Raw genomic sequence first — 881,575 nt, forward strand, 5'->3', positions numbered from 1 at the left:
ACTTTTGGGCATAAAACGATTCTTGAAATCCTGAAAATTGTTCATACAAAACTGACTCTTCATAATATACAATATATTATATTTCTACTGTTTGCCAGAATTTTTACTTAAATACTACACTCTTTGGGGGCCAAGCCAGACCACTATCAGTTTGGTTTCTGCGTACATATTTATTTTTCCTAATATCTTTATCTATCCCTTTTTAATTATAACTTTTTTGCTAAATATTTTTTTTTTATTTAAATCACCTGTGAAGACCAAATCTTTTGTTAGGATAGACAGATTTCCACATAGTAATTATTATGGGAATAAATGATGTTATGACATCAGGGGGCGGAATTTGTTTATGTGCTGCCAGGGAACTTTGTTCAGAATTTTCTACTGTACTTTATTTTCATTATGGAAGAAATCCTATACATGTGCAGATTATATTGTATTACCAGCAGGCTAGAGCGAAAACATTATTGCTCATTCACCTCCTTGACAACTTTACATCAGTGACATATCTGGCCAGGCCTACAAATCATGTGACTGTTCTCCAAGAGACGGAAGAAGAAGAAAAGCAACAAAGAGGAGTAAACTGAAGCTACATATTGTAGTGAGAAGTACTGGGCCTGGAAGTAACAAATCAGGAAGAATCATGAGCTTTATGCCAAGTCTCTCCCCTGGCACCTGGATACTGCTGGCTATCCTGTTACTGTTGTTTATACTGTGAGTAAAAATACACCTGATTGTCTATTGTACATTTACTTATACTATAGGTTTTTTTTAAATTCAATTCAATATAATATAGAAAAATTGAGCGTACTCAGTGGTTGATTCTTTTTAATGGTTAACTGAAAAGCTGATGACAAATAAGTTTTTCTGACTACTTGTGTTTTTTCATCAGGGAAGAGCACTATAATAGTCTGGGAAAACTTGGTATTTGTCATCCCTTTTTTAGGTAGCCATTAAAAGGTTTCAATCACTGGAGGACTCTCATTTTTTTCTATTTTCTGGCTAACAAAGTACAAATATATTTTTTACTGTAATTAAATTGTTTAATACAGAGACTCCCAAATGTGTTTAGTTCAATAGTTACAAGATAAAATGTGGCATGTAAAAAAAGAAAAGTCTATAATGAAGCTCTATGAATCAGTGTGAATATGGGCTACATTCACACATCCATGTGACATATCCTAGTCCTGTTCGTTTTTTTCTCGGACAGCGCACCGACCCATAGAGATTCATTGTTTAATAAACACATCAGTTTTAAAAGGAGATCCTTGTCTGCTGTCCATGAGACTCAGAGCATGTCCTATTCTGATCCATTTGGTGGATCAGACTCAACCATTAAAATCTATGGGTAGCCATATAAAAAAACTGAAGCAACTATGATGAGACCTGAGAAAAAAAATGGTCTGTTTCTCTTGGATGTCTGAATGCAGCCTTATTGTACTTACACAGATGATGTTTTGATGCAGTTTTTGAAGGTAAAGTCAGGAAGAGCCAGTATATAGAAGATATTTTGCTTTATCCTACTCATAATTGTCATAAAAAAGATAAAATGGATTGGCACTACTACTATAGCAGACTATTGGCATACAGGAGTTTAGTGATGATATACCTTCAGATGTTTAAATGCTGTTTAAATTCTGAGTCAGCCCTATATTATTCACCACTTTTGCTCAACAGGTTAAAGTCAATTCCAAAATAAAAATAATCAGAAAAAACTATGGCACGCACCCATGTAGCTTAAAATGGTCCTAATTGTATAACCAGATAGAGGATACAGAGCCAGGATGAAGCCTTCGCAGCGTTAAACCACCATCGCTTTGTATTTTTGTGTCCGGCTATACAATAAAGGACCAATTTAAGCCACAGGGTGAGTGCTAACGTTTTTTTCTGATTTTCGTATTCTACTCATAATTATGGCTTCAAAGTTATAATAAAATGCATGCAAAAGTTAGAATTGAAGGAACCCATAAAGATATGAGAAAACAATATACTGAAGTGGGCTTACTGGCATTATCTACCAATTACCGTAATTTAGTTTATCTGCCTATTAGGACTGCAATCTGAAGAAACTAAGATGTCTTCTGCTTGTTTTCCCCAGAGAGAAGTAGAGTGAGATGCCTAGTCTATGCTTTAAGAGCTCACTCATATAACTTGGACAAGAGCCATTTGATTTGTTATCAGATATCACTAAGACCAACTCGGCATGAAAAAAAAAGTCGCAGCATGCTGTGAATGGCTCCGCAAATCGGTTTACGCACACCCATTCAAGTCTATGGGTGCGCGTAAAACATCGTACTGCGCTCGGATGTTATCCAAGTGCAGTCCAATTTCCACAGACACAGACAATGTGTCACGACTCTTCTTGGATATCCTGGGCTCTTTCCTTGTCCCTAGCACTAGGGTCGCCCTAGCTATCCCTGCTCTCCGGATTACTTCTAAGAGTGAAGATGCCAGGATCACGTACCTTGCTGAGCTCCTGAATCCGCCCTTAATCTGTTTCCTCCCCTACCCAGGGAAGTGGGAAGTAGTAGTGTATGTGAGTACACAAACTAGAATAACAAGGGAATACGTGCAGAGACAAAAGAAAATGCCAATCACACAAATATGCACTCACTAACAACGGAACATCGGGGAGTGAAGAAAGGAAAAAACAAATAGGAGAGGATGAGGATTTGCACACAACCGAATAACCAAACAACAGTCTTTAGATAAACACTTCAATGAGATGTCTACATTTGGCATTACAGACATCTTCTTAGAGGCTGTCTCTAGGACCCAGGGGCTACCTCCCTCTGGCTAATTAACACCCTGCCTGGGTGTATAAATACCTGCTATATTTCAGAGGGAGGTGCCGGCGATATTTATTACTACCTGTGAAAGCTTTAGCAAGAGCACAACTTCGTCCTCTCTGGAGCTTGAGGACGTATGCGCATTTATCTGGAGTTCATCTAAAGCTAAGCAATTTCCCCCTGTTTGTCCACTCCTGTTGTTTATAGTGTTTAGTGGAGATTGACTAGTGCTCACTTCCTCCCTTCCCTAGCCTTAGCCATATGCCAGGGAAAGACAGGACGAGGCACGTGTGCGGCGATTGGTGAAGAGCCAATACAGGGACGTTAGGGGAGACAGGGTAACACTAGATCAACCTAGGAGGTCTCCACTTCCCCCCTTTCCCTAAAGTCTGGGCTCCCTTTCCCTCTTCCCTTTGTGTTGCACTAAGTCTTTCCCACACCTTGCGTGACATTATCGCCGGCCGAGCACATTTTGAAAAGGGAAAAAAAATAAAAAATGACATTTTGGTTTTTTATCCCTCTGTGTGTTTTTGTGCGTGGATTTTTTTTTTCCTTTCTTCCTTGGTATGGGGACTGTTGCAGAGCTTGCAGAGCATTTCCGCTGTCTGTCCCTGTAGGTGAATGACCTCCAGTGTGAGGTTCAGCAGCAACATCAGTGTCTACTGGTCGCTAATGTGGGGATCTCTGCAAGTAGGCCTACCCAGCCTGAACACAAGGTTGCCCTCCCGGAAAGGTTTTCAGGAGGTAGGGACAAGTTTTTTGTTTTCAAGGAGGCCTGAAAACTGTATTTTAAACATCATCCTTACTCCTCCGGAAATGAGGAGCAACGGGTTGGTATTGTGATCTCTCTACTGCAGGGAGATCCTCAGTCGTGGGCATTTTCTTTACCGCAGGACTCGGTTTGTCTCCAGTCTGTGGAGCAGTTTTTCGGTGCTCTGGCCCTATTCTATGATGACCCTTACTGAGTCGCCTTGGCTGAATCTAGGCTACGTCGCCTTCAGCAGGGAAATCGGTCAGTGGAGACGTACAGTTCGTAATTCCGTAGATGGGCAACGGATTCCAAATGGAATGACTCAGCCCTTAGAAGTCAATTTTGTGAGAGGCTTACTGAAAGGTTGAAAGATGCCTTGGCAGTATATGAAACTCCCTCAGTCCTTGGAGGCTGCCATGTCGTTGGCCATACGTCTTGATAGACGCCTTCGGGATAGACGGGTGAGACCACCTTCTCCGGGGCCTTCTTGTCGGGGTTGTGTACCTCTGCCGAGGGAGCGGTCTGGGGTTGAGCCAGTACTGGGGGAGGTGGAGGAACCCATGCACTTAGGGGGTGTCTCTACATCATACATCTCCCTGGAGATTCGCAGGAAAAAAGGCGTGGTTTTTTTGTGGGAAAAAGGGACATTTTGTTGGGACCTGTCCTGCAATTCCTAAACAAAATGATAATTGTGGCAAGTCTGGAGAAGGGACATATCAGACCCTCATTTTCACCCGTGGTGGCAGGGTTCTTTTTTGTGATGAAAAAAGATGGTGGTCTACGTCCCTGTTTAGATTTCCGGGAATTAAATCAAATTACCATCCATGAGCCATACCCTCTTCCTCTGATTTCTGATTTGTTCAGCCAGGTTGTAGGAGCTGAGGTATTCTCCAAGTTGGATTCAGGCTGTGTGCCCACGTAGCGTTTTTCAAGCGTTTATGCTGCGGAATTTCCGCAGCGGAAACGCTTGTGAAACGCTAGGTAATCCGCACCCCATGGTCCCCAAGGGGATTCCGCATGTTCTATGCACATGCTGCGGATTTTTCCGCAGCGTTTATGCTGCGTACAAAAATCCGCAGCATGTCATTTAATTTTGCGGAAGCGCAGCGGAACTCCCGCCATTGACTTGCATTGAGACGCACAGAAACCGCGACTGTACATTTTTACAAGCGGCTTCTATGCGTCTCTATGTGCGGATGGTACCCAGTTCTGGAGGAGAGGAGACTCTCATCCAGACCTGGGTACCATTGTACCTGTAAAAAAAGAATAAAATAACAAATAAAGTTTATACTCACCTTTCCGAAGGCTTCTCTCTGAATGCCAGCATCGCTTGAGGACCTGCGGTGACGTCACAGTCATGTGACCGCAGGCCCTTCACCGCTCTGTCTCGCGATTTGCCGGCAGCCGGGAACCAGCCAGGAAGCAGCGCTGCAGCCACGTCGGGGCCTCGGGGGTGAGTATAGCTTTATTTGTTTTAATTTTTACGGTTCACACTGTATAAATCCATGCTGTTTGCATGGATTTATACAGTGTGACCTAGTTGTCAAGCACTTTCCAAGTGATGCTATCGCCTGGAAAGCGCTTGTCAATCTGCATGAGGAAACGCATGTGAATCCGCATGTGGATCCGCATGTATTCTGCAGGAAAAAACGCATGCACAATCTGCATGCGTTTTTTCTGCCAGGGAGATGCAGAAATGCTGCAGAAATTTTCTGCTTCATTTCTGCATCGTGGGCACATAGACTTAAGGGGAGCCTACAATCTGGTTAGAATCAGAGAAGGGGACGAATGGAAAACAGCATTCAATACCCCGGAAGGACATATCAAGAGACTGGTTATGCCTTTTGGTTTGACCAATGCACCTGAGGTATTCCAGCATTTCATAAATGATATTTTCCATCATTTGGTGGGGAGGTTTGTGGTGGTCTATCAGGACGATATTTTGGTCTACTCACCTGATTTTGAGACTCATCAGGGGCATGTTAAGCAGGTGCTCCAGATATTAAGGGATAACAAACTTTATGCCAAACTGGAAAAATGTGTTTTCGCTGTTCAGGAGCTCCAGTTTTTGGGGTACTTTTTGTCATCTTCGGTGTTTCGGATAGATCCGGAGAAGATCCTTGCAGTCATTGATTGGGAACGTCCCGAGAAGCTGAAGGCTCTACAACGGTTTCTGGGCTTTACTAATTTTTACCAAAAATTCATCCAAAATTACTCTGTTATTGTAAAACCCCTTACTGACATGACTAAGAAGGAGTCTGATTTTTCCAAATGGTCGGATGCTTCCCTCCAGGCTTTTTCTTCCTTAAAGAATCATTTTGCCACTGCACCTATACTCAGTCAACCCAATGTTTCCCCACCCTTTATTGTGGAGGTTGATGCGTTGGATATCGGGGTTGGGGCTGTGTTGTCTCAGGGTCCGTCCCCTGGTAAATGGCGTCCATGCGCCTTCTTTCCTAAAAAATTGTCATCGGCTGAGAGAAATTATAACGTGGGTAATAGGGAACTTTTGGTGATCAAAATAGCGTTCGAGGAATGGCAACATTGGTTGGAGGGGGCTGTCCATCCTATTACTGTTATTACTGACCTTAAGAACCTGTCATATCTTCAGTCAGCTAAACGACTCAACCCTAGGCAAGCCAGATAGTCCCTGTTTTTTACTAGGTTCAATTTTGTTGTCGTTTTTCGTCCAGGGGTCAAAAATGTCAAGGCTGATGCTTTGTCCCGGAGCTTCCCTGGTGGTGGTGACCATGAGAACCCTTCCCCGAAATATCAGAAAGGGGTAGTCATTTCGGCACTGTATCCTGAACTGTAGTGTGAGGTGTTGGAGGCTCAGGAGGATGCCCCTGCCTCCTGCCGTTCAGGAAGGTTATTTGTACAATCTAATCTGTGCCGCAAAGTAATTAAGGAGCATCATAACTCTGTGCTTGCTGGGCATCCAGGTGGTAAGGCAACCGCAGACCTCCTCTCTCGTCGTTTTTGGTGGCCGGGGTTGCATCAGGATGTGATTGAACACATAGCTGCTTGTAGTATTTGCGCGCATTCTAAGGTTTCGCATACCCGTCCATCTGGTACTCTTCTTTCGCTACCTATCCCTTGTAGGCCATGGACACACTTGTCCATGGATTTTATTACTGACCTACCGACAGACAAAACGGTGGTTTTGGTGGTAGTAGAGAGGTTCAGTAAAATGGTTTACTTCGTCACATTACCTGCACTTCCAAATGTCAAGACACTTGCTCAGATGTTCATAAATGAGATTGTGAAGCTTCACGGGGTTCCCTCCGATGTGGTGTCAGATGGGGGGACCCAATTTGTTTCCAAGTTCTGGAAGGCATTCTGTTCTCGACTGGGGGTGCAGCTGTCCTTTTCCTCTGCCTTCCACCCTCAGTCGAATGGACAGACCGAGCGTGTCAGAGTTTGGAGAACTACCTCAGGTGTTTCGTCTCCGAAAATCAGGAGGATTGGGCATCCTTCTTACCGCTAGCAGAATTTGCCATTAATAATCATCATCAAGAATCCACTGGCAGGTCACCGTTCTTCGGTGCATACGGTTAGCACCCACAGTTTGGTACCTTTAGTGGGGGAGGAGCTTCAGGAGTTCCTGAGGAGGAACAGTTTGCATCGTCACTCTCCTCGTTATGGCAGGGTGTTCTGAGTAATTTAAAGATCATGGAAGACAGGTATAAACGTATGGCTGACAGAAAACACTTGCCAGGTCTGGACCTGAATGTGAATGACTTTGTGTGGTTGTCTACCAGGAATATAAGATTGAAAGTTCCTTCTTGGAAGATGGGACCTAGGTTTATTGGTCCCTATAAAATAACCGCCATCATTAACCCAGCATCGTTTCGTCTTGAACTTCCCCAGCCCCTTAAGGTTTACAACTTGTTCCACAGGTCCTTACTCAAAAAGTATGTGGAACCTCTTGAGCCCTCACCTCTGCCACCGCCCCCAGTAATGGTTGATGGTAATCCTTTCAGATTTCGAGGATTGTACATTCTCATCTCCAACGTCATTCTCTACAATACTTGGTGCACTGGAAAGGCTATGGTCCAGAGGAGAGGATGTGGGTTTCAGCGTCATAGGTGAACGCTCCCAGGTTGGTTCACTCATTCCACACCTCTTATCCTGAGAAACCCGGTCCTGAGTGTCCGGAGGCCACTCGTACAGGAGGGGGTACTGTCACGGGTGTGTCAGAGATGACAGTCGCCTTGCAGTTGGTTGCAGGAGATCTCTACGTTTGGCATTACAGATATCTTCTTAGAGGCTGTCTCTAGGACCCAGGGGCTACCTCCCTCTGGCTAATTAACACCTTGCCTGGGTGTATAAATACCTGCTGTGTTTCAGAGGGAGGTGCTGGCGATATTCATGACTACCTGTGAAAGCTTTAGCAAGAGCAGTACTTCGTCCTCTCTGGAGCTTGAGGACGTGTGCGCATTTGTCTGGAGTTCGTCAATTTAAGCAATTTCCCCCTGTTTGTCCACCCCTGTCGTCTATAGTGTTTAGTGGAGATCAACTAGTGCTCATTTCCTCCCTTCCCTAGCCTTAGCCATACGCCAGGGAAAGACAGGGCGAGACACGCGTGTGGCGATTGGTGAAGAGCCAATACAGGAGACAGGGTGACGCTAGATCAACCTAGAAGGTCTCCACTTCCCTTTCTGGGCTCCCTTTCCCTCTTCCCTTTGTGTTGCACTAAGTCTTTCCCACACCTTGCGTGACAACGCCTCCTCATACAACCAACTCCTCCAGCTCCAGAGCCAGACAGCTTGAAACTAACACTGGCATCCCTGATAGCCAGAGGTGAGTATATATAGGAGAGGGGAGTGACCAACAATGAACAGCTGAGACCATCATCGCTGGAAAGCTCTAGAAGCTCTCAACTGAACGGTTTAACCCCTGCACCGTTAGAAGAAGCCTGCACAGTTTAATATGATGGTGAGGTACTCCTAATCAGTCCAGGAGTACAGGAAATCAGACGCTGCTGTCTTCTGGCCCCTCTCTGTCACGGTAAACCATCTTCTATGCACCCGTGATACCGTGTTCTATGCACCCAAGTTCTTCTTCTATGCACCCGTGATATGATTCTCTCATGCAAGAGAATACTGATACTGATACTCGTCTCCAACTTTGATCAAAGTTTGAGCCGAATTTCATTGCCATAATCGATCCAATTCTCCTGGAAGAGTGAATCATCGCTTATGTGACCATAGCTTTATAGTGGAATTAGCATAGATAACTACTAACTAAAACACTGTTTGACTGACAGTTTTCCTGTGTGTATATCATAATCAAAGGATTTGATTGTGCATGTGTAAACAAAGCTTGACATAGTTATGAGGGAATCACATTCACCACCAGTTTGCCTTTGTATAACCTTCACTAACACCTTGCCAACATGCCATACAGTTCTCTGACTATGATGCAGGCTCAGGAGCTAAGCCTGCATCTTTCTCAGCAGATGATGGCTGTGATATTCAGCCATCATCTGCCTCCAATAACCGCTCGTAGACTGGAGTTCTACCCATGGCCATTAACCTGTTAAATGCTGCTGTCAATCTCAGACAGCAGCATCACCCCAGTGACATGATGGCAGGATGCTGATGAGTTGCCATGATGACTGGGGGTCTGCGGGAGACCCCCGTGTCTGTCATGACGGTTCTCCTGTGAACGCTAGTTTCTGGCAGGTGGACATAGAAGGCCATGATTTTTGTTATTGTAGATAAGCCAGGTAGGCTAGGGTTTAAATCCTAGCACTCTAGGGCCTGAATAAGTGAACCTGGTAGCTATGACTAGACTTAGGTCATATGTTCACTGTTGTCAGTTAGCTGAGGGAAGCTGTGCAGAGTGGGTTGTGTTGGAGCTGGAGGGAGACAAGCCATAATCTCTCTGAAAAGAGACTGCACTAGACCTTGTGCACCAAATTGTAAGTTTCACTAGTTGCTATGAACAATAGCTGTTTTGTGTGATCAAGCTGTGGCTGGCTCAGCCATGTCTGAATAGCCACGGTCTATATTGTTTAGTTGGTGCCTTGACAAGTCTAGGGATTTTGTGTTTATGGTTTTGTTTTCGGTTCTGAACAACCAGTGGAAATAAGCGCTATTCCCTGTGGCTTCGTATTCCTAGTGGCTACCCGAGAGAGTGAACCTCTACAATACATAAAGCAATACTATGGTATTGCAATGTATAGCACAAGCGGGTTCAAGTCTCCTAAGAAGAATACATGAATTGTGAAAAAAAATGTTTTAAAAAATCTGAAAAAAAAAAAATATATATATATATTCGATCCAAGGTTTTCTTAGCGCCCAGGTGTCCGCCAACTTCATGTTGGTGGGCAAGGTCTATCTCCGGCTTGCGATAAACCTGCGGCACCACCAATTGTTCTATGGGTTCACCCCATACTAGGTCGACTCGGTGCAGCAAGTCTTGGCTAACTTCAAAGTGAGGAAAGATTATATCTGCCCTAGGTTATTGGGGTTCCCCATCAACAATTACAATATTTTCCCTGGCCCGGGACAAAAGTAGGGTCTCGCAGTTGCGCCTTAGCAAAATTGTCACCAGAGACACTTAAGTCTGACAATTCGGGTCCTGGTAGCAAGTCCTCTATTTCCCCGGCCATCACTTCTCACCCTTCTCCACCGAAGTGGAGGTCACCAGTACAGCCAGCACTTCTTCCTCGGGGCCACAAGATTCTTGCACTACTTCTGAACAATGTGACGTGGTAGCCCATTCCAGGTTCACGAGGCTCCCTGAGTCTTTTAGGGCCACAGCCGGGATGCCCTCTAATTCAACTTGACATAAATGTTTATCACTGGGGGCTTCCATGGTGCCAGTCAGAGAGACCCTTTTAGCATGCAGGGACTTTTGGTGCCCAAAGTTTGTGTCCATGGGTTCAGCAAGGTGGGGGCAGTCGGCCCTTACATGGCCGGGCTTCTGGCAATTCCAGCAGACTATTAGGACCCGATCCCCTCTGGATACATCCTAAGCGGCCCTACTTCTGCCCAATGGGTCTCGGGTGGGGACTTACGGGACCTTCCCACCAGCCTCCCTGAGACCCTCACCTGAGTTCCTCGGTAGCCCCATACCGCTCTATAAGGTCCACCATCTGGAACGCATTAATAGGGGACGGCAGTCCAACCAAGTGCTGGAGGGCGTGGGGTAAGCCCCTCCAGAATATATCAGCCACTAAGCGGTCCACCATGGCAGTGGGAGACACTGCAACCACTTTTGTATCAGGTGCAGTAAATCATAACACTGGGATCTCGCTGATTTGGATTTATTAAACTCCCACTGATACACTCGCTGGGGCCGAATCAACACATTTACGCCAAGTCGTGCCAGGATCTCACCTTTGATGATTGCATAGTCCACCGCTTGCTCAACCGGTAAGACTTAATATGCCTTCTGGGATCCTGATGTCAGAAACAGAGCAAAGACTTCCGTTCATTGATCTCAGGGTAGACCCTCCCTGTTGGCCTCTCTCTCAAACATGTTCAGGTAGGTCTCGATTTCATCTGGTGATTCCATCTTGGGAACTGCCGCACAGACCGCTTTCCGGGCATCGTGGACCACCTGCGAGCTCCTGCTGTCTGTAGCACCATTATGTGCTGTACCAGCAGCTGGTTGGTTTCCTGTTGTTGTTGGTTAAATATTTGGTGCTGCAGGGTGGCTTCCATGAGCGCTTTCACCACCGCATCCATCTCTGCAGAAATCTCCTTCTGGGTTTGTAACAATCCTTTTACCCAGGACATACACTGGCAGCCAGCTAAAAGCAAAAAAATGTGCAGTTTCAGCACCGGCCTCACTATGTGTGCCTGCTTCAAGCCACCAATTGTGCGGATTCGCTCTGGTTGGCAATGGCAAGGACACAGTAAAAAGGCACATCCAGGAGGTTGAGTCCAAGCTCAGTGTTTTATTCACACTGACAGCAGAAAAAAACACAGTCTTAAATCAGATGGGAAAACAAAGTAGAAGCCTAGCTTGTTAAACAATGTAGATTGGGGCCCGGACGTACCGGTCCGTTCAGGTCTGATGTTGCCACAAAACATCTCTCAGCTTTCTCCCAACCAAAAACACACACCCACTGAGGAGTTATGGCTGTCTATTTATGCTGTCCTAAGTGCTTCAGCTGAGCAATCTGGGCATTGCCCAAAAAACCCAGAATAATAGGTAAGGTCCAGGCCAGGGCTTGACCTCCTTCCCTGCTGTTTACCAGTATGAGAGCCACTTCCTAGAAGGAATATATGTCCCATCCAGTACCACACCCCTCATTGCGTCACAAGTACAAGTGACAAATAGCGATATTCATCCCTGACGTCCTATATTTTAAATGTCAGACCCAAAGATAGTGTTTGAAACGAATACAACTTAACTATAATGGCAGCCTTTTGGTTTCAATTAAGGTGTCCAGCATTTGGTGGATACTTTAATGGAAATGAAACAGAGCTCATTATATATAAAGGGATACATATGATGTTTTTTGCGTCCGCCATGCGACAAATGCAGCTTACACAAAACTGATGGTGGTTCATGTTCTAATGGTGGTTCTGGTGATGTATTCCAGTTCTGGTGACATAACCATGTAGTGCTGGTTGTTCTTGTTCTGTATTCATGTACTTCTAATGACTCTGCTGATGTATTCATGTAGTGATGATGATTTTGGTGATTATCCATCATCAGTACATGAATACAAAGCCAAAATCATCATCAGTACATAAATATAACACTAGAGTCATCAATAACACATGAATGTTGCACCAGAACGATCATCAGTGAATAAATATGTCACCAGAACCACCATCAGCACATAAATATGGCACCAGAACCTCCATAAGTGTATGAGTGAATCACTGGAAGGACTATCGGTACATAAATATGTCACCAAAACCACCATCAGTACATTAATGCATCACGAGATCCACCTTCAGTATATGAATACATAACCAGACCCACCATCAGTACATAAATATACCACCAGAACTACCATAAATACATGAACACATTACAGAACCACCATACGTGCATGAATATGTCACAAAAGCCATCATCAGTTCATGAATGCATCACAAGAACCACCATCAGTACATGAATACGTCACCAGAACTGCCATCAGTACATGAATACATCACCAGAACAACCATCAGTACAAAAATTAATCACCAGAACCACCAACAGTACATGAGTACATCACCAGTACCACCTTCAGTAGATGAATACATCACCATAAGTACTTGAATACAAGAACTAAGCTTAGTACAGCTTAGTACAGCAATCAGTTTTCATGTCAAGTCAGCCCCATTTACAATTGTATCACATGAACCAATAATAGTATGTCCTTAACAATAATAAGGACATGCTTGGAGTTGTTGTTACAAGCCATCATCAGACTGTGGACCATACAGGAACCACATTATTGATGAGATGTAGTCAGTATCACAAATAAACATTTACATCCAGGTACCTTATAGGTACCATCTTATAGGTACCATATCTCTTTCTTTCATTTCCTTCTTGTCTTGATGCAATGATGACTTTTCACAGCCACAACTATTCTCTGCAGACTTCTCTCTTCTCTGGTCTTCTGCATCATATCCCAGCACAGGCCCCTTAAAAATAAGTGTCATTAAAATGCCATCTGCATAAAAATATCTGTCCATATTATGGCCTAAATAAGCCAACTATGGTATTTGGCCTCCACATTGTCTGCCTTAATGAACTATAACCACCACACTGACTGCCTTAATGAGCTATAATCACTACACTCTCTGCCATTATGAGCTATGACCGCTATACTATCTGCCCTTATGAACCACGGCTTACACCATGGCTGTCCCCTCTTTAGTTTTCCCTTACATTCTTGATATCTCCTTCTCCACACTGTCCCCCCACCATGCTAACCTCTCTCCATATTTTGTTCTCATTTCACACTGCCTTTTCTCCATATCCGTTTTGTACCCTTTCTTCACACTATGTCCTCATACGGCCCACCATGCTGCTCTCTCCAAATTGTACCCCCTCCTCACACTGTCCCCCTACACAGTATGATGGTCACCACAGCAACCCATACAGTATGATATCTACAACAGCCCTCCATTATATACATTGTGTTCTGAATTATTAGGCCAGTTGTATTTTAGAGGATTATTTTTATTATTGATAAACAACTATGTTCTCAATCAACCCAAAAGACTCATAAATATCCAAGCTTAATATTTTTGGAAGTTGGAGTGGTTTTTTTTAGATTTGGCTATCTTAGGAGGATATCTGTTTGTGCAGGTAACTATCACTGTCCCGAATTATTAGGCAACTTAATAAAAAACAAATATAATCCCATCTCACTTGATTATTTTCACCAGGTAAACTAATATCAGTGCACAAAATTTAGAAATAAACATTTCTGACATGCAAAAACAAAAACCAAATTAAATTAGTGATCAATATAGCCACCTTTCTTTATGATGACACTCAACAGCCTTCCATCCATAGATTCTGTCAGTTGCTTGATCTGTTTTCGATCAACATTGCGTGCAGCTGCCACCACAGCCTCCCAAACAATGTTCCGAGAGGTGTACTGTTTTCCCTCCCTGTAGATCTCACATTTTATGATGGACCATAGGTTCTCTATGGGGTTCAGATCAGGTGATCAAGGGGTCCATGTCATTATTTTTTCTTCTTTTAGACCTTTACTGGCCAGCCACGTTGTGGAGTAGTTGGATGCATGTGATGGCGCATTGTCCTGCATGAAAATCATGTTTTTCTTGAACGATACTGACTTCTTCCTGTATCACTGCTTGAAGAAGTTGTCTTCCAGAAACTGGCAGTAGGTCTGGGAGTTGAGCTTCACTTCATCCTCAACCCGAAAAGGTCCCACAAGTTCATCTTTGATGATACCAGCTCATACCAGTACCCCACCTCCACCTTGCTGGCTTCTGAGTTGGAGTGGAGCTCTCTGCCCTTTACTGATCCAGCCTCTGGCCCATCACGAGTCACTCTCATTTCATCAGTCCATAAAACCTTTGAGAAATCAGTCTTAAGATATTTCTTGAACCATTCTTGAAGTTTTATCTTATGTTTCTTGTTCAAAGGTGTTTGTTTTTCAGCCTTCCTTACCTTGGCCATGTTCCTGAGTATTGCACACCTTGTGCTTTTTGATACTCCAGTAACGTTGGAGCTCTGAAATATGGCAAAACTGGTGGCGAATGGCATCTTGGCTGCTTCACGCTTGATTTTCCTCAATTCATGGGCAGTTATTTTGTGCCTTTTTTTGGCCAACACGCTTCTTGCGACCTTGTTGGCTATTTTCCATGAAACGCTTGATTGTTCGGTGATCACGCTTCAAAAGTTTGGAAATTTCAAGACTGCTGCATCCCTCTGCAAGACATCTCACAATTTTGGACTTTTCAGAGCCCGTCAAAACTCTCTTCTGACCCATTTTGCCAAAGGAAAGGAAATTGCCTAATAATTAAGCACACCTTATATAGGGTGTTGATGTCATTAGTCAACACCCCTCCTCATTACAGAGATGCACATCACCAGATTTAGTTAATTGGTAGTTGGCTCTCAAGCCTATGCAGCTTGGAGTAGGACAACATGTATAAAAAGTATCATGTGATCAAAATACTCAGTTGCCTAATAATTCTGAACACAGTGTAGTATGGTCACCACTAACCCCCATGTGATGTCTCCTACAGTTAATCATTTGTAGTCCCCCACAGCCCCTCATTTGTTGTCCCCCACAGCCTCTTATTTGGTGTCCTTCCCCCAGAGCCCTCATATGGTGTCCTCTTCAGGGCCTCAAGTGATGTCCCCAGGGGTGGATTAAGAGTAGCAAGGGCCTCGGGCAGTTTAGAAGGCGCGCCCCCCCCCCCCCCACACACACACCTGATGTATCACGTGACATGTCACATGATCCCCTGTGATAGATCATGTGATAGTTCACGTGAAATTAATTTGGCACAATATTAATTATAATAATTTTTTTTAGGCTGTGTGCCCACTACGCGTTTTTTAAGCGTTTCCGCAGCGGCAATTCCGCTGCAGAAACGCTTAAAAAACGCTTGGTAGAAGGTCTGCCATGTTTCCCAATGATAATCCGCATGTGCTGTGCACATGCTGCGGAAATTTCCGCTGCGGATTATCATTGCGGAAAAATCCGCAGCACTAACAATTATTTTGCAGAAGCGCGGCGCTTTCGCCGCCATTGACTTGCATTGGAACACATGGAATCCGCATCACTGCATCTGTACATGCAGAATCCATGCGTTTCAATGTGCGGATGGTACCCGGGTTTGGAGAAGAGGAGACTCTCCTCTGGACCCTGGTACCATAGAACCTGTAAAAAAAGAATAAAATAAAAAATAAATATTATACTTACCTTCTGATGGCCCACGGTGTCTTTATCCGATGTGTCCTGGCTTGCCGGCAGCTCGCGATGGTCTGAAAAGGACCTGCCGTGACTTCATTTGGTCATGTGACGGGTCATGCGACCGCTGACGTCAGCAGGCCATCAGAAGGTAAGTATAGATTTATTTTTTACCATTCTTTTACGGTCACACTATATAAATACATGCCGGTTGCATGGATTTATATGGTGTGACCAAGTTGTCAAGCACTTTCCAAGTGATGCTAAAATCGCTTGGAAAGCACTTGTCAACCCGCATGCGGAAATGCATGTGAAGAACGCTTCACATCCGCATGTCCCTGGCAGGAAAAACGCATGTACAATCCGCATGTACAATCCGCATGTACAATCCGCATGCGTTTTTTCTGCCAGGGAGATGCAGAAACGCTCAAAAAAATCCGAAGCATTTCTGCATCGTGGGCACATAGCGTTACATTAATTGTATGACTCAATATTAAGCACACGTAGCCATTTATACACGGCAGGAGGGCGCTCGTAGCCATCTATACACGGCAGGAGGCCGCACGGAGCCTTCTATACACAGCGGGAGGCCGCCCGGCGCCATCTATGCACAGCAGGAGGCCGCACGTAGCCATCTATACACAGCGGGAGGTCGCACGTAGCCATCTATACACAGCGGGAGGCCGCACGTAGCCATCTATTCACAGCGGGAGGCCGCACGGCGCCATCTATACACAGCAGGAGGCCGCACGTAGCCATCTATACACAGCAGGAGGCCGCACGTAGCCATCTATACACAGCGGGAGGCCGCACGGAGCCATCTATACACAGCGGGAGGCCGCATGGAGCCATCTATCCACAGCGGGAGGCCGCACGGTGCCATCTATACAAAGCAGGGAGCCGCACGGTGCTATCTACACACAGCGGGAGGCCGCACGGCGCCCCCCCAGAGACAGCAGGAGGCCGCACGGCGCCATCTATACTCAGCAGGAGGCCGCACGCAGTCACGCACACACACAAACATATACAGACATATACATACACGCATAAACACATTTGAAACACAAAAATACATATAAACAGACATCACACAATGATATCTGCCTGCACACACATACATACATACACATACCCACACACAAACACAGACACACACACACTCACCATCCCCCGGCTCGGCTCCAGTCCTCCTGGCTCCTGCTCCTCTCCGGTGGTAAGTAGCAGTGCAGGCCGGGCGCCGCTGGCCCGGCCGAAGAAGAAGCAGCGGCCGTGCACCGCTGATGGGGGAGCGGTCCGGGGGCCCCCCCGCCACTGTCTGCCGGTATGTGCCGCGGGGCCGCATATATAATGAGGGCAATCCGGCCATAGACACCCCGGAGCCCCGGGCTCCCTGGAGACCCGAGACCCCGGGCGGTAGCCCGGATTGCCCTCATTATAATCCGCCTATGGATGTCCCCCACAGCTAATTATTTACTGTTTTCTTGTCCCCCACAGCCCCTCATTTGATTTTCTCCATAGCCCCCATTTAGTGGCCAAATACTATAAGAATAAAAAAAGAAAAGCTTATACTCACCTTTTCCAGGCTCCCTGTACACCGCGGCCACCGTCTCCTCTTCTGTCTTGAATAGCAGTGTGTGCTGGACAGTGCACAGTAGCCTGCCAGAAGTAGCCTGCGTAGCTATTAGCGCTCCTCTGCTCCTGTCCCAGGCTCAACTCACATCAACTGTATACATACAATTTAGTTCATGTAGTTCAGGCAGTGAGTGACGGCCAGGGGCGCAGGCGATAAGTGATGTCAGTGACTCTCTGACACTTGTCACCTTTGTACCTGCGTCTCGGCCAACAGTGTGCTGAATGACTGTGGAAAGGTGATGAGCTCCCCCCCTAAAGTAGGCAAGAGATAGTGCCCTAGGCGGGTGCCTACCCTACCTACCCCTCATTTGGCCATGGGAGCACGCTATGCTTCTAGGAGAGGATGTAAATAATAAGGAAAATGTTTACAGCTTACCTTCCAATAATTGAATATCTGAAAGAGTAAGTAGATAGTTGGTTAAATAAATGTGCCCACCTGCAATGCCCAATATTTCACATAGTACCGATATGATACCCATAAGAATCAATTTTCTCCACCCCTCATCATTTCCAGCATTGGATCCCTTTTGGATCAACTGTTTGAATGGTTGGAAACTCCTCTCCAACCACTGGTAGTCAGAGCACCCGCATATATTAACAAAACGAAGAAAGTTCTAAAATTAACGCATGAAATGATGTGGAATCCAGTCCACAAATGGTTACATTAATGAGTTATACACTTCAATACCACATCACAAAGGACTGCATGCTTTGAACCAATAATTGCACAAATATACTAATTATTCAGAAGAACTGCAAGGGGTTATTTTGATAGTTGCTTAGTTTTTGTTATGCCATAATTACTTTCTGTTTAATGGATCTTATTACTTTCAGTTACAATGCTGCCCCATGGGTGCCTGCCTCTCACATTCTCTCTCCAACATTTTTGTTGACTGGTGGGAAGAAAAATTCATTTGTACTGATCAAAATACTTTTGTGTCTGACATCCTCTGGCATGGAACCTACATGGATGATTGTCTCCAGATTTGCAAGGGCAATGTGACGCCCACACTGGAATTTGTCAACTACATCAACAACAACATAAATTTGTATTTTTCTTTTCAGTTGGAAGAAACTACTATTCCATTTTTAGATATCCTCATCAGAAATACAGCCAATTCTAAAGCAAAATAATGTACATGCAGAAAAACAATAGAGTAACCATCCCAATCATATGATAAACCCCTCCCTGACAAGACGATTTTCCATTTTTTCACTTTCATTTTTTTCTCCCCTTCTTCTAAGAGTCATAACTTTTATATTTTTCATCAACATAACCATAAGAAGGCTTGCTTTTTGCAGCATGAGTTGTACTTTTGAAGGATATCTTTTAGCATGTGATGTACTAGAAAGTGGTAAAATTGTTCTATCACATACACTACATACAGCAATACCATATATAACAAAAATCACGGTCTACTGTGAACCCCAGCCATGGGCTGGCTTTTGTAGAAGTGAGATGGTTACTCTTAGTTCGCACCTGTACACACCAGTTTTCTGATTTGGAAGTGCCAGTCAGTTTTTTGTTATTTGTATATTGGCTCTCTGACCGAGCCCTCCACCCTCCAGCCTGTGGCGGCTTTAATTGCAGCAGGACCCTACTTACCCATCAATGCAGGCTTCAGCCTGGGAAGGATTCACATTAGACAGGTTCCCAGCAAACAGGAGATTGTCTTGTCGTTGGCTGCTGGGCATGCATGAATTGGCCAAATTATGTGATAAGCATCTCCATTTTTTCTTCTTATCTAGAGCAGTAATGCTATTCAAATTTCATATACTTCATGTTTACATGCTTTAGCACTACAAGAGTGTATCTTTATTTGGTTGTTATGTATAGAGAGGCTACTCTTAGTTTGCACCTGTACACACCAGTTTTTTGATTTGGAAGTGCCAGTCAGTCTTTTGTTATTTGTATATTGGCTCTCTGACCAAGCACTGGATCCTACAGCCTGTAGCGGTTTTAGCCTAGGAGAGGATTCACATTAGATAGGTTCCCAGTAAACCGGAGATCGCCTTGTCGTTGGCTGCTGGGCATGCATGAATTGGCCAAATTATGTGCTAAGCATCTACATTTTTTCTTATTAACTAGGGCAGTAATGCTATTCAAATTTAATGTATACATGTGTAACATACCTGGCGGCGTCCTTGCATAGTGGTCCATCTCCCACAGTGCAAAAGCACGCACTTAATTTCCAGTCCAGACTGCCACTCTGGCTTCTTTCCATACTGTCTGCTTTGCTCTGCTCTGGCTGCTTAGGGCGACGCCCGCTGAACTTCCTGTTTCTTGTAGCTGCTGCAGACACACCCCTAATGCGTCCTCAGTCTATTGCTGTCTGTCACCTGGTATTTAAACCAGCTCCTCCTTGGAATCCATGCCTGAGCATCTTGTTCTGTCAGTTGGCTTCTTGTCACTGATGTGCCAAGTCCTGTCTATGTTTCCTGCCTTGCGGTATCAGTTCCCATGCCTGAACTGTGTCCTGTCTGTGCACTCTAGCCAGCTGTCTGTCTGCCTTCCTGGAGGCTGTATTTCCAGGCCTGTCTTAACACGCTCCTAGCCTGTTCGTCCCTCCCTCTGGGGGCCGCATACCCAGACTCTCTCCTGTATTTGTTGCAGTACCGTTCCTGTCTGAACTGTCTCCTAACCTGCTTCCTGTTTCTCTCTATGTCCGTACCTTCCCTTTCTCCTGCATTGTCTGAACCAGCACTTGGCTTTACCTTGGCTCGTTCCCGTATTTAGTTGCAGTAACAGTTCCTGTCTGAACTGTCTCCTAACCTGTTTCCTGTTTTTCTCTATGTCTGTACCTTCCCTTTTTCTGCAGAGTCTGAACCTGCTCCTAACTCCTACTCGTTGTCGCTGTACTTCCGTTTGTGAGTTTAGAGTCCACTCGCTACTTCATTGCAAGTATCTTGTGTGTATCTGGTTCTGCCTTTCCCTTCCTGTCTGTTCCGTGTGAACAGAGCCCTGCCCCCTCTGCTCTGCCTTGCTCACCGCTCCGGCGGTTCTTGCCTGCTCTGCCTTGCTCACCGCTCCGGCGGTTCTTGCCTGCTCTGCCTTGCTCACCGCTCCGGCGGTTCTTGCCTGCTCTGCCTTGCTCACCGCTCCGGCAGTTCTTGCCTGCTCTGCCTTGCTCACCGCTCCGGCGGTTCTAGCCTGCTCTGCCTTGCTCACCGCTCCTGCGGTTTCCGCTCTGCTCTGCCTTGCTCACCGCTCCTGCGGTTTCCGCTCTGCTCTGCCTTGCTCACCGCTCCTGCGGTTTCCGCTCTGCTCTGCCTTGCTCACCGCTCCTGCGGTTTCCGCTCTGCTCTGCCTTGCTCACCGCTCCTGCAGTTTCCGCTCTGCTCTGCCTTGCTCACGGCTCCTGCGGTTTCCGCTCTGCTCTGCCTTGCTCACCGCTCCTGCGGTTTCCGCTCTGCTCTGACCCTTTGCTCACCGCTCCTGCGGTTTCTGCTCTGCTCTGACCCTTTGCTCACCGCTCCTGCGGTTTCCGCTCTGCTCTGACCCTTTGCTCACCGCTCCGGCAGTCTCGCTCTGCCCTGACCCTTTGCTCACTGCTCCGGCAGTCTCGCTCTGCTCTGACCCTTTGCTCACTGCTCCGGCAGTCTCGCTCTGCTCTGACCCTTTGCTTACTGCTCCGGCAGTCTCGCTCTGCTGACCCTTTGCTCACTGCTCCGGCAGTCTCGCTCTGCTCTGACCATTTGCTCACTGCTCCGGCAGTCTCGCTCTGCTCTGACCCTTTGCTCACTGCTCCGGGCGGCCTTGTCTTGCTCTGCTCTTGCTCGCCACTCCGGGCGGCCTCTCTCTGCTGTGTTTGTCCACTGCATCTGCGGTTCTGTTCCTGAGTCCCAGTCTGTACTGGGTCCTATCCACTCTGTGCTCCAACCTGTCGTACCTGCCAGTACCTCCCTGCCTGCATACCAGTCGTGCTTGCCAGCATCCACCCGTCTGCATACTAGCCGTGTCTGCCTATACCCACCAGTCTGTGTGCCAGCCTAATCTGCCTGTTCCTGTATTACCCGGTGTGGGTCAACAGCCGTGTCCGGGGTCTGACCTGGAGTAGCACCTGGTCCCTCTGCTCGGTTCCTCCTTGGTGCACTGGCGTCGTATGCCGTCATGCGACCTTGGTCGGATCGGGTGGATATTTAGTTACGCCCCTCCAGGCATTCACTCTCCGGTACGGTCCAGTGGAATCACTACATATACACGCACACGCCAGTCAGTCCGGGTGCGTGCATTACAACATGCTTTAGCAATATAGAGTGCAACTTTATTTGCTTGTTTTGTAGAAGTACTATCATGACAGGCACGGCGTCTTCAGCAGACGCTTGACTGTCATTTCAACCTGTCGGCACCCCACATCATGGGAGTGTAGATGGGTGGTTAGAACAACGCTCACCCCATGGGTCTCGCATTGTAAATGCCGCTGTCACAAATTGACAGCGGCATTTAACTGGTTAACAGGTGCTCCACTTGCAGCTGTTAGAGGCAGATGATGGCTCAATAACACAGCCATTCTCTGCCCACAAAGATGTGAGCTTAGTTCCTGAGCAAGGAGATCCAGTGTGCCAATACGTCATAAGTCGGTAAGGGGTTAAGAACCTACTTGTTGGGTAATACATAAGAGTACGGTGTAATTGCATTGACTTAGATGTATATTTTCACGAATGTCAAAGGATAGATAAATGGCTGTCAAATAAGGGTTATAAAATATAATCTAACCAGAGCAAAAGAAAGAACTGATGTTAATCCTTTCACCTCCACAGCCTGTTTTCACCTTCCTGGGCAGGCCAATTTTTTTCAATTCTGTCCAGTATCACTTTGTGAGATTATAACTCTGAAGCAATGCAACTCATCCCAGTGATTCTTATGCTGCGTGCGCACTATGCGTTTTTTAAGCGTTTCTGCAACGGCAATTCCACCACAGAAATGCTTAAAAAACGCTTGGTAGAAGGTCTGCAATGGTCCTCAATGATTATCATTGCGGAAAAATCCGCAGCACGTCCTCATGGATTCTGTGCAGATAGCTGCCTCTACAGGCTGGGGAACAGGAGGTCTTTGGGAGGACAGAACCTGGCATGACGATTTACCTCTACGCCTTGCACATCTGGACTGCCTCTTGAGGTTAGGAAGAGAAGTATTCTGTGGAGCATTGTCATACTGTGTGGATTCTGTGTGGGCAGCAGTCTCTTCAGGCTGGAGAGCTGGTGGGCTATCTACACGCATCACCCATCGGGACTGCTCCAGGATATTGGGAAGGGAAGCTTTAGCAGAAGCCTCAGGGTTAGGGTCATCGAAGACCATTAGAAAGGCCACCAGGAAGGCCTGCAGGTCATAGACGATAGGATCCCATGCTTCCCATAGGGGGGTGATCCAATTCAAGGCATCACCCGCTAAGTAGGACATCAGAAATGCTACTTTAACCCGATCAGTGGGAAAATAGTGAGCATAGAATTTGAAATGCAGCATGCATTGCTCCACAAACGCACGGCTTTGTTTTGGATCCCCATAGTACCGTGGTGGATCCGCAGGAACGAGTGCTGATAGCTCCATTTGGGCTGGTGCGTAAATCGCCTGGACCTCAGTTTGAGAAAAATTTTTTCCTTGGTGCACGTATTCGCCAGACAAGGATTCAAATGTCTCCGAGAGCGAAGGGCCGTGGGGCTCAACGGGGACCTTGGCCTGAGCAAACTGTTACGCACAGGCCGGGACTGACTGGTGTGAGCGTGGTTAGTGATCTGGACCATGAACCGAGGAGTGCCTGGAGGGGCGTGACTAAGTATCAACTCGGTCCAACCAAGGTCACACGGCGGCTCTGTAGACTCCGTGAACCAGGGAGGAACCGAGCAGAGGGACCAGGTGCCACTCCTGTTCAGACCCCGGTCACAACTTTTGACCCACACCGGGGAATGCAGGAACAGGCAGGTTAGGCTGGCATACAGACACATGGGTACTGGCAGGCAAGGCTGGTATGCAAACAGGTGGGTACTGGCAGGCACGGCTGGTATGCAGACATGTGGATACTGGCAGGCATGGCTGGTATGCACACAGGTGGGTACTGGCAGGTAGGAACGCAGGCAGGATAGGGACCAGTACAGACTGGGATACAGGAACAGAGCCGCAGGTGCGGTGGGCAAGCAGAGCAGAGCAAAACCGCAGGTGTGGTGGACAAGCAGAGCAGAGCAAAACCCGCAGGTGCGGTAGACAAGCAGAGCAGAGCAAAACCCGCAGGTGCGGTAGACAAGCAGAGCAGAGCAAAACCCGCAGGTGCGGTAGACAACAAAACAGAGCAAAACCCGCAGGTGCGGTAGACAAGCAGAGCAGAGCAAAACCCGCAGGTACGGTAGACAAGCAAAGCAGAGCAAAACCCGCAGGTGCGGTAGACAAGCAAAGCAGCACAAAACCGCAGGTGCGGTAGACAAGCAGAGCAGGGCAAAACCCGCAGGTGCGGTAGACAAGCAGAGCAGCACAAAACCGCAGGTGCGGTAGACAAGCAGAGCAGAGAAAAACCAGCAGGTGCGGTAGACAAGCAGAGCAGAGCAAAACCCGCAGGTGCGGTAGACAAGCAGAGCAGAGCAAAACCCGCAGGTGCGGTAGACAAGCAGAGCAGAGCAAAACCCGCAGGTGCGGTAGACAACAAAACAGAGCAAAACCCGCAGGTGCGGTAGACAAGCAGAGCAGAGCAAAACCCGCAGGTACGGTAGACAAGCAAAGCAGAGCAAAACCCGCAGGTGCGGTAGACAAGCAGAGCAGAGCAAAACCCGCAGGTGCGGTAGACAAGCAAAGCAGAGCAAAACCCGCTGGTGCGGTAGACAAGCAAAGCAGAGCAAAACGGCAGGTGCAGTAGACAAGCAGAGCAGGGCAAAACCCGCAGGTGCGGTAGACAAGCAGAGCAGCACAAAACCGCAGGTGCGGTAGACAAGCAGAGCAGAGAAAAACCAGCAGGTGCGGTAGACAAGCAGAGCAGAGCAAAACCCGCAGGTGCGGTAGACAAGCAGAGCAGAGCAAAACCCGCAGGTGCGGTAGACAAGCAGAGCAGAGCAAAACCCGCAGGTGCGGTAGACAACAAAACAGAGCAAAACCCGCAGGTGCGGTAGACAAGCAGAGCAGAGCAAAACCCGCAGGTACGGTAGACAAGCAAAGCAGAGCAAAACCCGCAGGTGCGGTAGACAAGCAAAGCAGAGCAAAACCAGCAGGTACGGTAGACAAGCAGAGCAGAGCAAAACCTGCAGGTGCAGTAGACAAGCAGAGCAGAGAAAAACCCGCAGGTGCGGAAGACAAGCAGAACAGAGAAAAACCCGCAGGTGCGGTAGACAAGCAGAGCAGAGCAAAACCCGCAGGTGCGGTAGACAAGCAGAGCAGAGCAAAACCCGCAGGTGCGGTAGACAAGCAGAGCAGAGCAAAACCCACAGGTGCGGTAGACAAGCAGAGCAAAACCCGCAGGTGCGGTAGACAAGCAGGGCAGAACAAAACCCGCAGGTGCGGTAGACAAGCAGAGCAGAGCAAAACCCGCAGGTTTGGTAGACAAGCAGAGCAGAGGAAAACCCGCACGTGCGGTAGACAAGAAGAGCAGAGCAAAACCCGCAGGTGCGGTAGACAAGCAGAGCAGAGCAAAACCTGCAGGTGCGGTAGACAAGCAGAGCAGAGCAAAACCCGCAGGTGCGGTAGACAAGCAAAGCAGAGCAAAACCCGCTGGTGCGGTAGACAAGCAAAGCAGAGCAAAACGGCAGGTGCGGTAGACAAGCAGAGCAGGGCAAAACCCGCAGGTGCGGTAGACAAGCAGAGCAGAGCAAAACCCGCAGGTGCGGTAGACAAGCAGAGCAGAGAAAAACCAGCAGGTGCGGTAGACAAGCAGAGCAGAGCAAAACCCGCAGGTGCGGTAGACAAGCAGAGCAGAGCAAAACCCGCAGGTGCGGTAGACAAGCAGAGTAGAGCAAAACCCGCAGGTGAGGTAGACAAGCAGAGCAGAGCAAAACCCGCAGGTTCGGTAGACAAGCAGAGCAGAGGAAAACCCGCAGGTGCGGTAGACAAGAAGAGCAGAGCAAAACCCGCAGGTGCGGTAGACAAGCAAAGCAGAGCAAAACCGCAGGTGCGGTAGACAAGCAGAGCAGGGCAAAACCTGCAGGTGCGGTAGACAAGCAAAGCAGAGCAAAACCCGCAGGTGCGGTAGACTAGCAAAGCAGAGCAAAACCGCAGGTGCGGTAGACAAGCAGAGCAGGGCAAAACCCGCAGGTGCGGTAGACAAGCAGAGCAGCGCAAAACCGCAGATGCGGTAGACAAGCAGAGCAGATACACACAAGATACTTACAATGAAGTAGCGAGTGGACACTAAACTCACAAACAGAAGTACAGAGACAACTAGTTGGAGTTAGGTGCAGGTACAGACACTGCAGGAAAAGGGAAGATACGAACATAGAAACAAACAAGTAACGGGCTAGGACACTGTTCAGACAGGAACTGAACCAGGAACAAGATACAGGGACAAGCCTGGGTACTCAGCCCCCAGGGTGGCCGAAGCAGACTAGAAGTCACAGATACAGGTAACGGGCCTGGGTACTCAGCCCCCAGGGTGCCAGGAATAGACTAGAAGTCACAGATACAGGTAACGGGCCTGGGTACTCAGCCCCCAGGGTGGCAGGAATAGACTAGAAGTCACAGATACTGGTAACAGGCCTGGGTACTCAGCCCCCAGCGTGGCAGAAACAGACAAAATACAGGACAGGACCTGGCAACTCAGTTGCACAGAACACACTGAAAGAAAGTGTTGCTCAGGCACCTCCCACTGGGTGGAGAGGGTTTAAGTATCCAGTGACTCACAGCAATAGGCTGGGGACACATTAGGAGTGCGCACACAGTAACTATAAGAATCAGGCAGTAACCGCGCCGCCGCCCTAAGCAATCAGACAAGAGACATGCACACAGCAGGTACTGAAGCAAAGTGTGCAGCCTGGACTGGTAGGTAAGATGGCGGTTGTAACGGGTCTGGGAGGCGGAACCTCTGGGCTACTATACAAGGGAGCGGTCCTTGTAAGGGAGCGGGTGGCGACCAGGCAGGCAGTCACAGCAGGTGACCGGGACAGTCTCTGGGTGTACGGGCAGGAGGTCACGGCAAGTGATCAGGGCAGACTCTGGAAGAACGGGCTGGAGGTCACGGCAAGTGACCGGGGCAGTCTCTGGAAGAACGGGCTGGAGGTCACGGCAAGTGACCGGGGCAGTCTCTAGGTAAAGGGTAGGTACGACCTGTGATGGCTGAACCTCCAGGTAGGCTAGCAAGGCAGATGGAGGATGTGTGCTCCCAGGTGAGCAAGCGAGAGTCTCTGGAATAGCAGGTGGTCACAGCACGTGACGGCGGAGCCTCCAGGTAGGCAAGCAGGCAGGTAGCGGAGAAGCGCTCCCAGGTGAGCGGGCAAGAGTCTGGAATAGCTGGTGGTCACAGCACGTGACAGCGGAGCCTCCGGGCTGGCAAGCAGGCAGGTAGCGGAGAAGCGCTCCCAGGTGAGCGGGCAAGAGTCTGGAATAGCTGGTGGTCACAGCACGTGACAGCGGAGCCTCCGGGCAGGCAAGCAGGCAGGTAGCGGAGAAGCGCTCCCAGGTGAGCGGGCAAGCTGGTCCATAGACAGACTGACCGGAGTTGTAAGGCAGACCGTCGGACCTCAGGCAAGCAGGCAGGTAGCTGATGTGCGCTCCCAGGTGAGCGGGCAAGTTGGTCCTTAGACAGACTGACCGGAGTTGTAAGGCAGACCGTCGGACCTCAGGCAGGCAGGCAGGTAACAGGAAATCAGGCAGGATTAGGACAGCAAGCTGGCAGGAATCTGGCAGGTAACTGGCAGGTAACTGGCAAGGGACCTGAGGGCTGAAGCAGAGTAGAACGGTGCAACAACATTGCTCGGGCACCTCCATTTTGGAGGAGGTGCCTTATATATGGTAAAGTCCTCCGGCCATTGGCCGGGGACTCCTTAGGACGGCGCGCGCGGCCCCTTTAAGAGGGAGGGAGGGCGCGCGCGCGCGCCCTAAGCACAGTGGCCGGGAAGGAGCGCGCGCTGCCAGCAGAGCGGGAGAGGGACGCCGGGCACGGAGCAGAGCGGTGAGGGGAACAGCGTCCCTGCCTAGCAGAGGGCAGGGACGCCGGCACTACAGTACCCCCCCCTTTAGGCCCCCCCTTTTTTAGGCCAGATAGAAATTTAGCTAGGATGAGAGGGGCATGGATGTTCTCCCGGGGCTCCCACGTTCTCTCCTCAGGACCAAACCCCTTCCAATCTACCAGAAAAAAGGTCTTTCCTCTTACCCTTTTGGTGGCAAGAATGTTCTCTACCTCAAACTCGTCCTCAGCAGAAACCGGAGCAGGAGGCGTACCTGTAGACTTGGAAAAAGAGTTAAGCACCACAGGTTTGAGGAGAGATACATGGAAGGAGTTAGGGATCCGTAAGTTGGCCGGGAGTTTCAATTTATAGGCCACCGGGTTGATCTGACTGATGACCTCCAGAGGACCGATGAACCGAGGTCCTAACTTGTAAGAAGGTATCTTGAGTCGAACATATTTAGATGAGAGCCAGACTTTATCTCCTGGACGAAATTGTGGAGGATCCAGGCGTTTTTTGTCAGCGTGTCTTTTCATACGCTCGGATGACAGAAGGAGTGCGGACCGGGTACTCTCCCATATGGAGGAAAATTTGCTAACGAGAGATTCCGCAGCCGGGTTGTCCACAGAGGTGGAGACAGGAAAAGGAATCCGAGGATGCTGACCAAAGACTACAAAAAACGGGGATTTGGAGGAGGATTCGCTCTCGTGATTATTATAAGAGAACTCGGCCCATGGTAGGAGATCCACCCAGTCAGAATGGTGGGCATTAACGAAGTGCCGGAGGTAACTGGTCAGGTTCTGATTGATCCGCTCCACTTGACCATTGGACTGTGGGTGGTAAGCGGAAGAGAAGTCCAGGGTGACGTCTAGTAGTTTACAAGTGGCTCTCCAGAAACGTGAGGTGAACTGTACCCCACGATCCGACACGATGTGGAGGGGCAGGCCATGAAGACGGAAGATGTGGCGGATAAAGTCTTTAGCCAGCTCGGGTGCAGACGGAAGGCCTGGCAGGGGAATAAAGTGAGCCATCTTGGAAAAGCGGTCAGCGACCACCCAAATGACCGTACAACCGGCAGAGACGGGGAGATCAGTTATAAAGTCCATTGCTATATGCTGCCAGGGGGCAGCAGGTACAAGAAGCGGAAGGAGGCGTCCGGCTGGCAGATGTCTCGGGACTTTGTTGCGGGCGCAGGACACACAGGCAGAAACAAAGTCTATTATGTCCTTGTGCAGGGTAGGCCACCAATAGTGCCGGGCAATAAGCTGGAGGGTCTTTTTCTGACCGGCGTGGCCAGCTAGTTTAGACGAATGGCCCCAGTGTATTTTCTCCCGATCAGGTACTGAAACAAACGTCTTACCGGGAGGGAGACGATTTAGACTCACGGGAGCCACCTGCATTACTCTGGCGGGATCGATGATATGTTTAGGTTCTTCCTCGAGATCGGACACCAGAAAGGATCGGGACAAGGCGTCTGCTTTGACGTTTTTGTCAGCCGGGCGAAAATGAAGAACAAAATCAAAGCGAGCAAAAAACAAGGACCACCGGGCTTGGCGCCGGTTAAGTCTCTGGGCATGCTGGAGGTAAGCCAAGTTCTTGTGGTCAGTGTAAATTATTACCGGATGAAGAGCCCCCTCGAGTAGGTAACGCCACTCCTCCAACGCCAGCTTGATGGCCAATAACTCTCGGTCTCCTATGGAATAGTTGCGCTCAGAAGAGGAGAAGAGTTTGGAGAAGAAGCCACAAGTTACCATTCTCCCGGAAGATGATTTTTGAGTAAGTACCGCTCCGGCTCCAGAGGAGGAGGCGTCAACTTCCAGGAAGAACTGCTTGTTGCCGTCCGGGCGATGCAGCACCGGGGCGGAAGAGAAGGCCTGTTTTAGGGAAAGAAAGGCCTCCTCTGCTTCGGGCGGCCACTCTTTGGGATTAGTACCCTTACGGGTGAGCGCGGAAATTGGGGCAGTCCGGGAAGAGAAGTGCGGGATGAAGAGGCGGTAATAGTTGGCGAAGCCCAGGAACCGTTGAATAGCCTTCAACCCCTCTGGTCGGGGCCATTTCTCGATGGCAGACAGTTTCTCAGGATCCATTTGTAGGCCGGTCTGAGAGATAATGTAGCCCAGAAACGGAAGCGAGGTCTGCTCAAAGAGGCACTTCTCATATTTAGCGTAGAGATGGTTCTGCCTGAGCCTGAGCAGGACCTGACGAACATCCCTCCGGTGAGTCTGGAGATCCGGAGAGAAGACCAAGATGTCGTCCAGGTACACCACTACGCAGGAGTAGAGAAGGTCCCGGAAGATGTCATTGACCAACTCTTGAAAGACGGCAGGAGCGTTACAGAGGCCAAAGGGCATTACCAGATATTCATAGTGGCCGTCCCGGGTGTTGAATGCCGTCTTCCATTCATCCCCCTGACGGATACGAACCAGGTTGTACGCCCCACGGAGGTCCAGTTTGGTGAAGATTCTAGCCCCCCTCAGACGATCAAATAACTCCGGAATGAGCGGAAGGGGGTACTTATTCTTCACCGTGATCTGGTTAAGGCCTCTATAGTCTATACAGGGACGGAGAGAGCCGTCCTTCTTTTTGACGAAAAAGAAGCCTGCTCCCGCCGGGGAGGTAGATTTCCGGATGAATCCCCTGGCCAGATTCTCCTCAATATATTCGGACATCGACCGGGTCTCAGCAGCGGATAATGGATAAATACGCCCACGGGGAGGAGAAGTACCAGGTAACAGGTCGATAGGGCAGTCGTATGGTCTATGAGGGGGTAGTGTCTCTGCCTCCTTTTTATTAAAGACATCAGCATAAGACCAATAAGGAATCGGAAGTCCAGGTAGATTAGCTGGGGTAGGAGAAGGACGGACGGGATGAACGGGAACCAGACAGGTCTTATGGCAGCCCTGTCCCCAGCGAAGGACTTCTCCGGTCTGCCAGTCAAGAACGGGTGCATGTTTCTGGAGCCAAGGTAGGCCTAGCAAGAGGGCGTGAGAGAGTCCAGGCAGAACATGGAAGGAGATACTTTCAGAATGCAGCATTCCCACCTGCAGAGTAATGGATTCGGTGATGAGTTGGATGGGGCGTGGTAAGAGCCCCCCATCCACGGCAGCAACAGACAAGGGTACAGCCAGAGGTTTGGTGGGGATGCGGTATTTCTCTACCAGGGACTGTGAAATAAGATTCCCGGCTGCTCCAGAGTCCAGTTGGGCTAGTTCGAAATAACGGTTCTCCCCGTAGACGATTGAAACTGACAACAGCAGGGATGGAGAGGATTTATTCTTGTCTAGGTGGACCTCTCTGAGCGAACCTAGACACAGGCGTTTCCCGACCTTTCCGGGCAGGCACGGATCCGGTGCTCCTTACTGCCACAGTAGAAGCAGGTCCCCTCGGCACGGCGTAAGTCCTGACGGGTCTTGACCATCTTGGTCTGGTCGACCTGCATAGGCTCAGGAGGGTGTACCTGGTTAGAGACAGAAGGAGTGACGGGTTTCTGAAAAGTAGGAGCTAGACGTGGTAACCTCCTCTCACGGGTGACCTCTCTGGCACGCTCCTGGAACCGTAGGTCAATCCGGGTGGCAAGAGTTATTAAGTCATCGAGAGTGGTAGGAATGTCCCGACCGGCAAGTTCATCTTTAATACGGCCGGACAGACCCTCCCAGAAGACGGAAACCAGAGCGTCGTTATCCCAGGCCAGCTCCGAGGCAAGGGTACGGAACCGTATGGCATATTGGCCCACGGTGAGACTTTCCTGACGGAGGCGTAGCAACGATGATGCGGATGAGGTCTTCCGTCCGGGGTCGTCGAAGACTTTCCGGAAAGCCGTGAGAAAAGCAGGCAAGTTGGACACCAGGGGGTCTCCTCTCTCCCATAGAGGATTTAGCCAGGCCAGGGCCTCCCCGGTGAGATGGGACATGATGAATGCAATTTTGGCTCGGTCGGAGTTAAACTGGTGGGACAATAGTTCAAAGTGCAGGGTGCACTGATTTATGAAGCCCCGAGCCTGGGCTGAGTCGCCTCCGAAGCGAGGAGGTGCAGAAAGCCGAGGTCCGGGGTAGGATATCATGGTGTTAGTGGACAGCGGAGCTGCCGGATTGCGAGACATGGCACTGGCGGAGGTTGTTGGTGGAGCAGTCAGAGTGTCCAGGCGAGTATTGACATTCCGCAGGTGACCCAGGATGGACTCCTGTTGGGACCTCTGACGGGACAGTTCATGACACAGGTCCGAGAGCGAGGGAGCTTGGGTGCCACCGGGTTCCATGGCCCGAGCAAACTGTAACGGGTCTGGGAGGCGGAACCTCTGGGCTACTATACAAAGGAGCGGTCCTTGTAAGGGAGCGGGTGGCGACCAGGCAGGCAGTCACAGCAGGTGACCGGGACAGTCTCTGGGTGTACGGGCAGGAGGTCACGGCAAGTGATCAGGGCAGACTCTGGAAGAACGGGCTGGAGGTCACGGCAAGTGACCGGGGCAGTCTCTGGAAGAACGGGCTGGAGGTCACGGCAAGTGACCGGGGCAGTCTCTAGGTAAAGGGTAGGTACGACCTGTGATGGCTGAACCTCCAGGTAGGCTAGCAAGGCAGATGGAGGATGTGTGCTCCCAGGTGAGCAAGCGAGAGTCTCTGGAATAGCAGGTGGTCACAGCACGTGACGGCGGAGCCTCCAGGTAGGCAAGCAGGCAGGTAGCGGAGAAGCGCTCCCAGGTGAGCGGGCAAGAGTCTGGAATAGCTGGTGGTCACAGCACGTGACAGCGGAGCCTCCGGGCTGGCAAGCAGGCAGGTAGCGGAGAAGCGCTCCCAGGTGAGCGGGCAAGAGTCTGGAATAGCTGGTGGTCACAGCACGTGACAGCGGAGCCTCCGGGCAGGCAAGCAGGCAGGTAGCGGAGAAGCGCTCCCAGGTGAGCGGGCAAGCTGGTCCATAGACAGACTGACCGGAGTTGTAAGGCAGACCGTCGGACCTCAGGCAAGCAGGCAGGTAGCTGATGTGCGCTCCCAGGTGAGCGGGCAAGTTGGTCCTTAGACAGACTGACCGGAGTTGTAAGGCAGACCGTCGGACCTCAGGCAGGCAGGCAGGTAACAGGAAATCAGGCAGGATTAGGACAGCAAGCTGGCAGGAATCTGGCAGGTAACTGGCAGGTAACTGGCAAGGGACCTGAGGGCTGAAGCAGAGTAGAACGGTGCAACAACATTGCTCGGGCACCTCCATTTTGGAGGAGGTGCCTTATATATGGTAAAGTCCTCCGGCCATTGGCCGGGGACTCCTTAGGACGGCGCGCGCGGCCCCTTTAAGAGGGAGGGAGGGCGCGCGCGCCCTAAGCACAATCGCCGGGAAGGAGCGCGCGCTGCCAGCAGAGCGGAAGAGGGACGCCGGGCACGGAGCAGAGCGGTGAGGGGAACAGCGTCCCTGCCTAGCAGAGGGCAGGGACGCCGGCACTACAGCGGTCTTGCATGGTGGGAGGTGGTAAGCCATGCCAGCACGCCGCCAGGGATGTTACATATTGCTTTTTAGCATTTGGGTTTTAATCTCATGAAATAAAGGATGCAGATTTTTTTTTACTTTTGAAGATAAGTTCTGGAACTTCCTTTTCTTCTAGAGTGCACAACTGTCTAACAGACATCCAAAAAGTCATGCTACATTATTTTTCTATCTGAGTTATACAGAAAAAAAATCTGAATACCCCAAATAGAAATCAAAGGCATACAAAGGTACTGTAGGCCCTGATCATTGTATGAGTGCAGCCTTGTACATAACACCTATTGAAAATTAGTAGACTATTGTAGGAGTCGTAAACAGGAAACAGAAATGACAGTAAACGGAGTGTTTTTTATCATATAATGAAAATGTGTTTTTAAATTCCAATGTTCCCTTTTCTTCTCAGTTATGGAATATTTCCTTATGGTGTACTCAAGAAGTTAGGAGTTCCTGGACCCAATCCATTGCCATTTATTGGAACATTTCTGGAATACAGAAAAGTATGCACATTATATCAAAACTCCACTGTGTGAACCTGGTATAAATATAAAGTGATTAGTAGGAATTATTTTTTTTCCCAATCTGTTCATATTTCTATATTTCTATCAAGCCATGCAAAAGCTTATGCAATGTTTAGAAATTGCAATAGACCACATTGGCAAGCAAAGACTCACATGACCTTGGGCTTGGCTGGGCAGGTTTCTCCATAATTCTTTGCAGCTATCACATCACATGGACTATCTTTGTCTGTATAAAAGCAGAAGCAGGGAATGCAGAAACTGCCATTTTGTGGTGGATCTGGATAGTGAGAAGACGTAAAATCTCAGAGTTTAGTCATAGAAATGGGGAGAAACAGTCTAAAATGAAAAAAAAAATGTAGATAGCGTGTTTTAGGAGAACTAGCATTAATTGCTTAAAGTGGTCAAAGTGCTGCTGTTGCTGCATTTCAATTACCCTTTTTTTAATTTTCCCTGCAGAAGCAAGCCACCTATATTGCTAAAAGATTAAAAATAAAACTGACTCTGTGTCTACCTCATATCTCCTTCCCGATAGACTGCCACACATCTCTTGTCTGTCTGTCTATTGTGTTCTATATCTGCACTGTACAGCTGCTGGGAATACTACCCTTGAAAGGAGTTATCAGTACTTTTGAGTTTTATGGGACTAAGAACTTAACGGCAGGTAGTTGATAACTACCTGCTTGTTCTGCCCTGCGACGATCCCTCCAGGCTCAGGTGGCAATTCTCTTGCTTCCTTTGACCCCACATTAATAGAGCAGGTCTTTCTCTTTCGGTATGCTCTGTCAACGGGGCGTTACTGGCAACATTATGCTGATTGACAGCTGGCTTCTAATAGTTAGGCAGCGGGAAGCTGGTTGTCAGTTAGCAGGATATCGGCAGTGATGACCTGTTGACAGAGCAGCAAAGAAGAAAAGGAAGTGCTCTGTCTATGTGACGTCACAGGAACAATAGAATTCTGGCAGAAGCGGTCTGTGACCGATTTGAACTAGAGGAGATTGTCACAGGGCAGAAAAGTCAACCGCCTGCCAGTAAGTTTTTAGCCACATTTAAAAAAAAAAAAATCCAGATAACCCTTTTATATCTTAAACTCCTTTCAAAAAAGGGATCATTTTTGAATGGCTTTTTAAAATACCATGATGATTCCTGCTGATCAAGCTTGCTGTATTTTTTTATCTATAATCTTATCTTTAAAAACGTTGTTGAGGCTTTGGACAAAAATCTGAAGTAATCCTATATGACTGCAGACTGCCAAATCATGACAGTGTGCGCTGTGCACACTTTCATGATTCCTACATTATGTGATTTGCATACTTGCAGTTATGTGCCGAGTAAACACGTTTGGTTTCTTTTAATAGAAGACAGTTGAGGGAAGCCAGATGATACTAGTCGGCACCTGACTGCAGGTGTGCCCCCTCACAACAACTATACTGGGGAATCATGAGAGCGTGCGCACTGCACTCTATGAGGATTTTGTATAATGACTGCAGACTTTTGTCCTAAACCTGGAGAAAACTTTTAATGTACACAAAATAAAAGACACTAAGTAAAATGCCTTTTACAGAGTATTGTTGCCAAGATTGCTTTAACGTTGGTAACTCGCATGCTCTCTCAACGCCGTCCTACTCACTGCGGTCACTGCTCTGCTTCCCCTCATGTCAGGCCATCTCTTTGAGTTTGCCTCTTGCAGTACTCACCAGCACTGCTGAAGTTTTCTGCCCTCACCATCTGACTATAGGGAGACGTGGCCAGTCTCTACAGAAATTTAACCCTGCTGTGTCTGACGTGCCCCCTGGGCCGTGGGGTACTCGGTAGCCGGGCCAGTCGATACTGGGGGATGTCACGGTGGCAGTGACCCGGTCCGTGACCCAGGGCGGTCAATTAAAGGAAAAGGTAAAAGGGGAATAAAGTTTTTAGAGATAATGTTCGTGACGCCATCTGTGGTATGCGGCTATATAGGGCCGCCGCTGCGGTGCAGATCCTCTGGAGCTGATGGTGACACAGCAGAGTTGGTTCAGCTCTCCACAGGCAGAGGTTAGCTCCAGGGCAGTAGATGGTGATTTTATGAGGTAGATGTTGTTGGTGCGGTGTTATGCAGGTGATGGCGCAGATAATGAGTCAAAGACACAGTGGGGTGCAGTCTTCAGGTTTTACTCACAGTTCAAAGCAATTCCAAGTCACCGCTGCAGCCGGGAATGACCGCCCACGTCTTCTTGTGTCCTCCAGGGTGGGGATCCAGCAATCTCTCAGGTACCTCAGGAGCACTTAAACGGGACCCCGTTCTATGTACCTTTCCCGGTCGTCTCACTGCGCTGGCTCTCACCCTCCTGCCCTGCGCCTCACAATTAGTGTCCCAAGCCAGTGGCCTCGGGTCTTGTCCGGCGACTTGAAATCCCCTGGACCCTATGTGGCCACCTTTTCAGCGATATAATTGTGGGGTTTGGCTGCAACACCTTGAAGATGCTGCAGCCTCTGGTAGGCTAGCTGAGCCTGGTTGTTCTCCACTAGTGTTGGGGCCGGTCCCCTTCTGCGGCCTGATCCCTCCACGTCCGTGTGAATTCGGGTGCACGGGTGGCTTCCTGCACTCACCGTGCCCCTGGGATCCCCTCTGTCTCTGGAGCCTTTCCCTCTTCTCCCTTCCTCTCTCACTCTCCTCCTGGGCCTCTCTGACTAGGCCCGACTCCTCTCTCTCCACTCAACTCCTGCTCCAAGCACTGGAGCCAGGAGCCTGGACCCTTCTACACTGCTCTCCTGAGCAGGACTCGACACTTCTTGATGGTTCCCCTCCTTCTTATACTCTTTCTGTCTGTGCTCCCCTGATCTACTTCCTCCACCCACCTCCTCTACCTAGTTCCACCCTCCAGCTAGGGACCAGAGACTGTGCTCTCCCTTAGGAGCAATCTCACCCTTCCCTACTGAAGTGGAGTGTATTGGATGTGGGCGTGTGGGTCCCGGGTAGTACTCCGTCCTTACCTGAGAGTGAGGTACCACACTTCTGGGTGAGATGCAGTACCTCTGTGGCAACTGCACCCGCAGGGGCACCACATCCACCCCCCCCCCCCCCCCGTTAAACACAGCACGTCCGCGGGCTGGAACAGAGTAAAAACACAGGTATTTTAGACATACAATAATCTTTAGAATGCATTCACAGAGAAGAACAATCATAACTTTTTCTTTCCTTTATGGGAGGCACTTTTTCTTAAACGTTTCAGGTTACTATATAAAACTTCTTTAAATAGCATTTTTCTTCACACATATAAAACATTTTTTTAATTTTTTTTTTTAGCATTTTAGAAGGCTACATAACCGAGTGTCCATCTCACTGTTGAAGGTGCAAAGTGGGGGGACCCGTCCACAAAAAACCCGCAACGTAGGCCCTGGGCGTGGCTGCAGGGCATAACTGATCCAGCTGAGAGTGGGGTACCACACCTCTGGGCGAGATGCAGTACCTCTGTGGCAACTGGACCCAAAGAGACGCCACATGTCCTGCAAAGATTAGCTTCCCTGGCCTATCCGCTGCCAGCAGGGGTTATATTAGGCAGCTCCTCCCTCCACTCCTTGCCTCAGCTTTGGTTCAAATCAGTAGTCTGTTATAGCTTCCATAGAAGGTGTGTTCCTGTTTTGTATCCTGTTACTGACCCAGCTTGTCCACCCGTTCAATCTCTCTCCGCTCGTCACCTCAGTTTTGTATGCTGAACCTGGCTACCCCAACCTTGGACTATTTGACTGTGCCCTCTGAACTGCATATACCTGCCTTGACCTGTATGTCAGCTGCTGCAGGTCCGGGCATTGCCCTGGAGTGACACCTGGTGGCTATCCAGTAGCCCAAGCCTATTCTCACCATCAGAAGCTCTAGTGAAGGCCAGGTAGGCACTTAGTCACACCCCTCCATGGTAAGCCCAGCAAGTGGCACAGTGGGTCTACACCCTCCACTGTCACAATTGCATGTGTATTTTTACATTTTTTCAATATAAAACAGTGCTAGAATTATTTGCTAGAAGCATTTCATTTAAAATAAAGCACATTAATAAGCCACTATTTTGTAAATGAAGCCGAACAGAAAATTGTGATACATTCTTTTTTTAGGGCGTGGTCCAATTTGATATGGAATGCTTCAAGAAATATGGAAAATTGTGGGGGTAAGTTTAAATGCAAAATATTTTTGTTTGCTATTCATGGTTCTCTATAATCTATGAGTTGCATTCATCCATAATATAATACCTTTAGCAGTCTATAAGGGCTTACTGTGCCTCCAAATACTTGCTGCGTTAGAGGCATTACTTCAAGGGGAAAATATCTTCATAATATAGTACTGTAGAAAAGCACTCTAAACTGAGCTGTAGGGACTCCATACTGACAGCTCCACCCTGGGCTTGAGTTCTAACTGTTCCTTCAGTTACAGTAAAGATTTGATATGTTTTTGCATATGATATTTTAAACTAACATAAAAATTACTTCCAAAACAAAAAGTATTTACTCTTGCACACTGCTGTAAAATTGGCTTACACATGCCATGTGTATAAACATTTAATATTTCATATTTTAGTATTACTTTTATACTTCCTATTAAAAACTGCAGAAAATCTATCTCTATATTTGTCTAACACAATTATTTTAGATCTTAAAGCCAAAAGTAAAATAAGACAATAACAACCTTAATAAATTCAGATTTAAAAAATAATGTCATTTTCTGGCCCCATAATATACATTACTATAATGTATATCTGTTTATTAGTTCTAACCTGTTTTGATGTTTTGCAGACTGTACGATGGTAGGCAACCAGTGATTGCAGTTCTAGATCCAGCTATTATTAAAACAGTTTTGGTGAAAGAGTGCTACACTAACTTCACTAACAGACGGGTAAGTATACAGCAGAGACATTTAAAATAAAAAAATGGCACTGATTTCATGCATTTTTCATGCCTTTTTTACAAGCGTTTTTGTTGTCTTTTTTTAAATTATTTTTCATTTTAAATATGCACGTTTCCTTGCTATTTTTCATGTTTTCTATAGAAGCTTATAGGAACATGTCATAAATCCTTAGCCAGCACATGCTGGTGATGGAGAGAGGGGCAAGTATCAGTCTACCTTTTGTATCTGTCAGATTTCTAGTTCTCTACGAGCCAAGGTGTGCCTACTGTGAGACTCGGTAACTATCAAGCTAGTTGCCTCCCTGCTAGTAAAATAGCTGAACTGACATCTGTGTATGCCTGCACCCCTTCTGCCATCTCTGAGAGAGGGATCACTCTACCACTATATATTATATTTAAAGGGTACATCATCATGATCTACAAACTAAGTAACAACCTTCCTGACATAATTATTGTTAATATGTCATAATTTACTAATGGTATTTTAATTGTAGCAGTAGCTATAGTATGTTGGGAAATTAGCACTAATAGATACCAATAACTATAGCAATATTTTTTAGATTTATGCACAAAAAAAGCTTAGTGTGCCTTTAAACTGTATCAGTTATTCTTTTGCTTTATCATTATTAGGCCATCAATAAATGCAGATTTTTTTCAGATTTGTGGCAAATTCCCTTACAGTACAATACATGTATTAAAGGTTTTTTAAAAAAACATTCAGCGGAGACATTTCACACAGAAATAGAAGAGTGCTTCAAGTTTTCAAATTCATAGTATGCTCATTATGTTGCTGAAAAGCAGCAGATTTTGATACATAGAATGAAATCCGCAACAAATCTGCAATACAAAGAATTAGCATGAATTGGCATGGATCAGACAAGTACTAATTTGGGGGTGGAGTAGTGGCCTTCACTCTGTAGGAAAAAAAATCCCATCTGTTGTCTGTAATTTAACATTAAGCCATTAATTTGATTGTTTAAGAAATATTAAAGTTTTATATGTCTCCCCTCCATTTTTTAGATTTATGCCTGGTTTTGGCTTTCCAAATAATGCACCAAATATTCACTATGAACAAGGCTAAAAATTGTACTCTGATTATTTATTATAGAATTTGGGACCCAAAGGCCCCATGGACTCTGCAATAACAATTGCTGCAGATGAACAATGGAAGAGGATTCGCACAGTTCTCTCACCTACTTTCACCAGTGGGAAACTCAAAGAGGTAACCAGCAATTTTTCTGAATGGCCTACTTTTTCATTTCCAAATTAAAGGGAAGCTTTCAGCCGATTCATACTGCCCATACCACAAGCTACATGAATCAGAGCACAACTGCACAATTACAGCCAGGGAGTTTTTTCTCTAAAACGCTATGAGAGACCTGTTAATCATCTGGAGCAGCGCTGGGTGAAGCTCTTTGAACTTCAACGTTTCAGAGAAAAATATATCTTGTTGAAATCTTGCAGCCTGGCTTTGATTTATGAACATGTGGCTTGGGCAGCATGAATCAGCTGACAGCTTCCCTTTCAATGGTTATTCCCATCTTCATAGATTAAGTCAGATAGTGCTTGCACAAACAAGTACTTTTTCCATTTACTGTAAATTTTGCAGCAATTATTAAGCTATTAAATAGATGTTGTCCCCTTTGCTAATTGGCTTAGATACTTTTTTAAAAAACAAACTGTACTTTAATTACCCTCCCCGGGACCAGCACTGTGTCTTTACCGCTGCCCGGTCACTGTTGTATGGCTGCAGCTTAAGAACATTCACTCATGATAATCTTTCAGTGTAAATGCAGGGCAAGGCTTAAAGAGCATATACTAAACCTCAAGCACTCCATTATTCTACTCTTTACTAGCTTTATTATTATGCTTTTATAAAAGCTTCATGAAATGTCATTGGAAAATATGCTGCATAAAAAATCTTATATTCAGATGTTTCAGATCATGAACCACTATTCAAATACACTTGTACGAAATATCCAGGGTTATGTGGACAAGGATGAGTCATGTGCCATAAAAGAGTGAGTCTGTTTTTAAACGTTTTTAAAAATTATTTATTTTTTACTTACACTTAAAGGGGTATTCAGCTGAATAAGAGCTGTAGTTCTTAGCAACAGCCTCTAAACAGCGTTCTACTATGTACAGTACAGTACTGTTTACATACAGCCACCACCAATAGTGATAACAGCTGGTCTTTGGATGCCCACCAGTCTGATATTGATGACCTACTGATGACTTTTGGATAGACTACCAATATTAAAATGGTGAACAATCCCTTAAATGCATTAAATATAAAGTGCTAATAGTTTATTTTTATCAATTAACAAAATGCAAAGTGAATGAACAAAAGAAAAATCTAACTCAAATCAATATTTGGTGTGATATTTCTTCAAAACAGCATTAAATCATCTATTCTTCTACATACTTGCACATGGTTCTTGCAGGAACTTGGCAGAGAAGTTGTTCTAAATATCGTGGAAAACTAACCACAGGTCTTCATTGGATGCAGGCTTATCCACATCCTTCTGTCTCTTTATAAAAATTTCTCTTAGAAAAAGATAGTAGCATGATCAATATAATAGTATATGACTAAGAAATTATTATAAATTATCATTAGATGCTACCCAATGTCAGGACTATAATGGACAGATCGTCATAGACAAGGATATGAACCAAGAGAGAAAGAACGATCAAAAGTCCAAGATATGTTTCAAAAGATTTATAATAATTTTATTAACAAAATTCAATTGCAGGTTGAGAAAACGGAAAAGTGCATATGTGCAGTTCAATTGTGCATGGAGCGCACGGACAAGGAGCTAATACAAAAACCTATATATATCGACAGGTATCTTCACAGTGGTACGCTGTACTGTGAGTTTATTAATACCCCTTCCATTATAGCCGGTGGAATTGGTATCAGACATCATCCAGGCATGAGTGACTAGAGTCGAGAAGTAACAAAAGTTCTACATAATGGCAAACGTTGTAAATAGCACAATACCTTAAAATGATCACAAATGTGGAAGGGGGCTCCAAACTTCCAGTGCGTCCTTCTGTCTCTTCATGTAATCATCCCAGATTGACTCAATGGTGTTGAAATTATGGCGCTGTGGGGGCCACATCATCACCTCCAGGACCCCTTGTTCTGCTTCAGAATAAATTTAAAGCCAGACACCTTCCTGAGGATAGTGTATGTATCTTCCTGCATTTCTCAGCTGTAAAGATACCATTATTTCTTGACCAAATTCTCAACTCCATTTGCTGAAATGCAGCCCCAGACTTGAAATCAACCTCCACCATGCTTCAATGTTGCTTGCAGACAATCATTATCGTACCACTCTCTAGCCATTTGGTATACAAACTGTCTTCTGTAACAGTCAATTCCTGGAAGTGATATTTTCCCCACAGAACCTTGATCTCAAAATCGTCGAGTCTGTCTGGGATTACATGAAGAGACTGAAGGATTTACACAACCTTACATCCACAGAAGATCTGTGGTTAGTTCTCCAAGATGTTAGTAAAAACCTTTCTGCCAAGTTCTTTCATATACTGTGTGTTGTGTAAGTGTACCTAGAATTATTGATACTGTTTTGAAAGCAAAGTGTGGTCAGACTAAATATTTACTGGATTTAAATTCAATTTTTGTTAATGTATATACATGTTGTTAATTGATAGATTTATTTTTAATTTATTTTTATTTATTTATTTTACTCACTTATATAGCGCCATTAATTCCACAGTGCTTTACAGACATTATCATCATCACTGTCCCCATTGGGGCTTACAATCTATATCTCCTATCAGAAAACTGGAGAACCCGGAGGAAACCCATGCAATCATGAGCAGAAACCCATGCAAACTCCTTGCGGCTGTTGTCCTTGGTGGGATTGAACGCAGGACCCCAGCACTGCAAAGCAACAGTGATAACCACTGACCACTGTGCTGCCCTAGACAAAAATAAACTATTAGCACTGTCTATGTGTGTGAGTGTATATATATATACAGTACAGACCAAAAGTTTGGACACACCTCATTTAAAGATTTTTCTGTATTTTCATAACTATGAAAATTGTACATTCACACTGAAGGCATCAAAACTATGAATTAACACATGTGGAATTATATACTTAACAAAAAAGTGTGAAACAGCTGAAAATATGTCTTATATTCTAGGTTCTTCAAAGTAGCCACCTTTTGCTTCGATGACTGCTTTGCACACTCTTGGCATTCTCTTGATGAGCTTCAAGAGGTAGTCACCGGAAATGGTTTTCACTTCACAGGTGTGCCCTATCAGGTTTAATAAGTGGGATTTCTTGCCTTATAAATGGGGTTGGGACCATCAGTTGTGTTGTGCAGAAGTCTGGTGGATACACAGCTGATATTCCTACTGAATAGACTGTTAGAATTTGTATTATGGCAAGAAAAAAGCAGCTAAGTAAAGAAAAAGGAGTGGCCATCATTACTTTAAGAAATGAAGGTCAGTGAGTCCGAAAAATTGGGAAATCTTTGAAAGTGTCCCCAAGTGCAGATGCAAAAACCATCAAGCGCTACAAAGAAACTGGCTCACATGAGGACCGCCCCAGGAAAGGAAGACCAAGAGTCAACTCTGCTTCTGAGGATAAGTTTATCCGAGTCACCAGCCTCAGAAATCGCAGGTTAACAGCAGCTCAGATTAGAGATCAGGTCAATGCCACACAGAGTTCTAGCAGCAGACACATCTCGTCAACAACTTTAAGAGGAGACTTTGTGCAGCAGGCATTCATGGTAAAATAGCTGGTCTGGGGTACAGGCGGGCCAGTCCATAGCTTCAATGCCTTCATCTTGCAGGAACTGCTGACCCACTCCAGCCACATGAGGTCTGGCATTGTCCTGCATTAGGAGGAACCCAGGGCCAACCGCACCAGCATATGGTCTCACAAGGGGTCTGAGGATCTCATCTCGGGACCTAAAGGCAGTCAGGCTACCTCTGGCGAGCACATGGAGGGTTGTGCGGCCCTCCAAAGAAATGCCACCCCACACCATTACGGACCCACTGCCAAACCGGTCATGCTGAAGGATGTTGCAGGCAGCAGATCGCTCTCCACGGCATCTCCAGACTCTGTCATGTCTGTAACATGTGCTCAGTGTGAACCTGCTTTCATCTGTGAAGAGCACAGGGCACCAGTGGCGACATTGCCAACACTGGTGTGTTGTGGCAAATGCCCAGCGTCCTGCATGATGTTGGGCTGTGAGCACAACCCCCATCTGTGGACGTTGGGCCCTCATACCACCCTCATGGAGTTGGTTTCTAACCATTTGTGCAGACACATGCACATTTGTGGCCTGCTGGAGGTCATTTTGCAGGGCTCTGGCAGTGCTCCTCCTGTTCCTCCTTGCACAAAGGCGGAGGTAGCGGTCCTGCTGCTGGGGTTTGCCCTCCTACGGCCCCTTCTACGTCTCCTGGTGTACTGGCCTGTCTCCTAGTAGCGCCTCCAGCCCCTGGACACTACGCTGACAGACACAGCAAACCTTCTTGCCACAGCTCGCATTGATGTGCCATCCTGGATGAGCTGCACTACCTGAGCAACTTCTGTGGGTTGTAGAGTCTGTCTCATGCTACCACGAGTGTGAAAGCACAACCAACATTCAAAAGTGACCAAAACATCAGCCAGAAAGCATTGGTACTGAGATGTGGTCTGTGGTCCCCACCTGCAGAACCACTCCTTTATTGAGTGGGTCTTGATAATTGCCAATAATTTCCATCTATTGTCTATTCCATTTGCACAACAGCATGTGAAATTGAATGTCAATCAGTGTTGCTTCCTAAGTGGACAGTTTGATTTCACAGAAGTTTGATTTACTTGGAGTTATATTCTGTTGTTTAAGTGTTCCCTTTATTTTTTTGAGCAGTGTATATATATATATATATATATATATATATATATATATATATATATATATATATATACAGTTGAAACCAGAAGTTTACATACACTATATAAAAATACACATATGCATGTTTTTCTCAATATCTGACATGAAATCAGAATAGACTTTTCCCATTTTAGGTCCATTAGGATTACCATCATTTTTAATTTGCCAAATGGCAGAATAATGAGGGGGAGAGAATGTTTTAAGGCATTTTTATTACTTACTGCAAAGTCAAAAGTTTACATACATTTCATTAGTATTTTGTACCATTGCCCTTAAACTGAATGACTTGGGTCAAACATTTGGGATATCCTTCCACAAGCTTCTCACAATAGTTGGTCGGAAATTGGGCCCATTCCTCCTGACAAAACTGGTGTAACTGATCCAGGTTTGTAGGTCGCCTTGCTCGCACCTGCCTTTTCAGCTTTGCCCATAAATTTTCAATAGGATTGAGATCAGGGCTTTGTGATGGACACTCCTAAACATTGACTTTGTTATCCTTAAGCCACTTTGTTACCATTTTGGCAGTATGCTTCGGGTCATTGTCCATTTGGAAGACCCATTTCCGCCCAGGCTTTAACTTCCTGTCCGATGTCTTGAGATGTTGCTTCAGTATTGCCACATAATCTTCTTTTCTCATGATGCTATCTATTTAGTGAAGTGCACCAGTCCCTCCTGCTGCAAAACAACCCCACAACATGATGCTGCCACCCCCGTGTTTCACAGTTGGGATGGTGTCCTTAGGCTTCCAAGCTTCTCCCTTTTTTCTCCAAACATAACGATGGTCATTATGCCCAAAAAGTTAAATTTTAGTTTCATCAGACCACAGGACATGTCTCCAAAAATGAAGGTATTTGTTCCTGTGTGCATTTGCAAACATTAATCTGGCTTTTTTATGTTTCTTTTGGAGCTATGGCTTATTCCTGGCAGAGTGGACTTTCAGCCCATGTTGATACAGTACTCGTTTCACTGTGGTTATTGACACAATCTTACCAGCTTCCACCATCATCTTCACAAGGTCTTTTGCTTTTGTCCTTGGGTTGATATACACATGTCGGACCAAAGCACGTTCATCTCTGGGACACAGAACCCGTCTCCTTCCTGAGTAGTATGATGGCTGGACATTCCCATCTTATTTGCACTTGCGTATAATTGTTTGCACAGATGACCGAGGCACCTTCAGGTATCTTGAAATTGTACCCAAGGATTAGCCAGACTTGTGCAAGTCCACAATTCGCTTCCTGATTTCTTGGCTGATTTCTTTAGACTTTCCCATGATGCTACACAAAGAAGCAGTGTGTTTCAGGTTTGCATTAAAATACATCCACAGGTGTGTCTCTTATTAACTCAGATATTGACAAACAGAAACTTCCAAAGGCATGACATCATCATATGGGCAGTCGAGAATTGTTTAAAGGCATAATAATCTTAGTGTATGTAAACTTTTGACTTTGCAGTAAGTAATAAAAATGCCTTAAAGTAATGATGGCCACTCCTTTTTCTTTACTTAGAATTTGTATTATTCCAAGAAAAATGCAGCTAACAGTCTATTCAGTAGGACTATCAGCTGTGTATCCACCAGACTTCTGCACAACACAACTGATGGTCCCAACCCCATTTATAAGGCAAGAAATGCCACTTATTAAACCTGACAGGGCACACCTGTGAAGTGAAAACCATTTCCAGTGGCTACCTCTTGAAGCTCATCAAGAGAATGCCAAGAGTGTGCAAAGCAGTCATCAAAGCAAAGGTGGCTACTTTGAAGAACCTAGAATATAAGACATATTTTCAGTTGTTTCACACTTTTTTGTTAAGTATATAATTCCACATGTGTTAATTCATAGTTTTTATGCCTTACACACACACATATATATATATCTATATATATATATATATATATATCTATATATATATATACAGTACAGACCAAAAGTTTGGACACACCTTCTCATTTAAAGATTTTTCTGTATTTTCATGACTTGAAAATTGTACATTCACACTGAAGGCATCAAAACTATGAATTAACACATGTGGAATTATATACTTAATAGTGTTGAGCGAGCACTAAAATGCTCGGGTGCTCGAAGCTCGGGCTGAGCTCACTGTGATAGTCGGGTGCTTGACCCGAGCAACGAGCCCAATGTTAGTCTATGGGAGACCCGAGCATTTTTGCGGCGGCACCCCCGTCAGTCTGTAGAAAGCCTAAAAAGTGCCCAAAACGATAGTGACAGTGCTCAAAAGACATGGGGACAGCATGGGCATTGCCCCAGGAAGCATTTCTGACCCCCAGGTCACTGCTGTCAACAACGTGGTCAGAGGTATTAAGCCACTTTTACGGGCTCACAAGAAAACATTCAAAAACGAAACTGAAAGTGCTTTCCTGTGAAATATGTTAACGAACTTCCCTTCCAGGGTAAAGACTTGTGTATAAGGTAAAATAAATAACTAAACACAAAAATACTCCTCCACACCTTGGACTATGTTCACAAGTAGCATTTTTTATGCGTTTTTGCACTTTTGTATTGCTTTCAACCGTGACAAATGCATTCACCGGGAAATGTCATTTTAACATTTTACAATCTTATCTTGCCATGTGCTGTGTGACACATGCATACAGTGCTGAAAAGACATTGGAACAGCATGGGGAAGACCTCTGGAAGCATCTCTGACACCCAGGTCACTGCCTAAAAGTGTGCCCATCAGAAGTGATCCTTGCCGCATCAGAAGATGCAGACTTGAAACTATCCCCGTGCAAGTCCTTCTCCCAGAGCAATGTTCAATTGTACCTCCCCCATTCCTTGCAATGCAAGCGCAAGTATGCAGCCTACCACCCACCCACCCCCAGGCTGCAATACCGTACTGCTAGCTTGCTTGCACTTGAAATTGGGCCTTTTAGGCATGTGGAGGCAGACGCCGGCCACCATGTCATGGCTGAGTCGGCGGCCTGGTATCCATACTCAGTCCCCAGCCACTCGGCGGCCGGGTGTCCGCGCTCGGTCCCCAGCCGCCTGGGGGCGGCCAGGTGTCCATAAACGGTCCCCAGCCACCCCTATTTCTCCGCTGAACTTCCCCCACACTTTTCTTAGCCTGGCCTGCTTTAGGGCAGCATTGGACGAGCCCACCAGAGAACCAGACTCCTCCGGTGGGCCCTGGCTTCTCCATCAGGGGAGTTGAGAGTGCCAAGGTGAAGAGCATGATGATGATGATAGAAGTTAGCATCTGCTTTGTTTTCTTGGAATGCAAGCGTAAGTGTGCAACCTGCCACCCACCCACCCCTAGGCTGCAATACCATACTGCTAGCTTGCAGTTGAAATGGGGCCTTTTAGTTTGGAGTAGGCCGAAGCTGGCCACTACCTCATGGCTGCTTCGGCAGCGAGGTATCCATACTCAGTCCCCAGCCGCCTGACGGCTGGGTGTCCACGCTCGGTCCCCAGCCGCCAGGGGGCGGCCGGGTGTCCATACTCGGTCCCCAGACGCCCCGCGGCCGGGTGTCCACACACGATCCCCAGCCGCCTGGGGGCGGCCGAGTGTCCATAAATGGTCCCCAGCCGCCCCTATTTCTCCGCTGAACTTCCCCCACACTTTTCTTAGCTTGGCCTGCTTTAGGGCAGCATTGGACGAGCCCACCTGAGAACCAGACTCCTCCGGTGGGCCCTGGCTTCTCCATCATGGGAGTTGAGAGTGCCAAGGTGAGGAGCATGATGATGATGATAGATGTTAGCATCTGCTTTGTTTTCTTGGAATGCAAGCGTAAGTGTGCAACCTGCCACCCACCCACCCCCAGGCTGCAATACCATACTGCTAGCTTGCACTTGAAATTGGGCCTTTTAGTTTGAAGGAGGCCGAAGCTGGCCACTACCTCATGGCTGCTTCGGTAGCGAGGTATCCATACTCAGTCCCCAGCCGCCCGGCGGCCGGGTGTCCACACTCGGTCCCCAGCCGCCAGGGGGCGGCCGGGTGTCCATACTCGGTCCCCAGCCGCCCCGCGGCGGGGTGTCCACACACGGTACCCAGCCGCCCCCATTTCTCCGCTGAACTTCCCCCACACTTTTCTTAGCCTGGCCTGCTTTAGGGCAGCATTGGATAAGCCCACCAGAGAACCAGACTCCTCCGGTGGGCCCTGGCTTCTCCATCAGGGGAGTTGAGAGTGCCAAGGTGAGGAGCATGATGATGATGATAGAAGTTAGCGTCTGCTTTGTTTTCTTGGTGGTCAGCATTATGGCACATATCCTACATCCTCCGAGGATTGCTGGATGTTTTCCTGCTACTATCCCAGTTCTATGACTCCCGTTTAAACAAAGCTTCAGGTGTTGAATGATGGATGAGGTGGTGGCAAAGGAGAAAGAGCAGGAGGAACAGGGACCATTCACATCAATATCAGGCCAGTCAACCACACATGTCTTGTAGGATATATTTCTGTACCAAAAGGAGCGGTTCGGCTACACAGTTATAGGGCATACAGTGAGTCCAATGCCTACCAAAAATTTCGAGGCACTCCAATGCCCCTTGGAAGTGACTTGGAGGTCAGAGGGCCTTAACTAAACCGTTTTTTCCATTTACAGCAACTGGGTCTCCTGTGCACTGTTGGCCTAAGCAGTGAATGGAAGGCTTTCCAAAAATTATGAGGAACTGCAATGCCCCTTGAAACAGACGTGGATTACAGCATACTAAAAACCTTCTATCCTTTATTGGGGAGTGGGTCTCCCTTAGTGTTCGCCTATGCATTGAAAAGCAAAAGCTGACTAAAATTAGGAGGAAATGCAATGCCCGTTGGAAGAATGGTGGAGGTCGCAGTGGAATAAAAAGACAATATCAATGCCCCTTGGAAGAGACGTGGAGGTCGCAGTGGAATAAAAAGACAATATCAATGCCCCTGGGAAAAGTGGTGGAGGTCGCAGTAGCTTAACAAGACGTTTTTAATGCCCCTTGGAAGAGACTTGGAGGTTGCAGTAGCTTAACAAGATGGTTTTAATGCCCCTTGGAAGAGACGTGGAGGTCGCAGTGGAATAAAAAGACAATATCAATGCCCCTGGGAAAAGTGGTGGAGGTCGCAGTAGCTTAACAAGACAGTATTAATGCCCCTTGGAAGAGACGTGGAGGTTGCAGTAGCTTAACAAGATGGTTTTAATGCCCCTTGGAAGAAACGTGGAGGTTGCAGTAGCTTAACAAGACGGTTTTAATGCCCCTTGGAAGAGACGTGGAAGTTGCAGTAGCTTAACAAGACGGTTTTAATGCCCCTTGTAAGAGACGTGGAGGTTGCAGTAGCTTAACAAGACGGTTTTTAGCCCCTTGGAAGAGACGTGGAGGTTGCAGTAGCTTAATAAGACGGTTTTAATGCCCCTTGGAAGAGACGTGGAAGTTGCAGTAGCTTAACAAGACGGTTTTAATGCCCCTTGTAAGAGACGTGGAGGTTGCAGTAGCTTAACAAGACGGTTTTTAGCCCCTTGGAAGAGACGTGGAGGTTGCAGTAGCTTAACAAGATGGTTTAAATGCCCCTTGGAAGAGCCATGCAGTACAGCATCTTAAAAACATTATTCCCATTATTGGGGAGTGGGTCTCCCATAGTCTTTGCCTATGCCTGTCAAGCAAAAGCTGCCAAAAATTAGGACGGAGGAACTTGCAATGCTGGCAAACAAGAGCCATGCAGTACAGCATCTTAAAAACATTATTCCCATTATTGGGGAGTGGGTCTCCCATAGTCTTTGCCTATGCCTTCCAAGCAAAAGCTGCCAAAAATTAGGACGGAGGAACTTGCAATGCTGGCAACACGGACCAAGGTAACCCTGGTGGTATAGTGGTGGTGGAGGCTGAGGATAAGGAGAAGAGCAAAATACAGCCGAAATGAGGAATCGTATACCCATGTGTGGGTGTGAAGCGGTGCATGGGAATACACCTCCCGAAATAATACAGTGGATTTGACTTTATGTTGCTCTTCTGTCATTTGGTGGTGATGAGAAGTCTGGCCCAATCCAGCCCTTGTTCATTTTGATAAGGGTCAGCTTGTCAGCATTGTCAGTTGACAGGCGAGTGCGCTTATCTGTTATAATTCCCCCAGCGGCACTAAAAACACGCTCCGATATCACGCTAGCGGCAGGGCAGGCCAGGACCTCCAAGGCGTACAGAGCGAGTTCATTCCAAGTGTCCAGCTTGGATACCCAAAAATTAAAAGGCACAGAGGAATCACGGAGGACGCTGGTACAGTCGGCAAGGTACTCCCTCACCATCTTTTGAAACTTTCCACTCCTTGTGAGAGTACCCCGCGCCTCAGGGCCTGTAAGCTGGGCGGGTCTCAGAAAACTGTCCCAGAACGTTGACAGTGTTCCCCTGCCTCTGCTGGTTTGGAGTTGTGTCTCTCTCGCTTGTACGCCTTGGTTGGGCAATGAACTGTGACCTCTGCCACTAGCGTGTTCAGATGGGAATTTTTTTAACAGTTCTACAGCAAGGGCCTTCTGGTACTGCCCCATTTTTGTAGACCTCTCCTCCTCAGGAATAAGAGAGTGAAAGTTCTCCTTGTAGCGGGGGTCTAAAAGTGTCACCAACCAGTAATGACTGTCACCCAACATTTTGACAACGCGAGGGTCACGGTTAAGGCAGCGTAACATAAAGTCAGACATGCCTGCCAGACTGGTAATGGGCAAGACTTCCGTGTCCTCACCAAGATGACGACTGACCATGCTCTCCTCCTCCTCCTCCTCCCCCCTATCCTCAGGCCACCCACGCTGAACCAACGGTATGACAGTTGTACAGGTACTACCGTCTACAGCTCTTGATACCAGCTCCTGTTCTTCCTCCTCCTCCTCCTCTCCCTCATTGTCCCCCAATGCACGTTGGGATGAGATGAGGCTGGGATGTGTGTAATCGCCCGCTACAGCTTCTTGATCCATCTCATCATACTCTGGCTGCAATGCCTCCTCTTTAATTCTCTGCAGAGAGCGTTGCAAAAGACAGACAAGTGGGATGCTGATGCTAATGATGGCGTCATCGCCACTCACCATCTTGGTGGACTCCTCAAAGTTTGTCAGGATAATACATATGTCAGACATCCAGGTCCACTCCTGAGGTCTTATGTGTGGAGTCTGACCTGAATATTGATGGCCTTGTTGCAGCTGGTTCTCCACAATTACTCTCTTCTGCTCACAAATCCTTTGCAACATGTGGAGGGTAGAGTTCCAACGTGTGGGGACATCACACACCAGTCGGTGTGCCGGAAGTTGCAAATGCTGCTGCAACACAGCAAGGGCGGCAGAAGCTGTAGCCGACTTGCGAAATTGAGCTGACAGGCGGCGTACTTTGACGAGCAGATCTGGCAACTCGGGGAACGATTTAAGAAACCGCTGAACCACGAGGTTAAGCACATGAGCCAGGCATGGTACGTGTGTGATCTCGCCTCGCCTCAGAGCTGCCACCAGGTTACGGCCATAGTCACACACGACCATGCCTGGATGTAGGTTCAGCGGTCTCAGCCACAGATCTGCCTGCTCTTTCACAGCTGTCAACAACTCACAAGCAGTGTGAGGTTTATCACCTAAGCTTATGAGTTTCAGCACGGCCTGTTGCCGCTTGGCTGAGGCAGTACTGAAGTGCTTCCAGCTTGTAACTGATGTGGTGATATCTGAGATGGAGGCTGAACATGAGGAGGAGGATGATGCGCAGGAGCTGTACACTGTGGGGGCAACTCTGACTGACATAGGGCCCGCAATCCTCGGTGAGGGGAGGATGTGTTCCGTCCCAAGGTCCGACTGGGTCCCGGCTTCCACTATGTTTACCCAGTGTGCCGTCAGGGAGATGTACCGTCCCTGGCCACAAGCACTTGTCCACGTGTCTGTTGTCAGGTGGACTCTCCCAGTAACTGCGTTGTTGAGGGCATGGCAGATGTTTTGGGACACGTGCTTGTGTAGTGCGGGGATGGCACACCGAGCAAAATAGTGTCAGCTGGGGACCGAGTACCGAGGGACGGCCACCGCCATAAGGTTGCGGAGGGATTCCGTCTCCACCAGCCTAAAAGGCAGCATTTCCAACGCTATCAGTCGTGAAATGTGCGAATTTAGGACTGTGGCCTGTGGGGCGTTGGCTGCGAATTTGCGCTTTCGTTCAAAGCTCTGGGATATGGACAATTGAACGCTGCGGTGGGACGTGGACGTGGACGTTGATGCTGTTTCTTGAGAAACTGCCATAACAAGTGAAGACTGAGAGGAGGGGGCATCTTTGCATGCAGTATGGACAGGGGATTGCCTTGCACGCACAACAGGGGGTTCTATCACACGCACTACAGCGGAAGAAGCAGTGGTGACACCCGCTGACACTGGTCGTGGACCCCGGGGTTCGCCCCACAAAGTCGGGTGCTTTGCTGCCATGTGCCTGATCATGCTGGTGGTGGTCAGGCTGGTAGTTTTGTCACCCCTGCTGATGCTGGCATGGCAGGTGGTACAAATGGCCTTTTTGGGGTTATCAGCAGAGTCTTTAAAAAAATTCCAGACTCTGGAAGACCTACCGGTTGTACTAGCAACGTCCCTCGTGTTGGTGTTACGGGGAACTGTTGCCCGCCTTCTGTTGCCCACCACACTGCTTCTTCCTGCCTGTTGGGGTACTCTGCCTCCCTCCCCCTGTGTGCTGCTGGCCTTGCTCTGCGTGTCCTCCTGCCACGTTGGGTCAGTTACTAGATCATCCACCACCTCCTCCTCTTCCACTTGGGCACCACGATCCTCCTCCTCACTTCGTGGCAATTGTGTCTCGTCATCGTCCACCTCTTGTGACAAATTGCCAGCGTCGACTTCCTGTGGCCGTGGCTGTTGAAATATTTGGGCATCGCTACATGGGATCTCTTCTTCCACCACTTCAAGCGGAGCAGGCGAGGTGCACAAATATGGAAATGGACCAGTGAACAGCTCTTCAGAGTGTCCAAGTGTGGGATCAGTTGCTGTCTGACGACACTCGGCATGGTGGGAGGAAGGAGCATCAGGGTGAGGAGGAGTATGCGGTCGAGACTCACGGCTACTAAAACTTGACCGTGTGGAAGACAGACCGGAGGTGGTGGTGCCCAGGTAACTGGAAGTATTATCTGCTATCCAATTAATAACCTGTTCACACTGATCAGTTCGCAATACTGGTGTTGTAGTGTGCTTCCCTAGTAATTCGGTCAAGAAGTCGGAGCGAGGAGATGTGGCTGTTGGTTGTGGCACATTTTCACATTGGCCACGGCCCCGTCATCTACACGCACCATCACCAGAACGTCCAGTTCCACGTCCCTTGCCACACGCCTTGCCCTTTGTAAATGAATTAAAATAGCTTACACTCGCACTATCAATGGAAAAAGGGTAAGAAAAAAGAGATTAGAACCGTGGAAGAGGAAAACCACAGTTCTATTTGTCTGGCCTACACCAGAATCTTTTAAACAGATATATTTGTGACTGAACAGACAGGGAGACACTATTACTGTTTTTTTTTACGGCAAAAAATGCAAAAAGCAGGATAATACAGAGATTTGACCCATGGAACTGCAAAACCACAGTTATAGTTATGTGGCGTACACCAGACTCTTTTAAACAGATATATTGGTGTCTGACCAGTCAGGGAGACACTATTACAGTTTTTTTTTTACGGCAAAAAATGCCAAAAGCAGGATAATACAGAGATTTGACCCGTGGAACTGCAAAACCACAGTTATAGTTATGTGGCGTACACCAGACTCTTTAAACAGATATATTGGTGTCTGACAAGTCAGGGAGACACTATTATAGTTTTTTTTTATGGCAAAAAATGCCAAAAGCAGGATAATACAGAGATTTGACCGGTGGAATTGCAAAACCACAGTTATAGTTTTGTGGCGTATACCAGACTCTTTTAAACAGATATATTGGTGTCTGACCTGTCAGGGAGACACTATTACAGTTTTTTTATGGCAAAAAATGCCAAAAACAGAATAATACAGAGATTTGACCCGTGGAACTGCAAAACCACAGTTCTATTTTTCTGGCCTACACCAGACTCTTTTAAACAGATACAGTGCCTACAAGTAGTATTCAACCCCCTGCAGATTTAGCTGGTTGACACATGCGGAATTAACTTGGCATTGTGACTTTTGTACTGTAGATCAGCATGGAAGTGGGAAATGCACTGCAGCAAATTTTTTTTTTTTTTAAAACGTAAAAAGTTAATTCAGAGTGTCATTTATTATTCAACCCCTCAAACCACAAGAATTCTGTTTGGTCCCCCAAAAGTATTAAGAAGTAGTTCAGGCACCAAGAATAATGAGCTTCACATGTGTGGATTAAAGATCTCTTTTGCCAGCCTTTTCTGACTATTTAAGACCCTCCCCAAACTTGTGAACAGCACTCAGACATGGTCAACATGGGAAAGACAAAGGAGCATTCCAAGGCCATCAGAGACAAGATCGTGGAGGGTCACAAGGCTGGCAAGGGGTACAAAACCCTTTCCAAGGAGTTGGGCCTATCTGTCTCCACTGTTGGGAGCATCATCCGTAAGTGGAAGGCTTATGGAACTACTGTTAGCCTTCCACGGCCAGGACAGCCTTTGAAAGTGTCCTCCCGTGCCGAGGCCAGGCTTGTCCGAAGAGTCAAGGCTAACCCAAGGACAACAAGGAAGGAGCTCCGGGAAGATCTCATGGCAGTGGGGACATTGGTTTCAGTCAATACCATAAGTAACGTACTCCACCGCAATGGTCTCCTTTCCAGACGAGCCCGTAAGGTACCTTTACTTTCAAAGCGTCATGTCAAGGCTCGTCTACAGTTTGCTCATGATCACTTGGAGGACTCTGAGATAGACTGGTTCAAGGTTCTATGGTCTGATGAGACCAAGATCGAGATCTTTGGTGCCAACCACACACGTGACGTTTGGAGACTGGATGGCACTGCATACGACCCCAAGAATACCATCCCTACAGTAAAGCATGGTGGTGGCAGCATCATGCTGTGGGGCTGTTTCTCTGCCAAGGGGCCTGGCCATCTGGTCCGCATCCATGGGAAGATGGATAGCACGGCCTACCTGGAGATTTTGGCCAAGAACCTCCGCTCCTCCATCAAGGATCTTAAGATGGGTCGTAATTTCATCTTCCAACAAGACAATGACCCAAAGCACACAGCCAAGAAAACCAAGGCCTGGTTCAATAGGGAAAAAGTCAAGGTGTTGGAGTGGCCTAGTCAGTCTCCTGACCTTAACCCAATTGAAAACTTGTGGAAGGAGCTCAAGAATAAAGTCCACATGAGACACCCAAAGAACCTAGATAACTTGGAGAAGGTCTGCATGGAGGAGTGGGCCAAGATAACTCCACAGACCTGTGCCGGCCTGATCAGGTCTTATAAAAGACGATTATTAGCTGTAATTGCAAACAAGGGTTATTCCACAAAATATTAAACATAGGGGTTGTATAATAATTGACCCACACTTTTATGTTTAAAATTTAATAAAATTCAACTGAGCAACATAACTTTTTGCTTTGTAAGATTTATGCTTCTGTTCATAAAACCTACTCTCGTTTGCAGTTTGAAGACTCTAACTTATTTGCATCTTATCAAACCAGCTAAATCTGCAGGGGGTTGAATACTACTTGTAGGCACTGTATATTGGTGTCTGAACAGTCACAGACACACTCAATTTTTTTTTGGGGGGGGGGGGGGGGAATGCCAAAAGGTTAATAAGACGCGTATTTGGACAGTCTGACTGAGGGAAAAAAAAATACAGGATTTAGATGAAAAAAAAAAAAATTTTTCCTGGCCCCTGAGACCGGGGTGATAAGTCTAGCAATTTGACCAACAGGAGCACACAGGACTGTAATGCAGCGTTTGCTGGTATAACCACTTTGTCTCCTATACAGCCTGCCTGCCTGATATCTGGGATGGATATTAGTCCTGAGAAGGACTGTTTGTTTGATTTGGCAGCCTTTAGAAACCCTACACTACCTATTTCGCACTATATATCTCTCCCTAACTCAGCAGCACTGACCCTACACTGGCTGATCCGGAGCGACTGTGTCCAAGATGGCGGCGCCCAGTTTTAAATACTCGAGGTGACGCTGTGCGGCCAGCCAATCACTGTAATGCCCACAAACAACATGGCTGCGGCATTACAGTGACTGGCTGGCAATCCCTGCATGTTCATTGGCTCTGTAAAGAGTGCCAAACGTGCAGGGCGGAGACCCGAGCTCCCACACGAGTAACCCGGAAATGCTCGGTGCTCGCCGAACATCCCGAGTAGCATGATGCTCGGGCAAGTAACGAGCAGTGTCGAGCATGCTTGCTCAACACTAATACTTAACACAAAAGTGTGAAACAACTGAAAATATGTCTTATATTCTAGGTTCTTCAAAGTGGCCACCTTTTGCTTTGATGACTGCTTTGCACACTCTTGGCATTCTCTTGATGAACTTCAAGAGGTAGTCACCGGAAATGGTCTTCCAACAATCTTGATGGAGTTCCCAGAGATGCTTAGCACTTGTTGGCCCTTTTGCCTTCACTCTGCGGTCCAGCTCACCCCAAACCATCTCGATTGGGTTTAGGTCTGGTGACTGTGGAGGCCAGGTCATCTGGCGTAGCACCCCATCACTCTCCTCCTTGGTCAAATAGCCCTTACACAGCCTGGAGGTGTGTTTGGGGTCATTGTCCTGTTGAAAAATAAATGATGGTCCAACTAAACGAAACCGGATGGAATTGCATGCCGCTGCAAGATGGTGTGGTAGCCATGCTGGTTCAGTATGCCTTCAATTTTGAATAAATCCCCAACAGTGTCACCAGCAAAGCACCCCCACACCATCACACCTCCTCCTCCATGCTTCACGGTGGGAACCAGGCATGTAGAGTCCATCCGTTCACCTTTTCTGCAAGACACAAAGACACGGTGGTTGGAACCAAAGATCTCAAATTTGGACTCATCAGACCAAAGCACAGATTTCCACTGGTCTAATGTCCATTCCTTGTGTTATTTAGCCCAAACAAGTCTCTTGTGCCTGTCCTTATCAGTGGTTTCCTAGCAGCTGTTTTACCATGAAGGCCTGCTGCACAAAGTCTCCTCTTAACAGTTGTTGAAGAGATGTGTCTGCTGCTAGAACTCTGTGTGGCATTGACCTGGTCTCTAATCTGAGCTGCTGTTAACCTGCGATTTCTGAGGCTGGTGACTCAGATAAACTTATCCTCAGAAGCAGAGGTGACTCTTGGTCTTCCTTTCCTGGGGCAGTCCTCATGTGAGGCAGTTTCTTTCTAGCGCTTGATGGTTTTTGCAACTGCACTTGGGGACACTTTCAAAGTTTGCCCAATTTTTCGGACTGACTGACCTTCATTTCTTAAAGTAATGATGGCCACCTATTCAGTAGGACTATGCATTCCAGGATTGGGGGTGAGGGGTGCCATGCATACCAGGATTGAGGGTGAGGGGTGCCATGCGTACCAGGATTAGTGGTGAGAGGTGCCATGCATACCAGGATTGGGGGTGACGCGTGCCATGCATACCAGGATTGGAGGTGAGGGGTGCCATGCATACCAGGATAGGGATGAGGCATGCCATGCATACCAGGATTGAGGGTGAGGGGTGCCATGCGTACCAGGATTGAGGGTGAAGGGTGCCATACGTACCAGGATTAAGGGTGAGGGGTGCCATGCATACCAGGATAGGGATGAGGGATGAGGGGTGCCAAGCATACCAGGATTGGGGGATGAGGGGTACCATGCATACCAGGATAGGGATGAGGGTTACCATGCATACCAAGATAGGGATGAGGGGTACCATGCATACCAGGATGAGGGATGAGGGAGCCATGCATACCAGGATGAGGGATGAGGGAGTCATGCATACCAGGATGAGGGGCGCCATGCATGCCAGGATTGGGGATGAGGGGTGCCATGCATACCAGGATTGGAGGTGAGGGGTGCCATGCATACCAGGATTGGAGGTGAGGGGTGCCATGCATACCAGGATAGGGATGAGGCGTGCCATGCATACCAGGATTGGGGGTGAGGGGTGCCATGCATTCCAGGATTGGGGGTGAGGGGTGCCATGCATACCAGGATTGAGGGTGAGGGGTGCCATGCGTACCAGGATTAGTGGTGAGAGGTGCCATGCATACCAGGATTGGGGGTGACGCGTGCCATGCATACCAGGATTGGAGGTGAGGGGTGCCATGCATACCAGGATAGGGATGAGGCGTGCCATGCATACCAGGATTGAGGGTGAGGGGTGCCATGCGTACCAGGATTGAGGGTGAAGGGTGCCATGTGTACCAGGATTAAGGGTGAGGGGTGCCATGCGTACCAGGATTGAGGGTGAGGGGTGCCATGTGTACCAAGATTGGGGGTGAGGGGTGCCATGCATACCAGGATAGGGATGAGGGCAGCACATAACAGGATGGGGGAAAAGGATTGGGGAGCACAAATACCAGGATGGGGGCTGCACAAATACCAGAATGGGAGACCATATACCAATAAAAATGCTCTCCACCCGGGCGTAGAACGGGCTCAATAGCTAGTATATATATATATATATATATATATATATATATATATATATATATATATATATATAAATAGCAACACAGTCCTAATGTTGTGGGTGCAATACTTCCGCAAGCATTCAGCCAAGAAGCCTCCAAATGTAGAAAAAATAGACTGGAAGCAACACTCTAATGGAAGTCAGTGAAGAAGTGGACTTATTCACACAGATACAGTACATGCTACATTTCAGCTCCTCATCTCAAGCTTTTCTCAAGCAAGCATGAAGAGCTGAAACATTGTAGGTACAAGTGCTTCTCACTAAATTAGAATATCATCAAAAAGTTAATTTATTTCAGGTCTTCAATACAAAAAGTGAAACTCATATATTATATAGAGTCATTACAAACAGTGTGATCTATTTCAAGTGTTTATTTCTGTTAATGTTGATGATTATGGCTTACAGCCAATGAAAACACAAATGTCATTATCTCAGTAAATTAGAATACTTTATAATAACAGCTTGAAAAATGTTTTTAAAATCCGAAATGTTGGCCTACTGAAATGTATGTTCAGTAAATGCATTCGATACTTGGTCGGGGCTCCTTTTGCATCAATTACGGCATCAATGCGGCATGGCATGGAGGCGATTAGCCTGTGGCACTGCTGAGGTGTTATGGAAGCCGAGGTTGCTTTGATAGCAGCCTTCAGCTCGTCTGCATTGTTGGGTCTGGTGTCTCTCATCGTCCTCTTTGTAGCATCGGCGTCTCTGCCCCTGTCAGGCAGAGACGCCGTTCCCCTCACCGCCGCGGTCCTGGTCTGGCGTCTTCCTTCCTACCTGCTGCTGCGGGTGCACGCAGCTTCCCGGGCACTGTGCTTAGGGCACGCGCGCTCCCTCCCTCTTAAAGGGGACTTCCCCTATATAAGGCACCTCTTCCAAAATGGAGGTGCCTGTGCAAGGTTTTTGCTCTGTGTGCTAACTGTTGCTTCAGCCCTCAGATCCCGCTGCCAGTCGGTCCTGCCGCCAGTCTGACTTCCAGTCCAGTCCGCCAGTTTGACTACCAGTCCAGCCCACCAGTATGTCTATGGGCTTGCCAGCCTGCCTACCCGGAGCCTTTACCTGTTACCTGTCTCCGCCAGCCTGACTACAATCCAGCCCGACAGTCTGCCTACGGTCCAACCTGTCAGTCTGTCTATGGGCTTTGCAGCCTGCCTATCCGGAGCACTTACCCATAACCAGTCGTGCCTGCCATCCTGCCTACCTGGAGGCTCCTGCCAGTTACCTGTCGTGCCTGCCAGCTTGCCTCCCTGGAGGCTCCTGCCTGTTACCTGTTGTGCCCGGTTGCCTACCCGGACTACCTAGACCACCCGTCTGCCTTCCTGCCGTGCTTACCCGCTGTACCGGTCAGCTCCTGTCATCTGACTCGTGGGAGTCACCTGCTCTCATACAAGGTCTGTCCCAGAGTAGCACCTGGTTCACCTGCCCGGTCCCTCCCTGGTTCACGGAGTCGACTAAGCCGCTGTGCGACCTTGGTCAGACCATGTAGGCACCTAGTGATGCCCCTCTGGCCCCTCCATGCACCGAAGCACAGAGGTTCCACCACCCGGACCCGTAACAGTTTGCACAGGCCCGTAACACTCTTGACAATACCCCACAGATTCTCTATGGGGTTAAGGTCAGGTGAGTTTGCTGGTCAATCAAGCACTGTGATACTGTTGTTTTTAAACCAGGTATTGGTATGTGGCGCCCCTGAGGGTTCAGTCGCCACAGAGGTACTGCACCTGACCCAGAGGTGTGGTGTCTCCTTTTCTCAGGTAAGGAGGGAGTTCTGCCCGGGACCCCAACACCCGCATTCAACACTACACTACTCCAGGCCGGCTGGAAGGGCATTATGCACTTCTTCTGCTGCCCTGTCCCTGGCTATAGTGGGGGGAACCAAAGAGTGGGGGAACCGGTAGTGGGTGCGGGTGGAGGATGCAGCACAGGGGAGCACTTTTATAGGAGGTATATATAAAGGGAAGCCATCTTAGGGTAGCAGGAAGACTTGAGGACAGTCAGTCAGTGAGAAGTGAGGAGAGGAGGGGAGCAGAGTCTCTTTAGGAGCTCTGCTCCAGAAGTGGGGCCTAGTAAGAGAGGCCCAGGAGGGGAGCAGAGGAGAAAGGCTCCGGTAACATAAGGGATCCCAGGGGGTGCGGTGAGTGCAGGACGGCACCCGTATGCCCGAATCTGCCGAGTGTCAGAGGGATCAGGCCGCAAGAAGGGAACCGGTCCCTGGACCAGCCGTGTTACTCCAGGTCTCGGCTGGAAAAACCGGAGGCTTCTGCACTTCCATGGTGCAGTTGCCACAGCCTCATCCTAGTCGCCGTGAAGGGCATCAAATAGGTCCGGCAGCTTCAGGTTGCCCAGAGGGACTTCAGAGCACCCGATCGGGACTTCGTGTGGGGAAGCGCAGGGCAGGAGGGAGAAGACCCAGCGCGGGAAGTCGGTCTAGAAAGGAATATACAAAAGCGGGGTCCCGTCAAGCGCTCCTGATATACTTGAGAAAGTGCTGAGCCCCCTGTCTGGTAGATGCAGTGCGACGCGGGAGGCTGACACCCGTACAGTGTACCTGAGGAACTTAAACAGAAGTGTGAGTAAACTCGGATGACTGCACTCCACTGCCTCTGTCAGTTATTTCAGCTGCGCCATCTCTCTCTTGCACTACAAGCCCCAGCATCACCACCAGTCATCCTACACTGCCCTGGGGCCCGCTCCACCTGTGGGGAGCTGTTCCAACCCAGCTGCCCTATCAACCGCCCCAGAGGTCTGAACCAGCGCTGGTACCTATTACCAGAAACCACAGGTGGCGTCACGAACACTTCCTAAGAACTACAAATCCCATATAAATATTTCCCCCCTTTTTGTTGACCGCCCTGGGCCACAGACCGGGCCGCCGCCACTGTGACAGATCCCTCCCCCGGCATCTATCGGCCCGGCACCAAGTACCCCACGGCCCTGGGGGCGCGTCATCTCTGGCGTCACGAACAGGATATGTGATCAGCCCGTTATCAGCGGGTATTGTGCGCCTAAAGAACTGTTTTTCCACATTGAATGTGGCGCCCGCCCCAGAAGAACTGGCGCCATTATGTGCATGATCAAAGACAACAATATGGAACCTCCCATCGTGGGCTGGGTCCCAGAATGGCGCCAAAAGCACAACCCGCCCCTTGCAACTGTGACCGTCCGCATAGATGTGTCTGTCAAGGCGGGGAGGACGTCCCTGGGAGTGACCGACAGCAGGCTGCCATGGAACCGCCCCCGAAAAGGGAGGGAAGGAGGAGAGAAGAAATGGAGACAGGGTGTGGTCTTTACCAGTCTAGACAGACCGCACCCGGCAGCCAGAATGGAAGGAGATCAGGACCAAACCTCCGCCTCTGGCCTGCAAGAGCTGGCGACCCCCCTCACCCTGGAGGGAACAAACGTCAAGCTATTCCCGGAGGATGCTGAATCCTCCAGAACGAAATCCAGGAGCTGAGCCAGCAGGTGGAATGGGCCCAGCGAGCAGCGGTCGCCAGGTGGAAGAAGGAGCTGCTGGCGAAGATAGCAGCCCGGCGACAGCCAGAGTCATGTACCATCAGCGGCACCCCAGCCCAGGCGGAGCCAGATGAGCACCAGGAGGCTGTGTGCAGCACAGGAGCAGGTAGGACAAGTTCCCCTGTCCCGGGCGCTGAAAGCGCCGACCTGCTCCTGGGCCTCCTGCAGGGCCCGCCGTCCCCGGCCGCGTACGCCTTAGGGCAACTCCTGAGCCAGGCACCTCCCACTCCGGGCGCCGACTCCGTGGACCGGCTGCTCGGCTCCCTCCCGGAACCTCTGATCCCGGGCGCCAACCCCGCGGGCATGCTGCTCAACACGCTCCCGGAACCGCCAGCCGCTACACCCGCGTGAGTGTAGGGCACACCACCTATGACTGGTCCGCTAAAGTGAAGGACCAGCAACGACCCCCACTGACACTGACACCAGCGCCCCCGGTTGCCTGCCCAGGAGGAGAAGAGTTTAGGTGGGACAACCAGGGGGAGGACCTGATGGGGTTCCCACCGGAGACCCAAGCTCAAGCGCTGGCGAGAGAGGAGTTCTGCAGACGGGAGCTCCTACAACTGGAAAAGGAGCGGCGCACCCGGCGGGCGCGCTGCGAGCGGTTGGAGGCCCGGAACAAGGCCGCAAAAGCCCAAGTCCAGCAAGCGGAATCTGTCCTCCCTAGTCCCCGTGGGAGGGACTGGTCGTCAAATTTGACTTGGGGGCTGGGTGGGGCTTCATCTGCGATCCCCACTTCAGCAGAGACATATTCGTTAACCGGCGGGATGTTGAGCCCCATCTAGAACAGGGCCACCCCGACCGGAATTTGTACGCCGGTGACCGTGTCACCTATACTAGGCACCACGGGGAACGCGGGTGGTATGCCCTCCAGGTATACCGCGTGGTCGAGGAGGAAGAGGACATGCCCCTGCAGTTCATGGCTGATGACCCGGCTGGGTCAGCCAGCAAAAATCAGGAATACCCCCGGCGGGAATACCATCACTAAGCAAAAGTGAGTGGACAAACTGTAAAATAGTTACCCGTAAGGGCACAAACAAAAAATTAGTTTTTGTGTGAACTGGAGATTATGTGTGCATTTGGTTACCCCTGAGGGTATACAGACTTGTAGGCTGAGGACTGTGAGCAGCCAAAAATTTTCCCCTGTAAATAGTTGCACTTTTTAAAGTGCCCCCTATTGGTTTTATATTTGCAACCAAGCAACCTCAGAACAAAAACCCGTTTGGCGTGGCCGAAGACGTGGTCCAGCACCTGGATCACCTAAGCCCTGCAGCAACGCCCAGGGCCTACGTTGAGGGTTTTCGCACGGGTCCCTCATGCTGCTCGGTTTGCACCTTTACCCGTGAGATGGACACCCTGTTTGGGATCTCACTACAATTTGCTTGAAAAATATTGAAAATGTTTTACATGAGAAAATATGTATATGCAAGTGAAAAGTTTTATATTGTTTTTGATAATGTTAACCTGTAACGTTTAAGAAATGTGCCTCCCATAAAGGGAAGAAAAAGTTTTATAATCTTCTAAGTGATGCATCTAAAAATTTTGTATGTCTAAAATACCGTGTTTTGCTCAGTTCCAGCCTGCGGACGTGCTCTGTTTTACTAGGGGGGTGTGTGGCGCCCCTGAGGGTTCAGTCGCCACAGAGGTACTGCACCTCACCCAGAGGTGTGGCGTCTCCTTTTCTCAGGTAAGGAGGGAGTGCTGCCAGGGACCCCAACACCCGCATTCAACACTACACTACTCCAGGCCGGCTGGAAGGGCATTATGTACTTCTTCTGCTGCCCTGTCCCTGGCTGGAGGGGGGGGGCAAAGAGAGGGGGAACCGGTAGTGGGTGCGGGTGGAGGACGCAGCACAGGGGAGCACTTTTATAGGAGGTATATATGAAGGGAAGCCATCTTAGGGTAGCAGGAAGAGTTGAGGACAGTCAGTCAGTGAGAAGTGAGGAGAGGAGGGGAGCAGAGTCTCTTTAGGAGCTCAGCTCCAGAAGTGGGGCCTAGTAAGAGAGGCCCAGGAGGAGAGCAGAGGAGAAAGGCTCCGGTAACATAAGGGATCCCAGGGGGTATTGTGAGTGCAGGACGGCACCCGTATGCCCGAATCTGCCGAGTGTCAGAGGGATCAGGCCGCAAGAAGGGAATCGGTCCCTGGACCAGCCGTGTTACTCCAGGTCTCGGATGGAAAAACCGGAGGCTTCTGCACTTCCATGGTGCAGTTGCCACAGCCTCATCCTAGTCGCCGTGAAGGGCATCAAGTAGGTCCGAGAGCTTCAGGTTGCCCAGAGGGACTTCAGAGCACCCGATCGGGACTTTGTGTGGGGAAGCGCAGGGCAGGAGGGAGAAGACCCAGCGCGGGAAGTCGGTCTAGAAAGGAATATACAAAAATGGGGTCCCGTCAAGCGCTCCTGATATACTTGAAAAAGTGCTGAACCCCCTGTCTGGTAGATGCAGTGCGACGCCGGAGGCTGACACCCGTACAGTGTACCTGAGGAACTTAAACAGAAGTGTGAGTAAACTCGGATGACTGCACTCCACTGCCTCCGTCAGTTATTTCAGCTGCGCCATCTCTCTTTTGCACTACAAGCCCCAGCATCACCACCAGTCATCCTACACTGCCCTGGGGCCCGCTCCACCTGTGGGGAGCCGTTCCAACCCAGCTGCCCTATCAACCGCCCCAGAGGTCTGAAGCAGCGCTGGTACCTATTACCAGAAACCACAGGTGACGTCACGAACACTTCCTAAGAACTACAAATCCCATATAAATATTTCTCCCCTTTTTGTTGACCGCCCTGGGCCACAGACCGGGCCGCCGCCACTGTGACAGATCCCTCCCCCGGCATCTATCGGCCCGGCACCGAGTACCCCATGGCCCTGGGGGCGCGTCAGATACTTTTGGCAGTGTGGACAAGTGCCAAGTCCTGCTGGAGAATGAAATTTCCATCTCCAAAAAGCTTGCAGGTGTTTTTTGCTAATTATTCTAATTTACTGAGATAATGACTTTTGTGTTTTCATTGGCTGTAAGCCATAATCATCAACATTAACAGAAATAAGCACTTGAAATAGATCACTCTGTTTGTAATGAATCTATATAATATATGAGTTTAACTTTTTAGATTGAAGAACTGAAATAAATTAACTTTTTGATGATATTCTAATTTAGTGAGAAGCACTTGTATCTGTGTGAATAAAGTCTACTCTCTTCACTGATTTACATTGGTGTGCTGCTTCCAATCATATATATATATATATGTATATATACTGTATATAGATATGAGCAGCACGGTGGCTCAGTGGTTAGCCTTGCAGCGCTGGGGTCTTGGGTTCAAATCCCACCAAGGACAACATCTGCAAGGAGTTTGTATGTTCTCCCCGTGTTTACTTGGGTTTCCTCGGGTTCTCTGGTTTCCTCCCTCACTCCAAAGACATAATTATAGGGAGTCAAGATTGTAAGCCCCAAAGGGGACAGTGCCGATAATGTCTGTAAAGCGATGTGGAATTAATGGTGCTATATAAATGAGTAAAATGAATAAAAATAAATATATATATATATATATATATATATATGTGCTGTACACATGTACTTATTATTTTGAAGTTTTACATTTCTGTATGTACTTTTAAATCAACTGCTTAGCATGAATATTGCTGACACTGCAATTAATGTAATAAAGATGTTATTGTACAAGGCAGACAGTCAAAGGGGTATTCAAATTTTAGGAATTTATGGCTTATCCACTGGATACCCATGCATATCCTTTATTTCTGTATACTTTCTTGGAATTGTTGTTGGTGTGTTGGGGGATCACTGCACACAGACACCAGCAGTGTAAACCATTGAAAGCATACACCAGTCAACCACGCAAATACTGCATATAAATGGATAGATAATTCAGGAATGAGCATTCCTAGGAGCCATCTAAATAGATGGGCAAACGCCTGATGGGTGAGCAAAACTCTTGTTTGTTGGGTGGTTTAACCTATAACTATCTGCAACATGTCATCCTGTGTAAACATATGTGCAGCTGATAAAATGAGATCTACACGCACAGAGTGAAAATATTAATGCATAGAATTGTGGCTGGCCTTTATAGACAGGTTAATAAGTGTCTGCCAATTACCAAGTATGTAGTCAGTCAGAAGTCATTTAATGGCAACGATCAACATGTATAAACCCAGCTATTGCTACTGGACAAAGAGTGCAACATGGAAGGCTGAATAAACATTTTTTTTCAGTAATTTGCACATTATTTCACCATTTTGTGCATAATGTAATTGATTGCTATGTGTTCTGTGTTAGTGTGTTAGGTGCCTACAGTATGGATGTTGTCACCAGTAGTTCATTCAGTGTGAACATTGACTCGCTGAACAACCCTAATGACCCTTTTGTTACCAAAACAAAAAAACTGCTGAAACTTGGATTATTCAGTCCGATTCTCATACTTGTGGGTAAGCTTTTTTTCTGAGCTTTTCATTTTAAAGCCACACTTTCTGGAACAAAGTGCAAGACAATATATAATATGTTTCTAGCAGGGGTTCCATTTTCTGTTTAGATAATGGAACAGAAAAACAAAATTATTTTTTATAGTGTGCGGACTGTATGATGTAATTGTGTTTAGCAAAATTATTTAATAGTAATGTTTATACAGCGCTAACACATTGTGTAAACTACACAAATACTGACAGAATTTGCCCCTTTAAATAATATTAATAGTTTTCACGTCACCTACAGACAACTGCATTCTATTAAAAGGAACTAGTTACCAAATAAACGGCATTTACCTGCAGGTATAGAAGTAAATACTATTTTAGGCCTCATTTACACGTCCGTGAAAAAATGGTACTATCATCAATCATTATTTGGCATCAGTGTGTGGCCCGTGTGTCCAGTTTTACCATCAGTGTGTCGTCAGTGTTCTTCATGGATGAAAAAAGTGGACATGTCTCTGTGAGCTTTGTACGGACACACGGCTCTTGTAAAAACACAGACATGTAAATATTACCATGGATTAAAATGGGTACTGTATGTGTTGTACCTGTGAAAAATATGTGCCATGTGAATGAGGAAAACCAGAGAGACAAAACTTCAAATCAAGATCCACAAAAATATATAAGATTGATAAACTTTTATTACTTCATAATCATAGACAGGAAAAATGGGGAAATTCACAGTTACAGGGAACAAATGGAAAATAAAAATGACAAAAGAACAAACAGGGGCACGAGCAAGGAACATAGCAGTGCAAAATCCACATTGGATAATAGCATCCAGGCTGCCAGTAAGTAGTCTGGAATTGATCCAAGGATGATACATAAAGTGCAAATGCTTAATGAACAAATAAAGACTACAAGGTATCTATATTCAGAGTTCCGGTCATTAGACTATATAAGTTTATAAATGGTAGTCAATACAGCCAAGCATATCAAATGATGGACCCCATAAGGTGCATAGGCAGGAATCGTCCTAATGGGCAAAAGGGAGAAACAGCCTGGGGAGTCACAGTAAAAATCACATGGTTACTTACACCGAGAGCAGATAACGTTCCTTGCTGGCGCTCACCCTAACGCGCGTTTCGGCTCAACTGCCTTCGTCACCATTTTACTTTTTGATTTAAATGATTTTATGCAATATTTGAAATTTACCTCCTTGCTATTATATCACATTGAGAACTTGTTATCTTACATTCAGTGCTATTTCCATTCCTCCGTCCTATTCTTGATGGGCTAAATGTGAACTTCTTTCCGAAAGACATCCTGAATTTCTATATGAATGCTGTTACTAGTTTTAAGGAGAAGCGAATGAAAGGAGATCACTCGGTAAGTATTCTTTAATTTTAACTGCGTGGTGAATTATTATTTATATATCGAATAGCTGACATATGGTATTTTCTAGGTTAGGGTTAGGGTTATTTTTTTTACTTGAAAAATTAAAAACATACATTAACAACCTTATAAAAATACTGCCCACTTTATCTACACACCAAACAACCTCATCCTTTTGAGTGGAAAGGAAAAAAACCTCATCAATCATTTTAAAATGTAACTTATTCTCTTTTTTCTCTAATGAAAGATAGAGACAATACCAAAACTATGTAGCTTGGTGTTATTAATCCATTTTTGCCACATTTTCCATAACTGAGAAAAATTCCCTTTTATCTTAGTTGTTTGACAGTCTAACCATACCTGTTTTGAGACCAAAGCTTCCCAATTGTTCTCTGTAGGAGACTTTTTTGAGATCTAATATTTCGCAATTCATTTTTCTTGCTGCAAATAAAAATTTCAAAAATCAATAGAAATTAGGAAGGTTGGAAATTGCTATCAAAGATCTTATTGAGATGTAGAAAAACCTTGTGCCAATATAAATGAAATTTGGGACATCTCTACTAGTAGGACTCGCTCACACTAGAGTATAAATCGGACGAGTGCAATCCGATAAAAACTCAGATTGCACTCGGACCAATGTTATACAATGAGGCAGTGCAGATCTGCCTATTTTTTCTGTGTTATATTTGGCATGAGAAAAAAAACAGCAGCATGCTGTGATTTCATTCTGGAATCTGACAGTGCGAGAAAAAAATCGCAAGCCATCCGATTTTTATGGATGCATTACAGTTCTGTAGCATAGGAAACTGTAAATGGTCCAGTAAAAGATTAATTGCTGCTGAGTAAAAAAACGAATTGTATACGGATGACAAGTGAAAAAAAATTGTCCCATTCTTTTGGATGAGATTATGGCCGATTATAATAATTATTTATATGCAAGAGTGAGCGAACCCTTAGCATTAGGATATAAACTTTTAGGACATATGGCACCTACCAATATTATCCCTATACCCTTTGGTGTAGACTTAGTGACTGATGTAAATCATTTTCCCATTTGACCTGTGAAATGTTCCTTATTTATACCCCATAACAGTATTCTGTATACAGTTGTGAATCTTTGGCCCATATTCATCAAGACTGGCAATTTTCTCACTGGTCTGGATCAGGGGGTATGGTGTAGATAGATGCTCCTGATCCTTTATGAGGCACATTGACAGGAGTAAGATTTCTGACATAAGGAAAACCACAACTCATCATGAATTAGATGAGCTGCGGTGTCATGCCCCGTCCCACAGCTGCTCTGTCCATTTTGCCAACGGTGTGCAACACTGGGATGAACAAAAGTAAAAAAAAATTTTACTCCAATTTGGCAAAAATTTTGCAACTTATCAAAGATTTTAATGCCTGATTTCTAGCGTAAAAGTTTTGATGAAATGGCGTCTGCGTGTCCAGTTTTCCTTATGAATTCTATGACCCCATTTCATCAAGACTGGCATGTTTCATGCCGGTCTTGATGAGGGGACAGGGCAGAGTGCAAGGCGCCTGATAAATTGAGAGGCACACACCGCTTAATAAATCACTGCTCACTTGGTTTTTATACCTTGAGAAAGGTGTCGGTCCGACGCAGAAGTGCGTTGGTATTAATAAAAACCATTGTGGAATCCCAAGGCTCTTCATTCCCGCAGCGCAGCCCACCTAAACGTGCCAGCTTCCATTTTTGCCATAGGTACATAGATGACGCATATGTACAGCATACAGCGGGAATTACATCCTATATGTACTTTATTTTACATAAAGAGCTTTAAGGTATCTTTGAAACAGAAACATGCTTGAAATTCCTTAGTCATCCTTGTTTTCCTCTTGTAACTAACAGAGTCGTGTGGATTTCCTGCAGCTTATGTTGGATTCTAGAGTAGAGGATGCCAGAGGCTTAAATAAGGAGCAAAAAGGTATATCAAATTTCACGGCTTAGGCCAGTTTCACACAAACATTTTTCCCAGTCTTTATTCAGACAGCAATGCCCAGCCTGACCACGGGTCTCTGGACCCAAGCTTACAACATCATATGTATCAACGAAGCTGTAAGTTTAAGTCGGTAAACCCAATGCTAGACCGAGCATCGCAGCCCATATAAGAACCGTGAAATACGCTCATGTGAACCAGGCCTTAGATGAGCAGAGATTGAAAGCAGGGATAATATAAAAGCAACTATTAACATTTATAAATGATGTGCATAGACCGAGAGGAACGTTTGTTATGGTGATGGGACACCAGCAATGATTGATATTGTACTTTACAGTGAGAGGCCAATATCTGATCTGGTCCATGTAGTTTACAGTGAGAGGCCAATATCTGATCTGGTCCATGGACTTCACAGCAAGAGGCTAATATCTGACGTGGTCCATGTACCTTACAGGGAAAGGTCAATATCTAACCTGGTCCATATACTTTACAGCTAGAGGCCAATATCTGACCTGGTGCATGTACTTTACAGCAAAACGCCAATATCTGACCTGATCCATGTATTTTACAGTGAGAGGTCAATATCTGATCTGGTCCATGTAGTTTACAACACGATGCCAATATCTTACCTGGTCCATGTACTTTACAGTAAGAGGCCAATATCTGACCTGGTCCATGTACTTTACATCGAGAGACCAATATCTGACATGGTCCATGTAGTTTACAGCGAGAGGCCAATATCTGACCTGGTCCATGCTTCAGGCCATCTATTATTTACAGCATTGCTCATCTACACACGTCTAACAACTTTCCGTTCATCTCTAGGATGTAATAGCCATATACCGACACACAAATTGTGCCTAGGCTCACACCAGTGGTTTGTGTAGGAACCTCAGGGTAGTAGTTGTGGCGAGGAGCTGATGTGTTCCCATACCCTGGTCCCCTGACAAAGAGAAATGTCCCAATTCTCCTGTGTTGTGCGTGTGGTGCAGAACACTCACGTGTCGATTGCAGATCTCTGCTGTCTTCGGTCCTTCCACCCCAGGAACCGCCGCACACACATTTAGGGACTTCCATTCCATTTTATAAAAACGAACTTTACTGGAACACTTGAAATCAACTTCATACAGCATGTAGCATTGATCACATACTTTTCCAGGGTTACCGTCTGATACACCGCACGTATTGATGTTCACTGTCCGTTTGTCCTGAGCTGTCCCTTCCATAGCGGACCTTCTTGGCCTATGAGACCCTCGCAGTTTTAAGAATCCCGTACTGTCTATTTCCCGTCCGACTTCCCCTTCAGTGAAGGCTTTTGGACACACACTTCTCTGTGGATCCTGTGGACCGTAGGTCCCGAACGTTAGGAAATGTCTGGTTCAGAATATCTGAATACGGGTCCTTTGCTGCTGGACAGATCATGTCAACGGTGCCCCCCTGGACCACCAACTGTTCTCTCCTCACATCTCTCTCACTCCCTTTAGAACTGCCTACAACCAGGAAAAGTCTCAGTCCTTCACTGAACCTGCTCTTCCCACCCTGAGCAACTCCTAATCCCCTTAACTCTTTCCTAACTTACAACTACATCTGCTTTGAGCTATAGTGCCCCCCTTAGCCTTACTCTTCTACTATTCTAATACCCTACCTGCACTAACCTGTACTGACCCTATAACTGACACATCAGACAATTGATCATAACACATGTTCACATTTCAAACAGGATATAGCGTTATGTGCACACACAAAGACAAGGTGCATGACCAGGTCCTGGTCACCCTCTTATATGCCTCCCTCCTAAAACATGGTCGTCCCGACCATGAGAGCACCTGTAAAGACACCAATGCACATTTTAAAATTTCAACCACACTTTTATATAAAATACACAATATTTTAACACGTTTTCATCAACTTCGACCTCGGTCCCACTCGGTTGGGACCCTGGAATATAAAGTTCAAGTTCCTTTGGATATGGGTCGGTCTGACCCCGGTCCCCTTGCTCCTGGGACCCCCCCCCCAAAAAAAATGTCCATCACAGGCCCGCTGGCCAACAAATCCTGCTCCGACAGTCCTGGAGCAGTGACCCGGCACGATCCTCGGGTCGTCCTGACAGTTTCTCCCCCTCCCTCCTTTTACTGAGTATGGTCCCTTTAAGGACCATGTACTCAATAGCTCCTATACTAGGGCACAGTCCATGGAGCAGTTGCACACAGTCCTTCAATTAACCCTATTAGGGTTCAGTCCCGTAATCCAGCAGGGGAATGCGCAAACGTGCGCAACAGAACTTGGAGGGGGGGTGGACACACAAAAATAAAGTTATCTTCTGGCCGTCCAGCCAGCACCATCTCTTCCTGGTGCTATCAGGGCTGCTTGCCCTCTAAGAGACACAGAACAGTCTCTATTAGTGACCACATCCTTGGCCACCTCCGGTCATCACCGGTCTGAACAGGGGCTCCTGCCCCTAGGAACGCAGAACAGTTCCTTTTGCTTTTACCGTGCAACGAGCACAACCAGATACTTCTACAGTAGCTGCTCACTCTGGGATTCCCCTGGGACCGCCGTAATGGGCCACTCCCTGGCCTTGGATATAGATGATGGTGGTCCCAGAGGATGAATCACTGGAGACTGATCCTCTGCTGTTGTTCCGGCTCCTTGTTTCCGATGCTGACAGGCTCGGTGACTCTGACCCCACGCTCCCTTCAGAACCGGCCGTCGCTCCCAATGACTCCAGTGCAGGAGATCCTACTCTGGGGTTTATGCTTTCACTCTGGCCCACAGCCAACTGTACTGCGGCCACCACAGTCGGCCGCACAGGCTGGTTCATCGCCTGCTCCACCATCTCGGGCAGGACAGTGAAGGCCACCGCGTACGGGCCTCGGGGCCCATATTCCTTGATGAACTTGACTTGGCTACCCACTAGCAAGGGACCGTGAGTGTCGATAGATCCATTATTCTCATAGACCTTCTCGCTGGTCCCTGCTTCTTGTAAGAAACCATAGCCGCGGGACAAGTCGAAGTGCTGCACTAGGCCGCAAGTCATCCGGCCGGAGATTGCTCCCCCCCCCCCCCGGCCTCCGCAGCTCTTCACGTATGAGGCGCTCCCGCCTCTTCATTTCAGCGATCACCCCGGCGATCGACCGGGCCTCTTCTTCCCCGGGAGTTCTAACCACATCTTGGTAAGCAGGGGGTTGGGGGCTGGAGACATGGCCCGCGTTGAGACTCACCACCGCCACGGACACCGGAAGTGGCTCACCGTCATCTGCTGGCTCCACCGCTGCCGTTGTTCCTCTAGCCGCCTCATCCTGTACCGCTACTTGTTTTTTTTGTCCTGAGCTTGTGATCACGAGCCCCTTTAGGGCCTGCGCCAGAGAGACGGTATCCCCGAGCGGATCGTGAAAGGGATACCAGCCTGGTACAAATGGTAAGCCGCTCTCTATGGGGTAATCATGGAGATCAAAGACTCCCCAGGGGCCGCCGGGGCGCTCCACCTTCCCCTGGCGCTCCCTGCGCCGGCTCCACTCCATTCTCCCGAAGCCACCACGATGAGACATGTTCCCAGGCTGTCGCTGTTTCACCGTCTCTTCTCGCAATGGCGCCGTACTACTCAGCACAAGGGGTCCTCCTCCTTGGCTCCGCCCGTTCATGGGTGGAACCCCCATCAACAATTCTTCCCACTCCATTTCTGGGATCTTCAATGGTAGGCGGAATTTCTTCTTTCTTCGCCGCGCCCATCGTGGGCGGATACCACTCAGGGGGCCGCAGTCTGAGTCTGGCCCGGCGTCCATGCCATACCGCTCTCCCCGCCGTTTTGTGCTCAGGACGCCCACGATGGGCAGAACCATCGCCAGTCTCCGCGCCATCTTCCGCCATCTTGACTCGTGCGCTCCCCAACTCTCTCCGTTTCATTTTTCCATCCTCAGGCGCCTCATCTGCGCTGCGGGTCCTCTCCACCTCGCTCTCTTCATGCGAGGTACTCGCATCCTGCCGACTACGCCAATTTTGTAGGAACCTCAGGGTAGTAGTTGTGGCGAGGAGCTGATGTGTTCCCATACCCTGGTCCCCTGACAAAGAGAAATGTCCCAATTCTCCTGTGTTGTGCGTGTGGTGCAGAACACTCACGTGTCGATTGCAGATCTCTCTTGTTTTCGGTCCTTCCACCTCAGGAACCGCCGCACACACATTTAGGGACTTCCATTCCATTTTATAAAAAAGAACTTTACTGAAACACTTGAAATCAACTTCAGACAGCATGTAGCATTGATCACATACTTTTCCAGGGTTACCGTCTGATACACCGCACGTATTGATGTTCACTGTCCGTTTGTCCTGAGCTGTCCCTTCCATAGCGGACCTTCTTGGCCTATGAGACCCTCGCAGTTTTAAGAATCCCGTACTGTCTATTTCCCGTCCGACTTCCCCTTCAGTGAAGGCTTTTGGACACACACTTTTCTGTGGACCGTAGGTCCCGAACGTTAGGAAATGTCTGGTTCAGAATATCTGAATACGGGTCCTTTGCTGCTGGACAGATCGTGTCAACGGTGCCCCCCTCTCTCTCACACCCTCTAGAACTGCCTACAACCAGGAAAAGTCTCAGTCCTTCACTGAACCTGCTCCTCCCATCCTGAGCAACTCCTAATCCCCTTAACTTTTTCCTAACTTACAACTACATCTGCTTTGAGCTATAGTGGCCCCCTTAGCCTTACTCTTCTACTATTCTAATACCCTATCTGCACTAACCTGTACTGACCCTATAACTGACACATCAGACAATTGATCATAACACATGTTCACATTTCAAACAGGATATAGCGTTATGTGCACACACAAAGACAAGGTGCATGACCAGGTCCTGGTCACCCTCTTACATTTGCACGGCCACTGCTATCCCATGTTCGAATTTACTAAGACCGCATTGTTCCATGTTCGAATTTACTAAGACCACATTGTTCATTACTATAATGTTAACCACGCTGGGAGTAACTGAATGCTACTTATAATAAACTGAACACTCTGCGGATGTGACATGTTTGTCATTTAATGACATTTAAACAGTCAAATGCATATTAAAAACGCCAGTGTGCTTTTCTTCACAGCTCTAACGGATTCAGAGATTCTGGCGCAGTCTGTTATTTTTATATTGGCTGGATTTGAGACCACAAGTATGACATTAACTTACCTGTTTTATAATCTCGCCACTCACCCTGATGTTCAGAAGAAACTACAGGAGGAGGTGAACTCATATCTTCCTGATAAGGTGAAAATACTAGTTCTATCCATGTTTTTTCACAGATAGAACTCTTAGCCATCATAGCATATGTGTCCTGTTCACAGGTCAGTATTTATTTCATGGACCAAGTCGTCCACAAACTAATGGAAGACTATGAGCCCATGAAAAAAAAATCGGACAGCAATCGGATGCCATCTGTGTACAATTTTCATATTTATTTATTAGGAGAATCTGGAGAAAAGTTCTTCTAAGCAAAAAAATAACTGAGGAACCTCTAAATACTTGTGGAAATCAGTCAGTTTTTTTGCATTCAAGAAAAATCACATATCTTTTCTGAATCCAGTTAGAACTTTGCATCTTCTGAAAAGTGAATATATTTTAAAGAAGCCCTCCCATGAAGTTTTTTTTTTTTATTACTAAATCTGTGTATGTTTGAGTGTATTAATATACCCACCTACTGCGTGGTGTCCAGCGTCGTTCTTCTCTTCTCAGTGATGTCACCGCTCTGCAGACTCTCTGGGTCACACTGCGCTCTGCGTGACTTGGAAGTGGCTTTTACAATATAATTCTATGGAACATCAGAACGAGGCTCCATAGACTTACATTGTAAAAGAGACTTCCGGCTTACACATAGAGCATATGTTACATGCACGCCTCTAGGTTCAGATAGGGCGAGATGGGTTTCCTGAATTCTTTGGAATCCTGGGGGAACCGTTACTCAGGGTGACCATAGGCTGCAGCTTCTCTCAGGCACCCTATAGATTCAATTGCTGACCAGACACATCTGACAAGAGTCTTTTTCAACAGTTTAACAGTGGAATTTAATCTGAAGCACGGCCAGTGCAATTCAGGGATATTACAGCAACAGTCTTCATTACAGTACAGTCTGAGTTTCTTGAGCAACTGGCTCCAGTAACAATACAGTAGTTTCTTCACAAGGCACAGAATTACAGTCTCTTCAGTAGCATAATTCAACATAAATTTGATCTCTTAGCAGCACACTTCTATGCATACACAACCACAGGCTTTTCCCTCACAAGGACACAATAGTACACAGAATTCTTTATCCTGCATGGAGATGGAGGGGGGGGAGGGTTTGATAAGGGAGATGATCCCTGTGACACAATTCCTTCTAGTCCTTATCTTCCTGCCCGATAATACTCTGCACTGTTAGTTCAGGGAGTTTATCTGACCTGTGTTTAGTTTCTCTCCTGATCTGAATCCTGTTCAGTTGCCTTCTGTCAGATCCAGATAACACACCACCTTTCTCTTTGGCTTCAGCCAGACTACAATAACAAGTTCCCCACAATCCCCCTGGGGCTCAGCTAAAACACTCCCTGTCTCCTGTGACTGTGTTAACCCCTCTAGTTGCTGGATGCTTCTGAAGCACAACACTTCCTGTCTCCTGTGCTTGTGTTATTTGTAACAGTTGCTGGATACTTCTGAAGCACAACACTCCCTGTCTCCTGTGCTTGTGTTATTTGTAACAGTTGCTGGATGCTTTTTAAGCAACAGCACTACTTCTGCTTGTCACACATAGTGTGAGCCGGATAGTCTGTAGTGCGGTGATGTCACTGAGAAGAGGAACAGAACGGCACTTGATCCCGAAGAAGGCAGAGGTAGGTGAGTATATTAAAGGGGTTATCCAGATTTATCACAAAACTTTGCAGTCATATAGAGTGACTGCAGACTTTCATGATAAACCTGGACATCCCCCATAACACACACACTATGCAGATGCACAGATTTAGTAAAGAACAAAACTAAATGGAAGAGCTTCTTTAATACAAATCAACATTAATGAGAATAACTACAATGTGCTGCCTGATAACTCATCAACTTGTTTTGCTTTCAGATACAGTAATTATATTAAGACTGTTGCTTCGGATTAGATTTATAATAATAATAATAATAATAATTTTTATTTATATAGCGCCAACATAATCCGCAGCACTTTACAAATAAGCGGGGACATATACAGACAATAAGTTCAATACAAGTTAAGACATTTTAAACAGTTACATTAGGAGTGAGGTCCCTGCTCGCAAGCTTACATTCTACAAGGAAATGGGGGGACACAATAGGTGAAAAGTGCTTGTTATTTCAGGTCTGGCAATTATAATAAATAGGGATTTTCACATAAAGCTGCATGATCCGGTCATCAGCCAGTCTGTTTAAGTGCAATACTCAAGTACTGAGTGCAGTTATCTTGTGCATGCAGGGTGTAGAGACAGATGAAGAGTAGGGAACAGATTCTGAATAATATTTAGAAGGAGGGAACAGGGGAAAGTTTATTTACTGAGTAGCTAAAGGTGGTAGGCTTGTTTAAAGAGATGGGTTTTTAAAGCGCGCTTGAAGACGTGGGGGCTAGGCATCAGGCGGATCGCCTGGGGTAGTGCATTCCAGAGAACTGGCGCAGCACGAGAGAAGTCTTGGAGACGGAGGTGCGAGGTTCGGATTATGGGGGATGTTAGTCTTAGGTCATTTGTAGAACGGAGGGCGATAGACAGAGATGAGAGGAGATATAAGGCGGTGCAGATCTGTGGAGAGCTTTGTGGGCGAGAGCGATGAGATTATATTGGACCCTGTAGAGGATGGGCAACCAGTGTAATGACTGGCACAAGATGGAGGCATCAGTGAAGCAGCTGGACAGAAAAACGACCCTTGCTGCCGCATTCAGGACGGATTGGAGAGGAGAAAGTTTGGTAAGAGGGAGACCGATCAGAAGAGAGTTGCAATAGTCCAGACGAGAGTGAATAAGAGCGACAGTAAGAGTTTTAGCAGTTTCAAAGGTAAGAAAAGGTCGGATTCTGGAGATGTTTTTAAGATGCAGGTGACAAGAGCAAGTGAGTGATCGGATATGGGGAGTGAAGGAAAGGTTAGTGTCGAATATGACCCCAAGGCAGCGGGCGTGCTGCTTGGGAGTTATGGTTGAACCATCCAAGGTAATTTCGATGTTAGGTAGAGTTGGGTTAGTAGAGGGGAGAAACACAAGTTCAGTTTAAGAGAGATTCAGTTTAAGATAGAGGGAGGACATGATGTTAGAGACAGCGGACAGACAATCCTTGGTATTTTGTATTAGGGTAGGGGTGATGTCAGGGGAAGAAATGTATAGTTGGGTGTCGTCAGCATAGAGATGATACTGGAACCAAAATCTGCTGATTGTTTGTCCAATAGGGGCAGTGTATAGAGAGAAGAGGAGGGGGCCTAGGACTGAGCCCTGTGGGACCCCGATAGTAAGGGGACGAGGAGAGGAAGAGGAGCCGGCAAAAGATACTGTGAAGGAGCGGTCAGAGAGGTAGGAGGAGAACCAGGAGAGAACGGTGTCCTTGAGGCCTATAGAGCGGAGCATAGTGAGGAGGAGCTGGTGATCCACAGTGTCAAATGCTGCAGAGAGATCCAGGAGAATCAGGAGGGAGCAGTGACCTTTGGATTTAGCTGTTAGTAGATCATTAGAGACTTTAGTGAGGGCAGTTTCAGTGGAGTGTAAGGAGCGGAAACCAAATTGTAGAGGGTCGAGGAGAGAGTTATCTGAGAGATAGCGGATTAGACGGGAGTGGACCAAGCGTTCCAGGAGATTAGAGATGAAAGGAAGATTAGAGACAGGTCTGTAGTTAGCAGGGCAGTTCTGGTCCAGGGATGGCTTTTTAAGTAAAGGGGTTATGATGGCATGTTTAAGTGAGAAGGGAAAGATACCTGAAGAAAGCGAGAGATTAAATATTTTAATTTAATAGGATATTCCAGATTTGAAATATAGCGTTATAAAGAAAATGCACAAGATAAGCTCAAACTTTACAGTGTATTGTAATATTAGGGATATTATGGCTTGTGTTATCTTCATAACATACACCTAATTAATCTGTCCTCAGGCTAGCTCTACATATGACATATTGATGCAGATGGAATACCTTGATATGGTGATTCAGGAGACTCTTCGTATGTATCCTCCAGCAGGAAGACTAGAAAGGGTTTCAAAGCAAACCGTTGAGATTAATGGTGTCACTATCCCAAAAGGTGCAGTCTGTATGATTCCAGCATATGTGCTGCACTATGTACCTGAATTCTGGCCTGAACCTGAAGAATTTCATCCTGAGAGGTAATGTACGCCACCTACCCATACTTTGAAATACCTTGTTGTCTTTAAACTATTTACACATAGTCTATATTCAATCATGGTGCCATAAAGTGATGTACGGCAATGTGCTTTAGGCAGGTGTGGAAAAAATCCTGCAAAGTAAGAATGCTTTAAAGAATAGAAAAGTTAATAGTTTATTTTTATTTATTTTTATCAATTAACAAAATGCAAGAGCAAAAGAGAAATCTAAATCAAATCAATACTTGGTGTGGCGACCCTTTGCCTTCAAAACAGTATCAAAGCATCAATTTTTCTAGGTACACTTGCACACAGTTTTTGTCACGCACCGTGCAGGAAAGATAAAGTGCAACACGAAGGGATGAGGAGAAGGGAGCCCAGACACTAAGGAAAGAGGGGGTGGAGACCTCCTAGGCCAGTGGTGACGAACTTATGGCACGCGTGCCACAGGGGGCACGCAGAGCCGTCCCTGTGGGCACGCGCGCCATTGGCTCAGCACCAGCGCCCGGGTTAGGGTAGTAGCACAGTTCCGCAGTGCAGCGTACACCCTGCACGAGTGCACGATTTCCCCACCAGCCAGACGCACATGGAGCCGGAGCCAGCACCACCTCCACACAGGCGGGCGGCCAGGTGCTCCTGAGTGCACTGCAGGCAGTGGAACATAACCTCCAAGGAGGATGGGGCTGGTGGCCACTGCAGACAGGAAGAGCAGCAGGTGCCCGGGGAGATACATCCTGCAGCGCACACGGAAGCCACTGCCTGTCAGTAACCTGACCTGCTCTGCACTGGGGATCGCACTACTGCCCCTCTCCCTGCCTGGCACTGGGTTCTGCCTGTTAACCCTCTGCTCTTCTTTATCTCTATTTCCTCTCGACACTGTCTACTTTGCTTTTCTGCTATCTCTGCTCTTTCTTGATTCTGCAATTTACCACTGTCTCTCCTCTGCCAGCTGCCTGCACTTTACTGCTCTTTATATCTGCAGTCTGGTGCCCTGCTCCTGTCTGTGGCTGCACTTAGTTGCCACCTTCTCTTTGTCGCCCCCACCTTCTCTAATGCCCCCGCCTGCTCTCTGTCGCCCCCACCTTCTCTAATGACCCCGCCTGCTCTGTGTCGCCTCCCCTGCTGTCTGCCGCCCCCACCTTCTATAATGCCCCGCCTGCTCTGTGTTGCCTCCCCTGCTCTGTGTCGCCTCCCCTGCTCTCTGTCGCCCCCGCCTGCTCTGTGTCGTCCCTGATGTGCCTGGTCTCTGTTGCTCCTGCCTGCTCTCTGATGTGCATGCTCTGTTGCCCCTGCCTGCTCTCTGATATGCCTGTTCTCTGTTGCACCTGCCTGCTCTTTGTTGCCCCTGCCTGCTCTCTGTTGCCCCTGTCTGCTCTCTGATATGTCTGATTTCTGTTGCCCCTGCCTGTACTCTAGTATGCCTGCTCGCTGTTTCCCCTGCCTGCTCTCTGATGTGCATGCTCTGTTGCCCCTGCCTGCTCTCTGATATGCCTGTTCTCTTTTGCCCCTGCCTGCTCTTTCTTGCCCCTGCCTGCTCTCTGTTGCCCCTGCCTGCTCTCTGTTGCCCCTGTCTGCTCTCTGATATGTCTGCTCTCTGTTGCCCCTGCCTGTACTCTAATATGCCTGCTCTCTGTTTCCCCTGCCTGGTCTCTGTTGCCCCTGCCTGCTCTCTGATATGCCTGCTCTCTGTTGCCCCTGCCCACTCTCTGATATACCTGTTCTCTGTTGGCCCTGCCTGCTCTCTGATATGCCTGTTCTCTGTTGCCCTTGCCTGCTCTCTGATATGTCTGCTCTTTGTTGCCCCTGCTTGCTCTCTGATATGCCTGCTCTCTATAGAAAATAATTTTGGTGAGTCCCAAAAATAATTAAAATCCTCAATTTATTACAAAATAATTTAAAAGATCATACAGGTTGGGGATACATCTCAACGCGTTTCTGGCAAAAAGCCCTTAGTCACTGAGATACAGATTCCTTATGATACATGGTATAAAAACAAATGGTAACCAACCGTTGATCAATAAACACATATGTTAACAATCAATCACATTAGAGAATAATTAGCATAATCACAAGGCTAAATCACAAGGAAAACCAGGAGAGAAAAAAAACCTGCATTCAAATCCCTAAAATTTAATATAGGTAAAGATTATCATTCCTATGGTTCATACCGTTGGGGTATTTTGTATCAAGTTTAATGATCCAAAATAATTCTCTTAGGAGGAGTTTTTCCTCCAATCCCCTCCTCTAATAGGAATATCCACTTTTTCTAGCCCATACAATGAAAATTGTTTAATTCCCCTTTATGTCTCTCTACAAAATGCTTGCATGCTCCTGAATAGGATGCGTTTTTATTTTTGATGTTGGTAACATGTTCTGCCATCCTTTTCTTTAATTTACGTATTGTGCAGCCAATGTATTTTATTTTACATTCTTTGCAAAATATGCAATACACAACATAATTTGTATTGCAATTAATAAATCTTTTAACCACTTCGCGCCAGAGCCTGTTTTTGCCTTCGTGACCAGGCCAATTTTTTCAATTCTGACCACTGCCAGTTTATGAAGTAATTACCCTGGAACGCTTCAACGTATTCCCCTGATTCTGAGACTGTTCTTTCGTGACATATTGTACTTCATGATAGTGGTAAAATTTCTTCGATATCACTTGCGTTTATTTGTGAAAAAATCGGAAATTTGGCGAAAATTTTGAAAATTTTGCAATTTTCAAACTTTGAATTTTCATGCCCTTAAATCAGAGCGATATGTCACACAAAATAGTTAATAAATAACATTTCCCACATGTCTACTTTACATCAGCACAATTTTGGAACCCAAATTTTTTTTTGTTAGGGAGCTATAAGGGTTAAAAGTTGACCAGCGATTTCTCATTTTTCCAACAAAATTTACAAAAACATTTTTTTAGGGACCACATCATATTTGAAGTCACTTTGAGGGGTCTTTATGACAGAAAATACCCAAAAGTGACACCATTCTAAAAACTGCACCCCTCAAGGTGCTCAAAACCACATTCAAGAACTTTATTAACCCTTCAGGTGCTTCACAGGAATTTTTGGAATGTGGAAGAAAAAAAACATTTAACTTTTTTCACAAAAATGTTACTTTAGACCCAATTTTTTTATTTTCACAGGGGTAACATGAAAAAATGGACCCCAAATTTTTTTGTGCAATTTCTCTTGAGCGTGCTGATACCCCATATGTGAGGGATAACCACTGTTTGGGCGCACGGCAGGGTTCGGAAGGGAAGGAGCGCCATTAGACTTTTTGAATGTAAAATTTGTCTGAATAATTAGCGGACGCCATGTTGCGTTTGGAGAGCTCCTGATGTGCCTAAACAGTGGAAACCCCCCACAAGTGACACCATTTTGGAAACTAGACCCCTTAGGGAACTTATCTAGATGTGTGGTGAGCACCTTGAACCCCAAGGTGCTTCACAGAAGTTTATAATATTGAGCTGTAAAAATAAAATTTTCACATTTTTCCCACAAAACCGTTTTTCATCCCTTAATTTTGCATTATCATAAGGGTAATAGGATAAATTGCACCATGAAAATTTGTTATGCAATTTCTCCTGAACACGCTGATACCCCATATGTGAAGGCAAATTACTGTTTGGGCACATGGCAGGGTTTGAAAGGGAAGGAGCGCCATTTGACTTTTTGAATGTAAAATTTGTTTGAATAATTAGCGGACGCCATGTCACATTTGGGGAGCCCCTAATGTGCCTAAACAGTGGAAACCCCCCACAAGTGCCACCATTTTGGAAACTATACCCCTTAGGGAACTTATCTAGATGTGTGGTGAGCACCTTGCACCCCCAGCTGCTTCACAGAAGTTTATAATATTGAGCCGTAAAAATAAAATTTTCACATTTTTCCCATAAAAAAATGTTTTTCATTCCCTAATTTTGCATTATCATAAGGGTAACAGGATAAATTGCACCATGAAATTTGTTGTACAATTTCTCCTGAGTACGCCGATACCCCATATGTGGGGGAAAACCACTGCTTTGGTGTACGGCAGGGTTCGGAAGAGAAAGAAGCGCTATGTTGGCTAGGATAGGCAGCAGACACCATGTCACATTTGAAGAGTCGCTGACATGCCAAAACAGCAGAAACCCCCACAAGTGACCCCATTTTGTAAACTACACCTCTCAAGGAATTCATCTAGGGAAGTAGTGAGCATTTTTAAATTTTTAAATTTATACCATTGGGCAGTGAAAAAAGCATAATTATATTTTTACCACAAAAAAATGTTTTACCCTCAGATTTTACATTTTCACACAGGGCAATGGGTAAAAATGGTGCCGAAATGTGTCACACAATTTCTTCTAAAAGTGTCAATACCCCATATGTGGCTGTATCGTACCACTTAGCCATACGGTGAGATTTGAGGGGGAAGGAGCGATATTTGACAATTGGAGAACAAATTATTGTAGAATAGGCATTTGGATTTGGGAGCACAAAATTTTCTGAATTTCTTTTGGGGGGCAAGGACCATTTTGCTTTTCCAGAGCCTTTCTGCTACCAGTAACTTGGAAGTCCCTTATATTTTTAACAGATGATGGACCTGAGTGGGGACTAGCTTTTTTTGAGGACTGAGTTGAAGCTTTTATTGGGAACATTTTACGTAACATTTATCCGGCGCTCTAGGCTGAGCACTTACATCGGGGTTTCCATCTAATTTTCCAAGTGATGTAATTCAGATGAAACCCCTGCAGGATCCATTCACTGTAATGAGGCAGCAGAGTTACTCTGGACTCCGTCTGGCCTCTGTTTAGTGGTGTCCTTTTTTTCAGAAGTGCACAAAACTGTGGCCAACCGCACTTTTATGCACGCCTAAAACAAATGACACCGTGGGATCCCAGGCTAGACGGCATCCACAGTGGCCTATATCTGCCTCATTACAGGGAATCTTCCATCATGGGTTCTGACTGAATCACGTATTTCAGAGATTTACACGGAAACTCTGGTGTAAGTGCTCAGCGCAGAGCACAGGATAAATGTGAGCAGAGCCTTACTGGGATCCTTGGGAGACATAATAAACAAATCAGTAGCAGGTGAATAATATTTGTTTTATTTATTTTTTATGCCGTTCCTAGTGTGATATAACTGATTAGATTACTTTATTCTTCGGGTCGGTGCGATTACAGAGATACCAGATTTATATCGGGTTTTTATGACTGACAGCTGTCACACACTAAAATACGCTTTTTTTGCAAAATCTAGTTTTTGCATCACCATATTTTGAGAGCTATAATTTTTCCATATTTCGGCCGATAGAGTCATGTGACAGCTTGTTTTTTGCGGGACGAGTTGAAATTTTTATTGGAACCATTTTTGGGCACGTGACATTTTTTGATCGCTTTCTATTCCGTTTTTTGGGAGGTAAAGTTAACAAAAACAAACACTTCAGGAATTGTTTTTTGAGTTTTTTTTTATGCCGTTCTGCGTGTGGTAAAAGTGATCAGGCAGCGTTATTCTTCGGGTCAGTACGTTTACAGCGATACTACACTTACTGTATTTTTTTTATGTTTTGGCGCTTTTACACAATAAAACAATTTTATAGAAAAAAAAATATTTTTTTTGCATTGCTTTATTCTGAGCGCTATAACTTTTTTATTTTTTGGCTGATGGAGCTGTATGGCGGCTTTTTTTTGCGGAACAAGATGACGTTTTCAGTGGTACCATTTTTATTTCTATTCTGCTTTTTGATCGCATTTTTTTCCACTTTTTGTTTGGCGATATGATGAAAAAGCATATTTTTTTGCTCCGTTTTTTATTTATTTTTATTACGGTGTGCACAGAAGGAGTTAATTAGTGTGACAGTTTTATAGCTCGGGTTGTTTCGGACGCGGCGATACCAAATATTTGTACTTTTTTTGGTTTTGTAATAATTTACGGATTTATTGGTTTAATATTTTATTTATTTATTTTTATTTATTTTGTGATTTTTTTTTTTAATAGTTTAAAAACTTTTTTTTTACTTTTTTTTACATTTTTACTTAGTCCCTGTATGGGACATTAATTTTTATTTTTCTGATCACTGATCTCATGTAATGTAATACACATATATTACATTATATGAGATCTTCACTGACTGTTTCAGTCAGAGTCTCCTGTCTGACTTCAGCTACATACAGGCTGAAGTCAGACAGGAAGGACACCATATATGGCAGAGCTGGAGGCGGTCATGTGACCTCCAGCTGCCATAGCAACCCCAGGTCCTCAAACGAAACGGAGGTCTTCGGAGGTAAGTAAGACGACCCCCTCTCTTCCTGCTGTCTCCTATATGCCGCGATCACTATAGATCACAGCATATAGAAGACAGCAAAGGGTTAACATCACTGGGACCTGATCTAATCAGGTCCCGATGATGTACCCTGTCAGAGCTAACGCTCTGCACCGGAATCGCAGTGCTTGCAGGACCCTGGGGGTCCTGAGCACTGCGAGACCACCCACCGCTTTTAAACGTCGGCACTGCACAGAGCCCGGCAAGCGCCGACGTTTATCTACAGTGGGCGGTCGGGAACCGGTTAATATCTTTGGCTGCATCAAATTTTTGAGTTTGCAATGTATACTGGCACATCGTACATTTGGAACATGCACATTTACAAAAACCTTTACAACTTAGCCAGGTTTTTTTATCACTTTTTTGTGGCATGTATAGACTTGGGGAAAGAGTAGCACCTATTGATCTCCCTTTTCTCGGCACACATACTAATCCATTTTTCAGGATTTTATTTAAGTCCCGATCTTGGAATAATACAGGGACATATCAGTTTATAATAATTTTTATTTCCTGAAATTGGCAACTATATGGGGTACTGAAGATGTTTTTTTTTGTCCATATTATTCAATTTTATTGTTATTGGTTTCTTGTTGTTATTAATACCATCATCTCTGTTTTTTAACCTCTTTACCCCCAAGGGTGGTTTGCACATTAATGACCAGGCCAATTTTTACAAGTCAGACCACTGTCACTTTATGAGGTAATTACTCTGGAACGCTTCAACGGATCCCCCTGATTCTGAGACTGTTTCTTCGTGACATATTGTACTTCATGATTGTGGTAAAATTTCTTCAATATCACTTGCGTTTATTTGTGAAAAAAATGGAAACTTGGCGAAAATTTAGCAATTTTCAAAATTTGAATTTTTATGCCCTTAAATCAGAGAGATATGTCACACAAAATAGTTAATAAATAACGTTTCCCACATGTCTACTTTACATCAGCACAATTTTGGAACAAAATTTTTTTTTATTAGTGAGCTATAAGGGTTAAAAGTTGACCAGCGATTTCTCATTTTTCCAACAAAATTTACAAAACCATTTTTTTAGGGACCACATCATATTTGAAGTCACTTTGACGGGTCTTTATGACAGAAAATACCCAAAAGTGACACCATTCTAAAAACTGCACCCCTCAAGGTGCTCAAAACCACATTCAAGAACTTTATTAACCCTTCAGGTGCTTCACAGGAATTTTTGGAATGTGGAGGAAAAAATGAACATTTAACTTTTTTCACAAAAATGTTACTTTAGACCCAATTTTTTTTATTTTCGCAGGGGTAACAGGAAAAAATGGACCCCAAAATTTGTTTTGCAATTTCCCCTGGGCACGGAGATACCCCATATGTGGGGAAAAAACACTGTTTGGGCACACGGCAGGGTTCGGAAGGGAAGGAGCGCCGTTTGACTTTTTGAATGTAAAATTTGCTTGAATAATTAGCGGACGCCATGTTGCGTTTGGAGAGCCCCTGATGTGCCTAAACAGTGGAAACCCCCCACAAGTGACACCATTTTGGAAACTAGACCCCTCAGGGAACTTATCTAGATGTGTGGTGAGCACCTTGAACCCCAAGGTGCTTCACAGAAGTTTATAACATTGAGCCGTAAAAATAAAATTTTCACATTTTTCCCACAAAAATGTTTTTCAGCCCCCAATTTTGCATTTTCATAAGGGTAACTGGAGAAATTGCACCATGCAGTTTGTTGTGCAATTTCTCCTGAGTAAGCAGATACCCCATATGTGGGGGAAAACCACTGTTTGGGCGCACGGCAGGGTTCGGAAGGGAAGGAGCGCCATTTGACTTTTTGAATGTAAAATTTGCTTGAATAATTAGCGGATGCCATGTTGCATCTGGGGAGCCCCTGATGTGCCTAAACAGTGGAAACCCCCCAGAAGTGACACCATTTTGGAAACTAGACCCTGTTACGCTCGCGTCTGGACTGACTGGCGTGAGCGTGATTAGTGATCCCACTGTACCATGAATCGAGGAGTGCCTGGAGGGGCGTAACTAAGTATCAACCCGATCCGACCAAGGTCACATGGCGGCTCAGTCGACTCCGTGAACCAGGGAGGAACCGAGCAGAGGGACCAGGTGCTACTCCAGGTCAGACCCCGGTCACAGCTGTTGACCCACACCGGGGAATGCAGGAACAGGCAGGTTAGCTGGTATGCAGACAGGTGGACACTGGCAGGCACGGCTGGTATGAAGGCAGGTGGGTACTAGCAGGCACGGCTGGTATGAAGGCAGGCGGGTGCTGACAGGCATGGCTGAAATGCAGACAGGCAGATACTGGCAGGTATGAACGCAGGCTGGATAGGGACCAGTACAGACTGGGATACAGGAACAGAGCCGCAGGTGCGGTGGACTAACAGCAAAACCGCAGGTGCGGTGAACAAGCAGAGTGGAGCAAAACCGCAGGTGCGGTGAACAAGCAGAGCGGAGAAAAACCGCAGGTGCGGTGAACAAGCAGAGCGGAGCAAAACCGCAGGTGCGGTGAACAAGCAGAGCGGAGCAAAACCGCAGGTGTGGTGAACAAGCAGAGCGGAGCGGAACCGCAGGTGCTGTGAACAAGCAGAGCGGAGCAAAACCGCAGGTGCGGTGAACAAGCGGAGCAGTGCGGAACCGCCGGAGCGGTGAACAAGCAGAGCGGAACCGCAGGGGCGGTAAACAAGCAGAGCAGAGCGGAACCGCAGGTGCGGTAAACAAGCGGAGCAGAGCGGAACCGCCGGAGCGGTAAACAAGCGGAGCAGAGCGGAACCGCAGGTGCGGTAAACAAGCAGAGCGGAACCGCAGGTGCGGTAAACAAGCAGAGCAGAGCGGAACCGCAGGTGCGGTAAACAAGCAGAGCAGAGCGGAACCGCAGGTGCGGTAAACAAGCAGAGCAGAGCGGAACCGCCGGAGCGGTGAACAAGCAGAGCAGAGCGGAACCGCAGGTGCGGTAAATAAGCGGAGCAGAGCGGAACCGCCGGAGCGGTGAACAAGCAGAGCAGAGCGGAACCGCAGGTGCGGTAAATAAGCGGAGCAGAGCGGAACCGCCGGAGCGGTGAGCAAGCAGAGCAGAACAGAGCAGAAGGTGAAGGCAGACAGGACAGGGCTCTGTTCACATGGAACAGACTGGAAGATACAGGAAGATAGCTAGAACACAGGAGGTAAATACGGAGGCAGGGAAACAGAACGAGCAGAACCAGATAAACACAAGGTAAGCGGAGCAGAGCGGAACCGCCGGAGCGGTGAACAAGCAGAGCAGAGCGGAACCGCAGGTGCGGTAGACAAGCAGAGCAGCGCAAAACCGCAGATGCGGTAGACAAGCAGAGCCGATACACACAAGATACTTACAATGAAGTAGCGAGTGGACACAAAACTCACAAACAGAAGTACAGAGACAACGAGTTGGAGTTAGGTGCAGGTTCAGACACTGCAGGAAAAGGGAAGGTACAAACATGGAAACAAACAAGAAACGGGCTAGGACACTGTTCAGACAGGAACTGAAACAGAAACAAGATACAGAAACGAGCCTGGGAACTCAGCCCCCAGGGTGGCGGAAAGAGACAGGTAACAGGCCTGGGTATACAGCCCCCAGGGTGGCAGAACAGACAGATAACAGGCCTAGGTATACAGCCCCCAGGGTGGCAGAACAGACTAGATACAGGACAGGACCTGGCAATTCAGTTGCTAAGGACAAACTGAGAGAAAGTGTTGCTCAGGCACCTCCTACTGGGAGGAGGGGGTTTAAGTATCCAGTGACTCACAGCAATAGGCTGGGGACGCATTAGGACTGTGCACACAGTAGCTATAAGAAACAAGCAGAAAGCCGCGCCGATTCCCTAAGCAATCAGACAAGAGACATGGACCGAGCAGGTACTGGAGCAAAGAGTGCAGCATGGACTGACAGGTAAGATTGCGGTCTTGCATGGTGGGAGGTGGTGCACCATGCAAGCACGCTGCCAGGGATATTACAGACCCCTCAGGGAACTTATCTAGATGTGTGGTGAGCACCTTGAACCCCCAGGTGCTTCACAGAAGTTTATAACATTGAGCCGTAAAAATTTAATTTTCACATTTTTCCCACAAAAATGTTTTTCAGCCCCCAGTTTTGCATTTTCATAAGGGTAACAGGAGAAATTGCACCATGCAATTTGTTGTGCAATTTCTTCTGAGTAAGCAGATAGCCCATATGTGGGGGAAAACCACTGCTTGGGCATACGGCAGGGTTCGGAAGGGAAGGAGCACCATTTGACTTTTTGAATGTAAAATTTGCTTGAATAATTAGCGGATGTGCCCCTGATGTGCCTAAACAGTGGAAACCCCCCAGAAGTGACACCATTTTGGAAACTAGACCCCTCAAGGAACTTATCTAGATGTGTGGTGAGCACCCTGAACCCCCAAGTCCTTTACAGAAGTTTATAACATGGAGCCGTGAAAATAAAAAAATCAAACTTTTTCCACAAAAATTATATTTTAGCCCCAATTTTTTTATTTTCACAAGGGTAAGAGGAGAAAATGGAACCCAAAAACTGTTGTGCAATTTCTCCTGAGTACGCCAATACCCCATATGTGGGGAAAATACAGTGTTTGGGCGCACGGCAGAGTTCAGAAGGGAAGGAGCACTGTGTGACTTTTTGAACGCAAAATCGTCTGGAATCGAGAGCGGACGCCATGTCGCGTTTGGAGAGCCCCTGATGTGCCTAAATAGTAGAAACCCCCCACAAGTGACCTCATTTTGGAAACTACACCCCTCAAGGATTTTATCAAGGGGTATAGTGAACATTTTGAACCCAGAGGTACGACACAGAATTTGATAACATTAGGTCATCATATTGAATAAGCTGTCATTAGTCTTGAGCGCAAGTGCTCGCTACTTGAGTTTGCATCGGGTACTCAGGTATTCACCATGTATCAAGGGTGCTCGAGTGACATACTCGAGTCCCCGCCCGCATGTTTCACGGTTATTAGACACCCAAAAAAAAAGATGCGGGGATCGCTCGTGAATGGCAGGCAATCCCCGCGAGGTTTTTTTGGCTGCGAAGCATATGGCTCCGCCCCATATGCTTCGCAGCCAAAAGAACTCGAGCATGTCACTTGAGCACCCGCGATACTCAGTGCATACCCGAGCACCCGATGTAAACTCAAGTAGCGAGCACTTGCGCTCAACACTAGTTGCCATATCGTCATCTTATTTTTTGTTTTTTACTTTTGAAAAAAATACCAACCCCAACCCTAATACAACCCCAACCCTAACCCTAGCCCAACCCTAACCCCAACCCTAGCCCAACCCTAACCCTAGCCCAACCCCAACCCTAACCCTAGCCCAACCCCAGGCCCAACCCCAGGTCCAACCCTAGCCCAACCCTAGCCCAACCCTAACCCCAACCCTAACCCCAACCCTAACCCCAACCCTAACCCTAGCCCAACCCTGACCCTAGCCTAACCCTAGCCCCAACTCTAACCCCAACCCTAACCCTAGCACAAGCCTAACCCTAGCACAACCCTAACCCCAACCCCAACCCTAGCACAACCCTAACCCCAACCCCAACCCTAACCCTAGCACAACCCTAACCCTAGAGTTTATTTTTTACGCCGTTCCTCGTGCGGTATAACTGATTAGACGACTTTATTCTTCGGGTCGGTGCGATTACAGCGATACCAGAATCATATCGGGTTTTTATGATTGACAGCTGTCACACATTAAAAGACGCATTTTTTTGTAAAATCTAGTTTTTGCATCGCCATATTTTGAGAGCTATAATTTTTCCATATTTTGGCCGACAGAGTGATGTGATGGCTTGTTTTTTGCAGGATGAGTTGACGTTTTTATTGGCGCCATTTTCAGGCACGTGACATTTTTTGATCGCTTTCTATTCCGATTTTTGGGAGGCGGAATAAACAAAAAACAAAAATTCAGGAATTGTTTTTTTTAAATTTTTTTATTCTGCTCCGTATGTGGTAAAATTGATAAGGTAGTTTTATTCTTCGGGTCAGTACGTTTACAGTGGTACCATATTTATATAGTTTTTCTATGTTTTGGCGCTTTTACATAATAAAAGCAATTTTGTAGAAAAAATTATTTTTTTGCATCGCTTTATTCTGAGAGCTATAACTTTTTAATTTTTTGGCTGATGGAGCTGTATGGCAGCTTGTTTTTTGTGGGACGTTTTCAGCGGTACCATTTTTATTTATATTCGTCTTTTTGATCGTGTGTTATTCCATTTTTTGTTTGGCGGTATGACGATAAAGCATTGTTTTTTGCTTCGTTTTTTATTTTTATTTTTTACCGTGTTCACTGAAGGGGTTAACTAGTGGGACAATTTTATAGGTCAGGTCTTTCCGGACGCGGCAATGCCAAATATGTGTACTTTTATTGTTTTTTTTTGTTTTTTTTTTCATAATAATATTTATTGATGGGTACATTATACTTTTATTTTTGGTGAATTATTTTTTTTATTTATTTTTTTATATTTTTACATTTTTTATTTTTTTATTTTCACTTTCTGACATTTTTTTTTACTTTTATACTTTGTCCCACTTTTTTTTACTCTGATTGCCTGCATAGCACAGGAATGGAGTACCATCACTGTACTATGCAGGCTGTCAGCGCTGCACAGGGAGAAGATAGTTTGGTCATGCACTGCGCATGACCAAAAAATCTTCCTGCTGTCTGGTGACCCGGATGTTGTCATGACGACATCTGGTCGTCATGGCAACATCCGGGAAGCCGCGGCAGACAGCGCTGGAGGCCGGAAGAGGAGGTGAGTATTGCGATCACCTCCCCTTAGCCACCACAATGCTGCGATCAACTTCTATCGCAGCATTGCGGGGGTTAATGTGACAGGAGCGGTGCGGGACCGCTCCCTGCACATGGCACCGGGTGTCAGTTGTGACAATCAGCTGACACCCGGCGGCAATCGCGCCCGCACAGCCTGTGTGCGCGCGCGATCACAATGACGTACTAATACGGGTCAGGCTCTTAAAGCCCAGGGCACAGACGCGTATTAATACGTCATGGGCTTTAAAGGGGTTAAATGAGTATTTCTTACAAGAACTTTTTTTAATGCTGAATCAATATGTTTTTTCTTATACCCCCTTTCTATTAATCTAGATGTTGCTACCTTTGCTTGTTCATTGAATAGTGTGATATCAGATCTATTTCTATAAATTCTATTTAATTCACCATATGGGATTGAATTCACAGTATGGGCGGGGTGGCAGCTGTCTGCTCTAAGTGTAGTGTTCCCACTAAGAGGTTTTCTATAGTTGTGATATCTAACCTTTTGTTGTTTTACATCCCCCATGAGATACAAATCCAAAAAGGTGATTTTATCCTGCGGTTCAGTATAAGTAAATTTTAAATTTACATCATTAGCATTGATATCGGATAAAAAATATGGGATTTTTTCCACTTCTCCTATCCATATTAGTAAAACATTGTCCAAATATCTAACATATAGTTCAATGTCATTTTTAAAAGGATTTTTGTCTGTGAAAATAGTGCTTTCTTCCCACCATGACACAAAAAGTACGGCTAAAGATGAGGAGAAACATGAGCCCATTGGGCAACCTTTAATTTGGAAATAATATTCTTCATTGAACGTAAAAATTATTTCCTTCGTTTCGTCCGTATAGCCGCTATATTTCTGTAAATGGTGGAGCACAGCAGTTAATGCTAGATTATGTGTAATAGATTTTTCAGACCATTTTACATTTTTCATATAATCAATCACTGATGACGTATCTTTTAAGTAACCCGGTGTTCTGGAAATTAATGGCTGTAGATAAAAATCTACCCATCGACTTAAATTTTCATTCAAAGAAGAAATACTCGATATAATGGGGCATAAAGGTGTAGGAAATTCTGGTTTGTGGGTTTTAGGGAGCCCATGAAAAATTGGTGTTATCGGATTATCAGGTATAATATTATAACTAATTTTTTCAGTAAACACCCCCATTTTTTCTCCGTCTTCAACCAATTTACTCAAGATTTTTCTGCATGATTCTGTAGGATTAAATTGTATCCTTTTATACGTCTCATTATCATCCAGGATATCATAAACACATTTTTCATAGAGTTTCTTATCCATAAGAACCATGCAGCCTGCTTTGTCGGATTTCTTAATCACCAGGTCATTTCTATTGGATAAGCTGGTGATTGCTTTTTTCTCATCTATAGCTAGATTATTTTTTTATTTTTTTTATTTGATACACTCTGTTTAATTTTGCTCTCTGTTGCCTCTGCCTGCTCTTTGATATGCCTGTTTTCTGTTGCCCTTGCCTACTCTCTGATTATGCCTACTTACTCTGCTGCCCCATTTGCGCTCTGATATGCCTGTTCTCTGTTGCCCTTGCCTACTCTCTGATTATACCTGCTTACTCTGCTGCCCCATTTGCTCTCTGATATGCCTGTTCTCTGTTGCCCTTGCCTACTCTCTGATTATGCCTGCTTACTCTGCTGCCCCATTTGCTCTCTGATATGCCAGTTCTCTGTTGCCTTGGCCTACTCTCTGATTATTCCTGATTACTCTGCTGCCCCTGTCTGCTCTGATATGCCTGCTCTCTGTTGCCCCTGCCTGCTCTCTGATATGCCTGTTCTCTGTTGCCCTTGCCTTCTCTCTGATTATGCCTGCTTACTCTGCTGCCCCGTCTGCTCTCTGATATGCCTGTTCTCTGTTGCCCTTGCCTTCTCTCTGATTATGCCTGCTTACTGTGCTGCCCCGTCTGCTCTCTGATATGCCTGCTCTCTGTTGCCCTTGCCTACTCTCTGATTATACCTGCTTACTCTGCTGCCCCCCGCTCTCTGTATGAGTTGTTTGCTCTAAACTAAAACATCAGTATTCAGGTTAAATTGCCGTGTTGGCACTTTGCAATAAATAAGTGGGTTTTAGGTTGCAGTTTGGGTACTCGGTCTCTAAAAGGTTCGCCATCACTGTCCTAGGCTGATCTGATATCACCCTGTCTTCCCTACCGCCCCTATATTGGTTTCTCACCAATCGCCGATCAGAAACCTAAAACCCTGTATCTCCCTATAGCTAGGCCCTGGCTAGGGAAGGGGAGGATGAGCGCTAGTCAGTCTCCACTAACAACTAAAGACAGCAAGGGGAGACAGACACGAGGGAAGTAACTTAGCTTTAGCCGACTTCAGAGAGATTACACACACGGCCTCTTAGTACCAAAGAGGAAGTAAGCAGACTGCAACAGCTCCAAGCTTTCACAAGGGGTCAAGTGAATATCATCGGCACCTCCCTATAGCAAACAGGAAGTATTTAAACACCCAGGCCTGGGTGTCAATTAGCCAGAGGGAGGTAGCCACTGGGTCCTAGTGTGAGACAGATCTAAGAAGGTGTCTGAAATGCCAAACGAAGATATCTCCTGCAACCAACTTCAGGGAGACTGTCTGTCACTTCTGACACACCCGTGACAGTTTTTGAAGGAACTCGGCAGAGGTTGTTCCAGACATCTTGGAGAACTAACCACAGATCTTCTATGGATGTGGGCTTGTGCAAATCCTTCTTTCCCTTCATTTAATCCCAGATGGACTTGATGAAGTTAAGATCACTGCTCTGTGGAGACCATATCATCACTTCCAGGACTCTTTGCTGAAAATAGTTCTTAATGACATTGGCACTATGTTTAGGGTTGCTGACCAGCTGGATAAGGAATTTGGAGCTAATCAGATACCGCCTTAGTAGTACTGCATATTGGATAAGTACCCGTCTGTATTTCTGTGTAGAAACATGAACCAAAAACAAATGAAAAACAGATCCATTATGCTGATGAAAAACGGACTGTTTTTTCACGTATAAGAACAAAATGGATATCTGAATGAGACCGAAAGTATAAGCAGCAAAAAACAGTGGCTTGAAAAAAAGGGGGAGGTCCCACAAAATTTTGCCTCAGGTGTGTTTCCTTCATCGTTGGTCAGCGTCTCTGCCCTCCTGTTCATTTCATGTAAAAAAACATGTGTGCGCATGTACAACCTACACCGAGGATCTGACTGCATCTCAGAAGCTTGCTGAAGCTCATTTCGCAGCCTGGATATATTGTTCACTGTGGTTAGCATATTGGTATGAAATTATTAAGCATTTGTAAATACACTTGATGAAATATTTTTGATAAATTATGAAGAAAACTACTTGTGCCATTTTTCTATATGGACTATAGGAAGTTGGCGTGAACAACTGCTATGCGGCCACTATAAGGTGTGGTACATTTATACCATAAAGCCAGTTTTTTTATATTTTGGATTGATGTGGAATCCTGGTCTTATTTCTAGGAACCATGCAAAGTATTCCATGAGCAAGTCTGGCAGCGTTCCAGATGTAGGAATTTTATAAATTTACTATTGATTATCCAGTAAGCTTATACAGGTTTTAATAAAAAGATTGGTTGTGGTTCTGACTGGAATCCCGGGCTTGGTCCAGTAAAAGTCCTCTCGATTTTTCAACAATTACACAGTAAATCGAGAAGTGATATTTATAATTTTTACATTGTTTTTTCCAGATTCAGTAAAGAAAATAGAGAAAACCATACACCATACACCTTTCTACCCTTTGGAGATGGACCAAGGAACTGCATAGGGATGAGATTTGCTATGCTAAGTATGAAAGTAGCCATCACATCCATCCTCCAGCACTTCACCTGTCGACCATGTAAAGACACATTGGTGAGCTGACTATTCCATACAAAGCCAACATTTTCTTTTATTGTTTTTTTTTTATCATTGATTTTAACAAGTATCTCTATGGCTAAGTTCACAAGAGCAAATGAGAAATTGCCTGTTTGTCACCTAGAAAAAACGGACTATTTTTCATCTACATTGCCACTCATATGCCATCCAGACGTCCGTTTTTGACATTTGTATGGTATCCATTTTTATACATCAATATTTAAAAAAACGGTTTCCTATGTTAATATCTCAAACGGATCCGTTAATATAGATGCCATACTGATAATTTACATATGGAATACTTTTTTTGTGGATCTACTAAGATGTATTTGTGACCCTCATCCAAAAAAACAGATAAGACCAGCACATGCTAAAAAAAATTTCTACATAGACCATTGATCAGTGTGGGAACACATTCATATGAAAGAACACATTGACTATCATTGCTCCATGTTCTGCCTGTGGGACATCCATTTTCCCCATAGACAGAAGTCTGACTGAAAATATGTTATTGTGAGCGTACCATAAGTAGGACTTTCTTGGATGCATTTGAAATTCATAGAGGATAGTCTACAGCTTAAAACCCCCCAAACTGAGCCAGCACCGAGTAGCTCCTCTCCTGGTGGCCTCAACCATGCAAGTAGACTTCTTGTTGGCAATACATCCAGTAAATAAATATTTTAATTAATTACAATATATTTGTTTCTATATCAGTCAGTACAGTTACAGATAGAATACCAATAGTATATCATCAGAGTTGTGTTGTGCTGATATCTCACTGTACATTTTTCTGTTTAACAGGTCCCGATGAAGTTCAGCACTCAAGGTTTCATGCAGCCGAAGAAACCAATTGTTCTAAAATTTGTGTCCCGGACTAGGGCTGACGATTGAGAAACAGATACATATAATCCCACATAGCTCATGTAGTCCAGAGTACATTTAGATATTTTTTGTGATTTGACAATGAAATTAAGTTTAAATAAAAAGTCAGTAAAGCGAATTTTGTTTAAAAAACAGATTGAAGACCACATATTGTGTACTCTGCATTGTACATCCGATTATGCATTAGTGTTCCAGCACTATCATGTATAAAATAGTACTGAAAGAGAGTACACTATTTAGATGGTGTATTATCTTACACATACACACGTGGTCAAAATTGTTGGTACCCCTCGTTTAATGAAAGAAAAACGCACAGTGGTCACAGAAATAACTTGAATCTGACAAAACTAATAATAAATTAAAAATCTATGAAAATGAACAAATGAAAGTCAGACATTGCTTTTCAACCCTGCTTCCAGCAAATTTTTTCAAAAATTAAATTTATGAAATAGGCCTGGACTGAAATGATGGTACTCTTAAAGGGAACCTGTCACGTCCTAGTAGCTATGTAAACTGCCCCCTTTGGCTTGTTAGTGATGCAATGTGCATCACTAACAAGCTGTTTTTATGAAAATCGGTGGTTGTATAATGATGTTATATCGTTTTATATACTTTATCCTACCTGCTCGTATTCGGTCATAGGGGAGTGATTCTCACATGCAGTCATGGGCGGTCGCCGCGTTCAGTCAGTGCTGGCGCCGTGCATGACATTTGAATACTGCTCCCTGAAAGCGCTATGTTTGAGGGGAAGCATGCGCATTTGCACGCGTCGGGCCGCTGGTCCGGCGCATGCACACTGAGGCTGTGTGATTACCAGCCTCAGTGCGCACACGCTGTGACCTGTGGCTGGCGGGTGCGCAGTCTTGTATATTGCGGTCACCACTGTAGTTTCACTGAGCATGCGGTGACAGCAAGGTACATAGCTACTAGCACGTGACAGGTTCCCTTTAACTTAATATTTTGTTGAACAACCTTTTGAGGCAATCATTGAAATCAAACGATTCCTGTAACTATCAATGAGACTTCTGCATCTCTCGACAGATATTTTGGCCCACTCCTCATGAGCAAACTGCTCCAGTTGTCTCGTGTTTGAAGGTTGCCTTTTTTCAGCTCTTTCCAAAGACACTCAATAGGATTTATGTCAGGGCTCATAGAAGGCCACTTCAGAATAGTCCAATGTTTTCCTCTTAGCCATTCTTGGGTGTTTTTAGCTGTGTGTTTTGGGTCATTATCCTGTTGCAAGACCCATGACCTGCGACTCAGACCAAGCTTTCTGACACTGGGCAGCACATTTCTCTCTAAAATCCCTTGATAGTCTTGAGATTTCATTGTACCCTGCACAGATTCAAGACACCATGTGCCAGATGCAGCAAAGCAGCCCCAGAACATAACAGAGCCTCCTCCATGTTTCACAGTAGGGACAGTGTTCTTTTCTTGATATGCTTCATTTTTCCATCTGTGAACATAGAGCTGATGTGCCTTGCCAAAAACTTCCATTTTTGTCTCATCTGTCCATAGGACATTCTCCCAGAAGCTTTGTGGCTTGTCAACATGTAGTTTTCCAAATTCCAGTCTGGCTTTTTTATGATTTTTTTTCAACAATGGTGTTCTCCTTGGTCGTCTCGCATGAAGTCCACTTTGGATCAAACAACGACAGATGGTGCGATCTGACACTGATGTTCCTTGAGTTTGAAGTTCACCTTTAATCTCTTTCGAAGTTATCCTGGGATCTTTTGTTAGTATTCGTATTATCCGTCTCTTTGATTTGTCATCAATTTTCTTCCTTTGCTTCCTCTGGCCTATGTTGAGTGTGGTACACACCATGCCATCAAACAGCACAGTGAGTATCTGTAGCCCTATATACAGGCCCACTGACTGATTACAAGATTGTAGACACCTGTGATGCTAATTAGTGGACACAACTTGATTTAACATGTCCCTTTTGTCACATTATTTTCAGGGGTACCATCATTTTTGTCTAGGCCTATTTCATGAGTTTAATTTTTTGTTTATTTTCTGTGGAAGCAGGGTTGAAAAGCAATGTCTGACTTTCATTTGTTCATTTTCATAGATTTTTAATTTATTATTACTTTTATCAGATTCAAGTTATTTCTGTAAGTCTTGTGGGTTTTTCTTTCATTAAACGAGGGGTACCAACAATTTTGACCATGTGTGTAATTGGGAGATATTTCCATTTTATATACAAATAGTGAATAGCTTTATTCAGTCATCAGTAACTACATGATACTGAGGTAGAGGTTTGCTTTTTAATTTCTCAAAACATATGGCTAACATCAGCCAGCCACAAAGGACACAATGATCATGTACTTTAAAGCTGCAATCCATCAACAAAATATTTTTTTTTTTCTGAAATAACACAGCGTGGAATCTTAATAAAAATAATATAAAGACTCTTGTGTATGCCTGGGTTACTTGTTTTAATTCAAATATACTGTTGTATGCCATTTTGATTCCTTCTTCTCCTCTTATAATGGCACCCATAATGCCGACTAAGTTTACAATGATGCCTCTGGATTTACGGAGGAGGTGGAGTCGCATCACATTGCTCTTGCCTATCTCTAATGGTAGCAAGTGATATTTCACTGCAGATCCTCTCTCATCCCAGGTGTGCTTGATGGGAGACAACGCAGTGTCGTACTGGGGTGTCTGGGGCCCACAGGAGGAATTGATCCTCAGGGCCCACCCTACAGCTATATGCAAATACCTGATAGCCTATATGCCCGTTATAGTGGAGCGTCTGCTGAAAATCACAGGCGGCTCCAGCACATCTACTGTGCACGTGCTATAACTGGGATGTACAATTACGGTAGTTTGCAGTAAAGGGGTTCTTTGGTTAAAACAAGTTATCACCGATCCAAGGGCTCCACAGAATAGGTGATAACTTACTGATCTTTTGGGTCCGAACATTGGAAACCACACTGATCGGAAGAATGGGGATGTTTTATCCCTGACAGGATACTTATCCCCATTTTAAAATGCAGCGGCAGGTGGGACGTCTGACCGCAGCTCCATTCACTCTCATTGGGGCTTCCAGAAAAAAAACAAGAGCAGCCACTGAGAGAATGAATGGATAAGTGGCCAAGTCGCACATGAACTCCAGTCTAATGGGGATAAAAGCTCCACATTCTACCAATCAGTGTGGGTCCCAGCAGTCAGACCCCCACTAATCAATAATGTATCACTTATCCTGTGGAGAGGTGATTACTTGTTTTCCCCGGAGAACCCCTGTAAGTGCATCTTGTTCCAAGTATTTAATCACTAATGGAAATAAAGAATTTTCTTCTAATTAATATCAGAGAGAACAAATGACCGCCATACACAACACAATCCACTATACCAACACCAATAGCACCACATACAAGGGAGAAATACTGCCACACCATGACTGGACTACATATTACCACCGCATAGTGACCGAATAATACTACATACAAGGAAGAAATACCACCACACCATGACCAGACCACATATTAACACCACATAGTGACCGAATAATACCACATACAAGGGAGAAATACCACCACACCATGACCAGACCAAATATTACCACTACATATTGCCCGAATAATACTACATACAAGGGATGAATACCACCACACCTTGACCAGACCAGATATTACCAAGCCATAGTGACCGAATAATACTACATACAAGGGAGAAATACCACCATGCCATGACCAGACCACATATTAACAGCATATAGCGTCCAAATAATTCCCCATCATTTCTCTCCCCCACCTCCATAATTGCTCTCCCCATCCCCATCATTCCTCCCCCCCACCTTCTCCAACATTGTCATATATCCCCCACCTTTTCCATCATTGTCATATCTCCTGCATCATTGCCATATCTCCCCCCACCACCTCCATCATCATTGCCATATTTCCCCCCACCACCTTCATCATTGCCATATTTCCCCCCACCTGCTCCGTCATCATTGCCATATCTCCTCCCACCTGCTCCATCACCATTGCCATATCTCCCCTCACCTGCTCCGTCATCATTGCCATATCTCCCCCACCTGCTCCGTCATCATTGCCATATCTCCCCCCACCTGCTCCGTCATCATTACCATATCTCCCCCCACCTGCTCCGTCATCATTGCCATATCTCCCCCCACCTGCTCCATCATCATTGCCATATCTCCCCCCACCTGCTCCATCATCATTGCCATATCTCCCCCACCTGCTTCGTCATCATTCTCATATCTTTCCCCACCTACTTCATCATCATTGCCATATCTACCCCCACCTCCTCCATCACCATGCCATACATATCTCCCCCCAACTCCTCCATCATCATGCCATGCATATCTCCCCCTACCTCCTCCATCACCATGCCATATATCCCCCACCATGTCATATCTCCCCCCACCTCCCCCATTGCCATGCCATATCTTCCCCCACCGTGTCATATCTCCTCCCACCTCCCCCAATGCCACGCCATATCTTCCCCCACCATGTCATATCTCCCCCCACCTGCTCAATCACCATTGCTCTCTCTCAAAAAAAAAAAATACTGACCTCTCAGCGCGCTCCCCTGCAGCACCGTCCTCTGCTTCCTGCCCGGCATCTTTCTCCCTGACGTCATCAAGCAGCGCGAGCCTGCGTCAGGGAAGAAGCGCTGGGCAGGAAGCAGAGGATGGATCCCTCCAGATCTGCTGTCATTTTCCTCCTGTCGGCAGCAGAGCTGGAGGGATCGCTTCCTGCCCACCGCACAGGATGAGGGCAATCTGGCCATGGGCCCCCCGAAGCCGCACTGCATGGGCCCACCTGACCATCCGGGCCCTTGCAGTGCGGAGCACCGGCGGCCATGATAACCAGGGGCCCCCGTGCATTCTGCTCGGGGGCCTGCTGAGGACCCGGGCCCACTGGAGAATTCTCTGGTGTCCCGGTGCCCCAGTCCGACCCTGGAGACAAGTCTGGAGATGCTGTAGAGTGTAGGCCATGGTAGCACATTTAGGCCACTTAATCTGCTCACAGTAGCATGAGCAACATGTGGCCTGGCATTGTCGTGTTGCAACATGTGGCCTGGGACACTTTGGAAAAATGGCTGTACAATTAGTTCCACAATTAATACATTCTGTACTGTAAGTGGAATTAGATGTCACATACCAAGCCAAAGGCATCAAACAGTGTCATGCAAACCATCAGAAGGCATTTGCATGACATTGGGCTTACCTGGAAGCACCTGCCTGTTACCTGCCATGCCCACTTGCCTGCTTACCTGGAAGCACCAGCCTGTGCCCGCTTGCCTGCTCACCTGGAAGCACCTGCCTGTTACCTATTGTGCCCGCCAGCTTGCCCACCCGGAACACCCATCTGGCTATCAGCCGAATCAGCCTGCCTGTCTACCCGGACCACCCGTCAGCCTGCCTGCCGTGCTCATCCACTGTACCGGTCAGTTCCTGCCTTCTGACCTGTGGGAGTCACCTGCTCTCATACAAGGTCGGTCCCAGAGTGGCACCTGGTCCCTCTGCTCGGTCCCTTCCTGGTTCACGGAGTTGACTGAGCCACCGTGCGACCTTGGTCAGGCCGAGTAGATACTTAGTCACGCCCCTCTGGTCCCTCCTTGCACCGCAGCACAGAGGTTCCACCACCCGGATCCGTAACACTTGCTTTCAAAGGCTATCATGGTGCAGAGCAAGACGGCAAAAGAGGCTGGAATGGAGGCCTATCTTCATCATTGATGAGTGCCACTTTTGTCTTTGACACAATAATTGACGGAGATTGGACTGGAGACCCCAACGGCAAGGCTAAAAGAGGTCTTCAGGAGGAAGCCTCACATCCATCCTACTCACAGGATTATGATGTTTGCTGGAATACTGTACAGTAGCCAGAACCCTTTAGTCACCACTCCAGGTACAGTCACAGATTGGTATTACATATATTTGGCTGTAAAAGCGCTGTGGCATTGATAGCGCTATTTAAGTGAGTAAAATCTAAAATAAATAAAAATTTGGTCGTGGAACAAGTGGTACGGCCATTGCTCAATAGTGTCTTAGGAGCTGTTTTTCAATATGACAACAGGCCACATGTTGCATGTGCTACTTTGAGCAGCCTGCAATGCCTAAATGTGCTACCATGGCCTGTAGCATCTCTAGACTTGTCTCTTATTTAGAATATCTGGGACGTCATTGGTCAGCAATTGCAAAGGGAGCTTCTAGCAGTGGATCTTGATGATTTGCGTTCCGAAGTGCCTTCAGTCAACTAGTATATTCCTAAGACAGCCATTAATAACCTCATTCATAGCATGCCAAGGCATGTAAGTGCATGTATTTCTGCGTGTGGTGCTAATACTCGATATTGAATAAATCAAGCTGTTTTGAAAATTTTGTGTCCATTTTTTCATCATTTGTATATTATTAACATGTCTATTGATCCTGTGATTTCCATAATTCCATGACTTTTACTTGGCAATACAATTTTAAAGGAGAGGAGTGTACATATACAGTATATAAACATATATACTGTATATACATATATATAAATACTGTATATATGCAGTGGATATAAAATGCCTACATACCCCTGTTAAAATACTAGGCTTTTGTCATCTATAAAAATCATACCAAGAAGAATAATTTTAGAACATTCTCCACCTTTATTGTCACCTATAATCTGCACAAATCCATTAAGAAAAAAAAATGTCTTTGGTCAACACCTGCAAAACTCTATCCTATTTGGGGGTTGTCATGCTGCTGACTCTCCAATTCACCTGATGTCACTTTCATTTGCACCAAAGCAGCTGAAATTGATTCCCAAACACTTATATGCTTCCTAACTGGGCGGATTGATGTCACTGAAGTTGGGGTTATACTGTGATGATTAACCACTTCGCACCAGAGCCTGTTTTTGCCTTCGTGACCGGGCCAATTTTTTCAATTCTGACCACTGTCACTTTATGAAGTAATTACTCTGGAACGCTTCAACGGATCCCCCTGATTCTGAGATTGTTTTTTCGTGACATATTGTACTTCATGATAGTGGTAAAATTTCTTCGATATCACTTGCGTTTATTTGTGAAAAAATTTGAAATTTGGCAAAAAATTTTAAAATTTTGCAATTTTCAAACTTTGAATTTTCATGCCCTTAAATCAGAGAGATATGTCACACAAAATAGTTAATAAATAACATTTCCCACATGTCTACTTTACATCAGCACAATTTTGGAACAAAATTTTTTTTGTTAGGGAGCTATAAGGGTTAAAAGTTGAGCAGTGATTTCTCATTTTTCCAACAAAATTTACAAAAATATTTTTTTAGGGACCACATCATATTTAAAGTCACTTTGAGGGGTCTTTATGACAGAAAATACCCCAAAGTGACACCATTCTAAAAACTGCACCCCTCAATGTGCTCAAAACCACATTCAAGAACTTTATTAACCCTTCAGGTGCTTCACAGGAATTTTTGGAATGTGGAAGAAAAAAATTAACATTTAACTTTTTTCACAAAAATGTTACTTTAGACCCAATTTTTTTTAATTTCACAGGGGTAACAGGAAAAAATGGACCCCAAAATTTTTTGTGCAATTTCTCTTCAGCGCGCTGATACCCCATATGTGAGGGTAAACCACTGTTTGGGCGCACTGCAGGGTTCGGAAGGGAAGGAGCGCCATTAGACTTTTTGACTGTAAAATTTGTTTGAATAATTAGCAGATGCCATGTCGCATTTGGGGAGCCCCTAATGTGCCTAAACAGTGGAAACCCCCCACAAGTGCCACCATTTTGGAAACTAGACCCTTTAGGGAACTTATCTAGATGTGTGGTGAGCACCTTGCACTCCCAGCTGCTTCACAGAAGTTTATAATATTGAGCCATAAAAATAAAATTTTCACATTTTTCCCACAAAAAATGTTTTTCATTCCCTAATTTTGCATTATCATAAGGGTAACAGGATAAATTGCACCATGAAATTTGTTGTGCAATTTCTCCTGAGTACGCCGATACCCCATATGTGGGGGAAAACCACTGCTTTGGTGTACGGCAGGGTTCGGAAGAGAAAGGAGCGCTATGTTGTCGCTGACATGCCGAAACAGCAGAAACCCCCACAAGTGACCCCATTTTGTAAACTACACCTCTCAAGGAATTCATCTTGGGAAGTAGTGAGTATTTTTTAATTTTTTAATTTATACCATTGGGCAGTGAAAAAAGCATAATTATATTTTTACCACAAAAAAATGTTTTACCCTCAGATTTTACATTTTCACACAGGGCAATGGGTAAAAATGGTGCCGAAATGTGTCACACAATTTCTTCTAAAAGTGGCAATACCCCATATGTGGCTGTATCGTACCGCTCAGCCATACGGCGAGATCTGGGGGAGACAGAGCACTATTTGACAATTGGAGAACAAATTATTGTAGAATAGGCACTTGGATTTGGGAGCACAACATTTTCTGAATTTCTTTTGGGGGCAAGGGCCATTTCGCTTTTCCAGAGCCTTTCTGCTACCAGTAACTTGGAAGTCACTTATATTTTTAACAGATGACGGACCTGAGTGGGGACTAGCTTTTTTTGAGGACTGAGTTGAAGCTTTTATTGGGAACATTTTACGTAACATTTATCCGGCTCTCTAGGCTGAGCACTTACATCGGGGTTTCCATCTAAATTTCCAAGTGATGTAATTCAGATGAAACCCCTGTGGGATCCATTCACTGTAATGAGGCAGCAGAGTTACTCTGGACTCCATCTGGCCTCTGTTTAGCGGTGTCTTTTTTTTCAGAAGTGCACAAAACTGTGGCCAACCGCACTTTTATGCACGCCTAAAAAAACTTGCACCGTGGGATCACAGGCCAGACGGCATCCACAGTGGCCTATATCTGCCTCATTACAGGGAATCTTCCGTCATGGGTTCCGTCTGAATCACGTATTCCACAGATTTACACGGAAACTCTGGTGTAAGTGCTCAGCAGGATAAGTGTGAGCAGAGCCTTACTGCGATCTTTGGGAGACATAATAAACAAATCAGTAGCAGGTGAAGAATTGGTTTTATTTATTTTTTACGCCATTACCCGTGCGGTATAAGTGATGAGATTACTTTATTCTTCGTGTCGGTGCGATTACAGAGATACCAGATTTATATCGGGTTTTTATGACTGACAGCTGTCACACACTAAGAGACGCTTTTTTTTGCAAAATCTAGTTTTTGCATCGCCATATTTTGAGAGCTATAATTTTTCCATATTTCGGCCAACAGAGTCATGTGACAGCTTGTTTTTTGCAGGACGAGTTGACATTTTTATTGGTACCATTTTTGGGTACGTGACATTTTTTGATTGCTTTCTATTCCGTTTTTTGGGAGGTAAAATTAACAAAAACCAACAATTCAGGAATTGTTTTTTGAGGTTTTTTTTATGCCGTTCTGCGTGTGGTAAAAGTGATCAGGCAGCGTTATTCTTCGGGTCAGTACGTTTACAGCGATACTACACTTACTGTATATTTTTTTTATGTTTTGGCGCTTTTACACAATAAAACAATTTTATAGAAAAAATATTTTTTTTGCATTGCTTTATTCTGAGCGCTATAACTTTTTTATTTTTTGGCTGATGGAGCTGTATGGCAGCTTTTTTTTTGCAGAACAAGATGACGTTTTCAGCGGTACCATTTTTATTTCCATTTTGCTTTTTGATCGCATTTTTTTCCACTTTTTGTTTGGCGATATGATGAAAAAGCATATTTTTTTGCTCCGTTTTTTATTTATTTTTATTACGGTGTGCACAGGAGTTAATTAGTGTGACAGTTTTATAGATCAGGTTGTTTCGGACGCGGCGATACCAAATATGTGTACTTTTTTTGGTTTTGCATAAATATACGGATTTATTGGTTTAATATTTTATTTATTTATTTTTATTTATTTTGTGATTTTTTTTTTAACAGTTTAAAAACATTTTTTTTTACTTTTTTTTTTACATTTTTACTTAGTCCCTGTATGGGACATTAATTTTTATTTTTCTTGTCACTGATCTCATGTAATGTAATAGACATGTATTACATTACATGAGATCTTTGCTGACTGTTTCACAGTCAGTGTGTCCTGCCAGGCTTCAGCTGCAGGCTGAGCCAGGCAGGACACCATATATGGCAGATCTGGAGGCGGTCATGTGACCTCCAGCTGCCATAGCAACGCCAGGTCCTGGAAGGTATAAGGGGGCCATCGGAGAGGTAAGTGGACGACCCCCTCTCCTCCTGCTGTCTTCTATATGCCGTGATCACTATAGATCGCGGCATATAGAAGACAGCAAAGGGTTAACATCACTGGGACCTGATCCAATCAGGTCCCGATGATGTTCCCTGTCAGAGCTAACGCTCGACACCGGAATCGCAGCGCTTGCAGGACCCTGGGGGTCCTGAGCGCTGCGAGACCACCCACCGTTTTTAAACGTCGGCGCCGCACAGAGCTCAGCAAGCGCCGACGTTTATCTACAGTGGGCCGTCGCGAAGCGGTTAAAGAGTAACTGTCGTTTTAATTTTTATTACATTAATCAATAGTACACATGAAAATAAACAACTTTGTAATGTTAAAACCCTCCGGTTTGTTTTTTCCATCTTGTGTTTTGCGGTCACATGACCATCTGCCTTTATATTCCAGCTCCGCCTTTATGGCTGTGCTGGACTTCAGTGTTTGACTGTTTCTCTAGCCTGGTGCTTCGGTGCCTTTCTCTTTCTAGTTCGCTTGGTCCTCTGGGACCTCTAGTACATTTTTGTCAGTTTGTCTTTTTGTGTTCTGCAACAACTTCTCTGTTTAGGAGGTGTCCCATTTTTGTCCCAGTCCTTAGTTCTTTTAGAGACCCCTCCCTTAATTCTATAGGTCTTCGTTCAGACTAGCCGAGGATGAAGGCGGGTCTGTTCACTAGGAACAGGCAGCCCGCTATACCGTAGGGATTCAGCTTAGTCTTACTGTAGGGACAGCTTTCCCCTATCTTTCCTTAGTACATGTTGCAGATCATAGCAGTAAGTCGAGCCCAAAAAAACTAAAAGGAAAGAAATTCAGGGATCAGTATGGTTTCCGTCCAGGATTTAGCTCAGCGCCTGCAGGGATTGTCTTTGGAGGTGGCCAAGCTTCAGCAACACGTGAGTAGCTGTTGTGGAGTGCATTTTGTTGAACCCAAGGTAGGACTGCCTGATGTTTTTTATGGTAAACATCAAGATTTTTTTTCCTTTAAAAATGCTTGTTTGTTATATTTTCGTTTGAGACCAAGGTCCTCTGGGAATGAATCACAGCGCATTGATTTCATTATGTCACTTTTGCGCAATGAACCACAGGGGTGGGCCTTTTCTCTCTTTTTTCTGCTATGGGGCTATTATATGACGATCCTGATCGAATCTCATCTGCTGAAGCAGAACTCAGGCATTTGAATCAGGGGTCAGATGATGATGAAAATTATTGCACACACTTCAGGAGATGGGCTTCAGAAGTTAAATGGAATGATCCTGCGCTGAGATGTTTATTTCTTGCTGGTCTAAGTGAAAGGGTTAAGGATTTGCTAATTGCATTCCCTGCACCTGAGACTCTGCAGGATGCCATGCAGTTAGCTGTTCGTGTAGACAGGAGTCTTAGGTGCAGGCTTAATGAGGTAAAGACTCCTGTAATGTCAGTTCCTAGTCCCCAGAAAATCTGCTCTGACGGCGGAGAACCGAAGGAGGTTGGGGCGATGTCACTCCGCTCTCAGGAAAGAGACCGGAGGTTTACCGAGGGATTGTGTCTTTATTGTGGTAAAGTTGACCATTTGATTAAGTATTGTGAGCGTCGTCTAAGTAAAGAGAAAAAAAGGTCAGTTACGCCCGTATAGCTTGTTTACGCTCTGCAGGAGTATTTCTTTCTGGGAGTACTACTTTGCAGGGAGATTTGATTAAATTTCAGGTATTTGTGGATTGTGGTTCAACACTTTATCAATCACATTAAGGGTTTTTGGAAAACCTTAAATTGAAATCCAAACCTTTGTCATCACCTATTTCTGTGATTGCAATTGATAACACTCCTTTGAAATGTATTACTCACAAGACTGCTGCATTTCCCCTCACTATCAATGGAGTTCACCAAGAAATTTTGGACTTGGTTGTTTTAGATAATTTACCCTCTCCAGTTGTTCTAGCATTGTCTTGGTTAAAACTGCACAATCCTTTATTGGACTGGTCTACTAATGTGATTAAGTCTTGGAGTCCGAAGTGCTATGATAAATGTTGTAATGGTCGCATTGCGGCTGTGGAAAAAGGGGAATTACCGGTACCTATTCAAGATTTTTGGATGTTTTTTTCGGAGGAGGAGTCGCAAGTTTTACCTCCTCATAGGGATTATGATTGCGCCATTGTGTTTGTTCCGGGAGCTACTCTTGTTTAATCTGACTATCCCTGAAAGAAAGGCCTTGGAGGAGTACATACAGACTAGCCTGGCTGCTGGTCACATTAGACCTTCTAAGTCGCCTGTGGCAGTTGGATTTTTCTTTGTTAAAAAAAAAGGACGGCGGTTTACATCCATGTCTGGATTTTCGTGAAATTAATAAGATTACCGTACGCAATTCCTACCCATTGCCGTTGATTCCTGACTTGTTTAACCAGTTAGTGGGGGCCAAGTGGTTCTCCCATATTGATCTCCGGCGGGCATACAATTTGTTATGAGTGAAGAAGGGTGATGAATGGAAAACTGCTTTTAACACTCCGGTAGGTCATTTTGAGAATATGGTGATGCCTTTTAGTCTTACCAATGCACCTGCATTTTTTCAGAACCTTATTAATGACATCCTGAGACCTTTGATTGGTAAGAATGTGGTTGTGTATTTGGATGACATTTTGATTTATTCACCAGATCTAGAGTCCCATTGGCAGAGTGTATGTGAAGTTTTGCAGTTATTGAGTGATAATTTACTCTTTGCTAAGCTGGAGAAATGTGAGTTCGCTGTGCAGAAAATTTGTTTTTTGGGCTACATTGTCTCCAGCGAGGGCTTTGAGATGGACCATATGAAGGTTCAGGCTGTGCAGGAATGGCCTAGGCCTAATGGTTTGAAATCTATACAGAGATTTTGGGGTTTTGCCAATTATTACAGGAAATTCATTAAGAATTTTTCTGTAATTGTTAAACCTCTAACCGATCTCACCAGGAAAGGTGCGAATACAGCCCAGTGGACTAGTGAGGCCATTGAAGCGTTTGAGTATCTCAAAGAGAGGTTCAGTTCTGCCCCTATCCTTATGCAGCCTGATGAGACCAAGCCTTTTTTGGTTGAGGTTGATGCTTCATCGGTGGGGGTCGGAGCAGTTTTGTCTCAGGAGAACAAGGGTGGAGTACATCCTTGTGCCTTCTTTTCGAAAAAAAATTCGGAAACCGAGCTGAATTATGATGTTGGAAATCGGGAGTTGCTGGCTATTAAACTTGCGTTTCAACATTGGCGTCATTTTTTGGAAGGCGGTAGATTTCCTATTCAGGTTTTCACAGATCATAAGAATTTGATCTAGCTGGATGCTGCCAAGCACTTGAATGCCCGTCAAGCTAGGTGGGCACTTCTTTTTTCTCGGTTTCATTTTTCTGTTACCTATATCCCTGGTACTAGGAATGTTAAAGCCGATGCTTTATCTCGCAGCTTCTCTCCTACTGTCGGTGCCGAGGAGGAGGAGAGCATTTTACAGAAAGGAGTTGTGGTAGCGGCATTGGACTCCGTTTTGGAGAATGGGATTCTGAAAGCTCAAGATGATGCTCCATCTAACACTCCCCATGGGAGGTTGTTCGTGCCTAGAGCCTTTAGGAGAGATTTGTTTGTGGAGTGTCATGAGTCACGGGTGGCAGGTCATCCAGGATTTTCGGAGACTAATAGACTTATCAGTCGCAGTTTTTGGTGGCCTGCATGGCAGAAGGAAGTCATCAAGTGGGTGTGACTCGCCCCCTGGACCGCAGGGTACCCGGAACCGGGCTTTTTGTAGGATGCTGGGGGCTGTAGTCTCTGTGTGGCGGTGACCCGGTCCCGTGGCTCAGGGTGGTCAGGCGAATGGAGGTATTTTGTGGGGTTTTTGTGGTTTAATGTCCGACTACGCCACCCGTGGAATGCGGTCAGTGTGGACCGCCGCTGCAAGGCAGACCGCTGGGGCTGATGGTGTATGCAGCTTAGGTAGTGTGACTCCCCACGGGAAGAGTACAGCCCCAGGGCAGTGTCGTGGATGGTGGGGGTGATAGTGCAGATAGTCCCAATACCAATAGTGCCGGAGGAGCAAGAAGTCACAGACAACGTGTTGCAATCCAATGTCTTTTACTCACAGTTTGTATTCTCCAGGTCACTCTCGCGAAGCAGTGACCACCCAAGCCGTGCTGCGTCCACCAGGCAGGGGACTCGGTCAACTCCCAGGTCTTTCTGGAGTATGTCTCAAAGCTCCTTTCCGTCCTTTCTCTGGCTCGTGCCCCACCAGTGACCAAGCTTATGTCCAGCTCCCGCGGGCCTTCTCTTGGGAGGGCTACGTGCCCACGTCCCTGACCCTATATGGTATGCCTTCCTAGCAAGGTGTAGCGAGGGGTCGCACCAAGGGCTGGTCACGACCTCCGGTTCTTGGCTGAAGATGATTAGCTTCCACCAATTTGGGATCCGTTACCCTGTTCTGCCAACCCGTCACCCGCAGTCTCCTGGGTCCTTAGGGTTCTCTCTTCCTTCTTGTTCCTGAGCCTTTCTGTTTCACTTGTTACTTCTGTTCTGGTCTTGTTCCCTTTCCTTTCCACTGTTCCTTCTCCTCTCTCTCTCTCTCTGGCCCCGGCCTCTTCTCAGGCCCGCCTCTGAGCAGAGCTCCTACAGAGCCTCTGCTCCCTGTCTTCTGCACTTCTCCTCACAGACTGAACGAACTGAACTGAACACTGTTCTAAGATGGTGCCCACCTTTTATACCTCCCTCTGACCATGAGCCCAGGTGACTAGCAACCAATGGGCTCCTACCTATGCTCAGGAACCAACCCCTATCTGCCCCTACAGTACTGGGTATTCCACCCCCCTCCCCACTCCAGCCAGGGACATAGTCGGTCGTGCCTGCACTTCTTTCTAGTGGGAGCACCGTTGAGCTGTCCCTCGGAAATGGTGTGTGTGTGCTGTATGCAGCTTACTGAGCCTTGATCCATACTCCATCCTTACCCGGGAGTGGGATATCACACCTCTGGCTGAGGTGCAATACCTCTGTAGCGACCAAGTCCTCGGGGCGCTACATTCCTCCCCTGGTAAAGCACAGCACTTCCTCGGGCTGGAACAGAGCAAAAACAATTCACAGGGTATGCAAAAACTTTTTCAATAACTGCTTACATCAGGAAACAGACACACTTGTACAATTCCCTTCATAGGAAACACTCTGATGAAACACTTTTGGTTATTACTTCCGGAACTCTTTTACCATAAAACACATTATAAAACTTTTGCAAGTAAAACATTCTTCAAAAACACATTCTTGACTTCTGGCCGCTGTGCAACTGGCAACCAGGTATTCACTGTTCTCAAAGGTGCTTGAGGTAGAGGTGCAGTTTCATTATAAAACCAGTAGGGGGCGCCTCAAAAAACGCAACTATATACAGGGACAGCCGCTCTCAGTCCTCGGCCAGGTAGGGAAGAGGATGGCTGCTCTCAGTCCTCAGCCAGGTAAGGAAGGGGGTAACTTGGAAACGGGTAACAGTCTTTTAGCTGTCCCAACGGGGACCACACTTACTTACGGGAACAGTTCAAAAGAAAAACAGTCCTTGTACCCTAACAGGTAACTATGTACAGTTCTTTACTCACGCTGCTTTCTTTTAATAGCTACGTCCTCCTTGCGCTCCCTCCTGAGGGTAGTCTTCAGACCCGTCCGGGTCCTCTTGGCTTTCCTCGTACTGGTGGTACTGCAGCTCCTCCTCCGTGAGCCGGTGAACGTGGAGGGCGTACGGTCCCTTGGCACCCTTGTGCCGGGTGAAGGTGACCACATCACCCGGGTAGAGATCGCGTCCGCAGTGTCCCTCCGGCAGGTGGCTCTCGACGTCCCTGCGGGTGACAAAGACGTCGCCGGGGGTTCTCTGGTCTCTGATGAAGCCCCAGCCATGCTCCAGTTGGAACTTTATTACGGTCCTGGTGACTCGGGGACCGCGGGCGGCTCGGGCGTCTTGTCGGGCCCTGCGCTTCTGCTGCGCGCTCCGGGCCTGCAGCTGTTCCTCTTGGATCCGCCTCTCCCGCCGTTCCCTTTCAAATACCTCCAGCTGTTGACGGCAGCTCTGCTCACGCCGGGCTGCGTCCGCCCGGGTCTCCTGGGTGAACCCCATGAGATTCTCACCGATGGGATCCCATGCAAATTGAGCGTCCTCCAGCGGGGGCGGAGCGATTTTGGCGGGCTCCGGAGCCGGGATCAGAGGCTCACGCAGGGGTTGCTCTCTCCGGAGATGGGGGTTGACGTACTCCGGTGGCCACACGAAGGGCAGCCCGTCCGGGCCGGTATGTTGCGCAAAGAGGTCTGCGCCCAGGGGTGGCATCACGGGCCTCGGTCGGGGAGCAGCGCCCGGGGGCACTCGGCCTTGCGACCAGGCTGGGGAATTTCCGGTCGGGCCTGGGGGTGGCACTGTTGAGGAAGAGGGCGCTGGAGGGGCAGCGGCGCCCGGGTTCACCAGGCCTTGCGACCAGGCCGGTGGTACTTCCTATTTTGCCGCGCCCGGGGTCGAGGGGCGTGGCGCGGAACGGGGCGTGACCGCGGCTCCTGCCGCTTGAGGCCTAGTTGGGAGCAGTGGCGGCGCGGTAACGGGTGCGGTGAGTAGGGCTTCGGGCTCTGCGACGGGAGGCTGGGGCAGGCTTGCAGCTGCTGGGCTCGGGGTGGTGACGTCCCCATTACCTGCCTCAGTCCTCGCGGCTCCCTCCGCGGCGTCGTCTCCGGCCTTCGTCCCTCCTGCACCATCCTCGGAGGCAGGCGTGCTCCAGGTTGCGGGTGGCGCCTCCTGCTGGCGGGTTCCAGCCTGCCGGGCCATCTCTCTTCTCCACTCAGCCAGCGCATTCTGCTGCGCCCGGAGCATCCTCCGGTCCAAGTCCTCCAGCGCAGCCTGCACACGCTCCGGGTCCCTGGGGAGCTGCGCCAGGATCTCCACCAGGCTGTATCGCAGTGCGGCCTGCAGCAGGCTCCGGACCAAGGTGTTGGTACTGCTGGGCGCTTCCTCCATTTCCGGGTGCGGTCTGTCTAGACTGATCCAGACCGCGCCCTGCCCCACGGTTTTCTTCACTTCCTGCCCCCATTGGGGGTGGTCCTGGGGCAACTCGGTGACAGTCAGTTTCAGGGGCAGCCCTCCCACGCTGATGGACATTTCCACAGCCGCATTCATGGCTGGTCGGGGCGGGCTCCTTCTTTGGCGCCATTCTGGGACCTGGCCCACGATGGGAGGTGGCCTCCTGTTGTCTTTTGGCGCGCACATTATGGCACCCGTTCTGCCGGGGCGGGCGCCATTTTCAATACAGTCAATCCTCGATAATACAGTCTTTTTCTTCTCAGGCACGCAATACCCGCTGGTGACGGGTTGGTTACAATCCTGCTGACTACGCCAAAGTTGACTCGCCCCCTGGGACGCGGGGCACCCGGAACCGGGCTTTTTGTAGGATGCTGGGGGTTGTAGTCTCCGTGTGGCGGTAACCCGGTCCCGTGGCTCAGGGTAGTCAGGCGAATGGCGGTATTTTGTGGGGTTTTTGTGGTTTAATGTCCGACTACGCCACCCGTGGAATGCGGTCAGTGCGGACCGCCGCTGCAAGGCAGACCGCTGGGGCTGATGGTGTATGCAGCTTAGGTAGTGTGACTCCCCACGGGAAGAGTACAGCCCCAGGGCAGTGTCGTAGATGGTGGGGGTGATAGTGCAGATAGTCCCAATACCAATAGTGCCGGAGGAGCAAGAAGTCACAGACAACGTGTTGCAATCCAATGTCTTTTACTCACAGTTTGTATTCTCCAGGTCACTCTCACGAAGCAGTGACCACCCAAGCCGTGCTGCGTCCACCAGGCAAGGGATTCGGTCAACTCCCAGGTCTTTCTGGAGTATGTCTCAAAGCTCCTTTCCGTCCTTTCTCTGGCTCGTGCCCCACCAGTGACCAAGCTTATGTCCAGCTCCCGCGGGCCTTCTCTTGGGAGGGCTACGTGCCCACGTCCCTGACCCTATATGGTATGCCTTCCTAGCAAGGTGTAGCGAGGGGTTGCACCAAGGGTTGGTCACGACCTCCGGTTCTTGGCTGAAGATGATTAGCTTCCACCAATTTGGGATCCGGTACCCTGTTCTGCCAACCCGTCACCCGCAGACTCCTGGGTCCTTAGGGTTCTCTCTTCCTTCTTGTTCCTGAGCATTTCTGTTTCACTTGTTACTTCTGTTCTGGTCTTGTTCCCTTTCCTTTCCACTGTTCCTTCTCCTCTCTCTCTCTCTCTCTCTCTCTGCCCCCGGCCTCTTCTCAGGCCCGCCTCTGAGCAGAGCTCCTACAGAGCCTCTGCTCCCTGTCTTCTCCACTTCTCCTCACAGACTGAATGAACTGAACTGAACACTGTTCTAAGATGGTGCCCACCTTTTATACCTCCCTCTGACCATGAGCCCAGGTGACTAGCAACCAATGGGCTCCTACCTATGCTCAGGAACCAACCCCTATCTGCCCCTACAGCACTGGGTATTCCACCCCCCTCCCCACTCCAGCCAGGGACATAGTCGGTCGTGCCTGCACTTCTTTCTAGTGGGAGCACGTTGAGCTGTCCCTCGGAAATGGGGCATGTGTGCTGTATGCAGCCTACTGAGCCTTGATCCATACTCCATCCTTACCCGGGAGTGGGATATCACACCTCTGGCTGTGGTGCAATACCTCTGTAGCGACCAAGTCCTCGGGGCGCTACAGGTGCGTCAGTGTACTGTGTGTGCTAGGTCAAAGGCTTCACATACTCCTGCTGGGGGTTGCTTTGCCCTCTGGAGGTTCCTAGTGCGCCTTGGACGCATCTCACAATGGATTTTATTACTGATCTTCCTGTGTCCGAGGGCTTTACTGTGGTTGTGGACCGTTTTAGTAAGATGTGTCATTTGGTTCCATTCATTAAGTTGCCCTGCGCCAAGACACTCGCTAAGGCATTTGTTAAGGAGATTGTCAAGCTCCATGGCGTTCCCACGGATATTGCTTCTGATAGAGGACCTCAGTTTGTGGCTCGCTTTTGGCGTGCTTTTTGTGACAGGTTGGGAGTCCATTTGTCGTTTTCGTCTGGTTTTCATCCTGAGTCTAATGGACAGACTGAAAGAAAGAACCAGGATGTTGAACAGTTTTTGCGTTGTTTTGTGGCGGACAATCAAGAGGCGTGGTCTTAGTTTCTGCCTCTCGCAGAATTTGCTCTTAACAATCATACATCCTCCTCTGCTGGGTGTTCTCCTTTTTTTTGTTGTACTGGGAGACATCCGTCTTTTGGTTCGTTCTCCAAATTGGGGTCGGCGGTGCCGGAGGAGGAGAATTTTTCTGGTGATTTGGAGAGAGTTTGGACTAATGTACGTTGCAACCTTCAAGAGGCTAACAAGAAGTCCAAGAAGTATTTTGACAGGAAACGTAAGGAGGTTTTGTTTACTGTGGGTGACATGGTTTGGTTGTCCTCAAAGAACCTGCGGTTGAGGATTCCCTATAAAAAACTGGGTCCTAAGTTTGTGGATCCATTTAAAGTGCTTCAGATTGTTAACCCGTCTGCTGTTAGGTTGGATGTCCCTACTTCCTGGAAGATTAATCCTGTGTTTCATGTTTCCTTGTTGAAAAAGTACTAGCATTAATTCATCACACTCTCTTAGTTGTGATAAAGTGTAATTTATTGATACAGCATAAATCAGATTAATCAGACCAGTGATGGGTGGCGACAATATATTGGGACGTTTCAGCCTAAATTGGCCTTATTCAATCCAGTCGCTACTGCAAAGAGAGGATAATTGTATGAGTACAACGTGAAAATGATAAACAATTAATCGTGAAATTACATAGGAAAATAACACATTAAACAATAAGTAAGCAAATCATACAAAATCATAGAAAAAAAATCCAAGTTTGTTAGGTGGACGTATAGAGCACCAGGAACTGGAAAAGGGGAGGAGAAAGGGGAGAAACAAACTTGTACAAGATGAAGGTAAGAAAATATAAAGTAGTCATGGTACAGAGTACATAGAGATACACCAGAAAACCTTACTTGCTGCTGGCTGATGTAGGGGTCGAGGATTTAGGCTATTCTTAAGACCAGGAGTGAGATCTCTGTAGGGAGAGACTGAAAGAATATAGGTGTTATGGTATGAAGTAAAGGGTGGGATCGCGTGTCAGCACAGGGGTATACTGAGTGGAGGTACCAAAGCATGGCTTGGATAGATGGTAACTAGTAGAGGGGGGCAAATGATCAGAGGGCACTGTGCAGTCTGAGTGGACGCCAAATCGGAAGGGGCGGGGCCAATGCTTCAGCTTCGTGGGTTGTCATGGAGACCAACCAGACAATGTGTACTGCGGTGCCTGTGCAGTGTGTGTAATAGCGCTATCAGATGGGCACTTACGCAGGATGCTTGCAGGGGTGGTTGGGCCATAGAGAAAAGAGTGGGATGGCGTGTAGTTATGGTTTAGGTATGATTAAAGGGGTGGTTATAGATAGAGGAGGGGCATAGAGTCAGTAGACACAGTAGAGTGGCACGTTAGTAAGGAGAGGGTTAGTGTTAGAAAAGGGTTAATGTTAGTAAAGGGACGGGGTAATCTCGCCTACTTACCCCGGGTGAGGACACGGATTAGTGTGTCTGAAAAGGAGAGATTCATATGATTAAACATTAATAGGTCCAATCTATTTCCCTATTCAGACCTTTAGGAGCGAGTGTCTGTAAGGTATAAATCCAGTAAGCCTCACGATCCTTGAGTAACCAGATACAATTACCCCCCCTCCTTGGTCTAGGGACCTGTTCAATGACGTGATATCGTAATTGCGCTACGGTATGTTTATGCTTAGAGTAATGGTCTGGTATGAGGAGCCAGTTTTTTCCGCAGCGAATCGTGGACTTGTGGCTAGCGATGCGAGCTCTTATATGTTGCGTGGTTTCTCCTACATAAAGCAAGCCGCATGGGCATTTGATTACATATACGACAAAGTTTGAATCGCATGTGAAAAACCCTTTAATAGGGTATCTTTTACCCGTCCTGTGGTGCGTGACAGTATCAGACTTCGTGATATTTGAACAAGCTGCACAGCTCAGGCAGGGGAAAGTACCATGCCTTCTTGCGCTGAGAAGGCGTTGTGAGGCGGTGGTCTGGGAACTGCCTATGTCAGCCTTGATGATCTTGTCCCTGATGTTGGGGGCTCTTCTAGTGCACATGAGGGCTGGGTTGGAGAAAGCCGGTATATCTGGGTAGGCTCTGGAGAGTAAGGGCCAATGTTTCTTAATGGAGGAATGTATTTTTGACATAAGTGGATGGTAGGTGTGTACGAATGGGATGCGTTCCGTGTTGTGTGAGGGAAGTCGCTGTTGCCTAGGTTGTAGTGCTCTTGATCATTCCTCCTCGAGAAGTTTGGTAGGGTAATGTCTGTCTTGAAATTTTTGTGACATGGTCTGTAGGCGTTCGGGGAGGAGGTCCGGGTTGCTAACGATACGTGTGACACGATGGAACTGGGAGCGGGGCAGGCTGTTCTTGGTAGCCCTAGGATGGCTGCTAGAATAGTGCAAAAGACTGTTACAGTCTGTGGGTTTTGTGTATAGATCTGTTGTTAAGTGACCATCCAAGTCTTTCAGGACAATGGTGTCCAGGAAGGAGATCTGAGTCAGGTCATAGTTTAGTGTGAACTGGAGTTCAGGCCAGATGGAGTTGAGTGTATTAAAAAAGGTAATCAATGAGTCTATGGGTCCCTGTCAAATGCAGAAGATGTCGTCTATATAGCAGTGGTATATACTGCAATGTTGTTTAAATAATTCATTAGGGTAGATGTAATCCTCCTCAAATTTATTCATATATGCATTTGCATAGGCCGGCGCAACATTTGATCCCATCACGGTACCACGCTTCTGTACAAAGAAATCGTCCCCAAACATAAAGTAGTTTCATGTAGTACTAAGGAGAGTAGCTACAAACAAAATTGGATTGAAGTTGGCGAGAGGTAGGACTGGGAGAGTAAATGTGCGGTTGCTTCTAGGCCTCTGGTGTGTGAAATCTAGGTGTACAGACTGTTCACATCCATTGTAACCAGTATAGTCAGGGGAAGTGTCCGGAACGTTCCTAATGATGTCCAGGAACTGGTTAGTGTCAAGTAAAAAGGCTTTGGTTTTCTGGACCAATGGCGTGAGAATTTTTTCAAGGTATCTAGCTAGGGGCGAGAGGATGGAATCGGTGGAAGCCACAATGGGACGGCCCGGTGGGTTAGTAGTTGATCTATGGATTTTAGGTAATGTGTAGAAAACTGGAATTACAGGATGTGGATTGGTCAAAAATGTGACCGTTTTTGAGTCAATAATATTAAGGGAGTGGTATCTCCTGAGTACATCCTGAATCTTCGAATGGATGGTATTGGTGGGATCGTGTGAGATTCTAGTGTACGTATCTACATCAGATAATTGGCGATTGATTTCATTAGTGTAGTGTGCCAGATCCATGATGACCGTGGCCCCTCCCTTGTCAGCTGGCTTAATCACAATTTGTTTGTTGGATTGGAGGATCCTTAGAGCTTGTTTTTCATCTTTAGTGAGGTTTTGATGTGTGCGATAGAACCCTAGTCGTTGTTCATGTAGCAGGCCCTTAATATCTTTGTCAATGAGGGATATTGTGGTTTTGGCTGCATGATTAGTGTGTGGTGGTGAGAATGAACTAACATTACGCAATCCTAGAGAAGTGATGGAGAGTTCCGGTACAGAATTACCCTCGGTTGGGGGAACTCTGTGCACGGATGTCTCGACAGAAATTCCAAAGTGAGTCTTAAGGCGTATCAAACGGTAAAACCATTGGAGGTCCTTCTCCAGCTGGAAAGCGTCCCAGTTGGGTGTGGGACTGAAGGAAAGGCCTTTCTGCAGAACCTGTAGTTCGGTTGGAGTAAGGGTGTAGCTTGAAATGTTCCTCAACAGGTTGGTCATCTTACCTGGGACCGGGTGGTCATTTGTTGTCCGTCGAGATCTTCTGGTGGGTTTACGCGTTGGTGACCTCCTCGTCTGCCTTTCCATAAAAAACTTTGTCCTTTTGGACCAGTTGAAGAATTGCTTCCGGAGCTGAAGGAGCCTTGATTGCGTTGTAGATGCTGTCGATGAGAGTAGTTGGTTGAGGAGGTGTGCCATCGATATACCCGATCGTTGGCGTAGTCGTCATTATCACGTTGAAATTTCTGCCTCTTGCGCTCCGGTAGTGTCTTTTGATGCTCCAAAATAATCCTGTCTGTTTTGGCTTTGAGGTTGTTGAAATCGACTGAGGATAGGTTTGCTGCCAGTTGTGTTTCTATTGCTGCAATGCTTCTTTCTGTGTCCTTAATAGCTCTCTGTAAATACTCAACAGTTAAGATAATTATGTCGAGTGAGCACTTATTCAGGATTTTCTTGAATGTTTGGCAATACTCGGTATTATCGGAAAAGAGAGTGGGGCTCCGTAGATGACTCCGTAGACCCCTGGGGATTTTTCCTTGTCTGTGATATTCTGCGAGAGTGGTGAGGTGTAGGTCATAAGAGACTAGTTTACGTCTCTCTTTCTCATAGTCTCTTGTACGGATCTCTTCAGAAGAAAGTCTGAGGAAATCATTAGATGTAGTAACTAGTGATAGTATACTATTACTGGTTGCATTATCATACTCAAAGGTATTAGAGGACATTTGGTAGACTGGTACAAACGCCTAAGCATTCATTAGATAAGTAGATAAATTGGCGTGCACTCTGTCATTATGCGAGGTGCAGATGCAATGGACTGGTGAGCCCAAGACAATGTACTAGCGTTAATTCATCGCACTCTCTTAGTTGTGATAAAGTGTAATTTATTGATACAGCATAAATCAGATTAATCAGACCAGTGATGGGTGGCGACAATATATTGGGACGTTTCGGCCTAAATTGGCCTTATTCAATCCAGTCGCTACTGCAAAGAGAGGATAATTGTATGAGTACAATGTGAAAATGATAAACAATTAATTGTGAAATTACATAGGAAAATAACACATTAAACAATAAGTAAGCAAATCATACAAAATCATAGAAAAAAATCCAAGTTTGTTAGGTGGACGTATAGAGCACCAGGAACTGGAAAAGGGGAGGAGAAAGGGGAGAAACAAACTCGTACAAGTTGAAGGTAAGAAAATATAAAGTAATCATGGTACAGAGTACATAGAGATACACCAGAAAACCTTACTTGCTGCTGGCTGATGTAGGGGTCGAGGATTTAGGCTATTCTTAAGACCAGGAGTGAGATCTCTGTAGGGATAGACTGAAAGAGTATAGGTGTTATGGTATAATAGTAGCTGGATCTGCTGCTGTAGGTTAGGTAATGGAAGGAGGGTACCTCTTAGTGATACAGGTAATGCTGGTTTCAGTAGTTCTAGAGAGGAAGGGGATGGTGGCATTAGGTGTCACTCAAATTGCACTGTGCAGATGAAGTATAGTAAATCCTTCAAAAAGGTGTACTTACTAGTAGAAGTCAGTGACTGGCCGATGGCAGGGCTGAGCTGGTAATGGTGAGTAGCGGCGCGGGCTGCGCCTTGCTTATGGGAGGCCGTGCTCAGGGACTGTGAGGGGCGCCCTTCTTAAAGCCTGCAGTGTGATTGAACCGGAAGGGGCGGGGCCAGGACTTCAGCTTAGTAAAAAAAATAAATAAATAATAGATGGGCTCTTATGCAGGATGCTAGCAGGGAAGGCCGGACCATGAAGTAAAGGGTGGGATGGCGTGTCAGCACAGGGGTATACTGAGTAGAGGTACCAAAGTATGACTTGGAGAGATGGTAACTAGTAGAGGGGGGCAAATGGTCAGAGGGCACTGTGCAGTCTGAGTGGACGCCAAATCGTAAGGGGTGCGGCCAATGCTCCAGCTTCATGGGTTGTCATGGAGACCAACCAGACAATGTGTACTGCGATGCCTATGCAGTGTGTGTAATAGCGCTATCAGATGGGCGCTTATGCAGGATGCTTGCAGGGGTGGTCGGGCCATAGAGAAAAGAGTGGGATGGCGTGTAGTTACAGGGGTATAATGGATGGAGGTACCAAAGATTTTTAGATATGATTAAAGGGGTGGTTATAGATAGAGGAGGGGCATATGGTCAGTAGAAAACTTTTCCAGTTCCTGGTGCTCTATACGTCCACCTAACAAACTTGGAATTTTTTTCTAGGATTTTGTATGATTTGCTTAATTATTGTTTAATGTGTTATTTTCCTATGTAATTTCATGATTAATTGTTTATCATTTTCATGTTGTACTCATACAATTATCCTCTCTTTGCAGTAGCGACTGGATTGAATAAGGCCAATTTAGGCCTAAAGGTCCCAATATATTGTCGCCACCCATCACTGGTCTGATTAATCTGATTTATGCTGTATCAATAAATTACACTATATCACAACTAAGAGAGTGCGATGAATTAACGCTAGTACATTGTCTTGGGCTCACCAGTCCATGGCATCTGCACCTCGCCTAATGACATTGTGCACGCTAATTTATCTACTTATCCTTGTTGAAAAAGGCTGACGTATCTGATAGGGACGCCACTGTCACAGTTCCTCCTGTGGTGGAAGATGGCGAATATGTAATTTCTCGTATCTTGAATTCTAGATGGCATAGAGGGAGATTACAGTATCTTGTCTTCTGGAAGGGTTTCGCTCCCGAAGACAACTCCTGGGTAAGGACAGATGATGTCTCTGCTCCTAGGCTTGTTAAAGCTTTCCACAGGAGGTTTCCGGATAGGCCTGGGCCTGGAGGATCCGGAGAATCCTCATAAAAGAAGGGGTACTGTTAGAACCCTCCAGTTTGTTTTTTCCATCTTGTGTTTTGCAGTCACGTGACCATCTGCCTTTATATTACAGCTCCGCCCTTATGGCTGTGCTGGACTTCAGTGTTTGACTGTTTCTCTAGCCTGGTGCTCCGGTGCCTTTCTCTTTCTTGTTCGCTTGGTCCTCTGGGACCTCTAGTACATTTTTGTCAGTTTGTCTTTTTGTGTTCTGCAACAACTTCTCTGTTTAGGAGGTGTCCCATTTTTGTTGCAGTCCTTAGTTCTTTTAGGGATCCCTCCCTTAATTCTATAGTCTTCGTTCAGACTAGCCGAGGACGAAGGCGGGTCTGTTCACTAGGAACAGGCAGCCCGCTACATTGTAGGGATTCAACTTAGTCTTACTGTAGGGACTGCTTTCCCCTATCTTTCCTTAGTACATGTTGCAGATCATAACATGTAATATATCTTCTGCCAAAATTGATCAGTCATTATCAAAAATCTAAATTCTGAGGTAAAATCTGTATTCAGTGAAGACAGACTTTCCCATTACTGAGATAGGAGATGGCAGTTGCGATGGATACAATTCTATGTAAATGAGAGGGAGAGGAGCTAGAGACAGAGCTCCACCCTCCACTCCTATCTACATAGACTTGTATCCATAGCAACTGCCATCTCCTATCTCAGTAATGGGAAAGTCTGTCTTCACTGAATACAGATTTTACCTCAGAATTGTAAATTTTGATAATGATTGATCAATTTTGGCAGAGAAAGCAGATTTCTCTGATGAGATATATTACAAAGATGCTTATTTTCATGTTTTCTATTGATTTATGAAATAAAAATTAAAACGACAGTTACTCTTTAAGTGTTCACTTAATTTTCTGAACAATAGGATAGATGATAGATAGATAGATACATAGATAGATAGAAACAAAAAAAAGACAAAGCAGAACAAGTCCAAGAAAATTATGGGTGCAAGAATCCAGGTTTCAAACCTCAAACCAGTATTAATTCATACTGAAAAAAGGAGACAGCAATCCATAGTAGCTATAAGTGCATTTTAAACTCGTATGGAATACTGTCTCTTTTTTTGTATATAATTATAAATGTGATTAGAGGGTCCCACAAAATGATGGTTGTCTCAAGTCTACAAAAAATGTTTGTATTAAAGAACATTTCTGTAATTCCCTGAACATTCCCAGAATATTCACGGAGAGTTCATCCCTTGCTCGTTCTCACTGATCATGTATGACTTGTTTGAATTACTGTAATGATCAACATGGACTATAATGTGTTTGGCTGCATCGGCTTAAGGCCACGTTCACACATTCAGCATTTTGTCAGTATTTAATCTCAGTATATGTAAGCCAAAATCAGGAGAGGGTGAAAAATACAGAAGTGGTGACGTGTTTCTATCATACTTTTCCTCTGATTGTTCCACTCCTGGTTTTGGCTTACAAATACTGAGGTAAAAAACTGAACGTGTGAACGTGGCCTAACAAGTGTTTCCAAGCTGACCGCTCAATGGTTGTTCAACCATTAACCTCCATTACTTACAGTGGATACGGAAAGTATTCAGACCCCTTTAAATTTTTCACTCTTTGTTTCATTGCAGCCATTTGGTAAGTTCTAAAAAGTTCATTTTTTTCTCATTAAAGTACACTCTGCACCCCATCTTGACTGAAAAAAAACGGAAATGTAGAAATTTTTGAAAATTTATTAAAAAAGAAAAACTGAAATATCACATGGTCATAAGTATTCAGAACCTTTGCTCAGTTTTGAGTAGAAGCACCCTTTGAGCTAGTACAGCCATGAGTCTTCTTGGGAATGACGCAACAAGTTTTTCACACCTGGATTTGGGGATCCTCTGCCATTCTTCCTTGCAGATCCTCTCCAGTTCCGTCAGGTTGGATTGTGAACGTTGGTGGACAGCCATTTTCAGGTCTCTCCAGAGATGCTCAATTGGGTTTAGGTCAGGGCTCTGGCTGGGCCAGTCAAGAATGGTCACAGAGTTGTTCTGAAGCCACTTCTTTGTTATTTTAGCTGTGTGCTTAGGGTCATTGTCTTGTTGGAAGGTGAACCTTCGGCCAAGTCTGAGGTCCAGAGCACTCTGGAAGAGGTTTTCATCCAGGACATCTCTGTACTTGGCCGCATTCATGTTTCCTTCAATTGTAATCAGTCATCCTGTCCCAGCAGCTGAAAAACACCCCCATAGCATGATGCTGCCACCACCATGTTTCACTGTTGGGATTGTATTGGGCAGGTGATGAGCAGTGCCTGGTTTTCTCCACACATACCGCTTAGAATTATCACCAAAAAGTTCTATATTCGTCTCATCAGACCAGAGAATCTTATTTCTCATAGTCTGGGAGTCCTTCATGTGTTTTTGAGCAAACTCTATGCAGGCTTTCATATGTGTTGCACTGAGAAGAGAGGCTTCCGTCAGGCCACTCTACTATAAAGGCCCGACTGGTGGAGAGCTGCAGTGATAGTTGACTTTGTGGAACGTTCTCCCATTTCTCTACTGCATCTCTGGAGCTCAGCCACAGTAATCTTGGGATTCTTCTCTCTCATCAAGGCTCTTCCCCCACAATTGCTCAATTTGGCTGGACGGCCAGGTCTAGGAAGACTTCTGGTGGCCCCAAACTTCTTCCATTTAAGGATTATGGAGGCCACTGTGCTCTTAGGAACCTTGAGTAATGCAGAAATTCTTTTGTAACCTTGTCCAGATCTGTGCCTTGCCACAATTCTGTCTCTGAGCTCCTTGGGCAGATCCTTTGAGCTGATGATTCTCATTTGGTCTGACATGCACTGTGAGCTGTGATGTCTTATATAGACAGGTGTGTGCCTTTCCAAATCAAGTCTTATCAGTCTAATTAAACGCAGCTGGACTCCAATGAAGGAGTAGAAGCATCTCAAGGAGGATCACAAGGAAATGGACAGAATGTGACTTAAATATGAGTGTCTGAGGAAAGGGTCTGAATACTTATGACCATGTGATATTTCAGTTTTTCTTTTTTAATAAATTTGCAAAAATTTCTACATTTCTGTTTTTTTTCAGTCAAGATGGGGTGCAGAGTGTACTCTAATGAGAAAAAAAATGAACTTTTTAGAACTTACCAAATGGCTGCACTCAAACAAAGAGTGAAAAATTTAAAGGGGTCTGAATACTTTCTGTACCCACTGTATAGAACATGTGTATTACTACTGTTACTATGCAGTGACTACAAAGGACTGATGTAATGCCACTGGACTTTGAACATTACTTTTTTAAACTTTGATAAACCCGTGTTTATTTATGTCACTGAGCAGCGATAAACATAAGGTTTTCTGATTGCACAGGGCAACAAATTACAGTGCAAATTCATTGTCCTCTGAAGCACTTCTGAAGGCTTCTATGTTATTTATGACTTGTAAAAGAATTGTAAAGTCATAGAGGAAATCTGAGGTCTAAGGGGTAACGTTTCTCCTTATGGAGAGTGACACACCAGCTCTGGCACGTCAAGGTAAGGAGACTTATTCGCCATGCAATGCTCCTCTAGGAAATTTAATATGCAAATTGCCTCTTCAGAGAAAAAGAGGACTTGTACTCTATAGCGCCACCTATTGGAAGCAGCAATACTACAAGTCACAATCAACCCTTTAACGAGTCGTGCAATATGACTTAGGATAAAAGCCAAATCAGAATCTCAATTTGCAGACACGGTGTTTCGGGCTGTTGGCCCTCATCAGTGCAAAGTATGAGAACTGATTTGGCTAGGTGAGAGGCTCTGGACTGAGGTCTAAGGGGTAACGTTTCTCCTTATGGAGAGTGACACACCAGCTCTGGCACGTCAAGGTAAGGAGGCTTATTCGCCATGCAATGCTCCTCTGGGAAATTTAATATGCAAATTGCCTCTTCAGAGAAAAAGAGGACTTGTACTCTATAGCGCCACCTATTGGAAGCAGCAATCCTATACGTCACAATCAACCCTTTAACGAGTCATGCAATATGACTTATGTGTCAATCATCAGTCCAAAATCAGACAGCTAGACCCTTATTTTCCCTGACATCATCTGTTTTGGAAGAGTTGAGACCCCCATAAACATTTGAATGTTGACGGAAATGGTCATTATCTGTAGGTTTGGCTGACAGCCTAATGTTTATGGTGGCATTTAGGCCACGAATGGCAAACATTGGGGCGGATTAATCAATCCTGTGTAATAGTTACACAATGTAAACTTAGGATATGTTCACACCAGATGACTGTATTAAATATTTACCAATTGTTTAAAAGCTTATATACACAGGCAGACCGCGCTAAGGCTAAGTGCCCACGATGCAGAAATGCTGCATATTTTTTCCGCTTCTCCCTGGCAGGAAAAATGCATGGGACAAGTGGAAGTGAAGCGTTTTTGCATGCATTTCTGCATGCGGGTTATCAAGCACTTTTCCAAGCGATTTTAGCATCACTTGAAAAAGTGCTTGACAACTTGGTCACACTATATAAATCCATGCATCCGGCATGGATTTATATAGTGTGACCAAGTAATAGTTAAAAAAAAGAATAAGAATGTTAAAAAATAAAAAATAAAGATTATACTTACCTTCCGATGTCCCCCGGTATTTTCTTCGCTCCATCTGGTCTGTTGTATGGGTCGCGGTGGTGTGAAAGGACCTGCCATGACGTCATTGAGTCATGTGACAGGTCACGTGACCGCCAATGTCAGCGGTCGCATGACCTGTCACATGACTAAATTACGTCACTGCAGGTCCTTTTAGACCATCACGAGCCGTACAACAGACTGAACGTAGCAGAGAAAACAACCGGGGGCCATCGGAAGGTAAGTATAATCTTTATTTTTTATTTTAAATTCTTTTTTTAACAGGTTCTATGGTACCTGAGTCTGGAGGAGAGTCTCCTCTTCTCCAAACCCGGGTACCATCCGCACATAGAATTGCATAATATCCGTGTGTGCAAATGTGCTGACACGGATATTATACGTTTCAATGCAAGTCAATGGCGGCAATTACGCTGCGTGTCTGCAAAATTAATGGACATGCTGCATATTTTTCCGCAATGATAATCCGCAGCGGGAATTTCCGCAGCATGTGCACAGCACATGTAGATTATCATTAGGGACCATGGGGCACGTATTACCAAGTGTTTTTTAAGCGTTTTCGCTGCGGAAATTCCGCTTGAAAAACGCATAGTGGGCACGCAGCCTAAATGACATGCACTGGACAATCTGTAACAGATCCCTTAAGCCCCCGTCTCACATAGCGATATCGCTAGCGATATCGCTGCTGAGTCACGGTTTTGGTGACTCACCAGCGACCTCACCAGCGATGTCGCTGTGTGTGACACTTTGCAACGATCAGGCCCCTGCTGTGAGGTCGCTGATCGTTGCAAAGTGTCCTGGACCATTTTTTGGTCGTTGGCCTCCCGCTGGCCAGCACACATCGCTGTGTGTGACCAGCGGGACCAACGATCTGGCTGGTAACTATGGTAAACATCGGGTTACTAGGGGCACGCGCGCACTTAGTAACCCGCTGTTTACCATGGATACCACTCTGCTACGGTGCGCGGAGGCTCCCGCACACCGTAGCAGAGTGGTATCCATGGTAAACAGCGGGTTACTAGGGGCACACGCGCACTTAGTAACCCGATGTTTACCATAGTTACCAGCCTGCTCCTGCTTGCAGCAGGCTGGTAACGGGAGCAGGACATCGTGGAACGATTCTTTCCACGATATCGCTGCTCCCCTGATCGCTGGTGAGCCTGCCTGTTTGACAGCTCACCAGCGATGTATTAGCGATGCAGCAACGATCCCTGACAGGTCGTATCGTTGTCGGGATCGCTGCTGCATCGCTTAGTGTGACGGGGCCCTTAGACTGCCGTTGTTCTTGACAGCACAAGTCCTGGTTACACAGGATTATTCGCTAATAGAACAATGATTTTTAAGCCTGCTTAAAAATGTTTTCACCAGACAAGCATTTTGCTTGTTCATGAGTTGATTGTCAACCCGGTTACATTGCAAGATTATTGTGTAAAGAGAGTTTCTAGGAATGCCCATTCATGATAATTGTTCATTGTCCCTTTAGACTAGACAATCTTATTATACAGCAGATTTATCACAATTGATCTAAGGCCTCATTCAGACATTCATACATCACGGTCTGAAACTGCGATTTAAGAATTTAGGCCACGGCCCCACTATCAGTATTTGGTCAGTATATTTTCTGAGGAGTGGGAGCCAAAACCAGGTGAGGAACAATCAGAGAAAAGGTATAATAGAAACAAGTCACCAATTCTGCATTTATCACCCACTCCTGGTTTTAGCTCCCACTCCTGAGAAAAAATACTAACCAAATACCGGTAGTGGGGCCATGGCCTTACTGTGGGTCTCCTATCCCCAACTTAACAGTCTCATATATGAGACTCCTGGCTGTTGAGTACACACCAGGAGTCCAGCGGTCTGCCCGAAAAATCATGGTCCGTGCTGGAACCCTGATATGCAGATTTCTTAATTCAGTCTTAATCCACCACCACAGCATTTTTTTCCCGCGCTGGAGTGGTGCTTTAAATGTAAGTCCCCTGCCCCCGATCATATACTCACCCTTCGGCATCTTCACCGTTTTTCAGTGCCACTCTAGTCCCACGGCACCATCTTGTGAGCTCAGCTTCTGACTAGCCAGAACTCAGAAGGTACATCACAAGCTCTCACTACAAGTCTATGAGAGCCAGAATGAGGCCAGAACGAGGCCAGAATAAGGCTCTCATAGACTTGTATTGAAAAGTGACCTCAGCACAGCTCCATGAAACACTGGAGCTGCAGGAAGGTCACTTTTCTCTGGAGACCGACTGGAGCGACGCTGGAAAAGGATGAAGGCGGCAGCAGGTGAGTATCAGACAGGGTGCATGGAAATTACATTTAAAGCACCTTTCCAGTGGTACAAAAGCTGGAGTGGTGCTTTAAGATATGCTCAAATTAACTTATTTTCGGCCTGTGTACTGCCAGGTGTGAGCTTATGTGCTGTAAAAAAAAAAAAAAATCGCTGCGTGCTGTAGTCTGGTCCGATTTAAAGGCAGACTAGTGCATATAGATAGCACTAGTGGACAGGCACAGGGAGCTGCATACAGACCCAGTCAATTTCTAAATTTGCGGACATGATAGGCCCAAGTTTTACAATGGCCATAGCTACTTTAGTTATCTATTATTTTTCAAAATATGGCTTTGATAATTTCTTCGCACAGATTGTGGCTCGTGATTGTTTTTCAGAGCAAAATGTGGCCTTCAATGTAAAAAAGGTTGGGGACCACTGCGTTACAGTCAGAGGTGGATTAAGAGTAGCCAGGGCCCCGGGCAATTTAGAAGGTGTGGGCCCCCCCCACAGGTACCCAATGTATCATGCGACATGTCACATGATCCCCTTTGATAAATCATGTGATAGGTCACGTGAAATAACACACAGGGGCTCTTGTGACATCTGTAGATGGAAAAAGACAAAGCTAGTGGCGCGCATAGCGCATCAGGCAAATTTTACTCTTATGTACAGCACTAAGCATAACATAGCGCTATATAAAATAGAGCAGGGATGGGAGATTAATTTTCCCGAGGGGGCACAGAGAGATCGTGACTGTTGTGGAAACAATAGGCTGAAATTAATTCTGCTCAATACTAATATTAACATATTAATTATAATTATTTTTTTACACTAATTTTATGACTTAATATTGAGCACAATTAAGTATGCTGACATCCCCTTATATACAGTATGAGCCATCAACATAGCCCTCCACATACAGTATGAGCCCCCACATAATCCCCCTATATACAGTATGAGTCCCCATATAGCTCCCTATATACAGCATAAGCCCCAGATAGCTCCCTACACTGTGTTTCAAATTATTATGCAAAAATATTTTCTAAGATTTTCCCAAATTACCTATATGAATTGCAGTCATTGTAATTTTCCAGTCAAATAACTATTAGAGAACAATTGAAAGGTTTTTGTACAAACTGCCTATGATAACAGTATATTTTTAAAAAAATAAAAAACTCAAACTGCACTCAAAATGCATGTTCCCAATTATTATGCCCAGCAGAGTTTTCAACCTTTTCATTTGAATAAAGAACAAAAAAATGGTCATTTTTGAAATTATAAGCATTAGCAGGTTATTACAAACTGAAATCAAACAGTTTTCAACTCAAAACTTTATTCTAGGTGATGTTACATTTGCACATAGGACCCCTTGTTCGAAAGGAGCTTCTGAACTCTCTCGTCCATTGAATTTGTCAGGTTTTGGATGGTTTCTGCTTCAATTGTTTTGCATGAGGACAGAATACCCTCCCAGAGCTGTTGCTTAGATGTGAACTGCCTCCCGCCATCATAGACACTCCTTTTGATGATGCTCCAGAGGTTCTCAATGGGGTTGAGGTCAGGGGAGCATGGGGGCCACACCATAAGTTTTTCCCATTTTATGCCCATAGAAGCCAGAGATGCAGATGTGTTAGATGTGCAGCATGAGACGGTGCATTATCATGCATGAAAATGATCTTGCTGCGGAATGCACGGTTCTTCTTCTTGAACCATGGGAGGAAGTGCTGTTTGAGAAACTCAACATACATTATGGAGTTCATCTTTACCCCTTCAGGGATCCTAAAGGGGCCGACAATCTCTCTCCCCATGATTCCAGCCCAAAACATTACTCCACCTCCTCCTTGTTGGCGCCATAGCCGTGTTTGCATGGGGTGTCCATCAACCAGCCATCCTCCACTCCATCCATCTGGACCATCGAGTGTTGCACGGCACTCATCGGTGAACAAAACAGTTTTGAAGTCAGTCTTCATGTATTGTTTGGCCCACTGGAGCCGTTTCTGCTTGTGTGCAGTGGATAGAGGAGGTCTTCAGGATGGCTTACGCACAGCTGCAAACCTCTGAAGGACCCTGCATCTTGTTGTTCGGGGGACGTTGGAGGCACCAGCAGCTTCAAAAACTTGTCTGCTGCTATGACAAGGCTTTTTTGCCGCTGCTCTTTTAACCTGACGTAATTGCCTGTAGGAAAGAGTCCTTAATTTGCCCTTATCAGCACGCACACGTGTGTACTGTGAATCAGCTACATACTTCTTGATTATGCGATGATCAGGATGAAGTGTCTTGGCAATGTTGATTGTAGTCATGCCTTGACCTAAACACTCCACAATTTGTTGCTTCTCAGCAGCCGACACATCCTTTTTCTTTCCCATTTTGGCAGAAAATGTAGGCTGCTGAATAATGTGGGACAGCCTTCTTAAGTAGTCTTGCCTTTCATTGGACACACCTGCCAAACTAATTAGCACAGGTGTCTGCAATTGCTTACAGTGATATAAAGAGCCCTGACACACATCACCATCAATGAGTTTAACTGACAAACAAAAAAATTCTTACCTTATCACTCCTAAACACTTTTTGCATAAGAATTTGGAACACAGTGTATATAAAGTATGAGCCCCCACATAACTCCCTATATACATTATAAGACCCCATATAGCTCCCTATATACAGTATCAGCCCCCATATAGCTCCCTAGATCCAATGAGGCCGCACGTAGCTCCCTAGATCCAGTATGAGGCCGAACGTAGTTCCCTAAATACAGTATGAGCCCCCGTATAGCTCCCTAGATCCAGCATGAGGCTGCATGTAGCTCCCTAAATCCAGTATGAGGCCGCATGTAGCTCCCTGACCCAGCATGAGGCAACAAGCAGCTCCCTAGATCCAACATGAGGCCGCACGTAGCTCCCTATATCCAGCATGAGGCCCCGCACATAGCTCCCTATATTCAGCATGAGGCCGCACGTAGCTCCCTATATCCAGAATGAGGCTGAACGTAACTCTCTATATTCAGTATGAGGCCGCACGTATCTCCCTATATCCAGTATAAGGCCCCAGGTAGCCTCCCTAGATACAGTAGGAGGCCGCTCATAGCTCCCTATATACAGTACACATGTAATGCCCCAAAGTTGTATGTGTAAGTACACATGTAATGCCCCAAAGTTGTATGTGTATGTATATTTAAGATGTAGCAGAGCCAGCAGCTACCGCATTATTTTTGCACAATGTTCATATTTCCTTTGCAGATAATGTACAGAATGGTTCATATATGCATAAAGTGATGTACTTATTGTGTTCTGCTATCAGATTACTAAGAGCTAATGAATTAGCCTGCTTTCCATATATGGCAATAAGGTCACATAGTTATACCACTTGACCAAGGTCTTGAGCTTAAAGGGGTTGCCCAATACTTTTTTTAAGTTGTCCAATGTATTCAGCATGTGGGCATAAGTATCTCTGTAAATACCTTGTGTTGCAGATAATGCCTGTGAGCGGCGCTATCACTGGCCGCTCACAGGCATCACGTACCCCGCTGACGTCACGACAAGTCCAGGCTGCAGCCGAGGGTCCCTCTTCCACGTTCGCCCTCTCCCCGTTCATTGGGAAAGCGCGCGGTGGATGCTGGGTGTGACACGAGTCATGCCTCACTTGTCGTGACGTCAGCGTGGTGTCACGTGATGCCTGTGAGCGCGGGGTCACGTGATGCCTGTAAGCGCCGCTCACAGGCATTATCAGCAACACAAGGTATTTACAAATATACTTATGCCCACATGCTGAATACATTGGGCAATTTAAAAAAAGTACCGGACAACTTCTTTAACTCAGAGTGCTCAGGGAGAAGGAGAGAGGAGGAGACATTGTGTGGTGTCTGGTCTTGCCTGTGATAATCTGAAGAACAGGTATGGAAGCCCAGATATCTGGTGTATGAGAGACCCCAGTAGCAGCTGCAATTAGTTGTGTGATAAGGACTATACAGATAAGCAGAAGCTAGGACTCAGGAATCACCGCACAATTTACGTATCTGCATTATCATACTGGAAAGCAGCAGTGCTTGCTGCATTGCAATAGAATCTCTGCTGAATCATGTCTGGATTTACCTGTATTTGTTTGCAAGAAGTAAAGTTTATCAATAGCCTATGGGCCTCTCTTTTTTTTGGACTACCGGGTGCACAACATAACATCACACCAGGAAACAGAAGTTAATACAGTGCACCCTGGCGTCACAAACTACATTTTCTTTTACTTTTATTCCTGCCTTAGTGAAGTGGTAATACTAGCACACCACCTGTGTGTGATCTATGGCAGAGTAGTGCATCACTGGCATTACACGAATTTTGGCGTCCACGAACAGAATCCTACTAAATAAAAGGTGCACAAGAAACCCCAGCCATTGTGACTGTAGAGTTTAATGAACTGTACATGTGCTAATGGCCACCGTGAGGACAAGCACAGCACCAGAGTGAAGTTCAGCCTTCTTCATCATACTTCACCCAACTGCAGCACAGCACACCCAATAAGAGGAAGTTCAGCCTCATACACAGGATTACAGAGTAGCAACACTGATCCCTGCAGTAATATAGAATCAGATCATATGCATAGCTGGAATTAAAGGCACAGCATCCCTGGAAGAGGGTAAGCAAACTGTACCGGCAGCTGACTATAATAGACTGTACAAAATGTCTGTGGATAAAGAGTGTGATCTGTCCAGCAATAGTGGAGCTTCCAGCATGGCCCACACAATGCCTCTAACTATGCCTTATTATTTTGGAGCACCATGGCTCCCAAGCTATAAAGGGGATGCCCATGAATTAAGAGACTTCAGAGAAAAGATGCAAGCTATGTTTAGACTTTATCCAGTGTCCACAGAACAGAAGGTGGAAATATTAATTGTGCAACTGAGTGGAGCAGCTCTAAGGGAGGTAAAATCCTGGCCCCATACTGAGAAAAGAACTGTGGAACTAACCTTTGAGAGACTGAGTGCCACTTTGATACCAGAACTGTCCCAGAATTAAAAATGCGGTTCTTTGGCAGAAAACAGCAGCTTGATGAGTCACTCAGAGACTTTGCTCTTAGCTTGCAAGAACCACTGCATGCTATAAGTCAGGTGGACCCTCATGAAGTGATGAATGCAGATCACGCCCTAAGAAACCAGTTTGTACAGGGGGCAAGTACAGAGTCTGTCAAAACTCCGCTGAGAATACTGTCCCTGCAGAACCAAGACAGCTCTTTCTTAAACTTCAAGGAGATGGCCATTAGAGTCCTGGGACTAGAAGCAGATTCCAGCCAAGTTCCCGCTTGCAGTAGCCCATGTAACCAGCCTAAGAACCAAATAAGTGCTTTCCCTAAAACTGAAATAGCGCCACTAACTGGCCTCAAAGAAACTGTTACCAATTGTGGTCAAGTTCAAACCCATAATGCTGCAGGTTACAGCATTTATTCAGAGACTCATGGACTCATAATATTTTACTGTTTGCATTTTATGTATGTCTCTCCTTATAGGTTGTTCCAGATGCATGAGGACATGCATATTTTTAAAGGGGGGGGATATGTAATGCCCCAAAGTTGTATGTGTATGTACCTTTAAGATGTAGCAGAGCCAGTAGCTACCGCATTATGTTTTCACAATGTTCATATTCCCTTTGCAGATAATGCACAGAATGGTTTATACGTACAGTACAGACCAAAAGTTTGGACACACCTTCTCATTTAAAGATTTCTCTGTATTTTCATGACTATGAAAATTGTACATTCACACTGAAGGCATCAAAACTATGAATTAACACATGGGGAATTATATACTTAACAAAAAAGTGTGAAACAACTGAAAATATGTCTTATATTCTAGGTTCTTCAAAGTAGCCACCTTTTGCTTTGATGACTGCTTTGCACACTCTTGGCATTCTCTTGATGAGCATCAAGAGGTAGTCACCGGAAATGGTTTTCACTTCACAGGTGTGCCCTGTCAGGTTTAATAAGTCCGAAAAAGATTTCCTCCAGGCTATTTGAGCTCCCGAATAACTTGTAAGTACAAGCTATAGTATTATCTTATATGGATCTTTATTATTTCTCCAAAAACATACATACAATGCGTTTCGACAAATAAAATGTCTTCCTCAGGTATTTTGCTATAAGTGCTACTTAGTTCTGACCAGCTTTTATAAGAAGTGTTACTATAATGGTCAGCAGTACCAATGTCTGTGCAAGAAGGGGGAATAAACACGATTTTGAAATATTTCCCCCAAACCTCCACAAATTCGCTAAAAAGAAAAGGAGGCCCAGGGGGTCCAGAGGAGGGAGAAAAAAGAAAAAAAGTGCAGACTGTAGAAAAGGAAAAGAAGCTATAGCAGAAGAAAATAATAACAAGAAAAATACAATCCAGATTTTTAATCTTTCTGAACACTGTTTGACTAAATCGGAATTAACTATTCTTTCTGAAGGTCTAGGTTTTTGTCGAACACAAGAAGCAAAAGCATTTGACCTTTTTATAGATTTAAATAAGTATATCCGTATGCTTACAATAGCACGTCATTTTTCTATACAGGAATGTTCAGAAAATGATAAAGCTGAACATATAATGGAAAAACCTGGTGAAAATTTGGATAGTTTTTTACATAAAGAAGTATGCCCACAGTCCAAATTCAACCCGGTTCACCACCGGGGCAGTAATTTGGAGACATTTTTCTCGTTGGTAAATGAAGAATTTCGCAATATTAATGAAAAAACTGCTGGTATAAAAAATAAAAATGTGAATGAAAAATCCAAAAAGAAAAATTATAATAACACAAAAACACATGGTTATAAGCAAAACATCCCTAGGGAAGAAAGGAGGGCTATGAAAAATCTAAAGGAAAATACTAAGATAGTAATAAGGGAAGCAGACAAGGGAGGGGGGATTGTACTTCAAGATAGGGAGATATACCTGATAGAAGCTCATAGAATACTTGCTGATGAAAAATATTATAAAAAAATTGAGCAAGGATCCCTCTAAAAAGTTTTTGGAGGAATACCATGATTTAATTAATGAAGCATTTGGAAAAAATATTATAAACAAAAAAGAAAGAAGATTTCTGATAAATAAGAATCCTAATACAGCTATATTTTATCACCTTCCAAAGGTACACAAATGTCTAAATAACCCACCGGGCCGGCATCGGTTCCCTTACAAGTCAGCTGTCCCATTACATTGACTTGTTTCTGCAGGATATAGTTAAAACCTTACCCTCATATCTAATGGATTCAAATCAGTTACTAAGTGAATGTAAAAACATCATATGGGAGGATGACTTTCTTTTCATCACTATGGATGTAAACGCCTTGTATTCGAATATCCAACACGATCTGGGAATAAAAGCGGTGGAGCACTATCTGAATGGCATTTTAGATATGCCAGACCCTCAGAGGGAATTCCTTCTGAAAGGTCTTAAGTTTATATTGGAACATAATGTATTCATTTTCCAAGACCAACGCTATATACAGCAACTCGGTACAGCGATGGGGACGCGGGTAGCCCCAAGTTTCGCAAATTTGTTTATGGGGCTATTCGAGTCCTCATCGCCAATAAACCAACAACGTTATACTGATAATATAGTGCTATACTGTCGTTTTATTGATGATTTAATGATTATATGGAGGGGGAGTGAGGATAAAGCGGAGCAGTTTATCAGCGAGATGAATAGAAACCAATGGGGGATTACATTCACCGCTAAAACTATTAAGGAAAAAATTGACTTTTTAGACCTGGAATTATCACACAAAGCCAAACGGATCGTCAGTAAAACCTTTTTTAAAAAAACGGATACAAATGGTTTTTTACATTATTACAGTGCGCACTATAAAAAATGGAAATCTAATATTCCCTTCAGTCAGTTTCACAGAATCAGAAAAAATAACACGATTACAGATGACTATATTAAACAGTCCAAAATTCTAATCAACAGGTTTGATGATAAAAAATATCCAAAAAAATTGACCATGAGTGCTTATGCAGCAAATTTACAGAAAACTCAGGACGAATGTTTGATAAAATTTAAGGATAAAAATGGTAAAAACTGTGAGGAAGTAAATTAAAGAAACAATAGATGGCAGTATAATTTTATAACAGCCTTTAATCGGAATAATAATGACATCAGAAAGATATTGAATAAATATTGGTATCTACTCAAAAGGGATACATATCTGAAAAAAATCCTACCACATAGACCGAATATCACCTTTCGCAGGGGACAAACCATGAGAGGCATTATTGATCCCAGTAATTTAAAATCAGCACCACAGGGAGGTCAGAAAATCATCCAAATAAATGGGAACATAGATAGAAAGAACATTTATAAAAAAATCGGTGTAACATGATGTCATTCGAAAAAATGCTACTGTTGTGAAATTATTGACCACAATGCGGACACAATCCTTTGCAACAATACGGGTGAAAGTTTCCCAATTACACAAGCTGTCTTGTGACAGCCAGTTTGTGGTGTAGGTCATTACATGTGCCTGTGGCGTTCAGTACGTGGGACGTACCATGCAGACTTTAAGAACACGTATGAATGGACACAGGCATAATGCGAAAAACGGCTTTATATAACACAGCCTATCTAGACATTTGTGCTTGAAACGCAATAAAAAGTTCAACATAAAAGTCACACCAGTGGAACAAATCCCTGAGAATTGTCCAATCCGCACTGAGAGATTAAATCGTAAAGAATCCTTTTGGATATTTAAAATGGGCACTTTACACCCAGATGAGCTGAATGATATTATTGAGGGGATATAGGAGGAATTAATATACCTCTGGATACTGTTATTAATGGTTTTACATATGTTATAATTTTTATTAGTCTTCCTATATATGTATGTATTATATATATTTTTTATAAATGTTTTTAACAGTGTTTTTAAAAAAGCTTTGTAACATACAACAATCATGTAAGCAGTTATATATCACATTTTATTTTTTCTGTATGTATTTATATTTATTTATATAGGGATTTTTTCCTTTTTATCAACTACTGACTTGTAGTGCCTTTTTAGAATGGGTGTGTCAAAATTAACCATATGTGGTCCACACCCTGACCATTATAGTAACACTATACCAGGGGAGGAGTCCTGAGGAGTCCTGAGGAGATAATTTGCATATTCCCACTGCATTTTGGGGTAAGTGAAGAGTCTCCGTGAGCTCAAAGAACACTGGATTTTGGCTGTTGGAGCTGAAAAGAGGACATCGGTAAACCGCACGTCTACCGGCGCGCGCATTTTGAAGCTTTTTTTTTAAGCTTTTTTCACTGTTTTCAGAACATTAACAATAAGAACATGGAAGAGTCCAGGAGCCATTTGGTGAGCTGCATATCCTGCTACATGTTCACAGACTTGCCAGTGGAAAAGCCAAACTTCACATGCCAGAAATGCAAGCTTGTGTCCCTGTTGGAGGAAAAGTTGCGAAATCTAGAAGAGAGGTTAACTACCTTGAAAATCATTAAGGAAGGTGAAGAGTTCTTAGACAGAGCAGAATTATCTCTTCATGATTCAGAAAGAGAAGAAATTCGAACTGCACCTGACGAAACAGAGGAATGGAAGCATGTGACCCACAGAAGCAGGAGGATCGAGAGGCAGTCAGCACCCATACTGCTCAGGAACCAGTACCAGGCTCTCACGCAGGAGAACCATGAAGAAATACAGCAAAATAAGACTTTGCCAGCAATGAATAACCTTGTAAGCCCTCAGAATCCTCCTGGATGGAGAAAGAAGAATGTTGTGAAGAAAAAACGGAGAGTGGTGGTTATGGGGGATTCCCTGTTAAGAGGAACAGAGGCCGCTATCTGCAGACCAGACATAACCTCAAGAGAAATGTGCTGTCTTCCAGGAGCAAAAATTAAAGATGTGTCTGACAGGATATCTAGACTCTTCAGACCTACAGATCACTACCCATTCCTGCTAATACATGTGGGGACAAATGACACCGCAAGAAAGGACCTGGAAACCATCTGCAGTGACTTTGAAGACTTAGGCAAGAAAGTGAAAGAATTGGGAGCGCAGGTGGTCTTCTCATCCATCCTCCCAGTGGATGGCCATGGAACAATGAGGTGGAATAAGATTCTACAGGTGAACAACTGGCTACGTCGATGGTGCCGTCAACAAGGATTTGGATTTCTGGATCACGGAATGAATTACCTATACGATGGACTACTTGCTAGAGATGGGGTGCACCTTACGAAGACTGGAAAACATGTATTTGGAAGTCGCCTTGCTACACTCATCAGAAGAGCTTTAAACTAGAACAATGTGGGAAGGGAAGCAAAAGGCCAGAAAAAGCCATACAGCTGACAAATACTATTGAGATCTCTGCTACTGGAAGTGGAAAAGAAGAACAAAGACAAAACAATTTAAATAATAAAAATATGGGAGGAAGAGAAACCAATCACAAACTAAAATGTTTTTATACAAATGCACAAAGCATGGGCAACAAACAAGGAGAATTGGAACTACTAATGCAGGAAAAGGAATATGATGTCATTGGAATCACTGAAACTTGGTGGGACGATACACATGATTGGAATAAAAGGCTAAAAGGATACAACTTATTTGCAAGAAACAGACTTGATAAACGAGGAGGAGGTGTTGCATTGTATGTTAGAAAAGCGTATATCTGCACAGAGATTGAAGCTTCAGAGACTGGGAGTTCTGTGGAAACTGTTTGGGTAAGAATACAAGGAGAGAACAACGGAAAGGACACCATTGTAGGCATTTACTACAGGCCACCTGGGCAAGCTGAAGATATGGATGAACTCTTTATGTATCAAATGACCAAGTTCTCCAAAAAATATGACGTAGTGGTCATGGGAGATTTCAACTATCCAGACATTTGTCGGGAATCTCTCTCAAGTAAAACTAACAGGTCAAGCAAATTCTTATCCTCTCTTGCTGACAACTTTATCTTCCAAAAGGTAGGGGAGAAAACAAGGGGATCTGCTACTTTGGATCTAATCCTTATAAACAGGGAGGAAATGGTTGAGGAGGTAAAGGTGGCTGGGACCCTAGGAGACAGCGATCATGCTATTATAGAATTTTGGATAACTAGAGGAGGAAGACATGTGAAGACTCAAACTTCAAGGTTAGATTTTAGAAAGGCAGATTTTAAGAGACTCAGAAAGAGAATAGGAGGGATCCAATGGCTGGATGTCCTTAAGGACAAAAATGTCCAGGAAGGATGGGAAATTTTTAAAAATGAGATTCTCAAAGCACAATCGTTAACAATCCCGAAAAGTAGGAAGAATGGGAAGCATTTAAGGAAACCAGGATGGATGAACACAGAACTTAAACACATGCTAAAAAGAAAGAAAGAAATGTTTATTAAATGGAAAGAAGGAGGCATATCTAAAGAAGATTATAATGCAGTCTGCAGATCCTGCAGGGCACGTATCAGGTTAGCTAAAGCTGACAATGAATTAAGGCTTGCAAGAGATGTCAAAAGCAATAAAAAAGGATTTTGGGGGTATGTCAAAAGTAAAAGAAAAGTCAAAGATGCTATAGGATTTTTACAGGATGAAAATGGAGAAATGGTAAGAGAGGATGTTGAGAAGGCCGAACTTTTTAATTCCTATTTTGCATCTGTTTTCTCTCAGAAAGAAAATGTAACATCAACTGATCTTCACTGTCCTTTTAAAGGAATAGAGGAATCCAAGTTATCTGTAAACCGAAAGATTGTGAGGGAATATTTAGCTAACATAAATGAGTTCAAGTCTCCAGGTCCAGATGAATTACACCCCAGAGTACTGAAGGAGATCGTAGAAGAAATTTTAGAACCACTCTCCATAATCTTTGAAAATTCTTGGAGAACAGGAGAAGTCCCAGAAGACTGGAGAAGAGCAAATGTTGTTCCTATCTTCAAAAAGGGGAAGAAGGTGGACCCAGGGAACTATAGGCCGGTGAGTCTGACTTCTATACCAGGAAAGATCTTTGAACAAATTATTAAACAACATGTATGTAAGTACATGGATAAGAATGAAGTGATTAACCAGAGTCAGCATGGGTTTGTAACTAACAAGTCATGTCAGACTAACTTAATTTCCTTCTATGACAGAATCACTGACTGGGTGGATCAGGGAAATGCTGTAGATATAGTATATCTTGACTTCAGCAAAGCATTTGACAAAGTATCTCACACCATCCTTATTGAAAAAATGACCAAGTATGCAATGGACCAGGCAACTGTTAGGTGGATTCATAACTGGCTTAGTGATCGGACTCAAAGGGTGGTTGTAAATGGCTTCACATCCAGCTGGATGAATGTCTCAAGTGGGGTACCACAGGGCTCTGTCCTGGGACCTGTATTGTTCAACATCTTTATCAATGATTTAGATGAAGGAATTGAGGGTAAGCTGATTAAATTTGCTGATGACACAAAGCTAGGAGGGATAGCTAATACTAGAGAAGAGAGAGAGAGGATTCAAAAAGACCTAAATAAACTGGAGCAGTGGGCAGCAACCAACAGAATGGTTTTTAACAGGGAAAAATGCAAAGTACTACATCTGGGCAATAAAAATGAAAAAAGCATATACAGAATGGGAGGAATAGAGCTAAGCAACAGTACATGTGAAAAAGACTTAGGTATACTAATAGATCATAGACTGAACATGAGTCAACAGGGTGATGCAGCAGCAAAAAAGGCAAATACAATTCTGGGATGTATTAACAGAAGCATACAGTCTAGATCACGTGAAGTCATTATCGGTCTTTACTCCTCTTTGGTCAGACCTCATCTGGAATACTGTGTACAGTTTTGGGCACCACATTTTAAAAAAGACATAGACAAACTGGAGCAAGTTCAGAGAAGAGCGACCAGAATGGTGACTGGTCTGCAAACCATGTCCTATGAGGAACGGTTGCAGGATTTGGGAATGTTTAGCTTGCAAAAAAGAAGACTGAGAGGAGACTTAATAGCTGTCTACAAATATGTCAAGGGCTGTCACATTGTAGAAGGATCATCTTTATTCTCATTTGCACAAGGAAAGACTAGAAGCAATGGGATGAAACTAAATGGGAGGAGACACAGATTAGATATTAGAAAAAACTTTTTGACAGTTAGGGTGATTAATGAGTGGAACAGGCTGCCACGAGAGGTGGTGAGTTCCCCTTCAATGGACGTCTTCAAACAGAGGCTGGACAGACATCTGTCTGAGATGATCTAGTGAATCCTGCTTTGAGCAGGGGGTTGGACCAGATGACCCAGGAGGTCCCTTCCAACTCTACCATTCTATGATTCTTATAGAAGCTGGTCAGGACTAAGTAGCACTTATAACAAAATACCTGAGGAAGACATTTTATTTGTCGAAACGCATTGTATGTATATGTTTTTGGAGAAATAATAAAGATCCATATAGGATAATACTATAGCTGGTACTTACAAGTTATTCGGGAGCGCAAATAGCCTGGAGGAAATCTTTTTCGGATATTTTTCCTATCATAACTCTGCCCGAGTTAAACAATAGCCACCAGGGATCTGCAGCATACCGCTTAAAAAGGAAGATCACTACTGGATGTTCTGTGGTTCAAAAGGGACCTATAAGCAAGTGACCAAGGCCTAATAAAGGTGAGTGCAACTAACACCTACATTTAGATTGGTGCGCTCTCTGCTTTCTTTTCCCTCTCTCCTGCTGGACATCAGGTTTAATAAGTGGGATTTCTTGCCTTATAAATGGGGTTAGGTCCATCAGTTGGGTTGTGCAGAAGTCAGGTGGATACACAGCTGATAGTCCTACTGAATAGACTGTTAGAATTTGTATTAGGGCTAGAAAAAAGCAGCTAAGTAGAGAAAAACGAGTGGCCATCATTACTTTAAGAAATGAAGGTCAGTCAGTCCGAAAAATTTGGCAAACTTTGAAAGTGTCCCCAAGTGCAGTTGCAAAAATAATCAAGCGCTACAAAGAAACTGGCTCACATGAGGATCGCCCCAGGAAAGGAAGACCAAGAGTCACCTCTGCTTCTGAGGATAAGTTTATCCGAGTCACCAGCCTCAGAAATCGTAGGTTAACAGCAGCTCAGATTAGAGACCAGGTCAATGCCACACAGAGTTCTAGCAGCAGACACATCTCTTCAACAACTGTTAAGAGGAGACTTTGTGCAGCAGGCCTTAATGGTAAAATAGCTGCTATGAAACCACTGCTAAGGACAGGCAACAAGCAGAAGAGACTTGTTTGGGCTAAATAACACAAGGAATGGACATTAGACCAGTAGAAATCCGTGCTTTGGTCTGATGAGTCCAAATTTGAGATCTTTGGTTCCAACCACCGTGTCTTTGTGTGACGCAGAAAAAGTGAACAACGGATGGACTCTACATGCCTGGTTCCCACCGTGAAGCATGGAGGAGGAGGTGTGATGGTGTGGGGGGTGCTTTGCGGGTGACACTGTTGGGGATTTATTCAAAATTGAAGGCATACTGAACCAGCATGGCTACCACAGCATCTTGCAGCGGCATGCTATTCCATCCGGTTTGCGTTTAGTTGGACCATCATTTCTTTTTCAACAGCACAATGACCCCAAACACACCTCCAGGCTGTGTTATGGCTATTTGACCAAGAATGAGAGTAATGGGGTGCTATGGCAGATGACCTGGCCTCCACAGTCACCAGACCTGAACCCAATCAAGATGGTTTGGGGTGAGCTGGACCGCAGAGTGAAGGCAAAAGGGCTAACAAGTGCTAAGCATCTCTGGGAACTCCTTCAAGATTGTTGGAAGACCATTTCCAGTGACTACCTCTTTAAGCTCATCAAGAGAATGCCAAGAGTGTGCAAAGCTGTCATCAAAGCAAAAGGTGGCTACTTTGAAGAACCTAGAATATAAGACATATTTTCAGTTGTTTCACACTTTTTTGTTAAGTATATAATTCCACATGTGTTAATTCATAGTTTTGATGCCTTCAGTGTGAATGTACAATTTTCATAGTCATGAAAATACAGAAAAATCTTTAAATGAGAAGGCGTGTCCAAACTTTTGGTCTGTACTGTACATTTACGCCAAATATTACTTGGCTTACTTTGCAACCACTTTTTAAACCATTTAACTGGAGTACCCCTTTAGTAAATTTGGTGTAATTTACAAACTCACTTGTCCACATACCCGATTGTGTAGACATTTTATATGTGTCGAGTGATGCGCAAAAAATAAAATGCCTTTAATAAATGCGAAACAAAACATGTGCATCAGATCTGGCTCAGTTTGAGACAGACGTTATTCTAACATAGTGCGTGACAAATCTATTCTCCAGGGGAATAAAGAATCCCAGGGAACCCCTTTCATTATTTTCTAGTTTATTTTCATTCTGGAAAAAAATAACATCTGTGCAGAGTATATTGTATTCTGTTCTCTGCAGCCTATAGTGAATATATTACTCATTCCCCTCCTCTGCAATCCCATATCAGTGACATATCTGGCCAGTCCTTCAAATCATGTGACTGTTCTCCAAGAGACGGAAGAAGAAGAAAAGCAACAAAGAGGAGTAAACTGAAGCTACATATTGTAGTGAGAAGTACTGGGCCTGGAAGTAACAAATCAGGAAGAATCATGAGCTTTATGCCAAGTCTCTCCCCTGGCACCTGGATACTGCTGGCTATCCTGTTACTGTTGTTTATACTGTGAGTAAAAAATACACCTGATTGTCTATTGTACATTTACCTTTACTATTACTGCAAAATGTTTAATACAATTTTCTGCTATAATCTATCCATTAACTTATCTTCCCTGTTCTTTGATATTTAGACCTGACGATATAAGATATCTTTCTATAGATCTATCAAATATCTATACGGACTGGCTGCAGTCTGACAGTCTGAAAAAGTAAAGATCCAACAGAATGGATATAACCAAAGCGATCACTTTGTTTCTCCTGAAGATACAGAGGCAAATGTCTAAGTTCTGCTCTGTAGAAACCGTGGAATCGGGATAGATAACTATCAGCTAAACTACTATTTCACTGTCCCTTATGCCCAGGGGCGTACATAGAAGTCATGGGGCCCCATAGCAGAATCTCTAATTGCCCCCCCCCCCTACAAAAAAATAAATATTTGTCAGTGTCACAGAAGAGCAGATCTCATAACTTTCCAGCCTTTACATAGTAATTTACCTCCTTCTGAAGTCGTAGATTCCTCCTTCATTGCCTCCATAAAGTATGATGCCAACAAAAGTGCCCCCCAAACAGTATAATACCCCTATGGTGCATTCCTCCACATGCACAGTATAATGACCCTATTGTACCCCACTTCAACTCCCACGGCAAAGTATGGTGACCCTAGCACAGTATAATACCCCAACTGTGAACCCCACAGAGCCCTCCATACACTCTCATGGCCCCACACAGCCCTCCAAACAGTATAATGGCCCCCACACAGCCCTCCAAACAGTATAATGACCCCACACAAACATTCACACTGTATAATTGCTTTCATACAGTATAATGGCCCCCCACATAGCCCTCAAAATATTATAATGGCCCCACATAGCCTTCCATATAGTATAATGCACCACCAATAATCTTCCATATAGTATAATGCTCCCCCCATAATCCTCCATATAGTATAATGCTCCCCCCATAAACCTCCATATAGTATAATGCGCCCCCCATAAACCTCCATATAGTATAATGCGCCCCCCATAATCCTCCATATAGTATAATGAACTTCCCATGGTCCTCCGTAGAATATAATGCACTCCCCATAGTCCTCAATACAGCATATTACACACCCCATAGGGTAAAATGCAGCCCCCATATAGTATAATGCACGCCATAGTCCTGCAATATTATGGGCACCACGTAGTCACTGATTTTAAAATACCGTATATTTTAAATAAGCCGACCCGAATATAAGCCGAGGCCCCTAATTTTACCACATAAAAATGGGAAAACCTATTGACTTGAGTATAAGCCTAGGGTGGGAAATGCACAGGTACTAGTAAATTTCCCCATCCTGGTATGTGTGGCCCCCTCAATCTCACAATTCCTGGTATGTGTGGCCCCCACAATCCCTGGTATGTGTGGCCCCCACAATCCCCCAATCCTGGTATGTGTGGCCTCCTCAATCCCCCATTCCTGGTATGTGTGGCCTCCTCAATCCCCCATTCCTGGTATGTGTGGCCTCCTCAATCCCCCATTCCTGGTATGTGTGGCCTCCTCAATCCCCCATTCCTGGTATGTGTGGCCTCCTCAATCCCCCATTCCTGGTATGTGTGGCCTCCTCAATACCCCATTCCTGGTATGTGTGGCCTCCTCAATACCCCATTCCTGGTATGTGTGGCCTCCTCAATCCCCCATTCCTGGTATGTGTGGCCTCCTCAATCCCCCATTCCTGGTATGTGTGGCCTCCTCAATCCCCCATTCCTGGTATGTGTGGCCTCCTCAATCCTCTAATCCCTGGTATGTGTGGCGTCCTCAATCCCCCATTCCTGGTATGTGTGGCCTCCTCAACCCCCCAATCACTGCACACATAAAACAATAAACACTTATACTCACCTTCCTTCCTCACCTCTCCTCCAGCGCTGCGTCCTGTCTGCTGCAGCTCATGTCGGCATCTGAGCAGCGCGCGCTCTCAGAAGCCGAGGTGAGCGGCTGCCTACACATTCACTCCTCTGCACTGAAAGCAGGAGCCGCGGCTCAACGCTCCTCCGTGCCCGCTACTAAAGAGAATGAATATTCCGTCTTCTCCACGCCCATGGGAGTGGAGAAGAGGGAATATTCATGTCCCTTTAGCAGCGGGGACACCTGGTGGTTGCAGCAGCCGGCTACTGCATGTGCTCCGCTCCTCCACTGCGCAACCCGCTCCTCTGCCGCCGCAACTTCCTACTCACCTATCCTCCTCGTTCCCACGCTGCTTGGGGCGCTCACGGGCCCCCTCCGGCCACGGGCCCCATAGCAGTGGCGTGGTCTGCCGCCATTGGCGGTACGCCACTGCTTATGCCATATTTATATCCAGTGTCGGACTGGGGTGTCTGGAGCCCACAGGAGGAATTGATCCTAGGGGCCCACCCTACAGCTATATACAAATACCCATTAGCCGTTATCCCTGTTATAGTGAAGCATCGACTGTAAAACACAGGCGGCTCCTGCACATCTACTGTGCACACACTATAACTGGGATGTACGATTATGGTAGTTTGCATTAAACAGGTTCTTTGGTTAAAACACACCTATCCATGGGTTCCACAGGATAGGTGATAACTTAATGATTGTTTGGGTCCGACCATTGGAAATAGCATGGATCGGAAGAATTGGGAAGTTTAATCCCTAACAAGACACCTTTATCCCCATTTTAAGATGCAGCGACAAGTGGGATGTCTGTCTGACCGCAGCGCCATTCATTCTCTTTGTGGCTTCCAGAAAAAAACAAGCGCATCACTCACAGCCACTGAGAGAATGAATGGATCAGTGGTCAAATCAAACATGTCGCTCCATACTAATGGGGATAAAAGCTCCACATTCTGCCAATCGGTGCGGGTCCCAGCAGTCAGACCCCCACTAATCAATGAGTTATCACTTATCCCGTGGAGAGGTGATTACTTGTTTTCACCAGAGAACCCCTGTAAGTGCATCTTCTTCCAAATATTTAATCTCTTATGAAAATAAAGAATCTTCTCCTAATTAATATCAGAGAGAACAATTGATCGCCATACACAACACAATCCACTATACCAAGACCAATAGTACCACATACATGGGAGAAATACTGCCACACTGTGACCAAACCGCATATTACCAGCATAAAGCGACCAAGTAATTCCACTTACAAGGGAGAACTACTGCCACACCGTGATAAGACCACATATTACCTCCACATAGTGATCGAATAATACCACATACTGTACAAGGGAGAAATACCACCACACCGTGACCAGACCAGATGTTACCAGCATATAGCGACCAAATAATTCCACATACAAGGGAGAAATGCCGCCACACCATGACCAGACCAGATGTTACCAGCATATAGCGACCAAATAATTCCACATACAAGGGAGAAATACCGCCAAACCATGACTGGACTACATATTACCACCACATAGTGACAGAATAATACCACATACTGTACAATAGAGAAATACCGCCACACTGTGACCAGACCACATATTACCAACATATAGCGACCAAAAAATTCCACATACAGTGCTGCTCACCATTATTGTCACCTCTTCATTTTTTTCATAGACCTTACAATATCTTCAGAAATAAATGGAAATGTAGCAAAGTTATGGATTTTTGAATTAGTGGTTCAAAGTAATACAACAATAAAAAATAGTTTTTCAACCTTCATGTTGCAATTTCATGTCTGCCTCCTGTAGGTGACTGAACACTCCCAAAAATGATCCACAACAGAGCTCACGTTTGCTCTGTCTGCATCATTACAGTCTATAGCTCCGGCGGCGCATACGTCTGGATCCCATTCTGCAGGGGCTTCCGACGTATACCCCGATGGAACAAGCGAACGTGTCCCTAGACACAATGTGAAAGCACCCTAAGGGTGCCTACCCACGATCAGTGTTACTAGCGTTCTGGAAGCAGCGCATTTTTGCTGCATCCAAAACTGCATTTTACTGTACAAGCAAAGATGATGAGATTAATAGAAATCTGATGCCCAAGGGGCTTCTTTTTTACGCTGTGTAAACTCATCTACAGTGCGTTTTTCCAAGACGCAGCATGTCAATTACTCTTTGCGGGTACGCTGAAGTCTTCTGTGCGGATTCCTGACGTCACCGCTCATCAGTCACCGAGTCTCGTGTGAGCCGGAAAAGGCTGCTGTTCAAAGCCTCTGGAGCCTCGTTCTGAGTGTTCATAGCCTTTGACCTAGGTAATCGAGGAACATTGTGGAACTGGTGAACTACATCGGAGCTGGGAACTAGCTTTCTTTATAAATTGGTGGAAGACTGACTTTCTCTTGTTTTTATTTCTTTATTTCTGTCTTTTTATGTCTTTAAGGTTTCCATTTGTGGACTATGTCAGATTTCCTGGACTACGTCGGACCTGTATGTTTTGTTTTTTTTATAAATTGATGAACCAGGTGAAGTGTGGGGGAGTAGTTTTTTTTTTTTTCAAATAAACTATTTTTGTGTGTATTTTTTCATCTTTATACTTACTGGATTAATAATGGGGGTGCCTGATAGACGCATCTCCACTATTCACCCCTGGGCTTGATGCCAGATGACAATTCACATCTGACATCAACCCTAAAAACCATTACCCAGGTTGACACCGCACCAGGGCAATTGGGAAGAGACAAGACGAAGAGTCAGAATTGGCACATCTAATGTGATGCGCCACTTCTGGGGTGGCTGCTGGCTGGTAATTTTAGACTGGGAAGGGACCAGTAATCAAGGACCTTCCATGCCTGATAATATAAGCCCGCAGCTGTCTGCTTTACTTTGGCTAGTCATCAAAAATAGGGAGCACCTCAGGTCGTTTTTTTTTATTAGGTTAAACAAGTATAAAAAGCTGTAGAATAAAGTCCACATTAAAGGCACTAAAAGGCGCAAGTTTATTGTATGTAGGGGGCTTGGGAAATTATATATCTACATGATATGTATCTATCCTATCTAATATATTTCTATTATCTATCTAGCTATATCTTTATTTTTGTTTTTGTGTCTGTATATGTGTTTGGCTAGAGTCACACTAGCGTATAAAAAATCGGTCCGATGTTTATTCAAAAAAGTAAGACGAGTGTCATGTGAGTACAATGAGATTTTTATCAACTAGTATCCGTATGACATCCGTATGACATGCATATGCAATTCGTATGCAATGCATTTTTAACATCAGCTTTTATATACTATTTTTCTATATGTAATTTAAAGCTAGTTTACAAACTAATAAAGCAATCTTATATACAGATATAGGTAGACAGAATAAATAGGATAGATGTCCTGTAGATATTTAATGTCACAAGCCCCCTACATATAATGAATTAGCATCCTTTCTTGCCTTTCATGTGGCACAAAGGGTGTTTAGCCTTATTTAAAATATTAAAAAATTCATTTTAAAAAATTGTGTGGGATCCTCCCTTTGTTTAATAACGAGCTAAGGGAAAGCAGACAGCTGCTGGTCTTATTAGTCTGGGAAGAGGCCGATAAACATGGAACTTCCCAGCCTATTAATAGAAGCTCACAGCTGTCTGCTTAGCCTTTACTGGTTATTAAAAATGTGGGACCCTAAAAAAAATTATGTTGGATCCCGCCTATTTTTAATAAGCAGCAAAGGCTAAGCAGACAGCTGCAGGCTGATATTAATAGGCTGGGAAGGTCCATGGATATTATTGGCCCCTTCACAACCTAAGCCCTCAGTCGCCCTTGAAATGGCGCATCCATTAGATGCGCCAATTCTGGCACTTATCCTCGGCTTCTTCCCGATTGCTATAGTGCATTGGGATTAGATGTGTGTTTGTTTCTTTTGAAAATGGGTTTTGTAATGGGGGTGTTTGATAGATGCCTTTCCATTACTAACCCCTGGGCTTGATGTTAGCGGACATTACCCAGCTTGCATCAACCCCAAAACCATTACCCCGATTGCCAATGCACCAGGCCAATTGGGAAGAGCCGAGGCTGAGCACCAGAATTGGTGCATCTAATGGATGCGCCATTTCTGGGGTGGCGGAGGACAGGTTTTATTAGGCTGGGAAGGGGACAATATCCATGGACCTTCCTAGCCTATTAATATCAGTCCGCATGTGACGCTGAGTCACTTCTCACGGAAGAGCCGCAAGTCAGGATAGTCAAGGAGTCCAAGGTCAAAAGCCAGGAGGGTAACATCATAAACAGAGGGAAGAGACAAAGGTATAGTCAGGTAACGGTCCGAGGTCAAATACCAGCAGCAGCTGTCTGCTTATCCTTTGCTGGTCATTAATAATTTTTTTTCAGGTCTCCCTTTTTAATAACCAGTAAAGGCTAAGCAGACAGCTATGAGCTGATATTAATAGGCTGGGAAGCTCCATGGTTATTGGCCCCTTCCCAGACTAATAAGACCAGCTCACAGCTGTCTGCGTTCCAGTAGCTGGTTATTAAAAATAAGGGGGACCCCATGCCATTTTTTTCATTTATTTATTACATAAATATTTGTACAGTAAACTATACAAACACTCCACTAATTATATATCTCACTGACATATTTCTGTCTATCTATGCTATCTATATATCTATACTATCTATTCTATTCTATTCTAGCGGTTCAGGCTCTGAATTTACTGTACTTGGCTGATGAAATGTCAGGTTTCCTTTGAGATGTATGCTTAAAAATTGGATAGCACATGCATGGTCCGTGTGCTGTGTGATTTTTTTCTTTCATCCATTGACTTGCATTGGCGAGTGTGATCCAATTCTCTCAGACAATCGCAGCATGCTGCGATTTTTTTTCCTCAGTCTGATCCGAGCTGAGAAAAAATTTGTAGATGAGCACTGACTCATTTACTAACATTGGTCAGAGTGCAATGCGATATTTTCTCGCATTGCACTCGTCCGATTTAAATGCCAGTATGAGGGAGCCTTAAGTGTTGAACTCTTTGGGCAACTTCCTGTGTCCTTTGCTGCCTGTGTTTCAATGCATTTATGATTAGTTATAATCATAATGTTAAATTATTTATTTTTTATTAAAGTTGTTTTTAAAATGTGTTTCCATTTTTGTTAATAAGAACCTTTTGAATAATGTTTGCAGGAGGGAGGGCATTGGATGGAGGGGCACCGAAATCCTCATCTGCTTAGGGCCCTAAAATACCTTGTCCCGGCCATGGTGTGCACAGTGGATATAGAGTCGCTGCAGCTATGCACTACAGGGTCTTAGACTTCCTAGATGCTATGCTGGACTGTGATGCTCTTTAGTTGTAGAGGAGATTTACCATCTAATATGACATCAAATGAGGGATGTCATTTTTTTTGTTTAGAAAAACCTACAAATGCCTCCATATGAAATTAGAGGCATGTAGAGTTGCAGTAGGGCTCCATAGGAGTACTACCACTCATAGGAGCTGTAATACACTCTTAAGCATGAGACAAAGTAAATAAGAAAAACAAAAAATAAATATGTTAATGAAATGTCAACCAATTTTCTTGCATTGAATACAAATGTATCTATACATTCCAATGTTCTGTTTTTCTCTTCAGTTATGGAATATATCCTTATGGCATATTCAAGAAATTGGGAATTCCTGGACCAAGTCCACTACCATTTATTGGAACATTTTTGAGTTACAGAAAAGTAAGGAGATTATATTATTGTGGAATATAGAAAATGCTGTTTAAGGGTATGTGCACACTTTAAGAATTTGGTGCAGGAATTTCTGCACCATTTCTGCACCTCTTGGCAGGAAAAACTGTAAAATAGGTGGATTTTTGCTGCATTTTTGCTAAATTTTTCATGCGTTTTTACATGTGTTTTTGGTCCCCACTGAATTGGGGGATGAAGAAATGGATGCAGAAATGGTGCAGAAAATCTGCAACATTAAAAACTCAACAAAAGCTAATTTTGGGAATGTAGCCTGTAATCTGCACCAAAAATGCTGCAAGAATTCAGTTCTTTGGAAAAAAAAACACAAAAAAACGTGACAAATCTGCAACGTGTGCACAGGCCCTTGAGCTGTTTGCGCGCGTTGCGGTTTTGACACTTTTTTCCTGCACAGATTTGTCACAAAATCTGAAGAGCTTATTGATGCCAGCAAAATGAATTAGATCCTGAAGGCTCATGCACACGTTGCTTATTTATTCCTTGCGGACTTGCAGCAGATTTAAACCTGCAGCATGTCAATTCTTTCAGCGTTTTTGCTGCAGATTTAACCCATACTAATGCGTGGGAAAAGTCTGCAACAAAAATGTCTCAAAAACAAGGCAAAACACATCTATTTTATGCAGCGTTTTTCCTGCCAAATCCTTTCTGCAAACACTTTACGTGTGCCCATACCCTTAGGTCTTGATAACATGATGTTTTTGTGTGTTTTTTTTATCTAATGTAACAGGCAAGTGATTTATTTTTTAGGGTGTAGCCCAATTTGATATGGAATGCTTCAAGAAATATGGAAAATTGTGGGGGTAAGTTTAAATGCACAAAGTAAATATTTTCTTTTGATAATTTTTGGCTGTCTATATAAGGGTTCAAGGCTCAAACACATAGTAAGGGCTCATTCAGACGTCCATTTTTTTCTTTCAAGTTCGATCCATGTTTTAAACCAATAAAAAACTCGTCCCTAATATAGTCTATGGAGCTGTTCACACTTTTTGTGTATTTTTTGCAGATCGAGTGGTTCTGCACAAAAGCACAGAGACTAAAGGCTCACATACACAGACTAATGTCAGCTGAACCTGCAGATATCGACAGACTCGGCCGACGGTCTAACAAGTATAGGGGCGCCAGTTGTCTGATTTTGGATTGCCGATTGTATTTTTCTCCCTGAGATAAGCCGCTGGTCGGTGTGTCATTTGGCGGCTTTCTCATAGAGAATTCAAGAGCGCCCAGCTGAACGAATGCTACTGTGTATGAGAGTCAGCGGAGATGGCTGTTGGCCGAATGATCGACCAAAGCATTGTTCGGCCAACAGACATCTAATGTGTATAGACAGCCTTACGTGTTGTGGTAAAGCGACTTGCTTGGCTCTCCTGCGGCAGACACAAGACACACGGTTTGGGTTAACTTCCTGCTGGTTTATTCAGTGGCATAAACTCCAGCAGTGTCCCATAAAAATAAACAGACCCTCTCGGGGGTTAACTGGAGAAACGAAAAGATAAGGTATAAGTATTCAATATTAAGCAAGGCTCTGCCCGCTACAGGTAGCACAGTGAAGTCTTTAGCAACACCAGTCCTCCGGTGTTGCTCTCTGCCCAAACACAGCCTGGAGACTTCACTCTCCAGACCACACACTCCAGAGAAACAAAGCTGACTGAGCATTTAACCCTGCTCAGCCACGACCTGAGAGGAGGTAGGGGAATGACTTCCCTCCCATCTCTATGTCATTCCCATAAAACCACACCCTTTAAAAGAGTTAACCCCCAGCATATAATATGCTGGCAGAAAGTTATTGGCTTTAGTTCACACAGGCTAGCAACCTGCGTGACACATACCTCCCCTCATATATTATACCAGTGACTCTGTCACAGTGTCTTAGATGAAACACGCTAATGCAATTTCACGGGTCCATAAAAAAAGTCGCACAGCACTTGGATGCCATTTGTGTGCAGTCTATTTTTCATGGACGGTTTGCTATGAGAAGCTTGAGACATCTCCATCAGTTCATTTTTTCATCTGAGGAAAACTGATGACTCTCTGATGGTAAAAACTGTAACACGGACCAAACTCAGATGAAACTCTTGATTAGTAACCCTGATGAAACACGGACCGTTTTTTTTTTCGTACGATAAAAAATCACTGACGTCTGAATGAGACCTATTATTGAGGTTTTATTCAACCTTTTAGTTGTATTGAGCCATAATTTAATACCATTAGCAGTCTATTAGAGCCTACTTTACTGTTTTAATGGCAAGTCATGGAGGTATTGCTATTAGAGTATGTGCACACACCGTCTTTTAGATACTGGCGTACAAACTGAAAGTGTAAGACGCTTCAGAAAAATGCCGGTGATTATCCTGAAGAGTCTTTTTTGCGGTCTTTTCTGATGCTTTTTGCTATAGCAGAGCCGCTGTCTTTTTCTTTTTAACTGTACTTATAAATAGTGAGCAGCTTTAAAGTTAAGGCCACCAGAAGGATGATCAGTTCACTTCTCTTAGCCGCAGCTTTGGAAGCTTAAATATGTTAAGAGAAGCTCAAAAAGACTGAACACATGCACAGCAGATCTTTCTGCATATGTTCATTTTTTTTTTCGTTACTTTAGAGCTTTTTCAGGTGGGTTCCTGAGTGTACCTGTGTGAACATAACGTGCACATACCTGTAGGGAAAATATCTCCATAAGGCCTCATTCAGATGTCCATTTTTCAGGTATACCCATTATAGTCTATGATGCACTTGTTGCTGTCTAGTTTTTTTTTTTGCAGACCAAGTGTCCACAAAAAAAATACATAGAAATGTCCATTTTTGATTCATGAATCATAGATCAAATCACCCATTTAAGGCCACGGCCCCACTTTCAGTATTCGGTCAGTATTTTTTCTCAGGAGTGGGAGCCAAAACCAGGTGAGGAACAATCAGAGGAAAAGGTATAATAGAAACAAGTCACCAATTCTGCATTTATCACCCACTACTGGTTTTGGCTTCCACTCCTGAGAAAAAATACTGACAAAATACTGATAGTGTGGCCATGGCCTAAGTCTGTGGTTCTATGAAAATCACATGGATGTCATTATAAAGGATAGGAGAAGCTTTGCAATTTATTTATCTTTTTTGGCATACGAGAAAATGACTGATGGTAAAAAAATGACACGCTGACCTAACACTCCTGAAAAATTGATCCAAGAGTCTGTGGAAAATCTGTTCATTTCTTTCATGTATGAGAAAAAATGGACATCTTAATGAGACCTAATCCAGTGCCATAGAGAGGCACCATGTAGAAGGACAGCCTCAATTCACTAAGATTGGCATTTAGTTTAATAAGGGAAGAGCAGAAATAAGATGCACCATATTCAATAAGTGGCGTACACCACTTAATGAATTTGGCTTCTTCTCACTGGAATAACATTTCTGGCATAAGAGACACCGCTACTTTTCGTGAATTTGACAGGCAGGTGTAGCAATGCCCCATCCACCCCGGCCCCTCCCCAGCTCCACCTATTTTGGCAAAGCTACCAAAATACGTTGTGAAAACGCCAAATGTAAAGTTTTTGTGACTTTTCAAAGTGTTTTACACCAGTTTTCTGGTGTAACTGCTTTGCTGAATCGGGGCTGTAGTGTCTATGGCTCTGTAGTACCAAACTGTAAGGACTGCACATGTCTCTGTACAGGCTCTCTACTCTTGGCTTTGCCCTGTGCATGAGGCCTAAGAATAAATAGACAATGGATAAAGGGTGCAATGTGTCCAAAACCTAAGACACTATGGCGAATGTATGAAACATACACATGGAAAAAGTATGCACTAATGCATATTATAATCAGAATATAATACAATGACGCGCCCCTGGGCCTGCTGTGTCGCGTAGCGTCTCGCGCACGGGGACTTACCCGGAACCGGATCAGATGAGGGTTGTAGTCTCCGAGTGGCGGGGACCCGGTCTGTGCCCAGGGGGTCAGACTCAGTGTGTGGCAGTCTTGATAGATGTTATTTGAGTGTCGACTACGCCACCCGTTGATTTGCAGCTATGGAGCTGCCGCTGCAGGGCAGACCGCTGAGGCCGGTGTAGAATTGTGCAGCGTGATAGTATAACCCCCAATGGGAGGGGTATGGCCTCAGGGCAGCCGACGTGGAAGATGGGGGTAGCAGGAACCACTCAGAGACGGTGCGGTGTAATTCAGGGTCTTTACTGGTAACAACGATAGACCCTCCCGGAGTACTTGCTAGCGAACGGGGCCTGGTCAGATGGGATCTCCCCTGGCCAGGCGGAGTTGTAGGCCTCCCAAACTGACTGTACTCTTCTGGCTACCTTGCTAGAAGCGGATATAAGTAGCCCACGTCCCTGAGTGTACCGTGTGGTGCTCACCCGTATGGCCGGTGACTCGGGGCCTTCTATTGGCTTCCGCTCCACGATGGCGGTGCTGGTCCCACACGTGTGACCGTGCCTTCGGGTTTCTGGGCCTGAGGACCTGAAATCCCCTGCCGGTCGGCTTCTGCTGCTGGGTAAGAGTTAGTCCCCACAGCCTCGGACGCCGGGTCCGGTAAGAAAGCTTCTCAGTCAGGGCGAGCTCTGCAGCTGCCAGCCCCTGACTCGTAGTAGTATTGCTCCCACTGAGCTCCAGCTGTTTCTTCCTATGACTGTCTCTTGTCTCTACTCTCCTTGACTCCTGTAACGGGTCCGGGAGGCGGAACCTCTGAGCTACTATACAAGGGGGCGGCCCTTGTAAGGGAGCGGGTGGCAGTCTCTGGGTGAACGGACAGGGAGTTACGGCAAGTGATCAGGGCAGTCTCTGGGTAAGGGGTAGGTACGACCTGTGATGGCAGAGCCTCCGGGTAGGCTAGCAGGCAGATGGAAGATGTGTGCTCCCAGGTGAGCAAGCGAGAGTCTCTGGAATAGCAGGTGGTCACGGCACGTGACGGCGGAACCTCCGGGCTGGCAGGCAGGTAGGTAACGGAGAAGCGCTCCCAGGTGAGCGGGCAAGAGTCTCTGGAATAGCTGGTGGTCACCGCACGTGACAACGGGACCTCCGGGCTGGCAAGCAGGCAGGTAACGGAGATGCGCTCCCAGGTGAGCGGGCAAGAGTCTCTGAGATAGCTGGTGGTCACAGCACGTGACAACGGAGCCTCCGGGCTGGCAAGCAGGCAGATAACGGAGAAGCGCTCCCAGGTGAGCGGGCAAGCTGGTCCATAGACAGACTGACCGGAGTAGTAAGGCAGACCGTCGGACCTCAGGCAAGCAGGCAGGTAGCTGATATGCGCTCCCAGGTGAGCGGGCAGGCTGGTCCTTTAGACAGACTGACAGGAGTAGTAAGGCAGACCGTCGGACCTCAGACTGGCAGACAGGTAACAAGTATTCAGGCAGGAATCAGGCAGGTAACTGGCAGGTAACTAGCAGGAAACTGGCAGGAAACTGGCAGGTAACTGGCAACGGGACCTGAGGGCTGAAGCACAGGTGAGACACAGGTGCAAACAACATTGCTCGGGCACCTCCATTTTGGAGGAGGTGCCTTATATATGATGAAGTCCTCCGGCCATTGGCCGGGGACTCCTTAGGACGGCGCGCGCGGCCCCTTTAAGAGGAGGGGAGCGCGCGCGCGCGCGCCCTAAGCACAGGGGCCGGGAAGGAGCGCGCGCTGAGAGCAGAGCGGGAGGAGGACGCCGGGAAGGAGCGCGCGCTGACAGCAGAGCGGGGAGAGGACGCCGGGCACGGAGCAGAGCGGTGAGGGGAGCAGCGTCCCTGCCTAGCAGAGGGCAGGGACGCCAGCGCTACAGTACCCCCCCCTTTAGGCCCCCCCTTTTTTAGGCCAGACAGAAATTTAGCTAGGATGAGAGGGGCATGGATGTTCTCCTGGGGCTCCCACGTTCTCTCCTCAGGACCAAACCCCTTCCAATCTACCAGAAAAAAGGTCTTTCCTCTTACCCTTTTGGTGGCAAGAATGTTCTCTACCTCAAACTCGTCCTCAGCAGAAACCGGAGCAGGAGGCGTACCTGTAGACTTGGAAAAAGAGTTAAGCACCACAGGTTTGAGGAGAGACACATGGAAGGAGTTAGGGATCCGTAAGTTGGCCGGGAGTTTCAATTTATAGGCCACCGGGTTGATCTGACTGATGACCTCCAGTGGGCCGATGAACCGAGGCCCTAACTTATAGGAAGGGATCTTGAGCCGGACATATTTGGACGAGAGCCAGACTTTATCCCCAGGGCGGAATTGAGGAGGGTCCAGACGTTTTTTGTCAGCGTGTCTTTTCATACGCTCGGATGACAGAAGGAGTGCGGACCGGGTACTCTCCCATATGGAGGAAAATTTGTTAACAAGAGATTCCGCAGCCGGATTGTCCGCCGAGGTGGAGACGGGAAACGGGATCCGAGGATGCTGACCGTAGACTACAGAAAACGGGGATTTGGAGGAAGACTCGCTCTCGTGATTGTTGTACGAGAATTCGGCCCATGGCAGGAGATCCACCCAGTCAGAATGGTGGGCATTAACGAAGTGCCGAAGGTAACTGGTCAGGTTCTGATTGATCCGCTCCACTTGACCATTAGACTGTGGGTGGTAAGCGGAGGAGAAGTCCAGGGTGACGTCCAGCAATTTACAAGTGGCTCTCCAGAAACGGGAAGTGAACTGTACCCCACGATCCGACACGATGTGACGGGGCAGGCCATGAAGACGGAAGATGTGGCGGATAAAGTCTTTAGCCAGCTCGGGTGCAGACGGAAGACCTGGCAGTGGAATGAAGTGAGCCATCTTGGAGAAGCGGTCAGCGACCACCCAAATGACCGTACAACCGGCAGAGACGGGTAGATCAGTAATGAAGTCCATCGCTATATGCTGCCAGGGGGCAGCAGGTACTGGCAGAGGTAGGAGGCGGCCGGCCGGCAGGTGTCTCGGAACTTTGTTGCGGGCGCAGGACACACAGGCAGAAACAAAGTCTATTACATCCTTGTGCAGGTTAGGCCACCAGTAGTGCCGGGTAATAAGCTGGAGGGTCTTTTTCTGACTGGCGTGGCCAGCTAGTTTAGACGAATGACCCCAGTGTAGGATCTTCTCCCGATCAGGTACTGGTACGAACGTCTTACCAGGAGGAAGACGATTTAGACTCACGGGAGCCACCTGCATTACTCTGGCGGGATCGATGATATGTCTCGGATCCTCCTCGAGATCAGACACCAGAAAGGACCGAGACAAGGCGTCCGCCTTGACGTTTTTGTCAGCCGGGCGAAAATGAAGGACAAAATCAAAACGAGCAAAAAACAAGGACCACCGGGCTTGGCGCGGGTTAAGTCTCTGGGCATGCTGGAGGTAAGCCAAGTTCTTGTGGTCAGTGTAAATTATTACCGGGTGAAGAGCCCCCTCGAGCAGGTAACGCCACTCCTCCAATGCCAGTTTGATGGCCAATAACTCTCGGTCTCCTATGGAATAGTTGCGCTCAGAGGAGGAGAAGAGTTTAGAGAAGAAGCCACAAGTTACCATCCTCCCGGAAGATGATTTTTGAGTAAGTACCGCTCCGGCTCCAGAGGAGGAGGCGTCAACTTCCAGGAAGAACTGCTTGTTGCCATCTGGGCGATGCAGCACCGGGGCGGAAGAGAAGGCCTGTTTAAGGGAAAGAAAGGCCTCCTCTGCTTCGGGTGGCCACTCTTTGGGATTAGTACCTTTACGGGTGAGCGCAGAAATTGGGGCCGTCCGGGAAGAGAAGTGTGGTATGAAGAGGCGGTAGTAGTTGGCGAAGCCCAGGAATCGCTGAATGGCCTTCAACCCCTCCGGTCGGGGCCATTTCTCGATGGCAGACAGTTTCTCAGGATCCATTTGTAGGCCGGTCTGAGAGATAATGTAGCCCAGAAACGGAAGCGAGGTCTGCTCAAAGAGGCACTTCTCAAATTTAGCGTAGAGATGGTTCTGCCTTAGCCTGAGCAGGACCTGACGAACGTCCCTCCGGTGAGTCTGGAGATCCGGAGAGAAGACCAAGATGTCGTCCAGGTACACCACTACGCAGGAGTAGAGAAGGTCCCGGAAGATGTCATTGACCAACTCTTGAAAGACGGCAGGAGCGTTACAGAGACCAAAGGGCATTACCAGGTATTCATAGTGGCCGTCCCGGGTGTTGAATGCCGTCTTCCATTCATCCCCCTGACGAATACGAACCAGGTTGTACGCCCCACGAAGGTCCAGTTTGGTGAAGATCCTAGCCCCCCTCAGGCGATCAAATAATTCTGGAATGAGCGGAAGGGGGTACTTATTCTTCACCGTGATCAGGTTTAGGCCTCTATAGTCTATACAGGGACGGAGAGAGCCGTCCTTCTTTTTGACGAAAAAGAAGCCTGCTCCCGCCGGGGAGGTAGATTTCCGGATGAATCCTCTGGCCAGATTCTCCTCAATATATTCGGACATTGACCGGGTCTCAGCAGCGGATAAAGGATAGATACGCCCACGGGGAGGAGTAGTACCGGGTAGCAGATCGATGGGACAGTCGTATGGTCTATGTGGTGGTAATGTCTCTGCCTCCTTTTTATTAAAGACATCTGCATAAGACCAATAAGGAATCGGAAGTCCAGGTAGATTAGCTGGGGTAGGAGAGGGACGGACGGGATGGACGGGAACCAGGCAGGTTTTATGACAGTCTTGTCCCCAGCGAAGGACCTCTCCGGTTTGCCAGTCTAGCACGGGTGCATGTCTCTGGAGCCAGGGCAGACCTAGCAAGAGGGCGTGAGAAAGTCCAGGCAGAACATGAAAGGAGATACTTTCAGAATGCAGCATTCCCACCTGCAGGGTAATGGATTCGGTGATGAGTTGAATGGGGCGAGGTAAGAGCCCCCATCCACGGCAGCGACAGACAAGGGTACAGCCAGAGGTTTGATGGGGATGCGGTATTTCTCAACCAGGGACTGTGAAATAAGGTTCCCGGCTGCTCCAGAGTCAAGTTGGGCTAGTTCGAAATAACGGTTCTCCCCGTAGATGATCGAAACTGACAACAGCAGGGATGGAGAGGATTTATTCTTGTCTAGGTGGACCTCTCTGAGCGAACCTAGACACAGGCGTTTCCCGACCTCTCCGGGCAGGCACGGATCCGGTGCTCCTTACTGCCACAGTAGAAGCAGCTCCCCTCGGCACGGCGTGAGTCCTGACGGGTTTTGACCATCTTGGTCTGGTCGACCTGCATAGGCTCAGGAGAGTGTACCTGGGGAGAGATGGAGGGAATGACGGGTTTCTGGAAAGTAGGAGCTAAACGTGGAATCCTTCTCTCACGGGTGACCTCTTTGGCACGCTCCTGGAACCGTAGGTCAATCCGGGTGGCAAGGGTTATTAGATCATCGAGAGAGGTAGGAATGTCCCGACCAGCAAGTTCATCTTTAATACGACCGGACAGACCCTCCCAGAAGACGGATACCAGAGCGTCGTTATCCCAGGCCAGCTCCGAGGCAAGGGTGCGGAACCGTATGGCATATTGGCCCACGGTGAGACCCTCCTGACGGAGGCGTAGCAGAGAGGATGCGGATGAGGTCTTCCGTCCGGGTTCGTCGAAGACTTTCCGGAAAGCCGAGAGAAAAGCAGGCAAGTTGGACACCAGGGGGTCTCCTCTCTCCCATAGAGGATTTAGCCAGGCCAGGGCCTCCCCGGTGAGATGGGACATGATAAAGGCAATTTTGGCCCGGTCGGAATTAAACTGATGGGACAAAAGTTCAAAGTGCAGGGTGCACTGATTTATGAAGCCCCGAGCCTGGACGGAGTCGCCTCCGAAGCGAGGAGGTGCAGACAGCCGGGGACCGGGAAAGGTTACCATGGTATTAGTGGGTAGCGGAGCTGCCGGGTTGCGAGTCATGGTACTGGCAGTGGCTGCAGGTGGTGCAGTCAGAGTGTCCAGGCGAGTATTGACATTCCGCAGGTGACCCAGGATGGACTCCTGTTGGGACCTTTGACGGGACAGTTCATGACACAGGTCCGTGAGCGAGGGAGCTTGGGTGCCACCGGGTTCCATGGCCCGAGCAAACTGTAACGGGTCCGGGAGGCGGAACCTCTGAGCTACTATACAAGGGGGCGGCCCTTGTAAGGGAGCGGGTGGCAGTCTCTGGGTGAACGGACAGGGAGTTACGGCAAGTGATCAGGGCAGTCTCTGGGTAAGGGGTAGGTACGACCTGTGATGGCAGAGCCTCCGGGTAGGCTAGCAGGCAGATGGAAGATGTGTGCTCCCAGGTGAGCAAGCGAGAGTCTCTGGAATAGCAGGTGGTCACGGCACGTGACGGCGGAACCTCCGGGCTGGCAGGCAGGTAGGTAACGGAGAAGCGCTCCCAGGTGAGCGGGCAAGAGTCTCTGGAATAGCTGGTGGTCACCGCACGTGACTACGGGACCTCCGGGCTGGCAAGCAGGCAGGTAACGGAGATGCGCTCCCAGGTGAGCGGGCAAGAGTCTCTGAGATAGCTGGTGGTCACAGCACGTGACAACGGAGCCTCCGGGCTGGCAAGCAGGCAGATAACGGAGAAGCGCTCCCAGGTGAGCGGGCAAGCTGGTCCATAGACAGACTGACCGGAGTAGTAAGGCAGACCGTCGGACCTCAGGCAAGCAGGCAGGTAGCTGATATGCGCTCCCAGGTGAGCGGGCAGGCTGGTCCTTTAGACAGACTGACAGGAGTAGTAAGGCAGACCGTCGGACCTCAGACTGGCAGACAAGTAACAAGTATTCAGGCAGGAATCAGGCAGGTAACTGGCAGGTAACTAGCAGGAAACTGGCAGGTAACTGGCAACGGGACCTGAGGGCTGAAGCACAGGTGAGACACAGGTGCAAACAACATTGCTCGGGCACCTCCATTTTGGAGGAGGTGCCTTATATATGATGAAGTCCTCCGGCCATTGGCCGGGGACTCCTTAGGACGGCGCGCGCGGCCCCTTTAAGAGGAGGGGAGCGCGCGCGCGCGCGCCCTAAGCACAGGGGCCGGGAAGGAGCGCGCGCTGAGAGCAGAGCGGGAGGAGGACGCCGGGAAGGAGCGCGCGCTGACAGCAGAGCGGGGAGAGGACGCCGGGCACGGAGCAGAGCGGTGAGGGGAGCAGCGTCCCTGCCTAGCAGAGGGCAGGGACGCCAGCGCTACAACTCCTAACCCTGCTTCAGCCCCGGGTTTATATAGGGGAAGTTCTTCCCCTCCCAAGACTGGGCAGGAGGTGTGGCATGCACAGGATCCCTGACCAAAGGACCTCCCACCTGCTCTCAGACATAACATCTCTATCACTGTGGCAACCAGACCCCTGGGGTGTCACATTCCCCCCTAGTGAAATTTAGTACTCCGGGACTAAACATATTTTTGTAACATAACAAAGTATAAACAATAACATTACAATAAGGAAACGCATAAAGCTGGTCACGGCATGTCCGTAACCGGGTGCAGTCTTTGAAGAAAGCAAGGTGTCCATTTCACCAAAACAGGGAGACGTAACCAGGTAGGGGTCTGTCCTACCCCGAGTCCTTAACAGTCTTTTAGTCCATCCTGGGTTACGCTCCACTAACTGTACAAAGGATTCCCGGTAAATCCACCAAGGACTCCTATAAATAACTGGAAACACATAATATTTACAAGATATGGCCGCTCTCAGTCCTCGGCCAGTGGGGATAAGGATTGGCTGCTCACAGTCCTCAGCCTGGTTAAGGATAGGGGACACACGGGAACAGTTCACTCTTTTGTCCCAACGGGGAACATATTTTAAGCAGCAACAGTTTTTTTGGTACCCCTACGGGCAACTATATACAGTCTCTTCTCTACCGTACTCAACGACGGCGTCCTCCTGCTCCTTCTTGTGTGTAGGCTTCAGACCCGTCCGGGTCCTCTTGGCTTTCCTCGTATTGGTAGTACTGCAGCTCCTCCTTGGTTAACGTGGAGGGCGTACAGTCCTTTTGCACCTGGGGAGTTCAGGCCTTGCGACCAGGCGTGGAGAGGGTCGCCGTTGATGACGCCCGGGGTCAGAGGGTGCAACTTTGGGCCTGGGCGCGGGCTGGTGGTGGTAGTGCCCAGGGCTGGAGGGCTTGGCCGCAGGGCTTGTTGCGGGGGCTGGAGCAGGTCGGTGTCTGCAGCGCCCGGAATCGGCGGCTCCACCAGGGGGCCCGGGAGCAGGCTGACGCTGGCAGCGTCCGGGACAGGGAGACTCCTCTTACCTGCTCCCGCGACCGCTCCTGCGTCACGCGTCTTCTCCCGGCGCTGGTCGGGGCCGGCGACGACTGGGGCACTGCCGATGCTGGGCAGCTTAGTCTGCTGCCGGTCCGCCATCTTGCTGTCCGTTCCTGGTGTCCTCCTCCCCCCTAGTGGACCGTGGCCTACCTTCCGGAGATCCTCTTCCGTAGGCCGCGGCTCCGCAGTCAATCGTCGGGGTAGAGGACCTGGCGTCGCGCTCCTGTGACGTCGGCGTCTGCTGGGCTCCTTCCAGGACCTTACGCAACGTCCGGACGTGAGGCGGGGCTTCAGTTCTCGCGCGCTTTCGGAGTCCACGCCCCTCTTCTTCCCGCGCGGCGTCTCCAAGATGGCGCCGGATGGCGGGAAAACTCCTCGGATGGCGGGAAGAAGGCAGAAGATGGCGCCGGATGGCGGGAAAACTCCTCGGATGGCGGGAAGAAGGCAGAAGATGGCGCCGGATGGCGGGAAAACTCCACGGATGGCGGGAATCTTCACAGATGGCGGGAATCTTCACCACTGGTAAGTTTGAAAAGTCTCTTTTTCAGGCACGCAGTACTCGGTGGTTGCGGGCACGAGATCCTGCCGACTACGCCAAAGTTGACGCGCCCCTGGGCCTGCTGTGTCGCGTAGCGTCTCGCGCACGGGGGCTTACCCGGAACCGGATCAGATGAGGGTTGTAGTCTCCGAGTGGCGGGGACCCGGTCCGTGCCCAGGGGGTCAGACTCAGTGTGTGGCAGTCTTGATAGATGTTATTTGAGTGTCGACTACGCCACCCGTTGATTTGCAGCTATGGAGCTGCCGCTGCAGGGCAGACCGCTGAGGCCGGTGTAGAATTGTGCAGCGTGATAGTATAACCCCCAACGGGAGGGGTATGGCCTCAGGGCAGCCGACGTGGAAGATGGGGGTAGCAGGAACCACTCAGAGATGGTGCGGTGTAATTCAGGGTCTTTACTGGTAACAACGATAGACCCTCCCGGAGTACTTGCTAGCGAACGGTGCCTGGTCAGTCCTTGAGCAGATGGGATCTCCCCTGGCCAGGCGGAGTTGTAGGCCTCCCAAACTGACTGTACTCTTCTGGCTACCTTGCTAGAAGCGGATATAAGTAGCCCACGTCCCTGAGTGTACCGTGTGGTGCTCACCCGTATGGCCGGTGACTCGGGGCCTTCTATTGGCTTCCGCTCCACGATGGCGGTGCTGGTCCCACACGTGTGACCGTGCCTTCGGGTTTCTGGGCCTGAGGACCTGAAATCCCCTGCCGGTCGGCTTCTGCTGCTGGGTAAGAGTTAGTCCCCACAGCCTCGGACGCTGGGTCCGGTAAGAAAGCTTCTCAGTCAGGGCGAGCTCTGCAGCTGCCAGCCCCTGACTCGTAGTAGTATTGCTCCCACTGAGCTCCAGCTGTTTCTTCCTATGACTGTCTCTTGTCTCTACTCTCCTTGACTCCTAACCCTGCTTCAGCCCCGGGTTTATATAGGGGAAGTTCTTCCCCTCCCAAGACTGGGCAGGAGGTGTGGCATGCACAGGATCCCTGACCAAAGGACCTCCCACCTGCTCTCAGACATAACATCTCTATCACTGTGGCAACCAGACCCCTGGGGTGTCACAACAATCTCTATGAATCCATTAGAAAAACACATAATTAAATACATATAGGTAGTTAATACAAGTGCTGAATATAGTGCCAGTGATTACAGGTTATATCCCATGATAATTATTATATCAGCAAGATGAAATTAAATAAAATACAAAAGCATCTTAAAACCCATCCAAACCATTGACAGCTGTGAACTAATGCTGCATAAGAGGAGAAGAAAATGAATAGTATGCCATGTTACATAGCGGCCCCCACATATCTCTGCTGATTGCAGCTTCTCCTCATCATGTCAATACAGAAATGATCATGGGATATCTGTTTTGACATAACTTGCTGCCACTTGCAATTAATTCAGTTCCTGCATATTTTTTTGCTGAATGCATTTTTCTTATTTTATGTATTTATCTATATGAACTTCGAGGCTATGTGCCCACGATGCAGAAATGCTGCGGATTTTTCCTGAGCGTTTCTGCATCTCCCCTGGCAGAAAAAAACGCATGCGGATTGTACATGCGGATTGTACATGCGGCTTGTACATGCGTTTTCCTGCCAGGGACATGCGGATGTGAAGCGTTCTTCACATGCATTTCCGCATGCGGGTTGTCAAGCGCTTTCCAAGCGATTTTAGCATCACTTGGAAAGTGCTTGTCAACTTCACACTATATAAATCCATGCAAACGCGGCGCTTCCGCAAAATTAATGGTTGTGCTGCGTTTTTTTCCGCAATAATAATCCACAGCGGAAATTTCCACAGCATGTGCACAGCACATGCGGATTATCATTGGGGAACATGACAGGCCTTCTACCATGCGTTTTTTAAGCGTTTCTGCAGCGCTTTTGCCGCTGCGGAAACGCTTGAAAAACGCATCGTGGGCACACAGCCTTATACTTATTATATTTTTGCAGGCATGCATTTCTATTGTTTTGTATAGTTACTTTAAATATAGAAGTTGTTTCGAGATCTTAAATGGATACAATAGCAAAGTACTTGTGAAAACAAGCAACCTTTTAAAATTGATTCTTATTAAAAAATAAAAAATTTTAAGTTCCTAAAAACAGAGGGATTTTTAATTTTATAGTATACAGCTCGTTGCCTGGATTACCGGCCACCCTACTGTCTCAGAGTTGATAGTTACCTAGGTAAGGAACTTGTGCTAGCAGCCCCTTTGCTCTTCTCCCATGCTGCAGAAGCAAAGCTGCCCCGGCTAGCAGCCTGGTAGAGTGCTCAGTGGGCTCACACAGCAGGTAACATCAAGTCTACTGATATCTGTCAGGATACATACGTGATCAGCAGGTATCGTGCCAAAGTACACAATATCTGCAGCCCTAGCATATTGAGAAATAAGCAGGCAGGTGATATCAACTGTACTGACATCTGCCAGAAACTAATGTGATCACCAATAGTGATGAGCGAGCACTAAAATGCTCGGGTGTTCGATGCTCGGGTCAAGCACATTGGAATACTCGGGTGCTCGACCTGAGCAACGAGCCCAATGTAAGTCTATGGGAAACTTGAGCATTTTTCAGGCGGCTCCCCCCAGGCGGTCTGCTGAGGGCCTAAAAATTGCCCAAATCGATGGGAACAGTGCTCAAATGACATGGGAACAGCATGGGGAAGACCCCTGAAAGCATTTCTGACTCCCAGATCACTGCTGTCAACAACGTTGTCAGAGGTATTACACCACTTTTACGGACTCACAATAAAACATACAAAAACGAAACCAAAATGGATTTTCCTGGGAAATATGTTAAGGAACATCCTTTCCAGGGTAATGACTTGTATATAAAGCAAAATAAATATACAAAAATAAAAATGTTCCTCCACACCGTGGGCTATGTTCACACGTAGCGTTTTTTCATGCGTTTTTGCACTTTTGCATTGCTTTCAACCTTGACAAATGAATTCACCAGGAAATGTAATTTTAACATTTTACAACCTTATCTGGCCATGTGTTGTGTGAGATATCATCAGACACATCGTGTTTCATTTATGAAGGAGGGACTCTGAAAGTCTCAAAGCCTATTTTTATAGGGCCATCAGGCAGCCTTTACTATTCTTAAAGGGCCAGCAGTCGGCCTTCACTATTCTTAGAGAGCCATCAGCTGGCTATGTTTTAATGTTCCCATTACTAAAGAGTGGGTCTCCTATACTGTTATTGCATATGCAGTGAGTGGCAGGTATGCCCAAAATTTGGACGCACCCCAATACCACTTTGAAAATTTGGATGCACCCGAATACCCCTTTGAAGAGACTTAGAGGAGGGCCTCCTGAAAACAATGTTCCCATTATTAGGAAGTAGGTCTCCCATTGTGTTTGCCTATGTAGTGAATGCAAGGGTTGCCAAAAATTTGGAGGCACTCCAATGTCCCTTGGAAGAGTCTTAGAGGGCCTCATAAAAAATGTTCCCATTAGAAAGCAGCGTGTCTCCTATACTTGTAATGCCCATGCACTAAGTGTATGGGCTGACAAACATTTAACCCTGGGGGGTATACATGAACATACTATGTAAAAAAAAAATTTTATGGGCATCATAAACATCCTTTAAAAAAATTATGTGGGTGTTACATCACGGACCACGGTCACCCTGGTGATATGATGGTGGAGGATGAGGATGAGGAGAAGGAGGAGGACAAGAGCAAATAGCCAAAATCAGGAAGCGTATACCCATGTGTGGGTGTGAAGAGGTGCATGGGAATACACCTCTCAAAAAAAGACACTGGATTTGAGTTTATGTTACACTGCTATCATTCGGTGGTGTTGAGAAGTCTGGCCCAATGTAGCCCTTGTTCATTTTTATAAGAGTCAGCCTGTCAGAATTTTCAGTTGACAGGCGGATGCGCTTATCAGTTATAATTCCATCAGTGGCACCAAAAACCCGCTCTGATAAAACGCTGGTGGCAGGGCAGGCCAGGACCTCCAAGGCATAGAGAGCCAGTTCATTCCACGTATCCAGCTTGAATACCCAATAATTATAAGGCACTGAGGAATCCCGGAGGACGTTGGTACGGTCGGCAAGGTACTCCCTCAGCATCTTCCCAAACTTTACACTCCTTGTGAGAGTACCCCGCGCCTCAGGGCTTGTGCGATGGGAGGGGCTGAGAAAATTCTCCCAGAACTTTGACTGTTCCCCTACCTCTGCTAGATTGAAGTTGTGTCTCTCTCGTCTGTACTCCTTGGTTGTCCAACGAACTGTGACCTCTGCCACCAGCGTTTTCAGATGGGAATTTTTTTAATAGATCCGCAACAAGGGCCTTCTGGTACTGCCCCATTTGTGTAGACCTGTCCGCCTCAGGAATAAGAGATATAAAGTTCTCCTTGTAGCGAGGGTCAAGAAGTGTCACCAACCAGTAATGACTGTCACCCAAAATTTTGAGAAAGCGAGGGTCATGGGAAAGGCAGCGTAACATAAACTCAGCCATGCGTGCCAGAATGCTAACAGGCAAGACTTCCGTGTCCTCACCAAGAGAATGACTGACCATGCTCTCCTCCTCCTCTCTGTCCTCTGGCCATCCACGCTGAACAGACGGTATGACAGTTGTGCCGTAGTACCGTCTATAGCGCATGAAACTAGCTCCTGTTCTTCCTCCTCCTCCTCTTCCTCATTGTCACCCAATCCATGTTGGGATGAGATGAGGCAGGGCTGTGTGTAATCACCCTGTATGGCTCCTTGCTCTATCTCATCGTGCTCCGCCTGCAATGATTGATTGTGAGCAGAGAGCATTTCAGAAGACAGAGAAGCGGGATGGTGATGCTAATTATGGCGTCATCGCCGCTCACCATCTTGGTGGAGTCCTCAAAGTTTTGGAGGATGGTACATATGTCTGACATCCATGTCCACTCCTGAGGTCTTATGTGTGGAGTCTGAACTGAATACCGACAGCCTTGTTGATGCTGGTACTCAACAACTGCCCTCTTCTGCTCACAAATCCTTCCCAACATTTGTAGTTTAGAGTTCCAACGTGTGGGGACATCACACACCAGTCTGTGAGCCGAAAGCTGCAAACGCTGCTGAAACATGTCAAGGGCGGCGGAAGCTGTAGGTGACTTTCTAAAATGGGCACACAGGCGGCGTACTTTAACAAGCAGATCCGCCAGATCTGGGTAGGATTTGAGAAACCGCTGAAGCACGAGGTTAAGCACATGGGCCAGGCATGGTACGTGTGTAAGCTCGCCTCGCCTCAGAGCCGCCAGCAGGTTCCAGCCATTGTCACACACGACCATGCCTGGCTGTAGGTTCAGCGATGTGAGCCACAGATCTGCCTGCTCTTTCAGAGCTATCCACAACTCTTCAGTATTGTGCGGTTTGTCACCTAAGCATATTAGCTTCAGCACAGCCTGTTGCCACTTGGCCGAGGCAGTGCTGCAGTGCTTCCAGCTTGTGACTGATCACAAGCTTGTGGTCATTTCGTAGATGGAGGCTGAAGAGAAGGAGGAGGCTGAGGAGGATGATGTGCAGGAGCTGTAAACTGTGGGGGCAACCCTGATTGACCTAGGGCCCGCAATCCTTGGTGTCGGGAGGACATGTTCCGTCCCAAGGTCCGACTGGGTCCCGGCTTCCACTATGTTAACCCAGTGTGCTGTCAGCGAGATGTACCGTCCCTGCCCACAAGCACTTGTTCACGTGTCCTTGGTTAGGTGGACTTTCCCGGTAACTGCGTTGTTGAGGGCACGCCTAATGTTTTGGGACACGTGCTTGTGTAATGCGGGGACAGCACACCGGGAGAAATAGTGGAGGCTGGGGACGGAGTACCGAGGAACGGACACCGCCATCAGGTTGCGGAATGCTTCCATCTCCACAAGCCTAAAAGGCAACATTTCTAGCGCAAGCAGGCGTGAAATCTGATAATTTAGTAGTGTGGCCTGTGGGGTGTTGGCTGTGTATTTGCGCTTGCGTTCCAAGGACTGGGGTATGGACAACTGAACGCTGCGCTGGGACAAGGATGTGGACGTGCTTCTTGATGCTGCTACTTGAGAGTGTGCAACGACAGGGGCAGGAGGCATCATCGCATGCACCATGTACAGGGAATTGACCTGCATGCACAACAGTGGAAGAAGCAATGTTGCCACCCGCAGACACTGTTCCTGGACCCTAGGGTTCGGCCCACAAAGTAGGGTGCTTTGCTGCCATGTGCCTGATCATGCTGGTGGTGGTCATGCTGCTAGTTTTGCCACCCCTGCTGATGTTGGCCTGGCTGGTGGTGCAAATGGCCTTTTTGGGGTTATCGTCTTTAAAAAACAACCAGATTCGTGAAGACCTAACAGTTGTACTGGCAACTTCCTTCGTGTTGGTGTTATGGGGAATGGTTGCCTGCCTTCTTTCTGCGGCCACCACACTGCTTCTTCCTGCCTTTTGGGGTGCTCTGCCTCCCTCCCCCTGTGTGCTGCTGTCCTCGCTCTGCATGTCCTCCTGCCAGGTTGAGTCAGTTACTATATCATCCACCACCTCATCTTCCACTTCCACACCCTGGTCCTCCTCCTGACTTTCTGGCAATTGTGTCTCATCATCGTCCACCTCTTGTGACACTTTCCCACCGTCGCCTTCGTGTGACCGGGGCTGCTCAAATATTTGGGCATCGCTACATGCGATCTCCTCTTGCCCCGCTTCAAGTGGACCGGGCGAGAGCCCCAAATCTATAAATGGAAAAGTGAACAGCTCTTCAGAGTGTCCAAATGTGGGATCAGTTGTCTCCGGGCACTCGGCATGGTGGGAGGAAGGAGGATTAGGGTGAGGAATATGCAGTTCAGACTCACAGCTTCTGAGACTTGACCGTGTGGAAGACAGGGTGGTGGTGGTGTTGGCAAAGTGACTGGATGCATTATCCGCTATCCAACCAACAACCTTCTGCTCTGGGTTCAATAATGGTGTGCTGCGGTCCCCTAGTAATTGGGACAGGAAGGTCGGGCGAGAAGATGTGGGTGTTTGTTGTGGCACAATTTCAGCTTGCCCACAGCCTCGGCCTCTGCATGCACCATCACCATCACATCCAGTTCCCCGTCCCTTGCCACGTGCCTTGCCCATTTTAAATGGAGGACAATATCTTCCACGCTCACTACAAATGGCTGAATTTGGAGCGAAGTTATATGTAATCCGTGTGATGGAGAAACCACAGTTTTAAATACCTGGCCTGTAGGTAACTATTTTGAACAGCAAACCGGTGTCAAAAACTTTGCTGACACACTGAAAAAAATTTTGAATGGAGGCCAAAAATGGCAGTATTTTCAGCGCAATTATATGTGATCCATATGACAGACAAACCACAGTTTTAAATAGCTGGATTTTTAGCGCTGTAATATGGAAAGGACCTGGCTGTATTCTGCAGTGCCAACAAGCAAATGGCACATAAAAACTGTGTTCTCTGGATTGCTTTTTAAGCAAATAATGAGGATTAAGATCCAAAAAAAATTATTCCTGGCTCCTTAGACCTGGGCCTTTGTCTAGAAATATCTAACAGCAGCAGAAGGCAGAACTGGAATGGAGCCTCTTGTGCTATATGCACTGCAGTCTGCTATATACACTGCCTGCCTACCTATATACACTGCCTGCCTACCTATATACACTGCCTGCCTGATATCTTTGCAGATGGATTAGTCCTCAGAAGGACTGTTTGTTGAGATGGATATGTGTAATGTACTTGTTTTCTCCTTACACTACCTAATACACAACCAAATCTCTCCCTAGCTCAGCAGCACCTCTCCCTACACTGCCTGATTGCGGAGTAGACTGACGAGCACAGCGGCGCCAGGTCTGATATAGACCTGATGACACTGTGCGGCCAGCCAATCACTGTAATGCCACAACCAACATGGCTGCGGCATTACAGTGAGTGGCAGGCAATCACTGCATGTTGATTGGCCCTCTAAAGAGCACCAAACATGCAGGGAGGGGACCCGAGCATCCGCCCGAGCATCTCGCAAGTACTCGTCGAGCTACGAGCATCTCGAGTACTGAGATGCTTGGGCGAGTACCGAGTACTTGCGAGTACGCTCGCTCATCGCTAATCACCAAGTTCTTTGTTATTGTCCCATTCTAATGAATGGAACAAGTGCATAACACCTGCAGATAAAGAGAAATGAAACCACCTGCTCCTATTAACACGTGTTGAGACAAGATAGTTTAATCCAGGTCTTCATGACCTTCCATAGAGTAAAAGGTACATACACAATTGTGACCACTAGATGACATCCATGGTCAGTGGTTATGACCACCTAGGAGGATATGAACTGGTCATCCTGATGTGTTGGAACACTCCCAGTCATGAAAGTCTCCCCTGAGAAATCTAGATGATAGGAAACGCGTAGGGAGCATCGCACCTCTATCTCCTTCTGCTTGATACCAGTTTGTGGGATTGTGAGTATATACCATACTGGTACAGAATTAGCCATAGCGTGTAACAGGACTCGGTAAGACTGTTCTAATTTATGTATCCAGTTATAGTCCTATGCACTTCTTGAGGCACTCACTCTTTTCTGTTTTGAATGACAGACTTCTTAGCATTTAGCCATATATGCCTTTACTTCACTACTTGAAAAATTTCTCTTAATCCGTAAAATGTGTGAGTGTTTTTTCCCAATAGGTCCTTTTTTTATAGTAGTGATACCTGGATATATTCTGGTCTAGTTTCTGTTTCAAGGGTATGGTGGAATATCTAATCATTTTTACCTACCTTGCTCCTATTTTTACTACGGTTATTCATCAAGCAGTTCACTGGATCTGTATTTGATCCAATATGGATATATGAGTATATTGTAGTATTGGGGTAATATATACCTAGTTACTCTCTGTGTGGAATTTCACTATTGTGTATATACCTTTTACTATATGGAAGGTCATGAGGACCTGGATTAAACTATTTTATCTCCACACGTGTTAATAGGAGCAGGTGGTTTCATTTCTCTTTTATACTTACCTTCGTGTATTTTAATGCATAGAAATAAAAGTTATATTTTATAGTACCACTTTTTTTGCTTTGCCTTAGAATGAACAAATCAACAGCAGATCAAGAATTGGTTTTATTTATTTTTTATACCGTTCCTCTTGCGGTATAAGTGATAAGGTGGCTTTATTTTTCATTTCGGTGTGATTACAGTGATATCTGAATTATATTGTTTTTTGAGAGCTATAATTTTTTTATATCTCTGCTTATGACGCGCCCCTGGGCCTGTGTCGCGCTGCGTTGCGCACGCGGGAGCTTACCCGGAGCCGGATCTCTTGAGGGTTGTAGTCTCGTGGCGGTGATCCGGTCCGTGCCCAGGGAGTCAGACTAAGTGGCGCTGTATCAGCGGTAGATGATGGACGACTACGCCACCCGTTGAATGCAGCTATGGAGCTGCCGCTGCAGGGCAGACCGCTGAGGCCGGTGGAAGGATGGTGCAGCGTGGATGGTATAACCCCCAACGGGAGGGGTATGGCCTCAGGGCAGCCGACGTGGATGATGGGGGTAGCAGGAACCACTCAGAGACGATGCGGTGTAGTTCAGGGTCTTTACTGGTGACAAAGATAGACCCTCCTGGAGTACTGGCTAGCGGTTGGGGCCTGGTCAGTCCTTGAGCAGATGGGATCTCCCCTGGCCAGGCGGAGTTGTAGGCCTCCCAAACTAACGATACTCTTCTGGCTACCTTGCTAGAAGCGAGTATAAGTAGCCCACGTCCCTGAGTGTACCGTGTGGTGCTCACCCGTATGGCCGGTGACTCGGGGCCTTCTAGTAGCTTCCGCTCCACGACGGCGGTGCTGGTCCCATGCGTGTGACCGTGCCTTCGGGTTTCTTGGCCAGAGGACCTGAAATCCCCTGCCTGACGGATTCTGCTGCTGGGTAGGCGTTAGTCCCCACAGCCTCGGACTCCGGGTCCGGTAAGAAATCTTCTCAGTCAGGGCGAGCTCTGCAGCTGCCAGCCCCTGACTCTTTGTAACACTGCTCCCACAGAGCTCCTGTTGTTTCTTCCTATGCTGCTTCTCTTCTCTACTTCTGGCATGGCCCAGGAGCTGGGCCCAGCCGGAGCCACAGCTCCCTGTCAGCCCTCCTGGCTGAACTCTCCCTCTCAACTCTCTAACCCTGCCTCAGCCCCAGGTTTATACAGGGGAAGTTCTTCCCCTCCCAGGACTGGGCAGGAGGTGTGGCATGCATAGGATTCCTGACCAAGAGACCTCCCACCTGCTCTCAGACATAACATTGCTGTTACTGTGGAAACCAGACCCCTGGGGTGCCACATTCCCCCCTAGTGAAATTTAGTACTCCGGGACTAAACATATTTTTAAACATAACAAGGTATAAACAATAATAGTACAATAAGAAAAACATATAAAGATGGTCACGGCGTGTCCGCAACCGGGTGCAGTTTTTGAAGAAAAGCAAGGTGTCCATTTCACCAAAACAGGGAGACGTAACCAGGTAGGGGTCTGTCCTGCCCCGAGTCCTTAACAGTCTTTAGTCTGTCCTGGGTTACGCTCCAACTATGTACAAAGGATTCCCGGCAAATCCACCAAAGACTCCCATAAATTACTAGAAACACATAATTATTTACAGGATATGGCCGCTCTCAGTCCTCGGCCAGTGGGGATAAGGAATGGCTGCTCACAGTCCTCAGCCTGGTTTAAGATAGGGGCACATGGGGAACAATTCACTAATCCCAACGGGGACCATATTTTAATTAGCAGCAGTCCTTGTACCCTTACGGGTAACTATTTACAGCTCTTTATTCACGCTACTTCCCTTCAGTAGCTATGTCCTCTTTGTGCTCCCTCCTGAGGGTAGTCCTCAGACCCGTCCGGGTCCTCTTGGCTTTCCTCGTATTGGTAGTACTGCAGCTCCTCCTCGGTTAGCTGGGTTAGTATCTCTGCGACAGTCCTCCTCCCAGGTGGCCAGGACTTTACCTCCCTTTGGGCTGCTCCGGTTAATTGGGCCACCAGGATGCTCACTTTTTGCTCCTCTGTGAGGGGGTACACCTGGAAGAGGCTATCCAGCTTTTCTCTAAAGTCATGCAGGGTATGTGACTCCCCTGAGTACTGGGGTAGCCAGGCTGCCCCCGGGATATAGGGCATGGTGAAAGGCATGACCGCAACAGCGGTGGCGCTGGCGGGGGTTGAAGCGGTGAAGCTCTCCTCCGTATCTGACATCCTTCTCACCCCTAGTGGACCGTGGCCTACCTTGCGATGATCCTCTTCCGTAGGCCGCGGCTCCGCAGTGGATCGTCAGGGTTGAGGACCTTCCGTCGCGCTCCTGTGACGTTGGCGTCTGCTGGGCTCCTTCCAGGACCTTACGCAACGTCCGGACGTGAGGCGGGGCTTCAGTTCTCGCGCGCTTTCGGAGTCCACGCCCCTCTTCTTCCCGCGCGGCGTCCTCAAGATGGCGTCCAATGGCGGGAAAACTCCACGTATGGCGGGAAGAAGGCCGAAGATGGCGCCGGATGGCGGGAAAACTCCACCGATGGCGGGAAGGAAGCGGAAGATGGCGCCGGATGGCGGGAATCTTCACCACAGGTAAGTTTGAACAGTCTTTTTCAGGCACGCAGTACCCGGTGGTTGCGGGCACGAAATCCTGCCGACTACGCCAAAAGTTGACGCGCCCCTGGGCCTGTGTCGCGCTGCGTTGCGCACGCGGGAGCTTACCCGGAGCCGGATCTCTTGAGGGTTGTAGTCTCGTGGCGGTGATCCGGTCCGTGCCCAGGGAGTCAGACTAAGTGGCGCTGTATCAGCGGTAGATGATGGACGACTACGCCACCCGTTGAATGCAGCTATGGAGCTGCCGCTGCAGGGCAGACCGCTGAGGCCGGTGGAAGGATGGTGCAGCGTGGATGGTATAACCCCCAACGGGAGGGGTATGGCCTCAGGGCAGCCGACGTGGATGATGGGGGTAGCAGGAACCACTCAGAGACGATGCGGTGTAGTTCAGGGTCTTTACTGGTGACAAAGATAGACCCTCCCGGAGTACTGGCTAGCGGTTGGGGCCTGGTCAGTCCTTGAGCAGATGGGATCTCCCCTGGCCAGGCGGAGTTGTAGGCCTCCCAAACTAACGATACTCTTCTGGCTACCTTGCTAGAAGCGAGTATAAGTAGCCCACGTCCCTGAGTGTACCGTGTGGTGCTCACCCGTATGGCCGGTGACTCGGGGCCTTCTAGTAGCTTCCGCTCCACGACGGCGGTGCTGGTCCCATGCGTGTGACCGTGCCTTCGGGTTTCTTGGCCAGAGGACCTGAAATCCCCTGCCTGACGGATTCTGCTGCTGGGTAGGAGTTAGTCCCCACAGCCTCGGACTCCGGGTCCGGTAAGAAATCTTCTCAGTCAGGGCGAGCTCTGCAGCTGCCAGCCCCTGACTCTTTGTAACACTGCTCCCACAGAGCTCCTGTTGTTTCTTCCTATGCTGCTTCTCTTCTCTACTTCTGGCATGGCCCAGGAGCTGGGCCCAGCCGGAGCCACAGCTCCCTGTCAGCCCTCCTGGCTGAACTCTCCCTCTCAACTCTCTAACCCTGCCTCAGCCCCAGGTTTATACAGGGGAAGTTCTTCCCCTCCCAGGACTGGGCAGGAGGTGTGGCATGCATAGGATTCCTGACCAAGAGACCTCCCACCTGCTCTCAGACATAACATTGCTGTTACTGTGGAAACCAGACCCCTGTGGTGCCACACTTACATAGTCATGTGAGGGCTTGTTTTTTGCAGGACAAGTTGATGTTTTTATTGGTACCATTTTCGGGCACATGACATTTTTTGATCGCTTTCTATTCTGATTTTTGGGAGGCAGAATTAACAAACTCCAGCAATTCAGGAATTTTTTTTTGTATGCCTTTCACCATGTCATAAAAGTGATAAAACAACTTTATTCTTCGGCTCAGTACGATTACAGCGATCCCACATTTATGTCTTGTTTTTATGTTTTGCTGCTTTTACACAATAAAAACTATTTTTCAGAAAACAGTGTTGTTTTTGCATCGCTAGATTAGTCCATAGCACATAAGTGGGAGGCATGTTAGCTTCTGCTCTCAGTAGGAACTTACAGGCCACCAGATCTGGGTGACCGTGTGGCCATCTTTTGGCCCGGGGTCACCATGGAGACCATCAGCACAATGTGATCGCAATTTTTTTGTGCCTATCAGAGCAGAGAGGGAGCTCCCTTTATAAGCTGGTCAATGTCGCTGTCACTATTGACAGCGGCATGAGAGAGGTTGAACACCCGCGATCAGCGCTAGCACCGATCGTGGATTTTTCTACAGGGTGTCCGCTATGATATATAGCTGACGCCTGCTGATGATAGCGTGGGCTCTGCCAGCAAGCCGACGAGATCATTGTGCCGTACACGTACGGCTGTTTGCGGGAATGCTCCTCCCGCGGCACCGTTCATGTACGGTGAATGTGGTCAAGAGGTTTAACCCCTTAAGCCCCGCGGGTGGTTTGCACGTTAATGACCGGGCCAATTTTTACAATTCTGACCACTGTCACTTTATGAGGTAATTACTCTGGAACGCTTCAACGGATCCCCCTGATTCTGAGATAGTTTTTTCGTGACATATTGTACTTCATGATTGTGGAAAAATTTCTTCGATATCACTTGCGTTTATTTGTGAAAAAAACGGAAATTTGGCGAAAATTTTGAAAATTTTGCAATTTTCAAAATTTGAATTTTTAAGCCCTGAAATCAGAGCGATATGTCACACAAAAGAGTTAATAAATAACATTTCCCACATGTCTACTTTACATCACCACAATTTTGGAACCAAAATTTTTTTTTGTTAGGGAGCTATAAGGGTTAAAAGTTGACCAGCGATTTCTCATTTTTCCAACAAAATTTACAAAACCATTTTTTTAGGGTCCACATCACATTTGAAGTCACTTTGAGAGGTCTTTATGACAGAAAATACCCAAAAGTGACACCATTCTAAAAACTGCACCCCTCAAGGTGCTCAAAACCACATTCAAGAACTTTATTAACCCTTCAGGTGCTTCACAGGAATTTTTTGAATGTGGAAGAAAAAAATGAACATTTAACTTTTTTCACAAAAATGTTACTTTAGACCCAATTTTTTTTATTTTCACAGGGGTAACAAGAAAAAATGGACCCCAAAATTTGTTGTGCAATTTCCCCTGGGCACGCAGATACCCAATATTTGGGGAAAAAATACTGTTTGGGCGCACGGCAGGGCTCGGAAGGGAAGGAGCGCCATTTGACTTTTTGATTGTAAAATTTGCTTGAATAATTAGCGGACGCCATGTTGTGTTTGGAGAGCCCATGTGTGCCCAAACTTTGGAGCTCCCCCACAAGTGACCCCATTTTGGAAACTAGACCCCCCAAGGCACCTTTCTAGATGCATAGTGAGCACTTGGAACCCCCAGGTGCTTCACAAATTGATTCGTAACAATGAAAAAGTGAAAAAAAAAACACTTTTTCATTTTTATGAATCAATTTGTGAAGCACCTGAGGGTTCCAAGTGCTCACAATGCATCTAGATAGGTGCCTTGGGGGGTCTAGTTTCCAAAATGGGGTCACTTGTGGGGGAGCTCCAATGTTTGGGCACACAGCGGCTCTCCAAACGCAACATGGTGTCGCTAACAATTTGAGCCGATTTTCCGTTAAATTTGTTAGAGGACACCATGTTGCATTTAGAGAGTCCCTGTGTGCCCAAACATTGGAGCTCCCCCACAAGTGACCCCATTTTGGAAACTAGACCCCCCAAGGCACCTATCTAGATGCATAGTGAGCACTTGGAACCCCCAGGTGCTTCACAAATTGATTCGTAACAATGAAAAAGTGAAAAAAAAAACACTTTTTCATTTGTATGAATCAATTTGTGAAGCACCTGAGGGTTCCAAGTGCTCACTATGCATCTAGATAGGTGCCTTGGGTGGTCTAGTTTCCAAAATGGGGTCACTTGTGGGGGAGCTCTAATATTTGGGCACACAGCGGCTCTCTAAATGCAACATGGTGTCCGCTAACAAATTTAACGCAAAATTGGCTCAAATTGTTAGCGACACCATGTTGCGTTTGGAGAGCTGCTGTGTGCCCAAACATTGGAGCTCCCCCACAAGTGACCCCATTTTGGAAACTAGACCCCCCAAGGCACCTATCTAGATGCATAGTGAGCACTTGGAACCCCCAGGTGCTTCACAAATTGATTCGTAACAATGAAAAAGTGAAAAAAAAAACACTTTTTCATTTTTATGAATCAATTTGTGAAGCACCTGGGGGTTCCAACTGCTCACTATGCATCTAGATAGGTGCCTTGGGGGGTCTAGTTTCCAAAATGGGGTCACTTGTGGGAGAGCTCCAATGTTTGGGCACACAGGGTCTCTCTAAATGCAACATGGTATCCGCTAACAAATTGAATGGAAAATCGGCTCAAATTGTTAGCGGACACCACATTGCGTTTGGAGAGCCCCTCTGTGCCCAAACTTTGGAGCTCCCCCACAAGTGACCCCATTTTGGAAACTAGACCCCCCAAGGCACCTATCTAGATTCATAGTGAGCACTTGGAACCCCAGGTGCTTCACAAATTGATTCATAAAAATGAAAAAGTGGTTTTTTTTTTTCACTTTTTCATTTTTACGAATCAATTTGTGAAGCACCTAGGGGTTCCAAGTGCTCACTATGCATCTAGATAGGTGCCTTGGGGGGTCTAGTTTCCAAAATGGGGTCACTTGTGGGGGAGCTCCAATGTTTGGGCACACAGGGACTCTCTAAATGCAACATGGTATCCGCTAACAAATTGAATGGAAAATCGGCTCAAATTGTTAGCGGACGCCACATTGCGTTTGGAGAGCCCCTCTGTGCCCAAACTTTGGAGCTCCCCCACAAGTGACCCCATTTTGGAAACTAGACCCCCCAAGGCACCTTTCTAGATGCATAGTGAGCACTTGGAACCCCCAGGTGCTTCACAAATTGATTCGTAATAATGAAAAAGTGAAAAAAAAAACACTTTTTCATTTTTACGAATTAATTTGTGAAGCACCTAGGGGTTCCAAGTGCTCACTATGCATCTAGATAGGTGCCTTGGGGGGTCTAGTTTCCAAAATAGGGTCACTTGTGGAGGAGCTCCAATGTTTGGGCACATAGGGACTCTCCAAATGCAACATGGTATCCGCTAACAATTTGAGCCGACAATTTGTTAGCGGATATCATGTTGCATTTGGAGAGTCCCTGTGTGCCCAAACATTGGAGCTCCCCCACAAGTGACCCCATTTTGGAAACTAGACCCCCCAAGGCACCTATCTAGATTCATAGTGAGCACTTGGAACCCCAGGTGCTTCACAAATTGATTCATAAAAATGAAAAAGTGTTTTTTTTTTCACTTTTTCATTTTTACGAATCAATTTGTGAAGCACCTGGGGGTTCCAAGTGCTCACTATACATCTAGATAGGTGCCTTGGGGGGTCTAGTTTCCAAAATGGGGTCACTTGTGGGGGAGCTCCAATGTTTGGGCACACAGGGGCTCTCCAAACGCAACATGGCGTCCGCTAACAATTTGAGCCGATTTTCCATACAATTTGTTAGCGGACACCATGTCGCGTTTGGAGAGCCCGTGATGTGCCTAAACAGTGGAGCTCCCCCACAAGTGTCCCCATTTTGGAAACTATACCCCTCAAAGATTTTATTAAGGTGTATAGTGAACATTTTGAACCCAGAGGTACGGCACATTATTTGTTTACATTAGGTCATCATATTGAATAAGTTGTCATTATTCTTGAGCGCAAGTGCTCGCTACTTGAGTTTGCATCGGGTACTCAGGTATGCACCATGTACAGCGTGTGCTCGAGTGACATGCTCGAGTCCCTGCTCCGCATGTTTCACGGTTATTATACACCCAAAAAAAAACATGCGGGGATCGCTCGTGCATGGCAGGCAATCCCCGTAAAGTTTTTTGGCCGCGAAGCATATGGGGCAGAGACTCGAGCATGTCACTCAAATACCCACGATACTAAATGCATACCAGAGCACCCGATGCAAACTCAAGTAGCGAGCACTTGCTCTCAACACTAGTCGCCATATCGTCATCTTTTTTTCTTACTTTTGAAAAAAATCCCAACCCCAGCCCTAACCCTAGCACAACCCTAGCCCCAGCACAACCCTAGCCCCAGCACAACCCTAGCCCCAGCACAACCCTAGCCCCAAACCCAGCCCTAACCCTAGCCCAATCCTAACTCAAGAGTTTATTTTTGACGCCGTTCCTTGTGCGGTATAAGTGATTAGACGACTTTATTCTTCGGGTCGGTGTGATTACAGCAATGCCAGAATCATATGGGGTTTTTATGACTGACAGCTGTCACACACTAAAAGACGCATTTTTTGTAAAATCTAGTTTTTGCATCGCCATATTTTGAGAGCTATAATTTTTCCAGATTTTGGCAGACAGTCATGTGATGGCTCGTTTTTTGCGGGATGACTTGACGTTGTTATTGGTGCCATTTTCAGGCACGTGACATTTTTTGATCGCTTTCTATTCCGATTTTTGGGAGGCAGAATAAACAAAAACCAACAATTCAGGAATTGTTTTTTTTTTTTTTTTTTTTTTATTCTGTTCCGCGTGTGGTAAAATTGATGAGGCAGCTTTACTCTTCGGGTCAGTACGTTTACAGCGGTACCACATTTGTATCATTTTTCTATGTTTTGGCGCTTATACACAATAAAAGCTATTTTATAGAAAAAAATATTTTTTAGTATCGCTTTATTCTGAGAGCTATAACTTTTTTATTTTTCGGCTGATGGAGCTATATGGCGGCTTGTTTTTTGCGGGACGAGATGACGTTTTCAGCGGTATCATTTTTATTTATATGCGTCTTTTTGATCGCGTGTTATTCCACTTTTTGTTTGGCGGTATGGTGATAAAGCATTGTTTTTTGCTTGGTTTTTTTTTTTTTTTTTTTACCGTGTTCACTGAAGGGGTTAACTAGTGGGACAGTTTTATAGGTCAGGTTGTTCCGGACGCGGCGATACCAAATATGTGTACTTTTATTGTTTTTTTTTATTTTTTTTATAATAATATTTATTGATGGGTACATTATATTTTTATTTTTGGTGTATTATTTTTTTTATTTTTTTATAATATTTTTGCACATTTTTTTTTTTTTTTCCACTTTCACACAGTTTATACACTTTATTACTTTGTCCCACTCTGGGACTTTCACTTTTTTTTTTCTGATCGCCTGCATGGCACAGGAATGGAGCACCATCCCTATGCCATGAAGGCTGTCAGAAGTGCACAGTGTGAAGATTGCTTGGAGATGCACTGCGCATGTCCAAGCAATCTTCCTGCTCTTTGGTGACCCGGATGTTGTCATGACGACATCGGGTCGTCATGGCAACACCCGGGAAGCCTTTGCAGACTGCGCTGGAAGCCGGAAGAGGAGGTGAGTATCGCCGATCACCTCCCCTTGCCCCCGCAATGCCGCGATCGACTTCGATCGCAGCATCGCGGGGGTTAATGTGCTGGGAGCGGTGCGTGACCGCTCCCTGCACATAGTACCGGGTGTCAGCTGTGACAATCAGCTGACACCCGGCGGCGATCGCGCCCGCACAGCCTGTGTGCGCGCGCGATCGCGATGACGTACTAATACGGGTCTGGCTCTTAAGTCCCAGGGCACAGACGCGTATTAGTACGTCAGATGTTATTAAGGGGTTAAAGCGTAACCGTCATTTTAATTTTTACTTCATAAATCAATAGTGCACATTAAAATAAGAAGCTTTGTAATATATCTTATCAAAAAAATTTGCTTCTTTCTCTGCCAAAATTGGTCCGTCATTATCAAAATTCTCAATTCTGAGGTAAAATCTGTATTCAGTGAAGACAGATTTTCCCATGACTGAGATAGGAGATGGCAGCTGCTACTGATACAAGTCTATGTAGATAGGAGGGGGAGAGTGGAGCTCTGTCTTTAGCTCCTCCCTCCTCCAGTCTACATAGAATCTCATCAGTAGCAACTTTCTCCTCTCTCAGTAATGAGAAAGTCTGTCTTCACTGAATACAGATTTTACCTCAAAATTGAGAATTTTGATAATGAATTATCAAAAAATCGTGTCCAGCAACATTTTCCAATCTGCTGAAGCATCAGAGGGAGCTAATATCTTTTTGTGTGGCCATGCGGCTTCCCCATATTACCCTGCACCCATGACATTTTACAATGGTAATCATCATACCTTGTACAGTGGTGGTCAGTACCTTGGCCATCATAGATCAACGGCTCACAGAAGAGCGCAATTTGTATGGCAGAGGAGTTTTCCATCTCCAGAGTCACTGGGTAAATCTCTCTCTCCTGTAGTGTGTAAGCGCTTATGGTCAGCTGGTTCATCTCCCACTTTTACAGTGCAAGATGTTATGGTCAGCAGGGTCCTCTCTCTCCTGTAGAGTGTAATCTCTTTTGGTCAGTAGGGTCCTCTCACTCTTCTCTAGAGTGTAAGCTCTTATAGTCAGCTGGGTTCTCTCTCTCTCCTATAGAGTGTAAGCTCTTATGATCAGCAGGGTTCTTTCTTTCTCTCTTCTGCAGAGTGTAAGCATTTACGGTCATTGGAGTCCTCTCTCTCTTTCCCCTTAAAAGCGTAAGATCTTATGATCAGTAGGGTTCTCTCTCTCTCCCTCTCGCGCTCTCCTGTAAAGTGTAAGCTTTTAAGGTAAGTAGGATCCTCTCTTTCTCCTATAGAGTGTAAGCTCTCATGGTCAGCGGTATTCTCTACCCCCCTCCCCACCCCCCACACACACACACTTGTATTTTCCGAGCAATTACAAGCTTTCCAGTATTGAGATTTTCACAATTTTTTATGCAGTCAAATCAAATTTTGGGGCAAAATTTGGCAAATTCAAATTTCAAAAGATCCGCTCATCTCTACTTGTTTGTATATTGATTGAATTATTTCAGACAGGGTGCAACAGATTACATAATTAAAGGTATAGATGATATTATTTTTCAGAGAATAACAAGACCATACAAACAGTTTGGGTGTTGTGTTACACATGCACATAGACATCCCTTTAAGTGACTGTGTGAATATGTAATTAAAGGAACTGTAGTCTATTCTTGTTTGTTTGTTTTATCCTATTTGTTTTGCAGACTGTATGATGGCAGACAAGCAGTGATTGCAATTCTAGATCCAGTTATTATTAAAAACATTTTGGTGAAAGAGTGCTACACTAACTTCACTAACAGACGGGTAAGATTTCAGCAGAGTTCATGATGAAAATTACTACTTCTGCTATATGATACTTTACCATTGCAAAAATGCCTTGAAAACTCCCAAAACAGAGGGAAAAATCTGGTGCTGATCAAGGAAAAGGTGTATTGTACATATGTATATGAAAGTATATGAAAATAATGACGATAAGAAAACAATGCAAAGGGTAGCCACCAGATGGCAGAATACTACCAAGGCTCTGGCGCCGAAATGCGCACAGGGGATGCTGGCATCACTCTGTATGCTCTTGTAACTATTATATACTTTGCGGTACTGTGTTTTCATGATTTTCTGTTTCTGTTTTCTGGTGATGATTGTTCATTTCATACCCCAGCTGGGAGATTATTTGCCACATAGGCTCTTTACTCAATGAATTATCCTATACTATTTAGCCATTATATATATATATATAGGTGCATCTCACTAAATTACAATATCATCAAAAAGTTAATTTATTTCAGTTCTTCAATACAAAAAGTGAAACTCATATATTATATAGAGTCATTACAAACAGAGTGATCTATTTCAAGTGTTTATTTCTGTTAATGTTGATGATTACGGTTTACAGCCAATGAAAACACAAAAGTCATTAGCTCAGTAAATTAGAATACTTAACAAAAAACACCTGCAAAGGCTTCCTAAGCTTTTAAAAAAAAGTCCCTTAGTCTGTTTCAAAATGCTCCACAATCATGGGGAAGACTGCTGACTTGACAGATGTCCAGAAGGCAGTCATTGACACACTCCACAAGGGCATGGAAGTGATCAGCCTGTGGCACTGCTGAGGTGTTATGGAAGACCAGGTTGCTTTGATAGCTGCCTTCAGCTCGTCTGCATTGTTTGGTGTGGTGTCTCTCATCTTCCTCTTGACAATACCCCATAGATTCTCTATGGAGTTAAGGTCAGATGAGTTTGCTGGCCAATCAAGCACAGTGATACTGTTGTTTGTAAACCAGGTATTGGCACTTTTGGCAGTGTGGACAGGTGCCAAGTCCTGCTGGAGAATGAAATTTCCACCTCCATAAAGCTTGTCGGCAGAGGGAAGCATGAAGTGCTCTAACATTTCCTGGTGGACGACTGCTCTAACTTTGGTCTTGATAAAACACAGTGGACCTACACCAGCAGATGACATGGCTCCCCAAGCCATCACTGATTGTGGAGACTTCACACTAGACCTCAAGCAGCCTGGATTGTGTGCCTTTCCACTCTTCTTCCAGACTCTGGGACCTTGATTTCCAAATGAAAATTGGAACTCTGGGACCTTGTGGAGTGTGTCAATGACTGTCGTTTGGACATCTGTCAAGTCAGCAGTCTTCCCCATGATGATTGTGGAGCCTACTGAAACAGACTAAGGGACCTTTTTAAAAGCTTAGGAAGCCTTTGCCGGTGTTTTTTGTTAATTATTTTAATTTACTGAGATAATGACTTTTGTGTTTTCATTGGCTGTAAGCCATAATCATCAACATTAACAGAAATAAACACTGGATTATTATTAATTATTTCTAATAAAATTTGATAATATTGATCCATATTCTTCTGTGGTTGTCCTCACTTCTTTCTTATAAGATTATTGCTAGTATGGTGTGAAGCCACGTTCTACAGTCCTGAATTTTGAATATAATATTTATCATTATGATATATCACTATGCACCAACATACTCATTCAAGTAGATTATGTTCTAATCATCCGAGTGCAGTCCAATATACGCCAACTCACAGAATGAAGAAGGTGGAGAAATGAAGTTCTCTATCTTCTCCGCACCTGTGATCCAATTCTATCATGCGAGAGAATCGGATCACAATAAACACTGTGACACTTGGCTCACACTCGCATGACTCGGGTCATTTGCATATAACATGCGATTCTCTCACATGAGAATCATCGGATGCTACTCGCCATTGTGAGCGAGTCCTTAGATATATAGAAATTTGGTGCAATATAATGCACAAAATTAAAAATAAACAGTGAAGAGATAAGGATGCATTAATAATAGAATGTGTCACCACATCGGCCTCCACCTCAAACCCCGATGCACGTTTTGACCCTACTTAATTTAGGGGCCGATGTCATGAAACATTCTATTATTACTTTTGGGTATGTTTGATTATAATTTATCTTATTCTTTAACTCTTCACTATTTGTTTTCATTTTGTGCATTACATTGCACCAAATCTCTACATATCTAACTTGCAGAATTGCATTGTAATTAACTTTCTGCATATTGTAGCAAAGCCAGGTAATAGAGGGATGAACCCAGCTTTGCAGGGTTGGATTAAATGCTCCTGCAGAGTTTTACTAAGAACCAGGAAATGGATGTAACAGAGTGGAGTATGTGAAGGCTGGTGAGTGACCAGCCAAGATGTGAGCTGTAATTGGGAGAGAGACAAGTGAGGCTTTCTCTCTGAATGGAGTGACTAGGGAGCCAGCTGAGGAGCTGAACAGTCTTTGGTCCTAGAATGAAAAAGGGCAGTTTAATGGTGGACAGTCTTACCGAGTGTGGGAACTGGAGAGATCTCCTACTGACCTGTGTGTGGGTGGACATATACCTGCCGGAGTATTGGACATATACCTGCCGGAGTATTGACTTGTCAAATGTACTGTACTTTCCTGCTGTATTTAGCTTTGTGCAGGAGCACGGCTGTTCTGTGTTAAAGTCCTTCCAGGGTTTATGGAGCTAATAAACCTTGCCTTGTTGGACTAAAGACTTTGCCTGTGTAAACGCTGCCTAATGCCTACCCCAGAGCTGAATCCCTACAATATAAATACAGTATGTGCCTATACATACGTGTTATCATCACTCCTTAGTAGTATTCTGCCATCTGGTAGCTACACTTCGTATTGTTTTTAGTGTTGAGCAAGCACTGAAATGCTCGGGTGCTCGAAGCTCGGGCCGAGCTCGCCATGATACTCGGTGCTCAACCCGAGCAACGAGCCCAATGTTAGTCTATGGGAGACTCGAGCATTTTTGCGGTGGCACCCCCGGCAGTCTTTCAAAAGCCTAACAAGTGCCCAAAACGATAGTGATAGTGCTCAAATGACATGGGGACAGCATGGGGATCGCCCCAGGAAGCATTTCTGACCCCCAGGTCACTGCTGTCAACAACGTGGTCAGAGGTATTAAGCCACTTTTACGGGCTCACAATAAAACGTTCAAAAACGAAAGTGAATCTTTTTTCCTGTGAAATATGTTAAGGAACATCCTTTCCAGGGAAAAGACTTGTGTATAAGTTAAAATAAATGACCAAAAACAAAAATACTCCTCCACACCTTCGGCTATGTTCACAAGTAGCATTTTTTATGCGTTTTTGCACTTTTGTATTGCTTTCAACTATGACAAATGCATTCACCGGGAAATGTCATTTTAACATTTTACAACCTTATCTGGCCATGTGCTGTGTGACACATGCATAAAGTGCTGAAAAGACATGGGAACAGCATGGGGAAGACCCCTGGAAGCATCTCTGACTCCCAGGTCACTGTCTAAAAGTGTGCCCATCATAAGTGATCCTTGCCGCATCAGAAGATGCAGACTTGCAACTATCCCCATGCAAGTTCTAGTCCCAAGGCAGTGTTCAATTGTACCTCCCCCATTCCTTGCAATGCAAGCACAAGTATGCAACCTGTCACCCACCCACCCCCAGGCTGCAATACCATATGCTTGCTTGCTTGAACTTGAAATTGGGCCTTTTAGGCATGTGGAGGCGGAATCTGGCCACCACGTCATGGCTGTGTTGGCGGCCTGGAATCCATACTCAGTCCCCAGCTGCCCGGCAGCCGGGTGTCCATACTCGGTCCCCAGCCGCCCCGCGGCCGGGTGTCCACACACGGTCCCCAGCCGCCTGGGGGCAGCCGGGTGTCCATAAACGGTCCCCAGCCGCCCCTATTTCTCCTTGGAACATCCCCCCACACACTTTTCTTAGCCCGGCCTGCTTTAGGCAGCATTGGACGAGCCCACCAGAGAACCAGACTCCTCCGGTGGGCCCTGACTTCTCCATCGGTGGAGTTGAGAGTGCCAAGGTGAGGAGCATGATGATGATGACAGAAGTTAGCATGTGCTATGTTTTCTTTTAATGCAAGTGTAAGTGTGCAGCCTGCCACCCACCCACCCCCAGACTGCAATTCCATACTGCTAGCTTGCACTTGAAATGGGGCCTTTTAGTTTGGAGGAGGCCGAAGCTGGCCACTACCTCATGGCTGCTTCGGCAGCGAGGTATCCATACTCAGTCCCCAGCCGCCCCTATTTGTCCTGGTGTGCCTTATACATAAGATTAAGCGCGTATACCAAAACATTACCTGTGCCCTCCCCAGTGCATTTAGTGGGAAGGAGAGCCTATTCCGCTGTAGTGTGTGCATGCCAAACCCCTGTTCATGGTACATGCGAAGATGCCTCCCACCTTGCACCTGTTGTTGCAGACTTGCAACTATCCCCATTCAAGTCCTTGTCCCAGGGCAGTGTTCAATTGTACCTCTCCCATTCCTTGCAATGCAAGCGCAAGTATGCAGCCTGCCACCCACCCACCCCCAGGCTGCAATACCATACTGCTTGCTTGCTTGCACTTTAAATTGGGCCTTTTAGGCATGTGGAGGCGGAATCTGGCCACCACGCCATGGCTGTGTCGGCGGCCTGGTATCCATACTCAGTCCCCAGCCGCCTGGTGGCCAGGTGTCCCCGCTTGCTCCCCAGCCTCCAGGGGGTGGCCGGGTGTCCATACTCGGTCCCCAACCACCCCTATTTATCCCAGTAACCTTTCCCACACTTTTCTTAGCCTAGCCTGCTTTAGGGCAGCATTGGCCGAGCCCACCGGACTATCAGACTGCTCCGGTGGGCCCTGGCTTCTCCATCAGGGGAGTTGAGAGTGCCAAGGTGAGGAGCATGATGAGGATGATAGAAGTTAGCATCTGCTTTGTTTTGTTGTAATACAAGTGCATGTATGTAGAAGCGGCTAGGCCTGAGGTGGTCAGCGTTTTGGTGCATATCCTACCTCCTGCGAGGATTGCTGGATGTTTTCCTGCTACTATCCAAGTTCTATGACTCCCGTTAAAACAAAGCTTCAGGTGGTAAATGATGGATGAGGTAGTGGCAAAGGAGAAAGAGCAGGAGGAACAGGGACCATTCACATCAATAACAGGCCAGTCAACCAGATATGTCTTGTAGGATATGTTTCTGTAACAAAAGGAGCGGTTCAGCTACACAGTTATAGGGCATACAGTGAGTGCAATGCCTACCAAAAATTTTGAGGCACTCCAATGCCCCTTGGAAATGACATGGAGGTCAGAGGGCGTTAACTAAACCTTTTTTTCCATTTATAGCAACTGGGTCTCCTGTGCACTGTTGGCCTAAGCAGTGAATGGAAGGCTTTCCAAAAATTATGAGGAACTGCAATGCCCCTTACAAGAGCCATGTGTGGCACCCCAGGGGTCTGGTCACCACAGTAATAGAGATATTACGTCGGAGAGCAAGTGGGAGGTTTCCTGGTCAGGATCCCTTAAACATGCAACATCCTCCTGCCCCAGTCCTGGGAGGGGAGAATTCTGCTCTTATAAACTGGATCTGGGGTGGGGTTGAGTGACTCAGAGAGCAGAGAACAGTCAGGGTCAGAGTGAGAGCAAGGGAAAGTAACAGCAAGGAGCTCTGTAGGAGCTAGGAGCTAAAGACCAGGGGCTGGAAGCTGAGCAGAGCTCGCCCTGGCAGAAGACAATAGGAACCGGACACAGGAGTCCGAGGCTGTGAGGACTTATATATCCAGCAGCAGAAACCAGCCAGCAGGGGATTTCAGGTCCTCTGGCCATAGAAGCCCGGAGGCTCAGTCTCAAGCAAGGGACCAGCACCGCCGTCGTGGAGCGGAGGCTAACAGAAGGCCCCAAGTCACCAGCCATACGGGTGAGCACTAAACGGTACACTCAGGGACGTGGGCTACTTCTACCCGCTTACAGCAAGGTAGCCAGGAAGAGTGCAGACAGACGGGGAGGCCTACAACTCCACCTGGCCAGGGGAACTCCTGCTTGCTCACAGACTGACCAGGCGTCTTATGCTAGCTAGTACTCCCGGGAGGGTCTACCTTATAATCATCAGTAAAGACCCTGAACTGCACTGCAAAGACTCTGAGTCGTTCCTGCTGCGCTCGTGCACCATCACCCCCATCATCCACACTCACTGCCCTGAGGCTATACTTGTTAGAACCTTGCTCTTAGTTTTTTTCTATTGCTGGTCACATGACCTTGTTGGCCTATTTAGTCCTGCTCCGCCCTTCTGGCTTTGCTGGACTTCATTGTATTACTACTCTTTAGCTAGCCTGTGCTCAGTATCTAACTCTGTTAGTTTGCTTGGTCTTCGGACCTCTGTGTTCTATATATTTTGTTTGTTCGTCTGTTTGCTACTATTTCTGTTAGGAGGTGTCCATTTTGCTCCCAGTCCCTAGTGCTTGTAGGGATTCCTTCCCCACATCTATAGGTCTCCGTACAGACTAGCTGAGGACTTTAGCAGGTCTGATCGCAGGATCAGGTTCCCTGTTACATCGTAGGGATCAAGCTGAGTTCTATCGTAGGGACAGATCTCCTCTCTTTCCTTAGCTCTGGTAGCAGAACATAACAATAAGTCCAGCCTGCAAATTCTCTAAGGAAAGATTTTTCTGTTCCATCATGGTGTCGGTTCTGGATTTGGCTAAACGCCTGCAGGAACTCTCTCTGGAGGTGGCCGAGCTCCATCAGCACGTGAGTAACTGTCCTGGAGCACATTTCTTGGAGCCTAAGGTACGTTTGCCTGATTTATTTTTTGGTGAACACCAAGAATTTTTTTCATTTAAAAATGCTTGCTTATTGTATTTTCGTTTGAGACCCAGGTCCTCTGGGGATGAATCCCAGCGCATAGGGTTCATAATGTCACTTTTGCGCAAAGAGCCTCAGGAGTGGGCCTTTTCTTTGCAACCTAGTGATACATGCTTTAGATCAGTGGATAGTTTTTTTTCTGCTTTGGGGCTATTATATGATGATCCTGACCGTGTCTCATCTGCTGAGACTGAGTTGAGACGTTTGAGGCAGGGATCAGGTAATGTGGAAAAATATTGTACTCATTTCCGTCGGTGGTCTACTCAAATAGGGTGGAACGATTCTGCTCTGAAGAGTCTGTTTCTTGCTGGGCTTAGTGAAAGGGTTAAAGACCTGCTAATTGCTTATCCCACACCTGAAGATTTGCAACAGGCTATGCAATTAGCTATACGGGTGGATAGGAGACTGCGTGCAAGGGTTAATGAGAGCAAATCCTCTGCTATGTCAGTTTCTGGTCATGAGAATGTGTGTACTGACAGTGGAGAGCCGATGGAGATTGGAGCGATGGCACCTCGCTCTCAAGAAAAGGACCGCAGATTTTCTGAAGGTTTGTGTTTCTATTGCGGAAATTCTGGTCATTTCATTAAAAGCTGTGTGCTTCGTATGAAGAAAGAAAAAAAAATGGTCAGTCATGCCCGTATTGCCTGTTTAAATTCCAAGGGTGTATTTTTAGCTGCTTCCACTATTGCTCAGGATAAATTAATGGAATTTCGGGTGTTTGTCGATTGTGGGTCTACTCTGAATGTAATTGATGGGGGATTCTTGGAAAAACTCAATTTAAAACCCGAACCTTTGTCATCCCCCATTGCTGTGGTTTCTGTGGATGGCTCCCCTTTGAAGAATGTTACTCTCAAGGTCTGTGAATTTCCTCTCACTATTAATGGTGTTCACCATGAGAAATTGGATTTGGTAGTTTTGAATAACTTGCCTTCTCCTGTGGTGTTGGGATTGCCCTGGTTAAAATTGCACAATCCTGTACTGGATTGGTCTACCAATGAAATTAAATCCTGGAGCCATAAATGTTATGACAAGTGTTGTAACGGGCGTATTGCAGCTGTGGATAGGGGGGAATTTCCTGTTCCTATTCAGGATTTTTGGAGAGTTTTTTCTGAGAAGGAATCGCAGGTTTTGCCTCCCCATAGAGACTATGATTGTACTATTGAATTTGTCCCTGGAGCGACTCTTCCTAAAAGTCGTTTATTTAACCTTACTATTCCTGAGAGAAAGGCTTTGGAGGAATACATACAGACAAGTTTGGCCGCCGGTCACATTAGGCCCTCTAAGTCTCCTGTGGCGGTTGGATTTTTTTTTTGTAAAAAAAAAGGACGGCGGTTTACGTCCTTGTCTGGATTTTCGTGAGATTAACAAAATTACTGTACACAATCCTTACCCACTGCCATTGATTCCCGATCTGTTTAACCAGTTAGTGGGGGCCAAGTGGTTCTCTAAAATTGACCTTCGGGGGGCATACAATCTGTTGCGCATGAAGGAGGGTGACGAATGGAAGACTGCTTTTAACACTCCTGTGGGTCATTTTGAGAATTTGGTTATGCCTTTTGGTCTTACTAATGCTCCTGCATTTTTTCAGAATCTTATTAATGACATCCTTAGACCTTTGATCGGCAAAAATGTGGTTGTGTATTTGGATGACATTTTGATTTATTCGCCGGATCTGGAATCTCATTGGCGGAGCGTACGTGAAGTATTACAGTTATTAATTGACAATTCGCTTTTTGCTAAGCTGGAAAAATGTGAGTTCGCTGTACAGAGAATTCGTTTTTTGGGCTACACTATCTCCAGCGAAGGTTTTGAGATGGACCCGGTGAAAGTTCAAGCTGTGCAGGAATGGCCTAGGCCTATTGGTTTGAAATCGATACAGAGGTTTTTGGGTTTCGCCAATTATTATAGAAAATTCATTAAAAATTTTTCTATTATTGTCAAACCTCTGACCGATCTCACCAGGAAAGGTGCTGATGCGGTTCAGTGGACTGCTGAGGCCATTGAAGCTTTTGTGTATCTCAAGGAGAGGTTCACCTCTGCTCCCATCCTTATGCAGCCTGATGTGACTAAGCCGTTTTTGGTTGAGGTTGATGCTTCCTCTGTGGGGGTTGGCGCAGTATTGTCTCAGGATAACGGGGATGGAGTACATCCCTGTGCCTTTTTTTCAAAAAATTTTTCGGAGACTGAACTGAATTACGATATTGGTAATCGGGAATTATTGGCTATTAAACTCGCATTTGAACACTGGCGCCACCTCTTGGAAGGTGCTGAATTTCCCGTTCAGGTTTTTACGGATCATAAAAATCTGATATATCTTGATGCTGCCAAGCGCCTGAATGCCCGTCAGGCTAGGTGGGCACTGTTTTTCTCGCGGTTTAATTTTTCCGTTACTTACATCCCAGGTACTAAGAATGTTAAGGCGGATGCCTTGTCTCGCAGTTTTTCTCCCATAGTCGGTGCTGAGAAAGAGGAGAACATTTTACAAGAAGGTGTTGTGATAGCTGCTTTGGACTCCGTTTTGGAAGATGAGATTCTTAAAGCACAGGAGAATGCCCCATCTAACACTCCCCATGGGAGGTTGTTTGTGCCTGGGACCTTTAGGAGAGATTTGTTTGTTGAGTGTCACGAATCTCGGTTGGCAGGTCATCCCGGAATCTCTGAGACCAAGAGACTGGTGGGTCGCAGTTTTTGGTGGCCTGGATGGCAGAAGGAAGTCATTAAGTGGGTGCGTCAATGTACTATATGTGCTAGATCTAAGTCCTCACATACTCCTGCTGCGGGGTTACTTTGCCCTCTGGAGGTTCCCAGTGCTCCTTGGACACATTTGGCTATGGACTTTATAACTGACCTTCCCCCCTCTGAGGGTTTTACTGTCATCTGGGTGGTCGTGGACCGTTTTAGCAAGATGTGTCACTTGGTTCCCTTCGTCAAACTGCCCTGCGCTAAGACTCTCGCTAAGGCCTTTGTCAAGGAAATTGTCAGACTTCATGGCGTTCCTACTGACATTGTTTCTGATAGGGGACCTCAGTTCGTGGCTCGTTTTTGGCGTGCCTTTTGTGACAGGTTGGGAGTTCATTTGTCGTTCTCATCCGGATATCATCCTGAATCTAATGGCCAGACAGAAAGGAAAAACCAGGATGTTGAGCAGTTCTTGCGTTGTTTTGTGGCAGACAATCAAGAGGGGTGGTCTGAGTTTCTGCCACTTGCTGAATTTGCTCTGAACAATCATACATCTTCTTCTGCTGGTTGTTCGCCTTTTTTTTGTTGTTCTGGGAGACATCTGTCGTTTGGGTCGTTCTCCAAGTTGGTATCTGCCGTGCCTGAGGAGAAGAATTTTTCCGGCGATTTGGAGAGAGTTTGGACGGATGTGCGTGGTAATCTTCAGGAGGCTAACAGAAAATCTAAAGACTACTTTGATAGGAAACAACAGGAGGTTTTGTTCGCTGTTGGTGACATGGTTTGGTTGTCCTCTAGGAATCTGCGGTTGAGGATTCCTTCTAAGAAATTGGGTCCCAAGTTTGTAGGGCCCTTTAAGGTGCTTCAGGTTGTCAACCAATCTGCTGTTAGGTTGGAGGTTCCTACCTCCTGGAGAATTAATCCGGTGTTTCATGTCTCTCTGTTGAAAAAAGCTGTTATGTCGGATTGTGACGCCTCTGCCTCTGTTCCTCTGGTGGTGGAGGACGGGGAATATGAAATTTCTCGCATCCTTAATTCTAGACGGTATAGAGGTAGTTTGCAGTATCTCGTGGCCTGGAAAGGTTTCGGACCCGAGGATAACTCATGGGTGAGGTTGGATGATGTTTCCGCGTCCAGACTTATCAGAGCATTTCACAGGAGATTTCCTGATAAGCCTGGTCCTAGGGGATCCGGAGGATCCTCTTAGAAGGGGGGGTACTGTTAGAACCTTGCTCTTAGGTTTTTTCTATTGCTGGTCACATGACCTTGTTGGCCTATTTAGTCCTGCTCCGCCCTTCTGGCTTTGCTGGACTTCATTGTATTACTACTCTTTAGCTAGCCTGTGCTCAGTATCTAACTCTGTTAGTTTGCTTGGTCTTCGGACCTCTGTGTTCTATATATTTTGTTTGTTCGTCTGTCTGCTACTATTTCTGTTAGGAGGTGTCCATTTTGCTCCCAGTCCCTAGTGCTTGTAGGGATTCCTTCCCCACATCTATAGGTCTCCGTACAGACTAGCTGAGGACTTTAGCAGGTCTGATCGCAGGATCAGGCTCCCTGTTACATCGTAGGGATCAAGCTGAGTTCTATCGTAGGGACAGATCTCCTCTCTTTCCTTAGCTCTGGTAGCAGAACATAACAATACTCCTCCCATGGGGAGTTATCCCATTCTCTGCTGCACACACAACACCAGCCTCAGCGGTCTGCCTCGCAGCGCAGCGGTGGTACTCCCTGACCGCAATCCACGGGTGGCGCAGTCGGACAATTAACCTCAAAACCTTAGTATTTGCTTATGCTTTCCAAGCAAAAGCAAATAAAAATTAGGAAGGAGCAACTTGCAATGCCCCTTACAAGAGCCATGCAGTACAGCATATTACAAACATAAGTCCCATTATTGGGGAGTGGGTGTCCCATAGTATTTGCTTATGCCTTGAAAGCAAAAGCTGCCAAAAATTAGGACGGAGCAACTTGCAATGCCCCTTACAAGAGCCATGCAGTACAGCATATTACAAACATGAGTCCCATTATTGGGGAGTGGGTGTCCCACAGTAGTTGCTTATGCTTTCCAAGCAAAAGCTGCCAAAAATTAGGACGGTGCAACTTGCAATACCCCTTACAAGAGCCATGCAGTACAGCATATTACAAACATAAGTCCCATTATTGGGGAGTGGGTCTCCCATAGTATTTGCTTATGCTTTCCAAGCAAAAGGTGCCAAAAATTAGGACGGAGCAACTTGCAATGCCCCTTACAAGAGCCATGCAGTACAGCATATTACAAACATAAGTCCCATTATTGGGGAGTGGATGTCCCATGGTATTTGCTTATGCTTTCCAAGCAAAAGCTGCCAAAAATTAGGACGGAGCAACTTGCAATGCCCCTTACAAGAGCCATGCAGTACAGCATATTACAAACATAAGTCCCATTATTGGGGAGTGGGTGTCCCATAGTATTTGCTTATGCTTTCTAAGCAAAAGCTGCCAAAAATTAGGACGGAGCAACTTGCAATGCCCCTTTCAAGAGCCATGCAGTACAGCATATTACAAACATAAGTCCCATTATTGGGGAGTGGGTGTCCCATAGTATTTGCTTATGCTTTCCAAGCAAAAGCTGCCAAAAATTAGGACGGAGCAACTTGCAATGCCCCTTTCAAGAGCCATGCAGTACAGCATATTACAAACATAAGTCCCATTATTGGGGAGTGGGTGTCCCATAGTATTTGCTTATGCTTTCCAAGCAAAAGCTGCCAAAAATTAGGACGGAGCAACTTGCAATGCCCCTTACAAGAGCCATGCAGTACAGCATATTACAAACATAAGTCCCATTATTGGGGAGTGGGTGTCCCATAGTATTTGCTTATGCCTTGCAAGCAAAAGCTGCCAAAAATAAGGACGGAGGAACTTGCAATGCTGGTACCCTGGTGGTATAGGGGTGGTGGAGGCTGAGGATAAGGAGAAGAAGATAAAACAGCCGAAACGAGGAAGTGTATACCCATGTGTGGGTGTGAAGCGGTGCATGTGAATACACCTCCCGAAATAACACAGTGGATTTGACTTTATGTTACTCTGCTGTCATTTGGTGGTGATGAGACGTCTGGCCCAATCCAGCCCTTGTTCATTTTGATAAGGGTCAGCTTGTCAGCATTGTCAGTTGACAGGCGAGTGCGCTTATCAGTTATAATTCCTCCAGTGGCACTAAAAACACGCTCCGATAACACGCTAGCGGCAGGGCAGGCCTGGACCTCCAAGGCGTACAGAGCGAGTTCATTCCAAGTGTCCAACTTGGATACCCAATAATTAAAAGGCACAGAGGAATCATGGAGGACGCTGGTACGGTTGGCAAGGTACTCCCTCACCATCTTTTGAAACTTTCCACTCCTTGTGAGAGTACCCCACGCCTCAGGGCCTGTAAGCTGGGCGGGTGTCAGAAAACTGTCCCAGAACGTTGACAGTGTTCCCCTGCCTCTGCTGGATTGGAGTTGCATCTCTCTCGCCTGTACGCCTTGGTTGGGCAACGAACTGTGACCTCTGCCGCTAGCGTGTTCAGATGGGAATTTTTTTAAGAGTTCTGCAGCAAGGGCCTTCTGGTACTGCCCCATTTTTGTAGACCTCTCCACCTCAGGAATAAGAGAGTGAAAGTTCTCCTTGTAGCGGGGGTCTACAAGTGTCACCAACCAGTAATGACTGTCACCCAACATTTTGACAACGCGAGGGTCACGGTTAAGGCAGCGTAACATAAAGTCAGCCATGCGTGCCAGACTGGTAACGGGCAAGATTTCCGTGTCCTCACCAAGATGACGACTGACCATGCTCTCCTCCTCCTCTTCCTCCTCCCCCCTGTCCTCAGGCCACCCACGCTAAACCGACGGTATGACACTTGTACAGGTACTACCGTCTACAACGCATGATAGCAGCTCCTGTTCTTCCTCCTCCTCCTCCTCTCCCTCATTGTCCCCCAATGCACGTTGGGATGAGATGAGGCTGGGCTGTGTGTAATCGCCCGCTACGGCTTCTTGATCCATCTCATCATACTCTGGCTGCAATGCCTCCTCTTTAATTCTCTGCAGAGAGCGTTGCAAAAGACAGACAAGTGGGATGCTGACATTAATGATGGCGTCATCGCCACTCACCATCGTGGTGGCCTCCTCAAAGTTTGTCAGGATGGTACATATGTCAGACATCCAGGTCCACTCCTGAGGTCTTATGTGTGGAGTCTGACCTGAATATCGACGGCCTTGTTGCAGCTGGTACTCCACAACTGCTCTCTTCTGCTCACAAATCCTTTTCAACATGTGGAGGGTAGAGTTCCAACGTGTGGGGACATCACACACCAGTCGGTGTGCCGGAAGCTGCAAACGCTGCTGCAATACAGCAAGGGCGGCGGAAGCTGTAGCCGACTTGCGAAAATGAGCTGACAGGCGGCGTACTCTCACGAGCAGATCTGGCAACTCGGGGTACGATTTAAGAAACCGCTGAACCACGAGGTTAAGCACATGAGCCAGGCATGGTACGTGTGTGATCTCACCTCGCCTCAGAGCCGCCACCAGGTTATGGCCATTGTCACACACGACCATGCCGGGATGTAGGTTCAGCGGTCTCAGCCACAGATCTGCCTGCTCTTTCACAGCTGTCCACAACTCACAAGCAGTGTGAGGTTTATCACCTAAGCTTATGAGTTTCAGCACAGCCTGTTGCCGCTTGGCGGAGGCAGTACTGCAATGCTTCCAGCTTGTAACTGATGTGGTGATATCTGAGATGGAGGCTGAACATGAGGAGGAGGAGGAGGAGGATGCACAGGAGCTGTACACTGTGGGGGCAACTCTGACTGACATAGGGCCCGCAATCCTCGGTGTGGGGAGGATGTGTTCCGTCCCAAGGTCCGACTGGGTCCCGGCTTCCACTATGTTTACCCAGTGTGCCGTCAGAGAGATGTACCGTCCCTGGCCACAAGCACTTGTCCACGTGTCCGTTGTCTGGTGGACTCTCCCAGTAACTGCGTTGTTGAGGGCACGGCAGATGCTTTGGGACACGTGCTTGTGTAGTGCGGGGATGGCACACCGGGCTAAATAGAGTCGGCTGGGGACCGAGCACCGAGGGACGGCCACCGCCATAAGATTGCGGAAGGATTCCGTCTCCACCAGCCTAAAAGGCAGCATTTCCAACGCAAGCAGTCGTGAAATGTGCGAATTTAGGACTGTGGCCTGTGGGGCATTAGCTGTGAATTTGCGCTTTCATTCAATGGTCTGGGATATGGACAATTGAACTCTGCGGTGGGACGTGGACGTGGACGTTGATGCTGTTTCTTGAGAAACTGCCATAACAAGTGAAGACTGAGAGGTGGGGGCATCTTTACATGCAGTATGGACAGGGGATTGCCTTGCACACACAACAGGGGGTTCTATTGCACGCACAACAGTGGAAGAAGCAGTGGTGACACCCGCTGACACTGGTCGTGGACCCTGGGTTTCGCCCCACAAAGTCGGGTGCTTTGCTGCCATGTGCCTGATCATGCTGGTGGTGGTCAGGCTGGTAGTTTTGTCACCCCTGCTGATGCTGGCATGGCAGGTGGAACATATGGCCTTTTTGGGGTTATCAGCAGAGTCTTTAAAAAAATTCTAGACTCTGGAAGATCTACCGCTTGTACTGGCAACGTCCCTCGTGTTGGTGTTACGGGGAACGGTTGCCTGCCTTCTGTCTGCGGCCACCACACTGCTTCTTCCTGCCTGTTGGGGTACTCTGCCTCCCTCCCCCTGTGTGCTGCTGGCCTCACTCTGCATGTCCTCCTTCCACGTTGGGTCAGTTACTAGATCATCCACCACCTCCTCCTCTTCCACTTGCGCACCACGATCCTCCTTTTCACTTCCTGGCAATTGTGTCTCGTCATCGTCCACCTCTTGTGACAGTTTGCCAAAGTCGACTTCCTGTGGCCGTGGCTGTTCAAATATTTGGGCATCACAACATGGGATCTCCTCTTCCACCACTTCAAGCGTATCAGGCGAGGGGCCCAAATATGGAAATGGACCAGTGAACAGCTCTTAGGAGTGTCCAAGTGTGGGATCACTTGCTTTCTGACGACACTCGGCATGGTGGGAGGAAGGAGCATCAGGGTGAGGAGGAGTATGCGGTCGAGACTCACGGCTACTAGAAGTTGACCGTGTGGAAGACAGACCGGAGGTGGTGGTGCCCAGGTAACTGGAAGTATTATCTGCTATCCAATTAATAACCTGTTCACACTGATCAGTTCTCAATACTGGTGTTGTTCTGTGCTTCCCTAGTAATTCGGTCAAGAAGTGGGAGCGAGAAGATGTGGCTGTTGGTTGTGGCACATTTTCACCTTGGCCACGGCCCCGTCCTCTGCACGAACCATCACCAGAACGTCCACTTCCACGTCCCTTGCCACGCGCCTTGCCCATTTTAAATTAAGTAAAATAGCTTACACTTGCACTATCAATGGAAAAAGGGTAATAAAGAGTAGATTAGAACCGTGGAATAGGAAAACCACAGTTATTGTTTACTGGGATATACCACACTTTTTTAAATATAGATATTTGCGGCTGAACAGTGAGCGACACACTCAAACTGCTTTTTTTTTAGATACCAAAGGCCCAAAACTGGATAGTACAGCGATTTGACCTGTGGAACTGCGAAACCACACTGGGATGTCGGGCCTACACAAGACTATTTTCAACAGATATATTTTTGTGTCACAACAGTCAGGAGACACTACTGTTTTTCTTTACGGAAAAAACTACCAAAAGCTGAATAATAGAGATTTTTTACCGTGGGATGGCAAAACCACAGTTATTGTTTACTGGGGTATACCACACTTTTTTAAATAGAGATATTTGCGACTGAATAGTGAGCGACACACTCAAACTGCTTTTTTTTTAGATACCAAAGGCCCAAAACTGGATAGTACAGCGATTTGACCCGTGGAACTGTGAAACCACACTGGGATGTCGTGCCTACACAAGACCTTTTTCAACAGATATATTTTTGTGTCACAACAGTCAGGAGACACTACTGTTTTTCTTTACGGAAAAAACTACCAAAAGCTGAATAATAGAGATTTTTTACCGTGGGATGGCAAAACCACAGTTATTGTTTACTGGGGTATACCACACTTTTTTAAATAGAGATATTTGTGGCTGAACAGTGAGCGACACACTCAAACTGCTTTTTTTTTAGATACCAAAGGCCCAAAACTGGATAGTACAGCGATTTGACCCGTGGAACTGCGAAACCACACTGGGATGTCGGGCCTACACAAGACTATTTTCAACAGATATATTTTTGTGTCACAACAGTCAGGAGACACTACTGTTGTTCTTTACGGAAAAAACTACCAAAAGCTGAATAATAGAGATTTTTTACCGTGGGATGGCAAAACCACAGTTTGTTTACTGGGGTATACCACACTTTTTTAAATAGAGATATTTGCGGCTGAACAGTGAGCGACACACTAAAAATGTTTTTTTTTTTAGATACAAAGGCCCAAAATGGATAATACAGAGGTTTGAACCGTGGAAGTGCAAAACAACACTTCTGTTTCTCTAGCCTACACCAGACTATTTTCAACAGTTATATTTGTGTCTGAAAAATCAGAGACACGCTTTTTTTTTGGGGGGGGGACACACCAAAAGGTTAATAAGACGGGTCTTTGTACAGTGTGAAGGAGGAAAAAAAATGAGGATTTAGATGAAAAAAAAAAGATTTTTCCTGGCCCCCGACACCTGGTGCTAAGTCCAGCAATTTCAGCAACAGGAGCACACGGGACTGTAATGCAGCGTTTGCTGGTATAACCACTGTGTCTCCTATACAGCCTGCCTGCCTGGTATCTGGGATGGATATTAGTCCTGAAAAGGACTGTTTGTTTGTTCTGGCAGCCTTTACAGACCCTACACTAAATATTTCGCAGTTTATATCTCTCCCTAAATCAGCAGCGCTGTCCCTACACTGTCTAATCCGGAGCGACTGTGTCCAAGATGGCGGCGCCCGGTTTTAAATACTCAAGGTGACGCTGTGCGGCCAGCCAATCACTGTAATGCCCACAACCAACATGGCTGCAGCATTACAGTGACTGGCTGGCAATCCCTGCATGTTCATTGGCTTTGTAAAGAGCGCCAAACATGCAGGGCGGAGACCCGAGCTCCCGCCCGAGTAACCCGGAAATGCTCGGTGCTCGCCGAACATCCTGAGTAGCGTGATGCTCGGGCGAGTACCGAGCAGTGTCGAACATGTTCGCTCAACACTAATTGTTTTCTAATCTTCATTATTTTGTGTCTCTCATTGGCCTCCCCTTGTTTTCATTGTTTTTACTATATAATTTTATTTTTATTGTGTAGATGTGTATCTTAATTAAAAATATATGGTATATATACAGTACAGACCAAAAGTTTGGACACACCTTCTCATTTAAAGATTTTTCTGCATTTTCATGACTATGAAAATTGTACATTCACACTGAAGGCATCAAAACTATGAATTAACACATGTGGAATTATATACTTAACAAAAAAGTGTGAAACAACTGAAAATATGTCTTATATTCTAGGTTCTTCAAAGTAGTCACCTTTTGCTTTGATGACTGCTTTGCATACTCTTGGCATTCTCTTGATGAGCTTCAAGAGGTAGTCACCGGAAATGGTTTACACTTCACAGGTGTGCCCTGTCAGGTTTAACAAGTGGGATTTCTTGCCTTATAAATAGGGTTGGGACCATCAGTTGTGTTGTGCATAAGTCTGGTGGAAACACAGCTGATAATCCTACTGAATAGACTGTTAGCTGCTTTTTTCTTGCCATAATACAAATTCTAAGTAAAGAAAAACGAGTGGTCATCATTACTTTAAGAAATGAAGGTCAGCCAGTGCGAAAAATTGGGAAAACTTTGAAAGTGTCCCCAAGTGAAGTTGCAAAAACAATCAAGCGCTTCAAAGAATCTGGCTCACATGAGGACCGCCCCAGGAAAGGAAGACCAAGAGTCACCTCTGCTTCTGAGGCTAAGTTTATCTGAGTCACCAGCCTCAGAAATCACAGGTTAACAGCAGCTCAGATTAGAGACCAGGTCAATGCCACACAGAGTTCTAGCAGCAGACACATCTCTTTAACAACTGTTAAGAAACTTTGTGCAGCAGGCCTTCATGGTAAAATAGCTTCTAGGAAACCACTGCTAAGGACAGGCAACAAGCAGAAGAGACTTGTTTGGGCTAAAGAACACAAGGAATGGACATTAGACAAGTGGAAATCTGCTTTGGTCTGATGAGTCCAAATTTGAGATCTTTGGTTCCAACCACAGTGTCTTTGGGCGACGCAGAAAAGGTGAACGGATGGACTCTACATGCCTGGTTCCCACCGTGAAGCATGGAAGAGGAAGTGTGATGGTGTGGGGGTGCTTTACTGGTGACACTGTTGGGGATTTATTCAAAATTGAAGGCATACTGAACCAGCATGGGTACCACAGCATCTTGCAGCGGCATGCTATTCCATCCGGTTTGCGTTTAGTTGGACCATCATTTATTTTTCAACAGGACAATGACCCCAAACACACCTCCAGGCTGTGTAAGGGCTATTTGACCAAGAAGGAGAGTGATGGGGTGCTATGCCAGATGACCTGGCCTCCACATTCACCAGACCTGAACCCAATCGAGATGGTTTGGGGTGAGCTGGACCGCAGAGTGAAGGCAAAAGGGCCAACAAGTGCTAAGCATCTCTGGGAACTCCTTCAAGATTGTTGGAAGACCATTTCCGATGACTATCTCTTGAAGCTCATCAAGAGAATGCCAAGTGTGCGCTAAGCAGTCATCAAAGCAAAAGGTGGCTACCTTGAAGAACCTAGAATATAAGACATATTTTCAGTTGTTTCACACTTTTTTGTTAAGTATATAATTCCACATGTGTTAATTCATAGTTTTGATGCCTTCAGTGTGAATGTACAATTTTTATAGTCATGAAAATACCGAAAAATCTTTAAATGAGAAGGTGTATCCAAACTTTTGGTCTGTACTGTACATTTATCTGATTTCTGATTCAAGTTGGAGTAACAGTTACATGATATTTTAGGCTTTTTCTGTGTGCTCTTATCTATATTAGAATTACTTTTTGGATTATAGGCTTCCTTGAAGTCTGCTAGGGGTCACAACAAGATTCACCTGCATTATAATAATAATAATAATAATTTTTATTTATATAGCGCCAACATATTCCGCAGCACTTTACAATTAAGCGGGGACATGTACAAACAATAAATTCAATACAAGGTGAGACAGTTTAACAGTTACATCAGGAGTGAGGTCCCTGCTCGCAAGCTTACAATCTACATGGAAATGGGGGGACACAATAGGTGGAAAGTGCTTGTTATTTCAGGTCTGGCAATTATAATAAGTCGGGATTATCATATAAAGCTGTATGATCCGGTCATCAGCCTGTATGTTAAAGTGCAATACTCAATTACCGAGTGCAGTTATCGAGTGCATGGAGGGTGTAGAAACAGATGAACAGTAGAGTGCAGATTCTGAATAGTATTTAGGAGGGAACAGGGGAAAGTTAGTTTACTGAGTAGTTGAGGTGGTAGGCTTGTTTAAAGAGATGGGTTTTTAAAGCGCGCTTGAAGACATCGGGGCTAGGCATCAATCGGATCGTCTGGGGTAGAGCATTCCAGAGAACTGGTGCAGCACGAGAGAAGTCTTGGAGACGGAGGTGTGAGGTTCGGATTATGGGGGATGTTAGCCTTAGGTCATTTGTGGAACGGAGGGCACGTGTAGGACGATAGACTGAGATGAGAGAGGAGATATAAGGTGGTGCAGAACTGTAGAGAGCTTTGTGGGTGAGAGCAATGAGTTTATATTGGACCCTGTAGTGAATGGGTAACCAGTGTAATGACTGGCACAAGGTGGAGGCATCGGTGAAGCGGCTGGACATAAATACGACCCTGGCTGCCGCATTCAGGACAGATTGGAGAGGGGAAATTTTGGTAAGAGGGAGACCGATCAGAAGAGAGTTGCAGTAGTCCAGACGAGAGTGAATAAGAGCGACAGTAAGAGTTTTAGCAGTTTCCAAAGTGAGAAAAGGTCGGATTCTGGAGATGTTTTTAAGATGCAGGTGACAAGAGCGAGTGAGTGAACGGATATAGGGAGTAAAGGAAAGGTTAGTGTCGAATATGACCCCAAGGCAGCGGGCGTGCTGCTTGGGAGTTATGGTTGACCCCTCCAAGGTAATTTCGATATTAGGTAGAGTAAGGTTACTAGAGGGGGGAAACACAAGAAGTTCAGTTTTGGAGAGATTCAATTTGAGATAGAGGGAGGACATGATGCTAGACACAGCAGATAAACAATCCTTGGTGTTTTGTATTAGGGTAGGGGTGATGTCAGGGGAAGAAGTGTATAGTTGGGTGTCGTCAGCATAGAGATGATACTGGAACCCAAATCTGCTGATTGTTTGTCCAATAGGGGCAGTGTATAGAGAGAAGAGGAGGGGGCCTAGGACTGAGCCCTGAGGAACCCCGATAGTAAGGGAATGAGGAGGGGAAGAGGAGCCGGCAAAAGATACAGTGAAGGAGCGGTCAGAGAGGTAGGAGGAGAACCAGGAGAGAACGGTTTCCTTGAGGCCTATAGAGCGGAGCATAGTGAGGAGGAGCTGGTGATCCACAGTGTCAAATGCTTCAGAGAGATCCAGGAGAATCAGCAGGGAGCAGTGACCTTTGGATTTGGCTGTTAGTAGATCGTTAGAGACTTTAGTGAGGGCAGTTTCAGTGGAGTGTAAGGAGCGGAAACCAGATTGTAGAGGGTCGAGGAGAGAGTTATCTGAGAGATAGCGGATTAGACGGGAGTGGACCAAGCGTTCCAGGAGTTTAGAGATGAAGGGAAGGTTAGAGACAGGTCTATAGTTAGCAGTGCAGTTCTGGTCCAGGGATGGCTTTTTAAGTAAAGGGGTTATGATGGCGTGTTTAAATGAGGAGGGAAAGATACCTGACGAAAGAGAGAGGTTAAATATTTTAGTCAGGTGAGTGGTGACCACCGGTGAGAGGGACTGCAGGAGATGTGAAGGAATGGGGTCACTGTTGCAGGTTGTAGGCCGAGAAGAAGCGAGGAGCTGGGTAACCTCTTCTTCTGTGACAGGCTCAAAGATGGCTAGTGAGCTTGAAGTGCAGTAGGGAAGGGGATCCAGGCACTGAGGAGATTGGGCTGAGATGTCCTGATGGATGTGGTTGATTTTTTCCAAGAAATAAGTGGCCAGATCCTCACTGCTGAGGTTGGTGGTGGGGGCCTGTGCTTTAGGTTTCAGGAGGGAGTTTAAGGTTTCGAAAAGTCGCATTATGATGTGATGTAACAGAAGCATAGAGCAATTTTTGGCCGCATGACTTGTGTTGGAGCAAAAATCACTGTGTAGCCCTAGTCTTAGGCCACGGCCCCACTATCAGTATTTGGTCAGTATTCGTTCAGTATTTTTTCTTAGGAATGGGAGTCAAAGCCAGGTGAGGAACAATCAGAGAAAAGGTATAATAGAAACAAGTCACCAATTCTTTATTTATCACCCATTCCTGGTTTTGGCTCCCACTCCTGAGAAAAAATACTGACAAAATACTGATAATGGGGCCGTGGCCTTAGACTGTGGAAGAGTTAAAAAAAAAAAACATTTATCGACCTTGCTTTCTAATTAATATGCCACATATACACAATGTGTGAAAAATACCTTACATGCTCCTGTGTTTTTATTCTAGAATTTTGGTCTCAATGGTCCCTTGAAATCTGCAATAACAGTTGCTGAGGATGAGCAATGGAAGAGGATTCGCACAGTTCTGTCACCCACATTTACCAGTGGGAGACTCAAAGAGGTAGTCACAAATTTATGTAGCACAATTTTCTTTTTCATTTACACATTATCCCTTTCTAAACTAGATGATTTTTTGTTTTTGTAGTTTTATTTGTTCCAGCCTTCTCTCCAAGAGTCATAACTTTTTTATTTTCCGTTGATATAACTGTATAAGAACTTAATTTTTGCAGGATAAGTTATTGTTTTCATTTCCACCATTCATTTTAAAATATCATGTATTGAAAAACAGGAACAAATTCAATTGGGAGTGAAATTGTGAAAAAACTACAATTCCAACATTATTTTTCCAGGTTATGTTTTCACAGCGTTTATTGGGCAATAAAATTATCTGACAATATGATTGTGGAAATTGGTTTATGGCGATACCAAACTTGTATAAATTTTTAAATATTTTATTGGTGGAAAAAATGTTTGTATATCTCACCATTTTTGAGACCCATAACTTTTTTTCCCATCAATGGGAGCTTGCTTTTTGCAAGTGAGTGATTTAAACTGGGTGGTGATTTAAACTTTTATATTTTTATTGTTGTTAATATTTTTTTAAAATTTTAGCATTTTATTTTTTTTATTTTTTAGTTTCCCTAAGAAACTTGAGCTTACGATTGTTTGATCACTTTAGGATATAATGCAGTTCCACAGTACTGCAGTACATAGTGTAAATTGTGGTCTCCCTTGAGCTCAGCGACTAGCTGAGCTTAAGGAAAGTAACAAGATGGCAGCGAAGTGGACCTTCAGCAGGCCCCCAGCTGCCATATCAACCCATTAGTGTCCCGCAATCATGTTGTGGGGGGCAATAGGAGCTGGTGAGTGCAATATTTAAATGCCACAGTAAGTGTTTTTACAGCTGCATTTAACTAAACAGCAGTGATCAAAGCTACCTACGATCACTGCTGTTAGAGGCAATTGCTGGCTGTCTATTACAGCTGTCATCTGGAGGGTATCAAGTCAGCTCAATCTGAACCTGCTCCATACATGTACACCATGGTTAAGGTCTAATGCAGACGTCATTTTTACAGTTCCATTCAATTTGTATATTCTGTTGTATAAAATCATAATATCACAATTATAGACTTCTATGGGACCATGTTACGCTCAAAAACCTCCAATTTGTTACAGATACATACAGTTTTATTCTGTTGAATTCCAGCTCTAATGTTTTCATAAGGGATTTGAGTAAGGTGAATAGGTTGTAGATCCAAACTGACATCTCTTATTTTTAGATGTTTCAGATCATGAACCACTATTCAAATACACTTGTGCGGAATATCCAGGTTTATGTGGACAAGGATGAGTCATGTGCCATGAAAGAGTGAGTCTGTTTTTGGAATATGTATGTTGGAGCCGAAATTTATGTAGGAATAATGCATATTATTGTATATATTCCATCAACTACTATTTACTGCTCTTTAATAGTGTATGAGTTTCTGTCTCCAACAATAGCATTATACTGCCAGTAAAGCACTGTTAAAAAAAAAAGCAAAAACAGTAAGTTCCTGTTCAGTGTGTGTGTAGCTGGAGCACATTTTCACTTTCACTTTGCAAGCTGACAGACAAGATGTTAAGATCCTAAGCTGTAAAGCCCCCGTCTCACATAGCGAGATCGCTAGCGAAATCGTTGCTGAGTCAAGGTTTTGGTAACGCAACAGCGACCTCACCAGCGATGTCGCTATGTGTGACACTTTGCAGCGATCAGGCCCCTGCTGTGAGGTCGCTGATCGCTGCAGAATGTCCTGGACCATTTTTTGGTCTTTGCCCTCCCGCTGGTCAGCAGACATCGCTGCGTGTGACCAGCGGGACCAGCGATCAGGCTGGTAACCATGCTTAACAGCAGGTTACTAGGGGCACACGCGCACTTAGTAACCCGCTGTTTATCATGGTTACCACTCTGCTACGGTGAGCGGTAACCTCCCGCTCACCGTAGCAGGCTCATAACCATGATAAACAGCGGGTTACTAGGAGCGCATGTGCCCCTAGTAACCTGCTGTTTATCATGGTTACCAGCCTGCTCCTGCTTCAGCAGGCTGGTAACCAGGAGCAGGACATCGTGGAAAGATTCTTTCCACGATGTCGCTGCTCCCCTGATCGCTGGTGAGCCTGCCTGTTTGACAGCTCACCAGCGACCACATAGCGGCGCAGCAACGATCCCTGACAGGTCGTATCGTTGTCGGGATCGTTGCAGCGTCGCTAAGTGTGACGGGGCCTTAAGAAATACCCGTTGTAAGCTGTGTTATCTTTGTTCTTGAATAAACATATATTCACGGTTGAACAGCTGGACAGTACGGACATTAATCCGCTGCCAAAACTTTATTTCTGTAAAAACCAATGTAAATATTTTGTAAAAATGACAAAAGTATTCTCGGTGTGATACCTTTATTGGCTAATAAGAAAAAAATATATATGCAAGCTTTCAAAGCACAGAGGCTACGTCTTCAGGCAATATTACAAATGAATTCATAAGACAAAAGGCACAACATTTAAGAGATGTTACAGCAAGACATTTGTTCATGAGGTGTAAGGGGTGATGCCTCCTAATGATAAGTCAAAGGGATCAAATGTAGGGTTTTTAAGTTGCAAATGGCAAGTCTCTGGGAATGTTTAATTATCTGCAGACCGTCTTGTGGAGGTGTGAATTGAATCCATGTAGTGAGTCATAAATCCAGGTGTTAGATTGAGTCCTGTTGTCAAGGAATTGAACATTCTTATCAAATTTAATTCCCAAATTTGATCTCTTTGACTTATCATTATAGTTCATAAGGGGGACGGTTATAATCAATAGGTTTGGACAGTCTGGCAGTTATAGCTTATAGAGGGAGAAAGTATGATGGACATACATAGCTCTTAAGAGAGGACAGTATGATGGTTATAGTTCATAAGGGCAGACAGTATAGCAGTTATAGTTCTTAAGAGGGGATGGTATTGAGGCAATATTTTATAAGAGACGACAGAACACTCGGTTATGTTCCTCACCCTTTTAGGTTCTGTGGTTCTGTGTTCACTTTCACATTGTCTAAATGTTTTATCAATGACTGTCCATTAACTCTTGTGTGTGACGTCATAGGAAGGGAAAATCTTTCTCCATTAGTGTAGGTGCACACACAGCAGATTTGGATGCAAATCCAATAGGAATCCACTGCAGATTTTACAACTAATTTCACCTCTGGGTTTCTGCTAATATCGCGTAAATGGTAAGCGTAAAATATTAGTATAAGATTTTTCAACATTTAGGAGAAAGATGAATAAAAAACCTCAACATTTTTTTCATTGCTTGGGGAGGAATATTAAGATTACATAATTCAGAATATCAATGTTAGCACTTAAACAGATGCGTGTTTATTGAGTCCGTGTTCTATTTGTCTGCAAGACAGACCACACACAGACAGCGTGTGAGCTAGTTGTAGCCTATGTGATGGACATTTTTTTTATGTGGACCAAAAAATTGCAGTGTGCACTATTCTGGTCTGTTTTGTTGGCCAGAATAATCTATGCAATAAGCGATAGTATGCAATACTGTAGTGTATGCATGTATGGACGAGCACACAAAACTGCACACGGAACTAGTGTGTATTTTGTGGATGTGACAGGACCATTTTTTATACAAATGCCTGCACCAGAATTTATTATACTGACAGTTAAAGTCTCACCTGTCAAGAGAATGGGTAGCCGCAAACACCCAATAATCAATTCCTAACTGCCAAATTCTTCATAAACTTTAGTGCAAGAGTCGCTTCTATGGAGAATGCATTGGGAATTATCCACAAGTTCAATGTTGTCTATGAGTACGCTTTATTTCCCCAATAAAAAAAAACATTTGCTATCAATGAGATGTCAAGTCATGCTTATCCTTGGAAAGGAAGGCTTTATCTCTCTGTGTCTGCACAATTCTACAAAATGGAGTGGCTGTGTCAAGAGATCACTACATACAGACATCAGCATGATAAAATTTCAACCATTCTTCTGTATTAAGTACACCTTTGAATATATACTGTCCTAACTGTATTGCCACCCATAGCCACCTACCCATCTGCATAAATAAACGGGGTGAAAAAAACGTAACTAGTGCTGAATTAGTATTTTTTGGTCATCTACACATTTCTTTCTCTTTTCTGATACTATTGTGTAATTCTTGGTATTTGTTTATATAATAATGTAATTGATTGCTATGTGTTCTGTGTTAGTGTGTTAGGTGCATACAGTATGGATGTTGTCGCTAGCAGCTCATTCAGCGTGAACATCGACTCGCTGAACAAACCTAACGACCCTTTTGTAACCCAGACCAAGAAACTGCTGAAATTTGGATTATTTAGTCCACTTCTCATATTTGTAGGTAAGGCTTTCTCCTGAGCTCTTCATTTTTAGCTACACTTTTGGAACAAATTGCAAGACAGTAAATATTTATTTCTATTTGACTTATACTCCATAATCCATAAGTATAGTATGCATGTTCAGCCATTTTTCTCTGTTTCAAAGGTCACATGGATGCAAAAACCTTGTGGTACAGGAGTCGCAGTATTGCTGTTTTACTAATTAGTTGGGATACAATTGGTGCAGCCTTCACCAATCATTCCATAGCCTATAGATATGCCATATATATATCTATAGTGGGAGTCCCCCTTTAAATAAACACTTCCCCCTCCCAAGGCAGGAGTATTTTGGTTTTTATTGGTCAGATGCTTTTTAGCAATTCCTAAATCTGGAATCGGGGTCTCTGCTACCAAGGCTGCCACCAGGAATTTCAGGGCCCCATACTGGCAAAATTTTCGGGCCCCCTTGAGACTCTGCCCAGGCTTCACCCCAGTTCCGCCTCCATCCCTCGAACCTTCTACAGTCCAACCACCCACTGTTGGAAAAACTCTACTTCTGCACCACGTCCTCACCAATCACACATTACCAGTTCCTAGTGAACACCAGATCACACACATAGCCATCAGGTTTTGTTTTGGCCAAAAGATTTTTAAAGCCGCCACCATGATAAGGTAGACTCTTCTGGCCGGGCCCTACTCTACTCTAACCTATTAAACATTTCTTAAAATATCCAATACTCTTTTTATGTATATTTTTCTTTAAGGGAATGTGTCATATACATTTTTTAAAATGACCAATAATACCACATACAAGGATCAAATACCACCACACCATGACCAAACCACATATTACCACCACAAAGTGACTGAATAATACCACATACAAGGGACAAAAACCGCCACACTGTGACCAGACCACATATTACGACCACATAGTGACCGAATACTACAATACTGATCATTAATAAAAAAAAACAACACAATTCTAATATTTTTTTTTTAAGTCGAATGTTTTTTATTAATTTTTATAAAGATTTTCACAAAGGTAAAAATAAAAAAACAACAACAACAACCAGACCAAATATTGGAGAAACACAGTTCTCCACCCCTCAACCTTAAGAAGCATTAAACATGAGTTATTTCTTCATCTTGGCTCTGCAAAACCAGCATAATTAGATGAACAAATATTTGAACATAGAAACAATAGTCAATCCAATTACATATAACTTGTGGAAGTACTAATAACTTTTTTATTAATTTTCAAAGAAGTTTAATTTGAGGCATCATATAAACGTAACTCAAAGCAAGCCGAGGCGAAATCTCCTCAGTTCCCTAGATGTCAACCAGATCCATCAATCCATAGACCCCATATCTTGTCAAATTTAGAGATAGCATCTCTTTTTAGGTATATGCTTTTTTCCAAATTTACTAGCCAGTTAACTTTATCAATAAATTCTGATATCATAGGCTCCTGATCTGCTATCCATTTTTGGGCTATCAATTTTCTTGCCATATATAACATACGTGCCCTCGCAATTTTGCCATACTCATCAATAGTCAGATCCTCAACATATCCCAGTATAGATATTAATGGTGAAAGCTCTACGTCAATTGAATAAACCCTGTTAATCATTGCTACAACACTCTTCCAAAAGGACACCAAGTTAGGACAGTTCCACATCATATGAAGCATATCTGCTATGTTGGTTTTGCATCTAGAACAGTGGGTACTTGAACGAAATCCTAAGTTAAATAAGAATTGATGAGTCCTGTATACCTGGTGTATCACATGTATATGTGACAGTCAATGGGATTCACTTAAAGACAGCTGTGGAACTCTTTCCAGTGTATCTGACCAGTGATTTTCCTCTATGGGTCCCATTACACTCTCCCATTTTTCTTTTGATCGCATTGGCTGGTTTGTCAATGTAATGTCTAAGAGAATGTTATAAAGTAATGAGATCAGTCCACGAGAACTGTGTAGATTATCTATTCTCTGTATTATAGAGTTTCGGGATACCCCTCCTTCCAGAACAATGCCTTCCACCCGATATGCGTGCCTAAATTGTAAATATTTATAGAATTCAGACTGAGGTAACGCATACTTGTTTTGCAGCTGTGAGAATTCCTTAATCACATCACCTATCCGCACTTGATTAAGTCTGTCTAAACCTTTGGTGCTCTAGGAGCCAAATCCCACCAGTTGGTATAGATTTGGAAGCCATGGAGTGTTCCATAATGAAGTAAACTGCGAAACACCTTCTATTCCTTGTAATTTTTTCACCGTCCCCCAAAGTTTGTGAAATAACAACTTAGTCAGTATTTTGCCTCCAAGTGTCCCAAACGTATGCACCTCCAATACCTCATAGAGTTTATCTGATAAGAAATAATGCTGTAGCATGTCCCCACCTCGCCATCTCCTCGAAAGTAGCCAGTAAGTGAAGAAGTAGAATATTTCCAAATTTCTTATATATTTCTGTGGGAAGCCCATCTAGTCCTAGCGATTTGTTATTAGCCATAGAGGTTAATTCACAGACTTATCCAATTGGAGTAATACTAAAATACAACTTTCAATGGTGATAGATTAAAACTTCATCAAACACTATTATAACATTAAAAATCAGTGACTAAAATTTTTATCACTGTAGAGTAGAGTCACTATGGGGTGTTGTTAATAACAGTCAGATTGCCATACATATTTTGGCACATCAGAATATTTTATCCGATAGATTCTAACTGTAGAATCAACACTACTGTCTATCAGTCAGGCAAAAATTAGTCAGGCAAAAAAATCTTGTTATTCCTCAGTATTAATTGTATCTAAATACTCAGTAATTTATTGTCCTGATCACTGTTTGAGTGTGGTATAGTGACCACTAGATGGTTATATAGTGCCCATAGTATACACCACAGATCCCCATATGATCAAGACAAATATTAGATACTCCTATATCAGATGGCTGTGCTAGGGCTTATCCCTTCAGTTGCTAATATGCACAGGTGTCTAATCTAGTTGCTATTTAGTGGATTCTAACACCCTGGATGTTTAAACTTATCACTAGTAAAGCCCTATATAACCATCTAGTGGTCACTATACCACACTCAAACAGTGATCAGGACAATAAATTACTGAGTATTTAGAGACCATTAATACTGAGTAATAACAAGATTTTTTGCCTGACTAATTAAGGGGTCAGTGTCAGAACTGATAGACAGTAGTGTTGATTCTACAGTTAGAATCTATTGGATAAAATATTCTGAAGTGCCAAAATATTCATGGAAATCTGACAGTTATTAACAACACCCCATAGTGATTCTAATCTACAGTGATAAGAATTTTAGTTACTGATTTTTAATGTTATAATAGTGTTTGATGAAGTTTTAATCTATAGCCATTAAAAGTTGTATTATAGTATTACTCCAATTGGATACGTTTGTGAATTAATATTATTTTCTATCTTGTAGATATATTTATAATTTCTACACGGTGAAGATAGCCATAGAGGCTACTGCCATTTGTAACTCCTCCAGCTGTAGTGGTCTATTTAATAATTCTTGATCTTTACCGCTGAATGTCGGTAGTTTGATTTCCCTCAAGTAGGATAAGATCTGTTCACTGCAGTTTGGATGTATATAAATCTTTATAAAATTCTAGCAGAGTGTTTGAGATCTGGTCAGTCTGGTTTACTAACACTCCTTCTCTGTCCTTCAAAGCACCAATAAAAAAACTCCCCATCTGGGCTCTTGCTATCACAGCCAATAAGTATCCCGCCTTCTCCCCCTCCTCAAAGAAGTATGTCTGGGCAAACATGCTTTTTCCTTGATATGTGTGGTGTACGCTTCTTGTCCCTTTCCCCACTCCATCCGGTCCTCTTTTACACCGGTTAATACAAATTTCTCTTCTGTAGATCTAACTCTATCCCGTAAAAACTCCCCGAACTGTTTTGTCTTAGTTTTGGATCTGTTAATGGCCTGTATTAAGACTCCTCGTAAGCACGCTTTCATGGCATCCCATAATGTGTTTTGCGACACTGGTTTGTCGTTTTCCTTAAAATAATGTTCTAAGGTAGATGTGATCAGTGTAATCTATCATTTGAGGCCAGAAGGGATTCATGGCCCACATAGTCAGAGAATCCAGCGGCCTGGGAAAAAAACAAAGAGTAGTCAGCAAGGGTGAATGATCTGATAGCGCTCTGGGCAAATATTCCACTGTTCTTACCAAGGGGGAAATATGTTCTGTGCCCAATACCATATCAATACGCGATAATGTTTTATGTGTCTTAGAATAGCAAGAAAATTGTCCAGTGTTAGGATATTTGAGACTCCATATATCCACTAATGATAGTTCTGATAGTATTTCTCCAAACTTAGTTATGGGGGCAGTTTTTGTAGCAGTGTCTGATTTATATCTATCCCAATATGGATGAACAACATTATTGAAATCTCCCATGCAAAGGACTGGAACTTCCGGTATCTTATTCATTAGTGAAGCAATATTTTTCAAAGTAATGTTGTTATATGGAGGAGGAACATAGACTGCCACAAGTAGAATTTCTTTTGTGAATATTTTACAGTGGATGCCCACAAATCTGCCCTCTCCATCTATCTTGGAATCAATTAATTCAAAAGGGGTAGTCCTATGTACTAGGATGCTAAAACCCTAGAATATGTGGAGAAGGTAGAGTGGAAGCTGTGGCCTATCCACGAATATTTCATGCCCACAACACAATTTTTCCCTAAGTGCATTTCCTGCAGACACACCACTGCAGGCAGTCGATCCCGGATATCCTCCATGACCGCCGCTCTCTTTAAGGAGTCCCGCAGACCTCTGACATTCCATGAAAGGAATTTTACTTTATCAGCCATTATATCTAGTTATATAGGGATTGAAAAATACAGGTGACTTGTAAGGCATCTCGCCTTTCTCCTCCATTTTATAACCCTTTATACAGTATTTCCACTTATTCGGCTTGACCGCTAGTATTTGCAGAACCAGACAACAAGTTATAGAAACAAAAACCCCACAAACACATTCAAACAAGTAAACATTAATCCATCCATTCAATCTGGATGAAGAAAGGCACCAGTCCATCCTGTAGCCGTATACAAGGCAAGCGAACAATCAACCTAAAACGAAAAGGGTTAAACACTTCCTGGAGGCCTGCAATATTCGGATATAGCTCAGGATAGTTGTGTCCACTGGGTCGTGGGCTAGGCAGTAAAGGATATGACCCCAGCAGTCAATCTGGAAACTCCGATGGTATATATCTTTAATTATCCAGGTTCAAAGTTACTGGTTTTGATGGATCCTCTGCTCATTCAGATCAATCCAACAGAGTCACAATGCTAATATCACCATAAGTGCCATTATACACAGGAGCTCTGTACAGGGTCTACAGTGTATAATGTAAATGTACAGGTAATATAGTGATCACCAGTGACATTATACACAGAAGCTCTGTATATAGTGTCAGTGTACAGGTAATACAGTGATCACCAGTGACATTATACACAGGAGCTCTGTACATAGTATATAGTGTATAATGTCAGTGTACAGATAACACACTGACTCACCGGTGACGTCTCTAGGTGAATTCCTTCATCTTCGCTTTTCTCCTTCATCCAACACAGACCGCCATCACTTCTTACAGCCAGGAGTCTTCTCTGCATAAAATAACACACAGTTATCTAGAGCACATTCCCCAACTTCTACCTTACACAGCTGAATACAGACGTGCACCCACCATTAATATATAATTAGTCATTATGCAACCCACCATTCCAAATATAAATTGTAATCCTCTACTGCACCCCCACTAACTGTAAATAGCCACTTTCCCACCTAATAAATATATAAATTAATTAGAACCTTTACTCTTTCCCCCAATTTATTACCAGTCACACTCCTGCATCCTCAACGCCCCCTACTCTGTACCTCCTTCTCCCCTGATTCATTATATTTACATGCACCCTCTGCCCCAATTCATTATGTCATGTCCATGCTCTCCCCACCCCACCCTCTATTTATCATCATTTACTCTCCCCCACCCCTCTATTCGCCATTTGCTCTCCCCACCCCCACTCCCAATTCATCATGTGCTCTCCCCACTCCCATCTCCCAATTCACCATTTGCTCTCCCCACCCTCCACTCCCACTCCTCCATGCGCTCACCCCACCCTCCACTCCCAAATCCCCATGCGCTCATCCTACCCCACTCCCAATTCCCCATGCTCTCATCCCCCCACTACCAGTTCCCCATTTGCAGCTCACCCTCACTCCCAATTCCCCATGTGCAGCTCATCCTTCCCCCACTCCCAATTCCCCATGTGCAGCTCATCCCCCCCACTCCCAATTACTCATGTGCAGCTCATTCCCCCCCACTCCCAATTCCCCATGTGCAGCTCACCCCCCCACTCCCAATTCCCCATGTGCAGCTTGTCCCCCCAACTCCCAATTCCCCATGTGAAGCTCATCCCCCCCCACTCCCAATTTCCGATGTGCAGCTCACCCCCCCCACTCCCAATTCCCCATGTGCAGCTCATCCCCCACTCCCAATTCCCCATGTGCAGCTCATCCCCCACTCCCAATTCCCCATGTGCAGCTCCCATTTGATTCTATTTAAAAAAATAAAGTTATCATACTTACCCCTCATACGATCCCTGCAGGCAGAATCCCTGCTGCGACGAGGAGAGGTATGCGAGTTGGATTGTCCTGAGTTCTGGTCAGGTAACAGCGCGTACGCGCCGTCACATGACTAGAGGTCAGGAGAACTATGAGGGAGCTGCTGTGCAGCTCCGGTAAGGAACCCAGCGCCAAGGAGGCTCACGCCTCGGCACTCGGTTCTTTGTTACAGCATGAGGCCCCATGAGCAGAAGCACAAGAGGGGGGCCCGACTGGGCCCGGGCCCTCCCCCTCTGCACTGCTGTTCACGGGGCCCCATGCAGCAGTAAAGGCAGTAATGCCTTGATGGCGGCCCTGTCTGCTACTACACTATGCTGCTATCAGATAAGGTGGCAAAAAACTGATAACAGATTCCTCATCTACTGTTTAATCTGTACGAGTCAATTAAAAACTAAACTGAAATATTTTTGGGTGGAAAAAGAAAAATAAAAAAACTAAATTCTGTAGTTGCATAAATATGCAAACCCTTAGGCCATATTCACACGTTCACTATTAGGTCAGTATTTTACATCTCTATTTGTAAGCCAAAATCAGAAGTGGAGCAATCAAAGAAAAAGTATAATAGTAACACGTGCACCATTTCTGCATTTTTTGCCCACTCCTGGTTTTAGCTTACAAATACTGATGTAAATTACTGACAAAACACGAACGTGTGAACATGGCCTTAAACTAATACATTGTTGAAGTACTCTTTGAATTTATGACAGCAATAGACTTTCTGGGTAGCAGTCAGCATGGCACATCTAGAGTTGGAAATCTTTGCCCACTCTTCCTTGCAGTAGCGCTCCAAATCTGTAATTTTGTAAGGGCATCTCCTGTGTACTGCGCCCTCTTCAGGTCATCTTACAGATTTTCAATTGAATTCAGGTCTAGGCCACTTCAAACCTTCCATCTTCTTTTGGCAAAGCCATTCTTTTGTTGATTTGGAGGTATACTTAGGGTTGTTGACGTGCTGAATGGTAAAATTACTCTTAATATTCAGCTTTTTATCAGAGACCTGAAGGTTTTGTTGCAAAATTGACTGATATTTGGAACTGTTCATAATTCCCTCCACATTGACTAAAGTCCCAGTGCCAACTGCCAAAAAACAGCACCAGAGCATAATGCTGCCTCCACTGTGGATATGGTGTTTGTGACACTAGTCGTGAGATGGGAAAGTCAAGGAGTCTGAAGTCGAAAGCCAGTAGGGTTCATCATAAACAGAGGAGTGAGACAAAGACATAGTCAGGTCACGGTCCCGGGTCTGAATTCCAAGAAGGTAGTGGATGAAGACAAAGGGAATAGGCAAACGGATGGTCAAAGGCAAATCCAAGGTCGGGCAACAAAGATCAAAATACTAGAATTTAAAGCACAGGGCAGATGCACACACCACTTGAGCAGAGTTACAACTGGCAGATATTAGAGGCAGAAAGACAGCTAAATAGCCCGGGAATCAGTCCGAACAGGGAACACCTGTATAAAACCTAGAGCACCCCGGCCCTAATTGGGTGACTGGACTGTCACTCAACACACTGACAGTTCAGCCTGCCCAATCCTCAGATTGGACTACTGAGCTGTTTATCACAATATTGACAGCTCATCAAGCCCCTGTCCCAGATTGGATGGCTGAGCTGCCACTCACCACACTGAGTGGAGGAATCGTGACAGCGTTCTTTTGGTAAAGCACAGTGTTGACTTTGCACCAAACATACCTTTGGAAAATTGGCCAAAAAGTTCAACTTTGGTCTCATCAGACCATAACACATTTCCCACATGAAATGATTAAAAGAAAAGAGATGCGCTGCAAACCACTCATAAAATACCTGTCTTAGAGAAAATGGTAGTCCAAATGAAGCACTCCAGATATACGTGTGCAGCTTCCAGGGGTCCTTTGAAGAAGTCACAACTGCAACTAGAGGTGATGGACAAGTGCCGAAGTCTGTAGAACAAGCCGTGAGTATTGTAGAAAATGGGCTCAGACGGCGTGTTAACGCCGGAGATAGAGGGCTGCAGAGACTCTCAGAGACTCGGGCTTTCAGGTACATGCAGCCGTTGCATTAGGTGGATACAGGGATGAAGATCATGGGTGAGAAGAACTGCAGGCGGCCTGATAGGTGTGCCGGCCGGTCACACTTGCAGGACCGCTGATAATCAAGGATGTGAGCGCTTAGTATCTGTGTGACGTCACAACAGCTGGGGGATTCCACTGAGGGAAAAACAGTCCAGCGCTTATCCAATGCGTTTCCGAGGTCACGGCCTCCTTCGTCAGGAATTTGCAGACACAGGGGGCTCCCTTGTATATATAGGTGGATAATCATCCCATAAATTAGCAAAAAAGAAAGCTCCAAAAGGAAAAAAAAAATTTTTTATTTTTTTATTTTTTACTTTTTTAATTAAAAGAAAAAAGCCCGATCTCACTGTTGAGGCCATGTGGTTTCAGTGAGTTTATCCTAAATATCCATCTGTTTTCTGCTTTGGACATTAGTTTGACATAATCACCACCTCTATAATGTGTTTTAATTTGTTCAATTCTCCAGAATTTAGTGCCTATTAATTTACCTTTATGGGCCATTTTGTAATGTAACAAAAGCAGATGACCTGTATATTGTTTTATAATATTGTTTTCATGTTCTTTTAATCTCACCTTTAATTGTCTTTTTGTTCTCCCTATATAGTGCTTATTACAAGGACATTGTATACAATAAATTATTCCTCTTGATTGACAAGATATGTGTGTGTAAATACTGATTGTTTCTTCATCATTAGAAAAAGATAGTACTGATTCTTTCGCCTAAGTTGCTTTGCACATAGTACACACTTTGCAAGGAAAAAATCCTTTTGTCCATTTTTCTTTTATTACCCCATTTTCTTTATACACCACTGTAGGGGCCATCTTACTTGCCGGATTTTTTGTCCTCCTATATACAAAACTGGGTGTAGGAGGAACGTACTCTCCAATAATTTTGTCCTCCATTAATAACGGGCAATACTTTTGGACAATTCTTTTTAATTTACCACATTCGTGATTATACTGCGTGATTATTGGGATTTTAAAAACATCATTATTGCTCTTTTTTTAAATCACTTATTTTTTGTTTAGTAAGCAGCTGATTTCTAGGAATTGTCCCTACCTGTTCTCTTAGATTCTCGAGGTCTGTATGATTACAGCCTTTTTGGGTGAATTGGTCTATCATCTTTTCAGATTCATTCTGGTAATCTTCATAATTAGTACAGTTCCTCCTTGTCCGCATAAATTGGCCGTTAGGAATATTTCTGAGCTACGCAGGTAAATGGCAACTCGTTATGTCAATATAACTGTTACTATCAGTAGGCTTTCTATAACTTTTTGTAATTAACTGCCCATTTTCTATAAAAACTGTGATATCTAGAAAATTAACTGACGATGTACTGGTGGCTGACGTAAAATTCAAATTAAAATCATTTTTATTAATTTCCATTAAAAAAGTATCCAGTGCAGGACCACCACCACGCCATATAAAAAATACATCATCAATAAAACGTTTCCATAGGACTAGACCCGCGCCGGGCCCCTGGTGGGGAGGGAGGTGAAACCCCTCCCACCTCCCAAAGAAGAGTTTAGCGAAACATTTCCCACATGCTTTTGGCAGACTTGATGTAGGTTTTGGCAAAATATAGCCGGGCTTGGATGTTTTTCTTTGTAAGGCTATGTGCCCACGATGCAGAAATGCTGCATATTTTTTCCGCTTCTCCCTGGCAGGTAAAACGCATGCGGATTTTACATGCGTTTTTTCTGCCAGGTAGAAGCGTTTGTCAAGCGTTTTTGCATGCATTTCTGCATGTGGGTTATCAAGCGCTTTTCCAAGTGATTTTAGCATCACTTGGAAAAGTGCTTGACAACTTGGTCACACTATATAAATCCATGCAACCGGCATGGATTTATATAGTGTGACCAAGTTAATAGTTAAAGAAAAGAATAAAAATGGTAAAAAATAAAAAATAAAGATTATACTTACCTTCCAATGGCCCCCGGTCTTTTCTCCACTGCGTCCGGTCTCTTGTACGGCTCGCGGTGGTCTAAACGGACCTTACATGACGTCATTTAGTCATGTGACAGGTCACGCGACCGCCTACGTCAGCGGTCGCGGGACCTGTCACATGACTAAATGACGTCATGGAAGGTCCTTTTAGACCATCGCGTGCTGTACAAAAGACCGGACGCATCGCTGAGGAGACCGGGGGCAATCGGAAGGTAAGTATAATCTTTATTTTTTATTTTAAATTCTTTTTTTTACAGGTACTATGGTACCTGGGTCTGGAGGAGAGTCTCCTCTTCTCCAAACCCGGGTACCATCCGAGCATTGAATCACTTAATATCCGCATGTGCACATGTAGTCATGCGGATATTAAGCGATTCAATACAAGTCAATGGCGGCAATTACGCTGCGTGTCCGCAAAATTAATGGACAGCACATGCGGATTATCATTGGGGACCATGGGGCACGTATTACCAAGGGTTTTTTAAGCGTTTTCGCTGCGGAAATTCCGCAGCCAAAAACGCTTGAAAAACGCATAGTGGGCACGCAGCCTAAGAAAAGTTTTCTGCCTTGCCACCTTTCAATAATGAGATCCTTTTGCTGTGTTGTAAGCTGATTATAGGACATGGCTTTTGCTGTAAAATGCAATCAAGCAAATGTCAGGAAAACTTTACTGGATCAGCTAAACTTTATATGGGGTTAATCAGAATCATTTTAAATGATGGCAGCTGTGTATTGACTACTATTTAACATGAGCTCAAATGTGACTGGCTAATTCTGAACACAACCACTGTCACACACAGTGTGGGAAAGACTAAGTGCAACAAGAAAAGATGAGGGGAAGGAAAGAGGGAGTAGAGACCCCTAGGCTAATCTAATAACATCCTGCCTACCCTACTGTCCCTATATTGGTTCCACACCAATCGCCGAGCAGGAAACCTAAGCTCTGTATAGCCCTAGAGCTAGGCCCTTGATAGCGAGGGGGGTGAGCACTGGTCAAGCCCCACTAAACTAAAGACAACAAGGGAGACAAACAAATGGGGAAAACTTAGCTTGAGAAGACACCAAACCTCCTCCAAGGGCACCATAAAGGAAGCAAGCCAACTGCTATAGCTCCAAGCCTTCACAAGGGAAAATGTGAATATCACCGACGACTCCCTGCAGCAGACTGAGAGTTTATAAACACCCAGACCAGGATGTGTCAATCAGAGCAGGAGGGAGGTTGCCACTAGGTCCAAAAGTGAAAAGGATTTAAGAAGACGTCTGCAATGCCAAACGCAGTGAACTTCTGCAGCCAGATGCAGAGCTACTGTCTGTCACATCTGACACATCCGTGACAACCACTTCCCCAATTATAAGAGGGTGTTCACACTTATACAACCATATTATTTTAGTTTTGTTATTTTTATTCCCTCCTCCTCTCAAGATGATTTCAGTTAATTTCTCAATGGATTTATACAGATTGTGGGTGACATTACAGGTGGAAATTATTCTTATTGGAATGATTTTTTTACATTAAAAAAGCTGGAATTTTAACAGCGTAATGTAGATTTTATACATCCACTATATAAGTTTTAAATTGAAAAATGCTTGTGAAAACAAGCTACTTTGCAATTTACTGCTTATTAAAAAGGGATTTTTAATTGTATAGCGTAGTGCTCGTTGGTTATTTCACTGTCATCGTTAGGAACCATGTGTACATATGCATACATATGTATATGTATACACATGTGTATATATATATATACACATGGTTCCTAGCGATGACATACAGTGAGGAAGTGGGGAGAGAACCTTAGTGTTGCGCATGCCGGAGGTCACTGGAGCGGAAGCCACAGTGACTCGCCAGCGCCTGCGCACAAGATTCCTGCAATACAATGCCCATAGATGGGAGGAAGAAGTGGGATTTGGCCGCTGAAACTGCACGTCACAGGGCACTGTGACATGCAGGGGAGGGGAAAGCCATTATAATTAACACAGGAGGCGGGGATTCCTAACGGGCCCGGGGTGCTGAATGGATCATAACCATAAAGATAAAACATAAAATGTAACAAAACAAGGCCACTAATATGAGTCATATAAGTAGGAATAGATTTACATTTCTATCACCTGTATGCCCTGTAACCCGGCAGTGTTCACAACTCACAGGTAAACAAAGTCCTCCGGTTCGCAGCCAGGTTAACACAAGCCCGCCGAGCTTTCCTGCTATGCTCCTAGCAGGTTCCAACACAGAACAACACTAATCCTTAATGCAGGGTTTTTAAAGGACCTGTGGCAAGAGCCACTGGAAAACCCGGGTTGGAGGGAGGAGGCTGCCCCACTGCCTTCCTGTAGCCTCCTCCAAGAAATGAAGGCCCTGCCGGATTTAACTTAATCTGCCTTAGCCAGATTGCCTGACCAGGTCAATGCTCATCTTCATTCCTGCATGGCAGCCGCAGCTGTGTCTGTGACTGCAATACACTCCAATGGGTTTAATAGGTCTCTGTACACATTCTGGGGGATATTTAGCGTCCCTCGTATACGATCCCGTCACTGCCACACAAAAATTTCCCCCCTTCCTCTGTTCAAACTTGTGGGGTTGAACATTTGTCACCATACAGGGTGCCCGGGACAGGGCATCCGCGTTTGCCTGTGACTTCCCAGGGCGATGTTCTACAGAGAAACTGAAATTTTGCAGTGACAGAAACCACCTGGTGACTCGAGCATTCCTCTCCTTGGCGTTCCTCACCAAGGGTGAGTGGTCCGTCACCAAGCGGAACTGAAGCCCGAGTAAATAATAACGTAGCGATTCCAAGGCTCACTTAATAGCCAAATACTCCTTCTTTACCACACTATAGTTTTTCTCTGCTGGGATAAGTTTTCTACTCAAGTAGGTGACCGGGTGCTCTTCACCATTCACTTCTTGTGACAATACCGCCCCTAGACCTACCTCCGAGGCATCTGTCTGTACAAGGAAGGTTTCCTTTAAGATGGGGCTGATGAGGACCGGCTGTCCACACAGGGCCAATTTCATGGACTGAAACGCTTCTTCTGCCTCAGGGTTCCACCGAACCATTACCAATTTTTTCCCTTTCAAGAGATCGGTCAGAGCCGCTGTTCTCCCAGCAAAATTAGGTATCAACTGGCGGGAATACCCAAGGATGCCAAGGAACGCCCTCACCTGCTTTGTACTTGACGGTTTAGGCCAGATTTTTATGGCCTCAACTTTATTGATTTGGGGCTTGATAATTCCTCGGCCAATCACATACCGCAAATAACGGGCTTCCTCTAGCCCTATCGCACATTTTTTGGGGTTTGCCGTTAACCCCGCGGCTCTGAGGGAATCCAGCACCTCTTGTAACTGGGATAGGTGCGTATGCCAGTCGGTGCTAAAGATGATGATATCATCTAGATACGCGGACGCGTACTTCTGATGGGGCTTGAGCACTATGTCCATCAGCCTCTGGAATGTCATCGGGGCCCCATGTAACCCAAAAGGTAAGACCACATAGTGGTATAGACCCTCCGGAGTTATGGAGGCGGTATTTTCCTTCGCCGATTTTGCGAAAGGTACCTGCCAGCATAGGCGGATTATAATGAGGGCAATCTGGGCTACCGCCCGGGGCCTCGGGCCTCCAGGGGGCCCGGGGCTCCGGGGTGTCTATGGCCAGATTGCCCTCATTCTATTTGCGGCACCGCGGCACATACTGGCAGACAGTGGCGGGGGGGCCCCCAGATCGCTCCCCCAGCAGCGGCGCACGGCCGCTGCTTCTTCTCCGGCCGGGCCAGCACTGCAGCTGTTAACTTCCCTGTGCTGGCCCGGTCGCGTCACTGCTAGGAGACACGGCCCTGTGCGCGGCCGTGTCTCCTAGCTGTGACGTCACGCAGTGCGCGCCCGGCCTGCAGTGCTGCACCGGAGAGGAGCAGGAGGACTGGAGCCGAGAGTGAGAGTGTGTGTGAGAGTGTGTATGTGTGAGAGTGAGTGTGTGTATGTGTGATTGAGTGAGTGTGTGTGTGTGCAGGCAGATATCATTGTGTGATGTCTGTTTATATGTATTTTTGTGTTTCAAATGTGTTTATGTGTGTATGTACAGTACAGACCAAAAGTTTGGACACGACTTCTCATTTAAAGATTTTTCTGTATTTTCATGACTATGAAAATTGTACATTCACACTGAAGGCATTAAAACTATGAATTAACACATGTGGAATTATATACTTAACAAAAACGTGTGAAACAACTGAAAATATGTCTTATTTTCTAGGTTCTCCAAAGTAGCCACCTTTTGCTTTGATGACTGCTCTGCACACTCTTGGCATTCTCTTTATGAGCTTCAAGAGGTAGTCACCGGAAATGGTCTTCCAACAATCTTGAAGGAGTTCCCAGAGATGCTTAGCACTTGTTGGACCTTTTGCCTTCACTCTGCGGTCCAGCTCACCCCAAACCATCTCGATTGGGTTCAGGTCTGGTGACTGTGGAGGCCAGTTCAGCTGGCGTAGCACCCCATCACTCTCCTTCTTGGTCAAATGGCCCTTACACAGCCTGGAGGTGTGTTTGGGGTCATTGTCCTGTTGAAAAATAAATGATGGTCCAAACCGGATGGAATAGCATGCCCCTGCAAGATGCTGTGGTAGCCATGCTGGTTCAGTATGCCTTCAATTTTGAATAAATCCCCATCAGTGTCACCAGCAAAGCACCCACAAACCATCACACCTCCTCTTCCATGCTTCACGGTGGGAACCAGGCATGTAGAGTCCATCCATTCACCTTTTCTGCGTCGCACAAAAACACGGTGGTTGGAACCAAAGATCTCAAATTTGGGCTCATCAGACCAAAGCACAGATTTCCACTGGTCTAATGTCCATTCCTTGTGTTCTTTAGCCCAAACTTGTCTCTTCTGCTTGTTGACTGTCCTTAGCAGTGGTTTCCTAGCAGCTATTTTACCATGAAGGCCTGCTGCATAAAGTCTCCTCTTAACAGTTGTTGTAGAGATGTGTCTGCTGCTAGAACTCTGTGTGGCATTGTCCTGGTCTCTAATCTGAGCTGCAGTTAACCTGTGATTTCTGAGGCTGGTGACTCGGATAAACTTATCATCAGAAGCAGAGGTGACTCTTGGTCTTCCTTTCTTCATGTGAGCCAGTTTCTTTGTAGCACTTGATTGTTTTTGCAAATGCACTTGGGGACACTTTCAAAGTTTTCCCAATTTTTCGGACTAACAGACCTTCATTTCTTAAAGTAATGATGGCCACTCGTTTTTCTTTACTTAGCTGCTTTTTTCTTGCCATAATACAAATTCTAACAGTCTATTCAGTAGGACTATCAGCTGTGTATCCACCTGACTTCTGCACAACACAACTGATGGTCCCAAACCCATTTATAAGGCAAGAAATCCCACTTATTAAACCTGACAGGGCATACCTGTGAAGTGAAAACCATTTCCGGTGACTATCTCTTGAAGCTCATCAAGAGAATGCCAAGACATATTTTCAGTTGTTTCACACTTTTTTCTTAAGTATATAATTCCACATGTGTTAATTCATAGTTTTGATGCCTTCATTGTGAATGTAGAATTTTCATAGTCATGAAAATACAAAAAAATCTTTAAATGAGAAGGTGTGTCCAAACCTTTGGTCTGTACTGTATATGTCTGTATATGTTTGTGTGTGAGTGACTGCGTGTGGCCTCCCGCTGTCTCTGCAGGGGGCGCCGTGTGGCCTCCCGCTGTGTATAGATGACGCCGTGCGGCCTCCTGCTGTGTATAGATGGCTTCGTGCGGCCTCCCACTGTGTATAGATGGCGCCGTGTGGCCTCCCGCTGTGTATAGATGGTGCCGTGCGGCCTCCTGCTGTGTACAGATGGCTACGTGCGGCCTCCCACTGTGTATATGGCTACGTGCGGCCTCCTGCTGTATATAGATGGCTATGTGCGGCCTCCTGCTGTGTATAGATGGCTACGTGTGGCCTCCTACTGTGTATAGATGGCTACGTGCGGCCTCCTGCTGTGTATAGAAGGCTACGTGCGGCCTCCTGCTGTGTATAGATGGCTACGTGCGGCCTCCTGCTGTGTATAGATGGCTACGAGCGGCCTCCTGCTGTGTGTAGATGGCTACGTGCGGCCTACCGCTGTGTATAGATGGCCATGTGCGGCCCCCTGCTGTGTATTGATGGCTACGTGTGTGAATGTAGAATTTTCATAGTCATGAAAATGCAAAAAAATCTTTAAATGAGAAGGTGTGTCCAAACTTTTGGTCTGTACTGTATATGTCTGTATATGTTTGTGTGTGCGTGACTGCGTGCGGCCTCCCACTGTCTCTGGGGGGGGGCGCCGTGCGGCCTCCTGCTGTGTATAGATGGCGCCGTGCGGCCTCCTGCTGTGTATAGATGGCTACGTGCGGCCTCCTGCTGTGTATAGATGGCTACGTGCGGCCTCCTGCTGTGTATAGATGGCTACGTGCGGCCTCCTGCTGTGTATAGATGGCTACGAGCGGCCTCCTGCTGTGTGTAGATGGCTACGTGCGGCCTACCGCTGTGTATAGATGGCCACGTGCGGCCCCCTGCTGTGTATTGATGGCTACGTGTGTGAATGTAGAATTTTCATAGTCATGAAAATGCAAAAAAATCTTTAAATGAGAAGGTGTGTCCAAACTTTTGGTCTGTACTGTATATGTATGTATATGTTTGTGTGTGCGTGACTGCGTGCGGCCTCCCACTGTCTCTGGGGGGGGGCGCCGTGCGGCCTCCTGCTGTGTATAGATGGCGCCGTGCGGCCTCCTGCTGTGTATAGATGGCTGCGTGCGGCCTCCCGCTGTGTATAGATGGCGCCGTGTGGCCTCCCGCTGTGTATAGATGGCGCCGTGCGGCCTCCTGCTGTGTATAGATGGCTACGTGCGGCCTCCCGCTGTGTACATGGCTACGTGCAGCTTCCCGCTGTGTATAGATGGCGCTGTGCGGCCTCCTGCTGTGTATAGATGGCTACGTGCGGACTCCCGCTGTGTATATGGCTACGTGCGGCCTCCTGCTCTATATACATGGCTACGTGCGGCCTCCTACTGTGTATAGATGGCTACGTGCGGCCTCCTGCTGTGTATAGATGGCTACGTGCGGCCTCCTGCTGTGTATAGATGGCTACGTGCGGCCTCCTGCTGTGTATAGATGGCTACGTGCGGCCTCCTGCTGTGTATAGATGGCGCCATGCGGCCTCCCGCTGTGTATAGATGGCGCCGTGCGGCCTCCCGCCGTGTATAGATGGCTACGTGTGCTAAATATTGAGTCATACAATTAATGTAAGGCTATGTGCCCACGATGCAGAAATGCTCCGCATTTTTTTTGAGCGTTTCTGCATCTCCCTGTCAGAAAAAACGCATGCGGATTGTAAATGCGTTTTTCCTGCCAGGGACAAGCAGATGTGAAGCGTTCTTCACATGCATTTCTGCATGCGGGTTATAAAGCGCTTGTCCAAGCGATTTTAGCATCACTTGGAAAGTGCTTGACAACTTGGTCACACTATATAAATCCATGCAACCAGCATGGATTTATATAGTGTGACCGTAAAAGAATGGTAAAAAATAAATATATAATTATCTTCTGATGGCCTGCCAACGTCAGCAGTCGCGTGACCCGTCACATGACTAAATGACTTCACGGCAGGTCCTTTTCAGACCATCGTGAGCTGCCGGCAAGCCAGGACGCATCGGATAAAGACACCGCGGGCTATCAGAAGGTAAGTATGATATTTATTTTTTATTTTATTCTTTTTTTTACAGCTACTACATTTTGTTCCAAATTATTATGCAAATAATATTTTCTCTGATTTTCCCAAATTACCTATATGAATTGCAGTCATTGTAATTTTCCAGTCAAATAACTATTAGAGTACAATTGAAAGGTTTTTGTACAAACTGCCTATGATAACAGTATATTTTTTAAAAAATAAAACACTCAAACTGCACTCAAAATGCATGTTCCAAATTATTATGCACAGCAGACTTTTCAACCTTTTCATTTTAATAAAGAACAAAAAAATGGTTATTACAAACTGAAATCAAACAGTTTTCAACTCAAAACTTTATTCTAGGTGATGTTACATTTGCACATAGGACCCCTTGTTCGAAAGGAGCTTCTGAACTCTCTCGTCCATTGAATTTGTCAGGTTTTGGATGGTTTCTGCTTCAATTGTTTTGCATGAGGACAGAATACCCTCCCAGAGCTGTTGCTTAGATGTGAACTGCCTCCCGCCATCATAGACACTCCTTTTGATGATGCTCCAGAGGTTCACAATGGGGTTGAGGTCAGGGGAGCATGGGGGCACACCATAAGTTTGTCCCCTTTTATGCCCATAGCAGCCAGAGATGCAGATGTGTTATGTGCAGCATGAGACGGTGCATTATCATGCATGAAAATGATCTTGCTGCGGAATGCACAGTTCTTCTTCTTGAACCATGGCAGGAAGTGCTGTTTGAGAAACTCAACATACATTATGGAGTTCATCTTTACCCCTTCAGGGATCCTAAAGGGGCCGACAATCTCTCTCCCCATGATTCCAGCCCAAAACATTACTCCACCTCCTCCTTGTTGGCGCCGTAGCCGTGTTTGCATGGGGTGTCCATCAACCAGACATCCTCCACGCCATCCATCTGGACCATCGAGCATTGCACGGCACTCATCGGTGAACAAAACAGTTTTGAAGTCAGTCTTCATGTATTATTTGGCCCACTGGAGCCGTTTCTGCTTGTGTGCAGTGGATAGAGGAGGTCGACAGGATGGCTTACGCACAGCTGCAAACCTCTGAAGGACCCTGCATCTTGTTGTTCAGGGGACGTTGGAGGCACCAGCAGCTTCAAAAACTTGTCTGCTCCTATGACAAGGCTTTTTTGCCGCTGCTCTTTTAACCTGACGTAATTGCCTGTAGGTAAGAGTCCTCAATTTTCCCTTATCAGCACGCACACGTGTGTACTGTGAATCAGCTACATACTTCTTGATTGTGCGATGATCACGATGAAGTGTCTTGGCAATGTTGATTGTAGTCATGCCTTGACCTAAACACTCCACAATTTGTTGCTTCTCAGCAGCCGACACATCCTTTTTATTTCCCATTTTGGCAGAAAATGTAGGCTGCTTAATAATGTGGGACAGCCTTCTTATGTAGTCTTGCCTTTCATTGGACACACCTGCCAAACTAATTAGCACAGGTGTCTGCAATTGCTTACAGTGATATAAAGAGCCCTGACACACATCACCATCAATGAGTTTAACTGACAAACAAAAAAATTCTTACCTTATCACTCCTAAACACTTTTTGCATAATAATTTGGAACACAGTGTATGGTACCTGGGTCTGGAGGAGAGTCTCCTCTTCTCCAAACCCGGGTACCATCCGCACATTGAAACGCATGGATTCTGCATGTACAGATCCAGTGATGCGGATTACATGCGTTCCAATGCAAGTCAATGGCTGCAAAAACGCCGAGCTTCCGCAACATAATTGGTAATGCTGTGGATTTTTCCGCAATGATAATCCGCAGTGGAAATTTCCGCAGCATGTGCACAGCACATGCAGATTATCATTGGGGAACATGGCAGACCTTCTACCAAGCGATTTTTAAGCGTTTCTGCAGCATAATTGCTTAAAAAACGCATAGTGGGCACACAGCCTAAAAAAAATTATTATAATTAATATTGTGCCAAATTAATTTCACGTGAACTATCACATGATCTATCACAGGGGATCATGTGACATGTGATACATCAGATGTGTGTGTGTGTGTGGGGGGGGGCCCGCGCCTTCTAAACTGTCCGGTGCCCTTGCTAATCCACCCCTGCCTGCCAGTGACCCTTGGTGAGATCCAGCGTGGTAAAGTACTGGGCCAGCCCCAGTCTTTCAATCAGCTCATCCACCCTGGGCATTGGATAAAGGTCAAATTTCGACACTTCATTTAATTTCCGGAAATCGTTGCAGAAGCGTAACGATCCGTCTGGTTTCGGGATCAGTACAATGGGGCTAGCCCACTCACTCAGTGATTCCTCGATGACGCCTAACTGGAGCATTTGTTTTACCTCAGCCATGATGGCTTGCCTCCGGGCTTCGGGTACCCGGTATGGTCTTATTCGTACCCTTATCCCAGGTTCGGTGACAATGTCATGTTGGAGAACCATAGTCCTACCTGGTATCTCTGAGAACACGTCGGTATTCTGCTGCACAAGCGAGCGAGCCTCCCGTCGCTGCTGTTTACTGAGAGCATCACTTATCCTGACCTCTCCCCCGGACGCATCCCTGGCTGAAGGTAGAGAACTCTCTGACGGCATGCCCAAAGTGACGTCTGTAACTAAACACTCTCGATCTTTCCAAGGTTTTAGCAGGTTTACATGATAAAGCTGCTCCGGTTTCCTCCTTCCGGGCTGATACACATGGTAATTTACCTCCCCCACCTTTTCTCGAGCCTCATATGGCCCTTGCCACTTGGCCATGAGCTTACTCTTGGCTGTGGGTACCAGTACTAACACCCGATCGCCCTTGTTAAAAGACCTGACCATGGCTCTTTTATTATATGTACTCTTCTGTGCTGCCTAGGCATCTAACAGATGTTCTTTCATGATGGGCATGACCGCCGCAATCCAGTCCTGCATACTAGCCACGTGTTCAATTATACTCCTATAATTGAACACGTGGCCAGTATGCAGGACCGGATTGCGGCGGTCATGCCCATCGTGAAAGAACATCTGTTAGATGCCCAGGCAGCACAGAAACGTCGGCTCTTGTTCTCACGTCTCTTTGGCTACGTCCAACAGACCCCTAGGGTGTCTGCCGTAAAATTACTCAAAGGGCGAGAACCCTGTGGAAGCCTGGGGTACCTCACGGACTGCGAACATCAAATAGGGTAGCAACATGTCCCAATCCCTTAGAAACCAACTTTTTTAACATGGACTTGAGGGTTTTATTGTATTTTATTTATTTTTATTTTTTGTTCTACCCGTCAGTTTGAGGGTGGTACACCGAGGTGCGCAATTGTTTTATTTTTAGCAGTTTGCACAGTTCGGTCGTCACATTGGACATAAAAGGGGTCTCTTGATCTGTCAGGATCTCCTTAGGTAGCCCAAGGCAACAGAACATGGCAAACAGCTTCCGTGCAATCAGTTTCGCCGAGGTGTGGCGTAGCGGTACAGCCTCCGGGTACCGGGTGGCATAGTCGACGACCACAAGTATATGTTGGTGGCCACGGGTGGATTTTACAATGGGCCCTACCAAGTCCATTGCAAGCCATTCAAAAGATCCCTTTATCACTGGCAGAGGTACCAATGGACTACGGAAAGTTGTCAGTTGACATTCGGTGCAGGATTCGCAGTACTTTACTTTTGGACCTGCGTGTAAATCCCAGGCCAAAAGAAACGCTGCAAGATATGTTCTTGCATCTTTTTAACTCCTAAGTGTCCACCCAGCAGGTGTTTGTGTGCCTTCTCCAGTACCGCCCGTCAGTACGACTGAGGTACCACTAACTGTTCCATGACCTCGTCCCTGATTTTGTCTACCCTATAGAGCAACTCACCGTTGACTACCATGCGTGGAAATACAGTATCTGCACCAGGCTGTTGAGCTACGTCATTTACCTCTAACACCTTTTCCCACGCCCGAGTCAGGGTGGGATCCTGTAGCTGAGCTGTCCCAAACGTGTCCCGGGACACTTCCAGCTCGGGGATCGATTTAGGCCTCCTCGACCTCTCCTGCCAGCTCCTCTAGGGGAGACCTATTGGGGTCACACTCTGTCCCAAGGTTGGACACCCCTACAGCAGGTACCCCTGATTCGGGTTCGTCGGGTACAGCGCCTGTAACAAATTTCCCATAGGGAAGAGTTTTTACCACCCCCACCACATGTTTTATGTCGCCACATGGCGTGGACAAAGCTACCTCCGCGGTTGGGTACTGTCGGAGGTCCCCATGGATACACACAACCCAGACTGTCCGTCCACTGGGGTTGTCTCCTGCCACCAGCGACCCATGTACCAAAGTCACTAGGCTCCCCGAGTCTAGGAGGGCCTCCGTGGGGTACCCATTAACCAGTATCTGGCACAGTTGGGGTTCACTGTCTGAGGGGTCGGCACTCCCAGTGCAGACGGTCTGGGCGTACATTGAGACCAGGCGGTTATACCCGCAGTCCATGGGCTCCGTAGTCAGGGGGCAGTTAACAACCACATGTCCCGGCCCCTGACACCGCCAGCACCTAATGGTGGGGGTACTGTTAGTTCTTATGACCGTTTGGGAGGGAACCGGTCTCCTTCCACTCTCACTCCGGGGTACCCCTTAAGCCCGGGTATGGTGCTGACTGTCCTTAGCCGAGGGACACGACCCGTCTCCCGGTTCCTGGGTTAGCAGGGATCGGCGTGAGAACCACGAGGGGGCAGAGTCCCGGATAAAGTCCTGAGTGGCAGAGTAGAGCTCGATCAGGCTGACCACCTGATCGAGAGTGCCGGAGTCCCCTTGCCCCACCCAGGGTTGGATAGCGGCCGGCAGAGTCCTCACCAACCGGTCGACCACCACCCTCTCCACCATCTGGGCTGGAGTCAAAGACTCAGGCTGGAGCCACCTCTTGACCAGCTGCAAAAGGTCATAAGCCTGAGACTGGATGGGTTGGGTCTCCACAAAGGCCCATGAAAATATGCGCTGAGCCCTCACGTATGTATTGACAACCAGCCGGGCAAGGATCTCACCTTTGAGCCTCTGGTAGTCCTGGGCGTCCTCCCGACTGAGGTTGAAGTAGGCCTTCTGGGCATCCCCGACAAAAAACGGAGCCATCACTTCTGCCCACTGGCCGGCTGGTAGGTTATTCCGCTCTACCGTGCGTTCATAGATGGTCAGGAAGGCTTCCACGTCGTCCTTCGGTCCCATCTTCCTCAACGCTGAGCGAACCTTGTCCCTGGCCTCTCGACGTTCCGGGATCAGCATTGTGGCTGTTTCCCACAGGGCATCAAACTGTTCATTTGTTTTTTGCTGCTGCTGGTACAGTAGCTGCTGCTGATTATGCTGCTGTTCCCGCTCCTACTGATGCCACTGGAGACTCTGGTGCTGCTCTTGCTGTTGCCGCTGGAGACTCTGGTGCTGCTCCTTCTGTTGCCACTGAGACTGCAGCTGCTACTGCTGGGTGAGTACCAACTGCTTTAACAGCTCCTCCATTTTGTCCATGGGGTGGGGTTGAAAGGTGGCAGGCCGGATTGTGGTCATGTAGCTGCCGGTGGGGTATGCCTCAGTCACAATGCCCGCATTCTCTACCAAGCTGTAAGGTGGCGGTGTTCACACCGTGCAGTAACTGAGGCAGTGACCCAAGCAAGTCCAACATAAGCAGCTTTTATTCAGAAAAACTCACTGGTAAACAGAAAGTCCTCCGGTTTGCAGCCGGGTTAACACAAGTCCATAACAACGGTTGCCGGGGGCAACGGCCGCGCCGGACCGCTCACAGCCTGTCAGATGCAGAGCCTTCCCAGGCGTGGGTTCAGCTACTCACAAGCCCGCCGAGCTTTCCTGCTATGCTCCTAGCAGGTTCCAACACAGAACAACACTAATCCTTAATGCTGGGTTTTTAAAGGACCCGTGGCAAGAGCCACTGGAAAACCCGGGTTGGAGGGAGGAGGCCGCCCCACTGCCTTCCTGTAGCCTCCTCCAAGAAATGAAGGCCCTGCCGGGTTTTACTTAATCTGCCTTAGCCAGATAGCCTGACCAGGTCAATGCTCACCTTCATTCCTGCATTGCAGCCGCAGGTGTGTCTGTGACTGCAGTGCACTCCAGTGGGTTTAATAGGTCTCTGTACACATTCTGGGGGATATATTCTGTCCCTCGTATACGATCCCCGTAACTGACTCACAGCCCATATTAGTAGGTCACATAAATCCCAGGGGGTGACAGATTCCCTTTAATTAGCCTGTTAGGGTTATGGTTTGTTCATTATCATTGTTAAGAAAGGCCAGGTGATGCAAATTTCCCATCTTTATAAAAACCCAGCCTCCTCTAACTTTGTGCCAAAAAACAACAGCCATGGGATCTTCTAAGCAGTTGTTTTGTGAGTGTATTTGTATGATTGTAGTTTTCTTTTATCCTTATCTGTTAACCCCCTGTCTGTCTGGTTAGTGTTTTCCAATACACTTAAGCCTCACACCTCCCTGGATGGGGAAGAGAACAGATAAGGGTTAAGATAGGAGCATAGCAAGGTACAAGACCCTGGCATCGCCACCATCCGGGGTAATCCTGGGGGACAGGGATAGCCTATGGTGCCCTTAGTTTGAGAGATTGGGTAGGTGATCATACAGGTAGGGAATACATCTCAATGCGTTTCTGACAAAAAGCCCTTATTCACTGAGATGGTATAAGTGAATAAGGGCGTTTTGCCAGAAACGCGTTAAGATGTATTCCCAACCTGTATGATCTTTTAAATTATTTCGCAATAAATTGAGGATTGTAATTATTTTTGGGACTCTCCAAAATTATTTTCTTAGGTGGGGATCATAATCTCTCTTCTCCAGGATGACCCTCAAGCCTGGGCATTTTCTCTCCCATCTGATTCCCAGTCGCTTCAGACGGTCAAGGAATTTTTTCAGGCTCTGGGCCTCATCTATGACTTCACCAATCGTGTCTCTGTGGCTGAGTTTGACTTATGTCGGATTCAGCAGGGATACCGGCCAGCAGAGGAGTATTTCTCCGAGTTCCGTAGGTAGTCTACAGATACTAGGTGGAATGACCCCCGGGTGTCAGGGGTCAATGTAAGCTAGGGCTGAGTCTACCATGGAACCCATGCAGTTGAGGGGATGACTCGTCTTACCAGTCCTCCTGCAGTTCGGTGCAAAGAGGGAGTGTGTTTTTTCTGTGGTAAGAAGGGTCATTTTGTTGGTACCTGTCCATCAATACGTAACCACAACTAAGGAGCCCGGGTTGCGACAAAATTAGAAACCTGGGTGTACATATTTCCTCTGTGGTTAGGTCACAATTCTTTTTACCAAGATCCATTTTAGCGTAAGTAAGGTGGTTATTTCAGCCTTTTTGGTCAGTGGGGGGGGGTTAATCTGATTGATGCCCCAGTTCGTCCAGAATCAGGGTCTCAATCCTCATAAATTGTCTAGACCTATACCTATAATCGCTATTGATTCTGCACCCTTGAGCCTAGGGTATTTTAATCAGGTCGCTCGAGTGATATGTCTGCAGGTAGGGGCCATGCACTCTGAATCAATTGATCATTATATGCTAGAGGGCTTGCCCTTCCCTGTGGTTCTTGGACTACCCAGGCTGACGTTGCACAATCCCATGGTGAACTGGCAGACTTGGGAGGTAGTAAGGTGGAGTAAGTACTGTCAAAGACACTGCTTGGGCACCCATTTATACAGGGTTGATACCCCGTCTCTGACGGAATACCTGTCTGATTTTGAGGATGTGTTCTCGGAACAGGGGTGTCAAGAACTTCCTCATCATCATCCATATGATTGCACCGTTAATTTAATTTCTGGGGCCAAATTTCATAAGAGCAGGTTGTATAATGTGTCAGGTCTGATATGGCAGGCCATGAAGGACTATAACACAGAAAGATGGGGGGTTGGGCCCCTGTTTAGATTTCCGTAAACTAAATTGGTTCACGGTTCAGGATCCATATCTTCTCCCTCTCATTGCGGACCTCTTTAATTAGATCATCAGTTCTAAGTGGTTTTCCAAACTGGACCTCATCTGTATAAAGGTGGGGGATGAGTGGAAGACTACTTTTAATACATCTGAAGGACTCCACTAAAACCTTGTTATGCCATTTGGGCTGACTAATGCCCCTGCCATTTTTCAGCACTTTGTAAATGACATTTTTTGCCATCTGGGGTTGATTTGTGGTAGTCTATCTAGATCACATATTGATTTATTCGCCGCCAGACCTTGAATAACATCAGGTACATGTTAGGCTGGTCTTACAAATACTCAGGGACAAGAAATTATATGTCAAAACAGAGAAATTTATGTTTTTGATTCAGGAGATCCCTTTTCTGGGCTATTTCTTATTGTCCACCAGATTTCGTATGGGTCTGGTGAAGGTCTGTGCGATATTGGATTTTTTTGAAGACTTAAAAGCTTTACAAAGGTTTTTAGGGTTTGCCAATTATTACCATAAGAACTTTTCGGTAGTGGCCAAACCACTGACGGATATGATCAGGGAAGGGACAGACTTTTCTAAATGGTCCACTGCAGCCATTGAGGCATTTGCTACTTTAAAGAGATGGTTTGCTTCTGCGCCGATTCTTATACAGCCTGACATCACTCAGACATTCGTTGTAGAAGTGGACACATCGTAGATGGGGGTTGGGTCTGTATTGTTGTAGAGTTCATCTCCAAGTAAATGGCATCCGTGTGCATACGTGGCAAGTACCCATTCTTCAGGGCATATGGTTTTCATCCTCAATTCTGCTCCTTCAATAAGAATAGTTCTTCAGGAGTACCTGAGGAGGAATGGTTTTCTTATTCTATTACATCAGTGTGGCAAGGTGTTCTTCATAATTTGAGGAGGATGGGGTCCAAATATAAGAGTATGGCTGATCGGAAATGATTGGTGGGTCCGGACCTGTGTGTTGGTGATTTGGTGTGGTTGCCCTTGAAGTAAATTAAGTTGAAGGTTCCTTCTTGGAGACTGGGACCCAGGTTCATGGGCCCCTATAAGATAGTTGCTGTAATGCACACGCCCGGGCTGAGCGGCGTGTGCGTGTGATTCCACTGGACCGTGCCGGAGAGTGAATGCCTGGAGGGGCGTAACTAGGTATTCACCCAATCCGACCAGGGTCGCACGACGGCATACGACGCCAGTGCACCAAGGAGGAACCGAGCAGAGGGACCAGGTGCTACTCCAGGACAGACCCCGGACACGGCTGTTGACCCACACAGGGGAATACAGGAACAGACTGGTTAGGCTGGCACACAGACTGGTGGGAATAGGCAGGCACGACTGGTATGCAGGCAGGCGGGTATGCAGGCAGGGGGGTACAGGCAAGCACGGCTAGAGTGCAGACAGGAAGGCACTAGCAGGTAGGAACACAGGTGGGATAGGACCCAGTACACACTGGGACTCTGGAACAGAACCACAGATGTGGCGGACAAACACAGCAGAGTGAGGCCGCCCGGAGAGGTGAGCGAGAGCAGGGCAGGACGAGACCGCCCGGAGCGGTGAGCAAGAGCAGGGCAGGACGAGGCCGCCCGGAGCGGTGAGCAAGAGCAGGGCAGGACGAGGCCGCCCGGAGCGGTGAGCAAGAGCAGGGCAGGACGAGACCGCCCGGAGCGGTGAGCAAGAGCAGAGCAGGACGAGACCGCCTGGAGCGGTGAGCAAGAGCAGAGCAGGACGAGACCGCCTGGAGCGGTGAGCAAGAGCAGAGCAGGACGAGACCGCCTGGAGCGGTGAGCAAGAGCAAAGCAGGACGAGACCGCCTGGAGCGGTGAGCAAGAGCAGAGCAGGACGAGACCGCCTGGAGCGGTGAGCAAGAGCAGAGCAGGACGAGACCGCCTGGAGCGGTGAGCAAGAGCAGAGCAGGACGAGACCGCCTGGAGCGGTGAGCAAGAGCAGAGCAGGACGAGACCGCCTGGAGCGGTGAGCAAGAGCAGAGCAGGACGAGACCGCCTGGAGCGGTGAGCAAGAGCAGAGCAGGACGAGACCGCCTGGAGCGGTGAGCAAGAGCAGAGCAGGACGAGACCGCCTGGAGCGGTGAGCAAGAGCTGAGCAGGACGAGACCGCCTGGAGCGGTGAGCAAGGGCAGAGCAGGATGAGACTGCCTGGAGCGGTGAGCAAGGGCAGAGCAGGACGAGACCGCCTGGAGCGGTGAGCAAGGGCAGAGCAGGACGAGGCCGCCTGGAGCGGTGAGCAAGGGCAGAGCAGGACGAGGCCACCTGAGCGGTGAGCAAGGCAGAGCAGGGGGGACAGGGCTCTGTTCACACGGAACAGACAGGAAGGGAAAGGCAGAGCCAGATACCCACAGGGTGCTTGCAGTGAAGTAGCGAGTGGACCACAAACTCACAAATGGGAGTACAGAGACAACAAGCAGGAGTTAGGTACGAGTTCAGACTCTGCAGAAAAAGGAAAGGAACGGACATAGAGAAAAAACAGGTAAAAGATAGGAGAGAGTTCAGACTGGAACTGAGTGTACGGAGGAGACCGACACTGCAGCGGAATACAGGAGCGGGTCTGGGAATACGGCCCCCAGAGAGGCGGGACGAACAGGCAAGGAGCGTGTTCAGACAGGATAGACAAGATACAGGAGCGGGTCTAGGTAATCGGCCCCTAGAAGGCGGGAGGAACAGGCTAGGAGCGTGTTCAGACAGGCCTGGAAATACAGCCTCCAGGATAGGCAGACAAGAGAACACAGAACGGGACCTGGCACCTTCAGAGTGAAAGCACACACTGAATGAAACACAATGCTCAGGCATGGGTTAATTGGAGCAGCTGGTTTAAATACCAGGTGACAGACAGCAATAGGCTGAGGACGCACAAGGGGTGTGCCTGCAGCAGGTACAAAAAGCAGGAAGTGATCGGGCGCCGCCCTTAAGCAGCAGCACACAGAAGCAAACAGACAGCATGGAGGGAAGCCAGAGAGACATTCTGGATTGGAGATCAAGTGCGCGCTCTTGCACAGTGGGAGATGGACCACTATGCAAGGATGCCGCCAAGTATGTTACAGTTGCCATCGTTAATCCAGTAGCTTTTTGTCTTGCTTTACCACCCACTTTCAAGATTCATAATGTGTTTCACCGATCACTTCTCAAAAAATATATTGCTTTCTCTGAACCATCTCCACCATCACCTTCCCCTGTCATTGTTGATGGGAATCTGGAATTTCAGATAGCGAAAATTATCGATTCTCGCTTTGTACACTGGGCTCTTGCATATTTGGTACATTGGAAGGGTTATTTATGGTCCTGAGGAGAGAATGTGTTTACCAGAGTCTGATTTTCATGCAATCAGGTTGGTCCGGTCTTTTCACGCTTCACATTCAGATAAACCAGGTTCTGAGGTTTCGGAGGTCCCTCTTAGGAAGGGGGTACTGTGACGGTGATACATCGTCAGAGAGGTGCCAGAAGATCGTGGCGTCTAGTTACACAAACTCCTGCACTGATTAGAACTGCTTCACCATCCTATTAAACAGTGCAGGTTTTCCTTGCTCTGTCATTGCAAGGGTTAATCGGTTCAGTTGATCTCCTGGAGCTCTCCATCCTGAATTCTCTTAGCTGTTCTTTCTTTGTTGGCCACTCCCCTCTGGTATATATGCCTGCCACTGGCACTTGGAAGTTGCCAGTGATAGGGGGTTCTGCTCCCTGGTTTGTAGTTGAAGGAGAAGTTTAGTGTTTGGAGTAGGTGGTTGGAGAGTTTTTCAGGAAATTGTTGAGTGGAGTTGGTTTGCATGTTTATCCTCATCCTCTCCCATTTGGCTTGTGATTCCTATTCCTCCCCTGTTTCCCACTCTGTTGTTTTGTGAGTGTATTTGTATGAGTGTAGTTTTCTTTTATCCCTTTCTATTAATCCCCTGTCTGTCTGGTTAGTGTTTTCCAATACACTTAAGCCTCACACCTCCCTGGGTGGAGGAGGGAACAGATATGGGTTAAGATAGGAGCATACCAAGGTAGGAGACCCGTGCATTGCCTCTATCCGGGGTAATCCGGGGAACATGGATAGCTTAGGATGCCCCTAGTTCGAGGGATCTGGTAGGTGCTCACAGTCCCTTGTCGCTATGTGACATAACATTTGTGCATTTCATTTTATTTTCAGTTCTTTTCCCATTCCTCCGTCCTATTCTTGAGGGACTAAAAATGAACTTCTTTCCAAAAGACTTCTTGAATTTTTATATGAATGCTGTTACTAGTTTTAAAGAGAAGCGGATGAAAGGAGATCACTCAGTAAGTACCCTCCAAATCTTATTGTGTATTGGAGATTATTGTTGCTCACACATATGCCGCTTTTTTCTTGCTGTCAAAACATATGATAGATTCATAACTTTTCAAAATAACTATATATAATTGGTACTTACTCTATTATCTGGAACAGAGATAAAGAATGTACACAGAGAAAAATGTTCTCTATTATAAACGTATAAATGGGGTCCTCTCTTAATGGTATTGCTTCAAACCCTCTTATCCATAAACACCAAGGGCAAGAGATTATGGTACTTGTTATCTCCTTATCATGATCCTTAGGGCAGGGACATACTGCCATATTTCTTGTCTGAGGATCGCATGGTAAATCTCGTACTGGTCGACACCTCTTCTGACCTGACCTTGACAGCTGCATAGAAATCCATCATGCTGTCATGCTCAGGTCAGAAGTGCTTGCCAGTCCATTCAGTGCTATGCGATCATCGCAGGAGTTATACGGCCGTGTGTCCCTGCCCATGGGTTGAGTCTTCTGCTTTATTTCATAACATAACAATGAAGGGAAGAATTGTTGCCTCTGTGAGAAAAAAATCAGTTTGCCATTGGTGGGACATGTGAAAAAGAGGATGTTCAGTGCGGACACATTGCTGATTTACTGTTCTGTGCTCCAAAATCAAGAAATATTGTATCTTCTGTTTCTAAGTATTATCTTTGGTAATTGATTTTTCCCCAAAGCAAAGAGGTTTAAAAATAACAAAGGGTAACTTATCTGAATAGAATACTGAATAAAGAAATCTTTAAAATAAGGAAATTAGATAACAATTCTGAAATTATATGTATTCTTAGGGCCGTGTGGATTTCCTGCAGCTTATGTTGGATTCTAGAGTGGAAGATGCAAATGGGTTAAATAAGGAGCAAAAAGGTATATGAAATTTAATAGTTTTCAGTCTCTTAAATGTCTACAGTAGGAGAATTTATTCCATATGTGATCAGAAATAGAAAGCTGGACTAATCAAAATGCAAGGAATTAAAATGTATAAATGATGTTGTGAAGAATATTCAAGATAATCCCCTGTCAATCACTATGCACTGCCAGGTGGGTTATACAGAGCTGTACATATGCAAATCTGAAACCACTGCAGCTCAGTCAGAGGGGAGGGGGCTGAGAAACACAGTAAGTGACAAAAGCCCCTACCAGCAGCAGCTGTGAAGCTGCTGCAGGCCGTTCCTTCCCCAATGCCATGTGCTCCTGTGTGTGAACTACTATGATTCAACAGCGAGTTATGGGAAGACGATACGTCCGAGTGATACACAAAATACATTTTTGGAAACCTAAAATAATGGAGAATCTCACCATTCCTTTCTTCACCGCCCAGCAAGCAAGGATAGGGAGATATGCGGCACAGCCTTTCAGAAGCCCCTAGGGCCACTGTTTTTGGTCTCCACTCGTAGCAGGGGCCCGGCTGGATCCGATGACACCAGAACCAGCTCGTCCAGTAAGGAGGTATTGCCCATGTTAGTTTTGGGAGTCTGTTAGCTGGGAGAAAACAGGGGTGGAGACTTAGGTCCAGCCCAGGGGCCGTAATGGGAGTGACCCAGAGAGGTTAAAAGATCCTGCCGCCCCAGGTCCATTGTCTTTTTCCTGGGGGGTCGTGACATCAAGTCGTATGGGGAAAGTCCTGCTACAACAAAGAAGGCCCACAAACCTCCCATGAGGCAGTCCTTCCCCCGAAAGCCAGATCATCCATCTAACCGATAATTGACTCGTAATAACTGCTTTATACCTTTTGTACCCATGCTATTGTGCTTGCAACTCTGACCATTGTGTATGTATAACCCTTATGAATATAGTGTAATGTCTAGTGCGCCCTTATGGCGATTTAATATATAATTTAACCTTGGGCTGTTCTTTTATCCCGATCCACGAACCTCACGTTTATTGTTCGGTCCAACGAACATGATACCGGGGCTGGTTTCTAGCCCAATATAAGTCCGGTATATCAAATAGAAACTGGTTGCAGCTTTACCAGGCTGACAGGGTTCTGTTTCACTGGGGTCAGTGAGAGGGGCCTCTCAGCCTGTCAGGGTTGTGGGCGAGTGTGGTGCCACGTGAGTGACTGGGTGGGCCACCTCTTCTCACTCCCTGGTGCCTTCTGTACCTGTGTGGACAGGGGGTGTCTGTGCATAACTGTACCAATCTGACCTTACGCATCCTCGAGTGGTTGCGGAACATCACAAAGGTGCAGAGGGCAGGTCCGTACCACTTGCTTCGTGTGACGTAATTGTGACGTCAGGCGGGAGGCGGGGTGTGGATACATCACAAGTGGTGGCAACAGCAAGATTCTGCGGGGTCTCCCTGCTGCTGTTTCTTCACAGATGTCTATACACAGTGGCCAGTTTATTATTATAAGAACCTGTGTAATAATGTGATAGGACATGTTTTCGCCTGTATTCATTGGTTATAAATGTGCTGATACACATCAGACTAAGCTGATGAAAATAGATGGATTCACCCATAGAAAGTGTTAATTGATCAATGACAGACCGCCATAATCGGAAACAAAATCAGCCATACTTGATGTGTTCAACTGATAGCTGGACCAAAGATCTTTCATACAGGAACTTTCTTTTTAGAAAGGACCTACCCACAAAAATCTTTTGTCCTTTGTCATATGACATAGATGACAAGTTTGAATTACTATAATGATCAATATAGACATGCTGCATTGATAGTTGTGAAAAAGACAATTGTTCTTTCAATGGCGGTTTAAGCATAAACCTACTTCTATGTAATCTGTATGGCCACCTTAACGTCTGGCATTGCACTGTACATTGAGATGCTGTGATCTGTCTTGATGCAGATTATTTGATGCACTGTTTACCTATAGATGCTTAAAGGAGTTGTCTGGTCTATGGCTACAAGTCTGCAGCCACTGTGTGACTGCAGTATTGTGAATACTCTCAGAGCGCGCTCTATGCGCTGTGAGGATTAATCGGTGTCGGTAGCAGCGGGCACGTGACTGCAAGTATGCGATTTGCATACATGCGGTCACGTGCCGACTAGACGTGCGCGGCCTTGCGCAATACAAGTGTATTGAGTGAGGCCCAACATGCCTTGTCAAAATGTGGCTGGAAGCATGCAAATCACATGCTTGCGGTCACTCGACCTCCCGCTACCAGCGCCAGCATCGGAGAATCCTCACAGTGCACACAATGTGAGGATTCACAAGTCTGCAGACAAATACAGTGACTGCAGACTAGTAGCGTAAGGTCAGACAACCCCTTTAACAACTGTTCACTCCACTCTGCCATTGAGTAGCCATTTACCACCACAGGCAAACTAAAGTGGCTTTGTAATTGCTCACATTTGCTGTGACATGTTATTTTCTCTCTTTTCTGTCGGACACATGCTGAGAAACCTGATGTGCTTTCTTTTACAGCTCTGACAGATATGGAGATTATGGCGCAGTCTCTTATTTTCTTATTGGCTGGATTCGAGACCACAAGTTTGACACTAACTTATGTATTTCATAACCTGGCAACTCACCCTGATGTTCAAAAGAAACTACAAGAGGAGGTGGACTCATATCTTCCCGATAAGGTGGTAATACAATAGTGTGAACACTTTATCTATTAAACTTTTATCATCTGGGTGAATTCTCACTGTGTTTCCAGCCTTTGTTTCTTGTAGATGCTAAGAAAAGCTCCTGAACTATATGTTAGGCCACGGCCCCCACTATCAGTATTGGGTCAGTATTCGGTCAGTATTTTTTCTCAGGAGTGGAAGCCAAAACCAAGTGAGGAACAATCAGAGAAAAGGTATAATAGAAACAAGTCACCAATTCTGCATTTGTCACCCACTCCTGGTTTTGGCTCCCACTCCTGAGAAAAAATACTGACCGAATACTGATAGTGGGGCCATGGCCTCACATGGAGGCTGTGACAGATCCCTAATAGTGATGAGCGAGCATGTTCTGTTAACCCTTTCGGCGAACATGCTCGGGTGATCACCGAGTATTTGCGGCGTGCTCAAATGTTATGTTTGAGTCACTGTGTGTGCATGATTTGCGACTGTTTGACAGCTTTAATACATGTGAGGAATGCCTAACAAATAGGCATTCCTCACAAGTATTAAGGCTGTCAAACAGTTGCAAATCATGCACACGGAGTGACTCAAACATAACATTCGAGCATGCTCACTCATCACTAATGCCTAACAGTGGCAAACGTTACTCAAAATCTTGTTTCATGAAAATCTATTGAAAAGCTCAAAAATCCAAAAAATGAAGCAGGACTTGTAATAAGATGATTGAAAATAGTAAGGATCCTTTATTCACCATAACAACTAAATTTCAACTATTTCTAATTAAAGGCTCCATAGAGATCTAAAACTCAGGATCCTTACACTTTATGTCACCTAATTGCATATGCTGACTCAGGCTTTGGATTTTTGTCAAAGGAAGATAGTTTATTGAGCCAATACCCTTGGATGAGTTTGGCACCCAATGAAGCTGTGCTGTTATTTGTTTGGAATAAATGAAAAGCTCAAATACCCGTAAATGACTGCCTGTGACACGTCATACAGTGGCAACTATCACCCATACATTTCCCTGTTAAAAAAATGTTTTCTTTTACCATATACAGTATGTTCTTTTTTTTGGACTCCGCGGCATGAAAAAGCATTCCCTCCTACACTATTTCATACTTTTTCTCTTTTGCGTTATAACAGCCAATCAGGAGCCAAAATGATACTCTTTTCTCATATCACAAGTCCAAAAGTTTACCTGTACTGGGTTATCTTGGAAAAAGTAATTTATTATTTATCTTGTCTATCCTCAGGCTAGCCCTACATATGACATACTGAAGCAGATGGAATACCTAGATATGGTGATTCAGGAGACTCTTCGTATGTATCCTCCAGCAGGAAGACTAGAGAGGGTTTCGAAGCAAAATGTTGAGATTAATGGTGTCACTATCCCAAAAGGTGTAATCTGCATGATTCCAACGTATGTGTTGCACAATGACCCCGAATTGTGGCCTGAACCCGAAGAATTCCGTCCTGAGAGGTAACTGAAAGGGGTTGTTCAGTATAGAGAACTTCTTTTCATTTAGTCTGCTAGCAACCTCTGAGGATGACCCTATGTTCAGGAGCTTCAATTCTTGACCAGAGTTGATAGGATTTACAAAGAGGGAAATGCTTTAAGCATGTACTTTAATGTTCCAATAGGCACTCATGTACAAGACTGAGGCAAAAAGTGTGTTCTTTAGTCCTTCGTCCGGCCGGTATGCATCTACATATCAATTATTTACCTATAGAGCAAAGTGCAGAAGACTGGGCTTTCCTTTACTGAAGGTGTCTGAAAATGTATTTTGTGCAGTATTAATTTTTATTGCACTGCACCCCTATGATGGACGGATGCTAAGGCAGTCATCCAGACTGTAGCCACTGTCTGTAGAATACACCCGACAGTGTCCTCTAACACAATGTAAACTTTGAAGCTAAACATGGTCTATCTGTAAATTACTCTCCAATTATTAAGACATGATGGGGTGTTCTGCTATGTCTGCTCAGGTAACATATATATTTTTTAGATTGAGCAGTAATAGTATGATCAGTTTACAATTACATATTGTTTTTTTTTTAATCTATGGTCGTAGAAATATAGGACATCCAAACCCTCAAGGGGGTAAACAAAATAAATTATCAGAGCTAATACAATAACAAGCTAAAAACTAAGATACATGTCAATAGCAAAAACATTTTATGAAAACCTATTAGTGTTCATCAACACACTTATTAATGGTGTTCCCATTCAAGTGCATTGGGCTCTACTTGTTGGATTTCAAACACTGTGGCATGCTCCATCACATGATATACATACAGGAGCATGGGCGTACCCACCGTGGGGCGGGGGGGGGCAGCTGCCCCCCCTAGAAGCAGGCACGCAAGCCACACACCAGGGCCGGAGTCAGCACCCGGCGCACCCGGGCAAATGCAGGGGCCCTGAGCAGGCGGGGGGGCCCCTCACCGTCAGCGACCGCTCCCCCCCGATTGCTCAGGGCCCCGGCACAATACTTACCTCTCCTCGTGCCTCCGCAGAAGCTCCTGCATCCTCCGCGGCTGCTGCACTGTGACGTCTCAGGTCAGAGGACGCGGTGACGACTTTACACCGCGCTCTCTCCTGAGCATTCACAGGCAGCGCAGAGCGGGATGAGGCCGGCGACGCTGGAGTCCGGAGCAGCAGCAGCAGGTGAGATGTGAGGTGAGTATTTCATTTTTTTTCTTATTATATGGAGGCCTGTGGCAATATAAGGGAGGGGGGTGAGGTGGGGGTGTGTGACATCCTGCATGGGGCATTATAAGGGGGGGTGTGTGTGACATCCTGCATGGGGCATTATAAGGGGGGGGGTGTGACATCCTGCATGGGGCATTATAAGGGGGGGTGACATCCTGCATGGGGCATTATAAGGGGGGGGTGACATCCTGCATGGGGCATTATAAGGGGGGTGTGTGACATCCTGCATGGGGCATTATAAGGGGGGGTGTGACATCCTGCATGGGGCATTATAAGGGGGGGGTGTGTGTGACATCCTGCATGGGGCATTATAAGGGGGGGGTGTGTGTGACATCCTGCATGGGGCATTATAAGGGGGGGGGTGACATCCTGCATGGGGCATTATAAGGGGGGGGGTGACATCCTGCATGGGGCATTATAAGGGGGGTGACATCCTGCATAGGGAATTATAAGGGGAGTGTGTGACATTCTGCATGGGGCAATAAAAGGGGGGGGTGACATCCTGCATGGGGCATTATAAGGGGGGTGTGTGACATCCTGCATGGGGCATTATAAGGGGAGGGGGGGTGACATCCTGCATGGGGCATTATAAGGGGGGGTGACATCCTGCATGGGGCATTATAAGGGGGGTGACATCCTGCATGGGGCATTATAAGGGGGGGTGACATCCTGCATGGGGCATTAAAAGGGGGGGTGTGACATCCTGCATGGGGCATTATAAGGGAGGGGGGTGACATCCTGCATGGGGAATTATAAGGGAGGGGGGGTGACATCCTGCATGGGGCATTATAAGGAAGGGGGGGTGTCATCCTGCATGGGGCATTATAAGGTGGGATGACATCCTACATGGGGCATTATATGGGGGGGAACAGCCTGCATGGGGCATTATGTGGGGGGAACAGCCTGCGTGGGGCATTATGTGGGGGGGGGGCAGCCTGCATGAGGCATTATGTGTGGGGAACAGCCTGCATGGAGTGTTATATTGGGGCCAGTATTCTGTATGGAGCGGTATATGGGGACCAGTATTCTGTATGGAGCGTTATATGGGGGCCAGTATCCTGCATGGAGCGTTATATGGGGGCCAGTATCCTGCCTGGAGCGTTATATGGGGGCCAGTATTCTGTATGGAGCGATAGATGGGGGCCAGTATACTGTATGGAGCATTATATGGGGGCCAGTATTCTGTATGGAGCGTTATATGGGGCCAGTATTCTGTATGGAGCGTTATATGGGGGCCAGTATCCTGTATGGAGCGTTATATGGGGACCAGTATCCTGTATGGGGCATTTTATGGCGGCCAGTATTCTGTGTGGAGCGATTCGCCGGTTTCTGAGCTATTGTGGAATTTACAATAGATATCACTCATGTAATGTAAGAAGTGAAAACTTTGCATTGTACTATATATATATTTCTCTTCGGTATCTGTGACCATGGCTTGCCACCCCCTAGTTTTGATCCTGGGTACGCCCATGTACAGGAGAGAACCTATAGAAGCACTGAGAGAATAGCTGGAAACACAGAAAGGCTGTGCTCTTTGGGCTTGTAATCTGTATGGCGTCCATGTAAGACAGGCGGTGTATGCATGGGATCAAGCACAGCGCTGGATGCTACACTTTCCGTTTTGTCAGTTATTGTCTATTTATCATGTTGATTGCTTTTTACTCTTTAAACAGAATATTACTTTGTGATGTTACAAATTGGTTAGTTTGGTTACAATAATTCCTGTTAACCCCTTTACCCCCTAAGGCTTTTTGCACGTTAATGACCGGGCCAATTTTTACAATTCTGACCACTGTCACTTTATGAAGTAATTACTCTGGAACGCTTCTTTAACAGATACCACTGATTCTGAGACTGTTTTTTTTTACATATTTTACTTCATGATAGTGGAACTGGTGTTACTTTGTGAAAAAGTCAGAAATTTGGCAAAAAATTTTAAATTTTGCAATTTTCAAACTTTGAATTTTCATGCCCTTAAATCAGAGAGATATGTCACACAAAATAGTTAATAAATAACATTTCCCATATGTCTACGTTACATCAGCACAATTTTGGAACCAAAATTCTTTTTGTTAGGAAGTTATAAGGGTTAAAAGTTGACCAGCGATTTCTCATTTTTCCAACAAAATTTACAAAACCATTTTTTAGGGACCACATCACATTTGAAGTGACTTTGAGGGGCCTTTATGACAGAAAATACCCAAAAGTGGCACCATTCTAAAAACTGCACCTCTCAATGTGCTCAAAACCCAGGGCCAGCTCCAGGTTTTTGTGGACCACAGGCGAAAGAGTCTCAGTGGGCCCCTTTAATGCATACCATGATTCATGATGCACAGATACAGAGGAGAAATATAGATATACAACACAGGGCCCAGCCTGCCCCCTCATTCTTCACATATGCAGACATGCACACGGTACGAAGACATGCACGCACACACAGTACGTAGACATGCACACCCACACACAGTACGCACACATGCACACACACACAGTACGCAGACATGCACACACACACAGTACGCAGACAAGCACACACAGTACACACACATGCACGGTACGCAGACATGCAAGCACACATGCACACAGTACGCAGACATACACGCACATGCAGACATGCGTGCGCGCGCACACATGGTACGCAGATATGCACACATACAGTACAGACCAAAAGTTTGGACACACCTTCTCATTTAAAGATTTTTCTGTATTTTCATGACTATGAAAATTGTACATTCACACTGAAGGCATTAGAACTATGAATTAACACATGTGGAATTATATACTTAACAAAAAAGTGTGAAACAACTGAAAATATGTCTTATATTCTAGGTTCTTCAAAGTAGCCACCTTTTGCTTTGATGACTGCTTTGCACACTCTTGCATTCTCTTGATGAGCTTCAAGAGGTAGTCATTGGAAATGGTCTTCCAACAATCTTGAAGGAGTTCCCAGAGATGCTTAGCACTTGTTGGCCCTTTTGCCTTCACTCTGCGTTCCAGCTCACGCCAAACCATCTCGATTGGGTTCAGGTCTGGTGACTGTGGAGGCCAGGTCATCTGGCGTAGCACCCCATCACTCTCGTTCTTGGTCAAATAGCCCTTACACAGCCTGGAGGTGTGTTTGTGGTCATTGTCCTGTTGAAAAATAAATGATGGTCCAACTAAATGCAAACCGGATGGAATAGCATGCCGCTGCAAGATGCTGTGGTAGCCATGCTGGTTCAGTATGCCTTCAATTTTGAATAAATCCCCAACAGTGTCACCAGCAAAGCACCCCCACACCATCACACCTCCTCCTCCATGCTTCACGGTGGGAACCAGGCATATAGAGTCCATCCGTTCACCTTTTCTGCGTCGCACAAACACACGGTGGTTGGAACCAAGGATCTCAAATTTGGACTCATCAGACCAAAGCACAGATTTCCACTGGTCTAATGTCCATTCCTTGTGTTCTTTAGCCCAAACAAGTCTCTTCTGCTTGTTGCCTGTCCTTAGCAATGGTTTCCTAGCAGATATTTTACCATGAAGGCCTGCTGCACAAAGTCTCCTCTTAACAGTTGTTGTAGAGATGTGTCTGCTGCTAGAACTCTGTGTGGCATTGACCTGGTCTCTAATCTGAGCTGCTGTTAACCTGCGATTTCTGAAGCTGGTGACTCGGATAAACTTATCCTCAGAAGCAGAGGTGACTCTTGGTCTTCCTTTCCTGGGGATTCCTCATGTGAGCCAGTTTCTTTGTAGCGCTTGATGGTTTTTACAACTGCACTTGGGGACACTTTCAAAGTTTTCCCAATTTTTCGCACTGACTGACCTTCATTTCTTAAAGTAATGATGGCCACTCATTTTTCTTTACTTAGCTGCTTTTTTCTTGCCATAATACAAATTCTAACAGTCTATTCCGTAGAACTATCAGCTGTGTATCCACCAGACTTCTGCACAACACAGCTGATGGTCCCAACCCCATTTATAAGGCAAGAAATCCCACTTATTAAACCTGACAGGGCACACCTGTGAAGTGAAAACCATTTCCGGTGACTACTAGTGTTGAGCGAACATGCTCGACACTGCTCGGTACTCGCCCGAGCATCACGCTACTTGGGATGTTCGGCGAGCACCGACCATTTCCGGGTTACTCGGGCGGGAGCTCGGGTCTCCGCCCTGCATTATTTGGCGCTCTTTACAGAGCCAATGAACATGCAGGGATTGCCAGCCAGTCACTGTAATGCTGCAGCCATGTTGGTTGTGGGCATTACAGTGATTGGCTGGCCGCACAGCGTCACCTCGAGTATTTAAAACCGGGCGCCGCCATCTTGGACACAGTCGCTCCGGATTAGACAGTGTAGGGACAGCGCTGCTGATTTAGGGAGAGATATAAACTGCGAAATAGTTAGTGTAGGGTCTGTAAAGGCTGCCAGAACAAACAAACAGTCCTTTTCAGGACTAATATCCATCCCAGATACCAGGCAGGCAGGCTGTATAGGAGACACAGTGGTTATACCAGCAAACGCTGCATTACAGTCCTGTGTGCTCCTGTTGCTGAAATTGCTGGACTTAGCACCAGGTGTCGGGGGCCAGGAAAAATCCTTTTTTTTTCATCTAAATCCTCCTTTTTTTTCCCTCCTTCACACTGTAAAAATACCCGTCTTATTAACCTTTTGGTGTGCCCCCCCCCCCAAAAAAAAGCGTGTCTATGATTTTTCAGACACAAATATAACTGTTGAAAATAGTCTGGTGTAGGCTAGAGGAACAGAAGTGTTGTTTTGCACTTCCACTGTTCAAACCTCTGTCTTATCCATTTTGGGCCATTTGTATCTAAAAAAAAAACAGTTTGAGTGTGTCGCTCACTATTCAGCCGCAAATATCTCTATTTAAAAAAGTGTGGTATACCCCAGTAAACAATAACTGTGGTTTTGCCATCCCACGGTAAAAAATCTCTATTATTCAGCTTTTGGTAGTTTTTTCCGTAAAGAAATACAGTAGTGTCTCCTGACTGTTGTGACACAAAAATATATCTGTTGAAAATAGTCTTGTGTAGGCCCGACATCCCAGTGTGGTTTCGCAGTTCCACGGGTCAAATCGCTGTACTATCCAGTTTTGGGCCTTTGGTATCTAAAAAAAAAAGCAGTTTGAGTGTGTCGCTCACTGTTCAGCCGCAAATATCTCTATTTAAAAAAGTGTGGTATACCCCAGTAAACAATAACTGTGGTTTTGCCATCCCACGGTAAAAAATCTCTATTATTCAGCTTTTGGTAGTTTTTTCCGTAAAGAAAAACAGTAGTGTCTCCTGACTGTTGTGACACAAAAATATATCTGTTGAAAATAGTCTTGTGTAGGCCCGACATCCCAGTGTGGTTTCGCAGTTCCACGGGTCAAATTGCTGTACTATCCAGTTTTGGGCCTTTGGTATCTAAAAGAAAAGCAGTTTGAGTGTGTCGCTCACTGTTCAGCCGAAAATATCTCTATTTAAAAAAGTGTGGTATACCCCAGTAAACAATAACTGTGGTTTTGCCATCCCACGGTAAAAAATCTCTATTATTCAGCTTTTGGTAGTTTTTTCCGTAAAGAAATACAGTAGTGTCTCCTGACTGTTGTGACACAAAAATATATCTGTTGAAAATAGTCTTGTGTAGGCCCGACATCCCAGTGTGGTTTCGCAGTTCCACGGGTCAAATTGCTGTACTATCCAGTTTTGGGCCTTTGGTATCTAAAAAAAAAGCAGTTTGAGTGTGTCGTTCACTGTTCAGCCGCAAATATCTCTATTTAAAAAAGTGTGGTATACCCCAGTAAACAATAACTGTGGTTTTGCCATCCCACGGTAAAAAATCTCTATTATTCAGCTTTTGGTAGTTTTTTCCGTAAAGAAAAACAGTAGTGTCTCCTGACTGTTGTGACACAAAAATGTATCTGTTGAAAATAGTCTTGTGTAGGCCCGACATCCCAGTGTGGTTTCGCAGTTCCACGGGTCAAATCGCTGTACTATCCAGTTTTGGGCCTTTGGTATCTAAAAAAAAAGCAGTTTGAGTGTGTCGCTCACTGTTCAGCCGCAAATATCTCTATTTAAAAAAGTGTGGTATACCCCAGTAAACAATAACTGTGGTTTTGCCATCCCACGGTAAAAAATCTCTATTATTCAGCTTTTGGTAGTTTTTTCCGTAAAGAAAAACAGTAGTGTCTCCTGACTGTTGTGACACAAAAATATATCTGTTGAAAATAGTCTTGTGTAGGCCCGACATCCCAGTGTGGTTTCGCAGTTCCACGGGTCAAATCGCTGTACTATCCAGTTTTGGGCCTTTGGTATCTAAAAAAAAAGCAGTGTGAGTGTGTCGCTCACTGTTCAGCCGCAAATATCTCTATTTAAAAAAGTGTGGCATACCCCAGTAAACAATAACTGTGGTTTTCCTCTTCCACGGTTCTAATCTACTCTTTATTACCCTTTTTCCATTGATAGTGCAAGTGTAAGCTATTTTACTTCATTTACAATGGGCAAGGCGCGTGGCAAGGGACGTGGAAGTGGACGTTCTGGTGATGGTTCGTGCAGAGGACGGGGCTGTGGCCAAGGTGAAAATGTGCCACAACCAACAGACACATCTTCTCGTTCCCACTTCTTGACCGAATTACTAGGGAAGCACAGAACAACACCAGTATTGAGAACTGATCAGTGTGAACAGGTTATTAATTGGATAGCAGATAATACTTCCAGTTACCTGGGCACCACCACCTCCGGTCTGTCTTCCACATGGTCAACTCTTAGTAGCCGTGAGTCTCGACCACATACTCCTCCTCACCCTGATGCTCCTTCCTCCCACCATGCCGAGTGTCGTCAGACAGCAAGTGATCCCACACTTGGACACTCTGAAGAGCTGTTCACTGGTCCATTTCCATATTTGGGCCCCTCGCCTGATACGCTTGAAGTGGTGGAAGAGGAGATCCCATGTTGCGATGCCCAAATATTTGAACAGCCACGGCCACAGGAAGTCGACGTTGGCAATCTGTCACAAGAGGTGGACGATGACGAGACACAATTGCCAGGAAGTGAGGAGGAGGATCGTGGTGCGCAAGTGGAAGAGGAGGAGGTGGTGGATGATCTAGTAACTGACCCAACGTGGAAGGAGGACATGCAGAGTGAGGCCAGCAGCACACAGAGGGAGGGAGGCTGAGTACCCCAACAGGCAGGAAGAAGCAGTGTGGTGGCCGCAGACAGAAGGTAGGCAACCGTTCCCCGTAACACCAACACGAGGGACGTTGCCAGTACAAGCGGTAGGTCTTCCAGAGTCTGGAATTTTTTTAAAGACTCTGCTGATAACCCCAAAAAGGCCATATGTTCCACCTGCCATGCCAGCATCAGCAGGGGTGACAAAACTACCAGCCTGACCACCACCAGCATGATCAGGCACATGGCAGCAAAGCACCCGACTTTGTGGGGCGAAACCCAGGGTCCACGACCAGTGTCAGCGGGTGTCACCACTGCTTCTTCCACTGTTGTGCGTGCAATAGAACCCCCTGTTGTGTGTGCAGGGCAATCCCCTGTCCATACTGCATGTAAAGATGCCCCCTCCTCTCAGTCTTCACTTGTTATGGCAGTTTCTCAAGAAATAGCATCAACGTCCACGTCCACGTCCCACCGCAGCGTTCAATTGTCCATATCCCAGACCTTTGAACGAAAGCGGAAATTCGCAGCTAACGCCCCACAGGCCACAGTCCTAAATTCACACATTTCACGACTGCTTGCGTTGGAAATGCTGCCTTTTAGGCTGGTGGAGCGGAATCCTTCCGCAATCTTATGGCGGTGGCCGTCCCTCGGTACTCGGTCCCCAGCCGACACTATTTTGCCCGGTGTGCCACCCCCGCACTACACAAGCACGTGTCCCAAAGCATCTGCCGTGCCCTCAACAACGCAGTTACTGGGAGAGTCCACCTGACAACAGACACGTGGACAAGTGCTTGTGGCCAGGGACGGTACATCTCTCTGACGGCACACTGGGTAAACATAGTGGAAGCCGGGACCCAGTCGGACCTTGGGACGGAACACATCCTCCCCACACCGAGGATTGCGGGCCCTATGTCAGTCAGAGTTGCCCCCACAGTGTACAGCTCCTGCGCATCCTCCTCCTCCTCCTCCTCCTCATGTTCAGCCTCCATCTCAGATATCACCACATCAGTTACAAACTGGAAGCATTGCAGTACTGCCTCCGCCAAGCGGCAACAGGCTGTGCTGAAACTCATAAGCTTAGGTGATAAACCTCACACTGCTTGTGAGTTGTGGACAGCTGTGAAAGAGCAGGCAGATCTGTGGCTGAGACCGCTAAACCTACATCCCGGCATGGTCGTGTGTGACAATGGCCGTAACCTGGTGGTGGCTCTGAGGCGAGGTGAGATCACACACGTACCATGCCTGGCTCATTTGCTTAACCTCGTGGTTCAGCGGTTTCTTAAATCGTACCCTGAGTTGCCAGATCTGCTCGTGAAAGTACGCCGCCTGTCAGCTCATTTTCGCAAGTCGGCTACAGCTTCCGCCGCCCTTGCTGTGTTGCAGCAGCGTTTGCAGCTTCCGGCACACCGACTGGTGTGTGATGTCCCCACACGTTGGAACTCTACCCTCCACATGTTGCAATGAATTTGTGAGCTGAAGAGAGCAGTTGTCGAGTACCAGCTGCAACAAGGCCGTCGATATTCAGGTCAGACTCCACACATAAGACCTCAGGAGTGGACCTGGATGTCTGACATATGTACCATCCTGACAAACTTTGAGGAGGCCACCAAGAGGGTGAGTGGCGATGACGCCATCATTAGTGTCAGCATCCCACTTGTCTGTCTTTTGCAACGCTCTCTGCAGAGAATTAAAGAGGAGGCATTGCAGCCAGAGTATGATGAGATGGATCAAGAAGCCGTAGCGGGCGATTACACACAGCCCAGCCTCATCTCATCCCAACGTGCATTGGGGGACAATGAGGGAGAGGAGGAGGAGGAGGAGGAGGAAGAACAGGAGCTGGTATCATGCGTTTTAGACGGTAGTACCTGTACAAGTGTCATACCGTCGGTTCAGCGTGGGTGGCCTGAGGACAGGGGGGAGGAGAAAGAGGAGGAGGAGGAGGAGGAGAGCATGGTCAGTCGTCATCTTGGTGAGGACACGGAAATCTTGCCCGTTACCAGTCTGGCACGCATGGCTGACTTTATGTTACGCTGCCTTAACCGTGACCCTCGCGTTGTCAAAATGTTGGGTGACAGTCATTACTGGTTGGTGACACTTGTAGACCCCCGCTACAAGGAGAACTTTCACTCTCTTATTCCTGAGGTGGAGAGGTCTACAAAAATGGGGCAGTACCAGAAGGCCCTTGCTGCAGAACTCTTAAAAAAATTCCCATCTGAACACGCTAGCGGCAGAGGTCACAGTTCGTTGCCCAACCAAGGCATACAGGCGAGAGAGATGCAACTCCAATCCAGCAGAGGCAGGGGAACACTGTCAACGTTCTGGGACAGTTTTCTGACACCCGCCCAGCTTACAGGCCCTGAGGCGCGGGGTACTCTCACAAGGAGTGGAAAGTTTCAAAAGATGGTGAGGGAGTACCTTGCCGACCGTACCAGCGTCCTCCGTGATTCCTCTGTGCCTTTTAATTATTGGGTATCCAAGCTGGACACTTGGAATGAACTCGCTCTGTACTCCTTGGAGGTCCTGGCCTGCCATGCCGCTAGCTTGTTATCGGAGCGTGTTTTTAGTGCCGCTGGGAGAATTATAACTGATAAGCGCACTCGCCTGTCAACTGACAATGCTGACAAGCTGACCCTTATCAAAATGAACAAGGGCTGGATTGGGCCAGACTTCTCATCACCACCAAATGACAGCAGAGTAACCTAAAGTCAAATCCAATGTGTTATTTCGGGAGGTGTATGCACATGCACCGCTTCACACCCACACATGGGTATATGCTTCCTCGTTTCGGCTGTTTTATCTTCTTCTCCTTATCCTCAGCCTCCACCACCACTATACCACCAGGGTGCCAGTGTAACGGGTCTGGGAGGCGGAACCTCTGAGCTACTATACAAGGGGGCGGTCCTTGTAAGGGAGCGGGTGGCGACCAGGAAAGACGGGCTGGAAGTCACAGCAGGAGAACGGGACAGTCTCTGAGTGAACGGGCTGGAGGTCACGGCAAGTGACCGAGGCAGTCTCTGGATGAACGGGCTGGTGGTCACGGCAGGTGAACGGGACAGTCTCTGAGTGAACGGGCTGGAGGTCACGGCAAGTGACCGAGGCAGTCTCTGGATGAACGGGCTGGTGGTCACGGCAAGTGACCGGGGCAGTCTCTAGGTAAAGGGTTGGTATGACCTGTGGCGGCTGAAGATAGACGTGAGCTCCCAGGTGAGCAGGCGAGAGTCTCTGGATGAACGGGTGGTCACAGCATGTGACGGCGGAGCCTCCAGGAAGACCAACAGACAGGCGGCAGATGAGCGCTCCCAGGTGAGCGGACAGAAGTCTCTGGACAGGCGGGTGGTCACAGCACGTGACGGCGGAGCCTCCAGGTAGGCTAGCAGACAGGTAGCAGATGAGCGCTCCCAGGTGAGCGGGCAGGAGTCACTGGACAGGCAGGTGGTCACAGCACGTGACGGCGGAGCCTCCAGGTTGGCTAGCAGGCAGGTAGCAGATGTGCGCTCCCAGGTGAGCGGGCAAGCTGGTCCATAGACAGACTGACAGGAGTTTGGAAGGCAGACCGTCGGACCTCAGGCAAGCAGGCAGGTAGCTGATGTGCGCTCCCAGGTGAGCGGGCAGGCTGGTCCTTAGACAGACTGACAGGAATGGTAAGGCAGACCGTCGGACCTCAGACTAGCAGGCAGGTAACAAGTAATCAAGCAGGAATATGGCAGGTATCTGGCAACGGGACCTGAGGGCTGAAGCACAGGTGAGACACTGGTGCAAACAACATTGCTCGGGCACCTCCATTTTGGAGGAGGTGCCTTATATATGGTGAAGTCCTCCAGACATTGGCCGGGGACTCCTTAGGATGGCGCGCGCGGCCCCTTTAAGAGGGAGGGAGAGCGCGCGCCCTAAGCACAGTGGCCGGGAAGGAGCGCGCGCTGCCAGCAGAGCGGGAGAGGGACGCCGGGCACGGAGCAGAGCGGTGAGGGGAACAGCGTCCCTGCCTAGCAGAGGGCAGGGACGCCGGGGCTACAGTCCCCCCCCCTTTAGGCCCCCCCTTTATTAGGCCAGACAGAAATTTAGCTAAGATGAGAGGGGCATGGATGTTCTCCCGGGGCTCCCACGTTCTCTCCTCAGGACCAAACCCCTTCCAATCTACTAGAAAAAAGGTCTTTCCTCTTACCCTTTTGGTGGCAAGAATGTTCTCTACCTCAAACTCGTCCTCAGCAGAAACCGGAGCAGGAGGCGTACCTGTAGACTTGGAAAAAGAGTTAAGTACCACAGGTTTGAGGAGAGATACATGGAAAGAGTTAGGGATCCGTAAGTTGGCCGGGAGTTTCAATTTATAGGCCACCGGGTTGATCTGGCTGATGACCTCCAGAGGGCCGATGAACCGAGGCCCTAACTTGTAAGAAGGTATCTTGAGTCGGACATATTTAGATGAGAGCCAGACTTTATCTCCAGGACGAAATTGTGGAGGATCCAGGCGTTTTTTGTCAGCGTGTCTTTTCATCCGTTCGGACGACTGAAGGAGTGCGGATCGGGTACTCTCCCAAATGGAGGAAAATTTGCTAACGAGAGATTCCGCAGCCGGGTTGTCCACAGAGGTGGAGACAGGAAAAGGAATCCGAGGATGTTGACCGAAGACTACAAAAAACGGGGATTTGGAGGAGGATTCGCTCTGGTGGTTATTATAAGAGAACTCGGCCCATGGTAGGAGATCCACCCAGTCAGAATGATGGGCATTAACGAAGTGCCGGAGGTAACTGGTCAGGTTCTGATTGATCCGCTCCACTTGACCATTGGACTGTGGGTGGTAAGCGGAAGAGAAGTCCAGGGTGACGTCTAGCAGTTTACAGGTGGCTCTCCAGAAACGTGAGGTGAACTGTACCCCACGATCCGACACGATGTGGAGGGGCAGGCCATGAAGACGGAAGATGTGACGGATAAAGTCTTTAGCCAGGTCGGGTGCAGACGGGAGGCCTGGCAGAGGAATAAAGTGAGCCATCTTGGAAAAGCGGTCAGCGACCACCCAAATGACCGTACAACCGGCAGAGACTGGGAGATCAGTTATGAAGTCCATAGCAATATGCTGCCAGGGGGCAGCAGGCACAGGAAGCGGAAGGAGGCGACCGGCTGGCAGGTGTCTCGGGACGTTGTTGCGGGCGCAGGACACACAGGCAGAAACGAAGTCTATTACGTCCTTGTGCAGGGTAGGCCACCAGTAGTGCCGGGCAATAAGCTGGAGGGTCTTTTTCTGACCGGCGTGGCCAGCTAGTTTAGACGAATGGCCCCAGTGTAGGATCTTCTCCCGATCAGGTACTGAAACAAACGTCTTACCGGGAGGGAGACGATTTAGACTCACGGGAGCCACCTGCATTACTCTGGCGGGATCGATGATATGTTTAGGTTCATCCTCGAGATCGGACACTAGAAAGGATCGGGACAAGGCGTCTGCTTTGACGTTTTTGTCAGCTGGGCGAAAATGAAGAACAAAATCAAAGCGAGCAAAAAACAAGGACCACCGGGCTTGGCGCGGGTTAAGTCTCTGGGCATGCTGGAGGTAAGCCAAGTTCTTGTGGTCAGTGTAAATTATTACCGGGTGAAGAGCCCCCTCGAGCAGGTAACGCCACTCCTCCAATGCCAGTTTGATGGCCAATAACTCTCGGTCTCCTATGGAATAATTGCGCTCTGAGGAGGAGAAGAGTTTTGAGAAGAAGCCACAAGTTACCATCCTCCCGGAAGATGATCTTTGAGTAAGTACCGCTCCGGCTCCAGAGGAGGAGGCGTCAACTTCCAGGAAGAACTGCTTGTTGCCATCTGGGCGATGCAGCACCGGGGCGGAAGAGAAGGCCTGTTTTAGGGAAAGAAAGGCCTCCTCTGCTTCGGGTGGCCACTCTTTGGGATTAGTACCTTTACGGGTGAGCGCGGAAATTGGGGCCGTCCGGGAAGAGAAGTGTGGTATGAAGAGGCGGTAGTAGTTGGCGAAGCCCAGGAATCGCTGAATAGCCTTCAACCCCTCCGGTCGGGGCCATTTCTCGATGGCAGGCAGTTTCTCAGGATCCATTTGTAGGCCGGTCTGAGAGATAATGTAGCCCAGAAACGGAAGCGAGGTCTGCTCAAAGAGGCACTTCTCAAATTTAGCGTAGAGATGGTTCTGCCTGAGCCTAAGCAGGACCTGACGAACGTCCCTCCGGTGAGTCTGGAGATCCGGAGAGAAGACCAAGATGTCGTCCAGGTACACCACTACGCAGGAGTAGAGAAGGTCCCGGAAGATGTCATTGACCAACTCTTGAAAGATGGCAGGAGCGTTACAGAGGCCAAAGGGCATTACCAGATATTCATAGTGGCCGTCCCGGGTGTTGAATGCCGTCTTCCATTCATCCCCCTGACGGATACGAACCAGGTTGTACGCCCCACGGAGGTCCAGTTTGGTGAAGATTCTAGCCCCCCTCAGACGACCAAATAGCTCCGGAATGAGCGGAAGGGGGTACTTATTCTTCACCGTGATCTGGTTAAGGCCTCTATAGTCTATACAGGGACGGAGGGAGCCGTCCTTCTTTTTGACGAAAAAGAAGCCTGCTCCCGCCGGGGAGGTAGATTTCCGGATGAATCCCCTGGCCAGATTCTCCTCAATATATTCGGACATCGAGCGGGTCTCAGCAGCGGATAATGGATAAATACGCCCACGGGGAGGAGAAGTACCAGGTAACAGGTCGATAGGGCAGTCGTATGGTCTATGAGGGGGTAGTGTCTCTGCTTCCTTTTTATTAAAGACATCAGCATAAGACCAATACGGGATCAGAAGTCCAGGTAGATTAGCTGGGGTAGGAGAAGGACGGACGGGATGAACGGGAACCAGACAGGTCTTATGGCAGCCCTGTCCCCAGCGAAGGACCTCTCCGGTCTGCCAGTCAAGAACGGGTGCATGTCTCTGGAGCCAAGGTAGACCTAGCAAAAGGGCGTGAGAGAGTCCAGGCAGAACATGGAAGGAGATACTTTCAGAATGCAGCATTCCCACCTGCAGAGTAATGGATTCGGTGATGAGTTGGATGGGGCGTGGTAAGAGCCCCCCATCCACGGCAGCAACGGACAAGGGTACAGCCAGAGGTTTGGTGGGGATGCGGTATTTCTCTACCAGGGACTGTGAAATAAGATTCCCGGCTGCTCCAGAGTCAAGTTGGGCTAGTTCGAAATAACGGTTCTCCCCGTAGACGATTGAAACTGACAACAGCAGGGATGGAGAGGATTTATTCTTGTCTAGGTGGACCTCTCTGAGCGAACCTAGACACAGGCGTTTCCCGACCTCTCCGGGCAGGCACGGATCCGGTGCTCCTTACTGCCGCAGTAGAAGCAGGTCCCCTCGGCACGGCGTAAGTCCTGACGGGTCTTGACCATCTTGGTCTGGTCGACCTGCATAGGCTCAGGAGAGTGTACCTGGTAAGAGACAGAAGGAGTGACGGGTTTCTGAAAAGTAGGAGCTAGACGTGGTAATCTCCTCTCACGGGTGACCTCTCTGGCACGCTCCTGGAACCGTAGGTCAATCCGGGTGGCAAGAGTTATTAAGTCATTGAGAGTGGTAGGAATGTCCCGGCCGGCAAGCTCATCTTTAATACGGCCGGACAGACCCTCCCAGAAGACGGATACCAGAGCGTCGTTATCCCAGGCCAGCTCCGAGGCAAGGGTACGGAACCGTATGGCATATTGGCCCACGGTGAGACTTTCCTGACGGAGGCGTAGCAGAGATGATGCGGATGAGGTCTTCCGTCCGGGTTCGTCGAAGACTTTCCGGAAAGCCGTGAGAAAAGCAGGCAAGTTGGATACCAGGGGGTCTCCTCTCTCCCATAGAGGATTTAGCCAGGCCAGGGCCTCCCCGGTGAGATGGGACATGATGAATGCAATTTTGGCCCGGTCGGAGTTAAACTGGTGAGATAATAGTTCAAAGTGCAGGGTGCACTGATTTATGAAGCCCCGAGCCTGGGCGGAGTCGCCTCCGAAGCGAGGAGGTGCAGAAAGCCGGGGTCCGGGGTAAGATACCATGGTATTGGTGGGCAGCGGGGCTGCCGGGTTGCGAGTCATGGCACTGGCGGAGGTTGCTGGTGGAGCAGTCAGAGTGTCCAGGCGAGTATTGACATTCCGCAGGTGACCCAGGATGGACTCCTGTTGGGACCTTTGACGGGACAGTTCATGACACAAGTCCGAGAGCGAGGGAGCTTGGGTGCCACCGGGTTCCATGGCCCGAGCAAACTGTAACGGGTCTGGGAGGCGGAACCTCTGAGCTACTATACAAGGGGGCGGTCCTTGTAAGGGAGCGGGTGGCGACCAGGAAAGACGGGCTGGAAGTCACAGCAGGAGAACGGGACAGTCTCTGAGTGAACGGGCTGGAGGTCACGGCAAGTGACCGAGGCAGTCTCTGGATGAACGGGCTGGTGGTCACGGCAGGTGAACGGGACAGTCTCTGAGTGAACGGGCTGGAGGTCACGGCAAGTGACCGAGGCAGTCTCTGGATGAACGGGCTGGTGGTCACGGCAAGTGACCGGGGCAGTCTCTAGGTAAAGGGTTGGTACGACCTGTGGCGGCTGAAGATAGACGTGAGCTCCCAGGTGAGCAGGCGAGAGTCTCTGGATGAACGGGTGGTCACAGCATGTGACGGCGGAGCCTCCAGGAAGACCAACAGACAGGCGGCAGATGAGCGCTCCCAGGTGAGCGGACAGAAGTCTCTGGACAGGCGGGTGGTCACAGCACGTGACGGCGGAGCCTCCAGGTAGGCTAGCAGACAGGTAGCAGATGAGCGCTCCCAGGTGAGCGGGCAGGAGTCACTGGACAGGCAGGTGGTCACAGCACGTGACGGCGGAGCCTCCAGGTTGGCTAGCAGGCAGGTAGCAGATGTGCGCTCCCAGGTGAGCGGGCAAGCTGGTCCATAGACAGACTGACAGGAGTTTGGAAGGCAGACCGTCGGACCTCAGGCAAGCAGGCAGGTAGCTGATGTGCGCTCCCAGGTGAGCGGGCAGGCTGGTCCTTAGACAGACTGACAGGAATGGTAAGGCAGACCGTCGGACCTCAGACTAGCAGGCAGGTAACAAGTAATCAGGCAGGAATCTGGCAGGTAACTGGCAGGTATCTGGCAACGGGACCTGAGGGCTGAAGCACAGGTGAGACACTGGTGCAAACAACATTGCTCGGGCACCTCCATTTTGGAGGAGGTGCCTTATATATGGTGAAGTCCTCCGGCCATTGGCCGGGGACTCCTTAGGACGACGCGCGCGGCCCCTTTAAGAGGGAGGGAGAGCGCGCGCGCCCTAAGCACAGTGGCCAGGAAGGAGCGCGCGCTGCCAGCAGAGCGGGAGAGGGACGCCGGGCACGGGCTGGTGGTCACGGCAAGTGACCGGGGCAGTCTCTAGGTAAAGGGTTGGTACGACCTGTGGCGGCTGAAGATAGACGTGAGCTCCCAGGTGAGCAGGCGAGAGTCTCTGGATGAACGGGTGGTCACAGCATGTGACGGCGGAGCCTCCAGGAAGACCAACAGACAGGCGGCAGATGAGCGCTCCCAGGTGAGCGGACAGAAGTCTCTGGACAGGCGGGTGGTCACAGCACGTGACGGCGGAGCCTCCAGGTAGGCTAGCAGACAGGTAGCAGATGAGCGCTCCCAGGTGAGCGGGCAGGAGTCACTGGACAGGCAGGTGGTCACAGCACGTGACGGCGGAGCCTCCAGGTTGGCTAGCAGGCAGGTAGCAGATGTGCGCTCCCAGGTGAGCGGGCAAGCTGGTCCATAGACAGACTGACAGGAGTTTGGAAGGCAGACCGTCGGACCTCAGGCAAGCAGGCAGGTAGCTGATGTGCGCTCCCAGGTGAGCGGGCAGGCTGGTCCTTAGACAGACTGACAGGAATGGTAAGGCAGACCGTCGGACCTCAGACTAGCAGGCAGGTAACAAGTAATCAGGCAGGAATCTGGCAGGTAACTGGCAGGTATCTGGCAACGGGACCTGAGGGCTGAAGCACAGGTGAGACACTGGTGCAAACAACATTGCTCGGGCACCTCCATTTTGGAGGAGGTGCCTTATATATGGTGAAGTCCTCCGGCCATTGGCCGGGGACTCCTTAGGACGGCGCGCGCGGCCCCTTTAAGAGGGAGGGAGAGCGTGCGCGCGCGCCCTAAGCACAGTGGCCAGGAAGGAGCGCGCGCTGCCAGCAGAGCGGGAGAGGGACGCCGGGCACGGAGCAGAGCGGTGAGGGGAACAGCGTCCCTGCCTAGCAGAGGGCAGGGACGCCGGCGCTACAGCCAGCATTGCAAGTTCCTCCGTCCTTATTTTTGGCAGCTTTTGCTTGCAAGGCATAAGCAAATACTATGGGACACCCACTCCCCAATAATGGGACTTATGTTTGTAATATGCTGTACTGCATGGCTCTTGTAAGGGGCATTGCAAGTTGCTCCGTCCTAATTTTTGACAGCTTTTGCTTGGAAAGCATAAGCAAATTCCATGGGACACCCACTCCCCAATAATGGGACTTATGTTTGTAATATGCTGTACTGCATGGCTCTTGTAAGGGGCATTGCAAGTTGCTCCGTCCTAATTTTTGGCAGCTTTTGCTTGGAAAGCATAAGCAAATACTATGGGAGACCCACTCCCCAATAATGGGACTTATGTTTGTAATATGCTGTACTGCATGGCTCTTGTAAGGGGCATTGCAAGTTGCTCCGTCCTAATTTTTGGCAACTTTTGCTTGGAAAGCATAAGCAAATACTATGGGAGACCCACTCACCAATAATGGGACTTATGTTTGTAATATGCTGTACTGTATGGCTCTTGTAAGGGGCATTGCAAGTTGCTCCGTCCTAATTTTTGGCAGCTTTTGCTTGCAAGGCATAAGCAAAGACTATGGGACACCCACTCCCCCATAATGGAACTTATGTTTGTAATATGCTGTACTGCATGGCTCTTGTAAGGGGCATTGCAAGTTGCTCCGTCCTAATTTTTGGCAGCTTTTGCTTGGAAAGCATAAGCAAATACTATGGGAGACCCACTCCCCAATAATGGGACTTATGTTTGTAATATGCTGTACTGCATGGCTCTTGTAAGGGGCATTGCAAGTTGCTCCGTCCTAATTTTTGGCAGCTTTTGCTTGCAAGGCATAAGCAAATACTATGGGAGACCCACTCCCCAATAATGGGACTTCTGTTTATAATAAGCTGTACTGCGTGGCTCTTGTAAGGGGCATTGCAAGTTGCTCCGTCCTAATTTTTGGCAGCTTTTGCTTGGAAAGCATAAGCAAATACTATGGGACACCCACTCCCCAATAATGGGACTTATGTTTGTAATATGCTGTACTGCATGGCTCTTGTAAGGGGCATTGCAAGTTGCTCCGTCCTAATTTTTGGCAGCTTTTGCTTGCAAGGCATAAGCAAATACTATGGGACACCCACTCCCCAATAATGGGACTTATGTTTGTAATATGCTGTACTGCATGTGACGCGCCCCCTGGGCCGTGTGTACACGTGTGTGGGATACCCGGTGCCAGGTCTCTGGGGTCTGAAGTCTCCGTGGCGGTGACCCTGTCCCGTGGCTCAGGCTGGTCAAACCAGTGGCAATCTTTCTTAGGTTTTGAGGTTAATTGTCCGACTGCGCCACCCGTGGATTGCGGTCAGGGAGTACCACCGCTGCGAGGCAGACCGCTGAGGCTGGTGTTGTGTGCGCAGCAGAGAATGGGATAACTCCCCACGGGAGGAGTATAGCCTCAGGGCAGTGAGTGTGGATGATGGGGGTGATGGTGCACGAGTGCAGCAGGAACGACTCAGAGTCTTTGCAGTGCAGTTCAGGGTCTTTACTGATGATTATAAGGTAGACCCTCCCGGGAGTACTGGCTAGCATAAGAGGCCTGGTCAGTCTGTGAGCAAGCAGGAGTTCCCCTGGCCAGGTGGAGTTGTAGGCCTCCCCGTCTGTCTGCACTCTTCCTTGCTACCTTGCTGTAAGCGGGTAGATGTAGCCCACATCCCTGAGTGTACCGTGTAGTGCTCACCCGTATGGCTGGTGACTTGGGGCCTTCTGTTAGCCTCCGCTCCACGACGGCGGTGCTGGTCCCTTGCTTGTGACTGAGCCTCCAGGCTTCTATGGCCAGAGGACCTGAAATCCCCTGCTGGCTGGTTTCTGCTGCTGGATATATAAGTCCTCACAGCCTTGGACTCCTGTGTCCGGTTCCTATTGTCTTCTGCCAGGGCGAGCTCTGCTCAGCTTCCAGCCCCTGGTCTTTAGCTCCTAGCTCCTACAGAGCTCCTTGCTGTTACTTTCCCTTGCTCTGACTCTGACTCTGACTGTTCTCTGACTCACTCAACCCCGCCCCAGATCCAGTTTATAAGGGCAGAATTCTCCCCTCCCAGGACTGGGGAAGGAGGATGTTGCATGTTTAAGGGATCCTGACCAGGAAACCTCCCACTTGCTCTCCGACGTAATATCTCTATTGCTGTGGTGACCAGACCCCTGGGGTGCCACACATGGCTCTTGTAAGGGGCATTGCAGTTCCTCCTAATTTTTGGAAAGCCTTCCATTCACTGCTTAGGCTAACAGTGCACAGGAGACCCAGTTGCTATAAATGGAAAAAAAAGGTTTAGTTAACGCCCTCTGACCTCCATGTCATTTCCAAGGGGCATTGGAGTGCCTCGAAATTTTTGGTGGGCATTGCACTCACTGTATGCCCTATAACTGTGTAGCCGAACTGCTCCTTTTGTTACAGAAACATATCCTACAAGACATATCTGGTTGACTGGCCTGATATTGATGTGAATGGTCCCTGTTCCTCCTGCTCTTTCTCCTTTGCCACTACCTCATCCATCATTTATCACCTGAAGCTTTGTTTTAACGGGAGTCATAGAACTTGGATAGTAGCAGGAAAACATCCAGCAATCCTCGGAGGAGGTAGGATATGCGCCAAAACGCTGACCACCTCAGGCCTAGCCGCTACTACATACATGCGCTTGCATTACAACAAAACAAAGCAGATGCTAACTTCTATCATCCTCATCATGCTCCTCACCTTGGCACTCTCAACTCCCCTGATGGAGAAGCCAGGGCCCACCGGAGGAGTCTGACAGTCCGGTGGGCTCGGCCAATGCTGCCCTAAAGCAGGCCAGGCTAAGAAAAGTGTGGGAAAGGTTACCGGGACAAATAGGGGTGGCTGGGGACCGAGTATGGCCACCCGGCCAACCCCTGTAGGCTGGGGAGCAAGCGGGGACATCCGGCCACCAGGCGGCAGGGGACTGAGTATGGATACCAGGCCGCCAACACAGCCATGGCGTGGTGGCCAGATTCCGCTTCCACATGCCTAAAAGGCCCAATTTAAAGTGCAAGCAAGCAAGCAGTATGGTATTGCAGCCTGGGGGGTGGGTGGGTGGCAGGCTGCATACTTGCACTTGCATTGCAAGGAATGGGAGAGGTACAATTGAACACTGCCCTGGGACAAGGACTTGAATGGGGATAGTTGCAAGTCTGCAACGACAGGTGCAAGGTGGGAGGCATCTTCGCATGTACCATGAACAGGGGTTTGGCATGCACACACTACAGCGGAATAGGCTCTCCTTCCCACTAAATGCACTGGGGAGGGCACAGGTAATGTTTTGGTATACGCGCTTAATCTTATGTATAAGGCACACCAGGACAAATAGGGGCGGCTGGGGACTGAGTATGGATACCTCGCTGCCGAAGCAGCCATGAGGTAGTGGCCAGCTTCGGCCTCCTCCAAACTAAAAGGCCCCATTTCAAGTGCAAGCTAGCAGTATGGAATTGCAGTCTGGGGGTGGGTGGGTGGCAGGCTGCACACTTACACTTGCATTAAAAGAAAACATAGCACATGCTAACTTCTGTCATCGTCATCATGCTCCTCACCTTGGCACTCTCAACTCCACCGATGGAGAAGTCAGGGCCCACCGGAGGAGTCTGGTTCTCTGGTGGGCTCGTCCAATGCTGCCTAAAGCAGGCTGGGCTAAGAAAAGTGTGTGGGGGGATGTTCCAAGGAGAAATAGGGGCGGCTGGGGACCGTTTATGGACACCCGGCTGCCCCCAGGCGGCTGGGGGCCGTGTGTGGAAACCCGGCCGCGGGGCGGCTGGGGACCGAGTATGGACACCCGGCCGCCGGGCAGCTGGGGACTGAGTATGGATTCCAGGCCGCCAACACAGCCATGACTTGGTGGCCAGATTCCGCCTCCACATGCCTAAAAGGCCCAATTTCAAGTTCAAGCAAGCAGTATGGTATTGCAGCCTGGGGGTGGGTGGATGGCAGGCTGCATACTTGCGCTTGCATTGCAAGGAATGGGGGAGGTACAATTGAACACTGCCCTGGGACTAGAACTTGCACGGGGATAGTTGCAAGTCTGCATCTTCTGATGCGGCAAGGATCACTTATGATGGGCACACTTTTAGACAGTGACCTGGGAGTCAGAGATGCTTCCAGGGGTCTTCCCCATGCTGTTCCCATGTCTTTTCAGCACTTTATGCATGTGTCACACAGCACATGGCCAGATAAGGTTGTAAAATGTTAAAATGACATTTCCCGGAGAATGCATTTGTCATAGTTGAAAGCAATACAAAAGTGCAAAAACGCATAAAAAATGCTACTTGTGAACATAGCCGAAGGTGTGGAGGAGTATTTTTTGTTTTTGGTAATTTATTTTAACTTATACACAAGTCTTTTCCCTGGAAAGGATGTTCCTTAACATATTTCACAGGAAAAAAGTTTCACTTTCATTTTTGAACGTTTTATTGTGAGCCCGTAAAAGTGGCTTAATACCTCTGACGACGTTGTCGACAGCAGTGACCTGGGGGTCAGAAATGCTTCCTGGGGCGATCCCCATGCTGTCCCCCTGTCATTTGAGCACTGTCACTATCCTTTTGGGCACTTGTTAGGCTTTTAAAAGACTGCCGGGGGTGCCACCGCAAAAATGCTCGAGTCTCCCATAGACTAACATTGGGCTCGTTGCTCGGGTCGAGCACCCGAGTATCACGGCGAGCTCGGCCAAAGCTTCGAGCACCCGAGCATTTTAGTGCTCGCTCAACACTAGTGACTACCTCTTGAAGCTCATCAAGAGAATGCCAAGAGTGTGCAAAGCAGTCATCAAAGCAAAAGGTGGCTACTTTGAAGAACCTAGAATATAAGACATATTTTCAGTTGTTTCACACTTTTTTGTTAAGTATATAATTCCACATGTGTTAATTCATAGTTTTGATGCCTTCAGTGTGAATGTACAATTTTCATAGTTATGAAAATACAGAAAAATGTTTAAATGAGAAGGTGTGTCCAAACTTTTGGTCTGTACTGTACATATTTGAACATAAATTCTTAAAAACACATATAAAACAGACAAATATAAACAGGACAGACCAAAAGTTTGGACACACCTTCTCATTTAAACATTTTTCTGTATTTTCAAACTTTTGGTCTGTACTGTATACACAGTCATGCACGCACACACAGTATGCAGACATGCATGCGCACACACAGTACACAGACATGCACGCGCACACACAGTACGCAGACATGCACACAAACACAGTATGCAGACATGCACACACACCCACGGTGCACACACAGAGTACGCAGACATACACGCGCACACACAGTATGCAGACATGCACACACACATGCACGGTACGCAGACATGCAAGCACACATGCACACAGTACGCAGACATGCACGCACATGCAGACATGCACGCACACACACATGGTACACAGATATGCACACATACATTACGCAGACATGCACATACACAAACATATACACAGATACTTGCACATACAGACATACATACATATTTGAACATAAATTCTTAAAAACACATATAAAACAGACAAATATATATACACAGTCATGCATGCACACACACACAGGCACATTATAAATATATTTAATATGGGGATTGAGGAAGCTGGCAACAAGTCTCACCTTACCTGCCCCCGGCCTGTGTGCAGGGCCACCGGAGTGTCTCTGGCCTTCAGAGCCATGGCCCTGGACCATCAGGGGGGCCCACTCGCAGTTGGAGCCTGGGCGCCGCTCCCCCAGGATCTCTGCAGGACCTCTCTCCGGCGCTGCTGCTTGATTGCTGGCACTTCCCCAGACACGGCTGCGTGCAGTGTGCTGTGCGGCTGTGTCTGGTAGTAATGACGGCCACGTCAATCAAGCAGCAGCGGTCCAGGGCCCCGGCACTTGCCCGGGTACACCGGGTGCTGATGCCGACCCTGTCAAAACCACATTCAAAAAGTTTATTATTAACCCTTCAGGTGCTTCACAGGAATTTTTGTAATGTGGAAGAAAACAATGAACTTTTTTTCACAAAAATTTTAGTTTAGACTCAATTTTTTTTTGCAGGGATAACAGGAAAAAATGGACCCCAAAATTTGTTGTGCAATTTCTCCTGAGCACGCCGATACCCCATATGTGGGGGAAAAACACTGTTTGGGTGCACAGTATGGTTCAGAAGGGAAGGAGTGCCATTTGACTTTTTGAATGGAAAATTTGCTTGAATAATTAGCGGACGCTATGTTGCGTTTGAGAAACCCCTGATGTGCCTGAGCAGTGAAAACCCACCACAAGTGACACCATTTTGGAAACTAAATCCCTCAGGGAACTTATCTAGATGTGTGGTGAGCACCTTGAACCCCCAAGTGCTTCACAGAAGTTTATAACATGGATCCGTGAAAATAAAAAAATCTAATTTTTCCCGCAAAAATGTTTTTTAGCCACAAATTTTTTATTTTCAAAGGGGTAACTGGAGAAAATGGACCCCAAAATTTGTTGTGCAATTTCTCCTGAGCACGCAGATATCCCATATGTGGGGGACAACTATTGTTTGGGAGCACGGCAGGGCTCAGAAAGGAAGGTGTGACATTTTGGAACACTGACTTTGATGGAATGGTCTGCGGGTGTCAAATCGCATTTGGAAAGCCCCTGATGTGCCTAAACAGTGGAAACCCCCCACATGTGAACCAGGTTTTTTTTAAACTAGACCCCTCAAGGAATTTATTTAGATGTGTGGTGAGCACCTTGAACCCACAGGTGCTTCACAGAATTTTACAACATGGATCTGTAAAAATGAAACAAATATACTTTTCCAATAAAATGTTGTTTTAGCCCCCAATATTTTCATTTTCACAAGGATAGCGTACGCTGATACCCCATATGTGGTCAAAAACTACTTTTGAAGCACAGTGCAAAGCTCAGAAGGGAAGAGGCGCCATATTGTAGATCATATTTTGCTAGGCTGGTTTGAAGGTGTCATGTCACATTGGCAGAGCCCCTAAGGTGCTAAAACAGCAGAATCCCCCATAAGAGACCCCATTTTACAAACTAAACCTCTCAATGAATTCATCTAGGGGTGTTGTGAGCATGTTGACACCACATGTGCCTCACAGAACTTTTCAGAATTGGGTGGTGAAGAAAGAATAATTACATTTTTACCACCAAAGTTTTATTTTAGCCCCAGATTTTACATTTTCACACTGGGAAATGGGTAAAAATGGCACCGAAATGTGACACAAAATTTGATGAATGTAGAAATACCCCATAAGTGGCTGTACAGTACTGTTTAGCCACACGGTGAGACTCGGGAGGGACGGAGTGCTATTTGCCTCCAGGAGCACAGATTTTCTTAGAATAGTATGCAGACTCAATATACAGAGACCCTAAGTGCTAGAAGAGCAGAATATCCCACAAGTGACCCCATTTTGGAAATGATACCTTTTTGGGAATTTATCTAAAGGTGTGGTGAGGATTTTAACTACATGGGTGTTTTCCAGAAACAAGCAGCAGTGGATGTTGCTGATCGAAAATTGCAAACTGCCATTGTAGTGACCAGTACGTTATACCCAGCTTGTGCTTCTGGAGACATGCAACCGTAAATTAGGCGGGCTCTCATCACTACAGAAATGCCAAACATGTGGATGCTAACTGGTTTAGGCACAGTATGGGGCTCAAAAGGGAGGTGGGCATTTGTATTTGGGAGCACAGAATTTGCTGAATTTCTTCTTGTGGATTGAGTCGAAGCTTTTATTGTGATCCAAAATGTTATGCAAAATATTCCCATTTATCCTGTACACTACGCTGAGTACTGATATTGGGGTTTCCATTTATACTGATATTGGGGTTTCCATTTAAATCTCCGAGTGACATAATTCAGATGAAACCCCGAGGGATCCACTCACTATAATGAGGCAGCAGAGTTAATCTGGACTCCATCTGGTCTCTGTTTAGCAGTGTCCTTTTTTCAGAGGTTCACAAGACTGTGGCCGACGACACTTTTATGCATGCCAAATAAAAAGACGGACAACGTGGGATCACAGGCCAGACGGCGTCCACTGTGCCTCCATCTGCCTCCTTATAGGGAATCTTCCGCTGGGGGTTCTGTCTGAATCACGTATTTCAGAGATTTACACGGAAATCCCGGTGTAAGCGCTCAGCGCAGACCGCAGGATAAATGTGAGCCGAGCCATACTACGATCTTTGGGAGGCAGAATGAACAAATCAGCAGCAGGTGAAGAATTGGTTTTATTTATTTTTTACGCCGTTCCTCGTGCGGTATGAATACACGACTTTATTCTTTGGGTTGGTGCGATAACAGTTATACCAGATTTATATCGGGTTTTTTAATGTTTGGCTGCTGTCACACACTAAAAAACGTTTGTTTTTTTTGCAAAAACTAGTTTTTGCATCACAATATTTTGAGAGCTATCATTTTTCCATATTTTGGCTGACAGAGTCATGTAAGGGCTTGTTTTTTGCGGGACTAGTTGACGTTTTTATTGGTACCATTTTCGGGCACGTGATTTTTTTGATCGCTTTCTATTCCGATTTTTGGGAGGCAGAATAAACAAAAACCGACAAGTAAGGAATTGTTTTTGTTTTTAATGCCGTTCTGCTTGTTGTAAAATTGATAAGGCAGCTTTATTCTTTGGGTCAATACTTTTACAGTGATACCACATTTATATTTTTTTATCTTTTGCCAGTTTTACACAATAAAAACTATTTTATAGAAAAAAAAAATTTTTTTGCATCGCTTTATTCTCAGAGCTGTAACTTTTTTATTTTTCAGCTGCTGGAACTGTATCATAGCTTGTTTTTTGCGGGACAAGATAACCTTTTCAGCGGTACCATTTTTATTTACATTCGTCTTTTTGATCGCATTTTATTACACTTTTTGTTCGGCAGTATGATGGTCAAGCACCATTTTTTGCTTTGTTTTTTATTTTTTTACCGTGTTCACTAAAGGGGTTAACTAGTGGGACAATTTTATAGTTTAGGTCGTTCCAGACGCAGTGATACCACATATGTGTACTTTTAAATTTAATGCATCTTGTTAATGAAAGTTACTTTTATTTTGCTACTCAAATAATATTCCAAGACTAGGCTCTGACATCACTTATTCCTTCTACATTCATTGTTTCTCCAGATTCAGTAAAGAAAATAGAGAAAACCAAACCCCATACACCTACCTGCCCTTTGGTGATGGACCAAGAAACTGCATAGGGATGAGATTTGCTCTGTTGAGTATGAAGGTAGCCATCACAGCCATCCTCCAGCATTTCACCTGTCGACCATGTAAAGACACATTGGTGAGTTGACTACTCAGTAGAAGGTCAACAATTTTCTTCTATTGATTTTCTTTTATTGACTTAAACAAGTATGAAGCGGATATACCTAGGGTGCATCTTTGTACTATGTGGTACAATGGCTTGCGAAAGTACTCACCCCCTTGGCATTTTTCATGATTTGCTACATCACAACCTAGAATGAATTTCACAGTTTTTTTTTTTTTTTTTGAGGGTTTGCATCTGTTCATGTAGAGAACATGCCTACAACTGTGAATATTTGGTTTCTTTTTTATTGTGAAGCAATCAACAAATAGGATAAAATAACTGAAAACTTCAGTGTGCATAACTATTTACCCCCTACATTCAGTAGAATCTCTTTTGTGGCAATTACAGCTGCAAGTCACTTTGGTTAAGTCTGTGTGAGTTTTCCACATCTTGCCACTGGGATTTTTACCCATTCCTCAATGCAAAACTGCTCCAGCTCCTTCAAGTTAGATGGTTTCCTCTGGTGAACAGCAATCTTCAAGTCTGACCACAGATTCTCGATTGGATTAACGTCTGGGCTTTGACTAGGCCACTAAAAAACATTTACACATTTCCCCTTAAACCACTCAGGTGTTGCTTTAGCAGCATGCTTTGAGTCATTGCCTTGGAAGGTGAACCTCCATCCTAGTCTCAAATCACTGACAGACTGAAATAGAATTTCCTCAAGAATATCCCTGTATTTCGCACCATTCATCTCCCCCTTGACTTGGACCATTTTTCCCTATCCCTGCTGCCAAAATAATATCCTCACATCACGATGCTGCCACCACATTGTTTCACTGTTGGAATGGTGATCTTGGGGTGATGAACTGTGTTGGTTTGGGTCCAGACATAGCGTTTACCTTGGTGTCAAGAAGATCAATTTTGGTCTCATCTGACCACAGCACCTTCCTACATACATTTGAGTCCCCCACATGTCTTTTGGCAAACTCAAAATTAGCCTAACATTTTTTGTGTGTAAGTTAAGGATTTTTTTCTGCCCACTCTTCCATAAACACCACCTCTATGGAGTGCTTGGCATATTAGGTGGCATGGTGGCTCAGTGGTTAGCACTGCAGCTTTGCAGCACTGGGGTCCTGGGTTCAAACCCCACCAAGGACAACATCTGCAAGGAGTTTGTATGTTCTTCCCTTGTTTGCGTGGGTTTCCTCCCACACTCCAAAGACATACTGAAATCTAGATTATGAGCCCCAGAAAAAGTGATGATAATGTCTGTAAAGTGCTGTGGAATTAATGGTGCTATATAAATGAGTAAAATAAATAAATAAATTGTAGCTGTATGGACAGATATTCCAGTCTCTGCTTGGGAACTTTGCAGCTTCTTTGGTCTTTGTGCAGTCTCTCTGATTAATGCCCTCGTTGCCCGGGTTGAGAGTTTTGGGCAGGTTGTTGTGGCACCATGTTCTTTCCATTTGGAGATAATGGATTTGATGTTGCTCTGGCAGATCATCAGAGACTGGGATATTTTTTTATAACCCAACCCTAACTTGTATTTCTCAACAACATTGTCCCTGACTTGTTGGAGATCTCCTTCGTCTTCATGGTGTTGTTTGGTTAGTGGTGCCTATTGCTTAATGGTGTTGCAACATCTGTGGCCTTTCAGAAAAGGTGTGCATATACTGACAGACCACGTGACACTTAGATTGCACACACGTGGACTTCCTTTCACTAAGCACGTGACTTATGAAGGTAATGGCTTTCACTAGAATTTTTTAGGGGCTTTATAGCAAAAGGGGTGAATACATATGTAAATGCCAATTTTTTGTTATTTTATCCCATAAATTTAATTTATGCCTAGATTTTTCTCACTTCACCAACTTAGACTATTTAGTACTGATGCATCACACACAAATCGGATTACAAAAATATTTAAACACAGGTTTTAATATAACAAAATAGGTAAAAAGTCAAGGGGGTGAATACCTTCGCAAGCCACTGTATATTGATATTTTGGAAATGGGGGTCTATACATTGCGTATTGATGCAGTATTTGTAGAGGCTTGTGTGGAAAATATGGAGGAGAAAGTACGATTGGGGAAAAAAGACTTTAGTTTGTAAAATTGGTTAACACTAAAATAGGTCATCATCTAAAGCTAGTCTTGCTAATAAAGGTATTGTGTCAATAAGACAACCTCTGTTCATATGCCTTGTTATGGCATCTGGACTTCATACAATAAAGTCGCCCACTCGGGCCCGCCTATAAGAGCAGAGCAACTTCCTTGATGTTGGACTCAAACTGTCATTGGATTACATCTATTCATCTGAATGGCTGGCAAGTAGTAATAATTTTCCATAGCTGGTTGTATATGCATGCCAGGAATAACCGTATTTTGAAAAGCGGTTTCCTTGGTTAGGCAAGCCCTTTATGCAAGATAATTATACATGTTATCCATGGGCAGTTTTTTGTGTGCTGATGGATATCACTCGACTTGAGGCTATTAAAGGGAACTGTCTCTTCAGCAGCTCAGCGCTATGAAGTCTCTCCATACTTCCTGGTTGATTGGGGGCGGGTGCTCCTCAATGAGTGACAGCTCTGGTGAGCAGCTCATTCAGCTACTACACATTAATGGTCTATCAGTGCTTCTTCTGGGTCACTATATTTATGCTGAATTTCCACATGCTGATGTGAAGCCGTTAGTCGAACTCTGATTGATTTTATACAAGTCATTTACCATCATGTTTACATAGACCAATGATAGAGACAGAGTAATCGCTAACAAGATAGTATGTTATAGGCAGCACATCCTCCAATAATAATGATATTTTTGCCAGCAAAAACAATCTAATCACCATATGAACAAGTGTTTCCTCGTTGATTAGGTGATCACTGGCACATTTACACAAGCCGATAATGAGGTGCGCTTGCCTAAATACATATTTACTCTGATTCTTCCTTCACTCCTGCACTGGCATTTGATTTTGGCAGCTGTCTTGTTGAAGTGAGTCACACTTGGCACACGACATACATGGATAATATAATTATTGAACAGCTATACTTATCTTGGTAGAACAGTAAAGAAACCCTGTACCAGCTATTACAATCACCTTTCATATCTCCCTCTATATCCCCCTTGCTGCATTGTTACCAACCTTCCATCAGCTTGAATATGAAAGTTTTTTTACTTGAAATAACTTCAGGTTGCTAGCTTTTCATGTATGGAGTACAGACAGTCCCAATAAGCATAATTTGACACAATGATGATGCTTAGAAATGCTGCAGTATGTTTTTATTTTGGCATAGTACTACTGTGGACACAGACAGAAGAGGGCCCATGTTCAAGAACAATATTTGTTCTCTTTGCAGCCCAATAGCTCATCATAATGCACAATTCCACCTGCTTTGACGGTAGAAGCAGGCCCCCTATGTCTTGGGCATTGGTGCGGCTGTACAGATTGCATCAATGGTATGTTTGCCCCTGATATCATACTGCAAAATACTCCCTCAATTATGGGCGATTGAGTGCAAACAAAATTTGTTGTTTTGCATACCCATAAAAGTTATTTTCTTAAACTCAGTCAAGACCATATTACAAAAATGAGTACACCTTAATAGAAGTGCAAGGAGCAAAACTAAAGTTTAGACGACAAAATTTTAGTTAACAAGATTTCAACCACAGGTAAGTCTCATTATTCACTGGTGTCCAGCAGACAGTTGACTATAAAAGTATGTTACTTAAAGAAAACTACTTCTCATTTCATGCTGTCAGCAATGGCACCACATGGAAGAGAAATGTCACAAAACCTGAGAAAGAAAATTATTTATTTGTACAAGAAAGGTGAAGGCTACAAAAAAATCAGCAAAGCTTTACTTTTCAGTCAGAATACTGTAGCAAAAGTGATACAAAAATGTAACACAGATAGCCATTTCATAGAGATTTCTAGGCCATGAATTTCACACCTAAACAGGAGTGTCTTCTGATGAGAAGGGTTAAAGAAAATCAACGTGCAAGTTTACTGCAGTTAGCTAAAGTTGAAAGCCAAACTGGGATGAATCCTTTCCATGACACAATATGGAATACACTTCAGAGGAATGGCATGCATGGGTGTCGTCCATGAAGGAAGTCTCTCCTAAAGCCGAGGCACCTACAAATTGTCCATGCTGCAAAATCTGAAAACTGTATGACTTTATCACTCCAGAGTGATAAATGAGACCAAGATACATTTTTCTGGTACTGATGGCTTCAAGATTTGTATGGCGTCACAAAAGTGAGGAGTACAAAGAAAAATGTATGGTGCCTACAGTGAAACATGGTAGTGGCAGTGCCTTATGTGGGACTGCATGAATGCTCCTGGTGTCAGAGAGCTACATGTCATTGATGGTATGAATTCACAGATGTACTGTTCTTTATTGAAAGAGAAGATTCTGCCATCACTCCATGCCCTTTGAAAGACGTGCACTTATCCAACATGAAAATGATCCAAATCACACATATAAGGACACTGTTCCATTTCTGAAGGAGAACAGGGTGAAAGTGATTCAGTGGAAAAGTATGTCTCCTGGTCTGAACCCAATTGAACACCTGTAGGGAATTCCGATGAGACAAGTTAAGCATCACTCTCCATCCAGCATCCAGACTCTAAAAGAGGTTGTTCGTAAAAAATGGAAATAAATAGATGTTGTAATATGTCGCCAAATTGTTCATTCCATGCCTTGAAGACTTGGTGCTGTCCTTAAAAATCATGGAGATCATTCAAAATACTAGATGTAGTTTTTGATATGTGTATTCATTTTTCCATCAACTAATTTGAGTAAAATTGAAGATTTTGTAATCAAAGTTACATTATTAACCTTACTTTCATTTTATGGGTTTAAAAAATGGTCATTGAAACTCAGTTTTATCAGTTTTGGAATTTGTTCTTGTGTTCAGTGAGAAATTGATGAAAAATCTTATGTTACAACTAGAATACCCAATATAGTCATTTATCAGAGCTGTTTTGTGCTGATATCTCACAGTATATTATTGCATTTAACAGGTCCCAATGGAGTTCAGCACTCAAAGTTTCATGCAGCCGAAGAAACCAATTATCCTAAAATTTGTGTCCAGAACTGAGAACTCCAGAAGTGAGAACTGAGAAGTGAGCGACAGATACATATAATCCCTCACAGTTCATGTAGTCTAGTCTATGTTTGAGGGGTTTTAATATGACTTGACAATCTAATCAAGTTAAAATAGAGTACAAGATTCCTTTTTGTTATGTACAAAATTGATTAAAGAGCACATATACCTCTAAATTTTATATCTGATCGTGCAGTAATTATTCCTATTGCCAACTGTGTCTCAATACTATGCCTTAGCAGAGGGGTTGGGAATCTTTTTTCTGCCAGGGACTATATTTGGTCAAACATTTAATTAACTCACCACTTATGTGATGGCGGTAACTGCTTCTCTTTGGTGTGACATGTGATGTTAAGTGGTATTTACGATACTACTCACAGTTGGCTTTCCATATTTGCATCGGTCTGGAGCGCAGTCGACTCTTTGTGATGAATTTTGAAAAGAACTTGCAACAGTAAGTTCTGAATACAGATCCATGTTACACTGCATGTCTCCTCACAGTGGGAAATTCATCACTGCTCATGTTACATTTATAGAATTCAAGCAGTGGGAGGTCTGCTTTATATAAATCACATAGGATACACTAAAACTGCTATATATACATCACAAAGGAGAAACCGAGACTACTGTATACATCATATGAGAGACAGAGACTGCTCTACATGCATCACAAAGGAGACACTGAGACTGCTGTACATACATCACATAGGAGACACTGAGACTGCTGTATATACATCACATAGGAGACACCGAGACAGCAGTATGTACATCACATAGGAGACCCTGGGGTTGAAGCATATACAGTGGGTACGGAAAGTATTCAGACCCCTTTAAATTTTTCACTCTTTGTTTCGATGTAGCCATTTGGTAAATTATAAAAAGTTCATTTTTTTTTCTCATTAAAGTGCACTCTGCACCCCATCTTGTTATTTTAGCTGTGTGCTTAGGGTCATTGTCTTGTTGGAAGGTGAACCTTCGGCCAAGTCTGTGGTCCAGAGCACTCTGGAAGAGGTTTTCATCCAGGATATCTCTGTACTTGGCCGCATTCATGTTTCCTTCAATTGCAACCAGTCGTCCTGTCCCTGCAGCTGAAAAACACCCCCATAGCATGATGCTGCCATCACCTTGTTTCTCTGTTGGGATTGTATTGGGCAGGTGATGAGCAGTGCCTGGTTTTCTCCACACATACCGCTTAGAATTATCAACAAAAAGTTCTATCTTCGTCTCATCAGACCAGAGAATCTTATTTCTCATAGTCTGGGAGTCCTTCATGTGTTTTTGAGCAAACTCTATGCTTGCTTTCATATGTCTTGCACTGAGGAGAGGCTTCCGTTGGGCCACTCTACCATAAGGGCCCAACTGGTGGAGGGCTGCAGTGATAGTTGACTTTGTGGAACTTTCTCCCATCTCCCTACTGCATCTCTGGAGCTCAGCGAGTGATCTTGGGGTTCTTCTTTACCTCTCTCACCAAGGCTCTTCTCCCAAGATTGCTCAGTTTGGCTGGATGGCCAGGTATAGGAAGACTTCTGGTGGTCCCAAACTTCTTCCATTTAAGTATTATGGAGGCCACTGTGCTCTTAGGAACCTTGAGTAATGCAGAAATTCTTCTGTAACATTTTCCAGATCTGTGCCTTGCCACATTTCTGTGTCTGCGCTCCTTGGGCAGTTCCTTTGAGCTCATGATTCTCATTTGGTCTGACATGCACTATGAGCTGTGAGGTCTTATATAGACAGGTGTGTGCCTTTCCAAATCAAATCCTATCAGTTTAATTAAACACAGGTAGACTCCAATGAAGGAGTAGAACCATCTCAAGGAGGATCACAAGGAAATGGACAGCATGTGACTTAAATATGAGTGTCTGAGCAAAGGGTCTGAATACTTATGACCATGTGATATTTCAGTTTTTCTTTTTTAATAAATTTGCAAAAATTTCTACATTTCTGTTTTTTTCAGTCAAGATGTGGTGCAAAGTGTACTTTAATGAGAAAAAAATGAACTTTTTAGAATTTACCAAATGGCTGCAATGAAACAAAGAGTAAAAAATTTAAAGGGGTCTGAATACTTTCCATACCCACTGTACATCACATAGGAGATGCTGGGGCGGGAGCATATACATCACAGGAGATGCTGGAGAATATACATAGGAGACGCTGGAGCAGGTGCATATAAATCACAGAAGACACTGGGGCATATACATCACAGGAGATGCTAATGCATATACATCATATAAGACACTGGGGCTGAGGCATATACATCACAGGAAAAACTGGAGCATGTACATCACAGGAGACACTGGGGCTGATGCATATAAATCACAGAAGACGCTGGGGCATATACATCACAGGAGATTCTAAGGCTGGGGCATATGCATCACAGGAGATGCTGGGGCATATACATCACAGAAGATGCTGGGGCATATGCATCACATGAGATGCTGGAGCACATACATCACAGGTGCTGCTAGGGCATATGCATCAAAGGAGACACTGGGCTGGGACATATGCATCACAGAAGATGCTGGGGCATATGCATCACAGAAGATGCTGGGGCAGGAGCATATACATCACAGGAGATACTGGGGCATATACATCACAGGAGGGGCTAGGGCATATACATCACAGGAGGGGCTGAGGCATATACAGTGGTGACCAAAAGTATTGGCACCCCTGCAATTCTGTCAGATAATACTCAGTTTCTTCCTGAAAATGATTGCAATCACAAATTCTTTGGTATTATTATCTTCATTTAATTTGTCTTCAATGAAAAAACACAAAAAGAATTGTCCTAAAGTCAAATTGGATATAATTCCACACCAAACCTAAAAAAGGGGGTGGACAAAGGTATTGGCACTGTTTGAAAAATCATGTGATGCTTCCCTAATTTGTGTAATTAACAGCACCTGTAACTTACCTGTGGCACCTAACAGGTGTTGGCAATAACTAAATCACACTTGCAGCCAGTTAACATGGATTAAAGTTGACTCAACCTCTGTCCTGTGTCCTTGTGTGTACCACATTGAGCATGGAGAAAAGAAAGAAGACCAAAGAACTGTCTGAGGACTTGAGAAACCAAATTGTGAGGAAGCATGAGCAATCTCAAGGCTACAAGTCCATCTCCAAAGACCTGAATGTTCCTGTGTCTTCCGTGCGCAGTGTCATCAAGAAGTTTAAAGCCCATGGCACTGTGGCTAACATCCCTAGATGTGGACGGAAAAGAAAAATTGACGAGAGATTTAAACGCAAGATTGTGCGGATGGTGGATAAAGAACCTCGACTAACATCCAAACAAGTTCAAGCTGCCCTGCAGTCCGAGGGTACAACAGTGTCAACCCGTACTATCTGTCGGCGTCTGAATGAAAAGGGACTGTGTGGTAGGATACCCAGGAAGACCCCACTTCTTACCCCGAGACATAAAAAAGCCAGGCTGGAGTTTGCCAAAACTTACCTGAGAAAGCCTAAAATGTTTTGGAAGAATGTTCTCTGGTCAGATGAGACAAAAGTAGAGCTTTTTGGGAAAAAGCATCAACATAGAGTGTACAGGAAAAAAAAAAGAGGCATTCAAAGAAAAGAACACGGTCCCTACAGTCAAACATGGCGGAGGTTCCCTGATGTTTTGGGGCTGCTTTGCTGCCTCTGGCACTGGACTGCTTGACCGTGTGCATGGCATTATGAAGTTTGAAGACTACCAACAAATTTTGCAGCATAATGTAGGGCACAGTGTGAGAAAGCTGGGTCTCCCTCAGAGGTCATGGGTCTTCCAGCAGGACAATGACCCAAAACACACTTCCAAAAGCACTATAAAATGGTTTGAGAGAAAGCACTGGAGACTTCTAAGGTGGCCAGCAATGAGTCCAGACCTGAATCCCACAGAACACCTCAAAATGGCAGTTTGGAGAAGGCACCCTTCAAATATCAGGGACCTGGAGCAGTTTGCCAAAGAAGAATGGTCTACAATTCCAGCAGAGCATTGTAAGAAACTCATTGATGGTTACCGGAAGCGGTTGTTCGCAGTTATTTTGGCTAAAGGTTGTGCAACCAAGTATTAGGCTGAGGGTGCCAATACTTTTGTCTGGCCCATTTTTGGAGTTTTGTGTGAAATGATCAATGATTTGATTTTTGCTTCATTCTCTTTTGTGTTTTTTCCTTGCAAGCAAATTAAATGAAGATAATAATACCAAAGAATTTGTGATTGCAATCATTTTCAGGAAGAAACTGAGTATTATCTGACAGAATTGCAGGGGTGCCAATACTTTTGGCCACCACTGTACAGCACAGTAGATGCTAGGGAATATACTTCACAGGAGATGCTGGGGCATATACTTCACAGGAGACGCTACAGCATGTACATGAAAGGACATGCTGGGCCATGTACAGTACAGACCAAAAGTTTGGACACACCTCATTTAAAGATTTTTCTGTATTTTCATGACTATAAAATTGTACATTCACACTGAAGGCATCAAAACTATGAATTAACACATGTGGAATTATATACTTAACAAAAAAAGTGTGAAACAACTGAAAATATGTCTAATATTCTAGGTTCTTCAAAGTAGCCACCTTTTGCTTTGATGACTGCTTTGCACACTCTTGGCATTCTCTTGATGAGCTTCAAGAGGTAGTCACCGGAAATGGTCTTCCAACAATCTTGAAGGAGTTCCCAGAGATGCTTAGCACTTGTTGGCCCTTTTGCCTTCACTCTGTCCAGCTCACCCCAAACCATCGCGATTGGGTTCAGGTCTGGTGACTGTGGAGGCCAGGTCATCTGGCGTAGCACCCCATCACTCTCCTTCTTGGTCAAATAGCCCTTACACAGCCTGGAGGTGTGTTTGGGGTCATTGTCCTGTTGAAAAATAAATGATGGTCCAGCTAAACGCAAACCGGATGGAATAGCATGCCGCTGCAAGATGCTGTGGTAGCCATGCTGGTTCAGTATGCCTTCACATTTGAATAAATCCCAAACAGTGTCACCAACAAAGCTCACTCACAGCATCACACCTCCTCCTCCATGCTTCACGGTGGGAACCAGGCATGTACAGTCCATCCGTTCACCTTTTCTGCGTCACACAAAGACACGGTGGTTGGAACCAAAGATCTCAAATTTGGACTCATCAGACCAAAGCCCAGATTTCCACTGGTCTGATGTCCATTCCTTGTGTTCTTTAGCCCAAACAAGTCTCTTCTGCTTGTTGCCTGTCCTTAGCAGTGGTTTCCTAGCAGCTATTTTACCATGAAGGCCTGCTGCACAAAGTCTCCTCTTAACAGTTGTTGTAGAGATGTGTCTGCTGCTAGAACTCTGTGTGGCATTGACCTGGTCTCTAATCTGAGCTGCTGTTAATCTGTGATTTCTGAGGCTGGTGACTCGGATCAACTTATCCTTAGAAGCAGAGGTGACTCTTGGTCTTCCTTTCCTGGGGCGGTCCTCATGTGAGCCAGTTTCTTTGTAGAGTTTGATGGTTTTTGCAACTGCACTTGGGGACACTTTCAAAGTTTGCCCAATTTTTCGCCCTGACTGACCTTCATTTCTTAAAGTAATGATGGCCACTCGTTTTTCTTTACTTAGCTGCTTTTTTTTTTCCATAATACAAATTCTAACAGTCTATTCAGTAGGACTATCAGCTGTGTATCCACCTGACTTATGCACAACACAACTGATGGTCCCAACCCCATTTATAAGGTAAGAAATCCCCCTTATTAAACCTGACAGGGAACACCTGTGAAGTGAAAACCATTTCCGGTGACTACCTCTTGAAGCTCATCAAGAGAATGCCAAGAGTGTGCAAAGCAGTCATCAAAGCAAAAGGTGGCTACTTTGAAGAACCTAGAATATAAGACATATTTTCAGTTGTTTCACACTTTTTTGTTAAGTATATAATTCCACATGTGTTAATTCATAGTTTTGATGCCTTCAGTGTGAATGTACAATTTTCAAAGTCATGAAAATACAGAAAAATCTTTAAATGAGGTGTGTCCAAACTTTTGGTCTGTACTGTACATCACACCTCATAAATGTCTCCTGTATATACATCCCACATCATACAGTACAGACCAAAAGCAGGCCTTGATGGTAAAATAGCTGCTAGGAAACCACTGCTAAGGACAGGCAACAAGCAGAAGAGACTTGTTTGGCCTAAAGAACACAAGGAATGGACATTAGACCAGTGGAAATCTGTGCTTTGGTCTGATGAGTCCAAATTTGAGATCTTTGGTTCCAACCAACGAGCCTTTGTGCGATGCAGAAAAGGTGAACGGATGGACTGTACATGCCTGGTTCCCACCGTAAAGCATGAAGGAGGAGGTGTGATGGTGTCGGGGTGCTTTGCCGGTGACACTGTTGGGGATTTATTCAAAATTGAAGGCATACTGAACCAGCATGGCTAGCACAGCATCTTGCAGCGGCATGCTATTCCATCTGGTTTGCGTTCAGTTGGACCATCATTTAATTTTCAACAGGACAATGACCCCAAACACACCTCAAGGCTGTGTAAGGGCTATTTGACTAAGAATGAGAGTGATGGGGTGCTATGCCAGATGACCTGGCCTCCACAGTCACCAGACCTGAACCCAATCGAGATGGTTTGGGGTGAGCTGGACCGCAGAGTGAAGGCAAAAGGGCCAACAAGTGCTAAGCATCTGTGGGAACTGCATCAAGATTGCTGGAAGACCATTTCTGGTGACTACCTCTTGAAGCTCATCAAGAGAATGCCAAGATATAAGACATATTTTCAGTTGTTTCACACTTTTTTGTTAAGTGTATAATTCCACATGTGTTAATTCGTAGTTTTGATGCCTTCAGTGTGAATGTACAATTTTCATAGTCATGAAAATACAGAAAAATCTTTTAATGAGAATGTGTGTCCTAACTTTTGGTCTGTACTGTACATGTCTCCTGTATATACATCCCACATCATACATATTGTTACGGATCCGGGTGGTGGAACCTCTGTGCTGCAGTGCAAGGAGGGGCCAGAGGGGCGTGACTAAGTATCAACTCGGTCCAACCAAGGTCGCACGGCTGCTCAGTCGACTCCGTGAACCAGGAAGGAACCGAGCAGAGGGACCAGGTGCCACTGTGGGACTGACCTTGTATGAGAGCAGGTGACTCCCACGGGTCAGAAGGCAGGAACTGACCGGTACAGCGGATGAGCTTGCTGACGGGTGGTCCGGGTAGACAAGCAGGATGATTAGGCAGATAGTCAGGCGAGTGTTCCGGGTAGGCAGGCCGGCGGCACAACAGGAAGCTGGCTGGTGCTTCCAGGTAAGCGGGCAGGCAGGCACGGCAGGTAACAGGCAGGTGCTTCCAGGTAAGCGGGCTGGCAGGTAACAGGCAGGTGCTTCCAGGTAAGTAGGCGGGCAGAGCCCATAGACAGACTGGCGGACTGGACTGTAGACAGACTGTCGGGCAGGAGAGAAGTCAGGCTAGCGGACTGAGCAGATCAGACTGGCGAACAGGACTGACTTGCAGAGAACCTGGGGGCTGAAGCAAAGTAAGAATCACAAAGCAACAACCTTGCACGGGCACCTCCATATTGGAGGAGGTGCCTCTTATAGGGAAAGCCCTCTGGTGATTGGCCGGGGACTTTTTAGAATGGCGCGCGGCCTCTTTAGGAGGGAGGGAGCGCGCGCGCCCTAAGCACAGAGCCAGGGAAGCTGTGTGCACCAGCAGCAGCTGCAGGGAAGCCAGAAGACGCCGGAGCAGGACAGCGGCAGTAAGGGGGACGGCATCCCTGCCTGGCAGGGGGCAGAGACGCCGATACTACAGTACCCCCTCTTTATGCCCCCTCTTTTTCAGGCAAGAATTTTTTTAAGAAGAAGAGGGGCATGGATGTTCTCCCTGGGTTCCCAAGACCTCTCCTCCGGACCAAACCCCTTCCAATCCACCAGAAAAAAGGTTTTTCCTCTTACACTTTTGGTGGCCAAAGTGTTCTCTACCTCATAGACGTCTTCAGCGGAAACTGGAGCTGGAGTGGTACCTGGATCGTCAGAAAAAGAATTAAGAACAACTGGTTTGAGGAGAGATACATGGAAGGAGTTGGGAATTCGTAAGGTGGCCAGGAGTTTTATCTTGTAAGCCACGGGATTGATTTGCTTGAGAACCTCAAAAGGACCGATGAACCGCGGACCCAACTTATACGATGGAATTTTGAGCCGAACATGTTTGGAGGAGAGCCAGAACTTGTCTCCCGGACGAAAAAGAGGTGGATCCAGACGTCTCTTATCGGCATGTCTCTTCATCCGCTCAGAGGACTGAAGAAGTGCGGATCTAGTGTTTTCCCAAATAGTAGAAAATTCGCTGACCAGAGACTCCGCTGCAGGATTGTCCACTGAAGCGGAGACGGGAAACGGGATCCGGGGGTGTTGACCGTAGACCACAAAGAACGGGGATTTGGAAGAAGACTCACTCTCATGGTTGTTATAGGAGAACTCGGTCCAAAGTAGGAGCTCAACCCAATCATTATGGTGAGCATTGACGAAATGCCGGAGAAAGCTGGTAAGGACCTGATTGATACATTCCACTTGACCATTGGACTGAGGATGCTAAGCAGAGGAGAAATCCAGGGTGACATCCAACAGCTTACACGCAGCTGTCCAGAGGCGTGAAGTGAACTGGACCCCGCGATCAGACACAATGTGGAGGGGTAGGCCGTGGAGACGAAAGATGTGAAGGATGAAGTCCTTAGCCAGCACAGATGCAAACGAGAGACCAGGCAGAGGGATGAAGTGGGCCATTTTAGAAAAGCGGTCAGCAACCAAACAAATGACGGTATAACCAGCAGAAACAGGGAGATCCGTAATAAAGTCCATAGCAATGTGTTGCTATGGGGTGGAAGGTACGGGTAGAGGCAGGAGACGGATGCCTAGGAACTTTGTTACGGGCACAGGAGGAACAAGCCGAGATGAAATCCGCAACATCCTAGGGTAGCGAAGGCCACCAGTAATGCCGGGCGATGAGCAGGAAGGTCTTCCTCTGGCCAGAATGGCCGGCTAGTTTGAATGAATGACCTCAGCGAAGAACCTTCTTATGATCCGGAACCACTACAAAAGTCTTACCGGGTGGAAGACGAGACAGGTCAAACGGGGCCACGGTCATTACTCTGGAGGAGTCAATGATATGCAGATGCTCCTCCTCTTGGTCGGAGGACAGGAATGAGCGGGACAGAGCGTCGGCTTTAACGTTCTTGTCAGCAGGGCGGTAATGTAGAGAAAAGCAGAATCGGGTAAAGAACAGAGACCACCGGGCCTGACGTGGATTGAGTCTCTGACGTTTTGTTGATAGGCCAGGTTTTTGTGATCTGTGTAGATGATCACCGGGTGCAGAGCCCCTTCCAGCAGGTAGCGCCACTCCTCCAGCGCCAATTTGATGGCAAGCAGCTCACGATCTCCTATGGAGTAGTTGCGCTCAGACGAGGAGAAGAGCTTGGAGAAAAAGCCGCAGGTTACCATTCTCCCGGACGGGGATTTCTGTGTGAGCACCACTCCGGCTCCGGAGGAGGAAGCATCAACCTTCAGGAAGAACTGCTTGTTGCAATCCGGGCGGTGCAGCACAGGGGCGGAGGAGAAAGCTTGTTTTAGGGAGACGAAGGCCTCCTCCGCTTCGGAAGTCCATTCCTTGGGATTTGCTCCCTTACGGGTGAGCGCGGAGACTGGAGCGGTCCGGGAGGAGAAATGAGGAATTTAGAGGTGGTAATAATTTGCGAAGCCCAGGAATCGCTGAATCACCTTCAACCCCTCCGGTCGGGGCCATTTTGCGACGGCAGAAACCTTCTCGGGATCCATCCGAAGACCAGTCTCGGAGATAATATATCCAAGTAACGGAAGGGAAGTCTGCTCGAAGAGACATTTTTCAAATTTAGCGTAGAGACGATTTTGCCGGAGCCTAAGCAGAACCTGATGAACATTTCTCCGGTGTGAGGGCAGATTCGGAGAGAAGACCAGGATATCGTCCAGGTACACCACTACGCAAGAATACAAGAGGTCATGGAAAATGTCATTAACTAGCTCCTGGAAGATGGTTGGGGCATTATAGAGACCAAAGGGCATCACGCGGTATTCAGTGACCGTCCCGGGTGTTGAATGCCGTCTTCCACTCGTCTCCCTGGCAGATCTGGACCAAATTGTACGCCCCACGTAGATCGAGCTTGGTGAAGACCCTCGCGCCTTTTAAACAGCTCCGAGATGAGAGGCAGGGGGTACTTATTTTTGATGGTAATTTGGTTAAGCCCCCTATAATCGATACATGGCCGTAGCGAGCCGTCTTTCTTTTTAACAAAGAAGAATCCTGCTCCAGCCGGGGAAGTAGATGTCTGAATGAATCCCCTAGCAAGATTCTCCTCGATGTACTCAGACATGGCCCGGGTTTCAGCCAGCGACAAGGGGTAGATATGCCCGCGGGGAGGTGAAGCGCCAGGTATCAGGTCGATGGGGCAATCATACGGCCTATGAGGTGGCAGCGTCTCGGCTTCCTTCTTGTCGAAGACGTTCGCATAGGACCAGTAGGGTGCCGGCAGACCGGGTAGATTAGCCGGAGTAGGCGGAGGTCGAGCCGGGCGAACCGGAACCAGGCAGGTCTCATAGCAATCCTGCACCCAACGGAGCACCTCACCGGATCGCCAATTCAGAATGGGTTCATGTTTCTGTAGCCAGGGTAGACCTAGCAAAAGGGAGTGAGAGAGTCCGGATAGCACATGGAAGGAGATCCTCTCCGAGTGCAGCATTCCCACCTGAAGGGTTACAGGCTCTGTGACGAGCAAGATGGTCACCGGAAGGAGTCTTCCATCCACGGAAGTGACTGCCAATGGTTCAGCCAGACGTTTGGTGGGAATCTGATACTTCTCCACAAGGGACTGAGAAATGAGATTCCCAGCGGCTCTGGAATCTCGGTGGGCGGTTTCAAAGAAGCGGGTCTCTCCACAGGAAATAGAAACGGATAGAGTCAAGGACAGAGAGGATTTACTCTTGTCTAGGATGACCTCTCCGAGCGGTCCTAGACACTGGAGTTTCCCGGCTTCACCAGACAGGAACGGATCAGATGCTCCCTACTACCACAGTAGAAACAGCTCCCCTCGGCTGGGCGTGTTTCTTGGCGAGACTTGACCATCTTGGTCTGGTCGATCTGCATGGGTTCGGGCGAGCGTGCCCGGGGAGTTGCTGGTTGGGAGGCAGGTTTCTGGAAAACAGGAGCGAGACGAGGAAATCTTCTCTCCCGGGTAGTCTCCTTAACTCGTTCCAAGAAACGGATGTCAATCCGGGTAGTGACACCAGGTCATCCAGGGTGGTAGGAATGCCCCGGCCAGCTAGCTCGTCTTTGATCCGTCCGGAAAGACCCTCCCAGAAGGTGGACACCAGGGTTTCATTGTTCCAGGTAAGCTCAGATGCGAGGGTACGGAACTGTATGGCACGCTGGCCCACGGTGAGACTCCCTTGGCGGAGACGGAGCAATGAGGAGGCAGTAGAAGTCCTCCGTCCGGGCTCATCGAAGACCTTCCGAAAGGCAGTGAGGAAAGCCGGAAGATCGGACGCCAGGGGATCCTCTCTCTCCCATAAAGGGTTTAGCCATGCCAATGCTTCCCCGGTGAGGTGAGACATGATGAATGCCACCTTGGCCCGGTCGGAGGGAAACTGATGTGCCAGGAGTTCAAAGTGCAGCGTGCACTGGTTCAGAAAACCCCGACATAAGACGGGGTCACCCCCAAAACGAGGAGGTGCAGAGAGCTGGGGTCCAGAGCTGGATGCCATGGCACCAGTAGGCTGAGGCGCCGCGGGAGCGGGTGCTGCTCGGCTCGAGGCGGACACAAGTGGGACGGACAGCGTGTCCAGCTGGGAGTTGACAGACCGCAGGTAGGTCAGGATGGTTTCCTGTTGGGATCTCTGACGAGAAACCTCCTGGTACAGGTCAGCAAGCGAAGGAGCCTGGGGGCCACCAGGTTCCATGGCCCATGCAAACTGTTACGGATCCGGGTGGTGGAACCTCTGTGCTGCGGTGGAAGGAGGGGCCAGAGGGGCGTGGCTAAGTATCAACTCGGTCCAACCAAGGTGGCACAGAGGCTCAGTCGACTCCGTGAAACAGGGAGGAACCGAGCAGAGGGACCAGGTGCCACTCTGGGACCAACCTTGTATGAGAGCAGGTGACTCCCACGGGTCAGAAGGCAGGAACTGACCAGTACAGCGGATGAGCTTCGGCTGGCAGGCTGAAGAGTGGTCCGGGTAGACAAGCAGGCTGATTAGGCAGATAGTCAGGTGAGTGTTCCGGGTAGGCAAGCTGGCGGCACAACAGGTAGCTGGCTGGTGCTTCCAGGTAAGTGGGCAGGTAACATGCAGGTGCTTCCAGGTAAGCAGGCTGGCAGACACGGCAGGTAACAGGCAGGTGCTTCCAGGTAAGCAGGCGGGCAGAGCCCATAGACAGACTGGCGGACTGGACTGTAGACAGCCTGTCGGGCAGAAGAGAAGTCAGGCTAATGGACTGAGCAGAAGATCAGACTGGCGAACAGGACTGATTTGCAGAGGAACTGGGGGCTGAAGCAAAGTAAGACTCACAAAGCAACAACCTTGCACGGGCACCTCCATATTGGAGGAGGTGCATCTTATAGGGAAAGCCCTCCGGTGATTGGCCAGGGACTTTTTAGGACTGCGCGCGTGGCCCCTTTAAGAAGGAGGGAGCGCGCGCGCTCTAAGCACAGAGCCAGGGAAGCTGCGTGATCCAGCAGCAGCTGCAGGGAGGCCGGAAGATGCCGGAGCAGGACCGCGGCGGTAAGGGGAACGGCGTCCCTGCCTGGCAGGGGGCAGAGACGCCGATATTACACATATCTCCTGTATATACATCACACATCTCCTGTACATACATCCCACATCGTATATGTCTGCTGTATATACATCCGACATCATACATGTCTCCTGTATATACATCCCACATCATACATGTCTCCTGTATATACATCCCACATCTCCTGTATATACATCACACATCGTACATGTCTCCTGTATATACATCCCACATCGTACATATCTCCTTTATATACATCCCCGATCATACCTGTCTCCTGTATATACATCCCACATCATAGATGTCTCCTGTATATACATCTCACATCATAGATGTCTCCTGTATATACATCCCACATCTCCTGCATATACATCACACATCATACATGTCTCCTGTATATACATCCCACTTCGTACATATCTACTGTATATACATCCCCCATCATACTAGTCTCCTGTATATACATCATACATGTCTCCTGTATATACATCCCCCATCATACCTGTCTCCTGTATATACATCCCACATCATAGATGTCTCCTGTATATACATCCCACATCATAGATGTCTCCTGTATATACATCCCACATCTCCTGCATATACATCACACATCATACATGTCTCCTGTATATACATCCCACATTGTACATATCTACTGTATATACATCCCCCATCATACTAGTCTCCTGTATATACATCATACATGTCTCCTATATATACATCCCACATCATACCGGTCTCCTGCATATACATTACAACTCTCCAGTATATACATCACAATTCTCCTGTATATACATCCCACATCATTACCTGTCTCCTGTATATACATCATACATGTCTCCTGTATATACATCCCATATCATACATGTCTCCTGTATATACATCCCACATCATACCGGTCTCCTGTATATACATCACAACTCTCCTGTATATACAGTATAGACCAAAAGTTTGGACACACCTTCTCATTTAAAGATTTTTCTGTATTTTCATTACTATGAAAATTGTACATTCACACTGAAGGCATCAAAACTATGAATTAACACATGGGGAATTATATACTTAACAAAAAAGTGTGAAACAACTGAAAATATGTCTTATATTCTAGGTTCTTCAAAGTAGCCACCTTTTGCTTTGATGACTGCTTGGCACACTCTTGGCATTCTCTTGATGAGCTTCAAGAGGTAGTCACTGGAAATGGTTTTCACTTCACAGGTGTGCCCTGTCAGGTTTAATAAGTGGGATTTCTTGCCTTATAAATGGGGTTGGGACCATCAGTTGTGTTGTGCATAAGTCAGGTGGATACACAGCTGATAGTCCTACTAAATAGACTGTTAAAATTTGTATTATGGCAAAAAAAAGCAGCTAAGTAAAGAAAAACGAGTGGCCATCATTACTTTAAGAAATGGAGGTCAGTCAGTCCGAAAAATTGAGCAAACTTTGAATGTGTCCTCAAGTGCAGTAGCAAAAACCATCAAGCGCTACAAAGAAACTGGCTCACATGAGGACTGCCCCAGGAAAGGAAGACCAAGAGTCACCTCTGCTTCTGAGGATAAGTTTATCCGAGTTACCAGCCTCAGAAATCGCAGGTTAACAGCAGCTCAGATTAGAGACCAGGTCAATGCCACACAGAGTTCTAGCAGCAGACACATCTCTACAACAACTGTTAAGAGGAGACTTTGTGCAGCAGGCCTTCATGGTAAAATAGCTGCTAGGAAACCACTGCTAAGGACAGGAAACAAGCAGAAGAGACTTGTTTGGGCTAAAGAACACAAGGAATGGTCATTAGACCAGTGGAAATCTGTGCTTTGGTCTGATGAGTCCAAATTTGAGATCTTTGGTTCCAACCATCGTGTCTTTGTGCTAAAAGGTGAACGAATGGACTCTACATGCCTGGTTCCCACCAAGAAGCATGGAGGAGGAGGTGTGATGGTGCTTTGCGGGTGACACTGTTGGGGATTTTTTCAAAATTGAAGGCATACTGAACCAGCATGGCTACCACAGCATCTTGCAGCGGCATGCTATTCTATCCGGTTTGCGTTTAGTTGGACCATCATTTATTTTTCAACAGGACAATGACCCCAAACACACCTCCAGGCTGTGTAAGGGCTATTTGACCAAGAAGGAGAGTGATGGGGTGCTACGCCAGTTGACCTGGCCTCCACAGTCACTAGACCTGACCCAGTCGAGTTGGTTTGGGGTTTGCTGGACCGCAGAGTAAAGGCAAAAGGGCCAACAAGTGCTAAGCATCTCTGGGAACTCCTTCAAGATTGTTGGAAGACCATTTCCGGTGACTACCTCTTGAAGTTTATCAAGAGAATGCCAAGAGTGTGCAAAGAAGTCATCAAAGCAAAAGGTGGCTACTTTGAAGAACCTAGAATATAAGACATATTTTCAGTTGTTTCACACTTTTTTGTTAAGTAGATAATTCCACATGTGTTAATTCATAGTTTTGATGCCTTCAGTGTGAATGTACAATTTTCATAGTCATGAAAATACAGAAAAATCGGTAAATGAGAAGGTGTGTCCAAACTTTTGGTCTGTACTGTACATCACACATGTCTCCTGTATACACATCACACATGTCTCCTGTATATACATCACCCATGTCTCCTGTATATACATCACCCATGTCTCCTGTATATACATCACACGTCTCCTGTATATACATCCCACATCATACATGTCTCCTGTACATACATCACACATCATACATGTCTCCTCTATATACATCACACATGTCTCCTCTATATACATCACACATGTCTCCTGTACATACATCACGTCTCCTGTATATACATCACACGTCTCCTGTATATACATCACACTTGTCTCCTGTATATACATCACACATGTCTCCTGTATATACATCACACATCATACATGTCTCCTCTATATACATCACACATCATACATGTCTCCTGTACTTACATCACACATCATACATGTCTCCTGTATATACATCACACATGTCTCCTGTATATACATCATACATGTCTCCTGTACATACATCACACATGTCTCCTGTATATACATCTCACATCATACATGTCTCCTGTATATACATCACACATCATACATGTCTCCTCTATATACATCATACATGTCTCCTGTACATACATCACACATCATACATGTCTCCTCTATATACATCACACATCATACATGTCTCCTCTATATACATCACACATGTCTCCTGTATATACATCACACATCATACATGTCTCCTGTATATACATCACACATGTCTCCTGTACATACATCACACATCATACATGTCTCCTGTATATACATCACACATGTCTCCTTTACATACATCACACATCATACATGTCTCCTCTATATACATCACACACCATGCAACAGCCTTATAAGAACTCCATTTTCCTGCTAACACTTCCTGCCTGTCATCACGTGACTGATCATATGGTGATGACGTCACGGCAGGTCCTGCACGCTCACTGGTCGTCCTGTGTTAGGTGGGGTTGCACTTGGGGTGGCAGCTGTGGAGCGGGCTGGTCTGCATTGTACATACAGCTCTGAGCTGTGCGCACATGTAGTTGTGTACTGTGTGTAGTGACGTAGTGTCCGAGAGGTATACTAATATATACTGCACTGTACATAGTGTCCTCTGCCGGCACCCAGTATAGCACAATGCTGAACGTCCCCTCTCCTTCATTCCCGGTCCCCAATTCCCAGCAAAGAGTGTCCGCAGGAGGGAGGAGCAAGGTATGACTGGGGGGCGGGCATTCCTCCTGTACACTGTCAGTGGGTACTTCTCCCTGTGTTCTCATTACGTCTCCTGTATGCTCCTATGTCTGCCCTGTATACCACCTATGCTGCTATGTCTGCCCTGTGTACCGCTATATGGTCTGCCCTTTATACTGCCTGTGCTGCTATGTCTGCCCTGTATACCAGCTGTGCTCCTATGTCTGCCCTGTATACCACCTATGCTGCTATGTCTGCCCTGTGTACCGCTATATGGTCTGCCCTTTATACTGCCTGTGCTGCTATGTCTGCCCTGTATACCACCTATGCTGCTATGTCTGCCCCTGTATACCAGCTGTGCTGCTATGTCTGCCCCTGTATACCAGCTGTGCTGCTATGTCTGCCCCTGTATACCAGCTGTGCTGCTATGTCTGCCCCTGTATACCAGCTGTGCTGCTATGTCTGCCCCTGTATACCAGCTGTGCTGCTATGTCTGCCCTGTATACCAGCTGTGCTGCTATGTCTGCCCTGTATACCACCTATGCTGCTATGTCTGCCCCTGTATACCAGCTGTGCTGCTATGTCTGCCCTGTATACCAGCTGTGCTGCTATGTCTGCCCTGTATACCAGCTGTGCTGCTATGTCTGCCCCTGTATACCAGCTGTGCTGCTATGTCTGCCCCTGTATACCAGCTGTGCTGCTATGTCTGCCCTGTATACCAGCTGTGCTGCTATGTCTGCCCTGTATACCACCTATGCTGCTATGTCTGCCCCTGTATACCAGCTGTGCTGCTATGTCTGCCCTGTATACCAGCTGTGCTGCTATGTCTGCTCCTGTATACCAGCTGTGCTGCTATGTCTGCTCCTGTATACCAGCTGTACTGCTATGTCTGCCCCTGTATACCAGCTGTGCTGCTATGTCTGCCCCTGTATACCAGCTGTGCTGCTATGTCTGCCCCTGTATACCAGCTGTGCTGCTATGTCTGCCCCTGTATACCAGCTGTGCTGCTATGTCTGCCCCTGTATACCAGCTGTGCTGCTATGTCTGCCCCTGTATACCAGCTGTGCTGCTATGTCTGCCCCTGTATACCAGCTGTGCTGCTATGTCTGCCCCTGTATACCAGCTGTGCTGCTATGTCTGCCCCTGTATACCAGCTGTGCTGCTATGTCTGCCCCTGTATACCAGCTGTGCTGCTATGTCTGCCCCTGTGTACCAGCTGTGCTGCTATGTCTGCCCCTGTGTACCAGCTGTGCTGCTATGTCTGCCCCTGTGTACCAGCTGTGCTGCTATGTCTGCCCCTGTGTACCAGCTGTGCTGCTATGTCTGCCCCTGTGTACCAGCTGTGCTGCTATGTCTGCCCCTGTGTACCAGCTGTGCTGCTATGTCTGCCCCTGTGTACCAGCTGTGCTGCTATGTCTGCCCCTGTGTACCAGCTGTGCTGCTATGTCTGCCCCTGTGTACCAGCTGTGCTGCTATGTCTGCCCCTGTGTACCAGCTGTGCTGCTATGTCTGCCCCTGTGTACCAGCTGTGCTGCTATGTCTGCCCCTGTGTACCAGCTGTGCTGCTATGTCTGCCCCTGTGTACCAGCTGTGCTGCTATGTCTGCCCCTGTGTACCAGCTGTGCTGCTATGTCTGCCCCTGTGTACCAGCTGTGCTGCTATGTCTGCCCCTGTGTACCAGCTGTGCTGCTATGTCTGCCCCTGTGTACCGCCTGTGCTGCTATGTCTGCCCCTGTGTACCGCCTGTGCTGCTATGTCTGCCCCTGTGTACCGCCTGTGCTGCTATGTCTGCCCCTGTGTACCGCCTGTGCTGCTATGTCTGCCCCTGTGTACCAGCTGTGCCGCTATGTCTGCCCCTGTGTACCAGCTGTGCCGCTATGTCTGCCCCTGTGTACCAGCTGTGCCGCTATGTCTGCCCCTGTGCACCGCCTGTGCCGCTACCTGGCCTGCCCTGTGCACCGCCTGTGCCGCTACCTGGCCTGCCCTGTGCACCGCCTGTGCCGCTACCTGGCCTGCCCTGTGCACCGCCTGTGCCGCTACCTGGCCTGCCCTGTGCACCGCCTGTGCCGCTACCTGGCCTGCCCTGTGCACCGCCTGTGCCGCTACCTGGCCTGCCCTGTGCACCGCCTGTGCCGCTACCTGGCCTGCCCTGTGCACCGCCTGTGCCGCTACCTGGCCTGCCCTGTGCACCGCCTGTGCCGCTACCTGGCCTGCCCTGTGCACCGCCTGTGCCGCTACCTGGCCTGCCCTGTGCACCGCCTGTGCCGCTACCTGGGCTGCCGGTGTGCTCTGTCTATGTCGCGCTATGTTCTTCCCTACGTGTTCTCCCCGTACTGCTATATGCTCTGCGCTGTGTTTTTACATTACTGCCGTTTTGTTCTCTTAAACCCCTTAACGGGAACTTGACCATGGCCATCATGTATTAGACATTGGCTGTATTATCTCAGCGAGGTATGTTTGACTCTGAAATGCTGCAAGGTTTCAGAGAAAAACTGTTCAATAGCTGCCGGGGACCGAGCTGCACGGGAGACTATTTGGAAAGGCAGGTCCCCAGCGACTTTTTATATGGGAAGAGAACTGTCACTCCTGGACAGCAGGTGGGGAGAAGTCTATTACACTATGTTTTTCTCTGAAACACTGCAGCGTTTCGGAGTGACTCGTACCTGTCTAGAATCATGCAGCCAGTGCATTGGGTGGCAGGTATCCGCTGTGAGGCTCCCTTTATCAACCAGACAATTTTTCCCTGTTGCTTCCCTGCATTTCAGTAGCGGTAACTTGTATTTCCTTTTTCACTGATGTTGTAAGACACTTTGTTTTATGCAGGACAAATTGTATTATTTTTAGTGCTGTTTTGGTTACAGATACATTACCGCATAATATATGCAATGCATATATATTTAGTATATTTACCTTCTTTTGTGGGTGGGCAGGGAGTGGGGTAATATTTTTTTACTGGTTATGTTTTACAACAAATTACACATTGCATATGAATTCTCCAGGTTATTGTGGCCATGTGGATGTGTAATATGTCCATTTTTGTATGTAATAAAATCAGATTTTTTTTGCCTTTTTTTTTTTTTTTAGATTATTTAAACATTATTTAATAAGACGGGAATCTGTCATTAGGATCAACTCTCCTAAGCCATCTGTAGGGGCATGTAGGTCAAAGAAAGCTGTATAAAATGATACCTTGATATCTTCAATCCAATATTTTATTTAAGAAAAATCCACATTTTTTTTATATGTAAATGACCTGTTCAGGACTACGGGGCCTTCTGCGTCATCCACATAGCAGGGCGAAATCTTGCGCAATCAGAGCGGGAGATGGGATAGACTCTTCAGCAAGGATGCCTTATTGGTCTGGACCGGCAGGATTTGCATAGAGCGAGGCAGAATGTCAAAAGGTTTTGGGGGCTATACAGGGGGAGTCAGGGCGTTATATATCCCTTTATGGAATGCAGCACGTGCGCTGATTAAGGTTCTAGTCTTAGTTCAGACATGAAAAAACTGGTGACAGGTTCCCTGTATGAAGTCATAAATGATCTCTGGAAAACATAGTTTTCTTTTATTGTTCATTTTTTCCATTACAACTGAGGCATCGATGAGGGAAATGCAGTGACATAGATCACTGACAGAGCTGATCTGGACTTATTAGCGCTTCTATGCCAGGCAGACATCCAGCGACACAGGATCACCATCTGCATTGTCAATGATTGCTCTCATTGAGTGCTATGTAGCTGGCAAAAGAAAAGGCAGAAGCGGTAAAAAATACTTCTGTCTCCTCAGCATTCTCGGCTGTGTTTGACAGCTGTAGACCTGAGCTGCCCCTGCTAGATTGCAGGAGATTTAGGCTTTATTTAGTCCTCTGTTTTTCATGTACAGTTGTGGGGGCAAAGTTAACAATTTAAAGGGAACCTTTTACTAGGTTTGTCCCGTATGAGATACGGCCACCACCTTTCATCCCACATATACAGCATTCTATAATGCTGTGGTGTATATATGCCCCCAATCCAGCCTGCAACAAAAGAAAAACACCTTTTATTATACTCGCCTGCGGGAAGGTCGAGTCTGATGGGTGTCGCTGTCCTTGGTCCAGCGCCTCCCTTCTTTCGATGCCGTCCTCCTTTTTACTTCGTGTGGATGACACGTCCCTACTAGGGTCAGAGTGAGATCTATTTGCAAAACAGGTTACACTTGGACAGCATATGCACCAATGTATGTGAATGGGTTTTACATGCAGACTGAGTGTCTGCCTGAAAAAAATGCAGCATGCATGAGGTTCATCCATTTTTAATATGAGACTCTGCCTTTGAATTCATATTTTTAAAAATATTAATTCTATACTTAGGAAACTGAATCAGGCCTTTTATTCTTTATATGCTAGTTTGCTAGCCTCGTCACAGTTTTTTAGCCAATAAATCTCATTCATTGCCACTGCCATATTTCTGGAATGACACAGTTTGCAATTGTAGAGCAGTGTTTGGAGCTAAATAAGTCCAAAACATAATGGGAGTCTGTCACCCCCATAATGCAAATTAAGCTACTTACACTATTTAGGGGACTAAGCCCCTAAAAAGTCATAACTGCAGCGTAGATTTCAGTATTAGGCTATGTTCACACGTTGCGTTTTTTTGCTGCGTGTTTTTTTTTTTTTTTAATGCAAATGTTAAGCTGCGTTTTTCAGTCCCAGCAAAAGCTATGAGATTTCAGAAATGTCATGCACACACATTGTTTTTTTCGATTTGGAAAACTGCTGCATTTTTGCAAACTGCATGTCACTTCTTGCAGCATTTTTTCACCCCTAGAAAGCAATAAGTACTGTATATACTCGAGTATAAGCCAAGGCACCTAATTTTACCACAAAAAACTGGGAAAACTTATTGACTCGAGTATAAGCCTAGGGTGAGAAATGCAGCAGCTACTGGTAAGTATTGCCCCCTCATCCCAATCCTGGTATGCATGGTCCTGTCTTCCCCAATCCTGGCGTGCGTGGCACCGCTCCTCCCCAATCCTGGCGTGCGTGGCGCCGCTCCTCCCCAATCCTGGCGTGCGTGGCGCCGCTCCTCCCCAATCCTGGCGTGCGTGGCGCCGCTCCTCCCCAATCCTGGCGTGCGTGGCCCACCATCACTGCACACATTTAAAAAAATAAACACTTCTACTCACCTTCCCTCTACTCCAGCGCTGATACTGTTCTGCCAGCAACTGATCTCAGCATCTGAGCAGCGCATGATGTCACTGCCATGTGCCCTCAGACGCCGAGGTGAGCTGCGGGGATATTCACTCCTCTCCACACCAGGACTTTGGGAGTGGAGAGGAGTGAATATCCCTGTTCTTTAATAGCGTGCGCACAGTGTCGGCAGCGCCGCAGCGGGAGGGCTCAGCGATCTGACTCGCCCCCTGGGCTGTGGGGCACTCTGATCCGGGCAATAGGGAAACGATGGAGTAGTAGTGGCAACCCGGTTCCGTGGCTTAGGGTGGTCAGACCAATGGTAGTCTGCTATGCACTGTTGATAATGTCCGACTACGCCACCCGTGGATTTAGGTCAGTGCCGCTGCCAGGCAGACCGCTAGGGCTGATGATGTATGCAGCTAGGGTAGTGTGACTCCCCACGGGAAGAGTGCGGCCCCAGGACAGTGTAATGGAAGATGGGGGTGATGGTGTAGGGCGTCCCAGTACCGTTAGTGCTGGAGGAGCAAGGAGCACACAGACAACAGGTTGCAGTCCAGGGTCTTTACTAGAACAGGTGAACTGACCCACAAACAGTCCCGGCTAGGAGGGGACCTGGATGTCTGAGAGCAAATGGGAAGTTGGCCCTGGTCAGGGTGAGGGTATAGGCCTACCGTGCTCTCTGCACTCCTTCTGGCTATTTCCTCCTTATAGGGTAACAGCCCACGTTCCCGAGCTCACCGTGTCCTCTCGCCCTTATGGTTTGCAACATGGGTCCCTTTCTACTCTCGGCCTGGTACGGCTTTGCTGGTCCCTTCTGCTGTGGCTAAGCCTCTGGGATTCTTAGGCCAAGGAACATACAGTCCCCTGCGGACTGGTTATCTGCTGCAGGACGTGGAATTCTCACAGCCTCAGACACCAAAGTCTGGTAAATTTGGTTCTTTGTCTGCCAGGACAGGCCTACTTCACCTCTTGTCCCTGGCTTGTGGCTCTCCTACTGCCACACGTCCTCTTAGGCTGCAACACAACTGTTTCTCTCTGCTCTGGGACACCTCTCAGTCCTGAGACAGGTCGTCCAGTTCTCCCTAACCCTGCCCCCAGTTCCAGCTTTTATAGGGGCAGCCTGCTCCCCCTACTGGCCTGAGACAGGAGGTATTGCATGCTAATGTTCCCCTGACTAGAGAACCTCCCCCTTGCTCTCAGACACAGCTTTATTATATTTGTGGCATCCAGGCCAGGGTGACACAGATCCTCCGTGCCCGCTACTAAAGAGAATGCATATTCACCCTTCTCTACGCCATGGGCGTGGAGAACAGTGAATAATCATTCCCTTTAGTAGCGGGCACAGAGGATTACTGAACCACAGCGGGAGCTGCAGCTGCTGCTGACACTGTGCGCATGCTATTAAAGAAATGAATATTTACTCCTCTCCACTCCCATGGGCGTGGAGAAAGGTGAATATTCATTTTCCTTTAGCAGGGTACACGTGGTAGCTGCAGCAGCCAGCGTGTATCCCGCTCCTCCACCGCAACCCCCAAAATTATCCACCACCAGAATGTATATACCCGAGTATAAGCCGAGGTGGGGCTGTTTCAGCCTAAAAAATGTGCTGAAAAAGTCGGCTTATACTCGAGAATATACAGTAAGTGGAAAATGCAGATGTCAGGTTTTGGTGCCAAAACCATAAGGAAGTTGCATCATCTTTTTTTTTGGGGGGGGGGGCACTAAACTTTATCAGCATGCACAAGAGACAATAAAAACGCAGCAAAAACTGAGCAAAACCTGCTTTTTTAAAGCTGCTTCTTTACTGCCAAGAGAGCAGGTTTTGCAGGAAAAAAACGCAGCAAAAACACAAAGTGTAAACATAGCCTTATAGTGGCTGATAAGGGTTTTATTTCATCTGCAAATGAGAGTGCTTGGGTGAACCTTTGGCATGGCCAAGGGCTGAGTGCATTGTTGCAAACCCTCAATTTGCATTCTGAGCACTTTATCTTCTCATGATTGACAATGCTTGTTTGCCCAGAGCTACCTGAACTCAATCCGCAGCCCTGCTTATGCACACTGACACTGCAGGGCACCTAGCGGGACACGCACACTGTGGATGTGGGAGCAGTCTCATCCCTGACTCCTGTCTGCGGCTGCCTTGTTGAGCGGCTACAGAGAGAAGGAGAGGCTGGAGAAGATCTGCGGTGCTTGGATACTCCAGTGTTAAGTGAACACGCACAGGGCCTCGGATTGCGTTCTGGCAGCACTGGCTTTGGGGATAAGGGAGAAGTGCCAGGAATGCAAATTAAAGGGGTATAACGGTGCACAGAGTCGCCAGGGCTACACCAAAGCACCTTAGTTTGCTTAATAGATAAAATTATTTTTCTAAGCCACTGAAATCTACGTTGCAGGTATAATTTTATAGGGATTATTTTAACTGTATTAGTAATTCAATTTGCATTTTAGGGGTGACATACTCCTTTTAAACTTTTTCTCTTTTGCAATTTATAAAAAAAAAGTATAAAAGTTTGCATGTGTAAATCCTATGTAGCGCAGGAAATTTCTAAAATAATTATGTATCTTCAACATTGTAAATAAATAAACACAAAAACCTATAGGTATGTAGAATGGGGATAATGAAACTAAATTAATGATCATAGTTCCCTTAAATTTCCTGTAATTTACATGTCATTGGACAGTGAAATTGATACATTAATCTGACAAATGGCAAAAATTATTTTTTTAAACCTTCTAGAATCATGTAAATGAGTATTCTTATTGTAGTAAGTGATGGTGTGTTACTAGGATATGCCATCACTTGATGGTATCTGAGGTTCTGACCTCTGGGACCTTCAGGCTATGTGTCCACGTAGCGAATTTCAAGCGGATATGCTGCCCAATTTCCGCAGCGTAAACACTTGTTAAATGCTATGTTATCCGCCCCCATGGTCCCCAAGGGGATTCCGCAGGTTCAATGCCCATGCTGCGGATTTGTTTTTGCTGCGGGGAAAAATCCGCAGCATGTTCATTAATTTTGCGTTTCCGCAAGCAGAATTGTCTTTGCAGTGCAATAAAAACCGCAAGGCAATTCCGCATGTGGAAATCGCGCGATAAACGCGTGCGGAATTCCGCATGTGTTTATCCGGGAGAGGACATGCGGAAATGAAGCAGAAATTTTCTGATTCATTTCTGCATGTCCTTTCCCGGATAAACGCATGTGGAATTCCGCACGCGTTTATCGTGCGTTTTTCGTGCTTTTTCCACATGCGGAATTGCCTTGTGGTTTTATTGCACTGCAAAGGCAATTCCTCTTGCGGAAACGCAAAATTAATGAACATGCTGCGGATTCTTCCCCGCAGCAAAAACGCTGCGGAAAAATCTGCAGCATGGGCATTGAACCTGTGGAATCCCCTTGGGGACCATGGGGGGCGGATTACATAGCATTTAACAAGCGTTTACGCTGCGGAAATTCCGCAACATATCCGCTTGAAATTTGCTACGTGGGCACATACCCTTAAAATGGTTTAAAAAAAAAGCTGCAGATTTTTGCTCTAAAGTCTAGAAGAGGCAAAAATACTAAAAACAAATCGAGCATTTATGCCCCCTCCCTGGGTTCAGCGCTGCCTCTCACCACTGCTCCAGTCTTTGTTAATCAGCTGCAGTGGTGTCGTCACATTGAGGCCATGTTCACACGTTTTCAAGATGAACATATGTCGTGAGTTTCCAAAACATGGTAAAAACATGGAGATTTTACTGAGTTTTTGGAAGAAAAAAAACGCTTCGGGAACGCATCATGTGAACATGAACTAACAGTCCTAGAGCCAATCACTTCACTCAATGGCTGTGCCGTCTACATCGGCAGGGCTGCTGTGCTCAGTCATTGGCTTTTTTTGAGAGGGGTAGGGTTCAATAAGCTTTGAAAGGGGAAAACCCATTTTACCAATGATGTGTGCACAGTCATCCCAGGAGAAAAGCATGCTGTGCAGTATCGGAGATGTACTTCTGGGGTATTTCCCAAAGTCATCGCAAACACTGTGAATAGACCACAAGGTTGTATTCCCATGTGACTGCTATGTTGCTGGATTTGCTGACGGCAAATTTGCTATGTTTTATAGTAGCAGCAAAGTGGGTGAGATTGTACCAAATCTTATCCAGTGCGTAAAACTCTTGTGTGAAAACTGACCTGTTCTGTGGATCATCCTCAGCATGTTAATTTATGGAATGCATAAGGGTTCATGTACTCAGACATGGCAGACGATCGGTACATTTTACTGATCGGCGGTTGATAGAATGAACAGGCGGACCAAAATAAATGATCCTCCCTGAGCTATCAATACTAGATCACTCCGTGCCCATAGGCTGCCATGGTTGTCGGCAGTGCGAGACCTGATTACACAGGACAATGCACAGCCAAGAATGATGATCTCTCAGCTGCATAAAAGATCATTTTACCTGATGAATCAGCGTTTTGCTCGTTCAACAGGTTATAATTATTGGCAGCCTGTTTACTGCCAATAAGAATGCATGAAACGTGCATTCTTAACAACGCTTGTTCACAATTGTCTTGCAGTGTAAATGCTCCTTTAGACGAAACCTGCAGCAAGTCGACATGACAATATGCCACACATCCGCATGTAATGCATGCAAATTTGTTTTGCAGGAGAAAACCTACCCTTACATTTTTGAATTTATATAATTTTTTTTTTTTTATAAGAAGGTACATGGAGTTTTCAACATTACCATAAATAACCTGGTATTTCTTATTTGGCAGCTGGGTAAGCGTTCTTCATTCTAGCTGTAATATTTGGTGCTCCTTGCTCTTTGCTCTTTCTTAATTTGTCCTTTGTGTTGCCTCAGATCTTGTAACGTCCTCTTTCTGTATTGTAATGTGTGGTGATTGCTCAACAGCCGGATTTACTGTATTACTGTTTTCACACATTTTTGCTGGTAGTTTGGTTTGTTTATAAGCGAGAACACATAGAATAACTTAGGAAAACTGCCCTACATGGATGTGAAATGCATGTAAACAAGTGGTACGTCTTCTGTTTTTCCTCTGTGGAGTGCAGTTTAGGTACCTTGATGTGGAGCTCCACATTGTCATCATCAACATACATTTATTCAGAGGAATAACTTCCAGTGACTCTGTCACTAGAAAAACCATGCGCACCTAAGGTCACCAGTGTATTCATCAACCCCAAACGTATACAGCCAATTTTCTGTCCACACAGTTGTATGTTTTTTTGTGAGATGAGTTGTAGTTTTGAAAGACCTCATTGACTTTACCTTACAGTGGAAAAATGGTAAGAAATTCAAAGGGAGGTGAAATGAGGAAAAGGAACTCCGTTGCACCATTGTTTTTTGGGTTTCGGTAAAAATTTTCTGCCAACATGATTCTCCACATCACTAAGGCTATGTGCACACGTTCAGGATTTGATTGCAGAAATTTCTGCAGCATTTCTGCATCTCTTGGCAGGAAAAACGGTGTTGAAAAAAACGTACGTTTTGCCGCGATTTTGATGCATTTTTTAATGCGTTTTTGTACATCAATGAATACTTTTTGGAGCTAAGTAAAGTTATTTGAATAAAGAAACGTGGGACATTGCTTTAACCTTTGGATTACAGTCAGACCTGGGGTGAGTATATTGGTTAATTTAAATGTTTAATGAATGTGTCTGTTGTATTTCAAATAGTGTTTACTGTGTGTGTGTGTGTGTGTTTATTTAACTCTTTAATTAGGTTTGGTAATGAAAGGGTCTGATTGACACCTTTCCATCACCACACAAAAGGGCTAGGTGTCAGCTAATCCCATATACCCAATCTCATAAGCATTCCCATTCATGTCATTTCCGGGGCAGTTGAGAGCTGCTATTTTTAGCCTAGTATATGGCCATTAAGGCAAACATGTTCCCTGGCTATTAATAACAGCTCACAGCTGTTTCGTTAGCCTCTACGTCCCCATGATCAGCAAACAGCAGAGCTTTGGACGCAGCATATTTTTGCTGCGTCTAAAACGTTGTGTTCTAATGCAGCACTTTTGTTGTCAGTACACGCGGATCCACCGCATATAATGACACTTCAGTTGGTCAAAATCTGCAGCGGAGACTAGGGTGTCCGCTACAGAAATCGACATGCTGCGGGTGAGTTTGGGTACGTGGTCATGATCAGGAGCCCGCTGCAGGTTTAAAGTTGTGTGTTTATGCAGAGTCAAATCCGCAGCGGCCAGATGTTACAGCATAGTGGATGGTATTTCTAGAAATCCCATGTCCACTATGTGTGCATCTGAGGCTGTGGATCACCCACGGACACTGACAAACAGCTCGTCTTTCAGGACCGCAGAATGTCAAATTCTCTTGCGGAGTCGCTAGTGTCCGCAACAGAAATTTGACCAGCAAAAATATGCTGCGTCCAAAACGCTGCTACGTCCAAATCGTGGGCATATAGCCTAAAATTTAAAAAAAAAATTGTATGGGCTCCCTTGTCATTTTCATAACCAGGTGAGGGAAAGCTGACTGCTGGGAGCTGATATTAGTAGCCCGAGAAGGGGCCATTAGCCAAAAATGTTCCCTGGCTATTAATAACAGCCCACAGCTGTTTGTTTAGCCTTTACTGGCTAGAATACAGGGGGATCCCAGAAAAAAATTGCCATGGGGTCCCCCTATAAAATCTAACCAGAAAAGGCTAAACAGACAGCTGCGGGCTGATATTAATAACCAGGGAAGGGGCCATGGATCCTGGCCCCCTGAGTGGCTAATAATATCACCCCTCAGCAGTCCCAGAAATGGCGCATGCGTAAGATGAGCCAAATCTGGCGCTTAGCCTCCACTCTTCCCACTGCCGTGCAGCGGTGGCAAGTGGTGTAATGGGGTTGGGGTTCATGTCAGCCTTGTATTGGCGGCTGACATGAAGCCCAGGTTGGTAATGGAGAGGCGTCTATAAGACGCCCCCATTACTAACCCCGTAGTAAAGGTATACGACACTTTTTCAATAAAGACACGGCCAGAATAAAGTATTTTATTGAAATAAAATGACACATCGGTTTAAATGATTTTTTTTATTATTCTGCCATTCCCCGAAGCCCTCGATCTGTAAAAAAAACAAAACAAACAACCATATCCCTCATCTGTCCGTTGTCATGACATAATCCAGATTGTCCCTCGGTGATCCGGGTCACTTCTACAGTAGGGACATTAGCAATCACTGATGTGACTGCTGTAGAAGACAGCACTGTAATTACTCCTGTTGCTCTGTTGCATGCTGAGATCACATGAGGGCATCAGCTGAAGGCCAGCTGATCTGCCCCGGTGACCTCATACTGCATCAGTGCTATGTGGGAACATTTGTGAGAAGTACTGCCAGGAGCGAGCGGGTGATCACGACATCGGGAGGACACTGGGGTACGCCGGACAGGTGAGAATTGGTGTCTTATTTTAATAGAGCGTTTTACTTCTGTTATCAGCGTATTTGACCCATTGACTAATCAAATGCGCAGCAAACAACCGCAGAAAATCCGCAAATATACACTGCTCAAAAAAATAAAGGGAACACTTAATCAACAGAATATAACTCCAAGTAAATGAAACTTCTGTGAAATCAAACTGTCCACTTAGGAAGCAACACTGATTGACAATCAATTTCACATGCTGTTGTGCAAATGCAATAGATGGAAATTATTGGCAATTATCAAGACACCCTCAATAAAGGAGTGGTTCTGCAGGTGGGGACCACAGACCACATCTGAGTACCAATGCTTTCTGGCTGATGATTTGGTCACTTTTGAATGTTGGTTGTGCTTTCACACTCGTGGTAGCATGAGACGGACCCTACAACCTACAGAAGTTGCTCAGGTAGTGCAGCTTATCCAGGATGGCACATCAATGCGAGCTGTGGCAAGAAGGTTTGCTGTGTCTGTCAGCGTAGTGTCCAGAGGCTGGAGGCACTACCAGGAGACAGGCCAGTAGACCAGGAGACGTGGAGGGGGGCCGTAGGAGGGCAATAACCCAGAAGCAGGACCGCTACCTCCGCCTTTGTGCAAGGAGGAACAGGAGCACTGCCAGAGCCCTGCAAAATGACCTCCAGCAGGCCACAAATGTGCATGTGTCTGCACAAACGGTTAGAAACCGACTCCATGAGGGTGGTATGAGGGCCCGACGTCCTCAGATGGGGGTTGTGCTCACAGCCCAACACCATGCAGGACGCTTGGCATTTGCCACAGAACACCAGGATTGGCAAAGTCGCCACTGGCGCCCAGTGCTCTTCACAGATGAAAGCAGGTTTACACTGAGCACATGTGACAGAGTCTGGAGATGCCGTGGAGAGCGATCTGCTGCTTGCAACATCCTTCAGCATGACCGGTTTGGCAGTGGGTCAGTAATGGTGTGGGGTGACATTTTTTTGGGGGGCCGCACAGCCCTCCATGTGTTCGCCAGAGGTAGCCTGACTGCCATAAGGTACCAAGATGAGATCCTCAGACCCCTTGTGAGACCATATGCTGGTGCGGTTGGCCCTGGGTTCCTCCTAATGCAGGACAATGCCAGACCTCATGTGGCTGGAGTGTGTCAGCAGTTCCTGCAAGATGAAGGCATTGAAGCTATGGACTGGCCCGCCCATTCCCCAATCCTGAATCCGATTGAGCACATCTGGGACATTATGTCTCGCTCCATCCACCAACGTCACGTTGCACCAACGACTGTCCAGGAGTTGGCGGATGCTTTAGTACAGGTCTGGGAGGAGATCCCACAGGAGACCATCTGCAACCTCATCAAGAGCATGCGCAGGCGTTGTAGGGAGGTCATACAGGCACGTGGAGGCCACACACAATACTGAGCCTCATTTTGACTTGTTTTAAGGATATTACATCAAAGTTGGATCAGCCTGTAGTGTGTTTTTCCACTTTAATTTTGGGGGTGACTCCAAATCTAGGCCTCCATTGGTTAATAAATTTGATTTCCATTGATTTTTGTGTGATTTTGTTGTCAGCACATTCAACTTTGTACAGAACAAAGTTTTCAATGAGAATATTTCATTCATTCAGATCTAGGATGTGTTATTTGAGTGTTCCCTTTATTTTTTTGAGCAGTGTATGTATGTGTGTATACATACATACATGCATGCATGCATACATACATACATACATACATACATACATTAGCTATTGAACCCGTTGTACCCCCGGGTGGCGAGCATTTTTATTGGTATATGGTCCCCCTTCCTGTTATGTGCTGTTCCCATCCTGCGCCCCCATCCTGGTATTTGTGGCCCCCCATTCTGGTATTTGTGCTACCCAATAGTGTTCCCCTATCCTATCCTGGTATGAATGGCACCACTCATCCCTATCCTGGTATGCATGGTACCCCTCATCCCCAATTCTGGTATGTATGGTACCCTCATCCCTATCCTGGTATGCATGGCACCCCTCATCCCTATCCTGGTATGCATGGCACCCTTCAACCTAATCCTATTATGCATGGCACCCCTCATCCCCAATCCTGGTATGTATGGCACCCCTCATCCCTATCCTGGTATGCATGGCACCCCTCATCCATATCCTAGTATGCATGGTACCCCCTCATCCGTATCCTGGTATGTATGGTACCCCCTCATCCGTATCCTGGTATGTATGGTACCCCTCATCCGTATCCTGGTATGTATGGTACCCCCTCATCCCTATCCTGGTATGTATGGTACCCCCTCATCCCTATTCTGATATGTATGGCACCCCCTCATCCCTATCCTGGTAGGCATGGTACCCCTCATACCTATCACGCTGCACACACGCACAAAAAAAATAAACACTTATACTCGCCATTCTTCCCTGTGCTCCAGCCCTGCGTCCCGGTCTGCCGGAGGCTGAGGGAGGAGTGTGGCGCCGGAGTACACGCGTGCCCATACCGCACTGTCCGGCGCCATTTTGCTGAAGACACACTGCAAATGGCTTCGGACAGAGGGACGCATCTATGATTATATTATATACTAGCTATTGAACCCTTTCTACGCCCGGGTAGCATTTTTATTGGTATATGGTCTCCCATGCTGGTATGTGCTGCCCCCCTCCTGGTATTTGTGCTGCCCCCATCCTGTCTCCACCATCCTATCCTGGTATGCATGGTACCCCTCACCCCCAATCCTGGTATGCATGGCACCCCTCATCCCCTAATCCTGGTATGCGTGGCACCCCTCACCCCCAATCCCGGTATGCATGATGCCCCGCATTCCTATCCTGGTATGCATGGTACCCCTCACCCCCCCTCCTGGTATGCATGGTCCCCTCACCTCCCCAATCCTGGTATGCATGGTCCCCCTGACCCTCCAATCCTGGTATGCATGGTACCCCTCATCCTGGTATGCATGGTCCCCTCACCCCCCCCCAATCCTGGTATGCGTGGTACCCCTCACCCCCCCAACCCTGTTATGCATGGTCCCCTCACCCCCCAACCCTGTTATGCATGGTCCCCTCACCCCCCAACCCTGTTATGCATGGTCCCCTCACCCCCCAACCCTGGTATGCATGGTCCCCTCACCCCCCAATCCCGGTATGCATGGCACCCCTCATCCTTATCCTGGTATGCATGGTACCTCTCATCCTGGTATGCATGGTGCCCCGCATTCCTATCCTGGTATGCATGGCACCCCTCACCCCCCAATCCTGGTATGCATGGTCCCCCTCACCCCCCAATCCTGGTATGCATGGTACCCCTCATCCTGGTATGCATGGTACCCCTCACCCCCCAATCCTGGTATGCGTGGTACCCCCCAATCCTGGTATGTGTGGTACCCCTCGCCCCCCAATCCTGGTATGCGTGGTCCCCCTCGCCCCCCAATCCTGGTATGCCTGGTCTCCTCACCCCCCAATCCTGGTATGCATGGTCCCCTCACCCTCCAATCCTGGTATGTGTGGCCCCCTGATCACTTTCACGCTGTACACACATACAAAAAAATAAACACTTAGACTGTGTGCCCACAATGAGTTTTTTAAGCGTTTATGCAGCGGCATAAACGCTGCAGAAACGCTTAAAAACCGCATGTTAGAAGGCCTGCCATGGTCCCCAATGATAATCCGCATGTGCTGTGCACATGCTGCGGAAATTTCCGCTGCGGATTATCATTGCGGAAAAGAACGCAGCACTACCAATTATTTTGCGGAAGCGCTGCATTTTCGCCGCCATTGACTTGTATTGGAACGCATGGATCACGCATCACTGCATATGTAGATGCGCATTCTATGCGTTTCCATGCGTGATTGGTTAGTAGGTGTTTTAAATTTCGCGTCACATGGTTTCACCCCAAGCTCAGTGATCAAGGGCAGCAATGCCAAAACCGTGTCTGAACCTTCTTGTACATACCGCCCTGTACTTTTAATTTAATTATAAAACATGAAATAAAGGATTGAAGATTTTATCCATTTTTGCTGCTTTATTTTTTACTTTGTCCCTATCCATAAAATGGAACATAACCAATCCTGAATCTGAAACCACATACTATAGCTTCCAGTAATAGCAATAGTTCTTTCTTGAATTGCTTTTTATAATGAAATAGGTTTCCTATGCGCATGGTAAGCAAATTTTCTATTGTTTGCTGTTTTAATGCTGTTGATGGCAGCAGATTTTGCATCATCAGGTTTAGTCTTGATATTGATTTAAATCAAATCTAAAACTACTCTTTCCCAGATCCCATTGAAACCTGGAAGGAGTCTTATGGACTGGATCAAACTTAAGAGTAGCGGCAAAGATTTAACAGGCTTAAAGGGGCGCCTAATAGAAGTGACGGAAGAGGAACTTGCAAAACACAATAAGAAGACAGACTGCTGGACATGTATTAGGGGTAAGTTACTGTCATTTTGAGCTACAGTATTTGGATGGGGATTACTGTCTAGAAAAAGTGAACGGTGAGGTGTGTATACCTCGGTTTGGGTGGGTCTTCGTATCTTTAGAACATACTCTTTTGTATTGGGCACCAGTTCAGTACCCTAAGAAAGTTAGGCTAATCCATTTATGTTTTTTAAATGGCACTCAAATGGGCAGAAACAAAGTTGAATGAGTGTTAAGGAGGTTTTCTCAATTGTTTTCTTCAGAAGCGCACATCTTCTCTGCCTCCCAGCTTTCTGCTCCTCTTGAAGATTGACCTCAGGCAGGAGCAAGGTCTGACCCTGAACAGAACTGCGCTCTCTCTCAGACTGATGGCAGACCCAGCTTTGCTTCTGCAACATGGGAGAAGCACAAGGGGACTGAGACTGGTCAGATCGAGCAAACTGCTCAGCTTCAGAGTAGGCTGTAAAGCCTAGAGCCTGCTCTTGCTGCACACTCCTTGCCTAGGCTCCTGGCCAGGCTGGCACTGCAGGGTGATCTGTAACCTAGGCAACAAATTCTACACTATAAAATTAAAAATTGTTCTATTCTTTAGAACACAAAGAATTTAGTAAGGGTTAAATTGCAAAGTTGCTTGTTTTTACTAGCACTTTGTAATTTTACCTTATTTATGAGCTTGAGACAACCCCTTAATGGTCTGCATTGTCTTGCATTGAACCTACAAAGACTGCTTAAAATGCTAAGGTGCTTATATCTACATGCTGAAATTCTTTTGTCCTGAGATGTCATTAAACAGCAAAAATAATACCAATAATATAGGCATGATATTGCTGCTCAAACTTGTCACACAAAGAAATTACGCAACCAAAATCCTTTTTTTTTTAAAGGCAAATAAAACTTTTTTAATAACAACATAGATACACAAGTAATTACCCAATGACATGCAACAAACAATAATAAATGGCTAAAATGGAATCTGGCCTCCCACTGACTGTTCCACTCCCACAGAGTTATTGTGTAAGACAATGAATGATCAGTGCCTGTACTTTACCCCACATGGTTATAGTGAACCACACAGTAAAAGTGCTCCCATTTACCCCACAAAGAAATAATGCCACGTCTTATACCCAACACAGTGATAGAAAAAGGTGGCCCCCGAACAGTAATAGCCCCAGGTCTGGATTGGCCATCTGCCCCACCGGGCATATTCCCACTGCGCAGCAGCACTCACCTACATTGTGGGCCGCTGGCCCTTGTTCTATGGCCGCTGACCTTTTAATTTTTCTTCATAGCAACAGTGTGCGAGCGTGCACACACACAGTGTTCAGTACACTGCAGTGGCGTACACCCTGCCAGACTAAGTGCCAGGCAGCGTTAGGAGGACGTACTTGGGTAGCAGAGTTACCACCCTCTGCGCTCCAGCTCTGTTACTTGAAGCCTCTCCTACAGGTAGGGCTGCATGCAGCACTGTTCCATCTCCAAGATATGGGTGAGTTGACAAGATGGAGCCAAGTAATGTATAGACAGCGGCCTCAGCGTATCCTATGTGATATATAGACAGCGGCCTCGGCGTATCCTATGTGATATATAGACAGCGGCCTCGGCGTATCCTATGTGATATATAGACGGCGGCCTCGGCGTATCCTATGTGATATATAGACGGCGGCCTCGGCGTATCCTATGTGATATATAGACAGCGGCCTCGGGATACGCCAGGGCCGCTGTCTATATATCACATGGGATACGCCAGGGCCGCTGTCTATATATCACATAGGATACGCCAGGGCCGCTGTCTATATATCACATGGGATACTCCAGGGCCGCTGTCTATATATCACATGGGATACGCCTGGGCCGCTGTCTATATATCACATAGCGGCCTCGGGGTATCCTATGTGATGTAAACAGCAGAATTAATTATATAGTGTGGACCTGGGTATATAGCATATAGTAAAGAGCTGTGTCTATATGCAGTGTAGCTATGTGTAATATGGTGCTGTATGTATAGCATATAGTGTGAACTCTACACTCTATACAAAGGCACATCTCTACACTATATTGTATATACACAGCCACATCTCTACACTATATAGTATACACACAGCTCCATACTGTGTTCTATAACACAGTATATAGTGTGGAGCTCTGTATATGGTGTGGATTCCCAACTACAAATTATATACACAGGCACAGCGCAACACTAAATAACTATATACACAGCTCCACAGTACATACTACAATATAGTCCACATATTGGTGTAGTCCACACATAGTATATATTGTGGAGCTGTGTATGCTGGATGTAATTCTCCGTATGTATTCCTATTATGTGTGTGCTTTTCAAGCCATATAGCCGTATGAGGGCATGTTTTTTTGCGAGACGAGTTGTACTTTCGAAAAACATCATTCATTCTGCCCGATAGTGTACTGTAAAACTGGAACAAAATTCCAAGTGCGATGAAATTGCAAAAAAAAAAATGCAATTCCAGAATATTTTTTTATTTAACACATTCACTGTATGGTAAAACTGACCTGGCAATATGATTCTCCAGGTCAGTACAAGTACGTAGATGTCAAACATGTAGTTTTTTTTTTTAAATGGTGAAAAAAAATTCTGAAATTTCTCAAACAAAATGTCACTTTGGTCGCTATTTTCCGAGACCCATAACGTCCTTATTTTTCAGGATCTGGGGCCGTGAGAGGGCTTATTTTTTTGCACCCTTATGTGGTAGGACGACTCGCTCGGCCACTTCCGGAAGTAGACTCAGGAACCCGAGTTTTCTTTGCAGGCTTTATTAACAGCATAAAGCTCTGCACCCCAGCAAAATAAATACAGCCTTACTTGGCTAAACCACAAAACAAAAGATAAACTGTAGCAGAGTCCATATATGTGTGTGCGGATCGCACACACAGGTTATGTCCAGCCTTCAGCTCCCTCCTGAGCTATGGCTGTCCAGTCTGGAGACCTTGCTTCTCCAAACCCAACACAGAGAAAAAAAAACAGGGCTGAACATTTAAACGATCCTCAGCCACACCCTGAGGTGGAGGTATGGGGAATGATGTCTCTCCCATCACTGTCATTCCCCTAAAACCACGCCCTTTAAGCGAGTTAACCCACCAGCATATAACATGCTGCCAGAAAGTTCATTGGTTTCAGTTCACACAGGCTAGCAACCTGTTTGACACATACCTCCCCTCCTATATCATACCAGTGACTCTGTCACACTTGGCTGATGTTTTTACTGATATAATTTTGGGGTAGATACGATGTTTTGAATTTATTGCATTTTGTTATGGCGACCAAAAAAATGTAATTCTGCCGTTTTTATTTTTTTTTTCGTTGCGCCATTAAATGATCGGATTAATTTATTTTATATTTTGATAGATCGGACATGTCTGAATGCGGCGATACCAAATCTGTGTATTTTTAAAAAAAAAAATTTTAATTAGGCAAAAGGGGGATGATTTGCTTTTTTTTTTTTATATTATTGAAAACTGTTTACTGTATTTAATAGCCCCCTTAGCAGACTTGTAGCTGTGATTGTGCAGTAATCACGTTCTCCTTTCACAGGAGAATCGTGATGATGACCGTCAAGGGGGACTTCAGCAGAACTCCGGCTGTCATGACAACCCATCGGTGCCCTGCAATCACACGCCTGGCTCGCTGATGGGTGGGATCAATGACTTGCTTCCTGTCTGCGTGGGTTAAATGCCGCTGTTAGTGACTGACAGCGGCATTTAACTGGTTAGCAGCCGCGGGTGGATCACCATGTCTGTTAGTCACTTAATGGATGAATAAATCAGCCATCAAGTATGGGTGGAGGGGGGGGGTGAGCCTTAGAGATGAGCGAGCATGCTCGTTACTTGAGATTCACGATCATGCTTGAGTGTTTTCTGAGTATCTTCAGCGGTGCTCGGTGTTATGTTTTCGCCACTTAGTGCTCATGATTTGCGACTGTTTGACACCTTTAATCCAATTACGACGAGGTCAGTAATAGTACGTAGCTGCGCCCTGGGCCTTATGGACCAGCTACGTACTAGCACTCGTGCTTTGATCGCGCCCGCACACAAGCGGTGCGGGGCGATCGCCGCTGGGTGTCAGCTGATTGTCACAGCTTACACCCGGTGCTATGTGCCAGAAGCGGTCAAGCACCACTGCTGGCACATTAATCCCTGAAATGCTGTGATCGAAGTCAATCGCAGCATTCCGGGAGGTAAGCGCCGATACTTACCTCCTCTCCGGTGTCCCGCACAGTCTGTGCCGGGTTCCGGATGTTGTCATGGTGACCCGATGTCGTCATGACGACATCTGGGTCACCAGGAGGCAAGAAGTTACTTTGGCCATGCGCAGTGCGCGACCAAAGTAACTTCTGCATGCAGCGCTGACTGGCTGTATATAGCATAGAGATGCTGCTGCTGCATCTCTATGCTATAGAAGCGATCAGGCTGCAAAAAGGGAAAGTCCCATAGTGGGACATGGTGCACAAGTAAAAAAAAAAGTATCAGAAAGTGAAAAAAAAAAAAAAAAATCCCTCAAAAATAAAAATATACTGTATTTATACCCATAAATAAAACTTATTATGAAAAAAAAAATAAACCAATAAAAGTACACATATTTAGCATCCCTGCACCTGGAACGACCTGACCTATAAAACTGTCCCACTAGTTAACCCCTTTAGTGAACACTGTAAAAAAATAAAAAACGATGCTGTATCATCATACCGCCAAACAAAAAATGGAATATAACGCGACCAAAAAGACGAATGTAAATAAAAATGGTACCGCTGAAAACATCATCTTGTCCCTCAAAAAACAAGCCGCCATACAGCTCCATCAGCCGAAAAATGAAAGTTATAGCTCTCAGAATAAAGCGATATAAAAAAATTATTGCATGGTAAGTAAGAAACCCAAATCAATTAAATGTAATGAGTGAGAAATCTCTCACATGGAAGGGTGAGATGATGGCTGCCTAAGAGGGAAGCATCTATCTGCTCTCCTGATCTCCCTGACCCTCCATCCTGAGATAATCCTGCCAACCTGACTGTAATATCTCACTGGAACTGAGGAATCAGTAGAGCTTCACTTCAGGAATGCCCTGCAGCAGTTTTGGAGTGGTACTTACTCACAGATCAGTGTTTTTGTGCTGAGGTCTACCCTGCTCCTGACCCTGGCTGCTGAGCTGTGAGGATTCTGTTCAGTCAATTGTGGAGCAGCTGCTCCTGCCACCTGGTGAGTGAGTCGTGGAGAAGAGTGGTGAGGGTGAAGTCCAGGGTGCTTTGGTGAATTGACATCAGGTATCCTCAGGAAAAGCTGAGTGAAGTGACTCCATTAATGCCTCTCCTGTGGAGCCCAGTGTAAAGAAGGACCCGGTGCTTCTCCTAATCCATATTAAACAGTGGTCCAACAGTACAGGGACCACTTCCTTCTTCAGAAGTGTTCTTGACCTGCGTGCAGCTGCAGATAGTACAGGTTTGAACAGGGGAAAAGGACTCCCTGTCTGTCCTGAGTTTATTGACGTTCTCAGAAGCCATTTTCTCTGTGCTGGATTTTCTGGATTCTTGTGCAACTCTACCACTTGCTAGTGTTTAAAGGGGTACTCAGAGGAGATAAAAATATTTCATACTGTCCCTGCACTCATACACTAAAAACATGCCCAGTGCAGTTCTATGATCTTTTTAACCCTTGTAATTCCATGTGACAGGAGCTTCTCCTCTTCAGCTTCCATCTCCGAAATGACCACATCACTCACAAGCTGGAAGCACTGCAGCACTGTCTCGGCCAAGCGGCAACAGGCTGTGATGAAGCTAATATGCTTAGGTGACAAACCGCACAATGCTGAAGAGTTGTGGACAGCTCTGAAAAAGCAGGCAGATCTGTGGCTCACACTGCTGAACCTACAGCCAGGCATGGTCGTGTGTGACAATGGCCGGAACCTGATGGCGGCTCTGAGGCGAGGCGAGCTCACACACGTACCATGCCTGGCCCATGTGCTTAACCTCGTGGTTCAGCGGTTTCTCAAATCCATCAATGCCGGATCTGCTTGTTAAAGTATGCCGTCTGTGTGCCCTTGCCGTGTTTCAGCAGCGTTTGCAGCTTCCGGCTCACAGACTGGTGTGTGATGTCCCCACGCGTTGGAACTCTACACTGCAGATGTTGGGAAGGATTTCTGAGCAGAAGAGGGCAGTTGTTGAGTACCAGCATCAACAAGGCCGTCGGTATTCAGTTCATACTCCACACATAAGACCTCAGGAGTGGACATGGATGTCAGACATATGTACCATCCACCAAAACTTTGAGGACTCCACCAAGATGGTGAGCGGCGATGACGGCATAATGAGCATCACCATCCCGCTTCTCTGTCTTCTGAAATGCTCTCTGCTCACAATCAAAGAGGATTCATTGCAGGCGGTGCACGATGAGATGGAGCAAGGAACCATACAGGGTGATTACACACAGCCTAGCCTCATCTCATCCCAACGTGGATTGGGTGACAATGAGGAAGAGGAGGAGGAGGAAGAACAGGAGCTAGTTTCATGCACTATAGACTGTACTACCTGCACGACTGTCATACTGTCTGTTCAGCGTGGATGGCCTGAGGACAGAGAGGAGGAGGGGAGCATGGTCAGTTTTCCTCTTGGTGAGGACACGGAAATCTTGCCTGTTAAACTCAGCCATACTTGCCAGACTGTTATGTTACGCTGCCTTTCCCATGACCCTCGCGTTCTCAAAATTTTGGGTGACAGTCATTACTGGTTGGTGACACTTCTAGACCCACGCTACAAGGAGAACTTTCTATCTCTTATTCCTGAGGCAAACAGGTCTACAAAAATGGGGCAGTACCAGAAGGCCCTTGGTGCGGAACTATTAAAAAAAAGTTCCTACCTGAAAATGCTAGCGGCAGAGGTCACAGTTCGTTCGACAACAAAGGAGTACAGGCGAGAGAGACACCACCCCAATCCAGCAGAGGCCGGGGAACATTGTCAAAGTTCTGGGAAAATTTTCTCAGACGCTCCGATTGCTCTAACAAGTAGTGCAAAGTGTAACATACCTGGTGGCGTTCTTGCATAGTGCTCCTTCCCCCACTATGCAAGATCGCAAACTTGATCACCAGTCCAGTCTGCTAGCCTGGCTTCCTTCCATGCTGTCTGCTTGCCTCTGTTCTGGCTGCTTAAGGGCGGCGCCCGATCTCCTCCTGCTTCTTGTAGCTGCTGTGGGCACACCCCTAATGCGTCCTCAGCCTATTGCTGTCCGTCACTGGATATTTAAACCAGCTTCACCTGGAAGCTGGTGCCTGAGCATCGTGTTCATTCAGTGTGCTCTTTCACTCTGAATGTGCCAGGTCCTATTCTGTGTTTTCTTGCCTGCCTGTCTGCCTTCCTGGAGGCTGTATTTCCAGGCCTGTCTGAACATGCTCCTAGCCTGTTCGTCCCGCCCTCTGGGGGCCGCATACCCAGACTCGCTCCTGTATCTCGCTGCAGTAACAGTTCGTGTCTGAACTGTCTCCTTACCTGCTTCCTGTTTTTCTCTGTCCGTACCTTCCCTTTCTCCTGCATTGTCTGAACCAGCACTTGGCTTTACCTTGGCTCGTTCCTGTATTTGTTGCAGTAACAGTTCCTGTCTGAACTGTCACCTAACCTGTTTCCTGTTTTTCTCTATGTCCGTACCTTCCCTTTTTCTGCAGAGTCTGAACCTGCTCCTAACTCCTACTCGTTGTCGCTGTACTTCCATTTGTGAGTTTAGAGTCCACTCGCTACTTCATTGCAAGTATCTTGTGTGTATCTGGTTCTGCCGTTCCCTTCCAGTCTGTTCCGTGTGAACAGAGCCCTGTCCCCTCTGCTCTGCCTTGCTCGCCGCTCCGGCGGTTTCCGCTCTGCTCTGCCTTGTTCACCGCTCCTGCGGTTTCCGCTCTGCTCTGCCTTGTTCACCGCTCCTGCGGTTTCCGCTCTGCTCTGCCTTGTTCACCGCTCCTGCGGTTTCCGCTCTGCTCTGCCTTTGCTCACCGCTCCGGCGGTCTCGCCCCGCTTTGCTTTTGCTCACTGTCTCGGCGGTCTCGCCCCGCTTTGCTCTTGCTCACCGCTCCAGGCGGTCTCGTCCCGCTCTGCTCTTGCTCACCGCTCCAGGCGGTCTCGTCCCGCTCTGCTCTTGCTCACCGCTCCAGGCGGTCTCGTCCCGCTCTGCTCTTGCTCACCGCTCCAGGCGGTCTCGTCCCGCTCTGCTCTTGCTCACCGCTCCAGGCGGCCTCGCTCTGCTCTGTTTGTCTACCGCATCCCCGGTTCTGTTCCTGAGTCCCAATCTGTATTGGACCTTATCCCGTCTGTGCTCCAACCTGCTTGTGCCTCCCTGTCTGCACTCTAGCCGTGCTTGCCTGCATACCCGCCTGCCTGCATATCAGTCGTGCCTGCCTGTGCCCCCAGTCGGTGTGCCAGCCGAGCCTGCCTGTTCCTGTATTTCCCGGTGTGGGTCAACATCCGTGTCCGGGGTCTGACCTGGAGTAGCACCTGGTCCCTCTGCTCGGTTCCTCCCTGGTGCACTTGCGTCGTATGCCATCGTGCGACCTTGGTCGGATCGGGCAGATACTTAGTTACGCCCCTCCAGGCACTCTCCGGTTCATGGTCCAGTGGGATCACTAAACACGCACACGCCAGTCAGTCCGGGCGTGTGCATAACAGTATGCTCAGGCCATGGTTCCCGTTGAGCCCCACGGCCCTTCGCTCTCTGAGACATTTTGAATCCGTGTCCAGCGAATACGTGCATTAACCCCTTCCTGACCTGTGTCACAGCGTCTGTGACATGGAAATCAGTTCGTTCCCGACCCGTGTCACAGCGTCTGTGACATGGAGGGATCGCGCCCCTGCAGCGCGTACGAGCGGCGTCACTCAGGTGTCACAGTTGCTACTGCAACTAGACAACCTGTAGTTGACCCCACAGGGGGTGGATTAACCCCCCCGTGCCTAAAACCCCTCCGATTGGCAGTTTCACTTTCACTTTAGTGAAACTGCCAATCGGAATGAATGAATGAAATATTTCACCAATGGAAATTGGTGAAATATTTACTTTCTGGGCATGGCTTGATGCATATAGCATCAGCCATTGGCTGGGGGGGAGTGTCACTTCTGTGTCCCCCCCCCCCCCCACACCCAGATCTGATTGGGTGGCTAGCGTCACATGGACACTAGCTCCAATCAGATGTCAAGCGGTGTATTTACTATGGCTGACCAAACTTTCCAGATCCATCCCTTCCGTGGAGCCCGAGGAGTTTGGTCATGCCGATCCGCTGCTGCCACAGATCATCTGCCCCGCCGCCGCCAATCGTCTGCCACCTCCATCGCCGCCACCAATCCTCTGCACCCGCCGCTGCCACCGCTGCTGATCTGCCGCTGGTAGTATCCCCCCCCCCTTATCAGATTTCCAGCCCCCCCTTCCACCCCAGTCCCAATTTCTCACCTGTACCCCGACCTCCGCTTCCTCCATCTTCCACGTCTTCATCCACCGGCTGCTGCTCTCCTTCTGACAGCCGTTGGACTGTGATCACAGGCAGCAGCAGGCTCAGTGTAAATCTCCTGCGCCTGTGATCACACAACCATCCCCCAGTCCCAGTGATCACACTACCATCCCCCAGTCCTAGTGATCTCACCCCACCAGTGATCACCCCACCTGCTGCTGCCAGCTACTGCCTGCCGGCTCCTACCCCCCTTGCTGCTGCCGGCTTCTGCCCCCCTTTCTGCCCCCTTCTGCCCCAGTGATCACCCCCCCCCCCCTGCTGCTGCTGGCTCTTCCATCTCCTCAGCCCCCTCCTGCGCCCCGTGCGCCTGAGCGCTCCCCCTCCTGCGCCCCGTACGCCTGAGCGCGCCCCCTCCTGCGCCCCGTACTCCTGACCGCCCCCACACGTGATTTACACCAAGCACTCACACATGCACACGTACACTCACACTATAATAAAGTTTAGATTTTTTTTTTTACACACAGCACACAAAATGTCCCGCCCGTCCCGCTCTAGGGCGTACTCAGCTGAGGAGGCATATTCCTTTATTGCCTCCGAAGCTGATAGTGAGGGAGAGGACCCCATGTTCCTCTATTCCTCCCATTCTTCCTCCTCCAGTGACACCGAGCCCGCACCAAGACGACGTCAGAGGTCAAGGCATCATCCGGAGGCCGTGGAAGAAGACCCACAGCCATCTGTAAGTAACCCTCAACCTGGTGCTAGTCACGCCCAACCTAGCACCAGTGCCCCCGTGTGGACCCCCGTCCCTGAAAATTACGCTCCACGGATTCTTGATTTCCTTCCCCAATCAGGAATCCAGTTTGAGACAGCAAACCTCAGGGAAATAGACTTTTTCAAAGTCTATTTCTCTGAGGCCATTGTCAGTCTCATGGTGGAGCAGACTAACATTTACGCCCAACAATTTTTGTCTGCAAACCCAAATTCAATGTTTTCTACTTGGAGTCCCGTTGACTCAGTAGAAATGTTGAAATATTGGGGACTGGTACTTCACATGGGGATTATGAAGAAACCAGAAATCCATCAATACTGGAGTACCGATATTTTATATCAAACTCCAGTGTTCGGAATGGTGATGACCCGCAAAAGATTTGAGGTCATTCACAAATTTTTACATTTCAGGGATAACGCGGACAGCCTTCCCCGCGATGACCCGAATTTTGACAGACTGTTCAAAATTCGTCCGGTCATAGAACACTTCAGCAACAAGTTTGCTGAAGTGTACGTTCCCCAAAGGGAAATTTCTGTGGATGAATCCCTCATCCACTTCAAAGGGAGGCTTCAATTCCGACAATACCTGCCCAGTAAGAGGGCCAGGTATGGAATAAAGCTCTATAAGCTGTGCGAGAGTTCCTCAGGGTACACTCACAGCTTTAGAGTTTTACGAAGGAAAGGATTTGAGGATTCAGCCCCCAGAATGTCCACCTGCTCTGAAGGTAAGTGGGAAAATAGTGTGGGATTTGATCCCCCCACTGCTTGATAAAGGTTACCATCTATACGTTGATAACTTTTATACAAGCATTCCCCTATTTCAGTCCCTCTCTGCCAGAGCTACCGCCGCTTGCGGTACTGTGCGCAGAACCCAGAGGGGTCTCCCTTTGACGCTAATTGAGCAGCTTCTCCCAAAGGGTGAAAGCCGAGCTCAATGTAGCGGCAACATGGTTGTGGTGAAGTACAAAGACAAAAGGGACGTCTTTTTCTTGACCACAATCCATGGTCCCGGCACCACGGCCACCAACGTTAGAGGTACCCCAGCACCGGTCCGCAAACCGGACTGTGCCCCGGGGTACAACAAGCACATGGGGGGAGTTGATCTTTCTGATCAAGTCCTCCAGCCCTACAGTGCGATGAGGAAGGCGAAAGTCTGGTATAAAAAACTGGCCATGCACATCGTTGAAATGGCACTGTATAACGCATTCGTGCTGTCACGATGTGCAGACCAGACCAGCAACACCTTCCTCAACTTCCAGGAGGCGGTGATAAAGGCCCTGATTTTTAGAAGTGAAGAAGAAGCGGGCCCCAGCACCCCTGGAACTCGAGTCTCCCGTATGGTACCAGGGCAACATTTTCCTGGTGAAGTCACGGTAAGAAAAAGGTGCCGGGTCTGCCATAAAAGGGGGATTAACAAGGTCACCCGTTTCCAATGTGAAACGTGTCCTAATAAACCGGGACTGTTTGAATGAATGCTTCAAAATTCATCACATGTCCCCGGACTAAACACATCCTGACCTTCCCTACAGAACTCACCCACACTAGCATGACATACAAAACATCACACACACACACACAACAACCTCACGTACACTACAACACACACACCAACCTATGTCAGGTTGGTGTGTGTGTTGTAGTGTATGTGAGGTTGTTTGTGTGTGGTGTATACACCACACCGCACACCAAACTCACATACACTACATCTAGATAAGTTCCCTGGGGGTCTAGTTTCCAAAATGGGGTCACTTGTGGGGGAGTTCCAATGTTTAGGCACACAGGGGCTCTCCAAACGCAACATGGTTCCCATTTGTTAGCGGACACCATGTCGTGTTTGGAGAGCCCCTGTGTGCCTATACATTGGAGCTCCCCCACAAATGACCCCATTTTGGAAACTAGACCCCCCAAGGCACCTATCTAGATGCATAGTGAGCACTTGAAACCCCCAGGTGCTTCACAAATTAATCCGTAAAAATGAAAGTATTTTTTTTTCCACTTTTTCATTTTTACAAATCAATTTGTGAAGAACTTGGGGGTTCCAAGTGCTCACTATGCATCTAGATAGGTGCCTTGGGGGGTCTAGTTTCCAAAATGGTGTCACTTATGGGGGAGCTCCAATGTTTAGGCACACAGGAGCTCTCCAAACGCAACATGGTGTCCGCTAACAATTTGAGCCAAACCCCCCAGGGAACTTATCTAGATGCATAGTCAGCACTTTAATCCCCTAGGTGCTTCACAAATTGATCTGTGAAAACGAAAAAGTACTTTTTTTTTGACAAAAATTTTCCTTTAGCCTAAATTTTTTCATTTTCACATGGGTAACAGGATAAAATGCATCCTAAAATTTGTTGGGCAATTTCTCCTGAGTACACCGATACCTCATATGTGGTCATAAACCACTGTTTGGGCGCATGGCAGGGCTCAGAAGGGAAGGAGCGCAATTTGACTTTTGGAGCTAATTTTCCAATCAAAAAGTGAAATGGCGCTCCTTCCCTTCTGAGCCCTGTCGTGCGCCCACATTTTAGGATGCATTTTACCCTGTTACTCATGTGAAAATTAAAAAATTTAGGCTAGAAAAAAATTTTTGTTAGAAAAATTAAAATGTTCATTTTTTTTCTTCCATGTTGCTTTAGTTCCTGTGATGCACCTGAAGGGTTAATAATCTTCATGAATGTAGTTTTGAGTAGCTTGAGGGGTGCAGTTTTTGGAATGGTGTCACTTTTGGGTGTTTTCTGTCATGTACACCCCTCAAAGGGACTTCAAATGTGATGTGGTCACTAAAAAAAATGGTTTTGCAAATTTTGCTGGAAAAAAGAAAATTTGCTGATGAACTTTGAACCCTTCTAACTTCCTACCTAAATTTTTTTTTTTTCCAAAATTGTGCTGATGTAAAGTAGACATGTGGGAAATGTTATTTATTAACTATTTTGTGTCACATCACTCTCTAGTTTAGCAGAATAAATTCATAATTTGAAAATTGCGAAATTTTCAAAATTTTTCCCATATTTTTGATTTTTTCACAAATAAACGTAAATATTATCGACCTAAATTTAATACTAACATGAAGCCCAATATGTCCCGAAAAAAAGTGTTCCAGAGTTTTTACTTTGTAAAGGGGCACTGGTCAGAATTGACAAAAATGCCAAGATCTTTAGGGTTAAAATAGGCTGGGTCCTGAAGGGGTTAAAAATAAATAAATAAAAAACATTTTTTTCTCTAGCTATGGCCCAGGCGGATTACGCACCAGTCCGAATGGAGCTTTCTGCACCCGTTCCTGCGGATCCGCCACGGTATTATGGGGATCCTAAACAAAGCCGTGCTTTTGTGGAGCAATGCATGCTGCATTTCAAGTTCTACCCTCTCTATTTTCCTACCGAGTGGTCTAAAGTGGCATTTATGTTATCCTACCTAGCGGGTGATGCCTTGAAATGGGTCACCCCCCTATGGGAAGCATGGGATCCTATCGTCCTTGAACTGCAGGCCTTCCTGGTGGCCTTTCTAATGGTCTTCGACGACCCTAATCCTGGGGACTCTGCTGAAGCTGCCCTTCCCAGTGTCCCGGAGCAGCCCCGATGGGTGATGTGTGTGGGTAGCGCACCAGTTCTCCTGCCCGAAGAGACTGCTGCCCACCCAGAAACCAGACTGAAGATGGTCCCTAAGCAGGGGCTCTCCATCTTTAATGAATCTGGCGATACGTCCATCGAGGCGGAGGATACTCCCAAGTCTCTGCACCCCTCTAACCTGGCGGAGGATCTCCAGTTGCCTCCTGAATCCTCCGGGGTGCTACCTGTTAACGAATGGAGAGAGACTTTTCTACACCCTATACCGGATACCTCGCCCACTTCATCCAGTGAGCTTGACAAAGTGTACTCCGAAACAGTGGTTACCTCCGAGTCTCTGCACCCCTCCAACCAGGCGGAGGACCTCCTGTTGTCTCCTGTATTCCCCGGGGTGCTACCTGGTAACAATTGCAGTGAGACTTTCCTACATCCTGTACCTGATACCTCGCCCACTTCATCCTGTGAGCTGGACCAAGTGTTCCCCGAAGCAGTGGTTACCCCCGAGTCTCTGCACCCCTCTAACCAGGCGGAGGACCTCCAGTTGTCTCCTGAAGCCACTGGGGTGCTACCTGCTAACAAATGGACAGAGACTTTCTTACACCCTGTACCTGGTACTGCGCCTACTTCATCTAGTAAGCTTGGCAAAATGTACTTCGAAGCAGTAATGACCCCCGAGTCTCCACACCCCTCTAACCAGGCGGTGGACCTCCAGTTGTCTCCAGAATCCACCGGGATGTTATCTGATAATAAATGGACAGAGACTTTCCTGTGTGCTGTTCCCGGTGCTTCACCCATTTCTTCTGTTGCTAAGGATGGCTTGATGGGAGGAAGCATCCTAGCTACTAAGATAATGAGACCAGGTTTGTTTCCTCTGGTGGACAGAAGAGGTAGTCTTCTTGAAGAGAAGGATTGGCCTCCAAATTCTCTGCAGAACACCCTTGCAGGCTTGAAGAAGAGGGGGCGTAAAGGGGGGGGTACTGTAACATACCTGGTGGCGTTCTTGCATAGTGCTCCTTCCCCCACTATGCAAGATCGCAAACTTGATCACCAGTCCAGTCTGCTAGCCTGGCTTCCTTCCATGCTGTCTGCGTGCCTCTGTTCTGGCTGCTTAAGGGCGGCGCCCGATCTCTTCCTGCTTCTTGTAGCTGCTGTGGGCACACCCCTAATGCGTCCTCAGCCTATTGCTGTCCGTCACTGGATATTTAAACAAGCTTCACCTGGAAGCTGGTGCCTGAGCATCGTGTTCATTCAGTGTGCTCTTTCACTCTGAATGTGCCAGGTCCTATTCTGTGTTTTCTTGCCTGCCTGTCTGCCTTCCTGGAGGCTGTATTTCCAGGCCTGTCTGAACACGCTCCTAGCCTGTTCGTCCCGCCCTCTGGGGGCCGCATACCCAGACTCGCTCCTTTATCTCGCTGCAGTAACAGTTCATGTCTGAACTGTCTCCTTACCTGCTTCCTGTTTTTCTCTGTCCATACCTTCTTTTTCTCCTGCATTGTCTGAACCAGCACTTGGCTTTACCTTGGCTCGTTCCTGTATTTGTTGCAGTAACAGTTCCTGTCTGAACTGTCTCCTAACCTGTTTCCTGTTTTTCTCTATGTCCGTACCTTCCCTTTTTCTGCAGAGTCTGAACCTGCTCCTAACTCCTACTCGTTGTCGCTGTACTTCCGTTTGTGAGTTTAGAGTCCACTCGCTACTTCATTGCAAGTATCTTGTGTGTATCTGGTTCTGCCTTTCCCTTCCAGTCTGTTCCGTGTGAACAGAGCCCTGTCCCCTCTGCTCTGCCTTGCTTGCCGCTCCGGCGGTTTCTGCCCGCTCTGCCTTGTTCACCGCTTCGGCGGTTTCTGCCCGCTCTGCCTTGTTCACCGCTTCGGCGGTTTCTGCCCTCTCTGCCTTGTTCGCCGCTCTGGCGGTTCTTGCCTGCTCTGCCTTGCTTACCTCTCCGGCGGTTCTTTCCTGCTCTGCCTTGCTCACCGCTCCGTCGGTTCTTGCCTGCTCTGCCTTGCTCACCGCTCCAGCGGTTCTTGCCTGCTCTGCTTTGCTCGCCGCTCCCGCGGTTTTTGCCTGCTCTGCCTTGCTCCCCGCTCCTGCGGTTTCCGCTCTGCTCTGCCTTGCTCCCCGCTCCTGCGGTTTCCGCTCTGCTCTGCCTTGCTCCCCGCTCCTGCGGTTTCCGCTCTACTCTGCCTTGCTTACCGCTCCTGCGTTTTCCGCTCTGCTCTGCCTTGCTCACCGCTCCTGCGGTTTCCGCTCTGCTCTGCCTTGCTCACCGCTCCTGCGGTTTCCGCTCTGCTCTGCCTTGCTCACCGCTCCTGCGGTTTCCGCTCTGCTCTGCCTTGCTCACCGCTCCTGCGGTTTCCGCTCTGCTCTGCCTTGCTCACCGCTCCTGCGGTTTCCGCTCTGCTCTGCCTTGCTCACCGCTCCTGCGGTTTCCGCTCTGCTCTGCCTTGCTCACCGCTCCTGCGGTTTCCGCTCTGCTCTGCCTTGCTCACCGCTCCTGCGGTTTCCGCTCTGCTCTGCCTTGCTCACCGCTCCTGCGGTTTCCGCTCTGCTCTGCCTTGCTCACCGCTCCTGCGGTTTCCGCTCTGCTCTGCCTTGCTCACCGCTCCTGCGGTTTCCGCTCTGCCTTGCTCACCGCTCCTGCGGTTTCCGCTCTGCTCTGCCTTGCTCACCGCTCCTGCGGTTTCCGCTCTGCCTTGCTCACCGCTCCTGCGGTTTCCGCTCTACTCTGCCTTGCTCACCGCTCCTGCGGTTTCCGCTCTGCTCTGCCTTGCTCACCGCTCCTGCGGTTTCCGCTCTGCTCTGCCTTGCTCACCGCTCCTGCGGTTTCCGCTGTGCTCTGCCTTGCTCACCGCTCCTGCGGTTTCCGCTCTGCTCTGCCTTGCTCACCGCTCCTGCGGTTTCCGCCCTGCTCTGCCTTGCTCACCGCTCCTGCGGTTTCCGCTCTGCTCTGCCTTGCTCACGGCTCCTGCGGTTTCCGCTCTGCTCTGCCTTGCTCACGGCTCCTGCGGTTTCCGCTCTGCTCTGCCTTGCTCACGGCTCCTGCGGTTTTCGCTCTGCTCTGCCTTGCTCACGGCTCCTGCGGTTTCCGCTCTGCTCTGCCTTGCTCACGGCTCCTGTGGTTTCCGCTCTGCTCTGCCTTGCTCACGGCTCCTGCGGTTTCCGCTCTGCTCTGCCTTGCTCACGGCTCCTGCGGTTTCCGCTCTGCTCTGCCTTGCTCACGGCTCCTGCGGTTTCCGCTCTGCTCTGCCTTGCTCACGGCTCCTGCGGTTTCCGCTCTGCTCTGCCTTGCTCACGGCTCCTGCGGTTTCCGCTCTGCTCTGCCTTGCTCACGGCTCCTGCGGTTTCCGCTCTGCTCTGCCTTGCTCACGGCTCCTGCGGTTTCCGCTCTGCTCTGCCTTGCTCACGGCTCCTGCGGTTTCCGCTCTGCTCTGCCTTGCTCACGGCTCCTGCGGTTTCCGCTCTGCTCTGCCTTGCTCACCGCTCCTGCGGTTTCCGCTCTGCTCTGCCTTGCTCACCGCTCCTGCGGTTTCCGCTCTGCTCTGCCTTGCTCACCGCTCCTGCGGTTTCCGCTCTGCTCTGCCTTGCTCACCGCTCCTGCGGTTTCCGCTCTGCCTTGCTCACCGCTCCTGCGGTTTCCGCTCTGCCTTGCTCACCGCTCCTGCGGTTTCCGCTCTGCTCTGCCTTGCTCACCGCTCCTGCGGTTTCCGCTCTGCTCTGCTTTGCTCACCGCTCTGGCGGTCTCGCCCCGCTTTGCTCTTGCTCACCGCTCTGGCGGTCTCGCCCCGCTTTGCTCTTGCTCACCGCTCTGGCGGTCTCGCCCCGCTTTGCTCTTGCTCACCGCTCCAGGCTGTCTCGCCCCGCTTTGCTCTTGCTCTCACCGCTCCAGGCTGTCTCGCCCCGCTTTGCTCTTGCTCACCGCTCCAGGCTGTCTCGCCCCGCTTTGCTCTTGCTCACCGCTCCAGGCGGCCTCGCTCTGCTCTGTTTGTCTACCGCATCCGCGGTTCTGTTCCTGAGTCCCGATCTGTATTGGACCTTATCCCGTCTGTGCTCCAACCTGCTTGTGCCTCCCTGTCTGCACTCTAGCCGTGCCTGCCTGCATACCCGCCTGCCTGCATACCAATTGTGCCTGCCTGTGCCCCCAGTCGGTGTGCCAGCCGAGCCTGCCTGTTCCTGTATTTCCCGGTGTGGGTCAACAGCCGTGTCCGGGGTCTGACCTGGAGTAGCACCTGGTCCCTCTGCTCGGTTCCTCCCTGGTGCACTGGCGTCGTATGCCGTAGTGCGACCTTGGTCGGATCGAGCAGATACTTAGTTACGCCCCTCCAGACGCTCTCCGGTTCATGGTCCAGTGGGATCACTAAATACGCACACGCCAGTCAGTCCGGGCGTGTGCATAACACAAAGTTTGGGAAGATGCTGAGGGAGTACCTTGCCGACCGTACCAACGTCCTCCGTGATTCCTCTGTGCCTTATAATTATTGGGTATCCAAGCTGGATACGTGGAATGAACTGGCTCTCTACGCCTTGGAGGTCCTGGCCTGTCCTGCCGCTAGCGTTTTATCAGAGCGGGTTTTTAGTGCCGCTGGTGGAATTATAACTGATAAGCGCATCTGCCAGTCAACTGAAAATTCTGACAGGCTGACTCTTATAAAAATGAACAAGGGCTGATTGGGCCAGACTTCTCAACACCACCGAATGATAGCAGCGTAACATAAACTCAAATCCAGTGTCTTTTTTTGGGAAGTGTATTCCCATGCACCTTTTCACACCCAGACATGGGTATACGCTTCCTGATTTTGTCTATTTGCTCTTGTCGTCCTCCTTCTCCTCATTCTCATCCTCCACCGCCATATTACCAGGGTGACCGTGGTACGTGATGCAACACCCACATAATTTTTTTAAAGAGTGTTTATGATGCCCGTAAAATTTTTTTTTTTTATAGTATGTTCATGTATACGCCCAGCGGTAAATGTTTGTCAGCCCATACACTTAGTGTATGGTTTGCTCTGGAGTATCAGGGAATAATTCACCACTTCCAATTCCCCTGCCTACCATTCTGCCTGTGCTCTGCACCTTGTATTTTTACAAAAGTAATGACTGAGGTTGTGGCTTTTTTAAGAAAGAAAGGGATAATTCTTGTCCCTTATGTGGACAATCTTCTAATGGTGGTGAACTCAGTGACTCATCTCAATCAGCATCTCACCGAGACTATCCTCACTTTAAAGGATCTAGGTTGGTTCATCAGTTGGAAGAAGTCCAATTTAGAACCAAACACGTGGAAAGTATTTTTAGGGGCCTGCCTCGACTCCCATGTCAGGACTCCCATCTCGTGGCTCTGCTGCAGGAGTGAGGTCACTTGGGTTCATTAGGTGAAGATCAGCTGATCAGCCCCGGTGACCTTAGCATCAGTGGTACATGGGAACATTCTTGAGAATATTCCCACACAGCACCGGTGCTGTAAAGTGAAGTCCCGGAGCTCTCAGCTCACGTGACCTCAGGTCCTCACTGTTATCAGCGGTAGCGGCGGTTGGATGATGGGAGTAGTAGTGTTCCCCAGTTGACCCGGGTACCACCCTATGTGCGTTTATGCAGCGTTTCCCGCCAGTTGACTTTAATTGAACTGCAGCAAATCCGCAGGTATAAATATTAGAAACGCTACATAGAAAGGACATGCTGCGTTTTTAAGCGCAATGCCAATCCTGAGCAGAAATTTCCGCATCGTGTGCACAGCACATCAGGATTGCCATTGCATTAGCTGGCAGACCGATTGCCAAGATAAAAAAAAGCAGCGAAAACGCATCAAAAACGCTCCGTGTGCACTTAACCTTACTGTGTTTATTACTAATTTATTATATGTAAAAGCAAGATTTCCTTTCATTCCAGTCTTTCCTTTGTCAAAAAAAAATAAAAAAAAATCTTCCTTTATAAATTGATTACCAAACTTTTAATGTTTTTTTTCTCTAATGTGTTACTCTTATGTACAGCTACAAAGCATTATTAATAAGATAAATGTTCCTTATCATGCAAACCATATTATACAGTCAGTACATCTGAAAACTTAAAGACAGGTTATCTAGCATTATAATTCCTTTTCCTGCCATTTCTCAAAAGCAAAGTTGGGACTTACATGCCAAAAAAGTGCAGTTCTATATTTCTCAAGGGTATGTGTAATCACCAAACTCTTTCCCTATTGTAGTCCAGAACAGTATGAGGCCCTTTTAATTTGACAAACGCTAATGAGAGGTGGACATCCTAATGTATTTGTCACAATCATTAACTTTATACCCTTACTTCCTAACATTACTTCTAATAACAAACACATTAGCAGCTGCAGCTTTCACAGCTCTGCTGTATTGCAACCCTGGCTGCCTGTGAGATGGATGCTGAAGCAATTAGAGGAACCTGTAGATGTGTCAGTTAGGGTTTGCTCACATCTACGAGTGCAATGTGAGAAAAAAATCGCACTGCACTCTCACCAATGTTATTAAATCAGGCAGTTCATCTGCGAGTTTTTTTTTCCCACCTGGAATTGGGGTGAGGAAAAAAATCGCAACATGTTGCGTATGGGCGTGTAAAACATCCGAGACTCACCAATGCAAGTCAATGGGTACGAGACAAAAATTGCACAGCGCCATGCGTGTGCTGTCCGATTCATAGGAAACCCGATATTTCATCAGCCGAGTACAGTAAATTCACAGCGTGAACCGTCATCATAGATAGGTAGAAAGAGGTCAGTGAGATATATAATTAGTGCAGTGCGTGTAGTTTACTGTCCATATATTTAGCTAATAAATACAAAATTAAATGAAAAAAATATTATTTTTAATACCCAGCTTAGGGAAAGCAGACATCTGAGGGCTGGTGTCATTATACTGGGAAGGGGCCAATATCCATGGATCTTCCCAGCCTATTAATAACAGCTCACAGCTGTCTGCGTAGCCGTTACTTGTCTTTAAAAAGGGGTCCCCTGCCCCCCAAAAAATTGTGGGGTCTCTCCATTTTTAATAACCAGCAAATCCTAAACAGACAGCTGCTGGCTAATATTAATATGCTGGAAAGGGGCCATGGATATTGGCCCCCTCCCAGATTAATAACACCAGCCCTCAGCCGCCCCAGAAATGGTGCATCCATTAGATGCACCAATTCTGGTACTTAGCTTCAGCTCTTCCCGATTGCCCTGTTGCGTTGGCAATTGGGTTTACTGGTTTTGGGGTTGATGTCAGCTGTGTAATGTCCGCTGACCTCAAGCCCAGGGGTTAGTAATGAAGAGGCGTCTATAAGACACCCCCATTACTAACCTCGTAGTCAAAAGCATTAAACACACACAGAGAAAAGTCCTTTAATTGTAAAAAGCACTCCCTTAACCTTCTTTTACCCATGTATTACCTTTCACAAGGAAATTTTTTTTACGCTGTGAGCTGTGACGTCAGTAAGGTTACCGCAGTTCATCGGCTATGAACTGCGATAAGCTTACGGACATCAGTGCTTGTCGCAGCAGACAAATTCGCATGCTACTGTCATTGTGTTCCGGTGGCCACGCTGAGCAGTCACATAACTGATGTCACCGCTCAGCACTGCATCCAGATGTAGCAAAGTCGGGATTGTCGTGGGATGTGGCATGGATTTACGACAGACCCCTTTTGGATTATTTAATTTTTTTAAAGGTAATAAATGGGTAAAAGAGTCGGGGAGTGCTTTTTATAATTTAAGAACTTTTCTCTGTATGTGTTTATTGCTATTAACTAAAGAGTTAGTAATGGGTGTGTCTTGTAGATGCCTCTCCATTACTAACCCCTGGGCTTAATGTCCGAGGACATTACACAGCTGACATCAACCCCAAAATCATTACATTGATTGCCAACGCACCAGGGGAATCGGGAGGAGTCGAGGGTAAGCGCCAGAATTGGCTGATTTGGCCGAGGGCTGGTGTTATTAGTCTGGGAAGGGGACTATATACATGGCCCCTTTCCTGCCTATTAATATCAGCCCGCAGCTGTCTGCTTAGCCTTTGCTGGTTATTAAAAATAGGAGGGACCCCACATCATATTTTTTTGTTGTGGTCCCCCCTTTTTAATAACCAGTAAAGGCTACGCAGACAGCTGTGAGCTGTTATTATTAGGCTGGGAAGCTTCATGGATATTGACCCCTACCCAGAATAATAGCACCAGCCCCCAACTGTCTGCTTTCCCTCAGCTGGGTATTAAAAATAAGGGGGACCCCACATAATTTTTTTTCTTTTATTTCTTTATTAGCTAAATACATGTACACATGCACTGCACTAATTATATATCTCACTAACATATTTCTTACTAGCTATCTATCTGTCTGTCTATCTATAGCTGTATATAATATTGTTTAATTAGTTTGAAAACTAGATTGAAATGACAGAATTACTGTATGTAAAAGCTGATGTTAAAAATGCATTGCATACGGATGTCATACGGATGCTAGGTGTGGAAATAAATGCATGACACTCCCCTGACACTCTCCAACTTTTTTTGCTGAGAATCTCAGCTACTTTATATACGGAAATGTGAGTGAACCCTTAAAATCACACACAGCTCTCCAGTGATGTCAGGTGAGCAGAGAGCGGCCATTATACATCCCACTGGTAACTCCCTCTTTATATAAAATAGGCTCTGGAGGCAGAGTCTCATGCAGATCAGTGTCTGAGATGAGGAAAGTCTGCAGGTAAAAAAAAAAGCTTTTGTATTTTTAGTGATTTTTGTTGAAACACACTAACATGAATGTAATCAGCATGTCTTTATCAATAAAGTTCTATCAAAGTATGTATAAGTAACAGGAGGTTTACAAATAATCGACCTGTCAGTCACAGTGCCACAGGGTACTTATAGCCCCTGCGCACAGTATAGGGAGCAGTGCTGTGATTGACTGTAATCGCTCTGCACACCACACCAATGACTGAAACCTGTTGACTCCCAGGAGGAAATAAGTTAAATTTTCTCCCCATAGCCACACTTGCAGTAAGGCGGCCAGGTAAATAGCTTTTTCCATGGTGACAGATTCCCTTTGAAACATGACGTGTCAAATAGAGACAAAAACAGCAGCAGAAAAAACACGCTAAAAACATGTGTATAAAAAGACACAATCTAAAACTTAATAAAAAGACACAAGTAACCTAATATTAGCTAATGGATGCAGAAATAGTGCAGAAACTCTGCAACATCAAAATGCAATAAATACTCATCGTGGGAACTAGGACTATGGGCTCATTCTAGACTATAAATCGGTCGTGTGCTATCGGATTTTCCAATGGCACACTGACACTTGTTTGTCGATACTGATTTGTCTTATGGCCCGTTTCTCATAGGCAGTTTATTTATTTTACTCACTTATATAGCGTCATTAATTCCACAGCACTTTATAGACCTCATCATTGTCCCCAATTGGGACATTGGAGCTCACAATCTAGATTACCTATCAGTATGTCTTTGCAGTTTGGTAGGAAACCCACGTAAACACAGGGAGAACATACAAACTCCTTGCAGATCTTGTCCTTTGTGGTATTTGAACCCTGGACTCCAGAGCTGCAAAGCTGCAGTGCTAACCACTGAGCCACCGTGCTTCTTGATTTGGTCATGGCAAATTTCAGCTGAAGCAGTCATCGAGATGGAGTCAAATATGACTAATGGTGCACTAACCTGCTTGCTGAACCCACATCATTATAGATTTTGTTCTTTATGCAAACTGATTCAGAGTTTCTTGTTAAGCCTACATTCACACACACAGTGTTTTTTTTTCCTCTGCTTGAAAAAATGTATTCCATGCATATTTTGCAGCCAATCTTTTAGACACGCATTGTTGAATCTTTTTTTTTTCTCCCTGTTCTAGCACGTCATTCCTAGAGTGTGCTGCGCTATGGGAGGGGACCCTCTATAAGTGTACTAATGCATAAAACATGACACCAAAAAAAAATGTATTCTATTTTTGCATTTTTCCACTTTAAAACACCATTCCAGCTGTTTTTTTTAAATTTTATGTCAATGCTGTAGAAATGCTAAATAAGGTCCCTGTGCCTAATATTATACTCACCACCTGCCGTCTTCAGCTCTTCCCGATGCCGCTTTAGTCCTGCACTGCCATCTTGAGACTGCAACCAACTTCTGACTGGCCGGAAGTCAGAGGTGTAACGGTCACAAGCTCTCAAGTCAAGGCAAAGACTAGGAGAGCCAGAACGAATCTCTTATAGACTTGCATTGAAAAGTGACCTCCTTCTTGCTCCAGTAAACACTGGATCAATCCAGCAGGTCGCAAGCTGCTAGAGACCGACCAGAGCGGCTCGGTTAACAGCAGAAGACTGCAAATGGTAACTATAAGACTAAATGTAGGGGCCTTACATTAGTAGTGCTACTCCAGCACTGCAATTAAAAAAAAACGCTTCACTGGCGCAAAATTCAGTTTTTGCCTATATCAGTGATTAACCCCTTCCCAACATGCGCCGTACATATACGGCTCTGCAGGAGCTGCATTCCCACAAAGCACCATATATGTACGCCGTTGCTATCACATGCGGGTGTCAGCTCTATGTGAGGGCTAACACCCCGCAGCCACGTCCACGATCTGTGCTAGCACTGATCACGGGCGTTTAACTCCTGTGATGCCACTGTCAATAGTGACGGCGACATTGCAGGGCATCTCAGAGGGAGTGGGCTCCTTCTCTGCTTCCATCAGTACAACGCGATGGTCTCTATGCTGACCATCAGCGGGGTCCTTCAGGGTTCTGCAGGAAGGTGGCCTGTCCGCGCCTACTCAGAGCAGGAGCTGAGATGCTTCCTGCCTGCCTGTCAGACTCTGATCCGATGCTTTGTAGTGCAAATGCATTGCAGAGTGTCAGATCAGTCAATGGAAAGTTGATGTACCATCCTGGACAATATAAAACAGTAAAATAAAGTTAATAAAAATTATAAAAATATTTAAAAAATTTAAATCCTAAAATAAAGAAAATAATAAAAATACTGATCCAATAAATACATTTATCTGTGTAAACAAAAAAAAAGTACACCCATTTGGTATTGCTGCGTCCAGTACGACCCGACCTATAAAACTGTCCCACTAGTTAACCCCTCCAGTGAACACGGTAAAAAAAATAAATGAAAAACAAGGCAAAAAAACTATGCTTTATCATCATATTGCTGAACAAAAAGTGCAATAGAACGCGATCAAAAAGGCGAATGTAAATAAAAATGGTACTTCTGGAAACGTCATCTTGTCCTGCAAAAAACAAGCCACCATACAGCTCCATCAGAGGAAAAATAAAAAAGTTACAGCTCTCAGAATTGATGCAAAAATAATAATTTTTTTCTAAAATAGTTTTTGTGTAAAAGCGCCAAAACATAAGAAAATATATAAATGTGGTATTGCTGTAATCTGAAGAATAAAGCTGCTTTATGAATTTTACCACATGCGGGACGGCATAAAAAAAATCCCCAAAAATTCCTGAATTGCTGGTTTTTGTTCATTCTGCCTCCCAAAAAAACAGAATAGAAAGTGATCAAAAGATGTAATTTGTCCGAAAATGGTACAAATAAAAACGTCAACTCGTCCCACAAAAAATAAGCTGTCACATGACTGTCGGCAGAAATATGGAAAAATTATAGCTATCAAAATATGGCGATGCAAAACTTGTTTTTACAATAAAAAGCGTCTTTTAGTGTGTGACAGCTGCCAAACATAAAAACTCTATATGAATCAGGTATCACTGTAATCGCACCGGCCCGAAGAATAAAGTCGCCTAATCACTTATACCGCATTAGGAACGGTGTAAAAATAAATACAACAAAATCTTCACCTTCTGTTGATTTGTTCATTCTGCCTCCCAAAGATCGCACTAAGGCTCAGCTCAGATTTATCCTGCGCTCTGCCCTGAGAGCTTATACCGGGGTTTCCGTGTAAATCTCTGAAATACGTGATTCAGACAGAAGCCCCGGCGGAAGATTCCCTATAATGAGGCAGATGGAGGCACTGTGGACGCTGTCTGGCCTATGATCCGGTGGTGTTGCTCTTTTTATTAGGTGTACATAAAAGTCCTGTCGGGCACAGTGTTGTGCACTTCTGAACAGAGGCCAGACGGAGTAACTGCCTCATTATAATGTCTGGATCTGTCTGGGGTTTCATCTGAATTACGTCCCTCGGAGATTTCGATGGAAACCCCGATATAAGTGCTTAGCATAGAACGCAGGATAAATGTTATGTAAAATGTTCTCAATAAAAGCTTCAACTCCATTCACAAAAAAGCAAGTCCCCACTCAGGCCCGTCATCTGTTAACGGAAATATAGGGGGCTTCCACATTACTAGTAGCACAAAATAGCTCCTCGCCCGCCAAAAGAAATCCAGCAAATTCTTTTCTTCCAAATCCAAATGTCCCCCTCCCTTCTGAGCTCCACAGTGTGCCTAAACCGCAGTTAGCATTTACATGTTTCGCCTGATTTACAGGTGCATGTCTTCAGAAGCACGAGCTGGGCATAACGTACTAATCACTACAACGTACTGGTCACTACAACGTTTTGATCTCTACAATGGCAGTTTGCAATCTTCACTTGGCAAAATCCGCTGCTGCTTATTTCTGGAAAACACCCATGGAGTCAAAATCGCCACTACACCTGTAGATAAATTCACAAAGGGGTATAATTTACAAAATGGGGTCACTTGAGGGGGATTCTGCTCTTCTAGCACGTAGGGGCTCTGTATATGGAGTTCGCAAACTATTCAAAGAAAATCTGCGCTCCAGGAGGCAAAAAGCGCTCCATCCCTCCCAGTACTGCACAGCCACATCTGGAGAATTTCTAAATTCAGCAGAAATTGTGGGGCAAATTTTGGTGCCATGTTTTACCCATTTCCCAGTGTGAAAATGTAAAATCTGGGGCTAAAACAAAATTTTGGTGGTAAAAATGTACGGTAATTATTTTTTCTTCACTGCCCAATGGTATAAAATGCTGTGAATTGCAGGAAAAATTAGATTTTTTTTATTTTTGGTTTTTCACAGCTCACGTTATAAACTTCTGTGAAGCACCTGGGGGCTTAAGGTGCTCACCACACATCTAGATAAGTTCCCTGAGGGGTCTTATTTCCAAAATGGTGTCACTCATGGGGAGGTTTCCACTGTTTAGGCACATCAGAGGCTCTTCAAATGCGACATGACCTCCACAAATTATTCCAGCAAATTTTACATTCAAAAATTAAAATGGCGCTCTTTCCCTTCTAAGCCCTGCCGTGAGCCTAAACAATAGTTTTCCCCCACATATGGGGTATCTGTGTACTCAGGAGAAATTGCAAAACAAATGTTGGGGTTCTTTTTACCCTTGTGAAAGTAAAAAAAAAATTGGGCCTAAAGTAAAATTTTGGTGAAAAAAAGTCAAATGTTTATTTTTTCTTTCTACATTTCATTAATTCCTGTGAAGCACCTGAATGGTTAATAAACTTCTTGAATGTGGTTTTGAGCACCTTGAGGGGTGCAGTTTTTAAAATGGTGTCACTTTTGGGTATTTTCTGTCATAAAGGCCCCTCACTTCAAATGTGACGTGGTCCCCCAAAAAATGGTTTTATAAATTTGGTTGTAAAAATACGAAATCGCTGGTCAACTTTTAACCCTTATAACTTCCTAACAAAAAAATATTTTGTTTCCAAAATTGTGCTGATGTAAAGTAGGCATGTGGGAAATGTTATTTATTAACTATTTTGTGTGACATAACTCTCTGATTTAAGGGCATAAATATTAAAAAATTAAAAATTGTAACATTTTCTAAATTTTTGCCAAATTTCCGATTTTCATACAAATAAACATAAGTCCTGTCAAATAAATGTTACCACTATCCTAAAATACAATATGTCACAAATAAAACAATCTCAGAATGACCGGGATCTGCGTTCCAGAGTTATTGCTTCATAAAGTGATAGTGGTCAGAATTCAAAAAATTGGCCTGGCCAGGAAGGTGAAAACAGGCTTCGGAATGAAAGGGTTAAGTAAGTTAATGTTCTTTGTTACAAACTGATCACATAAGATGTTTCAAATCGAGCATGGCTCCAGTAAATAGACTACTCCTACTTTTAACAAAACACTGATTCCTCAAGTACTGTAGTTCTAAAAGGGTATTCCAGATTACCAAAATTCTGATGCAATATAATAGGTGGTAATGGCAGCAGGAGAGGTTGTATGGAGTTGCCAGTCACACCCTGTCATGCCTTTCAAAGCCCATGGCACTCACAAAGATAGTGGAGAACTTTGCTTGGCAATCATCATAGTCATTCCTACAGACAATGAATGGGTTGGCAAGGGCACATTTGCTCCATTCATCTTTTCCTGGCCACAGTTGATGGAGTTCTCAGCAGTGACCTTCACTCCAAACTTAAAATGATCACCTATGCTGGGGATAGATGATATTTGTAGACTGGAATAGCCCTTTACTATTATTATCAAGATTTTTCTGCAACTAAAGGAAGCAATTGTATAACAGCATTTTATGTCACAAATCTTATAAAATGTTCTGTAAAGTAGATTATTTTACCTTTTTAACAAAAGAACAAAGAAACCTCTTTGTTCCAGTCACTTTTTCATAAGCAATGTCTATATAGTGCTAATTTTTTAATAGTGTATGGGCAATTTATAAATGTGAAATGTTACAGTCTCAATAATTTAAAATATTGCTCCTACGTTCTCGTATAGATCCTGTTTAAATTTAGTCATTAAGTAGTGAACTTTGATGGAAATATGAATGCCTTTTAAACCGTGTATGCTATATTTTTTAGGATTGGTATATAATATCACTCCTTACATGGAATACCATCCTGGCGGAGAAGAGGAACTCATGAAGGCAGCTGGAATAGATGGCACTCAGCTTTTCGATCAGGTATAGGAGCAAAATTTTAGCTACTTAGATTAATATCATATTGTTGATAAATTAGTTGAAAAAATATCTCTTGTCTGCAGATAAGTTGCTGTAAAACTTGCATTTATTTTAAAGGTTAGAATTGCAAGGCAATTTAAATTTTGTGCTACTGTGCCATTTGTACTGTCAAAAATAGCAGAAATACTGAGACCGAACAGCTGATTGATATTGTAAACTACTTAATGGAAATCTGTCAGCGCAGAATGACTGACAAGCCAAACACAGGCACTCCATTCACCCTTCAGTGCACCTTCTCACCTGCTTGTTTTTCATCTCTGCCTCCATAAGGCCAGAGATATTTGTCAGAGAAGAGTTGATTGGAGATAGAAGGGAAACAAGTAGTGGGGAAGCTGCACTGAAATGTTTGATAATGCCATGGTGCCGTGAGCGACTGTACTTGGTTTGAACAGTAATTCTGTGCTGGCAGACCTTCCTTTAACCCCTTAACAACCGCCAATACGCATTAAAACTGCTGTCAAGAGACTTCTTCCCCAGCGCCTTTTAAAAACAACGGTGAGATATACGTAAATAGCACCCCCTAGTGGGCAAAAATTCCAAACATGACCGCTTTATATGTTTTGCAATCGATCAGAACTGATTAACTCCTTTAAATGTCGCTGTCAATCGCGACAGCAACATCTAAGTCGTTAAAAAGTGTTAATACATCCCCTTTAATACTAACGGCCCCTGCAATCATAATGTCGGGTGCCAATAGTTGCCATAGCACCATGAGGTCATCTAGTGACCTCAAGGTACCAGTGGCCTCTTAGACCCAGCTATAAAGAAGGTCTAATAGGCTGAGTCAGTGAAAAACTGACAGGTCTCAGGCACCTCCAGTACACGAATACTGTAATGCATGAAACCAACGATTAAAAGAAAAAATATTTTCCCACAATGGAACTAAGTGAAAAAGTAAAAAAAGTTAAACAAAATATGTAAAAACACAAGAAAAACACTCCAAAAAAAAAAGTGCACACAAATCACGAAAACCTGTTTCGCCACTAAAAACGCAGCCTTTGTGTTAAAACTAAAATAAACAAAAAAAGTACACATAATTGCAATCGCCGTCCTCGGTACAACCCGAACTATAAAACTGTTACATTACATATGGCGAACACCATAAAAAAAATATAAACATGCCAAAAATGTAGCTTTTTCATCATCCTGTCACACAAAAATGTCATAAAAAGCGATCAAAAAGTCAATGTAAAAAAAAAATTGTATAAATGAAACCGCTAAATCATCCCTAAAAAACAAGCCCTAATATGGTTAAAAAAATAAAAAAGTTACAGCTCTCAGAATATAGCGATGAAAAAACAAATTAATTTTTGTAAAATTAGCAAAACATAAAAAAGTTATAAATCTGGAATCACTGTAATCGTACCGACCCGACGAACAAATCGTAGTTATCACTTTTATTGCATGGTGAACTGCACAAAAAAAATATATAAAAGCAATAACTGAATTGCTGATGTTTGTTCATTCTACGTCTGAAAAATCTGAATAAAAAGCTATAAAAAAAGTGGATATGGCTCCCACCCCCTCAAATAAAATCCAGTGAAATCTGTGTTCCCAAATCCTAATGCCCCCCCCTTCTTTCTGAGCCCCACTGTGCCGCAGTGAGCAGCCACATGTTTGGTATTATTGTAGTGGTGATAGCCCAATTAACAATTTACTGGGTGCGTGTCTCCAGAAGCACAAGCTGGGCACAACGTATGGTCACTAAACTGACATATTTACAATTCCATTCCAGAAAAAAGCATTACTTTATCCTTTCAAAATAGTCATTGTGGCCGTAGAGGAATTCATTGAGAGGTGCAATTTCTATAATGGGGTTACTTTTAGGGGTTTTCTGCTGCTCTGGCACCTTAGGGGCTCCACAAATGTCACCCGCAAACTTCGAAATCTACTCCAAAAGCCGAATAGCGCTCCTTCCGTCTCAGCCTTGACGTGTAGTTTCTGACGACATATAGGGCATCTCCTTGTTTGGGAGAAATTGCACAATAAATTGTGGGGTGTAGTGTCACCGATTAACCGTTGTGTAACTATCAAATTTGCAGCTAATAGAAAAATCATATTTTTACCACTAAAATGTTAATTCCATTTCCCAATGTTATAAAATTCTGTGAGACATCTGTGGGTTCAAAATACTCACTAGACCCCTTGATGAATTCCTTAAGTCGTGAGCTTTCCATTATGTAACATAGTTTTTAAGGTTGAAGGAAGACTATGTTACTAAGTCCATCTAGTTCAACCCATAGCCTAACATGTTGATCCAGAGGAAGGCAAAAAAAAACCATGTGGCAAACTCTAAGCTCCACATTGGGGGAAAAAAATTCCTTCCTGACTCCATACGACAATCAGACTAGTTCCCTGGATCAACGCCCTATCAAGGAATGTAGTATATATAACCTGTAATATTATACTTTTCAAGAAAGGCATCCAGGCCCTTCTTACATTTTTGTAGTGAATCACTCATTACAACATCATGCGGCAGAGAGTTCCATAGTATCACTGCTCTTACAATAAAGAATCCGCGTCTGTGATTATGATTAAACCTTCTTTCCTCCAGATGTCGAAGGTGCCCCCTTGTCCCCATCTCAGGCCTCAGATTAAAAAGATCAGTAGAAAGGTCTGTGTAATGTCCCCTCATATACTTGTACATAGTAATAAGATCGCCTTTAAGCCTTCGTTTTTCCAAAGTAATTAACCCCAAGTGTAATAACTAGGGTTGAGCGAGTATGTTCTGTCCGAATATGCTCGGGCCGAGCTCCGAGTATTTACATCTGCTCGGTGATGAGGTTAAATCGCTCCCGTATGCATGATTTGCAACTGTTTGACAGCTTTATTACATGTGAGGAATGTCTATTTCTTACACATTCCTCACATGTAATATAACTGTCAAACAGTTGCAAATCATGCGATTTAACCATATCACCGAGCAGCTGTAAATACTCGGAGCTCGGCCCGAGCATACTCGGTGAAAGGGTTAATAGAACATACTCGCTCAACACTAGTAATAACCTGTCTTGGTATTGCAGACCCCCCAGTCTTCTAATAACCTTGGTCGCTCTTCTCTGCACCCGCTCTAGTTCAGCTATGTCTTTCTTATACACCGGAGACCAGAATTGTATACAGTATTCTAAGTGTGGTCACACTAGTGACTTGTATAGATGTAAAATTATGTTCTCCTCATGAGCATCTATGCCTCTTTTAATGCATCCTATTATTTTATTTGCCTTTGCAGCAGCTGCCTGACACTGGCCACTAAACGTGAGCTTGTCGTCCACCAATACACCCAGATCTTTTTCAGTTAGAGTTTTGCCCAGTGTTTTACAATTAAGCATATAATTATACATTTTATTTCCTCTGCCCAAGTGCATTACCTTACATTTATCCCCATTAAAGCTCATTTGCCATTTATCAGCCCAAGCTTCCAGTTTACATAGATCTTCCTGTAATATAAAACTGTCCTCCTCTGTATTGATTAGAGTTTAGTGTCATCTGCAAATATTGAAATACTACTCTGTATGCCCCCTACAAGGTCATTAATAAATATTTTAAAAAGAAGTGGGCCCAATACTGACCCCTGTGGTACCCCACTGTTAACTGTGACTCAGTCTGAGTGTTCTCCATTAATAACCACCCTTTGTTTCCTATCACTGAGCCAGTTCTTAACCCACATACATATATTTTGCCCTATCCCCATTGTTCTCATTTTATGTATCAACCTTTTGTGTGGAACCGTATCAAAAGCTTTTGAAAAGTCCATATACACAACATCCACTGCATTTCCTTGGTCCAGTCCTGAACTTGCATCCTCATAAAATCTGATCAGATTAGTTTGACAGGAATGGTCCCTCGTAAACCCATGTTGATATTGGGTCATGAGGTTATTCTTCTTCAGATACTCTAGTATAGCATCTCTTAGGAAACCCTCCAGGATTTTACCCACAGTAGAGGTTAAGCTTACTGGCCTATAATTTCCAAGTTCGTTTTTTGTCCCCTTTTTGAATATTGGCACCACATTTGCTATACGCCAGTCCTGTGGTACATACCCTGTTATTATGTAATCTTTGAAGATTAAAAATAATGGTCTATCTATGATGTTACTTAATTCCTGCAGTATGGGTTCACTTGTGGGGGTTTCTGCTCATCTGGCACCTCAGGGGCTCGGCTAATGGAGACCACAATCTATTCAAATGGAATCTGCTTTCTAAAAGGCATGTAGTGCTCCTTCCCATCCGATCCCTGCCTTGTGCTCAAATAGTAGTGTGCAACCACATATGGGGTATTGCCACATTCGATAAAAATTACATAACAAATTGACCTGCCCATTTTCTCCTATTACCTATGTGTGAGTTAAAACTTTGAGACTAAACTAAAATTTTAAAAAGTTTTGATTTTTTACCCTCCAATGTTCTAAAATTCTGTGATGTAGTTTGTGGTGCTCACCACACCAATAGATGAATTCTATATGGGGTTTAGTTTGCTAAATGGAGTCACTTGCAGGTGTTTCTGCTTTTTTGGCACATCAGGAGCTCTGCAAATGCAACAGTGTCCAAATTTGCGTTTCAAAAATTAAATAGTGCCGTTTGCTTTCTGAGTTTTGCTATATGCCGAAACATTAATTTTTGACCACATATGGGGAATCACTGTGTTCAGGAGAAATTGCATGACAAATTATGGGGTTCATTTTCTCCTATTACCCCTGTAAATTATAAATCTGGTGCTAAAACAATATTTTAGTGGAAAACGTATATTTTTTCTTTTCTGATCTAAATGTCGAAAGGTTTCGTGAATCACCTGTAGGTTAAAAAAATGCTTAAGTACTCACCTAGATGAATTTCTTGAGGGGTCTAGTTTCCACAATGGGGTCAATTGTGTGGGGTTTCTGTTTTTTTGGCATGTCAGGGGCTCGGCAAATGCAACATGACATTCACAATCTATTTCAGACAAATTTACGCTCCAAAATTCAAATAGTGCTCTTTCCATTCCGATCCCTGACATGTGCCCAAACAGCAGTTTTTTACCACATATGCGGTCTTTTTTCTCCTGTCATCCATTGTGAAAATTACAAATTTGGTGCTAAAACGTTTTAGCAGAAAAAACATATTATTTTCTTTTTCACATGCACATTTTAAAAAGTTCTGTGAAGCACTTATGGGTTAAAAATGCTCAACACACACCTAGATTAATTCCTTGATGTGTCTAGTTTCCAAAATGCAGTCACTTGTCAGGGGTTTCTCCTGTTTTGGTACCTCAGGGACTTTGAAAATGAGACATGGTGTCTTTAATCTATTACAGTCAAATTTACACTTTAAATACCAAATTTTGCTTGTTAGTTTCCAAGCTCTGACTGTCATGTCCCATGATTTGGGAATCATACATATAGTATTGTATTATCATTGTGTTGTCATATTGTTCTGTTTTGTTGGTTTGCTCTCTTTAGAAGTTTGTCCTTCTTCTCTCCCTGTGTAGCTCTGATGTCAGTAACCTCTCCCTTCTTCCTCATTCTTTTTCGCATTCACTGTCTATCAGCCATCTTAAAAGCTCATGTGTTTGCAGCCCTGTTTCTGAAAAGTTTTTACCTATTGTATGTGTGCATAATTACAAGAATTCAGCTGGAAAATAAACCTTCTTCTGGAATCTTCATACATGCCTTCTGCAGTCAAGTTCAAGCTACCTGAGGAGATCACTCTGTGTGAGTCACGGTTGATAGAGGCAGCATAGAAATAGGGTCTCAAGCCCCCTCCACTTGCAGCTTGGTTATAGAGTCACAATACTGACATTTATCCAAACAGATCTTTTTGATTACATGTGGGGTACTGCCGTGCTTAGAAGAAAGTGGGTAACACTGTGTGGCCCACTTTATCGTGTTACCTCTTGCAAAATTATGAAGACCTAATGTTATCAAATTCGGTGTAGTTCGTGTGGATTCAAAATGCTCAGTATAGCCCCTGATAAAATCCTTGAGGGGTGTAGTTTCCAAAATGGGGTCAGTTGGGGGGGGGGGGTGCTTCTGCTGCTTAGGCACCTTAGGGGCCCTGCAAATGCGAAATGGTACACGTAATCTATTTCAACCAAATATGTCTGTTTTCTCGTGCTAGTCTTTGTAAAACTGAAATATTTAATGCAACATTTTAGAGGGAAAATTTAAATATATCCTTTTTTTTTTCATTCTACTTTGCATTAATTACTGTGTAGCACCTGAAGGGTTAGCAAATTTCCTAACAGCAGTTTTGCAGTATTTGAGAGGTGCAGTTTTTAAAATGGTATTACTTTTGGGGAGTTTCCATTATATAGGCCCCTCAAAGTCAATTTAAATTTGAATAGGTCCCTAAAGAAACAGATTTTGTCAATTTCTTGAAAAAATTAGAAATTGCTGCTAAACTTACGAGGCTGCGTGCCCACGATCAGTATTACTAGCTTTCTGGAAGCAGTGTGTTTACGCTGCATCCAGTACGCTGCATTGTACAATACAAGCACAGTGGATGAGATTAATAGAAATCCCATGCCCACTGTGCTTATTTTTACTCTGTGCAAAGTGATCTGCAGTGCATGTTTCCAAGCCAAAGTATGTCAATTTATCTTGCAAAGTCTTCTGTGCGGAATTTCCTCATAAACTTGCATTAGATACGGAAAATCCGCAATTCAAGAAATGCACATGCGTTGTAAATGCGTTTATGTAGCGTAAACGCACTCAAAAAATGCATCTAAGCAAATATATGTACAGGCAGAAGAGCAAACAAGAAGTTGCCCAAAGCAAAGAGTTCAGTAAAGTAATATCCCACCCCCCTTATATATACACTTGCATCCTTTAGTGCATTTCTTGTGGTACTAAAGGGTGTTTCCAGGACGTCCCCCTTACAGCACCATGGGGAATGTCCTTCTTATCCTTACAGGGACAGGAAACACAGAGAGGTTAAAAGCCCTCCCCTCCCTCCACCCCTCAGTGTTTTTCCTGTCTCTGTGAGGATAGGAACAGAGAGGTGTGGTGGGCAGAAGAGCATACCTGTATGCGGGCTCAGGGGATCGGGCGGCTCAATCTTCTCCTTGTTCCTGTGAAGCAGCCTGCAGCTGACACCTCCCGGACGGGGGTTACTCAGCTCGGTCAGTGCAGCGCTGCTCCTGACCCAGGAGCCTCTTCCCTCCGGCGAGGGCTCTCTGCTCCCGCGCCTGCCTCTGCATCTGGTTCCGGCCATGTGTGCGCGCACTTCCGATGACGTCACGGGAGTGCGCGCGAGGCAGGGCGCGAAATTTGAAACCTTAAAGCTGCAGTCGGCGTGCATTCCACGATGGAACGCAAAAGGCAGGGAAGGCATCAGACAGGTAAGTATAAAAACGCTTGCCTGTGTCTGGCTTCCCTGCTGTGCTGGACACTGCATGATGGAGGATTTGGGAAAGCCAGAGACCCCATCTGAACCACCAATGGTACATGTGAGTGGGGGTAGGACAACCTGAGGGGGAGCGGGTAACCCACCAGAATTAGTCAAATGGTTTGCCTCCTAAATACCACAGTGCTGTCCCCCTATTTTAGGATAAAAGCTCCTCTAACCCACCAACGACAGTAAAGAAGGATAAAAAGTCGGGGGGAAAAATGAAGAGATGCCCCATATGTAATTGCTGGTTGCCTGAAGCATGGCTTAAACAGTTATGCGAAGGCTGCACTGCTAAAATTGTGAAGGATGAACAACCAACCATCCTTTCGGATATGAGGTCCATCATCAGAGATGAGGTTCGGGCCTCCATTTCGGGTCTAGTTTCCCCCCAGATGTCTCAGCCGGGACCCCGGGCAAAAAGACCGAGGTGGGAGATGGAGCTTTCCTCAGAGAAAGAGTTACAGCCCTTTACTTCTGAGGAGGATGAAGATATAGCTTCAGATCCACCTGAGGAGGGAAAGAGATATCTCTTCTCAGCGGCAGACACAGACGAACTGCTAAAAGCGGTCAGAGACACTATGCCGGTGGAAGACACCCAGACATCGCATACAGTGCTGGATGAGATGTTCGGGGGTTTAAGATCCCAGAGACACAGGGTCTTCCCTGTAAATAACCACATCCATTCCATGATCCTGGAAGAATGGGAGGATGCAGAAAAAAGACTGGTAAGTCCATGAGACTTTAGATTACGCCTACCCTTTGAGCCAGAGGACATTAAGCCCTGCGAAGAGATTCCCAGGATCGACGTTCCCATTGCAAAGGTGGTCAAGAAAACCTCAATCCCCTTTGAGGACTCGTCCAGCCTGAAGGATCCAATGGACAGGAAGGCTGATGGCCTTCTGAAAAGGGCCTGGGAGACGTCGGCGGCTATGATAAAGACTAATATTGCTGCCACCTCTGTAGCTAGATCATTGTGTTTGTGGGTAGAAGATCTGGAGGAGCAGTTAACATCAAAATCTCCTAGGGAAGCTATTCTTAGGTCCCTTCCCCTCCTTAAAATGTCTACAGGTTTCATGGCCGACGCTTCGGCGGAGTCAGTTAGATTTGCGGCCAGAAACAACACTTTAATGCAACTAGACGGGCTATCTGGTTGAAAACCTGGTCTGGGGATAACCAGTCAAAAAATAAATTATGCTCCATTCCTTTTTCGGGGGATAGGGTGTTTGGGCCAGTATTAGACGACGTCTTGGAAAAAGCGTCTGATAAAAACAAAGGGTTTCCCGAGGATAAACCTCATAGGTATCAGCCCTTTCAGAAATCCCGCCCCTCGCGTAAGCCAGAGTATAATGGTATAGGAAAGTCCGGCAGATGGAGTTACCCCAAAGGGAACAAGAGCAGAGGGCCCCCCTTTAGTTCAGCATCCGGCTCGAGAAAGCAATGACGCCATACGTGTAGGGGGACGTCTAATGTCGTTCTTCAGAGGCTGGCAAAAAATATCAAAGAATCCTTGGATTCTAAAAACCGTATCTTCAGGATACAGAATCGAATTTGCCCAGTTACCCCCGGAGAGATTTATTCTCACCAATCCCCAGCCAGTGGCTGGTACTTCACCCATGTGGTTGGAGGTACAGAAACTCTTAAAAATAGGGGCCATAAGTCCGGTCCCCCGGGTAGAGAGGTTCCAGGGACACTACTCAAGACTCTTTTCCATCAGGAAACCCTCAGGGGAAATGCGAATAATTATAAACCTAAAACCGTTAAAGCACTGGGTAAAATGCAAACTGTTCAAGATGGCGTCAGTTCGGTCTACCATTCCCCCGATAGACAGAGGGGCCATGATGTGTACCTTGGATCTCCAAAAAGCATACTACCATGTCCTCATCCATCCCATTGAGAAATATTTGAGATTTGCAATAAAAGTGGGAAATCAGATCCACCATTTTCAGTTCAGATGTCTCCCCTTTGATCTGGCCTCAGCTTCACGGGTGTTTACAAAGCTGATAACAGAAGTAGTAGCCCATTTAAGATGTTTGGAAATCATCATAGTTCCTTACCTCGACGATTTCCTTCTGGTGGGGGGGTCTCTTCGGGAGCATCTAGACCATGTAAGGGTATCCATTTCCACCCTCCCAAGAATTGGGTTGGTTGATAAATTGGGACAAATCAGACCTAGATCGCGGGGAAAGGAAAAACTTTCTGGGAGTCACTCTGGATTCTTTCCTAAGAACCTCAGTTCTACCCGTAGAAAAGCTGAGGTCACTGAGAAGGGAGATTGTTCAGTTTCCAAGGAATCATTGCTCCATCAGAAGTGCAATGAGGATCCTGGGACTGATGACGGCCTGCATTCCATGTGTCAGATGGAGCCAGTTTCATGCCCGACATCTACCAAAAGCTGTTCTGTCAGCCTAGGACAGGCGTCAGATATCCTTGGACAAAGTAATGCCCCTCTCCAGAGCGGTAAGAAGGTCCTTAGTATGGTGGACGGTTCCAGAAAATCTCCAGGTGGGAGTAGCTTGTATCCCCTCCCCAGCCATAGTAATTACCTCCGACGCCAGTCAGTCAGGGTGGGGTGCCCACGTAGAGAGAAAGTTCTTTCAGGGAACCTAGTCCCCAGAAATTCGGGTAAGGTCCTCAAATTATCGGGAATTACGAGCCGTGTGGGAGGTTCTCCGCCACAACCGACCATTGTTTCTGAACAGATATATAAAAGTCTTGTCAGACTACACAACAGCGGTGTCTTTTCTGCGGCATCAGGGAGGCGCAAGACACCTTTTACTGCAGAGCCTTTCTACAAAGATGTTTCTTTGGATAGAAAATACTGCCTTATCTATAACAGCTGTCCACTTAACAGGGGCTCAGAATCAGATAGCAGACTTCCTGAGCAGATGGAGGATATGTCCCACAGAGAGGGAAATGAATATGCAGGTTTTCCTAAATCTTACCCGTCATTGGGGTACTCCAGAAATGGACCTCTTTGCAAGCAGAGAAAATGCCAAGGTCAGGAGATTCTACTCCCTAAATCTGCTAGACAATCCGGAAGGAATAGACGCCCTATCCCATCAATGTAACTAGGGCCTGTTGTATGCATTTCCTCCGTTAGCTCTGATATCGAGGGTACTAAGGAAAGTGCAGGAAGATCAAGCGAGGAGGAGCTGGTTTCCTCTATTGACCAAGATGGCACTGGAAGACCCTGTGCAGCTTCCTTTTAGAAAGAACCTTCTTCATCAGTGTCCTGTGTTCTACTAAGAAGTAGACAGATTGCATCTTACGGCATGGATGCTGAGAGGCAGATCTTGAAGTCCAGAGGACTTTCTAATCAGGTGATAACAACCCTAGAGGCAAGTCGAAAACTGGTGACCTCGGCCATATATAGTAAGATTTGGAAAAAATTCTGCTCAGAATGTGGAAACTCAGCTATCGATGTTTCTAACCCAAATATCCCTAGGATTTTGGATTTTTTACAGGTCGGGTTTAACAAGGGTTTAAAACAGAGTACTCTAAGAGTCCAGGTCTCTGCCCTGAGCGTATTCTTTGATACGCAATTGGCAGCGAATCCTTGGATAGCTAGGTTTTCCCAGGCAGTTCAGAGATTGAGACCATGGGTTAAAAGATCTGTTCCTCCTTGGGACCTCAATCTTGTACTTAATGCTCTTTGTAAACATTCATATGAGCCGTCCAAAGACTTGACCATAGGCAGACTCACCTTTGACAGCTTTCCTGGTAGCAATTACAACTGCTAAAAGGGTGGGGGAGATACAGGCCTTATCCACAAAGGACCCGTACTTGCATATTTATGAAGATAGAATAGTTCTTAGATTCGATCCATTCTTTCTACCCAAGGTCGCTTCTACCCATAATTTAAATCAGGAAGTGGTACTTCCATCCTTTTGTCAAAATCCTAAAACTCAAAAGGAAGTCTTCTTCCATTCCCTGGACGTTAGGCAAGCAGTCATCACTTATTTAAAGGCCACTGAGGGTTGGAGAAAGGATTACAACCTGTTTGTCCAGTTTGGGGGTAGAAATAGAGGTTAAAAAGCGTCAAAAAAGACAGTTGCCAGGTGGATTAAGTCTACAATAGGTCTAGCCCGTTCGGCAGAAGGAAAGACCCCTCCTGTTGAGTTGAGGGCTCATTCGACTCGATCAATGGCCACTTCTTGGGCAGAGAGTGGGGGGGCCTCGGTGGAGCAGATATGTACGGCCGCAACTTGGTCTAACCTAAGTACATTTTCTAGACATTACAAGCTAGATGTTGTAGCCAGTCAGAGAATGGCTTTTGGTAGGAAAGTTCTCCATGCGGTGGTCCCACCTTAAAATCAATACTTTGGTATTCTCCATGTTGCTGTCAGGGGGACATCCTGGAAAACAGTAATTAGTCTTACCAGTAATTGTATTTCCAGGAGTCCATCCTGACAGCACAGGTAGTTCCCTCCCTTTCATGTTTTATACAGTGTGAAGTAACATTGTTATATAAAATTATAATAAAATGTTTTTGTTTGTTGCAACCATCCTGGTGTGGTACTTAGAAATAACACTGGGGGGTGGAGGGAGGGGAGGGCTTTTAACCTCTCTGTGTTTCCTGTTCCTGTAAGGATAAGAAGGACGTCTTCCATGGTGCTGTCAGGATGGACTCCTGGAAATACAATTACCGGTAAGACTATTTACCGTTTTTTTAGCCTTGTTTAACCTAATAAATAATTTCAAAAATGACGTGGGGTCCCCCCTATTTTTGATAACCAGCCAAGGTAAATCAGACAGCTGAGAGCTGGTAATATAAGGCTGGGAAGGTCCCTGGTTATTGGGCTTTTCCCAGCCTAAAAATACCAGTCCGCAGCCACTCCCGAAGTGGCGCATCACATTAGATTTGCATAGCCTCTTCTCAATCGCCCTGGTGCGGTGGCAATCAGGGTAATTGTTTATGGGGTTGATGTCAGCTGGTATCAAGCCCTGGTGTTAATAATGGAGAGGTGTCTCTCAGACACACCCCTATTACTAACCTATTAAGTATAAAGATAGTTCAACCTGCAAGACATAAAAAGAGAAATACGGAAAGAAAAATAAGAGACAGTCACTCTTCTTGTCACCTCGTAACCAATTTATTAGAAAAGTTCCCAACTCCGATGGGAGCTAGTCCTGCTGTTCCCACGGCATTCGTGGATCAAAGCCTACTAAACCCCAGAACGAGGCTTCTTAGGCTTTGAGCAGTAGCCACTCCTGGCTCACACGAGACCCGATTACACTAATCGAGGAACGCTGTGGGAAACGATGGACTACGTCAGAGCTGGAACTAACTTTACCTTCTAATAAATTGGTGAACGAGGGACTGTCTCATGTTTTTCTTTCTTTCTCTCTTTTAATGTCTTGCAGGATGCCATTTGTGAACTACTTTGGACCTGCATAACTTTTGTGAAGAATGGCAGCAGAGAGATCACGCAGAATCCCACCGCTGCCACCACATGTGAAGAATGGCACCAGAGAGATCACGCAAAGTCCCACTGCTGCCACCACATGTGAAGGATCCCCACCACGCTTCCTGCCTGACGTCGCTATTACGTCAGATGGATAACATGATACGGATCCATAATTTGCACCAACGTGGCGATCCACACCCCCTAGGGGACACGTAAAGTCAGATTGGTAAAGTTCTGCAAAGACATCCCCTGTCCTCACGGGTTCAGAAAGGTACCAGGAATGTGAAGAGGTGGCCCACTCAGTCATTGATGTGGCACTACACTCGCTCACACCCCTGATAGACTGAGAGGCCCTTCGCACTGACCCCAGTGAAACAGAACCTTATCAGCCCGGTAGAGCTGCTACCAGTTCCTATTAGACATAAGCCCCGGTCCGTAAAGGGAATTAGATCGGGCCAGAAACCAGCCCCGGTAGCATGTGAGTTGAACCGAACAACGGATTTGTGGATCGAGATAAAAGAACAGCCCAAGGTTAAATAATATATTTAATCTTCTTAAGGGAATACTAGACTATACACTATATACATAAGGGTTATACATACATAATGGTCAGAGATGAAAACACAATAGTAGTGGTACGAAAGTATGCTGATATTAACCCCTTTACAACATAGGGCATATTAGTACATATCTGTGCCCTGGGCCTTATGGACCAGATACGTATTAATACACCCTATCTTTAATGCGGCACCGCGACCGAAGTCGCGGTGATAGCATTAAAATTCCGGTGCCATCTTACCTTAGGGTAGATGGCGCCGGCATCTCGGGGGTGTCGCCGCCCCTTCACACCCACGATCACTGTGATTGGCTGTTCAATTCTGAACATCCAATCACAGCATTTCTCACTGTTTCCGGCAATCAGATTGCCGGAAACAGTGATGTGCAGCCTAGGATCGGTGCTCCTAAAAGCACCGATCCTAGGCTGTTGCCTAGTAACCCCAGCCCTCTCCCCAAACTGCTAGGATCGGTGCGATCACCGATCAAATCGATCACACCGATCACAGCGGTAACAGGGCGGTCACGGGGCGGTGACCGGCTTGTGACCTGCCTGTCACCTCCCCATGACCCCTGTGATGTCATAGAAGCCTCAGCCAGCTCTGATTGGAGCGATCGATGATGACATCGATCGCTCCAATCAGAGTACCTGAACACAGGTGACAGGGCGGTCACAGGGCGGTGACCGGCTTGTGACCTGCCTGTCACCTCCCTGTGACCCCCTGTGGTGCGTGCCCAGGCCCAAGCCATCTCTGATTGGTGCGATCGATGTCATCATCGATCGCACCAATCAGAGTACCTGACCGGGAGGTGACTGGCCTGTGACCTGCCTGTCACCCCCCTGTGACTGCCCTGCAGATCCTCACACTTGGTGAGGATTTCTACAGAGCGGTCACGTCTGATCTGCGCTGTGCTGGGCCTTGTAGTGCCACAGAATCTTCTGTTACACTACAAGACCTTTCTCCTACCTGCTCCAGTCGCTGCTGCTGCTCCGGCATCCTGCTGCAGTCTCCAGGGTCCTGGATCTCCTGCTCCGGCGTCCTGCTGCTGTCTCCAGGTTGCTGGGTCTCAAGCTTCGGCGTCCTGCTGCTGTCTCCAGGGTCCTGGGTCTCCTGCTCTTTATCCTGCTGCTGCGGATCCTGCTCCAGAGCCTCTTCCAGAACCTGCTGCTGATCCTGCTGAAAGAAGAACAGAGAAGACTTTGGTAAGTCCATCTCTGTTCTCCCCTCATCCACCCCCCCCCCCCAGTTTTTTTTTCTTTCGTGCGTTCTGCCGCGGCCGAGCGCTGAGCGGTGTCTACGTCACTGATCAACGTCCATGCTCGCTGCTTTTCAGGACTTTTTCTTGTCCCTGTCAATTCTCTCCCCCCCCCCCACCTTTGCACCACATCCGCACACACACCCAGCAGCTGCCGAGAGTTGATTGGTGACATAGTTCGCCGATCCGCACTCGTGCTCGCTGTTTGCACCACCTACGGTAGTTCCTTTTTTTTCTCTTTTTTTTTCAGAAAAAAAAAGTTCACACCATGCACACTGACACACACACACACACACACACACACACACACACACATACACTCTAAATAAAGTACTGACACACACACACCACATACACGAGAAAAAAAAAAATGTCCGGCTCATCCCAAACTCGCTATTCACTGAGACTGACAGCGAGGGCGAGGATCCCACATTTCTTTACTTTTCCGACGCCTCATCGTCCTCCTCTTCCTCCTCAGGTGCTGCTGGACCGCCCCGCAGTCGTCGCAGGAGAGAAGATGTTCCAGCGCCCCCCACTACTGACCCCATATGGACCTCGCCCCCCTTAAAATTTAGAGCCACTGATTCCTGATTTCGTGGCGGAATCAGGAATAAAGTTTGACACCACCGGCCTCACAGAAATAGCCTTTTTCAAAGTCTTTTTCTCTGAGGATTTTATAAACCTCATGGTGGGCCAAACTAATTTGTATTCTCATCAATTTTTGGAACAAAACCCCTCTTCATCATTTTCTAACTGGTCTCCTGTAGACGCAGAAGAAATGATGAAGTTTTGGGGCCTGGTCCTTCATATGGGGATCCTGAAAAAAAACAGAGGTAGGCAATACTGGAGTGTTGATGTTTTGTATAACACTCCAGTGTTCCGAATGGTCATGACCCGGACACGTTTTGAGGCCATCCGCAAGTTCTTGCATTACCAAGATAATACAAGGTATCCTGCACGCGATGACCCGAACTTTGATCGTCTTTTCAAAGTTCGGCCGGTCATCGAGCACTTCAACAACAAGTTTGCGGAAGTGTACGTGCCCCAAAAGGACATCTGCGTGGATGAGTCTTTAATTTCTTTTAAGGGGCGGCTTGGATCCCGGCAGTACCTGCCCAGTAAAAGGTCCAGGTACGGGATCAAGCTGTATATACTTTGTGAGAGTACCTCAGGGTACACTCACAAGTTTAGAGTTTATGAAGGGAAGGACTCCCGGATTGAACCCCCTGAATGCTCCCCTGTTCTGGGAGTGAGTGGGAAAATTGTGTGGGACTTGGTGCACCCACTGCTGGATAAAGGTTATCACCTGTACGTGTGTTTTTTTTTCCACTTTTTCATTTTTACGATTCAATTTGTGAAGCACCTGGGGGTTCCAAGTGCTCACTATGCATCTAGATAGGTGCCTTGGGGTGTCTAGTTTCCAAAATGGGGTCACTTGTGGGGGAGCTCCAATGTTTAGGCACACAGGGGCTCTCCAAACGCAACATGGTGTCCTCTAACAATTTGAGCCGATTTTCCATTCAATTTGTTAGCTGACACCATGTCGCGTTTGGAGAGCCCCTGTATGCCTAAACATTGGAGCTCCCACACAAGTGACCCCATTTTGGAAACTAGACCCGTCAAGGCACCTATCTAGATGCATAGTGAGCACTTGGAACCCCCAAGTGCTTCGCAAATTGATTCGTAAAAATGAAAAAGTGGAAAAAAAAAAACTTTTTCATTTTTACGGATTAATTTGTGAAGCACTTGGGGGTTCAAAATGCTCACCACCCATCTAGATAAGTTCCCTGGGAGGTCTAGTTTCCAAAATTTTTGGGTCCATTTTTTCTTGTTACCCCTGCGAAAATAAAAAAAATTGGGTCTAAAGTAACATTTTTGTGAAAAAAGTTAAATGTTCATTTTTTTCTTCCACATTCCAAAAATTCCTGTGAAGCACCTGAAGGGTTAATAAAGTTCTTGAATGTGGTTTTGAGCACCTTGTGGGGTGCAGTTTTTAGAATGGTGTCGCTTTTGGGTTTTCTGTCATAAAGACCTCTCAAAGTGACTTCAAATGTGATGTGGTCCCTAAAAAAAATGGTTTTGTAAATTTTGTTGGAAAAATGAGAAATCGCTGGTCAACTTTTAACCCTTATAGCTCCCTAACAAAAAAATGTTGGTTCCAAAATTGTGCTGATGTAAAGTAAACATGTGGGAAATGTTATTTATTAACTATTTTGTGTGACATATCTCTCTGATTTAAGGGCATAAAAATTCAAATTTAGAAAATTGCAAAATTTTCAAAATTTTCGCCAAATTTCCGTATTTTTCACAAACGCAAGTGATATCAAAGAAATTTTACCACAATCATGAAGTACAATATGTCACGAAAAAACAGTCTCAGAATCAGGGGGATCCGTTGAAGCGTTCCTGAGTAATTACCTCATAAAGTGACAGTGGTCAGAATTGTAAAAATTGGCCTGGTCATTAACGTGCAAACCACCCTCGGGAGTAAAGGGGTTAAGGCTATGTGCCCACGATGCAGAAATGCTCCGGATTTTTTCCTGAGCATTTCTGCATCTCCCTGGCAGAAAAAATGCATGCGGATTGTAAATGCGTTTTTCCTGCCAGGGACAAGCGGATGTGAAGCGTTCTTCACATGCATTTCTGCATGCGGGTTGTCAAGCGCTTTGCAAGCGATTTTAGCATCACTTGCAAAGTGCTTGACAACTTGGTCACACTATGTAAATCCATGCAAACGGCATGTATTTATATAGTGTGACCGTAAAGAATGTTAAAAAATCAAAAAATAAATCTATACTTACCTTCCAATGGCCCCCGGAGTCTTGATTCGATGCGTCTCGGCTTGCCGGCAGCTCGCGGTACACTGAAGGACCTGCCGACATCAGCGGTCTCGTGACCCGTCACATGACTAAATGACGTCAGCGCAGGTCCTTCATTTCACCGCGATCTGCCGGCAAGCGAAGACAAGTACACTGCGGGCCATCAGAAGGTAAGTATAATATGTATTTTTTATTTTATTCTTTTTTTTACAGGTTCTATGGTACCCGGGTCCGGAGGAGAGTCTCCTCTCCTCCAGATCCGGGTACCATCCGCACATTGAAACGCTTGGATTCCGCATGTACAGATCCAGTGATGCGGAATCCAAGCGTTCCAATGCAAGTCATTGTCGGCGAAAACGCAGCGCTTCCGTAAAATAATTGGTAATGCTGCGTTTTTTTCTGCAATGATAACCCGCAGCGGAAATTTCGGCAGCATGTGCACAGCACATGCGGATTATCATTAGGGAACATGGCAGGCCAAGCGCTTCTACTAAGTGTTTTTTAAGCTTTTCTGCAGCGAAATTGCCGCTGCAGAAACGCTTAAAAAATGCATCGTGGGCACACAGCGTAAGAGTAAGTTACCAGTCAGATAAAAGGACTGACTTGAGGAGAATGGCTGCCACATGGGAGGCTTGTGGTTCCCTCTGTTGCGTGACTCCTCCCCCACGATGTGTCGTTGCGACCTCCCCGAGAAAAAGCAATAGGCTAAGAGCTGCAGGAGCTTTTTAACCCCTCTGGTTCACCCCCCCCCCCCCTTCTGCACACTGGGCTGTACCCAAATCTACACCCCTGGCTTCTAGCAGCTAGAAACTCCAGAAACTAAGATGGGTCATGTCAGGGTTCCACAGAGATGACATCGGGGAGATGACACATTATCTCACCTCTGCCGTCACTCTGTCAATTATTCACAGGATTGAGCAGGGATTCGCGAGCTCATGATCCAGACTACTCACTACTTACACTTTCTGCTCACTTGCCGGTAGCTATGGCGCACTCCTCTGGATTCCAATGTGTGGAATATGTGTACACGCCCCGTACGGTTACTGCCAGCTTCACGATAGCCAATTTCTTATTATTCTCTGCCACTACCGGTAGCGTATATGGCTTCGGGGGAGGGAACTATTACAGAGCAAAAGAAACAGAGCTATTACATTTTATATTTAATCCAAAAGGGAAGCAGTGTTTAGGAAAAATATACAAAGACTTTACAAATGGACATTTACAGTACAGAATAGACAGTTACATAAAATAAATAGGATTACAGAAGAAACTTACTATAGAGTTCGCAGAGACCAATCAGTATAGCTGGCTCCCCGATTTGATTTGACCATTATTGAACGCGATCCGTTGCTTATAGTATCTATACCTCCCTGGCAATGAATGCTCATCTATCCTCTGTGGACTGTTTTATGCCTAGGGGGAGATCTGCCCACACACCCCCTGTGCTGACCTCACGGGGCTGGACTCTAGCCTTCACCTTTTATTTAAGATACAGTGGGTACGGAAAGTATTCAGTCCTCTTTAAATTTTTCACTCTGTTTCATTGCAGCCATTTGGTAAATTCTAAAAACTTCAATTTTTTTTTTCATTAAAGTACACTCTGCACCTCATCTTGACTGAAAAAAAAACAAACAGAAATTTAGAAATTTTTGCAGATTTATTAAAAAAGAAAAACTGAAATATCACATGGTCATAAGTATTCAGACCCTTTGCTCAGTATTGGGTAGAAGCACCCCTTTGAGCTAGTACAGCAATGAATCTTCTTGGGAATGATGCAACAAGTTTTTCACACCTGGATTTGGGGATCCTCTTCCATTCTTCCTTGCAGATCCTCTCCAGTTCCATCTCGTTGGATGGTGAACTTTGGTGGACAGCCATTTTCAGGTCTCTCCAGAGATGCTCAATTGGGTTTAGGTCAGGGCTGTGGCTGGGCCAGTCAAGAATGGTCACAGAGTTGTTCTGAAGCCACTCATTTGTTATTTTAGCTGTGTGCTTAGGGTCATTGTTTTGTTGGAAGGTGAACCTTCGGCCAAGTCTGAGGTCCAGAGCACTCTGGAAGAGGTTTTCATCCAGGATATCTCTGTACTTGGCCGCATTCATGTTTCCTTCAATTGGAACCAGTCGTCCTGTCCCTGCAGCTGAAAAATGCCCCCATAGCATGATGCTGCCACCACCATGTTTCACTGTTGGGATTGTATGGGGCAGGTGATGAGCAGTTCCTGGTTTTCTCCACACATACCACTTAGAATTATCACCAAAACGTTCTATCTTCGTCTCATCAGACCAGAGAATCTTATTTCTCATAGTCTGGGAGTTCTTCATGTGTTTTTGAGCAAACTCTATGCAGGCTTTCATATGTCTTGCACTGAGAAGAGGCTACTGTCGGGCCACTCTGCCATAAAGGCCTGACTGGTGGAGGGCTGTAGTGATAGTTGACTTTGTGGAACTTTCTCCCATCTCCCTACTGCATCTCTTGAGCTCAGCCACAGTGATCTTGGGGTTCTTCTTTACCTCTCTCACCAAGGCTCTTCTCCCACAATTGCTCAGTTTGGCTCGACGGCCAGGTCTGGGAAGACTTCTGGGGTCCCAAACTTCTTCCATTTAAGGATTATGGAGGCCACTGTGCTCTTAGGAACCTTGAATAATGCATAAATTCTTTTGTAACCTTGGCCAGATCTGTGCCTTGCCACAATTCTGTCTTTGAGCTCCTTGGGCAGTTCCTTTGAGCTCATGATTCTCATTTGGTCTGACATGCACTATGAGCTGTGAGGTCTTATATAGACAGATGTGTGCCTTTCCAAATCAAGTCCTATCCTTTTAATTAAACACAGCTGGACTCCAATGAAGGAGTAGAACCATCTCAAGGAGGATCACAAGGAAATGGACAGAATGTGACTTAAATATGAGTGTCTGAGCAAAGGGTCTGAATACTTATGACCATGTGATAATTCAGTTTTTCTTTTTTAATAAGTTTGCAAAAAATTCTACATTTCTGTTTTTTTTTTCAGTCAAGATGGGGTGCAGAGTGTACTTTAATGAGAAAAAAAAGAACTTTGTTTCATTGCAGCCATTTGGTAAATTCTAAAAAGAGTGAAAAATTTAAAGGGGTCTGAATACTTTCCGTACCCACTGTATCTGGTTTTTGTGATAACTTACCGCCGGTTGATCCCAGAAGCCCAGAAGTGATACCATATTTTCTATTATGATTTTACCTTCATTTAGAGACCACACATGGCGTAGCTGCGATCCGTTATTCTGGTGCTCTTGCGCTACAGCTCCCCAGGGAGGGGCTTACGGCTACGAAAAAATATGCATCTTGTCTCTTGGCTGACCCTGCCACTAAAAATATGGGTCCCATTATTATCAGAATTATAGAACTTGAGCTGTTCCATATTTCGTATCGGTGCTGGGCGTCCTGGACCTTCTATTAAATTCCCTTTGTCGTCCTGGGAAGCAAGCTTCAACAGCTAAACTTCAAAGCCGGTGTCTAATCATCCACTGTCGCTGCCAGGAAGAAAGACCCTCGCTTTTTAATTAGGTTATCGCTTTACAAGTCACTTCTGCTGTAGGTGATAATTTGCAGAGAGCCAGATGCTGGGCTGTCATCTCTCCTCTTGTGACAAATGGTGGATAAGGGAGGGGTGAAGAGGGGTTTGGGAGAAATGGTTCATATTTTCTTAATATCTCCCTGACAGGTCATAACTCCTTAATGGACGGTCCTAGGGAGCCGATTCTGGTGTCATCGGATCCAGACGGGCCCCTGCAATGCGTGGAGACTAAACACCGTGGCTCTATGGATTTCTGAATGGCTGTGCTGTGTATCTCTTTATCCTAATGTGCTAGACTGGGTCTAGACCCAGGCGGACATTCACCATGTCCTCAGGATTTCAAAAATCTATTCGATATATGGCTAAGACATATAGTATTTTCATAACTCGATATGGAATTCCTATCTATCTAAGTATAGGAAACCCACATGGCTTGGAGCACATGGCAACAGGCCCTTTTCCTGAGAGAGCTGACTAGAGGTGGGATATTTGTCACTCACACTTTCTTGATCCCCTCCCTCTTGCAGCTGATAGGTGTCCTGTTACAACTGCACACTGAAGGGGGCTTTATAATCCTCTGCCAAGTGGGATAAATTGATTGACATGGAATTATATCTCCAATATTCTTCACAACTTATGGTACTTGTTGAAACCATGACCCCAGTCTGTTCCACGTTGGTCTTCCGGTCTTTGGATGTTTGACTTGGTGTTTTTTCCACCATTTGCATCAACCTTCGATGACATCTCTTGTCAATTTTCCTCTTTCCCCCACGTCCAGGGAGGTTCTTGATGGTTCCATGCTTGGCAAACTTCTTAATAACATTGCGCACTGTTGAAACTGGGATACCAAGGTCTTTGGAGATGGCCTTATACCATTTGGAAGTCTTGTCTTTGCTAATAATAGCAGTTGTGATGTCCTCAGACAGATTCTTTGTCTTCACCTTTGTGACAAAGTAACAAGGCCTATCATGTGCCTTTTTAAAACACTGAAATCATCATTCATTGGCTAATTCATGTCACATGGACCCCGACAATTAAGGTGAGTCAAAATGTGTTTCCATACTAAATGTAAATGGTGCCATTACCAGTGTCACAGCAAGCTTTAGGTTTTTCTATTTTTCTCTCACATTGTTTTTGGTTTTAAATTATTGTTTATCATTTGCTCTTTTGTATTTAACACGAGTGCTCTATACAAAAAAACTGTTTCACTTGATTCATTTTTTTCAGGAGATATTCCACATTATGTACTTAAACTTCATGGGTGCCAATAGCGATTAGCAGGACTATAATATGTTGACTGCATTGTATTAACCCCTTTACAACATAGGGCGTATTAGTACGCCTTGTGCCATCACCCCCGGTTCAGTGAGGGCTCTGGCGCTGAGCCCGCACTGAACCGAGCACATGTCAGCTGATTCTTACTGCTGACATGTGCCCGCAACAGCCGCGGGTGGAATTGCGATCCACCCGTGACTGTTAACATGTTAAATGCCGCTGTCAATCTCAGACAGCGGCATTTAACTCGCGCTTCCGGTAAGCGCGTCCTAAGCCTCGCCCATCGGCGACCCGGTCACATGATCGCGGGTCGCCGATGGGTGGTCATGACAACCCTGGGTCTGCAGCAGACACCAGTGGTTGTCATGAGCTGGTCGCTATGAGCGCCACCTAGTGGTCGGCGCTCATAGTGCAGGACCATTTCTGCTGCATGCAGGGCATCTGCTCGTCCCCTGTATACAGCAGAGCCAATCAAATGAGTGCTGCTTCTAGTCTCCTATGGAGACTATAGAAGCAAGCAAAAAGTGAAAAAAAAATGTTTCAAAAAATATTTAAAAAAATAAAATATAAAAGTTTAAATCACCCCCCTTTCGCCCCATTCAAAATAAAATAGTAAAAAAAAAACCCCACATACACATATTTGGTATCACCGCATTCAGAATCGCCCAATCTATCAATGTAAAAAAAGAATTATTCGGATCGGTAAACGGCGTAACGAGAAAAAATTTCTAAATGCCAGAATTACGTTTTTTGGTCGCTGCAAAATTGCAATAAAATGCAATAACGGGCGATCAAAACATCGGATCTACCCCAAAATGGCATCAATAAAAACTTCAGCTCGGTGCGCAAAAAATAAGCCCTCACCCAGCCCCAGATCCCGAAAAGTGGAGACTCTACGGGTCTCGGAAAATGGTACCATTTTTTTTTATTTTTTTACCAAACATTGGAATTTTTTTTCACCACTTAAATAAAAAAGAACCTGTACATGTTTGGTGTCTACGAGCTCGTAATGACCTGGAGAATAATGGTGACAGGTCAGTTTTAGCATTCAGTGAACGTGGTAAAAAAAAAAACATCTGTGGCATTGCACTTTTTTTGCAATTTCACGGCGCTTGGAATTTTTTTTTCCTGTTTTCCCGTACACGATATGGTAAAACTAGTAATGGCATTGAAAAGTACAACTCGTCCCGCAAAAAATAAGCTCACATGGCCATATTGACCAAAACATAAAAACGCTATGGCTCTGGGAACAAGGGGAGCAAAAAACGAAAACGCAAAAACGGAAATGCTCCGGTCCTTAAGGGGTTAATAGCATAAAAAATTTGTTGGGAGTGCTTCTTTAGCATACTCATTGCTGTTCTCTCTGATGTCCAGTGCTATTCTTCTTCTCTTGTCAGTGACGTCACCCTTCTGCAGACTCTCCGGGTCACACTGTGCTCTGCGTGTCCCTCCCGGAATTAACTTTTACAGTGTAAGCCTATGGAGAAAGCAACAGAATGAGGCCCCATAGACTTTCATTGTAAAAGATTTCTGGCTCACACATAGAGCTTAGAGTGAGCTGGTTAGTCGCAATTGAGGTGACATCACTGTGAAAAGAAGCAGAAAGTCTTTGGACACTGGAGAAAGCGGCCATAGGTGAGTATATTAGCACACTCACACAATATTACATGCACATATACACACATTTAACTCTATTTTCCGTTTTTGCCCTTTTGTTTTTTGCTTCCCTTTTTTACAGAGCCATAACTTTTTTTTATTTTTTGTTAATATGGCCATTTGAGGGCTTGTTTTTTGTGGGATGAGTTTTTGAACGACACCATTGATTTTACCATATAGTGTAGTGGAAAATGGGGAAAAAATTCAGAGTGCGGTGAAATTGCAAAAAAAAATTGCAATTCCACAATTTTTTATTTTTTTTTACCTTGTTCACTAAATGCTAAAGCTAACCTGCCATTATGACTGTCCAGGTCATTACGAGTTCACATAAATCAAACATGTATAGGTTATTTTTTTATTTAAGTGGTAAAAAAAAAAAACGGTGTACTTTTTGATTTTTTTTTTTTTTGAATGGGGCAAAAAGGGGATTTGAAATTTATTTTTTAATTTTTTTTAAAAACTTTTTTTTTCTTCTTCTACTTTTTACATGCTTCAATAGTCTCCAGGGGCCACTAGAAGCTGCGATCATCTGATCGCCTGTGCTACACATAGCAGGGCTTCAACCCTGCTATGTGAAGTAAAAATGCTCATCTTCTTTGAACGCCTACTGCTGGGCAGCGCTCCTAGCAGATCGCCTATGACAACGACAGGGGTCTCCTGCAGACCCCGGGTTGTCATGCTAACCCATCAGAAAAGTAAACATATATACCCTCTAAAACAATGCTTTTATTTTATATTATTTAAAACACACCTATACTCATGTATATAAAAAACAGAATAATTCTATAATTGCCAGAGATTTATTAATGGCACATCTCCCTGAGGAGGATTATTGCTCTGAGATATAGCAAAGACTTAAATAGCCCTAATACGCCTCTAATATGATCCTGCCTAACGCGGAGGTTGGCACCCTAATAACGTTTTTTGGCGCCCGCGCTCACCGGCGGCTGTCCCTATTTGTCCCTGTTTATTTTTTATAATTATTTGTATACTAGGGATATCTATGTATTAGACTAGGCAGTCACCTTTCTTTAGGATGTTTAGTTCACCCTGTAGGGTGTAACAGGGGTGTAAAAATGTCACTTTTTTATCGTACTGACTCACAAAAAAAGTGAATAAAAAGCAATCAAAAAGCCATATGTAAAACAACCAAAAAATTGTAGATATGAAAATACCAAACCGTCCGACAAAAATCAAGCCCTGATATGGCTCATTCTGCAAAATAATAAAGTTACAGCTCTCTGAATATGACGATGCAAAAACAAATTCATTTTTGTAAAATATTGTTTTTAGTCTGTAAAAGCATCAAAGCATAAAAAAAAACTATGTAAATCTGGTAACCCTGTAATCGTACTGACCCGACGAACAAATTGGTCTTATCACTATTACCGCGTGTTAAACTGCACATAAAATAAAAAAAATACCAAGAATTTTGTAATAGAGGACACAACTCCTAGTGTGATCTAGGGATCAACCTGTTGCATACCAATAGACAATAAATACCAAAAAAATAAAAATAAAAGAAGTTTGCGAAAGTAGAGATCACCAACCAATCATAAATCTTTATTGAGAGCATAGACAAACCAAAAAACAAACAATTAAAATCATTTAAAAAGCACCATTAGGCTATAATAACCAGGATCAAGCCAAAATAGACAAGATCTCCACTGTTCCTAAGTGCATATATGATAACACCTTAATGTAAAACACCCATTACAATGTAGCATTACACATAAAAAAAGACATAAACTGGCTGTTTGCCACTGCAGTCAGAACACATACACATAGTTATGATTGCGACTAGTGATGAGCGAGCACTAAAATGCTCGGGTCGAGCAAATTGGAATTCTCAGATGCTCGACCCGAGCAACAAGCTCAATGCAAGTCTATGGGAAACTGCGGCATCCCCCCGGAGGTTTGCAGGGGGCCTAAAAGTTGCCCTGATCGATGGGAACAGTGCTCAAAAGACATGGGAACAGCATGGGGAAGACCCCTGGAAGCATCTCTGACTCCTAGGTCACAGCTGTGAACAATGTTGACAGAGTATTATGCCATTTTTACAGTCTCACAATAAAACATACAAAAACTAAACCAAAATGAATTTTCCTGGGAAAAATGTTAAGGAACATCCTTTCCAAGCTAATGACTTGTATATAAGGCAAAATAAATAACCAAAAACAAAAATGCTCCTCCACACCTTGGGCTATGTTCACACATAGTGTTTTTGATGCGTTTTTGCACTTTTGCATTGCTTTCAAAGATGAAAAATACATTTACCAGTAAATGTCATTTTAACATTTTACTACCTTATCTGCCCATGTCGTGTGTGAGGCATGATCAGACACATCCTGTTTCATTTATGAAGGAGGGACTCCTTCAACAGGCGGCCCTAACTATTGTTAAAGGGCCAGCAGCCGGCCCTCACTATTGTTAGAGGGCCATCAGCTGGCTAAGCTTTGTTGTTCCCATTATTAAGGAGCGGGTCTCCTATACTGTTATAGCATATGCAGTGACTTAAGGGGCTGCCAAAAATTAAGACGCACTCCAATACCCCTTTGAAAAGACGTAGAGGAGGGCTTCCGAAAACAAAATGTTCCCATTATATAGGATTGGGTCTCCTATACTGTTATTGCGTATGCAGTGAATGGCAGGGCTGCCAAAAATTTAGACGCACTCCAATACCCCTTTGAAGAGATATAGAGGAGGGCCTCCGTAACAAAATGTTCCCATTATAAAGGAGTGGTTCTGCTATACACTTATTGCATATGCTGTGACTGCAACGGCTGCCTAAATTTAGGAAAAACCCCACTACCCCTTTGTAGAGACATAGAGGAGGGCCTCAGTAAAAAAAAATGTTCTCATTATAAAGGAGCGGGTCTCCTATACTGGTATTGCATATTCAGTGAATGCAAGGGCTGCCTAAAATTTGGACACATCCCAATACCCCTTTGAAGAGACGTCGAGGAGATCCTCATTCAAAAAATTGTTACCATTGTTAAGGAGTGGCTCTCCTATACTGGTAATACCCATACACTAAGTGCATGGGCTGAAAAACATTTACCCCTGGGGGGGGTATACATGAACATACTGTTTATCAAACAGAATGTTAGAGGTAGGCCTCTAAAAAAAAAATTCTTACGGGCATCATAAACACCCTTAAAAAAATGATGTGGGTTTTGCATCACAGTCACACTGGTGATATGGTTGTGGAGGATGACAAGGAGGAGGACAACAGAAAATAGACAAAATCAGGAAGCATATACCCATGTCTGGGTGTGAAGAGGTGCATTGGAATAGACCTCCCAAAAAAAGCCACTGTATTTATTTGAGTTCTGCTGCTATCGACCGGTGGTGTTGAGAAGTCTGGCCCACTCAAGCCCTTGTTCATTTTTATAAGAGTCAGCCTGTCAGCATTTTCAGTTGACAGGAGGATGTGCATATCAGTTATAATGCCCCCCCGACCGAAGTAAAAAACCTGCTCTGACAAAACGCTAGCTGAAGGGCAGGCCTGGACCTCCAAAGCATAGAGAGCCAGTTCATGCCACGTGTCCAGCTTGGATACCCAATAATTATAAGGCACTGAGGAATCACGGAGGACATTGGTACGGTCGGCAAGGTACTCCTTTAACATCTTTGAAAATTATCCCTCCTTGTCAGAGTACCCGGCGCATCAGGGCCTGTGCGATGGGAGGGTCTGAGAAAACTGTCCCAGACCTTTAACAGTGTTCCCCTGCCTCTGCTGGATCCTATTTGTGTCTCTCACCTGTACTCCTTGGTTGTCCAACAAACTGTGAGCTCTGTCGCCAGCATTTTCAGATGGGAATTTTTTTAATAATTCCGAAGCAAGAGCCTTCTAGTGCTGCAACATTTTAGTAAACCTCTCCGCCGCGGGAACGGGAGATAGAAATTTCTCCTTGTAGCATGGGTCTAGAAGTGTTACCAACCAGTAATGACTGTCACCCAAAATTTGGACAACGCGAGGGTCACGGGAAAGGCAGCGTAACATAAACTCAGCCATGTGTTCCAGACTGCTAACAGGCAAGATGTCCATGTCCTCACCAAGAGGACGACTGACCATGTTCTCATCCTCCTCCTTGTTCGCCCTCTCCTCAGGCCATCCACGCTGAACAGACGGTATGACGGTTGTGTCGGTAGTACCGTATATAGCGCAGGAAACTAGCTTCTGTTCTTATTTCCCCTCCTCCTCTTCCTCAATGTCACCCAATCTGCGTTGGGATGAGATGAGGCTGGACTGTGTGGAATCACCCTGTATGGTTCCTTGCTCCATCTCATCATGCTCTGCCTGCAATACCTTCTCTTTAATCGTGAGCAGTGAGCGTTTCAGTACACAGAGAAGCGAGATGGTGGCGCTAATTTAGGCCGTCATCGCTGCTCACCATCTTGGTGGAGTCCTCAAAGTTTTGGAGGATGGCACAGATGTCTGACATCCATGCCCACTCCTGAGCTCTTATGAGACCTGAATACCGACGGGCGTTTTGAAGTTGGTACTCAACAACTGCCCTGTGCTGCTCACAAATCCTTCCCAACATCTGCAAGGTTGAATTCCAACGCGTGGGGACATTGCACACTCTGCTGAAGCACGGCAAGGGCGGCGGAAGCTGTAGCTGACTTTCTAAAATGGTCTTACAGGCGGCGTACTTTGACAAGCAGATCAGGCATATCCGAGTAGATTTTGAGAAACCTTTGAACCACTAAGTTGAGCACATGGGCCAGGCATGGTACGTGTGTGAGCTCACCTTGCTTCAGAGCTGCCACCAGGTTCCGGCCATTGTCACACACGACCATGCCTGTCTGTAGGTTCAGCGGTGACAGCCACAGATCTGCCTGTTCTTTTAGAGCTGTCAACAACTCTACAGCGGTGTGCGGTTTGTCACCTAAGAATATTAGCTTCAGCACAGCCTGTTGCCGCTTGGCCGAGGCAGTGCTGCAGTGCTCCCAGCTTCCGACTCATGTGGTCATTTCGGAGATGGAGGCTGAAGAGGAGGAGGTGGTGCAGGAACTTTAGATTATGGGGGCAACCCTGATTGACCCAGGGCCCGTAATCCTCGGCGTCGGGAGGACGTGTTCCGACTGGGTCCCGGCTTCCACTATATTAACTCAGTGTGCCATCAGCAAGATTTACCGTCCCTGCCCACAAGCACTTGTCTATGTGTCCGTGGTTAGGTGGAACTTCCTAGTAACTGCGTTGTTGAGTGCATGGCTAATGTCCTGGGATACGCGTGTGTTTAATGTGGGAACGGCACACCGGGAGAAATGGTGGCTTCTGGGGACCAAGTACCAAGGGATGGCCGCGGGCATGAGGTTGCTGAAAGATTCCGTCTCCATGAGCCTAAAAGGCAACATTTCAAGTGCAAGCATTCTTAAAATGTGGAAGTTTAGTAGTGTGGCCTGTGGGTGGTTGGCTGCGTATTTGCACTTGCGTTCAAATGACTGGGGTAGGTACAACTGAACGCTGCGCTAGGACAAGGACGTTGACAATGATGGTGGAGGTTGCAAGTGTGCAACGACAGGTGCAGGGTGGGAGGCATGTTCGCCTGCGCCATGGACTGGGGGATTGGTGTGCACGCACAACAGCAGAACAGGCTGTGGTAGCACTCACAGACACTGTTTCTTGACCCTGGCGTTCGACCCACCTAGTCGGGTACTTTGCTGTCGTGTGCCTGAGCATGCTGATGGTGGTCAGGCTGGTAGTTTTTCTGTCCCTGCTGATGCTGGCTTGGCAGATGTTGCAAGTGGCCTTTTTGGGGTTATCTGGACAGTGTTTGAAAAAGAGCCAGACTCTGGAAGACCTAACAGTTGGAGTGGCAACTTCCGTAGTGTTGATGTTCCGTGTAACAGTTGCCCGCCTTGTGTCTGTGGCCACCCCACTGCTTGTTCCCGCCTGTTGTGGTGCTACACCTCCCTACTCGCTATGCATGTCATCTTGCCAGGTTGGGCCACTGACTTCATCGTCCACCACCTCGTCTTCCACTTCCGCACCCTGATCCTCCTCCTGACTTTCTGGCAATTGTGTCTCATCATCGTCATCCTCCTCTTATGACAGTAATTGCACTTTCCCACTGTTGCCCTTCCTGTGACCGGGGCTACTCAAATATTTGGGCAATGCTACATGCGATCTCCTTTTGCCCCGCTTGAAGCTGGCTAGGCAAGAGGCCCGAATCTATAAATGGAAAAGTGAACAGCTCTTCGGAGTGTCCAAGTGTGGGATCAGTTGTCTCCGGGTGCTCGGCATGGTGGGAGGAAGGGAGGATCAGGGTGAGGCATATGTGGTCCAGACTCACAGCTACTGAGACTTCACTGTGTGGAAGACAGGGTGGTGGTGGTTGTGGCAAAGTGACTGGAAGCATTATCTGCTATCCAACCAAAAACCTTTTGATACTGCTCTAGGGCAACATGATATGTGTGCTTGTTGTGGCACAATTTCTGGGGTACAGTGTGATGAGCATAGGATTTCCAGATCTGATATAGACCCCATCGATGACGCTATGCGGCCAGCCAATCTCTGTAATGCCACAACCAAGATAGCTACAGCATTACAATGAGTGGCAGGCAGACCCTGCATGTTAATTGGCTCTCTAAAGAACGCCAAACATGCGGGGAGGGGACCCGAGCTCCCACCCGAGCATCCCGGAAATACTCGAGGAGCATCTCGAGCAGTGAGATGCTCGGGCGAGTACCGAGTAGTGACAAGCACGCTCGCTCATCACTATCACTATCATCACTGTATATCCCTATCACATATAAAGCGCCATGGAATAAATGGCGCTATAATAATAAATAAATAATTTAAGACAGAATTAGAAAATACTAACATGTGTGATAGCAGATAATTGACCACTGTTGGCATAAAGGAATCACCTGTATGTGGTCTGACAAAGTCACTGACAGAGTGATGTACAGGAGATATGTTTCATTGAGGCTATTGGCTTCAGTGATGTGAAACTGGGAAGTCTTCTCCATAATGTTATGTGCTGAGAGGGTTAAACTGACATTTTGAGCTTTTTTTTCTGTGAATGACCATAGTGCAGGTGGGAAGTCATTCACCATATCTCCACTCTAGGGTGTTGTCTGGGCTATAAATAGCCAGCCTTTTATCTCAGGTGTTGTTCAGTATCTGGAGGCCAGCTCCAGAGAGAGGAGCTTGTGTTATTTTGTGCTTATCTGAACTGTGTGTTTTGCTAACCCTGAGTGGCCGGACCCCGGCAGGTACAAGGACTATGCTGGACATTTTCTTTTGTTTTGCTATTATGCCAGAAGGGCCGTGTTTATTTTGATGAACTCTATATTGCTTTATGCCGTTTAAAGGAGCTGTTCACTACTTTCACATTGATACCCTATCCTATCACTTTTTCACACAGGGCCCTGTAGGTTTGGATTTATTTTTCCCTTAATAATAAAGACCTTCATTTAAAAACTGCATTTCGTGTTTACTTGTGTTATCTTTATCTACTATTTAAATTTGTCTTGTGATCTAAAACATTTAAATGTGACAAACATGCAAAAGAATAAGAAATCAGGAAGGGGGCGAACACTTTTTTCACACCAGTGTATTTCAGCCAAATTTGTGTTCCAAAATTCAAATGGTGCTCCTTCCCTTCCAAGCCCTTCCGCTTGTCCAAAGAGAGGTTTTTTGGCCACATGTTAGGGTTCCATTTTGTTGTGCTATCCCTTGTAAAAGTAAAAAAATTGGAGCGAAAGCAACATTTTAGAGGTAAAATGTAATTTTTTTTTTATTTCATTCCACTTTGCATTCATTTCTGTGTAGCACCTGAAGGGTTAAAAAAAATTCCTGACAGCAGTTTTGAAGTACATGAGGGATGCGGTTTTTAAAATGTTATCACTTTTAGGGAATTTCCAATATACAAAGTGTGCAGAATTATTAGGCAAGTTGTATTTTACAAGATTATTTTTATTATTGATCAACAACTATGTTCTCAATCAACCCAAGACTCATAAATATTCAAGCTTAATATTTTTGGAAGTTGGAGTGTTTTTTTTTTTAGATTTGGCTATCTTAGGAGGATATCTGTTTGTGCAGGTAACTATTACTGTGCCGAATTATTAGGCAACTTAATAAAAACCAAATATAATCCCATCTCACTTGTTTATTTTCACCAGGTAAACCAATATCAGTGCACAAAATTTAGAAATAAACATTTCTGACATGCAAAACCAAAAACCCAAAAAATGAGTGATGAATATAGCCACCTTTCTTTATGATGACACTCAACAGCCTTCCATCCATAGATTCTGTCAGTTGCTTGATCTGTTTTCGATCAACATTGCGTGCACCAGCCACCACAGCCTCCTAGACACTGTTCCGAGAGGTGTACTGTTTTCCCTCCCTGTAGATCTCACATTTTATGATGGACCACAGGTTCTCTATGGGGTTCAGATCAGGTGAACAAGGGGGCCATGCCATTATTTTTTCTTCTTTTAGACCTTTACTGGCCAGCCACGCTGTGGAGTAGTTGGATGCATGTGATGGAGCATTGTCCTGCATGAAAATCATGTTTTTCTTGAACGATACCAACTTCTTCCTGTACCACTGCTTGAAGAAGTTGTCTTCCAGAAACTGGCAGTAGGTCTGGGAGTTGAGCTTCACTCCATCCTCAACCCAAAAAGGTCCCACAAGTTCATCTTTGATGATACCAGCCCATACCAGTACCCCACTTCCACCTTACTGGCGTCTGAGTCGGAGTGGAGCTCTCTGCCCTTAACTGATCCAGCGTCTGGCCAATCCATCTGGCCCATCAAGAGTCACTCTCATTTCATCAGTCCATAAAACCTTTGAAAAATCAGTCTTAAGATATTTCTTGGCCCATTCTTGACGTTTTATCTTATATTTCTTGTTCAAAGGTGGTCGTTTTTCAGCCTTCCTTACTTTGGCCATGTCCCTGAGTATTGCACATCTTGTGGTTTTTGATACTCCAGTAACGTTGCAGCTCTGAAATGTGGCAAAACTGGTGGCGAATGGCATCTTGGCAGCTTCACGCATGATTTTCCTCAATTCATGGGCAGTTATTTTGCGCCTTTTTTGGCCAACACGCTTCTTGCGACCCTGTTGGCTATTTGCCATGAAACGCTTGATTGTTCGGTGATCACGCTTCAAAAGTTTGGAAATTTCAAGACTGCTGCATCCCTCTGCAAGACATCTCACAATTTTGGACTTTTCAGAGCCCGTCAAATCTCTCTTCTGACCCATTTTGCCAAAGGAAAGAAAGTTGCCTAATAATTAAGCACACCTTATATAGGGTGTTGATGTCATTAGACAACACCCCTCCTCATTACAGAGATGCACATCACCAGATTTACTTAATTGGTAGTTGGCTCTCAAGCCTATGCAGCTTGGAGTAGGACAACATGTATAAAAAGTATCATGTGATCAAAATACTCATTTGCCTAATAATTCGGCACACAGTGTATAGGCCGCTTAAAGTCCATTTAAATCTGAATAGGTCACTAAAGAAACCTTTTTTGAGAATTTCTTGAAACTATTAGAAATTGCTGCTGAACTTTTAACCCTTTTAACTTCCTAACAAAATAAAATGATGTTTGAAAAATGGTGCAGATGTAAAGTAAACGTATGGGAAATGTTATTTCTTAAGGCTAAGTGCCCACGATGCAGAAATGCTGCAGATTTTTTCCGCATCTCCCTGGCAGGAAAAACGCATGCGGATATTACATGTGTTTTTCCTGCCAGGTAGAAGCGTTTGTCAAGCGTTTTTGCATGCATTTCTGCAGGCGAGTTATCAAGCGCTTTTCCAAGCAATTTTAGCATCACTTGGAAAAGTGCTTGACAACTTGGTCACACTATATAAAGCCATGCAACCGGCATGGATTTATAAAGTGTGACCAAGTTAATAGTTAAAAAAAAGAATAAAAATGTTTAAAAAAAACAAAAAAAACCCATCATTATACTTACCTTCTGATGGCCCTCGGTCTTTTCTCCGCTGCGTCCGGTCTCTTGTACGGCTCGCGGTGGTCTGAAAGGACCTTTCATGACGTCATTTAGTCATGTGACAGGTCACGCGACTGCCGACGTCAGCGGTCACGTGACCTGTCACATGACTAAATGACGTCATGGAAGGTCCTTTTAGACCATTGCGAGCCGTGCAAGAGACCGGACGCAGCGGAGAAAAGACCGGGGGCCATCAGAAGGTAAGTATAATCTTTATTTTTTATTTTAAATTCTTTTTTTTAACAGGTTCTATGGTACCAGAGTCTGGATGAGAGTCTCCTCTTCTCCAGACCCGGGTACCATCCGCACATTGAATCGCTTAATATCCGCACGTGCACATGCCTAATTGTTTTGTACAGCATGACTAACTGGTTTAAGGATATAAAGATTGAAAGTTTGAAAATTGCAAAATTTTCAAAATTTTCTCAAATTCCAAATATTTCACAAATAAACGCAAAAAATATGGACCTAAATTTACCACTAACATAAAGTACAATGTGTCCTGAAAAAAACTGTTTCAGAATCACTGGGATCTGTTGAATTCTTCCAGAGTTATCTAATATATAAAGCTGTGTGTGTATGTATGTATGTATGTATGTGTGTATGTCCGGGATTGGCATCTGCACCGTCGCAGCTACAGCTACAAAATTTTGCACAGTCACACGTCTGGACCCCGAGAGCGTCATAGGCTATGTTGTGAGGCAAAATTTTAACCCCACGCATTCCAATTCACCAAACAATTTTGCCCCTATCTACATAATGGGGAAAAAGTGAAAGGAAAAGTGTTGGAAGCAAATTGACAGCTGCCACATGTGAACAAGGGAGAATTAAAGAATGAGAGCGATGACGCCAAAGAGTATATACCGTACAGTTGCTAAGGTGGGGCCCCGACATGGGATACTCATACTCACCACACACAGGGATCTGAACACACACACACAAAATGCGCCACACACTACCACATGCTTGAACACATATACCACCCTCAGCACACACAAAACTCATCTCACAAAGATTTATCAGGCTGCCAATAGCAACCAATCACAGCTCAGCTTCTATTTTGCTACAGTTAATTAATCTGAGCTGTGATTGGTTAATATAGGCAACAAAGGACATTCTCAGTATAACAAAGCTTGTGTAAGGTAATAAGATGTCAGTTAGGGTGTGTTGGTGGAAAGGCTGATGTCAGTCACATTACTTCTATGTGAGAGGATATAGAAACTGCCAGTTACAGACTATTTTTACCACAATAATGCCTCATAAGAAAAGGAATTTCATGGCACGAATGTCAGCTGATGCGAAAAGAAAAGCTGCATTACGGGCCAATGAGAAATGAGAAGACCGAGAAACAAGGCTGACACACATGAGAACAGCAGCTGCTTCCTCAAGAGCCAATGAACTTTCTGAGCAGAGAGAAGCGAGGCTTGCAGACAAGAAAAAAAAGAGCTGCTTCCTCAAGGGCCAATGAACTTTCTGAGGAGAGGGAAGCGAGGCTTGCAGACATGAAAACAAGAGCTGCTTCCTCAAGAGCCAATGAACTTTCTGAGGACAGGGAAGCGAGGCTTGCAGACAAGAGAACAAGAGCTGCTTCCTCAAGAGCCAATGAACTTTCTGAGGAGAGGGAAGCGAGGCTTGCAGACATGAAAATAAGAGCTGCTTCCTCAAGGACCAATGAACTTTCTGAGGAGAGGGAAGCGAGGCTTGCAGACATGAAAACAGGAGCTGCTTCCTCAAGGGCCAATGAACTTTCTGAGGAGAGGGAAGCGAGGCTTGCAGACAAGAGAACAAGAACTTCTTCCTCAAGAGCCAATGAACTTTCTATTTGTTTTGTAGTTTTTGTGTGGAGAATACATTTTTGTTAACACATTCTATTTTGCTAACAGCAGTTATTAACCCGGGTGAAGCCGGCTAGTACAGCTAGTTACCATATAAATTGACACTGATCAGTTTTCAAAAATTTGGTCTGGTCACTAAGTAGTTCACGGAGAAAGAAACTCGTCAGGAGGGATGAAAGTGGAGGGCAGAACCACACAGGGTAGTAAGGAATATATCCTGTCGATTTCTACATATTTGTACCCCTTGACGTTGGACTCCCCTTCAGGCATAAACGGGTGAAATCTATACATGTCTTTCTTCTTCTTTGAATGTTGGGGTATTATGCACTTTAGCACCTTGTAATTTTTAATTGTTCTAATGGTGAGAGGTAATGGATGTATGTTTTATGTTGCTTAATATTTAGTGGACCCAGATAATTTGAGGTCTTTAAGACTATATACTGTGTCATACTCTGATGGTATTGGAGTTGGTGGGGGGTTAGCAGTTGTTAGCCCACCCACCTTTGTATTGGTTTTGGAAAATTTATATTTTAATTAAGTATTAATAAAAGGTATATTTTAAAGATATCTTCTATGCTATAACAAAAATTGCCAGTGCACCTGCATCAAGGTGGAGTGGGGCCCGCTGACACCAGCAAATATTTCAGCTAGATGAGCATCCTCAGACACACATTCTGCTGAAATATATTGCAGCGCAGGGGATCTGCCCGCTCCCTGCACTGCACTCCAATTTGCGGCCAGTAGCTGAACTTGGCGTGCCCATGACTGGGGGCAGGGACGTCACGTACAATGGTGGGGACACCAAAGTCAGCTGACTGCCCCGGTTCCTGATCAGCTTGGTCGCCATAAAAGGAGGGGTGCCCAAACACATGTCTTGCACAGGGCCCCCAAGCTGTCTGTGTCCCCCCCCCCCTGCGCCGACCACTGGGTGGCGCTTATAGCAATCTGGACATGACAACCACAGGGGTCTCCAGCAGACCCTGGGTTGTCATGCCAACCCATCGGTGATCCGCAATCATGTGACGGGGTTACTGATGGGCTGGGTAAGTGACGCGCTTCCGGCACGGCGCTGTTAAATGCCGCTGTCAGAGATTGACAGCAGCATTTAATTAGTTAACAGCTGTGGGTAGATCGCAATTCCACCCACGGCTGTTACGGGCACATGTCAGCTGTACAAATCAGTTGACATGTGCTTGGTTTAGTGTAGCCTCAGTGCCGGAGCCCGCGCTGAACCTGGGGTTATGAAATGGTGCGTACTATTACGTACCACGTCGTAAGGGGGTTAAGTATAGGATATTTGACTGGTACAGACAAATTACACGGTTTAGTACAATTTTCTCTAATGTGTATGGGGACTTTTGCTTTGTATTCATAGTTACATTGCTATATAGTTATATAGGTTGAAAAAAGACACCGGTTGATAATTTCAACCTTTCTCAAATGATATAGTATTTGCCATTACTAAATTTTGCAGTAGGACATTTCACAGGATTTACTGCTCTAACTGTAAAGAATCCTTTCCTATTTAACTGCTGGAATCGCCTTTCTTCCACAAATAGTGAATGCCCCCTGGTACTTTGTTAGATTTTTGGAAGTCATGTGCTAGTTTTTTGTATTGACCACATATGTACAGTATTTATACATATAAATTAGATCTCTGAGACCTCTTTTTTTCTAAGCTAAACAAATTCAACTTTTCCAACCGCTCACCATATGGGAGGCCTTCCATCCCTTGTAATGATCTAGTTTCCCGCCTTTGAACTGACTCTAACTTCCCGATGTCCTTTTTAAATGTGGAGCCCAAAACTGGATTCCGTATTCAAGATGTGGCCTTACCAATGATTTGTATAGAGGAGTAATAATACATTGGAATCACAAGATTTTATCTCTTTTTATATGCCCTAAAATCGTGTTTGCTTTTACAGCTGCTGCCTGACATTGAGTACTGCTTGTCTTACTTGTAACCAGAATTCCCAAGTCATTCTCCTGTTCTGTACTCCCAACTATATTTCCATTTAATGTATACAGTTAGGTCCATATATATTTGGACAGAGACAACATTTTTCTAATTTTGGTTCTAGACATTACCACAATGAATTTTAAACAAAACAATTCAGATGCAGTTGAAGTTCAGACTTTCAGCTTTCATTTGAGGGTATCCACATTAAAATTGGATGAAGGGTTTAAGAGTTTCAGCTCCTTAACATGTGCCACCCTGTTTTTAAAGGGACCAAAAGTAATTGGACAGATTAAATAATTGTAAATAAAATGTTCATTTCTAGTACTTGGTTTAAAACTCTTTGTTGGCAATGACTGCCTGAAGTCTTGAACTCATGGACATCACCAGATGCTGTGTTTCCTCCTTTTTGATGCTCTGCCAGGCCTTCACTGCGGTGGTTTTCAGTTGCTGTTTGTTTGTGGGCCTTTTCTGTCTGAAGTTTAGTCTTTAACAAGTGAAATGCATGCTCAATTGGGTTGAGATCAAGTGACTGACTTGGCCATTCAAGAATATTCCACTTCTTTGCTTTAATAAACTCCTGGGTTGCTTTGGCTTTATGTTTTGGGTCATTGTCCATCTGTAGTTTGAAACGACGACCAATCAGTTTGGCTGCATTTGGCTGGATCTGAGCACACAGTATGGCTCTGAATACATCAGAATTCATTCGGCTGCTTCTGTCCTGTGTCACATCATCGATAAACACTAGTGACCCAGTGCCACTGGCAGCCATGCATGCCCAAGCCATCACTCTGCCTCCGCCGTGTTTTACAGATGATGTGGTATGCTTTGGATCATGAGCTGTACAACGCCTTCGCCATACTTTTCTCTTTCCATCATTCTGGTAGAGGTTGATCTTGGTTTCATCTTTCCAAAGAATGTTCTTCCAGAACTGTGCTGGCTTTTTTAGATGTTTTTTTAGCAAAGTCCAGTCTAGCCTTTTTATTCTTGATGCGTATGAGTTGCTTGCACTGTGCAGTGAACCCTCTGTATTTACTTTCATGCAGTCTTCTCTTTATGGTAGATTTGGATATTGATACGCCTACCTCCTGGAGAGTGTTGTTCACTTGGTTGACTGTTGTGAAGGGGTTTCTCTTCACCATGGAGATTATTCTGTGATCATCCACCACTGTTGTCTTCCGTGGGCGCCCAGGTCTTTTTGCATTGATGAGTTCACCAGTGCTTTCTTTCTTTCTCAGGATGCACCAAACTGTAGATTTTGCCACTCCTAATATTGTAGCAATTTCTCGGATTGTTTTTTTTTCTGTTTTTTGCACCTTAAGGATGGCTTGTTTCACCTGCATGGAGAGCTCCTTTGACCACATGTTTACTTCACAGGAAAACCTTCCAAATGCAAGCACCACACCTCAAATCAACTCCAGGCCTTTTATCTGCTTAATTGAGAATGACATAACGAAGGGATTGCCCACACCTGTCCATGAAATAGCCTTGGAGTCAATTGTCCAATTACTTTTGGTCCCTTTAAAAACAGGGTGGCACATGTTAAGGAGCTGAAACTCCTAAACCCTTCATCCACTTTTAATGTGGATACCCTCAAATGAAAGCTGAAAGTCTGAACTTCAACTGCATCTGAATTGTTTTGCTTAAAATTCATTGTGGTAATGTCTAGAACCAAAATTAGAAAAATGTTGTCTCTGTCCAAATATCTATGGACCTAACTGTATATAGCAATACAATTATTCTGGTCTGGGTGCATTCAATGTGCCCCCTATGTTCTGCTAACTTGCCATGTGTGTGTAAGCAGAAAATAGAGGACTGATGGAATTAAATATAGCTGCAGAATCTGGCTACTTAGGGTTGTTTGTAGTCTGTAACCATGGAGGCATATATCTGTTTGTCTATGACTAAAGGCGATAACGTTTGAAATGACATTTGCTTATTATAACTTGTTTTAATAAAGAAGGTTATTTAATGGAGTGCTGGATATTCTAAATTTCAGACTTTTTAATTTGGAGCCAGCAAAGAATCAAGAGCACCATTCATTAATGGACATGGACACCTTCTTGGGTGCAAAATACAGTGGCGTTTGTATTTTTTCTTTTTGAAGTGGAGATATATTGATCTACATAGGAGCTGCAAACCCCAAATGGAAGGAGATTTTTTATTTAAAAGTATTTGAAAACTTGTTTTTTTCTTTGTTTGTAAGGCTGAGTTCACACGATGCGTATTTCATGCGTTTCCGCGGCGTTTTTGCAGTTGCGGAAACGCCGCGGAAACGCATGAAAAACGCATGGTAGAAGGGAAGCAATGTTCCCCAATTGAAATCCGCATGTGCTGTGCCCATGATGCGGATTTTTCCGCAGCGGAAACGCTGCGCTCAAAAATCCGCAGCATGTCATTTAATTTTGCGGAAACGCGGCGTTTTCGCCGCCATTGACTTGCATTAGAACGCGCCAATTCCGCAAGACTGCATCTGTACTTGCGCTATTGGCGCGTTCTAATATGCGGATGGTACCCGAGTGTGGAGGAGAGGAGAGTCTCATCCACACCCAGGTACCATTAAAAAAGCTGTAAAACAAGAATAAAATAAAAAATATATATATACTTACCATCTGTCGGCCCGCGCACCGCTCCTGCTTGCTTCCCGGCACTTGCAGTGAGTTGTAGGACCTGCGGTGACGTCAGAGTCATGTGACGGGTCACGTGACGCTGACGTCGGCAGGTGTTTCAATTCAAAGTTGCCGGGAGAACGGAGTGAGCAGGACAGCGCGGGCCATCGGAGGTAAGTATATACACTCTCTCGGGTCACACTATATAAATCCATGCTGTTTGCATGGATTTATACAGTGTGACCTAGTTGTCAAGCACTTTCCAGGTGATGCTAAAATCGCCTGGAAAGCGCTTGTCAATCTGCATGCGGAAAAGCATGTGAATCTGCATGTGGATCCGCATGTATTCTGCAGGAAAAACGCATGCACAATCTGCATGCGTTTTTTCTGCCAGGGAGATGCAGAAATGATGCAGAAATTTTCTGCTTCATTTCTGCATCGTGTGCACATAGCCTTATGGTTGTAAATGTGATCATACCCATTAATTCCAACAATCTAGCTGCTCTTCTAGAGCAGTTTCTAAAAATTCCTTTATAAGATAGAAAGCAGGAAAAATAGCTCTTTGAAACGTATGCTTTCAAAATAACTGAATATATTGAGACATTAGACTATATTCTTCTATTTTCTCCTCCACTGATCAGCTGCACTACCCACTGATCATGTTCATTTTCTGTAACAAAATTAATATATAGTGTATCTGTTCAGTGGCGTAAGTATTGAACCCAATGCAGAATCTCCAACACTATCTACTATCACAGGTCTTTAATAGCATTGGTCTTATATTAGCCAAAGGACCTTTTGGGCACCCTAAGACTTCAGAGCCTGGGTGCAACTGCAACCCGGTTACGGCCTTGTGTTTTTCATTTTATGCTTCATTATGTATAATTATTTTTATTCTTAGGTTCATCGTTGGGTTAACTATGAGTCAATGCTGAAAGAATGTCTAATCGGGAGGATGGCTGTGAAACATGCTTCATTACTGAAAGGTAAGAGCTGAGCTATACAATCTACTTACAAAATTAAAAACTATATGATTTTATTCTGTGGTTAATGTAATAATCTATATCCTCAAAATTCAATTTCAACAAATTAAAGGGATTGTCCGGCGGTCTAAAATGAAAAAGTCTACTGTCATTCTGTGTGACTGCAGACTTGTGAATCCTCCCAGCGCATGCACTGTGTGGTGCGGGTATTCGCAGTTCTCTGCCCCAGGAACGGCAGTCAGATATGTGATATGCATACTCCTGGGCCGAACTAACTCAACTAGTGGGTGCGGTCACTATGGGTGCAGACACTGGATGACCGGCACCTAACAGTATCAGTCCTCATTTTCTATTACCGTACTCTGTCAGACATGTTGTACCAGAATACTAGTGTCTGACACTGTAAGTGGCTGACAAAAAACACTTTTAACTCCAATCACTTCCCAACCCTGTATGTGGCTGTTACGTTAGCTTTACATATTACACCCTGCTGCAAAATAGCTTAAAGGCAGTCTGTCAGCCCAAACTGACAGTATAAACTAAACACTTAGAGGCCGTTTCATCAAGAATTTTGGCTTCAAACACTTTGAAATGTCACAAATTTTAGCGATACTTGAAGTTGGAAAATGTTAGTGGAATAAATTATGCCAGAAATGTACTCCAGTCCCTAACTGTCGCACGCCAATTGTAAGCTGTGCTTAATCCATTATGTGGCCTGTGGCTCTTAAATATAATTAGGCGGATCTTACTCCAGCAGTCCCTTCATTAATACTGGCATGCGAAACACCAGTCTTAATGAATTTGGAGCATAGCCCTTTATGGGATATACCCCTTTTAAAAAAAAATCACACCTTTATTGTTCTAATAGCTACCTCTTATGCAGAAGCTAAAGTTTAATCAAACATGGTAAATAGGATGTTCATTGCACACTTGCCGCTGCCAAGAGGTTCAATTTAGCTTAGTGTAGTTTGAGACAGACATTGGTCTGATCCTCGGACTGGTCTTAGCCTTGGGATATAAGGTTAGCTCCTAACCTTCACTCTTTTTGTGTTTTAGATCTCAGATGATCATTAGGAGGGATAACAGAGTGTGAATGTGCACTCTGTTTCACGCCAGGAAGTGATTGAGAGTACAGCTTGCACTGTTCAGCCTGTACTCGTTCGCCTACCATCTCACCATCAGTCTCTTGGATGGTGGTTAACGTTGTACCTGTTATATCAGGGTCGCTCCTTCCTCCCTACTCAGTGGCAGGTTCTGATGACAGATGCCAGTCTCTTTGAATGAGGAGCGGTCTTTCATCATTTCTCTGTTCTCTGTTCAAGGCTCATGGAAGAGACTGGAGAAGATTCTCCTTATCAATGTACTGCAACTCAGAGCCATCCGCTTGTCACTTTCTCATTTGGCATCACCTGCTCTCAGGTTTACCCATCCAGATTCAGTCCAACAATGCCACTGTGGTGGCATATATCAACCATCAGAGACGATCAGCCATAGCAGAAGACAGAGTACAGTTGATCTCAGTGATTCAAATAGCCGGAGTGGACCATTGAGTCGCAGATTTTCTATGACTATGATTAGGCAATTATGCCTTCCTCATTGTGTATCTACTATCGCACTACTTTCATTGGTCCAGTGTCCTTCTCCTTGCCAGTGCTGATTTCTTTTTTGTAGTCTGGTCTGGTGTTGAGACTGGCGCTTAGCTCCCTAAAGTGTCAGGTGTCCTCTCTGGCTATTCTATTTCAGATAGTTCTGGCTCCTAAGCCATAGTTCAAGACTTTTCTCAAGGAAGTAGCATATGTTAGGCTGCCTAATCAGCCACTTCTTTATTCTTGGCTCATTATTGAGATGCATCAGCCCCTACCCTTTGAGCCAATAAGAGACATTTTGCCGTTCTGTCTCTCCTGTAAGTTGACTCTTCTTTTAGCTATTTCCTCCAGCAGGTGGGATTCGTACCTGGCTGCCTCTCCTGTCTCACTCCTTACTTCATACTGCACTTAGACAAGGTGGTTTTGCAGCTGGTTATTATTATTATTTTTTATTATTATAGCGCCATTTATTCCATGGCACTTTACATGTGAAAAAGGGGGTATACATAGCAAAAAACACTTAAAATAATCTTAACAAAACGAGTCAGCAACTGGTACAGGAGGAGAGAGGACAATGCCTGCGAGGGCTCACATTCTACAATGGATGGGTGAGGATACAGTAGGTGTGTTCCGTCTTTTCTCTGCTTTGGTCTCATCTTTCCACCTTAAGGGTATGTGCCCACGATGCACATTTTAAGCAGAAATTTCCTGAGCGTTTTTTCCTCTCCCTGGCAGAAAAAACGCATGCCGATTTTACATGCGTTTTTCTGCCAGGGAGAAGCGTTTTTTAAGCGTTTTTACATGCGTTTATGCATGCATTTTTTCAAGCTCTTTTCCAAGCGATTTTGAGCATCACTTGGAAACGGGCTTGAGAAGTTGGTCACACAATATAAATCCATGCAACTGGCATGTATTTATATTGTGTGACCGAGATTTCTGCTTAAAATTCTGCACCTATAGTTTAAAAAAAAAAAAAAAAAATTCATACACACCTCTCCGGCGGCCCCTGGTCTGTTCCAGGCGGCGTCCTCTCTCCTCGGCGGCCCGCCGTGGACGCCGCCTGGAGCAGACCGGGGGCCGCCGGAGAGGTGTATATGAATATTTTTTTTTATTTTTTACTTTATAATTCTTTTTTAAGTTGCAAGTACCATGGTACCCGGGTTGAAGGAGAGTCTCCTCTTTTCCAGACCCTGGTACCATCCGCGCATTGAACCACATAACATCCGCATGTATACATGCGGAAGTTATGCGGTTCAATGCAAGTCAATGGCGGTGATTTCGCCGCAAAATCGCACAATAAATGGTTGTGCTGCGGATTTTTCCGCAATGATAATCTGCAGCGGAAATTTCTGCAGCATGTGCACAGCACATGTGGATTATCATTGGGAAACATGGCAGACATGTTAACAAGCGATTTTAATGCTTTTCCGCGGCGGAAATGCCGTCGCGGAAACGCATTAATTCCGCATCATGGGCACACAGCCTAACAAGGACATTCTTTCCTTTCTCCTTCCCTTAGCCATGTCATGCTATTGAGAGCGCTTTGCACAACCTGGAAGTTGTTAGTGGTGTGCGGTATTACTTGTCAGCCACCGCTCCATTTTGGTTGTTCAGATTCCTTATTTGATTCCAAAAGGCTCGTGCAAAGACCTGGCTGCCTCTAAGGCAGTCATTGCTTGCTGTATTCGGTAATTGCCACCCGATGGACAGCTTTAGGACATTCTATGGCTCCTGTGTCACCCAATGAAGCGACCAAAAATGAAGACTTTTGGTACTCACCGTAAAATGTCTGTCTCGTAGTTTTCATTTAGAGACACAGCACCCACCCTTGGTTGCCCAAGTTGTTTTTTTCCCTCAGGATGGTCACTTTTTCTTTCGTTTCTTCATGCTTTAGTTTTTTTGCTTCTCTGGATTTCTCTATAAATGAGGAGATCTGGTGTTAGCAGGTAAAGTATATTTTGCAGGGGAGAAGCCAAATTTTTTTGTTAAAATATTTTGTTACAGTCAGCCTCCAGGTGGCAGCAGACACCCATGGTTTCTGTGTCTCCAAATGAAGACCACGAGAAAGAGGTTTTACATTGAGTACCAAAAATCGTCATTTAATTGCATTAATGCTATATAGACTATATTTATAATTTGAGGTTCTTGGCAAATATTTTGATCATATTGTGTGAGCCTGTCTGCGCACAGGCAAAGCGACCACTTGATATAAGACACTGCACTAGCAGACATAAGTCTCATGGTTCCAGGTTTGCAAATTTAGAGGAAGAATTCAGTTCTAATTAACAGTTGCCTTTTACAGATGTGAAGAAAGCTCAGCCAAATGATGTAGGTGCATTATGGTGTACATGCTCTTCATTATTGTAGAGCAGGATTTGGCTAGTTGAATGGATAACTCCTAATGCAGTTTTGGGATATTAGTCAAGCCTGACACCTATCAATCAGCCACACCCTGCTATACACATGAATGGCAAGTATGCTTAAACAGCTTTCTGTAGATGGCTGCTTGGGTTCGCTAACTTAACTAGTCATGTTGCAAGACTCCTTTAACCCTTCACGACTGATGATGTATATACAGGTGCTTCTCACTACATTAGAATATCATCAAAAAGTTAATTTATTTCAGTTCTTCAATACAAAAAGTGAAACTCATATATTATACAGTGGTGGCCAAAAGTATTGGCACCCCTGCAATTCTGTCAGATAATACTCAGTTTTTTCCTGAAAATGATTGCAATCACAAATTCTTTGGTATTATTATCTTCATTTAATTTGTCTTCAATGAAAAAACACAAAAAGAATTGTCCTAAAGCCAAATTGGATATAATTCCACACCAAACCTAAAAAAGGGGTGGACAAAAGTATTGGCACTGTTTGAAAAATCATGTGATGCTTCTCTAATTCGTGTAATTAACAGCACCTGTAACTTACCTGTGGCACCTAACAGGTGTTGGCAATAACTAAATCACACTTGCAGCCAGTTAACATGGATTAAAGTTGACTCAACCTCTGTCCTGTGTCCTTGTGTGTACCACATTGAGCATGGAGAAAAGAAAGAAGACCAAAGAACTGTCTGAGGACTTGAGAAACCAAATTGTGAGGAAGCATGAGCAATCTCAAGGCTACAAGTCCATCTCCAAAGACCTGAATGTTCCTGTGTCTTCCGTGCGCAGTGTCATCAAGAAGTTTAAAGCCCATGGCACTGTGGCTAACCTCCCTAGATGTGGACGGAAAAGAAAAATTGACGAGAGATTTCAATGCAAGATTGTGCGGATGATGGATAAAGAACCTCGACTAACATCCAAACAAGTTCAAGCTGCCCTGCAGTCCGAGGGTACAACAGTGTCAACCCGTACTATCCGTCGGCGTCTGAATGAAAAGGGACTGTATGGTAGGATACCCAGGAAGACCCCACTTCTTACCCCGAGACATAAAAAAGCCAGGCTGTAGTTTGCCAAAACTTACCTGAGAAAGCCTAAAACGTTTTGCAAGAATGTTCTCTGGTCAGATGAGACAAAAGTAGAGCTTTTTGGCAAAAAGCATCAACATAGAGTGTACAGGAAAAAAAAGAGGCATTCAAAGAAAAGAACACGGTCCCTACAGTCAAACATGGCGGAGGTTCCCTGATGTTTTGGGGTTGCTTTGCTGCCTCTGGCACTGGACTGCTTGACCGTGTGCCTGGCATTATGAAGTCTGAAGACTACCAACAAATTTTGCAGCATAATGTAGGGCCCAGTGTGAGAAAGCTGGGTCTCCCTCAGAGGTCATGGGTCTTCCAGCTGGACAATGACCCAAAACACACTTTCAAAAGCACTATAAAATGGTTTGAGAGAAAGCACTGGAGACTTCTGAGGTGGCCAGCAATGAGTCCAGACCTGAATCCCATAGAACACCTGTGGAGAGATCTCAAAATGGCAGTTTAGAGAAGGCACCCTTCAAATATCAGTCACATGGAGCAGTTTGCCAAAGAAGAATGGTCTACAATTCCAGCAGAGCATTGTAAGAAACTCATTGATGGTTACCGGAAGCGGTTGTTTGCAGCTATTTTGGCTAAAGGTTGTGCAACCAAGTATTAGGCTGAGGGTGCCAATACTTTTGTCTGGCCCATTTTTGGAGTTTTGTGTGAAATGATCAATGATTTGATTTTTGCTTCATTCTCTTTTGTGTTTTTTCCTTGCAAGCCATTAAATGAAGATGATAATACCAAAGAATTTGTGATTGCAATCATTTTCAGGAAGAAACTGAGTATTATCTGACAGAATTTGAGGGGTGCCAATACTTTTGGCCACCACTGTATATAGTCATTACAAACAGAGTGATCTATTTCAAGTGTTTATTTGTGTTAATGATGATGATTATGGCTTACAGCCAATGAAAACACAAAAGTCATTATCTCAGTAAATTTGAATAATTAACAAAAAACCCCTGCAAAGGTTTTCCTACACGTTTAAAAAGATCCCTTAGTCTGTTTCAGTAGGCTCCACAATCATGGGGAAGACTGCTGACTTGACAGTTGTCCAGAAGGCAGTCATTGACACACTCCACACGGAGCGCAAGCCACAAAAGGTCATTGCTGAAGAAGCTGGCTGTTCACAGAATGCTGTATCCAAGCATATTAATGGAAAGATAAGTGGAAGGAAAAAGTGTGGTAGAAATAGGTGCACAAGCAACTGGGATAACCGCAACCATGAAAGGATTGTTAAGAAAAGGCCATTCAAAAATTTGAGGGAGATTCACAAGGAGTGGACTGCTGCTGGAGTCATTGCTTCAAGAGCCACTACACACAGACTTATCCAGGACATGGGATACAAGTGTCGCATTCCTTGTGTCAAGCCACTCATGACCAGTAGACAACGCCAGAGGCATCTTAACTGGGCCAAGGAGAAAAAGACCTGGACTGATGCTCATTGGTCCAAGTGGTGTAGTTTTCAGATGAAAGTAAATTTTGCATTTCATTTGGAAATCAAGGTCCAAGAGTCTGGAAGAAGAGTGGAGAGGCACACAATCCAAGCTGCTTGAGGTCTACTATGAAGTTTCCATAATCAGTGATGGTTTGGGGAGACATGTCTGCTGGTGTAGGTCCACTGTGTTTTATCAAGACCAAAGTCATCGCAGCTGTCTACCAGGAAATTTTAGAGCAAGTCATGCTTCCTTCTGCCGACAAGCTTTTTGGAGATGGGAATTTAATTCTCCAGCAGGACTTGGCACCTGTCCACACTGCCAAAAGTACCAATATCTGGTTTAAAAGCAACAGAGTCACTGTGCTTGATTGGCCAGCAAACTTGCCTGACCTTAACCCCATGGAGAATCTATGGGGTATTGTCAAGAGGAAGATGAGAGACCCCAGACCCAACAATGCAGACGAGCTGATGGCTGCTATCAAAGCAACCTGGGCTTCCATAACACTTCAGCAGTGCCACAGGCTGATCGCCTCCATGCCACGCCGCATTGATGCAGTAATTGATGCAAAAGGAGCCCCGACCAATTATTGAGTGAATTTACTGAACATACATTTCAGTAGGCCATCATTTCGCATTTTAAAAACATTTTTCAAGCTGTTGTTATAAAGTATTCTAATTTACTGAGATAATGACTTTTGTGTTTTCATTGGCTGTAAGCCATAATCATCAACATTAACAGAAATAAACACTTGAAATAGATCACTCTGTTTGTAATGACTCTATATAATATGAGTTTCACTTTTTGTATTGAAGAACTGAAAAAAATTAACTTTTTGATGATATTCTAATTTTGTGAAAAGCACCTGTACTTCAACTGTTTATTTGATTGTTGATGTTTAAAAAGGTCCCTTAGTCTGTTTCAATAGGCTCCTCAATCATGGGAAAGACTGCTGACTGCTTGACTTGTCCGGAAGACAGTCATTGACACACTCCACAAGGTCCCAGAGTTCCAATTTTCATTTGGCAATCAAGATCCCAGAGTCTGGAGGAAGAGTGGAGAGGCACACAATCCAAGCTGCTTGAGGTCTAGTGTGAAGTTTCCACAATCAGTGATGGTTTGGGGAGCCATGTCATCTGCTGGTGTAGGTCCACTGTGTTTTATCAAGACCAAAGTCAGCGCAGCCGTCTACCAGGAAATTTTAGAGCACGCCCTGCTTCCCTCTGCCGACAAGCTTTTTGAAGATGGAAATTTCATTCTCCAGCAGGACTTGGCACCTGTCCACACTGCAAAAAGTACCAACATCTGCTTTAAAAACAACAGTATCACTGTGCTTGTTTGGTCAGCAAACTCGCCTGACCTTAACCCCATAGAGAGGATGACATACTCAGGAATCAGAAGAGCACATTCAAGTCTGAGATGTCTGTCCATAGACATTGGTTTTGGCTGAACCTGCACTAGTATGTGCATGGATGTCATGTGGGGCGTAAATTGTCAAAGGAAAAGTCAATGTGATCTCGCATGCCTTTCCTAGCAGCAGTGCAGCAGCACGTACAGCACGGACACACATGGGAGATCCTCTGATCACTGGGTCTAATGTGCTGAGTAGTAAGCTTTTGGTCTTTGTCCGTCACCATGCTGTTGTGTCAGTACTGCTGTTGCATGACCTCCTTGTTCTGTGCAAAACAAGAAAATGGCTGATCATCTTATCGTAGTTTGGGATGCCTAAGGCCGGGGCTGACACAATGAGCAGTTTGAGAAAATGAAATGAATCAATAACTTCCCAAGTGAGATCAAAGGGATCTGATGATAGACAGTCATAGAGTGGTTGCATCATTTGGAGAAGCAGACCTTATCCAAGGCCTACCATAGGACACCAAGCCTAAAAGGGTACACAACTGTCGATGCGACCTGGGTAAAGAGAGATTTTGAACTGCCTTTTTTCTCTCATTAGTCAGGTGCCTTGAACCTTCAGCAATACAGTGGCCTAATAATGTCACTTTGTGTTTGCAGAATTGTAATTAGTCACGTGAGACTTTGCAACCTTTTTCTGCTTAGAAGCATAGCAAGGAAACGGTGGCTTCCTTGCAGGACATCTGGTCTGGGCTGCAGAGCAAAGGGTCATCCACGTACTGTAATGGTACGATCTGTGGAGGAGGTGGTTGCCACTGCTCCAGGATCCCTGCCATTGCTGTTGAATAAATGGTAGGGGGGTTCATTCCTCCTTGTCGGAGGACTGTCCAGCAGTACTGCTTCCTTTCATGTGTGAAGGCGAAAAGGTACTGACAGGGTGAAGGGGCACAGAGAAAAGTTGTCAACATCTGTTTTGTTCAGTAGTCAGTGCAGTAACCGACACAGAGAAAAAAATGCATTTGTCAATTACTGTGAAACATTTAGAGGTCACTGGGATCTGTGCCAGTAATGTGTGTGTTAGAAACAGTCGAAGTCACACTCTCTGTAACATCATTAACTGCTCTCAAATCATGTTCTATTCTGTAAGTATCAGGGAAACGTTTTTTTTCCGTTTTTTTTGCATGGGATACATATTCTATATATCCCTGGTCAGAGCCATTGATTTTTAAACAGGGAGGAGTGGCTCCTAGGCTGAAGGCAGAGGAGGTGGAAGGTCCGTATGTCTGCTCTGTCTCCCTCCTTGAGTTTTTACAATGTTTGGTGTAATGTCCGTCTTCCTCACAATTCCAGCACTGCACCCTTGTCAGGTCATTTGGTCCCCTGCTGTGTCTCCACTGTTTCCCTTGTGCTTTAACATACCGTACAGACCAAAAGTTTGGACACACCTTCTCATTTAAAGATTTTTCTGTATTTTCATGCCTATGAAAATTGTACGTCCACACTGAAGGCATCAAAACTATGAATTAACACATGTGAAATTATATACTTAACAAAAAAGTGTGAAACAACTGAAAATATGTCTTATATTCTAGGTTCTTCAAAGTAGCCACCTTTTGCTTTGATGACTGCTTTGCACACTCTTGGCATTCTCTTGATGAGCTTCAAGAGGTAGTCACCGGAAATGGTCTTCCAACAATCTTGAAGGAGTTCCCAGAGATGCTTAGCACTTGTTGGCCCTTTTGCCTTCACTCTGCGGTCCAGCTCACCCCAAACCATCTCGATTGGGGCCAGGTCATGTGGCGTAGCACCCCATCACTCTCTTTTTTAGTCAAATAGCCCTTACACAGCCTGGAGGTGTGTTTGGGGTCATTGTCCTGTTGAAAAATAAATGATGGTCCAACTAAACGCAAACCGGATGGAATAGCATGCCGCTGCAAGATGCTGTGGTAGCCATGCTGGTTCAGTATGCCTTCAATTTTGAATAAATCCCCAATAGTGTCACCAGCAAAGCACCCCCACACCATCACACCTCCTCCATGCTTCACGGTGGGAACCAGGTATGTAGAGTCCATCCGTTCACTTTTCTGCGTCGCACAAAGACACGGTGGTTGGAACCAAAGATCTCAAATTTGGACTCATCAGACCAAAGCACAGATTTCCACTGGTCTAATGTCCATTCCTTGTGTTCTTTAGCCCAAACAAGTCTCTTCTGCTTGTTGCCTGTCCTTAGCAGTGGTTTCCTAGCAGCTATTTTACCATGAAGGCCTGCTGCACAAAGTCTCCTCTTAACAGTTGTTGTAGAGATGTGTCTGCTGCTAGAACTCTGTGTGGCATTGACCTGGTCTGACCTGATCTGAGCTGCTGTTAACCTGCGATTTCTGAGGCTGGTGACTCGGATAAACTTATCCTCAGAAGCAGAGGTGACTCTTGGTCTTCCTTTCCTGGGGAGGTCCTCATGTGAGCCAGTTTCTTTGTAGCGCTTGATGGTTTTTGCAACTGCACTTGGGGACACTTTCAAAGTTTTCCCAATTTTTCGCACTGACTGAGCTTCATTTATTAAAGTAATGATGGCCACTCGTTTTTCTTTACTTAGCTGCTTTTTTCTTGCCATAATACAAATTCTAACAGTCTATTCAGTAGGACTATCAGCTGTGTATCCACCAGACTTCTGCACAACACAACTGATGGTCCCAACCCCATTTATAAGGCAAGAAATCCCACTTATTAAACCTGACAGGGCACACCTGTGAAGTGAAAACCATTTCCGGTGACTACCTCTTGAAGCTCATCAAGAGAATGCCAAGAGTGTGCAAAGCAGTCATCAAAGCAAAAGGTGGCTACTCTGAAGAACCTAGAATATAAGACATATTTTCAGTTGTTTCACACTTTTTTGTTAAGTATATAATTCCACATGTGTTAATTCATAGTTTTGATGCCTTCAGTGTGAATGTACAATTTTCATAGTCATGAAAATACAGAAAAATCTTTAAATGAGAAGGTGTGTCCAAACTTTTGGTCTGTACTCTACATGACTTGTCGCTTGGTCCTTGCCTGTTCAACTACTCTAGCAACTTGTAAGAGATATTTTGGGTCCATATTTCTCCATTCAGGTCTGGCTGTCTGTACTTCCTTACGTAAGCCTTTGTTCATATCATCAATGAATGCACTTATCAGTATTTTAACATCAGTACCCATGTCTGCGCACTTCAGCTGTAACTGTCCAAAGTATTTCTCTATACTTTCTCCTTTTTGCTTTGTCACGTCAGTCAGGAGTACAGACTGCTCTGATTATTTCAGTGCAGCCCATTCTCTCAGTGCTTCCCAGTACATCTCCCCAGACCTTACAGATTGATCACTCATTCTCCATGATTGATCTCTCGTCACGTCTGTATGAGTGTATGAGTGTCAATTATGTGTCCTAGTACGTTACCTGCCTTTGCAGTCACTAAACTCTCTAGGTCTGCCCAAGTGCACTTATAGTGTCTGTTGTATTCTCTGTATTTGTCTGTAAAATGGGAAAGGGCGATTCTTAGGGTCAGGCAACTGTTTCAGCATAACTAACTGTTGAGAGGGGCTCCAGGGATAATACTTCTCTGTCGGTTTTACTCTAGTCACCCTTCTCGGTCCTGATGTGGGTTGTTGTCTGGTGGTGGAGGTGACAGAATGTTGGGTGGAGGTCACATGGGGTTCTACACCTTCCTCCTTCTCAGGGTTACTGTCGGCTTTCTCCCCAAAAGTCAAAGCCCCCACTCCTGTGTCAGCATCTTCTGTCACTACATGTGATTTTGTCTGAACGGGATTCAGTGTAACTCGCTTATGTCGGGTGGTGACCACAATGTTTACAAGTCCATCCGTCTTGTCTGGGTCTCTGGTCACACAACAGTGGAGCTGTAGCAGTCATAGTCATAGATTTTTGCCTATCAAAACATTCAGAATACACCTTACACCCCACTGCAGTCTTTTTTACAGCCATACTGATGTGTTTCTTCAGCCACCTGACACCATTTATTCCTGTCCCTGAAACTGTGCCTCTTTTGTACATCCAAACATCCACACTCTGGCATGTCTGCCTTTTCCAGTGTTAGTTCCACACTCTTCACTGCTTCCTCTCCGTGTCTGTCTTTTTCTGTCTGTAAATCTGTTTCGGATCCTATTGGGGGGCCCTTACTGCACCCAGAACTAGTTGCCCATGACTTCAACTTTTTCTTCACACAGCTATCTTTCTGCAAATGCCCTCTGTGTGCCTGGACCTTGTCAACAGGCCACACTCTAGCAAGTCAGATTGAGCTGGCAAGTTGTAGCGGGAAGGCTCTTGTAGCTCTCCCAGCAGACCTACAGGGTGTAACGGGAAGGCTCTGATAGCTCTCTCACCCGTTAGACCAGCTGCCTGTAATAGGAAGGCCAAGATGTGATAGGCTTCCCTCCTACCAGACCAGCTCCATGGACCGTGGGAAGGCTCATGCAGTCTCTCACCCACAAAACCTGCTGACTAAAGTAGGAAGGCTCAGCCTCCCCCCTACTAGATTAGCCGTGCAGCTGGCTACCCACCTCTGCTGATCCTCAACCAGCTGCACAGAAGCCTCACAGCACACAACTGGAAGCAGGTACAATCACACATTGATGACCAAATAATCACTTTCAAATCTTCCTAAAATAGGCAGAGTATTTACTTTCAGCATTCAATTTCTACTTACAATCATTCTCTCAGCGGGCGGTACAGTACTGTCTCTTTAAAAAAAAAAAAAAAATCCGTAGCTGCATGTCTGAAGGAGATTTGCCCTCGCTCTCTCATGCACAGGAGCCGAGTAGCCCCTCCCAGCAACACACAACATTCACGGAGATGAGGTAAGAACAGTATTTTTAAGAAATACAGCAATATGACAGTGTCTTAACAATCTTATTATTTTTGTTAAAAAGGAATAATTAATATACAGTCTTCAAAACCTTTATTCTCATAGTTAGGGTAATAAAACCAAGGTTGTTCACTATAGGGACAGATTAATGACTCCCTAGGAAAAATTGAACAGATTGATCATACATAATATTCAGGAACCATTCCAAATGTCATACCATTTATGAGATAGGCTTATTATTTGTTCAACATAACACCGTAAACTCCAAGAATTCCACATAAAACTCATGTAGGACTCAGCCTGACATATTGTACACAGAATAACAGAATCACAAAAATGACCAATACCGATTCTTTCATGCGTGCTCATTCAGGGATCTACTTCATGCGATTTTTTTTTTTCTATCTTTCATGTAGAGTCCCTTATCTCAATCACTCCGCCTGTTTCAACTCAAAGCGAGTTGAATATCCCTTGTCACATTACAGGGGATCACGCCTAATGAAACCTCTTATCTCAATCAGGGACTTATTTGTTTGTCCATTATACTCAGTAACTCATCACTCATGTCATTCAGAGGTTCTCACAACATTTATACAAAAATTCACACAAACCTCAAATCTCACAGCCTGCCTATTGAGCCTAGCAATAAGTACACACTTATAAGGACTGTAGTGTTCACCGATGCATCGGCAACACCCGAAGCCACTAACATAAACATAAACACAGCCTATACAGCCTTAAACAATGTACTACCAATCCAAGAAAACCACAGCAATAGAATCACACAGAGACTGCCCCAACTCTGCAGCTCTCTGCACTACACAACCGGCGTAACAAGTTAGCAGACAGATAAATAATACAGGTGATACTTATAATACTTATAATCTCATCACTCTATTATTCAACTCTTCATACATGAAAAACTCACTGGTGATGTCTGTTCTTGGAACCGTGGTTTTTGCAGCAGCCTTCATTCAGAGATATTGCAAGAATTCAAAGAGATTGAAAGCACAAAAATAAAGTGGAAGAATAAAGGCTTCTTACCATGCTGCAGTTGGAGTTTGAAGTTTCAATCTCTCCGGAGACTCCCAAATACGGTTTCCGAATAGGCTGGCTACCACGGCCTCATGTTAGGGTGCCAAAAACTGTTGTAGCTGTTTTGATTCTGACCCAATAGTCAGATATGCCGGATCACCAGTGAGGCCGAAACAAGAGATTAGGCCCTCCAATATTACGAGCGCTCCGAGAAATGACTGCCACACAGGTCATGAGCAGTTTCTGTTTATTCATACAAAGAGTAATAATTTTTATATCATTTACAAGCAATGCAACTCAATGCAGCCCGCGTAGCCCTCCCTTTGTCCAGGTCATAATGACTTTATTCATCCTGTTCCATAACATGATTTTAGCAGGTGTTAGCAAAATGTTACATATGTAGATAAGAAGCATAACATCCTTGAGCGGAGACTATGAGCCGGGGTAACTTTAAACAAAGTATAAGATAGAGAAAGTTCAGGAATCCAGAGTATGTTGAGAAATATATAGCAAGGAGGAAAAACATTAACCCTTCTATAACAGAGGTATCGACGTGCTCAGGAGAAATTGCACAACAAATTGTATAGTCCATTTTCTCCAGTTACTCTTGTGAAATTTAAAAAATTAGGGCTAAAGCCACATTTTTGGGGGAAAAAATATAATTTGTGATTTTTCATTTTCACATCCAAATATTATAAAATTCTGTGGAACGCCTGTGGGTTCAAGATGGTCACCACACACTTTGTTAAATTCCTTGAAGGGGTGTAGTTTTTAAAATGGTGTCAGTTTTGAATCGTTTCTACTGTTCTGGTACCTCTGGGGCTCTAAAAATGCAGCATGGTGTCTGCAATTTATTCCAGCCAAAATTGCTCTCCAAAATTCAAATAGTGCTCCTTCCCTTCTGAGCTCCTCCGTGTGCCCAAACAGAAGTTTTCACCCCACATAAGGGGCGTCATCATGCTCATGAGAAAAAATTGCACAACAAATTGTATGCTTCTTTTTCTCCTATTACTCTTGTGAGAATTATATATTTGCGGCTAAAGCAACATATTTATAACTAATTTTTAATTTATTTTTTTTCCCCCTTTTTTAATTCCTGTGAAGCACTTGAAGAGTTTACAAACTTCTTAAATGTGATTTTCAGTACATTGAAGGATGCTTTTTTTAAAATGTTGTCACTATGGGGCATTTTTATGATATATAGGCCCCCAAAAGTCACTTCAAATGTGAAGTGGTCCATAATAAAATAGGTTTTGTAAATTTTGTTGGGAAACTGAGAAATTGTTGTTAAACTTTTAATCTTTCTACATTTCTAATTTAAAAAAAAAAAGCTTAAAAAATATGAAAAGCAGACATGTGGATAGTTTTACTTATTAATAATTTTTATGGGGAAGACTACATGTTTTAAGGGCATAAAAGTTTAAAGTTCAAAAATTGTGCATTTTTCTAAATTTTCATTAAATTTTAAATATTTTAATAAATAAACGCAATTCCGATCAACCTAAATTTACCACCAATTAGAAGTATAATGTGTCATGAAAAAACAGCCTCAGAATCACTGGGATCCGTTGAAGCATTCCAGAGTTATTTCCTCATAAAGTGACACTGGTCAGAATTGTAAAATTTGGCCCAATCAGGAAGGTGAAAACAGGCTGGGGAGTGAAGTGGTTAAAAATAATAATTACCTATTAAATTGCACAATTGCCAAATGCAAAAAATGTTTAGTGTAGGAATTGTATATTATTAGTTGTAGACAATCGTGTGACTACATGTATCTGAGGGATTACAGCAGATTGCTGCTTACCATGATGCAGTGTTCATCCTCCCCTGCGTGCTGTCAATCTGCCATTGTCCTTTCAACCTTCCATATTGTCAGTGGTTGGCCTCCTTGCTAATCCTGTAAGAAGGGTCTTTTCCCTCCTGTGCAGTATGTGCAGGGGCTTTTTAGGGATGTATGTCAGTAAAGTGGTATGCCTATGTCCATGTGTCCACATAGAGCAGGACTTGGCTACACTGGCCTGATCGCAGCCCTGGTCGCTGGACTGGGTCCTGTGAATCGATTTTCACCATGTGTACTGACATGTGAATATGTACTGTAGCACATCAGATTTCTAAAAAAAATATTTTTTTGCATTTTTCCACCAATCTAAATTTGACACCCACTGTGTTTGAATCCCATTGATAATACACTTGGCCAGGAGCTGTGCTTCTAATGGCCAGTCCTGTAGAGTTATTTGTCCATCCTGTAGAGCTACTAGTCCACCAACCAGAGTGCCTTCATAAAAGAAAAATAGCGGAGACTGCTGCAGCCATGTACATTAGCCAGGGGGCGCTCTCCTGCTTCTGTGAATTCGGCAATACTGAGCATTGTAATCTCGGCCCTGGCATATGTTGTCTTGTTTGCCACAGAGACATCTCAGCCTGAAAGGTGAATGGGTGCATTAGAGATGATAGGGGGGCAAATAGGGCTGACCGTAAATGCATCTTTATAAATGTAATATTGCTTCAGCAATATTTTGTCTTTTTATACTTTTTTTAATGGCCTATTGTTCTATTGTTACTCCTGAAAGTTCTTCTTGATATAACCCACTAAAAGCTTTTGCTTACATTTAGCTTTTAACTCTGTTCCTTGCATAATGTAAGGTAATGTATTGAGCTATCAAATCTGGACTGGCAAAACCTGAGAAAAGCTGATAATACTGTTCTACATATTTTCAGAAGTGGGCAGGTTTAGTTATGAAATGAGCCATTTCTTAATGATTTTGACCTCCTGAATTCAAATCTGACAATGAAAATTTTTAGTTGGCTCTTATTTCTATGATATCAAAGATTTTTCCTTTTACTGCTACATATGATTAATACGTAAAAGTTTCAGTACTTTGAAACATTATTAGTTTTGCAAATATGTAGATGCAGAATATTTTGTTACTAGCTATTGAACCCGTTCTACGCCCGGGTGGCTTTATTGGTATATGGTCTCCCATGCTGGTATGTGCTGCCCCCCTCCTTGTATTTGTGCTGCCCCCATCCTGTCTCCACCATTCTATCCTGGTATACATGGCACCCCTCACCCCCTATCCTGGTATGCATGGCACCCCTCACCCCCAATCTGTGGCAGCCCTCATCCCTATCCTGGTATGCATGGTACCCCATCCCTCATCCCTATCCTGGTATGTATCATATCCCTCATCCTGGTATGCATGGCACCCCATCCCTCATCCCCAATACCGGTATGCATGGTACCCCTCACCCCCAATTCCGGTATGCATGGCACCCCATATCCCCAATCCCTGTATGAATGGCACCCCTCATCCCCAATCCCGGTATGCGTGGCACCCCTCATCCCCAATCCTGATATGCGTGGCACCCCTCATTCCCAATCCTGGTATGCATGGCACCCCTCATCCCCAATCCTGATATGCGTGGTACCCCATCCCTCATCCCTGTCCAGGTATGTATGGTATCTCTCATCCTGGTATGCATGGTACCCCTCACCCCCAATCCCGGTATGCACGGCACCCCATATCCCCAATCCCTGTATGCATGGCACCCCTCATCCCCAATCCCGGTATGCGTGGCACCCCTCATCCCCAATCCTGATATGCGTGGCACCCCTCACCCCCAATCCTGGTATGCTTGGCACCCCTAGTCCCCAATCCCGGTCTGCGTGGCACCCCTCACCCCACAATCCTGGTATGTGTGGTACCCCTCACCCCCCAATCCTGGTATGCTTGGCACCCCTAGTCCCCAATCCTGGTATGCTTGGCACCCCTAGTCCCCAATCCCGGTCTGCGTGGCACCCCTAGTCCCCAATCCCGGTCTGCGTGGCACCCCTAGTCCCCAATCCCGGTCTGCGTGGCACCCCTAGTCCCCAATCCCGGTCTGCGTGGCACCCCTAGTCCCCAATCCCGGTCTGCGTGGCACCCCTAGTCCCCAATCCCGGTCTGCGTGGCACCCCTAGTCCCCAATCCCGGTCTGCGTGGCACCCCTAGTCCCCAATCCCGGTCTGCGTGGCACCCCTTGTCCCCAATCCCGGTCTGCCTGGCACCCCTTGTCCCCAATCCCGGTCTACGTGGCACCCCTCGTCCCCAATCCCGGTATGCTTGGCACGCCTCGTCCCCAATTCTGGTATGCGTGGCACCCCTCGTCCCCAATTTTGGTATGCGTGGCACCCCTCGTCCCCAATTCTGGTATGCGTGGCACCCCTCATCCCCAATCCCGGTATGCGTGGCACCCCTCATCCCCAATCCTGATATGCGTGGCACCCCTCACCCCCAATCCTGGTATGCTTGGCACCCCTCGTCCCCAATCCCGGTCTGCGTGGCACCCCTCGTCCCCAATCCCGGTCTGCGTGGCACCCCTCGTCCCCAATCCCGGTCTGCGTGGCACCCCTCGTCCCCAATCCTGGTCTCCGTGGCACCCCTCGTCCCCAATCCCGGTCTACGTGGCACCCCTCGTCCCCAATTCTGGTATGCCTGGCACCCCTCGTCCCCAATTTTGGTATGCGTGGCACCCCTCGTCCCCAATTCTGGTATGCGTGGCACCCCTCGTCCCCAATTCTGGTATGCGTGGCACCCCTCACCCCCAATCGATATGCGTGGTCCCCACACCCCCAATCCTGGTATGCGTGGTACCCCTCACCCCCCAATCCTGGTATGCGTGGTACCCCTCACCCCCCAATCCTGGTATGCGTGGTACCCCTCACCCCCCAATCCTGGTATGTGTGGTACCCCTCACCCCCAATCCCGGTATACGTGGCACCCCTCACCCCCAATCCCGGTATACGTGGCACCCCTCACCCCCAATCCCGGTATACGTGGCACCCCTCATCCCCAATCCCGGTATGCGTGGCACCCTCATCCCCAATCCTGATATGCGTGGCACCCCTCATCCCCAATCCTGATATGCGTGGTACCCCATCCCTCATCCCTGTCCAGGTATGTATGGTATCTCTCATCCTGGTATGCATGGTACCCCTCACCCCCAATCCCGGTATGCACGGCACCCCATATCCCCAATCCCTGTATGCATGGCACCCCTCATCCCCAATCCCGGTATGCGTGGCACCCCTCATCCCCAATCCTGATATGCGTGGCACCCCTCACCCCCAATCCTGGTATGCTTGGCACCCCTAGTCCCAATCCCGGTCTGCGTGGCACCCCTCACCCCACAATCCTGGTATGCGTGGTACCCCTCACCCCCCAATCCTGGTATGCGTGGTACCCTTCACCCCTCAATCCTTGTATGCGTGGTACCCCTCACCCCCCAATCCTGGTATGCGTGGCACCCTTCATCCCCAATCCTGGTATGCGTGGTACCCCATCCCTCATCCCTGTCCTGCTATGTATGGTATCCCTGATCCTGGTATGCGTGGTACCCCTCACCCCCAATCCTGGTATGCGTGGCACCCCTCGTCCCCAATCCCGGTCTGCGTGGCACCCCTAGTCCCCAATCCCGGTCTGCGCGGCACCCCTAGTCCCCAATCCCGGTCTGCGTGGCACCCCTAGTCCCCAATCCCGGTCTGCGTGGCACCCCTCGTCCCCAATCCCGGTCTGCGTGGCACCCCTCGTCCCCAATCCCGGTCTGCGTGGCACCCCTCGTCCCCAATCCCGGTCTGCGTGGCACCCCTCGTCCCCAATCCCGGTCTGCGTGGCACCCCTCGTCCCCAATCCCGGTCTGCGTGGCACCCCTCGTCCCCAATCCCGGTCTGCGTGGCACCCCTCGTCCCCAATCCCGGTCTGCGTGGCACCCCTCGTCCCCAATCCCGGTCTGCGTGGCACCCCTCGTCCCCAATCCCGGTCTGCGTGGCACCCCTCGTCCCCAATCCCGGTCTGCGTGGCACCCCTCGTCCCCAATCCCGGTCTGCGTGGCACCCCTCGTCCCCAATCCCGGTCTGCGTGGCACCCCTCGTCCCCAATCCCGGTCTGCGTGGCACCCCTCGTCCCCAATCCCGGTCTGCGTGGCACCCCTCGTCCCCAATCCCGGTCTGCGTGGGCGTGGCACCCCTCGTCCCCAATCCCGGTCTGCGTGGCACCCCTCGTCCCCAATCCCGGTCTGCGTGGCACCCCTCGTCCCCAATCCCGGTCTGCGTGGCACCCCTCGTCCCCAATCCCGGTCTGCGTGGCACCCCTCGTCCCCAATCCCGGTCTGCGTGGCACCCCTCGTCCCCAATCCCGGTCTGCGTGGCACCCCTCGTCCCCAATCCCGGTCTGCGTGGCACCCCTCGTCCCCAATCCCGGTCTGCGTGGCACCCCTCGTCCCCAATCCCGGTCTCCGTGGCACCCCTCGTCCCCAATCCCGGTCTCCGTGGCACCCCTCGTCCCCAATCCCGGTCTCCGTGGCACCCCTCGTCCCCAATCCCGGTCTGCGTGGCACCCCTCGTCCCCAATCCCGGTCTCCGTGGCACCCCTCGTCCCCAATCCCGGTCTCCGTGGCACCCCTCGTCCCCAATCCCGGTCTCCGTGGCACCCCTCACCCCCCAATCCCGGTATGCTTGGTACCCCTCACCCCCCAATCCCGGTATGCGTGGTACCCCTCACCCCCCAATCCTGGTATGCTTGGTACCCCTCACCCCCCAATCCCGGTCTCCGTGGCACCCCTCACCCCCCAATCCTGGTATGCTTGGTACCCCTCACCCCCCAATCCTGGTATGCGTGGTACCCCTCACCCTCCAATCCTGGTATGCGTGGTACCCCTCACCCCCAATCCTGGTATACGTGGCACCCCTCACCCCCAATCCCGGTATGCGTGGCACCCCTCATCCCCAATCCCGGTATGCGTGGCACCCCTCACCCCCAATCCCGGTATGCGTGGCACCCCTCACCCCCAATCCCGGTATGCGTGGCACACCTCACCCCCCCAATCCCGGTATGCGTGGCACCCCTCATCCCCAATCGATATGTTTGGTCCCCACACCCCCAATCCTGGTATGCGTGGTACCCCTCACCCCCCAATCCTTGTATGCGTGGTACCCTTCACCCCTCAATCCTTGTATGCGTGGTACCCCTCACCCCCCAATCCTGGTATGCGTGGTACCCCTCACCCCCCAATCCTGGTATGCGTGGTACCCCTCACCCCACAATCCTGGTATGCGTGGTACCCCTCACCCCACAATCCTGGTATATGTGGCCCCCTCATCCCTTTCACACTGTACACACATACAAAAAAAAATAAACACTTATACTCACCTTTCTTCTCTGTGCTCCAGCGCTGCTGCGTCCTGTTCTGCCGGAAGCCGGGGGGAGGAATGCGGCGCCGGAGCACCGCGCTGTCCGGCGCCACTTTGCTGAAGACACACTGTAAATGTGTCTTCAGTAAAATGGAGCCTGATAGCACTATGAGCACGCGCCGATCCGACGCCTCACTCCTGCCCCGGTCGCCTGCGAAGAGAGGCGCCGCGGCAATGCTCCTCCCCGTCAGGTAAGTATGCGAGTATGGCGCCGGAGATCACGGTATGCGTTCAGTGCCTACCCATACCGCGATCTCCGGCGCCATACGCCTCCTCTTTCTTGTAACGGCTGGATGCCTGCTTCTGTCTGGAGCCAGACTGCGCGTCACGCATGCGCAGTCTATCAAGGCTTCAGACAGAGGTACGCATTCACGTTTATATTTTGTTATGCCAATTTACTAATATTTATTTAGAGAAACTTTGGCAACAAAGCAAAAAACTAAGACCTGTGTAAACACTATTGCGAAATATGAACCGTTACAGAAATTTCTGTACAACAGGGATGGGCAATTAATTTTCCAGAGGGGCCACATGAGAGACCGTGATTGTTGTGGAGGGCCGAACCAATAGGCTGAAATCAACTCTGCTCAATATTAATATTTATATATTTATATATTTTGGATGCCAAGCCTGTAGAAAACAGAGTTTATAATAAAAACAGATTTCTCTGCAATCAGACCTCTACTATGGGCCATACAGGTATGTATAGATTTACTTTTCTATAACCTGTATGCCCATAGTAGAGGTCTGATATCTCCCTGGGGGTGACAGATTCTCCTTAATTTCAACTGTTTTCGTCTCTGAACCAATTTGGCTGTAGAACTGTGTAATTTAAAGTTTGAATGTAAATATAAATTGCAATTTAAATGGAAAAGTATATGTTTAAAAAAAAAAAAAGTCCGCACCATTTTGGAGCACACTGCCAATATGACTCCCTCGTATATCGTGTTATAAAAATGGGTTTTCTGGGATTTTCCAAAAGAGCAAGCAAGTAATGCTATAAAGAAATTATTCCCATGCCTTACATGGGAATGTCACGACTGAGGCCAGTGTTTTGATGCAGCAATCATGTGAATGATGGATGGGACATCTTTCAATCTGGTAATGTTGGAGACAGCCAGTTCGAAGGCATAAAAGAGGTAATTTATGTTTATTTCTTTATTTTACAACAGAGGTGCATTTACCTAGGAACGTTAGTTTCACAATCATGCAGTCTAAACAGGTTGCTGATCACCTGATGAATCAGCAAAGCGCTTGTTTGTCAGGTGAAATGTTTTTTTGTGCTGCACAAAAACTCATTGTTCTTGGCAGTCTATTGCTTGTGTAAACAGGTCCTGATGAGTTGCTGAGAAAAATGGCAGCCTATTCGTGGTGAGCAGTCTATTACAGATTGTTCACTGTGTATCTGAAGCCTATTAACCTGTATAAACAGCCACCGACCATCAATCATGAGAACGATTGTTTTACACTCTTTGCCTACTTTTTGCCTACTTTTTGAAAAATCCCAGAAAACCCTTTTAACTGAAGTTAGCGGTAATTCATTCGAACTTGCCAATTTCAGTGGGATTGTGGGAGTTTTAACCCCTTCACGCTGCTGCCCTTTTCCATTTTTGCTCCTCTTCTTCCCAGAGCCATAACTTTTTATTTTTTGATCAATATCGCCGTGTATAGGTTTGTTGTTTTTCATGTGCTTGGAAAGATGCGGGCTGGGAAAGGTGGAGACACACCATGTGCCCTACATATACGGCGCATATCGTGAAGGGGTGAAAGACAGACAAAAAAGTTGTGCACAACTTTTTTGCCAACGAATTGCTGCTGGTTACATTCTAACTGATTTCTGGACATGTGAATATACCTGTGTGTGATCAGCACCCTATACAAGCCTCTTGTGTACAATTTTAATATTAAGCAATCACCCCCTCCATGAACTGATAGGTTGTGAGTGGTTGTCTCCTTAGTATTTTGCACCTGTGTTGTCGCCGTCTTTATTGAATGGGTTTGCTGCATTAGTTCTGAGACCTGAGCAGATAAATACTGCTGCCATTTTTCTACTGTGTTTGTTAATTTTTTAATTTTCTGGGGGAATTCTAATTTTTCTTACTGTGGCTTTGCTTTTAATTCATAAACACTGCCTATCGTACTGTCTTAAATATAAAATTTATTAGTTCTGTTCCTTTTATTCTGTAAACCGCACCTCAAAGCCATACGTCACCTACCAGGCCTGGAGTCAGCCTGTATAAAACATGACTGGTGGTGGCAGCTAATAATCTTTCTTGGGCTATTGTGGAATTCGCAATGACCATATTGGAGGTATATACGTATATATACATCTGGTGAGTACGGAAAGTATTCAGACCCCTTTAAATTTTTCACTCTTTGTTTCATTGCAGCCATTTGGTAAATTCTAAAAAGTTCATTTTTTTTCTCATCAAAGTACACTCTGCACCCCATCTTGAAGAAACAGAAATGTAGAAATTTTTGCAAATTTATTAAAAAAGAAAAACTGAAATATCACATGATCATAAGTATTGAGACCCTTTGCTTAGTATTGAGTAGAAGCACCCTTTTGAGCTAGTACAGCCATGAGTCTTTTTTAACACCTGGATTTGGGGATCCTCTGCCATTCTTCCTTGCTGATCCTCTCCGGTTCCGTCAGGTTGAATGGTGAACGTTGGTGGACTGCCATTTTCAGGTCTCTCTCCAGAGATGCTCAATTGGGTTTAGGTCAGGGCTCTGACTGGGCCAGTCAAGAATGGTCACAGAGTTGTTCTGAAGCCACTCCTTTGTTATTTTAGTTGTGTGCTTAGGGTCATTGTCTTGTTGGAAGGTGAACCTTCGGCCAAGTCTGAGGTCCAGAGCACTCTGGAAGAGATTTTCATCCAGGATATCTCTGTACTTGGCCGTATTCATGTTTCCTTCAGTTGCAACCAGTCGTCCTGTCCCTGCAGCTGAAAAACGCCCCCATAGCATGATGCTGCCACCACCATGTTTCACTGTTGGGATTGTATTGGGCAGGTGATGAGCAGTGCCTGGCTTTCTCCACACATACCGCTTAGAATAATCACCAAAAAGGTATATCTTTGTCTCATCAGACCAGAGAATTTTATGTCTCATAGTCTGGGAGTCCTTCATGTGTTTTTGAGCAAACTCTATGTGGGCTTTCATATGTCTTGCACTGAGGAGAGGCTTCCATCGGGCCACTCTGCCATAAATGCCTGACTGGTGGAGGGCTGCAGTGATAGTTGACTTTGTGGAACTTTCTCTCATCTCTCTACTGCATCTCTGGAGCTCAGTCACAGTGATCTTGGGGTTCTTCTTTACCTCTCTCACCAAGGCTCTTCTCCCACGATTGCTCAGTTTGGCTGGACGTCCAGGTCTGGGAAGACTTCTGGGGTCCCAAACTTCTTCCATTTAAGGATTATGGAGGCCACTGTGCTCTTAGGAACCTTGAATAATGCAGAAATTAATTTGTAACCTTGGCCAGATCTGTGCCTTGCCACAATTCTGTCTCTGAGCTCCTTGGGCAGTTCCTTTGAGCTCATGATTCTCTTTTGGTCTGACATGTGACTCGCCCAGGGGGATGGGGACGACTCGGTACCCGGGCCTTTGCCTGGCCTTGAGGATGTCGCGGTGGTCGGCTCCCGGGCCGTACCCTGGGGTCAACTTTAAAAAAGGGGATTGTTTGTTAATTTTATGAAAGTTCGTGATGCCACCTGTGGTTTCTGGTGAAAATCACCAGCGCTGCGGCAGTCCACTGAGGCCGGTGATAAGACAGCTCGATGGTATAGCTCCCCACAGGTGGAGCTAGGCCTCAGGGCAGCGTACAGAGAGGGTGATGCAGGACAGGCGAGACCCAGCCGGGTCAGAGCATGAACGGGGACGGACACGGTAGTCACTTCAGTACCTTTTACTGGTGGTAGTTCAGGCACAAACCCCGGAGCACTGTAGGGTGAAGGGTGCATATCAGGATCCTCCCCAATGAGCGGGTGTAGGGCCTCCTGTTTCTTGCCTCTGCGTAGTAAGTTTCTGACCTGCCTGAAGCTAGGCCTAACTTTATCTCTGTCCTGCACCGGCTGAGGTTGTGGTAGGGCCTTCTCTTGGAGTGCACGCTCCCAGCTTACGGGGCCTATGTGTCTCCTGGCTCTGTTACGTATCAGCTCTCTGGTGAACCTGGGACCTGTAGTTCTCCAGGGATTCCGGTTATGCCTTACTGGGTCATAGAGATCCTGGTAAGCTCGGACCCGGTGTCCGGTATATGTTTCGGGGTGAGCTGGGTAAGCTCCTCTGCCCTCACTGCTACTCACTTTCCACTCGCCTTTGGCCACGCTCGGGCCCTCACTAGGCTGCTCACACGAACGGCAGCTTGCCGCTCTTCACCGCTCTTACAGGCGTTGGCACACCTTGTGCTCACTTACTTGAGCTGCTTGAGTCTAGCTTGGCCTACCTCTGCCGACAGACTTCTGCAGGAACCGAACTAAGAACTCTGTCCCTCTCTGGCTGTGAGCAGGAACTCTGTTCTAGCTAAACTGAACTGCCTAGCTCCACCTTCCCTATTTATATCCCTAACGGGCTCCCTCTGCTGGTCTGGGGTGGAAGGTGAAGATGTGTGAATGTTTATGGGGGCCTCTTGTGGAGGATTCCATCAATGCATTCTTCTAGGATCTGTGGTACCAAGCGCAGCTGGGCGCCACAACATGCACTGTGAGCTGTTATATAGACAGGTGTGTGCCTTTCCAAATCAAGTCCTATCAGTTTAATTAAACACAGCTGGACTCCAATGAAGGAGTACAACCATCTCGAGGAGGATCACAAGGAAATGGACAGCATGTGACTTAAATATGAGTGTCTGCGCAAAAGGTCTGAATACTTACGACCATGTGATATTTCAGTTTTTCTTTTTTAATAAATTTGCAAAAATGTTGACATTTCTGTTTTTTTTTTTTTCAGCCAAGATGGGGTGCAGAGTGTACTTAAATGAGAAAAAAAATAACTTTTTAGAATTTACCAAATGGCTGCAATGAAACAAAAAGTGAAAAGTTTAAAGGGGTCTGAATGCTTTCTGTACCCACTTTATATTCCACACTTTGGAATCGGAGGTGTATATATGTAGTATTTGTACAGTGGGGGAAATAAGTATTTGATCCCTTTCTGTTTTTGTAAGTTTGCCCACTGACAAAGACATGAACAGTCTATAATTTTAAGGGTAGGTTAATTTTAACATTGAGAGATAGAATATCCCCCCCAAAAAATCAAGAAAATCACATTGTATCAATTAGATAAATTTTTTTTGACCTCCTTATACTTTTATCTTTGGGGTCATCTGAAGACAATGTCTATGCTGTGAAGATACGAGATGTGCAGCATCTGAAACAACGGATACTGGAAGCTTGTGCTAGCATTTCTTCTGCGGTGTTGCGATCAGTGTGTCAAGAGTAGGAGAAGAGGGTTGCATTGACAATCCAACACAATGGGCAGCACTTTGAACACATTTTATCATGGTCATAAACTTGTAAATAACTAATGAAAGAATAAAGTTACATTAAAACCAAGCACACTATTGTTTTTCTTATGAAATTCTCAATAAGTTTGTTGTGTCACATGACCCTCTTCCCATTGAAAAAAATAAAGTACGATCCAAAATGGCCTATGTCTGTTTATTACGTCATAAACCCGGCAAAAGAAAAAGGAATATAAACGGCCTTAAGTTCAGGCAAAAACAAAGTAAAGAGTCTTTAAGGCAAAGTCTCTGGTTAGCCAGTTCTGTGGGCACACAGGCTGGGTAGCATCCAGTCCACTGGCTCAGTCAGGGGACCACAACACACAGGAAGCCTTCTCCCGCCACACACACAGACTATGTGCCAAACGGCCTCCATTTTATTCCTTAACCATACCCAGAGGTGAGGTATGTAGGTAGCAAGACCTGCCCATCTCTCAAACTACCCGTAACCCGGTCCCAGGTGCACCAAACAGTCCTCTTAGTGCTTACATGCACAAGAGCAATACTCTGTGATACATACCTCCCATCAACTATGTGTCCATTAGTAACCTTACAATACAGATATATAAATACAATAATAAAGGAGTTGATCAAAATTGTTGTGAATTAGAGCAGCTTTGTTCAGTTATACCTTTTTGAACCTGGAAGAGGCTGTTATATTTTGTGTTCCTGACTGGTTTATGGACACTTAATAAACTGCCCGCAGTTGTGCGGCATCTGAAACAACGCATACTGGAAGCCTGTGCCGCATTTCTTCTGCGGTGTTGCTATCAGTGTGTCGAGTGGGAGAAGAGGGTTGCATTGACAATCCAACACAATGGGCAGCACTTTGAACACATTTTATAAGTGGTCATAAACTTGTAAAAAAACTCATGAAAGACTAAAGTTACGTTAAAACCAAAGCACACCATTGTTTTTCTTATGAAATTCTCAATAAGTTTGATGTGTCACATGACCCTCTTCCCATGGAAAAAAATAAAGTAGGATCCAAAATGGCCGACTTCAAAATGTCCGCCATGGTCACCACCCATCTGGAAAAATTTTCCCCCTCCCATATACTAGTGTGCCACAAACAGGAAGTTGATCTCACCAACCATTCCCATTTAATTTAGGTGTATCCATATAAATGGCCCACCCTGTAGATCTGCGAAAGTGAGACACTTCAACCCTGGGGATCGGTTACTGGTGCTGGTATCTACAGTGGAGAGAAAATTCCTGGCCAAGTGGCAGGACCCCTATGAAATAGTTGATAAGATTGGCGATGTCAACTATAAAGTCCACCAACCAGGGAGAAGGAAGCCCTACCAGGTATACCACGTCAACTTGATTAACCACTTTACAACCGAAGGTGGTTTGCACGTTAATGACCAGGCCAATTTTTACAATTCTGACCACTGTCACTTTATGAGGTAATTACTCTGGAACACTTCAACGATCCCCCTGATTCTGAGAATTTTTCGTTACATACTGTACTTCATGATTGTGGTAAAATTTCTTCAATATCACTTGTGTTTATTTGTGAAAAAAATTGAACTTTTTATGCCCTTAAATCAAAGAAATATGTCACACAAAATAGTTAATAAATAAAATTTCCCACATGTCTACTTTACATCAGCACAATTTTGGAGCCCATTTTTTTTTTATTAGGGAGCTATAAAAGTTGACCAGCGATTTCTCATTTTTCCAACAAAAGTTACAAAACCATTTTTTTAGGGACCACATCACATTTGAAGTCACTTTGAGGGGTCTTTATGACAGAAAATGCCCAAAAGTGACACTGTTCTAAAAACTGCACCCCTCAGTCTGCTCAAAACCACATTCAAGAACTTTATTAACCCTTCAGGTGCTTCACAGGAATTTTTGGAATGTGGAAGAAAAAAATCATTTAATTTTTTTCTTAAAAATGTTACTTTAGACCCAATTTTTTTTCATTTTCGCAGGGGTAACAGGAAAAAATGGACCCCAAAATTTGTTGTGCAATTTCCCCTGAGCACGCAGATATCCCATATGTGGGGGAAAACCATTGTTTGGGCGCACGGCAGAGTTCGGAAGGGAATATAAAATTTGCTTGAATAATTAGCGGACACTATGTAGCATTTGGAGAGCCCCTGATGTGCATAAACAGTGGAAACCCCCCACAAGTGACACCATTTTGGAAACTAGACCCCTCAGGGAACTTATCTAGATGTGTGGTGAGCACCTTGAACCTCCAAGTGCTTTACAGAAGTTTATAACATGGAGCCGTGAAAATAAAAATATCAAACTTTTTCCTCAAAAATTATGTTTTAGCCCCAATTTTTTATTTTCACAAGGGTAAGAGGAGAAAATGGACCCCAAAAACTTGTTTGCAATTTCTCCTGAGTACGCCAATACCCCATATGTGGGGAAAATACAGTGTTTGGGCGCATGGCAGAGTTCAGAAGGGAAGGAGCACTGTGTGACTTTTTGAACGCAAAATTGGCTGGAATTGAGAGTGGATTCCATGTCGCGTTTAGAGATCCCCTGATGTGCCTAAATAGTGGAAACCCCCCACAAGTGACCCCATTTTGGAAACTACACTCCTCAAGGATTTTATCAAGGGGTGTAGTGAACATTTTGAACCCAGAGGTACGACACAGAATTTGAGAACATTAGGTCATCATATTGAATAAGTGGTCATTAGTCTTGAGCGCAAGTGCTTGCTACTTGAGTTTGCATCGGTTACTCAGGTATGCACCATGTACCGCGGGTGCTCGAGTGACAAGCTCGAGTCCCCGCCCCGCATGTTTCACGGTTATTAGACACCCAAAAAAAAACATGTGGGGATCGCTCGTGCATGGCAGGCAATCCCCGCGAGGTTTTTTTGGCTGCGAAACATATGGGGCGGAGACTTGAGCATGTCACTCGAGCACCCGCGATTCTCAGTGCATACCTGAGCACCTGATGCAAACTCAAGTAGCGAGCACTTGCACTCAACACTAGTCGCCATATCGTCGTCTTTTTTTTTTTACTTTTGAAAAAAATCCCTAGCCCAACCCTAACCCCCACACAACACTAGCCCAACCCAAACCCTAACACTAGCACAACCCTAACCCGAAAGTTTATTTTTTACGCCGTTCCTAGTGCAGTATAAGTGATTAGACGACTTTCTTGTTAGGGTCGGTGCGATTACAGTGATACCAGAATCATATCGGGTTTTTATGATTGACAGCTGTCACACACTAAAAGACGCTTTTTTTGTAAAATCTAGTTTTTGCATCGCCATATTTTGAGAGCTATAATTTTTCCATATTTTGGCAGACAGAGTCATGTGAGTGCTTGTTTTTATTGGTGCCATTTTCAGGCGCGTGACATTTTTTGATCGCTTTCTATTACGCTTTTGGAGAGGCAGAGTAAGCAAAAACCAACAATTCAGGAATTGTTTTTTTAAAAAAAATTTTTATGCTGTTCCACGTGTGGTAAAATTGATAATTTAGCTTTATTCTTCGGGTCAGTACATTTACAGCGGTACCACATTTATATAGTTTTTCTATGTTTTGGCACTTTTACACAATAAAAGCTGTTTTATAGAAAAAATTATGGAGCTGTATGGCAGCTTGTTTTTTGCGGGACAAGATGACGTTTTCAGCGGTACCATTTTTATTTTTATTCGTCTTTTTGATTGCGTGTTATTCCATTTTTTGTTTGGCGGTATGATTATAAAGCATTGTTTTTTGCTTCGTTTTTTATTTTTATTTTTTACCGTGTTCACTGAAGGGGCTAACTAGTGGGACAGTTTTATAGGTCAGGTCGTTCCGGACGCGGCGATACCAAATATGTGTACTTTTATTGTTTTTTTTTCATAATATTTATTGATGGGTACAATATATTTTTATTTTTGGTGCATTATTTTTTTTTTATTTTGTCTATTTTTACAATTATTATATATTTTTTTTTTCACTTTCTGACACTTTTTTTTAACTTTTATTCTTTGTCCCACTATGGGACTTTCACTTTTTATATTCTGATCGCCTGTATAGCATAGGGATGGAGCACCATCCCTGTGCTATACAGGCTGTCAGTGCTGCAGATGCAGAAGAAACTTTAGTCATGCACTGTGCATGACCGAAATATCTTCCTGCTGTCTGGTGACCCGGATGTTGTCATGACGACATCGGGTCGTCATGACGACATCGGGTCGTCATGGCAACATCCAGGAAGCCGCGGCAGACAGCGCTGGAGGCTGGCAGGAGAGGTGAGTATCCCGCTCACCTCCCCTTACCCCCGCAATGCTTTGATTGACTTCGATCGCAGCATTGGGGGGTTAATGTGCCAGGAGCTGTGCAGTACCGCTCCCTGTAGCACCGGGTGTCAGCTGTGACATTCAGCTGACACCCGACGGCGATCACGCCCACACAGCCTGTGTGCGGGCGCGATCACAAAGACGTACTAATACGTATCCTTCTCTTTAACCCCTTAAGCCCCGCGGGTGGTTTGCACGTTAATGACCGGGCCAATTTTTACAATTCTGACCACTGTCACTTTATGAGGTAATTACTCTGGAACGCTTCAACGGATCCTCCTGATTCTGAGATTGTTTTTTCGTGACATATTGTACTTCATGATTGTGGAAAAATTTCTTCGATATCACTTGCGTTTATTTGTGAAAAAAACGGAAATTTGGCTAAAATTTTGAAAATTTTGCGATTTTCAAAATTTGAATTTTTAAGCCCTGAAATCAGAGCGATATGTCACACAAAACAGTTAATAAATAACATTTCCCACATGTCTACTTTACATTAGCACAATTTTGGAACCAAAATTTTTTTTTGTTAGGGAGCTATAAGGGTTAAAAGTTGACCAGCGATTTCTCATTTTTCCAACAAAATTTATAAAACCATTTTTTTAGGGACCACATCACATTTGAAGTCACTTTGAGAGGTCTTTATGACAGAAAATACCCAAAAGTGACACCATTCTAAAAACTGCACCCCTCAAGGTGCTCAAAACCACATTCAAGAACTTTATTAACCCTTCAGGTGCTTCACAGGAATTTTTTGAATGTGGGAGAAAAAAATGAACATTTAACTTTTTTCACAAAAATGTTACTTTAGACCCAATTTTTTTTATTTTCACAGGGGTAACAAGAAAAAATGGACCCCAAAATTTGTTGTGCAATTTCCCCTGGGCACGCAGATACCCAATATTTGGGGAAGAAACACTGTTTGGGCGCACGGCAGGGCTCGGAAGGGAAGGAGCGCCATTTGACTTTTTGATTGTAAAATTTGCTTGAATAATTAGCGGACACCATGTTCTGTTTGGAGAGCCCCTGTGTGCCCAAACTTTGGAGCTCCCCCACAAGTGACCCCATTTTGGAAACTAGACCCCCCAAGGCACCTTTCTAGATGCATAGTGAGCACTTGGAACCCCCAGGTGCTTCACAAATTGATTCGTAAAAATGAAAAAGTGAAAAAAAAAACACTTTTTCATTTTTACGAATCAATTTGTGAAGCACCTAGGGGTTCCAAGTGCTCACTATGCATCTAGATAGGTGCCTTGGGGGGTCTAGTTTCCAAAATGGGGTCACTTGTGCGGGAGCTCCAATGTTTGGGCACACAGGGACTCTCTAAATGCAACATGGTATCCGCTAACAAATTGAATGGAAAATCGGCTCAAATTGTTAGCGGACACCACATTGCGTTTGGAGAGCCCCTCTGTGCCCAAACTTTGGAGCTCCCCCACAAGTGATCCCATTTTGGAAACTAGACCCCCCAAGGCACCTTTCTAGATGCATAGTGAGCACTTGGAACCCCCAGGTGCTTCACAAATTGATTCGTAATAATGAAAAAGTGAAAAAAAAAACACTTTTTCATTTTTATGAATCAATTTGTGAAGCACCTGGGGTTCCAAGTGCTCACTATGCATCTAGATAGGTGCCTTGGGGGGTCTAGTTTCCAAAATGGGGTCACTTGTGGGGGAGCTCCAATGTTTGGGACACAGGGACTCTCCAAATGCAACATGATATCCGCTAACAATTTGAGCCGACAATTTGTTAGCGGATATCATGTTGCATTTGGAGAGTCCCTATGTGCCCAAACATTGGAGCTCCCCCACAAGTGACCCCATTTTGGAAACTAGACCCCCCAAGGCACCTTTCTAGATGCATAGTGAGCACTTGGAACCCCAGGTGCTTCACAAATTGATTCATAAAAATGAAAAAGTGTTTTTTTTTTCACTTTTTTATTTTTACGAATCAATTTGTGAAGCACCTGGGGGTTCCAAGTGCTTACTATGCATCTAGATAGGTGCCTTGGGGGGTCTAGTTTCCAAAATGGGGTCACTTGTGGGGGAGCTCCAAAGTTTGGGCACAGAGGGGCTCTCCAAACGCAATGTGGTGTCCGCTAACAATTTGAGCCGATTTTCCATTCAATTTGTTAGCGGATACCATGTTGCATTTAGAGAGTCCCTGTGTGCCCAAACATTGGAGCTCCCCCACAAGTGACCCCATTTTGGAAACTAGACCCCCCAAGGCACCTTTCTAGATGCATAGTGAGCACTTGGAACCCCAGGTGCTTCACAAATTGATTCGTAAAAATGAAAAAGTGATTTTTTTTTCACTTTTTCATTTTTACGAATCAATTTGTGAAGCACCTGGGGGTTCCAAGTGCTTACTATGCATCTAGATAGGTGCCTTGGGGGTCTAGTTTCCAAAATGGGGTCACTTGTGGGGGAGCTCCAATGTTTGGGCACACAGGGCTCTCCAAACGCAACATGGCGTCCGCTAACAATTTGAGCCGATTTTCCATTCAATTTGTTAGCGGACACCATGTCACGTTTGGAGAGCCATTGATGTGCCTAAACAGTGGAGCTCCCTCACAAGTGTCCCCATTTTGGAAACTATACCCCTCAAGGATTTTATTAAGGTGTATAGTGAACATTTTGAACCCAGAGGTACGGCACAGAATTTGTTTACATTAGGTCATCATATTGAATAAGTTGTCATTATTCTTGAGCGCAAGTGCTCGCTACTTGAGTTTGCATCGGGTACTCAGGTATGCACCATGTACAGCGTGTGCTTGAGTGACATGCTCGAGTCCCTGCTCCGCATGTTTCACGGTTATTAGTCACCCAAAAAAAAACATGCGGGGATCGCTCGTGCATGGCAGGCAATCCCCGTAAAGTTTTTTGGCCGCGAAGCATATGGGGCAGAGACTCGAGCATGTCACTCAAATACCCACGATACTCAATGCATACCAGAGCACCCGATGCAAACTCAAGTAGCGAGCACTTGCTCTCAACACTAGTCACCATATCGTCATCTTTTTTTCTTACTTTTGAAAAAAATCCCAACCCCAGCCCTATCCCTAGCACAACCCTATCCCTAGCACAACCCTATCCCTAGCACAACCCTATCCCTAGCACAACCCTATCCCTAGCACAACCCTAGCCCCAGCACAACCCTAGCCCCAGCACAACCCTAGCCCCAAACCCAGCCCTAACCCTAGCCCAATCCTAACCCAAGAGTTTATTTTTGACGCCGTTCCTTGTGCGGTATAAGTGATTAGACGACTTTATTCTTCGGGTCGGTGTGATTACAGCAATGCCAGAATCATATGGGGTTTTTATGACTGACAGCTGTCACACACTAAAAGACGCATTTTTTGTAAAATCTAGTTTTTGCATCGCCATATTTTGAGAGCTATAATTTTTCCAGATTTTGGCAGACAGTCATGTGACGGCTCGTTTTTTGCGGGATGACTTGACGTTGTTATTGGTGCCATTTTCAGGCACGTGACATTTTTTGATCGCTTTCTATTCCGATTTTTGGGAGGCAGAATAAACAAAAACCAACAATTCAGGAATTGTTTTTTTTTTTTTTTTTTTATTCTGTTCCGCGTGTGGTAAAATTGATGAGGTAGCTTTATTCTTCGGGTCAGTACATTTACAGCGGTACCACATTTGTATAATTTTTCTATGTTTTGGCGCTTATACACAATAAAAGCTATTTTATAGAAAAAAATATTTTTTAGCATCGCTTTATTCTGAGAGCTGAAACTTTTTTATTTTTCGGCTGATGGAGCTGTATGGCGGCTTGTTTTTTGTGGGACGAGATGACGTTTTCAGCGGTATCATTTTTATTTATATGCGTCTTTTTGATCGCGTGTTATTCCACTTTTTGTTTGGCGGTATGGTGATAAAGCATTGTTTTTTGCTGCGTTTTTTTTTTTTTTTACCGTGTTCACTGAAGGGGTTAACTAGTGGGACAGTTTTATAGGTCAGGCTGTTCCGGACGCGGCGATACCAAATATGTGAACTTTTATTGTTTTTTTTTTATTTTTTTTATAATAATATTTATTGATGGGTACATTATATTTTTATTTTTGGTGTATTATTTTTTTAATTTTTTTATAATATTTTTGCACATTTTTTTTTTTTTTTTTTTCCACTTTCAGACAGTTTGTACACCTTATTACTTTGTCCCACTCTGGGACTTTCACTTTTTTTTTTCTGATCGCCTGCATGGCATAGGAATGGAGCACCATCCCTATGCCATGCAGGCTGTCAGAAGTGCACAGTGTTAAGATTGCTTGGAGATGCACTGCGCATGTCCAAGCAATCTTCCTGCTCTCTGGTGACCCGGATGTTGTCATGACGACATCGGGTCGTCATGGCAATACCCGGGAAGCCGCTGCAGTCTGTGCTGGAAGCCGGAAGAGGAGGTGAGTATCGCCGATCACCTCCCCTTGCCCCCGCAATGCCGCGATCGATTTCGATCGACTTCGATCGCAGCATAGCGGGGGTTAATGTGCTGGGAGCGGTGCAGGACCGCTCCCTGCACATAGTACCGGGTGTCAGCTGTGACAATCAGCTGACACCCGGCGGCGATCGCGCCCGCACAGCCTGTGTGCGCGCGCGATCGCCATGACGTACTAATACGGGTCTGGCTCTTAAGTCCCAGGGCACAGACGCGTATTAGTACGTCAAATGTTATTAAGGGGTTAAAGCCCAGGGCGCAGATACATATTAGTACGCTTTGGGCTTTAAAGGGGTTAAGCCATGGCAAGATAGGGAGACCGAGGAAGCTCCATGTTTAATGGCTGAGTCTGAAGCCGACGTGAAAGAGGTCAAGGTGGCAGAGTCGCTGTCACGTGCCCAAAAGCAACAGTGCAGACAGTTTCTACATTGGTACAGAGACCTGTTCTCATAACTACCGGGCTGTACTCAGATCATAGAGCATGAGGTTCTTACGGAGTCTCGTGTCCGGGTAAACTTGAAGCCGTATCGTATTCCCGAAGGCTGTCGAGAGGTGATGTTGAATGAGGTGATGTGGATGCTTAACCTGGGAGTCATTAAAGAGTCCAAGAGTGAATGGTTCAGTCCCATAGTCTTAGTGCTGAAACCAAATGGAGAATGGCGGTTTTGCAATGACTATAGGAAGCTGAATGAGGTCTCAAAGTTCGACACCTACGCAATGCCTAGGGTAGATGAGCTTATTGAAAGGCCAGGACCAGCTCGGTATATCACCACCCTGGACCTCGCCAAAGGATACAGGCAAATTCCCCTGTCCAAAGTGGTCAAGGAGAAGATGGCCTTCTCGACGACAGATGGATGTTATCAGTAAATCAGGATGCTGTTTGGGTTGCAGGGAGCCCAGGGCACTTTCCAGAGAGCCAGGGACTGGATCTTAGCACCCCACAAAAAGTATGCAGTAGCTTACCTAGATAACATTGTCATATTCAGCTAGGACTGGGGAAGTCATCTTGGCAAAGTTCCTAGCATACTTGATGCCCTAAGGCTTTACCATCAACCCAAAAAAGGTGCTATGGGGGATGAAGGAAGCCAAGTATCTGGGCTACGTGGTTGGTAGAGGTGAAATGTAACCACAGATAATGTGGAGGCAATTCAGAACGGGACACAGTCCCCCTCGAAGAAGCAGGTCAGGACATTTCTAGGCATCATGTGCTACTATCGAAGATTTGTCCCTAACTTTGCCCTGATAGCAGCCCCGCTGACGGATCTTCTGAAAGGGACGAAGTCGGCTATGGCCAAGTGGTCCCCGGAAGCTGAGGCGGTCTTCCAGGAACTAAAACTGGCCCTCTGTAAACAGCCAGTCTTGGTGGCGCCCAACTTTCCCAAAGAGTTTGTGGTCCAGACGGATGCATCGGATGTCGGGCTTGGAGAAGTCTTGTCCCAAAATATTAACAGAGAGGAACATCCTGTAATGCACCTCAGTCGGAAGGTGTCCACGTGTAAGAAGAACTACTCCATAGTGGAGAAAAAAAGTTTGGCCATCAAGTGGGCGATGGACACTTAGAGAGAAGCATTTGTTTGCCAGTCTAATACTGTTATTTCTTTTAAATACATTCTGGGACAGGCCCAAGAAAGCGTAAGCTTAAAAAAAAGTAATATGCCCTGTGCAAAAGTAAACTGTTAACTGCATAAGATGAGAGGTTATATCAGCAGTGTATTGACAGAACATTATCGGATGAATCCCAGGAAAATATTAGATCTATTATTAACCCCTTTCTGACATATGTGGTAATAGTACATCCCTATGCCCTGGGCCCATTGGGCCAGGGACATACTATTATGCATAGTGTGATTGCGCCTGCACACAAGCAATACGGGGCGATCGCCGCCGGGTGTCTGCTGATTGTCACAGCTGACACCCGGTACTATGTGCAAGGAGAGTTCCCGCACCGCTCCCTGCACATTAACCCCCAAAATGCTGCGATCGAATATTCATTTTCTTTAGCATTGGGCACAGTGTAGGATGCAGCAGCGGGCTACTGCCTCCGGTGCCCCGCTTCTCTGTCGCTACAGCTCCCCCCACACCCATCACCATGCACAGCCACAGTGTGTATATATATATAATATATATATATATATAATATATATAATCGGACTATAAGACGCACCCCCTACTTTCCTCTAAAATTTTGGAGCAAAAAAGTGCGTCTCATAGTCCTAAAAATACGGTACCTCTTCTCCAGCGTCCTGCAGTGTCTCTGCCGAGTCCCGGTGGTTGTCATGGTGACCCGATGTCACCATGGCAACATCGGAGTCACCAGACAGCAAGAGGTTACTTTGATCATGCGCAGTGCGCGATCAAATTAACTTCTCCCTATGCAGTGCTGACAGGCTGTATAGCACAGGGAAGCTTCTGCATCCCTATGCTATACAGCCGATCAGACTGCAAAAAGTGAAAGTCCCATAGTGCGGCAAATTCTAAAAGTTCAAAAAGTATCAAAGTGAAAAAAAAATTGTAAAAATATAAAAAAAAAGTTTAAAAAATAATCCAAAAAAATAAAAATATACTGTACCCATAAATAAATATTATTATGGAAAAAAACAACAATAAAAGTACAGTTAGGTCCATATATATTTGGACAGAGACAACATTTTTCTAATTTTGGCTCTAGACATTACCACAATGAATTTTAAACAAAACAATTCAGATGCAGTTGAAATTCAGACTTTCAGCTTTCATTTGAGGGTATCCACATTAAAATTGGATGAAGGGTTTAAGAGTTTCAGCTCCTTAACATGTGCCACTCTGTTTTTAAAGGGACCAAAAGTAATTGGACAGATTAAATAATTGTAAATAAAATGTTCATTTCTAGTACTTGGTTGAAAACCCTTTGTTGGCAATGACTGCCTGAAGTCTTGAACTCATGGACATCACCAGACGCTGTGTTTCCTCCTTTTTGATGCTCTGCCAGGCCTTCACTGCGGTGGTTTTCAGTTGCTGTTTGTTTGTGGGCTTTTCTGTTTGAAGTTTAGTCTTTAACAAGTGAAATGCATGCTCAATTGGGTTGAGATCAGGTGACTGACTTGGCCATTCAAGAATATTCCACTTCTTTGCTTTAATAAACTCCTGGGTTGCTTTGGCTTTATGTTTTGGGTCATTGTCCATCTGTAGTATGAAACGACGACCAATCAGTTTGGCTGCATTTGGCTGGATCTGAGCACACAGTATGACTCTGAATACATCAGAATTAATTCGGCTGCTTCTGTCCTGTGTCACATCATCAATAAACACTAGTGACCCAGTGCCACTTGCAGCCATGCATGCCCAAGCCATCACACTGCCTCCGCCGTGTTTTACAGATGATGTGGTATGCTTTGGATCATGAGCTGTACCACACCTTCGCCATACTTTTCTCTTTCCATCATTCTGGTAGAGGTTGATCTTGGTTTCATCTCTCCAAAGAATATTCTTCCAGAACTGTGCTGGCTTTTTTAGATGTTTTTTAGCAAAGTCCAGTCTAGCCTTTTTATTCTTGATGCTTATGAGTAGCTTGCACCGTGCAGTGAACCCTCCATATTTACTTTCATGCAGTCTTCTCTTTATGGTAGATTTGGATATTGATACTCCTACCTCCTGGAGAGTGTTGTTCACTAGGTTGGCTGTTGTGAAGGGGTTTCTCTTCAACATGGAGATTATTCTGCGATCATCCACCACTGTTGTCTTCCGTGGGCGCCCAGGTCTTTTTGCATTGATGTGTTCACCAGTGCTTTCTTTCTTAGGATGTACCAAACTGTAGATTTTGCCACTCCTAATATTGTAGCAATTTTTTGGATGTTTTTTTTCTGTTTTTGCAGCTTAAGGATGGCTTGTTTCGCCTGCATGGAGAGCTCCTTTGACCGCATGTTTACTTCACAGCAAAACCTTCCAAATGCAAGCACCACACCTCAAATCAACTCCAGGCCTTTTATCTGCTTAATTGAGAATGACATAACGAAGGGATTGCCCACACCTGTCCATGAAATAGCCTTGGAGTCAATTGTCCAATTACTTTTGGTCCCTTTAAAAACAGGGTGGCACATGTTAAGGAGCTGAAACTCCTAAACCCTTCATCCAATTTTAATGTGGATACCCTCAAATGAAAGCTGAAAGTCTGAACTTCAACTGCATCTGAATTGTTTTGTTTAACATTCATTGTGGTAATGTCTAGAACCAAAATTAGAAAAATGTTGTCTCTGTCCAAATATATATGGACCTAACTGTACACGTGGTATCGCTGCTTCCAGAACGACCTTACCTACAACACTGTCCCACTAATTAACCCCTTTTGTGAACACAGTAAAATAAAAAAAAAAAACAAAGCAAAAACCGATGCTTTATCATACTGCCAAACAAAAATTGAAATAAAACGCGATGAAAAAGACAAATGTAAATAAAAATGGTACCGCTGAAAACGTCATCTTGTCCCGCAAGAAACAAGCAGTCACATGACTTTGTCGGCTGAAATATGGAAAAATTATAGCTCTTAAAATATGGAGATGCAAAAACTAGTCTTTGCAAAAAAAAATGTTTTTTTTAGTGTGTGACAGCTGTCAATCATAAAAACCCGATATCAATCTGGTATTGCTGTAATCGCACCGACCCGAAGAATAAAGCCGTCTAATCACTTATACCGCACGAGAAAAAATAAACATTAGGGTTAGGGTTTTGCTAGTGTTAGGGTTTTGCTAGTGTTAGGGTTTTGCTAGGGTTAGGGTTTTGCTAGGGTTAGGGTTGTGCTAGGGTTAGGGTTGTGCTAGGGTTAGGGTTGTGCTAGGGTTAGGGTTGTGCTAGGGTTAGGGTTGTGTTAGGGTTAGGGTTGTGTTAGGGTAAGGGTTGTGCTATTTTAAGCAAGATTGTTAAAATATAACATTTATTAGATACAGTACAGACCAAAAGTTTGGACACACCTTCTCATTTAAAGATTTTTCTGTATTTTCATGACTTTGAATCTTATGCTTAGTTAATTAATCCAGGGATTTAATCTGACTGCCAGATTGGTGTCGGGAAGTGAATTTTTCCTCAATGATGTAAATTGGCCTATACTGCATGTTTTTTTGTTGCCTTCCCCTGGATCAACGCTGCGGAATAGCTGCAGTGCACAAGAAATAGGCTGAACTGGATGGACGCTTGTCTTTTTTCGGCCTTATAAACTATGTAACGATGTACATTCACACTGAAGGCATCAAAACTATGAATTAACACATGTGAAATTATATACTTAACAGAAAAGTGTGAAACAACTGAAAATATGTCTTATATTCTAGGTTCTTCAAAGTAGCCACCTTTTGCTTTGATGACTGCTTTGCACACTCTTGGCATTCTCTTGATGAGCTTCAAGAGGTAGTCATCGGAAATAGTCTTCCAAAAATCTGTCCCATCTAAAATGATGGGACACTGCCAAAACAGAGACCAGATGAAGTCCAAAGGGACTTATAAGTGAGTGTTTCCGTCTGCGGTTTTGCCTGAATCTCAGTTTTGGGGATTTACACAGAAACCCTCATGTAAGTGCTCAGTGGAGAGCACCGGATAAATGTGAGCCGAACTTTGTTCTGATTTTTGGGACTTAGAATGAACATATTGACAGCAGCACAAGAATAGTTCTTGTTATTATTTTTGCATGGTTCACTGTGCGGTATAAGGGATTAGACGGCTTTATTCTTCGGGTTGGTGCGATTCCAACGATACCAGATTTACCGTATTTTTCGGACCATAAGACGCATTTTTTTTGGGGAGGAAAATGGGGGATGCGTTTTATAATCCGAACTTAGCTTACCGGGGAGTTGTGGTGGTGGTAGAGCGGGATCGTAGGAAGCACGGCCCTCCGTTCCCTCCCTTGGGAACCCGGCGGCGGCAGTAGTAGAAAATGTGAGATGCTACGGGGCCGGTGTCTGGCTGTCGGCGGTGAGGTGTGCGCTGCTTTTCCGGTTGCCGTGGCCACCTTCCTGAAGCCGTGATCTACAGAAAAATGGCCGCCAAGATCCCAGTCTGTGCATGCGGCAGCCCGGGTGGCCATTTTCCTGTAGATCACGGCTTCATCAAGACTGCAGGGCCACCGGAAAAGCAGTGCACGCCGCTTTGCCTCACCGTCGACAGCCAGACACCGGCCCCGCAGCATCTCACTTCTGCTACTGCCACCACCGGGTTCCTGAGGGAGGGAACGAAGGGCCCTGCTTCCTACAATCCCGCACTACCACCATCGTAAGCTATGTTCGGACCATAAAACGCATTGTACACAAAGTGTACACAAAGTATACTTATGGTCTGAGAGGGTGTTTCAGCAGAGTTATTTATGTGACTTGACTGTCACGTGCTCTCAGGATAGTGTTCTTGTAGTTTGGTCTTACAAGAACACTGTGATCTCTAGAGATTACTCTGTTTGACTGGTTTCAAATGCTGCCGAGTGGTGATTAGGCAACGTTATTTAGGGGGGAGGACTGCACGCCCCAAGAGAATATTTTTGTGAAACCCCCTCTTGGACCACAAGCAAACTTGGTGATAAAATGGAAAAAAGAGCAGTTCTCCGCAATGGAGGGACAAAATTTAAAGCAGAAAGCAGCTGCAGATTCAGGGCAACCCAGGAATTTTGTCAAGGTCACCAACTCTTTTTTTAGGACACAACATGTCCTCTTTTAAGAAGAATGGTTGGCATGTCTAGAATAGCAGAAGAGAAAAAAAAGAAATTTTCTCTGTGGTTGCTAGTGGTAGTCTTTACACAATAGAGATATTTTTCCATTTATGGTTACTTCTGTTTCTCACAGGTAAAACAATTAACTTCTGCGCATTCATCCGAGAGTGTTCACATTTTTTATGTGTGAACTATCTTCTTCAAAAATCAAACAATTATTTGTAAGCGCCTTATGTGAATGCATCTTGAAATGAACTCTCGTTAACAGTTATGTAAAACAGATGCTCCAAGAGAGCACACTTGTTTTGCCATTGTTAATGCGTTAATAGTTGTCTTGTACATTCAGTTACTGTGAAAGCATTGAATGTTCTTCAAATCTATAAAACAATAATAGCACTCCTAGCCTACCCAAAGCATAGGTGAAATCAGGCTTTACCTGGAGAGTGCATCAGGTTGGCATGTGTGAGTTGTGCAAGTCAGAAATTAATTTACTAGTCCATGAATGTGTGGTACATTTTGAAGCATTCTTTTATACGCAAGCCAGGTTTGTCAGGGCAGGTGTCGCATTGCCAAATAGTGTCCTTTTATATCCCCCTTCTGTAACAGACTCGGCACCTTTTTTGCGACCTTCCTTTCTTTGATGTTTGAGAGACCTCAACGAGGAAATTTTGCCCTGGTTATAATACGGGCACCTTCAGTTCCGAAAGTACTGGGGCCCGCTCCTTCCTGACTTCCAAAGATTATGGCTTTGATCACTACATCAAAATCAGACCCCTTCCTTGTCATGTCAGTGAGGGCTTTCACAATTACCGAATAAATTTGGATGAATTTCCAGTAAAAAATAGTAAAGCCAAGAAAACTCTGTAAAGCCTTCAGATTCTCGGGACGGTCCCAATCAAGGACAGCACGAATCTTTTCCGAATCCATCCAAATACCTGAAGAGGACAACAGGTACCCCAAAGACTGCACCTACTGGATGGTAAAAACAAATTTCTCTAGTTTGGCATATAGTTTGCTATCCCTTAATATCTGGAGAATCAAGTGAGTAAACCAAAATATCATCCAGATAGACTAACACAAACTTGCCCACCAAGTGATGGAAAATATAATTTATGAAATGTTGGAACACCACAGGAGCATTGGTCAGACGAAAAGGCATAACCAGACTCTCGAAATGCCCCTCAGGGGTATTGAACGCGTTTTCCATTCATCCCCTTCTCTGATTCTAACTAGATTGTAGGCTCCCCTTAAATCCAACTGGGAGAACACCTTAGCTCCCACAACCTGGCTGAACAAATCTGGAATCAGAGGAAGAGGGTATGGATCACGGAAGGTAATTTGATTAAATTCCCGGAAATCTAAACAGGCACCGAGACCACCATCTTTCTTCTTCACAAAGAAGAACCCTACAGTCACGGGTGAAGATGAGGGTATGATATGTCCCTTCTGCAGACTCTCCGCAATGAAATCCTTCATGGCTTATCTCTCAGGGCCAGAAAGATTATACATTCTGGACTTTAGTAGTTAAGCTCTGGGGGTCAGGTTAATAGGACAGTCATATGCACGATGAGGAAGCAAATCCTGACACCCCTTCTCATAAAAAACATCCTCAAAACCAGACAAAATCGCAGGTAAGGTCTCTGTAGAGAGTGCAGAAAGGGAAATGTTTAAGCAGTTCTCATGGCAGTAATCTCCCTATTCAACAATCTCTCTGGATTGCCAACCACTATCGGTTTATGTTTCACCAACCGGGGTAGACCCAGTACAATCTGAGCGGGCAGGCCCTCCAGGACATAGCAAGGAATTATCTCATAATGAAAAGACCCACCCTCAGTTTCACATTATGTACAATCTGAGTCAGAGCTTTCTGTGCAAGTGGCGCTGAGTCAATGTCATATATAGGAATGGGCTTAGCTAAAGTACAGCAAGCAAGCCCATGAGTTCTCACAAACTCAGCATCAACCTTGCTGACTCCAGCTCCACTGTCTACAAACACAGAATTTTTCTCCATCCTGCTCTCTAATACCACCTCTGCCATCAGGACAAACTGAGAATTCCCGTTTGACGACAAACACACCCACTGATTATCCAACTCCAGACTGCCAAGGGTTAATAGTTTCTTTTTGCTTAGGAATCGAGGGCAGGCCCCAATAAAATGTCCCTTTTTCCACAAAAAAAACCCACACACCCTTTTTTTGCGGATCTCAGGGGAAACATATGACGCAGAGGCACCCCTTAACTGCATGGGTTCATCCAACTCTACAAGTATTTGTTCAACCCCAGACCACCATCCTACCCCCCCGGCAAAGGGGCATTATCCCGAAATGAGGGCTCCGGAGAAGGTGGTCTCGCCCACCTATCCCATAGGTGTCTATCAACACATATAGCTAATGACATGGCTGCGTCCAAGGACTCCTGGGTTTCATACACTGCTAAGGCATCTTTCAACCTTTCAGTAAGGCCCTGAAAAAATTGTTTTTTAAGAGCCGGGTCATTCCACTTGGTATCGGTTGCCCATCTATGGAATTCAGAGCTATACGTCTCCACTGACCGATTCCCCTGCTGAAGGCGATGCAACCTGGACTCAGCCATGGAGATTCGGTCAGGATCATCATAGATGAGGGCTAGAGCCCCAAGAAAACCCTCTACTGACTGGAGAAAAACAGAACCCTGTGGCAAAGAGAGCCCAGGATTGAGGATCTCCTTGCAACAGTGAGATCACAATCCCCACTCACTGCTCCTCATCTCCAGAGGAGTAAGGGCGAAGTTTAAAATATAATTTGCAAGCTTCTTTGAATACAAAAATCTTGTCCCTACCTCCTAAAAACCTGCCCGGGAGGGAAATTTTGGGTGCAGGCTGGCCCGGCCTACCAGCAGAGTCCCCAACATTAGGAGTCAGCAGCTGCTGCCGTTGCTGCTGAACCTCAGAGCGAAGGTCAGTCACCTCCAGTGACAGCCTGTGCAGCTATTTTGCCAGCATTGGATCCATGAGCCAAGGGAGAGGGGGAAAAAACACACGAAAAAAACACGCCAGGTTTTTTTTTTATGCACGGCCGGTGATAATATCACGCAAGGTGAGGGAAGGAACAAGTGTACAATGATTGGAAGAGTGGGAAGGGAGCCCAAAAACTAGGGAAAGGGGTAGTGGAGACCCCTAGGCAGATCTAATATCGCCCTGACTACCCTGTCGTCCCTATGTAGGTTCCACACCTATCACCGAGCAGGAAACCTAATCATTGAATGTCCCTTGAGCTAGGCCCTAGGTAGGGAGGGGACGGGTGAACACAAGTCAGTCCACACTGTAACTAAAGACAACCAGGTAAACAAACAAATGGGATACACTTAGCTTGAGAAGACACCAGAGAGATAACACCAACTGTCCTCCAAGGGAAGTCCAAGAAGAAACTAGCCAACTACTAGTACTCCAGGCATGGACAGAGAAACATAAAACTATCACGGGCGACTCTCTGGATACACTGAGAGTTTTTAACTACCAAGCAAGGGTGTGTAAATTAGCAGCATAAGGTGGAGGTCGCTGCTGGGTCCTAAAGGAAGAAGGATATTACTACACTACAGAGATGAGAGGATCAAGAAGGCATCTGCAATGCCAAGTGCAGTGTTCTTCTACAGCCGGATCCAGAGCAACTGTCTGTCACACTTGATACACCTGTGACACTTGGCTCACATTTATCCTGCGCTCTACGCTGAGCGCTGATACAGGGGTTTCTGTGTTAATCGCTGAAATACATGATTCAGACGGAGCCCCAGGCAGAAGATTCCCTATCATGAGTCAGATGGAGGCACTATGGTCTCTGTCTGACCTGTGATCCGGCGGTGTCTGTCTTTTTAGGCGTGCATAAAAACATGCTCCACCATTTTTTTGTGTAATTCTGAAATGGACAACATGGCTGAACAGAGGCCAGATGAAGTGCAGAGTAACTCTGCTGCCTCATTATAATGGATCTGTAACATCCCTGGCGGCGTGCTGGCATGGCTTACCATCTCCCACCATGCAAGACCGCCAACTTACCTATCAGTCCAGGCTGTGCACTATACTCCTTTACTTGCTGTGCACATGTCTCCTGTCTGCTGGCTTAGGGCGGCGGCGCTGGTACTTCCTGATTCTTAAAGTTACAGTGGGCACAGTCCTAATGCTTTCCCAGCCTATTGCTGTGAGTCACTGGATACTTAAACCTTCCACACCCAGTGGGAGGTGCCTGAGCAACGCTTTCAGTGTGTTCTGTGCAACTGAGTTGCCAGGTCCTGTCCTGTATCTTGTCTGTTTCCGCCACCCTGGGGGCTGAGAACCCCGGCCCGTTACCTGTATCTGTGACTTCTTGTCTGTTTCCGCCACCCTGGGGGCTGTATGCCCAGGCTCGTTCCTGTATCTTGTTCCAGTGTCAGTTCGTGTCTTAACTGTGTCCTAGCCCGTTACCTGTTTCTTTATGTCCGAGCCTTCCCTTTTCCTGCAGTGTCTGAACCAGTACTTAACTCCTACTCGTTGTCTCTGTACTTCTGTTTGTGAGTTTTGTGTCCACTCGCTACTTCATTGCAAGTAACTTGTGTGTATCTGGTTCTGCTTGTCCCATTTCCCCGCCTCCGTATCTACCTCCTGTGTTCTAGCTATCTTCCTGTGTTTTCCAGTCTGTTCCATGTGAATAGAGCCCTGTCCTGTCTGCCCGCACCTGTGGCTCTGCTCTGCACCTGCGACTCTGTTCCGCTCCGCTTGTCCTCCGCATCTGCGGCTCTGCTCTGCTCTGCTCCGCTTGCCCTCCGCACCTGCAGCTCTGCTCCGCTTGTCCTCCGCACCTGTGGCTCCGCTCTGCTCCTCTTGTACTCCGCACCTGCGGCTCTGCTCCGCTTGTCCTCTGCACCTGCGGCTCTGCTCTGCTCTGTTCTGCTTGTCGTCTTCACCTGTAGCTCTGCTCCACTCTGCTCTGCTTGTCCTCCGCATCTGCAGCTCTGCTCTGCTCCGCTTGTCCTCCACACCTGCGGCTCTGCTCCGCTTGCCCTCCGCACCTGCGGCTCTGTTCCTGTATCCCAGTCTATACTGGTCCCTATCCAGCCTGTTTTCCTACCTGCCAGGACCGGCCTGTCTGTATACCAGCCGTGCCTGCCAGTACCCGCCAGTCTGCATACCAGCCGTGCCTGCCTGTACCCGCCTGTCTGCATACCAGCCAAACCTGCCCGTTCCTGCATTCCCCGGTGTGGGTCAACAGCTGTGACTGGAGTCTGACCTGGAGTAGCACCTGGGCCTCCTCACACGTCCCTCCTCGGACCACGGAGTCGATTAAGCCGCCATATGTACATGGTCGGATCTGGCGAGGCCCCTAGTCACGCCCCTCCAGGCACTCCTCGGTTCATGGTCCAGTGGGACCACTATCCGCGCTCACGCCAAACAGTCCGGGCGTGAGCGTAACACGATCACTTGGGGGTTTCATCTGAATCACGTGACTCAGAGATTTAGATGGAAACCCCAATGTAAGTGCTCAGCATAGAGTGCCGGATAAATGTAATCCAAAATGTTATGTGAAATGTTCCCAACAAAACTGAATCCACAAAAAAAGCAAGTCCCCACTCAGGTCTGTCATCTGTTAACGGAAATATAGGGAGCTTACACGTTCCTGGTAGCACAAAGGCTCTGGAAAAGCACTAGGGCTCCTCGCCCCCAAAAAGAAATCCAACGAATTCTGCTATCCTAAATCCAAATTCCCCCACAGTGTGCCTAAACCACATTTAGTGTCCACATGTTTGGCATTTCTGTAGTGATGAGAGCCTGCCTAATTTTCAGGTGCATTTCTCCAGAAGCATGAGCTGGGCACAGTGTATGGTTTCTATAACGGAACATTTACAATATTCACTCCGCAACATCCACTGCTGCTTTTTTCTGGAAAACACCCATGGAGTCAAAATTGTCACTACACCTGTAGATAAATTCCCAGAGGGGTGTAATTTCCAAAATGATGTCACTTGAGGGAGGATTCTCCTCTTCTGGCACTTAGAGGCATTGTTTATGGATTCCACAAATTATTGTACAATAATTTGTTCTTCAAGAGTCAAATAGCACTCTGTCCCTCCTGAGTCTCGCCGTGTGGCTAAGGAGTACTGGACATACACATATGAGGTATTGCCACATACATCAGAAATTGTGTGACGCATCTTTGTGAAAATTTCAAATTTGGGGGGTAAAAATGACACATCCGTGGCTGTCAATATGATCACTGCACCCCTAGATGAATTTATTGTGTGATGCAGTTTGTAAAATGGGATCACTTATGGGGGGTTCTGCTGTTTTGGCACCTCATGGGCTCTCCCAGTGGGTCATGGCACCCTCAAACCGTAACAGCAAAATCTGCACAATAATATGGTGCTTCTTCCCTGTGCCTGTGTTTTCGACCACTTATGGGAGAAATTGCATAACAAATTGTACTGTTCTTTTTCTCCTATTACCACTTTTGAAAACTACAAACTTGGGATCAAAGCAACATTTTAATTGAAAAAATGGTAATATTTCATTTACTCAGCCCAATATTATACAAGTCTGCGAGTCGCCTGAGGGTTAAAAATGCTCACTACTCCCCTAAATTAATTCCTTGAGAGGTGTAGTTTCCAAAATGGATTCACTTGTGTGGGTTTCTGCTGTTTTGGCATGTTAGTGGTTCTTCAAATGTGTCATGGTGTCTGCAACCTATTCCTGCCAAAATAGCGCTCCTTCCCTTCCGAGCCCTGCCGTGCACCCAAACAGTAGTCTTCCACCACATATGGGGTATCGGCGTACATAGTAGAAATTGCACAACAAATTGTATGGTTTATTTTTTCTTGCTGTGAAAATAAAAAAATTGGGGCTAAAATAACTTGTGGGAAAAATGTTTTTTTTTAAATTTTCATGGCTCAACATTATAAAATTCGGTGAAGCCCCTGGGGGTTCACAGTGCTCACCACACATCTAGATAAATTCCTTGCGGGGTCTAGTTTGCAAAATGGGATCACTTGTGGGGGTTTTCCACTGTTTAGGCACATCACGGGCACTCCAAACACGGCATGGCATCCGCTCTCGATTCCAGCCAATTTTGCATTCTGAAAGTCAAATGGTGCTCCTTCTCTTCCAAGTCCTCACGTTCGCCCCTGACGTGAGCCCAAGCAGTAGTTTTCCACCACATATGGTGTATGGGTATACTCAGGAGAAATTGCACAATGTTGTGGTGCCTTTTCTCCTGTTAAACCTGTGAAAATAAAAAAGTTGGGGCTAATGTAATATTTTTGTGGGGAAAAGTAAAACTTTCATTTTTTTTCCTTCCACATTACTTTAGTTACTGTGAAGCACTTGAAGGGTTAATAAACTTCTTGGATGTGGTTTTGAGCAGTTTGAGGGGTGCAGTTTTTAGAATGGTGTCACTTTTGGGTATTTTCTGTCATATAGACCCCTCAAAATCACTTCAAATGTGATGTGGTCCCTAAAAAAATCTGTTTTGTAAATGTTGTTGGAAAAATTAGAAATTGCTGATCAACTTTTAACCCTTATAACTGCCTAACAAAAAAAAATTTGTTTCAAAAATTGTGCTGATGTAAAGTAGACATGTGGGAAATGTTATTTATTAACTATTTTGTGTGACATAACTTTCTGGTTTAAGGGCACAAAAATTAAAAGATTGAAAATTGCCAAATTTCCAATATTTTCATAAATAAACACAAGTCATATCGAACAAATTTTACTACTATCATGAAGAACAGTATGTCACGAAAAAACAGTCTCAGAATTACTGGGATAGGTTGAAACGTTCCATAGTTATTGCCACATAAAGTGACACAGGTCAGAATTGTAAAAATTGGCCAGGTCACAAAGGCGAAAACAGGATCGGGATGAAGGGGTTAAATTTTTGTCATATTTCTGATATTTTTAAAAATAGACACAGAACATGTCAACCTAAATTTACAACCCTCATAAAGTTCAATTTGTCACGAAAAAACAAGGATATCCAAACTGAAAGTTCGTAAATTGCGACTTTTTCAAAATTTTCTCCAAAATTCGTGTATTTTCAGACATAAACGCAAAACATGTCTACTTAAATGTACCACTGCCATAAAGTACAATGTGTCATGAAAAAACTGTCTCAAAATCACTGGGATATGTTGAAGCATTGCAGAGGTATTACCACATAAAGTGACACTGGTCAGAATTAAAAAAATTGGCCTGGTCATTAACCCCTTCCTGACATGCGCCATATATGTACTGCACAGTGGGAGCGGAGTTACCGCAAAGTACATAGATGGTGCCACTATTTCCGTTCACTGCACTGCATCGCGCTGTACCACATCGGCGATCGCTGTGATTGGCTAATCAATTCTGACAAGCCAGCCACAGTGGTGTCATAATGCAGTTGAAAAAAAAAACAATGTGACATGCTATGATAGGTGCTGTCTGAAACGACACCAATCACAGCAGTCACAATGCATGGGTGATCGCGACGTCACCTCGGCTGATTAACCCCTTTGGTGCTGTTTGGCTGAACAGTAGCTACTGACCAATCAGCGGCAAAGGGGTTAATCTAAAATAGCAATCACCACTCTGCACACCATCTTAGCCTGAGAATTAGCTTGCATAGCGGTTGTATTACCCCTTTGTGTACCTGAGTGAAAGAAATTCATTGGTGACCAGTGCGATCCTCCTGTGATCTCCTGCTTCCTGCCATCTGTCTCTTGTGCTGTGTTAGCTGCTGTGTTACCTATCTGTGATCGCAGCAGCAGTTCCCCAATCCCTGTTCCAGTCCCCACCCCCACTCCCAATTGTATTTTTGGCGCACTGTTTTCCGTCTCTTTCATGTGCGCGGCGCTGAGCATTTGTGCTCTTCCCTTGGCCGCAGCACTCTGATCAGTATTGCTATTGCTTAGAGTCTGTGCCAAGGGACTTTTTCTTTTTTTTAGATATAGCTACAGTAGAAAAAAAAAATAGTAGCTAGTACAGAGTAGCTTTATAGGTAGGGAGGTAGTGCATTAGCGTAGAGGACGTTGCAGTGTTAGTGACATCCGATTTTCTTTTAGGAAAGAAAATAATAGTACAGAGTAGCTTTATTGGTAGAGAGGTAGTGCATTAGTGTAGCATCCTTCGCAGTGTAAGTGACGTCCAATTTTCTTTTAGAAACTGAAAGATAGTAGTTAGTACAGAGTAGCTCTATAGGTAGGAAGGTAGCATTTTTCTTTTGCAAAAAAAAAAAAGAACTGTTGTCTCCTGGTAACATCTTAGCTGGTGCATTAAGGGAGTGTACATCGTAGTTTTAGTGTCGTCTGTTTTTCTTTTGCAAAAAAAAAAAAGGATAGTTAGCGCCGAGTAACTTTGTAGGTAGGGCATTAGTGTAGTGAACGTCACTGTATTTTTTTTTATACAAACTTTTTTTTTTTTTTTTTTTACATCTATTGTTATTTCTTTACATTTTTTTTCTTTTAAGTGTTTATTCTAAATTTTTCCTTTTTACTCTCCTTTATTTTCTCTACTTTTTTCTCTCTACTTTTTACAATAAAAAGTACCCTTTACACAAGCCCCACACAATACACATGTAAAAGCACCGATTACACACACATCCCCAGCGTTTTGAAGAATAAAATAAAAATGGCCCATTTGTCAACAAGACACTGTTCACCAGAGGAGGCATACTCTTTCCTTGCCTCCTACACGGATTCAGGCAGTGAGGAAGATAACACATTCCTCTGTTTCTCTTCCTCCTTATCTAGCGAGGAAGGACCCCAGCAAGGTGCCCTAGGACCAAGGCAACCCCTACAGCAATCGATCCCATATGGATCCCAACCCCCAAATATTGAAAGCCTGTTATTCCAAATTTCTTTGGCAGCTCAGAATCCAATTTGACATTATAGGTTTCACTGAAATTGACTTTTTCACATTCTTTTTCAGCGAGGAAATCATAATTCTTATTGTGGCCCTCACAAATTTGTATGCCCATCAATATTTAACCCAAAAATCCCACATCCTCATATGCCAGATGGACCCCTGTAAATGCAGGGCATAGTTTAAAAAAACCCCAGAGCTTTGGCAATACTGGAGTGCTGATATACTCTACAGAACACTGGACACGATTTGAAGCAATCCAAAAATGTTTGCATTATAGTGATAATGTGCAGTGTCCTCCCCGAGACTAACCCAACTTTGATCGTCTATATAAAATTCGGCCAGTAGTTGACCACTTCATCAGAAAATTTGTTGAGATGCACAACCCCCAAAGGGACATCTGTATTGGTGAATCTCTGGTTCATTTCAGAGGGAGGCTACAATTCCGACAAACATCCAGTAAGAGGGCCAGGCACAGAATTAAACTGTGCAATCTGTGTGAGAGTACACCTACAGATTTAGAGTTAACAAAGGAAAGGACACCCAGATTGAATCCCCTGAATGCCCCCCTGTTCTGGGGGTGAGTGGGAAAATTATGTAAGAATTCTTGCACCCACTGTTGGATAAGGGTTATCACCTCTACGTTGATAACTTTACACCACCTTCCTCCTCTTCAAGATCCTCTCTGTCGGAGGTAAAGTTGCATGCTGCACCATGAGAAAAAAATCAGAGAGACCTTCCTAGGCCGCTAATTGGGCAACTGCTGAGAAAGAGCGACAGAAGAGCCCCCAATGCAGCGTCAACATGCTGGTGGTCACGTATAAGGACAGCTTAGAGCAGTGCAGTTTCCTTACTTCCTGGTTCCTAGCAGAGCGGGCTCTACTTCTTGAGTAATAGATATGATGAAAAGTAAAACTAAATTATTAGCAGAGCTACAAAGCTCAACACAATTTCTGCTGTAACACTTGCAGCTACCAATGATTTGTTAGAAGTCTACATTGTTATCAATATATTTACATGCAGTGGGGAAAATAAGTATTTGATACACTGCCGATTTTGCAAGTTTTCCCGCCTACAAAGAATGGAGAAGTCTGTAATTTCTATCGTAGGTACACTTCACCTGTGAGAGACAGAATCTTAGAAAATCACATTGTATGATTTTTACATAATTAATTTGCATTATTTATATGAAATAAGTATATGATACAAAAGAAAAACAGAACTTAATATTTGGTATTGAAATCTTTGTTTGCAATTACTGAGGTCAGACATTTCCTGTAGTTCTTGGCCAAGTTTGTACACACTGCAGCAGGGATTTTGGCCCACTCCTCCATACAGATCTTCTGCAGATCTTTCAGGTTTCGGGGCTGTCGCTGGGCTCCCTCCAAAAATTTTCTATTGGGTTCAGGTCTGGAGACTGGCTAGGCCACTCCAGGACCTTGAAATACTTCTTAAGGAGCTGCTCCTTAGTTGCCCTGGCTGTATGTTTATTGTCATGCTGGAAGACTCAGCCCCGACCCATCTTCAATTCTCTTACTGAGGGAAGGATGTTGTTAGCCAAAATCTTGCAATACATGACCCCATCCATCCTCCCTTCAATATGGTGCAGTCATCCTGTCCCCTTTGCAGAAAATCCCCCCCAAAGTATGATGTGGTTGTACTCCTCCTTCTTCCTCCAAACATGGCGAGTGGAGTTGATACCAAAAAGTTCTATTTTGGTCTCATCTGACCACATGACATCCAGAGGGTCATTGGTGTATTTCAAAGGGGCCTGGACATGTGCTAGGGTGAGCAGGGAGACCTTGCGTGCCCTGCAGGATTTTAATCCATGATGGCGTATTGTGTTACTAACAGTAATGTTTGAGACAGCTCTCTTCAGGTCATTAATCAGCTCCTCCTGTGTAGTCCTGGGCTGATTCCTGACCTTTCTCAGGATCTATCTTACCCCACAAGGTGAGATCTTGCATGGAGCCCCAGACCGAGGAAGATTGACAGTCATCTTGTGTTTTTTCCATTTTCTATTAATTATTTTTATTGTTTAAAAATCATGCAAATGTGATTTTTTTTTTTTAGATTCTGTCTCTCACAGGTGAAGTGTATCTACGAAAAAAATGACAGAGCTCTCTATTCTTTGTAGGTGGGAAAACGTGTAAAATTGGCAGTGTATCAAATAGTTATTTTCCTCCCTATATATATAAAGTTGTCTTTTCACTTTTACCGCACAGTGAACATTGTACAAAAATGCATAAAACAATTTGTTTATTGCTGTATATTTGTTCATTCTGTCTCCCAGAAATGGGAACAGAAAGAAATCAAAAAATGTTGCATATTTGAAAATGGTAACAATAATACATTCAAGTCATCCTGGAAAAAATAATGTCGGTGTACAATTAAAAAAGTTAAAACTTTCAAAACAACATGAAGCAAAAAAAATGTTTAAAAAATGTTTTTAGTTTGTTAAAGTAGCAAAACATAAAGATATAAATCTGAAATCACTCTAATCGTACCCAAAGATTAACCCCATAACGCTCAATGACGGACACTGCACGGCATGAGCAGGAGTAAATTAATACTCATTGCCGTGCAGTGTCCGTCATATGTTTGAACTAGCACAGCGTAAACATGAGCGGCACGAGAAGGGGTGCAGAGACCCATGCTGTCTGTCCCTGCACCCAGATCGCTGCCATCGGTCAGTCAATCTGACTGACCGATCACAACATGATGGAGCAGGAGACGCTGAAATTTCAGCGTCTGCTGCTCTATCAGTGCCGGAGCTCAGCGCTGCCAGTGGCTGAGCTGCGGCACTAAACAGCCAGGAGCGGTGTCAGCGCCGCCCCTGGCTATTAACCCCCTGAATGCTGCAATCGAGCGCGATTGCAGCATTCAGGAGACAGGCAGAGGGCTGGGAGCTCCCTCTGCCTTCAGGACGGCGACCCCCAGGTCACCAAGCTACGGAAAGCTCCTGAGACCAATGCACATCATAGTCTCAGGAGCTTTCAATAGAGGTATAATGTATTGCAAAGCTAGTGCATTGCAGTACATTATACCTATGAAAAAAGTGAAAGTCCCATAGTGGGACTAAGTAAAAAAGTTTAAAAAAAATATAAAAAAAATTGTAAAAATTTAAAATATATATATATATATATATATATATATATATATATATATATATATATATATATTACACTAATAAATACAGATTTTTAATAAAAAAAATAAAAATAAACAAAGTACACCATATTTGGTATCGACGCGTCCAGAACAACCCGATCTATGAACGTGTCACACTAGTTAACCCTTTCAGTGAACAGCGTAAAAAAAAAACAACACACGAGAAACTGAGTTTTCATCATACCACTGGAAAAAAGTGGAATAAAACGCGATCTAAAAGACGGATGTAAATAAAAATGGTACCGCTAAAAACGTCCTCTTGTCCCGCAAAAATCAAGCTGCGATACAGCTCCATCAGCCGAAAAATTAAGTTACAGCGCTCAAAATAAAGTGATGCAAAGATAATTGTTTTTTCTATAAAAGTTTTATTATGTAAAAGCACAAAAACATAAAAAAATTACATAAATGTGGAACCGCTGTAAACGCACTGACCTTAAGAATAAAGCTGCCTTATCAATTTTACCACACAAGTAACAATAACAACAACAAAAAAAAATCCTGAATTGTTGGTTTTTGTTTATTCTGCCTCCCAAAAATCAGAATAGAAAGCGATCAAAAAATGTAATTTGCCAGAAAATGGCACCAATAAAAACGTCAACTCGTCCCGCAAAAAACAAGCCATCACATGACTTTGTCGGCCGAAAAATTATAGCTCTCTAAATATGGAGATGCAAACATTAGCTTTTGAAAAAAAAAAAGCGTCTTTTAGTGATTGACAGCTGTCAATCATAAAAACCCGATATGAATCTGGCATCACTGTAATCGCACCGACCGGAAGAATAAAGTCACTTTTATACTGCATGAGGAACGGGCAAATAGCGCTCCGTCCCTCCTGAGTGTCACCGTGTGGCTAAGCAGGACTGTACAGGCACATATCAGGTATTGCCACATTCAGCAGAAATTATGGGACAAATTTTGGTGCCATTTTTATCCATTATCCCAGTATGAAAATGTCAAATCTGGGGCTAAAACAATTTTTTTGCAGTAAAAATGTAATTATTTTTTCCTCACTGCCCAATGGAATAAAATTCTGTGACACACGCTTGGTGTCAATATGATCACTGAACCCCTAGATGAACTCATTGAGAGGTGTAGTTTGTAAAATGGGGTCATTTATGGGGAAATCTGCTGTTATGGCACCTCAGGGGATCTTCTAGTGGGTCATGGCACCCTCAAACCATAACAGTAAAATCTGTACTATAATATGGTGCTCTATCCTTTCTGACCTTTGCACTGTGCCTCAAAAGTAGTTGCCAATTACATGTAGGGTATTGGCGTATTCAGGAGAAATTGCGCAACAAAATGATAGGTCAATTTTCTCCTGTTACCCTTGTGAAAAAAAAATTGGGGGCTAAAAGAAAAATGTTTTGATTTTTTTTTTTTTCATGTCTCTATGTTATAAACTTCTGTGAAGCACTTGGGGGTTCAAAGTTTCACCACACATCTAGATAAGTTCATTGAGGGGTCTAGTTTCCAAAATGATGGGGTCACTTGTTGGGGGTTTCCGCTGTTTAGGCACATCAGGGGCTCTCCAAATGCGACATGGCGTTCGCTGATTATTCCAGCAAATTTTGAATTCAAAAAGTCAAATGGTGCTCCTTCACTTCCGAACCCTGCCGTATGGCCAAACAGTGGTTTTCCGCCACATATTTGGTATCAGCATGCTCAGAAGAAATTGCACAATACATTTTAGGGTCCATTTTTATCTGTTACCCTTGTGAAAATAAAAAAAGTTGGTCTAAATTTAATATTTTGTGAAAAAAGTTAAATGTTAATTTTTTTCTTCCTCATTGCTTCAGTTCCTGTGAAGCACCTGAAGGGTTAATAAACTTCTTGAATGTGGTTTTGAGTAGAGATGAGCGTTGTTCTACTCGAACTGTTCGCCAATCTCAAATTCGAGCTGTTTTGGGCGGTGTTCGAGCCGTTCGGCGAACACGAACAATTTGAGAAAAATTCGGCTGTTCGAGGTTATGTTCGATAACTGTTCGTGCACCAAAATCATAACTGGACTTTTTCTCAGTAATGATGAAAATTAATGTTAATACGCAGTTTGAGTGTACAGCGGGGTGGGGGGAGGGGCAGGGGATGGATCTCTGCAGGAACAATGAAGATCTCCATTTTTTTTTCTCTTTCCCGCATTTACAGTGGGGAGGTGCAATCTGTCAGCCTATCAGCAGCGCACACACGGAGCGAAGTGCTTTTTTTCACACAAGCAAGGGCATGTGTCATTGGCAGTGTATGTCACATGTCCTTGCCCTAAAAGACCAAGCCATTTTCCCCGTCGCCACCATTTTCTCACTGCTGCAGCTGCGTGTTAGACGGCACCGCTGTTGCTGTGTGCGCTATACCTTGTTAATTTCAAGCCAATTTTCGCACAAATCTACAGATAGCTTGGGAGTAGGGAATAGTTGTGATTGCAGTCCTTTTAAGGACTAGATTACAGCATTTCCTACGACTTTTATCAGGCAGGTCTGTGCTCTTAAATAGATAGATTGTGGGAGTAAAGACTAATTGTAATTGGAGTCCTTTTCAGGACTAGGTTACATCAGTTCCTATCAGTTTTTGCCAGGCAGGTCTGTGCCAGTGCTGTGCAAGTTTTTTTCACAGCATTTGCCTGAATCTAGCAAAGCTAATCCTTTTTGGCCTATTGCAGAGTGTGTTAGTCAGTGGAGTAGCCTATCTGTGTTGCAAGATATACCACCTGTGTATAGAATACCAATTTTTTTACTGCACCTAGTGAAGTAAAATCTTTTGGGCATAGCATCATTCTATTAGTCCATCTATACTGACCTCCATCAGGTTGCAAATTGAATATAATTTTTTTCTGCATCTAGCTCTGAAAAAATATTGGGCTTCTAGCTGTGTGTGGGACTTGTTCTATTAATCCATCTATACTGACCTCCATCAGGTTGCAAACTGAATATATTTTTTTCTGCATCTACCTCTGAAAAAATATTGGGCTTCTAGCTGTGTGTGGGACTTGTTCTATTAATCCATCTATACAGACCTCCATCAGGTTGCAAACTGAATATATTTTTTTCTGCATCTACCTCTGAAAAAATATTGGGCTTCTAGCTGTGTGTGGGACTTGTTGTATTAGTCCATCTATACTGACCTCCATCAGGTTGCAAACTGAATATATTTTTTTCTGCATCTACCTCTGAAAAAATATTGGGCTTCTAGCTGTGTGTGGGACTTGTTCTATTAATCCATCTATACAGACCTCCATCAGGTTGCAAACTGAATATATTTTTTTCTGCATCTAGCTCTGAAAAAATATTGGGCTTCTAGCTGTGTGTGGGACTTGTTCTATTAATCCATCTATACAGACCTCCATCAGGTTGCAAACTGAATATATTTTTTTCTGCATCTACCTCTGAAAAAATATTGGGCTTCTAGCTGTGTGTGGGACTTGTTCTATTAATCCATCTATACAGACCTCCATCAGGTTGCAAACTGAATATATTTTTTTTCTGCATCTACCTCTGAAAAAATATTGGGCTTCTAGCTGTGTGTGGGACTTGTTGTATTAGTCCATCTATACTGACCTCCATCAGGTTGCAAACTGAATATATTTTTTTCTGCATCTAGCTCTGAAAAAATATTGGGCTTCTAGCTGTGTGTGGGACTTGTTCTATTAATCCATCTATACAGACCTCCATCAGGTTGCAAACTGAATATATTTTTTTCTGCATCTAGCTCTGAAAAAATATTGGGCTTCTAGCTGTGTGTGGGACTTGTTCTATTAATCCATCTATACAGACCTCCATCAGGTTGCAAACTGAATATATTTTTTTTCTGCATCTACCTCTGAAAAAATATTGGGCTTCTAGCTGTGTGTGGGACTTGTTCTATTAATCCATCTATACAGACCTCCATCAGGTTGCAAACTGAATATAATTTTTTTCTGCATCTAACCCAGCCAATAGTTTTGGCCTAATACCACAGTTTGGCCACTCAGCTCTGCTCGGTTCCCATCCATTGTTTTTTTGTGCAAACAACTCCAGAGTTGTGAATTAGTTAACCACCAAAATGAGTGGAAAAAGGCCTGCTGCTGGTGGAAAGGGGAATAGGTGTGTTGGGAAGGGGAAAAAAGGTTGTGTCCGTGGGGTAGGTGTTAAAGCAACAGTAACATCTGCAGAAGAAAGACCATCTTCCAGCCAAACTAAAATGTCTACTTCTTTTAGCGGACAATGTGATAAGATCCCTTTCTTACGGCCACGCCAATCGCTACAAATTCCAGATGAGGCACAAAAACAGCAGGTGCTTCAACGGATATCAAGTGCTCCTTTAAGTGGGCTCTCCTCCACATCAACTTCAACATCACAAATACTCCAGTCCTCAAAGGTGTCACCCCAATCGCACTTGCTTCCTCACAGCTCCCAAATCTCCAGCTGCCCGTCTGAGTATGAGGTAGAACAGATGGTTGAGTCTGCAGAGCTGTTTACTCATACTATAGCCTGGGAATCAGAGGTCGACTCCAGCGCTTCTGTGAATCCAGACGAGGAAATGATCTGCACTGATGCCCAGAATCTTTGAGTCGGATCCAGGACCAGACGCAGAAGGTTCTGACCATAATGTAGACCCTCATTCCCAAACTGTAACTCCTGTTGGTGGAGACAATGAGGAAGACGATGATAAGACTCAAATACCTGATTGGAGCGACAACTTTAGTTTTTTGTCAGGGCAGGAACAGGTTGGCTCTGAGGACGACGGGTGTGATAACGCACAGGGTGATGATGATGAGGTTGGAGATCCCACTTACTGTCAACCCACAGTCAGCCAAGAGATGAGGTCAGCAGAGGAGGTGGAGGAAGATGCTAGTGACGACGAGGTCAGGTTGCGCCTTCCTGGACAGAGACGTAGTACTGGAAGCACGTCAACAACTGCATCCTCAAACACAACTCTGCCTCTCACCACAAGTCGTGGTGGCTCTTCAGGTCGCATGGGTGCTAAGCCTTGCATAGCCTGGGCATTTTTTCAGATCGATAAAGATGACCCAACTCGTGTTATCTGTAACATTTGTCAGCAAAAGCTAAGTAGAGGCCAAAAAATACATAGTTTGAGTACTTCATGCATGAACCGGCACATGGACATGAAGCATAAGTTGCAGTGGGAAGCTCAGTGTGCTACAATGCGGCCTAGCCGGCCGGGCCAACCACCGTCTGCCATATCTTGTGCATCCGCGGCCTCTTCATCCTCTGTGACTGGGGGGACAGCAGTCACACCTGTTTTGGGGCGCAGACCTGCCACCTCTTTACCCGCAACAGCCAGCGTGATTGGCAGGTCATCATTTTCTTTGGAGGTGGTAACACCAGCTGGTGTTGAGCGCTGTCCGACATCGATAGCACCACCTTTGGATCAAGGCAACCTAACATGTCCGCCTGCATCTTCCTCACAGACTGGCAGTTTGCCGGGGACACCCTTATCAACCCCGTCTAAGCACAATAGCCAGCCCTCTGTCCCTCAGATGTGGACAAGTAAAAGACCATTTCCTCCTAGCCATGAGAAAGCTAAGAGGTTGAATTTCACCATCTGCAAGCTCTTGGCTACAGAAATGCTGCCTTTCCGCCTGGTGGACACAGAGGATTTTCGAGACCTTATGTCCGTCGCAGTGCCCCAGTACCAGATGCCCAGTCGGCACTACTTCTCAAAGAAAGGTGTGCCTGCGCTCCACCAGCATGTCGCACACAACATCACCGCTTCTTTGAGAAACTCTGTGTGTGACAGGGTGCATTTCACCACAGACACTTGAACGAGTAGGCATGGACAGGGGCGTTACATGTCGCTGACTGGGCACTGGGTAACTATGGTGACAACAGGACAAGGGGCTGCTGTCCAAGTCTTGCCGTCCCCACGAGTTGTGCGTCAATCCTCTTTATGTCAAAGTTCCTCCACTGCTTCTGCCTCCTCAACCTCCTCTCGGTCTTCCACCTGCACCCAAAGCCTGTCTGGTCATGCCACAAGCTTTCTAACTGCGCAGAAGGGATCCTGCACACCTCCTTACTATGCTGGCAGTAGGGCTGAACGTCATCAGGCAGTTTTTACATTGAAATGTCTGGGAAATGTGAGTCACACAGCTGAGGAGTTGTGGTCAGCTCTGGAGAACCAATTTCATGAATGGTTGTCTCCACTGGACCTGAAACCAGGGAAGGCCGTGTGCGACAATGCTGCAAACCTGGGTGCGGCCCTTCGCCGGGGCAATGTCACACACGTGCCTTGTATGGCTCACGTGTTGAACCTGGTTGTCCAGCAATTTTTAGCCCACTATCCCAGACTAGATGGCCTTCTGCAGAGGGCACGGTCGCTGTGTGCTCACTTCCGCCGTTCGCATCCCGCAGCTCAGCGACTTACATCTCTACAGAAGTCGTTGGGCCTGCCACTTCACCGGCTAAAATGCGATGTGCCTACCCGGTGGAATTCAACTCTGCACATGTTGCAGCGACTGTGGCAGCACCGACAAGCCCTGGTGCAATACGTTCTGACGTATAGCCTGGGCCAACGAGATCCAGAGGTGGGGCAAATCACGCTGGAGGAGTGGTCTCAGATCAGGGACCTATGCACCCTTCTGCACAGTTTTGAAATGGCGACGAAGATGTTTAGTGCTGACGATGCCATTATCAGCATGACTATTCCGATGATTTACATGCTGGAGCACATGTTAAACAGAATTCGGAGTCAGGTGGTGGCACAAGAGGAGGTGGAGGAAGTAGAGGAGGAGGAGTTGTATGCGGAAGGGCTAACATCTGCAAGGTCCAGACGGTCGGCAGCACCAAGGCGGCAGGCATGTGAGGGTGGGGGAGATGGTTTTACCAGGGCGCATGGTAGCAGCCAAACTAGTGAGGAAGGTGCAGGAGCCCAGGAAGAAGTGGAGGACGAACTGATGGAAGACTCATCAGATGAGGGAGACCTTGATCACATTTCTGTTGTGCGAGGTTGGGGGGAGAGGACAGAGGAAGGAAGCATGATTGTTACCTCGCCACCAACACAACAGGGACTTGGTGCTCCTGGATGCGCAACACACATGAGTGCCTTCTTGCTGCACTACCTGCAACATGACCCTCGAATTGTGAGAATTAGAAATAATCCTGACTACTGGGTTGCCACACTGTTAGATCCCCGGTACAAAAGTAAATTTGCAGAAATTATTCCTGCCATAGAAAGGGATGCACGCATGCAGGAGTATCAGCAGAGACTGTTGCAGAATCTTATATGTGCTTTTCCACAAAATACCAGTGGTGCACGTAGTGAATCTCACAGTTCCAACTTGCCAACCGTGGGACCGTCAAGTGTTCAGCACTCAAACCGTAACAGAACCACAGTATCTGCTGGTAACATCAATTTTGCGGAATCATTTCACCACTTTTTTAGCCCATCCTTTGCAAGGCCACAGGAGACAAGAAGTCTGACACATAGTCAACGCCTAGAGACGATGGTACAGGAGTATCTCCAAGTAAACATTGAAGCCATGACTGTGTCACTGGACCCTTGCTCTTTTTGGGCTTCCAATCTGGATAAATGGCCGGAGCTAGCCACTTACGCCTTGGAGATCTTGTCATGCCCTGCAGCCAGCGTTCTGTCTGAAGCTTCTGTGTGAAGCTTTCAAATTACTAATCATGTTTATCTGTATCTTGGCTGGAAAATAATTTGGGCTTTGTAGCAGTGTGCAGCACTGATCCTATTAGGCCATCTATACTAAAGCTTCACCAGATTTAAAATTAATAATAATTTTTAGCTGCATCTAGCCCGGAAAATAATTTTGGGGCTCCGAGATGCGCAAGACACATAAGTGCCTTCTTGCTGCACTACCTGCAGCATGACCCTCATATTGTCAGAATTCGAAGTAATCATGACTACTGGGTTGCCACACTCTTAGATCCCCCAAACTTTTCGATCAACCTTTTCATTTTAATAAAGACCAAAAAAATGGTCATTTTTGAAATTATAAGCATTAGCAGGTTGTTAGAAACTGAAATCAAACAGTTTTCAACTCAAAACTTTATTCTAGGTGATGTTACATTTTCACATAGGACCCCTTGTTCGAAAGGAGCTTCTGAACTCTCTCGTCCATTGAATTTGTCAGGTTTTGGATGGTTTCTGCTTCAATTGTTTTGCATGAGGACAGAATACCCTCCCAGAGCTGTTGCTTAGATGTGAACTGCCTCCCGCCATCATAGACACTCCTTTTAATGATGCTCCAAAGGTTCTGAATGGGGTACAGGTCAGGGGAGCATGGGGGTCACACCATAAGTTTGTCCCCTTTTATGCCCATATCAGCCAGAGATGCAGATGTTTTATGTGCAGCATGAGATGGTGCATTATCATGCAGAAAAATGATCTTGCTGTGAAATACACGGTTCTTCTTCTTGAACCATGGCAGGAAGTGCTGTTTGAGAAAATCCACATACATTATGGAGTTCATCTTTAGCGCCTTCAGGGATCCTAAAGGGGCCGACAATCTCTCTCCCCATGATTCCAGCCCAAAACATTACTCCACCTCCTCCTTGTTGGCGCTGTAGCCGTGTTTGCGTGGGGTGTCCATCAACCAGCCATCCTCCACTCCATCCATCTGGACCATCGAGCGCTGCACGGCACTCATCCGTGAACAAAACAGTTTTGAAATCAGTCTTCATGTAATGTTTGGCCCACTGGAGCCGTTTCTGCTTGTGTGAAGTGGATAGAGGAGGTCGACAGGATGGCGTATGCACAGCTGCAAACCTCTGAAGGACCCTGCATGTTGTTCTTCGGGGGACGTTGGAGGCACAAGCAGCTTCAAAAACTTGTCTGCTGCTATGACGAGGCTTTTTTGCCGCTGCTCTTTCAACCTGATGTAATTGCCTGTAGGAAAGAGTCCTCAATTTGCCCTTATCAGCACGCACACGTGTGTACTGTGAATCAGCTACATACTTCTTGATTGCCAAGGCACTTCATCCTGATCATCGCACAATGTTGATTGTAATACATAGTACATAGTAATACATAGTTTAGTTTAGTTTATAAGGCCGAAAAAAGACAAGCGTCCATCCAGTTCAGCCTATTTCTTGTGCACTGCAGCTATTCCGCAGCGTTGATCCAGGGGAAGGCAACAAAAACCATGCGGTATAGGCCAATTTACATCATTGAGGAAAAATTCACTTCCCGACACCAATCTGGCAGTCAGATTAAATCCCTGGATTAATTAACTAAGCATAAGATGTAATTTTATTGTTCTCAAGAAAGGCGTCCAGGCCTCTCTTGAACTCATTAAGTGAGTTGGACATCACCACTTCCTCTCCCAGAGAGTTCCAGAGTCTCACGGCTCTGACCGTAAAAAATCCCCTTCTATGCTGGTGCAGGAACCTCCTTTCCTCCAGACGCATAGTGTGCCCCCTCGTCTTTGTCACCATCCTTGGTATAAACAGGTCATGGGAGAGATCTCTGTACTGCCCCCTGATGTATTTATACATGTTTATGAGGTCTCCCCTAAGCCTTCTCATTTCCAACGTAAATAGGCCTAATTTTGACAACCTCTCTGGGTATTCTAGGCCCTCCATTCCCTTTATTACCTTAGTCTCCCTCCTTTGTACCCCCTCTAGCTCCAATATGTCTTTCCTGAGCACCGGAGCCCAGAACTGTGCACAATATTCTAAGTGCGGCCTTACCAGCGCTTTATACAGAGGAAGAACAATGTTCTCATCATATGCCCCTATTCCTCTTCTGATGCATGCCATGACTCTATTTGCCTTCGCTGCAGCTGCCTGACACTGGGCACTCCAATTTAATTTGCTATTAACCAAGACGCCCAGGTCCTTCTCCATGTCAGATTTCCCCAACGGTTTCCCATTTAATATGTATGGGTGACTGCTGTTTTTCTTTCCCATGTGCATGACCTTACATTTATCGTCATTGAACCCCATTTGCCATTTTTTGGCCCAACTCCCCAATTTATCTAAATCCTCCTGTAGCTGTGCCCTATCCTCATCTGTATTAACTACTTTACAAAGTTTAGTATCATCTGCAAATATTGCTATTTTACTATGCAACCCTTCCACTAGATCATTAATAAATATATTAAATAATATAGGGCCCAAGACAGACCCTTGAGGCACCCCGCTAGTAACCCTGACACACCCTGAGCTTACTCCATTGATAACCACCCTCTGCTTTCTATCACTCAGCCAGCTATTTACCCACTTGCACACATTATCCCCCAGACCAAGCATTCTCATTTTATAAACCAACCTTTTGTGTGGCACGGTATCAAACGCTTTGGAGAAGTCAATGTATACAACATCCACTGACTCTCCCCGGTCCAGCTGTGAGCTCACCTCCTCGTAGAAGGCGATCAGGTTTGTTTGGCAGGAGCGATCCCTCATGAATCCATGTTGATATGGAGTTAGACAGTTATTATCATTAAGATATTCTACAATAGCATCTCTAAGAAATCCTTCAAACAATTTACCCACAACAGACGTTAAGCTGACTGGTCTATAGTTCCCAGGGTCACTTTTAGACCCCTTTTTGAATATTGGTACCACATTTGCTTGGCGCCAGTCTAGTGGGACAGTCCCTGTCCATAAAGAGTGCTTGAATATAAGATACAGCGGTCTGTCTATCACATTACTTAATTCTTTTAGTACCCGGGGGTGTATGCCATCTGGGCCTGGTGACTTGTCTATTTTGATATTATTTAGGCGTTTCTGAACTTCCTCCTGGGTTAGGTGGGTGATATTTAGCGGAGGGTTTACTTTATCACTCTGCATTTCCTCCGATAAATTGTTTTCTTTTGTGAAAACAGTGGAGAAGAAGCTATTGAGTAGGTTTGCTTTACCCTCATCGCCCTCTATGATTTTACCCAGGTTATTTTTCAATGGGCCAGCTCCATCTGTTTTAATCCTTTTACTGTTTATATAGTTAAAGAACAGTTTGGGATTCTTTTTACTTTCCTTGGCAATTAGTCTCTCTGTCTCCTCTTTTGCTATTCTTATTTGTTTCTTACAGATTTTGATTTTTTCCCTATAAGATATTAGCGCTTCCTCGCTGCCTTCATGTTTAAGTTTACCAAAAGCCCTTTTTTTGTTTTTCATTGCCCTCTTGACTTCCTTATTTAGCCACATTGGCTTCCTCCTATTCCTAGCCCTTTTATTCCCATAAGGTATGTACCTTCTACAGTGACTATGTAGGACTGTTTTGAAAATTTCCCATTTTCTATCCGTGCTCCTATTACTAAAGATACTATCCCAGTCTATAAGGTGAAGGGCATCTCTTAGCTGATCAAACTTTGCCCTCCTGAAGTTCAGTGTTTTTGTGACTCCCTTGCTGGGCACCCTACTGAAGCACATGTGGAATTGTATAATGTTGTGGTCACTATTTCCCAGTTGCCCCCCGACCTGCACCTCAGTTATTCTGTCTGGCCTGTTAGTTAATATTAAGTCTAAAAGGGCCGTCCCTCTAGTTGGTTCCTGCACAAGTTGTGACAAATAATTGTCTTTGATAATTGACAGAAACCTGTTTCCTTTCTGAGATCTACAGCTTTCAGTTTCCCAGTCTATGTCGGGGTAGTTGAAGTCCCCCATAATAATCACCTCGTTATTTTTTGCTACTTCGTCTATTTGTCTCATTAATAGACTTTCCGTGGCTTCTGCTATATTTGGTGGTTTATAACAGACTCCTATGATAATTTTATTATTGTTTTTTGCCCCATGTATCTCCACCCATAAGGACTCGACCTCCTCATTTCCCTCCCATACATCCTCCCGTATTGTAGGCTTTAGACACGTCTTTACATATAGACAGACTCCACCCCCTTTCCGACTTCTTCGATCCCTTCTAAACAGACTGTAACCATGTAAGTTAACTGCCCAGTCATAGCTTTCATCTAACCATGTCTCGGTTATTCCCACTATGTCATAGTTACCTGTAGATATTTCTGCTTCCAGTTCATCCATCTTGTTTGTCAGGCTCCTGGCATTTGCTAGAATGCAGTTTACACGATTTTGTTTTGTTCCAATCTTCTCCCTGTGGATTGTATTAGAAATTTTCTTACCTCCCTTCCAAGTATCTTGTCTTGGACCTTCTTTGTCGCACTTCATATCTTTCATTAGTATGTTCTCTGGTTGCATGTTCGTGTCCGGCATTTTTCTTCCCATCCCCTCTTCTTCTAGTTTAACGCCCTCCTGATGAGTGTTGCGAGTCTCCTGGCGAATGTGTGTTTCCCGGGTTTGTTGAGGTGTAGTCCGTCTCTGGCAAGGAGTCCGTCATAGAGGTAATTCACACCGTGGTCCAGGAATCCAAATCCTTGTTGTCTGCACCATCGTCTCAGCCAGTTGTTCACATCAAGGATCCTGTTCCATCTCCTGACGCCATGCCCGTCTACTGGAAGGATAGAAGAAAAAACTACCTGCGCATCCAGTTCTTTTACTTTCTTCCCCAATGCTTCAAAGTCCTTGCAGATTGTCATTAGGTCCTTCTTTGCCGTGTCATTGGTGCCAACATGTATCAGAAGAAATGGGTGGACATCCTTGGAACTGATGAGCTTTGGTATCCTATCGGTAACATCCTTGATTGTAGTCATGCCTTGACCTAAACACTCCACAATTTGTTGCTTCTCAGCAGCCGACACATCCTTTTTCTTTCCCATTTTGGCAGAAAATGTAGGCTGCTTAATAATGTGAGACAACCTTCTTAAGTAGTCTTGCCTTTCATTGGACACACCTGCCAAACTAATTAGCACAGGTGTCTGCAATTGCTTACAGTGATATAAAGAGCCCTGACACACATCACCATCAATGAGTTTAACTGACAAACAAACAAATTCTTCCCTTATCACTCCTAAACACTTTTTGCATAATAATTTGGAACGCAGTGTACATGTGCTTTTCCACAAAACACCAGTGGTTCACGTAGTGAATCTTACAGTTCTAACTTGCCAACCGTGGTCTGTATGGAGTTGTTCAATAAAGGGCCCAAAATTAAGATAACATAGATGGGAGAGGTCTCTATGAATAGGAATTCCTAAGTATTTGATACCCTGTGAGGGCCAGGCAAAGGGAAAGTTGGACTGGATGGAATCCTATATGGATTTGGGGAGGGAGACATCAAGGGCCTCAGACTTTGCTGCATTGATTTTAAAATTTGACCATGTAACAAAGTGATCTATTTCAGCCATAACAGCATGGATGGATATATGTGATTGATTGATATATACTAGGACATCATCAGCAAATAGAGAGCACTTGTACTCGGTGCCTCCCACCTCAATCCACCTAATATTGGGATTATGGCGAATTGATGAGAGCAGGTGCTCCGTCACTAGGATGTATAAGAGAGGGGACAGAGGACATCCCTGCCTTGTCCCATTGGTGATTGTGAAAGGTGATGAAAATGTTCTGATGCACCCCCTGGGCCTTGGGACACCCGGAGCCGGACCCTTTTTGGTGGATGCTGGTGGTTGTAGTCTTCGTGGCGGCGACCCGGTTCCGTGGCTCAGGGTGGTCAAACCAGTGGCGGAACTATTTATGTGGTTTTGATGTTTAAATGTCCGACTACGCCACCCGTGGATTGCGGTCAGAGTGAACCGCCGCTGCAGGGCAGACCGCTGAGGCTGGTGTTGTGGGTGCAGCAGAGCGTAGCATAACTCCCCACGGGAGGAGTATAGCCTCAGGGCAGTGTATGCGGAGGATGGGGGTGATGGTGCAGGGCAGCAGCAGTAACGACACGGAGTCAGTGATGCAGTCCAGGGCCTTTACTCACAGTTCTTATTATCCAGACCACGTCTGCAGGTAACGGCTGCCCACGTCGTACTGTGCTCACCAGGTGAGGGGCTCAGACAACTCCCAGATAACTTTGGAGCGCTTCACAGGACCCCCTTTGTGTGTCCTTTGTCTGGCCTTTCTTACCAACCCTTCTGTCCGGCTGCCTCGGGCCTCCTCTTGGTAAACTTGGCGCCAGTTTCCCTGACCCTATGTGGTGCCTTCCTAGCGGGTGTAGCGAGGGGCTGCGCCACATAAAATGTCACAGCCTCCGGTTTCTAGCTGAGGGTCGTTTCCTGCCTCCACTAGTTTCGGGGACCGGTCTCCCCCTTTGGCCTGACCCCTCCACGCAGGTGGATTCGGGCGTGCGGTGGCGACTCGCCCGTCCGCACCCCTGGGATCCCTTCATTCCTCGTTCCTGGAGCCTTCTCCGCTCCTCTTCCTTCCTTCTCCCTCTTCCAGGCCTGGGCCTCTGTTACTAGGCCCGCCTCCCGAGCAGAGCTCATGCAGAGCCCCTGCTCCCTGCCACTTCTGCTCAGACTTCTCTGCACTGAACTAAGATGGTGCCCACCTTTTATACTCCCTTCTCAATGCACCCAGGAACTGCTTCCTCCCTGCTCCTGCACTACAGGGTTCCCCTTCCTCAGTGTTCCCTCCCCCCACTCCAGCCAGGGACAGGGACTGCCGTGCCCATCTCAAAGGCATATTGGTCGCCCTGCCCCACGGCAATGTGGTGTAATGCATGCAGGTGTCGGGTCCTGATCCACACTCCATCCTTACCTGAGAGTGAGATAGCACACCTCTGGGTGAGGTGCAATACCTCTGTAGCAACCGAGCCCTCAGGGTGCTACAATTCCATTTATCTTCAGCCTAGGTGACGTATTGTGATACAGGGCCGTGATTTTGGCTATAAAAGGGTCCCCTAGACCCCTACCCCAAGCTTTTTAAGAGAATCATATATGGCGTGCCAGGAGACTCTATGGAATGCTTTCTCAGCATCCAACGAGAGTATCTAATTACAAATTTTTAACTGCATCTAGCCCAGGAAATACTTTGTGCCTAGTAGCAGTGTCTGCTAGTCAGCGGATTATCCTGGCTGTTAAGCAAGCTACACCACCTGTAGTTTAGACACTTAATTTTTTCAAAGGAAATGCTTCGGGACCATGGGATACTCAGTGAAGAGCATCAGGAGGCACCCCAAGGCATAGGGGCTGGGACTGGCAGTAGGATGCCTTGCGGTGGACAGCCGAGCTCGATCCTTATAAAAGCTTTTTAACTGCAGCAGCTTTAGTGGACGCTACTGGAGCTGGAATTACGCGGCTGCTGGCATGAGACTTGCCCTCCAATAGATCCTTGTAAATGGATTTAAAGTGTATTCATTCAAATTAGACAATTTAAATTAAAAAGCTTAGAGCTCCCTCCACCACAGGGGGGCTTGCTCGACCCACCAGCGGACAGGCACCAGTATTGGGAGAGGGGGGCTGGCCATCAGGGTTCACCGCGGCTCTGGCACAAACCCGGCGACACGGAGGTGGCACGGGCAGGAGCGGACTGGCCGTCTCGGCTTCTCACTTTTTGGATTTTAGAAGGGCATGACATGCCTATATCTGTGTCTCCCCCTCCTTTTACTCCTCCACCTCTTTTCTTTTCGCATGACTATATGTACTTGTCACTTTTCCATGTGTTAGTTATGTCTTCTGAGCAGTTTGTCAGCTTTTGGACACCTTTGAAGGTGTTTTCTATGTGTTTCTATGTGTTTTTGTTTGCCTGCCATTGGTTTTAACGGTGTTCGAAGGTGTTCGACGAACAGTTCGACGAACAGTTCGGCGAACACACGGGTGTTCGACGAACCGAACCGAACTCGAACACTACGGGGGTGGCTCAACACTAGTTTTGAGTTCCTTGAGGGGTGCAGTTTTTAGAGTGGTGTCACTTTTGGGTATTTTCTGTCATATAGATGCCTCAAAGTCACTTCAAATGTGATGTGGTCCCTAAAAAAAATGGTTCTGTATATTTTTTGGGAAAAATGAGAAATCGCTGGTCAACTTTTAACCCTTATAGCTCCCTAACAAAAAAAAATTTTGGTTCCAAAATTGTGCTGATGTAAAGTGGACATGTGGGAAATGTTATGTCACACAAAACAGTTAATAAATATCTCTGATTTAACCCCTTCCCGACCCGTGTCACTCCGTTTGTGACATGGAAAACAGTTCGTTCCCGACCCATGTCACGGCATCTGTGACATGGAGGGAAAGAGCCCCTGCAGCGCCTGCGAGCGGGGTCGCTCAGGTGTCACAGTTGCTACTGCAAGTGGACATCCTGAAGTCGACCCCCCGGGGGGTGGATTAACCCCCCCGTGCCTGGGACCCCTCCGATTGGCTGTTTCATTTTCACTTTTAATGAAACTGCCAATCGGTATGAATTAAATATTTCACCAATGAAAATTGGTGTAATATTTAAATCTGGGCATGGCCTGATGCTTACAGCATCAGCCATTGGCTGGGGGGAGTGTCACCTCTGTCCCCCCCCCTCCCCCCAGATCTGATTGGGGGGCTAGCGTCACATGGATACTAGCCCCAATCAGATGTGGAGGGAGTTTTTAATGATGGCCGCAACTGCCCGTCCATGGATCGGGTGCCGGCCGTTGTGGACCCTCTGCTGCTGCCCCCTGTGGACCCTCTGCTGCTGCCCCCCCATGGACCCTCTGCAGCTGCCCCCCCGTGGATCGCTTCTGCCGCCACTGATCGCCTGCTGCCGCCGCTGATCTGCATCAGGTAGTATTGCCCCCGCTCCCCCCCGACCCCCCCTCCACTCCACCCTGCCCCCCCCTCCACCCCCGACCCCCCCTCCACTTTCATACCTGCACCCCGACCTCCGCTCCCTCTCCCACGTCTTCATCCACCGACTGCTGCTCTCCTTCTGACAGCCGGTGGACTGTGATTACAGCAGCAGCAGGCTCAGTGTAAATGCCCTGCTCCTGTGATCAAACCCACCATCCCCCAGTCCCAGTGATATCACCCCCCACCTCCCAATAATCACCCCTGTCCCCAGTGTTCACCCCCCCCTGTCCCCAGTGTTCACCCCCCCCTGTCCCCAGTGTTCACCCCCCCCTGTCCCCAGTGTTCACCCCCCCCCTGTCCCCAGTGTTCACCCCCCCCTGTCCCCAATGTTCACCCCCACCTGTCTCCAGTGTTCACTCCCCATCCCCAGTGTGCACCCCCCCATCCCAGTGATCATCCCCCCCCCGCAAACCCAGTGATCACCCCCCTGCTGCTGGCTCCTGCTCCCCTTTCTGCCCCAGTAATCACCCCCCTGATGCTGCCGGCCTCCTACCCCCCTTGCTGCTGCCGGCTCCTTCCCCAGTGATCACCCCCCTTGCTGCTGCCGGCTCCTGCCCCAGTGATCACCCCCCTTGCTGCTGCCGGCTCCTGCCCCAGTGATCACCCCCCTTGCTGCAGCTGCTGGCTCCTCCATCTCTTCAGCCCCCCCCTACGCCTGACGGCCCCCTACGCCTGACAGCCCCCTACGCCTGACAGCCCCCACACGTGACTGCTGAAGGTTACACCAAGCACACACACACACACACACACACGTACACTCACACTATAATAAAGTTTCGATTTTTTTTTTTTTTTTTTTACACACGCACACAGCACACAAAATGTCCCGCCCGTCCCACTCATCCCAGTCTAGGGCGTACTCAGCTTAGGAGGCTATGTCAGGTTGGTGTGTGTGTTGTAGTGTGTGTGTGTGTGTGGTGTATACACTACAATATACCACACCGCACACCAACCTGACATACACTACACAATGGTGTCCACTAACAAATTGGAACCATGTTGCGTTTGGAGAGTCCCTGTGTGCCCAAACATTGGAGCTCCCCAACAAGTGACCCCATTTTGGAAACTAGACCCCCCAAGGCACCTATCTAGATGCATAGTGAGCACTTGAAACCCCCAGGTGCTTCACAAATTGATTCATAAAAATGAAAAAGTGGAAAAAAAAACACTTTTTTATTTTTACGGATTAATTTGTGAAGGACCTGGGGGTTCCAAGTGCTCACTATGCATCTAGATAGGTGCCTTGGGGGGTCTAGTTTCCAAAATGGGGTCACTTGTAGGTGAGCTCCAATGTTTGGCCACACAGCGGCTCTCCAAACGCGACATGGTGTCCGCTAACAAATTGAATGGAAAATCGGCTCAAATTGTTAGCGGACACCATGTTGCGTTTGGAGAGCCCCTAATGTGCCTAAACAGTGGAGCTCCCCCACAAGTGACCCCATTTTGGAAACTAGACCCCCCAAGGCACCTATCTAGATGCATAGTGAGCACTTGGAACCCCCAGGTGCTTCACAAAATGATCTGTGAAAACAAAAAAGTACTTTTTTTTTCACAAAAATTTTCTTTTAGCCTAAATTTTTTAATTTTCACATGGGTAACAGGTTAAAATGCATCCTAAAATGTATTGGTCAATTTCTCCTGAGTACACTGATTCCTCATATGTGGTCATAAACCACTGTTTGGGCACATGGCAGGGCTCAGAAGAGAAGGAGCGCAATTTGACTTTTGGAGCTAATTTTCCATTCAAAAAGTAAAATGGCGCTCCTTCCCTTCTGAGCCCTGCCGTGTGCCCAAACAGTGGTTTATGACCACATATGAGGTATCAGTGTACTAAGGAGAAATTGACCAACAAATTTTAGGATGCATTTTATCCTGTTACCCATGTGAAAATTAAAAAATTTAGGCTAAAAGAAAATTTTTGTTAGAAAAATAAAAATGTTCATTTTTTTCTTCCATGTGGCTTTAGTTCCTGTGATGCACCTGAAGGGTTAATAATCTTCTTGAATGTAGTTTTGAGTAGCTTGAGGGGTGCAGTTTTTGGAATGGTGTCACTTTTGGGTGTTTTCTGTCATAAAGACCCCTCAAAGGGACTTCAAATGTGATGTGGTCACTAAAAAAATGGTTTTGTAAATTTTGCTGGAAAAAAGATAAATTGCTGATGAACTTTGAACCCTTCAAACTTCCTACCAACTTTTTTTTTTTTTTCCAAAATTGTGCTGATGTAAAGTAGACATGTGGGAAATGTTATTTATTAACTATTTTATGTCACATCACTCTCTGGTTTAGTAGAAAAAAAATTCAAAATTTTCTAATTTTTTCCATATTTTTGATTTTTTCACAAATAAACGCAAATATTATCGACCTAAATTTAATACTAACATGAAGCCCAATATGTCACGAAAAAACAATCTCAGAATCGCTAGGATCCGTTGAAGTGTTCCAGAGTTTTTACTTCGTAAAGGGACACTGGTCAGAATTTACAAAAATGCCAAGGTCTTTAGGGTCAAAATAGGCTGGGTCCTGAAGGGGTTAAGGGCATGAAAATTCAAATTTTGAAAATTGTGAAATTTTTGCCAAATTTCTAATTTTTTCACAAATAAACGCAAGTCATATCGAAGACATTTTACCATTATCATGAAGTACAATATGTTGCGAAAAATCTCAGAATCAGTGGGATTCGTTGAAGCGTTCCAGAGTTATTACCTCATAAAGTGACAGTGATAAGAATTGTAAAAATTGGCCTGGTCATTAACGTGCAAACCACCTTTGGGGGTAAAGGGGTTAATGCTTGCGATGGAGCATTGTTCTTGATAAAAATCATGGTTTTCTTGAAATATTCAGACTTTTTCCTATACCACTACTTGAAGAAAGTGTCTTTTAAAAACTACCAGTGGTTTTTGGAGTTGATTTTGAATCCATCTTCAACCCAAAAATGTCCATCTAAAGGGAAGGGTTTTCTTCTCGTTCTCGGTCCCCCTACCATCCTCATCTGTTTCTTGTGGAGATGACTGATTGTTCAGTGACCTGCCTTTTTTTTAAAATTCATTGCCGCTGTCTCCATCATTGTTTGGGCGGCGCGTGCCCAGTGGGAGATTTTGTCTCTGAACTGAGATCTCAATCTGTGCATGCGCCGCATCTTGCCCCATTTTATTGAAGTCTTACACATAGAACGCAGGCTCCCACTGCGCATGCACCGCCCACGCAATGATAGCGACAGCGGCGCTGAATTTTAAAAAGGACACAGGTCACTGAATAATCAGTGACCTGCACACGAAACAGAGGAGGTTGGGGGGGGAGAGGGAGAATATGACCCTGCTTCCACGTCCCGCCCCAAAACACATAAGACGTCATTTTCTGAAAATTTCATAAGGTGAGTATTAAACAACTACTGAGCGGATCCTTTCACATCATGTATCATATTAATCAGCATTACAGCGCCATTAAAGCCATGCCTACAGTTTATAGGGCTAAATCCTGTTGACAGGTTTCCTTTAAGCTTTTTTTTGTATTTCTGTAAAGAAAGTTTATCTTCTTTCTGTTTTTGAAACCGAATGTCTTTTGACTTATGTTAATTTTTTTTATGTAGGTACACCTATTAGCAGTGTTTCACCAGTGGTCAGTAAAGCATTTAAGCCCAGGTTAGTACATTACTCCTCTGCAATACTTTCTTATTGTTTGATCATAACTTTCTGCTTGTTACAATTTTAAGTTGTATGATTATATCTAACCCCTTTCCAAAATATGATACAGAATTATTCAGCCATCATCTGCCTCTAACAGCTACGGGTGGAGCGGAGCTGTTAACCTAATAAATGTCGCTGTCAATCTCTGACAGCAGCATATAATGTTCTCCAGCATGGGAGGCCAGGTAATTCCACATGCCCATCCATCAGCATGATCGTGGGGCGCTGATGGGTTGCCATGATAGCCAGGAGCCTGCTGAAGATCTCCGTGCATGTCATAACTGTTCTCCTGTGAAAGCGAGTGTTTTAGCTAGTGTTCATATAAGGCCGTGATTTTTGCTACATATAGCAGTGCTGATGTATAAAAATACACATATTTGGTATCACTGCGTTCGTAAAGGCCAATCTGTCAAAAACTAAAATAAATTAATCCTATGAATCGGTAAACGGCATAGTGAGAGAAAAAATCAAACCAACAGAATTACATATTTTTTTTGCCACCAAAGCATTGCAACAAAATGCAGTACGAGGTGATAAAAACACCATATCTACCCCAGAATGGTATCAGTAAAAATGTGAGCTTCAGGTGCAAAAAAGAAGCACACATCTCCATATCCCGAAAATGTAAAACATTACGGGCCTCGGAAAATGGCGACACAAGTAAAAATTTTTACAAGGTACAGATTTTTTTTCTTGCCACATAAATACAACTATATATGTTTGATATCTACTTAATAGTGCTGACTTGGAGAATTATATCGCCTAGTCAATTTTACTGTATAGTGAACAATGTATATATAAAAAAAACAATTGTGGGATTTCTCATCTCTGCTGAGGAGTTTGCCACACACTTCAAAAACAAGACTGACCAAACAAGGCAAGTCTTTACTGTCCAACCACCACAACCCCTTTGTTTTCCAGACCATTGCCCTTCCCCCCATAACCTCCCTTCTCAACATCATGGAAAGAGACCTTACTGGTCTCCTCTCCAAATCACACCTCACCACTTGTGCACTCGAACCCCATCCCATCCCACCTCCTCCCCAGCCTCACCCCCACACTCATCCCATCCCTAGCCCATCTCTACAACCTATCACTAACTTCTGGTACCATCTCCGCTGCCTTCAAACATGCCACAATCACACCCATCCTCAAAAAGCCATCCCTCGACCCAACCGCCTTGTCCAGCTACCGCCCCGTATCGCTGCTCCCTTTTGCCTCCAAATTCCTTGAGCAACACGCTCACGCTGAACCTTCCTCTCACTTCTCATCTAACTCTCTCTTCGACAACCGACAATCTGGCTTCCGCCCCCACCATTCCACTGAAACTGCCCTTACCAAAATCAACAATGACTTACTTACAGCCAAAGCTAGCAGACAATTCTCTGTACTCCTTCTTCTTGACCTGTCCTCTGCTTTCGACACAGTTGACCACTGCCTCCTACTACAGATCCTCTCTTCCTTTGGCATCAAAAAACTTGCCCTATCTTGGATCTCCTAATACCTTTTTTAACCGCACATTTAGCATCTTCCACTCCCACACTACTTCCTCACCCCGCCCCCTCTCTGTTGGAGTCCCTCAAGGCTCTGTCCTAGGACCACTACTCTTCTCAATCTATACCCTTGGCCTGGGACAGCTCATAAAATCCCATGGCTTCCAGTACCATCTGTACGCTGATGACACCCAGATCTACCTCTCTGGCCCAGATATCGCCTCTCTGCTGTCCAGAATCCCAGCATGTCTAGCAGCCATATCCTCCTTCTTCTCCTCCCTCTTCCTCAAGCTCAATGTGGACAAAACTGAACTCATCTTTCCCCATCTCGCATATCTTCCCCACCTGATCTTTCTATCACAATAAATGACATCACACTTTCCCCTGTACCAGCAATCCGCTTCCTCGGAGTAACCCTGGACTCTGCCCTTTCCTTAAAACATCCAAGCTCTCACCACCTCCTGTCGCCTCCAGCTCAAAAATATTTCCAGGATCCGTCCTTTCCTAACCCCTCAATCTACTAAACTGCTTGTGCATGCCCTTATCTCCCGCCTCGACTACTGCAACAGCCTCCTATGTGGCCTACCTGCTAAGACTCTCGCACCCCTCCAGTCCATCCTTAACTCTGCTGCGCAACTGGTTTATCTCTCGCCTCGCTTCTCCTCTGCTACCCTCCTTTGCAAATTCCTTGGCCCCCAATTGCCCAGCATATCTAGTTCAAACTACTAACACTGATCTACCAAGCCATCCATAACCTTTCTCCTCCGTACATCTCTGAACTAATCTCCTGATACATTCTCTTACATAATCTCTGGTCCTCCCAAGACCTCCTTCTCTTCTCCACACTTATTCGTTCCCCACCCAATCGCCTCCAAGATTTCTCCCGAATATCCCCCATCCTATGGAAATACTGTGCCTCAACACGTCCGATTATCCATCACATTTGGATCCTTCAGACGGAACCTGAAAACCCATCTCTTCAAACAAGCTTACAGCCTGCCAAGACCTTGCTTGCTACCACCTCAACAACATCGGAGCTACTGCAATTCCCCCAACCTACTGTCTCCTTCCCCATTCCTGTAGAATGTAAGCCCGCAAGGGCAGGGTCCTCTTCCCTCTGTATCAGTCTATCATTGTTACTTTGTTTACTGTAAGTGATATCTTTATTTGGTATGTAACCCCTTCTTATGTACAGCACCATGGAATCAATGGCGCTATATAAATAAATAATAATAATTGCAATTTCATCGCACTTGGAATTTTTTTCCTGCTTTCCAGTGCATCACATGATAAAATGAATGGTGTCATTCAAAAAGCCAATTTGTTCCGCAAAAAACAAGCCCTCATACGGCTATGTCTATAGAGACGTATAAAAGTTATGGCTCTTGGAAGAAGGGGATGAAAAAAAAAAAAAAATTGGCTGCAGCATGAAAGGTGTTTCTGGCATTTTAAGAAAATTGCCCATGAATAAATGGGTTATGAAAAGAGACCTGCATCCCGACCCAGAGACCTATTTAGCGTTTTAGTTGCCATGGCAAGCATCGGCATTGCATGGTTTGTGTAGGTGTAGCGGTGTCCAAAGAACACCGCAAGGCAGGATTCAAGTATGGCACAGCAGACGAGGAGGCAGAAACAAAGTGCTGGCTTTATTGTGTAAAAAGGGATTATATGCCGGAGGTTAAAAATAACAATGTTTACAATGATAATATTAATATCATGAATATAAGAAGAAATGGCTGAAGCGTGTCACAAAGCTATGCTCCAGCTATGGCAATGAAAGTTCAATACACACAGTACAAATCAAGTTTCACAAACTACTCTAGGCTAATTCTCTATCTGGCGTTCCACTAATCGGGACACTCTGCTACAGCATCCTAACTAAAGAAAACTGCGCTATACCCTAACACAGTTCAACACCAGTGTTTCATTCAGAATTGTGCAGATAAGGAACGGATAGACAGCTGCTGCTTGGTTCTGATATAGCTGAGCCGGATGAGTAGCACTTGAGTTCTTTCTCCTGTATATCGGATCTCTTTCCCCTGCAGGTCAGGCAAGTCTGGTTTCACTTTCAGTGATGAGAGATGGCTGACACACTGTGTTATCTGTTACCTCAGGTCACCAATCTTCAGGGAAGCTGTTCTAGAGAAGCGATTCAGCTCTTTACTTTTGGACACAGTCCTGACAACAAATCTTGCAATAGTCCGAACTTTATCTTTCCCCAGAGAATATCCGTTCCTCTCTCTCTCTCTCCTTAGCAGGACACCAGCAAACGTCATGTCAGTTACCTCAGACACACGCAGGAGGTCTCTCACTTCCTGGTGGTTCTTACTTCCACAGCACACACGAAAACAACAGAGGGGAGAGTCGACTTAATCTAAGACAATTAATCAGAGGTGACCAAGGTCTCTTAAAGCCACAGTGTCATTCAATGTCCAGTAAAGGCTGACCCCCTACATAGGTATAGTGGCAACTGGGTGGGTGGGGGTTAAACAGTCAGGAACTGTGTTACCTCTGCTCTAAGATGTTGTCTTGACCCTACCTGCACCATGCAAATGCATTAAGACACTGGCAGAGACCGACAGGAACCACCCAAGTGGTTGGTACTGGAGGTAGTGGGAAGTGACAGGTGTGAACAAAGATATAATAAAAACCCGAACCCAGACCATACGCACCCTTTCAATCTATTGCAGCGGCACTTATAGGTCATGTCACGTGACCGTGGGCGGCCGATGGGCTGCAATGACAGCCAAGGGTCTTTTGTAGACTCCTCGTGCCTGTCGTGATGGTTCTGTGAAATCCAGCCCGTGGGTGTCGTTCATAAGAGACAGTGATTTTTGCTGTTTATTGCTGCATTACACAATACTATATATTGCTGAATTATTCCGTACAATTCTGTGCATCGCTGTATATAGCACGAGTGATCAGAGAATAGCATGTTCAAATTCCTAAGTGTATCACAAAATACAGTAAAAAGTTAAAAAATATTTTCAAATTATGAAATAAAAAAAAAACTATATATACATGAGAGATCTCCATGTCCATAATATGAAATGAACTTACCCCATCAGCAGATGGCATAATGAGAAAAAAGATCAAATCACCAGAATTGTGGGTTTTTTGGCAGCCGCAACAGGGACAGAAAATGCAATAAGAGGTGATCAAAGCATTGTAGCTACCCTAAATTATATCAATAAAAAAATCATCTCAGGGAGCAAAAAACAGCCTTCACACAGCCCTATTACTCAAAAATGTAATAAATGGTAATAAAAGCGAAAAAATATTATTTATTTATTTTATTATATATATACATTTTTTTTTTCATCACTTGGTTAAAAAAACTACGGTATGTGTTATGTATTGCCATAGTCGTACTGAGCTGGAGAATCATATTTCCAGGTCATTCTTACTGTAAAATGAACACTGTAAATAATAAATGGAAAATCGCTATATCGGGAAGGGGTTAAAGCCTAATAATCATCCGTCAAAAAATTAGCTCTCATACTGTCAACAGAAAAATAAAAAGGTTACGTCTTTCAGAGTTGGCGACACAAAAATACATATTTTTTCCAAGCATTTTTATTGTGTACACATAGTAAAACCTAAAGCTATATAAATTTGGAATCTCATTAATTGTATTCACCAACAGAATAAAATTATTTTGGAATCTCATTAATTGTATTCACCAACAGAATAAAATTATATCACTTATGCCACACCGTCAGTATTGAAATAAAAAAAACCCTAATTGAAAAATATATATATATTTTTGCCATCTGCTGTACATTTATTTATTGAAGACCCTTTTGGGGTCAAAATAGTCACTATACCCCTTGATAAATGCATTGAGGTATATCATTTACAAAATGGGCTCACTTCTATGTGGTTTTCTCTATACTAATAATTCAGGGGCTCTCCAAATGTAACATGGATGCAGGGAACCATTCCAGCAAAATTTGTGCTCCTTCCCTTTTGAACTATGCTGTGCGTCCAAACAGTCGTATTTATACATATTGCCATACTCTGCAGAAATTGCTTAAAATTTAAATAAAAATGTCAAATTATAAAGGAAAAAAATCTATTTTTTTTCATTTACTCATATTTTATCCTACTCAAAGAAATAATGACTAAACACTAGACATAATGAAAATTAAATTACATTTTTATTAATATCCAAAGATGAAACTTATAGAAAAAGGGAAAGGAGATGAGATTACTCGGGACATACAATTTCTCAGAAAAAGATATGGGGTTGTTGATACATAAAATTTATAATGGTTTACCCTGGGTATGTACATTAATTAAATATCACAACATCCGTATAGCAGCAAAAAATATATATAATATATGAATAAATATAACAAATATCTCCAAGTGGATAATATATAATACATAAATTACTATACTAAATACATCGCTTCGCCGGGTAGCTTTTTCAAGGAGTATGGGAAAGATGGTAGCAGAGGGTAAATATACAGGTGCTTCTCACAAAATTAGAATATCATCAAAAGTTAATTTATTTCAGTTCTTTAATACAAAAAGTGAAACTCCTATATTATATAGTCATATATAGATCTATTTTTCAAGTGTTTATTTCTATTAATGTTGATGATTATTGCTTACAGCCAATGAAAACACAAAAGTTTTATCAGTAAATTAGAATACTGTATAACAGCTTGAAAAATGTTTTTAAAATCCGAAATGTAGGCCTACTGAAATGTATGTTCAGTAAATTCACTCAATGCTTGGTCAGGGCTCCTTTTGCATCAATTACTGCATCAGTTAAGCGTGGCATGGAGGCGATCAGCCTGTGGCACTGCTGAGGTGTTATGGAAGCCCAGGTTGCTTTGATAGCTGCCTTCTGCTCGTCTGCATTGTTGGGTCTGGTGTCTCTCATCTTCCTCTTGACAATACCCCATAGATTCTCTATGGGGTTAAGGTCAGGCGAGTTTGCTGACCAATGAAGCACAGTGATACTGTTGTTTTTAAACCAGGTACTGGTACTTTTAGCAGGGTGGACAGGTGCCAAGTCGTGCTGGAGAATGAAATTTCCATCTCCAAAAAGCTTGTCGGCAGAGGGAAGCATGAAGTGCTCTAAAATTTCCTGGTAGATGGCTGCGCTGACTTTGGTCTTGATAAAACACAGTGGACCTACTGTTATGTTCTGCTACCAGAGCTAAGGAAAGAGAGGAGATCTGTCCCTACGATAGAACTCAGCTTGATCCCTACGATGTAACAGGGAGCCTGATCCAGCGATCAGACCTGCTAAAGTCCTCAGCTAGTCTGTACGGAGACCTATAGATGAGGGGAAGGAATCCCTACAAGTACTAGGGACTGGGAGCAAAATGGACACCTCCTAACAGAAATAGTAGCAGACAGACGAACAAACAAAATATATAGAACACAGAGGTCCGAAGACCAAGCAAACTAACAGAGTTAGATACAGAGCACAGGCTAGCTAAAGAGTAGTAATACAATGAAGTCCAGCAAAGCCAGAAGGGCGGAGCAGGACTAAATAGGCCAACAAGGTCATGTGACCAGCAATAGAAAAAACCTAAGAGCAAGGTTCTAACAGTACCCCCCCCTTCTAAGAGGATCCTCCGGATCCCCTAGGACCAGGCTTATCAGGAAATCTCCTGTGAAACGCTCTGATAAGTCTGGACGCGGAAACATCATCCGACCTCACCCATGAGTTATCCTCGGGTCCGAAACCTTTCCAGGCCACGAGATACTGCAAACTACCTCTATACCGTCTAGAATTAAGGATGCGAGAAATTTCATATTCCCCGTCCTCCACCACCGGAGGAACAGAGGCAGAGGCGTCACAATCCGACACAACAGCTTTTTTTAACAGAGACATGAAACACCGGATTAATTCTCCAGAAGGTAGGGAACTCCAACCTAACAGCAGATTGGTTGACAACCTGAAGCACCTTAAAGGGCCCTACAAACTTGGGACCCAATTTCTTAGAAGGAATCCTCAACCGCAGATTCCTAGAGGACAACCAAACCATGTCACCAACAGCGAACAAAACCTCCTGTCGTTTCCTATCAAAGTAGTCTTTAGATTTTCTGTTAGCCTCCTGAAGATTACCACGCACATCCGTCCAAACTCTCTCCAAATCGCCGGAAAAATTCTCCTCCTCAGGCACGGCAGATACCAACTTGGAGAACGACCCAAACGACGGATGTCTCCCAGAACAACAAAAAAAAGGCGAACAACCAGCAGAAGAAGATGTATGATTGTTCAGAGCAAATTCAGCAAGTGGCAGAAACTCAGACCACCCCTCTTGATTGTCTGCCACAAAACAACGCAAGAACTGCTCAACATCCTGGTTTTTCCTTTCTGTCTGGCCATTAGATTCAGGATGATATCCGGATGAGAACGACAAATGAACTCCCAACCTGTCACAAAAGGCGCGCCAAAAACGAGCCATGAACTGAGGTCCCCTATCAGAAACAATGTCAGTAGGAACGCCATGAAGTCTGACAATTTCCTTGACAAAGGCCTTAGCGAGAGTCTTAGCGCAGGGCAGTTTGACGAAGGGAACCAAGTGACACATCTTGCTAAAACGGTCCACGATCACCCAGATGACAGTAAAACCCTCAGAGGGGGGAAGGTCAGTTATAAAGTCCATAGCCAAATGTGTCCAAGGAGCACTGGGAACCTCCAGAGGGCAAAGTAACCCCGCAGCAGGAGTATGTGAGGACTTAGATCTAGCACATATAGTACATTGACGCACCCACTTAATGACTTCCTTCTGCCATCCAGGCCACCAAAAAGTGCGACCCACCAGTCTCTTGGTCTCAGAGATTCCGGGATGACCTGCCAACCGAGATTCGTGACACTCAACAAACAAATCTCTCCTAAAGGTCCCAGGCACAAACAACCTCCCATGGGGAGTGTTAGATGGGGCATTCTCCTGTGCTTTAAGAATCTCATCTTCCAAAACGGAGTCCAAAGCAGCTATCACAACACCTTCTTGTAAAATGTTCTCCTCTTTCTCAGCACCGACTATGGGAGAAAAGCTGCGAGACAAGGCATCCGCCTTAACATTCTTAGTACCTGGGATGTAAGTAACGGAAAAATTAAACCGCGAGAAAAACAGTGCCCACCTAGCCTGACGGGCATTCAGGCGCTTGGCAGCATCAAGATATATCAGATTTTTATGATCTGTAAAAACCTGAACGGGAAATTCAGCACCTTCCAAGAGGTGGCGCCAGTGTTCAAATGCGAGTTTAATAGCCAATAATTCCCGATTACCAATATCGTAATTCAGTTCAGTCTCCGAAAAATTTTTTGAAAAAAAGGCACAGGGATGTATTCCATCCCCGTTACCCTGAGACAATACTGCGCCAACCCCCACAGAGGAAGCATCAACCTAAACCAAACATGGTTTAGTCACATCAGGCTGTATAAGGATGGGAGCAGAGCTGAACCTCTCCTTGAGATACACAAAGGCTTCAATGGCCTCAGTAGTCCACTTAACCGCATCAGCACCTTTCCTGGTGAGATCGGTCAGAGGTTTGACAATAATAGAAAAATTTTTAATGAATTTTCTATAATAATTGGCGAAACCCAAAAACCTCTGTATCGATTTCAAACCAATAGGCCTAGGCCATTCCTGCACAGCTTGAACTTTCACCGGGTCCATCTCAAAACCTTCGCTGGAGATAATGTAACCCAAAAAACTAATTCTCTGTACAGCGAACTCACATTTCTCCAGCTTAGCAAAAAGCGAATTGTCCATTAATAACTGTAATACCTCACGTACGCTCCGCCAATGAGACTCCAGATCCGGCGAATAAATCAAAATGTCATCCAAATACACAACCACATTTTTGCCGATCAAAGGTCTAAGGATGTCATTAATAAGATTCTGAAAAAATGCAGGAGCATTGGTGAGACCAAAAGGCATAACCAGATTCTCAAAATGACCCACAGGAGTGTTAAAAGCAGTCTTCCTTTCGTCACCCTCCTTAATGCGCAACAGATTGTATGCCCCCCGAAGGTCAATTTTAGAGAACCACTTGGCCCCCACTAACTGGTTAAACAGATCAGGAATCAATGGCAGTGGGTAAGGATTGCGTACAGTAATTTTGTTAATCTCACGAAAATCCAGACAAGGACGTAAATCGCCGTCTTTTTTTTTTACAAAAAAAAATCCAACCGCTACAGGAGACTTAGAAGGCCTAATGTGACCGGCGGCCAAACTTGTCTGTATGTATTCCTCCAAAGCATTTCTCTCAGGAATAGTAAGGTTAAATAAACGACTTTTAGGAAGAGTCGCTCCAGGGACAAATTCAATAGTACAATCATTGTCTCTATGGGGACGCAAAACCTGCGATTCCTTCTCAGAAAAAACTCTCCAAAAATCCTGAATAGGCCCAGGCAATTCCCCCCTATCCACAGCTGCAATACGCCCGTTACAACACTTGTCATAACATTTATGGCTCCAGGATTTAATTTCATTGGTAGACCAATCCAGTACAGGATTGTGCAATTTTAACCAGGGCAATCCCAACACCACCGGAGAAGGCAAGTTATTCAAAACTACCAAATCCAATTTCTCATGGTGAACACCATTAATAGTGAGAGGAAATTCACAGACCTTGAGAGTAACATTCTTCAAAGGGGAGCCATCCACAGAAACCACAGCAATGGGGGATGACAAAGGTTCGGGTTTTAAATTGAGTTTTTCCAAGAATTCCCCATCAATTACATTCAGAGTAGACCCACAATCGACAAACACCCGAAATTCCATTAATTTTTCCTGAGCAATAGTGGAAGCAGCTAAAAATACACCCTTGGAATTTAAACAGGCAATACGGGCATGACTGACCATTTTTTTTCTTTCTTCATACGAAGCACACAGCTTTTAATGAAATTACCAGAATTTCCGCAATAGAAACACAAACCTTCAGAAAATCTGCGGTCCTTTTCTTGAGAGCGAGGTGCCATCGCTCCAATCTCCATCGGCTCTCCACTGTCAGTACACACATTCTCATGACCAGAAACTGACATAGCAGAGGATTTACTCTCATTAACCCTTGCACGCAGTCTCCTATCCACCCGTATAGCTAATTGCATAGCCTGTTGCAAATCTTCAGGTGTGGGATAAGCAATGAGCAGTTTTTTAACCCTTTCACTAAGCCCAGCAAGAAACAGACTCTCTTCAGAGCAGAATCGTTCCACCCTATTTGAGTAGACCACCGACGGAAATGAGTACAATATTTTTCCACATTACTTGATCCCTGTCTCAAACGTCTCAACTCAGTCTCAGCAGATGAGACACGGTCAGGATCATCATATCATAGCCCCAAAGCAGAAAAAAAACTATCCACTGATCTAAAGCATGTATCACTAGGTTGCAAAGAAAAGGCCCACTCCTGAGGCTCTTTGCGCAAAAGTGACATTATGAACCCTATGCGCTGGGATTCATCCCCAGAGGACCTGGGTCTCAAACGAAAATACAATAAGCAAGCATTTTTAAATGAAAAAAATTCTTGGTGTTCACCAAAAAATAAATCAGGCAAACGTACCTTAGGCTCCAAGAAATGTGCTCCAGGACAGTTACTCACGTGCTGATGGAGCTCGGCCACCTCCAGAGAGAGTCCCTGCAGGCGTTTAGCCAAATCCAGAACCGACACCATGATGGAACAGAAAAATCTTTCCTTAGAGAATTTGCAGGCTGGACTTACTGTTATGTTCTGCTACCAGAGCTAAAGAAAGAGAGGAGATCTGTCCCTACGGTAGAACTCAGCTTGATCCCTACGATGTAACAGGGAACCTGATCCAGCGATCAGACCTGCTAAAGTCCTCAGCTAGTCTGTACGGAGACCTATAGATGAGGGGAAGGAATCCCTACAAATACTAGGGACTGGGAGCAAAATGGACACCTCCTAACAGAAATAGTAGCAGACAGACGAACAAACAAAATATATAGAACACAGAGGTCCGAAGACCAAGCAAACTAACAGAGTTAGATACTGAGCACAGGCTAGCTAAAGAGTAGTAATACAATGAAGTCCAGCAAAGCCAGAAGGGCGGAGCAGGACTAAATAGGCCAACAAGGTCATGTGACCAGCAATAGAAAAAACCTAAGAGCAAGGTTCTAACACCTACACCAGCAGATGACATGGCTCTCCAAACCATCACTGATTGTGGAAACTTCACACTAGACCTCAAGCAGCTTGGATTGTGTGCCTCTCCACTCTTCCTCCAGACTCTGGGACCTTGATTTCCAACTGAAATGCAAAATTTACTTCCATCTGTAAACAACACCTTGGACCACTGAGCAACAGTCCAGGTCTTTTTCTCCTTGGCCCAGGTAAGACGCTTCTGGTGTTGTCTATTATTCAAGAGTGGCTGGACACAAGGAATGTGACACTTGTAACCCATGTCCTGGATATGTCTGTATGTGGTAGCTCTTGAAGCAATGACTCCAGCAGCAGTCCACTCCTTGTGAATCTCCCCCAAATTTTTGAATGGCCTTTTCTTAACAATCCTTTCAAGGCTGCTGTTATCCCGATTGCTTGTGCACCTTTTTCTACCACAATTTTTCCTTCCACTCAACTGTCCATTAATATGCTGGGATACACCACTCTATGAACAGCCAGCTTCTTTAGCAATGACCTTTTGTGGCTTACCCTCCTTGTGGAGTGTGTCAATGACTTTCTTCTGGACATCTGTCAAGTCAGCACTCTTCCATATGACTGTGGAGCCTACTGAAACAGACTAATGGACCTTTTTAAATGCGTAGGAAGCTTTTGCAGGTGTTAATTATTCTAATTTACTGAGATAATGACTTTTGTGTTTTCGTTGGCTGTAAGCCATAATCATCAACATTAACAGAAATAAACAATTGAAATAGATCACTCTGTTTGTAATGACTCTATATAATATGAGTTTCACTTTTGTATTGAAGAACTGAAATAAATTAACATTTTGATGATATTCTATTTTGTGAGAAGCACCTGTATATGCAGAGGACATATATAATACCCTCTGCTACCATCTTTCCCATGCTCCTTGAAAAAGCCACACGGCGAAATGGCGTTGGAGGTTTTTGGGTGCTTACTTTATGGTATTTATCCTTCCCTGGTTTGTATGTTATATATCTGATCTAATGTACAATGTATTTAGTATAGTAAGTTTATTTATTATATATTATCCACTTGGATTTATTTGTTATATTTATTCATACATTATATATATTTTTTTGCTGCTATACGGATGTTGTGATATTTAATTATTGTACATACCCAGGGTAAACCATTATCAATATTATGTACTAACAACCCCATATCTTTTTCTGGGAAATTGTATGTCCCGAGTAATCTCCTCTCTTTTCTCCTTTCCCTTTTTCTCATAAGTTTTATCTTTGGATATTAATAAAAATTTAATTTTATATTCATTTTGTCTAGTGTTTATTCATTCTTTCTTTGAGTAGCATTTGTTGACCATATAGTGAATATTCAGTAATATACGTGATACATTTATTTGGTGTTGTCTATTATCGTTCTGTTTTATGTTAGATCATGTTAAAATTGCCACAGAAAACTCGGCTTACCCGCAAGAGAAATTGACATGTTGCGGATTTGAGAAACACACCGCAGGTGAGTTTACACAGTGTAAATAAGAAGCACAGTGGACATCAGATGTCTAGAAATCCCATCCACTTTGCTGGAACTGTAAGACGCTGCGTTTTCGTCTGTGTTTTAGGCTACTTTCCCACGATGAGGTTTTATCACGGTTTTCGTGCTGCTCGTTTTCCCTGCGTCAAAAACGATTGGACTAAGAACTTACAGGCTGGTAGTTGCTAACTACCTGCCTGTTCTGGCCTGCGATAATCTCTCCTGGCTCAGATTATTTCTATGACGTTGTAACATCCCTGGCGGCGTGCTGGCATGGCTTACCATCTCCCACCATGCAAGACCGCCAACTTACCTACCAGTCCAGGCTGCGCACTATGCTCCTCTACTTTCTGTGTGCTTGTCTCTTGTCTGCTGGCTTAGGACGGTGGCGCTAGAACTTCCTGATGCTTAAAGTTACAGTGTGTGCAGTCCTAATGCGTCCCCAGGCTATTGCTGTGAATCACTGGATACTTAAACCTCCTCCACCCAGTGGGAGGGGCCTGAGCAACACTTTCTTACAGTGTGTTCTGTGCAACTGTGAGTTGCCAGAGCCCGGTCCTGTCTGTCCGCTCGCTCCTGCGGCTCTGCTCTGCTTCGCTTCCTGTCCGCACCTGCAGCTCTGCTCCTCTCTGCCCTGCTCCGCTTCCCCTCCGCACCTGCGGCTCTGCTCTGCTCTCCTTCCCCTCCGCACCTGCGGCTCTGCTCTGCTCTCCTTCCCCACCGCACCTGCGGCTCTGCTCCGCTTCCCATCCGCACCTGCAACTCTTCCCTGCTCCGCTTCCCCTCCGCACCTGCTTCTCTGCTCTGCCCTGCTCCGCTTCCCCTCCGCACCTGCGGCTCTGCTCTGCTCTGCCCTGCTCTGCTTCCCCCCGCACCTGCGGCTCTGCCCTGCTCCTCTTCCTCTCCGTACCTGCGGCTCTGCCCTGCTCCGCTTCCCCGCCGCACCTGCGGCTTTGCTCTGCTTCGCTTCCCCTCCACACCTGCGGCTCTGCCGTGCTCCCCTTCCCCTCTGCACCTGTGGCTCTGTTCCTGTATGCCAGTCTGTACTGGTCCCTATCCAGCCTGTTTACCTACCTGCCAGTACCCTCCTGTCTGCATACCAGCCTTGCCTGCCAGTATCTGCATTCCCGGGTGTGGGTCAACAGCTGTGTGACTGGGGTCTGACCTGGAGTAGCACCTGGGCCACCTCCCACTTCCCTCATCCGACCACGGAGTCGATTAAGCCGCCGTGCGTCCGTGGTCGGATCTGACAAGGCCCCTAGTCAGGCCCCTCCAGGCACTCCTCGGTTTGTGGACCAGTGGGACCACTAACCACGCTCACGCCAAACAGTCCGGGCGTGAGCGTAACAGACTTCAAGTCAACAGAGCAGCGTTTTGGCCACGCAAAGGCCCTGGTTGGCCTAAACGTTGGTAACTTTCCTCTGTGTACACTGGTGTCAGTAAAAATATTTTTGTGGAAGGAAGATACCCGGTGCCTTGGGTTCTTGGAGTATGTAAAATTTGTACAACCTAGTGGAGGGGCTGTACCAAGTCTGCACGGGATACGGAGTGCTGCATGGGATATCCCTTGTTTTAATGTAAGTCGACAGAGCAGTTCCTTCTCTTCCTCTCTGCTCCGTCTAAGTGGTGTCACTTCTGATATCATGTTGATTTAGAGCTAGCTCCCCACTGCCTAACTTCAGGGAGCTAGCTGTCAAATTGTCTACATTTTTTTAGCTTTCTGTTGCCTGTGCTGTATATACCAATGTATACACTACTTCTCTTTAGTTTCTGATCTTTTTCAAAGATTGGTAAGAGTGAGTTTGCATATACAAAGTGTATTAGGAAATCAGAAATAAAGGAAATAATATAATCTCATGAGATTGTGAGATCCGCTAACAAGTTTTATTTCTGGTTAGCTTGACGTGGTATTTCCATCTGAATCATTTATTGCATATTCCCTAATCTCTGTTTTCAAAAACAAAGCGAGCTCCAACTGCATTGGTTTAACCTTAGTCAGGCTGCATAATTTTACCACGTTAACAGGCTGCAGAGGTACAATTGTACCATCATATATACCTCCACTGTGGGAAGACTTTCTCCTTTACTTGGTTTCAGAAACTAAAGTTCATTCAGCTACAAATGTTATGCTGATATCTATTGGCCAGTGTTGTTACTGCTCACTTATGTTGCTGTCAATTAAGTTGATTCAAACTGGGAGTGGCTTCTACTTCTCTTCCTGCCTCCCTCCTCTCAGTAGCCATTTTGCTGTTCATCTCATTGCTGTGAGCACACACATTTCTAGGCTTGTGAAGTCTTCAATTTCTTTGATAGGAAGGTAGGAAAGTCTCACAGCATCTAACAGCCAGTTATACCTTCATTCGCCTTATGTGGGGATAGAACAGTCAGAAATTGTCTTTGAGCCTGGACTTGGCTTACATATATTTTGTATGAAACTTATCACTATAGGTATGATTTTTATATGAAAAATGGATAATAATTAGTATCTACATATTGTTTTACGATGTTTTACTTATATTCAGCACAAAATAAAGATAGTGGCTCTGTTACAATTTTCCTATTGGTCGAAAAAACAGTCGAAGATGGAATGAAAATTATGAAACCGTATACGGTTTACATAATATATAAATGACATTTATAAATAATTATCACTAGAAATGATTTACTTTTTTATCTGCACTTTAGAATCGAGTTTCATTCTACTTGCCACGTGTTACTGAACTAAATTACGAAGCCAAAATTCATCTACCAAGTCATCATGAGTGATAGTGATGCTGGATCTAGTTTCCGCCATAATCCAAGAAAACGTGTTTGCAGGTTAGTATCATTTTGTGAAAAGCCAATAATGTAGTATTGTGTAGTATTTCGGAAAATTATTTATTTTTCATTTTTTCATATTTACAGATTTACGTCTGATGAAATAATGCGAATGCTTGAAGAATCTGATTCTGAGCATGAGGAAGAACCATATGTTGCATCTGATGATGATAAACTATGTACCACAAGTGGATGTTACTGAAGAAGATTCAGACATTGAATAAGAAATGGTCATAGAGCAGGAAAAAGAATACGACTCAGACGAAAGTGTTGAGGATGAGTCTGTGCCTCAAAGTGCAGGCGACATTTGGACTGCTAAGGATAAAACTCAATGGTGTAGTGATCCACTGCCAAATGCACAAACAAAATCTCCTAGTATCCTACGACAAAGAGGTGGCCCTGCAGCAATCAGCAACCTGTATACAGCAAAAGAGCTATTCAAGTCAATCATGACTCCCGAGATGTGTGACATCATATTCCGAGAAACGAATCGAAAGGCCAAGAGAGTTTATGATGCTTACAACAATGAACTGGTACAACGTTTTCCTGATTCTTCTGAATGGCCACCACAAAAAACATTCAAGCAATTTACTGAAACTGAACTCCATGCATTTTTGGGCATACTGATTGCTGCTGGTGTGCACAGAGACAACAAAGAGAATCTGGAGGAAATGTGGAATGTTGCTGCTCTGCCTCTTATACGTGCAGCCATGTCTCGTGACCGCTTCAAGATGATACTCAGATTTATCAGATTTGACAACGAAAATACACGTGCAGAACATGTGCAAACAGATAAAGCGGCACCAATACGGGACATCTGGACAATGCTGAACAGAAATCTGGAGAGAGCCTACAAGCCATATAATTGTATCACCGTCGACTAGCAATTATTTCCATTTAGAGGCCATACTAAATTTACCCAGTATATACCTTCAAAACCAGCTAAATATGGCATAAAGATTTTCTGGGCTTGTGATTCGTCAAACGCCTACCCTTTACAAGGTCAGCTCTACACTGGGAAACCAACTGATGGTCCTCGACAAGTAAACATTGGTGAACGAACAGTATTGGACCTAGTGAGCTCGTATCAAGGCTCTGGAAGAAATGTCACCACCGATAACTTCTTTACAACCATGGAACTAGCTAAGGTATTGAACTCCTGGAACATGATACTAGTTGGTACAGTGAGAAAAACAAAAGGTTCCTACCTAGCAACATGCAGCCTGCCAAAGAAAGGCCTGTAAACTCGACAAATTTTGCCTACAATCATGATGCAACAGTCTGTTCATATGTACCAAAGAAGAACAAATCAGTCGTGCTTCTATCATCTATGCACATGACGGGAGAAGTTGAAGAGACACTAGCAGCCAAGCCAGAGATAATAAAATACTACAACAAAACAAAAGGCGGAGTTGATGTTATGGATAAAATGTTGGGAGAGTACACTGTGAAACGACGAACATTACGTTGGCCTCTGGCATTTTTCTACAATATGATTGACGTCACGGGGTTAACATCCTACATCATCTACAGAGAACACAATCCAAGCTTCAGGACAAAGGATCAACGAAGAAAGTTCCTGAAAGATCTCGCAAATCAGCTGTGTATGCCTGCAATTGAAGATCGTATTACAAACCGAATGATGATGAGAAACCATTTTCTTCGAGGTGCAGTAGAAATGGTGCTTGGACGATGCATTCTGGTAGCATCGGAAGCAGCAGCTGGCCCTCAAATACCTCATGGTAGTCGTGGACCCTCCCCTGTTGTTGGTAGTTGCTATGTCTGCCGAGACCTGAGGCGAAAACAACGTAAGACTAGAAAGTCTTGTGTGGTTTGTGTGAAACCCATTTGCGATGAACACTCGGTAGCAAAGACAACATGCATTACTTGCAAAGAAAATCAATAAAAAAAGTTTCTTACATTTTCTCTTATAATGTAAATGAACAGTTTTTTTACTTGTTTATAATAATAAAATAGCATTATCATTAAAAAAAATATTATTCTTTTTTCCTTGCATTATCTTCATTCAAAATATATGAGGGTACATTTGTACCTATGCAGCTTGTTATGGATGCAAAAATATCTTGACCCCTTATCTCGGAAGGGGGTGGAGATATTTTATTGAAATTTGGCCAATATATTCTGGACCAAAACTGCAGAGATGTCACGAAATTTCAGCCCTCTATGGCTTTTCGAAAAAAAAGTTATTGCAATTTTAAAACGGAATAGTTAAAATTGTACCTACTCAGCCGGACGAAGGTTAAAAGAAAGAGTGACTGTTATTGAATAAAGCTGAGTGTTCTTGGCATTTGATTCCTTCTGTACTTCTAATTGCTGAATAATAACTGTATTCAGCTTTACTTTAAAGTCAATACAATTGTCAAAGAAGGATCAAGTGAGATCGTGTCATAGCATGGCATCTGAGAGCAAGCAAACGGAAGAACTCATGCCGAGTATTTAGCTATTTATCCGATATATGACGTGAGGATCATCCTGAAAGTTGCCATACACCTACCAGATAACTTTCTGAGTGTAGAGGTACTTTGCCCCAGAGGAAAAAAATGATCAGAAAATGTCAGAGACGGTGCGAGAAGCGGCCTCTTAGATCCAAAGTGGCGCCGCGGTCATCGCACTGGAGGCAGATGGAGCAGGAGAGACGAGGATGAAGGAAGTGGTGGCCAGGCTGGAGTGATTTTCCTGCACAGAAACGCAGGTCATGCATGGGCTCTGGAGCAGGTGAACCGGGTGAGGAGGAGATGGGAGAGGCAGCTGCATTGATTGAGGGGCGAAAAGACCACAAAGTTGCATGTGACACAGTACTCCCTGCCTCAATCTAACTTGCACCAAGGAGAGATACAGGTACCTGAGGAACCTACTTTAAAAGATATTTTTATGGCAGTGGTACATTGAAAATCCTCTCTCTCTGCTTTGAATATATAGTTTGGTGGTCTTAAAGATGAGATAGTTGGCATACATCACAAACTACAGAAAATAGAAAACAGTGTAGGGGCAGTGGAAGGCAGAGTTGGCTCCTTAAAAGATTAAATAGCCAATACAAGCAATGAGAACAGGCTTGCAGCACCGCAAATATCAGCATTCTTGGTGAAAGCAGATGACTTTGAAAATAGATCAAGGAGCAATAACATATGAGTTATTGGTGTCCCTGAAAAGGCTCTTCCTCTACTGAATAATTTGAAAATTGTCTGAAACTAAAAATTGTGCCTGATTCCTTAACCTCCCTGTTTGCTGTGGAAAGAGCCCATAGGGTGCCAACCCGTCCTCTCCCTCCTGGACATCCACCAAGACCTGTGCTGGCAAAAGTTTTACACTACCGAGACCGAGACATTGTTCTGCAGCAGGCAAGAAACCACCCAGATCTAATGATTAATGGATCAAAAAATGTTGATTTTTCCAGATTATTCTATAGAAGAGCAGAAACAAAGAGCCAAATTCCTTGATATCAAAAAAAGTCTGAGAAATGTGCACATCCCATATTCAATGATGTACCCTGCTAAGTTAATGGTGGTAGCCAGAGGTACTGTACACTTTCAGGATTTGAAAGAAGCCCTTCGCTGCCTGGATAAGAATGAGGCAAATATGCAGAGATCTACTTCAGGATGTTGCAAGTTGAACAAGCTATACTTTTTTCTGTATACGGTGATCCGTGAGTATAAGGAAAAAATATGTCTCTGCTTGTTGCTGGACAGTTTATGCAAATGTTGACCTCTTATTCAGGTTCTATTATAAATATACTGCAGTCCTTGTGCCTAACTGGGGTTGAATTGTCCCCCAAGGAGACTTTGTAAAAAAATATATATATTTACTTATATATTTTTTAGAGGACTTCTTATCAGATGTGATTGATTAAAGAATATATATCACAATATTCTTATAAAAAAATTTAGCGGTTTATTCTTGGATTGTCCGTTAAAAAGAACAATTGCAGTAGTTACATAAAATAGGTGAAATAGTTACAAAGTGATTGTCCATTTGTCCATAATTAGCTTAATAGTTGAGATTCACCCAACTATTCCCGGGATCTTGAATGGTAGGTTGCATCTGTCTGTGTCCAGCATGTGTGTCAGGATCAGACCATGTGTCTGCTTGGGCCTACATCGGCATCTGTTTCCTCAGCCAGCGTAGATCCTAGGACTGAGCTGTATAATGTAGAATGGAAAGAGCCATGAGCCCCCCTTCATGTATGGGTTATATAGTCCTGTCATACCAGCTGTTCTTCTACTTATGGTACTAACTTACATCAAGCTAAAAATACAAATAGCGCATGTCATCTAGAAACCCTAGCACCATGGCTGATGCAATCTTATGCAATGTATGGTACATAATTCAGAATTAAAAATAAAATGAATATCCATGATTAATATTTAACAATTCCCCATTTTGAGGGTGACAGACATCAACTGGAATCCTCAAATTAAATAGGTTCATCATTAGGATAATAGGATCATCTTTCTTTTTCTTCTTCCTTGGCAATATAATTTAATGTTCATAATAATAATATTAATAAAAATAATATCAATATCAGATTATTGTTATATGTATTCAATAGCATAATTATGTGAATTTATGCTATGGTAAGCCGTGACTAATATTCATTTAACATGTATAATTATACTTTCCTAAATCTAAATCGAAGCAATCACGGGTCCAATCGTCATCATCTGATGTCATCGGGTCTTTATCTCGTCGTCTTCTTTTTTTCTTTTAAAACACAGTCTTTAGATGAAAACTCCTTTGAAATAAATTATAGTGTGTAGATATTGTACAGTCCATAATTGTATTCATTATTGTCAATTAAATGTTGATAAGAAAACAAAGTCCATAGATGAAATGTAGCTTTAATATTTGTGCAGGGTCACCTGGACTTATGTTGGATAGTCTTTAGATAATTCTAAAATCCTCCGTGTCGTCCGCACTGGTCTCTTGTCTCTTTTGGAACAGATGTGACATCTTTGGTCAGCAAAGCAAGGGTTAACTTGACACTTCCCTGCTTTATATAGAACCATAACCAGTACTTAGTCCTTAATGTACAGGACACCTGTCAGGCTGGCAGAATCCTGACAATTACCTGTTCACCAGCTATCATTGAAGCGTTGCAGGTGATAAGAAACCACTGGAACCTGATGAAAACTTGAACACAACCTAGTTCATATAGGATCATCGTCCTCTGCAGTCCTGGGGGTCAGTGGTCAGAATGTATTGTATGTAATTGACACAGTCTATTATCATTCAGCATTCACACCTAGTTACCTTCTGCGACTTCCGGATATTGGTTGTTTCTTCTTGTAACGTTTGAGAATCTCTTTGATTTATAAATCTGAAAAGTCTTTATTAAGATAGAATTCATAATTGCGTTTTTTTGATTAAAGTCTTCATTCCCTAATCTGATACCAAATCTGCCAATTTTCCTAACCTATAAAATCACAGCGTACCATAGCAATCAGTAATATACATCTAATTATTATCAAAATATTAAAATAAATTATGTTTGGAATAATAAAACAATAATAGATAATTCATTATTAATCAAGTTCTTCATGTGATAGAATATTTTTATGTCATAGGTGTAATTACATTTTCCACCCATAGGTAATTGTGTGTTTTGAAACAACAAGTGTTTATATCTTTATTAAACCAATAATACCAAAAAATGTATACTCATGAACCAAAATGAAAAAATATATGAATGAATGAAAGAATGATTGCAAGAATGACTTGTTGTGTTTACTCAGAAAACTGAAACATTTTTTATATATTGGAACCATATCGTTATATTTACTGAAGCAATATTCTTGTATTAGACATTACTTTATTAAATATTGATGTGTTTTCTCAATTGAGATATTGTACTGAAATAAAATAAAAAATGAGAATTAAAATGAAAAAAGAATAAAAATTAAAAAATGAAAAATAAAAATAAGAAAAAAATAAGAATAAGGCTTTTATATGTCATATCCTTATATTTTCATTATCTGGATGATTTCATATTTGTCATAGCCTTATATTACCAAAAATGATTAAGTTATGCAACTTTGCATGTAATACCCTTTTAGTTATACCATTGTACCTTATTAATATTTCTTCTTAATTAAAATGTGTGAAAAATAAGTATTGATCAAATGGGATCATGTAATCAGGATCAAAAACACATTTTCCCCATTAATGCCAAAAAATATTATTTTATAAAATAATGAATATCAGAACCAAAGTTAAAAATAATTATTCTTCTTTAAATATTTTGCATAAATTTCATATCAAATTGTAACATATTTGTCTCAAAATGTGTGTATTCATCTGGGTAACCATTAAAAAATAATAACCTTGAATTCTATAAAATTATCATGTGGAAAAATTATTCTAAATGTAAATTTTCTTTATAAACCATTTTGATGTGTGGTGAAATATACTTTATGTAGATAATAATTATGTATCATAATATTCTCGGAATTAAATGTATTTTTGTAACTTCACTTAAAAAAACAAGGTGTGTTTTTTTTTTTCCTAGCATACATTCAGCTTCACTTAGCAGCTGCTCATATATTCATCACATTTCACTCTGTCACAGATTCGTTCAACTCAAACATTACACATATGAAGTTATAGATATATATATGTAACCCCAACATTTTTTATCCTAATTATCAATGCGCATTGTAAACTATTAAATTTAATATCTTAATGTCTTTGAATATTCCCCAAATACAACTAATATAAGATTTTTCTTTACTGAATGTTTGGATTTCAGTTACATCAGCTGAAAATAGAATGAATGGGATTCTATTATTTGCTCAAAGTTCAGATGCTGCAGCTGTCACACGTCATGCATTAAAGTTACTTTAGTTACAAAGCACAAACACTTCATGCACAGAAAATTTTAGCAGCACAAAATAATTAATTAATAAGTGTAACACTTAATATAGTTCAACTAGTTATAATGTTATTATTTTAAATATGTTATACACACAAAATCATGCAGTTTTTTTCAACTTCCTGTGTGAATAAAGAAATAAATCCATGTAACAGTTGTTTGATCAAATCCTGCTTTGGAATGAAAATTCTAAGGAAACATAAAAGATAAGATTAAATATCAAATTCATACAGCAACATAATAATTTAAATATCTTATACATATATTGGCTCTAATGCAATTCAAAATATTGATACTTTAATTTATGAAGTTCTAATTAATCTAAAATTTTATTATATTACTATAAATATATATAAATACAATTATACACAATCTCTACTGTATACAAGTGTGTGTGTATATAGCGTACAGACCAAAAGTTTGGACACACCTTCTCATTTAAAGATTTTTCTGTATTTTCATGACTTTGAAAATTGTACATTCACACTGAAGGTATCAAAACTATGAATTAACACATGTGGAATTATATACTTAGAAAAAAAGAGTGAAATATGAGACTCTTCAGATTTTGTGGTATACTAGCCTGATGAAGAGACCTGCATAGTCTCGAAAGCTTGCAATTTGTTACCATCTTTTCAGTTAGCCATTACAAGGTATCAACCACTGAGGACTCTCAAATCTAAATATTTTTCTATCTACTGGCTAACACTGTACAAGAATATATATTTTCCCTGTATAACTTTAACAAATTTTTCCTAACTTTAATTTCGAATTGGACCTCTATAGCTTCTAAGTTCTCTGCATTTTTAATTGCCTTTAAACGTCCGTTCCTCCTACATCACCTAGGTCCATTATCATGTCTCCTCCCAAATCACCTAATATGTCAGTTTCTCGTATCTCTGTTATGTCTCCTCCCATGTCAGTTTTTTGTATGTGCTACTCTTCGTCAGACACAAGGTCACTTTCAGTTCCTGTTAAACACACGTGTCTCAAATCTTGTCCAATTTCCACATTACAGTCAGAATCCGTATCACCATTTGACACGATTTCTACACAATTGGCCTGCTTAGACTTTTCTGACACAAGACTATGAAATACATCAACCAACTGTAGAATATTTCTCAATTTTTCTTTGTCTCTATGAAAAGATACCAACTTAGAATCTAACTGTAAATTTTCCAATTCACATTCTCTATATAAGCTAAACCACAAAACGTCTAAGTCAGTTTCGTCAGTAACTTTGAATTTAAGATTACTTTGTTTAGCAAAAGAAGAGATTATATCCATATTTTGCTTACCTTCAGATTTCTTAACTTCTGGGCTTTGATCAGCACATCTTATCCTCAGTTCGTCTGATTCTGGTGCCTGTCAATCCATCTGGAGAATATATCAGTCCTCAATCTTCTTATCAGATGTGATTGATTAAAGAATATATATCACGATATTCTTATACAAAAAAAACAACTTCTTGCCCTTGAGAAAGCGGCCTGGGACGCCGCAAAACGTACGTCGGGCTGTTACCCTCATTACCCTTTCATCTCTGCCTGTGCTGTGCTTCTTTGCTCGGTAATTATCCCGCTGTTTGTATTATCATTTCTGCTTTGGAGAAGGGCCCATAACTGAATACCACCAACACTATTTTATTCTTACCCGCCTCCATACAGCTGTCAGTGGGATAACGTCATATTATTGATCCTGTGATTTTTTTATACCAGTTCTCTTGCCTTAATTTACAATTTATTATTAACAATTAAATTTTTACTGTTGGCAATGTGTAATTGGGGAATTTCATGGAATTACCACAAACATACTACAATGTATTTACCAAATCTGTAAGCACTTTCTATCTGACACTACCTCATTGTCTGAATCTATTGGTGTTTTTATCATGTACTATTTAATAAATACTTTTTGCATTAAATGCTGAATTTTTCTCCTCCTTTGCGTATGCTGTTTTCAGCATGCATATGGACAGACATCTGTAATACAGGTGGCTGCCCATTTCTTTGTATACATAGATGGCATTTTTGGTATATTTTCTTCTACAAAAATGTAGCGGTTTATTCTTGGATTGTCCGTTAAAAAGAACAATTGCAGTAGTTACATAAAATAGGTGAAATAGTTACAAAGTGATTGTCCATTTGTCCATAATTAGCTTAATAGTTGAGATTCACCCATCTTTTCCTGGGATCCTGAATGGTAGGTTGCATCTGTCTGTGTCCAGCACGTGTGTCAGGATGACACCATGTGTCTGCTTGGGCCTTTGTCGGCATCTGTTTCCTCAGTCAGCGTAGATCCTAGGACTGAGCTGTGTAATGTAGAATGGAAAGACCCACGAGCCCCCCTTCATGTATGGGTTATATAGGCCTGTCATACCAGCTGTTCTTCTACTTATGGTACTAACTTACACTGAGCTAAAAATACAAATAGCGCATGCCATCTAGAAACCCTAGCACGATGGCTGATGCAGTCTTATGCAATGTATGGTACAGAATTCAGAATTAAAAATAAAATGAATAACCGTAATTAATATTTAACAGACTTAAAGGGGTTTTCACAGGAACAAAGTTAATTTTAATCAATAGATCTTGGAATGATAATAAGTTCCACAATTAGATGTATTTAAAATAATGTTCCTGTGCTGAGATAATCTTATAAATGTGCCCCTGCTGTGTACTGAGTAATGGCTGTGTCTGACCATACAGGAGCATGATCTGATCATACCACATCTCCTGGGCAGAGGAGGACGCAAAAGAGTATACAGACATTACAGGATGGGATCACAGATGAACATTGCTTAAAAACAGGCAATTAAATGTGTTGCCTCACAAAAAGAATCAGCTGCGATCTCATGCTGTAAAATTGGTATGTTTTCTTTTGCTTCCTCCCCTGCCCAGGAGCTGTGGCATGATCTGACTATATGCCCCAGCATGGACAGACATGGCCATTACACAGCACACAGCAGTGGCACATTTATAAGATTATCTCAGCAGAGGAACCTTTTTTGGGCATATTTGGCCCACTCCATCAGAGGGAGGAGTTTCATATTCACTTGCTATGGTTGGGGTTTCATATAGGAGGGTCTTTTTTTTCTTTTGGTAATGCTCTAAAACAGGGGTGGGGAACCTTATTACTGCCAAGGGCCATTTAGATATTTATACCATCCTTCGGGGGCCACACAAATCGTGCGCTAACTTCGCCCACAAAGTACGTCCTGACGCTGGCACTGGTGTCTGGATGTAATCTTTCATTGCACGCACCTCAACAGTAGTGAACACTGCGTGTGCTCACAGAGCAAGAAGAAATTAAAGGGCTGGTGGCCGTCAAAATATAGCTGCTGGCCCAAGCACTGCGACCTCTGGGAATCTGCCCGGGGGCCGGAAAAAAGTAATCGAGGGTCGTAAATGGCCCGCGGACCTGAGGTTCCCCACCCCTGCTCTACAATGTTGACAATCCTATAATATGTGCTTAACTATCTATGTAAAACAGAAATGCTCTGCAGAGTATTGGAAATCGCATATATCTATTCTGCCAAGTATGGCGGGGCCCGTAACAATCATTAGCTGGAATGTAAGGGATCTCACCTCTAGTGTTAAAAGACAGGCAATCTTTCAGTATCTTCAGACAGAAAAATCTGCTCTGATCTGCTTGCAAGAAATGCATCTTACCTGAGAGAAACTTCATCTACTAAATAAGAAGTGATTACAAGCCAACTATCACTACACACACTCTGCATTCTCTCAGGAAGTCAGTATGTTCTAGTGCACAATTTGAGTGTCTTAAAGTGATAATAGATACAGATGGTCAAACATGTATGTTTGTTCTGTAAGCTATTTACCAAAATCTCTATTAATAAACTCTTTCTACAAACCACCACCGTATTCCAGTAGAATTATACATTAAATTCTCACTATTATTGCTGGCTTCCCACAAATCCCTTATATTATAATTGGGAATTTTAATATACCAGACACTCATTGGGATAGAGGGAGGGATGAAGCTAAGAGGGTAGATGGCAATTACACCCCCTTTGGTCACTTACTTAAAGAGCTTTAATTGATCTTTGAAACGCTCATCATCATACCAATATTTCTGTTTATCATCCACATTCTTGTCTTTATCGGGAATTAACTTGGCTCTTGGAAATGAACTAATGCAAGGCCTTATATATGACATCCGCCAAGAATGCTATCTGACCTATTCGCCTTTCTGTGTCTCACTAGGCTTTCTCAATCTCCCAGTGCAATACATACCCACATGAAAATGAAACCACTTTTGGTTGCAAGTTATATACCGTATATTCCGGCGTATAAGACGACTTTTGAAGACTGAAAAATCTTCTGTCTAGTCTGGGGTCGTCTTATACGCCGGTAATGCTTTTGAACTTTCAGAAATTGACATGCGGGGATACTCTGGGGGTGTTAATAAGCTGCCGTGGCCGTATCCCTGCCATGTCGGAGTTAATATAAGGTGGAGGGAGTTAAAATACGGCGGCGGTAGGTCCAGACAGTCAGCGCTTCTGTGCTGAAACTGACACATCGCTGCGTATTCCCAGCTCCGGACACAGCGCAGGGCTTCTGTGCCGACAGCTTTCACTTGTCACAGAAGCGGTGCGCTGTGTCCGGAGCAGGGAAGTTCGCATCGCTTCTGTGACAATATATGAAAAGCCAGCAATTCAGCAGCGGCATAAGCCGGCACCCGACAATTTAGAATAGAAGGAATAGAGCTTCACACATAGATTAGATAGATAGAAACATGTCAGTCACATATACAGTTATATGAAAAAGTTTAGGCACCCCTATTAATCTTAAGCTTAATGTTTTATAAAAATTGGTGTTTTTGCAACAGCTATTTCAGTTTGATATATGTAATAACTGTTGGACACAGTAATGTTTCTGCCTTGAAATGAGGTTTATTGTACTAACAGAAAATGTGCAATCTGCATTCAAACAAAATTTGACAGGTGCATAACTATGGGCACCTCACCAGAAAAGTGACATTAATATTTAGTAGATCCTCCTTTTGCAAAAATAACAGCCTCTAGTCGCTTCCTGTAGCTTTTAATGAGTTCCTGGATCCTGGATGAAGGTATTTTTGACCATTCCTCTTTACAAAACAATTCCAGTTCAGTTAAGTTTGATGGTCGCCGAGCATGGACAGCCCTCTTCAAATGATCCCACAGATGTTCAATGATATTCAGGTCTGGGGACTGGGATGGCCATTCCAGAACATTGTAATTGTTCCTCTGCATGAATGCCTGAGTAGATTTGGAGCGGTGTTTTGGATCATTGTCTTGCTGAAAGATCCATCCCCTGAATAACTTCAACTTTGTCACTGATTCTTGAACATTATTGTCAAGAATCTGCTGATACTGAGTGGAATCCATGCGTCCCTCAACTTTAACAAGATTCCCGGTGCCGGCATTGGCCACACAGCCCCAAAGCATGATGGAACCTCCACCAAATTTTACTGTGGGTAGCAAGTGTTTTTCTTGGAATGCTGTTTTTTTTTGCCGCCATGCATAACGCCTTTTTGTATGACCAAACAACTCAATCTTGGTATCATCAGTCCACAGGACCTTCTTCCAAAAAGAAATTGGCTTCTCCAAATGTGCTTTTGCATACCTCAGCCGACTCTGTTTGTGGCGTGCTTGCAGAAACGGCTTCTTTCGCATCACTCTCCCATACAGCTTCTCCTTGTGCAAAGTGCGTTGTATAGTTGACCGATGCACAGTGACACCATCTGCAGCAAGTTGATGCTGCAGCTCTCTGGAGGTGGTCTGAGGATTGTCCTTGACTGATCTCACCATTCTTCTTCTCTGCCTTTCTGATGTTTTTCTTGGCCTGCCACTTCTGGCCTTAACAAGAACTGTCCCTGTGTTCTTCCATTTCCTTACTATGTTCCTCACAGTGGAAACTGACAGGTTAAAGCTCTGAGACAGCTTTTTGTATCCTTCCCCTGAACAACTATGTTGAATAATCTTTGTTTTCAGATCATTTGACAGTTGTTTTGAGGAGCCCATGATGCCACTCTTCAGAGGAGATTCAAACAGGAGAACAACTTGCAAGTGGCCACTTTAAGTAGCTTTTCTCATGATTGCATACACCTGGCTATGAAGTTTAAAGCTCAATGAGGTTGCAAAACCCAAAAAAGTGCTTTAGTAAGTCAGTAAAAAGTAGGTAGGAGTATTTAAAACAAGAAAATGATAAGGGTGCCCATACTTATGCACCTGTCAAATTTTGTTTGAATGCAGATGGCACATTTTCTTTTAGTACAATAAACCTCATTTCAAGGCAGAAACATTACTGTGTCCAACAGTTATTACATATATCAAACTGAAATAGCTGTTGCAAAAACACCAATTTTTATAAAACATTAAGCTTAAGATTAATAGGGGTGCCCAAACTTTTTCATATAACTGTATATGAAGTACAGTGACAGTATTGCTTACTGTACTTGTCATTTAGTGTAAAGGATTTATTAAAACAAATAATAGTGTTTTCATGCACCGTCTCTTTAAAAAAGCCGGCCGGCATTTCAGCATCTGTACCCGACAATTTATAACAGAAAGATAGAGCATCACACATAGATTAGATAGATAGAAACATGTCAGTCACATATATATGAAGTACAGTGACATTGCTGGTTACTGTACTTGTCATCTAGTGTTAAAATAACGGATTTATTTAAAAAAAAATTGGTGTGGGGTTCCCCTTAATTTTAGTCTCTAGCGGAGGTTAAGCAGACAGCTGGGGCAGATGTTTGAAGCCTGGGAAGGGGGTAATACCCACGGAGCTTCCCAGGCTACTAATATCAGCCCCCAGCTGAATACATAGCCTTTACTAGCTATTAAAATGGGGGACCCCACAAAAAAAATGACGTGGGGTCCCCCCTAATTTAATAGCTAGCAAAGGCTAGGCAGACAACTGGGGGCTGATATTAATAGCCCAGGAAGGGAGCCATGAATATTGGCCCCCTCCCAGGCTAGAAACACCAGCCGTCAGCCGCCCCAGAAATGGCGCATTCATAGGATGCGCCAATTCTGGCACTTAGCCTCGCTCTTCCACGCTGCCCTGGTGCGGTGGCAGGGGGTAATAGGGCTGGGGTTGATGTCCGCTTATAATGCCAGCTGACATCAAGCCCAGGTTAGTAATGGAGAGGCGTCTATAAGACACCCCCATTACTAACCCCATAGTAAAAGTTAAAAAAAACACAAACACCCAGAATAAAGTCCTTTAATTGAAATAAACACACAATTCTTTATTGTTCTAAATTAAACCATACTTACCATCACGCCCATTCCAGCTGAAGCCAACGATCTCCTGCAATAAAAGTAAAATAATAAAGCAACCTCATCCTTACCTTTCCATGGTTCCCAGGACAGCTTCAGCTCTGCTACATCGAGATGACAGGCTGGACCGCAGCAGAACGCTGCCATCCAGCCTGTCATCCCGCAGACACTGAGAAGCGCAGGCATGCTTGCGCTCTTCAGTGTCTGGCTGTGACGGCATCCAGATGAGCCGAAAATGAACTCAGCTCACCTCCTGGACGTCCGTCACTGACAGCGTGGGAAACTTCTACTGCGCATGCGGGGAGCAGGAGAATTTTCCCACGCTGTCAGTGACGTGCATGAGGTGAGCCGAGTTCATTGGACATGATCTCGGCTCATCTGGATGCCGTCACAGTCAGACACTGAGGAGCACAAGCATGCCTGCGCTTCTCAGTGTCTGCCGCATGGCAAGCTGAACGGCAGCGTTCTGCTGCGGTGCAGCCTGTCATGTGAATGTAGCAGAGCTGGACCGGTCCTGGGAACCATGGAGAGGTAAGGATGAGGTTGCTTTATTATTTTACTTTTATTGCAGGAGATCGTTGGCTTCAGCTGGAATGGGCGTGATGGTAAGTATGGTTTAATTTAGAACATTAAAAAATTGTGTCTTTATTTCAATTAAAGGACTTTATTCTGGGTGTTTGTGTTTTTTTTAATTACTTTACTAGAAATTCATGGCGGTCATGTCTAATATTGGCGTGACCCCATGAATTTCGGGCTTAGGGCCAGCTGATAATGCCAAGCTGGCCTTAACCCCTTTATTACCCAGTGAGCCACCGCACCAGGGCCCTGGATGAGTTGGGTACAGCGCCAGAAGATGGCGCTTCTATGAACGCGCCATTTTCCGGGGTGGCTGCGGACTGCAATTTGCAGCGGGGGGGGGCCAGAAAGCTTGGGCCTCCCTGCGCTGCAGATTCCAGCCCCCAGCTGCCTAGTTGTACCTGGCTGGACACAAAAATAGGGCGAAGCCCCACGTCTTTTTTTTTTAAATTATTTCATGAAATAATTTAAAAAAAAAAGGGCTTCCCTATATTGTTGTGTCCGGCCAGGTACAAATAGGCAGCTGGTGGTTGGGGGCAGCCCGTTCCTGCCTGCTGTACCTGGCTGGACACAAAAATATGGCGAAGCCCACGTCAACATTTTTGGGAAAAATTAATTACAAAATTAATAATAATTTAGGGACTGCATCTTTATTAACCCCTCAATTGTCATTTAGTGTTAAAATAAAGGATTTTTTAAAAAGAAAATTGGCGTGGGATCCACCATCATTATAGTCTCTAGCGGAGGTTAAGCAGACGGCTGGGGCAGATGTTTGAAGTCTGGGAAGGGGGTAATACCCACCGAGCTTCCCAGGCTACTAATATCAGCCCCCAGCTGAATACCTAGCCTTTACTAGCTATTAGAATGGGGGACCCCCCCAAAAAATGACGTGGGGTCCCCCCTATTTTAATATGTTTATGAGTGACAGTTTTCCTGCTATATACCTGCATGTCATAAGAATTTAAATTAAAAAAAGGACCATGTTAAATTCAAATCTGTTTTTTTAAAATTTTTACCGGTGTTTGGTATGTGTTGGAAAAGGGGTAGTCTTATACGGTGAATATATCCTAAACTCTATATTTTAACAGGAAAGTAGGGGGTCGTCTTATACACCAGGTCGTCTTATACGCCGGAATATACGGTATATTGTAGAGAAAATCGAAGGGGAACTAAAGGGGTATCTTCTCATTAATAAAAACACAACTTCAATTATATACAGGTGCATCTCACTAAATTAGAATATCATCAAAAAGTTAATTTATGAGTGAAACTCATATATTGTATAGATTCATTACAAACAGAGTGATATATTTCAAGTGTTTATTTTTATTAATGTTGATGATTATGGCTTACAGCCAATGAAAACACAAAAGTGTAAGAGATATAAGGAAATATTACTACCAGTGTTATTACAGGTGTGCAATTCATGTTTAAAGGAGGGATCATTGCCTATGTCCATGGCAGAAGGCCATAATTACAGTGTGAGCTAAACAAGGCAAGGACCCCAGCCTACCAGCATCCTATAAATCCATTTATCTTTTAACAGTGGACATCAAACTTCTTACCAAGGGGCTAGACAACAGACTCTCAAAAGTAATCTTAATAATACACCCCAGTCAGTCTTGGTTTATGCCCAATAAGTCCACTGCGATGAATCTCAGAAGGCTATATATTAATATTCAAAGCAAGGGCTGATAATATTGGTCAAAGGTGATCCTGTCTTTAGTCGCCGCCAAAGCCTTTTATAGTGTAGAATGGCAATAATTGTGGGCTATGTTGCGGCGGATGAACTTTGGGGACAAATTCATAAAATGGATTCAATTGCTTTATTAGGACACAAAGGCCAAAATAAAAGCAAATGGCTCTATGTCTAATCAAATTTTGTTGCATAAAGGTACAAGACAAGTATGCCTTCTGTTTCCCTTGTTCTTTGCAATAGCAATTGAACACCTTGTGGCAGTAATCCATAAAACGCCTGAAATAAATGGATTTAAGTACAAGACCAGTGAAGAGAAGGTGGCATTGTGTGCTGATGATTTACTTTTATTCCTTAGGGAATGTTGCGGGTCTCTGGAGAGCATGCTAGCGATTATCTTTAGCTTTGGAGGGATTTCTGATTTAACAATAAATTGAGACAAGTTGGTCCTGCTCCCCTTGGACTCTGCGAGCACCTCCAAGGGGCCAATGTTCCAATGGAAGTGGTATGCTGTTTTAAATACCTAGGAATTACAGTATCCTCTCACCTCACAGAGTATGAACATTTTAACCTAACATTTTAACCTAAATTTTAATTTTTTAGCATGGTCCAAGTTATATTTAACAGTGGTGGGGAGAGTTAACTTAATCAAAATGGTACTCATGCCCCAACTCCTATACGTTCTGCACAATCCCACAATTTGGCTACCCCAAAACAGGTTCTATAAAATAAATTACTTGTTTAGAGACCTTATTTGGCGAAAACGACAATCACATATCAAAATGGAATCATTACTGTTACGCTCATGCCTGGACTGTCTGGCTTGAGCGTGGATTGTGGTCCCACTAGGCCACGGACCGAGGTGTGCCTAGAGGGGAGTAACTAGGGGCCTTGCCAGATCCGACCTCGGATGTACGGCAGCTTATCGACTCCGTGATCCGAGGAGGGATGAGGGAGGTGGACCAGGTGCTACACCAGGGCAGACCTCGGTCACACGGCTGCTGACCCACACTGAGGTATGCGGGTACTGGCAGGTTCGGCTGGTATATAGATAAGCACTGGCAGGTGCAGTAGGACCAGCGGGTATACAGGTAGGTAGGTAGGTACTGGCAGGCATGAATGGTATACAGGCAGGTACTGGCAGGGACGGCTGGTATACAGGCAGGCAGGAAGACAGGCTGGATAGGGCCCAGTACAGACTGGGATACAGGAGCGGAACCGCAGGTGCGGACAGGAGCAGAGCGGGCAGGCAAGACAGGGCTCTGTTCACAATGAACAGACAGGGTACGGATAGCACAGGAGAATATCAGGTATACGGAGGATAGATTCATGGACAGGGATCCGAGATAAACAGAGCCAGATACACACAAGGTACTTACAATGAAGTAGCGAGTGGACACACTCCCAAACTGAAGTACAGAGATGACAGGTAGGAGATAGGTTCTGGTACAGACACTGCAGGATATGAGGAAGGTACTGGAACAGACACTGGAGGTAAAGGGAAAGATCGGACATAGAACAGCTAACAGGTAATGGGCAAGGACACAGTTCAGACCGGAACTGACACAGTAATGGGATTCAGGTACGGGCCTGGGTACTCGGCCCCCAGGGTGGCGGAAATAGACACAGGTACAGGTTCAGGGTACAGTCCTGGGTACTCATCCCCCATGGTGGCGGAAACGAGCTAGATACAGGACAGGACCTGGCAACTCAGCAGTTGCACAGAAGACACTGAAAGATAGTGTTGCTCAGGCACCTCCCAACGGGTGGAGGTGCTTTAAGTATCCAGTGCCTCACAGCAATAGGCTGGGGACACTTTAGGAATGTGCGCACTGTTCCTTTAAGAATCAGGAAGTTCTGGCACCGCCGCCCTAAGCATGCAGACAAGACACATGCACACAGCAAGCAGAGCATCACAGTGTGCAGCCTGGACTGGTGAGTAGGTTGACGGCTTTGCATGGTGGAGGATGGGAGCCATGCTGGCATGCCACCAGGGATGTTACAATTACAAAAGCCCAAGGACGAAGGAGGCCTAGCGTTGCCTTACATACGGTAGGATAGCGAGAATATAATAGTATTATTAATCGCTCTGTGGGAGCTACACTTTGATACATGGTTGGAGAAGTCATTACTTTGAAGTCTTGAGGCAGACAAGTTTCATATGTACTCATCCAAATACCCTACAATGTCATATTATGTAAAAAAAAATAAACAAATACGAAAGGTTACCGCTTTCACATAGTTTTACCCCTATTTGGAACAATAATAATGTTTCAGAGTTTCTGACCTTACAAGGATTTGGATATTGGCGACAGGTTGGTGTCTGGAACCTCTCACAGTTAATGAAGGGAAATATTTTTTAAGACATTTGAGAGATTGCATGGGGAATATCCCTTACATCACAATAGGTTTTACTAATTCTTACAGTTGCGGCACACTTTTGAGTCTCCATGCAGATCTTCTCCCATATGTGTACAATTGGACTTAGTGCTAGGCATTATAGGGTCACAGAGAAGCTCCAAGGTTCATATCCCTAATCTACAGAAACCTGTTAAATAATTACCTTTCAAATTATGCTGTAAAAGCCAAGGTTAAATGGGAAAATTAGTTAAGGACCATTTCAAATGAGCTGTGAGATTTAGTTTTAGAATATATACCCAAATTATCTCTTAGGTTAAGTGCACACTGAGTGTTTTTGATGCATTTTCACAGCGTTTTTTCCACGTGGAAATGCACCAAAAACGCTAGGTAATCCATCTGCCAGCTAATACAGTGACAATCCTGATGTGCTGTGCACATGATGTGGAAATTTCCGCTCAGGATTGCCATTGCATTAAAATACACAGCATGTCCATTCTTTGTAGCGTTTCTACAGTGCAAAAACACTCAAAGATTGGTACTGGCCGGGGAAAAAGACTACTTCTCCAATCATCCGACCGCTGCTCCCGCTGATAACTCAGCCGGCGTCTGTGAGTGTTGAAAAAAAAAAAAAAAGTAAAAATGAATACTAAAATAAAAAACACATTTATCCTCAACTGCCCGGTGTCCCCCAGTGTCCCGCCATCCTCCTGATGTTCCCTGGCAATGCGATCATCCCGGCGGCCGGCCTTACACTGACGGGAGCGCGCTCGCTCCCGGCAGTGCACATCAGTGCGGTGTCGGCTGAGGTCACTCGAGTTCATCAGCTGAGAGCTCCGGGACCTCAGTTTATGGCACCAGTGCTGCGTGGGAACTTTGTCAAGAATGTTCCCACATACTACTGATGCAGTATAAGGTCACCGGGGCTGAACAGCTGATCTTCAGCTGATGAACTCACCTAACCTCAGCCTGCAGCAGAGCCATGTACACTGATAGGAGTGATTACACTCCTGTTAGTGTACATTGCTGACTTCTACAGCAGTCCCATCAGTGATTGATGTGGCTGCTGTAGAAGTGACCTGGATCACCGAGGGACAATCTGGATTACGTCATGACGGCGGATAGGTGAGGGATATGGTTGTTTTTTATTTATTTATTTTTTTTCAGGAGACAAGGGCGTCGGGAATTGAGCGCACAATAAAAAAAATTATTAAAACCGTGTGTCATTTTATTTCAATAAAATACTTTATTCTGGCCATTATTCTGTCTTTATTGAAAAAAACGTCAAAAACTTTACTACGGGGTTAGTAATGGGGGCGTCTTATTGACGTCCTCCATTACTAACCTGGGGTTTACGTCAGCCGCCAATACAAGGCTGACGTGAACCCCAACCCCATTACCCCACTCGCCACTGCTACACCGCAGTGGGAAGAGCGGAGGCTAAGCACCAGATTTGGCGCATCCTATGAATGCGCCATTTCTGGGACTGCTGAAGGGTGATATTATTAGCTGCGGAGGGGGCTAGTATCCATAGCCCCTTCCCTGGCTTTAATATCAGCCCGCTGTTTATTCTGAAATACTTCAGCATTTCAAAGAAAACACATAAATATCATCCCAAAAGCCTCCTTCATGCTGACAAATTCTTTGCTTGAAATCACACAGCAAAGGATTGATCAGTGAAACAGGAGGAGGCGGCGCTGGGTTGGGAAATGGATAGGAGCGAAAGAGGTTTGGGAAGAGCCTTCATATGCCAAAAACACTTCAGCTTCATTTACATATCCATTCAAATACTGATTTCACTGGAATGGAGGAATGGACTATTTAGGTAATGTTATTCCTTTGTCTTTATAAGATCTACAAGTGCATATAAATACAAGAGGTGTTCAATAATTATTCTACCTAAATATGAAAACATTTTCTGAGAAAATTTAACTTAATGTTTTTCAATGTAACTCCCCTTGACTTTAATACACTTATTCCACTTTGCCTCCAGTGATTAGATGCCCTCAGGAGATTTCTTGCTGCTTCAAGAAACTTGTTACTGCATTTTTGACTACATTATCATCATCAAATCACTGCTCACTAGTGTTGAGCGAGTATGTTCTGTCCGAGTATGCTCGGGCCGAGCTCCGAGTATTTACAGCTGCTCGGTGATAAGGTTAAATCGCTCCCGTGTGCATGATTTGCAACTGTTTGACAGCTTTATTACATGTGAGGAATGTGTAAGAAATAGACATTCCTCCCATGTAATAAAGCTGTCAAACAGTTGCAAATCATGCACACAGGAGCGATTCAACCATATTACCGAGCAGCTATAAATACTCGGAGCTTGGCCTGAGCATACTCGGCGAAAGGGTTAACAGAACATACTCGCTCAACACTACTGCTCACACAAGAATTTCTTCAGGTTTCAAAAAAGGAAGTAATCACTGGGAGCCAGGTTTGGACTTTAGGATAGATGGTTAAGCTCCACGAAGCCACATTCCTTGATAGCGGCTTGTGATTTGCGAGATTTGTGAGCTGGCGCATTATTGTGAAGTGGCAACACACCTGCCGACAACTTCCCAAGGCGTTTCTTTTTGATTACATCACGTAATGCCTTCATTGTTGAAGCATAGGTGTCTGTATGGCATAAATTCTAGTAATTAAACACCTTCTGTATCCAAAAATATCTGTTGCCTTGATCATATCAGCTGACTGCTGGACAAGAAATCTCTTTGGAGTTGGTGACCCTTTGTGCTTCCATAGCATGGTGCTGGAACCATGTTTCATAACTTGTAATAATTCACGAATAGAAGTCTCCTGGATTTTCTCTAAGCATGTTTAAATTCACTTGGTTAAATTGATGGCAACATGTTTTTTGCTCAGGCGGCGACATTTGCAGCACCCGTCGGGAACTGACCTTTGACATCATCAAAACATCATGAATGATACTGGAATCTGTGCCAACTTAAATACTTAATTTATAAGCTATAACACTTACTTTGACCTTTGACCTAATGATCTTCCAAAGTTATGGACACATTTATGTCAAATTTCAAAGATGTTTTGACAGGTCACACTGAACGGGGGTCATCTTCAGTTGATTCGCTACCCCATTTAAACTGCTTGGCCCCAAACATTATCTGGCAGTAGGAAGGTGCATCATCACCAAATACAGCAATCATCCTTTCATGGATTTCTTTAGGCTTCTTTTCTTCCTTTGTAAGGTATTTAATCACAGAGCAAAGCTCCAAATCCCTAACTTTCTTTGTAGAGCCGCACTGCACTTCATTGCCATCCTGTCACTTCCAGTGCTTCCATCAGACTGAATTTCTACTGTGTCTGTTGCATTTCCAGACATTTCTCAATGTGCACAGAAAAGCTCAGCTCTCTAACACTGACAGAGCATGTTGGTGTAGAAAATTTATTGAACACATCTCGTAGTATTGGGGCTGAAATCATGCTGACAGATTACCTTTCATGGGGATTTTAGAATAAATCTTGTACATGAACTCCCTGGAGTTCCACTTGTATATATTCTTCCCAAAGGACATAAGAACTTAAAGTACCTGCCTGTACGTCCTTTAGTGTCCAGGGTTAATTCTTTTCTGCACCCGCTTGCGAGCTATGTTGATTCTTATGTGCATAAAATTGTGTCCCACCTTCTCTGTTGTTTACAAAATACTGGTGAATTCCTCCAGAGTATTCAAGATATCAACACTTGATATTTTTCCTTTTTGTGTACTGTGGATATTGAAAGTATTTAAAACCAATATTCCATACTCCAAACGCATGCCATCAGTACTTCAGAAATTTTGTGAAGATGTTTCACTCTATATTATATATATTTAATTCTTGCTTGCATGGTTGGATATTATCCTTGCTAAATATTTTCTGGATTATTTTTTTCTTCAGTTGCAATGATCTCCAAATGGGGTTCTCTGATGGCCCATAGTTAGGCTAATATCTTCATTTGATGATAATTTTGTACACTGCTCAAAATGGAAATGTGACTTCATGATTTGGGTCCACTATGTGGACAATATATTCATTCTGTGGAGTGATTTTAATCAATTTTTTAAATATTTAAATTAATCTCTTGAGTTGATAGTTTATCCTAGAGAAAAATCCATTAATTATGCATTAGTTGGATGTGAAAGTTTCTAAAAGTCTGGATGAGCGTTTATATACCATAATATTTTTAAAATCGACAGGTTTAAATAGCATTTTGAGATTTGATAGCTTTCACACTCCCCAGACTTTCAAAGGTGTCCCATAAGTATAGTTTGAGGGGTCGGAGTATTGTAACTCAGATAATGTGTATAATTTGCATAAGGAAAGACTTATTTTTCTTTTTTCAATGGAGGATACCTGGAGAAAAAGTTATGCAATTTTACAGAGGAAATAGGTTTATAAATTAAAGCAGAGGTGAGTTCATCTAGGTCTACAATTAAGAATAAAAATCAAGAGGACGGGCTTATGATTTTGTTTATCTGTGACTGCCATGTAAGACTTCTTAAAAAAAGCAATCTTCATATATTGGGACATGTTGAAAAGTGAGAACAACAAATGTTTATTGGATCTTGAAATGACGGTACCATTGCATGTCTGTTTTGTCAAAATATTTCGCTGATTAAAAGGGAATTCATTTCATCAAATGTACAACAAGATATAAGATTAACCCCTTCACGACCTTTGACATACTTGTATATCATGGTAGGGACGGGGTTCTTGGCAGTTGTGCGGGTCACCGGAGCTGTGCCCGCCGGGAGCTCGGTTAAGTGATAGCTGAGCTGTGGCTGTCACAGTCACTGTACCCGGCTGTTTTACCCTCTAAATGCTGCTATCAATAGTCCATAGATCGCAGCGTTTAGAAGGCTAGGAGTGGGAGTTGAATGTAAATAAAAATGGCTGGACTGTAAAAAAAAAAAAAAAAAAAAAAAAAAAAACAAAAACAGAAAAAAACAAAACATGGATCACACATTCAAAAATCATACATTGATCTAATGCCGCTAGGCAAAAATTTACAAAACTGAACATGAGGTTTTTGGTTTACCATTCTAATTAGACTGTATGAACTCACTGCCATGTGAAGGCGAACCTCTCAGTGGGTCCCTAACTTTTTATAGCCTCAAAGGTGCGGCGCCTTTGCTAACCACCACTGCAAGCAATGCACCAAGGCGGACGACCTTGTGCCTCACAGCACCCATGCTGCAAGTCTCCATAACTCCAGGCCACACCACCCCACAGACACAAAATTACATCAGCAATGGCCACTACACGGCATCAATACCAAGTGATAGGAGCAAAATAAGAGATCGTGCCTGCACAATTGCCGTCAGGAGCTCTTTTTAACTTATAGCCCCTGGCTGTTTAACGTTCTGATACCGCAATCAATAGTGATCGAAGCATTTGGAAGGCTAGGAGTGATAATCGAATGTAAATAAAAATGGTATTGCTGAATACTCTTGCCTTGCCAAAAAACAAGTCACCATACGGTTCCGTCAGCTGAGAAATAAAAAAATATACAGTACAGACCAAAAGTTTGGACACACCTCATTTAAAGATTTTTCTGTATTTTCATGACTATGAAAATTGTACATTCACATTGAAGGCATCAGAATTACGAATTAACACATGTGGAATTATATGCTGAACAAAAAAGTGTGAAACAACTGAAAATGTCTTATATTCTAGGTTCTTCAAAGTAGCCACCTTTTGCTTTGATGACTGCTTTGCGCACTTTTGGCATTCTCTTGATGAGCTTCAAGAGGTAGTCATCGGAAATGGTCTTCCAACAATCTTGAAGGAGTTCCCAGAGATGCTTAGCACTTGTTGGCCCTTTTGCCTTCACTCTGCGGTCCAGCTCACCCCAAACAATCTCGATTGGGTTCAGGTCTGGTGACTGTGGAGGCCGGGACATCTGGCGTAGCACCCCATCACTCTCCTTCTTGGTCAAATAGCCCTTACACAGACTGGAGGTGTGTTTGGGGTCATTGTCCTGTTGAAAAATAAATGATGGTCCAACTAAACGCAAACCGGATGGAATAGCATGCCGCTGCAAGATGCTGTGGTAGCGATGCTGGTTCAGTATGCCTTCAATTTTGAATAAATCCCCAACAGTGTCACCAGCAAAGCACCCTCACACCATCACACCTCCTCCTCCATACTTCACGGTGGGAACCAGGCATGTAGAGTCCATCCGTTCACCTTTTCTGCGTCGCACAAAGACACGGTGGTTGGAACAAAAGATCTCAAATTTGGACTCATCAGACCAAAGCACAGATTTCCACTGGTCTAATGTCCATTCCTTGTGTTCGTTAGCCCAAACAAGTCTCTTCTGCTTGTTGCCTGTCCTTAGCAGTGGTTTCCTAGCAGCTATTTTACCATGAAGGCCTGCTGCACAAAGTCTCCTCTTAACAGTTGCTGTAGAGATGTGTCTGCTGCTAGAACTCTGTGTGGCATTGACCTGGTCTCTAATCTGAGCTGCTGTTAACCTGCGATTTCTGAGGCTGGTGGCTCAGATAAACTTATCCTCAGAAGCAGAGGTGACTCTTGGTCTTCCTTTCCTGGGGCGGTCCTCATGCGAGCCAGTTTATTTGTAGAGCTCGATGGTTTTTTGCAACTGTACTTGGAGACACTTTCAAAGTTTGCCCAATTTTTCGGACTGACTGACCTTCATTTCTTAAAGTAATGATGGCCACTCATTTTTCTATACTTAGCTGTTTTTTTCTTGCCATAATACATATACATAGTCTATTCAGTAGGACTATCAGCTGTGTATCCACCTGACTTCTGCACAACACAACTGATGGTCCCAACCCCATTTATAAGGCAAGAAATCCCACTTATTAAACCTGACAGGGCACACCTGTGAAGTGAAAACCATTTCCGGTGACTACCTCTTGCAGCTCATCAAGAGAATGCCAAGAGTGTGCAAAGCAGTCATCAAAGCAAAAGGTGGCTACTTTGAAGAACCTAGAATATAAGACATATTTTCAGTTGTTTCACACTTTTTTGTTCAGTATATAATTCCACATGTGTTAATTCATAGTTTTGATGCCTTCAGTGTGAATGCACAATTTTCATAGTCATGAAAATACAGAAAAATCTTTAAATGAGAAGGTGTGTCCAAACTTTTGGTCTGTACTGTATAGCGCTCAGAATACAGAGATGCAAAACCAATACTTTTTTTATAAAATTGTTTTCATTGTGTAAAAGCGGCAAAGCAAAATAAATTATACAAATGTGGTATCGCTGTAATCGTACTGACCCAAAGAATAAAGCTGTCTCATTACTTTTACCACACGGTAAAAAAAAAACGAAAACCATTTTGCTGGATTTTGCATTCTGCCTCTCAAAAATCTGAATAGAAAGTGATCAAAAAATGTACTGTGCTCGAAAATGGTACCATAAAATGGTGTCAACTTGTCCCGCAAAAAATAAACGCTCACATGACTCTGTCAGCAGAAATATAGAAAAATTATAGTTTTCAAAATATGGTGAGGCAAAAAAAAAAAGTGTTTTTTTTAGTATGTGATAGTAGCCAGACATTAAAAAAAAACATAGAAGTGAACGGCTTAAAAAATAAGTAGAACAAATTTTTGACCTGCTGTTGATAATTTGTTAATTTTGCCTCCCAAAGATCGCAGTAAGGCTCAGTTGACACTTATCCTGGTTTCGACGCTGAGCACTTACACCGGGGTTTCCGTGTAAATACTTGTTTCTGATGGAACCCCTGGCGGAATATACCTTGTAATGAGGAAGATGGAGACACTGTGGACACTGTCTCTGGCTTGTGACCCAGGGGTGTTCATTAACCCCAAAAAGGAGAGAAAAAAATCTACCTTCCAAAATGAATTAAATTAAAAAAGTAGCTTCACACAGTTAAAAAGAGCTCCATGACATACAAGGTAATTTCACATAGCCGAGTAAAGCGGCTGCGTTTAAAACGCACACTGGCGTTTTATCTCAAGAACGGTGAGCAAAAATCCCAGAACCACTCGGGGGGACCTAGTCAATGACCTACAGATAGCTGGGATCAACGTTACACGTCTGAAGTTTGCTAGAGAGCATTTGGATGATCCAGAAGAGTATTGGGAGAATGTCATATGGACAGATGAAACCTAAGTAGAACTGTTTGGTAGAAACACAACTCGTCGTGTTTGGAGGAGAAAGAATGCTGAGTTGCATCCTACCTACTGTGAAGCATGGGGGTGGCAACATCATGCTTTGGGGCTCTTTCTCTGCCAAGGGACCAGGACGACTGATCTGTGTGCATGAAAGAATGAATGGGGCCATGTATCATGAGATTTGGAGTGCAAACCTCCTTCCATCAGCAAGGGCATTGAAGATGAAACGTGGCTGGGTCTTTCAGCATGACAATGATCCCAAGCACACTGCCAGGGCAATGAAGGAGTGGCTTCGTAAGAAGCATTTCAAGGTCTTGGAGTGGCCTAGCCAGTCTCCAGATCTAAACCCTATAGAAAACCTTTGGAGTGAGTTAAAAGTCTGTGTTGCCCAGCGACAGCCCCAAAACAACACTGCTCTCACTGCTCTAGAGGAGATCTGCATGGAGGAATGGGCCAACATACCTGTAACAGTGTGTGCCAACCTTGTGAAGACTTACAGAAAACGTTTGACCTCTGTCATTGCCAACAAAGGATATATAAAAAAGTATTGAGATGAACTTTTGTAATTGACCAAATACTTATTTTCCACCAAAATTTGTAAAAAAAATTCTTTCCAAATCAGACAATGTGATTTTCAGGATTTGTTTTCTCATTTTGTCTCTCATAGTTTAGGTCTATCTATGATGTCAATTACAGGCTCCTCTCATCTTTTTAAGTGGGAGAACTTGCACAATTGGTGGCTGACTAAATACTTTTTTCCCCACTGTAAGTGTACAGGATAAATGTGATCCAAAATGTTATGTTATGTTAAATGTTCCCAATAAAAGCTTTAACTCAATCCACAAAAAAAGCAAGTCCCCACTAAGATCCGTAATCTGTCAATGGAAATATAGGGGTCCTTCATGTTACTGGTAGCACAAAGGCTCTGGAAAAGCAAAATGGCTCCTTGCCCCCCAAAAGAAATCCAGCGAAATCTGCGCTCCCAAATTCAAACACCCCCTCCCTTCTGAGCCCTAGTGTGCCTAAATCATTTTAGCATCCATATGTTTGGCATTTCTGTAGTGATGAGAGCCCAGTTAATTTACAGGGTACATGTCTTCAGAAGCATGAACTGGGCATAATGTATGAGCACTGCAATATACTGGGCACTGCAATGTCCGATTTGCAATTTTCACTTAGCAATATCCACTGCTGCTTGTTTCTGGAAAACACCCCTGAAGTCAAAATTGTCACTACACCTGTAAATGAAATGCCCAGAGGGGTGTAATTTCCAAAATGGGGTCATTTAAGGGTGGATTCTGCTGTTCTTGCACTCAGGGGCTCTATATATGGAGTCTGCAAATTATTCTTTGAAAATTTGTGCTCCAAAAATCAAATAGTGCTCCTTCCCTCTCAAGTCTCGTCGTGTGGCTAAGCAGTTTTGTACAGCCAAAAATGGGGTATTGACATGTTCAGCGCTCTCAGGAGAAATTGCTCAACAAACTGTAAGGTCCATTTTTCCTATTAGCCCTGATAAAAATAAAAAAATTAGGGCTAAAATAACATTTTAGTGATAAAAACAATTTTTTTTTACCACTCAATGGCATAAAATTCTGTGAGGCACATGTGATGTCAACATACTCGCTGCACCCTTAGATGAAATCACTGTGGGATGCAGTTTTTAAAATGGGGTCACTTATGGAGGGTTTCTGCTGTTCTGGCACCTCATTGCCTCTGCCAATGTTACATGGCATCATCAAACCATTCAAGCAAAATCTGCACTCCAATATGGCGCTTCTTCTCATGTGAGCTTTGCACTGTGCCTCAAAAGTAGTTTTCGACCACATATGGTATATTATCATACTCAGGAGAAATTGTGTAACAAATTGAACTCTTCATTTTCTCCTATTATCCCTTTTGAAAGTTAAAACTTGGGACCAAAGCAACATTTTTGTTTAAAAAATGGTAATTTTCAATTTACTAAAACCAATGTTATGCAATTCTGTGAATCGCCTGAGGGTTCACAATGCTCACTACATTCCTAGATGAATTCCTCGTGAGGTGTTTCCAAAATGGGGTTACTTGTGGGTGTTTCTGCCATTATGGCATGTTAGGACTTTCTTTAAATGCGACGTTATTTCAGCCGTAATTGCACTCCAGAATTCAATTGTCGCTTCTTCCCTTCTGAACCCTGACATGCGCCCGAACAGTAGTTTTCCACAACATTTTCCACAACATATGGAGTATTGGAGTACTCGGTAGAAACTGCATAACAAATTTTGTGGTCTAATTTCTCCGCTTACCTTTGTGAAAAAGAAAAATATGTGGCTAAAGCAACATTTTTGCGGGCCCTCACCCTCTTCGAAGCTAAGAGCACAAAATAAAATGCCAACTCTCACTTCCTCCTTCAATGTGGTGTCCTATCCTTTGAATGTAGGAGTCTTGAGCACACAGCTGGAGCGGCCGTGAATCATAGAACACCATAGTTATAGAGCAACCTCTAGTAAGAATGGCAGTGGACACAGTGGCTCAGTTGGGTGCTGAAATGCTAACATCTGTTTGGGTGAATATAGATTTAATGCTTCAGTTCCTGCAGTGCTGCTCACCATTACTGGCACCCCTTTATTTTTTTCATAGGCTGTACAATATCTTCAGAAATAAATGGAAATGTACCAAAGTTATATCCTCAGGATTTTTTAATTAGTAGTCAAAAGTAATACAACAATATAACATTGTTTTTCAACTTCCATGTTGCAATTTCAAAGAAGAAACAAAATAAACAGCATGTGCAGCAATAAAGGCACCCCTAATTAATACTTGGTTGCACAGAACTTGGCATTGCTGACAGCTTCCAAATGTTTCTTGTAGCCACCTATAAGCTTCTTGGACTTCTCAGCTGGAATTTACTCCCACTCCTCCTTTGCAGTTTAGTTTGTTGAAGCTCTTGAATGTTTGCAGGGTTTTTTTTCCCCCATGTCAGATTTCAGCTAACCCCAAAGATTTTCAATGGGATTGAGGTCAGGACTCATTGCTGCCCATTTTAAAACAGTCCATTTTTCATTTTCAACTATTCCTGTGTACTTTTGGATGTGTGCTTTGGTTCATTGTCTTGCTGAAGGACCCATGATATTCGACTCAAACCAAATTTTCTTACACTAGGTAGGACATTTTGCTCTAAAATTTCTTGATAATTCTCTGATTTCATTATTCCTGTGATACGGTCAAGGCCTCCAGTACCAGACGCAGCAAAGCAACCCCACAGCATTATTGATCCTCCACCATGCTTAACTGTTGGTAAAATGTTCTTTTCCTTATAAGCTTCATTGCGCTGTCTGTAAACAAACTTGTTTTGCATTGCCAAAAAGCTCTATGTTTGTTTCATCTGCCCACAGAACATTTTCCCATAAGGATTGTGGTTTGTCAAGGTACTATTTGGCAAAGATCAGTAATTCCTTTTTATGTCTTTTCTTCAGCAATGGTTTCTTTCTTGGCCTTCATCCGTAAAGCTCTGCTTGGTTTAGTGTGTGGCGCATGGTGCTTGTTGAAACCATTACCTTCGAAGACATCTCTTGTCATTTTGCTCTTTCCCCCACTTCCAGGGAGGTTCTTGACGGTTCCATGCTTGGCAAACGTCTTAATAACATTGCGCACTGTTGAAACTGGGATACCAAAATCTTTGGAGATAGCCTTATACTCTTTGGAAGTCTTGTGTTTGCTAAAAATAGCAGTTCTGATGTCCTTAGACAGCTTCTTTGTCTACACCATTATGACAAAGGAACAGGGCCTACCATGTGGCTTTTTAAAACACTGAAGTCATAATTCATTGTCACATGGGCACCAAAAATTAATCACAGGTGAATTTCTTTTGTGATTTACCACAGGCGAGTCAAAATGTGTTTCCATACTATATTAATGTAAATGGTGCCAATACCAGTGTCACAGAAAGTTTTAGGTTTTTCTATATTTCCCTCTTATGGTTTTTTTTTTTTAAATTATTGTTTATCATTTTCTCTTTTGTATTTAACATGAGTGCCCTATACAAAAAAAACTTTCACTTGATTATTTTTTTTTCAGGAGATATTCCACATTATGTATTTAAACAGCATGGGTGCCAATAACGAAGAGCAGGACTCTAACTACATTTCATGTTTGGTCTTGATGCCTTGTGTTTCAGTGGGCCTGCAGCCTTGTGTTTCTTGTGTCATGCGGCCTTGTGATTTTTGCTTGTCTGCAGCATGACATGTGGCCTTGCCGTCTGGCGTATGGCCTTGCAGCTTTCCTTTTCTTGTTTAGGTTGCATTGTGGCTGTGGCTTGGTTGGTTGGGATGCATGTCTTGTGAGCCTAAGATCCAGAGTTCGGATCTCAGCAGTGCTTGGTATTCATCTTGTATGAATCTTAAAGCTTGTGTTGTGGTTGGCCACCGGCTGCCTCATGCCTTTGTGTTTTGAGCTGGCCGCCTCATGTCTGGTGTTGGCCTGCCACCTCGGGTCTGGCCTTATATGTCATGTTTGTAATGCCTCCTCATGTCTCGTGTTTGGCCTACCTGAAAGTTTTCCGTCCACTTCATAGTTGTTGAATGCCACCTCAGGTCTAGGGTTTTCTTTTGATGCCTCTGCCTCATGGCGTGACTTGATGGGGCCTTCGATGGAGTATGAATTTCAATGGTATGTACAACTTTGGGGGCTGTGTCTTCTGCCTGGATAGTCAGCCGACTTGTAGGTCTGTTTTCAGTGCTGTCTCAAGGCTTCACTACCCTTTACTAGCAATACTGCTGATATTGGTAAAGATGGATTCTGGATGATACAGTCGGTCCATATTGATCCTATTAAACATCTATGTCCAGTTTTTCCTCTTGATAGGAGGTGTAAATGGTTGCACTAATCAGAATGAAACTATTGTAAGTCCAGTGCCGGGAGTCTCAGAATGGATTGGTCGACTTTTAACTTAACAAAATATCTATGTCCCAGTTATCCTTCTAGTTGGAGTTGGTCATGGTTGTGATAAGCCAAATGAAATCATTCCAGTCATAATTTGGACTCATTGGCATTTAAGTTGATTAATCATTTAGGTTCCATGGGATTTGTAGCTTAGGTATGGCTAAGCTGAATAAAACCAGGGTAAGTACAGTTGATCCTCCCGGTCTGGTATTACAAAATGGACTGCTAAGCATTTAAGTTAACCCCTTTAAAGCCCATGACGTACTAATACGCGTCTGTGCCCTGGTACTTAAGAGCCTGACCCGTATTAGTATAGTATTAGACTGTCTGTCGGTCAAACCAGCGGCACTGAACGCGCGCACACTATCTGCACGCGGCCAGCGTGTAGGTCCTGTGGAGAGACAGGGAGATACACCGCTGCATGTGCCGGTGTAGTTTCGATATGCATGTAGCGATTAGTGTTGAGCATTCCGATACTGAAATATCGGGTATCGGCTGATATTCGCTGTATCGGAGTTCCGATACTGAGTTCCGATACTTTTACAATATCGAATACCGGAATCGGAAGTTCACATAATGCCTGCGCTCTGCAGTGTCTCTGAAGGATGACAAGCTGGATGGCAGCGCTTAGCTGCGATCCAGCCTGTCATCAGAATGCCATCCCAGCGTGGGAGAATTCTCCTGCTCAAGCGCTGACATTACATTATCTCCCTTACATTACAATTAAATGGAATAGCAGGAATTAATATTTTTTTAAGATGTTAATGCCACAGCCATGGTGGTTGTGGCATTACAGTGGTTGCCCAAATCGATGGGAACAGTGCTCACAGTGAAACATGAAAAGCCGGCAATTCATCAGCGGCATATACCGGTACCCGACAATTTAGAACAGAAAGAATAGAGCGTCACACATAGATTAGATAGATAGAAACATGTCAGTCACATATATAATAAGTACAGTGACAGTGTTGGTTACTGTACTTATCATTTAGTGTTAAAATAAAGGATTTATTAAAAAAAAAAATTGGCGTGAGGTTCGCCGTAATTATAGTCTCTAGTGGAGGTTAAGCAGACGGCTGGGGCAGATGTTTGAAGCCTGGGAAGGGGGTAATACCCACGGAGCTTCCCAGGCTACTAATATCAGCCCCCAGCTGAATACCTAGCCTTTACTAGCTATTAAAATGGGGGACCCCCCAAAAAAATGACATGGGGTCCCCCCTATTTTAATAGCTAGCAAAGGCTAGGCAGACAGCTGGGGGCTGATATTAATAGCCCAGGAAGGGAGCCATGAATATTGGCCCCCTCCCAGGCTAGAAACACCAGCCGTCAGCCGCCCCAGAAATGGCGCATTCATAGGATGCGCCAATTCTGGCACTTAGCCTCGCTCTTCCCACTGCCCTGTAGTGGTGGCAGTGGGGTAATAGGGTTGGGGTTGATGTCAGCTTATAATGCCAGCTGACATCAAGCCCAGGTTAGTAATGGAGAGGCGTCTATAAGACACCCCCATTACTAACCGCATAGTCAAAGTTAAAGAAAAAACACAAACACCCAGAATAAAGTCCTTTAATTGAAATAAGCACACAATTCTTTATTGTTCTAAATTAAACCATACTTACCGTCACGCTCATTCCAGCTGAAGCCAACGATCTCCTGCAATAAAAGTAAAATAATAAAGCAACATCATCCTTACCTTTCCATGGTTCCCACGACAGCTTCAGCTCTGCTACATTCACGACAGGCTGGATCGCAGCGGAACGCTGCCATCCAGCCTGTCATCCCGCAGACACTGAGAAGCGCAGGCATGCTTGCGCTCCTCAGTGTCTGGCTGTGACGGCATCCAGATGAGCCGACAATGAACTCAGCTCACCTCATGCACGTCACTGACAGCGTGGGAGAATTCTTCTGCGCATGCGGTGAGCGTGAGAGAATTCTCCTGCTGAAGCGCTGAGCGCAGGAGAATTTTCCCACGCTGTCAGTGACGTACATGAGGTGAGCTGAGTTCATTGGACATGACCTCGGCTCATCTGGATGCCGTCACAGCCTGACACTGAGGAGCGCAAGCAAGCCTGCGCTTCTCAGTGTCTGCGGGATGACAGGCTGGATGGCAGCTTTCTGCTGCGGTCCAGCCTGTCATCTCGATGTAGCAGAGCTGGAGCTGTCCTGGAAACCATCGAAAGGTAAGGATGATGTTGCTTTATTATTTTTCTTTTATTGCAGGAGATCGTAAGCTTCAGCTGGAATGGGCGTGATGGTAAGTATGGTTTAATTTAGAACCATAAAGAATTGTATGTTCATTTCAATTAAAGGTCTTTTTTCTGCGTGTTGTGTTTTTTTTAAATACTTTACTAGAAATTCATGGCGGTCATGTCTAATATTGGCGTTACCCCATGAATTTCGGGCTTAGGGCCAGCTGATAATGCCAAGCTGGCGCTAACCCCTTTATTACCCAGTGAGCCACCGCACCAGGGCCCTGGATGAGTTGGGTACAGCGCCAGAAGATGGCGCTTCTATGAACGCGCCATTTTCCGGGGTGGCTGACGGCTGGTGTTTCTAGCCTGGGAAAGGGCCAATATTCATGGCACCCTTCCTGGGCTATTAATATCAGCCCCCAGCTGTCTGCCTAGCCTTTGCTAGCTATTAAAATAGGGGGGACCCCACGTCATTTTTTTTTTCGGGTCCCCCATTTTAATATCTAGTAAAGGCTAGGTATTCAGCTGGGGGCTTATATTAGTAGCCTGGGAAGCTCCATGGGTATTATCCCCTTCCCAGGCTTCAAACATCTGCCCCAGCCGTCTGCTTAACCTCCGCTAGAGACTAAAATTACGGGGAACCCCACGCCAATTTTTTTTTTAAATAAATCCTTTATTTTAACACTAAATGACAAGTACAGTAATCAACACTGTCACTGTACTTATTATATATGTGAGTGACTTGTTTCTATCAATCTAATCTATGTGTGATGTAACGGGTCTGGGAGGTGGAACCTCTGAGCTACTATACAAGGGGGCGGTCCTTGTAAGGGAGCGGATGGCGACCAGGGTAGACGGGCAGGCAGTCACAGCAGGTGACTGGGACAGTCTCTGAATGAACGGACAGGAGGTCATGGCAAGTGACCGGGGCAGTCTCTGGATGAACGGGCAGGAGGTCACGGCAAGTGACCGGGGCAGTCTCTGGATGAACGGGCAGGAGGTCACGGCAAGTGACCGGGGCAGTCTCTGGATGAACGGGCAGGAGGTCACGGCAAGTGACCGGGGCAGTCTCTGGGTAAAGGATTGGTACGACCTGTGGCGGCAGATGATAGACGTGAGCTCCCAGGTGAGCAGGCGAGAGTCTCTGGATAATCGGGTGGTCACAGCATGTGACGGCGGAGCCTCCAGGAAGACCAACAGACAGGTAGCAGATGAGCGCTCCCAGGTGAGCGGGCAGGAGTCTCTGGACAGGCGGGTGGTCACAGCACGTGACGGCAGAGCCTCCTGGTAGGCTAGCAGACAGGCAGGAGATGAGCGCTCCCAGGTGAGCGGGCAAGCTGGTCCTTAGACAGACTGACAGGAGTTGGAAGGCAGACCGTCAGACCTCAGGCAAGCAGGCAGGTAGAAGATGTGCGCTCCCAGGTGAGCGGGCAGGCTGGTCCTTAGACAGACTGACAGAAGTTGGAAGGCAGACCGTCGGACCTCAGGCTAGCAGGCAGGTAGCAGGATATCAGGCAGGAATTAGACAGCAGACTGGCAGGAATCTGGCAGGTATCTGGCAGGTAACTGGCAACGGGACCTGAGGGCTGAAGCAGAGTAGTGAACAGTGCTACAACATTGCTCGGGCACCTCCATTTTGGAGGAGGTGCCTTTTATATGGGAGGTCCTCCGGCAATTGGCCGGGGACTCCTTAGGACGGCGCGCGTGGTCCCTTTAAGAGAGGGGGAGCGCGCGCGCCCTAAGCACACTGCCGGGGAAGGAGCGCGTGCCGGAAGCAGCGGGGAGAGAAGCGCTGGAGGACGCCGCGCCAGGAGCGGGGAGGTGAGAGGGACGGCGTCTCTGCCTAGAACGGGGCAGAGACGCCGATGCTACAGTACCCCCCCCTTTAGGCCCCCTCTTTTTTTGGTCAGAAAGAAATTTCTCAAGGAGAAGCGGGGCGTTGATGTTCTCCCTGGGTTCCTCAGGACCAAACCCCTTCCAATCTACCAGAAAAAAGGTTTTTCCTCTTACCCTCTTGGAGGCCAGAATACTCTCTACCTCAAAGATGTCATCAGCGGAAACCGGAGCAGGAGGGGCACCTGGATTTTTGGAACAAAAGTTAAAGACAACGGGTTTGAGGAGAGATACGTGGAAGGAGTTGGGGATCCGTAGGGTGGCCAGGAGTTTTAATTTGTAGGCCACAGGGTTAATTTGCCTGAGGACTTCGAAGGGGCTGGTGAATCGAGGACCCAACTTGTAGGAGGGTACTTTGAGCCGCACATGTTTGGATGAGAGCCAAACCTTGTCTCCCGGACGGAATTGGGGCGGATCCAGAAGTCTCTTATCAGCATATCTCTTCATCCGCTCAGAGGAGAGAAGAAGAGCGGACCTGGTGCTCTCCCAAATAGTAGAAAATTCGCTGACAAGAGACTCCGCAGCAGGCTTGTCCACAGAAACGGAGACAGGAAGTGGAATCCGGGGATGTTGGCCACCGACTATAAAGAACGGGGATTTGGAAGAGGACTCGCTCTCATGGTTGTTATAAGAGAACTCGGCCCATGGTAGGAGATCCACCCAGTCCGAGTGGTGAGCATCAACGAAGTGCCGGAGGTAGCTGGACAAGATCTGATTGATCCGCTCCACTTGACCATTGGACTGAGGGTGGTAAGCGGAGGAGAAATCCAGGGTAATGTCCAGCAGCTTACATGTGGCTCTCCAGAAGCGAGAGGTGAACTGAACCCCACGATCCGACACGATGTGGAGGGGCAGACCATGGAGACGGAAGATGTGGCGGATAAAGTCTTTAGCCAGCTCAGGTGCAGACGGAAGACCAGGCAGGGGAATGAAGTGGGCCATCTTAGAAAAACGGTCAGCGACAACCCAAATGACAGTACAACCGGCAGAAACTGGAAGGTCGGTGATAAAGTCCATAGCGATGTGTTGCCAAGGAGCAGCAGGTACGGGAAGGGGCAGGAGATGGCCGGCAGGTAGATGTCGGGGAACTTTGTTACGGGCACAGGATGAACAGGCCGCGACGAAGTCTACCACGTCCTTACGCAGGGTAGGCCACCAGTAATGCCGGGTAATAAGTTGGAAGGTCTTCTTTTGGCCAGCATGGCCAGCTAGTTTAGAAGAATGTCCCCAGCGAAGAACCCTCTCCCTATCTGGCACAGCTACGAACGTCTTACCGGGCGGAAGACGAGTCAGATCCAAGGGGGCCACATTCATCACCTTGGAGGAGTCGATGATGTGCGTAGGTTCCTCCTCTTGATCGGAGGACAGGAAGGACCAGGACAAGGCATCAGCTTTGACGTTCTTGTCTGCCGGACGGAAATGAAGAATGAAGTCGAAGCGGGCAAAAAACAACGACCACCGGGCCTGGCGAGGATTGAGTCTCTGGGCATTTTGGAGATATGCCAGGTTTTTGTGATCCGTGTAGATAATTACCGGGTAGAGAGCCCCTTCAAGCAGATAGCGCCACTCTCCCAGTGCCAATTTGATGGCTAGCAATTCCCGGTCTCCAATGGAGTAGTTGCGCTCCGACGAGGAGAAGATTTTGGAGAAGAAGCCGCACGTTACCATTCTCCCGGTAGAAGACTTCTGGGTGAGCACCGCTCCGGCTCCGGAGGAGGAGGCATCAACCTCCAGGTAGAATTGTTTATTACAGTCCGGACGGTGCAGGACGGGAGCAGAGGCGAAGGCTTTCTTTAGGGAAAGGAAGGCCTCCTCGGCTTCAGGCGACCATGTCCTGGGGTTAGCCCCCTTACGGGTAAGTGCAGATATGGGAGCAGTCCGAGACGAGAAGTGTGGGATGAAAAGACGATAATAATTAGCGAAGCCCAGGAATCGCTGTATCGCCTTCAAACCTTCAGGACGAGGCCATTTTAGAACGGAAGAGAGCTTCTCGGGATCCATTTGCAGACCTGTTTGGGAGATGACATAGCCCAAGAACGGAAGGGAGGTCTGATCGAAGAGGCACTTCTCGTATTTGGCGTAAAGGTGGTTCTGCCGAAGCCTAAGCAGGACCTGACGAACATCCCTCCGGTGTGTGGGGAGATCCGGAGAGAAGACCAAGATATCGTCCAGGTATACCACTACGCAGGAGTACAGGAGGTCACGGAAGATGTCGTTGACTAGTTCCTGAAAGACCGCGGGAGCATTACAGAGACCGAAGGGCATCACAAGGTACTCGTAGTGACCGTCCCGGGTATTGAATGCCGTCTTCCACTCGTCTCCTTGACGGATACGGACCAGATTATACGCTCCTCGTAGATCCAGCTTGGAGAAGATCCTGGCGCCCTTGAGACGGTCAAACAATTCGGAGATGAGTGGCAGGGGATATTTGTTTTTTACCGTGATGAGATTGAGTCCTCTGTAGTCAATACAGGGACGTAGCGAGCCGTCTTTCTTTTTGACAAAGAAGAATCCGGCTCCAGCCGGGGAGGTAGATTTTCGGATAAATCCCCTAGCCAGATTCTCTTCAATGTACTCAGACATGGCTCGGGTCTCGGCTGCAGACAACGGGTAGATACGCCCATGGGGAGGAGTGGTGCCAGGTACCAGGTCGATCGGGCAATCGTATGGCCTATGGGGTGGCAACGTCTCAGCTTCCTTCTTACCGAAGACGTCCGCATAGGGCCAGTAGGGAGCCGGGAGACCAGGTAAGTTAGCTGGAGTAGGCTGAGGGCGAAGTGGACGGACCGGGACCAGGCAGGTCCTATGGCAGTCAGGACCCCATCGGAGTACTTCACCGGACCGCCAGTTCAATACGGGTTCATGTGTCTGGAGCCAAGGTAGACCTAGCAACAGGGAGTGAGAAAGTCCGGACAGCACATGGAATGAGATCTCCTCAGAGTGCAGCATTCCCACCTGCAGGGTTATGGGTTCGGTGACGAGCAGGATGGTCTCCGAGAGAAGTCTTCCATCCACGGGGGCGACTGACAATGGTTCAGCCAGGGACTTGGTGGGAATATGGTATCTCTCTACCAGAGACTGGGAGATGAGGTTTCCAGCAGCTCCAGAATCCAGATGGGCGAGTTCAAAGAGACGGTTTTCTCCCCAAGCAATAGAGACCGGTAAGGTCAGAGACGGAGAGGGCTTACTTTTGTCTAGGACGACCTCTCCGAGTGGTCCTAGACACTGGCATTTCCCGGCTTTTCCGGGCAGGAACGGATGAAGTGCTTCATACTGCCACAATAGAAACAGCTTCCCTCGGCTCGGCGAGATTCTTGGCGAGAACCGACCATCTTGGTCTGGTCGACCTGCATAGGCTCAGGAGAGTGTAGCTGAGGAGAGACGGAGGGAGTGACGGGTTTCTGAAAAGTAGGAGCTAGACGTGGAAACCTCCTCTCACGGGTGACCTCTTTGGCACGCTCCTGGAACCGCAGGTCAATCCGGGTGGCAAGAGTTATTAGGTCATCGAGAGTGGTAGGAATGTCCCGACCGGCAAGTTCATCTTTAATACGGCCGGACAGACCCTCCCAGAAGACGGAAACCAGAGCGTCATTATCCCAGGCCATCTCCGAGGCAAGGGTACGGAACCGTATGGCATATTGGCCCACGGTGAGACTTCCCTGACGGAGGCGTAGCAGAGATGATGCGGATGAGGTCTTCCGTCCGGGTTCGTCGAAGACTTTCCGGAAAGCCGTGAGAAAGCCAGGCAAGTCGGACACCAGGGGGTCTCCTCTCTCCCATAGAGGATTTAGCCAGGCCAGGGCCTCTCCGGTGAGATGGGACATGATGAAGGCAATTTTGGCCCGGTCGGAGTTAAACTGGTGAGACAGGAGTTCAAAGTGCAGGGTGCACTGATTTATGAAGCCCCGAGCCTGGGCGGAGTCGCCTCCGAAACGAGGAGGTGCAGAAAGCCGGGGTCCGGGGTAGGATACCATGTTATTAGTGGGCAGTGGAGCTGCCGGATTGCGAGTCATGGCACTGGCGGTGGTTGCAGGCAGAGCAGTCAGAGTGTCCAGGCGAGAATTGACATTCCGCAGGTGACCCAGGATGGACTCCTGTTGGGACCTCTGACGGGACAGTTCATGACACAGGTCCGAGAGCGAGGGAGCTTGGGTGCCACCGGGTTCCATGGCCCGAGCAAACTGTAACGGGTCTGGGAGGCGGAACCTCTGAGCTACTATACAAGGGGGCGGTCCTTGTAAGGGAGCGGATGGCGACCAGGGTAGACGGGCAGGCAGTCACAGCAGGTGACTGGGACAGTCTCTGAATGAACGGACAGGAGGTCACGGCAAGTGACCGGGGCAGTCTCTGGATGAACGGGCAGGAGGTCACGGCAAGTGACCGGGGCAGTCTCTGGATGAACGGGCAGGAGGTCACGGCAAGTGACCGGGGCAGTCTCTGGATGAACGGGCAGGAGGTCACGGCAAGTGACCGGGGCAGTCTCTGGGTAAAGGATTGGTACGACCTGTGGCGGCAGATGATAGACGTGAGCTCCCAGGTGAGCAGGCGAGAGTCTCTGGATAATCGGGTGGTCACAGCATGTGACGGCGGAGCCTCCAGGAAGACCAACAGACAGGTAGCAGATGAGCGCTCCCAGGTGAGCGGGCAGGAGTCTCTGGACAGGCGGGTGGTCACAGCACGTGACGGCAGAGCCTCCTGGTAGGCTAGCAGACAGGCAGCAGATTAGCGCTCCCAGGTGAGCGGGCAAGCTGGTCCTTAGACAGACTGACAGGAGTTGGAAGGCAGACCGTCGGACCTCAGGCAAGCAGGCAGGTAGAAGATGTGCGCTCCCAGGTGAGCGGGCAGGCTGGTCCTTAGACAGACTGACAGAAGTTGGAAGGCAGACCGTCGGACCTCAGGCTAGCAGGCAGGTAGCAGGATACCAGGCAGGAATTAGACAGCAGACTGGCAGGAATCTGGCAGGTAACTGGCAACGGGACCTGAGGGCTGAAGCAGAGTAGTGAACAGTGCTACAACATTGCTCGGGCACCTCCATTTTGGAGGAGGTGCCTTTTATATGGGAGGTCCTCCGGCAATTGGCCGGGGACTCCTTAGGACGGCGCGCGCGGTCCCTTTAAGAGAGGGGGAGCGCGCGCGCGCCCTAAGCACACTGCCGGGGAAGGAGCGCGTGCCGGAAGCAGCGGGGAGAGAAGCGCTGGAGGACGCCGCGCCAGGAGCGGGGAGGTGAGAGGGACGGCGTCTCTGCCTAGAACAGGGCAGAGACGCCGATGCTACATGTGATGCTCTATCTTTCTGTTCTAAATTGTCGGGTACCGCTGCTGAATTGCCGGCCGGCTTTTTTAAAGAGACGGTGCATGAAAACACTATTATTTTTTTAAATAAATCCTTTACACTAAATAACAAGTACAGTAAGCAACACTGTCACTGTACTTCATATATATGTGACTGACATGTTTCTATCTATCTAATCTATGTGTGAAGCTCTATTCTTTCTGTTCTAAATTGTCGGGTACTGGTGTATGCCGCTGCTGAATTGCCGGCTTTTTATGTTTCACTGTGAGCACTGTTCCCTCCGATTTGGGCAACCGCCTCCCCCAATACATTCTACATTATTGTTAGTTGTTTTCCTTCATGTAGAATTAACCTACAAGGAAAAAAAGGGTTTATTTTCATTCCGATATTTCTGTCCCATTGACTTGCATTGTTTTCCGGTATCGGAATCGGCGATATCTGATACTTTTTGAGTATCGGCCCGATCCAATCCAATCCGATATTTCCTGATATCTGAAGGTATCGCTCAACACTAGTAGCGATCTATTCAATATGGGACATTAGCTGCTCAAGTAGATACAATTGTGGCCTATGTTACAACTCCCTGTTATAAGATCGCACCACTACATTAACAGATGTCTCTCCATGCAACATTGTTACTGACCTACCAGCCATACAGGCACACTTGAGAGGCTAATAGGAAGCTGATCAATGGTGATCATAATGGTCATTCCTTACATTTGGATTGCATCCAAATATATGGCACATATATTAAAAAAATAATCTGGCAGGCCAAGACTAAGATAGTTGGGACAATTAATTTACAATACCCAACCATTCAATTGTAGGGACATTGGTTGTGGAAAATCCATACTGGTGCTGCCATATTGAAGTCAGGATTTTGTGGGTCAATAACTGCTTAGAATTCACCACAGCAGTGGCCCAATATACACCCTTCGGATGTATGATAATTAAATCAACAAGTTTTTAATTTTTTAATTTTATTAATAAAAGTTACATTTTATTCTCACACCTTTTCTCCTAATACCCCTCCTGGTTTCTAATTGTTATATAATCGGTGGTGACCACCTGTGTGAATACTGTCCACTGTTTGAATCAGAAATTTACATAAATAGAAAAACGATATAAATGTGGTACCGCTGTAAACGTACTGTCCCGAAGAATAAAGCTACCTTATGAATTTTACCACACGCGGAGTAGAATAAAAAAATAATAAAAAAAGACAATTCCTGAATTGTTGTTTTTTGTTTATTCTGCCTCCCAAAAGCTGGAATAGAAAGCGATCAAAAAATGTCACGTGCCTGAAAATGGCACCAATAAAAACGTCAACTCATCCCACAAAAAACAAGCCATCACATGACTCTGTTGGCCAAAATATGGAAAAATGATAGCTCTCAAAATATGGCGATGTAAAAACTAGATTTTACAAAATGTGTCTTTTAGTGTGTGACAGCTGTCAATCATAAAAACCCGATATCATTCTGGTATCTCTGTAGTCGCACCGACCCGAAGAATAAGGTTGTCTAATCACTCATACCGCACTAGGAATGGTGTAAAAAATAAACTCTAGGGCTGGGGTTGGGGTTAGGGTTGTTCTAATGTTAGGGTTGGGGTTAGGGTTGTTGTTTTTTTTCAAAAGTAAAAAAAAAAAAAAAAAAGATGGCGATATGGCAACTAGTGTGTCGTACCTCTGGGTTCAAAATGTTCACTATACCCCTTGATAAAAACCTTGAGGGGTGTAGTTTCCAAAATGGGGTCACTTGTGGGGGGTTTCCACTATTTAGGCACATCAGGGGCTCTCCAGACACGACATGGCGTCCGCTCTCGATTCCAGACAATTTTGCGTTCAAAAAGTCACACAGTGCTCCTTCGCTTCTGAACTTTGCTGTGCGCCCAAACACTGTATTTTCCCCACATATGGGGTAGTGGCGTACTCTGGAGAAATTGTACAAAAGTTTTTGGGGTCCATTTTCTCCTTTTACCCTTGTGAAAATAAAAAAATTGGGGCTAAAACATCATTTTTGTGGAAAAAGTTTGATTTTTTTTTATTTTCACGGCTCCATGTTATAAACTTCTGTAAAGGACTTGGGGGTTCAAAGTGCTCACCACACATCTAGGTAAGTTCCCTGAGGGGTCTAGTTTCCAAAATGGTGTCACTTGTGGAGGGTTTCCACTGTTTAGGCACATCAGGGGCTCCCCAAATGCAGCATGGCATCCGCTAATTAGTCAAGCAAATTTTACATTGAAAAAGTCAAATGGCGCTCCTTCCCTTCCGAACCCTGCCGTGCGCCCAAACTGCTGACTCAGGAGAAACTGCGCGACAAATGTTGGGGTCCATTTTTTCCTGTTACCCCTAAGAAAATAAAAAAATGGGGTCTAAAGTAACATTTTTGTGAAAAAAGTTAAATGTTCATTTTTTTCTTCCACATTCCAAAAATTCCTGTGAAGCCCCTGAAGGGTTAATAAAGTTCTTGAATGTGGTTTTGAGCAGCTTGAGGGGTGAAGTTTTTAGAATGGTGTCACTTTTGGGTATTTTCTGTCATAAAGACCCCTCAAAGTGACTTTAAATGTGATGTGGTCCCTAAAAAAATGGTTTTGTAAATTTTGTTGGAAAAATGAGAAATCGCTGGTCAACGTTTAACCCTTATAGCTCCCTAACAAAAAAAAATTATGGTTCCAAAATTGTGCTGATGTAAAGTAGACATGTGGGAAATGTTGTTTACTATTTTGTGTGACATATCTCTCTGATTTAAGGGGATAAAAATTCAAATTTTGAAAATTGCAACATTTTCAAAATTTTCACCAAATTTCTGTTTTTTTTCACAAATAAACGCAAGTGATATCGAAGAAATTTTTCCACAATCATGAAGTACAATATGTCACGAAAAAACAATCTCAGAATCAAAGGGATCTGTTGAAGCGTTCCAGAGTAATTACCTCATAAAGTGACAGTGGTCAGAATTGTAAAAATTGGCCTGGTCATTAACGTGCAAACCACCTTGGGTTGTAAAGGGGTTAATAAACATCTACATTTCAGTTAACCCTACTAGTTCGAGGTGCAAGATGGACATGGATGCTCTAAGCTGAATAAAACCATCATAAGTCCAGTTAAGGCTCTTAGTTGGAGTCACAAGATGGCCTTGTGGATGCTAAGTGATTAAACTCTCAATGCTCAATGTTAAAATGTTCCCATACCTGTCAGACTCCTGTGCCGAAGGAGAAACTTCTTTGCTAGTCAAGACGAATGCCTTCTCACTGAGGTAAAACTTTTCTGATTATTACACAAGAACAGAATAATACGTCTAAAAGGTACATGGTGAGGGGATGGGGTTCTACTACCTTGGTTTCAGACTGTGTGTGTGAGTTTTGACCAATACCATAAGAGGTGAATATCTCTTTCTGATTGAGTCGCTTCCTCATGTTAAAAAAAAAAAGAAAGGAAAAGAAAGCGCATCATAAAGGTGATGGTTATCACTTGGTTTCCTTAGTCTCTTTGCTAGAAAAATAATTTGGTTTCCATTTAACTGTTTTCAACTAACAGTCTTTGTGGTTGGATTGTATTATTATCATGCATTTAAAAGGAATCTGTTAGGTGATATTTTAATACAATACAAATGTTTTCCTGAAATAGGGCTTGGTCAGCCCTTTCAGAATATGTAACTTTTATTGCTGTAGCTTCTCCGTTTTGTTTTTTTGCTGTAAGCACTGGAGAATTTACAGCCACGCACCTGCTGGTCAAACATATGTAAATCCTAAATGAATATGCACTTCTGCCCACGCCCATAATCCCTCCCACCCCAATACGCCAGCGTCCGTGATATTCATTTTGGATTTGCTATAGGTGTATAGTTAGTTGAAAATAAGTCACCAATTTTCTAAGTAATATATCTCTAAAGGTGAAATTGGCATGAAATTCTCACCAGATGTCAGTAACAACCCATCCAATCCACACAGTCAAAGAAATCACACCATAGATGTTCATAAATTAAGTTATGTGTAATAATGAGAAATGGCACAGGGAAAAAGTATTGAACACACGTACTGTAATTTATTTAATACTTTGTAAAAAATCCTTTGTTTTTAATTACAGGTTCAAAACGCCTGCTGTATGGAGAAACTAGTTGCATGCATTGATCAGGTGTGATTTTGGCCTATTCTTCCACACAAACACTCTTCAAATCCTGAAGGTTTTGTGGGCTCCTTCTATGAACTCTGAGCTTTAGTTCCTTCCATAAATTTTAATTTGGATTCAGATCAGGTGATTGTTGGGCCATTCTAGCAGCTTTATTTTCTTCCTCTGAAACCATTTGAGAGTTTCCTTGCTGTGTGTTTGGGATCATTGTCTTGCTGAAATGTCCACGCTCGTTTCATCTTCATCACACTGGTAGATGGCAGCAGATTTTATTATATGAAGTTTGTCAGTGCCATATGGTGAAAATCAGCCCCACACCATGATGCTCCCACTTCACTGTTGTTATGGTGTTTTTTGGGTGATATGTAGTGCCTTTTGGCCTCCAACATGGTGTGTATTATGGCATTCAAAGAGTTCAATTTTGCTTTCATCTGACCAGACTATATTCTCCCAGCATTTCACAGGCTTGTCTAAATGTTGTTGAGCAAACTTTAACCCTTTCACGACATGTGCCGTATATATACGGCACATGTCACGTCTCCCCTTTTGATGCAGGCTCCAGCGCTGAGCCCGCATCTTTCCCGACACATGACAGCTGATCTGATCAGCTGTCATGTGCCCCTAAAAGCCATGGGTGGAATCACGATCCACCTGTGGCTATTAACATGTCAATCTCCGACAGCATCATCTATCATGGCCACACCAGAATCACGTCACAAACGACACCCATCGGCACGCCCGTCATATGATCACAGGCCGCCGATTGGTTCGCATGACAACCCGGGGTCTGCAGGAGGCTGAAGCCCTGCTATGTGTAACACAAGCGATAAGATGATCGCAGTTTCAAGTCTCCTATGGAGACTGTTGAAGCCAGTAAAATTAGAAAAAAAAATTAAAAAAATGTAAAAGTTCAAAGCACCCCCCTTTTTGCCCCATTCAAAATAAAACAATAAAAAAAATACACATATTTGGTATCGCCTCGTTCAGAATCGCTCAATCTATCAATATAGAAAAAGAATTAATCAGATCACTAAACGGCGTAACGAGAAAAATAATCAAAACGCCAGAATTAAGTTTTTTTGGTCTTTGCCATAAAATACAATAATGTGCGATCAAAACATTGTATCTACACCAAAATGGTATCGATAAAAACGTCAGCTCGGCGTCCAAAAAATAAGCTCCCAATCAGCCCCAAATCCCGAAAAAATGGAGATGCTACGAGTCTTGGAAAATGGCGCCATTTTTTTTTTTTAACAAACTTTGTATTTTTTTCACCACTTAAATAAAAAAGAACCTATACATGTTTGGTATCTGTGAACTCTTAATGACCTGTAAAATCATAATGGCAGGTCAGATTTAGCATTTAGTGAATATGGTAAAAAAAACCTCAAAAAACAATTCTGGAATTCAATTTTTTTTGCAATTTCACTGCATTTAGAATTTTTTTCCCCATTTTGCAGTATATGATACAGTTAAAGCAATGGTGTCGTTCAAAAGTACAACTCGTCCCACAAAAACAAGCCCTTACACGGCCATATTGACAAAAAATTAAAAAAGTTATGGCTGTGGGAGGAAGGGGAGCAAAAATCTAAAGCGCAAAAACAGAAAAGGGCTGCTGCGACGTGAAAGGGTTAAACGTGCTTGAACATACTTTTTTTTGGGCAGTGGAGTCTTGTGTGGTGAGTGTGCATACAGGCCATGGCGGTTGAGTACATTACTTATTGTTTTCTTTGAAACAATTGTAACTGCTGACTCCAGGTCTTTCTGTAGCTCTCCACAGGTGGTCCTTGTCTCTTGGACAACTCTTCTGATAATTCTTTTCACTTCTCAGTCTGAAATATTGCAGGGAGCACCTGTCGTGGCTGGTTTATGATGAAATTCACTAGTTTAGAAATTCTTCTGTAACCAATGCCATAAGTATGTTTTGCAACAATAAGGTTGTGGGGTCTTGAGACTGCTCACTGGTTTTACCCATCATGAGATGTTTCTTGTTTGACACTTTTTATAGGTCAGCAGTTGAACCAGATGATATTATTTTTCAGTAAGTGGCAGGATTGCTTTCTAATTACTGATAGATTTCAGCTGGTGTCATGACTTTCCATATCTAAGAAGTAACGTTTCTCCTTGCGGAGAGCGACATGCCAGGCATGTCAAGGTGAGGAGACTCTTCAAGCTGCAATGCTCCTCTGGGAAATATGAAAATTGTCTCTTCAGATTATTGGAAGTAGCAATCCTAAAAGTCAATATTGACCCTTTAACGAGCCTTGTCACATGACTTAGGATAAAAGCCAAGACCAGAAACTCAATTTGTAGACACTGTGTTTTGGGGTACTGCCCCTCGTCAGTGCAAAGTGTGAGTTCTGGTTTGGCTGGGTGAGACGCGTCAGTCCGGTATCTAAGAAGTAACATTTCTCCTTGCGGAGAGCGACGTGATAAGCAAGTCAAGGTAAGGAGACTTTTTAAGCCGCAATGCTCGTCTGGGAAATATGCAAATTGTCTCTTCAGAGAGGAAAAGAACTAGAACTCTAGTGCCACCTATTGGAAGTGGCAATCCTAAAAGTCTGAAGAGACAATTTGCATGATTTTTCATGGCTTTTTGCATCTCTTTCTAAATGTGTTCAATACCTTTTTCCCTATGTCATTTCTCATTGTTACATATAACTTAATTTAAGGACGTCTATGGTTTGATTTCTATGCCTGTGTGGATTGGATGGGTTGTTACTGACATTTGGTGAGAATTTCATGTCAATAGCACCTTTTAGAAATATATTTACTTAAAAAATTGGTGACGTGTTCAATACTTATTTCTCCCGCTGTATATAGGCAGGAATATATACAATGTAGTTCACTGAAAAAACATCAAATCAAAACATATCTCTGAAAAAAAGGCCATAATTAGCAATTAAAAATAAAATTCTGTAATGTGTTTGTATTTAATGTCTGGGCACTTCACCTGATCTAATCCCATGCGCATCACTATGTGAACTGGCATAGTGCACTAAATGTATCTGTCTAACTGACACCCTATACAAGCATTATCTGTGTGCGCCTATAATCCTAAGCAACTCCCTCGTCCCCACTCATGGATAATAGGCCTGTGAGTGGTCGTTCATCAGTATTTTTCAACTATGCTACCCCGCATAATGTACCCTTGGAACCTGTGCACATCATGCACTGCATTGTAATGGTTAAGTCTGGGCTTTTTTTCTATGATGTGTAAATATACGTATGTGCATATTCTGCTTTGTATGTACTCCAACATTGCATTATACAGTGCTTTGCATACCAGGCTGAAATCAGAAGCCATTATTGAACATTATAGAATTTTTCAAGTAATCATTTAATGAGGTTTAATGGAATTTACTTGACAGTATGATGTAAATAACTTATTTGTTAGTGCTATATGCCAGTCATTGAGTAGTAATTTCCCATCATCCAAGAACAGCAGAAAACCAGTGAGAAAAACGCAATTGCTTTTGGATAAGTGACAACAATGGTACTGCTTTGTGATTGTTGGCTTGTCATATATATTGGTAGATGCAGTATATGTGCTGTCCCTCTCCTGATGTCTGCTTTGTAACTTTCTGTTCCTCTATTATTTCTCCTACAAATTTGTGAACAAAATAATTGACAGTGCTGCTATGAAGAGGATTCCCAGTAAAGGCAATATAGCACTTAAGCTGGCCTGTATTCCTTTCATTCTCTGAATTGGCTAGGTTCCCAGGTGTTAGCCTCCCACTAATCATAAAGTGTTGATATATTCTAGCAATTTGCCATCACTTTAGGAAACAGCAAATACCTTATAATACAAAAATGTAATGCCTAGGCAGTTCAGAGGGACACAAGCTAGATGGTTATTGAACTCAAGCACAATGTTTTTATAAGTGTGTGTGTGTATGTATGTATATCTACCTAAACGTAGAGCAGCATGCTACAACCTAGGTTTAACAAGTTAATTGTATGGCTTCAGAAAATGCCCTTTCTACTGTATGTCCAATTCCAGTGTATGGCAAAATAGGAATTTATAAAATCTGTTTGCAGTATGCTAATTGATTCCAGACTAGTCGATGGTGCGTTGGTTTCCCTAGACTAGTCGTCTCATTCACCATTTTATCATGCCTCTTTGGGTGTTATGACATGATTTGCAAGAGCTGGCATCACTGCCATCGCTCACCACGACTTTCTGAAGCCAGGTCTACGCTTCACGGCTTCACAGGCACACTGGCATGTCCAGAGAGCATGAAATAGCCTGCTGCCATGGATGAGCCGATGACCAGTAGCCAAAAAAGAACACTGTAATCAGGGCCGGCTCCCGGTTTTTGTGGGCCCTCGGCAAAAGAGTCTCAGCGGGCCCCTTTAACACATACCACAATTCATGATGCACAGATGCCGCAGAGAAATATATATATATATAGTACAATGCCAAAGATTTCACTTCTTACATTACATGAGCGATATCTATAGTAAATTGTACTATAGCTTCGAAACCGGCGAATCCTCACACCGCACAGTGCAGGCCGGACAGTATAGTCCTCCATACAGTATTATGGGTTCCACGTAGTCCTCCATACGGTATTATGGGCCCCATATAATGCTCCATAAAGAATACTGGCCCCCATATAATGCTCCATATAGAATACTGGCCCTCATATAACGCTCCATACAGGATACTGGCCCCCATATAACACTCCATACAGGATACTGGCCCCCATATAATGCCCCATGCAGGCTGTGCCCCCCCACATAATGGCCAATGCAGGCTGCCCCCCCACCATCACATAATGCCCCATGCAGGATGTCACTCCCCCCTCATATAATGGCCCATGCAGGATGTCACTCCCCCCCATATAATGCCCCATGCAGGATGTCACTCCCCCCATATAATGCCCCATGCAGGATGTCACTCCCCCCATATAATGCCCCATGCAGGATGTCACTCCCCCCCCCAATATAATACCCCATGTAGGATGTCACTCCCCCCCCATATAATGCCCCATGCAAGATGTCATCACCCCCCCCCCCATCATATAAAGAAAAAAAAAAATCAAATGCTCACCTCACTTCTCACCTGCTACCGCTGCTTCGGACTCCTTACCTGCGCTGTCGTCTTCCCGCTCTGCGCTGTGACGGCTCAGGAGACTGCGCAGTGGAAAGATGTCACCGCGTCCTCTAACCTGAGACATCACAGTCAGAGGACGCGGAAGAGACCAGAGCTGCTGTGGAGGCACAGGGAGAGGTAAGTATTGTACTGCCGGCTGCCGGGGCCCTGAGCAAGCGAAGGGGCGGGCGCTGGCACCAGCATTGCACCGCTCACACGTCACATAGCACGCAGGGGTGCCCGATGGTGAGTGGGCCCCCCCCCCCTGCCTGCTCAGGGCCCCGGCACTTGCGTTCCTACAGCACTGCTTTACCACCACTGAATCACACACTCCACTAATGATCACACACTCCACTAATGATCACACATTGTATTATGTGATCCTTTTCTAGATAAAGTACGCAACGTAAAGTTGATATTACAGAATGAAAATGGCAAGTATGCCATTTTCACATATGTGCAGCTTGTGCTTCTGGAGACATACACCCTGTAAATTGTCATGTGGACTTTCCCCGCTACATAATTTCCATACAGATGGATGCAAACTGTGGTTTAGGCACACTGTGGCATTCAGAAGGGAAGAGGAAAATTTGGTTTTGGAAGTATGGATTTTATTTGATTTATTTTTTTCAGTAACCTTTCAGCTATCAGTAACATGGAAATCTCTGATTTTTTCATTGAGCAGTGACAGACATGAGAGGGTGTTTTGGTCTTTTTAGGATGAATTGAAGTTCTATTTGGGACTATTTGGGGGTAAATAAAATTTTTAAAATTGTTTTTAAAGCTTGATTCACATTTATCCTATGTGCTATGCTGAGCACACTTACATTGGAGTTTACGTCTAAATCTGTGAAAAATGGGATGTAGACAGGACCCCTAATAGAACCATTCACTATAATGCTTCAGGCAGAATCACTTTAACTCAATCCGATGTCGATCTTTTTAGGAGTGCACAAAATTGCGGTCTAATGCTCTTTTACATGTACCCAAAAAGGCTGGACTCTGTATGGCCTCTATTCCGGTGGTGTTACAAGTGTCTCATTAAAGGCAGGAGATTCCTTTGAATACTGTTTGAGATTCAGACAGAAACCCATATGTAAGTTCTCAGCATTAGTGATGAGCGAGCACTAAATTACTTGGGTATTTGTTGCTCGGGTCGAGCAAATTGGAATACTCGGGTGCTTGACCCGAGCAACGAGCCCAATGTAAGTCTATGGGATACTCGAGCATTTTTCTGGCGGCTCCCCCCCAGCGGTCTGCAGAGGGCCTAAAAATTGCCCAAATCGATGGGAACAGTGCTCAAATGACATGGGAACAGCATGGGGAAGACCCCTGGAAGCATTTCTGACTCCCAGGTCACTGCTGTCAACAACGTTGTCAGAGTATTACGCCACTTTTACTGACTCACAATAAAACATACAAAAACAAAACCAAAATTTTCCTGGGAAATATATTAAGGAACATCCTTTCCAGGGTAATGACTTCTATATAAGGCAAAATAAATAACCAAAACCAAAAATACTCCTCCACACCTTGGGCTATGTTCACACGTATCGTTTTTGCACTTTTGCATTGCTTTCAAGAAAGACAAATGCATTCACTGGGAAATGTCATTTTAACATTTTACAACCTTCTCTGGTCTCCCCAGTACACTTACTGGGAAGGGCCGCCTAACCACAAACACGTGGACAGGTGAATGTGGCCAGGGACCGTACGGAGCCAGTCCACAGCTTTTTTTGCTGAGTTGTATTTCACCACAGCCATATTCTTTAGCTTGGTGAAAGGACTTGGGAAACCATATCTACCCAGCTGTCATTTTTCCCAGGAAGTCCTCTAAAGCTGCTTTCACTTGAAATGTGACCTTTTAGGCTTGTGGAGGCAGAAGCTTTAAATAACCTCATGCCGGTGGCGGCCGGGTGTCCATACTCGGTCCCCAGCCGGAATGCAAGCGCAAGTATGCAGCCAGCCACCCAACCACCCACAGGCTGCACTACTTTACTGCCAATTTTTTGACAGCTGCTTGCACTTGAAATGTGGCCTCTTAGGCTTGTGGAGGCGGAAGCTTTTCATAACCTCATGCCGGCGGTGGCCGGGTGTCCATGCTCGGTCCCCAGCCGCCACGGTTTCTCCCGGTGTCGTCTCCGCCTTCCACAAGCACGGGTCCCACAACATTACCCGTGCCCTCCCCAGTGCACTTACTGGGAAGGACCGCCTAACCACAAACATGTGGACAGGCGAATGTGGCCAGGGATGGTACAGAGCCAGTCCACAGCTTTTTTTGCTGAGAGTTGTATTTAGCTCGGTGAAAGGACTGGCATAGAGGGAAACCGTATCTACCCTGGGTGACATTTCTCCCAGGAAGTCCTCTAATGCAGCTTGTTGCAGAAGCAATGGCAGCCCGTCCAACATCAACTCGCACTTGTCGGTGGTGCTTTGACACACAAACATCTTTCTTTGCGCATTTAATTTCATGAATACAGAGTTGGACATAAGCATGTCCGATCCACATTAAAATAGCAGCCATAGAGTGTCCGGGAACCTTCCCCCACACTTTTCTTAGCCAGGGCTGCTTCTCGTCAGGGTTGGACGGGCCCACCAGAGAACCGGAGACTCCTCAGGTGGGCCATGGCTTCTCCTTCAGGAGAGTTCATAGTGCCAAGGTGAGGCCATGATGATGATAGAGGCCACCATCTGCTTAGTTTTCTGTTACTTGAAATGCAAGCGCAAGTATTCAGCCACCCACCCACAGGCCGCAACACTAAACTGCCAGATTTCTGGGCAGCTGCTTGCACTTGAAATATGGCCTTTTAGGCTCGTGGAGGCGGAAGCTTTTCACAACCTCATACCGGTGGCGGACGGGTGTCCATACTCGGTCCCCATCCGCCACTGTTTCTCCCGGTGTCGTCTCTGCCTTACACAAGCACGGGTCCCACAACATTACCCATACCCTCCCCAGTGCACTTACTGGGAAGGACCGCCTAACCACAAACACGTAGACAGGTGAATGTGGCCAGGGACGGTATGGAGCCAGTCCACAGCTTTTTTGATGAGAGTTGTATTTAGCTTGGTGAAAGGACTGGCATAGAGGGAAACTGTATCTACTCTGGGTGTCATTTCTCCGTCACCAGGTTCCGCCCATTGTCACACACGACCATGCCTGGCTGTATGTTCAGCGGTGAGAGCCACAGATCAGGCTGCCGTTACAGCTTTCAACAACTCTGCAGCGCTGGGTGGTTTGTCAATTAAGCATTAAGCATGTTATCTTCAGCACAGCCTGTTGCCGTTTGGCCAAGGCAGTGCTGCAGTGCTGTCAGCTTGTGACTGATGTGGTCATTTCAGAGATGGAGGAAGAGGTGCAGGAGCTGAACTATTTGATTACATTGAGGTTAAATTCGTGACGCTGTTTTTTATACTAAAGAAAGATCCTATTTTGTTTTTTTTACGTTATTTTTTTAAGACAAATGCATTCACCGGGAAATGTCATTTTAACATTTTACAACCTTATCTGGCTATGTGGTGTGTGACACATCATCAGACACATCCTGTTTTATTTATGATGGAAGGACTCTGAAAGTCATAAAGCCTATTTTTATAGGGCCATCAGACGGCCCTTACTATTCTTAAAAGGCCAGCAGTCGGCCCTAGCTATTGTTAGAGAGCCATCAGCCGGCTATGCTTTGTTGTTCCCATTATTAACAAATGGGTCTCCTATACTGTTATTGCGTATCCAGTGACTGCAAGGGCTGCCAAAAATTTGGACGCAACCCAATACCCCTTTGAAGAGACATAGAGGAGAGTCTCAGTAAAAAAAAATGTTCCCATTATAAAGGAGCGGGTCTCCTATAGTGGTAATTCCCATGCTGTGACTGCAAAGGCTGTCAAAATTTGGGAAAAACCCCATTAAGAATTTAAAGACACATAGAGCAGGGCCACAGTAACAACAAATTCCCATTAGAAAGGAGAGAGTCTGCTATACAGTTATAGGGTATGCAGTGAGTCCAACGGCTGACCAATTTTAGGAAAAACCCCACTAAGAATTTAAAGACACATAGAACAGGGCCACAGTAACGACAAATTCCCATTAGAAAGGAGAGAGTCTCCCATAGTGTTGGCCTATGCAGTGAATGCAAGGGCTGCCAAAAATTTGGAGGCACTTTAATGCCCCTTGGAAGAGACATGGAGGAGGGCCTCATAAAAAAATGTTCCCATTAGAAAGGAGCGGGCCTCCTATACTTGTAATGCCCATGCACTAAGTGTATGGGCTGACAAACATTTACCCCTGGGGGGTATGCATGAACATACTGTGTAAAAAAATTTTTTTACGGGCATCATAAACACCCTTTAAAAAAATTATGTGGGTGTTGCATCACAGACCACGGTCACCCTGGTGATATGATGGTGGAGGATGAGGAGAAGGTGGAGGATAAGAGCAACTAGCCAAAATCAGGAAGCGTATACCCATGTGAGGGTGTGAACAGGTGCAGGGGAATACACGTCCCAAGAAAAGACACTGGATTTGAGTTTGTTACTCTGCTATCATTCGGTGGTGTTGAGAAGTCTGGCCCAATCTAGCCCTTGTTCATTTTTATAAGAGTCAGCCTGTTAGCATTTTCAGTTGACAGGCGGATTTGCTTATGACATAATTCCACCAGCGGCACTAAAAACCCGCTGGTGATAAAACGCTGGCGGCAGGGCAGGCCAGGACCTCCATGGCATAGAGAGCCAGTTCTTTCCACGTATCCAGCTACCTAATAATTATATGGCACAGCGGAATCATGGCGGACATTGGTACGGTTGGCAAGGTACTCCCTCAGCATCTTCCCAAACTTTGCACTCCTTGTGAGAGTACCCCGTGCCTCAGGGCCTGTGCGATGGGAGGGTCTGAGAAAACTCTCCCAGAACTTTGACAGTGTTCCCCTGCCTCTGCTGGATTGAAGTTGTCTCTTCCTGTCCTCACCAAGAGGATGACCAACCATGCTCTCCTCCTCCTCTTTGTCCTCTGGCCATCCACGTTGAACAGACGGTATGACAGCTGTGCAGGTAGTACCGTCTATAGTGCATGAAACTAGCTCCTGTCCTTCCTCCTCCTCCTGTTCCTCATTGTCACCCAATCCACGTTGGGATGAGATGAGGCTTGGCTTTGTGTAATCACCCTGTATGGTTCCTTGCTCCATCTCTTCGTGCTCTGCCTGCAGTGCATCCTCTTTTATTGTGAGCAGAGATCGTTTCAGAAGACAGAGAAGCGGGATGGTGACGCTACTTATGGCGTCATCGCCGCTCACCATCTTGGTGGAGTCCTCAAAGTTTTGGAGGATGGTACATATGTCTGACATCCATGTCCACTCCTGAGGTCTTATGTATGGAGTCTGAACTGAATACCGACGACCTTGTTGATGTTGGTAGTCAACAACTGCCCTCTTCTGCTCACAAATCCTTCCCAAGATCTGCCCTGTAGAGTTCCAATGCGTGGGGACATCACACACCAGTCTATGAGCCGGAAGCTGCAAACGCTGCTGAAACACAGCAAGGGCGGCGGAAGCTGTAGCTGACTTTCTAAAATGGGTACACAGGCAGCGTACTTTAACAAGCAGATCCGGCAGCTCCGGGTAGGATTTGAGAAACCGCTGAACCACGAGGTTAAGCACATGGGCCAGGCATGGTACGTGTGTGAGCTCGCCTCAGAGCCGCCACCAGGTTCCGGCCATTGTCACACATGACCATACCTGGCTGTAGGTTCAGCAGTGTGAGTCACAGATCTGCCTGCTTTTTGAAAGCTGTCCACAACTCTTCAGTATTGTGCGGTTTGTCGCCTAAGCATATTAGCTTCAGCACAGCCTGTTGCCGCTTGGCCGAGGCAGTGCTGCAGTGCTTCCAGCTTGTGACTGATGTGGTCATTTCGGAGATGGAGGCTGAAGAGTAGGAGGGGGCTGAGGAGGATGAGGTGCAGGAGATGTAGACCGTGGGGGCAACCCTGATTGACCTAGGGCCCGCAATCCTTGGCGTCAGGAGGACGTGGTCCGTCCCGAGGACCGACTGGGTCCCGGCTTCCACAATGTTAACCCAGTGTGCCGTCAGCAAGATGTACCTTCCCTGCCCACAAACACTTGTCCACGTGTCCGTGGTTAGGTGGACTTTCCTGGTAACTGCGTTGTTGAGGGCACGGCTAATGTTTTGGGACACATGCTTGTGTAATGTGGGGACTGCACACCGGGAGAAATAGTGGAGGCTGGGGACCGAGTACCAAGGGACGGCCACCACCATCAGGTTGCGGAATGCTTCTGTCTCCACAAGCCTAAAAGGCAACATTTCGAACACAAGCAGTAGTGAAATGTGAGAATTTAGTAGTGTGGCCTGTGGGGCGTTGGCTGCATATTTGCGCTTGCGTTCCAAGGACTGGGGTATGGACAACTGAACGCTACGCTGGGACAAGGACATGGACGTGCTTCCTGATGCTGCTACTTGAGAGTGTGCAACGACAGGTGCAGGGCAGGAGGCATCTTCGCATGCACCATGGACAGGGGATTGGCTTACATGCACAACAGCGGAAAAAGCAATGGTGCCACCTGCAGACACTGTTCCTGGACCCTGGGGTTCGGCCCACAAAGTCTGGTGCTTTGCTGCCATGTGCCTGATCATGCTGGTGGTGGTCTGGCTGGTCGTTTTGCCACCCCTGCTGATACTGGCCTGGCAGATGGTGCAAATGGCCTTTTTGGGGTTATCGGCAGAGTCTTTAAAAAAAAAAACAGACCTAACAGTTGTACTGGCAACTTCCTTCGTGTTGGTGTTATGGGGAACGGTTGCCTGCCTTCTGTCTGCGGCCACCACACTGCTTCTTCCTGCCTGTTGGTGTGCTCTGCCTCCCCCCCCTGTGGGCTGCTGTCCTCGCTCTGCATGTCTTGCCAGGTTGGGTCAGTTACTATATCATCCACCACCTCGTCTTCCACTTCCACACCCTGGTCCTCCTCCTGACTTTCTGGCAAATGTGTCTCATCATCTTCCACCTCTTGTGACACTCTCCCACCGTCGCCTTCGTGTGACCGTGGCTGCTCAAATATTTGGGCATCGCTACACGCGATCTCCTCTTGCTCCGCTTCAAGTGGACCGGGCGAGACAGGGTGGTGGTCGTGGTGGTGGCTAAGTGACTGGAAGCATTATCCGCTGTCCAACCAACAACCTTCAATAGTGGTGTGCTGCGGTCCCAGAGAAATTGGGACAGGAAGGTCAGGCGAGAAGATGTGGGTGTTTGTTGTGGCACAATTTCAGCTTTCCCACGGCCTTGTCCTCGGCCTCTGCATGCACCATTACTATCAAGTCCAGTTCCCCATACCTTCCCACGTGCCTTGCCCATTTTAAATGGAGGACAGTATCTTCCACGCTCACTACAAATGACTGAGTTTGGAGCGAACTTATATATGATCCTTGTGACGGAGGTAACAGAGTTTTAAATATCTGGCCTGTAGGTAAGTAGTTTGAACTGCAAACTGGTGTGAAATGCTTCACTGACACACTAAAGGAAATTTTTAATGGAGGCCAGAAATGGCAGTATTTTCTGACAACGTATATGTGATCCTTTTGACGGAGAAAACACAGTTTTCAATAGCTGGATTCATAGCACTGTAATTTGGAAAGGACCTGGCTGTATTCTGCAGTGCCAACAATGAAATGGCGCAGAAAAACGGTGTTCTGGATTGCTTTTTAACCACATCGCACCAGAGCCTGTTTTTGCCTTCGTGACCGGGCCAATTTTTTCAATTCTGACCACTGTCACTTTATGAAGTAATTACTCTGGAACGCTTCAACGGATCCCCCTGATTCTGAGAATGTTTTTTCGTGACATATTGTACTTCATGATAGTGGTAAAATTTATTCGATATCACTTGCGTTTATTTGTGAAAAAATCGGAAATTTGGCGAAAATTTTGAAAATTTTGCAATTTTCAAACTTTGAATTTTCATGCCCTTAAATCAGAGAGATATGTCACACAAAATAGTTAATAAACAACATTTCCCACATGTCTACTTTACATCAGCACAATTTTGGAACCAAAATTTTTTTTTGTTAGGGAGCTATAAGGGTTAAAAGTTGACCAGCGATTTCTCATTTTTCCAACAAAATTTACAAAAACATTTTTTTAGGGACCACATCATATTTGAAGTCACTTTGAGAGGTCTTTATGACAGAAAATACCCAAAAGTTACACCATTCTAAAAACTGCACCCCTCAAGGTGCTCAAAACCACATTCAAGAACTTTATTAACCCTTCAGGTGCTTCACAGGAATTTTTGGAATGTGGAAGAAAAAAATGAACATTTAACTTTTTTCACAAAAATGTTACTTTAGACCCAATTTTTTTTATTTTCACAGGGGTAACAGGAAAAAATGGACCCCAAAATTTTTTGTGCAATTTCTCTTGAGCGCGCTGATACCCCATATGTGAGGGAAAACCACTGTTTGGGTGCACTGCAGGGTTCGGAAGGGAAGGAGCGCCATTTGACTTTTTGAATGTAAAATTTGTCTGAATAATTAGCAGACGCCATGTTGCGTTTGGAGAGCTCCTGATGTTCCTAAACAGTGGAAACCCCCCATAAGTGACACCATTTTGGAAACTAGACCCCTTAGGGAACTTATCTAGATGTGTGGTGAGCACCTTGAACCCCAAGGTGCTTCACAGAAGTTTATAATATTGAGCTGTAAAAATAAAATTTTCAAATTTTTCCCACAAAAACGTTTTTCATCCCTTAATTTTGCATTATCATAAGGGTAATAGGAAAAATTGCACCATGAAATTTGTTGTGCAATTTCTCCTGAACACGCTGATACCCCATGTGTGGAGGCAAACCACTGTTTGGGCGCATGGCAGGGTTTGGAAGGGAAGGAGCGCCATTTGACTTTTTGAATGTAAAATTTGTTTCAATAATTAGCGGATGCCATGTTGCATTTGGGGAGCCCCTGATGTGCCTAAACAGTAGAAACCCCCCACAAGTGACACCATTTTGGAAACTAGACCCCTTAGGGAACTTATCTAGATGTGTGGTGAGCACCTTGCAGCCCCAGCCGCTTCACAGAAGTTTATAATATTAAGCCGTAAAAATAAAATTTTCACATTATTCCCACAAAAAATGTTTTTCATTCCCTAATTTTGCATTATCATAAGGGTAACAGGATAAATTGCACCATGAAATTTGTTGTGCAATTTCTCCGGAGTACGCCGATACCCCATATGTGGGGGAAAACCACTGCTTTGGTGTACGGTAGGGTTCGGAAGAGAAAGGAGCGCTATGTTGGCTGGGATAGGTTGCAGACACCATGTCACATTTGAAGCGTCGCTGACATGCCGAAACAGCAGAAACCCCCCACAAGTGACCCCATTTTGTAAACTGCACCTCTCAAGGAATTCATCTAGGGAAGTAGTGAGTATTTTTTAATTTTTAAATTTATACCATTGGGCAGTGAAAAAAGCATAATTATATTTTTACCACAAAAAAATGTTTTACCCTCAGATTTTACATTTTGACACAGGGCAATGGGTAAAAATGGTGCCGAAATGTGTCACACAATTTCTTCTAAAAGTGTCAATACCCCATATGTGGCTGTATCGTACCGCTCAGCCATACGGCGAGATCTGGGGGGGACGGAGCACTATTTGACAATTGGAGAACAAATTATTGTAGAATAGGCATTTGGATTTGGGATCACAAAATTTTCTGAATTTCTTTTGGGGGGCAAGGGCCATTTCGCTTTTCCAGAACCTTTCTGCTACCAGTAACTTGGAAGTCCCTTGTATTTTTAACAGATGACGGACCTGAGTGGGGACTAGCTTTTTTTGAGGACTGAGTTGAAGCTTTTATTGGGAACATTTTAAGTAACATTTATCCAGCGCTCTAGGCTGAGCACTTACATCGGGCTTTCCATCTAAATTTCCAAGTGATGTAATTCAGATGAAACCCCTGCGGGTTCCATTCACTGTAATGAGGCAGCAGAGTTACTCTGGACTCCGTCTGGCCTCTGTTTAGCGGTGTCCTTTTTTTCAGAAGTGCACAAAACTGTGGCCAACCGCACTTTTATGCACGCCTAAAACAAATGACACCGTGGGATCCCAGGCCAGACGGCATCCACAGTGCCTATAATCTGCCTCATTACAGGTAATCTTCCGTCATGGGTTCCGGCTGAATCACATATTTCAGAGATTTACACGGAAACTCTGGGGTAAGTGCTCAGCGCAGAGCGCAGGATAAATGTAAGGCTCTGCGCCTTACTGCGATCTTTGGGAGACATAATAAACTAATCAGTAGCAGGTGAAGAATTGGTTTTATTTATTTTTTACGCCGTTCCTAGTGTGATATAACTGATTAGATTACTTTATTCTTCGGGTCGGTGCGATTACAGAGATACCAGATTTATATTGGGTTTTTATGATTGACAGCTGTCACACACTAAAAGACGCTTTTTTTTGCAAAATCTAGTTTTTGCATCGCCATATTTTGAGAGCTATAATTTTTCCAGATTTTGGCCGACAGAGTCATGTGACGGCTTGTTTTTTGCGGGACGAGTTGACATTTTTATTAGTACCATTTTTGGGTACGTGACATTTTTTTGATCGCTTTTTGGGAGGTAAAATTAACAAAAACCAACAATTCCGGAATTGTTTTTTGAGGGGTTTTTTTATGCCGTTCTGCGTGTGGTAAAAGTGATCAGGCAGCGTTATTCTTCGGGTCAGTACGTTTACAGCGATACTACACTTACTGTATATTTTTTTATGTTTTGGCGCTTTTACACAATAAAACCATTTTATAGAAAAAATATTTTTTTTGCATTGCTTTATTCTGAGAGGTATAACTTTTTTATTTTTCGGCTGATGGAGCTGTATGGCGGCTTGTTTTTTGCAGAACAAGATGACGTTTTCAGCGGTACCATTTTTATTTCCATTTTGCTTTTTGATCGCATTTTTTCCACTTTTTGTTTGGCGATATGAGGAGAAAGCATAGTTTTTTGCTCCGTTTTTTATTTATGTTTATTACGGTGTGCTCAGAAGGAGTTAATTAGTGTGACAGTTTTATAGCTCGGGTTGTTTCGGACGCGGTGATACCAAATATGTGTACTTTTTTTTATCTTTGCATAAATATACGGATTTATCGGTTTAATATTTTATTTATTTATTTTTATTTATTTTGTAATTTTTTTTAACTGTTTAAAACCATTTTTTTTACTTTTTTTTTACATTTTTACTTAGTCCCTGTATGGGACATTAATTTTTATTTTTCCGATCACTGATCTCATGTAATGTAATAGACATCCATTACATTACATGAGATCTTCCCTGACTGTTTCACAGTCAGTCTCCTGCCTGGCTTCAGCTGCAGGCTGAGCCAGGCAGGACACCATATATGGCAGATCTGGAGGCGGTCATGTGACCTCCAGCTGCCATAGCAACGTCAGGTCCTGGAAGGTATAAGGGGGCCGTCGGAGAGGTAAGTGGACGACCCCCTCTCCTCCTGCTGTCTTCTATATGCCGCGATCACTATAGATCGCGGCATATAGAAGACAGCAAAGGGTTAACATCACTGGGACCTAATCCAATCAGGTGCCGATGATGTTCCCTGTCAGAGCTATCACTCTGCACCGCTCCCGCAGCGCTTGCAAGATCCTGGGGGTCCTGAGCACTGCGGGACCACCCACCGTTTTTAAACGTCCGCGCTGCACAGAATCCAGGCAGCGCGGACTTTTATCTACAGTGGGCGGTCGGGAAGCGGTTAAGCAAATAATAAGGATTAAGATCCAAAGAAAAGTTTTCCTGGCCCCTGAGACCTGGGCCTTTGTATAGAAATATCTAACAGCAGCAGAAGGCAGAATTGGAATGGAGCCTCTTGTGCTATAAGCACTGCATTCTGCTATATACCCTGCCTGCCTGCCTATATACACTGCCTGCCTGATATCTCTGCAGATGGATTAGTTAGTCCTCAAAAGGACTGTTTGTTAAGATGGATATGTGTGACGTACGGTTTTTCTCCCTACACTACCTAATACACAAGCAAATCTCTCCCTGACGCAGCAGGACCTCTCCCTACACTGTCTAATTCCGCAGTGACTGTGACGAACATGGCGGCACCAGGTCTGATATAGACCCGATGACGCTATACGGCCAGCCAATCACTGTAATTCCACAACCAACATGGCTACGGTATTACAGTGAGTGGCAGGCAATCCCTGCATGTTGATTGGTGCTCTAAGGAGCGCCAAACATGCAGGGAGGGGACCGGAGCTCCCGCCGAGCAACCCCGGAAATACTCGGCGAGCGCCGAGCATGTAGAGCAGTGAGATGCTCGTGTGAGTACCAAGCAGTAGCGAGCATGCTCGCTCATCACTACTCAGCATACAATTAATGTGAATGTAGCCTTATTCAGATTTTTGGGTGCAGAATGAACAAATAAGCATCATTTTAGGAATTGCGGCACATGGCTGCTAATTGAGCTGGACTTCTCCCTGCCTCTCACAACCATGTGCACGCTGTGGTCGCTATTGACCTCGGCACCTATAGGGATAAGCAGCCAGAGATTGTACTTGCACTAGCCCAGGCTGTTGCAGCAGGATCTCCTCTTTCAGGTAAACTGATCTTCTACGATGATTGTACTGGGCTCAGCTCTTGTGTAAGGACGATCGTCTGGACGTACTGGAACATCCATTTTCAGGAACTTTTTCCCAAATAGAACATTCCAGTATTGCCAGCGTCGATTAGGGAATAAGCAACTTTTGAATGTTTTATCTAACAGTTTATTCATTTTTATATTTTCTGCAGATATGACTGGTTCCAAACAGATTCTACAGTGACTATAGTTATCTATACCAAACAAAAGGTAAGAAAGTATAACAACACGCTGCGCTATCCAAAATTCACTATAGGTTGTCAATTACTGGACCCGTAGACTATGGTCAAATGCAGGGAAGTAATGAACTACATCTCCTGATTTCAGTGTTTTGTTTTATTTGACTTTTCAAGATACATTGTTGTGTATAGAAGGAGAGTAGTGCTATTTTGGTGATATGACTTGTATTTTTTACTATATTCTTCTCTGCACATTCTACCCAAGTGGATGGAGAATAGTTGCTGTAGTCTTTTCAATAGACAGCACACTTTGAGAGGAGGAGATCCTGTTCACCTATCTCTTAGTAACACACCTTTAGAATCAGCAGAATGGAGGATACTATACTAAGTACTAAGCAGTATGGCTGTGAATCCGCCCCTGTTGTGGGGTAGAACACTTAATCCAGCCCAGTTTGCTGTTACTATTTCAGGTTCTAAAGCTTGTCAAAACATTAAATAATGTAACAATTTTCTTCTTGCCCTAAAACATGCTCCCCGAAAATATATAGCTACAGAACTGGATGTAGAAGGGCTGAATTTGTATTCTTGCACCATAATAATGCTATGGCTAAAGATTAAAAAGAGTAAAGATTAGGAGGTTATAGTTTTATGTAGTACCCACTGTGATATTACAGATGTTGCCAAAAAACAACTAATGTATGCTATATCTTACAAATGCTACATATAGCAAACTTACAATTTGCTAAATATTGCTAAATAAACCGTTAAGCCCTTGTTCAAATAATGCGTTTGCAATGCTTTTCTTTGCCTGCAATTTTTGAAAAATCGTGGTAAAAGAAAACAGACCGCAAACGCATCGTGTGAACAGGCCCTAAATTTCTCCTTACTTCCTAAAGACTAATATTAGCGATTGCCCATGGGTAATCCACTTCAGAAAATGACTGTTTATTGCAAGTTCCCATCTAGATATTTATGAATGGAGCAGAGCTGAATTTACAATTTATCTGTTTTAACTATTTTGTACAGAACTTTCTAAGCTAGTCTACGGTAACATTACTTACAAAACTTCAGAAAATGTCAGATAACACAACGACGTCAACTTGTTTTGTGTCAACTCCAGAATTGCAGATATCTAGATAATCCTAGCACACCAAATGATAAAATTAGATATTTTTATTGGCAGTCCACAGTAATAGACGTTTCGGTCGGCAAGACCTTCATCAGTGTACCAATTACTGGGAAGTGGGGCAAAGGATTGGAAGGCACGGTGTCCCAATGTTGGGATTCCTTAGGTGCTGTATGGGAGAGGATTCTGGCGTGACCGCGGTATCCACCGCTGGTGTAGGGCGTTTTTTTTTTTTTTTTTTTAAATTAGCTATTTTTATTGGCAGTCCACAGTAATAGACGGCTGGATGGTTACTAGAAAAATGCAGCAAAGTGTTGCGGTCTGTAGGTTTCCTATAAATATCAGTAGTTAGATTACCCGTTTTGTCCTTGATGACTAGAGTGTCAAGGAAACTGATCTGCCAAGGATGGTGACGCATGGTGAACTTTAAGTCGGGCCATGCCGAATTGAGGAAACTGGAGAATTCTTCTAGAGTCTCCTTTGAGCCCCCCCAGATGCAAAAGATATTGTCTATGTAGCGTTTCCATAAAATGGAATGCTCCTGGAACAGTTGATTGTTATATACAATTTGTGCCTCGAAGGCAGCTATGTAACAATTTGCATAGATCCCATGGCGGTCCCTTTGATTTGCAGGAAGAATGTGTCTTGAAAAAGGAAATAGTTATGCGTAAGGACCAAGGTTAATAATTCTATAGCCAGATCGATGATAGATGGATCAGTCTGTGAGTCCCTCAGCATCAGTTCTACCGCCTGAATACCTTGATCATGGGGAATAGAGGTATAGAGGCTCGTTACATCAAAAGATACTAAAATGGCTTCAGGGGGAACTTGCTTAAGTTCTATTATGGTATCCAAGAAGGCCCCTGTGTCTAGTAAGTAAGATGGACTTTTCTGGATTAGTGGTGTGAGAATTTTTTCTAGAAAGATTGAGAGTGGTGATAACAGTGAATCTGTAGAGGCCACTATGGGGCGACCAGGGGGTCGGGTTAGGCTCTTGTGGATTTTAGGTAAAATACTGGAATAATCGGGTGCTGGTTGATTAAGTAGTCATACGTTTTGAGGTCAATTACATTTGCCGTCAGGAAGCGTTGTAGGATGGAGGTTATGCGGGAGTGGGTCTGTGTTGTAGGATCCTTGGGTAGTTTCCGATATCTGGACTCATTGTTTAGTTGTCTCTGAATTTCTGCGATATAATCGCATTTGTTCATGACCACGATGACCCCTCCTTTATCCGCCGGTTTAATAATTAGATCTTTATCTTCCTGTAGCCTCCGTAAGGCCTGTCGGTCAAGAACAGTTAGGTTGGCTTGGTAATGTACCTTACCCCTGTCAATATTGGAGCGTAATTGTTGAAATGCCCCATCTATGAACCCAATGAAGGTCTCTAATGCATGTGTCCCTCGGGGGGGGGTCTATATTTACTCTTGGATCTACGACCTAAATCCTGGGACGTGATGCATGCCGTGGGTTCAGGAGGTGTAGTGGCGGATGGAGTGTTGGCAAAATGGGTTTTGAGGCGTTGGGTACGATAGAAACGGTGGATACCGCGGTCACGCCAGCATCCTCTCCCATACAGCACCTTAGGAATCCCATCATTGGGACACCGTGCCTTCCAATCCTTTGCCCCACTTCCCAGTAATTGGTACACTGATGAAGGTCTTGCCGACCGAAACGTCTATTACTGTGGACTGCCAATAAAAATATCTAATTTTATCGTTTGGTGTGCTGAGATTATCTATATATCTTCACGGCTTTGGACCCTACTCATGCACCCAGGTCCAGTAGTGCTGCGTTTTCTATTATTATTAACTCCAGAATTGCGACATCTGACAAACTCCGAACTGCTAAATCCAAGCACTGTTTGAATGGACAGAACCTTTCAGCTACATCTATTTCTGTATGTTACAGTATGTGATAGATTCAGAATACTCTGTGCAAGTTGTGGATGTGAAGAAGCAGCGCTACTCATTGTTGTCATTTTTATTATTATGAAAGTGTGATTCATTCTACTGGGACGTAATGGAAAGCATGAAATTGAAAAGATCACTCTTTAGTAGTGTTGAGCATTCCGATACTGAAATATCGGGTATCGGCCGATATTCGCGGTATCGGAATTCCGATACTTAATTCCGATACTTTTAGAATATCGAATACCGGAATCGGAAGTTCCCATAATGTCTACGCTCTGCAGTGTCTCTGAAGGATGACAAACTGGATGGCAGCGCTCAGCTGCGATCCAGCCTGTCATCAGAATGCCATCCCAGCTTGAGAGAATTCTCCTGATTGTTTAAAAGCCGGCGGGCGGTAAAAAGCCGCCGGCTTTTAAACAATCACACAGCCCCATACTGCTTCCCCGCAGCCTCCCACCCCGATCCTCCGCTCCCCTCGCCACCTCCCATCCCGATCGTAAGTTAGGACCGGGCGGGGAGCGCAGCACCAAGGAGCGGGGAGCGAAGGACCCGGGCGGGGAAGCCGGCAGTGAAAAGACTTCACCGCCGGCTTTCCCGTTCTGTGCTGCGCTTTCCCGCCGGTTATTTCAAATGAACAGCTGAGGTATCAGGTGATGCCGATCAGCTGTTCATTTGAAGTCGCCGCGGTGCCCTCGGAGGGTTCATGTGAGTTCATGCTTGACTGCATTGCATGAACTCACATAAACTTTCCCACGGCCGCACAGGTCAGCCTCACCTCCCAGACCCGTCATGATTAGTGTGTGTGGGTGTCTGTGCGATGTGTGCGGGTGTGCGCGGTGTCTGTGCGATGTCTGTGGGTGTGTGCGGTGTCTGTGCGATGTCTGCCGGTGTCTGCGTGCAGGCAAACATAGGCCGATGTGACACTACTACTCCCATCGGCCTATGTCTGTAACCCGTCCACTCGTGCCAGCAGGATCAGCTTGATGGGAGCAGTAGTTCCCATCAGCCTGATCCTGCTATTTAAACTGCCCCATGGTCCCCAATAAATTTTGAATACATGTCATTGGTGGCCAGTGGTTACCTACAATAAATTAGTTTATACATTACCTGTCCCTGCCGATCGCCACCTAAAATAAAGTAAAAAATAAAAAACTACACCTATACTCACCTAGACACCTAATTCCCCGAAGCCATCGATCTCCTGTAATAAAATCTAAAATAATAAACCACAACCTTATCCTTACCCCTCCGTAGTAGTCCACGAGTGTCCCACGATGATCTCCAGTTTAGAGCAGCCACATAGAATGTGACTGCTCTGAACCGCTGCCGCCGCTAGAATGACAAGGCCGTAAAGCAGCCCCGTCATTGCATAAGCGGGTTCGCCGGAGTTCAGGCAGTACTGCTCCGGTTAGCTGCTTTACGGCCCCGCTGTACCGTGAGAAATTCCCACGGTACAGCAATGCCGTAAAGGACGTCTCCGGAGCTGCGCTGACTGAATGCACTCCGGTGACCTCAGTCAGGGGCTCACGCTGCCGGGAGCGGACATGTTCCCGGGAGTGTGAGCTTACAGCAGCCATGCACCGCTGTCACCATCTCCAGATGTGACAGCTGTGCATGGGAGATCAGCGCAGGAACGTGGACAGGTAACTATTTTTTTTTTAGTAAACTAAGAAATAAATAAAATGGTGTGTTTTATTTCAAATAAATAATTTTTTTTTTGGGTGTAGTGTGTGTTTTTAATTTTTAACACTTTGTAGGTTAGTAATGGGGGTGTCTTATAGACGCCCATCATTACTAACCTGGGCTTCATGGCAGCTGGCGCTGACATGAACCCCACCACTATTACCCCCTGCCACCGCACCAGGGCAGCGTGGAAGAGCGAGGCTAAGTGCCAGAATTGGCGCATCCTATGGATGCGCCATTTCTGGGGCGGCTGACGGCTGGTGTTTCTAGCCTGGGAGGGGGCCAATATTCATGGCACCCTTCCTGGGCTATTAATATCAGCCCCCAGCTGTCTGCCTAGCCTTTGCTAGCTATTAAAAATAGGGGGGACCCCACGTCATTTTTTTTGGGGGGTCTCCCATTTTATTAGCTAGTAAAGGCTAGGTATTCAGCTGGGGGCTGATACTGGTAGCCTGGGAAGCTCCGTGGGTATTACCCCCTTCCCAGGCTTCAAACATCTGCCCCAGCCATCTGGGGCACCCAGAATAAAATCCTTTAATTGAAATAAACACACAATTCTTTATTGTTCTAAATTAAACCATACTTACCATCACGCCCATTCCAGCTGAAGCCAACGATCTCCTGCAATAAAAGAAAAATAATAAAGCAACATCATCCTTACCTTTCCATGGTTCCCAGGACAGCTCCAGCTCTGCTACATCGAGATGACAGGCTGGACCGCAGCAGAAAGCTGCCATCCAGCCTGTCATCCCGCACACACTGAGAAGCGCAGGCATGCTTGCGCTCCTCAGTGTCTCGCTGTGACGGCATCCAGATGAGCCGAGGTCATGTCCAATGAACTCGGCTCACCTCATGCACGTCACTGACAGCGTGGGAAAATTCTCCTGCACTCAGCGCTTCAGCGTGAGAATTCTCCCACACTGTCAGTGACGTGCATGAGGTCAGCTGAATTCATTGGACATGAACTCACCTCATGCACGTCACTGACAGCGTGGGAAAATTCTCACGCTGAAGCGCTGAGTGCAGGAGAATTTTCCCACGCTGTCAGTGACGTGCATGAGGTGAGCCGAGTTCATTGGACATGACCTCGGCTCATCTTTATGCCGTCACAGAGAGACACTTAGGAGCGCAAGCATGCCTGCGCTTCTCAGTGTGTGCGGGATGACAGGCTGGATGGCAGCGTTCTGCTGCGGTCCAGCCTGTCATCTCGATGTAGCAGAGCTGGAGCCGTCGTGGGAACCATGGAAAGGTAAGGATGAGGTAGCTTTATTATTTTTCTTTTATTGCAGGAGATCGTTGGCTTCAGCTGGAATGGGCGTGATGGTAAGTATGGTTTAATTTAGAACAATAAAGAATTGTGTGTTTATTTCAATTAAAGGATTTTATTCTGGGTGTTTGTGTTTTTTTTTTACTTTGTCTATGGGGTTAGTAATGGGGGTGTCTTATAGACGCCTCTCCATTACTAACCTGGGCTTGATGTCAGCTGGCATTATAAGCTGATATCAACCCCTGCCCTATTACCCCACTGCCACCACTACAGGGCAGTGGGAAGAGCGAGGCTAAGTGCCAGAATTGGCGCATCCTGTGGATGCGCCATTTCTGGGGCGGCTGACGGCTTGTGTTTCTAGCCTGGGAGGGGGCCAATATTCATGGCACCCTTCCTGGGCTATTAATATCAGCCCCCAGCTGTCTGCCTAGCCTTTGCTAGCTATTAAATTAGGGGGGACCCCACGTCATTTTTTGGGGGGGTCCCCCATTTTAATAGCTAGTAAAGGCTAGGTATTCCGCTGGGGGCTGATATTAGTAGCCTGGGAAGCTCCGTGGGTATTACCCCCTTCCCAGGCTTCAAACATCTGCCCCAGCTGTCTGCTTAACCTCCGCTAGAGCCTAAAATTACGGGGAACCCTACGCCAATTTTTTTTTAAATAAATCCTTTATTTTAACACTAAATGACAAGTACAGTAATCAACACTGTCACTGTACTTCATATATATGTGACTGACATGTTTCTATCTTTCTAATCTATGTGTGATGCTCTATTCTTTCTGTTATAAATTGTCGGGTACCGTTGCTGAATTGCCGGCCGGCTTTTTTAAAGAGACGGTGCATGAAAACACTATTATTTTTTTTAATAAATCCTTTCCACTAAATGACAAGTACAGTAAGCAACACTGTCACTGTGCTTCATATATATGTGACTGACCTGTTTCTATCTATCTAATCTATGTGTGTTGTTCTATTCTTTCTGTTGTAAATTGTCGGGTACGGTGTATGCCGCTGATGAATTGCCGGCTTTTCGCGTAATACATTCTACATTATTCTTAGTTGTTTTACTTCATGTAGAATTAACCTACAAGGAAAGAAAGGGTTTATTTTCATTCCGATATTTCTGTCCCATTGACTTGCATTGGTTTCCGGTATCGGAATCGGCGATATCCGATACTTTTTGGGTATCGGTCCGATCCAATCCGATACGATATTTCCCGATATCAGAAGGTATCGCTCAACACTACTCTTTAGTAGTAGTTGAGCGATACCTTCCAATATCAGGAAATATCGTATCGGATTGGATCGGACCGATACCCAAAAAGTATCGGATATCGCCGATTCCGATACCGGAAACCAATGCAAGTCAATGGGACAGAAATATCGGAATGAAAATAAACCCTTTCTTTCCTTGTAGGTTAATTCTACATGAAGTAAAACAACTAAGAATAATGTAGAATGTATTACGCGAAAAGCCGGCAATTCATCAGCGGCATACACCGGTACCTGACAATTTACAACAGAAAGAATAGAACAACACACATAAATTAGACAGATAGAAACATGTCAGTCACATATATATGAAGTACAGTGACAGTGTTGATTACTGTACTTGTCATTTAGTGTAAAGGATTTATTAAAAAAAATAATAGTGTTTTCATGCACCGTCTCTTTAAAAAAGCCGGCCGGCAATTCAGCAACGGTACCCGACAATTTATAACAGAAAGAATAGAGCATCACACATAGATTAGAAAGATAGAAACATGTCAGTCACATATATATGAAGTACAGTGACAGTGTTGATTACTGTACTTGTCATTTAGTGTTAAAATAAAGGATTTATTTAAAAAAAAATTGGCGTAGGGTTTCCCGTAATTTTAGGCTCTAGCGGAGGTTAAGCAGACAGATGGGGCAGATGTTTCAAGCCTGGGAAGGGGGTAATACCCACCAAGCTTCCCAGGCTACTAATATCAGCCCCCAGCGGAATACCTAGCCTTTACTAGCTATTAAAATGGGGGACCCCCCCAAAAAAATGACGTGGGGTCCCCCCTAATTTAATAGCTAGCAAAGGCTAGGCAGACAGCTGGGGGCTGATATTAATAGCCCAGGAAGGGTGCCATGAATATTGGCCCCCTCCCAGGCTAGAAACACCAGCCGTCAGCCGCCCCAGAAATGGCGCATCCATAGGATGCGCCAATTCTGGCACTTAGCCTCGCTCTTTCCACTGCCCTGTAGCGGTGGCAGTGGGGTAATAGGGCAGGGGTTGATATCCGCTTATAATTCCAGCTGACATCAAGCCCAGGTTAGTAATGGAGAGGCGTCTATAAGACACCCCCATTACTAACCCCATAGTCAAAGTTAAAAAAAAAACACAAACACCCAGAAAAAAATCCTTTAATTGAAATAAACACACAATTCTTTATTGTTCTAAATTAAACCATACTTACCATCACGCCCATTCCAGCTGAAGCCAGCGATCTCCTGCAATAAATGAAAAATAATAAAGCAACCTCATCCTTACCTTTCCATGGTTCCCACGACGGCTCCAGCTCTGCTACATCGAGATGACAGGCTGGACCGCAGCAGAACGCTGCCATCCAGCCTGTCATCCCGCACACACTGAGAAGCGCAGGCATGCTTGCGCTCCTCAGTGTCTCTCTGTGACGGCATAAAGATGAGCCGAGGTCATGTCCAATGAACTCGGCTCACCTCATGCACGTCACTGACAGCGTGGGAGAATTCTCACGCTGAAGCGCTGAGTGCAGGAGAATTTTCCCACGCTGTCAGTGACGTGCATGAGGTGAGCCGAGTTCATTGGACATGACCTCGGCTCATCTGGATGCCATCACAGCGAGACACTGAGGAGCGCAAGCATGCCTGCGCTTCTCAGTGTGTGCGGGATGACAGGCTGGATGGCAGCTTTCTGCTGCGGTCCAGCCTGTGATCTCGATGTAGCAGAGCTGGAGCTGTCCTGGGAACCATGGAAAGGTAAGGATGATGTTGCTTTATTTTTCTTTTATTGCAGGAGATCGTTGGCTTCAGCTGGAATGGGCGTGATGGTAAGTATAGTTTAATTTAGAACAATAAAGAATTGTGTGTTTATTTCAATTAAAGGACTTTTTTCTGGGTGTTGTGTTTTTTTTAAATACTTAACTAGAAATTCATGGTGGTCATGTCTAATATTGGCGTGACCCCATGAATTTCGGGCTTAGGGCCAGCTGATAATGCCAAGCTGGCCCTAACCCCTTTATTACCCAGTGAGCCACCGCACCAGGGCCCTGGATGAGTTGGGTACAGCGCCAGAAGATGGCGCTTCTATGAACGCGCCATTTTCCGGGGTGGCTGCGGGCTTCAATTTGCAGCGCGGGTGGCCCAGAAAGCTTGGGCCTCCCAGCGCTGCGAATTCCAGCACCCAGCTGCCTAGTTGTACCTGGCTGGACACAAAAACAGGGCGAAGCCCCACGTCAATTTTTTTTAAATTATTTCATGAAATAATTAAAAAAAAAAAGGGCTTCCCTATATTGTTGTGTCCGGCCAGGTACAAATAGGCAGCTGGGAGTTGGGGGCAGCCCGTTCCTGCCTGCTGTACCTGGCTGGCATACAAAAATATGGCAAAGCCCACGTCAAAATTTTTGGGAAAAATTAATTTAAAAATAAATAATAATTTAGGGACTGCATCTTTATTAACCCCTCAAGTGTCATTTAGTGTTAAAATAAAGGATTTATTAAAAATAAAATTGGCTTGGGATCCCCCATAATTTTAGTCTCTAGCGGAGGTTAAGCAGATGGCTGGGGCAGATGTTTGAAACCTGGGAAGGGGGTAATACCCACGGAGCTTCCCAGGCTACTAATATCAGCCCCCAGCTGAATACCTAGCCTTTACTAGCTATTAAAATGGCCCCCTCCCAGGCTAGAAACACCAGCCGCCATCTGCCCCAGAAATGGCGCATCCATAGGATGCGCCAATTCTGGCACTTAGCCTCGCTCTTCCACGCTGCTCTGGTGCGGTGGCAGGGGGTAATAGTGGTGGGGTTCATGTCAGCGCCAGCTGCCATGAAGCCCAGGTTAGTAATGATGGGCGTCTATAAGACACCCCCATTACTAACCTACAAAGTGTTAAAAATAAAAAACACACACTACACCCAGAAAAAAATTATTTATTTGAAATAAAACACACCATTTTATTTATTTCTTAGTTTACTAAAAAAAAAATAGTTACCTGTCCACGTTCCTGCGCTGATCTCCCATGCACAGCTGTCACATCTGGAGATAGTGACAGCTGTGCATGGCTGCTGTAAGCTCACACTGCCGGGAACACATCCGCTCCCGGCAGCGTGAGCCCCTGACTGAGGTCACCGGAGTGCATTCAGTCAGTGCAGCTCCGGAGACGTCCTTTACGGCACTGCTGTACCGTGGGAATTTCAGCAGCAGAAGGGAAGGAAGGGAGACACAGATTCTCTACTTCGTGGGTAGGCGGAGCCCCATAGGATAGTCACCTCAGATTGGAAAATGACGACCGGCCCCTCCAGTATATAGGCTCTTCCTACTCCCATGTTCATCAGTCTTTTTATCTGAGGTCTCAGAGGATAGTCGCTGCTTCGGCAGCTCCTCAGAAGAGTTTGTTATTTTATATCCAGCGAGTCCTGGACCCCCCGTGGTCTAGAGGTCTCTAGGGGTCTCGGCGCTGCTGAGACCCTTGACCCTCCCCTGGCAGCTCTGTGTACCCCTTGAGGAGGTTCCCACTTATGCCTGCCGGCCCCGGGGTATACAGGGCGCTCCCTGGCGGAGGCGCACACCACACATCTGAGAGGGTCCCTGCGTGCTCCGCCATAGGGGGGAGCAAAGGGCCATGGCGCCACACATCCCTGAGGATCCCTGTGGCATTCAGCCGGGTAAGTGCTCTTTGGTCTAAAGAGTATCTTTGACGGCTACGGCAAGTGTACTGCCTGTGTGTTTCTTGTCTATTTCAGACGCTGCCTTGACTGGGGAGCAGAGACGGAGGCCAGTAATTTTTATTTTTTATTTGCCCATGCTTTTTCGTTTTTGCTTCCTGCCTTCATTTAGGCAGGAAGCTCCCTGTATTTGCGCGCGTTTCCTGGCTTTTATTGACTTGCTTCCTGCCTTCATAGAGGTAGGAAGTTTTCTGCCCTCGTTTTTTGAATAAGCGCGGGCTTTGGCGGGGGCGTGGCCTAGTGGGCGTGGCCTAGTGGGGGCGTGGCTTAGCGTCTCCTGGCTTCCTGCCGTCATTACTTAGACAGGAAGTGCTTGGTTGAGCACGTGCTGGCAGTCCCTGCTTCTCCCTCCGGCGTCCAGCGGCATCTCCTGCTCTCTGCTCCCCGTCCATCCGTCCACACACTCAGGAGGAGCGGTCGCTGCAGTACCGGTGAGTCCCCTCTGCCTCTGGCAGAGGTTCGTTGTCAGTGCTGTCACTTCGGCTACCTATTAGGAGTCCTCGTGAGCACTGCCGCTTTCCCTCCTAAAGCTATTTACTTCACTGACCTTTTTAGGCAGCGTAGTATTATAGTTGCTGTGATGTTAACCCCTTCTGAACAAGTGGAGCTTTAGGGGAAACACATGGTGTTTAAAGGAATTTCTTCCTTTGATTTTTTGCTCGGCATTTCTGGGGTAGCTCTTTTCTAAGAGTGAGCTTTAACCCTTCAGAGCCTGACGCATATATATAAAAAAAAAAAAAAGAGAAGCGACACACTCAGGAGGAGCGGTCGCCGCAGTACCCCCTCTGCCTCTGGCAGGGGTCCTTTGTCAGTGCTGTCACTTCGGCTACCTATTAGGAGTCCTCGTGAGCACTGCCGCTTTCTCTCCTAAAGCTATTTACTTCACTGACCTTTTAGGCAGCGTAGTATTATAGTTGCTGTGATGTTAACCCCTTCTGAAAAAGTGGAACTTTAGGGGAAACACATGGTGTTTAAGGGAGTTTCCCCCTATTGATTTTTGCTCGGCTTTCTGGGGTAGCTCTTTTCTAAGGGTGAGCTTTAACCCCTCAGAGCCTGACGCATATATAAAAAAAAAAAAAAAAAAAGAGTGAGTTTTGAAAACAGGCTGTGCAGCTTTTACACTTTTTTTGCCATCCTTGTTGTACATCCTGGCATCTGGTGTGGGTGGCATGTCGGATCAGGGGCCTGGGAGTGCGGATCGGTCTCCTGATCCGTTTCAGGTTCAGTCGCACGCCTCTGATACACTCAGGCCTTCTACTACATCAAGTTCAACGCTCAGTGATGTTAAAGTGGAGGCGCTCACTCGCTCCATTAATAGTCTCTCTAGTCTCCTGGGACAGTGGGTGTCAGCTAGATCACACCCAATGCCACGAGGTAAAAAGCGCCACAAGACTATGGTGGCGTTGTCTCCCTCGCAGAGCGCATCAGAGGCTTCGGATTCACCAACAGATTCGGTTGATGAAATTTCTGAGTCCGAAGAGGAGGATCAACAGGATCGCTCTGTTTCTCTTTCGGGTCGTGTAGATGGGCTTATTAAGGACATGCGGGAAGTATTAGAGCTGTCTGAAGAGCCGACAAGACCGTCTAGGTCGGCCCGTCTGTATCAGAAGACGCGCCGTGTTCGTTCTACATTACCTGCGCATGAGGAACTTAACGAAGCGGTGGAGAAGGAGCGTCAGTGTCCGGATAAACGCTTCCGAGGAACGCGTTTTTTTGATGCCCTATATCCCTGTTCCAAGGAGATGGTTATTAATTGGGTTCCCTCTCCTGAGGTGGATATATCTCTGTCTCAGCTGACCAAGTCTTTCCTGCTTCCTGTTAAAGGGAGAGCCAATCTTCAGTATCCTTTGGACAGAAGATCGGAGTCAGCGGCGAAATCCATCTATGAAGCCGCAGGTCATGGTTTCCAAGCGGCCTTGGGGGCCATGTGGGCCGGTGAGGCCTCTCTGCGGTGGTTGGATCAGCTGCGTGCGGCGTGGCAGGATGGGACTTCGCGTTCAGAAATGGAAAAGCTTTTTCAGCGAATGGAAGAAGCTATGTGTTATGGCAGAGATGCAGTACTGGACACTGCTTCAATTCTATCCAGGGCTCAGGCTTCGGCAGTCACGATTAGAAGAGCTCTGTGGCTTAAACAGTGGACCGGAGATGCGGTATCTAAACAGGGATTGCTTAGTCTGGCATATAAGGGCGGTCAGCTCTTTGGTTCAGATCTTTCGGAACTAATTGCCAAAGCTAAAGCTAAGGATGTTACTCTGCCTGGGAAAAAGGCAGTGGCATCCACAGCCAGCAGGACAGGGCCCGGCAGAGGTCTTTGGTCCTTTCGGGCCAGGGGACGATTCAGTCAGCCTTCTTGGAGATTGGGTCGTCCCTCATCCTCCGGCAGATCCGCCCAGAAATCTCGTACTCCCTGGAAGCAACGGTCCCGTCAGGACAGACGGGAGGTTGATAAAAAGTCCGCTAAGGCTGACTGACGCCAGGGATCCCCCCGAGGGCTCTCGGGTGGGAGGTCGTCTGCTACAATTCGGGTCGATCTGGCCATCCCACATAGCAGATGCCTGGGTGACACGGGTTATGTCGGCAGGCTATTTCATAGAGTTTCATTCTCTACCTCCAGACAGGTTTCGTCTGACGGGCATTTCGTCCATGCCAAGACTGGCTGCCGCACTGTTTTAGGAGGTCGACTCTCTCCTACAGCAGGGTGTGGTGGTTCAGGTTCCTCCGGAAGACCAGGGAAAGGGTTTTTATTCCAACCTTTTTGTGGTCCCCAAAAAGGAGGACAAGTTTCGTCCGGTGCTGGATCTCAGGGATTTGAATATTTACGTCCAGACACGGAAGTTCCGCATGGAGTCTCTCCGATCGGTGATAGCGACCCTGTCGCAGTACAATTTCTTGGTGTCGATAGACATCCGTGACGCCTATTTGCATATCCCTATCGGCAGGGCTCACCAGCGTTTCTTGCGTTTCGCTATAGGTCAAGCCCATTACCAGTTTGTGGCCCTATCCTTCGGGTTGGCCTCAGCTCCCAGGGTTTTTACAAAAATTCTGGCTCCTCTTATGGCGCTTCTTCGAAGACAGGGGGTTACGATCCTCCCCTACATGGACGACCTGTTCATAGTGTCACCCACAGCAGAGGAGGCAATAACAGCTCGCGATCTCTCCCTTCAGTACCTGATGGACTTCGGGTGGCTGATCAATTGGAAGAAATCGTCATTGGAGCCAGCACAGTCCATTCTTTTCCTGGGGATGCAGTTCAATACAGTTCGGGCAGTTGTGTCCCTGCCTCCTGTCAAACAGACGAACCTTCGTCTTCTGGTCCAGGCTATGAGGTCGGCGCTGTCAATGTCCCTTCGGGAATGCATGCGCCTTCTGGGTCAAATGGTGGCAACTATGGAAGCAGTACCGTTTGCACAATTTCATTCCCGGGATCTCCAAAACCTTATTCTGACCCATTGGGATCGATCGCTAACTTCTCTGGATCGCTCGGTCATTATCTCCCGCAGGGTGCGAGAGTCTCTTGGATGGTGGTTATATCCGGAGACTCTATCCGTGGGGAAATCCTTCCTTCCCCCGAGATGGTCGGTGGTGACAACCGATGCCAGCCGGACAGGCTGGGGGAGAGTTTGGAACGACCTCTGGACTCAGGGGGTCTGGTCGCCAAAGGAGTCGTCTCTCCCGATCAACATTTTGGAGTTGAGAGCAATATTTCTCTGCCTCCAACATTGGACGGTCTTATTAAGCGGTCTACCGGTCCGGATCCAGTCGGACAACGCTACGGCTGTCGCGTACATCAACCACCAAGGCGGGACGAGGAGTTCCAGTCTCATGTCGGAGGTCTCTCGGATCCTGGTCTGGGCCGAGTCCAAAGTTCCAGCAATTTCTGCAATTCACATTCCAGGGGTGTTGAATATCTCGGTGGACTTCCTCAGTCGCGAGCAAGTGGACCCTGGGGAATGGAGTCTCCATCCAGAAGTGTTTTCTCTGCTGTGTTCCCGTTGGGGGACTCCTCAGATGGACTTGATGGCATCCAGGCTGAACGCCAGGGTTCCGACGTTCATGTCCAGGTACAGGGACCCGGAGGCGGTGGCGGTGGATGCTTTAGTGGCCCCGTGGGGTCAGTTCAAGCTGATCTATGCGTTTCCGCCGATATCCTTACTGCCTCTGGTGATCCGACGGATCAAACTCGAAGGGGTATCAATAATTCTGATAGCACCAGACTGGCCGCGGAGGACATGGTATTCGACGCTGGTGTCTCTTCAGGCGGCACCTCCGTTTCCGCTGCCCCTTCGCCCGGACTTGCTCACTCAGGGGCCCATTCTTCATCCGGACCTGAGGTCCCTTCGTTTGACGGCGTGGCTCTTGAGACCGAGATCTTGACCCGTCGCGGTTTTTCGCCCGAGGTCATTGCTACCTTGCGGGCGGCCCGGAGTCCAGCTACGTCCAGGATTTATCACAGAACTTGGGAGTCTTTCTATTCATGGTGTTCTGGATCCTCAAGAAACCCGAGGGTTTTTTCCATCCCCAACTTCTTGGCCTTTCTGCAATCTAGTCTGGCCAGGGGTTTGGCAGTAAGTACGGTGCGGGGACAGGCTTCTGCTCTTTCCGCACTTTTTAGGAAGGCTATTGCCTCTCGCAGGGATGTTCGTTCTTTTTTTCGCGGAGTCGCACGTCAGTTTCCGCCACGGAGGGCAGTTGTGGCTCCATGGCGGCTTAATCTAGTCCTGGAAGCCCTTCAGCATAGGCCTTTTGAGCCTATGGATTCTGCTAAACTTTTACTACTTTCTTGGAAGGTGGCCTTCTTGGTGGCAGTCACCTCTTTGAGAAGGGTATCGGAATTGGCAGCACTTTCTTGCTTACCTCCTTTTCTGGAATTTTTTCCGGATCGCGTGGTGCTTCGTACTCGTGAAGATTTTTTGCCTAAGGTAGTGTCACAATTCCACATTAATCAGGACATTGTGTTGCCTTCGCTTTGTCCAGGACCTAAGAATCCAAGGGAGCGCGCCTTGCACTCGTTGGACTTAGTGCGGGCATTGAAGTTCTATCTTACGATCACTCAAGGTTTTCGGAAGTCGGACTCTCTTTTTGTAATTCCGGCAGGTCGTCGGCGTGGTCAACGTGCTTCCAAAGACACGATAGCTCGGTGGATCCGTTCAGCTATCCTGGAAGCGTACCGGCTCAAGGGCGAGCCTTGTCCGGTTAAAGTTAAAGCTCATTCCATGAGAGCCATTGGCTCATCGTGGGCTTTTCGTCAGGGGGCCTCGGCAGCGCAGCTCTGCCGGGCGGCCACCTGGCGCTCCGTTCACACCTTTACTAAGTTTTATAAGGTGGACGTAAGTGCTTCAGCCGATGCGGCCCTGGGACGCAGGGTCCTGCAGGCGGTGGTAATTTAAGTTATCCCTTTATTTAGTTTTCCATTATTTAGCGCGGTTTGCGCTCTTGCCTAAGTTTTGGGGTATGGAAGCTTCTGCCTCTATTTCCCACCCTTAAGTAGGTACTGCTTTAGGACGTCCCACGAAGTAGAGAATCTGTGTCTCCCTTCCTTCCCTTCTGCTGCTGAAAGACGGATTTTGGTAAGAACTTACCTGTAAAATCCTTTTCAGCGAAGGAAGGAAGGGAGACACAGCACCCTCCCAGGGCAGAAGTGTGTTGTTGTGTCTCTAGATGCAGCGCGTCTCCTTCCTGATGTCGATCTTCTGGACTGGGTTTAGCGCTCTACGGCTCTCCTTCCAGTTTCGCCAGCTCTACACAGTTGTCAGGTCCAATGGGGTATGCCTAAGACTGTGTGTTTCTATTACATAACCTGTTTTCTCTCATTTCTGAAATTTCAGAAGGGGATATGTTGTTCTGCTGGTTGGTCTGCTCTTCCTTAGCTTGTGTATGGACTGATGAACATGGGAGTAGGAGGAGCCTATATACTGGAGGGGCCGGTCGTCATTTTCCAATCTGAGGTGACTATCCTATGGGGCTCCGCCTACCCACGAAGTAGAGAATCTGTGTCTCCCTTCCTTCCTTCGCTGAAAAGGATTTTACAGGTAAGTTCTTACCAAAATCCGTCTTTCTCACGGTACAGCGGGGCCGTAAAGCAGCTAACCGGAGCAGCGCTGCCTGAACTCCGGCGAACCCGCTTATGCAATGACGGGGCTGCTTTACGGCCTCATCATTCTAGCGGCGGCAGCGGTTCAGAGCGGTCACATTCTATGTGGCTGCTCTAAACTGGAGATCATCATGGGACACTCGTGGACTACTACGGAGGGGTAAGGATAAGGTTGTGGTTTATTATTTTAGATTTTATTACAGGAGATCGATGGCTTCGGGGAATTAGGTGTCTAGGTGAGTATAGGTGTAGTTTTTTATTTTTTACTTTATTTTAGGTGGCGATCGGCAGGGACAGGTAATGTATAAACTAATTTATTGTAGGTAACCACTGGCCACCAATGACATGTATTTAAAATTTATTGGGGACCATGGGGCAGTTTAAATAGCAGGATCAGGCTGATGGGAACTACTGCTCCCATCAAGCTGATCCTGCTGGCACGAGTGGACGGGTTACAGACATAGGCCGATGGGAGTAGTAGTGTCACATCGGCCTATGTTTGCCTGCACGCAGACACCGGCAGACATCGCACAGACACCGCGCACACCTGCACACATCGCACAGACACCCACACACACTAATCATGACGGGTCTGGGAGGTGAGGCTGACCTGTGCGGCCGTGGGAAAGTTCATGTGAGTTCATGCAATGCAGTCAAGCATGAACTCACATGAACCCTCCGAGGGCACCGCGGCGACTTCAAATGAACATCTGATCGGTATCACCTGATACCTCAGCTGTTCATTTGAAATAACCGGCGGGAAAGCGCAGCACAGAACCGGAAAGCCGGCGGTGAAGTCTTTTCACTGCCGGCTTCCCCGCCCAGGTCCTTCGCTCCCCGCTCCTTGGTGCTGCGCTCCCCGCCCGGTCCTAACTTACGATCGGGATGGGAGGTGGCGAGGGGAGCGGAGGATCGGGGTGGGAGGCTGCGGGGAAGCAGTATGGGGCTGTGTGATTGTTTAAAAGCCGGCGGCTTTTTACCGCCCGTCGGCTTTTAAACAATCAGGAGAATTCTCTCAAGCTGGGATGGCATTCTGATGACAGGCTGGATCGCAGCTGAGCGCTGCCATCCAGCTTGTCATCCTTCAGAGACACTGCAGAGCGCAGACATTATGGGAACTTCCGATTCCGGTATTCGATATTCTAAAAGTATCGGAATTCCGATACCGCGAATATCGGCCGATACCCGATATTTCAGTATCGGAATGCTCAACACTACTCTTTAGTCATTTTCGTGTGTGATAAAGTAAGGCATTCAATTTTCAGATGTGGGTCAATTTTTATTTCGAAGTAGATTTTCCCAGTATGGGTTTAGTTTTGTCCTAGGAAAAAAAAGAAGACATTGCTAGATTGTGATTCATATTCATGTATTTGAATAGTGGAGGCAGCAAAGAGTAAACTTGGTGTCCTTGATAAATTGCTAGAGTTGAGGCAACCACAGTTACATTATATACCACCAATGTGGCTGTGCAGCTTACAGTGTACTCAATTCTTCCCATTGTGTCTTTGTACACATTTACAAGACAAGGCCACTTTTATTTTTATTTTTTCAGGGCCATTTTATGTGCCCCATCTGCTTCTCTATAATAAGGTACTTAAAGGGTTATTCCCAACACTTACACAAAGGATGGGTAATAACTTTCAGAACAGTATATATCTAACTGCTTGAACCCCCAATGGTCCCACAAACATGACTTTTAAATGCCTAGTTGGAAAACAGTTTTTGCCAAAAATGGCCAATCGCTGTACTTGGATGTCTTTGTAAGTCCCAGAGAAAATAAATGATTTTCAATGGTGCATTTCAAAGTCCTCTCCAACAACTGAGACCCTCACCTCTCCATTGGATAGGCGATAACTTTTAATGTTGGCAACAACCCTCTAACCCCCTTCCCTCCACAACTAATTTTCATTTTTTCCACCCCCTTCTAAAAGCCATAACGTTTTTATTTTTCCATCCACATAGTTGTCTTTCCAATAATTTTTATTAACATTTATAACATATGAAGGAGTTGGAGAGGAATTTGGGATGGAAGTGATTAGGGAAAGGGAATTGAGTGGAAGGGTAAGGGAAATAGGATAAAGGGGAGGGGAACTCAGAGATGGAAAGAATCATAAACAGTATATTAAAGTATTCAACTAATAAAATGAAGGAGAATCAGTTTATGATCACAGAGTAATTAAGTCGAATACAACCCATATCCACGTTTACAGAGATAACGTATAAGTAAATAACTATTGATGTAAAATAGTTGATAACGATGAGTTAAGGATAAACTTCGTGCCATCGAGACCATTTTTTAAAATATTTAAGACAATTGTTGGAGATTGCAAATCTATATTCATAAGCTTTGTGAAAGGACATTTTTTCTTTGTCTAGGAAAGAAGGTACCTCTGATTTCTTCCAGTAAAATACGATGGTGTTTTTTACAACCAAGAGTGAATGGATTATTATAGGTCTGTCTGAGGGTGAGATGTTTTCTAGACCTTTGGATAATAAGGCCAATTAAGGGGTAAGGATGATGTCATTTCTAGTAAGCTTTTTAATAAAATCAGAGGTTTGGGACAACTCCAAAATATGTAAAGGATATTGCAGTGAAGACCGCAGTTCCTCCCTCAGAGTGGGGAATTGTTTGGGTTGATACATGATGGTCTAGAAGGGGTGTAGTATCATCTTGTAGTTAATTTGTAATAAGACTCGTGAAGTAACGGAGTTACCTAAAAACGTCCGGAAAGTGACAGGGGACGCCGAAACAGGGTCCCTTAGGTTACTTCCGGTCCGTTTAGGACAATTGGGGCCTCTGAAAGTGAAAAAAAACCTCCGCAGGTGATCGCAGGTGTTCCGCAGCCTTCCCACCCCCCTCCCCAGGGAGTGAGGGAAAGCGCTGTGCCCAGTCACCTATATAAGAGCCCTGGACAGAAGACATCTAAGGTAGGACCTAATCCGTTTTGTATGTTTATACACTGGATGGTCAGGAATCTATCTTCTCCATGTCTGCGGAGCGCAGCGCGATTCCTGCCCCAGTAAGTCTGGCACTGGGGGTCCTTTCCTAGGTGCAGGTTAGAATTGATACATTAATTACCCTTCTCCCTCTTTTTTAGGGGGACAAGGATCCTGCACCAGGAAATAAGTCTAGCTGGAAGTGTGCTATATGCGCAAAAAAACTATCTTCTTCAAGCAAAAAATATTTATGCCAGAAATGTACGGAGAAGATTATTAGGAAAGAGCAGCCATCCCTCATAGATGAAATCAAGGGTATAGTCTGTCAGGAAGTTCAATCTTCATTGGCCTCCTTTTCCCGATCCACTTCTGACTCTCCTCCAAAGGCTAAGAAGAGGAAGATTTCCCTGGAAGAAAGAAGAGACTCGGACTCCCAGGACGAAATATCCCTTCCAGAAAACCTCATAGAGGAAGGTGAACTCAGCCCAGCAGAGGAAGGTCTGGAAAATAAAAAATATTATTTCTCTACGGAATTTATGGAAGACCTCCTCACAGCTGTAAGAAGAACGATGAAGGTGGAAGAAGAGAAGCCCACTAGATCAGTCCAGGAAGAGATGTTCGGTGGTCTCCGTTCAAAGAAAAAGATGGTGTTCCCGATACATAAAAACATTCAGGACTTAATCCTGGACGAGTGGGAAAATCCTGAAATATGACTGAATACACCAGCAGAATTGAAAGACAGGTTTCCGGTAGATGAAGAAACCTCAAAATGTTGGACTGAGATACCTAAGGTCGATATTCAAGTGACAAGAGTCGCTAAAAAAACAATATTACCATTCGAGGATTCGTCGCAACTGAAGGATCCTCTGGATCGCAAGATGGACGGCCTTCTCAGGAAATCCTGGGAGACATGAGCAGCCCTTCTGAACACTAATGTAGTCTCCACGTGTGTTGCACGATCCATGTTGAGATGGCTCATCCAACTTGAAGAGCATCTGGCTATGGGCACATCCAGAGAAGAGATACAAGCTTCCCTACTCTTGCTACAGAAGGCCACTGACTTTCTGGCAGATGCTTCAGCGGAATCTGTGAGAATAACCGCCAGAGCAGCAGTCCTATCAAACTCCACAAGTCGAGCACTATGGCTGAAATCGTGGAACGGTGATGTGTGCTCCAAAATAAAACTCTGTTCCATTCCCTTCAGGGGAGAATATATGTTTGGCCAGGCCCTTGATGACCTACTGGAGAAGGCGGCTGATAAAAAAAAAAAAAAAAAAAAGTCCTTGCCAGAACCCAGACACTACAAGAAGACCCCTTTCGCCCCCTGCGGGAGCAGAATCCCCAGTACAAGGGGAAAGGGAAGTCTGGTCGGTGGAGCTACCCCAAAGGAGGGAAAATAGGAATATTTTTTTCCCAAAAGGACAGCGACAACAGAAGCGGTGACACCAAAGCAGTGGGGGGACAAATCATGAAATACCTTCCCCAATGGCAAAAGATCAGCACCAGTCAATGGGTATTGAAGGTAATTCAAGAAGGGGTGAAGATCGAATTCTCCTCATATCCTCCAAGAAAAGTGAGGATAACTCGTCTAACCTCCCCGAGATTAAAAATCGCACTGATGTCCGGCCTAAGAGAAAGACACACAGGCTACTATTCACGCCTGTTTATGATAAGAAAACCAAACGGCACCTACAGAATAATAATAAATCTGAAACCCTTAAACCAATACATCATCTACCGAAGATTCAAAATGGAGTCCATCAGATCAGCAGTTCCCTTGATAGGACAAGGATATGTGATGGAAACCATCGACTTACATGATGCATACTATCACATCCCTATACATCCAACATACCGAAAATTTCTAAGGTTTTCGGTGGTTCAAGAGTATCAAACGTTACATTTTCAATTCAACGTATTGCCGTTCGGGATATCCTCAGCACCAAGAATATTTACAAAAATTATGTCAGAGGTAGTGGCTTCTATCAGAAAGGAGAAAATCTGCATCATTTCCTACCTCGACGACTTCTTACTAGTAGGTCCCTTGGTGGCGTCACTCCAGGAAGATCTGCAAAGAACAATCCAGATCCTGACCACTCTAGGGTGGCTGATAAATCATCAAAAGTCAGACCTGGTCCCTGCCACAGAAAAAACGTTCCTGGGTGTTCTACTAGACTCCGCCAGACAAACCTCCTTCCTACCAAAGGACAGACAGATACTTTTGAGATCCAAGATATTGAATCTGAAGACCCTGAACAGGGTGTCCCTAAGATTTGCCATGTCAGCCCTTGGCTCCATGACAGCCTGCATTCAATCCGTAACCTGGGCTCGGGCTCACACCAGGGTATTGCAAACCCATATTCTCGCACAGTAGGACGGATCCCCAGACTCCCTAAACAGGAAGATCATGATCCCTCATTATGTGAAGACATCCCTGTCATGGTGGCTCAACCCAAGAAACCTAAGAACAGGGGTTCCATGGTCTCAGTTCCCTCTGATAACAGTCACGGTAGACGCCAGCAAGACAGAATGGGGAGCTGTCGTCACTCAAACCCCCTTCCAAGGGGTTTGGACAGAAGAGACCAGCAGGAGATCCTCCAACTTCCGCGAGTTAAAGGCAGTGGAGGAGGCACTCAAAATATCGGCTCCAATCATTATGGGCAAGCACGTAAAAGTCTATTCAGACAACATGACTACCGTAGCTCACCTGTCCCATCAAGAGAGTACAAGGTATGTGAATCTAAAAAGTATCTCAGCAAGAATATTCTTCTGGGCAGAAGGACATCTTCGTTCCTTATCAGGTCTGCACATAAAAGGCTCAGACAACATCCAGGCCGATTTTCTGAGCAGAAGGAAAATCCATCCTGGGGAATGGGAGCTGAACTCAGACATTTTCCACATGCTGACCAGACAATGGGGTTGTCCGGAGGTGGACCTCTTTGCAAGATGCCAGAACCCCAAGGCAGAAAAATACTTTTCCCTAAATCCAGACGACGTATGCCTGGGGATAGATGCATTCGCTCACCCTTGGCGTTTCCATCTAGCTTACGCTTTTCCCCCTATTCCATTGCTACCCAAGACCTTACAGAAAGTAAGGACTGAGGAGGTCAAGATAATCTTGATAGCCCCACATTGGCCCAAAAGGAGCTGGTTCTGTGCACTAAACAGTCTAAGCATAGAAGGACCCCTCATTCTGCCAGCAATCAAAAACCTTCTCCATCAGGGTCCAATACTCCTTCCAGATCACAAACTCCATATACAGCAAGATATGGAAGACCTTCCTAACATGGTATAAACTGAATATACCAGATCTTCGGCATCCTGACATGACCTAGATCTTGGATTTTCTACAAGAGGGGCTGGAGAAAGGCATTAGACCCAGCACCCTCAAGGTACAGATCGCGGCGCTGAGTACCTATTTTGACCAGAGCCTAGCCGAACACTGATGGGTAAAAAGGTTCATGACAGCAGCTACTTGTCTGCGTCCCAGAATAATCAACCACGTTCCCTCCTGGGATCTTAATATCGTCCTTAAATGTCTGACACTACCACCGTTTTATCCAGCTCTATTGAGGCCAAAGGTTCAATTAGCCTGGAAAACAACTTTTCTAGTAGCGATTACCACTGCCAGGAGAGTGGGAGAAATACAGGCCTTCTCAGTGAATGACTCATATTTGAGAATCCTGGATGATAGGATTATTCTACACCTGGACCCATCTTTCTTGCCAAAGGTGGTCACAGACTTTCATAGATCACAGGAGATAATTCTGCCTTCCTTCTGTCAGGACCCAAAAATTAAAAGGGAAGAAGAATTCCATACTTTGGACGTGAGACGGGTTGTTCTTCACTACTTCCAAAAGACAAAGTCCTGGAGGAAGGATCAGAACCTCTTTATTCAGCCATCTGGTCAGAACAGAGGAAAGAAAGTCTCAAAGGTTACCATCGCTACTTGGATCAAGAAAGCAATCATGGAATCAAATCAGATCCAAGATATCTCACCACCAGACAAACTGAAAGCAGACTCTACTAGAGCCATGTCCGTCTCCTGGGCAGAAAAGGCTAGTGCTTCCCTCGAGCAGATATGTAGAGCAGCTACATGGTCCTCGGTCCATACGTTCACCAAGCATTACAAACTTAATTTAATGTCCATTAAAGACTTGGCCTTTGGGCGGAAAGTGCTTCAGGCCATTGTCCCTCCCTAAACATGAGTCTTTGGTACTCCTCCTTTGGTGCTGTTGTGGGGGGTTATTGGAGAAAATAGAATTAGACTTACCGGTAATTCGGTTTCTAATAACCCTCCACGACAGCACTAGTAATTCCCTCCCAGGCTTAGTTAGCCAAAAAATCATCTAATTTTAATAAGAATAAGTATAATTTGAAGCATCCATACTTGTGCGGTCCTTTATAAAACACTGGAGGGAGGATGAGGGAGGGGCTATTTGACCTCTTTGTGTTTTCTGTCCCTATTAGGGTGGGGTGACATCCTCCTTTGGTGCTGTCGTGGAGGGTTATTAGAAACCGAATTACCGGTAAGTCTAATTCTATTTTTTCTGTGATGAGCTGATGATTTTATTGATGCTATTTTTGGCTCTATACAACATTTTGATCTGTTTTTATTGCATTTTTTTTTAGGGATGAGTAGTGATAAAAAAAACAAACACATTTCTGGCATTTTTATTTTTTTCTCATTACTGTGTTTTACAATCAGGTTAAAGAGGTTGTCCAAGCCATTGACTTTGTGGCGATCCCATCGTACCATCTGCAAATATGAATATTAAACTTTTGCTAAAACCAGCAAAGACCCACTATACCACAGTTTATACAGATCAATCTCCCTTATTGACTGACGTCAAAATCATTTCCTATGTAATGGCCGATATGCTGGCCTCTGTCCTTCCCTATCTAATTTCACTCAGGCGTGCTTCATAAAAGGTCGTTCGGCCTCCCTAAATATTAGAAAGGTGCTTCTTGTTCTGGATAAGAATGCTGTAGGGAGAAAATTAACTTTTTTCTCCCTGGCAGTATTCTGGTTTCAGTCATGGGGGCGGAGCCCGCCCTGGTTCAGTCACCGCTGGTTTAGTCACCGCTCTTAGTATACAGAGCGACGGTAACTGCGCCCCTGGACCTGACTGACATCCGGCCCTAATGCAGATCCTGTGTCAGTCAGGACTGTGGGCGCCGTCACAGCCATACTCAAAGTCGTGACTGAAACCAGTACGCTAACTGGAGATATAAAGTTCATTTTCTCCCCACAGTGTTCGAGTAGGTGCGCGCCCCGGGCAGGTTAATAACGCTATTAACCTGCAGATTAGCCCCATATCTGCAGGTTAATAGCATTTTAGCTGATGGCAAGTTTTCTTTAAATATTGATTAGAACTAGTGTTGAGCGAGTATGTTTTATTAACCCTTTCGCTGAGTATGCTCGGGTCGAGCTCCGAGTATTTACAGCTGCTCGGTGATATGTTTGAATCGCTCCCATGTGCATGATTTGCGACTGTTTGACAGTTTTATTACATGGGAGGAATGTCTATTTCTTACACATTCCTCACATGTAATAAAGCTGTCAAACCGTTGCAAATCATGCACACGGGAGCGATTCAAACATATCACCGAGCAGCTGTAAATACTCGGAGCTCGGCCCGAGCATACTCGGAACAGAACATACTCGCTCAACACTAATTAGAACCTAATACTCCACCAATCGCAGCATTGATAGCCCCGATGAAACTTTTTATGTTGGTAGAAAAGTGGGATGCAATATAGAATCACAAGCAGCTACATTTATTTTGAAATGGAAGCAATTTATTGTAATTGTTCTCCTGAAGAAAAAATAAGTACTGTAAAACCTTTTATCACTACAGCATGCAATGTCTTAGAGGCTCTTAAAAACAATCTAGGTCAACTTTTGCATCAGTAATTGAGTAAAGAGAGTAAGATGAAAATATACTCTTACCTGTTTCTTAGATGATGACTTTTTGTGTTGTCTGAGTTAATTTTTTTTTATTATTATTATTAGTTGGATTTTCTTTGGTTAATATTGTATGTATTGCATTAATAACAGCATTATCCATCCAGTCTGTGCACTGGTAATGGATCATCACTCTTGATTGTGTTGTTTGTACTATTTAGTAAAAGTTTCAATAAAAACGATATATAAAAAAAAGAAGGGGGGTGGGTTGTCCACCACGAGGACAAACCCTTCTCATTTCCCATATTTGCCCCTGTTAAAATAAAAACACTTACAGTGGTGTGAAAAAGTGTTTGCCCCCTTCCTGATTTCTTACTCTTTTTTTATGCTCGTCACAATCTACCCTTCAGACAGGCAGAGTAGGGAGAGGTGCTGCTGAGCTAGGGAGAGACTTGGCGGTTTATTAGTTAGTGTAGATATTCCACATCCACAGCAATATCTATATATACATCTGAACTAACAGTCCTTCTAAGGACTAATCCAGCTTCGTATATTATTACTGATTCCTGATGATAGCAGGAGTAAGGCTATGTGCGCACGTTCAGGATTTCAAGCAGAAATTTCCTGAGCGTTTCTGCATCTCATTGCGGAAAAAATGTGTGTTTTTGCCGCATTTTTGATACTTTTTTTAATGCGTTTTTTTAAAGCGTTTTTGTACATCAATGAATGCTTTTTGGAGCTAAATAAAGTTATTTGGTGGGACATCACTTTAACCCTTGGATTACTGTCAAAACTTGGGTGAGTATATTGGTTAATTTAAATGATTAAAGAATGTGTCTGTTGCATTTCAAATAAAGTGTTTACTCTGTGTTTATTTAACTCTTTACTTTAACTAGGTTTGATGATGAAAGGGTCTGATTGTCACCTTGTCATCACCAAACAAGAGAGCTAAGTGTCAGCTAATCCCATTCACCCAATCTTCATTAGCATTCCCATTCGTGTAACATCTGAGGCAACTGTGAGCTGTTATTTTTAGCCTAGGAAGGTGCCATTAGGCAAACATGGTCCCTGACTATTATAACAGCTCACAGCTGTTTCATTAGCCGTGACGTCCCCACGAAAAGCAAGAAGCAGTGCTTTGGACGCAGCATATTTTTGTTGTGTCCAAAATGCTGTGTTCTAATGCTGCACTTTTGTTGTTGGTACATGTGAATCCACCGCATATAATGACATTTTAATCTGTCAAAATCAGGCTGCAGAAACTAGTGTGTCCGCTACAGAAATTGACATGCTGCGGGTGAATTTGGGTACGTGCCTACGATCAGGAACCTCTGCAAGTTTGACGCTGCGTATTTATACAGCTTCAAACCCGCAGCGTCCAGATGTTACAGTATAGTGGATGGGATCTCTAGAAATCCCATGTCCACTATGCGTGCATTAGAGGCTGCGGATCACCCGTGGACGCTGACATGCGGCGCGTCTTTCAGGACCGCATCATGCCAAATTCTCTTGCGGAGTCGCTAGTCTCCGCAACAGAAATTTGACCACTAGAAAGTATAGAATGCGGTAAATATGCATGGTTCAGTGAACACATGTGGATTTACCTGCGTTCAATAGAATACAACATTTTGGACGCAGCAAAGCGCTGCTACGTCCGGATCGTGGGCACAGAGCCTAAAATTTAAAAAAAAAAAATGTTGTGGGCTCCCACATAATTTTTATAACCACCAGAGGGAAAGCTGACCACTGTGGGCTGATATTAGTAGCCGGGGAAGGGGCCATTAGCCAACAATGTTCCCTGGCTATTAATATCAGCCCATAGCTGTTTGCTTAGCATTTACTGACTAGATTACAGGGGGACCCCAGAAAAAAATTGACGTAACGTCCCCCTATAAAATCTAACCGGAAAAGGCTAAATAGACCGCTTCGGGTTGATATTAATAGCCAGGGAAGGGGCCATGGGTCCTGGCCCCCTCCGTGGCTAATATCACCCCTCAGCAGTCCCAGAAATGGCGCTTCCATAAGATGCGCCAAATCTGGCGCTTAGCCTCCGCTCTTCCCACTGCCCTGTATCGGTGGCGAGTGAGGTAATGGAGTTGGGGTTCACATCAGCCTTGTATTGGAGACTGACATGAAGCTCAGGTTAGTAATGGAGGGCGTCTATAAGACGTCCGCATTACTAACAGCGTAGTAAAGTTTACGACGCTTTTTCAATAAATACAAGGCCAGAATAAATTATTTTAATGAAATAAAAAACACACGGTTTTAAAAAATTTTTATTATTCTTTCAGTCCCAGAATCCCTTTATCTTTTGAAAAAAATTAAAATAACAAACAACCATATCCCTCACCTGTCCGTCGTCACGACATAGTCCATGATTATCGCCAACGATTGTCCCTCGGCAATCACTGATGTCACTGCTGTAGAACACAGCAATGTATACTGACAGGAGTGTAAAATCAGTATACATTGCTGTTGCAGGAGTTAAGTCACTGGGGTTCATCAGCTGATCAGCCCTGGTGAGCTCACCACCAGTACTGGTGGGAACATTCTTCAGAATGTTCCCACGGTGAGGTCACGTGAGCGATCAGCTGACCGCAGCTCCTGGCAGCGCAGTACACTGCTGGGAGTGAGCACGCTCCCTGCAGTGTACCACCAGCTGCGGGGCTGAAGACATCGCCAGGGACCAGAAGAACATCGGGGGGCGCCGGACAGGTGAGTATAGTGTTTTTTTTTTTTTTTTATTTTTCCTTTTTTTTTCTTTTTTTTACCACTGCGGGCATGACTGCTCGGCTGAGGAGACTACTGCTCCACTCAGCTGCTCCGCTCTCGCAGGAGTGACGGTCGGATGAGAGGAGTAGTAGTCCTCCTCTGCCGACCCGGGTACCACCCGCAGCACATTTCTGCCGCGAATTTGCGCGCGTTTCCTTTAATTGAAGTGCAGCAAATCCGCAGGTATAAATATTATACCTGCGGATTTGCTGCGGTTCAATAAAAGTCAATGGGCAAGAATTTGCGGTGGAAACGCAGGCACATAGGACCTGATGCGTTTTTTTTCCACAATGGTAATCCTGAGCAGAAATTACCGCATCATGTGCGCAGCACATCAGGATTACCATTGCACTACCTGGCAGACAGATTACATAGCTTTTTTAAGGAGAAAAAACGCCGCAAAAGCGCATCAAAAATGCTACGTGTGCACATAGCCTTAGGCAGACAGAGTTTGTGGACAGTAGATAGAGCAGATGTCCATACCCTGTTAGGGCAAATTTTTTTTTTTTTGCTCTTAATTCTGATTATTTATATCTATAACTCCAGTGTGTAAAATCGTGGTCATCAGACGTGATATTACTGCCATAATAATCGTGACATTTTTTGGAGCATGCCAAATATTACCCTCCATTTAAAATCAGCAAGGCGTGTAGCAAGAGATGTGGAAGTGAACGTGATGGTGCACGCAGAGGCCAAGGCCATGGGCAAGCTGAAATTGTGCCTGCTGAGGGAGCACAACAAGCACCCACATCATGTCGCCCTTCCTTCCTGTCCCACTTTGTAGGGGGCCGCGGAACACCACTATTGAAGCCAGAGCAGTGTGAAAAGTTGTTGGTTGGATAGCAGATAATGCTTCCAGTCAGTTTGCCACCACCACCACCCTGTCTTCCACACGGTCCTGTCTCAGTAGCCATGAGTCTGGACCACATATTTCTCACCCTGATCCTCCCACCATGCCAAGTGCCCGGAGGCAAGTGATCCCACACTTGTACACTCTGAAGAGCTGTTCACTTTCCCATTTATAGATTCAGGCCCCTCGCCTGGCCTGCTTCAAGCGGGGCAAGAGGAGATTGCATGTAGCGATGCCCGAATATTAGAGCAGCCACATGTCACATGAAGGCGACAGTGGGAAAGTGCAATTACTGTCGCAATAGGTTGATGATGATGAGACACAATTGCCAGCAAGTCAGGAGGAGGCCCAGGGTGCGTACGTGGAAGATGAGGTGGTGGATGATGAAGTCACTGACCCAACCTGGCAAGGTGATATGCATAGCGAGGACAGCAGCACAGAGGGGGAGGGAGGCGTAGCACCACAACTGGCAGGAACAAACAGTGGGGTGGCCACAGTTACAAGGCGGGCAACTGTTCCCCAGAACATCAACATGAGGGAAGTTGCCAGTCCAACTGTTAGGTTTTCCAGAGTCTGGCTCTTTTTTAAAGACTGTCCAGATAACCCCAAAAAGGCCATTTGCAACATCTGCCATGCTAGCATCAGCAAGGGCAGCAAAACTACCAGCCTGACCAGCACCAGCATGCTCAGGAACATGACAGCAAAGCACCCGACTAGTTGGGCCGAACGCCAGGGTCCAGAAACGGTGTCTGCGGGTGACACCACTGCCTGTACCGCTATTGTGTGTGCACGCCAATCCCCTGTCCATGGCGCAGACGAAGATGCCTCCCGCCCTGCACCTGTCGTTTCACACTCGCAACCACCACCATCAGCAACCACGTGCTTGTCCCAGCGCAGCGTTCAGTTGTCCCTACCCCAGTCCTTTGACCACAAGCGCAAATACGCAGCTAACCAACCACAGGCCACAGCACGAAACGGACACATTTCTAGAATGCTTGCGTTTGAAATGTTGCCTTGTAGGCTTGTCGAGACGGAATCTTTCCGCAACCTCATGGCGGCGGCCGTCCCTTGGTCCCCAGCCGCCACTATTTCTCCCGGTGTGCCGTTCCCACATTACACAAGCACATGTCCCAGAACATAAGCCGTGCCCTCAACAACACAGTTACTGAGAAGGTCCACCTAACCTCGGACACATGGACAAGTGCTTGTGGCCAGGGACAGTACATCTTGTTGATGGCACACTGGGTTAATATAGTGGAAGCCGGAGCCTAGTCGGACCCTGGGACGAAATACATTCTCTCAACGCCGAGGATTGCGGGCCTTGGGTCAGTTAGGGTTGCTCCTACATTCTACAGCTTCTGCACCTCCTCCTCTTCAGCTTCCATCTCGAAAATGACCACATCAGTCGGAAGCTGGAAGCTCTGCCTCAGCCAAGCGGCAACAGACTGAGCTGAAGCTAATATGCTTAGGGAACAAACCGCACGCTGCGGAGTTGTTGACAGCTGTAACAGAGCAGGCAGAGCTGTGGCTGTTACCGCTAAACCTACAGCCAGGCATGGTCATGTGTGACAATGGCCGGAACCTGATGGCTGCTCTGAAGCTTGGCAAACTCGCACACGTACCATGCCTGGCCCATGTGCTCAACCTAGTGGAGCAGCGGGTTCTCAAAACCTACCCGGATCTGCCTGAGCTGCTTGTCAAAGTTCTCCTTGTGTCTGCCCATTTCAGAAATTCAGCTACAGTTCCCGCCGCCCTCGCCATGCTTCAGCAGCTTTTGCAGCTTCCAGCTCACCAACTGTTGTGCGATGTCACGTGTTGGAACTCAACCTTGCATATGTTGGGAAGGATTTATGAGCAGCAGAGGGCGATTGTTGAGTACAGCTTCAACATGCCCATCAGTATTCAGATTAGCCTCCGGACCTTAATGCTGATAAATGGGCATACATTTCTGACATTTGTGCCATCCTCCAAAACTTTGAGGACTCCACCAAGATGATGAGCTGCGATGATGCCATCATTAGCTTCACCATCCTGCTTCTATGTCTTCTAAAACGCTCGCTGCTCACAATTAAAGAGAAGGCATTGGAGGCAGAGCATGGTGAGATGGAGCAAAGAACTATACAGGGTAATGCTACACAGCCCAGCCTCCTCTCATCTCAACGCCGATTGGGTGATAATGAGGAGGAACAGGAGCTGATTTCCTGCGCTACAGACTGTACAACCCACAAAAAATTCATACCGACTGTTCAGCGTGGATGGCCTGAGAAGTGGGAGAATGAGGAGGAGGACCAGGAGGAGGATGAGGGGGAGAGCATGGACAGTCGTCCTCTTAGTCAGGACAGGGAAGTCTTGGCTGTTGGCAGTCTGGCACACATGCCTGACTTTATTTTCCGCTGCCTTTCCCGTGACCCTCGCGTTGTACGCATTTTGGACAACAGTAACGACTGGTTGGTCACACTTCTAGACCCACACTACAAGGAGAACTTTCTGTCTCTCCTTTCCATGGCGGAGAGGTCTAATAAAATGTTGCAGCACCAGAAGGCCCTTGTTGAGGATTTATTAAAAAAAATTCCTATCTGAAAACGCTGGCGGCAGATGTCACAGTTCCTTGGACAACCAATGAGTACAGGTGAGGGAACACTGTCAAAGGTGTGGGACAGTTTTCTCAGACCCTCCCAGGGCACAGGCCCTGAGGCGCGGGGTACTCTCACAAGGAGTGCAAAGTTTGGGAAGTTGCTGAAGGAGTACCTTGCTAACTGTAGCAACATCCTCCGTGATTCTGCTGTGCCTTATAATTATTGGGTATCCAAGCTGGATACGTTGAAAGAACTGGCTCTCTATGCCTTGGAGGTCCTGGCCTGCCCTGCCGCCAGCGTTTTATCTGAGCGGGTTTTTAGTGCCGCTGGTGGAATTATAACTGATAAGCGCATCCGCCTGTCAACTGAAAATGCTGACAGGCTGACTCTTATCAAAATGAACAAGGGCTAGATTGGTCCAGACTTCTCAACACCACTGGATGATAGCAGCGGAACATAAAGTAAAATCCAGTGTTTTTTTTGGGGAGTTCTATTTCCATGCACCTTTTCACCAGGGTGAACATGATGCAACACCCACATCATTTTTTTAAGGGTATTTATGATGCCCGTAGGAAATTTTTAGAGGCCTACCTCTCTAACATTCTGTATGTTATACAGTATGTTCATATATACCCCCCAGGGGTAAATGTTTTTCAGCCCATACCAATATAAGAGACCCACTCCTTAACAATGGTAACAATTTTTTTAACGATGCCCTCCTCTACGTCTCTTCAAAGGGGTATTGGAGTGCGTTCAATTTTTTGGCAGCCCTTGCAGTCACTGCATACGCAATAACAGTATAGGAGACCCACTCCTTAATAATGGGAACAACAAAGCATAGCCAGCTGATGGCCCTCTAACAATAGTGAGGGATGACTGCCGGCCCTCTAACAATAGTAAGGGCCGCCTGATGGCCTTGTAAAAATAGGCTTTGTGACTTTCACAGTCCCTCCTTCATAAATGAAACAGGATATGTCTGATAATGTCTCACACACCACATGACCACATAAGGTAGTAAAATGTTAAAATGACATTTACCGGTGAATGTATTTTTCACCATTGACAGCAATGCAAAAGTGCAAAAAATGCATCAAAAACGCTATGTGTGGAGGAGCATTTTTGTTTTTGGTTATTTATTTTGCCTTATATACAAGTCATTACCCTGGAAAGAATGTTCCTTAGCATTTTTTTCCCAGGAAAATCCATTTTGGCTTCGTTTTTGAATGTTTTATTGTGAGTCTGTTAAGGTGGCATAACACTCTGACAACATTGCTCACAGCAGTGACCTGGGAGTCAGAGATGCTTCCAGGGGTCTTCACCATGCTGTTCCCATATCATTTGAGTACTGTTTCCATTGATTTAGCCAATTTTTAGGCCCCCTCTGCAGACCTCTGGGGTGGGCCGCCGGAAAAATGCTTGAGTTTCCCATTGACTTACATTAGGCTTGTTGCTTGGGTCAAGCACCCCAGCATTACTATTTGCTCGACCCAAGCAACGAGCACCCGAGCATTTTAGTGCTCGCTTATCACTAGTCTTTATTAAGGGAAAAAGAAATCCAAACCTACCGTTCCCTGTGTGAAAAAGTGATTGCCCCCTAAACCTAATAACTGGTTGGACCACCCTTAGCAGCAACAACTGCAATCAAGCGATTGCAATAACTGGTAATGAGTCTTTTACAGCTCTCTGGAGGAATTTTGGCCCACTCATCTTTGCAAAATTATTGTAATTCAGCCACATTGGAGGGTTTTTCGAGCATGAACCACTTTTTCACACAGGCCCATGTAGGCTTGGATATCTTTTTCCCTTAATAATAAAGACCTTCATTTAAAAACTGCATTTTGTGTTTACTTGTGTTATCTTTGTCAAATATTTAAATTTGTTTTGTGATATGGGTAATGAGAAGGGGTTGTCCTAGTAGTGGACAACCCCTTTAATTAATTTTATATTTTGATAGGTCAGACTTTTAACCCTTTTATGACGTTAGACATATCCATACGCTCAGGTTGCCTACTTCACTTTGTCAGGCAGGTCCTATTTAAGTGATTTCTTGATTGAGAACAGGTGTGGCAGTAATCAGGCCTGTGTGTAGCTAGGGAAATTGAACTCCGCTTCCCAAAGATGTGATAAATCACAGTTAATTTACGTTTTAAAGGGGGGGGGGGCATTCACTTTTCACACAGGGCCATGTAGGTTTGGATTTCTTTTTCCCTTATTAATAAAGACCTTCATTTGAAAACTGCATTTTGTGTTTACTTGTGTTACCTTTGTCTAATACTTAAATTTGTTTTGTGATCTGAAACATTTAAGTGTGACAATGCAGAAGAAAAAGAAATCAGGAAGGGGGCAAACACTTTCCTGGGACTCACTTAAGGTTATAACGTCATGTGAGCCCAGAGCCCAATCAGCATTAGCATCACTGTTCCCTCCTTTTAGATGTAAAAGTAATCAAGAGGAAGTGAGCAGCCAGCCACAGTGCTGATTGGGTGATGGAACGGCCCCAGCACCGGAGGTGAGTATAAGTGTTTTTATTTTAACAGGAGCAAATATGTGTAATGAGAAGGGGTTGTCCTAATAGTGGACAACCCCTTTAATTAATTTTATATTTTGATAGGCCAGACTTTTCACCCCTTTACAACGTTAGACGTATCCATACGTCCAGGTCGCCTGTGTATGGATACATCATGGTGATTTTGCGTGCACAGAGGCTGATTCTATCAGCTATCAGCTGATTCTCACAGCTGACACCTGCCATTCACCGCTTCCAACATTTTAACCTCCTAAATGCTGTGCTCGATGAAAAAAAACAATAAAAGTACACATATTTGGTATCATCGCATCTGGAACGACCCGACCTATAAAACTTTTCCACTAGTTAACCCCTTTAGTGAACACTAGTTAACCCCTTTAGTGAACACCGTAAAAAGAAAAAAAAAACAAGGCAAAAAACAATGCTTTATCATCATACTGCCGAACAAAAGGCGTAATAAAAGGTGATCCAAAAGACGAATGTAATTAAAAATGGTATTGCTGAAAACATCATCTTGTCCCGCAAAAAAGAAGCTGCCTTACAGCTCCATTAGCTGAAAAATAAAAAACTTCTAGCGCTCAGAATAAAGCGATGCAAAAATAATTATTTTTTCTACAAAATAGTTTTTATTGTGTAAAAGCGCCAAAATATAAAAAAAAATATATAAATGTGGTATCGCTGTAATCACACTGACCCGAAGAATAAAGCTACTTTGTCAATTTTACCATAGGTGGAATGGCAAAAAAAACAACAATTCCTGAATTGTTGGTTTTTGTTCATTTTGCCCCTCAAAAAATCAGAATAGAAAGCGATCAGAAAATGTCATGTGCCTGAAAATGGTACCAATAAAAACGTCAACTCGCCCCTCAAAAAACAAGCCGTTACTTGGCACTGTCGGCAGAAATATGGAAAAATTATATCTCTCAAAATATAGTGATGTAAAAACTAGTATTTTGCAACAAAAAAACAAAAGCGTCTTTTAGTGTGTGACAGCAGCCAAACATAAAAACCCGAAATGAAATTGGTATCGCTGTAATCGCACCGACCCGAAGAATAAAGCTGTCTAATCACTTATACCGCACGAGGAATGGCGTAAAAAAATAAATGAAACCAATTCTTCACCTCCTGTTGATTTTTTTCATTCTGCCTCCCAAAGATCGCAGTAACACTCGGTTCACATTTCTCCTGCGCTCTACGCTGAGCACTTAAAACATGGTTTCTGTGTAAATCTCTGAAATATGTGGTTCAGACGGAACCCTTGGTGGAAGATTCCCTATAATGAGGCAGATGGAGGCACTGTGGACTCTGTCTGGCCTGTGATCCCTCGGTGTCCATCTTTTTATTAAGCGTGCATAAAAGAGCTGTAGGCCACAGTTTTGTGCCCCTCTGAAAAAAAGGACACTGCTAAACAGAGGCCAAACGGAGCCCAGAGTAACTCTGCTGCCTCATTATAGTGAATGGATCCCTCGGGGGTTTCATTTGAATTACGTTACTCAGAGATTTAAATGGAAACCCCGATATCCATGCTCAGCGTAGAGCACAGGATAAATGGGAACATTTTACATAACATTTTGGATCACAATAAAAGCTTCGACTCATTCCACAAAAAAAGCGAGTTCCCACTCATGTCCATCATCTGTTAACGGAAATAGAGGGGGCTTCCACGTTACAGGTAGCACAAAGACTCTAGAAAAGCGAAACTGCCTTTGCCCTCCAAAAGAAATTCAGCAAATTCTGTGCTCCCAAATCCAAATGCCCCCCTCCCTTCTGGGGCCCACAGTGTGCCTAATCCGCAGTTAGCATCCACATGTTTGGCATTTCTGTAGCGATGAAGCCCGCCTACTTTATGGGTGCATAAGCATGAGCTGGGCATAACTTACTGGTCACTACAACATGCTGGTCACTACAATGGCAGTTCGCAATTTTCACTCCGCAATATCCACTGCTGCTTGATTCTGGAAAACACCCATGTAGTTAAAATCCTCACCACACCTGTAGATAAATTCCCAAAGGGGTATAATTTCCAAAGTGCCCAGGAAGCAAATAGCGCTCTTCCCTCAGGAGTCTCACTGTGTGGCTAAATAGTACTGTACAGCCATATATGGGTTATTTCTACATTCAGCAGAAATTGTGTGACAAATTTTGGTGCCATTTTTACCCATTTCCCAGTGTGAAAAGGTAAAATCTAGGGCTGAAACAAAACAAAATGTAATTTGTTGCTCACTGCATGTCTAGATGAATTCATTGAGAGGTGTAGTTTGTAAAATGGTGTCTCTTATGGGTGGTTCTGCTGTTCTGCACCTTAGGGGCTCTGCCAATGGCACCGTCAAACCAGTCCAGCAAAATATGAACTCCAATATAGCGCTCCTTCCCTTCTGAACTTTGCCCTGTTCCTCAAGAGTAGTTTTCGACCACATATGGGTTATAGGCATACTCAAGAGAAATCGCACAACAAATTTTGCTGTCCATTTTCTCCTGCTATCTTTGTGAAAATAAAAAAATTGGGGGCTTAAACAACATTTTTATTAGAAAAGTATAATTTTTTTCATTTTCTCAGATCCACGTTGTAAAATTCAGTGAAGCACCTGTAGCTTCAAGGTGTTCACCACACACCTAGTTAAATTACTTGAGGCATCTTGTTTCCAAAATGGGTTCACTTGTGGGGGGTTTCTACTGTTTAATCACATCAGAGGCTCTTCAAACGCGACATGACACCCGCAGACCATTCCATCAAACTCTGCGTTCCAAACCGTCACTCCTTTCCTGAGCTCTGCTGTGCACCCAATCAGTTGTTTACCCCCACATATGGGGTATCTGCGTACTCAGGACAAATTGCACAGCAAATTTTGGGTTCCATTTTCTCCTGTTACTCTTCTTTTGTTACTCTTCTTTTGTTACTCTTCTTTTGTTACTCTTCTTTTGTTACTCTTCTTTTGTTACTCTTCTTTTGTTACTCTTCTTTTGTTACTCTTCTTTTGTTACTCTTCTTTTGTTACTCTTCTTTTGTTACTCTTCTTTTGTTACTCTTCTTTTGTTACTCTTCTTTTGTTACTCTTCTTCTGTTACTACTCTTCTGTTACTACTCTTCTTTCACTCTTCTTCTGTTACTACTCTTCTGTTACTTTTCTTCCATTACTCTTCTTCTATTACTCTTCTTCTTTTAGCCTTCTTCTGTTAGCCTTAGGCACATCAGGGGCTCCCCAAACACAACATGGCGTCCACTAATTATTCCAGCAAATTTTGCATTGAAAAAGTCAAATTGTGCTCTTTCCTGTCCAAGCCCTGTTGTTCGCCCAAACAGTAGTTTTCCTCTACATATGGGATATCGGCGTACTCAGGAGAAATTGCACAACAAATTGTACTGTGCTATTTCTTTTGTTACCCTTATAAAAATGCAAAATTTGGGTCTAAAGTAACATTTTTTTTGGAAATATGTGAATTTTTTTTTTCATTTTTTTCACGGCTCAATGTTATAAACTTCTGTGAAGCACATGTGTGGTGAGCACCTTGAACCCCCAACTAGATAAGTTCCCTGAGGGGTCTAGTTTCCAAAATGTGTCATTAGTGGAGGGTTTCCACTGTTTAGGCACATCAGGGGCTCTCCAAATGCGACATGGCGTCCGCTGATTAATGCAGCAAATTTTACATTCAAAAAGTCAAATGCCGCTCCTTCCCTTCTGAGCCCTGCCGTGCAGCCAAACAGTAGTTTTCCCTCACATATGGGGTATAGGCATGCTCAGGAGAATTTGCACAACAAATTTTGGGGTCTATTTTTCCTAGTACGCTTGCTAAAAAAAAAAAAAATGGGTCTAAAGTATAATTTTTGTGAAATGTTCATTTTTTATTTCCACATTCCAAAAATTAATGTGAAGCACCTGAAGGGTTAATAAACTTATTGAATGTGGTTTTGACCACCTTGAGGGTCCAGTTTTTAGAATAATGTCACTTTTGGGTATTTTCCGTCATATAGACCCCTCAAAATCACTTAAAATGTAATGTGGTCTGTAAAAAAAAAATGGTTTGAATGAAAAATGAGAAATCACTGGCCAATTTATGACCCTTATAACTTCCTAACAAAAAAAAAATGTTTCAAAAATTGTGCTGATGTAAAGTGGACATGTGGGAAATGTTATTTATTAACTATTCTGTATGACATAACTCTCTGATTTAAGGGCACAAAAATTAAAAGTTTAAAACTTGCAAAATGTTCGGCAATAGTTCAGTTTTTTTCACAAATAAACTCCAAAAATATCGAACAAATTTTACCACGATCACGAAGTACAATATGTCATGAAAAAACAGTCTCAGAATCAGTGGGATCCGTTGAAGCATTCCAGAATTACTACCTCATAAAGTGACAGTGGTCAGAATTGTGAAAATTGGCCTGGTCATTAAGGTGCATACAGCCTTGGGGGATAAAGTAGAGAAAAAAGGAGTGAAGAACAAATGTTTATTTTTTTTACATTTCTTTGTTATCAATGGGGGAAAAGTGTGGTGATTTGAACCTTTTTTTAGCCATTTTTAAAAACCAAAAAACATTTTTTACTTTATTGTTAGGTCCCCTCAGGAAACTTTTCCGATTGCTTATACAAATCCTGGCAAAAATTATGGAATCACCGGGCTCGAAGGATGTTCATTCAGTTGTTTAATGTTGTTGAAAAAAAAGCAGATCACAGAAATGGCACAAAACTAAAGTCATTTCAAATGGCAACTTTAGGGCTGATTCCATAATTTTTTCCTCAGAATAGAGTGATTCCACAATTTTTTCCCTCTGCTTGGTCTGAAAAAAAAATTACCCTTACTGAGTACCACATTTTTAATCTTGATTTCTTTTAGTGTTTCTTAAAGCCCTAATGTTGCCATTTGAAATGACTTTAGTTTTGTGCCATGTCTGTGATCTGCTTTTTTTCAACAACATTAAACAGCTGAATGAACATCCTCCGAGCCCAGTGATTCCATAATTTTTGCCAGGGGTTGTACCATGCACATTGGTTTTCTGTCTATTCCCTTCCCTGCTCTTTACTTCTCCTATCCCTCCCCTCTCCATTAGGGATGATGGGCTGGGTCACATAATGCCTACAGTTTGTCTCCTCTAAGCAAGACAGACTTGAGCTGTTTTTTCACAGTGGATAGTGAGTTCAGATTCAGGGGGGAGATGAAAAAGTGTCCAATAAGTGGGGAATAAAGCTGATTTCTCTGATAAGATACATTACACAATTTCTCATCTTCACCTGTACTTGTGATTTATGCAAAGTTTGTTGAAAGGACAGTTCCATTTTAACAGATTTTTGTTAGATCTTTAGAGCCTTACAAGGTGATATTTTGATATTTGTAAGTGCTGAAATGTACTGAATAACATGTTCCTTTTCTATTCACCTTTTGTATAACAGAATATGAGTTCGGAGATGGTTGTAGTTGATTACCAAGAGAACATCCTCAGAGGAGAGGTAACTCTGGAAGATTACTCCTACCTTCTGCTCATTGGTATGTTTCTATATTACCTTGTCTTACTAGAAATCTTTGCTAGCTGTGTTCATCTTTAACTGTTTGAAGCCGGCACCCCTGATGTACAGTATATTTTGGTTACACTGCAGTGAACCGAAAGCAATCAGGGATGACTGGTGCATATTTTAGGAACATGTATACTGAATTGTATTCATAGGTGGATTATAATGAAGGCAATCTGAGCTACTGCCCGGGGCCTGAGGCTCTGGGGGGCCCCATGATCCAAAAAGTGATTGCCCCCATTATAATCCGTATGGGGGCCGCTGTGGCTGCAGTTAGTTTAAATGAAGTATGTCCCGCCCTGCTGTATTATGTCTGGCAGAAAATAGCCAGCATACAGAGAGTGGGCGTGTCTACCTAAGTCCCTAAGGCACACCTACCTTCTCTGCTGGAGAGGAGCTTCTAATGGTGCCGCAGCCGTCCCGTGCGCCTGAATGGTCTGTGGGAGAAGCTGCTCCTGCCTGCCTGGAACATCACTAGCTGCTGCCTGGGTCATTAGGTGGGTACTGGATCTGCCACTACTTGTTTAAATTTACTTTTGTGGCAGACTAGCAGTAGCAATCAGCAGCACTCTGTATATACAGGCAGGGGGCCATTTGCAATTATTAAAACTTGTGGATAAAATGTGGGGGATGGGAGTGTTATTGAAACTACATGGAGCAATTGCCCCTGCACACTGTGCTGTCCACCCTGGAAATTTAGCTGCTTTGTGTGTGTGTGTGTGTGTGTGTGTGTGTGTGTGTGTGTGTGTGTGTGTGTGTACATACATCTTTTCTGCAGCCTCAGAGTGACTGCAGGCTTCGCTAGTTATTCTGGAGCACCCCTTTAATTTGATATGGGGACTAGAGGAATGTCTGCAGGCAGACCAGTATAGATTAGATGTATTTCACTGTGATCTTTTCTTGTGCAACATAAATACATTATGCAAGTAACATTTCCAAGGTGGAGGGGTATTTGACTCATGTAGTTTCAATCACACTTCCATCCACAACAACATATCGCCACTGCAAATTCGACTTCTGTGTATTTATACCACTGTAACTATTTCATGCTCTGCAGTCTCACATAGTGACTGCAAACTTATCTTAAGAAATAAGACAAACCCTTTAAAGGGAATCTGTCACCCCCTGGGACCTATCAGACCGCTAATATGGGCATACAGGTTATAGAAATGTGAATCTATACCTACCTGTATGGCCCATATTAGTGGTCTGATTGCTGTGAAATACCTTTTTATTAAATTATTTCTGCCAAGCTTGGCATCCCCCGGATGCCAAGAAATGCCCGCCTACTAGCCCTATTTCCATAGTCACCCCACCTCCCCTGCACACGGCCCTGTGACGTGCAGTTCCCGGCCGCATCCCGCGCCTGCACTGTTTCCTCTGTATGGACGGTGTTTTGAAGCAGGGAACTTTGGCGCAGGCGCTGGGAAGGCAGAGTGACACACCTGCGCACAAGTTTCCTGCTGCACAACACTACACAGACGGCAGGGAGAAGAGCGCTGTCCATACAGAGGAAACTGCGCAGGCACGGGATCCGGCCGGGAACTGCACATCACAGGGTCCTGTGACGTGCAGGGGAGGTGGGGTGAGTATGGAAATAGGGCTAGTAGGTGGCCATTTCTTGGCTTAGCAGAAATAATTTAATAAAAAGCTATTACACAGCAATCAGACCTCTAATATAACCTCTTTCTATAACCCGTATTCCCATATTAGAGGTTTGATAGGTCCCAGGAGGGTGACAGATTCCCTTTAACAGGGAACATGATGAGTAAAAAAAAAAACGCTATTAACAACATGCAGATATGGGATTAATTTGCAGGTTAATAACGTTCTGAGCCCCGCTGCCTGGAATAAATAAACGTCATTCCTCTCTGTAGCCTCTGGCTTTCAGTCATAGAGGTGTGGCCGACGTGACTTCAGTATCCGCTCAATCTATAGTGAGTAGCGGCTGCTGCCTCATCCCCGGAACTGAGAGACAGCCGACTTAGCTTTCAGTCAGTGCAGGGATGTGGTTACAGCCGCCGCTCATTATTCATTGAGCGGATAATGACGCCGGCCGCACCTCTATGACTGAAAGGCTAGGGTCACACAAGCATACTTAACCCCTTCACGACATGCACTGTATATGTACGACGCATGCCATGTCTTTCCCTTTGGCACGGGCTCCTGCGCTGAGCCTGCACCTTCTTGGGCACATGATAGCAATAAAATGCAATAACAGGTGAACAAAACATCCAATCTACCCCAAAATTATATCAATAAAAACGTCAGCTCGGCAAAAAATAAGCCCTCACCCGGCCCCAGATCACCAAAACTGGAGACAATATGAGTCTCGGAAAATTGCGCCATTTTTTTTTACTCATTTACTTTTCACTCATTGCAGCTGGTAAAATTGCAAGGTGCTTGTAAAAACAAAATACTTGCTATAAAAAATTATCTGCGAAATTAAGAATGGAGTAATTTTGACTGTTATTGTTTACTGCTCGTTGCCCAGGTTACCGGCCACCACTCTAGTTTGGCAGCGAAGATTGAACATGCTCATCTTTTACAAGTTCTTTCCAATAGAGCTGGTATGCATTGCTCTGAAGCTGGCCAGGATCGCTGGAGTGCACGGTTAGATCTGGCCAGCTGTAGTGTCATGGCACTTATCCAAAGCTGTTTCTGCTTGCAGCTTCGGAGACTATACAAATCGGGCCAGCATCGCAATGATACCTCTAATCCAAACTGTTAATCAAGCAAGAAGGTGCAATCCTGCAGAAGAAGAGACAACCCCTTTGATTTTTCATCTAATTAGTCCTCATTGGATTTATAAACTCATTAGCCATACAGATTTTTCTTTACTGCAGACTAGTTGATCCTGTGCGACATTTGATGTACCTGCACGTCATGGTCGGGCAGCTGAGGCCTGGTGAGGGCTTAGTTTTGCGCACCGAGCTGACATTTCTATTGATACCATTTTGGGGTACATACGATGTTTTGATCGCCTGTTATTTGCATTTTATTGCTATGTTGCTGCGACCAAACAAACGTAATTCTGGCATTTCTTTTTCATTACACTGTTTACCGATCCGATTAATTCTGTTTATATTTTGATATTTCAGGTGTTTCTGAATGCAGTGATACCAAATGTGTATTTTTTTTTATTTATTGTTTAATTTTGAATGGGGCAAAAGGGGTGATTTGAACTTTTATATTTTTTTAAATATTTTTTTTTTTACTTCCTTCACTAGTCTTTTTAGAAGACTTGAAGGTGCGATCATCTGATCGCTTGTGCTACATATAGCATGGCTACTGCGCTGCTGTGTGTAGCTGAATTGATCATCTGCTATGAATGCCGGCCACGGGGCAACGCTCATAGCAGATCAGCAATGACAATCACAGGGGTCTCCAGCAGATCCCGGGTTGTAATGCCAACCTATCGGAGCCACACGATCATGCGATAGGGACGCCGATGGGCGGAGCTAGTGACGCGCATCCAGTTTGCACAAGTTAAATGCCGCTGTCAGACATTGACAGCGGCATTTAACTAGTTAACAGCCATGGGTGGATCGCAATTCCACCCACGGCTGTTAGGGGCACTTGACAGCTGATCAGACCTTTATAACGGCCTTGCATATAGACTTTTACCATTCTGTTGTGCCATGAAATTAGTTAGCAGTTAAGCCCAGGATAATTGTGGTATACATTTGTTACAACCAGGATATTTGGGACATAAAGAACAGCTGCAACTCTGAGATTTTTTGTATAAATGAGTATTTTAAATGATTTTTAAACGAGTAGAAGAAAATAGGAATTTCCAAGGCTTACACAATTGGAGCAACATAACCTCAGTTACAGGTGCATCTCACAAAATTAGAATATCATCAAAAAGTTAATTTATTTCAGCTCTGCAATACAAAAAATGAAACTCATATATTATATAGAGTCATTACAGAGTGATTTATTTCAAGTGTTTATTTCTGTTAATGTTGATGATTATGGCTTACAGCCAATGAAAACACAAAGTCATTATCTCAGTAAATTGAAATAATTAACAAAAAACACCTGCAAAGGCTTCCTAAGCTTTTAAAAAGGTCCCTTAGTCTGTTTCAGTAGGCTCTACAATCATGGGAAAGACTGCTGACTTGACAGATTTCCAGAAGGCAGTCACTGATACTAAGTAAATGCAAAGTAAATTTTGCATTTCATTTGGAAATCAAGGTCCCAGCGTCTGGAGGAAGAGTGGAGAGGCACACAATCCAAGCTGCTTGAGGTCTAGTGTGAAGTTTCCACAATCCGTGATGGTTTGGGGAGCCATGTCATCTGCTGGTGTAGGTCCACTGTGTTTTATCAAGACCAAAGTCAGCGCAGCCATCTACCAGGAAATTTTAGAGCACTTCATGCTCCCCTCTGCCGACAAACTTTTTGGAGATGGAAATTTCATTCTCCAGCAGGACTTGGCACCTGTCCACACTGCCAAAAGTACCAATACCTGGTTTACAAACAACAGTATCACTGTGCTTGATTGGCCAGCAAACTCACCTGACCTTAACCCCATAGAGAATCTATAGGGTATTGTCAAGAGGAGGATGAGAGACACCAGACCCAACAATGCAGACAAGCTGAAGGCTGCTATTGTAACGGGGCCCAGGGTGGTAGTCATGGGCGAGTGTCGCTTCTTTGACACCCCGGCCCGCTACAGGAAATAGTGTACTGTGGAGTTGCATGTGCGACGATGCTTCGAGAGCTGAGATCTCCACAATCCCTGTTAATGCGCTGGGTGCAGAACTGTCCCGTTTAACTCTCTCCGTCAAGAAGCCAAACCAGCTGTTATAAACGGTGTTCTTTTTATGCACAGTCAAACAAGTGAAAATAGAGTAACAGGTTATGCATTTTTCATTACTTGCCACACAGTACACGGGCTCCATTCTCAGAGTTACAGTCTGTACTTCATTTCTGGCAACAAGTACAGCACAGTAGTGAGGAGAGATCTTAAATGCCTGCATTTTCCTTAGGGGTAGAGTCTGCCCTGATCCCCTGTGTCCTTGCTTATATCAGTCCCAGGGCCCACTCATAGAGACGTGCTCCCTGTTTCAGTACCCACAGCAGGGCGATGCCTTGTCCCAAGGTTCCTTTCTCGCTGGACAGTACGCTTCCTGGACCTCTAAGCTTTTCTCTTGCAGGGTTCCCCACTTGCCCGTCATCCTGCTGCCTCTGTAACTAGATCCTTTTCCTCATGAGCCTGGTAGTTCCACACAAGGAACAATCTGTCTTCCCTCTTTCTGATTCTCTTTTAGACTGACTAAAATGGATCCCTTCTCCCAGAAATCCACAGAACTCCCTCCCACTATGGGCTGTACTTCTAATTAACCCTTAAACTGTCTTTGTGCCTGCTGCCTCTGTGTTACTAAGCAGATTTCACCTTTCACTTCCATTCTATACCAGAGTCAAAAGAAAGACCGTGACATCTTGTGGTCTCTGGTCAACACTGCAACCCACAGGGAAATGACCATTAAATACATAGCAGTAACATGCATGTAAAATACATTCAACCAACAGAAATATCAGAGGAGTGGGATGCCATCCTCACTACCCTCACACTATCAAAGCAACCTGGGCTTCCATAACACCTCAGCAGTGCCACAGGCTGATCGCCTCCATGCCATGCTGCATTGATGCAGTAATTGATGCAAAAGGAGCCCCGACCAAGTATTGAGTGCATTTACTGAACATACATTTCAGTAGGCCAACATTTCAGATTTTAAAAACATTTTTCAAGCTGTTGTTATAAAGTATTCTAATTTACTGAGATAATGACTTTTGTGTTTTCATTGGATTCTGGATTGCACTCGGTGACTCATGTTTATAGGTTCGTGGGAAAAAAAAATCGGACCACACTTGGATGACATCTGAGTACGGTCCGATTTTCACAGACAAACAAAATGGAGATTTTCTCCACATCCAAGAAAATCCGTTCATACTCTGATCAAAGTTTGATCAGAGTGTGATTAGAATATGATCAGAGCGATTTTCTCAAATGAGAGAAAAAGTGACCCTAGCCATACAAATACATAAAACATGGAAAAGAGCACAAGACTACAACCTACAAAGAAAGAACACAAGGGTATGTGAAGGAAAAAGTAGCAGAAAAACATAGTGATAAAATATTAGCTCAAGAAATTGATAGCAAATGTGAGTTGTCACTTTTCATTTTTGTATTCTTTTGAATACATTTCTTTATAAAAAAGAAAAGCATTAAATTGTTTTCTTTGGACTAAACATATGCCAAGGTAATGCACATTGTTGTAACATCTTTCAAGGTTACCTTTTTATTCTGGGCAATAGAGCAAGACTGCATGCTATTTTTTTACTCCAACAGAGTAAGCACAGTGAACATTTTTCTAGAATGTGAATGTGTCATACTTTGACAGGCATACATTTCTTTTTTAGATTACAAGTAATAAGACAATTTCATTTTGCTTTAAAGAGAACCTGTCAGTATGATTCTGTAATTTAAAGTAAAGACATGGCTGTGATGGCGCTGTAACACAGATTAATTTAATACCTTTGGTGAAGAAATACATTTTGTTGTTCTTATTTAATTACCAGTTTAAGTTTTCTGCTAATTAGATTTCGGTGCACAGGGGCCGGACTGAACACTGGGTCTTCTTCTCCCTGTCTGCGATTCTCCAGCCCCTCCGCCTTCCTCCGGTCTGTGAATGACCAGCTTCCTCTGTTTGAAGTCTCAGCGGTGACCTGTCATTCACAGACTGGAGGCAGCAGGCAGAGTGGCTGGGGAATCACAGGCAGAGAAGACCTAATGTACAGTCCAGCCCCTCTGCACCGAAATATAATTAACAGAAAACTTACTTAACTTCTTCACAATATATGAGGTACATGTACTTAGAATTTGTATTATGGCAAGAAGAAAGCAGCTAACAGTCTATTCAGTAGGACTATCAGCTGTGTATCCACCTGACTTCTGCACAACACAACTGATGGTCCCAACCCCACTTTTTTGTTAAGTATATATGTGTTAATTCATAGTTTTGATGCCTTCAGTGTGAATGTACAATTTTCATAGTCATGATAATGAGAAAAATCTTTAAATAAGAAGGTGTGTCCAAACTTTTGGTCTGTACTGTACGTCATATGTCATGTCCCTGACTTTGATGCGGGCTTGCACACCGAGCCCACATCTTTCCCAGCAGATGATGGATGATTTAATGAGCCATCATGTGTCTCTAACAGATACGGATAAAGCAGAGAGCCGCCCGCCACTATTAACATTTTAAATGCCAATGTCAATCTCTGACAGTGGGAGTTAACACACGCCGGCAGGGAAGCTCATCATTCCACGCGCCCATCGGCACACTTGAGATGTGATCGCGGGGTGCCGATGGGTTTCCATGACGCAGGTCTGCTGAAGACTTCCATGCTTGTCATGACTATTCGCCTGTGAAAGCCAGCCTATAGCTGGTGTTCATAGGAGATCATAATTTTGGCTATACATAGCAATTCGGTAGCACTACTATTTATGGCACAAGCAATCAGACGATCGCAGCTTCAAGTCCCCTGAAGGGACTATTAAATGCAGTGAAAAAAATAAGTTTTATTTTTAATAAAAAAAAAAACAAAAACCACAAGTTGAAATCACCCTCTTTTTTCCCTATTAAAAATGAAACAAAAACAAAAAATACACTTATTTGGTATTGCAGCAAAGCAATTTTTTTTTTATTAATTATATATTTCCAATTTTTTTTCACCACTTACACATTTTTATTTATGTTTTATATCTGCATACTTGCACTGACCTGGAAAATCATATTACCAGGTTAGTTTTTCCATATAGTGAACATGGTAAATAAAAAATGCACAAAAATAATGTGGAATTGCACTTTTTTTGCAATTTCAACACACTTGGTATTTTTTTCTTGCTTTCCCGCACACCACATGATAAATTAAATGGTGTCATTCAAAAGTAGAACTTGTCACGCAAATAACAAGTTCCCATATGGCTATGTTGACGGAAAAATAAAAAAGTTATGGCTCTTCGAAGAAGGAGACTAAAAAATGAAAGCGCAAAAAATAGCCATGTCATGAAGGGGTTATGTAACAACAAAGTGGATTTTTTCACCAAAGATATCAATTTAATTTGTGTTACAGCGACTTTACAGCCATATATGTACTTTACATTACAAAATCGTGCTGACAGGTTCTCTTTAAAGAGAATCAGTCACCAAGTTTTTTCTATCTAATCTGAGAACAGCATAAGATAGGGGCAGCTACCCTGGTACCAGCAATGTATTTTTTTACTGGCCTGCTAGTTGCAGTTTTTTTGTAAAATCACTGTTGTATCAGCAGGAGATTATCACTAGAGGACTACTTGGCCTGCTGTCTGGTAGTTCAACCACTACTTGTCTCTCTGTGCGAGTCAGTTGTAAGCTTCTCTGGATGTGGATGTTTAGCAATCCAAATTTTCCTGCAGTGCACTGGCTGATAGCACTGAAGTCAGCAAAACTCTCTTGAGTGACCTGCCCAGAATGGTGTGACTTCACCCAATATAGAAAGGTCTAAGAGTGGCAAGTTCTACATGTCCTTCTTCCTCAGGGATTGTTCCTCCTATCGACCTAGTAAGTATATATGGATGGGTGTTGCTCTAAGTGGCTGTTAACCAGTAGTATGCCATATCCAGTCCTCCACGAATCAGTTCATAAAAGCAAAAAGTTATATTTCGCTATTCAGTCCTGCTGGTTTTAGAGTATTAAGTTGGCATATCCATTAGCTTTCTGCCGTGGACATTTGGTGCAAATAATTGCCACCCTTCCATTGCTGCTGAACTATTTCTATCCGACAAAAAGAAGTAGGGTACCTCTATTTTGCCATTATGGACCTCTTCATAGTATTTAGATAGGGAATGGCCTATAAACCGTTTTTTATATTATAGGCATGTTCTTTGTGTCTGATGTGTGGAAACCTGTTTTAGTTCACTGCAACGCAGTTAAATACATAACTTGTTTTAACTTTTTATATTTGTAACTGCTTAGCTCCTCCTGCCTACACAATACTGCTTTTAGATAATGTGACAAGATTACAAAACATTGTAGGAAACGGTTTGCCCAGGTTCTGATTTCACATGATCAAAAAATTCCTATAAGCATAAAAATTTCTCTTAGATTTTTTGCATAATTATAGAAAGTCTCTCAAGTAAAATCTGTGTCTTCCTTGGTATGTTGAATGTGTACCCAGTTAGTTTCCTCCTACGTGCATTTATTTTTAGTTCTGTCTGTTATACTAATTATACAAATTTAATGAAAGCATGATGATAAGCACTGCACTGAGAAAATTATTATTTTATGTACTTCCCTTTGTCTTGGAAAAAGTCTGTGTAATTAGTTCTTATACTGTTTCTTTCTTCTAGAATTGAGCCACAGAATAGAGGACCTTGAAGGTAACTGATTTACTCCAATTGTAAAAGTGCACAAAATTGTAAATGAAATTCAGTTTGCACGTGAGCTTTTTAGGTTCCATATACACTTGTATGCCGATCAGCGATTGTTTTTCCAATTCCCTAGAGGCCGGATCTATCTGTATGGAGCAGGCTTTGGAGCAGAGCACGCACAATGCCATGGTTGCACACTATACCACTGTCAGTCTTTGACAGTGGCATCATTTAAAGTGCACCTGTCAGCAGGATTGTTCTCAGTAAACCACATACACTGTCAGGTGGGCGACAATACAATGGCTAAAATGATACCTTGGTTGATGAAATCCGTCCTGTGGTTCTTGTGTAATCTTTACTGTCAGTTTGGAGATAATGATATGCTCGTGCTCCGGGGCGGCCTTTAAGGGGATGCTCTGCTTACATATTCATTTGTATGCTCTTATGACAACTCACTGTGCCTTCACTAACCTGCCTCCTATTTTACATAACCCCGAACTACTAGATGCATTATGTTAAATAGGCAGGTCAGTGAACGATCAGTTAGCTGTCTTAAGAGCATACAGATGAATATGTAAGTGGAGCACCAGATAGAGCTCCCCCACAGGCCGCTCCGGAGCATGAGCATATCATTATATCCAAACTGACAGTAACGATTACACAGGAACCACAGGACGGATTTCATCAACCAAGGTATCCTTTTAATCCGTGTAACGGTGCCCGCCTGACAGTGTATGTTGTTTACTGAGCACAATCCTGCTGACAGGTGCGCTTCAAATAGTGTGAACGTTAGCGCATGCTCTCCGCGATGCGACAATAAGGGATCAATAGGTTGTCATGGCAGCCATCTTTGTTTCCTGTAAGTGTAAGGGCTCGCCCACACTAGCGTATAACAAGTGCCATTCAATGTTTTATGGGCTAGCACTTGGCCCGGTGTTATACTATGGGGCACTGCAGATAAGCAATTTTTTTTCTCATGCCAATTCGGCATGAGAAAACAATTGCAGCATGATGCGAGTGGCTCAGCAAATCGGACCACACGCACCCATACACGTATATGGGTGCGTGTAAAATGTCGGACTGCACTTGGATGTACATGTGCAGAGAAGATGGAGAAATTAAGTTCTCCATCATCTCCACACCTGTACTGCGATTCTTTCATGTGAGAGAATCGGATCACAGTAAGATGACACTCGGCTCAAACTCTGGTAAAGTTTGAGCCAAGTATCATTAGCATAATCGTCCAGATTCTCTAGCATGAGAGAATCTATGCAAGTGTGAGAAAACCCTAAGGTTGAGCTTCAGAAGAGAATGTAATTTTAGCTATATTCTGCAATACTATTGTATATTATAAAATATATATAAACAATAGGAGTTAATAGCCTGTTTAGACCTGCCGACTGCACTTCCTTGCACACAGAATGATCATTAATACAATCGTTCTATGTACGTAGAATACCATTGTCCTCAGCAACACATATCCGGTTTACACATGCCGATGGGATACCAAGAATGATAATTTTAAAGCAAGGTTAAAAGCTATTTCACCCAACTAACTAGTGTTTTGCTTGACAGCCTTTTTAGGCAGGCCAAAAATCGGGGAAATGAGAGTTCCTCTTAACACTCATTCCCGACTATCCTCCAGTGTTTGTCTTAATCAAGAAAGAAAAGTAAAACAAAGTTATGAAAATAGATAAGTAGCATGTCCTGATGCTGCCATGTTGAAGGACTTTCTTTGATGTCCGAGTTCATTAATAAGAGACAGCTTAGTTCCAGAAACCGTGCTGAGCTCTATCTAGTATAGCAGCTGTTAGTTTGCAATGCAAATTGCAACCCTTGGACTATAGTGGTTCTTTAAAAAGTTTGTGCATGTGAACTGCTTAGATGTGGTCTTGTTTTTATGCTTCGGATTATTGCTGCATGATATTATAAAACTTGAGCTTCAGGTCACAGACTATGACTAGACCTTCCCATTTCCAATTTTTTGGAAGAAAGTAAAGTTTATGGTTCTGTCATTTATTTCTAGTCACTTGGCCCTGAATGAACAGAGCTTTCTCACACCATCACATTATCACCATGTTTGAATTTTGGTAGGATGTTCTTATTGCAGAATGTTATGTTAGATTTACAAATAATGTAATCAGACCTATGTCCTCTAAAAAGTTGCTCATCTGTATACTGAACATTAATTGAGAAATGTTTGAGATCATAATGGTGTTTTTTGCCAAACCCTTTATTTTTCAGTTAGTTTATGCAGCCCGCCCATTATTGGCTTTTTTTTGTCAGGTCTCCCTCTAACAATGCAATTATGAATAATTTTATCCAAAGCAATTGATGGACTGCATTTTCTCAATAATAATCAATAACATTATGGTAATTGGTAGAATGACTAGCTAAGAAGACAATTACTTTTCACACAGAGCAACTTGGTCCTTCACTAAAGGAGCTTGTATAGAGAGATAGATTTCAAACATCTTAGTAAATTTTTCCCTGTACAATTAAATTAGTCAAAAGCTGAGGAAATATTATTATAAAGTTGGGAATTACTTTCTAACTTGTCCAGGCTTCAGCGTCGGGCTTTGCTTTCTCCATCTCCCTGGAGCTGGATCTTTCTGTAGTATTGCATGTCAGGTTACAATGGTAACAAAGTGCATACCTCTGATGTCATAATCCAAGGGCTTTTAAGACCGGCTCAGGCGGCTACTTACCACCTGAGTATTCAGCTAGCAAATGCACTCTGCTACCACATGCTGTCCAGAAGACTAGCCATACTTCGTGTTTGGTGCTACTACAGTCAAGGGTGCTTGATTGTATTCTCAACTCTGCTTTTTCCTGATTGCTATGCACACATACAAATTTCCTACAAGGTTCCTGATTGTCTACTCAGCTCTACTGTCCTCAAATGCTATCTGCGAATCTAGTTCTCCTACAACAAGGTACCTGCCTACCTTTCTCAGCGGATTTAAAGTCGTGTCCTCAAACTCTACTCTGCTGCATCAAGTTACGGGCCTTCCTATTCATCTTTGCTGATTCATTTTGCTGTCTGCACACTCTGCTCTGCTCTATGTAATTCTTCTAGCTCCTGCTTATCCACGTGCTGTCCTGACTATCCAGCACTACTGGTACTTGCTTTTCCATGTACTGTCCTGACTATCCAGCACTACTGGTACTTGCTGTTCCAAGTGCTGTCCAGCTGGTTCAGCTCCACTGCATTAAAGTCCCTGGTTTCTGCTTAGTGAATGCACCTCATCAGGGAGACCAGAATAAAAAACTCAGGCCATGTATTCCAAAGGGGCAGCAGCATCACCACCATTGCCATTGGATACTAAGGATGGAGATGCCACAGGTCTCGGAAATCGCGGCATTTTTTTAATTTTAGATTTTTTTTTCATTAGTTAAATAAAAAATAACCTATACATGTTTTGTATCTACAAACTGGTAATGACCTAGAGAATAATAATGGCAGGTCAGTTTTAGCATTCAGTGAACATGGAAAAAAATACTATTATGGAATTTCACTTTTTTTGCAATTTGAATGCACTTGGAATTTTTTTTTCCATTTTTCAGTATACTATATGGTAAAATCATCTGTGTCATTCAAAAGTACAACTCGTCCCACAAAAAACAAGCCCTCATATGGCCATATTGACGGAAAAATAAAAAATGTATGGCTCTGGTAAGAAGGAGAGCAAAAAACAAAAATGCGAAAAGGAAAAAACCCAAGGTGGTAAAGGGTTTAAAAAAAGCACAAAAAAAAACATTTTAATTGTTGTGCCCATCAATTTTTTTTCTCAACATTCAAAGTGTCCTATATTTAATCTTTGCCGTCCGGAGAAGCCTTGGCATGGGCTGCAACTTTATGATGCAATGATGATCTAATGATGCATTCTCTACCTTCCTTCTTGCCTGTCATCGATATAGTTCATAAAACGTAATCTTCATTATTGATTAGTCCATTAAATTGTTACTCATGTTGTCTGAATGTGAGCATCTCTGACGTGTTTCCGGCATTAACCACGCCTTTAGTCATAGGTTACCCATTAGAGCAAGGATACTTCTATTTAAAACCATAATTGACCAATCATGTGCAACCTGTATAAAAATATATCTTTGAATAATTATCTTATAAATATATTTTGCAACATCATTATGGATTAAGTATCTAATAAATATACAGTGCATCATTTTTAAAATTCATTCTGTTTGATGTTGATAATCAGAATCGTATACATATTTTTTTCTAATCTACTCCTCTTTCAGAACAGCTCACTTTTTCATTTCCATAGCAAGTTAAATTACTGAAGTTATTTTTATGTATGTGTATATATGTGCTTTGTTGCACCGGAATATGTATTATTGCCTTTGTTTATATTACAATATGTTCTGCAATGCTTTTTTTTTTAGTTTTTTTGTTGTACAACCTATATAGTGGACTTCACAAATAATATGGTTATACTTACTCCAACCATTATCTCAGAAGAACAAATTGAAGTTTTGGCCAGGGGCCTTAAAGAGGTATTCCCATCTCCAAGATCCTATCCCAATATGTTTGTAGGTGTAATAATAAGAATATTAGCAAATATCTCCAGCTAGAAATGTAGTATAGATTTTCTGTTTCGCTATGTCTCTTACCTTATGTGCAGGCATTGCAGGACCTTAGGTATTCATGGTTACAACCACTAGCAACTAGCTAACTGTCACTACATCAGTGGTCGTAACCATGGATACCTAAGGTCCTGCAATGCTCTGCACATGAGGAAAAAGACTTAGCGAATCAGAAAAAAATATACTACATTTCTAATTGTAGGTATTTGGTAATATTATTATTATTCCACATACAACATACTGGGATAGGAACTTGGGTATGGGAATACCCCTTTAATTTTGACCATGGCCAAAACTTTCACCTTTTTCAAACTCTACTTGATGTAAACAAATTTGCAAGAACATTAACAGTCAAGAAACCTTTTTTTTTTTTTTACAGAATCTGAACATGTACTGGAAAACTGGATAAATTTGTTCAGGTTAATGACAAAGAATTAACTGTCATTAGCAATTTACTGTTCCAGGAAAAGAATTATATGATTACATTAAATAATTTGGAGGAGGAAAATTGCGATAATGCAGCAATTGATGAAACACAGGTTAAATTTAAAGCCTCAAATCCTGCATACTACCCAACAAAATCTTGTTTTTCATTACTTGACATTCTTTAAATAATTGTTAAAAGAGAATTGAAAGTATTGCCTGATAAACCCAGTCATAAAAGTAATAATTTCTCATATTCATGCGAATGCAATCAGATCTCTTGAAAATGACAAAAATCTTATAATAAAAAAAATCTGTTATAACGGGATGTATAGTAATTATGAATAAGAATATTTCTTCCTCGCAAGTATACAATAATTTAGATAATAAAACACACAAATGAATAATATATAACCTAACAGAATAATGTAAACAAATATTACAAAACAAAAATTCCTAATGGAAGGTGAAAATATGGATGTTTTGCATAAAAAAGTAAAATAATTTTTAATGACAGAATATCCTATAATGCCAATTTTCCACGGATTTCCAAAAACGCACCAAGAGTGTTTTCCACCACCTCTACACCCAATTATCTTGGGGATCGGTTCTCTAAATGACAAATTGAGTTCCTGGGTAGACAACTATTTATACCTCCTAGTACAAAGAATTCCTTCACATAAGGACTAAAATGATATGAGATGAACATTACAGATTCCTAACTTGATGTAGTTGATCTGTATTCATGCATTCCACTTATTTTAGCCATAAAATCAATAGAATTTCACCTTAATAAAGATAGTGCTTAACTCCCCCCAATTCACAACCTTGGACGTATCCATACATCCAGGCTTGTAAGTACTTACCGACCTTGGACGTATGGATACGTCCAGGCAATTTTGCGCACACAGAAGCTGCATGCACGCAATCACTGCCGGGTGTTCAGCGATCCTGACAGCTGACACCTGGCATTCAATGCCAGGAGCAGTGCCCGCACCGCTTCCAGCAGTTTAACACGCTAAATCGATATAGATCGCAGTATTTTAAAGGTAGCCAGAGGGAGGGGGCTCCCTCTGTCCTCTGATCGGCGCTCCCACTTTGTCATCGCAGGAGCCCAATCTTTGCCATCGTGACCCAATGTCATCATGATGACATTGGGGTCACCTGGCTGTAGCAAGTTAGTTAGATCATGCGCCGTGAGATCAAAAAATGTCATGTGCCTGAAAATTGCACCAGTAAATACGCCAACTCGTCTCGCAAAAAATAAAATATGGAGAAATTATAGCTCTCAAATAAGACGATGCAAAAACTAGTTATTGCAAAAAAAAAGCGTCTTTTAGAGTTTGACAGCAACCAAACATAAAAACCCAATATAAATCTGATCTCTGTAATCGCACCGACCCGAAGAATAAAGTTGTCTAATCCCTTATACCACACGAGGAGCAGCATAAAAAATAAAATTAATCCTTCACCTGCTGTTGATTTCATTTCATTCCCAAAGATCACAGTAAGGCTCGGCGTACATTTATCCTGCGCTTTACGCTGAGCACTTACACTGGGGTTTCTGTGTAAATCTCTAAAATACATGATTTAGATGGAACTTCCAGCGGAAGTATCCCTATAATGAGGCACTGTGGACTTCGTCTGACCTGTGATCCGGTGGTATCCGTCTTTTTAAGCAGTGTCTCCAGAAGCATGAGCTGGCCATTACAATGTACTGATCACTACAACGGCAGTTTTTCAATTTTCACTCCTCAACATCCACTGATTTTTAGAAAACACTGATGGAGTCAAAATTGTCACAACACCTTTAAATAAATTCCCAGAGGGGTATAATTTCCAAAATGGGGTCTGATCTTCTAGCACTTAGGGGCTCTGTATATGAAGTCCGCAAACTATTCTAGGAAAATTTGTGCTCCAGGAGGTAAATAGCACTCCATCCCTCCCAAGTCTCACCATATGGCTAAGCAGTACTGTACAGCCACATATGGGGTATTGCTACTTTCAGCAAAAATTCTGGGACAAATTTTGGTGCCATTTTTACCCACTTCCCCATGTGAAAATGTAATTATTTTTTCTTCACAGCCCAATGGTATAAAATTCTGTGACACAGCCGTGGTGTCCATATGATCACTGCACCCCTAGATGAATGAAATGCGAGGTGTAGTTTGTAAAATGGGGTCACTTATGGTGGGTTCTGCTGCTCTGGCACCTCAGGGGCTCATCTAGTGGGTCATAGCACCTGCAAACATATCAGTAAAATCTGCACTATAATATGGCACTTCTTCCTTCTGAGCTTTGCACTGTGCCTCAAAAGTAGTTTTCGACCACATATGGGGTATCAGTGCACTCAGGAGAAATTGCACAATAAGTTTTGGGTCTATTTTATCCTGCTATCCTTGTGAAAATTAAAAAAATGTGGGGCTGAAACAGCATTTTTGTGGGAAAAATATGTATTTTATCATTTTCACAGATCAGTGTTGTAAAATTCTGTGAAGCACCTGGGGGTTCAAGGTGCTCATCACATGTCTAGATAAATTACTTAAGGAATGTACCTGGATGTGTGGTGAGCACCTTGAACCCCCAGGTGCTTCACAGAAGTTTATAACGTAGAGCCGTGAACATAAGGGAAATATGAGAAAATGGAACCCAAAATTTATTGTGCAATTTCTCTTGAGTACGCACATACCCAATATGTGGGGGGAAAGTAATGTTTGGGTGCACGGCAGGGCTCAGAATGGAAGGAGCGACGTTTTGGAAATCAGACTTTGATGGAATGGTGTGCGAGTGACATGTCGCATTTGGAGAGCCCAGGATGTGCCTAAACAATCAAAATCTCCCACAAGTGTCCCCATTTTAAAAACTAGACCTTTCAAGGGGTCTAGTTTCCAAACTTGGGTCACTTATGGGGGGTTTCCACTGTTTAGGCACAATAGGGGCTCTCCAAATGTGATGTGGCGTCGGCTCATTATTCAAGCAAATTTTACAACCAAAAAGTCAGTGGTTTTCCCCCTATATTTGGGGTATTGGCTTGCTCAGGAGAAATTGGACAACAAATTTTGGTGTCCATTTTTTCCTGTTGCCCTTGTAAAAATAAATAAATTGGGGTCTAAAGTTACATTTTTGTGAAAAAAAAGTTAAATGTTCATTGTTTTCTTTCAAATTTCAAATACAAAAAGTAATAAATAAAAATAAATAAAATTTCCCACATGTCTACTTTATATCAGCGCAATTTTTGAAACAAAATTTTTTTTTGTTAGAAAGATGTAAGGGTCAAAAATTGACCAGCGCTATTTAATTTTTCCAAAAAAATTTACTAAAAATTTTTATAGCGACCATATCACATTTGAAGTGACTTTGAGGAGCCTATATGAACAGAAAATACCCAAAAGTTACACCATTCTAAAATGTGCACAAAATGCTTAAAATCACATTCAAGAAGTTTATTAACCCTTCATGTGCTTCACAGTTAATGGATTGTGAAAGGAAAGGAAAATATTAACATTTTTAATTTTTTTCACAAACATTTTATTTTAGACCCCAATTTTTTTTTCACAAAGGTAACAGGAGAAAATGTACCCCAAAATTTGTTGTGCAATGTCTTCTGAGAATGCCAATACCCCATATGTGAGGGAAAACTACTGTTTGGGAGCATGGCAGGGCTCGGAAGGGAAGGCACACTGCTTGACATTTTTAATGCCAAATTAGCTGGCATCGAGAACGGATGCCATGTTGCATTTGGTAAGCCCCTGATGTGTCTAATCAGTGGAAAAAAAAACACAAGTGACCCCATTTTAGAAACTAGACCCCTCAGGGAATATATCTAGATGTGTGGTGGGCTCCTTGAACCCCCAGGGTCTTTTCAGAAATTTATAATGTTGAGCCGTGAAAATAAAAAATCAAATTTTTTCCACAAAAAATGTTCTTTTAACCCCAAATTTTGCATTTTTGTAAGGGTAACGGGAAAAAAATACACCATACAATTTGTTGAGCGATTTCTCCTATGTATGTCAATACCCAATATGTGAAGGAAAACTATTGTTTGGGCGCACAGCAGGGCTTGGAAGGAAGGCGTGCCATTTGACTGGAATAAGTAACGGACACCATGTTGCTTTTGGAGAGCCCCTGATGTACGTAAACAGTGGAAACACCCCACAAGTGACCCAATTTTGGAAACTAAACCCCTTAAAAAATGTATCTGGATGTGTGGTGAGTACCTTAAACACCCAGATGCTTCACAGAAGTTTATAATTTTGAACTGTGAAAATAAAAAATCAAATTTTTCCCACAAAACCTGTTCTTTTAGCCCCAATTTTTTTATTTTCACAAGAGTAACAGGAGAAATTGCACTATACATTTGTTGTGCAATTTCCCCTGTATACATTAATACCCCATATGTGGTCAAAAACTACTTTTGAGGCACAGTGCAAAGCTTAGAAGAGAAGAAGCACCATATTAGAGTTCAGATTTTGCTGTAGTGGCTTGAGGGTGCCATGTCACATTGGTAGAGCTCATGAGATGCCAGAACAGCAGAAATCCCCCCCCCCCATAAGTGACATCATTTTATAAACTACACCTCTCAATAAATTCATCCAGGAGTGCAGTCAGCCTATTGAGACCACATGTACCTCACAGAAATTTATACCATTGGGCGGTGAAGAAAAAAAAATTACATTTATGCCGCTAAAATGTTGTTTTAGCTCCAAAGTTTTCATTTTTATAAGGGCTAATAGGAAAAAATGGACCTCTGTTTGTTGTGCAATTTCTCCTAAGTATGCCAATACCCTACATGTATTCGGGAACTACTTTTGAGGCACAGTGCAAAACTAAGAAGGCAAGGATCTCCATTATTTAGTGCAGATTTTACTTTTATGGTTTGAGGGTGCCCTGAACCACTGGGAGAGCCCCTAACAGATGACAAACCTGAGTGGGGACTTGCTTTTTTGTGGATTGAGTTGAAGCTTTTATTGGGAACATTTTACATAACGTTTGGGATTGCATTTTTGCGGCTCTCTACGCTGAGCTCTTATATTGGGGTTTCCATCTAAAGCTACAAATAACATGATTTAGATGAAACCCCGATGGATCCATTCACTATAATAAGGCAGCAGAGTTACTCTGGACTCTGTCTGGCCTCTGTCCACATGTGTTAATTCATAGTTTTGATGCCTTCAGTGTGAATGTACAATTTTCAAAGTCATGAAAATACAGAAAAATCTTTAGATGAGAAGGTGTGTCCAAACTTTTGGTCTTTACTGTAAGTGTGAACCGAGTTTTACTGTGATCTTTGGAAGGCAGAATGAACAAATCAACAGCAGGTGAAGAATTGGTTTTATTTATTTTTTACGCCATTTCTCGTGCCGTAGAAGTGATTCAACGACTTTATTCTTCAGGTCGGTGCGATTACAGCGATACTAGATTTATATAGGTTTTTTACGTTTGATTGCTGTTGCACACTAAAAGATGCTTTTTTTGCAAAAACAATATTTTGCATCGCCAGATTTTGAGAGCTATAATTTTTCCATATTTCTGCTGTCAGAGTCATGTGGGAGCTATTTTTTTGCTGGACAAGTTTACATTTTTATTGGTATCATTTTAGGGCACATGACATTATTTGATCGCTTTTGATTTTGATTTTTGGGAGGCAGACTGAACAAAGACCTGCAATTAAGGACTTTGTTTTTTGGGATTTGTTTTTTATACCATTCCATGTCTGGTAAAATTGATAAGGCAGCTTTATTCTTCGGGTCAGTACGATTAAAACTATACCACATTTATATCATTGTTTTTATGTTTTGGTGCTTTTACATAGTAAAAACTGTTTTATAGAAAAAAATAATTATTTTTGCATCGCTTTATTTGAAAGCTATAACTTTTTTATTTTTCACCCGATGGAGCTGTGTGGGGCCCTGTTTTTTGTGGGACAAGATGACATTTTCAGCGATACCATTTTTATTTTTATTTACATTCGTCTTTGATTGCATTTTATTCTACTTTTTGTTCGGCGGTATGATGAAAAAGTATAGTTTTTGCCTCGTTTTTTTTTTTTACGGTGCTCACTGAAGGGGTTAACTAGTGGGACAGGGTTGTAGGTCGGGTCGTTCCGGATACCAAATATGTGTACTTTTTTTGCTTATTTTTTTTTTTCAATAAAATATTTATTTATGGGTACATTATATTTTATTTTTTTTATTTTTATTTTGTGATTTTTGAAAAAAATATTTTTATCCATACATCCAAGGTCTGCAAGTACTTCACAACCTGAACGTGTGGATATGTCTATGCTCGTGAAAGGGTTAAAAAGAAAAAATAAATAAATATTCATTCTCCTCGATCTTTCACAGATCCCATTCCAGTGCTTATCAGGTACTTTCTTTGCGGTCCTATCCTAGGCACACTGGATATGCCTGCTCAGCCAACCAGTTGCGGAGATGAATTACTGCTGTGGCTAGTGATTGGCTGAACCTTCATTTCTAACAATTTCCAATATGCTTAAAGTGAGATTCTTAAGTTTGGACATTATCCCCTATCCTTGGCACAGGAAATAGCTTCCCAATCGCTTGGTGACCCCTACTGATCCTGAGAAACGGTATGAATGGTCAATCATGTGCACTGCCGCTCCATGTATTCTTATGGGAGTGCCGAAGACCAGCCGAGCTCAGCACTCGGTTATCGCCGACAGTCCCGTTAAGAATGAATGTAGCAGCAGTGCCCTCTATCAACCACCATTCCATTCTACTAATACTCCAAATTATTTATTTATAAGACGCTCTCATCTCTGCAGTAGATCTCACCAAGCTTCAAACCGTTTGTATTTGAACCTTTTTCTGTAAATGATGTAGCATGATGTAATTTATGTATACATTATTTAAAGGGGTATTCCCATCTCCAAGATCATATCCCAATATGTAATACTGTAGGTATAATAATAATATTAGCAAATACCTCCAATTAGAAAAGTAGTATAGTTCTTCTGATAAGTGATGTAATTTACCCCACGTGGAAGGCAATGCAGTAGCTTAGTTATCAATAGTAACGTCAACTCATATAGTTACAGTTAGTTGTCAGTGGTTGTAATCATGGTACGTACAGTAGTGTTCAAAATAATAGAAGTGTGTTCAAAAACATGCGTTAAGCACAAAATCTTTATACTACGGTAGTTTTTATTTCCATGCATTGGGAACATTGCACACTGTTTTCTAATTCAAATCATGAAGAGAAATGTATATAATTTTTAACTACTTTACAGAAAATAACAAAAAATTAACATTGGACTGTTCTAAAAAATAGCAGTCTCTGCATTTGTCTTTACAAACTCACTATATGTACTCATTTTTTTGAGGATTTATTATTCCTGTGAATCACTAACCTAATATTTAGTTGTATACCAACAGTTTTTTAGAACTGCTTGACATCTATGTTGCATAGAGTCAACCAACTTCGGGCACCTGTCAACTGTTATTCCAGCCCAGGATGCTGTGACTACATGCTACAATTTTTGGCATTTGTTTGCTTTGCCTTAGAACACTAGTTCTTAACCTTGTTTGAGGTACCGAACCCACCAGTTTCAAATGCACATTCACCGAACCCTTCTTTAGTGATAAATCAAATATGATTTTTTTCCAAATTCAAGACATAGGTATATGTTTTTTTACTGGTACACAAAATCAACCGTGCATGAACATCACCTTGATCAAAGAACAAAACCAACACAGTGCATGAATTCACAACAAATTATATACCTGCAAATCAGTGTGACTTCTGCTGTTGTGTTTGAGAGACCAGTTCAGATATGCGTGGCTTCACCTTGGCAAGTGCTACTCTCATGTCATTTTCACAGCAAAGTCTGTTCCTTTTCTTTGTTTTTATGTCCAGCATCCTCGAAAAGGATTGTTCGCAGAGATATGTTGTAACAAATGGTAAAAAATTCCAGGGCTTTCTTAGCAATAATTGGGTACTTTTTCAACTGTCAGCACCAAAACGTTGAGAGTGTTGTTGTTCTGAAGAGTTGCTGTTGAACCTGGCTCTGCTGAATTTCAATGATTTCGTCGAGGTATTCATAATTGACATTTGCTGTCTCAACAGCAAACGTGAACGGCTGTCTCACCCTTGCTGGATATGACTCTCTTGTAGGGAAATATCCGTCGAGAGACTTTGCAAGCTCATCTAAGTGCATGGCAATTGTTTGCTTCAGTTCCATGGATACAGAAATGTCTCCGATTCCAGACACATCTTCGATCTTACTTACACAGTCGTCCAGAAGGGGAAAGTTTGCGAAGTTATTTTTCTCTGTTCGTCATTTCCATAACGGTAGTTTTTTTTGAAAAGCCTTCAGGTTTTCTTCTGCTTCCATGATGTTGACTCCACCACCCTGCATCTGCTGATTGAGATGATTTAGAGCTGCAAATATATCAGCCATGTACGCTAAAATGAGAATGAACTTAGGATTTTTGAAGCAATCTGCATGACAATGTTGGTGCTCTTGCAAAAACAGGGCTGATTCAGCACCTGTCCCCGGGATAACCACCGAACATTAGAATGGTACAGGAGTACCTCGAATTCAGAGCCTATTTCTTTACACAGCTCACTGAAGATGCGGTGCCTTAGAGCACTATTTCGCACATAGTTCACACATTCCACTACAGTTTTTAATACTTCTGCCATTTTTGGAGGCAAGGTTTTTGTTGCCAACGCATGCCTGTGCAGAATACAATGCGTAACAATGATGTGTGGTGCATCGGCTTTTACTAGCGCACGAAAACCAGACTTTCTTCCCAGCATGACTGGAGTTCCGTCCGTACAAACTGCAGAAACCATATCCCATGAAAGATTGTTGTCTCTGAGGAAGTCATCCACAAGCTTCTTCACATCGGCTGCCTAAGTTGTTGTTGTAAGAGGCTTACAAAATAAAAACTCTTCTTTTATCATGTTGTCTTTCACATAGCGCACGAAAACAGCAAGCTGGCTTAGATTAGCAATGTCTGTGGTCTCGTCGAGTTGAAGGCTGAATGTTGCCGGACTTGAAATTAGATCTGTGACTACTTGAGCCAAGATGTCTTTACTCATGCACTCTATTCTGTCACTGATGGTGTCATTTGAAAGAGGAATTTGGGATAATTTACCTTCGGCCACTGTTCCGAGTATCAGATTCGCTATCTTTAATGCTGCTGGTTTTATGAGTGTTTCACCGATGGTGTGCGTCTTGCCCTGCTTTGCGATCAGGTAAGCAACTTCGTACGATGCGGTGAGGATCGGTTTGTTCACGGGTACAAATCCAAGAGCAGGCAGAGTGGCCCTTTCATCGAATCTGGCTCTTTTCACCTTGAATTCAGCAAGCGTTGTGTTCTTGTTTTCCCCATCTCCATGCAGCTTCAAGATGTGTTCCTTCAGTTTTGCCGGTGCGAGACTAGAGTTGCTCAACTTGGCATTGCAAATCATGCAGATAGGACGCTGACTCCCATCACGTTCCGTGATACATGTGAATCCATGTTGTACATATTCGTCCGTCCACTTTCTTTTTTTGCTCGACATAGTTAGTATGGATTACTGAGCACACTAAATTCTCCGCTGCACTGATTGGCCAATTAATGTAACGTGATCATCTGCAGCAAGTGATGGCCAAGCGGGGCGTGTCATCACAAATTTACTTAATGAGTCAGGTGTGTCTTGACCTCCGTGGCGGAGGCTCTGCCGAACCCCTGAGACCGACTCACCGAACCCCTAGGGTTCGATAGAACCCCGGTTAAGAACCACTGCCTTAGAAACAGCATTTTTGGTGTCACCCCACAAGTGTTCTATCAGATTAAGGTCCGGGGATTGGGCTGGCCACTCCATAATCTCAATTTTGCTGGACTGGAACCAAGATTTTGCTTTTTTACTTGTGCAGCGCTGACAGGCTGTATAGCAAAGGGTTGTTGCTGCATTCCTATGCTATACAGCCGATCAGACTGCAAAAAGTGAAAGTCACATAGTGGGACAATGTGTAAAAGTAAGAAAAGTGTCAGAGTGAAAAAATATATATATATATTTTTTTTAAATATTAGAAAAAAATAATAATCCAAAAAAATAAAAATATACTGTACCTAGAAATAAATATTATGAAAAAAAAACCATAAAAGTACACATATTTGGCATCCCGCGTCCGAAACTACCTGACCTATAAAACTGTCCCACTAGTTAACCCCTTTAGTGAACATGGTACAAAAAAAAAAACAAAGCAAAAAACGATGCATTATCATCATACCGCCAAACAAAAAAATGGAATAAAACGCGATCAAAAAGACGAATGTAAATAAAAATGGTACCGCTGAAAACGTCATCTTGTCCCGCAAAAAACAAGCCGCCATACAGCTCCATCAGCCAAAAAATAAAAAAGTTATAGCTCACAGAATAAAGCGATGCAAAAAAATATTTTTTCTATAAAATACTTTTTATTCTGTAAAAGCAACAAAACATAAAAATAAGCAATATAAATGTACTACCGCTATAAACGTACTGACCCGAAGAATAAAGCTGCCTTATCAATTTTACCACACGCAGAACAGCATAAAAACAAAAAAACAATTCCCGAAAATGTTACCAATAAAAACGTCAGTTTGTCCCGCAAAAAACAAGCAGTCACAGGACTCTGTCGGACGAAATATGGTAAAATTATACCTCTCAAAATATGATGATGCAAAAACTATTCTTTGCAAAAAAAAATGTCTTTTTTAGTGTGTGACAGCTGTTAATCATAAAAACCTGATATCAATCTGGCATCGCTTTAATCGCACCGACCCGAAGAATAAAGTCGTCTAATCACTTATACTGCACGAGACGTAAAAAATAAACGTTTGGGTTAGGGTTGTGCTAGGGTTAGGGTTGTGCTAGGGTTAGGGCTGCGCTAGGGTTGGGCTAGGGTTAGGATTGTATTAGGGTTGGGATTAGGGTTGTGTTGGGGTTGGGATTTTTTCAAAAGTAAAGAACATAAAAAATGAAGACGATATGGCGACTAGTGTTGAGCACAAATGCTCGCTATTTGAGTTTGCATCAAGTGCTCGGTTATGCACGGAGTATCGTGTGTGCTCGAGTGACATGCTCGAGTCTCCGCCCCATATGTTTTGCAGCTGTTACACAGCCAAAAAAACCTTGCGGGGATTGCCTGCCATGCATGAGAGATCCCCGCATGTTTTCTTTTGGGTGTCTAACAACCGTGAAACATGCGGGCGGTGACTCAAGCATGTCATTCGAGCACCCGCGATACTTGGTGCATACCCGAGTATGCGATGCAAACTCAAGTAGCGAGCACTTGCGCTCAAGACTAATGACAACTTATTCAATATGATGACCTAATGTTATCAAATTCTGTGTCGTACCTCTAGGTTCAAAATGTTCACTATACCCCTTGATAAAATCCTTGAGGCATGTAGTTTCCAAAATGGTGTCACTTGTGGGGGGTTTTCACTGTTTAGGCACATCAGGGGCTCTCCAAACACAGCATGGCGTCCACTAATTATTCAAGCAAATTATACATTCAAAAAGTCAAATGGCGCTCCTTCCTATCCAAACCCTGCTGTGCGCCCAAACAATGGTTTTCCCCCACATATGGGGTATCTGCTTACTCCGGAGAAATTGCACAACAAATTGCATGGTGCAATTTCTCCTGATACCCTTATGAAAATTCAAAATGGGAGGCTGAAAAACATTTTTGTTGGAAAAAGGTGAAAATTCTATTTTTATGTCTCAATGTTATAAACTTCTGTGACACACCTGGGTGTTCAAGATGCTCACCACACACCTAGATAAGTTCCCTGAGGGGTCTAGTTTCCAAAATGGTGTCACTTGTGGGGGGTTTCCACTGTTTAGGCACATCAGGGGCTCCTCAAACGCAACATGGCATCCGCTAATTATTCAAGCAGATTTTACATTCAAAAAGTCAAATGGCGCTCCTTCCCTTCCGAACCCTGCCGTGCACCCAAACAGTGGTTTCCCCCCACATATGGGGTATCGTCGTGCTGAGGAGGAATTGCTCAACAAATTTTGGGGTCCATTTTTTCCTGATACCCTTACGAAAATAAAAAAAATTGGGGTCTAAATAACATTTTTGTGAAAAAAATTAAATGTTCATTTTTTTCTTCCACATTCCAAAAATTCCTGTGAAGCACCTGAAAGGTTAATAAACTTCTTGAATGTGGTTTTGAGCACCTTGAGGGGTGCAGTTTTTAGAATGGTGTCACTTTTGGGTATTTTCTGTCATAAAGGCCCCTAAAAGTCACTTCAAATATGATGTGGTCCCAAAAAAATGGTTTTGTAAATTTTGTTGGAAAAATGAGAAATTGCTGGTCAACGTTTAACCCTTATAACTTCCTAACAAAAAAAAATGTTGGTTCCAAAATAATTCTGATGTAAAGTAGACATGTGGGAAAAGTTATTTATTAACAATTTTGTGTGACATAGCTCTCTGATTTAAGGGCATAAAAATTCAAATTTTCTAAATTTTCGCCAAATTTCCAATTTTTTCACAAACGCAACAAGACATTGAAGAAATTTTACCACTATCTTGAAGTACAATATGTCATGAAAAAACAGTCTCAGAATCAGGGGGATCCGTTGAAGCGTTCCAGAGTTATTACCTCATAAAGTGACAGTGGTCAGAATTGTAAAAATTGGCCTGGTCATTAACGTGCAAACCACCCTCGAGGATAAAGGGGTTGATATATGCAAACTGGTCCATGATCCTTGGTATGCGGTAATTAGGTTTGTCACCATAGTAAGAGAAACATTCCCATATTATGATGCTCGCTTCATTGTCTTTAGAGTGTACTGTGGCTTGAATGCAGACTTTGGGGGTCATCTGATGAACTGTCTGCAGCCCTTGGACCCAAAAAGAACAATTTTACTTTCATCTGTCACAAAATGTTTCTCTTTTTTTCTTTAGGCCAGTTGATGTGTTCTTTGGCAAATTGTATCCGCTTCAGTACGTCTTTTTTTTTTTTTTTTTTAACAGTGGGACTTTGCGGGGACTTCTTGCTAAGAGATTAGCTTCACACAGACGTCTTCTAACTGTCACAGTACTCACAGGTATCTTGAGACTATCTTTGATCACCCTGGAGCTGATCATTGTCTGAGCCTTTGCCATTCTGGCTATTCTACAATTCATTCGAATGGTAGTCTTCCGTTTTCTTTCATGTCTCTCTCTGGTTTTGCTTTCCATTTTAAAGCATTGGAGATCATTTTAGCTCAACAGCACTTCTTTATAAGTGTACCATCTCCAATCAACTTTTTAATCAAAGTATGCTGTTCTTCTGAACAATGTCTCAAACGACTCACAATTCTCAGGCGTTTAAGGAGAAATGCATGTACAACATGTGATGTTGTCACACTTAAATAAGGGTCACCTGATTCACACCGGTTTCTTCACAGAATGATTGATCTCACTAATTGAACTCCACACTGCTATTATTTTGAACACACACCCCCTGTTCAATTAATTATTCAAATGCACAGACTCAAAAACATTCAGATCATGAATGCTGAGTCTGTTAGTTTTCTTAGAATCTACTGCACCAACTGGTAAATTGTTTGGCATGTGGTAATATAATTTATAACAAAAACAGTGATTAATCTGGTTAGTCATATTGGACTGCTATTATTTTGAACACTACTGTAAGCTACAGTAATGACCTGCACATGGGGTAAGCGACATAGCGAGTCATAAGAACTATACTACATCTCTAATTGGAGGTATTTGTTAATATTATTATTATTATTGCACCTACTAAATATTAGGATAGGATCTTGGAGATGGGAATATTCTTTTAACTTACACCACTATGGTAGCATTTGAAAGGTTTTTAAAATATCAATGTATGCATGCTTACTATATACTGTACACATGCGCACATATGTTAAAAGGCTCGGATGCCGCACACAGCACGCAGAGAGTATGGCAGAGGTTTAATTCAAGATTTGGTTTCTCCACGCAGGGAGTGTAAATTTAAGTAACACAACAATAAAACAGTAAAATCGGACAATAAACGATTGTGGTTTAACTATAACACGGAAAGGATGAACAATACCGCGCAGTCCCAAAAGTTCAGGCTGAATAAGAGAAGGTAGATTACTGGAGGCTTGCACTTATCTGTCCTTTAGCGATAACTGCGTCTGTCTTCAGACACTCACTCCGGAGGGTGTCCGTCTTCTGGCGGCAGTGGGCGGTCTCGGGTCTCTCCCACTGGGCCCCCAGTCCTTTTGACCACATGACAGCGGTTACGACTCCTTTAAGAGCCATAGCAAGCTCATCCGGCGTACATCAAACTGCGTTAGGATCACTAATTCCGGGTGCGTCCTCACCCGTAGGTCACTCAGATGTCTGGAAAACTGTGGTGATGCAGGTAACTGAATGATCATTTTCTGTAGGCCCGGTACAGACTGCTCGCCCCTTGTTTTGCGGCAAGCTGTGTCACCCATTCGTCCGTCACCGCAGACAGGTCAGCACGTCTCTATTTCACCGAGGACAGGGCAGCACGTCTCTCTCTCGTTGTCGGAAGGTCAGACTGTTTCTCCACAACCAACTGTCTCTTTCGCACGAGCCCAGACACCTGACTTCCTCTCTTCCGTCCCTCTCCTCTGTCCCCCAGCACTGTCCAGGAAGTCCCCCGTGCACTCTTAATCCCGTCCCCTGGCAACACTGGGCAGGACCCTGGCAGTTCTGGCGCCGGAGCTGCGCACCTGTCCCTAGGCAAGTCTTCCTTCTTACACATATATAAATTGTCAGTACATACATTTGCCCACACTTGCACAAAATTGTTCACCCCCTTCACACCTAAGCCAGTTTTCACCTTCTTGACCATGACAAAGCCAAATTTTTCAAATCTGACCTGTGTCACTTTATGTGGTAATAACTTTTGAATGCTTCCATATCTCTGTCATTCCAAGATTGTTTTTTTCATGACACACTGTACTTTGTTAGTGGTAAATTTAGGTTCATATGATTTGCATTATATGGCACCTGTCAAAAAACACTATTCACCGACAGATATAGAGTTAATCAGCAGGTTAATAGCGTTCTGGACCTGTCCGACGCCCGCAGTTAGAGCCCTGCTGCCAGAAGGAAATTGACTTTATCCTCCCTGGCAGAACTTGGCTTCCAGTTATTGGGATGGTGCTGGCACGGTTTCAGTCACTGCTCAATGTATAGAGAGCGGTGGCTGTAACTACTACCCCGGCACTAACTGACAGTTCAATCATCATAAGATCGGTGGATCTGTGTTTAGCTCCAGAATCCCGGACCCTATCCCTGCATGACTGGTCACCGTAAATTTACGGCGGCACTGCACAGAGCCCAGCAAGTTCAAACACTGAGCCTTCTGCTTTGTCAGCAGATGATGGCTGAACAGCCATGCATGAAGTCAAACTCCACCAGCAGCTGTTAATTTGTTAAATGCCACTGTCAATCTGTGTCTGTGACACAGTTCGCTGTTCTAACCGCCCATCAGCAGTCCTGGGACATGATCATGGTGCGTCGATGTTATGCCTTGACAGCTGAGGTTCTGCTGCTTGCGTGCCTGTTAATATGGTATATGTACAGAGGGGAAAATAAGTATTTGATACACTGCCTATTTTGCTCGTTTTCCCATCTACAAAGAATTGAGAGCTCTGTAATTTTTAACGTAAACACACTTCAACTGTGAAAGTGAATCTAAAAAAAATCCAGAAAATCACATTGAATGATTTTTACATAATTAATTTGCATTTTATTGCATGAAATAAGTATTTGATACAATAGAAAAACAGAACTTAATATTTGCTACAGAAACCTTTGTTTGCAATTACAGAGGAAAACATTTTCAAAACATCTCAGTTTATTCAGAATTGAGAATGAGCACCGTGTACATCAATAAACATACTTGCATGCTTTGACATGCTGCCAATGAGGTTATTAATGGTTGTCTGCAGAATGATCTGCCACGTTGAATGCACTTGGGCGCACAAATCATCAAAATCCATTGGTGGCAGCTCCCTTTGTAGTTGCCGATCATTAAAGTCTTAGATGTGCGTGATGGGAGACTGCTCACAGTAGTGTGAGTAACATGTGGCTTGGCGTTTTGTTGAAAAATGGCTTCTAGACACTTTGGAGAAATTCCTGTACCACTGGTTCCATGATCAAATAAAACTATTGCTGCGCTGTTAGTGTACCTGGGATGAAGACTAGAGGAGTCCAGTTATCTTACATTATACTACCCAAGCCATATTTCCAGGAGTAGAACTGGCGTGACTTTCCCTTCATGGCCTTGCCCTCGAGCTCTTATGCAATTTGAAGAATGGCTTATACTGATCCATTCTCTACTACAAGTGATATTTGACGTCACATACCAAGCCTAAAGCGTCAAACGGCGTCTACACAAACTGTCAAAAGGTGTTTGCACAACATTGTGCTGAGACTTCAACCCCCCATGCTATTGACCTCACCCCCCCCCCCCATGCTATTGACCTCACCCCAGTATTTTCAAAGGCAATCATGGGACTGAACAATACGGCAATGGAGGCTGGAATGGAGGTCTAGCCTCCTCAGTGTTGAGTCCCGATTTTTCCTTGCATGCAGTGATAGCCCTAGATTGATCTGGAGACAACACCATGGAGAGAACTTCATGAGTAAACATGAAGTATACCAGGAGCCTATTTTCAACATGACAATGCCAGGCTGTATGGTGCTCATGCTACTGCGAGCAGCCTGCATGACCTAATCATTCTACTGTGGCCTGCAGTATCTCCCATCAAGCTTACTGGAACATCATTGGTCAGCCATTGCTTACAGAGCTGCAAGCAGCGATGATTTGCGTGCCCATGTGTATTTAGCGTGGCAGAACATTCATCAGACTACCATAAAAGAGGTATTCAAGATCTTTTTTAACCAGTTAAGAGCAGTGCAGTTTTTCCTGGTTTCTAGCAGGGCGGTCTTTCCTTAAGTGACTGATATGGTGGAGTATAACTATAGTATTAGTTGAAATATAAAGCTCAGCACAACTTCTGCTGTAACACATTCAGCTACCAATGGTTAATAAATTAGTTATTTATTAACTTTTCTGCTGCATGACTATCTGAAGTGCATACAAATTCAAAGTTTGAAAATTGAGACATTTTCATCATATTTTCAGATAAATGCAAATCATGTCTCCCTAAATTTACCACTAACATAAACTACAATGTGTCTCGAAACAACAGTCTCAGAATCACTTGGGTAGAAGTATTAAGGCATGTACACAAGACATCTTTTTCAGGCGGATTCCGAGAACGGAGTAGAGATCAGAGAATGCTCAAAGAATGAATATGCAGTATGCATTTCTATGCAAAACCAACTTGATGTTCATATGTTCAGGCTTTTGAACATTGTTTAGCCACTTCAGGTTTCTAAAAACGGCAATCATTTTAAAATAACATGTTCATTCTTCTATCGTTTTCAGCTCAGAAGACACTATGTTCTTTACAATACAAGTCAGTGTGAAAGCTCAAAAAATGCTCGGAAGATGTCCAGATGTCTTTTGGACCATTTTGCCATTGTTTTTGCTTAAAAACACTAGCGTTTTCTTCATTTTTCAATGGAGTGATGAAAACAGTAAAAATAACATCTTAAAAACCTATATCAAAACAAAATGCTCAGGAGATAACCAAAAAAACAACTCAGAAGATGCTCCAGGAAAAAAAATGTCCGTTTCCTGAAGGGTCTTTTGCTTGAAAAGTCATGTGTATGTACCCATGCAGTGTTATTGCCACATAACATAACACCTGTCAGATTTTAAAAACTTGGCCTAGTCAGGAAAGGGTTAAAATACTTATCAGCACTTCCATTAGAATCCTCCAGCTAACCTCCTGTTTAACCCTCCAGTCATATGCCTGCATGAGATAATGGGGGTGATTCATAAAAGCTTTTTCACCAGATTTCTAACAGAAAAACCTTTGAAAATGCTAAATTTTTTGGCAAAAAAATGTGACTTCTACCATTTTCACGCCATTTTCACCCTAGCACTGACAAACTGGGTGGAACTGGGGTGTGGCGATACCCTCTTGTCAAATTCATGATCAGAGGCGTAAGATTTGTGGCGAGGCACACCTAGAGGACCACGCTACGAATCACCTTGACTTATTTATTAAGAGGTGGGTGCTTCTTATTGAATCAGGAGCATCCCCTCCAACACCCCCCTCGCATTGTACTTAGAAATAAGGTAATTTTTTTTCGATCGGTTGGCGAATACTTTGGTATTGTGATCATACAGTATAACATTTTTTGAAAATATTTAAAAAAAAATGAAATTATTTATGAATAAACATATTGATTAGCAGAATTTTAGACTTTTTTTTCACATCTTTTTTACTAAGTGCATTATTTTGCTAAAATAGCCATTCCATATTATAAAAATGATATTTGTGAATGAGTGATTATATAACAATTCATTGCAGGTTTATTATCTTCAATGCTGTATATTAATACATTTTCCTACATATCTAGTTTGTTCATCAAATAGTACTGGAAAAATAGAAGTGATTCTGCAGAAGGAAGACCACAAGGTCTGGAAGAAAATTGGACAATTATTGGAAGGAAATAACTCTTTTATCAAAAAGTCTCAAAGAGGTAGGTATGAAATCTATGTATACAGCCAGCCATGGTGGGAATGTTTTTTGAAGTTCTGTACACATGACTTTAGAGGTTCACTGGGTGTGACGATGCACTTCCAGTTCTTTTGTATTGTATTATCTGCGTAGCGCCACCTTCCCCTTGTTGATTGATAGGTCATTGGCTCTGTTGCATGGGAAATTTATTTTGATAATTAACATTATCCAGTTAGTGGAATTGCATCTGAACTAGAGCTTATTAAATCTACAATAGTTTAAGTATCTTTTGTTCTATTTTTCTTTTTTTTATGCTATAACTTGATCCTTGGCCAGAAAAGCCATTGGGAACATGTACAAAAATTCTGAAAATTGTCTACTAAACATTTACCATAATAACACTATACGTTTGCTTTAAGGGGTTAAATCCCAATTACAATAAAATTGCGTGGTGCTAGCATTGTACACCTGTTGTCCTTTATCTCTACCAAAGAGTGGATTTACACAAGTTGTTGCATGATTCATTGCAAATTGCCACAGTTTTACAATACGGTTCTTGACTGCATGGTTTCTACAACTGGCATCTAAGGGGTAACGTTTCTCCTTGTGGAGAAAGTTACCCCTTACATCCCAGTCTTAAGCCTCTCACATAGCCAAATCAGATCTCATACTTTGCACAGACGAGGAGAAACACAACGAAACACCGTGTCTGCAAATTGACATTCTGGTTTGACTTTTATCCTAAGTCATATGGCAAGGCTTGTGAAAGGGTTGATATTGACTGTTAGCATTGCTACTTCCAATAGGTGGCACTAGAGTTCAAGTCCTCTTCCATTTGAAGAGACAATTCGCATGTTGCTACAACTGAAACGTGTTAAAAGAATTATTAACTGAAATAATGCATGTCTGCATGTGTAAGGAGCTGGACGGGCTCTAACGTGTTCCCCTGAAGACACCAATTGTATTGATCTAATATTGTAATGTGGATTCTGATTTGTAATGTTTAAATGGGTTTGCTGGAAATATATTAATATAGAGTTAATGTTTGCCTGCATAATTTTGTGCATTGCCATGTGAAATGTAATATGTTACTGACGAATATAATGCATGATACGGATAGGTGTTATAATGTTTGCATAGAACTGTGTGAAAGGTTAAGTCTGCCCAGCAACAGAATGCGGGGTTAGAGACAGTTAATAGTTGGGATTAGCCCCCAATGGGAGAGGCTAGAGTGCAGAGAAAGAGACAGTTTTTCCAGTTAGTGTGTTTTGGAGACATTCAGAGAGCAGACAAGTACAAGTGAGCAAGACCAGCAAAAGAGAAACATACAGTGATGGCAGTTCTATTAAGCAGGCAAGTGGGGCTACTCTGTGACTGAAACAGCTGTAATACAGCAGTAGTGTACTGGATTCTGGGGAACAGCCGTGAAGAGAAGGTGATTCGGACAGAACAGTGGTACGTTTAATAGGGTAGTAGCTAGCAAGAGCTTCCTTACGAGTTGAGTTACCCCTATTGCCATGCGCTTCATTTGAAACGTTAACCAGTAAAGTGCCATCGCCAGAATCCGTTATGAATGTACCTCTGTATGATGCAGAACAGTTCTTTAAGTGTACAGCCTGCTCCCCACTGTGCCAAAGCTTGTTTTTCAAGTAAAAAGAGCTTTGTTTTTACCAACTTGTCTGGCTTCCTCATCTTGGGAATTAAGGGGTCTGTACAGTGGTAGGCCTGAGTGTGAAGGTGTCCACGGTAATAACAGCATCACACAGAAACACGCTAGACCCCTTTATTACTGTAGTATGCCGGGGCGTAGAAACTGTAGTACTCGCCCATGGCTACCGCCTCGGGCACCGTTGCAAATGCTTAACAAAATAGAACTTACAGTAAAATGTGAGTGGTTTTACCTTGCAATATTTAACCATGCAGCACACTACCATTTGTCAACCCAGCATGAAGACTAGTTAGATTGGTAGAGTAAGGGTATGTGCACACGATCAGTGTTCACTGCGGATTGGACCCAGCGCAGCAATCCGCAGCTTGTTTGTGTTCTTTATCAACATTCTTCAAATCCTTTCAAACATTTCCTATGAGATTCAAGTGATAGTCATTCCAGAATACTCCAGGACGTCTTCTGAAATCAAGCCTTAGTGTACTTCAAACAAAGTATGCTTCTGATTGTTGTTCTGTTAGAAAGTCAATGACTTCCTAGCTTCAGTTTCAGGCATGTAATTTTCTCCTAGGATTGCATTATAGTTTGAATCCATCTGGCCCTCCATACACTGCAGGTTTCTAGTGCTAGAGGAAAGATTAGAAGGTGCTATAGTTCCCCTGGAAATGCTGCCAGAAGCAAGTGTCCAGCTATGCATCATGCTTGTAGCAGATCATATCAGCTAAAGATGCTCTACTAAGTACTATAGGCACTTGTAATGAAGGGGCTGAATAATTCTGAGACTGCGGTAGTAACTAAAAGTGGCACTTTGTGTCGAATTTGGAGAAACCTCCTGTTTTATTAGCCACATTGGGGTCTTTAAATTGTTCTTGATTGATTGACTTATTGCAAGCAGCAGAAAGTTTAGGAATTTTATAATTTTGATTGCAGCTGTATATGCCACATTCCATTTTATAATCCAAATTGGATTTAAGTGTCACAAAGATTTAATATTTTGTTTTTCAAATAAAGTCATGGATGATATTGTGTCTTAGGGCTCTTTGGATCACTGAAATCAATCTCAAACACCTGTGGTAATCAGTTTGGCAGGTGAGCCCAATTAAAGGAAAACTACTTAAGAAGGACGTTCCACATTATTGAGCAGGCCACAGGTTTCTAGCAATATGGGAAAGAAAAAGGATCTCTCTGCTGCTAAAAACGTCAAATAGTTGCAGTTGTGTATAAACCTACTATTCGGCTACTCCTAAAGAGTGCTCACAAGTAGAAACAGTTGCAATAGGCACAGACATGCATGAAGACTAATTTTAACCACTTCGCGCCAGAGCCTGTTTTTGCCTTCGTGACCGGGCCAATTTTTTCAATTCTGACCACTGTCACTTTATGAGGTAATTACTCTGGAACGCTTCAACGGATCCCCCTGATTCTGAGATTGTTTTTTTTGTGACATATTGTACTTCATGATAGTGGTAAAATTTCTTTGATATCACTTGCGTTTGATTGTGAAAAAATCGGAAATTTGGCGAAAATTTTGAAAATTTTGCAATTTTCAAACTTTGAATTTTCATGCCCTTTAATCAGAGAGATATATCACACAAAATAGTTAATAAATAACATTGCCCACATGTCTACTTCACATCAGCACAATTTTGGAACCAAATTTTTTTTTTGTTAGGAAGCTATAAGGGTTAAAAGTTGACCAGCGATTTCTCATTTTTACAACAAAATTTACAAAAACATTTTTTTTAGGGACCACATCTTATTTGAAGTGACTTTGAGGAGCCTTTATGACAGAAAATACCCAAAAGTGATACCATTCTAAAAACTGCACCCCTCAAGGTGCTCAAAACCACATTCAAGAAGTTTATTAACCCTTCAGGTGCTTCACAGGAATTTTTGGAATGTGGAAGAAAACAATGAACATTTAACTTTTTTCACAAAACTGCTACTTTAACCTCAAATTTTTAATTTTCACAAGGGCAACCAGAAAAAATGGACCCCAAAATGTGTTGTGTAATTTCTCCTGAGCACGCTGATACCCCATATGTGGTGCAAAGCCACTGTTTGGGTGCACGGCATGGCTTGGAAGGTAAGGAGCGCCATTTGACTTTTGGAATGGAAATTTGACTGGAATGGATAGCGGACGCCATGTTGCATTTGGAGAGCCCCAGAGGTGTCTAAACAGAGGAAACCCCCAACAAGTGACCCCATTTTGGAAACTAGACCCCTCAAGGAACTTATCTAGATGTGTGGTGAGCACCTTGAACCCCCAGGGGCTTCACAGAATTTTATAATGTTGAAGTGTGAAAATAAAAAAACACATTTTTAACACAAAACTGCTACTTTAGCCTCAAATTTTTAATTTTCACAAGGGCAGCCAGAAAAAATGGACCCCAAAATGTGTTGTGCAATTTCTCCTGAGCACGCTGATACCCCATATGTGGTGCAAAGCCACTGTTTGGGCGCACGGCATGGCTTGGAAGGTAAGGAGCGCCATTTGACTTTTGGAATGGAAATTTGACTGGAATGGATAGCGGACGCCATGTTGCATTTGGAGAGCCCCTGAGGTGCCTAAACAGAGGAAACCCACAACAAGTGACCGAATTTTACAATCTACTCCTCTGTATAAATTAATCTAGTGGTGGGAAAATAAGTAGATAGGTAAATGGTCACTAAACCCATAGATGAATTCCCACAGAGGTGTCATTTCTATAATGGGGTCACTTCAGGGGGGATTATGCTGTTCTGGCACTTTTCAGAGTACCAGAGCTAAAGAATCCCCCCTGAAGTGACCCCATTTTGGAAATGAAACCCCTCTGGGAATTCATCTATGGGTTTAGTGACCATTTTAACTCAATGGATGATTTCCAGAAACAAGCACGCAATGGAAGGTTTAGATTCTGGAGAACCCCCCCTGGAAATTAAGTGAGCTCTACTCGAATGTGTCATTCACTAAATGAACCAAATGTTTGAATGACAAATTGGGATACATTTTTACAGTTTAAAAACGTGGTTCTGTGTGGAAGATTTTAAAGCAGTCAGTGACGCATAAGGCTGGCAATGATGGGCATTGTGGGCAATAGTAGCGGGTATCACGCCTCATTCCTCTCTTAGTACATACACGACATCTTTTCTGGGGGTTCCTTCTTGTTTCCGTTGCTGGAATAAGTGCAATAAAATGTCGCTCAGTGAGTCTTTTCACATCCTCAGATTCTAATGGATGAGCGGGGCTAACACTTTGAAAGACAAGATTTTCAATTACCTTTTCTTGATAATCAAGAAAAGGATCTGAATTTCCTGCTTTTTTGTACAACACAAAAGAATTGTATGTGGCCACCTGAAACAAATAAATAACCAACTTTTTATACCAGGTATAGGACTTTCTTGATACCTGGTATGGCTGTAGAACCTGGTCTGCAAGGTCCACACCCCCCATGTGTTTGTTGTAGTCAATGACTGACACAGGTTTTTGCTTCGGAGTGGTGGATCCTAGTTCTACAGTGGCCCTTGTGGCATCTGTGTGGATCGAGCTGAGGACAAAAATATCCCTCTTATCCCTATATTTCAGGGCAAGCAGCTCTCCGTTGCGTACAGCCCCTGACTGCCCCTTTTGAAACTTTTGGTTGACCAATGGTTGTGGAAACCCCTGACGGTTTTTACGGATGGTCCCACAAGCCCCGATGTTGTGTTCAACCAGACTTTTAAATAGGGGTATGCTGGTGTAATAATTGTCCACATATAGATTGTAGCCTTTTTGAAAAAATGGACTTATCAGCTCCCAAACAATTTTTCCAGATGTGCCCAGATAAGTAGGGCATCCTGGTGGGTTTAGTTGGCTATCTTTCCCCTCATATATGCGAAAAGCGGATGTGTATCCGGTTGAACTTTCGCACATTTTATAGAGCTTTTGTTATGCACACGCCCGGGCTAAGCGGCGTGTGCGTGTGATTGGTAGTGATTCCACTGGACCGTGCCGGAGAGTGAATGCCTGGAGGGGCGTGACTAAGTATTCACCCGATCCGACCAGGGTCGCACGACGGCATACGACGCCAGTGCACCAAGGAGGAACCGAGCAGAGGGACCAGGTGCTACTCCAGGACAGACCCCGGACACGGCTGTTGACCCACACAGGGGAATACAGGAACAGGCTGGTAGGCTGGCACACAGACTGGTGGGTATAGGCAGGCACGACTGGTATGCAGGCAGGCGGGTATGCAGGCAGGGGGGTAAAGGCAAGCACAGCTAGAGTGCAGACAGGGAGGCACTAGCAGGTAGGAACACAGGCGGGATAGGACCCAGTACACACCGGGACTCAGGAACAATACAGGCAGAGGGTTACAGGCAAGCACAGCTAGAGTGCAGACAAGGCTGAGCAGGGAGGACAGGGCTCTGTTCACACGGAACAGACAGGAAGGGAAAGACAGAGCCAGATACTCACACAGTACTTGCAGAGACAACAAGCAGGAGTTAGGTACGAGTTCAGACTCTGCAGAAAAAGGAAGGGAACGGACATAGAGGCAAAACAGGTAAAGGACAGGAGAGAGTTCAGACTGGAACTGAGTGTACGGAGGAGACCGACACTGCTGAGGGATACAGGAGCGGGTCTGGGAATACGGCCCTCAGAGAGGCGGGACGAACAGGCAAGGAGCGTGTTCAGACAGGACAGACCAGACACAGGAGCGGGTCTAGGAAATCGGCCACTAGAAGGCGAGAGGAACAGGCTAGGAGCGAGTACAGACAGGTCAGACAAGATACAGGAACGGGTCTAGGTAATCGGCCCCTAGAAGGCAGGAGGAACAGGCTAGGAGCGTGTTCAGACAGGACAGACAAGAGAACACAGAAAGGACTCAGTTCAGACACGGGAGCTGATACCGCAAAGCAGGAGACATACAGGACTCAGTTCAGACACGGGAACTGATACAAAAAGCAGGAGACAAGAGACGGGACAAGAGACAAGAGCTCCCTTCTATCCCTGCCTGAGCATAGTGTTTCCTTCAGAGTGCAAGCACACACTGAAGGAAACACTATGCTCAGGCAGGGATAGAAGGGAGCTGCTGAGCTATATACCAAGTGTCAGACAGCAATAGGCTGAGGACGCACAAGGGGTGTGACCCACAGCAGGTACAAAAAGCAGGAAGTGATCGGGCGCCGCCCTTAGGCAGCAGAGACAGACACAAACAGACAGCATGGAGGGAAGCCAGAGAGACATTCTGGACAGGAGATCAAGTGCGCGCTCCTGCACAGTGGGAGATGGACCACTATGCAAGGACGCCGCCAGGTATGTTACAGTACCTCCCCCCTTACGCCCCCTCTTCTTCAGGCCTGCCAGAATCTTCCGCAGGGAATTCGAGGACCAGTCGTTCACTGGGTTGGAGGGGGACAGAGACTTGAGGGTAATCTCTGCTTCGAGGTACATCTTGTCAAGCTCACAGGAAAAAATAGACGGGTTATCAGGTACATAATGAGGAAAAGTCACTGTCTCTTTGTTATCTGGTGGTATCCCGGAGGATTCAGGAAACAACTGGAGGTCCTCCGCCGGGTCAGAAGAGTGCAGAGGCTCAGAGAAAACAACTGCTTCAGAGTACACTAGGTCGGACTCACTGGAGGAAGCAGGCGAGGTATCAGATCCAGGATATAGGAAAGTCTCTGTCCATTCACCACCAGGTGGCACCCCGAAGGATTCTGAACACAACTGGAGGTCCTCCGCCTGGTCGGAGGGGTGTAGAGACTCAGGAGTAACCTCTGCTTCGGAGTACACTAGGTTGGACTCACTGGACGAAGCGAGCGAGGTATCAGGTACAGAGTATAGGAAAGTCTCTGTCCATTCACCACCAGGTGGCACCCCGAAGGGTTCTGAACACAACTGGAGGTCCTCCGCCTGGTCGGAGGGGTGTAGAGACTCAGGAGTAACCTCTGCTTCGGAGTACACTAGGTTGGGCCCACTGGACGAAGCGAGCGAGGTATCAGGTACAGAGTATAGGAGAGTCTCTGTCCTTTCGCTACCAGGTAGCACCCCGAAGGGTTCAGGAGACAATTGGAGATCCTCCGCCTGGTCGGAGAGGTGTAGAGACTCGGAGGTAACTACCACTTTGGGGTACCCATTGTCAGGCTCACAGGACGAAGCGGACAAGGTATTGAGTACCGGGTGTAGAGAAGTCTCTCTCCATTTGTCATCGAGTGGTATCCCGGAGGATTCAGGAGGCAACAGGGGATCCTCCGCCAGGTAGTAGAGGTGCACAGACTCAGAGGTAACCACAGCTTTGGAGCATCCTTGGACATGCACACCGGTTAAAGAGAGAGAAGCATCTGATGCCGGGTGCAGGAAGTTCTCCTGTGTGGAGTCTGGATGGGCAGAAGTCTCTTCGGGCAGGAGAACTGGTGCACTACCCACGCACATTACCCATTGGGGTTTCTCCGGGATACAGGGAGATGAAGCTTCAGTAGGGACTTCAAGGTTGGGGTCAGGAGGTCTCAGGGAGGACAGACCCTGGCGTGACGGCTTGCCTCTAAGTCTAGCACGTCTGGACTGCCTCTTGAGGTTGAGAGAAGTATTCCGGAAAGCGTAGTCACCCTGTGAGGATTCTGGGTGGGCAGTAGTCTCATTGGGCTGGAGGACTATTGCGCTACCCACACACATTACCCATCGGGGCTGCTCCGGGATATTGGGAGGTGAAGCTTCAGCAGGAGCCTCCGGGTTAGGATCATCGAAGACCATTAGAAAGGCCACCAGGAAGGCCATTAGGTCCAGGAGGATCGGATCCTGTGTTTCATATAGGGGGTTGATCCATTCCAAGGCATCACCCGCCAGGTAAGACATCATAAAGGCCACTTTAGCCCAATCGGAAGGAAAATAGAGAGGGTAGGCCTTAAAGTGTAGCATGCATTGCTCCACAAATGCACGACACTGTCTTGGATCCCCATAGTAACGTGGCGGATCCGCAGGAACGAGAGCTGATAGATCCATCTGGACGGTGCGTAATTCGCCTGGAACTCAGCTAAAGGGGGGAAAAAAATTTATTTATTTATTTTAATGCATGTATTCGCTGGAAAAACTTCTCAAAGAGCGAAGGCCGTGGGGCTCAACGGGAACCATGGCCTGAGCATGCTGTTATGCACACGCCCGGGCTAAGCGGCGTGTGCGTGTGATTGGTAGTGATTCCACTGGACCGTGCCGGAGAGTGAATGCCTGGAGGGGTGTGACTAAGTATTCACCCGATCCGACCAGGGTCGCACGACGGCATACGACGCCAGTGCACCAAGGAGGAACCGAGCAGAGGGACCAGGTGCTACTCCAGGACAGACCCCGGACACGGCTGTTGACCCACACAGGGGAATACAGGAACAGGCTGGTAGGCTGGCACACAGACTGGTGGGTATAGGCAGGCACGACTGGTATGCAGGCAGGCGGGTATGCAGGCAGGGGGATAAAGGCAAGCACAGCTAGAGTGCAGACAGGGAGGCACTAGCAGGTAGGAACACAGGCGGGATAGGACCCAGTACACACCGGGACTCAGGAACAATACAGGCAGAGGGTTACAGGCAAGCACAGCTAGAGTGCAGACTAGGCTGAGCAGGGAGGACAGGGCTCTGTTCACACGGAACAGACAGGAAGGGAAAGACAGAGCCAGATACTCACACAGTACTTGCAGAGACAACAAGCAGGAGTTAGGTACGAGTTCAGACTCTGCAGAAAAAGGAAGGGAACGGACATAGAGGCAAAACAGGTAAAGGACAGGAGAGAGTTCAGACTGGAACTGAGTGTACGGAGGAGACCGACACTGCTGAGGGATACAGGAGCGGGTCTGGGAATACGGCCCCCAGAGAGGCGGGACGAACAGGCAAGGAGCGTGTTCAGACAGGACAGACCAGACACAGGAGCGGGTCTAGGAAATCGGCCACTAGAAGGCGAGAGGAACAGGCTAGGAGCGAGTACAGACAGGTCAGACAAGATACAGGAACGGGTCTAGGTAATCGGCCCCTAGAAGGCAGGAGGAACAGGCTAGGAGCGTGTTCAGACAGGACAGACAAGAGAACACAGAAAGGACTCAGTTCAGACACGGGAGCTGATACCGCAAAGCAGGAGACATACAGGACTCAGTTCAGACACGGGAACTGATACAAAAAGCAGGAGACAAGAGACGGGACCTGGCACCTTCAGAGTGCAAGCACACACTGAAGGAAACACTATGCTCAGGCAGGGATAGAAGGGAGCTGCTGAGCTATATACCAAGTGTCAGACAGCAATAGGCTGAGGACGCACAAGGGGTGTGACCCACAGCAGGTACAAAAAGCAGGAAGTGATCGGGCGCCGCCCTTAGGCAGCAGAGACAGACACAAACAGACAGCATGGAGGGAAGCCAGAGAGACATTCTGGACAGGAGATCAAGTGCGCGCTCCTGCACAGTGGGAGATGGACCACTATGCAAGGACGCCGCCAGGTATGTTACAGCTTTATTCCAAACCTTGCCCTTTTAGATGGGATAAATTGCTTGAGGTGAAGTCTTCCTTTGAATTTTACAAGGGACTCGTCTATAGAAATATTTTGTGTTGGGGTGTAGAGGCTTAAGAATTTTTCTGACAAATTTTCAATGATGGGTCTATTTTTATATAACCTGTCATGTTCTGGGGCATTTCTGGGCAGGCATTGACTATTGTCGTTAAAATGCCAAAACCGCATGAGCATTTCATAACGGTTCCTAGGCAGAATGACTGAAAACATAGGGGTGGCTTGAACAGGGTGGTTGGACCAGTAGGATCGAATGCTCGGTTTTTTAACAAGCCCCATGGCAAATGTAAGTCCTAAAAATTTTTTTATTTCCGGGACATTAGTTGGTGTCCATAAATTTGCCCTAGCATAGTAAGATCGGGGATTCTGGCTTATGAATTGGGACGCGTATAAATTTGTTTGCACGACAATATGCTCTAGCAAGCTGTCTGTAAAAAACAAATTAAAAAAATGAATTGGTCCAAAATCTTCCACCTCCACATTTATACCAGGAATGGCATTGAAATCAGGGCTGAATGGAGCAGCCAAATCTGAAGCCTCCCATCTGGGAAATGCTAGATCATGTGGCAACGCCCCTTGTACACTGGCGTGCGCCAATTCACTAGTAGCAGGGACAGCACTTGTACTGGGCAGTGTTCCCTGATTTGGAGACGTTTCTCCAGTAGCGCTATTTGCCCCTATTGCTGTACTGGTCCTTGGGCTTGAGGATGGAACAGAATCACTGCTCATTTCTGGGCTCTCAGTGTCGCCGCTACTAAAGCCCTCAAAATCCATATCTCCATCTGAGATTGCGCTGTCATCAGTGTCAGAACACAGCAGGGCATACACCTCCTCTGCGGTATAAGTCTGACGGGCCATTTTATTTTTATATTTTTTGACTGGACTGAACGGACCGGACTGAAAGGATGGGACCAGACTGGACTGACCGGACTGATCTGACAGGACTGACTGACTGATGTGACAGGACTGACTTACTGACAGATCTGACAGGACTGACTGACTGACAGATCTGACTGACTGACAGATCTGACAGGACTGACTGACTGACAGATCTGACTGACTGACAGATCTGACAGGACTGACTGACTGACAGATCTGACAGGACTGACTTACTGACAGATCTGACAGGACTGACTTACTGACAGATCTGACAGGACTGACTTACTGACAGATCTGACAGGACTGACTTACTGACAGATCTGACAGGACTGACTTACTGACAGATCTGACAGGACTGACTGACTGACAGATCTGACAGGACTGACTGACTGACAGATCTGACAGGACTGACTGACTGACAGATCTGACAGGACTGACTGACTGACAGATCTGACAGGACTGACTGACTGACAGATCTGACAGGACTGACTGACAGATCTGACAGGACTGACTGACAGATCTGACAGGACTGACTGACTGACAGATCTGACAGGACTGACTGACAGGACTGACTGACAGATCTGACAGGACTGACTGACATCGACATCGACAAACTGGAGCAAGTTCAGAGAAGAGCGACCAGAATGGTGACTGGTCTGCAAACCATGTCCTATGAGGAACGGTTGCAGGATTTGGGAATGTTTAGCTTGCAAAAAAGAAGACTGAGAGGAGACTTAATAGCTGTCTACAAATATGTCAAGGGCTGTCACATTGTAGAAGGATCATCTTTATTCTCATTTGCACAAGGAAAGACTAGAAGCAATGGGATGAAACTAAATGGGAGGAGACACAGATTAGATATTAGAAAAAACTTTTTGACAGTTAGGGTGATTAATGAGTGGAACAGGCTGCCACGAGAGGTGGTGAGTTCCCCTTCAATGGACGTCTTCAAACAGAGGCTGGACAGACATCTGTCTGAGATGATCTAGTGAATCCTGCTTTGAGCAGGGGGTTGGACCAGATGACCCAGGAGGTCCCTTCCAACTCTACCATTCTATGATTCTATGATTCTATGATCTGACAGGACTGACAGATCTGACTGGACTGATCTGACAGGACTGACTGACTGACAGATCTGACTGGACTGATCTGACAGGACTGACTGATCTGACAGACTCACTAACCCTAACTCTTACTTTCTTTTTTTCTTTTTTTTACTTTCACAGTGGCAAGGCTGACAGCTCTTGTCACACTGTTTCTCCTCTGCTCTCTCACTGAGATCGGAGGAGAAACTGCATTTATCAGGCAGATCGCCCGGGAAAGTTTGTTGCTAAAACAAACTTCCCTGGTGATCTCTCTGATTGGCTGGTGTGATGCTGACATCATCGAGACCTGAGCCAATCAGGTCTCGATGATGTCAGAGGTCACAGCACCGGGATCCCCGCCGCTGACAGGTATGTGGGGGGTCCCGATCGCCGACCACCGGCTGTCCCTATCTTTTAAATGCCGCGATCGCTATGGATCGCGGCATCTAGAAGATAGGAACAGGTTAACATCATGGGGACCTGATCCAATCAGGTCCCCATGATGCCACATGTCAGAGCTATCGCTCTGAACCGGTACCGCAGCGCTAGCAGGACCCTGGGGGTCCTGAGCGCTGCGGGACCACCCACCGTTTTTAAATGTCGGCGCTGCACAGAGCCCAGGCAGCGCCGACGTTTATGTACAGTGGGCGGTCCTGAACCGGTTAAAACAGTCTTGTTTACTGTTGAGTGCCATGCCATCCTGGATGTTCCAAATGGAGTAGTGGAATAGTTGGTGGATGGCCACCATGTCCCTACAAGTCTGTGACGTCATCTAGAAAGTGGTGGAGTCATGTTTTGGGGCCGGAATCATGGGGGGAGAGCTAGTAGGCCCCTCTAGGGTCTCTGAAGGTATGAATGTGACCTCGAAAAAGTATATAGAGCTTCTGATTGACCACTTTCTTCCATGGTACAAAAATAAGAACTGTGCCATCTTTAGCAAAAGCACCATGAGAGAAACTCATGGTGTGGCTACCATCCTCCCCTGACCTCAACCCTATTAAAAACCTTTGGAGTATCCTCAAGCAAAGGATCTATGAGGGTGGAAAGCAGTACATAACAAAACAGCAGCTCTGGGAGACTATCCTGACATCCTGCAAAGAATTTCAAGCAGAACTATCCAAAAACTTGGCCTGTTAAGATGATTTTGATTGAAAAAATGTTTGATTTCAGTAAATGTGCCCTCTTAATGCTGTAAATTCAACAACTTACTATTTTCAGTTCTTTACAACCTGTATAGTGTAACGGGACGGGTGGTGGAACCACTGTGCCATTGAGCGAGGAGAGCCCAGAGAGGCATAACTAGGACCTCACCAAATCCAACCTTGGATGTATGGGGACTAGACAACTCACTGATTTGAGGAGGGATGAGGAAGGTGGGCCAGGTGCTACTCCGTGACTGACCTCAGGTGAATGGCAGCTGACTCCCAAGGGACAGGAGGCAGGCGAAGGCGGGCAAGCACGACTGGTAGGCAGGCGGGCATGACTGGTAGACAGGCAGGCGGGCACGGCTGATAGACAGGCAAGTAAATGGAGATACATGCAATGGGACTTGAGAACTAGCAAGAGTGTTAACACACAACTTACGATGTTGCACAGGCACCTCCATGTTGGAGGAGGTGCTTTAAGTAGTTAATATCCTCTGGCCATTGGCTGGGGACACTTTAGGATGGCGTGCAGCCCCTTTAAGAGGCGGGGAGCACACGTGCCCTAAGCACAGTGCCCGGGGATCTGCGCACTGTGCGCGTACCCCGGGCAGTGTCAGCGTGGAGGGAGGACGGAGAAGCGAGACACTCCAGCTGGGGGCCGCAGCGGTAAGGGGGTCGGCGTCTCTGCTGGAGGAGAGGGGCTGGCGCTACATATAATATTTGGAAGCTCTTGTGCATAATAATTTGGAACAGAGCATTTTGAGTTGTTTTGTATTTAATTTTGAAAATAATACTGTTATTATTGGGAGGTTTCTCCAATAAAATGTGATTTATGCTCTAACGATTGATGATTTGAACATTATACTGACTCATTTGCACCGACCATTTAGGAAAATCATAACTTGGATTGCTTATATGAAATATCTGTCTCCTTTTTACTTATGTGCTTTCTATAATTTTTTCCCATAGGAATTTATTACAGAAAATGCAGACTAGCTTCAAAAACAGACATCAATCACAATACCAAATTATTTTGCATTGAACTACCTCGTTACTGTCATCTTCAGGTTCCAGTGGGTCATCATGTTTACCTCATGCTAACAAATGAAGGTAGGAAAAATCTTTTTATGGCTTATATTTTTACACAACAATGGAAAAAGTTGAATGGGAAAAAAACAGGCGGCCATTGTTAATTAATGCTTGTCATAAAAGACGGAGGGAAAAGTCCCTTAACAATCTACTAATTTAATAAAACCTCCTTAGCTATGTACTTTTAGCTTGGAACATTGTATTAATTTACATTTTTTTGGAATACTAGCATTAAGGAAGATTATGGATTCATTTTGTGGTTTACTTTGATTAATTTCTAGCAAGCTCTACTGTTTTTTGAAAAAAATAATTTTAAGGTGATTAAAATTATGTGCAGAAATTTCAGGAGCTATGCACAGTGTTCCATAATGAATAAAAATCTAATGTGGTGACGATGTAATGTTGAAATATATTTGCTGCGTTTGCTAGGATGGCATGCTATTATATATTGAGAAACATCAAAACACTTTACTTCAGTCCAATAAAACATACCAAACTTTATCATTCATGCCATTAAACACATGACCCCAATATACATGAATCTTTATTGCCCTGTTTGTCAGTACTTTATATATATATATATATATATATATATATATATATACGGTCATGGCCGAAAGTGTTGGCACCCTTGAGATTGTACCAGAAAATGAAGTATTTCTCTCCGAGAATTATTGCAATTACACGTTTATTTCTTTTGTGTGTATTCGAACAACACAAGAAACAGAGGAAAAAGGCGAACTGGACATAATTTCACACAAAACTCTAAAAATGGTCCAGACAAAATTGTTGCCACCCTCAACTTAATATTTGGTTGCACACCCTTTGGAATAAATAACTGCAATCAATCTCTTCCTATAACCATTAACAAGCTCTTACACCTCTCAACTGGAATTTTGGACCACTCTTCTTTTGCAAACTGCTCCAGGTCTCTCATATTTGAAGGGTGCCTTCTCCCAACAGCAATTTTAAGATCTCTCCACAGGTATTCAATGGGATTTAAATCCGGACTCATTGCTGGTTATTTCAGAACTCTCCAGCACTTTGTTTCCATCCATTACTTGGTGCTTCTTGAAGTATGCTTGGGGTCATTGTACTGTTGGAAGACCCATGACCTAGGATGCAAACCCAGTTTTCTGACATTGGGCACTATATTGCGACCCAAAATCCTTTGCTAATCTTCAGATTTCATGTTGCCTTGCACACAGTCAAGGCACCCAGTGCCAGAGGCAGTAATACAACCCCAAAAGATTGTTGAACCTCCACCATATTTGACTGTAGGTACTATGTTCTTTTCTTTGTAGGCCTCATTCCGTTTTCGGTCCAGCAAAAAAGAAGCATGACGGTACTACACCATATAATCTTATTAGTCACCTGTGCTTGTCTCAGTACATATGCTCAGTGATTTTTACGGCGGTGCATAAAGCCAAGTTAATGCAAAATGTGTGAGGAGAGAGTAAAGGCAGCACTCACCAAATCTATATACAGTGCCTTGTGAAAGTATTTGGCCCCCTTGAACTTTTCTACCTTTTGCCACATTTCTGGCTTCAAACATAAAGATATAAAATTAAATTTTTTGGGGGAAGAATCAACAACAAGTGGAACACAATCGTGAAGTGGAACGAAATTTATTGGACATTTTAAACTTTTTTAAAAAATTAAAAACTGAAAAGTGGGGCGTGCAATATTATTCGGCCCCCTTCAGTTAATACTTTGTATCGCCACCTATTGCTGTGATTACAGCTGCAAGTCACTTGGGGTATGTCTCTATCAGTTTTGCACATCGAGAGGCTGAAATTCTTGCCCATTCTTCCTTGCAAAACAGCTCAAGCTCAGTAAGGTTGGATGGAGAGCGTTTGTGAACAGCAGTTTTCAGCTCTTTCCACAGATTCTCGATTGGATTCAGGTCTGGACTTTGACTTGGGGATTCTAACACCTGGATACGTTTATTTTTGAACCATTCCATTGTAGATTTTGCTTTATGTTTGGGATCATTGTCTTGTTGGAAGATAAATCTCCGTCCCAGGCTCAGGTCTTTAGCAGACTCCAACAGGTTTTCTTCCAGAATGGTTCTGTATTTGGCTCCGTCCATCTTCCCATCAATTTTAACCATCTTCCCTGTCCCTGCTGAAGAAAAGCAGGCCCAAACCATGATGCTGCCACCACCATGTTTGACAGTGGGGATGGTGTTTTGAGGGTGATGAGCTGTGTTGCTTTTACGCCAGACATATCGTTTTGCATTGTGGCCAAAAAGTTCAATTTTGGTTTCATCTGACCAGAGCACCTTATTCCACATGTTTGGTGTGTCTCCCAGGTGGCTTGTGGCAAACTTCAAACGAGACTTTTTATGGATATCTTTGAGAAATGGCTTTCTTCTTGCCACTCTTCCATAAAGGCCAGATTTGTGCAGTGTATAACTGATTGTTGTCCTATGGACAGACTCTCCCACCTCAGCTGTAGATCTTTGCAGTTCATCCAGAGTGATCATGGGCCTTTTGGCTGCATCTCTGATCAGTCTTCTCCTTGTTCGAGATGAAAGTTTAGAGGGATGGCCGGGTCTTGGTAGATTTGCTCTGTTCTGATACTGCTTCCATTTCAATATGATCGCTTGCACAGTGCTCCTTGAGATGTTTAAAACTTGGGAAATCTTTTTGTATCCAAATCCAGCTTTAAACTTCGCCACAACAGTGTCTTGGACCTGCCTGGTGTGTTCCTTGGTCTTCATGATGCTCTCTGCACTTGAAACAGAACCCTGAGACTATCACAGAGCAGGTGCATTTATACGGAGACTTGATTACACACAGGTGGATTCTATTTATCATTACCAGTCATTTAGGACAACATTGGATCATTCAGAGATCCTCACTGAACTTCTGGAGTGAGTTTGAAGCACTGAAAGTAAAGGGGACGAATAATATTGCACGCCCCACTTTTCAGTTTTTAGGTTTTTTTTAAAATTTAAAATATCCAATAAATTTCGTTCCAGTTCACGATTGTGTCCCACTTGTTGATTCTTCCCCAAAAAATTAGAATTTTATATCTTTATGTTTGAAGCCAGAAATGTGGAAAAAGGTTAGAAAAGTTCAAGGGGGCCAAATACTTTCACAAGGCACTGTATTTTTCTTCTTTCCCTGCCTCTCCCAAAATTCTGCAGATCATCTGCACACCCGCATCCTATGGGATCCGGGTGTACAGGCTCTCTACGTCAAGGTTAATTCAGCATGTAAAAGAATGCCACAATGCTGATCCAAGTATGTTAAGATTTGCCGGATTGGAAAAGGTAAGATTACCGGCAGGAGAGGGTGATCAAGGCAAGTTGCTATTACAACATGAAGCCAGATGGATATTAAATTCTGATGCCCAGGGTCCGTTGGAACTCAATGAGAAGTTAGACTTATCAATATTTTTGTAAATTGTTACTAAACTGTTATTATGAATTGCGATGCTAATCTGCAATTGTTGGAGTTGTTTTTAAATTGTGATTTTATGGTTTAATTATTCACATATGTGTATGGAACACTTTAAAAGGAAGTGATCACATGGTCAACTTACCCTGGACCCGTTGAAGCAGCGGAAGGTTGCGAAATGGCCAAAGTCCTTTACTCCTCCCTCCCCTGCATACCCCCTTAGGGGGTTCCTGCTACACGTTGAAAGCTGACATATCCCGTATGTGCCAATAAAGGACATCCTTTACTCTCTCTTGTCACACATTCTTATTCTGTTTTCGGTAAACAGTAGAATGATGTGCTTTACAAAAAAAACCTCTATCTCAGTCTCATCTGTCCACAAGACGCTTTCCCAGAAGGATTTTGGCTTACTCACGTACATTTTGGCAAACAGTAGTCTAGCTTTTTTATGTTTCTGTGTCAGCAGTGGGGTTCTCCTGAGTCTTCTGCCATAGCATTTCATTTCATTCAAATGTAGATTGATAGTTCGCGCTGACAGTGATGCACCCTGAGCCTGCAGGACAGCTTGAATATGTTTGAAATTTGATTGGGGCTGCTTATCCACCATCAGGACTATCATGCGTTGCAATCTTTCATCAATTTTTTCCTCTGCCGTCCACGTCCAAGGAGATTAGCTACAGTGACATGCATTGCAAACTTCTTGATTATGTTTTGCACCATGGACATAGAAACATCAAGATCTCTGGAGATGGATTTGTAACCCTGAGATTGTTGATAATTTCGATTCTCAAGTCCTCAAACAGTTCTCTTCTCCTCCTTTAGAGACACACAATGGAAAGGTTGAGTCAGCTTCTCCCCTTTTTATCTGGTTTAAGGTGTGATTTTCCTATTGCCCACACCTGTTATTTGCCACAGGTGAGTTTGAAGGAGCATCATATGCTTGAAACAAAGTTGTTTACCGCCAATTTTGGAAAGGTGCCAATGTTTTTGTCTAACCCATTGTTGGATTTCATGTGAAATTATGTCCTATTTGCCTTTTTTTATAAGTTTTTTTGTTTTGTTCCAATACACACAAAGGAACTAAGCATGTATGCAACAAAACGTGTAATTACAATTATTTTTCTTGGAGAAATACTTCATTTTTCAATTTCAATGGTACCAACACTTTCAGACATGACTGTGTATGTACCGTATTTTTCAGACTAGAAGACGCACCGGACCATAACATGCACCTAGGTTTTAGAGGAGGAAAATAGAAAAGAAATTTAAGCAAAAAATGTGGTCATGAGGCACTGTTATGGGGGAGCAGGTCTGCTGCTGACACTGGTATAGGGATAATGTCCCCCAAATCTGTTAATATCCTCCATCCTGGTAATTATGGCTTCTCTTTCCTGTTATACGTGGCCCCCATCCCCATCCTGGTATGCATGGCACCCCTCCTCCCCATCCTGATATGCATGGCACCCCAATCCACCATCTTGTTATGCATGGCACCCCAATCCCCCATCCTGGTATGCATGGCATCCCTCATCCCCATCCTGGTATGCAAGTCACCCCTCATCCTTGTATGCAAGTCACCCCTCATCCTGGTATGCAAGGCACCCCTCATCCTGGTATGCAAGGCACCCCTCATCCTGGTATGCATGGCACCCCGCATCCTGGTATGCATGACACCCCACATCCCTCATCTTTCCTGTTATACGTGGCCCCCATCCCCATCCTGGTATGCATGGCACCCCTCCTCCCCATCCTGATATGCATGGCACCCCAATCCACCATCCTGTTATGCATGGCACCCCAATCCCCCATCCTGGTATGCATGGCATCCCTCATCCCCATCCTGGTATGCAAGTCACCCCTCATCCTGGTATGCAAGTCACCCCTCATCCTGGTATGCAAGTCACCCCTCATCCTGGTATGCAAGTCACCCCTCATCCTGGTATGCAAGTCACCCCTCATCCTGGTATGCAAGTCACCCCTCATCCTGGTATGCAAGTCACCCCTCATCCTGGTATGCAAGTCACCCCTCATCCTGGTATGCAAGGCACCCCTCATCCTGGTATGCAAGGCACCCCTCATCCTGGTATGCAAGGCACCCCTCATCCTGGTATGCATGGCACCCCTCATCCTGGTATGCATGGCACCCCTCATCCTGGTATGCATGGAATCCCTCATCCTGTTATGCATGGCACCCCTCATCCTGGTATGCATGGCATCCCTCATCCTGTTATGCATATCATCCCTCATCTTGGTATGCATGGCACTCCTCATCCCTCTTTATGGTATGCATGGTACCCCTCATCCTGGTATGCATGGCACCCCTCATCCTGGTATGCATGGCACCCCTCATCCTGGTATGCATGGCACCCCTCATCCTGGTATGCATTGCACCCCTCATCCTGGTATGCATGGCACCCCTCATCCAAGTATGCATGGCACCCTTCATCTCTCGTTCTGGTATGCATGGCCCCCCTCATCTCTCGTTCTGGTATGCATGCTCCCCCTCATCCCTCTTCCTGGAATATATGGCACCCCTTATTCTTCTTCCCGATATGCTTGGTACCCCCCATCCCATGCTGCACACAAAAAAAATAAACACTTCTACTCACCTTTCTTCCCTGTGTTCCAGTGCGGTGTCCTGCTCTGCTACCAGCACTGATCTCACAGTGTGAGCCACTCATGACGTCACCGTGAGATGCTGTGCTGGAAAAGACACTGCTCCCAACGCCAGGACTGTGCGCGTGGGGAGCAGTGACCATTCATTCTCCTGTACCGCAGTGCATGAGAGTGGGTTGAAGTGAATATTCTTGGACTTTAATAGCGGGCACACTGACTGCCGGCCGCTGCAGGAGCCGCGCTGCGGTAGAGTGTGAGCGCTATTAAGGAAAATGAATATTCACTGCTCCCCACGGCCATGGGCGTGGGGAGCAGTAAATATTCATTTACTTTAGTAGTGGGCACAGTGTAGGCTGCAGCTGGTGGCTCCTGTCTCCTGTGCCTTCTTCTCCGCTACTGTCGCTCCCCCACCACCCACAGCCACCATATATAGTCCGTATACATTCAGACTATAAGACGCACCCCCCACTTTCCTCCAAAATTGTGGCTTCTCTTTCCTGTTATACGTGGCCCCCATCCCCATCCTGGTATGCATGGCACCCCTCATCTCCATCCTGATATGCATGGCACCCCAATCCACCATCCTGTTGTGCATGGCACCTCAATCCCCCATCCTGGTATGCATGGCAGCCCTCATCCCCATCCTGGTATGCATGGCACCCCTTGATCCCCATCCTGGTATGCATGGCACCCCTCATCCTGGTATGCATGGCACTCTGCATCCTGGTATGCATGGCACCCCACATCCCTCATCTTGGTTGCATGGCATCCCTCATCTTGGTATGCATGGCACCCCTCATCCCTCTTTTTGGTATGCATAGCACCCCTCATCCTGGTATGCATAGCACTCCGCATCCTGGTATGCATGGCCCCCCTCATCCCTCTTCCTGGAATGTATGGCACCCCTTATCCCTTTTCCTGATATGCTTGGTACCCTCATCTCATGCTGCAAACAAAAAAAATAATCATCCAAGTATGCATGGCCCCCCTCATCTCTCGTTCTGGTATGCATGGCCCCCCTCATCTCTCGTTCTGGTATGCATGGTCCCCCTCATCCCTCTTCCTGGAATATATGGCACCCCTTATTCCTCTTCCCGATATGCTTGGTACCCCCCATCCCATGCTGCACACAAAAAAAATAAACACTTCTACTCACTTTTCTTCCCTGTGTTCCAGTGCGGTGTCCTGCTCTGCTCCCAGCACTGATCTCACAGTGTGAGCCACTCATGGCGTCACCGTGAGATGCTGTGCTGGAAAAGACACTGCTCCCAACGCCGCTGCGGTAGAGTGTGAGCGCTATTATGGAAAATAAATATTCACTGCTCCCCACTGCCATGGGCGTGGGGAGCAGTGAATATTCATTTACTTTAGTAGTGGGCCCAGTGTAGGCTGCAGCCTGCCTCCTGTGCCTTCTTCTCCGCTACTGCCGCTCCCCCACCACCCACAGCCACCATACATAGTCCGTATACATTCAGACTATAAGACGCACCCCCACTTTCCTTCAAAATTTTGGAGGAAAAAAGTGCATCTTATAGTCTAAAAAATACGGTATGTGTGCATGTCCTTGTATATATGTGTGTGTGTGTGTGTGTGTGTGTATATATATATATATATATATATATATATATATATATATATATATATATATATATATATATATATATATATATATATATATATATATATATATATATACACACACACACTATGTATACAATACAGACCAAAAGTTTGGACACACCTTCTCATTTAAAGATTTTCTGTATTTTCATGACTCTGAAAATTGTACATTCACACTGAAGGCATCAAAACTATGAATTAACACATGTGGAATTATATACTTAACAAAAAAGTGTGAAACAACTGAAAATATGTCTTATATTCTAGGTTCTTCAAAGTAGCCGCCTTTTGCTTTGATGACTGCTTTGTACACTCTTGGCATTCTCTTGATGAGCTTCAAGTGGTATTGGTCAGTATTTTTTCTTAGGAGTGGGAGCCAAAACCAGGTGAGGAATAATCACAGAAAAGGTATAATAGAAACAAGTCACCAATTCTGCATTTATCATCCACTCCTGGTTTTGGCTTCCACTCCTGAGAAAAAATACTGACCGATTTCTGACCAAATACTGATAGTGTACATTTGGTGTGCCCTCTAATTGACTTAACACACAGCCATTAATGTCTAAATTACTGGCAACAAAAGGGAGTACATTCATGAGTGAAAATGGCCAAATTGTGTCAATGTTTTGTGCGGCCCCCATTATTTTCAATCACTGCCTTAACTCTCTTGGCTATGGAGTTCACTAGAGCTTCACAGGTTGCCACTGGAATCCTATTCCACTCCTCCATGATGAAATCACGGAGCTGGTGGATGTTAGAGACCTTGTGCTCCTCCACCTTCCGTTTGAGGATGCCCCACAGATGCTCAATAGGGTTTAGGTCTGGAGATATGCTTGGCCAGTCCAGCACCTTTACCCACAGTTTCTTAAGCAAGGCAATAGTCGTCTGAGAGCTGTGTTTGTGATTGGTGGTATGTTGGAATACTGCCCTGTGGCCCAGTTTCCGAAGGGTGAGGATCATGCCCTGCTTCTGTATGTCACAGTACATGTTGGCATTCATGGTTCCCTCAATGAACTGTAGCTCCTCACAGCCAACAGCTCTCATGCAGCCCCAAACCATGACACTCCCATGACCATGCTTGACTGTAGGCAAGACACACTTGTCTTTGTACTCCTCACCTGGTTTCTGCCACACACGCTTGACACCATCTGAACCAAATAAGTTTATCTTGGTCTCATCAGACCACAGGACATGGTTCCAATAATCAATGTCCTTAGTCTGCTTGTCTTCAGCAAAGTGTTTGCGGGCTTTCTTGTGCATCATCTTTAGAAGAAGTTTCCTTCGCCATGCAGACCAATTTTCTGCAATGTGCGGCATATGGTTTGAGCACCGACAGGCTGACTCCCCACCCCTTTAACCTCTGCAGCAATGCTTGCAGCACTCATGCATCTATTTTGAAAAGACAACCTCTGGATATGACGCTGAGCACGTGCATTCAACATTTTTGTTTGACCATGGTGAGGCCAATTTGGAGTGGAACCTGTCTTGATAAACTGCTGTATGGTCTTGACCACTGTGCTACAGCTCAGTTTCAGGGTGTTGGCAATCACTTTATAGCCTAGGCCATCTTTATGTAGAGCAACAATTCTTTTTTTCAGATCCCCAGAGACTTCTTTTCCATGATGTGCCATGGCACATCAGCTCCCCATTCACACCTTAGACCTTGTAACACTAATGAGTCACCGGGGAGTGAAAATAGCTAATTGGGCACAATATGGCCATTTTCCCTTAGAAGTGTACTCCCTTTTGTTGTCAGCGGTTTAGACATTAATGGCTTTGTGTTGAGTTATTTAGAGTGCACACCAAATGTACACTGTTATACAAGCTGTACACTGACTACTAGTGTTGAGCAAGTATGTTCTATTAACCCTTTCGCTTAGTATGCTCGGGCCGAGCTCCGAGTATTTATAGCTGCTCGGTGATATGGTTGAATCGCTCCCGTGTGCATAATTTGCAACTGTTTGACAGTTTTATTACATGTGAGGAATGTCTATTTCTTACACATTCCTCACATGTAATAAAACTGTCAAACCGTTGCAAATCATGCACACGGGAGCGATTTAACGCAGCTATAAATACTCGGAGCTCGGCCCAAGTTCATATCTTCAGTGTTGTCCCATGAAAAGATCTAATAAATTATTTACAAAAATGTGAGGGGTGTACTCACTTTTGTGATATACTGTATGTATACTGGAAGCTGGATCTTTTACCTTTCTTGAACATAAAATGTAATGAAAACAAGAATGCAATGATTTGGAAATTTTTTATGACCATATTATATTCACAACAGAACATAGACCAAATTTCAGAAGTTGAGAAATAAACATTTTTCAATTGCATTTGAAAAAAAAAACCTCATTTAGAAATGATGCAGCAACACATCTCAAAAAGGTTGGGACAGGCTTAACAAATGGCTGGAAAAGTAAGTGCTACTTGTGGAAAAACAACTAGTAGGACAATTTTCAACTAAGTCACATGACTGTGTATAAAATGGGCATGCTAGAGAGGCAGAATCTCTCAGAAGCAAAGATAGTCAGATGTTCACCAATCTGTGAACATCAATATCTATAACATTATGGAAAATTTTCAGAAAATTGTTCCTCAACATAAAAATGTAAAGATTTTGATTAACCCCTTTAAACCCCAAGGTGGTTTGCACGTTAATGACCAGGCCAATTTTTATAATTCTGACCACTGTCACTTTATGAGGTAATAACTCCAGAACGCTTCAACGGATCCCCCGGATTCTGAGACTGTTTTTTCGTGACATATTGTACTTCATGATAGTGGTAACATTTCTTCGATATCACTTGCGTTTATTTGTGAAAAAAACGAAAATTTTTGAAAATTTCACAATTTTCAAACTTTGAATTTTCATGCCCTTAAATCAGAGAGATATGTCACACAAAATAGTTAATAAATAACATTTCCCACATGTCTACTTTACATCCGCACAATTTTGGAACCCAAATTTTTTTTGTTAGGGAGCTATAAGGGTTAAAATTTGACAAGCGATTTTTCATTTTTACAACAAAATTTACAAAACCATTTTTTTAAGGATCACATCACATTTGAAGTGACTTTGAGGGGCCTTTATTACAGAAAATACCCAAAAGTGACACCATTCTAAAAACTGCACCCCTCAAGGTGCTCAAAACCACATCCAAGAAGTTTATTAACCTTTCAGGTGCTTCACAGGAATGTTTGGAATGTGGAAGAAAAAAATTAACGTTTATTTTTTTTCACAAAAATGTTACCTTAGACCCCATTTTTTTTATTTTAACAAGGGTATCATTAAAAAATGGACCCTAAAATTTGTTGAGCAATTCCTCCTGAGCATGCTGATACCCCATATGTGGGGGAAAGCCACTGTTTGGGCACACGGCAGAGTTCGGAAGGGAAGGAGCGCCATTTGACTTTTTGAATGTAAAATTTGCTTAAATAATTAGCGGATGCTATGTTGCATTTTGGGAGCCCCTGATTTGCCTAAACAATGGAAACCCCCCACAAGTGACACCATTTTGGAAACTTGACCCCTCAGAGAACTTATCTAGGTGTGTGGTGAGCACCCTGAACCCCCAGGTGCTTCACAGAAGTTTATAACATTTAGCCGTAAAAATAAAATTTTCACATTTTTCAAACAAAAATGTTTTTCCGCCCCCAATTTTGCATTTTCATAAGGGTAACAGGAGAAATTGCACCATAGCATTTGTTGTGCAATTTCTCCTGAGTAAGTCGATACCCCCATATGTGGGAGAAAACCACTGTTTGAGTGTACGGCATGGTTCGGAAGGGAAGGAGCGCCATTTGACTTTTTGAATGTAAAATTTGCTTGAATAATAAGCAGACGCCATGTTGCATTTGGAGAGTCTCTGATGTGCCTAAACAGTGGAAACCCCCCACAAGTGACACCATTTTGGAAACTAGACCCCTCAGGGAACTTATGTAGATGTGTGGTGAGCACCCTGAATCCCCAGGAGCAGGGCCGGCTCCAGGTTTTTGTGGGCCCCGGGCGAAAGAGTCTCAGTGGGCCTCTTTAGCACATACCACGATTCATGATGCACTGATACGGCAGTGAAATTATACATATACACATTATACGGACACATGACCTACGCATTATACATATACACATTATATGGACACATGACCTACGCATTATACATATACACATTATATGGACACATGACCTACACATTGTATGGACACATGACCTACGCATTATACATATACACATTATACGGACACATGACCTACGCATTATACATATACACATTATACGGACACATGACCTACGCATTATACATATACACATTATACGGACACATGACCTACGCATTATACATATACACATTATATGGACACATGACCTACGCATTATACATATACACATTATATGGACACATGACCTACACATTATACATATACACATTATATGGACACATGACCTACGCATTATACATATACACATTATACGGACACATGACCTACGAATTATACATATACACATTATATGGACACATGACCTACGCATTATACATATACACATTATATGGACACATGACCTACACATTATATGGACACATGACCTACGCATTATACATATACACATTATACGGACACATGACCTACGCATTATACATATACACATTATACGGACACATGACCTACGCATTATACATATACACATTATATGGACACATGCCCTACGCATTATACATATACACATTATACGGACACATGACCTACGCATTATACATATACACATTATATGGACACATGCCCTACGCATTATACATATACACATTATATGGACACATGACCTACGCATTATACATATACACATTATACGGACACATGACCTACGCATTATACATATACACATTATATGGAAACATGAGCTACGCATTATACATATACACATTATATGGACACATGACCTACACATTATATGGACACATGACCTACGCATTATACATATACACATTATACGGACAGATGACCTACGCATTATACATATACACATTATATGGACACATGACCTACGCATTATACATATACACATTATACGGCCACATGACCTACGCATTATACATATACACATTATATGGACACATGACCTACGCATTATACATATACACATTATATGGACACATGACCTACACATTATATGGACACATGACCTACACATTATACATATACACATTATATGGACACATGACCTACGCATTATACATATACACATTATATGGACACATGACCTACGCATTATACATATACACATTATATGGACACATGACCTACACATTATATGGACACATGACCTACACATTATACATATACACATTATATGGACACATGACCTACACATTATACATATACACATTATATGGACACATGACCTACGCATTATACATATACACATTATATGGACACATGACCTACGCATTATACATATACACATTATATGGACACATGACCTACGCATTATACATATACACATTATATGGACACATGACCTACGCATTATACATATACACATTATATGGACACATGACCTACGCATTATACATATACACATTATATGGCCACATGACCTACGCATTATACATATACACATTATATGGACACATGACCTACGCATTATACATATACACATTATATGGACACATGACCTACTCATTATATATATATACACATTATATGGACACATGACCTACGCATTATACATATACATATTATATGGACACATGACCTACGCATTATACATATACACATTATATGGACACATGACCTACGCATTATACATATACACATTATATGGACACATGACCTACGCATTATACATATACACATTATATGGACACATGACCTACGCATTATACATATACACATTATATGGACACATGACCTACGCATTATACATATACACATTATATGGACACATGACCTACGCATTATACATATACACATTATACGGCCACATGCCCTACACATTATACATATACACATTATATGGACACATGACCTACGCATTATACATGTACACATTATACGGCCACATGCCCTACACATTATACATATACACATTATATGGACACATGACCTACGCATTATACGGCCACATGCCCTACACATTATATGGACACATGACCTACATATTTTACATATACACATTATATGGACACATGACCTACGCATTATACATATACACATTATATGGACACATGACCTACGCATTATACATATACACATTATATGGACACATGACCTACGCATTATACATATACACATTATATGGACACATGACCTACACATTATACATATACACATTATATGGACACATGACCTACGAATTATACATATACACATTATATGGACACATGTCCTACGCATTATACATATACACATTATACGGCCACATGCCCTACACATTATATGGACACATGACCTACGCATTATACATATACACATTATATGGACACATGTCCTACGCATTATACATATACACATTATACGGCCACATGCCCTACGCATTATACATATACACATTATATGGACACATGACCTACACATTGTATGGACACATGACCTACGCATTATACATATACACATTATACGGACACATGACCTACGCATTATACATATACACATTATACGGACACATGACCTACGCATTATACATATACACATTATACGGACACATGACCTACGCATTATACATATACACATTATATGGACACATGACCTACGCATTATACATATACACATTATATGGACACATGACCTACACATTATACATATACACATTATACGGACACATGACCTACACATTATATGGACACATGACCTACGCATTATACATATACACATTATATGGACACATGACCTACGCATTATACATATACACATTATACGGACACATGACCTACGCATTATACATATACACATTATACGGACACATGCCCTACGCATTATACATATACACATTATACGGACACATGCCCTACGCATTATACATATACACATTATATGGACACATGCCCTACGCATTATACATATACACATTATACGGACACATGCCCTACGCATTATACATATACACATTATACGGACACATGACCTACGCATTATACATATACACATTATATGGACACATGACCTACGCATTATACATATACACATTATACGGACACATGACCTACGCATTATACATATACACATTATATGGACACATGACCTACGCATTATACATATACACATTATATGGACACATGACCTACGCATTATACATAACCACATTATATGGACACATGCCCTACGCATTATACATATACACATTATACGGCCACATGCCCTACGCATTATACATATACACATTATATGGACACATGACCTACGCATTATACATATACACATTATACGGACACATGACCTACGCATTATACATATACACATTATATGGAAACATGAGCTACGCATTATACATATACACATTATATGGACACATGACCTACACATTATATGGACACATGACCTACGCATTATACATATACACATTATACGGACAGATGACCTACGCATTATACATATACACATTATACGGACACATGACCTACGCATTATATATATACACATTATATGGACACATGACATACGCATTATACATATACACATTATATGGACACATGACCTACACATTATATGGACACATGACCTACACATTATACATATACACATTATATGGACACATGACCTACACATTATACATATACATTATATGGACACATGACCTACGCATTATACATATACACATTATATGGCCACATGACCTACGCATTATACATATACACATTATATGGACACATGACCTACGCATTATACATATACACATTATATGGACACATGACCTACTCATTATACATATACACATTATATGGACACATGACCTACGCATTATACATATACACATTATATGGACACATGACCTACGCATTATACATATACACATTATATGGACACATGACCTACGCATTATACATATACACATTATATGGACACATGACCTACGCATTATACATATACACATTATATGGACACATGACCTACGCATTATACATATACACATTATACGGCCACATGCCCTACACATTATACATATACACATTATATGGACACATGACCTACGCATTATACATGTACACATTATACGGCCACATGCCCTACACATTATACATATACACATTATATGGACACATGACCTACGCATTATACGGCCACATGCCCTACACATTATATGGACACATGACCTACATATTTTACATATACACATTATATGGACACATGACCTACGCATTATACATATACACATTATATGGACACATGACCTACGCATTATACATATACACATTATATGGACACATGACCTACGCATTATACATATACACATTATATGGACACATGACCTACACATTATACATATACACATTATATGGACACATGACCTACGAATTATACATATACACATTATATGGACACATGTCCTACGCATTATACATATACACATTATACGGCCACATGCCCTACACATTATATGGACACATGACCTACGCATTATACATATACACATTATATGGACACATGACCTACGCATTATACATATACACATTATACGGCCACATGCCCTACGCATTATACATATACACATTATATGGACACATGACCTACGCATTATACATATACACATTATATGGACACATGACCTACGCATTATACATATACACATTATACGGCCACATGACCTACGCATTATACATATACACATTATATGGACACATGACCTACGCATTATACATATACACATTATACGGCCACATGCCCTACGCATTATACATATGCACATTATACGGCCACATGCCCTACGCATTATACATATACACATTATATGGCCACATGCCCTACGCATTATACATATACACATTATATGGACACATGACCTACGCATTATACATATACACATTATACGGCCACATGCCCTACGCATTATACATATACACATTATATGGACACATGACCTACGCATTATACATATACACATTATACGGCCACATGCCCTACGCATTATACATATACACATTATATGGACACATGACCTACGCATTATACATGTACACATTATACGGCCACATGCCCTACACATTATACATATACACATTATATGGACACATGACCTACGCATTATACATATACACATTATATGTACACATGACCTACGCATTATACATATACACATTATATGGACACATGACCTACGCATTATACATATACACATTATATGGACACATGACCTACGCATTATACATATACACATTATATGGACACATGACCTACGCATTATACATATACACATTATATGGACACATGTCCTACGCATTATACATATACACATTATACGGTCACATGCCCTACACATTATACATATACACATTATATGGACACATGACCTACGCATTATACATATACACATTATACGGCCACATGCCCTACGCATTATACATATACACATTATATGGACACATGACCTACGCATTATACATATACACATTATATGGACACATGACCTACGCATTATACATATACACATTATATGGACACATGACCTACGCATTATACATATACACATTATACGGACACATGACCTACGCATTATACTTATACACATTATACGGACACATGACCTACGCATTATACATATACACATTATACGGACACATGCACTACGCATTATACATATACACATTATACGGCCACATGCCCTACGCATTATACATATACACATTATATGGACACATGAGCTACGCATTATACATATACACATTATATGGACACATGACCTACACATTATATGGACACATGACCTACGCATTATACATATACACATTATACGGACACATGACCTACGCATTATACATATACACATTATATGGACACATGACCTACGCATTATACATATACACATTATATGGACACATGCCCTACGCATTATACATATACACATTATACGGCCACATGCCCTACGCATTATACATATACACATTATATGGACACATGAGCTACGCATTATACATATACACATTATATGGACACATGACCTACACATTATATGGACACATGACCTACGCATTATACATATACACATTATACGGACACATGACCTACGCATTATACATATACACATTATATGGACACATGACCTACGCATTATACATATACACATTATATGGACACATGACCTACACATTATATGGACACATGACCTACACATTATACATATACACATTATATGGACACATGACCTACACATTATACATATACACATTATATGGACACATGACCTACGCATTATACATATACACATTATATGGACACATGACCTACGCATTATACATATACACATTATATGGACACATGACCTACGCATTATACATACACATTATACGGCCACATGCCCTACACATTATACATATACACATTATATGGACACATGACCTACGCATTATACGGCCACATGCCCTACACATTATACATATACACATTATATGGACACATGACCTACGCATTATACATATACACATTATATGGACACATGACCTACGCATTATACATATACACATTATATGGACACATGACCTACGCATTATACATATACACATTATATGGACACATGACCTACGCATTATACATATACACATTATATGGACACATGACCTACGCATTATACATATACACATTATACAGACACATAACCTATGCATTATACATATACACATTATACGGACACATGACCTATGCATTATACATATACACATTATACGGCCACATGCCCTACGCATTATACATATACACATTATACGGACACATGACCTATGCATTATACATATACACATTATATGGACACATGACCTACGCATTATACATATACACATTATATGGACACATGACCTACGCATTATACATATACACATTATATGGACACATGCCCTACGCATTATACATATACACATTATACGGCCACATGCCCTACGCATTATACATATACACATTATATGGACACATGACCTACGCATTATACATATACACATTATATGGACACATGACCTACGCATTATACATATACACATTATATGGACACATGCCCTACGCATTATACATATACACATTATATGGACACATGACCTACGCATTATACATATACACATTATATGGACACATGACCTACGCATTATACATATACACATTATATGGACACATGACCTACGCATTATACATATACACATTATACTGCCACATGCCCTACGCATTATACATATACACATTATATGGACACATGACCTACGCATTATATATATACACATTATATGGACACATGACCTACGCATTATACATATACACATTATACGGACACATGACCTACGCATTATACATATACACATTATATGGACACATGACCTACGCATTATACATATACACATTATATGGACACATGACCTACACATTATATGGACACATGACCTACACATTATACATATACACATTATATGGACACATGACCTACACATTATACATATACACATTATATGGACACATGACCTACGCATTATACATATACACATTATATGGACACATGACCTACGCATTATACATATACACATTATATGGACACATGACCTACGCATTATACATACACATTATACGGCCACATGCCCTACACATTATACATATACACATTATATGGACACATGACCTACGCATTATACGGCCACATGCCCTACACATTATACATATACACATTATATGAACACATGACCTACACATTTTACATATACACATTATATGGACACATGACCTACGCATTATACATATACACATTATATGGACACATGACCTACGCATTATACATATACACATTATATGGACACATGACCTACGCATTATACATATACACATTATATGGACACATGACCTACGCATTATACATATACACATTATATGGACACATGACCTACGCATTATACATATACACATTATACAGACACATAACCTATGCATTATACATATACACATTATACGGACACATGACCTATGCATTATACATATACACATTATACGGCCACATGCCCTACGCATTATACATATACACATTATACGGACACATGACCTATGCATTATACATATACACATTATATGGACACATGCCCTACGCATTATACATATACACATTATATGGACACATGCCCTACGCATTATACATATACACATTATATGGACACATGCCCTACGCATTATACATATACACATTATACGGCCACATGCCCTACGCATTATACATATACACATTATATGGACACATGACCTACGCATTATACATATACACATTATATGGACACATGACCTACGCATTATACATATACACATTATATGGACACATGCCCTACGCATTATACATATACACATTATATGGACACATGACCTACGCATTATACATATACACATTATATGGACACATGACCTACGCATTATACATATACACATTATATGGACACATGACCTACGCATTATACATATACACATTATACTGCCACATGCCCTACGCATTATACATATACACATTATATGGACACATGACCTACGCATTATATATATACACATTATATGGACACATGACCTACGCATTATACATATACACATTATATGGACACATGACCTACGCATTATACATATACACATTATATGGACACATGACCTACGCATTATACATATACACATTATTTGGACACATGACCTACGCATTATACATATACATATTATACGGCCACATGCCCTACACATTATACATATACACATTATATGGACACATGACCTACGCATTATACATGTACACATTATACGGCCACATGCCCTACACATTATACATGTACACATTATACGGCCACATGCCCTACGCATTATACATATACACATTATATGGACACATGACCTACGCATTATACATATACACATTATACGGACACTTGACCTACGCATTATACATATACACATTATACGGCCACATGCCCTACGCATTATACATATACACATTATATGGACACATGACCTACGCATTATACATATACACATTATACGGCCACATGCCCTACGCATTATACATATACACATTATATGGACACATGACCTACGCATTATACATATACACATTATATGGACACATGACCTACGCATTATACATATACACATTATATGGACACATGACCTACGCATTATACATATACACATTATACGGCCACATGCCCTACGCATTATACATATACACATTATACGGACACATGACCTACGCATTATACATATACACATTATACGGCCACATGCCCTACGCATTATACATATACACATTATACGGACACATGACCTATGCATTATACATATACACATTATACGGCCACATGCCCTACGCATTATACATATACACATTATATGGACACATGCCCTACGCATTATACATATACACATTATATGGACACATGACCTACGCATTATACATATACACATTATATGGACACATGACCTACGCATTATACATATACACATTATATGGACACATGACCTACGCATTATAAATATACACATTATATGGACACATGACCTACGCATTATACATATACACATTATACGGCCACATGCCCTACACATTATACATATACACATTATATGGACACATGACCTACGCATTATACATGTACACATTATACGGCCACATGCCCTACACATTATACATATACACATTATAAGGACACATGACCTACACATTTTACATATACACATTATATGGACACATGACCTACGCATTATACATATACACATTATACAGACACATAACCTATGCATTATACATATACACATTATACGGACACATGACCTATGCATTATACATATACACATTATACGGCCACATGCCCTACGCATTATACATATACACATTATACGGACACATGACCTATGCATTATACATATACACATTATATGGACACATGCCCTACGCATTATACATATACACATTATATGGACACATGCCCTACGCATTATACATATACACATTATATGGACACATGCCCTACGCATTATACATATACACATTATACGGCCACATGCCCTACGCATTATACATATACACATTATATGGACACATGACCTACGCATTATACATATACACATTATATGGACACATGACCTACGCATTATACATATACACATTATATGGACACATGCCCTACGCATTATACATATACACATTATATGGACACATGACCTACGCATTATACATATACACATTATATGGACACATGACCTACGCATTATACATATACACATTATATGGACACATGACCTACGCATTATACATATACACATTATACTGCCACATGCCCTACGCATTATACATATACACATTATATGGACACATGACCTACGCATTATATATATACACATTATATGGACACATGACCTACGCATTATACATATACACATTATATGGACACATGACCTACGCATTATACATATACACATTATATGGACACATGACCTACGCATTATACATATACACATTATTTGGACACATGACCTACGCATTATACATATACATATTATACGGCCACATGCCCTACACATTATACATATACACATTATATGGACACATGACCTACGCATTATACATGTACACATTATACGGCCACATGCCCTACACATTATACATGTACACATTATACGGCCACATGCCCTACGCATTATACATATACACATTATATGGACACATGACCTACGCATTATACATATACACATTATACGGACACTTGACCTACGCATTATACATATACACATTATACGGCCACATGCCCTACGCATTATACATATACACATTATATGGACACATGACCTACGCATTATACATATACACATTATACGGCCACATGCCCTACGCATTATACATATACACATTATATGGACACATGACCTACGCATTATACATATACACATTATATGGACACATGACCTACGCATTATACATATACACATTATATGGACACATGACCTACGCATTATACATATACACATTATACGGCCACATGCCCTACGCATTATACATATACACATTATACGGACACATGACCTACGCATTATACATATACACATTATACGGCCACATGCCCTACGCATTATACATATACACATTATACGGACACATGACCTATGCATTATACATATACACATTATACGGCCACATGCCCTACGCATTATACATATACACATTATATGGACACATGCCCTACGCATTATACATATACACATTATATGGACACATGACCTACGCATTATACATATACACATTATATGGACACATGACCTACGCATTATACATATACACATTATATGGACACATGACCTACGCATTATAAATATACACATTATATGGACACATGACCTACGCATTATACATATACACATTATACGGCCACATGCCCTACACATTATACATATACACATTATATGGACACATGACCTACGCATTATACATGTACACATTATACGGCCACATGCCCTACACATTATACATATACACATTATAAGGACACATGACCTACACATTTTACATATACACATTATATGGACACATGACCTACGCATTATACATATACACATTATATGGACACATGACCTACGCATTATACATATACACATTATATGGACACATGACCTACGCATTATACATATACACATTATATGGACACATGACCTACGCATTATACATATACACATTATATGGCCACATGACCTACGCATTATACATATACACATTATATGGACACATGACCTACGCATTATACATATACACATTATATGGACACATGACCTACGCATTATACATGTACACATTATACAGCCACATGCCCTACACATTATACATGTACACATTATACGGCCACATGCCCTACGCATTATACATATACACATTATATGGACACATGACCTACGCATTATACATATACACATTATACGGACACATGACCTACGCATTATACATATACACATTATACGGCGACATGCCCTACACATTATACATATACACATTATATGGACACATGACCTACGCATTATACATATACACATTATACGGCCACATGCCCTACGCATTATACATATACACATTATATGGACACATGACCTACACATTATATGGACACATGACCTACGCATTATACATATACACATTATACGGCCACAAGCCCTACGCATTATACATATACACATTATACGGACACATGACCTACGCATTATACATATACACATTATACGGCCACATGCCCTACGCATTATACATATACACATTATACGGACACATGACCTATGCATTATACATATACACATTATACGGCCACATGCCCTACGCATTATACATATACACATTATATGGACACATGCCCTACGCATTATACATATACACATTATATGGACACATGACCTACGCATTACAGATATACACATTATATGGACACATGACCTACGCATTATACATATACAGATTATATGGACACATGACCTACGCATTATACATATACACATTATGTGGACACACGACCTACGCATTATACATATACACATTATACGGCCACACGCCCTACGCATTATACATATACACATTATATGGACACACGACCTACGCATTATACATATACACATTATATGGACACATGACCTACGCATTATACATATACACATTATACGGCCACATGCCCTACGCATTATACATATACACATTATACGGACACATGACCTACGCATTATACACATACACATTATACGGCCACATGCCCTACGCATTATACATATACACATTATACGGACACATGACCTATGCATTATACATATACACATTATACGGCCACATGCCCTACGCATTATACATATACACATTATATGGACACATGCCCTACGCATTATACATATACACATTATATGGACACATGACCTACGCATTATACATATACACATTATATGGACACATGCCCTACGCATTATACATATACACATTATATGGACACATGACCTACGCATTATACATATACACATTATATGGACACATGACCTACGCATTATACATATACACATTATATGGCCACATGCCCTACGCATTATACATATACACATTATATGGACACATGCCCTACGCATTATACATTTACACATTATATGGACACATGACCTACGCATTACACATATACACATTATATGGACACATGACCTACGCATTATACATATACACATTATATGGACACATGACCTACGCATTATACATATACACATGATATGGACACATGACCTACGCATTATACATATACACATTATACGGCCACATGCCCTACGCATTATACATATACACATTATATGGACACATGACCTACGCATTAAACATATACACATTATATGGACACATGACCTACGCATTATACATATACACATTATATGGACACATGACCTACGCATTATACATATACACATTATATGGACACATGACCTACGCATTATACATATACACATTATATGGACACATGACCTACGCATTATACATATACACATTATATGGACACATGACCTACGCATTATACATATACACATTATATGGACACATGACCTACGCATTATACATATACACATTATACGGCCACATGCCCTACGCATTATACATATACACATTATACGGACACATGACCTACGCATTATACATATACACATTATACGGCCACATGCCCTACGCATTATACATATACACATTATACGGCCACATGCCCTACGCATTATACATATACACATTATATGGACACATGACCTACGCATTATACATATACACATTATATGGACACATGACCTACGCATTATACATATACACATTATACGGCCACATACCCTACGCATTATACATATACACATTATACGGACACATGACCTACGCATTATACATATACACATTATACGGCCACATGCCCTACGCATTATACATATACACATTATATGGACACATGCCCTACGCATTATACATATACACATTATATGGACACATGACCTACGCATTATACATATACACATTATATGGACACATGACCTACGCATTATACATATACACATTATATGGACACGTGACCTACGCATTATACATATACACATTATATGGACACGTGACCTACGCATTATACATATACACATTATATGGCACGTGACCTACGCATTATACATATACACATTATATGGCCACATGCCCTACGCATTATACATATACACATTATATGGACACATGCCCTACGCATTATACATATACACATTATATGGACACATGACCTACGCATTATACATATACACATTATATGGACACATGACCTATGCATTATACATATACACATTATATGGACACATGACCTACGCATTATACATATACACATTATATGGACACATGCCCTACGCATTATACATATACACATTATATGGACACATGACCTACGCATTATACATATACACATTATATGGACACATGACCTACGCATTATACATATACACATTATACGGCCACATGCCCTACGCATTATACATATACACATTATACGGACACATGACCTATGCATTATACATATACACATTATACGGCCACATGCCCTACGCATTATACATATACACATTATATGGACACATGCCCTATGCATTATACATATACACATTATATGGACACATGACCTACGCATTATACATATACACATTATATAGACACATGACCTGCGCATTATACATATACACATTATATGGACACATGACCTACGCATTATACATATACACATTATACGGCCACATGCCCTACGCATTATACATATACACATTATACGGCCACATGCCCTACGCATTATACATATACACATTATATGGACACATGCCCTACGCATTATACATATACACATTATATGGACACATGACCTACGCATTATACATATACACATTATATGGACACATGACCTACGCATTATACATATACACATTATATGGCCACATGCCCTACGCATTATACATATACACATTATATGGACACATGACCTACGCATTATACATATACACATTATACGGCCACATGCCCTACGCATTATACATATACACATTATACGGCCACATGCCCTACGCATTATACATATACACATTATACGGCCACATGCCCTACGCATTATACATATACACATTATACGGCCACATGCCCTACGCATTATACATATACACATTATACGGACACATGACCTACGCATTATACATATACACATTATACGGCCACATGCCCTACGCATTATACATATACACATTATATGGACACATGACCTACGCATTATACATATACATATTATATGGACACATGACCTACGCATTATACATATACACATTATACGGCCACATGCCCTACGCATTATACATATACACATTATATGGACACATGACCTACGCATTATACATATACACCTTATACGGCCACATGCCCTACGCATTATACATATACACATTATATGGACACATGACCTACGCATTATACATATACACATTATATGGACACATGACCTACGCATTAAACATATACACATTATATGGACACATGACCTACGCATTATACATATACACATGATATGGACACATGACCTACGCATTATACATATACACATTATATGGACACATGACCTACGCATTATACATATACACATTATATGGACACATGACCTACGCATTATACATATACACATTATATGGACACATGACCTACGCATTATACATATACACATTATATGGACACATGACCTACGCATTATACATATACACATTATACGGCCACATGCCCTACGCATTATACATATACACATTATACGGCCACATGCCCTACGCATTATACATACACACATTATATGGACACATGACCTACGCATTATACATATACACATTATATGGACACATGACCTACGCATTATACATATACACATTATACGGCCACATACCCTACGCATTATACATATACACATTATACGGCCACATGCCCTACGCATTATACATATACACATTATATGGACACATGACCTACGCATTATACATATACACATTATACGGCCACATGCCCTACGCATTATACATATACACATTATACGGCCACATGCCCTACGCATTATACATATACACATTATATGGACACATGACCTACGCATTATACATATACACATTATATGGACACATGACCTACGCATTATACATATACACATTATATGGACACATGACCTACGCATTATACATATACACATTATACGGCCACATGCCCTACGCATTATACATATACACATTATATGGACACATGCCCTACGCTTTATACATATACACATTATATGGACACATGACCTACGCATTATACATATACACATTATATGGACACATGACCTACGCATTATACATATACACATTATATGGCCACATGCCCTACGCATTATACATATACACATTATACGGCCACATGCCCTACGCATTATACATATACACATTATATGGACACATGACCTACGCATTATACATATACACATTATACGGCCACATGCCCTACGCATTATACATATACACATTATATGGACACATGACCTACGCATTATACATATACACATTATATGGACACATGACCTACGCATTATACATATACACATTATATGGACACATGACCTACGCATTATAGATATACACATTATACGGCCACATACCCTACGCATTATACTTATACACATTATACGGACACATGACCTACGCATTATACATATACACATTATACGGACACATGCACTACGCATTATACATATACACATTATACGGCCACATGCCCTACGCATTATACATATACACATTATATGGACACATGAGCTACGCATTATACATATACACATTATATGGACACATGACCTACACATTATATGGACACATGACCTACGCATTATACATATACACATTATACGGACACATGACCTACGCATTATACATATACACATTATATGGACACATGACCTACGCATTATACATATACACATTATATGGACACATGCCCTACGCATTATACATATACACATTATACGGCCACATGCCCTACGCATTATACATATACACATTATATGGACACATGACCTACGCATTATACATATACACATTATATGGACACATGCCCTACGCATTATACATATACACATTATACGGCCACATGCCCTACGCATTATACATATACACATTATATGGACACATGAGCTACGCATTATACATATACACATTATATGGACACATGACCTACACATTATATGGACACATGACCTACGCATTATACATATACACATTATACGGACACATGACCTACGCATTATACATATACACATTATATGGACACATGACCTACGCATTATACATATACACATTATATGGACACATGACCTACACATTATATGGACACATGACCTACACATTATACATATACACATTATATGGACACATGACCTACACATTATACATATACACATTATATGGACACATGACCTACGCATTATACATATACACATTATATGGACACATGACCTACGCATTATACATATACACATTATATGGACACATGACCTACGCATTATACATACACATTATACGGCCACATGCCCTACACATTATACATATACACATTATATGGACACATGACCTACGCATTATACGGCCACATGCCCTACACATTATACATATACACATTATATGAACACATGACCTACACATTTTACATATACACATTATATGGACACATGACCTACGCATTATACATATACACATTATATGGACACATGACCTACGCATTATACATATACACATTATATGGACACATGACCTACGCATTATACATATACACATTATATGGACACATGACCTACGCATTATACATATACACATTATATGGACACATGACCTACGCATTATACATATACACATTATACAGACACATAACCTATGCATTATACATATACACATTATACGGACACATGACCTATGCATTATACATATACACATTATACGGCCACATGCCCTACGCATTATACATATACACATTATACGGACACATGACCTATGCATTATACATATACACATTATATGGACACATGACCTACGCATTATACATATACACATTATATGGACACATGACCTACGCATTATACATATACACATTATATGGACACATGCCCTACGCATTATACATATACACATTATACGGCCACATGCCCTACGCATTATACATATACACATTATATGGACACATGACCTACGCATTATACATATACACATTATATGGACACATGACCTACGCATTATACATATACACATTATATGGACACATGCCCTACGCATTATACATATACACATTATATGGACACATGACCTACGCATTATACATATACACATTATATGGACACATGACCTACGCATTATACATATACACATTATATGGACACATGACCTACGCATTATACATATACACATTATACTGCCACATGCCCTACGCATTATACATATACACATTATATGGACACATGACCTACGCATTATATATATACACATTATATGGACACATGACCTACGCATTATACATATACACATTATACGGACACATGACCTACGCATTATACATATACACATTATATGGACACATGACCTACGCATTATACATATACACATTATATGGACACATGACCTACACATTATATGGACACATGACCTACACATTATACATATACACATTATATGGACACATGACCTACACATTATACATATACACATTATATGGACACATGACCTACGCATTATACATATACACATTATATGGACACATGACCTACGCATTATACATATACACATTATATGGACACATGACCTACGCATTATACATACACATTATACGGCCACATGCCCTACACATTATACATATACACATTATATGGACACATGACCTACGCATTATACGGCCACATGCCCTACACATTATACATATACACATTATATGAACACATGACCTACACATTTTACATATACACATTATATGGACACATGACCTACGCATTATACATATACACATTATATGGACACATGACCTACGCATTATACATATACACATTATATGGACACATGACCTACGCATTATACATATACACATTATATGGACACATGACCTACGCATTATACATATACACATTATATGGACACATGACCTACGCATTATACATATACACATTATACAGACACATAACCTATGCATTATACATATACACATTATACGGACACATGACCTATGCATTATACATATACACATTATACGGCCACATGCCCTACGCATTATACATATACACATTATACGGACACATGACCTATGCATTATACATATACACATTATATGGACACATGCCCTACGCATTATACATATACACATTATATGGACACATGCCCTACGCATTATACATATACACATTATATGGACACATGCCCTACGCATTATACATATACACATTATACGGCCACATGCCCTACGCATTATACATATACACATTATATGGACACATGACCTACGCATTATACATATACACATTATATGGACACATGACCTACGCATTATACATATACACATTATATGGACACATGCCCTACGCATTATACATATACACATTATATGGACACATGACCTACGCATTATACATATACACATTATATGGACACATGACCTACGCATTATACATATACACATTATATGGACACATGACCTACGCATTATACATATACACATTATACTGCCACATGCCCTACGCATTATACATATACACATTATATGGACACATGACCTACGCATTATATATATACACATTATATGGACACATGACCTACGCATTATACATATACACATTATATGGACACATGACCTACGCATTATACATATACACATTATATGGACACATGACCTACGCATTATACATATACACATTATTTGGACACATGACCTACGCATTATACATATACATATTATACGGCCACATGCCCTACACATTATACATATACACATTATATGGACACATGACCTACGCATTATACATGTACACATTATACGGCCACATGCCCTACACATTATACATGTACACATTATACGGCCACATGCCCTACGCATTATACATATACACATTATATGGACACATGACCTACGCATTATACATATACACATTATACGGACACATGACCTACGCATTATACATATACACATTATACGGCCACATGCCCTACGCATTATACATATACACATTATATGGACACATGACCTACGCATTATACATATACACATTATACGGCCACATGCCCTACGCATTATACATATACACATTATATGGACACATGACCTACGCATTATACATATACACATTATATGGACACATGACCTACGCATTATACATATACACATTATATGGACACATGACCTACGCATTATACATATACACATTATACGGCCACATGCCCTACGCATTATACATATACACATTATACGGACACATGACCTACGCATTATACATATACACATTATACGGCCACATGCCCTACGCATTATACATATACACATTATACGGACATATGACCTATGCATTATACATATACACATTATACGGCCACATGCCCTACGCATTATACATATACACATTATATGGACACATGCCCTACGCATTATACATATACACATTATATGGACACATGACCTACGCATTATACATATACACATTATATGGACACATGACCTACGCATTATACATATACACATTATATGGACACATGACCTACGCATTATAAATATACACATTATATGGACACATGACCTACGCATTATACATATACACATTATACGGCCACATGCCCTACACATTATACATATACACATTATATGGACACATGACCTACGCATTATACATGTACACATTATACGGCCACATGCCCTACACATTATACATATACACATTATAAGGACACATGACCTACACATTTTACATATACACATTATATGGACACATGACCTACGCATTATACATATACACATTATATGGACACATGACCTACGCATTATACATATACACATTATATGGACACATGACCTACGCATTATACATATACACATTATATGGACACATGACCTACGCATTATACATATACACATTATATGGCCACATGACCTACGCATTATACATATACAGATTATATGGACACATGACCTACGCATTATACATATACACATTATATGGACACATGACCTACGCATTATACATGTACACATTATACAGCCACATGCCCTACACATTATACATGTACACATTATACGGCCACATGCCCTACGCATTATACATATACACATTATATGGACACATGACCTACGCATTATACATATACACATTATACGGACACATGACCTACGCATTATACATATACACATTATACGGCGACATGCCCTACACATTATACATATACACATTATATGGACACATGACCTACGCATTATACATATACACATTATACGGCCACATGCCCTACGCATTATACATATACACATTATATGGACACATGACCTACACATTATATGGACACATGACCTACGCATTATACATATACACATTATACGGCCACATGCCCTACGCATTATACATATACACATTATACGGACACATGACCTACGCATTATACATATGCACATTATACGGCCACATGCCCTACGCATTATACATATACACATTATACGGACACATGACCTATGCATTATACATATGCACATTATACGGCCACATGCCCTACGCATTATACATATACACATTATATGGACACATGCCCTACGCATTATACATATACACATTATATGGACACATGACCTACGCATTATACATATACACATTATATGGACACATGACCTACGCATTATACATATACACATTATATGGACACATGACCTACGCATTATACATATACACATTATACGGCCACATGCCCTACGCATTATACATATACACATTATACGGACACATGACCTACGCATTATACATATGCACATTATACGGCCACATGCCCTACGCATTATACATATACACATTATACGGACACATGACCTATGCATTATACATATGCACATTATACGGCCACATGCCCTACGCATTATACATATACACATTATATGGACACATGCCCTACGCATTATACATATACACATTATATGGACACATGACCTACGCATTATACATATACACATTATATGGACACATGACCTACGCATTATACATATACACATTATATGGACACATGACCTACGCATTATACATATACACATTATATGGACACATGACCTACGCATTATACATAAACACATTATACGGCCACATGCCCTACGCATTATACATATACACATTATACGGACACATGACCTACGCATTATACATATACACATTATACGGCCACATGCCCTACGCATTATACATATACACATTATACGGACACATGACCTATGCATTATACATATACACATTATACGGCCACATGCCCTACGCATTATACATATACACATTATATGGACACATGCCCTACGCATTATACATATACACATTATATGGACACATGACCTACGCATTACAGATATACACATTATATGGACACATGACCTACGCATTATACATATACAGATTATATGGACACATGACCTACGCATTATACATATACACATTATGTGGACACACGACCTACGCATTATACATATACACATTATACGGCCACACGCCCTACGCATTATACATATACACATTATATGGACACACGACCTACGCATTATACATATACACATTATATGGACACATGACCTACGCATTATACATATACACATTATACGGCCACATGCCCTACGCATTATACATATACACATTATACGGACACATGACCTACGCATTATACACATACACATTATACGGCCACATGCCCTACGCATTATACATATACACATTATACGGACACATGACCTATGCATTATACATATACACATTATACGGCCACATGCCCTACGCATTATACATATACACATTATATGGACACATGCCCTACGCATTATACATATACACATTATATGGACACATGACCTACGCATTATACATATACACATTATATGGACACATGCCCTACGCATTATACATATACACATTATATGGACACATGACCTACGCATTATACATATACACATTATATGGACACATGACCTACGCATTATACATATACACATTATATGGCCACATGCCCTACGCATTATACATATACACATTATATGGACACATGCCCTACGCATTATACATTTACACATTATATGGACACATGACCTACGCATTACACATATACACATTATATGGACACATGACCTACGCATTATACATATACACATTATATGGACACATGACCTACGCATTATACATATACACATGATATGGACACATGACCTACGCATTATACATATACACATTATACGGCCACATGCCCTACGCATTATACATATACACATTATATGGACACATGACCTACGCATTAAACATATACACATTATATGGACACATGACCTACGCATTATACATATACACATTATATGGACACATGACCTACGCATTATACATATACACATTATATGGACACATGACCTACGCATTATACATATACACATTATATGGACACATGACCTACGCATTATACATATACACATTATATGGACACATGACCTACGCATTATACATATACACATTATATGGACACATGACCTACGCATTATACATATACACATTATACGGCCACATGCCCTACGCATTATACATATACACATTATACGGACACATGACCTACGCATTATACATATACACATTATACGGCCACATGCCCTACGCATTATACATATACACATTATACGGCCACATGCCCTACGCATTATACATATACACATTATATGGACACATGACCTACGCATTATACATATACACATTATATGGACACATGACCTACGCATTATACATATACACATTATACGGCCACATACCCTACGCATTATACATATACACATTATACGGACACATGACCTACGCATTATACATATACACATTATACGGCCACATGCCCTACGCATTATACATATACACATTATATGGACACATGCCCTACGCATTATACATATACACATTATATGGACACATGACCTACGCATTATACATATACACATTATATGGACACATGACCTACGCATTATACATATACACATTATATGGACACATGACCTACGCATTATACATATACACATTATATGGACACGTGACCTACGCATTATACATATACACATTATATGGCACATGACCTACGCATTATACATATACACATTATATGGCCACATGCCCTACGCATTATACATATACACATTATATGGACACATGCCCTACGCATTATACATATACACATTATATGGACACATGACCTACGCATTATACATATACACATTATATGGACACATGACCTACGCATTATACATATACACATTATATGGACACATGACCTACGCATTATACATATACACATTATATGGACACATGCCCTACGCATTATACATATACACATTATATGGACACATGACCTACGCATTATACATATACACATTATATGGACACATGACCTACGCATTATACATATACACATTATACGGCCACATGCCCTACGCATTATACATATACACATTATACGGACACATGACCTATGCATTATACATATACACATTATACGGCCACATGCCCTACGCATTATACATATACACATTATATGGACACATGCCCTATGCATTATACATATACACATTATATGGACACATGACCTACGCATTATACATATACACATTATATAGACACATGACCTGCGCATTATACATATACACATTATATGGACACATGACCTACGCATTATACATATACACATTATACGGCCACATGCCCTACGCATTATACATATACACATTATACGGCCACATGCCCTACGCATTATACATATACACATTATATGGACACATGCCCTACGCATTATACATATACACATTATATGGACACATGACCTACGCATTATACATATACACATTATATGGACACATGACCTACGCATTATACATATACACATTATATGGCCACATGCCCTACGCATTATACATATACACATTATATGGACACATGACCTACGCATTATACATATACACATTATACGGCCACATGCCCTACGCATTATACATATACACATTATACGGCCACATGCCCTACGCATTATACATATACACATTATACGGCCACATGCCCTACGCATTATACATATACACATTATACGGCCACATGCCCTACGCATTATACATATACACATTATACGGACACATGACCTACGCATTATACATATACACATTATACGGCCACATGCCCTACGCATTATACATATACACATTATATGGACACATGACCTACGCATTATACATATACATATTATATGGACACATGACCTACGCATTATACATATACACATTATACGGCCACATGCCCTACGCATTATACATATACACATTATATGGACACATGACCTACGCATTATACATATACACATTATACGGCCACATGCCCTACGCATTATACATATACACATTATATGGACACATGACCTACGCATTATACATATACACATTATATGGACACATGACCTACGCATTAAACATATACACATTATATGGACACATGACCTACGCATTATACATATACACATGATATGGACACATGACCTACGCATTATACATATACACATTATATGGCCACATGCCCTACGCATTATACATATACACATTATATGGACACATGCCCTACGCATTATACATTTACACATTATATGGACACATGACCTACGCATTACACATATACACATTATATGGACACATGACCTACGCGTTATACATATACACATTATATGGACACATGACCTACGCATTATACATATACACATGATATGGACACATGACCTACGCATTATACATATACACATTATACGGCCACATGCCCTACGCATTATACATATACACATTATATGGACACATGACCTACGCATTAAACATATACACATTATATGGACACATGACCTACGCATTATACATATACACATTATATGGACACATGACCTACGCATTATACATATACACATTATATGGACACATGACCTACGCATTATACATATACACATTATATGGACACATGACCTACGCATTATACATATACACATTATATGGACACATGACCTACGCATTATACATATACACATTATATGGACACATGACCTACGCATTATACATATACACATTATACGGCCACATGCCCTACGCATTATACATATACACATTATACGGACACATGACCTACGCATTATACATATACACATTATACGGCCACATGCCCTACGCATTATACATATACACATTATACGGCCACATGCCCTACGCATTATACATATACACATTATATGGACACATGACCTACGCATTATACATATACACATTATATGGACACATGACCTACGCATTATACATATACACATTATACGGCCACATACCCTACGCATTATACATATACACATTATACGGACACATGACCTACGCATTATACATATACACATTATACGGCCACATGCCCTACGCATTATACATATACACATTATATGGACACATGCCCTACGCATTATACATATACACATTATATGGACACATGCCCTACGCATTATACATATACACATTATATGGACACATGACCTACGCATTATACATATACACATTATATGGACACATGACCTACGCATTATACATATACACATTATATGGACACATGACCTACGCATTATACATATACACATTATATGGACACGTGACCTACGCATTATACATATACACATTATATGGCACATGACCTACGCATTATACATATACACATTATATGGCCACATGCCCTACGCATTATACATATACACATTATATGGACACATGCCCTACGCATTATACATATACACATTATATGGACACATGACCTACGCATTATACATATACACATTATATGGACACATGACCTACGCATTATACATATACACATTATATGGACACATGACCTACGCATTATACATATACACATTATATGGACACATGCCCTACGCATTATACATATACACATTATATGGACACATGACCTACGCATTATACATATACACATTATATGGACACATGACCTACGCATTATACATATACACATTATACGGCCACATGCCCTACGCATTATACATATACACATTATACGGACACATGACCTATGCATTATACATATACACATTATACGGCCACATGCCCTACGCATTATACATATACACATTATATGGACACATGCCCTATGCATTATACATATACACATTATATGGACACATGACCTACGCATTATACATATACACATTATATAGACACATGACCTGCGCATTATACATATACACATTATATGGACACATGACCTACGCATTATACATATACACATTATACGGCCACATGCCCTACGCATTATACATATACACATTATACGGCCACATGCCCTACGCATTATACATATACACATTATATGGACACATGCCCTACGCATTATACATATACACATTATATGGACACATGACCTACGCATTATACATATACACATTATATGGACACATGACCTACGCATTATACATATACACATTATATGGCCACATGCCCTACGCATTATACATATACACATTATATGGACACATGACCTACGCATTATACATATACACATTATACGGCCACATGCCCTACGCATTATACATATACACATTATACGGCCACATGCCCTACGCATTATACATATACACATTATACGGCCACATGCCCTACGCATTATACATATACACATTATACGGCCACATGCCCTACGCATTATACATATACACATTATACGGACACATGACCTACGCATTATACATATACACATTATACGGCCACATGCCCTACGCATTATACATATACACATTATATGGACACATGACCTACGCATTATACATATACATATTATATGGACACATGACCTACGCATTATACATATACACATTATACGGCCACATGCCCTACGCATTATACATATACACATTATATGGACACATGACCTACGCATTATACATATACACATTATACGGCCACATGCCCTACGCATTATACATATACACATTATATGGACACATGACCTACGCATTATACATATACACATTATATGGACACATGACCTACGCATTAAACATATACACATTATATGGACACATGACCTACGCATTATACATATACACATGATATGGACACATGACCTACGCATTATACATATACACATTATATGGACACATGACCTACGCATTATACATATACACATTATATGGACACATGACCTACGCATTATACATATACACATTATATGGACACATGACCTACGCATTATACATATACACATTATATGGACACATGACCTACGCATTATACATATACACATTATACGGCCACATGCCCTACGCATTATACATATACACATTATACGGCCACATGCCCTACGCATTATACATACACACATTATATGGACACATGACCTACGCATTATACATATACACATTATATGGACACATGACCTACGCATTATACATATACACATTATACGGCCACATACCCTACGCATTATACATATACACATTATACGGCCACATGCCCTACGCATTATACATATACACATTATATGGACACATGACCTACGCATTATACATATACACATTATATGGACACATGACCTACGCATTATACATATACACATTATACGGCCACATGCCCTACGCATTATACATATACTCATTATATGGACACATGCCCTACGCATTATACATATACACATTATATGGACACATGACCTACGCATTATACATATACACATTATATGGACACATGACCTACGCATTATACATATACACATTATATGGACACATGACCTACGCATTATACATATACACATTATACGGACACATGACCTACGCATTATACATATACACATTATACGGCCACATGCCCTACGCATTATACATATACACATTATATGGACACATGACCTACGCATTATACATATACACATTATATGGACACATGACCTACGCATTATACATATACACATTATATGGACACATGACCTACGCATTATACATATACACATTATACGGCCACATGCCCTACGCATTATACATATACACATTATATGGACACATGCCCTACGCATTATACATATACACATTATATGGACACATGACCTACGCATTATACATATACACATTATATGGACACATGACCTACGCATTATACATATACACATTATATGGCCACATGCCCTACGCATTATACATATACACATTATACGGCCACATGCCCTACGCATTATACATATACACATTATATGGACACATGACCTACGCATTATACATATACACATTATACGGCCACATGCCCTACGCATTATACATATACACATTATACGGCCACATGCCCTACGCATTATACATATACACATTATATGGACACATGACCTACGCATTATACATATACACATTATATGGACACATGACCTACGCATTATACATATACACATTATATGGACACATGACCTACGCATTATACATATACACATTATACGGCCACATGCCCTACGCATTATACATATACACATTATATGGACACATGCCCTACGCATTATACATATACACATTATATGGACACATGACCTACGCATTATACATATACACATTATATGGACACATGACCTACGCATTATACATATACACATTATATGGACACATGACCTACGCATTATACATATACACATTATATGGACACATGACCTACGCATTATACATATACACATTATATGGACACATGACCTACGCATTATACATATACACATTATATGGACACATGACCTACGCATTATACATATACACATTATACGGACACATGACCTACGCATTATACATATACACATTATACGGACACATGACCTACGCATTATACATATACACATTATACGGCCACATGCCCTACGTATTATACATATACACATTATATGGACACATGACCTACGCATTATACATATACACATTATATGGACACATGACCTACGCATTATACATATACACATTATACGGCCACATGCCCTACGCATTATACATATACTCATTATATGGACACATGACCTACGCATTATACATATACACATTATACGGCCACATGCCCTACGCATTATATATATACACATTATATGGACACATGACCTACGCATTAAACATATACACATTATATGGACACATGACCTACGCATTATACATATACACATTATATGGACACATGCCCTACGCATTATACATATACACATTATATGGACACATGACCTACGCATTACACATATACACATTATATGGACACATGACCTACGCATTATACATATACATATTATATGGACAGATGACCTACGCATTATACATATACACATTATATGGACACATGACCTACGCATTATACATATACACATTATACGGCCACATGCCCTACGCATTATACATATACACATTATATGGACACATGACCTACGCATTATACATATACACATTATACGGCCACATGCCCTACGCATTATACATATACACATTATATGGACACATGACCTACGCATTAAACATATACACATTATATGGACACATGACCTACGCATTATACATATACACATGATATGGACACATGACCTACGCATTATACATATACACATTATATGGACACATGACCTACGCATTATACATATACACATTATATGGACACATGACCTAAGCATTATACATATACACATTATATGGACACATGATCTACGCATTATACATATACACATTATATGGACACATGACCTACGCATTAAACATATACACATTATATGGACACATGACCTACGCATTATACATATACACATGATATGGACACACGACCTACGCATTATAAATATACACATTATATGGACACATGACCTAAGCATTATACATATACACATTATATGGACACACGACCTACGCATTATACATATACACATTATACATATACACATTATATGGACACATGACCTACGCATTATACATATACACATTATATGGACACATGCCCTACGCATTATACATATACACATTATATGGACACATGACCTACGCATTATACATATACACATTATACGGACACATGACCTACGCATTATACATATACACATTATACGGCCACATGCCCTACGCATTATACATATACACATTATACGGACACATGCCCTATGCATTATACATATACACATTATATGGACACATGACCTACGCATTATACATATACACATTATATAGACACATGACCTGCGCATTATACATATACACATTATATGGACACATGACCTACGCATTATACATATACACATTATACGGCCACATGCCCTACGCATTATACATATACACATTATACGGCCACATGCCCTACGCATTATACATATACACATTATATGGACACATGCCCTACGCATTATACATATACACATTATATGGACACATGACCTACGCATTATACATATACACATTATATGGACACATGACCTACGCATTATACATATACACATTATATGGCCACATGCCCTACGCATTATACATATACACATTATATGGACACATGACCTACGCATTATACATATACACATTATACGGCCACATGCCCTACGCATTATACATATACACATTATACGGCCACATGCCCTACGCATTATACATATACACATTATACGGCCACATGCCCTACGCATTATACATATACACATTATACGGCCACATGCCCTACGCATTATACATATACACATTATACGGACACATGACCTACGCATTATACATATACACATTATACGGCCACATGCCCTACGCATTATACATATACACATTATATGGACACATGACCTACGCATTATACATATACACATTATATGGACACATGACCTACGCATTATACATATACACATTATACGGCCACATGCCCTACGCATTATACATATACACATTATATGGACACATGACCTACGCATTATACATATACACATTATACGGCCACATGCCCTACGCATTATACATATACACATTATATGGACACATGACCTACGCATTATACATATACACATTATATGGACACATGACCTACGCATTAAACATATACACATTATATGGACACATGACCTACGCATTATACATATACACATGATATGGACACATGACCTACGCATTATACATATACACATTATATGGACACATGACCTACGCATTATACATATACACATTATATGGACACATGACCTACGCATTATACATATACACATTATATGGACACATGACCTACGCATTATACATATACACATTATATGGACACATGACCTACGCATTATACATATACACATTATACGGCCACATGCCCTACGCATTATACATATACACATTATACGGCCACATGCCCTACGCATTATACATACACACATTATATGGACACATGACCTACGCATTATACATATACACATTATATGGACACATGACCTACGCATTATACATATACACATTATACGGCCACATACCCTACGCATTATACATATACACATTATACGGCCACATGCCCTACGCATTATACATATACACATTATATGGACACATGACCTACGCATTATACATATACACATTATATGGACACATGCCCTACGCATTATACATATACACATTATATGGACACATGACCTACGCATTATACATATACACATTATATGGACACATGACCTACGCATTATACATATACACATTATATGGACACATGACCTACGCATTATACATATACACATTATACGGCCACATGCCCTACGCATTATACATATACACATTATACGGCCACATGCCCTACGCATTATACATATACACATTATATGGACACATGACCTACGCATTATACATATACACATTATATGGACACATGACCTACGCATTATACATATACACATTATATGGACACATGACCTACGCATTATACATATACACATTATACGGCCACATGCCCTACGCATTATACATATACACATTATATGGACACATGCCCTACGCATTATACATATACACATTATATGGACACATGACCTACGCATTATACATATACACATTATATGGACACATGACCTACGCATTATACATATACACATTATATGGACACATGACCTACGCATTATACATATACACATTATATGGACACATGACCTACGCATTATACATATACACATTATACGGACACATGACCTACGCATTATACATATACACATTATACGGACACATGACCTACGCATTATACATATACACATTATACGGCCACATGCCCTACGCATTATACATATACACATTATACGGCCACATGCCCTACGCATTATACATATACACATTATATGGACACATGACCTACGCATTATACATATACACATTATACGGCCACATGCCCTACGCATTATACATATACACATTATATGGACACATGACCTACGCATTATACATATACACATTATATGGACACATGACCTACGCATTATACATATACACATTATATGGACACATGACCTACGCATTATACATATACACATTATATGGACACATGACCTACGCATTATACATATACACATTATACGGCCACATGCCCTACGCATTATACATATACACATTATATGGACACATGCCCTACGCATTATACATATACACATTATATGGACACATGACCTACGCATTATACATATACACATTATATGGACACATGACCTACGCATTATACATATACACATTATATGGACACATGACCTACGCATTATACATATACACATTATATGGACACATGACCTACGCATTATACATATACACATTATATGGACACATGACCTACGCATTATACATATACACATTATATGGACACATGACCTACGCATTATACATATACACATTATACGGACACATGACCTACGCATTATACATATACACATTATACGGACACATGACCTACGCATTATACATATACACATTATACGGACACATGACCTACGCATTATACATATACACATTATACGGCCACATGCCCTACGTATTATACATATACACATTATATGGACACATGACCTACGCATTATACATATACACATTATATGGACACATGACCTACGCATTATACATATACACATTATACGGCCACATGCCCTACGCATTATACATATACACATTATATGGACACATGACCTACGCATTATACATATACACATTATACGGCCACATGCCCTACGCATTATATATATACACATTATATGGACACATGACCTACGCATTAAACATATACACATTATATGGACACATGACCTACGCATTATACATATACACATTATATGGACACATGCCCTACGCATTATACATATACACATTATATGGACACATGACCTACGCATTACACATATACACATTATATGGACACATGACCTACGCATTATACATATACACATTATATGGACAGATGACCTACGCATTATACATATACACATTATATGGACACATGACCTACGCATTATACATATACACATTATACGGCCACATGCCCTACGCATTATACATATACACATTATATGGACACATGACCTACGCATTATACATATACACATTATACGGCCACATGCCCTACGCATTATACATATACACATTATATGGACACATGACCTACGCATTAAACATATACACATTATATGGACACATGACCTACGCATTATACATATACACATGATATGGACACATGACCTACGCATTATACATATACACATTATATGGACACATGACCTACGCATTATACATATACACATTATATGGACACATGACCTAAGCATTATACATATACACATTATATGGACACATGACCTACGCATTATACATATACACATTATATGGACACATGACCTACGCATTAAACATATACACATTATATGGACACATGACCTACGCATTATACATATACACATGATATGGACACACGACCTACGCATTATAAATATACACATTATATGGACACACGACCTAAGCATTATACATATACACATTATATGGACACACGACCTACGCATTATACATATACACATTATACGGCCACATGCCCTACGCATTATACATATACACATTATATGGACACATGACCTACGCATTATACATATACACATTATACGGCCACATGCCCTACGCATTATACATATACACATTATATGGACACATGACCTACGCATTATACATATACACATTATACGGCCACATGCCCTACGCATTATACATATACACATTATATGGACACATGACCTACGCATTATACATATACACATTATACGGCCACATGACCTACGCATTATACATATACACATTATACGGCCACATGCCCTACGTATTATACATATACACATTATATGGACACATGACCTACGCATTATACATATACATATTATATGGACACATGACCTACGCATTATACATATACACATTATACGGCCACATGCCCTACGCATTATACATATACACATTATATGGACACATGACCTACGCATTATACATATACACATTATACGGCCACATGACCTACGCATTATACATATACACATTATACGGCCACATGCCCTACGTATTATACATATACACATTATATGGACACATGACCTACGCATTATACATATACACATTATACGGCCACATGACCTACGCATTATACATATACACATTATACGGCCACATGCCCTACGTATTATACATATACACATTATATGGACACATGACCTACGCATTATACATATACACATTATATGGACACATGACCTACGCATTACACATATACACATTATATGGACACATGACCTACGCATTATACATATACACATTATATGGACACATGACCTACGCATTATACATATACACATTATACGGCCACATACCCTACGCATTATACATATACACATTATACGGCCACATGCCCTACGCATTATACATATACACATTATATGGACACATGACCTACGCATTATACATATACACATTATATGGACACATGCCCTACGCATTATACATATACACATTATATGGACACATGACCTACGCATTATACATATACACATTATATGGACACATGACCTACGCATTATACATATACACATTATATGGACACATGACCTACGCATTATACATATACACATTATATGGACACATGACCTACGCATTATACATATACACATTATATGGACACATGACCTACGCATTATACATATACACATTATACGGCCACATGTCCTACGCATTATACATATACACATTATATGGACACATGACCTACGCATTATACATATACACATTATATGGACACATGACCTACGCATTATACATATACACATTATATGGACACATGACCTACGCATTATACATATACACATTATATGGACACATGACCTACGCATTATACATATACACATTATATGGACACATGACCTACGCATTATACATATACACATTATACGGCCACATGCCCTACGCATTATACATATACACATTATACGGCCACATGTCCTACGCATTATACATATACACATTATATGGACACATGACCTACGCATTATACATATACACATTATATGGACACATGACCTACGCATTATACATATACACATTATATGGACACATGACCTACGCATTATACATATACACATTATACGGACACATGACCTACGCATTATACATATACACATTATACGGCCACATGCCCTACGCATTATACATATACACATTATATGGACACATGCCCTACGCATTATACATATACACATTATATGGAAACATGACCTACGCATTATACATATACACATTATATGGACACATGACCTACGCATTATACATATACACATTATATGGACACATGACCTACGCATTATACATATACACATTATATGGACACATGACCTACGCATTATACATATACACATTATACGGACACATGACCTACGCATTATACATATACACATTATACGGACACATGACCTACGCATTATACATATACACATTATACGGACACATGACCTACGCATTATACATATACACATTATACGGCCACATGCCCTACGTATTATACATATACACATTATATGGACACATGACCTACGCATTATACATATACACATTATACGGCCACATGCCCTACGCATTATACATATACACATTATACGGCCACATGCCCTACGCATTATACATATACACATTATACGGCCACATGCCCTACGCATTATACATATACACATTATATGGACACATGACCTACGCATTATACATATACACATTATATGGACACATGACCTACGCATTATACATATACACATTATATGGACACATGACCTACGCATTATACATATACACATTATACGGCCACATGCCCTACGCATTATACATATACACATTATATGGACACATGACCTACGCATTATACATATACACATTATATGGACACATGACCTACGCATAAACACATTATACAGAGACATAATCTGTTAGCACATTATATAAATACATTACCTATATACACATGACCATATAACTACACACATTATATTGGGACATGACATATACATACTTACTCTCTTCATCAGCATTTATCCAGTGGCAGCAGTGGGGGATTCCTGACCTTGGAAATCAGCAGTAGTAGCAGCTTGTACACCCTGTCAGCCCTGCACACCCTCCCCCGTCACGACTGCTGAGCTGTCTGTAACATTACAGGAGGTGGGGGATGGGGTGCTGTGCAGGCACAGAGGAGAGAGTTGTGATCTATATCCCCTCTCCCTAAAGCCGGTGGCTATATTCCCTGACAGACCTGGCCTGAGTCCTCATTAACCTCCTTCCTCCCCCATCCAACATATACTCCCCCTAGGTGGCGCTGTGCAATTGCTCTGCACATGGATCCTCTGCTCTGACTTGCCAGAAGGACGAGCAGGGAGAGAAGCACATCCACTGCCCGCAGGGGAGCCTGAACCCTGCCTGTTGTGTGGTGCGTGCACTCGTACTTATGATCCAGGCCCCGGATCTAAGTGCATAGTGACGCCCCTGACTGGGCCTGATTGGTGGAGCAGCAGCACATGCGGCCCTGCACAGATGCCGGGGAAGCGGCCCGGGCCCCGACGGGCAGTGGGCCCCCCTGATGGTCCAGGGCCCCGGCACTTGCCCGGGTACGCCGGCCCTGCCCAGGAGCTTCACAGAAGTTTATAACATGGCGCCGGTAAAATAAAAATATCAACCTTTTTCCACAAAAATTATGTTTTAGCCCCAAATTTTTTATTTTCACAAAGGTAAGAGGAGAAAATGGACCCCAAAAAACTGTTGTGCAATTTTTCCTGAGTATGCCGATGCCCCACATATGGGGAAAATACACTGTTTGGGCTCACGGCAGGGTTCAGAAGGGAAGGAGCACTGTGTGACTTTTTGAACGCAAAATTGGCTGCAATTGAGAACGGATGCCATGTCGCATTAGGAGAGCCCTTGATGCGCCTAAACATTGGAAACCCCCCAGAAGTGACTCCATTTTGGAAACTAGACCCCTCAAGGATTTTATTAAGGGGTATAGTAAACATTTTGTTTGACACAGAATTTGATAACATTAGGTCATCATATTGAATAAGTTGTCATTAGTTTTGAGCGCAAGTGCTCGCTACTTGAGTTTGCATCGGGTATGCACCATGTATCACGGGTGCTCAAGTGACCTGCTCGAGTCCCCGCCCCGCATGTTTCACAGTTATTATACACCCAAAAAAAAACATGCGGGGATCGCTCATGCATGGCAGGCAATCCCCGCAAGTTTTTTTGGCTGTATAACAGCTGCAAAACATATGGGGCGGAGACTCAAGCACCCGCGGTGCATACCCGAGCACCTGATGTAAACTCAAGTAGCGAGCACTTTTTGTAAAAATACCAACCCCAACACAACCCTAACCCCAATCCTAATACAACTCCAACCCTAGCATAACCCCAACCATAACCCTAGCCCAACCCTCACCCAACCATATCCCTAGCCTAACCCTAGCCCAACCCTGACCCTAGCCCAACCCTGACCCTAGCCCAACCCTGACCCTAGCCCAACCCTAACCCTAGCACAACCCTAACCCTAGCACAACCCTAGCCCTGAAGTTTAATATTTACTCCGTTCCTCGTGCGGTATAAGTGAATAGACCACTTTAATCTTCAGTTAGCTGCGATTACAGCGATGCCAGATTCATATCGGGTTTTTATGACTGACAGCTGTTACACACTAAAAGACGCTTTTTTTTGCATAGACTAGTTTTTGGTCACCATATTTTGAGAGCTATAATTTTTTCATATTTTGGCCGACAGAGTCATGTGATGGCTTGTTTTTTGCGGGACAAGTTTTTATTGGTACTATTTTCGACCACATAACATTTTTTGATAGCTTTCTATTCCGATTTTTGGGAGGCAGAATAAACAAAAACCAACAATTCCGAAATTGTTTTTTTCTTTTTCTTATGCCGTTCCGCATGTGATAAAATTGATAAGGCAGCTTTATTCTTCGGGTCAGTACGTTTACAGCGGTACCACATTTATATCGTTTTTACACAATAAAAACTATTTTATAGAGAAGAATTGTTTTTGCATAGCTTTATTCTGAGAGCTATAACTTTTTTATTTTTCGATCTTTGGAGCTATATGGCGGCTTGTTTTTTGCAGGACTAGATGACTGTTTCAGCGGTACCATTTTATTTGCATTCGACTTTTTGATCGCCTTTTATTTAATTTTTTGTTTGGCGGTATGATGATAAAGCATCGTTTTTTTCTTCGTTTTTTATTTTATTTTTTTTACCGTGTTCACTAAAGGGGTTAACTAGTGGGACAGTTTTATAGGTCAGGTCTTCCGGACGCAGCAATACCAAATATGTGTTCTTTTATCTTTTTTTTTATATATATATATATATATATATATATATATATATATATATATATATATATATATATATATATACAGTACAGACCTAAAGTTTGGACACACCTCATTTAAAGATTTTTTCTGTATTTTCATGACTATAAAAATTGTACATTCACACTGAAGGCATCAAAACTATGAATTAACACATGTGGCATTATATACTTAACAAAAAAATGTGAAACAACTGAAAATATGTCTTATATTCTAGGTTCTTCAAAGTAGCCACCTTTTGCTTTGATGACTGCTTTGCACACTCTTGGCATTCTCTTGATGAGCTTCAAGACGTAGTCACCGGAAATGGTCTACCAACAATCTTGAAGGAGTTCCCAGAGATGCTTAGCACTTGTTGGCCCTTTTGCCTTCACTCTGCGGTCCAGCTCACCCCAAACCATCTCGATTGGGTTCAGGTCTGGTGACTGTGGAGGCCAGGTCATCTGGCATAGCACCCCATCACTCTCCTTCTTGGTCAAATAGCCCTTACACAGCCTGGAGGTGTGTTTGAGGTCATTGTCCTGATGAAAAATAAATGATGGTCCAACTAAACACAAACCGGATGGAATATCATGCCGCTGATAGATGCTGTGGTAGCCATGTTGGTTCAGTATGCCTTCAATTTTGAATAAATCCCCAACAGTGTCACCAGTAAAGCACCCCCACACCATCACACCTCCTCCTCCATGCTTCACGGTGGGAACCAGGCATGTAGAGTCCATCCGTTCACCTTTTCTGCGTCGCCCAAAGACACTGTGGTTGGAACCAAAGATCTCAAATTTGGACTCATCAGACCAAAGCAGATTTCCACTGGTCTAATGTCCATTCCTTGTGTTCTTTAGCCCAAACAAGTCTCTTCTGCTTGTTGCCTGTCCTTAGCCGTGGTTTCCTAGCAGCTATTTTACCATGAAGGCCTGCTGCACAAAGTCTCCTCTTAACAGTTGTTGAAGAGATGTGTCTGCTGCTAGAACTCTGTGTGGCATTGACCTGGTCTCCAATCTGAGCTGCTGTTAACCTGCGATTTCTGAGGCTGGTGACTTGGATAAACTTAGCCTCAGAAGCAGAGGTGACTCTTGGTCTTCCTTTCCTGGGGTGGTCGTCATGTGAGCCAGTTTCTTTGTAGCGCTTGATGGTTTTTGCAACTGCACTTGGGGACACTTTCAAAGTTTTCCCAATTTTTCACACTGGCTGACCTTCATTTCTTAAAGTAATGATGACCACTTGTTTTTCGTTACTTAGAATTTGTATTATGGCAAGAAAAAAGCAGCTAACAGTCTATTCAGTAGGATTATCAGCTGTGTTTCCACCTGACTTCTGCACAACACAACTGATGGTCCCAACCCTATTTATAAGGTTAGAAATCCCACTTATTAAACCTGACAGGGCACACCTGTGACGTGAAAACCATTTCCGGTGACTACCTCTTGAAGCTCATCAAGAGTGTGCAAAGCAGTCATCAAAGCAAAAGGTGACTACTTTGAAGAACCTAGAATATAAGACATATTTCAGTTGTTTCACACTTTTTTGTTAAGTATATAATTCCACATGTGTTAATTCATAGTTTTGATGCCTTCAGTGTGAATGTACAATTTTCAAAGTCATGAAAATACAGAAAAATCTTTAAATGAGAAGGTGTGTCCAAACTTTTGGTCTGTACTGTATATATACAGTGCCTACAAGTAGTATTCAACCCCCTGCAGATTTAGCTGGTTTGATAAGATGCAAATAAGTTAGAGCCTTCAAACTGCAAATGAGAGTAGGTTTTATGAACAGAAGCATAAATCTTACAAAGCAAAAAGTTATGTTGCTCAGTTGAATTTTATAAAATTTTAAACATAAAAGTGTGGGTCAATTATTATACAACCCCTATGTTTAATATTTTGTGGAATAACCCTTGTTTGCAATTACAGCTAATAATTGTCTTTTATAAGACCTGATCAGGCCGGCACAGGTCTGTGGAGTTATCTTGGCCCAATCCTCCATGCAGATCTTCTCCAAGTTATCTAGGTTCTTTGGGTGTCTCATGTGGATTTTATTCTTGAGCTCCTTCCACAAGTTTTCAATTGGGTTAAGGTCAGGAGACTGACTAGGCCACTCCAACACCTTGACTTTTTCCCTATTGAACCAGGCCTTGGTTTTCTTGGCTGTGTGCTTTGGGTCGTTGTCTTGTTGGAAGATGAAATTACGACCCATCTTAAGATCCTTGATGGAGGAGCGGAGGTTCTTGGCCAAAATCTCCAGGTAGGCCGTGCTATCCATCTTCCCATGGATGCGGACCAGATGGCCAGGCCCCTTGGCAGAGAAACAGCCCCACAGCATGATGCTGCCACCACCATGCTTGACTGTAGGGATGGTGTTCTTGGGGTCGTATGCAGTGCCATCCAGTCTCCAAACGTCACGTGTGTGGTTGGCACCAAAGATCTCGATCTTGGTCTCATCAGACCATAGAACCTTGAACCAGTCTGTCTCAGAGTCCTCCAAGTGATCATGAGCAAACTGAAGACAAGCCTTGACATGACGCTTTGAAAGTAAAGGTACCTTACGGGCTCGTCTGGAACGGAGACCATTGCGGTGGAGTACGTTACTTATGGTATTGACTGAAACCAATGTCCCCACTGCCATGAGATCTTCCCGGAGCTCCTTCCTTGTTGTCCTTGGGTTAGCCTTGACTCTTCGGACAAGCCTGGCCTCGGCACGGGAGGACACTTTCAAAGGCTGTCCTGGCCGTGGAAGGCTAACAGTAGTTCCATAAGCCTTCCACTTACGGATGATGCTCCCAACAGTGGAGACAGGTAGGCCCAACTCCTTGGAAAGGGTTTTGTACCCCTTGCCAGCCTTGTGACCCTCCACGATCTTGTCTCTGATGGCCTTGGAATGCTCCTTTGTCTTTCCCATGTTGACCATGTCTGAGTGCTGTTCACAAGTTTGGGGAGGGTCTTAAATAGTCAGAAAAGGCTGGCAAAAGAGATCTTTAATCCACACATGTGAAGCTCATTATTCTTGGTGTCTGAACTACTTCTTAATACTTTAGGGGGACCAAACAGAATTCTTGTGGTTTGAGGGATTGAATAATAAATGACACTCTGAATTAACTTTTTACGTTTTAAAAACAAATTTGCTGCAGTGCATTTCCCACTTCCAGGCTGATCTACAGTACAAATGTCACAATGCCAAGTTAATTCCGCATGTGTCAACCAGCTAAATCTGCAGGGGGTTGAATACTACTTGTAGGCACTGTATATATAATTTACAATTTTGTTTTATTTATTTTTTTCACTTTCTGGCACTTTTTTTTTACTTTTACACTTTGTCCCACTATGGGACTTTCACTTTTTGCAGCCTGATCGACTGTATAGCACAGCAGCACCATCCCTGTGCTATACAGCCTGTCATCGCTGCACAGAGAGAAGTTACTTTGGTCGTGCACTGCGCATGACCAAAGTAACTTCCTGCTGTCTGGTGTGCCGGATGTTGTCATGACGACATCGGGTTGTCATGACGACATCGGGTTGTCATGACGACATCGGGTTGTCATGACAACATCCGGGAGCCGCCGCAGACATCGCAGGACGGCGGCAGGAGAGGTGAGTATCGCGCTTACCTCCCCTTGCCCTTGCAATGCTGCGATCGACTTAGATCGCAGCATTGCAGGGGTTAATGTGCCAGCAGCGGTGCGGGACCGCTCCTGGCACATAGCACAGAGTGTCAGCTGTGACAATCAGCTGACACCCGGCGGCGATCGCCCCGCACCACTTGTGTGCGGACGCGATCGAAGCGTGCGTAATAGTACGCAGCTGGCCCTATAGGCCCAGGGCGCAGCTACGTATTATTACTGACAAGGTTGGAAACGGGTTAATCCTACAATCTACCATACATAATGTCATCAAAAGATGAAGTGCAATCCACAAATTGTAATGCACATTAAATAAATGCATGCTAAAGCTTTATTTGCATGTTCAACTTTTGTTTGCATCGGTTTCCTCCCACACTCCAAAGACATACTGATAGGGAATTTAGATTATGAGCCCCAATGGGGACAGTGATAATGTTTTTAATGCTCTGCAGAATATGATGACGAAATATAAGCAAGCCTAATAAATAATAATAATCATCATCTTTTTATTTATATAGCGCCAACATATTCCGCAGCACTTTACAATTCAGACAATTTACAGATATTATGGACACTGTCCCTATTGGGGCTCATAATCTACATTCCCTATCAGTATGTCTTTGTAGGGAGGGAGGAGACCTGAGAACCCAGAGGAAACCCACACAAACCTGAGAAGAGCGTACAAACTCCTTGCAGATGTTGTCCTTGGTGGGATTTGAACCCAGGACCTCAGTGCTGCAAGGTTGCAGTGCTAACCACTGAGCCACCATGCTGCCCTAAAAATAAATAAATAATATCATGCAAAGAAGCAGCAATATATCAAAATAATCCAGAAATGCTGCTGTCTTCTCTGGGCCAAAGTGCTTTTAAAATGGTTTGAAGCAAAATGGAAAACTGAGTAGTGGTCAAATGAATCAAAATGTAAAAAAAAAATGTTGGAAACCACGGTCGTCATGTCCTGCGGACCCAAGAGAGATCATCCAGCTTGTTATCACTGCAGAGTTCAAAAGCCTGCTATCTCTAATCATAATCGTTTTCATCATTCCTTGTGTTGGTATCTGTTCCAAGCTCTTGAAACAGTGCTAGGAGACACAACAAGTCTTCTTTCAACATCACATATAGATGTGCCATCCTGAAGGAGCTGAAGTACATTTTCACCCTGAATAGGCTGCATGTACCGCCTTATGTTACCCGTAGTGACAAGGCCATTAGCAAAATGCAAAACTAGAGAAGAATCAGCTAGGGTGGATAAGGAGAGAGTTATTATCTGTGACCACCTGCAAAACCATTCCTTTTGTAATGCTGGTGAGTGTGGACCCACTGCGCCACGGGCCGGGCTTACCCTGGAGGGGCGTAATTAAGTGACTACCCGGTATTCACAAGAGCCTCTGATGGTGAGGATAGGCTTTGTCGCCAGTAGTTACCAGGTACCATTCCAGGGCAGTCCCCGGGTCTGCAGCAGCTGACCTGGGGTCAGAGGCACAGGTACGAGGTACAAAGGAGCGAGACAGGAGCACATAGTCTGACGGTCAGAGCTTAGGGCAGGCAATACAGGATCATAGTACAAAGCCGAGGTTAGGAGCAAAGAGGTCAGGAAGGACAGGTAAACAAGCCAGGTCATTAATGGGAAGAGGAATTGCATAAAGGTATGCTATTGGGATAGGAACCAACGTTTGGGCGGAGAGTGGTAGGAGGAGCTGCCTAATAAAGGCCCTGCTAGCACAGGATAGGCCAGAGAAGCCAATCTCTGCAGGACACAATACAGTTAAATTCCTCTCTCTAAACTCTAAGGCTAAATGAATGCCTTATGCAGATGCAGCAGTGCTGCTTGAGGCAGGCTCAGCGGGGCGGCCTGACGCAGAGAGAAACTGCACGCTGAGTACAGGGGCGCTGAGAAGGCATGCAAGTCACCTCCGTGACACCTTTTTTGTGGGTTGATTTGCTGTTGCACCTCCAGTGCATCTGCTGTTACTTTCATTTGCACCAAAGTAGCATAAATTGATTCACAAACACTTATGCTTCCTTACTGAAAAGATTTGTTACCACCTTCCTGAAATCCACCATACTTTTACAACACATGTTGGATGAATTTGTATGGAGCTGTACGTGCTCCATACATGGCAGGTGCCGGCTAAGTTATCCCAAAAAAGGCTGTACTTACCAATACCTGGTGACAGCACCAATATACTGCAGGATGCAGACAGGCCAAAACTTGTATATTTTTGCCAAAATATAAACTAATGCCTCATGTATTTTTCATTTTTGCAAGATGCAGCCAGGCCCTGTAGAGCTAATTTTTTAAGGGGAGAAAAAAGGTAGTTTATGTTTCGATGGAGCACTTACATAGTGCTGGGCAATCCGCCTAATTTATTAGTATGGGCGTGACCAATAGCCTGTAAGTCAGCATGATGCACTACATGTACCTGTGTGACTAGCACCTTATATAAACTTTATCAGTGTAAAAGCAACCACCCCAGAGGCATAGCTAGGGGTTCAGCTTAGAGGGATGGGGGCGGAATGTCTAAATGGGCCGCTGACCAGGTGAGCATGTTTATAACCACAGTAGTGCCCCCCGAAAGTAGGTATAAGGGAACCCCAGCAGAAGACCGCGCTATTACAAAAAACAAATATCTATACAAAAACCAACACTGATATTACCTCCATTTGGAAACGTATAGTGGTAGATATCAGTCCTGCAGAACATATACGACATTACAGTGCAGTCACATATAGTAACTTACAGCTGACATTCTTTCTGATGGAGTTGTTCCCTTCTTTTCCTTCTCCAGCCACGAATCATCTGCAGAGTTTAGAATTAAGACAAATTTGATTTCTCACATTACCAGCACCATCCCCATCTATTCCCAATCTGCACAAACTCCTAATCCTGCTGATACCCCAATGCTGAGCCGCTGCTGGCTTATGTGTCCCTATTGCTGCACCTACTGTGTGGCAGAAAAAACATTCTCCACTTGGTGCTCCACGTAATAGTGCTCACCGGTGTATTTCTTACATCGCAAAATTTTCCCAGAGTTAATGGCCTGTGTAAGTATCCTAGAAAACAGCTTTGACGGTCAGAATGTCCTAACTGTCCCTATAACACGAATGCTTCTTAAGTGTCCAGTTAATATTTAATATTGTCCCCTGAGTCCCCCCCCATGCACAGCTCATCTATATACAGTGTGATGTCCTCACAGCTCCCCTATATACAGTGTAATGTTCTCAGAGCACCCCTATATACAACCTGTTGCCCCCACAGTACTCTAAGCATGGCGTAATGCCCCACACACAGCAGGATGTGCCCACAGCTCCCCCACACACAGCATGTTGGACCCACAGCTCCTCCACACACAGCAGAATGTGCCCACAGTCCCCCCCCCACACACACACAGCAGAATGTGCCCACAGTCCCCCCCCACACACACACAGCAGGATGGGCCCACAGTCCCCCCCCCCCCCCCACACCGCAAGATGGGCTCTAGTAAACACCCCCACACTGTATGATGGCACATCATACAGTACACATAAAGAGAAAGTGGGAAAAGTCTCCAATAAAAATAATTCTCACTTTATTTGTGCAAAATATTAAAATATATAAAAGTCCATGATAGCGGAGATGCAATCTCAAATCATATAGTAGTCAAAGAGGAACTTTGGAACCAGGAATAATTAAATGAAAAGTTGCTTTAGCATGAAGTGATATTTTAATTCATCCCCCACCAATGTGTATGGATAATGTCCTACGTTTCGGCCATGCTGGCCTTTATCAAGGTATATCTGTGTGAAAACAGTGTATACATTGTCAAAAACAGGATGTACAAATTATTTACGTATATACAAAGATATGATCAGAGAAAATCTTTCAATGGCCAATGATCATAACCACAAATTACATGTTAATCGTATAAAGCAAAAGTTATATAAGCAGAATGTGGTTTTGCGTATAAAAGGTTAAAGAAGTTGTCCACTACTTTTACATTAATGCCCTATCCGTATTATAGGGCATCAATGTATGATCCGCCGGGGTTCCACACCCAGCATCCCCACCGAACAGCTGCTATTGGTGCCGGCGGCGGCATCTGTAGTGGCTGCCGCGGGGTACTTAACATCCACCTCCTATTGAATTGAATAGGAGGCGGATGTGCAGTAACAAGCGTTGGCCACTGCAACTTGACGGCCAAGCACCGCAGGTAAGCACTTGCGGCCGCCGCCGGCACTGATAACAACTGATCGGCGGGGGTGCCAGGTGCGGGACCCCGGCCGATGATACATTGATGCCCTATAATACGGATAGGGCATTGTAAAAGTAGTGGACAACCCCTTTAAGAGAGTATCTTCATATGTAGATGGGTGTTAGGTATTGACTGATAATATTCAGAAAGGTCAGAATTTAATAGATAGTAGGAACGATATCCCTATGGAACAAACAGAGAGGTAAGTATATTCCGGAAGAGATAGGTGCACGAAAAATAAAAAGCAATCAGAATAAATGAAGATTAGAAATATAGAATACATAGAAAAACACTGTATGGTAGCCCCTCCACATTGTATGATGGCCTTCATTAGCCCCCACATTGTATGATGGCCCCATGTAGCCTTCCCATTGTATGATGGCCCCTGTTGCCCCCACATTGTATGATGGCCTCCACAATGTATAATGCCCCCAGTAGCCCCACCCACATTGTATGATGGCCTCTAGTAGTCCCCATAAGTGCTATTAAAATAAAGAAAACATTGCCTACACCGTTAACCCTGGATCCTGACAAGTCTGCCATCACACAGCTGCAAGGCAGACCAACGCAGTGATATCATTGCACCCGGGCACATAAAGAACTTCAGTGTCCCAGCACGATGATGTCATCACATCGCTCCACCCAGGACGCACCCAATGCGGCAACCTGCCGTTCTGCAGCTGCATGAACTGCCCTCCTGTAGCTATGCTACTGAACCACCCCTTCATGGATGGTAGGCGTGTTGGTTGTTGATCAGTATTGTGCTTCTGTGCTACCACCTCTGCCTTTTATCATGGTGCCCCGTCTGCATTTTACAGTATATTGGTATTGTGACCAGGTATTGGTGAGCGTTACCTTTCTTCTGTGATGTTTTTTGGATTTGATGTTGATGCAGCAACCACAGTTGGCTCCCATAGCTGATATTTTACCTCTTAAATGCTGCTGTAAATCACTGACAGAATGGATGTGATTACATGGCAAATGCTTGACAACCTGATGAACATTACACCAAGTGAATAGGATTCTTACCTTGCTCTTTTATTCTAGTTGATCTGTTGGTACATCCTCTTAAAGTGCTTTAGTTCTGAAGTGAAAGATCACGATCGTACACTAGTGTAACAGGGTGATAGAATAATATTGTCTCTGTTCTTGTGTGCAATATTGATAGTTTTGTCTACAATAAACGGACATCTCATCACTAAGGGTCACTTACTGATTTAATTTGCCTTCAGTAAACCATTGTACTTATTACATAAAAGCTCTGAAGTAGTGCCCTAACTCTATTTTGTCCTTGTCCTTTAAAGTGAATTGTGATTTTTTTTCCTTTATCTTTTTTAAAGGGTCACATTTGTATTTCTTTTATGTTTCAAAATATAGCACTTCATAGCCACTTTGTCATATAGATTGTTACAAGCTTTAATCTTAAAGGGAAACTGTCACGTCCAAAAATAGGGTTTATCTGCAGGTACATAGCGAATTAATCTTACCTGCCTGCCTTACTGAAGAAGCGGCTGCAGAAAGAAAATGAACTTCTATTCTTCCTGTAACCACTTTCTTCCAGTCATCGGAGCAGTGCAGGGAGTGGTTACAGTCACTGCTTACTACACATTCAGCCCACTGTAATCACTCTGCAGCTTCTTGATTCTCTGCAGTGTATATGCAGCTTATATGTTCAGAGCAGGCTGTCAAAGTGCCTCTAATTAACTGCAGCCCCTATGACTGAAAGCTAGTGACTACATAATAGAAGGGGGTAGAGAAAGATTGAAGGGAAGAGACGTATGCACACCAATTATTAAACACTAATATAAAGTTTATTGAGTATAATGGCAAGACAAAAAATCAACACAAACAGAAAAAACATTAAAAACGTATAGCGACTTGAAAGGCTTGGATATAATAATCCAATTAATACCCCTTTCATCATACAATGTCAGTATGATAATATTACTTTTATTGGATTTATGCATATTCCATGTATAAGTTAATATAACTGTAACACATATGCCGGCACCCATGTATGGTTCCCCTTCCTTCTCCATGCAGGGAAGCCACCATAATCAACACCCGAGCTGCACAGTGACCTCCCCATCTCCTGGCATGTCTCCTGTGCACTCCACACAGGCTTCCCAGCAGCGTGCCCTCCTGTTCTTAAAGTGGCAGTGCATGCACCTTGAAGATGCCCCCAGCCAATAGCTAGGAGGTATCTTGTATAAAAGGCACCCTCCCCAGTAGGGAGGTGCCTGAGCAACTCCTGTAGTTTCCTTACATCTCTTGTGTGTGCAACTGTATGTTGCCTGGTCCCCCGTCCTAATTTGGTGAAGTTAGTTCGGTATCCTATTACTGTGTAGTGTGTAAGTTACCCTGAAGCCACTAACTACAGTTTAGACAAACTGTGAGGCACAAGAGGAGGTGGCATTTGGATTTGGGAGAACAGTTAAGCTGGATTTCTTTTGGTGGGAGCCACATCCCTTTTCCAGAGCCTTTGTGCTACCAGTAATGTGGATGCTCCCTATATTTCTGTTAACAGATGACGAACCTGAGTGGGGACTTGTTTTTTTGTGGGTTGAGTACAAGCTTTTATTGGTGGTATTTTGGGGTACAGAACATTTTGGATCACATTTTTCTTGTTCTCTACGCTGAGCACTTACATCAGGGTTTCCATCTAAATCTACAAAATATGTGATTCGGATGAAACCCCAAGGGATCCACTCACTAATGAGGCAACAGAGTTACTCTGGGCTCTATCTGGCCTCTGTTTGGCGGTATCTGGCTTTTGAGAGGTGCACAAAACTGTGGCCGACTGTGTTTTTATGCACGCCTAAAAAGACGGACCCCACCGGATCATAGGCCAGACGGTGTCTACAGTGTCTCCATCTGCCTCGTTATAGGGAATCTTCCATTGGGGGTTCCATCTAAATCACTTATTTCAGATATTTACATGGAAACCCCGGTGTAAGCCCTCAGCGTAGAGCACAGGATAAGTGTGAGCTTAGCCTTACTATGTTCAACAAACAAATAAACATCAGGTGAAGAATTGGTTTTATTTATTTTTTACGCTGTTCCTCGTGCGGTATAAGTGATTCGACGACTTTATTCTTTGGGTCTGTGCGATTACAGCGATACCAGATTTATATCGGTTTTTATGTTTGCTAGCTATCACACACTAAAAGATGCTTATTTTTGCAAAATAAAGTTTTTTGCATCTCCATATTTTGGGAGCTATAATTTTTACATATTTCTGGCAACAGAGTCATGTTGTGGCTTGTTTTGTGCGCAAGTTCACGTTTTTATTATTACCATTTTCGGGCACATAACTTTTTTTTATTGCTTCCTATTCAGATTTTTGTGAGGCAGAATGAACAAAAACCAGCAATTCTGGAATTGTTTTTTTGTTTTTTTTAACATTCTTTATTTCTGAATAAAGTATTGAACACAAAATATCGAATATACACGACAAGTAAACAGTTGTACTGTACAATGATCAGAGGTACATAGGTCGTGTTGATACATTAAAAGGACATAGTAACATAAAAAACGGAAAAAACATAAATAAGGACAACAACATAAACAAGCTCGCAGCCCAAGGAGTAGGCATCAAAAAAGAAATAAGTAAGAAACAAGAATAAAAAGTGGTCAGACATATGAGTAAAGAATGACATATGAATATAAGATAAAATAAAATAATTGCAGTCAAGTAATCCTGTAAAGGAATAGTAGGTCTCTTAAGGCTTAGTGACATAAGAAGGTAGCAGTTGATAAACATACTCGACCAAGGGAGTATTTTATTTGCAGATGGGTGGGGGAGTGGATGGGGATAGTCAAAAGGGGAAAGAATAGGGACTGAGAATAGAAAGAGTATATAACAGGAGATTGACATGGTTTACTAGGAGGGAGCAGGGAGACCAAGAAAGAATTTAATCCTCCTGGCTCCATTGGCTCCAAACGTTAGTAAATTTGGGATGACTATAGGTTTCCCAGTTGGTGAGTTCCTCTAAACGCTTAATCATATTTACTTTATTTATCCATTCGGAGTGAGTAGGGGGAGATTCTTGTTTCCAATGTAGAGAGATCAGTTGTTTTGCAGAACCCAACAACAAGGGGATCAAGTCATGGTTTTTTGGCTTGTAATTATCTGTGGGGCAGGATAATAGAATTTCTTTAGGGGATAATGAGTGTCTTATCAGGCCTAATTTTTTAGGGTCGTTTCTATTTTATTCCAAAATGGTCTAATCTTAGAGCATGACCAAAAGATATGTGTCATGTTACCTACAGCTAGGTTGCAACTCCAATATAAGTTAGAGTCACTCAGACCAAAATGGTGTAATAATTCCGGGGTTCTGTACCAACGCAAAATAATTTTATATGAGTTCTCTTGTGAAGTTATACATCTTGAGAAGCCATGTGCATTAGAAAGGATGGAGTCAGTTTCCTCTTCAGACAGTGTAATATTTAATTCCTTCTCCCAGGAATATATGAAAGTGGCTTTTTGAGAGAACTGGGATAGTGTCAAATGGTCATATATATTTGAAATGCCTTTGGAAAAAGGGAAAGAAAGTCTACTTAACATGTCAATCCAAGAGCCTCTATTGTCTAATGTTATGTCTAATCTCTAATGTTAGAGAATCTAGTTCTAAACTGGGAGAAGATATGAGAGACATGATTGTGTTGCAAGAAGTTTTTGGGTCGCGTCGAGGTACCAATTGGCCAAGAGTCCAGCATTTGAAAGGAATTGCTTAATAGAATAATTTGGTAGCTCTGACAAGAGGTTATAAGAGTCTGTATACTTGGGATCTAGAAAGTATGGGATAGTAGATATTGGAGCATCAGACATAGGGATAGTGTCACCGTGGAGTTCTTGAACAAGATTACGTTTAATAGCCAGAGAGGTGGATGTAATGGTATTCCTCGACATCCCAGAGACAGGAAATACATCTGCCCATATGAACTTATGGGGGTTGTTACCTAGTAGAAGATACTCAATGTAACGGGGCCGGGAGGTGGAACCTCTGAGCTGCAATACAAAGGGGAAGTCCTTGTAAGGAAGCGGGTGACTCCCAGGGAAGGCAAGCAGGTAGCCACAGCAAGTGACGGGGACAGTCTCTGGGTAAGCAGGCAGGTGGTCACGGCAAGTGACGGGGACAGTCTCTGCTTAGACAGGCAGGAGGTCACGGCAAGTGACGGGGACAGTCTCTGGGTAGACAGGCAGGAGGTCACGGCAAGTGACGGCAGGATCTCCAAGCAGGCTGGCAGAAAGCAATCAGGTGCTCCCAGGAGAGCGGGCAGACAGACGAGGCGGATACCTGACAGGTAACTGGCGGGCGCTCCCAGGTGAGCGGGCTGACGGAGACAGCAGGTAACAGGCAGGTAACTGGTGGACGCTCCCAGGTGAGCGGTCTGACAGACGAGGCAGATGACAGGCAGGTAACTGGTGGACGCTCCCAGGTGTGCGGTCTGACAGACGAGGCAGGTGACAGGCAGGTAACTGGCGGATAACAGGCTGGCTGGCAGGACAAGAAGTCAGGCTAGCAGCGGGACCTGAGGGCTGAAGCACAGGAAGACACAGTGCAAACAACTTTGCTCGGGCACCTCCATTTTGGAGGAGGTGCCTTATATATGGGAGATCCTCCAGCTATTGGCCGGGGACTCCTTAGGACGGCGCGCGCGGCCCCTTTAAGAGAGAGGGAGTGCGCGCGCCCTAAGCACAGTGCCAGGGAAGCAGCGTGCGCTGCCAGCAGAGCGGGAGGAGGACGCCGAGCATGGAGCAGAGAGGTGAAGGGAACGGCGTCTCTGCCTAGCAGGAGGCAGAGACGCCGATGCTACAGTACCCCCCCTTTAGGCCCCCCCTTTCTTAGGCCAGGGAGAAATTTATCAAGGATGAGCGGGGCATGGATGTTCTCCCGGGGCTCCCATGTTCTCTCCTCAGGACCAAACCCCTTACAATCCACTAGAAAAAAGGTCTTTCCTCTTACCCTCTTGATGGCCAGAATGCTCTCTACCTCAAACTCGTCTTCAGCGGAGACTGGAGCAGGAGGCGTACCTGTAGACTTGGAAAAAGAGTTAAGTACCACGGGTTTGAGGAGAGATACATGGAAGGAGTTGGGGATCCGCAAGTTGGCCGGGAGTTTCAATTTATAGGCCACCGGGTTGATTTGCTTGATAACTTCCAGTGGGCCGATGAACCGGGGCCCTAACTTTTAGGAAGGAATCTTGAGCCGGACATATTTGGACGAGAGCCAGACTTTATCTCCAGGACGGAATTGGGGCAGATCCAGACGTCTTTTGTCAGCCTGTTTCTTCATCCGCTCAGAGGACTGAAGAAATGCGGATCTGGTACTCTCCCAAATGGAGGAGAATTTGCTAACGAGACTCCGCGGCCGGGTTGTCCACGGAGGTGGAGACGGGAAACAGGATCCGGGGATTTTGACCGTAGACTAAAAAACGAGGATTTGGAAAAGGATTCACTCTCGTGATTGTTATAGGAGAATTCGGCCCACGGTAAAAGATCCACCCAATCGGAATGGTGGGCATTAACAAAGTGCCGGAGGTAACTGGTTAAAATTTGGTTGATCCACTCTACTTGACCATTGGACTGTGGGTGATAAGCAGAAGAGAAGTCCAAGGTGACCCCCAGCAGTTTACACGTGGCTCTCCAGAAGCGAGATGTGAACTGGACCCCTCGATCGGACACGATGTGGAGAGGAAGACCATGGAGACGGAAAATATGATGAATAAAGTCCTTAGCCAACTCAGATGCAGACGGAAGACCTGGCAGGGGAATGAAGTGGCAGGGGTAGGCCATGGAGACGGAAGATGTAGAGGAAGAAGTCCTTAGCAAGCACTGATGCAGATGGGAGACCAGGCAGAGGGATGAAGTGGGCCATCTTAGAGAAGCGGTCAGCGACCACCCAAATGACCATACAACCAGCAGAGACAGGGAGATCCGTTATAAAGTCCATGGCTATATGCTGCCACGGGGCAGCAGGTACGGGAAGAGGCAGAAGGCGGCCGGCTGGCAAATGTCTAGGAACCTTGTTGCGAGCGCAGGACGCACAGGCTGAGACAAAGTCTATTACCTCATTGCGCAGGGTAGGCCACCAGTAATGCCGGGTAATAAGCTGGAGGGTCTTCTTTTGGCCAGCATGGCCGGCTAGCTTAGACGAATGTCCCCAGTGCAGAACCTTCTCACGATCAGGTACTGTCACGAACGTCTTACCGGGTGGAAGACGATTCAGATCCACGGGAGCCACCTGCATTACTTTGGCGGGGTCGATGATGTGCTTTGGCTCCTCCTCAAGATCGGAGGACAGAAAGGATCTGGACAAGGCATCGGCTTTGATATTTTTGTCTGCCGGGCGGAAATGAAGAATGAAATCAAAGCGGGCGAAGAACAAGGACCACCGGGCCTGGCGCGGGTTAAGTCTTTGGGCACTCTGGAGGTAAGCCAAGTTTTTGTGGTCCGTATAAATTATTACTGGATGAAGAGCCCCCTCGAGCAAGTAACGCCACTCCTCCAGTGCCAACTTAACGGCTAACAATTCTCGGTCTCCTATAGAATAATTGCGCTCAGACGAGGAGAAGAGTTTGGAGAAGAAGCCGCAGGTTACCATTCTCCCGGATGGCGACTTTTGGGTGAGTACCTCTCCGGCTCCGGAGGAGGAAGCATCTACTTCTAAGAAGAATTGTTTGTTGCAGTCCGAACGGTGCAGCACAGAAGCGGAGGAGAAAGCTTGTTTCAAAGAAAGGAAGGCCTCCTCTGCCTCGGGCGGCCATTCTTTGGGACTAGCGCCCTTACGGGTGAGCGCGGAGATAGGGGCAGTCCGGGAAGAGAAGTGCTTAATGAAGAGGCGTTAGTAGTTGGCGAAGCCCAGGAACCGCTGAATAGCCTTCAACCCCTCCGGTCGGGGCCACTTCAGGATGGCAGAAAGTTTCTCAGGATCCATTCGTAGGCCGGTCTGGGAGATGACGTAGCCCAGAAATGGAAGCGAGGTCTGCTCAAAGAGGCACTTCTCAAATTTTGCGTAGAGGTGGTTTTGCCTGAGCCTGAGCAGGACTTGACGAACGTCCCTCCGGTGTGTGGGAAGATCCGGAGAGAAGATCAAGATGTCGTCCAGGCACACCACCAAGCAGGAGTAGAGAAGGTCACGGAAGATGTCATTGACCAACTCTTGAAAGACAGCGGGAGCATTACAGAGGCCGAAGGGCATTACGAGGTATTCATAGTGGCCGTCCCGGGTGTTGAATCCCGTCTTCCATTCATCCCCCCGACGGATACGGACCAGGTTATACGCCCCACGGAGATCCAGCTTGGTGAAGATTCTGGCACCCCTCAGACGGTCAAATAATTCAGGAATGAGCGGAAGGGGGTATTTATTCTTCACCGTGATCCGGTTAAGACCTCTATAGTCAATACTGGGACGGAGTGAACCATCCTTTTTTTTAACGAAGAAGAAGCCTGCTCCCGCCGGGGAGGTAGATTTCCGGATAAATCCCCGGGCCAGATTTTCCTAGATATATTCAGACATGGCCCGGGTCTCGGCAGCGGACAATGGGTAAATACGCCCACGGGGTGGAGTAGCGCCGGGTACCAGGTCGATTGGGCAATCGTATGGTCTATGAGGGGGTAATGTCTCTGCTTCTTTCTTGTTGAAAACATCAGCATAAGACCAATAAGGGACCGGTAGGCCGGGTAGATTGGCTGGAGAAGAGAGGGACGAGCAGGACGAATAGGAACTAAACAAGTCTTATGGCAGTCCTGCCCCCAGCGTAGGACTTCTCCGGTCTGCCAATTCAGCACGGGTGCATGTCTCTGGAGCCAAGGTAGGCCTAACAAAAGGGCGTGAGAGAGTCCGGGTAGAACATGGAAGAAGATGCTCTGAGTGCAGCATTCCCTCCTGCAGAGTTATGGGTTCGGTGATGAGTTGGATGGTTTGCGGTAAGAGACCCCCATCCACGGAGGCGACAGATAAGGGTTCAGCCAGAGGTTTAGTGGGAATGCGGTATTTCTCTACCAGGGACTGAGAAATGAGATTTCCGGCAGCTCCAGAATCAAGTTGAGCTAGTTCAAAGTAACGGTTCTCCCCTCAGATGATGGAGAGGGTTTACTCTTGTCTAGGACGACCTCTCTGAGCGCTCCTAGACACAGGCGTTTCCCGGCCTCTCTGGGCAGGCACGGATCTGGTGCTCCTTACTGCCACAGTAGAAACAGCTCCCCTCGGCACGGCGTGACTCTTGACGGGTTTTGACCATCTTGGTCTGGTTGGTTGACCTGCATGGGCTCTGGCGAGTGCACCCGGGGAGTTACAGATGAAGAGACGGGTCTCTGGAAAGTAGGAGCAAGTCGGGGAAACTTCCTCTCACGGGTGACCTCTTTGGTACGCTCCTGGAACCGGATGTCAATCCGGGTGGCAAGTGTCACCAAGTCATCCAGGGTGGTTGGAATGTCCCGACCGGCAAGTTCATCTTTAATCCGGCCGGATAGGCCCTCCCAGAAGACAGACACCAGGGCCTCGTTATCCCAGGCGAGCTCGGAAGCAAGGGTACGGAACCGTATGGCATATTGTCCCACGGTGAGACTCCCTTGGCGGAGGCGTAGCAGAGAGGAGGCAGAAGAGGTCTTTCAGCAGCAGAAGGGAAGGAAGGGAGACACAGATTCTCTACTTCGTGGGGTAGGCGGAGCCCCATAGGATAGTCACCTCAGATTGGAAAATGACGACCGGCCCCTCCAGTATATAGGCTCCTCCTACTCCCATGTTCATCAGTCTTTTTATCTGAGGTCTCAGAGGATAGTCGCTGCTTCGGCAGCTCCTCAGAAGAGTTTGTTATTTTATATCCAGCGATTCCTGGACCCCCCGTGGTTTAGAGGTCTCTAGGGGTCTCGGCGCTGCTGAGACCCCTGACCCTCCCCTGGCAGCTCTGTGTACCCCTTGAGGAGGTTCCCACTTATGCCTGCCGGCCCCGGGGGATACAGGGCGCTCCCTGGCGGAGGCGCACACCACACATCTGAGAGGGTCCCTGCGTGCTCTGCCATAGGGGGGAGCAAAGGGCCATGGCGCCACACATCCCTGAGGATCCCTGTGGCGTTCAGCCGGGTAAGTGCTCTTTGGTCTAAAGAGTATCTTTGACGGCTACGGCAAGTGTACTGCCTGTGTGTTTCTTGTCTATTTCAGACGCTGCCTTGACTGGGGAGCAGAGACGGAGGCCAGTAATTTTTATTTTTTATTTGCGCATGCTTTTTTCGTTTTTGCTTCCTGCCTTCATTGAGGCAGGAAGCTCCCTGTATTTGCGCGCGTTTCCTTGCTTTTATTGACTTGCTTCCTGCCTTCATAGAGGTAGGAAGTTTTCTGCCCTCGTTTTTTGAATAAGCGCGGGCTTTGGCGGGGGGGGGGGGGGCGTGGTCTAGCGGGGGCGTGGCCTAGCGGGCGTGACCTAGTGGGGGCGTGGCTTAGCGTCTCCTGGCTTCCTGCCGTCATTACTTAGACAGGAAGTGCTTGGTTGAGCACGCGCTGGCAGTCCCTGCTTCTCCCTCCGGCGTCCAGCGGCATCTCCTGCTCTCTGCTCCCCGTCCGTCCGTCCACACACTCAGGAGGAGCGGTCGCCGCAGTACCGGTGAGTCCCCTCTGCCTCTGGCAGAGGTTCGTTGTCAGTGCTGTCACTTCGGCTACCTATTAGGAGTCCTCGTGAGCACTGCCGCTTTCCCTCCTAAAGCTATTTACTCCACTGACCTTTTTAGGCAGCGTAGTATTATAGTTGCTGTGATGTTAACCCCTTCTGAACAAGTGGAGCTTTAGGGGAAACACATGGTGTTTAAGGGAATTTCTCCCTTTGATTTTTTTGCTCGGCATTTCTGGGGTAGCTCTTTTCTAAGAGTGAGCTTTAACCCTTCAGAGCCTGACGCATATATATAAAAAAAAAAAAAAAAAAAAAAAAAGTGAAGCGACACACTCAGGAGGAGCGGTCGCTGCAGTACCCCCTCTGCCTCTGGCAGGGGTTCTTTGTCAGTGCTGTCACTTCAGCTACCTATTATGAGTCCTCGTGAGCACTGCCGCTTTCTCTCCTAAAGCTATTTACTTCACTGACCTTTTAGGCAGCGTGGTATTATAGTTGCTGTGATGTTAACCCCTTCTGAAAAAGTGGAACTTTAGGGGAAACACATGGTGTTTAAGGGAGTTTCCCCCTATTGATTTTTGCTCGGCTTTCTGGGGTAGCTCTTTTCTAAGGGTGAGCTTTAACCCCTCAGAGCCTGACGCATATATAAAAAAAAAAAAAAAAAAAGAGTGAGTTTTGAAAACAGGCTGTGCAGCTTTTACACTTTTTTTGCCATCCTTGTTGTACATCCTGGCATCTGGTGTGGGTGGCATGTCGGATCAGGGGCCTGGGAGTGCGGATCGGTCTCCTGATCCGTTTCAGGTTCAGTCGCACGCCTCTGATACACTCAGGCCTTCTACTACATCAAGTTCAACGCTCAGTGATGTTAAAGTGGAGGCGCTCAGTCGCTCCATTAATAGTCTCTCTAGTCTCCTGGGACAGTGGGTGTCAGCTAGATCACACCCAATGCCACGAGGTAAAAAGCGCCACAAGACTATGGTGGCGTTGTCTCCCTCGCAGAGCGCATCAGAGGCTTCGGATTCACCAACAGATTCGGTTGATGAAATTTCTGAGTCCGAAGAGGAGGATCAACAGGATCGCTCTGTTTCTCTTTCAGGTCGTGTAGATGGGCTTATTAAGGACATGCGGGAAGTATTAGAGCTGTCTGAAGAGCCGACAAGACCGTCTAGGTCGGCCCGTCTGTATCAGAAGACGCGCCGTGTTCGTTCTACATTACCTGCGCATGAGGAACTTAACGAATCGGTGGAGAAGGAGCGTCAGTGTCCGGATAAACGCTTCCGAGGAACGCGTTTTTTTGATGCCCTATATCCCTGTGCCAAGGAGATGTTTATTAATTGGGTTCCCTCTCCTGAGGTGGATATATCTCTGTCTCAGGTGACCAAGTCTTCCCTGCTTCCTGTTAAAGGGAGAGCCAATCTTCAGGATCCTTTGGACAGAAGATCGGAGTCAGCGGCGAAATCCATCTATGAAGCCGCAGGTCATGGTTTCCAAGCGGCCTTGGGGGCCATGTGGGCCGGTGAGGCTTCTCTGCGGTGGTTGGATCAGCTGCGTGCGGCGTGGCAGGATGGGACTTCGCGTTCAGAAGTGGAAAAGCTTTTTCAGCGAATGGAAGAAGCTATGTGTTATGGCAGAGATGCAGTACTGGACACTGCTTCAATTCTATCCAGGGCTCAGGCTTCGGCAGTCACGATTAGAAGAGCTCTGTGGCTTAAACAGTGGACCGGAGATGCGGTATCTAAACAGGGATTGCTTAGTCTGGCATATAAGGGCGGTCAGCTCTTTGGTTCAGATCTTTTGGAACTAATTGCCAAAGCTAAAGCTAAGGATGTTACTCTGCCTGGGAAAAAGGCAGTGGCATCCACAGCCAGCAGGACAGGGCCCGGCAGAGGTCTTCGGTCCTTTCGGGCCAGGGGACGATTCAGTCAGCCTTCTTGGAGATTGGGTCGTCCCTCATCCTCCGGCAGATCCGCCCAGAAATCTCGTACTCCCTGGAAGCAACGGTCCCGTCAGGACAGACGGGAGGTTGATAAAAAGTCCGCTAAGGCTGACTGACGCCAGGGATCCCCCCGAGGGCTCTCGGGTGGGAGGTCGTCTGCTACAATTCGGGTCGATCTGGCCATCCCACATAGCAGATGCCTGGGTGACACGGGTTATGTCGGCAGGCTATTTCATAGAGTTTCATTCTCTACCTCCAGACAGGTTTCGTCTGACGGGCATTCCGTCCGTGCCAAGACTGGCTGCCGCACTGTTTCAGGAGGCCGACTCTCTCCTACAGCAGGGTGTGGTGGTTCAGGTTCCTCCGGAAGACCAGGGAAAGGGTTTTTATTCCAACCTTTTTGTGGTCCCCAAAAAGGAGGACAAGTTTCGTCCGGGGCTGGATCTCAGGGATTTGAATATTTACGTCCAGACACGGAAATTCCGCATGGAGTCTCTCCGATCGGTGATGGCGACCCTGTCGCAGTACGATTTCTTGGTGTCGATAGACATCCGCGACGCCTATTTGCATATCCCTATCGGCAGGGCTCACCAGCGTTTCTTGCGTTTCGCTATAGGTCAAGCCCATTACCAGTTTGTGGCCCTACCCTTCGGGTTGGCCTCAGCTCCCAGGGTTTTTACAAAAATTCTGGCTCCTCTCATGGCGCTTCTTCGAAGACAGGGGGTTACGATCCTCCCCTACCTGGACGACCTTTTCATAGTGTCACCCACAGCAGAGGAGGCAATAACGGCTCGCGGTCTCTCCCTTCAGTACCTGATGGACTTCGGGTGGCTGATCAATTGGAAGAAATCGTCATTGGAGCTAGCACAGTCCATTCTTTTCCTGGGGATGCAGTTCGATACAGTTCGGGCAGTTGTGTCCCTGCCTCCTGTCAAACAGACGAACCTTCGTCTTCTGGTCCAGGCTATGAGGTCGGCGCTGTCAATGTCCCTTCGGGAATGCATGCGCCTTCTGGTTCAAATGGTGGCAACTATGGAAGCAGTACCGTTTGCACAATTTCATTCCCGGGATCTCCAAAACCTTATTCTGACCCATTAGGATCGATCGCTAACTTCTCTGGATCGCTCGGTCATTATCTCCCGCAGGGTGCGAGAGTCTCTTGGATGGTGGTTACGTCCGGAGACTCTATCCGTGGGGAAATCCTTCCTTCCCCCGAGATGGTCGGTGGTGACAACCGATGCCAGCCGGACAGGCTGGGGGGGAGTTTGGAACGACCTCTGGATTCAGGGGGTCTGGTCGCCAAAGGAGTCGTCTCTCCCGATCAACATTTTGGAGTTGAGAGCAATATTTCTCTGCCTCCAACATTGGACGGTCTTATTAAGCGGTCTACCGGTCCGGATCCAGTCGGACAACGCTACGGCTGTCGCGTACATCAACCACCAAGGCGGGACAAGGAGTTCCAGTCTCATGTCGGAGGTCTCTCGAATCCTGGTCTGGGCCGAGTCCAAAGTTCCAGCAATTTCTGCAATTCACATTCCAGGGGTGTTGAATATCTCGGCGGACTTCCTCAGTCGCGAGCAAGTGGACCCTGGGGAATGGAGTCTCCATCCAGAAGTGTTTTCTCTGCTGTGTTCCCGTTGGGGGACTCCTCAGGTGGACTTGATGGCATCCAGGCTGAACGCCAGGGTTCCGATGTTCATGTCCAGGTACAGGGACCCGGAGGCGGTGGCGGTGGATGCTTTAGTGGCCCCGTGGGGTCAGTTCAAGCTGATCTATGCGTTTCCGCCGATATCCTTACTGCCTCTGGTGATCCGACGGATCAAACTCGAAGGGGTATCAATAATTCTGATAGCACCAGACTGGCCGCGGAGGACATGGTATTCGACGCTGGTGTCTCTTCAGGCGGCACCTCCGTTTCCGCTGCCCCTTCGCCCGGACTTGCTCACTCAGGGACCCATTCGTCATCTGGACCTGAGGTCCCTTCGTTTGACGGCGTGGCTCTTGAGACCGAGATCTTGACCCGTCGCGGTTTTTCGCCCGAGGTCATTGCTACCTTGTGGGCGGCCCGGAGTCCAGCTACGTCCAGGATTTATCACAGAACTTGGGAGTCTTTCTATTCATGGTGTTCTGGATCCTCGAGAAACCCGAGGGTTTTTTCCATCCCCAACTTCTTGGCCTTTCTGCAATCTAGTCTGGCCAGGGGTTTGGCAGTAAGTACGGTGCGGGGACAGGCTTCTGCTCTTTCCGCACTTTTTAGGAAGGCTATTGCCTCTCGCAGGGATGTTCGTTCTTTTTTTCGCGGAGTCGCACGTCAGTTTCGCCACGGAGGGCAGTTGTGGCTCCATGGCGGCTTTATCTAGTCCTGGAAGCCCTTCAGCATAGGCCTTTTGAGCCTATGGATTCTGCTAAACTTTTACTACTTTCTTGGAAGGTGGCCTTCTTGGTGGCAGTCACCTCTTTGAGAAGGGTATCGGAATTGGCAGCACTTTCTTGCTTACCTCCTTTCCTGGAATTTTTTCCGGATCGCGTGGTGCTTCGTACTCGTGAAGATTTTTTGCCTAAGGTAGTGTCACAATTCCACATTAATCAGGACATTGTGTTGCCTTCGCTTTGTCCAGGACCTAAGAATCCAAGGGAGCGGGCCTTGCACTCGTTGGACTTAGTGCGGGCATTGAAGTTCTATCTTACGATCACTCAAGGTTTTCGGAAGTCGGACTCTCTTTTTGTAATTCCGGCAGGTCGTCGGCGTGGTCAACGTGCTTCCAAAGACACGATAGCTCGGTGGATCCGTTCAGCTATCCTGGAAGCGTACCGGCTCAAGGGCGAGCCTTGTCCGGTTAAAGTTAAAGCTCATTCCGCGAGAGCCATTGGCTCATCGTGGGCTTTTCGTCAGGGGGCCTCGGCAGCGCAGCTCTGCCGGGCGGCCACCTGGCGCTCCGTTCACACCTTTACTAAGTTTTATAAGGTGGACGTAAGTGCTTCAGCCGATGCGGCCCTGGGGCGCAGGGTCCTGCAGGCGGCGGTAATTTAAGTTATCCCTTTATTTAGTTTTCCATTATTTAGCGTGGTTTGCGCTCTTGCCTAAGTTTTGGGGTATGGAAGCTTCTGCCTCTATTTCCCACTCTTAAGTAGGTACTGCTTTAGGACGTCCCACGAAGTAGAGAATCTGTGTCTCCCTTCCTTCCCTTCTGCTGCTGAAAGACGGATTTTGGTAAGAACTTACCTGTAAAATTCTTTTCAGCGAAGGAAGGAAGGGAGACACAGCACCCTCCCAGGGCAGAAGTGTGTTGTTGTGTTTCTAGATGCAGCGCGTCTCCTTCCTGATGTCGATCTTCTGGACTGGGTTTAGCGCTCTACGGCTCTCCTTCCAGTTTCGCCAGCTCTACACAGTTGTCAGGTCCAATGGGGTATGCCTAAGACTGTGTGTTTCTATTACATAACCTGTTTTCTCTCATTTCAGAAGGGGATATGTTGTTCTGCTGGTTGGTCTGCTCTTCCTTAGCTTGTGTACGGACTGATGAACATGGGAGTAGGAGGAGCCTATATACTGGAGGGGCCGGTCGTCATTTTCCAATCTGAGGTGACTATCCTATGGGGCTCCGCCTACCCCACGAAGTAGAGAATCTGTGTCTCCCTTCCTTCCTTCGCTGAAAAGGATTTTACAGGTAAGTTCTTACCAAAATCCGTCTTTCATCCTGGTTCGTCGAAGACTTTCCGGAAAGCCGTGAGAAAGGCTGGCAAGTTGGACACCAGGGGGTCTCCTCTCTCCCATAGAGGATTTAGCCAGGCCAGTGCCTCCCCAGTGAGATGGGACATGATGAAGGCCACCTTGGCCCGGTCGGTGGTGAACTGCTGTGCCAAAAGTTCTAAGTGCAGGGTGCACTGGTTAATGAAGCCCCGTGCCAGGCCGGGGTCTCCACCAAAACGAGGCGGGGTGGAAAGGCGGGGACCGGGAAGGGATGCCATGGTATTGATGGGCAGCGACGCTGCCGGGGTAGTAGTTGTGCGAGTGTAAGCAGCTCCCGATGAGGCAGTCAGTGTGTCCAGGCGGGAGTTAACACTACGCAGGTGACTCAGGATGGACTCCTGTTGGGACCTCTGACGGGATAGTTCATGGCATTGGTCCAAGAGAGAGGGAGCTTGGGTGCCACCGGGTTCCATGGCCCAAGCAAACTGTAACGGGGCCGGGAGGTGGAACCTCTGAGCTGCAATACAAAGGGGAAGTCCTTGTAAGGAAGCGGGTGACTCCCAGGGAAGGCAAGCAGGTAGCCACAGCAAGTGACAGGGACAGTCTCTGGGTAAGCAGGCAGGTGGTCACGGCAAGTGACGGGGACAGTCTCTGGGTAGACAGGCAGGTGGTCACGGCAAGTGACGGGGACAGTCTCTGGGTAGACAGGCAGGAGGTCACGGCAAGTGACGGGGACAGTCTCTGGGTAGACAGGCAGGAGGTCACGGCAGGTGACGGCAGGATCTCCAGGCAAGCTGGCAGAAAGCAAGCAGGTGCTCCCAGGAGAGCGGGTAGACAGACGAGGCGGATACCTGACAGGTAACTGGCGGGCGCTCCCAGGTGAGCGGGCTGACGGAGACAGCAGGTAACAGGCAGGTAACTGGTGGACGCTCCCAGGTGAGCGGTCTGACAGACGAGGCAGGTGACAGGCAGGTAACTGGTGGACGCTCCCAGGTGAGCGGTCTGACAGACAAGGCAGGTAACAGGCAGGTAACTGGCGGATAACAGGCTGGCTGGCAGGACAAGAAGTCAGGCTAGCAGCGGGACCTGAGGGCTGAAGCACAGGAAGACACAGTGCAAACAACTTTGCTCGGGCACCTCCATTTTGGAGGAGGTGCCTTATGTATGGGAGATCCTCCGGCAATTGGCCGGGGACTCCTTAGGACTGCGCGCGCGGCCCCTTTAAGGGAGAGGGAGCGCACGCGACCTAAGCACAGTGCCAGGGAAGCAGCGCGCGCTGCCAGCAGCGCGGGAGGAGGACGCCGAGCACGGAGCAGAGAGGTGAGGGGAACGGCGTCTCTGCCTAGCAGGAGGCAGAGACGCCGATGCTACAGTCAATATCTGTAGTATCCCTTCTTTTGGAGGCATTGGCCAGCTTAAGCCATCTGAGCAAGTGAATAGATTTGTAATATCTTAGAATGTCCTGAAGTCCAATCCCACCTCTATGGTTTGGTTGGGATAATAATTTGTGTGAGAGCCTAGGTCTTTTATGTTTCCATATGTATTGAGTGAGTACTTGTTTAATGGAGGAAAAAAAGACATAGGGAGGCATATGGGAAGCATATTTATATAGTAGATGATTTTAGGAAGAATGTATGCTTTTACTACATTTTTCCTACCAATCCAAGATAACAGTGGATTATCGTAAGTTTTAAGGAGGGATCTAATTTTCTCAACCAATGGTGTAAAATTTTTCTCATATAAAAAATCTGGGTTATTAGTTATCTGGATCCCTAAATATTTGATACAGCCATGTGGCCACTTAAAGGGGATAGAGCGCTGTAAAAATTCAACATCCGATATGGGGGTGGAGATATTTAAAGCTTCCGATTTCTCGTAATTAATTTTAAAATTAGAGAGCTCTCCGAATTTATCAAAAATAGACATGAGTTTGGGGAATGCTTTAATTGGGTTGGAAAGCATGAGGAGCAGATCATCTGCAAAAATTGCCGACAAAAGTTCAGTATTTTGCATTTTAACGCCCTGAATGTCAGGATCTTGTCTGATTACTTGGCCAAGTGTTTCCATGAGGAGAATAAAGAGGGAGGGCGAGAGGGGGCAACCTTGCCTCGTCCCATTTTGAATAGTGAAACTTTGTGAAAGAGTACCATTCACCCGTATTCTAGCAGAAGGAGATGAGTAAAGAGAGAAGATAGCATTTACAAAAGTTTCAAGGAAAGCAAATTTTTCTAGAGTATATGCTAAGAACCTCCAACTCACTCTGTCGAACGCCTTTTCGGCGTCCGTAGAGAGCAAGATCAGGGGGATGTCCTCCCTTCTAGCATAGGTGATGGCGTGAATGATTTTACTAGAGTTATCTTTTCCCTCCCTTCCCTTAATAAAACCCACCTGGTCACGGTGTATTAGATATGGGAGCACATATTCAAGCCTCCTAGCAAGGAGTTTAGACCATAGTTTAACATCAGCATTCAATAGAGAAATTGGGCGGTAGTTACCGCTATGTGTAGGGTCTTTGCCTTCCTTGTGATTAACCGAAACATAAAGTTTGAATAGCTGGAGTGTCTCCTGACAGGAATGCGTTAAATAATTCTACTAAGTGTGGGAGGAAAGAATTGATAATTTTTTTATAGTAAATTATGGGAAGACCATCTGGGCCAGGTGATTTACCGTTAGGAATGGATTTTAGCGTGTCCAGAATTTCTTGTTGGGTGACCTTTTTTGTTAATAAATGTATGTCTTCTGGTTTAAGAGTGGGAAGGTTCAACGAGTTTAAAAAATCTTTAATTTTTGAAGAAGCTAAATAAGGATCAAGCATAGAGGGCGGGGATTCTATATTATACAGATCCTGATAGTAAGATTTAAATGAGTGTGAAATGTCTGCTGTATCTTCACTTGAGCACTTAAGGTACCATCTTTGGAGCGGATTTTTTTAATAAAAGATCGCTCAAGATTTTTCTTGAGTAAAGAGGAAGTAAGCTTACTTCCTCTATTACCATGTAGATAGATTCTTTGTTTACACCTTTGAAATAATTTAGCAGATTTATCCTTAAGTTTATTTCTTAAGACCAGAAGGTCGTTTTGAGCTTTATCCGCTAGGGACTTTTTATGGAGTTTTTCTAAAGTATTAATTTGAAGGAGCAAGGAAAAGATTTCTTTATCTCCAGTTTTTTTTAGATGGGCGTTTAATGAGATTAGTTCATCCCTAATGACAGCCTTATGGGGTTCCCAAATCACCGGGACAGAGGGACCAGAGTTCAAATTTTCCTGGAAGTATAGGTCGAGAGACTTGGAGATCTTAGAGATATATTCTTCATGGTTTATTAGAGACTCATTTAATCTCCAAGTCATTTCTCTTTTTGGTAGTGAGCATATGGATAATTCCAAGAATATTGGGGCATGGTCCAATAGCGTTATAGAGCCAATTGAGGCAGATTTTAGAAGAGATAAAGAAGAGTTTTGAATAAAGAAATAGTCTATTCTATGATAGGAGGAGTGTGGGTGGGAAAAGAAGGTGTAATCCTTTGAAGAGGGATTTAGAAGTCTCCAAGTATCTATTAGGTGTAAAGCATTCAGGGACATATGTATTTACCTCAAAGTCTTTTGAGAAAGAGCAGATAATCCTGAGGAAACTTGGGGATTTAAAGAGGAATTAAGGTCACCACCTACTATTAAAAGGCCTTTTTAAAGGAGTATAGAGTATCCAGAGTTTCTATCAACCAGCCAGCTTGACCCTGATTTGTGGCATAAATATTGCACAATGTAACTATGGTGTTTGCGATACTTCCTTTAACGAAAACATATCTACCTTCAGCATCTGAAAGTTGGTCCTGGAAAGAGAAGGGTAAATTTTTATGAAGAGCAATACTGGTACCTCTGGAAGCTGAAGAGCCGCAGCTGTGGTACCAAGTTGGGAATTTAGATCTGGACAAGTCAGGAGTGCGTTCTTCTTTAAAATGTGTTTCTTGTATGAAAGCTATGGAAGTGTTATTTTTCTTTAACAAGTGAAGGATTTGACTGCGTTTCTGCGGGGAGTTAAACCCCTTAACATTAAATGACGCGATTACTATAGTGTCATTCGGGGTCATATTTGTCATCATAATTTCTTTCAAAGATAAAAGAATGTAAAGAGGTCCAATCAGTAGGGCACGAGCATAAACATATATAACATATTAGAACTATAGTATAATTAATATACAACTTATCTGCTGCAGGGGGGGGAACATCCCAAGAATAGCAGACAAGTTAGATCAGGAGGTGATACCTTAAAGAAATAAAAGGTAATACACAAACCAATAACAGATATGACAGTAATGAACAAAGCTCATCATAATCATAACATTTTTGTCAGGTGAGAACAAAGCTAGGACGGAGAAAAACAATCAGGGAGGAATTCCAAGATAAGCTTTCTCAGCCGATTAAGGCAAGTGAAGAAGAAAACAACTGAACTTCTTCCAAAAGTAAAGGTGCAACATATAGTAGAAACTGGTATGAGAAGTCTAGTTCATCCTGGAGGGGGGTGCCTAGATGGTCTTCCCCTAAGCCTATTAGTGGTGCTTCTCCCCTGCATCAACCATTTTTCAGGTCTCTGTAGCAGAGGAAAGGTGAAAGTTTCTTCATCTAAGGGCAACCATGAATGTCAATTTTTTGAATTCCAAGTATGTCCCACGAAGTCTCAAGGTCTTCCGGAGTACGAATGTAGATTTCTTTGCCATCTTTTAAAACCGCTAAACCAAAAGGAAAAAGCCATCTGTACACCAACTTGTTGATCCGAAGAGCATCTAGGAGGGGTTTAATTTTTCTCCTCTTGGCCAAGGTGGAGGGTGCTATGTCTTGAAATATTTGTATCGGGTTATCGTCGTAAGATAACGAGCCCGCTTCCCTCGTCTTGGATAGGATTGCTGCAGTATTAACGTAGCTTAACAGACCGCAGATTAAGTCCCTTGGTGGGTCAGAGGGCTTTGGTTTGGGTCTCAGAGCACGATATATTCGCTCGATAGTAATGCTTTCAGCTCTTTCCGAACCAAGAAGGGATGTAAAAATCTCATTGGTGACACTTCTAAGGGTATCAGGAGTAAAGGATTCTGAGCCTCCCTTTAGCCTGAGGTTCTTTCGTCTGCTCCTATTCTCCTGATCTTCTATGGCGAGCAGTGCAGAATTCAGTTGTTGTTTATGGTAGGACAATTGGTCTTTCAGGGTGTCTGAAAAGTCAACTCTCTGACCTACTTGTTTAAGGTCTGCTCTCAGGCCGGACAATTCTTGCATTATTGGTTGCATCGCCTGTGTAAGTGTTTTCTTTAGGAAAGATCTAGAGATTGGAGCAGAGTTAGAGGGTTGAGAGCTCGAGTCCGAATCTTCGCTACCTGAATCTGTGTCTACAGCGGAAGTAAGCAATGGTGAGTTAGAGGCAATTTTTCTAGAGGCTTTTTGGGGTGTGGGAATTTTTTTCTTAAGAAACTTGTCTAATTCTCCTTGCTTACGAGGAGTGGCATTACTTTCAGAATCTTTTTCTTGTACGCTCTCTTTAGCTGTTTTAACCATTTTGAAGTAGTGATTTGAGCATGTATAAAAAGGTATCACCTCCTGTTAATGTTACATGTCACACTGTCATGGAGAGAGTAAAGCAAAGATCAATAATGAAAGGTTATTATTTACTTGAGGTAAATGTAAAGTTAGACAGGTGGAGGTAAAAAATAGGTTTAAGAATTTTTCTCCTACAGATCAGTAGGTGTTCCTCTGTACCCACGCTAATAAACTAGAGCTTAACTGGGTGGGTAATATTCAATAGTACTTAAAGTTCAGTATGGTGGTTTAGTGGATAAAGTTCAGTTGAATATAGAGGTTGTAGTTCCACTTATGAACGATAGGTGTCAGCAAAATTCTTTATATATTGAAAGTAGATATGAGAGATTATATCAATAGAGAGTCTTCAAAAAATGTAAAAAGTTTATGAAAAAAGGATTATAAAGAAGCTGAGTGAAGCTCTTTGTGCAGGTCGCAGAAAGTGAGCTGAAAAGAGGTAAGTTACCTGCTTCCCTGTAGCAGGGGAGAGGGGCAAGAGGGAGCAACAAGATTCCCAAGATGGCGTGTTTTGGCGCCAAAATCCACAAGTTGCTTCAGTGACTGGGCCCAGCCGATCTTCAGGGAGAAGGCCCCGTCCACGCAGGCCCCCTCAGCTGGGTCCCAGAGGAAGAAGCTCCGCACCAGCAGCAACACCGCGACCAGTCAGAATCAGCACAAGGTGAGGCGAGGCAGAGGCCCTTTGCGCTTCTCTAAGTTGTGCCTCCCGGGCGCCGCAAATGGGAATGTGGGGGGAGATAGGAGTGCAGCTGCAGGGTCACCGCACTCCGGACCGCCGCCGGTAACCGGGGAGGCCAGATCCGTGAGGACTCTTTTACTATGGGGGGATTTCCGTGCTCCGATGCTCCTCACCTCCTACTTCACAGTCGCTGTCTCCTCCACACAGGGCGACACGCCGGGCACCACGCTGTACTCCGCAAGGCCTCCATCAGTTGGTCGCAGGGGGAAGCAGTAAAGTTGCTCCTGAGGGAAGAGTTTTGCTTCAGGCAGCTTCCCCAGGTCTCTTCAGCAGAAAATATTAAGGGAGAGGTAAAAAATACCCTGAAAAGTGGGAAAGAGGGTATATTTAAGAGGTCTAGGAGCAGGAGCTGCATGAGTACACATCCTGTCTGCTTTCAGCCTAGGCCACGCACTTTTTTTTTTTTTTTAAATTCTATTCTCCGTGCGGTAAAAGTGATAAGACCGCTTTATTGTTTAGATCAGTACATTTACAGCGATACCACATTTATATAATTTTTTTTATGTTTTGTCGCTTCTACAAAATATTAACGATTTTATAGAAAAAGTATTGTTTTTGCATCGCTGTATTCTGAGATATATAACTTTTTTATTTTTCCGCTGATGGAGCTGTATGGCAGGTTGCTTTTTGTGGCACAAGATGACATTTTCAACAATACATTTTATTCCACTTTTTTTCCAGCGGTATCATGAAAAACCATAGTTTTTTGCCATGTTTTTTATTTGTTTACTAAAGGGGTTAACTAGTGGAATAGTTTTATAGGTCAGGTCGTTTTTGATGCAGCGATACCAAATGTGTGTACCTTATTGTTTATTTTTGTCTGTACATCATGCATTGCAATGCAATAGCATTTCAATGCATGAGACCTGTGTGATTACACAGGCAGGTCTCCTGTTTCACCCAGCCTATAACTGTGTGTAATAAGCCACCTTACATGGCATTCCAGTTGTTTGACTTCCAGGTACCATGACAACCATCGGCATCCGGAGGGTTAATGACCCTGAGGCTGTGCTGGCACCGTCCCCGGCTCTCACTGCAGAAGCTTGGCTGTTAGCTGATCGTGCTGTGATCGGTCAGTCATATTGATTCACTTATTGACTGACCGATCACAGCGCTCTGAGTGCCGGGACCTATGGCATGGGTTCCCTGCACCTCTTTCTGTGCCGCTCAGATGTCAGTGACCGCTATCTGCATGGATCTGTCATTGCATGTTTACACGCAGTAGCAGTTTTAAATCATGACAGACATAGCGCAGGAACAAACACCCGCTCATGACGTGTCATGTCTAACATTTGTCGTAAAGGCTTTAAAGTGAATCTGTCATGAGTTTTTTGCCACCTAATCTGATAATCAGCATAATGTAGAGACAGAGACCCTGTTTTCATCGGTTTGTCACTTTCTGGGCTTCTTGCTATAGTTTTAATATAATCACTTTTATAAACAATAGATTATCACTAAAGGACTAGTAAACCTACTGCCTTGTAGTCCTCCATATTCATAAACTTTGTATAATTCCTGTCCCCAACCACTGATTGGGAGTTTTCTGCCTATGCACAATCAGTGGTGTGAGTGGGATTTTTCAGAGCTCAGCTTTCAGAAAACTGGTCAATTGGCTGCAGATAATACAGTGATTTTATCAAAACTGCAGCAAGTAGCCCTGATACATAGCAGGAATTAAGGTCTCTACTCTTATATCATGTTGCTCTCAGATGGGTAGCAAAAACTTGGTGACAGATTCCATTTAAAAGTTATTCACTTCTTTTTTTCTGTTTAAAAATGAAAATAGCATATTAGTTATTACTATAAAACGTAGGAGACCCATATTGTTCTGTTATGTCTAGATATAGTAATCTGAGTATAAAAACAGTCACATGTTCTTGTAAAGAACTCTGTTACTTGTAGAGCCCTTCTTGATTGGTGTCGACATGCACTAATATGTTCCGATATATTCAGGAAACAATGAATTCATCAAATGAATAATGAACTGTAAACTTCATACTGTCGATATATTTGATTCATTCTCATCTTATGAACAGGAGTGCACCGCTCCCCAGCCTCTCAGTTTCCTGCCTGTGGGGGAAGGTGCTACTGCTTGATTGACAGTACGGACCGTTGTCGTCCTCACATCGTTGCCCCCGAAGTGTGCATTCTTTGATGTTGCTATGTGAGGCATCTTTGCCTTTGCAGCATTGGAGGAATAAAGTTGAATTGAAGTTGGTCAAAATCAGGAACAAACAGAGCTCCAGCCTGTGAGCAGATCTTACAAGCTCTTTTGGAAAAAATGCTGTAAGCACTGGGGATGTTCAACCTCTGCTGCCAGACTGCAGCGGTGGCTGGTAACTTATGTAAAGAGCAATAAAATTTTAAAAAAAACTCCGTTCTTGAGACCAGTGAGGATTTTTAATAACAAGAAAATTGCAAAGTTGCTTGTTTTTACAAGCACTTTGCAATTTTACCTATTTAACAAGATGATGCTAATCATTAAAAAAAAAGTATACAGACTTACTTGTCAAAGAAGATGCATTCGTCTGACATGGTTCGAACATACACTGAGTGTTTTTTTGGGGTTCTATTTATTCTAACATCAAGTTTAGTAACTAACCCACATAGTAAATTGTTTTTTTCAGAAAGTATTATGGCTGTCAATATGCTCTGAAAAAAGTATTGTACAACATTAGTGATGAGCGAGCACTAAAATGCTCGGGTACTCGTTGTTCGAGTCGAGCAAATTGGAATACTCGGGTGCTCGGTCCGAATAACGTGCCCAATGTAAGTCTATGGGAAACTCGAGCTTTTTTCTGGCGGTCTGCAGAGGGCCTAAAAATTGCCCAAATCGATGGGAACAGTGCTCAAATGACATGGGAACAGCATGGGGAAAACCCCTGGAAGCATTTCTGACTCCCAGGTAACTGCTGTCAACAACGTTGTCAGAGGTATTACGCCACTTTTACGGACTCACAATAAAACATGCAAAAACAAAATGGATTTTCCTGGGAAATATGTTAAGGAACATCCTTTCCAGGGTAATGACTTGTATATAAGGCAAAATAAATAACCAAAAACAAAAATGCTCCTCCACACCTTGGGCTATGTTCACACGTAGCATTTTTGATGCGTTTTTGCACTTTTGCATTGCTTTCAACCAAGACAAATGCATTCACCTGGAAATGTAATTTTAACATTTTACAACCTTATCTGGTCATGTGGTGTGTGACACATCATCAGACACATCCTGTTTCATTTATGATGGAGGGACTCTGAAAGTCACAAACACTATTTTTATAGGGCATCAGGCGGCCATTACAATCCTTAAAGGGCCATCAGCCGACTATGCTTTGTTGTTCTCATTACTAACGAGTGGTTCTCCTATACTGTTATTGCGTATGCAATGACTGCAACGGCTGCCAAAAATTTGGAGAAACTCCAGTGCCCTTTGCAAGAGACGTAGAGGTCGGAGGGCCTCCTGCAAAAAATGCTCCCATTATTAGGAAGTGTGTCTCCCATACTGTTTGCCTATGCAGTGAAGTAACGGCTGCCAAAAATGTGGAGGAACTCCAATGCCCCTTGCAAGAGACGTAGAGGTCGGAGGGCCTCATGCAAAAAGTGCTCCCACTATTAGGAAGTGTGCCTCCCATACTGTTTGCCTATGCAGTGAAGTAACGGCTGCCAAAAATTTGGAGGAACTCCAATGACCCTTGCAAGAGACGTAGATATGTTGATATAGTACATATGGTGGTGGAGGATGAGGATGCGGAAAAGGAGGAAGACAAGAACAAATAGACAAAATCAGGAACCGTATACCCATGTCTACGTGGGAAGACAGAGGTGCATGGGAATAGAGTTAGATCTCCCAAAAAAATGACACTGTATTTGAGTTTGTTATGTTGCTCTCATTCGGTGGCTTTGAGAAGTCTGGCCCAATCCAGCCCTTGTTCATTTTTATAAGAGTCAGCCTGTCAGCATTTTCAGTTGACAGGCAGATTCGCCTATCGGTTATAATTCCACCAGCGGCACTAAAAACCCACTCTGACAAAACGCTAGCGGCAGGGCAGGCCAGGACCTCCAAGGCGTATAGAGCCAGTTCATGCCACGTGTCCAGCTTAGATACCCAATAATTATAAGGCACAGAGGAATCACGGAGGACATTGGTACGGTCTGCAAGGTACTACCTCACCATCTTCCAAAACTTTTCCTTTCTTGGGAGAAAACCCCGTGCCTCAGGGCCTGTGCGATGGGAGGGTCTGAGAAAACTGTCCCAGAACTTTGACAGTGTTCCCCTGCCTCTGCTGGATTGCATTTGTGTCTCTCTCGCCTGTACTCCTTGGTTGTCCAACGAACTGTGACCTCTGCCGCCAGTTTTTTCAGATGGGAATTTTTTAAAAAATTCCGCAACAAGCGCCTTCTCGTACTGCCCCATTTTATTAGGCCTGTCCTGCAAGGGAATAAGAGACAGAAAGTTCTCCTTGTAGCCTGGGTCTAGAAGTGTCACCAACCAGTAATAACTGTCACCCAAAATTTGGACAACGCGAGGGTAACGGGAAAGGCAGCGTAACATAAACTCAGCCATGTGTGCCCGACTGCAAAGAGGCAAGACTTCCGTGTCCTCACCAAGGGGATGACTGACCATGCTCTCCTCCTCATCTTCCTCATCCTCCTCCTCCCTGTCCTCAGGCCATCCACGCTGAACAGACGGTATGACAGTTGTGCAGGTAGTACCGTCTATAGCGCAGGAAACTAGCTCCTGTTCTTCTTCCTCCTCCTGTTCCTCATTCTCACCCAATCCATGTTGGGATGAGATGAGGCTGGGCTGTGTGTAATCACCCTGTATGGTTCCTTGCTCCATCTCATCGTGCTCCTCCTGCAATGCATCCTCTTTAATTGTGAGCAGAGAGCGTTTCAGAAGACAGAGAAGTGGGATGGTGACGCTAATTATGGCATCATCGCCGCTCACCATCTTGGTGGAGTCCTTCAAGTTTTGGAGGATGGTACAAATGTCTGACATCCATCTCCACAGGTTTTATGTGTAGAGTCTGACCTAAATACCGACGGCCTTGTTGATGCTGGTAGTCAACAACTGCCCTCTTCTCACAAATCCTTCCCAACATCTGCAATGTATAGTTCCAACACGTGGGGACATCGCAGATCAGTCGGTGAGCTGGAAGCTGCAAACGCTGCTGAAGCATGCCAATGACGGCGGAAGCTGTAGCTGACTTTCTAAAATGGGCACACAGGCGGCGTACTTTGACAATCATATATCCGACAGATCTCGGTAGATTTTGAGAAACCGCTGAACCACGAGGTTAAGCACATGGTCCAGTATTGGTACGTGTGTGAGCTCGCCTCGCCTCAGAGCCGTCACCAGGTTCCGGCCATTGTCACACAACGACCATGCCTGGCTGTAGGGTCAGCCACAGATCTGCCTGCTCTTTCAGAGCTGTCCAAAACTCATCAGCATTGTGCGGTTTGTCACCTAAGCAGGCTTCAGCACAGCCTGTTGCCGCTTGGCCGAGGCAGTGCTTCTAGCTTGCGAGTGATGTGGTCATTTCAGAGATGGCAGCTGAAGAGGAGGAGGTGCAGGAGCTGTTGAGTATGGGGGGCAACCCTGATTGACCAAGGGCCAGCAATCCTCGGCGTTAGGAGGACGTGTTCCGTCCCAATGTCCGACTGGGTCCCGGCTTCCACTATATTAACCCAGTGTGCCGTCAGCGAGATGTACCGTCCCTGCCCACAAGCATTTGTCCACGTGTCCATGGTTAGGTGTACTTTCCCAGTAACTGCGTTGTTGAGGGCACGTCTAATGTTGTGGGACATGTGCTCGTGTTATGCGGGGATGGAACATCGGGAGAAATAGTGTCGGCTCGGGACTGAGTACCGAGGGATGGCCGCCGCCATCAGGTTGCGGAAAGCTTCCGTCTCCACAAGCCTAAAAGGCAATATTTTGAATGCAAGCATTTGCAAAATGTGTGAATTTAGTAGTGTGGCCTGTGGGGAAATGGCTGCGTATTTGCACTTGCGTTACAAGGACTGGGGTAGAGACAACTGAACGCTGCACTGGGACAAGGACGTGGACGTGCTTGCTAATTGTGCTAGTTGAGAGTGTGCAATGACAGGTGCAGGACAGGAGGCATGTTGGCATGCGCCATGGACAGGGGATTGTGTTATGATCTGCAACATGTACTAAGGAAAGATAGGGGAAAGCTGTCCCTACTATAAGACTAAGCTGAATCCCTACGATGTAGCGGGCTGCCTGTTCCTAGTGAACAGACCCGCCTTAGTCCTCGGCTAGTCTGAACGAAGACCTATAGAATTAAGGGAGGGGTCCCTAAAAGAACTAAGGACTGGGACAAAAAAGGGACACCTCCTAAACAGAAGTTGTTGCAGAACACAAAAAGACAAACTGACAAAAAGTACTAGAGGTCCCAGAGGACCAAGCGAACTTGACAAAGAAAGGCACAGAAGCACCAGGCTAGAGAGACAGTAGAACACTGAAGTCCAGCACAGCCAGAAGGGCGGAGCTGGAATATAAAGGCCGATGGTCACATGACCGCAAACCACATGATAGAAAAAACAAACAGGAGGGTTCTAACAGTACCCCCTCTTTTATGAGGATCCTCCAGATCCTCCAGGCCCAGGCCTATCCGGAAACCTCCTGTGGAAAGCTTTAACAAGCCTAGGAGCAGAGACATCATCCGTCCTTACCCAGGAGTTGTCTTCGGGACCGAAACCCTTCCAGGAGACAAAATACTGTAATCTCCCTCTATGCCATCTAGAATTCAAGATACGAGAAATTTCATATTCGCCGTCTTCCACCACAGGAGGAACTGTGACAGTGGCGTCCCTATCAGATACATCAGCCTTTTTCAACAAGGAAACATGAAACACAGGATTAATCTTCCAAGAAGTAGGGACATCCAACCTAACAGCAGACGGGTTAACAACCTGAAGCACTTTAAATGGACCCACAAACTTAGGACCCAGTTTTTTAGAGGCAATCCTCAACCGCAGGTTCTTCGAGGACAACCAAACCATGTCACCCACAGTAAACAAAACCTCTTTACGTTTCCTGTCAAAATACTTCTTGTTAGCCTCTTGAAGGTTACAATGTACATTAGTCCAAACTCTCTCCAAATCACCGGAAAAATTCTCCTCCTCCGGCACCGCCGACCCCAATTTGGAGAACGAACCAAAAGACGGATGTCTCCCAGTACAACAAAAAAAAGGAGAACACCCAGCAGAGGAGGATGTCTGATTATTAAGAGCAAATTCTGTGAGAGGCAGAAACTCAGACCACACCTTTTGATTGTCCACCACAAAACAACGCAAAAACTGTTCAACATCCTGGTTTTTTCTTTCAGTCTGTCCATTCGACTCAGGATGATAACCAGACGAAAATGACAAATGGACTCCCAACCTGTCACAAAAAGCACACCAAAAGCGAGCCACAAACTGAGGTCCTCTATCAGAAACAATATCCGTGGGAACGCCATGGAGCTTGACAATCTCCTTAACAAACGCCTTAGCGAGTGTCTTGGCGCAGGGCAACTTAATGAATGGAACCAAATGACACATCTTACTAAAACGGTCCTCGACCACCCAGATGACAGTAAAACCCTCAGACACAGGAAGATCAGAAATAAAATCCATAGTGAGATGCGTACAAGGCGTACTAGGAACCTCCAGAGGGCAAAGCAACCCCGCAGCAGGAGTATGTGAAGCCTTTGACCTAGCACACACAGTACACTGACGCACCCACTTGATAACTTCCTTCTGCCATCCAGGCCACCAAAAACTGCGACTGATAAGTCTCTTAGTCTCCAAAACTCCTGGATGACCTGCCAACTGAGACTCCTGACACTCCACAAACAATTCTCTCCTAAAGGCTCTAGGCACGAACAACCTCCCATGGGAAGTGTTAGATGGAGCATCATCTTGAGCATTCAGAATCCCATTCTCCAAAACGGAGTCCAAAGCCGCCACCACAACTCCTTTCTGTAAAATGCTCTCCTCCTCCTCGGCACCGACCGTAGGAGAGAAGCTGCGAGATAAAGCATCGGCTTTAACATTTAGTACCAGGGATATAGGTAACAGAAAAATGAAACTGAGAAAAAAAAAAGTGCCCACCTAGCTTGACGGGCATTCAAGCGCTTGGCAGCATCCAGATAGATCAAATTCTTATGATCTGTGAAAACCTGAATAGGAAATCTAGCGCCTTCCAAAAAATGACGCCAATATTCAAACGCAAATTTAATAGCCAGCAACTCCCGATTTCCAACATCATAATTCAGTTCGGTTTCCGAATTTTTTTTCGAAAAGAAGGCACAAGGATGTACTCCACCCTTGTTCTCCTGAGACAAAACTGCTCCGACCCCACCGATGAAGCATCGGCCTCGACCAAAAAAGGCTTGGTCTCATCAGGCTGCAAAAGGATAGGCACAGAACTGAACCTCTCTTTGAGATACTCAAACACTTCAATGGCCTCAGTAGTCCACTGGGCCGCATTCGCACCTTTCCTGGTGAGATCGGTTAGAGGTTTAACAATTACAGAAAAATCCTTAATGAATTTCCTGTAATAATTGGCAAAACCCAAAAATCTCTGTATAGATTTCAAACCAATAGGCCTAGACCATTCCTGCACAGCCTGAACCTTCACAGGGTCCATCTCAAAGCCCTCGCTGGAGACAATGTAGCCCAAAAAACTAATTTTCTGCACAGCGAACTCACATTTCTCCAGCTTAGCAAAGAGTGAATTATCACTCAATAACTGCAAAACTTCACGTACACTGTGCTAATGGGACTCTAGATCTGGTGAATAAATCAAAATGTCATCCAAATACACAACCACATTCTTACCAATCAAAGGTCTCAGGATGTCATTAATAAGGTTCTGAAAAAATGCAGGTGCATTGGTAAGGCCAAAAGGCATCACCAGATTCTCAAAATGACCTACCGGAGTGTTAAAAGCAGTTTTCCATTCATCACCCTCCTTCACACGTAACAAATTGTATGCCCCCGGAGATCAATTTTGGAGAACCACTTGGCTCCCACTAACTGGTTAAATAAGTCAGGAATTAACGGTAATGGGTAGGAATTGCGTACGGTAATCTTATTAATTTCACGAAAATCCAGACATGGACGTAAGCCGCTGTCCTTTTTTTTTAACAAAGAAGAATCCAACTGCCACAGGCGACTTAGAAGGTCTAATGTGACCAGCAGCCAGGCTAGTCTGTATGTACTCCTCCAAGGCCTTTCTTTCAGGGATAGTCAGATTAAACAAAAGACTTTTGGGAAGAGTAGCACCCGGAACAAACTCAATGGCACAATCATAATCCATATGAGGAGGTAAAACTTGCGACTCCTCCTCCGAAAAAACCCTCCAAAAATCTTGAATAGGCACCGGTAATTTCCCTTTTTCCACAGCCGCAATGCATCCATTACAACATTTATCATAGCACTTCGCACTCCAAGACTTAATCACATTAGTAGACCAGTCCAATAAAGGATTGTGCAGTCTTAACCAAGGCAATCCTAGAACAACTGGAGAGGGCAAATTATCCAAAACAACCAAGTCCAAAATTTCTTGGTGAATGCCATTGCTAGTGAGAGGAAATGCAGCAGTCTTGTGAGTAATACATTTCAAAGGAGTGTTATCAATTGCAATCACAGAAATAGGTGATGACAAAGGTTTGGATTTCAATTTAAGATTTTCCAAAAACCCTTTATCAATCACATTAAGTGTTGAACCACAATCCACAAATGCCTGAAATTCAATCAATTCTCCCTGCAAAGTAGTACTCCCAGAAAGAAATGCTCCTGCAGAACATAAACCAGCTATACGGGCGTAACTGACCTTTTTTTTTCTTTACTTAGACGACGCTCACAATACTTAATCAAATGGTCAGCTTTACCACAATAAAGACACGATCCCTCGGCGAATCTCCGATCTCTTTCCTGAGAGCTGAGTGACATAGCCCCAACCTCCATCGGTTCCCCGCCGTCAGAGCAGATTTTCTGGGGACTAGTACCTGACATTACAGGAGTCTTTACCTCATTGAGCCTGCACCTCAGTCTCCTGTCTATACGAACAGCTAACTGCATAGCTTCCTGCAGAGTCTCAGGTGCAGGGAATGCAATTAGCAAATCCTTAACCCTTTCACTCAGACCAGCAAGAAATAAACATCTCAGCGCCGAATCATTCCACTTAACTTCTGAAGCCCATCTCCTGGAGTGTGTGCAATAATTTTCAACATCATCTGACCCCTGATTCAAACGTCTAAGTTCTGATTCAGCAGATGAGACTCGATCAGGATCGTCATTTAATAGCCCCATAGCAGAAAAAATTCTTCAGCAGACCTTAAACACGGATCATTAGGCTGGAGAGAAAAGGCCCACCCTTGTGGTTCATTGCGCAAAAGTGACATAATAAAACCAATTCGCTGTGATTCATTCCCAGAGGACCTTGGTCTCAAACGAAAATATAACAAACAAGCATTTTTAAAGGAAAAAAATTTCTTGCTGTTTACCATAAAAACATCAGGCAGTCCTACCTTGGGTTCGACAAAATGTGCTCCAGGACAGCTACTCACGTGTTGCTGAAGCTCAGCCACCCCCAGAGACAATCCCTGCAGGCGTTGAGCCAAATCCTGGACGGAAACCATACTGATCCCCGAATTTCTTTCCTTTTACTTTTTTGGGCTGGACTTACTGTTATGATCTGCAACATGTACTAAGGAAAGATAGGGGAAAGCTGTCCCTACAGTAAGACTAAGCTGAATCCCTACGATGTAGCGGGCTGCCTGTTCCTAGTGAACAGACCCGCCTTAGTCCTCGGCTAGTCTGAACGAAGACCTATAGAATTAAGGGAGGGGTCCCTAAAAGAACTAAGGACTGGGACAAAAAAGGGACACCTCCTAAACAGAAGTTGTTGCAGAACACAAAAAGACAAACTGACAAAAAGTACTAGAGGTCCCAGAGGACAAAGCGAACTTGACAGAGAAAGGCACAGAAGCACCAGGCTAGAGAGACAGTAGAACACTGAAGTCCAGCACAGCCAGGAGGGCGGAGCTGGAATATAAAGGCAGAGGGTCACATGACCGCAAACCACAAGATAGAAAAAACAAACAGGAGGGTTCTAACAGATTGGCGTGCACGCACAACAGCGGAACAAGCAGTGGTGTCACCCACAGACACTGTTGCTGGACCCTAGGGTTCAGCCCATTTAGTCGGGTGCTTTGCTGCCATGTGCCTGATCATGCTGATGGTGGTCAGGCTGCTAGTTTTGCTACCCCTGCTGATGCTGACCTGGCAGGTGGTGCAAATGGCCTTTTTAGGGTTATCGGCAGAGTGTTTAAAAAACAACCATTCTCGGGAAGACCTAACAGTTGTACTGGCAACTTCCGTCGTGTTGGGGTTACGAGGAATGCCTTCCCGCATTGTGTCTGCGGCCACCACACTGCTTGTTTTTGCCTTTTGTGGTGCTACTCCTCCCTCCCCCGTGTGCTGCTGTCCTCGCTCTGTATGTCCCCCTGCCTGGTTGAGTCAGTTACTATATCATCCACCACCTCGTCTTCCACTTTCGCACCCTGGCCCTCCTCCTGACTTTCTGGCAATTGTGTCTCATCATCATCCACCTCTTGCGACAGTAATTGCACTTTCCCACCGTCGCCTTCGTGTGACCGTGGCTGCTCCAATATTTGGGCATCGCTACACGCTTTCTCCTCTTGACTCGCTTGAAGCTGGCCGGGCAAGAGGCTTGAATCTACAAATGGTAAAGTGAACAGCTCTTCGGAGTGTCCAAGTGTGGGACCAGTTGTCTCCGGCCACACGGCATGGTAGGAGGAAGGAGGATCAGGGTAAGGAATATGCGGTCCAGACTCACAGCTAATGAGACTTGACCATGTGGAAGACAGGGTGATTGTGGTGGTGGCTAAGTGACTTGAAGCATTATCTGCTATCCTACCAAGAACCTTTTGACACTGCTCTGTGTTCAGTAGTGGTGTTCTGCGGTCCCCTAGTAATTGGGACAGGAAGGTCAAGCGACAAGATGTGGGTGTTTGTTGTGGCACAGTTTCAACTTGCCCACAGCCACGTCCTCGGCCTCGGCCTCTGCATGCACCATCCCGGCCACTTCCCCGTCCCTTGCCACGCACCTTGCCCATTTTTAATGGAGAACAATATTTTTCACGAGAAATCGCTGATTTTGGAACGCAGGTATATGTGATACGTCTGACAGAGAGCCACAATTTTAAATAGCAGGCCTGAAATTTGCTAATACTATTCTTCACAGACACCTAGTATGAATAGCTTGACCTTCACACTGCAATAGAATGAAAATGGAAGAAATGTCAGATTTTGGAACACTCTTATAGGTGTTATGTCTGACAGAGAACCACAGTTTTAAATAGCAGGCCTGTAATTTGCTAATACTATTCTTCACAGACACCTAGTATGAATAGCTTGACTGACACACTGCAACAGAATGGAAAAGGAGGCCAATATTTTCCACGTTCAGTTCAAATTTCTGGATTTTTATCACTGAAATATGGAACAGATCTGGCTTTATTCTGCAGTGAGAACAAGCAAATGGAGCAGAAAAATTGTGTACTCTGGATTTCTTTTTAAGCAAATAACCAGTATTAAGATCAAAAGAAAATTTTCCCTGGCCCCTGATATCTGGAGCTATGTCTACAAATATCTGTAAGAACAGCAGCAGTAGGAATGTTCAATGGACCCTCTTGCACTATATGCACTGCAGTCTGCCACATACACTGCCTGCCTAAATCCTGTTATCACCACTGAATATATGCAGCTGGATTAGTCCTCAGAAGGACTGTTAGTTCAGTTGGATATATATATATGTTGTGGAATGCCTATACTAACTATGAAGAAGCAAATCTCTCCCTGACGCAGCAACAGCTCTCCCTACTCTGCCTGGTTCAGGAGTTGACTGTGACGAGCATGGCGGCGCCCGGTCTTATATACAACTGATGATTCTGTGCGGCCAGCCAATCGCTGTAATACCCACAACCAACATGGCTACGGCATTACAGTGCATGGCAGGCAATCCCTGCGTGTTCATTGGCTCTCTAAAGAGCTCCAAACATGCAGTGAGGGGACCTGAGTTCCCACCAGAACAACCTTGAAATACTCGCTGAGCTCGTCGAGCACAGTGATGCTCGGGCGAGTACCGAGCAGTGGCGAGCACGTTCGCTCATCACTATACAGCATGTGAAGCATCTTTGCAGCTTCCATTACTTGACATTGATTCAGGAATGATATGTTATGAGTGGTGTGGGTGGAGAGGAGACATAAAAGAGTAAACTAGAGATAGCTAAAATGCATAGTAGCCATGACAATAACCTGTTCTTAAGAAACCTAAGGAATTGACATGGCTCAGGTATGGCATGTGTTATATGAGCAGAAGAAATGATAATTGTTCAAATGAAAGAGGGATTTAAGGCTGGATTTCCACATTGAGGATCAAGAAGTGTCTAACAAGAATATAGTCCTGTATGTAGAAAACCTGATTCTTTATTTACTCCTATAATACATTACATAACAATGAATATCAATAAAATATTATAAAAGGGTGCCTCTAGCCAAGAGGGAACCCAACTCCAGACTAATAAGTAATCACAAAAATGTATGCTGAATAGCTATGGTTCAATAGATACAAATTCTAAGCAATCCGAATAGTTGGATCAATACATCAAAAAGTACAATATATATATATATATATATATATATATATATATATATATATATATATATATATACTCTATTCAATCTGCATAATACTGAAAGTGAAGTTCATACACGATAAATAATCCAGGCAAATAAATATCTTTATTGTTACTTATAGTATCTGTCTTTTGTAGTATAGAATGTTCTTGTTCTTAGAAATACCAATACTAAATAAGAATGCTTGTAAAAATGCATGCAAGGCCCGATTCAAGTGTTAACCAAGTGTGATTTTGAGATAGGCGATATACTAAGACATAAAGATATTGATGGGTATATTACCTGAAAAATAAATGTACTGGTCAAATCAACAAAACCAGACTGGAGCTGCGTCCCTCCACCCCGACGTACGTTTCGCCTTGCTTCTTCCGGGGGCATGTCAGGGTGGAAGACCTCATAGCTATTTAAATCCATGTAGACCATTTGAAGGACAAGGATAGTTTATCCAGTATCCGCCCTCCTTTTTATGTTGTGCTAATCTGCCATCTCCACGTCACAAAAGCAATTACACATGACCAACTTGTAAACACCCTCACCTCCTGCATCGTACCAATCAGTATTCACTGCGTCATGAAGTCAAGTTCACGTGACTTTACTCGGCTCATCCATTCATCAGGCCATCATTTGAAAATGACTTCCGGCCAGCAGCTGTGGTGGAACGCAAGGTCTGTACCCACCCAATAAGAGTGAGGCGACCTTTCATCACCTGTTGCCATGGGCTAAGTAGTCTAATGAATAGTTCACATGTGCAAATCGCGCTATCACTGCACTGGTCCATTCAAAAACTAAGTCTTCCCTATTACATTATAACCCATTGTTGGTGGCAGAAAAAATGTAAGTATGCTAAATGAATCAAAATACGTATTGGTGCATGTGCTACCATTAAAGTGTCTAATACAGGAGCATTTTGAAGTAATAAATGCATTTTAATTATTAAAGTGCTGCTTGCCAACAACATTTCTTAAACAAGAAGGAAAAAAGAAAGAAAACCAAACTATGGTCTTGAATAGAATATATACAGTACAGACCAAAAGTTTGGACACTCCTCATTTAAAGATTTTTCTGTATTTTCTTGACTTTGAAAATTGTACATTCACACTGAAGGCATCAAAACTATGAATTAACACATGTGGATTTATATAATTAACAAAAAAGTGTGAAACAACTGAAAATATGTCTTATATTCTAGGTTCTTCAAAGTAGCCACCTTTGGCTTTGATGACTGCTTTACATACTCTTGGCATTCTCTTGATGAGCTTCAAGAGGTAGTCACCGGAAATGGTCTTCCAACAATCTTGAAGGAGTTCCCAGAGATGCTTAGCACTTGTTGGCCCTTTTGCCTTCACTCTGCGGTCCAGCTCACCCCAAACCATCTCGATTGGGTTCAGGTCTGGTGACTGTGGAGGCCAGGTCATCTGGCGTAGCACCCCATCACTTTCCTTCTTGGTCAAATAGCCCTTTCACAGCCTGGAGGTGTGTTTGGGGTCATTGTCCTGTTGAAAAATAAATGATGGTCCAACTAAACGCAAACTGGATGGAATAGCATGCCACTGCAAGATGCTGTGGTAGCCATGCTGGTTCAGTATGCCTTCAATTTTGAATAAATCCCCAACAGTGTCACCAGCAAAGCACCCCCACACCATAACACCTCCTCCTCCATGCTTCACGGTGGGAACCAGGCATGTAGAGTCGATCTGTTCACCTTTTCTGCGTCGCACAAAGACACAGTGGTTGGAACCAAAGATCTCAAATTTGGACTCATCAGACCAAAGCACAGATTTCCACTGGTCTAATGTCCATTCCTTGTGTTCTTTAGCCCAAACAAGTCTCTTCTGCTTGTTGCCTGTCCTTAGCAGTGGTTTCCTAGCAGCTATTTTACCATGAAGGCCTGCTGCACAAAGTCTCCTCTTAACAGTTGTTGTAGAGATGTGTCTGCTGCTAGAACTCTGTGTGGCATTGACCTGGTCTGACCTGATCTGAGCTGCTGTTAACCTGCGATTTCTGAGGCTGGTGACTCGGATAAACTTATCTTCAGAAGCAGAGGAGACTCTTGGTCTTCCTTTCCTGGGGCGGTCCTCATGTGAACCAGTTTCTTTGTAGCGCTTGATGGTTTTTGCAACTGCACTTGGGGACACTTTCAAAGTTTTCCCAATTTTTCACACTGACTGACCTTCATTTCTTAAAGTAATGATGACCACTCGTTTTTCTTTACTTGGCTGCTTTTTTCTTGCCATAATACAAATTCTAACAGTCTATTCAGTAGGACTATCAGCTGTGTATCCACCAGACTTCTGCACAACACAACTGATGGTCCCAACCCCATTTATAAGGCAAGAAATCCCACTTATTAAACCTGACAGGGCACACCTGTGAAGTGAAAACCATTTCCGGTGACTACCTCTTGAAGCTCATCAAGAGAATGCCAAGAGTGTGCAAAGCAGACATCAAAGCAAAAGGTAGCTACTTTGAAAAGCCTAGAATATAAGACATATTTTCAGTTGTTTCACACTTTTTTGTTAAGTATATAATTCCACATGTGTTAATTCATAGTTTTGATGCCTTCAGTGTGAATGTACAATTTTCAAAGTCATGAAATTACAGAATAATCTTTAAGTGAGAAGGTGTGTCCAAACTTTTGGTCTGTACTGTATGTGCATAAAAAAAAATCTTATAAAGTGCCCTTGACTGGAACAAGATTCTAATGTTTTAAAATCGTATATTATATCTGAAGAAAAGCACAAAAATACATATTAAGTGCTGTGTGCATATAAAAAAAATTACTGGCCAATAGATATGAACCAACATAAATACGGGCACTGGGTATGTGCATGTATGAATAATTATATACAAAAAGAGAAAAAGCAATATGTTGCCCATACTGTGAAAATGGATCTGTAACAGGTTTGTTGAATTTATAATAGATATTACAACACCAAGTGCTATAAACAGATAAATTACAAAAATGAAAGCGTGCATATGAGTTACATATGAGGAGTATGAATGTGTATAAATAGGCGGGCTAATGTGTCAGGTTCGAGATGATAAACCTGAATAATGTGAGACAAGAAAACTAAAAGACATCTTGGACAACTTCAAAACAACTGCTCCAGGTTACCACAGATGTTCACAAAGGCATAATAGTAAAAACTCCAATACACAAAGTACCTACCTAAAGCTATTCTGGGGGAATAAACCCAAATTAAATTCAAAAGGTCAAAATTGGGGATTGAAAATTGTATGTGGAAAATTATACTTTTCAGTCGGACCAGCCAGTGCATCATGAAGGTTATTGCAGTGACTGGGCCAAGTGAGCAGCACACCAACCACAATCTTCAGTTTAAAGGGAAGTGACCAGGCGGAATGTATGTGGACAAAATAATCCTGTTCAACCCTGATCAGTCAGAGCCCAACAAAATGAAGTCAGGGGAATTGAACTCCGTGAACAGCACAGATGCCACATTAAAAAACAGCAAAAAGGCAAGCGAATAAAGGAAATAATGCACTGTTTAGTCGGACCAGACAAAGTACCAAACTATGGTCATGGTGACTAATGCATCTTTAAGACTACATGAAAAAGTGACTTTGCGTTTCCAGTTCAGGGGAATGAACTCAAAAAATAATATATAAGGAAGAATCTGTACTTCGCTGTAAGCAGTAACAGAGACTGGACCCAGTGATCAGTGCCAACTCCACAACAAATCTCAGCAATAAAATTTCAAATTTACTGACAATGAACCCAAGGAACCAAATAAGATTAGATTAAAACATTAAATCAAGTATTCCGATTAATATATGTGTCCATAGATCAAAATAAATCTACTAAAATGGATGAATATTCATGCCCTTATTAGACCTGAAAATCCTCAAAAGTATAAATGTTTCCTTTATGAATCTGAAGATTTTCCCATTGATGTTCGCAGAGTACTGCAGGGTTCAGAGGTATCCATGATTTTCATTCTTCAAATTTGCATGAAGGGGTTTAGAATGGAAATATCCAAGCGTACGCAGTCAGACCATGAATGATAAATAGATCCTAAAAAATATATAAAACACCAATTAAAATGAACAAACATGAAATAAATATAAAGCAATGTCCACAACCCATAAAAAATGCCTCAATAGAAAAATTCATATTTACAAAAATGCTCCAAAACTCTCATTTAATCCCTGAGATGTGAGGGTGCCTAATGTATAAATCCATCGACTCTCAGTTACCACCCCTAGAGACCAGTGAAATTAGGTTGATACCTTTAATTTTTAGCAGATTGAAATTACACTGATAAAATAGTTTAAAATGTCCTGGGATCCTTTTCAATGAGCATTTAGCCTCCACTGTTCTCGCCTTCTCAATGTCTCTGCAGTGCTCTCGCACTCGGATTTTGAGTTCACGTGTTGTTAGTTTAATGTAAATTTTTTACATGGACTTACTGCATGATTTACCATACCTTTGGAAGAGCAAGAAATGTACTTTCTGATGTCATAAGTCTTTGATCCGTCAAAATTGCTGAAAGTGTTAGCTTTTACAAGATTGGAACATGACTTGCATAGTCCACATGGGTAAAAAAAAAGACTAGTTATGCATCTGGAACTTGATGCATTTTTTGTGGGGTTATAGTGGCTGTGTACTAATAGATCTCGAAGGTTCCTGGATCTCTTCTCTACAATTGAAGGTTTAAGCTGCAGGATTTTCTTCAAAGTTGGGTCAGTGTGAAGGACAATCCAATGTTTGTCAATGATTTCCCTAAACTGATGCCACTTGTTGTGGTATACTGTAATGAGTCGTACCTGATTCTCGGACCTGGAATCTTTCTTGGTCGCATTATCATATAATAGTTCATTTCTGGGTGCTTTTTTAGCGCTCAAATAACCTATTCAGATGGTTCTTTTGTTGTAGCCTCTTTCCTGGAATCTTTGAACCATATCTTCTGATTGTGCTTCAAAGTTTTGAATATCAGAATATATTTGTTTTACTGTCAGGAATTGCCCAACTGGAATTCCACGTATGGTGGCCTGTGGGTGAGAAAAATGAGCATGAAGAAAAGACTTTGTTGCGGTAGGTTTTTTTTAAAAAAAAAAATTATAGATATGTTTCCATTGGGAAGAGTACATATCTGCAGATCCAAGAAGTCTATAGTTCTTCCATATTTGAAGGTTAAATTGATGTTAAGAGAATTTCTGTGTAGTCTATCCATAAGAATTAGTAGTCCCTCCCAAATAAACCAAATATTATCTATCTCATCCATCCCTGAGTCAGCTGGCATTCGGTTATTGGCTCACTTCGAAAGATGTCCCTTCCCCATGCTCCTAAAAATAGGTTAGCATAGGGAGGGGCGCAACAGGCTGCCATTCAGTCCCCTGTAGTTGCAGATACATGTGGTCCTTGAAGATGAAGAGATTATGCGTGAGTACAAACTCCAAGAGCAATAATAATAAAGTTTCCATCTTTTTGTTGATGTTGCTCGAGTTGAGGTACCATGAAACTGCTTTCAGCCCGTCTGTATGTTGTATGGAAGTACACAGTGCCTCTACATAAGCTGTTGGCATAATGGAGTTCTCGCTAAGGTGTAAGTTGTCTGAGTAATGCTGCAGTGGTATCTTTGATAAAAGATGGCAGTTCACTCACCAAAAGTTTAAGAAAATAATCAATAACTTCGGTAATCACTTCACATAGTCTTCCATTTCCCATCACAATTTGTCTCTCAGGTGGTTCAAGTAGGTTATTGTGTATCTTAGGAATCAGATATAGCGTAGGTATCCGGGGTGGGAATCTTTGATGACATTGAGTAATCTTTTTGGGATAAAAATTTCTTGATAGGCTCTCTCTAGGGTGTTACAAAGTTCATTCTGAAAAAGACCTATGGGATTGGTTAACTTTTTTTAGAACAGTTTTTGCTGTTCGGTAACTGAAACGCCTGCTTTTCGTACATATCGTTGGGGCAAATAGCCAAATTTTTCCCTTTGTCGGCCGGCTTAAACACAACATCGTCCCATGATCTCATTTCTTCAATAGCTGCTTGCTCAGATTGATTACAATTTGATTTGCCGAAACCTTTTTTGGATAGTTGTTCAATGTCTTAAGACACCAGTATGGTGAAGACATCGACAGTGAGACCTATGCCTAGAGAACGAAATTTTTGGGATTTGCCGATAATATGGTTGGGAAAATTATTTATCGCCATTGGATTACTTTCTTGTGCCAGGGCTTCAAGATTAGCTAAGGCCTCCATTTTTTCAACAGATATAAATATATCATCAAATCCAGCTTTATGATCTAATTTTTTAAAAATCAATTTTCTACAAAATAATTTGGGCTTTTATTGTCGTGAATGGATCTAGAGAATATGAAGGAGAAAAAGGAAGTCCCTTCTCTAATATTATCAACTGATTATCAGATAGTATATGAGATGAAAGGCTAATCACCTTTGGTTGATCATTCTTCCTATTTTTGGGATTTCTTTTAAAGATGTCTGCTGGCCCATGTCGGAATAGTTTCTTGCTTTGCTCACTCATTGATGTATTAGTATCAGAAACTGAGGACATCGAATTAAATTAAGGATTTCTAGATATACGAGGGTCAGTCAATAAGTAATGCCTCCTATTTTTTTTCTCCTTAAATAAGGCAGTTATGTTAAATATTCGAATTTGGCACAATTCCTCAAACCTTCTTCTCCAATCCACAGCAGTTGCAACTTCCTGCACCAACAGGTGGCAGGACTGTATCCGTTTGCAAAATGGCTGACATCGATGTTCGTATTAGACAATGTTCTGTGATTGAATTCTTGCATGCAGAAGGTGAAATGCCCATTCGAATTCATGAGAGACTGAAAAATGTGTACGGTGATGCAACAGTGGATGTCAGTACTGTTAGACGATGGGCTCGTCGCTGTAACACAGCTGAAGGGCCATCACCGTTGGCTGACAAAATGCGGAGTGGCAGGCTAGTAACCGCAGTGACTCCAAGCAACATTCAGCGAGTCGATGACATCATTCGTGGTGACCGCCGGGTGACTGCAGATGAATTGTGTGGCATTATCTGCCTCAGTAAAGGCAGTGTGATGAAAATTATTGCACAACTGGGATACAGAAAAGTTTGTGCACGGTGGGTCCCAAGAATGCTTTTTACCATGCTGGAATACATGCCCTTGTTAAACGGTGGACCAAGACTGTGGAAATGGATGGAGATTATATTGAAAAGTGATAAATTAATCGTTAATGTTGTGGTTTTCAACCTATGTAATTGCATTTGAATTTCTTGCCAATTAAAAGGAGAAAAAAAATAGGAGGCATTACTTATTGACTGACCCTCGTAGATATAGTTTTCATGTTTTTAGATTTTTTACAATTGCCATTGAAAAATTTTATTACTTTGATAGTCCTCTAGATCCCTCTGATACTTTTTCATTTTGCCTTGACATATGTCCTTTTCCCACTTTTCAATCTCAGTATTCAGATTAGTGGATCATGCTTTCAAAATGGTCTTTGCTGGCATCATTTTGTATGGTTATTTCCAATTTGTTAATTTCCTCTTCAATTTTGCTGATAACCATTATGTTGCTTTCAATTATAATTTGTAAAAATTCCAGGGAACAAGCTGTAGCCGCCATGGTCCATCTTTCAATTAAGTTTTAGTCTTATAGTTCAAAGGTGGGAAATATTTGAACTCTAAGACCCCTTGGTATTATTTTTTGACTGACATAATATTCCAATGGCGTTCTGGTCCACTATATTTTAGTTTTTTTTTATATATAGAACAGTTTTATATTTTTTATAAAAAGTTATTTTTCAGATATAGAGGTATCAACAGATGGCGATGAGGCACCATTCTTAAACAGATGCTTTTTGATGCCAAGATAATTCCTTATCTTTACAATCCATTTTAATGAATTAGACGATCTGTTTGCAAACAGAAAAATAACTGATAAACATAATAGTCGCAAAAATCATCCCTTACTCAAAGGGGGTAACACTTCACAAGAACTGAAACATACTGACCTCTGACGTTTTAGGCCATGTGCCCACAATGCAGAAATGCTCCAGATTTTTCCTGAGCGTTTCTGCATCTCCCTGGCAGAAAAAACGCATGCGGATTTTACATGTGTTTTTTCAGCCAGGGACAAGCGTTTGTCACTCGTTTTGCACATGCGATTTCGCATGCGGGTTGTCAAGCGCTTTCCAAGCGATTTTAGCATCACTTGGAAAAGTGCTTGGCAACTTGGTCACACTATATAAATCCATGCAACAGGCATGGATTTATATTGTGTGACCAAGTTAGTTAAAAAAAAAGAATAAAAATGGTAAAAAAAAATTTAAAAAACATTATACTCACCTTCCGATGGCCCCCGGTCTCCTTCTCCGGTCTCCCCGGTGGCCTGCGGTGGTGTAAAAGTACCTTCCATGACGTCATTTAGTCATGTGAAAGCTCACGCGACCACAGACGTCAGCGTTCGCTTGACCTTTCACATGACTGAATGACGTCATGGAAGGTCCTTTTACACCATCGCGAGCCACTGGGGAGCCAAGACGTACCAGATAGTAGACCGCGGGCTATCAGAAGGTGAGTATAATGTTTTTTTTTTATTTTAAATTCTTTTCTTTTTTTTTTACAGGTACTATGGTACGCAGGTCTGGATGAGAGTCTCCTCTTCTCCAGGCCCGGGTACCATCCGCACATTGAACCGCTTAATATCTGCATGTGCACATGTAGTCATGCGGATATTAAGCGATTCAATGCAAGTCAATGGCGGCAAAAACGCTGCACTTATGCAAAATAATTGGTAGTGCTACGTTTTTTTCCGCAATGATAATCCGCAGCGGAAATTTCCGCAGCATGTGCACAGCACATGCGGATTATCAGTGGGGAACATAGCAGACCTTCTACCAAGCGTTTTTTTAAGGGTCTCTGCGGCGGAATTTCCGCTGCGGAAACGCTTAAAAAACGCATAGTGGGCACACAGCCTTAATCTCTGAGAATAAGAAGTGTCTAACAAGAATATAGTGTGTAGAAAACTTGATTCTTTATTAATTAACTCCAATAATACAGTACATAACAATGAATAACAATAATATATGATAAGAGTGCCTTTAGCCATGAGGGAACCCAGCTCTAGACTAATAAGTGACCACAAAACTGTATGCTGAATAACTGTAGTTCAATTGAACCATTCAACCTTTTGTTCGGCGCTGACTGATCCACATACAATTTTTATTTTCAGTCCCCAATTTTAACCTTTTGAGTTTAAAGAAGTTGTCCGTCAACGAAATCCCCAAAAAATGTTTAAGCTATTCTGTGCTGTATTGTAATATGCAACATCCTTATGAACTTTATTTTTTGTTTCTGCCTTTCGTTCGTCCTGAATTTCACTTCATTCCCTGCACTCAGTTTGTTTAGCTGCGGCTCTACCAAACTTGACAGGTCCTCTGCGGTATTATCTAACATCACAGCCAAGGTGACCTCAGTGTTCAGCACCGCCCTCTGCCCGCCCACTGCACACTCATTGGCTGGTATTACCTGCCCCAGCACTGACCTCTGTCATTCATCCCAGCATTGGGAATAACAGAGCAGTGTCCTGTGTCCTTATCTGTGGACAGCAGCACTGATCAGCTCCCTCACATCACATCCACAGTGGTGATAGATTTGTTACATGTTCCATACATTGCCCCTTATAGATACATGAATAGGGTGTAGTGAAAACTATATATAGCACCCAATGTGAGTCTATGGGCACAGCTTCAAATCTACAAATAGTTATTCATTTGCATATCAATTCAAATGCTGATTTCTCAATAATAGAGGAACAGATTGGCCATGTAAAGATTTTGCTGGACTTGTCTTTGAAAGAGCTACATGCACATATGAATAGTTTGAGCTGCAAAATCCTGCTGGCAGATTACCTTCAATGTCAGCTATGCTAAATACTTCTCTCAATAATGATTTTCTACTAGTGCACTGTATTAGTTCAGTAATTATACCTTTCATGAGTAAGAACCTGCTTTGAGCAGTCCAGGTAAACCTCAAGACTGGTTGGACTTGATCAATCTTTAATTGCTGTAAATTTATTTGTTTCAGGAATTGAAGTAGCAAAGCCATATACACCCGTGTCAAAGGACTTAGTATTCGACTCTTTACAGTCAACTCTCTGTGATAAGAATTATATTTACATGATGATTAAAATCTACCCAAATGGAACTTTCACTCCACACATCGATAAATTAAAAATGGGTAAGACATTGTGTTTTTTTAATTATTTACCTTTCCAAAGAAAATGTGTGAAATTTATTTAAAAAGCTTAGAGGAATGTAATAAACTCTTCACTGACTGTGAATATTTACAGTACAGACCAAAAGTTTGGACACACCTTCTCATTTAAAGATTTTTCTGTATTTTCATGACTATGAAAATTGTACATTCACACTGAAGGCATCAAAACTATGAATTAACACATGTGGAATTATATACTTAACAAAAAAGTGTGAAACAACTGAAAATATGTCTTATATTCTAGGTTCTTCAAAGTAGCCACCTTTTGCTTTGATGACTGCTTTGCACACTCTTGGCATTCTCTTGATGAGCTTCAAGAGGTAGTCACCGGAAATGGTCGTCCAACAATCTTGAAGGAGTTCCCAGAGATGCTTAGCACTTGTTGGCCCTTTTGCCTTCACTCTGCGGTCCAGCTCACCCCAAACCATCTCGATTGGGTTCAGGTCTGGTGACTGTGGAGGCCAGGTCATCTGGCGTAGCACCCCATCACTCTCCTTATTGGTCAAATAGCCCTTACACAGCCTGGAGGTGTGTTTGGGGTCATTGTCCTGTTGAAAAATAAATGATGGTCCAACTAAACGCAAACCGGATGGAATAGCATGCCGCTGCAAGATGCTGTGGTAGCCATGCTAGTTCAGTATGCCTTCAATTTTGAATAAATCCCCAACAGTGTCACCAGCAAAGCACCATCACACCTCCTCCTCCATGCTTCATGGTGGGAACCAGGCATGTAGAGTCCATCCGTTCACCTTTTCTGCGTCGCACAAAGACACGGTGGTTGGAACCAAAGATCTCAAATTTGAACTCATCAGACCAAAGCACAGATTTCCACTGGTCTAATGTCCATTCCTTATGTTCTTTAGCCCAAACAAGTCTCTTCTGCTTGTTTCCTGTCCTTAGCAGTGTTTTCCTATCAGCTATTTTACCATGAAGGCCTGCTGCACAAAGTCTCCTCTTAACAGTTGTTGAAGAGATGTGTCTGCTGCTAGAACTCTGTGTGGCATTGACCTGGTCTCTAATCTGAGCTGCTGTTAACCTGCGATTTCTGAGGCTGGTGACTCAGATAAACTTATCCTCAGAAGCAGAGGTGACTCTTGGTCTTCCTTTCCTGGGGCGGTCCTCATGTGAGCCAGTTTCTTTGTAGCGCTTGTTGGTTTTTGCAACTGCACTTGGGGACACTTTCAAAGTTTGCCCAATTTTTCGGACTGACTGACCTTCATTTCTTAAAGTAATGATGGCCACTCGTTTTTTTTTACTTAGCTGCTTTTTTCTTGCCATAATACAAATTCTAACAGTCTATTCAGTAGGACTATCAGCTGTGTATCCACCAGACTTCTGCACAACACGACTGATGGTCCCAACCCCATTTATAAGGCAAGAAATCCCACTTATTAAACCTGACCGGGCACACCTGTGAAGTGAAAACCATATCCGGTGACTACCTCTTGAAGCTCATCAAGAGAATGCCAAGAGTGTGCAAAGCTGTCAGCAAAGCAAAAGGTGGCTACTTTGAAGAACCTAGAATATAAGACATATTTTCAGTTGTTTCACACTTTTTTGTTAAGTATATAATTCCACATGTGTTACTTCATAGTTTTGATGCCTTCAGTGTGAATGTACAATTTTCAAAGTCATGAAAATACAGAAAAATCTTTAAATGAGAAGGTGTGTCCAAACTTTTGGTCTGTACTGAATAGTCATAAATATATAAATGGGTTAATGTTTGTTTGCCCCCCATCGTTATCTATGTATTGTTGCATTTGGTTACACAATGAAACCCAACTGTGAAGTAAGGAACTTCAGACAAAAAGGTAAAAAAACGAAGCCAACACATCTGTGAGTAAATTTAAAATTGATTCTTCTTTATTGATTCCTCCATTAAAAAGTTTCTTGTGTTGCTTCATCATGAATGTAACTTTTTAATGGAGGAATCAATAAAGAAGAATCAATTTTAAATTTACTCACAGATGTGCCGACTTCGTTTTTTTATTCGCAAGCATGCCACATTTGTAGGATATTAAAACAAAAAATATGTTTTAGAGGGCCTTTGAGAACAACATAAAAATACAAAAATGAAATAATTACAAAGACATTGATTGTTGCTTTAACTTCTGGTTTATCAATCTGGCTGGAATTGCACATCCAGTTTTTGTTCCAGCTAAAAGCCAGGAGTAGATCCAGAAAGAAGCAAATGTGTAAAAGAAAACTGATACTTCTCGGCTTTTGTATCCACTCCTGTATTTAGCTCAAAAAACTGTACCATAAGGGTATGTGCACACAGAGTAGTTTTTTTTCCTTGATAGCATGTCCAATTAAAAAATTCTTGAAAGATTTTTCCTATTCATTTGTATTGTAAAATGACTTTGCTTTTTATATGTTCAGTTTCTTGAGAGTTTTTTTCTTCAGGTTTTGAAAAACACCTGATCAGAAAAAAGTGATTGCATATCACTCTGTTAAAGTGGCTCTTGATGGAATCTGCTCCAAACAAAGCACTGTCTAATAAGAAATAAAACACTCAAGGAATAATACATATCTATCCTAGGTGTACGAAGAGATTCCAGCAGTAAAGATTAAAAATATTTTTATTACGTTAATGCATAAAAACAAATACCGAATTAAATGACAGGGAAAGAAAAAACCTCCAAAAATGAGACACACAAAAGTAGAAAAAACAATATAAAGTTCCATATACACAGGAGAGCCAAGGGCATGGATACCTAAAAGTGCCAGTGCCGTGGCATTTTTTTCTGTTAAATTTGATAATAAAAATTAGAAAAAAAAAAGTCAAACAATGTTTGTAAAAATGTGAAAAAAATAAAAGCAAAACTACAAAAAAAGCCGACAGAATTGTTTTGCAATTAAAAACACTGAAGTGCATTCCATAACTTAGTGTGCACATACCCTAAAATTTACACAAAAAATGCAGATGTTATTTCAGCCATATGGTGATTTATTTCTTATTTGTATTTTTTGTAAATTACCTACTGCTTGCTTTTTTACTACATGCACATTAACTGATTAGTTTAGTAGTTAAAGGAGTTGTCCACTACTGGACAACTCCTTTCTAATAGCACCAGCCTGCAGAAAAAAAAAATAATAATTCATTCCTGGCGATTTAGTGCCATTCCTGTAAACTCCCACTGTCGCTCCTGGCTTCATCTGTTCAGTATTCAGTCAGAGTGGAAGTCTGCTTTGATGCACAGTTCGAGTGACTCAGCCATGTAAATCATCAGCCATGCTGCTGGCCCCAGCTATCACACCACCTCCTAGCAAGCAGCAAGTCTCCCCTGACACTCTTGATATGCAATAATGAGACAAACCCAGTAAAGAGAGTTTGTCAGCCAAAACTGACAGCATATATTAAGCAAATGCCTCCACCTCCTTCACTGGTGACTGAAAGCACTGGTTTACTTGAACTTTAGCTGCAGACAGTGCTTGCTCCAGGCAAGACAGTGCAGTCAATCACCAGAATAGAGGCAACAATTAGATTACTAAAGGTACAATTTCATAGGGGGCCTGTAAGGTTATGTGCTTAGGATATACTGTCAAATAAAGCAGAAAACTGACCAGCAATTCTAATGGTGTGAACACATACCTACTGCAAAAGACTGCAAATACTATATAGTGGAAAAGCAGCGGCAATATATTGTGTTAGAGGTCAAAATACATGAATACATAGGAAATATTGAATCTAGACTGATTTGTCACTCAATGAAAAATGCTTACAAAATGAAGGTTTTTTGCACATAATTTGGCCAATTCATGTGTGCCCATCAACCAGTCAAGGTAACTGTCGTATGATGGGTAACTACGCTACGCTACCACTGGATATGCCACTCTTGGGTTATAAGCCTGTATGGACAATGTATCTCTGCTTAGGCTTTAAACCTACAATGTATGGGCTGGTAGAGCTAGTTAAAACCACCTGTGAATGAGTAGATGGAATTAGTGGGAGGTTACCTTGATGTGATTGATGGGCACACATGAATTGGCCAAATTATGCGCAAAAAACCTTCATTTTGTAAGTACTTTTCATTGAGTGACAAATCAGTCTAGATGCAATATTTCCTATGTATTCATGTATTTTGATCTCTAACACAATATATTGCCGCTGCTTTTCCATTTTATAGGATATACGGTCAGTTGGGGCTGATGGACCTCTTTATCCGTTTCTGGTCCACCCATAAACATGTGGGCAGTCCGGTTCCTACTCTGCAGTGACATTCCAAAACGTCACTTCATAGCAGCATAACTCCATGCGATTGTCATTTTGTGGAAACAGGCATCTGACTGTCTCTGATAGCCGGAGTCCCCATAGAGGAGGCAGAGACTGTTTAATACTGTCTGTGTCTTCTCTGGTGCCATATACAGATCGCTAAACAAGCATTGTACATGCAGTTGTAGGAGGCTCTGATGGGGTTTCCTCCTCCATACACAGTGGTCATATGATTGCTATGTTTACGGAGGGAACAGTAGCTCGTGTGTTCTAAGATACCCTGACAGCTCTGCTATGCTGCCAGCACGCATCATTGCCCTGTAAATGAGGCTAATAAACCAACCCCAGTTACAAGGGAAATCAGATGAAACCTAAAATAGTTAAATATTGAAATGCTCTAAAAAAAAAGGTGGTTGATGACTCTATGAGCTTCACATAGTGTAAAATAAATGAAAAATAAATAAAAAATAGCAGGTAAAAAATAAATTAAATAAAAGTGCCACTGTCAATCAAAATTGCCCCACTCTCACAAAAAAAAACATGTCCGATATATAAAAATAATTGTTACAGAATTGGGAACATTCTTAAATGTATTTTAGTGGTCCTTTGTGGTCATAAAAAAAGACACTTATTTCCCTTATTTTTCAACCGACACTGCCCGATGTCAGCAAAAAAAAAAAAATAGGACAGTGAGAATAAAATTAAGCCCCACATATTACAAGCAAAGATGCAAAAGTACAGATATCCAAACAAAAAAAGAAATTTCCAGCTCTTTAAACCGCATGTATGACAAAAAAAATGTGACTGGAAATAAAAGTGGGTAACTGGGCTGGTCTTGAACTTTTTAAGTCTTGTATTTCATTTTATATTTAGTAGCAGTGATGAATATGGGTATACTGGCCTGCAGGTTTCTATGTCTATGTAGTTGAAAGGGGCAGGCATGCTTTATAGGCTTAAAGGGGTATTCCCATCTGCATGATCCTATCCCAATATTTAGTAGGTGTAGTAATAATAATACAGTACCTCCAGTTAGAAATGTACTACAGTTCTTCTGATTTGCTAAGTCTTTTACCCCATGTGCAGGGATTGCAGGACCTTAGGTATCCATGGTTATGACCACTGATATAGTGACAGCTAGTTGCTAGGGGTGACAGACTTTGGTAATGACACCACGTAGGCAGAAGTGTGCCTATTTTCAGAAAAGTGGTTCTGTAGGAATTTTGAAATAATTTTTTACCAAAATTAAATTACCTTTACAGAAAATACATGGGGTTACTGCTAAACTCGAGTTGGAGATTTTTTTTTAGCAAAGATAGAGAAAAAGTGTGAGAAAACAAGTCACATACTGTTTTAGACATATAGACTATATAATTATAGAGGGGAAAAAAAAAACTGTAGCGTGATTTGATTAACAGCCCGACGGGTCTTTGAGCGTCAACCTGTGTCTTCTGAAATGTAACTTTAGTTATTGTCTCAGATGGACCAGAAGTTCAGTGAGGTTCAGTGTAGCGCTGTGCTCCTACAGGAACAAGGAATATGTGAAAAGAGCGATGGAAAATCTAACAAAAGGTTAGGCACACAAAGTACAGTACATAGCTACATGAACTCATAAGCAGACGCTTAATGACTTACTCAGCATTATCCTCTATTAAAACCTTTCTTATCATCTCAGAGATTTTTTGTCTTCATAGTACTGAGCAGCGGAGCTCCAGATGCTGCTGTGCAGGCTAGGTTATCTGCTGTATGTACTGAGACGTTCCTCCAAATGCAATCTGACAGAATGAAATCAGAGTTTCACAGAATACAGCCTTGTGCCTGGTCCATTTAGGAACAATAATTATTTTTATGCCCATTAACTTCACAATTATCTGGCAACTGTAATTTCCCCTGACAATTTTAAACTGTCCCCATGATGTTTACCATGTCTATTCATATGTTCTATTATTATGTTTATTCATTATCAACTTATATACTGCGCCTTGCTGTATGCTAATGAACCAGGACTAACCCAGTTCGGCATTTATGCACTGAAAATGAGCTTGGTTCAGTAGCTGTAGTCACGCCCCATGGTCGTGAATGACAGTTCCCACACTGCCAGCGTTTTCACAGTTCCCGCTCCTCCCTGCATCTCTTCCCCTCACAGCTCAGTAGTGGACTTGCTGAAACACCTGTGTCATGCTGGTGTTGGGTCTATGGGCGCTAACCAGGTCCCTAGAACTAGGGGCTCCCTAGTCTGTCCCTGTCACCAGGATTACTCCTGAAGGTGGAGACGCCCGGGTTCATGTGCCTTGCTATGCTCCTATATCAACCTTTATCTATCCCCTCCCCCACACAGGGTAGTGGGAAGCTGAAGTGTATAGGAACACACTAACCAGACAGACAGTGATGAATGAAAATACCAACCATACAAAATTCACACACCAAACAGCAAAGTGGGACACTGGGGAGTTAAAGGAAGGAGAAACCAAATAGGAGAGGATGTGGATGTACACACAGACAAAACTCCAAGCAACAATCTCCAAACACTAACTCCAACCACAAACTACACCTCCAAGTCCAGAACCAGGCAGTAAAAACGAACACTGGCAATCCCTAAGTGCCAGAGGCAAGCATATATAGCAGAGGAGAGTGGCTAACACTGAACAGCTGAGACAATCCAAGTAGGAAAGCTCAAGTAGCTTCAACTGAACAGATTAACCCTTGTACTGCTAGCAGGGGAGAAAAAACACTGTTTAATAAGATAGTAACCAGTGCAGGAGTTCATTGCTGATACCCATATTCTCGCTTTAGGACCGTAAGCCTTCCATTGTACCAGATACTGAAGAGATCGACGAACCAAGCGAGAATCGATAATTTACCAATCTGAAATTCCAAATTCCCATCAGCAATGCCCGGGGAAGGTGGTGGTGAAGATGGTTCAGAGGAAGCAATGTGTTTTTAGAGTAGAGATCTGTGCAACACATTATGAATTCTAAAAGTGAGTAGCAAAGCAAAGCGACATGCTACTGGATTGACAATGGCCACAATCTTATAGGAACCGATGAACCTGGGTACCAGTTTCCAAAAAGAATGTTCCTAATGTTCCTCGAGGACAACCGCACCAAATCACCAATACACAGGTCTGGACCCACCAAACGTCTTCGATCAGCCACACTCCTATATATGGACCCCATCTTTTTCAAATTATCAAGAACACCTTACCACACTGATTTTTATAAGAGGAGGAAAACCGTTCCTCCTCAGGTACTCCTGAAGAGCGATTCCTACAGAAAGAGCAGAACTGAAGATGAAATCCATATGCCCTGAAGAACGGGGACTTGCCAGTAGACTCATGACAATGTTTATTCATCGCGAATTTAGCTACAGGTAATTAAGTAACCCAATCTTCCTGATTCTCAGACACAAAACACCTAAGGTAAGTCTCAAGATTCTGGTATACACATTCAGTTTACCCATTAGACTGTAGATAAAAGGCTAAAGAAAAAGAAAGATGGATCCCCAAACGAGTGCAAAATGCTTTCTAAAATTTGGAAATAAATTGTACCCCTTCCCGGTTGGAAACAATATCAATAGGAATCCCATTTAACTTCGCTATTTCTTTGATAAAAATTTGGGCCAAGTTCTTGGCGTTAGGTAAAGCAGGTAGCGCAATGTGTAGCATCGGCATCTCTGCCTCCTGCCAGGCAGAGACGCCGTCCCTCTCACCTCCCCGCGCGGCGTCCTCCTGCGCTCCTCTTCCTGCAGCAGCCGGCGCGCGTTCCTTCCCGGGCACTGTGCTTAGGGGGCGCGCGCTCCCTCTCTCTTAAAGGGGTCGTGCGCGCCGTCCTAAGGAGTCCCCGGCCAATAGCCGGAGGACCTCCCATATTTAAGGCACCTCCTCCAAAATGGAGGTGCCCGAGCAAAAGTTGTTGCACAGTTACTTATCTCTGCTTCAGCCCTCAGGTTCCGCTGCTAGCTTGACTCCTCGTCCTGCCTGCCAGCCTGTTATCTGCCCGTTACCTGCTTTCTCTGTCAGCCCGCTCACCAGGGAGCACCCGCCTGTTACCTGCTGTGTCCGTCAGCCCGCTCACCTGGGAGCGCTCACCTGTTACCTGCCTTGTCTGTCAGCCCGCTCACCTGGGAGCGCTCACCTGTTACCTGCTTGTTACCTGCCTTGTCTGTCAGCCTGCTCACCTGGGAGCACCCGTCTGTTACCTGCTAGCCTACCTGGAGGCTCTGCTGTCACTTGCTGTGACCACCTGCCTGGTAAACCTAGAGACTACTACTTGCTCTGCTGTCACGTACCGTGACCACCTGTCAGCTACCAGTGACTTCTGCCTGCTTGCTGTGTCCATCCGTCATACCGGTCAGTCCCAGCCATCTGACCCATGGGAGCCACCTGCTCTCTTACAAGGTCCACAGAGTAGCACCTGGTCCCTCTGCCCAGATCCTCCCTGGTCACGGAGTCATTAGCCGCCATCCGACCAGGGTCGGTTCGGGTTGATACTTAGTTACACCCCTCTGGGTCCCTCCTTGCACCGCGGCACAGAGGTTCCACCACCCGGACCCGTAACACAATGAAACATAGAAACATAAGAAAAGTGGGAAGGGACCTCCAGGGTCATCTGGTCCAACCTCCCCTGCTCAATGCAGGATTCACTAAATCATCTCAGACAGATGTCTGTCCAGCCTCTTTTTGAAGACTTCAATTCCATTGAAGGAGAACTCACCACCTCTCGTGGCAGCCTGTTCCACTCGTTTATCACCCTCACTGTCAAAAAGCTTTTTCTAATATCTGATCTTTATCTTCTCCCTTTCAGTTTCATTCCATTGCTTGTAGTCTTTATTTGTGCAAATGAGAATAAAGCTGAACCCTCTACAGTGTTACAGCCCTTGAGATAGAGAATTGTTCTCAGTCTCTTCTTTTGCAAGCTAAACATTCCCAAATCCTCTAACCGTTCCTCATAGGACATTGTTTGCAGCCCTGTCACCATTCTGATCGCTCTTCTCTGAACTTGCTCCAGTTTCTTCATCTCTTTCATTTAAAATGTGGTGCCCAGAGCTGGACACAGTATTCCGGATGAGGTCTGACCAAAGAGGAGTAGAGGGGGATAATGACTTCACGTGATCTAGACTGTATGCTTCTGTTAATGCAATCCAGAATTGTGTTTACCCTTTTTGCTGCTGCATCACACTGTTGACTCATGTTCAGTCTGTGATCTATTAGTATACCCAAGTCTTTTTCACATGTGCTGTTGCTTAGCACTATCCCTCCCATTCTCTATATGCGTTTTTATTTTTTTTTGCCCAGATGCAGGAATTTGCATTTCTCCCTTTAAAAAACATTCTGTTAGTTGCTGCCCACAGTTCCAGTTTTAGATCTTTTTGAATCCTCTGTCTCTTCTCTAGTATTAGCTATCCGCTATCCATCCTAGCTTTGTGTCATCAGCACATTTAATCAGTTTACCCTCAATTCCTTCATCCAAATCATTGATAAAGATGTTGAACAATACAGGGCCCATGAGAGAGCCTTGTGGTATCCAACTTGAGACATTCTTCCAACTGGATGTGCAACCATTCATGACCACTCTTTGGGTCCAATCACTAAGCCAGTTATGAATCCACCTAACAGTTGCCTTGTTCATTCCATAGTTGGTCATTTTTTGAATAAGGATGGTATGAGATACTTTGTGAAATGCTTTGCTGAAGTCAAGATATACTATATCTACTGCGTTTCCCTGATCCACCCAGTCAGTGATTCTGTCATAGAACAAAATTAAGTTAGTCTGACATGACTTATTAGTTACAAACCCATGCTGGCTCTTGTTAATCACTTCATTCTCATAAAGGTACTTGCATACATGTTGTTTAATGATTTGTTCAAAGATCTTTCCTGGTATAGAAGTAAGGCTTACAAGCCTATAGTTTCCTGGGTCCACCTTCTTCTTTTTGAAGATAGACGCAACATTTGCTCTTCTCCAGTCTTTTGGGAATGTTCCTGTTCTTCAAGAATTTTCAAAGATTATGGAGAGTGAGTCAATAATTTCCTCCGCTATCTCCTTCAGTACCCTAGGATGTAATTCATCTGGACCTGGAGACTTGAATTAATTTATGTTAGCTATATATTCCCTCTTTATCTTTCTGTTTACAGATAGTGTGGATTCTTCTATTCCGTCAATAATACAGTGAAGATCAGTTGATGAAAAATAGGAATTTAAACGTACAGTCTTCTCAGCATAATTTTTGAGCACTTTACCATTTTCATCCTGTAAAAATCCTATAGCATCTTTGACTTTTCTTTTACTTTTGATATACCCCCAAAATCCTTTCTTACATGTGGTACATGTGGATTAGTGGACCCACTGTGCCACAGAGCTGGGTCTGCCTAGGTAGGGGCATAGCTAAGCAGCTACTTGGTGTTCACTGCAGCTCCAGATGGTGGAGACTAGCTGGGCTGCAGGTAGCCTCCAGATACCACTCTTAAGCAGATGCCGGTACTGCAGCATCTGACTCCAGGAGTCAGGTTAGCTGACACAGACAAGGGCCCTGTTCATGCTAGTTGGTTCGGGTTTATTGCGGGAACAGTTATTGACATGAAGACTTGGGTGGATACTTCTAGGATAGGCTGTAGCAGACCGGATAATCAGATAGGGAAACGTTCAGACACTGGCCGCACCGGGACCAGGGGACTTTGGAAACAGGACTGACCGCATGAGGACCAGGAGACAATGTTCAGGAAATGGCCCCACCGGGACCAGGGGACTTTAGGAACAGGACTTTCCACACCAGGACCAGGGGACAATGTTTGCTGTGCTGCCACACCAGTACCAGGGGACTTCAGGAACAGTACTGGCCACACCAGGACCAGGGATCAATGTACAGGCACATGGACCAGAGATTCTGATTCAGGACCTGGCCACACCAGGACCAGAGGACCTGACAACTCACTAGTAGGGGAGACTACATACTAATGAAAGCTGTTGCTTTGACGACTCCCTAAGGGAGTGGGAGTCTTATACAGGATGACTTTCAGTAATAGGCTAAGAGCCATCCAGCAGGTGAACTCATTATACTATATTATGCTTCCCAGCTATTCACTGGGGGAATTTTACTATGTGCACGCGCTGCCCCTTTAAGAATGGCAAAGTGGTCCCACACGCACACTAGGCGAGCTGCCAGGAAGTGCAGCATGCACAAACGGAAGACATGCCAGCAGAAGGGGACCTTGCCGCGGGGCCGGAGCAGTGAGTATGCCAGCGTCCCTGCATGGAGGGGGAAGAGAAACCATGCAGGCGAACTGGAAATGGTGTACACAAATGAGTTCAAGGTCCACTGGGAATCTCCAAGGGTTGAGCATGAGGGGTTTTAGATTGCGCACAAATACTGCAGGCAGCTACATATGCCCGAACTTCCTGGTGCACCCCAGACCACCAAAAACGCAGAGTAAGGAGATCTCTGGTGGCTTTACTAACAGGATGCCCAGCCAAGACCGAATCATGATGTTCGCTTAAAACTTTAAGATGGAGATTTACAGAAACAAACACCTAAAGAGCAGGCAGCAGGGGAGTCCCCCTAAGCCTGTACAACCTGCCTCTCCAGTTCAGAACATACTCTTGTAACAGAGGTGGACACTGACTGCTTGGGGCCCCTGTGCAAGAAATGTGTCTGGGCCCCCCACCTTTTATGGCAACAAAGCTACAGATGTGTATATAGCCACACACACATATATACCTCTTACATAGCCTCCTTTATTATGTATATTGCCGTCCCTTATTACACAGTGTCCTCTCTTATTATGTACAGCACCGTCCCTTACATATTGGATTATCTATAGCACACTGTTCTTTATTACATACCGTCCTCTCTTGTTAGATATATAATTCAATGATGACTGATGGAGCAAGGGAAAGCTTCTTTCCTGATGGAGGAGCTAATGGACCGGTCTTCTGGTCACCAGTTGCTCCATCAGCAGTCATTTTATGTCTAACAGGAGACGACTATGTAATAAAAGATTGCGCTGTGACTGACAAAAATAATAAGAATATGCTATGTAAGGGACAGCACTGTACATAACAGAGGAAGCTATATAATAAGATACGGCACCATATATAACTAAAGAGGATGGTACGTAATAAAGGAGGGTGTTATACATAATAAAAGAGGAAACTAACTAAGGATGGCGCTATACACAAAAAGTGAGTATACTACATACGAAGGGACTGTGCTATACATAATAAGGCTACATTCCTGCATCTGTGTGCAGTGTCGGTGTGCTGCTCTGTTTTACAGACGCATTGAGCATGTTCTATTGTAATCCTCAAAATCAGATCAGAACAGGACATTCTCTGATCCTCACAGATCTCATTCTCCGATTCGTGATTTTCATGAATGTGTGAATGGACCCAGAAAAAGTCCGTGGACCATGCAATAAGAAAATCTGGCAGCACACGGACATTTCACACACATGTGAGAATGCAGCCTAAAGGCCCCGTCACACTAAGCGATGCTGCAGCGATCCCGACAACAATACGACCTGTCAGGGATCGTTGCTGCATCGCTAATACATCGCTGGTGAGCTGTCAAACAGGCAGGCTCACCAGCGATCAGGGGAGCAGCGATATCGTGGAAAGAATCGTTCCACGATGTCCTGCTCCCGTTACCAGCCTGCTGCTTAAGCAGGAGCAGGCTGGTAACTATGGTAAACATCGGGTTACTAAGTGCGCGTGTGCCCCTAGTAACCCGCTGTTTACCATGGATACCACTCTGCTACGGTGCGCGGGAGGTTACCGTTCACCTTAGCAGAGTCGTATCCATGATAAACATCGGGTTACTAGGGGCATACGCGCACTTAGTAACCCGATGTTTATCGTGGATACGACTCTGCTAAGGTGAACGGTAGCCTCCGCGCACCGTAGCAGAGTGGTATCCATGGTAAACAGCGGGTTACTAAGTGCGCGCGTGCCCCTAGTAACCCGATGTTTACCATGGTTACCAGCCAGATCGTTGGTCCCGCTGGTCACACACAGCGATGTGTGCTGGCCAGCGGGAGGCCAACGACCAAAAAATGGTCCAGGACACTTTGCAGCGATCAGCGACCTCACAGCAGGGGCCTGATCGTTGCAAAGTGTCACACATAGCGACATCGCTGGTGAGGTCACTGGTGAGTCACCAAAACCGTGACTCAGCAGCGATCTCGCTAGCGATATCGCTATGTGTGACGGGGGCTTAAGGGATTTTACAGATAACATTATCACTCCAAGGCACACAGTGCAGATACAGAATAATATTTACATCGAGGCACTTACCGCTGAAGTCTCATCTGATCAGAGTCAGTTTCTGCTGCTTTCTTCTCCATCTGGTCAGACCTTCATGTCGACATCTCCCAGCCATGACTTGTCTTGTCATGATGATCTCCAGCCTAGAAAATAACAAGGTCACATATATTGTATATATACACATGCTTTTCAACCGCACTGCGCCCCTGACTACAGATATGTACCCCTACCCCATTAATATACTATTAGCCTCTTGGTAATCAAAATATAAAGTGATAAGAAGCACTCTGCCCCCATTAACTATAATCTCCACCTGCCAATAATATAAATTATTCAGTCTCTGTGACAGTCCCCAATTAACTGTAACGCTATATGCACACGGAAAATATACAAGGCTTTACAGTACAAGCAAAGTGAATCCCCCATCATTGCTCTCTCCCATCACCCCATCATTGCTCTCTCCCAGCACCCCCATCATTGCTCTCTCCCAGCACCTTCATCATTGCTCACTTCTTTCAGTTTTTTTTCTGCATTTTTTCAGCGTTTTTCACCCATAGAAAGTAATGGGTGGTGAAAAAAATCTAAAAAAACGCTTAGTGTGAACGTATCTAACAGGTTTTGCTGCATTTTTAGTGGGGAAAAAAAAGTACAGCAGTATCTGAAACTCATTTATTTTTGTGATTTTTACCATCTTGTCTTTGTTGCCTAAAATGGCAGTTTGGATTAGGAGTTTAATTAAATTAGTTATGTGTACACATTGTCTCACCTAGGTGTGAGATTGAACAATACCTATGGCCCAAGGAGATGTGAAATTGAACAATCTCTGAGAAACTCAATGGCAGACCATAGTGGGAAAATAAATAGTGTCCTACAAACTCAATGAACTGTCAATGTCTTAGAAAAACTATTCCTGAACAATTCACCTCCCCCACTGTTACATTTGTAATTCTGGTTAATATGGTTTCACATATATCTTGCATTGGTGACCTGTGTTCATGCTTCTGTGGTGGAAGCAAAGCTGAACTTTGGGATCCTGAAAAACGCACCAAAATAAGTGTTTTTGACGCAGCTTCTTTTCTGCCAAGAGATCAGGTTTTGCTGCAGAAAAAAATTGCCTAGTGTGAACATAGTCTTATAGTGATTCACAGCTCTCGCTTTGGAGCTCTGCCTGATCTAAATCCACAGCCATGCACGCAATGACACTGCAGGGGCCCGAGCATGTGTACACACAGTATGAGTGTGTGTGGTCTCATCTCCCTCTCTTATCAGTATCAGCCACCAATTGCTTTGTAATACAGTGTGTAGTGAGCAGTCTCTACAAACAGGAAAGGGATGAAAATACCCCTGCACCACACTGACATTGTATGCATAGGTTCACTTTACATTCCCTGCATTCCCTATTGTTTTCTGCAGTGAGCAGAAGTCTAGCATGGCTGTTACTATCTGTAAAGCTCAAGATGTTAATATAGCCGCACAGAATGTTGTATATTTGAGCAGAATATAGTGGTGTACTTTGTCAAGCAATTGATTTAATTTATAGATGTATTTTTCATTTGGATAGGTGACCATGTCTCTGTCAGCGGCCCTGAAGGGTGTTTTAGAATGACCCAGATTGAAGGCATGGAGGATATCTTCCTTGTGGCCGCTGGCACAGGATTGACACCAATGGTTAGATTGTTGAAGAATGTACTGAGCAGTTCTTCCAGCCTCAGGTTTGTATGAAAACAGTCTTAATTATATATGAGATCCTTTCATTTTTTAAAGCAATTACCTGAATCCCAGTTAGTAAAGCAAGGGACTCTGTCCCTTATGTGAATTTACCTTTCTTCTAGCAAGTCTGGAAATGTAAGCAAGCAATGTCTCATCTCGAATAGAATACCGAGAAATTGCAGGCTTTTCTGTGCTCATGGAGCGGCACACGATGCATGTGTGTGATGCTTTACAATACAGAGAGCCTTGTCATTTTGTTAGTTTCTGGATTTTTTTTATGGTTCCAATCTTGGTAGGTGGAAACCTGGCACAACTATTTCAGTAAGATCAATCAGATCACAGGTTTTATCAATATTTTATATCATAAGCATTTATCATTTGAAAATGACCAAAGAAGGTTTTTGTCAAAAACTTTTTTTTTTTTTAGTGGGGTTTTTGTGATCAGCATAAAATATATTCAACAATTCCGTTTTTTTTTATTGGTCACAGGAGCAGTGACAATTCACTGACAATGTTTCTCATTCTTTGTTTCGGATGATTTACTTCAAATTTGCTCTATCTAGTGGGACAGGATAAGCACAGTTGTCCCATTAACACTAAAAGGAACAGAATTTAAAGTGGTTGTGTCACGCAAGGTGAGGGAAGCAACAAGTGTACGACGACGGGAAGAGGGGGAAGGGAGTCTAACAACTAGGGAAAGGGGGAGTGGAGACCCCTAGGCAGATCTAATATCACCCTGACTACCCTATCGTCCCTATAATAGGTTCCGCACCTATCGCCGAGCAGGAAACCTAATCTCTGAATGTCCCTAGAGCTAGGCCCTAGATAGGGAGGGGACGGGGTGAACACTAGTCAGGCCCCACTGTAACTAAAGACAACAAGGTAAACAAACAAAGAGGATACACTTAGCTTGAGAAGACACCAGAGAGAAAACTCCAACTGTCCTTCAAGGGAAATCCAAGAAGAAGCTAGCTGACTACTAGTACTCCAGGCATGGACAGAGGAACGAAGAACTATCACCGGCGACTCTCCGGAGACACTGAGAGTATTTAACTACCAAGCAAGGGTGTGTCAATTAGCAACAGAAGGTGGAGGTCGCTGCTGGGTCCAAAAGGGAGAAGCATATCACTACACTACAGAGATGAGAGGATCAAGAAGGTGTCTTCAATGCCAAGCGCAGTGACCTTCTACAGCTGGATCCAGAGTGACTGTCTGTCTCACTTGATACACCAGGTTGTCAGAGACTGACTTATTGATAATTGATGATTCAATATGGTATTGTTGAAGGTCAGACGCCCAGCACCCCTCTGGTCATCTGAAATTTTTACCAACTGCTGAGTAATTAAAGGGGTTGCTCCTTTTATCTTTTCTTCATCAGATGTGTTGGAGACATGATTTGTGGCACTTGCTATTGTATAAGTATGACAGGTCCTCCTCTTGCTCTTGTTAGTGCTGACTTCCTCACAGACTGCACAGCTCTCCAGTCCATACAATGGCTGCTGGTGGAGGAACATGTGATCAGATCAGTCTCCTCCAATAGAAATGCAGCTTTCACATGTGAGGTGTTTTTCTTAGGGAGAAGGCTGCTATACTGGTCAGTTCACATGCTACACTAACAAGAGCAAGAGGAAAACCTGTTATACGTATGTGGCACCCCTGCGGGGGATTACCACAGGATCCATAGGTGCAGGGAGAGATGTACACTGGGGCACACACAACACCTTCCACCCCAGGTCTGAGGGGAGGAGTCAGTTTCCAGGGAGACAGCAAAGCGGCAGTTAGTCTAGAGAGGGATGAAGAAGGAGAGACTGAGAGCTGTTGGCTGAGGACCAGTTAAGCCCTGAACTAGGAAACAGGTCTGTGTTGTGAAGCGCCCTAGAGAGAGGGACGGAGGCTAGAAGGAGAAAGAAAGAGATAAAACTATTATCCCTTTAGCTCACCTGGACACCGGTGTCCGAGATTGCTATTAAATTCAGGAATAGCATAGAAAACCCGGACAGATCAGGAGGATCTACTCCCCCTGAAGAAGAAGGGGAGACAGTTGCCAAACTTGACCAAGTATAGGACCAGGGGCCCAGAAAGAGAATTGGTAGCCCCAAGGAAAGGTCCTCATTGTCAGTTGTGGAGAAGGACCCCAAAGAAAGTGAAGGTGGCAGGCTCAGCTTAAGGCAGGACTGATCCCAAACAACGCACACAGTGTTAGAGGAGGCCTCACAAATCTCCAGAGTGAATATCTCTACCTGCACCGAAAACCTGGTTACCCTCCTGAACTGTACCTGTTACCGGACATCAGTAAAAGAAAGGTACTGAAACAAAGACTTAATGTGTGTGTGTGCCTACTTTGACATTACTGCCTATAGCGTTCGTACAAGCCGTATGCCGATCACCTCAGCAACCATACACAGCGCTGGTAACCGATTTTACTAGTTACCACAGGAGGCGTCAGGACACAGTTCTCCCATCATCCTGACCCCCATCCCTTTACTGACTGTCCAGGGCACGGAACCGGGAACCGACCAACCGTGATCCCCACAGAAGTAACCCATCCATCCCGGTATCCGAGTACCCCTACCCCTGTCGACCGACTCACGTACAGTACAGACCAAAAGTTTGGACACACCTTCTCATTTAAAGATTTTTCTGTATTTTCCTGACTATGAAAATTGTACATTCACACTGAAGGCATCAAAACTATGAATTAACACATGTGGAATTATATACTTAACAAAAAACTGTGAAACAACTGAAAATATGTCTTATATTCTAGGTTCTTCAAAGTAGCCACCTTTTGCTTTGATGACTGCTTTGCACACTCTTGGCATTCTCTTGATGAGCTTCAAGAGATAGTCACCGGAAATGGTCTTCCAACAATCTTGAAGGAGTTCCCAGAGATGCTTAGCACTTGTTGGCCTTTTGCCTTCACTCTGCGGTCCAGCTCACCCTAAACCATCTCGATTGGGTTCAGGTCTGGTGACTGTGGAGGCCAGGTCATCTGGCATAGCACCCCATCACTCTCCTGCTTGGTCAAATAGCCATTACACAGCCTGGAGGTGTGTTTGGGGTCATTGTCCTGTTGAAAAATAAATGATGGTCCAACTAAACGCAAACCGGATGGAATAGCATGCCGCTGCAAGATGCTGTGGTAGCCATGCAGGTTCAGTATGCCTTCAATTTTGAATAATTCTCCAACAGTGTCACCAGCAAAGCACCCCCACACCATCACACCTCCTCCTCCATGCTTCATGGTGGGAACCAGGCATGTAGAGTCCATCCGTTCACCTTTTCTGCGTCGCACAAAGACATGGTGGTTGGAACCAAAGATCTCAAATTTGGGCTCATCAGACCAAAGCACAGATTTCCTAGCAGTGGTTTCCTAGCAGCTATTTTACCATGAAGGCCTGCTGCACAAAGTCTCCTCTTAACAGTTGTTGTAGAGATGTGTCTGCTGCTAGAACTCTGTGTGGCATTGACCTGGTCTCTAATCTGAGCTGCTGTTAACCTGCGATTTCTGAGGCTGGTGATTTGGATAAACTTATCCTCAGAAGCAGAGGTGACTCTTGGTCTTCCTTTCCTGGGGCGGTCCTCATGTGAGCCAGTTTCTTTGTAGCACTTGATGGTTTTTGCAACTGCACTTGGGGACACTTTCAAAGTTTGCCCAATATTTCGCACTGACTGACCTTCATTTCTTAAAGAAATGATGGCCACTCGTTTTTCTTTACTTAGAATTTGTATTATGGCAAGAAAAAAGCAGCTAACAGTCTATTCAGTAGGACTATCAGCTGTGTATATCAGTCATACCCATGCTATTAAATCAGGTTGACAGGATTATAAACGTGCGCTCCACATGGGCAGACAAATCAATTTCCCCCACTATGGCTACAAGGCTTGTCTACACCCTACAAAAGATGAAAAAAAATACACAAGGTATTAGTTGAGTTGATATTTTGACCAAAATACTCAAGCTCTCAACCTGTGTCCAAGGTCCTCAGTGTCTTGCAAGACCCTACACTAAAATTAAAATCAGTTCACAGAAAAAGACATATGTAATGAGTTTTTTTCATCTGTAAGACTTGAGCCCTAGACAAACGTTATCCATGTGCATTTAGAATACTGAGCAACAGTCCCCCTCCCATAACTGGAAGATGTATGAGTGGTGATTTGTGTGCTGCCTTCACCTTTTATCATGGTGCCTGCTTGTAGTCCTGGGGTGGGAATGACCTTTCCTCTGGTTCCCCAGGCAGATTCTTGGCGACCACAGTGCTTGGGTCGACAGCTGTATTTTGCTTGCCGCCAGCCCTTTAAACCTTTATTGCACTGTGATGTACTACTGAATACTGCAGTGCATGTATTGAAGCATTACCACATGACGCTGGCCAGTGTCAGGACATACTATGTGGGGGCGGAACGGTGTTCGACGTGCTCCTGTCCAACAGATGACTACAAAATCAGCAGAAGCCCCCTTGTCTCCTGTTGATGTACATGCTCATACCCCACTGTCTCCTGTGATCTATGCTCCAGCCCAATGTCTCCTGTGATGTATGCTTCTGCCCAGTGTCTCCTGTGATATATGCTCCAGCCCCAGTGTCTTCTTCTGATACGTGCTCCAGACTCAGTTTCTCCTGTGATGTGTACTCCAGGCTAATGTCTCCTTTGATGTATGTGCTCCAGCCTCAGCGTCTCCTGTGATGTTTGTGCTCCAGCATCTCCTGTGATGTACATGCTCCAGTGCAGCGTCTACTGTGATGCACATGCTCCAGCCCCAGCATCTCCTATGTGATATACATGCTGCAGCCCCAGCGTCTCCTATGTGATGGACATGCTCCAGCCCCAGCATCTTTCTATGTGATGTATATACTCCAGCTTCACTGTCTCCTATGTGATGTATATGCTCCAGCCCCAGTGTCTCCTATTTGATATATATCCATCAGCCCCAGTGTCTCCTTTGTGATGTATATGCTCCTTCCCCAGCATCTCCTATGTGTTGTGTATACCGCAGTCTGTGTCTCCTATGTTATGTATACAGCAAACCTCCCACTGCTTGAGTTCTATAAATGTAGTGTGAGCAGTGATGAATTTCTCACTGTGAGGAGACCTGCAGTGTAATAAACATCTGCGTTCAGTACAACTGTCACACTGGCGTCTCGCACGCCTTTTTAGTGCCGCTCTACTCCCTGCATTCACCATTCTGCTTCCACAGCGTCAGAGCATCTCCCTGAGCTGCCTTATGCTCACTGCCAGCTCTGCTCCTAGAGAGTCAGTCTTCACCTCGGCATGGGGAGGCGCTGCCAGATTCTGCAGGAATTTAACCCTGCAGGGTTTGCTTTCCCCAGCCTGTCCCTAGGCAACATGGGGTTTATTAGGCAGCTCCTCCCACAAATCCTTGCTTGATCATTGGTTCCCAGTTGCTTGTCTCTTGATCCTGTGGGTGCATGTTTGTTCTGTCTCTTCCATTATTGACCCAGCTTGTACACCCGTCCTGTCTGACCTCTCCGCTCCTGACGTTGGCTTTATACTCTGATCCTGTGCTGCCTGCCCTTACCCCAGATTGTTTGACCATGTCTTTACCTTCATACTCCTGTACCTCGGGCCCATGTCTCTGATCCTCTGCTGCAGACACTGGAGTGGTACCTGGTGACTACCTGCAGCCAAGCTTATCCTCACTATCAGAGGCCCTCGTGAATACCTGGCAGTCACTTAGTTACGCCCCTCCAGGGTCAGCCCGGCCCGTGGCTCAGTGGGTCCACGCCTACCAACTTTACAGTGCAAGCGGCCATGGATCCTGCTGATAAATCACAACCCAGTGACCCGAAGTCTCTAGTACACGTCTTGTACGAGGAGGTCTGTTTTCAACGGGAGCGTCAAGTCCTGCTGATACAGGCAGTCAGTGTGATGGCAACTCAGCTGCAGGATTTGTCCTCCTTAGATTTGACCTTTTTCTGCTCCTAATCTGTGACAGGTCATCCTCCCTCCAGACTGCCGTCTACTCCTGAAGATTCGCCTATGGTTCCAGTTTCTGGTGGAGCAGATAAGCTCTAGCTGCCACTTCCATCCCGATTCGATAGAGATCCCAAAGAGACCTGTGGCTTTATTAACCAGTGCCATATCCACTTCACTCTCCAGGTCCATCTCTTTTCTTCAGACCAAGAAAGATCAGAGAGTGTGCATGGTCTCTCTGTTTGGACAAGCCTTCGTCTTCCTGTATCTCATGCCCTTGCCTCTGACCCTTTGGTCATCAGCTGCAGACCCGGGGACTGCCCAGGAGTGGTAACTGGTAACTACCTGCGGCCAAGCCTATTCTCACCATCAGAGATTCTAGTGAATACCAGGTAGTCACTTAGTTATTAATTATGCCGTTCCACTGTAAACCTGACCCGTGGCGCAATGGGTCCAAACCCATCAGCGTTAAAACAACTAACTGCAACCAGTTCTTTACAAAACTTATCATCACAAAAAGTTAATTGCGCTCCAGACCGATGCAATTCTGGAAAAGAAGTTGTGAGTAGCAACATGATTAATACCACCTAACATCACATGTCACAACAAAGAGAAGCAATTACAGCCATCACATTAGGGGTGTTTGACCAAATATAATTGTTTAACCAAATATAGCAGGGTAATTTTCAAGTTGATAATTATGTGCGGCTCCCAAATGATGATATAAATATCCAAATGGCCCTTGGCAGAAAAAAAGGTTCCCCACCCCTGTTCTAGTCCATTAATATTGTGGCCAGTTATTGGTAAATATGGCTGCATCTTTATCTTTCTATGATGTAACATGACCAACACCATTAACTGATTCTGCAGCCAGCTAATAGACAGTGCAACAAAGAGGCACATTTTTAATGAAACCCAATACAATAATTATTTTTAGGCTCAAGTGCATGCATTTAACAAAAAAATGTGGAAATTTGTCCCCAAATGTGGACAACCCCTTTAACTTTATTTTCCATTCCCTTCAATGGGAAAAAAGTGCAGTACTTGGCAGTGGCCACTAAGCAATGTACCTGGCTTTCTACACTTATATTCTATTGCTTCCAGAGTGGATTTTTTCTTCATCCAACGGATAAGCCATCAAAATGTAATTCTCGGGCAAACTCTTTAAAGCACCACTCCGCCATTTTTTTTTATTTCACTGACAGAGTGGCATCACTAATGCATGTTCCCTACCCTTAGTATTATACTGACTATCCACAATTTTCTGTTCTTCCCAGCTTTGCTCTGGTCCTGTTCCACCATCTTGTGACTGCAGCTCCCGACTGACCGGAAATCAGAGGGAACGGTCATAAGCTCTCAATACAAGTCTATCTGACCATCATTCTGACTCTCATAGACTTGCGTTGAGAAGTGACCTCTGGCTTGCCCAGCAAACCCTAGAGCAATCCGGCATGTCACATCCTTCAGAAGACGACCGGAGCAGTGCTGAGAACAGCAGAAGACTGTGGCTGGTAGGTATATTACTAGGAGCAGGGAACTTACATTAGTGACACCATTTCAGAGGTAAAGTAAGAAAAACAAATATGCCGAAGTGGTGATTTAATGACAATTGTATTGTATTTTTGATATTCCTTGATAAGGCAGGATAGTTGCATTACACACACATACACACAGATCAGGCTCTGTATCCATCACCCCTGTTAAGGCCCCATGCACAATAACATTTTCTAAACCTGACAATTTCAGCCGATCATCAGTGATAATCCAGGGAGAGAAAGATTGGGCAGGTTGAATTTACAATAAACACCTGATTCTTTTGTTCTGGGCTACCACCAGAACTTACACTCTTCTTCCAATACAATATACACTCATTCTTTACCAAACCATCTGTGCACATATATGAGAAGGTTGGGAAGGAAATCTGTCTTCAGTGTTTGGCAAACTTTGCTCCCAGTCTCTGGAGGAGAGGGCTTCACTCTAGGCAAAGGTGTAGCTCTGCAGGATAAGGGAAGGAGGGTAAAAAAAATATGGATGGGCCCATAACTAGAGAATATAGTGGGCACCTCAACGGATGACAAGCCTATTACTTAACAAAACCTTTACACCAAGACCAATACTACTGCTATACAGTAACTGTAGAGTGGCAGATGTCAGTTCTGCACATTTATACAGGACAGTAAAATATAGATAAAGTTTAGAAATTGACTCACAGGTGACGTCCTTTCTGATTGGACTTGTTCACAGTCCTATCTTTTCCATCTGTCCAGAATCGACATGGAGACTTCTAACTGCAGTCAGAACTCGTAGGTATAGTTTTTCGCACTGGCATATTTGACTTTGCACATTTCCAGCACCTTCCCCACGATTCCCAACTTGCACAAACTCCCCATTCTGCCCCTCAAAAATATTGGTTCCATGGAGACAGCACCCCTAGAAACAATAGTACCATATAGAGTACCCTTTTAAAGTGTCTTCTTTTCTACCCCATGCTGTTTTGATTTCTTTTGCTTCCCAAATCAGTAACAATGCTCCTCATATTCTTCAACATGGTAATATTGCCAACTATTGTCCTTAAAGTAATAATGTGTAAGTACTATCCTCCCATACATGTATTCACAATTAGTGTGCACCACCAGATAGAATCAGATATAAAGGAAGGGTAAAATGGAGGATTGAGAGTGTGAATATAGAAAATGTTCATTAAAATGTAACTTTTATTATCAACTTTAAAATATTGATCATTAAAATAATTCCTATCCCCAACAAAGAGTTTCTATTTAGCTGGCGAAACGTGTGTTGAGACGTAGTCCAGACCAAGCCAAGGGAGAAGGAAGTATTTGCCGCACATTGTTATGTGCAGTTAGTACAGGGACAGTTAGATAATCATCCCCAATTCCCCAGGTGTCTGAGTGATCTCAGCGAGTTGCACGCGGTCTTCACTGGCCCTTGATGATTCCAAATTTATGAATATTTTGACATCAGTTAACAACATTATACTGTTGATCCCCCTTATAAGGGCAAATTGTACCCCATAAACCGAGATGAATTGGGAGCCTTGGTTTATTTTCTCTTACTCCTTGCATGGAAAAACCCCACTTGAGTTCTCTAGTTCCAAATACATTTGTTTTTAATCCCTCATAGAAGCTATGAACCAGGAGATCCTTTAGGTTGTGTGCCCTTCTTTAACTAATGGATGGTCACTCAGTTGTACATTTGGAGAGTACCGGATTATTTCTCAAAATAGGCCAATATTTGTCTAAAGCTTGTCTCATACCATGCCATCCATGGGTAAAGCCTAACCTGAGTGTCTGATGCAGTTTTGCTTCTAGGGCACAGAAGATCACTTATTTTAGAATGGAGTGCTCGCTGGTATCCTCTTTTCATGCTTCTTCTAGACTAACCTCTTTCCTCAAATCTGTCGGTGAGGTCTCCGGCCTGTTTGGAGAAACAATGATTAGAGGATCAAATTCTAATGGTTCATAAAAATTGATCAATCAGAATTACATTAATAAGGTGTTATGGATGAGAGGAAGAGGCATGCAGAAGTGAATTCACTGCTGTATTTTTCCTATACACCTTATTGCAGATAAAGCCATCATCCTCACCTTTGGTGATACTAATATCCAGGAAATCGATTGTAGATTGGCTATAGGAACATGTCAGTTTTATATTTTTATAATTTTCTAAAAGGTTTTGCATGAAATGCTTCAGTTTATCCTCAGTACCCTGCCAGATGATAAAAATATAGTCAATAAAGTGGGTCCACAAAAGGACCTCATCGACCAAAGGTAGAGGATTTGAAAGAAAGTTTTCCCTTTAACACAGGCCCAAAAAGAGATTAGCGTAAGAGGGTGCGAAGGCTGCCCCCATCGCGGTGCCCTGAAGCTGTAAATACATAATTTTTTAATCTTTAAAAAGATTTTTTATCAGGGAAAACTCCAACAAAGTTAATAAAAATTGGGCCAAGTTAGAATAAATGTTGGTCATTGCTAAGAAGGTTTTAACAGCTTCAATACCATCTTTGCGTCGAATTGATGTGTAAAGGAATTCCATATCAAGTGTAACAAGCCATATCCCTTCTTTCACGTGTTTTTTATTTTATTCAACATGTAATTGGTGTCCTTAAGGTATGATGCTAGAGTTTCCAGTCTTGGTTTTAGATAGTGGTCCAGATATTTACACACCCATTCGCACAGACTTTTTTTTCTTAAAACGATGGGGCGCCCCGGGAGGGTTGGGCATATTTTTATGTACTTTTTGGAATAAGATAGAGACACCCTGTACAAAGGGGATTCTGGAATCAAGCCTTCCTTGACAACTTTCGTGATGACCCCTGCCTGGAATGCTTCATCCACAATAATGCAAAGCTGTGTTTGAAAAGATGTTGCGGGGTTAAAAGTCAATTTTTTTATACCACTCACTATCTCTCAGCTGTCTGAACACTTCCTTCTCATATTAATATATGGGCCAAATGACAACAACAGCCTCCTTCAACTGTTTTAATTCATGTGGGGATTTTCTCTGGGTGGGTGACAAGTTGTCATTACGGATCTTAGTTGGTATCCTCTGAAATTCCTTAATAACAAGTTTGATAAAAAGTTCTATGTTAGGATATAGATTTAATGAAGGGAATTCCTTGACTCTGGGGAAGATTCACTTTTTTACCTTCGGTTGTGGCAATTTCTTGTTCATCGCTTATTTCCTCCAGGATTTTAATCGCCTATAGCTCTTTTGTATTTCATTCCTCCTGCACAATTGATTTTTCAGGACGTTTTTTGAGATTCAAATTGCGAGCAAAAAGATTTAAATCTTTCACAGCTGTAAACAGATCAAATGGAGACACAGCAGAGAAAGTAAGGCCAGAGCTTAGAACGTCAACTTGCGAAAGACACAGTAGCGACCAAAGGTTTTGCATTTTTCTTAAGTGTGATTACTTGTGAGGAATAAAATTGTGTTTGACATTGTTTTATCCCTTCATGTGTTAGTTTTCAACATTTGCTGGGCCAAATGATTTGCATATTTTGTCATGGGTAGTCGAATTTTGCCTAAATTTTTTTTTTATCTGTGTATTTTTAGGTTAAAACATGGCAAAGTCAAAGCCAAATTTATCACCAGATGTCAGGAAGCTTATTATTCTGAGAGTGAAGTCAGGCAAAAGCCAAAAAGTGGTAGCTATGGAATTCAATTGTTCAACTGTTCTCAGATCCAAATATCATGTATATTAAAAAAAGAAAAAGAAGGTTATGGAACAGCTGACAAACCTAGAAGTGGACGACCATGGAAAACTTCCTCCAGAGTTGATCACATTATTAAGAGAAAGTCAGTATCTGATTTCCAGAAAAAAGTGTTCATAAAAGTGCTGTACAGATTTTGCACGAAATGAACGAAGAATATGGAGTTAAAGTGAGTCACCAAACTGGTGCGATGGCTAAGAGCAGTAAGGTTGAATGCACAAGTTCCAGTCAAGAAACCTTTCATCTCTGCAAAGAACCTTAAGGTCCGACTTGAGTTTGCTAAAGCACACAGCCAATGAAAAGAGACAAATTGGTCTAAGGTGTTGTGTTCGGATGAATCCAAGTTCAATCTGTTTGGTAGTGATGGCAAGCACTATATATACTGCCCAATTTAAAAACATAATGATGTAAGGTATCAAACACCTACAGTGAAACATGGTGGTGGCAATGTCATGGTTTGGGCCTACTTTTTTTGCATCTGCCATTGGCCCTCTGCATAAAAGTGATGGAAATATGAATGCTATAATGTACAAGGATATACTGGAGAATGTAATGCTGCCACATGGTAAAACTTAAGTAGGCAGGGGATAGAAATTTCAGCAAGACAATGATCCTAAGCACTCATCCAATTTAGTCACAAATTGGTCAGCTAAGAAAAATGTTCACCTGTTACAATGGCCAAGCCAATCGCCTGATTTACATCCTATAGAACACCTTTGGGATGAGTTAGAGTGACGAGTTGGGGCCCGTACCCATAGCAATAAATATGAATTGTTTAAAGATTTGCAAATGGAATGGAGCAAGAGCCCTCAAGATGTCTTGAATTCCATAGTGGCTTCAATGCCCCGTCGGTGTGGTGCAGTAATTAAAGCAAGAGGTTATGCTGACAAATACTAAGTTATGGCATTGAAAACCATGAATTTCTCTCTGATATGATCAATAAATAGTATATGCAAAAACTTTTGGCAGTCCGTTTTCTTTAAATTACCATATCTATATTCAAAAGCATTCTGGTTAAAATTAAGGTCTTGCATGATGACACCTTCATGCACTTTCAATTTATCACCTGGAAAATGGCATCACAACAACCAGACAGAAGTAATCACACTTTAAAAAAAAATGTAAAAGTTTTGGTCGCTACTTTATATTAGACAGATTAATCACCTGTAGTTTAGATTATTCAGACCTAGTGGTTGAAATACATCTATTTCTGTCATGTCCCCTGGAATAACTTGCAGTCTTCCATTTAGCTTTTTCGAAGGGATGAGTCAGTCTGCCAGTGTGAGTTTCTGACTCCTCTTCAGTAGATATAAAAGCCAAATGAAAAGATGTGCTGTGACTTGACTGTTTACCAGTATCAACATGTTGCCATTTATACACTGTGTTAGATTGATAATCATTTAGATCACGTTGGAATTTTTTAATTTTTAGATCTTGTACCTCTTTTTCCCAAGTCACAAATTGTTTATCAATATCAGTTTTAAACACCTAAATGCTAGAGATGGGGAGGGCCTCTTTTAGTTTCACAAGATTGGTCTTGATTTCATTCTCCAGGGTCTCCAATCTCTTCTTGTTAAAACCAATAAGCGATTCTATCAAAGATTTAGAACATATATTACAGGCTTCTTTTCATCTGGATCGAAAGACTATAACTTCAACAGGAAAATATTTTATTATCTTAATGGATAAACCTCTTGGTACGAAATTTTTAACCAAATAACTTTCTAAGGATTCATTAGTCCACCAGACTTGCATTTGCTTTTTCAATAAATATTTGATTGTGTTCTCAATTTCAGAAGTATGCCCACTTCCTGAAGAATCATTCTGAATAACATCTCCACTAAAAACGGTATCAATGAGGGATAACCAAGGTCCCTGCACTTAAGGTCCATACTGGTCACACAAATATCTGTGCAGAAATACAGAAAAAATAAAGACCTATAATGAGACCATATAGTACAAGGCTCTCTTGCAAAGCTATAAAACCTACAAAAAACAGGAACGAAGCAGCCAAAAGTAAAATAAGATGAAATTTTATTGACGACACATAATGCAAAATGAGAAATAAGTTAAAAAGAGATGTGAAAACAGAGGTAGACTCCACTAAGGGTGCCGAAATAGAAAATAAATAATTGCCAACAGCCAAAATACATATGCAGGTGACCATCCCATACTCTTTATGCAAATCCAATGGACAAATAGTAAGGCAAAACAATGCAGAGAAGTAAATGTCAAAACAATTCACAATCAGATGATAGTACTGTTTTTTTGTGAGAATTGTTTGTGCTTGCTTTCTTTTAAATGGGACTGAAACCACTCTATAGTGTTTTGTAGAGATCTCCATTTGATATGAAAATCTACATCTCCTGTAAACTTTTTGGTAATCTCGATAGACTCTTTCAGTCTATCATTTAGGAGGGTTAGATTATTTTTCTCTTCTTCCAAGAGCAACTGTATAAACCTGAGGCAGTTAGCTGTGTCTTCTTTCTCCCAGTTTGCCATCAGCTGTGGGCACCTACATCTGACTGCTGGAAACAGTGAAATACGCAGACCTCGGTCGTGGGACAATACCATTTTTAATGTAGTTGTTGAGACTTTGGACCTCCCACCAGGAAGTAATTTATTCCTTATATGTTTTTAGTTAATTCACGGAAAGGCTGCTTTATATGTTGGTGTATGTTTGCTCTGAAAACACCTATTTTGCTTTATTAAACAGGAGTCCATTTCCAAGCCCACAGAGAGAAATCCAGCCATACCCTGATAAATCAATAATGTCCTCACTAACAACATCTTTGTCTTCGATGGGGACACCTACCACCAGCTCAGGGGCACAGCAATGGGCAGCCCCTGTGTGCAAAGTTCTGCAAATCTGATGGGATGAGACTTTGCAGAAGGAAGGGCAGAATCATCAGTGTATTGACCTATGGTTTAGATACATTGATGTGTTTTTGCTGTGGAGGGGCTCTTAAGAGGGCTTCGTTGATTTTGTGGGATCCTTGAACATCAACCCAATAGGACTTATATTCACACATAAAATCCATGAACAAAAACTGTCCTTTCTTAACCTACTGATCACCAAATCAGGGGATGGGTTTCTGCAGTCCACGATTATTCGTAAACCCACTGCTACAATCGCACTCTTCAAATGGGAAATCCACCATCCGCTTCCATTGAAAAGAAGTATCCCCAAGGAACAGTATCTACGTTTAAGACGTAACTGTTCTGAAAAAAGAGAATTTATTCATCAATCAGGGGACCTAAGACACACGTTTCTGGGTACCCAGACCATCTGTTGAGAGAAGCGTTCCAACACTCTCCACTAAAAAAGAGAGAACCCCCTAACTTAAAACACAAGGAAAATTGAGGACAATACGCTGAAAAAAGAGAATGGGACCGCACCTCCAAAAAATCATACATTGATCTAATGCCGCTAGGCAAAAATATATATAACTGAGCATGAGGTTCTTAATTTAACATTCTGATCAGACTGTATGAAGGCCATTGCCATGTCACGGTGAATCTCTCAGTGGATCCTAACTTTTATTGCCATAAAGGAGCGGCGTTGTGCACTAACCATCGGCACAGCAACAGTGCACCAGCAGGACAGCAGGACGGGCGGCCTGGTGCCTCACAGCGCCCATGATGCAAGACTGAGTCCCCATGACTCTAGACCGCACCACCCCACAAGCACCGCCACACAGCACCAACATCAAATTAAAGGAGCATTGAAACTCATCTTCCTCAAGCTCTCAAATGAGAGTAAAAATAGGTTGGACCCTCTTTGCAGTCTCCTGCTTATTAAAATCACCTGTGTCAAATGGGACGACTGCTGATCCAAGAAAGGAGACAGATCATGCAATACACTGAAAAAAAGAGCATGTACCACATCTAAAAAAAAATCATACTGTACTGTTGATCTAATGCTGCTAGGCAAAAATATATATAGCTGAGCATGAGGTTCTTAGTTTAACAATCTGATAAGACTATGAAGCCAAACTTCTCAGTGGGTCCTCACTTTTATTTTCTTAAAGGAGTGACGTCATGCGCTATCCACCGCCGTAGCAACAGTGCACCAGCAGGGCGGGCAGCTTGGTGCCTTGTAGTTGCGGGAAGGAATACATTGGAAATACCATACAGTAGTTCATGAGGAGGGTGGGGGAACATATTGGGGACATCTTCAATTGTCGAGACACCTCTCTGGCAACGTATTACCAAATTACCCAGAAGGTAAAAAAAATTCTAACTAAGGGTTGTATTAAAACATGACTTTTATTTCTGTTTTATTAAAATGTGGTAAAGAAAAATATTAAAACTACACTAGTTTGTCTGTGACCTTGCTATAATATTAAGTCTTTAGAAACTGTATATATGGGTACTTCTGATATCATGAGCTCATTATATTCATTGTAGTCTACCTTTATATCTGCAGTTCATAGATTAGTTAGTCTGATTCTTTACTAAGACATACACAGATTCCCTAGTGCTACCTAAAATATATACATAGCCACCCCAACAAGTTTCGCCTTGTCTGGCTTCTTCAGGGGGCTGGGGCTATACTAATTTGGTATTATAGCCCCAGCCCCCTGAAGAAGCCAGACTAGGGAATCTGTGTATGTCCTAGTAAAGAATCTGACTAACTAATCTATGAACTGCAGACATAGAGGTAGACTACAATCATAGGTGGATTATAATGAGGGCAATCTGGGCTACCGCCCGGGGCCCCGAGCCTCCAGAAGGCCCGGGGCTCCGGGGTGTCTATGGCCAGATTGCCCTCATTATATGTGCGGCGCCGCGGCACATACTGGCAGACAGTGGCGGGGGGGCCCCGGACCGTTCCCCCAGCAGCAGCGCATGGCCGCTGCTTCTTCTTCGGCCGGGCCAGCACTGCAGCAGTTAACTTCCCTGTGCTGGCCCGGCCGCGTCACTGCTAGGAGAAACGGCCCTGTGCGTGGCCGTGTCTCCTATCTGTGACGTCACGCAGTGTGCACCCGGCCTGCAGTGCTGCACCAGAAAAGAGCAGGAGGACTGGAGCCGAGCCGGGGGATGGTGAGTGTGTGTGTGTATGTGTGTGTGTGTGTGTGCAGGCAGATATCATTGTGTGGTGTCTGTTTATATGTATTTTTGTGTTTCAAATTTGTTTATGCGTGTATGTATATGTCAGTATATGTTTGTGTGCGTGCGTGACTGCGTGTGTGACTGCATGCGGCCTCCTGCTGAGTATAGATGGCGCCGTGCGGCCTCCTGCTGTCTCTGGGGGGGGGCACCGTGCGGCTTCCCGCTGTGTATAGATGGCGCCGTGCTCCCCCCTGCGGTGTATAGATGGCGCTGTGCGGCCTCCCGCTGTGTATAGATGGCTATGTGCAGCCTCCCACTGTGTATAGATGGCTACGTGCGGCCTCCCGCTGTGTATAGATGGCGCCGTACGGCCTCCCGCTGTGTATAGATGGCGCCGTGTGGCCTCCCGCTGTGTATAGATGGCACCGTGCGGCCTCCCTCTGTGTATAGATGGCGCAGTGCGGCCTCCCGCTGTGTATAGATGGTGCCGTGCGGCCTCCTGCTGTGTATAGATGGCTACGTGTGGCCTCCTGCTGTGTATAGATGGCTACGTGTGGCCTCCTGCTGTGTATAGATGACTACGTGCGGCCTCCTGCTGTGTATAGATAGCGCCGTGCGGCCTCCTGCTGTGTATAGATGGCTACGTGCGGCCTCCTGCTGTGTATAGATGGCTACGTGCGGCCTCCTGCTGTGTATAGATGGCTACGTGCGGCCTCCTGCTGTGTATAGATGGCTACGTGTGGCCTCCTGCTGTGTATAGATGGCTACGTGTGGCCTCCTGCTGTGTATAGATGACTACGTGCGGCCTCCTGCTGTGTATAGATAGCGCCGTGCGGCCTCCTGCTGTGTATAGATGGCTACGTGCGGCCTCCTGCTGTGTATAGATGGCTACGTGCGGCCTCCTGCTGTGTATAGATGGCTACGTGCGGCCTCCTGCTGTGTATAGATGGCTACATGTGCTCAATATTGAGTCATACAATTAATGTAAGGCTATGTGCCCACGATGCAGAAATGCTCTCGATTTTTTTTGAGCGTTTCTGCATCTCCCTGGCAGAAAAAACGCATGCGGATTGTACATGCGGATTGTACATGCGTTTTTCCTGCCAGGGACTTGCGGATGTGAAGCGTTCTTCACATGCATTTCCGCATGCGGGTTGACAAGCGCTTTCCAAGCGATTTTAGCATCACTTGGAAAGTGCTTGACAACTTGGTCACACTATATAAATCCATGCAACTGGCATGGATTTATATAGTGTGTGACCGTAAAAGAATGGTAAAAAATAATGGCCGACAAGCCAGGACGGATGGAATAAAGACTCCGGGGGCCATCAGAAGGTAAGTATATATTAATTTTTTTATTTTTTACCGTTCTTTAAGGTCACACCTGCCGACGTCAGCGGTCGCGTGACCCGTCACATGACTAAATGATGTCACGGCAGGTCCTTTTCAGACCATCGCGAGCTGCCGGCAAGCCAGGACGCATCGGATAAAGACACCGGGGGCCATCAGAAGGTAAGTATAATATTTATTTTTTATTTTATTCTTTTTTTACAGGTTCTATGGTACCCGGGTCTGGAGGAGAGTCTCCTCTTCTCCAAACCCGGGTACCATCCGCACATTGAAACGCATGGATACTGCATGTACAGATGCAGTGATGCAGATTCCATGTGTTCCAATGCAAGTCAATGGCGGCGAAAGCGCCGCGCTTCCGCAACATAATTGGTAGTGCTGCGGATTTTTCCGCAATGATAATCCGCAGTGGAAATTTCCGCAGCATGTGCACAGCACATGCGGATTATCATTGGGGAACATGGCAGGCCTTCTACCAAGCGTTTTTTAAGCGTTTCTGCAGCGGAATTGCTGCTGCGGAAACGCTTAAAAAACGCATAGTGGGCACACAGCCTAAAAAAAGTTATTATAATTAATATTGTGCCAAATTAATTTCACGTGAACTATTACATGATCTATCACAGGGGATCATGTGACATGTCACGTGATACATCAGGTGTGTGTGGAGGGGAGCCGCGCCTTCTAAACTGCCCGGGGCCCTTGCTACTCTTAATCCACCCCTGACTACAATGAATATAATGAGCTCATGATATCAGATGTATCCTTATACTATACAGTTTCTAGAGACTTAATATTATAGAAGGACACGGACAAACTAGTATACTTTTAATATTTTTCTTTACTACATTTTAATAAAACAGAAATAAAAGTCATGTTTTAATACACCCCTTAATTATAGTTTTTTTTACCCTCTGGGTAATTTGGTAATATGTATCTGTTCATCCATAAAGGGGTGTACACATGTGGTACATGGTGGAACCATCAAAGAGGGGAGGGAATTTTCATAAAGCACTTCTCCAAAGAGAATCCAGATGGATTTTCCATCTGAGAACAGTCAACCCGCTTGAATTAAGTAAATAGCTGAATTTCAGATGTTTTCTTTGAATTTACCCCCTCTGTTCTATTTGATATAGACTCAACGTAAAAAAATCCAACCCAAAAAATCCCCCACCTTCCTCCTCTCTTCCTCCCTTCTCTCCTGCTCTTTATTTATGCAGACTTGTCCCATGCTCATTGGGAATATGGATACATAAAAAAGTTTACTGGGATACTGTATCATTTAAATATTCTTTAATTAGCAGTGTTGATATGGCGAATATGTGCTAATACTGGCATCTTCAGGGGGTGTGGCTAGTAATACACACCCGTACAACATACTGGATGCTATGTGACAATATAGTGGGTAGGTTTGGGAGGCATTCCTTACTATGTAGACACATTCACATCCTTCCCACTTTTGGAATCAGCAAATATTTTAACAAACCCCAAGTCATTCAAGAACCAATGGTGTCAGTGTTCCGACCATCTAATCACAATACTAAAAAGACTGTTGGTGGTGATTATAATGTCCAATGGGTGACAAGCAGGCAAATTATATAGCCACACCCCACAATCCCCCACAACAGGAGGGAGAATATAAGATCACGCCCAGTCATCTGACAGTGTCGACGGGGAGGTAAACACCCAATGGATGACAAGTAGGGATGTCATATAACCACGCCCCGCAGACCCAATGCAACAGCAGGGATGTCACTATACCATGCCCAGCCATCTCTGCAACAGGCCAATGAGCAGCCGACACATCATCAATACACAACAGGCACTTGGTTACCTGGAGCATCGCCTCTCTATGGAGACACGCTGACATCAGGAGGCGGTAGAGGAAGTGCTCTGGCGCATATGTGAACGCCATGGTAAGCACTATCAATAGGACAGTATTTAAGATGCCTGTAGTATGCCTTGTGCTCATGCTATCTTGAGACTGTGCAGCACAGCCTACTAGGGGTCTTGCTGTCACAGCAGAGCCCCTTTTATAAATTTTTTTATTTTGTTACCTCTTAGTCTTGGAACTTTTGATCAGGTTCTCTCTTACAAGTACACTCCCCTGATGAGACCATATTGAGGCAGAAATGCATTGGGAGGGCTTTGTGTTTAATTTTGGGCTTTTATCTCTACATTGGGCAATGCCCTTGTAAGGACGGGAGTTATACTGGGCTCGACAGGGATACTTGGGTATATTGATACTCCTGTGTCCGGTTTCCTTTCCTGAACTGTGACCCGAACTGGATCCACTATACATAAATTGGGTGAGATCTAGTGATGAGCGAGCATGCTCGCTACTGCTCGGTGCTCGCCCGAGCATCTCACTGCTCGAGATGCACAGCGCTCGTCGAGTATTTCCGGGGTTGCTCGGCGGGAGCTTGGGTCCCCTCCCTGCATGTTTGGCGCTCTTTAGAGCCCCAATGAACATGCAGGGATTGTCTGCCACACACTGTAATGCCGCAGCCATGTTGTTTTTGGCATTACAGTGATTGGCTGGCTGTGCAGCGTCATCAGGTCTATATCAGACCTGGTGCCGCCATTCTTGTCACAGTCTACTCCGGAATCAGACAGTGTAGGGAGAGGTGCTGCTGAGTTAGGGAGAGATTTGCTTGTTTCTTAGTTAGTGTAGGTATATCAGCATATAGTATTCACATATCCATCTCAACTAACAGTCCTTCTGAGGACTAATTCATCTGCATAGATATCAGTGCTAGGCAGGCAGGCAATGTATGTTGCAAACTGCAGTGCACATAGCAAGAGGGTCCGTTTCAGTTCTGTCTGCTGCTGGTGCTTTTACAGATATTTCTAGAAATAGCCCCAGGTATTAGGGGCCAGGAATAATTTTTTTTTAGATCTTAATCCTGATTATTTGCTTTAAAAGCAATCCAGAGAACACTGTTTTTCTGCTCCATTTGCTTGTTGGCTCTGCAGAATACAGCCAGATCCTTTCCATATTACAGCACTAAAAATCCATCTATTTAAAACTGTGGTTTGTCCGTCACATGGATCACATATAAGTGCACTGAAAATTCTGCCATTTATGGCCTCCATTAAAATTTTGTTGCAGTGTATTAGCAAAGTTATTGACACGAGGTCGCTGTTAAAAAATAGTTACCTACAGGCCAGCTATTTAAAACTGTGGTTTGTCCGTCACACGGATCACATACAAGTGCGCTGAAAATTCGTCCATTTCTGGCCTCCATTGAAATTTTGTTGCAGTGTGTTAGCGAAGTTATTGACACCAGTTCGCTGTTAAAAATAGTTAACTACAGGCCAGCTATTTAAAACTGTGGTTTTCCGTCACATGTATCACATTTCACTGCTGTTCAAATCCAGCCATTTGTAGTGAACATGGAAAATATTTTCCTCCATTTAAAATGGGCAAGGCACGTGGCAAGGGAGGGGGAAGTGGACGTGATGGTGATGATGGTGCATGCAGAGGACGAGGCCGTGGGCAAGCTGAAATTATGCCACAACAAACACCCACATCATCTCGCTCGACCTTCCTGTCCCAATTAATAGGGAACGACAGAACACCACTATTGAACACAGAGCAGTGTGAAAAAGTTATTGGTTGGATAGCAGATAATGCTTCCAGTCACTTAGCCACCACTACCCTCCGAAATTACCACATCAGTCGCGAGCTGGAAGCACGGAAGCACTGCCTCGGCTGTGCTGAAGCTAATATGCTTAGGTGACAAACCACACAAAACTGAAGAGTTGCGGACAGCTCTGAAAGAGCAGGCAGATCTGTGGCTGACACCTTTGAACCTACAATCAGGCATGGTCGTGTGTGACAATGGCCGGAACCTGGTGGCGGCTCTGAGGCGTTGCGAGCTCACACACGTACCATGCCTGGCCATGTGCTTAACCTGGTGGTTCAGCAGTTTCTCAAAACCTACCCAGAGCTGCCGGATCTGCTTGTCAAAGTACGCCGCCTGTGTGCCCATTTTAGAAAGTCAACTACAGCTTCCGCCGCCCTTGCCGTGTTTCAGCAGCGTTTGCAGCTTCCGGCTCACCGACTGGTGTGTGATGTCCCCACGCGTTGGAACTATACATTGCATTACAGGGTGATTACACACAGCCCAGCCTCCTCTCATCCCAGCGTGGATTGGGTGACAATGAGGAAGAGGAGGAGGAGGAGCTAGTTTCATGCGCTATAGGCGGTACTACCTGCACAACTGTCATACCGTCTGTTCAGCGTGGATGGCCTGAGGACAGCGAGGAGGAGGAGAGCATGGTCAGTCGTCCTCTTGGTGAGGACATGAAAGTCTTGCCTGTTAGCAGTCTGGCACGCATGGCTAAGTTTGTTGCGCTGCCTTTCCCGTGACCCTCACAGTCTCCAAATTTTGGGTGACAGTCATTACTGGTTGGTGACACTTCTAGACCCACGCTACAAGGAGAACTTTCTATCTCTTATTCCTGAGGTGGACAGGTCTACTAAAATGGGGCAGTACCAGAAGGCCCTTGTTGCGGAGTTATTAAAAAGTTCCCATCTGAAAACGCTGGCGGCAGAGGTCACAGTTCGTTGGACAACCAAGGAGTACAGGCAAGAGAGACACAACTCCAATCCAGCAGAGGCAGGGGAACACTGTCAAAGTTCTGGGACAGTTTTCTCAGACCCTCCCATCTTACAGGCCCTAAGGCGCTGGGTACTCTCACAAGGAGTGCAAAGTTTAGGAAGATGGTGAGGAAGTACCTTGCCGACCGTACCAACGTCCTCCGGGATTCCTCTATGCCTTATAATTACTGGGTATCCAAGCTGGACACGTGGAATGAACTTTCTCTCTACGCCTTGGAGGTCCTGGCCTGCCCTGCCGCTAGCGTTTTTGTCAGAGCGGGTTTTTAGTGCCGCCGGTGGAATTATAACCGATAGGCGCATCCACCTGTAAACTGAAAATGCTTACAGGCTGACTGTTATAAAAATGAACAAGGGCTGAATTGGGCCAGACTTTTCAAAACCATAGAATGATAGCAGCGTAACCTAAACTCAAAAACAGTGTCTTTTTTTGGGAGGTCTAATTCTATTCACATGCATCTCTATCTTCACACCCAGACATGGGTATACGCTTCCTGATTTTGTCTATTTGCTCTTGTCCTCCTCCTTCTCCTCATCCTCCATCACCATATCATTCACCACAATATTTACTGTATCACCTCCTCTACGTGTCTTGCAAGGGGCATTGGAGTTCCTCCAAATTTTTGGCAGCTATTGCATTCACTGTATAGGCAAACACTATGGGAGACCCACTTCCTTATAATGGGAACATTGTTTTTAGGAGGCTCTCCGACCTCTACTTCTCTTCCAAGGGGCATTGGAATGCCTCCAAATTTTTGGCAGCTTTTGCATTCACTGCAAAGGCAAACACTATGGGAGACCCACTTCCTAATAATGGGAAAATTGTTTTTAGAAGGCTCTCCGACCTCTACGTCTCTTCCAAGGGGCATTGGAGTGCCTCCAAATTTTTGGCAGCTTTTGCATTCACTGCATAGGCAAACACTATGGGAGACCCACTTAATAATATTGGCAACATTGTTTTTAGGAGGCTCTCCAACCTCTACGTCTCTTCCAAGGGTTATTGGAGTGCCCCCAAATTTTTGGCAGCCCTTGCAGTCACTGCATTCGCAATAACAGTATATGAGACCCACTCATTAATAATGGGAACAACAAAGCATAGCCGGCTGATGGCTCCCTAACAGTAGCGAGAGCCGACTGCTGGCCCTTTAAGAATAGTAAGGGCTGCCTGATGGCCCTATAAAAATAGGCTTTGTGACTTTCAGAGTCCCTCCATCATAAATGAAACAGGATGTGTCTGATGATGCGTCACACACCCCATGGCCAGATTAGGTTGTAAAATGTTAAAATGACATTTACCAGTGAATGCATTTGTCTTGGTTGAAAGCAATGCAAAAGTGCAAAAGCGCATCAAAAATGCTACTTGTGAACATAGCCCAAGGTGTGGAGGAGCATTTTTGTTTTTGTATATTTTGCCTTATATACAAGTCATTACCCTGGAAAGATGTTCCTTAACATATTTCCCAGGAATATCCATTTTGGTTTCATTTTTGTATGTTTTATTGTGAGTCCGTAAAAGTGGCATAATACCTCTGACAACATTGTTGACAGCAGTGACCTGGGAGTCACAAATGCTTCCAGGGGTCTTCCCCATGCTGTTGCCATGTCATTTGAGCACTGTTCCCATTGATTTGTGCAATTTTTAGGCCCTCTGCAGACCGCCAGGGGGAGCCGCCAGAAAAATGCTCGAGTTTCCCATAGATTTACATTGGGCTCGTTGCTCGAGTCGAGCACCCGAGCATTCCAATTTGCTCGACCCGAGCATCGAGCATTTTAGTGCTCGCCCATCACTAATGAGATCGTAACCTTTTTTTACAGGCACTGGTATCACTGAGTAATTTATATGTATAGATTTCTTTGTGTCATTTGAGCTAAAGCTCTTTTTAACGGTACCTATTTAAAGTTAGGTTTTATATCTTTTCATCATGATTTTCTATATGCACTTTATTCATCGTGTGATCTTTATTGATTTTCCCTTATGATTCCCATTATTCATGAAGTCATTCATTGAAGTTTATTATTAACTTTAATATCTACTTTCACGATCCCTTCTTGGATCTACGTGTATGCACTTTGTTCCCTGTGAGTTTTTTATAGGTTTCCGTTCTGACTCCCCATTCCTTGAAGTTCATTATTCATCTTAATAATCTATTTTTTTGGATCTATGCCTTTAATCACTGGATATATATATTTATTATATACAGGGTGGTCCAAAAGTAGGTGGACTGAAAATAATAACATTTATTTTGATTTATATATAAAATTATATTTACTAACACAAGCATAACATTGACAATTAAATTTTATTACAATAATACAAAAGCCCTTAAATTTTATCAACGCAGGTGCTCAAACTGTTTTCCATTACAATTTGCACAGCTTTGAAGTCGCCTCTTACGCTTCAACAAACTTTTTTGCACAAGTCTCTTTGGGTATTAATTTCTTGAAATACATCTCTTATGTAATTTTTCAAATCACTGGCACTTTTTGGTTTTCGACTATAAACTTTGTCCTTGAGTACTCCCCAAAAGAAAAAATCCATTGGGGTCAAGTCTGGTGAATGTGCCGGCCAACCAAGTGGGCCTCTTCAGCCAATCCATTTATTAGGAAATGTTTCATCAAGATACTCGCGCACTACTCTTGAATAATGTGGAGGGGCCCCATCTTGTTGGAAATAAAGGTAATTTGAATTAGGCTGTTGCTGTAACTGGGGAACAACTTGATTCATTAGAATTTCGAGATACTTATCTCCTGTGACTGTTCCATCAAAAAATATTGGTCCTAAAACTCCAAAACTTGAAATACCACCACAAACATTGACACCAGGCTCATTTAGTTGTTGCTCTAATGTTAAATGCATGTTCTCATTATACCAGTAAATACAGTTATGTCTGTTAATATGGCCGGATAATTTGGAAGAAGCTTCATCACTCCACATAATGTTATCTAAAATTACTGGATTTTGTTTGATAAATCTCCCCCTTCATAACTTTATTACACTTTCTGTCCACCTACTTTTGGACCACCCTGTATATACTACTTTTCATATACATATATTTTTTCACAATCAACACCTGTTTTGCATACACTTTTTAAGAATTAATTTATGTCACCTTTTTTGTATTCATTCATCACTACTTTTAGACATATTCACTATATTTGACCTATATCAATTACATCACAAGCTTGTTTTCTTACATTCACACTCCGTTTTTTTCAATAAGTGTTTTATTGGGATTTTCATTAATTTTTCACATGTTTTTAGATTTATTCACCATATTTGTTTTATATTTTCCACATAATACACTTGTTTTTCATATCAATAGCAAACCCATTCCCCCTTCTTTCTGATTGGAGTTTTCCCTCAGGGACCCTGACATTAGAGTTGAGTGGCAATGGTGTTTTCCTGCATCAGTGTTAGAGACCCATTTTTCGTTTTATTATTTTTAAACTTCTTCACAAAGTCTTATATGATCTGTTTGTAGTGGCATTTTTAATAACCAATATACAGCGATAGATGGAAATGTTGGCACTCTTAAAATTGTTCCAGAAAATGAAGTATTTCTCCCAGAATATTACTGAAATTACACATGTTTTGTTATACACATGTTTGTTTCCTTTGTTGTGCGTATTGGAACAACAGAAAAAAAGGCAGATTGGACATAATTTCACACTGAACCCCAAAAAATGGTCCTGACAAAATTGTTGGCACCTTTCCAAAAATGTGAGAAAACAACTTTGTTTCAAGCACGTGATGCTCATTCAAATTCTCTTGTGGCAAGTGACAGGTGGGGACACTATGAAAATCACACCTGAAGCCAGATAAAAAGGGATGAACTTGACTCAATCTTTGCAATGTGTGTCTGTGCCATACTAAGCACGGAGAACAGAAAGAGGAGAAGAGAACTGTCTGAGGACTTAAGAACCAAAATTGATGAAAAATATCAACAATCACAAGGTTACAAGTCCATCTCTAGACATCTTGAATTTCCTTTGTCCATGGTGTGCAACATAAGGAGTTTGCAACCCACGTCACTTTAGCTAATCTCCCTAGACGTGGACGGCAGAGAAAAATTAATGAAAGGCTGCAACGCAGGATAGTCCCAATGGTGGATAAGCAGCTCCAATCAAGTTCCAAAGAAATTCAAGCTGTCCTGCAGGCTCAGGGTGCATGATTTTCAGCGTAAACTGTCCGTCGACATTTGGATGAAATGAAACACTGACAGGATGCCGAGGAGGACCCCACTGCTGACCCAGAGACATAAAAAAGCTAGACTGCAGTTTATCAAAATGTGCGTGAGTCAAAATTCTTCGGGGAGAGTGTCTTGTGGACAGATGAGACCAAGATAGAGCTTTTGGTGAAGCATATCATTCTATTCTATTGTTTACCGAAAATGGAATGAGGCCTACGATGACAAAAACACAGTACCTGTAGTTAAATATGGTGGAGGTTCATCATATATTTATTTTTTTTTATCAGATTTTATTTTTGTTTTTCTATATCATTTAACATCATTATTTATTATTATTATTATTATTATGTTTGGATTTATAAATAATTCCTTTTTTATTGTCATTCGTACCTAATTTTTTTTTTACATTTTTCAGAACTTTTTATTAATTATCCCTATATCACTGTGTGTTTATGTACTTTTTCACCACTCCAACAGTTATGCACTTTTATTAATGCCTCTCTTTTAGAATAAAATATGCATTCCTCTGTACTTATAAGAATGGAATCCATGACATTGCCAGTATGAAAAGAGGCTTACTCACTTGTAAGGTTAAGAATTGAAAACTAAAAATCTTTTTTTATGCTTTCAGAAAAGTGAAACTTATTTTCTTCAACAAAACAGAAGCTGACATCTTATGGAGAGAGCAACTGGAAACATTGGGTTTATCTGATGGCAGGTAAACGTTTTTTTATGTCAAGTTTTTTTATTTTATGGTGAACCTTGTAGCTGTCAAGAAATTCTACAGAGCATGTCATGACAATGCAGACACACAGTTTTAAGTGCTCCGTTTAACTTTAAACAATTATTGGAAGTTATGAATGGTGTTATAATATGCATAAATGGGTGAGTCAGATAATTGTAATTCTCAGAATGACTCAACTAACTCTCCAGCTTCAGAGCAATGCATGCAGGCTATAAAGCATGGAAGCGCACAAGAAAAATTATGTAAAATACACTACCGTTCAAAAGTTTGGGGTCATTTAGAAATTTCATTATTTTTGAAAGAAAAGCACATTTTTTTCAATGAAGCTAACATTAAATGAATCAGAAATACACTCTATACATTGTTAATGTAGTAAATGACTATTCTAGCTGCAAACATCTTGTTTTTATTGCATAGGTGTATAGAGGCCCATTTTCTGCAACCACCACTCCAGTGTTTTAATGGTACATTGTGTTTGCTAACTGTGTAAGAAGGCTAATGGATGTTTAGAAAACCCTTGCACAAGTATGTTAGCCCAGCTGAAAATGGTTTGGTTAATCTGAGAAGCTATAAAATTGACCTTCCTTTGAGCTAGTTGAGAATCGGGAGCATTACATTTGTTTGTTCTATGAAACTCTCAAAATGGCCAGAAAAAGAGAGCTTTCATGTGAAACTCGACAGTCTATTCTTGTTCTTAGAAATGAAGGCTATTCCATGCAAAAAATTGCCAAGAAACTGAAGATTTCCTACAACGGTGTGTACTACTCCCTTCAGAGGAGAGCACGAACAGGCTCTAACCAGAGTAGAAAGAGAAGTGGGATTCCCCGCTGCACAACTGAGCAAAAAGACAAGTACATTAGAGTCTCTAGTTTGAGAAATCGACATCTCACAGCTCCTCAACTGGTTGCTTCATTAAATAGTACTCGCAAAACGCCAGTGTCAAAGTCTACAGTGAAGAGGCGAGACTGGGATGCTGGCCTTCATGGCAAAGTGGCAAAGAAAAAGCCATATCTGAGTCTAGCTTATAAAAGGAAAAGAATAATATGGGCAAAAGAACACACACATTGGATAGAGGAAGATTGGACAGATGAATCAAAGTTTGAGGTGTTTGGATCACACGGAAGAACATTTGTGAGACGCAGAACAACTGAAAAGATGCTGGAAGAGTGCCTGACGCCATCTGTCAAGCATGGTGGAGGTAATGTTATGGTCTGGGGTTGCTTTGGTGCTGGTAAAGTGGGAGATTTGTAAAAGGTAAATGGGATTTTGAATAAGGAAGGCTATTACTCCATTTTGCAACACCATGCCGTACCCTGTGGACAGCGCATGATTGGAGCCAATTTCATCTTACAACAGGACAATGACTCAAAGCACACCTCCAAATTAAGCATGAACTATTTAAGGAAGAAGAAGGCAGCTGGTATTCTATCTGTAATGAAGTGGCCCGCGCAGTCACCAGATCTCAACCCCATTGAGCTGTTGTGAGAGCAGCTTGACCGTATGGTACGCAAAAAATGGCATCAAGCCAATCCAACTTGTGGGACGGGCTTCAGGAAGCATGGGGTGAAATTTCTCAAGATTACCTCAGCAAATTAACAGCTAGAATGCCAAAGGTCTGCAATGCTGTAATTGCTGCAAAGGGAGCATTCTTTGACGAAAGCAAAGTTTGAAGAAGAAAATTATTCTTTCAAATAAAAATCATTATTTCTAACCTTGTCAATGTCTGGACTATATTTTCTATTCATTTTGCAACTCATTTGATAAATAAAAGTATGAGTTTTCATGGAAAACACAAAACTGTTTGGGTGACCCCAAACCTTTGAACGGTAGTGTATATTCAGCAAGTCAATTACAGAACTGGTCATCAGATCAAAAGTGGCAATTTTTTGCTCTTGTTTCATTCCAACTGCTCCCCAGAATATTCAGTTTTGTTTTTTTTAATCAGTCATATGATTTCAAAGATATTACATAGCTGGCATCTTCCTCTAACAGCTACGACTGGTGAGCGCCTTTGTTGGGCCCTACCATGTGTTTAAACCACATATAGGGTATTGCAACATTCAGGAGAAATTGTATAACAAATTGTGGGTCCATTTTCAAATTACCCATGTGGAAAATAAAAAAAATCTGGGGCTAAAAAAAATTTTAGTGGTAAAAATGTCATTTTGTTCTTTTCATGGTCCAATTATATAAAATTCTGTGAAGCAACTGTGTCATCAACATGCTCACTACAACCTAAATGAATTCATTGTGTAGTTAATTAGATGGGATAATTTTTGGGGGCATTCTGATGTTCTGACAACTCGGACATGGCATCTTGAAACTATTCCAGCAAAATCTGCACTCCAAGATGGCGCTCCTTTATTTCTGAGCTTTGCAGTATGCCCGAACAGTAGTTATTGCAGGAATAAAAAAGAGGTCTAGTTAGAGCGCTAGGGCACAGAATCCACAGGGTCAAGGGCAGTAAAAGACAACCCTTTTATTAAACCACAACGCGTTTCGGTAGCGGATTGCTACCTTTCTCAGGCGGTATAACAATGGGAAAGGGAAATGACATATTATAGAGAAACCATCAACCAATGAAAGAAAGGAGCTGAATGAGGTCAGAGCACCCCTTGTGTATTGGCAGAAAGCCATCAGAAAACCAATCAAAGTATAAAATTGATGAAGTAAAAAACATGTGAAATAAAACCATAATATCTATGCACAAACAGGCAATCAATATAATATAATAATACCAATATCAAACATGTAAAATTATAAGGATTGGAAAATATATAAAATAAAAATCATAAAAATACCCTAATTGACCACATTATCTATGGTAAGATTTAGTCCCTCAGGAGTTAGTGTGCCAAGCTTAAAAATCCAAAAGCTTTCTTTATTGATGAGGCTACTGTTTCGGTCTGGGCAGTATCAACTACTTGATCTATTATGGTGAGTCTCAAAAAACTTGAATCCTTGTGATAGAAAGCACTAAAATGTTTTGAAATACTATGCAATTGATAACCAATACGTATGTTGTGACGATGCTTACTGAGCCGAGCATGCATCGTCTGTATTGTGCGGCCTACATATTGAAGACCGCAAGTACATTGTAGTAAATATACTGTAGCATTGGCGTCTCTGCCCCCTGCCAGGCAGAGACGCCGTCCCTCTCACCTCCCCGCTCCCCGCACGGCGTCCTCCTGCGCTCCTCTTCCTGCAGTTGCCGGCGCGCGCAGCTTCTCGGGCACTGTGCTTAGAGTGCGCGCTCCCTCTCTCTTAAAGGGGCCATGCGCGCCGTCCTAAGGAGTCCCCGGCCAATAGCCGAGGGTCCTCCCATATATAAGGCACCTCCTCCAAAATGGAGGTGCCCGAGCAAAAGTTGATGCACAGCATACTTACCTCTGCTTCAGCCCTCAGGTCCAGTTGCCAGCCTGACTACTGTTCCAGTCCGCCAGCCTGACTATTCTCCAGCCCGACAGTCTACCTTCCGTTCTACCCGCCAGTCTGTCTATGGGCAAGTCCGCCTGCTTACCAGGAAGCACCTGCCAGTTACCTGCCTGCTACCTGCCGTGCCTGCTAGCCCGCTCACCTGGGAGCACTCGCCTGTTACCTGCCTGTTACCTGAAAGCCTACCTGGAGGCTCCTGCTGTCACTTGCCGTGACCACCCGCCTGCTAACCTAGAGACTCCAGCCTGCTTGGCCGTCACTTGCCGTATCCTACCTGGAGGCTCCTGCTGTCACTTGCCGTGACCACCTGTCTGTTACCTAGAGACTTCAGCCTGCTCTGCAGTCACGTGCCGTGACCACCTGTCAACTATCCAGAGACTTCTGCCTGCCTGTTGTGTCCATCCGCTATACCGGTCAGTCCCAGTCTGCTGACCCGTGGGAGCCACCTGCTCTCTTACAAGGTTGTCCCCAGAGTAGCACCTGGTCCCTCTGCTCGGTCCCTCCCTGGTCACGGAGTCGTTAGCCGCCGTACGACCAGGGTCGGTCTGAGTTGATACTTAGTCACGCCCCTCTGGGTCCCTCCTTGCACCGCGGCACAGAGGTTCCACAACCCGGATCCGTAACAGTTTGCTCGGGCCATGAAACCTGGTGGCCCCCAGGCTCCTTCGCTTGCTGACCTGTACCAGGAGGTTTCTCGTCAGAGATCCCAACAGGAAACTATCCTGACCTACCTGCGGTCTGTCAACACTAGCCTGGACACGCTGTCCGTACCACCTGTGTCCGCCCCTAGTCGAGCAACATCCGTTCTGGCAGTGCTGCTGCCCACCAATACCACGGCATCCAACCCAGGCCCCCGGCTTTCTGCACCTCTTCGTTTTGGAGGCGACCCCGCTCTAGCTCGGGGTTTCATAAACCATTGCACCCTGCACTTTGAACTCTTGGCACATCAGTTCACCTCCGACCGGGCTAAGGTGGCATTCATCATGTCCCATCTCACTGGGGAAGCATTGGCATGGCTAAATCCCCTGTGGGAGAGAGGGGACCCCCTGGTGTCCGACCTATCGTCTTTCCTCGCGGCTTTCCGGCGAGTCTTCGAAGAGCCAGGACGAACCTCTCTGCTATGTCTCCGCCAAGGGAGTCTCACGGTGGGCCAATATGCCATACGGTTCCGTACCGTCACTTCTGAGCTTGCCTGGGATAAACGAGGCTCTGGTGTCCGTCTTCTGGGAGGGTCTTTCCGGTCGGATTAAGGATGAGATAGCCGGTCGGGACATTCCTACCATTATGGATGACCTGGTGTCACTCGCTACCCGGATTGACATCCGGTTCCAAGAACGCACCAAAGAGACCACTCATGAGAGAAAGTTCCCCCGCCTCACTCCTACTTTCCAGAGACCTGCCTCTCAACTAGTCACTCCCCGGGCGCACTCTCCCGAACCCATGCAGATCGACCAGACCAAGATGGTCAAATCTCACCAAGAGTCACGTCGAGCCGAGGGGAGCTGTTTCTTTTGTGGCAGTAAAGAGCACCTGATCCGTTCCTGCCTGGAGAGGCCAGGAAACTTCAGTGTCTAGGACCGCTCGGAGAGGTCGTCCTAGGCAAAAGTATGCCCTCTCCATCCCTGACTTTGTCAATCTCTATCTCCTGGGGAGAGAACCGTCTCCTTGAAATTACTCATCTGGATTCTGGAGCTGCTGGAAACCTCATTTCCCAGTCCCTGGTAGAGAGATACCGTATTCCCACCAAACCTCTGGCTGAACCATTGTCCGTCACCTCCGTGGATGGAGGACTCCTTCCGGTGACCATCCTGCTCGTCACTGAGCCCCTAACCCTGCAGGTGGGAATGCTTCACTCGGAGAAAATCTCCTTCCATGTGCTGTCCGGACTCTCTCACTCCCTATTGCTAGGTCTACCCTGGTTCCAGACACATGAACCCGTGCTGAACAGGCAATCCGGTGAAGTACTCCGGTGGGGGCAGGACTGCCATAGGACCTGCCTGATTCCGGTTCGCCCGACTTGTCCACCACCTACCCCAGCTAATTTACCAGGTCTACCTGCTCCTTACTGGTCCTACGCGGATGTCTTCGGTAAAAAGGAAGCAGAGACACTGCCACCTCATAGGCCATATGATTGCCCGATCGACCTGGTACCTGGCGCCACTCCACCCCGTGGGCGTATTTACCCGTTGTCGGCGGCCGAAACCCGAGCCATTGAGGAGAATCTGGCTAGGGGATTCATCCGGAAATCTACCTCCCCGGCTGGAGCTGGATTCTTCTTTGTCAAGAAGAAGGATAGTTCGCTACGCCCCTGTATTGATTATAGAGGACTCAATCAGATCATGGTAAAAAGCAAATATCTTCTGCTGCTCATCTCCGAGTTATTTGATCGCCTTAAGGGCGCCAGGATCATTTCCAAATTGGATCTTCGTGGAGCGTATAACCTGGTCCGAATCCGTCAAGGAGATGAGTGGAAGACGGCATTCAATACCCGGGACGGTCACTATGAGTACCGTGTGATGCCCTTCGGTCTCTGCAATGCTCCCGCTGTCTTCCAAGAACTGGTCAATGACATCTTCCGTGATCTTCTTTACTCCTGCCTGGTGGTATACCTGGACGATATCTTGGTCTTCTCTCCGGATCTTCCCACACACCGGAGGGATGTTCGTCAGGTCCTGCTTAGGCTCAGGCAGAACCACCTCTATGCAAAATACGAGAAGTGCCTCTTCGAGCAGACCTCTCTTCCATTCCTGGGCTATGTTATCTCCCAGACAGGCCTACGAATGGATCCTGAGAAGCTCTCTGCAGTCCTAAAGTGGCCCCGTCCGGAGGGGTTGAAGGCGATTCAGCGATTCCTGGGCTTCACCAACTACTATCGTCTCTACACCCGTAAGGGAGCAAATCCCAAGGAATGGTCGCCCGTAGCTGAGGAGGCCTTCCTTTCCTTAAAGCAAGCCTTCTCCTCTGCCCCAGTGCTGCACCGTCCAGATAGCAACAAACAGTTCTACCTGGAGGTTGATGCTTCCTCCTCCGGAGCCGGAGCGGTGCTCATCCAAAAGTCTTCTTCCGGGAGAATGGTAACCTGCGGCTTCTTCTCCAAACTCTTCTCCTCCTCTGAGCGCAACTACTCTATAGGAGACAGAGAACTGTTAGCCGTTAAATTGGCGCTGGAGGAGTGGCGTTACCTGCTTGAAAGGGCTCTATACCCGGTGATCATCTATACGGATCACAAAAACCTGGCATATCTCCAGAATGCCCAAAGACTCAACCCGCGCCAGGCCCGGTGGTCTTTGTTCTAAGCCCGCTTTGACTTCGTCCTACACTTCTGCCCGGCGGACAAGAATGTCAAAGCCGACGCCTTGTCCCGATCCTTCCTGTCCTCCGATCAAGAGGAGGAGCCTATGCACATCATCGACCCCTCCAAAGTGATGAATGTGGCCCCCTTGGATCTGACTCGTCTTCCACCCGGTAAGACTTTTGTAGCAGTACCGGATCATGAGAAGATTCTTCGCTGGGGTCATTCATCTAAACTAGCCGGCCATGCTGGCCAAAAGAAGACCTTCCTGCTCATCGCCCGCCATTACTGGTGGCCTACCCTGCGCAAGGATGTGGTAGACTTCGTCTCAGCCTGTTCGTCCTGTGCCCGCAACAAAGTTCCCAGACATCTACCAGCCGGTCATCTCCTGCCTTTTCCCGTACCTGATGCTCCGTGGCAACACATTGCTATGGACTTTATTACAGATCTTCCTGTCTCTGCCGGTTGTACAGTCATTTGGGTGGTCGCCGACCGCTTTTCCAAAATGGCCCACTTCATCCCTCTGCCTGGTCTCCCGTCTGCATCAGTGCTAGCTAAGGACTTCTTCCTCCACATCTTCTGTCTCCATGGCCTACCCCTCCACATCGTGTCAGATCGAGCGGTTCAGTTCACCTCACGTTTCTGGCGAGCTACGTGTAAGCTGCTGGATGTCACCCTGGATTTCTCCTCCGCTTATCATCCACAGTCCAATGGTCAAGTGGAGTGGATCAACCAGATCCTTACCAGCTACCTCCGGCACTTTGTTAACGCTCACCATACTGATTGGGTGGATCTCCTGCCATGGGCCGAATTCTCCTACAACAACCATGAGAGCGAATCATCTTCCAAGTCTCCGTTCTTTATAGTCTATGGTCAACATCCCCGGATTCCGTTTCCCGTCTCCATTTCTGTGGACAACCTTGCCACGGAGTCTCTGGTCAGCGAATTTTCCACCATTTGGGAGAATACTAGGTCCACACTTCTTCAGTCCTCCGAGCTGATGAAGAGACATGCTAACGAGAGATGTCTGGATCCGCCTCAATTCCATCCCGGAGACCAGGTTTGGCTCTCCTCCAAACATGTTCGGCTCAGAATACCCTCCTACAAGTTGGGTCCTCGGTTCATCGGTCCATTTGAAGTACTTAAAGAAATCAATCCAGTGGCCTACAAGTTAAAACTCCCAGCCACCTTATGGATTCCCAACTCCTTCCATGTATCTCTCCTTAAACCAGTGGTCTTTAATTCTTTTTCCAACAATCCTGGTTCTTCCCCTGCTCCGGTTTCTGCTGTGGACGTTTTTGAGGTAGAGAATATTCTGGCTACTAAAAGGGTAAGAGGAAAAACCTTTTTTCTGGTGGATTGGAAGGGGTTTGGCCCAGAGGAGAGAACTTGGGAACCCAGGGAGAACATCCATGCCCCGCTTCTCCTTGAAAAATTTCTTTCTGGCCTAAAAAAGAGGGGGCGTAAAGGGGGGGGTACTGTAGCATCGGCGTCTGTGCCCCCTGCCAGGCAGAGATGCCGTCCCTCTCACCTCCCCGCTCCCCGTGCTGCGTCCTCCTGCGCTCTCTCTTCCTGCTGCTGCCGGCGCGCGCAGCTTCCCGGGCACTGTGCTTAGGGCGCGCGCGCTCCCTCTCTCTTAAAGGGGCCGCGCGCGCCGTCCTAAGGAGTCCCCGGCCAATAGCCGAGGGTCCTCCCATATATAAGGCACCTCCTCCAAAATGGAGGTGCCCGAGCAAAAGTTGATGCACAGCATACTTACCTCTGCTTCAGCCCTCAGGTCCAGTTGCCAGCCTGACTACTGTTCCAGTCCGCCAGCCTGACTACTCTCCAGCGCGACAGACTGCCTTCCGTTCTACCCACCAGTCTGTCTATGGGCAAGTCCGCCTGCTTACCAGGAAGCACCTGCCAGTTACCTGCCTGCTTCCTGCCGTGCCTGCTAGCCCGCTCACCTGGGAGCACTCTCCTGTTACCTGCCTGTTACCTGAAAGCCTACCTGGAGGCTCCTGCTGTCACTTGCCGTGACCACTTGCCTGCTAACCTAGAGACTCCAGCCTGCTTGGTCGTCACTTGCCGTAGCCTACCTGGAGGCTCCTGCTGTCAGTTGCCGTGACCAGCTGTCTGTTACCTAGAGACTTCAACCTGCTCTGCAGTCACGTGCCGTGACCACCTGTCAACTATCCAGAGACTTCTGCCTGTTGTGTCCATCCGCTATTCCGGTCAGTCCCAGTCTTCTGACCCTTGGGAGCCACCTGCCCTCTTACAAGGTTGTCCCCAGAGTAGCACCTGGTCCCTCTGATACTTAGTCACGCCCCTCTGGGTCCCTCCTTGCACCGCGGCACAGAGGTTCCACCAACCAGATCCGTAACATATACAACGTACGTGGATTGGCAATTCACCTTACAATCAATGGAAAAAGTTTTGCCCGTTGTCTGTGAACAAAAGGTAGTAACCCCATTCATAATTGTCCTATAACATAGGCACTTTGGAGTATTACATGAAAAGCAGCCATTATTATGTGTAGATAGTAAATTTGGGTTTTAAAGAGATGTTACTAGGAGACACTAAACTTTGAAGATTTTGGTTACTCCTATAGATAATTTGTGGTTTATCAGGAAGATGGTTGGAGAGAACCGGATTAGATTTTAAAATAAACCAATATTTGTTCAGCCACCTCTTAACACTCACATGTGATTGATTAAACGTAGTAACTAAACTCCACTCCGTGACCGGATCCAGGAAATACCCACACGCCAGCTGCAACGCTGTGCCTCTGCTGTGGAGCGATTCACTTAGGTTGTGCAGGGGTGCACAACCTGATGAGGTGAGAGGCTAACTTGCCTTACTTAATATTCTTTTTCCCCGCATTAGACCACTGGGTACTATTCATTGCGCTCCTCCCTTCTCTTTTTTTTTTTCTCTTGAACAGTAGTTATTGTCATACTCAGGAGAAATTGCAAACCAAATCATAGAGTCCATTTTTTCTATTACCTCCTTTGAAATTGAAATTGTAAAGCTACAGGAAAATTTTATTGGAAAAATTTAATTTTTCATTTTCACCAAGTACTGTTATAAAATTGTGAATCACTTGTGGGTGCAAGATGCTCACTACATTCCTAGATAAATTCAATGAGGGTGTGGTTTCCAAAGTGGGGTAATTTGAGAGCGTGTCTGTTGTTTTGGCACATGATATGCTTTTACACATTTGTAATCTATTCTAGACAAAACTGCATGCCAAAAGTAAAATTGGCACCTTCCCTTCTAAGCCCTGCCATGTGCCAAAACAATAGCTTATGCCCACATATATATTGCACAACAAATTGTGGGGTCCATTTTCTCTTTTTATCCCATTTGAAAATGAAAAATTTGGAGCTAAAGCAACATCCTAGTGGAAAAGTTTGATTTTTAATTTTTACGACCAAATGTTATAATATTCTGTGAACCAACTAGCACCATCAGCTAGCACGTCCACATCCTTGTCCCAGTGCAGTGTTCAGTTGTCCCTACCCCAGTCCTTGGAACGCAGCCAACGCCCCACAGGCCACACTACTAAATTCACACATTTCGCGATTGCTTGCGCTCAAAATGTTGCCTTTTAGGCTCATGGAGATGGAAGCTTACCGCAACTTGATGGCGGCGGCCGGCCCTTGGTACTCGGTCCTCAGCCGCCACTATTTCTCCCGGTGTGTTGTCCCCGCATTACACGAGCACGTGTCCCACAACATTAGCCGTTCCCTCAACAACGCAGTTACTGGGAAAGTCCACCTAACCACGGACATGTGGACAAGTGCTTGTGGGCAGGGAGGGCACACTGGGTTAATATAGTGGAAGTCGGAACCCAGTCGGACCTTGGGACGGAACACGTCCTCCTGACGCCGAGGATTAAGAACCTGGATCAGTCAGGGTTGCCCCCACATTCTACATCTCCTGCACCTCCTCCTCCTCTTCAGTCTCCATCTCTGAAATGACCACATCAGTCAGAAGCTGGAGGCACTGCAGCACTGCCTCGGCCAAGCGGCAACAGTCTGTGCTGAAGCTAATATGCTTAGGTGACAAACCGCACAATGCTGAAGAGTTGTGGACAGCTCTGAAAGAGCAGGAAGAGCTGTGGCTGACACCGCTGAACCTACAGCCAGGCATGTTCGTGTGTGACAATGGCCGGAACCTGGTGGCTGCTCTGAAGCGATGCGAGCTCACACACATACCATGCCTGGCCCATGTGCTTAACCTCGTGGTTCAGTGGTTTCTCAAAACTTATCAAGATATGTCGCATCTGCTTGTCAAAGTACGCCGCCTGTGTGCCCATTTTAGAACGTCAGCTACAGCTTTCGCCGCCCTTGCCGTGCTTCAGCAGCATTTGCAGCTTCCAGCTCACCGACTGATATGCGATGTCCCCACGCATTGGAACTCTACATTGCAGATGTTGGGAAGGATTTGTGAACAGGAGAGGGCAGTTGTTGACTACTAGCATCAACACGGACGTCTGTATTCAGGTCAGACTCCACACATAAGACCTCAGGAGTGGACATGGATGTCAAACATCTGTACCATACTCCAGAACTTTGAGGAGTCCACCAAGATGGTGAGCGACGATGATGCCATAATTAGCGTCATCATCACGCTTCTCTGTCTTCTGAAATGCTCTCTGCTCACAATTAAAAAGGATGCATTGCAGGCGGAGCACAATGAGATGGAGCAAGGAACCATACAGGGTGATTCCACACAGCCCAGACTCATCTCATCCCAACGTAGATTGTGACAATGAGGAGGAGGAAGAACAGGGGCTAGTTTCCTGCGCTATATACTGTACTACCTGCACAACTGTCATACTGTCTGTTCAGCGTGGATGGCCTGAGGATAGGGAGGAGGAGGAAGAGGAGGATAAGGAGGTGAGCATGGTCAGTCGCCCTCTTGGTGAGGACACGGAAGTCTTGCCTGTTATCAGCCTGGCACACATGGCTGAGTTTATGTTACGCTGCCTTTCCCGTGACCTTTGCGTTGTCCAAATTTTGGGTGACAGTCATTACTGGTTGATGACACTTCTAGACCCACGCTACAAGGAGAACTTTCTGTTTCTTATTCCCGCGCAGGACAGGCTTAATAAAATGGGGCAGTACAAGAAGGCCCTTATTTAAATAATTCCCATCTGAAAACACTGGCAGCAGTTTCACAGTTCCCTAGACAACCAAGGAGTACAGGCAAGAGAGACACAAATGCAATCGAGCAGAGGCTGGGGAACACTGTCAAAGTTCTGGGACCATTTTCTCAGACCCTCCCATCACACAGACCCTGCGGTGCGGGTACTCTCCCAAGGGGGGAAAAGTTTGGGAAGATGGTGAGGGAGTACCTTGCCAACCGTACCAACGTCCTCCGTGATTCCTCTGTGCCTTATAATTGTTGGGACACGTGGCATGAACTGGCTCTTTACGTCTTGGAGGTCCTGACCTGCCCTGCCGCTAGCATTTTGTCAGAGCGGGTTTTTAGTGCCCCTGGTGGAATTATAAGCGATAGGCGCATCTGCCTGTCAACTGAAAATGCGGACAGGGTGACTCTTATAAAAATAAACAAGGGCTGGATTGGGCCAGAATTCTCAACATCACCGAATGATAGCAGTGTAGCATAAACTCAAGTACAGTGTCTCTTTTTTGGGAGGTCTAGCTCTATTTGCATGCACCTCTGTCTTCACACCCAGACATGGGTAAAAGCTTCCTGATTTTGTCTATTTGCTCTTGTCCTCCTCTTTCTCCTCATCCTCCACCACCATATCACCACAATATCTACCATATCACCATATTTACATCTCTTGCAAGGGGCATTGGAGTTCCTCCAAATTTTTGGCAGCCGTTGCATTCACTGCATAGGCAAATAGTATGGGAGACACACTTCCTAATAATGGGAACATTGTTTTCAGGAGGCCCTCCGACCTCTACGTCTCTTGCAAGGGACATTGGAGTTCTTCCAAATTTTTGGCAGCTGTTGCATTCACTGCATAGGCAAACAGTATGGGAGACCCACTTCCTAATAATGGGAGCATTGTTTTCAGGAGGTGTGGGAAAGACTTAGTGCAACACAAAGGGAAGAGGGAAAGGGGGTAAAGTGGAGACCTCTTAGGTTGAACTAGCGTCAATCTGTCTCCCGTAACATACCTGTATTGGCTCTTAACCAATCGCTGCACTCATACTTCGCCCTGTCTTTCCCTGGCGTTTGGCTCAAGCTAGGGAAGGGAGGAGATGAGCACTAGTGGATCTCCACTAAACATTATAGACAACAAGGAAGGACAAACAGGGGAAAAGTGTTTAGCTTTAGATGACTCCAGACAAATGCACACGTCCTCAAGCTCCAGAGAGGAAAAGGTACTGCTCTTGCTAAGCCTTCACAAGGAATAATGAATATCGCCTCCCTCTAGATCACACCAGGTATTTATACAACCAGGCCAGGGAGATAATTAGCCAGAGGGAGGTAGCCGCTGGGTCCTAGAGACAGCCTCTAAGAAGAGGTCTGTAATGCCAAACATAGAGATCTCATGTAACCAACTGCAGGGCGTCTGTCTGTCACCTCTGAGACACCCGTGACAGTACCGCCCCCCTCTATGAGTGGCCTCTGGACACTCAGGATCGGGTTTCTCAGGATAAGAGGTGTGGAATGAGCGAACCAATCTGGGAGCATTCACCTCTGATTCCGAAACCCACATCCTCTCCTCTGGACCATAGCCTTTTTAGTGCATCAAGTATTGTAGAGAACGACGTTGGAGACAAGAATCTACAGTCCTTGAAATCTGGAACTCCAGATTACCATCAACCATTACTGGGGGCGGTAGTAGACGCGAGGGCTCAAGAGGTTCCACATACTTTTTGAGTAAGGACCTATGGAATAGGTTGTGGACCTTAAGGGCCTGAGGAAGTTCAAGATGAAACGCTGCTGGGTTAATGATGGCGGTTATTTTATAGGGACCAATAAACCTAGGTCCCAGCTTCCAGGTAGGAACTTTCAATCTTATATTCCTGGTAGACAACCACACAAAGTCATTCACATTCAGGTCCGGACCTGGCAAGCATTTCCTGTCAGCCATATGTTTATACCTGTCTCCCATGATCTTTAAATTACTCAGAACACCCTGCCATACCGAGGAGAGCGACGAAGCAAACTGTTCCTCCTCAGAAACTCCTGAAGCTCCTCCCCCATTAAAGGTACCAAACTGTGGGTGATAACTGTATGCACGGAAGATCGGTGACCTGCCAGTGGATTCTTGACAATGATTATTAATGGCAAATTCTGCCAGCGGTAGGTAGGATGCCCAATCCTCCTAATTTTCGAAAACGAAACACCTGAGGTAGGTCTCCAAATTCTGATTGACACGCTCGGTCTGTCTATTCGACTGAGGGTGGAAGATAGAGAAAAAGGACAGCTGCACCCCCAGTCGAGAACAGAATTCCTTCCAGAACTTGGAAACAAACTGGATCCCCCGATCTGACACCACATTGGAGGGAATGCCGTGAAGCTTCACAATCTCATTTATGAACAACTGAGCAAGCATCTTGGCATTTGGAAGTTCAGGCAATGCAACGAAATGAACCATTTAACTGAACCGATCTACTACCACCAAAATGACCATTTTGCCTGCAGAAAACAATAGGTTAGTGATAAAATCCATGGACAAATGTGTCCATGGCCAACTATGGATAGGTTGCGGAAGAATAGTACCAGACGGACAGGTATGCGAAACCTTAGAAAGTGCGCAAATACTACAAGCAGCTACGTGTTCAATCACATCCAAATGCAATCCCGGTCACCAAGAACTACGAGAGAGGAGGTCCGCGGTTGCCTTACCTACTGGATGCCCAGCAAGCACAGAGTTATGATGTTCCTTAATTACTTTACGGCGCAGATAAGATGGTACAAATAACCTTCCTGAAGGGCTGGAGGCAGGGTCGTCCCCCTGAGCCTCCAACACCTCACCCTCCAGTTCAGGAAACAGTGCCGAAAAGACTACCCCTTTCTGTAATATCAGGGCAGGGTTCTCATGGTCACCACCACCAGGGAAGCTCTGGGTCAAAGCATCAGCCTTGACATTTTTGACCCCTGGACGAAAAGTGACAACAAAATTGAACCTAGCAAAAAACAGGGACCTTCTGGCTTGCCTAGGGTTGAGACGTTTAGCTGACAGGAGGTATGACAGGTTCTTATGGTCAGTAATAACAGTAATAGGATGGACAGCCCCCTCCAACCAATGTCGCCATTCTTCGAACGCCAGTTTGATTGCCAAAAGTTCTCTATTGCCCACGTCATAATTTCTCTCAGTCGAAGACAATTTTTTAGAAAAGAAGGCGCACGGACACCATTTACCAGGGGACGGACCCTGAGACAACACAGCCCCGACCCCAACATCCGACGCATCAACCTCCACAATAAAGGCTTGGGAAACATCGGGTTAACTGAGTATAGGTTCAGTGGCACAAAATGATTCTTTAAGGAAGAAAAAGCCTGGAGGGAAGGATCCGACCTTTCAGAAAAATCAGACCCCTTCTTAGTCATGTCAGTAAGGGGTTTCACAATAACAGAGTAATTTTGGATGAATTTCCGGTAAAAATTAGTAAAGCCCAGAAAACGTTGTAAAGCTTTCAGGTTCTCGGGACATTCCCAGTCAAGGACTGCACGGGTCTTCTCCGGATCCATCCAAAAACCTGAAGATGACAATAAGTACCCCAAAAACTGCACCTCCTGAACAGTGAAAACACATTTTTCCAGTTTGGCATAAAGTATGTTATCCCTTAAAATCTGGAGCATCTGCTTAACATGTCCCCAATGTGTCTTAAAATCAGCTGAGTAAACCAAAATATCGTCCAGATAGACCACCACAAACCTCCCCACCAAATAATGGAAAATATCATTTATGAAATGCTGGAATACCGCAGGTGCATTGGTCAAACCAAAAGGCATAACCAGACTCTCGAAATGTCCTTCCAGGGTATTGAACGCTGTTTTCAATTCGTCCCCCTCTCTGATTCTTACCAAATTGTAGGCTCCCCTTAAATCCAACTTGGAGAATATATTAGCTCCTACAACCTGGCTGAACAAATCAGGAATCAAAGGAAGAAAATATGGATCACGAATGGTCATTTGATTAAATTCCCGGAAATCTAAACAGGGACGTAGAGTGCCATCTTTTTTCTTCACAAAGAAGAACCCTGCATAACAGTATAGGAAACCCACTCTTTAATAATGGGAACAACAAAGCATAACCGACTGCTGGCCCTTTAAGAATAGTAAGGGCCGCCTGATGGCCCTATAAAAATAGTGTTTGTGACTTTCAGAGTCCCTCCTTCATAAATGAAACAGGATGTGTCTAATGATGTTTCACACACCACATGGCCTGATAGTAGTAAAATGTTAAAATGACATTTCCTAGTGAATGCATTTTTCACCGTTGAAAGCTATGCAAAAGTGTAAAAACACATCAAAAACGCTACGTGTGAACATAGCCCAAGGTGTGGAGGAACATTTTTGTTTTTGGTTAATTATTTTGCCTTATATACAAGTCATTATCCAGGAAAGGATGTTCCTTAACATTTTTCACAGGAAAAAACATTTTGATTTCGTTATTGTATGTTTTATTGTGAGTCTGCAAAAGTGGCGTAATACCTCTGACAATGTTATTGACAGCAGTGACCTGGGAGTCAGATGCTTCCAGGGGTCTTCCCCATTCTATTCCCTTGCCATTTGAGCACTGTTCCCATCGATTTGGGCAATTTTTAGGCCCTCTGCAGGATGGGACGCCGGAAAAATGCTTGCGTTTCCCATAGACTTACATTGGGCTCGTTGCTCGGACCGAGCACTCGAGCATTCTAATTTGCTCGACCCGAGCAACGAGTACCCTAGCATTTTAGTTTTCGCTCATCACTAGCATCAACAATTGGTGTAATTATTAGAAAATGTAAGAAGCACAAGATGACTGTGAATCTTCCTCAGTCTTGGGCTCCCTGCAAGATATTGTGGTGTAAGGATGATTCTGAGAGAGGTCAGAAATCCAGAGGGACCTGGTCAATGATCTGAAGAGAACTGGGACAACAGTCTCAAACATTACCGTTAGTAACAAACTACGCTGTCATAGATTAAAATCCTGCATGGCATGCAAGGTCCCCTGCTCACGCCAGCACACGTCAGTGCCCGTTTGAAGTTCACCAATGACCATCTGGATAATCAGAGGGAGCTTGGGAGAAGGTCATGTGGTCTGATGAGACCAAAATAGATTGTTTTGGTATCAACTCCACTCGCCGTGTTTGTAGGAAGAAGAAGGATGAGTAAAACCTCAAGAACACCGTCCCAACCGTGAAGCATGGTATGGGAAACATCATACTTTGGTTGTGCTTTTCTGCAAAGGGGACCGGACTACTTCACCATATTGAATGGAGGATGGCTGGGGTCATGTATTGCGAGATTTTGTCCAACAACCTCTTTCCCTCAGTAAGAGCATTGAAGATAGGTCGTGGCTGGGTCTTCCAGCATGACAATGACCCAAAACACACAGCCAGGGCAACTAAGGAGTGGCTCCGTAAGAAGCATTTCAAGGTCCTGGAGTGGCTTAGCCAGTCTCCAGACCTGAAGCCAGTAGAAAATCTTAGGAGGGAGCTGAAACTCAATGTTGTCCATTGACTGCTCCAAAAACTGAAAGATCTGGAGATCTGTTTGGAGGAGTGGGCCAAAATCCCTGCTACAGTGTGTGAAAACTTGGCCAAGAACTACAGGAACTGTCTGACCTCTGTAATTGCAAACAAAGGTTTCTGTACCAAATATTAAGTTCTATTTTTCTAATACTTATACTTATTTCATGCGATAAAATGCAAATAAATTATGTAAAAATCATACAATGTGATTTTCTGGATTTTTTTAGATTATGTCTCTCATAGTTGAAATGTACCCACCTTTCCATTCTTTGTAGGTGGGAAAACGTGCAAAATCGACAGTGTATCAAATACTTATTTTCCCCACTGTACGTCCCTTATCTACTGAACAAGGTTCACAGGCGCAATGTGAACGAACCCAGCCTTAGTTCGTTCCGCTACTGGAGCAGTTTGAACTGATTATGAAAGTGTCAGACCCCCACCAATCTTATATTGAGATAAGTCATTCATTTTTAGAGCCTGGACAACTCTTTTAACAATCTATGCTGCAGATGTCTCTGTAAACACAAACTAGACACTATGTATTGGTCACTAAAATGTCATATTTGCAATTTTCACTCTATCACATCAAATGCGCACTAATTTCTGGAACACATACTGTATTTTTCGGACTATAAGACGCATCGGACCATAAGACGCACCTAGGTTTTAGAGGAGGAAAATGGAGAAAAAAAATTAAAGCAAACAATGTGGTCATTCATGATGTACTGTTATGGGGAGGGGGTCTGCTGCTGACACTGTTATAGGGGTAATGTCCCCCAATTCTGTATCTATATTCCCCATCCTGGTATACATGCCCCCCCCCCTTCCTGTTATAGGTAGCCCCCATTCCTATCCTGGTACACATGGCACCCCCATTCTGGTATGCATGGCACCCCCATTCCCATCCTGGTATGCATGACCCCCATCCTGGTATGCTTGACCCCCATCCTGGTATGCATGGCACCCCCACCCTGGTATGCATGGCACCCCCATCCCCATCACCGTGCACTTAAAAAAAATAAAAGGATTCTACTCACCTTCCTTCCTTCCCTCTGCTCCAGCACTGCGTCCTGTTCTTCTGCCAGCAGCTGATCTCAGCATGTGACACCGAGACAGCTACCGGAATAGTCACTGCTCCCGATGCTGGGACTATGGACGTGGGGAGCAGTGACTATTCACTCTCCTTAATAGCGCGCACAGTGTCAGCCCAGCCGCAGCTCCTGCATGCCCATGCGAGTGGGGAGTAGTGAATATTTATGCTCTTTAATAGCGGACACACGTGACCGCCGAGCCGCTGCAGGAAGCCGGCGGCTGGGCTGACACTGTGCGCGCTATTAAAGAGAATGAATATTCAGTGCTCCACATGCCCATGGACATATAGGGAGCAGTGAATATTCATTTTCTTTTAACAGCGGGCACACGCAAAAGCTGCAGCCGCCAGCTCCTGCCTCCTGTGCCCCGCTTCGCTGCCGCTCCCCGCCCATCCACAGCCACAGCAACAAGTATACATTCGGACTGTAAGACGCACCCCCCACTTTCTCCCAAAATTTTGGAGGAAAAAAGTGTGTCTTATAATCCAAAAAATACTGTAATTTTTAAATTTTCACAGTGCAATGTTTTAAAATTTCAAGAAGCACTTGTGGGTTCAAGGTGCTCACCACACCTCTAGATAAATTCCTTGAGGTGTGTAGTTTCCAAAATGGGGTCACTTTTGGGGGGTTTCCACTGTTTAGGCACATCAGGGGTTCTGCAACCGCAACATGGCATCTGCTATCTATTCCAGGCAATATTGTGCCCCAAAAGTAAAAAGGGTGCTCTCTTACCCTTCCGAGCCCTTCCATGCGCCCAAACTTTAATTTTCCACAACATATGGGGTGTCGGTGTACTAAGCAGAAATTGCACAACAAATTGTACAGTCCATTTTCTAATGTTACTCTTGTGAAAATGAAAAATGAAGCAACATTTTTCTGGGAAAAATTGATGTAAATACTTTTATGCCCAAAAATGACAACAGTATTCTCAGCGTGATACTTTTATTGGCTATATATGTAAGCTTTTAGAGCACACAAGCTCTTTCCTCAGGCAATATTACCAATCATACATATTTATAATATTGTCTGAGAAAGGAGCCCATGTGCTCTGAAATCTTGCATATACAGTACAGACCAAAAGTTTGGACACACCTTCTCATTTAAAGATTTTTCTGTATTTTCATGACTATGAAAATTGTACATTTACACTGAAGGCATCAAAACTATGAATTAACACATGTGGAATTATATACTTAACAAAAAAGTGTGAAACCACTGAAAATATGTCTTATATTCTAGGTTCTTCAAAGTAACCACCTTTTGCTTTGATGACTGCTTTGCACACTCTTGGCATTCTCTTTATGAGCTTCAAGAGGTAGTCACCGGAAATGGTTTTCACTTCACAGGTGTGCCCTGTCAGGTTTAATAAGTGGGATTTCTTGCCTTATAAATGGGGTTGGGACCATCAGTTGTGTTGTGCAGAAGTCAGGTGGATACACAGCTGATAGTCCTACTGAATAGACTGTTAGAATTTGTATTATGGCAAGAAAAAAGCAGCTAATTAAAGGAAAACGAGTGGCCATCATTACTTTAAGAAATGAGGGTCAGTCAGTGCGAAAAATTGTGAAAACTTTGAAAGTGTCCCCAAGTGCAGCTGCAAAAACCATCAAGCACTACAAAGAAACTGGCTCACATGAAAGGAAGACCAAGAGTCACCTTTGCTTCTGAGGATAAGTTTATCCGAGTCACCAGCCTCAGAAATCGCAGGTTAACAGCAGCTCAGATTAGAGACCAGGTCAATGCCACACAGAGTTCTAGCAGCAGACACATCTCTTCAACACCTATTAAGAGGAGACTTTGTGCAGCAGGCCTTCATGGTAAAATAGCTGCTAGGAAACCACTGCTAAGGACAGGCAACAAGCAGAAGAGGCTTGTTTAGGCTAAAGAACACAAGGAATGGACATTAGCCCAGTGGAAATCTGTGCTTTGGTGTGATGAGTCCAAATTTGAGATCTTTGGTTCCAACCACCGTGTCTTTGTGCGACACAGAAAAGGTGAACGGATGGACTCTACATGCCTGGTTCCCACCGTGAAGCATGGAGGAGGTGGTGTGATGGTGTGGGGGTGCTTTGCTGGTGACACTGTTGGGGATTTATTCAAAATTGAAGGCATACTGAACCAGCATGGCTACCACAGCATCTTGCAGCGGCATGCTATTCCATCCGGTTTGCGTTTAGTTGGACCATCATTTATTTTTCAACAGGACAATGACCCCAAACACACCTCCAGGCTGTGTAAGGGCTATTTGACCAAGAAGGAGAGTGATGGGGTGCTACGCCAGATGACCTGGCCTCCACAGTCACAAGACGTGAACCCAATCGAGATGGTTTGGGGTGAGCTGGACCGCAGAGTGAAGGCAAAAGGGCCAACAAGTGCTAAGCATCTCTGGGAACTCCTTCAGGATTGTTGGAAGACCATTTCCGGTGACTACCTCTTGAAGCTCATCAAGAGAATGCCAAGAGTGTGCAAAGCAGTCATCAAAGCAAAAGGTGGCTACTTTGAAGAACCTAGAATATAAGGCATATTTTCAGTTGTTTCACACTTTTTTGTTAAGTATATAATTCCACATGTGTTAATTCATAGTTTTGATGCCTTCAGTGTGAAAGTACAATTTTCATAGTCATGAAAATACTGAAAAATCTTTAAATGAGAAGGTGTGTCCAAACTTTTGGTCTGTACTGTATATATTTATTACTAGCTATTGAACCCGTTCTGCGCCTGGGTGGCGAGCATTTTTATTGGTATATGGTCTCCCATGCTGGTCTGTGCTGTCCCCCTCCTGGTATTTGCGCTGTCCCATCTTGTCTCCACCATCCTATCCTGGTATGCATGGCACCCCTCACCCCCAATCCTGGTATGCATGGCACCCCTCATCCCCGAATCCTGGTATGCATGGCACCCCTCACCCTCAATCCTGGAATACATGGCACCACTCATCCCCCAATCCTGGTATGCATGGCTCCCTCTTCCCCTAATCCTAGAATGCATGTCACCCCTCAATCCCCTAATCCTGATATGTATGGCACCCCTCATCCCCAATCCTGGTATGCATGGCACCCCTCATCCCCTAATCCTGGTATGCATGGCACCCCTCATCCCCAATCCTGGAATGCATGGCACCACTCATCCCCCAATCCTGGTATGCATGGCTCCCTCTTCCCCTAATCCTAGTATGCATGGCTCCCTCATCCCCTAATCCTGGTATGCATGGCTCTCCTCATCCCCAATCCTGGAATGCGTGGCACCCCTCACCCCAAATTCTGGTATGCGTGGCACCCCTCATCCCCAAACCTGGTATGCGTGGCACCCCTCATCCCCAATCCTGGTATGCGTGGTACTCCTCACCCCTATCCCGGTATGCGTGTTACCCCTCACCCCCATCCTGGTATGCGTGGGACTCCTCACCCCCATCCCGGTATGCGTGGCACCCCTCATCCCCAATCCCGGTATGCGTGGCACCCCTCATCCCCAATCCCGGTATTTGTGGCACCCCTCATCCCCAATCTCGGTATGCGTGGCACCCCTCACCCCCAATCTCTGTATGCGTGGCACCCCTCACCCCCAATCCCGGTATGCATGACTCCCCTCACCCCTAATATGCATGGCACCCCTCACCCCCAATCCCGGTATGCATGGCACCCCTCATCCCCAATCCCAGTATGCATGGCACCCCTCATTCTTATCCTGGTATGCATGGTACCCCTCATCCTGGTATGCATAGTGCCCCGCATTCCTATCCTGGTATGCATGGTCCCCTCACCCCCCAATCCTGGTATGCATGGTCCCCCTCACCCCCCAATCCTGGTATGCATGGTACCCCTCATCCTGGTATGCATGGTCCCCTCGCCCCCCAATCCTGGTATACGTGGTACCCCTCACACCCCAATCCTGGTATGCATGGTCCCCTCACCCCCAATCCTAGTATGTGTGGCCCCCTTATCCCTTTCACGCTGTACACACATACAAAAAAATAAACACTCCTGTTCTGCCGGAGGCCGGGGGAGGAGTGCGGCGCCGGAGCACCGCAATGTCCGGCGCCATTTTGCTGAAGACACACTGCAAATGGTGCCGGATAGCGCTATGCGCATGCGCCGATCCGACGCCTCACTCCTGCCCCGGTCTCCAGCGAAGAGAGGCGCCGCGGCAACGCTCCTCCCGGTCAGGTAATTATGTAAGTATGACGCCGGAGATCGCGGTATGCGTTCAGTGTCTACACATACCACGATCTCCGGCGTCATACACTCCTCTTACCTGTAACGGCTGGATGCCTGCTTCTGTCTGGAGCCAGACTGCGCGTCACGCATGCTCAGTCTATAAAGGCTTCAGACAGAGACACGCATCCCCTTTTATATATATATTATTTTTTTCTGGTTAGTCAATAAAGGTATCACTCAGAGAATACTATTGTCCTTTTTGAGCATAAAAGTATTTTCATCGCTTTTTCTGGCTAACACGGTAACACAATATAACTTTGTATTGTACATTGTGGGAAAAGGGTTAATAAACTTTTTGAATGTGGTTTTGAGCACCTTGAGTTTTTAGAATTGTGTCACTTTTAGGTATTTTCTGTCACATATTCCCCTCAAAGTCACTTCAAATGTGATGTGGTCCCTAAAAAAATTGGTTTTGTAAATTTTGTGGAAAAATTAAAAACTGCTGATAAACCTTTAACCCTTCTAACTTCCTAACAAAACAAATTGTTTCAAAAATTATACTGAAAAAAAGTAGAAATGTGGTAAATGTTAGTTATTCCACACAAAATAATTAATATCTGATTTAAGGGCATCAAATATCAGAGTTTAAAAATTGCAAAATGTTCTAATTTTTAGTAAAATTTTCAATATTTTGATAACTAAACGCAAATCATATCGACCAAAATGTACCACTAGCATGAAGTACAACATGTCTCAGAATCACTGTGATCCGTTGAAGTGTTCCAGAGTTATTACCATGGAAAGTTACACTGATCAGAAATGCAAATTTGGCCTGGCCAGGAAGGTGAAAACAAGCTTCAGGATGAAGGGGTTAATTTTGGCCATAGCTCCACACTGGTAAAGAACTATTATAAGGGTCAGACAGAGGGCCGTATTTCTTGTGCGAGCATCACATGGCAATCCTCGGACTGACAATCGGCTCTTCTGACCTGAGTGTGACAGCTGCATAGAAATACATCATGCTGTCAAGCTCAGGTCAAGAGAGCCGATGGTCAGTCCGATGATTGCAGTGCGATCCTCGCACAAGAAATACAGCCATCTGTCTTCCCCCTAACAGTAACAGATAATAGTTACAATCTATCAGTGTTTGCTCTGCTTGCTCCTTGAGCACATCCTTTCTTCTTGTAACCCACACACTTATGGGCTGTGCCAATGCTATCAGCACACAAGTTTGTTGTCCATTCCTTATCACATAAACTTTACTAAGGCTATGTGCCCACGATGCAGAAATGCTCCGGATTTTTCCTGAGCGTTTCTGCATCTCCCTGGCAGAAATAACGCATGCGGATTGTACATACGTTTTTCAAGCGGAAGTGAAGCGTTCTTCACATGCATTTCCGCATGCGGGTTGACAAGCGCTTTCCAAGTGATTTTAGCCTCACTTGGAAAGTGCTTGACAACTTGGTCACACTATATAAATCCATGCAACCGGCATGGATTTATATAGTGTGACCGAAAGAATGGTAAAAAATAAAAAAATTAATATATACTTACCTTCTGATGGCCCCCGGAGTCTTTATTCCATCCGTCCTGGCTTGTCGGCATCTCGCGGTACACTGAAGGACCTGCCATCACATGACTAAATGACGTCAGCGCAGGTCCTTCAGTCCACCGCGATCTGCTGGCAAGCGAAGACAAGCACACCACGGGCCATCAGAAGGTAAATATAATAATTATTTTTTACTTTATTCTTTTTTTTACTGGTTCTATGGTACCCGGGTCCGGAGGAGAGTCTCCTCTTCTCCAGACCCGGGTACCAGCCGCACATTGAAACGCATGGAATGCTCATCTACAGATGCAGTGATGCATAATCCATGCGTTCCAATGCAAGCCAATGGCGGCGAAAACGCAGCTCTTCCGCAAAATAATTGGTAGTGCTGCGTTTTTTTCCGCAATGATAATCCGCAGCGGAAATTTCCGCAGCATGTGCACAGCACATGCGGATTATCATTGGGGAACATGGTAGGCCTTCTAACATGCGTTTTTTAAGCGTTTCTGCAGCAGAATTGCCGCTTCAAAAACGCATCGTGGGCACACAGCCTAACAGGACTGGCAGCATCAGTGCAATTCCAATGAGTGAGGTGCGTCTTACACTTTGTGATACATTGATTTATAGGATAGTTCACGTTGTGTTCTCTTTTAGGCTATGTTCACATGCAGCCTTTTTGCTGCGTTTTTTTGCTGTTGGATTTATGATACCTCATGTACAAACTTGTTGTTTTTTTTGTTTTTTTATTATTCCTGATCGAATTTGATAACTGCTGTGTTTTTTTTAATGTGCAACATGTCAGGATTTGTACATGGTATAGCTTTACGTGTCCCTTTAATGCAACAGCTATAAGCCAACCATTGACAAAATGTGGTGCTGGGAAACACAACCCAGTGCATTTTTTATTAGTCTTCATTGTATAAAAATTGCCAGGTCATGAGTCAGTGGACTGGTTTGATGATGTGGTGGGCAGCAGAGATAAATAGTGCGTGGGTGTTATGTGATTTTTGGCTTATCCATTATGGAGGATAGTATTTTCTGATCTGACATTTAAATGGTATAGCTAAGGGAAAAAATCCCATTAAAGCAAAGAGACTAGAACTGCGTGTACTGTGTAATTTACTATATGAACAGACATAATATAGTAAGTTGCTGTATTCAGGCTTTATCTCTCTTCCTTCATATGGCCTTGTTCCTCTTTATTTAATAATTGTTTGTTTTCATTTTATTGCATCCTATAGAATTTACTTATTTAAGCATCTCATTATATCATATAATCATAACATTATAATACTGCCAGGCATCAATGCCAGGCTGATTATTTATTTTCAGTATTATGTGAATGGCCATATTTGCCAAAGATGGAAAACCTAATTGCTGTAAAACAAATATTCTTTTATACTTTTCATTATCTTTCTCCTATAATGTGTGCTGTCAGATCTGGAGGCCTTTTATGAATAATGCAACTTCAGTTGTTTCTAGAAACCTCAATTTAATTTATTTCTTTTTTTGTTCTGCGAAATATACATTCTTTGGTATATTTAAGTGACTTGTCAGCAAATCATATATTTCACAAAAGAGTTTAATTCAATTATTTATTGAAATTCACCTTTTCAGTTTTCTAATGTTGAAATCTTTATTATGATGCAGATTGGATGCTCGCTCTATGAATTGTGCATAATAAACTGAGGACCTAAGAGCTATTCTTTATATCATTTTGATACAACCAGTGTTTTATCTACTGCAGATCTACCAGTTATCTGAATGCTGAGCTCTGTATAACCCCACCTCCACACCACTTATTGCCAGCTTTCTGCCCATATACAGTGTACAGAAAGCTGCCAATCCGTGATGGTGGTGGGGTTATACAGAGCTCCTGTCATTTCAGAACATTGTTTGGGTTGAAATCCAGATTGTAGCTGGTCAAAAAGTAAATTGAGTAAGAGTTGAGAGAACTGTTTGACATGTTGTTCAAGGTATTTTGATGTAATATTTGTAACTAAATTAGGTAGACATATTTCCATGTTCCTGGCCTTGACGAAGTAATTCTGACAACAAAAAAATAAACATCCATCCTGTACATTACTGTCTAAATTCAGAGAACTGAAAAACGGTGCATAATAAGAAAAAAAAAAAAAAAGGTTTATAGTATAAAGTGACTGATTGTTGAAACATTTTACACTTCTAAATATTGAGATTGCAACACCGAGAATGAAAAGTCGTGGAATTAATGTACATCACAGGATTGATAGACTTGTTAAAGAATCACTCAAGCCTTTTCTTATTTCAACACTTGAGTGGTGCTACTGATCTATATTCCGTGAACCTAGTCTTATACTTAAAATTAAAGCAAAGCCACAGAAATAGGAAGTAAAATTCCCCGAAAAATTAAGAATTAAAGCAGCAAAAAGGGCAAAAAATTAATAATATGTATGAGGTATAGATATTAACCTTGCACGTTTTATTTTTATTCAGGGTGCAGCCAAGCCCATCAATATTGTCCTTGTAAACTAGGGTGTGTGTCCTGGTGGGGTGCACTTATATAGTGCTGGGCAGCAGGCCTAATCTAATAGTCTGGGTGTCACTAATAGGCTGTAAACCAAACACTGTGCACTACATGTGTGTGACCAGCGCCATATACAAGTCTTTTTTGTGTGCAATTTTAATACTAAGCAATCACCCCCTCCATGAATTGGCAGGTTGTGAGTGGTTGTCTTATCAGTGCTTTGCACCTGTGTTGCCTCCACCTTTTATCAAGGGGGTTTGCTGCAGTTAGTGCATTAGTTTCTGTGACCTGGGCAGGTAAATACTGTTGCCCTTTCTTGCTTTGTTAATTCTTTAAAAAAAAATTGGGGGGGAGGGGATTTTAATTCCTCTTTCTGTGGCTTTGCTATTAATTTTAGTGTAGGGACTTGTAAGTATGAGGACCTTTGATGCAGATTGCAAGCTTGCATATTTTGGCCAAAATATCGTGCAATACCTCATATACAGTTGAAACCAGAAGTTTACATACACTATATAAAAAGACACGTGTGCATGTTTTTCTCAATATCTCACATGAAATCAGAATAAACCTTTCCTGTTTTAGGTCAATTAGGATTACCATAATTTTTAATATTTGCCAAAAGCCAGAATAATGAGAGAGAATGTTTTAAGGCATTTTTATTACTTACTGCAAAGTCAAAAGTTTACATACATTTCATTAGTATTTGGTACCATTGCCCTTAAACTGAATGACTTGGATCAAACGTTTGGGATATCCTTCCACAAGCTTCTCCCAATAGTTGGTCGGAATTTGGGCCAATTCTTCCTGAAAAAAAAACTGGTGTAACTGATCCAGGTTTGAAGGTCGCCTTGCTCTCATCTGCCTTTTCAGCTTTGCCCATAAATTTTCAATAGGATTGAGATCAGGACTTTGTGATGACCGCTCCAAAACATTGACTTTGTTATCCTTAAGCCACTTTTCTACCATTTCAAAAGTATGCTTCGGGTCATTGTCCATTTGGAAGAACCATTTCCGCCCAAGCTTTAACTTCTTGGCTGATGTCTTGAGATGTTGCTTCACTATAATCTTCTTTTTTCATGATGCCATCTATTTTGTGAAGTGCACCAGTCCCTCCTGCAGCAAAACAACCCCACAACATGATGCTGCCACCCCCTGTGTTTCACAGTTGGGATGGTGTTTTTAGGCTTCCAAGCTTCTCCCTTTTTCCTCCAAATGTAAAGATGGTCATTATGCCCAAAAAGTTACATTTTAGTTTCATCAGACTACAGGACATGTCTCCAGAAATTAAGGTATTTGTTCTTGTGTGCATTTGCAAACATTAATCTGGCTTTTTTATGTTTCTTTTGGTGTAATGGCTTCTAACTGGCACAGTGCCCTTTCAGCCCATGTTGATACAGTACTCGTTTCACTGTGGATATTGACACAATCTCACCAGCTTCCGCCATCATCTTCACAAGGCCTTTTGCTTTTGTCCTTGGGTTGATATGCACATGTCGGACAAAATCGCGTTCATCTCTAGGACACAGAACCCGTCTCCTTCCTGAGCGGTATGATGGTTGGACTTTCCCATCTTCTTTGTACTTGCGTATAATTGTTTGTACAGATGAACAAGGCACCTTCAGGTATCTTGAAATTGTACCCAAGGATGAGCCAGACTTGTGCAAATCCACAATTCTCTTCCTGATAACTTGGCTTATTTCTTTATACTTTCCCGTGATGCTACACAAAGAAGCAGTATATTTGAGGTGTGCATTAAAATACCTCCACAGGTGTGTCTGTAATTAACTGAGATGTTGCCAAAAAACATATCTGAGGTTTCCAAACACATGACATCATCATATGGGCAGTCCAGAATTGTTTAAGGGCATAGTAATCTTAGTGTATGTAAACTTTTGACTTTGCAGTAAGTACCATATTTTTCGGACTATAAGACGCACTTTTTTCCTCCAAAATTTTGGAGGAAAGTGGGGGGTGTGTCTTATAGTCTGAATACTAGCCATAGTATATACTATGTACTGTGGGTGATGGGGGGGGTGAGCGGCAGTGGGGGATGAGCGGGGCACAGGAGGCAGCTGCCGCCTGCTGCAGCTTACGCTGTGCCCGCTGCTAAAGAAAATGAATATTCACTGCTCCCCACGCCCATGGGCGTGGAGAGCAACAAATATTATTTTTCCTTAACAGCGCGTACACTGTAGCCACAGCGCGGCTCCTGCTGTGCTCGGCGGTCACTGTGCACCCTGCCATGCGTGGCTCACACAGTGAGAGTGTCGGCAGCAGAGTGGGACCCAGCGCTGCAGGAGAGAGGAGGTGAGTATAACTGTTTATTTTTGTGTGCGCTGTGTGATGGTGATCAGGGGGGCCATGCATTACCAAGATGGGGATCATGGGGGCCATGCATTACCAGGATTGGGATCAGGGGGCCATGCATTACCAAGATGGGGATCAGGGCGGCCATGCATTACCAGGATGGGGATCAGGGGGGCCATGCATTACCAGGATGGGGATCAGGGGGGCCATGCATTACCAGGATTGGAGATCAGGGGGGCCATGCATTACCAGGATGGGGATCAGGGGGTGCCTTGCATACCAGGAAGGGGATCAAGGGGTGCCTTGCATACCAGGATGGGGATCAAGGGGTGCCTTGCGTACCAGGATGGGGATGGGGGCCACGTATAACAGGAAGGAGGGGGACATATATACCAGGATGGGGGATATTAACTGAATTGGGGGACATTACCCCTATAACAGTGTCAGCAGCAGACCCCCTCCCACATAACAGTGCATCATGACAACATTTTTTGTTTATTTTTTTTTTTATTTTCCTCCTCTAAAACCTAGGTGCGTCTTATGGCCCGGTGCGTCTTATAGTCCAAAAAATACAGTAATAAAAATGCCTTAAAACATTCTCTCTCACTCATTATTCTGGCATTTGGCAAATATAAAAAATTATGGTAATACTAATTACCTAAAATGTGAAAGGTTTATTCTGATTTCATGTGAGATATTGAGAAAGACAAGCATTTATGTCTTTTTATATAGTGTATGTAAGCTTCTGGTTTCAACTGTATATTATATAATATATATATATATATATATATTTATATTTATTTGCACATTATATTTTTATTCAGGGTACGGCCAAGCCCATCCATGTTGTCCATGTTGTAAGACAGACACTGTGCACTACATGTGTGTGACCAGCTCCTTATACAATGTTTTTTTATGTGCAATTTTAATAGTAGTCTTATACTTACCAGCCGCTGTCTTCAGCTCTTCCTGGTGCCGTTTCAGCTCTTCCTGCGCTGCTCCGGTCCCACGCCACCAACTTACAACCGCAACTTCTGACTGACTGGAAGTCAGGGGTAATGATTGCAAGTACTCAATATACGTCTATGAGAGCCAGAACAAGGCTCTCATAGACTTCATTGAATTGTGACTTCCAGATCGCTCCAGCAAATACTGGAGCGAACTGGCAGGTCACAAACTGCTGGAGACTGACAGGAGCAGTGCTGGGATGAGCTGAAAATGGCGGCTGGTTTCTATAAGACTAGGGGCAGGAAACTTAGATTAGTAGCACCACTACAACTACTACGCTGCAATAAAAAAAATGCTGATGTGATGCTTTTATGATATGCAAATGATGAAAAAATGAAAACAACATTTTGAATGCTGAATGCATTTAGGCACGCAAGTCATGAAGATCCTTCTGGCAGCTCCCTTACCAATTATTGACCAGTGACGTCTCAGGTGTTCTCGATGGGAGACAAATCTAGAGACACTGCAGGTCAAGATAGCACTTTTGGGCTCCACAGGCTGCTCACAATAATACCAGCAACATATGACCTAGCATTATTTTGTCGACTCCTGAAAACTTTGGATATATGCCCCTATCACTGTTTCTATTTTTGATCCATTTTGTACCGCAAGTGAAATTGAACATCACATACCAAGACTAAGGTATCAAACAGTGTCTACACAAACCATGAGAAGACGTTTGAGTAAAATTGGGCTATGAGCCAGACGTCCAGCTGCAAGAGTCCAATTGACCTCATGCCACCACTCTCAAAAGATAACTTGGTGGATAATAAGCAGTGACGAGTCCTTCTTTTGTCTTTGATGCAAGGATAGCCAGAGATTGCTCCAGAGATCACGTGACAATGCCATGAAGATGCTTTTATGGGGGACCTTTACACCGGTCCTACTTTCAGGAATCATGGAACCAGTGGTATGATAATTTATCCAAGGTATCCCGGGGGCCTTTTTTCAACACAACAGTGTCAGTGCTGCTTGTGCTATTGTTAGCATCCTGCATGGCCTTAACATGCTCCCATGGCCTGCAGCGTCTCCGGACTTGTCTCCCATCGAGCACATCTGAGAAGTCATTAGTCCACTGCTGGCAGCTCCCTTTGCAATTGTTTATTTTCATAATTTGCATGCCCAAATACATGAGTGTGGCAGAATATTCCTCAGATAATGCAACCAGTAATATCCTCATTGTTATCATGCCAAAGCATGTAAGTACATGTATTTCTGTAAGTGGTGCTCATACTTGATAATGAATAAATCAACATGTTGTGAAAACTTTGTTTCCACTTTTTCAAAAATTGCATATCATGGACATGTCTATCGGTCTTGTGCCATTTTGTGAGAGTCTGGCTCCCAAGGCCAAATTAATTAAAAGACTTTTAAGAAGTGCTCTGCTCAGGAACAAGAAGCGCTCAGCTCCTGCATGAGCACAGATAATAGTGCAGCGTATGATCTTAATAGAAAGTCTATGAGCCCATGCACTTCACTGTGCACGCGATCATGAAGGAGGTGAGCAGCCCACTTTTGACAAGTCTTTTGTTTGATCAGTGGGATCTCAGGACCCGAAGTCTATTAAAGTGTAGGTATGCTTTAGTACAAAGCCCATTTAAGAAATCTTTTCAGTACTTTAAGAATGTGTCCACTAGTCATGTGTGGTCAGACTTTGATAGGTAACAAGATGAAATTCATATTACAACTCTATGTATTTTATATAACACAGGAAGTTTCATTAGTGTTGCCGTCTGCCGACATGGAGAATCTACAGGGTAAGCCAATGGAGCACAATGCTTGGCTTGTAAATGCAGAAGGGTTCTGTATGCTTCAGTGAGTTATGGTAATATACTGCTTCTGTCTCCAGACTTATTAAAAGACATAGATAGCAACATCCTGATATTACTTTTTACACTTTACTACTCCTGTATTTAATATGTATAGATATAAATCTGTTTTACCTATACAGTACAATACTAGGTAATTTAACTGTGTTTTCCAGGTTTGAAGCTCAGTATATCCTTTCTGAACCCACGCAATCATGGGTTGGACATAGAGGCCAAATATCATCGTCCCTTCTTTCAGAGGTCTTAACAAGAAGCAAAAAAGATTCCTCTGCATTGATTTGTGTCTGCGGTCCAAGTGGTTTTGCTGCCCAAGCATTGAGGTACTTTGAGACATGTCTTCTTAAATGATTGTTATTGGTATGACTAGCCCCAGGAAACCTATTTATGTCACCCAAAAATGCTTACATCATCCCCACTTTCACTTACATCATTTTTTCTCTGTTCTCACTTCTGCTATATGGTTGTGGTATCATACACTACTGCTAAAAATTGTCTGTTGTGTCTTATATTACACATTTAGTGATGACTGGAAAGGAAGATGGCTGTTACTTTGTGGTCACACTTCATATCTACCTATGACCAGGGCTACACAATTAACTTCCATCCATCTACAATAGTTCCACAGTAGTAAAATAACCCACCTTTGGGTTTTAGTGGCTTTAGCAATAACAGTATTATGATCTTTTGCTTTTTTATGTATTTTTAGATCAAATTTATGTAGAAATATGGAACATTCTCAAGGTCTCACAAACTTTCAAGCATCATTTTAGAAACATCTTGCAGAAGATATCAACTGTCCTGTGCCATTTCATAGGGCATTTTGGTTACAATGTTTTTCAGTATTCTGTACTTAGTGATTTTCATATAAGTATAGCTGGAATGTAAAGTAATAATAATAATAATATATTTTATTTATATGGTTACATTAGGAGTGAGGGACCTTCTCGCAAGCTTACAATCTACAAGGAAATAGGGGAGACACAATAGGTGAAAAGTGCTTGTTATTTCAGGTCCAGCATTATAATAGGGATTTTCATATAAAGCTGCATGATCCGGTCATCAGCCAGTATGTTTAAGTGCAATTATCAAGTATTAAGTGCAGTTATCGTGTGCATTGAGGGTGTGGAGACAGATGAATAGAAGGGAGCAGATTCTGAATAATATTTAGAAGGAGGGAACAGGGGAAAGTTAGGTTAGTGAGTTGAGGTGGTAGGCTTCTTTAAAGAGATGGGTTTTTAATGCGCGCTTGAAGACGTGGGGGCTAGGTATTAGCCAGATCGTCTGGGGTAGTGCATTCCAGAGAACTGGCGCAGCACGAGAGAAGTCTTGGAAATTGAGGTGCGAGGTTCAGATTCTGCAGGATGTTAGTCTTAGGTCATTTGTAGAACAGAGGGCATGTGTAGGGCGATAGACAGAGATGAGGAAGGAGATATAACTGGGTGCAGAACTGTGGAGAGTTTTGTGGGTGAGAGCGATGAGTTTATATTGGACCCTGAAGCAAATTGGTAACCAGTGTAAAAGCTGGCACAAGATGGAGGCATAGGAGAAGCAGCTGGACAGAAATACGACCCTGTCTGCCACATTCAGGATGGATTGGAGAGGAGAAAGTTTGGTAAGAGGGAGACCGATCAGAGTTTTAGCAGTTTCAAAGGTGAGAAAAGGTCGGATACTGGAGATGTTTTTCTGATTCAGGTGACAAGAGTGGGTGAGTAATCAGGTATAAGGAATAATATAGGGAAAAAAGCTAAGTTTAGTGTCGAATATGACCCCAATGCTGCAGGCGTGATGCTGCTTGGGAGTTATGGTTGGACCCTCCAAGGTAATTTCAATGTCAGATAGAGTTAGGTTAGTAGAGGGGAGAAGCATAAGAGATTCAGTTTAAGATAGAGGGAGGACATGATGTTAGAGACAGCAGACAAACAATCCCTGGTATTTTGTATTCTGGTGGGGGTGATGTCAGGGGAAGAAGTGCGGAGCATAGTGAGGACGAGCTGGTGATCCACAGTGTCAAATGCAGCAGAGATATCCAGGAGAATCAGCAAGTAGCAGTGACCATTGGATTTAGCTGTTAGTAGATTGTTAGAGACTTTAGTGAGGGCAGTTTCAGTATAGTGTAAAGAGCGGAAACCAGATTGTAGAGGGTCAAGAAGAGAGTTATCTGAGAGAAAGCAGATGAGACGAGAGTGCCCCAAGCATTCCAGGAGTTTAGAGACAAATGGAAGATTAGAGACAGGTCTGCAGTTAGCAGTGCAGTTCTGATCTAGGGATGGTTTTTTGAGTAAAGGGGTTATGATGTCATGTTCAAATGAGGAGGGAAAGATACCTGAAGAAAGAGAGAGGTTAAATATTTTAGCTAGGTGAGTGGTGACCACTGGTGAGAGAGACTACAGGAGATGTGAAGGAATAGGGGTACTGTTTCAGGTTGTAGGCCGAGAAGAAGCGAGGAGCTGGGTAACTTCTTCTGTAACAGGCTCAAAAATGGCAAGTGAGCTTGAAGTGCGTCAGGGAAGGGGATCCAGGCACTGAGGAGTTTGGACCAAAATGTCCTGATGGATGTGGTTGATTTTTTTCGAGGAAATAAGTGGCCAAATCCTCACGACTGAGGTTGGTAATAGGGGCCTGTGCTTTAGGGCTCAGAAGGGAGTGTAAGGTTTCATAAAGTCGTTTTAGATTGTTAGCTAGTGAAGTGATGAGGATGGTGAAGTAGGATTGTTTGGCCAGATGAAGGGGAGAGTGATGAGTTTTGAGCATGAACTTATAGTGGATGAAATCCTCTGCTAAAAGTGATTTTCTCCACTGCCTTTCAGTGCGCCTTAAGCAACACTAAAGAAAACATGTTTGCAGCATGTGCCAGAGCTGCCATTCTCTATGTCTGGTCTTTCTTCATGTAGAAGGTGCTGCTTCATCTGGGGCACTCTTCGGTGTATTATTGTAGTGTGACAATGCTAAGTTTGGACAAGAGAGAGGAGATGGGAGCTAAAGATGTGTGTAGATTGTCCATAAGCTGCTGGGTATTAATGGTACGTATATTCCTATAAATGTGGTAGGTGGGGGTGTCCCGGGTCAGGAGACAGTTCTTGACAGAGAAGAAAAGAAGGTTGTGGTCTGAGAGCGGGAGCAGGGAGTTAGTAAAGTCATGCACTGAGCAGAGCCGGGAGTAGACCAAGTCCAGAGTATTCCTGTCTTCATTTGTAGGAGAGTTAGTAAACTGTGAGAGGCCGAATGTGGAGGTTAGGGAAAGTAGATGAGATTCAGATTGGGAGAGGGGATCATTAATGGGATTATTAAAGTTTCCCATGACGAGGTTAGGAATGTCACAGGATAGAAAGTGAGGAAGCCCGGTGGCAAAGTGATCCAGGAACTGATGGGAGGAGCCTGGAGAGTGATACACAACCGCCACTCGCAGGGAGAAGGGTTTGAAGAGTCTAACTGTGTGGACTTCAAAGGAAGGAAACATAAGTAAAGGAACCAGGGGGATGACCTGGAAAGCACATTGTGACGAAAGGAGCAAACCAACACCTCCAGCTTGTCTGTTCTCAGGTCTGGTGGTATGTGAAAATTTCAGCCTACCAAATGAGAGAGCAGCATCTGCAGTGGTGTCTGACTGCTGTATCCAGGTTTCTGGAAGAGCCAGAAGGTTAAGGAAATTAGAAAGGAAAAAATCGTGAATGTAAGTTAGTTACACACTGACCATGCGTTCCAGAGGGCACAATTAAAAGGGATAGGAGAAGGCATACACTGCATGTTAATAAGATTAGCAGGGTTTCTATATGCAGCTGGGGGAGATGTCACAAGCAACTAGGAGAAGGAGAAAAAAGAGAGCAGGTGGTGCAATGATTTGTAAGAACTTTTTGAGTGCTGTAAGGTGGTAGTGGATGGTTTGGAGTGGGTGAGAAATGTCAGTAGAGCCTCAGAGTTATACATGGGAGAGGGGAGAAGGGAGGGACTGATGTGGAGAGAGTGTACAGAATGTGTAAGAGGGCGGGAGAGTTGTGAGAAAGCAGAAGTTAAAACATATAAGAAGCAGAGTGATATGACCAATACATAATGCAGTACAACTGACCAAGAAGCATATTTGTTTCAATGTCTTGTGCAGCTTACCTGTCTTCTGCTCTGTCCAACTGACATGTATAACTGCCTACACTTTAAAGATATTGCACTTAAAATATATTGCAAGCGTGCTCCTCCTTAGCCAGAACTGAATATATAGGAACTATCTGTTAGAGTCTAGCACCAATTGGCCACATTGAATAATTAAGCAATTAGCACAAGACCAGAGCAGGCATTACTATGCTAGATAAACAAACCCATGTTGAACAGAGAGGCCATAAAATATCAGTGAAAGAGATAGCTTTGAACACTTCAAAACAGAAAGAAAAACAGGAACAATGGATAAATACCATATAAAAAAATCTTGCTAGATAGAATGATGCTGTTCACTCTTAGCAGATAACACACAAGCAGAAGAATGTATAAATAACATATAAAAAGCCGTAGAATTTCACGTGTTATTCATGAAGGTACATGGATATAGAGTATTTAAATACTAGTAATTTCTCATGTCAAAAGAATTTCTGCTCTTATAATTGGGGTGTAAACGATTTGTGTTATTAAATGATTATATATTATAACAATATTATAATTGTATATTAGTCATTAAATATAGTAGTTATAACTATTATATAATAAATTAAATTAATTATATAATAGCTTGATATTATAATTATGCAATTGTCATTAAATACAATAGTTATAACTATTATATAATAAATGCATTTATATTTTAAGGCTGTGAGCTATATGGAAACAGTTACAGAGGTTTATTTATTTAGGCTAAGTGCCCACGATCTAGAGGTAGGACTACCAACCATAAAAATAATGTATCTAGCACGGTAGAAGGTATAATAAAATGTAACTTTTAATGAATATATATTAAAATAACCATATGGCTCAAATAGAAAATGGTCAAAGGACAAGAAAAGCAAAACTGACACATCCATAAGAGTCACAAACACAATGGGGAAGGGGAAGCATGCCCTAATATTGCAGCCCCCATGCAGTCTAGTAGTGAAGTAAATATAGCATATAAATGAGAAAGGAACAGTCTCACCATTAGTTGGAGTACAGCCTTACTCATAGCAATTAGGATCCCCACTCAGCTGGTATTCTATCCAGAGAGGCACAGTGCACAGAGGAGATAATAACAAATGGTGGGGGGGTGGAATGCCCATACAATGCCCAAAGAAAATACCTCATGTATAGATAGTGGGCCGGGGATCTATTGCACATGTCCCAAAAGCATTCCCATTCCCTATGCGTTTCGTTGATTAACTCATCAGGGGAGAGTGGGGGAGAAGGGGACAGCCGTATTGGCTCTTAGCAGGAAAGGATTCCCAAAATAATAGTAAGGAACTACATGTGCTGCATTCACATAAAGGTGAGTGGCATTTAAATATGCTCACTTATGGCGCCACATTCCAGACGAAAAACGTCACTTCCGGTGCGCGATGTATCGCATCACAGCACCCATGTAAGGTGGCATAGGGCGCAGAGACTAGTATGTCGTGCGCTCCAAGCTGGAACGCACCCTTGGAACGCTCGCGTCATACAGGAACCGGAAGGGGCGGGTAAGTGCTTCATTACTGGTCCGATGCGCTGCAGCCTGGAACATATTTAAACGCCTGCCGGGAAGCCAGGACGGATCACTATGGAGACCGGGGGCCATCAGAAGGTAAGTATAATGTATATTTTTTATTTTAATTCTTTTTTTTTTTTTACAGGTACTATGGTACCTGGGTCTGGAGGAGAGTAGCAGACAAAGCCTAAAAGCCATCCGATTACACGGTTATATATAGTTCTGAGGGGTGAGGGGATTGTTGTATTAGCTGGTCAGCAAAGGCATTAGGTGTTGCTAGGATGGTTCTGTGTCTATAAAGCAGAAAAACCTAGAGATTAAAAGGTAGAAAGCCTGTTTTTACTACTCAAAGATTCTTACACTCTAAATGCTATTTTGCCAGATGTTTTGAAGGGTTAAGTAAACTCCATAAGGCTATGTACATTTTATAACTAATGGTTTATATTCAAAGTCTTTATAAAGCAAATAGGAAAACAGTGCTATGATGGTGTACTGTTTTCATATATTTTTTTTATGTTTTGTATTTTATTTTTTATGTTGAAGGAAGGAACAGAGGTGGCATATATCTGTGCATTTAGTACATTTTGTACTATATAAATGTTTCTACATTAATTATAATGAAAAAATTGCTTCACTAGGTACTTAATAAAGGAGTGAATAAATTGTTCACGTTACACTGAATGACCAAATCTGTCCTTTTTATGCAATGGGTGCTGTTTCAAATACTGCTTACCGTCAGGAAATTAGTCCAAGAAAAGTAGCTTTGCAGGTTGAAGCCTTGTCATGGACCATTTTCTTTAACTTCTACCAAAGATTTTCAATTGGATTAAGATCTGGACTATTTGCAAGCCATGACATTGACCTTATGTGTCTTCTTTCAAGGAATGTTTTCACAGTTTTTGCTCTATGGCAGGATGCATTATCATCTTGAAAAATGATGTCATCATCCCCAAACATCCTTTCAATTGATGGGATAAGAAAACTGTCCAAAATATCAATGTAAACTTGGGCATTTATTGAAGATGTAATGACAGCCATCTCCCCAGTGCCTTTACCTGACATGCAGCCCCATATCATCAATGACTGTGGAAATTTGCATGTTCTCTTCATGCAGTCATCTTTATAAATCTCATTGGAACGGCACCAAACAAAAGTTCCAGCATCATCACCTTGCCCAATGCAGATTCGCGATTCATCACTGAATGTGACTTTTATCCAGTCATCCACAGTCCACGATTGCTTTTCCTTAGCCCATTGGAACCTTGTTTTTTTCTGTTTAGGTGTTAATGATGGCTTATGTTTAGCTTTTCTGTATGTAAATCCCATTTCCTTTAGGCGGTTTCTTACAGTTCGGTCACAGAAATTGACTCCAGTTTCCTCCCATTCGTTCCTCATTTGTTTTGTTGTGCATTTCCTGTTTTGGAGACATATTGCTTTAAGTTTCCGGTCTTGACGCTTTGATGTCTTCCTTGGTCTACCAGTATGTTTGCCTTTAACCCCTTTACAACCCAAGGTGGTTTGCACGTTAATGACCAGGCCAAATTTTACAATTCTGACCACTGTCACTTTATGAGGTAATTACTCTGGAACGCTTCAATGGATCCCCCTGATTCGGAGATTGTTTTTTCGTGACATATTGTACTTCATAATTGTGGTAAAATTTCTTCGATATCACTTGCGTTTATTTGTGAAAAAAAACGGAAATTTGGTGAAAATTTAGCAATTTTCAAAATTTTGAATTTTTATGCCCTTAAATCAGAGAGATATGTCACACAAAAGAGTTAGCAAATAACATTTCCCACATGTCTACTTTACATCAGCACAATTTTTTTTATTAGGAAGCTATAAGGGTTAAAAGTGGACCAGCGATTTCTCATTTTTCCAACAACGAAACACATCACATTTGAAGTCACTTTGAGGGGTCTTTATGACAGAAAATACCCAAAACTGACACCATTCTAAAAATTGCACCCCTCATGGTGCTCAAAACCACATTCAAGAACTTTATTAACCCTTCAGGTGCTTCACAGAAATTTTTGGAATGTGGAAGAAAAAAATTAACAATTAACTTTTTTCAAAAAAATGTTATTTTAAACCCAATTTTTTTTATTTTCGCAGGGGTAACAGGAAAAAATGGACCCCAAAATTTGTTATGCAATTTCCCCTGAGCACGCAGATACCCTATATGTGGGGAAAAAACACTGTTTGGGCGCACGGCAGAGTTCGGAAGGGAAGGAGCGCTATTTGACTTTTTGATTGTAAAATTTGCTTGAATAATAAGCTGACGCCATGTTGCGTTTGGAGAGCCCCTGATGTGCCTAAACAGTGGAAACCCCCCACAAGTGACACCATTTTGGAAACTAGACTCCTCAGGGAACTTATCTAGATGTGTGTTGAGCACTTTTAACCCCCAGGTGCTTCACAGAAGTTTATAACATTGAGCCGTAAAAATAAAATTTTCACATTTTTCCCACAAAAATGTTTTTCAGCCCCCAATTTTGCATTTTCACATGGGTAACAGGAGAAAATGCACTGTGCAGTTTGTTGTGCAATTTCTCCTGAGTAAGCAGATATCCCATATGTGGGGGAAACCACTGCTTGGGCATACGGCAGGGTTCGGAAGGGAAGGAACGCCATTTGACTTTTTGAATGTAAAATTTGCTTGAATAATTAGCGGATGTGCTCCTGATGTGCCTAAACAGTGGAAATCCCCCACAAGTGATACTATTTTGGAAACTAGACCCCTCAGGCAACTTATCTAAATGTGTGGTGAGCACCCTGAACCCCCAAGTCCTTTACAGAAGTTTATAACATGGAGCCGTAAAAAAAAAAAAAAAAACTTTTTCCACAAAAATGATGTTTTAGCCCCAATTTTTTAATTTTCACAAGGGTAAGAGGAGAAAATGGACCCCAAAAACTTTTGTGCAATGTCTCCTGAGTACGCCAATACCCCATATGTGGGGAAAATACAGTGTTTGGGCGCACGGCAGGGTTCAGGAGTGAAGGAGCACTGTGTGACTTTTTGAACGCAAAATTGGCTGGAATCGAGAGAGGACACGATGTCACATTTGGAGAGCCCCTGATGTGCCTAAATATTGGAAACCCCCCACAAGTGACCCCATTTTGGAAACTACACCCCTCAAAGATTTTATCAAGGGGTATAGTGAACATTTTGAAGCCAGAGGTACGACACAGAATTTGATAACATTAGGTCATCATATTGAATAAATTGTCATTAGTCTTGAGCACAAGTACTCGCTACTTGAGTTTGCATCGGGTACTCAGGTATGCACCATGTATCGCGGGTGCTCGAGTGACATGCTCGAGTCCCCACCCACATGTTTCACGGTTATTAGACACCAAAAAAAAAACATGCAGGGATCGCTCGTGCATGGCAGGCAATCCCCGCAAGGATTTTTTGGCCACAAAGCATATGGGGCGGAGACTCGAGCACCCGCAATACTCAGTGCATACCCAAGTACCCGATGCAAACTCAAGTAGCAAGCACTTACGCTCAACACTAGTCGCCATATCGTCATCTTTTTTTTCTTTTTTTTTACTTTTGAAAAAAATCCCAACCCTAACCCTAGCACAACCCTAACCCGAGAGTTTATTTTTAATGCCTTTCCTCGTGCGGTATAAGTAATTAGACGTCTTTATTCTTCGGGTCTGTGCGATTACAGCGATACCAGAATCATATCGGGTTTTTATGATTGACAGCTGTCAGACACTAAAAGACGCATTTTTTGTAAAATCTAGTTTTTGCATTGCCATATTTTGAGAGCTATAATTTTTCCATATTTTGGCCGACAGAGTCATATGATGGCTTGTTTTTTGCGGGATGAGTTAACGTTTTTATTGGTGCCATTTTCAGGCACGTGACAGTTTTTGATCGCTTTCTATTCCAATTTTTGGGAGGCAGAATAAGCAAAAACCAACAATTCAGGAATTTTTTTTTTAAATTTTTTTATGCTGTTCCGCGTCTGGTAAAATTGATAAGGTAGCTTTATTCTTCGGGTCAGTACGTTTACAGCTGTACCACATTTATATCATTTTTCTGTGTTTTGGCGCTTTTACACAATAAAAGCTATTTTATAGAAAAAAATATTTTTTTGCATCGCTTTATTCTGAGAGCTGGAACTTCTTTATTTTTCGGCTGATGGAGCTGTATGGTGGCTTGTTTTTTGCGGGACAACATGACGTTTTCAACGGTACCATTTTTATTTATATTCGTCTTTTTGATCGCGTGTTATTCCATTTTTTGTTTGGCGGTATTGTGATAAAGCATTGTTTTTTGCTTCGGTTTTTTTTTTTTCTTTTTACAATGTTCACTGAAGGGGTTAACTAGTGGGACAGTTTTATAGGTCAGGTTTTAGAACTCTCCTGTTATGTTTTTTCTATTTTGCTGGTCACATGACCTTTTTGCCTATTTAATCCTGCTCCGTCCTTCTGGCCATGCTGGACTTCATTGTAATTTCTACTCTTAAGTTAGCCAGGTGCTTTGTAACCTTTCTCAGTCAGTTTAGCTAGGTCTTTTGACCTTTATGTTCTGTGTTGTTTGTTTGTCTTTTTACTGCTTCAATTTCTGCTAGGAGGTGTCCATCTTTCTCCCAGTCCCTAGTTATAGAATCATAGAATCATAGAATGGTAGAGTTGGAAGGGACCTCCTGGGTCATCTGGTCCAACCCCCTGCTCAAAGCAGGATTCACTAAATCATCTCAGACAGATGTCTGTCCAGCCTCTGTTTGAAGACGTCCATTGAAGGGGAACTCACCACCTCTCGTGGCAGCCTGTTCCACTCATTAATCACCCTAACTGTCAAAAAGTTTTTTCTAATATCTAATCTGTGTCTCCTCCCATTTAGTTTCATCCCATTGCTTCTAGTCTTTCCTTGTGCAAATGAGAATAAAGATGATCCTTCTACAATGTGACAGCCCTTGACATATTTGTAGACAGCTATTAAGTCTCCTCTCAGTCTTCTTTTTTGCAAGCTAAACATTCCCAAATCCTGCAACCGTTCCTCATAGGACATGGTTTGCAGACCAGTCACCATTCTGGTCGCTCTTCTCTGAACTTGCTCCAGTTTGTCTATGTCTTTTTTAAAATGTGGTGCCCAAAACTGTACACAGTATTCCAGATGAGGTCTGACCAAAGAGGAGTAAAGACCGATAATGACTTCACGTGATCTAGACTGTATGCTTCTGTTAATACATCCCAGAATTGTATTTGCCTTTTTTGCTGCTGCATCACACTGTTGACTCATGTTCAGTCTATGATCTATTAGTATACCTAAGTCTTTTTCACATGTACTGTTGCTTAGCTCTATTCCTCCCATTCTGTATATGCTTTTTTCATTTTTATTGCCCAGATGTAGTACTTTGCATTTTTCCCTGTTAAAAACCATTCTGTTGGTTGCTGCCCACTGCTCCAGTTTATTTAGGTCTTTTTGAATCCTCTCTCTCTCTTCTCTAGTATTAGCTATCCCTCCTAGCTTTGTGTCATCAGCAAATTTAATCAGTTTACCCTCAATTCCTTCATCTAAATCATTGATAAAGATGTTGAACAATACAGGTCCCAGGACGGAGCCCTGTGGTACCCCACTTGAGACATTCATCCAGCTGGATGTGAAGCCATTTACAATCACCCTTTGAGTCCGATCACTAAGCCAGTTATGAATCCACCTAACAGTTGCCTGGTCCATTGCATACTTGGTCATTTTTTCAATAAGGATGGTGTGAGATACTTTGTCAAATGCTTTGCTGAAGTCAAGATATACTATATCTACAGCATTTCCCTGATCCACCCAGTCAGTGATTCTGTCATAGAAGGAAATTAAGTTAGTCTGACATGACTTGTTAGTTATAAACCCATGCTGACTCTGGTTAATCACTTCATTCTTATCCAGGTACTTACGTACATGTTGTTTAATAATTTGTTCAAAGATCTTTCCTGGTATAGAAGTCAGACTCACCGGCCTATAGTTCCCTGGGTCCACCTTCTTCCCCTTTTTGAAGATAGGAACAACATTTGCTCTTCTCCAGTCTTCTGGGACTTCTCCTGTTCTCCAAGAATTTTCAAAGATTATGGAGAGTTGTTCTAAAATTTCTTCTACGATCTCCTTCAGTACTCTGGGGTGTAATTCATCTGGACCTGGAGACTTGAACTCATTTATGTTAGCTAAATATTCCCTCACAATCTTTCTGTTTACAGATAACTTGGATTCTTCTATTCCTTTAAAAGGACAGTGAAGATCAGTTGATGTTACATTTTCTTTCTGAGAGAAAACAGATGGAAAATATGAATTAAAAAGTTTGGCCTTCTCAACATCCTCTCTTACCATTTCTCCATTTTCATCCTGTAAAAATCCTATAGCATCTTTGACTTTTCTTTTACTTTTGACATACCCCCAAAATCCTTTTTTATTGCTTTTGACATCTCTTGCAAGCCTTAATTCATTGTCAGCTTTAGCTAACCTGATACATGCCCTGCAGGATCTGCAGACTGCATTATAATCTTCTTTAGATATGCCTCCCTCTTTCCATTTAATAAACATTTCTTTCTTTCTTTTTAGCATGTGTTTAAGTTCTGTGTTCATCCATCCTGGTTTCCTTAAATGCTTCCCATTCTTCCTACTTTTCGGGATTGTTAACGATTGTGCTTTGAGAATCTCATTTTTAAAAATTTCCCATCCTTCCTGGACATTTTTGTCCTTAAGGACATCCAGCCATTGGATCCCTCCTATTCTCTTTCTGAGTCTCTTAAAATCTGCCTTTCTAAAATCTAACCTTGAAGTTTGAGTCTTCACATGTCTTCCTCCTCTAGTTATCCAAAATTCTATAATAGCATGATCGCTGCCTCCTAGGGTCCCAGCCACTTTTACCTCCTCAACCATTTCCTCCCTGTTTATAAGGATTAGATCCAAAGTAGCAGATCCCCTTGTTTTCTCCCCTACCTTTTGGAAGATAAAGTTGTCAGCAAGAGAGGATAAGAATTTGCTTGACCTGTTAGTTTTACTTGAGAGAGATTCCCAACAAATGTCTGGATAGTTGAAATCTCCCATGACCACTACGTCATATTTTTTTGAGAACTTGGTCATTTGATACATAAAGAGTTCATCCATATCTTCAGCTTGCCCAGGTGGCCTGTAGTAAATGCCTACAATGGTGTCCTTTCCGTTGTTCTCTCCTTGTATTCTTACCCAAACAGTTTCCACAGAACTCCCAGTCTCTGAAGCTTCAATCTCTGTGCAGATATACGCTTTTCTAACATACAATGCGACACCTCCTCCTCGTTTATCAAGTCTGTTTCTTGCAAATAAGTTGTATCTTTTTAGCCTTTTATTCCAATCATGTGTATCGTCCCACCAAGTTTCAGCGATTCCAATGACATCATATTCCTTTTCCTGCATTAGTAGTTCCAATTCCCCTTGTTTGTTGTCCATGCTTTGTGCATTTGTATAAAAACATTTTAGTTTGTGATTGGTTTCTCTTCCTCCCATATTTTTATTGTTTAAATTGTTTTGTCTTTGTTCTTCCTTTCCACTTCCAGTAGCAGAGATCTCAATAGTATTTGTCAGCTGTATGGCTTTTTCTGGCCTTTTGCTTCCCTTCCCACATGGTTCTAGTTTAAAGCTCTCCTGATGAGTGCAGCAAGGCAATTTCCAAATACATGTTTTCCAGTCTTCGTAAGGTGCACCCCATCTCTAGCAAGTAGTCCATCGTATAGGTAATTCATTCCGTGATCCAGAAATCCAAATCCTTGTTGACGGCACCATCGACGTAGCCAGTTGTTCACCTGTAGAATCTTATTCCACCTCATTGTTCCATGGCCATCCACTGGGAGGATGGATGAGAAGACCACCTGCGCTCCCAATTCTTTCACTTTCTTGCCCAAGTCTTCAAAGTCACTGCAGATGGTTTCCAGGTCCTTTCTTGCGGTGTCATTTGTCCCCACATGTATTAGCAGGAATGGGTAGTGATCTGTAGGTCTGAAGAGTCTTGATATCCTGTCAGACACATCTTTAATTTTTGCTCCTGGAAGACAGCACATTTCTCTTGAGGTTATGTCTGTTCTGCAGATAGCCGCCTCTGTTCCTCTTAACAGGGAATCCCCCATGACCACCACTCTCCGTTTTTTCTTCACAACATTCTTCTTTCTCCATCCAGGAGGATTCTGAGGGCTTACAAGGTTATTCATTGCTGGCAAAGTCTTATCTTGCTGTATTTCTTCATGGTTCTCCTGCGTGAGAGCCTGGTACTGGTTCCTGAGCAGTATGGGTGCTGACTGCCTCTCGATCCTCCTGCTTCTCTGGGTCACATGCTTCCATTCCTCTGTTTCGTCAGGTGCAGTTCGAATTTCTTCTCTTTCTGAATCATGAAGAGATAATTCTGCTCTGTCTAAGAACTCTTCACCTTCCTTAATGATTTTCAAGGTAGTTAACCTCTCTTCTAGATTTCGCAACTTTTCCTCCAACAGGGACACAAGCTTGCATTTCTGGCATGTGAAGTTTGGCTTTTCCACTGGCAAGTCTGTGAACATGTAGCAGGATATGCAGCTCACCAAATGGCTCCTGGACTCTTCCATGTTCTTATTGTTAATGTTCTGGTTTACCGATGTCCTCTTTTCAGCTCCAACAGCCAAAATCCAGTGTTCTTTGAGCTCACGGAGACTCTTCACTTACCCCAAAATGCAGTGGGAATATGCAAATTATCTCCTCAGGACTCCTCCCCTGGTTTACCGATGTCCTCTTTTCAGCTCCAACAGCCAAAATCCAGTGTTCTTTGAGCTCACGGAGACTCTTCACTTACCCCAAAATGCAGTGGGAATATGCAAATTATCTCCTCAGGACTTCTCCCCTGGTTTACCGATGTCCTCTTTTCAGCTCCAACAGCCAAAATCCAGTGTTCTTTGAGCTCACGGAGACTCTTCACTTACCCCAAAATGCAGTGGGAATATGCAAATTATCTCCTCAGGACTCCTCCCCTGGTTTTGTTCTTGTAGGGATCCCTCCCTCACATCTATAGGTCTTCGTTCAGACTAGCTGAGGACTTTAGCGGGTCTGATCGCAGGATCAGGTTCCCCGTTACATCATAGGGATCTAGCTTAGTTCTATTGTAGGGACAGATCTCCTGTCTTTCCTTAGTGCTTGTAGCCTATCATAACAGTAAGTCCAGCCCAAAAATATCTCTAAGGAAAGACCTCCAGTTTCCATCATGGTGTCGGTTCAGGATTTGGCTCAACGCCTGCAGGGACTCTCTCTGGAGGTGGCCGAGCTCCAACAACACGTGAGTAGCTGTTCTGGAGCGCATTTTGTGGAGACAAAGGTACGATTGCCTGATTTATTTTTTGGTGAACAACAAGATTTTTTTTCCTTTAAAAATGCTTGTTTATTGTATTTTCATTTGAGACCCAGATCCTCTGGTGATGAATCTCAGCGCATAGGGTTCATAATGTCACTTTTGCGCAAAGAACCTCAGGGATGGGCCTTTTTTCTCCAACCTAGTGATCCGTGCTTTAGATCAGTGGATAGTTTTTTTTCTGCTTTGGGGTTGTTGTATGATGATCCTGATCGTGTCTCATCAGCTGAGACGGAATTGAGACTTTTGAGACAGGGATCAGGTAATGTGGAAAATTATTGTACTCACTTCCGTCGGTGGTCTGCTCAGGTGGGGTGGAACGATTCAGCTCTGAAAAGTTTGTTTCTTGCTGGGCTAGGTGAAAGGGTTAAGGATCTTCTTATTGCTTATCCTACACCTGGAAACTTGCTGGAGGCAATGCAATTAGCTATACGGGTGGACAGGAGACTGCGTGCAAGGGTTAATGAGAGTAAATCCTTTGCCATGTCAGCTCCTAGTCTTGAGAGGGTCTGTACTGACATTGGAGAGCCGATGGAGATTGGGGCGATGTCACCCCGCTCTCAGTAAAAAGACCTCAGGTTTTCTGAAGGTTTGTGCTTTTATTGCGGAAAATCTGACCATTTCATTAAGAACTGTGTGCTTCGTATGAACAAAGAAAAAAAAAAAAGGTCAGTTACGCCCGTATAGCCTGTTTAAACACTAAGGGGGTATTTCTTTCTGCTACTACTGCAGCTCAGGAAGAATTAATTGAATTTCGGGTATTTGTGGATTGTGGTTCTACTCTGAATGTGATTGATGGGGGATTCTTGGAAAAACTTAAATTAAAACCCAAACCTTTGTCATCCTCTATTGCCGTGGTTTCTGTTGATGGCTCTCCCTTGAAATGTGTTACTCACAAGGCTTATGAATTTCCCTCACTATTAATGGTATTTACCAAGAAAATTTGGATTTGGTAGTATTAAATAATTTGCCTTCTCCAGTAATTTTGGGGTTACCCTGGTTAAAATTGCACAATCCTGTACTAGATTGGTCTACTAATGAAATTAAGTCCTGGAGCCCTAAGTGTTATGACAAGTGTTGTAACGGGCGCATTGCTGCTGTGGATAAAGGGGAATTACCTGTACCTATTCAGGATTTTTGGAAAGTTTTTTCTGAGGAGGAGTCGCAAATTTTGCCTCCCCATAGAGACTATGATTGTACCATTGAATTTGTCCCTGGAGCGACTCTTCCTAAAAGTCGTTTATTTAATCTTACTATTCCGGAGAGAAAGGCTTTGGAGGAATACATACAGACGAGCTTGGCCGCCGGTCATATCAGACCCTCTAAGTCACCTGTGGCTGTTGGATTTTTTTTTGTTAAAAAAAAAGGACGGCGGTTTACGTCCTTGTCTGGACTTTCGCGAGATTAATAAAATTACTGTACGTAATCCCTACCCACTGCCATTGATTCCTGATTTGTTTAACCAGTTAGTGGGGGCCAAGTGGTTCTCTAAAATTGATCTCCGGGGGGGCATACAATTTGTTGCCCATGAAGGAGGGTGATGAATGGAAGACTGCTTTTAACACTCCTGTGGGTCATTTTGAGAATCTGGTTATGCCTTTTGGTCTTACCAATGCACCAGCATTTTTTCAGAATCTTATTAATGACATCCTTAGACCTTTGATCGGCAAAAATGTGGTTGTGTATTTGGATGACATTTTGATTTATTCGCCTGATCTGGAGTCTCATTGGCGGAGCGTACGTGAGGTATTACAGTTATTAATTGACAATTTGCTTTTTGCTAAGCTAGAGAAATGTGAGTTCGCTGTACAGAGAATTAGTTTATTGGGCTACATTATCTCCAGCCAGGGCTTTGAGATGGATCCGGTGAAAGTTCAAGCTGTGCAGGAATGGCCTAGGCCTATTGGTTTGAAATCGATACAGAGGTTTTTGGGTTTCGCTAATTATTCCAGAAAATTCATTAAAAATTTTTCTATTATTGTTAAACCACTGACCGATCTCACCAGGAAAGTTGCTAATACGGTTCAGTGGACTACTGAGGCCATTGAAGCCTTTGTGTTTCTAAAGGAGAGGTTCAGCTCTGCCCCCATCCTTATGCAGCCTGATGTGACTAAGCCGTTTTTGGTTGAGGTTGATGCTTCTTCTGTGGGGGTCTGTGTTGTCTCAGGAAAACAAGGATGGAGTACATCCCTGTGCCTTTTTTTCAAAAAAATTTTCTGAGACTGAACTTAATTACGATATTGGTAATCGGGAATTGCTGGCTATTAAACTCACATTTGAACACTGGCGTCATCTCTTGGAAGGTGCTGAATTTCCCATTCAGGTTTTCACTGATCATAGAAATCTGATCTATCTTGATGCTGCCAAGCGCTTGAATGCCCGTCAGGCTAGGTGGGCACTTTTTTTTTCGCGGTTTCATTTTTCCATTACTTACATCCCGGGTACCAAGAATGTTAAAGCTGATGCGTTGTCTCGCAGCTTTTCTCCCATGGTCGGTGCTGAGGAGGAGGAGAGCATTTTACAAGAAGGTGTTGTGATTGCTGCATTGGACTCCTTTTTGGAAGATGAGATTCTTAAAGCACAGGAGAATGCCCCATCTAACACTCCCCATGGGAGGTTGTTTGTGCCTAGGACCTTTAGGAGAGATTTGTTTGTTGAGTGTCATGAGTCTCGGTTGGCAGGTCATCCTGGAATTTCTGAGACCAAGAGACTTGTGGGTCACAGTTTTTGGTGGCTTGGATGGCAGAAGGAAGTCATTAAGTGGGTGCGTCAATGTACTGTGTGTGCTAGATCTAAGTCTTCTCATACTCCTGCTGCGGGGTTGCTTTGTCCTCTGGAGGTTCCTAGTGCACCTTGGACACATCTGGCTATGGACTTTATTACTGACCTTCCCTCCTCTGAGGGTTTCACGGTCATCTGGGTGGTCGTGGACCGTTTTAGCAAGATATGTCACTTGGTTCCCTTCATCAAACTGCCCTGCGCTAAGACACTCGCTAAGGCCTTTGTCAAGGAAATTGTCAGACTCAATGGTGTTCCTACTGACATTGTTTCTGATAGGGGACCTCAGTTAGTGGCTCGTTTTTGGCGTGCCTTTTGTGACAGGTTGGGAGTTCATTTGTCGTTTTCATCTGGATATCATCCTGAGTCTAATGGCCAGACAGAAAGGAAGAATCAGGATGTTGAGCAGTTCTTGCGTTGTTTTGTGGCAGGCAATCAAGAGGGGTGGTCTAAGTTTCTGCCGCTTGCTGAATTTGCTCTTAACAACCATACATCCTCTTCTGCTGGGTGTTCGCCTTTTTTTTGTTGTTCTGAGAGACATCCATCTTTTGGGTCGTTCTCCAAATTGGTATCGGCTGTGCCTGAGGAGAGTTTTTCCGGTGATTTGGAGAGAGTTTGGACGGATGTGCGTGGTAATCTTCAGGAGGCTAACAAAAAATCTAAGAGGTACTTTGACAGGAAACGTCAAGAGGTTTTGTTTACGGTTGGTAACATGGTTTGGTTGTCCATCTGCGGTTGAGGATTCCTTCTAAAAAATTGGGTCCCAAGTTTGTAGGGCCCTTTAAGGTGCTTCAGGTAGTTAACCAATCTACTGTTAGGTTGGAGGTTCCTACCTCCTGGAAGATTAATCCGGTGTTTCATGTTTCTCTATTGAAAAAAGCTGATGTATCAGATAGAGACGCCACTGCCACTGTTCCTCCAGTGGTGGACGGGGAATATGAAATTTCCCGCATCCTTAATTCTAGACGGTATAGGGGGAGTTTGCAGTATCTCGTCGCTTGGAAGGGTTTCGGTCCCAAGGATAACTCATGGGTGAGGGCGGATGATGTTTCTGCTTCCCGACTTGTCAGAGTGTTTCACAAGAGGTTTCCTGATAAGCCTGGGCCTAGGGGATCCGGAGGATCCTCTTAGAAGAGGGGGTACTGTTAGAACTCTCCTGTTAGGTTTTTTCTATTTTGCTGGTCACATGACCTTTTTGCCTATTTAATCCTGCTCCGCCCTTCTGGCCATGCTGGACTTCATTGTAATTTCTACTCTTAAGCTAGCCAGGTGCTTTGTAACCTTTCTCAGTCAGTTTAGCTAGGTCTTTTGACCTTTATGTTCTGTGTTGTGTGTTTGTCGTTTTACTGCTACAATTTCTGGAGGTGTCCATCTTTCTCCCAGTCCCTAGTTCTTGTAGGGATCCCTCCCTCACATCTATAGGTCTTCATTCAGACTAGCTGAGGACTTTAGCGGGTCTGATCGCAGGATCAGGTTCCCCGTACATCGTAGGCATCTAGCTTAGTTCTATTGTAGGGACAGATCTCCTGTCTTTCCTTAGTGCTTGTAGCCTATCATAACACAGGTCGTTCTGGATGCAGCGATACCAAATATGTGTACTTTTATTGTTTTGTTTTGTTTTTTTTTCATAATATTTATTGATGGGTACATTATATTTTTATTTTTGATGGATTATTTATTTAATTTTTTTTTTATATTTCTACAATTTTTTTTTCAATTTTTTTTTTCACTTTCTGAGACTTTTTTTTACTTTTATACTTTGTCCCACTATGGAACTTTCACTTTTTTTTATTCTGATCGCCTGCATAGCACAGGAATGAAGCACCATACCTGTGCTATGCAGGCTGTCAGCGCTGCACAGAGAGAAGATCATTTGGTCATGCACTGCGCATGACCAAACTATCTTCCTGCTGTCTGGTGACCCGGATGTTGTCATGACGACATCAGGTCGTCATGGCAACATCCGGGAAGCCGCGGCAGATAGCGCTGGAGGCCGGAAGAGGAGGTGAGTATTGCGATCACCTCCCCTTGCCACCGCAATGCTGCTATCGACTTTGATCGCAGCATTGCGGGGGTTAATGTGCCGGGAGCGGTGCAGGACCGCTCCCTGCACATAGTACCGGGTGTCAGCTGTGACAACCAGCTGACACCTGGCGGCGATCCCTCCCACACAGCCTGTGTGCGGGCGTGATCAACATGACTTATTAATACGGGTCAGGCTCTTAAAGCCCAGGGCACAGACGCGTATTAATACGTCATGGGCTTTAAAGGGGTTAACAACCTTCCCATGTTATTTGTATTTGGTCCAGATTGTAGACACAGCTGACTGTGAACAACCAACATCTTTTGCAACATTGCGTGATGATTTACCTTCTTTTAAGAGTTTGATAATCCTCTCCTTTGTTTCAATTGGATCCATGATTCATGTCAGTCCACTTGGTGCAACAACTCTCCAAGGTGTGATCACTCCTTTTTAGACGCATACTAACGTGCAGATCTAATTTGATGCAGGTGTTAGTTTTGGAAATGAAAATTTACAGGGTGATTCCATAATTTTTTCCTCAGAATTGAGTGATTCCATAATTCTTTCCCTCTGCTTGGTCTGAAAAAAATTACCCTTACTGAGTACCACATTTTTTATCTTGATTTCTTTTAGTGTTTCTTAAAGCCCTAAAGTTGCCATTTGAAATGACTTTAGTTTTGTGCCATGTTTGTGATCTCCTTTTTTTCAACAACATTAAACCAACTGAATAAACATCCTCCGAGCCCGGTGATTGCATAATTTTTGCCAGGGGTTGTATATGCATACTTCTTTTTTCTTGGTTTTCTCATGCTTAATTGGTATGCATTAGGATAAATCCCTTTTGGATTTTGGTGGTGCCCACTACTTCTAGTTGTTATCTCTAGAGTTTTCCGAGTTCATACAAGCAATGAATAACAATGATATTGGTTTGGTAGTTACCTTGTAAATATAACAGAAAGCGTTATCCTTCCTCGATTTGAAAATCACCAAGCAAGCGAACGGCACATTGTCGACAAGCATTTTTAGGAAAGCGATTGCGACCAACAGCCTTTTAAAATGGGAGCATCACCATTCTACTCCATTTAAAAGAGGCATTCCCAAGGGGCAATTTTTACCCCTCAGGAGAAATTGTTCATCACTGCATGATTTTAATAAACAAGCTGGTGAACTTAATGCAATATTTCACAGGCATGGCTGTCTAGAATAGGTTTTGAGTAAAGCCTTTGAACACGCACTGGCAACACCTAGAGTGGAACTCCTAACTCCACATGAGAAGAAGAGGGAGGATAGGTTTGCTAGAAAGATTGGAAACCATGATGACAAATGGAAGGAAGTGAGAGACCTCTTGGATACCTATTGGCCTATTCTCAAAATTGATGAGGATATTGGAAAGATTATCACGGAACATGAATCACATATCGATGGGGCAGGAATCTCCAGGACCGTTTAGTCCATAGTCACCTCACCCCTGAAAGACCCGAGACTACTTGGTTGAATCGATGTTTTCTCAAAGGGACTTTCAGATGTGGGATATCTAAGGCCTGCGAATTTATTAGCTGAGGATCAGAATTTACATCCATGGGCCAGAGATATCAATGCAGGGATTTTATTAACTGCAAAACGCAAGGCCTTGTATATTTGATTACCTGACCTTGTCCTGTCAACTATGTGGGCAAAACGATATGTCCGTTTCGTAGACGAATTCTCGAACATGTTGGTGATGTTAACAGAACACAGGATAAATCTGTTGCAAAACATGTTTGGTCAGAGCATGGAGGAGATGCTGGATGTCTCCATTTCCAGGGCATTGAGATTGTTAGACCATCTCCTAGAAAAGGGAACTTTAACAACAGGGTTCTACAGAAGGAGGTCCAGTGGATATTTCGAATCACCAGTGTTAAACCACTTGGCCTTAATGATACTCTTTCATTTGTACCCTTCATTTAAACTTCCGGTTTCACCCCCTCCCCTTTCCTTAACTCGCCTCCCCCCCTTATTTCCTTTCTTTGTCATCGTCTGCTCTGAGGCTTTGTGTTGAGGATTAGAAAGCAAGTGGGTAGTTTTAATTTATTTTGTCCTCTTCTGATGTCCCTTTAACATCTCCCCCCTTCTTTGTAACATATCAATTTGGCTTAAGAGTTTCTAACATGTGTTGTACATGTATATCAGTACCAATGCGGTACACCACATGGTGTTCTATGGGCATCATGCTTCTTGTTTGCTGTATAATTTAATCACTGTTTTTAATAATCTGTGTTTAGACGCGCACTTGTAATGTGACCAATGCATTCTCTATTAGGTTTATTCATTGGTGGTATGTTTAGGGTTTAGATCAGCACCTTCATTACTGCATTGGACGCTATGCCTATGCTTTTCTGTACAACCTCTTTTGCTCTACCACTAGTCGATCGAGACAAGCCCCCGTTGTACACATCATGGGGGATTCCCTACCTCTGAGATCTTATTGGTCACTAGCTGGCCAATGAGGATGAGGCCAGGGTTCGCATCACAGTGTGGGCGTGGCCGAGCCTTTAAATATGCGGAGTCCTGGTGGCGCCATTTGATATAATCTAATGCACTAGCAGGACACATCACTGGCGTCTTTGTGCTGACTTTGTGTATCGGGGGGGTGATCTCTCGCAAAGGGCAATGTAAATGAAATGTGGAGCCCCACATGAATTTAGAGATAATCACTGATGCTTTGTTTAAATGGCAAAGATAAGCCATAGCTATCTAGGGACAGATTAACAGAGAATACATGCCAAGGTGCAATATATACCGTAGGGATTAGCAGCAATGTCCACACGGGAGACTTGAGTACAAGGATAGTTGCACATCCCAGAGCATGTTGTACTCACCTTGGATGTATGTGAATTGTAGGTTTAATTGTTGATAGGCATATGGAGAAGTGTACTATAAAATTAATTTGGGAACTCTTCTCCTGGAACATATCCTCTAAACATGCTGCTATATTAACCGTGATTCTATAGAGGCTAGTTGTAGTAATTTAAAGGCACAGTGCATATTCCCCATTCTAGAGTGGATGTCCTATGTTTGTAATATGGTTGTGACAGACATACAGTTATATGAAAAAGTTTGAGCACCCCTATTAATCTTAAGCTTAATGTTTTCTTAAAATTGGTGTTTTTGCAACAGCTATTTCAGTTTGATATATGTAATAACTGTTGGACACAGTAATGTTTCTGCCTTGAAATGAGGTTTATTGTACTAACAGAAAATGTGCAATCTGCATTCAAACAAAATTTGACAGGTGCATAAGTATGGGCACCCTTATCATTTTCTTGTTTTAAATACTCCTACCTACTTTTTACTGACTTACTAAAGCACTTTTTTTGGTTTTGTAACCTCATTGAGCTTTGAACTTCATAGCCAGGTGTATGCAATCATGAGAAAAGCTACTTAAAGTGGCCACTTGCAAGTTGTTCTCCTGTTTGAATCTCCTTTGAAGAGTGGCATCATGGGCTCTTCAAAACAACTGTCAAATGATCTGAAAACAAAGATTATTCAACATAGTTGTTCAGGGGAAGGATACAAAAAGCTGTCTCAGAGATTTAACCTGTCAGTTTCCACTGTGAGGAACATAGTAAGGAAATGGAAGAACACAGGGACAGTTCTTGTTAAGGCCAGAAGTGTCAGGCCAAGAAAAACATCAGAAAGGCAGAGAAGAAGAATGGTGAGATCAGTCAAGGACAATCCTCAGACCACCTCCAGAGAGCTGCAGCATCAACTTGCTGCAGATGGTGTCACTGTGCATCGGTCAACTATACAACGTACTTTGCACAAGGAGAAGCTGTATGGGAGAGTGATGCGAAAGAAGCCGTTTCTGTAAGGACGCCACAAACAGAGTCGGCTGAGGTATGCAAAAGCACATTTGGAGAAGCCAATTTCTTTTTGGAAGAAGGTCCTGTGGACTGATGAAACCAAGATTGAGTTGTTTGGTCATACAAAAAGGCGTTATGCATGGCGTCAAAAAAACACAGCATTCCAAGTAAAACACTTGCTACCCACAGTAAAATTTGGTGGAGGTTCCATCATGCTTTGGGGCTGTGTGGCCAATGCCGGCACCAGGAATCTTGTTAAAGTTGAGGGATTCATGGATTCCACTCAGTATCAGCAGATTCTTGACAATAATGTTCAAGAATCAGTGATAAAGTTGAAGTTACGCAGGGGATGGATCTTTCAGCAAGACAATGATCCAAAACACCGCTCCAAATCTACTCAGGCATTCATGCAGAGGAACAATTACAATGTTCTGGAATGGCCATCCCAGTCCCCAGACCTGAATATCATTGAACATCTGTGGGATCATTTGAAGAGGGCTGTCCATGCTCGGCGACCATCAAACTTAATGGAATTGTTTTGTAAAGAGGAATGGTCAAAAATACCTTCATCCAGGATCCAGGAACTCATTAAAAGCTACAGGAAGCGACTAGAGGCTATTATTTTTGCAAAAGGAGGATCTACTAAATATTAATGTCACTTTTCTGGTGAGGTGCCCATACTTATGCACCCGTCAAATTTTGTTTGAATGCAGATTGGACATTTTCTGTTAGTACAATAAACCTCATTTCAAGGCAGAAACATTACTGTGTCCAACAGTTATTACATATATCAAACTGAAATAGCTGTTGCAAAAACACCAATTTTAAGAAAACATTAAGCTTAAGATTAATAGGGGTGCCCAAACTTTTTCATATAACTGTATAAGAGGATTGGAATCCACTATATTTCAATGTTTTTAGAGTTGTAGTTTCCATCATCTATAATTTTGTGTCTCCTGATGAGTTGCTCTAATCAGAGCAACAAAACGCATCGAGACAGAGACTATTTGTTTTTATGACCACAGTAGATCACATTTTGGAGTTTTGGTTTGTTTTTTTTGTTCATTTTGTCTTGTCAATTCTCTGTCGCTCTAGGAATTGAAATACATGACTGCACCATGTTGTATGTCAATTAGGTTGTTTTTATTTTAAGAATACAAGTTAAGTTCTATTATTATCCCTTCCAGTGAGTCCTAATAAGAATTCAGGGATAAGTAAACCTATTACTGATATTCATAAAAATGTAAAGTTTGAAAATTGCGAAATTAAAAAAAAAAATGTCTAATTTTTTATATTTTCATAAGTAAGCGCAATTCATATCCACCAAAATTAACCACTAATATGAAGTGCAATATATCACGAGAAAACAATCTCTCAGAACCACTGGGATGTTTTAAAGCGTTCCAGATTTATCACATAAAGTGACACTGGTCAGATTTGGAAAATGAGGCTCAGTCATTAACGTACAAAGTGGCTTGGTCCTTAAGAGGTTAAAAAGAGTAACCGTGATTTTAATTTTATAAATCAGCAGGTCACATGAAACTAAGCTCGTCACAAATCTGCCACTGTGTCCTAGGGATGTAGAGAGTGACAGCTTAGCCGCCTAATAGATGGCAGGGGCGTATTGGACTGTCAGTACTGTAAATAGCAAGATAATAATCACTGCACACGGTACTGAATAATTTTGCTTCAAGTGAAATTTATTCCAATGTGAAATCAATGACAAAGTAAAAGCTGACGTTTCAGCCACTACGTGGCCTTGATCACAGTGTCACTAGAAATAAATAAACAATCCAAATAAATACAAAATAAATACAAAAATTCATATGTTATTTACAATATTGGCACATAATTTGTGAACTTATGTCAAATGATCATTCCAGTAAACAGATCTACATAAATATAAATTCATCAGGTCAGCTAGCACTCAATGATCTAAAAGAGAGTAGTTCAAAGGTAGAAAGAAACTGCCTGTAGGCTGTTGTATGAAAGATGCTTGGAGTAGGTGTTTGAACCTGTTAGGTCCTGCATCCCGGTGATCATAAGAGTCTCCCTATACTTGCAAGATGGTACTGGGACCTCAAAGAGAATAGGGCAGGTCTCAGGTGAAAATTATGATTCCTCCTGGCCGAGTGGGTTCCAGTTCAATTATGACAATATCAATACAAGAAGGTTCCCTTGACCTAATCTAATACAATATAAGAAAATTGAGCCATACCCCTGTGCCAAGTAAATTTTGTATATAGTGGACCGTTCCTTATCCCAGGTATCCAATATATGGTTCATGCAAAACTGCGTGATAGGGAATTCAAAACAGTGTGTCTTATTTCATTTGTATGTGTCATCACCAGCAATGTCTGCAGATAGAGAAGAATTCTATTTTACCTTGGAGTAGTCTTAATAGAAGGAAAAATGATTTCCAGGTACTGGTCCCTACTTTGCTTTAGAGAATATTATTAAAGTTATAATGAGAGCATGGATCTGTTGGTAAGGTAGAAGAAATCCAATTTAAAAGTACATAAGCATAGTGATAAAATTAACTTATCTTACATCTCCATCGGTGTAAACAGCTTGCTGCTGTGTCTGCAGCCGGCACAATCCGTACCCTGGCGGTGTGTGGTACATTGTATGGAGCAGCGCTCCATGATAAAGGACCTGCCGGTCATGTGACCGGAAATGGCGTCAGACGCCAGCGCTTGCGCAGACGTCACGGTACCGTCTCTGAAATGTGGCCTTGCTCCAATGAGTGCGGTGGACATGGAGATTCTGTGACGCTTCTCCCTGCGCATGCGTGCTGCACACAATGGGCCACTCAGTAATAGCAGGAGACCGCGGGGTTACAGTTAACCCACTGTTATAGAAGTCCTAGAGCACTTGAAGATAAGTTTAGGAGTTTAGTACTGTAAATAGGATAGCTCAGCCCCCCAATCAGGACTGGAGCGTGCTGACTATCCTCATGCTGATAAGGGATAGTCCAGCTGCCCAATCAGGGCACTTGGTCGAGTGCGTGCCTTGTGCTTTAGTGTTCTGCTGTTCTGATCTTTTGCTTTCTGACCTCAGACCTTGCCTTTTGCTATTCTTTTGCCTAACCTATTTGTCTCTATCTGCTCTGTTTTGGACTGCCGACTTCGGACTGTGACCCGTTTTCTCTTTTGTCTTGCCCCTCTGCTTTTGACATACACTCTTGGTATTTGACCCTGGACTTCTTGACTCCCGTGTCTCACAGCATGTGCGTGAGAAGTGATGATAGCCAGCGTCACATTATGACTGACCATATACATTGTTTCTCCAGTATGGATCCCATTCATATGCTTTGTGAACAGGTGGCGAATCTGACTCAAATGATTCAGGATCTGGCCAAAGAGCAGCGAAGCCTTGAATCTTCGCAGTCACAGGTGCAGGGTTAGATGTCTAGCTTGCTAAATGCTTTTCATAGCTTTTCACTGCCGGCAGTGGCTGCGATGTCTGTACCTTTCCGAAGCTCTTAAGGACACTCTGGCTCTTCATGCTCCTTGTTCTTTGGAGTAGGCTATGACCCAGGCCATACAGATGGATCACAGAATTCGTGAGAGGCGTGGTGAGCAGGAGGGTGCTTTTTATATTCCCCCTGAGCATGTCCATTTACATGAGATATAGCTGATGGAAGTTGGAGCTGCCAGTTCTCATGCTGTAAAGGGGAAACGTCGACGCAATCTTAGACTCTGTCTCTACTGTGGTTTCGCTGGACATTTCATAAAGGACTAATCAACCCGCCCTCAAGCAAGCAAGCGGGAAACTGGGAAGTCCAGTGGCTACCCATAGAAGAGGGGGTACTGTCACGAATCCACCGCACCCAGGGTGCTAGGACGCAGTGAGTGACAGCTCAGCCGCCCAATAGATGGCTGAGGCATACTGGGCTGTGAGTATTGTGACTGGAGCGTGCTCACAATCATCATGCTAATTAGGGATAGTCCAGCTGCCCAATCGGGCTGGGGTGTGCTTGTCTGTACCCATGCAAATTTAGGCTGGGCCTGCTGGGGTTCCTCCAGGTGTCACCCTTTCAGAGTGATCACCTGGCTATTTAGCTGGCTGGCAATTCACAGACCATTGACAATTGTAGCTTTGATTTGTCGAGTGCGTGCCATGTGCTTTAAGTTTCTGCTGTTCTGATCTTTAGATACCTGACCTTGGACCTTGCCTTTTGCTTTTTGTTTGCCTAGCCCTTTGTCTTTATCTGCTCCGTTTTGGACTGACAACTTCGTACTGTGATCTGTTTACCCCTTTTTCTTGCCCCTCTGCCTTTGTACATATAAGTTAGTTATATCATCTAATATCCGTTTATTACTTCCTATCAGAACAAGATCAATCACAATGTACATGAGCACCCGTGGCTTAGAGGGTTGTACCATGATTAGGATCTAAACATGATCCAGTTGATCGCAATACAACAGGTTCAATTCCTGCTTCAGAAATTATACATATATATATTTTTTAAAATATTTTTTAAATTATTTATTATATATTTTTTTGCATTGAACTATATCTGTTTTTAATTAATTTTTAATCATGCTAGCAATATTTTATTCCTGATGCATATATACATTGATGGATACTCAAATTTATGCCTTTTTATTGATTGGATTTTTCTGCCTTAACGGTCACATTGTTTTGGCGCCAGTTTTTTTTCACATTTTTTGTATATATATGTCCACTCCTTGCTATACCTGACACAAGCTATGCACTGATGAAGTGGACAGGACGTCCACGAAACGCGTCTTATTTTAGCCTCTAAATAAATGGATTCTTAACCAAGCACTGGGTATTGCATCACTTCGTTTTGACCCGGAGGAGCGCGGAATCATTGGCACTTTCTTGCATCCACAACTTATGGTACTTTGACACTCTTGGTATTTGACCCCGGACTTCTTGACTCCCCTGTCAAGCCGTGAGTTGTCCATGAGAAGTGATGATAGCCAGTATAACACTTTTGTAATGTATCTTATTAGAGAAAAAATATCTTCTTTCTCATTCTGGATTAACCTTCTTCTTTAAAAGGGTAAAATCTTTATTCGTGGAAGACAGACTTTCCAATTACTGAGAGAGAAGATTACAGTTGGTGCTTTTATATCCTATGGAGGAGGGAGGACCTAAAGGCAGACACAGGCATTCTGCTACAAGTTCTCAAACAAACTGTACAGTTTTTCATATAACTTTATGATCACCAACTGCCATCTCCACTCTCCTTGCTTTTATGTACTGGCCATTTTGAATATCTCTTCCAGTAGGACAGGATGGTGACTGCTCGGTTGTAGAAGAGAGGTAGTCACAGTTGGTTTTCTGTACACCTGTGTTTCAAAGGTACCCGAGGTGAGCCTTGAGATCAAAGCAACCAACAAAAAAAGTAGGCTTTCCTTTTGGATGTCCGGGTCAGGGAAACTCATATAAAAATATATAGCACGCAGTTCCACATTTTCTCTTATATGTCCAAGGTCATCTGGAAAATACTATGGTCACCTACTACAAGACCAGTAGCAAATTTCACGTGTTGGACTGCCCATTGCGGTGTCCCAGAACTAGTTGTAGAATCTTCCATCTAAGAGAAAATATTTTCTTGGGCATAGTATTGACATTCCCTGGTGCATTCACAATGCCTCATAGCCAAACTAGCTCACATCAACGCCACATACATTAAATTCTCTCTGTTCTCACTTCTGCTATACTGTTGTACTGTCATACACTCCTGCTAAATATTGTCTGTTGTGTCTTATGTTACACATTTAGTAATGACTGGAGATGAAGATGGCTGTTATTTTGTGATCACACGCCATTTCCACTTATGACTAGGGCTACAAAGTCAACTGCAATCCATCTACAATAGTTTGACGGTAGTAAAATAACCCACATTTTGGTTTTGTCTGCTTTAGCAATAACAGTATTACGATTTTTTGCTTTTTTATGTAGTTTTAGATCAAATATATGCAGAACATGCTAATAATATGCAAGAGTTGAAAAAATGGAAGCAACATTTTATAAAGATGTTGATTCATACAGTATCGTGTATGAGCGCCACACACAGATATAAACACACTTACACGTCTTGGCATGTTACCAGTGAGGTTATTAATGGTTGTCTGAGGAACATTCTGCCATGCTCAATGTATTGGGTATACAAATCATGAAGATCTGCTGTTGACAGCTTTCTTTGCAATTGCCAACAAATGACGTCCTATGTGTGCGATAGGAGACAAGTTCGGAGACACTTCATACATTGGTAGCATGTTTAGATCATAGAGGCCGCTCACAGTTTCTCAAGCAACATGCAGCCTGGCATTGTCGTGTTTCACAGCTCCAGACTCTTCTCATGTGGGATGGAGGAATACATTGATGCTTGCCAGTCTTTTCTTGCTTCCAACATTTTTAATAGGTCAGTGTTTTTTTTTATCATAAGACTTTAGGGCCTCAACGTCTTGTCAGCATAGAATCCTATAGAGATTGTCTATGCCTAAGACCAGGGGTCCTCAAACTTTTTAAACAGGGGGCCAGTTTACGGTCCCTCAGACCATTGGAGGGCCGGAATATAGTTTTTTTAAAAAAAACTATGAACAAATTCCTATGCATACTGCACATATCTTATTTTGACGTAAAAAAAACAATACAGGAACAAATACAATATTTAAAATGAAGAACAAGTAAAGTTAGATAAACCGGTATTTCAATAGGCAGGTAAATGTCCCCAATAGGCAACATAGGTCCCCAATAGGCAGGTAAATGTCCCCAATAGGCAGGTAAATGTCCCCAATAGGCTGCATAGGTCCTCAATGGGGAGGTAAATGTCCCCAATAGGCAGGTAAATGTCCCCAATAGGCAGGTAAATATCCCCAGTAGGCAGCATAGGTCCCCAATAGGCAGGTAAATGTCCCCAATAGGCAGCATAGGCCCTCAATGGGGAGGTAAATGTCCCCAATAGGCAGCATAGGTCCTCAATGGGCAGGTAAATGTCCCCAGTAAGCAGCATAGGTCCTCAATGGGCAGGTAAATGTCCCCAATAGGCAACATAGGTCCTCAATAGGCAGCATATGTCCTCAATAGGCAGGCTATTTCCCCCTTATAATGCCCCATGCAGGCTGTTCCACCCTTATAATGCCCCATGCAGGATGTCACCCGCCATATAATGCCCCATGCAGGATGTCCCCTTCTCCCACCATATAATGCCCCATGCAAGATATCACTCCCCTGTCTTTATAATGCCCCATGCAGGATGTCACCCCCCCCCATATAATGCCCCATGCAGGATGTCACTCCCCTGTCGTTATAATGCCCCATTCAGGATGTCACCCCCCCCATATAGTGTGCCACGCAGGATATCACTCCCCTGTTGTTATAATGCCCCTTTCAGGATGTCACCCCCCCATATAATACCCCATGCAGCATGTCACTCCCCCATATAATGCCCCATGCAGGATGTCACCCCCCCATATAATGCCCCATGCAGGATGTCACTCCCCCCCCATATAATGCCCCATGCAGTATATCACTCCCCTGTCGTTATAATGTCCCTTTCAGGATGTCACCCCCCCCATATAATGCGCCACGCAGGATATCACTCCCCTGTCGTTATAATGCCCCTTTCAGGATGTCACCCCCCCATATAATGCCCCATGCAGCATGTCACTCCCCCATATAATGCCCCATGCAGGATGTCACTCCCCTGTCGTTATAATGCCCCATTCAGGATGTCACCCCCCCATATAATGCGCCACGCAGGATATCACTCCGCTGTCGTTATAATGCCCCTTTCAGGATGTCACCCCCCCATATAATACCCCATGCAGCATGTCACTCCTCCATATAATGCCCCATGCAGGATGTCACCCCCCCATATAATGCCCCATGCAGGATGTCACTCCCCCCCCATATAATGTCCCATGCAGGATATCACTCCCCTGTCGTTATAATGCCCCTTTCAGGATGTCACCCCCCCCCATATAATGCGCCACGCAGGATATCACTCCCCTGTCGTTATAATGCCCCTTTCAGGATGTCACCCCCCCATATAATGCCCCATGCATCATGATAATGCCCCATGCAGGCTGTCACCCCCCCCCATATAATGCCCCATGCAGCATGTCACCCCCCCATATAATGCCCCATGCAGGATATCACTCCCCTGTCGTTATCCCCATTCAGGATGTCACCCCCCCCATATAATGCCCCATGCACCATGTCACCCCCCCCATATAATGCCCCATGCAGGATGTCACCCCTAATATTATGTCCCATGCCTCCATACATTAAAAAAAAAAATGCAATACTCACCTCCCTCCTCCTCACCTGCTGCCGCTGCTCAGGTCTGTACTCCAGCGTCACCCCGCTCTGCGCTGCCTGTGACGACTCAGGGGAGGGCGCGGTGTAAAGATGTCACCGCACCCTCTGACCTGACCCATCATAGGGAGTGCGCACCAGGAAGACAGCGGATCTGCGGAGGCACGGGGAGAGGTAAGTATCCGGCTGCCGGGGCCCTGAGCGAGCGGGGGGAAGGGCGGGCCCTGGCACAGCTCTCCTCTGCCCACAGCTCGGCGGGCCGGATAAAAATCCTCCGCGGGCCGCATGTGGCCCGCGGGCCGTAGTTTGAGGGCCCCTGCCTAAGACTATGGGTCTCACTTTGAGTGTGATAAAGCCTTTGTGAACCTTGGGTGATCTGTAGAATGTTGCAATCTGTGGACATTCAGGGAATAAGAGCATACTGAAATCAACTGCAACTTTGGCAGAACCAATAATTAGAGGTGCTAGGTACTCCAGAGCAAGCTATGCTCTTGTCTTGTAAAGTCCTCTCCATTATTCTATATATCCTCTTAAGCAATTCAAAACAAGGCAAAAACTTTAAATTATAAAATACATCAGACATCACTATGGGGCATTATAACAAAGATTACTCATGGGAAAATATAGCATGTCTATAGTATATATATATCAAAAACCAGGTAGTAAATATAACATGCACATCATGGAATCAAACTTATTAACCCCTTTACCACCTTGGGTTTTTGTGTTTTCTGCTCCCCTTCTTCCCAGAGCCATAACTTTTTTTATTTTTCTGTCAATATGGCCATGTGAGGGCTTGTTTTTTTTGCGAGACAAGTTGTACTTTTGAACGACACCATTGGTTTTACCATATAGTGTCCTGGAAAACGGGGAAAAAAATTCCAAATGCGGTGAAATTGCAAAAGAAAGTGCAATTCCACAATTGTTTTTTGTTTGTTTTTTACCATGTTCACTAAATGCTAACACTGACCTGCCATTATGAGTCTTTAGGTCATTACAAGTTCGTAGATACCAAACATGGTATCTACACAATGAATAAGGAATTCTTTCTGAAACGCGTTTGTCTATAGTACACTCTCCTAGTGTTTATTCACATTTGTCTCTAGAAAGTCGTTCACTTTCATTTTTAATGTGAACATTCATTAAAATCAAATAATTTTTTAAAGAAGTTTGGAATACTGGATTTTTCTCTTTTGGCTTACTCTCCTGCGGCACTGCTGGCTTCCGTGCGTAGAACTTCTAAAGTGGGTGAGCTGACTATTCCTTTACTGTTTTGTTACCAAATGAATAGGTTCATTTTTAATTAAGTGGTGAAAAAAAATTCCAAAGTTTGTAAAAAAAAAAAAACAAAAACAAAAAAAAACATGGCGCCATTTTCCAAGACCCGTTGCGTCTCCATTTTTCAGGATCTGGAGCTGGGTGAGGGCTTATTTTTTTACATGCTGTGCTGATGTCTTTATTGATACCATTTTGGGATTGATACGATGTGTTGATCGCCCATTATTGCAATGTTACAGTGACCAAAAAAAACATAATTCTAGCATTTTGATTTTTTTTTCTCGTTTTGCCGTTTACCGATCGGATCAATTCTTTTTATATATTTATAGATCGGGTGATTCTCAATGCGGCGATACCAAGTGTGTGTATTTCTGTTTTTTTTTATTGTTTTATTTTGAATGGGGCAAAAGGGGAGTGATTTGAACTTTTATATTTTTTTATATTTTTATAAACTTTTTTTTACTTTTCACTGGCTTCAATAGTCTCCATGGGAGACTATGGCGCTCATAGCAGTTAGGCAATGACAACCACAGGGGTCTCCTGCAGACCCCGTGTTGTCATGCCAACCCATCGTCAGCCCACAATCATGTGACGGGCCTGCGGGTCTTAAGACACGCTTCCGGTGGGATCATGTTAAATGCCGCTCTCAGAGATTGACAGCGGCATTTAACATGTTGACAGCTGCGGGTGGATCATGATTCTACCCGCTGTTGTTAGGGCCACATGTCAGATGATGCAATCAGCTGTTATGTGCCTGAAAAGGTGCGGGCTCTGCACCAAAAAGTGGTAGGCGACCTATGACGTACCTATACGTCATAGATCGAAAAGCGGTTAAACATGTCAGGGCAAATCGTTAAATAGCTGAATAAACAAAAACAAGACAGAAAAAAATTATATCATGTCTTCAAATAATGATCAAAGTACAAAAGTTTATTGAAAGGTCAGGACTAGTGGGAGGGAGGGTATATACACACATGGAGAGCATGGATGCACATCACATACAGGTATATGCTTATGATATATATCAAATTATCCATAGGCAATCATCTGGGGATAAACATCACCACATATACCAGGGCTCCTGAATGGATGTGCGTCCACCCCGATACGCGTTTCGGCAAAGCCTTTGTCAGGAGCCCCAGGTGATTGCTTGCACTATTTACCATTTGGATTATTGTGCAATGTGTATTCAATGATATGTACGCTGTTTGTGTGTATGTATGTATGTATATACATGTGTATGTATGATATGTTACACTGCTAACCTGTGGTACAGATTGATTTTCATTATATTTACACTAGGGCTGTCATTGTGCACTGAGCTATGTACCCACTATTGGATAATTTGATATATAACCATAGGCATATACCTGCACAACTCCACGGAAGATAACCAATATGAAAACCTAGCTTGGATGTTTAAGAATGTGTGAAATGTTGATATCCAAGACTTTGAGTGGTTTGAAACAATTTTTCTCCGCCGAAATATAGATATTTAGGGTTTCAGTTTTAAAACAGTCAAAATTGCAAAATTTCTTTAGCAAATTTTTTTTTTTTTTTTGCAGGTTCCTAGAAGATCTTGGCTTTACCAAAGAAGAAATCTTTGTGTTTACAGAGTAACTGTTCTCATAGAACCATTCCTGATCAGCTGCTGTTAGAAATGTTTGTATATCTTTGTTACCATTTACTATGCACAATGATCATCAAAAAAAGGATGAATTAAGTTGAGACCCTTTTGCCTATACTTTCTTCAGGATAATATACAGTTTCAAATATCTTTTGTGCTTGGTGTTTTAATTGAAATATGTATAAAAAAAATATATTGCACTGTAAATATCCTTTATAATAAATAAACTTTGGGTACGATCAATGCATAGTTTCTTTATTCTGAATGTAACACTGCTATCAAAATAAAGCAGCCTTGTGTTGTATTTTTTTTGTATCTTATATCCTTTGTAAATAGATTTTTAAATCCTTGCAAGCAGGGTTGCCAACCATCCAGAATTCCTAGACTGTAAAAAAAAATGTAATACATCTGTGATTTTTTTTGAAGCTTAAGAAACTGCTACATGTTTATATGACTGTATCATCTTTTAACAATGGTTTTTCAATATGTCCATAAAAAATATTAACTCTGTATTTTTTTGGATTAGCTATCCATAAATAGAAAAAAATCAAGTTGGCAACCCTACTTGTAAAATTATTTATTTTACCTGCTTATATAACACAACACTTTACAGACATTATGAACACTGTCCCCATTGGGGCTCACAATCCAGATTCCTTATCACAATGTCTTTGGAGTGTGGAAGGAAACCAAAGAACCCGGAGGAAACCCACGCAAACACGGGCAGAACATACAAACTCCTTGCAGACGTCCTTGGTGGGATTTGAACCCAGGACCCCAGCGCTGCAAAGCTGCAGTGCTAACCACTGCAATGAAATAAATAAAATGGTGCCTATGAGCAAGTAGAAGAAAAGGTGCTATATGAAGTTCATAATGGTCTGTGGTAGAGCTGTATAATAATGAGTTAAGGAAGTGCCTGTTTATTTGCTGAAGCATGGAGTTAAAATAAAATGAATCTGTTTTGCCTTAATCCCCCAGCACCACAATCATAAGAGTATTTCTATTCATTTACACAAGTAGGAAATATGAAATCTTCAATTAAACAAATTAGCCACTAATTGACTAACGAGTACTGACCCTATAAACAGAAGTTTTGCTCCTATTACCATGTGTGTATTATAAGAGCATAAAGAATGCAATTACTATGGTTTGAAGCATTTTGTTTAACCATTTTAATGCCACTGTCAATCCGTGACAGCTGCATTTAAATAGAACTATTGCGTGGTGAGTAACAAGCAATTCAAGGTTTCTCTGTTTGCAAATAATATTCTACTTTCCTGATGGCTCCCTCTGAAATATACGAGATGTTATGGGACTGCAGTTTGATTCGGTTATAGTGGTTGATGATCCAGCTATTTTTCTACCCAAGAGGATAAAGTTAGTTTAACCCCTTCACCCCAAAGCCTGTTTTCACCTTCCTGACCAGGCCAGTTTTTTGAATTCTGACCACTGTTACTTTGAGGTAATTACTCTGGAACGCTTCAACGGGTCCCGGTGATTTTGAGACTGTTTTTTCCTGACATATTGTACTTCATGATAGTGGTAAAATTTATTTGCTATGACTTACGTTTATTTGTGAACAAATCAGAAATTTGGCGAAAATTTTTTAAATTTTGCAATTTTCAAAATTTTCATCTTTATGCCCTTAAATCAGAGTCATGTAACCAAAAATAGTTAATAAATAACATTTCCCACATGTCTACTTTACATCAGCACAATTTTGGAACCAAAAATTTTTTTTGTTAGGAAGTTATAAGGGTTAAAAGTTGACCAGCGATTTCTCATTTTTCCAACAAAATTTACAAAACCATTTTTTTAGGGACCGCATAACATTTGAAGTGACTTTGAGGGGCCTTTATGGCAGAAAATAAGATAAGCAAAAGTGACACCATTCTAAAAACTGCACCCCTCAAGGTGCTCAAAACCACATTCAAGAAGTTTATTAACCCTTCAGATGCTTCACAGGAGTTTTTGGAATGTGGAAGAAAAAAATTAACCTTTAACTTTTTTCACAAAAATGTTACTTTAGACCCCAATTTTTTTTTTTGCAAGGGTCACAGGAAAAAATGGACCCCAAAATTTGTTGTGCAATTTCTCCTGAGTAAGCCGATACCCCATATGTGGGAGAAAACCACTGTTTGGGCGCACGGCGGGGTTTTGAAGGGAAGGAGCTCCATTTGACTTTTTGAATGTAAAATTTTAGTGGATGCCATGTTGCGTTTGGAGATCCCGTGATGTGCCTAAACAGTGGAAACCCCCCACAAGTGAAACCATTTTTTAAACTGGACCCCTTAGGGAACTTATCTAGATGTGTGGTGAGCACCTTGAACCCTCAGGTGCTTCACAGAAGTTTACAACATTGAACAGTGAAAATAAAAAAAAATTCCCGCAAGAATGTTTTTTAACAGAAAATTTTGCATTTTCACAAGAATAACAGAAGAAAATTGACCCCCAATTTTTTTTTGCAATTTCTCTTGAGTATGCAGATACCCCATATAAGGTCGAAAACTACTTTTGAGGCATAGTGCAAACCTCAGAAGGGAAGAAGCGCCATATTAGAGTTCAGATTTTGCTGGACTGGTTTGAGGGTGCCATGTCACTATGGTAGAGCCCCTGAGGTGCCAGAGCAGCTGAACCCCCCATAAGTGACCCAATTTTACAAACTACATCTTTTAATTAGTTCATCTAGGTGTGCAGGGATCATATTGACACCACAGGTGGCTCACGTAATTTTATTCCATTGGGCAGTGAAGAAAAAATAATTACATTTTTAACACGGAAATTTTGTTTCTGCCACAGATTTTACATTTTCACACTGGGAAATAGGTAAAAATGGCACCAAAATTTGTCCCACAATTTCTGCTGAATTTAGAAATACCTCATATGTGAAATACCTCATATGACTCGGGAGGGATGGAGCGCTATTTGCCTCCTGGAGCGCAAATTTTCCAAGAATACTTTGCCTACTCCATATACAGAGCCCCTACGTGCTAGAAGAGCAGAATCCCCCCTCAGGTGACCCCATTTTGGAAATTATACCCCTTTGTGAATTTATCTACAGGTGTAGTGACGACTTTGACTCCATGGGTGTTTTCCACAAACAAGCAGCAGTGGATGTTGCTAAGTGAAGATTGCAAACTGCTGTTGTAGTGACCAGTATATTGTGGTTACCAGTACATTATGCTGAGCTCATGCTTCTGTCGACATGCACCTGTAAATTAGGCAGGCTCTCATCGCTACAGAAATGCCAAACATGTGGACGCTAACTGCGGTTTAGACACACACTGGAGCTCAGAAGGGAAGGGGACATTTGGATTTGGGAGCGCAGAATTTGTTGGATTTCTTTTGGAGGACCAGGAGCCATTTTGTTTATCCAGAGCCTTTGTGCTACCAGTAATGTGGAAGCCCCTATATTATTGTTAACAGATGACGGACCTGAGTGGGGACTTGCTTTTTTTGTGAATGGAGTTGAAGGTTTTATTGAGAAAATTTTACATAACATTTTGAATCACGTTTATCCTGCGCTCTATGTAGAGCACTTATATTGGGATTTCCATCTAAATCTCCAAGTGACGTAATTCAGATGAAATCCCCAAGCGATCCATTCACTATAATGAAGCAGCAGAGTTACTCTGGACTCCATCTGGCTTCTGTTCAGCGGTTTCAGAAGTGCACAAAACTGTGGCCGACAGCACTTTTATGCACGCCTAATAAAAAGACGGACCCTGTGGGATCACACGCCAGACTGCAGGGCCGGCTCCAGGTCTTTGTGGGCCCTGGGCGAAAGAGTCTCAGTGGGACCTTTACACATACCACGATTCATGATGCACAGATACCCCAGATATATATATATATATATATATATATATATATATATATATATATATATACACTGTGTGCAGAATTATTAGGCAAGTTGTATTTTAGAGTATTATTTTTATTATTGATCAACAACTATGTTCTCAATCAACCCTAAAGACTCATAGATATCCAAGCTTAATATTTTTGGAAGTTGGAGTGGTTTTTTTTTAGATTTGGCTATCTTAGGAGGATATCTGTTTGTGCAGGTAACTATTACTATGCAGAATTATTAGGCAACTTAATAAAAACCAAATATAATCCCATCTCACTTGTTTATTTTCTCCAGGTAAACCAATATCAGTGCACAAAATTTAGAAATAATTTCTGACATGCAAAAACAAAAACCAAAAAAATTGGTGATCAATATAGCCACCTTTCTTAATGGTGACACACAACAGCCTTTCAACCATAGATTCTGTCAGTTGCTTGATCTGTTTTCGATCAACATTGTGTGCAGCAGCCACCACAGCCTCCCAAACATTGTTCGGAGTGGTGTACTGTTTTCCCTCCCTGTAGATCTCACATTTTATGATGGACCACAGGTTCTCTATGGGGTTCAAATCAGGTGAACAAGGGGGCCATGCCATTATTTTTTCTTCTTTTAGACCTTTACTGGCCAGCCATGCTGTGGAGTAGTTGGATGCATGTGATGGAGCATTGTCCTGCATGAAAATCATGTTTTTTTTGAACGATACCGACTTCTTCCTTTACCACTGCTTGAAGAAGTTGTCTTCCAGAAACTGGCAGTAGGTCTGGGAGTTGAGCTTCACTCCATCCTCAACCCGAAAAGGTCCCACAAGTTCATCTTTGATGATACCAGCCCATACCAGTACCCCACCTCCACCTTGCTGGCGTCTGAGTTGGAGTAGAGCTCTCTGCCCTTTACTGATCCAGCCTCTGGCCCATCCATCTGGCCCATCAAAAGTCACTCTCATTTCATCAGTACATAAAACCTTTGAAAAATCAGTCTTAAGATATTTCTTGGCCCATTCTTGACGTTTTATCTTATGTTTCTTGTTCAAAGGTGGTCGTTTTTCAGCCTTCCTTACCTTGGCCATGTCCCTGAGTATCGCACACCTTGTGCTTTTTGATATTCCAGTAACGTTGCAGCTCTGAAATATGGCAAAACTGGTGTCGAATGGCATCATGGCAGCTACACGCTTGAATTTCCTCAATTCATGGGCAGTTATTTTGCGCCTTTTTTGGCCAACACGCTTCTTGCGACCCTGTTAGCTATTTGCCATGAAACGCTTGATTGTTTGGTGATCACGCTTCAAAAGTTTGGAAATTTCAAGACTGCTGCATCCCTCTGCAAGACCTCTCACAATTTTGGACTTTTCAGAGCCCGTCAAATCTCTCTTCTGACCCATTTTGCCAAAGGAAAGGAAGTTGCCTAATAATTAAGCACACCTTATATAGGGTGTTGATGTCATTAGTCAACACCCCTCCTCATTACAGAGATGCACATCACCAGATTTACTTAATTGGTAGTTGGCTCTCAAGCCTATGCAGCTTGGAGTAGGACCACATGTATGAAAAGTATCATGTGATCAAAATACTCATTTGCCTAATAATTCTGCAAGCAGTGTATATATATATATATATATATATATATATATATATATATATACACTGCTCAAAAAAATAAAGGGAACACTCAAATACAAATAACACATCCTAGATCTGAATGAATTAAATATTCTCATTGAATACTTTGTTCTGTACAAAGTTGAATGTGCTAACAACAAAATCACACAAAAATCATCAATGGAAATCAAATTTATTAACCAATGGAGGCCTGGATTTGGAATCACCCCCAAAATTGGAATGTTGAAAAACGCACTACAGTCTGATCTAACTTTGATGTAATGTCCTTAAAACAAGTCAAAAGGAGGCTCTGTATTGTGTGTGGCCTCCACGTGCATGTATGACCTCCCTACAACGCCTGGGCATGCTCCTGATGAGGTTGTGGATGGTCTCCTGTGGGATCTCCTCCCAGACCTGGACTAAAGCATCCGCCAACTCCTGGACAGTCTGTGGTGGATGGAGTGAGACATGTTGTCCCAGATGTACTCAATCAGATTCAGGTCTGGGGAACGGGCGGGCCAGTCCATAGCTTCAATGCCTTCATTTTGCAGGAACTGCTGACTCACTCCAGCCACATGAGGTCTGGCATTATCCTGCATTAGGAGGAACCGAGGGCCAACCGCACCAGCATATGGTCTCACAAGGGGTCTGAGGATCTCACCTCGATACCTAATGGCAGTCAGGCTACCTCTGGCGAGCACATGGAGGGCTGTGCGGCCCTCCAAAGAAATGCCATCCCACACCATTACTGACCCACTGCCAAACCGGTCATGCTGAAGGATGTTGCAGGCAGCAGATCGCTCTCCACGGCGTCTCAAGACTCTGTCACTTCTGTCACATGTGCTCAGTGCGAACCTGCTTTCATCTGTGAAGAGCACAGGGCGCCAGTGGCAACTTTGCCAATCCTGGTGTTCTGTGGCAAATGCCAAGCGTCCTGCATGGTGTTGGGCTGTGAGCACAACCCCCATCTGTGGACTTCGGGCCCTCATACCACCCTCATGGAGTCGGTTTCTAACCGTTTGTGCAGACACATGCACATTTGTGGCCTGCTGGAGGTCATTTTGCAGGGCTCTGGCAGTGCTCCTCCTTGCACAAAGGCGGAGGTAGCGGTCCGGCTGCTGTGTTGTTACCCTCCTACGGCCCCCTCCACGTCTCCTGGTGTACTGGCCTGTCTCCTGGTAGTGCCTCCAGCCTCTGGACACTACGCTGACAGACACAGCAAACCTTCTTGCCACAGCTCGCATTGATGTGCTATCCTGGATGAGCTGCACTACCTGAGCAACTTCTGTGGGTTGTAGAGTCCATCTCATGCTACCACGAGTGTGAAAGCACAACCAACATTCAAAAGTGACCAAAACATCAGCCAGAAAGCATTGGTACTGAGATGTGGTCCCCACCTGCAGAACCATTCCTTTATTGAGTGTGTCTTGATAATTGCCAATAATTTCCATCTATTGTCTATTCCATTTGCACAACAGCATGTGAAATTGATTGTCAATCAGTGTTGCTTCCTAAGTGGACAGTTTGATTTCACAGAATTTTGATTCACTTGGAGTTATATTCTGTTGTTTAAGTGTTCCCTTTATTTTTTTAGCAGTGTATATATGTAGTACAAGGCCAAAGATTTCCCTTCTTACATTACATGACCGATATCTATTGTAAATTCCACAATACCTCAGAAACCGGTGAATCGCTCCATACAGAATACCGGCCCCCATAAAATGCTCCATACAGGACACTGGCCCCCATATAACACTCCATACAGGATACTGGCCCCCATATAGCGCTCCATGCAGGATACTGGCCCCACTTATAACGCTCCATATGGAATACTGGCCCCCATATAACGCTCCATGCAGGATGTGCCCACACATAATGCTCCATGCAGGTTCTTCCTCCCACATAATGCTTCATGCAGGCTGTTCCACCCACATAATGCCCCATGCAGGCTGTCCCCCCCCCCCCTTATAATGGCCCATGCAGGGTGTTCTCCCCATATAATGGCCCATGCAGGATGTCACCCCCTCTTATAATGCCCCATGCATTATGTCACTCCCCTTATAATGCCCCATGCAGGATGTCACCCCCCCCTTATAATGCCCCATGCAGGGTGTCATCCCATTTATAATGCCCCATGCATTATGCCACCCCCCCTTTTAATGCCCCATGCAGGATGTCACCCCCCCCATATAATTCCCCATGCAGGATGTCACACCCCTCTCCCTTATAATGCCCTATGCAGGATGTCACTTCCCCCCATATAATGCCCCGTGCAGGATGTCACTTACCCCCCTTTTAATGCCCCATGCAGGATGTCGCCCCCCCCTCCCTTATAATGCCCCATGCAGAATGTCACTTTCCCCCCCTTATAATGCCCCATGCAGGATGTCACTTCCCCCCCTTATAATGCCCAATGCAGGATGGCACTCCCCCCCCCCCTTTTAATGCCCTATGCAGGATGTCACTACCCCCTCCCCTTTTAATGCCCCATGCAGGATGTCACTCCCCCCCCCTTGTAATGCCCCATGCAGGATGTCACACACACCCACTCCCTTATAATGCCCCATGCCTCCATACATTAAAAAAAAAAATCAAATACTCACCTCACTTCACACCTGCTGTCGCTGTTCTGGACTCCAGCATCGCTGGTGTCTTCCCACTGTTAGAACCCTCCTGTTTGTTTTTACCATCTTGTGTTTTGCGGTCATGTGACCATCTGCTATTATATTCCAGCTCCGCCCGTTTGGCTGTGCTGGACTTCAGTGTTTGACTGTTTCTCTAACCAGGTGCTTTGGTGCCTTTCTCTGTCAGTTCGCTTGGTCCTTCTTGGACCTCTAGTACCTTTTTGTCTTTTTGTGTTCTGCAACAACTTCTCTGTTTAGGAGATGTCCCATTTTTGTCCCAGTCCTTAGTTCTTTTAGGGACCCCTCCCTTTATGCTATAGGTCTTCGTTCAGACTAGCCAAGGACTAAGGCGGGTCTGTTCGCTAGGAATAGTCAGCCCGCTACATTGTAGGGATTCAGCTTAGTCTTACTGTAGGGACAGCTTTCCCCTATCTTTCCTTAGTACTTGTTGCAGATCATAACAGTAAGTCCAGCTAAAAAACTAAAAGGAAAGAAATTCGGGGATCAGTATGGTTTCCGTCCAGAATTTGGCTAAACGCTTGCAGGGATTGTCTCTGGTGGTGGCCGAGCTACAGCAACACGTGAGTAGCTGTTCTGGAGCGCATTTTGTGGAACCAAAGGTAGGACTGCCTGATGTTTTTTATGGTAAACAGCAAGATTTTTTTTCCTTTAAAAATGCTTGTTTATTATATTTTCGTTTGAGACCAAGGTCCTCTGGGAATGAATCACAGCGTATTGGTTTTATGTCACTTTTGCGCAATGAACCACAGGGGTGGGCCTTTTCTCTCCAACCTAATCCGTGTTTAAGGTCTGTAGAAGAATTTTTTTCTGCTATGGGGCTATAATATGATGATCCTGATAGAATCTCATCTGCTGAGGCAGAACTCAGGCGTTTGAATCAGGGGTCAGGTGATGTTGAAAATTATTGCACACACTTCAGGAGATGGGCTTCAGAAGTTAAATGGAATGATCCTGCTCTGAAATGTTTATTTCTTGCTGGTCTGAGTGAAAGGGTTAAGGATCTGCTAATTGCATTCCCCGCACCTGAGACTCTGCAGGATGCCATGCAGTTAGCTGTTCGTCTGGACAGGAGACTGAGGTCCAGCATGAATGAGGTTAAAACTCCTGTAATCTCAGGTTCTAGTCCCCAGAAAATCTACTCTGACGGCGGAGAACCAATGGAGGTGGGGGTGAAGTCGCTCTCCTCTCAGGAAAGAGACCAGAGGTTCACTGAGGGATTGTGTCTTTTTTGTGGTAAAGCTGACTATTTGATTAAGTATTGTGAGCTTCATTTAAGTAAAGAAAAAAAAAAGTCAGTTATGCCCGTATAGCTTGTTTACGCTCTGCAGGAGTATTTCTTTCTGGGACTACTACTTTGCAGGAAAATATTTGATTGAATTTCAGGTATTCGTGGATTGTGGTTCAACACTTAATGTGATTGATAAAGGGTTTTTGGATAAACTTAAGTTGAAATCTAAACCTTTGTCATCACCTATTTCTGTGATTGCAATTGATAACACTCCCTTGAAATGTATTACTCACAAGGTTGCTGCATTTCCCCTCACTATCAATGGAGTTCACCAAGAAATTTTGGACTAGGTTGTATTAGATAATTTACCCTCTCCGGTCGTTTTAGGTTTGCCTTGGTTCAAACTGCACAATCCTTTACTGGACTGGTCTACTAATGTAATTAAGTCTTGGAGTCCGAAGTGCTATGATAAATGTTGTAATGGTCGCATTGCGGCTGTGGAAAAAGGGGAATTACCTGTACCTATTCTAGATTTTTGGAGTTTTTTTTCAGAGGAGGAGTCGCAATTTTTACCTCCTCATAAGGATTATGATTGCGCCATTGAGTTTGTTCCTGGATCTACTCTTCCCAAGAGTCGCTTGTTTAATCTGACTATCCCTGAAAGGTTTTGGAGGAGTACATACAGACTAGCCTGTCACATTAGACCTTCTAAGTTGCCTGTGGCAGTTGGATTTTTCTTTGTTAAAAAAAAGGACGGGGGTTTACATTCATGTCTGGATTTTCGTGAAATTAATATTACTGTACGCAATTCCTACTCATTGCCGTTAATTCCTGACTTGTTTAACCAGTTGGTGGGGGCCAAGTGGTTCTCTAAAATTGATCTCCGGGGGGCATACAATTTATTACGAGTGAAGGAGGGTGATTAATGGAAAACTGCTTTTAACACTCCGGTAGGTCATTTTGAGAATCTGGTGATGCCTTTTGGTCTTACCAATGCACCTGCATTTTTTTCAGAACCTTATTAATGACATTCTGAGACCTGATTGGTAAGAATGTTGTTGTGTATTTGGATGACATTTTGATTTATTCACCAGATTTAGAGTCCCATTTGCAGAGTGTACGTGAAGTTTCGCAGTTATTGAGTGATAATTCACTCTTTGCTAAGCTGGAGAAATGTGAGTTCGCTGTTGTTACGGGTCCGGGTGGTGGAACCTCTGTGCCGAGATGCAAGGAGGGACCTAGAGGGGCGTAACTAAGTATCCACCCGAACTGACCCTGGTCGTACGGCAGCAAACGACACCATGACCAGGGAGGATCCGGGCTGAGGGACCAGGTGCTACTCTGGGGACGACCTTGTAAGAGAGCAGGTGGCTCCCACGGGTCAGATGGCTGGGACTGACCGGTATGGCGGATGGACACGGCAAGCAGGCGGAAGTCTCTGGTAGCAGACAGGTGGTCACAGTTCGAGAAAGCAGGGCAAGTAGCAGTCTTTAGGTTTACCAGGAAGGTGGTCACAGCAAGTGACGGCAGGGTCTTCAGGCAGGGTGGCAGGAAACAGGCAGGTGCTCCCAGGTAAGTGGGGAGACAGACGAGGCGGGTAACTGGCAGGTAACTGGTGGGCGCTCCCAGGTGAGCCGGCAGACAGACGAGGCAGGTAATTGGCAGGTAACAGGTGGGCGCTCCCAGGTGAGCGGGCAGACAGACGAGGCAGGTAACAGGCGGGTGCTCCCAGGTGAGCGGACAGATAGCCAAGGAAGGTAACAGGCAGGTAACAGGTGGCAGGCAGGACGAGAAGTCAGGCTAGCAGCGGGACCTGAGGGCTGAAGCACAGATCAGACACAGTGCAAACAACTTTGCTCGGGCACCTCCATTTTGGAGGAGGTGCCTTATATATGGGAGGTCCTCCGGCAATTGGCTGGGGACTCCATAGGACGGCGCGCGTGGTCCCTTTAAGAGAGGGGGAGCGCGCGCGCCCTAAGCGCACAGCCGGGGAAGGAGCGCGTGCCGGAAGCAGCGGGGAGAGAAGCGCTAGAGGACGCCGCGCCAGGAGCGGGGAGGTGAGAGGGACGGCGTCTCTGCCTAGCAAGGGGCAGAGACGCCGATGCTACAGTACCCCCCCCCCTTAGGCCCCCTCTTTTTCAGGCCAGAAAGAAATTTTTCAAGGAGAAGCGGGGCATTGATGTTCTCCCTGGGTTCCCAAGTTCTCTCCTCAGGACCAAACCCCTTCCAATCTACCAGAAAAAAAGGTCTTTCCTCTTACCATCTTGGTGGCCAGAATACTCTCTACCTCAAAGACGTCTTCAGCGGAAACCGGAGCAGGGGGAGTACCTGGATTGTTGGAAAAAGAGTTAAAGACAACGGGTTTGAGGAGAGATACGTGGAAGGAGTTGGGAATCCGTAAGGTGGCCGGGAGTTTTAATTTGTAGGCCACTGGATAAATTTGCCTGAGGATTTCAAAAGGGCCGATGAAGCGGGGACCTAACTTGTAAGAGGGTATCTTGAGCCGTACATGTTTGGAGGAGAGCCAAACCTTGTCTCCCGGACGGAATTGAGGCGGATCCAGACGTCTCTTATCAGCATATCTCTTCATCTGCTCGGAGGACTGAAGAAGAGCGGACCTAGTACTCTCCCAAATGGTAGAAAACTCGCTGACAAGAGACTGCGCGGCAGGGTTGTCCACAGAGGCGGAGACGGGAAACGGAATCCGGGGGTGCTGGCCATAGACAATAAAGAACGGGGACTTGGAAGAGGATTCGCTCTCGTGGTTATTATAAGAGAATTCGGCCCAAGGAAGGAGGTCCACCCAATCAGAATGGTGGGCATTAACAAAGTGCCGGAGATAGCTGGTAAGGATCTGATTGATCCGCTCCACTTGACCATTGGACTGAGGGTGGTAAGCGGAGGAGAAATCCAGGGTGACGTCCAGCAGTTTACATGTGGCTCTCCAGAAGCGTGAGGTGAACTGAACCCCTCGATCCATCACGATGTGGAGGGGTAGGCCATGGAGACGGAAGATATGGCGGATAAAGTCCTTAGCCAGCTCAGGTGCAGACGGGAGAACAGGCAGGGGAATGAAGTGGGCCATTTTAGAAAAGCGGTCCGCGACCACCCAAATGACAGTACACCCGGCAGAAACAGGGAGATCGGTAATGAAGTCCATAGCGATGAGTTGCCACGGCGCAACAGGTATGGGAAGCGGCAGGAGATGACCAGCTGGTAAGCGTCTGGGAACTTTGTTGCAGCCACAAGATGAACAGGCAGAGACGAAGTCTACCACATCCTTACGCAGGGTAGACCACCAGTAATGCCGGGAAATGAGTAGGAAGGTCTTCTTTTGGCCGGCATGGCCAGCTAGTTTAGAAGAATGACCCCAGCGAAGAACCTTCTCACCGTCAGGAGCCGCCACGAATGTCTTGCCGGGTGGAAGATGAGCCAAATCCAAGGGGGCCACATTCATCACCTTGGAGGGGTCGATAATGTGCATAGGCTCCTCCTCTTGGTCGGAAGACAAGAAGGATCGGGACAAGGCATCAGCTTTGACATTCTTGTCCGCCGGGCGGAAATGAAGGATGAAATCGAAGCGGGCAAAAAACAAAGACCACCGGGCCTGATGTGGATTAAGTCTCTGGGCATTTTGGAGATATGCTAGATTTTTGTGATCCGTGTAGATGATCACCGGGTATAGAGCCCCTTCAAGCAGATAGCGCCACTCTTCTAGCGCCAATTTGACGGCCAGAAGTTCTCGGTCTCCTATGGAATAATTGCGCTCAGAGGAGAAGATTTTGGAGAAAAAGCTGCAGGTTACCATTCTCCCGGATGAAGACTTTTGGGTGAGCACCGCTCTGGCTCCAGAGGAGGAAGCATCAACCTCCAGGTAGAACTGTTTGTTGCAGTCCGGACGGTGCAGCACAGGGGCAGAGGAGAAGGCTTGCTTCAGGGAAAGGAAGGCCTCCTCAGCTTCTGGTGGCCATACCTTGGGATTTACTCCCTTACGGGTGAGCGCAGATATGGGAGCAGTCCGAGACGAGAAGTGAGGAATGAAGAGTCGATAGTAATTAGCGAAGCCCAGGAATCGCTGTATCGCCTTCAAGCCCTCCGGACGGGGCCACTTTAGGACAGCAGAGAGCTTCTCGGGATCCATTCGCAAGCCTGTCTGGGAGATAACATAGCCCAGGAATGGAAGAGAGGTCTGCTCAAAAAGGCACTTCTTGTATTTAGCATAGAGGTGGTACTGCCTGAGCCTAAGCAGGACCTGACGAACATCCCTCCGGTGTGTGGGAAGATCCGGAGGGAAGACCAAGATGTCGTCCAGGTATACCACCACGCAGGAGCAAAGAAGGTCACGGAAGATGTCGTTGACCAGTTCTTGGAAGACGGCGGGAGCATTGCAGAGGCCGAAGGGCATCACACGGTACTCATCGTGTCCGTCCCGGGTATTAAATGCCGTTTTCCACTCATATCCTTGACGGATACGGACCAGGTTATACGCTCCACGTAGATTCAGCTTGGAAAAGATCCTGACAGCTTTAAGGTGATCAAATAACTCAGAGATGAGCGGAAGGGGGTATTTATTTTTAACCGTGATCTGATTGAGTCCTCTATAGTCAATACAGGGGCGTAGCGAGCCATCCTTTTTTTTGACAAAGAAGAATCCGGCTCCAGCCTGGGAAGTAGACTTCCGGATGAATCCCCTGGCCAGATTCTCCTCTATGTACACAGACATGGCTCGGGTTTCAGCCGCAGACAACGGATAAATACGCCCACGAGGTGGAGTGGCGCCAGGTACCAGGTCGATCGGGCAATCATATGGCCTATGAGGTGGCAATGTCTCTGCTTCCTTTTTACCGAAGACGTCAGCATAGGGCCAGTAAGGAGCCGGAAGACCGGGTAAATTAGCTGGGGTAGGTGGAGGACGAACCGGACGAACCGGAACCAAGCAGGTCTTATGGCAGAGCAGCCCCCACCAGAGTACTTCACCGGAATGCCAGTTCAACACGGGTTCATGTGTCTGGAGCCAAGGTAGACCTAGCAATAGGGAGTGGGAGAGTCCGGGCAACACATGGAAGGAGATTACCTCAGAGTGCAGCATTCCCACCTGCAGGGTTATGGGTTACGTGACGAGCAGGATGGTCACCAGAAGGAGTCTTCCATCCACGGAGGCGACTGACAAAGGTTCAGCCAGAGACTTGTTGGGAAATACGGTATTTCTCAACCAGGGACTGGGAGATGAGGTTTCCAGCGGATCCAGAATCCAGGTGGGCGAGTTCAAAGTGACGGTTCTCTCCCCAGGAGATAGATACAGACAAAGTCAGGGTTGGAGAGGACTTACTTTTGTCTAGGGCGACCTCTCCGAGCGGTCCTAGACACTGGAGTTTCCTGGCCTCTCTGGGCAGGAACGGATCAGGTGCTCCTTACTGCCACAATAGAAACAGCTCCCCTCGGCTCGGCGTGACTCTTGGCGAGATTTGACCATCTTGGTCTGGTCGATCTGCATGGGCTTGGGTGAGTGCGCCCGGGGAGTGACAGAAGAGGAGACAGGTCTCTGGAAAGTAGGAGCTAGGCGGGGAAACCTTCTCTCACGGGTGGTCTCTTTGGTGCGTTCTTGAAACCGGATGTCAATCCAGGTAGCCAGCGACACCAGGTCATCCAGGGTGGTAGGAATGTCCCGACTGGCGAGCTCATCTTTAATCCGACTGGAAAGACCCTCCCAGAAGACGGACACCAGGGCCTCGTTATCCCAGGCAAGCTCAGAAGCGAGGGTGCGGAACCGAATGGCATATTGGCCCACGGCGAGACACCCTTGGCGGAGATATAGCAGAGAGGAGGGAGATGAGGTCTTTCATCCCGGTTCATCGAAGACTCTCTGGAAAGCAGTGAGGAAAGACGACAGGTCGGACACCAGGGGGTCCCCTCTCTCCCACAGGGGGTTAAGCCATGCCAGTGCCTGCCCCGTGAGATGGGACATGATGAATTCCACTTTGGCCCGGTCGGAGATAAACTGGTGAGCCAAGAGTTCAAAGTGCAGGGTGCACTGGTTTATGAAGCCCCGAGCTTGAGCGGGGTCACCTCCGAAATGAGGAGGTGCAGAAAGCCGGGGTCCGGGACAGGATGCCATGGTATTGGTGGGCAGCGGCGCTGCCGGGGTGCGACTAGCGGTGGTTGCTGGTGGAGCAGTCAGTGTGTCCAGGTGGGAGTTGACATTCCGCAGGTGGTTCAGGATGGACTCCTGCTGGGATCTCTGACGGGAGACTTCCTGGTATAGGTCAGAGAACGAGGGAGCTTGGGTGCCACCGGGTTCCATGGCCCGAGCCAACTGTTACGGGTCCGGGTGGTGGAACCTCTGTGCCGAGATGCAAGGAGGGACCCAGAGAGGCGTGACTAAGTATCCACCCGAACCGACCCTGGTCGTACGGCAGCAAACGACACTGTGACCAGGGAGGATCCGGGCTGAGGGACCAGGTGCTACTCTGGGGACGACCTTGTAAGAGAGCAGGTGGCTCCCACGGGTCAGATGGCTGGGACTGACCGGTATGGCGGATGGACACGGCAAGCAGGCGGAAGTCTCTGGTAGCAGACAGGTGGTCACAGTTCGAGAAAGCAGGGCAAGTAGCAGTCTTTAGGTTTACCAGGAAGGTGGTCACAGCAAGTGATGGCAGGGTCTCCAGGCAGGGTGGCAGGAAACAGGCAGGTGCTCCCAGGTGAGCGGGCAGACAGACGAGGCGGGTAACTGGCAGGTAACTGGTGGGCGCTCCCAGGTGAGCCGGCAGACAGACGAGGCAGGTAATTGGCAGGTAACAGGTGGGCGCTCCCAGGTGAGCGGGCAGACAGACGAGGCAGGTAACAGGCGGGTGCTCCCAGGTGAGCGGACAGATAGCCAAGGCAGGTAACAGGCAGGTAACAGGTGGCAGGCAGGATGAGAAGTCAGGCTAGCAGCGGGACCTGAGGGCTGAAGCACAGATCAGACACAGTGCAAACAACTTTGCTCGGGCACCTCCATTTTGGAGGAGGTGCCTTATATATGGAAGGTCCTCCGGCAATTGGCCGGGGACTCCTTAGGACAGCGCGCACGGTCCCTTTAAGAGAGGGGGAGCGCGCCCTAAGCACACAGCCGGGGAAGGAGCGCGTGCCGGAAGCAGCGGGGAGAGAAGCGCTAGAGGACGCCGCGCCAGGAGCGGGGAGGTGAGAGGGACGGCGTCTCTGCCTAGCAAGGGGCAGAGACGCCGATGCTACAGCTGTGCAGAAAATTAGTTTTTTGGGCTACATTGTCTCCAGCGAGGGCTTTGAGATGGACTCGGTGAAGGTTCAGGCTGTGCAGGAATGGCCTAGGCCTATTGGTTTGAAATCTATACGGAGATTTTTGGGTTTTGCCAATTATTACAAGAAATTCATTAAGAATTTTTCTAGAATTGTTAAGCCTCTGACCGATCTCACCAGGAAAGGTGCAAATACGGCCCAGTGGACTACTGAGGCCATTGAAGCGTTTGAGTATCTCAAAGAGAGGTTCAGTTCTGCCCCTATCCTTATGCAGCCTGATGAGACCAAGCCTTTTTTGGTCGAGGTCGATGCTTCATCGGTGGGGGGTCGGAGCACTTTTGTCTCAGGAGAACAAGGATGGAGTACATCCTTGTGCCTTCTTTTCGAAAAAATTTTCAGAAACCAAACTGAATTATGATGTTAGAAATCGGGAGTTGCTGGCTATTAAACTCGTGTTTGAACATTGGCGTCATTTTTTGAAAGGCGCTAGATTTCCTCTTCAGGTTTTCACAGTTCATAAGAATTTGATCTATCTGGATGCTGCCAAGCGCTTGAATGCCCGTCAAGCTAGGTGGGCACTTCCTTTTTCTCGGTTTCATTTTTCTGTTACCTATATCCCTGGTGCTAAGAATATTAAAGCCAATGCTTTATCTCGCAGCTTCTCTCCTGCGGTCGGTGCCGAGGAGGAGGAGAGCATTTTACAGAAAGGAGTTGTGATGGCGGCATTGGACTCCGTTTTGGAGAATGGGATTCTGAAAGCTCAAGATGATGCTCTTTCTAACACTCCCCATGGGAGGTTGTTCATGCCTAGAGCCTTTAGGAGAGATTTGTTTGTGGAGTCTCGGTTGTCAGGTCATCCAGGAATTTCGGAGACTAAGAGACTTATCAGTCGCAGTTTTTGGTGGCATGGATGGCAGAAGGAAGTCATCAAGTGGGTGCGTCAATGTACTGTGTGTGCCAGGTCAAAGGCTTCACATACTCCTGCTGCGGGGTTGCTTTGCCCCCTGGAGGTTCCTGGTACGCCTTGGACGCATCTCACAATGGATTTTATTACTGATCTTCCTGTGTCCGAGGGTTTTACTGTCATCTGGGTGGTCGTGGGCCGTTTTAGTAAGATGTGTCATTTGGTTGCATTCATTGTCACCCTGCGCCCAGACACTCGCTAAGGCGTTTGTTAAGGAGATTATCAAGCTCCATGGCGTTCCCACGGATATTGTTTATGATAGAGAACCTCAGTTTGTGGCTTGCTTTTGGCGTGCTTTTTGTGACAGGTTGGGAGTCCATTTTCGACTAGTTATCATCCTGAGTCTAATGGACAGGCTGAAAGAAAGAACCAGGATGTTGAACAGTTTTTGCGTTGTTTTGTGGCGGACAATCAAGAGGTGTGGTCTGAGTTTCTGCCTCTCGCAGAATTTGCTCTTAACAATCATACATCCTCCTCTGCTGGGTGTTCTCTTTTTTTTTTGTTGTACTGGGAGACATCCATCTTTTGGTTCGTTCTCCAAATTGTGGTCTGCGGTGCCGGAGGAGGAGAATTTTTCCGGTGATTTGGAGAGAGTTTGGACTAATGTTCGTTGCAACCTTCAAGAGGCTAACAAGAAGTCCAAGAAGTATTTTGACAGGAAACGTAAGGAGGTTCTGTTTACTGTGGGTGACATGGTTTGGTTGTCCTCAAAGAACCTGCGGTTGAGGATTCCCTCTAAAAAAAACTGGGTCCTAAGTTTGTGGGTCCATTTAAAGTGCTTCAGGTTGTTAACCCGTCTGCTGTTAGGTTGGATGTCCCTACTTCCTGGAAGATTAATCCTGTGTTTCATGTTTCCTTGTTGAAAAAGGCTGATGTATCTGATAGGGACGCCACTGTCACAGTTCCTCCTGTGGTGGAAGACGGCGAATATGAAATTTCTCGTATCTTGAATTCTAGATGGCATAGAGGGAGATTACAGTATCTTGTCTCCTGGAAGGGTTTCGATCCCGAAGACAACTCCTGGGTAAGGACGGATGATGTCTCTGCTCCTAGGCTTGTTAAAGCTTTCCACAAGAAGTTTCCGGATAGGCTTGAGCCTGGAGGATCCGGAGGATCCTCATAAAAGAGGGGGCACTGTTAGAACCCTCCTGTTTGTTTTTTCCATCTTGTGTTTTGCTGTCACATGACCATCTGCCTTTATATTCCAGCTCCGCCCTTTTGCCTGTGCTGGACTTGGTGCCTTTCTCTGTCAGTTCGCTTGGTCCTTCTGGGACCTTTAGTACCTTTTTGTCTGTTTGTCTTTTTGTGTTCTGCAACAACTTCTCTGTTTAGGAGGTGTCCCATTTTTGTCCCAGTCCTTAGTTCTTTTAGGGACCCCTCCCTTTATGCTATAGGTCTTCGTTCAGACTAGCCGAGGACTAAGGCGGATCTGTTCGCGAGGAACAGTCAGCCCGCTACATCTTAGGGATTCAACTTAGTCTTACTGTAGGGACAGCTTTCCCCTATCTTTCCTTAGTACTTGTTGCAGATCATAACACCCGCTCTGCGCAGTGCAAAGACGTCACCGTGCACTCTGACCTAAGACGTCACAGTCAGAGGACGCGAAAGAGACCGGAGCTGCTGCGGAGGCACGGGGAGAGGTAAGTATTGTGCCGACTGCCGGGGCCCTGAGCAAGCGGGGGGAGCGGCCACTGTCACCGCTCTCCTCCGCTCACGAGTCCCATAGTGCAGCGGCGTGGCCGACGGCGAGGGGGCCTCCCCTCCTGCTCAGGGCTCCGGCACTTGCCCGTGTGCGCCGGGTGCTGACGCCGGCCCTGCCAGACTGCGTCCACAGTGCCTCCATCTGCCTCATTACAGGGAATCTTCCGCCGTGGGTTCCGTCTGAATCACATATTTCAGAGATTTACACGGAAATCGCAGGATAAATGTGAACTGAGCCTTACTGCGATCTTTGGGAGGTAGAATGAACAAATAAGCAGCAGGAAAAGAATTGGTTTTATTTATTTTTTACGCCTTTCCTCATGCAGTATAATTGATTAGACAACTCTATTCTTCGGGTCGGTGCGATAACAGCGATATCAGATTTTTATCTGGTTTTTATGATTGACAGCTGTCACACACTATAAGATGCTATTTATTGTAAAAACAAGCTTTTGCATCGTCATATTTTGAGAGCTATAATTTTTCCATATTTTGTCCGACAGAGTCATGTGAGGGCTTGTTTTTTACTGAACGAGTTGACGTTTTTATTGGTACCATTTTCAGCACACAACTTTTATTGATCGCTTTCTATTCTGGTTTTTAGGAGTGTGTGCGCCAACTTGGTCAAAAACTACAGGAAATGTCTGACCCCTGTAATTGCAAACAAAGGTTTCTGTACCAAATATTAAGTTCTGTTTTTCTATTGTATTAAAGAAAGTAGGAGTAACAAATGTTACTAATAGTATTAAATGTCTGCTAGCAAATGCAAGAAGTCTCGCAAAGAAAATGAATGAGCTGGAGACTCTTATGTCTGTCACGGAATATGATGTGGTGGGTATTACAGAAACCTGTCTGGATGAAAGCCATGACTGGGTGACAAACATGGAAGGATATTCTACATTTAGAAAGGACAGGAAAGACAAAAAAGGTGGAGGGGTGTGTATTTTCGTAAGATCCAACTTAAAACCTGTGCTCAACAACGACATTGGGTGAAGCTGCGACAATGTAGAGTTAGTCTGGCTAAATGTATATGGGGATGGCCATAACGGAAAACTTTTAATTGTGACAGCCTCCTAATATAGCTGAACAGGTAGAGGATGAACTGCTGCAGCAAATTAAAAAGGCAGCAAATAGTAATAGGGTACTTATTATGGGGAATTTTAACTATCCAGAAATTCAATGGGACATAGAATCTTCCAGTTGTGCTAAAAGTTGCAAGTTATTATCCACAATTCTGGACAATTACCTATCTCAGCTGGTAGATGAACCAACCAGGGGAGGTAATCTGTTACATCTGGTTCTATCAAATAGACCAGATATAATTTCAGATCTACAGGTCCGGGAGCATTTGGGAAACAGAAACCATAATATGGTAAGTTTCAATGTAATATTCAATAAAACATTTCAAAAAGGAAATGCAAAAACCTGGAAATTTAGGAAAGCTGATTTCAACAAATTAAGGGAAGAGCTTAATCGTGTAGACTGGGACCATGTCATGGTAACTGGGGATACCGAACGTATATGGGGCACGCTTAAGGAAATACTACTAAAATCCTGTCGAAAATTTTTACCCTCTGGTGATAAAATGTCCAGGAATAAAAAGGAACCGTTATGGATAAATAAGACAGTATAAAGTTTAATAAGACAAAAACAAAGGGCATTCAAAATCTTGAAGTACAGAAATAGCATTTCAGGAGTATAAAGACCCAAATAAGAAATCAAGATAGCAAAATTATCTGCAGAGAAACAAATCTCCAGCGACATTAAAATAAATCCCAAACATTTTTATAAATACATCAATGCCAAAAAGACGATAATAACCAGATAATTATAAAACTGCATTCGTTTTTCTGCCAAGGACATGCAGAAATGCTCAGGAAAATTTCTGCTTCATTTCTGCATCGTGGGCACTAAGCCTCACACAAAAAGAAGTACGCCTGCGTCTGAGCAAATTAAATATTGACAAATCCTCCAGCCCAGATGGTATTCATCCACGGATACTGAGTGAACTGAGCTCAGTAATTGACAAACCACTGAATCTCATTTTCTTAGACTCTCTTGTAACAGGGGTAGTGCCACAGGATTGGAGGATAGCCAATGTGGTACCGATATTTAAGAAAGGTAAGAAGGTGGATGCAGATAACTACCGTCCGGTAAGTCTGACATCAGTAGTGTGCAAAGTTTTTGAGGGCATCATAAGAGATGACCTGCAGCGTTATATCGCAGAGAATATTATAATAAATGATAATCAGAATGGATTCATGAAAAATAGGTTGTGTCTAACCAACATGTTGGGGTTCTATGAGGAGGTAAGTGCAAATCTGGATGTTGGTAATGCGGCTGATGTGATTTATCTGGACTGTTACGGATCCGGGTGGTGGAACCTCTGTGCTGCGGTGCAAGGAGGGACCCAGAGGGGCGTAACTAGGTATCAACTCAGACCGACCAAGCTCATACGGCGTCTCAATCGACTCCGTGACCAGGGAGGGACCGAGCAGAGGGACCAGGTGCTACTCTGGGGACGACCTTGTAAGAGAGCAGGTGACTACCACGGGTCAGATGGCAAGGACTGACCGGTACAGCAGATGAGCATGGCAAGCAGGCTGACGGGTGGTCCGGACAGACGGACTGGCAGACACGGCAGGAACAAGCAGGAGCCTCCAGGTAGGCTGACAGGTAGGCACGGCAGGTAACAGGCGGGAACCTCTAGGCAAGTAACGAGCAGGAGCCTCTTGGTAGGCAGTCAGGTGGTCACGGCAAGTGACAGGCAGGAGCCTCTAGGTAGGCTGTCAGGTGGTCACGGCAAGTGCCAGGCAGGAGCCTCAAGGTAGGCTGTCAGATGGTCACGGCAAGTACCCCACCTTTACGCCCCCTCTTTTTCAGGCCAGCAAGAAATTTTTTAAGGAGAAGCGGGGTGTGGATCTTCTCCCTGGGTTTCCAAGTTCTCTCCTCTGGGCCAAACCCCTTCCAATCCACCAGAAAAAAGGTTTTTCCTCTTACCCTCTTGGTGGCCAGAATGTTCTCTACCTCATTGACGTCCTCAGCGGAGACCGGAGCTGGGGAGGTACCTGGATTGTCGGAAAAAGAATTAAGCACAACTGGTTTGAGGAGAGATACGTGGAAGGAGTTGGGAATCCGTAAGGTGGCCGGGAGTTTTAACTTGTAGGCCACTGGGTTGATTTGCTTCAGGACCTCAAATGGGCTGATGAACCGTGGACTCAACTTATAGGAGGGTATTTTGAGACGAACATGTTTGGAGGAGAGCCAAACCTTGTCTCCTGGACGGAATTGAGGTGGGTCCAGACGTCTCTTATCAGCATGCTTCTTCATCCGCTCGGAGGATTGGAGAAGTGCGGATCTGGTGTCCTCCCAAATAGTGGAAAATTCGCTTACTAGAGACTCTGCGGCCGGGTTGTCCACAGAAGTGGAAACGGGGATGTTGACCATAGACCACAAAGAACGGGAACTTGGAAGAAGATTCGCTCACATGGTTGTTGTAGGAGAACTCGGCCCATGGTAGGAGCTCCACCCAATTGGTATGGTGAGCGTTGACAAAGTGCCGGAGGTAGCTGGTAAGGATCTGGTTGATACGCTCCACTTGGCCATTGGACTGTGGATGATAAGCGGAGGAGAAATCCAGGGTGACATCCAACAGCTTACACGTAGCTCTCCAGAAGCGCGAAGTGAACTGGACCCCTCGATCAGACACAATGTGGACAGGTAGGCCGTGGAGACGAAAGATGTCATGGATGAAGTCCTTAGCCAGCACAGATGCAGACGGGAGACCAGGAAGAGGGATGAAGTGAGCCATTTTATAAAAGCGGTCAGCGACCATCCAAATGACCATACAACCGGCAGAGACAGGGAGATTCGTAATAAAGTCCATAGCAATGTGTTGCCACGGGGCAGCAGGTACAGGAAGAGGCAGGAGTTGGCTGGCAGGAAGATGTCTGGGAACCTTGTTGCGGGCACAGGACGAGCAGGCCGTGACGAAGTCTACCACATCCTGGCGCAGGGTAGGCCACCAGTAATGCCGGGTAATGAGCAAGAAGGTCTTCTTCTGGCCAGGATGGCCGGCTAATTTGGATGAATGACCCCAGTGAAGAACTTTCTTATGATCCGGAACTGCTACAAACGTCTTACCGGGTGGGAGACAAGACAGATCCAAGGGGGCCACATTCATCACTTTGGAGGGATCGATGATATGCATAGGCTCCTCCTCTTGATCAGAAGACAGAAGCCGCAGGTTACCATTCTCCCGGATGAAGATTTCTGAGTGAGCACGGCTCCGGCTCCGGAAGAGGAAGCATCAACCTCCAGAAAGAACTTTTTGTTGCTATCCGGACAGTGCAGGACAGGGGCGGAAGAGAAGGCTTGTTTTAAGGAGAGGAAGGACTCCTCCGCTTCGGACGGCCATTCCTTAGGATTTGCTCCCTTTCGGGTGAGCGCAGAGATGGGAGCAGTCCGGGAAGAGAAATGTGGGATGAAGAGACGGTAATAGTTGGCGAAGCCCAGGAATCGCTGAATCGCCTTCAACCCCTCCGGACGGGGCCACTTTAAGACGGCAGAGACCTTCTCGGGGTCCATTCGTAGACCTGTCTTAGAGATAATATAGCCCAGGAATGGAAGAGAGGACTGCTCGAAGAGGCACTTCTCAATTTTGCATATAGGTGATTCTGCCTGAGCCTAAGCAGGACCTGACGAACATCCCTCCGGTGTGAAGGAAGATCCGGAGAGAAGACCAAGATTTCATGCAGGTACACCACCACGCAAGAATATAAGAGATCATGGAAGATGTCATTAACTAATTCTTGGAAGACGGCGGGAGCATTACAGAGACCGAAGGGCATCACACGGTATTCATAGTGACCGTCCCGGGTATTGAATGTAGTCTTCCACTCGTCTCCTTGGCGGATCCGGACCAGGTTATACGCCCCACGAAGATCGAGCTTGGTGAAGATCTTCGAGCCTTTAAGGCAGTCGAACAGTTCAGAGATGAGCAGCAGGGGGTATTTGTTTTTGACAGTGATTTGGTTGAGTCCTCTATAATCGATACATGGACATAGTGAACCGTCCTTCGTTTTAACGAAGAAGAATCCGGCTCCAGCCGGGGAGGAAGATTTCTGGATGAATCCCCTAGCCTGATTTTCTTCGATGTACTCCGACATGGCCTGGGTTTCGGCCAACGAAAACGGGTAGATATGCCCACGGGGTGGAGTGGCACCGGGTATCAGGTCGATAGGGCAGTCATATGGCCTATGGGGTGGTAGAGTCTCTGCCTCCTTCTTGTTGAAGACATCAGCATAGGACCAGTAGGGTGCCGGTAGACCGGATAAATTAGTTGGAGTAGATGGGTGTCGAGCCGGGTGAACCGGAACCAGGCAGGTCTCATGGCAATCCTGTCCCCAACGGAGCACCTCACCGGATTGCCAGTTCAGAACGGGTATGTGACTCCTCTACTCGAAAGCCCTTTTCTTTACCCTGGGAGATGGGGTACTCGGAGTCGGGTCCTATGACGGAGAGATGGGGTGCAGCCGTGGCCCGGACCCGACCCGTGCTCAGGGCCGTCACATTAAAAAGGATGGTGTGGGCTTATCCGGGTTGAGTCGCTGATTCCGACTACACCACCTGTGGCACCTGGTGAAGGTCACCAGCGCCGCTGCAGTCCGCTGAGGCATGGTGTTCTGGCGGCCATCGTTGTTACTACTCCCCACAGGCGTAGCAAGGCCTCAGGGCAGAGAGACAGGATGACAGGGGTAGTAGTAGAGGTGTACGGGTGCCGCGTAGTGCGGTGTAGCGTAGAATAAAGAGTACGGAGGCCATAGGTGTGAACTTCCAAGGCTTTACTCACATTAGAGATGGCAGAAGGAAGGCGACTCCCTGCTCCCCGCGGAGTCCTGCGGTCACCAGGGATGGGGGTCCGACTACCTCCGAGCAAGTCCAGCTTTCAATCAGGACCCCGCACCAGAGTGTTCCTGAACTACAGACCGTATCCTTTCCTGTCTGTGTGTGTAGATAGGCCGGGACTCCCTCTGAACTCCTCTCAGAAAAAGGGCACGGGTGGCAGCTCTGCTCTTTCCGTTACCCGGTGGGATCCTCAGGGCCTACCGGACTTTCCCGACCAGGACGTGGAGTAGCAAGGTCGGGTGTCGGGGACTGGTACCCCTCTTGCAGCCGGACTCCCTCTGAATATATCAGGTAGGCGAGGACAGGTGGCGTACACTGCTCCGTCTGCATCCTCCCTGGGATCCATTTGCTGTGGAGCTACACTCTTAAGCTCCGGGCCTTCTTGGTCATGGTCCTTGACCGGGTTGAGACATTCCTTGCCTACAACCTGCCCCTCGCCCCAAGGCCGGGGTACGAGGGCTGTGTCTCCATCCACTGCAGGTCCACACAGGATCCGCTTTCAGGGTAGGAGATCACAGTACATGACAGCCAGTAAACTTGACTAACAAGGACCAAGAACCAAGATGGCTTTTTATTAAATATGAATTGTAAAGTGTAACTAAATTGTAAGTCCTCCACCCTCACCCACTAACTGGTTCCCCTAACTCTTGGTTCCCCAGTCTCCCTGTAACCAGGAGGGCAGCACCTAGTGCATACCAGCCCCCTCTGGTGGAGAAATGTGGTGTTGAATGTGGAGGTTGGGTCCTGACCATCACACTGTTCTTACCTCAGAGGAGGAACACTACACTCCATTAGAGAAGTGCTGCATCCCTGTGGCGGTCAAACCCTCAGGGGCGCCACAGGTACATGTTTCTGTAGCCAGGGTAGACCTAGCAAAAGGGGGTGAGAGAGTCCGGAAAGCACATGGAAGGAGATCCTCTCCGTGTGCAGCATTCCCACCTGCTGGGTCACGGGCTCTGTGACGAGCAAGGTGGTCACTGGAAGGAGTCTTCCATCCACGGAAGTGACTGCCAATGGTTCGTTCAGAGGTTTGGTAGGAATCTGATACTTCTCTACAACAGACTGGGATATGAGATTCCCAGCGGCTCCGGAATCCAGATGTGCGGTTTCAAAGAAGCGGTTCTCTCCACAAGAAATAGAGACAGATAAAGTCAAGAACGGAGAGGATTTACTTTTGCCTAGGACGACCTCTCCGAGCGGTCCTAGACACTGGAGTTTCCCGGCTTCACCGGGCAGGAACGAATCAGGTGCTCCTTACAGCCACAGTAGAAACAACTCCCCTCGGCTCGGCGTGACTCTTGGCGAGATTTGACCATCTTGGTCTGGTCGATCTGCATAGGTTCGGGCGAGCGTGCCCGGGGAGATGCAGGTTGGGAAGCGGGTCTCTGGAAATCAGGAGCAAGACGAGGAAATCTTCTCTCCCGGGTAGTCTCCTTAGCACGTTCTAGGAAACGGACGTCAATCCGGGTTGCAAGTGACACCAGGTCATCCAGGGTGGTAGAAACGTCTCGGCCGGCTAACTCGTCCTTAATCCGGCTGGAAAGGCCCTCCCAGAAGGTGGACACCAGGGCCTCGTTGTCCCAGGCAAGCTCAGGAGCGAGGGTACGGAACCGTATGGCATACTGGGCCACAGTGAGACTCCCTTGGTGGAGACGGAGCAATGAGGAGGCAGTAGAGGTCCTTCGTCCGGGTTCATCGAAGACCTTCCGGAAGGCAGTGAGGAAAGTCGGAAGATCGGACACCAGGGAATCCCCTCATTCCCATAGAGGGTTAAGCCATGCCAATGCTTCCCCGGTGAGGTGAGACATGATGAACGCCACCTTGGCCCGGTCGGAGGGAGACTGATGTGGCAAAAGTTCAAAGTGCAGGGTACACTGGTTCAGAAAGCCCCGATATAGGACGGGGTCACCTCCAAAACGAGGAGGCGCAAAAAAGCCGGGGTCCTAGGCTGGATGCCGTGGTATGGGTAAGTAACGGCGCTGCCGGAGCGGGTGTTGCTCGACTTGGGGCGGACACAGGTGGTACAGACAGCGTGTCCAGGCGAGTGTTGCCAGACCGCAGGTAAGTCCGGATGGTTTCCTGTTGGGATCTCTGACAAAAAAACCTCCTGGTACAGGTCAGCAAGCGAAGGGGCCTCGGGGCCACCGGGTTCCATGGCCCGTACAAACTGTTACGGATCCGGGTGGTGGAACCTCTGTGCTGCGGTGCAAGGAGGGACCCAGAGGGGCGTAACTAGGTATCAACTCGGACTGACCAAGGTCGTACGGCGGCTCAATCGACTCCGTGACCAGGGAGGGACGAAGCAGAGGGACCAGGTGCTACTCTGGGGACGACCTTGTAAGAGAGCAGGTGACTCCCACGGGTCAGATGGCAAGGACTGACCGGTACAGCAGATGAGCACCGCAAGCAGGCTGATGGGTGGTCTGGACAGATGGACTGGCAGACACGGCAGGAACAGGTAGGCTGACAGGTAGGTACGGTAGGTAACAGGCGGGAGCCTCCAGGTAGGCTGTCAGGCAGGCAAGGCAAGTAACGAGCAGGAGCCTCTAGGTAGGCAGTCAGGTGGTCACGGCAAGTGACAGGCAGGAGCCTCTAGGTAGGCTGTCAGGTGGTCACGGCAAGTGACAGGCAGGAGCCTCAAGGTAGGCTGTCAGATGGTCACGGCAAGTGACAGGCGGGAGCCTCTAGGTAGGCTGTCAGGCAGGCAAGGCAAGTGACGGGCAGGGGCTTCCAGGTAAGCAGGCGGACAGAGCCCATAGACAGACTGGCGGGCTGGACTTAAAGTCAGGCTTGTGGGCTGGATTAGTAGTCAGGCTAGCAGCGGGACCTGAGGGCTGAAGCAGAGTATCAAACACAAAGCTACAACCTTGCACGGGCACCTCCATATTGGAGGAGTTGCCTTTTATAGGGGAAGTCCTCCGGCCATTGGCCGGGGACTTTTAAGGACGGCGTGCGCGGCCCCTTTAAGAGGGCAGGAGCGCACGCGCGCCCTAAGCACAGGGCCAGGGAAGCTGCGTGCACTAGCAGCAGCTGCAGGGAGGCCAGAAGACGCCGGAGCAGGACCGTGGTGGTAAGGGGGACGGCGTCTCTGCCGTGCAGGAGGCAGAGACGCTGATGCTACATGGACTTTGCAAAGGCATTTGATACTGCACAACAGCCTTATACTGAAGCTACAGAAGCAAGAACTTGGGGGAACTACTTTATATGTAGACGGGTAAGGAATTGGGTAAATGATAAGAAAGAAAAAAATGGTACATAAATGAAACATAAATGGTAATATATGGGATATAGTCAGCAGTGGGGTGCAGCAGGGATCTGTGCTAGGACCAATTCTTTTTAACCTTTTTATTAATGACCTTGAGGATGGGATTGAGAGTAAAGTGTTAGTCTTTGCTGATGACACCAAACTATATAGGATATTAAAATCTGATCTTGACATTATGATATTGTAGAATGATCTAGATAAGATGACTGAATGGGCAAACACTTGGCAGATGAGGTTTAATGTATATAAATGTAGAGTAATGCACCTAGGACAAAGTAATCCTATTTCTACGTATACATTAAATGGGAGTATACTTGGAACATCAGAACAGGAGAAGGACTTGGGTATTCTGGTTACAAGTAAGCTGAGCAGCAGTACTCAATGTCAAGCAGCAGCCTCAAAAGCAAACAAGATTTTAGGATGTATAGAAAGAGAAATAAAATCCCACAATCCCAACTTATTGTCACCCCTTTATAAATCACTGATGAGGCCCCATCTGGAATATGGGATCCAGTTTTGGGCTTCACATTTTAAAAAGGATATTCAGAAGTTAGAGTCAGTTCAAAGGTGGAAAACTAGATTATTACAAGGGATGGAAGGCCTCTGCTTCTTCCGCTGTTGTGCATGCACGCCAATCACCTGTCCATGGCACATGCAAAGATGCCTCCCTCCCTGCACCTGTCATTGCACACTCTCAACTAGCACCATCAGCAACCACGTCCACGTCTTTGTCCCAGCGCAGCGTTCAGTTGTCCCTACCCCAGTCCTTGGAACGCAAGCGCAAATACTCAGCCAACACTCAACAGGCCACACTACTAAATTCACACATTTCGCAAATGTTTGCGCTGGAAATGTTTCCTTTTAGGCTCGTGGAGATGGAAGCTTTCCACAACCTGATGGCGGCGGCAGTTCCCCAGCCTCCACTATTTCTCCCGGTGTGCCGTCCCCGCATTACACAAGCACATGTCCCTGAACATTAGCGTGCCCTCAACAACACAGTTACTGGGAAAGTCCATCTAACCATGGACACATGGACAAGTGCTTGTGGGCAGGTGTGGGCATAGTGGAAGCCGGGACCCAGTTGGACCTTGGGACGGAACACGTCCTCCCGATGCTGAGGATTGCGGGCCCTGGGTCAGTCAGAGTTGCCCCCACATTCTACAGCTCCTTCACCTCCTCCTCCTCCTCTTCAGCCTCCATCTCCGAAATGACCACATCAGTCACAAGCTGGAAGCACTGCGTCACTGCCTCGGCCAAGCGGCAACAGGCTGTTCTGAAGCTAATATGCTTAGGTGACAAACTGCACACCGCTGAAGAGTTGTGGACAGCTCTGAAAGAGCAGGCAGATCTGTGGCTGCCACCGCTGAACCTACAGCCAGGCATGGTCGTATGTGACAATGGCCGGATCCTTGTGGCGGCTCTGAAGCGAGGCGAGCTCACACACGTACCATGCCTGGGGCATGTGCTTAACCTCATTTTTCAGCGGTTTCTCAAAACCTACCCGGATCTGCTTGTCAAAGTACACCATGTGTGTGCCCATTTTAGAAAGTCAGCTAAAGCTTCTGCCGCGCTTGCCGTACTTCAGCAGTATTTGCAGTTTCCAGCTCACCGACTGGTGTGCGATGTCCCCGTGCATTGGAACTCAAAGTTGCAGATGTTGGGAAGGATTTGTGAGCAGCAGAGGGCAGTTGTTGACTACCAGCATCAACACGGCTGTCGCTATTCAGGTCAGCCTCCACACATAAGACCTCAGGAGTAGGGATGGATCTCAGACATCTGGGTCATCCTCCAAATCTTTGAGGACTCCACCAAGATGGTGAGCGGTGATTACGCCATAATTTGCTTCACCATCCCTCTTCTCTGTCTTTTGAAACGCTTGCTGTTCACAATTAAAGAGGAGGCATTGCAGGCGGAGCACGATGAGATGGATCAAGGAACCATACAGGGTGATTCCATAAAGCCTAGCCTCATCTCATCCCAATGTTGATTGGGTGACAATGAGGAAGAGGAGGAAAAGGAAGAACAGGAGCTAGTTTCCTGCACTATAGCCGGTACTACCCGCACAACTGTCATACCGTCTGTTCATGTTCAGCGTGGATGGCCTGAGGAGAGGGAGGAGGAGAGCATGGTCAGTCGTCCTCTTTGTGTGGACATGGAAGTCTTGCATGTTAGCAGTCTGGCACACATGGCTGAGTTTGTTACGCTGCCTTTTCTGTGACCCTCGCGTTCTCCAAATTTTGGCTGACAGTCATTACTGGTTGGTGACACTTCTAGACCCACGCTACAAGGAGAACTTTGTATCTCTTATTCCCGCGGCGGACAGGTCTGCTAAAATGGGGCAGTACCAGAAGGCCCTTGTTGCGGAACTATTCAAAAAATTCCCATCTGAAAACGCTGGCGGCAGAGGTCACAGTTCGTTGGACAACCAAGGAGTACAGGCGAGAGAGACATAAATACAATCCAGCAGAGGCAGGGGAACACCGTCAAAGTTCTGGGACAGTTTTCTCAGACCCTACCATCGCTCAAGCCCTGATGCGTGGGGTAGTCTCACAAGGAAGGAAAAGTTTGGGAAGATGCTGAAGGAGTACCTTCCGACCGTACCAATGTCCTCCATGATTCCTCTGTGCCTTATAATTATTGGGTATCCAAGCTGGACACGTGGCATGAACTGGCTCTCTACGCCTTGGAGATCCTGGCCTGCCCTGCCCCTAGCGTTTTGTCAGAGCCGGTTCTTACTGCCGCTGGTGGAATTATAACCGATAGGCGCATCCGCCTGTCAACTGAAAATGCTGACAGGCTGACGTCTCTTGCAAGGGGCATTGGAGTGTCTCCAAATTTTTGTCAGCCATTGCATTTACTGCATAGGCAAACAGATACAGTTCATGGAAACGGTAGTATATTACACCCTAACTGGGTTTTATATGTATATAACAATATTGTTGCATTTAAGACTACCAAATTACGAACAATAAAGGCTAAATCGCAAACATCAACAAAATTACAAACAAGAAGAAAAAACGATCATAAAGCCTATAACTTCATATATAAAGTATCAAAATTTATTAGAAGTCATACAAAAAACAGACATAGGGGGGATATAGAAATAGCTACTGTGAACCAGATAGATCCAGCTACACGCAGTACAGCATAATAATCATTTTATGTAGAATAGTCACAAATTTGTGCAGGAACATATACTATATTCCAGTATTAAGTACCAAAGCCACAACATCATCATCAGGTGCCCCTAGATAGTAAGTCCCACTACCAAATAATAATATAGTAATATACATACCAGTGAGACCCACAATATCAGGTAAAGGCAGGAGGACAGGGCAACAGGAAGGAGGGCACAAATCAAAAGGCTGTACGCGTGGAGCAGCAGCCCCGACGCGCGTTTCGGTTAACCCTTCGTCAGGGGGCGTCATAGGCAAACAGTATGGGAGACCCATTTCCTAAAAATGGGAACATTTTTTTCATGAGGCCCTCCTCTATGTCTCTTCCAAGGGGCATGGGAGTTCGTCCAAATTTTTGGCATCCCTTGCATTCACTACATAGGCAATAACAGTATGGGAGACTCCCTTCCTAATAATGGGAAAAAAAAATTCATAAGGCCCTCCTCTACGTCTCTTCCAAGGGGCATTGGAGTGCCTCCAAATTTTTGGCAGCCCTTGCATTCACTGCATAGGCAATAACAGTATGGGAGACCTATTTCCTAATAATGGGAACATTTTTTTCATGAGGCCCTCCTCTACATCTCTTGCAAGGGGCATTGGAGTGCATCCAAATTTTTGGCAGCCCTTGCATTCACTTCATAGACGGTAACAGTATGGGAGAACGACATCCTAATAATGGGGAAAAAAAATTCATAAGGCCCTCCTCTACGTCTCTTTCAAGGGGCATTGGAGTGCATCCAAATTTTTGGCAGCCATTGCAGTCACTGCATATGCAAGAACAGTATGGGAGACCTGCTCCTTTATAATGGGAACATTTTGTTACTGACGCCCACCTCTATGTGTCTTTAAATTGGTATTGGGGTTTTTCCAAAATTTTGGCAGTCGTTGTACTCACTGCATACCCTATAACTGTATAGCAGAACCTCTCCTTTCTAATGGGAACATTTTGTTTCTGAGGCCCACCTCTATGTGTCTTTAAATTGGTATTGGAGTATTTCCCAAATTTAGGCAGCCCTGGCAGTCACTGCATGGGCATTACCACTATAGGAGACCCACTCCTTTGTAATGGGAACATTTTTTTTTACTGAGACCCTCCTCTTTGTCTCTTCAGAGGGGTATTGGGGTGCGTCCAAATTTTTGGCAGTCACTGCATACGCAATAACAGTATAGGAGACCCACTTGTTAATAATGGGAACAACAAAGCATAGTCGGTTGATGGCTCTCAAACAATAGTGAGGGCCGACTACTGGCCCTTTAAGAATAGTGTCATGGTAGCCCTTCCAAGAAGAGCGAATTTGGATTGAGATAACAAATTAGCTCTAAATCTGTCTGCCATTTTTGGTTAAAATTAGATAAATAGAATCAATATGATGCATTGGAGAAAAGAAAATAACACACAGTCAGTGTCTGAGTGTACAATTCTTCTCTGAGTCTCAGAAGCCCAGTCACATATATTTATTACAACAACAGAGATATGATAAGAGGAATGTCTTTACAGGCTTTACATTACCTAATGCTGCAGATATTTTAATTGGGGAAAGAAAGTATTTTAATTGGAAATAACAAAATCGTAAATTATGGAAACATCTGCAGATGTCCTTGATACTAAAACTAGCTCTATCCAATTAACTATACTTAAAAAAAACAACAGAGGAAAGTGTAACAGAAACACCGCTCTACACCCTGTATTATCGCTTTTATGAATGACACTTGTAAAGCTAATATTAAATTATCAAATATATAGGTAGATTTAATTGTCTAAAATAATAATCAAAGCAAAGTAAAAATATTTACCACAACAATTCCCCCCTTTTTATTATTTACAGACAATTTATCCATCAGCTACTTCCCCATGCTATGGGAGCCAGGAGGGGACAGATCCTGTTCACTGACAGATACCTTATCCGCAGATCTCATCATAACAAATACACCAGTTCTAGCAGTTACATACACTAGTAATACCAACATTTATGTAATGAAAGGGTAAATTAATATACTCTTATTCCCTATCCCCATTTCCACTATATGACGTCTACCATTCAGTTGAATTGTCTGCAGCTCATGTATATAGGGAATTTTTGGGGACAGCATTTGTATCTATATCACCTTACGGAAGTCTGAAGATTGCAGGCATGCTAAGGTGCAGGTTCCCTCTGAACCTGGGAGAAGCCATTTATAGGCCTGGTGACCACATACTAGATATAAATCCTTAGGCAGAATGCAGGGTATGATGTCAGTGGGTCTCCCAAGACAACATATATAACTCAAAAGTCCTTGCATCCGAGGTTTCCTCCGTCGTAATGGGCAGTATCAAAAGTCTCTTTGTAGAAACAGCTATAGTTGAAAGCCTCATATGGGGTTGGGGGCACTGAGAGATACGACATAGTATCAGAGGATATTGGGCTATGGGTGCATATAAAGAAGTTCTTAGGACAGTCTTTAGAAACTATGTCTCGCAGCAGGACTTGGCTGATACTTATCAGTTTGTTTTCCCAGTCCTCTCCTCTTTTAGTACAACATTGAAAGTTAGGGCTAGGGATGCAATTGCCATCAGAATGGTCCAAAGGGGCAGGGTTATCATCCTTGCTGCTGCCAGGGGTCAGGACCTTTTTCAGTAGCTGGCGTTAATCTTTGCATTGGAGCTTGACAGAAATAGCAGTGGTCAGTACTTAAAATGGCTCACTGTATCTGGGTTCAGTGGTCTCCTCATATGTCTCTTGACCACGACCCAGTCTCCTGGTACCAATGTGTCTGTGTGCCGTTTATACAGTTGGGGTCTGGGATGGAGGAAAGAACACGGTTATAAATAACAGTCAAATGTTTGTGCAACTCCAAGACATATTCAGTGAGGGAACTGTAGAAGGCCTGCAGATGCTGTGAGAAATACAGTCCTAGTCTTAGGGACACTACTAAACAGTATTTCATCAGGGACAGCTTCTCTCTACCCCTTGGGGCGTTCCTCACTGAATATAATGCAGTGGGCAAGCAATCGTCCCAGCACATGTGTGTTTCCTCCATGCAGTTCTGGATTTTTGTCTTCACAGTACCATTAAAGCGTTCCACCTTCCCACTACTTTGTGAGTGCTAGGGAACATGGAAAACCTGTTCTATCCCCAGAGTGGCTATGATCTGTTTCACCAGTTCTCCAGTGAAGTGTGTGGCTCTGTCACTCTATATGGCTTGATTTGGTTACCCCATATCTACAAACCATCTTACTTATCAGTTATTTTTGTTTTGAACATTGGTCACGGCCGAAGCTTCAGGCAACCAAGGGACAAGATCAATGCATACCAGGATGTATTCATAAGTACCCACCTTACATAGCTCTATGTAGTTCACCTGCAGTCTCTGAAACAGGTAATCTGGTTTTGGCGTGCATTTTGTGGGACTCGAATAGGTCTACCAGGGCTATGGTTTGCACAAACTAGACATAAGTTGTAGCTGCATTCAGGAACCCTGGGGCGCACCTGTTTTGTAGCACCACTGCACACATAACACCCTTTGAGTTGTGCACCGGGGCATGTGCTAGGGCAGCCATCATGGAGAACAGGCAGCGTGGGAGGCAAATTCTGGTGTTTACCTGCCATATCTCTGACTCAGACCGTACAGCACTCGCTTTGGCCCATGCGTTCTGTTCGTGTGGGGGAGCATGGGTCTGGAAGACCTGCAGTAGTTCACGATCAACGGCCACTGGGGCCGGTGCGGTAACAATCTCCTCTGTGAAAAGGTAGCTTCCCGCACTCTGTCACTGAGTCCCCTTGTGGGACCGTGTCTGCTATGGCCAGCATTCCAGTCAGAGGTAGTCTTGCTGCTTCATTAGCTGCCTGGTCGACCAAGGCATTCCTTAATACATAGGGAGTTTGTTCCCATGTGTGCGCCGATAGCTGCCCTTCGGGGAAGGGTGAGTGCTGTGAGTAGCTGCTCTACCGCCTCATAGGTTTGCCAGCAGAAGTCAGGAAATTCCAGATCCGCCAAATGGCGCCAAAGTCATGTGCGACCCTTTAAAACATATCTCAAGTCCAAAAATACATGAATCTTGTTACCTTTACCCAGATTGCATGCTGCAGCGAGCGCCTTCAGCTCAGCCTCTGGCGTAGAGCAACTGGAGGAGAGTGGTTCATGTATTACTGCCTTACCATTGTGGACTACTGCATACCCGGTGATGAACCATCCTTGATAACTGTCCCGAGCTCTGGAGCCATCTACAAAATACTCAGCAGAGAGGTTAGTGAGGGGACATCAGTGATATCTAACAAGCCCTATGTGTCTGCCTCCATCAATGACTGACAGTCATATTCATGTGTCAATGTCACACTGAGCTTCCTCATCTGCTAGTTTGTAAAACAGGGCGGATCTTGACTCATCGTCCCTCCTTCTTCCCCACCCTGATATTCTCCCTTTTCTAAATCCACTGGTAAGAACGTAGCTGAATTTAGAACATTACAGAGTTTATTAGTTATATGGGGGAATACTAAACGGAGAGGTTATAGGGACCATAGGACCTCCTTTCTGGATCTCTCACACATTATCATACATCACCGCGTTCTCCACAGTACTTTTAGGATTCTACTTTATACAGAGGGATGGACACCTGGTTTAAGTTATTGTCACCGGGGAATGGGTAGTTCTCCCAAATTAAGTTTGTAACATGCCCACAGCTGGCTGGTTATGTTCTCGAACCAAGTATTTAGGGAATGGGGTTCAGGACGTGTACTGTCCAGGGCTGTAGAAAGTGTCAGGGACAAGAGACTACAAAGGGTGTCGTCATCTAAGGAGGTAGTCATCTTGGGGCCATTTGGAGCGAATTCTATGCAGGCTCCAATTTTCTGCAACATGTCTGTCCCTAACAAATTAAAAGATACAGTACAGACCAAAAGTTTGGACACACCTTCTCATTTAAAGATTTTTCTGTATTTTCATGACTTTGAAAATTGTACATTCACACTGAAGGCATCAAAACTATGAATTAACACATGTGGAATTATATACTTAACAAAAAAGCGTGAAACAACTGAAAATATGTCTTATATTCTAGGTTCTTCAAAGTAGCCACCTTTTGCTTTGATGACTGCTTTGCACACTCTTGACATTCTCTTGATGAACTTCAAGAGGTAGTCACCGGAAATGGTTTTCACTTCACAGGGACCATCAGTTGTGTTGTGCAGAAGTCTGGTGGATACACAGTTGATAGTCCTACTGAATAGACTGTTAGCTGCTTTTTTCTTGCCATAATACAAATTCTGAGTAAAGAAAAACGAGTGGCCATCATTACTTTAAGAAATGAAGGTCAGTCAGTCCGAAAAATTGGACAAACTTTGAAAGGGTCCCCAAGTACAGTCGCAAAAAACCATCAAAGAAACTGGCTCACATGAGGACTGCCCCAGGAAAGGAAGATCAAGAGTCACCTCTGCTTCTGAGGATAAGTTTATCCGAGTCACCAGCCTCAGAAATCGCAGGTTAACAGCAGCTCAGATTAGAGACCAGGTCAATGCCATACAGAGTTCTAGCAGCAGACACATCTCTACAACAACTGTTAAGAGGAGACTTTGTGCAGCAGGCCTTCATGGTAAAATAGCTGCTAGGAAACCACTGCTAAGGACAGGCAACAAGCAGAAGAGACTTGTTTGGGCTAAATAACACAAGGAATGGACATTAGACCAGTGGAAATATGTGCTTTGATCTGATGAGTCCAAATTTGAGATCTATGGTTCCAACTACCGTGTCTGTGTGCGACGCAGAAAAGGTGAACGGATGGACTCTACATGCCTGGTTCCCACCGTGAAGCATGAAGGAGGAGGTGTGATGGTGTGGGGATGCTTTGCTGGTGACACTGTTGGGATTTATTCAAAATTGAAGGCATACTGAACAAGCATAGCTACCACAGCATCTTGCAGCGGCATGCTATTCCATCCGGTTTGCGTTTAGTTGGACCATCATTTATTTTTCAACAGGACAATGACCCCAAACACACCTCCAGGCTGTGTAAGGGCTATTTGACCAATAAGGAGAGTGATGGGGTGCTACGCCAGATGACCTGGCCTCCACAGTCACCAGACCTGAACCCAATCGAGATGGTTTGGGGTGAGCTGGACCGCAGAGTGAAGGCAAAAGGGCCAACAAGTGCTAAGCATCTCTGGGAACTCCTTCAAGATTGTTGGACAACCATTTCCGGTGACTACCTCTTGAAGCTCATCAAGAGAATGCCAAGAGTGTGCAAAGCAGTCATCAAATTCAGCCGGAGGAGCAGAGACAGTTGTAATTTAGTAGCCCGTCCCTCTACCCCTTCACAAGTGACATATTCGGGGGACAGTATATCTTCTGATTTGTGTTCTTGCATTAATACTGTACTGGCTGCTCCAGTATCTATCATGAAAGTAAGGCTATGTGCCCACGATGCAGAAATGCTGCATATTTTTTCCGCTTCTCCCTGGCAGGAAAAATGCATGCGGTTTTTACATGCGGTTTGCCCGCCAGGTAGAAGCGTTTGTCGAGCGTTTTTGCATGCATTTCTGCATGCGGGTTATGAAGCGCTTTTCCAAGCGATTTTAGCATCACTTGGAAAAGTGCTTGACAGCTTGTTCACACTATATAAATCCATGCAACCGGCATGGATTTATAGTAATGTGACCAAGTTAGTTAAAAAAAAAAAGAATAAGAATGGTAAAAAATAAAAAAAATAGATTATACTTACCTTCCGATGTCCTCCCGGTGTTTTCTCTGCTGCGTCCGGTGTCTTGGTCGGCTCGCGGTGGTGTGAAGGACCTAGTCACATGACTCAATGACGTCATGGCAGGTCCTTCACAACAACGAGACTCATACAGCAGACCAGACGGAGGGGAGAAAACACTGGGAGAACATCGGAAGGTGAGTATAATCTTTATTTTTTATTTTCAATTCTTTTTTTTACAGTTTCTATGGTACCCAGGTCTGGAAGAGAGTCTCCTCTCCTCCAGACCTGGGTACCATCCACGCATTGAACCGTGTGATATCCGCTTGTGCAGATGCAGTGAGGCGGATGTTACGCGGTCCAATGCAAGTCAATGGCGGCGATTACGCTGCGTGTCCGCAAAATTAATGGACATGCTGCGTATTTTTCCGCAATGATAATCCGCAGCGGAAATTTTCGCAGCATGTGCACAGCTCATGCGGATTATCATTGGGGACCATGGAGCACATATTACCAAGTGTTTATTAAGCGTTTTCGCTGCGGAAATTCCGCGGCAAAAATGCTTGAAAAACGCATAGTGGGCACGCAGCCTAACAGTTTGTCCCTCTCAGTGAAATAGAATCAAGAGAATATAGTCGGCACTCCGTACAGCTGGGGTGGTGCACGTGGAAAGTAATGTTCTAGGAAAAGCAAATCAATCACGTGTTGGTGGTTAATTTGTTTATTCCACAACTCAAAAAACGTTTCAGCCTGTCCAAGGCTTTTTTCAATTGTGGCTAAATGCATTCAGTCAAAATATATATAGACAAATCCATGGAAATGACACAATTCTCATTAACATAAAAAAGAGGACCAACAAGCAATATATACAACAACGCTATACAAAAATTAATAAAAATAACAATAAACATAATTTCCAAAACATCATCCACAAGTAAATTTATATATCAAAATAATTCCTAACCAAATATAAATATATAAATCTCCAAATATGAATTCCATTTAACCCCTTTCCGACGAGGTCAGTAATAGTACGTAGCTGCGCCCTAGGACTTATGGACCAGCTACGTACTATTACGCGTGCGGCGATCGTGCCCGCACTCAAGCAGTGCAGGGCGATCGCCGCCGGGTGTCAGCTGATTGTCACAGCTGACACCCGGTCCCGCACCGCTACCTGCACATTAACCCCCGCAATGCTGTGATCGAATTCGATCGCAGCATTGCGGTGGCAAGGGGGAAGGTGATCGCTATACTCACCTCTGCAGCCGGTGTCCAGCGATGTCTGTGGCGGCTTCCAGATGCCGTCATGACATCTGCCGGGTCACTAGTAGACAGGACGTTACTTTGGTCATGCGCAATGCAAGGCCAAAGTAATGTCTCCCTTGTGTGCAGTGCTGTTCTCTATGACAAGCAGCCGATCAGGCTGCAAAAA

The 881,575-nt window shown here is 44.6% G+C and overlaps 3 protein-coding genes across 9 annotated transcripts; all 3 read left to right on the top strand.

Annotated features, from left to right (window-relative positions):
* The first annotated feature begins 370 nt into the window (after positions 1–370).
* On the top strand, positions 371–97,601 carry LOC141259517 (cytochrome P450 3A9-like). 2 transcript variants are annotated; one of them, XM_073675643.1, is made up of 13 exons: positions 371–711; positions 33,474–33,567; positions 37,672–37,724; positions 38,347–38,446; positions 39,566–39,679; positions 40,390–40,478; positions 66,662–66,810; positions 68,051–68,178; positions 70,058–70,133; positions 75,236–75,396; positions 79,239–79,465; positions 96,264–96,426; positions 97,231–97,601. In XM_073675643.1, exons 1-13 carry the CDS (start codon positions 641–643, stop codon positions 97,318–97,320), a joined length of 1,515 nt encoding a protein of 504 aa, XP_073531744.1. In that variant the 5' UTR covers positions 371–640; the 3' UTR covers positions 97,321–97,601. The 2 variants fall into 2 exon arrangements, with proteins under 2 accessions (XP_073531744.1, XP_073531745.1); XM_073675644.1 differs by lacking the exons at positions 68,051–68,178; positions 70,058–70,133 and having other exon boundaries at positions 372–711.
* Positions 97,602–126,486: 28,885 nt separating this feature from the next.
* Positions 126,487–281,539, top strand: LOC141259518 (cytochrome P450 3A9-like). 4 transcript variants are annotated; one of them, XM_073675645.1, is made up of 14 exons: positions 126,487–126,689; positions 145,451–145,663; positions 153,162–153,255; positions 154,030–154,082; positions 186,024–186,123; positions 208,353–208,466; positions 209,686–209,774; positions 212,641–212,789; positions 243,171–243,298; positions 244,118–244,193; positions 246,712–246,872; positions 248,111–248,337; positions 276,120–276,282; positions 281,281–281,539. In XM_073675645.1, exons 2-14 carry the CDS (start codon positions 145,593–145,595, stop codon positions 281,377–281,379), a joined length of 1,524 nt encoding a protein of 507 aa, XP_073531746.1. In that variant the 5' UTR covers positions 126,487–126,689; positions 145,451–145,592; the 3' UTR covers positions 281,380–281,539. The 4 variants fall into 4 exon arrangements, with proteins under 4 accessions (XP_073531746.1, XP_073531749.1, XP_073531747.1 ...); XM_073675646.1 differs by lacking the exon at positions 126,487–126,689 and adding an exon at positions 126,935–127,021; XM_073675647.1 differs by lacking the exon at positions 126,487–126,689 and adding an exon at positions 134,652–134,671.
* A 16,008-nt stretch (positions 281,540–297,547) lies between these two features.
* CYB5R4 (cytochrome b5 reductase 4) lies at positions 297,548–842,192 on the top strand. 3 transcript variants are annotated; one of them, XM_073675649.1, is made up of 17 exons: positions 297,548–297,852; positions 314,647–314,800; positions 343,313–343,413; positions 384,637–384,721; positions 459,709–459,760; positions 538,985–539,042; positions 579,000–579,093; positions 588,517–588,546; positions 593,522–593,561; positions 606,551–606,624; positions 612,050–612,172; positions 626,398–626,538; positions 732,719–732,871; positions 747,942–748,092; positions 775,106–775,192; positions 807,204–807,368; positions 841,827–842,192. In XM_073675649.1, exons 1-17 carry the CDS (start codon positions 297,778–297,780, stop codon positions 841,879–841,881), a joined length of 1,638 nt encoding a protein of 545 aa, XP_073531750.1. In that variant the 5' UTR covers positions 297,548–297,777; the 3' UTR covers positions 841,882–842,192. The 3 variants fall into 3 exon arrangements, with proteins under 3 accessions (XP_073531750.1, XP_073531753.1, XP_073531752.1); XM_073675652.1 differs by lacking the exons at positions 593,522–593,561; positions 606,551–606,624; XM_073675651.1 differs by lacking the exons at positions 775,106–775,192; positions 807,204–807,368; positions 841,827–842,192 and adding an exon at positions 759,101–759,438.
* The last annotated feature ends 39,383 nt before the right edge of the window (positions 842,193–881,575 follow it).

The sequence above is a fragment of the Phyllobates terribilis genome, unplaced genomic scaffold, assembly GCF_046119375.1.
Source record: "Phyllobates terribilis strain yellow unplaced genomic scaffold, ASM4611937v1 Scaffold_3__8_contigs__length_932513732, whole genome shotgun sequence".
Classification (NCBI taxonomy): Eukaryota; Metazoa; Chordata; class Amphibia; order Anura; family Dendrobatidae; genus Phyllobates; species Phyllobates terribilis.

Excerpts from the sequence above, each read along its gene's own strand:
- LOC141259518 (XM_073675645.1), top strand. The coding sequence starts at position 145,593 with ATGAGCTTTATGCCAAGTCTCTCCCCTGGCACCTGGATACTGCTGGCT. Across the intron at positions 212,790-243,170 it reads TCCACTTCTCATATTTGTAG|TTCTTTTCCCATTCCTCCGT; the intron begins GTAAGGCTTTCT and ends TTTTATTTTCAG. Across the intron at positions 276,283-281,280 it reads GACCATGTAAAGACACATTG|GTCCCAATGGAGTTCAGCAC; the intron begins GTGAGTTGACTA and ends TGCATTTAACAG.
- LOC141259517 (XM_073675643.1), top strand. The coding sequence starts at position 641 with ATGAGCTTTATGCCAAGTCTCTCCCCTGGCACCTGGATACTGCTGGCT. Across the intron at positions 70,134-75,235 it reads CTTAAATAAGGAGCAAAAAG|CTCTAACGGATTCAGAGATT; the intron begins GTATATCAAATT and ends TTTTCTTCACAG. Across the intron at positions 79,466-96,263 it reads GAAGAATTTCATCCTGAGAG|ATTCAGTAAAGAAAATAGAG; the intron begins GTAATGTACGCC and ends TGTTTTTTCCAG.
- CYB5R4 (XM_073675649.1), top strand. The coding sequence starts at position 297,778 with ATGCTGAACGTCCCCTCTCCTTCATTCCCGGTCCCCAATTCCCAGCAA. Across the intron at positions 343,414-384,636 it reads GCACTCAGCTTTTCGATCAG|GTTCATCGTTGGGTTAACTA; the intron begins GTATAGGAGCAA and ends TTTTATTCTTAG. Across the intron at positions 593,562-606,550 it reads AACTGGATAAATTTGTTCAG|TGGGACTTTGCGGGGACTTC; the intron begins GTTAATGACAAA and ends TTTTTTTAACAG.